At 33.0% G+C, this 1,079,812-nt stretch overlaps 18 protein-coding genes, 2 long non-coding RNA genes and 4 other non-coding genes across 31 annotated transcripts; 10 read left to right on the forward strand and 14 right to left on the reverse strand.

Moving 5' to 3' along the window:
- Nucleotides 1-25,702: 25,702 nt before the first annotated feature.
- Nucleotides 25,703-108,129, reverse strand: LOC130446794 (homeobox protein Nkx-2.1-like). Its single transcript, XM_056783262.1, has 7 exons — nucleotides 107,806-108,129; nucleotides 99,580-99,826; nucleotides 96,600-96,796; nucleotides 81,633-81,793; nucleotides 78,451-78,546; nucleotides 60,357-60,443; nucleotides 25,703-33,372 (listed from the first exon to the last, which is right to left on the reverse strand). The coding sequence occupies exons 1-7, from the start codon at nucleotides 107,813-107,815 to the stop codon at nucleotides 33,106-33,108; spliced, it is 1,065 nt and encodes a 354-aa protein (XP_056639240.1). The 5' UTR covers nucleotides 107,816-108,129; the 3' UTR covers nucleotides 25,703-33,105.
- Nucleotides 108,130-119,618: 11,489 nt separating this feature from the next.
- LOC130447005 (E3 ubiquitin-protein ligase synoviolin) lies at nucleotides 119,619-126,593 on the reverse strand. The gene is made up of 7 exons (XM_056783594.1): nucleotides 126,117-126,593; nucleotides 125,970-126,062; nucleotides 125,758-125,910; nucleotides 123,465-123,793; nucleotides 123,156-123,404; nucleotides 122,659-123,103; nucleotides 119,619-122,159 (listed from the first exon to the last, which is right to left on the reverse strand). The coding sequence occupies exons 1-7, from the start codon at nucleotides 126,243-126,245 to the stop codon at nucleotides 121,803-121,805; spliced, it is 1,755 nt and encodes a 584-aa protein (XP_056639572.1). The 5' UTR covers nucleotides 126,246-126,593; the 3' UTR covers nucleotides 119,619-121,802.
- LOC130447006 (transmembrane protein 179) lies at nucleotides 126,381-129,683 on the forward strand. The gene is made up of 4 exons (XM_056783595.1): nucleotides 126,381-126,775; nucleotides 126,829-126,972; nucleotides 127,188-127,349; nucleotides 127,407-129,683. Exons 1-4 carry the CDS (start codon nucleotides 126,666-126,668, stop codon nucleotides 127,693-127,695), a joined length of 705 nt encoding a protein of 234 aa, XP_056639573.1. The 5' UTR covers nucleotides 126,381-126,665; the 3' UTR covers nucleotides 127,696-129,683.
- An 11,959-nt stretch (nucleotides 129,684-141,642) lies between these two features.
- LOC130446818 (collagen alpha-1(XVIII) chain) lies at nucleotides 141,643-798,136 on the reverse strand. Of its 5 annotated transcripts, XM_056783294.1 has the most exons (23): nucleotides 797,880-798,136; nucleotides 559,457-559,572; nucleotides 473,732-473,979; nucleotides 470,167-470,466; nucleotides 433,918-433,989; nucleotides 251,677-251,767; nucleotides 251,564-251,610; nucleotides 249,414-249,491; nucleotides 233,891-234,184; nucleotides 222,507-222,536; nucleotides 221,984-222,392; nucleotides 221,718-221,926; nucleotides 221,554-221,661; nucleotides 221,440-221,454; nucleotides 218,975-219,037; nucleotides 213,395-213,632; nucleotides 203,821-203,889; nucleotides 198,198-198,400; nucleotides 181,825-181,947; nucleotides 176,353-176,367; nucleotides 158,642-158,859; nucleotides 150,967-151,296; nucleotides 141,643-142,444 (listed from the first exon to the last, which is right to left on the reverse strand). In XM_056783294.1, exons 1-23 carry the CDS (start codon nucleotides 797,894-797,896, stop codon nucleotides 142,390-142,392), a joined length of 3,348 nt encoding a protein of 1,115 aa, XP_056639272.1. In that variant the 5' UTR covers nucleotides 797,897-798,136; the 3' UTR covers nucleotides 141,643-142,389. The 5 variants fall into 5 exon arrangements, with proteins under 5 accessions (XP_056639272.1, XP_056639276.1, XP_056639275.1 ...); XM_056783298.1 differs by lacking the exons at nucleotides 433,918-433,989; nucleotides 470,167-470,466; nucleotides 473,732-473,979; nucleotides 559,457-559,572; nucleotides 797,880-798,136 and adding exons at nucleotides 389,985-390,206; nucleotides 406,353-406,499; XM_056783297.1 differs by lacking the exons at nucleotides 433,918-433,989; nucleotides 470,167-470,466; nucleotides 473,732-473,979; nucleotides 559,457-559,572; nucleotides 797,880-798,136 and adding exons at nucleotides 389,985-390,282; nucleotides 406,353-406,484.
- Nucleotides 798,137-800,378: 2,242 nt separating this feature from the next.
- Nucleotides 800,379-822,537, reverse strand: LOC130446847 (uncharacterized). Its single transcript, XM_056783340.1, has 9 exons — nucleotides 822,322-822,537; nucleotides 818,770-819,196; nucleotides 814,198-814,605; nucleotides 809,338-809,528; nucleotides 808,689-808,902; nucleotides 805,906-806,092; nucleotides 803,564-803,731; nucleotides 800,893-800,914; nucleotides 800,379-800,534 (listed from the first exon to the last, which is right to left on the reverse strand). The coding sequence occupies exons 1-9, from the start codon at nucleotides 822,535-822,537 to the stop codon at nucleotides 800,379-800,381; spliced, it is 1,989 nt and encodes a 662-aa protein (XP_056639318.1).
- Nucleotides 822,538-832,260: 9,723 nt separating this feature from the next.
- Nucleotides 832,261-840,741, forward strand: LOC130446851 (odorant receptor 30a-like). Its single transcript, XM_056783355.1, has 5 exons — nucleotides 832,261-832,490; nucleotides 834,687-834,756; nucleotides 835,239-835,343; nucleotides 838,658-838,816; nucleotides 840,679-840,741. Exons 1-5 carry the CDS (start codon nucleotides 832,261-832,263, stop codon nucleotides 840,739-840,741), a joined length of 627 nt encoding a protein of 208 aa, XP_056639333.1.
- Nucleotides 839,069-839,187, reverse strand: LOC130447175 (5S ribosomal RNA). Its single transcript, XR_008910214.1, has one exon. It is a non-coding gene; the product is annotated as a 5S ribosomal RNA (ribosomal RNA).
- On the reverse strand, nucleotides 839,449-839,567 carry LOC130447179 (5S ribosomal RNA). Its single transcript, XR_008910216.1, has one exon. It is a non-coding gene; the product is annotated as a 5S ribosomal RNA (ribosomal RNA).
- LOC130447180 (5S ribosomal RNA) lies at nucleotides 839,829-839,947 on the reverse strand. The gene has a single exon (XR_008910217.1). It is a non-coding gene; the product is annotated as a 5S ribosomal RNA (ribosomal RNA).
- Nucleotides 840,210-840,328, reverse strand: LOC130447181 (5S ribosomal RNA). Its single transcript, XR_008910218.1, has one exon. It is a non-coding gene; the product is annotated as a 5S ribosomal RNA (ribosomal RNA).
- Nucleotides 840,742-844,230: 3,489 nt separating the features above from the next.
- LOC130446852 (enkurin) lies at nucleotides 844,231-853,596 on the forward strand. Its single transcript, XM_056783356.1, has 4 exons — nucleotides 844,231-844,288; nucleotides 847,382-847,585; nucleotides 851,002-851,195; nucleotides 852,969-853,596. The coding sequence occupies exons 1-4, from the start codon at nucleotides 844,231-844,233 to the stop codon at nucleotides 853,149-853,151; spliced, it is 639 nt and encodes a 212-aa protein (XP_056639334.1). The 3' UTR covers nucleotides 853,152-853,596.
- A 3,152-nt stretch (nucleotides 853,597-856,748) lies between these two features.
- LOC130446375 (F-box only protein 25) lies at nucleotides 856,749-886,926 on the reverse strand. Its single transcript, XM_056782597.1, has 6 exons — nucleotides 886,724-886,926; nucleotides 867,815-867,905; nucleotides 866,470-866,749; nucleotides 866,265-866,415; nucleotides 866,023-866,208; nucleotides 856,749-862,477 (listed from the first exon to the last, which is right to left on the reverse strand). The coding sequence occupies exons 1-6, from the start codon at nucleotides 886,828-886,830 to the stop codon at nucleotides 862,273-862,275; spliced, it is 1,020 nt and encodes a 339-aa protein (XP_056638575.1). The 5' UTR covers nucleotides 886,831-886,926; the 3' UTR covers nucleotides 856,749-862,272.
- A 163-nt stretch (nucleotides 886,927-887,089) lies between these two features.
- Nucleotides 887,090-887,639, forward strand: LOC130446376 (DNA-directed RNA polymerases I, II, and III subunit RPABC5). The gene is made up of 2 exons (XM_056782599.1): nucleotides 887,090-887,249; nucleotides 887,303-887,639. Exon 2 carries the CDS (start codon nucleotides 887,312-887,314, stop codon nucleotides 887,513-887,515), a length of 204 nt encoding a protein of 67 aa, XP_056638577.1. The 5' UTR covers nucleotides 887,090-887,249; nucleotides 887,303-887,311; the 3' UTR covers nucleotides 887,516-887,639.
- Nucleotides 887,640-888,321: 682 nt separating this feature from the next.
- LOC130446378 (uncharacterized) lies at nucleotides 888,322-890,041 on the forward strand. Its single transcript, XR_008910140.1, has 2 exons — nucleotides 888,322-888,474; nucleotides 888,528-890,041. It is a non-coding gene; the product is annotated as an uncharacterized LOC130446378 (long non-coding RNA).
- On the reverse strand, nucleotides 889,872-897,324 carry LOC130446377 (protein SDA1 homolog). Its single transcript, XM_056782600.1, has 4 exons — nucleotides 896,429-897,324; nucleotides 893,629-893,875; nucleotides 892,799-893,213; nucleotides 889,872-890,815 (listed from the first exon to the last, which is right to left on the reverse strand). The coding sequence occupies exons 1-4, from the start codon at nucleotides 897,059-897,061 to the stop codon at nucleotides 890,002-890,004; spliced, it is 2,109 nt and encodes a 702-aa protein (XP_056638578.1). The 5' UTR covers nucleotides 897,062-897,324; the 3' UTR covers nucleotides 889,872-890,001.
- A 576-nt stretch (nucleotides 897,325-897,900) lies between these two features.
- On the reverse strand, nucleotides 897,901-900,836 carry LOC130446464 (ankyrin repeat domain-containing protein 54-like). The gene is made up of 2 exons (XM_056782739.1): nucleotides 900,070-900,836; nucleotides 897,901-898,300 (listed from the first exon to the last, which is right to left on the reverse strand). The coding sequence occupies exons 1-2, from the start codon at nucleotides 900,610-900,612 to the stop codon at nucleotides 898,118-898,120; spliced, it is 726 nt and encodes a 241-aa protein (XP_056638717.1). The 5' UTR covers nucleotides 900,613-900,836; the 3' UTR covers nucleotides 897,901-898,117.
- Nucleotides 900,837-903,824: 2,988 nt separating this feature from the next.
- LOC130446819 (vacuolar protein sorting-associated protein 8 homolog) lies at nucleotides 903,825-934,245 on the reverse strand. 3 transcript variants are annotated; one of them, XM_056783299.1, is made up of 13 exons: nucleotides 934,129-934,245; nucleotides 933,864-934,063; nucleotides 933,458-933,646; nucleotides 924,696-924,892; nucleotides 923,605-923,923; nucleotides 919,923-920,358; nucleotides 918,324-918,612; nucleotides 913,221-913,570; nucleotides 912,849-913,165; nucleotides 910,261-910,503; nucleotides 907,236-907,806; nucleotides 904,326-904,565; nucleotides 903,825-904,270 (listed from the first exon to the last, which is right to left on the reverse strand). In XM_056783299.1, exons 2-13 carry the CDS (start codon nucleotides 933,927-933,929, stop codon nucleotides 903,972-903,974), a joined length of 3,516 nt encoding a protein of 1,171 aa, XP_056639277.1. In that variant the 5' UTR covers nucleotides 933,930-934,063; nucleotides 934,129-934,245; the 3' UTR covers nucleotides 903,825-903,971. The 3 variants fall into 3 exon arrangements, with proteins under 3 accessions (XP_056639277.1, XP_056639279.1, XP_056639278.1); XM_056783301.1 differs by lacking the exons at nucleotides 933,458-933,646; nucleotides 933,864-934,063; nucleotides 934,129-934,245 and adding an exon at nucleotides 925,189-925,208 and having other exon boundaries at nucleotides 903,873-904,270; XM_056783300.1 differs by lacking the exons at nucleotides 933,458-933,646; nucleotides 933,864-934,063; nucleotides 934,129-934,245 and adding an exon at nucleotides 924,950-925,002 and having other exon boundaries at nucleotides 903,873-904,270.
- LOC130446824 (protein lethal(2)essential for life-like) lies at nucleotides 926,023-926,960 on the reverse strand. Its single transcript, XM_056783307.1, has one exon. It carries the CDS (start codon nucleotides 926,797-926,799, stop codon nucleotides 926,257-926,259), a length of 543 nt encoding a protein of 180 aa, XP_056639285.1. The 5' UTR covers nucleotides 926,800-926,960; the 3' UTR covers nucleotides 926,023-926,256.
- LOC130446825 (alpha-crystallin A chain-like) lies at nucleotides 928,848-929,857 on the forward strand. The gene has a single exon (XM_056783308.1). The coding sequence runs from the start codon at nucleotides 929,103-929,105 to the stop codon at nucleotides 929,643-929,645; it is 543 nt and encodes a 180-aa protein (XP_056639286.1). The 5' UTR covers nucleotides 928,848-929,102; the 3' UTR covers nucleotides 929,646-929,857.
- Nucleotides 934,242-944,337, forward strand: LOC130446822 (regulator of MON1-CCZ1 complex). Its single transcript, XM_056783305.1, has 8 exons — nucleotides 934,242-934,445; nucleotides 934,497-934,974; nucleotides 935,216-935,445; nucleotides 936,758-936,914; nucleotides 938,474-938,643; nucleotides 939,705-940,043; nucleotides 942,397-942,736; nucleotides 943,810-944,337. Exons 1-8 carry the CDS (start codon nucleotides 934,338-934,340, stop codon nucleotides 943,890-943,892), a joined length of 1,905 nt encoding a protein of 634 aa, XP_056639283.1. The 5' UTR covers nucleotides 934,242-934,337; the 3' UTR covers nucleotides 943,893-944,337.
- A 1,140-nt stretch (nucleotides 944,338-945,477) lies between these two features.
- LOC130446821 (ionotropic receptor 25a) lies at nucleotides 945,478-1,042,755 on the reverse strand. The gene is made up of 13 exons (XM_056783304.1): nucleotides 1,042,650-1,042,755; nucleotides 981,041-981,169; nucleotides 977,502-977,705; nucleotides 967,445-967,611; nucleotides 959,747-960,271; nucleotides 955,532-955,726; nucleotides 955,325-955,424; nucleotides 954,402-954,579; nucleotides 952,885-953,068; nucleotides 950,480-950,601; nucleotides 948,945-949,262; nucleotides 948,762-948,883; nucleotides 945,478-946,609 (listed from the first exon to the last, which is right to left on the reverse strand). The coding sequence occupies exons 2-13, from the start codon at nucleotides 981,057-981,059 to the stop codon at nucleotides 946,302-946,304; spliced, it is 2,442 nt and encodes an 813-aa protein (XP_056639282.1). The 5' UTR covers nucleotides 981,060-981,169; nucleotides 1,042,650-1,042,755; the 3' UTR covers nucleotides 945,478-946,301.
- Nucleotides 998,317-1,012,387, forward strand: LOC130446823 (chaoptin-like). Its single transcript, XM_056783306.1, has 3 exons — nucleotides 998,317-998,627; nucleotides 1,006,353-1,008,135; nucleotides 1,010,871-1,012,387. Exons 2-3 carry the CDS (start codon nucleotides 1,006,358-1,006,360, stop codon nucleotides 1,010,929-1,010,931), a joined length of 1,839 nt encoding a protein of 612 aa, XP_056639284.1. The 5' UTR covers nucleotides 998,317-998,627; nucleotides 1,006,353-1,006,357; the 3' UTR covers nucleotides 1,010,932-1,012,387.
- LOC130446820 (inter-alpha-trypsin inhibitor heavy chain H4-like) lies at nucleotides 1,027,479-1,058,811 on the forward strand. Its single transcript, XM_056783303.1, has 13 exons — nucleotides 1,027,479-1,027,651; nucleotides 1,031,775-1,032,017; nucleotides 1,034,382-1,034,585; nucleotides 1,035,069-1,035,323; nucleotides 1,039,975-1,040,271; nucleotides 1,041,718-1,041,954; nucleotides 1,046,169-1,046,457; nucleotides 1,046,532-1,046,864; nucleotides 1,046,932-1,047,204; nucleotides 1,049,634-1,049,810; nucleotides 1,052,981-1,053,169; nucleotides 1,056,729-1,056,911; nucleotides 1,058,606-1,058,811. The coding sequence occupies exons 1-13, from the start codon at nucleotides 1,027,505-1,027,507 to the stop codon at nucleotides 1,058,776-1,058,778; spliced, it is 3,000 nt and encodes a 999-aa protein (XP_056639281.1). The 5' UTR covers nucleotides 1,027,479-1,027,504; the 3' UTR covers nucleotides 1,058,779-1,058,811.
- Nucleotides 1,058,812-1,061,879: 3,068 nt separating this feature from the next.
- Nucleotides 1,061,880-1,075,000, forward strand: LOC130446405 (uncharacterized). 2 transcript variants are annotated; one of them, XR_008910145.1, is made up of 3 exons: nucleotides 1,061,897-1,061,982; nucleotides 1,062,040-1,062,422; nucleotides 1,062,967-1,063,513. It is a non-coding gene; the product is annotated as an uncharacterized LOC130446405 (long non-coding RNA). The 2 variants fall into 2 exon arrangements; XR_008910144.1 differs by having other exon boundaries at nucleotides 1,061,880-1,061,982; nucleotides 1,062,040-1,075,000.
- Nucleotides 1,075,001-1,079,812: the final 4,812 nt, after the last annotated feature.

The raw sequence follows: 1,079,812 nt of genomic DNA on the forward strand, positions 1-1,079,812 counted from the left end.
TCGAAGCCGTAGTTTGTTTTAACTTTCAAGATTTTTATTTCTTAGATATATTCATTTCAATCTAGTTTATACAAAACATTTATTGAAAAAATCGGAAGATACGAAGATGTGTCAATAAATCCATGATACTTTCAATTAAACACACCGATATGTAATACATATTTTTGATACGATCCTGGTACATGCATCAAGAGTTATAGGTATCAAATTTTCATCATTTGTCACTATGGTTCTTGAATCAACCATCAATCATTTGATTGCTGCATGGTTAGTACGGATTAAGATTGTTCTTCCATAAAGATACTGGTAAAAGTGTTTCACAGACTTCACTACCGCCAAAAGTTCTCTACTCGTGATGCAGTTGTTCCGTTTTGCTTTCGAGAGAACTTTACTAAAGTATCCCAGCCCTCCTTAAGTATATGAGTCGAGTTAGTGGCTTGGCAATTTTTGACAATTGAACTTTCTATTGCCACCAATTACGCGTAATTTGCGAGGAATATCCGTCAATTGCATATGAATTGCCAATTATTTAGTTCGCGTTCGATTAGGTTAGGTTAGGAAGTACATCCGAAGAGCAAAGACTATGCAAAAGATTCTGTCCCATGATTCATTCATAAGACTACTTATTGTTCTGACCAGGTGACTTCAAGTTTTTTTTTTGTTTACTATTCGGCAATTAGCACGATCAATCAGTACAACTTATGATCACGGAACACAAATCGCTCTGATCGCGAAGAACGTTATCGAACGCAACTAATGTAGAGGTTATGTTCAATAATATGAATGTTATACCGAAACTGTCACTGATATAAATAGCAACTTTAGTTTCACTTTTTCCAATTTTTCTTATTTTTTCATTACGGATTTATAAATTCTGATAAAATTTTTTTTGAATTAAAATAATCGATATATTTTTATATTACAACAAATTGAGCTTTTTTAAAGCAAAAATCACTGTTGCTAGTTAGTAATTTTCCGTAAAAAATTATTTAATGTGTTGCCGGTTTTGACATCTCGACGAATTCAAAAGAAACTAAGAAACGATCGCGACTTTAATCCCTAAATTCCTTCCAGAGCATGGAACAACATGAAATGCATTTCCGATTAGGTTCTCATCAGGTGACAGTGAAGCAGTCTCGATTTTCGAACAATACGAGTATAAATAGTGCATTAGGGCTTTTTATCGCGATAAGTGCGTTCTTTTTTTCGTATAAGGACAATGGTACGCTGAGCTGTAGTCTATACTATAGCACAATAGCCACTTGAGTTGTTGTAGCCGTAGTAGGTAGCGGGTAGCAAGATGAAGGCCACTTGAGTTCTCTTTCTGGTACATTCACAATTTTATTTAGAATATAATACGTCGTTGATGATGACTAGATTATTATCCTTTCATAAAAATTAAAAATTCGTTTTTCTAAAATTTTGATTTAAACCTCTATCAATATTTATGTTATTTACGTCACCCGTCAAAAAATTCTCAAGTCTACCTATTCTTATAGTATATTATTCACGAGGTGAAATCACCGTGAATTAGGACAGTTTTGAGTCAAATTTATTTTGTTTCAAAAGCATTTAAGTGTAGCTTATTCAAAAGTTTAAGGGTATATTTACTTGTTTTCTATTTTATATTTGTGATTGACAAGTGAATTTTAAGTACAAAGAACTAAATTAATGTCTCAGTTTTTCATTCCATTTAACCCACTATAACAAAGTGAGAACATGTGATAAATTAATCATGGTACGTCAAGAAACAGATATACGTCAAACAAATTCGTGTCTGATAGCTGACAGCTCAGATGTTAATGTTCCATACCTTCAAAATGAAGTTTCCGGTTTCGAATCGTGTCTAGGAAAATTTACTTTTATATATTTATTATTGTTTTACAAGATAAATTTATTTTTTGTAACAAAACATTTTAGTATAGCAAGAAAGTATCTGACAGCATGAGTTCTTAATACAACAGTCCTGAATTAAATTTATTAAACTTCATTATCAGATTCATTGTTGTCGTTTTTCAATTTATAACTTGATTGGATACAACAGCGCTCAAAATGGTGTCGAAATTAACCAATTCCACGATATTCATATTGTTTACAGTTTTATTTGAACGCATTTTCAAATGTTTTGATAAATCTAAACACTTTTCTTAGTTTCATTGGATAATGATTCATAGTAAAATCTCAAATTTAAACATACAACTATTTAAGTATCTCTTTAATTTTAAAGCATTTCGTATACTTGTCGATATGATTTATATTACAGGAGGAATAACACAAGTAGTTTTAAGTTTTCTTATATTTTTATAACCTCTTGCCATCAAATGGTGCTCGGATTGCCACAAAATTGCACACAGAACCGGATTAAGAGCCTCAGTATCTCGTAATTAAAAACGAACCCGACTAGGTGCTGATTCGTTTATATGAAATGTGTATAATTAAGGAGTAGTAACCATTGTTTTATAAAGTGCAAATAATTAAATTAAAACGAACAGATTGTACGCATTTTTAATGTGTACGCAAAACTTTAATAACAGTCTGGCAGTAATAACTACCACCAGTGATATTGAAAAGGACTGGATTTATTTATTGGCCACTTCGAACAGAAGAAGAGAATGACTGGATGACAGATGAAATATTACATCTATTCGAGGAAAGAAGAGAAAATAAGAACAATTCCGAGCGTTATAAAGAGATAGATAGCACTGCCAACAGAAAGATAAAAGAAGCTAAAGAATAATGATTAGGAGAAAAATGTCAAGAGACATGACAGCTTTAACGTACATAAAAGAGTCAAAGAATTTACTTATCTTGATATAAAAAAATTCAGTGTCCGTGTATATGTTCCGAATGAACTCAATAACGTGTCAACTGATATTCATGAATGTTAGCATATATATGTAATTTGGTCCAACTTAAATGATAGGATAGTTATTATTTAAATTAATGGTCTCAATAATTAATAATAAACTGGTTATCAACGTTGATTGTTGTTATTAATCGTAGTTTCCATAAGTCTGGAAAAGATGGCGCCTTAAGCTTAGAGAGAACTGTAAAATTTTGTCCTTTGCACCTCATAGATAGCGCCACACTTTAGACTACACACTACTATATCTTATTTTGCCTATACCACTTAACGTCGCTTCTTTCATTCATTCAATTCAGTTGGAGATATGGGAAAATTCGTTTACTGATGATCGTCATGCAATAAACACTCATGATCTGGATGGACCCGAGATAAACAGGATGCGATGAAATACCGGTTGAATTTTTGAAAGTTTTCAATCTCTCTGAATATCGTGTCAAACCTGTTTAATAAGATCTACGATACCGGTCAAATTCCATCCGACGTTTATAACAAACTAGATCTACAAAAGGATGTTTATTGCTTGCTTTATCGAATATCAGAAAGCTTTTGACACTATCAACCACGACAAACTTACAGAACTATTATATCGTTCAGGACACGACACCAAAGATATTCAGATTATTAAAAATCTGTATTGGAATCAAACAGCACATGTCCAATATGGAGACATGAAAAGTCAGGACATGGGTATTGCTAGGGGAGTTAGGCAGGGTTGCATTCTATCGCTGTTGCTGTTCAGCTTGTACTCAGAGCAAATATTAATAGAGGCACTGGAAGAATATGATAAAGGCATCAATATTAACGGTGTACCAATCAACAATCTCCACTATGCGGATGATACTGTCTTATAGGCAGTTAACGTCGAAGATCTACAGATGATTCTCAATGGAATAACTACAATAGGCGACAAAGCTGGTCTTAAGATCAACAGAATGAAAACCAAAATTTATGGTGATTAGTAAGAGAAAAATACATAATTTAGATCTGTGTATAGAAACGGATCCCATTGAGAGAGTACACCGCCTCAAATACTTGGAATATACAATAAATGATGAATGGAGCCCTGATTTAGAGAGAAAGCTCTTGAGCAACCGGTGGATATTAAAAGTAGCAGCAATGCAAAAAATAGAAGCTTTTGAAATGTGGCTGTATGGACGCATTTTCAGAATACCTAGGACTGATAGAGTAATCAAGACGAAGGTACTGAGAAGAATGGCTAAAGATCCAGAATTGCTTGTAACAATTAAGAAAAGAAAAGCGTCCATATACTTCGGAATGAAAATTATGGTTTGCTACAGCTTATCGTGGAAGGCAAGATATTAGGTAGAAAGAAAAATCCTGGTTGAAAAACCTACGCGAACGGTTCCAAATACCAGAAGCTTCGAATATAATTCATGCGGCGCAAAATAGAGATGTCTATCACGTGATGGTCGCCACCTTCGGTAGAAGACGGCACTGAAAAGAAGAAAACAGTGTGTCATTACCATAAAATAGAATAAAACAAAAAAAATCTCATAAATCTTTCCGCCGTTGCTTTCTTGTCTGATAAACAAACAATTCTCGGCAGCTCCTGTTTGCATATTTTCAAGATAATATAATATTCATAGGTTCCGGTGTAGGCGTCTTATGACAAAGGGTGCAAGGGGTGGAAGCGACGCTAAAGGGGTTTCGTATTCGTGCTAAATTTGAATGCACCCTCACATACCTCGCGCCTCGAATCGCTTCCCTATTCCATTCTATTTTATTCTTTCCGTGTTCTTGTAGTACGTCGCACGGGTCGTGCCGATATGCTGGCAATCGTCTATTGTTACAGGAAGTAGTAAATATGAGGTGGAATGACAAAGGCTCGAAAGGAAATAGGTGAACTATGATTATTTTTCCATTATAATTTAACTTTTAGTTTCAATAAAATCGTAATAGATGAAATTTTTGTTGCCTTTTTGCACGAAATCGGAATCAAAAACACTCATTTGCAAGAGTGGATTATCAGTACACAAAGAGATTCGATTATGTCTGAAAAAATCTCGAGAACATGAACTAAATCACTTGAAATTGTGGCTTGCGTCTTAGTATATCATTGTAACAATCGAAAAGCGATTGAAGCAGTGAAGGGTAATTGTCAAACTACATTTATACCTTTTTCAATAAAATTTTATCACCAACGACCTTTTAGTTCAATTAACCAGTCTAAAAACTTAAATATCATCTCGAAGGCTGCCAATTGCACTTTTTAGTATAGTTGGGTCCCAAAAACTCGAATTTACTATTGGCCAGTCGATATAATAAAAAGAAAATGAAAAGCAAGAAATTCGCTTTCTTTCCGTTCGATATTTCGATATAGAAATTTACGATCTAAGCTTTTGTTTGAAACTTTTTTTGGTATTCCACGCCGTTTCCGAGAAAAACTTGAGAAAAGAAAAATTTGGCATTGTTTCGCAATTTTCACAACTTTCCCGACAATCGAATTTAAAATACACTTAAAACTGTAATTGGAACCCTTTGGGCCTTGGGGGGACCCATCGATTTCATAGCGAAGCTGTTTAGATTATTTAGAACTTTTAAGCACAGACAAAGAGTTATCTAGAATACCAAAATGTAGCATTTAAAATTCCAGATCTGGAGCGTATGTTGCAATAGATGAATTTAGCCCATTAACATGGAAGAACCCTGATCGTAAAGAGGTAAATCTTCTTCTATCCTTTCTATAGGCAATTTTGCCTGTTTCTTTTTTTTGTTGTGCTTTTAAGTTATATTACAGCTTCATCTTTTTCCTCTCGGCTTGCGATTTGTCTCTTGCGATCTTTACTACCCTATCATCTGTCATTCTACTTATGTGGTAGTTTCATTCTTTTTTTCTATTCAATAACCACTCGTTAATCTTCTCCACATAGAAAATGTGATAATAATATAAGCGACTCGCAATTTGGATTTAGACAGGGGCTAGGTACAAGAGAGGCAATAGTCGCAGCACAGGTCCTTGTACAGAACTGATATGACCAAAGAAAAAATGTTTGTCTATGCTTCATAGACTACGAAGAAGCTTTCGATAAAGTTTAACATCACAAACTTATGCAGCTCCTTAAAAAATTGGATTTGGACGAAAAGGACATTCGTTGTATCGAAAATCTGTACTGGCACCAAAAAGCGCAAGTCAAAGTAAATCATGGTCTAACTGAGCAAGCTCGGATTCGCAGAGGAGTACGTCAAGGTTGTATATTGTCGCCGCTCCTGTTTGATATATACTCTGAAGCCATCTTTCGAGAGTCACTTGAAGATAGAGACATTGGGATCAAAGTCAATGGAGTCTGGGTCAATAACATACGTTACGCCGATGACACTGTGCTAATATTACAGATAATTTAGATGACCTACAACAACTAATTAATATAGTAGGCGGACATAGCCAAAAGATGGAATTAAACATCAACATCAAAAAAACTAAATTCATGATTATCACTAGGGAAGCGAATACGTTTAGAAAATCTAGAGTAACATATAATGGAAAACCTATAGAACGGGTACGAAGAATGGTCGTCGGACGATGAAATAAAATGCCGAATTTTTGTTCTGACTCATTAGCTATAAAACCAATTCGCATAATATTGCACGGCTTTAACCATAAATTCATCACCTCTAACACTTCTGACCAAGCCAACACATTGGTAACTTTTATTTCTGCTAACACAAAGTCACCTTCGTTAATGATCTTCATTTTCTCAAGATTAGAGTTAACTATAATATTTTCTTGGAGATCCTTGCGAGGACTGAAACTGCTCTCGATTTTTCAACACTCTCCTGTGGGACCGAAACTGGAACTGTTACTTTATCTGAAACTCCCACAGATGTAATTATTGATGTTGGTTTTTGGTCGGGATGATTTTCTGCATCCTTGTTCTGTGGATACTAACGTCCTAAGTTATTTGTATCTGCTTAACTTCCAACAACTTCCTTCGAGTTTTTTTCTACAGGACAGCTGAATTCAATGGGGCGAGCTGAGGATGATTGTAGGAGGCTACTGTCGAAAGTAAAAGCATCTGCCTCATGTTCTGAATTACCTTCTGTCAATGGTAATCTGGTGAATGTATTCAAATCTTGATTTTTCTCAATGTGTCTTGGCCAGATTCTTCATTGTCTTTACGCATTCCAAACACCAGTTGTTCAACTCCACCAAACTCAAGGTCCACGTCAGAACCTAATCCTAGGCTAGCATCATCAGTTTGGTTTCCAGAAGGTCTCCAAGAACCTTCATGATCTGAAGAAATTTCTCGTTCAATTTTCACCCTCTTTTTTCTTGGAATGTTTTTTTTTTGGTAGGTTGGCTTTGAGTTTCTTCTCTTCTTCTTTTTTCTTTCTTAATTCTTTGCGTTTTTCTTTCTTCTTCAGTATTTACGTTCTTCCTTTAACGTAGCTATTTCCTTTTTTTGTTTATTTTGGTTAGTCCGTTTTCACGTCATTTTTCTGAAGTTCATAATACTAAAAGAACTAAAAATCTGACGTTAAATTCACTCTTCTCCAATTTGTATAAGTTGATAATTAATTTTACAAATATTTATAACATAAAAAAACTCTCAAGTTTTTTTTAATACAGTGCTACCACTTTTAAATCAAACTGAATCACTTAATTGGCATTCCTTATTCCGAGCCACGCATTTCAATAATATTTTTATAACAAGTCATACGTCATACCATTATATCATCGATTGAAAGATAGTTACTCCAAATCGAATAACCTCCAATCATCCTATCTCATTCTTCTATTTACATAAAGATAAGTAATTGCTTCACTCGAGAGACAACTGACAAGTGCGATTGTTCCATGACCCACGGAGCGTTAAATAACGTCAAATCACCGTTAAATACCGTCGAATCAAATTCATAATACACCAGCACGAGCGTGAATAAAAATTGCTGAATCATTGTTTCTTGAATTCCTCTATGTCAACAATGAGAAGAACAATTGACAGCAGTGTCTGAAACTCGAAAAGAACGCCCATTGATGGGGGATAATAGGGGTCTTTGGACCGTCGGTCAATCATTATTTTTTTAATTTTATTTCATTTTGCAGAAATACCTACCTTTTTCTTTAATGTACAATTAAATTTGTATGGGTATATGTTTAAATGAAACGACGCGATGGAAACAGGAAGGACTATCAATTGGTCAAGAAAAGGATGACTTAAATAAAGGAAATAGGGGATGAGAAATGATACGGTTATCTGCCATATTGGTTATTCGCCAAATATCTTGAATTGATTAAGATTTCAGATATAAATATATGGCGATCACACCAGGTGCTCTCACATTTAAAAATACATAATACAGGTGCACACTTCTCCAAACAACTTCCTCAATAAAACAATAATCCTTCGACCCCTGACTGACCGATACTTGACCTAGGGAATTCCAAGCTACCTTCTTTTGGGAAATCCAAGTCAACTTAACATTGTTAATGTCCTAATAGCTTGCAATTAACTTCTATATTTCTGGTCGCACGTTTTAGGAACAACCAACATAACTGCATACTTCTACTTTTCACATTGTTTCATGACACCCTTTCCTAGTACACGAGAACAGGTAAGATTTTGGATCGAAATGTAAATTCACTCTGATTTTTGCAGTGTTTTTGTTAAAAAATTTTTATGCGCGCTCCTATAAATAATCTGTCATTAATAATTTCATTAAAGTGGTTTTACTTTGGGAGGTTTTAGGATACGGAATAAGTCTTAAAAAAATTAAAGGTACGGATTTTCGAAATTTTGGAACTTGAAACTCAACAAAATTTTGAAACCCGAATAACTCGAAAACTATAAGGAATTTGAAAAAAACTGCCGTAATAAAAAATGTAGAGTAGAAAATTCTCTACAAAAAAGTATTCCGGGTATTTGTTCCTAACCTCAAAATTTTCACCGGTAAATGGGTTCATGTACTCAAAAACATTCTGAATTGCTCGAACTCGAAAACTATGAGGACAAACTGCCGAGACACAAAAAAAGGTTTCAATTTTTTCCTAACCTCAAAATTTCCATTATAAAATGGGTTTGAGCGCTCAAAAATATTAAAAAAATCCTGCTTATATATGTTGAAACCAGTGTTCAGACACTATAGTAATGCAGTACGGACTCGACATCTATTTACTTCTAAACACGTCGTTTCTGCAGGTGGCAAGATTACTCAAGAAAGCTTTCGTCGTTACAATCGATTCTGTGTAACGTGCTTTCATGAATACAACTTAAATTTTACAAATAAACTTACCCTTGGATATTTAAGGACATATTTACGGAAGAACAGGACACTTAGAACTTTCTATGCATTTTCAAAATTGCAAGAATTAAAGTGAGAAGGTTTTTGTATAAACTTGAAGCTGAGATTCTAAGCTTCAAAATGAGTACCCACAATTTTGTTAAAGAGAAACTATTTAGAAGTCTGTGAATATTGAAATAATAATCAACCGAGAACGAAGATAGTGTTAATGATTGCGTTTTTTAAAAGTGAAAATATTGATAACACGGACGATAAATCTCGTTGGATTTGTTTATTTATGTGACCAATATACCTCTGCATCTCGCAAGATTTTCGAAAATTATGCCAGCCTACCTGACTAAAAAATAAAGACCTTAACCATCATGATGCACTTCAATTTTTTGAAAGTGAAGTTGTCTTCCAAGAGTTAGAGAAGTTTCCATGTGCGCCTGAAACGTAAATTGATTTGAATTCGCACTGGCGGCTTTTGGCGTTGAGGGAGATTTACTTACTCAGAAAAAAATATGACTGGAGACCATTTTTGTAGAAAATTTTGTGCTCTACATTTTTTGTTCGGGCTGTTTTTTCCGAATTCCTCTTAGCTTCCGATATATTTGCGTCTAAAATTTTATTAACAGTTGTTATATAGGCTTATTCAGTTACCGAAATCCTCTGAGGATCTAGAAAAACAGAAACCCCCAATGTAATTTCGGGTTTAATCCTATTTTACCTGTACTATTATGTTCAAAATTGATCGATGAACTACATGCAGTATACGTACGTATCACATATTCCATTCTAGAGTTAAAAAAACAATAAATATATAAACGAATTTTTTGCAGCATTTTGGAAATTTGTAAGTAAAACGAGCGGAGCTACGGCGTTTCTTTTTTCCCGGTGCACGCGCACTACACTGCTACCGACGCAATTGTCAAAATGTATAACAAAAAATATAACATAACATAATTTATTTCTAAAATGCTTTAGGTATTGAAATGTTTATTATTAATAATAAGTTGGAAACTCTGGAACCGTTGGTGATATTCATACTGAACCACCTCTACACCAACACTCACAGCTACACTGACGCGTGTTTCGATCACCAAGTTATCGTCTTCAGATTCTGAAGTGTAAAGTATTCAGTATGTTTATTACTAATCTCAAAAAATGGCAAATCTCGTATAATTCAATAGATAATTTGAAACTCTCTTTAAAAAGCTACCCTTGTTTTTCAAAAGAATTCTTAGTTATTATCACTGGGGCATGGCACTGATGTCATATGTCATGCAGAGGTCTAGCTGGTGGTAGACATATCAGTGACTCTTTCCAGTGATGAAATGATCAAAAATATAATCATCAAAAAGCTTTTGCAAGATGAAGTATGATTAATTCGTGCGGATTTTTCCGAAAATTTGAAAAACATGTACAATAGTGTTTTTCAAAATATTGCCCATCTGAAGCTATGACCTTTTTCCATCTTTCTCGCAATTTGTGGATCCCGTCCCAAAAGAACTGCGCCGGCTTGGCAGCCAAGAATGAATCAAGCCAATTTTGGATATTTTGCTCTGATGTGAACCCTATTCCAATGAGGGCGTCCTGCATCGACCGGAATAAATGATAGTCAGAAGAGGTCTGGGCTATAAGGCGGGTGAGGTAAAACTTCTCATTCACTGTTTTCCAAATAGTTCTTAACCAGAATAACAACGTGGGGCCGAGCGTTGTCATGATGGAAAATTATTGCCTCGTGTCTGGTCGCATATTCCGGGCGTTTTTCGGCTACTGCTCTCTTCAAATGGATTAATTGTGTTCGGTAGCGTTATCCATTGATGGTTTTACCAGGATTTAACAGCTGATAATACAGTACACCTTCTGATTTCACCAAGTAGACAGCATTATCCTCGCGCCATGTATATTCGGCTTTGCCGTTGAAATGGCTGGTTGGCCGGATTTCACATATGATTTTTTGCGCTTGGGGTTGTCGTAATGGATCCATTTTTCATCACCAGTAACAATCCGATGCAAAAATGTGGCGTTCCAGCAGAATTTTGGACATGAAAAACCGCCTTTCGACGTCTCTCGGCTTGAGTTCATGAGGAACCCAATTTCCTTCCTTCTAACGTTTTGAAAATGGCTGCTTGAGTGACACCCAAAGATTCTGTGAGCTCTTCTTGTGTTTGGCAACAATCTTTATCGAGTAATGCTTCCAGTTCTTCATCTTCAAACTTTTATTGGCTGTCCAGGACGTTCATCGTCTTCCAAGCCAATATCACCAATTTTAAATCGCGCAAACCACTTTTGGTACATTCGCTCAGCTCACCGTAAACTTCCACAAAAAACGATGACTTTCGGCAGCATTTTCCTTCATATTAAAGTAATGAAGAAGAACTTCCCGCAAAAACACTTTTTCAAGAACAAACTTCGACATATTTGACGCATCAGATGAATAATTATACAAGTTACGCCATCTCTTATCAAACCACACGAAGTTGTAGACATATTATAGATATAATAAAATGTTCCTATAAGAGAGAGAAAGAATTTTGAAATAAAGAAGTATGCTCCATCAGGAAGTACTTTATGAGTCAAGCCCAAACTGACGAGTGTAGATTTTGTAGCTATGTAAAGCCTTGCAATTGTAAGGATATGCAAGGGAGGCTCCGGAAAAGAAAACTTGTATGATCAAATATTCACGTTTTTCGATGGCAGCACAGATGATAGGAATCATTGGAATTTTGGAATCGGAATCACTAGATAGTTGAAGGCTCCGGAAAAGAATTTTATCCAGAAAGTATAGTTTGATATTTAAATACCGACATATTTCAGGATTTGTTAATTTTAATTATAATTAACTACATGGAAAATGGATTAATTTATTTAGAACCTTATCGTCTAACAAATATTAATTAAAAAGCCTGTTAATTAATTAGAAAACTTCCAGTTCAAAGCTCAATCCATTGAGTTCTATACTCACATTATAGGTTAATTGTATTGCAATTTTTACCAAAATATTAATAATTTCAATTTCAGTAATAAATATCTTTCTATTTATTTACTTTCGACTGCAACTGATGATTATCTGTCTAAAAATTAACCCTTAAATGTTATAGCACCTCTATTGATGCCTAAAAGCCATCATGAATGACTGCATGTCAAAATAAAAAAAAAAAACTTAACATAGGAGTTAGCCAGTCATCACCACAGTGGGTGGGCAACTAAGAATGAATGTTGTGAAAACAGGTGCGGATTTAGAAAGCAAGGGAAAAATTATTTTTCTAAATAAAGAATCACTAATACTTACTTGACAGATAATAATTCGTTTCAACTGCATTAATCAATTAAATTTAAACAATGAATCGAAGGCAAAAGCTTTTCCTCTAGTATTTTTTTTAATTAATTATATCATTAATATCAATTAAAATGACTGACAAATACAAACTTTTTTATTATTTCTAATAATCGCAGTCGTCTTGTAATACCTCGCTTTTGTGCTCTGCGCGCTCTTTCCACGATGAAGGACTGCATTCAATCCAGTACAACCTGTAATATCGAGTAAATAGTTTTTTTCGCGACTCCTCGAACTACCTAGCTCTTTAGGACGATTTGATTTGAATAACAATAATACTATAATAGAGTGTGTACGATTTCGTGCATTATGGAAGTTGTTTTCAACTTAATAAATACCAAGAAAGTTTGTGGACATTCATCCGAAGGTAAAGTAGGCGATTACCAGATATTACTATAAAAAAACTGTTGTAAGTAGGGGAGACGAAAGGATCTATCAAACATCTAGGATTCACCTTAGTCTCGAAACTGAGCTCTGGAAAACACATACAGTCATACAATCGGTCAAAATTATCGTGAGAGGACGTAGAGCTTTGGGAGGAGAGAGAATCGCCACAAAATAACAATTATACGTAATAAGGAAAATGCCAATGAAAGTCGTGATCATGGACAAGTGGCAGCAGAGGTGTGACAGGGATCAACGAGGTTGGTAGACTGCACGCCCCTTATCTTATCTTAAAAGTTAGATAGAAAGAAGTTATGAGGAGATTAACTATTATTTGGTCGAACTACCATCTGGAAACGGATGCTGTTTAAACGAGGTGAGATTTAGACAACGCAAGATAAGTTACGGACAAAGCCAAGCGCATATTTTTCATATGGAGTCGATGGAACATACAAAGCTAAAAAAGAGTGTTACTGAGTACGTAGAAACAATCTTATGTACGAAGAAATGAGACAATTTGGGCAATAAACGCAAGTCTAGTGAAGAACATGCTGTGGTAAGTTAACGCGATTTCAGGATAGAAACCTTGGAAGTTTGCGCATTTCCCTCGTATTCGGATATAAAAAGTAGAGGAAGAAAGCTAATTTACTCAAAATATTCATATAAAAAATGATTGGATACAATCATTTTTTGGAAAAGTTGCAGAGCATTTAAATTTTTTTTGGATTACGGATCTGGTTTTACTGTGTGGTAGGTAGGAAAGTATTAATTGAAGAATGAAGACATACACTTGAAATAGGTGGCGCTATATTAGGAAAAAATTGTCTGTCAATAAATTTTCGCCTAGAGCTAAATTTGTTGCAAGAAATGCGTTGTTGAATCCAATTCCAGAGGCGTTAATCTGTACATATATGTTTGACTAAAAACTAATCACCACTGAATATGTGAACAGTAAATGAAAAATAGGACAAAAAAAAACAAATTCATTAATAAAACAACAGAAGAAACAAAAAAATTATCGATATTAATAGGCTAGTTGACAAAATTTGGAAATTATTTTAAAATTATTTAAAATTATAGCTTAGCATCTATTTCACCCCAAAAATATATTATTTTAAGAAAAATAGGTTTTTTACGTTAGTATTTTGAGTTTTTAGAAATTGACCACGAAAAAGGCCAAGACTGTCATGGCGTCTTGATTGACGTCACACCTCGCGAAACAGCTGTGTGTTTGTTCACGACAGTCGACTCCACAAATTATTTCTGTGAAGATGATATTAAAGAAAACTTGATGTATCTATTTATAAATGTATAGTAAAAGGAAATAATTTTGCAAATCTACCATAATATACCACACATAACATATAAAATGTTATGACTTGATTAAGTTAAAATTATTGAAACTTTGTATTCGCTAACCTCAAAATCAGTTAAGTATTTTCATTCCACAGTGGGTAAATGCTACTCTCTGATTGGTAATTAAATAAAATTTTGTTTGTTCTTCACATAATACTTACATGTAAGTTTTAACACGGACATCCTATGAACAGAAGTACGTGTTCATTGCAAAAAATTTGTCAAGTATAATGGCGTCAATTTTGAACAAAATAAATGCAATTTACTTTGTTAAATCCTGATTCCATGGCAAATTATACCTGTCTTTCAAGATTAAACTAAAAACGAACTTTATTAATTTAACAATAATTGTTAAAAACTCGAAATAACCTGGTCACTTTATACAATATGGCGTTTCGCGAGGTGTGACGTCACGCTTTTCTGATTTGTGTTTAATGTCACGTGATTAATCGCCTCATTTTGTCGATTCTATTTTCCAAAACTATTATTAATCTTTTATTATTTTTATAGAAAAGTTGTTAACAACTGAATCTGTTAATAGCATATCGAAAAACGTTTTTTTTTATATATAGTATGAATTTCAAAGGACCTTCTAGAGACAGGGATCACCCTCAAATAATAAATTAAAATGTTATCAATTAAAATTGCGTTTCTCTCCAAATATTCTTAGTCCAGTCCAGTCCAGTCCAGTCCACCACAACTAAACCACAATCGGAGTTGTGTTTTTGTGGGCGTTAGCCGATTTTGCCACTGTACGTCACATAAAGAGTGATAAATTTATAATGTCAGAAGCAGCATTTGCCATACGGCTTCAGCATTTTATGGAGCAATCAATACACACATCCGACACACTGTCGCTAACAGCTCTTTGATACTTTTGCGTTGCCTTGCCCTTTGGTAGCCCTACGACCCTTTTTAGCGATCCCGTTGTCCCTTTGGAGACATCATCACGCAAAAATTATGTACGATGCTGGTGTTACAATCGTCTGTTTACAACGACACGCATGTGAATAAGAAAATTTTTTTGAATTCTACGAGGGGTTTTTGATAATTATGTATATTCCTCTATGTCTTCAAGAATTTGCAATCTTTTACAATGAACAAATGGTTCGAAGCAATAAAAACTGTCTTGTAAGAGATTTACGCAGTGGCAGTTCACTTAAAAAAATCGTTTGATTTATGGATAACTGTTGGAGTATAGCAACGATGCGCACACTAAATATAATTGTGCTTGTGCATTGTGCATTAGGTGTTGAGCCAACACCTAATGGTATTGGTTTCAATGCGGTGAGAATATTTTTGGGAGAAGTGACATATTTCCTTCTTTAACTCACTTAATTTGGAGGTCATAAGCGATAACGCTGTTGGTTACATACCAAAGAGTATTTACAATAATTCTTCGTACTTTCGATTGAAATTTTTCTGGAATTGCTGTTCTTGAGTTGGATGCAGTGCTCCATAGTTGAATACCATAACTCCTGATGGGTTTAAGTATTTTAGTGCATGCTCCAAGTTGGTCCAGATGAATCACAAGGTATTATATCTCTTTTTGTTGCAAAAGATGCTGGTTTAATATGACAGTTAGACAGGTTCTCTCCACACAGATTTATTTTCATTTACTTTTATTCTCCAAGTTTTCAGCCACAATGAAATGGCATCCAAGTTTAGTCATCAGCATATGCTGCGGTAGTTAAGTTATTGTGCGTGGAAATATCAGCTGTGTATGTAATCATCGATTTTGACTCGAATGTGTCTGTTCTGCAGGTAGGATTTTGGGATTTGGGAAAGGTTGTGCGGGAGGTTTTTCCTGATTTTATATAGTAGTCTTGTCGATATCTAAAAAGGCAGCCGAACAGTATTCTCTGGCTCTCTAAATCCAAATTGGTGGTTAGATATTAATCTGCTGACTTTTAGAATCGATTATATTTTCTTAATCAGTAGTTTTTCAAGAAGTTTTGACATAACTGGTGATAAGCTTATTGGTCTGTAAGGTGTAGTGTCTTTAAGAGGTTTCTCTGGCTTAGGGATTAGTATAATTTGAACCACCTTCCACAAAACTTGAAAATAATATTGCATTGTATAACTTTAGCCGCTTATTTGATTTTGGCACTAATTAGGTCATATCCGGAAGATTTTTTGGGATGAGATGTCTTGAAGTTAAATATCAACTGTGAGTTTTACTAGGCACATTTTATAATGCGAAAATTTCATACAAATATTTCATTTATGGCACATTTAAGACGATTTTTAATTGTAATTCAATGAAATAATATTGATGAATTGATTTATAGCAAAATTTAATTTCAACAATTATGATTGACAATAAATTCGTTTCTGCCTACCTCCCCAACTAAATGCTAGACTCATAAAGATCGTAGTTAAAGCAGAAATCAAACGTGCCCCCTTCGGAACCGAACAGGTAGATATATATTGCACAATTGAACACAGCGAAGATTATTTGGGGATTATCAAGGGAGAAACGGGAGATGATTGAATATAACGAGCAGGAATTTAGGGTTGTTTTAATATTGACTAAATCCCGTTTAACATCCCGTCGTTGTCGATATTTGCCGGAGTAATAGCATTAGTATAGTATCATCCGACTTATATTCTTAAAAGAGCGTAACGATTGTAACTATTGATAATAAAATATCCAGTGGGCAATATGAGCAAAATTGAAGCGAACATACTCAGTGAAATATAAACTCGAACACCCGATAAAAATAAGTAAGATAGGAATAATATAAATTTCCTTACAATCGTGTAAAGATAATTATTAAGTCCAATAATAGAATGAAGCTTTACGACATACTCATTAATCAGTTAAAGCTTAACCTTCTTCCGATTATGTACAACAAATATTAAATTGGGAGTAAAAGTAAGAGGTTCTAATAGAGTGAGTAGATAACGTGAAAATAATTCAAACCGTTTGCTTACATTTTCAAAAACTTTTTGAAGAAGTGGTCGAGGAATACTCCCGATCTTTTCTTTAATATTGTGTCTCAAATCTGTCAAATTTCGGGGATTATTCTCCTATACCACGCTCTTAAGATAACCCCAAAATAAAAAATCAGGTAGGGCGAAGTCAGGAGTCCGAGGTGGCCATTTAATATCACCTCTTCGTGAACTCACCTTTTGTGGGAACAATTAGGGCAATGCAGCTAAAGAGTTGTTAGTAGTTGTTGCAGTTGAAGCCCGAAAAAATTTCGTATCATGTCGACATAGCGTGCAGAAGTCATGTCCTCTGTTATCTTCATAAAAGTAGGGCCCAATAATGCAGTTCGCTGACATAACGACCCACAGACCCACACGGTGACTTTAGGGCTGTGGAATGAGCGTTTATGTAATTCTTTTCTATCCAAAAACGACTATTTTGGCGATTACGTATCTATCCAAATGAAAATGTGCCTCATCGCTGAAGATTGCATTCATATTGCATTGCATTCACAAAATTCTCTTTTATAACTTAATCATTTTCATGTAGGGCTTGCATAATTTCAATTTTATAGGCGTTTAGGTGTAAATCAGATCGTATTATGTGGTGAATTGTCGCTCTTGATAATCCCAGATGAAAATCACGATTTCTGACGCGAATTGTTTGGAGCTATTGCTACCTACTGAACCTTTCCAGGCGCTCTTGCAGTCCTTCGACAACCATAATCAATTTCGCCAATAATGTTTTCAGTAGTATTGACTGTCTCGATCCAAACTTGTATTGCTTGGAGCTACTGCTACTGACTGAACGTTTCCAGATGCTCTTGCAGTCCTTCGACGGCCATAATCAATTTCGCCAATAATGTTTCCAGTAGTATTGACTGTCTGGATCCAAGCTTGCATTGCTTGGAACTACTGCTACTGACTGAACGTTTCCAAGCGCTCTTGCAGTGCTTCGACGGCCATAATCAATTTCGCCAATAGTGTTTTCAGTAGTATTGACTGTCTGGATCCAAGCTTGAATTGTTTGGAGCTATTGCTACCTACTGAACCTTTCCAGGCGCTCTTGCAGTCCTTCGACAACCATAATCAATTTCGCCAATAATGTTTTCAGTAGTATTGACTGTCTGGACCCAAGCTTGCATTGCTTGGAGCTACTGCTACTGACTGAACGTTTCCAGACGCACTTGCAGTCCTTCGACGGCCATAATCAATTTCGCCAATAATGTTTCCAGTAGTATTGACTGTCTGGATCCAAGCTTGCATTGCTTGGAACTACTGCTACTGACTGAACGTTTCCAAGCGCTCTTGCAGTGCTTCGACGGCCATAATCAATTTCGCCAATAGTGTTTTCAGTAGTATTGACTGTCTGGATCCAAGCTTGAATTGTTTGGAGCTATTGCTACCTACTGAACCTTTCCAGGCGCTCTTGCAGTCATTCGACAACCATAAACGATTTCGCCAATAATGTTTTCAGTAGTATTGACTGTCTGGATCCAAGCTTGCATTGCTTGGAGCTACTGCTACTGACTGAACGTTTCCAGGCGCTCTTGCAGTCCTTGGACGGCCATAATCAATTTCGCCAATAGTGTTTTCAGTAGTATTGACTGTCTGGATCCAAGCTTGAATTGTTTGGAGCTATTGCTACCTACTGAACCTTTCCAGGCGTTCTTGCAGTCATTCGACAACCATAATCAATTTCGCCAATAATGTTTTCAGTAGTATTGACTGTCTGGACCCAAGCTTGCATTGCTTGGAGCTACTGCTACTGACTGAACGTTTCCAGACGCTCTTGCAGTCCTTCGACGGCCATAATCAATTTCGCCAATAATGTTTCCAGTAGTATTGACTGTCTGGATCCAAGCTTGCATTGCTTGGAACTACTGCTACTGACTGAACGTTTCCAAGCGCTCTTGCAGTGCTTCGACGGCCATAATCAATTTCGCCAATAGTGTTTTCAGTAGTATTGACTGTCTGGATCCAAGCTTGAATTGTTTGGAGCTATTGCTACCTACTGAACCTTTCCAGGCGCTCTTGCAGTCCTTCGACAACCATAATCAATTTCGCCAATAATGTTTTCAGTAGTATTGACTGTCTGGATCCAAGCTTGAATTGTTTGGAGCTATTGCTACCTACTGAACCTTTCCAGGCGCTCTTGCAGTCCTTCGACGGCCATAATCAATTTCGCCAATAATGTTTTCAGTAGTATTGACTGTCTGGATCCAAGCTTGCATTGCTTGGAGCTACTGCTACTGACTGAACGTTTCCAGGCGCTCTTGCAGTCCTTCGACGGCCATAATCAATTTCGCCAATAGTGTTTTCAGCAGTATTGACTGTCTGGATCCAAGCTTGAATTGTTTGGAGCTATTGCTACCTACTGAACCTTTCCAGGCGCTCTTGCAGTCCTTCGACGGCCATAATCAATTTCGCCAATAATGTTTTCAATAGTATTGACTGTCTGGATCCGAACTAAAATTGTTGTATCGCTTGGAGCTTCCGCAATGTTGCGTAATCGATAATGTAGCCGATACAACCGTCGAACTCGAATAATAATTGATTGATTCTTCTCGAAATACACGCGCACGCGTTGTTCTCTCGTGTACGGCGTGATGACAATTAAAAATTTAAGAAACGCGCTAGTAAATGTTAGTTGGTTAGCCCACAACTTATAATAAAAACAATAATAAATGTTCGAAGTGGGTACCTTGCACCTCTACTTATTTCCGGAGTCTACACGAAGGATATTTCTTTGAACTTGAAGAGGATTCCAAAATTTAGCTTTATAGCATCACAATGGAAGTTTATTCTATCCATTATTTCGTTTCTCGTGTTTAGCGGTGTTGCATGTACAAGCTTTTGAGTAGCGATTGTCTCAAAGACACAGTTACACTGCAAATTAACCTTGATGCCATCTGCATCTGGTTCAAACAATGACGCCTTGAAATAAATGAAGAAAAATTCGTCCAGGTTACTTTCATACAGAGAAAGGGCATCAACTGTCACATTTAACGGTAATTTCTTACAAAAATAAATAAAAGAAGCCGTTATCTATCTTCAGGATAGTCTCTAAGAACAATTGTCGGTTTGTTTTTGAAAACGACATTCTCTAAAGACAATTGACAGTTCGATTATAGTGAAGAATATTGTTCTTGAATAAATGGTAGTAGGTTTTCTTGGGATCGGTGGATCAGATTGAAATAATCTTTGTTCACATCAGTTTACTAATAACCTCAATATAATCAACGTTTCTGAGAAGCACCCATTTTACAAGTGCAATTCTCTATTCATAATAATTGTTGGATTTGTATTCTTGCCTTGATAGATATGTTAATGAGGTCTTGTTTTTTTATTCAGTTATACTTTTTAACATTAAAACTCCAAGAAACATGATTGAAAGCTCACCTCAACGTTTTATTCAGAAATCAATCAACTTAATCGTTATATGTAATACCTCCCGTACTTTCGCACACCGTATTATTTCCAAGTCAACTATAAATAAAAGGAAAAAATCTCGAACGCGTAAAGTCCATCACTAACAAGCAAAATTTATTCCAGTGAGCAATCAAGTATCGGACCTCCCTCGGAGCTCCTGGGGGATAGTTAGATCTGGATGATCAGGAACAAAGAAAGGTGAATGCGACGCCCTGGGTAGAGTAAGGAACGCCCGGTGAGGAGTTCCACTGTGGTCCGCGCTCCCACACGAAGCATTCAACTGAGAATTCTCATTCCGATGCAGTAGAACCCTCTTTAGTGATTGCGGATTTTACCATTTTACCTTGAACGAACTCATTAATTCTAAATTGGAAGGAATTAGTGGATGTTAATTTGAAATTAGGTTATACGACTTTTTATTGTAATTTATTTCATTTTAAAACCTAAAAACTAAACAGTAGAAATGATTAAGATGAATGAAAAAACATGAAATTGTTAAAAAACCTTTACTTTATAAACTTGTATTACCACATCGTATCATCACATCATTGCATCTTTAATCTTTTTATCGACATTATTAATGCTTTGAAGAAGATTTCAAGTATACAATTTTTCCTCAATTGAATCCACTAATTCTTGATAATTGTGTCCATAACTCTTAATATCATTCTATACATGTTTAATGAGCTTAATTCTTGCTGACCAATCCATATCAGTATGGTATTAAGTCTCGTTCTAGTACCTGCTGGTTTGATTGCGCTGTTGTGACTTCAAAATGCCTAACCTAGGCCCCACTTATTTCTTTTAAATAAATTCTCCGCTCCAAACTGTCCACGAATCTTCTCCAAAAACTATTATCTTCAATATAACCTGTCCATTGTTCCTAATAGATTGGTTTAACGGTCATCCATAGTAGAAGCCTTTATTATTCAACTAAGCATGAGCAAATTGAATACCTGATTGGGGATGCGCGGGGGTTAATTTCGGACAACCACTCAATTCGAGTCTCACCATCACCAAGTGGTTATGAAGTGGTGACTCAAATACGTGACTCGGCAGGTGTAATATCCAAAATTATCACTCTGCCAGTCGAAAATATTTTTTCAAGTTATACTTCGAGTATTTTCGTATGGAATAACATTTGTATGAACATAAATATGAGTAGAGCTACTCCTTACAAATCTAAAATGGGAGGATGAACTATTGCAACTTCTCCTGTTATCTATGCTCCTATTACTTATGTAGTTCTGAGGAAAAATAACTATCATTCAATCGAACCATTATTTAAAAACATCAGGAGCCTTTAACAAAACCGTTTGAACTGCCGATGTGTTGTACTTTTAACAGTCTGCGCTCCTGTCTTCGACTTGTCAAAGTTTCATTTTGTCAAAATTTATTTGGTGGATGTCCTTCGAAGTTTTATGTTCTGTAGTTCTGTAGTGGATTTTTTTTCATAATCTATATGATATTAGAGAATTCAATCAATAATATAATAAATAAAAAGCTGATAAGTTCTCGGCTTTAACCAAAAACTCAAACAGAATTACGTCCGATCTCCCCTATCGTTCCCTTCAATATCTCGTAAGTTGATTCCTCGCATTTCTCTACTCTCATAGCTTGCTGCGATATGGATTGCCGGATTACGATTAATTGTTGCTAAGTAACCATCGGTAACGCGGGTCAAGTGGAACGGCGACGCCCTCCACTTGACTACTCGCTACTCGACGCCAACCGTCGCTAGCTAGTCCGAAGATATTGCATTCTTCCGACTGTTAACGGGGAATTCGTAATTTGCTACCGGTGTTTCGTAATTAGCTATTCTTGGAGACGTTAAGATTATGCCAACATCGCCACTCGAATGAAAAAAAAAATGTTTATAAGCCCAGCCACGCATCATTTAAATACATATTAACTTTCTTTTGATTTCTATAAAAAATTAATTCCGCTAGACGTTTTATATACATGTTTCTTGTATTTATTATATAAATCGGTTTACATTTAAAGGAGGTGTATGGAAAATATCAGGATCAACTAAATTTACATCGCTTGTAAATATATAATCCGAACATATTGAAAACTTATTAAAAATCCGATTAGGAAGCGAAGAACTGTACGGAAAATGTTGTAGAAATTCTCTTGTGTTATCCAAATACAAAATAAAAAAAATATAGAAAACTTTATGACACTGAGGATGAAAGAAAATATGTGAATGGCGTATGACATATTGAGAGAATTTCTGTTATCCTGATAAGAAATGCCATCTGTTAATAGGCTTCAAATTTTGGTAATTATACACTTTCATGGTCACCTGGTTTTTTGGCTTATTGATCTTAGTCTCAAAATGTTCCATTTTACGGCGGATTTATAAAAAAAATACGAAAATTAAAAAAAAATAAATATTTTTTACAATTTCATGACTTTAAATGCAAAAAAATGACTTTCTACATATAATCCTTTGTAACTGTTTCTGACGTCGTGGAATCAAGTTCATATATTTTTTTTCGGAATTTACATAAAAAAATGAATATTTTGAAAAAAAAAAGTTTTTCTACTATTTAAGGTTTAAAACTATTGAAAACCGCAAATTCAGCCACTACCCCCGTGTTTTTCATAAATTCGTCGTAAAATGGAACATTTTGAGAACAAAATTATAAAATTTATCTATTTTTCGATTTTTAATGGTCCAAAAACTATTAACATTGAAGAATATAGTACGAAACTATTCACGAAAATTGATTGTTTTTCATCGATTTCATTTTAAGCTATAAAAACTGAAAAAATCATTCTTTTTGGATTTTTTTTTAAAAACTGTTTATTAATTTATGTAGAATACAAAAAAAAATATAAGAACTTTATCTGATAATGAGATAATTTTTTGTAAAGGATTATTTTGCAAAACCGTTTTTTTACGATTTAAAACAGTAAAACTATGAGGAATTTTCATTCCAGCTATTTGTACTAATTTTTTTATAAATCCGCCGTAAAATGGAACATTTTGAGACCAAGATCATTAAAATCCATCCATTTTTCGATTTTCTAGAGCCAAAAAACCAGGTGACCGTGAAAGTGTATAATTACCCAAATTTTTCAAAGTTTTGTTGTTACTTTTAATTTCCAAAAATTACACTTCTTGGTTTATTTTTGAAAAAAACTATTCCTGAAATGACAATTTTGCAGAAGACAAAATACGACGTTAAATAAAAACCGAAGACAAGTTTTTTGTTTTTGTAAAACCAGTTTTGAAAGACAACGAGAAATGCCCGGTTTTAGACACAAATAAAGGTTTGTTTATCGAAATGACAGATTTTAATACAAAGGTTAGTTTTTGAAAAAAAAAATGTTTCCAAAGGCAAATGACGGTTGTGCTTTTGCAGATGACAAGTTATGTATAGATAGGACGGTGTAGTTTTTACAGAAGACAGTTTCAAATTGACAAATAACGGTTTATTAATGGAAAAGACAAATTATATAGACAAATAACGATTCGTTGTTGAAAACCACTGTTTCTAAAGACAAATAGTATTTTGTTTTTGCAGAAGAAAGTTTCTAATTATAAACGACACTGTTTATGAAAAAGAGTTTCTCGAAACATATTATGGTTTTATTTTTTCAGTAGATAATTTTTAAATACAAAAGCTAGGCTTTACAGAAGACAGTTCCTTAAAACAAATGTCTTATTTTCGCAGATTTATGGAGAAGACAGACAGATATTTTGTTTTTGTAGAAACAGTTTCTAATAATAAATGACTGTTTATGAAAAAGATAGATGCTAAAGGTAAATAGCGGTCAGCATTTTGATTTTGAAGATAAAAGCTTTCAAATACATGCAGGTTTTATATTTAAAACAAATTGCGCAGTTTCAAAAGATAAATAACGATTACTTTAAAAAAAAATGTTTCAAAAGACCAATGATATAAATTGTTTTCGCAGAAGGCAGTTTCTGATCAAAGATGACAGTTTTTTTTTTGATAAAGACAGTTTCTAAGGACAAATGTTGGTTCGATTTTGAAAATGACGGTTTTTAAAGACATAAAGGCTTATTTTTAGAAAAAACTCATCAGTTTTTACAGACAAATAACCATTAGTTTTCAAAAAGACTGATTTTAAAGAAAAATGATGCTTTTGTTGATAAATGACGGTTTGTTTTCGAAAAAAACAGTTTTTAGATAGAACAGAAATGATGAAAGTTCTTTTTGACCAGTTTTTCTATGATCATAGATAATTGGGCAATAATACGACTCTTCAAAAGAAATGTGTTAATGAACGAAGTTTAATTACTGATTAAAATACAAAAATACAAACTGAGTTCATAGTTCATAGTAGGATTGATATTGGGCAGTCAAAGATCGTAAGCACTTAGGACTCCTGATAAGCCCGTCGTACTTCCTTGAAAAGCCAATCAGGCACTTCGATTCAGTGCCGGATTAAGCCAGGGGATTGGGGGGGCTGTAGCCCCAGGTCCAAAAGGGCCCCATCATTTGGAAATCATTCTGTATTTTTTGATGTGTTGATACCACAAATCTAACGTATTGATATAATTTTGCGAAATTTTCCGGGTTTTCGAATTCCTTAAGGGGGCCCCGTCATTATTTTAGCCCCGGGTCTTATAAATCTTAATCCGGCCCTGCCATCCCTAAAGACATTCATACAGCTATACAGCTGAATTTGTGATTCTTCCTCACCTTCAGTTTGGCTTCAGCTTTTGGATTGGTTATAGCATCATCGGTAATTTTCTATGTTTGTTAACTGAAACTTCTAAGGAGAATTATCGGAATTGTTAAACAAATAGGTGTGAACCACGATAAAAGCTAATTTGTTCCAAAAGATTTTATTTCTTCAGGTTTTGATGGACTTTGTCTAAAGGAATTTATTTCATGTTGATTTTCCTTGGTTGAATTATTCCTTCGTTTCTTATCTTTTTGGAAGGTCCAGCTTGATTGTAGTTCTATAAAATAGGAGATATGAAATCGGTTTTGGAGCAGATAGTTTAAGGCATTTAGCAGTGTATGACGTAATTGAAATTGCCGCTGCAGCTCAAGCAGATTTCGAATTAGTTTTGCATCCGCTTTATTATCCAGGTTTTGACCACAGCGATTACCGGTGGGTACCAGAGCTTCGTTTTAGGATAAGGTGGGATTAATAATATATTTTAGTTGTATATTTTATTTATATTTAAAAACACAGTTACTCGACAATACAGTGCAGATTTTCTATATGTAGGTAAATGCGATGCAAATAAATACAGACGAAATTGAAGAAGTATTTACTAAGAAACCTTCATTTGATGTTTGAAAATTTTCTATCTTTGAAAAGGTGCTCCAAAAATACAAATAAACGGCAATTGAAACAAAAAAATCATCACTGATAATGATGGAAGAATAAATAGTAAATTGTATAAGAAAAACAATCAAAATTGCTTGAATTCAATAAATTTTATTATTTCTTTCAATCGTATTATTAACATCTCATTTGCCTATTAATCATTTGAGTCTAAATCGAAATACTGTACAGATAATTATTTGTTACGTCTATAAATAATTTACTATTTACAATATTATTAAACAATTTTATTGCAAATCAATTTTTGTAATATAATAATAGATGAATTAACTATTTTTTTTGTGTTACCCATGTTTTCCTATTTCAGTTTAAGCCCCAATATGTAATTTATTGTTATTTACCCACAATCACTATAATAGAAGTTCATAATTCGCCCCTCATGCAAAACCATAAAACTTGTTCGACTTTTTGTAGTATTTTGAAACCCCATAAACGTAAAAATGTTAGTGAGCTGCACAGATTTCGTGATTTTGTATATTTTTCGATACAAAATATCGAACAGTTTATATTGGAAAAAAGTTTTTCATTTTGTACTTTGCAAAAGGCAATTTCTTTCGGTGTAGATTAGTTTTAAGCCAAATTATCGATTGAGCTTTTTGACTTTAATTTATCACCCACCTTTTCATTACATCTTGTATACTCAGCGTTTCTCAACCTTTTAGTATTTAAGCCCAACTTACAATAGCAATTTTTATAACGCCCTCCCTAAATTTCCCATTTCATAGAAAAACACAGTCCCCGCTTAAAGACGCTGTAACGGTTTAGCGTTCTTTTATTTTAAGCCGGGGATTCCCTGAATTGTTGGGCAAAGCTAGGTTTCCAAATATGTACATAATAGGTTCGTTCCAACTCATCAAAGAATCGTCCTTGGTACGGTGACGATTCTGCGCAATAGAGATTCCGTGTTCCAACTGGGCGGACCGTATCGGCCGAGGCAGTTCAGGTTGTAGCAGGATTTCCACCGATTGATCTCATGATAGCTGAAAGATGCTTCCTATATAAAATAGGAGGCAGGTTAGCCGGCAACAGATGGATGGCAAGAGAGACAACATTCAAAAAGTGTCAGGAGAGGTGGGATAGTCTGGAGACGAAGACCCAGTGGAGAAGCTGGGTCATGTACAAACATAGAACCACTTCTAACTACGCAGATTCTGACGGGACATGGATCGTTCGGTTTCTTCACTAAAAAGATCCGTAAGACCGTGGATGACACATGTGCATCATGTGGGCAAAGGGACGACCCGGCCCATGTCCTTTATGAATGTATACGATGGGGTGAGGAGAATTGAAGACTGAAGGAGCTATTAGGCGGAGACTTGCCACCGGCAACTGAGATCACAGGTGAGATACTTAAAGACAGGGAGATCTGGAAGGCGGTAACGACTTTTATGACCGATGTGATGACCAAAAAGGAGAAAGAAAATAGGATCACCCAAAAATAGAAACTTAGTGAAAAAGGAAACATGGGAGGTACTCCGATGTAATGACAACTTGTTGTCCTCCCGGCGTACGCAACTCCCAAAGGATTTAGGAAAGAGGAGGGTGGTTTAGTGGATGGGAGAGTCCCACACAGCATTGCACCCGTCCGCTGTGAGGACGGAATTAGCTTCCACCCCACCTCAGGGCCAAAAAAAAGATTAGGTTAGGTGACAAATATCATGATCTTCAGTTTTTATCATGAACAAACAAAAAAAGAAAGCAACCAAAGAAAATATTCCACTAATATGCAAGCAATTAGAAGATTAGATTCTAGTGAAGTCAATCTCAAATTAGTGCTGTATTGAATTTGGCAACTTCAACAATAAGGACACTTCTTAAGAATAAAGAGTCTTCGTCAAGCTCTGCAGCTATAATTGAACGCCATTAAGCTAATCTGCCATAACGGTAAAAGCTTAAGAATTTTGAATTACATTCAGGCCGAGGCAAGTGAAACTTTTATTACTAGTCGAGGATGATTCAATAGATTTAAATATCGAAATAAACATAAAGACTATAGAAATAGCAGCAAGTGTTGATACGAAAGCGGTGGCTGAATTTCCAGCGACATTAAAAATAATAATTGAACAAGGAAACCATCTTTCAGAATTGGTTTTAAATGTTGATCTGTTTTAGAAACGAATGCCAAAATGAACATTCTATCCCGTGAAGAGGAACGACCACCAGGATTTAAAGTACAAAAAATCCATTCCAGTCGAAGTGGTTTCCTCGCCGTCTAAAACCAAAGTTCTAATCCAACCAATGGATTGTTTTAACCAATTTTAAGGCTTGCAACGAACATCTAAGCAGATGGATGAAAACAAACGGAGAAGAGAAGTCATCAATAAGAAAATTTTGGAACAACTACAATACAAAGATTTGGCCAGATGAAAGTAAGAGTCAAGAACACTCTGTCTGCATGGATGAAATGTGAAAGACGTCGAAGAAATAACTCAAGAAATAGCAGCTAGTCTTTCTAATACCAAACCAAAATGAACTTTTTGGTTTGGTGTTTGTAAAAAGGAGTTTGATCACTATAACTGATATTATGGACCAATTCAAAAGCAAGACAATAAATAATGAATGCATTATCACTAACATTGGATGCTATCTAGACAGAAAGGCAAAAAACTGGAAACACCGAAGACACTGAATGATTTGTCTGACTTTATTTGTTTTATTTTAGTATATTCGTTTATATTGTTTTTATTTTTGTAAGAAATGTCTATCCATCTTCTCCTAACTCCTTTATTTACATGTTGGCTTCGTTTAGCACTGTTTAGCGTTATGTTCTACTTTAATTGGACGTATCCAACGCGTTAAGCGGGGTCTTACTGTATTGTATCTGGTTCCTTTTTTCAGGGCAAGGGAATTTCATTGTGAATGTGTTGGTAACACTGTTTTACGTCAAACGTCAAAGTTATAACAACATTTATCAATAAAAACCTTCACATCTCATCAGTGAAATGGCGTCTCTCAAATGTGAGTTGTTTTTTGTTATTGTACAAACAATATAGTATTTTTTGGAATGCGGTAAATTGCCTTAGCTTCGTCATACTGTATTGAAGGCAATTATGGGAAGGAAAAATCGTGATAACTGATTTTCCGTTTTAGAAAATGCATTTTGCGAAAAGAATCATATTTGATACTTTGCACGTTTACGGTAAAAGTTGAAATGATTTCTTTTAAGCAAAATAAATACGTTTTTGATAATTAAATTGTTATTCTATTGTTTATTGATATTCATTTTGTCGTTTTTACATCAAGACAAATTATTTTTATCAATTAAGTGAATTTACTTCATAAAAAAAGGACGGGGCTCGGATGATTGTGTGACTCACAGTTCTGGAAAGGTCTAGATTACCAAATGGATAGATAACAAATTGGTAATTTTTGGTTCCACATATGTAGGTGCCGAGCCAACCAAATTGCTGCCTGACGCGCGTTTCGATAACCAATCTATCGTCTTCAGAGACTTCAAGTGCTTTGAAACTTTATTGTATTACATTTTAAAGTTATTCATAAGGATAAAAGGAAATCAACAAAATGATGGTGTATCGACAAATATTAACACGTGGAAATAAAAGCTGAGTTTGACAAACTGAATATAAAGTTGAGAGGTATAGAGAGCGAAGGGAAAATCAAACGAAAAAACAGGACGATAAACGAAGCGGTAAGGGAACTATTCACTATTGAATCAATAACTGAAACTATGAAAAAAAAAACGATTTAAACTTATAGCTGGAATGACAAACACGATACTAGACAAATAACAAAAGGAAGAGAAGGAGACATATTGGAAAGAAGAGAACAAGGCACCAATAAAAAATTATGACAAAAGAATGGGCCAAGTTTGTTTATAAAAAGAATGAACAGATGGGACTCAGATCTATATCCATGGGCAGGAAGTAGCAAAATTAAGAATAAATATAAAAACTCAATTTTTCTAACTGTTATTTTGGTTACCTATTGGCTTCCTTTGGAGGTTAGTTTTGTTTCAAATAAATTTTTGGAAGACCCTTACGTAAATTATGCGTCACATCACAAAACTTTAAACATCCCGTATATGTAGAAAGAAGGAAAAGAATAATAAATTGCAATTTCAAAAAAATTGCCGACTTCTAGTATTTCACAAGATTAATTTCATGCGGCAGTTGACTGATATTTATAATAATTAAATAGCATATTAGGTTCCTTATGTGGATTAGTTTTTTAAATAATAATAGTGTCGTCTTTTCTTTCGCTTTATGTACTAGTGCCCCCCACGTAGAGTCCCAGGCGGCGCACCCTACAGGCTAAGAAACGGCGATTTAACCCTAGGCAAATGATAAACGCGACACGCCCTATGACAATGTGTAATAAAATTGAAAGTTCGGGTGATAAATAGGTATCTAAAATGCAAATAACATAATATTTGTAATATAAACAATTGCACTATTTCTTTTGTTGTTTTCCGATTAAAGAAATTATTAAAACAGAAAAAAAATTGCAATCATAATATGTAATAATTTCTTTTTATTTACAAAATACGAGTATTATTCCAATTTACAAATTTCTTATTTACACATAAGAATCACATAATACAAATTTATACAGAAGAATTGGTTTACAGAGTACAACACCCTGTATGAACGCTTTGTCAAGTTTTCTAGTTCAAAACGTCAAAAATCCTTTGGGGTAAATCAATTTCTATTAATGACACCACTTCTTATAATTATTTCTTTACAAGCTAACAATTTTTACTATTTAATTATAGGTACTAGTTGTTTTTTAGGGGTCTAACGGAAGTTTAATAACTTTAAGTACCTTCAAATTTTGTGGCATCTTATTTCTTCCAAAAAAATTTGACTGTCGGTCGAATAATTTCTGTCTCTTGAAAAATATCTTAAGTGGTTTGAAATCCAAACATAGTTCAAAAACTTGATGCAAAAAAGTCGGGAAAAATTTTTCTCATACGAACCCTCGTTTCTGAGTTACAGCATTTGCGAAATCAAAACTCATATTTAAGTATATTTTGTAAATTATTCATTCGATCATTATGAATTTTTAATGAACGATTCAGTATGTCTATATAGTGTGATTAGCGGTGGAATAAATAATTTCATACTAATATCTAAAGGCCAGGGGCGGCTCATACCCAATGCTTAGCAATCTAAAAATAGCAAAAATAAATTTTTCAGTCGATTTTTTAACAAAAAGGTACTCTTTGTTTATCTCGATAAAAATTATGGTTTAGGAGATACGTAGACTTTTAGATCGTTGTACATGCCAAGGAAAACGTTCGCCATAAAGAGACATTCCGAAGAAAATTATCATAAATTGCAATTATTTATTGAAACACAATCAAACATTTCTAAATGAACTGCATACTGTCGAACCTCGTGTAAGGAAAAAATTGAAATGTAGAAAAATTTAGTTGGTAAGCTTAGAATTTATGTAAGTTCTAATTTCTCAATCTTAAAGGCTCAAAAACGAGAGGTCGTATGGAAAAAGTTTTTTATGTCACAGCGTGTACTTTACCGTACAAAAATAAACTGAAAATTGTATAAAAAATTTGGAGGAGTGACGAATATACGAGGATATATTGAAAAATTCTTAGCTCTCAGAAAACTTTACACTGACACTTCTAATAAGTTATTGTTCGTTGCTATGGTAACGCAATATTTTGTTTATGCATGGAACTGATCTAGGCTAACTAGATATCAATACATCCCCGTATATTCTTTATTCAATCTAGAAATTGAACTGAATTTTTATGGGTCTAAGCCATTACAACTTGTTGGAGAGTGTTTTTCTGAATCGTTCTACTGAGTACAAGTTATTTGATGGAGAATTTTCAACTTAGATCATCCATCTTGACATTTAGTGATGAAACATTCCAAATCAATAACGATTATGCCGCAAACTTTGAAGAAATACTAGAAAACCCTGTTATTGCTTCATTTATTTATTTTCAATTTCTGAACTGGTAGAAGTCATTTGATTTCCACGTGAATAAATCTACTCCTTTCTGAGCTACTTCAAGATTCTTCTCACAAATTCCTTTACCACTTTTTTGAAAATGAATTTTCACAATTCTAGTTAATTTACAAATTTCAATAATTTTTTAAGTACGACTCTCTTCCAGAGTGAAACTAGAGATCATTTTTTTAAATTAGTTGATTGAAAATGAGTTTAGTTATAGATAAAATACGTATACGTCATTACAAAATAATTTTTATAACCACTTTGTTATAGTATACTTCTAGCAGTACTTTCAAAAATACTGTGAAATATATAGGGTGTTCCAAGTAAAATTTCCAACTTCATATCTCGTAAACTGCAGGTTCGCAAGAAATATCATAACGATCAATTTTAATTTAGAATAGGATTAATTTTTATACCAGTTCTACACTTTTTGTTGCGGTAACACCCAAAACAACCCCTCGAAACACATTAAATGGTAACAGTCTCATGCATTGTACCAAATTTGGTATTTTTAAGTTGGATGGTTTAAGTTGGATTCAACCACAGGTGTCATATTTTGGGCGCAACAGTATTTTGTGATTTTTGGTACTCTTCTGGATTCCTTTAATTTTCACCCCAAAACAGACAAAACATTGGTGGTGTCCCCCATATTAAATTCATTAATTCAGGGGGGAAATATAATGTTTATTTGCTGGTGATTCGATCATACCTTAAAGCAATTCAGATATGCCATCCTTACAATCTATTATGATCAAAGCCCTTGGTACTATTGAGGCCTGGTCTCCGAACAAAAAATAACCTTTTTCCGATGAGATTGATTTCACGGAAAGCTACCACCAAGTCAGATAATGCCGGACTTGACCAGAACTATTTCAAAAAATTTGATTTTTTTCGTGCGACCTGTTTAATGTGTTTGTATGAGTTGTATTGGTCCGAACTTAACAAATTTTTGAACGAGAATGTTCAGGATTGACAATATCAAGAATACCTCCGATCCTAGAAGATTTTCTTAGTTATCAAAAGAAAATCAAACTAAATAAAACTAACAGTAGCGTATCAGTTCGCTAGAGGGATAAAAAAAGTTCGAAACTACGATAAACATACAACCTCATGTAGATTAACTATGATCCGTTTTGGAAATAATTGGGGGTGAAAATTTCAATAGGATCACCCTATATTATCTAAATTTATGCCAATAGCTCACTTTTTACACATCTCCGCAGTACACTAGTCCGTACTGTTCGTAACAAAAGTTTTCAACTTCGTACTACCAAGCCCGAGTCTGTAATGGCAAATAACCGGCGCATTGCTGTTGGTAATTCCCCTGCTGTCGATAAGCCATAGCTAACCCGCCATTCGCCATACACTGCGTTTGCTGTTGAGGTGGTTGGCAAGCTGGAGATTGTTGCGTTCGAGTAGTATCGGATGATGTACTCGAAGTTGCGGTTTGATTCGTATTGTTACCACCACCAGAACAAGGTTTACCGTCTTTGACTAGAACTGGAACCGCCACTCGGCGTGGAGAGCTCGATGACTGAAACAAACATAAACAAAATTAATTGAATCGGAATTGTTAGTGGTATTCTTAAACAAAGAATCTCGCCTTCAATCTATTGTGTAATACTGTACTTTTTACCATTTTTTGTATTTTTTATAAAACGTACTGCGTCATTAATAAATGAGGGAGGATGATTAAAGTAATAAGATTAAAGTAAAGCAATTGCCTTCTTCATAGAATTAGTAGTAGTCTTAAAAAATTACGAAATTACGTATATAAATCGGACTTTATCAATGGCTTTCGTGAGGTTACCAAAACATATAAACTTGTTGAATTCTGTTGCTTTTTCTATTGATTTTAGTGTTTTTTCTTCTTTTTTTATTTACTGCTTACCATTCGGGTGGCACAAACTTAATAATCCACTAGGAAAGGGCACAAAATATCGATATTTTTTTAAAAATTAATCGATAAATATCGTCGATATATTTTTATCTTGAAATATCGATATTCGATATCAATTTTTGAGTATCGAATTCGATATTTTTTTAAGAAAACTTTATTTTATTTTACTATATACTAACTTCATATTTCACTTACTGTTCGATATTTTTTACGCTGCATACATCGATATTTTTTGATTATATCGATACGATATTTATCGATATAATCATTTGCTCATCCCTATAATCCAATACTACAAGTTGTCACAGCCTTTCCCTATGGACAGCTTCTCCAATTATAACGTGGTCTGCTGTCCCAGTGGTTTTTTCGCGAAAGCGACAGATTCTTGTGAGAATGCGCGTCATTTTCTTCGGTTCTTATTTTCTGAATGATCTTTTTATTACTATTGTTGAGTTATTTTTGTTTTATTCAAATTGTGTTCACTATACATACTATTGTATGTGTAGGTAACTCCAAAACGTTCAAAGATCTGTTTACAGCGGCGGTTGATTGAAAAAAATGTGCTCTATGGTCCAAGAACATCAGATTGATGTTGAAACCTTTTTGTGATTATAAATTTTATGTAATAACTTTAATAGTTAAGCTAATAGTAGACAAAACTTCGGATAAAATAAAATTTAAGGTTATGTAAAATTATCGAAGTGAAACTGTCACCTGTCAACATTCAAGTGGCTAGAGTTACATTTAAGAAAGTTGAAGTTGTCTACTCCAGAACGTTCCGAAAGTGTTTTGCAGTACGGAACAGTCACTTTCACTACATGGAACACTCAAAACGCAACTTTCGGTATGTAAATGAATACAGAACGAACAACTTTCAGGTGGCGTCGTCTAAAAACGCATTTTTCTTAACCTTAAACTATGATATTACAGATATTAGCAAATTGATTTCATTGATTTGTACACTGTCTTTAGTACACTTATTAATTCGGTACCACCAAGCATATCAGCGTCCAACGCTAGAAACAATGGACGTTGGTATGATTGGACGCACCGTGTGGTCATTTAGCGAATGTTTTGCTTCCAATGTTGGCCATGGTTTTTGTGACCCTCGTTAAAGAAGCAGCATTGGAAAGAAGTTGGAACCAAAACTTGTGGTACAACTATACACACTTCTTATCCTCTTGCGTGTTAATGGTACGTTTTGTGTATGAAAAACCAAAGTTGCCAATATCATCCAGTTTATTTTGAAATAATTCATGTCTGTTCTATTCATGTACATCACTTTTTTGCCACGTTTTCATTTCTATAAGTAAGTTTAGGTAAGGTTCCAGCCTTCGTCCAATGTTCAGTAAACGTTGGACGTATCGGCTTGAGTTGAAGTGACGTAATTAAGATTCCACGAACATTTTTTGTCAAGTCGTGAAAAAAAATTTGGAAATTCTGACTTTATTATTTCCGCAAGTCACATGAATATAATGGTGGTCTGATTTTAAGTGAGCTGAATCACGGCGGAATCATGATAGGAGTGCAGCTTTTTTTATACGTGCTTCTGTTGGGCAGTGTAATTGATTTTATATTTAATATATCGCATCTATAAGGTTAGATCTAGATTGGTGTTGCCTTAGGTCTTTTGTATTACCATTTATTTTCCACGATTGATTACGAAATTCGGTAACTAACTAATCAACCTCCTATATTTTTCCTTAACCTAACCAAACTTTTTCTAATTCTGTATTTCTTTTGATGTCGTTTCCCTGTCAAAGCAAGGCTTATGCTCAATCGTCTCTTCTTCTTAGATTCTTGACAGTTGTCACAGCCCATTTCTGGAATCTTGAATCACCAGTACAATTCTTCTTGTATGCTCTTCATGGATAGGTCTGTGTCAATATCATATTTGAACAATTCCATGTTCCATGTAAATTCCATTCTAGACTCCACTATAAGTCTAGAGCTCCACTTATAGTATCTCGCACACGGTATACAGCAGATGGTAGAAGACAAAGCAGGGAGCAGATATTTCGAGTGACAGCACGTCTTCTTCTTCTTCTTCAACGTATTGTAGGCCTTAGGCCTGTAGTTTCCAGCTTGTCATCCTTGTGACGTTGATGTCCATGAATCCATCCATCTTTGACAGTACGTAATGTTGGAAATTTAGTTGTAAAAGTATAAAAAGTTTATTTAAACAACTACGATTATAATCAGACGGTCATCAAGTAAGTATATTTTGACTTTAACATGACTACTGTTAATTATTTTCAATGATTTAACATGTTAGATGGAATTCGAGGAACGAAGGGGTGATTTTAGACAAAACATTTTGTGTCAAATGACCCCTAATTTATTCAAGATACGCTTGATTTATTTTCTTTTAATTTTAAGATGCGAGTTTAGAAAATAAAAAACGGACCGTGCTAAACACGAACGTTTTTTCAATTGAACAAGAAAAAATATTGAAAGACTATATGAAGAAAGTTTCCTCTATATTTACTTAACGGTTTAAGTGAGGGCTTGCTTATGAATGTGTCATGAAATGTAAGGGCGACATGATTAAATAAAATAATCGTCGGTTTGTTTTATGACAGACAAGTATCAATTCTCAGCTTGCGTAACATGAAATATCGACGAAACTATTCCAACAGTTTTGTAATCAGATAAAATAATAGCAGCTGAAGTAAAGCATACTGTTGGTTCTGTTACGTCAGGAAAACGTGACTCTGAAGTTGCGGCCGAATCAGCAACTGGATGTTTCTGTGGTGTTCATACTTCCTCGGAAGAAAATTTAACACTAGTTGCCAAGATTGGGATGATGGTAAGTGTAGTTTTGGTGTCAGTGCATCTTATGTTTGTGACAGTTATTTATGTTTGTTTTTGTTCCTATGAGGAATCTCAAATATGTTTTTATGTTTTGTTTTATTACAATCAACAAAAGATTTGTTTAAATCAATATGTGGTCCAATATAATTACAAATTACTTTTTTTCTTACTCCCGTATTTTTAAAAAATTCCGATTGCAGAATCTAATTTGTATAAAAACTTATGACTCGGTATTATAGGAATATAACATCCTAAATGTCAATTTAATGTCAGTTTAGTAAATATTTGCTAAATCCTTCTAATCCTGCGTTACGCTGAATACACTAATCAATAAAAATGTAAAACGTATTTAATAGTGTGCTTGCAGAACCGGCGCGGCCGATGGCAATCGATTCTATGAAACATATAGCAGTAGATTCTGGATTATTGTTTATTTCAAATCACACATTTCACATTATAAAGCAAAGGTCTTGATGTTATTTTTTGCTTTTAAACATTTCTGGTATTTTAAATAGGACTATCGTTACTTTTGGCCAAACTTATTGACGCTTGGAGTGTATTTGAAAACACTCCAATTTCTTATTTTAAATAATTTGGTTTAATGGGGCTTTAATATTCATTTTATATATATTTTGATAATAGAACAGCAATTAGGATATAGTAATATAAGATATATTGTAAATATTGCTGAATACACGATATTAACCCACAACAGTTTTTTTATAATCCATCAACTTTGTTGTCTTCAAGAGTGAAACAAGAATTCCACTGCTCCTCCAACTTTTTTCTGTAGAACCTCAACACGGTAACTTCTTCGTGTGTAGCCAAATTTCCTTCTTTGAAGATCTGCAATGAGCCAAATTGAATGACAACGCTAAAAATACACTGATAATCAAGCGCAAATCGATTAATTATACCACAAGCTTAGAATGTGCAACCTATTTGAGGTTGTTTGAGGCTTCTACGTTTCTAAATATGGTTATCATAAACTTAGCAGTCGATGTTTGAAACTTTACTTGTTTTGGACGGTTTTTACCAGCTGATGACTACTAAACTGACGATATTTTCCAATTAGGACTACAGTAATGAATCAATGTTTTATCCATAGTCACATATAAATGCATAAATCCTGCTCCAAATTATTATTACTAGCTTTTAACCGCGGCTTCGCTCGCATCAAATCCATTAAATAAATATCAGAAATCATTATAATAGAAAAGAACGAACTATGTAGCTATATTAGAACCTGAGATATAGATCTTTGAATGTAGAAAAATTGCCAAAAATCTACAAAAATCCTTAACACCACATTGAATGTCCGCGCCTAGCTCCCCTCTAGCTCAACCGATATAAGTGTTCAAAAACTCAAAAGAAAGGAGGTGTTTCAGCGAGCATTTTTAAACCAAAACGAACTCTGCAGCTATATTAGAACCTGAGATATAGATCTTTGAATGTAGAAAAATTGCCAAAAACCTACAAAAATCCTTAACACCACATTGAATGTCCGCGCCTAGCTCCCCTCCAGCTCAACCGATATAAGTGTTCAAAAACTCAAAAGAAAGGAGGTGTTTCAGCGAGCATTTTTAAACCAAAACGAACTCTGCAGCTATATTAGAACCTGAGATATAGATCTTTGAATGTAGAAAAATTGCCAAAAACCTACAAAAATCCATAACTCCACATTGAATGTCCGCGCCTATCTCCTCTCCAACTCAACCGATTTAAGTGTTCAAAAACTCAAAAGAAAGAAGGTGTTTCAGCGAGTGTTCTTAAACCAAAACGAACTCTGTAGCTATATTAGAACCTGAGATATAGATCTTTGAATGTAGAAAAATTGCCAAAAACCAACAAAAATCCATAACTCCACATTGAATGTCCGCGCCTAGCTCCTCTCCAACTCAACCGATTTAAGTGTTCAAAAACTTAAAAGAAAGAAGGTGTTTCAGCGAGTGTTCTTAAACCAAAACGAACTCTGTAGCTATATTAGAACCTGAGATATAGATCTTTGAATGTAGAAAAATTGCCAAAAACCTACAAAAATCCTTAACACCACATTGAATGTCCGCGCCTAGCTCCTCTCCAACTCAACCGATTTAAGTGTTCAAAAACTCGAAAGAAAGAAGGTGTTTTAGAGATTGTTCTTAAACCAAAACGAACTCTGTATTTATATTAGAACCTGGGATATCGATCTTTGAATGTAGAAAAATTGCCAAAAACCTACAAAAATCCATTACCCCACATTGAATGTCCGCGCCTAGCTCCTCTCCAACTCAACCGATTTAAGTGTTCGAAAACTCAAAAGAAAGAAGGTGTTTCAGCGAGTGTTCTTAAACCAAAACGAAGTCTCTCTCTTCAATAGAACCTGAGATATTGAGGATAGAACGTGTGTATGTGAAAAACTCCCAAGTAATATACAGGGGGAAATCGCATTTGAGTATAACTTGAGAATGGTGAAAATTAGATGAAATCCGATGGTTGATGGCTGATCTGTGCATCAATACCTTTTCAATGAAAAAAAATTTAAGCAAATCGGTTGGGTAGAACGCCTGAACGGACTCGGAATGGAAACATCTGAAACAATTTGACTTTGAAGTCAGTATACCTCTTTTTATCCATTGTCCCAGATGGATCTTAGTCTGAATAACACTTATCAAATTAATGCTTTGTTTGCACTTTGTTTTTCTTGTTAAACAACAACAAATGTAAAGTCACTTAACGTTTAATATCTCCATCCAAATATAAGATCTATATACCACCATATTTATTTTCTAATGTAGCATTTTAGGCTATTGGTATTCTCAAAAATACAAAGAAACGCCACCCTAAGACTCCATGTCGAAATCATTGAACAAGTGTCATCTCTTAAGATACCTGGACACGCTCGTCAATCAACAATGTGACCCAAAACTCGAAATCAGATCAAGAATTGAGCAAGCGCGGAAAACTCCGAACAACATGAAGACACTTCTGTAAAACCGCAACCTCAGCCTGAAACTCTGAACCAGAATGCTTCGCTGTTACATCTTTCCTGTTTTTCAGTACATATGTCAAAGTTGGATCATGGATGCGGCCACAGAGAAGAAAATTGATGCGTTCGAAATGTACGCCTACATGTTAATGCTGCAGATATCTTGGACGGAACATAAGACAAACATAGAGGTCCTACAGCAAATGGGTAACTTCTCACAACAATCAAGGGTAGAAAGTTGCAGTACTTTCTTGGCCTTAGACAAAATTCATGGCTCAAAGACTTACGCAGATGACTCGGACAGACATCTACAGAAATTTTCAGAACTGCGGTTTCTCGTCCGACAATAGCCATTTGGATTTCCGTAGAGAGACGGCAAAAATTTCAGGCTAAAACTTCTTTCATTTAAATTTTAGATCAGAAATGGTCATTTTTTGTTGCAATGAAAATAGCATGGTTTCGAGAAAAAAAAAAAAAAATAAAAATATCGTTTCTAGAGAACACTAATCCTTTCAAACATTTCGTAATTATTGACATTTAGTTCTGGAAATGTTCATACAACCATCACAACTTTCCATCGAGAGATAGAACAGGAAGTTTTCGATTCATTTCTGTCTTTTTCTTGTCTATTTTCGAGTTTCTTTATGCGCATTCGTTGATATTCGACGAATACACTGTGAAGACAATGTTTGTCACCAGATGATTGTCTATTAGATTTAAATAATTTTCTCACTTATATTAGGATATTGTAGATTTCCCAAATTGAACTTAGGTTGAGTTCAACTCTTTTAAACGCACGTATTCAATGACCACGCGTTGCTCGATACGAATAATTTTGATACAGAGTTGTAACTCGATTTTCTACAGTAGTACCTGAGATGTGTTGAAAGAATTAAAATAAATATTACAAACTGGAAGAGACAGTGAGAGTTTTGAAAAATGTAACGTAAGATGTGAATGTAAACATAAAATCTATTCTAAATCAAAAAAAAAAACCTGGCTCAAAAGTAAACTGAGTATACATAATACATAATACCATGTATTTATGTCGAATTGAATTATTTTTTTTCAGTAACCAAATTTGTGAACGTCTAATTTGAGATTTAAGTAGGAATTTTAAAATTTGGTTCGTGCCGGCTCTGTTTTGATATCCGGACAGATCTCGTACCATCTATCAGAGTGAGAGAAAGATATTATACCGAAAGAGTGCGTTGCTGGTGTATACTGTGCATAGGGGCGAAATATTATGGGGCCCTCGTCGAATTGTGACGTGGCCCACTTGAGATAACGTGTGTTTTCAAGAGGTCTGTAGCAGCAGGAATATAAAACCTTTCAGATTTACCCTTGGTCCCTTTTATGCGCCTCTATGGATTTAGTCGTCGAAGAACTTCAAGAAGAGAGATGAAAATTATTGAAATAAAAATAGCGTGTAAGCGTATAGGAGAAAATCAAATGTTTGCTTTTCAAATGTGTTTTTCAATATAGGAATAAATACAAATTATATATTTAGGGTATTATTCTCAAGGGAGTTTTATTAATATGAATTTTATAATTTTACAAAGTGAATCGAGGGTGATAATTTTCAAAATTTTGAAAATTTGTCACTTATCTCAAAATAAGCCTCAGTTTGGGAGATAAACACCTCATATATGTCTGACAAGCGTCCTCTTGAGGTATAAGATCAGGATAAAGCCGCTGGGGACCAAATCTGGAGAATACTGTGGATGCGGAAGCAATTCGAATCCCAACTTATGCAATTTTGTCATCGATTTGTGACACAGCGAAGAGAAGCACTTTTTTTTCTTCAAATGGTGCAGTTTTTTCGCGATTTAATCCTTCGGACGCATCACTAAAGCTACCTAATGGTTTTTCTCCTTTTTAGGATAGTCGATAAATATTATACCATGCGCATCCCAAAATACTAATGTCATTAGCCTTATCAGCTGACTTAAGCGTCTTCCCACGCTTTTGAGTCGGTTAGTCACGTGTAGTCCATCCGGCTGATTGGCCGATGGACTACACGTGGTCATCGTTCATCCATTATCACATATTGACGAAAAAATTTGGGTTTATTACGATTGATCAGCTTCAAATACTACTCGCAAGCGTTAATTCCTTATTTTCATATATTTAACATTTCTCTTTAATATCTTCATGGTCTCAGCTATTTCAATCAGCTTCACTTTGTTGTATCCAAAATTATTTTGTGTATCGTCATTCATTTTGGTCAAAAAATGCGACTTTTGGTGATGAATCACCATCTTGAGCCACGATGTTTCGCTGCTTTTCCGAATTCAATCGCGGTCTCGCTTCGCTACAGTATAAATTTCGTAAATGCCATCCAAAATCGGCTGTTTTGCCAGAAAACATCGATGTTGTGCTCAAACTGATATTGCAAGCTCGACATTTGACATGAGACGTGAGATTGAGGCATACTTGGGCATTCGTTCCACTTGCATACATTCGAGATTGCATGAACAATCGACTCTCAAAAAGATTTAGATACCGAATAATTTGACAATCGTTCAAAAAAAGCTCGTGTCGAATGGTGCTAGGAAATGATGGAAAAATCCAAGACGTCTATAAGATCGTGACAGGCGACAAATCGTGGGTCTATATATATAAACCCGAAACTAAACAACAGTCGACTATAAGGGTCTTTCAAGACAAATCCAACAAAATTTATTCGTGTAAGAAGCACTTGCATGGTGGCCGGAATAACTGGACATATCATAGTTCCATTAGAGCAACGTAGAACGGTCAATTCTGAGTGGTACACACCAACATTTGTGTGCCAGAAGTGTTCGAAAAAATCAGCGAAACAAATCGAAGACAATGCACTCAGTTCAAACAAAAACTTTTTGGAACAGTCAAAACATTGATTTGATGGGTCATCCGCCGCACAGTCCTTGTTTGGACTGTTCTTTGGCTTCGACACTTGGTTCGAAGGCAAGAAAAGTGTATTGGTCTTATAAATGAAATATTTTGAAAAACTATAAAGCCATCCATATCCAAATCCATATCCATATACAAATTTTTTTGTACTTAAGTAGCAACTCTTGTATATGAGAAAAAAAGCGGACCAAATGATTAATTTCCATCATAAATCTATTCTATTATAATTTCAAGTATTTTTTTACTTTTTTCCTCGTACAATAATTGACATTTTTCGAATAATATCAAAAATTTCACTTCTGACGCGGTTTGTTTTTGACTGACGTATACATTTCTTTTGAAAAGTAGCTCCCTCTAGGAAAGCGGAGAGGTTGTCGTCCTTTCGGGGGATTATCACCAACAGTCACTAAAATCGGAACCGTTTGGCCCCTCATATGAGGGACCTCGCATTTAATGGTTTTGGCCCTGATATAGGAATTACTCCTCTACAGAGCTGGGGTTGTGGTGAAGGTAGTGTGATTTGCACCGTTTCAGACTGAAAACAACGAACGATTCAAATGGAGTGATGAGGAAAGAAAGGAACGCCCGATACAAAGAAAACGGTTCGTCTCAGATATGGGTATATATATTTTTACCCGACTGCCAGGAAGGGTTATGTTTTTAACGCGTATCTTGTATGTATTTAATATTCTTTATTACCTTGTATCTCCAGAACCTCTAAGCGGATTAGATTCTTTTCATTAGCCCAAGTGTTCTTAGATAGGAGACATTTAAAAAAAACCAAAATGGCGGATTTTGGACGCCATGTTGTGAGGTAAAAAAATTTTTTTTACTACCAAGCATATCGAGTTGGGTATCAAAATGAAAGATTTTAAGCACTGATTGTAAATATGTTTATAACTTGCAGTTTTAATATTAAATGGAACGATAAAACCAACCGCACAGACTTGTGCGGATAGATGGCGCCACTAGGTTTTTAAAACGCGGTATCGTTGTGTCTTATTGTTATCTAAGACTAATATATTTACTACGAGGACGGACCTACGTTGTTACTATAATTATAATTGTCTTGTGCGATTAAAATATCTTCATTATTGTGAGTTGCTCCAAAATATGAGGCAAGCTGGAGATACAACTTTTGTGCACATATTAAACAGTCTTCGCGTTGGAGAGACTTACAATGCAGCAGTTATCTATCATAGAAAACCGCAGAGTACAGTTGATGGGGCCATTTGACGATGGAGAAGCTGATTGATGCGTATAACGTAACTATGACAGAAAAGTTAGAAAAGCTCACAAAAGTGTACACCGTTAATGCTGTAGACATCTCATTGGATCCTAAAACATATGGTCAAAAACCACGAGAGGAATACTTACCTGAAGATCCCAATAAAACAGGTGGTATACCAAACCAACTCAAATTAGGTGTAGGCTTTCGAGTCATGCTAAGACGGAACATCAATGTTAACCATGGACTGGTTAACGGTGCTATGGGTATTATCCGACGTATAGATTGACCAGCACTACGCAGAGAGCAGTTGGAGCCGGGAGAACTGCCACAAGCAGTATTTGTGGAGTTCGATGACCCAAATATAACAGCGAAACCGACCTGGTATTGGAGTCCGGATAGAGCCTTAGGCTACAGAATTTGATGCTTTACGTGGTAAAGGCAAGATCGAGCGACGAATGCTTCCCTTAATTTTATGCTGGGCAGGGCACAACTTTAGACCGAGCAGTTGTAGATTTAAGTAGAAACTTATCTGCAAAAGGTCAAGCTTACGTTGCTTTGAGCAGAGTGAAGACTCTCTCCGGAATTGCTATTAGTTCTCTTGACCCTAACAAATTGCTGAATCAACCACACGACATAAACTCATTCAAGGAATTAATCCGGTTACGTAATCTTAACTAAAAAGACATAAATAAAATAATAATTAAAAAAAAACCCGCCTGCATGGATAACTACAATTAAAAATCAACTGAAAAGATTGAAACAAGATGAAAATTCAATGATAAGGTATTTTAAAAAAATAATGATTAGGTACTTAAAACCAGAAACATAAACAGTACCAAACCAATGTCCCCGCATATTATACACTTAGAAATATCAACACGGTAGTTTTTTCACTTTTTTGCAACATTATAAACAGAATTGCAGTCGGAGGCATGACATTGAATGCTATGATAAATTATTATCTCTTTGTGCATGCCTCCGAATGTAATTCTGTTTATAATATTGCAAAAAAGTGAAAAAACTACCGTGCTGATATTTCTAAGTGTACATTGGTTTGGTACTGTTTCAATTTATGTTTCTGGTTTTAAGTACCTAATCATTATTTTTTTAAAATACCTTATCATTGAATTTTCATCTTGTTTCAGTCTTTTCAGTTGATTTTTAATTGTAGTTATCCATGCAGGCAGGTTTTTTGATTTTTTTTTAATTATTATTTTATTTCGTTACATTTTCTTTTGAAAAGTAACCCCTCTAAGAAAGCTGAGAGGTTGTCGTTCTTTCGGGGGATTATCACCAACAGTCACTAAACTCGGAATGCTTTAATGAAATTTTGTATAAAATATTTACTATTAATTATTTCAATAAAATTATATACGAGACCATTTTCGTTTGTAAATCTTTTGAAAAAACCTGCGTATAGTAGTTCCTGGCCATATTGCTATATTCTGAAATACACTGCGAACAGGTTTAGTACAATAAATTATGCTGCATTAAAACTTATGTTTATGTCATTATTTTTACTGCAATTTATTAACTTGTCTCCCAAACTCGGTGTACCTTGTTACCGAACAATATGTTAACTGTTTATAACAATTTTGAGGGGAACTTTTACTTTAGACGTTGAGGTTAGACTGATTTTTGAGTAATTTTACCGTACTATCCACAGAAATTTATGTAGGTAGTATAATTTACCCGAAGCGACTCACTCAAATCCATTCATTAGACGATAAATAAACATATTAATCAATAGTTTTGACAAAGAGAAAATATATGAATTCCTACAAATGTCTATTGAATAAACAGTATTCACGAATATAATGCGACTTAGTGAACAGAAGGTTGATTTGTTGACACACATACACAGTTAAAACTTGAATGCAATGCCAATCAAATATTTTTTCAATATAATTTTATAACTGCTTCTTTTGATTATAACGTATGAACATGAGAAATAAACCTGTCAAAAAAATATTTTATTGCCTTAAAAATGATAAAAGCGTCCAATTATCATTAAACTGCATAAATTCTTCTTTATTTCATGCAGTCTTCCCATTGAAGGTTGTCAACCACGTTTTTAAATGCGTCTCTGTTCCTCGTACATGAAACAATTCGCCGACGCTGAGATTTGTCCATTGTCTGCCGATGCCTTCTTTGTCCTTTGTCTTTGTCTTCTCTGTCTTCCATCATTTTTTTCTTATCTTAATAATTGTCAATAGTTTTATTTTGCGACCAATGGGTTTTAGTACTTCGTCGTTGATGATTCTGTCAGTCCATGGTATCTTCAGGATGCGTCTAGAGACCCACAACTCAAATGCCACAAAAGTTTTATTATAATTTGGACTTTGAAAGTCCAAGTTTCTACTCCGTACTGACCACACTAGCATAACTACAAGGTTGTTATACAGTGGCGTAACGAGCTTTGGATAAAAATTAGTTGGGGGGCCCAAATGAAGGGTTCTCACAAAAATAAACAAAAATGCTTGCATTGAATTATCGCTTCCTCCTAGAAATTGAGCTAGCCAAACAATTCATATCAAATGTACACTTTTCTTGCCTTTTTTTCGGCAAATTGATTTATTAAATTATCTATAGCTGAAGACGTTTTCAGTTTTTCTAACATTTCTACCTCTATAGAAGTCTGATAGCCGTTCTTGCCCCATTTAAGTCCTAATTTTTTATCAGTGTCAAGTGTCAAGTGTCAAGAATAGAAACCATGCTGTTATTACCTCTAGGAAATGTTGTTATTTTCAGTGGGTTTGGGTTATGTTAGTTTAAATGATGAAGAATTGATACTTGTTTTGATTAACAAAACTCTTGCTTAACAATCGTCGGATTGTAGTTCAATATTTGAAAAAATTGTTAAAATTAGAAATCGGAACACGTTTGCCAACTTAACTAAATCTCGAAAATTAATATAAACATGGCTACCAACTATATATAAAACAAAATAGTGTGAGACAGGGATACGTCGAGTCAGCTGTTAATTTGATCGATTATAAACAGAAAACTTGATGCAAGGCTATTGAATTTTATCAGCAATAATTCCATGAGTTCTTTAATGGAATGGATTTTTTGAATTTCAGATTTTAAGCATGTTTTCAGAGCATTTAATTGTTCATAAAGATTAACTGAGATGTCTTTACTGTATTTAGCCGACAGTTCTCCGGAAGCGATTTTTTATCACTTCGTTTGAGAAGATAGGAGTTGTAATACTTCGAACATATTACTCAGATCACAAAGGCGCTCAAATCTTTGTTTAATTTGAGAAATTAATAACAGCAATAGAATACATTGACTTTGAAATATGATTTCGGATCTGAAAGTCTCTCATCTTGTGATAACTTATCAAAAAAACTCTTCGTTATCTTTCGTCTTTTATTTTTAACAACAGTTGTTACTTTCCACTCTTTTGCTAAATCTCTGGACTCATTTAGCAAATCATTGAATGAATTTTGATTTCTTATTTCGCTCAGTCTATTCAAAAAATTACTATATGAAATACTAGCTTTCTGTAAATCATTATTTTCTTGCTGTAGAGCTTAAGAAACAGGATTAATGATTTGAAATAGTAAAAAAAATATGACAAGCACTAAGAAATCGTAAATCTCTAAAATGTTAATTATATTTTTACATTCTTCATGATTAATAAATAATTTTTTTTTTATCGATAATAAAGCGTCGTTCTTTGAAGACCATCTAGTAGGGCATATCTTTTTAAGGGTAATTTTATATTTTTTCTAAATTATCGAAAAAAGTCGACACTTCAATAACACGTTTCGCAGCATCGTTTAAAATTAAATTTAATGCGTGTGCAGCACAATGAACATAATCGGCATTCGGAGCATGCTCTTTTATAAAGGCTTGTAATCCTCCATATACATCCGACATAACATTTGCTCCATCATAACCCTGTCCTCTACATTCAGACAAATCAATGCCATATTCTTTAATCGTATTTAAAATTCTATATTCTAAATTATAAGTCCTTTTGAACTGGAATCGGATACTTTTGCAAACCCCAAAAAGGACTCACAGGTTTTTAATTCTTTATCATAATTTTCTGTTATCGAGGTATATCGAAAAACTATAAAAAAATTGTTCAATTTTTGACAAGTCTTGTGTTGTATCCAAAATAGTCAGTATTTACGATATTTATGAATAAGTTGACTATATCACAAAAATCTTTCAATATCACTTTCTGAAAGTTACAAATTGCGTCGCATTTAACAGGCAGTGGCAGGATGCATAATCGTAGTAAAATTCCCAATTGGTCACGATTCGTTTGGACTCTTTTCCTACGTCTATCTTATCTCTATCAAGTATTTCGCAGCTCTAAAGCATCGTTTTCACTTTCGACTTGCTCATACGAGCTTTTTTCGTCTTGGATCATTTGCTGGTAGCGAATACTGATTCTGGTACTTTCTTTCTGGGTCTAATTGTACAACCCAGCTTTCGTAGCTCGTAATAATGCGATCGAGAAGCGCGAGATTATTCTCTATTTATTCCAAACAATCTTTTAATCGCGAAATTATGAGTTAGCATCTACTTGACAATTTCGCAATTGATATTTAGTACATTTGGTATCATTCCAATCGCTAACTGACGATTTCGACGGCACGTTTGTGTCAATACACACTACGTCTTCCAAGTTTTCACCTATGCCAACAAAATCATCACCAAAACACTTTTAATAAGCTTCAGTCTGAATCCATCAAAGCCCTAAATTTATATTTTATCTAATAAATATTAAATTGCTTAATTACTGATATAAGTCCTACTTACCATTATGGTCGGTTTAAAAGAAAAAAGAAAGTAAAAGTAGAAGGAAATTCAATAATAAAATCAGTCTACATAAAGAAGACGTCTCAGTTGCGCTAACAAATCAAATTTCAGACATAATTATTATCAATCAAATTTAATTCGATAAAATCATTCTAGCCGGCTTCGACTACATCCGACGGAAACAAAGGTTTGTTTTTTGCAGAAGATATAATTAAAGAAAAAACAATTTCGAAGTAGGAGAATTTATTGCGAACCGGCTATTGTTTGATGGCATATTATATAGAAAAATTTACGTTTGAAAAAGTTATGAAGGTGGCTACCGTGATTGTTCGATGCTGATCAAAAGCTCGCTGGTCTTAAAAATGGTTGGATATCGACAAATAAAACTCTAACGACTTTTTTACTTGATATGTTAAAGTAGATGGAATTAGATTAATTTTAGGCATATTTTTAAATTCTAAAGGCAAAAATAGAGTTTAAACAGTGGTTATTTTCCGAGGAATCTGCTCCCTAAGAAACCGAAAGCCTTTTTTGGACGAATGTAAATATTGTACATGAACCGTGGACGAATGCGACAATCACATAAGTCAATAAAACGCCTTTACACTCGATTGCATACAATATTTTTTTCTACTTTTGGTAATTATACACTTTCGCGGTCACCTGGTTTTTTGGCTCTAGAAAATCGAAAAAAGGATGGATTTTAATGATCTTGGTCTCAAAATGTTCCATTTTACGGCGGATTTATAAGAAAATAAATATTTTTTACAGTTTCATGACTTTAAATGCAAAAAAATGACTTTCTACATATAATCCTTCGTAACTGTTTCTGACGTCGTGGAATCAAGTTCGTATATTTTTTTTCGGAATTTACATAAAAAAATGAATATTTTGAAAAAAAAATTCAAAAAAGTTAATTTATTTGAATAATTGTGAGTTGTGGGATTCTGTTAATAATAAATTGAAATATATTGACCATGAGTTGCAACAATTGTGAATTGAATACATTTGAAGCACTTATAATATTCAGTGATACAAAACAACCTGACCTAACCAAAATTATAAAATTTATCTATTTTTAATGGTCCAAAAACTATTAACATTGAAGAATATAGTACGAAACTATTTATGTAGAATACAAAAAAAATATAAGAACTTTATCTGATAATGAGATTATTTTTTGTAAAGGATTATTTCTACTAATTTTTTTTATAAATCCGCCGTAAAATGGAACATTTTGAGACCAAGATCATTAAAATCCATCCATTTTTCGATTTTCTAGAGCCAAAAAACCAGTTGACCGTGAAAGTGTATAATTACCCTACTTTTTTCTTCATTCACGTAAAGTACGTTTCTTTACGTACTAGTGTTTTTATTGATTCCTTATAAAATATATTATATATTTATCCGCATTTTGAACATTTTAATCAAGATTAGAACTAACAAACAAAATAATTCAATTAGTGACAATCCTAATATTAAACGTTTCATTTCATAAGTAGAAAAATAAAAATCGGAACGACCGTGACTTGAACCTGGGACCTACAGCATGTGATCATTGTACTCTAGCTACTACGCTACGGAGACCTTAATAATAATTTTCGTTTCGCACTAGGGCATAAAGTGAAAATTTATGTACTGGGAAGTGTGTCTAAAGTACGTACTTGAATGAATGAATGAATTTTTAAACATTTATGTCTTTCAATATGTCAATTAAATTAAATTCGCCGTGTACATTGTGAAAAAATTATTAATTATTGAATATTTGAACTTTCCAGTTAAGATAATAGAATGGTCTATCAATTTATCGCGTAATGATAATGTATCCGTCCAGGATTTATTGGAATCATCCCACGAGTAGAGGTGAAAAATTGAATTTCATAATTTTCCAAGTTTGCTGTAAAATCTTCAATTATCACCCCTTTGAAATTGCGGCTCTATACTAAATACACTTCACCAACACTCACTGAAGTTACAGGTTACCTTCAGTCTCGGAAGATGATCAGTTGGTTATCGAAACGCGCGTCAGACAGTGTAATTGAAAGTGTTGGTGTAGTGGTAGTATATACAGTGTGCTCAGTATAAATATCACCAACGCTTCCAGAAATTTCGGCTTAGTTCTAACTTTAAACTAAATAAAACTTCAACGAAACCATTTTGTGCAATATTACAACTTTTATTTGTAACCTTTACCGTTATAACAAATCTTACTTATAGTAGTATGTGTGAAGACCTTTTAAAGTCACATTGTATATTTAAATTTATTATAAACAACTTATTTTCCATTCCGATTTTTACTTTTCAAATAACCTTCTACTTCGTTTTCCATAAACAATGTCTCTTTAATATTCAGTACACGAAAACACACAATGACTCCTCAATTCTTAAAAAAATATGGCTGTATAAATATTGAATCAGAGCCCACCTGCATGCAAGAAGTAGATTTTTACCTTTAATTCGACTTGGCTACCGTTTTATTTTAAATAAGTTTCAACAAGCTGATAAATATCTATTAAAACATGTGGACTTTCGTTCATGTACAATTATGAGGATTATACAACCAAACAACTGTTCCGATTTTGTTTTCATCAAGTTTGTAGGTCGAAGAAACTGAGGATAATGCAGATCCGTATTAGAATATAATACGATTAATACAAAAATATATGTAATACTCCTATATGGACAATTGGTATGGGAAAAAACGTCACCACGTTATATTTATTTTCTCTCTCGTTCGAGACACTTTATCTATACTGCGCATGCTTGAGAACGCGCAGAACAGAGCTGGAACCTCGGAGGATAGAGAAATCGTTGACATTTTGTCTTTCTTAGTCGGAACAGCTCCTATACTATATAAATTCGGCAGTTAAAATCTTGCGTATCTATTAAGTTATTGAAAACTCTGTATTATCATACTTTGTTTTACGGAAAACATAATAGGGATCATTTAAATTGTGCACAAAAATACAAATTGTAGAGAAATCTTCAAAAAAATTCAAAAATTACTCGTAAAGTGCTTGTAAATTTTAGAAATATTGATAGAAAAACCGATTTAAAATCTAGATTGGAAACGATACAAAACGACAAGTCGGATGGCATACGGTACAACACATTTGTAAAATATTTCGTACTCCAGAGAACATCAAAAATTGGATATATCTAATCGTAAATTGCGTAAGATAGCTGAGGCCGTAATGATATCAGAAGGCAGTGTATTTACAATTATACATGATCATTTGACCATAAGAAAACTTTTTCCAAAGTGGGTCTCGAGTTTACTCACAATCGATCAAATACCACGTCCGAAGCGTCTAAAGGTATCAATAGCGAATACTACTTAGACTTGTTGGATCATATGCCGAAGCAAAAACCACTGTTTTATCAAGACAATACACCGATTCACAAATCGATGTCAACGATGGTTAAATTGAACGAATTATACTTTGAATTGCTTCCTCATCCACCATATAGTCCAGATCTGGCACGCGGTAAGTACTGGCTATTAGCTGATTTCAAAAAAATACTCGCCGATAAGAAATTTAGCTCAAATGAAAAAGCAATTGCTGAAATTGAAGCCTATTTTGATGCAAAGTCAAATACTTCTACAAGCACGACACGATTTTTGCCAAAAAAATGTGTTTTCAATATATACATCTAAAATTGATTAGAAATATTTCCTGCAGTATCCAAGTACGGTCCTGTCGACGTAATTATGAAATCAGTGAATGAATAAAAGCGTACGTCTGTGTGTGTATCTTATAGCTCGTTAAAGATATTTTTTAATCAGTAGAAATTCCTGAGAACTGAACGTGTGTTTGGTTTTCGATGCCTAAATAATTATTTGTTATTTCGATTCTATTTTCATTTGAGTAATAGAAATAACTTTGCTATTTTTGTTATTGAATGCTTTGTACTGTTTTCAATAGGGTATTAAACAGAATTTCCTCGGGTTTAATTTGAACAGTTTCTCAACATCTGGTAACGGTACTTCGATATTTTTATTTGTTTATAATAATCGATTGAAGGAATTTTATGTGTTGTTGATAATCGGTGATGCAAATTAAGCTCTAAATATATATATTTACTGTCGAAAACGTCAAAAGTTAAGATGGAGACGATAGAATTTGAAATTATAGTTCAGGGGAAGTACCGTAAACGAAAGCGACTTCGTCAGGTATTGTACATTATTCAAAAAATCACTTTGTTGACAGTTGGATATACATAAACGTGGTTTGTTCACAAAATAAGATTTTATTTGTATTAGGCAGCATTATGTTCCTGAATTTTCTAATACAATTCGCTGAATCTTGCGACGTAGCTTAGAAGAACAACTTAGAGAAGTCGAAAGGAACCAATTTTCAACAGAAACACCAATGTGAATGCTATAGAACTGTTAACTAGATGTATAGTTTCGTTGCAATTTTTTTGATTAAACCGAACTTAGACCTAAATTTTCAAGAAAATCTTTCCTCTAGATATCTACAGAAATCAGCATATTTTCGGGTTTATTTTCAACCGCAAATTGAAATAAAAAAATTGACAAATAAAACTCATGGTGAAAAAATATAACGGGAGGGAGAGAGAAAGGTTTGTTGGTTTGTTTTTGGGTGGGTTGGGGAAATTTTCCATGTTGAAGTTGGGATAAACACATTCACAGCGGGATCGCCCGGACAAAAACGGGCCTGTGGGCGGATTTAAAAAAACAGGTGGTCCCTCATATGAGGAGTTGTCGCCATACAGTCGAGACCAAGGCACCTCGCCTAGACTAACATGCTTTACACTCCCTGAAAAGGTGTAGTATTAAATAAATAATCTAAGGCTCCTTCAATTTCAATTCAATTTTACTGCACCTTTTGCAATAGTATCGTGTATTCGTTTTGGCTTTGGTGACAACACCACCGGCACTGGGCTTGGAGTGTCTTACTATCATTAGACTCAATGCTGGTGGCAAAATGGGAAATGTAGGAAGCGGAAATGGGGCGGGGAACTTTGGGAACAGGACGGTTGGCGAATTCGAGGAAAACAAGTTTTTTAGATGCAAAAAAACTGTTCGTCAAAAGCATTGAAAAATATGGTTGGCAGCTTTTTATACTACTTCAAAGTAGTACTTCAATAAGCGAGGAGTTGGTCGAACTGGTCGACTTTGGTGACATCGACTAGATCGCTTCGGGTTTCTGATGAAATCATAAGTAACTTTCGCTTATCTTTCCATTTCATCACGCAAATCCCATCAGTGGTAAATTGCTGTATCATCTCACCTTTTGTCAATTTCTTTTGTACGACATCAGTTGGGTTGTGTTTCCGTTTTTGTCGTAGAAACGGTTTGAACGCTGGGTTAATACTGAATCGAACGGTGTACAAAACTCTAAGAGTTTCAATGGTGGAGGAATAGGTCAACGAGCGGGAAACCGTAACTAGTAACTACACAGCCGGTCCCTTAAGTGGGGGACGCCACGGCCGGCAAGACTGTTTGGCCCCTCATATGAGGGTACCTCGCATTGAATGGTATTGGCACTGATATAGGAATTACTCCTCTACAGAGCTGGGGTTGTGGTGAAGGTAATGTGATTTGCACCATTTCAGACTGAAACCAACGAAATATTCAAATGGAGTGATGAGGAAAGAAAGGAACGCCCGATACAAAAAAAAACGGTTCGTCTCAGATATGAAAATATATGGAATTTATTGTGTTTTATTGTGTTTTCAGTTGGTTTTTTTTTAGTTTTTTTTTTGTTTCTTTTATATTCATTTGCATAGAACTAAAACAGCGTCGTGAGGAGGTTTTCATCGAGTATTTGACAAGAAATAAAGCCGAAAAAAAAAGAACAATGGACTGAAAAGGAGGCAATGACCGTTGACCGTTTCATCTGCAAGAAAGCTCATGGCGTCGATTTTATTGAGATACACTTATTGCAGCGTTTGATAGAAGAAATTCAGTAAAAACGGCCGCATTTTGTTAAAAAGAAATGTTGTTTCATCAAGCAATGCACCTACTTACATTGCAATGGCCAAAATTAATCAATTAAAATATGAATTGCTACCTCATACACCCGTATCGCCAGATTTTACCCCATCGGATTAGTTCGTGTTCCCAGACATGAAAAATTGGCTCGGTGGTCAAAGATTTTTCTACAATGGACAGGTGATATCGGGAGTTAATGGTTATTTTGAGGACATTGACGATTCTTATTACAAAAAAGGTATGGAACTTATTACGTTGAAAACTAAATATATAGATTTTTCCGAAATTTTTGTGTTTTTTTTATTAGGCCAGGTAATCCTGGGACCATCCTCTTATATCCTTTAATTCTGCTTCACTATTGTTTATTAACACAGTTCATTGCAAGTTTCTTTAGAATATTATCACTATTTATATCTAAATGTCCTATTTCATACATAACATTAGTTTCCTGTTTGATACACTTTTTTTTATTCTCAAGCGGATATATATTCGAAATTTATTCATCTTCTGATATATTGAAAAAATTGATGATTTCCATTCCGAGTCCGTTCAGGCGTTCTACCCAACCGACTTGCATAATTTTTCTTTTCAATGAAAGGTATTGATGCACAGATCAGCCATCAACCATCGGATTTCATCTAATTTTCACCATTCTCAAGTTATACTCAAATGCGACTTCCCCCTGTACATTACTTTTGGGAGTTTTTGACATACACACGATCTATCCTCAATATCTCAGGTTCTAATATAGCTACAGAGTTCGTTTTGGTTTAAGAACACCCGCTGAAACATCCTCTTTCTTTTGAGTTTTTGAACACTTAAATCGGTTGAGTTGGAGAGGAGCTAGGCGCGGACATTCATTGTGGAGTTATGGATTTTTGTAGGTTTTTGGAAATTTTTCTACATTCAAAGATCTATATCTCAGGTTCTAATATAACTACAGAGTTCGTTTTAGTTTAAGAGCACTCGCTGAAACACCTTCTTTCTTTTGAGTTTTTGAACACTTAAATCGGTTGAGTTGGAAACGAGCTAGGCGCGGACATTCAATGTGGAGTTATGGATTTTTGTTGGTTTTTGGAAATTTTTCTAAATACAAAGATCTATATCTCAGGTTCTAATATAGCTACAGAGTTCGTTTTGGTTTAAGAACACTCGCTGAAACACCTTCTTTCTTTTGAGTTTTTGAACACTTAAATCGGTTGAGTTGGAGAGGAGCTAGGCGCGGACATTCAATGTGGAGTTATGGATTTTTGTAGGTTTCTGGTAATTTTTCTACATTCAAAGATCTATATCTCAGGTTCTAATATAACTACAGAGTTCGTTTTAGTTTAAGAGCACTCGCTGAAACACCTTCTTTCTTTTGAGTTTTTGAACACTTAAATCGGTTGAGTTGGAAACGAGCTAGGCGCGGACATTCAATGTGGAGTTATGGATTTTTGTTGGTTTTTGGAAATTTTTCTAAATACAAAGATCTATATCTCAGGTTCTAATATAGCTACAGAGTTCGTTTTGGTTTAAGAACACTCGCTGAAACACCTTCTTTCTTTTGAGTTTTTGAACACTTAAATCGGTTGAGTTGGAGAGGAGCTAGGCGCGGACATTCAATGTGGAGTTATGGATTTTTGTAGGTTTCTGGTAATTTTTCTACATTCAAAGATCTATATCTCAGGTTCTAATATAACTACAGAGTTCGTTTTAGTTTAAGAGCACTCGCTGAAACACCTTCTTTCTTTTGAGTTTTTGAACACTTAAATCGGTTGAGTTGGAAACGAGCTAGGCGCGGACATTCAATGTGGAGTTATGGATTTTTGTTGGTTTTTGGAAATTTTTCTAAATACAAAGATCTATATCTCAGGTTCTAATATAGCTACAGAGTTCGTTTTGGTTTAAGAACACTCGCTGAAACACCTTCTTTCTTTTGAGTTTTTGAACACTTAAATCGGTTGAGTTGGAGAGGAGCTAGGCGCGGATATTCATTGTGGAGTTATGGATTTTTGTAGGTTTCTGGTAATTTTTCTACATTCAAAGATCTATATCTCAGGTTCTAATATAACTACAGAGTTCGTTTTAGTTTAAGAGCACTCGCTGAAACACCTTCTTTCTTTTGAGTTTTTGAACACTTAAATCGGTTGAGTTGGAAACGAGCTAGGCGCGGACATTCAATGTGGAGTTATGGATTTTTGTTGGTTTTTGGAAATTTTTCTAAATACAAAGATCTATATCTCAGGTTCTAATATAGCTACAGAGTTCGTTTTGGTTTAAGAACACTCGCTGAAACACCTTCTTTCTTTTGAGTTTTTGAACACTTAAATCGGTTGAGTTGGAGAGGAGCTAGGCGCGGACATTCAATGTGGAGTTATGGATTTTTGTAGGTTTCTGGTAATTTTTCTACATTCAAAGATCTATATCTCAGGTTCTAATATAGCTACAGAGTTCGTTCTTTTCTATTATAATGATTTCTGATACTTATTTAATTGATTCGATGCGAGCGAAGCCGCGGGTAAAAGCTAGTTCTATAATATTTTCATGTTGTTTAAGGCTCTACCCTATTAATTGTGATTTTTCCCTTAAATTATTGAACTTTCTAGAGAAGAATGATTCTAACCTTGTTAGAAATAATGCCTAAACTATCGATTTCGTGATTGAAGCTAACCCGCTATAAAAAATGTCACATTTGATCAACTTGTATGTATGTAGGTATTCGTAGTTTCTACGCTACGTGTCGAAACAATTTTTTTTTCGATTCTGTCAATTTTTCTTCTATCCTTTTATTAAAATCTCAACGGGACTATACTAATCGTTAAAATAAATAAAGGTGTTAACAATGGGGTGTCATAATCTGAAGGCAGAAAAGTGAACGTATTTCCCTCAATGAAAATATTCTAAAGAATGCAAAAGGTAAAAATGAGATTAGAGCATTACCTATAATGTAAATAATTTCGACCACAGGACTTGCTTTGTTACTGATGAATGGGGCGCTTTGTTATGATAGGATTTAAAAAATATTAGAGAAAGAATGAATGAAAGACAAGCTCCGTACAGTGGCGTACCCGTAAATAAATAACAACCAAATCGAAGTAATTGCTTGATTCGATTTGGTTGTGTTAAATTTCTCTATAATGTTAGAATTAAGTTGGAATTTCTGGTGGTGGTGATACTCATAATGAACACACTATACTTACACTTTACCTCACTCAAACTGTGTGTTTGTGAGTTTCGTTTATTGGTAGCAATTAATAATGTGCTCAGTACATAATAATCAAAGTTATGTAGTTTTATTTCAAAATGAATCAAGTGAAATTTGAATGTGCTAACATCGAATTTACCATGTTACAAGAACTTCTGAGCCTTGCTATGATTTCTGACTACAAAATCTTTGAATTTGTTCTGCAAAAATAAATGGGGTGCTTTCTGCCCTCAACATTCTCACAAGTAGATGTTTTTCGATTTTTTCTACGGGTATTTAAACATTATATTATTCAAGCACGCATCTTAAACGATTTTTGGTAATTTTCTGTAGAGAGTTGGTGTCCCTGAATAAGTTTTATTTTGACAGCTGATTAGACGATGCATTATTCGGTCATGTATGAAGTTATTTAAATTTTAAGATATTATTTGCAATAAATTATAACGAGTTTTCAGACTATATAAATCTAACCATGAATTATGAACAAAACATACAAATCTACATTGAAAAAATGTCTTGGAAAAAGCTAACTTTGGAACGAATAACTGAATGAAATTCACATCAACTGTCAAATATGAATCAGTGCTACCAACTGACGACCTACGTTAAGGTGTAATTTCCCTAGATTTTAAGTATCGATTGGAAACTTAAACAGTTGACTTAAACTGTATTAAACAGGCCGAAATAAAGAATTGAACACGAATTTAAAAGTTTGGGATAGCCTTAAATAGATAAATGAATCTAAATGATATAAGAACACAATCAAAATTCCTTTTGAGGTTATATTAGGGAAAACAAGTTAGAAAATCTCAAAGCTTCGTAGTAACACATGGACTAGAACAAGGTGTGGTACTGAGCCCTCTATTGTTTATAATAGTTAGGGATGATATAATTTAAGCAGCAAAAAGAGAATCCTAAAAAGTGAGAATCGAAAATTATCGGTTAAATCCAGTAGAATTGTCGGAAGGCACCTTTGAAGATGACCTCATGTACATCTACGGAAAGGGACATAATAAATACCATCAAAATATGCGAAAGACAACTAATAGAGAGAAATCTGAAGAGGGATAGTCAAAACTAGTATACATAGAAGAAGAAAAGAAACAGATCAACATTACGGCGCAAAAGGAAAAATAAGATAAGTCGAAATATTTAGTCGTTACAATATTTAAAGAAGGAAAAGACGACGTAAGAATTTTCAGAGCCTGTATCAGGCAGTTTCAAGGTCATTCAGTAGCAAAAAAAATCACGAAGGATGATGAAATGACGGAATGTAGGAGTAAGTGAAAAATTTCGTATTGAATAAATAGCTAAAACAATAGAAAGTAACAAGGTAATAAAGAAGCCAGTTGAAGCTATAAGGGAATCACCATCAAATAACAAACGGAAGAGAAGCAGACCTCAGAAAACTTGGAATCGTAAAGGGAAATATTGGTAAAAAAGAAAAACCTGTCGCTAATTAATGATGATGGCAAAAAATAACGATTCATGAAAAGAAAAAATAGAAGAAACACCAGCCATAAACCTTTTGGTATACATGATTTTATATTATATAATATAATTGGAACTGGAGGATGTTATCCATATCGTCAATGCTGGTTTATTTCGTCCTATCTTCGAGGTATGTTGAAAAATACTGCACATATTCTCACTGGATGATTTTTCTTCAAGAGATTAGCAATGACAAACAAACCAGTCTCTAGCTTTTTCGAACAACGTATCAATAAGTTGTTCGTTCTGTATTCATTTACATACCGAAAGTTGCGTTTTGAGTGTTCCATGTACTGAAAGTGACAGTTCCGTATTGCAAAACACTTTCGGAACCCTCTGGAGTAGACAACTTTAACTTCCTTAATTGTGACTCTAGCCACTTCAATGTTGACAGTTGACAGTTTCACTTCGATGATTTTGCATAACCTTAAATTTTTAATTTTCTGAAATTATTCGCTTTATCCGAAGTTTTGCCTAAATTAGTGAATAACAATGAATGATGATGAAAAAGAAAACATCAGTGATGAAGAGTTACTCGAATCCTTAGTTTTATTGAAAAAGTTTTGGATCTTATGCATCGTCTAAAAAATGTTGTGTACGCAGCGGCTGAAAATAACAATTACGGAATGTTATGGTGATAATATAATAACTTTGGAAACTAATTACAAACGGAATAAGAAATTAAAAAGTAAAAATATTTTAATAAACGATATCAGCAACAGATGGAAACGTTCGAAGAGTGGATAAACTCGAGATCGAATAAATTCGAAAGCACGGTGAAAAACCCGTGGATGTGACACGTTGAATTGTCTATTCTAAGATTTTCTATTGAATTTAGCAATGTAGTAATTCATTGTAATCATTAAATTTTGTTGTTTCCTCTACATTTTTTATATTTTTACCTATTACACCCAGACAACTAATCTGGAATGGTCTATATGACCATACAAAGAATATCGGACAGCAGTATCTGAAGAGGTCCTGAACTGGACACCACAAGGAGAAAGAAGAAAAGGAAGACCACGAAGATGCTGGAGAGAGGACATAGATAAGGATCTGAATGTGAAAGAACTAATGAAAGACCTTTGGCAGGATAGAAAATAGATGGCGGCTAGAAATCGAGAAATCGAAAAACGTTGTATATATACCTAGATAGTTTTCATAATAATATTCATGACATTACTGAAATTATTATAATACTCAGTTATTTAATCTTAATAAATGACATCGGTTACCATGAACGTCGAGATATCAATTAATTTTATGAAGTGCGCTACTGAGTTCCTACCTGGTTATGTTGGTTTTGTTCGGCCATCGCCTTTTCTTTGGCTTGTCTCTTGCACTTGTACCTGTGATTCTGGAACCAAATTTTCACCTGTAACAACAATATTCTTTAGTCCGATGGACATTTTCATCCTAAGAAAATAATATAATACCAATCCGAATAGTAATTTGTGGTTATAGATAGAAAGCTTTCATATCATTTAAAAAGGTTTATAAGTATTCATTATAATTAGCCCTCGAATTTCGTGATGTCTGAAGACATTTAGATCGTTTACAGATTCAGCTTAGTTTTACGAAATTTGTAGAGGATATTTTATATTCCGACCACCTCACGTTATAACAAACTCTTTATTTTTAAACTATCAAACTATCCACTAAAGAAGACATTTGACATATTTCGAAATCAAGAAGATTTTAAACTTTAAACGGTTCATTCATTTGGTGAACAACGAATTGTGTTTTGAAAAAACTGAGAGTATGAGAATCGATAGCTCTTATCGAGGTAGCAGCGAAGACAACATAAATAAAAAGTTAGAATGAGAAAGGAAGAAGTAGTTAACTAAAATAACTGTACTATACAAACAATAGTACAAGCAAGTACTGCTTATAATATGATGTAAAGAAAATACACTGCTAATTACTGTAGAATCTTCAAAAATTACTTGTTTATAGTAAAAATTCTAAATTACGATTTGACAGTACAAATAGACTGTTTATCTGAAAAAAATCAAACAAATTTCACGTAATATATTTAAAAATGAAACATGTTGAGTATTTAATTGGATGTTTCAATAGATTTTTCTCGAAGACAAGGAAGCGATCGTTACCTTCCTTAATAAGAATATAAAACTTCTTTTGTGTACATGAAGTTACGTATTATGCGTGTAATATATTTAATGCCGAATCATCGTTGTGATGACATAATTATTATAATTGAATCTTCAGTTGAGAAGATTAATGATACGGAGACGACTATTGATTTTTTTTACGTAGGATAATAGACGTGTTTATGGAACAAGGTACAACGTTGTAAAAAATAATTACAATTCATTCTGTAGAAGCACCGAAAGAAAGAAAAAAATCCCTACAAGAATTTATTTACAATATAAGACAAATTTGTACACCTAGCTATAATATTTTCAAATAGTTATCGTAGTAGTTTGAAAATCTATCCTTCAAACCAGAGAGATTTTCAGTTATACGAGGGTTTCTACTAAAGTTTCGAGATATGACAACAATGATGTGAATATGTCAAATATGGCATTAACTTTGACATTTGACATTAATGTTGGTCAAAAAATGGAATTAAATCGTGAACATTTACGTGTAATCAACTCGTTTCGATTTTTGGTGATGAAGCATCATGTCGAGATGGATATCCGAATTTAATCGTGGTCGCACTTCCCTACAGGATGAATTTCGTGAAGGTCGTCCAAAATCGGCTGTTGTACCATAAAATATTAATGCTGTGCGTGAAAACTGATATTACCAGATCGACATGTGACATACCATAAGATTGAGGCATATTTGGGCATTAGTTCCACTCGCATACATTAAATATTGCATGAATATTTGGCTTTCAAAAATATTTGCGTTCGATAAGGCTTAATTTGATAATCGTTCAAAAAAAATCGTGTTGATTGGTGTAAAAAAATTCTGAAAAAAATCTTCTATGTATCCGTATCCTTTTGCTACTTTTTCGAAAATAAGAATTCTAAACAAAACAAATTGCTTTGAAATTTTTAACGAAGTGGGTTAATAATTAGAGTCCAGCAATGCATTGAAACAATTTTTTCAATTTGGATCTTTCCGTAGAATTAACTGCAGGAATTGTGACAGGAGGAATATTGGGCAGACTAAAAGATTCGTTAATGTCCGGTTTAAAGCGCACAAAGCTTATTTAAAACATGATCGGACCGAAAAATTGAGTATTGTTGATAACGCTGTCAGTTATAATCATGAAATAAATATAAATAATGTTGAGAAATTGTTAGTGCGTGTATATTCCAGAAATCACAACTTAAAGTAGTGATTAACTGAATTTTGTTTCGAATAATGTTTTATTATTTATTTATGAGATTTACACAACGGATTCACAAAGTAAATAACAAACTTTTAGGGTCGAAATGGGTTTCTACAAAAACTGAGGTCTATAGATCGATCCATTATATTACAGGGTGTTCCAAAATTATCTTTACAACTTCAAAAATTCATAACTTCGAACATAAACAAGATATTTATATTTTGTCTTTCGCATGGATTACTGCAACTAATAAAGTTGTTTTTTCAATAGGCTGAACAGTTATAAGTGAAGATGTGGACACCACAACAGAAAGCTCAATGCGCGTCATGGTTCATAGAGACGAAATCAGATACACAGGTTCAACGGAACAAAATTCCAAAGAGACCCACCATCCAGACCCTCTATCCGTGCATGGTACACAAGCTACATGAGCACCGGATCAGTATTGTATAAAAGTGGAGCCGGACGACCTGGCACAAGTCCAGAAAATGTGGAGCGAATACGGCAAACATCCCAGCACAATCCGAAAACTTCAATTCGTCAGGCTTTAATGCAACTCCAAATGCCTACAACCACAATCCACAGGGTACTTCATAAACAGTTGCGTCTGTATGCCTATAAAGTACAGTTGCTGCAGGCACTGTTACCAACAGATCGACCAAAACCGTGTGTAATTTGCCTTAGACATGTTAGATTTCTTGGAAAAGGTGTGTTTCAGTGATGAGGCCCCGTTCCATGTGTCTGGTACAATAAACCGCCACAAGGTAGGAATTTGGGGCTCTGAAGCCCCGCATGCTTCAACGAGACAGCCCAAAGGTTATGTGTGCCCAATGTCTTCTTCGTAGAAACCACAGTTACTGGCTGCGTGCACCTGGATATGTTTCAAAACGTTGCTCTTCCTCAGTTGGAAGAATTACAGCGGATTGTTTACTTCCAACAGTATGGAGCCACCACCACACAGCAGTTCGGGAACACCTCAAATTTTCCCCAGCCGATGGATTGGACGCGATAGTCCAATTCCATGGCCACCAAGGTCTCCGGACATAACAAGCCTGGACTTCTTCTTGTGGGGTTATTTAAAGGACATTGTTTACCGGACACCGGTTAATTGCATTGATGACTTGAAACGCCGCATTACACAAGCTTTTAGTACAATCACAGGCGACATGTTACATCGTACCTGGCTTGAAATTGATTACAGACCAGAAGTGCTTAGGGCCACAAATAGTGCGCATATTGAAATGTAGTAGAAAAAACTTAATTAGTTGCAGTAATACATACAAAAGACAGAATATAAATATCTTGTTTATTTTCGAAGTTATTAATTTTTGAAGTTGTAAAGATAATTTTGGAACACCCTGTATATTAGTTGCGTACGAGGTTTTTGGTTTCAGAATAGTCTCCTTTTAAGCATAGATATATACTTTTCCAGTAATGCTGTACTTGTATCTTTGTTCGTATTATTATAATCAACAGCGGACTGCAAACTTCATGTGTGTGAGTCATAACCTACATTACTTTTCATTAAATCCACGTGGTTCTTGTTGCACGTGAAACCTAGTACACAATAAACGATCAATAATTCGTTCTTAAAAGAAAATCAAGAAATCAAGCAGGTATAATGGAATCTATTTTACTTTACTTTACATATTTGAATTTTTCAACAAAGTTCCATTAGATTTAGGTTTCCTGTTGATTTTTAATCGTCAAAAAACCGTGAAAATGTTATCGTTGTGATAGCTATTAAAATATACATTGCCATCAACTTAATAGCCTCATTATTAAAATCAAAATTTAATTTAATCCTAGTATATATTTAAGCGGAAACGATGTTTAATACGGTCCTGTGGTTGTGTCGACGTTTTTAGATGTGTGCCCAGCAAATTAGGACTCCAGTTGATTTCGTTAGGACGATCGACCATGAATAACAGCCGCCATGTTGGTCTACATAAACTGAATTACGAACAGATAGAGGGGGGATATATATATATATATAAGCGAGGGATGTAGAAGAACAGATTTTCGAGTGGTTATTGTTAGAAAAAAACCAGCTGTTGGGGTTGTTTTTTAGTGTATGTTCGGTTTTTTGGTATATTATGTATTAATGAACAATAGAGCTTCTAAAACGAAATGGCGATGAGTTTCTACAATTACATTTAAACGTCTATTTTTTCGTATATTTTTGAGGTATCATCCTGTATAAAAATTGACACTTATAGATATTATAAGAGAGCTGGGTAGATATATAATGGAATATAGAAAAAGGGAAAGATGGATTAACGATGTAGATATAGAACTCAATAGAAAGAATATTGTAATAACGTTGAATTGCATGATAACCACTGTAGGTCTTCTAGCTTCAATCTCCTTCACTATTCTTCTCTGCTTCACTCGAACCTTTGTTACTTTTTGTAGCTATTCTTTTGTGCTCTTGTATATCTTCAATACACGTCGTCTCCAGATACCTTCCGACATACATTTTTCTAAGAACTTTTCCTTCCCTTTCTTCTCCACACTTCACTATAGCACTATAGTAAATGCTTCTGCACGAAATATTTTGGGTTTGGAAAATGCGAACTATGTCAGAATTAGGGCTTTCTGCACCCAAATTAATCGATTCTTTTTCTTAATTCCAACTTATAAAACATTTTAATGCAACTGACATACAAAATGACTTTACTAACTTATATTAGAAGCTGGTACCCTTTTGGCAACACTGTTTTGACAGATCGCGTGTGAATTGTGTCTTGTGTCATTGTCAAACTTGTTCAGTTTTGTCTATGATTTAATCACGAATCGACTACCGAACGAACAACGCAACAAAATATGGCGGCTGTATCCGGCAGTGTTACTGATGACAGTGAATGTCGATTCGCCGCCGTTCGCAACAATTGGGCCTCTGTTACTCCACTACGTGGAAAATATTGTTAAAGGATTTGGGTGCAAAACCTTATAAAATACGGCTGGTGCAAGAATTGAAGCCACAAGATCTCCCGCAACATCCAACATTTGGTGAATGGGCGCTGGCAAAGACGAAGCGCATCTGAAGTGAAGACCAGCCAGAAGCATTGCAAGAGCTACCAATTCATACCGAAAAAGTCACTGTTACGTGCCGTACTTCAAACGCGACGATAGCCGGAACGTTACTATGAATGGCGATCGCTACCGTGTGATGATTGACGAATTTTTTGCGCAAAATGGAAGAATTGGACATGCCTCACATGTGGTTTCACCAAGACGGTGCCATATGCCAAACGGCACGCGAAACAATGGCCTCACTTTGAGACCCTCAATTGGCCGCCCAGATCGTGTGATTTAACGCCTTTGGACTATTTCTTATGGGGCCATGTTAAGGCTAATGTCCACAGGGATAAACCAGCAAAGATTGACGCACTGGAAGCCAATATTGAAGCATTTATCCGTGAGATACCGGCAGATATGTTGGAGAGTGTGCCAAAATTGGACCTTGCGCATGGGCTATCTAAAGCGGAGCCGCGGCAACATTTTTATGAAATTATCTTCAAGTATTGAATTATACTGATCGTTCTATCGATTCCAATAAAAGTTTCATCAATTTTTTCAAATTTTTTGTGGTTTTTTTTTAAAATCAAATCCTATACCTCTTAAATTCTGATTAAATCACATTTATTATAGCAGCAGTCCTGTACGACCTCGTTCCAGACTTCAACATCTCTAGTTCAATAAAGTTTAATTCTCAATTGAACATTTCTTTTCCAGTTGCAATGAAAATGCTTAAAAAACAATAACAATAACAAATATTAAACGAACAAAGGGCGTATGATAAGGTATTAGTATTGGTAAGGTGTTTCTCTACATCCTCATTATATTGAACTGAAGTTAATGCTCTGCTTATGACGTTTCCAAATGAAATTCTTTAATTAAAAAAGTAATTATTGAATTACAGCTCCACTTTTTGTTCTATCAATTTTTAACTTCTATTCTCCTCAGATCCTCTGCTACCTTATCTAAACACCCTTTTTCAGAAGCGTTCCTAATTTTTTTTACCATTTCTCCGTAGATCTTTGTTAGTCTTTCTTCATTTATTCCATCCAGATGTCCAAGCTAACTCTAAATTACTTCTAATTTTCCAAATATTTCCCTCCTTTATTGCTCCAACTTTTGTCTACAAATTGTAAGCAACATTTTGACAATAAAGCATTTTCTTCTCCTTCTTCTCCTAGTGTTTCAATACGAGCGCTAGACTTAAATTACGCGCCATATTTGACAGTCATGTCACATGATTCTGACGTGACAGATCGAAAATTGATAGTTGGGAGCTAGTAACCATTGAGCATAACGCTGTACAACGCGGCGTGATTGTCAAAAATTATAATCAAAATGGTGAAAGTTCAATGTTCAATCGCTATATTTAACCTAATTCATCTACTGCAAAAAAATATTGTAAAAATTCGAAAGTACTGGTTCGGTTAGTGAAACACACGGAACAAAAAATCACGGCAGTTCACTAGAGTGTGACAAAAAAGCCAGAGAAGTAAATTCGCCATCGGGCACAAGAATTTGACATTTGACATTGACATTTCACACTAAATATTCACAGCTGCATGCCTACAAAATCCAATTAACTCAACAAATTCTACCAGTAGACTATAAACAGCGAGGAGAATTTCCCAATTGGATCCTTGAGCAACTTCCTGATTCCATTTTAACTGATAAAACTGAGGCTTAGAAAATCCATGATTGATTTATCAGATAACAATGCATTCACAAGAGGTAACTGTATGGTGTGCATTTTGGCCTGAAGGAAAAATTGACAATTTTTCTTCGAAAACGAAGAAGATAATGGAGTAGTGGGCAATGGCAAAAATTCTCGCGCTATGATAGCACATTGACCTCTACGTTCTTACGATTTAACGCCTTTAGACTTCTGACAACACATTTTGTTTGTTGAAAACTATGTTTCATTAAACTCTGAAAGCTTGCGTTCTTATTAAAACACTAATATTCAATAAAACCAATTAAAACGTCGTACCATGAGCCCGAGCACTTTCCAAATACATAATATTATTTGATTATTGAATTTATTCTAAATTACAGATCGAAAATACTGAAATCCTGCCCTGTATAAGTGACAGATAAATAGACCCCAATAGACACTATTCGCCCTCTCAATGTTCTAACAAATTTTCCAGAACGGTAAATGTATCTTTTGTCGGGTAGATAGGATGATGTGATAAAACACCCCTACCGGTTTTATTGAAATTTAATCGACGAGAAAAGTGCGCCAGGATTTCGACAGCTTAGTACGTGTATTGCGGCTTTATTGAGTCTTTTATATATTTAAGTTACGGATGTGATGATCGGACAACATTTTTAATTGTTATTTGACACAATTCGAAGTGAATATTGAAAAAGATCCGATGGAATATTTCACTATCGCCCACACAAATTCAAACGAACGATTCATTATTTACAGTCGCTACATTTAAGATCTATCGAAGTAAAACTTGTGATATCCATTTTGAATAATTTTGCAAAAGCTAAAAACATGAACGACGGTCATTTTTCCAGTTTTCATTGTGATAAATTAACACTTATAATATAAAAAAAAGAAACATATGGTGTTTTAAATTTATCTTCAAATTAGAACCTAAATAATAGCTTTTTTGTTCATTTCAATGGGACAAACTGTATATTAAATTCTATTTCTATCCAAATGTACGGCGTTACTATTAAATCAAATAAAAAAAACTTTGATTTATGAATAGAAGTTTGGTTTTTACGAAGACCTCTACGTGTACTCAAATAATTTGTTTAATTTTAATGGGCTGTATATTTCGCCAAATTAAATTCTATTTCTGTCCAAATGTACGGCGTTATTATTAAATCAAATGAAAATCTTTAATTTATGAATAGGAATTTGGTTATTTTAAAAACCTTCACGTCTACCCAAATGATTTGTTTGATTTTAATGGGACAAGCTGTATATTTCGCCAAATTAAATTCTATTTCTGTCCAAATGTACGGCGTTACTATTAAATCAAATAAAAAATCTTTGATTTATGAATAGGAATTTGGTTATTTTAAAAACCTTCACGTCTACCCAAATGATTTGTTTGTTTTTAATGGGACAAGCTGTATATTTCGCCAAATTAAATTCTATTTCTGTCCAAATGTACGGCGTTACTATTAAATCAAATAAAAAATCTTTGATTTATGAATAGGAATTTGGTTATTTTAAAAACCTTCACGTCTACCCAAATGATTTGTTTGTTTTTAATGGGACAAGCTGTATATTTCGCCAAATTAAATTCTATTTCTGTCCAAATGTACGGCGTTATTATTAAATCAAATGAAAATCTTTAATTTATGAATAGGAATTTGGTTATTTTAAAAACCTTCACGTCTACCCAAATGATTTGTTTGATATTAATGGGACAAGCTGTATATTTCGCCATATTAAATTCTATTTCTGTCCAAATGTACGGCGTTACTATTAAATCAAATAAAAAATCTTTGATTTATGAATAGGAATTTGGTTATTTTAAAAACCTTCACGTCTACCCAAATGATTTGTTTGTTTTTAATGGGACAAGCTGTATATTTCGCCAAATTAAATTCTATTTCTGTCCAAATGTACGGCGTTATTATTAAATCAAATGAAAATCTTTAATTTATGAATAGGAATTTGGTTATTTTAAAAACCTTCACGTCTACCCAAATGATTTGTTTGATATTAATGGGACAAGCTGTATATTTCGCCATATTAAATTCTATTTCTGTCCAAATGTACGGCGTTACTATTAAATCAAATAAAAAATCTTTGATTTATGAATAGGAATTTGGTTATTTTAAAAACCTTCACGTCTACCCAAATGATTTGTTTGTTTTTAATGGGACAAGCTGTATATTTCGCCAAATTAAATTCTATTTCTGTCCAAATGTACGGCGTTATTATTAAATCAAATGAAAATCTTTAATTTATGAATAGGAATTTGGTTATTTTAAAAACCTTCACGTCTACCCAAATGATTTGTTTGATTTTAATGGGACAAGCTGTATATTTCGCCAAATTAAATTCTATTTCTGTCCAAATGTACGGCGTTACTATTAAATCAAATAAAAAATCTTTGATTTATGAATAGGAATTTGGTTATTTTAAAAACCTTCACGTCTACCCAAATGATTTGTTTGTTTTTAATGGGACAAGCTGTATATTTCGCCAAATTAAATTCTATTTCTGTCCAAATGTACGGCGTTATTATTAAATCAAATGAAAATCTTTAATTTATGAATAGGAATTTGGTTATTTTAAAAACCTTCACGTCTACCCAAATGATTTGTTTGATATTAATGGGACAAGCTGTATATTTCGCCATATTAAATTCTATTTCTGTCCAAATGTACGGCGTTATTATTAAATCAAATGAAAATCTTTAATTTATGAATAGGAATTTGGTTATTTTAAAAACCTTCACGTCTACCCAAATGATTTGTTTGATTTTAATGGGACAAGCTGTATATTTCGCCAAATTAAATTCTATTTCTGTCCAAATGTACGGCGTTACTATTAAATCAAATAAAAATCTTTGATTTATGAATAGGAATTTGGTTAATTTAAAAACCTTCACGTCTATATAAATGATTTGTTTGATTTTAATGGGACAAGCTGTATATTTCGCCATTTTAAATTCTATTCAATTAAATCAAATAAAAAATCTTTGATTTATGAATAGAAGTTTGGTTTTTACGAAAACCTTTACGTGTACCCAAATGATTTGTTTGATTTTAATGGGACAGGCTGTATATTTCGGCATATTATATTCTATTTCTGTCCAAATGTACAGCGCTACAATTAAATCAAATAAAAATCTTTGATTTATGAATAGAAGTTTGGTTTTTTCGAAAACCTTTACGTGTACCCAAATAATTTGTTTGATTTTAATGGGACAAGCTGTATATTAAATTCTACTTCTGTCCAAATACACAGCGATACAATTGAATCAGATAAAAATCTTTTATTTATGAATAGAAGTTTGGTTTTTACGAAAACCTTTACGTGGACCCAAATAATTTGTTTGATTTTATTGGGACACGCTGTATATGTATTCGCCATATTTAACTCTGTTTCTGTCCAAGCACCATCTTGAACCACCGTGTTTTACTAAATTTCTGAATTCAATTGTGGTCACACTTAACTACAGGATGGATATCGTGAAGGTCGTCCAAAATCGGCTGTTTTTCCAAAAAACATCGATGCTTCGCGTGAACTGATATCACCAGATTGTCATGTGACATATTATGAGATTGAGGCATATTTGGGCTTTAGTTCCACTCACACACATCCAATATTGCATGAATATTTGGCTGTCAAAATGATTTGTTCGCGTTGGATGCCGCATAATTTGACAATTGCTCAAAAAAAAGCTTGATGCAAACACATGCTGAAAAAATTCAATCACGGTGGTTCAAAAGACGTCTAAGAATGGATATAGATTTCAAAATTTTTTCTTCATCCTAGCTGCTATAATTATGATGTATTTATGTTCATCAACAACTATAGAAATTTTCTAACAACATTATACAAAAAGGATTTTTAAAATTCATCCAAATTTTTATTGCTCTCACGTAAAATGCCGTGACTTTGCTTTGACCTCAACATGTTTTCATTAGAAGATTCTTTGTAATGAATTATAATTTATTAAATGGAAGAATTCACGACAAGCGCAAACCCCTTTCAAATTTACGCTTCACCCCGCATTTCCAATTAATCACAATTTAATTACAACCAGTCATGATTAAATTAATGCTAACCGTATTTTAAAATGTGCGCACCCACTCGAGTTTTGTTCATTATTATTTTAAAACAAAAATAATCATTTCAAAGACTGTTTAAGTATAAGTAATCAAAATAATAAGAAAATTGAAACATTTGTCAACTTGGTGGTAAGACTCGATTTTAACAATTTATAAACCAGATTTTTACCGTTTTTTGATAAATTTTTTTTCCATTTTGATTTACTTTACACCCACTGCAGGCTTTAACCTCCCTAATCCCAATTTAACATGTTCAGAACTATCCACATATCCTAATAAGACTAAATGTATCGTGTTGTCGCTTTTTCCAAGCTCTTCCAGCTAGTCTACGCCCTTAAAATTGAATTTGAGTCCTTTTTTGGCATTCTCTGATAATCCATTCGTACTACATGGCCTGCCCGTCGCAGTACTTTATATTGTTCGCGAATTGGGTCCTTATGCCGGCCCTGTCCTGCTACAATGGAATTTTAAAATTCGGCGAATTCTCGCGGCGTCTTTCACATTTTTTCTAAATACCGGAAGCGCATTTGATGTTTTCTTATAGAACTTTTTATTATAGCGGGCGGTTTATTAACAGTATTTCTAGAAAAGTCTCTTTATTTATTTTTTGTGTTTCTTTTTGCTCGAAGGCTTTGTAGTATTTGTGGTCTATAAATAAGTTTATGTAATGCAGTTAGTTATTTTTAATAAATAGTCGTAGTGAAAGTTATCGCAGAAATTATTCAAGTGAGTCAATTATTATAAATAGCGACAATGGATCTCCATGGTAATCTTGGTAATCAATTTCGGCGGGCAGCTGGTCGGAGCTAAGAAGAACGAGTGAAATGGTCGTCCGCAAAGAGGTCTGAACTTATAATTGGAAAAGACAAATAGTTGTGGAACCCTTAATGACAACGACGCAAAACTAATAGGTAACTAAATAGGTAAATATTCGCTTCTACTTCCAACCCCACGTCCCCAACCCCAGAGAACTGAAACCCTATGGAATCAGCTGTCAAGGCACGTCTTTTCTGAGCAGTACAACCTACAGAAGTTCATGATCAATATCCACAGGCACCACTTGAGTGTGAAAGAGTTTACCCTGTTGTACTTGCTTTTTACATAGAAAAAATCAGTAAGTAAGCCGATAGAATCAATGAAAATTCGACAAAGTTGACTAAACTTCTTATTAGATAGTTTTTTTGGAAACATCATTGAAATTTTTTCACGATTCCTACCTTACGTGCCAATAAATTTGCCAATATCTGTAAATATTATTTATATAATGAAAAACTAATATTTGTACGACTGCCGTAACGTCTCTTCTAGAATAAACACAGGTCTTTGTATAGCAATAACAACACCCTCTATTGTGTTCCATATAAATCCACGGTAAAGTCCGAATTACCGGGACTCATTAGATCGTACAATATTGGGGTTAAATCATTATTAAACTGAGCTTATGGTAATTAACCACCGTCTTCTCGAGGATTAAATATCCCCATGTGAAAGGCAATCGCTTGGCAAAATATTTCTCATAACAATCGTATTGTCTATTGTGTACACTTTATACGGGTTTGGATATTAATAATGCAAACTTGCACTTTATTGTTTACTCTATTTTTTAATATGAGATGATTGATGTATGGATTTTCGATTCGTAGATACGAAGGAAAAAATATTGATTTTAACTCTGTAGTTACCAAATCTAATGATTAGTGTGTACTTTGGAGGAACAAAATACTCAGTGAAAAATACATGCATAATACCCTTTTGAAATGTAGACTTAAACTAAACTAAAAAAGAAAAAGAAAAGGAAGAAGAAAAGGAAAAGGAAAAGGAAAAGGAAAAGGAAAAGGAAAAGGAAAAGGAAAAGGAAAAGGAAAAGGAAAAGGAAAAGGAAAAGGAAAAGGAAAAGGAAAAGGAAAAGGAAAAGGAAAAGGAAAAGGAAAAGGAAAAGGAAAAGGAAAAGGAAAAGGAAAAGGAAAAGGAAAAGGAAAAGGAAAAGGAAAAGGAAAAGTAAAAGGAAAAGGAAAAGGAAAAGGAAAAGGAAAAGGAAAAGGAAAAGGAAAAGGAAAAGGAAAAGGAAAAGGAAAAGGAAAAGAAATAGGAAAAAAACGAAAAGAGAAAAAGAAAGAGAAAAAGTAGAAGAAAGGACAGATGTAAAATGACTAACTTAACCAATATAATCCTTTAACCAGCATTTCGAAAAGGGCTGCTACTAATGACAAGTACCTGAATCTGTAGATACGAAACAATAGGTTCGACACCATTGGAACAGAGAAACTGAAAACCAGAAGAGAAGGTGCGCACCCTCACGAAGCATTCGATAAGGAAGTGCATGAGAGAAGAAGGCAAACAATATGGGGCGACCACGCTATGTTAAAAATACACTTTCATTAACAACATTTTTTATTTTTCCACAGTTATTCCGAACAACTTCCTGAATAAAACAATAATCCTTCGACTTATTAAAGCCAAATATCTGCTACAGTCCATAGTGTTTCATGACAAACCCTCCTATTGTTAACATACACGAATCCAGGGGAGACGTTTTGGGATCAGGAGATTAGGACACAATCTTTCTCGGGACATTGAATCAAGCAGATCTCGAATACCTAGTGGCTTCTAGCTAGATTATGATCGGTTTCTTATTGGGAACGTGGCAAAGAAATACCAAAGTGTACTAACCCTAATATATTCCGAGCTTTCGAATACTTCGCCTGAGAATCAATTAGTTAATAATTGCAGTGTTTCCGCGTTGAAATTCTTTGCAATTTGAAATTTTCAAAAAGAGGAAACTGTATGGAATTTGTAATATTTTATAGTGGTCTTTTAGGTTATGATGTATAGACAAACGTCAAAAGTTTGGGAGTAAAAAGATTTAAAAAATAACGAATGAGCCCAATGCAAAGTACAGAAGCTAAACGATTCACAGTTAGAAGTATTGTCTTTCAAAAGAAAGTTTTTTTATTGATAAAGCAACTCGTAGATAAAGAAAAGTTTTATTTATATTGTAGTATGGCAGTTCTGTAGCCGTTCATACGCTCCTCAGTTTTAGAGCGTTTTGATATGTTTTTTGGTACGTAGAATCGATTTTTTCGAGGGTGCCGACGCAAATCTGGTATAGGAATTTGTTATAAACAATTACAAATAATTCTTAAGCAAAGAGAGATATGAAAAAAAGTTTCAATTAAAAAAGATTTGTTTCCGAAAGATCTACAAAAAAGAGATCTGTACAGGTTTTAGCAAAAAATCAATATTTAAATAGTTATTGTCCATATAATACAAAATATTTGCAAAATTGACGTTTTTTCTCACTTTATCGGTCATTACTTGGTTCCTATCTGACGTAGAATGATTTTTAGCAGATAACTTTAAACGTTAAAGTTTAAGCTTCAAAATGAGATGTGGTAGATCTTTCAAATATTATCTTTTAAAAAGTTGAAGAAATTTAATTGTACAAATTTTCGTGAAGAAAAGCACCGTAATTTGTTTATAAGTTCTAAGTGTTTTAAGGCCATAAAATTTTTAAAAAACTAGATGCAGCTTAAAGTGCCAATCGATACGAAGATTTTGCCCACTTCCAATTATGTTTTCGACCCTTAGTTATGCATGCGTGATCGAGCCTAAAGTGAAGCTCAACGTTTAGAATGAACTGCTTTGAATGTTCTACGTCATGTAGGAACCAAGTAATGACCGATAAAGTGAGAAAAAACGTCAATTTTACAATAGTTTTTCATTATATTGACGACAACTTTTTGAATATTGATTTTTTGCAAAAAACTGTAGCGATTTTTCTTGTAGCTCTTTTTAAAACATTTTTTTTAATTGAAACTTTTTTCATATCTCTCTTTGTTTAAGAGTTATAACTTTATAAGTAATTAAATTGTTGATAACAAATTACTCGACCAGATTTGGCATCGGCATCGTTGAAAAATCGATTCTGAGCATCAAAAAACGTTTTGAAACTGAGGGGAGTATGAAACAGCTACGGAACCCCCCTCTAGCTGCCGTACTATTTGACGTTGCCCGGGTATTTAAAAAAAATACCCCACAACTGGGTTTTAAAAAATTCAAGCGCTCCAGTACGAAAATAATAATTTTAACGACGACGTTCCGATATATATAAGTTTGATGAACAAACACAAAACACACCGAAATCAAACAGAAGGGAATGAATAGCGAAGAATTCTTTTCCAATTAAGGATCTGATCTGTAAAAGATAGAAGACCTCGGGGCTATAGGGCTGTTTTTCAACAAAAGCATTGGCACTTGTTGTTATAAGGGTATAAAAGAGATCGGTCGTGCGTATACACATCGCACCCACAACTATCTGACAACACCAAATAACGATCTCTCGAGTTTCTAGGCTATAAAAATAAAGATAATTTTATCAGGATCGATGTGAACTGGTTCTTTTACACGAATATACCGGGTACGATATATTAAACTTTGTTTTATAAGTTTTATAAGTAACATTTTATAATTACAGAATTACGTAAATTTTGTTCGTTATTTCTAATAGGTAGAAAATTATAAGAAACCTTTCGTATGTACGTATATCGTAAGCAAATTCATGCATTTGATAAAAAACCTTTTTATTTTACAAAAAATCGGTAAAACGTGATCCTGAGAGACGAAAATCCGGTTTCTTCACGTTCTAATAAAATGCCAAATAATTATTAGCCACATAACTTTAGTAGGAACTTTTAATTGTCGAATAAATATTACCGTTTCTTCACTCTAGTTTGTTTAAATCCGAACTAACTAATATGTATCTGCCACATTATTATGTACTAAACAAATAGTCTACTGTCTACTAATTTGTAAATGTTACACCACGGGTATTTATTAAACATGTTAACAACAGCTGCTGCATTAGAATCTTCTTCTTGAGTTACAAAACACTGGCCTCAACTCCCCATGCCTGTTGAGCCAATTAATACTAACTTTTAATTGACTCGTACATAGGTGGCGATACAGCTATGAAATAAATAAATAATTGATGACTTATATAATAAAAAAGATGTCTATATAGTAATAAGGATAGAAATTTAAGCGAAAAAACGTTCTTCTATTGACGGTTTCCTATGATCTGGGTTTGTCACAACGATCTCTGCTTAATTAAATTTGCACGTGTTTTGTTAAGGTTATGTTGATGTAGTCGCTAGTTGGAGAAAGTTTATATTGAAAATAATTGATTGGAAACGAAAAAGAAGAAAATTCCATCATCGGACCAACAATTGTAATGATCTATTTTATAACGAACGGAATCCGATCGTTCTTCTGAATTTTGCTGTATTTCCTCAGTCAATTCCTCACCAATCACATCTTCTAAATCTTGGAAAAAATCCATATTAAATATTTAATTATTTGTATGATCTAATCAAATATAATAAATAAACAAACCACTTTTGATGTATAATATTTTAGGTTAAGTTTTCACTAAATTCTTTAATTGACAGTTGGGACTGTCTAATAACTTGACAAATAACTCGATTTATTCGGAGGTTTAATTTATCAGAAGGTGAAGAAACCGAATTTTTGGTTATTCGGTAAATAATAGTTAGTAGGGACTTTATTATGAAGTAAAAAAAACCGGCCAAAGTATCTCTGGTTATTTTAAAGCATTTTGCCATTTTCCTATTATTTCCTAGTCACAATTAGAAATAGACTTATTAACCACAGTTATTCGTATTTTAAACAACGACAACGAACTGCAGCGACGGTCGTTTTTTAACCAATTCCTCGACTCAATAAGTTGAAACAATGTCCAAAATTGATTATATTATCCAAGAAATCGCCAAAAACGTTGACCGTGGTTTTATTGGACAACAAATTCACCGTCGAATTGTCACGTCACCGTAAGATATCCACTGTTTTGAATGCTGTTTGGTCTCGGTTGTCTTATGATTGGTCAACATTCAAACTATTAAGCTACGTAAGATGCCTGTGACTTTTATAATCTTTCGTATATTTGATCTATGAACGGCCATCGGCATTTTGTTAATTTTCTATAAGAGTATCGCGTTTTTGTTGGAATTTGAACTATTGACGAAAACAATGCTGTTGACTTCTTTGAGTTTTCTGGACTTACGGTAAGCTAAAGTTATTTAGCTAAATGAAAACGTGATTCCACCTCCACGAGGTAGAAAACTTGAAAGTATTTGGGGTTTACCTACTTTTTGGTAGGTGTTCCATTTGAATTCAAGGAAAAGGCCGTTTTAGAAAAAAAATGTATTCACATTATTGAAAGATTTTTTTGTGCTAATACTTTGGACTTCACAGTTTGGTCGTATCTTGGAAAAAATCTAAACATTTAAAAGATTAATGGATTCTTGATACTTAGTCTTCATTTTAGTTTTCTTCATGTCATTTTTTGTTTAATTAATAACTATCATTACTTTATCTGAACACTCGGTGCACTCAATATCTTTACCAAGTAAAATTGAATGATACTTAAGTTCACTTGAAGTTTTTATTAATAAATCTAACCTAAAAGAAGTTATGTTCAATAGTAGTTACTTAGAACGAAACGTTTAACTATTAGATATGAAAACAAATCAAATTTCATCATAATGTTACCAGTGGTTTCGACAAAATTGCAAGACATGTTTTACTAAGCAAACTCCAGCTTTTTATCTATCGTAGAGGTAATCTTTTTTTGAAACACTCTGTACAATCTGTAATCCCATTGACCATTACCAAGACGAACAAAGTTAGTTATGTAGGTAAACAAACACACAAAGTTGGTGATTTAATTTGTTAATCAACCTCACGGTTTTCACTTTTTTAAAAAAGGTATATTTCTAATAATATTATTTGAACACCATTTATGTGAGTGGCATTCTTAAAACCTGACATAAATCTAAGTAGAGCGAAATGGTTTATTACAAGGTTATTAGAATAATAAAAAGTTTGTGACATGCGCAACGATCAGCTGTTAGAACACCAACTACGTCATTATGTTTACATTTTTGCTTTGTTTATATTTTTATGTCAAACAGAACCTCACTAACATTACGTACGAGTTATGAGGATGTGTGTTATCTCGCTTGCTGATCTGGCTATACAAACGAATATATTTCTAACTAACGAAATCACAGCTGTGAAGAACCGGTGACGTCACTTGTCTACTGCACATCTTGTTATTGTCACAAACCTTCTATTATTCTAGTAACCTTGGTTTATTATATGTTTATGAAACGGTTACAAAATAGTTAATGGCGACAAGTACTAATTTCATGGCGGACAGTTATCACTAATACACATCAATTAATTTATTTCTATAACTTACTTGCGTCGGAGTTAGGTGTATTAGAGATGCTAAGTGTTCTCTTTCAGGTGCTGACAGGTACTTTTGTTGTTTGAATCTTCTTTCTAATTCGTATACCTGAAAAATTAATGTTTCTCATAAATATAACCGTCAGTTCTGACGTTCGATAACTAGGTTTGTCGAGGTGTCTCAAAATGGTAAAACATCTTTATGAACACGTGTTTCGTATAGATTTGTCAATGTCCTCATTTCCAACACATACTCTAACTATGTAAAATTTTAGTATAATAATGATCCATCAAGTCCTAGTTCTGATATTATCCACTAGATAGCAGCAAACTCTGTTGCTTAATGACAGATCGTTTTTGTCTCCAAGGTGAACTTTGTTGCAGCAAGTTATTTTGAAAAATCAGTGCTGAAACTGATGAGAAAATGACAGCCGACTTAAAGGCAGAAAGAGAATTGTACTTAATATGAGCGCAGAACTGAAAAAATGTGCCGCGGAAAGCTCGCAGAATAAAAAATATGTTTGCATCTTCGATCTTCATAAGGCATTTCCTTTCTTCAAACTCCCAACTTCAGTAGTCTACTTTAAGGAAAATCTTTATGTCTACAACTTTGGTATTCATTGTTCACTGCCTAAGTATATGTGTACGTTTGGGTGGAAAAGGTTCTGAAGATCTAGTTTCATGCCAGGACAATCAAACATCAAACACAACTAGTCTTACTCTACTGAAACTTGTTCAATGCCCTTTATTGGATGTAGAAACAATTGATATGAAATTTATAATACCAGGACATTCATTTCTACCTAACAATACTGAAATCGGTATAATAGAGAGAACAAACAAAAAATATAAATATGAGACCTCCAAAATATGTCTGGTAAAAAAAAACATCATTAAAACTACAAAAGTGAAAAAGTCTCAGTTTGGAATTGTAAAGATACAACTAGAAGAGTTTTTGAACACAAAACCCTTCAAAGATTTAATCACAAAGAGGAATAAGTAGGAAAATCATTTGAGTCAAGAGGTGGTGGCTGAGGTTTGAACAAGGAGGACTTTTCCAAATACAAATAAATGAATTTTTCCGTTTTATTTTCCTTGTTTCTAACTTTGAACATCTCGAAAAAGACCTGAAAATATTACTCTGAAAAAAAAAGGTGACAAGTTGTCCCTACTCCCTTAGATACTCCTTTTTTATCATGGATACTTCAGAAACCTTCCAGGCAGAGAAATCGTTAAACCCAGGATAACGAGCAACTGAAGGAAATGACCCATATGATAAGTTTTTTCATTTTTTAACTTATTTTCAAATAAGGAATAAAATTTTCTTTAAATATTCCCAATCTGATCTCAAAGCAGATGTAAAAATAAAGTGTTGGTTCGTTTTCAGAATACATTTGAGCTAAATCCACTATTTTGGATTATTTCAGGTTATAACCTGAAATTTGGTCAATAAAACTTGTGTAAATGTCTAAGTAACTCCTTGAACTTCTTAAACTGGATTTATAACAATCTTAACAGATAATTTTGTTATGAAGCTTTAACTTCTAACTTCTATAGCTCAAAATTAGTTAAAGTGGACTTGGTTCACTTGTATCCTGAACCCTCCATATAATAGTGAAAAATTACACACATCGCTATAGTCTATTTTTATATACGAGAGACTAATAAATCCTACTTATTAATCGAAAATCAAAATAAATGAACCTGAACTGATATAAGTTTTCGGTCTTTTATCACCATAAGCTGTAAAGAGCAATAGAAAAAGGTTTGGATTGGTCAAACTTGCGAATGTTTCATCATTTTATTACTCTCGTATTTTTTTAACATTTTTTTGAATAAAATTTCCTCGGTTTTCTATTGTTTCATGAATAAAACAAAATATATTAACTCACAAATAAAAATGAAAATTATTAATGACAGCAACGACATTTGACAGTAGTAATGTCATACAACCAAACAATTTGATAATGAGAACGTTCGCTGGATCCAAACGCTTCCAATATAAAAACTGATTAAATCAAAAACGATAATGTTAATAATTATATTGGGTTATTTCTATTCAGTTTATTTTTAATTGAATACTCTGAATTTTATTGGAAGTTCGAATGAAATGGTTTGAAATGAATTATTTAACGACATAAATATTTGGGAAGAAATGACTTATCTAACAAGTTTCCGGAAATTGTCCTAAATAACTTTTCGCAAACTATGATTGGGCTAAACCGATCAGATCTGAATGTTCGGAAACTCACTCGAACTCCGTTCATTCAGAAACTGATCGAGTTAATCGGGTCGTAGTCATATATTATAATCGTTTCTACAATGCGATCGTGAGCTAACGGATCGTTTCATTTGTCTATGGTTTTGAACATTAAAAATTGTTTATTCCCCTAGAAAGGCTAATTACTATTAATTCTCATAAACAGCGTAATTGATAGGTTACTGAGGTTTACCTTTAGTTTTTATATTTTCATTTCACCATAAAAATAGTTTATTAATATTAAACTTTAGTGCAAAATCCGCGAGAGTGGTTAAATCTGTGATAAGTAGGTACTCAATAACAAATATTCAACATCTGGAATCTATATACTTAACAAATAAATATCTTGGAAGAATTAACACACAAAAAAGTAATAGAAATGAAAAATTTTTGTCCTTAATTTAGCCTGGGTGGATAATCTAAGGATTGAGCCTAACAACACAAAAAAGAAGAAGAAGAAGAAGATCTACTTGAATTCAGGTTATAGTTTCCGTAAAGAGATATGGACATGATGAAAAATCAATTTATTTTCAGTAGAGTTATTCTGATGCGATCCTAATGTGGCCCTAATAGAGTTAGATAACCTTATTTTAACCTTATGATGTTTCTAAATAATCGGGAAAAAATTCTAGTCGGAATAGAACTAATATATAAGATATTAGCTTACCATTTTAAAAATTATTTCCACTATTTATACAAATTCACGTATCCCATTATACACATACTTAAAATTCAAAAATATTGTTGAAATAATGAAATTTGATAAAATTTTTTGATCGCCGGTTTGATAGCAAAAGTCAAAACCGCCCTATTCCGTCGGTTGATGGCCGCGCGACGTTTACGTTCATTTATTTCATAGTTTCACGGTTCCCTTCATTCCAGCTACGGTAAAAAGTAACAAAAATACCTCGAAAATAGGCGTGGTTTTAACTTACCTGTGCCTGCGTGAAAAGGACCCGCCTTTTTCTGCGTTGCGCCAACGGAAACTGCATCGGTTTGGAATCGGATACCGCGCACGCTCCTAGCCCGGGCATGCCGCTGTTAAGGCCGTGACCCATGTTGGCTGCTGTTGCTGTGCTGCCCATCAATCTGGAAACTAAGTTTAATGTTTGAGTTTGGGGTTTCTCTTTTGCTTACTTTTTTTGCTGTTGTAGTTGAAGTCTCGGTGTACTTTAATTTTTTTTGTTTGTTTTAAACTTTCATTCGTAGAGTTTTTTGAGTGGAAAAATAAGAGAAGAAAGAAAAGTCTGAGAAATTATATAATAACGATTCCCGAAATTATATTTCAAAGTATTTACCTGGCTTTTAAGCACGAAGAATCTATTTTGTGACGCATTTGTCTATGTAAAATTATGAAAAAGTAGATGAAAACTCCATAAAAATTTTGTGAATTAGGTATACTACGGGCGCTAGTTTTAGGGTCGAAGATAATGAATAATCAAAAATCAAAGTTCGATAAATACTTAAACTTTCTATACGTAAGTAGGTGGAAAAACTTTCGCGATCACCTCGTTTTTTGGATCTAGAAAATCGAAAAATCATCCGATTTCGATGAATTTTTTTTAATCTTCGTTTCTACGGCGGATTTACGAAAAAAATTCCCATCATTCCAACGCTTCCCTAACTTCTCGATACCGTATTCGCAGGCTTCAGTTTCAGCAAGTAGGCTTCTTCATTTGAACCGACTTTCTCAACGGCAAGCACTTTTTAAGGTCAGCGAATAGCCAGTTGTCACTGGGGATCAGATCTGAACTATACGGTGGATAAGGAAGCATTTCGAAGTGTAATTTGAACCATCATTACCATCAATTTGTGAATCGGTGCATTGTCTTTTTTTTCTTCGATATATTTCCTTCATTTTTGCATTCAACAACTCTATGTAGTATTCGCTATTGATTGCCTTTTCCTTTTGGAGATAAAAGATGAATAATATTGCATATACATCTCAAAATACTGAAGCCATAACCTTCCCAGCAGACTGTTGTGCCTTTGGACGCTTGAAACGTGGTTCATCGGCAGCATTTTGATTCCATAATGCAATAATGGATCCATGTTTTATCCATTGTCACATCGATGCAAAAAATCCGATTTATTATATGTAAACATGGCCAAACACTGCTCTGAATCATCAACACGTTGTTTTTGATCGACTATATGTAAACGCGACACCCACTTTGAAAAAAAGTGATACTTCGGTCATCTCGTTTTTTGGATCTAGAAAATCGAAAAATCATCCGATTTCGATGAATTTTTTTTAAAAATCTTCGTTTTTACGGCGGATTTACTAAAAAAATTATGGGAATAAAAAAATTAAAACTTATATGGGTTTCGGGGCTTTAAATGTTCATAAAAATCACTCATTCACGTATAATTTTTGATAACTTTTTTCCAAATAATCAAATGAAGTTGCTATATTTTTTTTCATAATTTACACAAAAAAACAAACAAATTGAAAAAAAAAATTATACAAAAATGTTGATTCATCAAGGTTTTACAGTTAAAAATAATAAAAATATCTGTTATGACCTTTTCTCACATATAATCGTTTGTACCTTTTTTATTAAAGTACCTAAGTGTACAATATTGAAAGTTAACTTTGAAAAATTTAAAATTTTCATCACAAAAAAATGATATCTTACTAGGATTGACTGTTACGATAAAAAATGAATAAACAAACATTTATCAATTTTTTTTTACAAAATATTCGTTTTTTGTGTAGATTAACAAAAAAATAATATCTCCAGGTGAGATATTTCCGATATTTTTTTTTCATAAATCCGCCGTAATCAAAGATTTAAAAAAAATTCATCGAAATCGGATGATTTTTCGATTTTCTAGAACGTAAAACTGAAAAGAAATCGCGCGTGCTATATCCTAGAAGCAGCGTAACTTCGCAAAGATCTAGGCGCTCGAGATCTTTGCACATTCAAAACATCTCACTTGGGTTCGTAAAAGTATGTTGGTTTTTCCTAAAACGTGTACCAATTAAATCGAAGAAGATTAAGTTTACCGCATGCCATTAGGTTATAAATAAAAGGAGACTTTGAATTCCTAATAGAAGGTAACTTGGAATTCTCGGTATCAGGGGAGGAAGAATTACTGTTTATTATTCAACTACGAGAATCAAGAGAACCGTTTAGGATCAGATTTGGTTAACAATTACCATTATCTTATAAAACCGAAGGTTTTTGAAGATTATTGGATTAGTAATGATGTACTCTGCTGAAAGAATGATAGATACTAACAAGAAATGATAAAGAAACGGATATAAAGATTATCAGAACAATAATGGGTAATATAACATGAGAAATAATATAGAAATAACTGACGAACTTAGTGGCGTAGATGTAGTAGACAAATCGAAGCCCAGCGAGTTATAGTTGGGGTATGTATGGAGAGAAGGGACAAAATATATAGCATACGATGCACGGTGGTAGAAAAATCGCGGACAAAACGGTTAAAATATGTGGAAGATGGTCTAAGCAGAGTAAGAGCAAGAAATCTGCAAGAAAATACAGGAAAAGGAAGTTATGTCTGATAATAAGCTAGGATTATTAATTCTTGGCAATTCTCAATAGATTTCATTGAATTTGCACATACTTTTTGTTTGAATTCTCTTCCTCCATAAGATTACATATTAAAAGTCTAAGCTCATTGCCTTGGATCTAATATTTAAGTAAATCCAGTTGCTTTTATCATATACTCAATACTCAAGCATTTTATCCGGGACTACTTGGAAACGCTTCGAAATAAGTTTTTTTCCCTCATGATCGATTTAGGGCACTATCACTGTTAATAGAATTGAAAAAACTGTGGCGATAAAAACATGTTGCTATTTGAACCAAACTAGTTTGACGATTACCATCACGATATAAGTGCCCACAAAAATACAAACAGAAAGGAAAGAAGCTGTCATTCAGTAATCCGAGAATAACTTACTTTAAATGATGAAAAATTTGATTTAGTTATGAAAGTATAACTATTAAGTTCAATTAGGAAGTTTACTGGATAAACTTCCGAAAAACGACAAGAGGAATTGGAAGATAAAAGTGATAGGGAATGGTCACAATCGAATAAGGACTAATGAAATATACCTCCGAACGGGCGTCGCTCAAAAAAGACCTATTCATGCCACGAAAAAGGAAAGAAAAATAGAAATACGATAGTAAACGCACCGGACCTAACCTAACCTAATCTAACCTAACATAATCTAACCTAACCTAACCTGGCCGTTTCGATAGCATCGACGAATTTTCCGATTCCGAAAGAGCAATAAAAACAATAGAAATAGACGAAAAGCAATTTTATTCCGCAAAAATTTAGTCATTTTCCTCATCCTCTTCCATTGGAGGTCGATGATTCTTTCCAGTATACAAAAATTTTATATCTACAATGATTGCATCGAATGGATCCACATTTTTTCACCGGACTCGCCGTCTCCAGAGTAATTTATAAAGATGCAGGTCCAAGTCACTTCTGATTCCTCCCTCCCTCTCGATAAAAATAAAAAATTAATCATCAATTGACGAAACATTGGATTATTTAATAACTGAGGTAGTGGAGGCAAATACGGCCCACCTAAATATGTTTTTTTTTATTAAAACTATGTCAGTATGTAGATAATCTATTTATATATAATTTAGCATAGTAAAAAATGATTCACAGTAGAGTTATATGCAATATTTCGTTGTATAACATTTGGGCCATATTGCACCTCTGGTCGGATTATGGCCCACAGTAAAAATCTTCAAACTTAAAGAATATTGATGACGTTTTAATTTATTTAAGATGAGTTTACAAAATATTAAATTAATTCTAATTCATAAAAAAAGTAAAATATAAAAAGGAAACATTCAACAGCTTTGGAAATCTTCATCGTCGTTAGGCTCAAGACCAACGCATTCCTCGTGTTACCAAGCAAAACATTTTGAACACATTCGCATATCAAGTTAGTCTTCTGTTTCACAAGCTGCACATAACCACGACTCCTGTGTAACTTGATTACACGTGGACTGTGGGATCGAACTTCGTTGTTTGGAAGTTGATGGAACTGAAAGTTTCGAAGTTGGATATTCCCTAGCTTTTTGGCCATGTCCCTCCGTGAAAAGGTTTTTTGTTACCTGCTGCGCTTTATAACCCTAGTCTCTCCAACACTCTATCCTTCGGTAGGAGTCGCTAGTAGGACATTTTCATCGTCTGAACTCGGAAGACTTTCATTTATTTCATGGGGCAAGGGTCTGTAGCTCTAAATCCCCTCACAATATTTTCCGGCGTCATACACTTGGGCCAAACACGGGAAAATATTATGTTAAACCTACTCTTCTTCTTCTTTGTGGCAAGGTATCTCAAAAGTTCCTGATCCCAGTTTGCTTCAAAAGAGCGAAGTACAGCCTTATCCAATGGCTGGAGCTCGTGCGTTGCATTTGAAGGCAAACAGAATAAAGTGATACCAAGAGACTTTGCTGTTTCAGCAATGGTAAAATCTAAATGGCTTGTAGCTCCATCAAACACAAGCAGTATAGACCCATTCGATTTATACTGATGTCTAATGTCTTAGAAAGTCATTGAAGAGTTGTGTCGTCATAGAGCCTTTAGGTGCCATTTTTACTATAGTTCCGTGAGGCAAATTATCGCAAAATTCTGGTTTTAAACGTTTTCCTCGAAACAATGTCATGGGTGGAATGAAGTTGCCCATAGCTTTACAACATGCTACGATTGTTACATTTTTGGCGTGACCAGGCGCAACCATATGAACCCGCCGTACTCCTTTCTCGGACAGAACGCATTGTTCATGGTATATGGTATTTTGGGGTTTATCCTTAATATTCAATGTTGTCATAAGTTCGGTTATCTTGGTGAAGTAGTCATTCACTGCCTTGTTAAGTTTCTGAGCACGGGCAGGATTCATAGGCTGCGCCTTGCGAACAGACAAATCGCCATTTCTTTTTAAAAACAAAGCAAGCAATCGTTTCCAGCAAGCTGTTTTTCTTTATTAAAGTTATTGGGAACGTGGTTGATATCACAATATCGAAACATGTAATGTCGCACAAGTTCGGGAGTGAGAGGCAGTCCAATTTGAGAGTATCGCTTAATCCATTGCCCAAAATTTCTCTCCTGTTCCTGATTTAATATGCATGGACGGTCTAGATTTTTTTCTGAGGAGCCTTGAACTAAATATCTTGGTCCTGGTACCTCGAATCTAGAACATAAATTTCTTTGAGATTCTCAGCTTCTGACAGCTGCTACTGCTTGTTCTAAGTTGGTCTTGAGACCAATGCTTGCGCAGGTTTTTGCAAATCTTCCCCATCGCAAATTTAAAGCAAACACAAGAAATAGAAAACAGTTTTAAGGTAATACATTCCACATCGTCGCCCATATTAACCAAAAGTACACCCAGACAACATAATGGGTAAAAACAACACTTAGAGTTTCATCACTTAATAAATATTCTCTTAATTGGGTACGGCGTTCACGTTGATTCTTACAGAAAAACGGACAGAAATTGGCGGAAAACTTATAACAACATGTGCTTAGCGCGGCAGATATAACCTAACTAGTTACAACACGTAAACACGAGGCGTCTAAAGGTTGTTTAGAGTTGCCTACTGATGTCAGACTACCACTACCTTATTTACATTTTTGAAAGTATTTCTTTTAATTTTAACTCAAAAAACCAAAACACAAAAAATGTTTTAAAATTACAATGTTTTATTTACCACTAATTTTCGACCTTGCGAGGTCGCGGGAATTTCAAAAATATCGGACGTCACCGGTAAAATTTCAGTGGAGTTTTTCGGAAGTTCAGACGTTTACTTAGTTAAATATTTTCTGGAAGTATATTAACATGTAACATTTGAACGTAGGGGTTGATTACAAGAACTCCCACTTACATCCACCAAATATATGATTCGCAGTATACAAAAAGTAAATATTTATTTTGTAAACGTCCCTTGCAATTTTATATTTAAGTAGGGATACTCTTATATAAACATTAGAATAATGGTTGACGATTCCTTTTGTAATAAAGCGGCAGCTGAACTAAAGTAGAATAGAATATATTTTTAGGGAAGTGATAAATATTTTCAAAATGGAAATATCAATTTATAATTTATCCGTTAAGCATAGGTGCGAATCAATTTTACCTGAACAGATATAAACCATAACTAACACATATCTAACTAAGAAAAACACATTTTATTGCCAATTGATTTTATTCATCAATTTAATCTCCTTCATAAGCAATACCATCATTCTAAATCATTCTAACGCTTCTCTAATTTCTCGATACCGTATTCGTAGGCTTCAGCGAATAGCCAGTAGTCACTGGGGGCCAGATCTGAACTATACGGTGGATAAGGAAGCATTTGGAAGTGTAATTTGAATTGAATCATTACCATAGATTTGTGAATCGGTGCATTGTCTTTTTTTCTTTGATATATTTCCTTCATTTTTGCATTCAACAACTCTATGTAGTATTCGCTATTGATTGCCTTTTCCTTTTGGAGATAAAAGATGAATAATATTCCATATACATCCCAAAATACTGAAGCCATAACCTTCCCAGCAGACTGTTGTGCCTTTGGACGCTTCAAACGTGGTTCATCGGCTGCATTTTGATTCCATAGTGCAGTAATGGATCCATGTTTTATCCATTGTCACATATCGATGCAAAAAATCCGATTTATTACATGTAAACATGGCCAAACACTGTTTTGAATCATCAACACGTTGTTTTTGATCGGCTGTGACTAAACGCGGCACCCATTTTGAAAAAATCTTTCTCATGGTCAAACGGTCATGCATAATTCTAAACACACTACCTTCTGATATCTTTACGGCCTCAGCTATCTCACGCAATTTCAATTTACAACTAGATATAACCTAAATTGAACGACTAGAACGTTCACCATCATCGACCACATTTAAGTTCAGCAAACCAATAAAAAATGGTTCTTTTCAATGAAATAGAGTCTGGATTACCCTTTTGAAGCAATTGCTGAGCTTGTACACTATTTTTTCCATCAAGAAGCAATGGTAAATTAAAAAACACGAAATTGTTTTGAATCCACTGTCACTGTACATTTTTCGTGGTCTACTACATGTTCCAATTTAAGTTTTTCTCTTATGTTTTGGTTCCATTGTTGGTTCCATTGTCTGTGACATTCATTTATCAATTTTATCTACGCCTTTCTCGGTCTAGTAGTGCTTTTCCCGAGACCTGCCATTTCTTGGTCGTTTATGATTTTTCTAACCTCTCTTCCGAAGTATTAAGTCAGAGTTGTAAATTCATGCCTTAAAATGTTATCTTTTGGCTTTTGTTTTGCCTTTTTTACGCTCCGAAAACATGCCGTTGGCTACTTGTCATTTTATCTACTCTTCTACATCTTCAAAACTGGTTATTTATGACGACTCCAAGGTACTTCAATATTAATCTCTGTTATATTAATGTTAAGAATTTATCAAATTGACAACTTCTATCCCAACCTTTACCCTATCCTTACCTCACACTATTTTGTTTTATATCGAGTCAAACAAGCTCCAATTTGTAATCTTAAGAATTGTTGAGTATTGAGCAACAATCCGACGATTGTTTAGCAAGAGTTTTGTTAATCAAAACAACTATTGTCAAACGATTCAAAAGGTATTTAGTATCAAATTAAACTTTATTCTTGTATTCAAATCTTATCGCCAAATGCCAAAACTTTGTTCATCGATTTTCTTTCGCAGAATTGTTAGAATGGTAAACAAACAAATAAGTTGCTTTTATATAAAGTTCTGAATATTTTTCTTATCAAAATTGTAAAAGTTAGATACTGATTTTTATGTACTCTGTTCAATAAACTGAACATTTTGTCAAGAACCCAAACCCACTGAAAATAACAACAATTAACCTTCTCGTTCTTATTTGCATTTAATGAACTCTTTTGATTTTGTCATGAAAATGAGTTTTTCAATGTAGATAGTCATATTAGACAGCATAGGATTTTGATTTATATATTGGTGATTGCTTACGTCTGCTTTTGAGTTGTTTTCATAAAGTCGGTTAATTACTTTCGAGCCGAAGGTAATTAGTAATTCGTAATTAGTCCGATTTCCACATAGTGTCAATTAAGAAGACTATTTGATTTTTAATCGTTCTCGGTAGCGAATACGTGTCCTAAGTAAGTTATTTATGAAAATGGAGGATCTTCATATCAACTATTTAAATTTTTTTAATGCGCAGGCACGCGCACAATATGACGTCACGTTGGAATCCAAATTTCGAAGTATAATATATGCTATGAAGTTTTATTTTGAAGAAAACTATAAATCATTTCTTCTTTCCTAGACCAAAGCGATTTGTAGACTGATTGTCATGTTATTGCACCAAAAAACTGACGCCTTTTTTGAAAATACAAATTAGATTAGCATACATATAAACAAGTGCACATATTGTTATTGCTTTCAGTCAGATGATTTGCTTTTTTCGTTAAATGGCATTGTTATTCTCATCTTCTAAATATACTATTCTTTGACTAGACTAAAATAGTTAAAAGATTAAAAATAACAGTAAATTCATAATTTGTTGTAATGCAATGATGAGAAATTCCACCTCGACGTATTTACCTATAGATCAAATAAAAACTAGTTTTGTTTACAATAATAATGCTACGACATTTCGAAAATACACATTCACCAACCAATACCTAAGAAAATAAATATCCTTGAATATAAATAGATCGTTTATTCTGTCCACAATATGTCATTATCGGTAAGTAATTACACATTCCCCGTATTTGTTTTGGTCTCGCTGTTCTCGACGGCAGGGGAAACGAGGAACGAGAAATTTTCTCTCTCCTCTCGTCAGCTACTGTATTGTCATTGGATTTCGAGTGCTTGGCAAACAACGACGAGTTTAGTGTATTTGCCAGCCTGTCAGTTTGGACGGGTATTATAAAACCGGACCTGAAGCCGAAACTAACTTTGGTACATTCTTGTCTCGTACGTTTCTTTGGAAATTTTATATGTAATTTTTTTTTTTTTTCAATAACTACAGTTGAACATCGTAAATCCGGACTCATTCACTCGTATCATAATTTTTAGTTTCCGTATTTGACACTTGTTATAAGTTTAGCCTTGAAATATGTACAAACATACAAATCTAAAGATGACAAATTTCTTTGAAGCAATTAAACTTAAAACCTAATATAGTGAAATTATTATGTGTCACTCTCTAAAGAGCTAAAGTAATTATGACGGTAAAGGCCACGTCTCGCAATTCTGGTAGTTTGTGGAAGTTCTTCACCCGACATTTTGAATTCGAATATTATTTCCAAAGTCAACTGTCAAATATGAATCAGTGCTACCAATAGACCACTTACGTTACGGTGTAATTTCCCTAATGTAAATTTTTAACAATTTTTCTATAAATAAATGAAATGAATACAAAACAGAGAATAATAGAATAAAACACTCGTAGCGAAAGGCCATTCTAGCATTTGGAATTCTTGCTGGAATGAAACGCCTTCTGTTACTTGTATTTCAATTTACTATTACTACACGTATACATTCACGTATTGTCCATATGAACACGACTTCAATAACGTTCCTCGGCTGTCACCTCTTCCAAAATGGTGGAAGAGGCCGAAGAATCCTGGAGATGGTTAACGGATGATATTTCCATGGAATATGCGTTATAAGAATTAACCAACATTATATTGCCATTAGATTCTTCTTATTGGTTAAATATACAGAGAAATAATGAAAATGTGTCAAAGAATAAGTATATAATGAAGAAAATTGTTATTTGTATTAAAGTTTGAACGGGCTTCTTCGCGTAAATGATAAGGATTAAAAGATCGAATCGTCAATATTTGGATCTGATTAAAAACCAAATTTCAATTGAAAAAACATAAAAAAAAGTCTTATAGTTCATGGTAGAATAATTTTTGTTTGTTTTAATCGGTAATTCGGAGTCAATTTCTAAACTTGGACTATTATTTTTTTATATTATGTATAATTAACAAATTTGACCACAAAATCGCCGGTAAATGACGATGTAAACCAGGCCGTCGAGAGACTCTTGGTGGCCCGGGTCAGAGTTTGTTCCCGAGCACCTCCACCGAGATAAAATGGAAAAAATATCGGGAATTTGAAGTAATTTTGTTCTTGAACCGGCCCAATGTCTCATTTTCTCAAAGCGCGTCTAAAACTTAATAAAAATTTGGGACGTGAGCCGAACTTTTCTGAAACATCTCTAAACCGATAGGCCAATAAGTTTACAGGACTAAAAAATGCTATATGGTACGAATTTATGGCTTTCAAAAATCACTTTTCATACAGCTTAAATTGGACTATCAATTTTTAATTATTCTACAACTTTCAAGACAGACGCTGAATCTCAATTTCGTTACTTTATGTATTGATTCTAAAAAGGTTTAAAATTTCTCATATTTTTTATTAGTATGTGGCCTTTTGTAAACCCCCCTGGGCCTGGGGCAATCTGCCCCCTTTGCCCTCCTTTTCGGCGGCCCTGATTTATCATTTCCATCCTTGTGACTTGTTTTAGTCGCGTTTCAATTTGAAAATACCCTGCATATAATGAATCTGGATACTTAATTCGGAATCAGATCATTATTTTTTAATTCCTAAAAAAAAATATGAAGCATAAACCATTTATGATACAGGGTGCCTCCAAACGATACGAACTAATCCAATTTAAGAAATAATTGCTTTTTTTATTTCATATTTTCAAATACGCCCTTTAGCGGTGAACCTAAAACGCTAAAAATAATTTTCACGTGTTTCTCGGGGCCACTTTTGTTATAATTTTTTTCTCTGAAACTGTAATATAATCCGTTGTTAGTTGCCCGTCCGGTACATTTAATTTTCCTAACTAATTTTGAATTCAATTTATAATTTCAAGTAAAACTAAGCGAACTATCATAAAGCATAAAAGTTAGGCATTCATAATGAACAAATTTTGAATAAAGCAGGAGCAGTTGAAATATTCAGAATTGATTCGGAATCTACCGCGAACAAAGCTATCATCTTCAAAAGCTGTAGAATCGAGTTTTTAATTTTGTTTTTCTTTTTCTCAAATTTCCAATAACAACGTTCCCGATTTTTCCCAATCATAACACTTTGTAATTCTATTTAGGGACAAAACGCTACGAGGCATTCTTGAATGTTCCTGTTGCCGTCGCATCAATCATCTTCCGCTTCCTGTTTACATCTCGTCGACATTCATGTTATATTCACTTTTGCATGTTAAACTAGATGATAAGGGGATGATAAATTACTTTTGTTCCAAGTTATCGGTGTAAATTTTAATATAATCTTATCGACAATAAATTATTTAAAATACGAAGTTATTGTTCAAATTTTAGCTTATTTTGAATAAATTGGTACGTTCTTGAGTATTTATTTTTCAATTTTATCTTCTTTTAGTTCCATATACTTTTCCCAGCGATGTTCTTCAGAATTGTCGAGCTCCTCAAAATATCCATTAACTGCCGACATCACTTCTTCATTGTTGGTAAATTTTTGACCACCGAGCCCCATTTTCTCATGTCTGGGAATCGAAAATAATCTGAGGGGGCTAAATCTAGCGAATAGAGAGTATGAAATTGCAATTCAAACTTTGGTTTATTAATTTTGGCCATTGTATTAACGAACGTGTGATCTTGTGTTTTTTCTTGATGTAACAACACTTTCTTCTCAGCCAAATGCTAAGCGCATCCTTTGCCTGCAGATGGAACACTCTTTGCCTTCTTTGGAGCCGGTTATCCCAGTCCATAGTTCTTTTATTACGGGTGTATGACCCACGGTGATAAAACGGCGTCGAGATTCGGCTTTATTTCTGAGAAACATTAAACACTCGATGGAAACATCTTCAAGCCGCTGGTTGTAACGCTGCACCCATCTTGATGACTGCTTTCTCATGTCCAAATTTTCAGTTAATAAGCGATGTCCTGCGCTTTTTGAAATGCCTTCTATGTCTGCTAGCTCGCGCACATTTCTGGAGAAGCAGTCTCACCCAAACTAGAATCTAGTTCAGCTTCTAAATTGGTTGCTCTAAGACCTTTCAAGTAAAAGTATTGATGACCAAAAAAATATGTTTCTGAAACTAGCACTTGCTACATTACTTAACCTTCATGTCTGTTTGTCTTACGGTTGAGTTTCTTTCTTCTTCGGGTCTTTACTACAAAATTATAATCATTCCTTTCGATCTATCGTTTGAGGTAGCACCTCGTGTATTTTCTTCCGTCTATACTCAGTAGCTTTGTTGATTTCTAACATCCAGGTCTTCTTTCTTATTATTATTTCCTCACTTATCATTTTCACATTTCCGAACCATCTTTGTTGATTTTCTTTTACGTGTTGTTCTGCAGGTTTTGCATTTAATATTTGTCTATATGCTTCATTTCTTATATGGTCTAAATTTTACTGTATCTCTCTTTATTCTAGCATCTTCTACAGGTCTTCTATATTATACAGATGTACAGATGTAAATTTCTTTTTTTCCGATGTTTGTCTCTTTATAAATATTCTCATTGTGTCTCTCTATTGGATACAAATGCGAACTGAGTATCTTCTAGATTTCCTTCTAATTTTTCCCTTAATTTTTTCTAGTATTTTGACAAATACGTCACTCAATAAAACTCTATCTTATCTAGTAAGATTTCCTCTTCCAGATTTCGTTCTCTTTTTATTTTTGGTCTTGTCCATTCACAAGTCCTCTGAAGTACTCTACCAATTTTTCTTCTTGATCTTCCTCCCTTATTACTCTATCTTTTCTTTATACTTATTGTTCCGTTGTTTCCTCGTCATGTAAAGCAAAATTTTTGGTTATCTTTGAATGTTATTGTCTTCTATTATCACATTCGTTCACTATTTTTATACTACGGTCCTGTATTTTATGTACACTACCGCCAAAATGCAAGAATTTTTGGTGATGCGGTTGAACCCGGAATGTAATCGATGCCAGCCACTTTACCCTCGTGGAATTCTTACCAACGTTCATACGGCCTGTTTAGTGTTTGGCTTTGGAAATTTGAAACCGATAACGTGTCACAGGAATTCTTGTCGGTATTAAAATGGGACCCTCATCTTACAAGTATTCGATGATAGTGTTTTTCCATTCATCTCAACTTTCCCATCAAGTAATGGTATATTATATGAACAAATATGTGTTTATTAGTAAGGGGAATGTGCTATTACTAACAATTGACAATCTTAAAGAATGACTTTGAATTTTCGTTGACCTCATTACAACTCATAAAGACACTTTCATATAGAAACAAGCTGAAAAAAAAATAATTGATCGAATGTGGATCGAGTGATTCCTCGATAAAAGCTCTAAATTTAATGCCTTTTTCTTTATTTTAACAATTTCTTTTATATAAAGAACGATCAACTCTTTTGTAATCATCAAAATATTAGATCTAATTGGAATCTCCAATCTCACAGTCTAAAAGAATGGTGGTTTATGTGCACATCACGTTAGTGCACTTGTAACTCTCGAAACAGGAACATTGAAATCGTTCGTGAAAGAATGCACGCTTAGATCGTATTTTGAAGAAAGAGCATTTGAATGAGTGAAAAATCCATAATTTTGCTTCATCCGGTACCAACCGCGATATCTTCGTTCACTACACTTCGGATTATTAGATTTGATTGGAATCTGCAGCCCAACTCATCGGCACAATTTAAAAAAACGTTCGATATCTATACAGGTATATGTGCACATGACATCAATGCACTTGTAACTCTCGAAATGGAATTTTTGATAAAAAATTCAGACAGTGTTCACGTAAGTTGTTATTAATTGATCTACTAGTTTTCCCAACTACTCGTAGGATGAAATAATGAAATAAATATTAAGAATAAATTCGTTGTGCTTTAATTTGAAATTACTTGGAACAGTTTTCAATTACAAAACGGTGGAGTGAATTTAGACAAATGTATGTTGCTTATTAATTTATTTATCAACTAACACTAAATACACTACACTATTCACTATTCGCTAAAACACTAATTTGATTTACTGTTCACTGCCACATCAAATTAGGGGTTTTCCACGAAAATTGGCGTTCTACGAGGAATCGGGCGCTTAGAGCATCTTATGATCCACTTAATCGGCCTACCAAACGCAGAATTCGCTATACTATCAGTTAGTTTGACACCCAATTTTCGTTATTGGATAATACTTGACCCAATAGCCCACATACAACACTTAGTAAAGGAGCTATAAGAGAGGATCTTTATGAGGATATAAAATTCAAGAATTCAAAAACTGAAGCCAACTGACCTTCTGAATCGTTTCCATTTCGCTTACAAAACCCCATGACGCCTATTTGTGGCATATTGAGTTCGTGAATCAACAAAATGCCCATATTTGGGGTAATAAGCAACCCCGATAAGTTTCATAAGCTGTGTTTACATTTAGACAAAACAAGTGGAATGTACTGATAATATTGACCGTTATCACGCCTTTATGCCAAAAAATTTGAAGATCTAAAAAAAGGTCTGTGGTCTCGACGAAATTTGATTCCAGCAAGATGGAACCAGTTGTCATACATTTCGTGTAACCACGGCTTTATTGCGGAAGCAGATCATTTCACGCTTCGGACTTGGTTAGCCCTCAAGATCATGTAACATCACAACTCTTGACTTTTTTCTTTGGAGTTAGGTGAAGTCCAAAGTTTGCATAGATAACCCGGCTACGATTGGTGGCCAATATTGCTCGAGTCATTGGCCAAATACCACTCACACGTGTCGATGAAAATTTTAACTTTAGAATGGATCTTGTTAATCGTAATCGCAGAGAACATTTAAATAAATAATTGTAAACAATGATTCTTTTGTATGATAATGAATATTATTAATTTTTTTACTTGGAAAAATAAGAAAAGACTTACTTGCGAATCTGGGATCGGCCGCCGACGTTTGGTACCAGCCTGACGAATAATGAGGAGTGAGACCTAAATTTTCAGAAACTGGACAGTATTGGCCTCCGCCGAATTGGCCCATAACGGGGTAACTACCGTTCATATTGCAACCGTTACTCGGACCGCTAATTCCCGGCGAATTTATACTACTTCCACTAGATGTTGATCTGGAACAATATGAGAAATGGTTAACTAAAATCACCTAAAGTTTCTACAAGAGATAATTTGGTACCTATAGAAAAAAGTCTATTGGTACTCGTTGGTACGCTATTGATACAGTTAACATGCGAAATAAAAATCAACTGCTACTCGTAATACTCGAAATACTTCGATATCCCAATAAATAAGAGGTCAGTCATCTATCTTACCTTCAAATCCACAACCAAATATTTATTATTATATTCAGAAACCTCCAGCAATTCTATACGAATCAGTTCTGAAGTTAGTATTATAGTTTGGAAGAGCAAAAATAAAATAAAAAATGCTATAGTTCATATTGAGATTCTATGCAGACTAGCATCGGCAGTTCAAACGGTTTTGTTAAAGGTAGTTCATTGATTGAATCTATTGGTACCAGTGACCAAGCCCGTGTTGGCCTCTTAGAGATATAACGGCGCCTTCTTGTCATCGAAGAGAAATTTCGATTTTTGTGTATTAATCCATTATTTTCAACTCTTAAAATAAGTTTCGTTCAAGACGTTTAAACTGGATGCGATTAATTTAAATCGTTAGCGTTAGCTTTACCATATCTTCTTTGAACTAACTGCATCCTTACAAAAGATTTCCTTAAATGAGTTCAATCCTGCAATTAGTAGCAACGCTAAAGGACTATCTTACTAAATTCCTAGTTATTGCAACAATAATAGTTATTACAATGACTTTTCTGCAGATATTCACTACTCTGTTACCAGACTATCTCCGAAGGAAAAACCTTGACTTCGCTCAAGCCTGGAGACTAATAGAGTCAGCAAAATAGAGTCAGCAATGGTGATACTGAAGGAACTTCAAGACAGGTTCAATGAAATATTAGAGGCAGCAAAGATTTTAATTGTTAAATTTGATGCGAAGGTTGAGGCGTCCTCAAAATTCGTGGATGTGAAAGATTTATTTATTGAACGTAATTTCAAAATCAAGCGAACAATGAAAAGAAAGAAAATAAACGAAGAAAGAGTTTCTTCATCTTGGCTGCCTTCGACGCTAGAAGATTTGATCAAATGAAGGCAAATTTGCCAGAATGTTTGGCCCAGTATAAGCAGAAAGTCAATTCATGAAGATCTGATAATTGTGAAAACATTTATGGAATTGAAAATATGGATGATGATTTATGTCTACTTGAAGATAAAGAAACTGTAGATAAAGATAATGAAGACGTCTCAGTCTGCGATTTTACGATTGTCTTATTAAAATGTTTTTCTAATTATTTTTACCAACAGTTTTTATTTTATGTTCATCAAGTTGAGTTATGAATTAATTGAAAATGTTGTTTTACATGTAAAATGTTCAGAATAAGTTGTCGGAAATGTTTTATTTAGCGTTGAAATTCTTCAAAAATTGTAGGCTTAGATTTAGAAGTACAGAAACTAATTTTACAACATTTAATTCCCGACAAGTTTTTTTCTAATTATTTTAACGCAGTTTTAATTTTATATTCATCAAGTTGAGTTATGAATTAATTAAAAATGTTGTTTTACATGTAAAATGTTCAGAATAAGTTGTCGGAAATGTTTTATTTAGCGTTGAAATTCTTGAAAAATTGTAGGCTTAGATTTAGAAGTACAGAAACTAATTTTACAACATTTAATTCCCGGCAAGTTATTTTCTAATTATTTTAACGCAATTTTAATTTTATATTCATCAAGTTGAGTTATGAACTAATTGAAAATGATGTTTTATATGAAAATTGTTCAGAATAAGTTGTCGGAAATGTTTTATTTAGCGTTGAAATTCTTGAAAAATTGTAGGCTTAGATTTAGAAGTACAGAAACTAATTTTACAACATTTAATTCCCGACAAGTTTTTTTCTAATTATTTTAACGCAGTTTTCATCTTATGTTCATCAAGTTGAGTTATGAACTAATTAAAAATGTTGTTATACATGTAAAATGTTCAGAATAAGTTGTCGGATAAATAAATGGTAATATATCATCTTCTATACTTTACATCCCCCTTTTTTTCTATGGTAAAAGTGAAATCCAAACAAGATATTCACCATGCATCGAAAGCTTTACGTTTTGAGCTCTAAAATTTTTGTTTTAGAACGTCATGTTATGCAAGGTTCTTCAAGTTCTTTCTTCTTTCTCTTTTCGAGTTCGACTGCACGGGTCTGTCAATGATTACCATGAGAATATAAATACTTACCGTATAATAGTAATGCAAGGTGTTTCAAAAGATAGTTCACATTTAAAATAAAAAACAAAACAATTTTAAGAAAAGTAAGAAGTTATATATCAACATACATTGCTTGAGAATTTATTTTTTATAAATATCATCGTCCAAATGTAAACCGTGCACTCACGACAGTCATTTAATCAAGCTCTTAAATTGCTTATGACGGCTCGGCAGGTATTTTACGTGATGGCTGCTAATTCTTAACTATAATTTTGTAGCATGTCGCTTATTTTGGAATTATAACTAGCAATTTAACGCTTCTGCATATTTAGTATAATGTGTATGTAAAACTATCCAGAGCGGTGAGTTTTCAAAATTAAATTTACACTTTTGATGCACGCGCTTCAAAAAATTGGTGGATGCACTAGAGACCGCCAAAATTTGTAATATCTGATGTAGGTACGAGACGGGATATCTAGTTAAATCTTGGATTATTATATAGAAAAAATACGATTTTAAACATCCATAAATGAGTAATTACGCGTTAATCCTGTCAGTTAAATGAAGTAATTATGTTGAACCAAGATACAGAATTGTCGTAAAGAAATTAGTGTTTCCTTACCTATAAGGAGAAGGAGGATTGGTAGCCAATTCCAATTTTCTATATGATTCTTCGATGGGACTCAATATATCCGTAACGCTGAAAGGAGTCGAATGATGGAGCTGCTGTAAGTGACTGAGAACTTGAGGACCTTGAAGATGCTTAGGACTTAAGCTCATAGCCAATTCGACGCCATTGAGCTCGGGTAAAATGCCGTGAAGGTCACTTCTATCGCCGGGAACTACGGGGCCTTCCCCGTAGCTACCACCTGTAACAAAATAGTTGGTGGTATATATATATATATATACATAGTATGAAATACAGTTGTTGATAGTTTCCGTCAAAATAATAAATGTGTAAATTCCTCCCCTGATTCCTTTCTTCCAAACAAGCTAATCAAATATCAGATAGTTTCATGTAAATATTTTCAGTTGACTGCGTTGTTGCCAGGTTCACATTGTACAGGTGGCAAATTGAGTTATTTAAACATGTCAATTGCTTTCCTCTCATCATTGGTGACTAGTAAATCGATTGTTTTTGAAGTTTTGTTTTTCTTAGCTTAGATTTCTATTGATTTTGTTATAAATATATCTGACTATACCAAAATGACAGTTGTTGAAATGAAAAATCTGTGCCTATATCTAGAAGCAAGCGTGGATCCAGGAGGGGGGTCATAGGTGTCAAAAATTGCGTAAAGTTCGGTCAAAAACAACGTAATTAACTTATATTTTGTGGGTAGAGGCTTTAGGTCTTTAGGGTTGGACTTCTCCTAATACTAATGACCACCCCTTTGTCAAGATCCTGAATCCGCCCTTGTCTAGAAGTAAAATCAATGAATTTGCAGATCGAATTAAACAAGAATAAAATTCAATTTTACTGTTATTATATACCATGTGAAAAAAAACCCGAAAGAAGGCGATTTTTATTCTGAAATTAACAATTTACAGTATGAAAATAATATACCCCTCCAGCACCCTCTCTAAATAAAAAAGGGGATCGTGTTGTACTTTATTAGAAAGGGATTTTAATCCTCTGTTCAACAATATTAAGCTTTTCAAATTTGGTCTAATCATAACTGAGAAAATTAATTTTACAGTTGTAAAATTTTGATAATGTTTCTGTCACAAAACTTTCCATAGAATAAAGGTAATAATTTATATTAAAATAATATTTTGGGAATTGAATTAAATGTTTAAAATAACTACCATTCACTTCTTGACAATAACCGATGCGATTTTGGAATTCTCGAACAACATTTACTAAAACTTATTTTAATCATTTCTTCCGTTATCCTGTCTGTTGTTTGGTCTATTAAAATATACTCTAAATTTTAAATAACCCCAAAAAAAGTAATCGAGAGGAGTTAAATGCACCAATCCACCTACTGGGGAAAACTTCGTTTAAATAATTTCGAACTGCACGTGCAAAGTGGAGCTACATCTTGTTGATAATAAATAGATCGATCTTTGTCATTTGGATTAATATGAGGAAAAAGTCTTTGTAATAAGGGCACTAAGAAATTTATCGAAAAATATCTAACCATCAACTGTGCCTTCAAAAAAAAAAGGTCATTAATTTTATTGTTAATGATACCAAACCACCAGGGATATCAGACAATATTGCTGATTTAAAACTTAGGATAACGGAAGAAATTAACAAAATAACCCCTGAGGTCATACAAAATGTTGTACAAGGATTCCAAAATCGCCTCAGTTTTTGTCAAGAAGTGAATATTAGTCATTGCACCGAATTTAAAAAACTTTATATTGGTAAACAGGGGACTAAAATCTCTTTCCAATATGGTGCCAATATATGCCATTATTTGAAATTTTATATATATTTTCATACTCTAAATTGTCGATTCAAGAATAAAAATCTACTTGTTTCAGGTTTTTTTCATTAAAAAAGGTTGTCCACTTATATTTCTTCGTCAAAATTTCATTTCGTCGACCTGCTCACGAATTTGTGGTAGAAGCTCAGGGAAAACAACACGCCTGTCATTTCTTTCAAGATCGGTACATTTAAATGAAAATCTGAAAGGTTTTTTGCAGGTTGCTGACAATCTCACATTTTTAAAAATGGGTTTCGTTTTCGTTCCCTTTTAATTGATTAATTATCATTAACTTCCATATATCTACCTATGGCCACGTATTACAAATTGTTGATCAATCTTTTTTATATGTTGATGCTTTTTTAAAATCCAAAAATATACCATTAACATAATCATAATAAGGTTTTGGAACCGGTAGTTATCAGACCACACAACAAACTCTAGTACTCAAAGTCTCTGCCCATTTGAGAATGCCCCACGTACTTATTTATTTGGATTCGTCGTATGTAAAATACGTTGTAACGTGCAACATCTGATGTAATGTAGTTGTATATACGTAGTTTTTTTTATTAGTAAGGGCGTTAAGAAGAGACATTTTTGTAGATCTATAATACAAAATTTTAGATTCCCATCAGTTTCTGTAGCTGTTCTTTTATCTTTTCTTTTTAACAGGTATCTTTTACCAACTTAGTCAAGGGCTCTGTCGAAGTTTATAAAGCGATTTTCAATATCTTGTTGCCTCGGTTGCCATTTTCTGGAAGAATACAAACCACACGTCTAATTCTACACATGTAAAGTTTTTTTAAAAATATTAGCTTTAAGTTAAGAAAAGGTTATAATGAAAAATTCTTAGCCTACTATACAACCAAACAAAATTCCAATGTCCAAATATTTTTTTACTCAACATATTCTCCTCTTAATTGGATACATTTATTACAGCGAATCTGCAACGTCTGTAGACCTTTAAAAAAAAATGTTTTTTCTTGCTTTGCAAACCAGACCTCCACAGCTTTCATTACCTCCTAGTTGGAAACAAATTTACGACCTTTTAAACTTTTTTTCAGTTGGGGAACAAGATGATAGACGAACGGAGCAAAATCTGGTGAATATTGGGGGTGTTTTAGTAATTCAAACCCTAAATTACAAATTTTTTGCATGGAAACATGAGATTTGTTGTCCTGCTTTTGCACACAACAACTTTGGATAGCTTTACGCATCTTTTCTCTTTAATTTTTTCCCATAGAGTTTTCAGTAATGTCGAATAGTAATTTCCAGTTATTGTTCTACAGTTCAAAATCAATCATGGTTAGTCTATGGAAATCTCAAAAAACTGAAGCAAGAACTTTTCCAGCAGATTTTTGGACACGAAACTTCTTAGGTCTTGGAGAGTGTCGCCATTCCATCTATTGTTGTTATGTTTCTGGATCGTAGAAATGTACCCAAGTCTCATCCATACTAACAATTCGGCTTAAGAAGTCTACATCGTTTTCAAATCGAGTACAGATCGACAGTGATGCTTCTACTCTTGCACGCTTTTGGACAACATTCAAACATTTGGGGATTCATTTTGTAGCAATTTTTTTCATGTCCAAATTGACGTGAACTATATGATGAACGCGTTCGTATGAAAGATTCAGTGCTTCAGATCAGATCCGTTTTAGTCCAATTCGACGGTCCGATAAAATTATGTCATGAACTGTCGATATTTTCGGGGGCTGACACAGAAACTGACCTTCCCGATGGGTCATCATATTCAATGGAAAATTTACCTCTTTTGAAGCTTGCAGTCTAATTTTTCACGGTCGCATCCGAAAGACATTGATCACCAAGGGTATTAAGCATATCTTCATAAATCTGCTTAGCTCTAAACCCTTTTAAATACAGATACTTGATGATGGATCGATACTTCAATTTTTCGATTTTCACAATTTCGGTGGACATCTTTGATCTTTTAACTCTTTTTTACTTTTTTGACGTCAAACTTTACACTTACACTTCTAATAAGTTATTGTTCGTTGCTATGGTAATGCAATATTTTGTTTATGCATGGAACTGATCTAGGCTAACTAGATATCGATACATCCTCGTAATTCTATATTCCATGTGAAAAGCGAGTAACGTTTAATAAGAAAACACCGATATGGGAAAAAGTACAGATAGATTTCTAAATATTTAGCTTATCTTAGATCAATAACGATTATTTTATTAATTTATAGTCTATTTTTATTAAGACAGAGTATTAAAATAATAAAACATTCGTAATCCATAGGCGTATCACATCTTTCAGTTACAATATTTTTTGTTATACTAGTATTTTCGTATATAAAAAAAACATTTATATAAATATAATTAATATATTAGGTGTGAATTTATATTTTCTTATGACTTCTAAGCAGCTAAAGGTAAAAGAGTGAAATTTAATGTTTCATTTTTCCACAAGGTAGGTATATTAAGAACATTGAGTTTATAGAGATATAATGGTTAATAATTTGATTTTTAAACAACGTTACGTTCAAAAATAAAAAAAAATCAGTAGTATAAGCAGGGCCGTATCAGCCGTATCAACGATACGGGGGCCCCGGGATACAAAGACCCCTAACGTGTATAAACAAAAATTAGTGAAATGTTTCCATTTCTGGCAACTATTTTGGATACAACACAAGACTTGTCAAAAATTGACCAACTTTCTGTAGTTTTTCGATTCATCTCGATAACAGAAAATGATGATAAAGAATTAAAAACCTGTGAGTCCTTTTTGGGGTTTGCAAAAGTATCCGATTCCAATTCAAAAGGACTTATAATTTAGAATATAGAATTTTAAATACGATTAAAGAATATGGCATTGATTTGTCTGAATGTAGAGGACAGGGTTATGATGGAGCAAATGTTATGTCGGATGTATATGGAGGATTACAAGCCTTTATAAAAGAGCATGCTCCGAATGCCGATTATGTTCATTGTGCTGCACACGCATTAAATTTAATTTTAAACGATGCTGCGAAACGTGTTATTGAAGTGTCGACTTTTTTCGATAATTTAGAAAAAATATAAAATTACCCTTAAAAAGATATGCCCTACTAGATGGTCTTCAAAGAACGACGCTTTATTATCGATAAAAAAAATTATTTATTAATCATGAAGAATGTAAAAATATAATTAACATTTTAGAGATTTACGATTTCTTAGTGTTTGTCACATTTTTTTTACTATTTCAAATCATTAATCCTGTTTCTTAAGCTCTACAGCATGAAAATAATGATTTACAGAAAGCTAGTATTTCATTTAGTAATTTTTTGAATAGACTGAGCGAAATAAGAAATCAAAATTCATTCAATGATTTGCTAAATGAGTCCAGAGATTTAGCAAAAGAGTGGAAAGTAACAACTGTTGTTAAAAATAAAAGACGAAAGATAACGAAGAGTTTTTTTGATAAGTTATCACAAGATGAGAGACTTTCAGATCCGGAATCATATTTCAAAGTCAATGTATACTATTGCTGTTATTAATTTCTCAAATTAAACAAAGATTTGAGCGTCTTTGTGATCTGAGTAATATGTTCGAAGTATTACAACTCCTATCTTCTCAAACGAAGTGATAAAAAATCGCTTCCGGAGAACTGTCGGCTAAATACAGTAAAGACATCTCAGTTAATCTTTATGAACAATTAAATGCTCTGAAAACATGCTTAAAATCTGAAATTCAAAAAATCCATTCCATTAAAGAACTCATGGAATTATTGCTGATAAAATTCAATAGCCTTGCATCAAGTTTTCTGTTTATAATCGATCAAATTAATAGCTGACTCGACGTATCCCTGTCTCACACTATTTTGTTTTATATATAGTTGGTAGCCATGTTTATATTAATTTTTGAGATTTAGTTAAGTTGGCAAACGTGTTCCAATTTGTAATTTTAACAATTTTTTTAAATATTGAACAACAATCCGACGATTGTTAAGCAAGAGTTTTGTTAATCAAAACAAGTATCAATTCTTCATCATTTAAACTAACATAACCCAAACCCACTGAAAATAACAACATTTCCTAGAGGTAATAACAGCATGGTTTCTATTCTTGACACTTGACACTTGACACTGATAAAAAATTAGGACTTAAATGGGGCAAGAACGGCTATCAGACTTCTATAGAGGTAGAAATGTTAGAAAAACTGAAATCGTCTTCAGCTATAGATGATTTAATAAATCAATTTGCCGAAAAAAGGCAAGAAAAGTGTACATTTGATATGAATCGTTTGGCTAGCTCAATTTCTAGGAGGAAGCGATAACTTATAATCAATAAATATTTATTTTAATTTAATGCAAGTATTTTTGTTTATTTTTGTGAGAAAATTTTACCCTTCATTTGAGTCCGCCAACTAATTTCGATACAGGGCCCCTACAAAGCTCGCTACGCCACTCAGTACAAGTAAAGCTACTAAATCCAAATCACAATCGGTATCAGAAGATGAATTGTGGCAACCAATATTTACGTGATATACCTACTGCCTTTTCGTAGTTTTCAGATTGCATATTGTATACAGCCTTCAAAAACAACTACTTAATCAATATTTCTCATTACATTTTCTCTTAAAACTTCTACAATTTCATCAATTCCATATTTTTGAAATTTCTCTTTATGAAGGGAACTCAAAAAAATACAGTTTTCTCCTTCCGGAACCGGGATGGAAATTAATATTTGAATGTAGTTAATGCTGTAAATATTTTTCAACCACTTGGTCATGAGAAATTTTTCTAAATGTTTCGAGTTATAATTTGCTTTATCTATTACCATTTTACAGTTTCAAGGAAGAAGATCTATCATTTGTTGGAACAAATCTTCAAAAACGTCAGCATTCATGTCCTCATGGTAGTCACCGAAACGAGTAGATTCAAAAGTCGATTAGCCACCTTTAACAAATCCGACTGCCGATGTCTACTATGATCAGTCTTCGTCCCTTTCCTTATAGTGGATTAAAATCTGTAAATAAATTAATCAAAAAAGACTGTTTTCGACTTGTATCAGTTTCGTCTTATCAAAATTTATTTGGTTGAATCTAAATCAGAAATATTTCTTCTTTGTTTTCTCATTTATTTCATAGTCTTTAGGTAATTTCTTGTCCAAATCACATACATTCTTCTTTTTATTAGAATATACTTTTTGGAATGCTTTTTCCAGCGAATACCTATTTCGAAAGTTTCCATAGACTTCGACTCAATTCAGGGTAATCATTTCGAACAGTTCCAAGAACTGAAAATTATGGTTTTCCTGAAGCTTTACGTGCTGTTTGAAATTAGCCACATTTCTATTCTTTAAGTACTTTGTAAATCGTAGATTTTGCAACGTACTACTATCTAATTCCACCATGTCATCAACATTTTTACATAAATTTTTGTCTCTAAATGATTTAAAACAACTTGAACTTAATTCTTTTTCTAAACCGATTTCATACTACTCCTTGTAGGTTGTAACTAAACAAAACTGTTAAGAATATATAACTTGAACCTCTTTACTAAATAGAAAAACCGTCGTATTTTTCGGTGGAACTTGCCGGGAAAATATTGTAAAGTTCCTACTTGTTGAGAAATATCTTATGTGGTATTTAATATTTTGGTGATTTTGGCCAGTCCGAACCGTCTTCTATCGTTCTGTACAGATGGAAAAGATCAATAAGAGACCGAAAACTGCATTCTAGGTAAGTTTTGCATTGGAAACTAAGTTTTATTACTCTCTCGTACATAACTAGACTATGATGAAAATAAACTTTTATAAATTCGGTGCACTAGCCCCGATTTTACTTATAACTTTGTTTTTTCAGTGTAGTATTTGATTTGTGAAATAAACTTAGAACTACAGATTGATTTTATACAACTTTTCATTGTATTTGCTACATAATAGTATATTATTTACGTGTGTATAATGAAGGTTATTTCTCACGAGGTGAAGTTTACTGCCATTATTGTATAATTTTCTCGAATTTTCTATCAATAATTTTGATAAAGCAACTTCTCTTATTTCTGGTGATGTTGAAGGAAAGTCACTTTTATTTCTACAACCATTTTTAGTCGGATATTTAACATAAAATATTAAATCAGTGAGAAATCTAAACATACCATAATTTGAGTCAATTTTATTTTGTTTCAAAACTTATTTCAGCTTATAAATTGTTCCAAAAGACATGGTAAGTTAAGAAACAAATCTACGAAAACACATGGAGATCCCAAGGTCGAATCTGGTCCAAGGAAATTGTATTTTTTTTTCATCTGTACAGAACTTACACTTAAAATAGTTAATTCTCCAAAATTTAAGTTACGTTATGAATAAATGTCTAAACAAGCAGGACTGGACTGTAAAAAATTAAAATTTGATTCTAGATTTCCGAAGTTTGAGTTTATTAACAATCAAATTCGATTTACTCACCTGCCGACATGGACTCCAGGACCACCGAGTAAACAAGGCGGCTCCACCAACCAAAAAAAAAAATCGGTCAGTTCATGTAAAAACTAGCATTTAATCACACACTTAGTGTACGGTACGTAAAACTCACAACCGATCCGCACTTCTCGAAAAACCACAAGCACCCGACGCGTTTTTCAAAAGAAACCCCTCTCTCAACGCTCTAACCAAATCCAATAAACAAACTGTCTAACTATATAAATAAATCACTGATCGGGCTATAGCACTCTTGATGTAAGACTCTTTAACTCGAAGTGTGCTTAACTCTCCTAAGCGTACTCTTAGAGTGTCCTCCAAGAGAGTACATGGCTCTTGTGCGGCGACCGGGTGCACGAAGCCACTCGAACCGCCGACGAGGCGTGTTCACCGTCCCTCTCGCCAATCAATACGTTTACAGGAGGAGCTTCGCCTCACGCGAATATAATCCTTCAGCATATTCGTTATAGAATCCTGACCGATATCACGTACAGATACTTAATCTCGGCAAGGCCCATCGACCTATTGTAGAGACTCTCAAAATACAAGTGGGATGTTCTCAGCTCTGATATTGTATTTATATAGTTTTATTGGGCATATTGATTTGAGGTTATATAAAATACTTTTTTGAGTATTCATGAATTGATTTTTTTTAATGTTTTGTTTGACGAGGTTTTTCAAATTGCATCTATTCGTTATGACGAATGTGTCGTCTAACTGTAACTTTGTACTGATATTGTTTTGATTTTTATTGGGGAATCTTTTGCGCACAAAATGGAGAGATTTAATGAGTTAATAGCATTGCAAGCTGTGGGGGCTAGTGAATACGAATGGGTACTTTAATCTTTCATTTGTTTGCTTACATCAGCCCTAGCTCTAAGAAAAAATAGATTTTTCTTCCAGAATATTAGATAATTGCTCCTTTTGCTTTATTTTATCACGTAGGTATCACCTAGAGTACTTATAAAATCATGAAATTCGTATGACCCCCAATATGAGTATTACAAAATATAAATCTATTCAGCTCTATCTTGGTGGGATAGCTATCTTGAAATTATAGTAAAATGTATTTTAGACGACGCCATCTGTAAGTTGTTCGTTCTGTATTCATTTACATACCGACAGTTGCGTTTTGAGTGTTCCATGTAGTGACAGTTGACAGTTCGGTACTACAAAACACTTTCGGAACGCTCTGGAGTGACTCTAACCACTTCAATGTTGACAGTTGACAGTTTCACTTCGATGATTTTATAAAATTCTCTATTATTTTTTTTTCCTTGGTGTAATTAAAAAAGTTTTGGATTTTATGCGTCTTCTAAAAAATGTTGTGTACGCAGCGGCTGAAATACTTTTTTGTTGGACTCGTTATGAAACTACCGAAAAGTCTCAACACAAATAGACAGTTTTCTAAGTTACAACTCGCGCAGATCCTACTGACCGCGCTACTTTTGTATTTTTTAATAGAAATAACGTTTTTAAAAACAATTCAATTTGTTAAGTAAAACTACAATATTCCATAGTACAAAGATAATAAACATATTTGGATTATACTGCACTTTCGTTGGAGTGAAGCAACAACATTAAAGTTTTAGTCTGGATAGCAAACTGGGATTTTTGGCTTAACCTGGAAGTGAAGTACGGCGAAAGTTTTTTGACGGTTTTTTAGTTCGTGAGGATGTCTACTTTGAGAATCCGTTTGATGCCACCTTGACACCCTTGAGCATTTTGAGAAATTCAAGATGGCGGCCAAAAAAGTCAGCAAAAAATACAAAAATAATAGTTTTCAAAAATATTGACATATAACACATCGATTATAGGGTTTTCGAACCTTCTGAATTCAAATTTGCAGTTAAAAATATTTTGTTGAGTGGGGGCTGTTTTAACGGGGAGCTGGTTTTTATATTTTTTCAATAAAAACGAGTCGTACATCGATTTATATGTTTTTATGAATAAGAATCTCGAATTACAGATCAAAATAGGTACTAAAACAGAAACTCCTATTTTTTTGATTATTTTTTTGGAGAACTGCTTTAAGGGGAAGCTGGAACTACTGAATAAAATAAAAAACAAACAAAAAATAAATATATTGACTGAAACTCAAGTACATTGCTTACAGATAGGTTTAATACATTTTTAACCAAAAAAATAACAAGCAAACAAACAAAATGTATTGCAGATAAACATAAATTTACTCGTCGTCCGATTCTTCGCTTATTTTACGCAGTTTCCATAAATTTTGTTAGTGGATTTTTACAATTATTTTCGTCCCTTTTATCCATCAAGCATTTGCACATCAGGCTACACGACAACCCATTCGATAGACAACAACATCTGTTCAGGGCCGGATTAAGTTAGGGGCTCCAGGTCCAAGAGGGCCCCATCATTTGGAAAGAATTCTGTATTTTTGATGTGTTTATACCACAAATCTAACGTATTGATATTATTTTAGCCCCGGACCTTATAAATCTTAATCCGGCCCTGCGTCTGTTCGAACTGCAGGGGTCATTAGCTTTGCAAGAGCATTTTGCAAGCTCCAGGTGCCAATTTAGTATTTTTCGGGACAGAAATTGGGTTTAAAATTTTGTTTTCGTCATCTTTTTCCCATCCAGAACAAGGTTTTGGGCAGACATCCAGAAGTATAAGTTCTTCTCTGGCGATTTTCTTTTACGTTGACGGCGGTTACTCAATTTTCGTGGTGGAGCTTTCGGGTAAAGCCTTATTTTAGATGGAGAGAAATCATTTTGCTTTTGAATACCAGAAGGTCCAGGAGTCGGCTCAAAGTTCGATTGACCCCCAGGTAAAGTTGAAGTTTCTGGATTACAATTTTCCATGGAACTATCAAATGAATCTATATTAGGAAGATCTGTTGTCAAGCAGGAGGCAGTAATGTTCAATCTGTTCCAGATTCTTTGCTTGCAGGATTTGGCTGATCCGTAACATAAGATGAGGCAAAATCTGAATCGTGGCTTTAAAACCATTGATCGTGCTTGTACGATAGAAGGGATAACATAGTAGATTAGGTTGAAAATCAAACGAATATTCTTCTATTATGTAGGTAAAAAATGCTTGTTACTACTTGCCCCTGTTACAACTAGCCCCCGACACCCCTATGTCCAAGATACAATGCCGTATTGTTGCACGTATTTTTTCAGTAATGTTTAATTTCACAGTACTAAATGACAACTAAACCTGAATACTTATCAATATGTAGACTGTTACTGACTTTAGTAACTTGCTTCAGCTACTTGATACGTCTAAACTCGGCTGTGGTTCAGTTTTAAATAAATAGTCATAGTAAAATCAATTTATTAATTAAAATAATCGCAGAAATTGTTCAAATAATATTTATAAGTAAATTATTAGGAGTTAAGTGTATTGTATAGTGTGTAAATGAATTTTTTAGACGACGCTATCTGAAAGTTGTTCGTTCTGTATTCATTTACATACCGAAAGTTGTCTTTTGAGTGTTTCATGTAGTGACAGTTGACAGTTCCGTACTGCAAAACACTTTCGGGACGCACTGGATTGACTATAGCCACTTCAATGTTGACAGTTGACAGTTTCACTTCGATGATTTTGTATAACCTTAAATTTTTAATTTTCTGAATAGAAAAATTGTAAATAAATACGAAAAACGTTACAATACGCATATTTCGTGATAGAAACTTAAATATTCGTGCTTTGGTCTGTCCCAGTAGTGTCATATACCTACTATTAACTAGATATTCATTTTATTTGACTTTGATCCTTCTTGTTGCTTGTCCTTTCGATTAATCATTTCACAATAAACGATTATTAAAAACTACTCATTCCAGTTGACGAACATCAGATCGATTCCATTCAAAGCAAGACATACCTACCCCGTAATTTAGTATCATTATGTACCTACCCGATATACATTCAACATTCAATAGAAAACGGGATAACAAAAGTTGAAACTGACCCTGTTATTAGTAAAAGTGGTTTGTTGTGATTCTCATTCATAAAAGGAAGAAAATACGTATGTTAGAAACAGAATGAATACAAAAGACTCGTTTACTATATTTACTATTCATTTTATCTTCTTAGGTACGTACCTGCGAATAAGTTAATATGTTGTACTTCCTGTTCCTCCGTGTTTTGTGTAAAAACACTTGTTAATTCGCTTCTTTTACATGGTGGAAAGAAGGGTATCGTCGTCAAATAAGTACGCATGCGATACTTTACTTTCTACATTTTGCTTCGTTGTTTGTGAGTTAGTGAATCTAGAATATCTCGAAATCATTTTCAAACTTACTTCCTAATACTCTGTGTTAATTAAAAAAGCTCACTTCAATCACAATAATCTATTAAAATCTAACTATATAACATCCAATTAAAATTTTTCTTACGAAATCGTCCATTGATATAGACCGCGAAGCCGTTCCTCTTCTATTAGGTATCTAAGAAGGCCTTTTTGTTTGTTTACAGCAAATTAGAGACTTTCAGAAACTGAGGATTCTAGAAAGTGATGATAGTGTATTGAACGAGTTTATTATTAACCGTAAAAGGGGGAGATTTGGCTTAATTAGGCCAAAATAAATCGAAAATGAAGAATGAAATTTTTTGATATCTCGCTTCGTTTACGAAATATCGATACTTAAAGTTATAATCAAACGTTAGTTCAAAATTCGCTTTATTGGACAGGAGGCATTCAATACTTCGTTTCAAATGAATATTTTATCATTTCAAATTCAATATGAATCTTGTAATTCAATAAAAAAGAGATTTTTTATTTAATTTCCATATTATTTACCCTGATACTCCAAATTTATATTGAAAAAAACAGATTTTTATAACAAAATGAGTAATTTTTGATGAATATAACTCAATATACGATAAATACATGAATAATTGTCGGTTGTTTTTCATTATACAAATATTTAATGATAGTTTGAAGATTTAATTAGTGATTTAATGTAAAAATATCCTCTTTCGAGCAAAAAGTACGTTCTGAATGCTTTCAAAAGTTATTTATTTTCGTTTGTTTTATAATTGAAAAGCCAGACTACTGTAGTATTCCTGGAAAAGCTCTCTAGCAATTTTTAACGACAAAATCAACCGAATAAGAAAAATGACTGTGAAAAATCGTTCCAAATCTACCCGCCCCGAATTTATCTGCCCCCAATCTCCCCTCTCCAAACTTAAACGTTCCGTTTAATAATAAAATAAAACTAAAATAATCCTATCGCGAAGAAAAATTTTTTTCAGACAATTTTGGCTGTAAAAAATTCACGATTTTTGAACTTTTTACACTCAAAGTGCACCACGAGAAGGTTAGGTTAGGTTAAGTTAGGTTAGGTTAGGTTAGGTTAGGTTAAGTTAGGTTAGGTTAGTTTAAGTTAGGTTAGGTTAAGTTAGGTTAGGTTAAGTTAGGTTAGGTTAAGTTAGATTAGGTTAGGTTAGGTTGAGTTAGGTTAGGTTGATATATACAAATATTAGATAAAAATAAATTTTTCCAACTTCAAGTATCGATATCTCGAAAATGAAGCGATATCGAAAAATTTTATTCTTCATTTTCGACTTATTTTGGGTCGATTTACAAAATGGCATAGTCAATTCCAGGCTCTACCGAAATCGTGCCCGTAGAAGTAGGTAAACAGTTTGATCGTGTATAGATCGGAATATCAGGGTGAATAAATTAGATGTTAAGTGTTAGTGAATAGTTTAGCGTGTGAGTATTAAGAAAAATTAGAGAGAATGAAGAGTACACCAAAAAAGACTCATGTTCCGTTGACATTGTTTGAGTTGCAACTTTTCTTAATAACAATGACCAAAGTAAATATCCATTCTTAAATTGAAATGATCATATATAACCAATAAATTAATTTTGGATCTTACATTCTCAACTTTGTAACCTTATAATTATATGAAGCAAGAAAAAAAAAGAAGAAAGTAAGATAGTGTACTCTCAGTGTATCAAAAAAACAGACACACCAGAAGAACATTATTGAAAAAAGTGTAAATCGTTAAAAAAAGCTATAAAAGGGCGGAAAAAATGAATTCTGAAATATAAGTAATTATTGGAAAATCCAAACGGAGAGTTACGGAAAGTGAATAAAGAAAAAAATATCCTAATCGGTCGATTAAATGATATATAAATAATAAAGAAAAAAATTATGAAGTGTGTATAAACACAGTACGAGTTATCGAAATCAAACGAAAAATAAAAATTTTTTAGCAATACAGATATTATAACTACTTTCATTAAATTTCTACTATTCACATCTGGATGCGCTACAACTCGAGAGGGGGATATTCCAGGTAAACGAAAAGGTAATTCGAGTATACAGTGCTTTTCAGATAAAAGTATCCACCTTTAATAACTTTTGTAATACTGGTATTTAGAAAAAATCCAAAAACACGTCAATTTATGTTGGAAGGGGCAAGCATTATGGCTTATTTAAACTTACTGGAAAAGCCACCCCCTCACCCCTAGCAGCATCCCTTTTATTTTTTTAAATTACTTGTCATATTTTTTATGTAAAATTTGGATACTCCTCTTTGAGCTGATTTCAAAAATGTATAATACTTGTAGGTTAAAGTGGTTAGTTTATGAGATAAACAATTTTTCTTTTAAGAGCACAAATTTTACTTATTATTTACTTTCACCTTATTTGCCTGTACTAAAATGGGTTGTACAACAGTTCAAACTCTTTAATCTTTTTAACTGTGCTATTTATTATGAAGTTATAATAAGTGTTCAAAATGAGTACCATTCACTTCCATACACATTGCTTAATACGGCTGGATTTAATTGTCGACATTCATTTTCTATCCTCTCTCGTAAATCATCCAGAGATTCTGGTTGGGTAGCATAAACTTTTGTTTTTAAATAACCCCATAAAAAGAAGTCTAGTGGTGTTAAATCCGGTGACCTAGGTGGCCACTCCATCATCTGCCCCCTTCTACCTATCCAACGAGCGGGGAATGTTTCGTTTAAAAATTGTCGGACGGGCATAGCATAGTGTGGGGGAGCTCCGTCTCGTTGAAATACCAGTAAATCTTCGGAAATGTTATCATCATTTTCTATTATTGTTGTAATACGTGGGTCAACCCCTTCCCTGAGTAACTCAAGATATGATTCACCATTTAAATTTACGTTGATGAAGAAAGGTCCGACAATGTGGTCACCTAGGATACCACACCAAACGTTTAACTTTTGGGAATGTTATGTATGGAATTCACGCATAATATGTGGATCACTTTCAGCCCAATATCTACAATTATGCCTACTTACTAAGCCATTTAATGACCATGAGCATTCATCAGAAAAGCAAATATTGTTTAACAATTGTGGATTGTTGTTGATAATTTGCGTCATTGATTCGCAAAACTCTAGACGACGATCAAAATCATCTTCATTCAACTCGTGCACCAACTTAACTTTGTATGGGTGGTACTTGAATTTATGTAGAACTCGGAAAACTGTAGAAGATGAAACACCGATCGCTCTACTTATTGTTGACAACGATTGGGGTTGTTGAGCCTCTAAGCTAACTTGCCCTAAAATTGCCACTTGGATTGCTTCGTTATTTACAAGTCCCTCTCGCTTATGCACTTTATTGCAAACAGAGAATAGTAGAATAAATAGCACAGTTAAAAAGATTAAAGATTTTGAACTGTTGTACAACCCATTTTAGTACAGGCAAATAAGGTGAAAGTAAATAATTAGTAAAATTTGTGCTCTTAAAAGAAAAATTGTTTATCTCATAAACTAACCACTTTAACCTACAAGTATTATACATTTTTGAAATCAGCTCAAAGAGGAGTATCCAAATTTTACATAAAAAATATGAAAAGTAATTTAAAAAAATAAAGGGGATGCTGCTAGGGGTGAGGGGGTGGCTTTTCCAGTAAGTTTAAATAAGCCATAATGCTTGCCCCTTCCAACATAAATTGACTTGTTTTGTGATTTTTTCTAAATACCAGTATTACAAAAGTTATTAAAGGTGGATACTTTTATTTGAAAAGCACTGTATAATACAACTCGTGACGGATTCATTAAAAGTACCTGGAAATTAGTACCTAATCCACTTCATAAAGTTGAAATAACAAAAAACTGAAACCTAGTATTTCCTTTAGGTTAGATTAGGTTAGATTACCTAACTTAAATTCATAAATAATACACATCTTTTAAAAACTATCCGAGAAGAATATTTTTTATTGGACAAATACTTAACTAATAATATAATTACATTCGGATCTGAAATGAATTTAAATTGTTTAAAAAATCAGCTAAACTTTACATAGATGGCACTTTTAAATACTGTCCAAAATACTCATTTTTTACTAAAATACACAGTGAATACATATTACATATTTGTTTTTTATTTCATAATTAAAATCCCGAGCCGCATAATCATCCGTTACGAGTTGTATAATCTTCATGACAACCACGATCACGATTTGGGACATTGCAACAAAAATTAAAGTTCAATGGGGGGTATTAAAGTTCAAAATGTGGTTAAAACAGTATTTTGTACAATTTTTTCTAAAAATAACTCTACTTAAAAAAGAAAAGAAGAATTGGGCCTATTTGTCGTGTATGAATTTGAAACTTCAGTTAATTATCCATGAAAATACGACAATCACCCTGTATAACCAGTATAACCTATATAAAATTCAAGTCCACTTTTTTGTTTCGGATTTTTCAATATGTTTTTGCAATATTTTTTAAAAAGTGTTATTTAGGATTGTTTTTTCAACTGTACTTAATTGCCATTTTTTTAAAAGAAAAGAAAAACGAAGACAGGTTCTTACAACATCCAAAATTCCATACAACATATTCGAAATTCATTCAAACAAAATAATTTTTTTAACCGCGAATACACCCATACAAATATAACCGCAAATATATAAATCTTCAAACCAAATCATTCTTCAACCATCACAAATTAAATGTAGCAAATAATTTCTCCTCATCCTCGAAAATTCCAACTATCCGAACCAAAAATTCATCATCCATGTACTAAATAAACATCAAGATTCGTGTGGAGCACTTGAATGTAACACTGAATGGTACTCGAATACTATAATAACCCATCGAGTTTTCGACCCAGTGAGTAAGAATGGTTTTAAAAACGCCCCATTGTTGATATATCCGTAACAAAACTAATCGTATGGGACAACCCAAGTGTAAATAGATCGTAATAGAGGTTTGAGATTTTTCGACGAGATTCAGTTGAGAATCCCGTTGTGAAATGAATGAATATTACTTTAATCCTAAACACTTTTGAATTGATCTAAGGTTAGAGCACCTACGTTTTTTTATTATACGTATTTAATCGCAACGCGGCTTTCTATAGATTCTATTATGAAGAATAACTTGGCAGTATCTTGATATAATCAGACACGATTTAAAATATTTTCGTAATTTTATCTGTCAACATAAATCTGCAATATTGAAATTATTGTTTATATTGCGAGCCCTTTATAACCGAAAGAAAAAATTAGTTCATGTAATTATAATAAAAATATGTTATTGTATTTGCTTAACTCTTATTACTTCTTAGAAATTGTAATTATTTAATACAAATATTCTAGTTTTATAAGAATTACATATGCAACTACCATTACACATGTATGTGTGGTTGTATATCTTACACTCACGAGTGATTTGCATCAAAATCAAATATTAATATCGTAGAAAAAACGGAATTAAATGTAATTATGTTTCTTACGAATAAAATATTCTTTAAGATTGACATCATTAGATTGATGTTTAATATTGGCAACCGTTATTCGAAAATAGTTATATTTCCACAAGTATTAAAGATATTTTTGATAATAATATATTTTATTGATTTATTTTCAAAAATCCCGCTAAAACTGTAATTGACAACTCTTTGTACCTAGAGTTGCATAACGCTACACATTATTTAGTACTCACAAAAATTTCTTTATTATGGACATGGGTACTAGCTATATTGTTTACTATAAAATAATGTATAGAACAGAAATTAATGTAGATTAAAAGAAAACATATCAAATCAATGGACCTACCGAGAAATTAAGCTCTTGACAACGCAGCATCTTTATAGTTGGCTTGTGTCCTAATTTTAACAACCGTGTTGCATCGAAATTTTACTGTATCAACAACGATATATATAAATATTATTTTTTTATATAAAAATTTGGTATTTCCAAATTTGCGAAATTTATATCATTACAAAAATACTTACTTCTATATATGTTTATTATTATTAATCAAATAAATCGATATAATCAAATTATGGAAACTGAAAAGTTAAAAGCTGTATGCGATAAATATAAGTTCAAAAACCTTCCAAATGGCGCTAGTGTATACAAAGGGTATGAATGTAGCAATTGTACATGAATTGAAGTATGCCAAGTTAAAAATATAACCTACAAAAATTATTCTGTAGGAACGTAGAGCTCGAGCGATTTTTTCTCTCTCTGATGATATTTTGTGTTTCCTTTCATGTACCTTCTTCTCATTGAGAAATTCGAGGATACAACTATAAGTACATATACAGATGTTTAATAATATATCTTTTTTACTCAATATTATAACAATAATTTGCTCTAACGATTTCAAATGATACTTAGTTCTAAAAAGTTGGCGATCCTGCAAATTCTTGATTGGCCAGATCAAAGCTAGTTGTAGTACTGCAATTTTGACATATCATCGAATGGAAACTGTAAATAGCCACAAGTTTATTATTTCTTATGTCTCATATTGTATCAGAGAAATATAAAAACAGTAAGCATATTGAAAGTGAATTTTATTTTTCCAAATTCCAGCGGTGTTTTGTCTTCCAGAAATAACATGTCATAATATTATTATAATAAACAAAATTAAATTAAGTATTATTTAATAAGGTTTTTTAGCTTAGTACTGTACCACTCAAAATATTTATATTTCTTAATGTAGATACGTTTTATTCCAATTTAATTTCAAACGAAACACTTAAAAAAACCCGTTTTTGTTCAGGATCCTGATATATAACGAAAAGTGGCTTCGTATCACCTAAACCAGCAATTCTAATAAGAACGAGGTTCTAAGAAATATCTTTCTATTTTAAACATTTACCACTTAAGTGCACTGAAGTACTAGCTTTTTCAGAACAGTTTTTACCATCTTGCTGGATTGGTGTTCCAAAGGATATCAGCATTTGGTAATATCAAGTGGGGCTCTTCGGGCGAATCAAAAAAGGTATGTGCTTCACGGCCTTGTCTGTGTCTATTCTACTCTGAACCATCTTGCTGTTATTGATTGAATGTATAGTAAAAATACTGTTTCGAGAGGAATATTATTACAGATAAAACTAAGAGAAACAAGAAATCAAGAAAACAGAGAAATATCACACCAAAAATCAATAATAGAAAATAATAGTTCAATTCAATGAAGAAGGATAGTAAAAAAAAGGGAAAGAGCCGTTAGTACAAAGGCTTTCTGATAGGCCTATTGTGTCTCATTTGACATTAACAAAGGCCGATGTCCTTTGAGAAACTTTGGCATGAACACCTTTTGATGTCGTTCGGAACGTTTGGCAAGCTGTCAGTCTTGCCCATGTGTTTGAACCGCGCTCATGTGAGTGCTGAGCATTCACTGATGACATGGTCTGCAGTTTCATGCACTAACGGCACTGCAGATTATCTATGATGCCCATTGGCGTCTGGTAAAACTTTGGTCAGTAGTCTGATTCGCGCCTATTAAGGAAAATCTTTAAAAGATTTGAGATAGGAGACAGTGGGAAATGGGTGACAACAGGGCCTTTTTCATCTATCGCTAGAAAAGGGAATAAGGTAACAAAACATTTCACATATTATCTCCACATTTAATGATATAAAATTTAAATAAATACCAATTAGAATGTCAGAAATTTATTTGCAATCCTACTGTTTACATTTACAAATTATAAACTCTGATTTTTCACTTATGTCTTGAATAAGAATTCAAAAAAATTGATTAGAGTTAATGAATGACAAATAATGTAGAGGAAAGTACATAAAGTATTTACAACTGAATCATACTCACACAAATGTGAAGAAAACTTGCAAAATTAATTAGCATAATTCAAAAACAATAAGCATCGTTTATTGTGAATATTGTTAACAATAACAACAAATAATTAGTTGGAAACAAATTTTGGACACTGATATCTATTTATTTGTTAAAAAATTCCTAATTAAAATAAATTTAAATAATCACACACAAACAGACAACGACAATCACGGAATGTTCTCTATTTATACAAGGTGATCCAGAAGTATGTACATTTATTTATCGAACTGATAGTATGTTATGATGATCTAAAATAAAGATACTTCTTTTCGTAAACTGGATAATATTGTGAAAAAATCATATTTCACAATAAATTTTCATAATTAATATGATAGTGATGATAATTTACTTCTTTTCTGAGTGAACCAATTTCGTCTTAATTTTTTGTATCGTGAATTTCTCTGTGTTCCCTTAACGCCTCTAGTAACTTTTCTTCTACTGTCAGGAAAGACTTGCTAGTCACTCACACGTGTGTCTGAACTACAACAAGACACGTCTGAGAGCTTACACGTATCGTCCGTCGTCAATTTATTCAATCTTGTAGATTACAAAACTACGTGCGGTGATGCGTCACCTCACGCGTGATATACATTTCCTTTACTTGGTGTAGCGTCAAGTTGACCGTTGCATCACGCTTGGTAGCTTTAAACGCGTTTATCTTGAAATCACTACCACCACCATTAATGCAGTCAATTTTGATCTGATTGATTCAAAACTTTGACTGAATCTTAATAACATTATTTTCTAGGAAACTACGTAGGATTTTATTAATAAATTGAAAACCTTTTGTTTTACAACCTATTTTTTCTAATTACCGTAATTTTGTTAAAATTTGATATTTTTTTAAACCCCTACGTACTTCTCTTGCATTTCGTGCAAACATTAAGAAAAAACTTGATTTCTATGCTTCAGATCAACAGCTACGACGAAAAGTTGATGGTAGCAGAGGCCTCTTTGAAAATTCCTCTTATGCAGTATTGAACGCCATTTTGTTTTTGAACGCTCTGTGAAAATTAGTTCAATTACTTCAAAACATGTATTATAAAGTCATCCAATTAGATTTTGCACCTGATATTATGTTTTTTAGAACAAAAAATCCAAAAACCAGGCTCTACAGTGTTGTTGCCCCTTAAAAAGATAATCAACTTGTTGGTACAAAATTTATTCGATCGCAGATGATATTGGATAAATACTCCACGTGATAACTGAAAATACTTTAATATATAAATCGAATACAATTAAAAATTCTTTCAACATAAAAGTCTTAAATTTCCAGCTTACCTACATTCAGAAATTTCAACCTAAAGATTCATATCTACAATATTATCCGACACAGTATTATTTTTCTCGAAAATTTTTACACTATTTCAAATAATTTGACAAAAACAAAAAAATTAAAATAGAAAAAATAAAATACAACTGATTGATAAAATTTTGGTTAATCGAATTAAAAGTTACTTTGGTTTAATTAATTTTCTACCGTAATACCAAAACTTACAATTACGCTTCCTGGTCTTCATATGAACCAGCAACTTATGGAGAACTCACAGGTGGTTATAAATCTCAATTTAGTCACTTTAGTTAACGATTTTGACGACAAAATATATTCTATTCAGAAAAACCAAGAATAAATCAGACGAAACATTGTAATCAAATCCAAAATTGAATGAAGGGGAATGAACTTTGGTGTTTCAACCTGTATAAAAAATATGGACTGAATCACTGCACAGCTAAAAATGATTCCTTTCACCAAAATTAGACAATCTAAGGTGTACAAAAAATATCTAAAACATAAGACAAGATAAATATACAGTCGAATAAGTATAGCAAACCATATTGCGGGTTATAATAAAAAATAATGTGGAACACTCTAATCACAAAATATTTCAACAAAAACAAACTTAAATCCATTATATATCTACGGTAGAAAATATTTCTATTCTCTTCCCACGGGTTGTTCAAACTTTTGCAGTCTTCTTCTTCTTATCACCTCTTCTTGAGTAAGTTGACTAGCGTCTACTTGTTCTTCTTCTTTCAGCGGTTCACTAGATCCCTTCGAAGTAGTCGGTTTATCAAATTGTGTTTCTTCTGGGGTTGTCGTTACTTGAGAGTTCGTTGTTGGTGCCACTTTTGCAACTTTCGGTGTTTCGGTTTGGGTTTGAGGTATGTTCCATGATGGGTTATTAGATTGAAATACATTAGTGGTAGAACTTGCGTTTTGAGGAACATGCGTAGATAGTAAGACTGTAGTACTGTACTGTTGCATCATTACCACTGCAGCATCTAACAACATCTGCAATTATGGTTAAAAATTTTAAATTATTTGCATTTATAGAACCGCAGTTTATAGAATAGATAAATGAGAATTAATTTCATGTTTTTAGGTTATGTTCACACGGTGTACTGAATTAAAAATTACAGCAAGAAGAGCTCAGGTAGAAGTGAGGTTTGGAGGCTTTAATGCTTAATCGTTAAACTTGCAATATTTTTCATAAATAAACGTTTATTTTGAATTGATAGTATTCTGATACTGATTCATATTAAAACTCCGTTTAAAGAAAAAACAAACTGAAACTACGATATAAACAAAGCAGTGTTAGGGTATGCATTGATGTTAATAACATAACCTCGAATTTATCAAACTTTTCCCTATTTATCAAGCACTTAAAGGTTATTTATTTCTCATAGGAATAGCCATCAAAATTATACAATATGTTCAAATAAAAAATAACCTTTGATAATATTTTATACCTTTTGATAGCCAATTTATCAAAATGTATATATTTTTTTACCTGTATATTTCTGAGACACTGTATCCTAGCCTCGACATTCTCCCTTTCATTACCTTCCATTCTCTGCAATTCTTCTGTAGACAATGATGACAAATTTTGTGGAGGCATAGGCGGCGGAGGGAAAAACGGTACGAAAGGAAATGGTGGAAACGCAAATGGTGGTAAATTAACCTGCGGTGGAGCCTGAGGAGCTGCAGGTTGCTCATTTCCTCCTTCTGCGGCAGGTCTTTGTTGTTGTTGTTGTGGTGGTGGTGGTGGGAGATTGTCCGGATTTGGTATTTGAAACATTTGGAATGGATTTTGTCCAGCAAAGAAAGGATTAATGAATGGATTTTGAATATTTGGTTGAGGTGGTCGGGGAGCCGCTGCAGGACGTGTATTGTTGTTGGTTGGATTACGTAGAATATTGAGACGGCAAGTGGGACAGGTTTGTTGGCGTTGAAACCTTAAAAAAAGTTAAAAATAGATTTGTAATTCACCGAACATTCAATACTCACCATGATCGAAGACATGCTGTGTGGAAAATATGATTGCATGGTAATTTTTTTGATGCTGTAACCATTTCCTCTCTGCAAATAATACAAACATTATCGGCGGCTTGTAATTCTTCAGGAGTAGCATCTGGATATAGTGTATTCATGTTGTGGATGGCCCTTCTCGACAAAATTACATCACTAAATGCTTTCTTGAAATTACGTATTGTGTAATACATTGGTCTGAAGGCAAACAACGGCAACGTGTAGATCCTACAAATATAAAAAAATTATACAAATGAAATTTTCAATAATTAGAATATTATTTCTTACCTAACCATGATAGCTACAAAAGCAAAATATAAAATGACTTTGATCAATCCCATAACTAGCTCAGTATACAACAAAAATACCGCTTTATTATCCCATGGTGTTTCACTATTTAAATCAATTGAATGCAATCCATATTTAATAGCTATGTTTATTACTACAGTGAGAAGAATTGCATACTCAAAACCGAATACTAATTGGACGGACGCACCCTTAGATACTGTTGATAGGTATGCATGTTGTATAAAATGTAAATCTAAAGAACCCAAAAGAAGAAGCAAAGACAAGACTCTGATATGGAAAAGCCAACTTATCACAGGACTTCTCTCCATCTAAAAAACAGTAACGTGAAATATTCTGTCTAGCCTATTAAACAAGAATTTTTTAAAAAATAATAAATAATCTTATAAATTCATTTTATTAGTTTTATTTGTTTGTAAAGCTTATCGAGGTGAACATACAGATGAATCTAAATTTTAAAAACACTATAAATCATTGGAAAATTTTTAAATTGAAAAATATCAATGTAAAATTTCCAACCGACTTAATTACAATCTATTAATGTTAAGTTTCAATAGAATGTTGCAATAAATTATAATAAACTTGATCCCTACTTCTGTTTATCAGAGTACAGAAGGAATGTGTGCCTGAGGATTTGTCTTCAAGCGTTTTCATAGTGGTATTGTGGCCAAATTAATCACCAAAGTGTACCGATATAAAATTATAACAATAATAAAAATTATGTATATTATTTAGTCAATAATTTCGTTGTTTCTTTAAAAAAATATTAAATTCATCGATTTCAAAAATTGATTATTGTTAACCTTAATATATTTATTAATTATAATTGTTATACAAATTCCAGGTGCAGCTAAAGAATATTGGAATCACCCTAAAGTATTACCTAAACATTCCTGCATTTCCTAATTCCTTTCATATTTATATACTTTTTCTCAAATTTGCAATTACTTTCCATTTTTGCGGACTCTATAGCATGTATTCTACACCTATTCAAAAAATTTGCTATAAAGATCAACTATTTGCATGCTACAATTCATACAATATGTAGCAAGTTTAAATCAGAAAAAATACTGTTGGGAACATCCATGTCTAGTTAGCATTTATGTCAAATGATAGTTTAGTTTGCAATGTGTTCTTTTCATCCTAGGATTTATATTAGGTATCAAGGTTTTAATCCATTGACAGTTATCAGTGATATCAGACCACCTTGTTTGCCAAATACTTATGGTTCGTTCCCTCTGCAATTTTTACATCTTGTTCTTTCTCCATACACAGAATTCTTTCCTGAGCCTGCTAGTCAATAGGTACTATGCTTGCCAGTACTTGGACAGTTTCACTTTATCCAGTCATAAACTCATTGCACACATGAATTGCTACTACTCTTTATATTTAATGGTACATATTTAAGTATAGTAAGTTCGAAATATATATTTTATAACACTTCAAACCTTGAAGGCCCATAGTAAAATTTTTTAAAACTACAAAATATATATTCCCACTCTTCTTAATTCTAATTTTACCTCTCCTAAACATTTTTGTTTATAGTCATTCTGCACACATGCCTAAAATATCTGACTCTTTGGGCTCCAGCTAATATTAGGCTCATTATATATTTCTTTCAACTTTCTTCTTCTCCATGATTCGTTGTTCATTTTCACATCCCCCCTGTATTTTTCAAAGTACTTTCCCATTCCATACTTCACTTAGATTTTTATTACTACGCTGAGATATGATTATTATAATATGTTTGGCACCTTATTTGATTTTTATTTTCACAAAAATCTCCACAATTTCGAAAACATTGCCATTCCATTTTAAATCAATAAATTATCATTTCAAAATACTCATTTTGGGAACTTTCCTCTCTTTTAATAACAATTAATATTTACGCCAATGAAATAACAGAAAAATAATCCAAGAGTGGAAAATCTAGTGGAACAGTAAAATATATTATAATATCAAAATTCCACTGAAATTAATATTAGTAGATTATAATTGAATTGGTTAATAAATTTACATTAATATTCATATGTTTCACAAGATATATTTGAATAAAATTCTAATATAAAATCAATTTTCTTGTTTATCAAATATTTTTGAAAACTAGTACATCATTTATTTCTTATCAAAACATTTTAGCATGTAGTTACTGCAACCAGTTTAATGCACCTTATAAAGAATAAACAATTCATTTTTCACCTAATAAGTGTATTTAGTTGTCTGAATTTATTTGTAAATTTTTTTACATAAGTGTATAAAAATTATGAATACTTACATAGTCTACTCGGTCTTCTGCTAACCAATGGAATGATTTCAAAAATAGTAATAAAGTAAACAAAGCCACAAACTTTGGATTGAAATCATCTCTGAAGACAGTAAATGCTAGACATGTTTCTGTTACTGCATACCAAGATCTCTCCATTAGATGCTAAAAACAATAGTAAATAAACGATTTGAACTTTTAACTATTAACAATAACAAAATTACCTCAAACTCTGTCGTTCGCAGCTGACCAAAGAATATTTTTCTCATAATCTTTCCACTGATCCATACACATATAAACGCTTGAATATATATTACCTGTAGCAATAATAAATGAGAAAAGCAATAAAATAATGTATAAAAATTACTTACTGCCATACTCGGATTTGATTTTGTGATATATACAACAGATGGATAAAACTGTTTCTTCTGATAATATGCATTTGCGATTACTATTAATGTTAGGGATAAGCTTAATAATGATATACTTAAAGATCTCATATTTTACATTTAATTACTGCAACCGTGGAAATTTTATAAAAAATCTTCCAAATATTTTGTTTCACTGACGATTACTTCTTCCAAACTCAGATAATGTACACCAATCACTAATAACAACGTCAGCCTTTATCTACCGGACATATTCGTTTGTTTTCGAACATCTTCTTTTTCGTATTTTTTATAAACAGTGATAGTGATTACAATTATAATAACAGAATAAAACTAAATTTAATGGAAATATATTTATTTGACTGTTAATTAAATAATCTTTTATGGTACTAAATTATTGTGGTAACCCAACAGCTGATTGTAGGAGTTATCAGAGGCCAATTAATGAGCGGAAAAAACGTGACATCTGTCAGTTTTTCGTCATAGGTTGTCAAAAAAGTAAATAAATAAATGTAATATTTCCTTCAGACTATGGCTTTAACAAATATTTTACTTCTCAGCCAAATTGCTGGCTATGTTATAGCTTTTATTTTATCAGTATGCATTGTTGTTCCGATGAGTTGGCATCAAGATGATTTTAAGTAAGTTGATATCATGATAACAAAGCTTTTTAACAATAGATGGTTTTTATTAGGGGGCATTGTTTACTTTTCTCGACCGGAGAATGGCAAGAAGCGGATGGACAACTTTCTGTGCATTGGGCTTCACAATGCTACTGTAACTATACTATCTTTGTTGGTATTTTACTACTGCTAGTATCAGGTATTCAGATTTACAGGTAAGATTTTTTACTATAGTAAAATAACATTTTACAGTTTTGAATTTATACAGGTGTTTTGATTACTTCTCCTCGAGTCTTATATCTGTGCTGTATTTCTTCTGAAATTTCTTTGAAATGATAAAAATGTTACTTTAGTACGTTAATTATTTATTTCTTATTTATTTTATGTGCATATTTTTTCTGAAGCTGTACATTAATGAATGAATATTTAGGTTATCCGTATTTCTCTACAAAGGAACAGACAGTAGCTTTTTATCAGCTTTTATTGATGTTCTTTCTGGAATAATGCTTGCTGGTATGACCATTATTGCTGCTCTTATGATAACTTTTGGTTTCATGGCTTGGTGTCAAATAATGACAGAAAGATTCCCATCGTAAGTATTTTTCAACATAATATTTGAAATCATTTCCTAAATTTGCAACATTTCTAGTTGTGAACTAGCAGCAGGACAAGATATTGACCATGCTGATAAGATCAATACAGCTAATTTCTATATTCAAATGGGCACGGCACAGTTTGGTATATGGGGTTCTTTTGCCACATGGGTAGGATTATCAGTTTGTGCTTTATTAAAGCTTTGCAGATACCATCAATTAGAAAACATACGAGTGTCTATGTACCGCGAAAGACAACGACTTATCAATGAGAATGCGGATTCACCTGGTAGTAGTCTAGGAAGGGAATCAATTAATACCCAGACAACTGCTACTGCTGAGTGATTAGTTGATAATGTTCTTAGGTATCCATATTTATTCATATGTGCTATTATCCATATATCTTTATTCTTGCATAGAAGTATCATACAATTTATTAGTGAAAGTTGATATAAATATTATTATATAAATCCTACTTTAAATATATATTTTATTTTTACTGATGATATGTTATTGATACGATTTTTTTTCAAAAAGTATCAATAAATTTGTGAAAATATCATGATCTTTTTGTTATGTATGTTTATTAAACTTTTTTGATATGTCCTGATTATTTTGTGATTTTTTTTGAACACATCGTTAGTATCAAGATAATAATGGGTGTCTATTGAAGGCATTACAACTAAGAGACTAAATTGTTTAGATTCGATTTCTGATGACATTTTTACAGTAAATCCTGCATTTTTGAAATAACTGAAAAATAATATGGTGCATTTTTCAAAATTTTATTGTTATAATTTTATGTATTGAAAATCATTAACAAAACATAAGTGTAATTAAGCAACTTTTAAAAATAATACTTTTCAGACATTGCCCTTCCCAATTAATGCATTCTGAAATTACCCATTGCGTCATAAAGCATGCTCTGAGTAATTCTCAGGATTTCCGATCATTCTTTCCTCAAGTTCTACAACTATGAGAGGTCATTCTTCATACACTTGACTTTTCAGGAATCCCCACAATAAAAAATCACTTAGTGTGAAGTAGGATGAACGAGGAGGACAAGGAATCTCTCTATTTCACGTTATCACACTATTCAAGAAAATATTGAAAAAGGTTTGTTCATTCACTGCATGTTGATAAACTTATGGAATGACGAATGATCTTAACATTTCCGAATCGGCGTTCACAGTAATTTTGGAAACAAAGTGGGCCCATTTCCCATGAAAACATGGCACATCATGCAGAAATTATGTGCAATGTAACTCAAAACTTGCTTCCGGGAAAGTCGAGAAAAATATACAAGTCATACACGGGAAATGTTCTTACACATTTCTCAGGTAATTTTTGTACGTTTTTCGGAAAAGACAAACCAATGTCAGTGAAAATCATCAACGTTATATTCCCATTATTAAATGTTGAAAATTATACATTTAAATGTGAACGTTGATGTAAGTATATTTCATAAAAGTATTTTTCAATGTAGTCGTAGATAAAATATTGTATGATATTTAAACATAGTGGAAATGCATTAACAATAGTGGTGGACCTGTCGCACTTAAACTTTTAGGTGCCCATTTTTTTTTTGAAAATACGAAGAATTTTAAAACTAAACACTCTTATTTTTGACGCTGCATTTATTTATTATGGCGATATTATACCACGTGACCTCATTTGACGCTCTAAGCCAGTACCGAGCGCCAACTTTGAACACAAACAGTAGAGTTGAGGTTCTGTAATTTCGATTTACATTTGTGTTTTTTAAAATGAATCACAAACAGACTGTTATAAACAATATTCTCTTATATTATTGAGTGCAGAAATTAAATAAGACTATAAAAAGGCCCAATAAGGTAAGGTTAGGTTAGTAAGAGGTGCTTCTATAACATTCATAGTCACCTATGTTTGCTCTAATTGGTTCTTGTGTGTCATAAGCGTCTAGTTCATGGGTTTCAGTTGGAAAGCAAATCATATGAACTCTCTGTTTACAATGTTGCCATCCCGTCTCTATGTTGTAATGTCTTTGGTAATTGTATAATCATAGTGTTGATAAAATGAGACATTTTTCATTCCAAATTTGATATTAAACGAGTTGTTTGTAATTAACTTGATGATACATCGGGCATATTTACTAAAATTATTGATATTACTTTTTCAAGTATCTTTCAGCAACCTGAGTATTTTTTTTGTCAAATATTATTATATCAAATCTGGCAAAAAATTTATATTTGTAGATAGTGGAAAATAAACCCTAAAGAGAGAAACTTCTTTATTGTGATATAAATGTTTGTGTACACTTTATTCGAATAAAATATTAAATAGTATAAATAAAATGTTTTTATTACATATAAGAGACAATGGGTATATACATGACTAAAGTGGTAATGGAATTCCAGCTGCGAATACACAATATTGTAACCATAGACAAACAATACTAGATCGCGCATTTGAGGAAATTCGTATTCCAATATTAGAACAAGATACAAACAAAGTATAGTTATCTCTATCAAAGTCTTTCTTCTCGTATCTTACTCATTCCATCGTTCTATTTCTCTACTTTCTTATCTATTTAACAATTCACCGCGCAGTGGGACAAAAATAGCTCTACCCTAGACCAGATGCTTATTTTTTCTTTATACAACTTTATGAATCGCACAGTCTAGTATCACCATATCTATGGTTGTTACAAAGTTAGATAGGTTATTTTTCTTTTTTCTGTAACTTGACCTTTGCCAGCACGACTACTCCAGTCAACTCACATCCTGGAACCAAAAATTATAAACTTGATTATATCGAAGCTAGATGCGTTATTCTTCTTTTTTGGTCACTTGGCCTTTGTCGATACGGCTATTTAAACATCATATATTCTGTAAGTAAAAGTTATAGACTTGATTATAACGAAGTTAGATTTGCTATTCTTCTTCTTTCGTTAACTTGGCCTTTGTCGATACGACTACTTAGGCATCACATATTTTGGAACTAAAGTTATAAACTTGATTTCTGGAGTAAATCGCTGGTATGTTTACTTCGAAGAGGTTGAATTTTGACCAATATTATGAATCATGTCATCATGTCTTTTCATACCTTGTCGTAACCTAAACGGTCTTTTATATATCTCACAACTAAACTTTCTCTTGTATTTATGAACGTGTGTTTTTAAAGTTCTCCATTTCTTCTAAACTTTTTAACGCAAATATTACACGAATATGGAAAAATATCTCGATGAAATAGTTTGTGGACGTAAAGAGAAGAAGATTGTCTGAAAGATTGATCTTTTTCTTTATTAAAAACACAATGTATCTCACAATTAATACAGATTATATCAAATTAGATTATTTAGTACCATTTCCAAACCAATCTATTCATTTAAAATATAAAAGCTTTCTAATATTGATATGGTTACTAAGAAATGTTGTCAGGTTTGCTAATTACTATCATAATTGAAGACTGAGACCCTAAGGTAATGACTGAATAAATTGACCGATTTGGTATTACATGGATCTCACAATTTTTTATGATAGAAGAGTTGCTGCTAGTTGGGAGACTTTTAAGTTATGTTTTTGGTGGCATTTCGTTTCTTTTTATATAGTCGTTTTCTTATTTTGTATGTAATCTCTTTCTAAAGAAATAAGAAAGTCAATCACACATCTGTAGAAAAGTGTTTCAACACGTGTGCTGAAAAGTTGAAAAATCCTACAAAATGTTTTTTATTTTGTAATAATAGAGAGGACAAAAACGAAAAGAATCATTATGAGATAATTTTTTTAAACTTTCAATTTAGCTGTTTGTAAAATCAAGACAGTCATGAATAATGTTTTCCTTCACTATGGAGAATAAATTTTCATTCAACTACTATATACATTACCTAGTAGTGGTAATAACACTTAATTTTAACGTTTAAATTATCTTGCAGACACTAGTATGTATTTGAACACAAATCACAACAAACTTTCAATTTTTATTGTAAACACTAATATAACCTCAAAAAATCACACTGTCTACTTCTTCGGGCTTTCTAAATTTGGCCTTTTGCTCTTCGGCACCCAGCCAGATTCATATTGTATTTGCATATTCCTTCTATCGTTCGAGATCATATATAACATAAGAAAAAGAAGCATTTTACTACATGTATGTTTTGTTATTTTTTAGTACGTGTGTTAAATAAGCTACTTTTTTAGGTAAAAATGAGTGTGAAATCTATCATTTTCAAAAGAGGTCGTAGGGAAAGAGTCTCTTGAGTTGTTTTCAGTTGTGAGGTAGGACCAATTTCGTGAGATTATTTCTGGAATGGTTCTGATACAGGAAAGCTTTTCCTCTAAAAGTTAAAATTATTCTAGGCACATTCGAATAGCAATAGATTGCTCGGGCGTATTAGCGCGATTCCAGCTCACTTATCACTTTTATGGTATAAGTTATATATGCAGTTGATGTATTGACAAAACTGAACCGAAATCACGAATTATTCCGATTTTCCTTATTTTGTACATTGAACACTGATTGTATTCTAAATTTGAAGCTTCTATGTCTGCTTAGCCCCTTAGACTTAGTTAGTGAGTAAGTGACAAAATTGGTTACTGAAATTCTCGGTTTCTAGTTTTATCTATAACTAAGTCATAAGTCGGTCAAAAATAGCCTGAACCGCTTCGAAGAGTGCTACTTGTTTTTGCCCGATTTGGCGGGAGCGTTGCTTTGCTCCCGGATACCCATTCACAATTCGCGATGTAGTGCTGATTCCCGTTCAATCTCATCTTCAGATAGTGGTGGTTATGCAGACATTTCTCTTCACGAATAAATTCAATTTCACTTAATTTAAACATTTTATCTACAGCTACGAAAACAAAATGTTCAAAAGCTAATCGAATACTAGCTTTGTAAGCCACACGAAGCTAGTATTCAAAGCCAGGGTAATAAAAATCAGTGGGAAGGTACGCTACGAGCTGTTAAAATAAAACGCCGTACTATTAAACTATCCTTGCACACTAGCCTAAAAAAAGTCAGTTTTGTATGCACGAAACCAGAGTTACTAGCTAACTAACACTAGCTTGAGCATCTAGTATCTCGAGCATTATGTTAAAATTAATAAATATTCGCAGTTATTGGAAAAATTGCTGTATTATTCTCTATAATATTTATAATGCAGCTCCTTGATTCCAAGTAACATTTCCTTGAAGGTTTATATACTGCATCGTTTCCTATTCTTCGACATCAACTTTCATTTCATCATAGAGAATTATTAAAGGTATCCCTCCGAGAGCAATTACTAAGGGCATTAAAGAATAATTTTCCAAATGGTGCAGTAAAGTTGAAAAAGGGAATTTAGCGGGATCTGTACCAAGTCTTACTAATGCTTCAGCGAATTCACTATAATAATACTCCACATATTTTTCGTAATTTGTATTTATATTCTCGGAGGAACTCAAGTAGAAGAAATATTCCAAATCTAACACGGGGGAATGAAGAGTTGCCAAATGCCAGTAAATAATTTTCACGTCTTTAGCAATTCTCGGATTGTTTTTCTGCAAAAAAAAATGGAAAATAGTTCAGTTAATATATATACTAAAGATACTGATATTGATGTGATAGAAGATATTACAAAAGTTAACGATGCCACGCAATCAAAATAGATTTCAGTATTCGTATTATTTATACAGGTTGGCGCAACAGAACGTGCATATTGCATCATCTTTTTTCTTGAGGTGGAGCGGGGGACCTAGCGTGGTTGGATAGTTACACTAGTGGAGTTTTAGTAGCCATGAGTCGCTTCTACGGAAAGCGTGGCGCTTTTTGTATTCCCACGTTTTACGAGAACGGTCGTTCATACGTCTTGACAGGGCGACTGTAATATAAATTAAGTAGGGTTGCCGATAGATCGATAGTACTGTCGATGCTATCGATAGTATCTTACCATCGATAGATAAAATTTGTTTTCGGCTTTTTTTCTCTTTCATCTCTACTCATATCCCCTCTTCAAATATGTTTCTAGGACTTTGGCTAGCAGACTACAATGGACTTTATAATTTCATGGAATTTCAAGAAAACCTTAAAAAGACAACATCTTGAATAAGAAATTATATTAATATTACGTCAGGATCAGGAAGGTAAAACCTATCGTGACATGTTTGATTTGCAAAATTGCACTAAAATTTTCCTCCAATACTACAAATCTCCGAGAGTATCTTGTCAGACGACACGGGGATGTTTGTCTCCGTAAACGTACCCGGGACGAAGCGCGAGAAGACGAATCTTCTACTTCAATTGCTGCTAATTCAAGTAAGTCTAAGCAGAGTAAGTTATCAACATTTTTAGTGGATAAAAGCGTGGAAAAAACATATCCATTACCTAGTGAACGGAGGAAATTAATTGATGCGGCTATAATGAAGATGATTGCTCTTGATTTAGAATCATTTCATATCGTCAACAGACCCGGATTTGGATATTTAATGAGCGCAATGGATCCCCGCTATCCCATTATAGAACGCAATCGGCTTTCAAACAATATGCTCCATTCGAAATAAACTAATAGAATTTTTTAAAAATGTGAATCATGTGTCCGTCACATCGGACATGTGGACATCAATTGCCCATGATTCCTATATAACAATTACGGCACATTTTATAGATAGTAGCTGGGATCTACGTAGTTGTGTCCTCACCACATCCGGTATTAAATAGCGGCATTCTTCGGAAAATATCTCTGTCACTCTACTCCAATGTTTCAAGAAATACGGAATCGAGAAAAAAATTGTATATTTAGTAACCAACAATGCCGCTAATATAATCAAAGCGGCAGAAATAAACAAATTAAAGCATCTAAACTGTTTTGCCCACACTCTCCAGCTAGTGGTGAACGACGCACTTAGAGTACTTACTTAATGATTGCAAGAATACTGGAAATTGGAGACCCCCTTCTTGTGGCATCGACCAAGTGCGATAAAACGTTATTCATTTGGACTAAAATTGAAATTTTACATGATATGGTCACTTTATTAAGTCCTTTCAATGATGCCACTCAAGAAATTTCGGGGGAGAATTATATTACGGGGTCTATCGTGATTCCAATTGTGTACTGTTTATTTAAGAAACTGGAACCAAGGAGACATAAATTAACTACAAAAGAAGGAGAATCCATTTTATTTCAGCTCAGAGAAACCATATCTAAGAGACTTTCGTAATATGAATTAAGAACAGTCACAGCGTTATTTACAATACTTGATCCACGATGGGAGAAAACGCCTTTCAGAAACTCTTCCAATATCGATCAAGCCCAGACAAAATTACAAAATGCTATCAGCCACGTCATAACCAGCAAAAGACTACAGTATCACAAGATTCCACTGAAAATATTCAGTCAATAGAGCCGGGACAAGAAAGCTTAAGGATTCTCGGAAGCTTAGAAAAAAAGAAAGATGAGGCTCGATCTCGTATAAACGCCACAGTAGACTCAATTCTGCTGACAAAATCATATTTTGAAGAACATTCGCTCCCGAAGCATGCTGACGTGCTTGCTTATTGGAAAAAAACTGTTCCCCGAATTTGGAACCACTCAATTCAATTGCCAAAAGGACCTTTGCGTACCTGGCTCCTCAGTACCTTCAGAAAAAGTTTTTCGCAGTCCGGCGAAACTGTATGCGGCTGTCTCCGCTTAAAGCAAATATGCAAATTTTTATAAAATCAAAAATCAAAGTTTATAATGGTATTTTTTACTTTTCCCATTTCATATTGGTTTGGTGCCTAACAATCGACGCTTGAGAAGTTAAACTTCAAGTTACTAAACTATCGATACTATCGATACCTTTCCAACGATAGTATCGGAACTATCGATAGCTTCAACTATCGAACTATCGACAACCCTACGAAAGCTTGGCCTAATAAACATTATTCGAAGCTTGCCTCAGCAATATCAACTGCTGAGAATTCTTCTGCTAAGTTTAAATGAGGACGAAGCATGCAGTGGAGGCCCTAAAGAAGCTGTCACCGATGAAAACATCAAAAAAAGTCCTAAAATTGATTTCAGAAAATCATAAAGTGGAACTCATTGAGATAGTGCAGACTCTGAAAATATAAAACGAACGTTTTGAACATGCGAAAGCTCATGCGAGCTCATGACCGACCAAAACAACAACGAATTTATAATTCTCAGCAGTGTAATAAAACCAAATCTTTGCATCGATATGTGACAATGTATAAGACATGGCTCTACATTCTACACTGTCATCCAATCGACAGTCAGTTAAGTGGACACCGAAGCGTGATAAGAAGCGAAAGTCGGTTGGTGGGGTTATAACATCTTAAAAAGGGAAAGACTATGGTCAGCTGCTGTTATAAAAAAAATTTATTGTAAAAGACGATTGTTATGTCAACGGCTTGTATTTGTTGAGACTACATCGAATAATGATAACATCATAGTGACAGAATGAATGGTTGCTTGATAAACTTGATTCGAATCAGGAGTGTCACGATAACTTTAGATACTACTCCCACTCTTACCAAAAATCTTCATTGGATATAGTGTCTGAGGTAGCTTGGGCTCCTTTTGGTGCGGTAGGAACGGCGAACAGGACTACCTTATGGCTCCTGAGTCGTAGGCAAAAGCTGCTTCTTGAGGTTGTTCTTCTTGGGCTGCTGGCTTCTTCTGGAACGCCATATGAACTGAACCCTGACTCCCAGGAATAGAGTTTTGAAGATGACCTTGAGGAATACCAAACACAATTGGAAGTGGACAATTTTCGTTTCTAATATCAGTCGGTGTTTCAATTGAACTGCTAGTAATTGGAACCCTGAACGAACAAGTTGATTAATGTGACGATTATGTACACGTCGACCATCTAGTTTCACTATGTAATGGCGTGAACCAAGGCGCTCATTTACAACGCCAAATTGCCATTTATTATTGAGGTTAAGGTGTAAATTGTTTGGAATAGACGCTGGCTATGTGAACTTCTTCTATTTGTTGAAAATAAATCTAATATTGATAACATGACAGTGACATAATGAATGTTTGCATGATTAGCTTGATTAGAACTAAGTGTGCCACAACAACTTTAGACACAGCAGCGACTATAACGTGATGTTATTAGAGCGTTTGAGGGAAGATAGCAACATTGAGCTTAGAATTGCTTTTTCCTGTTGTAAGATCTCAAAAGGATGTTTGCTGGACAGACTTTTGCGACAATGAAGAGGTTATTTGAGGCATTGTGTGTCTTGGAATTAGTAGCATGCGTTCGGCCCCATCAAAGGGCCCTTGAAGTCCTACTCGGATTCTCGCTTTGATTGAATATGACTGTCAAGAGCTTGGAGATACACATCATTGGCAGAGAACAATGGATTGCGGTCTTCATATTCGCATTACTAGATATAATTCAAGCCTTGACCAGAGCAAGCTTCTGCAAATTATTAACGAAATTTGTTCGCTTGAGAAACATGCCAACGTCATTCAAGGCAATGATGGAATTTAAAACACGAGAATATCATATGACTGCTTTGGTGCTTCTGGTGTTAATGTGAAAATGAAACTACAAGGATGTAATTAAATTGTAATTGTTTTTTTGGTCATCTGTATACTACATCAAATTTCACTGGCTAACAATTTTGAAGCAATCAAAATTGGACAAAATCAATAAACATCACTTATCGGCAATCATATTATTTTACACAAGAATGTGTTTAATAAAAAAGTACAAAAGAATTAATAATGCCAGAAAACGTGTTACTTATTTACATTTATTTGGTATCGACTACAGTCACTTTAATATCATTAAAAATAAGCTATAAAGACATTAAGCATAAACGAATATCCCAATTATAAGAAATACAAATATATCGTTGAGTTGTTAACCAACGCGTTGACATCGTACATCATGGCATATTAAAATAATTCTTATTTTTAATTAAAAAGTTAATGCTTCCAGAATTGAAATATACCTAACAGAATATTGGTATGTAGGTATACCTGGAGTTCTCTGTACGATAGCTACGTTTTATTCATTAGCATAACCCTAAAGATTGTCTCCATATATTCTAATAGTTTTGGTAACAGTTTTATTGAGGAGCAGCTTCTATTCTAATGTTAACTTGGGAATTATACCAAAAGAAAACAGTGATCTACTGCTTTTAGTAACATTTATTGAAGGAAACCTAAATCCGTTGTGATTTAAAGTGAATAAATTGTTTTTTATCGCTAAAGAATAGGTATAAATATTTCAATAAAAACTTAAAATTGTGAATGAAATCAATCAGGATAGTCATTCCCTTCTCATTTTATCAACGATATAGTTGGTGAAACCAGAAATGTGTGTAACTCCATGTTTTCTTTAAATTTGGCTCAAAGTATTCTCTCTTCATTAAATTTTGTAGCTACAACCTGTCAAAGTATGTATTTATTTGTTGTTCAAATAAAGATTTTAAAGAATAAATCTAATTCCGAGCTGTACCAGTTCGCAGGGAAACTTGGCTCCTTATGCCGGCTCTGTCCAACTATAATGAAATTTTAAAATTCGGCGAATTCGCGCGGCGCATTTATTCTGTTTTTTATAAATGGCGGACGCGCCTTTGATGACTTTTTTATTATAGAAGACGGTTTATTACAGTATTTCTTTCAAATAATTTCTAAGAAATCCTATTTATTTATTTTTGTTGTTTCTAGGATTTTGTAGAATTCTATTTGTGGTATATAAATAAGATCATGTAGCTTATGTAGTTAGTTTTACATAAATAGTCGTAGAGAAAAGAACGAATTAGTAAAAGTAATTGCAGAAATTGTTCAAGTGATATTTATAAATAAATTATTATATGTATTGTATAGTGTGTAAATGAATTAAGAACGTGATAGACAGTGTTTAATAATTCACCCCACGAACCGAAAGAGTAAATAAATACGAAAAATTTTACAATATATATGCCTATTTTAAGTGAGGTTACACAAAGTTGGGTGTGCGGCGAGTGCAAAATCTTATCGTGTTTTTGACGATATTTATTCAAGACCTTCTTTTTGATTCGTTATCAATTTTTAGGTAAGTATGGAATATGAAATATTTTTACTTTCGTTTTTTAAGCATAAATTTTGTTTTTTAGATATACCCCATGTTCCGCTCATTAAATGATAAAGACTTTACTACAGTTAGAGGAATGTTGCCAATCGAATAAATAATAATCGAGAGCTACTAAAGTCGAAAAAAAATTTAATGACAAATAGTAGAATTTATTAATGGAAGTTGTGAACCAATATGTCACGATAATTTCAGAAATTTTCGAGCTTGACAATATTGCACAATCCACTGATGCAGACGATGCTAGGATATATCTGGAAAACGCATTCTGTTTTCCAGATGTTTTCCAGACAACTTAGCGGAGATTACGACAGCCACAATAATGTTGTAGCTTCAGAATATCTGAAAGGGATGGAATGAATTACGTTAATGAATGAGCTATGTTGGATTTGATGTCACAGATACAACAATTATGTCGTGATAAAGAAGAGAAAAACCTATTATGTGAGAATAGATGATTCCTATGAATGAAATAAAAAACGAAGAAGATTGGAATTCTTTTATGTAATTAAGAAGAAAGAAGACAGAAATAGGGACTATATAATAAGAAGATCAGAAAAAAATTTCTCCCAGAAAACTCCAAATTGATTGAAGAATGAAGACGTACGATATTTGAGTTTCATTCTTACATATTAATAATTGAAATTGATATTTCTAGACCACTTCTCAATATGATTTAATTTTTTAAGAGAAATATGTTAGAAATTCATATATATATATATATATATATATATATATATATATATATATATATATATATATATATATATATATATATATATATATATTAATCGGGTTTAAAACGTTCTTCGCCGTCTTCCGATTCCCAGTTTACATTTTTCTCGATCTTCCCAAAGATCTTCTTCCAATCCTCTCTCTCGAATATCCTTCTCGATACCTTCTCTCCAACTTAATCTTGGTCTTCCTCTCTTTCTTCTCCCTTGTGGTGCCCAATTTAAAATTTGTTTGGGTATGCGGTCTTCAGGCATTCTTTGGACATGTCCGTACCATCTTAACTGATTCACCCTAATGTCTTCCGTAATCGTATGTTGCACTTTCATGATCTCCCTGATTCTGTCGGTTCTTATTTTTTCCAGTCTTGATAATCCTGCCGCGCGTCTCCAATAATCCAATTCTGTGGCTTCAAGCATTTTGACTGTTTTTTCTTTTAGAGGCCAGACTTCGCTACTATATGTTGTTATACTTTTTATTATCCTATTGTATATTCGATGTTTGTTTTCCTTGGATATTTGTTTGTCCCACAATATACTATTTAGTTGTCTTATTGCTTGTCTTCCTTGGTTATTTCTTTGTGTTATTGCTTCATCTAATCTTCCATCATTAGTGATGATCATGCCTAGGTATTTGTATTTTGTACAATAACTTATTTTTTGTTGTGTTTCTTCAGGTATTAAATTTTGTTGTTCTCCTCCAATACACATATATTCCGTTTTACTAAAATTTACTTCTAGACCCCATTTCCTGTATTCCTCTACTAGCTTTCTTGTCATATATTCTAAGTCTTCGTAGTCCTGTACCAAGATTATTTGGTCATCTGCAAAACACAGGGTATATAGTGTGGAATCGATTAGTGGAATGCCCATGTTCTTACATTTCTTTTTCCAGTGTGCTAGTGCGTGTTCCAGGTATATCTCGAAGAGTGTGGGCGACAGACAGCATCCTTGTTTTAACCCCTTATTGATGGAGAATCCTTTTGAGAACTTGTTTCCTATTTTTACTTGTGATTTATTGTTTTCATAAAGCTTTTGTACTGCTTTTATTAGGGCCGCATTTATATTTGTTCCATTATCCATTATAAACAAAAAAAGTAACATGAATAAGTGTGTGAATAAATTCTTCTGCTTTATATACAAAAAAATTTGAGGGCTAATTGCTAGCATATTTAAAAATAACATAGTTTAGAAGCTCTCCTCTAAAATCTGTTTTAATAGATATACATTCTTTTCTGGTTTTACCGACGAATCATTATAATAGAAGATATTAAATCGTTGTCAGAAAAAGATTCTTAAATCTTACAATGAGCCCCTGTTCATTGTAACAAGTATCTTATGTGAAAAGCACTTTTAAGACATCTTTTCATAAGGAAAAACATTGGATTACAATCTATTCCAAAAGAATAGAATTGTTATTCTTATTGTAAATCTGATAATATTTGCATCGTAATTTGATTCTTATGATAATATTGTATTTTTGTTGTGAAAATTCAGAAAATTAGACCATCTATGGTTCGTATGTAAAATTTTGTCGTCACTATAAAATTTAGTCAGTTCATGATATTACCACCGAACAAGAAACTTTCAAATATTTCGGAATACGAAAAAATCAATTATTTAAACTATTCATGATACTAAGAACCATAATAATAATGTCATACAGTGTTGAAGCACTAACTTCGACAAAAGTTTCGAGGAATGCCCAATTTGGTAAAAAATTTACATAACGAACATGGGTTAATAAACATAAAAGAAGAACTACACATAAAGAAGATAACAGCGATAAAAAAATAGAGAAACAATGCTTCAATGTTTTCAAAGAAATTTTTACCGCTGTATTGCTTTTTCAAATTACATATCAAATTAACTGAAGCAAAATTTTTTTATATACTGTACTATATTGAAGCACTAACCCCGATGAAAGATTCGAGGATTGCCAAATTTTGAAAAAAATTTACATGAATTAATAGACAAGAATGAAGAAGGTAATGGCGATGAAAATAATAGAGAAACGATGCTTTAATGTGTTTAAATACTGTTTCATCATTGTATAACAAGCATAATTTGTATTGTATTTCTTTTGAGTGAAAGAAGTGTTCATAATTTTTTGTTATACAACTATCTTTGATGTATTTTGAGTTGAAGTTTTTGTTATATTCATACTGAACAAACTGTTCACACTACTACCACACCAGCACTCACAATTACGCTGTATGACACGCGTTTCGATAACCAAGTTATCGTCTTCAGAGACGATAATTTGGTTATCGAAATGCGCGACAGACAGTGTAATTGTGAGTGTTGGTGTAGTGGTGGTGTAAACAGTGTGTTCAGTATGAATATCACCAACGGTTTCAAACAATCATCAATATCCAACTCAAATATAGCCATTCTCAGAACTCTCCCAAATAATTCATGATATGTATCCAAAAATGTTATTGCTTGTGAGCTTCGAATTAAGTTAATTGAAGAAAGAATATCTCTCCTCTCAAAAGTATACTCATCGCATCGCATTGGCTCAACCTTTCATGAGACCACCGACTCAGGGAAGATTGAGAAAGTATTTTTTCTACGCCCATGTCCGTAAACGTCAAAAATCCCACTGTCAGCGTTTTGGTTTAATTAAATTCAAAATCAAATTTTTATTTACGTAAGACTTTATTTGGTTTATTTACACAAATTTAGTCAATTAAAAAACATAAAAACTTTCATCATTAACGAGATATATTTAGGATTGAAAGAGTGATGCCCATTATGCAATTTCTCTAAAAATAGGGCACGTTTTCTTATGTAGCATGCTATGAATGGGCGTAGAGTTGTAAGCCCATTACGCACTCATGAAATTTAGTTTCATATTGTATGAATAAACGGAAATTGTAACTCGTCAATCTTCTTACATGTTAATAATAATTGTTACAAAAATAATTATTAAAACATATCGAAAATTGCGAACAAGATGATTTTCTTGATGTTTGTTATATTTAGATCAAATTTTTTTTGATATCAATATTTCTTACACATCAATTTCTAATAATAAAAAAATATTAAATTAATCTAAGTACTATATATATACAACTTAGAAGCACTTATGTAAATACATTAATAAAATCACAAAAAAATGTAAAGTGACTGTAGTTAAAATACTTTTTACAATATTTTTAACAACAACGTAGTAGATCTCACACTTACGACACGTGACACAAAAAGTCTATATGAATTTAATGAGTATGGATGGAACGATTTTCTGTAAGATATGACGTTCAATGAATGGAATTCAGTAGGTTGTAGTATTCTTCTTCGTTGAGCTGATCATCTCTGGAAAAATAAAAAAAATCGTTACTTTAACATATAGGCAATTTTTTATTATTACCCATGTAAATAAATGGAGATCCTATGAAGTAATAAAATCCACTTGAATTTTTTTCTTGTGGAACTATAAATAAACTTTTAATATCTTTTTTATTTTCAAAATATAAGAAATATTAATTATCCTCTTAAAAACATGGGGTTAAAATTAGTCTTTGAGTTAGATATTAAATATCTTTGGAAAACAACAAGTAGTAAATCTTAAGGCACCAGATACTCGATGAAAATATTGTAGAAAAATCGGAGCAGGGCTGGATTAAGCTAGGGGCTTGGGGGGGCTATAGTCCCGGGCCCCAGTCCAAGAGGGCCCCATCATTTGGAAATCATTCTGTATTTTTTGGTGTTGATACCACAAATCTAACGTATTGATATTATTTTGTGAATTTTTCCGGGTTTTCGAATTCCTTAAGGGGGCCCCGTCATTATTTTGGCCCCGGACCTTATAACTCTTAATCCGGCCCTGAGTCGGAGAAACAAGGGTAGTACAATCCAAAAAGTATAAACTGGATGAATGAATCTATGGTGCAATATACGATAACATGTACCGTTTTCATATAGTGGCCAAAAACAAAAAATAAAATTGGGGAAATAATCCTCAAGGTTGGCCTACCTTGCAATAATGATTATGTCTTGCTGCAAGACATCTTAGACTTAGACACAGAATGCAGACATTCTGTGAGGTTATGAATCAATTATCTATCTAGTAGCAGATCTATGAGCACGCAAATTACGAATGAGGTCCACAGAAAACACAAAAATTTTGGAAAAAAATATATTTATTTTCCAACGTAATCCTTTTTATAATAAAATCGTCAAGCTCATTAATATAGTCTTTAACTACCGACATCAGCTCTTCATTGTTGTAATATCTTTGACCACCAAACTATTTGTTCAAGTATGGAAACATAAAATAATCCGAGGGGGTTAAATTTGGTGAATAAGTTGCAGAAGGTAGCAATTAAAACTTCAATGCATTAATTTTGGCTAATGTAATAACGGATGTATGAGTTGGTGCATTGTTTCGATAGAACAACACTTTCTTCTTAGCCAAATGCGGCCGTTTTTGCTTAATTTCTTCGCTCAAACGTTGCAATAAGTGCGCATAATACTCGCCGTTGATAGTTTTTTCTACGTCAAGATAGTCGATGGAAATTATCCGACATGCATCCCAAAAAAAAGGCGCAATGACCTTGCCTGCAGATGGAACGGTTTTTGCCTTCTTTGGAGCCGGTTTTCCATTTTGAGTCCATTACTTTGATTGTTGTTTTGTATCGGTTTTATCCATCGTTATGAAACGTCGCGAAAATTCAACTTTATTTCTTCACAACGCAGTTTTTGTTCCATTGTGAGCAGCTTTCTCGTGTGCAAATTTTCAGTTAATATTCGATGTACCGTAGTTTGAAGTTATCACTTCATTTGGTCGACGACTGCGATGCTGGTCTTAGCACATCGTACGGCCTCTGGTACCAAATATTTTACTGTTGATAACGAAGAAGTACCCTCAATAAGAGTAGAATCTAGTACAATTTTATATTGGTTGATGCCTTTCAAATAAAAGTATTATACTAAATAACAATAACCAATTTTTTCCATGTTTACAAATTCACGGAAAACGTTCACTATTGATGGTTACGAATCAACATGGCGTTTTCAAACTTGAAACTTTGGTATTTTCCAAACAACTACTGCCATCTCTAGGCCAGGTACTTCTGGGACCATCCTCGTACTCTCGGACCTCCCCGGGTACCGTGAATTAAGGAAACTGCGAAATCGGAACTGGATGGAAATAAATAATATAGAATAGAGTAGATATTCTTTGTTATAAATTCAAATGAACCGCGAAAATAGATTTGTTCTACCACCTACCATAGAGTACACTGCCATCGAAAATCGGCCATGCTGTTTCCACGGAATAACAACTAAGTTTGCATTTCTTTTTAGGTTATGTTCTGTGTCTAACGCTGCGCACAATTTCGGAGAATCCCCGGGTTGAAATAAATTTGTAATTTGAATAATTTCGAACTGGGATATATTTCAAAGATCAGTAGAGGCGAAAAAAGATTAATAGCTTACAAGCGGTAAATCTTTAAATACGCCACTAACTTTATCGAAAAAATATGTCTCTGTAAAACAAAAATCGATGCGTTCCAACATTTACTTATTAACTAAGAAATCGCCTCCCGAAGATTCGAAAATTTCAAACTCATTATCATCTATGAGAGTAGATTATGCCAGACGAAACTAAAAACATTAACAATAGAAAATCGAATTATACATGACAGGGTAATAGATTTGCTCGCACGAAAAGGCTTGAGGAGTAATATTATATTTACAGTTCTGTATTATACGGTTGTATATTTGTAAAAAAAATTAGCACGTAAAAAGTAGTGCTATACCGTCTGTTGTCTTTCTGTTGTCTAAACTGATAATTAATACAAAGTACATTTTTCAGTTCCATACCCTTCTCTATAAAATAAATATAGATCCGGTTTGCGTTTATCTTTTCCCTCACTATATATAGTAGCACTTAACGGCGTTGAATATAAAATAGCCGATGATATACCTACGGGTTGTTTCTACGTAAAGCGGAAAAAATACAGCATTGGTTAAATACCCTCCAGCTGCTTATACGCAGCAACTATTTAACAGACAAAAAGTGTATTAACTTTGAAATAGATTTTTTTTCAAGGCAGATTTCACAAAAAGATTTTCCTCGCATAATATTTATTGTGACCTCGGGCTGAAATCATTGTTGACTGTTTGTTCTCTCTTTGAAGCCTAATAAAACTTCGCTAGTAGATTTTGAGAGTCTTCTGTTTTTTAAAACGAAATTTCAAATAATGATGAGGGAAAAAATAGATTTAACTATATTTTTGAAGTAAATATTGGTTGGGGAGAAAGTAATTTTGTTTTTTTACACGTTTTTAGTAAATATATTGATATAAAATTTTAATGCTAATCAATATGAGTTTGGTTACCTTTTGTCACCTTTTTGGTAAAATCCACAATACCTTCAATGCAGAACGACTAAGGTTGATAGATTTTCTTATAGACTAGAGCAAATGATAATCCGATGATACATCAAAACTTCTCTTGACAAGCCACTAAAGATAGCGTTGTTGTGATTGAAGACATTGATGAATAATATCTTTTCAACACCACCAAATACTAAGAATAATCTTTTTCGCGATTGTTGAAAAACTTACTGTGGTCTTTCAACATCATCATCGCCTGTGAACTCGCTTTTTCAAAAATGTTCTAATTTAATTTCGTTTCAGTAGAGTTTCACACAAGAATAGAATTTCGACGTCATTTCATGTGCAGTAGCAGTATCGATCTTCGTTTGGTATCCAGACTTTCATAGATGATTAGAAAGTGTTTTATGGTCGATAGTTAGTTAGGTAGCTTCAGGATCGACACTTTGTCCTAGGCAAAACAACATATAACATGTCGCTGGGGATACCATAAGGATAAGTATAATATCCAACATGAATATGGAATAGAATCTGATACGCGGATGATGTGGCAGTTTTAGTGAGATTAGAGAAGAGGGAAGCTCCAAGGAAATAAAATAGTATATGGATGGAAAAAGTACTAAGCTAACTCACGAGGAGTATGGAAACATTGGAGACATGAAGGGAAGAAAAGAAGATTGATCTACGGAGTCGTATATAACTAACTTATATAACTAGAAAAAAAAATCAAAAAATAATGGAGACAATATAGAGAAAAACTCTTCTATGAGTTGTCAGCAGTTATAGAACTATATCAACGGCGGCAATTCATGTCCTCACTGGCGCAAATAAAAAAATAAGATGTAGAAAAAAAACAAAACAAATCAGATGGCACTAACAAAATATCATAAAAGGTGAGACAGGCTCTAGACAGGGCACGGATCTATTGCTACATATATTAAAAAATTGGAAAGACAGAAGACACCTGCACCTATTGCAATAAAAGAAGCACACCAGAACACATCTTATTTCAGTCTCGTCAATGGAATAAAATTAGAGAACTAATAGAAAAAAAAAAAATGAAAACAACGCTAATCCCGTTAAAGACAATAATGAAACGAAACTGGTTCATAATATGATAAACAAAATCATGAAAATAAAAGAAATAGGGGAAAGAGATAACAAATCAGCCAAGAAATGAAAGGGAAACAAGGACTGGCAGCAGCTGAGTTACAAGTCAAAGAGGAATGTTACAATTTTTGTAGAAAAGTGGGTTTTTAGCTCGTAGGCGTTCAGGCAACCGGACGAATCCAGCACACCTGGCACCTCTTCCCAGAAGTCTTTTCGATTTAACCACCCACAAAATAAGTTAGTTCGGTAGCGATGTCATGAGATGAAATATATAGGTATACCTTGTGTTTCTCAGAATTTTATTTACTTTTTCAACGGTTGTTTTATGAGGATGAAGTTTATCTTTAAGAAAGTCGAGCAAACCAGTTTTGAGAAAGGCGTTCATTTAAGCATGCACTACATACAGAAATTTTTATATATAGAAAGAAATAGCAAAATGAAATAGTAGTCTAAACACCCACGAGAATCAATCTCTCGATGACTGTCCTGTATAGATACACCTAAAGCCATGACAACATACCCAATGGCTGCACCAGAAGTGATCTCAAAACTTCAAATATATTTGAAGAGCGTGAAGGAAAAATTTCAATTAAAATCTTTAGAGGACGTCTCAGGAATAAGCCGAGACTTTCTTCAGAAAGACATCAAATCTGGAACATGCCTCAGAATGAATTACGAAATATTTACCTCAAAACTAAAATGGAGAGTTGAATTGGATCAAAATACCAAATTAAAAATGAACACAAATACCATCAAATAGTACAGGAATAGCTACTACCTTACCTGATTCAACAAATTGGTATCATAAAGGATTTTAGTTTACCTTCAGTCTTAGAAGACGATAAAGAGAAAGAAAAGATAACTTCGTTACCGAAACGAGCGTCATGCAGTCTAATTGTGAGTGTTGGTGTAGTGGTGGTGTAAACATTGTGTTAAGTATGAATATCACTAGCGGTTACAGAAATTCCAACTTAATCATAAAGGATATTAACTGTGTAAATGATAGAAAATTATTGGTTATATTTATAATTAATTCTTGTCACACTGAACTAGAATAGAATTTTTTGAAAATTATTTTTTTATCTAAATTTAACTTCACCTATGGATGTAGAATGCTAAGTTTTTAATATTTCAAAAGTTCAGAACTAGATGCAAGAGCTATATACATACAACGGTAACCCCATCTGTGAGAAAGAACCGAAGTTATTTCTTTGCCAACTTATCATATTAAAAAAATTTCTATTATATGATAATACAGAAAGATATTGTTGGAAACTTTCCCCACAAAGTTTTGAAATATATAAATTTTATGATCAGAAGTGGTATATGTTTGTTGTTTAATTGTAACCCAGCTTCAAATGCTTCGGGCCTGACAGGCACACAATAATTTTCTGTAAATATATCTCATAAATTATTATTTTCATGTTATATCACAAAGAACTCCACAGATTGCCCTATATTTTATATAGAATTTGATTATATAAGGCTGGCTCAAATATAAATCATAATTTTGGTATTTATTTATTATTCGGTTACAGAAATTCTTTACAATTTCTCTAGATTGTTCCCGTCATAGTCTACTCACTTTTACCTCCTTCTCGGAAGCTTTAGGATGCCTTTTCCATAAAAATATCTCGGCTTGTCACCAATAACTTTCGAATCGCAGTTCGCCAAGTGCACCTTTCAATTAACCAAATAAATAGAAGTGGCATGGCGACAAATCGGGACTCTGGGGAGTGTCTTCCAATCGTAAGCCAAGCTACAAGTGACCTGGCGTTGACTTGCAGCAAAATTACACTATCGAATGGAATATCGCGTCGATTAGATCTGCAGATTTGTTTCATCGTGTTTTCTAGGAGGTTACTAGAAAACTGCGCGTTCACAGTTCCTTGTTTATTGAGAAGATCAACCCTAATTACTTTTCTCATGTCCCAAAATACGGTACGCACCACCTTCCCGGTGAAAAAACAGCTTTCGCTTAACTGCAGCGCCTTAGGAGTGGTGTACCCAAGTATCATCTTTGGTGAATATTCGGTGCAGTGTGTGAATTACTGCTCAAAAATTTGGAAGTCTTCACACCCATCTGTCTAAAATTTTGCTCAATACTACTTACGATGATGCACAATTCTTCAGCCATATCGCGTACACTATTTCGTCGGTCTCTCAAAATGAGTTTTTCTACAGTGCTGATACCCTCATCGATAACATTTGTTCTGGGGCGCCGCGCATGTTGCAAGTTTGCCACCACTTCTGGCTTTTTTCCGAAAGTGAAACATCATTCATACACTTGAGTCTTGAAGAGGCACTCATGATGAATGATGAATTTCCGCGGATTTTATATTATCTTTGACAAAAAAACGGATGATGTTACGTTACTCAACAGACACTGGAACATCCTTCTCGGTCACGGCTATAAGTACACTATGAAGCGATGTTACACGGTCCGTGCTGTTCTCTAGGCTTCGTAACAGACAATATTTAACATCCAATGCAACCACTTTTATAACATTAAATTTTTCGCGCGTTTAATCAAAAATTCCGACTTCGAAGGCGATACAACGATTATAGCGGCGATAAAATTTTCGATACCATTTTTATAGTACTATTCGTCTCTAGACGAAAAATAGGATTCATCGGTGCCAAATTTTTGTCCAGCGAGAATTTACTTGGAATCTAAGAATAGGAAAAAGTTACTGGGGGGCCAGATCCTGAGAATGAGGTGGATGCGGAAGCAATTCAACGTCTATTCTATATAATTTTTCTACCGTTTCTATTGATTTGTGGCATGGTACATCGTCTTGATGAAACAGCATCTTTTCATTCATTGTCACAAATTGGCACGAGGATTCCACTTCATTACGATATAATAGCTCCAAACACTGCTTAGACTCATCGAATTATTGTTTATCATTCACTTATTAACACATGAAATTCCTTCTTATCCATTTCATTTCCAAACTCACAAAAGTTGCTTTACGCAAAATCATATGGATTCAATATTAGTAGCGCCATCTATATGGGTTATCCCGCCCAATATGTAAGCGTGACACACTCGGTAGTCAATAAATATGAAGAACGTTTGTTATATTGACAATATCGTTCTATTTTGATTATTAGAAGACTTCAGATTCTGTCATGAGCATCTAGAAACAAAGTCACTATGCCTCCATCAACAATTCGCATAACATGCGGAACTTTGAATGGAATGCAGTTTTCTGTTCTTCATAAACGTTACTACAAAGAGCTAACATTTGGAGAATTGTCTTCTATTGGCAACATTGGAGTATACCTAACACTTCAATTAAATTTTGCGTTTTATTAAATAAAGCACTTCAAAGTCTATCGCCGTAGCCTATCATCATTAAAATTTCTATTCTTTCTTTTTTGGCTAGAGTTGGCAAAATTGATATTGCGCTATTTGTAAGAATGACATTGAGACAGTGTTTCATTAAAACAGTTGAGAAAATTCACTTCACACTTACTTTAAATAGATTTGCAACAAAAATAAATGAATGAAGTCTCACGACATTCTTAAGATTGACAATTTTCTCAATGTTCCAACCATCCTTAACACTAACATGATTTTAAAAGTTATATCGAAATTATTTCTGACATTAGTTAAATCCCAGGAAACAGTATTACGAGGATGTATTCAGGGCCGGATTAAGATTTATAAGGCCCGGGGCTTAAATAATGACGGGGGCCCTTAAGGAATTCGGAAACCCGGAAGCTAGATTTGTGGTATCGACACATAAAAAAATACCGATCGGAAAAGGCCAGTTTCTGGGTCAGTTCCCGAAAATATCGATGCAGCTCATGACATGATTTTATCATACCGTCGAATTGGGCTAAAACGGATATCTGAAGCACTGAATATTTCATACGAACGCGTTCATTATATAGGTCACGTCAATTTGGACATGAGAAAAATTACTGCAAAATGGATCCCCAAATGTTTGAATGTTGACCAAAAGCGTGCAAGAGTTGAAGCATCGCGGTCGATCTGTGCTCGATTTGAAAAAAAATCTGCTTCAGTTTTTTTGGGATTGTCATGGAGTAATCATGACTGATTTTTTGGATAAGGGTAGAGCAATAACTGGAGATTACTATTCGACATAACTGACCACTCTTCGGGAAAAAATTGAAGAGAAAAGACGCGGATAGCTATCCAAAGGTGTTTTGTTTTTGAAGAAGCATTTTTTTTTGAAAGGTCTAGAGACGTTGCAGGTTCGCTGTAATGAATGTATCCAATTAAGAGGAGAATATGTTGAGTAATAAAATATTTTGACATTGAAATTTTGTTTGGTTCTATAGTAGACTAAGAATTTTTCAATATATCCTCTTATGTATTACCCAAAGAGAATTTGTTTTCCATCGACAACTTACTTATTTTCATTAGCATCCCTCCTCTTCCTTTGCACAAACTGCTCAGTCGTCGCTTCAATACAAAGCAATATTAGTCTTTTATCGCAAGGGTACGGTGTTTGTTCTAAAAGTCTTGGACCCTTTAGGCTTCCTGCCAAACCAACTTTTTCTTTCGAGGAAGTATGCCAGGCGTCACAGGATGTATCCAATGCTCTTTCTCCGTTGAGAAGAGCTCCATGCCATACTGCTTTTTCTGGCCACGAAAAATCAGACAAAACGTTCTTACCGCTGAACGAATATATTCTAGGAGGATGAGGAAATGCACCTCCGTCACCTTTGAAGATTTCAGCCCTAAAAATTACCAAAAATGATTACTATCGCATTTAAACTTCATACAAATTAGTTTTTAAGGATAGAGCGTATCAGATATCTCTGGAGACAATAGATTGTTTTGTGCATTGGAAAATATTGTTAAATATACGAATAGTTTGAATAGGGACAAGGAATCTATTCCTTAAAGTTCATTGTATAATTTATTAGTGTAAAAGTGAAACATCCAAACCAAAGTGGTTTTCCTGCTTGTAGTGTTTTTCGTATGAAGATAATTTGGTTACCGAAGCGCTTGTTTTTACGTTCAGTATTCCTTCTTTTCAAATTCCAAATAATTTTTTCTTCTTCATTAGAGTGAATGTAAATGGTAACAGTTCAAACTACACATTTCAGCAAAAAAATAGATTTTGGCGGCACAATTACAATCGCAAAAAACTGAGCACAAAATTGTATTTTTCTTAGTAAAATCTTGAAGCTAATGGTATAATTTATAGGTATAATTATTGAAAATAATGTTATGTTTCTTGCTCTCACAGTTCAACAATATGTTATGATCGGTAACCACCCTTTAAATGCTTGTTAACGATAGTGCTAATTAGGTAACTGACACTTATAAGATTAATGGAAGACACGGTTTCGGAACAAAATGACCGATTTATTCTCAGCACATTCCTGAGAAATTGGACCGTTACTGGTGTTCAAGTCCAACTCAGAGAAATCCGAAGAGTGGCTGTGAGTAGATGGAAAGTCAGAAAAAGACTTAAAGCCAACAAACTAGCCCCAGCTTACCGAGTAGCTCGTCTATGATTTGTTAGAGAACACGTTAATTGGACTGTCGAACAATGGGACTTAGACGAAAACAAAGTGTGCCTACATGGTATCAATAGAAGAGGACGAGTCTACAGAAGACCCAGAGAAAGATTTGCGAGGTGTTGCATGAAACAAAATGTGGCTTTTGGAGGAGGTTCCTGAATGGTTTGGACGGACATTTCAATAGAAGAAGAAACCGAGTTGGTATGTTCCTGCTAGAAATCCTACACCGGCCGTTAAATTGGACCTCAAAACAGCGCTCACTGAAGAATGGGAGAGCATCGAACAAGCTGTTATTAGGGCAGGACAGGAAGCACTGAATATAGATCGATTACTACGAAATAATTTATTATTATGACGAATTTCAGTTAGTAATTTCTTTATACAGTTAATTATAACCTGTTTTCATTGCTTGATATTTTTTCTATACCAAGACGTACCAACATATACCACTCACTATAGAGCTAATATTAATAGCTTTGATATGCTGAAATTAGAAAAAGAATGGAAGCTGCAGATTTTTTGCTAGATACTTCTACCGTGACGATATGCTAAAAATGACCTTTGAAGGTTCAGAAGTTGATTAAATGAAAATTGCTGCAAAAGAAATCGTAAAACAAAATATGATGATCCTCGAAATTCATTCGGTAACTTCAAAATTCAAAAGGCCATTTGGCAACGGGGGAATTTGCGAAAAAATATCCCAAACTGTTGTTTATTCAAACAAATTAGTGGACTGTATATTTCACTTATAATTGGAGAAAAATATTCATATCATCGACAAGACTGGTCCCTCTTCAAGCAGGTCGTCTTCTTTTGCAGATTCCCTCATTGCCAGATGTTCCTTCGATTTTTTAATTATAAAATTGATGAACAAGTCTTGACGGTTGACATCAAGAACATGTAAGGAACAGTGCTGGCAAAAGACACTCTTCCATTGAACCAACCTCGTATATAAACTCCTTTATTACATTGAATTAAGTAGAGTTACTTTGAACTATTTAGAATGTCACGTTCTATATTTTTGCACCCTCCAGAAAAATTTATTTCAACCAGATGTGATACCGTGAAAAACCTAATTAGAAATTTTTAAATTCTGAGGTCATATCATTTCAAGCCATTTTAGATAAAAAGATTTGGAATAATAAATTTTTCCATTTAAATTTAAAAATAAAATTATGTATGTTTTCCAGAGTAAAAGCTAAACGGGAAAACGTTTCGTGCTACATACAAAATAAACTGTTTGTAGATAATTTCATGGTTTTGTTTTATGTCTAAACCGTTTGTAAATGTAGTAGTTGGATGGATATGGAATGTTAAGAGAAAAAGAGAACAAATCAGAGTAAGATAAACTTGTCTGAGTACATTATGGAAGTTCTGAGATAGATTCGTGTTTAGGTAAAAATATTTGCCAGTAGAAATAATTCATATCTACAATTCCAACAACATTTTCGAAAAATGATACGTCAAATGGAACTATGCTTAATTTTTCAGAAGGTTTTGTTGTTATATAAAAAAATGTCATCTAGAAAGTGTGAATATGTTGCTTATGGTCGAATTTGACTCATATGGGTATAGAAAAACATCAGGAGATATCTGTGCTTATAAAGGGAGATCTTGGGCGGGTATAAATGATACGTGTCCTCATAGTTGTTTATTTAAAAGTGGAAATTGTGTGATTTCACGAAAATTTGCTATAGTAAGGTTTTATTGGAGACGATTTCCTACTGTTGAACATCTGCTCAAGATTTTTCATTACTTGGTGTGGTAATAGAGTAATTTGATTAAAAACCCGAAATGAATATTGAAAAATTGAATAAGTGGTAGATGATTATAGTTCAATTCAAGTAGAATAAAAAATTATGAAAATGAATAATTCATTCATTCGAAAAAAACTCCGATTTGAATGAAATTATAAAAATAAGTAGAGGAGTAACCACTTTGAGACTTGTTTCTAGAGATCGACATGATGAATTTTCGCCTCACCTGCAAACTAAATTCGTTTATGTCCATGCAAGTTGTCGCCAAAAATATATTAATAACAAATATATTGAAATTCATAAGAAGAGGCAAAATGAAATTTTATGTCCACCTCTGAAAAAAATTAAATGAAAATCAGCGAAGAGAAATTTGCTACATCAATACTGCAACTTTGAGTGACTCCATCCTGAATTTTAGAGTCGAACAGGAAAATGACGCGAAATTCATAACATAATTGATGGCATAACAGGTTTACAGACAATTGAAGCAAAATATCTGATCAACCATGATATTTTAACAAAAAATTGGTACAATCAAATACACAATAATAAAGAAGAAGCGGAATATCGGATATCAAAAGTTTCCAGCGAAATTATTAGAGGGAAAATAAGAGCTCAAGTTTACGATAATGAAAATTACATAGCAAGTGACAAAATGCTTGAAGATTAGTCAATTCCGCAAGTTTTTAGTGTAGAAATAGTTTTAGAAGATAAAAAAAATGAAGTAAACACAATTACTGCTTTTGAAAAAATGTATAAATCTATGGACGTCATGAAACTACGAGAATTGTATCCACTTGATCTTGCGGATGATCTGCAATTCTTGAAGGCAACTTAACCTATTTTTTAAGAAAAGGAATTTAAAGGAAGCATTTCCAAATACAGAAATAATATTTTTCTGTGCACATTCGCGCATCCCAATAAAAGTGAATAATTTGTTTGTTTTTGTATGTTTTTTTCCTTATTGAACGATTTTTTATTTTCCTCAATTTATGGGGCCCAGGGCATCAAATTCTAATTCGCCACTGGGCACCTATACGTTTTTCTTACCAGGCAACTGTTTGTCAATTAAAACCAAATACAAATACTTTTTGAATTAACTAGAGAACTAGACACACGCACGTTAACATAGTCTTACTTCGTATTAAGATCAAACAAGATATGATAGATGATATAGTTCTCCTTTCATACCCAAGAAACTCTTTGAAGTGAACAAATGAGTCGATGCCAGTAGGAGCACACACGAAGACGATGAGATACCGATCATATTCACGCTCAAATCATAGAATGATGATAGAATTTTTTTTTTCGCATGGGTTTTACTCAATATAATCTGATTATATAAGCATATTTATAAAAACAAAAATGATTAGTATTTGAAAATATGTCGGTTTTCGTGCGCTATTGGTATAGAAATAACGTCTTTCATATCATTTTTCCACTGCATCAATCTGTGCAAAATGGCTACAAGAAGTTGTAAACGAGATGCTGACTCGTTTTGTTGTACCAGTCAAAAATCAACATACAGAATCCTGTACCTGCTCCGCTATTGTTGGAAAAGCAACTACTCTCTCAAGGCAGCCCGCAATCACGAAGTTCATCTGTATTCGTACATTCTGAATCTGAATAAAAAATACCACACCTCATCAGCTCTCAAGATCTCAATGATTCAATAAGAGACTTAATTCTTCCAAAAACTAGAGTTACTAGCATCGCGGTTAAAACAATGGAATTTAATTAAATCTGATGTTCGAATTTCCCGTCAAACAAAACACCATGAAGAATTTTCTTGTTTCTTCAGTAAGGAAGATGGCGTCTGTATTCGCCAGGATGTGAAAGGTCTAAATGAGGAATTCGGTATTCCATGTCATGCATCTGAATGGCGTCTTTTTATTGACAGTTCAACTAAAAGTCTGAAAACTATTCAACTACAAATACAAATTTCCATCGATTTCATTAGCACATTCCGTACATCTCAATGAAAATTTCGACAGTATTCAAATGCTATTAACTGCAATTAAATATATGGAATACAAGTGAGAAGTTATGGATGATTTCAAGATGGTGTGTTCTTTGACAGGAATGCAAGGTGGTTATACTAAACACTCCTGTTATCTATGCCCGTGGGATGGTAGAAATGATGCCGCTCACTATTTTCGTTGACTCTATCTATTTCTTACAGATTTATACTCATTATATGTCACTGCTTTGGATCTATACAGTAAGTACGATTTTTTCTTTTCTTTAGCCAGCATATTAATTTCTTTTGTGAACTAGGGTTACGTATTTGATCTTCTCCCGTTCTTTAAGGTTCTCCTTCCAAACGCTTCCTCTGCTGCTTCCAGTTTGTTCGCTCTCAACTTTGCCCATGCCATTTCGACGTCGTCGCAGTCTTGGATGTTATTCGCAACTATTTTTCCTCTGATCCTTTCTCGATATAGGTGTTCAGATTTCTTACGGAATGGTTGCACGACTGTGCACAAGATGGTGGTTCGCTGCAGCGTTTGCGAAAGCCAAATATCTCTGAGCACGAAGTAGGAAAATACAATGTTAAACGAGAAGCAATTGTCGATCTGAAAATTATATTAATGCCACCCACCATTGCATTTTAAATTGGGTCTAATTAAACAATTTGTAGAGGCTTTTAATCATAAGTCTAAAGCTTTCAAATTTTTGAAAAGTTTGTTTCCAAAACTCTCAGAGGTGAAAATTAAAGACAGAATTTTTGTTGGTACTTGAAAAAATTATGAATTGTGTAGAGCTGCTCAATAATAGGGACAAAAAAGCCTGGATCAGTTTTAAAGCAGTAGTTCATGGTTTTCTTGGAAACCATAGAGCTAGAAAATGAGAAAAGCTGATCGTTCACATGATCACGAGTTTTTCTATCATGGGATGTATAATTTATCTAAAAATGCAAACAATAAAGATAATATGGGAGCTTATTTGGAAGAACAAGAGGAACGCTTCCATCGAGATATAGTGGAATTTAAGAGACGTTACCAAGCTGAGTATACTGAAGGCATGATGGGAGACTATGTTTGGGTGTTGATATAAGAAACTTCTACCGATCAAATATTTTTAAATTTCTTAGATCCATTTCAAAACTGATCATTTTTTATATGTTTTGATAAATTATCTCTTTGTGGATTTGCTATGTGCTTTCATTGATTTTATGCTCATGAAGACAAACTCAGAAGTTTTTTGTTCTAGTTCTTAGTTCTAGGTATAAAAGCGATAAAAATAAATAACTTATAACCTGTGGGCGAAAATGTTGTACACCGGTGTAATGTGTGTCATGGAATAATGGTCGATAGTAATAGCTGTTGCTTACCAGAATAGAGACTCGTCTCGAAAGCGAGACAAAACGAGACGAGACCCTCGCAAACGAGAATATCGTGGACAAACTATTGATTTTTTAATTGACAATGTGTAATGTCAGTTGGCACTCGAAAAGTCTAAAAAGATCGATATCATTTATTGATCTAATTTGAATAAAGAAACACTAGATATACTGAAAAGGAAGATTTGGAGGACTACGAGGGTGAATCAAATATAAACGAAACTTTTGAACCTGCGCGCGCAATAGTGATGGAAGAACGTTCCGCTGTTATTGGCTGTTAGGTTGGTTTGTCAGGAGTGGGGGAAGCACGTGACTCATCATCATAGACTCGCTCAGTGTCCATCGTTACGATGTCCGAGCAGGAGGTACCTCCCTCTATTGCGCAACGTATTGTTATAAAGTTTTTAGCTGCAGAAGGTGTAAAACCAGCCGAAATCTTGAGAAGATTGACTGCACAGTTCGGGGAAAAGACGCTGTCGCGAGCTAGAGTGTTTGCTTGGCTTAAACAGTTCGTGGAGGGCCGTGAACGTGTTGAAAATGAGAGCCATGACCGCAGACCCCGCACCAGCATTACAGCGGGCAACATCGACAGTGATCGTCAACTTGTTGAAGGTGACAGGCGTCTAACAACTTCGGATATTGCAATTGCGATATGCAAGACTTGCATATCGCCGCAAAAGACGACACCTTCCAATGAGAAAAGTGATTCTCCTCCATGACAATGCTCGCCCCCATACGGCAGCCCTGACAGTACAAAAATTGGAGCAACTAGGTTGGGAGACACTGGAACACCCTCCATACAGTCCAGACCTGTCTCCCTGCGACTTCCATGTCTTTGGTCCTCTCAAGGAAGCTTTGGGAGGGCAAAAATTCCACAGCGATAATGAGGTTGAAGCATATGTGCGCAATTGGCTACAAACACGACCTGACTCTTTTTACCTGGAAGGAATTAAAAAATTACCTATACGCTGGGAAAAATGTGTTTCTAAATCAGGAGATTATGTAGAAAAATAAACTATGATTGTTTGTGCGTTTAAAATCAAAATAAATATTTTAAAAAATAAGTCTTGTTTATATTTGATTCACCCTCGTAAATAACAATTGTTGCCAAATATGTCGCATTAAAGTAAAATACGACATACGAGTAATTCGGCTTCCTTCTTAAATCAATTCATAACCATTAGGAATATACTGAAGGCACTTAAAATTGCTTGATATAGAGTTGCCAAATGACGTGAAAAAATCTTTTTCATGATGTTATCAAGTAAAACACAATACTGACCGATTAGAAAAAATATGTATTTCAAATCAATAATTACATTTTTACGATAAAATGTTATCATAGTATAAGATTCCCAAAAATTGTTACCAAATAGATGAAAAAAAAATCAACGACTGTATATTCAGTCTTTCAAATCTCAATTATTCCCATAAAATTTATTCATTGAATACTCACCATGAATTAAATAGCACTTCTCCTCTAAGATTGCATACCGGCAATTTGCGATCGGCTTGTCTAACTATGGAATCTACGTTCTGAACTCTGGAAGATAGAAGGGCCCTGAAGGTTCCCCGGAGACCGGCTCTTCTAGCCTCGCGATAACAAGCGTAATCGGCACCTCTTACCCCATGGATGTCACCGGTATACGCCTCGTTTAATGCCGCGAGACGTAACTACAAAAATAGTTTTTCAATACATAGATACGGTAATATCTTGGAATAACAAAATAATTGAAATTTAATAAGAGTCTATAAAAACAATATTATTTCGAGGTCTAGAATTATATATTCATAGAAAAACTAAGAACAACATCTTCGTTTTTATCTATAGGTAGTGATTGATATTGAATTACATGTCTCCGATAAATAAATCAGTTTTTAATTAAATTAAGCTCGTTTTTTTTTCATGTTATTAGCCTCGTAATTAATAGGAGTCTATAGAAGCGATATTCATTTCGAAATCTAGACGCATATATTTATAGAAATGAGATCTTACTAATTTGTATTGATCACATTATATTTCGACTAATTTCCTGATGGAACACAATTCGTTTTTGTCTACAGAGTGTCCCGGGATTTGATGTAAAAAATTCGGGAGTGTTTAGAGGCTGTGACAAAAGAAATTATAGTTATAGGCCTTTAAAGTTGTGGAATCAGAAATTATATTTAAGTATATTTTCTAAAATATACCTTCGAACATTATAAATTTTTAAGGGATAATTCTGCACTACTATCTGAAGGCCAGGGGCGGTTCATGCCCAATGGTTAATAATCCATAATTTTCACAGGGTCAACCTGTGAAATCTAAAGATAGCAAAACATTTTAACAAAAACTTTATTCCTCAATGGTCCAGATGCTTTGTTTCTCTGCCCCTTGCTACCTCAATAACCCATACTTCCTAGTTAGCTGTGGTGTATTTTCTTCCTTCTGACAGTTTCGTTTAAAGTTATTGCAAAAACTACAGTATTTCACGCGCAACTTAATACAATTCAAATGTTGAGTAACTTAACGTTGAGGTAAACTTAAAACTGTCGATGATTTATTGTGTAATTTGATGCATGTGGGCGAGTTCTAAACGTCGTCGAGGTGGTATTCACAATGTGGAAATAGCTGAATCAAAACTAAGACCATAAAGCAACATAACATAAGGTTTGGTTCAAATTTGTAACCTTTTTCTAAGAAAGGCAAAATATAAGATTACTCTAATCCCTTTCAAATGTTGAGTAGTGTATATTTTTTAACTAATATTTCTATTCAACCATTCAACTGAAAGGTAAGACTATAGAATAAGTTATTTGGCTTTAGAACGAATTGTTTTGAGGTTTTATGTCAAAAAAATTCATCTTTATATTGCTTATTCTTTGAACACAGCTATTGGGAAAAGCGCAATCGTAGCCTGACTAGTATCTGCTATGCCAGCACGCAAAACAAGCTTTTACATTAACGGCTGTTATAACGAAATAATCGCATTTTCGTAGAAAGTAATAATTTCTGTTTACTATTCATGTTTTAGTTTAAAATAACTGAATTCGGAAGGTTTAATCAACAATTGAATCAGAATATTCTGGAGCTGGAAAATGCATCCAGATTATTGCGGATTTACAAATAGAATACAAAATGTTCACAAGAAGTTACTTATGGAACAAATAACAATTTTTTCAATTGATTGGCTAATATTTTGCTCCTATTTTAAAAGTATTCATTTGTCGAAAAACTTTTATTTGATGTCAATTACCGTAACCTATATTCAAAACTTTTTTGTAGTGGCTCTATGAGGAAATTAAAGACTGGTTCATCCTTGGTCCGATCAATTTACGATGAAAATCACTTTATGCATGCGCGTCGTGAATTTTTACTTAAGACTGTAATTGCTCGTGGTAGCCTGGCTCTTGAAAATTTAGTCGCTATGGAACGAAAAAAAAATCAGCAATATTCGTCACTAAAATGATGCACTAAGCGAATGATTGATTGGCAAATGGATCGAGGAGTTTGAAGAGACTGGATAAACCGAAGTCCGGAAGTCCAAGGTCTTCTAGGACGATCAAAAACGTAGTCAGTGTTACATGGTCTGTCTGTGACGAATCCATTTCAACTTTCTTCAAAAGGTGAAGGTATTTTTATATCAAATTGAAACCTAAAAGTTCAACATATGCGTCAAACAGTACAACTGATTATTGCGTGAACGCAGCTATTTGGGGAAGGGCGCGTGAGGTATATCAATCGGTACCGTGACTCTTGGGAATTTAGTCACTATGAAGTGTTTCTCGGGAGCCGACAGTGCGTTGGGCGTGCGTGAGTTTCACAAAAACGCTAATTCAGCGACTGTAGCACGTGAAAAATTCTTGAATATTCGTTCGTCACTTAAACAACGAAAACGTAGACAGTTTCACTTGGTCTGATCGTGACGAGGCATGGCTTGTCTATTGGGAAGCAAGCTGTTACTTTTAACGTGCATAGATCCTCATTATTCCGTATTTTATACAGGGTTTGGTGGCTGCACCCTCACAAAATTAAGTAGGTGCTAAGCCTAAAGGTGCTGGTCACAGGCTTGACTTTGTGAAACAGGCGATAGAACATTTTTGCAGCGTTTATTAACATCTTGTTTCCGGATTAAGAGCATTTCCATCTTAATGAACAAGTCAACAAGCAAAATTAACTGCAACCAATTTAAAACACAAACATCAGAAACCTCTACATTAACCGAAAGTATCCGTATGGGCTGCGATGTCAACACGAGACCTTCACATTTAGACAAGACAAGATGAAAGAGAACTCACAGTTACAGTTAATTCAAAGCGTTATGTGCAGATGTTAGACCACTTCTCCGTTCCTGAACTGCAAATCTTTATTGGTTGTAATTATGGTCCCAGCAAAACAGATTAACCTCACTTACGTCTTTACCACGTGTTCGTGGTGAAATTTTTCCTGTTAAATTGATCTCTAGAGAGGTAGGCCTCTACGCGTTCCCGATTTAACACCTATGTACTTTTTCCTATTGGGACATGTCAAATCTAAAGTTTACACAAACACACCGATATTCCGAAATGGCAGCCATCACGGAAAATACCTGCCGAATCGTGAATGCCATGGACGCAATTTCCATTAGGACGATGTTATTTCCAAGAAACTCCCAAGCAATGTATTTTAATATGAAACAAATTCTTTTGAAACACCTTATATTAACCGGTGAAAAAATCGACTTTTTAGTTATTGTATGAATAACAAATATGAACTTAGGATATGGAAAGTCGGACCCTAGACCCTTCATAAGGATTATTCGTAGTTATTATTATTAGAAAGGGGCGGGAAAGCTGCTAATTGTGTCAGCTTCACGCTCAATTTCAAACCGAAAAAGTGAAAAAATTACAAAAGTCAAGTTTTCAAAGCATGCTATTGCGTGGAGTATTAGGTCATTGGTGTTGAAATTTATTGATATTTCCTCAATTTGTAGAGAAACGTAATGGATAATACTAATAGAATAATAGTTTTCGAAATTACCACGTATTAGAATCAACTTATTCCAATTGAAAGTCATTTTCTTGAACCGAGCACACATGTATAACATTTTTGAGAAAATATAATTGTGGTAAAAGAAAAAAATGGATTCAAAATAAAATAGCAGACTTTTCAACCCCAACTCAGACATATTTAATAGAGAATCGATGTGGTATAAATTCTAGACGGCATAATTTTCGAATATTACAAAGTTATAAGGGTCAAAGATCAATTTGAAAGCTTAACCAAATAATACGCCTGACGTAAGAAGAATATTGGAATTTTTTCTACACTTTCGAATTTCGTCTAACAATGAAAACAAAATAATTTTTTTGAACTGTAAAAATCTACTAATTTATAATAAATCAACATGACCAACGATTTTATATACCAGAGTATTCATTATTTAGAAAGAGAATTTATTTTTAGTTTCAATGTTTGTTACATCTAATACTTTCATTACTGAATGAGATGAGAAATGAAAAGTTAGCAACAGTTACCAACTAATTACCTCACAGGATGGTATAATAAATACTGTGGTAAATCAACTAATAAACAATTAACCCAAGTATACAAAATGCAGACTACATAACTGTAATTGCCAGAAGGTAACTTGTGCGACTAATTAACGGAGATATAGTACAATATTCTAATCAGGGCCTTAACTCATATAAAATCATAGTGGTTCAGTTTCTACCATGAAGAAGATAGAGAAAATTTACTTAGGAAAAAAACAAAAGTGGGTATGTCCCTCGTGCAAACTGCGACGGATATACAACAGAAAAAATTCAACTAATAGTCAATGGGATGATACCTGCGCGAATGTGCAGGGTTTAAAGTGTATCTGAATCACCGACGTGTCTACCAGTTGCAATGAGAGACAACCTACTAATTCCACTGTACTTCTTCGTATACAAACAAGCCAACACGTCCGTGATCAGGATCGTTGAAAGCGGATTTAAACAAGAGAGAATTATAAATTCAGAAAGATGGGAGAAATCCTCTTCCTAGATGCACAAATAATCGAGTCGAAGGTAGTCATGGAATGTCTGATAACACTAAAGGAACACACTAAACATACTAATGAAAGAAAAGGCAAATTATCTGGTAAAAATGAAGCTGAAGATTCGTTCCGTTGGACCAGAGCCGTTTCATTATCCGGATGGGTTATGACAGAAAAAAAACATGAGGATTCTATATCCGAAATTCGAGGTCGTACTTCGAAAATTATTTCAGCCAAGTGTCAAAAGGAACATCGACCTAAGTAGGAACAATATATTCTCATGAGATTTCTAGCAAAGGGAATACGAATAAGGAATAACTTCAAGTTTTGTAGAAAAGTTAGTAATAACCCAAGCATAGAATACCTGCATGTAACAAGATGCACGTATCCATATAGGGTAGATCGTGACCTGAAGTGGAGGACTAACTTCTTTGAAGCGGTCTTAAATAAGATCATTCATTAACGCTTTGGAACTAAATGGAAAGCTATAGCAAAACTGTGAAGTCTATCTCTAGTAAAAGGTAATGTAATGGATCTTAGAATGACCAACTTTTCAAATATCCCCACAAACAATGAGGAGAGTATATTCAGGTGACCTAGGTGGCCACACCATTGATCCACGTGTTTCAATTTACCTTTCTCAAAACCAGTTATCCAGAAGCCATCGAACATTGAGACCATAATATGATGGTGCTCCATCTTGTCGGAACCAAATAATAGGATCCGACTTCACGATTTTTATTTATTATTTATATCCGGAAATTCTGCAATTAGATCCGGAAACGGTTTCATAAGAAGATTTTCCAAACATCGCTCAATTTTTGAATTTCCGCGAAAAAAATTCAGACCTAATTATTATTACCCAAATCTTTTTTGGGGCGCTGGATGTGTTTCGTCTGAATCCAGTGGGAATTTTCCCAAGCGTAGTGATGACTGTACCTTCTAAACGTCGTTTGAAAACTTGAAGAAAATTTGGATTTTTGTCACAATGCCTCAAGAAGATGTCATAGAAGTCCCAAACGTCTTCACATATCTACTGAGAACAAATCGAACTTTGTATGTGTGCAAGCTTTGCTACAATCGATTCACTAACAATTTGTTGTGAGGCAGTTTATATATAATAAAATTGGTATGATGCTAACTGACGAACAGATATTTTTTCAAATAATTGTAAAAATTGATGAAAATAGATATTCTTAGAAGGTAGCTTCTGTTAGTTTTCTGTTACTTGATGTGTTTTTGTATTTTTCAAAATAAAAATTGTACGTCTGATGAATTTTCTGCATCATTTTATCATGTATCAACGTAATTATATAATTAATTATTTACATTCTATTGTAGTCAAGATGGCGACAACTCTAATTTTCGTTATTTGGAGTCAAATTTTAATGATCGAAACAGAGTACATAGTGCCAATTCTCGCTCGAGTTAAAAATATCAAAACTATGACGTTATATCTATTTGAATATCGTATTGAAAATTTTTTTTTTCATTATTTTTATATAGGATTTCTCAAATAAGGTGGTCTCTAGGATAGATAGAAAACAGGAGAAATATTTGGGGTTTGCTCAGTAAAAACAAATTTTATATGAATATGTTTTGGAATCTGATACATACATTGTATTTGTTTTTATGTCTGACTCTCTTAGAGAGTACGAACGCTAGTTACACGGTTCGTACCAAGTAGTATTAAACATAACTTTCTCAATATTAGATTTATTAAGCAAAATTTTAAATTAACTTGAACATCATTTAATTTCACACCAAAATCTCTTCGATACTGGTTACCAATTTCGAAATATTTTGATTTGAAAATATCATAATATGAAAATTTGAAAATGGGCAAATCACATAAAATAGAATTCAATTATAGTAGCTGTTCAAAATGTCCCTACGTACGTTTTCACGAATATACAGGTCTATCCTTTTTTCTAAAGAGTCCATTAATATTCTGAACGGTTGAAAAGTCAGCTATGGGGTCATTAAAGTAACGTTGAATTCTGTCTTTCAATTCTTGAGTTGGATTTACCTCTGCAGCAAAAACTTTTTCTTCAAGATACAACTAAAATGTGTAAACCAAGGGATTAAAATAGTATGAACGAGGAGGCCAATGAATCGGAGCTTCTTCACCTCTACCAATCCATTAATTCGGAAAATGGTTACTGAACCAATTACGACACCTTCCAACAATATGCGGTAGAGTTAAATCTTCTAATATCTCGAATAAGTGATTGTTTAGAAAATTCTGGTACATATTACCATTTAAATTTTCAGGTAGAAAGTGATAACTCAGTGCTTCTACTCATTAAAATTTTAAAAAACAACATCTTATACTGATATGAGATTGGATTTTCGTGGAACGTTTCAAGAATGAAAGCCATCAGTCCCAATTCTTCTAAATGTATCCGTTTTATCGATGGAGTCTCTTTTACGCGACAAAAAAACTGATTAATAATGGAAATAATTAATAACTCTATCAATACTTCATACTAGCATCGGTCATTACTTCATAATTTTCAACTCAAAATATTCCGAAAACGGTACACAGTATCGAGTTTTATCACTTTTTGGTGTCAAATTAAATGATGTTCAAGTTCACTTGAAATTTTGCTTGATAAATCTCATATTGAAAAAGTTATGTACAGTAATACTTGGTCTGAACTGTGAAACTAGCGCCCTCTATGAGAGTCAGACATGAAAACAAATTTATTGGATGTATCAGCTTCAAAAACATATTCGTATAGAATTTAAATACAATGTTGCCAGTAGTTGAAGCAAAGTCGTAAAAAATGTGTATAATTTTCTATCTATAGTATATGATACTGACAAAATCTGAAACGACGGCATACTATGAAATGTCTATATATAGCTAGATGTTTTTAAACAAAGTAAGACATATGAGAACGAGGAGTCATACTTTGTAACAAGCCAAAGTTACAACTTTCTCTAAGCACCTTATACAATACCTTAGGCATTCTACAACAAATGCTTTTCGAGTGGAATATGAGAAAAACGTTCTGATTAGATCATCATGTAAATGATATACATTTCTCAAAAATACAAATGTTTCCCGCGCGTAAACAGAAATGAAAGGAGTGTCTAGCATAATGTATGTCTTTCTTATCATGTGAGACATAAATTATTAACCTACTCTCAAATGACTTTGCATACAGATATTTCAAATTTCGGTTATGTCAAGCAAATTTGAGCAAATCGCATATAAACCGCGTTCAAACAGCAGTACCACTGATCAATTCTGAGCTTGATAAGCGATTTAGAAGTTACGTGATATTTGTAATAGGAAATTTACTTTATCATTTAGCAAACTAATTTGCTATAGCAAATATAGCAGCAGAAGCAAAAGCCTTTTCCTCAGCCCATCGTCTCCTATGTGCATTCATAACAATAAACGCTAGAAACACCTTCAATAGCGCATCGTAGCACCACAATCTCGATAAGCTTATATTGAAAGAAATCAACGAAAGCCTAATAAGCATCTCTGCATTGTACCTGTCGAATATAAATATAATCTCCGAAGCAGAAAACGACTCCGGGATCTTCGACTTGAACAGTGGAGTACCACAAGGATCTAATGAGCCCAGCTCGGTAAAACATCTTGTGTGAGAGATTATTTAGGATAGAGAAATAGCTTAAAAGCAAACGCCTAGAGCTAGCGCAATGAAAAACAAAAGCTGTTTTGCTGACTCTTGAGAAGAATATTGGGCAAATATAGACAAGGCACGACTAATACGCCTACTAAAGCAGTAAAGTATCTAATCTAGGCCTTTTATTAGGCACGAAGCTCAGCTTTAGAATGCACTATTGCAAAACAATGGATATAAGCAGAGATTGAAAAGATAAAAGCAATTTAAGTTGAAAAAAAGTTGTGAAATTTAATCGTCCGAGTCGTAACTTTCGAATTCTTCTTCTTGATCTTTTTCTTGTTCATCTTGTTCTTAATAATCTTGTTCTTCTTCTTCTTGTTCTTGTTCTTCTTCATCTTCATCCTGAGTGCATGTAAATTGCGTTGGTGTTTCGATATTAGAGCACGACCGGCCTTGACAATGTGTACTTGCCAGGGAACATAACAGTCCGACTTTTTTGTAACCACATTTAGTACTGCATCCCTTTTTGCAACTGCAAGGTGGAAGTAAAGTTTGCACTGGTTCTAATGAATTGTTGACCAACTTCCAACCTCAGTCTGTAGGGTCCAGCTGATAGCCAAGTCGCACTTGAACTTGGTAATATACCCGAAAAAGATGTTTATGAACAGCAACTGAGGCTGGAGGAAGACAAGCTAATTGTACGTGTTTTTTACTTTTGGTGTTTTTAACGAAACATGCATATCTATACTTATCTGAGCAGGTAGGTTTTTAGGAGCTCCGTACATAGATAGAAGAAAGCGAATGTCGTTAGTGATAATTTCTTGTCGAGTTGAATTACAATTTTTAAAAACTTCAGTACATTGAACCAAATTTTGCTTTTCAAACATTTTGAAAACTGTTATTTTACCCCTCTTGTAAAATGCAGATGTCGTATCACATCCAGTTATTTCATGTAAAAATAGTACATGATTTTGACACTTTGAGAAGTAGATGAATATATTTCCGATTGATGTTGAGCTTTTCCTGGTTTTAAGAAGAAGAATTTTTTTTTCAATTGGAGTTCGAGCAGTGAGTAATACGAGTAAGTCTACATATTCACCAACAACAATAGTTGTATTTGTCAAATTGAATTGCTCTGTTGCTGTTTCAATTATCAATAAATCAGGGTTGAAAGCAGTGAGAGACAGGTACGACGAAGTATCGAAGGCTAACGTGGAACATGAGTATGAAACAGGAAGCATGAGGAAAGTGACTACTTCTTAACATAAGTACTCACAGGACATGGGTGCTTTCACAGGTAGACCATACCGAGCATTCGCTCTTCCACTTCTTCAGATGGAAAGAAATAAGAAACTCTTATACCGTAACATGATGGAATGCTTGGTAGAATCAGATGAGTCCTGTAAGTACACTTATGAAGTGATATCGGTTATAATATAAACCAAGGAAAAAAAGAGTAGGAAATAGACATACCGAAAGATAGCCTTCGCAACGAGGAAATGCGAGAGACAGAAAAAAATCCTTCAAAGCCAAGGCATTCTATAGAATACCAGATTCCAAATATTGCCAGTAACGTACACAGAATACCTTATCACATATTTTCAAAAAAAAGTGTTCCAGTCATTCATATAAGAAATATATGAAGTTTTGAAGCCAAAATTTTCATTGGAGATCTTTAACATGCAGTGGATAGAAACAGTTCTTTTGAATTGTAGCCTTCGAGATCTCTAGATCTCATACCACTTTGATGTTGAAAATGAAATTTGTAACATAAAGCCTAGTAATCAATGAAATTTTTGTATCAAAGTAAGACAAATATGTTAAGGAACTAGCATCTTTGACCTTAAGAGTCGACAAACAGAATAAAAAATGGGATCGAATATTCCATCCAATTGAATAAATAAAATTCAAATAAGTATTCATTGTTGACCAGGACCATTTATTATTGAGAACAAGATAAGAAAAAGTATATTTAGGAAGAAATGAAATGACTTAAATAATACAATCCAAAAGAGAAAGAAGAAAATTTGAAATTGAAGGGAGTTGCCTTCATAGTCTAGGCTAGGCAAAAGTAAGCGTACCATTGCCGTCGAGTCTAGGCAATAGAAAACGTTCAGGGTGGCCTCGAAAAACCACAACCACTTAATTTAAACCTATTGTTTTGACTAGTAAACATAATGATCCATTCACGGGCACAGAGATAGCAGCTCACATCGATAAATCTAGAGATCTGCCTTCAAGTATTCCTACAGTGAAGAGGAGATTGAGTGGAGTTGGCCTTTTTGGAAGGGAGGCTTCTTTTAAGATTTGAAATTAAAAAATATTTTCATTAAAATATCTATATCAAAATCGATCAAATTGTTGGGTAGGTAAAAATTTTTAACCGGTAGTGTATATTCACTCTAATTGTTCTTTAAATTGAATTTCATAAACTGAACATTTTATTTTATAGAAATCGTTTACCTTCATAAAACGACATTTTTTAAAAGTTAAAGAGCACTTTATGTGAAGTGAATTCGCGAAAATTTCTAATTTAGCTTGTGCAGCATTTACACGATACATCATACTTTAAATTTCCTTAGGAAGTATCCATCACCGCCTTCTTTCGCATTTTGAAATCATACTAGAGCGAACATTCATTTTTGTGATCTATGTGCCGAAAGATCTTTTTAGAAAGAGAACTACAGGTAGTTTTACACTTGTGTTAGGCCGATCATTCGAAAATTGTGTCAATTCATTTTTCCTCGTGAAAATATACTAGATCGTAAAATATATTTTATCGAAACCTTTGATAAAATATATTTGAAAATCGTTTTGAAGTTGTTATTAAGTGTTTTCCTAAACTATGATTCTGGTTTAAATCACCTATCAACTGATTGCCTAATCTAAAACTACACAACACAAAAAGCCCTTTAATTTGACTTAAAAATTGTACATCTAGGGTACACTAAAAGCTAGTTGATTTGATTTGATTCATTTTTTGTTCACTTATAATATCCTTTACATTACAAGGTATAGTTCTTCAAATATCAATTGCAGAAGGCAGTCGTGCGAGAAAAAAACAACATTTCATACGCACGACACTATTACCAAATTAATAAATTAAAAATAATTTACTTCTCGAATCATAAGCATAAATGCATTTCTATTGGCCGAAGATGTCCAAAGGCGTATATACACAATATCTTCGAAATATTCATGGCAGACGGCTTGCGATAAGCAGTGGCGTCGCTAGATGAGATTCGTTTAGTTCATAAATTTCTTTAAATAATTAGAAATATGGCGATCTTTAGACCATGGTGGAATGAAGACAATGAAATTGCACTGTGTAGTGAGAATATGGATTTAATAGTAAATATTTAGATATACAAACACAGTAAGTTATTTTAAATATATTCGAATTCTTAAAAAAGGAAAATATTCAGCAATCTGATAATTCAATCATAATTAACTAGAGTAAATGAATTTTCCACTTAAAAACATGTAAAGAAAAACTGAAATCATTTGACAAAGCTTCTCAAGATTTTATACAGGATTACGACATTAGAAGTAGCAGCAAAAAGTAGCAGATTATTCAGAACACAATTATACCAGTGTAAAAACATTGCGTCAAGTTTTGTGAGCATGTGGTTTAAAACACAAAAAAACTGAATAAACGGATGATAATAACCGAATCGCCAAGGATCGTCAAAAACTACCGAAATTCTAATAGACACTTAATTTAGATGAAACATGGTAAGTTCGGTTGAGTTGACAATAGTAAAATTTGCTTTATCAAGGCTAAAAATATATCAAAGATTATAACGAATACGTCGATGAAGATAAACAAGTAAACAAAAAACTGTGAAATGCAGTTGTACCAAAAATGTATGATGTATGTAGTAGTGAATTGTATTGAATAGCAGTTTATGTTAATAAGTTATTATTGCCAATAACCACGACGTTTGTACACAAAAAACTGAATTTGTTGAGTTAACAAAAGATATAACACGGGATACAGCTATATTCTTTAAACGTAGTATCACATTTTACTAACATACATAGAATTTTAGTATTATAAAACACTGGAGATACATATCGGCATACACTAATATACAGTATAATTTGATTATAGAATTAATTGATCATTTATTTGGATCCAGTTAGTATTATTTCAATGATGGACCCTACAAACAGACACAGCCATGGGAAATCCTGCTAGCCCAGTTTTGGCAAATTTGGTCCCGAATGATCTGGTTACTGGCAGTTTGAAGCAACTACCCTAACTGGTTATTTTCTTGGAAATTTATGTTGAACAATGACATCAACAATCACATTGATAATAAAGTTTAAATAGCCAAAACTATGAGCTTGACGGTATAGAATATATACACGACCACGCCACCTATATGAATGATTGAATTGCCCTATCTATCTCATTTTCTATCATGAAACGTCGACCACGTGAATAATTCTCTAGTCTAAAGAATATCCAGAGATTCCACAAGGTCAAATCAGGTGGATAGAGCAGATGTTCAATGACTGTTGAGTTATTTTCACGTATAATTGCTGGCTGTGCAGAGTATGACAAAGCATTATCATGAGGCATAATGAGCCCCCGTATAGAACTGCAGGTGAACATTTTATGGTGTACGACTTTTCTGTAACTATACGTTGGTTTTCTGGATGAATTTATTCCACTATTCCTACGCTATAGAAGAAAACCGCCTACATAACTTTCTTGACAGACCTTTCTGCTTCTTCACCATTGTTGGTGAATCCAGACAAGTAGAAATATCTTAAAATGGTATGAACGTTTCATCATTTGTTAGTTTTTTCGGATGAATACACTATCAACCAATATTTAAAATTTCTACCGTTTCCCAAGCGATTCTCTCTCGCTCTGACTTATGGAAATATGTATCAAATTTTTGTTGCGCTTCCAAGACCAAGAGATGAATCAAGCCCTTGATTTTATAACTCACTCTCTCAATGGTTTCAAAAGAACTACAGAGCTGGATCTACCAGCACGTGTCTCATCCTCTTCTTTCACAGTTTCATATTTAGATTTGAATCAGAAGTATCTCAATTAACTCCGACTCAATTACGGTATATTACTCAACATTGTATATCTATTAAGATCGGGCAACGTCTATCAACGGCTCTTGGTACCAGCTTACGAGCTTTAGTGAGTCCAGGTTGGTGATTGAGTTACAGTGACCAAATTGCAAGTTCCTTTAATGCCAATTTCACAGCCTAGGGTAAAACAGTAGATTAAACTAAAGTTTAAACTTTGATTTGAAGTTTAGTTTGAGCCAATAATAAACAAGATTGTTCTATTTTACAGGTCACAGTAGAACAGACATTTTTATGACAGATATAACCAAAATTTTTCTGATATTTGTTTTGAAGTTGAATTTTTTAAGAAAGTTGTATCAACAATGAATATAATGATGAAAATAACAAAAATGGTCATGTTTTTGATAGAACCACAAAAAATTTAGATAACCTTCTGTCTTCTCGGCGCGTCAACAATGTTGATAATGTCTTCATCATCATCGTCGAGTTCACCAAATATAAACTGCGAACCATCAATGATTCCACCAAAACTCTTCATATTATTGTGAAAAATGTAAACAATGAAAAAAAGTTAAGTTCGGATTCAAACCGAAGTTTGAACTACCACCGGTAATCTTTAAACCAAAAAACGGTATCTGTAGATTAAGCCGACGTTTGAAGTTTAAACTTCACTTGTAAGACTGGAACTAAATAGTTCTATCAAAAATTTGTCTAGAATGTAATTGAAATGATAAATTGAATTCTTATTCAGTTTTGATTCAATTATTTCAAGCTTTATCTTCGAATTCACTTCATTAATTTCCGCTTAATTCCTTGATATCTCACTAAATACCCGAACAGGCCTACGCTGCTATGACGATAGACGACTGGAAAATAAATTTGGTAATTGTAGAAAAATGCAGCAAAGAGAGAACGTAAACTATGGTCTTTATTTTTGGTTCAACGAAAATAATAGCTCTGCAGCGAACGATATTGTGAGCGGTTACGGAATTCAATTATGTCTGTGTTACTGAAAATGTCTTGAATATCATATGCAATATCGATATCAAAGTAATTTAATAAATTTTTGTGGAATATAATTTTGACAAAGTAGTCGAGATTCCACCCAGGCTGTTATTTTATAAATTTTAATATTGATCATATACTGGGCATGTTAAACAGGTGAGTTATAAATTAAACTGTTTCTTTTGGATCAAAAACAACTTACTTTAATGCAAATGTGCACAAAAAAGTTAGAAAGTATGAAATGAAAATCGATTTTTCAAAATATTTTATATTTTTAATATTCCGTTAAGTGACGAGTAGACAGCCGCACGCCATTTATCAATGCCGGTGATACTTTAATATAATGGAAACTATGGAATATCGCGGGGGCTCCATCTACTATTGGGTAGCATTGAACGATGTTCTGAATATTTGTGAACGTTATCTGTTCCTACAATATCTTTGAACATATAATAAGGTGAGATATTAGAGTAAAGTGAGTTAACTAAACACCTATCGAAGAAACGCATCGAACGATCCAAGCAAGCCAGGCAGTGAAGAAATCATATTTTGAGCGAGTATTTGTTATTAAATGTTTGTTGTAATGTAATAAGTGTACAATTTTATTCACAAGTTTTTACTAAAAGAAACACCACTTTAAACTAACTAACCTGCCGAACTTTGTTCCGCTTTAAGAGTAATAAATCAGCATATTTTGATTCAATACATTCAATTTTTCATTAGGATAATGAATATAAAAAATCAGGTAGTTTGATGATTCTTTTTTTGCCTTGAGATTTATTATTGCTCATGGCAAATGCAAAACGGATCGTGCATTAAATTCAAACGGCAAATCGGTTGGGAAAATCTCCGCATTTTTGAGTTTTTGCTAGAAAATTTCTTCATTTGGGTGCTTCTCCACGAAGTGAGATTGCACTAGGTCATTTTGCAGAGTAATTAATCACAATTTCACTTCTCCCTTAAGACACCACGATACTGGCGTTTCTCCGGAAAACTTCAATGCGCCGCAACATTCGCAAACAACGTCCAATTCGAACGCAGTAAACAGTACTGCTAGATTCAAATCAGTACTTAACATAAATTTCATGGTGTGCGTCGAAAATAATCTGATTATTGATTCCTTGAGGTTTCTCGACGATTTCGCATTGCCGTTTGGCGAGTTGCTCGCTTTGCTCCTGTGTTTGAAAAGAACGAAGGGAGCAGTACTAATTTGGTGCAATTTCTTGTCCATCTTCAGTCTTTTGATTCGCAATGCTTCGAATCCTAGTTTCTTTACGTCAGGCAAGATTAGATCGTCTTGGTCGTGGCATTGTAAATGATAATATCGGTCAACTAACAATAAATCTATTTGTTAGTTGTATTCTGTTATTCCGTGTCAATTTTGATTGATAAATTTTTCGTTTTTCTGTTTGCTGCGTTTTGTTATATCACTTTTTATGTCACCTCCCAGGGAAATGAGGAAAAAAGTAAGTTGTAACTGATTATACATGTTATTCTTATGAAAAAGAGAGAAATAAAAATGTGTGGTATTCACTATAGAGGATGCTCAAACATCTCCATTCTCTCAAAAACATCGCTGTTTAAAGAAAATCGAATCAGCTTGTAACGGAATCGATTTTCATTTTCAATAGTTCGATGCTACTTCGTCGATTATTCCTCCATTGAACCCCTGAAGAAAATTTTTGATTTCCGACAAAGAAATAGGCTCTTCTAAATCCCACGAACAGGGGAAGCGTGAGGAATGCTCCAAATCTGGAAAACCAGGAACAAGCGACGATGCAAAATTATATATTTCGCAGTCATATGAAGACAACCCTCACGAAGTTTTTAGAGAAAGAAAAACTCCACTCATTTAAGTTCAATTTGTTAATGAACTTTCCCCCATGAAATTAAAGGATTTGGAAAGGATTCGTTAGGGGAAGATTTATTATTCCTCACTTCTTTCGTGGAAATTTAACAGCTAATCGATATTCAGAAATCTAATTGCGGCATTACAGGAAAAAACTTGGAATCCAGTATTTGAACTCAGCAAAATGATGTACCACGATTTGTTTCTGAATAACCAGTTTTAGCTTAATATATTGCTTAAATGATTTCAAAAGTTGTCACTAGAATTCAGTTTATTTCAATTATTTATTTTCTGATATGTTTTATGTGATTCGTACTTAAATATTTTTTCTCGATGCAAAAAAGACAACCTTTTTGCCTTATGGTAAAAGACACATAATAAAATAAAATATTCGTGCTTCCACATTTTTTTAAAGAAAGAACATTATACATTTATAAATTATATGAATTACCTTATAGGCCAATCAAATCAATATTTTCGCGACAACTAAATTCTGTATCGATTAACATATAAAACTTCAAATTCAGTTCAGTGTATAGCATATATCGAATGTTAAAAACGAAAAATTCATATTACGGTGCAACCTTACATTTTGCAGCCACATATTTTGAAAACAGATCGAATTTACAAATTTCCTCTTGACTGCTGCTGAACAGTAGCAGGATGAAGAGGAAACTGAATGCATTCGTCTTAAAAATGATCGGATTGCAGTACCACCGCTCTTGCAGTATGAAATTCCTGAGAAAAAAATGCAAAAACTGGATTGTCGGATGACCGAGATGATAAAGATGTGTTTCTGGCATTCAACTATATTTGTAAATACATGGAAGAAAATGAAGACTATTCCACATTCACTTTGTTAGAAATGGAAGACTTTGAAGACACAAAAAGAGAAAAATACCTTCTACTCGGTCTATACAAAACACAAAAGCCCGTGCTATTGCTCAATCAGTAATTGTTTGCACCGAACTACGAATTTTTTTTCGGTTTTAACATTCGATTTTAGCTGTACCACTTAACAAATAAATGGCATTTTTCCTCCAACGCACTGTTTCCCAGCTATAACGAAAATAATAATTTGGTGGTTTTTTGACTACGAAAAGTTGAGTTCACCTGGGATGGTGCAAGATTAAACTTATTTAGGACCAAAAATTTCGTTCTATATGAACCAAAAATATTGTACAAACACTTAGTATGCAAATTAAAGTATACACCCCGGTATGGCAGTAAACTAACATACACATAGTTAGAATTATATCTTTCCGGAAATAAACTCCTTACAAGGGTTTCAAAACATTATCTACCTGGTTTATTCCTCATGGGTATAACCCTTTCGGATGTTTTCTGATGTGAAAACACTAAATAATGTTATTTTAATCACTAATATAACTTCTCGGATTTAGAGGAATATTCTGTTTGCTCTGTGTATTATTAAACTGTGTTTTGGTGACTGCAGATGTCACGTGACAGTCATAATTAAATGTCATTTAACTAATTTATAGTTTCAGTCAAAACTTTTGTATTCATATCGAGTTTGATATATGAAATTTAATGAGACATGAGGATGTTTCTCAACTATGATAAACTTCTGCTAGTTTCAACTAATTAAGACAGAAAGGTTGATTTAAATTTATTATAAGTTGATACTTACCATTTTAGGATACCACTGCAGCCGAAATATTCAAAAACATTATTAGTATTATTCATTATATAATATATAAAATCAAAAATTTCAGCGAAACGTAATCCAAAAAAAAAAACGTCAGATTTGATTGGTGCAGATATCAATTTTTGTCACCTAGATTTGTTATTCATTTCATATTCTATTTTATTAAAATATTGGTTATATCAAGGTCTCTAAAGCACGATGGTGTAGCAGAATATTTTATTAACTCCCACATTTTTTTTTAAATTTGTAATAAAAAATCAATATTCTAAATCCATGCGACAAAATTCAGAAGGTGATTATCTACTCGTATAAAATATGATATGATAAGATATGATAACAAAATTTTCTCAGTCTGCCCCTTTTCAAAATATTATAAGACTTCACCTTGAAAAAGAGATTTGAAATGAAATTAACAAGGTAAATTAAAGAAATACTCGTGGTTAAACCTGTGCGAATGTATGAAAATTACTGTAATATTAGACAAAAAAATAGAAACCTAATTTCAGTCACCACATTTTAAGAGTAATATCTCGAGAGGGCTGAGGAAATTTTGATATAGGAAAGACCCATCTTAATTTCATACCAGCAATCATTTCCTGAATGTTGTCGCATGCACTTAGAGCCCAGTCCTGTCTGATGGAGGAATAAATTTCAATATAATTTTAGTTTGGAAAAGTTTTCAAAAATCCTATTTTCTTTCTACAATCAAGAGATTTTTATGTAGCGAATATGACAAAACGTTATTGAGTTAAGTGGTTAAGAATAAATGTTTAGATCCCTACACTAAGCTTTAAAAGCTTCGATCAAATGAAGTTTTTTTCATGTTCATTCCACCAATCAATAATTGATATGTATAACAAAAAATAAAATTAAAAAACAAAGTTATATCTATATCCATTAAAGTTTAATGTCGTTTTTTATGCAGATGATATTAAACGTTGGCGATTGTCATTTACTTCAATTTGATGTACAATTTGTGAGTGGTGCGATAAAAATGCACTTCCTCTTCATCATTTCAAACCGTAATACCTTATATTTCACAAAAAAACGCAACCATATTAGACTTATATAGTTTTTAAATACAATTAAAACATTAAAGTAGAAATTTTATGTTTATAAGTGTCATGGAACCGGTGAAAGTTAAAAAAAAATTATTGTTTTGTTCATTAAAAGGTGTCAAAATACAACATTGACCAAAAGCACTGCTTGGCGTTTTACCAAGAGGTTTGTTCAAACAGGAAGCATTCATTATAAACAGAAAGTTATTTCAGTTGCCAATCCAATAGATGCAGATCCCAAAATGTCACTAAGATTTCAGTTTTGTTCGACTTTTTATAAGCCAATTTAAAAAAACAGGAAAATTTTCATAGATTATTAATTTTTTGTGGCGATAGTATTTTTATTAAAACTGGTTTTCGGCCTTTTCATAACTGTTGCTAATGTGGGAACCTCTTTATACTGAATTTTTAAAAGATGGATCCACATACGTTGGGAAATATTTCAAATAAGCAGAATAGTGACCAATTTAGAAATACGAGGATTGTTACATATATTTTTAGATATGTCAATATGTCAAATCTGACATTTCCATTATAAAGTTTGAAATTTTTTATGGTGAACATACTCAGAACGTGTTGACGTACGAGTACTATTTGGGTTGTCTACAGATAGTTCTTGAAGGTCTTTGAAAATCGGATGTATTGGCATAAAAACTCGATGCTGTGCTGATACTGCAAGATCATCATTTGACATACCGTGAGATTGATGCATACTTGGGGATAAGTTCCACTCGCATACATTCAATATTGCATAAACATTTAGGTGTCAAATATATTTCGCGTTGTATAAAAAAGTCAATCGCGGTGCTTCGACGGCGGCGAATCATTGATCTATGCATATAAATCCGAAGCTAAACGGTCAATTCTGAATGGTACACGAAAGAATCGAGCACCACAACACATCAGTTCAAACAAAACGTTTCCAAACAATCAAAACATCTTAACATAAATTGATCCTTAAATCAATAGGGAAGAAAGGTGTCTTTTTATTTAACCCACCTATTGATTACGAATAAATGTTTTGTTATATAGCAATAAATTTGATTTTAAATCTTGTATTTGTACCATGTTATTCTAATTTTTTCAGAACACTCTCTCTTCTATGATTCACTAACTCTATATTTTCTAATTACTTTATCCAAGACAACTTCGAAACGTATGGAGACTGGTATGACTATATTTGTTTTGTTTGTTTGTTTGTTTTGTTTCCCTTTTTTTCCTTACTATAGTTTCTCATCTCCATAATGTCAAATTTTCTATAATTTACTATAATTTTTCGTAGGATTCTACCTATTTTAAGTTCTGTGATACATTTATCAAGTTCAGTCTCCTATTCCTGTTATTATATTTATTCGTTGGTTATTTCCCTTGTGTACAAATTAGTACTTCTCCACATTCGGAGCCAAATCTTGTTGATTTAGTCCACTTGCAGATTCTCTTTCACGTCGTTTTTGTTATATTATTATCCATTTCTAAAGAAATAATGTTTTCTCCAATGTATGATTGATGTATTCTACAAGAATCTACGAGAATGGTCCCTGACTTGGAATGATCTAGAGGTGGCGGTAGTTTCTTGAAAAATACAACTGTATTAGAAAGTACCCAATCTATGTTTGGCAGCTATCAATGGTGAACGTTTTAATTGAATTTCTAAACATTGGAAACTTTGGTCATCGTTATGCACTACTATACCTTTATTTGAAAGGCTTTAGCGCAACCAATTTAGAAGCTGAACTAGATTCTACTCTGGATGAGACGCTTCTTTGTTATCAACATTGAAATATTGGGTAGCAGAGTTTAAACGGGGCCGTACCACCTGTGAAGACACGTAACGCGGTGACGACGCCAGAAATGTTGAAGAAATTCCAAAAAGCGGTACTAGATAATCGCCGACTGAAAGTGCGCGAGTTAGCAGACATAGTAGATAATCCAAAAACAGCGGTATATCGTATATTAACACAATGGAACAGAAACAGCGTTGTGAAGATGTTTCCAACGAGGATTTGGCAATGTTTCACAGAAATAAAGCCGTGGGTGAAACGTGGATACATCACTTCCCACCCGAATCAAAAAAACAATCAAAACAATGGACTGAAAAGGGAGAATCGGCTCCAAAGGTGGTAAAGACCTTTCCATCTGTATGCAAAGTTATGGAGTTGGTGTTTTGGGGTGCACGTGGGATAATTTTCATTGACTATCTTGAAAGATGAAAGACCATAAATGGGAGTATTATGCCAACTTATTGCATCGTTTGAGCGAAGAAATCAAGTGAAAACGGCCGCATTTGGATAAGAAGAAAGTGTTTTTTCATCAAGACAATGTACCAGCTCACACATCCGTTATTGCAATGCCCAAAATTAATGAATCAAAGCTTGAATTGTTATCTCAGGTATCTTATTCGCCAGATTTAGCCCCCTCTGGTTATTTTCTATTCCTAGACTTGCGAAAATGGATCGGTGGTCAAATATATTCCAACAATGAGAAAAGGATGTTGGAAACAAACAACATCTTGTTTTGTTTTGTAAAATCTAAAATGTTTGTCCTATAAGTCGTTGAGAAATTGAGAAAAAACTTGAATCGTTTCTTTCTAAGAAACTAGTTTAACCTTTTCAAGCAGCATCATATAGTAAATGTTATCCTATTCTAAATATTAACAATGTATCAACCGCACTGATGTAAATTTACCAAAATTGCGGTTTTAATCCAAAATATCTGGGCTTGTCCCTATAATATCAGGTTTCTATGGGTTACTTAGGCATAATAATTGATGGATTTCGTGATTTAGAAGCAACCCTTCGATGATTTATTGGTTCAACGTTGACATTTTCAGAGGTGAGTTGTTATTACGTTGTATACAGTGAAACATATTTTTTATGATTAATTCTTGACCGTTGAAATCGAAGTCCGGTGTTTGATGGAACTTTAATGGATATATTCATCGATTCTCTGTAATAGTTTGATTATTCATTTTATTCAATATATTCCAGCTGAATTGATTTTTATGTTTTTAAAAATTGATGCGATCGTATATAGAAAGTAATTATTTATGGTGATTAAGTTGGTTGATGCGAAAATGAATCAATGCATTAATTTGTCCAATATTTTAGAGAAAATAGATCGTAGACGCATATCACTTTTGAATGTGGTGTACAAAGTTCTGGCTAGAGTTGTGAGAAACAGACTCATCTAGTACAAAGAAAACATAGTGTGAGAGAATACCAAAGAGGTAAGAGGTTACAAGAAAGGTAGAAGAATTTATCGCATATTAACCTTTAAAAGGATAATGGATAAAAGTTTTAGGCGAAATCTAAGCGTACATCTTATGTTTATATATTTTGAGTAAGCTTATGACACAATAGATAAAAATGAAATGTATATTTCGAAAATGTTTGTGATGCGACTAGAGTGATGACTCTACGTTATCAACATAAGCAGCAACTAATTGCATATACAGATGATTAAGATTTCATAACCATGAATGAAAAGAGCAAGAGAAGAAATTATAGATTGAGAATATACCAATAGAAAACAAAGTTTATGACGTTAAACCAGAGTTTGGTTGATAGAAATATATTGGAATTAAAGGGGTAAAGGAAAGAAATATAAGAGAAAAAGTTGAGAGAGAATGAAACATTGTTAATCGATGGTTTGAATTTTGGTAACAAATTTGGCGAATTGTGTGGACATGATTCTTTACACCCTTTCCAGCGTCAGAGTATTTAGATTATACATTTTCCTATTATGCATTTGTTCACTCTTTCCTGTCCGTTCTTCTTCTTGTGTTAATTCTTGTAGCCAAGTTTTTCTGGATCTTCTATTTTTACATCTTTTTGCTTTTGTTACTTTTCTTATTAGGCTTTGTGGTATTTTCTTTATGTCTCCGTATCACTTTAAACAACTTTTAACTATATCGCTTCCTAATGCTCTGATAAAAATTTCAAAAGAGATTGCTGAAACTTTCAAGAAAAAAGATGATTTTTATTTAGAAGCCAATAAAAAACTGTACACTATATATTTTAGTATCAAATGCGGATAAAATTTTCCCGACGAAGTAGAATTTTCTTTAAAAATTTTCTACCGCGAGGCGTTATAAATTTAATATAAATGTTGAACAAATTATATAAGTTTCGGTTTACCTTTCAGAAGATGGTAACGCGCATTTACGTAATTTCGCGTCTTATGTAGTCGTGATAAACAGTGTGATTAATATTTATATTCAGAAAAACAAAGCAACTCTTACCATCTAACCAAAATAACCACTAACTCTTCCTAGTTATATTTATCTAAAACTTAGTCTACAAACTTTTCCAAACTAAATTAATTCTCTTTATTCTTACCCGTCGTCATCATAAAACGTTCTTTACAAATTAATCTAAGACTAAGAGGAGTTACTTACATGTGAAACATCTGCTGGTTTAGATATGTGATTGATGAGGTTGCTTGCCTCGAACGGGGGTCTAATCTGGGGAGTGCTTGTTGTTGGGGGTGCTGGTGTCGTTACCGGTAGAAGTGATCCCAGCTGTAAAAACAATTTTCTTTAATCTATTTAATTAATATACGCTATGTGATGTACTACAAAGTTTTATAAAGAGTATCTACAATCGCAATATCTAATTTACAAGGGATATCTAAATTGTTTTTAAAACATTTTATTCAACAATAGTGGCCGTCTTTTTTCTCAAAATAGATCTTTGCGTATGCGATAACGTCCTCATTTGATGGAAGGTGAATATAGTGGGTGGTCAACTAATTCGAAGTGAAATCAGACAAGGCTATTACCGGGTTCTCATTATGGAAACGAATTTCAAATGCGGTCTCGTTTACGCAATGCCCCCTTTCAAGCAATTATGCGTGATACTCTCTAGTAAATTTCACCATTTTGATAGTCGCAATCCCAGAAAGTGTTCGTTATGACTTTTTCAGCTGATGAAATAGTTTTTACATTTTTCGGAGCAGATTCGACACAACAATCTACTCTGTTGACTGTTTTTTGTTCCAAAAGTGTAGTGGTGGATTCAATTTCCATTTACCGTTTAAAGTTGACGCAAAAAATCAGACTCATTTTAGTTAAATTAAGTCAGTAAGACCTTGGTAATGTTCATTGGAATGCGTTTTTGGTCCAACGCGTGAATAGCTTACGCATGCATAAATTTCTATTCAGCGTATGACTAATACTTTTTTTTGAAATTGTAGCGTTTTCTTTGCCCACAGCTTGCGTTACTTTTGTTGTTATAAACATTATACGATATGAACTTACCAACTTATTTTAGTAAATAATTTTCTATATAAGATATTTTGTCATATTATCTTTGAGTAGAAATATTTACATATTATATTTCATATCTCTTTTGTAGTTTTGTATATACTTGTTGGTGACATATTGGGTTCCCGAAATTTAAGTTATTTAGTTTAATTTGTCCTTTTGTTGAACTATTTTTTTATAAACAAATTGAATGTTTGGTTTATTTTCTTTTGAGGTTACGTCTTGGTCTACAGGACGCAAGCATTATTCGAAATTTGCCAGACGTGGTATAAGTTGAGGTAATCCAGCTTTTTGATATCGAAGGAGTAGAGAGGAGACCCAAGAGGATCAAACCTTTCGGGTTGGTAAAGGGAATAACATTAAGTTAGATGCGAATTACTGATTGATCTTAAGATCTTAACACAATGCCGCACGAGGGTGATTGTTATATATAAAAAAAATATTTGCAAGAGGTCAATTGGAAAGATCTGGATTATTATTAATTAGAATATAGTAAAAAAAACAAATTAAAAATTTTATGTATGGTAATCTTATAATTGAAATTCTTCCCAAATTGTTCATCAACAATATTTCATAGAGTTATTTTGTTTAAATTGCCTTGTCAAATTGTTATGAGTTGTCAGTATTATGATTTTACTTTGAAATTCGTAAAATTAAATTGTTAGACTAACGGAAATGCATAAAATAAAAGTTTTACAAATGATTTGTTACGGAGATAGAACCCAAACATAATAGGATGTAACCCATTTTTTACCGTTTATATCCCCAAGTTCAAATAGTGAAATAAAGAAGTAGCTTTGCGAGTTCGATTATATAAACCCTTTTCAAAACATTCGTTTTCACAATAAACAATAAAATTTGAATCATTCAATTCACATAATACACGTCACGTTCACAAATATAAAAAATTCCAGTTCCATTTCACATCAATTTTTGTTTACTCCATTTTTAAAACATTGTTGTATATTAAGGTATTAATAAATATATCCGTATTATTGTCAACGCCCACGTAATGAAATGTTCCATCGAACATATGCAATATTTCGAACATTATCATTAAGTTTGGAGAGAATTTGTAAATATCAGGATTGGTTAAAGCTTCTAATAAACTTAATTTAATATGTTGTTAATGCCATTATGTACAAAATAGAATATAAATGCAGCTAGCAAATTTTAACAAAAGAGAAAATATAATCATATCATTGTTGAAAACTAAATGATGCTAAATTCTTTCAAATACTTTAAAAGTAAAAAAATAAAAAGCTCGCTTTGCAAATGCAAGGCTTTGTGGAATAAAAGAACGAACTATTTAAAGGTACTAGAGTCCAAAAGGACTTGACTGACGTGCGTCATAATGCAATATATTTGTTAAAAATCACTTATCTCTATTAAAAACAACTAAAGCTCATCCAAAAAGTAATAAACCATAATTAAGTAGGTTAGGACAATAAGTTTTGAAATACTAAAATAGAGGATTGTTTGAAAAGTGTTCAACCTTACAAAGAAACAAGACATTTGGCAGCTGATCAACTTAAATTTCTAAATTTGAAGTATGGACTAGCTTAGTATCGTTTGAGGTATTTCTTTTTATATTGTAACTACTTGGTTTTTTTGACATCCACTTCCAGTCAATAGGTTTTGCTCACCCTATAGTTTGCGTGATACACAACAAATGGAAACAATACGATCGATTTGAATATTTATATTTTAAAGCACATATATAATTTCAGCATTATTTCGAACAAAAAAATCGTAGTCTATTTGGTACCATTCGTTTTTCAGTATTATCCAAACATGTGAAGTGGAAATATGACACTATTTTCTGACTTTCATCTTCAATTTGTCCCACAACAATTCAATCGGGTTCACATTACGTGCTTCACAATTGAAAATCAAAATTTTTATAACAATCTTATATTTTCTAGTGTGAAGGACGGAGTTTCGTTCGACACCATTTAAGACTGTTTTTGCTGTACACGTTTTAAGCAGGCTCCAACGAAATGTTATCAGTGTTTTCGTCCTGACATTCCGCATTTCCACTTTCCATATTTTCGTTCTTTTCACTAATAGTGTCTTCATTCTCGTATTGTGTAACTTCAGAGAATCATGTTCGGATTAGAAGTACTCATCCTCTAGGAATTTGTTTATATCACTTTCGTTATCTTTGATTTCATCAAACTACTTCACTCCAATTTCGTTGATGGTTTCATTTTTATCATCACATGCCACACTTTTTTGACGATCAAGCCATTATGTATAATGGGAAAAATTCACACTACAGAACAGAAAAGCTGGCACAGTAGTGCCAAATGCACAGTGCGACGCTATTTGGTCGAAGTAGGGAAAAATCATTCTTCATTTTTAAAGAAACTTCTCAGTTGATCAATCAACAAATAATCTAATAAAGACTTTTGAATACAAATAAAGTTTTTTATTGATTGAAATATATTAGAAAATTATATTGAATCACTGCTTGTTGACAAACTATTATCACACGATGTAGCGAATACAAAGAATATTCGTTGTCGTAACGGAAATTTTTTTTATTGAACTCCAAATTGTATTTAGCATTTAAGTGACTTGCTTTCCTGCTTGTAGATAGTAAAGGGTCTTAAAATATCAAAAAATGATTTGAAAGGAATGTTTTCTGAGGTAGTCTCCAAAGCTTTTCATCTAAATTGAAATAATATTCATTATTTGGCAAATATGAGAAAACTTCATGTGCACCATACTGCATAGAATACCAATGTTAGTTCTCCAAATACCAGTGTGTGTTTTCATAAAACTTCAATGTTCTCAAAATCAAATGAAATCAGTTTTTGGTTCAAACCAGTATTTTGGAATCGGCAAAACATGTTCCAACTGTATTTTCGTCATTTGATGAGTCAAACCTTGAATTATTGTCTTTTTTTTTCGTAAATATTTTTGGAATCGACAGCCTTAATCTTTATTAAATGAAATGTAAGTGAACTGTAGAAAATCGGACATTTTTAACGCTATTTGAATGGAATGTATGGAATTTGAATTGCACAAGAGTTCAAGCGATCAATGATAACATTAGCGTAAAATGGGCCTTTCTATACAGAGCACCAAAGTTTTCCAGGTTTCAGAGCAGAAATGATGTAGTTTTTCCAATATCAATTGCAGATTATAAAAACTCTTGCCGACGATTTTTGTTTGACCAACTATAGGCGTAGATACCTCATTTTATAAATTTATTATGTTTATAAATACTTTTGAAAATATGTATACCTTATACGAGAAAGTATTCGTTAAAAGGCAATCTACATCTTCGGCCAATAGAAATGCATTCATGTGTACGATTCAATGTTTTCATTGGTAAACACTGGAGATGATGAGTCCACGTGGACTGACGTTTTGTTAGATGCTTACCGAATTTTATACAGTATGAGTTGCGTGTGTATCTATGAAATATAGATTGTTCCTTGCATAAGTGTCTTCTGTAAATTGATATTGGAAGAACCATACTTGTAATTAAATCAAAATGATTCAAAAACTAAGAACGATATAAATGAAAGTAACAAAGTGTAGGAGTAAGTTCGAGCAAAGTGACGAAAATGAGAATTTACTAATTGAATTCGCTGTGGAACTTAAAAAGCAGATACATAGCTAGCACAAGCTTTGATGACAGAGAAATACGAAATACATTAAATAACATTGATTTTACCAGAATTTAACCAATAAAAAGAATAATTACAATATATCAATACCAAGAAAACGGGGTGCGACAATAAATTCATAAGTATCTGAGAACAATGAACAGAGGAGATGGAGTAGATGCTAATGGGAAAAATTGATGGCAGAGCAAACGCTAGGCTTGAAGAAGGAAACAAGCAAGAAATGATGGTTCCATGAGAAGTGTAAGAAAAAAATGAACATTAAAAAGATACTCGGGGAGAATATACACGCACAATAAACTAATAAATATTGAAAAATAGTTTAAAAAACAAGAATTTGATTACCAAGTACCTTTGAAAAGAAGAGCTACCGAAGATCTGCAGGATTTCTATAAATACCCATCAATATTCAGATACAAGTCCAAAGCCTGAAGAATAAGATTATTGGGGCGTATTAAAAGGATGTCGAGAAATATATTTGCAAAAAGAATCATTTAAGAAGGGAAAGGAGGTATAGTAAAGAGGAAGAGACCATAGAAAAAAGGTTGGATGCAGTTTTGAAGGATATCAGAAAGGTAGAACCGAAGTAAAAGCACAGAATCGCAGCCGGTGGAGGAGAATTGTGAAATCAGTTGATGATGATAAGAAAAGTAGCATAAGCCATGTGGTACTGCGAATATATAAGAAAGTTTTGAGTCGAAATTAAAATATGTCGATTTTCAGTTTCTAAAAATGGTATTAATGAAAAAGTAGCTGGCCTGACCTAGAGATGGCGGTAGCTGTTTATAAGATATCATTGTCTTGGAAAGTACACAATTTATACAGCATATGTTTCATGGAAAAAATTGGTCATCGTTATGCTATACAATATATTTTATTTTTATATGAAAGGCGTTAGCCCAACCAATATATCCTGATCTAACCTAACTAATATAAAAGCTGAACTAAATTTTACTCTGGGTGAGGATGCTATCTCATTATCAACAGTAACATATTGGATAGCAGAGTTTAAACGAGGTCGTACGATCTGCGAAGACCTGCTTCGCAGTGGTCGACCAAATAAGGTGACGACTCATTTGATCGACCAGAAAATCCACAAAGCGGTACTGGATGATCGTCGGTTGAAAGTGCACGAGCTAGTAGACATAGCAGGTATTCAAAAATTGTGGTACATCGCATATTAACAGAAAATTTGGACATGAGAAAGCTGTGTACAAGATGGGTGCCGCGGTTGCTCACAGTGGAAGAAAACAGCGTCGTGAAGATGTTTTCATCGCGTATTTGGTATTGTTTCAAAGAAAAAAAGGAAAACTATCAACGGTGAGTATTATTTGAATTTATTAAACCAAATACTCAACCTAACCTAACTCATTTCAACGTTTGAGCGAAGAAATCAAGCAAAGACGGCCGCATTTGGCCAAGAAGAAAGTGTTATTTCATCAAGACAATGCAATGGTCAAAATTAATTAATCAGAGTTTGAATTGTTACCTCGTGCATCCGATTCGCCAGACTTAGCCTCCTCAAATTATTTTCTGTTTCCAGACATGAAAAAATGGCTCGGGAGTAAAATAATTTCAAACAAGGAAGAGGTGATATCGGCAATTAATGTCTATTTTGAGGAGCTTGACGATTCTTGTTATAAAAGTGTATCGAACTTTTTGAACATCGCTGGAAAAAGTGTATGGTGTGTTTTCTTTGTTGGGCCAAGTACTTCTAGGATCATCTTCGTACATATTATTGAAGTCACTATGGAAGAATTACTAAAAGAAAGAAGGGAAGTTCGAAGGAATAATCGCATTTTCGAATTTTGTGTGAGACGCGACTTTTTCGGTTAAGGTTTACTATGGAATTTATTACTTGTCAATTATAAAATTTTGAATGGAAAATGATACAATGAATAATGTATTCATATTTATTTCGTTGGATATACTAATGAATTTGGTTGATCTATATGTTTTTAAATCCATTGTATACGGCTCAGACACGTGGTTCACCGTAATTATCGAAGTAAATTAACTGTTTTAAATCAACGTCGAAAAGTTTCACTATAGAAAATTTACTCCAACTTTGAAACTCGATTTTCTGAAACAAACTACACCAAACTTGTTGGCAGGTGCTATTATCCTGTTTACGGAAAGATATTCAAAACTTACTTAGGTAACATTACTATAAACATTAGACACACAGCAATAGAGTTTGAATTTATGTCTCTTATTATTAGGTATTCACATTAGAGTTGACCTAAATTCGGTGACATTCAACTTTCTACTGAAACCTTTACTTTAAATTGTCAACAATGAACTCCGCAATGATCCGAAGTTGTAACAAGCTAACCTTTCACTTAAACTTAAAGAGTACATGAAGTTTCTGATGTCGAAGTAATGTTGTGAGACATTGTTTTACTTCTTTGAAGAATTTGGGGCAGATTCATTAATGAAATAGACAAATTTTTACGAGTACTTCATGTTTTAGTTTAGTTATTTATAAATTATATATACAGGGTGTCTCACGACGAATTAAAACTGTATATTTGTTATTTTAAATGGAGCACCCTATATATTAACACATTTTTGAAGTCAACATAAAATTTTAGTATACTTTTATACATTATATTATTATTATATTATAAAAATTAGATCACGCCTGCATTCCTATATATTTAAAGAAAACATTTAATATTTGGATAACGGTGAGATTTAGGTATAGGAAAGCATACATGAATTTGTTTAAATAAAAAAATTTGGGTGCTTCTATTAAAAAAAATAAGAAAATTTGATATTTGTGAAGCTGCACATATTAGACTTTTTATACACACCCTGTATAAAATGAAAAACTTTTCAAGATAGATTCAAATACGTCTGACTTTGCTAAAGGCAACCGAATAGAGGGTATCTTTAAGGGTATCTTTAAGGGTATCTTCGTCGTAAAAAAATTATTTATAAGGGTCTGCAACGGTCAAATTTTAGGTAGATTTCAAAAATGTATTAATATATAGGGTGTTCTATTTAAAATAACAAAGTTACAGTCAACTTCCGGTAGAACCGGAAATTAGCCATTTTTGAAAATATTTTAGTTAAAAAGATCGTATCCTAAAACCCAAACGTAGAAACTTTAATGATTTTGCCATATACAGATAGTTTTAACTCGTCGTGAGACACTCTGTATAAATTATAAACCCTGACTGTACAGCCAGTGACACAAAGACAGAAAATCTCAACGTGGAACGTACCCAAGTAACACACAATTGTTTTATAAATATCATATGACTGGGGTGTGAGAAATAATATGGGTTCATAAGGGTAATTTGGAATACGAATTAGCTTGTTATATAAAATCCAATTTTCTTGAGATTTCCCGAATTTCCCTCTTGTTATAAATTATTTTTTTGAAAACTGAAAACTTTTTTGAAATTGATAAATCGAAAAACCCCTTTGTGCATAGTTTGGTCGGAATCGGAGACAAAAGGTTTTTTTTTCCATTTTTATACCTTTGAAATGTCGAAGTTTGTTTCAAAAGATCGAATTTAATGTCTTACAACTCGTCTTATATAATCACGAAAAAGCGGGTATATTTTTTTATGATGTTACCTATGTTCTTATTTCGATTTTCGATTTCGATTTTCCTGTACAAATACGTTCCCATTTCAAAACTGTAGATATTATGAATTTTTAAGTTGTTATTTTTAAGGAATAATTTTGTCTTAGCTTTCACCCTGTATAATACGAACTTGTATGAAATTGGAAAAACGCAATGGGAATTTTGAGTAAGGTACACGTTTTGTCTATTGATTTATGCCTTAATGACATCGATATCTCTCGAAATAAATGGCTTATTCAACTTTATACACAGGCATGTCACAAATTTTTCTAAAAGTCTTCGGTTTTATGCGAAAATATTGAAAATATGGGTATGTAGTGAATGTATGTAAAAAATGTTTATATACCATTTATTGTTAGCCGGAGATTCCGAAAATCACTTCAGTTATTGAATCGAAAGTATAATTTCTCGGAAAATCCAATTTTCTTGAGTGTTCCCAAATGTTCCTATCGTTATGAATTTTTTCTCTGAAAGCTGGGAGTTTTTTTAGAATCCTCATATAGAAAAACCCCTTTGTGCATAATTTGACCGATATTCGCATACACACAAGTTGCTTCCTGTTTAAGAAGATTTAAATCGTCCATACAACTATTCTCATAAAGTTTTTTAAAGAGTTTGTTAAGTTTATTATTCAAATCGATGTAGCGACTTGTCGATATTGGCATCATGATCATGAAAATCATTTACTCAATCTTCTGAAATATACAGAATAACTTTAATTATTCAAACTGATTGGAATATTTCATGAATCTGGAAAACCTTCCGATCCGCTTCCATTTTTACATCCTCTAATTGAAGAGGCATAGAAGATGATGGTTTAACATATAAATTAGGTGTTAATTTTAACCTTTGTGTTTAATCATTGTGTTGTGTTAATTGTCTTATTCGTCTTGTAATAAACCTCGTAGTTAACCCGGGAGAACACGTTAGGTAAGATTTTCTCTCACCTGCAAAATTTTTGGGGCCAAATTCTTGCAGCATTGGGGAAAACTAAATGTGAACTGTCTGGTGAATGATTTTTTGTCATGGCTTATTCATAAACTTATTCATAAAACCATTATGTTTTTTCAGAATTTTTTTTTGTCATTTATTTTAGGTAACTATTATTATTTTCCTAGTCCAATTATCATGGAATGTCCAGCACCCCGACATACAGGATATGAATCATTCATCATTTTGATCACGATACGGATTCTGTGCAATCGGAAGATGATGAAATTAATTTGAAAATGATATATCTTCAAATTGTTTATGAAAAAAGACAAAACAACAGTGTGGCATCGCAATCCTCCTCGAAAAAAGTCCGTATTGTCAAGAAAAATATTGTCATTCGTCCAATTGATTGTATTAAGCTGGAAACCCTGACTCTATGATTGAGAAAAGACGATACGCAAATCTTTGTTTATATCGATCGAGGAAAAATTATGAACGAACTCCAGATTGTCGACAGACTGATTTGGCGGAATTATGGGCTATTGACAGCACCGATCTGGAATGCTTTAGAGCAATTTTGTCACGGGAATGATTCCTTTTACTACTGGAGGCTTTTCGATTTGATAATCTCAATGACAGAAAGACCTACAAGCGAAAGGATAATCTAGCCCCAATCAGAGAGATTTCGAAGTTCACAACGAGTGATACAGAGAAAGCTATCAAGTAGGGGTATAAAAGACCATCGACGATATGCTTGAACCTTTCCGTGGGCGCTGTAAATTTAGGCAATATATACCAAGTACCGTTTAAAAAATTATGCATTTGTCTACACACGTATTTTTTATACTAGCACTTTGGAAATTTATGGTGCCAGTGAGAGTGCAAGTGAAGTGGTCAAAAGAATAACTGATCATATTTTGAATACTGGATAACTACAATGGATAATAATTTCACATCGATCCTTAGCCAAATTATTGCTGGAAAAACGAACTACTGTATTTGGCACAATCCGAAAAAATAAAAAATATATTTTTGGCTTCATTAAGGAATGTGTTCTAGTTTCCTACAGAACGAAACGGTCCCGGAATGTTTTGGCACTTTCTTCCTTCCATAACAATGACAAGATAGATGGGAGCACTGGAGCTTTAGCCAAGCCCGAAATAATAACATTTTATAACTTGACAAAAAGTGGTGTCGATGTTGTGGATGAAATGAAAGCCTCCTACTCGGTGGCTAGAGTATCTTGCAGACGGCCACTGACCATATTTTTCGGAATGATAAATATAGATGGTATCAACAGCCAGTCATTTATAAAGCAAATACTGACAAGTTTATTGAAAGGAGGGTTTTGTTGAATGAACTGGGCCTGAGTTTGATGAAACTTCACCTTATTACCAGACCGGCTGTCCAAAATATAAAACCTCAAGATCGTACAGCTATGAAAAGAATTGACATGAATACTGAAGAAACATATACCAGTGAGGTGGGAGACAAATTCTGTGCGTTTTGTTCAAGAAACAAGACATACACAACTAAAAAACCAAAAAAGTGTGTGGTAACACACTAATTTTTCCGTTCCATACTGTATACAGTTGCGTAAAATGTGCTGATATTGATTAGCAAGCTTTTTCTTGTAGAACAAGTTCTTTTTTGCACATTTATTACTTTTTGTACAAAAGATAAGTTCAAAGATATTATATTTTTCTGTTTTGTAATTGTTCAACTATATTTAAACAATTTATACATTCGGATTAAAAAATTTAGTTAATTAGTTAGTATATAAACTATATCACATTCTTTTTGTATATAAACATCACAGAATAGAATAAAATGTACAAATACATTAATTTACAGTAAAATTATTTAAATAAAGCACCTTGAGGGAAATTCTCACTAGCGAGTTCTGGTGAGACGGAAATTTTAGTTCTCTCGGGTTAAATTGACTATTGATTTTTATTGACAAACACAAAATTAAAGGTGACGTTGCCAATTTGAATGAAAAATGTCATGTCATTGAAATATTGGCAATAATGTTGATTATAGAATGACCGTATCTCAAAAAGTGTTATTTGAGTCTCCTTACCGAACTGTTTTCTGAGAAAATAACTAAAGTATAAAATAAAAATTTTTTATGGTTGTTGTTTTTATGTATATGATTTATAAATAATACAAATTTTATTGTGAAATTCTATTGGTGTTAGACGACAACACCGGCAAACTAATTTTTAAGGTGTCTAATTACAGAAAAGAAAATGTTATAAATAACACAATAATGAGATCGCATTTATTCGTTGCCGTTGCGCTTGTAGGCGTATGTTTTTGTCGGATTCGCGGTGGTTTATGATTTATAATGGATGTGTGTACACGCACCGAACATCGGTCCGGCGTAAAATATACGCCGGATGCACCACCGCTACCCTTCGGCGTGACGTACACCGTGTAAGAAAGTGCGGTCATCCACGCCAGTGTATCTGTACGTGTTGTCGCTGCCGGACGTCTTGCCTGTTTGTTTCTTTTTGTACAAATAGTAGGCCAATACGAGGTTATTTTCTTAATATACATTTCACACGTGCGTAATCTCTGACTACCAGTTCAACACTATTAACTAGCGCAGTCCCGGATAACATCCACCCGGTGAAAAAATATATGTATACAAGGATAACCGTTTATTGACGGACCGTTGTCGTGAAAAAAACGGATGTCTACAAGCGCTCTAAGGGTTATTGAGGAGTAGAAAACAACTTAGTGCATATTCTTTCACTGTAAAATGATTCTAAGTGTGGTACAAGTAACAGTTTTGGTTGATTATCATATTATTTTCACAATAATCATTTGTTTACTTGTTCAGAATTAATCAAAAAGTCATTGACATTATAAAATATTAACTTTTTTGGTAGAATATCATTAAAAGTTGAATTTGCTTATATTCAATGGGGGTTCGCCTTTCGTCTTTTTTGGAATTATCTTTTAAAGGTTTCACAGTTAATTATTCTGCGCATAAACTTTAAATGTTTATCCTTGTTCAGGCCCTCGACCTACACTAGGGCACCTTAGGGGAGGATGAAATGTATTGTTTCCAACACCACTCTTCTCCTTTGGCTTCCAGGAGTCCCTATGTTTGGTATGATTTTTTGTAAGACCGAGATCCTCTCCTCTGCTTTTTTGACTGCTACTTCTACATGTTTCGAGAAGGTTAGTCTGTCATCAAAGATTACTTCCAGGCATTTTGCGTTTTTTGAGCGATAATGGTCATGGTCCCGAGATCAAACCTCTTTTGATCGCGGTATCGCGTTCGATTGGGCGCCTTTTCATAATTTTAGTTCGAGAACTCCACTGTAAAAAAAATTTCATAGGGTCGGTCCTAAAACCGAACCTTTGGGCACCCAGGCTGATATTTTTATATGCTGTCTCCTCTATACGCATACAGTTCTTTCAATGAGATAATCCTTGATAATGTTGGTGAAGTATACCGGGGCCTCCAGATCGTACCGTCTGTGGACTATAAGGCCACAGTTAGCCGTGCTGGAGGCGTTCATGATATCCAACATCATCAAGACCACCCATCTCTCCTTCGATGTTTTCGCCGCATCGTGTACCTACTTTGTGGCGTCAACTGCTCAACGACTTTTTCGAAAGCTATGCTGCTGTTTTAATAGAGAGGAAATTAGCCAGTCTCCTTTTAATTAAGAACTCGTGGTACTTTCCTAGATAGTCTAATAAACAAACCGGCCTATACGAGGCCGGTTAATTTGGGGGTTTCCCAGGTTTTAGAATAACCTCAAATTTGTTGTTTTTAGATCCCTGGGAAACTCTTGCCTATGTAGTAGGTCGTTGAAGATAAGTCTCGTCAAACGCGGTTTCGTTTTCACAAGTATCTTTATTGCCTCCGGTGGCCTCCGGGGTCTTTACCTTGCCTTAGTTCTTCTTCAGCGGCTAGTATCTTTTCCATTGTGAATTACGTACGTCCATGGCGGTTTCCTTGTTTGGGAAAAGGAGCGCCTCAGATTCCAGCCGCTGTTTTCCACTTAGCTTATATGGGACGATTACCTTTAATGCTTAAATAGTTATTATATTTGCTTCCTGAGATTACCAAGAAAAAAAGAAGGTCACTGCGAGAACAAGCATGTTTCGAAATACTGATTCTCACATTGATGAAGCTATAGTCAATAAGATAGACTTTCTAGATTTATCAGAAAAATTTCCATGTTTTTTCGAAAATTACCGGAATATATAAGGAAAAAGGATGAAAATTTTCTTATCGCACAATACAAAAAAATCGATCAGAAAAAATGAGCAAAGTAAAAAATAAAGTGTTTGGAAAAATGTGATTGAATTTGGCCAAAGACATGGGAATGAATGTTATATCTCATTTGTTCCTTGAGTTTTGGAACAAGCTTTGCTTGTCGGAAAAATCCAATTTAAGATATTAGTAAAATTACATTGTTTATTTGTCAAACAAAATTTCAGCTTTGGATAACCAATAGAGACCACTTTTGACGGCACTTGCCCTATATCAATTACGATTTTCCCTCAATATCCCGTTCACTTTGGGTCTTTTCACCCAAAAATAAGTGAGTTATAGAAATTTTAGCCGAGCGTTACGGCAAGTCTTATAGTATTAAGAGTTGTTGACGCGTAGATCTGATATTACCAATTATTGCTATTACCTCGCAAAGGAGGCATTTTTCGAAAAAATATGAGGAGACTTTTTTGTGCATATTTTTACGTTCTACAAGTTTGTTCAAATACATTGTATCGAAATTTTCAACCGCTTCCACGTTATTGAAAAAATATTAATTTTCCCGTGCTTTCCGGGAGTATTCCCTAGTTTCCATAGCCGTTCGCGGACAAAACATTTTTTTTTTCTTGAAGTAGTGTTCACAAAGTTCTCGATAACCAAAAATTATTACAATTGGTTTTAGTGTCTGGTTAAAATCCTTGGTTCATGGACTAATATACTATTTATTTAGGACAGAAGTTAGCTCAAAATCAATACCAAAAGAGGTGAAAAAATCTACTCTTTCTCATTTCTCTTATTTTAATCAATACTCGTTTATTTTTATGAGACTCTCCATTAATGTTTTTATGAATTTAACATAAAAAAATCATATGGCGGCTCAATTAATGAATGTTTCGGTTTCATAGGAAAAAACATTTTTTGCCCTTATCACTCATTTGTTCAGAGTTACCAGATAGACACTACAGCTTTTTGTTATCACATAACCCTGACTCCAATAGATTTAATGACGGTAGCAATAACTAAAAGCAATTCAATTAGTGAATCGAAATCAACGATGAGAAAAAGTTTACGCCAATGAACTCGAGATCGTTGATACTTTTATCCCAGTTTATTGACACAGTTTTACGAAGATCAGAATCAGCAGGATTTTCAGAGGTAAACAATTTATTTCAACCTGAAATATATACCGTTGTCCTACTAATGAACCTTTTTTATTATTGGACACAAAGATAGAATAAACACGAAAAAAATTATCAATCCAAGTGAAAACCTTTTTTGCAGCGCAAGCATCAATGTTGCTTTTTGAGAATAAAATGGAAAATACATTTACAGAAACATAAAAATATTCAATAACGCCTTCTATACAGAGTGCGTTTCACGTATGGAACCCCTCAATGTAGGATTTTTATAAATTTTTGTGTACAGTGATCGGTATTATGGTGGTATCTACATTGTTGTCAGATCTTTCCCATTTCCGGAAAAATAATGAACTCTGTTATTTCAAATGGATCACTCTGTATATTTTTCGCTTTTTGATATTCTAAAGAAATACTTCATAGTAATTCATTTAGGTGGCTACAATAACAAATTTGTGGTTTAATAAATTATTATTGTAGAAGTTTATTGAAATTCACAATGGATCGTTTATCTGAACGAACTAATTGATATTTTAAGATAATAGGACATGGTGACAGGCGTAGAAGTCAACAAGAAACGTGTAATATTTTTAATAATTTATATCCTAACCGAAATCCCATAACAAGATCTACAGTCAGTAAATTAGTAAAAAAGTTTAACGAAACTAGTTCAGTGAAAGATTTGTCCAAATCAGGGTGCAGAAAAAATGCATCAATTGAAAACAACAACTAACGTTGGTTCAAGTGTTGTCAGATGACGATTTTGATAGATGTGAAGAGTTTGCAGACCTACTAATGGAAAAATACTTCAATCAAAAGAAGCCAAATTTTTCAAGTAATGTTATGTTTTACGATGAGGCTACTTTTTGTATCAAGGGAAACGTAAATCGGTATAATTGTAGATACTGGTCACGTATCGTACCAATATCCCGAAAAACCTTATGGGCTGGAATAATACGAGATAAAAGAATTGTTCCCTTTTTCATTGAGGGTAACTTAAATGGTCCGACCTATTTAGATTTATGGATTTGAAGGCGTGGCTTTATCGAATGGCTCCCGCGACCACCCGACATGAATCATCTGAATTCTAAAATCCGTAATTTTTCTACTTCACAAATGTGGATCTACTTCTAACATGACACATTTAACATTGGTCTTCAGTTGTTTTAGGTTTTCTGCACGAGATTTGGATAAATATTTCACCGCACCAGTTTCGTTAAACTTTTTACCAACTTACTGACACTAATCCTTGTTACGAGATTTGTATTAACATAAATTATTGAAGAAAATTCACATTAAACGAGTTTATTCAATCGTAGCCATATGTAAATGTACAATATTTATTGTATTTTTGGTGTAGGTATAACTCCGAAATTATGGTATTAGGGTATAATATTACATGAAAAACAGTATTCCTTGAGGATTTCTAAAAATACAATATTTGTAGGGTAATCCATTTGCAATAACAAAGTCCATTATTTTTCCGGAAAAATAAAGATCTGACTACAATGTAGATACCACCATAATATCGGCTGACCCTTTGCTCACAAAAATTTACAAAAAGTTTCCGAGATAATTGAGGCGTTCCATATATAAAATTCACTCTGTGTTAAAGGATTAATTCATATAAAAAAGATAGAATATTTTTTTTAAATCTTACGCGTACTTTCAACTATTTATAAATTTAAATAAATTTGACGTACTGCGATACGAAAGCTATGTGGAGGTAGATTCGTGTGCGAAAGCTTCCGAAGAGGTAGCAAAATTATGTAGAGTGTGACGGATCTAGAAAAACTGTGAAAACTCTGTAATTTAATAATAAAATTTTTCAAAGCGATATAGGGATTTATACTTAAACCACCCACGTAGTGATAAATTGAAAAAATTTTCCATTACGGGCACACAATTTACTTATAGTAATCTAGTATATTGTTAATAAATTTAGCTATTAATAAACTCACCGCTACGTACTGCCATCCATTATTGACCCGAACCAGTAAAGCTTCTTCCTCGATAACGTATGCTAGAGTACCTACGGGACTTGCCGTTGTCATTTTGGTCATTGCAGTTTTATTTTGGAACGTTACAGCACCTGGAACCACATGAGCTGATGCAAGTTGATGTTCAGTGGGTTGTTGTAAAGGTGGTGTAGCGGTAGCTCGTCCTGAAAACAATTGGAGCATTTGCTATTAATTTTATCATTGAATCTATCGAGGTTATTGTTTGTTATAGGAGGTTTATCCACAAAACAGGTTTCCTTTGCTTATATAAAAAATACCTGTACAGATACAAATAAATTTTTTTACCGTTTCATAGCGTGATATAAGATTTGGTATACCTTCTTAATAGAAAGTTATTGCCTGTTTTTCCAACCATATGATAATATGTTGCTTCCCAGCTCGTCATCATCGTTGACATGCTGATCAACAAGGAAGTATAGGTGTAAGTGACTAGGAGCAAGATCTGGCCTATATTTAATGATCAAACACGTTCTAGCCAAATTCCTGTAGGAGTTTATTTGTCACGTTCACAGTTTAAGGGCCTTGATTAGATACTTGCCGATAAATTTCACTTGCTCTAATTGTCTTTTCATCTAGGTATTTTAACTTATGGTTGACATATTAAAGAATTACTACGAAGAACACGCCAGCAGAACAGAATTGAAAATGCCGTACATTTCAGTAACTTTCTGCGATCGCAGCGCTGCCGCTAAAAGAAATAGAAACGAAACTTACATTGTGGATATACCTCGTAATATTTCTCGGTCATTTGTTGTTTTTTTACATCGTTAGATTTGGAATTTTATTTATACCACATATTTCTGGGAAAAACACGGTACAGTAGAATATTTTTTATGAAAGCGAATTTTATACGTTTATTATTAAATTGATGTTGACGTAAAATTGTTATGGAGTTAATTGGATGATGCAATGAAACCTTCAAAGTCTCAAATTCCCCATTTTACTAAAACCAATGCCTATTCAACTTTTTTCTGGATTTTTTTTTATTAAAAAATACCCACTGGTTGTCTTCGAGTTTGTTTTTCTTTGTGGCTATTCATGCCTCTTTTCCAATACTTAACGAATCCATCCAAAATTTTCATTTTGTGATTTCTTCACTGATTTTCCAGATTTTTAAGATCATTTTCTAGAAAAACGTACTGTTTCAATCTAACAAAACAACGTTTTGCTATCGATATTGAATTATAGCAAGCCAATTCTAAATGGATTCACCCATAAAAAAAATTCGATGTTTTCGATTTTTTCAAACTTTGAGGTATCATTCTATATTCATTTTAAACAAATATGGCCACTTTCATTTTTCCGTTAAACGTTTTTTGAACCCTGTGGCGCCATGTGGAAGTCTGCGTTGTGAATACGCCATTTAAGCATTTCAAGTGGTGACTTATTTCAAACGGCAGCCATTATGGCCCAAATTGACCTATCGAAACCAATTTTTTCTTTAAATGTGCGTTATTTACTGTACTTTCAGCTGGTGTACTTGAATTAACATTGTATCAAAAGTTTTCCGGGAAATCAAAAAAAACTATGAAATGATTTTTTTACAAAAATCGATTTCTCAAAAACCCAATCCTTAATTTGAGCTACCTTTTTCCCGCAACGAAAATGTCGGTTTTGGCCTAACCAAGCCTTATATACATTATGTATTTCACTCCAAGCACTTATAATGTAGGTTTTATCGTAAAACTAACAACTCAATCGTATTCTACAGGAAAAAATACATGGAAAACATATATCACTCTATTTAGAAACATTTTAAGTGGCACTCAGCTTATCCGATAAATAAAAATCGTCAGACGCTACCCTTTTACAAATCCCCGAAAAAATCCAACATTATTTCCAAAGCTAATAATAATTTATATTTTTGATCATTTATTTTGCAAATAATTATTAAAATAACGGGGAGCATCACTTGAGTAAAAATTAATATGCGGCCCAAGTCTGTAAATGCGCGCGCATGCACACAGAAAATGCAGCGACGCACGTGTGGGTGAAATGCTTCTGCACTCGAATACTCAGCTAATGACTGAGATACTCACAGAAGAATGGAGCAGAGCATCATTCGTTTTTGATATGACTTTAGTTTATTGCATTGTGTGCGTCTTCTAAGATATCGTCTCCTAAAAATTTTTATATAAAGTTATTTTTAAGTTGAATTTTTTCGAACCGTTGGTTATTTTCATACTGAACACACTATTTAAAACTACCACTACACCAACTTTCCCAATTACACTGTCTGACGCGCGTTTCGATAATCAAGTTATCGTCTTCAGATACTGAAGGTAAACTGTTTATAAACAATTTAGGGGGAATTACTTTCAATTATACAAGTTGAATACGCGTGTATTCTTCTCAAATAAAAGATCGAAAACATAAATTATTACAAGATTTTTCCGAGGATTTGTAATTGAGTAGCCTCTGACGATCTTCAAATGCCCGATAAGCTGAGTGCCACTTAAATGTTTCTAAACAGAGTGATATATGTTTGCCATGTATTTTTTCACGTAAAATACGATGAAGTTGTTAGTTTTACGATAAAACCTAAATTATGAGCGCTGGGAGTAAAATACATAACGTATGTGAGGCTTGGTCAAAACCGACATTTTCGTTGCGGGGTCGTATTTTCCGAACGGGGCATTTTGGTTAACTGCCGTTGGGCAAAAAGTTAGATGAAGGTGTTCTTAAAAACCATATCTAAAACTCGCAAAATAAGAGTGGGGTTTTTGAGAAATCGATTTAGCAAAAAAAGTCATTTCTCACTTTTCCCCGATTTCCTGGAAAGTGTTTTATTATGTTAATTTTGTGTTCATCAGTTGAAAGTAGAGTAAATAACGCACATTTTTTAAAAGAATTGATCCGGATAGGTCAATTTGGGCTATAATGGCTGCCGTTTGAAATGAGTGTAACACTTGAAATGCTTAAATGATGTATTCTGTAGACTGGCACATATCGCCACACAGGGCTCAAAAAACGTTTTTCGGAAAAATGAAAGTGGCCATATTTCTTCAAAAGAAATATAGAATGATATCCCAAAGTTTGAAAACATCGGAGACATTGATATTTTTTGCTAGGTGTATCCATTTAGAATGGGCCAGCAACATTACCATTACCAAAGTAAAGTGATGTTTCAATTTTTTGATAACCATCCTTTGAAATGTTAAAATCGATTCACATGAATTCATCTAGATAATCTCACACTACTAATATTACTAAAATGTATTTTCACTTGAAGATCAATCTGGAACAGTATTTTTCTTATTTATATAGTTCTTCAAATAAGATGACATAATGTTTTTTTAATACGTCTTTGAAGGATAATTCCATTGATTGTAAAACGTTTGGATAAAGGTTTGTTGACGCATCCTTACCAAGAGACAAATGATTACTTAGCTTGCAAGGTGATGCTTGAAATTTGAATTCGAGATCCATGACATACATAGTCAAATATCTCATAATTACAGGTTGGTAGAAATATACTGAAAACTGACATTATTGAGACGCAATCTTACAACCATTAATCCATAAAATTGGTTGTTCAGGGTTCACTAAGAATAAAAGTGAACAATTAAATGTTTAAGTATCCTGATATAATCTAGCTTAAGATGAAATACTCAACATCAACATTCAGTCCATTCAATGAATTTGATAATAGATTACAAGAATTGTGTGGAAAGTTTCCGACCTAACAAAAGAACAACACATTTTCAACAATCTATTTTTAAGTCTATACACTTTTTTAGCGATATTCTAGCCTTTCAGCCATATGAAATAATATTTGCTGACCCTCTTCTCAAAATAGGCGTTTACGAATGTAATAACGTCCTTGACTCCACTCTTGCAAGTGAAACTTTAAAGTTAGGAAACGGGAAATTTGCTGGGGGCCTTATCTAGTGGATATGATGAGTGATCAACCAATAAGAAGTGCAAGTACCAAAGGTGTATTGCCCTAATGCAAAACTATTTCTGTTTCTCTCAAATGTGGTGGTTTTTATGCAACTCTTCACTTTTCCCATCAATAAAATCATCTTTTTCGGATCAGTTAAGCCTTTTATGATAAACTATTTTTTTGTTTCAGGAGTGCAGCGAAGAATCCAGGATCAATCTACAGTTATGAATTAAGGCCATAAAACGGTTTGAACCTCTTCAATAAGGTCTGGTAAATGTTTATTCGAATGCGCTTTTGGTACAAAGTGAACAAAATTCAGCACGCGTATGCTTGCATCTGATATACCAATAGGCTTTTCTATCTCTCTAGCCTCAATCCGATGGTCGTCAGGTAGCATTTGGTGAGCTTTTCCGATTATATCAATCCAAGCTGTTACGACCACGGTCGCAAATGTTGCTGAGTCTCCAAACACTGTGTCTAGCTCCTATTTCAATCATAGCTCAATGTATAAAAAAATTTTTGACTTTAGTTAACAAAGTATGAGACAATCCGGGGCAAATTGAAGACCTACCATTGTTCTCTAAAAGTATTTTCACTTCCCTTTGTATATTTTACAGTCTCTTTAAATCCAATCACTATACATTGATCTTATTAAAATTACATTACCAACCTCAAACAAATCTTCAGAATTCATTAATTCTGAACCTGTTTTCTAACGAGAATGAGAATTATTAAAAACGTGATATATTTACACATAGCCCTAAAACTGTGATTGAACTGAATTTTCCACTCTATTTCCTAATACAAAGGAAGCCTCAAACAACAAAATTTAATTTTTGAACGACAACACTCACAAAAAAACAACGAACTCATAGACCAGTCGATAGAACACACTATAAATTAATAATATTAAGTTGAATATATCACGAATCAGAATTTTTTTCATTTGTTTTATGTCAATAGCAGGCACAAGAAGGAAAACAACCTTATTATACTCGAGTAGTTCGAGTGGTTCCTGCCGTGAGGAGATGCCGGTGCCTTGGTAGCTGATTCCACAGGTTAACAGCTGATAAATTGACGTCCTGGGCATCTACAGGCGTACACGGCGGTCATGAGTCACGTGTGCCTGTCGAGTAGGTCTTGTTGGTGCTGCTCTAGGTGGGATTATGACACACAACACTAGATCGCCTATAAGTTGAATTTATTTGTTCTCCACTGTATTGAGTCGAGTATCTTCTGTTCGATCCTGACTTTCTATGAATATATAAATATCTGTCTCAACATGCACGCGCCGACAGATATCGTGAATTGTTTGTCTGGATTGTCTTACCGTGTTTAACCGTAAATGACTTCGTCTGATCTTGATTTTATTGTTAAAACTTGGCAATTATTTTATTTCGATCGATTAGATTTTAGATTTTCCATACTTGAAACTAAACTTCTAACAAAGATGTAATGTTAATACTGTTAATACATTTCACAACTGCCAAATTACGAGAAACAATTGATAACATTATTAGTCAATGCCTATTTTACTTTATAAGTTGTCTAAGAATGTATGGATTTTTTGCCCTTACCCTTATTACTAACAAAGTGTAGTTTTAACTAATTATATTCATCGACTGATCTACAAAATTAACAATGAACAGTTGACTAACATGAAAAATATTTTCCTACCTTGCTTCAAATCCCTCAGCTCTTTCAATTCCCTCAGAGCTTTAAGTTCTTCGAAGCTGGTTTTCGTTCCTTCGTGCAGCAAGTAAAATATAATTAAATATTCACTAATTCCATTTCAGTTGATATTTCTTGTTTATAAATATGGTTTTTAGAAGGTTGTGAACCTTGTATGTAACACACAAACTTTACAAAATTAGTTATCAAATATTATTCAATATCATCGTAAATTTAATATTTAAGTATAAATTTGAAGGCTCTTCAAACTAGAAGATATGTGTACTTTTCTTTGTATAACGTTATGTGTTATTATAAGTAACAGCTACACCATTCCAATCGTCGAGTCCTTTTCCTTAGTCTAGTTCAGTGTTTTTCAATCTTTTTGATTTCGCGACCCCTTTACAAGTTGAATAATTCTGGTGACCCCCTTGTGTCATAGAAACATTAAGAAATAATATAATTATTAAAAGATTACGTTAATGACTTTTTTCTATTTTGATACATTTATCTATTTATATTCAGATCTACTCTACAAGCCGCGAGAGTTGAAAGTAGGTACAAGGTAAGTTGGTAAAGCTACGCGCGATTTAATTTAGATGCCAACTCATGTGAACCAAACCACATACAATTGCCGAAAATCTTATTTTGCCAGCAGCTCTTGATATGGTTGAGATTATGGTCAATAAGCAGGAGGCAAACAAGTTGAAAAACATACCACTTTCTGATAATACAATTTCGCGCAGAATAAATGATATGGTCAATGTTATTCAAGAACAAGTCATCGAAAAATTAAAGCCAACATTTTGCTATGCAGTTTGACGAATCTACAGATGTTTCAGATTGTGTTCAGTTTGTAGTATTTGCGCTTTGAAACAGTACAAACACTTCTGGCCGATATGTTTGTACGATATGTTTTTAAAAAGCACTTGCAACTACGATATTGATTGGAAAAAATTTATCGCTATTTGTAGCGATGGCGCTAAAGCTATGACTATCAAAAATAGCGGACTCGTTGCGAAATTAAAATCGATAATGCCAAACATAACCTGGACTCACTGTTTGTTTCATCGACAGGCTCTAGCTGCTAAGGTAGTACCTTCTCATTTAAATGACGCGCTCATGGAGGTAATAAAAATCCTATCAAAGGTAAAGCCTTGCACACCCGGCTATTTAGAATCGTTTGTGAAGATATGGCCTCGCTTCATCAAAATTTCCTTTATTACACAGAGGCCAGGTGGCTATCCAAAGGAAAGGTATTGACAAGAATTCAAGAACTGAGAGCGGAATTTTTAATGTTCCTACAAGATGCAAAATCTGAATATGCTAATCGTTTTTGTGACCCTATTTGACTCTTGAAATTAGCATTTTTGGCAGATCTTTTTAGCCACCTTAATAATTTGAGCAAGCACCTCCAAGGTCGAGAAAAAAATATTTTAACAGCTAAAGATAAAGTCAAAGAATTTCACGCAAAACTTCGTTTGTGATCATCCTCTCTGCAAAACAATATATTTGAGTTTTTTCCATGTGTTCAGAAGATTGTTGAAGATAACGCATCAAACCAAAGTCTTGTAGTCTTGCCCGATAAAGAGCTTGCATAATTTACAAGAGAAACTTTTGACATACTTTCCAGACTTACACTCTGAAGCTGACAATGGGCGTAGATGGATTTTAAACCCTTTTTTGGACAAGTCAATAGATTTGGCTGATATCACCACAAATATGAGAGAATCTCTTTTAGATTTAGCTGCTGATGGCATGCTTAAAATGGAATTTTATTCCCAAAGTGTCGACGTGTTTTGGATGAAAAAAAAAACACGAGTATTCAGAGCTAGCAAGGGAAGCTCTAAAATTATTAGTGCCATTCGCCACTCCATACTTGTGTGAACTGACGTTTTCTGCAATGGTAGACATTAAAACTAAAAATAGAAATAGACTACAATTAGAAAATTATTTGATTATTAACGTTTCAAAAATAACACCACAATATGATAAACTTTTGAAAAATAAACAAGCCCATTCTTGTAAATAAAATTTGTTCTTATTGTGTTCCTTACCTTTTTCTTTCAGTCGGTGACCGACTAAGGCTTCGCGACCCCCTAGTGGTCGCGACCCACAGATTGAAAAACACTGGTCTAGTTTGTCCAAGATTGATCTCAGTCGCTCTGTCTCAGTCACGGATATACTGCAGTCAGTGTATGTATGTATAGTTCTGGGTGCCATATTCACTACGACCGAAATATATATTGTGTCCCCTCTTTTCTCTATTAATCCCATTCCTTTCAAATAGCTTAGGATATGGGATGCATTACCAAATGCAATGTTCCGTAATATCTCACACTGAAAATGTAGTTGGAGATATCGTCCTCTACGTAGCAGAATCTACACGCTGCATTTTATGTTAGAGTCTTCAGGTAAAGTACGAATCAAATAAGAAAAACACAGCTACGTCATACCTGACAAAGAGGGTGAGAATATTCTCACCCCTTTTGTTCACTACATTGGCGTTTTTACAAGTTTTCCGTATTCTTATTGTGTAGAACATGTTTTGCTTAATAAAGTGGCAACGTGCGCGGTTTCTGCGTGGTTTAAATTAGAAGCTGAACAAACGCGGTCTCGTCTACAAGCTCCACCAGCTAGTAGCCAAATATTCGGAAAAATTAAAAAAAAATATATGAATCGAAAGGATTTTCATAGCTCGTTCTGAAAATCCAAACCCCGAATTTTCTCATTGATTCTATAAAAAGATATTAATTAAAACCGTTCAAAGTAAAAGAGATGGATGTACGTTAAAGTGAGATGACGTCATAATTACAATGTGTGTTTTTCTTATTTTATTTATACTTTATCCATTGAGACGACAATGTTTCAACAAAACTCCAGTTGATATTCGTCAATTGTTCTTATTTAGTTCCATATATTCAACAGTTCTGTTTTGGTCAATTTGGCCAGTCTGTTTCTTATGACATTTTCGTCCACTCCATTGGGTGCCGAGACCCATTGAAGGGTAACGTCAATTAAGTTGAAATATGTACAATAAATTGTGTAGGTATACGCGTACGACTGATGTCACCAAATCAAATAATTTCACAGTTCCAATGAAGTGAAAACAAAGTGAAGTGACCGTCAACGTACTTTGAAGTATACAAGCAATTTATAATATTTCCCGCAACTATTGGCGATATATTCGATTTATTTCTGCCAATTTTGCTATTAGATGTATACAGTCCTATACATATAATCTTGTCATGATGATTTTCAAAAGTACCAGTAAATCGAAAAAACAAGATTTCACTGCAAGTCACAGTCACTTTCAAAAACAACCCGGTTTTGTTCAAAATCACATGTTCTAGTCATATAATTGCTGATTCAATTTTAAATAGTATACTACCGAAAGTTAAATGTGTGTGCTTCTTATTTGGAGTGTTTTGGTGATTATTTTGACCTTAAAAAAAGTCACTTCAGTCACTCAGTCAGCTTCCGTACGGAAATTGGAAAAGTAAATTGCACTATTCTGCCATCCTTTTTAAAACATTCTGGTACCTGTAGTCCCAAAAGTTGCCTCTTAGAACTATTTTTTACAAGCACATATCACTCAATTACTGAGTTGTCAGTTCACGCTAATGTTTTTAATTGTACAAAAAACTCTACAACTTCCTTAAAGGTCTAAAGGACAACTAAATATGTAAACATACGATAAACGAATGTTAACGAATATGTGGATAAGCCTTTGGATATATGTTCAGACACTCAGAGAATGGGAAACAGCAGACACCAAGATAGTTTCCATCTACGGCAGCGTTCTCAGTTACGCAGTAGCAGGAAATTAGACTTCTTACAAGTCGTCGAGCCTCTATTCTACTCGAACCACACAACGCGTCATTGTAAAATTAAAATGATTCTTCCGAATATACCTCCTTTGGGAAAATTGGTCATACTTCTAAAGTATACATTAGGATTCTGCTCGGGAAATTTATAAGACATTTTCAGTCATATCTACAAAGGGCTTGTTACATTTCACATCATTATATGGATTATATAATTATTTATAGTCAGTTTTGCTATATAGTCACTGCGAGAATTGAGAAAAATTAATTTTTCACTCCAATTAGCATCGATTTATATATATTAATTGTTTCTTTTTCGGGAAAACAGAATTAATAGAATTGATAGCTATTTTCAACATAGAAATTAGTGTAGAAGCTCCTCCTCACTCAAATCTGTTCAATCAAGTCGTTCTTTTCTCAGTTTTTCTTCTGAATAACTTTTATTCCACTTTTCACCCCACTGAACACGACAGGAATTCGTGAAAATGATTTTGGTTTATAAAGGAATTATGAAGTGATTTTCATGCAATTATAAAATCTTATTCCTCGTTTCGAACAGTTTCTTCATTATTTTCTTCTACTTCATTATAAAATTTCTTTCTCATCTAATTTCGAACGTTATAAGCGTCTGTATTAAGTAAAATTCCAAACTTTATTCATTCTGTGGAATACAAAATATATGTGTATTTTCCTGGTGCCCTCTCAGCTACAACCTATTAAAGTTTTAGAAATTTATTGCAAATCGAATAAGACCAAACTTATATAATAAACTTTCTTATATGTTGCTAGAATCATTTTATATCCACTTTGAGGTTATTTACAACAAAAGTTTCACAAACTCGATCTTGCGGGTAAGAATTATCAAAGTGGATATTTTATAATATACTTTTCTCTTCTTTTATGTTATTTTTTCGATTATCCTCAAACGTCGTTTAAATATTATGCTTCGCTAAAGGCTTGCCAACAATGTATCTTTTATTAGCAGTTTCATGCGTTATCCAATCAAATAATTTTGTGTATATAGTGTCGAGCAACTTGTGGTGATCAAATACATACATTTACCCCGAAGAAAATTTACAAAAATTGATGGATACATTAGGTGAATCTACAATACCATATGATTTGATGTACAATCGCTACAACATGATAGTTTTTGATGTAGGAGAGGGTGGCGTATCAGTTAAGCAGACATGGCCGCTGGGGTATCAATTAATACACATAATCACTGTAATCCTTTTTTTTAAATTCTACTTAGAGCACCAAGAATTTCTGACTTGCTAAAACGCAAAATAAAAAAAGGGAATACTCCATTCAGGTTATTAAGTAATGAATGCAGAGCTTCCATTGAAGTCAAGTCCCAAGTCTTACATTTTTTTTATTTTCTCGATTGGTTATGCAGTTGACATTAAACTAATGTATAAGAATATGAAGAAATTGTTCTGTATTGTATATTAAGGGACAAATTTCCGGCATTTTTGACATATTACGTAGCCCGCAAGAGGGTTATACCAAATCTATTGCTAACCTAACCAAATCAGACATATGAAAGGAAAAGTTCGTAACGTATACATTCCGACTCGCATTAATGATAAACAAACAAAATCCATTATTTCACTCATGTTTGCAACATAATAATGTGTCAAAATCATTGCTGGTAGGCAACGGTAGCCAAATGGGAGACATAGTCTATTGAAATGTTACAAAAATGTGCCCTAACCTTGTATTTATCAAAATCATTAATTTTTTAATGCATAGGGGATGTTTTGGGAAGTTTAGAAGCGAGTTTGGGGAAAATCTGTCATCTTGAAAAAGAAGTAAAACATAACTAGCCACTATGGGAAATTGTTTTTTTTTTAGGAAATTTAATTCTCTACAAATTTGTTTTCATGAGTTACTTCCGTGAAATTAAAAAGTTAGTGACAAAGATATTATTGAAAACGATAATTACAATTTTATGAAACGAGGACAAATTTGTAGAGAATTTCCTACCAAAAACAACGTGATAATTTTTTTGCGTGATGCATTGTTATTTCGCAAAAACGATTAAACCCCTTTTGTGCAAGGAGGTGGGTTTTTCCCAAGAGTAACAATCCTATAAACTTAAGCTTTTAGCAGCCCCTATACCTGAGAAAAAAATTCATATTTTGATAAATGCAACGTCGATCTAGCTTTCCAATGGACTAACAGATAGATCAAGATGCCGATGATGTTATTATGGGTAAGTCAAGAGGAGCGCACCAAACTCTAGGATTGTATTATACACGTGAAAATAATGTAAAAAAACTCTATATGTTCTTATCCGATTTTCATTTGTTTTCAAGTTATAGCATATTAACAAATAAGCAAATTATCACATAAAAATTTTTTTAATCATAGCGTTCTTTCAATAAATGTTCAAAAATACGGCATTGACTAACCTAAACATTTTCTGCTTCGTCTACGAAGAACGTTTATTGCTTTCCCAATTGATTCATTTTTTTTTTCTTTAATATGGGCTGCAGTATTCTCAATTCGTCTAACTAGTGCATTCCGTGTGTCCACTTTTATTTTGCAGACTTCGTTCCTCATCCAACCCCATAAAGAAAAATCTAGTGGTGTGAGGTCTGGAGATCCTGCAGGCCAATTAATGAGACCTCCACGACCAATCCAACGCCCTGGAAAACGTTCGTCCAAATGTTGTTTAACCTGACGAGCGACATGTGCAGGAGCTCCATCGTGCTGATAGTACATCTGAATTCTAATATTTACAGGAACATCCTCTAATAGGCCTTCTAATTCATTTTGTAAAAAGTTAAGGTAATTGTCAGCCAGAATGAATGGGCCAATTAAATAACTGTCAACCATACCACACCACACGTTTAAAGAAAAACGATGTTGAAAATTGCTTTCGACTGTTGCGTGGGGATTTTCGTCCGACCATACATGATAGTTACGAGTATTATTAATGCCATCACGAGTAAATGTAGTTTCATCCGTAAAGAGTATACTCGATACAACACAATGATTATTATTTATCCACCGACAAAACTCCATACGGTTAGCGTAATCATCTAGTTGAAGGTGCTGTACGTGATAAGGATATAAACCTTGTTCGTGGAGTGTGTTTATCACCCTTTTTTGTGGAATTCCCAATTGAGTGGCAATTCTCAGTCAGCTAGTAGTTGCATCTTCTTTTACTAGATGCAGAATGTTTTTTACTTTCAAACCTTGTTCAGTAGCGCGTCCAGATGATATGTTAACACTGGGAAGCTTACCAGTCTCGCACAATTTGTTAAAAACTCTAATAAATACGTTTTTATCAGGATATCTTTGATGTGGAAAACGATAACGTTATTCTTCAGGAACAGCTGTACCATTTCCATTAAAGAAACCATAAACAAACACCATATTTGCATATTCTAAATTTGAATAAGTATCTGGCATTTTGCAACACTAACAATCACATAAATTCGAAATTAAGCGTTCAGTTACTGTTCACTGTACACTGACAGTTCATCAAATTATCAAATGCCTTTGAGCCTCGAACATGGCATACTTTGATAATGTTAAAATTCAAATATAAGTGGAAAGCTAGATGGACATTTTTAATTACTCCATAACAAATGAAAATCGGATAAAAACATATGGGTTTTTTGACATTATTTCACGTCTATTATACACTCCTAGATTTTGGTGTGCTCCTCCCGAATCACCCTATATATACGAAAATGACCTCTAAAGATTATATAACGACTTAAATCTCACAGGAAAATAGGATAATATGACAATTTCGTCTAAAAAATCATATGCATTGTACGGAAATTAGAACTAGAAAGTCAAATAATACAACAGAGAATGAAATACAAACACTTTGGAATTGACATAAACAAGTTATGGAGATGTAGAAGACGAAGTAAGAGGAGGATAAGTAGACAGAGCAAATAAGGTTGCAGGATCTCTTCAGAAGGTAGTACGATAAAACAAGTACCTAGGATAAGAATTAATAGCTCCACGTTATAAAACAACAATTAGATCTAGAATAACCTATACATCAGAAATAGGGACCCAAACATCAAAACTAAATAACTCTTGGAGACCACATAATTATTGCTCAAACGGATCTCAAAATAACTTTACAAAAGCGAGAAACATCGATTATGTCAACATATAAGTAAAATGACAGACGTAGACTGGTAAAAAGCAATTTCGGAACACGAAGTAGAGGTCGACTACGGAAGAGGTGGAATGACAGCATAGAGCCAGGATAACGGAAGATATCGAAGAAGGAACAGGTGTTAGATCTATTATGGAAGAAAGTAGAAGATATTTTACCTCTTTATATTATTAGTTTGGCATATTCCTCAATTTGAAACTACATTTAAACATTTGGCTAAATATTTCCACTATATTAACATCCTCATTCTTTGATCTCGGCTCCATACCACAGACTAACATTTTGTTGCAAGATGATTTCTTTATTTCTGTAATTGTCTGTTTATTTCAGAAAGGTATAGAGTAATAAAATCTGATTAGGTATGCAAAGGGACCACAGAGTGACTTAACGAATATTCAAGCCACTTTCATAGTTTGGCATTGATTTCATTGTAAATTTCTTTTTATCAAGTGCAGGTAGTACCACCCGGATTTGGGTCAATATATGGGTTCAACCACAAACACAGATAATAGTGTGCCAAAGGCGTGCCGGTAGGATACTCCTAAAAAGGAAAGCCGAATCTTAAATAGGGCTGGAATTAGGTAGAAGCACTAATAAAAGGTTACACGATACCTGTTAAACGCAAAACTTGTATAATCTACTACCTAAGTGATCCCTACACAATGTTTGGATATCGACACTTCAGGCCAAAAAACATACTTTTCCTAATTCTCTTACAGAATTACTTGAAATTTAAATATTACAAACAATACTATTTCAAGACCTACACCTATGTCTGTCTACACCTGTCACAGAAATTGCGCCGTACTGGACGGGATTCCCCATTTTATTACTATATACCTTTCTGAAATACACTATAACTTTGGTTCGTCAATTATTCCTGCCGTTTCAGGTTTTGGAGTTGAGAGCAAAAATATAGCCGATGAAAAATGTTAGGGCAAGAATCACTTTCAAATATATATCATGTATTTTACTTCTTTACCTTCTTGAGATCCTAGGAGCTCCATTTCCATTTTTCTTCCACGGCTGCTAAGCAGAAGTAATAATTACGTAATGCGTATGATATACTTTTAGGCAGTCTGTGAGTCAAAGTTTAAGTTTTATCAATTGTAGTTTTGTGTCTCCTAGTTTAAGTTATTCTAGGAAATGAGGTATATTCAAATAGAGGTGTCCTTCTGATCGTACTGCTACTTTGAAAATAAAATATGATACTTCAGTTTTTAATCAATACTTTCTGACTATTCCACAAGAAATTATTCTTAGTATTAAAAGTGGAGGGCAAAAACTGTTTGAAATCGAATATAATATTTGATGGAAATTGGGTTTAAATGATGAGAGTTTACGTAATTTTTCTATAATATAATAAATAGGGACTTAGCCATGATTTCACCAACAATGTTTTAATTATAGTTTTGGATTTTAGTTTAACAAAAAAATTCTTTATCTATTACCATTTATTCAAATGATGATTTTAATTCGATCATTTCAAGTTAAATAAAAATGATTTCGGTACGTCCATATTTGTAAACAAGAAATATCCAAACTGTCGCCGAATTTCACAATTTCGGTGAATGACATGAATTAAATCATACACACATACCTGGTCGGCTATAATGAGCTGTTTCTCCATAAGCAGGACTTCCTGGCTCTCCTTTGGGCCCTGTTATGGATAATCCAGGCATACCGGCAGGACCCGGAGGACCTGGAGGCCCAGGAGGTCCAGGCACTGGAATATACCTTGTCGTTTCATCCGACGATCGAGGTCCGGGGGGACCTGCAGGGCCTGGTAAACCGTCTTTACCCGGAGCACCCGCTTCTCCTTTCTGTCCTTTTTCCGACTTGTTATATGAAAATGGAAATAAATCAATTATTAAGAAAATACACTTGACAAAATGAAAATAAATAACTTTCTAGATTTCTATGTTATCTAAGATATACAGGCAGAAAATTTAACCATTCAATTTTAACTTTATGTTGAAGTGGCTTCGAAAAAGTCATTTGGAATGAATTAAATGACTCATTTTTTTTAATACATTGAGTTTATTTCAATATTACGGATTAGGACTAAATCAACTATCGAAGAATCATAGGGCTCCCCAAAAGGTATAGTTCTTCCGATATCAATTGCAGATTATAAAAACCCTTGCCGACAATTTTATTTGATCTTTCATAGGCGTAGATATCTCATATAATAAATTCATAATTTTTATTGATACTTTTAAAAATATGTATATCTTAGGCAAAAATTGTTAATAGGCAATAGAATTATTATAAATTAGACGGCATTAGACGAAGTTATTTGGACAGATTCACTTAATTGTAGTCCTACTTGGAACTTAGAAAAAAATTATTATTACACCTTCTCAACTTGTACCTGCCTGTAGGGGAGTTTGGCTTAAACACAGTACCAGACGTGAACTGAGCCCTTTTTGTACCCCATTCGTTTTTTTTTCTGGAAAACGATATTTGAAAGCAAAAACCATAAGGGAAAATAAATTTTTGCAAATGAAACAATAAGAATCGTCTGAACTAGAGCCATTATTTGATTGAATTATGAAGGGTTCTGAAGAGGGTGATACTAATCTTCTTCTTTGATAACATATTCAATACAGTTTTCCAAAGCTCTTGGTGGTCTGCTGCTAGAGCTTTCTTCACGACTTCTACAACCTCTTTACTCAGTTTTCGAGACAATTTCGTATTTCTGATTTCACGTCTGCCCACATTAGCTCTTTAGGGCTGAATATGGAATAGTAAGGAGGTAGTCTGAGGAGAGAGTATGACCCTGTTCTTTTCACAGTTTGTCAATATAATAAATTTTCTACAACTTCATACCTATATCCTTATAGAAACTATAAGTTGTCCTACGTATAGAATCTTGAGTAGCTTTTTAAACTGATTTAAGTTTTTCTTTACATATTTTTCAGTTCTGTGAATGATCCACAGCAACCTCTTTCGTGACTACTCGATAAATGGAAAATTAATTTACTCTAGTTAATTCAGCAATTCTTATTATGATAGCATTATCAATTTACTGAATATTTTCCTTTTTCAAACATTCGAATATATTTAAAATAATTTGCTGTGTTTGTATATTTAAATCTTTATTATTAAATTCATTACTTGTCTTTATTCTCACTACATTGTGCAATTTAATTGTCTTCATTCGCCCTTGGTCTAAAGAACGCCATATTTCTATTTATTTACAGAAATTTTTAAATTAAATTAATCTCACCAAGCTACGCCACTGCTTATCGCAGACTGTCTAGCAGGAATATTTCGAAGAAACTGTGTACAAACGGTTTCTGCCAATAGAAATCCATTTATGTTTACAATTCGACTTTTTCATTGGTAAACAGTGTAGATGATGAGTTCACGTGGCCTGACGGTTTGTTAGATGTTTACCGGGGAGTAAACATTATTTTTCATTTCTTAATTTGGTATGAGCGCCGTGCGTATTTATGAAATATTGATTGTTCCTCGCAAAACTCTTCTGCAATTGATATTGGAAGAACTATACTAAAAATTGAGTAACTATTACTAGGAAGTTAATTCTTTTTTTTTTTCAAATTGAATAGACCTCGGACAGCTCGTATAAATTTTCTGCAATTGTAAGCATTTAGGTTATGGAAGTATTTGAAACGAAATGGATCACGAGGGAGGATATGTGGAAATTTGAAGAAGAAAAAGAGAATAAAACAAATTTTTACGACAATTGAGGAACGAAAATTGCATTTGTCGGAACTTTTTATTAGAGGAAAAATAATAAAATGCAGTTAATAATTTGGGATATGTACAAGGGAAACGGTATCCAATAAGAAAATGGCATTCGTGGTTGGAATATTCAAGTAAATGACTTGAATTCTAATGAAAAGAACAAAACGAAAACGAAATAATTGCGGAGATAAATATAATAACATGCTGGATATTAAAGTCGAAAAGATTCTCGCAAAAGAACAATAATAATAATAATTATCTACGACCACAATTAAAAATGAGCATTAAAAAACTCATATAAATATATGAAATTGCCTAAGTCTAAAAACAGGGGAAAAGAACAATGCTTTTCAAATGGGATAATCATTAAAACAATTTTTTTTTATTTGTATATTTATCCTTACATAATGTGTTGTGTGCTCTGTCAAAGGTTCTGTAATTGTAAAAATTTCGTACTCTCATTAAGAAGTGTGAAATGTCATGGTCAATTTGCAATATATTTTTCAAATTTTGATTGATAAAACACTGATTGTTAAGCTAAATAAACATGGAAACAGAAACTGATTGCGCTTCTCCTAAAATTGCGTGAAGTAACTCAAAACCTGCTTCCGGAAAAGTCAAGAAATATTTGGCAGATTTTGGGATTAGTTTAACACATAAAAATTACCCGGAACTTGTACTTATTGCATATTTCTCGTTAAAGTCGAGCCAATGAAAATGGAAATCATCGAGGTTATTCTATATTGGAAATTACCATAAATCTAAATTGTAACATTGATATAAGTATATTTCATAAACTTTTTACTTTCATAAAACTTGACAGAGAGCCATAAACCAAGTTTCCTAGATATTTATGAAAAATATTTGTCTTTGCGACCTTCAGAAGTAAATAATGAACGTTTTTTTTGATACATAGTAAGAAAATAAATGTACTAAACAACCTTTTGGTATTAACCAATATGTACTACTCATTATAGCACAATAATTAAATTTGTTCAACCCCAAGGACTACACAAGTCACTGTTTTAGGCGATCTTCTGCTTCTCTACTCGCCAATTCGGGAGTAGATATACGAGGATGGTCCCAGAAGTACCTGGACAAACAAAGAAAACACAAAAATTTTGGAAGAAAATATATTCCATACACTTTTCCCAACGATGTTCAATAAGTTCGAACCGCTTATATAATAAGAATCGTCAAACTCCTCAAAACAATCATTTTTTGCAAGCCTGGAAACAGAAAATGATCTAAATCTGGCGAATAGGGTGCCTGAGGCAACAATTCAAACTTTGATGAATTAATTTTGACCATTGCATTGTCTTGAAACAACACTCTCTTGATAATCAATACACTCTCTTGATAGTCAATAAGAATTATCCAGCACGTATCTCAAAAAACCAACTCCATGACTTTGGAAGGGTCGTTATCTTCTTTGAAGCCGGTTTTCCTTCTTCAGTCCATTGTTTTGATTGTTCTTTTATTTCAGGTGTGAAGTGATTGACCCAAGCTACATCTTCACGACGCTGTTTTTGTTTCATTGTCAGCAAACTCGGCACCCATTTACGTACACCTTTCTCATGTCAAAACTTTCAATTAATAAGAAACGTATCGCACATTAAAAATACCTACAATTTCTGTTAGCTCGTGACCTTTCAGTCGATAATCATCCAGTAGCGCTTTGTGGATTTTCTCCAACATTACTTTAGTTGTCACCACGATGCTGGTCTTCGCAGGTCGCCCAGTCTCCAGTTCAAGCTCTGCTACCCGATATTTTATTGTTTATAACGAAGAAGTAGTCCCAGAGAAGGATTGAGGTCAAAGCAGTCTCACCCACAGAAGGAATTAATTCACTTTTTATATTGGTTGGGCTAATGCCTTCCAAATAAAAGTAATGTATTACATAACAAAGACCAATTTTTTCCATGTACACAAATTCACTGAAAACGTTCACTATCAATGACTGATAAACAAATACTGAACAACATCAGGTGGCGTCTTCAAACTTGAAACTTATGCTGCATAGATTGTCTACTCACTGATATAGTGGTATTTTTCAAGCTACCCCCTCTCTATGTCAGGCCTGATACTTCTGGGACTATCCTCATATTAGCATTTAAATGACACGATGGGTGGAAATCTTCTATCGTCGGCTATATTGAAAATTCTCTCAACAATAAGAAAGAAACGGTCAAAAAATATTTAATTTAAAAGAGATGTCCAGAGCAGAAATTTCTGAACTGGAGGATTCAAAGCCCAAATAGACACTTATCGATTTGCTCGATACTTCTCGCGCCCTCAACCTTAAAAATAGAAACAATAACATCACAATTTTTGAGTAGTGATGTTACAGTGAAAGAAAATAATTAATAATATAAGCAATTATAACAATTCAATATTAATTTGAGTAATCAAAATCAGTTTATTAGATTATGTAACTTAAGTTATAGTTTATAATTGTGTTTCCAACATATTATTTTCCACTCTTCCCGTTTAACTATTGGATATACGTAATGTCCTTTTTAGAATCAGTTTCATATCCTTTTTTTTGATCTTCCGTGAAATTTTATATTTGTGGCTTGCTAGGTGCTAAAATTGAGCCGACGATATGTAATATATATAATTAAGGAAAAGTATGTGGCCGTAGATAAAATATTGTATGATACTCGTGCGTGAAGTACTTTTGCGTTCGCGTATTATAAATAACTATTTGATAATGACTAACAAATATAAAATAAACAATAAATATATTTTACATAGCAAATAAATACTCATAATCTAGTTCTATACAGGGTGTCTAGCATGAGAACCGACAAAATATGACTATTGAGGCAATTCACCTCCAGTAAGCTGCAAGACTGAAGAGTATAGGGTCTCAAATTAGGGCTCTATATTTAAAAAAAAAATTTTATAACTTGAAGAATACCAAATTTGGTACATACCGTGTAAGATTATTAACTACATTGAGTAATTGTAAGTAGCAGACGATCCGGCCATGATAGGGGGTTAATAGAGGGGACCCAACATCAAAATTTCATAGAGATTTTGTATCTGCCAATTGAGAAAAATTCATTTTCGTATCAAGGATAATTTAATTCTGAAACTATTTTTACTTTTTAAAAGTCGATTAACCAAAGACATGTTTATAATGATGTTATTCAAAAGAAATGAAGAGTGGGCTATATTATATATATATATATATATATATATATATATATATATATATATATATATATATAAAACAAATTGGACAAGTTTTAATTTATCTTACGAAATTTTTGAAACAACTAATAAAAATTTAAGTAGAGTCCAATTTGATCACTTGGTCATTGACCTCACTAATTTTATCAAAAAATTTTTCACCACTCAACGTTCCAATTTATTTTCGTTAAACTTAAATATTCATTATTCAATCCTGAGTGATGCGCCACAAAAGACCCCAAATATAAACTACATTTTAATAACTTACCCCGTTTCCTGGTTCTCCTTTTACTCCCTTAGCTCCAGGAACGCCAGGAATTCCAGGTCGACCCTATAATGAAACAGCACATTTCAGTATGCATTTTACATGAGAATTTCTCGTGTATTGTCAAAATAGAATTCAATCGTTGACCTTCCGCAACCGTAAAGTTGTTTCCTCGAGTTATACTCGACTTTCTCAATTCGATTTTATTCGAATTCAGTTTGAAAACATACTTTTAAATGGTATTTCTGTGAATTGGAGTGTGTAATCATATTTATTCAAAATAATTTGAATGATATTTTTTATTTATATTTTTATAATCACCATATATATACGAGGATATATTGAAAAATTCTTAGCCTACTATAGAACCAAACAAAATTTCAATGTCAAAATATTTTATTACTTAACATATTCTCCTCTTAATTGGATATATTCATTACAGCAAACCTACAACATCTGCAAACCAGACCTCCACATCTTTTATGACCCCCTCGTTGAAGGAAAATTTACCTTCTAAATTTTTCTCCAATTGAGGAAAGAGATGTTAGTCGGACGGAGTCAAATCTTGTAAATAAGGGGGATGTTCTAGTAATTCAAACGCTATATCACGAATTTTTTGCATGGCAACATGAGATTTGTCTACAGGGGCGTTGTCCTGAAAAATAAAACAACTTTGCATAGCTATTCGCGTCTTTTCTCTTTAATTTTTTCCCGTAGAGTGGTCAGTAATGTCGAATAGCAATTTCCATTTATTGTTCTACCCTTATCCAAAAAATCAATCATGATTACTCCATGGCAATCCCAAAAAAACTGAAGCAGGTTATTGGACACGAAGCTTCTTAGGTCTTGGAGAACCAAGGTGTCGCCATTCCATTGATTGTTGCCTCAACCCTTGCACACTTTTGATCAACGTTCAAACATTTGGGGATCCATTTTGCAGCAATTTTTCTCATGTCCAAATTGACTTGATGATGGCTCGATACTCCATTTTTTCGATTTTCACAATTTCGGTGGACATCTTTTTTCCTTTTCTGGTTTACTTTTTTGACGTCAAACTTCACACTAACACTTCTAATAAATTATTGTTCGTTGCTATGGTAACGCAACATTTTGTTTATGCATGGAACTGGTCTAGGCTAACTAGATATCAATACATCCTCGTAAAACTAGAAACAATAAATCAACTTAAAAGTGCTGGAAAATAAGTATTTCTTTGATTCACGTTTGAAGAGTATTGTTTCCTAATCTCATTAGTTTTCCAGCTAACGTGAAGCATTGGCTACGTATTGCAATAGATAATGTTACCCCAACAAAATGAAATAAGTGAGCTAATTAATTTTTTCCAATTCCGAATATAAAGTAAGTCCCAGGACATTAGCTTTCTTAATTTAGGTGGTAGAAATATTCAAATGTTTTTCAAAGCATGAGGGTGGTTTGGCCAAAAAAGATACTTTTCAATGAAAACTCACTTTAATCTAATCAATGCTTTATTTTCCAGCATAATATGCTCATAACTCAACAAACTTGGTCCAGCAAATTCCAGGAAAATATGCGTTGGACTCTACCTTCAACCAGGTGAATATGATTGATTATTCTACATTGGGCAAATGGGCACACGCATTGCCGTAAAATCAAGATATATCCTCGACTACCAAACACAAATGTCTATGGAAAGGCTAATCGAACATTTTTAGTATATTAACATCGAACTTATGAGTGCTGGACAATCACAGATTTCATCTACAAGGGCAAACTATCTATGTGTGCTTTAGTTCGCTTCATGCTATATGTCTTTATCCATCTCCGTCTTGCGAGCAACCTACTCAAAGATATGGCGGTCACACATTGAGCTACACCAAAAATAGATTCCACGCCCACTGGTGATTTTTTTGATCCTAATCAAGACACTACATCAGCATCGTTGCCCGTCAACATGGATTTTACAGCCATCAGTCACCAATTCTGTATTTCAGCACAAGCTTAGAGCACACTCTAAGTACTGCTCGACTACATGCTATTGTAGTAAAAACTTCGGCGTGGAAGACTGTAATTTCTTTCTCAAGTGAGTTCTAGAATGATTACTTTTCTTCTTTTATTTTAATTTTTCTTCTCCACTTGAAAATAATGTTCAAAAATAATTCTTTTTCTACCGTATTCACAAAAACCGCTTTCCAATTTGACTATTAAAACTAATCTACCTGCCTGGTTCATGTAAAATTTTATTGCTACCGCTTTCGTATGAAAAATATACATAGCATTTTCCAATTTCGAGGAGTTTTTAGTTTTTATACCACTACCTAAAGTATAATTCATAATGTTTCAATTTTTAAGGTGTGAACCTCATTTTGAGCAAGTAATTTAAAATATAGACCTTTCTTTTTCTGATTTGAACAATTTCAATAACTAAAATTCCAGTCTCATTTTTTCAAAAAATTAACTGAATGTTGCTATAATATAAGGAAACTTACTTTTGAATTATTCTGCTGCTCAATACAACGGTAGCAAGCATGAGAAAAGAGCAATTAAGCTTGATATCAAGTCTTGTTATATCTCAATTTAATTAATTATGAAAATTAACATACCATCCATCCGGGCAGTCCCATTTCACCAAGTTTTCCTGGTGGACCTGGAGGACCTACTGGCCCAGGCTTCCCTCTCCTTCCCCTTTTTCCCATTTCTCCTTTTTGACCCTATAAACACATAACAATAAGATAAATCATGAAAAATATCACTATTATTTTCTCACCTTGATTGTTAAGATACTTTCAGTTCCATCCGCATTTAAAATAGAACCGGGAGCACCTCTTTCTCCCTTCTCTCCTTTAGAACCAGGTGAACCAACAGGCCCAACAGCACCATCAACTCCAGGTTCTCCTTTTTCACCATCAATTCCTGGATTTCCAGGAAAACCAGAAACTCCCGGAATACCTGCTTCTCCAGCATCACCTTTATCGCCTTAAACATACAAAGATGTTTGTCTATAACATAAAATACGTGATGAAAATACTTTACCTTTTGGACCCCTCTCTCCTACTTCGCCTTTAGCACCAGGAGGTCCAGGCATGAGTTGAATAGCATCTTGAGCTGTTCCTGCAGCTATTTGTATACCAGACGGACCGGGTAATCCTGGAGGTCCTGGGTACCCTATATCTCCTTTCTCTCCCTTCTCCCCGTTCCTGCCAGGTATTCCAGGTATTCCGTCCACACCGGGTGACCCATCATCACCTTTTTTTCCTGGAGAGCCTTTTTCTCCCGGTATTCCCCGATCACCTCGTTCTCCTTTCAAGCCAGGTTCTCCATGTGAACCTTTCGATCCGGATGGTCCTTTTTCACCTCTTGGTCCAGGCGATCCTGGTTTTCCTGGATCACCTTTTGGGCCGGGTACTCCTGGCCTCACCATCGATCCTCCCAAAACAGTGTCCTGAAAATGAGATTGAGTATGAAGCGTTTCGAAAATATATTACAGAAAATGGATACTCTCCAACAACGTTTCTACTCATTTTTGCTGAAAGATGTTATTAATAATTATTGTTACCTTGAAAGGACCTCTTGGTTTCCAGCTCGGCTATATAAAAAAAGGAAATATTGTTATTTGGAAATCGTATTTGAAATGATCATAAAAAGTAGTCATGTTATTAAATTGTACATTATTGCGCAGCGAAAAAAATTTGTCTTGAATTAAAATAAAATATATAAAGAAGCTTATTTAGAAATTATTAAAGAATCACTTGTACTAAAAAAGTTAATCGAATAACAGTATATTTTTACATTCTTAGACTTTAATTACTTTCATTTCGTTCAATATAGGGTTTTGAAATCTCATATAGGATAGCTTTTTTATTCACGTACTCACAAAATCCACTTCTGATTTTTCTGGAAATCTTAAATAAAACACTATGGAATGCGTTATTTTATTGTAGACACTTGCAAACCTCTTCAAACATGAATAAGTTCAAAGAGTTCTTTTTATTTTTGTTTATTCGAGTACCCAAAAATTTCATTATCGGCCCAACGAAGAGAACAAAAAAAATTTGGAAAAAAATATATTGATTTTCCAACGTAATCTTTGTTGGAAAATCTTTGACCACCAAGCAACTTTAATTCATAAATTTTGGCCGTTACTATAATAGATATGTAAGCTGCTGCGTTGTCTTCATGAAACAAGATTTTCTTCTTAGCTAATTGCGACCGTTTTCCTTTTTTAAGACAGTGAATGAAAATTATTCCACGCGCATCCCAAAAAAACGACGCCATGACCTTGCTGCAGATGGAACAATATTTGCCTTTTTTGGAGCCCATTCTCTCTTTTCTGTCTATTGTTTTGATTCTTCTTTTGTTTCAGGGGTGAAGTGATGAACTCACTTTTCATACATTGCCAAACACTCGATGGAAACATCTTCACGATGATGTTTTTGTTCCAGTGTGAGCAAACGCGGCTTCCATCTTGCAACTCATGTCTCATATCCAAATTTTCAGTTAATATGCGATGTACCGCACTGTTTGAATGTCTACTATGTCTGCTAGCTAGCACACTTTAAGTCGACGATCATCCAGTACCGTTTTGTGGATTTTCTTCAAGATCTCACCAAATAAGGTGACGCATTTGCTTGTCAACTGTAATGCTGGTCTTCGCAAGTCGCATGGCCTCGTTTAAACTCTGCTACCCAATATTTTACTGTTGACAAGTAGTCTAAACCAGAATAGAATCTAGTTCATCTTTCATATTGGTTGGGCTAAGATATTTCAAATAAAATTTATTATATCACATAACGATGACCAATGTTTACAAACGTTCATTATTTATGGCTGCCTAACAAATACTAAACAACTACCGCCATCTCTAGGGCGAACCAGATACTACTGGAACTATCCTCGTAAGACTTTTGAACTGTAAAATTGGTTCAGTAACAGAAACCTAACAAAACTTGCTTTAGTTTTTCGTGTCATGTTTTCTCCATGCAATTGGTGAACCAATTGGAAGTTATACAACTAGTTTAATAAAACAATTCTAAATCTTTTATAAAACGCATGTGGCTTTATCTTGGTTTGGAATAGGAAATCATAACGAATATATGTACATCTAGAAGAATCTACGATGAGTTTTCTGTTCGTTTAATGTATATACTGTCCTTATAACAAAAAAAAGATCATAACTATTTGTAAATATTGAGTAGTTTTTACTTCTTTCATTTCTAAAGCCGCATCGATCTTATTTCTTACTCTATTTCTATCATTTCTGCATTATTTCGTTCAGTGACAATTATGATTCATTTATAGCCTTTTCATCCTCATATTTTATGATTTCAGCAGTTATATTTTCTTCTTCTGGTACTTTTCTTAGCTTTAATGTTTCAATTGCTTCTACTACTTCTTCTTTCCTTATGTTTTTGAAAATTTCATTGATGCCTATCCTCAATATCTGCATTTATAATATCCTCAAAATATTCCCTTCATCTCTCTATTACTTCATCTTCCACCGTGATTATATTTTCTTGCTTGTCTTTTATATCCAACATATCATATTCCTTTCACTTTCTCAATTGCTTAGTGTTTCATAGATAATTTTTGATTTTCCCCATAGTTCTCTGTTATTTTGTGTCCGAAACTCCATGAAGTATTCGGATGACAAAGAGGGTAATATGCATTTGGTTATTAGTAGTAAATAATCAAAGTACTTAATTCAGTACAAACAATGAAAGTAGGTACCCACGCAGTGCTCTTCACTATCCATCAGACACAATAGAACTGATAATAGTAGTCAAGAATACCTACTTGAGGGACCGTACTAATCCCTAGTACCATCATCTAGTAATGTGCGTTGACGGGCGTGGCTATTTCACATTCATTCCTGTATTTGCCAAAGTGGAGCTTTATTTTTCATTGAATTTTTCAAAAGAATAGCTTTATAATTAAACACTGCTATACTGTCAATAATTTCAATCTCAATAATTCATTTATTTGTCGAAAATATGATATTTGCATTTAATAATATTCGCTAATCATATCCCGCTTTGAATACGTGACTAATTCATAACAAGTATTCATTATACACAAATAAATAAATGAATTTCAAATAAACAATACGTTCATAAAAAAATATAATTCAATTTTCAATGATTTATATGTACCCATACTTGTGTGATTATTTGATCGTCAATTACTTGATGACTTAACATAGTGTTTCGAACTCATCTTCGTTCTAGAGCACTATGACCTACTTGGACATAGTGGAATTCAGAAATTCGGCGAAGGCGCCGCCTTTGATGAAATACCCGGAATTCGTTTGATCTTTGTTGTTATATAAATTTTTATACCACGCGGTTCATTTACATTGTTTCTTTTAAATAATTTCTAGGCCGGTCTATTTATTTATTTGTTCAGTATCTCCATTTTTCTAGATCTTTTGCGAATTATTGTGGAATATATAACGAGTTTATAGCGCAGTTTAGTTAGTTTATAATCAATAGTCGTAGTTCACAGACCGAAATAGAAAGTGATCGAAAAATTAAAAAAAAATGTTTGAGTGTTATTATTAGTTAGTGTAGTGTATAGTGGTTAAATACATTGACAACGTAATTCACCCCATGAATAGAAATCGTATGAATATAAATTATTATAATAGATCATCTCCACCAACAGTGGTATAAAAAAAAATAAAAAAATTTTAATATCGATTTAAATTTTTTGTTAATCATAAGAGTTGAAATTCACAAAATCGTGAAAAAGTATATGAAAAACAATGAAAAAAATTACTCATTACATAGGGGAAGTTGCATAATTCCAGACTAACCACAGTTGAGGTAAAACGTAAAAAAAACTAGTTTTGTGAAGAATATTCTTTTGCTTCTCCTCTATGTGACTCGATTTTTTTCGGTTTTTCGGGTGCCAATCAATGTGATATGATATTCTGTCGGAATAGTCTGAAAGGTCCACTAGACGCTTACACAAAATATTCGAGAAAAACTTGTTATTCCACGGTGGTACGGAGTTAAACACGAAACTGATCACAAGCTACTGATGAAGAAATATGACATTAGACAATTGAGAACAATGTTTTGATGACGAATCAAACAATACTGTGAGGAGAGTTGAGAAGGGCTTAGAAAACCATTTTCGAAGAAGCAGAGGTTAGTCGTAGCATATGCAATTTGAAAAATGGATTTATGCAAAGTACTTCGTCTACTCCAAATGAAAAAGCAAGTCGGGCAATTTTCATAACGACAGGAACTTTATCAACTACCAAAAATAGCTTGATATTAACCTAAAAATTTGACTTTGCGATTAATTTTTGATCTGCGAGAATCAGAAGTAATCATTGGGTGCCAAATGAGGACAGTTTGACGGATAGCCCATCAATTCGGTGTTTTTACTGTTCAAAAACGTTTTTGTTTGAACTGATGTGTGAAAGCTCGCTTTGTCGTGGTAGAGAATGATTCGTCTTCTGCGATTGGTTTCCCTGATTTTGTCGGACACTTGCTGGTGAAACAAATGCTGGTGTACCATTCAAAGTTGACCATGTTCAGTTATTACAAAAAAACGTGAACTACTTTTGTTTGATTTGGCTCGTCTTGAAAGATCCATATAGTCGATTATTGTTTAGTTTCGGGTTCATTTGCATAAATCCATAATAGCCGATTTGGGACGACCTTCACGAAATTCTTCCTGTATCGAAGTATGACCACAATTGAATTCGGAAAACCAGCAAAACTAGCGGTGGCTAGAGATGGTGCTCCATTACCAAAAATCGGAGCGAGTTGATCGGCACGCTGTTGTTAATTTAACCCAAGTCGAAAGTCATAGAAAATAATCGCACAATCTGATTACATTTTTTGACTAAGATGATTGTTTCAAGTATCTGTAAACAACTCAAACAGCACTCGTATAACAACACGTTCTCAGTACGTTCACCAATAAAACTATCAATGTTTGTAGTGATGGAAGTGTCAGATTTGACATATTCACATCAGTGAAGAAATCCAATTATTTAGATTTAAAAGTATCACAAAAAATCTATTATATCCAATCAAAATATTCTATTTTCTTATTTTTATCGAAAAAAATTACTTGGGAGTACTCAGGACAAATATATACAGAGTGTTCTCCACAAATAAATTTTCTGTATGTGAACCATGTAGTCCTGTTTTTTTTTCTATCACAAAAGGCAAATCGGCCTCTTCTAATTTCCAGATCTGGTTGAACAAAATATTTTTTATTCTTGTGGTCATGATCCTTGAAATATTTTTTTCATAAGCACGGATTCTGTAGATGCTGTTTCAACATGTAAAAGGTTTCAGGATTATTACAGTGATGCAGAATCATTACGTTTATCTCAGAGATATTCAACAAGCCATAAAAGATAACCATTGGCCGTCGTCTTGTAGTTTGTGCATGAGTGGCGTATAACAGTATCAACAGTACGCACTCCTCTTTTAGTAGAATTATTATCAAGTATTCTTTCTAGCTTACCTGAGTGTTGATCAATTTTATCATCTTGATATAAGCTAGAGAGGAGTAAAGAATTTTCTTTTTCCATCGAAATATAAGAAAGCAGAGTAGTATTCTAATAAAAAGGTAATATACTAGATCCAATGAGTCTTCTTTGAGGTTTCGGAAATTCAGGAGGTAATTGTCGCTCATTGATCCGACATGTACCAAAGATTGTAACATTGCAATCTCTCTCCAAATCTGGAGGCTTGTAAACCACGTAGTTCCTGGTATTGATTCATAAATAATCTCTTCACCACGTCAGATGGAGAGTTATTTACAAGAAGCTGGCCTTCAGGCTGTTTTCCGAGATCAACCTCTAAATTACAGGTATAAATTGTTTCCCCATTTACAAGTAAAAGAATTTTTATGACGTATTTATTTGGATTGCTGGAAATGTACAGTCGGAAACTGCACCATTCCCGAAAATCTTTTAATTCTTCTTGTATTCGAGGGGCGTGTGAGCGTTTTTGTAGTTGAAGAAAAACAGTTCTTGAATTGGACACAATTCATGAAATTGTTTCTTCTTCTCTCTTGAATCCGAATCAAATCGTATATGTTGTATTGAAAGTGGACATTGTCAGTGGGAATAGTTCAATAGAAGTGCTATTAGTGTCCTAAAGTTGATCCTTATTCACTCTACTACTTTTCACCACTCCTACCAAAAAGAGTGACTCTACAAAAGCCTTATTTTTATTATGTTTCTCACTCTAGTTTTACCTTGGATAATTTTTTATTAATAAATTTAATTTTCTCTCGACCGCATTGTAGCTAATTATAATTTAAAGCGTTTCAGTTGGTTCAAAGAGTTACTTACTTTCACAATATGCTTCATATTTCACAATTTTCCTCATCAAAGTAGATATAAACTTCATCTTAATGTACAATACTATTATTATTACATCAGTAAAAATCAACTTACTTTTTTTTAAAGCGTTTTTCAATTCTTTGCTGGTTCATACAATAGCACATAGTAAATTTTAGGAACCAATTTATAGGAAAAAAAAATAAATTATAACATTGTGCATGTAACATATTATGACGAATAGACAACGAATCAATATTTTTATTATCAATTTGTTTATTAAAACTTCCCAATATTTTATCGTTAATTAACTTCATTGTTGCGTTGTAGTTAATCACATAAACTAGCCCTGAAACATTACCAAATGTTACCTTTGTTCAAGTTCTCGCGTGTATCTCATAAATTACGGTATATTGATTCATTATTTTCATTGTTTTATAACAATATGTATACTATCATAGATTTTTAGATGTATCGAAATGAGAGCAATTTTCTTGAAAATACTATCTTTGTTCCTTAATAAATCTCTGTTTTCCTCGTGAATGACTAAATAGAAATTCATTATTTCTCATTTGTTTTCAATACAATCATTGATTTCAAATTACACTGGTCTGCAACAAAAATTTTCAATCAAGTCCCGGTACTATTTTTGTTGATTCTTTTATAAAATAACGTCCTGTATCCAAATATAATTGCGATTTTGTTCTATCCCCCGCCATTTTCGATAATACTTACTTCTTATTTTTAGCACTTTTCGATAATAACAATAAACTTATGCACATTGATTTAATTTAAAGATGTGAATAGAGCTGGAAACCATTATATGGCGCTTACTTTCCGTTTATACCCTGAGGTACAGCCGACTCGTTCCAAAAATCAACAGAGCTCCGCCAACATCCTTGCATTTAACTTCCCTTAAAATATCTTCTACATATTAGCGACGTATTAATGGAACCGTTCTTCAGGTTCATCGAAAATGGTTTCTGAATTTTCAGGAAAGAAGTCCAGATGTGAGTGAAGGAAGTGTACATTAAGAGACAAGTCCTTCCAAATGTTTTGGAATGCAAGCACGTTTTTCTTTTTGATTTAGGTGCTCAATGAAGGTCAAATATTGGAAAAGTTGTCTAGTTTGGGGACCCACAAACACTCATTCCTTGATTTTACCTTCGCTCAGATGTGAAAATTTAGTTTTCAAAAATTAGGATAAGTCTTGTCCATTTCTTTTACAAACTGCTTGATCAATCCAAGTTTGATGTGCAAAGGTGGCGAGTGAATATTTTCCCCGGGGATCAAAGGGCAATACAAGTTTAAGCAAATTCCAACACGGGTGATAGTTAGAGCGCCAACGTCGTGCAGTGAATACGCCCAACTGTTTTTTTTACATTTCTATTATTGATCTTATGTATTGGTGTTTTTTATTTTTTATTTTATTTTATTTTTATAAATTTTTATGTACAAGGCACTGTAGTGGTAAAAAAATACAAATAAAATAATACATTTAGGTGGCTATGACTGCTACAATTACAAATTTGACGTTTTAATAAATTATTATTGTAAGTAAATCGGCATAATTGTAGGTACTAGTCACGTTACAATCCTCGTTGGATGCGTGAATCCCACACCCAATATTCCGAAAAACTGAATGTTTGGGCTGGAAAAATAGGCGACACAATAATTTGTCCCTTTTTCATTGAGAGTAACTAAAATGGTTCGGCGTATTAAAATTTATTGGAAAATAATATTATACCTGAGTTGGCTCGGATATTTCCAAATCTAAGTTAGTATTTTCAATCATATTTTAAAAAACTTCATTATTAGAAATTTTCAGACAATAACACACCTAAATAATGTGTTTTCAAGAATATTGGAAGGCGTGGGTTTATCGAATGGCCCCCGCATGAATCCTTTAGACTATTTCCTGTGGGGTCACTTGAAAAGCATTTATAAAACAAAACCTGCCAATATTCAGAGATTAAAAGATAGGATGTTGCAAAATATATTGCAAAGTTTTTAAAATTACATGGCTTGTTGTATTGAATTAAATGGACAACATTTTAAGCATCTGCTGTAATCGTAATTCGTAATTTTTCTACTTCGCAAATGTGGATCTACTTCTAACATGACACAAACATTTGAATATTTTTCTTCAGTTGGTGTTGCAGGTTTTCTGTGCCGTGGTTTGGATAAATATTTTACTGAACCAGTTTCGTTGTAGTAATAAATTACTGACAGTAGTCCTTGTTAGGAGATTTGTATTATCACACAAATTATTGAAGAATATTCAAAGTAAACGAATTTATTCAATTTTAGCTATCTAAATGTACAATATTTGTTGTTACTTTGGTGGAGATACTGTAAATGTAGATATAACTCCTAAATTATGGCATTCAGGTATAGAAAATAAACAGTATTTCTTAAGGATTTCTAAAAACACAGAATATGTAAGGTAATCTATTCCAAATAACAAAGTTTGTTATTTTCTCGGAAAAAGGAGAGTTCTGACTACAATGTAGATACCACCATAATACCGGCCGTATCACAAGACCCTTGCACTCAAAAATTTATGAAAATTGTCCAAGCCGTTTCCGAGATAATCTTGGCGTTCCATACATAAAACTCACTCTCAAACTCAAAAAACTAGTGAGAAATATGTGAAAAATTGTAGTTGGCTTGATAAATGAAGTTTAATGAATTTTTCTTCAATAAGTTATGAATTTTATTAGTTTTCATTATAGAAATCACAAATCTTTTGAGATTAGAGCAATTAGCAGCAAACAGAAATTTTATACACGAATAAGTACTTTAGAAATTTTGTGTTTTTATATACAAATAACGGTTTTTTCTATACTCAGTCGCCATAACTCTCTATTAAATTAGATATCTTCTAGTCCCATCTTTATTATCTCCTTATCTATGCCTTTTTTCCAGCTTTTCCGTGGTCTTCCCTCTTTAAAACTTTCCGCTGGGAAGAATTTGTTTTGACTGTCTCTCATTCGTCTTTCGTTAGATATGGACATATCATTTCGGTTTTTTTATTCTCATATCATCCATTATTATATGATTTACACTCATAATTTCTCAAATGCAGTCATTAGTTGTAGTTATCTGCCTACAGTTGGTCGCCAGAAATCTGTTTTAAGTCGCTTCAATGGTAGTTTTCTCTTTTAGCTGTCACACTTCCCTGCCATAGAAAACAATGGTTTTTATAATTGTATTGTATATACCATGCTTTCTTTTTAGATATTCAGCTGTTTCGTAAAAAGTTGGTTATCTTCTCCCTCAGATATTTTTGTCCTCAAGTCCAACATTCCGTCACTTCTAAACTTTGAAGTAAAATATTTTTACTTTGTATTTTCCACGGCATTTTATAGTTTGATTGTTTGCCACTAGCATATTTTGCAAGAATCCTCCGGTATACATATTTGTTGACCTCTACCCAATCTGTTCATTTTTATATTTGCTTACTGGTTTTATAACCTAGATCGTGAAAGTCTTCATCTGATCATCTGCAAAATTTAAAGTGTAATTGGGCGAACTGCTTCCAAGTTTTCCAAATAATGTTAAAAAATATTATGTTAGCAAATGATGGAATAAATGGGACAAACCTATTTATTGATATAACAAGAGCCTCCAACAGCATACAGAAATATACAAACGGTAGGAATAGAGTTAACTAACGTACCAAGTGCACATATGGAACCGTAAAGGCCTTAGCTCAAATATTAGAAATTGAATCGGATGACCTCTTAATTGACAGAGGGATATAATACAGATTTACGAAAGTTGTCTGAGAAGTTTCCAATCTCCAGATATCAGCATTTATCAATATAAGTTCGCAAATATAATCGCGCAAACGTTGAGATTCAAATCATTCAAATACTTCTGCATTGGTTTATAACTATAGATGAAACCTATACTCACCATACACTTTTGGAATGGAACAACAGTATAGATTTAGAAAGAGACTTTGTTGAAAAATAAAAACGATTATGGAAAAAAATATCTTTTTTCTATCGGTAAGTTTTCGACAACCTTCGTAGATTAAGTCGATCATTATCCATATTTATAATTCTGGATAAAATATATATAAGCGAATGAATGACAAAGCTGACAAGATAATCACGAATTTGTATGAACATACTGACAGAATGGAAATAAATAGACAAAAAAGTGAAGGAATTAGAAAGTATTAATATCTATAAGAATAGATTAGACCCAATAAGGAATATAGACAATAAGGAAGGAAATATCCCAGATGAAACAGGAATATTAGTGGGAGAATGGAAGGAATATAAACATAGAGAATAAGTTGCACCGGAAGCCTCGTCGGGCACCTGTAAAAATAGAGAATAGAAGAAGAAAAAGTTTACCAAGAACAAATCAAATTGTGCTAATTCATTATCTTTTCAACAAGTTCCATTATACATTTGCATCTGATGACAATTTCACGAAACATTATTGTAAAGGCAATGAAAAGTATAAGGGTAATTATTTTTCAATACTCGACGAAATAAGGTGATTCTACAAAAAAGGTACTTTACCAAAGTAATACACAATACAAGTTCTTTTTCTATATACTCATCTTGAAAATTGAGAATTGGTATATATCTGAAGAAGCTGCGCAATATTTTCTTCATAAATTATTCCCGAAATGATTGGATTTGATAATCCTATTTCCCAGCATGTAACTTTAAATCAGGCAAAAAATGAATGTCGCTGGGCTATATGGTTTGTATTCGGAAAGTCCTATTGGTATCGATGGTGAAATCATTAGGTTCACAAGATTGCTATGAGGACAAGCTTAATCGTGTATAACAATTACAATAATCAATATTCATTTTCTTTCTTTAAAATATTTCTCCGCAATGTTTAAGTATGCTTAGATTATTGTTCACAATAAACACATACCATTTAGACCCCCATAAACTTACAGTTAGTGGTGGCCCATTAGAATTTGGTGTGTCTCAATGTGTAATGTTTGTAGACTCGTTTTGGATCAGTAATATGGGATATATGTCTCATCAACTGCAACAATGTGTTCAAAAAAATCTTCTCCAGCAGCATTTCAACAGTTATGGCAGCCAGCGAACGCAAACTTTCTGCAGCGCTACTGTTTAGTAACGATACAGTAGGAGGAAGATGTTACATCGATAATTAACTTATAAATTTTCCTTCAACTCTGCCAACTCGTTAAAAAATGTCAGACCTGCATATTCAATCCACTTCATCGTACATATCAGTCACCTGTAACTTTTTGAAATGAATCATGAGCTACTCTGTAATTCATGAAGCATTCACCATATATATATATATATGGTGGAGGAATGCTTATCGGTTAGATTTTTTGGTGAGAGAGTGTAGGAAGAACAAATTGTGCAGTATGTCGATTATTCTGCAGCTTTTCTGGCTACCATATTAAAAGATCAGTAGCGAAAAATAAACCTAGCCTTGTATATCAACCTAGCCTTGTATATCAAAAATTTATAAGAGATTCTTGCCGTTTTTCTTATCCCTAAATAATTTCATCCTTAATCTTGACGTAATATGTTAATTTGTTCACTTATAATACCTGAGTTTGTTAATAATAATTTTGAATTCTAACTTATTCTATGAATTTCTCACATACTTACATCTACATTTTCAAATTCCACTGGACCAGGAGGTCCCGGTGGTCCGGGTAATCCTGGTAACCCATCTTTTCCAGGTTCTCCTTTAGGACCAGGTAAACCATCGTGTCCTTGAGCTCCTCGTTCACCTCTTTCTCCTTTATCTCCCGGTGGACCTCTGGGACCTACTTCTCCGGGTATTCCTGGTAAACCGGTTAAGCCTGGTGGACCCACTCGACTTTCACTCGGTGTGAACGGAATGTTAGCTTCTTTTGTTATTGTACTTATTATTGAGGTTAAATTACAACTGCACACAGCCTGGAAACAAAAATAGAAATTTTTTCAATATTATTTACGAAATTTTGAATTTTTGAATGAGGTATGAGCTGACTCATTGACGATCCTAGATGGTATGCAATACGTGCACCGCAGTCGGGCGGCCAAAACAAAGGGTGCCAACAAAGAGTAGCCACAGGCACAATTTCGGAAAAATAAAATTTGGTGCAAAATGTAATCTATCCGTTAAGATACAAGGGTGGTTCGAATAAAATTTTGCTATAAATAATTAAGTTACAGAGCTGAGATTTTTCACAGTTTTCTAGGTAGTCTTCGTCGTATTCTTTACATTTTTACCACCTTTTCGGCAGCTTTAGGATGCTTGACACGTAACCACTCACGTTCGAAGGATTGCATTCGAGTGGCGATCCGCGAAATACCTTCCAATGGACAAATGAATGAAAGTCGGATGGCAATAAATCAGCACTATAACGAGGGTGTTCCATTGTAAACCGAGCATCATGCAGCTGCAGTTGTTTTGCAGGAATATCGCACTTCGTATTGGAATATCGCACCGTTTTGATCTGCAGACAGGTTTAACAATGGTTCTAAGGAGGTACTATAATACTGTACGTTCACAGTCCGTTGTTGAGAGAGAACATGAACAACAATTATTCCTTTCATGTCCCAAAACGCGTTACACAACACTTTCTTTGCTGACAGTGTAATTTTCGCTTTAACTGGCGCGCCTTCGTCTTCGATATAGTTTATATCGTTTGCTGTGAATATTCAGTGCAATTAATTTTTTCATTACTCTACATTTCGTTACAGGATTCGCATGCAAAGTCGCCAATATGTGAATTTCTGCTCAAAATTCAAAAGTGTTGTCGCCTATCTGGCTGAAATTTTGCGGTAACTGGGTCGTCCATGAATTATTTGCTCAATACTACTTAGACTTATGCCTAATTCTTAAGCCATATCGTATACAGTACTGCGTCAGTCTCCCGAATTTGATTTTTCTACAGCGCTGACGTTCTCGTGGATAAAACATATTCCGGTTTGTAATTAAGTCCACAAACACTACTGATGTTGAACTAGATACTTCATACTTATGTTATTATCAGTAACCAATACCACTGGAGAAGATTTGTGAAATTTTTTATTAGAGAAGCTATTACCTAGTATGCAGCTTGTAGCTTAAGATGAACAATGACTAAAATATGAAAGGGAAAAATATAAGGCTCATGAACGGATTCTTGACATAAGTCCTAAAGCAATATTAGAATCATTGATTCTTGTCGTTAATATCGCTGCAAGCTGCCGTGGTGAAATTTTTTTTTTGTATTTGGTCCAAGAAGTTTATAATTACGTCTACATATCGATGAGATTTACCAGAAAATTACGTGAAAAGTCTTCAAAATCATTAAGTAAAATACGGTTTGAAAGTCGTATCAATGCTATTAGATCTAAAACAAGATCCAAAAAATGACCAATGAATTAGATTCCTTAATTGAAGATCTCACTTAAACACGGAAAACCAAATGGGTACTAAATCAGTAATTAAAAATAGAGACACATTCAAGTTTTAGTATTCAGTTTTGATTGAAGAATTTTAAAACATATGGCGAATCAGCAACATTTGCTATAGATTGAGGTATTGATTACCATCTCACAGATTAGAAAAAGATCCGTTCATTTGGTTACGAAGAAGTGATTAACTAGTGTCGAATTCCTTCCAGCAGAATGATTTGTATTTTGCAATTATTGTTCAATCAATTTCCTCGAATTGATAGATTTACCTCAATATCTAAATGCCATTCGATATTCTGTTTATCGTACAAGTTCGTTACATTTTTAATGGTTATGTTATGGAGGTCTGCAGGATTTAAATATAAAGTTCCAAGTACATGAGTGAGAAAGATTTTGATAAAAAGCAGTCAAAAATGATCTCATTACGTGTTTTCCAAATTTTGCTTGTGCCTAAAGAATTTTTCAAACTTCACCTGTGTCTTTGGCTTCAGTGTCACTAAATTGAAACTGCTTCCATTAGAACTAATTATTGACATTTTTTTATTCAGGAAGTCAAAATAGTTAGTTTATAATTAATTATTAGCTATAGGTAAAATTTGTAAAGTGACTGATTTATTTACTTTTCGTTTTATTGGATTTCTGTTTAAGTTATAGAATATCTATTTTTATATCAATTTTTATTTAGAAGTTCATAAGTTTATTCTAGTGTCTTTGTATTTTTTATTATAGTCAAATATTAGTAAACATATTGAATATTCTCTCTCTTAGAAGGCCAGACGAAATAGTGAATGAGCTTATGAAATATGGAGGAGATAACCTTCCACATAAAATATTCATGGTCATAGAAAGACTATGGAAAACAGAACCAATCCCGAGAGAATGGTCTACTGGAATAATTACAACAATAATGAAGAGAGGAAATCCTGACAGATATAGCAATTATATTAACAATAATAAATGAAAGACTGAGAAATATTGTAGAGCTAGAAACAGGTTTTAAACAAGGAAAATCAACATTAGATGCCATATATATTATAAAAAATTATTCAAAAGAAGTGTGAGCACAACATGAGCATGCAAATGCTATTCATCGACTTCAAACAAGCATTTGACAGTCTGAAAAAGAAAAAGGACATGGGAAAAAGTACCCCAAAAGTTAATACGATTGGTGAGAATGACTATGATAAATGCGAGGGCAAGGGTAATAACTAAAAACTGGGTGACGGACTCTCAGTGGTATTATTTAACATTGCAGTTGAAATCATAACACTGGCCACCAGTGATTTTGGTGCCAAAGATTTTGGAAGTATGAATCTATCCCTGTATAAATTTTACAACACTCATACTTGAAAGTATTAAATAGAAAAAAGCATTGATAGATGAACGAATTTATCTGAAAATCTGATACAGAAAAACTGCTTTCAGCAATAAAAATATAATCAAAATCAGCTCAAAAATACCAGGCATCCAAAAAAAAATTTTTTTTATTGGCCTATGTAATTATAGAAAATAATATCGATGGAAGTATCATTAATTCATCAATACAAATAAAAGATGGCGCAAAAAGAAAGCATAAATTTCAAACAAGTATAATTTGCTCTATTTTGATTACATACTATGCACTCACATGAATACAATGTTTAGATTATCCAATTTATGGGTTAGTTCATTGGAATATCGATATCCACTGTTTGTAGTCTTAGTAGATTACGCTTAGAAGATTACTTCAGACAGGCATTTTGTGGAGTTCCCTCCGTGCAAAGAATACCAGACGACTTCTGCTTCATAATTAATCCAGTTATGCGAAAAGAAACAACCCAACGAAGTATTGTGTTGCGATTAGGTATCGAACCATTGTGCGGAAAAGCCATTGAAGAAATGTTTAACAGCGAAAACGTGATACGTCACGATCCATTGTACCATTGCTACTAAAACTGGACACACTTACCCACAAAATAAACAACCCACGGCTCTCCGCTCCTCCCACTCCCATTCAACTCAAATTCATGCGTTCTTTTAGCACCATTCTTTAATAGCATATGCTAATGATTTAACTCTAATAGCAAAGGGCCGAAAAAGTCTTGAAGACACAATTATAAGAAAACCAAGAAAGGGAGGATTAAAAATAAATCAGAAAAAGACAAAATATATGAAAATTGAAAAAAGAAGGAAGTTCACAAACAAGAAACAAGATAAATGACCTCATCTTCGAAGTAGTCGACATCTTTGGGTCCTTAGAACAATAATAAGCAACAAAAATGACACAATATGGTAAGACAAAGGGTTCATACGGGATCTATTGCATATAATGAGTACAAAACTATAGTGCAGAGCCACTAAAATAAAAGTCTACAAGACTGCGATAAAACCAGTAGAAACATACGACGCTAAAACTATGAGGCTTACAAATATAGAGTGGGATTAACTGATTATTAACTATTAACACTTGGTTCTCCAGTGTTGCAGCAAGAAAGGGGAACACAATAGATCCTTTGGATCGTGGTGTATACGATACCCCAAAATCCATACATACATATGCACACACGCCTCTGAAACTGTGAGACTAAAAAATATGGAAAAAGAACAATTGAAGATATATTGAAGGAGAATAATTAAGGAAATTGATGGACCAAAGTAAATTAGAAATAATGAGTATAGAGGACTTATGAACTATGAGATTAAGAATATACTTATTAGAATCAAAACTCAAGAGAAAACTCCCTGATCCGCCACTTGGGCTACTAGCAACACCATATCAATCAGATAAACTCCAACACCCACCCTACAGACTCTTCGTCAAGGTTTCCCCGCAGCCTGGTGAACCGTTTCTCCAGCCATATGCCCGACGATAGGGAAAAACGCAGCTGCACCCGCCAGCTCCCTTTTAAATTAAAAATAAACCAAACAGAAGCTTTTGTGAAAAATAAAAAAAGCAATTTCAGAAGAGATGTTTTTGCTTACAAGCGCCCTTTCGCTTTCTTTTAGTCAAAATTTCCGCTTTTCCCCTTAAGAAAAGTTAGGCAAACAGGACCCCTCGCAACCACCACAACCCCAGCCCTGCAGAGAAAAAAATTCCTATATCAGGGTTCATTCCAACAAACCCTTCTCCTTATAAAAATCCTCCTTATCATACCAAATTTAACCAACATTGCAAGGTAGACCAAAAAATGGATGGGAAGATCAGATTGTACAAGATATGCAAAATCTAGAAGAACGTAACTAGAACAAACAGATGCAGGACAGAAGAGACAGCATATTACGAGAGTGAATCAAATATAAACGAGAATTTTGGACCTGCGCGCGCAATAGTGATGGAAGAACGTTCCGCTGTTATTGGCTGTTAGGTTGGTTTGTCAGGAGTGGGGGAAGCACGTGACTCATCATCATAGACTCGCTCAGTGTCCATCGTTACGATGTCCGAGCAGGAGGTACCTCCCTCTATTGCGCAACGTATTGTTATAAAGTTTTTAGCTGCAGAAGGTGTAAAACCGGCCGAAGCAGTTCGTGGAGGGCCGTGAACGTGTTGAAAATGAGAGCCATGACCGCAGACCCCGCACCAGCATTACAGCGGGCAACATCGACAGTGTTCGTCAACTTGTTGAAGGTGATAGGCGTCTAACAACTTCGGATATTGCAATTGCGATATGCAAGACTTGCATATCGCCGCAAAAGACGACACCTTCCAATGAGAAAAGTGATTCTCCTCCATGACAATGCTCGCCCCCATACGGCAGCACTGACAGTACAAAAATTGGAGCAACTGGGTTGGGAGACACTGGAACACCCTCCATACAGTCCAGACCTGTCTCCCTGCGACTTCCATGTCTTTGGTCCTCTCAAGGAAGCTTTGGGAGGGCAAAAATTCCACAGCGATAATGAGGTTGAAGCATATGTGCGCAATTGGCTACAAACACGACCTGACTCTTTTTACCTGGAAGGAATTAAAAAATTACCTATACGCTGGGAAAAATGTGTTTCTAAATCAGGAGATTATGTAGAAAAATAAACTATGATTGTTTGTGCGTTTAAAATCAAAATAAATATTTTAAAAAATAAGTCTTGTTTATATTTGATTCACCCTCGTATATCTTTACACGCAAGCGGTTGATCCCTAGATTAGGCCCTGAATTAAATAGTCGTAGTTTTGACAGTGTAATGTTTGCCAACTTGAATAAAAGTTTTAGTTGAGGCTTTTAAAAATTCGTAATAGAATGGTTTAAATTTTATATATATATCGATCTTTTTTCTTCAAATTTCCTTAGAGAAAAGATCTATTCAAACTTTCTGTAATTTCATGAAAATTTAATGAGTAATTGTTTTGAACTCGCTACTACGAATTTTTTAAAAACTCTACCAAACGTTATTATACTTTTAATTACTCCTCTTGGGCAATTTCAAGTTTATTAACTTGAAAGGAAAATGGTTGCACTGATACATTTTTCATAACTATTGAGATTTACGTTCTCTTAACTGGGAATTTTCATTTACTATTGGAATTTTTATTGAAATACTTATTTTCCATCTGTTTTGGGCTTGTCCGGTCGCGTTTCTGCTGTGTATGTCACTATTGGCCCTATACAAACTTTGTAAATTCTAGTCTTAGTTTCCGTTCCAATATGCTTATTTCTCCATATTGTATTATTGAGGCATCCTGTTGCTCTATTCACTTTCTGTATTTATTTTTTACTTCTGATTCTGAATCTCCATAGCTTCATAGTGTGATACCTAAGTAGTTAGTTTCCATAATCTGTTCAATGCTGGTACCGTCAATTTCTATCTTACATCTAATCGGTTCTTTGCCAATGACCAGTGTTTTTTGTTTTTTGGGATGAAATTACAATGTTTAGCTTCTTTGCTACTATGTTAAATTTGTGGACCAATCTTTGTATGTCGCCTTCACTTTCTGCTATGCAATGCATAGCAAAGAATTTTTATTTCTCTATTTTCGATCTTATCGCCTTTTCTCCTTCTTACTGCCTTTATTATTTCATCCATTATGAGATTAAAAAGTAGGGGGCTTAAGAAATCTCCCTGTCTTATACCTGTGCCTATGTTTATTTCCTCAGTAAGTTGTCTTCAATTAATATGATGATGTCAAACGGTATTTGTCTATTGTATAAAAGGTAAACAACGTTTTTTAATCTAACTCTGTCAAATGCTATTGTCAAGTCATAAGCAAATGAACGCCAGTCGATTATATTCTAGAGCTTTCTCTGTGATTTGTCTTGTTACAAATACTGCGTCTGTACATGATCTCCTACTTCTAAAACCTTGTTGTTCGTCCTCAAAAGATATTCTTTGATTTATTAGTTGGGTTAAAATTTTGGTTCTCATTTTTAGAGTAGTGTTCAAAAGATTGATTCCTCTGTAGTTTTCCTGTTATTTTCTGTCACCTTTTTCAAACAGAGGAATTAGTATATTTGTTTTCCATTCTTCTGGTACTTTTTTATGTTATAATATTTTATTTCAAATCTATGATTTATGTAGATGAACTGCATGATATATAGGAGCTGCAAAACCGAATTAGAGACGAATTATTCGTACAGTACAAGAAGAATCTGTTCGTCGATTTGCTTATTATCAAGAGATCATTGGATGGCATTTTCATTCTAACTGGTTTCAGCATCAAGGTATTGGTTTTTTTATCATTTCCAAGGCGCTGAAATGTCTGTGTGATATGGACGTCTGTTTTTTCGGATTAACTCGACAGGTCGCAACTGTTCCATTACAGCAGTGAAGAACGGTTAATTCTAAATAGTACACTAGAATTTGTTTGCCAGAAATGTTCGAAGAAATAGGTGAAATCAATCACAGAATACGATACGAATACTCCACCACGACAATGCGAGATCTCACACATCAGTTCAAACAACGATTTCTACTTAATCTCGCAGATCAAAAATAAATTGCGGGGTCAACGTTTTTCTACACCTGAAGAAACGGTTGATGCGTTCAAATCACATGTTTAATGTATGGAAGAAATGCTTTGTGGTGCAGTCATTAAAGCGAAAAATAGGGTCTTACCTCCAAATGTTTTTGTGAACCGATCTGAAAGAAACTTTGGAATTAGGCTCATCCTATCCTCAACTTATAAAGTGAAAATGATCTGAGCTCCACCTATTATTTTTAAGAAGTGTAAATAAACCCTTAATAGAAAAATTGAAATTGAGCCATTTTATCGTTATAAAACGTGTTTGATATTAAGTAGGGAAATTTTCTAGCACAATTACCTCAAAATCTTGATTATCGAATTTTTAACCCCCTTTCGACCCTTCAAAATAACCTCTTGACGAAACATTTTTTAAAAAATTTTCTTCTGATGAAATGAAAAATGTCACAATAAAAAAATTCGGAGCAATAACGCTTCAATGACTGCACTATTGATAATTCTTTCAAACGCATTCAAAAGTGTATTGATCTTAATGGAGAATATTTCGAAAAATAATGAGACCATATCCAATTATAAATATTTGTTTTGATTTATCTATCTCAAGCAGTAACCCTTATATAGGCCTTCATAGACAGGGTTGTCCTTGTTTAAAATTTTTGAAAAATTGTCACTCTACTCACGTAACATATAAACTAACTTATCCTGAAATTTCTAAGCTATTTATGACTAAAACTTTCAACAAAAGCAAATTTCACTTAATATACTGAAACTTAGTTTCAAATTTGAAGACTGTATCAAGATAATTTGCAAAAATACTGCCTTATGGAAGATTGTTGGAGTAAATATTCAATTTGGTGCGCATTGAACTTTACTTCGTGGAAATCCGTTTGTAAAAATAATTGAACGAAATGGACTCACGTTTTTCTTATCCACGCAATGACCGTTTTTCTATAATTTACAGGGGGTACATTCCTAATTACATCAAAACTATCAAACTAGCAGTATATTTCCAATTTCCTTCCACTTGTTCGAATTAACTTTATCAAATTGTTCGTGAGATGTTCCTTTCAAATGAAAGCCCATAAAACTAGACGTTCTGTGGTCATCGTAATTATTTTATATTCCATTAACCTGACCCCACTCAAATGATCTTACTGTTACTTTTTAAATTGCCATCATTTTAAATTTAGAGTCCACTTAGTAACGAGTGAAGAAGTAATTGAATTATAAGGGTTAATGTCATTATTATGGTTAGAATTAAACAAAGTAAGGGGACTGAATAAAAATTTTCTGTTCATAGAAGTAACACACACCAATTAAAATCGTCGAAACACGCCTAAATAATTTTAAAGTTGAAGTGATTTTTTGTAGTAGGCATCTAAATCTTTCTAAAAACTATATGTAGACAGTTTGATGGATGAGTGACTTCAAACTTTCCCTGTGTGATTTTTCTCATCATCAAATTTCAATTACTGCAAGAACGTTTTTGACGCGAAGCAGTTTTACAGGAAATCTTCAAAATCAGAACTTGCTCTTGAAAGTGAAGCTGTTATGATTATGGTATGAATAGACGACAGAAAATTCTACCATAATAATCATTAAAAATTGATTTTATTCTTAATATTGCACTTGTTCATTGGATCCCATTGAAAAATTTCAACACCTTTGGAAATGTTGATAAGGCATTCTTCAAAATAATACATAACCTTTGAATAGAGATGAATAAATAAAATATTTATTATCAACTTCACAGGGTGATGATAAAATTGCTTAATTTCAAATTATCACACAAATAATCTCACGGCACGAGTACGATTTCCGAGGTGCCTGGATTTGACTATGCCATTCGATATCTCGCTTCGTTTTCGAGATATCGATACTTGAAGTTGGAAATCAATCTAATCTAACCTAACCTAACCTTCTCGTGGTGCACTTTGAGTGCAAAAAGTTCAAAAACCGTGAATTGTTCAAAGCCAAAATTGTCTAAAAAATTTTTTCTTCGCGTGAGGATTATTTCAGTTTTATCTTACAACTATTTTTTTTCTCATGGGGAGCTTGTCGTTAAAAATAGGATAAATGATGCAAAAATAATTGCTAGAGAATTTTTTCAGGACAATTGTGAAATACTACAAAAGTCTGGCTTTTCAATAATAAAACAAACGAAAATTAATAACTTTTGGAAGATTCAGAACGTACTTTTTGCTAGAAAGGGGATATTTTTACATTAAATTACTAATTAAATCTTCAAACTATCATTAAATATTTATTTTAGTTTATAAATAATGGAAAACAACCGACAATTCTTTATGAAAAACATCAAATTATTCATGTATTTATCGTATGTCAAATCTAAAATTGTTCATTTTTATTTATAATTTATAATATTGGAGTATCAGGGTAAATAATATAAAAATTAACTGCTAGTATCCACCACAAAAACTAGAACCTTTGTCATCTTTAAAGAACCAATGAGGTGCAAACTCATAGAAATGAAAATACTCATATGCGGATAGACACCAAGAGACAAACATAAGACACGAATGTGAGGTGGAAGACATAGTCAGATGGGGACGTAAACGTAGAAGTTCTTGGAACGAACACGTAGACAGGATGACCAGAGAAAGATTAGCAAAGATCGCACGAGACGGTAAACCAGGGACACGACGACCTTACGGAAGACCTCTAAAAAGATGGATGGATTCATGGATATCAACATCTCAAGGATGACAAGTTGGAAACTACAAGTTCAAGGCCTACAATAAGTTGAAAAAGAAAAAAAACTTATCACAAAGTTCTGAACTAATCTATAGGAAACTCTATTTGTTGGTTATGAAACTGATGGAACAGCTCATTATTTCACTGATTCCACACAGTTCACTTCACAACTGTAGCTTTAGAAACGTTATTTGATCTCCAATCAATCAAAGAGGTGCCACTGGATTTTAAAGAATCATTTCGTTCAAATTAGTAACCTGGCAAACTTTCAGGAGGAGAAAATAGAATTGAACTATTAGAAGAAATTATAAATATTTCTCACGATTTATATTCTAGATTATATATTATTGAACATCGTACTAAAAGGTCGGAAGAAAATGTGCAATTAGTTAAACGGAGTCTAAGTTACTGTGCGACTTTTTTATTGGATAATGTAGGTTCAAAGACCACACACACAATCTTCAGATCATGAGATATATTTTCTCTGCAACGAGGAAGATGAAGTTAAATCATTCTTTGACCGTTGCCAAGAATTCGTTAATAACATTCCTCAAAGTATACCCCACTAATACCGATTTAAAGAAATCGAAACTAAGAAAATTCTCTTTTCATATGTTGGATAAAGAAAGGGATTAGTGTAAGAGTAAATTGATAGTGGAAACATAAAAGATCTAAGCTGATTGAAGTGGCTTAAAGACGCCTCAGGTAAAGCCGGAGAATAAAAATGAAAAAATAAAATGGGAAGCTGTTCCTCTATACACATTCAAATCTAAAAATTCCAATTTCATTTTGTTGATTTCAAATACATTGCAAAGAATAAAAGCTTTCGGTGAGCATTTTTGTTTGCTTGAAAAAAATGTTTTATTGTTATAATTTCAATTTATTTTTCAGCCTTGAGAGGAAGAGAACAGTAAATATGGCTTATTGCAAGACAAGAAGGAGGTTTTTCATATTTGTCATAACGACGATAAAATGGATAAAACAACTGATGGTCTGACAAAACCAGAAATTATTCGTTATTATAGGATGGGTAGACATTTCTCTCTAAGAATATTTTTCTCACTTTCGGATATTGGTGGTGATAATTGTCAGAAAATATATTATTTCAATTCAGATATAGTTTAAGAGAGAAGATGTTCTTCCAAAAGCTTGGTTCTGGAACTTATACATCGACTACTTAATAGTCAATTAATAAGAGGATTGCTGGTGGATGAACGAAATTGCTATGTGTTTTAGTTCGCAGTTTTGTGCTTATTGTCAAAGGAGAAAAAACAAAAAGTAATTAAGAAAAATACAAAAAACAGTTTGCACTGAGTTCTTTCCATAAGTTATTCTTTTGAAGAACAAAATTTTAGTTAGGTAGGTGATATTGATTTGTACACAAAAATTTTGTAAATACTCTTTCCAAATAAATATGAAGAGATTTTTATATATGATAACAATATTTTTAAACATGAAATTGACGAAATTGTTTTGCAAGTTCCTTGACATCATGAAAACAAAATACCTATATGAAAATTCCTGGAAGTTGTTCAGTCATATATTTTGGATATTATAATTAAAAAAAACACAGATTATATCAGATTTTGAAACGTTTATTGAAGAAAAATTTAACAACATTACAACAAAAGCATCATAACAAAACTATATTTAGAATAAATCCAAATCAAAAGCTGTTTTCGTATCAAAAATGTATCTTTAGAAGTTACCAGAATAATTTTGAATAATAATGTATTGCACAAAAAAACTGCCAGCTATAACTTTCACCAAAAACATAATTTGAAGAACACTTACATTTGTAAGCAGTTATCGCACAAAACCTTGGTGCGTTTGTGATTGAACGATGACACAGATGGCACACAGCTGATACCTTTTTCATCCTTGAACTACCACCATCGTTTCTGCTTCGTCAATATTACTTATTTTGTAAATGAGAGAGCACATCTCTTACGATAAACTTTTCTCTTGGACACGACGTTCCAAGTATTCCTGCATTAATTGTCTCCCCAACATTGTTTAAAAGTTTCTTCTAACCATTGTTTGGCATTTACACTTGCTATATCCTTTAGTCTGAAGCATATTGCTTGTGGCCCGCTTCGTGTTCTTCTACCTACTTTATAACATGCACTTTATTATCCAGGGCATTAACACCATCCTTTGTATCTTTATAAAAGTGTATGATCTTTTCTTGTATTGTCTCTTAACAGGTCTGTTTTTATGAGACTGAAACTTATGGGGCAATTCCCTCCTATTTTTTTATGGTATCAACGTGAATTGATCATTGGCTTCTAAGTTAACAACCTCGAATAATACACGGACGGTCGATCAGCTCGACCTATTGCCCTATTCACAATGTAAACATTAACATCTGTCGGGGTCCAAATGGACCAGTTAAAGAATAAATAAGAATGTTATGGGAGTTGAATATTATATCTGCCAAGTTTTTCTGCTAAATAAGTGTTGTGAGAAAAATTCTTTCGTGTGATTTCTCAGCTAACACAACTCAACTTGAGTTCTAGAGGATTAATAAGAATAAGCACAATACATTTTCCAATTAGTATCTAGATGTATATCCACCTCTCTACTTAAGATATTTCTGTAGCAATGCGATTAATCTGAAACAATTTAATGAACAAATTCAATTTACGGTATAATATAATATAATTCTTCATCTAATGATGAGTGTGTAGAATCAATCAAAGTTATATCCTATAAACCTCCCCTTCAACGTTTCACATTTCAGTTGATGGATGATATTTGTATATTATTATATACTCTTGATGAGTTTCTTCACGCTTCTTAACCTTCGTCTTGTCGATTCGTATACAACAGGAGCTTGTTTTTTGCATATTTTCCTCAAAAATGCGTATATCGGATTGAAAAAGTAATTTTTCCTTATTTTTATTGAATTTATTATGTCAATTGGCACTTTAAACTACCAAATATTATTCAAAATTTGTTTGAAAGAATTTTAGTATCTTTTTTTTCAATTGAAAGTGTGTTCTAAATAGGTACCGGGTCCTCCTCGACGAGCTGAATCGATATGCATATGGGAAAGTACTGGGACTAGTGTTCTGAAAATTTGCTTGCATGGATTTTTCAAAATGCTTCTGAAACTTTCGGTTATACCGGAAGTGGACCCAAACTTCGTTATTTTAAACGAAATGCTATACTTTTTATCAAATTTTCGAAATCTACGTGAAATTTCAATATAACTTTATATGAGGCATCATTTGCCTAAAGTCCACCATTTTTTAATTATTTCACGTTTTCGACACATGCATCCCTCCACTAAAAAAATTATATTTCCTAGTTTAAGTGAGTCAGTGCTAATATTCTTGGGATTTGAACAAATAACACTTACAGCTTTTATAATCTGTGAAAACCTTGACAAAAATTTATATAGGGTGTTCAGAAAATGGTTCCAAATTTCGCAGTCTAAAAACTATTTTTTCAAATGGTAACCCCTATTTTTTTCTTCGCCATTGGATCTAAGCTTTAAATTGAGGGGACTTCGTTAGTAAATTCATATGTCTCAACTTGACGGTTTTTGTAGAAAATTGAAAAAACTGAAATTTTCATGGTTTTTAATTGTCGGTTTTCTGGAACGACAAAAAAAACAAAAGCATACGAATCAACAAACAAAAAAACAATGAAAATAGCTTGACGTTTAAGCGTTGCAAAATTGTTCCGTTTAGGATTTATTAATGAAGATTATTTCGATTTGCTGGTAATATACGGGGAATGTGGGTTATTAAACGAGCCTGCAATACTTCCCGTTTGCGATATCCGGTTAGACTACGACCCACCCCTGACATATTCTAATGGATGACAGAAAAATGGGGGGTACCATTCAAAAAAAATCGAAATTTTTAGATAGCGAAATACAGCACCCTATATAAATTTTTGTTAAGGTTATTACAGATTTTGAAAGCTGTAAGTGTAATTTGTCCAAATCTCAAAAATATTAGACCTTACTCACTTTAACTTGGAAATATATTTTTTTTAGTGGTGGGATGTGTCCAAAAATTTCGAAAATGTGAAATGATCAAAAAATTGTGAAATTTTGCGTAGATTTCAAAACTTTTATAAAAACCATAGCATTCCGTTCAAAATAATGAAGTTTGGGTCCACTTGAGTTTCAGAAAACTGAAATTATTTTAACGGAAACAAGCATTTCTAAAAAGCCATGCATGCAAATTTTCAGAACACTAGTTCCCATATACATATCCATTCAGCTCGTCGTGAAGAACCCTGTACAATATTCAACAATCAACCTTTGAACCTGAATTACATGTCTATGAGTATGAAATTTTGTTTTTTATTACTTTAATGCTTGTTGATGATCCATAATCAAAGCAACAGTCAAGTTGTCAATGGCCATCGTTACCCTGTCCAAAAAAAAGTTTTTAAATAGCTTCAAACACAAAATAATACTGATTTGCTTTTTTTACGACAAGGACGGTTTGTTCCTCCAAGTCCGAGCATTAATTATTAGAAGTAGCGGTTTATGGATGTGGATCATAGTACTTCCATCATGACAATAAACATTCACACTCAGTTCAATAGTTTTTGAATAAGAACGGCTCATCTCCTGATCTCATTTCATGTGATTTATTTCTATTACTACGTATGAAAATAGGCACGAAAAGACATCGAGTGTACAGAAGGTCAAGGAGAAGACGAGGAAGGAATTGTCTTCCATTTCTATAGATGAGTACAAAAAATGAAAGTTGAGGTACCAGTGAGTCAAATGTATAAGTTATGATGTAGAGTTTTCTAATGTAATAAAGTTCTTCTATGAAGAATTGTAATTATAATTTAAGTTATTTTCGGGGTTATACGTGTATACCAAATACATAGCAACCCAATGTAGACCTAAACATTTTCATTTGCAAAGCAACTAACAAATGCAGTCTTGTTTTGAGTGAGTATAAAATCTATGTAATATCACAATGATTATTTTGCAGTTTTATCAAAATATGTCAAAATTCCGTATACACACAATACCAGGTAAAAAAGTGTCGTAGAAGGTAGAAGTGATTTAGATGGAGTTAGTTATTCAGTTGCCAGAAACATTTGAACAATGAAAATTACAAAATTTATCAACATTGTATAAAAAGAATCGATTCTTACCTCGGGCGCTGGTGCTCCTGGAAGACCTGGAGGTCCTGGTGGGCCTGGAGGTCCCCTTATTGATTCCCCTGGTGGCCCCTAAAAATAGATCCATTTCATAGGAATAACTATTTGATTTTTATGTTATTCATTGGAAAACATACAAAATAACAATGAAGTATACATAAAAAAACTAATTTGATCAATTTATAACAAAAGTATTTCACATTATTTTCAGTTTATAGTGTAGATTATTTTTATCTACCAGTATATACATTATAAGTAAAGTAATTTCGGTTATGTAGCATAAAATAAAACAATTTTTTTTTAACAAAGCATAAATTTCAATCAATCATATATTTCCCATTTTACTCAAAGACTTTTTGCCATTTTTCTTTCAGCTCATGATTCCGCGCTCATAAAATATCTGATCCTTATTAGCAAAAAACTGAACCAGGTGCGATTGAAGTTCATCGTCATTTGTGATAGTTTGACCATTCAAAGAACTCTGCAAACTTCGAAATAAATGATAATCAGATGGTTCAAGATCAGAGCTGTATGGGGGATGTGGCATCACTTCTCAGCCAAGCTCCAATATTTTCCCACGAGTTGGGGTGTGAGACTTAAACCCAAACATCAATTACAACAACAAAAGAACCACAATCATTGATACAAATTTATTTAAACGATTTAGTGTTATGTGTGTTATGAAAGCAGAATTTGACAGAAGAGCAAATAAAGTGACAGATTATATATATATATATATATATATATATATATATATATATATATATATTTAAAATCGTCAGTAAAAAGTCATAAACCTTGGTTTTATTGGGCCCAATTTGTTTTAATGTCTTTACATATATAATTATTAAGTTTTAGAAAATTCTGAAATGTTCCAGAGTGCTCTGACTGATTTAAAAATATACCAGAACATTCGAAAGGCTTATAGATTGATTATGAAAGCAGAATATAACAGGAGAGTGAATAAAGTGACAAATTATTTAGAAGAACGTTAAAATCTTCAGTAAAAAGTCATAAACCTTGTTTTTATTGGGCCCAATTTGTTTTAATGTCTTTACATATATAATTACTAAGTTTTAGAAAATTCTGAAATATTCCAGATTGTTCTGACTGATTTAAAAATATACCAGAACATTCAAAAGGCTATTAGATTGATTATGAAAGCAGAATATAACAGGAGAGTAAATAAAGTGACAGATTATTTAGAAAAACGTTAAAATCTTCAGTAAAAAGTCATAAATCTTGGTTTTATTGGGCCGAATTTGTTTTAAGGTCTTTAAATATATAATTACTGAATTTTCGAACATTCTGAAATGTTCCAGATTGCTCTGACTGATTTAAAAAAATACCAGAATATTCAAAAGGCTTATAGATTGATTATGAAAGCAGAATATAACAGGAGAGTGGATAAAGTGACAGATTATTTAGAAAAACGTTAAAATCTTCAGTAAAAAGTCATAAATCTTGGTTTTATTGGGCCCAATTTGTTTTAATGTCTTTACATATATAATTACTAAGTTTTAAAAAATTCTGAAATGTTCCAGATTGTTCTGACTGATTAAAAAAATATACCAGAACATTCAAAAGGCTATTAGATTGATTATGAAAGCAGAATATAACAGGAGAGTAAATAAAGTGACAGATTATTTAGAAAAACGTTAAAATCTTCAGTAAAAAGTCATAAATCTTGGTTTTATTGGGCCGAATTTGTTTTAAGGTCTTTAAATATATAATTACTGAATTTTCGAACATTCTGAAATGTTCCAGATTGTTCTGACTTATTTAAAAAAATACCAGAACATTCAAAAGGCTTAAAGTTTGATTATGAAAGCAGAATATAATAGGAGAGTAAATAAAGTGACAGATTATTTAGAAAAACGTTAAAATCTTCAGTAAAAAGTCATATATCTTGGTTTTATTGGGCCGAATTTGTTTTAAGGTCTTTAAATATATAATTACTGAATTTTCGAACATTCTGAAATGTTCCAGATTGTTCTGACTGATTAAAAAAATATACCAGAACATTCAAAAGGCTTATAGATTGATTATGAATATAACAGGAGAGTAAATAAAGTGACAGATATTAAAAAAAAAACGAGCATTCAAATGAAGAACAAAACAAAAATATATCAGTCTCCACTTACCCTAGGTCCCCTATCTCCTTTCTCTCCTCGATAATATCCAGATGCAGCTTTACCATCATCAGAAATAGAATTACAACAATGCTCTTTATCGGAATCACAAAAACAATTCTTACCATCTGGAGGTGGAGGTGGTGGTGGAAATAAGCCGAGATCTTCGTTGCCGCTACCTTCTCGATACGAACCATCATAGTCCATTCTTTCTACCTGAAAACAATACTGGATTTAAGTTTTCGATCAATATATCTTTCATTCAGTGAAAAGTTCAAGAAATTTCATAAAACAATAACCCCCAGTCTTTTCTTCAGAGAAACAAGCGATTTTGAGTTGGGAATATAATGAGATAAATTTTTGTCACCTGAATTGGGTGCAAACTGATTGGAATTAAAACAAACAAGAATATGAATTAACGCGTAGATGTGTTATGTCAATTACGAGTAGATGAATTCGACTACAAGTTTTTCATAGCTTCATTGTATCTGAGGAAGAAAAGTTGAACTACTTTGATCTTCAAAATATAAACCGATATAAACCGAGATATGTGAATCACTGATAGATAGAAAATGTGTTGCTGGTATCATCTCATTCATATGCAACATTCATCTGCAAACTGACGATATTTCAGCAAACAGCAGTGGTTCTTTTGGGTATATTCAGACATCCAATAAGATTAATCTTCAGTTTTAACACATGATAAACTTTTTCTTCACATGCTAATATTTTAAAGTATATATTTTTTACTTGTAATTCAAAGGGTGTACAATTTTTGACATAATATTTTAACTATGAACTGAATTCTGAAAGTACAATTTTGCAAGAAGGCCCAGCAGTTTGAAGTACGAATTACTTATACATCTGATCATCTTGCAGCCACATTTCGCCACACTCTTTTGTGTGATGGCGAAGGGGAGTTTTTGCTGTTTCCAGCATGATTTTTGCTCTTTTTCAAGATATTTTTCGTTTATGGAGCTTAGACACAGCTTAATTCTTGAGATGCTAAGGTTCTGTTACCTATTCGACTAACATCCTGAAGGTCTGTTTTCAATTTGTGAAAATTCTATGATAATTTTGGTTTTCCGATGCTCCATATTATATCTGCAATCTTTTTCTCTGCCTCTGACCCATCTGATAACACTTATGTCGTTGTTATTGTAGGGACTGTTATTTTCTGAAGACCGACATTGGGAAATAGTTCAATAGTACATCTACATTACTTCTACAAAGTTTTGTGAATTATCAAGGGATGATACGATAAGAAGACGGTTTGAAGAGTTTCAATGCTCCAGAGTGCCTGTGCAATGAAAATTTTTGAAGAGTGGAATGAAAATCTACAGAATCTCTGAGTGCAACACTAGAAATATAACAAAATTAATAACTCCCATGTTCCCACTTTCTTAAGAACTTGGGAAAAAACCGAGATTCATGGAGCGTTTACTGGAGCAGCGATACGCGATCAAATTCATGTGAAGCTTGGTACAACGGACACAGAAATTCGCGACGTCATTAAGGAGGTCTACGATGATGCTGCAAAAGCTATATATGGCGTTTTTGATTAGCATAAGCTATTCTGAGAAGGCACGGAAAGAGTGGATGGTCTTAGACCAGCAAGACTATAAAATTTGTATCGCGAGTCGGAAATCTATCTTACACTTAACCATGAGGAAAGTTTCCCCTAAGTTGGTGCCGCCAATATTTTCAGGGAAGCAAATGACTACCAAATTTTTTTTCATTTCCGAGAAGAACCCAGCGCTCAAGAGGAAGCTTCGCAGCTGGTAGAGGCGGTCCAACAGACTGTGACGCTGGAGCTTAACAACATTCCCGTTCAGGTGTTCCCGGAACGATAACTGGAAGACTAGGTGGCAGTAGTGTGTAGATGCGGAATGGTGCTACTTTGAAAAGTTATAATCGTTTGTACTATTTTCATTTATAAATATTTGAAAACAAAAATGAGGCTTATTTCTTTCAAAACAGACGACTCTGTATTAGAATGAACCTTTAGTTAACGGAACAAAGTATTAATATATGACAACTTATCCAGAATCACGAGTGAGTACTTCATAATATCAAATATTTACGTGAAATCTATTATGCAGGGTAAAGGGTCTGAGAATGGAGATCACGTGGCATTTCTATGCGCACAAAAAGTGCATAGGGGCTTGAGCTGAAGTGATCAACACCTTCTTCTCAATTCTAAGGAATATATAGTTTGCTATAGTGAAGCTTGACACTTTACACATGAATAACACTGTATAATTACCAAATAAACAATTAAGTTTTGTATTTGAGATATATTTCAAGGAGTTTTTTCCGTGTGATACGTTTTTGAGAGAAAGAAAAATAAAAAATGCGTCACCGAAACAACGAGATACTGTTCAAATTGAAACACTCGTATATACAATAATATCAACACTCTCCAGCAAATTGATTAAAATTTCTTTACTGTGAATAATATTTCGAACAATTTCCTCTAGGCTGTTGTTTATTTTGAAAATCCAGTTGTTTTCCTACACAAAAAGTATGCGATAGGAAGAGAAGAAGTACAAAAAAACTCCTGAAGATATAACTACACGGGTAAATTAAATTCTATGAATAAGTCTTTATGTAAAATCTATTTAAGACACTATTAAAGATGATGAAGCTTTTAAAAGAGATGAGAAAAAGTAAAGTAATCGTTAAAATGAAGTGCAAGAATCAGGACATAGATATTTTTAGAGGAATTGAGTGATGCAAGCATTGCCTATAGGCAAATGGAGAAAACGATAAACATGAGGACGGTTTTGCGAAAGACCGACTTCATAGCAATTGATAACACTTTTCCTTGGGTGATCGTCCATTAAGCGATGAGATGTAGTGTTAAAGGTATCACAAGTGAACCGTGTATAACCAACTCATGTAGTCAGTATCAAATTGGATAGGTTAAGAGTATATGTTTCACACCCAGGAGTCGTTCAGGGTAACTAACTCAAAGGTAAGGTAGACTACGGTACAGATAGGAACAGATTTCTTAGGTTGAGTGAGAGATGAGGCGAAAATAGCTAGATTATAGCTTTAACTCTCTAATGAATTTCAATAGAATGTTGGAGACAATCAGCTTGTTTAATGTCTGTAAGCTCATTAAGTTAAATGGAGGTGAGCATCGATTTTTATTAGATTCTTATGCATTTCTTCTATGCTATCTATATTTATGATAAAAAAAACCTTAAAGTCGCATATATGGTTAAATCCATCGCACAAGTTTGATTATACCATATATATTTTATAAATCTGTGCTGTATGTTCAAAACTTTAGTTTACTTTCAGTGACTAAGCTTCTTATAGTCCCAAAGCTGCCTACAAATAACGGGGTCAATAAAGTGCATGCTATTTAAGCTTATAAACTGTCGGCATCAACTTAGTACATCACCAAACGCCACATTCTAAGGTCAGCATAGGTCGGATATGAAAATGCCAGCCGGTTTTCCCGAACGAAAAAATTGGCTGAAAATTCTTTCATGACGTGGGGTTTAAACCTCAAATATGAGCGGTGTAAGAGCGCAAGAAGTTTTGTAGGCCGGAAAACCCTCGAAGAAGTGACCGAAAGTGCCGGAATACTCATCTGAAAAACCTCATAACGCGCGAAACTTATGTATTAGGGGTTTTTGGCGTCTCAACTAAGAGCAGTGTTATAGCGCAAGAAGCTTTGCAGGTCGGAAAACCTCCGAAAAAAATTGAAGAAAATCGGCGTATATTTGAAATGAAAATGTCTCCATTCAAAATATCCGTTTGAGTTACCCGAAATTACTTTCCATCACTTTTTACAAAGGTTTTCCGGCCTACAAAACTTCTTGCGCTATTACACCGTATTGAGGTTTTTCAGCCAATTTTTTCGTTTGGGAAAACCGGCTGGCATTTTCATATTCGACCTGTGCTGACCTTAAGAAGTGTCGTTTGTTGAAGTACTAAGTTGAGGCCGCCAGATTACAAGCTGAAATGGTGGGCACCTTATCGACCCTTTTGTCTGTAGCCAGCTCCTCGTCTATTCGAGGTAACTGACAGTTCCTAAATAAGTATTGATTCTGGATGTAGTTGTTTATATCTTATCGGTTTTTTAATACAATATTTTTACCAAAAGTGCTTATTCCAAATCAATTTTATTTGATTTATACATTCTTCCACAGTTAGTTATTTTGTTATTTATTGGCAGTCTGTGTCTGATGGCTTCTTTTGCTAGATTGTCTACATGCTCGTTATGACTGGACACCCCACTAGGTTTCTAATGTCAAAAAATGCATAAATATTATCCTGGAAGTGCTCTGCTCATATAATGATTTGTGTGTGGTTCCCTGCTTTCAAAAATGGCTATATGAGCTCGAATGATGTTAAATGAATGTAACTACTCAAGAAATTGTTGGTAAACTTTGTGTCCTTGCTTTGTTTATATAAAAATGATGCAAAAGTTATGAAAAACGGATCTGTAGAAGAAAGGAGCTTCCACCTTTACTAAAAATCACACACTACTTGCTTCAAAACTAACATCAACGTATCCAGTATCACGTGACAAACGGCAAAGTACAGCACTAACATAAGTTATTCAAAAAATAGAGCAGCTCACTCTATCAGTAAAAAGCGAAAGTACTTATTTAACGACCTATTTGAATACAATTCTTCAAATCGTTGAGATCAATTATGGGTGTCGAGTAGTCTAATGATTTGTAGCACCGTTCAAAAGAAATCACAAAGATTTAACTCTGAAGATCGAGGAGACGAATGTTGAGGCCACCTAACCTAACCAAATCAACGGTTGAAATATGTTGAATCTAAAAAATCATTCAGCAATAGACTCTTGAATTTTTTCGCATGAATTTAGAAACACTATATTTATTTATATAATATGGAACATCATACAGAATGAATTTTACATTTAAACTCTTCAATTATATCGGAGAGTATGCGAAATGTATTAAAGCGAGTTAGTAGGTAAAGTACTTATTTATTACGTTAGTTGGGTTAGTCAGTATCAAAGACTTACTTCGTTACTCTTAAAATCTTCGTCTACGAATTGAAGATCCTGGTTAAAACAAAAAACAAAAATTCAATGAGAATCTTAGCTGGGGAAAGTTTTGTTAAAATTATGTACGTAAGTTTTGAGATGAAAGTTTGGTTTAATTTAACTTAAATCCCAATTTCGATTCGCTAAAAAACATTCTTCATTCATTAGTCTTATATATAACGGTAAGAGATTGTAACATCTTTTCCTCGAATTTAGTAAGAGTCTGGAAAGCTAGAGCAAAAAATATTCTTCATATAAATTTAATTTGGAGAACAATATTGATCGATATTTTCACTGAATAAAAACTGATATCGCACTAATCACTGTTTTATAAATTTCTAACAACCTGGAGATTATATCATCACATCTAGAGGATTAAATTCCGGACCTTTTTTTAATACCAGGAATACAGGGTTGCATACAGCCAATTCCGAGATCTTGAGATAAGCCCCGAATTATGAATATGAGCTGAAAATTATTATTTCACATGAAAATCTCTTTTTATTTAGGCCAAATAATTAAGTAAAATGAATCAAAATCAAAAAAGGCTGAAAAAGCGCACTCTGGCTCAACGGATATAGGAGGAATCGTTTTTAAATATTCATAACTTTGCTCTAAATTATAACTTCTTATGGAAGTTGTTTTAAACAGATTCATTTCCTGTTTGATAATTTTTTCCAAATCAGTTTTTGTCCATTCTTTGAATTAAAGTACTAATAAACTTTTTCATAAGCTGTTTGCTTGTATTTGAAAATAATTGTTTGGGACTGTCATTCCAAAAATCATTCTGAATAGTCTCCATATGAGGATTTCGTCAGTAACTTGATATGCCACCGACTTTATTTGGGGACGATGTTTAATGCAGTCGAACAAGTTTGTATTCAATCTAGAGCCCAAATTTGAATGATTTTCGCTCCATTGTTGAAACAAAAACTTAAAATTAGCATCAGCCGTGCACAAATTGGCATCAAAGCAACTCATTTATGATTTCAAAATCAGTTTAATTAAAATGTATAAGATTATTTGTGTAAACAAGCACTTTTTACATAGAGCATAAACCGTTCAAGAATTCTAAAGAGAGTATTTCATCTAGTCTTGCAATCAAGACACTAAGCAAGCTCTTTATGTCTAGTTTCACATATTTTTGCAAAAGTGTGTCATTTTAAAAAGATTCTTGTTTGAAGATACAAACCACTTTGTGAACTTTCCCATCTTTAATATTGCAATCATCCGTCAAACCCGAAATATTGTCTATTCTATTAATTAAACCAAATTCAGATCTTCACCATCATCTGAATCATTGATACAACTAATTGAAATGGTATCAGATCATTATATTTGGACCGTCGTCACAATATCAGTACCCAGTAAGTTATGGAATTCAAAAAGGCAATCTGGTAAGATACGAATACATGTTTCGGCATTAAAAGATCAAGCAGTGCAAGTAAGACCGAAATTCCAAAAAAATCCTTATCGAATGAATGTTCACATTCATATATCTATTTTTGCAGATTTCATTGAGTAGCCCACCACTGAATCTATTTTTCTCTAACACTAACTGTAGATGTAGACTTTTTTTCTATTTTTAAATGATGTTTTGAGAGGAAATATGTGTGATCTTTTGGTGAATTCTCCAGCGGTTTTCAAAATAGTTGGATAAAGATGATATTTCGCTGTATTATTGTCTTTTGCGGTTAAAAATGAAGTTTAAACTTACTTTTTTTGGACAGTGACATCGTAATAAATAGATCAGCTGACAAACTAAGATTTCTGCGTTTCCTTTCAGCAATAGATTTTAATTGTATACTCTGCAATTTATTGAATCCTGGGATTAGTTAATTTTACGAAATCTTTGAGATATGAAGGCATTCAGGATCCCTAGATCTAATCCTCTAATCACATCTCGACTGTTCATTCGATACCTGGCAGTGAGAATCGATGCAAGTAAGCTGGGCTAATGAATTAACAGGCTTCTGGAGTCGAATATATCTGGGAAAAGAGCTCCATAATCGTCAGTGGTTACATCTGTGATCACATATAAGTCGACACACTAATGATACAGAAGTCCTGGAGAATCTATCGGTTGAAAGTCGATAAATGATTATCATTCGAGTTCTAGTGGGAAAAAGGAGATTCCTTCATTGATATAGAGATTCGACTACACTAAGCTTAGTGAGAGAAATGAAAAACAAGCGAAGAAGAAGCATAATTCGTTGTTGAATGATCAAAGACGTTTCAAACAAAACATTGAAAGATGTACTTGGACTCACGATTTGATCCGGAGGGAAGAAAACTATATCAACCACCCCAACAAAGAGGTATATTCTATATATAAACTAGGATACTTTCACAGGTTTAAACGTGAAGATTCCCAGAAATAATCAAGCTGTGTGAACGAATGTGTCGAGAACGTTTTCTTCATATGTTCGACAATCGGCGTGCCTTGTTAAACCTGAGAAACCGCACTTCTAAATAGGTTGATGACTGGGAATATGGTAGAGGCTATATTATCATTAGATGGGCAAAAACGAGCACATTCCCTGATGAGGGACTGAAGACATCGAAGAAAAATTGAGTATAATGAAGAAAAATCTACAAATTATCTACAGATTATACAAAACTGCGTGATCAAACTTGCTACCAACAGCTAGTAGATTATGGAGCTACCACATGGTTAATTATATAAATTAGTTATGTGGAGAATTTCCAGAGATATTTGCACAATAGGTGTTGAGAAAACAGAAGGCTTGAAACTGAGGAAGCTTTATATATGAAGAATTTAATCTCAAATGAATAAAAAACATCTCTTTAAAGAAAAACTATCAGACCGCTGCTTTCAAGGCTATGATAGAGTTATAACCTCAAATTAGCGAACTTGAAAAATAACTTCAGTTGTTATCATGGAAAGGAAACAAGTTATATGAATTCTAAATAGAAACTCACCTCCAAATTGAATATGGTATGAATACTGGTGAAATTTTCTTTGCACCATATATTTGATAAGAAATTTTCCCTGCTAGTAGACAAAGGTTCCAAAGTGAAACTGTTTGATTGTATATGTAGAAATCATGTTAAAAGATTGTTTTATTGATAGTGTAGGAGATAAATGACACCACAACGTCTGATATCCTGGAAAATATTTGAAGCGGTTATAGATAGTATCAATGACTTTATGAAGCACGATTTAAATGCTTTGATTTGTGTCAATTTCTGGAAAGAACTTGTTCACGCCAAGTAGTTTAAGAAATTGATTCAATAATAGAAGTTATAGGATAAATAACTAAATTCGTGACTAAAATTTTCATAAATGAAGTTGAAAATATGAACAGATCTTCGAAAACCAGCAGGACACTGATGATTGTATAGTCTAATAATCGTCACTCTTGTTGAATAAGCTCTAGTATTATAACAACGGAATCTGCTTGGAAAGATTCAAATGACATATCAGAAGATAATCAATTACAACGAGTCCAATTGTCACTGTTATGTTCTGCCTGTTCCAACCATTTGATCAACTTTTTGTTCTTGTTAGGCGTATTTTGAGCTTTGTGGCATCAAAACTGTGTTCAAAGCTAGTTGGAGGAAGCCTCATGTATGAGTATCCTCCATTTCCAAGGATTTTCATTCAATGCTTACAATGTAATGTCAACATTACGAAAAAAAAACCATTTTGATTTGTCTCTATATTTTTTATTCACTTTTCTTATTGTAAAATAGCTTCTAACACTTGTAGAAGCTCAAGGATCTGTTGTTACATGAATAATTTCTAATTGAAAGTGTTTCGATACAATTTATCGATTTTTTTGAAATAATCTATTGTTTAATTGTAGATATAGACGTATTGGATACGTCTAGAAGTTTTGTTAAAGAAAAGAACACAAAGACACGTGAGAATTGATATTTATTTGGAATGAAATGAAAAAACTCGATGCAAAGAAAGATGTTTTTTTTGTTTCATGGTCTAGCACTCGCTGCCATACAGCATCGTTGGTTGACTTGAAACATATTTTGATCGTAATAGTGGTTCTAGGGCTCCAAACGTTTTGTTCGCTTTCGTCAGTCTTTTATCGATTTCCATGGCTTCACAAATTATCCAAATCTCTTTCTACCTCCATAAACTTATTCTTCAGCTTCCTGTGCAAGGAGTAGCAACACTTTTTCTACATCCTTTTTTGTACCACCCATAAGTACCAAATCATATGTGTAGGCAACGATTTGTCTTTTGTTGTTGAAAATCATCCTCCGGGTTCGGATGCAACAAATTCCTATTTAATAAAGGGGTAAGAGAATTGTTGATTGTAAGTCTCTTTGCTTTAAATCTATTTTTGTTTCAAAATTTTCCAATAGGCTTTCTTCGATAACTACTTTATAATCGGTGTTATTCGGAGTAATTTTAACAAAATGTAATATTTTCTTAGGTATTGCTAACTCCTGGAATAAATATTTTTTACCTTTTTAACCATACGCTTGCTTCATATCCACAAAGAGGAGCTTCAGATTTAATCCTTGGCCATTGCGATTGTTCTGGAAATTTTATCACTAATTGACTTCTCCTTTTTGAAACTTCCTTGGTACTCGCCCACGTATTCAGCCAAGTATTTGTCTAATTTATTTCTCATGATTCTAGCTGGGACTTTGTATACGACAACCCAGGAAGTTATACCCCTATAATTCAAGCAGTCTGCCACATCCCTCTTCCTATGTACTTGGTAAATAATTGTCTTATCTTATTAGTTTGGCATCTTCTTTAGTTTTTCTATGTTTTTAATTAAATTATATATTCCCTCCCTCAAAGATTCACCAACATATTAGAATCCGATTCCTATCGGTACTTTTGCCATTCTTCATATTATTTATTATTTTCTCTACTTTACTTTCGTTGGTGTTTCCTCTACCGAGCCTGGTTCACTCACTATCTCCTCATTCATCCTATTTCTTTAGTTCATTGGAATAATCTTTGACTTAAAAAAAGTGGCGTCTTCAAACAAGAAACATATGCTGTACATTTTCCAATAGAGTTGTATTTTTCAAGCAACCACCGGTATTTCTAGGTCTGATATTTCTGGGACTATCCTCGTAGATATTAAATTGATTGTAAATAATCCTATTGTTTGCTTTTTATTGCCTTTGATTTTTTCTAAGATTATATAGAAATTTTTTGGTCATATTTTTTAATACAGTTAATTAGTAAATAAGTATAAACGAGAGAAACTCATATAGAACGCTCATACTACAAAATATCAACTTTCCTAATAAAGATAATTCTCACTCTACTGTCTTGAGTTTGATGATAACAGTTAATTTCGCTGAGGAAAATGAAAATATTATGCAATGTCGAGCTGCGAACTAGTTCGGAATTTAGCGAGGTGCAAAAGTTACTTTGTACATGGATTAGAGCAGCGACACTTTGTTGTTACTCTAGGGATGGTGTTTCGTCTTAATTAGTTGTTGTTAGGAGGAGATTATTTCTGGAGGTTCCGTAATTTTCCAATTTCTCGGCGGCAACTAATTTCAAAGTTGTAACTTGTTCATTCCACTGAAGGGCGAACCGTCAAGCTTAACATTCCATCGGTTTAGGTTCATTGTATTGGTCATTTTCCAAAACAAATTCCGTGATTTCTGAAGATATTCAGTAATATGAACATTGAGATTTTGATTTACTGCTATAAATTTTCATTCATTTCATATTGCGTAGTATTATTTGCAGGGAAACTATAGAAACGAACATTGTGTCATTGAGTAGACCCGCGGCGTATAGGGAAACCCAAAATATGACTAGTGGAGGCAATTTATCTCTATAAGGCGTTCCAAAAAAGGTGATACCGTCTCTAGGATAGATAGAAGATGATTTTGCCGCAACTATTGGCAACATTGTATTCAAATTTAATACGAATATGTTTTGAAAGCTGATACATCCAACAAATTTGTTTTTATGTCTGACTCTCATAGAGGGCGCTAGAGACCCGGTTCGTACCAAGTAGTATTGAACATAACTTTATAAATTATAAATTTACTTGGCAAAATATTGAATGAAGTTGAACATCATTAAATTTTACACCAAAAAGGTTATCTTGATTCAAGTCGATACTGTGTACCGTTTTTGGAGTACTTGGTTTTGAAAATTATGAAGTATTAGCCGATGCTGGTATGAAATAATGATAAATGTATTATTTTAACCAAAAATCACCAGATGAAAATTTAAAAAAGGTTAATAACATAAGATAGAATTCGACAGGGTGTTTTCACGAATACACAAGTCTATTCTTTTTTTCTAAACAATCCATTAATCTTTTAAACGGTTGGGAGTGAGCTATGAGGTTGAATTATGTCTTTCTATCTATCCTAGAGACGGGATCACCTTTTTTGAAGACACCTTATATACCAATTAGCATCTTTGAGAAGTATAGGTCCTCAAATCAGGGTCCAAAGTTTGTTTGCAATAATTTAAGTTAAAAATACCATATTTGGTATAGGGGTGAATCAACCTTGACATTTCACAAAAGTTTTTTTCTACAACAAAAATCAACAAATACTTAGATTACGGCAGTTTTTCAAATTCTTAAGGTAGTTTTCATTCGTGGTATGATATAAATCGCAATTTCCATTAAATATTATTTTGGTAGGACATAATTATATCAATTTATAATAAGTAATATAGATACTGACTAAAAGCAGTAGAAGTAACTTTAAGAAACTGTACTCTTGGTAAATATTGAAGAGTTGTCGAAAACTTACTATACTTTGGTCACAATATTCAATGTTGCGAAGTACTATCAATATAAAAAATAACATTGATATATCCACGTATCAGAAATAATGTTCATTTTTGACATCAGACTAATTGCATAGATCTTCAATCCCAATCAATTAAATTTATTTAGAACTATTTTCATACTCTAATCTCATTTTTTCTTTAATTAGTGGGTTTCTCAGTAGATAAAAAAATTAAATAATCATTAAAAATTCTATTTCAAATGATAGTAGATAGATATTTGTACTTTCACCCAATACATTTAAATCAATGGGCGAGGGTGCAGTGGATAGTGTGTCCGTTTGGAACTCAATAGTCCCGAGGGTGGCAAGAATTTTTTTGTAAAATTTTAATTCTGTTTGTTTTTTTTTTATTTGCAGACATCAGTAGCTATGGGCGGAGCAGGGGCATGTCGTAGAGAAGAGTTGTGGAAGTTAAGAATCGATAATTTAGAGAATTTGAATTCATTTGTGAAATTAGACAAAACGAAAACAAAAAAAACCAAGAACGTTCACTGTAACGGGAGAATTTTATGAGATATATAAAAAATATGCTGCTCTTCGACCGATTGATTTGCCAGAAAAACGTTTCCTTTTTAAGTTACCAGCACGGAAAATGTACTAGACAGGTAGTTGACATCAACAAATTGGGTAGTATGGCTAAGACAATTGCAATTTTCTTAAAATTATAAAACCACTATCTATACACAAGTTACTGCTTCAGACGTTCTTCGGCAACAATTTTAGTAAATGCAGGAGGGGATATATTAACCTTAAAGCGCCATGGAGGATTGCAATCCAGTACTATGGCAGAAGATTCTATTAAGAATAAAATGAACGTTGCTAATAAAATCGTCAACTCCATTGCAAAACCACTCAAACCCTTAACAGAAATAGAGACAGAAAATATACCGTATATGAACGATCAACCCTCAAAATAAATGACGTTCCATTTTTAACTATACAAAATTGTAAAAATTTCACAATCAACTACAATTTTAAATAATATTATTTAACAGTTAAGAGGATACTTTAGTATTATTTTGGTTTTACTAATCATAAAAATAAATATTAAGTTCCATTACTTTTATTCTTTCAATTTGTGCGGTTGTAGAAATAGTATAGTGTGCAACATGTGGTGTAATACTTTTTTATCGCTATAATGTTACAAAAAACTATGTTATTTTCGTCTTATAACCAAAGATATTTTCAACAATGTTACAAAAAAGTAATTTATATTAGAAGAAAAGCAAACAAACTCCTCTAACTACCTCCTACTGTATTTATTATGTCTTAAAAATAATTCTTGATATATTGATCCAAAAAATTTGGTAATGCCAATTAAAGCTTTCCCCTTAGTGTAAAAATCAATGTAAAATTACTTATTTCGACGTAGAACATTTGGAAGTAGACTAATCTAAAGTTTTCACGTCAACAGTAAGTTCATTTCGTCTTTATTGATGTACGAGAGAAATTAATTTCTCCACAGTAACCATAACTCAAAAACCCGCTACAACACGTTCGAGTTTCAAAAAAAGAGATAAATGAGGGAATTATTAGAATTTAATGTATTTAATTAATTTTTGACAATTATTGACATAACTTATCAAGACAGATTTCATAGTTTTTGTATCACTTCACAATTTTTAGATGGTTATTTTATTATCAAAATTAACTCATGTATGAAGGACGAATGTATTGTTGAAAACATGTGTCGCCTTCAAGAAAAAAATTCTTAAATATTTCCATTGCGAGTATTCGAAGAAATTCAAATTTAAATTCTCTCATTCTTCCTTTTTTTAACACATCTGCCAACTCACAGTAAACTAGGTTAAAAATTCAAACCCAATTGATTGTCTATAAAAATTAGATGTAACACTCTGTGTGACTGGTGGAAAATTCAATTTTAAACTTAAAAATTAATAAAATAAAATATTGAGTTTGAATGCGATACAATTGTATACTAACTTTTCTTCATTCTAACCCTCCAGTATATACGAAGATGGTCCCAGAACTACCTGGCCTAGCAAAGAAAACACAAAGATGTCGGTAAAAAATTTATTTTTCAACATAATCTCCTTATAGTTGCAGACACATTTCTCAGCTATGCTCGACACCCTTTTTATAACAAGAATCGTTAAGCTTCTTTGACCACCGAGCCCTTTTTTCAAGTCTGAGAACAGAAAATAATCCGAGGAGGCTGAATTTGGCATTGTGTTGCAATTTCAACCTCAATTCATTAATTTTGGCCACTATAACAACGGATATGTGAGCTGATTTATTGTCTTGATGGAAAAATATTTTCTAATGAAAATTATCCCACGGGCGTTCCAAAAAACCGATGCCATGACCTTGCCTGCACATGGAACGGTCTTTGCCTTCCCTGGAGCCGGTTCTTCCTTTTCAGTCCATTATTTTGATTGTTTTGGGTGTGAAGTGATGGATGGAAATATCTTCACGACGTTGTTTTTGTTCCATTGTGAGCAAACGCGGCATTCATCTGTGCACAGCTTTCTCATGTCCAAATTTTCAGTTAAATTGTTATGTACAGCACTTTTTGAAAACCTAATTTGATCGACCATTGCGATGCTGATCTTCTCAGGCCGTTCGCCCTCGTTTAAACTATACCCAATATTTTACTGACGAAATGTTTACAAATCCACTGGAAACGTTCACTATTGATGGCTGCCAAACAAATACTAAATAACGTGGCATCTTCAAACTTGAAACATATGCTGTATATATTCTTTCTTTATACTTTCTAATACAGTGGCATTTTTCATGCAATTATCTCTAGGTTAGGCAGTTAATTCTGGCAACATCCTCGTATATAAAAGTATGTAGCATGTTAATTTCTCTCTATTTCAACTTCTTTCCTTTCTTTTCAGAAGCGAAGAAATTTGGGCCTCTTCTATGTTGACTGGATTAGTGAAAAAAATCCTCCCAAAACCATGGGCTCTCCATGCCATTACAGAAAGGATTGCAGATCATTGGTGTTAGGCAAAGTATACAAATCAATACAGCCGGAAATCTAATCCCAATCGTGTCTACATTGATCATGAATTTTAATGATAACGAAGAAGAATAGTTTTTTGTTAGTTTATTTTGTGTGATTTTAAGAGAATAATTATTCACGATACTTTATAACAGTGTCTAACTTTTAAGTTAAAAAAGGCAGTAAGCCACATTTTTTTTATAAATTACCAATTTTTCTGTTACCTAGTGAAATTTTTTGTTTTGTTCGATTATTTTGATCCATTTATATATAAATTTTCTGGTTAATCAATAATTTAATCAATCAATCAACGATTTCAGGATTTGCTTAACATGTAAAATTTTAAATAACTCAAATATGTGGCTTGTGACCCTCGTTCTCCAAGCAAGCCCCTCAATTTCTAAACTAAATGTATTTTATTTTGATCATTCAATAAATTCATCTTAGAGTCTACCTACGTTAACTTTTATTTTATACAACATACATATCTGGAAATTCGTTTTATATTGTTACAACGACCTGTTTGAGATTTTTGAAATTGTTTCTATAGCGTCCTACCGAAAACGATATTATTTATTTTTGAGGAAAATCGGTTTTTTTGCAAGACAATAAGCTATACACCGATCTTTTTTGAGACTTTGAACATTTCTTTTAATAATATTTCTTTTTATGCCAAAGTTTCCAGGAATAACGCTTCTTTGTCGACTATAAAGATTTATAAAGTGATATTTTCGTTTGTGTGGAATATTCACAAAGCTTATATATATAATAAAAATTGAAAATCGAATCGGCTTTGTAGGAGAATATATTTTTCCAAATATTATTATCAAATCTATGAGTATTTAGCTACAAGGTGTTTTGCTTATCCCCCTTAACGTATCGTATTATAGAATCCTTTTTACTGTATGTATGTATGTATGGATTTTCGTATAAACTGATAAACTGCGACCCAATGGGTGTATTGTGCCCCCCTTTCTTGCTGCGATACTGGAGAACCCAGTGTTTAAATCTGATCCATTAATCACACTCCTTTTAAAAAGTATAGTTTCACAGTACAGTTTCACACTTCGAGAGAATGTGATTAGAGGTTTCGTCTTCTGTGTAATAAAATCTGCCGCATTATCTGCTAGGTCTAGCGTCATCAGGTGCAGTGCCCCGATAGAACTCCTGTTAGTATTCGTAGATTCTTGTTACTTAGGATGATACATTCAGCAGATCTATTCTGGTTATAGTTTCCCAGAAGTGTCTCAGCTGTATTAGCCCCTGTAGGTTGTCCTAATAATTGGTTTTGCTCATATCTATCTTTTTTCTCACTGCTTTTTCCATTGTTTTGTAACTGATACCACAGAAGGGTTCGGTTCTCATGAAGGGCTTGCTTGCTTTAGCGAGCTTATCAGCTATGTTATTTCCCTTCGCTCCGGTTTGTCCCGGAATCCATCGGACAGGATGATGATGTTCTATTTGCGAAAGTTCTTCTCTAGATTAAACTAAACACATTTTTCAATTGCATAAAGGTCTGCTTGAAAAATGCTTGGTGCGTTGTCCAGGTTTGCTGGCTGTCGTATTGACTATTATTGCTTTATTTCCTACAGCGCTAAATAGCTAAGTTGTTGAATTTTCGAACCATTGATATTATGAAGGGCCCTATATTTGTACTACCAAATATCTTGCCTTGAATTATCAAGTGAAAAAGATCGTACTTTACAGGGTTGCGCATCACATGATCAAAGTATTCTAATTTACGTCTCTTTATAGTATTAACTTTTTAAGCTGAATTAAAGTTTTCTTCGTTGGCTCAAGAGCCTCGGTGTTTGTTAATTGATGAAAGTTGTTCAATTGAATGAAAATATGCCAACATTGTCGTATATGTCGATTGCATTAGTTATTTACAAGTATGTAGTTTGAAAATCACTTATTGCATAAAAAAGTATTAATTAGTGTACAATATTCAAATCTTAAATTGATTTTTTCAAAAACGTTTGTTTTTAATCATCAGCTCATTTCAAATTTAAAAAGATTCAAAATGCAGTCGACGAAATTAATTGAATAAATTATTGTCAAATTAATAGTTCAATAATTAGAAATTTAATTATAGAGATAGTTGAGAAGATTAAACTTGAACGGTATGTTTGGTTGTAGAGCCCCGGTATACAGAATTATAAGGTTTCGTGGACGCCGGTTAGGCCACTAATGAATATGACTGAAGATCCTACACAGGATTTTGTTTTCAACTGTCTGGATCTGTTTTATCCTGGGAAAACAGGAAACAAAAAGTTGATTTATCCAGCAAAGAGGGAGAATATATGGCTATATCAAAGAATTCAAAAGAGGCACTGTATTTGAAAAAAATTTTGTCTGAACTGGGACTGTAAAAATTTGTTTAATGATAGTCAGAGTGTACAAAAGTTGGTCGTTAATAAAATGTTTCATAGTAGATCTAATCACATCGATGTAAGGCATCATTTTATGAGGGAAACAATTTCTGAAAATTTTGTATCTATCAACTGCTTATATGACCGCTGATTTATGAACTAGGAATAAATAAACATTGTACGAGGATGTATTGAAAAATTTTAAGCCTACTATAGAACCAAACAAAATTTCAATGTCAAAATATTTTATTATTCAGCATATTGTCCTCTTAATTGGATACATTTATTACAGAGAACCTGCAAATCTGGTGAATAAGGGGGTGTTCTAGTAATTCAAAGCCTAATTCACGAATTTTTTCCATGGCAACATGAGATTTGTGTATAGGGGCGTTGTCCTACAAAAACAAAACACAACACCTTTGGATAGCTTTCCGCATCTTTTCTCTTTAATTTTTCCTCGTAGAGTGGTCGGTAATGTCGAATAGTAATCTCCAGTTATTGCTCTACCCTTATCCAAAAATCAATCATGATTACTCTATGGCAATCCTAAAAAAATTGAAGCAAGAACTTTTCCAGCAGATTATTGGACACGAAACTTCTTAAGTCTTGGAGAACCAGGGTATCGATCGATTGTTGCTTTGTTACTGGATCGTAGAAATGTACCCAAGTCTCATCCATAATAACAATTCGGTTTAAGAAGTCTACATCATTTTCAAATCGAGCAAAGATCGAACGCGATGCTTCAACTCTTGCACGCTTTTGGTCAACATTCAAATATTTGGGGATACATTTTGCATTTTTTCATGTCCAAATTGACGTGAATTATATTTGAACGCGTTGGTATGAAATATTCAGTGCTTCAGATATCTGTTTTAGGCCAATTCGACGGTCTAATAAAATCATGTCATGAACTGCATCGATATTTTCGGGGACTGACACAAAAACTGGCCTTCCCTATCTGTCATCATCTTCAATGGAAAATTTACCTCTTTTGAAGCTTGCAGTCCAATTTTTCACGGTCGCATACGAAGGACATTGATCACCAAGGGTATTAAGCATATCTTCGTAAATCTACTTACCTCTTAGCCCTTTTAAATACAGGTACTTGATGATGACTTCATTACTCCAATTTTTCGATTTTCACAATTTCGCTGGACATCTATTTTCTTTTAATTTATTGCTTAGCTCTTGTTTACTTTTTTTGACGTCAAAATTTACACTTACACTTCTAATAAGTTATTAATCGTTGCTATGGTAACGCAATATTTTGTTTATAAATGGAACTGCTCTAGGCTAACTAGATATCAATACATCCTTGTAAATTGAGTAAATCGGGCATATTGAATTTAGATTTAGATTGATATTTCATGTTAGTGGGAATTTTAATATGATAAATGAAAAAAAAAAAATAAAGAGTTAGTCTTTGTTTAGAAACCAAAACGTGTATTCTTACAATAATTTCGCTCGTGGTTACCAGCTTCAATGATTAACGAACTTTGACTTTTCGACTAAGTTACTATTTTCGAGTTTGATTTCTTTAGAAAGAGAAGGGCGGTGGTTAAAAAGGAAGAAAGTTAGGTCGAAGCATCATCTTCTCAACTATTTCTCTACCTGGGTAAAACCAAGGTGATAAAGTTATTACATAATGGTTACAATGAGAAAGGGATTAAAAAAACCTGAGCAGAATTAGTCGTAAATTTAAATTGAATGGGTCCGCATCTTATTACCATTTTACAATCTGCACAAATGCTTTACAATGTTGAAAACTATATAGTGCGAAAAAATGTTTACTTAAAATTATTTAGGTATAAGGGTATGATTCATAAGTGAAACTTTCTAGAATAAAATTAAATACGAAAAATTTTCTACAAACAATTTACATTTTAAACACCGGTCCTTGAAAGTTTAACTAATACCAGTCGAATGCTTGTTAGTAGTGTAAATGTGTTAAATCAAATGAGCTGGGTCAACACTATATCCAATTCAAATTTATGGTTAATATCACAAGTAAATTAATAGATACTATACATACTATATATAGTGGAAGTATATAAAATTTCTCATTTATCATCCTATATAAACGTCGTGAATCATATTCCTAAATCTTTGAATCAGCACTTGTTGGAAACAATGCCTGAAGCGTTATACAATCCATTTCCTTCTTAAGTTTTTAATATACTCTGTAGTACATTTTTTCTAAATGTGGCTCTTAGTTCTGCATTTTGCTGTCTTATGCTTTTCCGAAATGACCGCAAAAGTAGACTTCAACCAATCGGTGGAGTAATGTTAGTTCCATAAAAATTATCAAACAAATTCTTTAGTACTTTTGTATCATTTTTACCGAGCAGCTTAAGTGTTTCTAAGTGCAATTCAGTTTATTGCCCTGAGAACTTCATCTTCGGTGATACTAGTATCAATTGTTGTCCTTATATTCTCATAATCTAATCTATTATGATCAAATAGTTCTAGTTTACATTATTCTATTATGTGGTAAAGCATCCATCGATATATAATGAAATACTTTAAATAAAATATCAGCGATTCTTTCGTGAAGTTTCAGTTCAATAGTTTCTTTTTTGTAAACTAGCTTGAGTATTATCTCTCTCAAATGTAATTGTATACGGTGTCGACAGTCTTTGTCAAATGATCTTGAGGATCACGTGGCAGATGTCACGCTGCTATTTCGTTCTCAATACCAAACATCCTGCCTGCCAATTCATCTCGCAGCACACAATGTGTGATAGGATCAATAAAAAGTTTTCCAGTATTTTTTCCTAAATAAATTTTCTTGATTTGATCCCATATAACGAAATTTCCAAACGTTATTTAGGTGGCAGGATATAGGAGACGATATACGAGGTGTAATAAAAAAATACCGAGAATTAGTTTTTATACCAGCAACTAAATACATAACATGTATATATAAACTAGTATGTCTTATATATACTTATGAATGGAGATGAGCAGTAACTCACCATGTTGTAAAAAAGGTTGTCAATTAAAGTCATTGTGATGTAAACATCTCGTCGATTGTGAGTAAAAAGAAAGCTTTTCAAGGAGGACAAATGTAAACTAGAATTCTACATTAAGCTTTTCAGTAACGCTTCTAACGTTGGGATGATTGCATAGGTCAATACTTTTAAGAAGATTAGTTTAAATTTTATGTTAAATTTGAATGAAATAATAGTTCAAACGTTCCCTCTTATTTTCACTAGTCATATTTTTATCTTTCTATTCTATTGTTTTTGCATTCAGTAAGGCTTTTCTTCCACTATTTCAATAAAATATATTTATCTTTCTATATTTTCTTTTTTATCATTTATTCTATTTTTTGCTATCAACATGTTTTGTGTTTCTTACTATCCTGAATTCCTTTTTACTTGGTATTGATTCAATGAATATAGTTTTGATTTATTGCTCTTTGGTTATCTCAATCCTGTTATACCCTCTTCAGTCATACAGGATTTCTTTCATGTATCTCTCCGTCGTAAAACCAAAAATATCAAACTCTCTTGTTTGCTGAACAATCAGACGATAGCGGCCTCAAAGAGTTGATCACCATTGAAGGTGTAGTTTAGGTATGCCTGAAGATTTCTATCCTGTCAGTCTTGTAAAGAAAGACTGCTGAAGGAAATTAAGGCATTAGAAAACAATACATTTTTTCTCACTACTCAACTACGAATCATTAAAGAAGCTCTGAAAATAGGGTATTTATACAAAATGACAGTCGATCCTAAAAAGACTGAGAATGTAATTTTCACTAAACGCTACGAACTGGCAACTTGACTATGAACCGAGAAGTAGTAAAGCTAGAAGTCAGCAAACTCTCTGGAAGTCTACGCAGAAATCTCTACAAGCATTTGAATTCTAAGCAAAACATTCATTTTATTAGATTCTATTATCATAGCAACCTCGGCAGGCCTTTGTAGGTAGCAGTTTTGCTACCATTATGTGTATATTTGAGTCCAGTCTAACTCTAACGCTTCTCTAGCCTTAAAGAAGAGGGAATATGGACGTGAAGCTAAACACCTACGATTGTTCTAGAGGCATTAATTTGTGTCAAGTTTGCAACAATCTACAGGTAGCCTAGTAGCGCCATGGAATAGAAGATAAACACTAGATTAATCTAACAAGTCAGGTTAACCTTCCTAGTGGACAGGAATGAGATTGTGACATCTACTACATAGGTGGATCCAAAAAGGGACATATCTATACATATAATGGAACTATACAAATCACTATCATCAAATTAATGGTGTCGATGACGTGGTAAAGCTGTATAAATATAGCGGCCGTCACGGGAAACGGACGTTTTTTGAGTTGGTATTACGCATCCGGTAAGAGTTGGAGAGGGGAGTCGAGGCAAGCACGTCACTCGTCTGACCTTGCAATTTATGATTGTTTATTGTTCAGTTGCCATCATGCCTCTGTGGAACGTGGAGCTTCGCGTTTTCGTGTATGACAATTTTGTGCGGAATAGCGAATCAGTAACGGAACTTCAACGCCTCTTTCGTCGAAGGTTTAACGTTCCTCGGCATGGAAACATATCAAGCCGAAACGACATTTTGCGATGAACAAGCATAAATTGCATATAGGGGACTCAGAGGTTATGAAATGTCTGTAGTGATGGTCAAACTTGGAACCCGTGCTATTAAGTACAGAGAAACTAGTCAGGCAATTAGGATCTGCAAATCCTTTCCAGTTTCAGTGATAGTAATAATAATAAAGTATCTTGTCTCTTGAATATTTAATAGTTTTGCTTGTAGTTCAACTCGACGTTGTATTTATTCATGACCACGAATGTATTCTGTTGACAGTAATATTAAAGAAACAAGTCAAAACGATACCGAATGCAACTTTTAATGTAATTTACAAATAAATTATGCTTTTGTATAAAAAGCTTCAGATATGAAGTTCTTAGTTCGTTACATTTTGTTTGAAGGTGAAATATTCCAAATAGTTTTGTTTGAAAACGCCAACACCCACTTGATTTAAGGAAAGTTAAATGTAAATCAACTTTGTTTCCTTGGTGAGACGTTACCGCAATTCTACAAACTTTGCTACTCTAGAAAAAGAGAAAACTTTAACTCATGTAAACTTCAAAGAAATTTATTTTTATAAAATATCTTGTAAACCAGATGCGAACTTATAGAGAAGTTTCGGTGTTTTATAATAAATCAGTGTTTTGGGACATATTCTTAAAGGTATATAGAAAACATCATTTGTGATTCAAGGTAAAATACAAATTTCCAAATAACAAACAAATTTTCTTGTATTCCTTGGAAGCAGATATCATTGAATGACTTTCGAAACTCCATTTTAATTATAGCAAGAAAAAATTGAGGTTTTCGATAAATAACCAACTTAGAAATGTGGGAAAAGCTCTAATTAAGTTAAAAAAGTGATATGAGTTTTCATTTCATCGCTGAATTGAACTCGAATAGGAGAGAACCAGATACAAAGCTTTCCCAAATTATAATTTCTTAAATTCTTTCAATCCGTAATAACATACCTCTCTTCAGAATAATTCGAATATTCAAATTAAGGCTCCAGTTTCTCTCGCATAAAGAAATTTTCTGACCATATAGTTAAATACCAAGAGCTACGTTCTACATGAAAAATGAAATAGATGCTGGTACCATATTGAGTGCCTCCCAAGGTAGTGGATAGCGGAACGCCTCCCAGATATTGGTGGTACCGGTAAAAAGAAATAGTCAGAGTGATCCAAGACCGGCAAGGACGCGATGATTATAATGTTATAGATGGCACTCCAAAGGGCACACAGATCTCATAACTGTAGTGAAGGCAGTAACCCAATTCAACGAACAAAATATGGAAATATCGGACCTTGAAAATAAATTACCTGCTATTATAGATGTTTCTCGGTAAAGCAACGTAAGACATAAGGGCAGGTATACCGCAGAGATCAATACTCAGACCCATTTTATGCAATGTATTCTATGATCCCGTATTGAATATCTAGCATAAATATGAGTACATTTGAATTCGCGAACGACGTAGCAGTTGTGTTTGAATGGGGAAAAAGGACGCGCTACTTGACAAGCTCTGGGAATAATAAATGGATGGGAAAAAACGGATTTCGATAGGCGACAGAAAAAACAGAAGCAGTTATACTTAGCGGTCTGAAATATAGAAGAAATATCTTAAATATAAATGAGGTTCAAATCACCCCATACAAGGAAATTGAATATCTAGTTATATAGATAGGCGAAGATATTAATTTTAGAACTCGCGTGGAAAAAACAACACAGAATACTGACAAATGACAAACTGAGCGCTCTCATGAGGATAATGCCAAGCAATGGATGTACAAAAGAAAAGGAAAGAGGATTGTGTTAAGCAGTTGTTCAATCGACCTTGTATGGATCTTCGATATGCAAATATCAAGAAGAATCCAGAGAAAGACCCTCTAATCGCTCGCGGATATAGAACTATATCAACGGCAGCAATTGAAGTCCTCACCTGAATCCCTCCAATAGATCTCATCATAAAATATGAAGCGAAATTGAAAAAGCTAATGAACTGAAGCCAAAAAGATGACACAATAAAATGGCAAACAAGGTGGGATAGAAATGAGACCAAAGGTCAATGAAGAAAAGATCTTATCCCTAGTATAGCAGATTGGATTAATTGCCTACACAGAATACTGGATTATTTTTTTACCCAGGCACTGTCAAAAAATATGCACTCGTACAAAGAGACTAGCGAAGATAGAGGACACCTGCATCTCCTGCGATACTGAAGATACATCGGAGCATACTTTGTTCCATTGTAAATGTAGAAAACTGAAATTGCTGTAGAACTGAATAAATACAACATAATTTCGTTGATGACGAGATAAACAAAACTGGATCATAATAACAGATATGATAAACAGAATAATGAGAAACGAAGAAACAAGTGAAAATAAAAAGCAAAGACTGGCCGCAGCTGGAGGAGAAATCCACGAGGACGTTTCTAGCTTCAACAGTGAAGAGGTGATATTTAGTGGGTATTACTCCTCACAACAAATACTGGATTTGAGTCTTATTCTACCTGGGGCTCCTTCCTTGGTGTACGTGATTGTATTTTACAGCTCTTGAAAAAAAAGTTAGGTTGGGTGAGTTTATAATGGGCTATGTTAAGTTAGATCGGATTTTCTGTCTCGCCTATGCAACAAAATTTCCCAGAAAAGATCAAATATGATAGCTAGGTATATAATTATGCAATTTAAATTGGTTCATACTCGAATACTCGCAATTATCCCCGAAGGTTTCCAACCACGATTTCCTTGAATTCCACCTATGGTTTATTTGTATATGGTGGTTGAAACCACAGACTGGCGACATCGCATCGGGTTGCTGTTGCGCTGCTTTGATGGGACAATGTGTGACATGCTGCACGTCGTTGAACTACGTTTTAATTTCATTGTTTTTATACAAATGTATCTTTGATATTGTTATTTACTATGGTTTATGATCTTTTTCTACTCTTGACTAATACTACTTGTCCATAATTAAGACAAAATATCTTCATAAAGTCTTTTATCTTCTAATACAAAGAACTACAAATGCAGAGGCAAGTTGGGGGAACAGATGCCATGTGTACAAGGTGATTCAATGATATTATATTTTCTATATGTGGCCTATATAGGATGAATTTCAATTAGCGCAGTACTTTGAGCATTTGACTCTATCCACCACTCCTAATAGGAGTATATTCAAAACTTCCTATGAATTTTCTACAATTTTATATCGAAAATTAATTGTGTGGAATGTTATTCTAGAACAATCCAAATAGTATTTGATTGACTGTACTCCATAGAACGATAGTTTATTGATTGGGCATATTTTTGATATATTATTAAGGAGACATCGATCGCATGCATAGTGGATTTCCGCGTACAATTATTTTGTTATTTGTTTGCCCGAGAAAATACGTTCTTTCCATTTTCTATAAGTCTAAGATTATATACTGCAGTAGATAAACTTGGAATATTTCATTTTCTATCAAGTCGCAAGATCAACGGCAATCAATTAATCAAATGAAAGTAACTAAATTTGAAGTGAAATTCCTCATATTTCATTATCATCTACAATAAGTTTGCTAATATCTTCGTGTCACCAAAATGACATTAATTTGAAAATGATACATAAGGCTTCAATTTACATAAGCTATGTTTTCTTGGAAGTGATTGCATTGAACATTAAGAAATATTATTAGTCTTAAAAAAATATAGTTAACTTAAATGATTTTCCATTCCATTTTCTCGGCATACGGGCAATCAATTTTTTGACACAGTCTTGTATATATTGCTCCAACTTTTGCATGAAGCATTCCACATTTCTTCTCGCGAGGATGGATCAAAATTACGGACGTTCCTATCAAGCTCTTACCTTGAAAATTCGATGGGATTGAGATCCGGCCTCTGAGGACGCCAAACCTTATCAATTAACACCCTTGGTGCCTCTTTTCTCCAAATATCCTCCGCATAATTTGAAATTATGCTTGGTATCAGTGTTCTATTTTGAAATGAATCCATCTCCAATTAATCGCAAATCCGAAGCAACGACATTTTGTTATAATTTTTTTTTGTACTGTTCTTTCTCATAATTCCGTGAATTTCAATTAAATCACCTATTCCGAGGCAAGAAAAATAACCCCACACCATAATCGAGCCAAATTTGAGCCAAACTGAACTCAAACTTGGATTCATCAGTCCAAAGAACTCTTTCATAACTTTCTTCAGCTCGTTGGGCAAGGGCCTACTTCACCCCTTTTTTTCTTGTTTTGTGGTATTAGCAAAAACAAAAGCAACCAACTTCGTTTTTCTCGTCGCTTTTTCACTTTAATCAATGATAAACGTTTAACTCGGGTTTTATTTAATTTAATGTTGATTTATGGTGCTGTTGAGGGTCTGTTCAGCTTGCTGGTAACAACAATGAAACTATCTTCACGTGATATGGTAGCTATCGGCGTTGCCGAGTATCGACGATCTTGAAACCTGCCTGTTTTCCTGTATCGAGTTATTGTACCTGTTTAATGTGGTTCCAATAATCCGACGACCATACTCGAAAGAACGCCAGGATATTAAGACATCTATCCATTTCAGGACCGCTCTTAAATACTGAAAAAAGGTTATAAATATCTATGGTCGTTAGAATCCCATAGATATAGTACGTAATTTTATTCCTAAATGGTACTCAAGTGTCCAAGGGACACCCGGAAATTATCATCCATGATGTGGGTCACCATTCGGTTCATGTACCATAAATCTTAATGAATACAATGAAATTTGAATTTGAGTAGCTAAATTCATGATTTTCCACATTAATATAAGACAATAATTTAGGGTAAAAATAAAATAAAAATGATTCTGTCAAAACAGTGCCATGAGCAGAATTGTAAAGCAATCTCACGTTCGGATTTATTATGTGAAACAACGATGAAAGAATGCACTTAACTACTAAGTTCACGTGCTTTTTCCATTTTAAGAGGTTTTCACTGGAGAAACCACACCACAAGTTTAGACTATTCGAGATTGTTTGTAAACATGTAAACTAACCTATGTAACCTCAGCTAAATAATCCTCATTATTGAAAAATGGTAAATAAAAGCGAAGCAATTAGTTATTACCACCTTATACAAATATTATTACGATTTTACAACCTAGCTGATTGGAAACAATAGATGTTTATTGTCCTTTAATTTGCTAGTAAATAAAAGAATAACTTCTTTAGATATTTGATAGATGTTTAGAATAGAAAATGTAAATATACATTTCTATTATTTATCTTATGAGGTTCCGTTATAATTGATAGAAAATTATGTTGTTTTGATGTGGTTTTTAGTGAAGTGAATAGTAAATTTTTGGCTACGAGTGTATAATAATTTTGAGTAATTAGTATGAAATATTTGGTATTCTAGGTCGGATTAGTTGAAACGATTTTTATATAAAAAGTAGTTTTTAGAATATATATTCCAAATTAAAAAGGATTAATTTAAACAGATATTGAACCAGAAATTAATTTCAACTCCATAAGTTTATAACGGTTTTTATGATTTCTAGAATTTTAAAAAAGGCGAAACTTAAACAAATAGTAGACTTGTAAAGTGTTTCAACTTCCTGTTTTCGTCAGTATACTCATTTTCTGTTGGTTCTGGGCACCTGTTTGTTAAGAAATCGTCACTTGTTATGTTAGACTACCAAACACGATATTCGATCGCAATTACCTCATTTTGTACTCTTCATTATCTGAATCTTTTGCTCTATTACTAACTTCTCTTCGCTTTATGCGAGAAAGAAATAATTCTGATTTTTCAGTAGATTTAGTTGATTTGAAACTGATCTATCTATGATAAAAATGACTTTGTAAGAAAAATTTTCCTATACGTTATCGGATGGGCAAAGTCCGCTGATCTGTATTTTTTTGTTCAATTGATACATTGTGAAAATGAATAAGGTAGAAACAAGATACATCCGTTTTGTCCAACGTCTACAATATAATTTATCCAAATGATTCTATACAGAGTGAGTTTCATGTACGGAACGTCTAAATTATCTCGAAAACGATTATGTGGTATTTACATTGTTTTCAGATCTTTTATATCAATAGAAATTTTCAGATAATAACAATATCCTAAACGACAATATTTAACTACAACAACATGATGCCCCACCTCATTATTTGGTGAGGCAATACCTAAATAATGTGTTTCCCAGAAGATAGATTGGGAGGCGTGGTTTTATCGAATGGCTCCCGCGGTCCCCCGACATGAATCCTTTAGAATACTTTCTGTGGGGTCACTTGAAAAGCATCATTTATAAAACAAAACCTACCAATATTCAGGAATAAAAAGATAGTATTACCACAGAGATTAGATGAATTTAGCAGTGAAAGATATTGTTGAAGTGTGTATTGAAGTGAACGGACAACATTTTGAGCATCTGCTGTGATGGTCTTTACTGTATGTTTTCTAAAACTCATAATTTTTCTACTTCATAATTGTTGATCTACTTCTAACATGACACAAATATTTAAAGATTTGTCTTCAGTTGTTATTGCAGGTTTTCTGCGCCATGATTTGGATAAATATTTTACTGTACCAGTTTCGTTGAACTTTTTATTAACTTACTGACACTAGACCTTGTTACGAGATTTGTATTAGCGCACAAAAATTATTAAAGAATAATCAAATTAAATGAATTTATTCAATCGTAGCCAACAATATTTATTGTAACTTTGGTTGAGATAGGTTTCCGAGATAATTGAGGCGTTCCATACATAAAATTCGCTCTGTATGTTTCCACCTCACTCAAAACTCTTCGATCTTGAGTCAAATTGTTTATTCCATTTTTACTTATATTCTGTGTAGCATAATTCACCGGTCAATGACTAATCGACACAGTTTTCAAGTAAAAATTTTGTCAAATCCTTTCTTTATTTCCATTGTTAATTTTAGAAACATTTCTTGGAGATTCTGGCTCGTTTTGCCCGGCATTCAGAAGTTGCAATGGTATTAATTATAAATTCCTTTTGTCTCTCATTGTTATACTCTTTACACATTGTCGAAGATTTGCACGAAATGTATGTACATTTATAGCGGCAATTATCACGATTCACATTTCTTGGCAGCATTACGGGCATTTGTTTGCATTTATTATTGATATAAATAAGTTGTTTCTGTCACGTTTTATTCATTCATGATCTTTTATTACTCATCTGCTATTTACTTGTATTGAAGTGGTATTATAAGGATTACTAGCAAATTCAGTTATGTATTATGTATGGCTATCTTGATGAGTCAAATCCTGGACAAATTAAAATATTAACAAGAATGTAAGCATAATTGAAACTTTGTTTGAACTTTTCCATTTTTTCCTTAAGAATGATATCAAATTTCAGGTGCATGAGCATTAAAACCTTAAAATCTTGTATATCGACGATACCAAAAAATCCCAAAAAAATTTCTATCTCTTATAGTACTTCAACATGAAATTTAGCTTTAGGGGAGAATCGACGCATGAGGACAAACCTATTGCCCTACTTTCTACCCTATGAAACGAGGATGTTAGTTAGGCAAAAAAGCATAACCAGTTTAAAATAAACTAGTGTGGGCCTGATAAGGCACACACTAGTATCACATTAGGTTGACCCGTTTGAAAATAAATTAATTTGTCTTCAGGATTTCTTGGTCATATCCATGCAAGGAATGTCTTGGGATCACCTTACTAAAATAAATACTATTTCTTATCAGGTTATCCTGATGACATCTACAAGAGGATCACATTAGGTTGACCCTATTGAAAATAAACTATTTTTCATCGGGTCTCCGTAATCATGACCATACAAGGAATCTCTAAGGTTTACTGGAAAAAGAATTTTTTTCTTTCATTTTTCTTATTAAATCACTGATTTTAAATGATTCTATTGGAAACTCCTATGAATTTAAATTCGACAGTACATTCATTTTACTTTTAGAAATTGCTTATTCATTTGGCTGTTGAATTGAATATCAAAGTGACAATTACACTAGAGTGGTATTTGGTCAATAATATCAACAGAACTTGATATCAATATAAGCCAGATCTAAATCTTTACGTGAATAGAAATTTCTGAAAATGGTTAACATTATAATATGTACTATATGCGTTCAGATCTAACGAATGTTCTCTCTCATTGGTTTACATCCAGTTGTATGACGATTTACTAGTGTCAAATGTTGGCGCTGCTATAAATTTTACTATTTATTTGAGAATGAAAGTGTTTTTGTTAGTAACGGATTCGCAAGTTTTTCTATGACATAATAAAAAACCAAGTTCAATTTTTACAAAAAAATGTGAAAAACTTTATAGCGATGATTGGGTTTTCAATACATTTGACGCTTATTTATGTTACTCAAATGTATCAGAAATGAGGAAATTAATTTAAAAAAACATAATACTTCTTTTATATCCAAGCTATTAGTATGTAAATATAAAATGAGCATAGCGTGTTTTGCTTCGACTTGTCGCTCAATAAGTCGTGTGACTAACACACAGATGGCGTTGCCATTGTCAAATCCATATGACGTTTATGAAGTACTATATGAAAAGAATATGTGTCAAATTTTATGACATTTCGATTAGTCAACAAAATGACAGCCATTTAAGTCAAGCTACTTTTGTTATTTTCAAAACAATTTCGTATATTAATTTATCATTGCTTTTTGATGAAAACTATACTGTACAAGGTCAGCAATAGCTTTAAAAATGCTATCCCCGTACTCTGCTCCATCGAAAAAAACATTTATTATTGGTTTGATGAATTTAAACGTGGTCGTACAGATACCGATGATGGTGAACGTTCTGGTCGTCCAAATAAAGATATCAGAATGCAGTGTGTTTGTAATTATTCATGAACATTTAGCCATGAGAAAGCTTGTTCTCAAAGTTTACTTACAGTCGATCAAAAAAAAAAAATAACGTATTGATGATTTAGAGCAGTGTTTGGCCATGTTTGCGAGTTATAAATCAGATTTTTTGCATCGATATGTGACAATGGATGAAACATGGATCCATCATTTCACTCCGGAATCAAAACGATTATCATATATATGGAGTGCAGCCTGTGAACCACGTCCGAATCGTCCAACGGTACAACAGTTAGCTGGAAAGGTTATGGCCAGTATTTGGGGATGGGCATAGGATCATACTTTTCTCAGACTTCTCTTCTCCTCACTATTACATATTTAACCCCATAGAGTTAATATGGGCAAACGTAAAATCAGAAATACGAAAATTCAATCAGTCTCCAAAACTAGTAAATAATTATAGCAGCAGACCGCCAATAGCTTTGGAAAAACTGTGCTGAAGATGTTATAAAAGAAGAAGATGAGTATGTAGTATGACCCTCTAATATGACGATTCTGACTACCATTATTATTGGAATTGAAATGTTTTCTTTTCTTTTGTTTATTTGCAAAGAATTTATTTCCTTCATGGATTTAGCTTCGAAATTTCGTTTTCCAGAACAAAAACGAATGGGGTACAAAAAGGGTTCAGTTCACGTCTGGTACCCTGTTTAAACCAAACTCCCTTACAGGTACATTTTACTCGTCTATTACGAAATATGATAAAGATTTTTTTAAGTTCCAAATAGGACTATAATTAAGTAAATCTGTTTAAATAACGACTTATAATACCGTCCAATTTATTGATCGATTGCCTTTTACCGAATATATTTTCGCATAAGATATACATGTTTTTTGAAAAGTATTTATAATTATAATAAATTTATAAAATGAGGTATCTACGCCTATGGTAAATCAGATAAAATTGTCGGCAAGGGTTTTAATAATCTGCAATTGATATTGGAAGAACTATACTGAAGAGAAATGTTTGGGGTAGGAAGGTACAGGAAGCCGTCGGTCTATAGCGTGGCATAAACGTAAATTTGCGGAAAAATTGTAAACTATCGGTATCTGAGACAAGTTAATTTCAGAATATTAATAATATCTATAATAAAAGTAAATTCAGAACCAAAAGGCTTGTATATAGTCCGATACTAATAACTTTTGCATTATATCGATATTTTTGTAATTAATTGTTCACGTTTAGTAACATAAATATCTACATATAACATACTTGTGTAGATTAGTCCAATAAATTTATTTATATGAGCGCTTCGGAATCGCTAACGAACTGATACCAGTGAAAAGTTATGACTTATCGGTTTTATAACATTCCATGGATATCAAAGAGATTCGGTTTGCTTTGTGTTGATAATACTACGTTTGTAACGAGTATTAAATTTCATATTCTGCTCTATGCGCAATGCATGAATGATATAAACACATTGAAATGTAGTTTTAGGAGTGTGTATAATACATTTTTATGGCCTGAAACTGGAAATAGCGTTTTTGGTAACTAAATGTGAGGAAATTATCATAATACTGGAATGTAGAGTCAAGTTTAATGATGAAATAATTCCCCAAAAAATTTTTCTAAACACTATTTTGGCATTGTATGCTATATTCTTTTCTCCATTATCTTCGTATCCTGTTTTTTGAATTATGACATTTTTTAATCTCATTTACCATCCATTGCCCTTTGGAGGACCAGTAGTAATTATGGCGAGCGATCATTTAATTTTTTGATCCTAGAAAATAGATTTCCTATGATTTTATAATTTGTCGAATATTAATATAAACGCACTTCTTTGAAAATAATCATTCAACTTTTTTACAAAGCAGCAAAGTTATCATAATTTTTTGTCAATCTAGACAAAAAACCATTTTCAAAATAAATTGATATCAAAATGTTTTTCATTGATTTGTTACCAATGAAATTTTATTGATGTTTCCTAATATGAAGTTTTTTCTATAATAACTCATTCGATTAAACATATTTATTTCATACTAAACCTAGCCTAACCTTACCTAACTCAGTTAGGTTAGTTTGGGTTTAAAACATACACGATCTAGCTAGGTCTCAAGTGCCTAGAAATTCCAGGATCAGCTCTCTAAAAAGCAATTTAGGAATTTGTATTTCCTGTTTCCCTTCCTGTTTATTTTAATGCAATAAGCGATTTTCAAACTTCATAAATAACCAATGATAACGACTTCTGCGACAATGTTTTGTATTTTATTAATTTCGACTGAAATGATTCCATACAACATAATCTATTATAAATATAGAATCAATTGTTTATAAATTTTAAATTTTTGCACGAAAGCTGCATTGAGGTATTAATTTCGATAAATAATAAATTGAATTGATTGAAAAGTCAACTCTATATGTGTTAATGTGTGTCGACGCCATCCGTATTCTAGGTAAAGGGCGTTGAAGAAAAAAAATACACACATACACATTTTTTAAGATTTTGCCGCAACTATTGGCAATATTGTATTGAAATTTTATACGAATATGTTTTGGAAACTAATACATCCAATGAGTTTGTTTTTATGCTTGACTCTCATAGATGGCGCCAGTTACACGGTTCGTACCAAGTAGTACTGAACATAACTTTTCCAATATTAGATTTATTCAGCAAAAATTTCGAGTGAATTTGCACATCATTTAATTTTAGACCAAAAAGGTACTCTTGATAAAGTTCAATTACTAGGTACCGTTTTCTGAATATTTTGATTTAAAAATTATAAAAGATTTTGGTATAATGTAATTACGAATATATCAATTAAACAAAAAATCACAAGATGAAAATCTACAAAAGACTAATAACATGAAATAGAATGAAACTAGAGTAGGTGTCTTCCTTCTAAACGGTTGGGAATCGGCAATGAGGTTGAATTCTGTCTTTCAATTCTTGAGGTAAAATCACCACAGTAGCATAAACTTTTTCTTCAAGATACGACCGAACTGTTTAAGGCAGGTGATTAAAATCACATGACCATCGATTCGGAAAATTGTTACTGAACCAATTACCACACCTTCTATCATAGTGCGTACATAAAAAATAGGGATCTTCGCTGAGTTAGCATTAAATCTTCTAATATCTCAAATAACACAAGAAGTGTAGATTGTAAGGAACCGTGTACAACATCTGAAAATAAACAATATAATGAAAATAATCCATGTGGGGTAAATGTGCGCCAAAGTCCAACTGAATCAAGGCAGAGTTGCCTTGTAGTAAAAGTAATCTCCAAGATTAACTGGATGATCTCTTTTGATTCAGACGATTCACTGCCGATGAATCGGATCTTTTGCACCTCTACCAATCCATCGATTCGGAAAATTGTTACTGAACCAATTACCACACCTTCTATCATAGTGCGTACATAAAAAATAGGGATCTTCGCTGAGTTAGCATTAAATCTTCTAATATCTCAAATAACACAAAAAGTGTAGATTGTAAGGAACCGTGTACATCATCCGAAAATAAACAATATAACGAAAATAATCCAAGTGGGGTAAATGCGCGCCAAAGTCCAACTGAATCAAGGCAGAGTTGCCTTGTAGTAAAAGTAATCTCCAAGATTAACTGGATGATCTCTTTTGATTCAGACGATTCACTGCCGATGAATCGGATCCTTTGCACCTCTACCAATCCATCGATTCGGAAAATTGTTACTGAACCAATTACCACACCTTCTATCATAGTGCGTACATAAAAAATAGGGATCTTCGCTGAGTTAGCATTAAATCTTCTAATATCTCAAATAACACAAAAAGTGTAGATTGTAAGGAACCGTGTACATCATCCGAAAATAAACAATATAACGAAAATAATCCAAGTGGGGTAAATGCGCGCCAAAGTCCAACTGAATCAAGGCAGAGTTGCCTTGTAGTAAAAGTAATCTCCAAGATTAACTGGATGATCTCTTTTGATTCAGACGATTCACTTATGTAATTCCTTGAGATAAGTCGGATAATGATTTATTCGATGAGATTATTGAGACAGAAAATGGATACGAGATTGTATCGGATTCTGCAGTTTATGATGAAAATGAGTGGCAGAATATAGATGGGAGGAACAAAGAGGCTGATGAGTTGAAAGAATATCAAGACTCGCCTATATTAAATTTTAATGTTGAAGAAATAAAAAGTCCTTTAGACGCTTACAGTTATTTGTAACAGATGATCTTTTGCAAAATATCGTTTAAGAAACAAATCGGTTTGCTAGGCAAATGTTATTAAATGTACATCAGTCAAAATCATGTATACGTTCTTTAATTGACTGCGACATAGCTGAACTTGAGCGTTTTTCCTCAATATGTATAGTTACAGGATTAGTTGATGGTCCTCCAATAAATTTGTATTGGTCAAAATATCGCATGTTCAGAAATGAGTTTATTATAAATATTATTAGACAGATTCCTGCATTCATTTTTGTAATAATGGTTAGTGTAATAGAGTATTTAATGAAAATTTTCAAACTGCATTAACACCAGTACGAATTTTGGTAGTCGATGAAAGTATAGTACCTCATCAAGGAAGGCTATATACTAACCACATAATCGTTTAACGTGGTAAAAATAAAACTACTGACGCAGGATCTTCCCAGAGTGACCAGATATTGTACGATCTACTTGATAATTTTAAGTTATATGCTGATAATTATTATTCTAGTTTATATTCAGCCGAATCACTATTAAGAAAACAAATAATAATTTATTGTGGAACAAGGGAGAAATTTGTGTTACTCAGAACAAAAACATTATAAAATGGATGGACAAACGGCCCGTTCTAATGTTAAGAACTGATCCAACTCATACAACCACTTAACCAACAGGAAAGCGAAACTAACAAGAAGAGCCTATACTTAAACCAAAAGCAATCATAGATTACAATGAAACAAACAAGGAGTAGATTTTAGCGATGAGATAACTTCTTATAATTCTATAAGCTATTGTTAATGATTGGATTATCTATAACAAGCTTACTTTTCCTTAAAAATTGTCTATAATAGAGTTTAGACGAAGATTGGCAAGGGAGTTACTTGTTACTCTAGTAATATACTAAGAAACCACCACTCCCAAAGAAGTTCTAGATACGTTTGTTGAATCGTCCGGGCCAGAAAAAAAAAGAAGACAATGCCAAGGATGCTATCATAAATTAAGAGAAACACGTTACAGCAAGAACGCAAGTAACTTGATTACAAGTTGCTGCAATGAATATCCTGGATAACCAGAAGTGTATTAATCTTGCTTTAATAGCATTCATAATAAATAGTTAGTATTTCTGGAGCTGAATTGTTTTTTTTTTCTAACAATATACTTAGTTTACAAAATTTTTTTATTTAAAAATAGCATTCATACCTTTACACACATTAAAAACTTTTTTAACACAACCGATCACAAAACGGACGATAACAGTAAGTTCTTGCAAGTTTCTACTTTTGATAATTGATCTTAAACCTTTTATAATCTATATCATAGAGCTCTAAAAATTGAAAAGCTAATTTCGTCTTTACCGGGCCCCGAAAACCGGTATCGTACCATGTCCGCGTCAAACCACCGGTCCCAGAGGACTGGTAATGCACATTTGCGGGGTTTATGTATTTCAGAAACGCAGTTAACCTGTTAAATCATCTACATAGGCTATTTACATTCCTTTGACTTCTTCTATATAACGTGGAATGTGTGACTTTTTTTGCTTCTTATATACTTTCATTTAAAACTACCGAATAGAGCATTAGGCTTAATATACATTCCTTTCTTAATTGTCGTAGTTGTCTAAAACGAATATTTCAGATAAAAATACTTTTATACAATTATCTTACGCATACTTTGAAAAAAACCTTCGGAATAAACCTACCGTACAATGCAATTTTCCATACAATGGAAAATTCTATTATTTTAAACGGTAACTCATTCACCGAATTGTTTCCCGTAGCGATTTTAATGGTTTCTGCGGTCCAATTTGTTCAAATAGCAGTTTTACACAATTTTTGAGACAATGGCCAATCAGAATGGAATTGTAATTTCCCTTGGTGCTTTTCAAAGTGTATTGCTATATCCGCGTATGTAGTATAGGTACATGTTCCGGTTTAATTGAGTAAAAATTGTTAGTACGTGAGTCTCACCTTCTAATATACGAGGCAATCTAGTTTAACCTTTCCATGATAATTATTTTTATTTCTCGTACTGCACTTTTATGTATCTCTTGACAATATTTTCACGAAAACATTTCGAACAGAAGCAACGTAAAAACCAAAATATACACAACCTTTGAGCTGTAATAGTTTAGTTCCTATACTAATAATATTGTGTTTCACATAAGGTCAATAAAGTGCTAGAAATCAGGGAATTTATAATTTGAAAAGCCAGTTCAAAGTTTTTATTTGAATCAAGTTAAGGATATTCAAGGAAATAAGGTGGATAGGAGCAAAACCAATTATTGAGACAACCTACAGAGGCTAAGAAAGACTCTTCTGGGAAGCTGTAACACCCAAAGCTACACCTGAGATATACATGTAATACATCTGAAGACGCTAGACCTAGCAGATAATGCGGCGTGCAGGTTTTGTTGCACTGGGAACGAAACATCTATCCACATTCTCTCGAAATGTGAAACGCTGAGGACCTCCAGAGAACTACACCTGGGATATACATATATACAAAGGTATTCAATAATGATCCGATATCAATGGGAACATTGATTGAATTCTATTTGTTAATTGTTGAAATCTCCTTTTTCTTATTTTAGAATACTGAATATTGCGCTAGTATTGGATAATAAAGAAAGATATTCAATAAAAAGGAATGTTAAATATCAGTTAATATCTTGTACGATACCCATTTGCACATATCACAACAAAACATCTTCTTGACATCAACCAAGGTTGTCTAATCAATTTTGCACCATTTCTGTCCAAAGTTATGAAAGATGATTTCTAAGCTACTTGTGATGTGGAAGCTCTGCCATGTACCGATTAAAAATGGGGGGCCTCTAATCAGTGGGAGCTTGAGAGAACCATATTCTAAAACACGCTGCTATATTTTCATCTTACACAACAGTATCTAATATGTCGGTACTGACCTTATACAAAATAATAATGTTATGAGTTGCAAAGTGAATGTTTTATATAAAGATTTGTTTTATTATATCATCTCAATTCTAGCAGTAGTTGTTTGTTAACAGGATCGAATTACACGTTTTTGAGTTACTTTGGTCTACAATTAATCTCAGTACTATTTTAATTATCTTTTAGTTCAACAATCTTCACATACTTTCTGGTCGCAGTTGTGATTGTCAATTTCCCTCATAACTGCTCCTATCCATAATCTATGTGATTCAGGTTAGGTTACTTGTGTGGAAGAGGTAAATGAAAAAAAACTTGATATTCAGTTTTGTGTAAAATTAACACAGATGGATGTGGTATTATCATAAATAAAAATAAACCTCCTATGTACCTCTTCGAAAGAGGTGAATTTCGTGAACAAGCTGTTGATGCAAAGAAAACAATCAATAATTAGGCTTAACTGTCAAAATTACATTCCTCCATTCATTACGCCAATGTTTGTGTCCAAACTCCCAAGCTTGCCTATGTGAAGGTGTCCCTAAAAGTCGTCTTTATTTTAAATTAGCATCACAAATGCTTTTCCCTATTGTTGGGATCTATACAAAACCATTGAAAGTGTTATTTTCAGGATTCTGCAGGGGGTTTCTAGGAGCCGTAGTACCAAATAACAATTATTAATGACTGTTGTTACTCTGGGTCTTCCAGTTTTTTGTCTTTCCACCTTCCTAGAATCGAAAAATCATCCTTGAAGTGACATTTTGTGTTACATTTAGTCGATTTGCCACAGCAATGTGTGTTCAGTCCACTTTGAGTAATTCAATACTCCGTGAAGACTCTTCGATAACTATTTGATATTTCACACAAATAAAAATAGACAACTCCAAATTTAGAATGCTTATAACAAATCGGACAAATAAAATGGATAAAATTCCCAAACAGCAAAAAGAAAATAAAACTTTTACCTTATAATATTAAATTTCTATTGATAATTCAAAACATTTCGTTCAGTTCTGTATGCACGTTGATTTAGAAATAACCTCCGCTTTTGAATAGATTCATATTTCAATTTCATATTAGCTGTTTTCTTTTCAAATACAGTTTCAAACCCAAGCCATCATTCACATAATATATAGTTAAACCAAACTAATCAACAAGTTTCAAAGGAACTGTTTTGTTGGATCACGTCCGAAATGACAGGTGAATTGCTAAGTGTCTAGAGCAGGGTTTCTCAAAGTTCGACATAAACGAAAACTAATTTTGAGGTTCGACGAGATCTTTTAATCGACCCCTATTAATGGACATAAGTTCTTATTTAGAAGTCTCAAAATACTATAAGAGTATTGTTGGTGAAGAAGACAAAATCGAAATTATTTAGAGTGTTCATGCAAGGTAATGAGTTCGATTGTATAAATTATTCGGATACGTTTTGATTGCTTCATATTTGACATATATAATCACGTCCAGGAGTTCCAAATTCGGACACGAGCGTGTAGTGCGAGTGATCGAAGAAACGAATGCTGGAATGGCCTTCAGTTACGAAGGTTTTATACTATTTTCCCTGTTTCGGTTTCTATTCACATTATTCATTTATCCAAAGAATGGTTGAGAATATAGATTAGGGAAATTACACCCTAACGTAGGTGGTGGGTTGGTAGCACTGATTAATGACGTTGATTCTGGAAATATTATTTGAATTCAAAATTTTATCCGGTCAAACTCAACCTGCAAGCGGAATTTCGGGTGAAGAACTTTTACACCACCAGAATTGCGAGTTGAGACCTCTGCCTTCATAATTACATTACCTCTTTAGAGAGTAACACATAATAATTTCAATATATTGAACCATCCATTGAATTCAAGGTTAGGTATTTCCAAGAAATTACACTACGATAGATTTGTGTTGTTCATATTTTATGACTACATTCACCTCCAGTTAGCTGGCAAAATGAAATTGCTAATCAGGGACACCAGGAAACAAAGAAAATGATATGATTGTAAGGGCTAACGGGATTAATTCCACTTAATTTGTTTGCATTAAAGTATGAGATGTGGCTATTAAACGAGACTAGCACTGTTATAGAAAAAATTCGTATGCTAACCAAAGGTCAGCAAGTATCAACTTTGTAGCCTGAAGCCTTCGGTTTCAAATACGATTTCTACCGTATCTCTAGACAAATCAGTATAGCCGTTGTCTTTGTTTGTATAGGGGCTGTTTTTTAGTTTAGCCGTGAAAATTATCGATGTATAAACTAAGCAACGTATTGTCTTGAAATTTCACATGAAATTTGGAAAAACTGCAACTGAAACTTATTTATTGATACAAGTATATGGCAATGTAGTTTCGTCCACTTGTATTTGATTAGCTTAATTTTTTTCAGGATGTTGAGGATAATTCATGTTCGGATCGTTCTTCCACTCTTGTTAGACTGACCGTCGGCTAAGACAAAGTATACGTACTGCAAATTTTACATACAAATTGTAACGTCAAGAGGTTTCTAGCCAAGTATGACATTCCAGTGACAGACCACCCAACTTATTCGCCTGATCTTGTACCTTCTACCTCTTTCCTTACGTCAAATCTGCTTCGAAAGATACAAGATTCAAGTCTGTTGAAGCAGTAAAAGAAAAAGCGGGGCGGGTCCTGAAGGAACTGACAGAGACTTCTCCTCCTGCGCTGTTTCATTATACATAAAATACAGTCTCGTTATTTGATAGGTAATCTTCGTATTTGTCCACAGTTTTAATGTTACCAGTAAACATGTTATAATTATGTATAATAATTCATTCTATTTCTGTTGTTCATTGAACAAAATTTGTTTTCTCACCAACTGTAGAATTCATCGAGTTGAAATATGATCTTTTAATGAAGAATACTTTTAAAATTGAGCTCACTGTAGTAAAATATAATTTCTATGTAGTGTGATAAAGAAAAGTGAAAGTTGGAAAAAACCTTTTTCTTCAAGCTTATAATAATATCTATATTATTTTTGGCAACACAGATCGTAGAAATAACCTATTCTTTCACTAGTATAATAATGAACGTTCATTATTGTACTAGTAACAAAATAATGAGAAGCGATAGCAACGTCTTATTATAAGCATTGTAACCAAGTAAGCAAGAATTGTCATTTAATTTTTATTCATTTTAATGTCTGTCAGTTTTGAAAATTTCAATGTATTATTTTTGAGCTTGGAGAAAAAATAGTATATGTCACTCGGAGCAGAAAACCCATTATATGTTTCGCCCACTTTACACAGCCTCGGCTAACACCTCGGCAGTGCAAGGATCTGAGCTCAACAATAATGATAGCCTTCTACTCCTAGTAACATAATGTGCTATTTTGAAATAATTGGCGGCGGTGAAGAAGATTAATCCAATCCGATCGTCCTTTTCCAGCGAAATAGGCTGTTGTTTAAAACAGGCTCTAGTTCATGCCATGAAAATTCGTTCATCCCTTCGTTGATATCTAGGATGGCTAAAGCGTAAGTTGCACGTTTTTGGTGATCAACAGATAACTTTTGATTCATTTCTGTACTTTTTAAAGTAACATTTCCAAATATTTTCCCAAAGTTCTACGTAGAGACCACCGGTTAATGCTCAATTGCGAGCTATGTCGTCTGGTCGACGTTTTGGGCAACATCAGTGATGTTCTCAACAGAACGACGGCTCACAAGCTGGTCTGCTTTGGAAAAATCTCGTATTGTCTCAGTTTCTTCAAGGAGAGCTTTTGTTTAGTTGGTATCATCAGAAAGCTCGGAATTCTGTGACGGTGCACTAACACAACCGACGAATTGTTGCCTAATAAAAGGAAACAAATATTACGCGTATTACTTCAGAAATGTAAAACCGAATTTGGCGCCATATGCAAAAGTTATAAGGTTTTCCAATAGGGTGATTACTTTTGCCTCACCTGTTAGGTATTTAAACGTTAACATTCTGTGCCCTATATTTCAAAAACGGTTGAGTTACTACAATCGATCGAAAGAATTTCACGAGATTACACACGATTCTAAAAGGCTTTCGAGAAAACGTTTGGAATGCTTAAATGAAGTTTCAATAGGACTCTGAAACGGCTTGTACGATTTTTATGAATTTTTATTTACAAGGGTCTTATGATACCGCTGGTTCCCTATATCTAATTGCTATGATTTTGGAGTTATAGCTACATTTTCGTTATCCCCGCCGAAGTTAAAATAATACATGTCAACAATAAACGTGTAATATCTCTAATAATTTATATCCTAACCGAAATCTCATAACAAGATCTACTGTTAGTAAATTAGAAAAAGATTTAATGAAACTGGTTCAGTAAAAGATTTATCCAAATCGGGAATTGAGTACTAGACAAATATCCAGCGAACTTGATATTTCTAAAACATCTGTGATGAAAATTTTTTCTTGATATTAAATTCCATACATTCAAAGTAACGTTGCTTCAATCAAGAGTTTTAAATGACAATTTTGAAAGACGTGAAGCGTTTGCATACCTAATGATGGAAAATTGTTACAATCAAAACGATCTAAATTTCTAAAGTTATGTTTTGCGATTAGGCCACTTTTTGTATTAATGAAAACGTAAATTGGCATAATTGTAGATACTGGTCACGTAACAATCCTTATTGGATGCGTGAATCCCATACCTAATATCCCGAAAAACTGAATGTATGGGTTGGAATAATAGGTTACAAAATAACCGGTCCCTCGTCGAGGGTCACTTTAATACCTTAGTTGACTCGGATATTTCCAAATCCAAATAAGTATTTTTCAATTTAAAAAAACTTCATTTTCAGACAATTACAATATTCCAAACGACAATATTCGGCTACAACAATATGGTGCCCCGCCTAACTACGCGTGTGGGGTGAGGCAATACCTAAATAATGTGTTTCCCAGAAGATGGATTGGAAGGCGTGGTTTTAACAATCAATCGATCACCCCCAAGATCACCCGATATGAATCCTCTAGAAAAATCATCGTTTATAAAACAAAACCTGTCAATATTCAGGAATTAAAAGATAGGATTACCACAGAGATAAGAAAAATTGAGCAGTCAGGGATGTTGCGAAATGTGTTGCAAAGTTTCAAAAATCGCATGGCTTGTTGTATTGAAATGAATGGACAACAGTTTGAGCATCTGCTGTAATCGCCTTTACTGTATGTTTTCTAAAATTCGTAATTTTGCTACTTCTCATATGTGGATCTATTTCTAACATGACACAAACATTTGAAGATTTGTCTTAAGTTGTTATAGATTTTCTGCGCCATGATTTGGATAAATATTCCACTGCAACAGTTTTGTTAAACTTTTTACTAATTCACTAACACTAGACCTTGTTACGAGATTTGTACGAGGACATAAATTATTAAAGAATATTCAAATTAAACGAGTTTATTCAATTATTTAAGTCATCTAAAATATTTATTGTAACTTTGGTAAAAATACTGTAAATGTAACTATAACTCTGAAATTATGGCATTTAGGTATAGAGAATATTACATGAAAGATAATCAGTATTTCCGGAAAAAAGAAAGATCTGACAACAACGTATAAACCATCATATATACCGGTCGTATCACAAAACCGTTGTGCCCAAAAATTTATGAAAACCATACGAGCCCGTTTCCGAGATAATTGAGGCGTTTTATATATAAAACTCACTCTGTACTAAAAAATAATAGCATTGCTTGACACCTACGCCTACGCATATGAAAGAGGATATTATGTACTGTAATTTTTTCATGTAACCCAAGCATATCAAATAGAAATGTACCTATTAAGTTTGAGTAAATAATAATACTATAATTAATGTCCAACATGGTAACAAAAACGATTTACTGATAGGAAATCAATTAGAAAATTTCGTCGATAAACTCATTGTTGGGTGTATCACGTTTGATTAAACAATTCATGATTATATGAGCAAGAAGCGTTCCAAATTGAACTTCTAACTCAATCATGACCTAGACCACGGAAATGTAATTCGATTAGAATAGGATTCTCGCCTTAGATGGATATATTCCCAATTTACTAATGACAAATTACATTTCAGTTGCTAATACTGCAGTATCAAGGACTGTATTAACGTGGTTTTGTAAATGCATCGCCATTCCGTTAAATTTGACAAGCTCGTTGATCTCTGTATGTACAATAAAATGTGTTACGGATCATGTTTATAAATTGTGTGAATGACAAAAACAACGAGTTTTGTGTCAGTAAATTTATTCTTGAGCTGTTCTACTATAAAGGGTTATTAGTTCTCCGGAGGACTTGATTAATGGTAAAAATATACTCGTTATAAAACAATTTTTTAAATGATTATTCTTTGTTCAGAATCGCCGTCCGACGCCAATGATAAATGCGAAAAAATTGTGTAACTCCATGAAAGCGCACTGTGAAAGATAATCAATCGAAACCAGATAATCATATGTGTTTAACGATGAAGAATTCTAGAAGGTTTTTTTTAACAAAATTTTCACAGCTTCATGGAAATGAATATTCTAAAGTGGAGAATTTTCAAACCTAATATTACTAAGTAAGTTCACTATAAGTATACTATCAGAAGGTTATAGCAGAGTGAGGATCCCAAATTTTTCACAAATAGCAAACATTGTTTAGTGTTATTAAGTTACGCTTACTCTGCTGTGTATATTTCAACTTGGTGTTCATTTTTTTCGACAAACTTTTGAAGAGAGTTTTCTATTATTGAGTAGAAGATGCCTATTCCTTTTACTTTTGGAAATGGTAATAATCGTTAGGAGCTAAATCCAAGATGACGAACGAGAGTGACGCCACTGACGAGATTGTTGTTTTGTTTCCGGGTAGAATGAAATACCTACGTTTTATTTCATTTGACGATAGAGTCAAATAACTTCTCCATGTTGCCTACCCCCTCCCATTGTTGAAGAAACTTACGAGCAAAGTCAAGTCGTTACTCCTTGTACCTGTAGGTCAACATTTAAGCAGCTCACTATTGATCTATGGACAGTCGCATACGAAACCGGCGATCTTCTACTTTGTCCTCCATCGAAACTTTCATGCAACCTTCAGCAAAAGTCCTGTACCATCTGTGGACGTACTGAATGAATGGATGGTGGATATGCACTCTCCACCATAAACCTGCGTCAGTTTTCAATAAATCTTCACGGCTAATTACTATCTTGCATGGAGACACTGGATTAATGCTCGAACCTCGTACTTGGCGAGAACGGTGATCAACGTTTCCATCTCTGATGGTTGTCAAGCGAACACCAATGATGTAGCGACTCGCAGATGAGCAGGTTTGAGAGTAGGGGAATTACTACATAGAAACTTCCGTCGGATTGAGCCTAGCACATTACCTCAAGGCTGTAGCTAATTGATGACGTTACTTCTGGTACAACACTCGTAGAAAAGCCGACGGCGTCGTAGGTGGTACGCAATATAGATGTTCAGTACAAACATTTTTGATGGGTTGAGGTACAATTCAACATCAATAAATGAATAGTTTTTTTCCCTCAATGAGTTGTAAGGTTATGTAAACTGGGACACAATTCACTGAAAGAGAACAGTGAATGGGTGACTCTAAGCCTGAAATACCTAACAATAGTGCAGCCTGGTACATAGATGAATAGCTTGACGAGAGCAAACTTCTGCGGAGGATACGTAATCTCAATCTATTCAGAGAATAGAGCTGCTATAAGAGTGAAAAAAAGCGGAATGTGTTTAAGACTTGCGCTTGAATGCAATAAAGTACTACACTAAATAGTGCGTGATGGTTGAAAGATCCAGCTCCTTTGGTGTAACAAGGACTGACCATTCCGATAGGCACATAACCCATTCTTGGATTATCTGAAACTATAGCTATCACATGTCTTAGTAATCTGCTAGCAAAACTATCTTTACAGAGATAAGTGGAAGCACTTGGCATGAGACAAGCTAAAACACATATGGATATGCCTTCAGCTTTGTTTACCCATCTATTGGTTCACGTAAACAGGCACAAAATTCAGCTGATGACTGGTCTTTTAACCATATATGGTCATATAAGATATCACATCTCAGATTCAGGGGGTAGGAAATATGAATGTACAAAAATTACTCGCAAGAAGTGAGTCGCGAGGTTGCCTTCTGTAACGCTGGTAACGGTGGATCATCTGTAATAGCAGGTTCAGATCAAGCTGTTAATAAGTTAATAAGATTTTAAGAAACAGCCAACGAAATCTGAATAATTCAGAAAAGATAAAATTGTGACAGACTGTCCGCAATAAAACAAATAATGATTGTGCAATTCAGCAATTCAACTTTGTGGTGTTTCCATCAGAAAGAACAATAAATATTTATTGTTAGCCGTCAGTTGTTATATATTTCATTCATTATCATCAATTATCAAATACTTTGAATACAACGAACATACTGCATAAATAAATTATTGATTCAGCTTCCGAAAAAGCTTGGTAGTTCATATGAAACTCATTTGAATTTGAATAGTTAACCAGCCCCCGATTTCTTCATTCTCTTATAGTTTCTTCGGTAAGAGTATGATAAGGCACCCCACGACGATCATCATGAAACTTTATACGTACACTATTGTTGATAGGAGAAATCGATTTATCATATCTATTTTATGCGAAAACATTTACTTCCGGAGATACCGGAAGTGTCCATTTTCTCAGGAAGGCTAATAGATATTGAACCATGGGAACGTTGTTCGATAGATCTCATCAAGATCTATCTGAGTGTGAAAAGTCATTATGATTGACGCATGCGCAAAAGAGTTGCTGTGAAAAAAGTATGCAAATTCATCATTTTTATTAAAAAAATCTAACCTAACCTCACGAAAATTTCTAAATTTTCATTTCATCTATTGTTTTTTCGTGAAAATAATGCATATGCATACTTTTTCCACAGAAACTGTTCTGCGCCTGCGTCAATCATCATGACTTTTCACACACAGACAGATCTTGTTGAAATCTATCGAAAAAAGTTATCTATGATTCGATATCTATTAGCCTTCCTGAGAAAATGGACACTTCCGTTATCTCCGGTAGTAAATCGTTTTCTCGTAATATTAATGTTCTATGTATAGAGTTTCATGATGATCGTTGTGGGGTGCCTTATCATACTTGTGCCGTTTCTTCTTCTTGTTTAATGCCTAACCATGATTTTTATAGTTCAAAAGTTTCTATAATGATAGACGCTCTGGTTACAATTATGTCAATTTCCAAGTATAAGTATATAGTACGTCCACATCCAATTTTCCATTACATTACAACCAAAAGAAGTAAAATTGTGTAATTTTCAACCGATTCACTTCTACTTTTGTAAGGGCAGATCGTCAACACTGCAGAGTCTCTTTCACCTTTACCGATTCGAGACGAAAATTGTGAGAATCTCTGTTTTTGGAAATATCACAAAAATGCTGCAGTAATGTCGTTGAATTGTCTGCTTGGTCTGGACATGGTTCAACTTTTAACCACTGACAGGTTCCTCAATGTATACAAATTCTTATTACACTTATCACAATTGAGGCAAAACATCATATTCCTGAGTACCTCTTCAACTTAAAGTAGTACAGTTCCGTAACAAAAATATAAATATAACGGCTGACAAATGGGTTTATTGAGATGGGTTGACTGAAAAAAACTTATAACAAAATGAAGAAATTATCCATTAACTGTGTACTCCATAAATGTCAAGTTTAAGGCATTATTAACAAAATACCAGAAAAAAATACGAAGAAGGTGATAAGGCAAAAATCTATGCATTCAGAAAGCTGGAAATTCTTAGTACCCCAAATTTTGTATATACAAATATACATTATGTACACTTACATATATACAGATAACACAATGACAAAACTGAATTTCCTGAAAATGTTAGCACAACAAATGACCATTTTCAAGACAAATATGATTCGTCATATTCTCAGGCATAGTCTTAGATTTAGACCTCCAAACTCGTGATAGAGTACTTGGAAGCACAAAAATTGTTGCATCCGTTCTACCAAATGGAGAAGAAAGACTATTTATCCTTGATTCAAGTGTTAACAACCAATCTGTCTACAGTGCTCTAAAAAACAATGCAAGTAGCTGTAGAAAAGAGTGTCCTTATTTAGTGATTCGCTCTCTTAGTTTATTCAAATGCAGTCCACTTCTAGTTGCCTAACAGTAAGCAACATATTATTTCAATGCTATTCAAGAATCTCTGAAGACGCTCGCCAAAGAAGAAGCATCGAGAACGAACACACATGAAGAGACATTGTTTTCTTTGTTACATAATCGGATTGTTTTGTTATATATAAATCACCTTCAAATAAATAAACGAGCACGAGCTTTACATTTGTCCCATAAAGTGATGCATGTTCTCTGTATTAAATTTTTTTACAATGTAAAACATGTCTTTTTGTCTAGCTATTTTTACGCCTTGAACAAATTTCGCGGATTCCATCAGCTTTCACAGCCTCGGTAAAGTTGGGTTCACTTGTTAATCATTTGATAATTTGCTGAAAAGGATAAGAAAGGTCCTGTATTATAAATCTTCGTTACATATGTGGTTGCGTTAAATTAAAGTCCAATTATTTCAAATACTGTCTCCGAGGAATGGTTGTATTTGTATTTTCTTTATTAATTATTTGGCTGTTGAACCCGGCAATATTAAGGATAGAAAAAAATAATCTTAGCGGCTATCTGCTCGCTACTCAGCCAATGAGTATTATTCTTTCAGTCTATCAACTAAGTCCACTCCTCTGGTTTTATTGTCGAAAGTGATCATTTCGTGTTTTGCGCTATCAATTATAAATTTTTCAATCAGTTTTTTTGTTTGGTATACGTGGAAAAAACACTTCATTTTCTATTAAAACCGAACATACTACCCAAGTACAGGGTCTTATTTTCCACCGTTCCAATTAGAGTAATGCAATGAGCCAATAAATCCTCTGTCAGTGGAATCGGACTAAAATAATTATCAATTATATTTCTACCAGTGTTCAGTATGTCATAAGACAGACTTTACACGACACAAAAGGCGGTAGTATCGTGATGATACGGTCCAAATGATTATTTTCATGGCAATATATGTCCTAAATTTGCTACAGCCTCTGAAAGACTCCAACATTTCAACAATGGTCACATTTTCACTGAACTGATAATTTGTACGACATTTTTCAACGAAAATAGGTACCAAATTATCAATCTAAGACTTTCCAAAACGAGAGTGTATGGCGTTGAATCTGATAGTTTTCACCAGAAACATAAATCGATTGAGATTAATTACGGTTCGAAAAAAGTCAGGAGCCGTGCCTTCTTTGTCCCACATTTCCTCCAAATTCAGATGATCATTTTTTTATACTAACCATATATAAAATACTAATAAATGCCTTTATTTCTATAATATCTCTATAAAGTCTCTATCTTTAGAAAATCTTTCTGAATAGTTTGTATATAAATATTTGTATATTTAACAATACTAGTCAACTTTTCAACTTTTTTCACTCTTAAAGCGAGTACTCGCGGGTTAACATTGTTTTTTGATGGCATCTTTTCATGCCGTTTGACACAATTTTTTACCACCATCCCGAACGAAATTATAGCTTATCGTTTGTCAAAACAGATATTCAGATCTAAAAAAGAATTATTATTCAAACCAAAATTCTATGTTTTATAAAATAATTTCAAATTATTTTTTGCTTTAAATCAATTAAGTCTCTATTATTATATTACATGGTATCTCACTAAAGCCAACAAACCAGTTTTAAGAGACAGATAATTCTCAATTAAACAACTCTGGAGGGCTGTTTTTATAAGAAGTCACAGAGACGTTATGCCATTCTTTGGGTCTAAAAATAAGTGTCAGTAGTTAAGAGATAAAATAGGTAGTTTACGGTCACCTCACTAAACTGCGTTTCAACGTTCGTTTTACTTTAATGCTTTTTTTTTCGGAAAGATTTCCCTGCTATATTCTATCCAGTCATCCAATTTGTTATCCTTCTTATTTTATGGATTATATAGTGGAAGCTGACTATTACGAGGATTGTATAAAAATAGACCATTTTTCTACATAATTTTTCTTATTTTTCTACACGATCTATACACTATACTATATTCCAGCAATGCATCAACCTTTTCAATCCTTTCAAATAATATTTGCCGTTTAACTACTCAAAATACATATTTATGTATGCAATTATAAGTGAAATTTTGAGGTTAGGAAATACGAAAAAGTCACAAGTGACCAGATTTGGTCGATAAGGCGAGTGGTCAATAAAAACGAAGTGTATTTTAGTCACGGCGACCTCTGAAGTATCAGATGGTGAGTTTTCTTTCATGGAAAGCACTTTTTATTTCTCTAAATGCTGTTGCGTTTTTGCAATTTCTTCATTTACTTCACTTTGCTTAACGTTTTACTTTTCATCCTATGACTATTCCAAAAAAATGTTGCTATCACATTCGCGGCCGATGTACGGTCTTTGCTTTTCTCGAAGCACGTCTGCCTGTTAAAATTAATAAATTCTCACATCTTCAGGTTGTAGTCGTGAACTTCTCAAATAATTTTTGTATATAATATTTATCAGTTTCATTATTGTTATCTCTTCCAGTAACTTCATAATACGGCGTTGTTCCTCGTATACAAGTTGTTGACAATTCGACTTCGTCATATTCAAGCACATCCGAACTAGATACTCCCACATCAAGAATAATAAATTTCTCTTTTCCAGAAAGCGTATTTTCAAAGAACATTTTTCATGTTACGAAAGGAAAAGTGGTAATATATTTGCTCTTTGCGTGGCTTTTTTGCCTTTGACATATAACAATAAAGACTGATTATTCGTTTGCGTTCATCATCAATTATTACGAATATAGTTTTATAATCTCTATATTTATACAGGGTGCTTCAAAAAAATGATCCATTCTCTACGATAGATATAGAATCAAAAACAATACTTGGAGATTGCTTCGGTAAAAAATTTTCGTAACGCCATCCGTTAGAGGGCACTAGTTACACGGTTCGTACCAAGTAGTATCGAAACATTCCCAACATTAAATTTATTGAGCAAAATTTCAAGAGAACATCTTATAATTTTACACCAAAAAGGTACTATTGATAAAAATCGATACTGTGTACCAATTTTCGGAATATTTTGATTTGAAAATTATGAAATAATAACCGATGCTGGTCTGAAGTAATGATAAATGTATAATTTAAACAAAAAATGACGAGATGAAAATGAGAAAAAATCTAATAACATAAAATAGGTTACAATTAGTATTCACGAATCCACAAGTCTATTTCTTAATTATTAATATTTTAAATGGTTGGGAGACATCTATGAGGTCATTAAAGTGAAATTGAATTCTGTCTTTCAATTCTTGAGTTGAATTTACCTCTGCAGCATAAATTTTTTCTTCAGCATATGACCAAACTCTGTAATCCAAGGGATTGAAATCGCATGACCGAGGAGGCCAATGAATCGGAGCTTCTGCACCTCTATCAATCCATCGATTCGGAAAATGGTAACTCAGCCAATCACGACACCTTCTATCATGCATAAAGTATAGAAATATTCGCTCGTTTAATGTTAAATCTTCTAATATCTCGAATATGTGATTGTTTAAAAAATTCAGGTACATATCACCAATAACATTTCCAGGTAGGTAGATAAAATATCAATTTGTTACCTAAAGGTGCTGCCCAAACATTAAGTCTAAATGTGACGCCCTTTTGACATGTGGATCCTCATCATACAAGTAATGTGCATTAAGGGAGTTAAACATACCCAATCTGGATTGAGGGCTGTTGTGAAATCCACTTTAACCGGTAGATCGTCCGGCACGGACTTTTTAATAATTATGGATACTCAATTTGAGTCCCAGAACCGTAATACATGATCAAATTGTTGTTTGTTCCATACTAAGGCTTCCAATAGCTCCGTGACTATACTTATTCAACTTTGTAAAACATACAATACTGATTAGATTGGATTTTGATGTTTGAATTCATTTGAAATTTTGCTGGACGAATCTAATATCAAAAAAGTTATGTTCAATACTACATGATATAAATTCAGCAGATAAAGCAAATTCATTGGATGTATCAGCTTACAAATCATAATCATATGAAATTTATCTGGCGATACGCACATTTTTTCTGAGCGAACCCCTCAGTTTTCTATCCATCCTAGAGATGGTATCACCTTTTTTGAAACACCCTGTAAATATTTGAACACTTTTTTTACACAACCTGTATAAAATGAGAAATTTTTCAGCATAGATTTAAATACATCCATCCTTTCTAAAAGCAACTGAATAGAAACTATTATAATATCTTTAGGGGTATTTCCGTAAAAAATAATTTATAAGGGTCTACCACGGTCATATAAAAATTAATAACTCAAAAAGTATGCATTTTTCAAAAAAAGTTTTCAGACAAAAGTATAATAAATTTTTACATCAATTTCAAAAATGAATTAATATACAGGGTGTTCCATTCTATTCCATATATAGATAGTTTGAACTCGTTGTGAGACACCTTGTATAATTTAAACACAAGAAAATTATTTAATATTTTATCAAATAGTGTCATTTGTGCAATGTACAGTGAATGGAAGGAAATGTAGGTGTTTATACAATACCCGGAAAAAAAGGAATTTCATAGAAAGTCGCATTTTGGTTAGGTCAAACTTTTTACCCGTCACACAAAAAAAATTTGTATATGTGTATTACAAAAATTTATTTATCAAAGAAAAATAGTAAGCCAAAACAATGATCAGAGAGTGATCAGCGCGTGAACATCCTTGGAGAAACGCGATGCGTCAGGTGTAGTTCAGTGACAGCATCGTTTTATGATACCGTTATTTTTTAAATATGTCAACAGACTTGTTGACATTAGCTATACTTTGCTCAAAGAAGAGAACTAAAAATCTTAATTTTAACTCTAGCAAAAAACAAATAATGTGGATAGTTGAAACCAAAATGTGGAAGTTAAGCAACTTATTATAAATGTTGACGTGGAAGCTAAATGTCATGTGATGAGGTAAACGATAAAGTGTTTAACGAAGTAGAAAGTGAAAATTTCATTTTACTGCCTAAAAACGCATATTATATTCCGCTTTCTGTGTTCGGTGTTAGCGATAAGAAGCTATATGTATAATCATAAAAAAAAACAGCTGTTCACTTTGTATCTATTCCGTATCTTCACTTAAATTATTTTTTGAGTACGGTCCTGTTACATGCTCGGCTTTGGCGTTTACAACCCTGATCACGTGTACTCTGAGTGGATATGTTTTGATTTACTATTTTTCCTCGATTAATAGACTTTAGTAGCTGCTCTGAAGGAATTCTACGTATAAACAAATTGTCTTTTATAATATACCCAGCCATCCATCTCGTTTTCAAAGGGTGGTATCAAGCTTATAGGTTTTTTTATGTCTTAGGGTCGTATGAGTTTGATGTATCAAACATAAGCATTAAATTTTAATATAATTATAATGTCTACATTACCAGAAACATTTTAGGTTCTATATTATTTTCATTTAGTAGATATTATAAACATGAGAACAGAACATATTATTCCGTTGAAACAAGGGAGTCCCGATATCGGTATAAGAAACGTGCTTGAATTTATTTTCACATTAATCTTTTTGTAACATCCGATTAAATGATACTAATTCTACCGAGGACGTGTGTGTAAGGCTTAAATTTTAAATTTATTTATTGCAATAGTTCTCCCCATTTTCTCTTATCAATTACCTTCTTTATTCGTTAATCCTTTGTCTGCGACAATTTTCTCTGAATGACAGTCCAATGTGATAGGTAGTCTTCCTCAGAGCTTTTCCTCGTGTCAATCGATTTCTAAACTTACTTGATTTGTATCTCTTCATACCATTTCACTACTATGTATTAAGTGTTTTCTAATATCGGTTTGGCGTTTAGCCTCTTCCTGCATTTCGTATTTTGTCTATATTTATAACTTTCAAGACTCCAGGTTCGTTGCTCGTATTTTGCTTCTAAATTTATTATCATCCTGATTTCTCAGCCAAAAGTAGGGATCAGATCACAGAGAGTTGTATACGATTTGTAAATACCTTTCTCTTTCCTAAAAATTAACTTATCTAACCTTTAAACTGATGGTGACAAACTCATTGATTTTGCCTATTTTTATTTCCTTAGGTTTCTTTGATTAATTTTTATTTCACTTATTTTTTCTCTCTATATACGAAAATACTTGGAAACTTCTTTTCCTCTCTGCTAAATAGTACGACGTTGTCAGTAAAAGCACATTCCCCAGCCTTCAACTATTTGTTGTTCTTCTCTTTGCTAGATTCATCACGTTATTCATTTTGGTAACAAATAGTAGTGAACTTGTCTGACAACTTTTTTCTCTAAAAAATATTTTGACTGTATGTTCGGATCTGAAATAATTTTAATTTTTCCACTCCAGGATCATTATTTCTCAGTATTCTGCTATATTTTTGTTTTGTGAATCTTTTCTTACTATTTATATTGGTACTAGTTTGATAATTTTGTCTAATTCCTTAAAAACACGGGCCAACAAAAAGCTTTTGTGTGAAAACTTTTTTTATTTTAATAGTTGATCATTATAGATTTTTATAGGCTGAATCCAAATCTGGCCTTAGATTTTTTGTATCACTCATAGTTTTCAAGCAATATGTATTTGATTATAATCTAATACTCCTGTACGATATATAGGAAAATCAATGAAACACTATGTTATATCAAAAAAATGGTTTATATTTACAGTATAGAAATGTAGTGAGATAATACAGGGTTTACTTGTCAACTGGAATTTGTCTCAATTTTCTCTGAAACTACTTGTGTACCTATTTCCGCGTTGATTCGCTTGCTGAACTTCCCGGTGAAGTGACCAGTAATCCCCCATCATGTTGGTGATCCAGCGGCCCTGGTAATGTTTTCCCATCAATTTAACACCCTGGTAAAATCTCTCACCTTGCTCATCACTAACATTTATTAAATTGTCCGGGAAGTATTTGAGGTGGCTGTTCAAAAAGTGAACTTTCAGGCTCATCAATTATTCTAACTATTCAAACTTTTTGGTTGCTGACAATAGACTTCTATTCTGTGTCTTTTCATTTCCCAAGAACTTGGTGACAACTTGCTTGAAATATACCCATGCTTATTTTTCATTTGAGGTCATTGTAGATTCGAAGTTAACGTCAAGCATCATTTTTCTAATATCAGGTCCGGTAAAGACGCCTTCTTTCAATTCAGCTTCTGAAAGGCGTGGAAATTTCTGACAGAGATATTTGAAAAAAAGCCCGTCTTTAGGCAAAGCCTTTACAAACAAACAAACAAACATGAGGCCTAACTTAATATGTAGTGGTGGTAGGAGCACGTTTTTTGGGTATACAAGGTTTTTGTGTGTGTTCTTTCCCCCAGGCTTTAAAGACTCTCTCAACAGGTCAGTTCTTTTTGCACCAATATTGATTCCTAGCTCTACTGTCTCATTCACACAAGAAACATGGGAACTTGATAAAACCATCTTGCTGACCAAGGTGCAGGCACGTTACTTTCAAATCACCACATAACATCTGAGCATGTGTAGAATAACCTATTTCATTTAACACTATTTCTAGATTTTCGTAGCTCTCTTTCATATATATAGAATGACCGGCAGGTACAGAAGCATACACGTTACCGTTGTGTAGTAAAACACCCTGCAAACTATTTTTGGATGAATCAGCCTTCAGTCTTCTTTTTTGTACTCATTTCCAAACTCACTCATTAGACCAGGAATGTCTGAGCAGTACACCAAATCACTCTCTTGTTCAAAATACTTCGAAAATTGCTGTTCTCTCTTCATATACACATGAACGCCAGTTCCAGACACCAAAAATTTCTTTTCTTTTATCCTAGAGCCAAGCAGTTAAGTTTTTCCTTTCGTTAAGCTCAGATCCCTAACTAAGTCGTTAAGCTCGACCTGAATAAACAATTTAGGCTCTACATTTTCTATAACACATTGAAATTCTTCATCGTGTTTATCTAACTCCGAATGTACATCAATTCTTCTGTTACAATAGAATTTAAGTCCTCTGGTGGTTCAGGGACCGGCAAATCTACACCTCTACTGGTCGGATAGCGGACGGAAGGTTAGGGTAGCTTATTACCTTCATGTTTTTAGAGTTATGACCAGTACTATGAACACTGCAAAAGTAACAGTCATCGAAATGATACTTGGTTCCCTCCATATCATAGAAACAGCAGATTTGAAGTGTTTTTTTTTCTTTTTTCGCCATTTTCCAAGGTCTTCAACACATACATATGCGGCGCCCAAGATTTATCCTGATCTCCAAGTTTAGTTACAAAGTATGCTAGATAAACCCTTTTTACAAAGTCTGTAATGTTTCTTTGGTGTTTTTTAATAACAAATTCACCACAAATGTAACAAAAACTGTCAGTAGAGTTTTTACAACCGCGATTAGGCATTGCACTGAGCACATGTACATACAGGAAACGGAAACGTGAAACTGAGGTTAGGTTGAAACTAAACTAAACATCAGCTGTTTAGCATGTGTTTCAGCAGAACTACCAACATCATGTCCGTTCATTAAATACCCCTAGAAAGGTAAAGAGTCGGTCTCGGTTCAATAGACCCATTTTTTCAATTTTATTTTAACTATAAAAAAGCTGTTAAATTTTAAAAATGTTGCTTGATTTCATAAATGTAACTATAAAATGTGAATAAATGGTGGGTGATACAGCTTCTTAAGCATGATAGTTTCCTGTAGTTTCCTTCAATTATAATCTTTCTACAATTTTTAGCGTGGAAACTCACTAGTATGTAGCATTCCTGCAAGTTACTTTCCAAGTTTATTTACACGCATCTTTCAATAGCAATACTTTCACTTGGATCATTTATCTACCATTTGATGGTATTATTTTCAAATTTTGGAAAATAGTTACTACTCCTTAAGAAAGTGAGTAGGAAAATTCACCAGACGAAAAAATATAACACTAAATATGGGAATGTGTACATGGGAAAGTACTGCCACTAGTGCTCTGAAAATTTGCTTGCATGGGTTTTCCGAAATGCTCGTTTGAGCTAAAATAATTTCAGTTTCAGAAACGGTTATACCAGAAGTGGACCCAATCTTCGTTATTTTACGCGAAATGCTATAGTTTTTATTGAATTTTTGGACTCGTATGCATAAAGTATGCATTTAGAAAATGGTGCCGAATTTCGCTATCTATAAACTACAAAAACTTAATTTTTTCAAATGGCAACCCCCATTTTTCTCTTCACCATTGGATTCTACGCTTTAACTTAAGACTTCGTGAGTAAATTCATATATCTCAAATTAAAGGTTTTTGTTAAAACTTAAAAAAAAAAACTGAAATCTTCATGGTTTTTAATACAACTGTACAACAAACGCGGTATTTTAGGTTTACAAACCCAATTTCTTCACAATATATGAGTCTTTTTCTATACAAGCAGGAATTTTGAATGATTTAATCCAGAAAAGCTTGTTGTTCAGGATTATTACTGGACATTTGATATAAAGATACCACTCTAAGATATATTTATTAAGAAAGAGATCCTTAAAACTCAGAGGTTCTGTCTTCTCCTCGCCATCTGTAAAATATGACCAATACATGTATCCAATAATAAATTGTTGGATGCATTTAAAAGTATTGAAATTGCTAGATATAAGAGTAGCTTAAATAGGGACAAAGGGTCAATTCCTTACAGCCCACTCTATAGTTTAGTAGTGAAAGAATGAATGTGAAGATTTCCGCCAAAGATTTTGCAGTATTGATATTAATATTGAATTATTAAACAGTTAAGTCAAGTCAGTAGATATCAGTTTACTCTCATTCTCTGAGAACGATATCTTGGTTATCCAAACGCGCGTCAGACAATGTAATGGTGAATGTTGGTGTTCTGATGGTGTAAAACTGTGTATTCAGTAGACTTTTTACACTCACTTCCACGTCGTGTTGAACGGTGTTCTCATATTTTAAAAGTTCAATTCATTTCTAGAATTCTTGTGTAGGCAATGAATTATCTTTTGAATAATGCCTGCGATTTGTTGGATTTTACTAGTAGTTTAACAATTTCATGAAATTTCCTAATTAAAAAAGTTTGTATGAAACATTTTGCTCACTAGAATGTATCTCCATTGAAATTCATTAATTTCATAGAAGCCGTTACGTAACAATTTAATTAAATAGTTACTCAGTTTCTGTCTGATTTATGCAACTGTCAAAAATTTTATTAATTGCTGGGTCGTAACTTATTCTAAAAATTATATTAGTTGGAAAATTGGAAAAAAATTATCAAGTTGTTATTTTTTCTCAAAATATTACAAAAGTATATATATATATATATAAAAAAAAATCTTAAATTTATGTTTCATTTCAGTTCGGGACTAAATAAAGGAAGCATTATTAATAATCAAACACTTTTTATCAAACAATTTTCACAGTATATAGTCGGATTTTTGCACAAATAGACCTTCAAATAATACCGTCTTTAAAGAAGCTAATTAGTCAATTTGACTTGACCTTGGTCTGCAGTTTCTTCCTTTTTAATGCGTTCCGGATGGTTAGTAATGTTTATAGTAGTGGAAATAGCATCCTAAATGATTGTTTCCAGTAGAAAGACCAATGACAAATCTAATTTCTCACCTGTTTAAGAGGAACAATTTAGTGATAAGAGTGGTAGAAGGCCCACTTATGTGTGCCTTAACTTGTCTTATATCAGGTGTTTAAATCCATTTCCGCTTGATAGTCTGCTTAATAAGCAGACTACTAAGAGATGTAATATCTGCACTTTTATCTATACAAAGGGCATATTTGATATTTTTCTGATCCCGATTTGGAAAGCAAATCCAAACTGCCTGTGATGCAGGATATATGACCCACTAAACCCACTCACGTTGTAACACTCATAAAGGCTACGTCGTGAAAACCTTCCCAAGAAGAGGAATAGTAAGGAGAAAGTTGTTTACAGATATGATATGATATCTACAAGAATGAGAAGTAGACACTGGTGTTAAGATGCATTAGCGACTTTGTAGTGTTCGTAGTGTGACCTTAAGTTGGTTAATCCATATCATATCATTGTCCTATTCCTCCTGCCAGGCCCCCATTTTGTCTCTGTCTCTCTGTTTTTTATGTGAGTCTTTGTGGTGTTTGTTATGATGTCGTCTGGATCGTTGTGTGCTAGTTTAGCACACACCTTGTCTATCCTTGTTGGTTGATAATTATTCAGGAGAGAAAACCATATATTCAAACAATCTTTTCAATATGCATGGTCATTATGTGATATTATTTATATTTGTTTTCTTCTCTACTCATTCGTAAGCGGGTAAATGTTCATTTATGGCTTGTGCATCAATTATTCTCCTGTGGCGACATTAATCCTATCCAACTTTATATTGAAACATGATCTGTGAAGAAATTGATTGTAAATGTCAACGAGACATCTATTTTTTTATAAAGTGTGTTTCATAAATAATGTCGATCTGGAATTATGTGAAAAGAAACTAAACCTTAATAATTCCACCACAGACATAACAACACTTTCCGCTCGGATCGACGTCTCTTTGCGACGGGTTCTGGTAATTGTGCTTCATCTAACCACTGATTTTCTATATTCGGATTTTTTGGATGAATTCTTGTTAATCGCAAATAACAATGCGTCTAATAAAGCCTTTCGACAGAGCAAGGAGCTGTTCACACACTTATGTTTGACGTTTCACTTGAATCTGAACTTTTTTACATTTTATGTAATGATATTAAGCGATATATGGTCTCTTTAGAAGGTCCAAAGGAGTCCGATTGTCTATGAGTGCTTGTACTAGTATAGTTTCCTATTGAGTTCCCTGTAACCTCAATATCTCACACAGGTGGACGACCTGCACTATTAAGACGATTAAACCAACGATGTGCCGTTCGCTTCCCTTTCAGTTTCACATATTTTCATTGCACGAATTCCATATTAATTACACTCCATACTGTTTTTATACTACGTCGTCAAAGAACAAAGGAAGAATTATTACGAAAAAGTAAAGCAATTGTACTTTTCATAGAATTAGAAAATGGTCTTAGCAATTTAGATAAAGATGTAGGAATCCTCACATATGAAAACAGACGAGATTCATGCATAATATTTTTATTCTTTCTGAAAATAGTGTTACGAACCTGTCCCTGTCCAGCTACAATAAAATTTTAAAATTTGGTGGTGGCGTTTATGGTGGGAATCGTTTGATGTTTGAGTGTAAGCAATTTTCTGTATCAAGCGGTTTATTTACATTGTTTCTTTTGAATAATTTCCATGAAGGTCTATTTATTCGTTTGTTTTGGTTCTTTTTGTTATAAATTTAGGGAATTCTTTTGGGATAGGTATATAAATAGATTCAAGTAGCGCAGTTAGTTTAGTTTACTGAATACTCGTAGTGAAAAGGACGAATTAGTAATAGTAATCGCAGAAATTATTTAAGTGATATTTATAAGTGAATTATTATAAGTTAAGTATGGTGTATAGTTTGTAAATAAATTAAGAACGTAAGAAATAGTGTTTATAAATTTACCACACGAATAGAAAGAGTGTGAATAAGAAAAATGTTACAAATGTTACAATCGCGAAGCACACTCAAGATAAATTGAAAAACGGCAATTAACGGACAAAACCTGATTGAGTATCAAGCGCATACACAACAAAAATGATCTCTAAAACTTCATAAAAAGATCTATATATATTCAAATTAACAATTTCCTACCAGTGTTTTCTCTATTGACCATTAATTGACGTCTTTTAGCAACATTTCGGATAAATTTTAAGCTGTTAATTCTAGCTCAACAAACTATTATTAAAACCTCGATCAACAGAGTGACGGTTTGAAATTAACGCTCCAACAAATTAAAGCACATTTTGTATTGTTACTATATAAACGAAAATGAAGTCCTTAGATGAGGGTTGCAACTCTAACAATGCCTGCTTCTATTCAATAATAAGCTCGCTGTCATTAAAATTTAAATAATCAAGTTGAGCTTACTATAATGAACGTTCTTGGTGATTGGTTGATATATTAACATTGAAACACTTCAGTTTCATAAGGGAATAGCTATGTTCTTCCATTGCTGCATGTCATGCTGAGAGCTGATCATAAATAGAATTGACAATTACACAAAAAGAGTGAAGTACTTCAATTATATACTCAAATAATATGGAAATGTATTTAACATCTCTAATAAAGTGCAAATATCTTGAGCAATGAGTGAATTTAATTATTTTTCCATTGACCTTCCATGTATTTGACAGATACATGCTTCTGTTGTTTGCTGATTATTGAATTGCTGCCTTTCAAGAAGATGTCAAAATTGTCTGTAGAAAAAGCAGAAACGTTGAATTACTATTCACAGGTATGGCACCAATATAAGGGCTAGTGAATAGGATAACAGAGAACTAAAATCGTCACATATGGATGATCCTTGGTCTACTTCTACCAAGATTAACTTCATTTCGAGTCTTGTTCCAAACGTTTGTTGTATTTGATCAATCGTGCAGCTTCGACTCACAATATAAGCTGGTCAGCAGAAATGAAGATATCCTTACGCGATTAGAGAAACATTTTCAACATTTATATATAACTACTGATAAATTATCACTGATTAGGATCATTGTTGGTTATCGCCACAGGTTAAAAATGATTTTAGATCAAAAGAGATCTTGAATCATAACGAAATATCAAGAGAAAAGCAAAAATATCTAATGAAGAAATGTTATCAGAAGAGGAGAAGAGTAAAAAAGAGGTCTCTCAAAGCAATTGAAGAAAATAACAATTTAGAAGAAGACTGAAGCAATATTAGAAAAATAACTTAATGTTATGATGATGGTTTATCGAAATGTTTGAAAACAAATAGCAAAAAAGATAACAAAAACACCAAGTGGTGAGTAAAAAAATGCAACAGCAACTAGAGAAACCAAAATATATTGGATGGAAGATAAAATGGTCAACAAAGAGAAATGGGGACTAAATGATAACATGATATAACAGAAGCTATTTATATATGAAAATAAATAATGATAATGAGAAAAATGTGAAATAAAAATGGAAAATGCATCGAATAAAATACATAGATTAATCAGGATGAAAAGCAAAAGAAAATGAGAAGAAAATAACAGAGAAACCAACGAAAAATGAGGTAATAGAATTGGAATTAGAGTTTGGAATGGAAGGACCTAAAAAAGATGAAATACATGAAAAACTGAAAAAGTATGGTGGTATGAGCTGCTTGAATGACTATTAGAGAATTATATAGAGATAATTATAAATGGAGGAGAGAAAAACTGCCTCAAAAATGGACACAATAAACGAATGAAGTAATCAAAAACAGTTCATAAGCATTGAAGGAATTACTTGAGCTAGCAGACTTAGTAGGTATTTTAAAAAATGCGGTATATAGCATATTAACTGAAAATTTTAGCATAAAAAACTGTGGACAAGGTGGGCGCCGCGTTTGCTCACAATGGAACAAAAACTGCGTCGAGAAAATGTTTCCATCAAGAAACGTGGATCCATCACTTTACACCCGACACAAAATCCAAACAATCCAAACAACGAACTGAAAAGGGAGAACCGGCTCCAAAGAAGGCAAAGACCGTTTCATCTTCAGGAAAGGTCATGACGTCAGTTTTTTGGGATACGAGTGGGATAATTCTCATTAACTATCTTGGAAAAAGTTCTATCGATGGCGACGATTATGCGAACTTATTGCAACGTTTGAACGAAGAAATCATACAAAAATGGCCACATTTGGCTAATAAGGAAGTGTTGTTTGCTGGGCCATGTATTTCTGGGTCCATCCTGGTATGGAGAAAGAATGAGACTGGAAGTAATTGGAAATAAAACAGAATTAAGGTATGAAGCAAGCAATTCAAAAGAAAAGAAAAATATGATATTATGAATATGAGGAAGAGCTATCTTCTCAAATATCTGGGAATAATGATGAATAGCATAGAGACAAATAATTAGAATATAAGAAATAGTAGTGACTAGTAGCATATCGTGCAAAGGAGAAGATGTTACTACGACCTAAGAAGACCAAAATGAATTTTCACAAAAGAAAGATAAGACTGATATTAATGTCTAACGAAAAGAAAATAAAACATATGATTTGAAGCATATCGATAATAAGAACAGAATATCTATAGCATAGTGAATGCCACACTTGAATTCATAAAGGAGATGATAGAAAGAATTGAGGAGAAATTAGAAAAATTAGCAATGGATTAGAATGGGAGAAAAAAAGGGATTTATCCACTCGGCCAAGAAATTCCCAAAACATCGGGTGACTGATACGTATGCCAAAATAAAATATTTTTGACTGGTTTATATCTCATCGGGTATATTATACAATACAGATATCTTTTATTCATTTTTAGTTTTTACCACGTATTTCTAAAAGTTTGAACAATTCGTTACGTCAATTTTCCTCAAATTCGTTTTCCAATCAAAATTTCAAATTTACGTCTATCGAAGAGTGGGACTAATTAAATTTCCATCAAATACGAATTGATCAAAAGACAATTATAAATTGCAAGGATTGTACAAGCATAGGAAAAAAGTTGATGATTCTGAAGACAAATTCATTTTATTCCTGAACTTTTTTTTATTTGCGACCTGTCGGCTGCAGTATTTTTTTGTATATCAAAGAATAAATTTAATCAGAATTATCGAACACACAGTTTGAATTAAATAGGGAAATGAAAGGGTCACGAAATAGTGAACAGACTCTTAGTAATTATGAAGTTGGATATCTGATAAAATGGAAGCAAATTGACAATATTCCTCAGAAGAAAATTTTGATTATATGGAGAAAAAAAAACTCAAAACAGTGATTAATATGAGAAGAAAACTCCTCTTTCGCATATAAGTTACAAACACCAATACAATAGAGAGACAAAGATAAATTAGTTAAGGGTTGAAATTTGAAAAAAATATAATAAATATGATGAAAAGTAGGGAGAAAATGGTTAAAATTGGAACAGAATTATGAGATGAGGCAATTAAAAAAGAAATAATCAAAATAGGATTTCATGAATAATATTAGCAGCTAGTAGCTTATCGTGCTAAGGAAAAAGTGTTACCACTACCTAAGAATATGTACAAAGAAGGATAAGTTTGGTACTAATGTGTAGAGAAAAGAGAAGAATACACTACAGTAGAACCCCTCTCGACCATCCTCAGCTAGTCCGCCACTACATTTGAATTTCCCAATTTAAAGTGTAGATATATAAAATTATCACATCTATCTTAGGAGGAATTAGTGAAAGAAGACATAAAAGCTATCTTCTTACTACCAAATATCTCATCACTTATCCAACTAATGGATAGTTATAAATTATTTGAAGGAGGGGTATAGCAAATTACATATGAAGTAACAGCTGACAGCATATAACAAATGTGATGACTTCGCGGAAAAACAGAAGATAATTAAAACTGTATTTCTTTTAATAATTCATTCTTTGTTCTAACGTTGCTTAATAAACATATATTGTAATTGTAATTTTGTTTTTTCAAAATACAAATTCGAATTTTTAATATATAATTGGCGCAGTCAGTAGGATACGCACGGGTTCCGGAAGTGAACAGTGTCGCATTGTGACGGAAGTGAAATTCGGGACCTTGGAGTTTCTACACCTTAATCGCGAAAAAGAACTAAGAGAGCAGAGCGCTCGAATTGACGTACAATCTGTAAGTGCCTTTTCCTTTTTACCTTTCCAAACCCTTCTGTATTAGGATAAAGATAGTTAAATTCTATTCATTGCGAATAAATCGCTTATTATAAATATTGATTTTGAATTATTTTCATGAGCGATATTGATGAAATAATTAGCGGATTTTCAAATATAGGATTAGATAACAAAAATAATATTAACACTCAACGGAATATTGATAAACAATTCACTAATTCCTTCAAATCAATAAATTCAACTTCAAATATGCCTAAGAGGAACTGGAATCTTTTAAAATCTAGAATTGATAACATTAAACAGTATGACGATAACACATTTCTAATTAGGTGTGAAGACCTCATTAATGATTATCGGCAATTTAATGATGCACAATTATCTAAACACATATTTCAATCAGTTCAAGAAAAACTTATAGATAAAGCAGAAATATTAGTAGGTAATCGTGCTGAGTTAACAGATTGGCCGAGATTGAAAGAAGCCCTGATTCAATGTTTCGCTGATCGTAGAAATATTGACTGTTTATTCCAAGAACTCACTAGAATGAAACCATGTAGGAACGAATCATTGATGAACTTTGGAAGTCGAATTCAATTATTAAGAAGTAGTATAGTGCAGAAAATTAGTAATAATCCTAACATAACTAACGCGGAGAAAGTGTGCCAAATAAACCATTGAGATAAAACTGCACTTGGTACTTTTATAGCAAGTTGTAGTGGTACCTTAGGAAATAGCTTGCATATTAAAAACCCTGCCTCACTGGAAGATGCAATGGTCTATATGAAGGAGTTTCAAAACTTTGAACTTACTCACAACCAAGATACTCTCCTGAGAATCAATTACAGAAAAATACGATATGACTCCAGAATACAAAAAATGGAAAAAATCAATTTAGAAGATATTCACAGAATAAGAAGAATGACGAATCAACTTGTACCACTAAAAATTCCAATACCCTACCAATATCCCATAATTTTATTAAAACTGAGATGGATTTTTGAGAAGAAAATCAAGAAAACTCTACAAAAATGCTGCAAAAACCAAGACAAGAAAAAAATTCAAGTTCGAAGTTTTAATATATAATTAGCAGAAAGTACATCAATTCACTAGAAAAGGCGAAAGAAAATTTCAACATATCTGAATCAATAAAATAGAAGATGCTATCTATATAATTGCTGATTCATGGAAGGAACTGAAACTCTACAGTTTGGGATAAGCTTTGAGTGGAAGTTATGACTGGAAGTGACCAGATCGTAGATGAGCAAAACAACGACACACAAGAAATCATTAAAAACCTACAAAGCGTACAACCGAATGTCCCTGCCAGTAAAGTTGAGAAGTGGATTACCCGAGGTGACTAAAACTTTGACACTAGTTAGGAGCTCAATGACGACCAGATTATTACCGCTATTTTGGAAAATAATAGTGAAGAAACTGTGAACGAGGATTCGGATGGTAATAGTGACGAACCCTCTTTCACACAATGATACCAAGAACGCGTTTAATCTAGGTAGATGAAAAAAGGCCAAGATCAAAGTGGTTGGAAGAGGTAGAGTTAGAGATCTGTATACAAGAAAATTAAAAGTAAATAACTGATAAAATGGAATCAAATCGAAATATTGCTTGTTCATTAAAAAAAATTCCATTATATAGAGGAAAAAAGACAATATAGTGATTAATGTGAAAATTTAGAATTACTTGATTATTCATTATTAGAAGTGATAATCAATAACAATTAATATTAGTAAATTGTTTTAAAAAACTTTTTGGTTATGAAATTCCCAGCAAGAAAAAATAAAAATATTATTGCATGTTTGATTGTAAAAGCAAAGCTAGTCTTGATAAAAAAATTTAGTTATAATTAACAAACACTACCTTGTATAATAAACGAAAGAGTCTCTCCACCTATTTCCCATACGTCAACCGTATATTGGACGAACACGTCCCTGTATAATTAACGTAATAGCATCCTCATTACCAGCTAGGACGTGCCTTCTTAAACCTCTTTTTTCCTCACTACGACATAATCCCTTTAAATATATAACGAATTAATGACAGAGAAATATGCTTCTTAGATACCCAACATTAAACTCTGGAGTTCGAAGCTTCAATTAGAACATTTTTTAATTTGAAAGTTGTACGATTATACTCAAAATACCGATGGCATATAGGAAACATGACAGATGACACATAACGTGGCTGGTGATATATGACACATTGCATTAATGACAGTTGACGCACCAATTAATTGGATACAAATAATACATATGTTCGTGACAGATGACACACGTGAAATGGCACTGGAAATATAAGAATTTCGCTCGGATAAATCCGTCGAATTGAGTGGCTATGGTAGCTACAGGCGGCTATGAAAGATACAGATGTACATTATCTTCATATATGGGTTTTGGTTTTGGTTTATCAACGTCTTTCACGTTTTCATAGCCTAGGAGTTTCCATTTATGTTATAATAAAGATTGAAGTACTAGCCTTTCTTTATGTCACATATTATTTACTGTCGGAGGATACTAAAATTGACATTCTCGGATTTTCACCCTGACGCCCTCAGAATTTCGACCTGTCCCAGTTTGACCTGATTTCCTCCAGTAATTTTCAGCCTGAAATCTCTTACAATCTTGGGAACTTTGAGATCATTAAAGCCCATTAGAGAGTGTGGAAGTGAATTACTGGATGAAGAACAAAAATACTTATTAAACATGTGGTTGAAAAAGAGATCCATGATAACTGTACCATTGTGCACTGTTGTACAACCCTGGCGGGATCATTCGGTGACACATACTCGGTAGGAATTTGTTAAATATTTATTAGAAGAAAGATGATTCAACTACTCATTGCGCAAAAATTCAAGATACTGATTTTATATAATGAAAAAATTGATGATTTCCATTCCGAGTCCGTTCAGGCGTTCTACCCAACAGATTTGCTTAATTTTTCTTTTCAATGAAAGGTATTGATGCACAGATCAGCCATCAACCATCGGATTTCATCTAATTTTCACCATTCTCAAGTTATACTCAAATGCGATTTCCCCCTGTACATTACTTATGGGAGTTTTTCACATACACACGTTCTATCCTCAATATCTCAGGTTCCAATATAGCTACAGAGTTCGTTTTGGTTTAAGAACACTCGCTGAAACACCTTCTTTCTTTTTAGTTTTTGAACACTTATATCGGTTGAGTTGGGGAGGAGCTAAGCGCGGACATTCAATGTGGAGTAATGGATTTTTGTAGGTTTTTGGCCATTTTTCTACATTCAAAGATCTATATCTCAAGTTCTAATATAGCTACAGAGTTTGTTCTTTTCTATTATAATGATTTCTGATTCTTATTTAATGGACTCGATTGTTATCGATTAATATATTCACTTTAATAAGAAAATAAAAAAAAATAACTTGAGGTATCAAAAGATTTTGACAGTGGATTTGACAGAAGCACACACACACAAACACAAATGAACATTATCAATAAAAAATCTCGCCGCAATACACAAAAAGTTACATACTGAATTTTTAACTTGAGAATTTGTAAATTATCGAATGATCTCTATATCAGTTTTCCGAATTATTCTACAGAAAATCCATATCATAAACGCAGTTGTATACTTTGCAAACGGCCAATAATTAAATTTAGATTTAAACTGGTTTGCACTTTAAAATGACGTAAATTTACAATACATTTCTACAATGCACAATAATTGAAATCAGTTTCATGAAAATTTCTATTTTAATATGATTCCTCTCTCTCATCAATTAGATAGCAATTCCACGGTATAGTGAAAGCGTTCAACAAATGTAGGATTCATGCAGATATGCTATGACCGCTTCCCGAAAAGTATTTTTGTGTCATTTTCACTTTATTGTTGAAAAACTAGTTACGCGCCCCGATCGTGGATGAACGGGAAACCGCAAATCACTGACCTTCCGTTTGTGAAAAAATGGAAATTTTCGATTTGTCAAATAGATTGATGTGACGTTTTTACGCACGATTTCCACATACTTTTTTCATGAACTGATAAATATATTCATGCAACACTGAATCAGTTTTGAAAATCACTCTAAAAATATTCAGTTCATTCAAATATGACGGATGAGTAAATTAGTATCGACAATATTTTTTTCACAAAAAATAATATTTCCCAGTGTTTACTGATAAATTCCAGGGTGAAATACTGATCGAAAACGTTCTAGTTTGGAAATTAGAATCAAAATAATTGGTATTCTCTTACCTAAATGGGAAAGGAAGATTGGATTTGATAAGATTTGCATAATGATTTTGAGAGATGATGAAATGAAAATAAAGTTTTGACTTTGGAGGAAACGAATATAAATTCTGGAAATAGATCAACAGATAACAAAATGACTGAAAATTCAAGACATAACCCCATAAATATATTGAACAATATGAAAACAAAACAAATTAATACATTGTTTTTTAGCACTTTTCAAACACAAGTTTATATTGTGGGTTTTGATAAACAATATGATCTGTTGTTCTGTTTCCCATATATTTTCATGTGTTTTCTGGATGATATCTTCAAATAACCGTGAAAATCAACGGATTAGATCAGAAAATATGGAAAAGACAACAGCTGAACACACTCTCTATTTCAAGGAAAGACCAAAATGAATCAACTTTTATTCTAATGCCAATTCACTCTTAGGATATGGTAATCTGTAATTTGCCTCCTTCCTTCCAGTTCTTCAAAATATTATTTTTAATAGGGAATATACCATGTGTGACCCACCATTGAAAAGGAAGAGAACAAAATGATTTTTATGTAAAACAATTTTGATCGTTAAATAAATTCAATGCCACGACCATGGTTTTTCAATGAGTCATTTATTTATGAGCAAAAAAAGTCGAATTTTGTGATTATGTCTGATTTTTTTGACCATCCAAGTCATCGATCAACTGTATCCGCCAGATTGGACTTGGTAAAAGAGAAAAAGCTATGGTCAATACACACAAATCCACTTCAGGGAATGTACCCTAAGTTCATTGGAGACAAACAAACCACTGAAATTTCAGCCATTTTGGACGCTTAGTGTTTGTTTAAAAATCGAATAAGTGAGTCCTTGTGGAGATTTTTCAGAAGATAGAAAAAATTAAGTATCAAGCTGTCATAAAATATCTATTTTTGACAGTAAAACCAACAGTAACTAGACACTACGTACGAAAACTGTCAAATTTTAGACAACTGAATAAGGTACTTGCATTTTTTGAAAAGTTCCTGATATGGAATATTGCCAGAAAGTAAAATATTGTATCTAGAGTGGACAAATAATATCTAAATATTTAATTAAAAATCGCGAAAATCTTTTACTACTCCAAAAAACAATTCTCATTGGTTTTCAGTTGTGACATCATAGGTTTAATATTGAGCAGTTGTCCACTTGATGATCACGAAGTTATCGTTGCCGGCAACGTAGTGGGTGCTGTTTTAATACAATTTTTATTATTATTTATTAGTTAAACTGAATAAACCTTCTATAGGCTAAGTTCTCACATTATTACATAATCACGTGAAAAATTAGAACCATAATAAACTCTATTTCCATAAAATATTGAAATAAGTTAAATTTGAATCTAATATTACATAGGATTGTCACAACGACCACCACTTTCAAACTATTTTTGTTGTAGTATACTCGATTTTCTTGGCATCACAAAAAAAACTTTATTAAGTGTTTTAGTTGTGGTATAGTCCGGTCAAATTAGACCAAAAAATAAGAGTGAAGCTACATAAATTCCCACCAAGCTGAAAATCAGTAAAAATTTATTCAAGGTCAAAATTGGTCATAATAAAGCTACGTCTAAACAACTGAAGTAGCCTCTGATTACTTGAGGAGTAATATCTATCAAGTAAATCGGGATTTAAATACGGATAAAATGATTTTGTGGTTGTTCTTCTAGATAAATGAAGTTATTACAAATTTATCAATCTACAGTCTTAATTAAATTAATTAATATATTTCTCCAAACATCAACAATCTATATTTCATAGTTGATGGTACCCAAAGAAATATTTCGGGTGGAGTGAAACATTGCATTTTTTGACAGAAATTAAGTGTTTTTAAATGATACGTACACTTTATATTTATATTTCCTTCTCATAATTAGATGATTCAACTCATCCAAACCAAGCTCATCTCTCCCTGTATAAACTAGACCATAATTTTGAAGAATGCACAGGATACATTCCCTCTGGAATTGTAGATCTATTTTAGAATCTAACCACCTATGCAATACCCATTCTTGGAAACATATACGTCCCAGAACAAACAGTGTGTATGGGCTGGTGGATCAAATCGATTCCTCCGATATGAATTGTAGTCTTTTCAGTCAAAATTTTTTTTAAATATCGATACGCGGATTTTGTGACCCTAGAACACAACTTATCAAAAATGAGAGGATATTATTATCATTTTATCAGTCCATATTCAATTTACCATTGGAAATCATTTGAAATAAACCCTACACTTCTGAAAATTACGGATGTTTATATTTTTTATAATTTACTCTACTTTTACGTAATGTCTCTTTTTCCACAGGACTTTTTTGTTAAGTTTATCCAATTTTTATTCTCTATATATCAAAAAAATAAATTTTTTCATATATTTTCTTTGTAAAATTGAATTATGACTGTAGATAATAAAGATCTAGTAACATCGGTTTTTTTGGAAGAAATTTTAGTTTTTTCAAATTTTGAGCATAATTTTTAGACCATAGTTAAAGGAAGGTTTCAAAAATATCAAAATAATAGCTCTGTTGGAAAAAATAACTCTTTTCCCATAATGAAATCAAGAGTAAACTGACAAAAAAAGAGAGTAACCTAAAACAACTCTCTTTCATGAGTCACATGATATTGTCAACGAAACCACCTGTCCATTTTTTACCTTTACCTTTTCAACATTAAAGTTTCTCTGAAAACTAATAAATTTTTATCCTTTGAAAATTCTAAATTGACATGCAACTTTAGTTGGTCCTTCATAGGATAAAGAGAATAGATTTGACGACAGTCATACTTGCACTGGAAATCTTAAACTAAAACGATCAGGTCATGAACTGTGTGAAGCTTAAAAATTCGTTTATACCGACTTGCTCCCGAATGGGGTGATGTTAATAGACAGCGGAACATACAGGAGGATAATGAACCCTCGAGTGGTACTACGAAGTGGTTGAATATTGCTTTACAATAATATGAATATGAAATACGTTCATAGTGGCATTTATGATGATCAATACTCAATAGTTTTTTTGAATAAATATATTCAATGATGAAAAATTCAATTCAATTTCAGAGCATATGTTCGATGTAAAAAATAGTTAATCTCACCGTCCACTCAGTTAAAACATTTTAAATAGAGAGGAAACTTTTTACAAAATAAAATCAATATCAATTATATCTCTTTTTTTTAAATAATCGTTCTCATTTTTACCTATATTTATTTTCTCTCAATTGCAAAAAAGCCTCTAACATCTCATATACATGGACTATTTAATTGGATATAGGAATATATATATTTTCTGTGATTGACATGTATTAGCAAGCATCTATATACTATCGGAAGTGATTTTTCTACTCTCATCAATGTTTAAAATGAGTGGATGAAATTGATTTTCATAATATACACGGTGTTTCAACCAAAATTGAATCTCAGAAAATGAACACGTCAAATATCTTTGAAAGGTGGACGTTTTTTTATATCAAATTAATATCTAAAACTTTTGACAACACGTTCTGAGTACGTACGTTCTCGATTCACATCAATGTTGCCATATCTCAGAACTTAGGTAACAACAATCATATAACAAATCTGAGGCTAATTAAATTTTCATGCACAATGACCTAGACATTATAATTGTCTAATTAACCCCGTTATGAACTTGTGGACTAGAATATTAACACCTATCTCAATTCAAGATTTATATATCATTGTTGTAATTCCATAAAACTTTGGTTATTTGTTTGCACACCATGAAACTTTGCACATAGGAAAATTGAAGGAGGAATGAAATAGTGTATACTAATTATATTGTTACACATACAAACCAACAAACTGCATAGTGTCGTTATTTCGTTTTCAATAATTAAATGCTCGGAGGCTTAGTTCATTATTGTTTTAATCGGTGCTTTGTGTGAAGGTTGATATTATATTAAATATAGTCGTAATTCCGTTTATAATCTAATTTTTAGCTGAAATACAGTATCTTCATGAAGTTTTCTATCAATTTCACAAAACAATGTTGAATAAAAGTTTCATCAAGTAGCTCAGGTCATTTGTATAAGTCGATTAGAAAGTATGGTCTGCTCTGGTCAGACCAGACCAGACACATCGAACACAAAGAGAATATTAGGAACCACCGAAATGAAAATAGTGCGCAGGATCGCTGAATGAACACTTTTTGACAAGGAGACAAGCGAGGACATTAGAAGAACATGACAAAATAAACGAATGGTCAAAATAACTAGAGGCGAGGCAGTGCGCCCTTACCTCACTAATGCTAGATATATTCATCCCATAGCCACGGCGGCTAACATTATGGATTCTTTTATCCAGGTTTACTCCTTTGATTTTTGAGCTGTTTCTTAGCTTCACTCCAATTTACTTTGATTTAAACACCTTTAAAGTGTAGATAGATAGAGAACGATTTAGCAACCAAACTGGAGTTTTATTGAATTCTTCGAATGGAGTGGAAGGTCGATATCAAATCAACTTCTTCACTAACTATTGTGCCACAATACGTGAACAAAAGGAATATTCAAAAAGTTTAAAAAAAAAACGTAACAAGCCAAATGGCATGTGAGATGATAGCTGTAAAGATGATTCAATATTTAATGGTTGGCAGTAATGTATGCTGATTTCTGTCGATTGTCGAATGCGAAAAATGTCGATAGAAACAATGAAAATTGAGAAAAGCCGAAGGATAATTTGAATCATATCAATGTCATTAGATAAATTCGACCTTAAGACGTAGTATCTTTGTATTTGTTTGTTATTATTGTTATTTTGATATCGTTTATTTTTTGTTAGCTAAACATAATACTTAAAGTAAATACGCTGTTTCCATTAACATGGTAAATTCAGTGTTGAGAACATCAAATAGTAGATATGTTACCATTTATGACAAGAAACAATTTTTTAATTATCTCTTTAGTTTTTTCAATGAAGAGTAGTTTATTTAAAAATTTCCATACGAAATCTCTTTGTCTAACGCAATATTGGAAAAAAGTTGCAAATAATTCACATTCTGATACTATTTTGAGTCTGAATCAACTGTAACTGAACTGGATCAAAGAATCCATTCATTTTTTACCCTCGGGAATGAAAAGTAAATACATATGACCTACTCGGCTGCAGTTCAAAGCTCTGTGTTGTGGTATGCTTATTGGCGCAACTTAAACCGACGTTTAAACCCGAATTTCGAGCTTTTGTATCGAATAGGGCCTTTGAGATTCCAATTACTACATCGAAAAACAGATTAGCGTACAGTGAGTTATTGTATGGATATATCTTTCAATTAATGCAATCACCGATATTTTAACGGTGACATATTTATGTGGATTCCCTTGGAGGAGCAATTATTTTATTTTAGATTAACAAATATACACGAGAATCATATTTTATTTGAAAAAGAAATCTTTAGGGGTTACGATTGGAAAGTTTGAATCATATTTTGTCAATTTCTCAACTTCTACCTCTTTCGTAATTGGTAAATTTATTGACTTTTTGTTGTATCGGCTACGTATATTGAAAATTATTGAATCTGAGGGTTATAGCATTCCACATAATAAAAAGTTTTTCATGTTATTTTCGGAAATGATTCTACTTTATTCTATACTACATCATAAGCACACTATACAGAGTGAGACTTGATGCGGCAGTGAGTAGATGACGTGAAAATAATGCTGTTACGTAAAAAAAATTCGTTAGAACCCCTCGTTTCTGACTTATAGGCCTTTAAAGCTGCGAACTCACAACTTATATGTATAAGATGTATAAGAAATGGATTTTTCGATCGATTTTTTGACATAAAGGTACTTTTCGTTCAACTCAATAAAATTTATGGTTTACAAAATGTAGATTTTTAGATCGTTGTACATGCTAAGAAAACCGTTCACTATAAAGAGACATTCTGGAAAAAATTATCATAAATTGTAATTAATTGTTTAAAATACTTGTAGGAGGTATAAAAAACCCAATCAAACTTTTCTAGAAAAACTAATGAATAAATAAATGAACATTTATACAACATACTATCGAAGATCATATTACTCTGGCATAAGAAAAAACTTGAAAGAGGTTGATAATTAAAATATGAAAGATAACATTTTTCCTAATCTTGAAAGCTTAATATATGCAACACCAGCGAACACCAGAAACAAAATGATCGATAGAATAATAAGTTCCATTGTGACGCTATAAGGTAGAATCTTGAAAAGCTCTTCCAAGTTCAAAATAAATATCCCCCGTAGACTGCAGAATGTAGTAAGATGGGCAAGGAGCCGCAGAAAAGAATGGAGAAACCATGTTGACAGAATGTCAAATGAACGGTTAGCAAAAATTGCAAAGGAAAAGAAACCAGACACAATTCGACCTCCTGGACGACCACCTATAAGGTGGTATGAAAGCTGGTCCTCAGCATCCCAACTACTCCTGGCAAACCCTTGATGAAAATACAGGACCTAGTTCTAACGTAAGAAGAAGAAGAAGAAGAAGAAGACTCCAGAAGAGTGTAAAAATGTAAGGTGCCCACTTCGAATGTTTATTATGTAACTAACACGTTGACCGGCAGTATGCAGTTTAATCAAAAATGTTTCATTGTGTTTTAATACTTCTTTTATGTATTTTAAATAAATAGCTACAATTTATGATAATTTGCTATAGAATATCTCTTTATGGCGAACGGTTTTCTTGGCATGCACAACGATCTAAAAATCTACATCTGCTAAAAATGTTATCGAATTAAGCAAACAGTAACTGCTTGTTGAAAAATGAATTGAAAATCTCATATTTGCCATCTGTAAATTATAGAGGTTGTCTCTGTGAAAGTTATAAAATTGTTAACCATTGGACATGAACCGCTTCTGTCCAGATAGTAGTGTAGAATTATTCATTCTGTCAAACACACTACATACATATATGTAATCGACCATTAAAAATTCATAATGTTGGAATGTATAAATTAGAAAATGAACTTAAGTATAACTTCTGATTTCGAACTTTCAGATGCCTATAACATGGAAACGAGGGGTCGTATGAGAATTTTTTTATGTCATAGCATTATTTTCACGTTATCTATCCGAATTTTTTGTATCAAGTTCCGAAGCACCCTGTTTAACCCGAGAAAGTTTTCACCCACCATCATTTTCCTCGAAAACCAACCTTCAAAATGACAATAAGACATAAATAATTATGTCTCATTGTCATTTTGAGGGTTTTTTTCTGTTTTCGTTTCTGGCTATTTTCATAGCCTCTGTCCTCTTTCCTTTTTTAATTTCCCTATTTTTCCCTTTCCATTTCTCTAGCTTGCCAAATACTTTTTGCCGCTCTATTGTGCTCCATTTTACAAAAGTGTCCAAATGATCCAAGCTACTGTCTTTGTATTGTTTGTATTAGAGTTTTTCTATATTCAAGTCTTTTCCAATTATTTCTGTTCACACTGTTGAGTCTATGGAGACAGATTTTAGTCAAATCATTATACCAGCTGCAAAGGCACATTCCGATATATAATTACGCTCTAGTTTTAGGCTAGTAAAAAGGGCTAGGAACCTCAATTTGAATTGCTCCTGCGATATTTTTTTAATTGTAAATCGTAAGTCAAACTTGTTTTTTGAGGTAATTTCAGAATCTCTCAGAAAATCATTGTCATATCAAAAAAAAACTGTAGATTCAGAAAGGGAGCTAAATTTTCCAAAAAAAGGCCCTCGCAACAATTTCGCCAAATTGCACCGTATTCCTGAAAAACACTGTTGAAGGTAAGCGTTTTCGCGATCTGCATGGCGCGCGGCAATCTGCTTTTTTTTTTCAACCAGCGCAGAGAATAAAAATCCATATTTCCCGATAGAAATATCCTATTTTGACAAATCCTACGTCATTTTGAAGATAAATATTCCAGCTTTCTACTGACATATTGTCTCTATCTTTGTAGTGAGTAAAATAAGACTTGAGGAGTACTTAATTGTTAAATTCCATAGCATTTAGTCGGTACTAGTAATGCCGGTTTCAAATACGATTATTTTCGAAAGCTCGCTTTTTTAGGATATAAAATCTTGACGGAGTTGATAACTTCAAATTTTGATATGGAGGGGAATATCTACTCTTTTTGAGACGCTTTAAAAAATGCGCTTACTTGCAGGGATTTTAAATAAAACTCAGTCAATAATGTAGTAACTGAAAACATAGCTCTGTCGACCTTTACTCGCATTGCATCTTATCCGGGGGAAACTAAAATCAGTCCTTGGAGGAATAACAGCATTCAAGAATGGGGAATTCAATACACACAAAAGAACTATTCAGCAATGTACCTGGGAGGAATGCATTCAAATTCTTATACCTGTACATTGTCGACCGGGGACCTAGTTCGAGCGGTGATAGTCCCAGACTGTGAAAACGAAGACGCAGATAGTGACGATGAGAGGGATGATGAGTTCGATGATTAAATAAATATATTGTTCTACCCATTTCTTGATGGTGATCGCTCGAGAATTCATTTCTTTGCACCCTTCCTCAGTATTCATGAAAAAAACACTTTTCCGTTAACTCCGGTCTCTACGTTTGATTTATACAAGTTTATCTGAATTTATTAATAAAAACGAATCACGTAACTGGACTTTCAAAACTTAATAACGACATTCGTATTTATATCTGAAACAGTGATTCCACATATCCCCCTCAAACACGTTTCTGATATAACATAAGGGTTGCGAGGCCCGGGGAGGGGATAATCAGTGTTAATAAGTTTTACTTACACTATTTTTAACAATTTTGATTATATTCATTACCCAAGAGCGATAATCTCAGATATCTCTAGAAAACATTCTCAGGAAAGACATTTTATCGATTTGGGGAGGGAGGATGTGTCACACCAAGGGGTTGACATCGTTGCAAGGAATTTGTTTCTATTTTGAACGTTCGTTTTTATTCATATTTATAGTCCAAAACTGATAAATTGCACGTTATTTAAATAATATCCCCCAAAATAAGTTTTCTTAATTTTAGGAGTTGGTAGCACCCCCCTAAGAGGGTGATAAGATTATTGGTAATGATTCAGCACACTGTGACGACCACAAAGCAAAAAAATATCGTAGGAGCAAATCATAGGAACAAATCGTAGAAGCAATTTAACTTGAACTTTTGAAGAAAAATTACTCTATTTACTGGCCTATTTCTAGTTGTCGGAATCCAATACAGTGGTTTAGATTTCTTTTCTGCAATTCAAATTGATTCATTCATGAAAGCTATGAATAGGATGGGCGCATATTCTAAAATTCAAAATGTAAACTATTTTATTAGTGTTTTTAGTTAGTTGTTAATTATTTGTTCAATCGGAACCTGCCGCACGGAAGAGTTTCGTTCCATGGAAATTGGAGAAGTAGAAGATTACAATGTAGCTTTTGTAGTCAATATACCTGCTATCAAAACAAAGAGATATCGATCTTTCAGCACGTCTGAATTTTACAAAATTTGTAAAGAATATACTGCTACTACCTCATGCCACATCAAACTGTTCATTTCCAGCAAAATAGAGATGTACTAAATGAAAAGATGGCCTAAATAACTTGGCTGCTATATAAAAAGAAATTAGTATGTTTACAAAACTGATCTTGAACTTTCCGAAGAGGAATTCATTTCGGAATATTGGCAACAATCTATATCAGTGAGGTAGTATCACAACAAACACTATGGGGGTGCAAATCTACTGCAGTTCCGAAGGTAATATCGATGGCAACATAAATAACAAGTTGAAACTAGAAACAAAAATCCATGCCTCCTCCAATAGTGATTTTTTTTCAAAAAATTCTCGTAACTTACCAGGTATTGTTATGGTTATATTGATTACAATTATTCGAGATATTCTAAAAACGTTTCTAGAGTAACAAAGAATTTCGAAGACTATTAATAGTAAATTTGTATAGATTATAGTGTAATTTCAACAGTTTCATTTAACAAGAATTTTCTTGTATTGCTTCACTTCCAATTTAAAATAAAAAATATATTTCGCGTGCACATGATGTTATAAGAGCTGTTTAAATATAGATGCATACAAATGAATGAACAAAAACCCAACGTTAGGAAATATAAGGAAACAAAGGTAAATGTTGTTGGAGTAAAAACAAGGGAGAAAACAAAGAGTAACCTGCTGATATCGTATGAATGAATAATTTAATTTGGAGACGTTGATAACATAACAAGTATTATACGGAATTACTAGTGCGTGTTCAATTTACGAAACAACCCTAGGAGATGTCATTGAAAGGGCTTACGATGATGTGTTGTGGAGATGAAAACAAACTTACGATTGCTCGCGGTGCTCATCAAATTGTCATGGACGTCGCATTCCAATAGATTTATTCAACAAAACAGAATAGAGGAAAATCGAATTAACTTCTTAATACGTTGATCTACCAAAAAATTCATTTGTTAGAAGTTATTACTTTTATATAAGGAGTGTTTTTATAATCATGCTATGAAATAAATAAAATATTTTACAAATAACCAAGAAAATACGAATAAAATCTGTCATTTTGCACTTACACACCCGATTAAGGTTTAAATTTGGTCTGACCGTGTACTTTAGGCACGATATATCTTGTCAATCAAAACAACAATGTTAAAAACAACAAAATTCTTTGGCTTCCTCTACAGACCTCTTGGCGATACCCGCTACAGGCAGTTAATCTCAAACGTTGCCGATAAAATCGATTAACTGCGATCAAACCATCGAAACGCAGATATTGTATCGCTGGTGACTGGAATGTGCATCCATCAGCGGGTTAAATTTTTTCATCAGAATTGACGATGAAGTGAAAGAAGCTGAAGTTTTTGACAACAGTCACGGACTGACTCAACTCATCAATGAACCAATCAGAGTCACCGATCGAGATGGTGAGTTTGTTAGCCTTTTCGACCTGTTTATGATAACAGACCTTGATCTGTAGAACGTGACTGAAGATGGACCATACAAACTGATTACAGCTATGTGTGAACTAAAAATCCAAACACAGGATTCACTCAAATCAAGTAAAGTTTGGCATCATAGATCGACCAAATGGAAGAATCTTCTCATGTTTTCCTAGAATGATGTTTGCTCCAACTCCAATGACCTTTCAGTATGTACTAATATTTCGGAAGTAATATTGAAAGCTTTTGTAAGTCAGAAATTCCACAATTGACTGGAGAATATGGGACAACCGCAGTGACCGCGAAAGATTGGGTCACATGTTTGCTTCAAATAGTACTATGATTCACGGGGAAAACTGCCATCGGACCTGTCTGGAATTGGTTAATCGATGCCAGAAAGAAAATTTCGACACCGAGGTGTGGCAAAACTTCTCAAAGGTGTAGACGTCAATTAAGGCACTGGCCTAGATGGAATACCAGCAATCGTATTAAAGAAACGCGTTACGCAAACTCTTTTCCCAATCACATCAAAGAGATCTCTGCAAATTGGAAACTTGGGTTCAATTAATACCAAAAAAATTTAAAGCAGCTACCGTCTGATTATTTCAGTCCCAGTCATTGTCAGCAATATCTTAAGATATCTTGAGTCCGCTAACATCATCAGCGATCATCAGTACGGCTTTCGTTGACATAGATCATCTAGGGATCTCCTGAACTATGATACCAACGTATGGTCTGAAGCTATAGAGAAATATGGGGAATCACGAGCAATCACACTAGACATATCGAAAGCTTTTGACAAGGTTTGGCGTGCCTACCTTATAAATAATTAAGGATCGTCGGCACTTATCGACTGGGTTAGTAGCTTTCTTAAATACCGATCCATACTGGTCGCTATAAAGGTTGACTTGGGGCCCAGGATTTGGCATATTTCAAAGATAATAATGTTCAATTAGGACAGTGACTTCCTGTGTAAATAAATAAATTACTTCTAAAATGATGTGTCACCCAACGTAACTTGTTACTGAACAAAAATTGAGTATTGAAGCTATGCTGCGAAGAGTTGCATTTTTAGTAATGATATTGTATGTATATTCCAGAATTCGATCTACACTGTACTGTATTTCATCAATTATTGATACGAATAAATTGCTTTTCACTCCTCAATCCACATTCTCCTACCTGGACGACCCTTTGTATTGTTCTAACAATCAATTGTTCATAAACTCATTTCAAACAATTCTTGATTGCTATTATACGTTCCTTGCATTATGCATCTCTAATTAAAATGTATTCCATATCAAAACGTCTGATTGTAATTATGGGTAAGGTCCTTACATATATTTGTTAGCTCTACGATGTGGTCTTCCTCTAAGCGAATTCCAGTTAAATTTGAAACCATAAACTAAGGGTAATTAGCCATCTGGGCTACAGTTCCACTAGAATGGAGACACCATTATAATCTCTTTAAATACGCGTATCACGTGTCGTTCGTACGGAAAACACTGGCCAACATATAGCTAATTAATTTTGGATAGAAACCAATGGAGTATATTTAAATTTAATTCCATACAGTTCAATAATTTCAACAATAAATAGTCGGCAGATACTTCTTTATTAGTTAAAGAGATAAAATAAATTTTGATATTGAACGCCAGAAATATGAGAGCGATTATACGAGGTCACACTTTTTAAAAAAGTTTGGCTTGTTTCTAAATGTGGGGCATGAAGCCTTTCGACGCGTTGTACAAATTCATCGGTATTTATTACTTCCTCAATCGTCAACGAGCTACGGGGGGATGAAGATGGTCACTACGATCCATCCAGCCTAACCTAACCTAACTAACCATCCAGATTCGTTTTCTCATGCTAGATAGAAAGAGTACAAGAGTGCAATGCTGTAAGATAATAGTGTAGGAAAGTTGTCAAAGATGACCATGACGAAGGGGGTGATGAACGCAAAACTGTCGTTATGGCAAGTTTGGTTGACCAAGTTAACCAAATAAACCGAAAAACATGTTTTCTGATAACTTTTCACAAAATTTATAGTCTGGAGAAAAGTTAAAGGAGAACCACCAAATGAAGCTAATGACGTGAATTTCTGGAACACTGTTGTCCAATTACCACCATGAGAAAGAATATACCTTCAGTGTTTTAGGATGAATCAAGAAACAATAGTGACAAAGAAAACCAACTGTGTGACTCTACGTTGGCTATGGAGAACATTGCTCAAGAAAACGAATGCTCTCTCCCAACGTGGCTCTGATGTATGGCAATGCACTACCGTATAGCGTCAATGTGATCAAAGAATATCTTTGACAGTTTATGGCTACACACTTTTAAGTCATAATTAGTATGCAGCTTTTAGGCCAGGTATTCAAGCATTTCCCCTCCAAGTTTTTTGATGTAGCAGCAATTTATTTGAAATTTTGACAGATGATAGCGAGATATACAAGGTGCCGAAGTGTGCAGACCCCCCAGGGTGGAAAATTTTTTATCCAAAGTAATGATGAGCAAAAATGAAGCTTACAAAAAAACAGAGAAGTTACACTACATTTTAAGACCTTAATGTTCTACCTAAAGCAAGATATGAATAGCTTTTGTTTTATGTAATTGAGCATTTAACTTCAAATAACGGGAAAAGGGTACATTTTTCAACAGAAGACTTTTCAAATGACTACTGATAAAAGTCAGTTCTACTGAAATTTCAGTGAGATATGATGTAAAATAGTAGTGATCAAAAAAGTGCAATAAAACTAATGCCAATTTATTGAAAATCAAAATTAAACTTATTCCTTGTACTTTATTTGGATGTTTTTTAGGACATCTGAAAGTTTGGCTGCTTAGAAATGCACAATTTTGAAAAAAATGAGCATCAAATAATACTTTTTTTTTGATTTTTCAAAAAAATTTTTCTCCTCAACTATAAGAGATACAAAACTAAATAAACAATCAAATTGAAGCATTTTTTATGATGATTATTTTTCTTTTCTTTATTTTTTTTGTAGCATAAAAATTGACGGAGTTATAACCAAATTAATCTGTAACTCTAGTGCGAGGATTGCTTATCCACAGCCCTTTGACCCTTCATTAATAAAATGTAGAGAGTCTCAAGCCCTTCTAACAAACATAGGCTTGTAGCCCTGAAAATTACTTTAAAACGGTTTTAAAGGGGTGATTCTTAAGGAGTGTCAGGGTGTAGAGAATGAAAAATCACTTCGTGTTTGGAAAATACACTGGAATACCGAAAGAATTCTAAATCAAAACGTTAACAGTCAAAATAAATTTTTTCTTTATTTTTCTTCAAAGGGGTGGTTCTTAAGGGTTGACAAGGTATAGACAATTATTGAAAATCACTTCAAGTAGAGACAAGAAACTTCAATACCAAAAAAATGTAAAATCTGAAAGTTGGCATTCATTAAATTTATTTTCATTTAATTCTCTGCAAAGGGGTAGTTTTTGAGGGTTCAATAATAGAAATTGATAACCAATTGAACTTTGATAAAACGCTATGAACTTTTCAAAGTAGTAATGAAATGTTTTAAATCGTTAAAAAATTTTTTCCTATATTATTTTCATCAGAAGGGTAGTTTTTGAAGATGTTTAAGGGTTGATACTTCAGAATTCATAAATTTTCTATTAAACAATACGTTAAGATATTCATGTTGCATAAACGAAAAACATTTGAATTGAAAAAAAGTTGGAAAAACTATAATATTGGTATTTTTCGCTACAGGATAAACGCGGTAAAGGTCATCCAAAATCGGATGTGGTGCCAATAAACATCGATGCTGTGCGTAAACTGAGAGTGCAAGATTGCGTTACCATAGCAACGAACAATAACTTAATAGAAGTGTCAGTGTAAATTTTGACGTCAAAAAAGTAAACCACAGTTACGCGATAAACTAAAAGAAAAAAGATGTCCACTGAAATTGTGAAAATCGAAAAATTGAAGTATCGATCCATCATTAAGATCTGTACTTAAAAGGGTTAAAAGATAAGCAGATTCACGAAGATATGCTCAATACCTTTGGTGATCAATGCCCTTCGTATGCGACCGTGAAAAATTGGACTGCAAGCTTCGAAAGAGGTGAATTTTCCATTGAAGATAATGACCGATCGGGAAGACTAGTTTCTGTGTGTCATATAGCTCACTTAAATTTGGACATGAAAAAAATTGCTGCAAAATGGATCCCCAAATGTTTGAATGTTGACCAAAAGCATGCAAGGGTAGAAGCATCGCGTTCGATCTGTGCTGGATTTGAAAACGATGTAGAATTCTTAAACCGAATTTTCAATATGGATGAGACTTGGGTACATTTCTACGATCCAGAAACAAAGCAACAATTGATGGAATGGCGACACTCGTGTCCAAAAATCTGCTGGAAAAGTTTTTTCTTTAGTTTTTTGGGATTGCCATAGAGTAATCATGATTGATTTTTTAGATAAGGGTAGAGCAATAACTGGAGATTACTATTCGATATAACTAACCACTCTACGGGAAAAAAATGAAGAGAAAAGACGCGGAAAGCTATCCAAAGGTAAACACCCCCCTTACTCACCAAATTTGACTCCGTCCGACTATCACCTCTTTCCTCAACTGAAAAAAAGTTCAGAAAGTGGTAAATTTTCTTCCAACGAGGAAGTAATAAAAGCTGTGGAGGTCTGGTTTACAGAGCAAGAAGAAAGATTTTTTTTGAAAGGTCTAGAGACATTGCAGGTTCGCTGTAATGAATGTATCCAATTGAAAGGAGAATATATTGAATAATAAAATATTTTGACGTTGAAATTTTGTTTGGTTTTATAGTAGGCTAGGAATTTTTCAATATATCCTCGTATATGGTTATATATTGTCGAACTCTTTTGGTAAAGTTCACATGTTTATATTTCGATTAATTTATTTTAATATTTTTTGTCCAATCGCCTAATTTATTGATTGATACTTCTAATTTCTCTCACTTCTTCATGGCTATTTCTTACTGCTAATATGGCAATATCGTCCAATAAAGGTAGCTAAAGTACCATTATTTTCTAATTTAGGCATGTCATAGTGTATGGATGAGGTCTCAAAACCTTGTTGCACTCCTCCATTAATTTTCTCAAGCTCAGAGTAGGTTTCCTCTTGTTTAATTCTGAAATGTCTCTGAGAAATGTAGGATTCTAGATAGGATAAAGATAACAGAGAACCGTATAGAAAAATCTATATTTCAAGCTGTCATGCCAAACTAGGCCACGTCGAGAAATATTCTGGAACAGACTTTTTCTTCTCCCTATGACTTTTCTATAACATTTGTAATTCGGTGGACATAATTGATCGTATATCAAAATCAATCAGATTATTTTTTTCTACAATGGGTTTCAACAATTTAAGCAGCAGGTTTTCGAAAAGTTTCGACGATACAGGAAGAAGGGAAAAAGACCTGTAAGAGGTAACTTCAATATCAATGGCACATATTTTAGTCTAAAAGATGTATCAGCTTAACTATCACTTTTCTTTGTTTTTGTCTTATGATTTCGCTAGTAATGAAATCAGGGAAATTAGGGAGCTTTTCGAAGATTTATGTTTTGTTTAAACTCTTTTATAACTTCTTTAGAAGATGTTAGATCAATCTTTGCTTCTTGTTATGTTGTTCCTTGGTCAAAATCATCGTCTCTTTCATTTGGTTGAAAATTATGTAGATAAATTAAATGAAATTGTTAATAATGTCTCATCTTAATAGGACTGAGACTGCATTTAGTTCCAAATTTTTCAAGATCTTTTTTATTTGGCAGAGACCATACTTTTTAAATAATTTAAAGAGAATTTTAAAAAAAGCTAATCTAATTCAATTTGATAGAATCTACAGTACTTTCAAAATTTCGTGGTTTATTTTTTTATATTATTGCCGCATTAATTTTCAAATTAATTTGTCTATATTAGTAACAGTAATTAAATGTTGAACGACTGATTGAAATTCATTTTGAACATTTCCCGTTCTCAAAGATTAAAACCCTAATATTAAAAAGTGGAAAATTGTAATTTCTCAGCCGAACCGTTTTTTTTTAAATGCTGTTCACAAACATCATTTCCCGACCCTACCTTTTTGCTCTGTTTTCCGAAGTCGACTAATCCAATCCTTCACGAAGAGTGGCAATTATAATACCCGATTCCATCAATATCTAAACCTTTTTGCACATCAGCAAGAAATTTTAATTTAAAAAACTCGTCGAGATTTCGATCACAAAAGTTACTTCCGAGGAATTAATCGAATCAGGTCCGATTCTACCGGTGAAAAATTTGTGCCTAGGTGTCAGTTTCAGATCACTAATCCTAGCATTACCCGGAAAACAGCGCAAAATTAATCGACTCAATCTGACCATTCGTTTTCACGGTGGTGAAAATATTTTACATACCCTGATCGTGCGAGAAGAACCGAATCAAATAAATATACTGACAAATGGTTATCGATCAAATCCTCAATGCAAATTGTGACTGTAGTAAATGACACAATTATCTAATAAAGAACAAAAGTGAGAATTTGTAACGATACTACATAATATACAGGATGTTCTGTGTCTTGATGCAAGTCATTCGAGACTTATACTTAAGTATATTTCCTGAATTATAAATCCAAACATAATGAATTTGCAACGGATAATTACGTATGTCCATGTAGGTAATGTGTTTGATGGAATAAATAATTCTACACTACTGTCTGAAAGCCAGCGATGGCTCATGCCCAATGGTTAACAATCAATAACTTTTATAGTGACAGCATGTACAACCTAAAGATAGCAAAAATGTATTTTTCAATCGATTTTTCAACAAAAAGGTTCTTTTTCTACTTAACGTCGAAAAAATTTTATTGCTCAGGAGATATGTAGATTTTTAGATCGTTGTACATGCCAACGTATCCGTTCGCCATAAAGAGACATTCTAAAGGAAATTATCATAAATTGTAATTATTCATTAGAAACACCAAATGTAAAATGATTTCCCACCCATGTTATGTGATATATAGAAAACCTGATAAAAAATTAACCTCTGCTTGCTTTTCCATTGAATCTGTGTCTGAACAGCTCGATTGTACTTGTACTGCTTTGACAACTTACTACTTGTTATTCAAATCGCACCTTCGGTATGGTTTACCTATCTGGGGGTCTTCTAGTTTACACCTCTTGGACTCTATCTTTAAATTACAAAAAAGAACTATTCGTTGTATTTATAGTTTGAGTAGTGGAACGCGTTGCGAATTCTATTTTAAAAAACACAAAATTCTAACTCTCTCCGCTCTCTTCATTTTAGAATCTGTTTCTTTGGTTCGCAAACACTCAACCCATGCATACCTACCCTACTAGAAGAAAGAAATTGGACATTTACTTGACTATACCCACTTCTGATCTGGTGAAAAATTCCATTATCTTCAGTGCTAAAACATTATTCAATCAGCTACCTTCTGAAAGAAAAATGGCAAAAACTTTTGAGGTTTGAGGCATTTCTGCTTGAAAGATCCTATTATTATGTGGCTCTATTCTACAATTCACCATAGACTCTAGAGTGTGGCATAATGCAATTTGTGATGTAACATATATACATTATAATTAGTACCACTGAATTTAATCATTATTTTGTATTTTTATATTATGTAATATGAAATTGTGTAGCTTTGTCAATAAAATTGTGAAAATTTTCCAGTGATTGTCAGCTTCTCTCTCTCTCTCTAAACATTCACAGAGACATGTGGTTCTTGAATGATGGAGTCCCTCCCCACTAACTAAATGATGCTAGAAATGATAATAACATTTTGAAGGATATTTTGAAAGCTTCCTATATACAACACATATAAACACAAGAAACGAAATTATCGATAGAATAAACTTCCATTTTGACGCTTTGAGGCAGAATCTTGGAAAGGCTTTCCAAGCTTAAAGAAATATCTTTCATAGACTCCGGAAGTGTGTACAAGTGCAAGGTACCCACTTTGAATATTTACTATAGATATTTTTTAATTTTTATTTGATAAGTTGTAGGCTAACTAATTTTTTCATCATTTCAATGTTTTCATAAGACGATGTTTGACAGTTTGCAGTTCAATTGGAAATGTTTGATTGTGTTTTAATACCTCCTGTAAGTATTTTCATTAGATAATTACAATTTATGATAATTTTCATCAGAATGTCTCATTATGGCGAACGGTTTCCTTGGCATGTGCAACGATCTAAAAACCTACATATCTCCTATGCTATAAGAGTTAAGCGAAGATTACCTTTTTGTTGGAAAATTGATTGAAAAAAGAACACTACCATCGACCGAAATACATTCAACAGGATGTAGGGTTAACGACGGTAACCGAAGCAGAAATCACAAACCCCTAAAAAGTGAAAAAAAAATCGTAGTATACTGAGCGAAAAATATGAAAATTGAATTATTGAAATATGAAGGAAAAAGTATCTTATTTCTCATTCCTGTTAACCAGATCTAAAAAGAAAGAGAGAAAAGTTCCAACGAATTTGTCGCAAGGCTCTTTACCGCAATAATAAAAAAACATTGTAGCAGCAATGGAGAAACAACAGCAATCCGGAATCAAGAAAAGTAGTTCATGTATAAGACAATCCAGAAAAAGAATTATTGAAACATATATGACATATGTAGCTATAGAGAGAAATAGATGGATATAACGAAAATATTATAAACAGATACAAAAACAGCAATAAAAATGAACAACGGATTAACTGAACCGGGAAGGACTAAACCAAAAACGAAGCCCATCGACCACACTTAATATATAGAGTACGGCAGTCAATCCTGAATTTTTGAAATGGCTGTGAATAGGTAGAAAGTGGACAAAGTGGGTTGTCGAGGCTACCACTAGGTTCCCCACCACAAAGCCTTTCAGACACCATAAAACAGTGATCGAAACAACACCAAGCGTTTGTTGTGAAAGCATTTTACCCAGCTGGTAGCTAAATGGCAGCTAAGAGTCGTTTTTGTTTCCATTCTGAAATATGAATGGCAATCAGCCAATGTATAGTGTACATTTAATAGTTATTAGTGACAAATTTTCAAAACATCGGTTAAGCCACAAGCAAAAGATGTCGCAGTACGAGGTCCCTTGGAAGTCCTGAGAATGTTGAACGCGTGAGGATTGCTGGAGGAAGAAGCCCGCAAAGTTTAACGCATCAACAGTCTGCCGCTGTTCAAAATATCTTGAGGTCAGATTTACACCATCACCTTTACAAAATTCAATTGATACAGGAATGGAACGTTTTTGGGCATGGTTGAAGAAAATGGAGAGCTTGTTCACGTCCTCTAAATGAAAGACGATGCACATTTTTATGTCTAGAAATTTGTGAGCAAACAAAACTTCAGGTACTAAAGGAAGAGGTGGACATAAACGCAAAACGGAATTCCTAAACTTCATCAACAAGCAGTAAATGATCATACCCCATCCCAACAAGACAGAGCGATTCCTTGGCCTACACGTGCACTAGACCAAATACTATGTGATCTGCTGTTCTTGTGGTGATTCCTGAAAAGTAGTTCGAATAACGATCTTGTACAGCTGAAGAATCCATTAGCACATTCTGAGAATTCCTCTGCGCATGCTTCATATGAGCATTTCATTTCAGAAATCGCCTTTAAGAGTGCATTATTTGGAAAGGACGCCGTCTTACCGGTGTTATTTTTAAACGTTGGATAATTACACTTACATTTCATCTATGCTTTTCAATATACAACAAGATTTTAATAATAAAATTTAGAAAAATGCATCTGTTTGTCTTTCACAGTCGTTTCAAAAATGAAAGATGGTCTGCCGCACCCTGCATATATGAGACAGAGATGGTACTGAAAAGATGGGTAAGTCACAATATCGACAAAACAAGAAATGCAGAAATATGACAACGAATGGAAGTAAGTGCTCAATAACAAGGAAACGGAGCACTGTAGTGCAGAGCAAGTGTAGCCACGTTTAAAGAATACCTTCAGATGGCTGAAACAAAAAATGGAATGGGAACCACCAGGGAGAAGGCGTTGAATAAAAATATCTAAAATCGAAAGCATATATTTCAAAATTTTTTTCTATGATTTGACGTTAATAGTGAAACTTAGATAATAGCGACGATCTCTAGTTTGAAACAAGAGTTTTTTCAAATGATTGATACTGAAGAAAAAATACTTTTAGATTCAAATACTTTCAAATATTATATTATTACAACAGCAGAAAAAAACGCAAATTCTATGCACACCCTATAAATACAAGAAGGTAGATGTTTGGAGAATTTTATCATTTTTATAAACAATTGAATGACCACTATAGAAGGTTTACGGAACATTAGAAAATGAAAATAGAAACCTTCGACTACATATATTTGCACATCTATGATAGAACTGGAAAAAGATGGAAAAATTGTCATAGTAGACCGATTCTATCCGAATAACAAACCTATTGTAGTGATTTTAGTTTTTGATTCCACAAAGGGGCTCTACCAAATAAACTGACTAAACTATCGATATCCACGCCGATCACACTTGATATAAAAGAAAAGAAATATACTAAATAAGCGCAGCTGTTATCGTAGCTCGGCTGCTAAGCATGTCTCAACGCGTCGCTTCAATATAATAGTCGCGTCAATGAAGTCATTGCTTCGGAAGTCTTCAAGAACAGCTCCGATTTTGATGAATTTTATTTTAAATTTTGTTTTTTTATATTATTCAAAATCAGAAACCTCTTAGAGCGAGGACGAATTTATTTATATTGTTTGAACAATATCAACGACATTTATATAAAAAATTCACGGGACGTGATACTACATCCGCTTTCTATAACAAAGGAAAAAAACGTTTTTGATGATAATTAAAAATTACATGCAGCAGCTGAAAATTTTATGGTTGAAGAGCACAATGAAGAAGTGCTTTTTAATGATGGTATTGATTGTATTCTAACAATGTTTGGTGCTAAAACTTCCAAATGCTTGAATGAACTGCGATATAAACGTTTCATAGCATAAGCTTCAAAAAATAAAAGCGTACAACGTAATTTCTTACCTAAGACAGAAGATGCAGCCAAACGACATATTAAAAGAGTCTATTCACAAGTTTAGCAATGGGAAAATAATTCATCGATACCACCTGAAGAATGGGGTTGGCGAAAAGAGAATTATTTGTTTTTGATGGATATTGAATGTTAGAAATTTTTTTTGTGCATAAATATCACAGATATTGTTTAAACAAGATAAATAGTTCCAACTCCAAGAGGTTTTTGATTTTAAAGAATATAAAAAAAAATTTAAAAAACAAAAAACATCAAAATCGGAGCTGTTCTTAAGGACTTCCAAAGATTGCCTGTTTTATGTATTCATTGACGCGACTATAAACACCTGCATATAAAATAATTGAATCATTTTCTTTGGTTCGCTATTATCGTCACTTTTATCGTTAATCGCAGTTCCAACGTATGAATTTGACTGGAAAAGTAATATTTCAGTTGTAAATATACACCTTCGTTCTTTATAACTTAATAACCTTCCATAATGGTTTAGTACATTACTGCTGCTAGAATTATAATAAATTTACTATTGAATATTCATTTGTAGAAAGTCGGATCGAGTGGAAATAAATGCTTATACATAATTTTCAGTAGACAATACGTCAAACGAGAAGTTCTCCACTTTGCATCAATAATGAAGTGACTTTAGTTTGCTTAATTTCAACTCAATATCTGAGGATTCGACATTAAAATATTTTTTATTCATTACCTAGGTCAATTATTGATATCTATCAAAGATTTCATGTTTTTTTTTTGGTATATGTACTACGTGTTAATTTTCCTTAAAACAAGCGCTATTGTTTCATTAAATACACCTGGCTCTGTACTGTGGTTAGTTTTCGCTTGATCGGACCATGATTTGTAACGAACGTAATGAATCAACTGTTATTTCAGCTTCTGTAATTCGTGTAAAAAGAGAATACGTCCATAAACATGCCTGACATGGGTTCAACCGAACTTCACCAAGCGTTAACATTGTGTCATGTGTTTGAGAAATAAAACACTTTAAACTGCTAACCTTTTGTAGTTTATATCGCGCATTGTGGTCTGCCAAGTGAATAGGTACCCAATTACGTATATACAAAGTAATAAAAAACTTTTTATGGCGTAAAATATCGATTCATGGTGATTTTTGCTGTGACAAATCCATCTCCGGAAAAAAATTACCCAATATGATCAATTATGAAAATCTAATGGAATATAAGTGAATCACGAATAATCACGTTTGGATAAACAAAAAAGGAATCAATAAAACAAGTGAAAAAGTCGTCTCACTTCCGGCGGGAGAGACTCTAGCGCATTATTTACCATATCAATAAATATTAACAAAATGGAAGTCAGAAAAACCGCGCAGAAAGATGATAAAAAAATTTGTTTAATAGAAACAAATTTGTATGGAAAAAACCACATTTTGGTAGATTTGATCGATTTTATCCTATTAATGCCAAAAATTTCTTTCGTTTCGCATGCAAAAAAGTGGAGATCGTTAAATGTTTCTTGTGAGGGTGTAGGCCAATAGGAGATGATCCTCTTCTTCTTCACCTTGCGGTAATGAATAAGACTACTTGCTCTTGCCTCCATTCTAACTCAAGAATCATCTGGTGTTGAAGGTCTTCCAAGGACGATATCTGACTTTTAACGAGCTCAATTCGAAAATTGGGCCATTGGGCGCCATGTCGTCGTTGTCATCAGGTGGGCACCGCTAATAGCAGATGATCCTCTTGTTTGAACCAAACTGGATGCAAACCTCTTGTGGTGTCAAGCTCTCGCCTCCATTCTAGCGCAAAGAATCATCTGTTGTTGGAGGTCTTCCAAGGACGATATATCTGACTTTGAACGGCTCCCGTCCTTGGACGCTAGCCTGAGCAGGTTCTCGATCGACGGGGTGGCCAGACTGCTATAAAATGGATTCGGTCTCTCTAGATTTATGACCAAACCGACCAAAGACAGACGGGCAGACGAATGGACAAAGCGCTTTTTGTAAAAAAATACGATGAAAATGTGAATATCGTTATAGAACGAATAGACAAGTTTGTGAATGAAATATGAATTAAACTAGTGGAGGTAAGGATTCTTGAAAAATTTATCATAAACCTTGTTTTTTGAGGTAAAACTTGCCGACTACTATTATATTGCACGGGGATGTGAGACCTGATTTTGAGTATGCAGTAAGACATGACGATATTTTTCAAGATAAATTGAAAAAAAAAATCACAAAATATATAGATATACTTTATATCAGAAAATTGCGTATTCGAGTTTTTAGAATAAAACTGACAATCTCACATGAATCCCAGCACTACTCGGTCATCATATAACATCATAAATATTCAATGATATTTTAGTGACTGACGTATTTGAGGTCCATCAAAGATACCTGCTTTTAGTTTTGTAGAACTTAAACCAGGAAATTTTTGGGAAATAAACAGGACACATTTTTATCTGAGCCTCAAAAAATTGTTTCAAAATTTTTCATCAAAAGCTTGAAAAATGATTTCTTCTCTTCAAAAGATTTATTTTGTCAACGATACGATCTCTCGAAAACCAATTTATTGGAATCCAATGACTTAATTCAGCTCATATGTCTCAGAAATGAATGAAGCATAGTTGTTGGCATAACCAAAATAAACCATTTCGGAATCGACGCAGATCATCCAGCTGTATGCAGCGTATTTTATTTTCTGTGAAAGTATTGGAATTACGTTATGATCTTTTTTCATACTTGTTAAGTAAGCAGATGAAATAGCAGCCAAGGACGGATCCAGGGTCTTGACAAAGGGGGGTCATTAGTATTAGGGCGAGTCCTCCCTCAAAGACATGGCATTTTAAGCCTTTTACCTACAAAATATAAGTTAATTACGTTTTTGACGAATTTTACGTAATTTTCACTTTGAACCTCAATTCCTCATCTACTCATATAACACAACGTCAGTCAGTCAATTGTTTTGTCTAGGGTAGTTCTCCATTAGAGTTGAATAAAGTTGTTATTGAGTGTATTTTGACTTGTTAAATAATTATAATAACGTTTATCAATTCTAAGTCAAAACTACATATTAAGTATTTGAAGGTAGACGGACTAAGGGTCTAAGGACTACAGACAATGACAATTTTACCAAAGTAATTTATTGAAAATTAAACTATGCTAATATGTACATACAAAAATGGATATTAATCAGGGTTTAGAGGGGATCGTGACCCCCATGACCCCCTTCCTGGATCCGCGCTTGATAGCAGCATTTTTGTTGACTTCATGTAGAAGAACTTATCCGACTACTGTCAATATTCATTGAACTGATAAATCGGTAAGCCCATGAAAGTCAGCGAACCATTCACATATCAGCAATACACAAAATTTTCAATAGACGGAAAGAGCTGCAATAAGTTTCGTTCTCTCGTACGATGTCTGAGGGGAGGCAATTTTTTTCTTTCAATCTCGACACTAGTAATTCAGAACGATCCTTAGAAGGGTCTTTTTATCTGATGATACTGTGAAATTGGTCAGAATTTAATGATTTCCCTTAGTTCGTTCAAATTCGTCTACTTAGTAACAAATATAGATGTTTCAGTTCAATACTTCTGAGATTGCTGCACTAACTGGTGATAAAGAGGTATCAGAACAGAAATGAGCCAAATATCGATCAATTTGCAGGCAAGGTTTGGCGTCGGTTTTTTGGAATGCGCGAGGGATAATTTTCATAGACTATCTTGAATAAGGAAAAACTATCAACAGCGAGTATTATGCGAACTTACTGTAGCGAATAAATCAAGCAGAATCGGCCGCATGTGACAAAGAAAAAAGTGTCGTTCCATGAAGACAATGCACCAGCTCACACATCCATTATTGCAATGGCCAAAATTAATAAATCGAAGTTTGAATTGCTACGTCATATAACCAACCATGTAGATTTACCTCTTTCCGATTATTTTCTGTTCCAAGACAAAAATGACTCTGCGGTCAAAGATGTTCCAACAATGAAGAGGTGAAGTCAGTAGTTCATGACTATTATGAGGAGCTTGACGACTTTTATTAAAAAAAGGTATCGAAGTTGAAAAATAAATATCTATTTTTCCAATTTTTTTTTGTTTTCTTTATTGGGCCAGGTACTTCTGGTAGAGAATAAATTTACACAGATAAATTGAAATTTGATGTTGTGTGAATTATTTTTCCGTTACCAAAATTCTCTTACTAAGTAAATCTTCCTTTTTCTTTATTCTCTATTTCCCTATGTACCTAGCTCGCTCAAAATGGTGCTATCAAAATTTAGGACTCAAAGTCACTCGTTATAATTTTTACTAGTTTCATTCCGAAACACAAAACTAGTTTCAAAATGTCATAGAAAATACCCTGTGACGGTTGTTAAACCAGAAGAATGATGAAAAATAGCAAGGCTAACTGTAGGATACGATAAATCAAAAACGTCGTTTACTCGGTTATCAGTGACGTCTCTTCAGATACGCGACATAAAAATTATAACAAACCTTGTATCTATAACAATCACCTTGAAACTCCACACTGTTACAATAATATGCCAAGAATTATTATTTGTTATTATTAATTGTTAGTAAAATCGTGTTTTTTAGTATTTTTAAACTATAAGTTTCCACTTTTTAGTGTAACTAACTCTAAAAGCGTATTTTGAGTGAGAATACATAGGGAATCCTGCTGAATCTAATCAGGATAATCAGATATTTGAATCGAATGCATTGCCGCTAGTCTTTGCCGAGTATGTAAAGTTTAAATTAGTTATGATCGCTCAAAGTATGGCAAAATCAAATCCAATTAACATACAAACATACATGTGGAACTAATAAAAACGCGTTCAAATACATGTGTCAACACGCTATTATAAATGCGAATTGAAGTTTCTAAATGTTTTATTGAGAAAATCTAACAAAATAAATTTTTTTTATACAATTCCGATCGTTTATTTCGTTTCATATGGGAATCATAACTCAATTACAAATCGCTCTAATTTTGAAATTCAATGTAGACTGAAATAGAATTATAAAACCCCCGATTCGTTTAATTACCGCCACTCTTTTAATTGAATTGAATTCAACTAATGACTTGATTAAACAATAACATTAAAGAACTCTCCTCCCTCTCCATTTGCGTCCGTTAAATTTAGGTTTGTTTTTGATTCCAAAGCAAAAGATTCCACTGAATTGAATTGTTTTGAATAGGGAAGGTCAGTGGTGTAACTTCAGCGTTTTAATTACACGTTTATTTTAGTTATTGAATAAAACGATTGATTTAGAATAATTGTCTCTCTAATTTCGATACATCTATTATACAAAAGTACATGAGAATGTATTTGAAGGACATAATAAGATTTTTAATGTCTGAGATTTACTATTTTCATAATGAAGTTTCTAAATGTCAATCGTACTAAACAAAGTAGATAATCTTTTACAATTCAAACTTATCAATGAGTATAGAGACTTATGAGGAATGGACAAGATATTAACACTGAGTTTGAAACAAAAAACTATTTTCAACGTATTTTTATGTAATTTTGAATGACTACAAATAAAAATGGACGTATAAGAAGAAAAGTTCGTGGAAAAGATGAAACAGGCAATTGATGCAGTCTTAAGTAAAACTGCTGGCTATAGAAAGGCTGCTCACCTGTATAGTGTACCATATATCACATTGAAGCGTCAAGTTGCTGAAATAAGGAAAGTCGAGGTATCTCTTGGCTCTACTCCAAGTAACTTCAAGCCCCTGTTTTCCAAACAAGAAGAAGAGGAGCTGGTAAGGTACATCAAAGAAAGATAAATTGATAGTTAGCGTCTATTGATTAACTCTTCGTCTGCAACGTGCGGTCTCTCACACCGATTCGTAAAATTATTCTGAAGTAAACAAAGGCGCATACGTGTATCAACTTGCCCGTCTAGATATTCCTTAAGCTTCAGTCTACACATAGATATCTTAACGTTAGCACATTTACCCAGTTTGTTTTTCGGCGAATCACGGTTTCGGTCTTTCAGAGCGAGGTTACAGTTTGTGCATAATTTTTAGGTAAGTCAAAAAACTTTATTAATTCTGAATAGATTATACTCTAGTAGTATTTTTCGATAGAATTTGCGAATATGACATACGAGGAAACCCATGCACGGCTCCAGAAATTCGTAGATGAAATATTGATAGAAGAAGATGATGAAACAGTCCCCTTAGATGGCGATGAGAGTTTCTCAGACGATGAAACAGAGCAGCAACTAGAAGATACGGATTGAGAGCAAGACATCGATAATGAAGATGCCGGAAATTTGGTGGATGAGTGTCAAAAACGGCACAGATTCATATTTTAAGCTGCATCAACCACACGCATACCGCTAGCAAATAGTGAGTCTGGAACAGATCCTTTAAATGTCGGTATCCAGCAGCAAACTCCACCTATCCTTGAAGAACACCCATTTGAAGCAGATTGCCTGCTTTAACGTCACCACAGCCTCGGCCTGGACCATCAAAACTTAATTAACATAGCCTAATCGAATCTCCGATTCGAAAAGTGTCATGATTTGACAAATTTTCGCGATCCCGACAGTCAATAAAACAATAAAACCAAACGAAAAATACTATCGGCGAGGAAAAACTGTTCTTCTCACATCAACCCCCTACAAAATTGAGTTAGAAGAACGAGAACAAATTAGAAGAACGGAAAAGTGTTCTAATCCAAATGTCCCCAAGTTAAAGAAGAACTCTAAGAAACAGAAAACCCAAAAACTTTCTCTGGGGTAGAAAATGCCGACGCCACACTTATTTGAAATCTTCGAAAAGTTGGGTGGCTTGCCAATTATGTGGACAGTGGGCTCGTACAACTTGTGCTGGTGTAAGCGACGAGAATACAGAAGAAATCCACATCTGCTTGTACTGTGAAGCAAAATAAATACGCACCCCATAACGCCCCCCAAAATGTATAAAACATGGCGTAATACAAGTAAAAGATATGATAAAAAAAATAACAAGAAAGAGAATGTATGAATTAAATTAGTTTTTTTCACCCAATTTTCACGAATAATATCATCAAATACACTGAAGCTTGGGTAGAAATATACCGCGCGTCACTGGAATTAATCTCGCAACGAAACTCTTAAACAAATCTGTAAAACTTGTGTGAGCACATTATTTCGTTATGATATAATCTGATTGTGAAATTATAACAATGCGGGATGGTGTACTAATTATTAATAGATTAGGTACATTTGCATTTCACGTTAAGGGTATTGTCATATAATTTCATGGTCTATTGTTATTTCAGAATTTTATCAGTAAAGGAAAAATATGTATGCATCATGGTAATATTACTTGCTCACCAAGCAGATTACACATATGAATGTGAATTAATAATGAATTGTGATTGTAGAAAAATCTTGATTGATATGCTTTGAAAGTATTGCCCTTTGTTAGCAATGCAGTCTTGGCAATGTTTAAACTATGACTGGAACTATTTGTAGAAGGTTTCTTCTATCTGCTCTTTATCCCTAGTTTCTATTTTTAAAGGGAAACAAGTCAAAAGCGACTTGTCTAAAGACGTATCTATCGTTTTTAATTGTTAAATGACTCAATTTAGATTTTTAATTGCAATAGTTATTACATTATAATAAGCATTTGGCACGTTTTTCTTCCAATATAAGTTCACTTGGTACAGTATGCAATTCTGACTTTTTTATTCTAACATTAGAGTATTCGAAAAAATTTATTTGTTATCGATATACCACTCCATTCGAAGAATTCAATAAAATCGCAGCGTCTTTGCTAAATCGTCCTCTATCTAATATTCTAATTGTGAAAGTGTGAAATAAGAGTTCTGCAATTTCATGTTGATGACAGTTTATGGAAAAAAAAATATGTCGTTTCTATAAACCTAATTAATTTGAATTTTGGATTTGTATTAAAAAGTAAAACACTTGTTCTTAGAAAGAGAAGATTAAAATATATATTTTCCATTTTGCTCGATGACCTTTTGCCATCTTTCTATCAGCTTCATGATTCCGTGCTCATAAAATTTCTGGTCCTTATCAGCAATAAACTGAGACAGACGCGATTGAATGTCATCGTCATTTGTGAAAGATTGAACATTAAAATAATTCTGCAAACTTGGAAATAAATGGTTTCGGATCAGGGCTGTATGGGCATGACATCACTTCCCAACCAAGGTTTAATAATTTCCCACGATTTGCCAAAGATGTATGATGCCTTGCATTATCATGGTGAAACACTAATCCTTTCCGGTATGACAATTCTGGGCGTTTTTTTATTGCTTTATCCAGTTTCATTAATTGTTGAGAGTGAACAAGAGTAAACATTAGAATCGATTGTTTGGTCCCTTGGAAGCAACTCAAAAAACACAACATCTTTGTAATCCCAACAAACTGACAGAACGAGCTGTTGGTTTTCAGCTTTCACTATGGTTTATAGACATTCAAAAATAAAGCAAGACACTCTATCAGTGAAAAGTGGAGGTACTTAGTTGCCATCCCTAATATTCTCAACAGAGTTATTTCTAAAATAGTTTGTAATTTAAAATATCTTTCAGATAATGACCCAGTTAACTGGCATGTTCCAGATTTGAAAAAACATTTTATTGACGTAAATGCAAATCTTTTTGATGAGTATCCTTGAGAACAACATTCTTCATCACAGACTTTTCTAGCAATAAGCGAATCAGCTCATAGTTCAAAAAAATTTGACTGTTAGTGTGTAATGTATTGTTTTGTATCTCAATTTTCAAATTGCGCTGTAGGTATCTTCCATAACATAAACTAAAGGTTTTGAAATTGAGGTACCTCCAAAAATACTTCTTCGGGTGTAGAAGAATATTGACCTCGCAATTTATTTTTTATCTGCTGGCATAAGAAGAAATAATTGTGTGCCAATCAAGGACTGCACAGCGGATTTTTGACTGTTCAGACACGTTTTTTTTGGACTAGAGAACTAGCATTGTCGTGGTGGAGAATGATTCGTCTTCTGCGATTGGTTTCTTTGATTTTTTCGAACATTTCGGGCAAAAAATGTTGGTGTACCATTCTGAATTGGCCGTACTAAGTTGATCTAATAGAACGGTGGCGACTTTGGTTGGATCTGGCTTGTACAATAGATTGTTGTTAAGTTTAAAGTTCATATGCATAGATTCATGCGGTATCCAACTCGAACAAATCTTATTGATAACCAAATGGTCATGCAATATAGGAAGTAGGCGAATGGAACTAGTATGCAGGTAAGCCACAATCTCACGGTATGTCGCATGACGAACTTGCAATATTAATTTATACCCAGCATCGATGTTTTCTGACACAACAGCCGGTTTTGGACAATTTTCACGAAATTATTACTCCTGTAACGAAGGGTGACCAGGATTGAATCCGGAAAAAAGAGAAAAAGGTGGTTCGAGTTGATGCTTCATCACCAAAAGTCGAGCGAGTTAACTGGCATACTACTGATGGTACTAAACTAAGTCGAAAGGCATAGAAAATCATCGCATGAAAGTGTTTTGATTCCATTTTTTGACCAAGATGAATGTTTCAAGTATCTGTAAACAATTCCATTAGCACTCGTATGAAAACACGTTCTGAGTACGTTCACCATTAAAAATGTCAAACTTTATGATGACAATTTAGGATTTGACATATTCATATCAGTGCTGCCATATCTCAAAACTTAAGTAGCAACCCTCGTATATTTAGAGAAGATTTAGACACGAATTAATTTTTTCACTGTTTTCCACGCCTTTGGAATAATAATTCGCTTAGTTGTTTTCGAAACTCAAATTATTTTGTTTTGAATTCGTCTAGACTTTCCAAGTTTTTTCACCAAGTACGTAAACACAATTTTTCTTCTGTAATTCTAATTATTTCTTTATACGAAACACCTCATTTACAATTCGTGGATAAGTTAATTTATCAAATTAGCCAAACACGTTCGGCGTTGTGGAGTAAACGATGTAATTATTACAAATACTGTCCCGCGATAGTCCTGACTTCAATTGGTTCTGTATTTGACGGTGCATGAACAACCAGCAATGCGAAATCAAGTAATAATGGGCTATCAATTCCCCAAACAATAAATCAATCCTAATATCGAACAAGTCCTACATTTACGTAAATCAATACAGGTCCTGAAGCCATCTTGATGAAAAAAAGTCTGGTCAATCTAACATTTTCTGAATAAAAACGAAATACTGACAGAGTATCTGTTGAGAACCATGCAATTTCTTTTTTATGTGTGACAAGAAATAAATTTGGACCTAATTCTTGTTTTTTTTTATCTTGGAGATAGATTAATGTCCGTAGATATAATTTGGAATGGAAATTACTCCATTTTAACAATTTAAAGACGATTTTCATACAAAAATTGTTGATTTGAAAATGTAGTACACCACTCTTTATATTCAAAAATATTCGAAGCCATCCCACGTTTATTTTCAAAGGTTAATTTGAGGGTATTTCTAAACTAGTAACATTTACCATACGGAAACGGATACAACTACTAAGATCTGCAAAGGAAACGACGGTTTTAAAGTTAGTGTAACTATCTTCTCAAAATTACCATATATTTAACCTTTCTCAACAGTTTGCGAGATAACTGGTGAAAACTTGAAAAGGTATTATTATTAAACATGATAAAATTCACATTAACCAGTAATTTTGTTGTGCTACAACTTATAATCATAAAAAAACACGCAGAAAGCATTTATCTACTTATATCAGATGTCAGTAGTTAGTATTTCCTGCTTTACCAATAATTGAAATGGCTGATATTAAATGGATTTATGGATTCACGAAACAGCAGTTCCTCTTTATTTTAAATATATCGCATTTTACAGAAAAATATCTTTTTTCCGAGTCATCCCCATCAATCGTTACTAACAACATCAGAAGACAGTTCTCGAATCAATGTGAATAAATAAAAATATGAACAACAATAATTGTTGAATTTTTTCAATTTACGTTAGTTCAAATAGTCCCACTAAAATAAAACCTTCCATTTAAGTTATGAATTCGGTTTAGAAGTCTACCAATCCAATTATTGTTGTAAGTACTGCTTACCAACATCTAGAATCTAGATGAATGGATTCTTAGACCACGGAAAAGCTAAACTATGATTCTGAACATTAACAAGAGTTCTAGCTAACAACAAAAAAGAAATGGTACGGTGCTAATTCTGGATTTGTCTCAAGTTCAAAGAAATTTCAATAATATATTTGGTTTTGGACTGTATTTTATGTTTGTTGCTTTGATTGATTTAGTTAATTATGAGTAAAAACTGTTTTTATTTTACTTCTGTACATTTAGACTTTCTCTTTACAAATGATTCTTTTTTTTCGGTATCACTATCAAAAACTGAGCTTATAAAAATACAAAAAAGCTCCATAGGTGGCAGGCGGGTATACAGCGGGTGTTGCTTGACGGAAATTAAAATAAAAAAATAAACTAAACAATACTGACTTATAGAATCTCCTGCAAAAGGTCGATAGAAAGGATATTGCAGATATTTATCTTTTTTCATATTGCTTTTCAGGATTCCGTCCCAAGTTTTTTAAATTATTCTCATGTTTTGAATCCCTCAATAAAGATTCAACTCAACAAGTTGGAATTATCGAGAACTAGGTAATTATACACTTTCACGGTCACCTGGTTTTTTGGCTCTAGAAAATCGAAAAATGGATGGATTTTAATGATCTTGGTCTCAAAATGTTTCATTTTACGGCGGATTTATAAAAAAAATTAATAGAAATAGCTGGAATGAAAACTTCTCATAGTTTTACTGTTTTAAATCGTAAAAAAAACAGTTTTGCAAAATAATCCTTTACAAAAAATTATGGTAATTATACACTTTCGCGGTCACCTGGTTTTTTTGGTTAGGTTAGGTTAGGTTAGGTTGGGTCTAGAAAATCGAAAAATGGATGGATTTTAATGATCTTGGTCTCAAAATGTTCCATTTTACGGCGGATTTATAAAAAAAAATGAATATTTTTTACAGTTTCATGACTTTAAATGCAAAAAAATGACTTTCTACATATAATCCTTCGTAACTGTTTCTGACGTCGTGGAATCAAGTTCGTATATTTTTTTTCGCAATTTACATAAAAAAATGAATATTTTGAAAAAAAAGTTTTTCTACTATTTAAGGTTTAAAAATATTAAAAACCGCAATTTCAGCCACTACCCCCGTGTTTTTCATAAATTCGTCGTAAAATGGAACATTTTGAGACCAAAATTATAAAATTTATCTATTTTTCGATTTTTAATGGTCCAAAAACTATTAACATTGAAGAATATAGTACGAAACTATTCACGAAAATTGATTGTTTTTCATCGATTTCATTTTAAGCTATAAAAACTGAAAAAATCATTCTTTTTGGATATTTTCTAAATTGTTTATTAATTTATGTAGAATACAAAAAAAATATAAGAACTTTATCTGATAATGAGATAATTTTTTGTAAAGGATTATTTTGCAAAACCGTTTTTTTTTACGATTTAAAACAGTAAAACTATGAGAAATTTTCATTCCAGCTATTTCTCCTATTTTTTTTTATAAATCCGCCGTAAAATGGAACATTTTGAGACCAAGATCATTAAAATCCATCCTTTTTTCGATTTTCTAGAGCCAAAAAACCAGGTGACCGTGAAAGTGTATAATTACCTCCATCGATATGGCACTATGCTTTACATCCTTCTACTGAGCAGCACCAAGGAATTTTTCCACTTTCATAAATTTTCATTTAGTTCATTTCTCTGTTGCATATTGATTTTACAACTTCACAAAATGGATTGGGTACTAAATTCCAGGTAATACTCTTAATGAATCCGTTACGAGTTGTGTTATGAACTCGGAGTACCTTTTCGTTTACCTGAAAATCCCCATCCCGAGCCGGCGCATCCTTATCACAACAGATTAAAAATCGTTACGAGTGGTAACACACCCGTTTTTAGTAGCCTCTTGATTAATTCCTTGAGAGGCTCTACATATAGTAACAGTATGTTCATCATGACACTCTGTATATTAATGATGTTATTGTGTATACGAAAATGGTTCTGTTAAAAATATCTACTTGTAAATAATGATCTATTGAGAGAATGTAGGAAAAATCTCGATAAAGCCTTGAATATAGAAGCAAATATAACAAGGGAGAAAACGCAAAACGAACAATCCACTGAGAATCAAAAAGTGATCAATCAAACTTATTCCATTTTTAACAAGGAAACTTTTGTAGAAATCTCTGAATAAATGAATGAATGGATGTTTCAGACTCAAAATATCTAATAAAAAAATGATAATATAATAAAATGAAGAAAAACTAAGTTTAACTTTTGACTAAACTATTTCATAGAATTGCTATTAACCAAAAGTGCCATCCGAGTTTCAGTACTACGTTATCAAAAACAACTTTTTATTAGGTAGCCTTCATTTTTTAATCAAAAATCCACGGCGAATCCCTGTTACTCATGGACACAGTAACACATTAGTTTGAATTCCCATACTATGTTCAGATACTAGCAGTTGGATAAAATTTTTATTTTCAGAACAAAAATTTCATTATCAATCGAAAGTAAATCCTTATATGTTATAGTCCGGGAACATCCACTGCTCGTAGACGGAACAAAATGCGTGCTTTACTAGAGATGAGACTGTAGAACTAACGATAGAATCTTATAGTCGGAGAGCTGGTCGCCACTTCGAATAAGGTGCTTTCACAAACTTTTTGTTTGTTAAAAAAATGCATCTTCACAAATCTGGCGTTCTAATATATTAGACAATTTTGAGTATAAAATATTGCCAGATGATTTACTCGGTTGCAAGTATCTGTAAAATGGATCGAAAGTTGCTATTTTCCTTAGGAATTAGATTTGTAAGATCGTACGAGACGACTTAGAAACTTTCGATCCATTTTACAGATACTTGCAACTGAGCACATTATCTGGTGATTTTTTTTACACTCAAAATTATCTAATTAAAAATATACTTAAAAGCCAGATACATTTTTTTGAATAAAAAATTTGCAAAATGCAAAAAACAGTGGATATTGTTGCAACCGCGCTAACCCTCCCAGAAGTTGATTTTTCTACTTCAAATATATGAAATAACATAGAAAAAGGTCCAGCTTTGTGAAGGTACCTTAGTCGAAGTGGCGACCAGCTCTTAGTCAAGGTTGAGGTTGCTTCTGATTATACAATTTTGAGAAATCGGGCTTAATACTTGATGAATGATGAATGAACTTTTCCAAAAATACGAGTAAGCATCGCTATCAAAGGTTGAGTATGTGGAAATTTTTGTCAACAGCTCATATTCATTCGACGATAGAATGTTTGCTTTTTTGAATAGAGCGAATATCATCTGGAGTTATTTGAAAATGCTCCGGTAATGATATCAAGCTTCAGAGTTCGAGCTCATTTTCAGATATCTTTCGTAGTACTTACGTCATTAATTTCAACTGAAACCTTTTTCAATTTACCCTGACTTCAGCTGCTTATCCATGTTGGAAGTTATAAACCAAGTGGAAGGAAGTTTAACATTTAATGATTGAATGAGGAAAAGCGAGCAGAGCATACGAGGAAGGGAGCACTCTGATTGGTTGTCTGAGTACTATCTCCGAAAATTACACGTGAAACGTTTGTATGGATCGATCGCCGCAAGCCGAAGCGCTCGTGATTTTACAGAAAGTTGAGCATGGAAGCTACATCCACAGGCACTACTTGGAAGGAAACACTTGAAATCGCACCGCTTTGGGAACGTGGCTACACATCCCTTAGAAAGAGCCAGCAGGATTCACACATTGGGAAGCTCTGAGTTATACTATGAAATATTCATTTGTAACATATTTTATTTTTTATTTCCATTGGGAGGAATGTGGACGAAATAATGAAAAAAGGTAATACATTGGTTGTATAAACAATCATGAGGCCTATCATAATGGCTCAGAAAAGTGAATCTATGAAAAAAGAATCTCACGAGATTGCGGAATCACCGGAGCCCTGAGAAACTGCACAAACAGCACTAGGAGCATGCAGCTTATAGAGTAGTTCATAAAAATGTAGCCTTAAAAAGGAGCTCTCCGGTTAAGGAAGAATCATCTTTGAAGTTAAAATATTATAGACATGTAAATATACTGCAGGTAATATCGTAAGGAATAATGAGATCCTATACTTCCCAGTTAGATCAGTAACACAAAAATAGTATAGACTAAAAACTAGATGTTATATTCTTTAATGGAAATATGTGTAACAGAGAAGGCTGTCAGACTCATAAGAGAAAGTGGTGAATTAAATAGAAACACAACAGTTTAATCAGACAGACAAGCAGCGTTGGAAACAATAGCACCAAAAACATTAAAATCAAAAGTGTTGATGAGATGTCACGAAGCACTCACATGGATTTGTAACACTGGAGACTAGACACTGCTAAGCTCTTGGACAACATAATAGGGAGTATGATAGGGAGCTCAGAGATAGAGACACTTGCTAAAGACTAAAGACGAGGGGAGAAAATGCCGAAGAGACAGTACCACTACTAACAACGTAATTTTTGAAAGATACTTTTGACATAAGACATAGAGTCAATGGACTAAGTATCAATGAGGTAAATACAAAATAAATGATATTTAAGAGAGAGCATACGCTTTGCCGATACCTGCCTTGACGGAGAAACTACGTCAAATGCTATGGAGGATACAATAGATTGTCTCGAAAAAAGCAGTTAGAAATATGAAAAGTAAAAAATGGGAAATACTTGAAAAATAAGCTATAAACGAGGAAGATAAGACGGTGATTCGCTAGATAACTAATTTTCCAAATCGTGAGAAATGCCAAGCAACAACATGGGCTTCAAGCATGCGAATGAACCGCGAACAATCTAGATGGAGGTTGATCGAGCTAACCCAATCTAACCTAATTCCTGTCCTAAACCATCGATTTAAGTACAGGTACATTACGAATTTCCCATATTGTAATGTTTTTGTAATTTATTCACACTTTTTATATTCTTGGGGTGAATATCAACAGGAATACTTGACTAGCTGGTATAATTTCTTTCTAGAAATTAGTTAAGAAAATATAAACAATTCTCCTGTTATGATAAGAACATAAATATGAAAACAAACCTCAAACGAATTCTGCGGATTTTCAAAAGTATATCAAAAGTCCCGCGACTTCGACAAATTCTAGAATTCCATCATAAGCGAAAAGAGCCGGCTTCGAGGACGAGTTCGAAACAATATTGTGATATGTGAAAAGAGGCGGCATTTCTTTCTCCAAAAATTTTCGCTTCTTAGACAATAAGTTTTACTTTTTGAGACAGGTATCAAGAAGTTGTAACTGCAATTTTGAAAATCCTAAATCACGTACTAACTCGTTTAAGTTCTTTTTCAACGAATTGAGTCGCCATAGCTGGAACCAAGTGTGAATGTGGAACTGGTACGCTGTTCATCGGAGCTTCCTGAAGAATAGTTATTATCTCTATCATTTTCCAACCAATATTTTGCCAACTCGAAGGCATCGTCGATACTAGTAAGCTTGGATCGTTAATTGTGAAAACATGAATTGCCAACAAACAAATTTATAATTGGATGCAGTTTCCATTTGAGTTGCTTTTCTCATTTTCTTCTTTCTTTGTAAGCTAGATTCTTCGCGAATACGAAACGTTTAAGTGGAAAAATTAAGTTCAAGGGAAAGTTAAATGACATTGTTCATAAAAACGAGAGAATCTATGTTGACGAGGATTATCTAAATACGAAACGATGGAGACAAAAACTATATAGAGACAGTTAAGGACACTAAAATGAGAAGAACTTATAATGTTTGTCAGTCACAGGACATACAAAAGTCAATGGCAAAATTTTCAGATTACTATGTTGATTAATTTCATTGTAATTTCTTTTCATTTTAGTGTCCTTTAACTTTAAGGACTTTTGTATGTTCTGTTACTGACAAACAGGATGTTAATCGTCAGAATATGACAATTCTTGACATTTGAAAATAATAAAAACACGCTCGACGTTTCGTCAACAATATAAACAATGCAATTTTTCATTCCTGCAGTTACCGTTGTAATTTGATAAAAATTGTACTCCCTACTTTTACATTTGAGGAAAATATTCATTGGAACTCAAGTGTCCTCAATAAGAAGACTTACGAAAAATATTCAAAAAATGTTTCCGTAAATAAACAATTCCTTAATTTCAGAGTATAATTGAAGTGAGGAGATTAAAATAAATTTGCTGTTTTCCCAGGTGTACAATAAAATGAACGTTCGTATTCACAAATTAGATATAAAATTGAAATATCAGTGAAAATTGTAATAAAACAAGATTTGAATGTAGAAAGTCACCGCTTTACATGTGAGTCTATGTCAACCTCTGTCCCTAATTACAAAATCTTTGTTGCTGACGTGCCCTCTGGTTCCCGGAACTGTTGAGTACATTAGTGTGGTCTCAACACAATTAACATAAACTATTGCTACATATATTATTCTGTATGTATTCAAGTCTCATATGTGCAGGTCTATTTCTGGATTATATTTTGTTATGAAAGGTTCTTTCAAAGTTCCTTGAATAAGATAAGTAGAGTATGAGAGTTATCTACACGAAGTTTAGATACAAAGAGTTCGATCGTAGGATTTTTCACATTTATGTACACTATAATTCATAGTTCTCTTTCTTGCCTCTGCCTGCTTGAGTATTCAAGAGGTACCGAGACTGTTTTTATTATATACAGGTTATTTGATGTCTAATTCGTTCCATTAAGCCTCCTAAATTGTCTATTCGGTTATCGTAGACCCGATTTTCTAGACTTCTTCACATAAGAAAAACTGAGGGAGTTAGATTGGGTGGCCACTGCATTGTTTCACGTCTTCCAGCCCACCTTCCTCCAAACTGATTATCCAGAAACCTTCTAGCCTTATGAAGATTCCTGTACAGATCTTTTCCTGAAAGTTCTTGAAAAAGTTGAACTTTGTTTTCCTTTTTTGAAAAATTTACTACAAACGATTGACCAACATTTTTTTGTAAGGCAATTTCTGTTGTCTTCGAATGACAGCGAAATACAGAACTTTGCATAGTCGATTTTTCAGCAGCCCTTATTTTACTGAAATTTGCACTAAATCATCTTGCTGAGATTTTACCAATTGGATGCCTGATGTTCCGCCGCACAAGCTTATTCAGGACCTCAAGGTGTATTGCCGTAATGTACCACCATCAGAATTTTCACCCTTCTGCTCTTGAGTGAAGGGTCTATGATAATAAAATTTATGAGACAAAGTTGTTTTATGGGAACTGTTCTACATAAATAGTTCCAAGTTTTGATTCCATCAATTATCAATTTTTTCAGTTCTTTTTGATCTGTTTTTACTATCTATCCATAAATTAACATTGTAATTCTGTAGCATTACTTAAGCATAACTTTGTGAAAAAATGTTTCTAATATTTAATGTTTAATGTGCAAATCTATTGTGATCTTCCGTGCCGCATCTTTATTTTTCTACATTTTTAAGTTCAAAATTTGATACTGTAGTCATCATAGTCATTGTGTCAACCAATTGAAAGACTAGAACTGTTAAACGTAGTGAAAATGACTATAAATTTTTAGTATTTAAAAAATGGTGAGACCGCATTATATTTCCTTTGATTTTAAAAATTTATCTGGTTAATATTTAATAAAATGAACTCGATGCGAGAGTGGAAACTGACATTTTAATCCATTATCAGCAGTACCATAAAAGAAACCGGAAGATTAGTAAAGCTAATTATCGTATTATTTTGAAAATTGGCGAAAGCGCAAAGCAAAAGAAATGGCGTAATTTTCCAAATTCAATATGGTATTGAGAATTTCCTATTCATTAGAATGTATTAAGAATGTTCCTCAATCCACAATTTCCTGATAAGCATTCAATACATACAGTTTAGTAGATTAGGTTGATCTCATCGTCGACGCTAGCTGTTTGGGCTTATTTAATGTTTTTGTAATTTTTTTTAATGTTTTAATTGATATGTCTGCACTCTTAAGATATTAAATATGTCTTTAGCTTATAATATTCGTGAACTGGATGTCCATGTCCACAGAACTTCAAATAATCTTTTTATACAGCATCCATATTACATTCAGCTTCAAATAGTTTTTACAACCGTCAAAATATTGAGATTTTTAAACTTTCAATGCAGTTTATATCAAGCATTGGCTTTAATAACCATAGTTGATAATTTAAAAATTATTGTTTGTACCGGGTGTCCCAATAAGAATGGCTCTCGGCCATATCTCGGGAAACGTTCGCTTCGGGAAAAAAAATTCATGACAAAAGTGACCTCGAGAAAAACCTGGAAATAATTTACACAGTTATAAATCCATCACCAAAAATTATAAAATGAATAATTTACAAATTTTGCCTAATTGAGATGCATTCAAACTATGATTACGTATTATTCAAGAAATTCAAATTATATTTGATTCTATAAGTTTTAGTCTATCTGTTCAAATAAGAGATGGGGGGAAGCGGGAACTTTATTATGAAAAAACGCGTGAAGGTCCAGTTCTACTTAACCTATCTATGTAAACTTAGTCTTTTTAAAGAGAGCTCCTTTCTACCAATGTAATAGTTATAATTTCGAAACAACCTAATGAGTAACGTATACGCTAGAGGGCGCTATTTATTTATTTTTTTAAATCTAGCTATCCTTGAAAAATGTTAAATGGAAACACGCAGTTTCAATAAAGGAATATGAAAGTAGACCAAATTAGCAACAGAATAGCGAAAACCGCATGTCGATATCTTTTTCGTATTACGAGATATCCTAAGAAATGTGTAAATTTTAAGCATTTTCCTTTAAACATAAATTACTCCAGGTTGACTGAACGGATTTTAACATTTTTTGACTCCTCAAAATTGCCTTTCCTTGTTCTATCAATAATTGCGATCTAAGATCCAGATCCATTCCTCCTTTGACTTGTGTACTCTTCTCTTGGACCAAAAAACCTCAAATTTGACTCATCACTCCAAAAATGCTTTCCTACTTTTTATGTATCCAATTTTCATATTTCTTTGCCTACTGCAGCCTGTTAATTTTTTATTGAAGTCTTAAAAGAGGATCCCCACACTGCCACATTTATAAATAGACCAACAGGTCCCTAGATTCATCGATATGAGCTGCTATCTCTAGGCCCGTTCGTTCTCGATCTTCGTTTTTATTCAGTAATTGTGGTTTTTGACGCCGCCCTAACCAATTTCTATCGCAAAAGCTCCTGATGATCCATATTTTTTTACGTTATAGTCCACGATACGTAGAGTTTTTTTTAATTCGGCGGCAATGGAGGTTATAGTGTAGGGAAGATGAAAATTGGACGCATGTAAAGTGGGAGAGAGTTTTATGACTCCAAATTTGAGATTTTTAGGTCTAAGAGACAAATGTTTATACGCAAACCAAAGAAAGAACGATGTGTTATCCCGAATGTGAAACAAAGAGTATTTAGAAGAATTGGGAAGGAAGAGTTTACTGAAATAATGGTCTATGAATGAATAAAAAATTTTAATATGTAACAATAATTTTATTATTACTATATTTTTATCTGCATGTTGTGAACACATATCCGCCCTCGAACCGGTCCTGCTTGGATATCAGAGAATTATGGAATTCGGCGAAGGTACCGCCTTTGATGAAATACTCGGAATTCGTCTGATGTCTGTTTTCATATAACTTTCTATAACAAGCGGCTTATTTACATTGTTTAATTTGAATAATTTCTACGAAGGTCCTATTATTTATTTGTTTTGTTTCCTCAATTTTGTAGAAGAATTATTTTTGGATATATAAGGAGTTTATGTTCAGTTTATAATAAATATTCGTAGTGAACTGAACGAATTAGCAAAGTAATCGAAGAATTTGAATAAATTATTTAAGTGAATTATTATAAGTTGGTGAAGTGTAGTGGATAGTATTTAAATAAGTTGAGAACGTAAAAAACAATGTTTATTAATTTACCACACGAAATAGAAATCATATAAATAAATAAGAGAAACTTCACATGTATATAGGGTCTTCAAAATATAAATATGAAAACCGATCGTATTACTTTTATTTGATGGATATTACACAAACCATTAGAAGGAGAAATACTTTTGGCCGGTAGTATATATAGACAAGTACAATCACTTGTATGCTTCAAATGCAAATTTATGCAGATGAAGGAAAATCAGAGTTAGTAATAAGCGCTAATTTTACTCATATTATTGTGAGAGAAGGAAACTGACTTAATTATAATTTTAACGTCATATCATCAGGTTAACTTATGTAGGTCTTATCGCTAGCTTTGGGCAAATATGTATTTTTCAGATTAGTCTTTTACCTGTTCATAATAATGAAAGAAATTATGTTTAAAAATGTAAAGGTGATTTTAACGATTTTCTATATTATAAATATAGAAATATATTATAAACAAGTGAATAATAATTTGGTTGTTTGAAAATCGTAGATTTTCACCGCTAATCGAGTACACATCTGTACTCTACGTATTTTCAAAATCGAAAAAAAAAGTTAGCAACTCTATTATATTTCACAAGTGACACAGGGAATCTCCAAGATATGCACACGATTTGTCATTTACATAATTTTTTCATTTGCTTCCTCGGCACCCGGTGCTACTATCAACTTGAAAAAAATTTATGATCCCAATTTCATCTCCCTTAATATGCCAACAACGCAATATCATTTCCTTTAAATAATCGTCTTGCCTCTACCGGCTCTCCACGAAAACAATTTCACGTATAAAATTTTTATAAAGATCCAACTAAGCATCAACAATATTTTATAACCCGTCTACCATTTTGGATGAAGTCCAGACAATTAATTGAGATCATTTAACATTTTAATGTTAGTAGTAATTCAACAATAACAAGGAATACATAGGACACGAAGGAGTACGAAAATCAGTGGATGCAGTGGATGCACATAACATAAAAAAATCTACAAAAGAAGCGCTAGGCATTAGAAATATACATAAAAGTATTATATACTGATGAAAGAATTAAACCGAGGAATTGATTAAGAACAAATAAGGTTATATGAGAAATAGCTCAACACTAAAGACGAGGAAGACTTGAAAGAGTACATGGAACAAAAAACAGGAACAAGACATAGTATAAACGAAAGGAGAAAGTTGAGACTTATATTGGAGGAAATAGGTGTAGCGAAGCTTAGAGATTTATCAAAAATGAGCTCCGAAGTACAAATCGTGGGTGAAGAAATACATATAAATTAAAAAAGCAGTTAAAATGTAAATAATCATCTGAAAAATGGCAAAGTAGCCGAACCAATGGGAATAAATGCAAAACTATTCAAAGATGGAACTGAAAAGCTATATTGTACCAAGAGAGAAAATGGCTTTTATAACATGGATATATACAAGAAAGGTAACAGACACTGTAACAGCTGTAGAGGCTTATCAGTAACTAATAATAATAAAAGATAAAAGTCATAGTCATAGGAAACAAATTAGAAGGAAATAGGGCAACACATCTAGTTTTCATTGACTCACAGAATGCTCACTTTCCACTTACAAAATTGGAGATTTTGTTATTAACAAAATCAAAACTCATACAGTAAAAAAAAACTAGACTCGAAAATCACGAAAACTCAATTTTTGTATTCATTTTGTAAATGATGCCAGTTAGTCTCATTTTCATTTTGCGGAATTATCCAAATATAATTATTTTTCAATAAAAATTCAAATAAATTTAGATATTTCCAAAACCGTGCGAAAATCAAATAGGTCGGTTTCTTGAAAGTTTTTGTTTTTGTTTTTACCAATAAATAAACAAACTCAATAAAATATAGGGTGTTTCCAACGTTGATGTCGATACTGAAGAATTGAGTCAACCAGTATAATACAAAAGTCAATAATCTAAGAAATTCTTTTAATACAAAGAACTTTTGTGATCAATGGTTTTTGATAACTCGTACAGGTTTGGAGAAAAGTATATGGGTCACCTTATGTTTGACACCCTGTACATGCCAAGAAAGAGTTCCTTTTTATTGAGAAATCGATTCAAAAATGAATTTTTGCTAACTTTAGATGGTACAGATTGTCCTTGTAAAAGTTACGGATTGTTAACCATTAGGCATAACCTAACCGCCCCTGGCATTCAGATAAAACCTCTGGTAATAATTACGATTTATGATAATTTTCTTTAGAATATCTCGTTATGGCGAACGGTTTCCTTGCCATGTACAACGATCTAAAAATCTATATATCTCCTGAGCCATAAATTTTATCAAGTTAAGCAAAGAAAGTTACGGATTGTTAACCATTGGGCATGAGTCGTTCCTGGCTTCTGATTTTGCAACTTTAAACGCCTATAACTCTTAATCGATGAGACGTATGAGAAAATTTCTTTATGTCACAGCATTATTTTCACCCCCGAAGTTTCCGCATCAAGTCAGGGAACACTTTGTATAGAGTAATTTGTTCGAAATTAATTCATTATTCTTATACAAAGTTTAGTCTGAGCAATTAACATACTAGTACATATCAATGAACTATTCCAATCTAGGTAAGCACCAGCTCAGAACTTGACATCTGATTGCTTATTCAAAACTTCGAATTCCGAGAATCTTCTTGTGAGTTTAACTACATTTGATCCTTGGAGCGTTTAATGATAGTAAAACTTATTTCAATAGAAAAGAATTTTATACAGATAGTCGTCTTGTGACAGACTTCATGGAAATGAATTTTATACAATTAAACTCTATATCTACTAAGAATTATTTAGAGAGATTCATAAATTGTAAATCTAAATGTTCGACTTCATGTATGGAGTGAATAGTGAATAAATTATGATTATATGCTGTACTTACCTGAGTTCTGAGAAATATCTGTATTACGGATTTGTTATTGAAGTGAGCTCTATAATTAGAATAGTTGTTGAACTACAACTTCAAAAAGTTGACATACCAGTGAACAAACAAATGAAACAAGCTCTCATAAATATTAATACCTGAATTTCAACTATTCACCGCTTCGCGGAAATGGCTTTTGCGATTTTTAATAATTTCCATTTTTGAAGATATTTTAAAACCTCAGATAGTGCGAATATAAAACCGCAATCTTGCAAACTACCACCAATATTGTGGCATGAAGCCCTAAAGATTTTGTATATATTTAAGAACGGGTATTTCTAGATACTTTTGACATATTGAAAAGGGTGTTTACCTACAATATTTCTCATTTTAACACGCTTACATCAACATCACTTGTATGTGGGCTTGTGAGCTTGTGTGTTCGTAACGCTCCTTTGGATTAAGAGCTTATTAATAAAAAAATCGTTCGACAAAGAAATCTCAGATTTCCGTGTTGGAAATTAACCACTCCGACAACTTTACAACCTATACCGTTACGGCTTGTACAAGTTTCGACGAGATGTAGCTATATAAGCAGCTAAGTCATTATACCAGCGTGGTATCAATTAAGAAACTAAAAAATGAGAAATAAATATATTTTAGAAAAACTAAAATACACGATTGTTAAGCACATTAAACTGAATAGTGAAAAATAATGTTTATGATAAGCTTAAAATAATAATTAGAGAAAAATAATAGTATTATTGTGAAAAAGGCGTTAGGCGCTTTGTTCCAAATTTCTCGTTCATCCAGCGCCTGACGCATTATTGTTTTAAGCTTATTTTGAAAATTATTGTTAACAATTGACATTTCTTTTAGAGTTTGCTTCAAATCTAAGACGATAAGTTTTCAGATTCAAAATAAGGGTGCAATTAAATTTTTTTCTATTTATTTTTATATATTCTGAATTGGTCAGTGAAAATGTGCAGAAACGCAATGTAACGTAAAATATTTCTCATTACTGTGTAATTCTTTTATGTATATATGCTTTGTAACTCACGTGGGACAACATGGTCAAATTTTTTCTGAATCCTTATTTTTTTGGGCGAAAATTCACTTCACTTCTGTTTTCTTTATGTATAAGCGTACGTTTTGAAGTAAGTTTTATAACAAATTTGTTATTAGATTCAAATTATATAACAAAAAATGATTCAGAATATCGCACATTTTAGTTATTTGGTTTGGTAGTATGTGAAATTCCATCAAACGCAGAGGATGCAATCACCGTAGAAGCAGCTTATGTAATTTTGTGAAGGCATAAACATGTTAAATAAAGATTTTAAATACCACTATCAATACCAAGACTAAAAAATATAGCAAAGCATGCCATTCAAAACAAGGGGCGTGGAATGCTCATTGCAGCTGTGATTTTCGTCTACAAACGGCCTACAACTATTTATTTGTTCTTGACACGACGTTATTTGACAAAGGAATACAAAATTTGATCTAACAATACGCCTAGAGTTTCAATTATGGTTTGAAAGTAACTGAAACATGAATATATGTTCCTGAGAGAGTCAGTACTTTTACTACTTTGAATACTTTGAATGAGAAAATGTACTTTTTGAAAGTGCCTCATCCATGAATGAATAACCACCCTATCCCCACTCCAAAGTGGGAACCGAAACGTCAGGAATTTTCAAAATTTTAACGCGATTCAACCCGTGAACCCACTTTAGACCCATTATCAAGAGAAATGTGGGGATAGGGTGATTATTCGTTCATTGGTAAGAAGTGATCCGATTCCGTGGTCTCAATCTGCCTACTCCTTGGAATTTTACCAAGGAAATGAGAAGCTGAAGCAAAAAATATAAAATGATCAAAGTAGAAAATGGAAAACTGTTGACACTAGCACACTCACTTTGGTCTTGAGCTAACTGGTGAGCTAGTCGCTTGGACCTTGTAATTATAGGGTACCTATTGGTGGGTTTTGAGGTGTTGGCGCGCGTGGGATTCACATCATCGATAGAAGAGATAATAAATGTGTGGAGATCGGCTTCTCGGGGGGTTTTTGAGGAAGAAGTGGGCGAAGAAGGTGTTTCCAAGTTGCCGGCAATCTCTGGCTATATCGCCCCTTTTATTCAGACAGTTTGGACGTGTCTCTATTTCGATAGCTTCTCGAATAACCCCGGACTTAATCCTTGTATATTTTTATTGAGTTTTTTCTTGGGTTCAAGTCGATTGGAATAATGTTAAAATGGTTATTTAGGCATTTTAATGACGTTTCGGTCTTTTCTATACATTTTTACAAGTAATTATATTGTGAAACATATAAAATAAAGAATAAAAATTACTCTAACTGATACAAGATTCATCAGCACAAGTATTAAAATACGGTGAACATTTGGTCTGACACTACGGCTAGAAACAAGTTGCATTTCAAATCAATGGATATGAATCGTATTAAGCTTATTTATGTCTTTTTTATCATTTATGCAAGAAGACTTTTGGATTACTATTATTTCGTAAAATTCTTTCTTTTTCAAATTGTTTTCTGTTTTAATAATTTTTTTTATATGTGTAATCAAACTGATGTTTTTTTAGAGCTGGGGCTTTTTTGTTTATTGGGTGAATTATAGATCATTATTACTTTTATCATAATTTTGTGTGTGTTTTTATTATGTCTTTGAAAATTGTATTAATTAGTTCCATAAGGTAATCATTTAAAATGCATTTTTGCCTTGGCGATGCTAGTTTTTCGGTAACTGAAAGTTTAATAGCACGATGTATTATAACTGATTTTTCTTTTAAAAATGGATGGTTTGCGTTGAAATTAAAGTATCTACATAATCAGGTAGTTTTTGTGATTTAACCTAGTATCCAGGAAATTAATTTCATTATTTTTTTTCAACTTTCATTGTGAATTGTAATTTTCCATGAAAACATCTGAATTGCTTTATAAAATTTTCTTTTTCATCTTCAGATATTGTTGTTATGCAATCAGCAACATATCTATAAAAAAATTGGACATATTTAAGATTTTCTATTGTTTGCTCTTCAACTATTTGCGATATAATATGTTGGATATTGATGAACACGTTACACATCCGTCTATTTAATCAAACATTTGATTTTCATATAGTTTTGCTTGTTACATGCAAATTTTGACCAAGAAGATAAAAATGGTATATATACAGCTTTACCTTACACAAATCAATTATCTAAAAAACTCAAATATATCCTATCCAAACACAACATCAATGTATGTCATAAATCAGAAAATAGATTGTCCCCATTATATACAAGATTGAAAAGCAAAACAAAAAAGCGAATGTTATTCACTCTACGACTATACCATGTTTAAATTGTGTAAGAAATTATATAGGCATGACGAAGCAATATCTAGAAAGTAGAACAAATGGTCACAAATATACTAAAAATGCATCAACCGTATTACTTAAACACGAACAAAGTGAAAAGCGTGAATCTAATTTCACAAATATCAAAATATTATCTCAAGATGAAAATTATCAAAAATTAACAACCGAAGGAATGAGCTATATAAAACAAAATAAATGGATAAACAAAGCATAAGAAACAAATGCAAATTTATTTCATTTATTCCTTGGCCAAATTGAATAAGTGTAACAAAAGGAAATTACTTTTGTTGAACGATTGTTATCATAATAAATTTTCTATTTTGGAGGAAAAGGTGGTTTTTAAAAGCGTATTTTTCTTTATTTATCATATCCAGATTGCTAGTGTATCCTGTAGAAGAAAAATTATCCTAACGTAGCTCTTATCGCTCGCATAAAAAGTCTCTCCTAAGAAAATAACTTGGGGCAAACCGATTTTTGCCTTTGAAATTTCATAGTTTCTTATTTTCCAAGTGAAACGTTATAATTCATATTCCAGATAATTGAGCATATTATTAGTAAGATAAGTTATTTTATTCCGCGACAATTTCAGGAGGTGATTGATGGTGAATTGATGGTTTATATTTTTTTTTTTCGAAATTTCAGTAGTGCTAGAAATTTGAAATTCTGTAATTTATGTGCACACGCATAGGACCAACCACGGGACTCTTTTCAATATATACGGGGGTGAAATAAGCAGCTTTCATCATATCAAAACTTCTTTTCAATATAAAGTTTTATGACATAGAATTATAACTTGAAATACTTGTTACATTAGAAAATATTTTTCATTCTTAATTTTTTTTTCGCAAAACCAACAGCTGCAGGGAAACAATATAAACAACAAAAATTATAGAAATGCTAGAATACTAATGTTTATTTAAATTAGGCTGTTGTTGATAATTACGAATCGAAGTTTACTAAAAGTTTGTGGATTGTTATTTTTGCGTTATATGTGTATTGTAACATATATACAAATGCGGAATTGGCCCCATTGCATTTTGTATTTGCTATGGCAGATAGTAATTCTTGATAAGCTAGACGTCTTGATGAAAATATGATGAAAATTATCCCCAACGAATTAAAAGGAAATCGAACCAACCCTGGCGTTTTCAGAGAGATAGAAATGTGATGGTAGAACAATAAATTTAGTGTACACCCAAAAACAAACACTAGAAAAATTGCAAACACCCTAAATAACAGCCTTTAATCTGGGTGGCGAGTTTTCAAAGAGCTTTATCACATCCAACGGGTTCAAGCTCTTCTACCTAGAGATTTCCTCAACGAGTTAGATTTTGTGAATGGTTAACACACGAAATGTGACATCATCGTTAATTTTCAAATAATGTATTCTTCTTCAATACATTTTTTAAAAGTATCTATCGTATATTTTCACGATAATCACATATAGGCAGACGAGAATCCTCATAACAATATAAAGCATAATTTTCAAAATGTTTTTTCAATGAACATATGGATTGGTATTGTAGGGGATAACTTAATTGGGCCTTATTTTCTGCCTCAGTCATTCGATGGAATGTTCCAGCACATCCCATCCGTTTTATTGATCGAGAACGGCCCCAATATTAACCTCCTCGATCTCCAAAGTTGAATCTTTGTGATTTCTGTTTACGGGGTTACCTTAATACATTAGTCTACATAGTTGATATCAACGATTTGACGAATCTTATTCAAATAGCGTGTGATATAAAAAATTCAGTTCTTCAAATCTTTGAATGTGTACGGCAATCTATGGCACATAGGCTACGTTCATGTATTTTGGCCATCATTTATTATGAATGAATATTATACATCATGGTGTTGAAGTTTTAGAAGACAAAAATGAATACTCAATTCTAGTCACCACTTTTTGAGAGTTATATTTCGGAAAAGAGTGGGCTGAGGAAATTTTGTTGTGAGAAAGACCCATCTTAATTTTACACGAGCAATCACCTCGTGAATTTCGTCGCATTAATTTAGGAGCACCCTTTATAGAGTAGTTTTTATCCCCTTTCCATGTGATGTGACATAGAACGTTATATGACAAAACGCAACACACAGAAAAACGAGAAATTCATCAGTCTAGTCGTTGCAGATGATAGAAATTTTGATTATTAGAAAATCTGAAGTTTACAGTTGATGTGCTTGTTTCAAGTTTATCGTGCCGGGATTATCTCTAACAATGTCTCGACCAAGACGATCGTAACGCAACTAAGATTCGAAATATTACGAATGAAACGACTGAAGAAGAACAAGAAATTGCACGTGAAGAGTGCCGCGTTAGTACGATTTGATTTGTCTGTTAAATTATTTTCTATAGAAATGATAAGTCGTTTATTGTAAATAAAGCATTTTTTAAATAGGTTAAAAGTGTCTCAAAGAACAATTCTGGCGCTACGAACAGGACCTTCCACTCTCGAAAAATTATTTGATAACATTCTCCGACCTTTTCTTCACAAATGTTGTTTCGTCCCTTCAGGAACACTTGATTCACATTGCTGCAATCTTTGAAACATTCGAAAAGGCAAATTTAAAAATCCAATTAGACAAATCTGAATTTCTGTCGAAATAAGTCGCTTTCCTCGGTCACATTGTGACTCCTGGAGGAATTAAGGCCAATCCTAGTAAAATAGACGCCAAGAAAAATTTCCCTATTACAAAGACTGTGAAAGAAGTCAGATCGTTCTTAGGATTCATTGGATATTACCGAAGATTCATCTCAAATTCATCTCTTTTTTTGATGCACTCATAAAGAAGCATAAAGAAGCTAGACCCAACAAACGCCAATTACAAAGAATGTTTTAAGGAGTGCAAACAACTCTTTTGCAATGCCTTAGTTCTGCGATTTTTCAGAACCTTTTGTCTTAACAACCGAGGCTTCCAATATCGCCATTGGCTAGGCTAAGTAAATATCAATTCATCCTCGTACCGATCAAAAGTCTAATTTAAAATGTCATTTGACACAGCACTCTAACTGCGGACAAGATAATTTTGTTGTAAAATAAAAACAGACAGCCGTCAGCCAATCAGTTTTTTCAAATTTTCAATTTAAGTTAGGTATGACCTTCGTTCGTCTCAGTGTTGAAATTGTTTTCAATTTGAAAAGTTCAATAAGGGGAAACTATATGGAATATGTCATATTTTATAGTGGTAGACGGAAAAATAACTTTAAGATAAGCCATTAAAACCGTGTAACCAAAGAAAAACAATTCTAATTTTTTATTTTCTATATTTCCTCTCCAATCAAAAGCAGCATAGATTCCAGAAAGTAGGAGCTGAAGCAGTAAACACATCCATTATATTTTTCATTTCCACAAACAAGAATAAGAAAAAAGATAACTTAATTAACTGCTAAATTATCTGGAGTATAAATTATAGCATTTTAGGTAGAAAATAAGAAATTATGAAACTCTAAGCAAAAATCTGACCGCCCCAAGTTATTAGATACACCAACTAACACGATATGATAAATAAAGAAAAATGCCCTCCTAACCACCTTTGCCTTTAAAATAGAAAATGTGAATTCATTATAATATCAATCTTTCAATAAAAATCTTTTTTTTGTTAAAGAAACTAAATGGAAATATTTGGAAAATTCAATATTTTATTGTGAATTACGTGACACGTTGAAAAAATAAATTTTCCTATTTCAATCAAAAGAACTCATTCTTTCGGGAACATGTCTATTTAAAATGAGAATTACAAGGTTTTAACTAGTTTTCAATACAATCACCACAAGAAGTGACGCAAAAGTCGTATTGTGTATTCCTTTGTAGTAGAACTCTGCGTCATTGGAATAACAATTTCGGAAAAATATATTTTTATTTTCCAACGTAGAATGGGCGTTTTCAATCCTCTTTGTCGCCAAAACGATTACCAGAAGATAGGAATTTCTTGGACTGCAAAAAACGTAAAAATCACTGGAAGCAAGATTGGGGCTGTAAGGAAGACGGTTTAAACAACAAAATTCCGACAAAACATCTACTGTGTGTATGTGGACAACAAACACAAGAGCCGTATTAATTCCACGCCAATCATTTTAAATAATACAACGAAATTTCCTCAATTTGTCACGTTACTGCTTTGTGCAATCAAGAACGTAGCAGAAGAAGGAATAATAATTCTGATTTCGGACTATTAGTAGCACACGTCTGGAACGAGGCGGGACCTATCTCGTTGGATTGTGTCACAAATTATCTCCATTTTAAACGAGAGATTTCGATTATCTCTTAAAGACATATGGAAGTGAACAAAAAACTCCCGGACTCAAAAAGGCTTCTTTATACTGTACCACTTTGAAAGATCTCACTTGATAATGTTAAAATACAAGAAGAAGATGCTTTCTGTGTAAAAATGAAAGCACTGGAACGGGCAAAATTTGTTTCAGTACAGGATAAATGTTTCCAGAAATTTCGTGAATTGTAATCACATTTCAATTGTTATCGTTAGTTTTTCAATAAAATCCATTTATTTTTATCATTTCAAAATATTTTCTTAGTTTTGGGCATTGATGGTTTAAATTGGCAAAAAGGGTTTTATTATAAATTGTGCAGTAGAATTTTATGTATAAATTCGTTATTCATGTAACGAAGAAGCCAGAGGCGAAAAAAGGCCTCTACATACGAATTGTATACGATATTAGTGCGAAAAGTGTATTTTTTTACACACTAGTGCAGTGTTTCTCAACAGGAGGCTCACGCCCACAGAAACAAATGGATTTTTAAGGGAAGTAATTCAAAAATTGAGTTTATCCCTATAATCTAGATTGCTGAGACCAAAAATATCGATTATCGAAATACCGATTTTTGGCGTTCTCAAGTAAACTTATCTGCGGCAGTTAACAGGTTCCGCGGGATTCCCTAGACTTCTCACTATAATATTTCACAGCTTACAGTCGGGTCTATAACTTAATTGTTGCGGTTTGATAAGAGATGGCGTAACTTGTATAATATTATATCGTTCCAATATTTCAAACCTGCGTTGGAAAGCTACTGCTATTATACGTCTTTTCAGTATATGTCATTCATTGGAAGCGTTAACAACAATAATTTTTTTAACTGAAAAATGTCGAACTTTGTTCCTGAACAAGTAATTTTGCGGGGAGTTCTTCTTCATTACTTTAATATGAAGAAAAATGCCGCCGAAATTCATCATATTTTGGTGGATGTGTATATTGAACTAGCTGAGCGAACGTGCCAAAAGTGGTTTGCACGATTTAAAACTGCTTATTTTTACTTTAAAGACGGTGAACGTCCTGGGCAGCCAAAAAAGTTTGAAGATGAAGAACTGGAAGTATTACTCGATGAAGATTGTTGCCAAACACAAATTGAGCGCGCAGGGTGTCACTCAAGCAGCCATTTCAAAACGTTTAAAAGCAGCTAGGTATATTCAAAAGCAAGGAAATTGGGTTTCACATGAACTCAAGCCGAGAGACGTCGAAAGGCGGTTTGCATGTCCGAAATGCTACTGGAATGCCACAGAAGGAAGTCATTTTTGCATCGGAATGTTACTGGTGATAAAAAATGGACATTACGACAACCCCAAGCCCAAAAAATCATATGTGAAATCCGGCCAGCCCGCCAATTCAACGGAAAATCGGAATAAATATGGCGCGAAGGTAATGCTCTCTATTTGGTGGGATCAGAAGGGTGTGCTGTATTATCAGCTGTTAAATCTTGGTGAAACTATCAATGGAGAACGCTACCAAACACAATTAATCCGTTTGAAGAGAGCAGTAGCCAAAAAACATCCGGAATATGCGACCAGACACGAGGCAATAATTTTCCATCATAACAACGCTCGGCTCCAAGTTGTTATTCCCGTTAAGAACTATTTGGAAAACAGTGGATAGGAAGTTTTACCTCACCTGTCTTATAGCCAAGACCTTTCTGACTACTATTTGTTCCGGTTGAGGCATAACGCTTGATTCATTATTGGCTGCCAAGCCGGCGCAGTTCTTTTGGGATGGGATCCACAAATTGCAAGAAAGATTGGAAAAGGTCATAGCTTCAGATGGGCAATACTTTGAATAATACTATTTTAGATGTTTTTCTTAGATAAACGTTAAAATTTTGAAAAAAAAACACACGAATTAAGTTATAGACTACAATAATTTGAGATGAGTATGCGTAAAAACTGTTGTGGAAGCTCCTTTAATCAATAAATTGAATGAACTCTATTTTATTTTTTTATCTTTGAAAAACTGAATATATTAAATCAACAAACAGTTTCTTGGCTCTAAATGTGATATCACTTCACTTATCATTTGGTTATCAATCATTTGAATATTCTATCTATTTATAAACTTAAGACTTCACCTAAGCAAATTGAAGCCTAACATTAAATATCGATGCAGCAAGCTCTCTCCATAACATTTGTTCATCAATTCATAAAGCACGTTAGGCACCTACTTTTTATTTTATTTTGTAACAAAAAATTCAAAATATTCACTCTTGAAGAATGTTCGATAGATTTTATTTTCTTTGAAAATATAAATGGTCATTAAACGTACCAATTCATTAAGAGGTAAACTTTATTAAGAATTAACTTGTTGAAAAAAAAAAAGGATTTGAATAAAAACTTTTAGGTTTAAGGAAAAAACCGTGAAACTAGTGGGATTAGGAAATGTTTTAGGATAATTTTCTCTTTTAATAACGATCTGGACATATTTGTTTCATGTATAAAGTTTAAATGTTATATGAAAGAAAAAAAACTTTTGTATATCACCGCTTTAAACACTGACTTGTTCTTGGAAAAGTTTTTCTCAACTTCCATTTTACATATAGAAATATCTCACTTGGTATCGATGAAAGAGTAGAGAAAAAAAAGTTATAAGAACTTCACAAAAACGTCACTATACGTAAATTTAGTTCAGTTCATTGTTTCATAGAAGAAAAAGTCTAACAAGGTTATAAAGTTTATTGGGGAATTTGAGTGAGCTAAACAGATTACGACGTTGTTATTGAGAAGTTCTAGTTTTTGTGAGATCTGATCAAATGTTTTAGAAATTGTGACAAGCTAAATTAATGGATAGAACTTCGGAAATAAGACGAGGTAACGAATCTAAAAAAAGTATTTATACCATAAAAAAGGTGTGAAATTGAACAATTATTTATATGAGGACTGCTACTCAAGTATCAAGAGATATGGCAGCACTTTTTGTGATGAAGCATCATCTCGAGTTTTGCTGATTTTCCGAATTCAGTATTGGTCGCAATTCGCTGTAGGTTGAGTTTTGTGAAGGGCGTCCAAAATCAGCTGTTGTGCGTAAACTGATATTACAGGATCGTCATGCGACATACCATGAGATTGACGCATACTTGATCCTCAGATCTACTAGCATATATTCAATATTGTATGAATATTTGGCTGTCAAAAAGATTTGTTCGCGTTGGATACCGCATAATTTGAAAATCGCTAGAAAAACGCAACGTAAAACGGTCAATTTAAAATTGTTGACCTGCATTTGTTTGCCACAAGTGAGAAAATCGGGGCATCCAATCGCAGACGAATCATTTTTCACCACAAAAATGCTAGTTCTCTCATATCATTTTCAACAAAAACATTTCTGGACAGTCGAAACATCGAATTGCCATACATTCCTTGTTAGGCACCTGATGATTTTTTCTTTCCCGCAGATCAAAAAGAAATTGTGAGGTCAACGTTTTTCTACACCTGAAGAAGCGGTTCAAATCACATGTTTTGGAGGTACCTCAATCGGAATGAAAAAAAAAAATAAATCAACAGGTGGTGATAGTTTATAGGCTGGTTTTCAATTAAATACCATCAGCCCTCTAGCGGGAGGTTACAGCCGGAAACATTTTCATTTTTCCTTTCGCTGTCTCTTAGGGAGCGAAAATGTATTTATTATCCATTTCCTCCATTTTTATCGTCTTGTGCCAGTATCATAAGTTGATTCATTGTCTGTTGCCTTTGTTTTGGAATATCTGCTATTTCTTCGTTTTATGTTTTCCTTGTTCTGCCTCTTTTCCTTCTCCCTATAGCTCTTGCTTTTCGTATTCGTTTCATTATCCATTATAATTATGCCCGACGCATTATTTCCCTCAATCTTCATCCTTATTTTATCATAAAATTCACGGATTCATTGTTCATAGTCCATAATTCGTAGGTGTGAGTGGCCGTGAAGCCGTTGATCACATAGGTCTTCAGATAGGCCCGTCGTTCCCCACTTGACGTTACTAAAGTCCGATGTCCTTTGAGAAGCCGATCAGGCTCTTTGGCTTGAATCCTTTAATGTCGTTAGGCAGGTTGTGGGGTTCGTCCAAATGTTCAAACCGCGTCCTTGTGACTGCAGGGCACTCACAGATAATGTGTTCTGCAGTTTCGTCCTCTTCCATGCACCAGCGGCACTCAGGATCAACCGTGATGCCCGTTGTATGAAGATGACGTCTTAGACAGCAGTGTCCGGTTAGGAGTCTGGTCACTAGTTGTTGAGAAATTAATTATTTTTTCTCGTTTCTTCATATAAACATTTGATATTGTTTCTTAATTTGACCTTAAATCGTCATTGTCAAATTCTTTTTGAATGTATAAAAAAACAAGGTATACTCTTCATTCATTTTCAATTCTTTTCTACTAGTTTATAATTTACTGAACAATTATTTGTACGTCGTTAATTGTCTTTGGTATGAAGGGATTTGTTTGAATAAGAAAGTAAGTTTGAAAGCACGGAAGTGAAGGGTTGTATCATCTTTCTTTATATCTATGAAAATTAATTAAATGTAAACATTTTTCATTATAAAAAAGCTAATGTTGGTCGAGTACGTTTCATAAAATACCTTCCCGATTTCGAGTAGCTTAAATGAATAACTTTAAACGCCCGAGAAGAAACTAATTTTCCAAGAAATGATACAAAAATTGTTTCATACTTATAAATGGATCTAATGTTGATCAAAGAAATTTGATACATTCCAGTTTCCCGAAACTTTTCTCGTTGAAGGTAGAATTAAATTCCAATCCCTTTTAGGACTTTCTGATCTGTATAGCAGCCCGATCCAATAGAAACTTGCGAACGTTTTTAGGCAGAGATCGTTTAATTAAACGGTCGGCTAAATTTGGTAAGAAAAATTATTTTCTTAGTCAAATAAAATGGATAAATGTCATATTAAAACTGTAATATAAGTGTTCAATGATGAATATTGTGTTATTATATGAATATTGGTTAAGATTAAATATTTAACAGAGCATTCGATTTTTAACATTCATTGTCAGGACTGGACTCTAGAAATGCGGACAGGTGACGGATGCCAAAGTCCTCCTGAATAATTTGAAAAATCTCACATAATAGTCAGTTATTATGAACTTATTTTTTTAAAGAAAAACTGTATGGTGCCGCTACCATAGTAAGAAAAAATAAATTCTTGTAGCTAGATATTGCTTTTACAAATATTACTTTGTTTATTTTGATATAGAGGATTTTCCAATAGGGACTTGACAACTTTGAATTTAGTTTGTGAACGCTCCTTTAACATCGAACTGTCACTATCAGTTTATTCAGTAGACATAACCTTTTCATTATGGTGAGGTACACGAACGAACAACGTTTCAGTCGGTGTCCGCTACTTTAGAAAGTAAACTCCGATTTTCGGTCGTAATTCTCGACCTAGTAGACAGGCAGTTAAAAGTTTAGTGAAAAAGTTTGAGTACACATATTCATTGTGTGATGTTGTCGTGCAAGTGAGACTACGGGTTCGTCGAAGTGTCGAAAATATCGCTGCCGTTGAAGCGTCCGTGGCAAATGATACAAATCAGTCAATCCTACGGCGTTCTCATGAGTTGGGCATCGCCAAGACCACTTTATGGCGAATTCTGCGTAAGGATCTTACTTTACACCCATACAAGATCAGGCTTACTCAAGAATTGAAGCCGATGGACCATTCGAAGCGACGTACGATCTCCGATTGGGCTTTGGGAAAAATGCGCCAAGATGATCAATTTCATCGCAAAATCATCTCCAGTGACGAAGCTCATTTATGGCTCAATAGGTTTATCAATAAACAAAATATGCGGTATTGGACGAATGAAAATCCACATTTGCTTAATGATAATGCTTCATCCACAAAAGATAACTGTTTGGTGCCGTTTGCATGCCGGCGGCGTCATAGGGCAATATTATTTCGTCGACGATAGTGGTCGCCACATTACTGTGAATGGTGATCGTTTGGAATTGGAATATATGGACTTGAACAGCATATGGTTCCAACAGGATGACGCCACAAGCCACACAGCCTCTAGATTTTTTTCTTTGGGGCTATGTCAAGTCATTGGTCCATGCTAATAAGCCGACGACGTTGAAAAAGCTCAAAGCCAACATTGAACGCGAAATAGCAGCCGTTGTGTGACCAAGTCATGGAGAATTGGGTCCAACGAATCAACCGCTGCAAACGTGCCCGCGGTGGTGATATGACCGAAGTTGAGTTCCATTCATAAATGTTTTGAATGTACTTCAACCCGATAATAAAGTTTTTGAAATATCTCGAATGGTTTTCAGTTAATTTTGAAAAAACGATGTCAAGTCCTTATTGGAAAATACTCGATAACATCAGACTCTTCAGTTCCTGTACAAAATATTAAAAGACGTAGCGAAGGATCCGCAACACTAGTTTCAAATTTTTTGTGAAAAAAAAAGTAAAAGTGTTTCAGGACATCCTGTATAAAATATGACAATTTCATACAGTTTCTCCTTTCAAAATTTCAAATTGCGAACATTTTCGACACGGAAATGAACGAACGGCATACCCGTGTAAAATGAAAAATTTGAGAAATCAGATTGTCCGACGAATGTGTGTTTTCATTTTGCTCACATTTTTTTTAAAATTTGTGTGTTTCATTTGTTGGACCAGGTACTTCTAAGACCATCCTCGTACTTGCAACTTCTGTAATGTTAATTAGAACTACTGGTTGATTAATACTACGAGGTTTATTTGAGTGTCAAGAGATAGTGATTTTGCTTATTTCATGTTCTCTAATTTGAATGTCAATTAACCCATATTTCTATTTTCTATGTCTAGTCCTACTACTAATCACTTTCCTTGAGAATTTAAGAATACATTTCTTTTAAAACAATATTTTTATCATTAATCATACAAAGATCTATTATTTTATATCCGTTTCGATTTTTTTTATTTCTTCATGATGAATGGCACAAACACCAATCTTCAAATCATACATTTTAAGGTTATTCAAGCAGTTTTTGTTTCTATTTTAAGAGTTTCTTTCTTTTGTTACAAATTTTTATGATGACGATGATGATTCATCTAATTAATATTATCACAAAATTCAAAAACGTTATCGAAAATAAAATAACGAACAAACAAACAAAGAAAGAAAAAAACTCAGCATAGAAGATTTCATTTTTTGAACATTTGATATGTATATACCATGACAATATAAAAGGAAAAACAACACATCCACAAAAATTAGGCAGTAGCAAATTATTAGATATTAGATGAATGGAAACCAGCTGATTAGAAAATGCAATTATGATAAGCTATTTTTTGTTTATGTTATTTTATTCTAGTTTTTGCTGCATAAATCCAGAATAAGCCTCCCTAATACATGTTTTTGACGATACATATATCCAATACAAACTTACAAGTCATTATGAAATTCCAAACGTCCAAAATGTTGGCTTTTAAAATCCGAACCTTATAAAAAAGGTAATATTATCTATATTTGTAAACTGGCTCGTTCTATTATACACTCTCCTGGGAAATCCCTAATCTACAATCTCCAGAAAATCAAGATCATCTTCATATTATGTCCTCTGCAGCTTTTACTGCTGCGATTTTTTAATTTCTTTCAACACAATAAACCAAAAGAATTTCTTATTACTTATGAGAAAAGAAACAATAATATTGTGTTATACCTATAGCGATAATTATTACTTCTGCTGTGTTTTTCAACACTAAATTACCTAAATTATAGGTTATAAACTGTTAAACTGAAAATTAAATCAGATTAATCTCCCTATTTCGAGGGTTTGATTGAATGATAGTTTAAAGACTACAACTTGGTCTAACATATGATGCAAATAATAAAACAGGATTAATCCGGTGTTAAAGTTTAAACAATTGTTATCCTTACAGTACAAGTGGCCATTAAAGTTTTTTTTTGTTTGTCACTGTCTCATAAGTTCTCGTATTTTCTATGAAAAAAAAACTTTTTCCATATCATCGCACACATCCGTAAACGAAGTAAGCGTCATCAATTCAGGTATTCACCGAAAGTACACCTGTCAATAGGAATACGTTCGGTGGTCATAACTCTTTGTCGAAAACTAGAAATGCAATAAATTCAATCATATTTCCCTATTACACGAGTCGTACACAGTTTATTTTAGTCATTTATCTGAATTTTTTGCCAATATTCTCTTATGATATCTCTTTTATCTTTCGCAAATACCAACTAAGATGCGTAGTTTTTTTCTACTTTTCTACGTTTTGTTCGGAGAAAGAAATAATGTCTGCCTTCGAAATCATAAACTCACAATAGCCTTGTAATGTCACCGTCTGTTGATTTTTTCATTCGCGGTTTTTATCCATTACAAAAATGGTTGCAACATCAAAATCAATAGGACAAAGACGGGTGAGAGTTACCCTCGAGTAAAAATACAAACATGATTTCTATAAAGACCTTAAGTCATGAGGCAAATTTTTCTTTGTTAGAATGTAAACTAATATTCTCAAAAAAAGAGCTCACGCTATAGCACATGAAAGAACTGAATTAATATATTTTTTAAATACAGGAATCTGTTCTATTCTATTTATTCTGAACCCCAAATAAATAGGAAACACGAGTTTACAAGGAAACTATTATACAACATTTTCTTAAAATAAAATTGAAAGAGAAAAATGGAATTTTCGTTGAGCACTATAATAAGTTTAGTTAAAAAGATATTTGAAAAACTTACCAGCGAATATAAAGAATAATATCACCACAAACTTACTAAAATTTACTTTGATTTGAACACTTTGAAGTGTAGAGGACGATTTTGAATACATTCCGAGGTTTTATTGAATTTCTCGAATGGAGTGGGAGGTCGATAACAAATTAATTGCTCAAAAAATTAGAATGTTGGACTAAATAAATTGTTAATTTAAGAATAAAAATCTACCTGTTTCTACTAAGGTTTTTTAACATAGTACATAATAACACAAAAATTCTATTTATTCCATAATATGGTCCGAATTGTATATTTTATTTTAAATATTTTTTATTTGTTAAATGCACTGTTGTGTGAGTAATAAAGTAATTTGACGTCAACTGACAGCAAAAATAGTACGTAGTACGTTGATCTATAATACTTTCAGTTTTTAAGAGTGAATTTGATTGATATAGTTCTCTATTAGAAATTATTAGCTATTCATTAAAAATGGCAATATCTAAAGCTAATTCTTCAAACACAAACGAAATACCTAATTATTCGGTAGTATTTTTTCATTCTTCTCATTTACATTTTATCATTGAAATACCTGTAAATACACCGTGATTAAATTTATGAATAAATAAAATAGGGCAGAATGATTGATTATGTCTGGTTTAACATTCATATTATACACAGAAGTTACTTTTCTCTTTCCGACTGTGAAAATGAATTGTTTTATAACTTCTCCTAAGTAGTGCTAATTTTTCAGCCAAGACAAATATCAATTTAAATTCAGCCTTATAAAAACATATCTCCTTATTGTTACGCAGCTAAAATTGTGTTTGTACGAGGAGTATTCCTAAATTTATGTCAAATATCCATAAGTATTAAGAGAACCGAAAAAGGAATACAGAACATTCTTAAGTATTATAATTATAGAGAGGTAGTCGAAACATCAGTTACAACAAGAACTAACAAATAACTCTACACACAAAAATTTTAGTTCAGCCTCAGTCTTCAATTGCAAGTAATGGTGTAATGGTAGTGTAAACAGTATGGTCAGTATGAATGTATCAAGTAATCAATTTGGTAGACACAAGAAAATTCACCATGTTTCTACCTAGATATTCGTTTTAGATGATATTTGCTTAGGTAAAATCACATCACATCACATCAATCACATCACCATTGACGTCGTTGAATCTGTAAAATACTTAGGGTTTCTTGCGGATAATTCGTTAAAATGGGAGTTACATATTGCCACCTAATTTAAAAAATTAAGTTCCTCCTTTTTTTACGCTGAGATCAGTTTCCAAAGAACTGGACTTATCCACATCATGAGCAGTCTCCGATATGCCCTTCCCTTTTTTAGTACGTGTGGTGCGACTCAATTTGAGCGAGTCATCAAACTACAAAGGAAAGTTGTCAGATATTTACTGGGACCAAACAGCAGGGCTTACTGCAGGGACTTTTTCAAAAGATTATAAATTCTGACTCTTCTTTCCTTAATCATGTTTGAATCCGTTTGCCTAATTCATAAGCACGCTTCCCCAATTTCAGGAAAGTCGTTACACTGCTATCCACTTAGGAACGTGGAGCACGACCTCTTACTACCTACTTTGAGGGCTCATCATTTCACATTGCAAAGAAATGCACAATCACTTGCCAATTGAAATCAAATCGATAACATCTTTTCCTGCATTCCGCAATAATTTGTGGGGATATTTGCTGGGCGTACTTATTTACTAATTATTGCCTATAAGCTTGTTACTCATTGTGGTTTTCTTCTGTATATTGAAATTTTGTTTTATTTATATCTTTATTTAATTATTTTTATATAAGTTTTCAGTTTTTACAAGCTTTTGTCTACAAATTACTAATTTAATTTCTTGCTTTTCAACAGACCAAATAAAAATAAGAAATAACACTCTATTAGGATAACCACACAAGGATGGAGAATGAAAAACAAACAACAGATGAAGTAATTTATGAATAATTGTTGTGGAAAAACTGGAACCAAACAGATGGTTTGTCAACCTCAGGTGATATAGATATGCATTCACCAACTTTCATAAATAGTTGTTTGGGATTAATGGATACCCTGACAAGCACGAAAGCGAAATTATTAAGATTTATCTTCTCCATTCATAGAAAGATATATGGAACGATCTCTTTACCGAGATATTAAGCTAATATCTGAAATGGTTCTTTGCGAATTTCGGTATTACAGTGACATTTGTTCTAAAATTTATCTCATTTCAATTCCTTATTCCATCAATACAAATTATATCAATAAGACACATTTGCAAAAGTTTTATGGAAATAATTCAGTTGCCTCTTCAAAAAAAGAGTATTTAATAATTACTTCAACAACTAGTAATTGAATGAGAAATTTCATTAAATTCTAATTTTGTTTCATTTCGATCAATCTAACGGATTAGAGAGTTCAATTTTTTAATCCATTGAAGATAATTTATAATAATGCAGTGAAATAAATGCTGGAAAACAGAAATTTTCAACAATATACTTCGTTTCTGAAACCATACTATTGGAAACAACAAATGAAATGTGAAAAACTCATGAAATCATAGAGACCAGAAAATCATACACTACTAAAAACTATTTATTGTCATATTTTTTAAAAGTCTACTATTTTTATGGTGAAGACAAGGGTCAGAAATAAAAATTTTGGAAAATGTTGGTTCTTTTTACTCTACTATCTGGTTTGGAATAAAAAATTTACTTTGTTTCATCCCATTGAGAACAAAGAATGACTAAAGATTCTTTGAATTGTAATGAGACGATTGAATGAAGCATGATTGAATGAAATGGAGTTGGTTTCCAAAGTAATAGGGTATTAAATGGTAGAGGAAATAAGGCACAAAATTTCTAAGCAGTGATCATTCTATTCGGGAAAATTTGTGAGAGAGAATTATGAGTAAGAAATGAAAATTGCATTTGTATAGGGGATAAATGCAATTTGAGAAGTGTATTTTTTTTGGTGAAATGAAAAATTTATCGGAAAATATCTATTGTTAAAATTAGATCATTCAATAAATAATTTAATTTTTCATTCAATTTTACATCGCTAAGTACAAATATAATACATCATCAACTTGTAAACTTTTGATATTTTATAATACACAAAATGCTTATGTTAGTGGTAAATGGTATTTATAACTTTTTACAATTCGAAAAGGAGTGTAGAATTCTCAAAATTGCATCAAATAAGTGTCTTGTTATTTTCATTAAAATAGCTGGAAAACAAATTAATTCATGAGTACAGGAGTTTGTTATAAATTTGATTGAATATTTTTAAATGGAAAGAAACAACGGCGAACGTTTTCAGTTAAAATCTATTTAAGGACATTTCTATATATATTATATATTTCAGAGAGTGGCAATTGCGCTGAAAATATCAGGAAAAGCGGTATACTTTGTCGAAAAAAGATAGGAAAATAATCAAAATCTCCCAAAACCATTTAGTCGGACATCTCGATTAAAACTAAAAACAGAGGATGTACCAGACGGAACCAAAATGGCAGTAAGGAATATCTTAAAATAAACTTTAGGAAAATTAGGATTTCATATCATAGTGCATGTAGAATTATTTATATATTGTGATTTTTCATCACTTGCTCATAGTATATTATCTGAAATTCTTAGAAAATTAGTGATTTAAAGTGAGTCTAGGTTTTAAACTTTTTATTTTCCAGAAATACATGTGAAAACCATAAATGAAATAATACTGAAGAATACGGAAATTCTTTGTATTGGAAGTACCTCTCAAGACTTGAACTATTACAAAATGCTAAAATAAAGCGAATAGGAAATGTATATGTCATTGATGAATTCTTCCGGAAACATAATCAAGAATTCTTAAGGCTACTTCCCCAGTCTTTCAAATTTAATGCTATTGAACTTATTTGGGCCAACTGCAAGATATGTTATGATAAGTATATTGGTAGATGGTGATGAAAGGGTCTTGAATATATGGAAAAAAGTGTAGTGCAAATGTGTAGGATAATTGTGTTAACACACCAACAAAATAATTCGAGATTGGTTTACGCAATCTATCAACTTGTGTTGTTGTTGTTAAATATGATGTTGCTTACTCACAAAACAAAGTTTTCCTGAAAAACTGGCTATTTATAAGGTTTGAATTTGATATTGACAGACACACACAGTTATGGTACAGTCTGTTAATCAATTTAAAGCTTTCTGATAAACTATATTTTTTGTTTTGTTTTATAGTGCGCAAATAAACAAAGATGACGGTTTTCTGACGCTCAAACACGCGACATATACTTGTCCATGCGCGAAACAGGGAAACTTCAAGTTGATTTCACAAACTCCCAACGACTGGACTAGAGCTTTATTGTAAGCGTTTAAAATCGAATGGTAAATCCGTTGGAGTCATCGGTATACGCGGGATCAAGACATTCTCTCCTTTGTATTTTCTTGATTTGTCTCTCTCTGGTAGTCAGTACGGTTAGTACGTGAGGTAGCTCTTCGCACATATGATTGACTGCGACGACCTAAATCAGGTTGACTTATCCTAGGCATCTTCAATTGTGATTGATCAAAGTGAGAAAAGTTCTAGCGCACTTAGCAGTAAAGTGTCACTATCACCAAAGATCAACAAAAAAGAACACATAACTTGAAATGTCACTATCATCGAGGTAAAGAAAGTTCTCGCGCTCGTAGTGGTAATCCTCACACTTTGTCTGAGGTGGTAAATGAGGTGTGCAAAATGTATCAAAATGAAGTATTTCTACTGTACCCCTCTGAAATAATTTCGAAAATTAATATTCCGAAAATGTATTCCGCCGTTCTTCAAAGAGAAAAATAGCTACTTTCCTGGCTAATACCTCTTTTGTCGATATTAACATCCCCAATGGCTAGCCATTGCAAGGAGAAGGTGTAACTACTAGTTTCGACGTTATTACGTCTCATTAGAACAGTGTAACATCCCTCGTTCGGGCTTGAGACCCGAACTGAAGACAACGTCAAAGAGCGTCGTATTTGATACATGTAGTTAAGCATTTTCCGGCGAATGCTAAGTGGCGTTATCCTCACTTCCAACTGGGAACCATTGGTCGCCGATAAAATAGATTTCGATGGTGAATGAGGTGTGCAAAGTATATCAAAATAGAGGATTTCTACTATTCACCTCCGAAATAATTTCGAAAATGTATTCTGCTCTTCTTCAAAGGGGAAAACAACTACTTTTCTCGAAGAATATTGAATTAAAACAATTATATAGATAGATAGATAGATATTGTGCCAGTAATAATAAATACTAGTCAGGAAACCTCAGATTCCAAACCGGATGAACTCTAAAGAGAGATTTTCTGCTGCAACTCCACAGTCTTTAGTCAAATATTCTGCTTTCAACGTTACACGAGTGTGAATCTACTAACGATATAAACTAGTTTATAAAGTGTAATTTTAATTTAGCCTAGAGAACACTCGGTTGATAGACTAAATATTATGTTATTTTTGTGAATTACATATATATGTACCTACTTATATAAAATCTAGTCATAGTGCAAAAAAATCAGCTCTATTCACACTATATATCAATATTTTTATCAAAAGTGTTTTGCCAGAAAAAGGTTAAAAGTCAAATTTAATTTTCAATTACCAATTCGTAGGACCACCTTTGGAATATTCGTCGTAACGATTATTTCTACTAATTACACAAAAAATTGTATTTGATTGAGATTCATTACTTTCACATCAGTATCAAAATGACTGATTTTTTGATACTTGTTATGGTAGTGCATGCCGTAATGGGCAGTTAAAATTATGAATAACCGATTTTCCTTTTTCTATTACGTACGTAATGAATTCATCTACATTTTTCCCTAGCAAATGATTTAGTTAACCCTACTTTTGTTATGTAAATTTAAAAGCATATTGACTGGAAGCGTATGGTACAAAAATATAACCATAAATTATACTACGTAGACAAAACTATCTCACCATCCCACACACATTTTCCTTCACAAGACTGTGTTTGAAAGATAATGTCCTTATAAATCTCGCTGATGTTGTATTAACTTAAACTGGACTAACTTTATTTCCAAAGTAGTTGCTTCAGTTTCTTGGTCCATATCTAGGGTCATCCGGAAAGTTTTAAGTGGACTTAAACTTTTCAAAATAGAATGATAGATGGGCGGTTTAAATGTGAATTACAAAAAAAAAACAAAAATTAAAGTTTTCATCTCCTTTATGAGTTTGTCTGATTATTTTTGCAAGATTTTCTTTTCTCTATGGACTGATACGAGGGTATTTCAATACAGACATCTTTTTTATTTTTCAATATACTCTCTATTAGGGTTAGTACATTTATCCCATCATTGTTCTTTCGTTTTAGCAATACATCTGGAGAGAAAGATTGTTCAGCCTATGCAGAAGACTGATTTTCCGCACATGTGACTTTATTAACGAAAGAAAATCGGTCACCATCCAAGTGGCTAAGTTTTGCGAAGTAGCGATAATCGCTATAGACCAAAACTGTTTTTTAAAAATGATTTTTGAAGTGATAATTCTTATTTCGTGAATATAGCCTTTGTTGTGTCTACACAGATTTTGCGCGTTCTCCGGCTCTTTGTCCTGAGCCAAAAAAACCGATAAACAGTAATTAATAAAGTACACACCCGCTTAAAATATGATGGTATCGATATTGTGGGTGTTTCACACGCATTTTCATCTGAATACGACTGTAAACCGTATGTTAAACTGCAGATTCTTTCATTTATCCATTGAACCATTTTGAATTGGTGTTAGAGTGAACTCTTTTCATTTAATCTATACACGTTCCTCTACACGATTCATTTTGTTACTTAGAAGTGAGTCTCTCGAATTCAGACTTCTTCTAGGATGGCAACTAAGTACTTTCGTTTTTTTACTGATAGAGAGCGTTAAAGTCACTATTGGAGAGGATCATTATATAACTGTTCGACAGGTTAAAAAGAGGGGCTACATGTATCGCACACAACAATTAAAAAGTACTCAAAATGTCTTGGGCTAGTTAAGAAGCTTGATATTTGGGTACCTAACAAATTGAAATAAATTCATTTAACGAAAAGAATGAACATTTGCGATATGCTGCTTAAACTGTTCTGTGTAATAACATAGTGTGAAAACGATCATGGGGTAAACACAATGAACCAGCATAAACCACATCGAAAGCTGAAAAACAACAAAAAAGCTCATGCTGTCAGTTTGGTGGGATTACACAGATATTGTGTTTTTTGAGCCCGCTCCAAGGAACCAAATGATTAATTCTGATATTTACTCTAAACTATTAATGAAGATGGATGAAGCAATCAATTAAGAGAATATCGGAAAGGTTTATTGTTCCACCATGATAATGCAAGGGTTCACACATCATTAGTAATTCGTGGGAAACTATTGCAGTTTGGCTGGGAAGTGATGTCACATCCTCCATACAGCCCTGATCTGGTGCCATCTGATTACCATTTATTTAGAAGTTTGCAGAATTCTTTGAATAGTCAAACTTTCAAAAATGATAAGGACTAGAAATTCTATCAACGCGGAATTATGAAGTTGTTTTATTTTATAATATAAAAACGAAATTACTTTTTTACCAACTCATAGATTCTAATGTGGTTTCGATATGAAGAACACATGAGAAAACAATTATTAACTTCTTTAAGATTGGGTTTCAATATAAATTACATTTCCAACCACATATTATACGATTTATACATGCAAATATTCAAATTTAACATCATAACAAAATTTCAAGTAACTATATTATATTTTTACCTGTCTCAGTTTGGCTGGTACTGGTTCAGATGAAAATCCTTGTTGGAACCACCCCGTGAAAGAACCCACAGCTAAAGCACCGGCTAACACCAACAAAGTGAAGCACAGAGCGACTAGAAGTCTGCTCTGACTAGAAAGCACCATCGCCATATTGTCGAATCGATTACATTACAACACAATGGCAACTCGTATAGTATTGGTACGGCAAAACATCTTGAAGAGCTTTGATGATTTGATTGAGTTAGGATTAAAGGCTTTTAAAGATCAGTACTTACGGGCAAAGTTGGTATTTTTTAATCTAAAAATTATCATCTAATCTTACTGAATACACTGTTTACACCACCACTACACCAACACTCACAATTACACTGTCTGACACGCGTTTTGATAACCAAGTTATCGTCCTCAGAGACTGAAATGAACTGTTTACCTTCAGTTTCTGTGGACGATAACTTGGTTATCGAAACGTGCGCCAGACAGTTTAATTGTGAGTGTTGGTGTAGTGGTAGTGTGAACAGTGTATTCAGTATGAATATCGCAAACGGTTCCAGAAATTCCAACTTAATTATCATATAATCTATGTGTGGGTAATTAGATAGCTTAGCAAATATAATGGAAATAATAATATAATATAATATATCAAGTAATGAGATATTATTCGACAAGAGTATAACATCTATGTAGGTAAAAATAATTGAGCACGTGTTTAATACTATACTTCATTTACAAATATATATACAATGCGGTCTATATGTATGGAATAATTTTATTTTACCGTTTTTATGTATTGTGTGAAAAAACCTGAAACAAGTCGATTTCTATTTTTTAATTGACAATTTACAGTATGAAAATATTATTCCCTCCTGCACCCTCTCTGAATTATAGGCGCCCCCTTTTAAATTAGATAGGGGGTCGTGTCGTACCTCGTTGCAAAGGGATTTTAATCCTCTGTTCAGCAATATAAAGTTGTAAGGATGTAAAATTTTGATAATGTCTCCATCACAAAACTTAACGTAGAATGAAGTTTATATGTTTCATTGTACAGTGAAATGTGATCTAATACTGCATTGAATGAAAATACTGTTTGGCGTTTGATGAAGAGATTTCTTACAACAGGAAGTTATTACTCAATAATAGGAGAGACAGAGAAGCTTGTGATGGAACTAGCGCCTGTACTTAAATTGCTTCAATAGATGCTGATCCCAAGAAATCAATCAAACATCGATGCGTAATTACAAACAAAAGTACATATTTAAAAAGAATTTATAAAGCATATAAGGTATCCTCACAAAGTCAAAATTTGTCACAATTCATAAAAAAACAAAGAGGTCTCAGATTTGTTTTTCTTTGGAGGAACTAATTTTGATCTATTTCTTTATATACCTTGTTCGGTCTTCCTAACGTTGGCGATTGTTTGGGAGTTGTACGGAATGGTTTAGAGGGTTGCTGACAGCTCTCAGCATATAGAGGTAATAGGTTGAAAATGGATTCGCACACGTGAGATGACAGCTGTCAGTAACTCACACATTAGATACTGAGATAATTTGACAACTGAGCGATATTTGAAACGTATAAAACCTGACGAGTGACCAAAAGCCAAACCATATATCAAATGCATTTCTGATTATTTACTTAAGGTAAATTCTACCATATTGAAACTTTGAATGCGATGTGATAATCATTGGTGACAGATTTCGAAAAGATTGACACCAAACTGACATTAACAAATTCAGTTGCTCGAGATTTTTAATTGAATATCACGTAGTAGCTTATTTGACAGTAACCTACTAGATGAAAAATTACTATTGATCTCTTTCAAGTTTCTCCTTATGACGGTAATATGATCTTTGATATGTATATAGTACAAATGTATTTATTTATACATTAGTTCTCCATGAAATGTTTGATTGTGTTCCAATATCTCCTGTGTGTATTTTTAATAAATAATTACAATTTGTGATAATTTCGTTCAGAATGTCTCTTTATGGTGAACCGTTTCCTTGGCATGTACAACGATCTAAAAATCTACATATCCCGTGAGCCATAAATTCCATGAGTTGAACAAAGGTACCTTTTTGTTAGAAAATAGATGGAAGGATTCATTTTTACTATCTTTAGATTGTACAAATTCTTCCTGTAAAATTTACGGACTGTTAACCATTGGGCATGAGCCGCCCCTGGTTCTCAGATACTAGTGCAGAATTATTTATTCGGGCAAACACTACATGGACATCCGTAACCATCCATTTAAAATTCATAATGTTAGAATGTATAATTTAGAAAATATATTTAAATATAAGTTCTAGTTTATAAATTTCAAGGGCCTATTACTTAGAAACAAGGAGTCATATAATAATTTTTTTTATTGAACAATTTATTTTCACGACATCTACTCACTCCTGAATTTTCTTTAACTCCCCGTGAACTAGATTTTTGAAAGTGGGCAAATGTGATCTTAATAATTCGGCATTTTACCAGCGAACAAAGCTATTGTTGACGTCTTGAAGTCCCGCCAATCCAATTTCTAGAACATTAGTCAAATTTATCACAACAATATCTGTACCCTTGGACAATATCTGTACCCTTGGTTGTACCATGGAAAGAAATAAGCATCTCTTCCAATACACTGATTCACGTCAATTATTTTGTCACGATTCAAAGTGATTTTGATGTAATTGAAATAAGTTCAATTTTTATCAGCTTTTGTATATCAAATTTTGTGAATTAAAGGCGCTTTTCGATTATTTCTAGTTATGATTTGACAATTTCAATCCTCATAACACATTTAACTCTGTTAAACTACAGAGAAAATCAATATTCATCCAATTTCGAGGATTTGAGGATCGGACTACGAAGGCTGTCATGGTTACATCAGCTGTAAAATGTTTTAGTAATCGGCTTTACTTGGTCAATCTTTCACCGGATGGTCCGAAATTCTCGAAAAGCCACTAAACGTATTCAGAGTGTAAAAAAACGAATATTAACTTTCAAAGTTATGAAACGAGTTAACAAAGTTCAAGCCATTTCGTTTTGAATGATACTATTAAATCCAAAGTGAAGAAATTAAATGAATGACAATTTTTAAGAACCGTTGCTGTTGATGTAAATGTTAATGAATGAGAATTAAAAAAGATACAGAAACCATAGTCTAAGTTCAAGTAATAAAATGAATCCTGGTAAATAACAATGAGAATTTATCTTGTGTTATCTGTGAATAATTTTTTCCAATTCAAAACCCAGAATGGGCATTTTAAAAGACATTTTTTCTTATTCCACCAGTGACTATCTTTATAGGGTATACCAAAAGCTAAGTAAACATGTACGTTGAAAAATATTGGTAATATTATTCTAAAAACTGTTTTTGCGATTTTTTCTCAATTTTTTAAGTTATACAGAGTGATAATAAACTTCTATAATCAGCACCATTACAGAACTCATAAGCAAAAACTATGTCGGCATATTCTGTGGTCGAAAACCGATAAGGAATTTTTAATGGAAGTAAAAAAACCTTTCTCTCTCTCAAAGGGTATATAATATCAAAAAACGTCAAACCATCAACGCCAATGATGACTTTAAAAGTTTCTAGAGCTGCTAATTATTTTTATTTGGTACAGTTGATACGATTTGGAGATGTCTGTTTTGAATTAGAAATTGAGATCATAGCACAAGAAAATTTCTTTGAAGCCTATCAACATGGTTGAAAACTTTGTTTCCAGACATTTGATAGAAAAGAGATGGACTTGTTGAATAAATGTTTGGGTTTTGCTGTTTCGGGCAAAAGCGATCTTGGTGAATCGATTGGATATATTCGAAGTTCCTTTATCATGTCGATAGGAATAGGAATAACACCAACGGCTCCAAAAATTGGGCTATCCTGACCTATACCTTACCAGGTTTCGGAATCACCTGATAAAATGACAAAGACAAAGAACTTTGGGTGGACGCTATAATAAATGCCTCAATATTAGTGGAAGGTGATGGAAAGTAGATTTCCATTTCATACAAATATTTTTTTTCATTTCAAAGCATGTCTCGTATATTTCATTCGACTTTTTCACATTCTGTACAGATTAAAGGTCACATATTTCCATAGACATGTCTTATTTTATCAATCAAGTAGATCATTCTTTTCCTATCAACTCGCTTCTCATCTGTGAATTTATGATGTTCAGAATTCTCGTATTAAGACAAGCTTACGGAGATATTTCGGAAAACGTAACTTTATTATTATTTGTGTAGGTGGAAACGTATTCAAATTCATGACAATGGTTTATTTCTGAATATATACGCTGCTGGTAAGGAATTTCTAAGTTTAATTCCATAGAGAGAGAATCAACAAAACCCGCACAAAGTATGAGGTTATCTCACAAATTGGAAACATACTTAAATTAAAAGCACACAAGAAAAATGTTTTCGGAACAGTATGTTAAATAAGGAACCAAGTTACCGCTTTGTAACTAGGCATATGTATGTAGTAGAATCAATATATTTGCAGAAGACAAATTGATCACCATTTATTGCCTAAGAAATTGTTTCCTTGACAATGAATAGTCGTGAATTAGAATAACAATAAGAAATTTATTACTGTTCATTGATCTTAAAATTGATATTTATACGAGTTCTATTTCATTGATATCGATCCAACTGGCAAAACCATTTTTTTAAGCAATTCAATTCCAATGGAAACTTATAATTTTTGGGACATTTTTAAAATATTTAAAAATCATCAAAACCGCTTCGAATTCACCACTGTAATAAATAGCTTTATCGACTAATTACTACTTCTACAGGGGTTGTCTGAAAAGTTAGACTATTAGACAATCATTATTTCCAAAAAAGTTACGAAATCAAAGCCTAAGAAGACCAGGGGCTGTTCATGCTAATGGTTAACCATCCGTAACTTTTACCGGGTCAACTTAAAGATAACAAAAATGACTTTTTAGAGATATTTAGATCATTGTACATGCCAAGGAAACCGTGCGTCATGAAGAGACATTCTGGAGAAAATTGTCATAAATTGTAATTATTTGTTGAAAATAATCACACGAAGTATTGGAACACAATCATACATTTCTAGCTGAATCTAGTACTGTCTTATATCGTGTTTCTTACATAGGGAAAAAATTGAAATAAACAAAAATCTTGTTGATTAGCCTGGAATAAAAACAAAAAAACTCCCTCGATATCGGCACCTTGCTGCATACATACTCAACGGAATCTACGAAGGATTTATCTTTAAACTTGGAAGAGCATTCCAAGATTCTGCTTTATAGCGTCATAGAGGAAGTTTATTTTATCGATCATCATGTTTCCTTGGTACATGTACCAAGAGATATGCCCAAAAAAGTAATTCACTGTATTTAATTCAGGTGAACGTGGTGGCCATGCAAACGGACCTCCCCGACCAATCCACTTATTAAGTAAAACGTTATTGAGACGATTTTTTATTTTTACATCATTCAGGAAGTGGAGAGGGGCTCCTTCGTGCAAGAACTGCATATGTTCTCGATTGTTTAGAGGAATATCACATAAAATGGGTAGGAAATAAATTTGGAGGCATTCTAAGTATCTATGACCATTATAAAAAAATATAGACCTTCTAAATTAGTACCCACTATTACTGCCCTCATATTAACAGAAAATCGATGTTGATTGCTTGTTTAGATTGTACCTTGAGGATTTTCATCTGCCCACAAATGTAAATGATGGGAATTAATGAAAATGTCTCGTGTGGAATCAGATGCATCATGCATAAGTTGTAGGCTAACCATCAAAATTTTTCTACATTTCAATTTTTTTCTTATGAAAGTAACACAATGTACGACAGTATGCAGTTCAATTGAGTGTGTTTTAATACTTCCTGTAAGTATTTACAATGAATAATTACAATTTACGATAATTTTCTCCAAAATATCTATTGGCAAGAGCAGTGCTGCATTCTACTTTAAAAGCACTAACTTATTGAACTGCCTCCGTAATATTCATATAATTTATATTAATTTTGTCATCCGTGGGGTAAATTGAAACTATAGAGCTTGCAATTCGTTAACATAATATATCTCTTTATTATATGTTCACATAATCAATGCAAATGAAGCAATCTAATAATATAGTATGCAACAGCCATAATTACATATTTTTCTTTGATGAGAATTCTGTGTGTGTGTGTGTGTGTGTAATTAAAACCCGAAAACAACAAACACGTATTTTCCTAATTAAATATATTTCAAAATACAACATCGCAATTCGAAAATTCCATTAAATTTGTATTATGCTAAATAAATGACAAGTATAGTTAGGATCAGATAGTAAATTCCATAATTTGGTGTTATTTTAACGAATTATGTATGTCCAATATACACAGAGCAGTTTGTAAAATATCACAGTTGTTTATATTGTTTATTTCTCTTCAAAATCAGATTTATATTTGCAAATCTACTAATACGAAGGCGAAACAATAAAACTGATAATCCGTACGAAATAAATTCCATACCATGAAATATTTTTTTTTTATTTTCAACATAGTGTCGTCCTTTTAAGCCTATAAGCTTTTTCAGAGGTGATCCAATCTTCTTAACTTAAATATTAATTCTTATACATTCGACCTTATACATCAAAATTCATTTTACTTTAAAACAAATTTATTTTATGTAACTAACGTATTACCGCTAATATGTACTTGAAGTAAAACTGCAAAAATAATAGTAGGTAATTCGTTCAGCGGGTAAATTGTGGATGTAGGATTGCATTCTGTCACCTCTCCTATTCAACATTTATCCCGATTGAATATTTAGAAAAGCACTTGCAGAACTATCAGATAACATAAAAATCAACAGAGAAGCAAACAACATTAGATTCATCTACGACACAGTAACCACAATAAACGTGAAATGGAACTAGGCATCAGAAATACGAGCACGAGCTCGGGCCGCGTTCAACAACATGAAGAAACTAAATACCAGCAAATATATTTCTTTACAACTAAAATCAAGGCTAGTCAGGTGCTACATATTTTCTGATTTGTTCTATGGTGTAGAGCACAGCCGAGGCTACTTTCAAAAGTTTGGAATCTGTCGAAAAAAAACGGGAACTGGAGTATTTTGGCTACATACTAAGACACGAAAAATAGGTACCGTCGTTTGCAGTTGGTTGTCCAAGACAAAATGGATGGTAAAGAGGCAACAGGGATGGCATTCATGTTTGCACAATCTATGTCAGTGGTTTGGAGTGTCAATTGTTGATCTATTCAAAAATGCAGTAAAGAAGAAGAGAATACCCTTAGTCCAACGTTCACAACCGATAAGGCAATCAGAGAAGAAGAACTAACATATTAAACATTATTTTATTGTATTGTTCATATTATAAATATCATTTTCCACTAATTTTAGCTGTAAACTTTTATTCTTGTTATGAGTATCATTTTAGAGAAATTGGAATGTCAAAACGGCCTATGACACTATGATTGAAATGATAATGAGTTGTTTGGAGGTGTTTTTTTTTAAAATGGTGACAGTTATTCTAATAATGTAATCCATAAAAATCATTGAACGTTCATTTTTGAAAAAATGTCAAACAGTTTATTGTATTTCACGTCTTTTGACAAAATTACGACGTCATCAATATTTTTTTGAATAGGAAGCTAGATTTCTCACACTATTTTTTTACAGGAATCGTTCAAACTAGACCCGCTTACTACTTGACTTCAGGGTAGGACTGATTCACATGATATATGATCATCTGCAAAGTTATAAGCGTCTTTTCATATCTAATTTGTTCCATTAAATCTTCTAAATTGTCTAGTCGGTTAACTTTGACCCGATTTTGGAATGTACCCACAAAAAACAAGGAGAGATCAGGTGGCTACTACATTGATCCATGTCCTCAAATCCACCTTCCTTGTAATTGGTTATCCATAAACCTTGGAACATTGAGATTATGTATTGATAAACCATATTATTTTAACTAAATACTGAGATCCAAGTTTTTTATATTATTTGTGTACGGAAATTCCACAATTAGGCACTGACTACGAACATGATCCCAATATACGCGAAATAAATAAAAACCAATTAATTTTCCCTCGATGATTCCAGTTCAAACACCAATTTTTTGGGGGCACTGGGTGTGTTTTATCTTAATCTAGTGGAAACTTTCCCGATTCCATTAGCGAAAATTGTGTCGATTTACAGTTCATTCAATTAAAACGTTGCCTTGTCTGAGAATACTATTAAAAAAGTTTGGATGATCATCACAATTCGTCATGAAGATTTTATAGCAAACGTTGGTCCGTATCACATTCTGAAAGTTCGTATGAGTGCAGATTTTCTCCCTTTAAAAACTTTATTATAAACAACTGATATTATGTTGTAAAATAATTTCTATAGTGGTTCCATGGGGATTAAAAAATATCTAGCTTTGAATCGTTGCTTATTTCCAGTCTTCCAAATTTTGGAGCATACCTGACGCTTCCCGTTTTATTAAATTTTGTAGAAAATCTGCTTATTGTTATTCTCTAGCAACTGAAGGTCTTTTAAAATGTATGTCGTGATATGAAGTACATGCTCCTTTATAAAGTCGAAGTCTATCGTTGTAACCTACCTCATAGAATTTCTATACTTCTTCTTTTGGTTGGACTGACATTAACAGATATTGTTACTAGGTAAGTTGAAGTTTCAATTTTATTTAGTTATGTCGCTTCTTCCTTAAGTGTTTTTGTATAGATCTATTTGTTCTTCAAGTTTTTTTTAATTTTCATTAAATGTAGATTTTCTGTAAAATCAAATTTCGAAATCAGAAGTTTTCAACTTATATTTTCGTCTTAATAACATCTAAAACATTGAATGTAGGTGTATTTATCGGTACCGTCATTAAAACAAGTTTAATTCGAACGATAACATTCATCAACTTTATTTTCACCACAAAAAAATTTCATAAAACAAATAAATTAATCATATCATTTCGGATTCTAAAAAAAATCTCTCGAAAACTCCTTTTATTTTTATTCAGCAAGTACTTTTTTTCTAAAAATAATTAAGCTGACGGTAATATAAAAAGTTTGTAGACTTTACTTTGAGAAAATACCATCAATCAATACGAAGCGTCCCACTACGTTGTTTGAATAGCCTACATGAAGTGAGTGACTGGAATACTGAATAGTCAGTTGAAATACCACCAGAGCTTCGAAAATAATTATACTAATAATTTTTCACGAGTAACGACACGTAATCTACCAACAATCACGAGACCATAGGTACAGTAGTTTTTTAAGGATCACCTCGAGTTACGAATGAAAAATAATAATCGATTATTTTTGATGGCTTGATTATATAAAGGATGAACGATATTGGTAGGATGTTCATTGATTAGAGAATCTGTTCAAGTTACTAGTAATTTGAATAACTTCTTGTAAGGTGCTTCCACATTTTGTCAAATAGCTTACCCACCTGAAGTGTTGCAATTGAAAAGTGTGTTAGTCTGGTTGCATTGGCTACGCCGCGAGTTGCTTCGACCGTTATATACGAGGATATATAGAGTGGTCAGTAATGTCGAATAGTAATTTCCAGTTATTGTTTTACTCTTATTCAAAAAATCAATCATGATTACTTCATGGAAATCCCAAAAAACTGAAGCAGCAGATTTTTGGACACGAAAATTCTTAGGTCTTGGAGAACCAGGGTGTCGCCATTCGATCGATTGTTGCTTTGTTTCTGGATCGTAGAAATGTACACAAGTCTCGTCCATAGTAACAATTCGGCTTAAGAAGTCTACATCGTTTTCAAATCGTGCACAGATCGACCGCGATGCTTCTACACTTGCACGCTTTTGGTCAAGATTCAAACATTTGGGGATCCGTTTTACAGCAATTTTTCTCATGTCCCAATTGACGTGAACTATATGATGAAAACGTTCGTATGAAATATTCAGAGCTTCAGATATCCGTTTTAGCCCAATTCGACGGTCTGATAAAATCATGTCATGAACTGCATCGATATTTTCGGGTACTGACACAGAAACTGGCCTTTCCGATCGGTCATCACCTTCAATGGAAAATTCACTCTTTTTAAGTTTTTATGTCACCCAGTTCATAATATCACATTATTCAAACTCATTACTAAACGGTAAGGTTTTGTAAGGTTTTTTAATGACAACATCATATTTTCCCCACGTTTCTCATGATATACCCCCAAAATGTAAGAAATGTCAAAACAACAGTCACTTGGAAATGAGCTAATTTGCGTAATCTACATATTTATCAGCTTTGTCATTAATTCCGAATACCTGAGTAAATAATTGTACAAACAAGTTTACTAAGGAAATTACTAGTAATCATTGAGTTGTATATTACAACTATGCATTTCAATTTAAAACTAAAGTTGTAGTTTTTAATGTAGAATAAATTGTTACTGTGTGAAATTTGGCCAGATCAGTATGCTAAGCATGGAATAAAAAAAAAAAATAAGAATTACCATAGATAATAACATCTCTAGGTGAACCTTCATCAAATATTTTCCAATTGTTTGATGTCATTGCACATTATTGTTGCAGAATGCAAATTCCTCAAAAACTTTTTTTATACTTTATTTATTGAAATTAATCAACCCATGTCTTATAATTACAGCGTTTATTCCTTTAGTTAAATAGCATTAAATTTCTTCTTCATTATTGCGAAAGTTCCCAGGAAGCCTGTTTTCAAGATCATAAACATGAATATTTGCGAAGAAAACATGATAATTAATTGACCTAGGCACACACCGTTATTTATCAATTTAAATCTTCTACGACACAAAATAAATTATTCCCATATCTTTTTCTACGTCCGTTGTAATATTCACTTTATATCATTCATTTGCATTCATAAAGATTGTAATTTCTAAATCGGTCAAAAGGCGTGAAAAAGGTACCGTAGCGGATCATTTTTTCATACTTAAACTTTCACGCGGTAAAAAAGTGCCGTCACGCGTCATTTTTGAACGCAATTATAAAATTGTTTTATCAAAATAGTGGGCAGTGGACGCTTTTGTTCCCATATCAATTCGTTTCTCACACTTTTATTTTTTGATATTCGTTTAAAAAAATCCGTTTTGTATCTAATTAAAAAGAGTGTTATTATTAGTGATGGGTAATGGAGTAATAGTGAAGGAAGTTTTAACTACACACCAGAAGATGTTGAATCATTAACTGCAGCGACCATGAATCTTCTTCCTGAGAAATCCAAAATCCAAAATGTGGAAGTCTTCTACACTTTGGTCGACTTATTCAAAACTGAAAGGCACCCTGATGGTGAGTAACGACGTAGACATCAGTAAATATTCAAAACTAATTGCATATTTAGAAAATAAATCATTTGCCTGTGAAGAAATTGATAAGTTAGTAAACATTTATGAAAAATATAAAAACCAACACCTTGTAAATGTCAAAACAGATCATTTCTTTTTGCAGTATAGAAATGGAAAATGCAAAAACCAAGTTGCGCATACATTTCGACGATCTTCGGCGTCTCTATTAGTGGATTCCAGTGGAGATATAATTCAAATAAAGATGAACGTTGGGTGAAAATCCAACACAATTGTAGAGGGTTTCGTAGGCGACTCAATAAAAAGCAAAATGTATTCCGCAGTGAAAGTTTTAACGGAAATAACTAGTTCAACTTGAAGCAACATTGTATGTAAATGTTCATGATCCTACCAACAATTCAATAAATACTAATACAACTATAAACGGTGTTATTTTCTTCGAACTCATTATATATTGCCAATTCCAATATCAATAATGCTGTAACTTCTTCTTCACTTCAAATTAATAATGCTGACAGTTGTACTTTTAATATTACTACTACAAAATGAAAATAAATAAGAGTTATGTCGAATTTTTTAAGTCTACGGACGTAGAAAAATTTTTGTATGAGACTCGTGAGTGAAATAACTTTTTTCACTTGTACGAATTGCCGTCAAATCGTCGTACTCGTAAAAAAGTATTATTTTACTCACTTGTTGCATAAATAACTATTTTTTACTTAGAAATACTATTGAGCTCTTGAAAAATTTCTGATTGAATATTTGAGAATATAAATTACGATTTTATGAGCGCAATAATGAGAAGAACAAGCTCAATAAGCAGAGTTTGGGTTAAAGGTCACTTTCATGTGACCATAATATCTCTATTAAGATACTGTAGATATATGGATACATGGATACAAGTAGTTTACTCTGTATTGGATTATAATTAGTTTGAATACGAATTCTCATCGTTTTTACAAAATACAGTCCACATCATCGAAAATAACTTGAGGGATCTACTGACAATACTCACATTTACTAATATAAAAGGAATAATTCAAATTGATTGGTTATTTTCACTTTCTTCATATCTCAGTCCTAACATTCTACGCTCCCAGATGTGTCCGTTAAATCGATGGATTAATACCTACTCGACAAGTTTTATACCGACTTCCTGTCTTCTTCCAATACTAATTGGAAACAATCGATTCGTTTTGCAATTCAGCGTTTATTTACTTCTGTAGTAAACTCATTGGAGAATTGCCTTGACGTTCTTTGATGTTAAACAGTTAGATGCAGCCGCTGGGTTTTTGCCACCCTATGTTAAGAGAATGTAGTGTATTTAATACCAAGATTCATCATTATTATCGACGAAAAATTCTAATAGGCATAACTCCACGACAGATATTTAGTAGAACTTTTTTTGTGAACCATCATGGGAGTTTTTATCATACATTTTCACAATCTAGCTGATTGTCAGACCTATAAAACATTTTCTGAATGCCAGATTTTGTCACCTCTATATACAAGACATTAAAAGATAAAATGAGCGCTCAGGAATACGAAATGGTCGGTTTAAAGTACGAACCACTAGCAAATTCTGTTGTGTGGAACAACTTCAGCCTCGTCCAAAGTCGGTAAAATGAGTTTTCAAACCCGAACGAAGACCATTCAAATTTTCAAAGATCCTATGGTACATACTCACGCTATTATTAATGCTGGTCTTATCTTTTTCACTGCATTGTACGAATTAACTGACAAGGAAAGCGCGTCCTTGAACAAATTGAAGTATAAACGCTACCTTACATCTGCATGCAAAACCAAAGCACATTTGACCGTTACTTCCTACCGAAACTGCAGCATAGCAGCATTCTTTGAGAGTTTACTTTCAAGTACAACAATGGCTTGGAAATGGAAAATATTCCATTTAATGGGGTTGTAAGAAAACCAAAGGATGTCTGTAACCAGTAACATCACTGTAACCATCATCACCAGTATTGAAACTTAAAGCTTGCAAATACATAAAGACTTGTCAGATTAACTGTGAACGTAGAAAATATGGCCTTAACTATTTCAGTATGTACCGGGGAACAGCTGCAATAATATGCCCAATACAAAAATTGAAAAAAAGCGGATGATGATCCCGATTTACTTGAAGGTAATTGTGCATAGAAAATTTTATCTTTACATTATTTATTTACTCACTATTTATGTCTGTTTTAAAATATGTTCTTACTACTTTTATATTTATTCAATATGTTTAAAAGTGTTTTAAAGAGTCGTACAGTGTATAAGTGAATAGATAGGTACTTATAAATACTTATAGATACTTATAAATGGATTTCTACTCAATGAATTGTGAGTATTTTGAAATTGAGTTGATGCTGCCATGCTAAAATGCTTTAAATCGGTGCCTAAGAGGGCTCGTAATATGTCATGAATACTGAATTGTACTGAAATTTGGCTATTTTTATTAATATGTCAAATAACATTCGCCAACATAAAATAAAAATATAAACTGATGTCTTCTGATACAACGTACGAAAAAATGTTCTCCTTTTTATTTTACTACTTGTGCATAAATAGTTTGGCTTCGCAAGTTAAAAGCTGAGAGCCACTAAGAAACATGATTTTTAGTGTTTTTTAGTAATCTCTATAGTTTGCTGAGAATTTTTTATCTTCACAATAACTGAGGCGATTTTGGAATTCTCGTACAACACTTTGGGTGACCACAGGGGTTATTATGTCAATTTCTTCCGTTATCTTAACTTTTAAATCAGCAATATTGTCTGGTCTATTGAAATATACTTTAGAAATAATCAGGTATTTTCGTATATGTTCTTCAAAAAGTCAAATAAACAAGTGATGAATCTCGTAGTCATTTGAGTATTCAAAGTTACTAAAAGACATCAGTATAATATTTGTGCGCTTATTGAATTTAATTATGGCTCATTTGTCCTAGACCCAAAGAATAACCATTTTAATTGTGATTGGTTGTGGTGATAAAACAAGAACTTAAAAAGGGGTTTGTGAAATTTGCAATAATTAATATTCTGGTCAACACGTTTCGCAGTGTACAGATAGCAAAATTGAAAAAAAATTTCGTGAAACTTGGCATGTAAAAAATAATGAAAAACCAGGTAGAAATATTCAATTCACTGATGACAAAAAGTTAGATGTACTTCTAGAGATTGAGGAAAATCCGCATAAGACAACTCGAGAACTTGCCGCCAACAATGATGAAGTGAATCATCTATTTTGAGAGTTTTGTATGAATAAAAACAACACCCTTACAAAGTTCAGTCGATTCAGGAGTTAAATGAAGATCAACCTGATAGAAGGCAAGAATTCTACAAATTGATGATAGACAGAATAAACGCAGATTTGCAGTTCATAAACAAAATAGTTTTTTCTGATGAAGCGACGTTTCATATTGGAGGAGAGAAAATTCTCAATGGATGTGTGAGGTTCCCACTCAATATCCTAAAAAATTGAATGTTTGTGCTGTTATCATTAACAAAAAAATTTTTGATTTATCTAGATTTTTTGATTAACTTATTATACTACAATTATTATACTAGACTTTTTTCTGATGTTAATCATTCAATTGAGGTAAATCGAACAAGACGGAGATTCACCCTTTTTGCATGTACGGCTAGAAATTATTTATGCGAGGTGGATTGAAAGATGTGGAACGTTCGAATGGCCTGCTAGATCGCCCGATTTGACTCCTCTCGATTATTTCTTATGGAGTTATTTCAAATATAAAGTATATTCTAATAGACCAGACAATATTGCTGATTTAAAAGTTGGGATAACGGAAAAAATTAACAATGTAGCTCCGGGGATCATACAAAATGTTGTACAAACATTCCAAAATCGTCTCGGTTATTGTCTAAAGTGAATGGTTTAATCATTTGATTAATTGTAAAGTACAATGAAAAATACATTGTAAATATTTACGACATTATTATCTTCATTCTAAGTAAAGTTTCGTGATAGAGACATTATCAAAATTTTACATCTTAGAAATCAATTTTCTCAGTTATGTTTGCACCAAATTCAACTTTCAGAGAGTATGTATTTATGATAAAAGTTTTTTCTTGATTAATTAATAATTGGAATAGACTGAATAAAAATAAAAATATGAATAATTTCTACTCAATTTTCAATTTTAAGTGTGATTTTTTCTTCGAATAGTCGTGGAGAAACTATAGTATTCTACTAGTGTATAATAGTTATTATTCACTCGCATGCGGTTCGTGTCTCGTGAATAATATCCATTATTATACGTTTGTTGTAGAATATATTATTATACAGTTCAAAACTTCAATACACTCTAATTTTGCCGCAGAAAAATTTCCAATTGGACCACACTGCAAATTAAATTGAAAAAATAAGGATCATGTATTGGAATTTCTTATAAAATTCTTCCAGGTATTTATATGTGGTCATTCCATTATAACAATTTAAACTTATTTTTCAATAGCTTAGATTAATTCAAAATTTCTATTACAGTGCCTGACATAGTTTCAAAAATAAGAATTTAACTAGAGATAAATAAACTGTGTAAACTTATCCATCCGTATTTTATATACTTCAATAGATTTTATGTTTATTTTAGTTGTTTTAGTTTCAGTAAACACTTTGTTTTAATAAAACAAACACTTCGAACCACTTGATTATTGACAGAATCCAGATTAGAATATATTTTCAAAAGAATATTTTTTACAAAAGCATTACTAACAAATTCTTTTATATCATACATTTTGCATTAAGATCAAAAATAATTGGAAGTAATTGGGACTATATTAATTATAATAGAAATTCTTGTTGATTGGTATCTTTTGTTACCAAACATGGTGTTTAAACAATATAAAATTTGAAAAATAAACGATAAATCTTAAGCTTCTTATGATAATATCACCTAAATATTAGTTTTTGTTTGTTTGTTATTGAATTAATAAAAATGTATTATGAAGAATATTCGTCAAAATATAATGGCGATTATAAAAACTTATCCAACTTTGCCAGATATACATAAAATCACCAGCTCTCACAGCTTATCCAAAGCACATCAAGAAGCTCTCACCTTAAGTATATATAAGTTACGGAAAAATGTCATCAACGTGTAAAATATCATAGCGCGAAATGTTGCGAACTTTTTACGGCAGTCGTAGCCAGCGCTACTATCGTGATTTCGTCGAACTAACGACGTTGAGCGCCGAACCGCAACTGTGAAGAGCCGGTGAGCGTCGTAGCCGACATCGAGACGTTTACAATTTCATCGCGCCATTTCGGAATCGACTGCGCACTGCACCTATATTCGTCTACCATCAAAATAAATTAACTAATTATAAAAGACTTGTTGTAAAAAGAGAGTTGTAAGAGGGTAATGGGGCAAACAAAAAAAAACCGTCACACTTCGGCGTTTTATAGTCGGTAGGGGTTGAAAAGAAGAATCTGATTCCGCTGAGCATTTAGAAAAAACAAGGAAACTTTTCTATTGTTTACTTTGACTGATTCGCGAAGTGGAGGAAACGTGAAAATCATTCTTCCAATGACCTCAAATGGTGATGATATTTTTGTTCAGTTAAATTAATCGGAATTTTCAGAAGGCTCAAGAGTAAGTTCAAATTAAATGTTATTAACCCTATATAAACATCGAAAATAATGTTTTATTTCAAACATCGTAATAATACATAAAATTTTCACAGCTAACTCTTGGAGGTGAGGTAAGAAAGATCTTCCACCTATCATCCAGTGAGTGAGGAATAAAGGATATGAATCATGAAGATAGTTTTTGCACCACGAGCATAACCAGTAGCGAAAAGAATACTACAACTCAACTACAACTATAAGGAAAACAAAACAATTTATTATCAATTTTTATCAACATGTTATAACTCATAAGTTACAGGTAGATGTAGTGCTTATACTTGTAACATTACTAACACTTTGTATGATACAGATATGCTTGTAAATGACATTCTCAATTTTTGTTCCTCGTTCTAATTTGTTCTTTATTTTATCGTCGATGTAACCTTTCCCAACTGCGGGATAGTTTCTTCACAATGACAATAAATTTCAGGATTCTGTTGTTCAATAAATATACAAATTTCAATACCGTAAAATATCTTAGATGCCTTTGTTTTGAGAACAGAACACAGTTAATGACCTGGCCATGAGAAACTCCAGTTGCAGGATAAAATTGAATGTCCAATCATTTTGATTTGGAGTTATACATTACTAAAGGAAAACAATGGACAATGAACTTATAGTCCGCATTATTATTAATGGAGTCATAGGTAATTTGGTTGAAGCAAGCATTAATGAATGTATCCAATGCTGTTGAAACACAGCACATTCAATCTACTTAGTGAAGCTATATAACGAACGAACTGGTGATGTACTGGAGTGTCAAAAAGTCCTATATGAACTAGCAGTTCATTCGAGTGCCCGGTCACACAGTCAGCAATAACGCTGATTGGCTCGTCAAACTGGGACCAGCAAACCACCAGAGGAACTGACTATACCAAGAAGGCTGTGATTCTTGGTATAGTCAAAAATGTAACTGACATATCGCATCGCTAAGAAGATTGATGGAAATACCTAGCATGAGTTACATATAGCCTTCTGCTTGATTTACCATGTACCTTTTCAGATTAAAAAGATGAAAAATAGGATTAGTGTCGGGTGGTTTAAATGGACACAGTTAACTAAGACTCCATTTTCATACTTTAAGCATCATTAATGATGCGGAAAACTTGAAGGACAGAGAAACATCAGACCACAGGATTTGTGAGGGTCCAGGACTAATAAGTGCGAGATTCGAAAACATGGGTAAGCTACACAGTTTGCCAAGTGATATTAAAAGATTCAAGTGTAGGTGCGTGATTGACTTTTGGGCGTTTTTAGTGAGCCATAGCGGGTCTATCACGAGGTCAATCCCAAGCCCAATTATGAATGATGAATTTTCTCCAAATGCAAATGAAGTTCTAAAACGAAAAGAAAAATATGTCAATGGCGAAATTAGTGACCTACGAATGACACTCATTATCATTATACTAATAATGATTGTTAAAAGTAATGATTGTACCCAACGTCACAACCAGATCGAAAATAAATACATGACAAAGAATTTGGTACAGTATATGCAGTGAATACATAAAACTCTATTTCCAGCTTTAATAATTATTCTGACGATAAGGAAGATGTAAATTTTTCGAGATAACTAAACTATAGGAGATGGAAGTGAAGAATATAACAAAATGTGGCAGAGTCATCTTCCCTTACTTCAGTAGAGAATCCGAAACGAAAATGTGTAAGAAGAAAATATAGAACACAAAACAGACGCGATGGCAAATGTGTAAATCGTAAATTCTGCCCAGTAAGTTATAGAGGCTGTGAAGTGGTCGAAAAAACGATGTAATAAAACGAAAATAAATTCTTCATATCAAAATTTTAAAAGAAAGGGAAGAACATGAGATAATCTGTGAGAGGAACGAAACAAATATCCGGACCACGTTTATTGAAATGTTAACCTTTAAGAGATTCGCTGAACAAGAGCAGTTAATTAATAAACTAACGGTGTGTCCGTTTATTGTGTATAAAACAGAAAATTAAGCTACAATCTCGCAAAAGTAGATAGATGATAGATATGAATAGCAGTATGGAACCCAATGAAGAGAAGAGTCACTTCATAAACATTTCTTTATAAAATGTTGCGAAGATCGCAATGTCACAATGTTATCAGACATAAAGTAGGGCCTTCCCAACTTCACAATCACCTTAGTCAAAATAAGTGGCTTGAAAGTTTCGCTACGTGGACGTGAGATGGAAAATATATTTATTAAAGTGATGTTACGACCAAAACACATATTTTTACTGAAGTGTAGAGTAAGCAGCTTGGGATTTGATAACTATTTCACAAATCGAGCTATGTGGTTTCATTATGGTAAAATTCTGCATGAGAATGTTTTGATTGGATTCAACTTCTTTTTGAAAGTTATCATGACAATATTTTTCCATTGTTTATCACTTTTTTTCGATGTAAATGAAGCGTGGAGTGCCGTCTGAGGGTATCGGTATTGATAATCGACGCGCTTGCAGGACAACTTCGCGAGGGGTAGGAGGAATTCGCGACTCAAGGACACAGATATGGAAGTCATTCGTGTACTACCACAGAATTATATATTAAGTTACAGAGTTAATTTTTTTCAGTTATTATAAATAGTCTCCGTCACAATTAATATACTTCTGCCCCCTCTTGGATGGCTTTTTCGTAAAACTCTTTCGGCTTGTCACGTGCCAAGTGCCTCCTTCAATAGACCAATTAAATGGCGATAAATCGGAAAGAAGGGTGTTTCAATGTTTCTCAACCCAATTCGTTCACCGTTCCCATCGTAAGCAAAGCTTTATTATTGGAACATCGGGTCTTTTTAGATCTGCAGACAGGTTTCACCGTGTATTTTAGGAGATTGCTATAATACTACGTTCATATTTTGTTGTTAAGTGAGAAAATCAACAACAATAACTGCTCTCAAAGAACGGTACCAAAGACGTTCCCCACTGACAGTGGGGTCCCTCGCTTAAGTTGGCGCGCTTTCTTTCTCCACTCTATAAACGCACGTTTTCTTCTCCGGATTATAGTGGTGTACCCAAGCCTCTTCTGTGTGAATATTCGGTGTAATACACTTTCTTTTTCCTCTTCATAACGCTGGAGGAGATGTGTGCAAAAGTCTTGTCACCGATTTGGCTGAAATTTTGCTCAATATCACCCACGCTGATGCCCAATTCTTCAGCTATATCACGTACAGTACTACGTTGGTTACCCAAAATGAGTTTTTACACAGCGCTAATTTTCCCTTCGGTAACATTGGTTTTGGGGCGTAGCGCATGTGGCAATTTGAACAATTTGAACTACTCGGCTTTTTCGGAAAAGAAGCATCATTCATACACTCGAGGCTTGGAGAGGCACTCATCCCAGAATTGCTCGAGTAAAGTCACTGGTACATCCTTCTCTCTCATGGCTATGAGTAGGTTCACGTAAAGTGAGTATGTAAGAATAGTTAGTAATGTGGTAGACCTCTTAAGCGCCATCAAATCTCACCAAAAAGGTACAGGTTGCCCTCAGGTATGTGATCGTTCAGGAAAAACGTTTTCTAATATTGGGGGCGAGCGTAATCGGTACAATCGTTTTTACATTTGCTTCGCCATCAATATCTGAGTTTACACATTAGGCATTTTGCGCTTGGTTTGATACACTAATTGTATCGGTGAGGTGATTTATTGAGAATCTTAATTTCCTCTCAGTTCCTGTCAATTTTGATATCAATAAAAGTAAATGTATAATAGCTATGGCAACTCCTTATATTTAATGAATCTACTATTGATAATACAGCTTCATAATTTTGTTTATCTGCTTCTATCTAAATTTAAGTAACTAGACTTTGAAAAAAAGACGAAAGGCTCTACGAAAACGCTGATCTTATCTTGACTCGTCTTGGTAGGGTCACCACCATGCTTACAGATCTGTTTTTGTTAATATCAAAATTCTTTGACAAATCCAATTTATAAAAAAATATGACAAAAACAATTTTGTAGGATTCGAGACATTTTTGGAGGCGTAGATGAAAAAATTTTCAATGTACATTGAATAACTTCTGTGGAAGTCTCTATTAACATACCAAATGAGCAGAGTAAATTTTTTTCTATTTCCACAATAAGCGTTTTACCTTGATATTGATTGAAATTCAAATAAATTTCAAATATAAATCGCTTATTATTAGCAAGCGATGAGAAATATTTACTATATGTGGGAAGTTTTCCAGCAACTTATAGTCGTTCATTGCGACTCAATAATTTTTCTTGGAAAACTTATTTACCTTCTTATAAGGAGAATATCATGTACGATGAATATTCTCAGTATTATTCCTATAATATAAAAAGCTCTTACCAAAAATGAATTTGATAATCACAATTTTGATTTAGGGCGGCAATAGGAGGAAATTACGTTTATAGCAAATTTAAGAGGAGAATGAAACGGGATGGAAAATAATCGTTTCTTTCAGATGATAAGAAAGCTCTTCATAAGATTTGATGAACTGCTCTTACATCATTTTATTCTAACAAATAATTGTTTGTACTCGAAATAGTATAAATTCTAAAATAACTGAGACCGAAAAAAAAATTGGAAATTGAAACTTTCAATTATATTCCTAAAAAGCAAAAGAAAAGATTGTGTATTTCTGCCGCTTACTCTAATTGTAGTTTCTACTTGATTTTCTATAATTTGGACGTTATTGAAATAAATCCCCCAATTTTTCGAACAATTTTAATTTATGCTCCTCGACATTATCAAAGGATGTATTCCTTCTTCCTTGGTTGTTCTATATATGGTCTATCATTGTAATTGTAATGCATTAGTATGAAATTTTTTTCTATGGACAAATGTATAACAGAGGGTTCTAAAATTTCGCAGTTCGATATCTATCAGTTATAACAATTAGCTTAGTGCTTTCTCTAATATATGACTCCCCATATCATCACTTACCATACACCATATGATAATATAGTTTCGATAAAATTTGCTTGGTGATTACAACCCCTTGATGTCTTCACATTCTTTTTCTTCTAAAAATGATTTTGGCCAATCTTGTTGCTTCTAAGTAGGTGTTTATATATATATATATATATATATATATATATATATATAAAGATGGGCTACCCCGTGTTTTGGGTCCTTTGCCGGCACGTAACAATTTGACCCAACTTCATTCAACTACCTTTTAATTGCCCTTTCACTTACACTGATTTAACGGACTTTGTCTTAACGATTCTGTGAATGAACAACTATGATACGAAGTCTGCATGACCAGGAAACGGTCATCTAAGACGATTTCTACCCCGTTCTCGTGTACCTATAATGACGGATGATGACATGAATCATCCACATTAAAGCACTGAATGGATGACTGAGCGGTAAGTTTGCTTTACCTAGTCCATTGTTACAGCTTTAGTTACAGAAATAACTAGTTAATAACTTATCACAGTACAATAACCCCATATTTCTATCGACGTCATACATTAAAGTTTGTATCAGAATTAACAACAGAGGAGTATTGATTCACTTCGTAAGGTTGTTACATCCTGTATTATTACTTAGAACTCGGCCTTAAGAATTTCCAGATGAGTCCATCACATTTTGACATATTTCGCAGTACATCAGTATTTGAAAACATTGTTATATTTGAAATGATAATAAATTGAAAATAGCGAACTACTTTAGAATGTAACCAATGAAATTTGGCAAATTTGTATTTTTTTCTCTAAATACGTCAATTAATGCAATACAAATTTTTTTTTCATCTACTCATGAACAATGTATTTGTTCATAACAGTTAAAAATTTAGTCATGAGACATTGAAACAATCAATATTTTTAAAAAAATATTTTTTTCTATTTATTATCTATTTTTCAGCCTATAATGATTAACTTGTTTCTTAATGTTCATAATTAATATTTTTCAATAACTTTTTTGTGTTTTTGTGTCAGAGAAACGCAACGAGTTCGAAATCCAGACTGCCCGTTTTTGGTTCTTTTTTCAGGGTTCTATAATCATTGTGAATAATTTTTTATCAATGAACAGCACTTTTACAATCTACTTTCAAGTCAGGAACCCTCCATTGACGGTACTCTGAAAGTATTTATTGTGGAAGATCTTCTGGCCGTATTCTCTGGCTTTTGAATGGAATATTAAAAATTATTTAATTTAGGTTGCATACGCTTGATTTCCTTGAAATTTTAGTATGTTATGCAGTTTTATGCTAAAGAAGAAAATGTATATATGTTGGGCAAGAATATTCCTTCACATAGTTTTTAAGGTTTGAACATTGGAAACTGTACACTATCTTGAATAGTTGATATTTTGCAAATACTTGATGTTGGTGAGGATTAGGGGTGGGGGCCGGGTTTCTGTTAAAAATTCAAACTATTTCTTAACACCCCTCTCCCCAGCCGCCATTCCTCTCCAGCATTAAATATAATTAGTTACGACTAATTAATGACACAAATCAATTTCTAACAATAATCATTTATTTACACGTACAAATAATCATTAATTTCTATTTGATACAGTTGTAACATTTCTTCAATAAATGCTTCAATTCTATTTGAATATGAATAATGCGTTTTATATAGAAATTCTCCAAAATACTGAAGATAATGAGATCGCCAACGTCGCTCAATATTTTGAGTATGAGCCTAACCTAACCTAACCTAACCTAACCTAACCTAACCTAACCTAACCTAACCTAACCTAACCTAACCTAACCTAACCTAACCTAACCTAACCTAACCTAACCTAACCTAACCTAACCTAACCTAACCTAACCTAACCTAACCTAACCTAAGCTAACCTAACTTAACCTAACTTAACCTAACTTAACCTAACCTAACCTAACCTAACCTAACCTAACCTAACGTAATCTAACCTATCTAAATTTTCAACTCCGAAAAAGTATGTGAAAGAATAATTTCCGCGCCCAATATGTATTAAATTAATCAGCATAATTTTATGTACAATATACTAAAATTTCAATGAAATCGGGCGTATGCAACCTAAACTATATAATTATCAGATTATTTATTAATGCATTTGTGTGGTCATTGGATCGACTTTTGTATCTTGTGAAAAATTTCATTATCACATCTTCGATTAGTGGGATCTTCAGATTGTTTTGTTAGTAAAGTACCACGGGGCTATACTCAACATTCGGAGTGTTTTGTTTTGGAATGTTTAATTTAATTTAAAGGTTTACTGCAGCCCCATAGTTCTATTCCATACGACCAGATTGGTAATATAGTTTTGTAGATGAACTATTTATTTCTCATTTGAAACCTTTCATTTAGTAGTCAGTACATATTTTGTAGTTCCACACTTAACTGTTTCCTCTTGTTTTTGATATCTTAGTTTTCAATCTAAGTTTTTCATCTTAATGCAAACCTTTAACAATTTTTTTCATCGGAATGAGAATACTATTGATCAACATTTGCGAACAAGCAGATTTTCTTGTTGTAAATGTTATTTGCTCTGATTTACTGGCATTGACGTTAATTTTCCACTGATGGAGTCAATTTTATAATAAATTTAGATGACTTTGTACATTTTCTGCAACTACAGCTGGGTCCACATCTATAGCCATGATTGCCATGTCGTCTGCAAAGGTTGCTATGAAGGTATCGTCTGTGCTTGGAACGTCTGCTGTGAATAGCAGATACAGGAATGGGCTTAGGTAGGTATCTTCAACTTTGACTTGAAAGTAGCGGTCAGTGATATAAGATTTTAGAATAAAGTATAGTTGTTCCGTTTAAGTTAGCTTCAGTTTGTAGAGGAGACCATTATGCCAGATTCTGTCGAACGCCTGTTGTATGTCAAGAAATACTTCAGCACACACCTTTTTTTCTTCGAGGGTTGTTTTAATTATGTTAACTATCTTGTGGCATTGTTGAAGTGTGGATCTGTTCGCATCTGAAACCGAATTGGTACTGTGTATGAGTGTGTGTATGAGTTCGTTTATGGGAACAACTGTTTGGATTTTACGTAGAACTAGTCTTTCTAGTAATTTTGACATTATTGGGAGTAGGCTTATAGGGGGATATTAACTAGCTTCTGTTGCGGGTTTGCCAGGATTTTGAATCATAATAACCTGGGCATTCTTCCATTGAATCGGATAGTATCGGAGGCGTAATATACTATTATAGATTATTGTTAACAACACCACTGCTTTTCTTGGTAGCTTCTGTAGCAGTTCCCTTGTTATTAAATCGTACACAGGAGCTTTTTTGAGATTTAGCAGTTTTATTTGTTGTCGAACTTCTGACGGGGTGAATGTAATCAAAGGTAGAAATAATCGGCATGGTGCTCCAAGATAACTTTTTATATTTTCATCTTTATTATTATCTGGAGTTGAAAATACATTTGAAGGATGTTCTGCAAAAACTGTGGCTTTTTCTAAGTTTGTACGAGCCCATGATTTTAGTACAGGTAAGTTGCTTACTGTCGGTCTTTTAAATTTTCTTGTAGCTTTCCAAATGGACTAGTCTTCACGAGAAAGGTTCTAAACTAGTCTGGAAGGACTCATTATTTGTGACTTATTCTGTTGTAGTATTTTCTTCAGTTATTTGTTTATAATTTTTAAATATTTTTCAGCGCCGTTTCAGACCTGTCCTTAAACTTACAAGGTAACAATACGCATCGAATAACACTTTGATCGTTACTTTCGGAGGCTACTGAAAAATTTTACAAAAATTGGTACATGTGAATATGAATTGCATAGTACCAATTAGACTAGTTCAAATAACGTGTGTAATAGGACTACTCGGAAAATTTTAACGAATTTTTTTCCGTTGTACAAAGAATTCGGGAAATATTTCCCGATGGTTATATCAAATTGTTGGAATTTTGTGGAAGTAAAACGAAAATTCTTTGGAAAAATATTTCGTTTTGTTACATCGTAAATATAATCCGTTCACGGTGCGAGGCTGGTCTTGGGAAAATAAACACCTGAGCACTCTTGTACGGATTAAATATTTCCAAAAAATTCACGTTTTGACGAGAATTTTGGGTAAATACGCTTACTGGATCAATGAGAATCGGAGTAGAAATATTTATTTGGAATGAATACAAAATCATATTATTTCTCTCACTTTGGGTTTGGTAAGACGTTTTGCTTTGCTCATAATAAACGTAAGAATCAGAATTATTCCCAAAATATTCTTTTAGATCATAACGAGATGCAATAAAGTAACTTCTCTTATCATATTTATCTTCAAATGATTATTTTTCTTTATCGACAAAAGGCCAATGCGAATATGGCGGTGTCCATTCAAGCAAGTGCACCACGATAAATATTCTCTTGTTCTTGCAAAGAGAAAAGGAAGTATAGAATATGAAAATATCGAATGATGGATTAATAAAAAAAACAAGTGAAACAAGGAAGCTGCCTATCTCCCATACGCTGTAACATGTACAAAACATATTTTGTAAAATCAAATATACTTATACAATAAAATATAATTTTCTCGAGTGTAAAGGGTCTTTATTGGTAAAAGATGTTTACATTATTAAACTATTTGTTCCACCCTTCTCCGTACAAAAAGATTCCAGTGCAATAATTATTTTTTCATATTTTATTAATAACTGATAAAGACAGTTTTAACTATTAGCTAATTAAGTGATCTCATATAAATAAACACGTTTTGCGATCACCCGCCAACAACGGCCATTACCGTACCTGTATATATTGTACTTAACGCTTTTTGAAAATAGTTTTATATCAAAACGAAAGCATGTAAAAGTTTAATAAATATACCTTTTTCATTATTGTGAAAGGTAAGTCAAATAATAAACAAATGAATACAATATAATAATAATAATAATAATTTATTACCAGAAATAAATAAAAGTTTAAAAAAACTAAAAAAAACACGCTATAAAGAAAATCCAACTCCAAAATAGAAAATAAATTTGAATAACTTTCAGTACAGTCAGCAATGCCAAAAAAACGTAGAGGAGCCAATTTGAGTCGTAGAACAACCAATTCAACAGTCATGTGAGATATACGAGCACGAAGGTCTGGCGAAAAAATCCAATAAAATAATACAGATGTGCGTGCAAGCATGGCGCAGTTACGTGAATCACTATCGCAAGAGGCGCGAGATGAACGAAATCAACAAAGCGATTATCTTGAATGCAAGTTTCAAGGCGAAAATGAGTTTCTGCCACGAATCCCTATGATTCCGACAGATGTGCCAATTGAATTCAAACGCACTCAATTTCCAATTAGATTGGCATTCGCTATGACGATCAATAAGTCACAAGGCCAGACATTGTCTGTATGTGGCTTAGATTTGGAAACACCATGCTTTTTTCATGGATAACTATATGTGGAATGTTCTCGCGTGGGAAAACCATCCAGTTTGTTTGTATTGGCTAAAGACGGATAAACCAAGAATATTGTACACTCTATTGCGCTAAGAGAGTAATTTTTTTTTCAACTGCCATAATTGATAGTTACAATATGAATAATTATTTTTGATATTTAGATAACTAGCAAGAATTGCAATTTAAAATATATTCTCTACATTAATAAACATTAATTTATTACCCTACATAAAGCATTCTTTTATTGTTTATAACAACGCTTTCGATTACATGTACATCCCCGAACACTTATAGTGGATAATTATTTTTATTGACCTAGAAAAACGTTTCCTACAAATAATAATGTACATGGCAAAACAACGTTTGCCGGGTCAGATAGTATTATATAAGAATTCATAATTGCGTGATTTTTTTTCAATCGTCTTTCCCATTATTAGTCACTACGAGTTATAAAACGAATAAATGAAGAATCTTCCATTTGGTTAGCGATCAAAAATATTCAACGATGTATTTTAGAAATAAATTGAATAATGCGAATATTACGAACGCATTTGTTACATGCCGATAATTATCAATATACAACTTTATAACTATACAACAATATCCTTTGGCTTGTTTAGAGTAAACACAAACCTGCTGAACAACTAGAAGTTTTAGGAGTGAGAAAACAATATTTACAACACAAAGAAACTTGTAATATGTTAATAAGAACCTTAAAGCGTTAATTCTAGATCGTATTTTCAACATTTAACATTATCCATATTCAAATATCCCCCAGTAAACTCACATGGTTATTTTCCAAAATAATGTTGTTTGTCATGATAACATTTAAACCTTTAATCAACTCTGGATAGATACAGGAATTTGATTACAGGGTAAATACCTAATGACCTCAAATATATGATAATTTGTTTACGTAATAAACCAAAACCTGCTGCCATCTACAATGTTTCATGCGGGTTAGTTTCACCCAAGTATTATGATGGAATGCGAATAATAATACAAATATAGTCAACATCCAAACTTCGGAAGTAGGTACATGACTTGAAAAAACATAGAAAAACATAGACATAGAAAAAATTTTCACATTTCTGAATTATATGCCTTCAAAGTTGCGAAATCAGAACGTATATTTGAGTATATTTCCTAAATTATACATTCGAACATTATGAATTTTTGATGAATGATTAACGTACGTCCATTTGACAAAATGAATAATTCTACACTACTATATGAAGGCCAGGTAGTTTTTACATGGACAACCTGTATAATTTAGAGAAAGCGAAAATTAATTTTTCAATCGATTTTTTAACAAGAAGGTACTGTTAGCTGTAGCTCTATAGAATTTATGGTTTAGGAGATATGTAGATTTTTAGATCGTTATACATGCCAAGGAAACGATTCACCATAAAGAGACATTCTGAAGAAAATCATCATAAATTGTAATTATTTTTTAAGAATACTTACAGGAGCTATTAAAACACAACCAAAAATTTCTAATTGAACTGCATCTTGTGAAACATCGTGTTATTTATGTAAAAAAATTGGAATGTTGGAAAATTTAGTTGATTAGCCTATAACTTGTCAAATAAAAACAAAAATAATTAATGTTCGAAATGGGCACCTACCTACACTCTTCCAGAGTCTACGGAGGATATTTAAATGTTTTTAATGAAGCTGGTTTCACACGAGACGGTTTTATTAATTCTTATAATTTACATTCATGGGCTGATGAAAATCCTCACGATACGATTCAAATAAATTCGATTTTATGTTAATGTATGAGTAGGAATATAATATAATTATAATTTCACGGTATTTTTTGACCCAGTCTAAGCTATATACCAAAAGATGAAAAAAACTCATATTTCAAGAAGTTTTTCTATTACCAATTACCAATATACATTCAACATATGTGCACTTTAGCGTAAATATGCAGATGCACATCCTAAAAATATGAATAGTAGAAGATTATTTGTGGCATATCGAAATCGCATGTGTTACGCCCAGCATGTTGGATGCCATACAATCAGCGCTGGGGTAACCTTCACTTCAACTGAGGCACCTTCATCTTCCTACCTTCACTCCATAGACACGCATTCACTCTCCGAAATTTAGTGGCGTACCCAAGCCTCATTTGTGGTGAATATTCGATGCAGTAAATTTTTTCCTTCTTCTTCTTTCTTCAAAAGTTTTGGCACCTATCCGGCTGAAATTTTGCAGTAACCGAACTGATGAATTATTTCTTCAATTCATTCTATTTTGATGCCAAATTCTTCAGTCTCATCGTGTCTATATATTATTCATTTTTAAGATCTCATGATCTGTTAGGTTTGCAGGTTCCTCTGTATCAATTCCTGGGAGGTGGACTGCCAGCTGTCCATCCATCTCTAAGGTGGTCGTCCGGGTTCACTTTTCCCTATTGGTTTCCCTTTAAGTACGATGCGTTGTAGTCTACTCTATTCCATTCTTCTCACGTGGGCGTACCAGTATCTTTTTCTTTGTCTCCCCCATCTTACGATGTCTTCCACCCCGCATTGTTCCCTGATCTCAGTGTTTCTGATTCGATTTACTCTTGTTTTTCCCACTATAGTCTGAGCGTTTTCATTTCGGCTACCCAAAGCATGCTTCTCGTTTTATCGGTTGCCTCTCTGGTTTCTATTCCGTATGTCATGATTGGCTTAAAACAAGTCTTATTGATCTTAACCTTGCTACTCTTTCGCATGTATTCGCTTTGTTCATCTGTCTTCCAAAGTCCTTCACTGGGTCTTGATAACTCGATAGATCCATATCCAGGTATTTAAATTGTGGGATTTGTTTTTGATGATTTTGTCCTGAACTACCAGCTTACATCGTACGGGCTCTTTAGCAAGGGTTATGCTTTTCGTTTTTTCTGTGGATATAGAATATAGACATGTTCATTGCTTGGCTGATGTGGCAGAATTTTTGTAGTTGTTTCTGTAGGTCGTCCTGCGTTTCTGTGAAAATAACTGCATCGTCGGCTTAGCATACCATACTGATTCTTTTATTCTGTCCCATTCGGTATCTCAAATTTAGTGATGATACTTCCTATATAATTATGTCCATTAAGAGATTGAATAGAAATGGGCTGAGGCTTTCGCCCTGCCTGATGCCTCCTGGTGTTGGATCTCTTTTGTATGAGTGTCTCCTGCCTCTACTTTAGTCGTGTTGTTCGTATTCGTATATATAATTTTTCTACGGCGGAACATGTTTATGACGCTCAAGTCTTGGAGAGGCCCTTATTCCCGAATGCTTTCTTTCCTTAGGGTGCCGTATTAAGTCCTCTTGACGTTGGCGATCAGCGTGACAAAATTTTATCTTGAGCTATTCTAAATACCTGTCCTACTTCTCTTATCCCAGTCTCTAATATTCTTCAACCAAGAGGCTTGCTTCCTTCCAGTTCCTCTATGACCTTCAATTTTACCCATCATAATCAACTGGAAGATACTTAACCGGCTACCACGCATTATGTGTCTCCAATAAGCTATTTTCCTGCATTCAATGTTATCCACCAACTCATGAACTGCATTTGCTCTGTTAAGGTTTGCATTGATTGTTTGCACAGCTGTCCATGGTATCTTGAGCTATATAACCACATTTCAAAAGCCTCTAAGCGATTAATGGTAGATATTTTTAGTCCATACTTCAACACCATATAAGAGAACTGACCATATGTTACATTTGATCATCCGTTTCCGCAGTTGAAATTTTAAATTATCCTTAGAAAAGAGTGATTTCATTTTAACAAATGTACGTGCTACCTCAATTCTACATTTTATTTCCTTATCTGGATCCAGTTTTTCAGTAATGTAGCAACCAATATATTTGAAACTGGACACTCTTTGAATCGCTTGTCCGTTTACCTGTAGCTGTGTGTCATGTTATAGCAAGCTACTAAATACTATATATATATATCATCATCATATCTTTCAATTTCCCAGCATTTCACATTATCTTTGACCATAAAACTAATAGTGATACGTTGCGCAACAGACACTGGTTCATTCTTCTCTCTCAAGGCTACAAGTAGTACACTATGAAGCGAGGTTACGGAGTACCGGCTGTTCTCTACGCTTTGTAACAGAGCAGTCTAACATCCAGTAGAACCTCTCCAACGACAGTAAACTTTTCCGCGCGTTTATTCTAAAATTCTGGTTATGAATTAAGCCACCCGTGTAATACATTTGAAATAAGGAAAAAATAGTATCAAAATATAGCAGATTCAATAATGGTCCTATATGAGACAAATTTAAGATATTCCCATGGAAATAAAATGGGTTCAATCATAATAGAAGCTATTCAGGACTTTATACAAATAAATTCATTAAAACGACACAAGATATACTTACCATCTTCATTCGAACACTCTGTATCTAAACTTTTTTGTTCAGTAAATGGAATCGAAGATTTCTGATTTTTATTCACCTATCCATAAAAGAATGTATTTAAGGACAAACATTTTTCACATTTTAAGGACGTAATGGTTTTTTTACGACCCGTTTTTGACCTTATAAATTACTAAAGGAAATGGGCGACGTTAACTTTATTTAATAAATGTCAGCATAAAGTGCGGTGGTTTAAGCTTTAGATTTCCTCAAATACCATAGATTTAGTTGTGTCCTAATCACAATTCTATTATTTTAAGACAAAATCAACAATTTTTTCACTCATTCATTCTAGATCGATGTATTGATACGCAAGAAATTATTATGTTGTGGAAAGAGTAGTTTTTTCAACTATGATATTAATAATAAAATAAAAATTAAATATAAAAATCGGTGATATTGGACTTGAATGATGATTTTATTAATGGATGCCCATATTGATATAATTGTGAAAGTATATCGTGAACATATAAATACAGAAATGAAAAGGTGAATGTAGAATAAACTGTCGAGAACTTTTGTCGTTTCTGCAAGGAATCAGATAAAAGAGCCGAACACATCCTCTGTGGATGTAATGCTATCCATAAAAAAACTGATGTACTAACATTCAGTAATCATAGAAACAGAAGAGATAAGCCGTATGGTCACCAGAAAGCAGCGCCCTTCGTAAAGTTGTTACAACGTGATTGGTAAACAGTCCGGGTTTCACAATAGATCATCAGGTCTAAATGTTGCGAGGAAAATTCCCGACTAGCTCATATAACTGGCCACCATCTCTTACAAAAGTAACTCTAACTTTAGGAAAACAAGAAAAAGTCGCTGGGAACACTATCTGTTGAATACGGTGGATGATAAACCAATTCTAAGTGCTATTCGTGAATTTTCGCCATGGCGATCACTGGAATGCTAGAACGAAGGTTTTCCTGGGGAAAAATAACTTTCTATTTCTCAAAATGGTCGCTTCCTTTACCAATAATATAGCGTCAAAATAAATTTAATAAGAGAAATGACAAAAGAGATTGGTAAGTGTTCAAATTGATGCCCATCTTGATGCGACGTTTCTCAACGAAGAGGTAGATCCAGCGAAGCATGTCAAGCTGCCCGCGAAGAGTTGCAAATTTTTCTTTAATAGTAGTTCGAAGGTCGGGATGGGTGCGTCGTCCTCTTGCAAAAATGCGGTTTTTAAGAAGGCCCCACAGGAAGAAATCACATAGCCGCTCAACGAATCCTCGACTATCTATACATTCTCCTAAGTGGACATTGAGATACTCCCGCACACATAACGCTTGGTGCGGCGAAGCTCGTCCTTTCATGAAATCACGGATGTTCGTGAGTGTTGGATTGTTGTCCATCTACCCACGTAAATCTATGAGCATTTTCAGATAGTTTTGCTCCTTTGACTCTCAAAAAGTACTCACAAGACATCCCGCATGAATTCCTGTCCACATACTCTCCAGGCAGAATTAATTCTTCTTCAATGAAGACATGAGGATTCTGGTCGATCCAGTACACGCAGTTAAGCCGATTGACCGTACCGTTCAACTTGAAGGTTGCTTCATCCAACAAGAAAATGGGATGCTGGAACTGTGGATTATCCTGTCTGCATCCGAGGTCCCACACGCAAAACTCCAATCTGCGATCTAAATCATGCTCGTGACATGCGGAGGAGACGTGGAGGGTAAACTCGATAGTGCATCGGCAAAGAACGATTTGATATTTCTCTATAGTTGCACCACAGATTGGTTGCTCAACAAACACTAGTGCTACTATTTCCATATGTTATATAATTGTTACAGATACCGATCGACCAGAACGCGGTGCGTCGGTAACAGCGCCAGTTTTTAAGAATTTCTGGTACTTCTCTCACACAGTTGAACGATTTGGTAGCGGCGAGTTTGTAAATTGTTGTTTACATTCGTATTCTGCGTTCGCATGTAGTTACGACATAACAAAAATAAACTCTTTCTTGAAGTGTGAATTTGTATCGGTTATGTATTCTGAAAATGCGTCTACTCGACGAGCACCTGTTATCATGACATAGACACAACTGTCTGAAGCATGAACATGCTTTCTTTCAATCTATTTCGAAAGCGTTGCCAGACTAATGAGCGTTGCCGGACTTATGCCAATTTTTCGAAAGCTTTTCCTGAATTATGCCAACCTCTATATACTAAAAAAGGTTCGCCATCACTTTTTCGGCCGATGAAACCGATATTGACTTTTTTGGAAACGCTCGCATTTTGCAATCCAGGTTTCTTCTACAATTATGAATATACGTAAGAAAGTCTGACTTATTTTGCTTAAACCGCTTCTGGAAAAGGTTTATTCGAATGGTCAAAAATGAAAAACGCTATAATGAATGCGGGAATAGCTTACGAATGAATAAATCTCCAGTCAGTACATGGTAAATGCATTCTTTTGATATACCAATAGCCGCTATTATATCTCTAACCTCAATCCGATAGTCGTCCAATATCATTTGATAAACATTTTCGATGATATCACTGGCAATCGTGATTTTTGACTATTCTGAACTCTCATTGTCAGTCAATCTTATACACTGAATTTAGCTACACAAAATTGTACAGTCGTAAATAATGGTTCAAAGTCTACATTCACAGCGTCAAACTCCTGCAACTAACAAATGTATTTCCCGTCGTAAATGAAAAAGAATAAAACGAAAAAATGTGAATAGTGATTAGATAGACACATCAGAATTCAAATTGAGTCATCTCATTTGATTTTTAGCAAAGTCTCTTCAATAACTAACCCTCTGTAGAGATGCTTTGTTCAATTTTCCAATCTTGTGATTCATTTAGATACCTGCGTTGATTTCGAACTCGGTAGTATAATTGGGGCATTAGCTCCAGCCTTTTTCCAGGAAATAGGATACAGTAAAGTTACCGATAAGAGCAGTCGCATACCGAACTTTTCCAGTGTCCGAACACACAATTCCGGAGTATCCGCCGACGTAGAAATCTTTTATTTTATTTGAAAACTTTTCCGATGTAATTCTTTCTCTATCTACATTTTTGAGCCCTTTGCGCTAGATCATTAACCCTAACTTCAGTTCCTGAAAGAGCAGTTAATATTAATTTTGTTATAAAGTATTATCCAGGAGCAAAGTTTGTGCTTGAATCATAGAACTTGGATTAAAAAAGCCATTTGTGTAATTTTTTTCTTTATTTTCGGTATGAATACGGATTAATAGCTAGGACTAATTTGTGCGAAGCACAGGCTAATTATTGTTCAATGTTTAGCGTTCATGTGTAACAAAAGTTTTTGGAAAAAGTAGTGCAACGAAATAATGTCAAGAATTCATTCATTTACCGAAACACAATTTAAATTATACTTAAACGTTGTATCATGTACCGGACGATGTGCGAAACTGAGGGATGTTTGGAGGATTATCTTCTGTTATTACAAAGGTACAAATTATATATCGGGAGCCTCTAAGCAATCTCTGGTTATTCTGCCATAATGACAAGAGGCTAGATAAAGGGGGTCATTGGGATGATTTGTACTAATAAAACAAACCAATTTTGGAAGACATCTCCTTGTACAGGGTCATTCACGGGAACCGGATGTTTTTGAAGTGGGTTGTACACGTGAGCTCATGGTGAGAGGGGCACGAGCCTGGTATCTAACGTTTTTATTGTTCATAGTATTTACATTTCAGTCATTGAGATGGAGCCGTGACGTTAGATCAACGCTTATACGCGTATGACAGTTTTGTGCGAAATGACGAATCCGTAACTGCTATTCAGCGAGATTTCCGCCGTCAGTTTAATATTTATCAAAATGCAAGTGTCCCTTCTGGTAACAGAATATTGCAATGGGTAAACAACCTTCGAACAAGTGGATCAATATTCAAGAAAAAGTCACTGGGTCCCCAACGAAGTGGTAGCACTTCGGAGAAAATTGTACGAGTAAGGGAAGCCTTTGTCAGAAGCCCACGCCGCTCTATTCATAGGCATTCAATAGCACTTCAAATGGACACAAGGACGGTAAAACGAATTCTGCATACAGATCCAAATTTCCATCCTTGCAAGATATCCGTGGTGCAGCTGTTGAAAGAGCAATATTCTCAGCAGCGATTATAATTTTTTCTGTGGGAGTGTCTGAAATTGGGTGTGTACAACAATAAACCGCGTAGTTTGGAGGACCTAAAGATCCCAATTCGTCGCCACGTCACCCATATTGACGTAGACATGCTGCGAATAATTAAGGTCAGTTTCCAACAAAGGCTACAACAATGTATTGCCCAAAATGGACATCTCTTGCCGGAGATACTTTACTATTTGATATTTTATGATTTTTTTAAGAAATCCCGTTTCCATGAATGACGCTGTATAAATATTAGCACCCAGCGGCGGACAGTGGGGGGAGCCACATGTCCGACATGGGGACGTAAAATGCCTGCTTCGAATATGGCATATCAGACCAAAACTTGATCTTCAAATTTCTTTTGGATTTATATTTTACATTATTATGACAAGTTTTTATATCATCCATCATTACCATGTGTTAAGGTAATAGTATATTACGTAACAAGAGTTGTAAGTAAAAATTTCACGAGTGAGTGATGGGCTTACAAATCGTGTAACGTACTATACTTTTTCTACGCCCATTTATGCATGCTGCTTAAGAAAACGTGTCCTTTTTTTAAAGAAATTGCATAATATGCTGCCTACATTTGTAATTTGTGTAAATAGACCAAATAAAGTCTTACGCAAATAAAAATTTGTGTTTTAATTATACCAAGAAATTTAAGTTTTCTACTCAAATCGCACGTGTATGTTATGAGATCTCATTACGTGCATGTTATTGTTAAATGTCATTTACAAGAAGTGTTGACAGAGCAAGTTTTGACGTTTACAGACATGGGCGTACAAAAAATATTTTTCATCATCCATGACCACAAATCTGTTCTCTGTTAAGTGACGTTTTCTGAATGCACGGTAGCATATCGGAATTCTGTGTAACTGATCTTCAGTATATTTTTGACATTTCGGCGTTTACCGATGTTTAACTTCCTTTCTTTTTAGTTATTGACTGATGGTTCATGTGACAAACCCGAAATTTAGTCATGTTTACTTATATAAATTGTCAAAAGTTTTTACTATGTATTTACTATGTCAATTTTTGACAACCGTCCAACTAAACTGTATTCAGGGTGTTCCGGGACTAGATGCAAAAAATTTGAGAATGAGTAAATGACGTGGAAATAATGCTGTGACATAGAAAAAAATTTTCTCATACGACCCCTCGGGTCTGACGCCTTGTTGCGAAATCAGAACTTATATTCAAATATATTTTCTAAATTATAAATTCGAACATTATGAATTTTCAATGGATGATTAGTATGTCCATGTAGTATGCTTGACGAAATAAATAATTTTACACTATTATCTGAAGGCCAGGGGCGACTCATTCCTAATGATTAACAATCCGTAACTTCTCAATCGATTTTTCAACAGACAAGTACTCTTTGTTTAACTCGATAAAATTTATGGTTTATGAGATATGTAGACTTTTAGATCGTTGCAGATTCCAAGGAAACCATTCACTATTAAGAGACATTCTGATGTAGGATTTATAAAAGTTGTAGAACTAACCGAGATTCAGGTGCATCGTCGGATAGACGCATCATTACTTTCGATAGAAAATGGATATGTCTAAACAACTCGGACATGGAAAATCAGTAAATCATTGATTAGATAACGATAAGAACAATTACCAGAACCCGTCGCAAAGAGATATCGGTTCGAGCGGAATGTTCTGTTGTGTGTAGAATTATTAACGTTCATTAGACTTCGAAACCGTTCCAGATGGTTACCATTGCCGAGGTAGATAGTGGACAGCTGATGCGAATGTATGAATGTTAATGGGATAAATATCCAGGTTTAGTTAATCGAAAGCGATTTCTCATACAACAAGTCAATAAAGCAAATTGCTAGTATTGAACTCCCACCACATCCAGCAATTATTCCGGAACTTGCACCGTTAGATTGCTATATATTTATATTATCAAGAATTAAATATTGAATATTATATTTAAATCCAAAGGAAACGTTGAAAATGCAGTGCGACAATTTTTGGCATATTTGCCCGAAAAATGGTTTCACCAGAGTCTCAAAAAGCTTGGTGAATGTTAGGTTAAAACCATAGAATACGATGGGCAATACTTTGAATATTATGGCTTTCTTTTTGAATAATTATTTAATGAACAAAGTGAACCTTGCAAACCAACAATATTTATGAGACACCCTCTATATATGTACTCGTATATTCGAAATTGTATTGAGTAACTTGTTATATAGATTATTGGCAGGCTAGGGAATCGTTTTCTCCATAGAATTTTCTCAATGAAGAACACTTCTATCAGAAATAATTATCCAAAGTCTTTCTCATTCGTATACCACAATCTGTTTATAAAGCAACAAATTCTTGGAATTACTAAAATTGTCATCTCTTTGAGTTGGAAGAAGGGTCTCTATAAGTTCATTCCGAAAAAGGCATTTTCTAATTACAATACTTTCTAAAGAAGGTATTTAAATAACTTGAATAGAGAAGTTAAGGGTTATGTATTTCGAAGGAGAAAAAGGGTTTCTAGTCTGTAAGTAACTTCTTTGATGGTACGATATATAAGATGAGAATTAATTATAATTAGGCGAATTATGATTTTCTATTTAAACTTTCTTTGCAGGTATTCAGGTTAACTGCTGAATATAAATTGATGTAGCAAAAACTTAAGTAAGGTAAAATCGTGAGACAAGGAGAAATATTTAGGTTTCATTACAAGAGATATGATCATTAATTTTAACAAATTGGTGTCTTAAAAGAATTTTTTTGGTATTTCCGATAATTGTGTGATATTGCACCAGAGAGAAGAAATTATACATGATGGGTCATATGTATTTATACGGTCTCCAGTGAGCAAACGGTGATTTTTCTCATAGCTATTTGAACATATGTTTCGATTACTATATCAGAACATTTCCAGACATACGGAATGTTCCAAAAGTAGTTGAACAAATTCAAAATGAATAATTAGGTCAACTTTAAACAAGATTTCAGGCTACAAGGTTTTGACGTTCTTGAGATATTCTATTTGTGCGGGAATCCTGACGCATCCTTTTAATTTAGGCGAATAAAGTTTATAACAATGATTGAGGATTCTTTTATCTATAAATTTATTGATCTATTATTATTATCAATAAATTAATCAACTAATTAAACTCAACTTTAATGTATTTAGAACAACAGACACAAACATAGAAAACGATTTTGTTCTCTACTTCCAGCAAACCTGTTGAAAATAAAAAATGGAAAACTTGCATTTTACGTACTTCCTCATTTCTATGAACGTTGGAGAACAACGTTCCGTTTTTAGTATGCACGGGACTTTTCATCAACCAAGACAATCACGACTTCTATTCAAAGATATTTTCCATCTATATTATTAGTTTTAGGGAGTAGTAACTACGCTGAAAATATCTCTAAGAAATCTTTTTACCGTTAAGAAGAAAGGATCCAACTTTCCCTACCCCACTCAATCGGATACCTCGATTAAAAATAAGAAAAAACGAACCAAAGTGGCAGTACGGAATACCTTAAATAACATGCATGAAGAATTTGAAACAATAATACAATACCGTTCCGTGTTTAGATTAAATTCAGCTCACACTTTAAATCAAATTGAGCAAAGTTGGGATTACACATCATACTGTATCATTTAGTATTATTTATACAATGCGGTCCATATGTATGGAATGAATTCAATTTTAGAGTTATTATATAAAATTTAGGAAAAAACCTGAAACAATTTATATTATGTGAATATTATGCCCCTCCTGCACCCCTCTGAATTATAAGCACTCCCTCGAAAATTGTGAATAAGAAAGAGGGTCGTGTCGCACCTTGCTGGAAAGGGATTTTAGTCCTCTGTTAAGCAAGATTGAGTTTTTCAAATTTGGTGCAATCATGACTGAGTTTTAATACATAAATTTTAATAAAGTCTCAAGCACAAAACTTTACGTAGAATGAAGATAATAATACCGCATAATATTTGGAATGTATTTTTCAATGCTCTTCCCAATTGAATAAATGTTCAAAATGATCAATATTCAATTTTTGACAATAACCGAGGCGATTTTGGACTTCTCGTACAACATTTTGTATGACCTCATGTTAATTTCTTCCGTTATCCTAAATATTTTAAATCAACAATATTGTCTGATCTATTAGAATATACTTCAGATTTGAAATGACTCCATAAGAAATAATCGAGAAGAGTAAAATCGGGCGATCTAGCCGACCATTCGATCGTTCCACGTCTTCCAATCCACCTATTGAAAAAAACCTCGCTGAAATAATTTCTAGCTGTGCGGTAGAGCTCCATCTTATTGATAGTAAATAGATCGATCTATCTCTAGATAAATCTCACAATTAACTGTGCCCTGAAAAAAATTTGATTGTTTATGATACCACCCCGACGTTCACTTTTGTAGAATACTGAGTGAGGATTTTCTCTGCTCCAATATCTACAGTTCTGTTTGTTAACCGTTCCGTTTAAATACAATGTTGCTTCATCAGAAAAAACTATTTTGTTTATAATGCGTTCATTGTGTCCATCATCAATTCACATAATTTTTGCCTTCTATCAGAATGATCTTTGTAGGGGTGGTATTTTTCTTTAAACAAAACTCTCAAAATTGGATGATTTACTTACATCATTGTCGGCGAGTTGTCGAGTTGTCTTTTTTTTCATCAGTAAATTGAACATCTCTACCTGGTTTTCTCAATATATTTTACATGTTCAGTTTCACGAAACTTTTTTTCAATTATGCTAACTCTACATTGCGAAACGTGTTAACCAAGATATTTATTATTAGAAATTTTACAAACCTCCTTTTGAGTTCTTGCTTTATTAACACAATCAATCATAATTAAATGTCTATTCTTTGAGTCGCGGTCAAATGAGCCGTAATTAAATTCAAAACGCGCACAATAATTATACTTCTAAACATCTTTTAGTACCTTCAAATATCTAAATGACAGCAACCTACATGATTCATATAAATTGTTTTGGTTTTTTGACTAATATTTTAGTATCTTCGAAGATGTTTCCTGATATTTAGGAGAACAGATAACGAAAATACCTGATTATTTCTAAAGTATATTTTAATAGAACAGACAATATGTTGAATCAAAAGTTATGATAATGAAAGAAATTAACAAAACACTCCCGAGGTTATACAAAATATACGAGAATTCCAAAATCGCCTCAGTTATTGTCAAGAAGTGAATGGCGGTCAATTTGATCATTTCATTTGATTGTTAAGTACATTGAGAAATACATTCTTAATATTATTACCATTATTATCTTCATTCTACGTAAAGTTTCGTGATAGAGACTTTATCAAAATTTTACATCTTAAAAATTAATTTTCCCAGTTATGATTGCGCCAAATTTAAAGAAAAACTTCATATTGCTGAACAAAGGACTAAAATATCTTTCCAATAAGTTGCTTTCTTATTAAAAATTTTCGGGGTTGCTTATAATTTAGAAGAGTTTCTGGAAGATAATATTTTCACACTATTTAAGAATAAAAATCGACCTGTTTCAGGCTTGTCACAAATTGTAACACAATGCCTCAGAGAAAAACCCATAGAGACAAGAGTGGGCTTTGAGAAAAACTGTAGCTGATGCTCGAAAAGTAGAACCGGAAAAGAAAAAGAGGAAGACTTTAAGAAAATTCGTTGCTGGTATTTCAAAACGAGAGTGTTCTGGAAAGGAAAAAAAGGTCTAACTACGAAAAGATATGAGGTTGATTTATTCAGTCCCTATTTAAGGGATCTCCTTTCTTAAGTTTTTATGTAATTAGCTAATCTTCTATCTTGTAGTGACCACTTTAATATCAACATAAAAGATTTTTAATTATAATGTGGTCACTATAAAATGTTGTCAGATTAGCTAATTATGCGATAACTTGAGACAGAAGGTTCCTTAAGTGGAACATGGATCTCAAAACTTTTGCAGTAGAAAAACTGAATTGCGAGGTTTTTTCACAAGTTTTGTTGTTGACGGCATGAATATTTTTATCAAAAGAGTTCTCCTTAATATGTTGATGTTAACCATATAATAATTTATTCTACTCGTTCTCGTATGGGTTTTTTTGAATGTTACAAAAAATCTTACGTGCTCTTTCTATTTTAGTATTTAGATATATTCTTTCTAGAATAGTATGTTATTTAATTTCATGTTACAGCTGGAACATTTTTTTGCATATCAGTGTAATTGAAATTATTCACCGTGGTAATTTCTTCAAGCATTTCATCATATGATTTATCGATTGTGTTTTTGATAGATAAATCTCAGTTATTAGAGGCCTACACAAGAAGAAATTGATTGATTCTTCCCCCCTTTTATAGGAATTCAAAAAATACCAGACTTTTCAACTAAATCGTAAAAAAAGCATTTTGTTGTCGACGATACATATATATTTGAAAGACGTCTTTCAGTTTTTGTTTTGAGGATATATTTTATAAGTTTTACGGGAAAATTAAATTAAATAATACGACAGAAGTTAAGAGTCGAAAAATTTTTGCATTGTCATCACCCATTGTCTTAAAATTTACAAAACGTAATTTCAATAACCTCTCAGTGATTCTCAAATAACACTCTATTGAAATTCATTAGACGGTACTTCTATGGAAACCGATATATACAGAGTGTATGGAACGCCTCAATTATCTCGAAAACGTATCTCAACCAAAGTTACAATAAATATTTTACACTCAGCTACGATTGAATAAACAAATTTAATTTGAATATTCTTTAATAATTTATGTGCTCATACAAATATCGTAACAAGGTCTAATGTCAGTAAGTTAATAAAAAGTTTAACGAAACTGGTGCAGTAAAATATTTATCCAAATCATGGCGTAGAAAACCTACAACAACTGAAGACAAATCTTCAAATGTTTGTGTTATGTTAGTAGTAGATCCACATTTGTGAAGTGGAAAAATTTTAGAATTTTTGAAAACATACAGTAAAGGCTATTACAGCAGATGCTCGAAATGTTGTCTATTTACATCATTACAACAAGCTATGCGATGTTTAAAATTTTGCAATACATTTTTCAACATCTTTTAGTGTTCAATCCTGAATATTCGCAGGTTTTGTTTTATAAACGTTGTTTTTTAAGTGACCCCACAGGAAATAGTCTAAAGGATTCATGTCGGGTGATCGCGGGGCCCATTCGATAAAACTACACCTTCCAATCCATCTTTTGGGAAAAACATTATTTAGTTATTTCCTGACCACTCACGCATAGCGAGGTGGAGCTTAAAATTTCTAATAATGAAGTTTTTTTCAAATGTAATTGAAAATACAACTCAGGTATAATACTATTTTCAAATAAATCTAAATACAATTATTTTGTCGCTTATTATTCCAGTCATACATTCAGTTTTTCGGGATATTGGGTATAAGATTCACGCATCCAACGAGGATTGTAACGTGATCAGTATAGCAATTATGCCAATTTACGTTCCCATTAATACAAAAAGTGGTCTTATCTCAAAAAAATAACAATTGCAAACTCTTCACGTCTATCAAAATCGTCATCTAACAACTTTTACACCAACGTTATTTTGTATGGATGGAATTTATTATCACGTAAAATTATCATTACCATATCCTAATATCTTAAAATATCAATTAGTTCGTTTTCAGTTAAACGATCCAGTGTGACTTTCAATAAACTTCAACAATAATAATTTATTGAAACGTCAAAGTTCTTATTGGCATTTAGGTATAGAGAACATTGGAAAAAGGAAAGATCTGACAATAATGTGAATACCACCATAATACCGGCCGTATTACAAAACTCTTGTACACAAAAATTTATAAAAATCCTACAAGCCGTTTCCAACATAATTTAGGCGTTCTATACATAAAACTCACTCTGTATAATTATTATCCTCAATTTTGATGTAATTTTATGAATCAAAATTCATGATACATCAATTTTCGAGTCAATTTATTGGTATTAACATAATTTGATTATGGCGAAAGAAATGTCGTTCACAAGTTTCTTCCGATAAAGTCAGTTCGAACGTATTTTTATTTTCATCATGAATGTCACCTTCAGAATATATTTAAATTATTCAAAGGTTCTATTAAATATTTAAACCGTATCAAAGACTCTGTATACCAAAATAACAAATTCAATACAGACTGTTCAACTTTCATCTCAATATGTATATACATGCATATTTTATAAAAGATACAAACCTGGAAATCTGTTTTGCATTGTTGCGCTGCCATGTTCGGGTCTCTGAATATTTTCAGCTCGTCTATAGCGCCCTATAAGAAAACTCTATGTATATTTTACACAACACGTCGTGGATTTTGCAAGACAATACCACATCACTCGGTCTTTTTTCAGTCTGATCCGATCAAGATTTTTCGATGACATTTCTTATTATTCTGAGGATTTTTCAAACATCGTTTTCCTGTTGTATATATGGATATGAAATATTCGAGATCCAAATTTATATTTGTGAACGATTTACAAATACTTTTTGTTTTGATTGAAAATATTAGTGAAAATAAAATAAAAAAGATTAATAATTGTACAGGATGATGTATATGAGGTAACTAAAAAGTCACAACTCTTCTTCTTTATAAATTTATTCGATAATTTCTGAAATTGACTCTAAATTGGCTCTAGTATTTACATAGTTCATTTGATTTTTTCAGAATGAAGTACACTAATATCAAAAATTCGACTTGTATGAGCTGAACTTCATAATTCCAGCCCGCTTTTGGAACAATCAATTCAGTGATTCGTATTGTATATTACACCTTGTATAATATTTTTTTTAAATGCATTAATTCATTTTCAAACTACATGTATAATCAATGCGACAAATTTACCGTTGTCAATTTTTAAAAAACAATCAAATTTTACCAAAAAAAGAATAACTATAATGACGATAAGTTACGAGGTTTGGTTTGAAGGTAGAATTTAAACAAAGCTGTACAATCTGTGAAGCCAAGCATCACAGTGGTCGACTAAAAGAGGTGACGACTCCAGAAATATTGAAGAAAATCCACAACCGACAAAGGATCATCGTCGACTAAAAGTGCGCAAGCTAGCAGACCCTCTAGGAATTTCAACACTTGGGTACATTGTATAATAACTGAAAATTTAGACATGAAAAATCTGTGCGTAAGATTTTTACTCATAATGGAACAAAAACAGCATTATAAAGATGTTTCCATCGAGTGTTTGACAATTTGTCACAGAAATAAAGCCGAATTTTTGCGCCCAAAACAAAAGAACAATAAAAATAATGGACTGAGAAGGGAGAACCAGCTCTAAAGAAGGCAAAGACCGTTCCTTCTATAAGCAAGGTTATGGCATCGGGTTTTTGGAATGCGCGTGAAATAATTTTCATTGACTATCAACGTATAGCAACTTATTGCAACGTTTGAATGAAAAAATAAATCAAAACCGGCTGCATTTGGCTGACAAGGAAGTGTTGTTTCATCAAGAGAATGTACCAACTCACACATCTGTTATCTTATGTGCTATTCGCAAGATTCAGCTCCCTCGGATTTCTATTTCCAGACTTAAAAAAATGGCTCGGTGATAGAAGATTGGATAACGCTGGGAAAAGCATATAGAGCTAAAAGGAGATTACGTTGAAAAATAAATATATTTTTTTCAAAATTTTTGTGTGATCTCTGTTAGGCCAGGTACTTCTGGGATAATCTCTCGATTATGATAAGTTGTTTAGAATGAACAGTCAAATCCCTATACAGAACTCCGAAATCATCGGTCTACTATAATTTTCTTATGTTTAATTTACAAATCAAATACTAATATTTGTAACAAAGACTGCCTTACATCCATAAAACATTAAACTAATAAAATTGTCAAATACTACTTCATTATATGCACTTTTTGGGGTATTTGGGCCTTCGTCAGTTGTCTATTGCTCTTGACGTTTCACCATCACAAGTGAGTGCCATCTTCAGATGCTGCGATCGGTATGACTGCTAATAAACTATTCAGTGTTCAGTATTCTCAGTACCTATAGATCGTACTACAAGTACCATCAGCATTATATGCTCGAAAACGATTCATATTTTGTTTTAGAAAGGTTCTACTTATGAATCAGATTTATAATATCCTCATACCTAAAGTATTTTAAGTAAACATTTTTTCGTACCTTATAGACACACTATGAAGCATTTGTACACTTGGATGGACCTATTCAATTTAATGTTATGACTTCTAAGGCCTTTTTAATCCCATTCTGGGAACTCTTCGTATGCAACCTTCATTTAATGATCACCCAGGTAAAGATATATTTTAGAACATGGTCATTCTTTCTAACTTCGAGTTAGTCTTCGTCAACCTTTAAAGTTAGTAAACACGAACAAGATTGCATACCGCGGCTTTTTAACCGAGCAAACCGTTCAAATATTCATGAGTGGCCATCCATAAATCACGTCACACGTTGAGGGAGTGGGAGGGGGTCGACTTAGTGTGATATTGTGTGATAAGGGGGTGAGAGCAGTCCAAATTTTCGTGACATTACATTTGAAAATCTATTATAATCTGAATCTGAATGAAACACGAACTTTAAACTGTTGCATTAAAAAAGAACTCTGTGTAAACATAAGATACCAAATGTTTTGTCAACATTCGCTCTATTAGTGTTACGCGCCGACCGCTTAGGCACCCTTTGATGAAACTATATTTTGGTTAATACAAATCCACTTCATAACACAAGCAATTACATAAGAGGCAACAAGAATTTTCACCTATCGTCTCAAAGAATTACTGCTGGACGTGCCAGAAAAAATTCTTTGTCTAGATGATGAGGATAATGCTGAAGATGTTGACACAACGAATGTTCCTGACATTAACAACTCAATTAACATTCAAGTGGCTCCTATGCCCGTTAAGGTAGCTCGACATGGTACAAGACAACTTGCAAGAAATTGCAGGCAATTTTTTCAAAAAAAAAAAATATTTCATAGATCAATTTTGCACGTCGTTTAACATTATCACTACCGCTACTAACAAAATTTCCGTAAGAAAATTAAACAAATTCCTAACGTCAAATATTTTGTGACAAGTTTTGAAAATGAAAATAACAAAGCTAAGTGAAATGAGAAAGTGGTCAGTGAATGAGCGCAATAAAAATAGCATCAGCATCAGCTGAACTCCATTTGATCATGCTTTTGATTAAGAAATATTGAGTCTTTATCGCATTGCACGTTTCATTCATCATGTCAAGCGGCCTTGATAGATAATTAATAAAGAAGTGGATTCAAAGTTCATATACCCAAAATTATTAAGTTTATATCTTTATCTAATATAATTCTATCAATATTCTTTGTTTTGTTAATTTCTTTAATTAATATAATTAATCAATTTTTGTTTTGTTGATTGTTTGATTTGATGTTATTTTTATTAAAAAATAATTTGAATGAAAATAGAACTGATTTGGGAACCGCTGTTTTCATTCAATAATTTCTAACTATAATTTGCAAAATATGTGACGACACACTAGGGAGGGGAAGGACGGGCGAGAGGCAAAAATCATGAAATTCGTGTGACGCAATTCATGGATGACCCCTTACCGTTCCAGTTAAATATTCCACCAATCTTGATTAAAATTTTAATTATCAAACTAGTAATTCAATTTTATTATTTAGTTATTTTCGATTCCATTTTAAATCCCTTTAAATTTGAAATATGTTGATGATTAAAAGATTACTTTGTATCCAGGATAAATAGATAATTAATCTTTCATATTATATAAATAACAATGTGTATTTCTTCAAAAATGAACTTGTAATAGAAAATTTGTTTATTTTTTCACAATGTATGTAAATCCTCTGTAACTTATTTTTATCTGTTGCATAGCTTGCTTCTGCCTACCGTCCGTCTTTATATCTGCTGATGAAGTCTCCCAGTTTTCATTCTTCAGTTGACTTCTATGATTATTTGTTCGATTCCTAATAGTTTTGTACCCTTCATACTTGTCCAATGTTATATTGTTAAAGTATTGAACACATTTCCTCCTCTTCTATAATCAATCCATTTCCTTCATTGATGAATCACGGTTAGGTATTTATTTCTTCGTTGGTGTTCACTATTCCTATGGCTTCTGTTGCATTTTATGTCTTCTTTTTTTTTCTAAGGGTCATATTTTCACATCATAGCTCTCCACAACCTGATTGTTTCTTATCATTGCAATAAAAACGTTTTTGCCAAATACCAGACACTCTAGATCTATACTCCATTCCGTATTTGAAGCGTAGATACAAAATTAGGATATACCACTTAAATAATAGGGGAGACCGAAGATAAAAGTAACATATTTTCCCTAAAAGCCTGTGGCAAATTGTATTTTTTGCAGGGATTTTATGAACGAAAAATATTATTCTCCAACACTCAAGATTCTAACGTTTCGGAAGAAAAATCTTTTTTCGTAAGGAAAATATCGGTTGACCGTTAATAAAAGCCATTATTGCGTTTTCAATAAAGAAAAAGGATAAGTGGTTTTACGAAACGTATTACCATTAGATACAAAACGTATTATACAAAGTGTTTATACGTATTGATCTAGTCAAAATGATTATTACATTCAATTTCTAACCAATATTGATTAAATCTATTCATGAGTAATTACTTTGTGCAAGTATCAGTAAGATTTTTCTCTCTTTTATTTTTCTGTTTCTTCCTGCGTTTTGTCGTTTGCGTTTGATATAATTCTTGGTTCCAGCTTAGAGTAGAAGTTGAGTACTACTATTATATTGACCTATAAAGGAAACTTCGTATTTTTTCACAATCAATTGATGTCGTTAGGAGTGGCCTGAACTTCCAAGCCACCATTCAGTGATACAAATATATTAAATTTCAATGATTTGAAAAATATTAGCCCAATATCATTAGAAAGTTAGAAAATTCACGTAATCTCTTAGCCGAGACTGCTTATACAGAGTCGCACTTAGCAACGATCGGGTGTTTATCAAATTTTATTAAATTCGACGGTTCTTACTTAAGTGTTGATATAGACAAATGAAAACAAATATTTATTATTGGGTATGGATTTATTGTTTCTCAAAATATTCTCCATTAAAACAATACACTTTTGCATGCTTCTGACTGCATTGAAATAGCATTTGTATGACAACACGTTCTGAGTATCTTTACCATTAAAAATGTCAATGTCAACAATGTCAGATTTGACATACATCAGTGTTGCCATATCTCAAAAATCAAGTAGCAGCCCTCGTGATAAAGCTTCTTAAGGTTTAACTAATAAAAGAAAAGAAGAACCATTTTATTTAACATTAAATGAATTATAAAAAATGGGGATATTTTATTTTAGCAAAACATACCGGTAGACAGTTTTTGATTTCAAAATGATATTTATTTAATAACAGGGAATGAATAACAGATAAAGCAAAAATGATAATGGAATAATAAGTATAATAAAATATTAATAGATCCTTTTAACGCCCAATTGTAAAATTCGTACTGTCTTCAATATTCAACTAACTTGCGTTACTGTGATTTTTTGCCTTATATGTGAACTTGCAATAAACTTAGAACATTGTAGAAACATTCTAAAGTATCTAGTAACTGACCACTTTTTTCTATAAATTTCTACTTAAAATAAACTTCTTTCCTTATAAATTTCTAGAACATAAAGTCCTGTCATTATATACATTTGCAAATGAAAATGAACCGAGAAAGCCAAATTTTGGGGCGGGGACCAGAAAAGCTTAAGTTCAAATTGACGAACGAAATAACCTTGTGGGTTTTCCGTAATCTTGAATAAAGGGGTAAATTCAGTTTTTTCATCATATAACTCGGTTCCCAGTTGAGATACGAAAATTTTCACACAATACTTTTTTGTTGCTCTTTGTTCGATCTACAATTAAGATCCTATACATTTTCCACATACTGATCATCGTTATCGAGATATCGATCAAAACAACCATGAATTTGTGGAGAAAAAATTGTTTTTCGCTCTTTCCTTTTTTCTCGTGAAATATATCGAAAAATGTCTAATATAAAACTTGTAGAGCGTGCTTAGATCTACAAATTCGTTTTTTTATTTTTTATTTTCGAAAAAAATACGACCTCTAGCGCGCCGCAAAGCTAGTAAGATTGTGCCCGGTTTTGATTTAGCCAATCGCAGGGTTGTATCCACACGTCAAAATGGATGAATTGTTGTTCAGGGAATTATTGCAATACAAAATGAATTAATAAAACAGCCAAATTATAAATCAAACACATGAAATTTATTGATGAAATTATTTTTATGCAGTGAAAAATAATAATTACAGGTGGTCATTTGTTTCACATGTTTTTCGTCGTTTTGATGGTCCTGGCTGTCGTGAAAATTCTTCAATCGCAGAAAATGATGATGAAAAGATATGTTTATTGTAAGAGAGTATAGGAACCATACCCAATTTTGCAACTTATGAAGTTGATTTTATTTCGATAATACGCGGAATTTTTTTCTCGCGCTGGATAGTTGTGTAGGGAGTAACGCAATGTATTCTTCCCATTGCATAAAACGTTCCATGACCGTCAAGGGTGTTTATGTTTAAATCCGCATTGTCAAATACAAATTGACTAAATGAATTTACCAGAATTTCACTTTCAGCTCGATGAATGCATGAATTCTCGAAAATTGTTATTTCTCGATACGGTGCACTGAATCCTGATAATATGTTGATAAGAGCTGCAAAATTGGGCATGGTTCCTGTACTCTCTTACAATAAACATAAATCAGCATCATCCAAGGAAGGACTTCTACACCAGGCCCATAAAAACGACGAAAAACATGTGAAAAAAATGACCACCTGTAATTATTATTTTCTGCTGCATAAAAATTATTTCATATAGAAATTTCATGTGTTTGATTTATAATTTGGCTGTTTTATCAATTCATTTTGTATTTCAATAATTCCCTGAACAACAATTCATCCATTTTGACGTGTGGATACAACCCTGCGAGTGGCTAAATCAAAACCGGGCAGTCTTACTAACTTTGCGGCGTGCTAGAGGTCGTAATTTTTTTCGAAAATGAAAAATAATAAAAACAAATTTGTAGATCTAAGCACTCTCTACAAGTTTCATAAAGGACATTTTTCGATATCTTCCACGAGAAAAAAGAAAATAGCGAAAAACCAATTTTTTCTCCCCATATTAATGATTTTTTTGATCGATATATTGATGACGATGATCGGTACGTGAAAAGTGTAAAGGATCTTAATTGTAGATCGTACAAAGGGTAAGAAAAAACGATTGCGTAAAAATTTTCGTATCTCAACTGGGGACCGGGTTATGACGAAAAAATTTAATTCACCCCTTTTTTAAAGATTACGGATTATTTCGTTCGTCAATAGTTCAATACTAGGTGTAGCCACAATTTTCAGCCAAAGTTCATTACGTTATATACAATACACATTTGTCGATAAATTTCCATAGGCTTCTCAGTTATAGTGAACAATTTATACATGAATATCGAAACAACTGACAACATGAAAATGTTTCTGTTTTGGTAGCTGAATGCCGAGCTTACAGATATCAAAATTTTCGTGATATGCGCGTGTGACGGAAACGTTCCGTACTTCCTGAATAGCCCTCATAACAATTATAACAACAAATCTAACGTACATGCACAACTGCCTGTAACACCACATAAATAAACGAGGAAACCATAGAAATTGAATTAAGCTTAAAATTGGAAACATTTCTATACTAAATATACTAATACGAGGGTTGCTACTTGAGTTTTGAGGTACGGCAACATTGATGTGAAAATGTGAAATCTGAAAATTGCAATCATGAAGTTTGGCATTTTCAATGGTTAACATTATGAGTTTTTTACAAATTCTTGAAACATTCAACTTCGTCAAAAAAAAAACAGCAGTGCGCGGATGAACTCGCTTCGACTTTAAGAGATGAATTCAATCGGGATCGCTCTTCGCTGCAGTATGAATTTCTTCCAAAATCGGGTATTTCAGAAAGAATCGATACTGCGCGTAAAGTGATATTTAAAAATCGTCATGTGACATACCTTGAGATTGAAGCATACTTAGACATTATTTCCATTCGCATACATTCAATATTTCATGAACATTTGGGTGGCAAAAAAATATATTCGCGATGAATACCGCATAATATGACAATCGCTCGAAGAAAAACTCGTGTCGATTGGTGCTAAGAAATGCTAAAGAGTTCAATCATGATGCTCGGAAGACGTCTATCGTGACAGGACAGTCATGGATCTATGCATATTAATCCGAAACTAAACAACGATTTACTGTATGAGCCAAATTAAACAAAAGTTCTTTCAGAATACTGCACATGTTGCGACCGTTTTATTTGAGCAACGTAGAACGGTCAATTCAGTTCTACTCTTCTCAAATCTACATCATCAGTTGCAAGATTCAAGATTTCAATGTTTCATGGAAATCATTACAAATATTTCACGTACTTGCACTATATTGATACTTTTAATAGAGTCAACGAAGGAAATTCCGCTTCTGTATTTCCGTTATATTATTTGGCGAGAGCAAGTTTTTTATTGAATTTAGTTATACAACCCTGTATAACAATCATATATTGTATCCGATATTACCTATTTGCATATATATAAAATATTCTATCGAGGTCAATAAAACGAACGGTTACATCAGATGCTCGTTAAAAATACTTTAGTTTAAAAGTGGAAGCTTCGTCTAACAAAGAAAATCCATACTTCCTTTAAGAAAAATACGAAAATCTTTTTTCGATTCCAATTATCATAATTTTATAGCGGAGAGGAAAGTATGTTCAGATATTAAATATCTCCCTACGATGATTTTGAAGCTTGAAATATTCATTATGTAAGATTTAATTCAACTCTGAATGAAGATGACAAACTTAAAGCGGTCAATGTGAAGAGATTCAAACTCATTGCTCATTAGAAATTAAACCTATTTATATGAAAGAGGTTGTTATGAAATTGGTTGCTCTAAAAGAGAATTTCTTGATCAAGTTTTAAGAATTAATAGATAGTACGAATAACTGAAGAAATTACCTCAAAAGTGTGTGCAAAGATCGAAACAGTAAGTTCTACCTTTTATTTGGAAACTGATTTTCTATCAAAAAGTCTAAAGTAAAGACAATGTATCAAAAAAACATAAGTTATAAGAAGAAAGTTTGACATTCATTATTTCGTCCAACATTATTCATATTTTGTTGATGAATTAGTGTGCGGTATTCTGTTAGCCATCTCGCTCTATTCGAATAGTTTAAAATAGCTTCGAGTGCGGAAAGCTCTATATCTTTTATCGCCTACCAAAGACAATTACCAAAAAGGAAGTTCAAACAAATTTCTGCTGAAATGAATCTTCATACTCGTTACCTGTTTAGAGTAACAAAGAATCCAAACTACCATCACTACCAAGAAGACATCTCTTTCCTTATTTCTGATATGCTTCTGAATGCTTTATATCTGCTTAAAACTATTGTATTACCACTACAATAACACCAACAATTACACCATTTAACGTGTGCTTTGAGAATCTTCAGCGAATACCTATTTAAACTTCGGTCTCTGAAGATGATAACTTAGCTATTGAAACGCGCATTGATCAGTGTTGTAGAGAGTTTTAGTGGAGTGGTAGTAGTGAGCAATATAATTATCACCTACGGTTCCAGAAATTCAAACTTGCTAGTACTCAATGTGTTCATAGATACGCAGCTTTCTGTGCTTCAATATTTATATTGAGTTAGAGAATCGCTTTTGGAAATGCCCAAGCTCAGTACTTCTGAGGCCAAATACCACTTTATAAATATTCTCAGCCGAAGATTATAAGATACAAGTACAAGGTTTGAATTTAGTTACACGTGACAATGAATTCGAAACCGGTAATGTATTAAAAAAAAATAATCTGATACTTAACGATTCACGGTTCGTTTTCTTTATAATGTATACTCTAAAAACCAAGTTTATACGTTATAAATTGTACATGCTGAAAAATAGAGGTTAAGTTGATAAAAATCGTGAATGATAATGAACAGTTTTTGGTCGTATCAAAGTTTTTTATAATTGTAGGGAAAATGTATGTACTGTAGTACAGCACCCGGTACAGTATGTACCGGGTGTCCCAATAAGAATGGCTCTGGGCCATATCTCGGGAACCGTAGTTTCCCGATGACAGCATAAGTAATATTGAAATAATAATTGGAACTATTATTAATAGAACAAGAAAAGACAATTTTGAGGAGTCAAAACATGTTAAAATCCGTTTAGTCAACCCGGAGGAAAAGGAAAGGAAAATGTTTAGAATTTACACATTTCTTTGGTTTATCTCATAATACGAAAAAGGTATCGACATGAGGTTTTCGATATTCTGTTGCTAATTTGGTCTAATTTTGTATTCTTTAATTAAAACTGCATGTTTCCATTTAACATTTTTCAAGGATAGCTAGATTTAAGAAAATAAATAAATAGTGCCCTCTAGTGTATACGTTACTCATTAGGTTGCTTCGAAATTATAACCCTTACATTGGTAGAAAGGAGCTTTCTTCAAAAAGACTAAGTTTGCATGGATGGGTTAAGTAGAACTGGACTTACAGGCGTTTTTTCATAATAAAGTTCCCGCTTCCCCCCACCTCTTATTTGAACAGATAGACAAAAACTTGTTAAATTAAATATACGCTGAATTTCTTGAAGAATACGATAATCATAGTTTAAATGCATCTTAATTAGGCAAAATTTGTAAATTATTCATTTTATAATTTTTGGTATTTAATTACGCCCTCTGGCCGTGGGCTTAAAACTCTGTAAATAATTTCCGGGTTTTTCTAAAGGTCACTAAAAACGGTTCACGAGATATGGCCGAGAGCCATTCTTATTGGGGCACCCGGTACCATTAAGCTTCACTTCTTGAATAAATGCAAATTTGTAAGCCAGAAAATTCAAATTTTCTCTAATATATGTCAAATTGATGTAATTGAACATTCAATATCTTATATAACTCCCATATTAATAGCTGAATGGCTTCTATTTGGACGAGTATAAGATTTAGCACCAATGTATGAATAACGTAGATGACTAATTTCATTTTTTGTTGATTAGATTTTAGCTAAAGTTGATATTAAGTTAAAAACGATACAATCGCACAACATTAAAAGAATAGGTATGAAAAAATCGACGATAAAATAATGAATTAAAGAGAAAATGATTGTGGCTTTAGAGTAAAAACAATCGTACACTATTTGTTCAATTTCATCGTCGCCCTAACTTCACCCCTTAACTCGGTCTTCAGCTTTGCGAACAAAAAATAGTGAGATATAGCCAGAAAAGGGCTATATGATGGGTGTTCAATCTCTGTGAAGTCACATTCGTGTACAGTAGCCCTGGAAAGCGAAACAGTGTGGATTGTTAAAAACGAATGTTTCATCAATAGCTAATATTCTTGGTGTCCCCATTTGTATGTATCACATCAGCTCATCTTCTTGGCTAGCTTTCAGACCAGTTGTCTAATAATGTTTTCTAATGTTTTCTAATGAATAACCAGTAGTAGTCTGCAAGCACAGCAGGGCTCCATTTTCCTTGTCACTCAAGTGAAAAATCGAAAATTTTCATAGTCTTTTTTAATTACAATGTATTCATTTATTCACTTATTTACTAGAGTAACATTACATTACATTCAAGCAATACAAATCACAAACTAAGCCGATAAAGGAAAAAGATTTTCCTTTTTTTCAGTCTGAAGACTCGAGACAAGCATGGCAAGACTCTCTTAGCCATGTTTGTTCACCCTAAAAACGATTCTTAAGACAACAGTTATGTTGAATATTACAGTATATTTTCTAATACAATAATACTTATTTTAAGATTTGTAATAAGCTTTTTTCTATCTACAATTTTAATATTTGTTGGAATTTATGTTATCAACTTTCTTTCGCAAGCATGGAATTCACTTCTAGTTTCATAATAAGAACACTACATACTTCATAAGTTTAGCCTTGTTAAATACTTACCACACTATGTTTATAAACCGTCTTTATTTAACGTCTCTCTTGTTTTAAAATTAGTTTTTCACGTTCATGCAATAAACACAACTTTATTGAACTATATTTAAAGGAAAAAGTCGTCATAGTACAGAGGTTTGTGATTAAGACAAAAAACACTCAATTGAGTGAAATATTTAGTCCTTTTTCTGTAAGATTGTAATAAGTTTCGAAGGATTGAGGATTTTATTTTATCATTCATATCTATCATGTACCTAATCGATTACGAAATTACTAGAAAATGCATTTTTTTCTAAAATGTCATATGATTACACACTAAATGCTTCAAACATACGCGACTATTATGATTTGGATAATACAACTCTGCAGTTGTAGAAATTTTGAAAATCAAACAAAGTGAAAAATAAGTAATATTATTGGAAAAATAGATGATAGTGATGAAGAATTTATAGGGGCCCCACCAAAAGTTAGTAAAATAGCAAATACAGCGTCATTAAACTTATTACCTAGTAAATCAAGAAAACTATATGAAATTCGTTATAATCGTTTGAAAGAGTGGAACTTCGATGAAAAAATAGTGAATCTTAAATGAAATGTGCTTCTTGCATATTTTTCAAAAAGATCGGAAGATATTAAAACCCCTCATCAGTTCGGTCTCAATACTCAAAGGTGAGAGCTTACCTTTCTACAAAAGAAGATATTAACATTAAAAATTTACAAAAAACTAATGGCATTTATGAAGCAGAAGATTTCGGTGAAAAAAGTCAAAAGTATTTAATAAGGGACACATTCGTTATTTCTAAAAGAAGCTCCGAATTCCTAGTATTCTATGAAAAAAGTCAGTCAGTAATTATTGTTTAGCTTTTGTAAGATATTTTAAAATTACTTGTTGTAGGTCACTGCAATATTTGGCACCGCAAGGGCATGTCGTAGACATGAGCTCCAAAAATTGAGTATTGAAAACATAGAAGAAATAGGTTCAATTTTAATTGTAATAGTACCACGTTCAAAAACTGAAGTTTTGTCATTAGAGGTGAGATTGAAGAAGGAATTAATTTGATCGATATATACCATAAACAAACGTTTACCGAAATGAAAAGTGTACTGTCCAAGCTATTGCTGTAAATATGTTTGCTGAAATTCCGTATGAAATTGCAAAATTTCTGAATTTGGATAATAAAACTCAAACGACACGGCGGATGGAAAACGTCGACACTAGCGGAAGGATAAGTACAGTAATCACTTGCAAACAAACTCAATGTTACAAAACAAATATTTCAAGCTGTAGAATGACAATGTACAGATATCAAGTACTAGTACATTTAGAAAAGTCACAAATCAAGAAGGGGAATTAAAAAATAATTCACTAAGAAATATTAATATTCTTTCTTTTGAATAATTTTTAAGTTGAATTATTCCAAATTACTAGTCAAAGCTTTTTCATTGTTAACCGTTAATTAATTATTGAATATTTTGCACTTCATTTACGCTCTTTACTTATCTACACCTAAATAAAACATTCCGTTTTTATGAAAGTAGAAACAATCTTGTATGCAGCTCGTGTAAAAAGTGTTTATAGCACTCGACGTGTTGTTAAACTCGGCCTAATGGCTTCGTTAGACAAATTCACGTTACGTTCAATAAACACTTACTTTTTGCACTTGTTACATAATGAACTATTTTTCTATAATTTTTTAAAGACAGATGAAAATTTAACGTCTCGATTACTTTCAGTCTTTATCTTATATATTAAAAAAATTGATGCTTTCCATTCCGAGTCCGTTCAGGCGTTCTACCCAACCGATTTGCTTAATTTTTTTTTTTTAATAAAAGGTATTGATGCACAGATCAGCCATCAACCATCGGATTTTATCTAATTTTCACCATTCTCAAGTTATACTCAAATGCGATTTCCCCCTGTACATTACTTATGGGAGTTTTTCACATACACACGTTCTATCCTCAATATCTCAGGTTCTATTCAAGATAGAGACTTCGTTTTTGTTTTCGTTTTTAAGAACACTCGCTGAAACACCTTCTTTCTTTTGAGTTTTTGAATACTTGAATCGGTTGAGTTGGAGAGGAGCTAAGCGCGGACATTCAATGTGGAGTTATGGATTTTTGTAGGTTTTTGGCAATTTTTCTACATTCAAAGATCTATATCTCAGGTTCTAATATAGCTACAGAGTTCGTTCTTTTCTATTATAATGATTTCTGATACTTATTTAATGGATTCGATGCGAGCGAAGCCGCGGGTAAAAGCTAAAAAATATGATTGGACACTAACAATTTGCGTAGTTATTTTTATCTGTTTTTCAAAAATTATAAAAAAAACTAATTTTTTTAAAAAAAAGAGCTAAAATCAAGTCGATTTTGAAACATAAAAATATATAAAATGTTCAAGAAATGAGAAATGGAAGAAATATATATTTATTAGATATATCCACAATCCTAAAGGAAGTTTACTTTAACGGAAATAGTCATTCAATCGGGCTGAAAATTTTGTATTCCAATAAATACTTGATCGTCTCTTCCCATCGCATTCTTCCATTATTGTTGTTATGAATGACAGATATTGTTAAACGAATTCTATCAAACTCATCACAGGGAAAAACGTTCGGCATGATACTACGACATAGCTTCAGTCAATTTAGATCTATAGCCCGTTCAATATGCATAGGAGGGTATATAAATACGAACGTAATGCACATTCAGTCCTATCTACGGTGACAGTAACAGCGCCGATATGGAACATTCAGAAGATAGAAGTTTTTCGGAAAATTCCGAACACGGTAAATGTAAAACGTTATCTATTTTCGTGCGTTCGGTGGATTTGGAAAGACCACAGGGTACGATTATTTATGAAATTGCTCTATCAATTAATCAAATTATTTTGAAAATACTAGTTAATACTGAGAAAATATGGTAAAAATATATATTTAATATTATGAAGCGTATTTTTGTCCTTATTTTGCAACTAGATGTTAATTTTATTCTTCGCAGTCACAGAATCTTCTTAAAATTGTAGAAAACCAAGCTTATTACAAATTGTAATGCAACAAGTCTATAACAATACATTTTTTTAGATTCGTATTTAGATTTTTTGCATAATAAAAATGGATGCTAACACACACAGAGCGAGCGATTCCACAAAAGCACGAGGATGGTCCTAGAAGTACTTGGCCTAACAAAGAAAACAGAAAAAAATTTTTGGAAAAAAAATTATTTACGTATGTCTGAGCAGGTACAACACTTTCTTCTTAGCCAAATGTTTTGCTTGATTTCCTCACTGAAACGTTGCAATAAGTTCGCATAATACTCGCCGTTGATGGTTTTTCCTTTTTCAATTTAGTCAATGGAAATTATCCCACGCGCATTCAAAAAAACCGACGTCATGACCCTGTTTGCAGATGGAATGGTATATGCCTTCTTTGGTGCCGGTTCTCTCTTTTCAGTTCATTGTTTTGATTGTTCTTTTGTTACGGTTGTGAAATGATGGACCCAAGTTTCATCGGGGCAAAAATTTAGCTTCATTTCTGTGGGAAATTACCAAACACTCGATAGAAACATCCTCACGACATTGTTTTTGCTTTATTGTGGGCAAACGCGGCACTCATCTTGAAAACAGCTTTATCGTGTCCAGTTAATATGCGATGTACCGCACTTTGTGAAATGCCTGCTATGTGTGCTAAGAGTCGGCGATCATCCAGTAACGCTTTGTTGATTTTCTTCAGCATTTCTGGAATCGTCACCTCATTTGGTCGAGGACTGCGATGCTCGTCCTCGCAGGTCGAACGGCCTCATTTAAACTCTGCTACTCAATATTTTACTGTTGTTAAAGAAGGAACAGTCTCAACCAGAGTAGAATCTAGTGCAGTTTTATATTGGTTAGGCTAAGGCCTTTCAATCAAAGATATTGTATCACATAACAATGACCAATTTGTTCTATGTTCACAATTCACTGAAAACGTTCACTATTGATGGTTGCCAAACAAATACTAAACAACGTAGCGTCTTAAACTCGAAACATTTGCTGTATAGATTGTGCACTTTCTAGTACAGTGGTATTTTTGAACAACTAGAGCTTTGCTGCGAGGACCAAGGAAATGAAATATGATCAATTGATGACACTTTTACTATGATCCGACATTCAAAATACATTTCGTGGAGTGGTAAAAACGCAAAGGTTAAGAAAAGTATCAAAAAATGAATGGCTACAATGTTTTGGGACTGAGAGGATTTGATATATTTTGAGAAATCAAATACAGCCATGAACTCTGCACATCACTCTGACTTACTTAGGCCCGAACAAATTAGCCGAGGTATGCGGTTGTTTCATGACAATGTTCCAGTCTACACTGATTCTCCTTCCAATGTTACGTTAGACAGAGATTGAACACTCATCATATAGCTCTGATCTGGATCCGTCCGACTATTTCTTGTCCGTAAAGCTGAAATTCAAGTTGGGGGATGAAAGATTTTACAGCGTCGATGAAATTGAACGGGGAGTGTACGAACATTTTGATATTAAAGACTTCAGACTTTTTTTTTTAATTAATGACCTTTTTTTCTATGTTCAATTAATATCCTGAATGCCGCACTTTCTTAATGCCATTTCTTCATAACATTAACAGTTTAATTGAAATACTTCACAATCAAAATTTTTATCAACGAGACAATGAAAATCGATTCCAATTGGTTCAGAATTGCTAGAATACTAACTACAACCTTATAAATTATTCAAGATACATTGGGACGTGACAAAGATATCATGTTATTTCAATATCATGGAGCTAATTTGGTCTACTTTATAAACAATTAAAATTAAAAAAAAATTCTCGTTCTTCCCCAACTTTTATTTTAGTGAAACAATTAAAATTCGTTTCATAAGATATAAGCAGAGTTTTTCAAAAAAGTTGTGCTTTTAGAAATTGATCAGAAATTCAAATTGATTTTTAATTAAAACTTGGAATTCCTTTGGAAAGTATCTTCTATTGACTAATGATTGTATCGCAGCTGATTATTTCCGGTGGCATTATTAGCTGTCAGATTATACATTCATTGTCGGTATCAAAAAAGAAAAATATTGGAATATTTCCTCATTTTCGGTGTATTGAAAAGGATTCTTTTCAAAGTATTTTTCATTATATTACGTCAATCTCTAGTTGTATCTACAGAATGTTCAATTTATGAGGTGAAATTTGTAATAACTCATAGATATTTCTATTGCCAAAGTGGCCGAAAGCAGACTGTAGACAATATTCTCAAATTCACCATGTCATAGAGAGTTTTAGCAAACTCTGTGATCTGTGTCTAACAAAACTAAAAATTAGTCAGCAACATAAAAGCATTCAAATTGAATCGTTGAGAAATTCGAATTATTTACATCATACTTATCATCATTAGTTTTTATTTATACATAAATAAAACATGCCTATTCTTGGTATCTTTTTGCAGAAAGTAGTAGTAAATTAAACTAGATTTCCAAAATTTTAAGTTAATAGTTTCAACGAAAAACTAATGAATAATCCCCTGTTTTCATTTTGTATCTGTTTTATATTCTTCATGGATTCCTTTGGGGACTTATGATAAAAAAAGCAATAATGGGTATTTGTCGACTGGTCTATTTGAAAACAACTTTTTTGTTGGCAATAAACGGAACGATTTCGACGATTCCAACCATCCGTAGATAGAGAAGTTTTCTAAGAGCCATAAAATTAGAAAAATATTTCACATATAAGTGTAGCAATGTAAAAAACCGTATAAGATAGAACAGATTTCATGTTGACCATTAAATTTGATAAAAGTTTCCAATGTCATCTCAAAGTGTATAGTCAAGTTGATTTTACAAGTGTTTCGAGAAAAATGAGAAATGTTATTAAAACGGTGCAATACTTCTTTGTAGATTCTGTTATTACTTTTGATTTTGGTTTATTAGACAAGGTTATGGAAGTGTGAGAATTTTTGAAATCATTATAAACATTATAAGTCAGTTAATATTTGTGATAAAATGTTTAAAAATTGAAGAGAATTTTTGAAAACCCCTTGTATTTGATGAAATATATTCAAAATTTGGTTAAACTTACAGGTAATACCACAATAAACTTTTTCTAAAAACTAATATACAAGAATTTCTCGGTGAGCTTGTTTCAGTTATCTATTTAGCATAAATCTCCTATAAAAGCATTATATATGTCTAAATTGAAACTTTTATTAGTTTCCACAGGTGTTTTGTGAAAGACAGTGAAGCTCCAATGTTTTCTTTGTTTTGACAATTTGTGATAGTGATAGATTCAAACGACAATAATCCTTTATATCAGCATTACTGATTCTAATTTCGTTATTTCGCACCCACGAATTACGTGATAACAAATAACTCAATAAGTCGCGTGACTAAATAAGAAAATCACTTTTTTTACAATAATTCATTTTTATTCATCAATGTAAATCTCCTTCACGAGCAATATATTCATTCCAACTTCTCGATGCCGTGCTTATAGAAGTATTTGTCTCATGCCTCAAAATAGGCTTCAGTTTCAGGAATTGCTTCTTCATTCAAGCTGAATTACTTACTGGTAGGCATTTTTTGAGATCAGCGAATAGCCAGTATTCACTGGAGGCCTTGGTAGAACAGTTGTTTTTACTTCGACGCATAAGGCCGTTCTTTCATGATTTTTGCATTCAAACGATCCAACAACTTTATATAGTGTTTGCTACTGATTGGCTCTCCCTTATGGATATGGCCGATGGACAATATTGTATACGCATCTCAAAATACTGAAGCCATAACATTCCTAGCTGACTGTTGTGTCTTTGGACGCTTCGGACGTAGTTCACTGGCGGCAGTCCACTTAAATGATGATCGTTTTGAATCCGAAGTTTAGTGATAAATCCATTGTCACTTATCGACCCAAAAAATCTGTTTTATTACGTGTAAACATGTCCAAAGACTGCTCTGAATCATCAACATGTTGTTTTTGATCGACTGTCCACTTTGAAAAAAAGCTTTCTCATGGTCAAATATTCATGCATAATTGTAAACACTGCCTTCTGATATCTTTATTGCCTCAACTATCTCATGCAATTCCAATTTACTATTACATATAACCTTTTTTGATGTTTTCTGGACTAACCACCTCAATTGGATGATCAGAACGTTCACTATCATCGGTGTCTGTACGACCACGTACGTAAATTCAGCAAACCAATAACAAATGGTTCTTTTATATTAAACAGAGTTCGGACAACACTTTTTAAGTCATTGCTGATGGTATTTGTAAATTTTTCATCAAGATGCAATGATAAATCAACATACGAAAATGTTTTGAGAAAAACCAGCTTTACTTAAATGGTTGTCACTTTTTTCTGACATCGAAATATCATGAGATTTCACACATAGTCATTTGAAACCTGGTACTTGATAGACGTCATATGGATTTGATAATGACAGCGCCATATCTATCAGTTCGACGACTTATTGTTATGATATTATAGTTACCTATTGAAGCTCATTTTCTTGCACTCTTTTCTTCTATTTGAGTCAAATAAAGATTCCTGAGCATCTAATAACAAGTTGTTGATCAAGTTGCACTTCTTTGTTCAATGAAATTTGTAGGTTTTTTTCTTATTTCTGATTTTATTATAGCATCACTTACTGTCAATAGTATTAATGAGTTATCAGAATCCATTTTTTTTAAGTATAAAGCAAGCACAAAAGAGAAAATCCTATTACACCCGAGTGATGCCTGCCGTGGTGATGCCTCTTGATATTGATTTTGAACTTTTGTCGGTTGTAGTGTTCAGGAAAGTCGTGCTGATTCCACAGGCTTGCACTTCTCCAAAGAGAGGAGTCCCGATAAACTCTGGGCGTCTGCTGGCGAACTCTTGCGTCTTGTAAATACTGCTCTAGGTGGGATTATGTTATACAGCTCGGAAGAGCATCTGTCGTGGTAAAACATAGTCAGGTCAGTGACTTTTCTTCCATACCCTAAACTTTTCAATTTTCTGGTGAACTTTGAATTGCCAGTAAGTCGAATTTTATATTGAGTCGAGTATCTATATTTTAGATGCGAGTTCAAAATATGTAGGAAATATTCCAATGATGGACGAATCTAGGCCTAGTAAAGGATGAAAAGCTGTTGCCAACTGTATTGCTTTCGGGTTCTGAAGAGAGTTCCAACTAATTGTGGATGTGCCTAAGGTAATTTGTCCACAAGACTATGCCAGGATAAATTGCTTCCAACCTCCACACCCAACAAGCGAATTTGCGGTGATAGTAATATTTTACATCTAGACGGGACCAAATTCTACGCCATAGTGCCAGCAATCTTTGTCAAGACAGCAGCCTGAGTCTTCGCGACATTAAACTCAATCAGATTACTTCCACCTCACTCCAGGATGTTTTCAAGATCGGAATTGATGTGGGTGATCTATTGTTGCCTACGGAGTGCTACCGTCAGGTTTGCAGTTTTGTCGAGTAGATCATTGATGTACAAGAGCAAGAGATCACAAGATGCTTTCCTGGGGAACACCAACGTTGACATCAAACCTTCCTGAGGTAGGTCCATTGACAGCAACCTGAATGGATTTGTTTTTTCAGTAAGCTAATGAGAAAGTCGATAAGGGAAAACGATAAACCGTACGATCTTAATTTATTTAGAAGGTTGGCATGTTAAGCCCAGATCTTCATAATCCCATACAACGTCTATGGACCTTTTGGGTTGCGATTGATTATTACTGAGCAAAAGGTTGCATTGTATTGTTCCAATATCTTAGTAAGAACGACTCCCTAAAGTTATTAAAAATTATTAGAGCTATTAAGAGCTTCCATTAGTTGACAGGCCTCTGCATTGTAGGTAGCTGTTTGTGATTGGAAACAATCAGTTTAAAAATTGGCTGCATGTTACTAAACGTAAAGTGTTCCAAGATATCTGCAACAACCGTGGTGGTAGAATGACACTACGTGCGACTGGTACACTGAGTAGAATAATGAACTATGAATTTCACTTTCCTATGTTAAAACATATTTTGGAAGTTACTTTAATAACTTCAAAATGTTAAACACAGATCAAACAGTTGGTACTCTGTGTAAAACCTCAATAATAATAATAAACGTTAAACACGACACTGTATTAACCCATATAATGCATTTATGAGAAATGTGTGTAAATATATCTTAAACAAAAAAAGTAACATGATTAGTAATTCTTTCTTAAATAAGTTCTGCTTTACATTCAAAAATTTTGAAAGCTCAATGTTAGCATTCAAAGTTTTCTTTCAAAATGTACATGCGAATTAGTATACATGGTTTTTTGGCGCGGTTTTAACAAAATAGGTAAACATTTTTTCGCGTTGATCTATAGTTGTGGATGATGAATTCTACATCAATCACTTTAATCCTGAAAAGAAAAAACAGTCAAGATAGTGGACGGCAGAGGGCCAAACTGCTCCTAAAACGGCGGAGACTGTTTCATCAGCCGGAAAAGTGATGGTGACCGTTTTTTTATTAGTTGTAAGAGAGAAATTTTCATTAGATGAGGACTTTATCGCATATGTGAAGACTATGTTGAGCAATAGAAATTATTATATATTATTATTATATAAAATAAGAAATATCAAGTTGACTATATATCATTGGGTGCAAACAATTTCCAAATTGTTGTTTGATTGTAAGTTCTTTCGTCTAATTTCTACTCGTCTCATTCTAAAATCAAAATAGTCACTATTCTCAATGGGTCGAAACTACAGTTTCTAATTCTCAGTGATATTCAGAAGTTAGTTTGATTATCCGTCATAAATTTCACGACGTCATGATGCGGCAATGCAATGAAACTCTCAGTTCCATTACTCAGTGTTTAATTCAGCTCTTTGAAGTTCATCCGCTCCGTCACATCGGCCAGGGAATTGTAAATGTTAGTTCCTATGCTCTAAAATATCTCCAGGCGATGCTAACATATCATTTTCGGTGCCAGTGAATTCGAAAAAACCTTTGATAAGGGTTGATATTGTTCTATAGCGTACACAAAAATTAATTAACGTTAATCTAGAATTTTCCCATGGATAAGAAGGCTTAATAATACAGGGACAATTCAAAAAACCTCCCTTGGAGTGCACACAGAAGAATGATCAAAAATAAGTTAAATTTCCATTCTAGGTAAACTAAATTTTATGATGAAAGTGGACACTTGACTTCGAGGTATCATTCCCTAAACTTCATTGAGGAAGAGTATATAATTTTAAATGAATACGGTCAATATTTTTTTATGCTTGGACCAGTGGATTTCTTCTCAAATCCTTTTAAATGTATTTTGATGACTCTTTTAATATATGCGTCTTTCCTTAGCAATTGCATGTAAAATAAATGGAGTACAATAATATTTTCCTCAACGGAACAACTTGTATTATAATGTCCAATAATTTTATATTGTATATAGATTAATGGCACTTATGGTATGGGATAAGAAAAACTTTGAATAAATTTTATGGCAAAGGCCAATGAAATGTTCAAAAAACAAAGTACATGTTGGTGTCTAAGATAATGGCAAATAGCTACAAAGAGATCATTCTTGGAGGACATCCATTGCAAAGAGTGAAATATTCCAAGTACAATAAGTTAGTGGGGGGAATAATAGAAGCATAGAAATGGCGAAGGGAATCAGAGCGGCAAATAGAGCGTGCTGGAGGTGTGTGTAAAGCTTCTAAAGAGTAATGAGCTGAGCATGAACACAAAGTTAGGAATATACAGAGCTTATTTAGACCAATAATTACATATGGAGCCGAAACCTCGAGCCTGTCAGGGAAGGACGAAGACGATCATTGTATAATGAATGGAAAGATCCTAGAGAAGATACTGGGACCTGTCAATATCGATGGAGGATACCTAAGAAGGTTATTAAACTACGATATCAAAAACAAGGTGAAAGATGATGATATAGTGACAGCGATGAAGATCCAAAGGCTTAAATGACTTGGACATATACGAAGAAGAGATGAGAAAACCCTGGAACGGCAAATAACAGAGAAGAAATCAGCCACAGAACGGTCAAAAAGCTAAGCGCGCTAGGAACAACAAGTAATATATGATATTGCAGCGGTGGAGTTAAGAAGTGATGAAAAATCGGAGAGGATAGATAGAAGTGGAACAGGATAGTGAGAAAAGGGAGCAAGAAGCTGTAACAGATTGAGAATAAATCAAAAAAACTCAAAAAGTGGAGTGATTCACCGCAAAATATAAACTCAGTACTATTACGTGGCTATCATCAGCATTGGATGTGTTAATATATAATAAATATAGATTACTGAGGTTTTGTTCAAAATTAAAAAAATTACTCGCTTTGGTCATAAAAAAATTGGATGAATGTCTTAAAAAAGAAACGTTAAGATTATTTATGTAATTATACAAAATAAAATATCAATTCTATTTCTCTATAACGTATTGAACACAATTTTTCCATACGTCATTAAATTTTAATCTAACTTGGCTTTCAATCACTATCGCACTTAAAGTAAGTTTCTTCCAATATTCTTCAAACCAAGATCAAAAACACATTCATAAGGAGAAAGTCTTAATGAGGTTTGCTCATGAGCCTTGATCGCACCGAGTTTTTCAAATTATTTGAAGAATCAAGAAACTCTTCAAGACGCACGTGTTTTATGACATCATTTCATCGGTGTTAACAAGAATACGTAAATTAGTAGAATTCACTACTTTTGATCAGCGCAGTATATCAATTCAGAGATCGAAACTCTTCGATACTTTTTATATTCCCTCAAATGAGAATAATTCTTAATGAAACTGCATATTAAACAAAAAGATGTTATGATTCAAGTCTCCTGAGTTTTAAAAATATCGATTATTAGCAAAGCAAGTGTTTTTGGAGAAATCGTTTGATGCAATTCATGTATTAACATTTCTTCCACATAATCGTGGGTGCCGTCACCGTCATCAAGTTGAACAGAAAGAATGATGAGGGATGTTAGGTCACCGTTACCACCGTCAACGCTATCTAGTTAAGAACTCGAAGTTGAGCCCGAGTCTATACCTACATCTATGAATACTGGAATGGAGAATATGAATACTCAAAATGACCTCAGTTTTTCAAGCGTCAATGAAGTAGCTCATTCGTTGTATTATTGTGTTTCAATTAAATATTGAAGATTTAGTCTTAAGAGAACTTGCGTACATCAATTTTAAAATTCCTTATATATATATATATATATATATATATGTATTTGTTAATTATGTAAATCTTTCTATGTGAAATATTTTGAAACTAAAATTTTATTTATTTGTGTAACTTCAGTATTATTCGTCAAACATGATAAATACCTAATCTAAACAACCTACTTTTGCATCACATACTTATCACGAAGGATAAAGGGCCTTGAATACACAAAGACCGGATAACGAATAAGGATTTACTAACCTCAGACTTTGTGCAGTTAACCAAAAACGATGTTTTCAACACAGCTTCATTGATCCTATGCTGTTGGTTTGTATAACTCGTAAAACTTAAGACCTGAACATGTAAATATGTCTGAGAATTCCACCACCTTAAATCCGTTTTCGAAATTGCTTACATTTTTACGAAGTTGGAGTGTGTAGTGATAACCTCGAAAATAACGGCAAACATGACAATACCAATGCTTATTGCTTGGTTTGTCTACCTCGCAGAAAAAACAATTTTCCTGTGTTTTCTCTTTCCAATATAACTTCCATCTCTAAATTAAATTTAGTAGGGAACTGAAAGTATTCTTGCCTGACTTTTCTTTTGGTAGTGACTATTACATCAGACTTAATTGAGTGTGATCATCCTTGAAATACTTCTGGCTGCTGTGACAATGGTTGTATACGAGATGCGACCCTCGGTCAAATTTCAATCCCGGTTACTGTCGTATATGAATTGCGTCCCGAAGACCTTCTAAGAAATGTGGTAATAAATAATTCATCAACTAATTATACTTCCCAGAATTATCTATATCTGAATATTGAATTCTGGTTAATCAGCTCATTAATCATAACACCCCCTCTCATGTTGGGATAACTACTATGGATGGGGAGAAATTTTGAGTAATTGGTTGAAATTTTATGACCAAAAACATAACTTAACCTGATCGGATTAAATATAAAAGTAGGTGTTATTCTTAGCAATGTGTACTTGGCGTGTAGATAAGAAAATGGTCAACGCGGGCGTAACTAGTATAGACTCACAATACCTCAATCTTCTACCGCTTTTTTCCAAGTATTGTATGTCACGCCCTTGGATTGCAGATCTACGCTAACTCTCCCGCAGTTCGTTAGATTCGTGTCCCAGGACTCGTTGAGCCACTTGACCATGAATCATTCTATGAAACTGGCTCAGTCACTGCACGTATTTTGTTCTCAGGGAGTGTATTTCATCGATATATCGAATTACTTACCACACTCCCACAGATTCTTCAAAGAATCTTGTTTTCAAAAGCTCTCAGTGCGTTTCTTTGTGTTTCGGTTAGAAACTAGGCTTCACCACTAGCACCTTTGGTCTAATAAAAACACTCTATATCTTCTTTTTTCTAAGAATAGTATAGTTTTAAGACTGTAGACAATGACAGTAACAGTATAGTCAGCGTATGTGAACTTCATACCACTGAAAAATTTACTACATTATGGAAATATATTAAACAAATATTTATCATTCAAACGATTAATTAGTAGTATTAATCAGGCATTTGTACTGCAAGTGATTTCATCCTACCAATTTAGTTTTGACAATAAATTGATCAGAATTTTCAATATATCTACACACATCATTCCGATTCATCACATAATTCAATATTTACTGATACAAATTCATTGAATTAATCAGAAAAAATTAGCTATAGTTGTACCATGTTATAATAATTCACTTGTGAAAATTATGGATTTCACACTATTTGAATTGTTGGAAAAAAGCGAGTGTAGAAGACTACTCCTCTGTTCATGCGCGGAAAATAGTACTAGTACGAACAAAAAAACATCACTTGTACCAGCCGGTAGGTTCATCGTCCACAGTTGGATTGTGGACAGGTAGAGATCGTTGCGCTCATATGCCTTCTAATAGACGCGTCATACCTCATTTAAAATTATATCTTGTGAAGAAGTACTTTGTCTTGAATCTTTCAACGTCACTAGGTAAAATGTTAGGTTTTCCTAAGTGTTTAAACCAATTACGCGTGAATCCTACGATATTCTACATCATTCTTGATGAAGATGGCGTCTTATATGACCATGTTCTATCAGTCAGTCACCATTCAAGCTTTCTGCCTGTTTGAGTGAAACAATTATTTTATAAGAGAGTCGGAAGATCCATCTATGTGTGCCTTAGCTTGTCTCATACCAGAAGTTTCCATCCATCTGCGCAGAGCCTGATAGAGTTGTGATAACAACACTGTTTGGCTGCCCAAAAAATGAGTTCAGGACCTATTTGGGGTTTACTGAACCCTTATCACTTATTTTGAAGTATCTTCCTGTCTGCACCAAGTTGCTCCATTATTTAGTATTGCAAGCTTAAACATCCGTCCACTGTTCTCTATCAGTGATGTGTATCTTCAAGCCATTAATGTCAAATGTTCACAAGAGTGAAAGTCAATCTAACCAACGGACAAATCACGTCAACAACGTATTTTCTTTAATATTTCACGTAACGCACCGGACGCTATATTCACTAAATTATAAATAAAACGACATTTATTAACACTATGCTTCATCTATACTCAAACAAATTTTCTACTTCATCTTGATTATTGGCAAGAACCCTGGTATCTAATTTCCAAAGAAAAAATATTCAATTCCATCTCTTTGTAAGACAAGAATGAAATTCAATTCGCGGTATGTTTTCTAATGAAAAACTAAATTAAAGATCTATTGACATACCCAGATATATAAGGAAGCATTACAAGGCCTTCAACACCAAATGAAGAAACTGGTTATGACTCTGTACAACCAGTTGGATTTGTGAGTTATCAGAAATATCTTTGAAATTATCTTCGAAGGTATCAATTTCTATGTGTTGATTTGCTTACATTCTTTTCAGTACACAATGAAGACAGAGTCCTTTTGACGGGAAATTGTAGAATTGTCGAAATAAATGTCTAGTTTAGGCTTCACAGACGAAACTCAAATTTTAGTATTTATTTATGTTAACTATCAGAAACATCGTAAAGCAAAGAAAAAATTAGTATGATTGTAGGAACATATTATATTTCAACGTTAATAAATTTGGAATAGAACGAAATCTTACCCTTTGAATTTTTACAAATTCCCAAATTCTTATGAAATTGTTTCGTGAATGAAAAAATTCAGTTTTTATTGACTAAAATTAATAAACAAAACCACAACGTGAGATTGTTGGCCAGTGAATTAATCTCACTCTATGCGGCTGGCTCACAACTTCCAACTTGAACTAAATAACTTCAGTTGCAGCTGGTACAATCCATAAAATGAATTGAGATACTGCCGTCCTTGGAGTATTTAAGACATGGGAGGTAATTACTTGTGTCCAATTTTCTATATTACAAGATATATGGTTTTCGCTATAAAATTGATTATTTACAAAAGTGTTAGTGATAGAAATTAACAGATGCCATTTTCATGGAATTCTTTTTATTAGGCTATAAAATGAACTTGATTTTGCGCATTTTGTTAAAAAAAAAACAAACAGTAGTCAGATTTGGAGAAGATGGTATATAAAGTTTTTGTTGACCAAAACAATCAATTGGACTCCCTTGTCAATAGAACTACCACTAAAAAAATAACTAGAAACCAAGTCCTGAAAGAAATCAAAGATCTCAATTTAAAGAAATCAACAGAGTATGACTTGATAAATGCCAAAGTCTTCCTCGAACTACCCCAGTATGCTTTAAACTTGATAACAGCTGTTTATAATTAAATTTTGAGGTTGGGACATTTTCCAATCCAATGGAAGTGGCCCGATCATGTTAATCCCCAAAACTGGCCAACTCACCGAACATAGGCCAATTAGCTTGCTCCCTATTTTATCCAAAATACTAAGAAATATACTGAAAACTAAATTAGAAACATCATCTCAGATAAGTACGCCACTATTGAACAGGTCCATCGGGTCACTAATGAAATAATGCAATGTCTAGAGGATAAAAAGTACTGCTCTGCTGTGTTCTTGGATGTGAGCCAGGCTTTTGACAAAGTGTGACACTTCAGACTGTTGTATAAGATTGAAATGCTCTTTTTCCTTGATCTGTTCCTAATTCTTAAAACCTATTTAATTCCTAGTTAAATTCCAACATGAACACTCGAAGTTATATTCCATAAAAGCTGAAGTTCTCCAGGGAAATGTACTGGGTCCTTTACCTACTAAACCTACTAAATCGGTCGGACTTGCATACTTCTAGCACCTTAATGGCCACATTCACAAATAGAAGAGGAAATGGTCCACTGGTTAGTCTAAACTGCAAGGAAATCTTTAATAAAAGGAAACAACTTGACCTCAAACTCTACTGGATTATCATACGAAACTCCAAGCTATCTCTTGAGAACAAGGTCTTAATGTACAAAGTTATTCTCAAACCAATCTGGTCATACGGAGTGCAAGTCTGGGGCTCGGCAACAAACTCGAATATAGAAATTTTCAAGCAGAAACTCTTAGAGTAGTCACTGATGCTCCTTGGTTTATTCCTGATAGTGCTATCGCTCGAGACCTGAATGTTAACTCGGTTAAAAAAGAAATCAAGAAGTTAAGTGAAAACTATAGTAATAGGCTTAAAAGGCATCCAAAAAGACTTGCTAAAAACCTAGTGTCGCAACATATTATGAGACGTAGATTTAAACTATTACTCCATAAGACTAAGTTGATAGATTTTAAAATATTGATTTTAATCTTTAAATTTTAGAATTTTGAACCTCACGCCTTTCTCTTATAGGGATTTTATCAATACTTTTATTCTTTTAGCCTATCATAACTTGCCTTGTTCCTAGTTCTTAAGTAGTTGCGTTGTAACTTTAGCTCAATAGGAAAACCACTGTCTTCACGATCCTGTGGTGTGTAGTAGTTAACGATCGTTGATGTGAGCTAGGCAAGCTTGTATAAACAATGCTGTTGACTGATGACGAATATATGGACACCTAAAGAAAGAATGCCACCTACGCCCTCTAGGCATGTGGGAGAGCTTTCAGTTATACATAGAGTGCTTAACCTTGAGTCCTCCACTGGATGAATACCTCAAAAGTAAAAAGGCATGGGGCCAATGTGAGGTAACCCTATACAGAGAAAGCAAAAACAAGAATGCGAATGGACAAAGTCAAGCGCCTTTGAAGTTCTACTGGGCTTTTCACCTTTGATTCTAAAGTTACAATTTGGAGCCATGAGGACAGAATGCATTCTGAATATCCTCAAAGAACATCTAGACACAGGACGCGGCTGATTGTCTTATAATTTTGATGGACAGTGACCAAATTACGCATATGATTTTAATAATAACGGTTTGGAGTCACACATCACTGAAAGGTAGCAGTACACAGATGCCTCAAGCAAGAATAGCTTGGACGGAGAATAATTCAGCGGATGACGCACGAAAATAAGGGTCCTCAAAGTCGAGGCATTCGTTGTGATAGAATGTGGCTGCTGGCAAGGCAGATGCGGATATAGGCAACTGGCATGGAATAACCGAATGAACGCATAGATGCTTCTCTTATCAAAGAACTGCTCCTCTTAAATACGCTCAAAATTCAACTGGTAACTGGCCACTCAACCAGACACGGTTACGGCTATCTAAGACGCCATGTCAATGCTATGTTATCACGGAGGTCTAGGATTTCCACCAGTGCCTAGCACTCAAAAGGGCGCGGTTCAAATACTTTGGCAAGCCTAGCCTTGCCTAGTGGAATTAAAAAGTTTTAGTCAAAGCGCCTGATCGGCTCTCTAAAGGACTTCGTATGACCAGCATTTGGTAATTCCAAGTTAAGTACGATGAGCCTATCAGAAGGGTAACGGTCCTTGGGACCCCATTATCCTACATCAAGGTAGACTTCTAATTTCAAATCGCTCTACAGTATCAGTCACTCTTTATTATTTTGGGATTCAATTATATCCTAACACAGCGAGAAATTATATCGTTGAATCAGTCTCGACGAGATGATGTCTGTTGCATTTATTCTTGAACACTTAGGATTTAGCTTAGATAAATGCATAGATTTCACGTACATATAAACTAGATGCGGAAAGATAATTAACAAACATTTTCATTCTATTTAGCATAAGAATTTGCCTTCGAATATAAAAAACAACAGATAGAATTAGATGATCGATGTTCTGTCACAAATACAGCTTCACGTGTATCTATAGAAAACTTAAGTAAAAGCATTAAACAAACAAAATATATGATAAATGTACATTAAAAACAACTATGTGTAAAAAGTACGTTTTTTAATAAAAAAAATTTATTTCGTTGCCTTCTTTTTAAATCTATATGAAAATTTAGGATTGGTAAACAAAAATAGTGTTGAAAAAAATCGTATCAAATAGAGCTTTGGAGAAAAATAGGTCAAAATTTGACCATGATCTTTGGATTATCGAAGAAACGCGACGGTATAAGTCATTAGAATTTATATAAAGTGATACATATAGTCAATAAATAAAATGGTAATATCTCATCTTACATATTAAAAAGCTGCAAATGTTAAAAACCTAAAACTTTGGTCTTAATTTAAATAAGGTTTTAATCAATCATTACGTATGTAATTAACACATCCTGACACAAAAGTTAGCAAAGCAATATGAGCAGACAGAAAAAATGATAGGCGGAAAATTAAATGCTAATTAAGGGCCGTGTTACCATCTTTTCGACCGTGCAAATTTTTGAGAAAGAATATTGCTTCCATAATTTAATTCTATATAAATGCTCTCCGTTATTCAATGAAGGGTGTGTTTAAAAAAAAATTCTTATTCTTACATGAAATTGGCGAGTTTCACGTCTCTTTTCGAAGAGTAAAAGTTCAGAAAAAGACAAATAATTAAGTGCTCGATTAATGCTATTTAAATTCTGCATAAAAAATGAATTTTTCGGAGCCGTAACGCAAAAAATGGCTTTTTCAGAGTTTTTTCAGCAATCCTATCATCTATAAGGAATTATATACTCATGTGGTTTCATTGAAGTCTGAATATCTAAGTGCTCCAACAACGCTAATTAAATACTGCAAAAAAAATAACTTTCAGCAGTATTTAATCATTACCAGGAGTTTCATATGGCCACATTAGGTCCTATATAATCATGTGCTAGACTAATTCTAATTAAATGCTGCAGAAAATATGAATTTGTCGCAGGTACATGGAAAAATGACTTTTTCCGAGTTTTCTCAGCAGAACACAATCATTGGCCAGGAATTATAGACTGGTGGGACCACGTTAGGGACTAAATAATTTTTCAATAATGATATAGAACACTCGGAAAAACTCATCTTTTCATATATCCGCGAGAAAATCATTTTTTCCGCAGCATTTAATCAACATTAGTCTAGTACATAATTATAAAGGACCACCGGGATCATATGAATCAATAATTTCTGAGATAACTCAGTAAAAGTTATTCTTTCCATGACGTCTTCAAAAAATTCGTTTCTTCTGCAGGATCCAATTAGCATACATCCAGCACTTAAATATTCAGATCTTAAAGGGTATAATTCCTTGTCAATCACAATGTTTTGTTGAGACAACTCTAAATAGCCGTTTTTTTCTACCATTGAATATTGGAGCAATCAATTGTGGAAGTATTCTACTTTTATCATATATTGATTTTGTACATTAAACTTGTATTGCACTGATAACTTCATTCTAGAGTTCGCAGAACAAGAAATTTCTCAAAAACTCATCTCATTTAATGAGCATTAAATTTTTCGCTCCTTATGTTTTATTTCTGCTCATATTGGCATCGAGGCATCAATGAATGTACTGAAACATTGTTATAGCTTCCATATAAAACTGCAAAACTGCGGGAAAACGATGAATCATTGTAATAATTACCTTCTATCAATTTTTTTTCTACAAAATGAAATCGGCGATTGTCTTGCAAAATCATAGTAATCGTCAGAGGAAATGTTAAACAACAATATGATCAAATCTATATAACTGTGGTATCCCCTTTTAGTTTGTAATTTTTCATTTTGACTTACCTTGTATCTTGTACCTAATAAAGCCTTAAGAATAGCATCATGTTTGAACGAAATCATATGGCGAAATAAACTTATCGGAATAGAAGCTAAATCTAGAATATACAAGGCCACAATGACCTACGCCGCAGGGTCATAGCCAGAAACGTCGAAAATCAAAAGAATGATGAGCCGGCTACGCAGGGTAGCCGGAAAAACCCTACTGGACAAGAAAAGACGTGAGAACATCTGAAGATTGTGCAAAATAGATGACGTCAACGAATGGGTTCTATCAAGAAAGGCGACAAGGCGAAAAAACGACAATCTTGAAGCAGGATAGGAGGCAAGGATATCGAAGATAAAACAGGGGACTACGCTCAATACACGGAAGAAGAAGAAGAAGACTTACCTTTTATTAGATATAACAGATATGGAATGAAATATACCTGTAATCCGGAATACACGCTTCCTATGTAGTAGTGTTGAATATAACTTTTTCAATATTAGATTTATTGAGCAAAATTTCAAGTGAAGTTTCACATAAACATTAAAAAAGGCTAATAATATACAGTAGAATTTGATTAGAGTAGGTGTTCAAGATATGCTCCGTTTTAACGAATACACAAGTTTATCCTTTTTTGTAAAGAATTCATCAATCTTCTAAACGATTGGAACTCAGCTATGAGGCTATTAAAGTGACGTTGAATACTGTCTTTTAATTCTAAAGGTTAATTTACCTCTGTAGCTTAAAATTTTTCTTCAAGATACGACCATCTGTATAAACCAAGGGAATACAATCGCACGACTGAGGAGGCCAATGAATCGGAGCTTTTGCACCTCTACCAATCCATCAAATTGTTTCTCTATCAATTATGACACATTCTATCTCGAATAAGTAATTGCTTGAATAATCCACATATCACCAATTCAATTTCCAGGTAGAATGTGATAACCTATTAATTTGTTACCTAAAGCTGCTGCACAAACATTAAGTTTAAATGAGTGTTGGTGATGTGATACCCTTTTGAAACGTGTATTCTCATCACACCAGTAGTGTGCATTATGGAAGTAAAACATACCTTTTAATGTTCGAAAAAATCCACTCTAAAGGCAGTTTAAACCGGTTTAAACCAATTTAAAAATAACAAAGCTAAAGGCCGCTTGACATGATGCAATAGAACGAACAATACAATGCAAGATGAAATATTTATTGATCAAAAGCATGCGCAGATGAAGTTTGCAGCATTATCGCTTTGATGTCATTGTATTGCGTGCAATAAAATGCAATGAGAAATATATCAAAGAGACCTAAAATCAAGACGATTTATCATAAACCATTTTGTTATTTTAACAATCATTAAAAAATTAATTACACAATAGATTGTGGCTTCTGTATAAATCCGTAGATTAGCATTTGGGTGTAGGCTTCCAAGACGCACTACGGGATAAAAGAGACAAATCGGATAAACCGTTAAGACAGCACGGGCCGAAGAAAAATCGAAGAGAATTCTTGTAATACCCCTTGACAAGACTGGAATAAAAATACGAACCGTTTTACCGTTTTTCTATAACTAGATACTAGAGATTAAATTACAAGCTACTTAATTTACAATCTTCATTAATATTGGTTTATAATATTCCCCATTCGATTAATCAGATACTCTAAGTGGTTGTATTAAATTATTCATATAATAATGGATCAGTTTGTATGTGCCGCTTGTGCACTTGCAAAATGTATACGGAACAACTATGACCAATAATCAATGAACGATGGCGCTGGTTTATGAGGTTAGATATTGCAGAATACTCAAATAATTATCTTGATAGCGAAACCTTTCAGAATAGGGCACATATGAGTAATCGTTAAACAAGCAGCTATTTTTCACTAAGACGCAATTCTTTTTCAATAATTTTGTGTTACAAATTCAATAGTTGCAACATTTATCCGTAAACGGGTTATGTAATGTTTCACATATTTTATCTACATTCTTCTTCATTCAGGAGGTTGACTATCATCATAGCCATTTTGACTTTGGAAGTACGGTCATAAATAGGTCAGATGATGTGACGGGAAATTATTCTCTCAGGTTTCTAAGCCTAGATATTGTATATTGTGTATTGTTATAGCTTCCATATAAAACTGCAGAACTGCAGGAAAACGATGATTCATTGTAATAATTACCTTCTATCAATTTTTTTTCTACAAAATGAAATCGGCGATTGTCTTGCAAAATCATAGTAATCGTCAGAGAAAATGTTAAACAACAATATGATTAGATCTATATAACTGTGGTATCCCCTTTTAGTTTGTAATTTTCCATTTTGACTTACCTTGTATCTTGTACCTAATAAAGCCTTAAGAATAGCAGCATGTTTGAACGCGATCATATGGCGAAATAAACTTATCGGAATAGAAGCCAAATCGAGAATATAGAAGGCCACAATGACCTACACCGCAGGGACACCGTCAGAAACGTCGAAAATCAAAAGAATGATGGAAACAGAGAGATGAAAGTGCTACGCAGGGTAGCCGGAAAGGACAAAGGACAAGGAAAGAAGTGAGAACATCTGAAGATTGTGCAAAATAGATGACGTCAACGAATGGGTTCTATCAAGAAAGGCGACAAGGCGAAAGAAACGACAATCTTGAAGCAGGATAGGAGGCAAGGATATCGAAGATAAAACAGACGACCACGCTCAATACACGGAAGAAGAAGAAGAAGACTTACCTTTTATTAGATATAACAGATATGGAATGAAATGTACCTGTAATTGTACTTCTTCCAATAGGTCTATTGTCTTCAATTTTTTTCTGATTTATGAGCTGTAGGATCTCATATTATGGAACTCTCATGATGAATCCAAGATATTGGATTTTCTTCTTCTCCCTTCATCAACATTGGTAACACTGCTGACGATATTTTCAGCATCCTACGGTAGGCACATATTTTGAAGACTCTAGTTTTCGCTTAAAATATGCTTTGAGCTTCTACATAGATACATAGAACTTGAGCTTCCGATTCACGGATTTTCTTGATTCGAATCTTCATTTATAAATAGTAATCCAAGGAGCCGTGAACACTTTTCATTTGAAAAACCTTATTATTATGTAGCAGATTTCCACAATATACCATAGACTCGATAGACTAGCATAATTCAATTTAGTATGAAGTGAGATATTATATGTATTATAGGGTGCTTCACGCTAGCCTTTTAACCCCATAATATGAAAGTGCTGTCGTTTTCCAGTCCTGAATTACTTTCACTCTTAGGTCTCTCTTCATCACCTCTACTTACCATCTTTTCCTTGGTCTTCCTTTTTTTCCTGTTCCTCCTTGTTCTATGACCAATCATTTTTTTATTGCTCTAAAATCTAGATTTCTGTGTATGTAACTCCATTCTTTTGGATCTTATTATTTTGCTTAGTTGGGATTCTCCAAAATAGATTCCTTATTTCATTATTTGTTGTCCTCAGCCATGAATCTCCATCTCTTTCAACTTCTAAGTATTTTTCTTTCCCATATATCCAACTTCTCTTCCTCTGCTTTGTTAAGAGTCTACGTTTCGCCTCCGTAGCTCACTGTTGGTCTTTTATTGGTTTGTATAGATGTAGCTTTGCCTTTCTGGAGAATTTTTGGGATCTTATCATAGCATTCAGCGCTTCCAACTTTTCACCTCCCCTCGTCATCGTCGCTTCCAGATATTCTCCCTCGTTACCGTCGTCCTTGATAACCACTCCAAGATATACATAATTTTGAACTTATTCTAAGCTCATTGCGTTCTCTTAGTTCAGTTGTATTTACAAACTTGCTCTTTTTCTTTGTCATCATTATGAACTTCAATTTATCTTCTTTGGCTCGTAGATTCACTGTTTCTGCCATTTTTATGAAGACTCTGCAAGTTTACGTAATACCGAATATACTGTTTACACCACCACTACACCAATACTAACAATTACACTGTCTGACACGCGTTTCGATAACCAAGTTGTCGTCTTCAGAGACTGAAGGTAAACTAGTAGTAACTGGGTTATATAACTTGTAATTGTATTTGTGTAATTGTTAGTGTTGGTGTAGTGATGGTAATTATTCTTCTTACTACCCTCCGTAGAAATGACACAAAAGAAGTCTTCTTCTCAAAAAATAACAAATTCCTTGATTTCAGTTTTGAAAAAAAGTTCAAATGCATCATGATTCAAAAAATTTCAATTCAATTTAACAAAAAAACGTATTGACTCTTAGCCTAATATCATATTGAATCTTATCAATAGATTTATAAAAAATGATCATTATTGTTTAACATCCCCTGAGGATTTGATAAAAATCGAACTTACTTCGTATGGTTCACCGAATTTAGGTCCCGCTTGTGCTAAATACAAAGTAGACGCAGAATCGAATACTAATTCTATGGGATTCCTCTGGACTAGAACAGTTTCCGTTTCGTTACAATTGAAATATAAGGTAACATTTTCAAGAGTGACGCGGAAAGCGAAACGCATCCATTTGTTGTAGAATTTTGGCACTGTAAAATTTGCTATGCTGTGTGAATTGATTTGACTGAAATCGGTGTAGTAGAGACTAACGATAGACGTTATTGGTCCATCGGGGGCAATCCTTACTCCCAGTTCTACAACCTGGAAAGAAAAAAATATACACTGACAAAAAACTGAATACGAAATTGCATTTTTATTAGTAGTCTTAAAGTTAATCTTAAAAGCTTCAAAATGATATAAAATATTGTAATATTTCTTGCTTTCACGGTTCAATAAGCTACTAATACACACACACATCTCTTTTGACAACTAACAAGAGTTGGACACTAAAAATGGACACAAGTGATTAAGTTTGGACCCTCACTGGCGTTATAAGTTCAACAAGAGCTCAGAGCAACGCGATAGGGTGGTTGTGGGTAGCTGGAAAGTCGGAAGAAGACTTAAGGCAACTAACCTTGAGCCAAAAGGCCAGATACTGGCCCCAATTTAATCTCAACCCACCAAGCAATCTGTCCACTACGATTTGCCAGAGAACACGTTAATTGAACTGATGATCAATAGGGCTCCGTTTTATTATTAGACGAAAGCAGTGTTGCATAGAAGAAAACGTAGCTTTTGATGGAGGTTCTTGGGTGATTTGGGCGGGCCAAAAACGAATTGTTTTTCAACGAAACTGGAGGTGGAGCGGGGGGATTAACGGCAAACCGATCCACAGAAGAAACTAATATTGATAATATTCCTAAAATATAATTAAAAACGTAGACCATGAATCTCCAAGCCTTCCTCTCTTCTTTATTCAGTTTATTCATGGAAGTATTGTCGTTTATCAGCTTTCGTTTTTGAGGCACTATCAAAAGCCCTTCTTTCAATTTATTTCTATCTATTTGGAAACTTATTTTTAAGATATTGAAAATCATGCGGTTAAAAGATTTAACAAACTTCTCATATTTTTAGATGAAAAGGTGGAACACTAATGCTCTGCTGTTTAATAATGGTGGATGGAGTATATTTTCTGATACTGCTACGACACTTTTCTGACGTAATGATTTCCTTTATAGCGAATTTTCCGAAGACACCAAAAACAACTGTATTTAATGTAACCCTGTTGTATGCCAAAAGTATAGCAATAATTTCAAAATCTGCGTTGATCTTTGAAATCATACCTTCTCACTGAATACACTGTTTACACTTGTATGTATTCAGTATGAATATCGGTTCCAGAAACTCTAGCTTAATTCATACCTTCTTCTCAAATCTAAGCGTAAGACTTTAGTATGATTCTTTCAAAGGAGCTGCATGACAAGCTCGCCGCAATCCACGACATATGGAACGAAATAAATAAAAATATGAAAAATTATTATTTGCCGGGTATCAAACTAACTGTCGATGAACAATTAATTCCTTGCAGATGATGCTGCCCGTTCAAACAATATATGCCGTCGAAACCGGATAAATATGGCATGAAGATCTGGAGGATATGTGGCGGATACTTCTTATCCACTAAACGGTATTCCTTATTGTGGAAAAGTAGGCAACACTATTACACAAGGACTGGGAGAAAAAGTGGTTGAGTCACTGCTTGAGCCCTATCAGAAAACAAATAGAAACGTGATATTCGACAATTATTTTATTATTTATCGTTAGCATATAGTTTGCTTTCAAATGGACTCACCATGATAGGAACAGTAAAAAAGAACAAAAGATTCTTCCCCCAAGAATTTCAACTACATAAGGATCGTGAAGTAGAATCTTCAATTTTTGGGTTTAGCAAAAAAGCAACACCGGTATCGTACATACCAAAACCTCGAAAAAGCGTAATTTTGTTGACGACAATGCTTTTCACCTAAGACTCAGTGATGTGAAAAATAAACTTCGAATCATTCTAGAATCTAACAAAGCCCAAGGCGGCGTGGACACATTAAACCAGATGTGATATGGACAAACCAACATTCTGAATGGAATTCTCAAAAGCACAGAAAAGACGCCTATTTCTTGTGTCTCTAGCAGAAGGACTGATAATACTCCAAATACGCAGAGGAAAAAGTTTTGAACTAACAAAGGAAATCACAGCAACAATGAAGCGATTTTTGCCAAATACATCAAGGAGTGTAGAGTCTTCACCGCCTCGTAAAAAAAAGGTCATATGTGTCCGCTCAAAAAAGGTAGAATGCAGAAACAAATTTGCACTTGTTGCTAGAAAAGCATTTGTACCCAACATTCTTATATTAAACGAACTTGTTTCTGTTGTTTAGTAACATTATAATTTTCTCTTGTGAATGCATATAATTCTTTGTACCTAGTATTATAAAGTTAGTGTTATCTTATTAAATTTTTCATTGCATTACCATTGACTTTTATTAATATAGCATATGCATAATCAATAGGCATACAATATCTGAAGTGAACTCTTATCAAATACTGTATTTTACCGCGTTGAGTCCAACGGACTCAAACTATCCGTTTACGTTACTAGTCCGGATAAGGGCTAATTTTCTAATGAATATATGAATAATCTTAAAGTTTGTGGTTCGTGATTAATATCAAAAGCTTCAAATGGAGCATCGATGTTACAAGAATGAACCAAATCGCCATCAATACCGAGAAACTGCATAAGATTATTAGATATGTTTTGAAAAATGTTGACCTTTGTGGCTTTTGCTAAGAGATTCATTCATTTGAGAAGCCAGCCAAGAAGTTTTGCTTGTATTTCAGATAGATGTCGTTTAAATGAGGCTGAGTGATGAATGTGGTTTAGATGAGTTAAAAAGTATGAAATTCGGATCTGTGGGGTCAAGGTTTTCTGCCTCATTTTCAGTTTCTTCGTCCAGGGAACTGTGAAAATTGGATAGTATTCATTATGTGATTGAGGTCATTGGGCTAACCTGGTATTAATTTAAAGATAAACCTTTTTTTACGAGTATTGAATCCTGCAGTTATACTCACACAAAAATAACAATCTTCAAGATCATTTTTCTGTTCTTTCCATAACGTTGATGTTGCAAAAGATAAGCTTGATCGACGGCCAGACAATAAATCCCTCAAATTTTTACAACAACTCGAACATGCAACGTGTGGATCTCACGGTTTGTCTTCAAATTAGTTCGTATGCTCGATAAATTAATTTTACACTTTTCTCTTTTATAGTAAAATTACCCCACACGTAACAAAAATTGTTTGATTAATTATATTACTGCGAGGCATAAAATACAAGTTACTAAAAAGTAAAATGGACTGTGATACGAAATGGAGCAAGTTGTAATTTTAAAACAATGTAAGATTATACAGATGCGACAATTTTAATATCCATAGCTACACAACAAAGATAAATAAGTTTTAAAAAGCTTGCTAATACCTTAAGACTATATGTACATACTATATATTCACTAAAAGCGAATAATAAACTCACGGTATCGTAAGGATTAACCACAGCGAATATAAATGCCCCGCGTCTACTCTTCGGCTTGGCGCTTATTAAAATAGAAAATTCCGAACTTAGTTTCTCTGGTAGTATTTGCCTGTGGGCGATTTTTACGTCTGATCCGGCTCTAAATCCGAATGCTGGAAATCCGTCGTGACCGTCGTCTTCGATGTATTGGGTCTTCGGATCTGGGAACGGTATTGAAATGGCCGCAAGTAAATCATATTCGCTGTAAACTGAAATGAAAATAGGATTTGTAGGATTGCAAGTAAAATCTCAATTCTTTAGATATATAACATCACTTAGTAAGTCGTCTGACTGACATACAGAACAATGGATTCAAAACAAATTTGTGTGTAAATATATGATTGCTTCTTAATGAAAAAAAAAAAAAAAAATACTGTACAAGCTCAGAAATGGCTAAAAAAGTGTTATCCGGACTCTGGTCCATCTATTAGAACAGAACCATTTGATTGCTGAATTTAAACGTGATCGTATAGACAACGATGATGGTGAACATTCTGGTCGTCTAATTGAGGTGGTTACTCAAGGCAGAAGGCAGTGTGTTCACAATACTGAGCTTTTTTCAAAGTGGGTGCCGAGTTTACTCACAGTCGATCATAAACAACACCGTGCTGATGATTCATAGCAATGTTTGGCCATGTTTACATATAGCGAATCAGATTTTTTTTTTCGATATGTGACAATCGATAAAACATGTATCCATAATTCACTCCGAAATTAAAACGATCTTCATCTGAGTGGTCTGGAGCCGGTGAACCACGTCCGAAGAGTCCAAATGCACAATAGTAAGCTGGAAAAGTTATGACCAGTATTGTGAGATGCACATGGAATATTGTTTATCGACTATATCCAAAAGGGAGATACAATCAATAGTGAGTAGTAAATAAAGTTGTTAGATCGTTTGAATCCAAAAATCAAGGAAAAACCCCCTTGGAAAGATATCACTGTTTCACCGAAACTATGCACCAATTCACAAGTCGATGGCAACGATGGTTAAATTGAACGAATTACACTTCGAATTGCTTCTACATCCATCGTATAAGTCCAGATCTGGCCCCCAGTGATTACTGGCTATTCGCTTATCTCAAAAAATGCTCACCAGTGTAAGTAATTCAGCTGAAATTAAGAAGAAATTGCTGAAACTGAAGCCTATTTTGAGAAACATTGGAATGATTGTATAGCTCTTGAAGGAATTTTTGCAAAAAAGTGTTTTTTAGTTAATCACACGATACCTGAGTCAGTTAGTTAGATATTTCTACAATAAAATCCTATACAATCGAATCAGATGTCCACTAGATAGCTCGGTATTGAAGGCTTGTCCATCTGGAATAATTTCTCGCTATACTTCTGTACTTCTGTAGTGCACCGTGTTTTCACAGACCAGATTTCTTTACGTTCATGTTGTTGGGGTGCGTTTAATTATCTTAGTTTGTGATACACTCAAAGGTTTAAAATTAATGAACAGTTCACACGATGTTACGTTCGTGATGCTCACTGTTTTTCACAAGTTTAATTTACAGCTAAACGTCTATGATGAAAGACCTAGTTTTTGAAAGAAGTTACGTTTTGTGTTTTATTATAATATTGTTAAAATACATACATAGCTATTTGTAATTGAAAAGAATATATGAAGATATAGTGATATCCAAAACAAGTGTTAAATAGACAGTGAAAAAATTTTGTATAAGATTTCATTTTTGTAAATCGTCCTTTAGCTAATAACACGGCATAAGTCATTTTTGCCAACTTTACAGGAGACAAAAAAGATTTTTTTGTTACTACTTAATAAATACCCTAGTTAGGTGTTGGAAAATTACTTTCAATACTTATTATTTCATTAGTTGTTTCATTTCAATCTCAAAATATTTTATTATTCAACATATTGTCCTCAATTATTACAGCGAACCTACAAAAACTAGTCCTTATCGTGAAAAATCTGAAAATCTTTGATTTAAGCATGTATTTGAGGAAAATACAGTTTAAAAGAATTATACGTAGAACTTTTGATATTCTCAAACAAGTTCATGATTAATCGGACTCATGTAACTCCTCCAAAGACCAGTTTCTGAGGGTAGTAATATTGAAAGCTTTATAATCTCGATTTTCATGAAAATTTGAAATCAAGCTCTATTTACCCTACGGAATATTCTCCGTGCCGAACAGGGTTTTTTATATAAACCCCACAACTATTATCGCATCACTCTTGTTAAACTTTGAGACACATCCATTATTAACAAAATAAATTTAAATTTTCACTATACAATAACATAATTTGCTTAGAAAGTCCTCAATCTCAATGCATTCTCCAAGACAGAAATGATTTACTCCAGTATTTTTGCTTTCAAAAAATGACATGACAAGAAACCTGAAATCATCTTAAAATATCCTAAAATACCAGTGAGGTGATCATTTTTGTGGGGTGTTCATTCAAGGCATCAACCGTTGCGTTGGTGCGAGTTTAACGATGACAGTTTAACAGCCTTTTCTTAGTAGTTAAATTAACAAAAGAGTTGTACCAGATTTTTCCACGTATTCGGACAGAATTTTTGCACTTTTCAATTTATTTACAGATGTGTCTCAGCTGATTCCGATTAATGCAAAAATGGTAAAATATCCTTTGCTCGATTCAACGGTCCACGTTCATCTTTTTCCAATGCACCAAAATTTAAAAGAAAAGCAGTTGGTATTTCGACAATAACTCACTCAATTTTCAAACTATTAACTCTTTTAACAAAGCCTTTTGTAGGGTATTTTAAGTACTTCAACGATATATCAATTAAAACGGGTGAAGTTGAAAGGGATTACATAAGCCACATTTGGTATTTGAATGCATACTTTGAATTAATGTATTTCCTTCAATTTTCATGATATGTAGATTGAAAAAAGCTCAAAATTTTTGACAAGAAAAACCCTACAATTAATATTTTGACCATTTTCTCATAACATGAATGAATAGTTTTTGTTTATTTTACGATTTAGATTTAGATTACGAAAATGCAGTTGTTAATTTAATACAAATATAAGTTTAATTGCATGTGGATTACGAATAATTACAATTAGGGCGGTAATGGAGAGGGTATAATTATTACATTTCTTAAAATAAATAAGAAACCTCATTTTTGTCATAAATCAGTCAACTTTTATGCACAAGACATTTAACATTGTGTATTTTGAATGTTTTTCTATGTGCATCTCTTGAGTTTTTTCTAGAAATTTCATCAATTTCAAGTTATTTGAAGTTAAGGGTTTCTCAAAAATAGCCATCCTTCAATGAGCAATAACTCAGTTATTACTGAAACTACAGAAGTCCTTACAAAACAAAAATCTTTCTTTTTTTATCAATTAAATTTTTGTTCTTAATGATTTTGGTGATAAAATGAGAGCTTTTTAAGTTATTCATGAAAAACGATAGATGCGTTTTTTTAATGGAAAATAATCATTTTCAATCGTTAATAACTCTAAAAGTACCAAATTTAGAAAAAAACTTTGTAGGGTAAAAGTTGCTTAGAATTAGTCAATCTATCGACCTACCTCATTATTTTGATAAAATAAAGCCTCATCAATTATAAATGTCCTTGGGTTGTTACTACTGAAATCAAATTCACTTTTCATTTCATTCCATTCATACTTCCACAGAAATATATTTCAAAAAAACTGGACTCACTCTCGTAAATCACGCCCCATGGAAACGCACCATTGGTTTGTTTATTTTTCGTAGAATTTTATTGGTGATTTGGCAGAACGCGAAAAAAGTTGTAAAAGGCCGCAGTTTGCCGACCCCTGCTTTATGGTCAATAATTTGACATGTGTTCAAAGATACTTTAAATGGGATCATCAAAACACATGTTCCTTCACAGGATAATTAACTTCCAGCTGTACCGTTTCGATTTACGGTATATTTTTTTGTTATTTTCCAATTTATCTTTAAAGTTAGGGAGATTTCTCTCCCACAGAATTTTTAAAAATATTCAAAAAACCATTAACATAAAAACATTTAATAAGATAGAATAAGTCATGTGAACATATAGAGAGTTATACGAAGTTAATTAGCAGTAATATACAAATAATTGAAACTCTGAAAACAGTTTTGGAACGAATTTATTTGTGCCAATAATTCTCAAAATCACCTTTAACCGTGTTCCGTTCTTGTTTTAGAAATAGAATAGCCGTAATATTTACCTTAGTTAACATATTCTGGATGTATCGTAATATGCAAATGAGTTCCGAATGGTGGGTACAGTAAACTGTACGTAATTTTCAGTAGAATTTGTAATGTCTAAACTTAATCTCATATCCCTTCGAATAATCTAGTCGAAACTGCATTAAGACGCAATATATACATAATTGAAAAGTGTGTTATTTCCATTATTGTAGTTCTAGAAAGGAATATTTGTTTATAGAAATTAGAAGTAATTTGAAAGAAAGTACTACTATTCAAGCTTATCAAACTTAGTTATTTATTATACAAGGGAAAAAAGTGCTAGATTTTAGCAAGACAAAAAAACGAAAGCTAAAATTTTGATATTAGTAGGCTACGAGGATATATTGAAAAATTCTTAGCCTACTATAGAACCAAACAAAATTTCAATATCAAAATATTTTATTACTCAACATATTCTCCTCTTAATTGGATACATTTATTATAGGGAACCTGCAACGTCTCTAGACTTTTCAAAAAAAAATGTTTCTTCTTGCTCTGCAAACCAGACCTTCATAGCTCTTATTACCTCCGCGTTGGAAGAAAATTCACGACCTTTTAAACTTTTTTTCAGTTGAGGAAAGAGATGATAGTCGGACGGAGCCAAATCTGGTGAATCTGTTCTAGTATTTCAAACCCTAAATCACTAATTTTTTGCATGGCAACATGAGATTTGTGTGCAGGGGCGTCGTCCTGGAAAAACAAAACACATTTGGATAGCTTTCCGGGACTTTTGTCTTTAATTTTTTCCCGTAAAGTGGTCAGTAATGTATAATAGTAATCTCCAGTTATTGTTCTACCCTTATCCATAAAATCAACCATGATTACTCCATGGCAATCCCAAAAAAATTGAAGCAAGGACTTTTCCACCAGATTTTTGGACACGAAACTTCTTAGGTCTTTGAGAATAAGAGTGTCGCCTTCCATCGATTTTTCGATTTGTTTCTGGATCGTAGAAATGTACCCAAGTCTCATCCATAGTAACCATTCGGTTTAATAAGTTTACATCGTTTTCAAATCGAGCACAGATCGAACGCGATGCTTTTACCCTTGCACGCTTTTGGTCAACATTCAAACATTTGGGGATCCATTTTGCAGCAATTTTTCTCATGTCCAAATTGATGAGAACTATATGATGAACGCGTTCGTATGAAATATTCAGTGCTTCAGATATCCGTTTTAGCCCAATTTTGATAAAATCATGAACCGCATCGATATTTTGGTGACTGACACAGAAACTGGCCTTCCCGATCGGTCATCATCTTCAATGGAAAATTTACCTCTTTTGAAGCTTTCAGTCCAATTTTTCGCGGTCGCATACGAAGGACATTGATCACCAAGGGTATTAAGCATATCTTCGTAAATCTGCTTACCTCTTAACCCTTTTAAATTTTTCGATTTTCACAATTTCGATGCACACCTTTTTTATTTCAATTTATTGCGTAACTCTGGTTCACTTTTTTTTGACGTCACCTATTAGAAGTACCCAAAATAGTGTCACAAAAATTCTTACTACGTCCACTTAAGGGTGTGCCTTTTTCTCTTTCTTGGACAAACCACAAATAGAGAGCTTCATCGACTTGTCGAACCTAGAAAACAATTGGCTATACGATGATGCTGTGCAGAACTGCTCCAGCTTGGTAAGGTTCTTTTTAATCAGTAATTGTAGTCTTGTCTACTCTAAATTATACTGCGATTCAAAACCTCGAATTTTTCTTTTAAGGTACAAATTGTATGTTTGCATTTGCTACCGGTAGACATTATGTTTAATAACTAGAACGTTAACCACAAAGAAAGAATATGCGCAAAGATATGTTATCTTAGACAACGCTCAAACACTGCAGCTAAAACTGATGGAGATAAACAAGCTGTAAAAAAATGGCCGAGCGGAGGTAAGAAGGAAAAATGCGTGCAACGCACCATCGATGACTCAACGCATCGTGAATAATCAGAAATTCTTAGTTACATATCACGTTTTGTCAATTCTTTCCGTTGTCCCGTTCCTCGAATTCATTCCTCTACATGTTTTTGGTTAGGTTGCGAAGAATAATTTTTTTCCCGTTTAGCATTTGAATGATACTAAAGGTAGGTAAATATTTTGTTTTCTATAAATACGTTCAAAAACAAAGTTTAATCAGAATCTTTTCTCTTTGAAAACGATTGGTCAGTTAATTCTAATTCTCGGCAATCCGAACCAGCTCCAGTCTCAATTAGTTCGGATTAGCGAGGTTCTAGTATATATGAAAGTACATTAACGTGCATTTTAAGAATAAAAAAATTTTCCAATTATTTAAACCGCTTTATCAAGTAAATATTAATACTTATGAAAAAAGTGTAGAGGCATTTTTTGTAGAGAATCGGATGATTTACGATTTTTCTCTGAACTATTTTCGCTGTAAAACTCATGATTGAACTGAAAATCACGAAAAACATATTTTTGCAAATTTTTACCACCAATAAAAATTTTTACACAAGGGGGATTTTTCCCAATTCATTTATAATAGTATTCTGAACAATCTTACCAATTTTTAGCTCTATGGGAATTTTTGTAACTTTTAAAGTCTTATTTGACTGGAGTATTAATAGAATGGAGTAGAGAATCGTTGAAGCGTACTTATGAATTTGGGATAGAGACCTAATTCCAACAAATTATTTTTTCAATTAGAACATCCAAATCAACTACTACACATATACGGGAGAAAATTACTTTTCTGTAATAGAAATTTTCTCCTTGATACCAAAAGATTTTTATTAAATTTTTTGTTCCAAATACTACTCACGTCAGTTTTGAACGGTTTGATTATTCATATTTTCGCTTATAATACTCACGAAAGACACGATGATAGATCAAGGATAACATTCCCCGATGGAGTAATAAATTCTAACTATTACCACTTTTCCATTATTCTTCAAAAAAAAAGGCCAAAAACGGGTCGATTTTTAAGATTGAGATAGCAGCGATACGAAATTCAGTTGATCCTCCTTCAAACGACTTTTCCATTTTTTCGGATTCATGAGTTACGAGTTGCGTTAGTGTGTCAAAGACAAAAAAAGAAATATCGATGGAAGGATTGGACGTTCTAGTATTTTGTACGACGGAAATGTGAATAAATCATATAATCAGTACCCTAATGGAAATGTCATTATTATTTATTAATTATTCAAGTTATATTATGCATTTTATTGATTTATCTGTATATACAGGGTAATTGATTGGTGTGATAAAGTTTAGTTCCTCCTTTGTCGTTTGAAATATCATTTTGACAATTTGAGAAATTATAGCTATCATAAATCTTCACATTTTAAAATTATTTTCAAACATACAGGATGTTCCAGTATGCCATATCAAAGTTAGAATTTTTTAATCGACATACCTGAATCAACTCGATCTTATAACAGTAATATGGGGTTGTGATTCATTCTACGAGGTATTTTGAAAGTTATAATCAAGTTTCCATAAAAATAATTCAATAATTTAATACCGAGTACAAAATGAGAGAAATTCAAAAATGAAAATCTGTTGTGCCCAAAGTATTTGATTATTAGTAAAAATAGCTATATAATATAGCTATAAAATAGACTTAGCGGTTTAGTACATTAGTTGGAATTCATTTATTCATACTGAATACACTGTTAACACCACCACTACACCAACATTCACAATTACCAAGTTATCTTCTTCAGAGACAGAAGGTAAACAGTTCTTGGTTCTGGCCTATATCACCAACGTATGGACTAAAACTATAGAGAATCCAAATCAATCGCACCGAACATATTCAAGACTATTAAAGATATTGGCATGGCAATCTTATAAATAAGTTAAGATCGTATGGTTTGCCGTCTTTACTCATCGACTAGCTTTGTAGCTTTCTCGATAGACACATCTCAGAGAGATTTGAGATCAACGCTGGTATTCCTCGGAAATGCATCTTGTCACAAACTCTACTATACATCAACAATTTAACCGAAAAAACTGCATACTTGATATTTAGCTTCTCTGACGATAACATACTGGTGTTGTAGTTCAAATCAGTCGCCCCAATGAACGTAGGTAGCAACAGATCATCATAGTCACGTAGCCAAATTACCTAAGCCAGCTTCACTATAACTTGGAGTCCTCTTCAAGACCAACAAGCTATATACCCGGCAACAGCTCCTAACCCTCTACAAGTGCAAGATTCGTCAATCTTTGGAGTATTATTCGCATATTGGGAGCTCGGCTTCCAAACATACCCTTAAAATGCTCGACTTAATACAGAAGAGAGCAATTCGATTTATAGACGACTCAGTGTTGACCAGAGACTGGCACAGATTAGAACATAGAAGAAAGGTCGCTGACTCTGTTTTACCATCACTACCACGGCAACTGCTCTTCCAAGCTGTTCAAAATAACCCCACAAAGAGCAGTATATATACCTACTCGACATGCACACGAGGTTCATGAAAACCGAGTTCGACTGCAGACGCACAGAACATCAATTTATCGGGTCTCCTTTCTTTGACGATGCATAAGCCTTCAGAATCAGCTACCAATGCACGTCTTTTCTGAACACTGTCACCTACAGAAGTTCAAGATCAATAGTCAATTACTCGAGTGCAATAGGGTTTACCCTCTTGTTCTTGCTTTCAATATATGAAAAAAGAGTTAAATTATTAGAATAATCTATTACTTTGTTTCGTTTTATTGATGATAATTACTCGGATAGATCTTTTTCCCTTGAATCGTCTCAACTTTTGTGATAATTTCAGCTGTTCCATATCCTTTATAACTGTCCCTATTAAGCTGTTATGTACCCTTGATCGTTAACTAGTGAGGCAGCAGCGAATTTGTAATGTAAGCTACATGTCTGGTGGCTATGGAGCTTATTTCTTCTGGTTTTAGAAAGCTTGAATGTAAGTACCGTGGTCTTTGTTTATGGACAGATGTTCAGCGGTTTCCTTTGGTTCATTACAGAAACGACTAGAGCTGTCGAGAGTTTCTCCGATGTTTTTCAGATGGTAGTTCACCGGGTAGTGTCCAGTGAGCAACCCAGTAACTCTCCTTATCTCGTATTTGTTTAATGAAAGGGCGTTCTTAGACCAGTTGGTAGATTAGAAAGGAAGTATTTTCGATTGTTTTAGATCTGGGGTTTTATTCTTGGTTTCTGATTTCTTCTTGCTTTCCCACTTCGTTATGACCATGTCTTGATGGCTTCTTGGGAAACCTATCGACAGATGATCGGCTTTTTCATTCCGTGTACTCCGATTAGTCGTGTACCCACATAATAAGTAACTGTATTGTTTACTTCCATTGAGTTTGAAGATTCGAAGCAGTTCCATAGCTTTGACTCAATTCTATAAGAGTGAAGTGAATACAGGGATGCTCTGCTATCTGATAGGATGAAAATCTTCACATTATGGAAGTTATGTTCGTAGCCATCTGCTCATGTGAGAATAACGTATGTTTCCACCTCGAAAATTGAAGGTTCTGGGTCCATCAGTGTAAAATACTGATGAACCTCGTGGGGACGCAATCTCTGCATTTGTCTATTGCTGTGGATTTGTTGGTGAAGCATAGTTTAGTTCATCATTTCGGGTTCTAAACCCCATATTCCTCAGACCATTTTGCAACAATTGTATCAAGAACTTTGTACTTTATGGCTTACTGCTTGAAGATGTTGTCGCTATGTAGATGGTAGGAAAATCGCCAAAACTGTAGATATTATTGGAAGAGTATTAGATGGGCATGAGAAACGTTTTGGGTATTTCAATCTTAATGATTACAATAAACATCGTTCTTCCATCTTCAGAAACAAATAATTCATACTGAGACCACTTTCAACAAACTTAACTATAGCATTGAGTTTTAATCACTTTATAATCAATGTTATAACTATTAATCGATGGAAAAATTTAATTCTTGTGTGACAGACAGTTTAACAACATAAGTTCGCAATATCGAGCCAACAAATTGGCGGTTAACCATCATGACTGTCACAGTTTCAAACAATATTTACAGAGAAAATTGCAATTGCAAATCTCCGATTAACGACATAAACGTTTACTTAACAATAATAATATTTTCATAGTATTGTGATAAACTTCGCTATTTGAATTACATCATAACGTTAATTTTGTTTGGGAAGTGCCGACTTAAAATGCAGTTAATTAACGTAAATAAATCATTAAAGTTTTGTATGTTTACTCGGTAAATGCGTTATAGTTGATGTATATAATGCTTGTTTGTTTTGAATTAGAGATAAATCTGTTTATTATTAATTACGTTACATGAAGGATACTACTAAAAAATGTGTTCTTGTTTCTAGGATAGATATAAAACTGAAAAATAATTGGGGTTTGCTCAGTAAAAAAATTTTATAACTCCAACCGTATTCATGAAAAGCGTTCAAAAAATAAACTAAAACCTAAAACAACCAAAAACAAAAGAAAAAACCAAAAGAAGTAATATCAAACATCAAGTACGATCTAATGATTGTGACAGAGTCTACATAGGGCAGACATCTCAGTATTTAGAAAATAGTTTTTCAATTCAATTATAAAGGTTCCAAAATTTTTGAAATTGAATTTCATACACGAAAAAGAGAATTTTTAGAAATGGTTCATATTCATAAGAACGAAAAAGCTATGAATGGTAAAAAAGACCTAAGTAATTGAAATAAGATTAATATCTATATTTTGTAAATTCTAATACAACTACAAATAATTTAATTGCTGACTGCTACATATTTGACATGTGAAAACTGAGGAAAAATCAATCTTTCTTGCTAGAACAAATTCCTTCTTTGATTTTATTCTTATTTTTATATTCATGATGTAAGTGATCTATTAAGGAAAAATCAATCTTTCTTGTTAGAACAAATTCCTTCTTTGATTTTATTCTTATTTTTATATTCATGATGTAAGTGATCTATCGATTAATAAAAATACGCAAATTGTCAGTGTCAATATAATATTTTGATGAAGACTAAAATGACTCTTTAAAAAAAAACGAATATTAAACCAGAAAAGACCTCGAATTAAGAACATTTAGAAGAATAAAGAAAAATAATAATACACATTTTTTACGATTTGTCAAAACTTCTGGCAGCATTGTAATAAAAATGTGAATAGCTTTGTTCGCGTTCCAAATTGTCATTCGCAGCTCGATGAGTTGTCCCCCCACCGAGTGGGCGATATTTTTGAAAGTGCGCATGCGATCGATCCCTAAACTGATTCAGAATCAGACCCGCGAACAAAGTTAAATATGTTTTGGTCGCAGATATATCACCAGGAATTTGTTTATAGTGGTGCTAGTTACACGGCTCGTACCAAGAAGTTTTGAAAATAACTTTTTTGAGGTTAGATTTCTTCTTCTTTTTTCTTTAATGCTTGTTTTTCCTCGTATCCTCTGCCGTTTTATTATTATAGAGATTTTCGCTCCATCTTTTGCGGGGTTTTCTAGCGCTTCGGTGTCCTAAGGGTGACTTGTCTCTAGCTATATTGACCATTCTGTCGTCATTCATTCGATCTATGCATTCGTTCCAATCTCTATTATTTCTCATTCGTTTACGTTGTCAATCTTACATGTTCTTCTAATGTCCTTGCTCCTCTCCCTGTCAAAAAATGTTTTTCCTGCGATGCTGCGCATTTTTATTTCGGTGGTTTCTAATATTCTCTTTGCATTCGATGTGTCTGGTCTGGTTTCCACTGTGTATGTTAATAAAGGCCGGATTACAGCCTTGTACATTCGGGATTTGGTCTCCATTTCGATATATTTGTTTCGGAAGATGGTATCGTTCAGGTAAACTGAGGTTCGTGCTGCTTATGCCGCTTGATTTCTTACCCCCGCTTCGAAATCACCGTATCCTGATATTTCTATGCCTAGATATTTAAATTTCATCTCATTTCCGTCATATACAACCAGTTTAAATTTGATAGGTGTTTTTGAGGTGGTCATGCATTTCGTTTTTGATGCAGATATCTTCATTTTTAAACTTTTTGACCCTGTATTGAATTTGAAAAGTAATCTCTGTAGTTTATCTTCGTTTTCTGTGATCTGAACAGCATCATCAGCATAGCATTGGATATCAGAGGTTAGATTTATCAATAAAAATTTCGAATGATCTTGAAAATCGTTAAATTTCACACCAAAAAGATATTCTTGCTAAAATCGATATTGTGTAGCGTTTTTCAAACTTCATAAAAATGCATCAACCAATCATAATTTGTCCAAGCTTCACGAACAGTATCGCGAATGTCAAACCATGTTTCATCCAAGTAATAGATTTGTCTTCCTTCATTGCGAATTTTTGATACTTATTCGTTTTTCCACATCATCAAACGACTCCTTTCTATTACTGTTTCCTTTCTATCTACTGTTTTGTAACTAAAACCATATTTTTCTTGAAATTCAATATTCGTGTCGAACATACCTCAAAGATAAGTTTCTATGTCAGTTCTGCAAAAATATCATGAAGATTTAGCATTATGATTGATGCGAACTTACTGTAGATTGTTTCGCATATTACCTATCAGGTTTGATTTTTAAAAAATTTTCCGAAGCAATTCTTTTACGTCTCATTGTCACATCTTGTTTTGCAATTATGTTTGAGAAGTATTTTTCAAAAAATAGCATGGATAGCATCTCTTTTGAATATTTCTCGACTAAGAAATCGGTTAAAAACAGTTGAAATCACTTTTTGCGTATCTGTTGATAGATGTTGCCGTATCTTTTCAACTCTGTGCTAGGCTCTAGTAGGACGATTATCGAATCTGCAAATCTTGAAGCTACGGTTGCCGCAAATATTGACAAAGCTTTTAATTAAGAATAATTTGACTTTCAATGCAGCACACAGTATCTCTCTTATGATTATATAAAGAATATTTGAATTATGTATAATATCCCATTCACGATCATTATTTTCTTAGTATTATTTGATTGAGTAACTGGTTTTATTTAGGAATTCCAAGGGATTTTTGTTTTGTGTAATGTTGTTTTTAATCTATACTTTCGAATAATCTACTGACTGATTAAATATTGTAATGAGGATCTGGACAAGATGTTTACTATTCAGTTCATATTGGAGCTTCTCTTATCTGTTTTTATAAAGATAAGATTCTCGATATTTGAGGACCGGCATTATAAGAGGATATATTCAAAAATTCTTAGCCTACTATAAAATCAAACAAAATTTTTATGTGAAAATATTTTATTACTCAACATATTCTCCTCTTAATTGGATACATTTATTATAGGGAACCTGCAACGCCTCTAAACATTCCAAAAAAAAATGTTTCTTCTTGCTCTGCAAACCAGACCTCCGCAGTTTTTATTACCTCCTCGTTGGAAGAAAATTTACGACCTTTTGAACTTTTTTTCAGTTGAGGAATGAGATGATAGTCAGTCGAAGCCAAATCTGGTGGATAAGGGTGGTGTTCTAGTGATTCAAACCCTAAATTACGAATTTTTTGCATGACAACATGAGATTTCTGTGCAAGGACGTTGTCCTGCAAAAACAAAACACCTTCGGATAGGTTTCCGAGCCTTTTCTCTTTAATTTTATCCCATAGAGTAGTCAGGAATGTCGAATAGTAATTCCCAGTTATTGTTCTACCCTTATCCAAAAATTCAATCATGATTACTCCATGACAATGATAAAAAACTGAAGAAAGAGCTTTTCCAGCAGATTTTTGGTCACGAAACTTCTTAGGTCTTGGAGAACCAGAATGTCGTCATATCAACGATTGTTGCTTTGTTTCTGGATAGTAGAAATGTACCCATAGTAAAATCCATTTTGCAGCAATTTTTCTCGCGTTCTTATGAAATATTCAGTGCTTCAGATATCCGTTTTAGCTCATTTCGACGGTCTGATAAAATCATGTCATGAACTGCATCGATATTTTCGGGGACTGACACAGAAACTGGCCTTTCCGATGGGTCATCATCTTCAATAGAAAATTTACATCTTTTGAAGCTTGCAGTCCAATTTTTCACGGTCGCATACGAAGGCCATTGATCACCAAGGGTTTTAATCATATCTTCGTAAATCTGCTTACCTCTTAACCATTTTAAATTCATCATCAAGGATCGATACTTCAATTTTTCGATTTTCACAATTTCGGTGGACATCTTTTTTTCTTTTAATTTATTGCGTAACTCTGGTTCACTTTTTTGACGTCAAACTTTACACTTTTAATAATTGTTCGTTGCTATTGTAACCCAATATTTTGTTTATGCATGGAACTGGTCTGGGCTAACTAGATATCAATACATCTTCGTACCTTTCAATTAATACAGGAATGTTTTCTGCAGTGATCTGGAAACACCCTGTGTGTTTTTTAATTTGTTTGTAGCTTTTTTAGATCTCAATAGTTTTTTATTTTTCATAAATAACTCTCCAATTAGCTCTTCCACGAAATCTGTACCGTTTTGAAGGATTTTTCTTTGTTTTGATAAAAATTAACTTACCTGTTTCTTTGAAATACCAATTATCTAGTAATTTTTATTGTTTCGATGAATCGTTTTATAAAATATATTTGTAGAAGAAGAAATTAAGTTTTTTGTTCATGATATACATTAATTTCCAATTATTATTTTCCAAGAAAAAACTGTGAAATGGAAATATAATTTTCAATTGCTAGTTTCTCTCTTTCCAGTTTATTAAACTTCTAATGAGCCCCGAAGGCTATTTTTAAGAATTTATACACTTCAAAAGATCTTCTTTACTCCACCAGTGAAAATTGTATCAATATAAAACTGGAATACATAATTCTGTTTTATAAAATCAATATTACCAATTCCAAAGAGGAAAAAATTCGTTCATATTCTAAAGAACTGAAAGTAACTGATCAACGAATATACTAAATAGAAAATCGATTGATTAAAAAAGTTTTGCATACTTCATAACTTGGTTGATTAGGTATCTATATTTTCACAAATATAAGAAGCGATTTGTCTCTTTTTTGTTGTTTTTAAGCTTGTAAAAGTTTTTGCCAATAAAAAACTTCAGGCGACGCTACCTAAGTCGCTTGATATTTTGTTGAAAAAATATAAGTACTACAACTATTATCAAAAATAAAACAAAGCATACAATTTTCCATTAAAGCCTTTTTTTCAACGATAATAATCATTCCTTTTCAGAAGGTTTGGTCTGTACAGTACCCAAAGTAAATAATCCGAATGAGGTGAAAGATTTGTGTTCTATAAACTTATTACCAGTACTTTCAAAAGACCTCGAACGACTAGTGCACATATGAGAAAATAATCTTTCCGTGCATCAGTCAGAATTCTGTAAGAAGTCTCATATCCATCTCCTTGGGTTACTCCAAGACATTTGATGTGTTGGTTCATGATCTTCTTCGTGCAAAGCTGAAGTATGTGCGATTTGACGAAGTATCTTTAATTTTTTTGGGTCTTACTTGAAAGGAAGAAGGCAGAGAGTTCGTACATGCATCTGAGGCTGGTGAAATAGTATATGGTGTGCCACAGGGTTCAATACTTGGCCTAGTTTTTCATATATGTCTTTGATATGTGTGATAGTATCTCTCACTCTCATACTCAATCATATGCTGATGACACTCAGGTCCTGCACTACTTTGTTCCTGCAGATCCAGAAGCAGCAACTACACACCTAAATCTTCTTCTTCCAGTGCCTGCTTCATTTTAATGAAGGTTGGCACTCATCCTTTGGAATTCCTCACGATCTCCAGCCATGCGTATTAGATTCACATATACCTAAATAGAGATTTGTTAAGTATTCTCGAATAATCAAAAACTGAATGCAAATAAGACAGAGGTTCTGCTGTTCAGTTCTCAGAGACGTAGACAAAATTCATAATTGGACTTGGGCAATGAGACGTTGGTAATAAAACAATTTGCTAAGAACAAAGGACTAATTCTACATATGGATTGGAGGTTTAAAGAACATTTGAAGATACTTTGGCAGAAAAGCTATACTAGTATATGAATAGGTCTAATTTTAGTTTTGAGGTGAGGCAAAAGCTTTATGAATCTCTGGTATTGTCTATTTTTACCTACTGTAATTTTGTTCATTATCGTTCATATGGCATCGACATATTGTGTGCAATATGTACAAAACTTTTTTTGCAAAATTATTTTTAAGCAAAGAAAATATGACCATATTTCGGCCACAGTTGAAATTAGTTAGAAATATCGAATATTGCGATCCTTCTTTTTATCTGTCTTCTTAAGAAAGTGTTAACATTCGCGACCTGAAAAAATTAACTATGCCACAGCATAAATATGCGCTTTTTCAGTATTTAAGTGTTAATGGTTATAGTGCTCTCCAAAAGGACCTGAAATTATTGTGTGGTATATAGTCTTTTAAAGGATTTTTTGGTCTTGTAACAACGAGTGTACACACCTAGGGAGTTACTTGATTCGATGAATATTCTGTGTTTTAATAGCACTTTTCGTACTATGGGTGCCGTATTCAGTGTCACTGTCTTCTGCATTCGGAGGAGGTTGTATATTCCTGGGACTTCTTTGATGGTGTTAGAAGTGACATTGTATGTTAACGCAATTGCTCCTATGACGACAGGACTTTCGTTTTAAGATTCTCAACTTCTTTTTATGTTGTATTGCTACATCGCTACATCGATCAATGGGCATTGTTTTCTTTTCCTATCCTTTATTATTAGGTCTGGGTCGTTCACTAGGTATTTTTCTCTCTATCTGTACTTGTATATGTATCCTATATTATCTTCTTAACTTCTTGTGTGTTTATTATTGGTTTCGGGTTATGCTGATACCACTTTGTGTCTAGTTCAATGTTATATTCCTTACATATATTCCAATGTAGGTATTGTGTCGCTCTAAATATGTTCGTTTAATTAAAATGGGACAGCCTACTATAATATGGTGGATCGTTTCGTTAAATTAGCGATACAGTTCGCATTTTCAGTCTGTATTAGTTTCCATTATTTCAGCTTTCATGTCTTGGCACGCCGTAATAAATGCTTCATTTTCGGTCTTGAGGTATGCGCATATGAGCCATGCCTATTTCTACTTTTGGTATAATGATTATTTATCAATTTCATTTGCAATTTGTCCAAGCAGCGGATTGAAACTCCATTTTTCTTTCTGCTCTGATTTTATAGTCTGGTTTATTTATTGTTTCAATCTATTTACTTTTCTAGTTCTGCTGGACCCTTCTCATTTATTAGTTTTTCGTGTAACTCGTTTTCTTCAACATTATCGTTATTATTTTTATTATTATGCGAATGACTTACGCACTACTCAGTTTAGAGCCGGTATTATTTACCTATCCCGGATACAAGATATCAAAGGGATTAAGCTTGATTCACATAATGAAGTTGCCCGCTGTGTGACCGCCTTCTGGATGTCAGCGAAGGTGTTTTCTGGTAAACCCAGTTTGACGATACTGTCGTGGAGGGTCTTAGGCTCGACGCCGGTTGCTGACATAATAAGTGGGTCTATTTCCATATTTTCTCACTGTTTAATCCTAATTACGAGATCCGCGTATTTGGCCAGTTTCTCCCTGTGTTTGTTGAGAACGTTATGAGTGTTCGGTATAGCTACATCGACAAGAAGGACTGAATTGACTCTTCTATCAACGATCACGATGTCAGGTCTGTTAGTCGTTACCTATCTATTGGTGATAATGGACCCATTGTGGTAGAGTCTAAAAATGTCATTTTCGAACACCTTCTGCGGCTGGTACTTGTAATACGGTGTACACGTATTGAGAAGAATGAACTTGTTGGCCAGTGTCTGATGGATGATGGTTATGCCGGTGTAGATAGTCGGTATTAGCTAACACACTACATACAAGCAGATGTTATATATTGGATGCTCTTTGATGTTTGTTGACACTTTTTGCATTAGTCAGATTGAGTGTTCGGGTCCTTAATGATATTTGTCTTGTAGTTATTCGTATTAATAACTTGAATCTGGATAGCCATCAAGAAGCCTTCGGTCTCTGGAAAAAGATTGCCGCTAGTAACCCATTTGTTTTAAGCTTCCTTGTCAACATAAGGCTGGTTCAAGTCGTTCTGATGTCTACCATGTAGTGCCTTTCGTGACCACCTGCTTTCCGGTGTCCAATACTATATTCAAGTCAGATTCTGGTGATGCATTATTATTATTATTATCGTATGAAATCGTATGAAAATATATCAGGCGTACACTTATATTTTTACCTAATTATCCTGCTTATAACTTCCAAGCAGCTGAAGTTAAAAACATACAATTTCTTCTAAAATATTTTATTTTTCCAAAGGAATGTTAAAACCATTGGGTTATATTCGTTATATAGGTATAAGGATTTGAACTTTAACTTGGAAACGTTACGTTCATAAATAATGTTACAAATCGAAATCAGAAGATGAACTGTGGCAATCAAAATTTCTCAATGAATGGCTGGATCATTTCATCAGGAATACTGTCAAGCTACTAAATTTTCTCTTCTTCTTTAATCGTATGATTTACTGCCTTTTTCCAGTTTTCAGGCCTCACAAATCAATTTATAGAAGATAACACAAACAACACATTTCTGTTCTCACAGAACGAAATAAAATTCAATAATATTTGAATGTAATAAACATTTTTTTAACCACATGGTCGTGACCAATTTTTCTAGAAGTCTTGATTGATTACTTGCATTTCCATCATTATACAATTTTGAATGAGAAGATCTATGATTTGTTCGAATCAGTCATTGAATAAATAAGCATTCAATATCTCGTCGTAGTTACCGGTACGAGTAGATTCAAAAGTTAATAAACAAACTTCAATAAAGCCATTTGAACTGACGCAAGTATACTATTACACTAGGCAATAGTTGAAGTTACTCTAACCAAATCTGTTGAGAATTTTATTGGTAGCGCCTCAAAAAACAACAGAAAATATCCGTCCATAATCATTTCAACATTATTTCGTTATATTATATGGTCAGTTCTCCGTTAAGTTCTGGAATGGTCTTCCAACTTCAATGGAATATCTTCCATAGACTCCGGAAGTGTGTATAAGTACAAGGTGTTCACTTCGAACATTTATAATAGTTTCTTTCTGTTGTTATTTGATAAGTTGTAGGCTAACCAACTAAATTTTTTCCTTATCTAAGTAACACGATATTCGAAAGTATGCAGTTAAATGAGAAAGGTTTGACTGTATTTTAATACCTCCTATAACTATTATAAATAATTACAATTATGATTTATATTCTACAGAATTTCTCTTTATGGTGAACGATTTCTTTGTTATGTACAATGATCTAAAAATCTGCATATCTTCTAAACTAAAAATTTTATTGAGTTAAACAAAGGATACGTTGTGTGAAAATCGATTGAAAATTTCATTGTTGCTATCGTCACAATGTACAGGTTGTCCCTGTATAAGTTACAGCTAGTTAAACATAAGGCCTTCAAATAGTAGTGTAGTACGTAATCATCCATTAAAAATTCATAATCTTATAATAGATAATTCAGAAAATATATTGCAATATAAGTTCTAATTTCGTAACTTAAAAGGCATATAACTTGTCACAGCATTATTTTCGCGTTATCAACTCACTCCCGAATGGTTTGCATCAGATTATTCTGTAATAACACTTGAAATGACCGTATTAACGTTAGCATTGAAAATTAGGTTTTATTACTCCCTCGTACATAAAAAAAAACTATACAATCAAGGCATTTTATGCGTGTTCATTCGACCTGGAAACCAATCGTATCTTGTGGTAATTTTAAAAGAGCGCGATCTTTTCTGTCGTTCGATACACCCACATTTTACCTCAATAAACTTCGTTCACATATGTTCCCAATAGTTTCCGACAGGTGGGATTTTTCCGTTCATTTTAGAGCAAGCGTTTTCAGGAAAATACGTAACAAACTTTAATTTGCTTGTCAACCCGGTCGTATTTTAATTTGTTTTGGCTTTATGCAGGTATACACTAATATTGACTGAAGTATACTTATCTTGATAAAACTGTAATTATACATGTCTGCCGTAGTCACTTCATATAAAATTTAAATTAGTTTAGGAGCTACAGAAACGTTCAAAATAGTATTTAGTTGAAACTGTGATGATCATAATAGCAATAATAATTAATCATTCATAAGTTTGAGTAGTAGTAACACGAAAAACTTGTTCACAATCGAATTAATTGAGTTTACTTTTATACATACTATAGTGACTTTTACAATATAAAACATAGTAGAGTAAAAGCCATTTTACCACAAATCATTTCACTTGATCAGTTAGTTTGTTGACATTCTAATCAAATGTTTCACAAACTTTTTCGCTTTTGATGATAATACTTTTTTTAAATGGATCATTTAGTTATAGCCAAAAAAAGTTTCAAAAGTAAAACAGCTACGAGAGCTCAATGGTCCATGAACGCGGCTGATGTTGATGATAACAAAGTTGAGAAAGTATTTTTTTACATGTAGAAACAGATATTTAGAGCTAGTTAGTCATATACTGAAATCTTAGCTGAAATATCTGCTATTGAATGAAGTTGTATTTCTTTGTCATAAATATTAAAGTACAGTGTGATGAAATTGAAAATATTCTGTATTAGTTTTCTTTTAGTAAGACCCTGTCCTGTTTAATTCCGAATATTCAAGCTCCATCTCTCATACCATCTATTTGATAGTCTGTCTAGTGGTCTTTCTGTGTTGAGTTTCTGGATGAATCGGGGGTAAACGCTGGACATACTAAGGTTTCGATGGACTCTTTTATAATTCTCAAGGCAAGCATTCTCGGTGTTAGCAATAAGATGCTATATATAATCATTGAGAAAAGTTTACAATGTATATCTTTGTAATAATAACTGCGCATAATTATTCATAATTCATACTATTAATCTGCTATTTGAAACCGCAAATTATTTGTAAAATGCAGAGTGCGTTATATGTTCGCCTTTGTGTTTTCAGCCCTGATCACGTGCAATATGCGAAAATATGTTTTGATTTACTATTTTTCTTCGATAAATAGACTTTATATTAATATCAGTAATCTTATTATTTTTAATGTATTATGAATAATATGTTCATCAGATTTTCGAAAATCCACTTCTTTTTCTAAACATTTTGATAATAATTTAAAGCCTGGTTGTATAAACAGAGTAGCTAAGAAAATATACAATGGAAGGTGAATATTGTCCATCGTTGCTTTTTCTACCCGAATAAGTCACAACTCACTTAAATACACAATTCGGGTTCTTCCTCTTAAGGGGAGGTTATTAATTTTGATGAAACCGAGAAACGTTAATCGAAGCAAAAACAATAACAATGAAAATGAAATTCTGTTTTCCTATGGATGTAAAAACAATATGAACATAATTTTATCGCTTAAATAAGTTGTTATTAATGTATATAAAGCAGAAAGGACAAGTAAATGTGACTCTATCAACAAAAATCTTCTTTAAAATATTTGCTTTCGAAATTTATACAATTTTCTGGTCATTTATTTATGTCCAGAAAACAAGTAGTTCACTTCTAATTAGTGAAAATAGAAAAAGTTATTGAGGAACCAATATAATTGGTTGTTTTTTATTAGTTAAATATGTACTCAGAAGTCGTATAATAGACTCAAGAGACAAAATCGAAAATTAAAAATATGTCGGAGAAAATTGCTGTCATTATCAAATACCAAATACCATTGAAACAACGTTCCGACGGTTAACGTCCCCACTGCCAAATGGTCGCATAAAGTTGTTGGAAAATGTTGACTCTCTCACAAAAAAGCAGCTTTCTGGTAATATTTTTTTTAAAACGCAGGCTGGTGGAAATTGAGCTAAGTAATACAATATTTTTAATTTATATCACGTAAAAAGTCATATACAAAATATTATTGCCCGTTAGAACGTTTCGAGTATTCGATATAACAAATTTTGTCAATTCTCGATAAATAGATAATGACCCTCATAAAGATTCCCTTATGTATACCGTCTCTCGTTTCCTTCCGTCCCGATACATTTATTGACTCAAGTCTTCTTTTCCTTCTGATATAATTCGGCAAAAATGAAAACATTTCCGATTTGTCGAAAAAGCTTTAAATAAATATTACGGAGAACGGCAAATAGCTGTAGCATCCGAGAAACCAATATTGAAATTCTGCCACAAGAGCACTTTAATTCGGGGGAGATTTGTGCTTAGTTTTATATTCGTATTGGATTTTTCCGGAATCTGATCGGAGCTGTCCAATAAAATATACCTACGTCTGTATCTGGATTTCCTACATCCGTCGTCGATTCGTTCCGAGTTGGCGTGTATTACAACGAAGAAAAGTATAAATTTGGAATATTCATGAAAATGTAAATTGGGAAAATGTTTTTTATTATTTTCGTAATCTGTATATATCGTGGGTACTACTTGCTTTCGTAGCATAAAATAGAAATATTCCTATGTAGTTTAAATTTCCGTACGGTTATTTCTTCCTTGAAAGAAGGAAAATATGAAGAGGAATATAAAGTGAATGGAAAATATTGATTTTCTATCAAAGGATGATCAAGGCTCTGACATATATTACAGTTGAATTTCACAGTTCATCCTGTACCTAATATTAGTATTTTAATAGTTGTTGAATTTTTGAATACCGATAAAAAGAAGAAGTATTAATTAACAAAAAAGTGGATGGTTTCTAGCAAAAATTGTTGTGTTGTGTAATCATTCACTTTACCTTCATGTAGTTTCATAGAAATTGAGAAAATATTCTTTCGGTAAAAGGCTCATAAAAATTATACTTTTCCCAAAAATCCAAATCAATGGCAATGAGATAAAATAACCATATATTTTCATAGTTGTGTCATAGGGTTTTGTAAAGCCGGTACAGATGTTTGTTACAAAAATTGCAAAATAACCCTGAAAAAGGAGGGAATATAGCTGTAGCATAACGCAGGCCTCAATGATTTTGGTGCCGCTAAAAGTAAAACAGATTTTAAGTACGTTCGGTACCCTGATACGCTCTTCGTGTATAACAACTGGAGGCGTTTAAGAGAGGAGGTAAAGGACTCAGCAGCATAAATCCTGATAATATAGTCCAGGTGATGTTACACAAGATGGAATGTTGGTAAAGGATTGCTGCCTATACAGAAACAATTCTTAGGCAAAAGAATGTAGATGGCTGTCTGGTTTGACGATTTCATAATAGAAACAAAACAAATGGAACATCATACATGGACAGATCCACCAACCACAAGTGATATCACAATAGTTCCTGGTTGGACGGAGACGGCGTTTTAGTGGGAGTTCCACATATCCATCAGCTCTCCTGGTGGAATCCGCGAAAGGAAAATATCTCCATGCTGTTCAGATCAACTTTAATATTGTTTTTTCAATATTTATTTTAGGGTGAATATTTGTTGTAGGCTTTATTTCCGACTGTACATTGTTATCCATAGAAGGGTTATCACTATGAATTCTTTTACTATCTGATCTGCTTCTTGATTAGTTCTAATAATCCAAGAGCCATTGAATAACGGTCCTTTATACAAATCTTTACTAGCTAAAATTATAATAAAAATAATGGAGTCATTGAATTCTATAATTAATCAATTATAAGTAGACATAGTTTAATCATATTCATTTGGGAACCAGTTGGGCATACACTCTGTTTTTCTCGAGGTTTTTTTTCTGTGTATGTTCACTTATCTTCCTTTCCAGATCTGTTATAAAAGTGTAATGATATCCTATATAATTCAATTTTTATCACATTCGATTCAGTTTTTCCTAATAAAGTATTTTATGTATCTCTCTCGGTAACAGTTTTAGAGTGCTATATTAATAGCAGGACTTCCACCGGTACCGTCATTATATTTATATATTTTAACCGATTTGGCACAACTTATTGAAACTAATTGCACGAAACATTGTGTAACATCGATTAGTAATAATAATTAGTGAGGTAATTAATATGTTGTCCTGTTAGACCCCACCCGTACGAATATATTACAGAATATATGCCCAAGGTTGCAACTTGTATGCCAGACGTGATTTACAACGTAGGAATCTTTCCTATATTTTACTTTCGTTTTCCATTCCTGAAATTATCTCAACTCTCTTAGGTCTTCCATCACCTCTGCGTCTAATCTTTTCCTTGGTCTTCCTTTTTTCTTGTTCCTCCTTGTTCTCTGTCCATCATTATTTTGTTGCTGTAAAATCTGGCATTCTTTGTATGTGACCTACACACTATTCTTTCGGATCTCACTGTTTTGCTAAGTTCTGCTTCTCCAAATAGATTCCTTATTTCATTAGTTGTTCTTTTCAGCTATAAATGTCCCTCCTTTTTACTGCCTAGTACCCTTCCAAGTGTTTTTCTTTCTCATATATCCCATTGTAGATAATCCACGTTTTGCCTCCGTAGTTCACTGTTGGTGTTATTATTGTTTTGTATAGAGGTACCTTCGCCTTTCTGAGCATTTTTTGGAATCTTATTATGGCATTCAGCATTCCCAACTGATTATTTCCCCACATCATCCTCGCTTCCAGATTTTCTCCCTCATCACCGTCGTCCTTAATAACCACCCAAAGATATACATAACTTTGAACTTGTTCTAAGCTCATTGCCTTTTCTCTGCATGTTACTTTAAGCTCGATTTCTGATTGTCGTGTTTTGAGAAATCAGATCAACTTTGAGACAAGGCTCGTAGTTCTAACGAACTTTTGTCCTGAAGAATAGGAGTAATACTAAGTAAAAAGTCAAGAACTCCAATTATGCTTCATACTTACCGAAAGTTAATTTTTCAGATATATTTCTTGCAAGATTCTTGATTTGAAATCGAAGGAAGTGCGAGGCAATACGATAATAGGCATAAGTTTCCGAAATAGGACAGAACAACTTTCATTAGTAACACGAAAAAGTTGCCAGATTGATTATCAAGTTTAGAATGAAAGGTACAAGACAAGTTTTATTTTTATTTGAATTTTTGTAAAAGATATTTTCAGGAGATAGGAAAGATGTCGATTAATCACTTGTATTATTCAGATTTAAAAATAGAAAAGTAGAAAATAAAAAATACTGGAATATAACTTGGCGAAAGATTCTGTTTCAATAAAATTTAGAAGTTTTGTTGAGGAAATATTCCAAATTGTTCACTTGTAAGAAAATATAATATATGGAAACGAAATACAATTGTAAATAATTCTCATGTAATCATAGAATTTTTAAGATAAATCTTAGAATGAAAAATGATTTCATATGAATCCGCTTAGAATATATTTGTCTAAAGATTTTTCTTTGAAAAAAATTTAATATTAAACTGATGATATATAGACTTCGCTGATGATATTAAACATTTTTATTAGAATTTTGAACAAGCTATTCAAGGAATGTTTATTGAAAACACCGTCAAAACCACAATATCTTTTCACTTCTATTGTTGACATAATATGGAGATATGGGATTCCAATTCGAAAATTTTCAAATATATACGTGGTTAATATTATAACCTATTATATGAAGACAAATCTGAACAGTAGAAGCCCGAATTCGATAAAATTACATCTCAGAATCAAAGTGTATTGTGCCGAGCATCCACCGTGATTAAATACTTGAGTTAAAAACGATGCAAATTCACAAAGATTTAGTAAATATGTTGAGAAAATCTGCAGTATCATACGACATTTTGGTACTATAAGGGATATCGTTATCGATAAAAAAAACATTATCAACAAAATTTCATTCCAATTTATTGGCAACTATGGCTCTATTTTATCTAATGGTTCACAATTAGGAATGAGGATGACAATTTTATCTTTTAAAACAACAAAAAAATTATTCTTACATCATTATCATCCCGATGGAGATCTCAACGGATCTACGTTTTATTTGAATTTCCTTTCAGTCTCGCGTGCCAATCCCAAGACTAAAATAGCTAAATTAGATGCGAATACGTTGAAAAGTATTGAATTGAAAAATATTCAGTGAACAATAAAATGAGATTTTTTCAATGACAGGATTCACAATATATTGAAACTTAAAAGGAATTGGTTAGTGAGTGAGGGATGTCCTATTATATTATTAATTAGGATTCGGAAAAATCGACTTAGGGAAAATATAAAATGCCCATACTATCATTAATTTTCTTACAAACGATCAGATACACGGCCATTGTGATAAGAATTGATAGTGAGACTTTTTGTGGATCATTTTCTCTATTGTTTCACCAAACAAACAGTCATGTTTGGTTGTTTCCGACAATACGCCACCAACTTGGAGCTGGAGGTATAATAAATGTTTTCTTGAACAAAGAAACGTATTAAAGATGCTCTAAGAGGAACTTTTATCGTATCCTTTGTACGCTTGCCAATCAGGTGAAGATTCTTTTCTTATGATCACAATCGTAGGCGCTACACCGAATCCACATAGAGAGAATCAAAAAATATATCAAATTATTATTGACAAATTATTTTGTGGATATTAATGAATTATACGTGAGTTATTACAAGGTTTTCAAAAACCTAGTTACAATAGTACATAAAAAAGTCTATCGTTATATTATAGGCATCTAATTTTTTTAAAATACAAGCATCGATAAGTCGAAAACCCCCCAAAATCGAAGAAATATTTCTTTCCCTTCCCCTTCAAGCACAAAAATCTCCGTTTCACTCTCCATTAGTCGTAGTAATTAGTGAGACTCTACAATCTGTTTCTGTATATATTTTCCCTCCATAACTTGGTAATATAATTTATAGCTAACGTCAGGTTTTCAATTGGTGATTGTAAAATTAAGACTTAGTTCGAATTTATAGCAATTCACATAAATTTTGCCCTGCACGTGAAGAAATTGATAAGCAATGAAGCAAAGACGGCGGATGCCCGATTTTACCGGCTTGGAATAGTGTTTATGAAGTCATGAAAATATAAGCATTAGTGGGCTATTGTTACAAGAAATATATTCGAAGTCTTTAGGATTTTAAGCATTCAGAGCAAGCAATGGATGAGTGAAAAAGTTTAAGCGTAGATGTTTCCAAAAAAGTTTGTGGGGAAAGTGCAAGTGAAAATATTGCACCTTGCAACAAATGGACAAGCGAAACACTGATTCAGGTTCATTACGTGATTACGAACCTAAAATTCTAACTTTTAAAGATGATAAATGCCATAGTGGAAAGCATAGCAAGGAACGTTTAACAATTTTAATTGCTGCAAACATGACAGGTATAGAAAAACTTTCACCTTTAGTGCTGCCATTAAAATCTTCTGACTTCTGGAATGTTCCTGATCCTATTAATAGTACACAACGCTATTCCATCAAAAAAATCAATAGAAGTCGAACCTATTGTTTTCTTCAATTTCTCCGTTTTCATTTGCGGTTTATCGCTACATCTAGAAAATGAAAATTCCTAGTCTGCCAATCTTTACCTCTAATAGGTTGCCTCATTTCTCGTTTTTTTAGTCTTTTGACTGACTATTTCTCGGCCTTACATGTCTGACTGAAACCTCCTTGATGAAGTCTATTAACTGCCTTATTTGGATGTTGGGATGGAGTTTCGAATATTCTCCTGTCGAAGTCGTCCATGATCTCATAAATCTTTTTCTGATAGAAACCCCAGTAGATCATCTAAGATTTAATTAATCAAAAGGTGTTCACTGGTTACCTAAGTCTGATTTTCTACTGGACTTGGAACTTATTTCGATGTCTATTAGCAGTGCATCCAGAACTACGAAAATAAGATTGATTCTGGTGAGGTAGAGCTTTGGCTTGGTCTTCAATTTCAGCTGGGTTAGGTTTCCACTGAAATCTCCTAGTCGTTCTTGTTCCTCTGTCGTCTTTTTTTTTGGTAGTAAACGCAGTCCTTCATCGACAGTCCAAATTGATTCTCAAAGACGTTGCTAATCAGAACAATTTATAATTTCCTTTTTGAAAAGGTTACATTATAAATAATGATTATGCATTATATATATATTTGTCTATTGAACATTTCTTAACTATTGCAGCCTTTTTTACATATTTGTCCTTGATCGTTATCCACTGTTACTAGGATTTCACACTACGAAATGTCTCTGTTATAGTTATATAGTCTGTTTTATAGACTCATATTTATTAATTGAAATAGATTCAAATTCAAAGATGTTCAACATACTTAATTTCCGAAATAGTTTAGAGCTAGTTTATGTGTAATTTAAAGCTGATGGTTTCAAAAGTTTAGGTTAATAACTAACCTAACCACAAACTATGGAAAAGCGTTTACTGGAAGTTAATCGACAGATTTTCAAGAAGCAATAGGCAAAGGTAAGTAGCTTAAAATATTTCATAGGATAGTACTGATCATAAGAAGCTGGATACGACATGGAATATTTTTATAGTAAGGTTAAATTTGCTTTGCGAATTACGTAATATACAAGTATTTCTACGGTTTTTTATTGGAAACGTGTCAAACAAACACCAAAGTGGATTAACTTTAATATTTTTTCCGAGCTTATGTATTCATCGTCTGGGACTGAAATTATGGTCAAATATAATATAAGAAATATATATAAGAATAATAAAATTTCTACTTATAATATTCAATCAAGATTTTCGGTGGTTTTGAATCGTGTTCTTGTCAAAAATTTTAAAATTCATAGGTTTAAAAATTCAATATTCAAATGAGGTTGATAGAATTATTGATTAATTGATATATCGATTCTGGTTACTATAGGAATTTCTATTAATTTTTAATTTGTTAGATTATCAATGACGTTGAATTTTTATAGGTTAGATAAGGGTAAGTTGTAATGAATGATGTTCAATATTGATTGGTTGGTATTAAATTTCAATAGGTTAGGTCATTATGAATAATTGATTATTCATTGGCTAGAATATAAATGACAATAAATTTTATAGGTTAGGTCGTTATCAGTGAAGTTTAATTTTTATAGAATTTGTTGTTTCAAAATCTAAAAGTTATGCATTAATTACACTAAGGTTATTTAAATCAGTTTTCTTATTAATGCATTGATCATTTTGAGCAATATATATTGTTTCTAAAAATAGACGTTTTTTGTAGTTTTTTTCAGTTGTCAAAACATTAGCAGATTCATAATTCATATTATGTTCTTCATGATAGACATGAGTCGCTAATGAACATCTATCAGGATATAATCTGCTATCACTCTCGTGAGAAGTTATCCGACTGATCAGCGACCTTTTCGAGTGACCATTGTACTTTTTATCACAATTTAAACAAGGTATTTCATATACTATGTTAGGCAATTTATTGATTGTTTTATCTTTTACTTTAGTAGAAATAGATTGAATATTAAGGGTTTGACTGTACGCTGTTTCAGTATTGTGTTGTTTAAAGATTCCAGAAAGTTTAGGAGTAACTGATTTTATAAATGGTAAAAGTGTATAAATATATGGAATAGAAATGTTTGAAATGACGTTTGAAAATGATGATTCAATGTTTATGTCATTGTCAGATGTATTATACACAATTCGTTTTAAGTAATATGGAGGATATGAGTTTTCATAAAAAGTTTGTGTTTTATAATTTAGAGTTCCCAATGTTATGAAGAGTGAGAACACCGCGAAATTTTGATAGTAATTAGAATTTTTATGATACCATAAAAACGTCCTCACTTAGCACGTATTTACTGCAATATCTTTTTTAATAAAAAGTTTGTCAATCACGTAAAACACACAATATTGTGATTTATAATTATAGTTCAGTCATTATTGAGTCCTAATTTTCATAAAAAATAGGATTCAATATTTATTTACCCCATTTTTAAAAATCTGTTTCTAGGCGTGAAAACTACCTCTCATCACAAAAAATTGGGGAATCTTATATTTTAGCTTTATTTGGTTAAAATAAAGTTGAAATGATTTATGGATAGAACTCTTGATATTCCAGAACAAGTTTATGATTAATACAATCCATTTAAATCCTCCCTTGAGAGCAGAAAACTTCAAAATAGCTTACAAAATTTTATTATTATATCTTGAGATGATTGAAATTGCGTCGTAATAAATTTAAATCATTTGTATTTATTTAAATGAAATTATTGTTAGCCGAGAGGCTTCAACCCCTATAAATTGAAGTTATTATTCTTATATTGGAGAAAATAACTCAATATTGTGACATAATTTGCATGTGACATCATTCTGACATCATATAGGTACATAGATAAAAAGGGTTGTCCACAAAGTTTCCGACATCAAACTAACGATATTCAGCACTTACCAATTTGAGAATTTAAGTAAATTTGTTCCTCGGATTTTAATCAGATTTCAGCTATTTTAGACGATTGATTTCTGTTTGACAATGGTATAAGCGAGTCGGCCAAACGACCAGCGATATCATCGAAAAAGTTCCCCAAATGGTACTGAACCGTCGAATTAAACTTGGAGAGGTAGACGAGGGTATCGGCATATCAAAAGAACGCTTCTACTATACACTGACTGAAAGATTAACTACGCGAACATTTCCCAGACTTTGTTGACGCTGTTTATGCAAAAGAAATCAGATTCTAAAGGTCGAACCTGTTCTGGCCAACTGTAAGACGAATTCATGAACCGGAAAAATGATGGTGACCGTTTTATGGTATAGTTCATCAACTTCATCTTCTATAAGGTAAAAAATGGTAGGATAGTACTACGCATCACTGTTTGATGGGGTAAAGGGAAAAAATTCAGAAAGAAAATGATTTTTCACGAGAACAACGTTATTTCTCATATCTCAGTAATTGTCATGTTTAAATTGATCGACTAGATTCACTAGATCCTAGATATTTTGAAGAGAAAACTGGCAACTATTATTTGAAAGAATTGAAACATTGCTGAGAAGACTGTATACATTTAAAAGAAGACTATATTGAAAAATGATTTCTTAGGTCGGAAACTTTTTAAATATACACTCAATTTAGAGAAAAACGCTAAAATGCTTTTACCAAATCACAACTACAACTAAATTGTATACATGCCCCATCTTCAATCTTGTAGCGTACGCTTGCCATCAACAACATAGTTGTCCATTAGGAAAGAGTGAATTCTGGACATTCCTTTGGCCTGTTCGGTTGTCCGAAAAGACGGTTCAATTCGTTAAAGAATTCTGAACGATCTTCTGCATGACATACAATACCTCCAGCTACAATACGTCAAGTGCCGAGGTAAATGACTGTAGTTCTGCTGCAAATGCTTCATTGTACGTGGCTTGCTTAGGTTAGATTCATTAGAATAGGTTATGTTTGTTGAGGTTATGGTAGGTTTGTGCTTTCGAATGGCAACCCCACTTTCGGCATTCGTATCGCCAAAAGAAAAGGAAATCCATTTTCTACACCGAACCATGCCAAAATCGGGATCCATTATCCGTTTCCCTCAATAAAAGACCTTAAAATTTTGAACTTCAATATCTTCAAAGGCATGAGGAAGTAATTGACCAAATTTGGTCAATCAGTCCTTCATTCTACACGCTTTATGTCTGTGAAATTTCATTAGGAAAAGACGTGGATGTTATACTGAACCCTAATTCGAAAAGAAAAAACAAGTAACTAACTAAGAATAAGTAAAAGTTGTAAAATTGTCTATAAAAATATTCATCCTCTAGGAATGGTTGCTTACCCCACTAAGGTAAAATTTGAGGGTTTTATTCTAAAATTTCACATTAGAATGGCTGGGACTCTGATGTAGCTAAGTTGTGATAAACATTTCATTATTGATATTTTTCTTTACGTTATTTACCTAAATATTGTATAAAACTTTATTAAATTGAGAATTTTTCACTCAATTGCTAGCTTCATCTCATTTGAATAATATTTTTGTCATCAATTTATAATTCAGATTTGTAAATAAACGATTCAGAAACCTTCGACCAGTTCTAATTATATCAGTAGAAATGTAAATACAGCTAAATCTACTCCATAATATTGCTATGTCATCAAAAATAACACAGTTTGGAGGGCATGTTCAATATTGTTCTTCGTGAGTATAAGGTCGGTGGTCCATTAATGGCAGCTAATATTATCCTCGACACATGTCCATTCTCATCATTTTTCACAAGAGTGCCCACTGTACGAATCGTAACGTCAAGCAGCGAAATGTGAAAGGAATCATAAAGATCGTATTTTAAGAAGCAGCAGAAATTTAATATTTATCTATATTCTTTTTTCCAACCGACCAAAACTGACAGGTGATTGAGGTTTTATATTTTATCTTGAAATATATTTGAATCTCTTCGAGAAAAACAAAAATTTCCAATATTCTGAAATTTCATCTTGTTTATTCAATACCAGAGCCGTCTTTCCAGTTTTTTAATTTTCATGTAACTGTGTCGACAATTATTCTTCGTAAATGAAAATTCAACTGAATCTAAATTGAATTTAGTAAACATCTAGAGTAATAGTTTCGTATATATCACGGTTTTCAAAGAACATAACCGAAACCACAAAAATGGAGTTCAATCGACAGACAGACAGACATTTTGGAAAAACTCAAAAATCATCAAAATTGTAATAAAACGGATCCATTAGAAGAAAAAGAAAGTACAGATCCATCAAAACAACGCGAACTAATAAAAAAGAGTATCGGGCCTCTGATTGCTTCCGTATTCCCTATATTATCAAGATCAAGATTGTAAGATAGAAATTTTACGCAGATTAAGAAGTCTATTTTAAGATTTAAGACAAATCGTGCTATAAAAATTGTGAGACCGTCATTCTATCGCCATCGGAGACAAATATATATAACCAACTTTTCAACCCACCTGTTATTTTTAGAAAATAATTTCTACTTTTTGACGGGAATTTAATATTAGGTGAAAATAATTTGAAGAGGAAATAAATAAAAACAAGAACACAAAACATATTGAGAGAGCTTCTTTGTTAGGAAAATAATGTTTTTTGATCCGTTTTTTCATAATACAGGAAATCTTTTCCATCGCATGCTTTTTGTTTTTCCGAATTTCACACGAAATCGGAAGTAATATCGTCTGTCCGGTTTTGAAATTGAAGCTGCAGATAATAAAACGGGCATTGGGATTTTTTTTAAAGTACGTTCGGAATATTAATTCGGCGTTCATGCGCTTTGTTCATTTTATGTTTGCAGACCATCGTTTTTTCATATTAATTTCATTGTTAGGGAGTTTTTTTTAATGCTTTTTTTTATTTTCGCTTGCTCTCAATTATGACTCTAAAAATCATCTTGTACGATTTGGAGACAGTTGGGATTTTTTTCTAAATGAAGCTGGTTTCCCTATCATTGTGATCTTATTATTATCATACTACCAAGATAACTAACTCAAAAGGCTTCGACCTCTTCAGCGTTCTCTTAGGGTTACTGTTGTCGAATAGCTGGATTATTTCGATGTTCACATGTTTTAAGATCCATTGCTCTTGATTTTTTGCAGTATCTATCTCAAGGTGTTGCATCAACGATGCTACTTATCACTGTATTTTGAAATCTTTGAATTATTTGACTGTTGCTTCCGCTGGCACATCCCCATATTTGAATCCTATAGGTCCATACTGGTGTCAAGATTTGTTCATATACAAGTAGTTGTATCCAATACCTAATTCTTTTCGTTTTTCATGTGAGGTTTCCAGGGTAACTTCGGATCTAGTGTTGGCTTCTTTTTATTTGTTAAATTGACATCGATTATTCGATTATTCGATCGTATCGATTTTTTATAATTTAAATTCAATAACCATTTTTTCGTCCGATAATTAATTTTATAAATTGATATCTGTAGGTTGATTGCTGCTTCTTCGAGGGAATCGTGTACAGTCAAAATGGCTGTATAGTCCGCAAATGTCGCGGTAATGTGGTTTCCTAAATGAGGGATATCACTAGTGTATAACATGCAGAGTACCAGCCCAACTACCTTGTGGTACACCCGTTTTCTCGGCTTGTTTTCGCTAGTGAACCAAGGTTTTGTTTTCCCTTTAGCATTGGTATTTACCTTTCTTATTCCTATGGCTTCCTTTGCACTTTGCACTATATTTTTCTGATATATGGTCTTCTCTAATTTTCTCATTAAGTCTCTGTTCGTATAATCTACTTGTGCTGTCATCTTTCAGCGATTCTATGTTGTTTATCTACACGATTTCCGATTTTTTGTACGTGTTAAATACAGTTTCTCCAGTTTTTAGCAGTTGCATTTTCAACTTCAATCAACTTCATCAACTCAATCACACTACTATTTAAAGTATGTGTATGAGCACGTACATTAGACTTCAATTCATGTCATATCAACTCGAACGGATTAAAAATACAATTATATAGTGGAAGCCGAAGTACTTCGAAACTAGTTTCCTTTGTAATTTTATTAAATAAATAAACGTGCTGATATTATCATAAAATGTAGCGACCAAGAGGACCAAATTTTTACCAACAAAGCCGCAACGAAACACTGCGAATGGAAGGATAAGAAAGAGCAAGAAATTGCACATGAGATGCGCCGAGTTGGTATGCTTCTCATTCACAAGAGCAAAGTGAGGCAACCCAAGAGTCGGCTCGAACAAATCTCAGACAATCTAGATTATTTTTGATGCAGTAGAACAAATTTATGAAGTGCTAATTTGAATCGAGCACCGTTTTGATAAGATTGCAATACTGATTACTGCATTCGGATTAGGCCAATGCGTATATTGTAACGGTTTGTGCTTCGTGGCAAAACACACGAATAGTAAATTTTCTGGCAAACACTCAAAAATACAATGGTTGTTCGATGTAATCGAAGAACAAGGATTCAATCCGACATTCAAGGTTCTTATTTACTTGGATATGTCGGGCGTACCAGCGCACAACTTGAGACTAAAGATTGAATTCGTAGTAATCATTCTTCGAAACATAAACCAACCAAGGAACGTGTTTGGTGGTTAGTAAATTGATGAATAATGTGATTTATGAAAATTCAAAGGGGAGGATGTTCTCATTCCAAGGATCTCGATAAGTGAAGATTTGCTAGGCTTAAACGACTGTAATTTCCGATCAGTCTTGTATTCGCCTTGACCATCACAACTCCAATCTATGAGAGTTTGTAGTCTGGATGTAGGAAATTCATGTTTTTCCCATAGCCAATGGGAACCAAACCAATGTGACATATTCACGACTTGGAAGACCATCCCCGAACAAAAATATCATCTATCACAAGATGCTTCAATGAAGAGTGCAACCTATGCACCAAAATACCTGACCAAAAAGGAATAATCAAAATAATCGATTATTCTTATTTATATTTATTATCCCAATAAAAAATCCAATTCAATAAATTTCAAAATCTACTTATTTATTGTTTCTAAAGTGAAACAAAGAGCGCCGGATTAGCTAGTTCGTGAGTATTTCCCTGTTTTCAAACTGTCAAAACTAATCTTAAAAATATATTCATATAGCAAAAAAATCTCAAATTATTCAACAATTCAAGTATATATTCATAAATTCAATCAAAAACAGCTATTAAAAGATTGTTTTTATTACTGTATCCTCAATCATTTTGAAGCGAATATGCAGTAAAAGGCAATTAAAAATTGACTTGGGAGGAGCGTGTAATACTTCTAATCCACTTATTGGCTAAGCTTAGAAACATTTTCCTTAAGTTTACACCAGTAATCCGCTCAGCTAAGTCGGTTTACAACCACACAAACTTCTTGATAAATATCACAGATTACCGGTGCACCTTATACATCTTTCAGCTTTAAAGAAGAAAAGGCAGTGAGTTATCCGGATAATTTATCAGTAAATTTCAATTAGATCTACTAACGATCTCGGTATTAAATTAACTTACATAATTAACCTTAAGGGAATTTTTTGTAATAGCATCCTATTAAACAACGTAGTAATAAAAACAGTGGTGTAGGTATTTTAGAACTATTTTACACATTTGAAATCACTGCAGCGTGTCTAAATCCACTTTTTAAAATGTTTTTGCAAGGGATTTGCAACCATTTTGACATGGAAAAAGAGTCATCTCCTATTGAGGCTAAAACGACGATGACGAGTCGCTCAAAAAGTGGGATCAACCAACTCCTGAAGGAAAATGCGAACACCTCCCCTATACCACTGAGCTTGCCGAAGGGATTCCAACCCTACGAAGTGTCCACTAGACTCCAATCCGAGAAGATTCTTCCGGCTGGGGGGATGTCGTGCCATTGGTCGGTTCGGTCAAGAAGCCAGAGGTGGGAATAGCATAAATATGCAACAGAATCGATCCGCAAGCAGTCTGGTTCACCTCGTCGGACGAGGAACTTTTCGAATTTAGCTCGTTAAAGTTAGATATCATCCTTAGAAGACCTCCAACACCAGATAGCTTTTTAATTAGAAGTCCAAGTGGCCCTGCAAAAAAGAGTCATCTCCTATTGACAAGGCCCTCGCGAAATCGACGACGACATGGCGCTCTAAAAGAGGGATCAACCAACTCCTGAAGGAAAACGCGAACACGTCCCCTATACCACTGAGCTTGCCGAAGAGATTCCAACCCTACGAAGTGTCCACTAGACTCCAATCCGAGAAGATTCTTCCGGCTGGGGGGATGTCGTGCCATTGGTCGGTTCGGTCAAGAAGCCAGAGGTGGGAATAGCATAAATATGCAACAGAATCGATCCGCAAGCAGTCTGGTTCACCTTGTCGGACGAGGAACTTTTCGAATTTAGCTCGTTAAAAGTCATATATAGTCCTTAGAGGACCTCCAGCACCAGATGACTTTTTAGTTAGAATGAGAAAGAGGCCTTGTTTATCACCACAAGAGATTTGCATCCATTTTGACATGGAAAATAGGGTCATCTTCTATTGACGAGACCCTCGCGAAGACGATGAGGACACCTATTTAGGTGCATAATAATAGCGAACGGACAACGGAAGCAGTGTCCAAAAAATATTATCAAAATGTCAATCAATACCAATTTGATTGGCTACTTTATTTACCCTCAGAAATAATGTACACACATTCCAAGGTCGCAATGATAAGACTGCTACCCTTAATACAGAACTTAAAACAATAACAGCAAAACTCTCATCCTATATTATCTTGGATGGTCTGAGCAACACGCTTTCTTGAACAAAATTAAGCGTAAATCGCACCCCTCAGATTATCTACAATAACCAAATGATTATCACTCTAAATCTAATCACTTGAACACATATGCCTTTTTGACTACGTCTCTTTTGCTAATCCTCTTAAGAATATTTCCAAATCAATTCAGATTGGCCAAATTGATTACTGTTAAGATACTTGGCAAGTTCTAATGGATATCCAACATGGTCCACGACTTGATCTGTAACTAAGTACCGAACGGTAACCGTCAGCAGCCTCTCATGAACGTGTGACAGTATAAGTTCATCAAACTACTTAATTCAAAGAAGCAAATACATTTATTAATACTAACGTTAAGCTTAGTAAATATTCAGTCAAACGTTTATTATTTTGGCAATTAATACAAAATAAATTAGTTTGAAAACCTGAGCCTGTTTTTTAGAATCAATATCAGTACTATAAGCTAGTAGGAAGTATAGTGATGACATTATTGAAATTTGCTCTATGTGGAGAAGCCTTTCTTTTACAATAATCCCGCCGTCACAAGCATATCAAACTGATTCATGCTATATGAAGTAAGGTCATGAATCTACATCGTTAAAACTTTGATATATTGATTAATGTACCCGGACCTCTTCTGCCATTAAAGAGCTTGAATGTAAGTACCGTAGTCTTTGTTGATGGATTGCCTCGCACTTCCAAATGAGGTGTTCGGCGATTTCCTTTGGTTTTTAACAGAAGCGACAAGAGATGTCGGCAGTTTCTGGTGCTGGGAAAGCATTTGTCTATCGTATGGGATCGGAGGGAGCTGCTTTGGCTATTACGGTAACGACCTGACCTTTTGGGTCCAAATAAAAATATCTTTGTCTACTAACAAAAGCTCGGATACGGGAACATGAAGTAACCTCGGACAGGGACGCTGGGATACAAGTGACTTAGAACTTATGAGATGGATAGGTAAGTTCGTGATTGGGTTCTACAGGAAAAGGGTGAAGTTAATTACCTCATTTAATTCATCACTTAAAGTGGATCGGTACCCAGAACGTCGGATGAAGAAGGAGTCTTTTCTAAGACTTAATGACAGAGTACCAGCATAACATTGAATCCAAAACGGCCGCTTTAGGTTGAGAAGAAAGTGTTGTTTATTGAAATCAATGCACCAACTCACAAATCTGTTATTGAAACAGCCAAAGTTAATGAATATAAGGTTGAATTACTACCTCAATGATGTGCCAGGTACTTCTGGAACCATCCTTGTATAAATAAGATTCCAAAAACTGAATGGGAGATTTTAAGGAAACAACAAATTGTTTCTTACACATTTATCTCATCCAATTCTATTTTGTGTGGAAAATATAACTATTCATTGGGGGAGATTTAAGTGAAGAAGTTTTGCGATAAAGAAATTCTTTAATTCTCCTGGATATATCTTGACAAGGGAAAAAAGACTTTATAATCAGATTGAAACAAAATTTATATAAGACATTCTTTTGATATAATATTTGATCCCGTTGGAATATCTCTAAGTTATATCCTGAATGCCGAACATCAAGATTTTACGGAAAAATTTATGATTCCAAGTTTTCAACTTTTACGCGAGACATAACAATGACAGTAAAGTTTTTGTCCCGAAAATGACATAAGTAAAAGTTTTACCTCTCTCTTGAGATTGTATCCTCACTCAAAGCGAATATGATCAAATAAAATTCATCAGTAGAGCTTTCGAGGAAAACACGTGATGATATAAAAAATCATCCAGAAAATTAATTTATGTCACTGTAAAGATGACCTATAATATATAAAATAGCACGGCGTCCCTATGTGGAACTAGGTCGCTGTCTCTAGCTTTCTGCTTATCAAATTCCATTTGTTTCCAGTTTATTGTCTCCATCCTCCCCAAATCCATTACCTCTTCCTACCATCTTAAACTTGGCGTTTCTCTTCCTCGCCCACCTTGCGTTCACATTCTTATGTATACGTCATTTTCTTTCCTTGGACCAAACACATGATTTTTTTTCTTTATCAACATCGTTTAGGCTTCTTTCTTTGTCATACCCATTGTATCTGCAGTATAAATCATGATTTATTATCATTCTTCCCATATTTTAAGTTTAGTTTAGTTATTATTATAGCTCTCAAACATTTCTCTATTTGCACCAACTCTGTTCGCTGCTCGTATTTTCTCTGTTATTCTATTATATCTTCGTCTTCCATTATTGTTACACCTAAGTACTTGAATTTCTTCACCAAAATAACAACTCTCAATTTTTTACTTTGCCCTTACTTATTGCTCTTCTTCATCTTCTGTTGATAGTGTTTCGATATGTTCTATCCATATTTTTTTGACTTAATTATTCTCTACTACCTTTTCATTCTCATACTTATTCTGTTATAATGTTTTGTTGTATTCTGTTTTCTTTCTATCTAATTATTTCAAGTATTCATCATCTTCTAGCCCTTCTTCTGCATTCTTTTCTCAGTTCTTCGCATACTATTTTCTACTAGACCCATTATTAACACTGATCGTTTCACCAATAACTTCTTTCCTGTTTTTTCTGAATCTATGTTTCACCGTGCTACTATATTAACAGTAATTTTATTTATTATTGTTATTATAATTATATTTGACGACCATTGTACTATGGTACTGCATCTCTTACTAGGCTCTTCTTCTAGTACCTCTGCGTATATTTTTCCTGGTACATCTTCTCTCAACTTTTCAACATTCCATTTGCTTCTTCTATAAATTACTATTTGTCCTGTGCTACTACGAAGAAGTGAAGTATGTCTGCACTCATACCTCTGAATGTCCTCATATCGTCCACTGTTGTTCGAGTCTTTTTATTATATATCGTCTATTTTATTTCCTTTATTTTAATCTAGAAAATGTTATTTTATGTAGTTCTTCATATTGTGTTTATTATTATCATATTGGTTTAAGCTGAAAAAGGGTCTCTGTCCATTATCTTTATTTGCTTGCTGTACATATTGTACAGTTTTGTTTGTTTTGTTCATGCTGCTTTAGTTGAAATTTTTTATTCCATTTCTTTTTTTATTTATGAAACCAACTCGATTCATTTGTTGCTTCTCTTCAACTGTTCATATCAATGAAGTATGACCTTATGCACTCTAGCAATAACGGGAAATAATTAAATTGATATATTACTGGAAAGACAGAAGACATTTGACCACTTAACAAACTGTGGAAAACGATGGAACAAACAAACATCACAAATAGGTTAATAAAAGCAGTCTAACGAACATACGAAAATTTTATGACAAAAATTCTAATCTAATCTAATGGGTTTACTGCTACTGAGGGTCTAAAACACGAGGCTTCACAAAAACTTGGAGCCCTCATTAAGACCAAAAAGCTATATTTTCCTCAACAGTTTCTAATACTCTACAAGTCCCAGATTCGATCATCTTTGGAATATTCATCGCACATATTGTCAATTCAACTCAGAAGAGAGCAATTCTTTTTTTAAGCGATCCACAGTTGACCAAAAACTTGGATAGTTTAGAACATAGAAAAAAGTCGCTGACCTGATTCCCACCCAGAGTAGTTTTGCAAGACCTACTCGACAGTCAAACGTGTCCCACGAAACCTCTGAAACCAGCTACCAAGGCACGTCCAACAACCTACAGAAGATCAAGACTCAGTCATATCCACACGGCAGGCAACACTCGAGGTGTTCGAGTGTAATAGGGTTCACCCTTTTGTGTTTGCTTTTTATATTATAAAAGGCACTCAAGATGTGAAAGCGAAAATGCAGCAGAACGAGATTACCTCTTAATAGCAACACTATCTCAAGCTACATGACTCAAAAACTTATAGAAGAGTACAAAAAATGTGATCTCAAAGTAAACGTAACAAAACTAAAAGTACGTTTATTGGAGCAACAGCGCAAGAATCAGATCTGGAGGACACAGTTTTCAGACAACACAATATCTAAACAGGTCTGAAAATGGACACCACAAGGGCATATATAAGGATATACGGGAGAGAGAACTGATACAAAACCTATGGCAGAACCTATAACTAGGAATAGATTACCACAAAGTAATGTTCTGTGAGGGGAGAAGGACAAGCAAGATAATATCGCACAACGTGATTCTGATCTAAAAATTTAGCTCATATCAAGTACATAGTAGTATGATGATATAACAATCCCCAAAGTTTGAGAATTGAATCCAGAAATGCGAGATTGTTTTCTAAAACGCGACTTAAAAGTGTTTATATCTTATATACTCTTTTCATCAACAATTTGAGGAGAATTGTGCCCAACGTACTAAGAGGAAGAAAGCAAAAAGTCAGTTAGTACTTCATATAAAATTGAATATTTATCTCTTTGTTCAGCTATAAATGAATTGTTTATAATGGTAATATTCTTTTTTTACTAATGCCAATTAAACTATTACTATGATTATAAACATTACTACGTTGTACGAGGGTGCTACTCAAGTATTGAGATACCCCTAAAACATGTGATTTGAACGCACCAACGGTTTCTTCAGGTGTAGAAACACGTTGACCACCTTATTTATTTTTGATCTGTGGGAATAAAAAGGAATTATTGGATACCAAACAAGGACTGTTCAAAAACGGTTGTGTTTGAACTGATCTATTCAAGAGCTTCATGCGGTTGGATTTGGTTTCGTCTTGAAAGAACAATACAGTCGATTTTGGTTTAGTTTCGCTTTCATATGCACCAATCGACACAATTATTATGGATTGTCAAATTATAAGGTATCTAACTCGAACAATTTTTTTTTGACGGCCAAATGTTCACACAATATGAATGTATGCGAGTATGCCTCAATCTCACGGTATGTTGCATGACGATTTTGCAATATAACTACAATATAACATCACAAAAAGTCGTGGCGAGTTGATCGGCACACTGCTATTGCACAATGACATTAAAAAAGTCAAACTTTATTAATGCAATGACAGATTTGACATATTCGTATGAGTGTTGCAATATCTCAAAACTTATATGGCAAGCCTCCTATATAAAAATTTCTATAAATAACTTTTGTCGTTTAGATATAATTGAGATTCATTCGAACGAATTGAAAATTTCACTCAATTGTCCGTGAGCATAACTTCTATTTTAAAAAGCCTGGAAAACTTTTGTATGTGTAACGTTAACATCAATTTAAATTTATCACAATCGGAAAATAATTTTCAACATTAATCCTATTTTGGTTCCATATTGTGCAAATGGTTAGGATATCAGAATCTTGTACAAATATTCATCTTTTCATTAGCATACTCCGTATAAACACTCAACAATTCAATTAAGTGTGACTATATCGCTTCCGAAATACGTGACCTTTAACAAAGAAATTAATTACAAAGTAGAAACTTGAATATTTTCTACAGTTTTCATAGAAATTTAATTCTCGATCTACCGTTACTCATTTCATTTTTCCAAAATTAATTAACAATTTAAAGTTGCTCTATTGTACTGTGAAATTACTTGTTGTGAGTAGAAACTGTATTTCATTCTTTGGAATATTCTCTCAACATTTTCGTGTGTCGCATTGTCTGTTAAGTAATATCTTCTGTCGTGTTATTATCAATAATAAAATGAGAAAATTATCCAGTGAAAAATAAATGCTGGAACATCATGTTTAAATTAATTTTGCAAGTTGGTAGGAAATTTTAACAAGAGATAAATAATAATAACTTTATTCACAAGTAAATATTATGAAATGGAACAGGCTTTGTTATAGTCCTTGGGCCCAGTGACAATTTTTTCATTTATGACCACATCGTTAAGACATTTTACATGTTTTATTGTTGTCAATTTCATGCGAAAAATTTTATAACCACATAAGTAATTTCATTTTGATTAATAATGAAATATCTTTGCAATAAAAATGTCAATTTCCTGCAAAGCTTTTATTTACTTTTACAGATATCATTTTGATTTTGTACTGTTTCTTTATATATGTAACGCATATCGAATCGGTTGTATGATACAAATGATGAGGATTTCCAATACAACTCAAAAGAAAAATTCCTTTTTTTTAATTTTCGACTATGTCTGATACATACAATGTATGTATTGCATTATCATATTTACCGATAATGATTTCAATCCAGCTTGCCACAAAAAAGAGAAACAAAAGTCCATTCGACATTTGAAAAAGTGTTTGGATATAGATAGGAAATAATCAAATCTATCGAGAATTGTGTATACCGATTATAGTCCAGTGATCACAGCTCCTGACCCACGAAAATTAGTTATGTCGTTGATTTTCTGGATTTAGGTAGTCCTCAGGGTGCTTTTTATCGATAAAGTGAAAATTAACATCAAAATTTTAGCTGATAAGTGATATATTTTTATTTAAACTTTCAAAGTTTCGAATTTTGAACATAACTCGAAATCTATGCAAAATTTCGGAAAAATTGAGGGGATCAAAAATGTAGTTTGAGATGTTTTCTACAAAAAAGGATTACTCTGTTTGTCCTTCTTGGCAGACTTTAGTTGCATTTCGATAAGGATTACAAGTTTCCATCTTATTAGAAATATGTTCCGATGTAACGTGATGCAACACATTATTAATTTTTTATTTTTTTTCCTACTCTCACATGTTTCCCAAATTTAATTCTCCCGCTCGCTTAATCCTATACAAAAAAATGTTGTAATAATCCAGTAATAATTTCTTATTACTATACTATATATATCATACTTCCTGAGTATTTATTGTGATATTAAATTTAAAATGAATACAGAAAACCAATTTTTCTTCAGTATATTGTCAACTGCAGAAACAAAAATGAATTTGAGAGACCTTATAAGTGAAATTCCATTTCCTTTTCGGAATATAACCATCCAATTTACATATTTGATCAATTTTTATCACAGAAAAAAAAAGAAAAAAAATACTTATCGTTTGTCGTTTTCATTTTAAACAGAATTTTTACATGAGTGGAAGTCAAACACAATTTCGAATTGGTTTCTTTTGAAAGAAACGTCTTTGTCTCGAAGTTATTCCATATTATAAACGAAATAATGGAATCCAAATAAAGATGTCAGTTGGTTTAAGACTTTCAGTTCTAATAAAAACAAAACTGATTGATATAAGCATATATACTGACTTTATTCTCCACAGAAGTTCGTTTATGTGACTGTTATTCATTCTCCGATTTTTAAAAAATTTTTATTTTATACTTAAGATCGGTAATTTTTAAATGTCAAAAATTGGTCATTCAACTCAATGTTTAAATGTAAGATGCTTTGGGTTGGAAGATATTTTGCAGAATCGGGAGTATTTTTTATTGGAAGCTCCGTTATATTTTACGATCTACCCTCAAGATATTATCTCAAATTGTGTTTTTTCATCAGCTTAAATTCGACTTATTTTCACTGAGCTTTTCGAAATATGTGGTGTGAAAAATATTTAGTTCCGCAATTCTGCTTCAAGTTATTTGTAATATGGAGGGATGCTACTTAAGTATTGAGGTAGACAAACAAAAAAAATATTTATGATTGGATATATCTTTATTGTTTTCCAAAATATGCATCATCAACCCTCCAAAACCGGGAATTATTTGTTTTCAAATTTTTTTTTAATTCTACCTTTTTTCTAGGGATACAGAAGTCGAGAAAATCAATTTGAATCAATTGAAAAAATTCACACAATATCACAGAAAGGTGTGGCATAAATGTCACACTAGGTTTTCGACATACTAAATTTTTCAAATTTTGATAGATTTTTATTGGGGTACAAATAATAACCAACTAAATCATTTTCAATATTAGTTTATTGAACAAATTAGACAAAATTTTACAAATAAGTTTTCACTTCACCTCTGGCGCTTGGGTATAGTTTCATTAAAGTATTCTATCGGATCATACCGAATACCGAACCGGAACTCTCGATGATGTGGGACTTGAAGACGTAGAAGGTTATTTTGTTGGTGTCTTATATCTCTCCAAGTATCACACAAGAACAATTCGCCTGAATTGCTGATTTTGGCAACTTGCGTGCCCAGCTTACCTATACTCGTACATTAGCTTTACGTTATTCATAGCAACATCAATCAGTCACGTAAATAAAGGCCACCCCCATTTCTACCACGAATACTTATTCTCTTCTGACTGATGTCCTCATCCATCCGATTAGTTCCACCCATGTTTTTGTTATACTGGTTTATCAGCACAAGTTGAGAAATTGATATAATTTTTTCTTTTTCTGGCAAAATCTTTTTGTGTTCGCCGCTGGTTGCAGGCCATAGAGTGTCTAGGCGACGGAAACTACATTATTGTCCACGCATTTCCAAAAGAGAACCCCAACTTCTTTTCCCCAAACAGCTGTCGATGTCCCTCTTTCCATTTTGTTGATGATATGGCAACGGACCATATTTTGGAATACGGTTCTCTTGAATCCATGGTAACATCGTTCTTTGAAGATCTTCAAAATATTCAAACTTATGAAGTTTTTCATGTATATATATGGTATGGGTTATTTTTTTCTCGCTAAATTGGCAGCTTTTCCAATTCAATCAGGTATCCAGCTTTTGTGTTGAGACACCATAGTGCTTACATCCATGGCGTCTATATTTTACCATCGATTCGCATGGCAAGAAATATTTGAAAAAAATATATTAGTAACATATCCACGAGTGGGCGCAACTTGTTAATTTTGTGTTTCAAGTCGATTTTGCTGTTGCATTTCATAATTTGTATGAACCTATCTCTTCTCATGCAATCAGAAAACAAGGCATCACGAACATTCAAATTTGTTTCCCAATAAAACCTCTTGCCTGGTAAGTCCACACATCCACTTAATAAAAATATGTCTATGAAAGTTTTTATTTCATCCACGCTAATTTGGGGATCAGGCATATTTTTGGATAAGGCGTACTCATTCGACTTATCTCTTAGAAACGTAAAAATCTCATCTATTGAAAACTGTTCGAAGCATTCTACAGGAGTACTATCTTTGAAAAGTTCGTAACACCCTGTGGTGAATTCATCATATTGAATATTTCAATCACCTTCAATCCATCTTCTTTTCATATTTCCCGCATATTCGAACAATTCGAATTTTTCCTCAGCGAGGTTATTATTCCTAAGAACAATTTCTGCATCACTAGTTAACTGCCTAGCATTTAGGTTGTCGATGAGTCCACCTTCGTCTTCGTCAGCACTGTCCTTGTCTGTCAGAATATTTGGTTATCTGCCATCACTACCATCAGGTTGTGCAGCATCTTCATCTCCTTCTAGAATATGGAGAGCCTATTATATAATTTGAAAATATATATCTTGGTATAAACTATAATTGTTATTTCATTATTAAAAAAGGCAAACAAACAAGGATTAAGCCTGAAACTATTTATCAATTGCAAAGCGATTGCAAATAGAAATTTCAATTGATACAACAGATAAGGTCTGAAAAATCCTGAGTAATTGAAAACTTCTATAAAATTAATTTATATCTCGAGAAGCTACCTCGAAATCATTAAAAGTTACGAAAATTTCTATTGTTTCAAAATTATTTTTTAGTTATTTAGACACTAAACAAAAGGGATAAATTATATTCCCATTCCCTATATATTGTTTATTTATTTTCCTTTATTTATTTTTGTAATTAAGAGGGAAAACTGAGAATTTGAAAAACCAAAACATAAAATGACTTACTACGCATAAAGATCGAAATTCGTTGTAGGGCAATTTTCCAACTGCAATAGAAACACAAATATAAACTGTTTAAACTCACTATTAGCACTGAAATGACTGTTGGAACCCCCTGCAAGTAGACGCGCCGTTGATTCACCCCAAACAATGGAAAAAAAGAAAGGGGGATGGTAAACCCGGGATACCTTATGGTGTGACGTTTATGTCGCTTTGAAGGGTTGAAATCAATACACTTTTTGATACGTTTGCACCAATTGTTGACATTTTTCCCATTCCGATTGAGGTACCTCTAAAACATCTGAATTGAACGCGTCAATCGCTTCTTCAGGTGTAGAAAAACGTTGAACTCACAATTTATTTTTGATTTGCAAGAATCAGAAGAAATCATTAGATGTCAAACAAAAACTGAACGGCGAATGACCTATTAATTCGATGTTTTGACTATTAAAAAACATTTTGGTTTGAACTGATTTCTGAGAGCACGCATTGTCTTGGTAGAAAATGATTCATTTTTTTGTGATTGGTTTTCCCACTTTTTTCGAACATTTATAGCAAACAAATGCTGATGTACCATTTAGAACTGATCATTCTACGTTAATAAATAATTAGGCCACCATTTGCTTCGAAGTGCTTCTTGCGCGAACAAATTTTGTTGGATTTGGCTTATCTTGAAATACCAATATAATTGATTATTGTTTAGTTCCAGATACATAAGCATGGATCCATGATTTATTGCTTGTGACGATCGTATAGACGTCTTCTGAGGCACCGCAAATCTTAAGTGGTGAAAATTTTACATATTGCACAAAAAATTTTGTACAACAGAAAATATTATATAACAATTACCGCTTCTAGAAGTTAAATGTGCACCATTTTTACACATAACAAAGTTATTTCATTTTCCTTATACCACATGATGGAAATATACGTTAGTGAACACTAATAAAGAGAACCTAAAAAAGAACAAATTCCCAAATTTTTTATACCAAAATTATATATTGTTTATTGTGTGTAATTTATATTCATTGAAAAAGCATTAAGATTAACTACGTATTGTGCGTGTGCCTTTCACTTCATATATAAGATGAGCCGGAAAAACTAATTTTCCGCGTGACTATGTACAAATGAATATAAAAGTGGAATGTAATGATACGCATCAACTGGCGTCGCTAAAGTCTCTCTTGAGATGCAGTCCCTCGAATCTAAGTTTTTTATAGATCAAAGATCGTTATTAATGTCATATTAAATGATAGAAATTCAATATTTTGGTGAATGACTTTGATAATTTTAATAAAATAATTACAGTATCAAAGATCTATCAATTGTTTGAAAAGTGAACGGTGGTCATTTCGAACATTTGATTTAATTGTAAAGTACATTGAAAAATACATTCCATCTACGTGCTACGTAAAGTTCTGTGATAATTTATCTTAAAAACTAATTTTCTCAGTTATGATTGCACCAAATTAAAAAAAACTCTATAGTGTTGAGCAGAGGACTAAAATCCAACAAGGTGCTTCAAAGATTGCTTATAAATCATAGGGAGTGCTGGATGGGGATAATATTTTTATACTGTAAATTTTAAATTTCGACTCAAATCAAAGAATCAAATTCGACCTGTTTATGGTTTGTGTCACATAGTACATAATAACGCTAACATTGAATTTACTCCATACATATGAACCTCATTGTATATAAATTCCCGTTTCATCGTGTTTTTAGAAATAACTTGTTCTTTTAATTTTGACTTTTAACAACAATTTCACTCTGAGCCTGCGTTTATATTGTAATTTTCTTAGAAAAATATATGGAACCACATCAGTATATTATGTACAAAGCCTAATAAATTCACTTGGCGCACTAGTATACATATCAGCAAGACTGCCGTATAAATTTTAGAATAAACAGCAGCCACATAAAAGATTTGAACTACACCTTTCGCGCTATTATTTCCGAGATTCCCAGCACACAGCGAATGTAAATATTAGGCAAATGTTCGGAATGGCTTTATGTAATTTCAACACAATGTTGTTTGTACGTAACCTTTCCAATGTTTTCATTTAGTTCCAAATAGAAATACAAAAAATTAACGAGCATAGAGCTATTAATACGGACGAGATCCTGAACATTAATATTAATAAAACGGAAATATACAGTGCGGATATTAAGTCTTATTCCCCTAGTTATCTCCGTTACTTTAAACAAAAATGAAAAATCCTTGAGCATGTGTTTTATAGCATACAAAAAATTGTCACTTCTCCTATCATCTACTCTATTTAAATAGCAAGTTGAGCATGACCTACAAGTTTGCCATATGATTTTTTTTCCTTATAGTTTTGCCAGAAATCGAAATAAACCGTTTTTTGCCCTTAAAAACTTACCGTTTTCCCTTCTTGATCACAGATCTCCCATAAATCATTTTTCTGTTCATTGTTTTGATATTCTCCTCCTTTTCTAATAGATTTCATCCTTTCAATATTTTTTTTACGTGTCACGTGATAATCCTTTTTAAATTAGATATATTTACACTTAAACTTATGAAAAGATTAATGTATGGGCTGATAAAATATGCAACAGAATAATTGATCCTTTTTAATTCTAGGAAACTTCGAAGGTCCTGGGGTATTTAAATTATTTCTCAATAAAACGATCTCCTCAAAAACCACTTCGTCCTTTTTTAATCCTTATTTACTTGGTTCAAGAATTGTAAAGCCGTTTAAATAAACTTTCCAGCGTTTCTGCTCTTCTCTATGTCGTCACGTCGCCGAAAGTGCTCTGAATTGTGTTGACTCCGCACTGTCCATTTAATTTTGCAGGAGATCGCTCCTGCGAATAAGCGATTTTCAGCCATTTATTCGTTTATGTAACGTACTTAGAAATAAATCTGCCTTATTTTACGTGTAATAAATTTTTGGGGAAAAGAGAATGTTACATTGGAAGATTTATATTTGATTATATTCTTGCACCTTGACTGCATACACAACTGTTATTTACCAGGAAAAACATCAGCAATGCCACTTTTTCAACTTATACGGGCCCAGTTGCATATAAATTCTACCAGCACGAGCATAATGTTATTCAATTTATTAGAATTTATTCAACAATTGTAAAATGGTTCACTTCAAATATACGGTTGTACACAATGTAGTTTATAGCTCGTTTCTAATTCGATGATTTCTAGTACACTTGTTGGGTGGTGTACATTCCGGTCCAAAGTTTTCGCCCTCCCTATAGCTTGCGTGTTATACAACAAATAAAAACAATGTAGTATTCATATTTTCAAACAACATATATATAAGAATATAATTATAATTAAACTAATCTGTAAATGTTCAAATTTTCGATTCACCGATGTAATTCTCTTTTGCCATACGTTTTTCAAAATATTCCAAAAATGTGAAGTGGGACTTAACTTCCTTGTTCAATTGTTCCCATAACAACTCAATAGCGTTGAGATCAGGCCACTATAGAGGCCAAATCTTATTTTCAGTACAATCTTATGTTTCAATTCTTTCAAATACTATTTTGCCAGCCTCGACGAATGCTTGGGATCGTTCTCATGCTGGAAAATAATTTTTCTGGCCTAAATGTACAACATTTTCGTATTATATTTTTTGATAACCTGCTTTCTTCAGAATACTTTCAATTTTCACCAGGTCTACAATGACTCTTCCTCCAAAACATCGCCAAACCTTCACCAAGTCTCCGCCGTGTTTTACAGTCAGAATTATACGTCAGAATTATACATGGATCTAATATCCGTTTTTTCTTTGACTCTCTTCTCGTATACCCAAAACCTCAAATTTTTACTCATCACTTCATAAAACTCTCTCCTGCGTCCAATTTTGTTCTTCAATCCTCTGCAACCTATTAATTTTATTTTTATATCTTTAAAGAGAGTTTTTGTCACCATTCAAAAATGGTCAGCTTCTCTAATTCCCTTTTTCACTGTAGAAGTACTCAAAGGAAGAAACCCTAGATTTATTGATCTGAGCTGCTATCTATGGGCCCATTAGTCGTCGATCACATTTACTGATCAATACAATACGTTTAACTTCAACGGTTGTGGATTTTCGAGGCTGCCTTAAACATTTTCTATCGCCAAAGTTCTTGGTGGACGCATATTTTTTCACGTACGTCCAGGTATTTTTAATTTGGCGGAAATGGTACGATTACTTTGAATAGACTATGAAGACTTTAGATAAATACACCAGTTTCAACCGATAGTTCCTTGATTTTACCCGTTTTTAAATTCACATATCTGAACTTGCGAGAACGAAAACAATTCAAATACAAACTTCACAAAAGATGTTTTGGTCCAAAAAATATAAACCACAGCGCGTTGCTGCGTTTCACGGGGCTAACGGGGACTATACTACAATCATAACCACCGAAGAAATAATTCACAACTACAGAATGATAAACAAATCAGACGGTACTTGCAAGTTTTAACTTTTGCACAAAATATAAACATGCTCTAGTATAAGTAAACAAACCCAGGACACCATTACTTTTTGCATGTAAAACACCATTTCGACCTTTGCTTGACCAGATATCCTACGGTGTCACGGCAATTGTGAGAACAATCATAACATGGGGCAGTGGTTTGGAGTACTAGAGCTAGCCTGAATACCACGAAGAACAAACTTTCAAAGGACAAAGACAAAGATGTGCAAAAGAAGCCATGAAATCTTACCCAACAGCTGCACTAGAAGGGATTCTAGATCTCCTGTCTCTTCACATAGTTCTGGAAAGCGTGGAAGAGAAAATATCACATAAAATGTTCAAAGAAAACCCGTTCCTAAATAATGAGTAACCCTAAGACATGAGTTAGAACGCCACATCGGAAAAGGTTAGCTTTGAGAAAAACTTCACCTCAATAATAAACTTTAGAACCAAGAAGGACCAAAACTCCATACAAAAAAATGAACAGAAATACCGGTAATGGTATACGAATGGATCAAAAACAATAGATGGAACTGAGATAAGAGTGTACTGGCCCAGTTCAGTGTCTTCAATTCAATCTAGAGAGGAACTACCCAAACAGGAGATAATTATTCTGTCAGATAGTCAAGCAGTCATTAGAGCTCTAAGTACCGATATGTGCAATTGCCAAGAAAAGTTAAAGGAGCTAGGCAAAAAAATAGAGTTATCCTACACTAGATTCCGGGACATACTGGAGCGAAAGAAAATGAAATAGCTGATAAGCTTGCTAAAGTGGGGGCAGACAAGCCCTTCATGGGACCCGAAGCCTTCTGTAGTATCAGCTTCAGAGCAATGGAAAAAGCACCGGAAAAGAAGGTAGATAGGAGCAAAACCAATTATGGGAACAACCTACAGGGACAGAGACAGGCAAAGACTCTTCCGGGAAATTATAACCAGAGTAGATCTACTGAATGTATCAAAGTGAGAACAATCTACGAATACCAACCAGGAGTTCTATCGCACTGTCGCCTCAAAAATCACCTGAAGAGGTAAGGTCTAGCAGATAATGCGACGTGCAAGTTCTGTTGAAGAGAAGACGAAATCTAAAATAGAAATAGAAAACGAAGATCTCTGGCAATTGAAGCCATCTCACATTCTAGACTTTTTGAAATGATTGAGATTGATTGATCAGCTGTAAACACTGGGTCTTCCAGTATCGCAGCAGGAGACCACAATAGATCCTTTGGGTCGCAGTGTATACGAGACCCCAAAAACTTTGGACTCGTATTATATGTTCAAGTTGTTACCACAAAAAGGTTGAAAATTATTTTAATATATATATAGAGAACAGTATATTCAAGATTGTTATTAGTTATAAATGGTTTTGACTTTCAATGTTTATACAATACCTAAATTAATAATAATGTTTTAGTGATTTCCTCCACTATGTTTTTCGATAACTTTACAATATCATAATAATAACAATGGAGATTTTAGAAACACTAATTAAATAAGACAATTAAATAACTAAAGGAAAAGAGCAGCTAGGATCCAAAGAGAAATATTATCGTAGAGCAGTAATATTGAATTTATAACTTAATAATGTACTTCAACCTTCATCTTCTACAAGGAGAACAAGCACTCGTCACATTTTATGCTCTAATTGGCAATAGAAACAATACCGATACCGATATAGATAATGAGACAACTGAAACAACAGCTACTGCTTGAACTTTATCAATTCTAACGGCCCTAAACTAACATAATACGTGTAGAATTGACCGAGTTTGAACTTAACTTGAACTAACTATATCTGTAGTGGCTTCCGAATCGAAATAATGTTGCCCATAGGATATTTCCATAATGGTTTGTTTCTAGTATATCTATGAATCCTGATTTCTATGAAATTACTAATGTTTCTAGATAAATATAATGCAACAAGTTTATAGCTGGAGAATTATTTGGCCAACTGTGCAAAGTGTTATTCAAATATCATTGTTATATGGAAGTGTACACGGTTTCCCATTTTAATTTAACCGATTATTGATAGAAAGTGTTTCGAAAAAGCTGTTGTTTGTAAATATACAGTGGATATACAGTAGTTCATTTGAGTAGAGAACTTGTTATTCTGGATGCAATTATCCTGTTTCATAATGTGGCAAAGGATAGTTGATTTGTTTGTCTACCTATGAGTTTGTGCATTATTTATATAATTTTATAACTTGTCTTTCAGGATTCGTTCAAGGCAGATGAAGAAATTACATTATTATATCCGGATTACTTTATGTATATATTTCTTTTTGCCTACAGACGAAAAATACTGATTTTCTATATGAATAAACTGTATATAAATTGCAATGTTATAATATATTATTACCAGAAACCCTCGACATGTTTAATATGGTCTGCTTATTTCAAATTTGGTTTATACTAACGTCACAAGCTGCAGAGAAGACGTTTCGCGTCTAATTTTGAACTGTCATACTGTCACTGACTGAATTCGGGTTAATTCGATCAACTCATCCATAAATGAAGTAAACCAACTATACAGTGCACGTATAGATAACAATCTGTAGTTGCAGTTTCACGTATATATTTACACCGTTGCGTTGGAGGAATCATTATAACAATACGAGGGTAAGGGCATAAGTCATAGTAATTTTTGTTTCTTGTAAATAAGTGTGTTAAAATGTAAATAGTAACACAACGTGGGCTGTGAAAGTGTGATCTGAGATTGTAACCACCAAATTTGTGATAATAGATATTGATTTACCTCATCATCGAACCCAATACTTAAATATCCGAACCAAATGTTTACAGTTAATCTGTTAATCTAACTCTTTTTAGAATGTCCAGAATGTGAGATGGCTGTGTGTAGCTGCTAGATCTTCGTCTTCTATTTCATATGCTCCCAGGTGTAGTGGTCTGGAGTTCCTTGGTGTTTCACACTTCGTGAGAATGTGGATAGAGGTTTCGTCCTCAGTCCAGTCTAGCATCTTGAGGTATCTATTTAAGCGACAGTGCTCCGACAGGATACCTGTTAGCATTCGTAGATTGTTCTTACTTATGTTGACACGTTCAGCAGATCCTCTCTAGTTATAGTTTCCCAGGAAAGTCTTTGCCTGTTTCAGCCCCTATAGGTGGTGACAATAATTAGTTTTGCTCCTATCTATCTTCTTTTCCAATACTTTTTCTATTGATCTGTAGCTGATACTACATAATGGTTCAGATCCCATAGAAGGCTTGTCCGCCTCCGCTTTAGCGAGTTTATCAGCTATTACATTTCCCTTCATTCTGGTGTGTCCAGGAATCCATTGTAGAGTAACTCCATTTTTCTTGTCTAGCTCGTTTAATTTTCCTAAGCAATCCCAAACGAGTTTGGATTTCATGATATTTGAGCTTGATACTCTAATGGCTGCCTGACTATTGCACATGATGTTGATCTCCTGTTTGCAAAAGTTCTTCTTTAGATTGAACTGACAACCTTTTTCAATTGCATAAATTTCTGCTTGAAAAATGATTGGCATGATGTACGGGCTTTCATAGTGTTTGGTTCTGGACCCGTACACTCCTATTCCTGTTCTGTCTGCTGCTTTAGATCCTATACGATTTGATAGCATTTTTTGTATGGTATTATGATTCCACTTACTTCTACAACTTGAAATTTTTTTCTCGAAGCAAAATTTTTTCTATGCATTATCCGGAGGCATGTTCCAGGTTTGGTCATTATTTAGACACTGTTTTCTATAGTGATACCGTCTCTGAATAGTGATGTTGTTTCTGCCATGCTTTCATCTGTGACTTTTTATCCATATTCTGAGTTATTTCGTATCTGATTTACATTGTCTTCCTTCGAATCTACTGAATCTTCTTTGCTTCACCTCCAATTATATACTTTTGTTTCTTGATATTACAAATATTTTTAGTTAATCTAGAATTGATTCTACAATAGTTTTGACACTCTTACTGTCTCACTGTTATTGAAAATTGAGTTGTTTTATTTTTTCGTATACTTTAATTTCTGTAATACAATGACGTTTTCATTTCCTGTTGGTAATCCTTTGGCAGGATTGACATTAGTATATTATCCAGATTTCTTTACTGCGGATAGTTCAGAGCTTTCAAACTTCTGCGATGTGGTGTATACTATTTCTCTTTATAGCCGGTCGAAAGAAAATACGCATATTTAACACCTTTTTCAAGGCACACAATTAAGATTCGTGTAAGATTGTTGAAGATAATTTTAAACTGAAATTCCAAAAGGTTGATTTCTCTAAATCATATCACTACAATTATGAACTACATTATGTAGTGACGGTATGAAGACGAGATTTGTATAAACTTGAACTTTTGTACGAACAATAATTTACAATTCATTGAATATGTTGCCAAGTTCTCTAATCAAATCGGCTTATAACTAGGTAAGTTTGGGTCTAATAATCTAGTTTGAACCCCAATGGAAGGAAACTTATTGATAAGTCTATAGAAAGTTTGTATTATCACAATACTACGGAGGATGGTTTTGTTTCACGCGACAAGTCTTGAACTAATGAAACGTGTTCTAGATGTTTAATGCAGTTCAACTGATTAGTTTCTAACTCTTAAGAGATTTTGATATATATGACTGATTTGATTATAGTAACAAAGAAAAAAATGTATCTAGAATGCAATATAATCAAAATATTTTTGTAAATACGTATATTTCTGTTAATAGTAACTGCTGAAATTATCGATGATAGGATTTTTAGATAGTTATTTATGCAACAAGTGAGTAAAGTAATTCCTATTAGTAAAAAGTTATTAGTTTACTCACAAGTTTCATACAAAAAATTTTCTACGTCCGTAGACTTAAAAAAATCGACAAAACTTTTATCGACTTTTATTATGTTATAGTAATATTAAAAGTACAACTGTCAGCATTATTAATTCAAAGTGAAGAAAAAGTATTACTATTGGTACTTGAGTTCAAAGAAATAACAGCATCTATAGTTGTATTAGTACTTATTGGATAGTTGGTAGAATCGTGAACATTTACAATGTTGATTGAAGTCAAACTAGTTGTTCCTGTTAAAATTTTCACTGCGGATTCCATTTTGTTGTTTATACAGTCATCCATGTAACCCTCCGCAACTATGTTGGATTTCCACCCACCGTGCTTCTTTAGTCGCCGAAGAGTGTCGAAATGTATGCACAGTGTAGTTTTTTGGATTAGGTGAACTCAAATATGCTGTGATAAGCGGAAGAATTTTTTAAAAGGTATTTACTGATATTATTTACCATTAGGGTGCCTTTTAGTTTTGAATAAGTCGACCAAAGAAAGACTTCCACATTTGGGATATAGTTTCAAAGTAAGCTAATAACACTCTTTCTGTGAAGCTGTTTATGCGTTTTTTAGTACGCCACTCCATAAAAGGATTATATTCCTTTAAATGTTGTTTCCTAGATTTCTCAGGGAGAAGATTCATAGTCGCTGTAGTTGTCGATTCAACATCTTCTGGTGTGCAGTTTAAATTTTCTTCACTATTACTCTTCATCGCTAATAATAATACTATACTCCTTTTAATTAGCCACAAAACGGATTTTCTTGAACGAATATCAAGAAATAAAAGATAGTTTATCGGAGAAACGATTTGACATGAAAAAGAAAGCGTACGCAGTGCAATTTTTAAATTGGGTTAAAAAATTCATTCATACATTCTTTACGAATACAAATGAATGAAAAGAAAATGTGAATATTTTAATGGAGCGATTGTTTAAATAGTTAGTTGGGAAATAATTCTGATTCTAAAAAGAAACTTTTTTTATTAATTATTCAATTGTTCATTACTTTAACCATTTGTTATAGAGAAAAATTGACCAACTTTATTTATATATTTAACTTTCGGAAAGTCGTTTTCAAAAACTTTATACACACAAAACAAAATTTACAATTTTATAATCGAATGAACTTAATCAATCTATGTCTATAGTAAAATAAATGCTGATACATGTTTACAAAATTTTGCGTATTAATTTTTATTTTTTCATTTCTTCATGTAACTCTTCCATCCCTAAGAATGAAAAATAACTGAGGTATTTTTCAGATCCTGTTCTGTGGCTCCTCTTCTTTCTCCAAATTCATAATCTTCTTTTTCCTTTTCTTGAATTTTCTGATTTCTTAAAAGTTTTCCTTTAAATTTTTGAAATCAAAATATTGAAATAATTACACAAATTGTTACTTAATTATTATTGAAAATAGTCCAATTCTATATTTCATGAATCCATTCTATGTTTTATGCAATTTTATTTATTTCATGAAGTTTTTCAAAATCTATTTTACTTGAATTTTACTCAAATTTCTTTTTCTATTTGTGTTTTAGTTGAAAAAATCTGGTTTTCTATTTGAATACTGCAATTTCTTGAAATTTTAGTAATTGAGGGATGTTTTATTTCTAAATAACGGTCTGAAGCACTTTTGGATAACAATTAAGTTTCTAAATTTGGAATTACAGAATTTCGCTATTTGTGACTTGTTCTACTATAATTTCCTGAAGACTCACATCACTAACGAAACAGTTTGTAGGAGATAGTCGGTATTAGCTAATACACTACAAACAGATGTTATATGTTGGGTGGTCTCTGTTGGCACTTTCTGCATTTACAGGATTGAGTGTTCGGATCCTTAATAATATTTTTCTTGTAGTTATTCGTGTTAATAATTTGATCCTGGATAGCCATCATTAAGCCTTCGGTCTCTGGAAAGAGATTGCCGCTAGTAAGCCATCTGTTTGAAGCTTCTTCGTCAACATGCGGTTGGTTGAGGTCATGATTGATTTGACATATTTTATCTATCTCACTCAAATTTAAATTATTAATTATTCTTTGTATTGTTTGACTTTTCAAAAGTTGTAGTCTGTTTCCAAATGTTAAGTTTTCATTTTTTAACGGTCTTGATCTTGTTAGTTCTTGTAAAATACCAAATCTCGTCTATCCGCAAAAAATTGTATTAGTGGTTCTTAAATTTTTTGGCATGTATTTAATTCTATCCTAATACTTACCTATACCTTCTGTATACATACCAATACATGTGTATTTATATCATGATTATTATAAATAGCGTATGTTTCAATTAATTCTTCAAATCTGTTTATAAATTTGTTTAGATTATTGATATCTCAATCGTATGGTTTTATATTTTCAGGTTTCAATCTAAATAAATTCCAGTTAAGGGTTTTTGGATTTGCCGTTGCCATTTTTGATAAATCTGGTTTATGTTTGTCCTCTTCAATTTTAATTTATTAAATGTACTTAATAAATTATCTAAATCGTTCATAAAAATAATTTATATTCAAATATTAATAAATTATCTCTTTCTCACTTAACTGATTGATGAGGATAAAGTAAAAAAGGAAATATTGCGAAAGTAAGGAGACTTGGCACTTACAGCGATCTGAAGATTCCTGTGCCTCGAAGAAAACATAGAGATTCACGTTTCTGTATTAAAATCCTACTACGACTGCGCCAGTTATAAATTTAACTTTTGAAAAGGCGTTTTTAAAAACTTTATTTATACAAAACACAATTTACAATTATTTAAGCGAATGAACTTAATTAATTTCACGATTGAATTAACTAACATTCATTCATTGAATGAACTAGATTCATTATTGAATGAACAAAATTCATTGAAGGTGTTTACAACAATCCTATTTTTATAGTGAAATAAATGATGATACATATTTCCAAAATATCTTCTTGCATATCAATTTTTAGAATAATCTATTTTTTCTGAAGCAGAATGTAAACATTTTTTGACTTGTCAATTGAAGAATTGATATATCTTTCAAACTATTAGACATACGATAAAGGTCATTCTAGTCTTTCGCCGATAAAAAATTATTTTTCAAATAGATTTATGGAATAGTAAAAAATCAAAATCAAATGTTTGATCAAAATAAAAAGAAATAGGTAGAATCTCTACAAAAAGTCTATAGTAACAGGAATAATTTTAAATAATATACACAAAAAAATTGATTTTCAATAAGACCTCAGATTGAGTTTAATATAGTAAAGACCTAGGCTGTTGTTTTTACAAATAAAGCTCGTTTGAATGTTTATATGTCTTAGCCTGCTCACGTGACTTAATATAGTAGTTTCACAACACCTTGTAGCCCTCCTCAAGACCAAAAAGCTATATACTCAGCTACAATTTCCCAAGCATACCCTCAGGATGCTCGACTCAATACAGAAGAAAGCAATTCGACTTTTCAGCGATCCATAGTTGACCAGAAAATTGGACAGTTTAGAGCATAGTAGAAAAGTCTCTGACCCAATTTTGTTTTATCGATACAACCACGGGAGATGCTCTTCCAAGCTCTCCTACATAAATCCATCTAGAGCAGTATCTACAAGGCCTACTCGATAGGCAGTTGGAGATGTGCAAGCATGTGGAGTCAGCTACCAAAGCTCTTTTTTTGCAAACACTACAACATACAAGAAGAGAGATATATCCACTGGCGTCTTCCTACGGAAGTCACCACTCGAACTACAAGAGTATAAAAGGGTTCACCATAATATAAATTTTATTTACGAATAGCGATCCCCGTTTATTATCAATGAAAATATTTGTAGAAAAAACTACAAAAACCGCTTTTTCCAATGATACATAAACCATTGATTACACTTTAGAGTCTTACGGCAACTACCTTTCAATATTTATTTTTAAATTGTAGTTCAACTAATATACATATAATTGACATGACAAGCCATCAAAATCTCCAGAAGAATCCATGCGTCTTCAAGAATTCGATCTTCAATATCATCTTAATCGAAGATAAATAATATTGTACGTACTCGCAAATCGACTAGTTATGAAACGAAAAAAGTGTGAATTCTTCAAATAATAAAGCAATTAAAGTAATACCAAACGAGCTCTGTCAGACACTACAACTCCTCAGAGGCTAAATAATTTAGTAGGCTAAATGGGTGTAATGGAACGAAGCCAAATAATTCAACTCGAGTTGACTTTCAATATTTATATAGGAAAAAAATGAATCTGACACTGAAGGTTAGGTTAATGCATTTTTGTCTATGAAGATGAAAACTTGGTTATCGAAACGCGTATTCCTTGTTACAGTATATTTTTCCATTTTCAATTATTTATTGAGAGACTGTTTCTATACTACAACTTAAAAAAACATTAAAATGTTTGTTTCATCCTCTTATTTGCCTATCTTCATATACTTTTTGTGTTATTTCAAAGAAAAAAAGTGGTCTGGTACGCTTCCTCCACTTCTAAATCGAAATAACTTCCCTCGTTGTGATTCCAAAATCTGATGGTAAATTAAAAAGTTATGAGACTCATTTGTAGTCATTTCCTTTCCGTTGGAAAAAGCCCTCAACTTCTCGACTTGGAAAACTTGTGACAGTATAGCTAAACAAGTCGTCGATTAAAACGCGTTCAATCTCATAATGGAATAAGTCGAAATTTCCTCTTTTTATAGTTCATAAAAAAGATAGCATCCCCAACAGAAAAACTTTTGCTAAACACTCTCGGGTGGAACATTAAACGAAGATCCATCTTCAGAACATAATTTGTATTTATCTTTGTTCTTTTGATAGTCAGAGCCGGAACAAGCCTACTTTTTTCATATTTCGACGTATTATTATGAGAATTCCAGTCTCGAAATGAAATAACACCGTTGTTTGGAAATATAGGAAATTTTAAACAGAAACAATATAATATGGTGATTAAAATTTTTATTTTCGTTAGTTTATTTTAGATTTTTTGTTCTGAATTCTGGTTAGCAGTTTGTATTATTTTCCGACCTCTTTAGGATATAGAGAAAAAAATGCTTCATTATCAAACAATTGTTACAATTTGTAGACAAAAGCTTGTGAAAACTGAAAAACAAACATAAAATTAACTAAATACAAATACAATAAAATTTCAATATACAGAAACACAATAAGTAACAAAATTATAGGTAATAGCAATAGGTAATAATTAGTACATAAGTCCATGGCAAAAATCAAACCGGAATTAAATATAATCATTAGAATACAAGTCGTTTACAGAGTAGAAAGCACTTTCCAGTGAATATGTCCTCAAATTATAACCGAATGCGGGAAAATTTGATATCGATTTGATTTCAATTGGCAAGTGATTGTGCATTTTTTTGCATTGTAAAATATTGAGCCCTTAACTAATTCTGAACGTGGTGTAGGTTGGTAGGTTTTGATACCGGAGTGAAGTGATGTATGTATTGTCACATACAAAAAATCTAATTTAATATGTGTAAATATAGCCAAACACTGCTCTGAATCATCAACAAGTTGTTGCTTTTGATCGACTATAAGTAAACGCGGCACCTACTTCGAAAAAAGCTTTCTCATGTTCATATGTTCATGCATAATTGTAAACAGACTGCCTTCTGATATTTTTACAGGCCCAGCTATCTCACGCAGTTTCAATTTGTAACGTTTGTTTGTCACCGCTCACAACTTGCGTTACTTTTGTTGTTACAAAGATTATACGATATAAATCTACCAACTTCTTTTTGTAAATAATTTTCTTTATAAGTTATTTTGTCATATTATCTTTGAGTAGAAATATTTACATATTATATTTCATACCTCTTTTGTAGTTTTATATGTACTTGTTGGTGACATACTGGGTTCCTGGAATTTAAGTTATTTAGCAGAGTTTAATTTGTCCTTTTGTTGAACTATTTTTATATAAACAAATTGAATGTTTGGTTTATTTTCTTTTGAGGTTAAGTCTTGGTCTACAAGACGCAAAAATTATTCGAAATTTGCCAGACGTGGTATAAGAGCCAAGTTGCCTACCCTTAGAAGGTTAGAGCAACATCTAGTTAACTGTTCAAGAATTAAGTTATTCGTGCAGTATTTTGTAAATTTTGCGGATATTGATTTTTGGTTGTTCAGTCCGTTGAAAGGTTCTTGTTTTAAGGAGTGATTTGTTAGTTGGTGTTTTTGAAATTGAGATATTGTTACACCTGGCTAGATTGTCGTCAAGACGTGTGACCCGATTTTGCTCAAGAAGTCTGCTGTTAACTTCATTTATATTCTCCTTTTGACTGACAACCAATGTGGAATTTTTCATTAGGGTATTGATTATAAATTTTTAAATTCTATATTTGCGGAAGGAGCCTTCCGCTGAATCAAACTTTGACTCGTGGAACCACCTAGTCCGGAACGATTGACTGAATGAACTTCTTTGGTTCCTGACCGCATTCCACGGATGTGGTCCTGTTTGTATTCTCCTGATAAGTGTGTTGTTAAAGGTCAAATCAACTCTTATTAGTATTTTTGTAAAATTTATTTCATTATTTCCTGTATACCAAAACTCATGAGTTTTGCGGGTAACTTTTTATAATTTGTTTTTTTTTATAATTTCAAATATAAATCATTGTATTTTATTTTGAACAAGTAGCTTTATTCCTGAAGATACCTCATAAGGAACTTGAAAGCATACCAATTTGCTGTACATATTAAACACATCAAAATCTTCCAACGAACCCTGACAACACACATTAACATGATGAACTTAGTCGGAGCCCAAAATGTGTGCTTTTAGGTTACAAATTTAGGTTTAGATATAACCAATTTGTGAACTTTTTTTGTTTTCTGGAGTAACCACTTTAATTGTACGACCAGAACGTCCACCATCATCGGTGTCTGTACCACCACGTTTAAATTCAGCAAACCAATAAGAAATGGTTCTTTTCGATGGAGCAGAGTCCGGATAACACTTTTAAGGCAATTGCTAAGATTGTATTGAATTTTTTTTATAAACTAACACACGAAATTGTTTTAAATCCATGATTTTAAAAATAACAAAAGTAGCCTCACTTAAATGGCTGTCACTTATGTCTAACTGATCGAAATTTTACACAAAGTTTTTTGAAAGTTGGTACTTCGTAAACGTCATATGAATTCGACAATGTCAGCGCCATCTGTGTGTCAGTCACACGACTTATTGAATGATGTATTACATGCAAGGCAATGACAGGATGTATTCGACTTTCTGCATTCTGAATAATATGCAAAACAGTCTTTTATTCTGAAAAATAAAAACGTTTTTAACTCTGTTCGAGTTGCCCTATAGAGCCAGGTGACCGTGGATCAACGCAAAGTAAATGGTGCGAATAACGCAATTACTGCCAATAGAGGAGCGCAACTGTCTAATTTCAGAAACCTGTGAGGAAATTTTGGAACACGGTGAGTCTATATGCTCAATTGACACCAGGATTTTTTGTTATTTGAAAAATGGGTAGAAGTCATTAATACTATTAAAACTGAATTATATACCATGGAGTAGAAAAAACTAGCATTTAGTATCACAAATAGTTCAATATAAATAAAAACATAATCCTGGGACATTGTTCCTATACAAAAAAAAATGGAACATCTATCAATTTTTGAAAAGAACTGAGCAAATTGAGCAAAATTAATGATTCTGTTAATTGTTGTGTCAGCAACTATAGATAATTTCGATAAACGTTTCTTCTTTTTTGAGAATTGAGAAAAAATTTGAAATATATCTATGTACTCGTATGTTTAAACCTGATTCCATTTTTGGTAAATAATGTATTGATTATTTGCACAACCAAAGAATTAAATATAGGAAAGCAAATTAGAAATTTTAAGAAATAGACACTTTTTCATCATTAAACATTAAGAATTCCTTTAACCTGAAGGTCTTTTGTTGTATTGAAAAATATTTAAACTATATTTTAATATATAATACGTGACATGCCATCTCTAAACATCAGTATGTGAAGTATATTGAATGTCAATGTGGCTGTGGAGAAGTTGTTGTTTTGTATCCCTCATTTTTTGAAAATTTCTGAATTTCCTGAATTTAAATTGAATATAAACCTGTGCATGTTGTCAATGCAGTAATATTAATGTGAAAAAGGCTAGTCCTGACTCTGTCTTTCACACCAGATACTAATACAATTCATGATGACTGGGAAGGTCTCTAGAGGGTAATTTAGGAATCTCACCGTCGTATTCAAGCTCCTACTTTATCTTTTAACCTCCAGTTCTAAATTACGTCTTAAATATGCTTTTTAGATCTCAATTGTATTAATACTTTGAGACTACTTCATTTGAATTACTTTTATTAGAGTCTTTCAAGATTATTTTCTTTCATCTCTAAACGTTTTGGCATTTATCTCGAAAGTGCGTAGAATTGAGTTTGTACTTTTAAATAATGTTTTGACAATAGTCTTTTTGTGATATGTCTCTTGCAAATTTTTACTTAAAAAAACGTTAGAATTTAGAAGTTTTTCTTATTTATAGATATTTTTGTAAAAATATAAACATAAACTTTAAAAGAATGAAGTTGTTAGTCTCTATTATAGTATAATAGAAAGTAGACACGGATCCATTCGTTTATCTTACCTTTTGGTTCATCGTTTTATCATCGAAATCAAAATTAGAGTTTTCAAAAAAATGAATTGGTTTTTAAACGATATCAGAATTGTGAATACACTTTGTTTATTGGTACGTCATTAATATGAAAAATATATTTTCAGTAAAAACCTTTCAAAATCATATAATGTTAAAGTTTATTTCAACTCCATGGCTTGATATACGTTAATAATGGTTCGTAATTGGACTAGTTGCCGTCTGTTGGTGCACGAACCGAATAACAGCCATTAAGATTGTTCGAATTAAAAATTACAAGAAGAAATTATAATGTTGGTCCAAAGAATTTGTATGGCTTAATGGTATCACAAAGCCATAATATGTAATCGTAGCTGTGCCCGTTCATGGAGTGACTGTACAACAGGATACACTTGCTAGGGCAACAGTAACACAATTGTAGTGAAAGAAAATAAACCGACTTCATATCGGCTCAAGTGAAACAACGACAAAATTTATTTCATTTTTCATTATTAGAATGATTTACTACAACTCTTATTGTCAAAGATGTACTTTATATCATTGTTCAACCTATAAGTTCATGCATTATTTGCCTAACTGAATTTTTGAGATGTATAACTCATTATTTGATTATTTTCACGTATTCTACGGCATGTTCGTAAGAGTAAGAGATCCAAATGTGTGATTTTGTGAATGCCATCAACTTTCTACAATGTTCCTGGTAATATCCCTGCCACACTTCTGAATGTTTGAAAAGTACCGATACGAACTCGTTCAAGATATCGACCGTGAAGCCGGTTCTGTTCTGTTATAATGGTGGTCTAAAATTTGGCGAATACGCCAGCTCGTTTGATATTTGTTTTTACACATATTTTGAACATAGCGGCGTGTATGATATGTTTTTTTCATGAACAGCGAAGAGTAGTTCATATTATTGTTTCTATAAATAATTTTTTGGAATGCCTATACTAGGAATTTCTTACTGTTAGAAATACTAGTTTGCTTATAAGCTACGAGTTATTTTAGAATTGAAAGTAAACGTGAAGAAATAGTACATTTTCCGATGAACTTAAATAAATTATTAAGTAGATTTGATCATATAAGTGGTGATAAATTAAGTGAGTGTTTAAATAAATTAAGTAAAAGTCAGTGTATATAAATTCACCTGGCCGTTGAAAAACAGTTTAAATAAATTAGGAAATGAGAAAAACATTACAGTACTGTTTACTATAATACAGAATTTCCTCTTCGCCCTCGTAAAACTAATTATCACAAATCATGGACTACGAAAGAAACACGTATTTCATCTGAGAATATGTATATTAATTATTGTATATTAAAAAGTTCACAGACAATCCTCACATCCTCAATTATATTAATAACTATAGATTATTGTATCGGAAAAATATCAAAACTTTTAAGCAAAACTATTACAACAATTGAATCTCGAGTCTGTTATCAATAAATTGAGAAACGAAGCACGATCATCAAACACTCTTGCCCTCGATCCAGACGAACTTAAGACTTAACTTCTAAAAGAATCAGTGATAGTCTCTTCCTCAGAACTATAGATAAATTTGAGTCAGAGCAAACCATACTCAATATTCAAAACAAGACTTCGTGCGGAAACGATGAGTTATCGGCTGAGTTATTTTAGAATTTTCCAGGATTGATGATTAACGTTTTATGTTCTCTAATCGACGAATTCTTTGAAAAAGGCCATTTCCCTAGCTGCCTGAAAACAGCTGTAATTGTTTCTCTGCACAAGGATGGTGAGAAAAATATTGCATTATTACCAATCCTATAGAAGATAATTGAACGACTAATGAAAAACCATCTATTACTTTTTTTTTTTCAAACATAAAATCTTGATAGCTCAACAATTTGGTTTTCTACCTAATAAATGCACTAACAACGCTATTTTTACTGTTCTCAATGAAATATATACCTCACTTAACAATAAATTTTATACGGCTTAGGTTTTTTGTGATTTTGCTAAAGCCTTCGATTATGTTGATCATACAATTCTGAAACAAACTAGAATATTATGGCATTCGAGGTGTTCCCTTAAAATGTTTTGTATCTTACCTTGAATGTCGAAAACAATTGGTAAGAACTAGTGGTAAAGTTTTAAGTCAGTGGTGTACCTCAAGGTTCAGTTTTCGGTCCAGTTCTGTTTTGTATGTTTTGTATCTTACCTTGAATGTCGAAAACAATTGGTAAGAGCTAGTGGTAAAGTTTTAAGTCAGTGGTGTACCTCAAGGTTCAGTTTTCGGTCCAGTTCTTTTTTTGCTTAATGATGTCACAAACTTACGAATTACTGGTAAAGTCCTGGTCTGACGCGAACGGTCTCTGTTTAAACACTGATAAAACTTTAGTTTTATCCTATAAAGGAGCTTTACCAGCTCTAAAACTCAACAGTGACTTGATGCGATGCTCAAATTCGATTCTTGGTCTACATATTGACGGTGCCCTTCAATGGCCTGTATATATGGAAAAGTTGACAAAAAAATTGGCCTCTGACTGTTTTGCGATCACATATTCGATATGGTTTGTCTTTCTGAGGGCCTTTAGAGTTTACAATCTATCTTCAAAGCAGAAAAAAAGCTATTTATAGTTATATTTATGGTTTGAGTAGTAGAACACATTGCGAATTCTATTTTAAAAAACAGTAAATTCTAACTCTCCGCGGTCTTTTTCTTTTAGAATCTGTTTGTTTGATTCTTCTAAACTTAACTGTACCCAATTGTCCGTCATTTTCAGCGCCAAAATAATTATGCAATAAGTTCCGAAGATTGAAAGACATTTTTGATTATTATTCTGTGGCAGAATTCTACAATTTACCATAGACTCAACAGAATAGCACAATTCAATTTAGTGTGAAATAAGATATTATACATATATTTTCATATTATCTAATATAAAATTGTGTTGCTTTGTCGATAAAATTTTCTAATGACAATAAAGCTTATTTTTCTCTCAATTATATTGATTGGTATTAGTTAAGAATTATTTTTATGATACATTTCTTTTCTCAAACATTAACAGGTATGTATTACAAAATCACGCAGCTGACAAATGTTAAATTAGTATGCAAAGTTGTCAATTTTACCAAATGATTTCGTAGGGTCACCAATAAATTAGGTTATGCGTGAAATCCAGAGCCAAAAATTTCGCTAATTCATTAATTAGAAAAGTAAGGAATGTTATATTTTCGATGTCCGAAAATATGTTTTTGAAAATTTATTGAACACAAAATTACAATCTTTTTATAAAGTTGAATGAACAGAATTAATTTCACAAGCGACTTAACTACAATTCATTATTAAGTATTCACAGTATTTTATATCGAAATAATGCTGACACATGTTTACAAAATATGATCTTTTTACGTCTCAATTTTTAGAGTAATCTAGATTTTTCTTTATGTAACTCACAGGAACAGATTGGAAGGTTGGTTATATAAATTCATCTAAAGTTAGTTTATGTATAGAATAAGTATTAAGTATTATATGTACAGTGCTTTTCAGATAAAAGTATCCACCTTTAATAAATTTTGTAATACTGGTATTTAGAAAAAATCCAAAAACACGTCAATTTATGTTGGAAGGGGCAAGCATTATGGCTTATTTAAACTTACTGGAAAAGCCACCCCCTCACCCCTAGCAGCATCTCCTTTATTTTTTTAAATTACTTTTCATATTTTTTATATAAAATTTGGATACTCCTCTTTGAGCTGATTTCAAAAATGTATAATACTTGTAGGTTAAAGTGGTTAGTTTATGAAATAAACAATTTTTCTTTTAAGAGCACAAATTTTACTTATTATTTACTTTCACCTTATTTGCCTGTACTAAAATGGGTTGTACAACAGTTCAAACTCTTTAATCTTTTTAACTGTGCTATTTATTCTACTTAAAAAATCCAAACAACAAAAAACTCTACTTTTTATTAAAGTTTGACATTGTCAACTAGAATTTGTAGTCACTATTGATAGTGTAATTTGATACATTATTTATTTTGTTTCTCTGAAATGGTTTACTCTTTGCAAGAAAGAATTGAAATTGTAGGTTTATACTACCAAAATAATAATTGTGCAAGAGCTGCTGCTAGAATATTTAACGAATTACATGACGGAAGACATGCAACTCATAAGTATGTAATTCAACTGATGGAGAAATTTACCACAACAGGGTCTGTTTGCAATAAAGTGCATAAGCGAGAGGGACTCGTAAATAACGAAGCAATCCAAGTGGCAATTTTAGGGCAAGTCAGCTTAGAGGCTCAACAACCCCAATCGTTGTCAACAATAAGTAGAGCGATCGGTGTTTCATCTTCTACAGTTTTCTGAGTTCTACATAAATTCAAGTACCACCCATACAAAGTTAAGTTGGTGCACGAGTTGAATGAAGATGATTTTGATCGTCGTCTAGAGTTTTGCGAATCAATGACGCAAATTATCAACAACAATCCACAATTGTTAAACAATATTTGCTTTTCTGATGAATGCTCATGGTCATTAAATGGCTTAGTAAGTAGGCATAATTGTAGATATTGGGCTGAAAGTGATCCACATATTATGCGTGAATTACATACACAACATCCCCAAAAGTTAAACGTTTGGTGTGGTATCCTAGGTGACCACATTGTCGGACCTTTCTTCATCAACGGAAATTTAAATGGTGAATCATATTTTGAGTTACTCAGGGAAGGGGTTGACCCACGTATTACAACAATAATAGAAAATGATGATAACCTTTCCGAAGATTTACTGGTATTTCAACAAGACGGAGCTCCCCCACACTATGCTATGCCCGTCCGACAATTTTTAAATGATACATTCCCCGCTCGTTGGATAGGTAGAAGGGGGCAGATGATGGAGTGGTCACCTAGGTCACCGGATTTAACACCCCTAGACTTCTTTTTATGGGGTTATTTAAAAACAAAAGTTTATGCTACCCAACCAGAATCTCTGGATGATTTACGAGAGAGGATAGAAAATGAATGTCGACAATTAAATCCAGCCGTATTAAGCAATGTCAGAGAGGCATTTCAAAATAGATTATACCATTGTATGGAAGTGAATGGTACTCATTTTGAACACTTATTGTAACTTCATAATAAATAGCACAGTTAAAAAGATTAAAGAGTTTGAACTGTTGTACAACCCATTTTAGTACAGGCAAATAAGGTGAAAGTAAATAATAAGTAAAATTTGTGCTCTTAAAAGAAAAATTGTTTATCTCATAAACTAACCACTTTAACCTACAAGTATTATACATTTTTGAAATCAGCTCAAAGAGGAGTATCCAAATTTTACATTAAATATATGAAAAGTAATTTAAAAAAATAAAGGGGATGCTGCTAGGGGTGAGGGGGTGGCTTTTCCAGTAAGTTTAAATAAGCCATAATGCTTGAAATGTGTGAAACAAAATAATTTCCTTTTTTTAATGTTAATTTTTGGGGAATAAATCTGGAAAAAATTGATATTGTTAAGCATTGTACGTTATGTTTAGAATCTAATAAATTCAAACTGTACACAGCGGGACGCATTTAAAATAAGAGAGTTGGTTTTAGCAACTATCACATGACATATCCTATATGATTTTTTTGCAAAAAATGCGCATTTAAAAAGAAGCATTGATGTGTCGAATCAATACGGTTTGGTTTCAAAAAAGTTAATATTCAACTTGTATCCAAACTTTAGGAGAAAAATGAAGTCTATAAATAAATATTATTTGTTTTTTTGGAGGACCCGCTATTCTGAAAAACGAGCATTCGCCAAATTTTGAATATCAAAATATTTTTTTAGTGACTGTAGGCGTTTACGTTTACACCTACATGTAATTTTTTGACAATACTATCTAATATAATTTATAAATAAATTTTGTAAATTGAGGAGATCTTAATTTAATTTGATATTGACAATTATCGTGACAGTGACAATGGAAACTAATAAAATTAAAAGTAAAAGTATAAAAAAACTTGTGTATCAAGGAAGACGACTAATTTGTCCTAGAAGGAATTATGTTCTTGATAATATCGCTGGTGGTCTCTAGCACAAAGCTGCCAATAAACAGTGTCTAACTTCTAGATACGTAGGCGTATTGCCTTTAAAAACAAATATTTAATGATAGGTCAATACTTAATTTTTCTCATTTTCAGAAAAATCTTCTCATGATATTGATACAACCCTCGTATATTTATTACAATGAAAATAGCTTGTAGATACCAGGAGGATATTTTTTGAGGTTTCTAAGGTAAATGAAATGTGCAATAAAAGCGATTCTTATATTTTTTCTTGACGTCCATTTTTCAAATGATAAATTCCTTGACCTTAAATGACCACTTTGCAGGAACGCGGAGAAAACAAATATAAATTTTTTCTAGTAGAAAAGAACTTAACTTCTTTCTTTCGAATGTTGATCTCTTTTTTCTTATACTTTTTTTAAGTGAAGGGGAAATACGTTTATTTAAATTTATTCCCCTTCCTTTCAGATAATTGACACCTGCATCCATCACCAAGTTTGAAAGCTTCACACTCACAAGCTTGAGACATTGCATTAGGATGAACTAAATTCCCTGCATATAAATAAGATATATTTAGGTAGTTTGCCACTACAATAAAGGTGTGTATCCATTGAACAAACAACAAAGAGAAATAAGTTTGTCAAACACGTTGATTAAAATGCAGTTTTAACAAACATTTCTTATTTCAACAAACAATTGTTTGACAAACATTTTCAGCAAACATATTCACGAAACAATTGGCATAAAATTAGTCAGTTAGGTTTTGTCGAAGAATGGGTGATTTGAACCGCCGCCGTCGTCTGGCCTGCAATGTAGCAGCTCATATTTTAATGGAACCTCGTTCTCGTCGATGGTGGTAGAGACAATTATTTTTACGGCGTTATGCATATAGTGGTGATGATTTCCGAAATGATTTGACAGCTCGGTGTTTGCTTATAAACTTTACGAGAATGTCAAATTTCAAATGGGGATTTTGAATTGTTAATATTAATGATAGGACCAGTGATAAGTAATCAAAATACTAATTTTCTCCAAGCAATCAGCGTTCAAGATCGTCTGGCTATAACAACACTTTTGTTTTTGGCTTCTGGTGATTCCTATAATTCGTTGATGTATTTATTTAAGGTATCCCAACAAAGCATTTCAAAAATTCTACCGCAATTGTAAACTATTTGAAATAGTACGTAAAGACACCTTCAACATCCAAAGAATGGGAGTTAGTTGCTGCGGTCTCCTCTGATAGAGGCAGTGGATCTTGGCAAAAGGACTATGCTTGAGTGTAGGTGATTTAATGTATTTATTTTCTATCAATTAATCTCGGCGACATTATTTACACCTAAATCTTTTGCAATGTCATCTAATGCATCTCTTCTTTTGATTTTGTTTTTAAAATCATCATTATTAGTTTCCCACAATAAAGATTCACCTTCGTAAACTTCAATTAACCTTATCAAATTCTACTGGCTTCAAAACTCTTTACTCATTTTGCGGAAAAATCACACACACACACACTTTTCCACTGAATATTTTTAATAAAAAAATACAAATAATAATGTTTATATCTAAAAATTACGCCGGAAAACCACTTCAAAATACTCTAAAACAAGCCAAACAGGTGGTAGGGGAAGTCACTGACAAACAATGTTAGATCTAGGATGGGAACATTTGTTGGGATAGCGTCCACATCAAAAACACCAGTGAACATTTTTTGTCAAACAAAAAAGTTTGTCGAAATCTTCGACAAATGTTTGGCGGATAATGTTTGTCCAGTGGGGACGCGGCTTAATAATACGTGTCCCGGGATGCTTTCTCTAGCGGGACAAGTGAAATCAATCAGGACTGCCACAAATTAAATACGCGAAGACGTTAAAACCTTAATAAAAAAATCACAAATACTTTTAGTGTGGAATGAATATATTACTTCGTTCTAGTCGTTACAACTGTACATCCTATAATAATCAAAATATTAGCTTCTGTCACAAAAGAAAAGTTAATTAACTATACAATTTAGTTTTAACTAATAACAAATATAATTAATTTGGTACACAATAGATAGTGATTCGGGTATAGTACGTTCGGATATATTTCCTAAATAATCAGGTCTGTAGTTCCCGAAAAATCCGAGACGAATAGTCTCTTTAACCTAAAGGTGCGTTCACAAGGAGTCGTAAACTGGGCGAGAATACTACTCGTTCTGCGTATGTCTCACGACTGCTTCATTTTCACGACTGATAATATACGACCTCCAGTTTACACGAATTAGTGTCTGAAAGGCGTCGCGACCAGAAACGAACCGCCGCTAATATCTGGTTGTTCATGGTACGTTTTTTATTTATTACTTTTAATTAATAAATTAATAAATTACAACGTTTGAAAAATGTTCAGTAAAAGAAACATGTGTGGAAATGTTATTAATTATTATTATATATAAATAAAATGTATTAATTTATTTAATTAATAAATTACAGTAAATTTTATTATCCACTCTTACAGAAATCGAAACAAATACGTGAATATACGCTAGAAACTTCACATTTGGTGGGTGTTTCACGACTAAATCGGTCGTGTTCTCTCCAACATTTTTGGTCGTTGACGACTTCCACTACCACGACTACCAGTTCACACCAGGTAGTGATCACAACTAACTCTCCTAATAGTAGTATTCTCGCCCAGTTTACGACTCCGTGTGAACCCAGCTTTAGGTATACTGCTAACTATATTTTAGTCATTATTATACTCGTATGATCAGATTGTAACATTTTTTATAAAAGGCATTTCAATAAAAAATACCTTTCTCGTAAATAATGTCATTTTTGTTTCGAAACTTTTTCTTAGTTCACCATTTCTTGAATACTTATACCAGAATAACATTTTTTTCGTTACATCTCTTGATTAGAGAGCCCTTCAAACCAGTTACTAATTCAACCATTTTTAAACTGTCCTAACGATGATGACGATCTTTTTTATCGTCCGAAGTACCTCCTTCGAATTTACTAACAAGATAAACGTTCAACAGAATCTTTATATTAATTTGTTAACACAGACTTCAAAACTTTTGTAGGATATACAACGTGTTTGGATTAAATTCAATCAAGAGCTTCCCTTTTCGAATCATTTGGATTTTTAATTAATTTATATGAAAGTCACTTCTGTCTAATTTTGGAATTGAATCAGAAAAAAATGAAACTAACGGAATGAACATTGTACGAGTAAGTAGCTGTTGGCGTTTTAGTTTAACACTGACATATAGTCGTATTCTGGGGCGTACCAATGTTTACTTTACTTTATCCGATCCTTTATATCGTAGTCATAGGGGTTGTTCAACTATAAGTTTCTGGATCCCCTCCGTGATTTTTTTCATCAGGTTTTGCTTGAAAAACTAGTTTGGAAGTCTTTCTTCGTCTTTCTCTGGATATAATTCTACTACTCCAAGGAAGGTAAAATTTTTATTTTCATCTAAATTAATTCACAATTTGTACTTTTTAAAAAATATTCCTATAAGAACCGTGAGGCTAGCATTCTATTACTAATTTGATACTTTTTTTCAACGAGAACTATAGACAACAAAAATAATTCATAATTTAACTAATAAGGGCTTTTTTGAATACAAAATGAATTTATTAAAATGAACACCGCGGAGAAATAATTTGTATGAACTCGAAAAAACTGATCTAAGGATGTCAAAACTGTTGAAATAGGTTCTGATAGAGAGGCTATAGAAGCTGGTAAGTCCCGGAAGATGAGAAAGTTTGAAATAAATATGGAAAAACATACGCTACTAGGATATATTAAAAAATTCTTAGCCTACTATAGAACCAAACAAAATTTCAATGTCAAAATATTTTATTACTCAACATATTCTCTTCTCAATTAAATATATTTATTACAGCGAACCTGCAACTTCTCTAGACGACCTTTTAAAATTTTTTTCAAATGAGTAAAGAGGTGATAGTCGGACGGCGTTAAATCTGGTAAATAAGGGGGGTGTTCTAGTAATTCAAACCCTAAATCACGAATTTTTTGCATGACAACATGAGATTTGTGAGCAGGGGCGTTGTCTTGCAGAACAAAACACATTTGGATAGCTTTCCGCGTCTTTTCTCTTTAATTTTTTCCCGTAGAGTAGTCAGTAATGTCGAATAGTAATCTCCAGTTATTGTTCTACCCTTATTCAAAAAATCAATCATGATTACTCCATGGCAATCCCAAAAAACTGAAGCAAGAACTTTTTCAGCAGATTTTTGGACACGAAACTTCTTAGGTCTTGGAGAACTAGAATGTCTCCATCACATCAAGTGTTGCTTTGTATATGGATCGTATCAATGTAGCCAAGTCTCATCCATAGTAACAATTCGGTTTAAGAAGTCTACATCGTTTTCAAATTGAGCACAGATCGAACGCGATGCTTCTATCCTTGCACGCTTTTGGTCAACATTCAAACATTTGAGAATCCATTTCGCAGCAATTTCTCTCATGTCCAAATTGATGTGAACTATATGATGGAAAATTTACCTCTTTTGAAGCTTGAAGTCCAATTTTTCACGGTCGCATACGAAGGACATTGATCACCAAGGGTATTAAGCATATCTTCGTAAATCTGCTTACCTCTTAACCTTTTTAAATACAGGTACTTGATGGTGGCTCGATACTCTAATTTTTCGATTTTCACAATTTCGGTAGGTATCTTTTTTCTTCTCATTTATTGCGTAACTTTGGTTTACTTTTACGTCAAACTTTACACTGACACTTCTAATAAATTATTGTTCGTTGCTATGGTAACGCAATATTTTGTTTATGCGTGGAACTGGTCTAGGCTAACTAGATATAAATACATCCTCGTGTTGGCAAGACTGAGGGAAGAGGTACAAGATGGAGAGTGGAACCAAAGAAAAAATGCTTAGATTCAATTTTGAGATATTAGAGAGGTATAACCGAATTGAAGTGCAAAACTACCAAATCGCAAGCTGTGGTCAAGGATTGTGAAATCAGTTGAAGATCGTTAAGAACAGAACAATGAGTCTCAAAGGCCTTTAGTACTGCGTCGTTAAAAAAAACAAACTTAGAATGATAGAAAGCAATCAAAGCAATTGTAATCTATATAGATTAAGAGTTTAGTTTGAACATGTTTAAACTGAGCCGTACGAATTTCACATAAAAAATCCGACATTACTTTGTATTATTACAAAAATAAACAGTGTTAGATACTTTTGATTCCATTAAAAACGAAAGCTTATAGAGAAACAATGTTTAAAGATATATTGGTGCATATTGGTAACACGTAATCAATTTGGTGAGACTAGGAACACTATTTCTAAGACGCCACAAGCAAAAGTTATCACTGAGGAGACCAATTGATACATCTTCTGCTAGAACATTTGGATACAGAACACTTATCCTTAGATCCTTAGACTTGACGTCTATGCTTTAGAAAACTATTGTCCAAATCTAATATTCAAAGTGGATGATTGTGGTATGGAGCATTATTTGTTGAAAGTTGATTCATGATCTCAATAACTTCTAGAACTTGTTCTTAAATATATATTCCGGATTCTCTAGAATGTTCTTAAAAGGAATAGATACTTGTGTTAACGAAAGAAATCCCCATCGGTGATAAGCTAATTCAATTTACGAATTAACACCCCTAGGACTAATAGTATTGTAGTTAGCTAAGATATTAATTTGATTCAGGATGTGCACGGAATCTGTAATTTGAACGGCATCAGATCCTTTATCTTTACGAGTTTTTCATTATTTTGGATCACGCGGCATATCAAGTAGGGTAGAAGAATTCTATTGGGATATACATGACAAATTTTACAAGTTCGATCCCATGACAGTTTGCCATATAATGCGATATTGTGTATTCACGAGCTTTTTCAAGCTCATTGAGAAAGAAATATTGTATTCCAACAGGCCTGATGTATTCAAAAAATAGAAAAATTCAAATCCTTAATGCCGTGTACTGGGTTCTTCATTAAAATTTGATTCCTCGTTAATTTTGTCAATTCTAGAATAAAAAATTGAAAAATGTATAAAGGAATCAACCATTTTCCTTTCGGAATAATTTCAAAAACTTAAATCTGTACAGGATGAGTAACATATTTCACGCTGCTTAATGCTATTTTTCTTCTGATATACAGGATGTATCAGTTTTACGATAAAGTTTGTTATAAGCAAATATATGATTTTTTAAATAAGAGCCCCTGTACAAAATAACAAATTCATATTTATAGCATTGTTTTGAATGTTTCGATATAAGATTTATATGAAAATTGTATGTGGATAAATGGTCTGTAAATTACTCTTCGTTAAAGAAAAAAGATGGAGAGCCTGGCAATTATGATAGTACGAATTCATGAATATTATTGTATTCATATCGGTTGTTAATAAATGAAAACAACAAAATGAATCCGATATTTCACTTAGCATAAGACCATCAGTAATAGTGTTTGTATTCAAGGTGCTTTGGATGGTAAACATACCAAATTATAGTTTATTTTAGTTTCGGTGTTTCATTTCCTTTGAGACCTTGGAATCATCCAAAAAAAGGGTGATTCGTTGCGTGGAGTAGATAGATTGAGACCATCGAATCGAATCACTTCTTGCTAATGAACGAATAACCACCCTATCACAATCCCTCTCGTTATAATAGCTTCAAAGTGAGAGCTGAAAGGTCAAGAATTTTCAAAATTTTAACCTGGTTCAATACGTGAACCTAGTTTTTTTGTTCATAGATACATACCAAGCTTCTTCTTCTACTGCCTTGCACCTACAGTGCGTTGGAGATTATCTTATGGTCAGACATCTATTTATAGCGGCATGATACAGCTAACCGGTGTTATTTATGCCAGTCCAGTATTTTATATTGCATAGCCATGACATTTGTTTTCGACCTACAACTCTGTTTCCTTCGATCTCTCCTTGTATGATCAATTGGGGTATTGCATATATTTCTCCTCTAAGAACGTGACCCAAGTATCCAACCTTTCGTACCTTGTTCAAGTTGAACTCTCTCCCAGTCCCCGCTCTTCTTAGTACATCTTCACTCTTTCTGTCTATGGTATACGCAGCATCCTTCGAAAGGTCCGCATTTCGAAGACTTCAAGTTTTTTGATGGGTGACGTCTTTAATATCCATGTTTCCATGGTATACAGTAAAATTTACCACACATAACATTTGACAATTCTATACCAAATGTCAAAGGAGAGATTACGGTTACACAACATCGGTTTAAATTTAATGAATGCCTGTCTTGCGTGTTTGATGCGGGATTGAATTTCTTGCTAAGGGTTCCATTTCTCATTTATAGTTATCCCTAGATAATTAAACGTCTTCACTTGCTGGATAGGCGTGTTATCTGTATGTAGTTGGGCACTTAAAATTGCATTTCGACTTATTGCCATGCATTTGGTTTTTATTGCATTTATTTTTAAGCCAGATGATTTCCCAATATTATTTATTTTGTCCAGTAATAATTGCATCTCGAGTACGTTGTCTGTGAGTATTGCTGTATCGTCCGCAGAGCGAATATTATTCAGCGGGTATCCATTAACTTTAACGCCATAATCAGGGCCCTCAAGAGCCTCAGAAAGACATTCTTTACATAGAAGTTGAACAGCATTTTATGGGTTTGAACAAATTATCGAAGTCATTCAGATTGAGGTGCCTCCAATACATATGATTTGAACGCACCAACCGCTTTCTCAGGCGTAGAAAAACGGTGACCTCGCAATTTATTTTTTATTTGCGGAAATAAGAAGAAATCAGTGGATATCAAACAAGGGCTGGGCTGTACGGTGACTGATCCGGTAATTCGATATTTTGTTGAAACTAATGTGTGCGAACTCGCATTGCCAACCGTTGGCAGTGGCGAGATGTCCAGTTATTCTGAAAAAATGGGCGATTATTCGCTTCGAAGTCCTTCGTGCGCTAACCATTTTTAGCTGGATTTGCCCCGTCTTGAAAGATCCATACGGCCTAATCTTCGTTTCGTGTTTATATGCATAGATTCCTCATTAGAAAGCCTGTCATGATCTTATAGACGTCTTTTTAAGCACCGTGATTGAACTTTTTCAGCATTTCTTTGCATCAACCGACAGGAGTTTTTTTAAGAGATTTTAAAGTTATGGGGTATCCAGTGCGAATAAATCTTTTTGACATCCAAATGTTCATGAATTTATGCGAGTGGAACACAAGCATGCCTCAATTTCAAGATATGACGATCTTGTAATATCAGTTTACGTGAAGCTTCAACGTTTTCTGGCACAACAGCCGATTTTGGACGACCTTTTTTTTGATAAGATGAATGTTTCGAGTTTCTGTAAGCAACTGAAATAGCACTCGTATGAAAACACATTCTGATTACGTTCACCAATAAAAATATCAAACTTCATGATGTCAAATTTAACATATTCACATCAGTGTTGCTATATCTCAAAACTTAAATAACAAACCTCATCGTGGACTTACAACTAGAAGTGGCCAAGCACAAAATTTAGATTTTTATTAAATTGGAATAAAAGATTAGACGTAAGTACATTTTTTATGAATACATACAGAATATCCATTTATCTTCAATACTTCCCGAGAAAAGTAACTATGCAAGTTCAGGGTTGAGTTTCAATAAGGGCTGCGAGAAATTTTCTTGAGTGACTAGAGTCTCGATCGGCTCCTCTCTTTACGGCATATGAACTACTACATTCTAATTTTTCATATTCTACTTTGCTTAAAATATTTACTTTGATTCACTGTTATAGCTCCTAAGATTTTTTTTTAAGTTTAACTTTATTAAACTTCAACTTGTGCTAATCTACCACTCACAAAATTATTCCAAATAAGATACAAGACTCACAGAAATGAATAGAAAATCCATTGAATTTTGATATTATGTAAACACTGCGTCGCGAGGTAACGTGTCATCTGGTATTTCCGTATTTTTATAAATGCTGAGCTCTTTTTTATATCGAGCTTCTTCAAAGATTATATCAGAATATAGGTTAAGAAACAGTGAAGACAACGACCATCTTCTGTCGCGAGTACCGACAGGTTCTTAATTATACGTAGCTCTTTTCCATTAACACCAGTGTCTCTCAATATATTTGCACTCTTTCGAAGGGCTTTTCATAATTAATGAAGATCAAGGAATCATCATAACGTAGGTGGTGACAGTTTTGGAGTGTTCACAGCAAACATTACTACTTTTAATCCCTACATTTTTCACCAGGTCTCCAGTCGCCCTTCCTTCAAAACATCCCCAAACCATCACCTAGCCTTCGCCGTCTGTTACAGTCGGATTTATAAATGGATCTAATGCCCTTTCTTCTTCGCTCTGCACACAAACACTCTTAGACTTATTAATACAATACGTTTATTGTCAGCGGTTGTTATTTTTCGAGGCCCTCCTGAACGGTTTGTATGGTCAAACCTGCTGGTAGATGCATATTGTTTCATATTGTAGTCCACGGTACGTTGGGGTAATTCGGTTACTTTTGCGATTATTGTGCGAGTTTTAACCATTAGTTCCTTGATTTCATTCATTTTAACACAAGTTTGGATTTGTGAGAACGAAAACAATTCAAATACGAATTTCTCAAAACGATTTTTTGGTGCAAAAAGAATGAATCACAGCAAGTTTTTGCGTCTCACAGGACTAAACTATAATCATAAACACCAAGAAATATTTGAAAGTTGAAGAATAATAAGAAATAAAAATTTTAATTAACATATCCATCTTTCCCTCACTAATAATTTAAAGTTCCACTAGAGTGTCATCAGGTCCCGTTGCTTTTTCAGTTTTTGCAGATTTAATATAAAATATGACTTCAGATTTTAAAATTTTCGGTCGTTGATTGTCTTCAACTACTCATTGTGATATTTTTCCATCGCAAAATTATATTTTCCTGTACTATATCATATTATTGTGGCAGGTGTTTTGAGATAAAATAATTTTAAACATTTTTAAATCTGCGAAAGACTCGAACCAAAGGCAGCAGAAGTTTTCGACGATCATGTGTAGGACAACACTAAAGTAAAATATCCAAAAATTTTATAATATATTATCAAACATAAGGCAAAACTAAACGCTAATAATAGTCCGGTCAATATAGACAAGTGAAATAACAAGAATTTCTTGAAAGCCAAATATTGGTGGAGAGCTGGGGTTTACCATTACAAATGAAGTCTTAAAACATCACATTATACATGATATGCACACATTTCCACGCCATCTGTAAGGTAGTGGACTCGGCGCAATTTTTTACCGTGTTTTTCTCTGTAGGCCTTCTCCACTGTCATGACCATTTTAAGATAATTTGAGGAGACAATACCTTATTATTGATATTGATTATTGATATTGCTATTGATTATTGGGTTAACTATTGTTTTGATTTCTTTAGATATTTTAATTAGATTCATACTCTTGAAAGTATACTTCAACCATAATGTCTTCTTCGATTTCTTCTTCTTCCTTTTCCTTGTGCTGGATGCTCATATCATAAATTGTTCAAGTATGGCTAAGTCATCGGTCTCTCCATTAAAATCACAAGAATTTTCCTATATTGTACTCAACTGGACATTGGAACTTGGCAATTGGTACACGCTGGAGAAAACAGCAACCCGACTTCTTTACAGCCATATTTGGTACTACCACCTTGCAATTGCAAAATATTGTATTGAGGAGTTTTTCTGAAACAGGTGGAAGTAAAGTTTTAATCGATTCCAGAATATAATCTATCAATTTCCAGCCCCAATCTTCAGGGTTCAGTCGATTGCCTGTTTGACCTTGATAGTATACTCGATACAAATGTTGAATAGCAGATACCATGTTGGAGAAAGACATGATAGTTGTTCTTGTTTCGCTTATGTTTTACAAAAGCTGAGTATCTGTATTTAACAATGTAAGTAATTTTTTGGAGCTCCATAAATCGCAAAAAGAAAACGAATCCTTCCGTGATTATTGTTTGAGGTGTGGAATCAATTTCTGTAAATACTTTAACGCAGTCAGTCAAATCTTTTTTTTTTTTCGAATAATTCAAATGACGTTTTGTCATATATATTTGGCATTTGGGATAAGCAGATAAACTTTTTGAAGAATATATTTCTGTTCGCTGTTGAGCTCTTTAAGGTTTCAGAAAATGGATAATTTTATCCATTGGAGTTCTTGCTGTAAGTAGTACTAACATCAACATCTTCACCAACTACAATTGTTGTTTTAATTATGAGGACATCTGCGTCATTTTGAGCAATTTTCCTCTATTGTTAATTTGAGACTTGGAAAGAAACAAGATTTATTACTAGTGTTAGCGAAAAATTGTTGTAATCTCGAAACCCGATGATGTTTTTGTAATTCTACGAAGTAGTCCTGCAGTTTTGATATTCTTAGTCAAGTCACTGTAGCCTGATATGTAAATACGTGGCTCGAATAATTTTTGTAGCAATCATAGGATTGATGGGATTTCCTAAAGCTTTATTTGTAATGGTAAACCGCAGCTCTCTACCAATATTTGGCTTTGCGGAAATTTTTGTTATTAGACCACTATTTTAATGTCTAAATTGACCGGACTAATAAGTCACACGTTCTTGCGTAAATTAAATTAAGGATTAAACACTAAAAAATAGACAATTATTGAATAAGAGAATTGTTGATATGATATATCTAATTGAAGAGAATTAAGAATAGTTCGAGTAGAAAGTCTTCATAAGATTGAATAAAGTGATGAAATTTTCACATTTTATAATTATCTGTTTTTCTATATAGTGTAGATATATGCAATATATTGAATGAAAAGATGAAAGGAAAATATGTTAATTTCATTACAGAGCGGTCGGCATGATTTCATTAAAACCAGATTTTAAATTTGACAAACAACGCATTAGTGAAATCCATCCAGCGCAGCGGTGCTGCTTCAAAAGAACCTTTATTTGTCAGCTGTAAATAATTCACTCAGTTTGCCAGATTAATTTTATATATGTTCATCGAGAATTCACTGTTTTGTATTTCATAAATTTCCGTGAAACAATTTCGATATTCTCTACTGAATTAGTCCTTCTTTCGGACCATAGAAACCGTTACGAAACGTGGAAAGTAGCAATTTTCATATTTGAGACATATTTTCAGTCGGAATAAATGAACAAATAATAATTATGACAATACTTTTGCAAAAAATGAGAAATTGAGTGAAAGTGTGATGGAATACTAGGATAGTTTGATGGAAGAATGACTCCAAGAATTAACAACTCGTTCCCTAAAAAGTGTACATAAAAAAAAACAAATGCTGATTAAAAGTTTGCTGTGTTACTATTTTTCACTTAACGTAATTATTTGGAAGCCACTCAGGCTGCACTTTCTTGATTCATGTCTCTCAATTCTTTTGGAAATTCAAACTAGGAGCACTGATTTAAATTTAGTTTTACTCAGCACTTTTGACATATATTATGATTACTGAATACACTATTTCCACCTCCAATACAATTACACTGTCAGACGCGCGTTTCTATACCTCCAATTTTTTTACTTCCAATTAATAGCAATGCAACTTTAATTCACGCTCAGATTCTGCATGAAACATTATTATTAAACGTTTGCCTTTTCCAGATGGATCTCACAATATCGTTGCGTTCTATTGAAATACTCTTTTCATTTCCTTTCAAGTATCTAAAAAAATGTAATTGGTGGGAAAAGTTAGTATAAAACAGGTATGTCAAACTATTGGATTTTAGTTTACCTTCAGTCTCTGAAGACGATAACTTGGTTATCGAAACGCGCGTCAGACAGTATAATTGTGAGTATTCGTGTAGTGGTAATTAAACAGTGTTTTCGGTTCTAGAAATTCCAGCTCAATATATTATGATTGACAATTGTATACATATAATAAATATTGTCCATTTTGTTCTTTCTTGCGTTCTCGTTATTGATTTATTAAAATATAAAAACAGTGCTTGTCAGGACTAATTTGAAAATGGACTCGGATAATATTCCGAGTACTAGCAGATATCAAACGCTTCTCCAAGAAAGGAGCTCTGTAATTTTAGGCCACTTATCGTCTACAGAAGAGCAAATAATTGTGAATTGTGAATAAAAAGTTTGAGTAAATCATTGAAAATAGTACTTTTGTATGAAATTAATTTCTTTAGAAATGGAATATCTACTTTGAATAGAATTTCGACTAAAATAAAAAAATGCCCAGTTTTAACACAAATTTCTCCTCCATCATTACATAAGAAATAATGGAATAAATAAATCGCAAGTCACATTATGGTATGTACGAAGAAAATTACATTTTTTTAGATACTTGAAAGGAAATGAAAAAAGTATTTCAATAGAACGCAACGATTTTGTAGGATAGAGAAAAAATTACCTAAGATCCATCAAACAGTATCAGTGAGATCAGAGACCCATTTATCTTTGAGGTAATCTGGCTAAATGAAGGTCATACAAATTCCAATATAAAAATAGATACAGATAGTCGAGATTTACCAAATTCAGAAAAAAACTTTGTAGGGTAAAAGTTGCTTAGAATTAGTCAATATATCGACCTACGAGATTATTTTGATGAAAGAAATTTTCATGTCCAAGAAGGTGTGGCTTTCCCTCTAGGGCAAAATCATCCTTCGGCACAGGGTACATTTTGTAGAAAGTTTAAATGCTACTTTTCTTACTTTTCTACTAATTTTCAAGAAAATCCACTTTTATTATCGAATTTCCACGGGAAATAGACTGGTAACTGGCCTATTTATACAAATAATAATTATGCAAATATTTTTATGACTAAACTGAAATTATTTTTAAACTACATCTGATTTTTAAGTACTGATACTATTATATTTAGAATGAGTATTAATTATAAAAGGTTGTTTATTGAAAGGCCCTTTTTCATAGCATTTAGAAATTTACTTATCTATATAGGTACGTACTCTTGCTATGAAATATTCCAAAAATGAAATCTATGGAAAAAGCTATACATTATTTTTGATGATTTATTTCTAGAATTAAAAAAATATTTGTTCAGTTTTAAATCAAATAATTGCTTGTACTTGTAATGGAACATTTTCTTATATTTCATACTCAATCAATTTTTTATTCAACTGATCTTTATTTCTGATATAGATGTTTTCAAAAAACAAACATTCTTTGTTCTCTGATTAATGCAACTTTTTTCTATTATGGTTCCTTCATTCTGAATTATTAACATTTTATCAGAAACGACTCACATTTTATGACTTTTTTGAAATTTATTTCACCAATAAATACAAAACTTTTCATAATCTCACCACCACCACCAAATTTATCAACTGCTATTAATTTTTTCATAAACGTAGTCACCGACCGTTAAATTTTACAATTCGTTGTTTTTTTTTTCGTTTTCATGAGTCTATTAGGTTAATTATAATTTAGCTTGTGGTTCAGTGAATCCAGACTGTATAATTTTAGACTGACTAGTATTTTATGGGATCGCTTGCAATCTAGTAACTTTTTTAGTGATTTCTAGTTGTGTGATTTAGGTATAGTTTGAAAATAGAGTATAGATATTTCACAATATTAACCAAAAAATAGATAATAGAAATTTAATAAATTAAAATTTGGATCATAGGTGACAATAACAAAATTAGCAGTTTTTATTTTTATCTGCCCCATCGTGAAATTTTGTTGAAAGTACTCAAAAAAATCCCTGGAAATTTGGGCCCTTAATATTAATATTAAACCCTTGACCGAGAAGTTTAAAGATTTAAAAAACTCATAATTTTATTTTAAAATTTCTATTGCTCAGAGGCATTTCATAGAATCGCTTTGACCTAGGACGGGTTTTATTCAGAATTTAATACTCTCCAAAAGTGTCTCTGTGGCCAAGCAGTAACACGAACCGGCGAGGTAGTACGGGCCTTTAAACTAACATTTTTGTAACTATGTAACACACCATGTAAAACACTACAAACGTCAAATTATATCCTAATTATCTCACTTTTTATGTACTACAATCCAATTTCTAAACATTTCTTGATATATCAGATGAATCTGTTTAATTCAAAATATTCAAATAATGCAAAAATCGGGTAATATGTTCAAATGAAATCACTTACCCTCAAATTCCGATCCACCATCTCCCACGTCTGTGAATGATTGAGGTAACGAAAGAAGATCGTCACTGAAGACATAATCGAAATGTAGCAACAGAATCACTGCCAAAACTTCTAATCTGAAACAATGAATTAAGGTAAAGATTATATTCAAAATGATCATAAAAAGTAAAGATTTGTTACATTCCATGCGAGATATGATAGTTTACATTGTAAAACCCAGAAAGGGAGACATTATGAACAAGGTGAATGCAAAAATACATCAAATCGAAGGTATTGAAAACCTACAGTAAGTAAGTCTCAGATCAGAATTGCCCAAACTTTCTCGTAGACTACTTACAAAATATTGCGTCTACAGTTACGTTTTTACCAACTCTCTAAAACTCATTAAATGGACATTTGCGTGTTCCTTCATCGAGTTTTCATTCCCCTAAGGTTTATCAAAAGAAAATAGTGAATATATATTTCAGTTCTAGTTCTTCTTCTCAACTACGTGCTGTATACTTCTGGATGAAAGCCTTCTCAATGAATTTTCGTAACTGCTTAAATGCTTATATCAAGTTTTTTACCAAGTGGTGCCTGCATATCAAACGGTGGCCCTCCACATCTCGTGGATGCTATTAGTCTTCAATACAATGATTCATACCCACCAGTTTCCTTCTGGATATTGCCATTTCTAACAGAATTCCTCTGAGTTTTTCATTAAATTTTGATTTTCTATTAAAGGAATTACTATTTTTAGGCTACATGTCATCATTAGAATAGAGTTTTTTATTATTCAATATGAATCTCATGTACTTCAAAGCACAAAACTCATCTTTATTTCATTATGCTAATTTTCCTCCAGTTTCTTAACGTTTTCCAGGAATACGTACTCCAAGACCACTCGATTTATAAGCTAATCACCAATATGTTCCGATTATCTATTTTTTTAGATAGTCATAGTCAGTTTCACACTTTTTGATTCCATACCTAGCTGTAAGCTGAAAAAATCATGGAATCATGATGTAATGGTAACAGGTCAGGAAAGTTAAATAGGAACAATTTAACGCTTACACTTCTACCTATCCAGTTCAGTTTCTTAAAGGCTATGATGGAAAGCTTTGGTTAGATTTGGATACTGAATTCAGTTTACTTTTGCTTTTCTTTGTACCCAGTTATCCTTAAATTTTAAGTAGGGTAGATTCTTTGTAGATATTCTAAATGAAATTCGAATATCTACGATTAATATTTACTCGTCTTTAATAATGCCAAATCTAATAGAAAGCCTACAGATTTTCTAAATCCCCTTTTTTCTACGGGTTAACATAGATGATTTTCCATTTTAGTAAAAAATTCATATAAGACCATTCACTTATCTTCCCTGGAGCTTATCCCGTTTTTAGTTATCTCCCAAGGTAGCATGTATTTTGTATATATGTATTTTTTCAACTTCAACTTCAACTTCAACTCATTCTCTTCTCTCAATATCGTCAATCACCATCTTCTCACTCGTACTTTTCATCAGACAGTTTTTTCCACGAAAGATAACATAGTGATGGTGCAAATTGCATGGATCATTAATGTAAACTTCGTCTCGCCATCTGCTTTTGTTCCCTTTTGATTTTATTATTTTTCTAAGACTGGTATATTAACTTATTTATTTTCTTTTTTAGTATTAAACTAGATAATTCTTTTGATAACACTTATAAACAAAAGTTAAACTTTTATTTGTCAAACGAAAACATTGAATGTACACTAAACAGTAATATATCAATGAAAAAAATTGACAAATCAGGTTTTTTCGTGAAGTCAAGTTATGAATTTTTATAAAAAGTACAAAAATCACTAACACTTTTCTCGGGGAAGAGATCCAGATGAGTGTCGGGGATATGTATTTTATAAGACATTTTACTTCTCAAAGCTTTGTATGAAATTGTAAGCTCATTGATTAAGTCTTTGTACCAAAAGCTCAGCTTATTTTTTGGACAAATTCTAATCACTTACTAAATCTTTTGAAGTTAACAAATCATAAGTTGGGTCACTCTCATGTCTAAGAACAGGATCCTGACTTTCTGCTTGATTTGGAGGCTTTGGCACAGGCAGCTCGACACTATTTAGGATTGGTATGTTGGCCGATGACACGTTTGGGTACTGGACAGTTTGTAACGATTTTTGTTTGAATCAAACAAAAGTAATAATCACTTAAATTACCTTTTGGCTCAGACCAAATCATTGGTAGTACAAAAGGCAAATGTCTAGATTCTTGTTTAGCCTAAGCTAATAGGAATCTAACACATGTTACACCACAACATATATATATGGAACCCAGGATTTATTTTGGTGACACACAGTAAATCGGAAATAATCTTAATACCACTTTTCACCTGATGGCGTAACTTTTCGACCCTGTGATGTAAAAGGTAATTATTCACACACATAACAAAAAGTTTTCGGGTTATTAGAACACTTTCATATTTACAATGTTACAAACGAAACTTAGTTAAATAAAATCGTTATACAGTCGCCTGAAGTCAGTTATTCAACCAAAAACATGTAAAAGGGATCAAAAAAGAATGTAGAGTTGTCGCAAACAAGTTGGATGTGACTAAAACAAAATAATAATTTTCTTTGAATGATTTTGAATCGAAACAAATAAAAATAATCGTGTGACGAAAACAGTGTTTACCAGTGTAATTTCTATGTTCACTATTGAAATTATTTAGAATTTGTTTGTTTTGTTGTTTTGAAACACTTTTCTAGACGAAATCAAGACATGGGCGATTTACTTTTGACCTGATCGCCAACTATAGTTTCTTGTTTTAAAGCCAAACCTGCTCGTGATAAAATTTCTACTATTGTGTGAAGTAGAAACTTCTTGATATCAATTTTTATTGTATTTACTACGTTTATATGAGTTACAAAAGTTTGGTGCTTAAAGTCTTTACAGCTAGAAATAATCTAGCTATGGAGATAGCTCGTTAAAAAAGGCAAAACTAACGATAATCCAAATCAGAGCATACACAATTTGTATGTCAAAATAAAGATGTTTTGTCTATACTATATACTATATACATACTATAATATTTAATAAACACAGGGCCAGATTAAGATTTATAAGGCCCGGGGCTAAAATAATGACGGGGCCCCCTTAAGGAATTCGAAAATCCGGAAAAAATCACAAAATAATATCAATACGTTAGATTTGTAGTATCAACACATCAAAAAATACAGAATGATTTCCATCTGATGGGGGCTTCTTGGACCTGGGGCCCGGGGCTATAGCCCCCCCAAGCCCCTAGCTTAATCTGGCCCTGAATAAACACCAATATCTTGAAAGTTCCAACCAATAAAAGCTAAGTGATAATGTTTCTCCACTCATGGGGATGACATTTTTTTCTTGTTATTTCGATAATGTTTATAACTATCTCAAAGCTGTTAATTTTAGCAGCAAAAACTGTTCAAGAATTATTGAAAAAGACATTATTGAGAAAAATATTTATTTTTAAAACATCATTTCATTATGTTTGATTCATGTTAATAATCTAAACCGTTGAAGTATAATGAGACATAAAAAGGTACAACTGAAAAAGCTATTAATATTAATTGTGGCCTCTGATTCCCCTACATTAATGCCATTACTGTTTCTATTTGAAAAGTTAATTTCAGCGTTAGAAGGCAAAAATAAAAGCTAACGGCAACACGGAAGTTATACGTATAAGCCCCACTTATATATAATCTTGACCTGCTTTAGCGGCGTTTTCCTTTTTCACAATACGAATTTAGTCGACAAAAAAAGTGTAGGTGATATATTATACAATTAAATAGCGAAAATTTTCATAATTTGGAATGGTTCCAATATAAATTAACTATTTTTTTATCGTACTGTATACGCCAGTTGTCAAAAACTAGAAATAGCAAGAACAGAGACAGCAGTTACTGGAAATTATTTTGGTCAATAAAACTATGTACAAAGTGAGAAATGTGCATAAATATCACTGACAGAAGATTTAAGTTCATCATAAAAGCATATGTAGACTTTGAAGTTAACGAAGTTCAAGGAATGCAACAAATACTCATTGAAATTTCAGTAAATATATAAAATATAACGTTCTATGAATTCATCACATCTCATCTCACATATACAATGAGGCCTAACAAAACAGATTATGACACATATCAACTTTGTTCGCGAGGAGGACATCTTTTAACGAGGAAGGGAGTTGCGTTTAATGGCGTGCTCGCTAAAGCCTAACCTAACCTAACCTAACCAACTGAAACGTTCTATGAACTCAGCTTTTTGTCTGATTTCCTTCAAATCGATGTAGGGCACTCACAGATTAAGTGGTGTACCATTTCAACTTCTACCTCGATTTATATCTAAATCGCAAGTCATAGGGTCTGTTCAAAAACGTTGTTGTTCGAACTGATGGGTAAGTGCTCGCATTGTCGTGGTGGAGGATGATTCGTCTCCTGCGATCGGTTTGGAACAATTCTGGCAAACAAATGCTAGTGTACCATTCAGAACTCACTGTTTTACATTACTAAGAAGGAACGGTGGTCATATGTCCAGTGAATCCGAAAAAAGTTTTCTAGAAACTTCCAGATCTACAAACACCGCTCTCACTATTGATCACTATGATGTAACAGAGTGTGGTGGCTGATGTCACGTATTTCATATTTTTCTATCATCTGACGTAACACAAATATCTTGTCAGCATGCATAGAAACCCTCATTCAATAGAATCACATCCAAGTATCAAATGAATCGTGTGAATATTTGTGAAATCTTCATTTTGATTTAGTTAATTTTAAATTTAGGTGATGAAAGAAAAACGTCTGGGAAAGCTGCGTCAAGCATCAGATAGCTTCTGATTAGTATAAAGTCCGCCATATTTTCCAGATTTGGCCCTTAATGGCTACCGGCTGTTTCTAAATGATTTTCTTTTGATGATGAAATTATATTTGTGGTAAATCAGTGGTTTGCAGATGTTTGCGAGACGCATTAGAAATGATTGAACGTCGTTGGGAAATGTGTCGATGCATATCATACTGGAAAATGGAAAATATATATCTGGAATTGAGTCAGCTAGAGAGCAGCTTCCGTATAAAAAAATGGTTTGAAAAATATTACACTAAGCGTTCCACGATACCTATCATGTCCATGTCAATAATTATTATTTAGGTTCATTTGTAAAGCCTGTTTTTTGTTCATTCACACTTTATTTATTGATGATAGCAAAATATTTGGGTTATTTCGTGTATTTTTTCATGTACGCCTTTTGTGAAACAAAATAAAACACTGCCAACGAAACACGTACTACTATAAATGTTCATATTTTTAACAAAATTGATTAATTTGGTTAATGACCTTTTTTTATTAAAATACTGTAGTGTTGATGAACGTTTGTCAGAGACAGTTGAACTATTTCATTCTTTTCGAATTCATTTGAATATTCATATGAATAGTTGTTTTGGAAATTCACTAGTAACAATTTGATGTTGAATTTTTGGAAGTTCATTGAATTATTTATTCAAAATCGTATATAATAATACGCATTATTTCTTCTTAATTTGCATTTAATCAAAATATTTGAAAAAAGTGTCCATCGATGGAGCAATAATTTGTAAGAAATTTGACAATTAAGTAACGAGCAGTTATAATTTTTTCAAACATTGTTTTTTTGACCACATATGACCTTTTCGCGCAAGTTATTAATATCATCAATGGATTGAGAGAGAAAGAAGTCGCAGGGTGATGAATCGGGTGAATAGGTTGAATGTAATAACACTGTAATCTTTTAGAAAGTTAAAAACTGTGGAAAACTCAACGCCTAATTACAAGTTGCATTGTCGTGATATTGTATACAATTTTCCGAAATGCCTGAGCGCACACTGTTGACTATTTATCCCAATCTAAAAAGTACTTCGCGAATACCTGATTCACGTTTTCTGTCTAGGTGAAACAAACTTCTTCCGAAAGGTTTTTCGGAATCATTAATACAGAACGCTCATCATCGGGTAAGCTTGAGTTGAAGTCTGTCCAACATTTTCTTGTTGACATTATTTCCAATCAAAGCGTTCACGTCGGTAGATTTGGGCGCGCTCGTGTACCCGGTACCCGAAATGTGTCTTCGCGTTTCGTTCCTCATTCTTGCACAGCAATTAACATTTAAAATTTCATGCAAATTTAGCACCTGTGCTTGCACGCCTCATAAATCATTACCAAACACTCTTTATACTTTACCTTAAGCTTCAGTCTCCGAATAGTACAATAGACAAATAGCACATTTTATCGTGACGCATTTCTTTAAATTTCGCTTTTTCATATTTGAAGAGTGCAAATAAAGAACTGTGTCTCCTGTCTCTTTCCACGATTCACGATAGACACTACAAACACTACTCCAGTAGCAGATTGAGTAGCCTGAACAGGTTCAAATTTGTCAGTGTTTCGCTGTAACTCATGAGGCTACCAGACATACTAGTTGAAATATGCAGCAGTAGTACCTACTAAAAAAATTCATTGCAAAGTTACGAAACTAATAAAATTATTGAAGAAATGTAAAATAATGAGATTATGATGGAATTTGATATTTGTAATTCTCTACTACAAGACGAATGGTTCCTAAGGCGAAGGTTCCTTCTCTGGACAATCTTACAAAACACTTTTTTTGAATAGTACAACTAATGAACTTCTAAAACAAATAGCACTGAGTGAACTAATGATTCCACGTAGCTTAAAAAATATGGGGATAGAGCAGGGTTACCATATTATGCGGTAGAATTTTTGTTTGTTGTTCTAGACTCACCAAAACTGAAAAAAAATCTTACTCATTTGCTAGATCCATATAAAAACTCATTTTGGATTCATTTAAATAACTTCCAAAATATCATTGTTAATATTACAATTCCCAATTAGACAAACAAGAACTATATAATTCTGTACGTGTATCTCAGACAACTGTTTTCATTTCTCAGCGTCAGAGTCCAATGGAATGCATTAAAATCTAGAATACAGTGTTGCCAATACATAATAATTCTCTGGAGAGACATATAATCTTTTGAGTTAGCGTATTGATATGTAATAGTAATAATGTCCCACCTTGTACTATATGATAAATTTTAAGTGATCTAACTCCCTTTTCTTTTTATTGAAAATCTCACTGGTTATTTTCTTCTTCTTTTAGAATATACTGTCTTACAAATTCTTCCAAGTGAAGCAATGAAATAACCAAGGGAGGAACAAAAACTAGTGGAAAGAAGACACAGCGACAAAAATGGATTGAGCTAATCAGTCAACTACTCGAGAAACGACAATATTTAGTGAATTTCATCTTACTAGCTTCAATTTGATGATATAACCATTATTTTATTATATACGGAATTCCATAAGATGCTACATACTAATTGTAGCTCATACAGTATGGAATATATAAAAGTTGTAACAAAATTGATAAGCAACATCAACAACAACAATGTTTACAAAAATGTAGACTCATAAATATAGTTATAAACTCTTATCTCAGCTCATAGATATTCAAAAAAATTGTACAAGATCATAAAAAACCATAGAAGATAGAGAGATTGGGGTATGGGAGCTTATACAAATCGTTCTGAACTGCTGATAGATAGAGAAAAAGCATCGGTATACCAGAATGTTTTGAGTGATAGGAATAATAAATAAAGAGAATAATAAGTTTTGATTTAAATGGCGAATATAGAGAGATAGGGAGTTATCATCACTATTCGACAACTTTTGTAAATATTATCTAATGGTATCTTTAGAAGGTACAAGTTGTCCGATAATCGGTAAAAGCCGGTAGAAGGTTGGTTTTCTAATGCTTCCCTTGAAACCTCAATATCAGGCAGGTGGATCACCTTAACTTCAACCATCTACAAGCTTCAGGTATCTACTATTGAAACGATGGACTAACGCTGTGCTATTCGCTTATTTTTTAATTTTACATATTTTCCTTGCTGCCACGGCTGCTTTAAAATTTTGTTTCCAATAATGTCTCAACAATAGAATAATTGATCATAAAAATGGACTGCGTCGTCAATAAGCAAAGAAATAATTATTAAAAGAAAGTACAACGAATGTACTCTTCATAAAATTAGAGACTAGTCTTAATAAGATGCGACGTGCTTAAATTGAGGTATAGAAATTTGCAAATATGAAGAACTACATTACTCTTGGGACACAAAAATAAATTTACTTTATGTATTTATGAAATCTTGTATCTCAATTAAGTAAAAATAATCTCTCCGCCTCAGATACAATTTAACAACTCATGATTATACAAAAACATTTATCGAAATTTTCTTGATTTTATTTACGAAGCGGCATCAACGCAGAATTAAATCCTCTTCGTGTGTACATTAAATGGGCTTTCGCTAAATGAGGTAATTGATATTCTCCACATACGCGATACCTGGAAATAGGTGGAATGGAAGGACTCGCTTTACAAATTCACACTTTCGAATTTGTAGCCAGAAATTTCATTACATCACTGCAAATTAGTTAATTCACAATCGAATGCACTCTTTATTTAAATGACGGTCGTGAATTAGAAGTTATCGAATGATTGGAAATTCAAAACTCGAGTTCAAACGATCTCATTAGAATCACAGTTGTGTGTTTTTCTGCCCTGTTGGAAAAGCAGTAACTTCAATCTAAATATTTTCACTGTGAATAACGTAGTTCGAAAAATTCGCTCTATTTAAAAGAGGTTTAGACGTTTCTATAAATATTTTGCTGTATTGTCAGGTTTTACTACATAAAAGTTATCAAAGAAACTTGTTTACACGGTTTTAATACCCCAGCTGAAAGTTGATATTTTGTTATTCATTTAAATAGATTATCCAGAAAAAATAAAAAAGTTCTGTTCTGGTTTCATTAACATAAATGATGATTACTAGTTTTTGCTTTCTTTTCATACGTATTCGAATTAGTTTCTCTTATAATAGACCAACAGTAATCCTCTAATATGTTTTCATACCAAAATTCTTGAAGTATTTCTTTGGAGATTGGAAATTTCCCAATAAATCGGTAACAATTTCTTTGTGTTTCTTACTTTTTTGATTTCCCTAATAAACTCGTGGTCAAAAATAACGCACCACCCCGATTTCTGAAAATATTTTTTTCTTTAATAAATTTAAATTAATATTGCTATTGTTTAACTTTCAATCGTTTTGACGCAATAATAAGAAATGTGAAGTAATTTTGAGTAATTTTTAATGAATAAAAAAATAAAAACATTGCAATAAAACCAAATTTTCTTAAAAATGAAACTTGCATTCTAAACAATAATGTTCCTCTTTTTAAAACGCTAGTAACGTGTATTTCCGCCTCTGGATGGATGTAATTGTTGCTAACATTCTCCTGGACATGCTTTCAATTAGGTGCTGTATCACTTCTTGAGGTTTGTTCTTCCATTCCTCTAATGCCGCTTGCTCAAACTCATCTAAATTTTTTAGGAGATGAAATGTCCCAGACAATTACGGTAGAATTCATATCTGGACTTCTTGGTGGCCAGTCCAGGGTATGAATTCCCACTTGCATTGAACGAAAATCATCACCAATAAATGGCACAAACGAAACGACGTGATTTTCAAGAATGTCAGTAATGTATCTTACTACGTTGAGGGTGGGTCTAGGAGTCTAGGAAGTGACACTAATTCTGTGCGGGCATCAAAACAAATTCCTCCCCAAAACATAATAGACCCTCCTTGGGACGATTCCCTGGGAATGAGACAAGACTGCCCAAATCTTCCTCCTCGCCGTCTTCGAATTTGATTACGTCCATCTGGACCTCTTAGACTGATTCTTGTCTCATCAGTACGCAAAACTTGGCCCCAATTTTCTGAATTCCAATCTAAATGTTGTCTTGCAAATCTTATATAGCCACACGATCCTGCTTGGTTAGCGAAGGTGTCTGACAGCTTTTCTGCTGGTGGACCAGCACTCTGAAGGTGTCGTCTTCTTGATCTATCAGAGATATTTACAATTCGGAATTCTCGTAAAAAGCTGTTGAGCTCGAATCTTGTCATTGGCCAATTTCTTAATGAATTTAATTGCAAAAAACGGTCATCTCGAGGAGTAAATATCTTACAACTCTCTTCTGTAGTTTGAAGATTCGCTCAAATTAAGTCGCACCATACGTACCCCAGAAGATGAGGGCATATCGAAGATGCGACTAAATGAGGGCATAATAGACTATTAAAGAGGTGAATACGTTCAGTTCCTTGCAAAATGATCTCAGCGCAAAACAGGAGGAACTTGATTTTTTATATAAGGAGGCAATATGTAACTCCTATTTGTCCACAACAAGCCCTAAGAAGTTTATAGATTCAACGACATCAATAGCGGTGTTATTTGATGGAAAAAAGGCTGCAATATAATTTTATATGATAAAACTTTAGTTTTAGAAACGTTGAGGCACAGAAGAATAAAATCGCACCAATAAAATAAAGCCTAATACTGAATCTTGGGGCACTTCGCATTCTATTGGCTTGCCTTATAAATTACAAAAAGTTGTTGCAATGGAGTAATGGATGTTTAGGCTAGAATAACATTATTTAGAAGGGAGAATATAGTATCATTACATTTACATTTGTTACTTAAAAACCCAAATTGGTGGGTAGTAAGTATTTTATATTTAAACAGAAAATATACAAGCCTCTACTTGACCAATCTTCCTATGATCCTAGATAACGTGGAAAGGAGTGCAATTGGGCGATAACTCGATGCTAGATTTTTATATTCTCATTTATGCAGAAGTGTACTATCTATTTTAAGGTAGAAATGCCATTTTGAAATAACACGATACCGTCATATTAGCATTGATCGACTGATGGTCGATGATGAAGTGGTGAAGTAATGAATTGATGATGGGACAAAAGTACAAACATCAACCTCCTGGAACTACCTGGATTATTCTACCCTGTTAAGCCGGAAAAGATCAGCGAAATGAGTCGCATTAGGACAACCTCATTTTTTGAAAAATTAAGAAATGATAAGAAATGATTATTTTGGTTAATAAAATAGGCGAGAGTAAAATTGAGCTATCAGCCTTTGTAAATATCAATTGTATCTTTTAATGTTTTATAATTAGGCTCAATGCAGTTCAGCATGACCAACTCCCTATAAAGTAATCAAAAAACGAGTTTATTCCATTAATATTCACACTTTAGCTATGAATGTTCTCACATAGTACTACCAATTTCGAAATTGCGGGTCTCTTTGTGGGTCTACTTCAGCAATGCCTTGCCTGAAGTAAGAATTAATGAAAAACCGTAGAAGCAATAAAATCACAACTGAAAAAAAAGCAAAAAACTCATCTTCGATATCTTCGAAATCTAAAAAATAAAACACGAAACTTTCACACAGATAATTAATGTTGAAGCGGTAATCGACACTTACGAGAACGTTTAGTCTATAACGTGGAGCAGTAGTCCAATGAAATTATCATACGAAGAAAAATATAATTCTGTGAGAATCGTTGTTATACGAGGATGGTACCTGAACCTAGCCTAACAAAGAAAACACAAAAATTTTGGTTAGGTAATAGTATATTTATTTGTCCACGGAATCTCCATACACTTCCGCCAGTGATGTTTAAAAAGTTCGATACCCCTTTTATAATCAGAATAGTCAAACTCCACAAAATAGCCATCAATTGCCAACATCACCTCTTTATTGATGGGAAATCTTTGACCACGGAGCCATTTTATCAAGTCTGGGAAGAGAAAATGACCCGTAGGGACTAAATCTGGCGATTAGGGAGAATGAAGTAGCAACTCAAACTTCAATTCATTAATTTTCCTGCAATAACAGCTGGGCTGATCTGGGCCATTGTTTTGATGGAACATCCCTTTCTTCTTAGCCAAATGCAGTCGTTTTTCCTTGATTTCTTCGCTCAAACGTTGCAATAAGTTTGCATAATACTCGCCGTCGATAGTTTCTCCTTTTTCACGATAGTCAATGAAAATTATCCCACGCGCATCTCAAACAACCGACGCCATGACATTGCCTGCAGATAGAACAATCTTTTCCTTTCTTGGAGCCGGTTTTTCTTTCAGTCCATTGTTTTAAATGTTCTTTTGTTCCGGGTGTAAAGTGATGGTCCCTTTCAATCCTTGGTTATGAAAGGGCGAAACACTCCATGTAAACATCTTCACGACGCTGTTTTTGTTCCATTGTGGCAAACGCGGCACCCATCTTACGCACAGCTTTCTTATGTCCATATTTTCAGTTAATATGCGATATATGGCACTTTCTAGAATGTCTACTATGTCTCTGATAGCTCACGAACTTTCAGTCGACGTTCATTCACTACCGCTTTGTGGATTTTCTTCAATATTTCAGTATTGCTTCAAATAATGATGACCAATTTTTTCATGCTTACAAATTTACTGAAAACGTTCACTACTCATGGCTTCCAAATAAATAATAAACAACGTGGCGTCTTCAAACTTCCTAATACAGTAATATGTTTCAAGCAGCTACCATGATCTCTCGGTCAGACCAGGTACTTCTGGGACCATCCTCAAAATAGAGTCAAGTTTATATATAATACAATGTTGTCGAACGGCATCTTAAGTAACGTTTATTCTATGAGCAAAATCAAATTGATTATCAATTAACGGTATCGAGAGAAGTGTCCTTTAGTATGCTATGCTTTAGTATGTGGAACTAAAGGCAATTATCCGATAGCAGCATGAACTTTTGGAACTGTATAAAGTGTCTATTTACATTGACGAGCACTAAAATAACGTAAGTTAGGAAATTGTTATTTTTTGGTTTGGTTGTACCAAAGTTTCCTAACTAATTGCTTGGATAAACCAAAATTCCTGAAAATCATTATGAGCATATGTTTTGGTTTCGTCGTTTTATCTATTTATTGCAAATTGTTTGTGTAGTAATGCCACTGTCGGTCGATGTATGGCAATGACCATAAATTCTGTTATCGCGACACGAATTGTGGCTGCTTCAGAATATGGTCACGGTCAGAGCGAAATGGCGAGAAACGTTGGTGTAAGTCTCTATAATATGCAACGTGTAGACTTGGTTCAGGACGAAACAGGACTACAACATCTAACGCTTCGAGAAATATCCCTTCGATAGCCTCTGCAGTAAGTGAGAAATGTACACATAAGTAAGTTGGAAGGCGACTCCATGCTGCTGGATTATCTTTTCGAACAAGAGCTACTGGACCACCGATTTCCGTGCACTGGATTATCAAGTTGAATTTTGCACGAGAGCATTTTGCTTAGACTTTAGTAGATTGGAGTCGTGTTTTGTTTCCCGATAACGATTCTATCTCAGATAGACGTGTGTCTGTGTGCGGAATATATAACGTTTACACAGACATGTGCCGGCCTCCAGAAGTTCTAGAGAACTTTGCGTTATACTGGTGCAAAAATAGGACAGTCTTCCCCATGATGTTATTCAAAATCTAGTCCAAAGCAAGCCTCGTTGTTTGCAAGCTGTCATCAATGCCAGAGAAAAGAATACTCGCTACCGAAGGCGTTAAATTTTTTTTGTTTTAAATGAAAATCATAGCAAAGTAAAATATTATCATCACTTTCAACAAGAATTTTTTTTCATACAAACAAATAGTAAGCAAACTATGTCCGAAAAACATAAACATTTCTCAAATACGTTATTCAAATTACATACAGAAAAGAATAATTTCAATGCCCAACGTTCCGATTTATTTCTAAGAGTGGGGTCATTCTGTGTACAATATTGGGGCATGTCTTTCGTATTCAAGTTTTTCCATATCTTACTCATGTAGAACAAACTCATCAAAGCTTATATTTCTAATGAATCAGTCTAAGACATATATAAATAAATGTACACGTGTTTTTGTTTTCTGATATATAACTCTCAAAGAATTGTATTATGTCATGAATAATTATAATAGTCACAACAAAATGCAACGAAATAGATTCAGCATTGTCAAACGTTTACTGTGTTAGAATATCAAGTTAAATACATGACGTTTTTTTTTTATGTAAATAGGAAGCACAAGAGGGTAAACCCTATTACTCGCGAGTAGTTCGAGTGGTTACTGCCATGTGCTTTCAGATATTCATCTTGAACTTCTACAGGCTGCAGTGTGAACTCTATCTTCCATACTTCAAGCTATCCAGGGTTCTGGTAAACTCTGGATACCCTATAAGTTAAATAGCTCTCTTCCGCATTGAGTTGAACATCCTAAGGGTATGTTTTGGAGCCGAGATCTGAATGAGAGAGCAATACTCCAAAGATTGACGAATCTGGGCCTTGTAGAGAATTAGAATCTATTAGATAGTAAAAGCTTTTTAGTGCTAAAGAGGGTTCTAAGCTTTTGTGAAGCTGCCTTAGCTAGTTCGGTCACCTGACTATGCCAGGACATATTGCTCCTAATCATCATCCTAATTGCGATGATGGTGATATTTTATATCCAATCAGGATTAAATTCTTAACCGCAGTGCCAGCCTCCTTTGTAAAAACAGCATACTGAGTCATTGCTGCATTGAGCTGAATCAGATTGCTCCCACCCCACTACAGAGTGTTTTCAAGATCGGTATGGATGATGGTATCTGTTGCTGCCTACAGCTTGGGATGTAAGCCGAGTTCATTTTGTTGAATAGATCGTTGATGTAGAGGGAAAAAAACAGTTACCGGGCCCCTGAACTGTTAATTATTTTTCTGGCTTCGTTTTTTCCAAATGAAGATACGTTCATCGCAGTTACTCAGATAAAACCTAGACCCATTCTTAAATACACAATTTCTTCATTCCACAGGTCTTCGGATAGTCTTCCAAAGTAGTATGAAAAGGTACCTTGGTTTAAACTATTAACGCGACTAGGCGAACTTGCCCAAGTATTTGAACCTCACACGCACTAACGTTATTCCGGATCTGCTGCTATGTCTATAGCATGAAGATGGTGTCTTAGGTGTTCGGTTAGAAGGCTAGTGACCAGTTGAATTTAACGCCTATTTTAAGGGAGCAGTCGATTAGTGCAATGGACATTGAACTGCCTGTTATAATTGCAAGATAATTTCCTGTTTCAATGTGCATGGTACCTTACTTCAGATGTCAGCATATTGATAGGAAATGTAAGTTAATATGTAAGCATTTTTGGTTGGTTCGATCCCTCCGGATCGACGGCTTATTATTATTATAACTATGATCGTTGTCCAGTACAGACATGTAACGTTATCAATATACGTGTGAGAGATTTTTGAACTTCCATTATTCTAGCGAATAGCTAGATCATTTCCCCCTTTTTACCCTAAAGGACATATTCTTCACATGGCGATCCTGCCAGCCCAAAATAAATTAAAATGTTGAGTGGAAAGTGGCTAAATGTGCAAGTAAAGTGATAGCAGAAATGGGATCATCACAATCAAAAGAAGAGGTAATTATAGCACAAAGCGGTAATAGCGGAGGCAGTACCACCAGTTGGAGCCAGAAGTTTTCCATATCTGAAGTTTTGGGATTGATTGCTTTTGTACTTTTTTTGTTCCTTATCATATGGCGACTTACTCGTCGTTGCAAGAAAAGTTTGGAGAAGAAGATCAGAGAAGAGATCCAAAACAGCAGAGAAAGTGTTGTGTAGTGCAGTGTAAACTGTGATGTGTCGCAATCGCAAGGAGTTCAAAATTCAAGACGTTGTGTCCAAGCGTCTCTGAAATTTCAAAATTGAAGAATAAAAGATAAGTGTTAATTTTAGTCAATTATTATCCATGAGCGATCTTGAGGATATTAAAAATTTGTATGAGGAATTTAGGGTATTTTTAAGAAATTTAGGTAAAGACAATCAGCAGCGTAGAAACAATATAATTTTAAATAAGAGTAAACTCAGTAAATTAGATAGGTTAAAAGAAGAATATGAACTTGCAAAGCAGAATTTTAATAAAAGCACTCATAGCGAAGATGTGACAAAGAAAGCTAAGAATTATGTTCAAATAAATGACAAAAATATTGCCGAAATTAAACAAATTTTAGAAACTAGATCAATTAATACTACCTCTAATAGTAATTTAGTCGAAACAGCAGAAATGGCTGAAGAATTTAGTTTAAGAACAGCAGCAAACTTATTGCCTTCTGTGGACGATACAGAGAATACTACTAAACAATTAATTGATGCTATAGAATTGTATGACGGTTTGTTAAATGTCGCGGGAAAAAAATTGTTAACTACTTTTGTGTTAAAAACGAAACTTAGTCAAAGTGCGAAACTAAGGTTAGAATCAAATTACAATTCTAATGCCGATTTAATTAAAGATATTAAAGCTAATTTATTAACAAAAAAATCTGCTGCAGCGTTGTCAAACGAATTACATAGCGCGAGACAATTAGAAAAATCAATAGATGAGTTTGGAAAATCATTGGAAGATTTACTGGTCAATCTCACATTAGCACAAGCAGATGGAGATGGTGGCGCAGTCAAAATTTTAAGAGTGGCTAATGAAAAAATTGCAATTAATGCGTTTGCTAATGGTCTACGTAACCATGAACTGCGAACAGTTATTAAGGCGCGAAATTATGCAAAATTGAAAGACGCGATTAGTGGCGCGAAAGATGAAGAAATTTCAAAGAAAGCTTCATCTTCAGCACAAGTTTTTCATACGCGTAACAAGAGTGATTCGAGACAAAATAACGCGTATAGGGGTAATTCGCGTTCAAACGGAAACAACAGGGGAAGTTATAGAAATAATAGCAATCACACTAACAGAAATAATAATTATAATTCCCGGAATAGCAATTACAATAACCAAAACAATCGTCAGCGTGATAATAATTTTTACCCTAAAGGACATATTCTTCACATAGTAAGAGAGGCAGAAGACTCATCTATGTGTGTTTTTCCTTATCTTGCAACAAGTGTTCTCATAAGACTCATTCGTCTACTACGACAGTTTCGTTTGACATTATTGTGCCAGAGGAATTTCAGAATACGTTATGGATGCAAGAAACACAATCGATTGGGTTTTTATCTTCAGTTATACACAGACAATGGTCCGCGGCTTTATTTGTGGTGTGTTGTCTCACTCCACTGTATATTTTTATGCATATGGGTATGTGAGAACTAATGCATAAACTACCTTTTAGGGTGAAAGCTAAGGCGATGGAGGAACATAACTTCAGGACATACAGAAAAACAAATTCCATTTGTAGTTGTGCGGAACTGATAACCGTATATAAAGGGAATACAAGTTGCAATCACGGAGAATCGGATTGACCCTGATTTAAAGCCGTTTCGGAACAATAATCTGATGACGTTAAAAAGCAAACTTATCCACCCTGAGGATTTTAAACCACAGTTTTTTATGGTAAAAAACAGAACATAGATATATCTACACAAATTATACAACAATGTTCAATAACTTTATCTCTTTGTGATGGTTGCCGAGTTTCTTGAAGTTCTGTTAATCAAAAAAATACCAAATGTCCTTATAACTCTAATATCAACCAGATTCAGCATAAACCCGTTGAAATTATTGAATTTTATGAAATGAACAGAAACTCTGCGTAGGTGTCTCAAAGCAAAATTCAATTTTTTTCAGTCTTATATTTCAAAAGAGAGTTGAACCCTAAGAAAAAGAAATTACTTCAAAAATCGTCCCATTCGAAAAGAAATTTCAAACTTCTCCATTTGAAATTTTAATTGGAGTTGAATGAGATCATGTTACAAAAAGATAAAAGGAATTAATTCAACAAATGGACAAAATGTACCTCTGTTTTTTTATTCTGTCATTAAACATAGACATGTTGGAATCATGGAAAGCAGTCGAAGAAATTAGATCCATCTAAAGTCTTTTAAAAAGTAATGGAAAGAAAATGGATGAATGACAGTATAGACAACTTGGAAATAGATGATATACTCGTAAATATATGAACATAAAAATAAACAAAATAGAAAACGAACTACAATAAATATTAAGGAAAAAGAAAAAAATGGAGTTGATATTTCAAAAAATTATTACCGGGAGAAGATGTTATAAGTGATAATGGTACAATACTAGAAAACGTAGAAAAAATATGGAACACGATAAAACAGGAGGGTCAGACGAAATAGTGAATAAACTAATAAAACAAGAGGGGGCATAACATATTTAATATCATAGAAAGAGTATGAGAAACAGAAACAACGCCGAGAGAGTGGTCTACTGGATTGATTATTCCAATAATGAAGGAAGGAAATTCCAACATATGTAGCAATTATAGAGGAAAAAGGACTGGAAAAGGTAGAGGAACAAAAAATAGGGGAGCATTAAAAATGTTTTGAACAAGGAAAATCAACAGTAGATGCCATATACTATGAAACAAGTGATAGAACAAAGCCTTCACAAAAAGCATTCGATCAACTGAAAAAGAAAACAATTTTAAATGACATTAAAAACTGCATGTACCCCAAAACTTGATACGAATGGTGAAGATGGCTATGCTAAATTATAGAAGAAGAGTAGTGGCGAAAGAAAGAACATCTGAGAAAAAGTCCAAATGTCCAAAAAAAAAACAAAATTCAGAAAACTCTGATGCTCAAAATTGGAAACAATGTTGAGATTACCATAATTTTAAATTCAAATTTCGATAAATAATTGCACAAAGAGATACCACTATCAAACATTCCAATATTAAATGTATGAAGACATTGGCAAGCACTGACCAAAGAAGAAATGGTACGAACACTGAAGAAAACCACTGACCACTATGAAACCACTATTATAGTGATAGAGTTTTATAGTAAACTATACCAGATAATCATAAACTCAATATAGGTGATGATTTCATGCTAATAGCAAAGACGAAAAAAGTTACAAGAAAATATAGAGGTGTGGGAGAAAGCTGTAAGTGCCATGGGAATGAAAATAAACAAGAACCAGACAAATGTAATGTTTATTGCAAAAGAAGTAACCAAATACCATTACCTAGGAACAATAATAGACGAAAATGGGATCCAAAATGCAAATATAAATGTGAATTGCAACAACCGTTAAACTATATAACTCAATGAACATTTAACTCAAAATTAGGATATTCAAAACAATATATAGACCAATTCTAACATTCGGATTTGAATCTTTGGTATTGAAAGAACTACAGAAATATACGAAATACATCATAGTGACAAAAAGAGATAAAATAAAAAACAGTGATATAAGCAAAGACCTAAATATACAACCTACAATAGATTATATAGAGGAAAAAAAACAGTGGGGACAGATAAAGGAAGAACGACCTATTAAAAGAATATGGAAAGGGAAAATTGGATAAAAAGAGAAAGAGAGGTAGACCAAGAAAAACGTGAAATTGAGTTATAACAGAAAAATTGAATGAACGAGGGATAATGTGGAACGAAACCAAGGGCCTAGCTCATAATATTTTGCGCAAACATAACCATCAATACCCGTGCACCACTAAGTGGTAGAGGGGTCTAGTTATGAAGGTTTACTTGCAAAGTAAGTGTTGGAAGTAAACTACAACTTTTTAGTTTAGCTTCGATAGGCAATAGTCGAATACGCATATGCAAATGATTTATACTTTTATCAGATTTAAGAAGAAGGTAGAGAATATGGATCCAGAAGCCTAACATGATATAAGAAGGGAAAACTCGTTTAGAAAGGAACTATGGGTACTGAGAACTGGTTAAAGATTGAGAAATATCAAGAGTTTTTTGAATCATTTAAATATCAGAAATTGATAAGAAGAAATTAAACATCGGCTTCAGAAACACAACAGACTAAAATGTATGATGTCAAATCTAAAAAATGAACTCAACTTAACTCCCTTCACCTCGTAACCTATTAAATTATTAAAAATCGTAGATCTGTGATTATGTCGATAAAAATATAGAAAAAACTTTCAAAAGCCGCCATCTCTCGGATCATACATGTTGCAAAATACAAGAAATTTCCTAAGAAAAGACGTCAGTTTATTTAAAAAAAATTTATAGAAACAGTTTTTGAAGATAAATGAGAGCTTTTTATTGTAAAGGACAGATTATAACGATAAATGATGGTTTTATTTCAAAAAAAGTCGATATATAAAGACAAATGACTATTTAAAACAGAATAATATAATAATAATAAAGAAAAATGACATTTTCTGAAAAGAAACGGCATTTTTTGAGAAAGACATTTTCTGGAAACACTTTCAAAAGACCATTATATTGTAATAGACAGTTTCTAGCAAAAAAACGGCGGTTTTGTTTTTGCAAAAGGTAGTTTCTAAATTTTGAAAAAGACAAAACGACGATTTATATTTGTGAGAAAAAGTCAGTGAAGATAAATGACATTTTGTGTTTTTTCAGACATACCTCTTTGTATGTAACAAACTTCATGATGATTTTTTTCAAGAAATTCAACTTCCTATCCTATAGACACAGCAGCAACTACTACATTCCACCGTTAATCAGAATCTGTAAGACTTTATTAGAAATTAATTTCCAATAGATTTTCTAGAAATGTTGAAATAAAAACTCGATTTATCAAGACATGAAATTTGAACATTTATCAGAGTAAAAGAAATAATTCCTTCGGAGCATGAACATATAATTGAACTCTCAACACATCGCATCGCTTGAAGAAAAAAGATTACGTCGATCCATCTTCACTGCGAGGTATGCGAAAGATCAATTTTTCATCGAATTCAAAGTCACTACGATATTGATTATGAACGGTTAGACACACCAAGCTACCAACAAATCATAATACTGAAGAAGTTTCTTCAATATATACCGTGTAAAAGTTAGATGGAATGATTTGATAATGAATATATGAGAACGAACTTCTTTTATTATGCTATAAATGTTAGTAGGCTATTTTTCTATTATTATAATGTGATCATAAAGATCAATAAGCAATTTTTTTCTAACCTAAACTAATATGGAAATTCTTAAATCCTGAGGTCTTATTCATTACTATACCTTAGTGTTTAATCGGGTCAGTGACACTTTTCCGGCTTTGCCCCGTTTCACTAGGTCCAGTACTTGTGGAACATCCCTAAAGTCGCAACATTTTCAAAATTTGACTTATGCAGTCGATTAAAATAGCCCCATAAACGCATTTTAGTGGACCTCAGAGTTATACTAGCAGTGAAAATATTAATACTGGCTGATTCGAAAAAAAGGGATCCCGTCTCTAGGATAGAAAGAAAACTGAAAAATATTTGGGGTTTGATTAATAAAAAAATGTCGTAACACATTTTTCACGATATTTACGCAACCACTGGCAACATTGTATTGAAATTTTATACGAATATGTTTTGGAAGTGAACTTAAACATCATTTCATTTTACACCAAAAATGGAGCCTTGATAAAACTCGATACTGTGTACCGTATTCCGTTAAATAAATATCGGCACTGAGCTATTGGAGGCCTTAAAGTTAATATTTGGGCAGCAACTTTAGGTAACAAATTAATAGGTTATCCCATTCTATCTAGAAATTTAAATGGTGATATGTATCTGGATTTTTTAGCAATCACTTATTCCAGATATTAGAGTAGATAATGCTAAAGAGCGAAGATCTATATTTTTAATGCACGATGGAGCACCACCGCACTTTGATAGAAGGTGTCGTAATTGTTTGAGTAACCATTTTCCTTGATTTTTTGAGTATTTGATCTTCGAATTATCATTCTATCTACAACTTTTTAGTGCTTTTAGTGACCTCTACTTTTTGTCACGGGCTCTCCTTTCTGCTGCTACTTCATAGAATCTTTTTTGGACGTCAGATCATAGTAAAAGGCCATAGTTTAATCACCCGTTACAATTGATCGGATTACATTTTCCTGGTCCTCGCTGCAAAGCTTTAAAAACACTTACAACATTTTGCTTGACGCTGGTTTTATACTGTGCTGAAAATTTGACGTATCCTCTTTACACTAATTTTTTTAAAATTTAAATGCTCATGTAGGATCCTTACAACACTTGTTTTTGAAATGCCAGTCTGTGTTACATTGCTTTTGTTTTTAGGCACCGCTCACTTGGAACAATTTCTTCCACTAATTTAATGTTTTCTAGAGTAGTCACCGCCACAGGACCTCCAGCACGTGGGTCATCTAATACTTATCGTCGACAGCGAAATAACTTAATTTAATTGTTAAAATTGATGGACACAAGTCACCGTAAGCATTTCCATTCTGTTTTTGATTTGTATTCTTCAGTCAAAAATGTTATAATAGTGCGATTTATCAATTTATTTCATTTTTCAAAACAACTTGACTAAGTGGAATGAACTGTAAGGAGCAAGTTGTACTTTATTTACTACATAAGGCCAAGCACTCATGTTGTTGTCAATCGTTAGACTCTGTTTGGAGCAAGTACATTTAACAGGTTCTGAATTATGAAACAATGACCTCAGTTCAGTATTTATTTCTATGTTCTCATTTATCATATCTGTGATAATTTTATCGGTTTCATGATCTATTCATCGTCTTTTCTTTCGCTTTCGTTTTTGATTTTGTTCAAAACATTTGATAATAAAAACTCAGCAAGCTTTTATAACTATATCGTTCAGTGAATACCTGTTGGTCTACTAAATTAGGAAGACCTAAATCATTGCGTTGATTGTCTAGTGATAAATTTTTCCTCCAGAAGAACTGTATTGATGATTTTCCTGTCTTAGCTTCTAATTAGTCTGTAGGTCCATTATCCTCTGGTTTCTTCTCTACATCTAGTCGCTATCTTCAGAGGATCTCTTCTTTTTCCCATTCCCATTCTGTCGCTACTCTCGTTCTATCTACTGCAATATATACACATCCTTTCATCTGTTAAAAGGTTTATTGGTACTCATATGGTGTGGTAAGTACTGCATATATACTGTCAGTCAACATTTTTTGCCCACCTCATAATATGCGCGCATTATTATATTTTGTCTGTGTGTGCGACAAGTTACAACCTGCTGATTTATTTGTTATTAATCAATTTTGAATTATTTAATTGGTGTTCATAATTATAGCTCAGTCCAGTGAGCATTGTGAGACGCAATAACGTGGTATGATTCATACTTTTTGGTGGTCCAATACATGTGGTATTCGTATACGAATTATTAGCGTTCTCGCAAATTCGGACTTGGAATTATCGGTTAAATCTCGGATATTAATCGCACGTCTGTGTGTCTAAGAAAGAGAAAAATGTTTATGCGGAGGTCAAAAGAGAAAGAGATCTATGGGCAATCCCGACTTTAAAACACGTACGAAGTATCGTTGATGATTTGGGGAAGTTTTGGAGAAAGGGCGCCCTGGTAAAAATTGGCGTAAATACGTTACATGATGATTCAATCTTCTACATTAAACAATGTGATTCGCTTGAAAGGCTTAGCACTGCTTTTGTCTTCCTTAAGAATATATGATGAATCGAAAATTCTTGTGGGAACTTCCATACGTAGCATGTCATCATAATTAATATGCCACATTTCGAGAACTGGGACTAAGCCCTGTGCCGACTCGATTCAATACTCTTCATTCTTTTATGGATCAGCGTATTTGATTGCTTTTGAAAACATTCACTCACACATACCTCCTATCCTGATCTCTATATTATTACCACATTATGTTAATTTGATACACCCTTTACATTATTAACTGCTGAACTTGCTGCTTCGTCACAGTTAGAAAGAAGCATCATAACATCCCTCCCTTAAATAAGGAACGAAACAGAAAATAATAAATCGTTGGCAGTTGAATGAATTGTGAAAGAATAAACGTCTGTAAAAAAGAAGACCACAAACAACTATGCAGATACCGTTGAAGTAAAATGCAAATAACAAATAGGTGTTTCAAGTGTTTACAAGTTGTATGTTATTATTGAAGGCGTTAAATTATCTTATGGAATCAAAAGGCTCGCAAAAGTAGAATCGATAAGTTTGAAAGGTTTTTTTGTTTGTTTGTTTATCTTATGAAGAAAAAGTAAATTGAAGTATCTCAGGAATGATTGCGAAATTTTTCATTTTGAAACGTTTTTCGTTTTTTCATTGTATATAGGCACAAATGAATGTCATTCGCTCCTGATTATAGACAAGGTGAAATTATAAATACCTTGTAGACATCCATGAAAGTTCGTAAAAATATAGATATTTTTTTGCCAAATGTAACAGTGGAGAGTGGTTTTTCAATAACGAAAACAACATTATGCATCTCAGTGCCTTATTATACCGTACAAGGATATGATCAGATTTTGGAAAACACAATCTCAAACGTAATGAAGTAAAAAAAAAAGAAGAACGATAGAACAGAATGAGAAAGTAGTTGAAGATGTATGGATAGAACAAATCGAAACAGATGAAAATATGAGATAGAGCTCTTGCTCTACAATATGAAAAGTACGGACAAAAGAGGATAACAGAAGAAAACTGTGAAGTACCAACGGCAAAAAAGATCATGGAAGAGTTGAAAAAGCTGAAAACTGAGTACCGAATTATTAAATGCAGAGAAGACGAAGTGTATCAAAAGTTATTTCAGTTGCTGAAGCATATGCCAAGGGAGTGAGGGGTTGGATTGATAGTAAAGGAGCTGCAGCATATTTGGAATACTAGTTTATTTTATAATAATAAATTTGAGGGCGGTGGTAGAGCTCAATGAAACTGCGTAAAATTTGGAATGTAGCATTCCAAATTATACCCTAATTTTTCTTTGACAATCTATAACACTTTCACTTGTTGAAAATCTAGTTATTTAATAATTAGTCACAATAATCACATATTAGTATTTAGTTTAAACTCACAGTTTACTAGACTCAGTTACTTATACTTGCAGTATTTACAAATATACACACCGTATTCTTAATCAATCGTGCATTATGCACTGAGCCCATTCTTCACTCCTTTCATTCTCGCTATATTATCCGTTACAGAAAAAACATTTAGCGGCTTCGCCAGTAGGTATGCAGTCTCATCTCTCGTTGCTACATCGTCGGAAGAGCCTGTGTTATTTCCAGTCTTTTTTGTTACTTTCTTCTCGCCTTTTCCTTCAATATTTTTTCATGTGTGCAGTTTTCTTTATCGGACTTTTCAAATTGTGCGTTCTCAAGGTCTTTTTTATAACGAGAGCTGCTAGATATTTTGTTACTGTGGGTACTGCAGGAATATGAGAAGAAGTAACAAGAGATGGGGCTTCTGTTCTACTACTAAATGACTTTGGCAGCGTCAAATAGCTTAACAATCGTTATATGATGTTAAGGATCTATTAGTTTCTCTCAGAAACACCCAAAATCCTCCACAATAGTAAGATTTTAATGGTCCCATTGAAGATCAGTCCAGCGGTTGATGTGGTAATGTTGTTTTGCTAGATCTATCTACTCTATGTTCTTGGTATGAGTGTAATGTCGGTTTCACGTATTATAAGTGTTGAAACCAATCCGTGAATAAGTGAATTTGATGCGATCCCGATGAATGAACTTTTTCTATAGAACCAACTGAAGCTCTTTCCATTAAAGCATTCGACATATTATTACGCGGGGAAGCTATCATGGGAAGAACAAATTTTCCTGCTGGGCTGATACAAATTAAATATATGTTTTTGCCAAGTTAAACTTCTGTCAAGATGAATACCCAAGTACATTGTATCGTTTAACAGAGTTAATTATGTACCATTAAGTCTGACTGGTGCAAATGTGTCAAGTTTCATTGTCTGAGTGATATAGGTAGACTTGGTTCATTCGCTTTAATCTTCCATTTTGTCAGCCATTTATCTATTTTGTTCACGTTGTCTTATATGTACCTTGATGCAATTGCTGGATTATAATGTAGAGCCAATACTGAGATATCACCTACGAATGTAGCAGCTTCGGTATGATTGCTCGCTGGAAGATCTCAGGTATAAAGGAGATATAGAATGGGCCTCGGTGCACTTCCTTGAGGAACACCCGCTTTGAATACAATCCTGTGAATTCATCTTATTGTTTTATCGATGTCGTTCTGTGAGATTTTCAGACTGATGATTTATCTAAGTTGTCTAAGTTTTCCCAGTTTGTTGCACAGTTGTATGAACTAGGTGGTTTCAACGTCTTCGATAACTGTAGAGAACAGCAGAGTATGATAGGCGAATAATCTGAAGAGAGATCTAAGGAAGATTCTACTTGAAAGTAAGTAGGTAAGTAGCCTTATTATTATATTATTGCTGCGTATAATTTCCCACCTTGGATTGTTGTTATCCTGGAGCCCCATTGGGTATGTTTAGTGTTCCAGTCTCCGCCAGCTATATATCTGTTACCCAGTGTTTTCAAGAATTTTTCCTAGTTTATAATGTGTAATAACACATCATCAGCTAATATCAAATACAATATATAAAAATTCCAAATACCAATACTGACTGTGTAACTAGCACAGTTGATGGTGATAAATATATAGAAGTGGCCAACTTGTAAGATGTTGCGTTAAATTGTTCAAGTTCAATGCGACGTGCCATTTCGTTAAAAGCACATACTTGTAGTCGATGAAAACTAGAGAAGTGCAGAAAACTTGGAAGGAGATGTGTTGAGTATGTTCTTCGTAGTTGTATAAAGTTTCTATATGTTTCCCATCTATTGGGGAAATTGTCGTCTAATGAGAGAATTTGTCCATTTATCCCAAAATACTTTCAATTTCATTGTTGATACCAAGTAAAATATATCTATTTAGTCTCAAATATATCTACTATAAGTTGGTAATAACTTAAGAGTGTGTAGTTTATAGTTTCCTAACTAACAAAGAATCAAGACTTTTTTCATAATCATTCTAATTTTTCAACATGGTCGTAGTCCAAGCATGCTTTAATCTTTTCAACCCTTCCAAATAACGCCGTTTACTTATCCAATCACGTCTTCGTCTGATAAAAATGTCTTTCGTGTAAGTGAAACTTTAAGATTGGAGAACAGAAAAAAGTTGCTGGGACCCAGTTATGATGAATACGGTGGATGGTTAACCAATTCATGAATTTCAACTAAAAATAATGCGTATTACTCCCCTATTCTTGTTTACTTTTTTGGAGATGGTGTTAGATAAATACAATCCCATGATTATTCCAAATAAACGAACGCCATCACTTTTTTGTCGAAGAAACCGTCTTTAATTTCTGCTGATTAGATTCTCCCTTGGTAAGTAATTATCTGTAATATATATCTATTAAGAAGAAATCACATATAACAGAAATCTAACGGACTACATAATAACTCAACACCGGAATGAACATAAGCGGCAGAAAAAACACAGATATTATGGCTCAGCGCGTACCAAAAGCGCCATATATTAATGAGGAAGAGATTTAGAACTAGCGGTACAATTTGGCTATGAAGGCAGCATATTAATCCCTTGTAAACCCTTGTGACATATCTGTAAAAAAACTAAAAATGATCGTACAGAATCCGTACCAACATATTTTTGGCTTTAAACCATTCAATACGGAGAGCGGGCCGGCGCGCCCTTCCCATTGACGGTGCGCGTGCCGGCACGTTCTCTTTTTCCCTTCACCAATGACGGAGAGCGTGCCAGCGCGCTCATTTCCCTTCACTTTACAACACCAAACTCTCCGTTACAACCAATGGACTCAGCTTTGTACTCCCATGATTCTCGAAGAATCGGTGTACAATACGTCGTTTACCGTTTTAAAATCGGATAAGTGAAAGTGTGCCTTTTTGAAATTGAATTTCAGGTAAGTGAAACATATTTTTCGTAGATTTTACTTGTGTTATAGCTATTAATTTTTAAATTCCACCTGTATATGTGTGTCACTACAGCACTCCAACTTTATTGTAGAGCTTTCAGTGTGAATGTGAAGGTAATTGGGGAACTATTCTATTATCCTATGAATATTTGTCGAGGGAAGAAAGACTGATGATACAAGCTGGCTGGAACTTTGGTTTACCATGGTGTGATGGGACTGAACTTCATAGGATAGTATTCTGGAAGTGAGTAATTGAGTATTGATGTGTAGTTTTCAATTCGTACATGAAGTTTCGGTTTTTGGATTGAAGGATATTACATCGTTGTTTGAAAAAAAAAATAATGCTGCAGTGAATGAAAAATAATTCTCTTAACTTTGAATACGCCTCGTATAACTTGTGAAACATATTTGAAATAGCTATTGTAACTCTTTAAAGTTCTTTTTTATCCAACAAAAATTTGTATAAAAAATTCCATCCTTTGTACACGAACCCGCAATATTTCAAAACCGGCTAGGTACGTATACAACATCCCATATCATCGGCTTGATAAAAATTATAAATGAGAGAAGTTTTCGGTTAGGACAATGTTTTTTCAATGTTTGTATGCAGCTGGTGTCACATATTTGAAATTCTAGACAGGAACTACACAATGTATATCATAATATTCCAATAAACTTTTATATTTTCGATGAACAAACTTGGGGGACATATAGAATGACATTTTGAATATAAAAACTTTAGTCCAGATGCGTATGATTGGAACGCAGCTAATATGCAAAACAATTTTGTTTTTTTTTCTATTATAAATTCAATGAATACGTTTAGGCTCATATTATTATGTTTAAAATATCGAAAATACACATATCTGTAGTGGCTTGATGCGAGTGGTTTTTTGTTTAACACAGACGATACTCATAGCATCATATACTTCACTTTCTGTACCACAGCTCTATCATAACATATTAACTCTGGATCTAGTTTCTTTTCATCTCAACCTATTTACAGAGTTCCTTGTCATCTATACCACATCATTTCCTGGTGGTACAGTTTCAGCTGTTGCTCTGCAAACCTTCAGAAAAGAGATCTCAAGCTTCAGAATATTTCATTAGTGATAATGTTTTAATAAAACTCTTTCTATTTCAAATCTCTGTATGTGAGTTTCATACCCAAATAACTAAGTAATCATTTTTTACTCAACTTTCCGCCTTTTGTTAGGCATAAGCTCAATTATAAAAAACAGAACAGGTATACTGCTGATAGTGGGTTGGCTGCCAAACTGTAATCCGGTCAATTTTTTGATAAGATTGTTATAACTTACTGCGTGTTATCTTCTAGAACAAGAATCATGTGCACCGTTAATAAAATTAGATTAGATAGATAAAATTCTACGGTGACTGTGATATTTGATTCTAATTTCGGATACTTTTATTGAAATGACTCGAATATAATCTTCATCAAGTCATCAATTATTTTTGAATCGAAATTCATCACAACCAGATGCCTCTGTAAGGATTATGGAATGGAAATGTATCATCCATGATAATTTTTTGAATTTCCTCAAGAGCTAAGATTTTCGACTATTTTGAAACATGTTTGTCCAAATTTCTTTCAAAATATGTGTATAGCTTTGCGAATTTTGATATATCAATATAATTATGTTACTCCTCAGCATCAAATACTGAGAATATTGATGATTCCAATGTTTTGTTCACTCTTCACAATAAGCAGCTAAAAATGTAATATCATAATTCACCTTATATTCTCCAGTACATGAAATTAATGTGAATGATTTCATATTTTTTTGTTGTGCTTAGTGGCAAATTATAACAAACATCGAATGATTTTATAAAAAGCATGAAAAATTTTTCATTTTAAAAGTATGGAATTGAAAAATACTTTTAGAAAGTTGTTAAATAAATTAATATAACATTACCCAAAAACATTATTGTATATATATATGAATCACATGAATGTAAAAAGTGACCCATATTGTAGAGCGATTTAATATTCCAATCAAATTATCCTCTAGAAAAAGTTGTTGAATTTTTCATACCGATAAAAAGAAAACTATCCAATAATAGTTAATGAGAAAATAATTCGATTCTAGCAAAATATTTATCTTCCTCTCACTCTTCATGCAATTCGAAATTAGTATTACTATGTTTTTGAAAAAAAAACCGTTTACAAGATTACGAAGTATTGGTTGAGTAGAATCGGAATTATGTGTATTTAAATTTTTGAATTAAAATTCTTTAAGCTACTAGTAGACATATATATCTATAAAATACTATTTCTAGACCACATTTTTTCAAATTATTTTTCGCAACTGTACTGTGAACAGTGTCTATTATATTCTAAGATCCATTCGTATTAGGACATCCCGTACGTCATTAATAGCAGGTCATAGATATAGCGAAGGATATATCGAAAGAATTAGCTCAATATTATAAATCAAAGTGGCTTTAATTTGCGTTGCGACTTCAAAGTATCTATTTTGTCATCGCTTGCACGTAATCTAGGGCTCTTCATACAGTCCTCCTCGGGGAATAATAAATGCTATTATTTGAGATAGCTCCATGGAAGTTAATTTTCCAATTTCGATGTCATTCGAACCGAATATCCGGACAGAACTACTTGCTGTCTCGGTGCAAACAGAAATTATGCGTTCCGGTTTTCCACTTTCTTCTGCACAAAATCTGCAATCACCGGCATTTTTCATTCTTAATCTTACTAGGTGTGCTCTAAAATTACCATGTCTCTTCAGGAGTCCCGTGAGAACTACCGGTCAGAAGTTTCTACCCTTTCCATGATCCATGCATTAATTTTCAAAATAATACATTTTAACAAATTTCCATGTCAAGCAAAGGTCTGTTATTTGTTTACGAGCGCATGTTTATATTTTGTCGTACTGATTTGTTTATAATTCTAACTGTTAGCCACACAGTTAGCCCTGTGAAACGCAAGAACTGGCTGTGATTTATAGTTTCTGCGCATCTTTATGTGAAGTTCGTATACGAATTGTTTCCGTCTTCACAATTTCAGACTTGTTAGTTTTAAAATGGGTCAAACCAAGAAACTATCGACTGCAGCTCGTGCATCAACTGCTATTCTTCAAAATCTAGACAGAAGTAGCATTACCTCAAAGTACCATGATCGGCGACGTGAACAAATGTACGACTAATCACAGACCCAGAGATAACAGTTCAGATCAATGAATATTGGGATTTGCCTATGAGTACTTCTACAGTGAAAAGGTCATTGAAAGAAGCTGGCCTTCTTGGAAGGGTGGCAGTGGAGTATGACAACGATCCTACGCGTTCCTCGAAGCTGTGGAAAGAGTATTTGACTGAATTAGAAAGGAAAAATATACTGAAAGTAATGATTTGGACGTCACAGTCACCGAACCTCAACCCGATTGAGATGTGAAACAAATGGGACAGGGAATTTAAAAAGCAGTATCCTATTTCCACTTCACATCTTTGGAATATCCTTAAAAATGAATGCTATCATATACACGATTATTATTGATATAGAGAATGCACAAAATTTTTTATAGCACGCAAATTATAGTGTGGGCAAAAACTTTTGACCCATAGTATAGATGTTTATACTCAGATCGAACAAATGGATTATTTGACGATGGATCAGAACATTTACAATTATATTCAAAACGATGGCACACAGTGGTGCCAAAGCGGAAAAGTTTCCGAAAACGCTGAAAGCAGCATGATTTTTTTCCTGTTTCATGGAAATTCCCAATAATTTATGACTACTGTCAAAATAATTTCAACAAATCACATACTACACAAATTGAGCGAAGACTTTGAAATAAGTCAGAAGAATAAAATACGCAGCCCTTAAGCATTGTACTAACAAAGCTTAGTTAACTCCACTGCGACACAAAAAAGACTATAATAAACTGGAACCTCTGTCAGCTATATTGCTACAAATTAACTTTACAAAATATCAATAAGAAGTTATTGGACAAGCTATGTATTTCTAAGTTATAACAAATTAATCGTCTGAAAGAAGCAGTGCTACCCTGAAAATATGTCAAGTAAAGAACATTTTCTAAGGTTGTTCTTTTGCACAATTTGCTTAACCATACTGCCCAACGAATTCTGAAAACAATCCTCCATAAGAACTAGAAAAATTGAATAATCATGAAATAATATTGAAGACTGAATGAAGATTCTACCGACCCCCAGACCAAAAAGAATCTGCCCAAATATCATCGATCAACGGAATTACGACGTCAGTTCCTCTGAAGCTCTAGATCACAATTGATATTTATCAAAATAAATCGATTTGGGAAAATTGTCGTCATTCTCTAACAAGATATTGTAGGCTTTTGAGATATTACTAAAAAGGACAATTTGTTTGGCGCGAGCTGAAAATGAATTGAAAAAGAAATTGAGAGAGAAGTTGGGATCTTCCGTAATGGTGACCGACATTAATGTCTTCCATATTTGACATATACAAGTACCTGCTAGATATGAACTGCTTAACCTTCTGAAATGAACGAATCAGCAAAAATTAAAAAAAACTCTTTATATGAATGCTTGGAATCTCTCCATCACACGCCAGAATCAAGTGTATGGAAAATATCTTTCATTTTTCTGTGATAGAAAGTTAGAAAAATACAAAACTACGAAAGACACGCTAGTCTTGCAAGAAAACAAGAAGAAACGTATTCAACATTTCAGTTTCTTGGTAAAATCATCATCAAAGAATGAATAAAATAATTGACATTTAACAATTCCGGCTCTTCTCAAAATAAACTGCAGAGATGGCCATAGAGTTGTATTCATACATACAAGGTGCATAAGATGTTATTACATGGTGCTAAAATAGTGCAATCGAATCTCCCAGTCACAAAACATATTTCACAAGTTACGAGAGACAACGGATCCGAACATGGGGCACGACTCGAAAGCACCTGTAAATAAGTGATGCAACTAAGGAACCGTTAATCTAATTTTCTCAAATTTTAAATCGTAAGTTACTTCTTAAATCGCAAAAGTATCGACTTCAAATCACTGGTTGCATTATTCACAAAATATTCCAGTTTTTAAAATTTGTTAGTACGTGAAGACACGGTTTTCTCTATCACCACCAAACCCAATCAGTTTCCCGTTGGGGTGGTAAATAAATATCCCTTTGTCTCCAGGTTATAGTAGTAGTGGTGGGTGGCGAAAATGTGAAAACATATGGTCTCGAAATTTTTAGAAGATTCAAAATGTTGTAAAAAGTCTTTTCTGGAATGATCTGGAAAGTTCTGAAATTAGTGCATTTTATTATGATCGATTTGGAACGTCCGAGAACGTTCTAGAAATTTCCCGAATGATATGGAAAGTTCTAAAATGAATAGATTTATTATGATCGATTTAGAACGTCCGAGAGCATTCTAGAAATTTCCGGAATGATATGGAAAGTTCCAAAATGAGTGAATTTCATTATGATCGATTTAGAAAGTCCGAGAAGGTTCTAGAAATTTTTGAATTTCATGAATGTTGTGTACAATTTATGTCAATATATAATGCGACATGTAATATGCACAGTATATGAATAATATAATATGTAAATAAGAAATAATTGTTCTAAACTCATTTTCTGCATTCAGTTGTATTTGATTTATCTTTGTTGACTCGTAGATTCACTGTCTGTCATTTCTATGAAGGCTCTGCAAATTTCCTTTAGCTTCTTTTACGATTTTGAAATGATTACTACATAGTCTGTGTATGTAAGTAGTTATGATGTCCTTGTTTTTAAAATCCCTGTTCTATTCAAACCGATTTTACATAATATCCATTCCAATATTATATTGAACACTGTAATGGATCTCCCTGTTTTAATTGTTTTGTTTTTGTATGTCATTTTGGTAAGAATTGTTACCATTGTTGGAATGTTAAGATTGTTCATCTAGCTGTACAAATAATTTCTATTGACAGTACCACAAGCTTTTTGTAAATCCATGAAAACTAAGTAAATTTTCAGTTCACATCCATACTCCATTCTTTGCGAGCCTCACTGTGAGGCAAACGCAATATTATTCATAGAAATAAAAAATTTAAAATTCACTTATATAAAAATAAACGGACATTGAATTTATGTACATATTGAATGGTAACTATTTACATTCGGACTCTGTGATATATATTAATAGTTAATGAACAAGAATGATATTTCTATATGTATACATTTAACTAAAACTGATAATACAAAAGAAAAATTCGTTTACCTCTAATGTAATATCGCTTTTAAGCTTATTAACTATAATAGCGATAGCACTTCTGGTTCTCTTGCTATAGGAACCGGGGTTCTTTGATAATCAAATAAAACTGCGTCTAAAAATGGAGGAATGAAACTTTCGAGCACCATTGTATTGTCGTCCGATACAGATATCCAATCAGATATTAATTTCAATGTTTCTTTTTGGTTGAACTTTGACATTGATATTGAATTTTTTCCGCTATTTGGCCATTCGGCGCTACTGCACTGACATAAGAAAAAAATTATGAGAGCAGATCTATGAAATAAATTGGTTTTGTGCATTTGGTATAAATTTTATTTATCTTTTTGAAGGTTTCAAATCCACATGCGTAAACAAACATGATTTAAACAAAAAAACATAGATGTTTATTTTTATTATTTCCTTTCTTTGGAATAAGTTAACCCTCATAATTTATGTATTCCCAACTCGCGAATTCCAAACGAGATAGTGTGGCAAACAAGTTCTATCTATTTTGAATGTACATATCAGGCCTTGCCGGAAGTGTTTACTTAGTTGTTCCGTGGTTTTCAGCAAGAACAGTGTAAAAAGTATAGGGTGGTTAACCAACACATACGACACCATAAGATATTGGGGTAAATTTTCGGCGAATAGTTTCAATTCAATTTATTATATAAATAACGTTCAACTGTCCAATTCCCTCACAAGAAATACGATAATATGGTGGAATGGTAATGCTTCGTATTAAATAAATGCCTTATTTGAATAATTAATGGTGGTTTATGAGCAATTATGGAAAGGAACGGATGTTACTTATAAGAATGTCCAATAAAGTCGGAGCCATATGGAAGAATCTGTTATCGACTTAATTCTAAGGAAAATAACTTATCGTTCATGTTTAGTTCTACATGGTCTATCGCAGGGGTTTCTTAGATTTTATTTAGTTTTGTCTGTATCTCTCATAGTGATAAGAAGCGTCACACACTTCCCCGACCATTCCAAATAACTAGTTTTAGTATTTTGTGCTCGCGCGAACAAAATGGCCATCAGCAATAGCTATTTCACAATGTGCCGAGTCGTTTTAAGTCGCAGATTTTTAAAAACAAAACTTCTTAGGTCTTGGAGAACCAGAGTGTCGCAATTCCATCAATTGTTGCTTTGTTTCTGGATGGTAGAAATGTACCCAAGTCTTATCCATAGTAACAATTCGGTTTGATAAGTCTACATCGTTTTCAAATCGAGCACAGATCGAACGCGATGCTTCTACCCTTGCACGCTTTTGGTCAACATTCAAACATTTGGGGATCCGTTTTGCAGCAATTTTTCTCAAGCCAAATTGATGTGAACTATATGATGAACGCGTTCGTATAAAATATTCAGTGCTTCAGATATCCGTTTTAGCCCAATTCGACGGTCTGATAAAATCATGCCATGAACTGCATCGATATTTTTGGGGACCGACACAGAAACTGACCTTCCCGATGGGTCATCATCTTCAATGAAAAATTTACATCTTTTGAAGCTTGCAGTCCAATTTTTCACGGGCGCATACGAAGAACATTAATCATCAAGAGTCTTAAGCATATCTCCGTAAATCTGCTTACCTCTTAACCCTTTTAAATACAGGTACTTGATGATGGCTCGATACTCCAATTTTTTTATTTTCACAATTTCGGTGGACATATTCTTTCTTTCAATTTATTGCGTAACTCTGGTTCACATATAGTAACGCAATATTTTGTTTATGCATGGAACTGGTCTAGGCTAACTAGATATCAATACATTCTCGTAAGTGAGTGAATGATTTATTTTCTCTAGTTCATATGACACATTACCTTAATGAGCTAAGCATTAAGCTTCAAAATATGATCAACAACCTGTTTTACCTTTGTCTCTCGCAAAGAATCTTCAAAATGAGTTTCAGCAACGATTTCAAGATGTGAGAAAATATGAAAACTTGCTTGATGTGTTTTTTCTAACATTCAATACTGATGTTACGACAATACCTATTGAATTTCAGATGAAAATAATTGATCTTCATTTAAACAACGAGCTAAAAACAAAATTCTAGCTTCTATCCTAGACTTTTACGAAACTCAATTGCCGAGGAAAATTAAATTGCTTAAGAATAATGGTCTATAAATGGCAAACATTGTTTGGAAGCAGATACTTAAGCGAACAATCATTTTTATTGATGAAAAAGTGTCGTATCCGCCTGTCTGATATACATTTCAAAAGAAACGTGCGCATGTCCAATATTAATACGGACATTGATAAACTTATAAAAAACAAAAAGTGTAAAAGTCTGTCATTAATACTACTACTAAACTAGTTGTTCGTGGAAAGAACAATTGTTAATTTTTAGTTTTTATATTTTAGTTTCCATGGTGTTATTTTTTAATAATGAATACCATTCATTTAATTTATTATTGGCCTAACATTATAATACTTTTCTAGGTTGAATAATTTGATATTGGATTTGTACAGATTCTCAATAGCTATTGAGGTAGAGACAGAAAATTGACAATTCAGATAAGTAGGCCTACCTTGCGGCCCGTCACTATCCATTTGAAATTATAATTGGCCCTCATTTACTAAATGGTTGGGCACCCCTGGTCAAGAGCTTGTCATACAAGTACTAATAACATAAATCTACAGAAGTGCAATTTTACATGAGACAAAAAAAACTGATATTCAACTATAAGATGTTTAAAGGGTGCCCCACAACGAGCTAAAACTATATGTATATGACAAAATACTTATAGTAAAATCATTGAAAATTTCTACGTTGGGTTTTCGGATACGATCTATTCCGATTCTACCGGAAGTCGACAGTAACTTTGTTATTTTAAATAGAACACCCTGTATATTAAGACATTTTTTAAATCTACGTGTAATTTTAGTATGCTTTTGTCTAAATTTTTTTTTCCAAAAATGCATACTTTTTGAGGTATTAATTTTTTTGGAAAAAATTTGACCTTTGCATACCCTTATAAATTATTTTTTTTACCATGATACCCTCAACGATATCAAAAAGTGTTTTCAATTCGATTGCTTTTAGCAAGGCCAGATATCCAGATATTATATGTTTCCTGTAAATTTTTAGAGATGCAGGTGTGGTCTAAATTTTTGTTTACGCCTTTTAACTTTTGCTTCAAATGAACCGTATAGCTTCAAATTGTTAAGGATTCTTTTAACAGTATGCGAGTGAGTTTGGCCGTGGTCTATCTGGATATCTGACAGCAAATGAAGTACATTTTCTTGTAACAACTTTGTCACATTCACCATGTATTGAAAGCAAATTTACATAATCCTCGTTATTGAATTAAGAACGAACCATTTTAACAATTTTCGAAAATATCAACAATTGACTAATGACAGTTATATAAGTGTAATTTTATTAAAAAGCCTACTAAAAGTAAACATAAAAAAATTAAAACCTATTAAGAAATACAATAATAATTTAAAACTTCAAATATCTCGGAAACGACTAAAAGTTGGAATAGGATTTGTAAATATAATTTGATTTAATTTTTTTTACAGACCTTGACAAGATAAAGAAAAATACTTTTTCATTTTTTAGTGCTTGTATCAACGGATTATAATGAAATTTAGACCACATCTGCATCTCTAAAAATTTACAGACAACATTTAATATCTGGATAACGGTAAGGTTTCGGTATAGAAAAGTACACATGAATTTGCCTTATTTTCTACCCCTTTATGCATTAAAATGGAAAAAACCGAGTGGTTCTATTTAAAAAAATGGAGAAATTTGATATTTGTGAAGTTAAGCTTTGAACACTTTTTATACACACCCTGTATAAAATGAAAAAATTTTCAACACAGATTCAAATACGACTAACCTTGCTAAAGGCAACCGAACAGCAACCATTCTTATATCTCAAGGGTGTCCTCGTAAAAAAATAATTTATAAGGGTCTGCAACCCTCAAATTATTTACAAAAAAATAAATAACTCAAAAAGTATGCATTTTTGGAAAAAAAGACGGACGGTAAAAGCGCATTTTGTTGTGAAAAATGAGCTAAAAACTGCATACGGCGATCGGGATCATCATGATCAAGTTACTAATGTTACTGAATTTTGTAAGGATCGTATTTTCCATTTTTCAGAATAGGTAATACTCGAGATATGTGATTGCTAAACATCAAGTTTCACATTTTTTGATACCTTAGAACATAGAGAAGTTTTAGTAAGAACATTTTCTCCGAATTTCCTTCAATTTTATCGAATTTCTTCCATAGTTTAGCCGCCCCTGTACACAAAAATATCGATTTGAATGAGATAAAAATGAAGAGTTATTCAATGTCTATCGTTGTGAGTATTATTAGAATTTTCTTAGCAATCAAAACTGAACATGTGGTCACGACTTTATGCGAGGAAAGAAAAAAGAAAAAATAATCTGAAATATCACAATATCGACATTCAATCGACAAAAGTGTCGACATATTCATATAATTTTACAGTCAATTTGTCAAATCCGCACAATTCGGAAAAAAGTAATATTTCAAACACAAACTACAACATCACATAACGCATTTTCCAGTGATTTATTTCGTAGTACGTGTTAATGCCACACGTTATTTCAAATTATGATTTATAGTAACAACAAACATTGGGTGGTTACAAAATAAGCTACTTTTACGTCGGGATATATTAACGTATTTATGTGAAAGAGAATTGAGAACAAACCTTTCCTGTCACACATATTTCAATTAGCATTAAACAAACCGAAAAGATCTTCAACGCCGTCTGAATATTCTTCAATTTATTATCATTAAAAATATAAAAATATATGTTGACACGTAATTTGGATTCTGTTTTGTATTCAAAAAATTTATAGTGAAGTGAATTATTAGACGCAGCGTATTTATTAAACTGGAATTTCTAGAGCCGTTGGTGATATTCATACTGAACACACTGTTTACACCACCACTACACCAATACTCTCAATTACAGTGTCTTATACGCGTTTCGATAACTAAATTATCGTCTTCAGAGACTGAAGGTAGACTCTTTGATAACTTGGTTATCGAAAAGCGTGTCAGACAGTGAAATTGTGAGTGTTGGTGTAGAGGTAGTGTATACAGTGTGTTCAGTACAGCGTATTTATCTCTTTGTTTGAGTCGTTCTTGACCGGCCCTTCTTTCTAACTTCGAGACAGATGTGTATTTTAAATGTTTATGGTAAATCCGATAGATGGGAATTATGAATAGTTACGATCGAGAATGAAGAAACATCATACGTGTTAAATAAGGTTCCATGTTTTTCAGCGTTTTATGACATACATACGGGGATGTATTGATATCTAGTTAGCCTAGAGCAGTAAAGAAAATATTGTGTTACCATAGCAACGAACAAAAACTTATTAGAAGTGTCAGTATAAAGTTTGACATCAAAAAAGTAAACAAGAGTTAGGCAATGAATTAAAAGAAAAAAGATGTCCACCATCTGTATTTAAAAGGGTTAAGAGGTAAGCAGATAAGTAACTGAAACGCGTTCATCATATAGTTCACGTCAATTTGGCTTGAGAAAAATTGCTGCAAAACGGATCCCCAAATGTTTGAATGTTGACCAAAAGCGTGCAAGAGTAGAAGTATAGAGTTCGATCTGTATTCGATTTGAAAACGATGTAGACTTCTTACACGGAATTGTTACTATGGATGGGACTTGGGTACATTTCTACGATCCAGAAACAAAGCAACAATCGATGGAATGGCGATACCCTGGTTCTCCAAAACCTAAGAAGTTTCGTGTCCAAAAATCTGCTTAAAAAGCTATCCAAAGGTGTTTTGTTTTTGGAGGACAACGCCCCTGCATACAAATCTGATGTTGTCATGCAAAAACTTCCTGATTTAGGGTTAGAATTAGTAGAATACCCCTCTTATTCACCAGATTTAGCTCCGTCTGACTATCATCTCACCTCAACTAAAAAGAAGTTAAAAAGTTCGTAAATTTTCTTCCAACGAGGAGGTAATAAAAGCTGTGGTGGTCTGGTTAGCAGAGCAAGAAGAAAAATGTTTTTTAATGGTCTAGAGACGTTGCAGGTTTGCTGTAATACATGTATTCAATTAAGAGGAGAATATGTTGAGTAATAAAATATTTTGTCATTGAAATTTTGTTTGCTTCTATAGTAGGCTAAGAATTTTTAAATATATCCTTGTATAACAGTTTTTTATATCATTCTCATTCATCTTAGGCACATGAACTACCATATTTAGGCAAAGGATCTGCTATTGTTCGAGAGGAAAAGATCATGAATATTTTTTACGTGTCGTTTTTACTCTTATTAACGGGTCTCATGGTATAGTAACAATTGATTCATATCGTTGCTACTACTACACCACATGCCGCTTGCACCTTACAACGAGACAGTTGCGGGAACGAAATTAAGAAATCCAAATAAAAATCTGTTTTTTTTAATACCGACTTATCGCACTTCCACAGCAAATAGTTTTGCTGGGAAACTTTCACCTCCACTGCGTGTTCCTGCATCGCGGTGGGGCTCGGACGGATTGTATGTCCTCTGTTAGTCGCTTTTATCTGAACTCCGCTCATTAATCATTATGGCACCATTAACAAATATTTCTTCATAGTGATGAGCTGCCTTTCTTGTGATTCCTTCTTTTCTGTTTTGCTCCCTACGTCTCCCTTCCCCTACTGCATGCAGGGATGAGGAGTTCGGGTCTATCTATTATCTTCTAATGTTGCTGTGTGTTTGGACCTCTTTGTCTACTGTCCTGTTCCTTTCTTTTTAGAATTTTTTCCACTATACTCTCAACGGCTTTCCGTTTAAAATCTGCTTCCATCATGATCTGCACTATATTTTCTGGTCGTAACTCAGCTCTTACTGTTATTTCAGACAAGTTTCTAATATCCGCCCACGCAGGACATCTGAAAATTGTGTGCTCTGCATTATCTATCTCCGAGCTACAGTATAGGCAGAGGTCATTTTCAGCTTTACCTATTCTCCTAACATAACTTTGGAAGAAGCCATGGGCTGTCATTGTTTGGGTCAAATAGTATCCAATTTCACCACAGGATCTCTCATACCACGGCGTAATATCTGGTAGCAGTTTGTGAAGCCACACGTCCTTGTCGCTGGCGTTCCATCTATTTTGCCATTTCTGTACCGTTTCTTCTCAAAGAGCCTTTTTCTCACCTGCTGTCATTCCTATCGCTCTCGATCTCTCTTCAACTAGAAGATCTATAGGTATTATTCGTGCAAGTACTCTTGCAGCCTCGGTTGAGATAGTACGATAGCCCCTGCATATTCTCAGCGCTACTCTTCTTTGTACTCGGCTGGCTAATAAAAATCTGTTTAAAAACAAGAAAACTACTACAGACATCCCTCAAGAGGTGGAAGTCGACTTCAGCTGAAGGTTTTGAAGAAGCATCATTTGCGAACAAAATGCGAGCAGTGAACGTCGCCGATGTATTCTAGTGCTTCGGTGGAATCAGAAAATCAGAAAACCTGCAATCAATTTCTGTTCAGGAAATATCGCAAACTATAACTCACCAAACACCTCCTTTTCATTTTACAAATTGTTTAATTAGTAATATTACTATAAATTTTTGTAACTGTCAAAACAAATGACACTGGATAATTAAATTTTTGATTTGAAAATATGTAAACTTAAATAAAATAAAGTTTGTTGCGTTATGAGGATCGTAGGACAAATATTGTACATAACTTGCTGGAAAGTAATAAGCACACTCGCGTAATTTCTTGTGCCTTGTGCTTAAACATTTCCGCTCGTGTGTTAAATATCACTTACTACAAGAACCATATTTTGGCACCACTAAAAAAAAATCAAAGCTATTTTGTACTGTTAGTGTATTTTTTAATCGCCTCCAATTCCATAACTACTATAGAGATAAGATCCGAATTACTTAATTTATTCTAGCGCAGATGGTGATACGACCCTTATCACAATTATTATAAGAATCCTCAAATCAAGCAGAAAAGTATGTCGTTAATCATTTAGTCACTCGACGAAGTCGACAACTGTTGAATGGGCTGTAAATCATCATCATATTTCTTAATTGTCCATGACAGGTTTAATTTCTTTTCTTCTTCTTCTTCTTGTTCCACTTTGGGTCAGTAGAAGCTTTGTTTCTGGAATTGGATATCAGAGAGACGACACTTATGATGGTAGTAAATCTTAACTTTTTTTTTAATTAATGTCACACAATTGAAACGATAGTTCATTTTATGTCCCTGAATGATACAAGGGTCGAATGATAGATGACGGAATGTACTTAAAGATATCATTTAGATTATTATTTTTAGCTTCATATATATAAATATTGGGAGATATTTGCCTCCTAGTGACTAATTTACACTTCCGGTCAAAAATTTTGTCCACCTCATAATCCATTCATTAAATTTCAAAATAATTTACTTTAAAGGTACGTCTCCATTGAACAAAAAATGGGAAAACAAGTTTGTCAAACACGTTGATTAAAGTGCAGTTTTATCAAACATGTCTTATTTCAACAAACAATTGTTTGACAAAAATTTTCACCAAAAAATTGCGATTCGATATGAAACATTAGTTAGTTAGTCGAAGAATGGGTGATTTGAACCGCCGCCGTCGTCTGACCTGCATTGCAGTCAACGGTGAATCTCTGGACTCGTCCATTGCCAAGCTCTCCTGCGTTTCTAGTTTCTGGTGTTATAAATGTCCTTGTTTCCTCATATTCTTGTTTTTTAAAACACAAAGTCTCTTTGTATTTTTCATTTGCCTTAATCTGATGGTACGTTTTCGCCATAAACACATTGTTCGTCTCTCTCTTTGTTCATTCCCTCATAGCACTATTTCATTATCATGTAAGCTTCTTCCGAAGCTTGCCCCTTGTTAGACTTTTTATTAGAAAAATACTCGTGGAGCTTTTTCCTAACGATCCCACACCGGTATTAATGGATGGCGATCCCACTTGACTGTCGCTATCCCCACCAAGGCTTCTTTTTTTCTATGGCCCCCATCCCGGACTTACAATTTGTTGCTAGTAACTTTTTCTCTCGTGTATATTGCACTAGAAGAGTTCCAATCTTTGTTTTAATCTCGGTGACATTATTTACAACTAAATCTTTCGCAATGTCATCTAATGCATCTCTTTTTTGATTTTGTTTCATAACCATCATTATTAGGTTCCCAAATATAAAAGTTTGCCTTCGTAAACGTTAATTAATCTTATCAAATTCTCTTGGCTCTAAAACTCCATACTCATTTTGCGGAAAAACCATACACACACTTTTCCACTGAATATTTTCAATTAAAAAATACAAATTATAATGTTTATATCCAAAAATTACGCCGGAAAACTACTTCAAAATACACTAAAACAAGCCAAACAGGTGGTAGAGGTAGTCACTGACAAACAATGTTCGATCTAGGACGGGAACATTCTAGACAAACAAAAATGGTCATTTTTCCTTCAATACATAAAATGTTTGTTGGGGTAGCGTCTACACCAAAAACACCGGCGAACATTGTTTTTCAAACAAAAAAGTTTGTCGAAATTTTCAATAAATGTTTGGCAAACAATTTTTGTCCATTGTTTATATTTTGTCAGTGACTGCAACAAGTTGAAACTTACAAGTAACGGTTGATTTGTTCATTATTCTTCAACTGTGAATTATTTCTTCGATGTACATGATTGATATTTAGTCCCAATTTGCATTTGGAGGCGCCAAGACATCTTTTTTTAAAGTTGTATACGAATTGTTTTCGTTCTCGCAAATTCAGACTTTTTAGTTTTGAAAATGGAAGAGTGGAAAAAATATGCATTCACTAGAAGTTTCGGAGGAAGAAAACGTTCAGAGATGCCTTAAAAAGCAACAACCGCTGAGGATAAACTTTTTGTACTGTTCAGTAAACGTGATCGACGACTCACGGGCCCAGAGATAGCAGCTTAGATCAATGAATCTAGTAATCTACTTTTGAGAACTTCTACATTAAAAAGAAGATTGAAAGAAGCTTGCCTTTTTGGAAGAATTGCAGTGAAGAAACCTTTTTAGACATCAACAAATTGAGAAGTTTTATGAACTGATGATTCAAAGGTTTTTGGGTTTAAAAGAAGAGTTTTTGTGCGCAGGTTGAAGAAAAAGGATGTTAGATCCATGTGTAATCCCGACTGTAAAACACAACAGAAGTTTGGTGATGAATTGGGGTTATTTTGAAGGCAGGGTAACGAAAGAACTTGTGAAGATTGAAGATATTTTGGAGGAAAGATTCGATAAAAAATATTAAAGGTGAATGTATCTTCCAGCATGACAAAGATTCCAAGCATTCTTCGAAGGTGTCTAAAGAGTATTTGAAAAAATTGGAAAGAAAGAATTTACTGTGATGATTTCCCCTTCACAGTTTTCAGATTGAGTTGTTGTGAGAAAAATTGGACAGGAAAGTCAGAAAGCAAGTGTCCTACACTTCCACTTCACATCTTTGGAGTATTCTGAAAAACGAATGGGAGCAAATAGACGAAGATTATTTACCGAAATTGTTACAGTGAATGCCAAAATTGTGTGACGAAATTATTATTTTATTATTATTTTCTATTATTCTAAAAAATAAAAATCTCAATACCGATCGTATAGTGTTTATCCACGGGAGGTATGGAACCATTAATTTTGATACTTGACCAACATCTGATATCTAAAAAGCTCAGCGTGGAGAGACATGGAAATTCCTTGAAGATGACCTTGTCCAGAAGTGGACGGCAAATGACTGAAAATTTTACGATAATAGGAATTGGAAATGAAAATATAAGGTTGACGTGCTAGGTTAAAAATATTGAATAACTCTGAAGAATGCTGAAGAATAATGAACAAAATTTGATTAACTGAGGAATAATAGTTAGAATAACAAATGATCAATCACCAAAAAAATTGGGAGAGGATGACGGAAAAGAGAACCGATAACCTTATCATCAGTGAAAACTATTCAACTTTTCAAAAATGAAAAGACTAAGATCTAATTAAATGATCGTCGTAAAATGCACTCTATAATATTCTGGTATTTTATATGTAGCGATAACATGATATATTCATTAAACATTCTAATTATCTAGTTTCACGTTTCGAATGTTTGTATTTTTAACATGTACACTAAACTCAATTCAGTCCTGTTTTAACTGTTATATCATAATCCAATGACTTAATTGATTAAACTAACATCCCTCGTTTTTATTTTCAATAGAATGAATTTGACATCCATTTTCCTTATTTGGATGAACTGTGACTTTTTTTTAGATTATTCAATAGTTACAAGATACTAAAGCCATTATTCGTTGTTAGTAAATTATATTAACAATCAATTTAATGTATTCAGATATGATAAACACATCTCAATAAGATAAAAACTAATGCAGTTCTAAACGACATTTGGAATTGAATATTAACGGAGCATTCTGACCTGAAAATGACGAAACTTTTATACCAAAAGCCATTCAGTAATCGAAAGACTGAATAGATTAAATTCTATCAATAATATTAATCAAATAACTTAATGTGATGCATTAAAACTAATCAAGTGATCACGATGATATGAATCATTTAGACCACAGAAATTACAAAATTAACACTCGGTTGTTCTTATTCTCATTACAAGAAGCTATCAAATAATAGATTCATGTAGATAAACCAAATATATTTACTATTTACTTCGTAAAAATTGAAATTTATATCTTTAGTAAGGATGCATTGCATCGAACAAGCAGAAGAAATCAACTCCACAAGCATTCTGAATACACTCTTTATACTATACCAACATTAACACTGACAATAATTTTTTTTGCTAAATTTATTAACCAAAACTTCAATTAAACCAGTCACTTAATATAGTTAAAGTCTGTTATTTCTCATTTTAGATGCTTCCAGGTTTTTTCCCGGCTTTTCAAATTTTACGGTATCTTCTGCATATCTTTCGATATCATCTACCGCATATAGACCAAATAATTCTTTCATGTGGAGTTAAGATAATACCGGTCTCAATATTGTACCTTGCGGGAATTCCACATTATATTATTTTCTTGTTATTAAATTCATTTATTATTATTTATCAATTCAGCTCTAAAATGTCGAACAAGAGATAATGATAACCGTGTCAAAAGCTTTACTAAGTTGTACGTTTGTAGTAAATTGTATATTTCTGAGTCCAAATTGTTTTTATAAGTCATTAAACTTTTCTCCTTCCTTGTTAGTTTTTCAAGGGATCAATTTGAACTGTTTTATACTATTCACCAATTATTTCTCAAGAACAATTTGTTCAACAGGATATAGTACTAGCACGTTTGCAAAATGAAATACGAAGAAAATGTTCCTTCAATCATTCTAGATTCGTAAGTTCTCCACTTCTATAAGTCCTCCTGTTTGTCTAAATCCACTTTACTCACAAGATTTAGCACCATATAAAAAAGAAAGACCATTACAAGCCCAGCAATATGCTTACCGGACCTACAAATTCCTGACCTGACTCTACATCATGTAGAGAGAATTGTGTAAAGTACATTGGACTGGCTGTTCTTTTTTCAAAGTACTTTGTCAGGCACCTAACTCTGAGACATGGGACTTAATTCTACGTGATAAGATGTATAGGGGCAAAGCTCTCTTAATTCCAGAGTGTTCTCGCCGAATTTATAGAGACTATGCCGTCCAAGGATTGCATACAGAGTGCAATTTTGTCTCTAGCTTTAAAAAGTCTGGTCATTAACGACTCAGTCATAGACCTAAACAATGTAGGTTTGTATACGTAGACCTATGCCGAGGACTTATTATTTTTTGCACGGAAACGATCGTTGGCGACGCTCGAAGCGCCATGACTAAGTAACTCCAGTATAGCAGGTTAGGCATTAACCATAAAAAAACAAACTATAGAGCGGTGAAATATGTACTCTGGTTCCAAAACTGCTCTAGCACGAACGCGTTGATTCCAGAATAAAGAGAGCTACCTGTGCACTTTGGTATGCAGGAGGGCTTTCGGTTGTTCACGAAGGCTTCCACCGAATATCCTTCACTTGTTATACACCCCATTATACAATCGTAGAACTTCTTCCTGCGCACGCTACAAGTAAAAATTAGAGTTCGACTGGACGTAATTCAGTATCCCACAGTCTTAACTATAGTACTAGAAATCCTACCGGATTTTCTATCTTTGCACCTAATGATAAAATTCGAAGCTATGAATGCATGATACAGGCTGATCATTCTCAACGAATCGCAACCTGGCCAATGGCGTTAATAAGAAAAGCTTACAGACATACTCGTACCTCACTGAGCCACCTGGTATGTAATTGACCAGAGAATAATGCTATGAATAACACCCCAAATAAAACCGTCTAGCCGAAGTATTAGCTGTAATGGAATGTTAGATCTGTTTCCAAAAAACTGAACTTATCCATCTTCTTAACAGTTTATTATGCCCTTATTGAGACGCATCTCCGATATGCCCCTACCTTCCGGAGTACGTGTCGTGCGACTCAATTCAAACTAAAAAAGGAAACTATTAGATATTTACTCCCAATAAAGTGCCCCTCTACTCTGTGAACGATTTCTATTCTAATAATAATATTTAATTCCGGGCATGCTGCATACTGGTTTAATTTTGTTATGGATTTTTACAGGGTGTCCCACGACGAGTTTCAACGTTACAACTATCTGTATATAGCAAAAGTAAAATCATGAAAATTTGTACATTTGGGTTTTCGAATACGATCTTTTTAACTAAAATATTTTCAAAGTTGACTATATCTTAATACTTATACTTATATAACTGTTATTTTAAATGACAAATAACCTAGTATATTACTAAATTTTTGAAATTTACGTAAAATTTTCTTTGTCTAAAAACTTTTTACGAAAAATGCATACTTTTTGAGTTATTAATTTTTTTTAAGAAAATTTGACCATTGAAGACCCTTATAAATTATTTTTTTTTCGAGGATACCGTTAAAAATATGAAAATGAGTTCTATTCGGTTGCTTTAAGCAAGGTAAAGCATATTTAAATCTATGTTGAAAATGTTTCCATTTCATACAGGGTGTGTATAAAAAGTGTTCAAAGTTCAACTTCACAAATATCAAATTTTTTCATTTTTTTTCAAATAGAATCACCAAGTTTTTTCTATTTCAATGCATTCATAGGTAAAAAATAAGGTAAATTAATGTATACTGTCCTATACCTAAACCTTAACGTTATTCAGATATTGAATGATTTCTGTTAATTTTTAGAGATGCATGTGTGGTCTAAATTTTATTTTGACCCGTTGATACAAGCACTAAGGAGTAAAAAAGTATTTTTCTTCATCTCGTCAAGGTCAGCAAACTCCACTCGTTTAATAAAATCGGTTGGTTTTAAATTTTGACACAAATTAATAGGGATGCATTTTATGTTTACGTAAAATACGGTGAATCCACGATTTGTTTACTCCAAGATCTCTTCGAAAACACGTATTGATGCTACTGGATAAGCAATAAAATAAGTAACAACGTCAATTTCGGCATTATTATTGTCAATAACTGGTTTCATTCGATTAACTTTTGCTTCAAATTAACCGTATGGTTTCAAATTGGATTCTTTCAACAGTATACGTGTTTGATCGGGGTCTATCTGGATATCTTGCAGCAAATAAAGTATATGATCTTGTAATAATAACTTTCCCACATCTAAATGCATTGAAATAGAAAAATCCGGGTGGTTCTATTTAAAAAAAATAAAGAAAGTTGATATTTATGAAGTTAAACTTTGAACAATTTTTATACACACCCTGTATGGAATAAAAAATTTTCCAACATAGATGCAAACACGTCTGACCCTGCTAAAAGCAACCGAACAGAAACCATTTTTATATCTTTAAGGGTATCCTCATAAAAAAATACTTTATAAGGGTCTGCAACGGTCGAATTTTTTACAAAAAAATCAATAACTTGAAAAGTATGCATTTTTCGACAAAAGTTTCTAACAAAAGTATACTAAAATTTTACTTAAATTCCAAAAATGTTTTTATATACAGGGTGTTCCATTTAGAATAACAAAGTTACAGTCAACTCCCGGTAGAACCGGTAGTCGGCCATGTTTAAAAATATTTTAGTTCGTATCTGAAAACCCAAACAGATAAATTTCCATGATTTTACTATTTTGCCATATACATATAGTTTTAACTGGTCGTGGGACACCCTGTATACTAATTATTACCTATAATTTTGTTATTCATTGTGGTCTCCTTCTATATATTAAAATTTTTATTTTATTTGTATCGGTTAGTAATTTTTGTTGTAATTTTTTAGTTTGTACTAACTTTTGTCGACAAATTGTAACAATTTTTTGACAATAAAGCATTTCTCTCTCTCTCTCTCTCTATTTTTCTTATTCTTCTTATTAGAAGATAAGCGATATTTATTGTACCTAATTAGGTTGAAGTTTCTAAATAAACTCCGTATCCTGATACTGCAGGCAATGTTTATTTTCAATTTTCGAAATATAATGAACATTTCTCGATTGTAAGGTGCACCTTTGAAACTCTTTTAAAAATTCGATAAACTTTCAAACTTAACATATAAACGAATCGTGTTCTAAGAAATAATAAAGTCGATAAAACTTTCCAAAGACCATTATCCGGAACCACTTTCGTATATATAGAAGAAAGAAAATGAGTAAACATAACTATAGCGGTATTCTACCAAAGTTCGCATAAGCGTCTCGGAAGCTTAAACATAACACTTATCTCTAAAGAGCAATAAACCCCGCACTTATTCATTTTTATACGAGGAGTCTATTCTGGTGTTGAGTTATATTTAGTGTGGTAGTAAACCGACTTTATATAAATTTTGCCTTTGCTTTCGCGGTAACTGAGAATTTGTGTACGTTTCAACTAGACGGCGTGTTTTTGACTCACTTCAGTATTCGACCTAAAAACTAATCTGGTTTATTCGTTAGAGCACCAGGCAAAAAAAGTTTTATTAGAAACCTCACAAAAATATTTTCAACAAAAATTTGCACAACTTTTAAAAAGTAATTAACTTCTACGAGTTGGTACTTACAAAGCCGTATTACCCACTTTTTTTAAGGAATGGAACTATAAGTGCAGTTATTTTAAGAATTAAATCCAATATTTTATTCATGTACCAGGCTATATCTGTCTGTTAATAAGAAAAAGTGAGACTAACAGCATTATACAGTGTATTCCGGGATTTCTATAATTGTAGGAATTCTTCTTCTTCTTCTTCTTCTTATTTTAAGACTATGTCTTGTGTTTTCAAAGAGGCAGCCTAAGTTGTGACTCCGAGGACCAGCTCTCATACCAGCGCTTTGGTGGTCTTCCAGGCGGTCTACTTGTATTGGGTCTCTCTTCCTTTGCGATTTTCGTCAGTCGATCGTCTTCCATTCTATTAACATGATCTCTCCATCCTCTTCTTCTAGTTCTGGCCCATCTCACTATATCCGGAACGTCACATATTCTTCTGATTTTATTGCTCCTTATTCTGTCTCTTAGTGTTTTCCCTGTGATTGAGCGTAATGTCTTCATCTCGGTCATTCTAAGAATCCGCTTAGTAGTTGCAGTCTCCGCTCTCGTTTCTATGGCGTATGTCATTACTGGTCTGACACAAGTTTTATATATCCGTGTTTTGCTTTCGATACTTAAAAATTTATTCCTCCATATCACGGTTCGAAGGAATCCTCATATCCTAGATGCTGCTGTTGTTTGCGTTTTGACTTCTTGTTTCAAGTTCCTATTGTTCGTGATGTTAACCCCTAAATATTTAAAAGACATAACCTGCTCTACACTTTTATTATTAATTACCAGTTTGCATCTTCTTGTTTCTCTCGCTATTGTCAAGGATTGTGTCTTTTGTGTCGATATGATCATATTGAATTTTCCTGCAACTGTTTCAAATCTGTGTAGCAGTTTTTGCAGATTATCCTCATCTTCGGATATCACAACCGCGTCATCAGCGTAGCAAACTATCTTAAACTCATGTTTTCCCAATCTCGTTCATACAATTATAGATAAAAATGTGAATTTCTAGTGCCCTTAGAAACTTGTAATCAACGTTTTTGTAAATGATTTTAAAATCGTCAAATATGCATGGTATTCCAGCATGCAAAAAATTCGGTAGTGAGTAGATGACGTGTTATATAACTTTTAAGTTGCGAAATCAGAAGTTATATCTTAGTATATTTTCTAAACTATTTATTCGAACATTATGAATTTTCAATGAATCATTATATATGTCTATGTAGTGTGTTTGCCGGAACAAATAATTTTACACTACTATCTGAAGGCTACTAGGACTAGTGTGAATACCACGAGGAACAATCTCTCAAAGATACAAAGACTGGCTTGCTAATGTGCAACTGGAGCCATGAAATCTTGCCCAGCAGCTGCACTAAAAGTGATTCTACATCTCTCACCTCTCCACATAGTACTGAAAAGCGTTTAGCTTTGAGAAAAACTTACTCCTCAATAATAAACTGTTAAAGCAAGTGATACCAAAAGACTGCCACAAAATTCCTTTAAATTGTATAAGTTTGGATCAAAAATAGCAGACGAAACTGGATTTATAGTGTACGGGCTCAGAACCATACACTGGACAGCGCTCCAAGCATTTTTCAAGCAGAAATCTATGCAAAATGTGTTCAGTTCAATCTAAAGAGAAACTATCGCAAACAGGAGAAAAGGCACTGTAAATAAGGTAGATAAGAGCTAAAACTTACAAGGACTGAGACAAGCAAAGAATCTTCTGGGAAACTACAACCAGAATATATCTGCTGAATGTATCAACCTAAGTAAGAATAATCTACGAATACTAACAGGAGTTCTATCGAGGCACTGTAGCCTTAACAAACACCTGAAGATGCTAGACCTAGCAGATAATACGTCGTGCAGATTTGTTGCACAGAGGACGAAACCTCTATCCACATTCTCTCGAAATGTGAAAAACTAAGGAACTCCAGAGCACTACTTCTGGAAGCGCTTGAAATAGAAGGCTGGCAATTCTTGACTTTTTAAAAGAAGTGGGATTAATGGATCAACTGTGAACACTGGGTTCTCTAGTAGCGAAGCAAGAAAGGGGGGACACAATAGATCCTTTGGATCGCAGGGTATACGAGACCCCAAATCTATATATACATATACATCTCATACCCATTGGTTAACAATCTGTAACTTTTACAGGGACTACCTGTACAATCTAAAGACAGCAAAAATGAATTTCACAATCGATTTTTCAACAAAAAGTCACACATTGCTCAACTCTATACAATTTAGAAGATATGTAGATGTTTATTTCGTTGTATATGTCAAGGAAAAAGTACACCATTAAGAAACATTCTGAATCATAACACGATTCTAATTAAACTGAAACTGAATTGAATTGAAACATCTTGTTACTTACATAAGGAAAAAATTGAATTCTAGAAAAATTTTGGTTGCTCATCTACTACTTATCAAATAGAAAAACATATAATAAATGTTCGAAGTGGACATCATGCACTTCTTTGAACTTGGAAGAGCATTCCTAGATTCTGCCTTACTCATGTCAATGGAAGTTTATTCTATCGATAATTTCGTTCCTTGTCTTTACCGGTGCTGCAAACACCAAGTTTTAAAGATATTCTCAAAAAAATCAATCAATTTTATTTAATCCAGGGAAACGAATGTGGTACAAATATTTATTTATTCATTCTTCAGTTATTTATGATAATTTTATTCAGAATTATTTTCACATCATCTACTGAGGAATTTTTGGTATCAAGTTACGGAACACCCTGTATAATACTGCAAAACGTCCAATTTATTGGTAATAGTGAATGATGGCAGCAAACGGCAGTTATATTTGGATTCAAGACGTCATTTTACATAAGAATCCCGAAGATTAGTGCCGGGGCTTGAATTAATTTTTTGCAGACCTGTGTAATAGTCGCCGCCTTTCTCATCAAAATACGATTTTACATACACTTTACACTCAAAATTACCCTGCCCAAGGCATGTTACGATAACTAAATTATCGTCTTCACAAACCGAAGTCTACAGAAAGTATCATTGTGATTTTAGATGAATAACTGCAGCTATAGTGAGAGCAGTAAATAGTGTGTTCATTATATTGAGCATAATACCGATCTAAATTTTTTGCCAGAACTGCAGTTTGTGCGATACACAATAAATATCAACGATACTATCGATATTGATATTTATATTTTTAAGAACATATACAGATAAGAATATAATAATAATGAAAATACAGTTTGTAATTGTTACATATTGAAATTTTTGATTAATAGATGTAAACCGCATTTGTTTCTATTATTTATGTACATAAAAACCTCAAACTTTGACTAATCACTCAATAAAATTCTCTGCCAATCTTCATGCGTTCAATATTTATTTTCTTTAGCCCAGTGCGACTTGTTAATTTTATTTTGACATCAAAAAAGAGGTTTTTTTCATTACCATCTTTTTAAAAGGTAAAAAGGTTTCTCTGAATATCCTTTCTACTGAAGAAGTACTCAAAGGCAGAGCTCGAGATTCATTGGAGTGAGCTGCTATGCGTGACCTAGAGCACGTTACGATTTTTCGTATCCGCCCTGGATGTTTTCTATCACCAAATTTTCTTCGGTGGATACATATTTTTCCATTATTTTCACGTCATCTACTCACTCCCAAATTTTTTGTATCAAGTCTCGGTACACCCTGAATTATACCACAAAGAGTCAATTTCTTGCATTTATTTCAAATTGCTTTTAATATTACAATTTCCCTAGAAACTTTTATTGCTGTCGCCCGAGTGCAAAATTATTATCAACCAGTAAATGTCACTTAAATCCCTTATAGTATAAATAACTACAAACATTCTCATTTTCTGCCTCGTAAATTATAAGTAGTTTAAATGAATACTTCCAATATAACATTTTTCATAAAACCATATCGACATTGGTGATTATTCTTAGCATATTTCATTCAATTTTTTTCAAATGGTATGTGTATACATTCGATAATATATTACGACATCCTAAATGATTAATATCGAGACCAGTCTCTGTAGTCTATAGATTGTTATGTTACAAGAAATAACTTCATCATTGTACTCATTCAACGTGGTTATCTTTTCGACATCAGATACCACTTACCTTCTATCTAAGATCAGCAGCGTAACTAGTTCTTATTACCAAGATTGATACAGAACGATTAACTAACTATTCATAAATTTCGCGTAGTGGAGATGATTAGGTTTCATTGTATTAAAACTTATAATCATGTAATGATTGGAATAAAGATTCTGTACTGATAATAAATGTTATGAACTTCATTATCATTGTTATTATTGTCCGTACAAATCAAAGTTGGTAGTAAAAAATATGTGGCTATTAATGAATTTAGTTAAAATACTCTCATAAGTAAAGGAGCGTGCAAATTTTAGAGGATAAAAGTTAATAAACATATTTTTTGAAGAATATCCTGTGCATATATTTTAATTTCAATTCATCGAATTAATATACAGCGTGTTCCAAAGAAAGGTGAACCCCTCTCTAGGCTATTTAGAAAACTGAAAAATATTTGGTTGGCTTAGTAAAAAAACTCGTAACGCCATATGTATACATTTTTTACGATTTTGCTGCAACTACTGGCAACATTGTTTTGAATTTGTTCATATATCTGACTCTCATAGAGGGCGCTAGTTACACAGTACTCTTGATAAAACCGATACTGGTGTAAAGTTATTAATTATTATAATTATTATGTATTAGTATGAAACAAACAACAATTTGGTGACCATGGGATTGTGAGACCTAAAAAAATTTTTTTTATGCAAAGAGAAACAAGAAACATTAATAAAGGAAATATGATTTGTAATTTAGTTGACGGAAAATTGTAAAAAATGTATTTCCTTCAACGCCCTTCATCTTAAATACGGATGGCGTTACGAAAATTTTTTGCTGAGTAAACCTCGAAATATTTTTCAGTTTTCTATCTATTCTAGAGACGGGATCACCTTTTTTTCAAACACCCTAAAGATGTAGAAAAATCAACATAATAAAATAATAAGAATTAATTCTGATATTACACAGCTGAATGTACGAGATGTGGCCAATTATGTTTTTGAGAATAAAAAATGTACCCTCCAATTAAAAATAATTTTCTCCAAAGTATTGCACTTGGTTAGCAATTCACAAACCGTTGGCGATATTCGTACTGAATAAACTGTTTATATCACCACTACACCAACACTCACGTGAGAGCAATTCACATCATTCAGGGAACAGATAAAAATTCAACATACGAGGGTTGTCCAAAGGTTTTTTGGGTCTTAATGGAGATTAAATCTTTCCTATTATTTTTTTCTATGTAGGTATCTCATAAATTTTGTGCTGAAAGCAGTTTTATTTCTGTTGTGCTCGTAATATCGGCTATAAGACCATTCTCAACAATTCCTCTGTAAAATGACTTCCTGAATCCAAATATGACCTCAGTTTTGCCCCATCACCCTCCGTTTGTGGAGGACGTCCCCTACTCATCTTTCATATATTTTCCACTCATTTTACACACATTCCAATTTCTAGTCATTAATAAATTTTATAGTAAAGTGTATGGCAATATTGTGACTATATAAAAGTGTATAGAGAGTTCAATAAAATACAAATATATGACAGCCTTAATAAAAATATGAAGAAACAGGCATATTTCCTGCAAGAGGCTGGCGCTCTAAATATTAAACGCTCTCAGATTCGTGGAGGAATTAATGACTTGACGACAGAGCTAGATATGCCATTTGACCTATACAAATGGAGTTAATTATAAATCCGACGAAGACAAGCTTAAAAGTTATCCAGTTGCATACGCTATTGACAAGAAGTAGACGTACGAAAATATCAGTCAAATCCTTGATAAAATTAGTTATCATGATAATGAAAAGAAACATTGCACTGACTTCTATTTGTTGCTCTAGTCAAAGGCCTGCAATCAGCATTTGCAAAATATTGCTGCTTTAAATGTGAATTGGACAAACATTTCACCGTACGGAACTGGCTTCTGCGAGAAAATTTTACCAATGGCCAGAAAATTGTTACCAACGATACTCTGGTTACAAAGAAAAATATTTACTTACCACTTTTGGACATCAAACTTGGAATTATCAAGCAGTTTGTGGAAGCAATGGAGAAGATAAGGACAACATTTCAATTTTTGAAAACTAAATTTCCTCGTCTTAGCGAAGCTACAATGAAGAAATGAGTTTTGGTGGGTCCCCAAATTAAACAACTTTGCCAAGATTCAACGTTCATTGAACACCTAAATAAAAAAGAAAAACGTGCTTGGCTTGCATCCCGAAACGTGTGGTACAACTTTATTAGTAAACACAAAAGTGATGATTATGTCGCTCACGTCGACAAATTGCTGTTAACGTTCAAGTCCATGGGATGTAACATGTCTCATAAAATAAACTTCTTCCACTCGCACATGGACTTCTTTCCTGAAAATTCAAGAACAATCTTCGTTGTAAACGAGAAACGGTTCTATCAAGACATCGCTAAGATGTAAAAGAGATTTTCAGGGAAGTGGAATGCAAGCATAGCGGAGTACTGCTGGTTTTTGGGACGAGACAGCTGTACATCAAACTATAAAAGGAAAGTAAGCACCAAATGATGGTACCATAAGCTTATTAGTATAAAAAAGGCAGTTATATTTGAATTCAGAACGTCATATCGATTCTGGTCGTCGCAGGTTGTACGGCAGCTCTACACTACCCAATATGTTGATAACGAAGGAGTAGTCTCACTCATAGTAGAATCTAGTTCAGCATTCATATTAGTTGTGCTAACGCCTTTCAAATAAAAGTATTGTGTCACTTAACGATCACCAATTTTTTCACTGAAAACATTCACTATTAAAAGCTGCCAAACAAATACTAAAAAACGTGGCGTCTTCACACTTTAAACATATGCTTTATAGATTGTGTATTTTCTAAAGCAGTGGTGTTTCTCAAGCGCCATCTTAGGTTAGAACTGATATTTCTAGGACCCCCTCGTAGGCACCGACAAAGCAGAATGCTTATATTCACTATTATTGCTCATGAGCCTGTAGCATCACGTTTTGTTTTTTCTTTTTTCTTTGTTGGAATAAATAGCTGACATTTTTCACAATGCTCACACTCAATTTTATAATTCAGTAGTAAATAAGCTGGAACAATAAAATTGTTTTTGAGTATTGTACTTCATTATCGCTACACTAATTATCTGACAGAGAGGATTTGGGCAATTGTCTTCTTAATCCTCAAGTCTTAACAATACAACGTAGGCGTTGTGGCGAGTTTCACTGATACTTTTAAGATGACGACAATGTATTAAATTTGATGATATTGCAAAGAGACTTATGAGACACACTGGTTGTTACTCTTTAGTTATTTTTTATTGTAGTCTAGTCAGAAGGTCAAATAGTTCTTCTATTCTTCTCTTCTCTATGTGAAAATTAATAAGATAAAGGGATGAACGTTTATAACCCAAATAAAAAGTGAGACCGTCAGCGCAAAAGTAGCATAACCAACAATTCCCCTATATTGAAGTTCAGTACATAAAACAATTCAGTGTATCAATATTTCGATGCAAAAATGACCTAATTTCATGTAATTAAGAGATGGCGCCACTAAATATCTTTTTCCATAGCAGTAACATCTTGTGAAAAAAACCCAAAAGCGACCTAACCCGGTTAAGCCATTTATGCACACTAGCAACTCTGTAATTTGGCGGGATGGGTTGACAGTGACATTACTACATTCAAAAGACAATAAACCGCAAATAGTTATCGCCAGATTTGAATTTGAGTATTTTCTATTCTAACATCGAAGTTTATTTTTAGCAAAGTATTTAATAAACAATTTAACATCTCCCTGTAACAGATTCATACGAAAAGTGTGATGCATTTAAAATTAAATTTAAAGCGGCTGATAATGATGAGAAAACAAGACTTGAACAAGAAAGAAACTTGCATTTGTTCAAGGCAAAGGAGGAATTCTGTTATCATTGAAAATATATCCTACTACTCAACTAATCAGTGAAAAGAAAAAGAAATATTTATTTTTCTTACATACCCCCGATTCATCATAATTTTAACAGCAATTGAAAACATCTCCAACAGCTATTGTTGAGATTTTCATTGACAACCTCGATGACCAAAATGATTAATTGTTTTTTCAATTTTTTTTGTTGTGTGGTGTAATAAAAATGAAGTGTTAAGGGTAATATTGACTTTTATTCCTGGCCAAAATAACCTAACCTAATAAATTGATATCAGAGAAATCATCAACAATAATGTAAAAGTGACCCAACTCACAACAAGTAAATAAATATCACACTTTTTGTTTCTAAAATAATTCTATCTTAAAAGTAAATTAGCTAAAACAATAAAAAACAAAATAAATATCCATTGAAATTTAAATCTGACAAATAAGTTTGAAAGATGCTATTTTATGAATATTAATTTTCCACATCATTATCTTCTAGTTTAGGCCACTTCGGCGCTTGCGGCCTCATTTTTTTGTTCGTTGTTCCTTCGAAATTTTAGTAAATAAAAGCTTCTTTGGATCCCTGGATATAGAGATCTCAGGGGCAATGAAGCTAGCTGAATATAGGTCACTCATCCGCTGACAGAATCTGAATCCTTCACTAGCAGATTGAACTGTGAGAAACCAAAGAGTTATGGCTCTAGTCAAATGGTTGCAGAGAAACCGTAGATATGACAAACATACTGAGCGGCGCAGAAATTACTACCGAATAGAAGCGTGGTGAAGACTTTAGTAAGTCCGATCACAACGTATGAGAAGCGGGTAGCAGATTAGGATCATTTTGAACTATAAAAAAAAAGAAAAAAAAAGAGATTTGGCTCCAGTAATATGACTACAGACAACGAAAACCTCCAATCCTTCAGACTGGGCGGCGAAAATACTACAGCTGAATGGAGAGGAGAAGAAGACTCAGTAGATCTAATCAGAAGGCACGCAGAAGTTGGTTATCCCTGATACAACTTAGTTAGTATAGTACATGGAGGAAGTCCTAGGATTTTATGTAGAGGAGAAGTTAACTTGTTCAATGCCAAAAAGTGTCTTCGGGCTAGGACGAGCGCGATTAAGTGACCTGGGTAATTGAAGCTGATAATGCCTTCCCTTCCTTAGTTATAGACTACTGGTGCACTAGTAAATAAAAATTGGCCAAATTTTAATTTTCGTAATATGAAGTGCGTTCCGTTATTATCACCGTTCACAATATTTTTTAGAGAAAAAAATAATTCATAAGCATTAAATTTTCTTTGTTTTCTTTCGATAAAATGATGAAAAAAATAGTATTACGGATTGGTAGGATACTATGCAAGTTGTAGCCTATATTAAAATCGAAAGTTGTACTTCCGGAAAAAGCTGTAGAAAATATTTTTTGTTTGTTGATATATCAAGTCGCGCTATAATCATATTTTTGATTGGTTGAGCTACAAAAAACCGTAGAAAAGAACAGAAAAAAAATATTTTTGTGATACTAGAGAAAACGGAAAAAAACAAATGGCTTTGTGTAAGAAGTCATCTTCATACATTGATAGTATTGAATAGACTAAAACACTTCTTACTGGTAGTGAGTCGAACACTCAAAATTCTTATATAAATTGGGTTCCTATCATCTGCGTTATGGAATGGTTTCATATAAATTATTTCTATATTAGAATAGAATAAAGAGGTGATGGGTGAAAAGAAAAAGGATAAGAAAAAATCCATAGAAACTCATAATAGAAATATATTAGAAATTGCTAATAATTTTAAGGAAAATTTATTTTTCTGATCACGAAATTTGTTGTGGTCAATATATCGAAAATTATAAGTCAATAGATTGAATTACCTCTTATTGACGTACAGCACTGTTTACAATCACTTGTTAGAGAATACAACTGAGAATGTTGTTGACAAGTTCATAAAAGAAACAATGGATACACGGATCGTGTTGAACAAGGATAGACTTTTTCAATTGATAGTATTTATCGACATCTTATATTAAATGACATTATATTGAAAAAAGATGTTTACTTTTCATATATATCTACTTGAAGTGTAATATTTTGTTTTGAAATTCTATATCATCGTATTCAACAGTAACAAATTATTTTGTTGATATTTGTACTGTATTAGATCCATCCAACACACAGAGCGAGCCAAACAACAATCTATGCGTGATCGAAGCATCATCACCACGCGCCTTTGCATCTATTGGCTAAAATACACATGCGTCGTAACACAGGCAAATCAAATTCAACTGCAATCGGCTGGAGGTATCAATTGTTTATTGATAAATCGCTACAGGATCGCAAGGGTAAGTTCCGTTTTAACAGTTTGTGCTAATATATTTCAATAGATATTCAGTACACATATACAACTGCAAAATGTGTTTAGTTCAATCTAGAGAGGAACTACGCAAACAGGAAATCATCATCATGTGCAATAGTCAAGCAGCCATTAGAGTTCTAAGCTCCCTTATCATAAAACCTAAACTCGTTTGAGATTGCCTAGAAAAATTAAACGAGCTAGACAAGAAATATTAAACTGCCCTACAATGAACTCTACAGAACAATGAAAAAAAAACACTGAAAAAGAAGCCATCCCGCATTCTGAACTTTTTGAAACATGTAATTGATGGATCACCTGTAAACACTGAGTTCTCCAATATCCACAATAGATTCTTTGGATCGGTGTCGTGGCTCTCTTCAACCATAACAATTTGATTGAATCTTCTACTCCTAATCCGATCCAATTTTTAATAGTTCGTTGCCACGATAGCTTTTTGCGCCCTATCCATCTCCCGCCCTTAACCTTTCCTTCAATGATTAGGCATTACTGCCCGAAATAAATGACCTTTTTTGTTTATATGGTGTTTAGGAATTCTCGATCCTTATTTAGCTGTCTTAGTATCTCTTAATTAGTGGTATGTGCAGTCCACATAATCTTTAAGACTCACCGAAGAACACTTCTATTTATTTCATTCATGATGTCAGCTTGAAGCATCCATGCGTACAAAAAAATGCGTAGCAGAGGAATATTCTTAACCGCGTCTGAACTGTAGGGTTTCTATTTGTGAGAGTGGTTTCCATTTGCTGGATACCTCACGTGCCATTTCAATCCTCGCTCTTAAAACAGTTCCAGTAAATATCTCAGCCTCATGTACTTTGTCCAGCAGCATTTGCAAGTCTTCCATGTTTTCTACAATGACGGCGATACCATCCGCGTACCTGACGTTAAATTATAAAGCCGCGCGAAATATATTCTCTAAATAAATATTGCACAATAGAGGTGATAAAGGACATCGCCGTTTTAATTTTAATTATTGGTATATCATCTAAAGTCTAACTACTGCTGATAAACTATGATATTGTTTTAATAAAAAGCATATGATAGTCTACGTTATATGATTTTAGATATTGGAAAAGTTGTATGTGTGTAACTCGATCGAATGCATTTTCAAAGTCAATAAAACAGATATACCTTCAAAACCTACAACTCTTTCTTAATAATGTCCTCGTGCAGAAAAGGGCTTCGCTTGTGCTTAGTATGCTACGCCAAATTGTATTTGCCAATTCTATTGAGGAGTAATTTTCAGAGTATTTTAGAAATGTGATTCATTAGGCGAATTTATCGGAAATAGTTGCACGTATTAGCTGTGCTTTTGTTGGGTAAGATGATGAAGATCGATTTCCGCCAATCGCTGGGAAGTTCCAAATTAGTGGACCTGGTCTAAAAACCCCGTCAGAACAGATATGCTTTGGTCATACATTCACGTACAAAAAAAAAACTTTAAATCTATTTTCATGAAAATTGTTTGAAATAACATTAGAACTCAAAATCAAGATTAAAAAGTGATAATACTACTCCAGGAAGGGTTTTTGTTATAATTCTAAAAGCTTCTATAAGGTAATTAGATAGGCAACTAAATACAGAAGGTTTTGTTTCATTGCAGTTACACTGAACGATGAATATAACTTCCTTGGGAGCTACCACTTAACCTTATCCTATTATGAACATTTGTTCCAACTGAGACTTCTCAAACGTTGGTTATTTGATTACGTTTCCACCTCTTCTACTTTCTCCCGAAATTATTGTGAACACCCTATATAGTAATTTTTTATATAAATATATTAATGTAATGTAACAAAACTATATGGAAAATATTGCTTCCTGTACTTTACCAAATTCTTGTGCATCCGCTTCATTCAAACTCACCTGCAACCAAAGAATATGTTCAATTAGTGAATCTATGAAATTACAGTCAATTTATTAGTAAATTGCAGAAAGAGTTCTTATTCAAATAATAATAATATTTATGTACGTACAACAGTATGATTTAATATTTCAATAATTATAGTGAATGACAGAGAATATTTACGATTTATTAAAAGGAAATTGTGCCTTGGCTACAAATACAAATTTTTAATATTTCTGTGTTCTTTCACCTGCTTGTAAGTTTCATTTTATTTCGTAGGTAAAATTGTAATTTTTCCACACTTTGCCCTTATTATTTTATCTTGTTACATTATTTTCAATTCATACTTTGTTTACCACACTTTATTCTACTTAGTTAGTCATTTTAGATGTTCTTTTCTTCTCAAATTTGAATCAATTTATTGATGTACTCGTACTTTCTCGCTTTTGGTGACAAACATGATTCAATATGTCAAAATTCAGCTTTACCCTAATTTTCTCCGAACGTAGCTCTTTATTGACTGGGCTATATGTAGAAGACGACGTTACTAATTTCAACTAATATGCATTAAAAAAATTTAAACCATAGAAAAAATTGAATGTACAGAGTGAGTTTTATGTATAGAACGCCTCAATTATTTCGGAAACGGCATGTACGATTTTTATAAATTTTTGTGTACAAAGGTCTTGTGATATGGCCGGTATTATGGTGGTATTTACATTGTTGTCAAAAATTTCCTTTTTCTGGAAAAACAATGAACAATGAATCACCCTGTATATTTTTCGCTTTTTGAAATCCGCAAGATTTCATCCGCGTTATCTTCTCCGAAGTTAAAATAATACATTTAGGTGGCACGACTGCTAAAATAACAAATTCGACGTTTCAATAAATTATAATTGTTAAAGTTTATTGAAAATAATTATGAACGAATTGATATTTTAATGATATTAGTCAACAAGAAACGTGTAACTTTGATAATTTATATCCTAACCGAAATCCCATAACAAGATGAATTGTCAGTAAATTAGTGAAAAAGTTTAAGGAAACTGATTCAGTAAAATATTTATCCAAATCAGGGCGCATAAAAACTGCATCAACTGTTTACACAAATCTTTAGATGTTTGTGTCCTGTTAGAAGACAATCCACATTTGAGTACTAGGATTTTGATAAACGAGAAGAGTTTGCAGACCTAATGATAGAAACATGTTACATTCAATACGATCCAAATTTTTTAGGTAATGTAATGTTTTGCGATATATTTTTGTATTAATGGAAACGTAAATCGGCATGATTATAGATACTGGTCACGTAACAATCCTTGTTGGATGCGTGAAACTCGCACCCAATATCCCGAAAAACTGAATGTATGGGCTGAAATAATAGGCGACAAAATAATTGTATTTAGATTTATTAGAAAATAGTATTATACCTGAGTTGGCTCGGGTATTTTCAAATCCAAGTAAGTATTTTCAATCGTATTGAAAAAAATTTCATTATTAGAAATTTTCAGACAATAATAATATCCTAAACGACAATTTGGCTACAACAGGATAGTGCTTCAAATCACTATGCGTATGTGGTGAGGCCATACCTAAATAATGTGCTTCCCAGAAGATGGATTGGAAGGCGTCGTTTTATCGAATGGCTCCCGCGATCACCCGACAAGAACCCTTTAGACTATTTCTTTTGAGGTCACTTAAAGAACATCGTTTATAAAACAAAACCTGTCAATATTCAAATTAAAAGATAGTATTAACACAGAGATAAGAAGGATTTAGCAGTCAGGGATTTTGCAAAATGTACTGCATGTACTGTAATCGCCTTCATTGTATGTTTAATAAAATTCGTAATTTTTCTAGTTCACAAATGTGGATCTACTAACATGACACAAACATTTAAAGATTTGTCTTCAGTTGTAAGTTTTAGGTATAGAGAACATTACATGAAAAACAATTAGTATTTCTTGAGGGTTTTTAAATACACAAAATATATAGAGTGATCCATTTGAAATAACAAAGTTCATTATGTTTCAGAAAAAAGGAAAAATCTGATAACAATGTAAATACGTAAATACAAGACCTGTCCGAGATAATTGAGGCGTTCAATACATAATACTCACTCTGTATAAATTCATTAGTTCGAAATGATTTCTTATTAGATGATAAACATTAAAGAGCAAATTGAATGGGATTTCATATTTTTTTCCTTTGACAATTTATACCAAAAATAAGTTAATAGTCGCGTGGTTAGGTCGTCGCTTTGAAGTCGTATTCATAGAATGCGCAAATAAGTTGTTTGTATAAATTTTCTAACAATGTAAAAAGCGAAATTAATTTATTTGACGTATTGAATGAAGATAAAAATTTATTGTTCATTTCTATGTGTATTCACTAATGTTAGTAATAATTATTAATAGTTTCGGTATTTATATTTCCAGTGGTTTATTTTGAAGCATCTCGAATTTTGTTTTAAAAAATATGGTCGCCGTAATGTACAACAACTGGTAATTATTTAATATGGGTATCCTATGATCATTTAAGCATTCTGTCAAATATTTTGTAAAAGAAGAGAAATGCTACAAGTTTAGTTTAAGATCCAACATATATTATCAAAAATGACAGACCAAGAAATTAAATTTGTAATTCTTTACTTAATAGTGGAATAAATCTTAAAAAACGGCGTATGATTAACACTAACTGAACACGTTAAACGTTCACATAAAGATGTGTTTGTAACAGGTTATCTCAGGACTCGCGTAGGTGTGAACAAGTTTTGAGAAATTAAATTTCTACGATGTTCTAATATACAAGTATACATGGTATTCCCGGAGTTGATGCAAAAAATTCGGGAATGAGTAAATGAAGTGAAAATAATTTATTTATCTACACCACACCAATGGAAAAGGACAGAGGGAATTAATAAAGGCGATCAATAAATTAGAAAAAGAAGCAAGAAATTACGGACTGGAAATAAATGCATAGAAAAAGAAAATATACGAAAATAGGAGGAAAACCAGAGAAGAGAAACCAAACAACCAGAGACAGGATAAAGGTGAGGATACAAAAAGGCTATTAAACCTTGGAAGAAACAAAAAACTATTAAAAACCATAACCAACAAAACAGAAATGTAATAACCCTAATAAGAACAGTAATCAACAAAAGGGAAGAAGAAGAACTTAAAAGGACCGAGAGAAAGGTAATGAAAACTATCACAACACAAGAGGGAGAAAGGAGAGCGAATAAAAATGCAAAAATAGAGAAAGAGCTGGATAAGGAAAATGTAATGAGATACATAAGAGCCCAAAAACTCAAATGGGCTGGGCATATAATAAGAAGAAACCAACTGAAATGATCAAAAGATTAACGCAATGGATCCCATTGTGGCCAAGGAGAAAAGGCAGGCTGAGAAAGATCTGGAAAAACGAAATAGAGGCGGACATAAGGGCACTTATTGTAGAGAACTGGAAGGAGAGATGGCGGAACCGAGAGGAATGGAGAATAATAACAAAAGCAGCCAAGACAAGCGAGGAGTAATCCACCTCAAAAAGGATTTTATAGAGCTATAAGCGATAGCTATAATCCAAAGGATTGAAAGGCTTGATGATGATGGCACCACCCTACGGCACAAGAGCCAATTAAAAGGTGGGAAAGATATACATAGAAGGTAACAATTGAAAAATTGTAAATTACAAATAAGCAATGGTACATTTAGATGAAGTGTAAATAATATACACACAAAAATACGAAAAAAGTAAGTATAAGAGTTTTAGAATTCCATGACACGAATTATAAGAAAGATATAGAATGGAAAAATTTTCTTTTTCATGTTAGAAACAGTGTTTTCTTTAGATTGTACCTGTAAAATTTACGGCTGTTAATCACTGGGCATGGGCGGCCCCTGGCCTTTGGATAGTAGTGTGGAATTATGTTTTCCATCCTACAAGAACATACGTAATCATGCCTTAAAAATTCATAATGTATAATTTAGATAATATATTTGAATATAAGTTATGATTTCGCAACTTTAAAGGTCTATAACTCAGAAACGATGGGTCGTATGAGGAATTTTTCTTATTTCACGCCATTATTTTCACGTCATCTACTCACTACCGAATATTTTGCATCAAGTTTATTTCATGATCGTAATTTTAAAATCATTTACGTGAACGTGAATCACCAGTTTGTAAGGGCACTAGAAATCCACATTTTTATCTATAATTGTAGGCATGAGAATTCGAATAAATCTTCTACAGCTAATAGAGCTTTGACCGCGACCGCGATCTGGTAGGCTTAACTGTTTTAAAAGATCGTTAAAATAATTACTAAATAAGCAGTTATTTATCATAAATTTATAAAAATGAATTAAGATTTTTGTGGAGCTGAAACAGTTATTCGATGTTATGTAATATTAAAGAACGTATATTAAGTAAGTTGCCTTCAATATATGAAGATGAATTATGGTTGTACAAATCTACGGATGATGAAACTAAAGTTTTAATATACAGCTTACTTGAATCATGTACGCTAAATTATTAATAAAATGAGGCTGGTACGAAGGCTGCTACTCAAGTTATGAGAAAAATAAAAACAAATATTTTGTATAAAACCGTTACTTTGCAATTTATTTTTGATCTACAAGAATAAGAAAAATCATTGGAAGACAAACAAGAACTTTACTGCGGATTACCCATCAATTCGATGTTTTGACTCTTGAAAATCGTTTTTCGTGAACTGATGTGTAAGAGTTTGCATTGTCGTGATGATTCGTCTTGGTTTCCTTGATTTTGTCCAACACATCCGGCAAACCAATGCTTTAATGGAACGGTGGTGACATGTCCAGTAATCCTGAAAAAACGGACTACCGTTTGTTTCGAAGAACTTTTGTTGGATTTGGCTCGTCTTGAAAAACCCGTACAGTAAGTTTCTGTTTAGTTGTGGGTTCATATAGACGGTTTTAGAAGCGCCGGAATTTTTTCAGAATTTCTTTGCACCAATCCACACGGGATTTTTTTAGGTGGTTGTCAAATTATACGGTATCCAAAGCGAACAAATCTTTTTGGCAGCTAAATGTTTATGCTATTTTAAATGTATGCTAGTGGAGCTGATACCCAAGTATGCCTCATTCTTACTGAATGTTGATGTTTTCTGTTACAACAGCCGAATTTGTACGACCTTCACGAAACGACGATTGAATATGGAAAACCAGCGAATACGGTGGCTCGAGATGGTGCCTTAATATCACCAAAGGTCGAGAAGAGTTGGTTTAATCCACGTCATGAGTTACAGAAAATTATTGCACGAAAACGTCGCCATTTAATTTCATTTTTTGACCAAGATGAATGTGTCTGTAAACAAATCAAACAGAACTCGTACAAAACACGTTCTGAGTACTTTCTCATTTCAAACATTATGAGGGCAATGTCAGATTTAAAATGTTTACTTTATTGTTGCCATATTTCAAAACCCTCATATAAAATAATGAAATATCATGATTTGAACAGCCATTTCTTTGCAAGTTGTAGAAATGTATAAATTAAAATATCGCAATGAATAAAAAAAAGCGATGTTCATAAAATAAAAGCAACACTTGAGGTTTGGAAACAGTCATGTTTGAATAAGATTTACTCCATGGGGTTTTCTGAATAAAAACTCACTTCTTTTGTTTTACAGGTTTGCACATTACATAGTTAACTTTTGAACATGTTTATTTGGCTCCTACATATTGCTCTATATATTTTGGAGCTCATTTATTTTAGAATATCAGTGGTAGTAACGGGGGATTTCCCGTATTTTGGAATATAATACAATACATTTGGGTAAATACCCTCAGTTAATATGTACATATGAGTGCAAAGGTAAACAAACAGTGGTTTATGTGAGAACAAAATATTTTTTCGGTAACTTTTCGGACGCTTTTTCCGTACATTCTGGACTGAACCGGAAAGTGAAATACGTTGTTGTCATAATATGTACTAAGAATGCAGTTCATCATTATTATAGCCACGACATTCATAATAATTAAGATTTTTTTCTTTTGAAAAGTTATTATGGATTTTGAATGCGATTATACAAATAAATAATGGAATGTAGCATTGGAAACGAGGTTGAAAATGTGCCTGACGGAACAACTAATACAGCAGCTGCTGCTACAACACGAAGAATCGAAATCAAATAAAACTAAAGTGAAAAAACTATTACATGGGACGTAATTTTGGCTTATTTGGCACAAAAATCAGAAATCATTAAAACTTCTAATCTGTAGAGCATCTACTCGATGCTGAAAAATGACATTTTAGTTGAAAACATAGCCACGCTTCCGAGGGTTATCGTATTTCTTAAAAGAAAGAACGTTGAGTATAAAAGTATAAAGTGAAGAACTCAAAAGTCTTCAGCTAAAAACAAATCAAGAAATTGATTAGGAAATCCGACAATGAAACCTACCTAATGCTAAAAATAATTTAATAGAAAATCACAATTATAAGAAAAAAGTTTCAACATAATTTGTTTTTACTTTCAGGGCATGCTGCTTATAAAAATACCAGATTCGAAAACACACATTGAAAGAACATTTGTTGTAATTGGGCGATCATCCCATACTCCACACCACAGATTATTCTCAAATTATAAAAAAGGAACATGTTCCAATCAGTCCAATCATTACAAAATAATCATTGAAACAATTTCCACTCTAGAGAAATGTGAAGTACCTTCATTTCGATTAAAAAAAAGTTTATTTATAAACCCAGGGAACTACTGCCCAATCAAATTTAAGGAATTAAGTCAAATAGATGGATGGAATGTGCAAAAGACTAATTCGGAACATCAACTTGAAGGCTGGCTCGCCGATTTTGGGTTTCCCATATGTCTATCACTCATACTGAAGATCAGTTACGCAGAATTCCGATATGCTGTCGGGCAATAGGAATACGACACCTCACAGAGAACAAAGTTGTGATCACGGATGGTGAGAAAGTATTTTACCTTATCACAACCAGAAATCAAAGGAAACAATAGATTTCGTACGACGTATATAAGGTTTTGCCTAGTGCCCCATATCCGAACCAGATATTTCACGTTCTTACGCCGGGTATGTGGGGCGTTGGAAGCACATATCTATACAAGAAGACTCTTCCAAAATTGGTTGATTTTATTAAAACATATTATTCCAATGATAAATAATATTCTAGCCTCTTATATCTACGCCAGAATAACCATTGACTCACGACATACCTACCATATGTACCGAAAGAAGATAATTCCCCAAATGTTTACCAGGCTCACGCTATTGAAGAGTTTAGGGTAAAATTGAGTGTATGATAAGGGCTGGAAAGCCTAAAAAATGAAAAAGAAAATGGCTTCGTGATTATAATTTCAATTATGCTTCTTGTAAACTATATGTTAAGCAAAAATGCGGAATAAATGAATTGCTGACAATATTTCGTTGTTTCAAAATTGCACTACAAATTTCCTCCGAAAACTTTTGTCACATACATACGTTGCATAAACTTTTGCATATTTAGAGATGTTAATGTATATTTTTGCAAAAATTCGTGCATATGGGTATAAGTCAAGTATTTTTTTTGTATATAATCTCGAGCTTTATTTTTATAACGAATACAAATTACTTAAAAGCTTCCATTTTTCTAATTTTATATAGGGTGTTGGTTTGTTTCGTGTATTACATTGAGAGTGGTATAAATGTAACAAAAACATTTCATTGAAAACTATATGAAGAGTTGTTGGTGAGATTATTTGTAGAATTTATTAATAAACTCAAATTCAACCGTCGAGTTCCGGGTTTTAAATAGCATTAAATGTATTATTTACATAAAATCTAATGGAAATGAAGCAGATAAATCTGTTTTGTAATAAAACGTGCCGTGAATACAGAAAGTACATGTGTTCATGGTGAAGAACCCCATTTTGTACTTCGAAAATTTTAAAAAGCAACAAATTTACTATTTATCGTGACACTAAAGCCGTACAACTTGCGTGCCGAATGAATTTAAAAATTCAAAATGTTCTTTTATCTTGAAATATTGACTAATATATTCTAATTTCAATTACCTCGACTATAACGTACAACACTGACTTTTGTTCTTATCCACTTTAATATAATTTACTAATAGGTTTAATAACGCTATAAAAAATAGGAATAAATAAAAACATTGTATGAGTTAAAACCACGTAAAATGATGATTATAAACTGGTCTATAAACAGGCATATTATTGATATCGATTATATATCATAGAACGTAATTTATTATTATAATTTAATTATTAATAATACACCAAACAACCCGTATCACATCAATAAAATTTTGAATGAATAATTTAAAAGGATTCAAATTGCACTAACATGTAACTCATATGCGAATAGACTATAATTTAATAATGAGAAATAATTGACATACATGAAATACACAATATCACTCGTTAATTTTATTGAATATCTACTAATTAGGCCCCAATTAACTTTGAAATATATAACAATCGGTGAAAGCTTTGGGGAACAACTGATGCTGATGCTCAAACCGTTTAGTTAAAGTCTCAAGTGTCTTGTAAAAAAGGGCGCATAGAGTGCAATTGATCAAAAATAGTAGCTCTTATTGAATTGGAAACTATAAACATATCGATTAATTGATTGTATCGTATGAATTGCTCATCAAGATCATTGCTGTTCTCTATATCTTGCACTTGAATCTACCAGAAGTTCCTCGAACAAATTAATTAGTACTGAAGGCGACAGATATACATATTCTATTCTGATTACGAATATCTCCAAAGGAACCACCCTTTGAATCAGACTCAATAATGGCTGGGCGACAGGGAAAATAAAAATAAATGGAGATGTTGCGCAAAGGGGATACAATTTCATCGAAGCTCCTCACCTCAACATTAAATTATACCTTAAAGAAGGTGAACTAAGAATGGGAAAGAGAACGTGATTTTCTTTTGGAAATTCTGTGAGATGTTAGAGATCTTCGTCTTCTATTTTATACGCTCCGTAGTGTTTCACACTTCGATAGAATGTGGATAGTGATTTTGTCCTCTATGCATTTTGTCCGCATTATCTGCTAAATTTAGGGTCTTCAGATGTCTATTGAGGTGGCCCCAATAGGTTAATACATTCAGCAGATCTTCTCTGGTTTTAGTTTCCCGGAAGATTCTTTACCTGTCTCATCCCATGTACGTTATCCAAATAATTGGTATGGCTCCTATTCTTTTCCAATGCCTTTTCCATTATTACGTAGTCAATAAAACAGAAGGGTTCAGGTCCCCTGAAGGACTTGTCGGCCCTCGATTTAACGAGATTATCAGCTACTCCATTTCTTTATTTTTTCTGCCTAGCTCGTTCAATTTTTCCAGACAATCCAAAACAAAATTTGATTTTTTGATATTGGAGCTTAGAGTTCTGATGGCTGCTTGGCTATCGGACAGAATGATGATCTCCTGTTTGCGATAGTTCCTCTCTAGATCGAACTTTCTCAATTTCATAGATTTCTGCTTGAAAAATGCTTGGTGTATTTTCCAGGCTCTCAGAGTGTTTGGTTCTGGGTCGTTACACTCATATTCCAGTTCGGAACTTCCTTCAGAGAGTTGAAGAAGGAAGTCTTGCCAAACCACTACATATACTCATCAAAGCAAAATAAGTAATACATGAATACAACTGTATCCAAAGAAAACAAGAAAAGAGAATGAACAAAAAAATAGTGAAGAATATATATAAAGATACGAAGAAGTTGACAGTGAAACTATAAGATAGTAAAATTATGAGCAAATCCCTATAAAAAAACTTAATGAATATAATAAATAGCAAGAAAAAATAGAGAAGAGTGGCTAAAAGTCGTTTTGGGAAGAAATCGGTGATGCTGGGGGAGAAACAAGTCTTGTATTAAAGTACTTGAGAATTATCTACAATACAAGATACTTTTTGGAAGGTGAATGTGTAGTATGACATAGAGGTTTGCTTTATATTCGAATCATATATGAGGAGGTTAGTGTGAACACAATATGAAATATTGAATTTTGACAGACACAGTAGATGTGGCAGACGGATTCTTAAGATCTTTGGTGATAGAAGTATCAAAATTACTGATGCTTGCTTAAAGATCAGGCGTCCAAAACCTCAAACTGTAATGATAATAACCAATATGATACGGACGGAATCAGACGCTTTTTAGGATCTTTATCTGGTTTAGGGATGAGAACTATGCTACAAAGTTTACAACATCGAAGATGGATAAAAACAGGTGTTGAATAACATCAATAAAAATTTTAATGAATAATTTAAAATAATTCAAATTGCAGTAACATGTGACGAATATGCGAATAGACTATAATTTAATAATGAGAAATAATTGAAATACATGAAATACACAATATCGCTCGTTATCTGTTATTAAATTTCTACTAATAGGGCCTCAATTAACTCTGAGAGTTATAATAATCAATAAAAGCTTTGGGGAACAACTATATTGCGCAACTTTGGAGGCGGCCTATTTGATAAAGTCTTTAATTGTAACTCAAGTTGCATTAAAAATGTCTGACTGATTCTGATTTCTGAATTAACAGTATTTGAAATGCTTTTTTGAATGTGTAGATTGGATTACGAAATGATCGATTTCGACAGATATTTAAAGATCAGTTAGATGCGTATTTTTCAATTTTACAGTACGACTTAGCAAATGGATTCTCAAGTTCCGCGTACCAACCAAGTCGGAAACTTTCTATACATCCATAAAAATATCAACGCTTTATTCTTTTGGAGATTATAGTACTGAAGTTACTGATTTATTTTTGGTTTTAAGAGTCCTTGATCAGACGTAACAGAACCACAAACAGGTGTTGAATGGGCTATAAAATATATATAAAATATTTCATCAGAAAATTTTTTAATGCTGTAAATCTTTGTTTCTCCCAAATGGCTGAACGTACACAATTATCATTCACAGACTAAGTTAAAAACAAATCAAATGCAATATTTAGACAACATAAATAAACTTCACATTTAGTATAATTTGTCAATTATATTAAAAAAGTCTGTAAATTTATTTAGAATCAGATTTTCTCATTTGTAATGCTTGTTTTAGATAATTGGGTAACTATATTTGAATAAGACCCCACATATAGAAAGACCTCAATTATAGATGTTTATTTTCTTAATAAGGTATTTTAATAACTTGCAGATATGTAAAGAAACGTTATAACGATACATCTACACTTAAATGAGTGTACTAGTTTCACTTCCTATGACATTCAATATTTTTTATGAGATATTTATATCAAAAGTATAATATTGTAAAAAAACGGAAGAAATGCAATAATAATAATTAATAAAATCTCCCGTATTTGAGTATAATTGATTAAACAAACAGATCATATTTGAATACAAAATATTCTGATGAAAGTGTTGATAATGAAAAAATAATTATACCGATTATCACTAGCAAAAATCGAGTTTGAATTTCTGGAACCGTTGGTTATATATACTACAGGTCAAACTAAAGTTTTTGCTCACTCCATAATCCATTCATTAAATTTTAAAATAATACACTTTAACACATTTCTCATCCATTTGTCAAGAGAAAAATAATAGTGTCCGTTATTTGTTTACTTTTTAAGATCGCATGTTTATATTTCATCGATGAGTGCAACAAGCTGAAACATATTTGTTATTATTTAATTGTGAATTTTTTCCGGTGTTTATAATTGAAGTTTAGTCCCAATTAGTCCCGTGAGACGCAACAGCGTCAACTATGATTTATATTTCTGTGACCATGACCTTCTTTTTGTGAAGTTCGTATACGAAAAAACCACAACTGTAAAGATAAAAGTATTGTATGGATCAGTAAAATAATTTATTATTATTTTCATTCACCCTGTATCAGATTCAACGAATATTAATGGAATAAATAATTTTCCAGAATTTTCACTACTATTCAAATGCTTTGGTAGTAACAGATCTTTGTACAGGGTATTGAACTTGTTACAATTTTTATGGAAAATTTGTTATAACTTTTCAAACACCCCATAGAACACATCACGATTTAATAAGATTGTAATAGGGAAGTAAAGCTGATTCCAAATATGCAATAGAATATAGGTTATTTTATTTAAAAAATGTAACTTTGATATGGCACAGCATTTTTAAAGATTGTAAATAATTTCAAAATGTGAGACTAATAATGGCTATAATCGCACAAATTCTCAACTTGATATCTAAAAGGACAAAGAAGGCTCTAAACTTCATCATACTAATCAATCACCTTTTGAAATGGTGGCGGAAAAAAATTAATTTTTTAGAGCAAGAATCCTCAGCAATAAGCTGGAGCGTTTATCGGAAAGTAAATATATTTGGGATATACTGAGAAAGTTTAGCTTTGAGAAAAAATCATCTGGAAACTTAGTTCTACAAGTGCCATTCAAATGGTTCGCGGATGGCTACAAAACAGAACTGGAATAGGAAAGTACGGACCCAGAAACCAACACTCCGAAGCCCGGTACAATACAACAATATATGCAATTGAAAAATGTGGTTATTACAATTTGTAAAATAATTATTGCACAAGAGATTATCATCTTATTTGATAGTTAAGGAGTCATATTTGAGATTCTGTATCAAAAGATCCTAGCTGCTTTGGTAATACCTGGATAAATTTAACTAGAGAAAAAGAATAGTTATCCTTCGATCCTTCCGATGGGCTCCGTGGGAGATAATAACAGAAACACTTGCTAAAGTAGTGGTTTCATAAGACCTGAAGGCAGCTTGACATGGTGCAAGACTACTAATTTTTTCAAAATTTTATTTAATATTGCGACAGGCTTAGAAATGAAAATAACAAAGCTACGTGAAATGGTCAAGAACAAGGGGTTAGTGAATTGGCAATAATGATATCTGCCACTGCCTCACTTTTGCAGCCCGATGAACAGGATGTAGTCTAAGATCTCACCGCTTGATCTTGCAGGTATCTGTTTTTTGGATGAAATTAATTTTAAAGGAATCTTGAGGATGTATGGAAGGGATTAAGGATAGGCTGCCTTGTAAAAATTAGCCGCCGTTACCTGTAATTAATTTTAATGTCATATGACTTGCAGCTATATGTTTTTTTCAGTCAATTACAGCATTTGAAAGAAAATGATGTCACATATCAAAATAAAAATGGTTGCCGGCTCTCAGTCGGCCGCAGCATTAGTGTGAACAGGAATATTATTGTTAATTAACTGAATTAATTTTTTTAAACAAATTTTGATGCAAAATTAAAGTTTTATATGCATTGAACATTGAAATCCATGGTTGCCAGTTGCACAATGGCCGCAAACAGATGTTGCCATGATTTTTGTGAACGACTTTAGCTCCAGGTAAGTGGAAGCGCAACAGAGAAGATGCACGCATTGTTACGTGCGATGAATAAGGACAAAGCGTGGCAGCTGCAACACTTATACAGTTTATGTGCAGTTTAGGCATTTCGTAGTTTACAAAAGGTGAACACTTCTTTTTCAATTTATTAAAGATTGTTTAGTGTTTATATTTGTGCTTTCTGAAAATGAAGATGTGTTTTTTGTGTCACGAAGGTGAAAAATTAACCGATTTAATAGTGAATCATTTAAAAAGTATAGAAATAGACAATAGCTCTTATGATTCCGATTATGTTGATAGTGACAGAGATAATGAAGAAGAAAACTAAAAGATGTATTTAGTTATAAGATTTGCATTTAGAATAAGCCTAATGTCCGACAAATAACTTGTAAACAAAATGGATTTTTACTATTTCAATAAAAAATAATATTATTATAATTAATAATATAAGCAAATGTAGTTCTTAATGAAATAAAAACAAAAATTTAGGTATCCATGAACATAGAAAAACTCCAAGTCAAGCGATCTTAAGCCCTTTCGTGAAATCGGCTGAAATGAAAGGAGAAGGGTTCTTAAAAATGGAATAAAATCAAAGTACTGTTTTGGAATTAAAAAAAGAAGTGCAAAGATATCGCAATAATTTTAACATGAAGGCCTGTACCTTAATCTACTTTTCTACATAATTTCCGTGAATATTGAGGCACTTGTCATAACGTGGCGCCAGTTCTTGAATACCCTCCTCATAAAATTCTACCGCCTGACTTCTTGTTAACCACTGTATCATAACTGTTTTGACTTCGTTATCGTCTTGAAGACGCTGACCGCCCAGGTGTTTCTTCAAGTGCAGGAACAAATGGTAGTCGCTGGGCGGCCATCTTTAAATACTCTCACCCATTTCCTTACCATTCCATCACTCATATTGTTTTGTCCGTAAACTTTACAGATCTCACGATGAATATCGATCGATTTTACGCCTTTAACCTTTAACCAGCGCGGATGTGCGGAACGCCTACCTTGGGGTTGCGGCGACAGAATCGCAAAACGGTACTTACTTAAAAAATATGCCTCGTAGAAATTTGTTTTAACAAACTATCATTTACATTTGGAAATGTCGTAATTATGTCCGGAAGCACTACCATACTAACATGTTCCGAATATCGCTCAGCCTCCAAATTTCCACGGAAGAACTAAAAACCAATAAATGTTGTCCAAACATTAATTTCTTTTGAGGCACTGGTTGAGTTTTATAATCTAGTAGCATTTTTCTCGAGCCCAGTAGCAACCATTGAGTGATTCGCTGTACCATTTAAAGAGAACATCACCTCTACTAAGAATACTGAACTATTAAGAAAATTTGGATTTTCATCATGCTACTAAATTCCAAACGTCTATTCACAATATCTCTTTAAACGCTTTAGCACAAACGACTCACTAACATTTTGTCGTAACGCAATTTCTGTATTAGTGTGTTAGTGAGGGTTATTTTTAAATGACAGCAAAATATCAAACTTTTGATGATGTTAATAATGAGACAGGCACTAACAAACACTTGTTTGATTAACACAATTGAAGATATTGACAAAAGCAGATGTTTTCACTAGGAAACGTCAAGTTTTAAATCTTCTAATTGTACAGTTTTTTTTCCATAAAATCAAAATAAGGCTTTTGTTTTTTATGTAATGCCTTTTTGATTTTTTTCCAAATATGAACGTTGTTGTAGGTTTAAAGATTTTAGTGCAATATCTTATCATACATTGATAACATTTTTTTTGTGAATTCATTGTAATAAAATTATGTTTTACTAAAATTTAATTTTACAGCACATTGTTAATGATACTGAAATTATTATCTAAAATTCGGATTTGATGTGAAATTCGAAATATACAATCCAATAACATTTCTTTATGTACATTTGGGGACAAAATTCACTGTAAATACTCTTTTTGCAGACAACTAGAAAAGCAATTGGAAAAACTTTTTTTGAAACTATTTATTTTCGTCCTCTCTACTCAACTTTATGATAATATACTTATAATTCCACTCATATTTTATCCAATTATTTATTTTTAGTACCTCCTTCATAGGTTTTACTGTCAAGTTTCTAGAATGTTGTTTGGAGTTTAGTGATCTTTTTTGCAAGTGGTAATGGAGATAATACAGTTTTATTCAAAGTCACAGTGACAGTGTTTTCTTTTGATAGAATATTTGTAATTTCGTAAAGATGTGCAGTAATTTTTACAGAATATTGATCTCAGTCACAGCTGCTGCTTGATCTCTTTGAATCTAAACTGCAGCACTAGTTCCAGGCAGACTATTAACGTCGGTTGTAATTGCTGCTTGATGTCTGAGGGTCTGAAGTGTGTAGTTTCAGGTGCAGTTGCTCCTTGATGTGTTTGATGCTCGACCAAAGTTTCGTTTCGGTCCAAAGGATTTGATGGGATGGGCGAATCCCTCACAGTAATAGAGTCACTTCCGGTACCCAATAGATAGTGTGAGTCCAGGAAGTCTTCTTCTCCAAAAATATTGGAGTTGATGAAGAACGTTCCAGATGCCTTGAGCCCAGGCACCGCTTTTTAGTTACAGTTGGTTTTATTATATATAGAAGATCCATCAAATGGAGTTATATTTTGCATGGCGTGAGTTTTTATAGATACTAGATATTAGTAGCAATATCAGAATGTTTTTGAAAGTTTTGAAATATTTTAACGTGACTGGAATTGTCCATTGATCGCCATTCCCCATCTTAGTTAAGTTTGTAAAAGAGTTATTGCACAGGAGAATATCATCTTATTCGATAATTGAGAAATCATATCTGACATTCAAGCTGCTTTGGTTAAATAAACTAGGAAAAGGAAAACAAAGATTGATTGAAATTGATTTAGAAAGTTGAAACAAAGCACCGTACACGATGTAAAACACTCAAAATTAATTATTTTTTCTTTTTTTGTTTTATTATCAAAGACAAACTTAACTTAATAAGTAATGTTCAATGAACGCCTGTGAGGTTGATTTAAAGCAGTCAAGTGGTAATTTACTAACTATTATTGGATGTACTGCGTCAAATGAAATGTGTATACGAATAATGTGAATTCCATATTTCTTTTCTAGCATAGTTGGTTGATAGAGGGAGAAAATAAAAACTCTGAATAATAAAACGACTATGATAGTATATGTGAAATAAAACACTTATAGGCACTAGTTTTAGTGGTAGAGAGGTAGCACAATAAACGAATAAATTCAATAACTTAAACTTACAAAAATACACACACAACAATATATACAACCAAAGATTAAACTACGTGGCGCGAGATATATCTGTGGAAACGGCGCAGCATCGCCGAGTTCTCGGAGTTCCAGATCCGATCGCTTCGCTCAAACAAAATGAATTTCTCCAAACGTCTAGGTTCGTGTAAGTATGGAACAAAGATCAGCAAGAATATTTTGGTTCTGCCCAAAGTCAGGTATATTTGGGAAGATTAATTGAATTCTAAGCTAATTAGACATTAAGAAGATTACTTGGAATTACAGGTATCGGTCAGTCAGGTGTGAATTTGTTCGGAGAAATGAGAAACTACCTATATAATTGTGTATGTATACGTGTGCGACCATGTGTCTATGTGTGCACGTGTGAATGAGTGTGTGTGTGTGTGTGGTCACTAAAACCCGGCTTAATAACGAAGCGAATTCGTCGCTCTGTTGCTGGTTAAGAATGAAGTTATTCTTCAATACCTCCAAAACATTTTGTCGTAAGGCAATTTCTGTTTTAGTTGAGTGAGTTATTTTTTAATAATTTTGCATTGTCGTTTATTCCTAGTCTTCCAAAACAAAATCGAAAATATTGAAAAAAGTAGATGTCAGGTAACTTTAAGTTTTAAATTTTTCAATTATATAGTTTTTTTGTAAAATAAAAATTAGGCTTCTTTGTTTTTTTATGTGACGTCTTTTTGCATTTTTTTCAAATATGAAAGTTGTACGTTTTAAGAATTTTGTGCATTACCTTATCATATATTGATATCGTTTTTTTTTTGTAAATGTATTCTAATATGTTTTACTAGAATTTAATTTTTTAGCACTTTGTTAATGATATTCAAATGATTCTCTCAAAGGCGGATTTGATGTGAAATTCGAAATGTACAATCCAATAACATTTCTTTATATACATTTAGGGACAAAATTCACAGTAAAATTCTCTTCCTCTGCCCAACTAGAAAAGCAATTCGAGAAAAATATTTTAAACTATTTCTTTTCTTCCGTTGTCTCAACTAAACTTCATAGTAACATACTTATAATTCCACTCAGTTTCTTTCCAATTATTTATTCATAATCGAATTAATTCCAACTATATCTTCTACTGTAAGTTAATCATATTTTTGTTAACGATTATTTATGATATGTAAATGAGAATCGCGTGCTACCTCCAAGTCGACATTTCATTAAAAATATATATTTCATTTCTTTATTACATAATTATAGGGTGTTCTATCACGACATCGCTAGAAAACAGTAAGCATCTGATGGTATCATTGTGCGGGAACAGCTATTTGATTTATACAATTAACAAGTTTAACGATACAACTTTACATTGCCTGAAACGTCAACAATGATATATTATGGAGATATTTTAATGTTTTCTAAAGCTACGTACCCACTGATTTTCTAAATAAACTTTCTATTAAACTGGGAAAATTATAATTGAATGATAAATTGGAAAGTGAAGTAATAACTCATTAATTTTAGTCAGTTACATTTGAATATTATGTATAAATATTATACGATCACATGTTTATATTTTTTTCGTTATTATTCTTCATTACTCTTTAACTGTGAATTATTTCTTCAATGTTTATAATTGTATTTTAGTCCCTATTAGCCCTATGAGATACCAGAACGTGTTGTGATTCACACTTTTTAAACCAAGACTTATGAGCATTTTTTTCTTCTCGCAAATTCAGACTTGTAAATTTGAAAATGGGTGAAACCAAGGGACTCACTCTTAAAACTTGTGCATTAATCGCAAATCTAAGCAAAAGTAAGCGTATTATTGCCGCCGAATTAAAAATACCTCGACGTACCGGGACTACAATGTGACAAAATATGGCGATAGAAAACGTTAAGGGTCGCCTCGAAAAACCACAACCGCTGAAAATAAATAGCTCAGATCAATGAGTCTAGAGATCTGCCTTTGAGTAGTTCTACAGTGAAATGGAAACTGACAGAAGCTGGTCTTTTTAGAAAGGTGACAGAGAAGAAACCTCTTTTATAACTTCAAAATTAAATTAAGAGGTGCTAATTGGCTAAATAACAAAAAAATTAGACGCAAGGAGAATGGGAGGGAGTTTTCTGGAGTGATAGGTCAAATTTTCGGGGTTTTGAGTCTAATAGTAGAATGATTGTGCGTAGCCGAAGGAATCGACGTTAGATCTATGTGTAGTCACGAATGTAGAACATGGTGGAGACTCGGTGATGGTTTGAAGATGCTTTGGACGAAGGGCGACTGGACACCTGGTTATAAATGGCTGGATTTTGAAAAATGGGGACTACAAACAATATTAAAGGAAAATGTAGTACGTTCTGACCAGCGTCTGATCGGCAGAAAATTGATCTTCCAGCATGACAACGTTCCCAAGCATTCCTTTAAGCTGTGCAAATAGTATGTGAAAGAATAGGTAAGGAAGATTGTATTGAAAATAAAATTGGGCTATCACAGTCGCCCGACCTCAACCGGATTGAGTTGTGAGACAAATTGGACAGGGAAGTCAGTGCTCAAGAGAAATTTATCAATGTTTGAGATGAGATCCTATGTTATTTTTACGCAATCAAACAATGTATCTGTAAGACTTTTCAAATCACTCATTTGTTTAATATATCAGTTATAACTGTAAATTCATGATAAATATTGTGAAGCCTCAAAACCCGCTATTTAATTCAAAACACTTGGTATTTTAAAAATATTTCCGTATTTGACCCTTAACCGAGGTATTACAAGTGATATTTTACACATGGCTGCTATTTATCCGTAATTTAATTTTAAATTCCACTTCTGTCGAGCGGCTCATGATGATTTCAAGATACGAAAACGTTAACGGGTGGAAGGAAGTGATTATTTCAATTTTAAATACACATCAGCTTGTTTATGATCAGTAAAACAAAATCGTGTTAAATAGAAAAGTGATAAACATAATTTACACCGAGGGATAAGAAAATGTGAATAGTTTCCAGAAAATATATTGCAAATTAAATATGTTTTTACCTCCACGAGATTGTAGTTCGCGGTGAATTATATCTGAAAACATGAATGAATAGAAATGCCATAGTACAGTCGTTATGTGCAAACAAATTAAAATAGAAATAAATCTTTTCGTTTTCGGATTGTATTTTCAATTTCGGTTTTTCAGTTTTTTTTTATTTCCCGTAATAGATATTTAAAATGATAATTAACAAACTTTTAAAGCTATATAGCTTGTGAATTCATATCTTTTTGGGTAGGTTAAAAATTTGAAATCAGTTTTAATTTAAAACAAAAATGAGGAAAGAAGAATGGAAGGAATACAGTGAAACCTCTCAAGTTGTACACCTCTTTAAGTTGTACACCTCTCTATGTTGTTATGTTGTACAATTTCTTCGCCATAAAAATGATTCGTTTGACCTCTCAAGTTCTACAAATTACCATAAAAAATGACAAAATCCTTAATTACGCTGAACGCAGCCAAAATTTTCATAATCTTCCTGCCTCTGTAGAATTCGAAAAGGCACTTTCTCTCATTAGAGAACTTGAAAAACTTGCTTCTGATATACAGCCTTCTTAGATGCCGTATATTTATAAAATGAACAATGAATGTGAGGATGGTATATTTAGAAAGAATATGATACAAGCAAAAGTTAATTATTTTTTTTAACTGTTAATTAGTTATCTGTTGGAAGATTAATTTTTTTATAACTGTAAAATTGTTTTTTGTTGCATTGACATTTTAATTATTTTTATAAATATGAGCAAGTAACTATAAAAACATGTTGAAATAACTTTATCGATTACATCTTCTTCTCCCACCCTTATCCCTCTAAGTTGTCGACCTCTCTAAGTTGTCACAAATGATTGGGACCAAAGGTGTACCTAAAAGATAGAGAGGTTTCTCTGTATGAGGAAAAAACTTACGAAAACCATAAAGATGACAAAAATGAAGATGGCAGAGGAAAAAGAGGAATGTGAGATTGTAGGGATTATAAAAAAAGGAAAAAAAAAACAAATGTGACGAAAAGCACACGCAATAAATCAAATCCAACAAGCCTCACACCTGAATAGATTGGAAGATATTATAAAGTTGGTATTTCCACGAGAAGTTTCTATTCTCTATTTCCCACAGTTGCATTAATTTATCATAATGGATTGAGAAAATCACAATTGGAGAACAAAATAAATAGATAAACAAGCGAAATGATGAGTTATATACATAACTTCATTAAACCAACCTTTTCGTTTCTTGTCTGGTAAAAAATGGGAACAAAGATATTTCTTTATATTCGTATTTTTTTTGTTCCAATGCTTATGGATTCAATTATTCCTCTCCAGAGTACTTAATGAGTTGAGGATAAGGAAATTCTTTAATTCTACGTGGTGGTGTTCAAATAATCTCATTCTCATCATAACCGACGTTAAGAAGGATATTATCGACTTTAGCCATGGTAATGTAAAAAGGGGACAAGGACTTGATCCGTGAATAGAAGCCTGAAATATGGTTAATGTATGGTAAGATAAAACATCGTATTAGTCTCGATTACCATTACCCCAAAAATTGGAATAGTGATTAATAGTTTTTCCAAATTTTGAAAATATTACCAGGTTAATTAAAAACAATTCTTCTACTTATATGAGAAGTTAATAAATAATTGTACAAGTAATATTGAAACTTTATTACCATAATAGATGAGAACCGGCTTCACGGTCTACGTCAGTGGACAAGTAACTTTTCTAAAACTGATTAACTACAAATTTGAAAGCTTGGTGTAAATTCTGTTTATGACGAGGAAACTTATTGATAAACTGCTTGCTTGAAGTATTCTGGGTTTTGACAATAGATGTAGATGATACGAGTGTGAGAGACATAGAGACAAAAATAGCACGAGGACTACTATGAAAAAAATCTCTTGCTGACGATAAGGAAATAATATTTGAAAGCTCCTCACGAAATAAGAACGTTCCATTTGAATTATGATTGTTGTGAGCTTGAATCGCCGGATTTTGGCAATTTCTCTACTATTTTATATTTTTACGAATAAGAATCTGTCTTCGATATGAGGAAAATGCTAATACTATTACCCACCTTTTCTATTTGACTTCAGCTATGTTCTTAAATAGCCACATATCAATGTAGTGTGCCGTTAATTTTGTGGAGCTCTAAATCTCGCAATTGCTGGAATAAACCGCAGAAAACGAAGTTAACTGAATTTATATTATCTCATGTTGAATTTGAAACTATAAACGCTAGTCTTGTAGATAATTGAAAAAAAAATTACAGAAGACTTTCTACAAAATTTCGTTTTTAACGATAAAACGAATTATAGCTAGTAAACCAAATTCACAGGTGTTTCCCAGAGAGTATTTCTAAAGGTCCCTATAGCTTCCATTATTTAGCATTATCTAGAAATGGGCCATAAACAAATAGAGGAATTGAGGAAAACCTAAAGGACAAAGACAAGTATAGAAGAAATCTGGTCCTAGCGTTTGTCATCCCAATCTTTTCATACGGTTTTCTTACGGGTCAGAAGCGTCAGTCAGACACTTAATACTAAGCAACGCAAATATATTGATTAATTTGAAATATATTGCAACAGGATATTGATTAGACTTTCCAGATTTACGAAAATAACTAATAAGTCGATACTGAAAGAATTAAGTGGAGACGTAGATAGAAGGTGAGATGACAATGTAGACATGCTCATGGTGATGGAAGAAGTACAGGAAAAAAGAATAGAACCTGATCACTTATTGAATGATGTCATCAAATCAAATGACTCATAGACCAGATTGAAGATCTAGAAATATGGAGAGAGATAATAAAAAGGGAATAGAGACATTCCAAAGATGTCACGACTCAGGAAAGAAGCACTGAGACAAACTTTGTATAGATATGAGCAAAAATGTTATTTCTTTGTCGTTTGTGATATCACCCAAATTTTTTTATTGATGTAACATTTCTAATTAATAAAACACCAATTTTTCGATTTCGTTACTATAAAACAAAATGAACTCAATCACTACTTTTTAGTTTTTCGTCTTTGCTAATGTCTTAATAGTAAAGGCAACTGTGTGTTTTAAAAAATAAACCACATTCCGATTGCAACATTCTATAATGATAATTTCCAGTATTTGTTAAAAGCAAAAAATCAATCTTGTCTCTTTATATCTACAACTTTATAAATTATACAGTTAGCTTATTCTCAAGGGCTTTAACCGAGCCTTCTGTCAACTGTTGAAGATTCATAATTAGACTCACGATATTCTTTTGAAATAAATTGAGCCGATAAAACTCGCAGTAGTATCATTCTGATATGATTTATTAACAGAATTATGAATCTTCTTAATCAGAATATATAATATGTATTTATAATTAAATCTTTTCTTTTAAACAAAGACATGGGTGGTAACGAGATAAAAATACCGATTATCTCTATCGTATTCCTTGAACAAGTTCATTTTTCATCGATTTCAACATTATATTGAGTGAAATAAAACGGTCGTAATGATAGTTAATTAGAATGACGCCATTTTTGATATATCTAGATGAGAAAATTAAGTTCCCATAAAAACAATTAGAATTGTGTTGAAAAGTGGGTTGATAAAAATAGAAAATATGATTTACAATTATTTTTTAGTATTACAGAATTTACTTGATCTTTTATTGGGTACCGCTTGAAGTTTCTGTCCTAGTTTAGCTTAGAATTCGATCTCACGAAAGTACAAGCATTCAAGACATTAAAAAGGTTTGTTGGAATTTTACTTCAAATTTTACTTAAAATGAGGATTTGCATCAATCAATTGTGGTTATTGTGAAAATTGACAATGCAGTGATTTAAGAAGTTTGTTACTGATAAAAAGATAATTGTGATAACAGAAAAATGGTTTTTCGTTATTGAAGCAATTTTTATTTTCTGAAACTGATAATACAATGAATACTGTAGTACTAAAAATTGTCTTGCGTTGGCTTTCAATAAGAATAGTAGGTACTGAATGATATACAATATACAATAGTTTCTCAGGATAAAAACGTTATTTTATGCTTTGTTTAATCATTTCAAATTTCAAAGAAAAGCATATTCCAAACATAACATTTAAAAAAGGCAAAAGAATAGCGGAAAAAAAACAGATCATGAAAAAAACTATAAGTCGCGGTCCTATTTCAAAAGTGCGATAATCGAAAAACATTTAAAATTGACTTTTACCCTTCAATATATACTCATCTGATGATTTAATTGTGCCATATCATTAGTTTTAAGGGATTCCGCGTAAGACGCCAAGTGTCATTATTACAATGAGTTATCAGCGATTGTACGCACCATAAGAAAGGCCGTAAGCTATTTCGTCAAGAGATGTTACAAAAATCAAAGCTATAGTACCAGAGCCCACACTGATTTTTATAACATAAAGAATCTTCAGATGCAGATTAGCAAATAAGTCATGAGATACGAGAAGAAAAAACCCTTTTCCTTTCAAGTGAAACCTCCTATGAGAGTGATAATTTCCAAGAGGTGGTTAATAGAAAAAGAGGAAGAAAAAATGATTCTAATTTTATTCTGATCCTGACCTACACAACTGAGCCAAAGTTTGATGCAAACAAAAAAAAATTTATTATCTTTATTTGAAGCCGGTATTATTCCCAAGTCGTATCTTCCATATTTATGAGGCTATGGTGGATATGACAAATTAATTTCAATTTAAAATCCCCGTTCCATGTGCTCAATATTATTTCGTTTTTTTATGTTGCTCTTTCTGACATTGAACGGAGACCTACTCAAGTTTAAGCACAACACAAAATATAAGTTATTTTCTTACATTAACATGGATCCAAGGAAAAAAAAGTAAAAATTTATTTGAAAGTGAAAATGATATTCTTTGAGTGCGGTCCATAGGCTCCCTCTGGTCCAGAGGTGAAGTTTAGCGCTAAATCTGCCTCCAGGGCCCAGAGAGGTTCTATGGATCGTACACAAGAAGCATCATTTTTGAACTTTTGATTTGAAATAAACTTTTTCAATACATTTTTTTGAAGGTACACTTCACTTGCAGAATGGAAAAATAAAATTTAGTTTGCTTTTTTATCGATGATTCATACTTTTATGTGAAGTGTACAGAAAAGTACGATATGTTTTGATAAATATTATTTAAGATCAAGGTAGGTAATGTAAAGGTAGCAAAAATCAAGAGTGGATCAAGTGTAGGATAATGTTTCAAGGTCCCAGGACGGTCCAGTCAAACTGTGAATAACATTTAAATACGATCTTTTGGGCCGTGGAGTAGGTTTGGAATAAGATACATCGTGCGGTCCATAGGACCGCTGTGGGATGTGGGGAGAGTTCAGTTGCGGGCCTATGAATCGCACCAGGGCTCAACGTGTTAAACTAAAATACAAAGAGAATCCACAAGCAAGGGAAATGACCTACTCGCAGAACTACGTTATATAATAACTGCAGTAGTTTGAAACCTATAACCAGGCTTGGGCAAGCAATTAAAATCACGATTAAAATCACGATGATCATAAAATCATTTTTTTCTTTTCTATTCAGAACCAGATAACAACATAATATAAAAGTTTTCTCAAAAATCAAAAGAAGTATCTGCGTTTAGCAAAAACAACAAAAAAGAAGTACATAATTCCAAATTCTTAAACTAAACGTAACACCTAAATTTTATTACTGTATATTTTCAGTCTATTCATTTTCGTTATACAATTTAAACAAAAATACGAGTTTTCTATGCCTAATCTGTTTCTTATATCGAAGTATACAAAACCAATAGAGCTAAATACGCGTTCTACTGAATCTGAAAAAGCAAGATTTCATTTCTGGCTCATCATTTTGTGATAACCACCATTGTAGTCCGTTTCCATTTTTTATTACTGTTTTCATATAACTCGTTAATTGTTTCTAAAGCTATATTCTTTTCTTCTGGTGTTAACTGGTATTGTTTTTTGTGGATTCGACATATACGAGTACTCTATAAAATGATATGGCGTTAGTGCTTGTTTATATCGATTATTAAATTGTTGTGTTTTTTGTAATGGTAATTCCACAATAATGGAATCAATCTCCTTTTTATTTTCTTCGCAGATTTTTAATATGTTGTCCCACTGAGTGACATACTAAGCAGCTAAGCATCCGCCAAGACTATTCCATCGCACATCGCCTGACTGAACTTGCTGAGCTCTAGCCAAATGGTTATTTTGAAAATACTTAACAATTTGGACCACACGTTCTTTAACGTCTTTAAATTAAAAGACCTTACACAGTAAATTAAAAATATGTCCAGAGCAGCCATAAGTTATAACTTTTGCGTTCTTTTTTCTTACAAACATCGTTGTGGGCTTTAAGTCTTCGGACTAGCCCTTGAAGATCTTTCTTGCACTTTCTACAAATAGCCCTATACCCCAATTTATTTAGATTTGTTGTCTTAATATAGAACTGCTATATTGGGTCCTCTTTTCTTCCACTCATTTTATATGTTTTCACTTCACTTAACTAAAGGACAGAAGAAAAATAAATGGAGATAAGATTTTCTTGCAAAAAGCGCAACAAATGCGTTGTCTCAAGTTTTTGACCTTCAAATTGTATTATAATTTCTAGACTAGGATAATTTCAACGAATCAGAATGTTAAATTTTAAATTCTAATTTAAGAAATCAATAAAATCAAATAAATCAATGGTTTTTGATTTTTTTAATAAAAATCAGATTCTGCCGCACCCTGCCTATAACTGATAAATCTTGTAATACTTTGCCTGTTATCACATCAAATCCAGGGGCTTTTTTGAGTTTATGTGTTCCATGATTGTATTGGGAAGTTCCATTTGAAACTAAATAAGAAATCAAATTTGCTAAAAACAGCGCAGTAAACAAAGCTCACATCAAAATCAACTTTTAATACGTTACATCAAATATTCGTTGTCTCTTTTTGCGATTATTATTGTCAATTTGAACTATTACGTTTGTCTTATAGTTGATCTTGTGAAAAAGACATTGATTGAGTCGTGATGGAAGACCTCCACAATTCTACTATATATTTTTACACTGTATACTTTGAATTTCTTATAAAAAAATCTGAGTTACTTATTAATTAGAATTTGGCAGGTCAATAATGCACCACTTGTCAAGAACCACACGGGTTATATGAAAAATAACCTACAATCAAGAAATTATTATCTTCTTGATCTATTAAAATCAATTGACATTCGTATATTAGACTATAAAAATACTCTGTATCTATGGATTTATTGCTTCTCAAAATATATAGGTGGAAAAACTCAATAAACAAGACATAAAAGTTATATCATACCGTGTAGAATAGCCATAACGTAATGAGTTTAATATTTCAAGTATGCAAAAAGGCTTCATTTAATATATGACCTTCTGAAAAAAAATTAAATTATTCCTTCTCATTTGACATTGATTAAGTAAAAAATTTTTTTGCTGGCCACAAATTATTTCAAAGTGTATTTTTGTCTGACGTAAGTTATAGTAAGATTAATTAATTTCAGTTTTGATTTCAGTCACTTTTTAATAATTGACATACCAACAATATATCCGGCTTGATTTCAGTAATTATTTACAATATTATTATGCTTTCATACCAATTAATTATTATATTTTCCAGTAGATATGAACATATGGTATTAGATGAAAGTGAAAGGTGGTATACTAGCACTCCTCAGGCCCAATTATTTCTACCTACATTAATAACAATTTCGAACGATTTGATTAATTTCAATTTTTTAACTATCAAGAAACTATTCATGATTTATATCCAATGGATTTCGATTAATTGATTTCCAAGTTTTTTAAATACTAAAAAATGTTGATAATGCCTAATGAGAATTTAGTTTTTTCTTAAAGGGTGGATCAACCATAACGTACGGTGTTAATTCTGCATATAACAGATTTCAGTTAAATTTCATATAATTATTCTGATTGTGCTAATTTAATAGCAGGATTTGTAACAAATACGAGGATATATTGAGAAATTCTTAGCCTACTATAGAACCAAACAAAATTTCAATGTCAAATTATTTTATTACTCAACATATTATCCTTTTAATTGGATACATTTATTACAGAAAGGATGAATGTTCTGAAAGTAATGATTGGGAAGTTTACCGAAAGCTGCGTAAAACTCTCAAGGAAAGCAACCCAAAATGCGTTTCAAGTTGAACGTTTATTTCATAAAAAAATTCAACAAACTCAACGCGCCGCGTAAACTCTTCGTTGCTGAATTTCTTGAAGACTGAAACGAATGATTGACAAATGTTCAAATTCACGTTCAGGTGTAACAACATCGTGCATTATGGTTGGACCAACCGTTATATAAAAAAATTCCCTCTGGTATTCGTAAATTCCTTTTTTAGGATCTTTATTCACGTTTCATTTCGACCGAAGTTTCCTTTATTTTAAAGAGGCCTAACTTTTAAGTTCATTTATTAGACATCTTTTGGTCTACGATTTTCTGTTATAATAATCATTCGCCGACTTCCAGAAGGCTGTAATATTGAATACTTGCCACACTGTGCGTAAGTTTATTATTTGAACCGAGCCTAATCCTTTTGATATTTTTTATCCTGGATAGGTAATAGATTGTTGATAATATCCGAAACTTTTGGTATAAGAAATTCTCGATCGTACACAGAGAATTAGCGAAGCAATTTTCTCACCTCCTACAGAACCCAGAAGATATTCCAACGTTTTTAGCACTGAGTTCCACTAATTTGCTTCCAAAGATCTCCAAGACGGATGACCCCACTCAGTACAGACCTATCTCGTGACTACCAACTTTATATAAGATACTTACAGCTTGTATCAGTAACAGTATTTATGGACACGTCGGGAAAAATAACATCTTAGCAAAGGAACAGAAAGGGTGCAAAAGAGATCACCAAGAGTGCAAAGAACAACTTATCATGGACTCTGTAATACTTCGGCAAGCACAGAGAGATCACCGGAATATACATACTACTTTCGTGGATTATAAGAATGCGTTTGATAATGTACCTCATTCCTGGCATTTGGAGGTCTTGCAGATTTACAAAGTTCATCCAAGTATTGTAAGCTTCCTTTCAATAATGATGAAGAGATGGCGAACGAACCTACATCTTCAAATCGGTCCAAACTCCTTCAGCGTCAGTGCTGAATACCCATTCGTAGGGGAATATACAAGGGCGCCTCCCTGAGCCCGTTGTGATTCTGCCTTGCAATGAATCCCCTATCTATCATGCTCAATAATACAAATTACGGATTCAACATTAAAACGAACAGAGACACCAACTGTACTGTCTAAGTGCAAAACTCTACATATCGAGAAAGGCATTATCATAAACAGAGATGTGCAAACGGAGAAATCTGCAAATACCTAAGATTTCAACATGCTAAGTTGCTGGACTGCAAGCAGGCAAAAGCTAGAATTCAGGATAAATACACCAAAAGAATGAAGTGACTTATAAAATCCGAATTAAATGCAGGCAGCTTAGTCCAGCCAATCAACACCTATGCCATACCTGTTGCAACGTACTCTCTTGGAATCCTGAAGTGGACGAAAACAGAGCTAGAGGATATTCAGAGGTTGACTCGAGCATTGATGACGAAAAAAAACAACCACCACCCGAAGTCATCCACTATTAGAAGAACATTACCCCGAAAAGAGAGTGGGAGAGACTTGATTAACCTTCTTAACCTGCACTCTCGACAGGTAATGAAACTACGTGAATTATTTCATACTAAATCGGAAATTTCAACTCTACACAGAATTATATCCCAGGCGGATAAGGATTATTCACCCCTCAGTCTCGCATCGCCAAAATCTGACTTAAATATATTATTGGACACCGAGAAGCTGGACAAGTGGTCTCAAAAGGCACTACACGGTAGACATCATGACCTCAACCAACCGCATTTTTACAAAGAAGCTTCAAACAGATGGCTTACTAGCGGCAACCTCTTTCCAGAGACCGAAGGCTTCATGATGGCTATCCAGATTCAAGTTATTAACACGAATAACTACAAGAAAAATGTTATTAAGGATCCGAACACTCAATCTGACAAATGCAAAAAGTGCCAACAAACATCAGAGACCATCCAACATATAACATATGCTTGTAGTGTGTTAACTTATACTGACTATCTACACGGGCATATCCATCATCTATCAGACACTGGCCAGCAAATTTGGTCTTCTCAATACGTTATACACCGTATTACAAGTATCAGTCGCAGAAAGTGCTTGAAAATGACAATTTTAAACTTTACTACGATAGGTACATTATCACTGACAGACAGGTGACGAATAACAGACCTGACATCGTGGTGGTTCATGGAAGAGTCAATTCAGTCCTTCTTGTCGATGTAGCTATATCGAATACTCATAACGTTCTCAACAAATACCAGGAGAAACTGGCCAAATACGCTGATCTCATAATTGAGATTGAACAGTGGCAAAGCGAAAATGTGAAAATAGTCCCAGTTATTATGTCAACAGATGGCGTCCAGTCTACGACCCTGCACGATAGCATCGGCAAACTGGGATTACCAAAAGACACCGTCGCCGACATACATAAGGTTGTAATATTGAATACTTGTCACACAGTGCGCAAGTTCATTGTGTGAACCGAGCCTAATCCTTTTGATAATTTGTATCCAGGCAATAGAACGAGCCGCGGAACTAATCCGATGCAGAGATGAAATGGTGCCTGACATTACAATCTACACGGATAGCTAATCGACTCTGAGATCACTATCGTCTACGGCAGTGAGATCTAGGTAAGTGGTGAGCTGTCGTGAAGCCTTGTCATGGATTTGTGACCGAAAGGTTAGACCGGATACCTGGACAGAGCAATATAGAAGGGAATCAAATGGCAGACAAACTAGCCAAATTGGGAACGACCAGGAGTGGGGACGAAACAGTGGGCTTTCCACTACGACCGATCAAATTGCTGAGAGACACGATAGATAAAATATTAGAGGGAGAGTACGGCAGGAGATGAAGTAATAGAGATGACTGAGTCATCTCACGCTCCTTGTGGCCGGTGCTACAGAAGAGGAAGACAACAGAACTAGGCTATGGGAAAGCCTCGATCCGAAGGGTCGTAGCAGTGATTACCGGTCACTGTACAGTAGGCTTCTAGCCTCAGGAAAATGGATATCAGAACCGACGATCTCTGTGCAGAATGCAGTAAAGAGGAAGAAACAATAGAACACCTATTGTGTCACTGCACAGCGTTGGCGTCGGAACGACTACAATGCATGGGGAGTGAAACATTGGAATGTCTGGAAGAGCAGCGGAGCTAGGTGTTAAGGACCTGAATCACTTCATTGCAAACTGGAAAAGCTTGGGAAGGGGGCAAGGACCTGGCAAAGGAAGATAGGGAGGGGGAGTGAAATGGTGCTGACTGAAAAGGCAGCAAGGGCATCACAATGGGCCTAAGGCCTCCGAGTGGATCTCGGCTGAAAAATGGAAATGACCCTGTTAACCTAACCTAACCTAACCTAGGTAAATAATACCAGCTCTGAGCTGAGTAGTGTATAAGTATTTCGCATAATAATAATAATAGTTTTAAACCAAAAAAGTCATTGTTTCTCTAGGTTATACTGCAAAAAAATAAAATTACATTTCTTCCAACAAAAGCAGTTGAGAGTCGTGATTAGGACAGGGACTACATTTCGTAACTAATTCATCTTCTGTCCAAATAAGAGACTCTCGGAAATGGGTTTTAACTTCATAGCTCAAAAGAGACGCAGTGATAATGAAGCCGACCACTGTCACGTTTTAAGAGCTTCAGAATATAATCTCCCAAAATAATCTCAGCTGATATAAATACCCTGTCATAATTCAAGTTTCATATGATTTAGTATGGCATACTAGTTATAAATCAATTGTTTTCTTGAATAGATAAAAAGGCATATCAAATACTCGTGAATATAATACGGATACACATAAATAAATGATTTTTTTATGTGCAAGTATGTTCTATATAAACGATTTAATATCAGTTATATTTCTCTTTTAGATCGAAAGGCACCTCGCTGGCTAAACTAATGGAACTCCTGCGGAGCTATTCTTATATTCTCACCTGGAGCTCCTCGTCATCTATGGAACATCTTAAATGATCCATCTTGTAGCTATGGGGCTTATCGTGAAATATTCCACTATAGATACTAATTTACTAAATTGATCTCACATTAGAAAAACAAGAAAGAGTTACAAAATTTATAAAAATGGTTTTATAATTAAAGTATTGGAAGTCATGGGAATTTCGGATTTTTCTTTTTTTAATTTGTTGTAAAATAAATTGATCCACATTGATTTAATTTGAACTTCTACCTCCGCCCAACCCCTAATTAATTCAGAAGTAAGAAAAAATCTACGTAACTGCATACTTATAAACTTTGTTTGCTTTCATATAGAAAAATGATCCGTTATCAGATAATATTTACCAAGTGATATTTTGAGTAATAATTCTTATTGAAGTCGTTTACAGAACAGTACACATTTTTTAGTAAATATGACTTCAAATTCTTGCAAAATGCGAGAAAAAAAGATTGAATTGGTAAATGATTGTGCATTTTTTTCTCATTGTACAGTATTGAGCCGTTAACTGATTCTGAACGTAGAGTAGGTAGATGAAGATTGTGCTTCGCGTTCCTAAGAGGATAGCTGTGCAATGACCTTTCTAAAATAGGAGAAGCGTGCTTACAAATTACTCAAACGGATTCAAATATAAATAAGGAAAGAAAGGTCAATATTTTGAATACTCTGAAGAAGCTCCAAAAGTGAGTCCTACTGTTTATTCTGAGCAAATATCTGACAGATTTCATTCATTTGAAATAAGTCTTTTCATGTATGTACTTCTATTTATTGGTGGAATATTTCAAGAAGAAAGTACAGAGCAAAATATTCATCGCCGTTAATAAGATGAATGTGTTTTATTTGAAACTGCTTGTCGGTCGGTTTGAGTAATTAAATATGTTGCAATTTGAATAAGTGATTTAGGTTCCGACTGTTTAATGGAGCACCCACCGTAGAATGAATATCATATGCAAAAATTTGCAGACGTTTCGTCTCAAAATAATATGAGTCATAACGGAGACGCATACTTTTAGCGCGGTTTGTAATATATTGTGGAAATAAATCGTGCCTATTTAACTGACATTTATATAAACTAAATATGTTATTTTCATGCAACAATAATCATTTTCTTTCTAAGTAACGACAGCAGGGAGTAATATAATATTTATTATCAGTAATTGGAAAAAAACTGATGCAATGTAACTAAAGAAATTCGGTACGAAGAAGTGATGAACATATAAATTTTATTCAAAAACATGTAAAAACGAAACTTGATTTGATATTATATAGGGTGTTTCATTAAGAACAAATGAAATCGATCACGCTAATCACGAAAAAGGTTTTTATATACAGAAGGAGAAAGCGTCGACTTGGACCAACGCGGAAACCTGCTTCTGCGAGCCGCTACCAAAGTTATTTACAGGCACACATGGTCAGTGTAACCCTTTCCTTGTAGTAGTAGGATAACGTAAATACACGTTCAGTAAACTGTTATCAGCGTATGTTTACATTGAAACTGAGAAGAAATCGACAAAATCTGGCTTACTTGCATGTCCCAGTAGTATCGGGCCTGACTTGGAAATGGCGGTGGTTGCTTGAAAAATATTAGTGCATAATCATATGTTTTGAGTTTGAGAACGCAGCGTTGTTTAATATTTGTTTTGCAGCCTTCAATAGTGAACTTTTTCAGTGAATTTGTAAGCATGGAAAAAATTGGTAATCGTTATGTGATGATAGTTTTATTTGAAAGACCTAACCTAACCAATATGAAAACTGAACTAGATTCTTCAATGGATAAGACTGTTTCTTCGTTATCAACAGTAAAATATCGGGTAACAGAGTTTAAACGAGGACGTACTACCTGCGCAGACCAGTATCGCTGTAGTCGACCAAATTACGTGACGACTGCAGAAATGTTGAATAAAATACACAAAGCGATATTGGATGATCGTCGACTGAAAGTGCGCGATCTAGCAGACATACTAGGCATTTCAAAACGTGCGGTACATCGCATATTAACTGAAAATTTGAACATGAGAAAGCTGTGCGCAAGACGGTTGCTCACAATGAAACAAAAACAGCGTTGTGAAGTTGTTTCCATCGGGTATTTGGCAATGTTTCACAAATATAGAGCCGAATTTTTGCGCCGTTTCATAACCACGGATGAAACGAGTGTCCATCACTCCACACACGAAGCTGAAAGAATCAAAATAACGGAATGAAAAGGAAGAATCGGCTCCAAAGAAGACGAATACCGTTACATCTGCAGGCAAGGTCATGGTGCCGGTTTTTTTTAGATGCGCGTGGAATAATTTTCATTGACTGTCTTAAAAATGTAAAACTATCAACAGAGTATATTATGTGAACTTATTGCAACGTTTGAATGAAGAAACCAAGCAAAACGAACGAAAGACAATGCACCATATTCGCCAAATTTAGCGGATTCTGTTCCCAGACTTGAAAAAAGATTTTCCAACAATGATGTCCGCAGTTAATGGCTATTTTGAGGAACTTGAAGATTCTTATTATAAAAAGGCCATCAAACTAGAACATCGCTGTTCAGAACTATTATATAATTTTCTCATACGTCTAACACATAATCGGTAACTTGATTACGCACAACAAACAACATTTTGTTCATGATAGGATTAGTGTTAAATTGAAACACAATAACAAAATATTGGGAAAGTGATTAGTGATTGATAGGACTATAATTATATGATTATAACTGATATTTTGAACTCACTATGTTATGGTGGGTCAAATGGGAAGACAAACTGAGATATTCATTCAGCTCATTGTATTCTAAGTTAAATCTCACTTTTCAATACAAAAGTGGAATATAAATACTACTGACTGACTGAATACTGTCTGTAACTACGAATTGTTTATCAAAATACCAGTATCTTCACTTGCTATGTGGAAGAGATAACGAAGAACCGACCTTATCAAAGTGAAACCACTCAAATTTTTCAGTCATCTATCAAATAATCAGAGTTATTTCCGTAAAACAAGGATTGCTGCTATTTCAATAAGGGAAGAGAAAAATTACAATTCATCTGATTTGAGTAAAATCGAATGGAACATAGAATCAAATGAGCTACACTTAAGAAACACTGTAGTTATAATAATTATGTGAAACTACCCTTTTTAGTTCAAACATAAAATTTACGATAATGTGATGATTTAAAATTCTCCATTGAAACCATTTAGTGCCGGATCTGTTCGTATGAAATTGTCACTATTGTTGTTAGGATTTATTGGTCCCAATATGAATAACAACTGGTTCGATAACCGTTTATATTCCCCCAAGCGATTTTCCTCTTTTGGGACGTGATTAGGGTTAATTTCGCACTGATACGGTGACAGTCGTAAAACTGTAATAACGAGCTATTTAATCGAGAACGTATTGAATGCAATTGGATCGATTGAGTTTGATAGTATTAACTCTACTATACTTGCAGTATTATCGTATCAAAATGTCTGGATTGGTCTAAGTAAAAAAAAGGAAGGGGTGTCTTAAAACAGTGTGGAAGGTAGAGGGATGTAGATATATTGGTTGTCCCTGAAACGGAGAGGATTAGGTTAAATTTCTTTAGGAAATTGGGAATGTTATAGAAGAAAGGTAACTTGTACTTTTCAAAGGAAAGCAACAAAGAAATTTGTTTTATTGAGGACGTGGTCGGTGGAAACGGTATCTATATTACTTATTTTTAAATGCGCCATGGCGTTGCCACAACACTATTCATAGCAGTCATAACTTTCGGTAATTAATTTATGAGATTAAATTTTTAGGTTTTGCGTTCAACTGGTGAAAAAAAAAAATTTTATTCTTCTTATATGAACCATTTGTTTAATAACAAGTGTACGTTTGCGCGCTGGATCTTCTATGACTTTTAGTTGGTACGAGAGTTCATTTTTGATGATGCAAATTTCAAATTTAAATTATAACAAATCTATGAAAACAATTTATTATTTTTTTAATCGTCAATATTACCTTATAATATAAATAGTATGTGCATAATTCTTTATTACCATCTCTAAACTTTTTTGTAACATAATTCTCATATTTTCCGAACTTTCCGAATCAATGCTTTGATTAGTTTTCCTTAATTTTATTTTTTAACAATATAATATTCTTTAATAAACTGGTCCACCTCTATTTCCGTTCAAAATTGATTCATTACTGAATGTTTTTTTAACAACGTAGTCCACTGTTCTACGACCAATATTCAAAATTTGATAAAAATGTTTTTTCACATACCGGTACAGGATGTGATGCAGATTGAATCGAATATTTTGCACCTGTACTTTTTGCAAGACATTCAAGTCTACCTTGATTTTTTCTGTTCCTTTTCGGTGCCTCGGAAAGCACGTATATCAGTAGTAGTTAATTGTGAGGATTCACATACTCTATCATCATATGAGAAAGATAAATTTCTGTTCTTGACATGCATTCGTAATGGTTTTTTCAGTTACTTATATTTATTTTTTGCTTTCGTGGATTTGAAGTAAATGTAACAGGAAACACTGTCAGTCATTTTTTGAATTATTAAGTACAGATTAATAAAATTGATTTTAGTTCTATAATCTTCAGAGAGATGTAGATGACTTTGGCATAAAATGACGTTTTGATCGCGTAAATGGAAAAAACTTAGATAGACAACACAACATTTTTTTCAAACTTTTCATGTAACTAGAAGAATTGTTTTTAATTGTTGAAAAAAAAGGTGATAATATTATCAAAGGTTAAAAATGTCCACAAAAACAATTAATCATTAGAAAAGAACTATTTCAATTTTTGGGATAATGGTAATTTAACGCCACGGTTGCACTTATTAACAAGCCGCCACTATTCTTAATTGATTATAATATTTGTATATTCTTCTTAAGACTATGTTATTCATCATTTTTTATGATAATTATTGTCTCTTAATGTATTTCCACTTTTTCAAGAGTTATGCATCTGAATTCTATCAAATAAAGCCATTAATAATTAAAAAAGACCTAAAATCCAGAACCCTTAACTAAAATAATTCTCCTAAACTGCATCTAGAGAAAATGTATCTATCTATTTCTGGTTTACTGTAACTTCGAAGGAATTCAGGACATAATTTGAGTTTTACAACTTCGTATCAATTTAAAATAATGGAAAATTATAAAAGGCATACATATAAATATCAGGTATATCCACAATGTTTTCTACTGTAAACGTTTTGTCCAAACAATGCGGTCCATATGTATGGAATACATTCACTTTTAGCGTTATCATGTACTATGTGAAGAAAACCTAAAACACTATGACTTATGAGCAAACTCCTCGAAAATTTTAAATAAATTTTAATCCTCTGTTCAGCAATATAAAGTTTTGTAAATCAAATTCATTAAATTATACTTTAGATTTCAAATAACCCCATAAAAATTTATCGAGGGGTATTAAATCGGGGGGTCTAGCCGGCCATACGATCGTTCCAGGCGGTTCCACGTTTTACAATTCACCTATTGGGAAAAACTTTTAAATCTTTAAATAACTTTTAACTGTACATGCAAAATGCGGTGGAGCTCCGTCTTGTTGGAAGTAAATAGACCAATCTACCCCATTCGGATAATTAACATCAGGAAAAAGTATTTGTAATGTAAGCACTAAGAAATTAATCAAAAAATCTAGATAAATTTCATCATTACCTTTGCCCTCAAAAAATAAGGGCTAATAATTTTATTGTCAATGATACCAGCCTAAACATTCACTTCTTCAGTATATTGAGTGTGAGACGTTTAAATGAAACGTCGATTCATCAGAATAAATTAATTTGTGTATGACCATTTTTAATTTACAGAATTCTTGTCTTCAAACCTTCAAACGTAAATAGATGATTTAATTAAATCTTTGTCTGCGGCAATTTCTCGAGTTGTCTTCAATCTCCAAGTAGATTTAAACTTTTTTCATCAGTAAATTGAATATTTCTACTTGGTGTTTCAATATTTTTGATATGACCAGTTTCACGAAAGTTTTTTTCAACTTTGCCAACTGTAGACGTCGAAACGTGTTGACCAGAGTATCTATTATTAAAAATTTCACAAACTTTCTTTTAAGTTCTTGTTTTATTACCACGATCAATCATAATTAAAATGTCTATTCTATGAGTCTCGGACAAATGATCCATAATTAAATTTAATACGAGCACAAATATTATACTGACATCTTTTATTCCATACACATGGACCGCATTGTATATATATTTATATATATAAATAATTAAAATAAATACCATATATCTTATGTTTAAAACATATACAATGAACGACATTGTTCAAGATGGCCAATGGCATTGTCTCCAATATATGGAACTGGTACATGATTCATTTATTATTATAATAAAATTATTATTTCTAAAAACACAACGAATGTTTTTTTACGGGTAAACTGAAAAAAAAACCAATGATCGAAATACTCTTCGCGAATTTTCAAGTGATGCGTGATTGTACTACTAAAATTTCCATTGAAAGCGTTGTAATGCTACCAAACAACATTCTGGTTCACAAAACAAGTTAAAAAAAACGGGTAGAAAAATCTCAGAGCATATCATAATATTAGTAATAATAATGATAAAAGACGATAAACTGCACTGAATATGCAGCAAACATTGGAAAATTTCTTGAAGATAATGAAAATAATAATTTTACACCAACATTCAATCGTTACTATTAACTATTTTGACAAAAAAATTAACTTTTATCATCTAATATCATATTTTATACCAGATATTTGTTATGCTTCTATTCGGGCTGAAATTTTTTTTGCCATTCTTCGCCTTCTTGAGTGACAGTATTTGATCGGTTTGCAGAATTTAAGAGGGGAAGTATACCATTAGGGAACGAAACTCGTTCTGCTCGACACTTTAGTTCTAATCAAAATGACGTTGACTGGGGGTCTGAACCTGAATTACTAATATGACATCCTTCATAAAATACTGATTTAAATTTTATTAATCGCACATGATGTTAATTACACTGGCCGACAAGATTTTCGTAACACAGGCGAAACCTTAATTTTTAAAACGAAAATACCTGTTTAATGATAGCAAAAATATTTATTAAATCCTAGCACGTACCACTTTTCAATAGTTTAATTATCCCTGTTTACATTAGCAGTTAGGTCATTTTATGAAGGGATGGTTAAAATCAGTAAATTTTATAGCCGAAAAAATACCTCAACTGTATTATTCAGAATAATAAACATAAAAATAACATTAAAAATTAGTATTTTGTTGAGATTCTGAGAGAACTCTCAAGAAAGTCTTTAACAAAAAAATGAACGCACGAGGATGTTTGCAGACTCATCGAGGCATATGAGTTTAATCCAATGCTTTGGGACATTAAGGAGCACGACTATAAGAATAGAATTTAAAAAAAACTAATTCTTGAAAAGCTAGCCAAAGACTTGAGACAAATATAGTGGAAATAAATAGAAAAATACACAACTTGAGAAATCAGGTAAGTTTATTTCAGATAAACAATAACAATTGTACATTTTAATTAATAATTCACAACTTATCAAACCCTGTTTTTCTTAATAATTACAGGTTTTTTAGGAACTCAATAAAATGAAAAATAAGAAGAGTGGGAGTGGAACCAGTGAAACGAAAACTTGGAGCTATTTTTCGGCATTGAGTTTCATTGTCCAATCTCTTGAAGCCGCTCCTTCTCAATGTAATCTCAAGTTTTTCTTAGACAATTTTTACATCAAATTCTGTATTCTGTGATAACACCTGGTTCTCAAACCCACTAGTTTCAATTTGTATTTTCTCCAAATTTGACTTGATTTATAATTCAAATGTGCAAAAATCAAATAATTAAATATATAATATGCATAATGATTCAAAAGTGCATTGATGCTTACGTTCACAAATATTTTATTCTGCTAACTTGATCAATATTTGTAAATTTTATAAATACTAGACAGGATTTGTCAATAATAGCAATTGCTTAAATTGTGATATTCAAAGTGCACTAATATTGTATATCAATTTTTAGATGCCAACTTCAAATTCTGTCGAGCATATTGATTTGTAAAACACTACAGTTTAGTCTGATGAAGCTACTCCAATCAACAAATCAAACGAATAATTATCTTCGAAGAAAAGTAAAGGGAATATTTGGACAATGACGGTGTCACTAGAAGTGCTCGCTAGAAACCTCGATGGTCACAATAAATTAGAAGAGTACGTTGTGTGCGAACTAAGATCGATGAGTATTTGAGTTCTCCTGCCAGCAATTCATATGTCATTCTTTCTCCACCCCTATCTCCAACGACACCTTCTCCTTTGCCTACAAATCCCATTTAGCCCGAAAATAAGAATAAACCACCATCCCAACCCTTGTTGAGTTGTGTGATTTGTAAATTTGTATTATTTTATTTTAATTAAATACTTTTTTATTTATAAATATTTCAAACTTCTTCTTATAAACAGATATTGCTTCTCTCATCAGAATATTCTTTTTAAAAATTAATGGGCTCACTAATTGTACTAACAATTCAACTTCCACACTTGAAAATCTACAAAAACTGCTGGGCGTCTTCCAGTTCCAATTCACGGGTCAATGTGTGGTAAGCGCCTAAATTATTCTGTCTCTCAACCCAAGACCTGACCCATTTTTTTTCTTTCTCGATTCGTTTTTCTTCGAAATAAACAAAATCAAAAAAGCCGCTGCTATTTCTCGTTCTTGAATAATGTATATGTTGAAATAAAACTCTAGATCTGAGCACTGATAGTTGCCATGGCGAGTAACTCTCCGAGAGTGGACTAGGGTTAATTTCACTCTCACGTGTAAAGGACTCCGCGAGAAACTCTCGAGAGCACTTTCGGCGAGTTCCTCTCACGTGTAAACACACCTTAACCCTAGTTTATATCTGTGAATTAACGTTTAAACGCCAATATCCCATCACACAATCCATTTTGTGAGTGAACTGTAAATCTCGAGAATTTGAGATTACTGTCATGCTTCAACAGATTAATACTCGTCAGGGTCTATCATCCATAGTCTTAGATCATTCTTCATGTCGGATGTTATCATCTACTCTTGGTGGCTTTTTTAATATATTCCTTAGGTCGTACCTCAATTTTATTATCATAATATCTTCTATCAAGGTTTTTGTTAGCTTGTTTTCTCCTCTACTTCTTAGAATTTGTTTTTGTACGTCCAAACCCCACAGTAACTGATGTCTGACTAAAATATAAACTATTTTGGTTCAATGCTCTCAAGGAGTCATAGTTCCGTTCATGAACATCATATTCATAAGGTTGTGTGGTGCTTATATACTTTGGTAACCAGCTAAATCAAAGTGCGTATAGTACCTCAAACAGTACTGGTCTCACCAATTCCTTTTTGATCTAAAGAATAACGAAAAGAATAGCTTTTTAAATAGATTACTGGAAAGTACCAGCATACACCAAAACCCTCTTCATAATATGTCAAAGTTACTGAGGGATAGTTTTATTCAAAAAGGAGTCAACTAAAGCAGATCATCGGGTTGATTACTGGTCATTACGTCTACACACTTCGACTGCACTTCGGGGTGTTTAAGAAAACATCCTGGACAAGGTCATAAATAATCGAAATAAACGACACAGCAATATATTATACTCAAACCAAGGAATTACCGATCAAAAATTAACGCATGTTATTAGATATGTATGATAACATCAAAGCGCCGACTGTTGCTTCACGTATAGGCCTGAATCATGTACCACAGTAAAAACCCGAGCTTAGTATTTTTTGGACTCTCGAACCTCGTTCTCATTTGTAGAAAAGTTTCTAAGCCTCAAGATGTAGAAGGTAGAAAGAAGGTACTATGCTATGGTCGAAGGTCGATCATCCTCGTTGTGTCCGTACCCTTAGAATCTAACTTCAACTTGAAATAATCAATGCTTTTTGTCGTTTTGTTTCAAGATAGATTCCTTCTCAAATTGTTCTTTCCATTTCATCAAGTTTTTACTTCCTTATTCAATTACTCAATCATTTCAATATTGAATTACTTCATGATTGAATATAAAATTTCACAAATAATTTTATAGATCCAAACGTTTATTCCGAATTACATCATAATAATAAATAATCCACTATTAAAGTTGGATTACGATAAAGAATAGGTGTAAAATTTACTCAACCGCTTATTTTTAGCAAAAAAAAAGAACTAGAAATATCTGCCTACGCGGTATATCTCATTTCAAATAATTGCTGCCTACACGTGTTATTTCTTCTGACAATTTGACAACAGTCACAATTCTTAATGGGAAATGTATATACGAGAAGGTTATGCAGACATTGTTAAGTGGATATCATATATACAAAGTATACTGAAACTAACATTTAATCAGTGTTATATTGCTTCGATATACAGTGTGAAATAGAAAAAACTGGTGAGCAAATTATATCCTGAAGTAGTTCTTACGTGATATATCAAAACAATTGTCGATGTAATCTAAATTATTCACACTGTATAAAGTGGTTTAATACGATACTCCAAACGAGTCTTCCAGAAGCTTAGCTATTTTTTGTAATGGAATTTAATCCTTTGACGAGGTTGACGAGTTTTGCATCTCGAGAAGTGAATCAATAAGATTTGGAGTTAAATAGAAATCAGAAAAATGACAAAAACTTGATATACATGATATTAACTGAGAATTTCTAAATTCGTTTATAACAAAATGGTTCCGAAAATAAAGTGATAATGAGGAAAAATTCTTACGCACAAGCCGCAATGAAGGGGAATGTCATTTTTTATTGATGTAAAAAATTGTAAATTATTTAAAACACTTTGAAATGTCTATGAAGATATTATTAGTTGAAAATTAGTAGCCTCGTTAATTTAAAGTCCACTAAACAATCAAAATAATGAACTTATAGTATCATAGCAGAAGATGGATTGGTCGCAAAAAGCTATAGCTAAATACAAGGAATTGGACCAGAATGGGAGAAAAACAACTATTCCGAGTAGCGACGGATAGAGACCAATTCAACCAAATTTGCATGGAGATAGTCCACGCTTAAAAACAAGTACGGCACTGAAAGACGAAGAAGATAGTATGATTGGGCTTCTATGAGTAAAGTAAACGAAGAAATGTGTATTTATCACCATCATTAATAACACAGATTATTGCCTTGTTGACATTGGTTATCTTCAGCACCCTGTATAATATATTACGTATTTGCTGGTTATCCCACTGAAAGGGCGTGCGCCATCTCATACCCGCCATAAACTTTTAATGTCTGTTACAATGTGCCAACTCGTGATCGTGGTTGTCATGAAGATTAGACAACTCGTGATGGAATATTATGCAGCTAGAGATTTTAACTATGAAATAAAAAACAAAAATAATTGCGAGACGAGCGAAGCGAGGCGAGCTACAGACGAGTCCAACATAGTAGTATTTCAGCCGAGGCGTACACAACATTTTTTAGACGACGCATAAGATCCAAAACTTTTAACTGAGGAAAGGAAACGAATAATAGTGAATTATAAACATTTTATTTATTGAAAAATGTAATGTACTTAATGATATTTGCAATGTCAATATTAATTTATTAATAATTTGCAAAAAGTAATGTTGATTGTACCTTCAAGACAATTATTAATATTTATTGGATTGGATGTAGATGGAATATTTATATCTCTACTAGATATTAATGGAATTTCTGTAGATGTGTTTGTGATTTCGATACAATTTGTAGATGTGTTTGTGTCTTCGATAGAATTTATTGATTGATTCGTATTTATGGTGGAAGTATTCTGTTAGAAATTTCAATTTTTTCAATTCAATATTTTGCATTCTAATTACATAAGAAACCACAAAAAATATTTCATTTTGTATCTATAAGAAACCTGTTTCACAAAACCATATTCTGTTATTTTATTCGACTAACCTAACCCAACCCAACCTAACCTAACCAATGGCAAGTGTGTATCATATTTTCGGTTCAGCTGAAATATTTCCTTCCCGAGTTGTTGCAACTTTGACCATCCAGCATCCTGTATAATATGCTACGTATGTCCGTTTATCGCATTCAACAACAAAGATACTTGTTAACGCCATTTTGTCTTCTATAGTTTTCTGATTACGCCCAGTATGTATCTCCATTAACAACACTATAGATTAATGCTTTTTCAATATTGAACATCTTCATTATCCTGTGTTAGATGTCACGTATCCATTTTAGTGTCTTTTATACTATTCAAATCTGACCAAAGCAAAGATATATGCCTCTTGGCATCGATAGTTTTTTTACACACACACACACACACACACACACACACACACACACACAATGTTAAATTGATACCGTGGACAATCAAATCTATTCCGAGCTACTACCATACGGTTAACAGTTCATGATTTAAATTAGCTGTAACGTAATTCGCATTAGAAAGTCAGGTCACAGAAGAGAAATCAGCTGAATGGACTCGACGTCTAATAAAAGACCTTAGACTGTGGATAGAAAGGAAATTTGGAAAAGTGAACCCAGCTTTCGACGGGACACGGCTACTTTCGACGGTATCTTCAAAAAATGAAAAAAATACAAACACCAGAATGTACGTTTCGTGGAAATGACTCAGATGATGCCGAACACACGTTCTTCGTGTGCAACTACTGGAGGGGTTCAAGAGAGGAGGTAGAGGAGACTGTCGACAGCATAAATCCTGAAACTACCGCCCAGGTGATGTTGCACAAGATAGAATTTTGGCAACTGATTGCTACCTATAAAGGTAAAGACCCACCAACCAGAAATAATATCACAATAGTACCTGGTTAAATGTATATAGCATAATATGGTGGTTTAGTGGGTAGGCAACGGGAGTCTCACACATCCATCAGCTCCGCTCTTCTTAAAAAAAAGAAAAGTGCAGCCAGTTGTAATTGTTCTGGTCTACTCAATGATGTATGAAATTCTTATTGGGATTAGATTAATCAAAATAATTGTTTTCGCATGAATCTCGATACAATTTGTCGTTAAGAATTATCTAGATATAAAAGATGCTGATGATGACAAATTAATAAGTGGTACATTGATCTTTCTACCAAGAAAACACTGGAAGTAGATCAAATGTTTTCTTCAGAGAGATTTCAACCATAAAAATAATTTTCTTCGTGTTTACATGATACAAACAAATCATCATCAGAAGAATTGAAGCTGCTGGTGACGAAAACGTTCGACAAAACTTAGTGTCAACTGAAAATCAACCAAATGTAATTGTGAAGGCAAAAGACACAGCAAATGTTTCGTTGACTTTCTTATTTACTTAGACACTAAACATATCTTTAGGCTATATAACAACATTTATTTGAAATACTTGTTTTACAATAATTGATTATACACACTGAAATTTTGAGATTGTGTTCGAGGCTTTCGACTTTTGTTGGTCGCTGACTCATTGCTGGCTGCGTCTACTATCAACAAAGTACCTATTTCTATCAATCATTATACTTTTGATGGATTTCGTGATTATTCCACTTAGGGTAAACTCCATACAAACTGAATAAATGAAAAATTTAGAAGAAAAAATAAAACATCATACTGCAAAACTTGAAACTCAGTTCGGTGTTAACACGTAAAACAAAACAATAATATTCCTTTTATTAAAACCGAAAAAGTATTTATAGAATGAGTATCATTTAAACATGATTATAGTATTATAAACTTGCACATTTACTTAATTGAATAGCCACCCAGACATTTTCCTGTAGATATGTTTCGCCTGGCTACGGTCTAAGTACTAACGCTGGTTAAGAAACGTTTAACAACATGGTGATCAAAACCGAAAGTAGTGAGCCGGCGTACGTAAATTGAAAGCATACAACAAACTCTTTAAAATTCATTCAATCTATTAAGAATCGGTGGCTATAATTTACTATTTAATACAACCCCATTTGCTCAGTAGCGTCACTTCAGAAATTCGATGTAAACGAATTTCCGAAGTGATGTAGTGTATAAGCGATAAAATTGATCAGAGCTCGCTAACAGTATGCACAAAATTTATAAATACCATTCCTACCATTAGTAGATACAGTTTGAAATATATAATTGTAAATATTCTTCATTTTCTGCGTAAATCAGGAAGGCTTTTGTCTCACTTTCCAACGTGTGTATGACCTAAGCCATTTGCTCAAAGTAGATATTCTGTTTTCTCTATGACTTGTTTAATAATCTCCAGTTGAGATCCTCTGCCATGCATATCGTCTTAAGGTACTATCAGATGGGGTAGTATCCTGTCAGAAAATCGAACACCAGTTTAATTTCATTCGTGTGCATCTGGTTATGAATATTTGGAGACTGAAGACTGAAGTGTTTACCACATTCATTTGATGTATTAGTCATGCATTCAGTTCTTTATTGAGGTGACATTTCATAGGGCAACTATAGGGTTCAGTAAATGGAGTCATTGTTGGTAAGACTATCAGTTTCCTCATTGTATTGTATACGTAAATGTGATGTGAACAAGATTGCTATTGAAACACTGCGAGGACATATTTTTATTGCTCTATTTGACAAATGCCAAATAAATATTTCAACCATCTGAATGCCCCTGAGATGTATTTGGAGCTTGTGGAAGATCTTCATTGATTACCACTCCGAATGAGATGTATGTAATATGTTTAATTGTTATATTTTTCGTCAAATTTTGCTGCAAATATGAATCACTCCAAAAATAACACCAAAGAACATTAATTTTTGAACCTGTATGAACCTATGATATACAACTATCGGTTTTTACCAAAAAAGAAACAACAATTACAAATACTAAGAGAAGTTCCAAAGCCAAATGCTCAATAATATTGTTGGTGCTCTCTGTTACAATCGGAATAAGTACCTTTAAGTTGAGATTAGCTTTACTTAGCTTAATACTGATGGCTTTCTACCTTTTCAGGTATAAGATTTGTAGGTGTCAAGTCATTGCATCCTTTTTCGACAGCTGTTTCCATTCTCTTATTTCCTATGCCTTTTGTTTTATTTTCTTTCAGCGTATTCCTTGTTTTTCCCTGCCATCTATATTTTTTCTATCAAGCTCCTCCTTTGTCTTCATCGTCTATGTAAGTTATTGCTTCATTGTAAATTATCAAATTTGACTTCAAAGTTGTCAGTCTGCCATTATTATTATGCTATCCGAAATTAAATGTCTCCCATTTTCCAATGTCCGACTTTATACGGTTTCATTTGTCTGTTTGTTGTTTCCCTTTCTTTATCTAATAATGTAGCTTAGTATACATCCTTGCTTTACGCTTTTTGTTCTTTGGAACCAACTTGATACCTCCTACCTAACTCTAGCATAAATTTTAGTCTGTTTATATCATACTCCATCTGTCTTTTATTTCTCTGTATTCTAGGATTTTCCATATGTCATTTCTATTGATACAGGTGTATCTTCTCTCATTGCTTTTTCAGCTATTTATCTATTCATAATGTTGACATCTATTGTTCCTCTATTGCCTCTAAATGTGGTTGTGAATCATGTATATCTATATGGTTGTGTCTGTTTTATTTCTAAGTCTGAATTCTATTATCATCATATGTATCTTGTTGACCGTACTAAGTGATGTGATTCATATATAATTGTTACATTTTTTTTGTCTTTCTTGTTTATTGGTGTAATTATTCTCACTAGACACTTTTCTGGCGTTTCTCTTGTTTCATATATTTTGTTCATTATGGTTTTTTTTTGAGACTATCACAAATAATTAGGAAAGCCGCCTGAAGACCAACATTCAACAACCAACACGATACGCCAAGACTGAATCGACTGAATTGTTCAAGCTTGTGAAAGTGAAAATTGCGCGCCAAAAAGAGTCAGTTCAACGAAGAGTGAGTGATGCTTGTAGTCACAATAAATTACAGATGAAAACTAAATTATAAACTTGTGGGAATTTAGGTTAAAAAAATTAAGAAAATATGCCCCGTTTGATTGCAAATTAAAAAATATGTATCTATGAATTTTGCGTTCAAATTACAGTCGCACTAATTGTAGATCTTATCTATTTGCAATAGCTCAATATTTTTCCAAGGAATTGAAAGCATCAAATGCATTTTACCACGTTGGTTTGTTACTATATTATAAATTTATTGATAACTATGTGCCCAATGGTGTCTGGATAGCATACGAAGGTCGTTGGTTCTGGAACACACCAGGAAAATTCGCAAATTTAAGTTTTTTTGTTGAATAGCAGTAGATACAGAATAATTTCCATTTTTTATCTGAATTCTCCACGTTTTAAAATAATTAGAGAAATTATTTGATTGAAATTATACAAAAATTATTTGCTACTAAACAAATATCCTGTGTTTAACGTCTGAAGTAAGTGTGAAGATTAATCTGATGCAGTCTGCGGTTCCTAAAACATCATTTGTACGATGATCTAATGAAATTTTAAGTTGCCCGATCAAATTTAGCTGAATATTTATAACCAGTAGCTGACCAACACTCAACTGATATTTTTAAAAGAATCTTCACAGGTTAACACAACCATAAAATTATTAATGATGCATTTCTAAAATGTCATTTAAGTTAAACCTTTTGGTATCCGATTGGGGATATTGAGAGAATGTGGATATGTATGTCCTACAATTTGACATGTCTGATAAATGTAAATTTTCATTTTATTTAGCAGAAAAATGTTGTTTGGTTTGAAAAGGAATTCTTTAACACTAGCATGTCAAAATTTTGAAGTTGGAGCCGGTATTTTTTATAGTAACGGGAAAACAAAACATCAAGATGGATTTAGATAAAAATACATTGATTTAGCATAAATTGTATTAGATAGTATTGGAAAGGACACTTGGCAAGAAGTTCTGATAATAGATTAAGCTCAAAAATTACAACATGGTACCCACTAAACATCGAAAGAACCAAAAGATCTGATATAAAGAACCAGAGAACAATTCGACTAACTTACACTTAGATACGAATTCAAGTCAGATATATCAACATGTCTCAAACGAAAGGTGTTTGACCAATGCGTCCTCCCAGTATGTCTCGAAAACACCAACATTTAACTAAGTTGTAATTTTTGGAACCGTTTATCTTTAAGAAACAAACAACGTTTTTGAATCCCAACCAAGTAAGCTTTGGAAGTTTTGTTATTCTTCTCATGAAACGTTCATCATTAAGTAGCTGTTGAACATCAAAGACAGCTTCTATCTTTTCAAATGACAGGCTTGGAAATTTCGAAATAAAATATTTGAAATAGTCTTTTTTAATTTTCCAAGCTTCAACAAACTGCCTTGTGAGAACAAGTTCCATTTTCAGAGATAGAGATATTAATTTATTTCTGTTGAAAAGCATCTGATATTTAGAATATTTAGTTCATCAACGTTTTCGAAGCCATTTCGACTGTACCCAAAGCTTCTCAAACAGACCATTTTCAATTCAACACATATGATTTATGAGTACAAATTAATTAGCCTCTTCACAGTCTCATATTTCTCATGCAAACATACGGAATAGCCTACTGGAACTGCATCATTATGGGCTTGCACGCAGACCAAAACAGAATAAATAAAGTAAAAGGACAAGCAAACAAAGTCAGCCGAATATCAGGCGCACTTCGTGACATTATATCTGGAATAAGACCAGTATGAACAAAAGGGCAAAAGTTAAAATATACAAAACCTGCTTTGGACCCATACTGACATATGCTATAAAAACAAGAGCGGACAAACATATGCGGGTTCTAAGGCACTAAGAGACAGACAGAGAAACACAGACATAAGACACGAATACCTTGAAGAAGAAGAAGAAAATAGCTACTTTTTTAAGAAAATTTTTTTCCTACCAATAGTTCTGAAACTTTTTCGGTAAGCCACAAATCTACAGCCAAATCATTTAACTTATGTTGCTTTGAAGTTTCTATTATCAGAAGTAACAATCACTTGATGGTTCTCTGGGCTCTCGTCAAATCATTAACCAAAACAAGGTGATCACGTCTTTTCTTCATCCATATCCTTAAATTATCGATGCTTGCACAGTTTGCGAAGGGCTTGAGGTTTATCTTGCATAAACGAAGTTTGTACCAAAAGTGACATATCCATAATGAAAAAACATTGTTTATTGTTACTAGTCTATACATCGTTGAAAAGCTTACACTGTTAACAATTCTTCAACATAATCAACACTTTTTCCGACACAATTTCGAAGACAGTACTGAAGCTTTTGTGATTCTAAGTCAAAGAAGTATCCACCAATCCGTTGAAGAACCGTGTGCCACCTAAGTGTTCCTTTATCATAAGACATCAACCAAATTTCTTTAAAATCTCCTGTGTTTTATGGGTGACGTGGGGTCATGCGTTGTCGTGAAGAATAACTACGTCCTCCGTCAATTGTCCTCTCCAGCGATTCAGAACTGCGTTTATTTAAATTTCCTTGGCGGCGGTAAACCAGAGTGATGCCACTGACGAGATTGTTTTGATAGGGAGGACTAAAAACTTCTCTTTGTTGCCTACTCTCTCACATTGTTAGCGATCACTGAGCGACGCATCAAATCACGGACAAGCCGAATCGAGAGTGGAGTAGACACTGCGCACGGCATTCTTGTCGCTTTTGGCCTAGCCCCACAAAATATTCTTACTAATCAATTTCCTTGTACTTTATATCCACAAAATTCATATTATGAGTAAGTATTTTAACTAATTGATACGACTCAAACATCATACTTAACAATGCTAGAGGACAAGATTTAACAGTCTGTCATGCAGTTTCAGGAACAACAGAGGGAGCATAGTCCTAGACGATCTTATTGGAAATAACTGAAAAATGAACAACTCATTTCTGTTTTCTATAAATTTTCACTGAATATTTCAGGATGGACTTGAAGGTAGGTGACAGAGTAAAATATAGATGTAAAGAAAGATAAATAAGCATTTTTTAGTCTATTTCCCCAACGATTACCTGATGTGTGTGTTCTAAATGGGAATACTTCAATGCTCAACACCAAATTATCGCTTGTGTGAAAATCATTTTCTGGAAAGTGATTTCACAAATTGTAAGAGAAAGCATTTGAAGTATGACGCTATCCTATCTTTTCCTATCTCTCGTCTGCCTACATTATCTACTTTCATTTATGAAGATCACAGTTATGCCAAAGTTCATTACTGTATAGATAAGAAAGAACGTTCTTATGCTGTAAATATAATATAGTAGGAATTGATATGATCATAGAAGAACATCGAATTGATAGTCTTAATATCTGGAAATTTCTCAATAGATCAATTAGAACAATAATTTATCTGTGGAACCATCTTCATTATATAATATTCAACCATTTTTCCTTACGACCATTCAATCAAGATCCATTAGAAAACTTATTCTGTCTGTTGAGATAACATGGAGTAGATAATACATATCCTACACGTCATCAATTTATTGCAACATTGAAAACCATCATTGTTGACGGACTAACATATTCCGCCTCTTATGGAAATTGGTATCACTATTGCTCATTTTTTTTTATATATGTTGGTGGATAGATCCACTTTAACCTTGATATAGGTATACATATTCATTAACAAACTTTTATGTTCTTTGGCTCACTTGTATTCATAGCAATTCAGGGTTGTACTTGGTGAACTGCACTCCAGAAGCAGTTTACCTCCAACAAGGGAGGCATCATTTAATGGAAGTGGATGACAAAGAGATGTTATTATGTGGGATGAAAATTTTCTTTTGTTTTTATGGAAGACTGATTCATTTTACATTCATGTTTACAGAGAGAATATTTATTTTTTTTTATCAAAATTTTATTTGTATGTATGTAAATATTATTTTTTAAATAAACGTGTCCCAGTTTTAAGATGTTTTTTATCGTGAGATATTCTGAGATATTCTGCGAAAATAGATTCTGTCATATTCCATTGAGGAAAACGGCATCGAAAATCTGCCATTTTGTTTCCACTGGATAACAACTGAACTGACATCTCTTCTTAGGGTCTGTTCCGTGTCTAGCAACTTTCCCCGGGACTGTAGCTCATTGGGAACCTCGCTTCTGTACCAATACTCTTTCATAAAACCCAAAACGCTGCTGAACTCAGAACCCACATCGAAACACGTTTTATTAAACTATTTCAATGCAAATGGATAAGTTTTAATATTGTTTAATAGTGTATCTGGTGAACGAAGTTCACTTTTACGGATAGTGAAAAATAGAAAATGAAAATAGAGAAAAAAACTTGATGTGATTGAAGAAAACTAACACTAACACACACTAATACAAATAACAGTTTTGTAACTAATAAACTCTAAAATAATTCGTCTCAAAAGTATACTCCATGATAAATAATGGTATATTACGTCACAATTGATAATTTGGGACGTCCTAAATCCCTCATGTAATTGTCACTAAATTAAATGAAGCCATAATGATGTTCATTTATTATGTTATGTAAAGAAAGACATTTTGTGCAAACATATACTGGTATTAATTCAATTGTTCAGTTTCTAAAAAGGCCAATTACTGCAATTTTCGAATTGATCGTATCTAAAACATAAACTGAATACAATTTTAAAAATTTCAATAACCACAATCCCTTTGGTTTGTTAGAAAAGCGCCTCTGAGTAGTAAATCCCGAGCCGGCCACCCAGACGCACGTTTACAATTTTTTCTGGGTTCGATAAGATCACGATCATTATCAAGTTCGAGGATTGGCGTTGAAATAATAATGCCTTTTCACTCAACCTATATGTGGTTTATGTATGAAGTTTAAAATTGTTATGGTTCAATAAATGAACGCTTTTGTTCTACATGTGGAATTTAAAGGTTAAATCACAATACAATGGATCGTATTTTAAGAGTTAAAGATAAAACTTCAAAGGAGCGCCTACTGTGTTTATAGTTGATTCGGGATAATTGAAGGGTGTCAGATGAAGTGTGTTTGGTCAACAATTCACTTTTTTACGATCCATTCAAATAACAACATCCCATTAATTCAATTTAACCGATTTTTCAATCCTAAAAGACGATCTCCTTCAGTAATTGAATTATTTTCAACAAAAAAATTCATTATAATGGATTATAGTGGTAATATATACAGTGTGTCTGTAAAGTATAAAATAAATTTGTAATTCTATTATTCTATTAAAAAAAAAACAATTTCACTATTAACTATATCAATAGTATCCATCTTAGAGAGGCTCAAGGAATAAAAATGAACCCTCAAACTTGATTGCAATGAACATTTTGAGACAAACCAGGGAGTAGCGTAAGTGCTGGAATTTTTGTTCTTGTTTTTTTATTTCTCGTTTTCTTAGGGTTTTACTTTTATACAGATGTCACAGAGGGCGGGCCCATCGTCGATGCAACCGGATGATGCAAAATTTGAGGAATGGTGCTTGAATCAACTAGAAGAAGACAATAATTTCATAAGCGATAAGGATGAAAGTTACGTCTCTGAAAGTGAGCATGATACAGAATTGGAGTAATCCGGAAATGAAGAAGAACATGAAGTAAACAATGAACTTGAATAAAATTTAAGAAGACAAGATTTTTTTACGGGAGTGAGAAGATAAACGCTACGAAATGGTCAAAACAACCGCCTCCAGCTAATTCTAGAACAAGAAGTTATAAGTGAAGAGTTTACCCGGGTTATAAGGTCTAGCAAAAGCATTGAAAGAAAATCGTAAACGTCCTCAAATTCGAACAAAGTACAGAACCACGACCATTCACCATTGACAGATGTAGATTTGCTGAGATGAGAGATGAGAGGGGTTGCTTACATACATAGAAGTTTTTAAGGCAAGAAGAGATAGTTTAGAGAGTTTGTTTGTTATTGATGGCACTGGAAGATATGTATTTAGGTGTAGAATGTCAAAAAGAAGGTTTGAAACTTCATTATTCGCACTGAGATTTGATAATGACACGGATAGAGCAGAGAGAACGAAGGAAAATAGAGCTGCAGCTATTTCTGGTCTATATTTATTGATAATTCTCAAAAAAAAAGAGTCTAAAGGGTTTTCAGAGGCCGATGCGGATTCGTAACATGCATGGCAGAAAATCTTGTAAAATATGGCATAAAGATTATGTGCCTCACAGATGCCAGAAATAATTATTTTTATAATGCTTACATTTATTGTGGAAATGGTTCGTATAGTCATGGATTATCAGTAAAAGGTTATTGTGATAAGGTTAGTAAAGACCATAGAAAAGATCAACAGAAACGTGAAAGAAGATAATTGGTTTAGCAGTTTAAAACTTGTTACAGAATTACAAAATAGAGGACTAACATTTTTGGGTACATTGAAAAAGAACTAGCCGATGATTCCTGCCTCTTTTTTGCCAGATAAAAAGAAAGAAGTTGGTAGAAAACTATACGGAAGAATTATGCGAAAGCATTACTCTGCTTTCCCATGTTAATGAGAGAAATAACGCTGTATTGTTAATTTCTTCAAAGCAACATTTTCCAAAAGATAACGGAAAGCTAGAAATTATTGCCGATTACAATATGTCATGGTGTAGATAGCTTAGATAAGAAATGCGAAAATTGTTCTTCTTGTAGGAGGACTCGCAGATGGCCCATGGCAAAGCTATAAGAATTACGAACCAATAGATCGCTCCAAGTTCCTCAAAATACTGGCAAAAAGTCTAATCACACCATTCATGCAACACCGATATAATGAAAACCTTAGATTACCAAGTCGTATGGAGTGTCTACCGCAAATAGTAGAAGATCCCCGAGAAAAAGATCCAATTGATGAGCGATTGCAGTCTAAAAAGACCCTACAAATTGAAGCGGAAGGTATTTTTTATTTGTCAAGGATGCGAAAAACCAATTTGTTTGGATCATGCTAAAAAAATTTGTAACGATTGTGTAATAAATCGAGAAAAATATTCAAGTTTACATATTTGCCTATATAGAATTTATCCATTTATTTTGTTTGTTTGAGATGTTATTTTTGCGATTATTAATATAGAAAGAACAAAGCAAATAAGGAAGTTTCAATTTTAGAAAAAAAAATACCACATGGTAATGGTAATACCACATATTATGTATAGCGGTATCTAATACCGATGGTAGTGAGAGTGTGAAAATTTCTCAGGATAGCGGATAAAGGTTATAATAAATATTTAGGTATACATTGAAGAGAATCGAAATATATATTAATTATGATTGTAAATTTTGTAAGCGACAGTAGCATCCACCAAACCCGAATATCAACCTCAATTTGTGTTATATCAAAGCTAATGAGATCAAGTAGAAACGTATGGCCAAGTGCAATCCTCCCGACGCCTTTAAAAATACTTTCATTCATTAATCCTTCGATCCCCTGAACAACTACCTCAATAAAACAATATATCTTCGCCAGGAAAAATAAACATATCCATGACCCTCTACATTCCACACTGGTTCATGACACCAGCTCCTGTTTCTTACTTACACGAACAGAAGGAAAACGTTTTCGATCTAATTGTAGACCGAATCAATCATTATAAGACCATAGCAGCGAATTTTTTATGAGTAAGCAGTTCGATGGAATTTTGATCTTGAACTTCTGTAGGTTTTGGTGTTAGGGATTGACGTGCTTTGGTAGCTGATGCCAGAGGCTTGCACATCTCCAAAGAAAATAATCCAGATAAACTCAAGTTCTGGGCGTCTACTCGGTGTTCATGAGCGACGTCTGCCTATCGAGTAGTTCTCGCAAATACTAAAGTGGAAATCAAACAGCTCGGAAGCATTTGTCGTGGTAGTATCGGTAAAACAGAGGCAAACCAGCGACTTTTTTTCTATGCTCTAAACTATCCAAGTTTCTAGTCAACTCTGGATCGGTCGAATTTCTATTTTCTGTATTCTTGGGAGCCGAGCTTCAAACATGCGCGCAATACTCCAAAATGGACGAATCTGGGACTTGTACAAGATTAGAAGCTTTTCGATCTTAAAGAGGGCTCCAAATTTTTGTGAAGCTGTGAAGTTAATTCGCCCAAGTGGCTAGGCTAGAATATATTGCTTCCAATCTCAACACCCAACAAGCGAATGCATCATAATCACGTGCGAGGGATACCAGCTAAGTTTAATTTGGCTCTTTTTTCGCGTTTCACGGCGGCCTCTACCTCTTAGTAACGTAATTGTGTTTTAAGTAGTTAATAAAGCTTTGATTATTGTGGTACCTCTTCATAATTCTCGATTCTCAGACCTGCGCCAATAGATGTATCAGAAATCTTGCTTTTATTTTGGTTTTATTAAACTTCGCGGATGGGTATGCACACAAATAGATACGAAACATTGATAATTTTCAAGTCCAAGAACCAATTTTGGATATCTCTCTTTGAGAATTGTTTTTTCCTTCTCATTAGAAACATGTCGGTTTGCATATCAGAAATTTCAAGTTGTACTTCAGTTTGTTGGTCTTGAATTGTAGCTCCAAAAAAGCAGAATATTTTCAATTTCGTCGAATTTCTATATTGAATTCATCAATTATCACTTCAATTTGAGAAGTACAGCATAGAAAATTGCTATCTTTGAGTTTTCAACTAAATAAAAACAGAACGGAAAGTGTATCAGGCTCTTGTTTTTCAGTGAAAAAATTTCAGAATTGTATTTCAAAACACACAAAAAATTCAGCTAGAAAATGTTGCCATCGCTGGAAGTATCTTCTCGTGGTCGTTCTTCAGCATTCATTTGTCCTTTTGAAAATTCTATAACTGCAAAATATATAAGAAAGAGTGTGTTACATCAAGAAAAAGCATCCTGAAGAAAATTTTGTGTTTTGATCAGATATGGCAACTATTCAGTATGCAAAAAGGTTGTGGGAGCTTTTGCAAAACTTAATATTTCGTTTATCGAGAAATCTAGAAATTTTCCTAGAGTAATTCAACTAAGGCCAATTGAACTTTTTTGGCGAAATTTGAAGCGACACTATATTCTCAAAGTTGGAGAGCAACTACACATGAAGAAATAAAAAAGAGAATTTTTATCAAACTCCGGCAAATGCTAGATTCAGTATTAAATGATTTAGTTAACATTTGAAAATAAAAATTAAGGAAACAAGACGACTGAGCGTTGATTCAGTTATACAATGCGGTTCATATGTATAGAATAAATTCGATTTAAGCGTTATTATGCACTATGTGAAAAAAAAACCAGAAACAAGTCGCTTTCGATTCTAAAATTGAAAATTTATAGTATAAAAATATTATCCCCTTCCAACACTTTCTCTGAATTATAAGCACCCCTACGAAAATTTTAAATAAGGAAGGGGGTCGTAAAGCAACTTGTTATTAAGAGATTTTATCCCTCTGTTCAGGATTATAAAGTTTGAGATGGAAAATTTTGATAATGTTTCTATCGCAAAACTTTACGTAGGATGAAATGATTAAATTAAATGTTCAAAATGACCGCCATTCACTTCTTAACAATAACCGAGGTGATTTTGGAATTCTCGTACAACACAACTACAGGGGTTATTTTGTTAATTTCTTCCATTATCCTAACTTTTGAATCAGCAGTATTTTCGTATATGTTCTGCTAAACATCAGGAAAAAATCTTTGAAGATACTAAATTAGTCAAAAAGCTTAATAAACAATTAAGTAGGCTGCAGTCATTTAGGTTTCAAGACATCTGTATGATATTTATGCGGGTATTAAATTTAATTGACTCATTTGTCGGAGACCAAAGAACATATATTTTAATTATGATTGATTGTATTGATAAAACAAGAGCTCAAAAGGAGATTTGGAAAATTTTCAACAATAAAAGCCCTGGTCAACACGTTTCGCAGTCTACAGTTAGCAAAATTGAAAAAAAGTTCCGTGAAACTGGACATTGAAATCCAGGTAGAAGTGTTCAATTTACTAATGAAAAAAGTTAAATGTACTCCTAAAGATTGAGAAAAACCCGCATAAGACAAACCGAGAACTTACCGCCGACAATGATGTAAGTAAATAATTTATTTTGAGACTTTTGCATGAAGAAAAAACCAAAAAACCACCCTTACAAAGGTCAGTTGGTTCAGAAGTTGAATGAATATGATCCTGATATAAAGCAAGAATTCTGTGAATTGATGATGGACAGAATGAACGCAGATTTGCAGTTCATAAACAAAATAGTTTTTTCTGATGAAGCAACGTTTCATTTAAACAGAACTGTAGATATTGGAGCAATGGATGTGTGAGGCTCACACTCAATGTCCTACAACGAGAACGTTTGGGCTGGTATCATTAACAATAAAATTATTGGCTCTTATTTTTTTGATGGCACAGGTAACGGTAAGGTTTATCTAGATTTTTTAATCAACTTCTTAGTGCCTACATCGATAGATCGATCTATTTACTACTAATAAGACAGAGCGCCACCGCATGTTGCACAAATAGTTAAAAATTATTCAAGCCAAGTTTTCCCAAATAGGTGGATTGGAAGAATGGCCGGCTAGATCTCCCGATATGACTCCTCTCGATTACTTCTTATGGGGTTATTCAAAATCTAAAGTATATTTTAACAGACCAGACAATATTGCTGATTTAAAAGTTGGGATAATGGAAGAAATTAACAAAATAACCCTTGGGGTCATACAAAATGTTGTAAGAATAAAAACCGACCTGCTCCAGATTTTTTTCTCATAGTACATAATAACGCTAAAATTGAATTTATTTATTTAACAAACTATCCTTTCCAACAAGATGACATTCTTTGAGTTTGATGATCTTATGTGTTAGAATTAATATTTGTTTTAATTTTTGAGAGAAAAATTAAAATCTCCCCCCCTTTATTCGATATGTTACTGATGTTTGCTTGAAAATAAGAGGCTTAAGTGGTGTTGACTCAAGTATTAATAAATATGGACCGCATTGTTTGTGATTATGGTGTAGTAACTATTGTTCCATACAGCAAAGTGCAAATAATTAAATTAAACAAACAGTTTGTACAGATTTTATATCCCTACACCCATAATCAATAATCAAATAACAACGTGTAAACTATTGTTATTACTTAATTATCAGTTTTTGTTAAAATTATAACTAATACTTTTTTGAGTCAAAAATCACCCAAAATTTCTACGAACATATTGAATTTTAGTGGTCTGAAAATAAGCTATTTATAGCTAATCTAATTGAATCAAAATAATCGTATTTAGTAGATATCAAGTTATATAAATTAGACACAAATTATTACTTTCTATATACCGAAGTAATATGAACTGAAATTAATTTTTCCCACATGGACATTCTGTATAGTAACGAACAATAAATTGATGTCCTGATATTTCAGATTGATAAGGAGTTATTAAATAAAAATAGCTATGTCAACAATAAATAATGTAACAATATCCTGAGGTGAAAAAAGTACGATTACGAGTCCATTTCTCGGTCGCCTACTTTTAAAAACAATTTTCAATATGGGTGGCAGCTGCCACATTAATGAAGAGCAGTCGCTTCGGGGGTACTGCCCCGTTCATCAAATTGTTTAGATTATGGCAATTAATTTGCATAATTTCACTGTACGATGAATCTCGAGAATTGACTTATAATTATTTTTATTATAGTGAGTGACGTAACGTTTTTAATAAGATGATGATTATCATGAAAGTCATTTGTAATAGAATTATTTACATTTTTTTTATTTTTTATGTTTCTTGACGTTTTTAAATTTCATATATATATAGTTATTCCACCGATGCAAATATATTAGGTCGGTTGGAAAGTTAGTAGGCTGACACATAGATAACGTTACTATTATTGAATAGTTTGGACGAGAGGAAATGAACATGCATGGATTGGGCGCTCCAAAGGGCTGTTACCGACCAAAACATCAATAAAATGAATACAAAATAATTCCAGATGACCGTAAAGTGAAGCTAATTAAAATGGAGCCCTAACGATATCGAAGGGACGTGTTGGACAATACTCAATGAATATTCGTCAGCCGAGTGGACTTCGATGAACCGATTGCAAAGCATGGGAAAATCCAAAAGTCAGATGACAAGGTTATGGTACTTTTCAGTATTTAGAGATGCGCATCGTATAATATTCATCGACTATCTTTAAAAAGGGACAAACATGAGCAGCGAATTATCCGCAAGGTTATTGGAGTGCTTGTAGGACGAAATTTCATAGAGATATGATATAAACCGTACAAAACCATTGTATTGCGAAATGCTTTCTCACTACCGTATTCTTCAAATCTGGCTTTAGAGACTTCTGCTTTCAGAGCTTAACATGTGGTCGGACAAAAAGTTTGTGTTGTGATATCAGTTTATCGCCGAAAGTGAAGCCAATTTTGAAGCTAAAGAAAAATTGTACTATAAAAATTGAGAGTTATCCCTGTTATATAAGCTCCGTGATATAAAATCTTGAACAACCAATAAATATTATTTTATTGCTGCATGTAATATGAAAATATAGAATTCATTTGATAATTGTGGTTTACAAGTTGCTTCGCAAGAATTCAAAAGTAGTCGAATTGTTGGTTTTCGATACCCTTGCTTATAGTTCTGATAAGAGATAAAAAAGAGTGTTTGATATATGCTATCAGACATTTAAGAGGCCGAATTCAAACCATAGGCACGGGATAAATAGACAGGACAATAAGCAACCAAGATCGTGACCAAAAGAGATTCCTATCAATAAGGAAAATAGAAAGAATCCATTTTTTTATCAACTTCTTTAATATATTAAGTGTTCACAGAGTTTTTCATACCGACATACTTAAATCGGCTTTACCGGTACCCAGAATAGCTAGCCTGCGAAAGTCAGTTGCCCAGAAGACGTGAGCATTGACTGCTTAGGATATTCTGTGAATCCCAAGGACGTACGGTTTCCAGAAAAGACGTATTTCTTTTTAAAGACGTAAAGACGACGGATCGCTCGTCCAAAACTTGTGTACATAATCCATTATTTTATTTTGTTACGTTTATATATCCATGGTTCTTTTTATTTTAATTACATTGTTAACATTTATTTTTGCGTATGTTATAAACTTTTCATCTAACCCGCCGAACTGTTTTATTTTAAAATTTCCTAGACAACACAACCCAAATAAGAACCCTTCATTTTCATCTTCACCTAAATCTAGCTAGAGACATGAAAGTTGAGCGATAATTGAAGGACGCAAGAGCTTTATGTGATACACATCAACACATTTCAAAATACTGCTTTGCAGCAAGATAATTTTCGGCTTCTCATAGCCATACAAATTTTGGTGTAGTTCCATCAAACTAACATGAATTGACTGATAGCAAGTACTGTTACAAGAATCGTGAATAGCCAGAGATTGCGCGAAAATATTATTTAAACGTTACCAATCTAGATTAGTAGGTAGAATCAAAGCTGTCATTGCCGCACTACTTCTCGATTTCCTCGATTTTCCCTCGGACCCAGAAATGTCTAAGTTGAAAATATGAATGAATCACTCTATACATTTCTAGTAACCTACTATAATCACTCCTTTCTTCAACTTATGAAGAAATGAGCTCGCTTTCAATGAGCGTTTCTGTTGCAGCCTTAAATATATCTCAAAGTAGTAAATTCATTTTGACTTTCTAAACATTAATTGGAGTATCGTTTGTTAATGATTTAGAATTAAAGTAAATGAAAATAATTTTTTCAAACAATACATTCAATTTGTTTCTAATCAACGGAAAGTCTAATCATCTACACAGCACAGAAAATAGGAATTTTTTTAGTTTTTATAAAAAGAAATCATTCTGTAGAGTGATGGTGGAAAAAAATAAAAAGCTGCCTTCACATTCCTGTTGAATTTGGTAAATTAAACGCTCCAGTCGTCACGTTTTTTTTCTCTAAATATTTGATGGTTGTCGGATTAAAAACATGTCACTGTTATTGCTTGAACGACTAGCAACAATTGGTGGTAGGGGATTAAAAATAATGCTCGTATTTCCGCCGACAAGCACGAACTTGATGGCACATCACTATTTCTAAAGAAGATTAAAGTTATGTAATTTAATATGGTTTCTTTCTTTGAATTATATCATATGCGCGACAGGAATTTCTAAATAAATTGCCACATCTGTCATTGAATACCTTTGTTAAACACATTTCTTCACCAATTTTCATTTATTTAAAAGTTAATGGATTAATTTATACAATGCTGGAAACCCTGCTGAAAATAGAGAAAGTAGGAAACGCGTAGCTTTCATTAGATCCGATTTATCTGATTTATATCAGTAGAGTATTTAATTGTGGAATTCGCAAACTAAAAAAAATTTCAAGATATATGAGTTATAGTCTAACATAGAATTTTTTAGTGAAATTTTTTTGGAGCAATTTCTTAATAACATACTGAGAAGAGGTTTTATGTATTATTGCATTATTTTTAAGACACTAAAACTGAACACCGAACCATTTTTAAGTTGAAAACTAAAGGTTGAATGTTTTTTTTCAAGTGATCTAAACAAACAATTCGCTCTTGCGTATGTAAAAGGAGACAAGTCTAAAAAAGTATATAATGAAATAAATTCTACATCCGAACCCTTCATAAATAAATGTAAAACTTTAGAAAGAGAAAAAATTGATAATATTAGAAGTGTTATTCAACTTGTGAGAATAGATATTTGTCCAGATAACTCGGTTCTCATTCTATATACGAGGATAGTTCCAGAAGTACCTAGCCTACCTTTATTTATTTTTCAATGTAATCGCCTTTCAGCTCCATACACTTTTCCCAACAATGTTCAAAAGTTCGATACACTTTTTATAATAAGCTCCTTAGAATAGCCATTAACTGCCGACATCACCTAACCTAACCACATCATTGTTGGAAAATCTTTGACCACCGAACCATTATTTAAGTTTGGGGACAGAAAATAATCCCAGGGGGCTAAATCTGGCTAAAAGGGTACATGATAGCAATTTAAAATTTCTTCTTGGCCAAATGCGGCCGTTTTTACTTCATTTCTTCGCTCAAACGTTGTAATAAGTTCGCATAATACTCGCCGTTGATAGTTTTTCCTTTCTCAAGATAGTCAAAGAAAATTATCCCACGGCCATAAAACATTACCAAACACCCGATGTGGATCTTCACGATGTTGTTTTTTTTTTCCATTCTCAGCAAACGCGGTGCACAGTTGTTTCATCTCCAAGTTTTGATTTAATATTCGATGTACCGCTTTTTTTTAACTGTCTACTATGTCTGCTAGCTCGATCACTTTCAGTCGACAATCATCCAGTATCGCTATATGGATTTTCCTCAACATTTCTGGAGTCGTCACCTCATTGGATCGACTGGATTGCCATGCTGGTGTTCGCAGGTCTTGAGGCCTCGTTTAAACTCTGCTACCAAATATTTTACTGTTGATATAGAAGGAGCAGTCTCGCCCAGAGTAGAATCTAGTGCAGCTTTTATATTGGTTGGGCTAATTTCTTTCAAATAAAAGTACTGTATCTCATAACGATGCCTAATTTTTTCCATGTTCACAATTTTACTAAAAACTTTCACTATTCATTGATGCCAAACAAATACTCAACCACGTGACGTCTTGAAAAACATACACAGTATAGATTATATACTTTCTAATACAGTGACATTTTTCAAGCAGCTACCGCTATCTTTAGGTCAGGCCATTTACCTTTTGGGACCATCCTCGTATTTTGTGTATAGTGAGTTAAGTAGACAAATACAATAGTTATTCTTATTTTTCAATTTCCGATATAAAATTTAGTGGATTGATGAAATATTAATATAAAAACTTACGATGTATCTGTAGAATAGATATATAAATTATATTTACGAGCAAATGGTGCATTAGTCAAAGTTTGTAGGGGATGTTTTCAACATACTTACAACTTCTCAAATAAATAAATAGATGGAGTTATCAAAACATCAAATGTGTCTGAAATAACTAAAGGAAATCAAAGAGGGCGTCACGAACCGGTAAACAAAACTGTTTAGAAGTTGGATATGGTTAACACAGACCCATCCTATCACAAGTTATTATTGCCTGGAAATGTTACGAGATACAAATCATGGATCGCACTGGAGAATCCTACACCAAGTATACCTGCCAACAGTGAGACAACTAAATTGAGAACTGAAAAAGATCAGAGCAGATACCAAGAAAAACACCAATCTGCTGATGATAACAAAAAAATAGATAATGAATCTAGAGTATATAATACCAAAAAAGTGTATACTTTTTATTCAAAGCAATAGCTACCCACTACCAATACTGTAATAGCATTTTATATGCGACAACTTTGGACTTATCTGACAATGCAGGAGTGTTGGAGAAAGGAGTTTTCGTCATTTGGTGAGGATAATGCAGAGGTCAGAATAACAATTCCCATGTTGCTGTACTGTCTCATTATTCTAGTACAGCACTCTACTCTTTCAGTGATAAATCATAAATCTAATCCACAAATCTTAATTTTTTGAACTTGTGATTTATTAGTAGTCATGGAAAATTTCAATAGAATTGGAAAATATGAACGTTTGTGAATGGTACAGGTGAATCTGAGGAATCTGGTAGAAGTACAACTTCATCATGAAATTTTCCACTTAAAATAGTGGTTTCAAGAATGTAACCCATTATTTTTTTATGACTAATCGCGTGTCATTACACAATTTTGGAGCGTTGAAATTTCAAAACAATCTTATGTAGACATTGATTTCAAAAACTCTATAGGATAGTTTACTAATAAGTAACAGGACTGAAAAGATTCGTGCATCGAATTGTAAATAAATAATATGTACTTTAATTTTTTTCTTTTTTTTATATAAAAAAAAGTTTAACAATGCTAGCTACACAAATAGATTTGTAGGTTAGGGTAGTTGTTGATCAAGACAAGTGTAAATTTAACAGAAAATCAAGTAAAATGTTAAATATTTGTGATTTTCTCAATCTGAATTGAATTATTTTGTTTAGAAAACTTAGTAAATTGTTTTGCGGTAAAGAAATTTTTAAAGGGATGTTAGCCGTCACTTTTGTAGGTACCTTGTATTTTTTATATTTATATTTGTATTTTTGTAACATTTATAGGAAGAATATTTTTTTCTTAATTTTTATTATATTTAATGGGATGTTTTACGTTTCCATTTTCGATTAGTAGAAAATGTGCCTACAACCCCGATTATTGCACAGCATAAACACCCTAACATCAATCAAATCTTTAAAAAAGATCAGGCAGATGGTAGTTTAAAGTATAGTGAGATCCTACATTGGTGAATGACTACTCCTTTAAAAATTTTTAAAGAAGAAGGGTAGTATGTAATAAAGTGTTCTGAATTACTCTCGCAGTATTACAGGCAAAATTATTTAGCTAAAACAGGTCAGAACAGCACGAAGATAACCTTTAACGAAATTCGCATATATCACTGGAGCTATAAATGTCCAACTAAATATCACTTGATATTTTCACAAATCTCAATAATTGAGTAGAAAAATTTGTTTAATATACCAAATTAAAAATTTGGTATATTAAAGTTGATCGTAATGTTATTCATAATACTCGTAATATATACAGTACTTTTCAGATAAAAGTATCCACCTTTAATAAATTTTGTAATACTGGTATTTAGAAAAAATCCAAAAACCCGTCAATTTATGTTGGAAGGGGCAAGCATTATGGCTTATTTAAACTTACTGGAAAAGCCACCCCCTCACCCCTAGCAGCATCCCCTTTATTTTTTTAAATTACTTTTCATATTTTTTATGTAAAATTTGGATACTCCTCTTTGAGCTGATTTCAAAAATGTATAATACTTGTAGGTTAAAGTGGTTAGATTATGAGATAAACAATTTTTCTTTTAAGAGCACAAATTTTACTTATTATTTACTTTCACCTTATTTGCATGTACTAAAATGGGTTGTACTACAGTTCAAACTCTTTAATCTTTTTAACTGTGCTATTTATTCTACTTAAAAAATCCAAACAACAAAAAACTCTAGTTTTTATTAAAGTTTGACATTGTCAACTAGAATTTGTAGTCACTATTGATAGTGTAATTTGATACATTATTTATTTTGTTTCTCTGAAATGGTTTACTCTTTGCAAGAAAGAATTGAAATTGTAGGTTTATACTACCAAAATAATAATTGTGCAAGAGCTGCTGCTAGAATATTTAACGAATTACATGACGGAAGACATGTAACTCATAAGTATGTAATTCAACTGATGGAGAAATTTACCACAACAGGGTCTGTTTGCAATAAAGTGCATAAGCGAGAGGGACTCGTAAATAACGAAGCAGTCCAAGTGGCAATTTTAGGGCAAGTCAGCTTAGAGGCTCAACAACCCCAATCGTTGTCAATAATAAGTACAGCGATCAGTGTTTCATCTTCTACAGTTTTCCGAGTTCTACATAAATTCAAGTACCACCCATACAAAGTTAAGTTGGTGCACGAGTTGAATGAAGATGATTTTGATCGTCGTCTAGAGTTTTGCGAATCAATGACGCAAATTATCAATAACAATCCACAATTGTTAAACAATATTTGCTTTTCTGATGAATGCTCATGGTCATTAAATGGCTTAGTAAGTAGGCATAATTGTAGATATTGGGCTGAAAGTGATCCACATATTATGCGTGAATTCCATACACAACATCCCCAAAAGTTAAACGTTTGGTGTGGTATCCTAGGTGACCACATTGTCGGACCTTTCTTCATCAACGGAAATTTAAATGGTGAATCATATCTTGAGTTACTCAGGGAAGGGGTTGACCCACGTATTACAACAATAATAGAAAATGATGATAACCTTTCCGAAGATTTACTGGTATTTCAACAAGACGGAGCTCCCCCACACTATGCTATGCCTGTCCGACAATTTTTAAACGAAACATTCCCCGCTCGTTGGATAGGTAGAAGGGGGCAGATGATGGAGTGGCCACCTAGGTCACCGGATTTAACACCCCTAGACTTCTTTTTATGGGGGTATTTAAAAACAAAAGTTTATGCTACCCAACCAGAATCTCTAGATGATTTACGAGAGAGGATAGAAAATGAATGTCGACAATTAAATCCAGCCGTATTAAGCAATGTCAGAGAGGCATTTCAAAATAGATTATACCATTGTATGGAAGTGAATGGTACTCATTTTGAACACTTATTGTAACTTCATAATAAATAGCACAGTTAAAAAGATTAAAGAGTTTGAACTGTTGTACAACCCATTTTAGTACAGGCAAATAAGGTGAAAGTAAATAATAAGTAAAATTTGTGCTCTTAAAAGAAAAATTGTTTATCTCATAAACTAACCACTTTAACCTACAAGTATTATACATTTTTGAAATCAGCTCAAAGAGGAGTATCCAAATTTTACATAAAAAATATGAAAAGAAATTTAAAAAAATAAAGAGGATGCTGCTAGGGGTGAGGGGGTGGCTTTTCCAGTAAGTTTAAATAAGCCATAATGCTTGCCCCTTCCAACATAAATTGACGTGTTTTTGGATTTTTTCTAAATACCAGTATTACAAAAGTTATTAAAGGTGGATACTTTTATCTGAAAAGCACTGTATATTTTTACTCATTTATATTGAAAATGTTTCAAAATCCAAGAAGCACTGTTGAAACATTCCATAAAATATCAATATTTACATATAAACACTGATTATTCCTTTTTTATTCATTCCAACATGCAGATCTATGATTCGAATACGTGAAGGTGAAAATCTCGTTACTGAGACACCCATCAACTATCTTAAAGCTTACGAGTCTAAATAGAAAAGAAGTTTGACGATTTGAACAGCTTGATTGACACACGTTGTAATTATCTGCGGCCGATGTGGATAGGCAACTAATTTAATCTAGAAATCAAAGATTTGATAAAAATACTAAGTTCGAAGAAGGGAAATGGATATTAAAGACACGCAAATGTATTTACGCGAATTATGGACATTTTTTATAATAATATATTCAGTAATATCGAATTCTTTGAATGAATAATTTGAGTGTCTCTCAATCTTTTACTTTAATATGAATGCAAAACTTCTGTGAGATGTTTTTTTAGGTATAGAGATCGACACCAATAACTTTATGCCAACAAAAAGTCGTGTTATTAACTAAGGAAAACATATTTTTTGTCAAAAATCAATTTTATTTATCAATGTAATCATTCCAAAACTTCTTTCTCAACTTTTCAATGTCGTGCTTGTAGAAGTATTTGTCTTTTGTCTAAATACAAGCTTCAGTTCAGCAACTATGAGGCCATTTTTTCTTTATTTTTGCATTCAAACGATCCAAAAACTCTATGTAGTATTCGCTCTCTCCCTTTTGGAGATAGTCGATGGACAATATTTCATGTGCATCCCAAAATACTGAGTCCATAACCTCTCCAGCTGACTGTTGCGCCTGTGGACGCTTTGGAGGTGATTTACCGGATGTAGTCCACTCAGATGATGATCGTTTTAGTTCCGGAGTGAAGTGATGGATCCATGTTTCATCCAATGTCTCATATCGATTCAAAAAATCTGATTTATTACGTTAGTTACGTTAAATACTGCTCTGAATCATCAACACGTTGTTGATTTTGATCAACTCACCTTGGAAAAAGATCAAAAAGGACAAATGTTTATTCATAATTGTAAATACACTACCGTCTGATATCTTTACGGCCTCAACTATCAATTTAGGATTAGATATAACCAATTTGTGGATTTTTTTGGTGTTTTTTGGAGTAGTCACCTCAACTGGATGATCAGAAAGTTTACCATCATCGGTGTCTGTACGACCACGTTTAAATTCAGCAAACCAATAACAAATAGTTCTTTTCGACGGATAAGTCATTGCTGAACTATTACAGTATTTTTTTCTCATCAAGAAGCAATTATGAACAAACGAAATTGTTGTGAATCCATTGCTTTGAAAATAACAAAACTAGCTTCAATTAAAAGGCTGTCACTTTTTCTGACTAATCGAAATGTCATGAAATTTCACACATAGTGTTTTGACAGTCGGTACTTTCAATAACCAAAAATTCCTGAACCGAAAAGGGTTCCTGTATACTGTACCACATCGAAAGGGGGATAATTTGGGGACAGACAAGAATAAGATGCTTCCCGTGTAAGAATGAAACGACTAGAAACTTCTTTTCCAGTTCCATTGCACGATAAATGTTTTGATGAATCCCATTAATTATTATTATATTACATTACTTGGAATTAAATAAAAATTATGATATCTTTATTTCCATAACGACCCACGATAACTATCATAAATTACAATTCAAAGATGTTTTTAAACATTTCTTTAGGTCATACACTTACTTTAATCATTTTAAAACATTTTTATAGTTCTGGGCATTAATGGGTTTATAAGCAACATCAACATATACGTAATCAAAGAAAAAATATTTATTTCTAAGTGTAATAAGAAATATAAATCGACGTTACTCGTTTTATTCATATAAGTGTTGAATATTTTTAAAACATACCTTCCTTTTTTTAAAAGTATTACATCATTTTAGTTGCTGGAAAAAAAGTCTCTTAACCATTCTCGGTGAAAATACTAAAAATACTAAAGTCTTATTAATGAAAAATGTGATTTATATGGCTGTGAGCTAATTCCAGAGTTTAGTAGAGGCGGAAAAAGGTGAATAGCCTACATGCGGCAAATTAGTAAGTCCGCCACTGTTTTTATACAACGTTCCCCTTAATTAAATACAAGAAATTCATTTTTTTTTAATATTTTATAAGCTTGGGTGATGCAACACCGGTAAACACAAGGAACGAAATAGTCGAAATTCCATTGTGACGCTATAAAGCAGAATCTTGAAATGCTCTTCCAAGTTCAAAGAAATATCCTCCGTAGATTCCGGAAAGGTGTAGAAGTGCAAGGTGCCCTCTTCAAACGTTTTTTATAGTTATTTTTGTTTTTATTAGATGAATTGTAGGATCAAACTAAGTTTTTCTACATTTAAATTTTTTCCTTATGTAAGTAACACGATGTTCAACAGTATACAGTTCAATTAGAAATGTTTGAGTGTGTTTTCGTACCTCCTGTAAGTTTTTCCAATGAATAATTACAATTTATGATCATTTTTTCCAGAATGTGTCTTTTTGGCAAACAGTTTCCTAGGCATGTATGACGATCTAAAAATCTACATATCTCCTAAACCATAAATTTTATCGAATTAAACAAAGAGTAAGTTTTTGTTGATAAATCGATTGAAAAAATTATGTTTGCTATCTTTAGATTGTACAGGTTGTCCCTGTAAAAATTATGGATTGTTAACCATTGAGGAAAGAGCCGCCCTTGCCCTTCAGATAGTAGTGTAGAATTATTTATTCATACTACATGGACCTAAGTAATCATCCATTGAAAATCCATAATGTTCGAATGTATAATTTAGAAAATATACGTAAATATAAGTTCTGATTTAAAAACTTTAAAGGTCTGTAACTCAGAAACGAGGGAAAGTATGAGAAAATTTTTTCTATGTTTCGGCACTATATTCACGTCATCTACTCACTTCCGAATTTTTACATCAAGACCTGGAATACTCTGTGTATTTTTACGGGAACCGGATGTCTTTAAAGTGGGTTGTACACGGGCGCTGAGAGAGACACGTGACTGGTATCTAGCGTTTCCTTTGTTCATAGTATTTACATTTCAGTCATTGAGATGGAGCCGTAGACGCTAGACCAACGCTTATACGCGTATGACAGTTTTGTGCGAAATGACGAATCCGTAGCTGCTGTTCAGCGAGATTTCCGCCGTCAGTTTAATATCCAGTGGTCCACACAAACACAATATTGCAATGGGTAAACAACATTCGAACAAGTGGATCAATATTGAAGAAAAAGCACCGGGTCCCCAACGAACTGCTAGCACTCCAGAGAACATTGAATGAGTAGCAGCACTTCAAATGAGCACAAGTACGGAGAGACGAATTCTGCATACAGATCTAAATTTCCATCCTTACAAGATAGCCGTCGTGCAGCAGTTAAAAGAGCAAGATTTCCAGTATTTTATCGTAGTTAATGTATACTTTTCTATAGTACCAGATAAATTTTATCATCTGTTTTCGGATGATTAACGGCCAAAAGTTTGAATATGTGAAAAATGAATAAGAGAAGTTGAGGGTTGTGGGAGAAAACTGAGGTCATATTTGTAATGTCTACTCTAGCTTAAATAGCCATCACTCCAAGGCAACAAAATTTTGTGATTTTTCTAAGGCTTTCGATTGTGTTGCTCATAATATTTTCATTAACAAATTGCAGTACTACATGGTGTCTTCTTGCAAGCCAATAAAATGAGGAGTGCCCCAAGGCTTAGTACTAGGCCTATTTTGTTTCTTCTATTTATAGACGACATCAGTGATAACATATGTTTATTTGCACTTCATAGAACCATGTCTAGTGACCTAATCACCCTTCTGTCTTAACGTTTCTAAAATTGAAGTTTTATCGTATAAAAAAACATTGTTGCTTTATTTAGTGCTAGTTGTGGACAATTCCTTGAAATGGGAGTTACATATTGCCGCCTTATCTAAAAAATTAAATTTCTCCTGTTTTGCGCTGAGATCAGTTTCCAAAAAACTGAACTCATCCACCCCCTTAACAGTTTATTATACCCCTATTCAGTCGCATCTCCGATATGCCCTTTCCTTCTGGGGTACCTGTGGTCAATTTGAGCAAATCTTCAAACTACAAAAGAAAGCTGGTAGATATTCACTCGGACTAAACAGTAGGGCTCACTGCAGCGAACTCTTTAAAAGATTAAAAATTATTACTCATCTTTTCTTATTCATCTTTGAATCCGTTTGCCTAAATCGGAAGCCCGCTTCTCCAATTTCAGAAAGGTCGTTGCACGAGCCCGACCTCTTCCTACCTACTTGAGGGCTCAACATTTCACATTGCAAAGAAATGCACAATCACTTGCCAATTGAAATCCAATAGATGTCATCCCGCGTTTCGCGCAATAATTTGAGGGCATATTTCCTGAATGTGCCTTCTACTCTGAAAACGACCTCTATTCTAATAATAATATTTAATTCCGGGTATGCTGCGTACTGGTTTATTTTTGTTAAGGACTTTATACTAATCATCACTTATAATCATTGGAAATGAAACACCAATCGCAAAAGTATTTGAATTATTTATAATTTATACGCTAATATGATTATAATTTTATGTATTGTGCATTTCTTATCTGAAAAAAATTATTTTAAAGATACTTATAGTCTGGTATGATTAATATGAAATTTAACGCCTTCGCTATCTCGCCTGTCCTCTACCGATCCTTAAGGTGAAAATTAATATTTTATTAATAAAATAAAGCCTTTTCTGTCTCTATAGGATAAATTTCACTTCTATTTATTATATTACATTCGTTTCAGTAACCTCACTTCCATTGTTTAATTAAATTCATATCTAAAGATTATTATTACGGTTGTGAAATCACACTATTGCTTTCAATATTAATATCTCGTCAAACAACAATATGAAATTTTCGGTTTTATTCCCATTTTGTGCTCTACCAACTTCATTAATTAATATGTCAAAGTTTGCTTATTAATTTCTGTAAGTAATATAACAAGATATTGTTTGAGCCTTTTATTTCAACAACTAAATTGGGGTGAAAGGGATTCCTGAATAAATTGTACAAACAAATGTTGTTTTAATAAGAGCTTGATTTCAAATTTCGTACAAATTTGAATTGTCTGTAATTTGGTTTTCGGAAACAGTCAAATATTATAACTAAATTGTTGATATAATAATAAATAGAACTTAAGAATACGTTTTAGAATGCGCTTTAGAAATAATCAAGCTGAAAAGTAGAGAATGATTCTCGGCATAAAAATAAATTCACGAAGAGGAATTTTATGTCACTATTATAAAAGCGTGAGTTTCTTTTTATGATATTTTTAAACTTTGCATTTTGTAACCAGTCCGTGGTCTTTTCTAATGATTTTTTCGATAACATAAAATTATTAACTGAATAGTAATTCCCTTTCTATTATTCCTCTCTAACCCCAGTGTCCTAGTAAGCTCAAAATACCTCTCTGCAGTTTCTCGGTGGATTTCTTATGTAAGTAGATATTAATGCGGTACATAGAATACGGTGAATAGACAAAATCTGTTCACGACTAGGAAGTGCTTTTTCTCTGTAATAAAAAAGCACAAGAGGGTAAACCCTATTACACTCGAGTAGTTCGAGTGGTACCTGTCGTGTGAAGATGCCTGTGGATATTAATCTTGAGCTTCTGTATGGTGTAGTGCTCGGTACAGACGTGCCTTGGTAGATGGTACAGGTTTGCACTTCCACAAAGAAAGAAGTTCCGATGAATTGACGTTCTAAGCGTCTGCAGGCATACCCGGTGTTCATAAGCCACGTCTGTCTGTTGAGTAAGTCTTGCAGATACTGTCAAGTAGGATTATGTTGAACAGCAAGAAAAACTTCTGCCGGGAGAGTAACGGTAAAAGTCAGCGACCTTTTTTCTATGCTCTAAGTCTAGAAGTCGATTTGCTCTAATCTCTATGCTGTATTGGCCTGTGGGAGCTGCAAGTTGTTGTGAAGCTGCTTTAGCTAATTCGGCATATATTTTCCAACGTCAACACAAAACAATCCATAGAGGAAAGTTCCAAGGGCCCAAGCTTTGTCTAGGCTTGGCCCAACTACAGACTAATACTAACTAAAGATAAATAATAATTTTGTTCAAAAATAACATCTTCTAAATTTTTATATCCAACATTAATAATAAACATTTTTTTATCGAATGTACTGCGATATATTATTTCATAAAAACCAATGTTCTGCGCTACTCTCCTAATTATTGTACAACCCACTAACCTTGTTCATTATTTGATTTTTTTAACCTTTGCCATTCTTGTAAATTGTCGGAATGGATTGGACTGCACCATGAAGTTGGCAGACATCAATTAATCTAAATTTTCGATGAAATATTGCCAAATATTCCACACAACCTTGATAAGATATACAACCATAACTAGTTAAATCTAAAAATCAATTAGCAAAAGGATATGATGATCGATGCTTTGGCGCCTTCAACTGCTTTATCTACAACATCCTTGACATTAACTCAAGTTTTTTGGTAAATTTTCTGATGAAATAACATTAAAATGGTAATTATAGAGCAGCATGGTTGTTTATAAAATGCGGATATTATTAAATGAAAAGTCTATAATTATAATTTTTTTATGAATTGAACAATCGACATGGCACTATAGATTTATAAAAAGAGTATTAATATATTTTTTGCGATAACCAGTGACGATTTTTTTGGCTCGATGTACAGGTTTCAATACAGAAAATGTTAATAGTTTGTTCTAGTTGTGGAAGATAATAAGCTAGATATTTCTTCGTTTTTTGGTTAGCACTTCTTTATGTCCATTATAGCGTCGGAATGTTGGGGTTTTGGTTTTCACTGTCCTTTTATTATCACGCCCTTTGATGCTTCATTCATTTCCTTCTTGGCATATTTTCATATGCTAACTTTTTCTGGGTCTTCCTTCTCAGTTTTACTTAGTCTTTGTGAAGTAATAAAAAGATAAAGGTTATAAATTTTGGTATAATTGACAATATGCTTATGTACATACTAGTAATTCTGAGAATTGTATATTTTAATTTTCATGTTTTCGCCTACTTCTTCTTTCCGAATATTATCTTATTCACACCATAGTTTACTATGGTGTGAATAAGATAATAGTTTACTTACATCGATAGCTAAAAAGAAGAAGGTGTTAAGCTACATTTCAATAACTTCGCAGTAAGACACTACAAAGTTGTTTAAGTTAAGTTAATTTTTTCATAAGGACTTTTAAAATCTGGAAACTAGTATCGTGAGATCCAAGGCATATGTTTATATCCATTTGTATGCATATCCTTTCATAACAAATTTAATCAAGTAATTTACTGCTAGATAAAACAATTGTATTGTTTAAGATTGTATTTATGATTATTTTTTCAATAAGGTGTCTGTTAGTGACTCTCAATTACTCATATACATCCTTCGGACCAAGATCCTATCGGAATATTGATAAATTTTTAGTAGAAAATTAGAGGTATAACATTATTTGTGCAAAGTTTATTGGGATTACATATCATATTTTGTTTAGATATTGGATAAAGTTATTTGTAACAACTAATGGGTGCAGCTTTCATTTTCATGTTAACTTCTGTTTCCTAATTGGACATTTAGTCATTCATTAAATAATATGTTGATGTCAAATTGAATAATTTAAGGAAATAGATTGAATTATTTGACATCGCTAAAACATGATAAATAAATAATTGTATGAAACTTCAATAAAGTAAAATAAAGTAAAAAATAAAATAGTATATGTTCTACCCAGAAAAAAGTGTATGATTGCCACAATTCGAAATAACTTAAGTAACAATTTTTTTATTTCATTTGTAACAACCACCAATGTTTACAAATACGAGGGTTGCCACTTAAGTTTTGAGACAGACAAATACTGAATCTAATCCCAAAGCTGAAAATATATTGATATTTTGTTGATTCTGTTTTTAGCTAATTATTTCATTCAACATTCCCGGAAAATTATCGATGCAACGTTGATTATGTAATACAAAATAATACCTGTGGCTCTTGACTATAGACACTTTTGGAAAGGGCTACGAGAGTCGATACTTAAGTTTCGGGATAAACACTTAAAAACAAATATTTATTATTACATATGGATTTTTTCTTTTTCAAAATATTCTCCATAAAGATCGATACACTTTTTCATGCAGTTCAATCAATTGTTGGACCCTTTTTCCCATTCCGATAGAGGTACCTCAAAAACATGGGTTTTCCGCGCATCAATCGCTTCTTAAGGTATAGATAAACGTTGACCTTGTGATTTAGTTTGGATCTGGAGGAATAGAAAGAAGTCATTGGATGCCAAATAAGGACTTTACGGCGGATGACCCATCAATTTGATGTTTCGACTATTCAAAAACGTTTTGGTTTGAACTGATTTGTGAGAGCTCACATTGTCGTGGTGGAGAATGATTCGTCTTTTGCGATTGGTTTCCCCGACTTCTGGCAAACAAATGATGGTATACCATTCAACCATTCAGAATTGACCTTTCTACGATGCTCCAATGAAACGGTGCCACATATCCAGTTGTTCCGAAAAGATAAGCCACCATTTGCTTCGAAGTGCTCCGTGCTTCTTGGATTTGGAAGCCAAATGTTCATGAAATATTGAATGTATGCAAGGGGAACTAATACTTAAGTGTGCCACAATCTCACGGTATGTCACATGAAAATCTTGCAATATCAGTTTACGCACAGCATTGATGTTTTCTGGCACAACAACCGATTTTGAAAGACCTTCAAGTTCACCTCTAGCGAAGGGCGACTACGATTGAATTTGGAGCACCAGCAAAACAGGATGGCTAGAGATGGTACCTCATCATCAAAAGTCGAAGCGACTTAATCGGCACAATGCTATTGGTTTAATCCACGTCGAAAGTCATAGATAATTATCGTACGAAAATATTAATTTTAATTTTTTAACCAAGATGAATGTAAACCTCAGAAATATCACTAGAGCTGAATACGTTCACTATTAAAAATGGCCTCTACTTCTTCGTTCCCATTACTAAAAGCCTGTAAATATTGTTAAAGAGACCAAACTCCTGCTTTGTTTCGTTTAGTAGAACCGCCATTTTCCCTTACTTACTCGATGTCTCCCAATGCGAGAATTTTAGCACAAATTTAAGAATTATTAATGTAGATATGGAGTAGATGCAAGTAAAAAAATTGATGGAAAAAGTGGCAGATCAACCGCTGGTCAAAATGATTAGGGGAGGATTAGTGCTAGTAGACGTATGTAAAAAATAAGCAAGAAAGAATAAACTCTTTCACACTCGTGCCTGCCTTGTGAAGATGCCTGTGGATATTGATCTTGAACATTTGTAGATTGTAGTGTTCGGGAAAGACATGCTTTAATTGCTGATTACATCGACGTTCTGGGCTACTGCAGGTGAACTCGGTGTTCATAAGCCACGTTTACCAGTCGAATAGGTCTTGCATTTTTCCAAAGATGAACGAATCTGGGCTTTGTAAAGGATTAGAAGCTGGTAAGTATATAGCTTTTCGGTCTCCCAGATTTTTTGAAACTGCCTTGACTAAATTGGATTTATCCTGAGCTGCACTGCCCAACTTGATGCATTAAGCTCAATCAGATTGCTTCCACCCCATTCCAGAATATATTCAAGATCGGTATTGTTGGTGGAGATCTGTTACTGCCTGTGGATTTGGATAGTAGTTTATTGAGGAGGTTGATTTGAACGACTAGTACGGTAGATAGTACGGGTTCGCAGTTTTGTCTAGTATCGTTGTTGTACAGAAGAAAAAAGTGCATCGATAGCGATCTGGATGGATAGTAAATAGATAAGTAAGGATGGTATAGTAAATACTTGAAATATTTGATAAAAAATTAAAAATTATAACATTTCAATTTTTTAGGTATATTATTAAATTTAGGATTTTCGGCGGATTTGAATTTTAATAAATTCATAACAATTAATGGGTTGAAGATACGATAATAGGTGTGAGGATTTCATTCGAAATATTGTAAAGAATATAAAAAAAATTATTTCATTGCAAAAAATGCATTTTTTCTGGCTTATTCAGTTTTTCTTTTCAATAACATCAAAATATATCAAGTGTCATCTTACACTTTTATAATCAGGAACACCTCTCAGACATTTAAAAAAAAATTTTGACTCAAAACAATTTTGCAAAATAATGCGCCACTATGCTCTGGTCTAATATAGTACATTGGCGGAATTTATACTCATTTTTTAGGACCATCCGCAATTTTTTCAATTCAGATTCGAAGGCTAGCTGTTAACGTGTTAAAATCAACTTTTTCATACATGACTTGCATACTAATCTATTTACAAAAATTCTAAATATGAACAATTGGTAGGTTCAATGCCCTATCGTAATTTTATTTTTAGTGATGACCTCAAATCTACAAAAATAATTATTTGGCGTTTAACGCAAAATAATTAATATCACATTCATTCGATATAAAAGGAATAATCGTAATCGCTGATTATTTGTGTAAATACATAAGATAGTGTCTAGATACACCATCATTATCCGCATTACAAATATTGTTAATGGTATTGTACTGCATATGAGTAACAAATTATGCGAAACGCAAATTAGTATGCCTCCTCCCACTTAAAAGTTGTTTCCGTATATCGTAATTTATTATTAACGTCTACTATTCGGTCTTCATTCATCTAAATTCATTCATAAAATGTAAATTAGTAATATCGCGCCGACTTACACAATCCACTCATTATTTCACGGTGATAGAAAAGCAGAGGCGTAGTTTTACATTTGTACTATTTAGAAATGCAGCTATTAGTGAGGTCTCCATTGGCGTACCTTGAAAATACGCAAATATATTTATTGTATTGTAGTATTATATCAAGTTATTGTAATAATTTCTATGAATCGCTCAATGTGTTGCTAAGCACAAATCTCGAGAACAGCTGAAACGATTTCGTTAATATTTTTTGTCATAATAATCCTAGAAGTACGAGGATGGTTCTTACGGAGAGAAAAATTTGAAAAATTGCCTTTATAAACAACACTTTTCTAATATCTATAATCCAATCATCAAGTTTTTTTTGGTAAATCAATAATAGTATGCGTTACGTGGCATGTGGCTCAGTCCTGTTCGCACCTCATGTCAGTTAATTTATGTCTTGAAAGCTTTCTGTGTCTACTCTATTCACCATTGACTTTCACATTCTGAACCATCGCTTTTGAAGAGATATTAGAAGCAACGGAGTCACTAACTTCTCGGTGTGGTCGTTTGAAAAAGTATTCATTGCTCTACCACATTGAATACACTTCCATAGGTCAGAACCAATTATCAAGCCAATGCATCAAATTCTCCCTCTCAATGGAATTACACATAGTAATCTAGAAAAAAACGTATTTTAAGGAGCGAGATAGTTGTGACTGCTATTAATCATAAAAATCACAGACTTTAGTTTGTCTACATAAATTGACGCTTTGCAAGTTGCTTTTCTTCTGCATCTGTTCGTTCTGCCACTAACTATTCCTTTATCTCTGCAAAATTATAACTTATTTTCACTCTAATTTACAATTAATAGCATGATTTACACACCAACAACAGGAAGCTTATAAAAACATTTTTCCCTACTCTTATGAAATTAAATAACCCCTTGAGTGTCGCCACTGTTTTTGAATCTCAGGTATACCTAGTTCAATAAACCTAATGTGCATCTGTCTATCTGAATAAATATTCACGTTTAATACTCCTACAAATATTACAAATGGCATATTTTGCGTAAGCAACATGCTGTACATCGATCATGTACCAGCTGGAGAATATGTGTGATAAATGAAAGACCCTTGTAACAATCTCGGAGATTTAGGTAGATTTTCTTTGTGAATAACTTATATGAAAAAGATTTCTTTTCGATGTTTAAAAAATGAAATTAATTTCCCGTGGAACAACGATTTTGAAGAAGAAATTGTTTAGTTGGAAGAATGAAAGTATTTATTGATCTTGAGAATTTTATAAAATACTTATTGTGAAATTTTTGGGTAAAATTTTGTAATATGACTGAATTATAAGGGAATTCATGATTAAATAGGTTACAACTTTTACTAATCAACATACTTACATAAGGACAACATCTCCCTATTTTCACATATTGAACAACCCCACTCTAGTGGATAAAAACATATTAGTTTCAAGGGTTTAATTTTATTTTCTAGAATTGAAGGTTACATTGGATTTTCAAACCAAAAATGCCAACGTAAAACCAGTGTGATAGTGCTAATTACATCATTAGAAAATCAGGTATTAACGTACGTAACAAAATATTTCGTAAAGAAATCGTAGTCAATTTAATTTTATATAACTTAGAATCTAGTTGCCAGAGAAAATACAGATTTTATTATGTTTAAATTCTCATACATCATTAAATTATTTTCAAATTTATGCCGTACAAGTCAGATTTCCGAAAAAGTATATACAGTTTAGCAGGACATTTCCAAAAACTAACTTCCAAAAAGTGGACAGCCTAAAAATTTGACTAACGCCCAGTCAAATAGATTGACGAAATGTGCAAAACACAAATTAGGAACATCAACTCGAAGGTTATATGTATGTATCTATGGATTTGGGGTCTCGTATACACTGCGACCCAAAGGATCTATTATCCCCCTTTCTTGCTGCGATACTGGAGAACCCAGTGTTTACAGCTGAGTCATCAATCACACTCCTTTTAAAAAGTATAGAATGTGGAATGGTTTTAATTGACAGAGATCTTCGTTTTCTAATTCATACGCTCCCAGGTGTAGTGCTCTGGAGCTCTTCAGCGTTTCACACTTCGAAAGAACGTGGATAGAGGTTTCATCATCTGTGCAACAAAACCTGCACACCAAATTATCTGCTAGATCTAGCGTCTTCAGGTCTTTCGGGTCCCATGAAGGGCTTGTCTGTCCCCGTTTTAGCGAGCTTATCAACTATTTTAACTCGAAGATTGGCGCGACGATTTGGGATTTCCCATATCGAAAAAGGAAGAAGGACCCAAATATACTAAAGATCAGTTGCGCAGAATTAAGATTGCTGCCTTGCATCAAGAAGACGTCACTTTACAGAGAATAGAGCTGTGATCATGGATGAAGAAAATAACGTTCAGAAATTAAAGACAATGATAGATTTCACGCGAAAAAGAAATTTGAAGATGAAGTTTTAGTCTGGTGTGCCATATCCGAAGCAGGCATTTCACGTTCCTACGTCAGTAAAGTGAGGGGTGAAGCGTTGGCTGCACAAATTTATACAGGAAGGTTACAAAATTAGTTGGTTTTTTAATACAATCATCCAAATGGAAAAATAATATTTTGGACAGATCTAGCTACCTGTTACTACGCCATAATAATCAGGGATTGGTTAGAGGCTCACGACATACCTCAATTACTTAGTTTTGGGCTAAATTTAATAGAAAAGTGTATGATAAGAGTTAAGAAGCCGAAAAGGATCAACAGCTTCGAATAATTTAGATTTTGTTTCTTATTAACTATATATTAAGAAAAAAGGGCTGAATAAATAAATTTTTAACATTATTTAGGTATTTTAAAACAGCACTACAAAATCACTGAGTGAAATCTTGAGATGAAACAAACATAATACAATTTAAAAAATAGTCATACAAAATTTAGGGTTTTTATCTCAAATATATTGTTGGTGAAATAATGATTTTGCTCCATAGTTTATCAGCTCTGTACGCATAGATCTACATTAATTATATTCGCCATCACAATATCAAATTTATGAAATATAACGTTTCAAACATAATGAATTTTTAACGAGCACAAAGTAAACTAATCGGGTCTCAGCTAGATAAAAAAAGCAAAATGACGAGGAGCAAACCTAGTTCACTTAAACCCGTTTTAAACCGATACGAATAAGTCCGGTAGATAGAACGATAATTCGAATAATCGTGACCGATATAACCACAAAATTTTCATTTTCGGTTTTCCGGAGAAGATCACGTTTACCTACGGTTTTAATTATTTTCCAGAAAGTAAAATATATCATACATTTCGAATGAGGGTAGATTTCGGCCAAAGGTGTGCGTGCGATTATATTTTATAGACTTTGTTTATAAGTTTCTAAAGAAAAATACAACGTTCTCGTTTTTACTTCAACACTATAATCAACACCTTATAAATAGGCTTGCCAAATATCCTGGTTTGACCTGGACAGTCCCAGTTTTCAGACAACGTCCCGCATGCGTACTGTTAGCGTCTTGTTTCGCCAACCATGACCATAAACGATGGGATAGACTCTTCAGGAGAGGCTAGTAATAGGCACTAACTAAGGGGTGTAGGTTTAGCACCAGAAGAAATTTCATTGCACAGTACACTCCCTCGAGCAATAACATTTTACTCGCCCACGTCGGCGCTAGACTTGCGATACAGACGAAAGTCAATCAGTTAACAGTCCTTATCAGCGGTGCGTTTTGTGTTAGCGAGCTATCCCTGGTTTATTCATGTTAAGTTAAAATATTGTTGGATTGTAGATATTTTTAAATGTGAAATTGCTATGATATCAGAAGAACCTTCAGGTTCGGCAGAAGCAGTTCTTGAACTTCGATCTAATACTGAAGCACCAAATCTGTCGTATTTTAGAATTTCGAAAGCGGCGAAGGCTTTTAAAATTGTACATGAAGAGGCGGTTAAAAAATTGCTGCCATTTGAAACAACAGATTTGTACGAACAAGGCTTTTCCACTCTGATGAATATAAAAACGAAGAACAGAAATCGATTAAGCGCCGAAGACTGTATTCAATTCTTTCTTATATCAAAAAATCCCAATTTTGAAGCAATTGAACATGAAACATCATTTCTCCGAAACGTGAAGGAAGAATGTTTTCAATTATTCTTTTTTTTTAATTTTTCAATTCTAATTTTTGTTTGTACCACCATTATTATTAAAATTTGTTATATTACTATTATTACCGTTATGTATTACTAGGTATTACATTGATAAATTGAATAAATGATTTTTAAATTAAATTTTTAGTTATTGTTTTCTTTTCAAAATTATCATGGGAGCTATATATATGTAAGATGCTAATAAGAGGCGATTTCGTTTTTTTTTTGCTCTTAGCCATGGGGCCATATCAACTTACACAAAAATATTTTGGGGTAATGATTAAAAAAGTTCCCCGACCGCTTCGTTACAGGAAAGCCGGTAGCGAAAATGGCGGTCACTTGGAGGATATTATTTTTTAAAAGTAATTTTCCATTTTATGTCCTATATATTATATGCTAATTGGTTATAATTAGTTATGTTTATTATTAATCTTTTTCAAATTGAAATAGTATAAATTACACTTATTTTTATATTGTTTGTATATAGATTGACATTATTTTCGAATTAATATAACCAGATAATTTATTGAATTATTAACAAACTATACAGTTTAAAAAGGCGCTTTGTCAATTTGGTTAAGATAAATTTGTAAATATGATATCTTTCATATAACAAATTCTAAATTGATGAACAATGTTCAAGAAAATCAATTTATCTAGACCTACGCTTATGAATAGTTCAACTAGTCTATTAATTCAAGTCAAATATACGTTCTAAAGATGGAATTTGCGAAATTGATTATAGTTATTAACTATAAAGTCTATATAACTGCCATCATTTCCAAGTTTCCAAATAGCTATACAGTTTCTACAGGGTTCATAAATATTTCTCACCCAAAATTTATATCTAAAATAATGTAGTATCTTCGTATACACTGCTCGACAATGATAGAGATCAAAGTAGTATTCTCAAGAATACTTTCAACAAAAAATTGGAAACCAAACTCAGTTCCTTCACTTACTTCGTTTTGATTCGATTATACTAAAAGAAAATTCATATGTTAATTCTTACAGTAGAATATGTTTCGTTAGAACCTGCTTACATGTTTACAATCTTATGTGGATCACCAAAAGGTTACTGTAAGTGAATTTTATACGAATTATTATTTATACGAGTGGATTAACAATACAAAAATAACAATCAGTGTAATGATTACTGGGTTCCTACCAAATTTTCGGTACTACAAACTTTATTGATCTTTTCTCACCTCGGGACCAATTTATGATAAACCTAAACCTAATTAATGTTATTATAAAATAATTAAAAGAATAAAAAAGAGAAAGACCGTCAAGATTGTACGGCAAGAGTTACATGATACATGTGGAGCCCATTTTTTGTCTCGATTTTTCACTGGTAGATTAAAGTAAGCTCGATATGCCTCGCAAATTTTTAAATTTGTACTTAAATCATACTTTTTCTCTCTCACTTTTATAAATTGGCCTCAAATATAAAAAAACGAGTCAGCATCTCGTTTACAACTTCTTGTAGCCATTTTGCACAGATTGATAAAGTGGAAAAATGATATGAAAGACGTTATTTCTCTGTAATATTCAAACATCGAATGTTTGGGCGCAAAAATCGAATATTTTTAAATTCTAATCACATTTCTTCTTATGTATATGCTTATATCATAAGAATATATTGAGTACATAAAAGCGCAAAATGATTTTTTTTGTTGACCCGTGTTATTTAATCAATTCGCAAAAACTATCATGATCTTTACAATTTTATGAATCAGAAACCGGTGAATTGTGAAGATCTAATTTTCTATAATTTAAAAATCACAATAGCAATTGCATTATTCTATTGGTTCAACTACAATAAAATTGTAATGAACTTTTTCAATAGTTTTTCGTAGAAAGCTATAAAAATCCAGTTATTCACAAGGAAATCGTCAAAACACGTACAAAAATTAAATGTGAATTAATTTAATCATATCATAAATTACGGAGTTTTGTTTATTTGCATACACAAGTGCAACGTGATGCATTTGTATGCGTAAGTGTACGTTAAACTCATGTCTACATATAAATTCATTCTTGTATGTTTATTATGAAATTGGTATGAGTGGACGGTAGTTATGCTCAAGCAGACATGAAGGAAGTAAATGTCGTTTTGGCAATACAACTCTATGCAGCTCAGATGTAAATTTAATATTTATTTTATTATCAATTTTACTAAAATGAAAAAAACTTCTAGTGTACGAGCCAAAATATTTAGTTTTTACATTATGAGTATCCTAACATCAATTGCTTATACATTGTTAACGATAATGATAATTTTTTATGATGAAAAATAAAATATCCATCTAATTTTCGGGGTACATTGCGATCCGTTTTCATAGACGAAAATAAGTTTTTCCCAAAGCGCTGCTCATTGACACAATAACTAATCAAGATTTTAAGTTAATCGATAAGTTATGGTAAATTACTGTTCTAATGTCCAAAATGTCCCCAAAAAATCAATTCTAGCAACTACCTAATGGCCTAAAAATTATAAACATACCAAGAAAAAAATTCAGTTTTGTTCTAGTATCTGCTTTCAGATTATTCATTCCATTCAGTCAATTGAAAACATTTTTATCGACAATTAAAAAAAACTTGAACATTTTTAGCCTGTGGAAATATCAAAACCATTGAAAATTTAAAATAGGACTTCCACTAATATAAATAAATTTTCTGCTATGAACAGTGGTAACAAATTTTGTTCGGGTCAGTTCTGAATTAGCACGAATTAGAACAAGTTTATGGCTATGTTAAATGAGGGGTCTTTCAAAGTGTTTCAAAGTACCACACATAAATACACAGTTTACACTACCTCTACACCAACACTTCCAACTAAATGTTTCGATAACCAAGTTATCGTCTTCAGAGATCGAAGGTGAACAGTTAAGTTGATCTATTAATCCTACACCATTTAAATAGTTCGGAATATGGGATGGCTCTAGCTTCCAAACATCTTCATCTTCTATTTTGAGAGGAAAGTGGAAAGAGGTTTAATCCTCTATATAGCAGATTCTGCACGTTGTACTCTTAACCTTATTTGCTTCAGGTTTCTATCGAAGTGGAAGTGCCCCAATAAGACTCCTACCAGTATTCTTAGTTTGTTTTTACCTATATTGATGCACTTAACAGATCTTTCCTGGGTATAGTTTCCTAGGAGTATCTTTGCCTGTCTCATCCCCTGTAGAATGTTCCAGTAATTGATTTTTTTACTATCTACCTACTTTATAGTGTTTCAGATTCCACAGATTCAGTTCCTACTCAATAATTATCTACCTTTATCTAACCCTACTTCTGAATGTCTATCTGCTATATCATTTCCTTACATTTCACCGTGTCCCAGAACCCATTGGAATAACACTATTTTTTTCTCTAGCTTATTCAAGTTGCCCGGGCATTTCTATATCAACTTGGGTCTTTCGACATCGAAGCTCAGAGTTCTAATGAGTATTGGACAGGATAATTTTGATTATTTTCTGTTTGCGATAACTCGTTTCTAAATATACACTTAAGTTACGAAAAAAACTGATTCTTCATAAAAAGTTTTGCGTGGCTTGAAAAAAAATACAATCGTGAGAATTTAAAATTTTTCAGTCGTGTACGAGGTATAATAAAAAATATGAATTTCATCATAGTATAGAAACGCTGCTCGATTCAAATCAGCACTTGAATCTCTTGTTCTGCGTCGCAAATTATCTATTTGTTGACCTTTGCTGTTCGCTCGACGATTTAGCATTGTCAACTGAGCCGTTTCACGGGCTGCCTCTCTTTGCTCTTGCGATTGTGAAGTCGAGCCATACTAACGCGGCGTTGTTCACGTGCAATTTCTTGTTCCTCTTCAATGCTTTCATTTGCAGTGTTTCGTAGCCTTCTTGCATTACGGCTTTGTCGGGAAAGATTCGATCGTCTTGGTAGCGGCATTAGTAATTAAACTTCACTTCACTTCAATATATAGTGTCTGACGTTTTATGTCAAGTCACACGGGAACGCTGTCGAACGGAATAAAAAGTATCCTATGTCCGTCTCCTGGTTTTAAGCTACCTCCTCACCAATTTTCAGCCATCGGTAAGTATAAAATCTTGAATAGCTTTGTCAACTGATTTCAGTTTTTCTTTACATATTTTTCGGTTCTGTGAATGATCCACAGCAACCCCTTTCGTGACTACTCGATAAATGAAAAATCTATTTACTCTAGTTAATTCAACAATTCTTATCATGATTGCATTTCCTTTTCTAAACATTCGAATATATTTAAAATAACTTGCTTTGTTGGTATATCTAAATCTTGATTATAAAATTCATACCTTTCTTTATTCTCACTACACTGTGCAATTTCATTGTCTTCTTTCGCCCATGGTATAAAGAACGCCATATTTCTATTCACTTAAAGAAATTTATTAGGTAAATAAATCTCACCAAGCCACGCCAATGCTTATCGCAGGAATACATCGAAGAAACTGTATATACATACGGCTTTAGCCAATACAAATGCATTTATGTTTACGATTCGATATTTTCATTGATAAAAGTGGAGATGATGAGTCCCCGTTGGACTGACGGTTTGTTAAATGATTACCGAATTTTATACGGGGAGTAAACATTATTTTTCATTTCTTAATTTGGTATGAGTGCCGTGCGTATTTATGAAATATCGCAAACTGTCTGCTGCAATTGGAAGAACTATACTACACTTGTTATTTAATCAGACAAGAGAAGAAAAAAAAATACTTCCAACTCTATATCAGAATTTAGTAACTTCTTCTAAAACAAATTGGCAACTTGCTTTTCTTGTTCGATAAAATATTAATTGTAGTACTTATTTCTTAGTTGGTAATTTATTGCTTTAATTTATTGCCACTGATTGTTTCGTTTGGGTCTCCTTAAAGAAATATTTGATTTCTGAAGCCGACAGAGTGTTCATTTTTTCGAAAAATTATATTAAACAATATTTTCGTTGAATAAGTTAACAATATATTATGAGGTACATTAACTAAACACTTCACGGAGAAAGGTAATAGACTCAAATGACAGGGAGTTCACAGATATCTTTAGATTACAAAATTAAAGAGTTTAAAAAAGGAATTAATTTAAAAACTGAAGTATATGTAGAAGAACGTTATTATATGGTAAATATAGTGAATAAAAAGTAAGAAGATGATGAATTTAACTCTAAATACAACAACTTTATCGTTGAATAATTTTTAGGCGGTAGATTTTATCGAAAAAATCATTCAGATCTCTTATGTAGAGCATTAAATTTCTAACAAGAAATAGCTGCTTAAACATTTTTAGCTACACTTATTTCAGTGAAAAAAAATTTACTAAAAGAGTGCAAAAATCCCAAGTTATTTAAACGAGAAATATATTATGATTAGGTACGGGTTAATATGAATATTAAGGGCTGGTTTGGGTCCGAATTTTTTTTAGATTATGACCTAAAAATTTGAGGAGCGTTTGCACACCGAAACCCAATTTGGGAAATAATTCACGATAAAATTCATGAGATTTGCGATAAATCATTAATTGATTTTGGACTACCTGCATCGAAAATGAATCATTTATATGATTTGGATCGGTTAAAAGTAGCGTTGTTGTATGATGTAGATAAATTTAAAGTTCTCTCAGGTTGCTCACAGATTACAGATAAATTACAAAATTCACGAGTTTTATAAAAGGAATTTATTCAAAAACTCAAATTTATGTAGAAGTACGTTAATATATGTATTATGCAGACCGAAGCCCAATTTGGGAAATAATCGACACCCTAGTATATAGACACAGTTTTCAATTGCGTATAATCAATCTGCTTCTTAGTGTATGTTCGTATATTGTATCAAATTCCTATTTATCATAACAGGAAATCGGAAATACCATATATCTCCGCAATCCTCTGGAATTACCTTCCCGAAACCCCTGAAATAGTCTGAAGAATCCGTACAAATGCTGAAATGTCGCCGGATTAAAAGCGGAAAAAACAAATGAAACACATGCGATTTAAATAAATTCTGCCAATAACGTTGTAGAAACATTGAATCGTTAAAAGGGATTTAGAAAATTGCTCTTACATATAGGATTAAATTCCGCATTATAATAATGCTATTATATCAGGTGTTCTTGAAAACTACACCTGCTATCTATTCAATCGACGAGAAAAACGATAAATTGGGTTTTATCAATAGTATCCCACTGGTGTTAGCTTAAGAGAAAAGTAATCTCGTTTAAGATGATCCCACTTACGTAGATTCGTCCAATAAAAAATGAAAAATTGATAGCCAGATGGTAGTAGATACAATACAGGGTAGAATTTTCCCATTTATTTTATTTAAAGAATAGATTTTAAAAGTTAAAAATAAGTATGATGAAAGTAATAATTAAGTAAGAAATCGACAATTAACACAACTCGTAACAGCTTTAAACTGTTCCCAACATTATCTTTGAATCTCAGGAACTAATTAAAATATTCTTTTTGTGTTGGATAATCCATTAATCGAGTCACGTTGCGACCAATAGGAGCGAAGCATCAATGAAAAATGTTGCAAATTCCCCAAGATCGCGAACCCTTTTATATCTCGAAGTATCCCTGGATTACGAATGGAGAAGAAAATCATTTTCTAGAAGAAGACGTGGGCAAGATGTTGAAAGATATTCCGGTGTAAAAAGGACACAATTTTAGGCCGCGTCTACAACATTTATCCAACTCCAACTGAATGTTATGATTTAGGAAAGTTACCGCAACATGTTCGCGGTTTAATGTCGTTTGAACATCTAAGGACCGTTCCATTACCTCTTCGTAGCATCTTTTCCTTGGTCTTCCTGGTTTTCTTGTTCCTCTCAGTTCAATGTCCATCATTTTTTTAGTTGCTATAAAATCTGGCATTCCCTGGAAGTGAACCAGCCACTCTATTATTTTTAATTTCATTATTTTGCTTAGTTCTACATCTTCAAATAAATTCCATGTTTCATTATTTGGTCTCTGCAATAATTCTTCTTTCGCATTATCGCTCCCCAACCACCCTAAGATATACACAACTTTGAACTTGTTCTAAGCTCTTTACTTTTTTTTCATTTAGTTGTATTGAAAAATTTCTCATTGTTCTTTTCCTTCGTAGTGTTATCACTATCCTGAACCATTTATCTTCTTTGAATTGTAGATTAACTGTCTCTGCCGTTTCTTTAAAGACTCTTTAAATTTCCTTATAGTCCTTTTCTGATGTTGAAAGGATTACTACATCGTCTGCGTATGCCAGTAATTGCTTGGTCTTTGTTTTTAGTGTCCCTGTTCTGTTCAAACCTATTTCACGTACTATCCATTCTAATACTATATTGAACAGCGTAGAGGATAAAGGATCTTCCTGTTTTGGTCCTGTGTTGGTCTGAAAACATTTTGAAATTCTTTGCTTTGCCTTTATCTTCGTTTTTTATGTTGGAGTGTCGTAAGACTTAGCTTTTTTGGAATACTAAGACCGTTCATAATGCTTTTCAAATAATTTCTGTTTACAATATGGTAAGCTTTTTGGAAATATATGAAAACTTAGTAAATTGGTAGACGATATTCATACCCCAATCTTTGCGTTCGCCTCAGAGTTAAAACAATGTATGTTACTGATCTTTCAGATTTGAACCTGCATTGATAGTCTCCGAACAAGTTTCCTCCATATTTTCTCAAACTTCTATCTATGACTTCAGCCTTTATTTTATACACTGTATCTAGTATTGCTGTACCTCTGTGGTTTCTACATTCATCTATTTTTCCTTTAGACGCTTCTGGTATTGTCTCTTGTTCCATATACTACTGATTGAATGATAGATTCTCGTCATTAGTACAATTCTACCGTATTCGATTAACTTTTGTTCTATTTACTCTTTTCCCGGGAATTTACCATTTTTAAGCATCTGTATTATTTCTGTTATTTCCTCCCCCAATGATGACAATATATTTTCGTTATTTTTCACATCTTGGGTTGTGAACTTCTCCCATTGCCCACTATCATTTCTTTTAAGTGCTTTTCCCGTCTTTCATCATTTCAGTCTAATCCATTATTATTTTCTCATTCTTATTTTTTATACACATGGTCCTCTACTCACAATACCTTTTGTTGTATTTTATTTTTTTATAGATATTCTTCATTTCTTTATTTAGAAAGTTTTCTTCTATGCGCTTTATCCTGTTCGCCATCCCTTTTCGTTGCTTTGCTCTACAAGTCTTCTTCGTTATTCTTTTTTGCGTTGCATACCGTTTTTTATCTTAATTTGTTCCGGTTTGTAACATTTTCTATTTGGCTTGTTTTCGAAATCTTCTTTACAGTTATCATCGGACCATTCGGTGCACGGGAAAAGCAATCCATATATGGGAAGATGCATACGCGACAAAACTTCACTCGTTTAGCTTCTAATATTAAATCGAGAAACCTTTATAGATTTATTATGAGAAAAAAATTGTTTTTCTTCCATAAACTTTCTGAATCATATTATAAAACAAAAATTGCATAGTCATCTTGGCTAATTACATGAGATATAGATTGAACACGTTTTACGATAAAATTTTAGTGGTATCTCGACATGTACTTAAATATCCAGGCAATTAGATTTTATATTTATGCCGTCATAAACTCCTCCTTTATTCTCAACTAAGAGTGCACGGTCTTTATAGGCACATTTATCACGTGTGAAGGGTGCTTCGTTAGATATTTTTAAGAAAATTACAAAATGCATTTCCTTATGACAAAATATTATACCCACAATGGCTAATCGGATTTATGTACAACTTTTTATTTGGAATTTTGTTCTTCCTATTTCAGTCAAAATGATTTCCTTAATTTAATTTGTTTCCCGTATTCATTTTTGTAAATTTACTTCTAGTATTTTTATCCAGTATGTCTGTATATATTTGGAACATATTGGTAAGTCCTTGTTTATCGGACATTTATTTTAGGTTTATTTCATCAACTACCGTGCGTGAAGTACATACTATAGACACCATTTCGAGTGCGTAAAGAAACATACTTTCAGCAGTAGTGCGTAAAAAACGAATGATTAAGGTCCCCGAAGTGTAGTGGCTAGAATACGACGGTCACTTGCGAGAAGTCCCAGGCTCAAGTCGTGCTGATGCCATTTTTTATTTTCCCACTTGTCTAGTAATAGCTAATTTTTAGAAGGCATTTATACATGCCGAAGAGAAGAGATAATAACACTAATTCGTCTGTCGTTTCGATAATTTATACTAGTCTTGACTAAAATATTCAAAATATTAATAAATATATAATATATTTTATAAGGTAAATTTCTATTAAATTTATTTATTTCAATACAATTTTCGTATAAAAAATATTGTATGCAATTCGGGCCTTTTTTTCGACTACTTGTTACATAAATAACTATTTTCATCTTCTTTATTTAGAATTTATTTGTATGCTCTTCATACGTAACATGGAGTAATTTGAATACGAAATAGAAAACTCTAATTTTGTGGAAAAAATAGAAAATCATTATATTCTTAGAATGGGAGAATGATACGTTTGCTTATGTACGTAGGTTCTCATATTTCGCCCTAAATTTATCTGGCAATAATTATATAATGAAATATAATATAATATGCCCGTTCAATTTAATATTATAAGATTATTTCGTTTTTCCGAAATCCGTTAATAGATATTTACGATATAAGTGTTGTGAAGATTCATATTACGAAATGAGATGGGAAATTTTTCCATAATAATCCATTGAATATCTTGATATGAATTTACGATACGAATATAGTACATTATTTTACCTACTACCAATAATGTTAATAATCTACTCAAAATTAGTCAATATTCCTGAAATTAATGATATTAGAATCATGCAACAATCAAGCGTTGCGCTCATTTGACGAGTTAACTTCAGTTTGGTATAATTGTATCGACATAAGTTCTGACTATGAAAGTGTGGATTCTGATATAGAACTTGCTGCAAATAACGCAATACAAACCCTAGTACCCGCTAAATCCCGCAATAGATACCAAAAAGAATATAAACGATTCGAAGACTGGTGCAATTCAAAAAAAAGTCCATGATATATCGGAGAAAATTTTATTAGCTTATTTTGCTGGGAAAGTTGAAAAAGAAAAGGCATCTTCATTATGGACACATTATAGTATGCTGAGAACAATGATATCTGTGAAGAAAAATGTGGACATAAGTAAATATTCACAGCTATTGGCTTTTTTGAAGCGGAAAAGTGTCGCTGAAGGTTAAGTAGAAACATCCTTAGAAAACAAAAAAAAATATAGCTACTAAAATAATGGCAGGAGAAAGCGTTTCTACAAAAAATTCAATTGAAATTGAAAACTACAATTCTTCAATTGCCTCCACGTCAGCTGGAATAAACAACACTAATTGTACAGGTGTTGTGTTTAATTATTATAATAAACGAGGTTTAATTTTTTATTCATGAGTTCATTCCACTAGTGCGGTAAAGTATCTCATTACGATCTCATATTAGTATCGTAATGTTTGATATTACATATTGGTAGTAGGTAAATAGTTTATACATAATACGAAACGTTGAAATTAAGAGCTTTGGAAGCATAGTTGCATGGGAAAGACGTGAAAAATGCGTTTGATGTCAATTCAGCAATCCGAATCTGTCAATGTATCCAATCACAACTTTGCTAATGATCAAATGCATAGTTTACGATTTTATGAGGACTTACTGATTTACTTCGTTTTCTTTCAATATTATGATAATTGACTGTTTTAAGGTTATTAATTCTAGATTACTTCTATGGTTTTTTGTATATAGATATATATCCGTGATCGAGATATTTTTGTTGGTACTTCCGAAAAACAGTTTATCAATATTGAAAATCGAACTGAAAGTGCAGATAAATCATTTGAAAAACAAATTGTTTCTATTGGAACGAAAAATTCAGGATTAATTGAATTGGATTGAAAATAGCTGAAATTAGTTTAAAAATGTCAACATTACGTCTTCACCTTCGATTATTCCAGTCACAATTATTTCCTCGATAACATTGTTCATCATTTTCTCGACACAGCGTCTGATTTCATTGCAAAATCGTGATAGATTTATGTTTCGAAGAAGATTGATTGGTACGCTAATTTTCTACAGATGGCGTATTGTCATTCCAATTAATTTCATATATATTTCTGTAATAGTTCATGCTGATTTTAATTCGTACGAATTTACATTGAAAATTTGCGTATCCATCATTCTTCTTCGAAACAAAAATGCACCTTCGCTCATACACAATTTTATATTCTATTCTATAAAGGACACACTGACAATCATTCGTTATATATATTTATGTGTCTAAAAATTCTTGATTTTAGATTGGGATTAGTTTTTTGATAATTTTTTAAAAGAAAAATAAAAATTGAAGTTTCGACTTTCTTTCAAAACCGTTTATTTTAGCTCCATAAAAGTTATTAGTTTCTCAACTACAAATAATCAGGCAATTTAAAAAAAAATTAAAAAAGGCGTAAAAAATAGGGGATAAAAGTGACAACTAACCCTGACAGCGCGCCTCTGGTTCAATTTTTACAAAGTTTGTTTATGTCAAAATATTAATTTATCAAAGGGCATATTGGTCACCAAATTTGAAAAAAAAATTAAAGGTGTTCTTGATTTTGTTTTAATTTTTTTATTTTAATTTCAAATTTTCAACACCCTATATCTCAGCAACTAGACCCCGTAAGGTTTCGTATTCCTATATAAAAATGAATCATTTATTGAGATTTCTCTGTGATAGAGTGTTGTCGGTCGAATATAAAAACACCCTGTATATAGAAAGAGTTTTTGTATGGAACACCACAATTATCCAGGAACGACTTGTACGATTTTTATGAATTTTTGTGCGCAAAAGTCTTGTGAAACGACCTGTATTATGGTGGTATCTACATTGTTATCAGATCTTCTTTTTTTCCGGAAAAATAATAAACTTTGTTATTTCAAATGGATCATACTATGTATTTTGTGTTTTAAAGATTCTTAACAAACACTGAATATTTTTCTTGTAATTTCCTATACCTAAATGCCATAATTTCGTAGTCATAGTTACATTTACAGTATTTCCGCCAAAGTTACAATAAATATTGTACATTCAGATGGTTACGATTGAATTAACTCGTTTGATTTGATTATACAATGATGTTTTAATTTTTGGAAAAAATACCGATATATTACTGATATTTGTTTGAACATAAGTGGTGTTGATTCAAGCATTAATGCAGACGCCGTAGCTACAGCCATCGATCAAAAAAGTTTGAAACTCTCTTAAGTATAAAAAAATTAATAACTCTATGAATTAATAATTATCTATGACTTGGAGAACTTGTTGAGTAAAAACTTACCTTCATAAATTATATGATTTGTCAAAAGATACAGAACGTAATCTAGGAATCTGCCTTTGAGTACTTCTACAGGGAAACGGAGGTTGAGAGAAAATGACCTTATTGGAAGGGTGGCAGTGAAGAAGCCACAAATTAATAGGTTGCAGTGGGCTAGAGAACATGACGAGTGGAAGAAAGTTTTATAGAGAAATAAGTCAAAGTTTGAGAATTTTGGATCTAAAAGAGAGGTGTTTGTTCTCAGGTCAAAGAAAAAATGGATGTCAGATTCATGTATAATCCCGACTGTAAAACACGACGGAAGCTCGGTGATAGTTTGGGGGTATTTTTTGGGGGAAGAGCGACTTTAAGCTTGGTAAAAATTAAAAGGTTCTTGAAAATCGAAGGTTATGAAAAGATGTTAAAAAAATTTCAGAATGACACGATCCTCAAAGCTGTGCAAATAGTGTTTGAAAGAATTGGAAAGAAATAATGTGCTGATTTGGCCATCATAGTCGCCCGACTTCAACCCGATTGAGTGTTCTACTTCCACTTCACATATTTAGAATATCCTGAAACGAATGGAACCAAAAGGCGGCAATTATTTTTACGAAATTATTACATAGAATGCCAAAATTGTACACCGAAAGAATAAAAGCAAAAGGGAATTACATCGATAAATGAAAAATTTAAATATGTAGCAATTACATATTGTAGTTTAATTAGTAGCAAACTGTAGAGTAACAATTGGTGAAGAAATTTTAATAGTAGTAATAATTAATTCCGTTGTATCTAGTATGTCGTATGTACCCTCTTTTTCTTAGACATGGCTTGTGGTTCTGCTACCGAAGCCGCTTTAGTGACATCGTGTGTCTCTCGTGAAACATTAGGTAACTTCGAGTTGTACAAAAGAGGCTCACAAAAAGTTATAATCTGTCTATGGTGATGATGCCACTTAATAAAAACTTTTTACTAATGATATCATACAATTATGAGTGGAAATAAGAAGAAGGAGGAAGCAGAACGATGTTTAAATCTCCTACGGGTTTATGCAAAGCAATTCAAGAAATTATTTCCAAATGAGACATTGCGGATTTTTTTAACATATAAATAAAAAAAATATCATGTTACACTTTACATTTTCGGGTAGATCCGAATTTTTTGGCTAAAACTGTTACTGTAGATGAAATTTGGATCTATTGCTATGACCCTGTAACAAAAATTGAAAACTTTAATATGACGAAAACACATGGACATGTTACGAGGGAGGCCGAAGAAAGAAACCTGAGATTTTGGACAACTTTTTCATTCACGCCGTGCCACAAGGCGCTTTTTGGTCACTGTTCTGTCTTAATAAACAGATTTAGCACCATCCGACGTTTGACCCTTTTCGAAAATAGAAAATGTGCAACAAAGGAAACCTTTCGACACTGTTCCTGCACTGCAGCTCTAAAAGAAGTACTTTAAACAAAATCAATCTATTCATATTTCATTTTTGTATATAAAAACTCACGTTTTTTTCGTTTACAGGTACAATTTCGAGTTCTTAGTTTTTTCTTTGTACTTACCACTAGTAGTAAGCGATTCATCAATTCATTATCAACTTCAACTCTGAAAGGTAGTTATCTCTTAAATTTGACTTGGTTCTATGAGAAAAGACGTTTATTATACAAATTAGTACTCTTAATGTAGTAAAAGCGATTATCGAAAGTCGGACGTCTTCGTTTGGATGAAATGAACTAATTGATTAAGTATGTAGCTAAATTAACTGGTTATTTCCAGAGGAACTCGTAGTTCCTATCAAAACTTTGTCATTATATTTCATTCGTTAATAACATAGATGTACCATCCCAAATAAAATCAGGATTTTAAATTGACAATTTGAACAAATACGAGGATAATCTGAAAAACTTTCGACCGCAACTTAGTTGGATGTTAGAATTTGGAAAATAAATGCAGATTCTCATCAAAATTCCAGTCATTTTGGACGTTTAATTCATTTTTGACAATCGTATTGACAGGATGTGAAACTAAAACGACATTAGATGGTTGTATAAAATTATACTCGTCAATAATATAACATCAAATCAATATGCATTAGAAAACACTGTGATGGTATAAAAAATGTGTCCATGAATATCTGAATTTTTTTTAATCCTGTGAGGTTGACCAGTGATATATGTAGACATACATATGTAAAAACTGCAAAATATTTCAATAAATCGTCTGACAATTGGCAATTTTTCCATTAATTTTTATTTTTTATTTATATATTTAAATGTAAATATTTCTTAAAATAACAAAATAAAAATTAGTTTCAGATTTTTGGCTCATGTAACTATGATCGCTGCACAGCGTAGCGAATCACTTTATCCCGTTACATTGGCCCCGGTTCTGGACCAGAAATTGGTAGTTTTGTAGGTCACTCCATTCAGACAATCTGCCAGTGTGACAGAACTGAGAACTAGTATCCCTTCAACGCATTAGATCAATTAAGCACATTAAAAGGCAATAAGACCTTCTGCACGCAAACATGCATCTGCTCCCTCCATGAAGACCTATGGTTCTATTTAGTGATCGCGTAGGAACTATAAGATTGTGACTACAATTCTCGAAAGATCGCGTGTGACGTACTTTTGGATGCCGTTACAAAGGACGTTATTGTTTTTTAAGCAACAAAACTCAATTCCAGTTGTGTTGGTCCATGAATAAAGCCTTCACCTTAAGTCATAGTATGATGTGCAATTTCCTCAATTGAATAATTAGTTCTTTGGGAAAAATTAATTATCGGTGTCAGTGAGTTAAGGCCGATATGTAAATATGAATTTTTTTTCCTCAGCTAGATTGAGGATATTTGTTTCCAACAAGAGGGTACGACGCATATCACAAAAGTATTGGTGGTTGTTGTGAGAAATGTAAACAAGTTGGTTGAAGTTGGTTGGTTTCCCAATATTAACTCAGAGAAATAGAAAGGAAAAAAATGTAATCTTCTAATTAAAAGAGAAGAGGGATATTTCCAACTAGAAGTGCTTGTACATACCGACACGTATAAAACATTTCCGACAAGAAGTTTGAGTTTTTCGAGAATGACGATTGCTTTAAGTATCTAACGCTACTCTGAAGCACTACCCATTTTAACAAATAACTTTTCTCGGGAAAATCGGGAATGCCCCAGGGTAACGTGCTTGGACCTATTTTATAAGTACTAACTGTTTACTGATGTTCCGACAAGTAGAAATATAACTACCGCATCATTTGCTGCCGACAAAGCATCTCTAAAACAATATCTTAACAAAATAAACGACTGGGGAATCAAACCTAAGTATCCATCTAGACAAAGGACTCACCTGGAAAACATATATCCTCACTAAAAGGAAACAGTTAAGACTTAAATTCAGCAAACACTATTGGTGAGTAGGACGCGTATCCAAATTATCTTTGCTTTTAGTTTACAAAATCGCCTTCAAACCAATATGGGATCGAGGTATGTGGGACAGCAGCCAAATCTCACTTCGAGATTATAGAGAGGTTTCAGTCAGTATTGCGTACAATCGCCGACGTACCTTGGTTTATACCCAATAATGAAATCAGGAAAGATCTTCAAGTGTGAATTCTGTCAAAGAAGAAATAAGTGCTTAAAGTGAACGCTACTTAAACAGACTTCATAACCACTCGAACGAGCTAGCAGTGAACTTACTTGACAACAGTGAACACAAACATTGGAAATAACAAAACCATTGACGTTTTTAGTATATATTTATGTATATCAAGTTATATGAGTTCATATATACACATACAAAATAATTATCAACGAAATACACATATAACAGACAACTAACTTGCTAATAGACATAAAATTGTCAGCTTAGAATTTGATAAAGGGCATGACCACATCAAAATTCATTTATACTGTTCATATAATCGAAATGAAGAATGAATTGATGAAATTAATCTAGAATAAAATCTCAATTTTGTAATTATCATTAGGACAAATAGGATGCTGAAGAGATAGATAAAAATCAATAAAAGTGTGTAGCTATGATCCTTAATGTCTGACTCAAGAGTTTCTCCTCGAATACTTTACAAATATCCACTAATGAGAAGAGAATTATGATAAAGCTGTTAGTAGAATTCCTTGTTCTTAACTTGGAAGAGATTCATATTGTGACGGGTAAACAACCGCAAAGTTTGACGTCAAAAAAGTAAACCAGAGTTACGCAATAAATCAAGTACCTGTATTTAAACGGGTTAAGAGGTAAGCAGATTTACGAAGATATGCTTAATACCCTAGGTGATCAATGTCCTTCGTATGCGACCGTGAAAAATTGGACTGCAAACCTCAAATGAGATAAATTTTCCATTGAACATGATGTCCGATCGGGAAAGCCAGTTTCTGTGTGGAAAATATCGATGCAGTTCATGACATAATTTTATCAGACCGTTGAATTGGGCTAAAACGAATATCTGTACTGAAGCACTGAATATTTCATACTAACGCGTTCATCATATAGTTCACGTTAATTTGGACATGAGAAAAATTGCTGCAAAATGAATCCCCAAATGTTTGAATGTTAATCAAAAGCGTGCAAGTGTTGAAGCATCGCGGTCGATCTGTGCTCGATTGGAAAACGATGTAGACTTATTAAACCGAATTGCTACTGTGGATGAGACTTGGGTACATTTATACAATCCAGAAACAAAGCAACAATCGATGGAGTGGCGACACTCTGGTTCTCCAAGACCTAAGAAGTTTCGTGTCCAAATCTGCTGCAAACATTCTTGCTTCAGTTTTTTGAGATTGCCATAGAGTAAAATTGAAGTGAAAAAGCCGTGGAAAGCTATCCAAAGGTGTTTTGTTTTTGCAGGACAAAGCCTCTGTACACAAATCTCATGTTGTCATGCAAAAAATTCGTAATTTGGGGTTTGAATTCCTAGAACACCCCCCTTATTCACCAGATTTGGCTCCGTTCGACTATCATCTCTTTCCTCAACTGAAAAAAAGTTTAAAAGGTCGTAAATTTTCTTCCAACGAGGAGTTAATAAAAGCTGTGGAGGTCTGGTTTGTAGAGCAAGAAAAAACATTTTTTTGAAAGGTCTAGAGACGTTGCAGGTTCGCTGTAATAAATGTATCCAATTAAGAGGAGAATCTGTTGAGTAATAAAATATTTTGACATTGAAATTTTGTTTTGTTCTATAGTAGGCTAAGAATTTTTCAATATATCCTCGTAAGGCAGGAGTCCACGATAGTTAGTTAAATATTGAAAACGAATGGTGCAAGCAATCCGGGAGGTAAAAAAATTATATCTGAAATCAACTGTTAATTGTTAAAGTCTTTGTAGAGTTGTTATTGGTGTCAAAAGTGGTGTGATGAGATTTTAAGTATGAAATTAAGCTGTAGATTCAATTTTACCCATAAACAATTAATTCATTACATTATATCTTTACATAAAACAATATCGCCGCAAAAAACTACCGCTCCAAAATGTCTCCCACGGTAATACCTCAAGTTAACTGAAATTAGAATATCAGACTCCCGCAAACTATACACTTTTAACGAAGTATGGACATTTGAATAGTGAGAGTACGAGAAATTCGTGAGTCAGACGTTAATGATCATAGCTACACACTATTACTGGTTTTTGTCTATCTCTTCTACATCCTATTTGTCCTAATAATGATAATTACAAAATTGACATTTTATTCTACATTAATTTCATCCATATATTCCTCATTTCGATTGTATGAACAGAATAAATGAATTTTAATGTGCCCATGCCCTTTTTTAAATTCCAAGCCGACAATTAACAAATTTTATGGCTTTGTCGAATGCTTTGCTTGCGGTTATATAAAAGGCGAAGGAATACATCAGCCATACGTGGTTTTGTTAAAATTATTCATACGCAATGAATTTGGACAATTATTAAGTCATCATCGTGTTTGAATGAATTTTTATTCGAATGTGACAAATACTATTTATAAATAATTCAACCTGAAATTTCCTCAATTTTAATAACTAATTCACTTCGTATACGTCATCTTATCTAGAACTTGAAAACAACATTTCAAAAATGAGGAATTTCTCAAAGCTTATATGGAAAATAATATTTGATTCAAAGTTTCTTTTAACTTCCTTTTAAATAAGGTTCTGGCAAAACACTTAGAGTACTAATCAAATTCTCCTCTACGAAGTGTGGCTATTAAATAACGAGACTTGACTTTACAAATTGCACTTCCAGTGCATTTGGGGAGCTGAGTGAAGATAGAGATAAAACTTTTACGTGAACATGTCCTTTAATAAGCACTTTCATTTATATATCTTAGTGATGTAGCCATGACACACATATTGACTGAATGATTGTTACGAATCTTGCAAAAAAATTGTGTATACTACAATAAAGGACATCACAGTTTGCTTGTATGTATTAGTCATTCGTCGTACTCAACGTGCGATCAATTGTATCAAAAGGTATGAGAGTATCTTTAACTATTTGTCCAATAGTCATTTCTCGATTTCTCAACACGAGACTAAACTAAATTGTCTGGTATTATAAAAATGATTTACGTACATGCAGGAATCTCATTAGAAGACGAAGCTTTTTCAGACCGACCTTTCAATACGGTTACCCCAGAAACTGTGAGAAAACTGGTGACCGATTATCGTCAAGTGACCTATGTCGAAATGTAGATTTTTTTTAGATTGAATGGGCAGCTGCAGAGACAGTTATTAACGATCATATAGCAAACACAATGATGCTCAAAATATCCATTTTTTTACCTGATGCACAAAAATGAGTCAAGCAAACATTTTAAATGGCTTTAGGTGTTACTAACTGCAACCAAAAAATCAACACTTTTGTGCTTCGGAGAATAACTGCTTCATAAAAAGACGATTGCATTGAAAAATCACAGAAAGGGTGCTGGAAACGAAGTTAAATTCTTTTTTTTTTTTTTCATTTTCTACCCTCAAGGAAAAGCTGTTGATTGAATCAATTCAACAATCAGCTATGGAGAGGAAATTCAATAAATTGCACGAGAGTGTTGGTCAGAAGGCATTCGCCGAACAAATGAATAGTTTTACATGCACTTTTATTTCCAACCGAAATATTTCCATTGCTTTTCTAGGTACACCAAGTTTTTTCAGTTGTTTTTGAAAACGTGAATGAACTTATTTCACATATATCTACTTTTAACTCGACTATACAAAGTACTTCGAGTTGAAAGACCGTTTGACTTATGAGTATAATTATTCCGTATTATATTTCACACATTTATTATTTTAGAAAATAAAAACCACCCAACCCGTAGCAGTTGTTAAGTGTCTAATTCATAATGCCGGAAGAAATAGCTAATTCATTCTATGTAAATATGTGGTTCTTATGTTGCATTTGGATTCACATCGTATGCGATTCGATCGGATGTTTATTTCGGGTACGGTAATGAAATTAATTTAATTGAATATGTGTGTGGCGATGTTTGCCAAAAAATGTTGAAACCAAAATGTTTAGCTGCTTCTTTTGTTCGGTAGTGAATTTATATTCATGTCAACAATTTAATTTTCAAAGGAGAATGAGTAAAACTTGACGCTATCGTGCTTTGAATGAATTATTGAATTTGTCTTTGAATTCGAGCCTCTTCAAGAATAGATGTTACAAAAGGTAAAACTTTATGCTATTTCTACTATATTAGATAGATAGAATTTCAAATTTCAAAAAAAGCACAAAAATATAATCACTGTATTTTTGTTTCAAAGACGGCATTAATATTTCAAAATTATCATAGTCAATTTAATGTTGATTATGTTTTGCTGTTCGTAAGTTCGGAGCAAGACGAACAATTTTGACTCCTAAGACGTTAATTATTGTTGCTGTATCAGCATGGTGACTCATGTGGCCCCACTGGAAATGATAAAAAAGTGTGAAGTATGAAGGCCGACTGATTAGTTCATTTTCCTAATTCTACTTCGATGTTTGTGGTCGCCTTAAGGTTCATAAGGTCTTCCTGTTAACATCACTACTGACGTGGATCAAATAAATTCCTATTTGAAACAAAACCTCGGCTAAATTTTTTAGTAAATAAGCAACCCGTTTGTATATCGCACTAAACGATGCATTATTCCAGTTGTAATGAAGTCAGTAGGATCTGTTGTTAACTGGTTTTGCTCCATTACATCAATTTCATTTATTAACAAAACCTTCAATCTAAAAATCATTTTTTAACTGTTCTTGAGTTCAGTATGCGAAAATAGACTTGGACAAAGGCTATCGCCTTCCAAACCGAGATATTTACTGTACAAACATAGCAATTTCAATCTGCTTACACAGCAGAATTGCTATAAAAGCCAGAACGGCAAAAATATTGTATTGGAGTGCGAAAAGGTTAGTGATGTATGCAAAGTCTAGCTCGTTTGGGTGCAATTACGATGCTGATTTTCTCACCAGACTTGAAAAGATTAAGTAATAAGTACAATTTACTAATAGCGATAGGACTCGGAGAAAAGGTTTTTCGATCCCCCCTTAAGTCAATAATTTGCTGTCAATGAAATAATTATTACTAAAATGAAAATTTTTAGATTGAATTGAATTTTATTGTAAAGCTGAAATAAACTCTGTCCGACAAGAAAATTGAGACGTTTTGGTCCGACTACGAACCTGGTTACGTCAAAGATTATTTTTGCTACATTGCCCATTGTAAACATATATTATAATTGATCCCTCTGTATACATAATCAAAAGTTTACATGTTTATTAATTGAATTAGAACTGATAGAGATAAATTCCTAAGAATTGATGAAAATATTGACATCTAATTAATTATTCGACAGGTTATGTCGTTCGAAATGAAAATTCTGTCAAATAATAAATTGGATTTGCTCTGGTTCACCCCAAATCGACAACAATTCTTTTCGCTACCACTTGACGTTTAAATTAAAATTAGGAAATGGAAGTGTCAGAAAATGTTTGATTGAACTTTTACGAGAATTATAAATAATTTTGAACAGTATTAAATATTTCGGGAGGACTTACGTTAAACTTACAAAAGTTCGTTATCTTATTTCTTTAAGAGTAATACGAGAAACGCAAAGAAAACTGCGTAAAAACGTAACTAAGATATTTTTCTTCCCCAATATCTTGTCGATTTTGATTCCCTAGTGAGACTTAGGATTGTATGGTATTTTGAATAAATGATTTGAAATAGCTATTTTGAAGTATTAAAGCCAATCGAATTGGCGTAATTATAAAATAAAAAAATATATAAAAGAAAATGTAGTGTGAGCCAAAATACATAGAAACTTGGTTGATAATAAACAATGAACATGAAAAATTTCAAAATAACTTTCATACATACAGTGTAGTAACAATAAATTAAATAATAAACAATTTTGGGAAGGATTTAAATTTTTTCTATAGTTCTTCCATCATCAATTGCATATTATAAAAACCCTTGCCAACAATTTTGTTTGATCTACCTCATTTCATAATTTTATTATTTTTATAAATACTTAAAAGGCAATCGAATCGAAACGAAATTGGACTGCATTATACGCCGTTACTTAGGCAGATATACTTAATTGTAGTCCTACTTGTAACTTAGAAAAAAAGCATCATTATACCTAGTTAACTAGCTACAACTGAAGAGACGAGTGAAATGTTACTGCTTGTAAGTGGAGTTTGGTTTAAACGGTGTACCAGACGTGAACTGACCTCTTTCTGTACCCCATTCGTTTTATTTTCTGGAAAACGAAATTTCAAAGCAAAAACCTTAAAGAACATAAATTCTTTGCAAATAAAACAAAAGAAAAAAAGAGATTTTAATTTCAAAGTATCTTTATAAATAATAATAGTAGTCAGAATCGTATGAACTGGAGTCATCATTTGATTGAATTATGAAGGGCGGTATGAGGGTGATACCACATACTCATCTTCTTCTTTGTTGAACATAGTTTTTCCAAAGCTCTTAGCGATCTACTGCTGGAACTTTCGTTACTAGTTCTACAACCTCTTTACTCAGTTCTGGAGACTGATTACAATTTCGTAATTCTGATTTTACGTGTGTGAATATTAACTCTCCTAGGTTAAATATGCAATAGAAAGTAGAGTCTGAGAAGAGTATGATCCTGTTCTTTGCACAGCTTGTTAATATAATGAATTTTCTCATTAGAACTTTACTGACAGGAATAGGAAAATTTTTTTCGGACTGACAGAATGCTAAAATTTGAGATTTTTTACTACTACTATTTGGTATCTTAAGGAGTTGTCGCGAGTGGTAAGATGCGTTCTCCAAAACGTTTACTGCTTGTGGTGGAATGTTAGGTAAAAGCTGTTCATTAAACCACTTTTCAAATAATTCTGCTGTCATATCTTCATGATAATTAGATGCAGAGTTTTTAATTTTTGAGCAGATATTCATAAAGCAATAGTCACGAAACCGTCTTTGCTTCCAACGTGTACTATTATAATTCGTTTCTAAACTAATAATTTTATTTAATTCAAATAATAGGGCATCTTCTAAGGAATAATCGGCCGTTTTTTTTTTGATCTGAACGTGGCGATATTTGGTTTTCTTACTAGGTTTGAGTAAGAATACGTAAAACAATTTTACGGTTTGTTTTATACTTGTTCTAGTATAACAGAACAATATAAGTTAAAAAGGTGTAAACTTTTTTTGGAAAAATCTATTAAAATTACAATTTGAGTAATTTTATTCAATTATCATAATTTTATTAATTCTTTTTTATGCTTTTATCTCACTTTATGATGAATAACAAATGTACCATATTATTTTCTTCCTCATGTGTTTAAATGATACACATTCGAGACATAATAATTTCAGTATCTATCCCACTTGTATCGTTGATGACTATAATCAAACCGAAACCGATGAAAAAAAAACGAAAGTAGGGTCAAATTTAGTTTTAATGACTTATTTAAGCAACTATCATCGAATCTTCTTATCTCTGAGATTAAATACTTGAAGGAGTTCGATTAATGAGCGGTATCTTTGTCCGGATAAATACGGAATTTTTTTTCTGTGTTGACAACTTTATCCACGCCAAAGATCTCGAAGAATGTACCAGTGGCGTACATATCAATCTCAACATGTTGATTTGAGGTATTACTTAACACGTTGACTGCCAACAACAACAAGATAACTCGTAGATTGCTTTCTTTTCTAGGACGCCACCTACGAGTTATCTAGTCCGGTGTTTACTTGCCATTTTTGTGGGGCTACGATTAAACTCGGAATATATAAGAGCTAATATGATGGATTCAGGGAAAAGAATAAAAAATCAATGCTGGCTTGCATGAGCAGAAAATTTATTAAAAAACGAAAAAAAAAATATAATTATAAAAATTAGTTCAAATTCACGAAATAATATTTCATTGTTTGTGGAACTTCTTAAAGCAATCTTCCACTCGAAGGGTTGGCTTTTCTTCACATGATGGACAGAAATAACGCGTTTCTCTGCTTTTTTTGCCTGGGTACATATACGACATGGCTTTATCGGACGCTGCTTTTTTCCGTAGGTGGTAGACTCAAAATAATGAAGCTCTGGCAATTTCATTTTTTTCTAAACTGGTTGAATCTCTTCTCCAATCAACGCGATGATGAATTCTTCTCTGAACTTGATAGGTTTTATTTTAGAGGAAGATACTTTTTGAAAAGTTTTGTGAGCATTGTGTATATATATATATATATATATATATATATATATATATATATATATATATATATATATATATATATATATATATGTCTATAATATGTGATGAAACCTAATAATCTTTCTTAGAGATGAATAGTACGAAATCATTTGATCTGATCGTTCAATGCCAGTCATTCCATTATTGTAATCTCGAATAATATTCGGTTTCATAGAAACTTTTCCATTGCGATTGGGCACCTCTACCATTTCAACAGCATTTATGTTCGAAATGCTAACGATATCTCGTTTGTCTTTCTATTTGCATACAGTAACAGGACCATTTTGCTGCCAGATACACTCCCCACATCTCTGGGGTTTCCTTTTCTGTTATTTTGTAAGGTTCTGCACACATAAGGTTTTCGTGAATCAGCAGTTTTGTAAGAGTAACAGAATTATAAAAATTAAAGAGATAGTCCCCAAGTAAATGTAAAACGATGTCAGTAGTTTGACCTACATTATTGTCAATTTCTGCTGTAAATCTTTATTCACGTCGGACTCACATAGTTCATACAGTTTGATACCATATTTTTTATATATTCGATTCGTCAATACAAAAATTTTTATCTGGTACATAATTTTCACGCATAATATTATTGAAATGATTTAGTATTGGTCTCGCCAAAAATTTACATTATATAGATTGTTGGTTCTCCAGTAATGTTCAATTGATGGAAAAGTACAAGGTCCCATTTGTAACACAAGGGCAATAAAAACTTTCATCTCTGCAACACTGACGTCTTGCCACTTTGATAACCTATCAGATTTTTTCATTTCATTGCGTTTTTCAATTTCTTGCGCAGCATATAAATTAGTTTGTTCCACAAGTAATGCTAGAAATTCATCCGAAAAAAATACGTCCACCAACGTTTGTACTGTAAAATTTACAGTATCCAATTTCGCACCAACATTTTCTTGGAAAATAAATAATTCAGGATTTTGTTGAATTTTTGTCCACAAAAAATTATCATTGGCATTTGATGTTGTTGCTTGGGAATCATCGACATTATCTTCAGATTCGGGATCAACTTCAGGTTCGGAGACGACTTCATCTTCACTATCACTTGTATTCTCTGAAGGTTCATAATCGCTAACCTAACCTATCCATCCTCGCCAATAATCCCGTCTAATTCGGGATCAATCAGATTTGCGTAGTACTCAATTTCATTTTGAGTCAGTTGTCTTTTCTTATCCATATTGGATTCTTGATAATTTAATTATAACTATAATTATGAAACGAAACACTTAGGAAAAACGTAAATGTAATGCACTCGACAATATCTGAGATACTACTGACGAATATGGACGCATATATATGATTTAGCATTAGAGAGGCGATAGGTCGAATCGTGTCTGTGCGTGTCTGGGTACGAACTAACTCGTAGTTGGTTTCCGCGAAGAGATTTATGTTACGGAAGCCAACTACAAGATAATTCGTAACACCTTTTTAAAAAAAACACGTTTTTCATGCTTTTTATTATAACTATGCACAAGAATTTGAGTTTTTGATAATATAATGTAAGTAAATCAAATTGTCATTTTAAACGGAATTCTGCCGTGCCTTGCCGTGGCAGTCAACGTGTTAATAAATTTCAAATATTCATTAGTGACAAAATGATGAACGAGATTGAAATAAAACTGAGTACTATAATTCTAATGCCGAAATCTTTTATATCATCGGTTCAGGTCGGAGTAGTAGTATTTTTATTCCAAAAATATGTATCTCGACGATTGATACATACTTTATCATCTCTCGGATTTTGCTATTCGTAAATTAAAATAAAAAATATCGATGATCAGTCGTTTTCACAGTTTCTTTTCAAACACGCCGATTTCAACACGCAGACATTAGATGGGCACAACACTTTTCATGCTACGGGTAGTATCCTTGAAAACAATAAAGAGTAAAAACCTTGGTAGCATTCGTGTGGTATCGGAGGTGATTATACCATCAGTTTTTGACTTATTGTGGCTATATGAAAAATGGATTCACCTGCCAAACATACGTGGATGGACTGGGTTCAAGGAACAAGTGACAGCAGAAATGCCCTTCGAAAAATCTTTGATTGGTTGCTAGTGAATGAAATGTGTATTAGATCTACTGAGGATGCCACGATAAAGGAAAAGCGCCGCTTTCTCTACCTCATAGTGTTGTGGAAATGAGTATTTGTGCCGTGTGTTGAACTACAACTACGGCAATCGTACGCCGAAACCATTGATTTTAAGAAAAAAAGTTATCGACATAAATTGTACAAAATTTTTTCTACAATTTTGTATAGATTTCCTGTAAAATGCGTTGGAAAGGAGTTATTATCAAAAATCTGCTTTTACGCCCAATTTTTCCAATATAGCGGCGCGAGCGGGAAAGATGCGATGTGGCAACATTGAAATTCGGTAAGAACACGTCTATAATCTATAAAATTGCTAATTTTCAAAAATCCCGGAAAACTTTTAAAGTAAAAATACCCAATGACTATACCATTCTATTAACAAAAAAATTTTAAATAAAAATTTAATACTATATTTAGAGCAGAGGAAAGAGCATCCAGGACTACAGCACCAAGGTCTCTACAAAATATGTGCCCCCATAATGAAGACGCTAGAACAAAAAATCTTTCATCAATATAACAATATCTTAGCGAGAGAAACTCAGTGAGTTTCTTTGGTTAACACTAAAATTATACCAGCTTGTTAGGAAAAACTAAAAACTAATTTTTTATACCCAATTTCTGGTAGTATCGACTACCAAGGGGCATTGTTTGATTTCTTCATTAAAGAGGCACGAGTTATTTTCAGAAAGCGGGTCTGCAAATCATCCGACATAGTTTTCAGCGCATTTTATTTTCTCATTTGCATATTATCCAAAAATGGGTAAAATTATAACAAATGAAGCTGCATTTTTTGTATGGTGTCACCTTGGTGTGCCTTATGCCGCCCTATTTTATTTTTCAATGACCTTTCAGTCCTATGAAGCCCTGGGCGACTGCTTAATTGTCTTCCTTTAATTTCGGTACTTCGCACAAACTGTACTGAAGCTTTGATGCTTCCCTAAAAATTTTTCTGAAAGTAACACAGTTTTGGGGTTGATGACACTCATGCCTCACTTGCTTGAAACCACGTCTAAGAAGATTTTAAATACTTCATGGGATGTAAGTATATTACTAGTTTCGAACTTTATTGCTTGCCCTCGCTAACCTCGGACGAAGAATCGTTCTCGACTAATAAATGTATATTTTCTTCATCTTAACGAAGTACCACTTATTAAAACAGCTTCTGCAAACTGTAATAATGTTAGAAAGCTATTAAAATAACTTTTCAATCATCATTTAGCTAAACTTTGTATACTATGACATAATGACGTTACACAACAATAAAAACAACCTTCACCATCTCTTTTCTTTCTTTCAAATAAATACTATTCACACCTAAGTAATTAACATAATTATTGTGCTAATGGAATTGTTTGAAGACCGTGAAGTTAGGCACTTAAAGCCATTCTTCTTTTTCTTTATTATTTTTTATTATCGTTTGTTGACACGTCGTCGGAATCAAGAGCCTATTGTATCTCATTGAATTTAATATCAGGTTCGTAGTTTCGTTTGTTGATTTTCGTGGGTGCGGTCATATTGCATACTACGGAACTTTGCTGACATCATTATAATATCAAGGGTACAACCAATTTATTTCTGGAGGGATACATTTATACTGTACGACCATAAAATTTATTATTAACTAAATGAATAGTGAGATAAAAAAATCGATTCATGATTCTTGCTTACTATTTTCTACTCCGTTATTAAGAATAAAAGTTGTCACGTGTTGAAGTTCATAATGAAACATATTTTCATAACGTTAGTTAATTTTGAATTTTAAACGTACAGGGTCCTTCACGGCGAGCTGAATCAATATGCAAATGGGAAAGTACTGAGACTAGTATTATGAAAATTTGCTTGCATAGGTTTTCCGAAATGCTCGTTTATTATATTTAGACCCACTAAATCTGAATTGTAATCAGCTGTGAATCAGCACGATGGAGCCCCATCACACGGTAGTGCGCTTGTAAATAACTTTTTACAGACTCATTTTGAGGACCGACGGATAGCACACGCATCAATGGCCTCCCCGTTCACCGGATATCACTCCATTAGATTTTTTTCTTTGGGGTCGTATAAAAGATATCGTGTATACTTCGCCGCTAACTACAAAAGAAACTGTCAGGAAAGAGTTGTAGGCGAAGAAATTCGAAACGTCACAAAGCACGGGTTTTTAAGAAGAAATCATTTCGAACATTTACTTTCAGTTTAATTTTTAATTTTAAATATTTTTTAATTGACTAAAGTATTTTAATTTTATTTTTGATACGTTAACTTTTGTTATTCGTTATTCGCCATCGGCAGGTGACAATTAAAAACCATGAAAATTTTAGTTTTTTCAAGATTCTACAAAAACCGTTAATTTAAGATATATGAATTTACTAACGAAGTCTCCTTAATTTAAAACGTAGAATCCAATGGTAAAGAGAAAAATGGGGATTACCATTTGATAAAAATAGTTTTTAAATAGCGAAATTCGGCACCATTTTCTGAACACCCTATATAAATTTTTGTCAAGGTTTTCACAGATTTTGAAAGCTGTAAGTGTTGTTTGTCCAAATCCCAAAAATATTAGACCTGACTCACTTAAACTTAGAAATATAATTGTTTTAGTGGAGGGCTGTATGTGTCCAAAAATTTCGAAAATATGAAATAATTAAGAAATGGTAGACTTTAGGCATACGATGCCTTATATAAAGTTATATAGAAATTTCGCGTAGATTTCGAAAATTTAATACAAACCATTTAAAATAACGAAGTTTGGGTCTACTTCCCGTATAACAGGAAGTTTCACAAATCTGAAATTATTTTAACTGAATCGAGCATTTTGGAAAATCCTTGCAAGCATATTTTCAGAACACTAGTCCCAGTACCTTCACATATGAATATCGATTCAGCTCGTCGTAAAGGACTCTGTACATATGTCTAAAATTAGTTGAATTTTATTATAAAGGAGAGTACCTAGATGAGCTAGGGATTTAATATGGGCTAGTAACAATTCTCGAAAAGACACAATCGAAAGACACTTAATGAAAATCAGATCTAAATACTGGATCTATGTTTTATAGCAGAAAATAGTTGAATTTTATGATTTTCGGTCAATTTCTAGTATAATTTCTGCTATATATGACTTGTGAAATAAACAATCAAGTTGATTTTGGTGAAGAATTTCAAGTACAAGCTATGACTAGAGTCCTAAATATGGACTATCCTGATACTCAAATAGAAGAATTTACTTCTGGAACTGAACATGAACCAATATATGACAGCTCGTAAGTCCCGTGCACCAACAAATTATAAAGATATCTAATAGAGGTAGAAAAGCTGCTGTGGTCTTGGTTATATCTATATAATAGAAGAAACATGTATATAAAAAATAAGAAAAATTAGACCTGCATTAATGAACTATAAGAAATCTAAAAATACATATATTCAATTATAAAAATTAAAAAAATCACATTTATAAGAACGAGAGCGCTATGGGAAAATGATAAAAAAGACTTAAATAATGTAAGCAAACTTTACTGCTCTATTTGACTCACAGTTGTTAAATATTTTTGAGATGTAAAAACCAAGGAAAAAATTAATTTTTTATGTTAATACAAATTTCTATTTTATTTTTTTCTGTATTAAAAGAATTATAAAAAAATAGTTTTAAATCACGACGATTTAGAAACATAAACATATCAAAAAGTCGAAGAAATAAATTAAAGAAATAAAATTGAATTAGTGTAAGTGTTCACGGGGTTACTTTTTGTTAAAATACCATGTATAGGCTTAATAGTATTGCGACATTTGATATTATATAGCAAAAATTACACTTATACCAACATGAAGACAGTGAATCAAGATCTAATAAGTTATGGTTCTAAACACTAAAAACTCGTTAAGCCCATGGCGATTATCGAACCATCAAGAATAGTACAATGGCGACAAGATTATTTGTCTAAAATAAACAACCTCATACAATCTAATAGACCTATTATTTTTCATGTCAAAACATGGTTCGACAATCATGATTTAGTAAATTACGGTTGAGGAGACAATAGTAAAAATTGCTGTTTAAGTGGGCTTCAAAGGAAAACGCATTATAATACCACACGATGGACTTAAAGTTGATTTTGTACCTGATTATTATCTGCCAAAAAAGTTATAGCCAATACGACTGGTATTTATATATACATATTTTTTCGACAATTGGGTTAGAATACGTTTTCTAACTAATATATCACTTTAGTCAGTAATTGTTATAAAAACGAATCATATAATTCGCGGAAACTTTCGTAAGATACCAAATAGTAGTAGAAACTTCGAAATAATAGTATCTTTATGTGAAAACCATATTACATTTCCAGGGATACATAAAAACACTTTAATTTTCAAATTTGGATTCGTTTTATGTCAATACGAACGAAGATTTCCATCCATTTTGTGCTTATTTTTAGTCAAAAAAACGTCAATTATTCGTTTATTGGAATTATCTTTATTACCCAAATTACTGAGCAATTTTTCCAGCAAACCGCATTTCCAAAGCAGAACATTTTTCCTTATTCACAAAATCTCTCACGAAAGTTAAAAATTTTGATGCCGAGATAGATGTAATAACTAAAATTTGTACCTGTGACTTTTAATATCTCTGAAAATAATACTTGTTTCGTTGTGAAAAAACAAAGATGAAAACTAATAGCATTAGAAACAGCTCTGAACTCTTCTTTTTCACAAATAGCAATAAATTTGTAATTTTATTCAAGATGAATACACAAAAAATATCGTTTAACGCGTAACTTGCACCTATTAGCACGTATAATCCGGTCATTTTAGACATTAGAAGTTACATAAATTCCCATCAAGCTGAAAATCAGTAAAATTGTTTAAAATACAATTGAACATAGAATTGATTGTTTCTCATCATTTCTGTGTATGAAAGAAATTTCATTCAAGGTCAAAGGTCAAAAACATACAAAAAATTTTATATCATAAATTGATATACAAAAAACCTATCAATATTTTTGTTCCCACAAGCCACTGTTTCTGAGATATAATGATTTGTTGTATTCATGTTTTCACCAATATACGAGTATTTTCAGCAGTAAACTTTTCTTACATTGAAATGAACCGAGACAGTTCCAACCAGTCAACAGAAGTTTCTTACAAATGCTCACAAGTTCATCAATTAAATTATCAATTCGACAATGCTGTTTTGCAGCTTTGGTATTTCTCGTGCAATTATAGCCATTAAATACGATAGTAAATCTGAAAAATTATAACTTTTTCAACTTTTTGAATCGTTATATCTCAGAAACGTTGGCTCGTAGAAAAAAAGTATCCATACGTTTTTTGCAGATAATTTTATGATCTTTAATTTTCGTCCAAGGTATTTTCATGGTAAAACTTACCGTTTAGCTGATAATCGCGAAAAACTCTTTTTACCTTTGACCTTGAATCAATTTTTCATGCACGGAAATGATGGGGAATATTCAAATTTTATTTTCAATCATATTTTCAACAATTTTACTGATTTTCAGCATAATGGGAATTTATGTAGCTTCAATTCGTCTCAACTTTGAGCTGGCCCCAATACAACTTCGTATTCTACTATCAGAAGTAAAAATTAATTGTATTAATTAGAAAAAACTTGTGATATCGTCATATTTAACATATCATACAAATAGAAGTTTTTTTTAGGATGCTTACCTTGACAGTTATCAATCGTGTTTTTATTTTTTGCTGCCCGAAATAAATGACGATGTTGTGCGTCATCCTATGCTTCATCTACCCTTTATTTTGCTTACCAAAGTATTTTAATTTACATCGCTTTGTAGTGTTAATTATTCATATCTCCATATAAAAGCAGAAGAAAAACATAGCATTGTGGCATACTTGAGTTCTATGAAATTTTCCCTCGCTTTGGTTACTCTTGCTCACATCTTCATGCTAGGATCTCATTCATGGCCTGTTAAGGTCCCCAGTTATGTTAATTTTTCTACTTGATCTATTTGTACGTTGTTTCACCTGTAATAAACTTCGGTCGATAGTTCTGGAAGTCTATAATAAGACAACCTGATAGCCTCAGTAATTCTTCAAACACACTGGCTATGTGGCTATTAAAAGAGTATCAACAGCGGATATAGTTGACGAGTTCTTCATTAACCAAGACACCTTCATCCGCTTAATCCTCTTCAAACGAATTCAGAATTTTTGGTATTTTATTAGAACTCAGACAAATGCATTTAAACTTGATTACCCTTGAATCCTCCTCTATTCAATTTCTTCCTGAGAGGCATCCAGTTGAACTTCATCATTTGAATTATAGCTCAAAGTGTTGGAAGTATTCCCAGATTATGTTTAGTTAGATTATGTTGTGTAAAGTCTATTTCAGCTTTGACTAGGTTAGTTTTATTTCAAATTAGGTTATGTATCCTAATTGGCCGATAAATGGGGAGAAAGATATGCTTCTATGAAATGCGATCTGTTATTATAATCAAGAGGAGCTGTTTCGTGTTATTCAAAAATCCCAACTGGATCTCAACCAATCCAATTATTGGTAAAACCGTAAGTCCTACTTTCCCACATCTGGGACTCGGGAAATGATTCTGTGACCTCGAGTCCGTCAAATTAGCGTGTTTTGATTATAATTCTAAGCCGAGAAGATACAGAAATATTTCTTTTGATCATCATTAAACAATCACAGCACCCATTTTGCAAACAGCAGTTTTAGAATCTATCTTCCATTTAAAGAATTGCATACTCGTTTAGCTGAAATATTCGATAGATTTTGACCCTGAATTTCCCATTTTATGAAAAGTTATCCTGGATCTATTTATACATACTGTTCACCAATTATCTAACTACAAGTGCCATTGAAAATAACACTTTTAATGATAGTCTACTGTGTTAAAAGTGATTGTTTGAATATGTGTGCCATTTGTATTAAAAGTGATTTTATTTGTTCGTTAAATTGTTCATTTGGCATCGCTCAATGCACAAACTATTCCATTCATAAAATAAAACATCACTTTTAACCCTCATATCATAAATAACTATTAAATATTAAGAAAAATGATCTTCCTTCCTCATTGCATTTCTAATCAATCAACTCTGAAGCTTCGTACAGAATATTACACCGAACAAGGAACAAAACGGCAATTGAAACACTTTTTCTGGACGCGTTGACTGATTCGCAAATACTGGCTGTTCGGTAAACGGATCCCGGCACTACCATCCCTTATCGGTTTTATCCCCGACTTCAAAGGAAATGCACGCAAATAAGTTTGTAAGTTGGGAAAGATCAAAGCAAACCGGCGTATACACCTTCAGTATTAGTTCGGTTTCTTTCCAGTGTTTTGTTTGTACTTAATAGAGTGAATAAAACAAAAACATCTCTCTTTAATTGATCCTTACAAATAAAAAAAAGTGGGAAATAAGACAATCACCTTTTTACAACAAAATTGATAATGAACAATCTGTCTAAAATTTAAGCAATGTAAGAAAAATCATGTTTCCTCTGCTGAATTAGGATATTGGTGTCTGTAGAGAGGTCGTATGGGGTTTGGGGATTTTCCAGGGTGACTGGGGAATTTCCATCTTCTTTGGACAACGGGGTTGGAAGGCGGGGTGAGATCCACCGCCATTTTTACATGTAGAGGAGTTTGATTTTGGGCATTTATCTGGTTTGTGGTCCGACGCACCGCAAGAGAGACAGATCGGTTTAGACTTGCAAGTATCTGCGGAGTGGCCGGTAGAGGAGCAGCGGATGCAGTACTTAGGAACTGCTGGAATAGAGTTGGAGTTTGAGGCTTCGCAGTAATGCGAAAGCCCGTGGAAGTTGATACCCTTGGGGAAGGCGTGGTGGTAAGCTGTTTCGGAGTCCGTTATTATCCGATACATGGATGTAGGTATGTTGGTTGACCTGGCAATGATCTTCCAGGATTTGAGAAAACGCAATTCAAGGGTGAAAAGGATGTCTAGAAACGCTTCGTCGGAGTAGACTACATTCTTGCAGACCAGTGAAATGGTGATTTTTCTGGGTTTAGATGGGGATCGTTGGACACGTTGAGAAGAATTTATAGGGATGACGACGATTTTCTATTCGCCAATGGCATAACATTTTCCTCGTGATAAAACCTGGAAAGAATTTTTAGGAGGGCGGTACCGTTGGGATTTGCTTTGAGGAAGCTCCCCCTGAAAAGTGCATTTTTGAGGAAGATTCCTCAAATTGAGAGTCTAGAGTGAAGTTTGTTGGGAGAAGGTATTGGGTTGTTGTTGAGAGGTTTTAGGAAGCTGGGTTTTAGTTAATGTTCGGGGCTTAGGGGTGTTTTGGGTTATGCGTTTGGGATTTTGGGGTGATTGAGTAGGTTGAAGTTTCTGGGGAGGAAAATTTTTATTCCTTTTTGGGATAGCGCCAAGACAGTTATGATCCACCTATGGAGATTTTGAAGAGGCAGATTTCTGGGATTTCTCGGAGACCCTAGACGCATAGACTCCTGCTACTTTGTGAAACATTTTGATTGAAACTCATGAGATATTCGAGAGACTTAAAGATATTTTCTCTGGAAGAATGAAGTCTTTGAAAATTTGAATGTACTTTATGGAGGTGGTGGAAACAGACTTGCTTCGGGTTTGGATAGGGGACCTGGCTAGCCTGGGCATTTTGTTTTTTTATAACAAAAAGAAGTGAAGAATTGAGAGAAAAAAACGAGATTTGTGTGGACGGGAATCAGGAAGGATTCCTGGCCCTTTTGATCGCCTTGTTAGCAGTTAAAATAGATATGAAAATAATATTCACCTGGACATGAATCGTTTCCATGGGCACTCACTTGCAATGATCTCACTTGGCCCCAAAAAAGGGTGATTTCATTATAAATAAGCCCCGAAAAGGTCAGTTGAGTAACAAAAAAGCCCCAAAAGTGGCACTTTTGAGAACTATAGAATACTAAATTACCATTAACCGCTGGAAATACTTTCTTTGAAAGCGAGAGTTTGTATCGCAGTAGGCGACTCTGCGTTAATCGGTGTGTTTTATAAGAAAACAGTGATCAATTTTACAGTAGTCCTTTAGTCCTTACAGACGGTCTTCTCGTAGCGCTCCTAGAAAGCAACTGAATTATCCTAGAGATACATACCACATCTATATTTCAGTTACCCACTGCCGTTCATCTTACTCAGATCCATTAGTTACAAAACGCAATGTTAGTTTAACAATGTAATACAAAGCACCCCAAGCTTTTATGGCATTAATTTTATTTTTATGTCCGGAACTAATTTTCACTTTTTAGTTTGATTATTGCTAAAAGCGAATTTTTTAGTTTTATTTCAACTATAATTTATTATAAAAAAGAGTTCATCATGATGGCTTGGAGAGTCACAGAAGTTGTATCCTAAATGAATTAACAAGGTCGTTTTGAATCATAGAAACAACATTGGAATTATTGAATGGACACATTGTGAAAGTCAAAAATCAAATTTTGAATGCAACTTCGTCTGCTTGATTTTTATTGAGAAATAACTTAATTTTGATTGCCATAATTCGTAAATAATTATTGTAATTTGTCTAAATTGATTACAGCACGACCAATCGAAAGTGAACTGAGCTGTTACTGCCGTGGGACAAATTGATATTAAAATTTTCTAAAAATCAACTAAACCTCAATAATATTTTTCAGTCATTAAAATTACTATTTAATTTTCTTAATTCTGTTAGTTTATCAGATTTAAGCCTCGTTTAAAATATCATGGAACCTATTATTTAAGCTTCATTGTATACATACTGACGTTTTATTTGCTACTGCAACATATAATTTAAGATATTATCTCAGTTATTATTTGTTCAACAAGCTTTAGCGTGATACTAAAGTTTGCGTTTTTGTTTCCTTTATTACAACCAATTTGTTTTCCCAGGCATATGGTCATGAAGATGGTTTACTTTATACTTTATACGTTTTACGAGGATCGTAGCGTTTTGTCTGCTTGTAATCCGGTAAGTTAGATGAAAAAATACTAGTCAAATAACGAAATTTCCAACAAAACTGCTACTTAGTGGAAACCTTTGGTTCACCGTTAGAAAGAAATACCCAAAAATCTCAAGTCAAAGTCAAAATTTTGAGATTTTCTTCTGTAAACGTTGAGTTTTTTAAAAAAACACCAGAGAAAAAAGCATTTAGTAAAGATGAAAATAATTATACATGCCTATCATCTCACTTTCTCCTTTTTAATGGTATAATACAAATCGAGCGGTCAAATTTTTAACCGGGTTACTTGAGGATCACAGGATTATCTATACTGGGTGTTTCAGGTCTCTAGGATGGATAGAAAAGGCCGGATTGGCCATTTTCTTATCTAAACGCTATGTACACATTACTAAGAATTACATCTACCTCTAAATTAGAATTAGGTTAGGTTAGGTGAGGTTTTTAGTCATAAAATATTGAACAATTATTTTAAATTTATCCCCATACATCATAGTTATACTAACATGAGAGGGGATGCTGTGATTAATAAGTTGATAATATGTATTTTACTATTGGCAGTCCTCAAAATGTATCTGCTGTATATTTACGTATATATATTTACTTAATTTCACAGTACAACAAATTATAAGATTTGTTTTGACAATTGAATCAATAGCCTGTTACCATCAGGGGCTGTGAGATTCAACCGAGTGCCTACTAAAAAAGAATGGAAATGAAGCCGATCAAAGACGGCGTAAAATTAAGTTTAGTCATATAGTTTCATAATAAGACTATAAATATGCTCTGAGCTTATGCTGGAAGTAAGCTTATTGTTAAAAAAACAAAAGTATTTTCGGACGGAACATTAATACAAAGACATATCATCTCCTCAAGCAGTCCATGTTCATAAACAGCACATAGGATGAGTAGAATTACTTGATTCCATGCTTGGTTATTACCGAATCCACCGTGCGTTCTCGTCAATAGTACAAAAAGATATTTTTACATATACTAGATATGAATTTAGTAAATGTATGGTTGGTATGGCGTCAAATTGTAATACAGGCAAGATTAAGTGCAAAAAACGTGGTCTTCCAGCGTCCATTATAGGTACATCATCATCAAGTGCTGATACTGCAACCAGCCATGTTGACAGTTCATAGACCCGAGGTCAAAAAATGTGATCGTATACTAGGACCACCGACTTCAAATCGAGCTTATTCTCCATCAAGCCGAGGCGGAAAAAGCTTACCGGATTCGCCAATACCCAATAAAAAAGTAAGAAAAACAACAAAGTCTTAATTTAAGTTGAAATTGCTTAAAATTTTCATCTTTTTCGAAATGGGTTAAGTTTTTTATGTTACAATACTACAAAAATTTCATAATTTCATGGATGCATACGAAGTCATACATGGATTTGCACTAAATGATATACGATGACATAAAAGTAATTTGAGGACATCCATAAATTACGTCACACGAATTTTAGGACGTTTGAACCCCTTCCCTCATCCTTGTCAGAAGTTGTCACATTTTTATAATCCTCCTCTCTTCTTAAGACGTCACAAATTTTTCATATTTATGCATGTATTTGAAAATGAAGAGTTAACAGCTATTTTCATTTTTTCCTTATACTTTTATTAAATAATCTATTTAAATCAACATTTAATATTTCAGATAATCAAAAAAAACAACTAGTTAAAAATAATAAACGACTAATTTAATTAGTAAAAGACATGTGACGTCATGAACTTCCCCGCCTGGGGGGTCACATTTCTTTGATACCCTCCCACCCCATTAACGTGTGACTTAATAAATGAAGGAGCTGTTTCGAAAATAACAGATCTTTTTTATTCTAAACAATTATGTTTATGTACCTATAAAAAGTAAAAGATATTTGGAGTGAAAATTTTTTTTCATCTTTTTCAAAATTCATGCAGAAGTGGTTAACGATTTGTAACTGTGTAATTATGTATATTCTTTCATTTTTGACATTTCCTACTTTTTAATTTGGTTCCCTATTAAAATATGTTTATTGTTATATGTATGTTAGGTTAGGTTATGTTAGGTTAAGTTAGGTTAGGTTAGGTTAGGTTAGGTTATTAATATGTATGTTATTTATTTTTTTATTTCGCAAAAATAACGAAAGCGTGTTTTATATTTTAACTAACATTATTATTAGTGCCCAGCAAAACCAACGGCAACACAAGATAACCAACATCATGTGAACAACTCACTTCCTGCGTGTATACAAATTATTTGACAACAAATTGATCACCTTCTTTTCTCCATTTTGCCTAGTTGTTCTTTTGTTTGTGAGTGAATCGCAATCTCGCCACTTAATTATTCAAATTCACATTACTTCTTAAAATGTATTCGTTTATTTTTTCTTGATACTTATTTTGATAAAAGGAAAATCAAATTGGAATATACAAATCCGTAATAGAACATAGGAAACAACAAAGAACCAAAAGATATGATTGATAGATGAGAAAGGAGAAAGATACCAAGAGAAATCTACCAATTTACTAATAAGCAATGAATAAAGCTGAAGAAGAACTAATAAAGAATTGGAAGAACTTATATAAAGAACACAGAATATTTTACTACAGGAAAAAAGTATGATATGTTGAAGAATACATAAAGATAAATACCAAAAATTATGCTGCAAATAAAACTGATAAGTAAAATGAGAATACCAAAGAAGATATGCTAAAGAAGGCCTAAGCCTAATAACATTCAGAATTTGAAAGAAAAAGTTGTGAACAAACAAAAAAAAAACTGTTAAACATAGTATCGATCATTGGAAAAATAGAACTTTGGTTTTTCAATTTAAAATAGCGAAAAATTCAGTATGTGGGGTCAGAAAAATGTTAATTTTTATAATACTAACATCCTCATCCGATGCCTTTACAGCCTTTATTGACATCAGCATTGAATACTTTCTTTTATCTCAGTGTATATACTTCAAGATTTAGATTGAAGCGAATCCGCAATAACACGTTATTTCCTTGAAAATCTGGTATAGTTCAGGTTATTATGTTTATTTGCTTAAACGTCAGTAAACTTGGTTTCGAACGTACAAATAAAAGCTACGACATTTCTCTTCAAACATTATTTGAATTTTTTATATTATTGCTTTACGCCATTTCGCTGCTTCCGAAAACGTTCTGAATTATTCAATTTAAATTTCATCAGTCGAGTGAACGTGGAATTTTAGGAAACCAAAAATCAGAAAATAATTTAAATATTCATAAACTTGTTACGTTAGAATTTTTGCTTTCGTTATTTTCCAATGAATAAAATTAGATTAGCTTAGGAAACATGTAAAAGGAGTTGTGAAGATTTTAATAAAAATTATCTACTTCAAATGAATCCTTTTTCTTCTTCCCACTCCATTTTAGGCAGATTGCCTGTTCATTCTTCGTAGCATGCCTATTGCCTCAATTGATGGTAAGATTATCACTCGATCTTTTTCGTGGCCTTCCCATACTTCTTATGCCCAGTGGTGCTATCCTTTCCTCACTCATTCTACTTATGTGTTCGTCCCATTCGCACTTTCTACCAGTGCCCATTCGTTAATATTTTCCACTCTGTCTAGGAGCGTTTTTCCAGTAATTTTTTGTATGACTTTCATTTCGCTTGTTTCCAGGAACCTTTTTGTTTTTGCTGTATCAGACCAAGTTTCTACTGTGTACGTCATTATGGGTCTGATTATAATTTTGTAGGTTCTTGACTTGGCCACAATATTTATGTATTTGTTTTTCCATATATTGTCGTTCAGACATTCGACCGCTGTGCTGCTTTTATTGTTTGCTGCCTTATCTCTGTCTCAATAACACCATATCCGGATAGATCTATACCCAGTTATTTGAATTTCATTTTTTGCTGGATTATTTTGTCGTCTACGACCAGCTTGCATCTAAGAGGTATTTTTGATGTTGTTAGGCTTTTTGTTTTGGAGGCAGAAGTCCTCATATTTAGAGATTTTCTGAGCAATTAAAGCGATATAGCAGTCTTTGAAGGTCGTCTTCGTTTTCTGCAACCAGCACAGCATCGTCAGCATAGTAAGGATTGTAATACATGAATTTGAAGTCGCCAAATTCGTTAAAAATCATCGTTATGCTGATACTGTGAATCTGATTGAAAATGTCTGCAAATAGCCAATTATTATAAAATAATCTACATTTTCCAGAGATTATAAAATACGTCTATAAAAATTTTCAAGATCAAAGTAAAGTTTTTGTTCCACAAGTAGCCCTCAAGTCTCATTCCAATCTATTACATATCTGCTTACCACTTCTGGCAAAGACATGCTGGTGTACCATTAAGATTTGACAGTTCTGTGTTGCTCTAATGAACGGTGATGACATGTCCAGTTATTCCGAATAAAAAGGCAACCATTTGCTTCGAAGTGCTCCGTGCGCGAACAATTTTTGTCGGATGTGGTCGCCTCTAAAGACCCATACAGTTGATAGATGTTTAATTTCGGGTCCATATGCATATATCCATTATTTGTCGCCAGTCACGATCTTAAAGACGTCCGAGTGGATCTAATGCCCAAGTTTGCCTCAAACTCATAATATGTTACATGACGATCCTGTAATATGAGTTTACGCACAGCATAGATGTTATTTGGCACAACAGCCGATTTTGGACGACCTTCACGAAATTTATCCTGTAGCGAAGTGCCACGACGATTGAATTCGGAAAATCAGCGAAATGGTGCTCCATCACCATAAGTTAAAGCGTGATGTTCGGCACACTGCTGTTGGTTTAATCCACGTCAAAAGTCATTAAAAATGTAAAACTTTATGATGGCAATTTCAGCTTTGAGATAACACATCAGAGTCCGAAATGGGTCGAAACGACAAATTTTGCCTGTTTTTTTTTAAATATATTATCTTTTTTGTCTGTATGTTGTTATTTATCTTTGTTTAGTAAACACTAAATTTTATTACAAATAACTCTCAATCACATACGTAAAAAAATGAAGGTAGCTTTGTAAATATTTACAAGTTTTTTGTAAATTTCCAAGTTATCTTGTTTTGTACCAATTAATAATGAATAGTTTAATAGTTTCATTACATAACTAATCAACACAAATATTTTAGAAAGTTCACTAAATTTTCCTACTTTGTATTTGAAGAAGTAGAACGAGTGGGATCGCAATAATATCATTAAATATTGTACATTGCTTCCAATATCAATTATGGTACGTAACGTTTACTTAGTAATGTAAATTGTAAATTATGTCCGGATAACTGTTAGATAATCAAAGGTATCGTAAAAGTATATGAACTGTAACGTGACACCTTGGAAGGTTTGAAACTGTTATCATAGTTAGTCAGAGAGTAGTTACAATTACACTATTCGAGTATGAATTTTTCATTATTTGAACTACAACTTTTTACCAAAAGAACGAAATAAAATCAAAATCGTTGAGTTTTAAACGTGGTATCGTTTTTCGATTTGGAAAAATATCTTGATTGAATCTTTTATCAAGTTTATCACCAACGGCATCCAAACTTTGTCGAAAATTTGAATGAAAATGTATATTCGGGGACACATTACAATGAAATGCCTTATAATTAATTCAAAGTTCCTTTTCTATATAAATCCAGCGCTATTTCAATATGTCGCTAACACAAAATTTTCCATCAGACCATAAGAACACGTGGTGAAAATCTGGTTTTACTAAAAGAGTAGTTTCAAATTTTTCAAGCGACTTTTTTCAGAATAATCATTTTTTAATGTCCAGTTCACAGGACACAGCACAAATAAACAGGATTTTATGTACAAAAGCTGCAATCCTAAAAAGGACAACTTTTAGATCTACAAGAAGCTTTGTTTTTCAGATATATTCATACAATTATTTCATGCTCGAAGGGAGGTATGGAAGAAAGGTTTTTACCATTATTGTATAGAATAACGGTTTTTAAATCGTCGATAAATAAACACCATTTTTCAATTTTGTATTTTATCACCCCTATGGGATATATAACTAAATTAAATATACTTTGTGATACACATATACGTATAATACACACAATTCATCAAACGTACAATGTTCATTTGAAAAAGCAAAAACATATTTTGATTTTGAAATTTATGAAAAAAACTACACTACTGGTAAAAATTATTCACTCACCCCATAATCTATTTATTGAATTTCGGATTTACACACTTTGAAAAATTTCTCTTTCATATTGTTGAGCGAAGGTCGAAATGGTGTCTTACAAACCAAAAATAATAGTTTACGTTATTTGTTTACTTTATGCAAGCAAATGTTTATATTATATCGGTGAGTGCGACAAGTTAAAACTTTCTGATTAGTTAACGATACCTTAACTGTGAATTATTTCTTCGGTGTTCATGATTGCAGTTTAGTCCTAGATAGCCCTGCGAGAGGCGTGGTGTGATTTATACTTTCTGGAAGTTGTTTTCTTTCTATTAAATTCAGACTTCTTAAAATGGGTAAAACCGATGAACGTTCGATCAAAACTCATGCATTAATTGCAAGACTTCATATTCTAGGAAACAGTAACCATACCATTGCCGCCGGATTAAAAATACCTCAACGTACTGTGGACCACAACGTGGAAACATATGCACCAGGAGCTTTGGCAATAGAAAACCAGGGCTCGAAAAACCACAACCGCTGAAGATAAACGTATTTTATTGATCATTAAAAGAATCTAGGCCTCTGCCTTTTACAATGAAAGGGAGACTGAGAGAAGCTGCAAGGTCCCCAACTTAGAGGTTTCCCTCCAAATTTAGGGAGAAAAATGTGGGATAGGATGTTATATTTTTAGGTATTTTTATAACTTTATTTTTTATCTATTTCTTTTTATTTTAAATTAAGCAAAATAAAGGTGTAATAATATAGTCCCTGGGAAGTTATTTGACGTCATTTTGTATAATTTTAAAAAACATTATTTGTTACTTGAAGTTACGAAAAAAAATTTAAAAAGATTATGTTGCTAAATGAAATTATTTTTTGATTGCTTGAAATTATTCTTTTAATAATATTTAATGTGTATAATGTATTATTTCTTTAAAAATATTTAATGGTTTATTCTAACAAAAATAAAATTTTTTAGGGAGAATCCCTAGTATTTGTGGGCATTATAGTGGTTTTTGATTGGGGCTTTAATGAAAAAAAAATTCTAGAGTTTGGAACACTGAGAAGCTGGCCTTTTTTGCGTCAAAATAAAATTACGATGTTACAGCGGGCTGAATAACATAAAAAATTGACGCACGAATAGTGGGAGAGTTTTATAGAGTGATGAGGCAAAATTAGAGATTTTGGATCTAAGATAAGAGTGTTTGCGCGCAGGTAAAAGGAATAACGGATGCTAGATCCATATGTAATGCTGACTACAAAACATGAAGGATGCTCGGTGATGGTTTGGGCATGTTTTGGAGTAAGGTCGACAGAAGAAATGGTAAAAATTGATAGGATTCTGAAGAAAAAAGTCTAAAAAATTTAAAAGAAAAATGTAGTACGTTCGGCATGAAAACGATCCCAAGCATTCCTTGAAGCTGTGCAAAAAGTATTTGAAAGAATTTGGAAACAAAAATGCACTCGAAATAATGATTTGTTCGTCACAGTCGCCCGACATCAACCCCATTGTGTTATTGCGGGACAAATTAGACAGGAAAGTTAGAAATCAGTGTCCTACTTCCACTCCAAATCTTTAGAATATCCTGAAAAACGAATGGACAACTAATCTAAAAATGTTTAGTAGGGTATTGCAAAAATAGACCCATGAGAAAAATCTAACCTAGTACGAAACACCCGAATAGTCATTCGAAAACACATATATTTTGAATAAAGTGAAATTTGTAATTGAATTCGTAAATATTCTTTTTAAATATATTAGATTAATAAACACTGCTAATACAACGGTTTTCTGACGGTAAAGATAACAGTTGGGTTTTATATTTGCATTTTATTTGTTTGGTTGTTAAGAATTCAAAATAACTGTATCTACCTAAGTTCTTGTTACTGCAGTATATTTCAACTGAAAGTATCTTCTATTCATATTAAAGTAAACATTAAAACTGTTGAAATAAAAAAGATTATCACAATGGCGCCATCAAAGTAATAAACAATATCAAGACAGGTTTGTGTTTTTTCTTGAGGGAATAGTTCAGATTGCAATGAGTATTTAGATCAGTTTAGATTTTAGCAGTATATAACAAACGAAATAAAACTTGAATAAATAGAACACAATGCAACAAAATGAAAATGTTTGACATTAAATGTATCAAAATTCATACAATACTCAAATGTTAGATAGAAAAAAAGATAACAGACGAGAAATTGATCAAATAAGAGAAATTAATATCCTGTATGGGATAATTTTGGTCGAACTGGTAAAAAAGATTATGTAGATAGATTTCTTGTAAAATTTGGTCATATTTAGGTACTCAACCTAATTTAACGAGTCACATTGAGATTCAATTTTAGAAAACAAAGACTACAGAAATTGAAGATGGGCAAATTTTAATCTCCTTTGATGTAAGTTCATTATTTCTCCGCGAGCGGATCTCGTAGACCTTGGAATACCTTGAAGACTTGCTGAGATCTAATAATTTGTGAGCTGATGTAATAGAAAAATATTTATAGTGAACAAAAATATGGAACTAAACTATTTCCAGAACAACATCGAATCCTACAAGTAAAACGAAGGAACGGCAATGGGCAACTGCCTATCACCATTCATGGCTGAACTTCTGAAAAGAAAATCAGTCAAGAGTTTTTGTATTTTCTTATGGTATGGTACAGGTATGTGGATGATATTTTCACCATATTCAATACGAAAACGACAAACGTAGATGAATTAATTTTGGAACTCAGCTCAAAATATCCATCAATAAAGTTCACCTATCAAATGGAAAATAATGGACAGTTATCATTTTCAGATACTTTATTAATTAGGAATAGTAATAGAATTTGACGTATTTAGGAAAAACGCGCAGGACATCCCGGCTGATTATTTTCATTGTATCCAACATAAGATGGATAAGATTGAGGATGTAACTATACTCAATGGTTATGATAAAAAAAATTTGTAAATAGGTTAATTAATAGTTATAACTTTCTATTATTCTATTATACTTTTTTCCAAACCCAAGAACAAGAAAAATTTGCATGTAACAGAGTGGGTTTTAAATTGGTTAATAAATCCAAGAATACATTAAAACGATTGTTGGTCAATCCTAAGGATTCAAAATACCAAATTTGGAAAAGAATAATATCTATAAAATTAGATATGATCATTGTGACCGAAAGTATATTGGGCAGACTAAGAGATCCGTTATTGTCCGGTTTAAAGAGCACAAAGCTCATTTGAAATATGGATGGACCGGAAATAATAATAAGGTAAACTTGTTAAGAAATGTATCCAATAATAAATTGTTGGATATATTTCAAAGCATTGAAATTGCTAAATGTAAAAGTTGCTTAAATGGGTACAATGGGTCAATTTCTTACAGCCCACACTATAGTTTACTAGTCAAGGAATAAATATGAAGATTCCCGCCAAGGAGGTTTTCCCGCTGGAATTAATTTTCACGGGAGAAGGTTTATTGATAAGAAAATTTAGTATAAAACAGGTAAGTCAAGTCATTAGATTTTAGTTTAGTTTCTTAAGACGATAACTTGGTTTAGCGAAACGCGCGTCAGGCAGTGTAATTGTGAGTGTTTGTGTAATGGTGGTGTAAATAGTGTAATCAGGTCTATTTCAGGATAAAAGCTATCATAACATCTGATATCGCTTACAAAAATAATCAATGTACTCAATTCAGTGTAGTTACCAACTGTCCGTCGCTAATAACCTTATACGGTTGATTGGACTATTTTATAAATAAAAAAAGTAGGTGTCAAAGCATTTCCACAGAAACTCTTTGGCACATGCGTCAATTATCACGACTTTTCAAACACAGATATATCTTGATGAGATCTATCTTCCTGAGATAATTGCCATTTCCGGTATCTTCAGAATTAGATGTTTTCGCATAAAATAGATATTATAAATCGATTTCTCGTAATATCAGTAGTCTATGTATAGAGTTTCGTGATGATAGTTGTGAGGTGGCTTATCATACTTATGCAATTTTTTTTTAAAGAAAAACTAAGCGTTAAATTCATTTATCACTGTTCTCTATCCACCATGATCCTAAGTTGGCCATCCGTCCGTGTTTCCCCGGATTTGTCTTAGAGGGCATCCGGGAGGCGTCCGGCAGGGCTTCATTTGTAGTCCGGGCTTAAGAATTTGCAAAATGGAACCAACAATATTTTCCATAATATGAAAGCAAATCTTAACCTAAAGATGGTTGGTGTAGAATGCTTTGTATCTGAACAACGCGGTCCACGACTCATGTGATTTATTGCCATTAGACATGGAATATATCATGTAAAAAAAATTTTTTGCCACTTACACAGTACGAACCGAAGCTCTAAAAGAATTTCATGAAATGGGTGCTGATAAAAATTTATAGAAGATAATTATTATTAAGTTAAAAGATTTACCTCATAAATTGTATAACAATAATAATTTTATTTTCATTTTAAGACTGAAAGAATTGCAACTGATTATTCTAAGAAACTATAATAATATTCTGTTCTGTTGGCTACATTTAAAACGGTATTTTGAGGGTCTCAAAATGACAGAAATCCTTATTAATTTCCTCATATTGTGTATGTGCTACATACAATACAAGCCCAGAACAAATAGTTTCAGTCGTATAGAAAACTTGACGGTGACTTCAATACCCCACAGATCTCACTAGGAAGTTTAAACGTGGAGATATGAAGGTACTCGATTCTTCTACGACAAACCTCGTATTTTAAATCAACAGAATAACTCCAAATATGGTACACTTTATATTGAAAGCTCTACTTAATATATACTAACATAAAGTTGATTGATATATTTACTTTGAATATCCTGCAGTGTTTACAGTGTATAACCTCCGGATTGAAATTGTGTTAATGGAATAGACAGACAGTTGGGAAACCGCGAAGGTTAATGAAACATTTATCGGCTAACTATTCACCAACGACAATATCTTTAACGAAGGAAAGCACTTCAAGCCATGCCATTTAGACAACTACAATTGGTTTTAATTAACTCTTGGAATAAACTATTTGAAAATTTCCTGTTTAAGTGACTGACTGCTGTATATTATATATGCTGCCGGTATATAAACAAATTACACTATATGTGTTAACTGTATTTAAAATGAACTAATTTCAGCGATGCATATTAGTTCAATCAACTACTTTATGTCTCAGTATAACTTACAGGTCAAAATTTTTTGACCACCCCAACCCCATAATCCATTAATTGAATTTTATCTAGGTTGTAATTTCTGGAACCGTTGGTGATATTCATACTGAATACACTGTTCACACCAGCACTCACAATTACACTGTCTGACGCGCGTTTCGATAAGCAAGTTATCGTCTTCAGAGACTAAAGGTAAACTGTAATTGTGAGTGTTGGTGTGAACAGTGTATTCAGTTCAAATAATATACTTTAACAAATTTCTTTTTAATATTGCCAAGTGAAGGTCGAAATATACATTAAGACAAAAGTCATTGAGGAAATAGTTATTAATATACTAGAGACTGTGGAAGTATAAGAGGACAGGGAAGACCACAAATGCGTTGATCGAACGATTGATTTGAAAAAACTTGTTGTGCCCATGGTCACAAGCTTGAGGGAATGAAAGTTAAATCTTTGTTCAAAAACGTACGCTACCGGTCAATGGTTTTGCCCACACCATAAACCATTCATTGAATTTTAAAATAATACACTTCACAAATTTCTTTTTCATATTGTCAGCGACGGGCAAACCAAAAATAATAGTGTGCGTTATTTGTTTACTTTATGCAATCAAATGTTCATATTATGTCGGTGAGTGCGACAAGTTAAACTTGCAAGTACAGACTTATTATTCTTTAGCTATGAATTATTCCTTCGGTGTTCATGATTGTAGTTTAGTCCCAGTTAGCCCTGTGAGACGCAAGTCTCCAAGTTTTTGGAACTTTTATAAATTAAATTCAGACTTGTAATTTAAATGTGTCAAACCACAGAGCACTCAGTTGAAACTCGTACATTGATCGCAAGTCTAAGCATTTTTAGTCTAAGCAAAAGTAACCGTACCTTTGCCACTGAATTGAAAATACCTTGCTTTAGCGATAGAGAACGTTCAGGGCGTCATCGAACAACCATAAACATCAAAATAAAATTAAGAGGTGGCATTGGGCCGAAGAGCATCAAAACTAAACGAATGAAAGAGAGTTTTATGGAGTGAAAAGTCGAAGTTTGAAGTTTTTGGGTCTTAGAAAGGAGTGTTTGTGCGCAGATCAAAGGAAGAACGGATAATTTGGAGATGGAGGTAAAAATTAAAGGGATTTTGAAGAAAAAAAGCTGTAAGAAAATATTGAAGAAAAATGAAGTAGGAGTACGTTCTGGCCAGCGCCTGATTGACAGAAAAGTTCATCCAGCATGACAACAACTCGAAGCATTCCTCACAGCTATGCAACAAGTATTTGAAAGAATTGATAAGGAACAATGCAGAAAGATGAAGTTGTTGTGAGTCTTGATAATTATAATCTGGGTGGCCATCATTTGCTTATACATAGAAACTTAAAAATTATTTCTTTAGAGAGCGTGATGTTGAAAAACCATATCAAAGTTGCTCTTTCTTATTTTCATGTTTTAGAATTCTTGTTAGGAGGCACATCTAGTAAGTTTCTATATTAAAAAAACCTCACATATGCAGTAAAGTATAGCAATGTTTCAGTTGTTGTGCAGCATGAGCCCCAACAGAATTGAAACAATTGTATCCATCCATCATAGTAATCTGCCGCTTGTGAATATAACCAACGTGTAAGAAACGTCTATGTCTATAGCTTTTCCGGAGAACAAAAATTTATTTAAAAGCAATAATACATGGAAACCTCTAGTAACAATATCAGGGTTGTGAGGTGGATGGACAGAAAACTCCCGATCAACTTAGAAGCTACTGTGCTTCGAGCCGTATGTGAACGAGGATTGTCATGGGGAAGTACACCAGCAGTAAAAATTCCACGCCATTTGTGTTAAATAGCCCGTTGTAATTTCTATTGTAGTTGATCCATACTTTTATTTGAAAACAGTTTTTTTAGTCACAAAATTTCTATTCAAATCAAAATATCTTTCGATTTATTGTGTAGACTTGGTACCAGGTGTCCCAATAAGAATGGATCTCGGTAATATATGAGAAATCGATTTTAAGGACAGGATTTTGCTAATGATTGTTATTTGATAATTTCTGATGAAACAAACTTTGAAAGACATGGCATCCGTAAACATATCTATGGATATGTCACTTTCCTTTAGAATGCTTAGATGCTCAGTCAGATCAGTGGGCTTTGTGCCTGATTTTTGGTACGCCTTTATTGCCGACTGTACTACTTCAGTTGCTACAAAGGTGTTCAAAGGGGGCAAATCTGAAACACATCGTGATGGACTCATTCCTAAGCCAGCCGCTCTTCACAGCATGTCTAGAATTGTTTCTCAATTTCCAGTTTTTGTTCTTGGCAACCATATAAATAGTTCATTGTTTATATAGGTCGCATAATGAAGTTGTTTTATTTTATCAAAAGTTTTTTGACAAAATATCTTCCATTTATTCATGTTTTATCCAAATATAACTGATTATCTTCTTAATTTTCTCTCAGATGGAACCTAAATCATGTGACGTATTTCACAATCTATCGCTCCTAATATTTGATATGAATTTCTACTAAAAGTTTATCCCAAGTAGCATTTTTCTTCGGATCAGTTATTTCATAGTTTTGTCTATTTGAATAGATTTTCACACGATTGTTACTGTGATACTTCTATGTATTCGTTGCTTCAAATGTATATCAATAAATGCTTCTCCAATTTCGTTCATATTTGAACACAAAGAATAGTTGGATCTCTGAGGACGATAAATTGGTTATAGAAACACTCGTCAGATAGTTTTATTGTGAGTGTTGGTGTATTTGCAGCAGTAAACAGTGTGTGCCATTCTTCATATGCAGTCATTGAAACTTCTAATGCGAAATTCTGCTAAAAAAATATACAGTATTGGTATGATGTATTTATTGACACACAAAAATAAATTTTGTAAAGGCCGTCACTGGTAATGAAATGTCTTATCAACCTACTTTTTACCTTTTTTAAAAATCTAGTTACAACTGATGTTATCAACATTAACATTAACACTTGGACATAATTAACTTTCTGTCAAATGATTAATAGTATTATTGTATTAGACGAATTCAAAAAGTCTTTGTATCTATCAACATGAAGCTGACTGAAACGCAAAGAATTGAAATTCTAATAATGATTGGTTGTGGAGATAAAGCACGTACGCAGAAAGAAGTTTATACGTTATTTGATAATAAATACCTCAACCAAGAACCAATTTCACAATCCACTATAAGCAAAATTGAGAAGAAATTCAGAAAAACGGGTCATGTCAAAGACCTCCCTAAAGATAGTAGACAACCAATATCAGAAAACAAACAACTAGATGTTTTATTAGCCTTTCAAGATAATCCCCATACCAGTTCACGGCAAGCAGCATTAGATAATGACATGGACCATTCAACAGTTCTTAGAAAGCTTAAGAAGGTAAAGTGGCATCCTACAAAGTAAGTTTAGTAAAAGAGCTTATGGAAGATGATTTTGATAGACGAATTGAGTATTGTGAAATTTTGATGCAACAAAATAACAGAGAACCGATGTTTTTAAAAAAGGTTCTTTTCTTGGATGAAGCTACATTTCTACTAGACGGTCATGTCAATCGTCAAACTTATCGGTACTGGGCTACAGAAAATTCACACTGGATGCAAGAGTACCGTACTCAATACCCAGAGAAAGTTAATGTTTGGGCGGGAATAATAGATAATAGGATTATTGGTCCATACTTTTTCGAAGAAACCTCAACAGGTCCTCGATATTTAGAATTTCTTCAAAACTTCTTGCTACCTGAATCGAACTGGCTGTTTCCAAACAGAAATGATTTATGGTTGCAGCATGATGGTGCGCCTCCACACTATGCTGTATTGGTGCGCAACTATTTGAACAACGTCTTTCCAAATCGGTAGATAGGTCGAAGAGGAACTATAGAATGACCGCTTAGGTCACCTGATTTGACTCCTCTTGATTTCTTTTTATGGATAAACTTGAAAAGTAAAGTATACCAAAATATACCAAGTATAAGTATAAGTATAAGTATACCAACTCCGGAAGTTATAGAAAAAGTTTGAGAATAGCCTGTTTAAAATAGAAATCGACGGGTTTCGGGATTTTTCCTTAAAGTCTCCGGTTTACGAAATAACGAATTCATTCCTTTTTTTGCACCATACTGTATATATTTACGCCCCAAAATAACGTAGGGATTATGATCATAAAAGAAGAGCCGTAGCTAAATGAGCCGGACAAAGAAACGTGACTGTTTAGTCGATAACCTAATCACGTGAGGCAACAGCATACGCAAATCAGGCTAAGAATAATCATTCTTTGAAATGCTAACGCACCTCCAGGATGGTAATCTTGAAAAGGTTTAGCTCAAAGAGGAAGAATTTTAGAGGCTCGTACAAGTGTAACACAGCCTCAAACACCGGTCAGTCTCATGACTACTGATGGTACGGTGCATATTTCCATCCTCTTTGGATAAAAGATATAATGCAGTACTATTTTTTTTATTTTTATCTTTTGACCCGTGCTATTGATAACATGAATAAACTATGGTGATAATTTTCTAATATATTCTGATCATAAAACTTATCTGCTGCATGACATATTCATTAATACTTTACTTTGCATACTTGATTGTAACAAATAATTATAATACTTATAATAAATCCAACACTGAAATAATAATCACCCACAAGGAGAGCAGGTATGTTTGTTAAGCAAGTAAAAAAAAGAGGTACTTTAAATAAACCCTACAGATATGGAGTAATGAGAATGAAGTAAAACTTACGTACCGCCATTCCAAACATAGCCCCATATAAGATTTATGTTTATTTACGAACCACTAATTACTATTTCGGAGACTGCTGTTGAACAAGATACATGTAATAATGAAGGTATTATTCGATTTTTTTTTTAATCTTACGATCATTACAAAATAAAAGGGCGGTATATAATTATGGTTAGAATCTGATTAGGATGACTGAAAAACTACAAAATTGTGTATAAAAGCTCCCATCAGCTTCTACAAATTCATTGGGTAGTCACTTTATACGATTTAGCACAAATAGACACAGACAGAATAATTAATCATTATTGGTAAAGAAGAGTTGAAAATTGATTATTTATTTTTTTGTACACGTGTTTAATGCATTGTCATTGAGAATAACATGATCTTATTCTCAATTATTTCTGTAAATAAAGCAGGTAAACGATAATATTTGCTTTTAATGTACTCCCAGTAATTTTCTATAGGATGGAACATGCAATAATATGAGGGCAGACTTAATTATACTAAACCCATCCAACAAACTGAGACACCCAAACAACCATCGACGCGTGATGGAAACATGATCACCACTGGCTAAAATAAACATGCCTCCTTAAGTTGGTCAATCAAATTTCACTGCCATCGGCCGGGGGTATTGTATTAATTGTTTTTGGTACATTACTACAGGTTCGGATGGGTCAATTACGAATTTGTGCAGGAATATTTAAATATATTTCATTTATTTTTATTTGAAAGATTTGCAGTAGACTTTCCCATTTGAATTAATTTATTAACATATGGTAGCACCGTCTTGACAAAGTTATGCATGAACGTAAACAAGTATAAACTTGTAACGGAATCGTGGATGTGAAGGAAAGTATCATCCAACGAATGAAACATCCCATTAAAGTGATGATTCGGTCAGTCATCAGCGGCTACGGCACTAGACGTCTGTACGTCGTAAAAGAAATAATGAGGCAAAAACAGTACAAACAAGTATTACAAAATCGGTCGATTAAGCAATTTAGACAGTTCTTTCCAAATGGGAAACTATTTACTTCCATTCAAGATGCAGCTCCCTTCCACACTGCTCAGTTTTTGGCAAAAAAATATCTCTATGTTTGATTGTCCAGGTAATTGCACCTATATGAGCCTAAGTGGAAATGTGTGCGAGTTAATGCACAGAGAAATGGCTGAAGAGATGATCACCAACAAAACCCAGATCCTAGAAAAAATTATTGATGTGTGGAATCACCACCCTTAAATACAGGAGACAGTACAATTGAATTTGCAGTTTTAATAGTTGGCTCAACTAAATATTCACTTTCACCTACATTATTTATACAACATAATAAATATATATTGTATATGTCGTATCGAAAGCACCTGTCTTCCATCTGTCTAACATACATCTTTTTCTTTAACAACGTTATGTTTGGGACGACTCCCACTAACATAATAATTTTCTCTAATTCAATTTTCACAATACATCTTTCTCGTCAATATATCGAACGGCATCTACTTTCATAATACATTTTTTTCGTTACTTTTAGTATTTTCATACAACTTTTATTTGTTACACCTCATAAAACTTTAACCTAACCTAACGCATCTTTCAGTGTTTGTTCAAACTCATTTCGGTTCACTGAATCACTACCCATTTTCTAATCACTTATGATCCCGACTCGCAGAAAAAGTGGGTTGAGGCAGATCTAAAAGCGATTTACGATGAAAAGAAAACGCGACAGACTTTCTCTTATCGTAGCTGTCAACCGAATGACTGCTAGTTATCGATAATTTTCTCATCCGCCGGCATCCTGTCAACTCCCTAGGCCAGAGATGGGGAAAATTTTTTCTTCACGTGCCAATTTTTGCTAACGAAATATATGGCGGGCCACGTTAAAGCATTACATTACTAAAATGAAAATATTGCCATAATTTTTCTGAAATACTAATTTATTGTGCAATATTAAAAAATAACATTTTTAATAACATTTAATTAATTGAACTTTAATTAGCTGCGAAGTAGAAGGTTGAGGGGCGCTGGTCTTTGTGGGAACATGTGACGTTCGGAACTGTTTTTGTTTTTGCATGACTTTTTATGCCCGACGCGTACTGCCTTTACTGCCAATTCATGAGAATGTAATTTCTGATAAAAAGAAAATTGTACTTAACTTTTGTTTGCTGGTCGCGGGCCGGATTTCAACGCTTTGCGGGCCGGAGATGGCCCGCGGGCCGTAGTTTCCCCATCCCGGTAAACTGCCGACTGCCTGGACGAAGCTAGGCAGTTGGAAGACAGGTGATTTCGATGATACATTCTTCCATCTGCCGGCAGTCTGCCAACTCCCTAGACAGTCTGCAGAATGCCGGAATCTGCCAAATGCCTACGACATATACAAGTTGTGGATAATTTTTGACTATAAAACATTCACCCTCTCTCATATGATTATCTAAATTTATGCTTTTTATTTCTGTTGGGCAATTGATAGGATAATATAAAAATACAATTTAAGTCAATTTAAAACAAAAAAAGGTACAATATCATCTCGTAATTAATATTAATAAAAAAAATTGCATTTCAATATTATAAAAAAATGTAATTTCGAAAATAGGAAACATGACTGAAGTGGTTCGTTAGGAGAATATAAAAAAGTATTCTCTTTCGGCTCCATAACCATACCCATCAGGACAGAAAATTATGGTAGACGATTTTGATTTAATCACTATTAGGAGGAAGTTTTTTAAAATTTCCCCCGAAAAGAAATGCCATTCAATTTTGAAAGATGTAAATGATGATGCTGACTTAATAAGTCGCCTCTCCACAAATTGTTGCAAAAGTTTAAATTTAAATTAAAAAAAAAGAGGGATAAATAGTATGTTGCTTGAGAAACCAGGGACGACAGTATTCATTGAAAATAAGTGCCTATACAAGAAAGAACAGGAAAAGTTACTACTTTAACAAAACGTTGGTAAATGCAGGCAAAAATCAAAAAACTGGATGCGCTGTAAGCAAGATAACTTGCGAACATATTAAGGTACTAACGTAAAATCCACAAAAACTTAACCATCAGCATTCGATACCGTTAGATGAAAATGGTACATCATTGGAAGGCAAAGTCTTGATAATGGATCGTCCCTAGTAGAATTCGGCAAAATAAAGTATTCTTATTCATTATCACTTTTTTTATTTTGCAAACATAGTTATATGAAACGGAATCAAAAAAATTTCAAGAAAATTAAAGTAATGAACTTAATATAAAAACGGTAAATTGAAAATTTATTATTATTATTATTATAAGAAAGATTTATGCACTACTCAGACTAGAGCAGCGATTAGGCTCGGTTCACTTACTGAACTTGTGCACTTTGTGGCTTGTATTCAATATTACAGCATTCTGGATGTTGGCGAAGGTGTTTTTTGGTAATCCCAGTTTGGCGATGCTATCCTGCAGGGTCTTAGGCCCGACGCCAGTTGCTGACATAATAACTGAGACTATTTCCACACTTTCGCTAAGCCATATCAGTTCAATCTCTATTGCGAGATCCGCGTATTCGGCCAGTTTCTCCTGGTGTTTGTGGAGAACGTTATGAGTATTCGATATAGCTACATCGACAAGAAGGACTGAATTGACTCTTCCATGAAACACCACGATGTCAGGTCTGTTATTCGTCACCTGTCTATCGGTGATAATGTACCTATCGTAGTAAAGTCTAAAATAGTCATTTTCGAGTACCTTCTGCGACTGCTACTTGTAATACGGTGTATAACGTATTGAGAAGACCAAATTTGCTGGCCAGTGTCTATATTTTTCTTGTAGTAGTTTAGGTTAAAAAACTGAGTGGCGCCCCATATGGAACTTAAGCATACCAAATTTCTGTACATAATAACATGATGAGCTTAGTCGGAGCCCAAAATGTGACCTTTCAAGTATACAGCATTGTATTGAAGTTTTATACGAATATGTTTTGGAAGATGACACATAAAATGAGTGTGTTTTTATATCCGGGTCTTATAGAGGGCGCTGGTTATACGGTTCGTACGAAGTAGTATTGAACATAACTTTTTCAATATTAGATTTATTGAGCAAAATTCCAAGTGAACTTAAACATCATTCAATTTTACACCAAAAAGGTACTCTTGATAAAACTCGACACTGTGTACCTTTTTCAGAATATTTTGATTAGAAAATTTTGAAGTAATAATCGATGCTGGTATGAAGTAATGATAAATATATCAATTAAACAAAAAATCACAAAATGAAAATTAAAAAAAAAAAGGCATAAAATAGAAATCGATTAGAGAGAGATTAGAGGTGTTCAAAATGTCCTCCGTTTTCACGAATACACAAGTCTATCCTTTTTTTAACGAATCCATTAACATTCTAAACGGTTGGGACCTATGAGGTCATTGAAGTGACGTTGAATTCTGTCTTTCAATTCTTGAGGCGAATTTACCTCTGTAGAATGAACTTTTTCTTTAAGATACGACCAAACTGTATAATATCATGACCGAGGAAGCATTTGAATCGGAGCTTCTGCACCTCTACCAATCCAATGGATTCGCATCACAACACTGCATTATGGGAATTAAACAACCTCGTCACGTAAAAAGAATACACTCTAAAAAATTTGTATTGAGGGTTGACTCTTCTTGTAATGTTTGACAAGAATCCACTCTAACCGGTAGATCGTCTGGGAAGAGCTTGATAAGAATGTAGCTGTTGCTCTTATGTATCCTCCAAGTACTTGAAGAAAACATTTTTGTTTGTGTCGCCACATTACTCACGCTAACTGTTGGATTTTGATCAACTACATTTTTAATCATATTATCTTCTAATAATGGTTCTTGTTGTTCTTGGTCTACCAGAATTTATTTTTTTAGGCCTTATTTCCCCAGTTTCTGGACAACAATACCTAAGTTGACAAATAACAAGGTTTAGAAATGTAATTATCAATCATTGACTCAACGTCAAACTGTCAATTAATGATTGTTTCCCATGGTAAACTCTAAACAAATGCTATTGCCGAGTAAAATTAAAAGTTAAATAATTATGGGTACTCAGCTATTGGGGGCCATAATAAAACAAACAACAGTTTGAGTCCCAGAACTGTGATAAATGATCATCAAATTGTTGTTTATTTTATACTAAGGCCTCCAATAGTTTCCAATAGGCTCCAATAGCTTAGTTCTATACTTATTTAACTTTGAAAAACTGATTAGACTGGATATTTATGAAGTTACAAGAAACGAAAATCCTCAATTTCTAAATGTATCTGTTTTATCGATGGGGTCTCATTTACGCGACAAAAAATTTTCAATTCACATAATGCTTCCTGATTAATAATAATGATAATTTATAACAGTAGACAGTATCGAGTTTGATCAAGAGTACCTTTTTGGTGTAAGATTAAATGATGTTGAAGTTCTTTTAAAATTTTGCTTAATACATCTAATATTAAAAAAGTTATGTGCAATACTACTTAGTACGCACCGTGTAACTAGCGCCTTCTATGAGAGTCAGACATGAAACCATATTCATTGGATGTATCAGCTTCCAGAACATATTCGTATAGAATTTCAATCCAATGTTGTTAGTAGTTGCGGCAAAATCGGAAAAAATGTGTACAATTTTTTTTCTTCAACACCCTTCATCTTAAATACGAAAATTTCTTATTGGGCAAACCCCAAACATTTTTCAGATTTCTATCTATCCTAGAGACGGGATCACCTTTTTTGAAGCACCTTTTATAATTGTTCTTCTGTGAATGTTTTGACTTCAATAAAATGGTCGAGTAAAATGGTCCTATTAAGATGAATAATATTATTTAAATAATGTTTAAACGTGTTTCAACTATTTTGAGTACCATTCAGCTTCCGAAAATTATTATGTAAACGGATATTCTTCGTTAACAAAACTATACTACTTGGGATAATACACTCGTTTTACAAATGATAACATTTGATAACCAACTATTTTTTATGGTAAATTTTCACGCATATTAAGAATTTAATTTTCTTTTACATTGGCTCTATAAAATCGTTCACTGTTAACATATCGTCAACTTTTTGTCAGTTTTCCTTATTCTCTCGTATTAGCATATGAACTTTAAAACTTTTCATAAATCCTCCCAGTAAAAAAAGATAAAGTATACCACTGTATAAATTATTTATCGTGTTTTTATAATACAACCGTCATCCATCATCATTACGAAATAGATCAAGCGTAAGCTTGTAATTATATGGCATCCCATTGCCGTAATGTCTAACACTTTTCAGCGCTTATCAATTTTGTTCGTAATAGAAACAAAGTAGTAGCTCAGTGACCCTATCAACTTAGTTAAAAATAGATCCATCTCATAATGTCCCATACATTCTATTTTCTCATTGTTGACATGATAATTTAGTGTTGTTGTGTCTTTAATTATTAATTTGGTTAATTATATATGGAATTTATAATTTTCAGGTCATAAAAAGACCCGAAAGAGAAATTTGAATTTACTTATCAAGAATAGGCACAAAAATTGGGTAAAATAATTGAAAAATTTTAAGAATAAGTTTGGAAAAATGAGAAAAATAATTGAAATGAACAAGAAACATAATCAAACTAAAAATTTCCTGGAGTAAAGTCATTAAATTGACTTCTCTGTACTCTGTAACAATCTATTCCTATTTATTTCAAATTGTGAGGATAACTAAAAGAAACCTCACTTGAAAAATGTAAAATTTCTATCGATTTGTGAGTTATCTATTAAAAAATTTTGGTTTCTAGATATACAGAGGGTTTAAGGTTTGTATTTATATTTTGAATTCCGCTACACTCTTTCCCGTTTTATTTAAGGAATATATTTTCTTTACCTTTATATAAGGCTCACTAATTTGGATTATCTCGATTAGATGACGTTATTTACGTTTTTTTAAATAATATTCTCAATAGACATAACATTAAATGATAATATAACTGTACAGAGTGGACAACAGGAAACAGTCCACGCTGATTTGTGGCAGTATTCATTAGATTTCAAGGTAATAGTAAAATACGAAGATTTTCTAAGAAGTTCCTGACCTAACAAAGAATTGAGTGTGTAAAATGACACATCAGACCGTAGATCGATGCCCGAAAATTCTCTCTAATGCTAATGCTAATTTTATACACGAAATACTAACAACATTTTTTTCATCACTTTGGAATGTGAATTTACATCACTTTAAATATATTAAAATCCAATACATCCTGACGTGGTTTTTTGTCCCGATAAATTATCGCTTTTAAATGACTGTTATCTTGAAAAAAATAAGTCCAAAATATGTCAGGGTAGCTGGAAATCCGCCTCCATAGCAGAATCAAATATAGAAGATAGTTTGAATAAGCTTTCTAACAAGAGATTAAATTTTCCGTTTATAAACAAATTAAAATATCTGATAAAATTGTGGCATCAACTTTTCAAGAAATATTATTTTGGCAGTGATTAGAAGTCTTCATATAAGTGTTTCTAAATTCAGGCGACAAAATTCTGGAGGTAATTCCTCTTATGAAATTAAGATAGGACTTTCCTATCACAAAATTTCCTCGGCCCACTCCTTTCCGAGATATCACCCTTAAAAGATGGTGACGAAAGATAGATTCTTTTTTTATAAGTGAGTACGATAATCCATGACACGTAGGCTACGTTCTTAGTTATTTCCAGCATTTATTATGCGAGTGCAAGAAAAGTGCAGAATTTCAAGTTTCTAGCTTTTCATGGAAAAAATTGGTCAACGTTACGTAATACAATATTTTTATTTAAAAAGACTCAATCCAACTAATATAAAAGCTGAACTTCTACTACTCTGGATGAGACTGCTCCTCCGCTATCAACAGTAAAATATTGGGTAACAGAGTTTAAACGAGGCCGTACGTCCTATGAAGACCAGCATCGCAGTGGTCGATCAAATGAGGTGATTAAACCAGAAATGCTGAAGAAAATCCACAAAGCGGTACTGAGTGATCGTCGACTGAAAGTGCGCCAGAAGGGATTCCAAAAAGTGCGGTACATCGCATATTAACTGATAAAGCGATACGCAAGATAGGTGCCGAAAACAGGCAAAGACCGTTCCATCTTTGACTATGTTTAATAAGGAAAAACTATATCATAGGCAAGTATTATGCAAACTCATTGCAACATATGAACGAAGGCATTAAGCTAAGAAGAAAGTGTTGTTTCATCAAGAAAATGCACCAGCCCACACGTCCGTTATTACAATAGCCAAAATTATTGAATCAAAGTTTGAATTACTACCTTAGCCACTTACCGTATTCGCCAGATTTAGCTCCCTTGGATTATTTTCTGTTCCCAGACTTGAAACAATGGCTCGGAGGTCAAAGATTTTTCAACAATGAAGAAGTGATGTAAGCAGTTAATGACTATTTTGTGGAGCTTGACTGGTACTTCTGGGACCATCCTCGTACCTTGTCACTCTTTTGTTTAAAAATGGTTTGGTTTTTACAAAACAATGGAAATAACTGGGTCAAAACAATCAAAAATATAAAATTGATAAATATTTCAGAGCTCTTAGGAAATCACAGCTACCTATAGAGAGTTTGTAAATTCTAAATGTACCCAGGTACCTCATCACTTCACACAAAAGGCAGCGATGAAATTAAACAAGTGAACTTTTGACTCTAAAGATGAATCATATTTCATATTGGCATAGAAGCTTTAGTCGGACGTTCTGAAAAGACAGTGGAATTGAAGAGAGAATATATCAAAAAATATTCAGTTTTTTCATTTATGAACTTTTTTTCTATGTCAAAGTAAGAACTAATGGACCACAGATTAATACAAATTGCACCATAATAAATATTAATGTTTAATTGCCATTTTGATATAATTTTAAGATTTGCATTGACAATAATTTCTTTTTTACAACCAGATAGATAAATTATAATCACATCTTTTCTCGCGTTAGTGTTTTTAGTCTTTATATTCTTAGACTAACTAATATCACCAGCTAGTAATTCGTTATTTTTGTTCTCTTGAAATGGACCACACCACACAAATCCATCGGTAAGATCACATTTCCAGTAACAAAATAATTCATAAAACTTGACAATGTTTTGTTATTTTAGGCCTTGGCGAATATTATTCAAAACGAAAGAAGGTCCAAATAATTTTCAAGTAACCAAATCATTTTCCGCTAGGTTACAATGTGTTTTTTCAATCTATCCTTAATCTAACCAAATAATTTCAATAATTTATGTGCGGGATTGTATTACTGACATCATTTTAATTTTGAAATGACAAAAAATGCTGGTTTCACAACACATCTGTTTCCTCGATTTTTTTTATAAATGTTATTTTTAGTTCAAAATCAATGACCTGAGTGAAAATACGTAACTGTCATATAGAAATTTTTTAAACGAGAAGTATTAAATTTCTTTTTGAATAAAATTGAAAGGCGAACATCAAAAGCTATTTTTGTTGAGACAATTAAAATTTCATGCGAATGTAACTGTATTACACAACAACCAGACTCGTGAATAAACATTAAGAATCGGTAGATCAAAAAAAGTTTCAGTTTTATATTGTATTGAAGATAATATAGTGATTTATTACATGGGTTTAAAAATACACGATAAACGATTAAAATAACTGCTTTTAAAATTTTTCATAGGTTATTTAGGTGCACCGTTCATAAAAATAGCAGTAACAGTAAAATTGAATTAGAATAATCGTATACAAAGCACCTACATTAACGATGCCACATAAACACTAAGTTAAGCTTAGAAACAAATTCTGCTAAGTAACGTTTATCCATAAGTAAAGCTGAATGAATAATGTTACTGAAAAGTGTCAAACTTCATTCATCATTCTAGGCTAGACCAAAAAAGAAATTTTATGTACGAATATGATAACAAAGAAACATTGTCGTTAAAGTTAAAAACCTTAACGATTAACGATTCCTAATAGAAGAAAAAATTGAACCACTTAAAGATAACTTTATTGTCCGTTAATACCCTATATCTCATTTTATCTCAGGAACGCGTGGATCTATACGGTCTCTTGGAAGTAAAAGAACCAAGAGGAGGCCAAGAAGACCCCAAAAACGCACAAGAAGATATTTTCAACACGTTGCCTATGTACGTCATGAGCAAGTACCAAAGAAGGTTGGTAACCTGATCTAACCTAACCTAGGTACCGATACACAAGAACACAGACACATACCAATATGTATTAGTGGTAGCCAACCTCTTCAGAAAATGTGCCAGAGGGTCAAGGCTGACAAAACGTGGCAGGAAAAAAACAAACTTTTTAGACCTAGATGCAAATACAAGGAGGGGTGACGAAAATTCTATAAAATCTTCAAATGTTAACAGGAGCTGCTTAACGAAGTTGAGAGTAACTCATGGGAGAAACCGTAAAAGGTATTCATGGTATGCAATAACAGGTGAACAACTGAAAGAATCTTACAATAGAATGGGAAAACCAAGGACCAATTTCAAACGTCGTATTGGAAGAAGCTTCGAACGCAGCATCATGGTTGTCCCTAAACGTATAAAACGGCTTTCTCGACGGAGGAACCTTTCCTACCACGTAAAAGCCGCATTAATAGGTGCTCTAATCTATCTTCTGCTCTGCATACGGGATACAGCCTCGTTTAGCTTATATTTTAGAAAGGTCGTTGATACCATTCGTGACAGAGCTGCAAAGGAAGCCATCTCAAGGGTATCTAAAATGTACTGTCTAGAAGTGAGGCTCGACATAAGGAACGCCCTCGAAACGGTCAGATGAGACTGCATTATGGAGGCTCTTTTCAAGATGGACGTGCTCTACAAGGGATGGTATCCGGTTAATTCACACACCTAATTCTCACAACACAGGGCCCAAGGAATACATATTATCCGAAGGGACCTTAAGGATCAGGGTTAGATCCCCTTCAGTAAAACATCATTATAATGGGGTACTAAAACTGATACTACCAAGGAATGCGAACCTCGTAGCAATCGCTGATACGTGGCAGTAGTAATTTCGGCAAAACACCTAAAGGAGTTGAACGGAGATACGATTCTTGACAAGATCTATAAGTGGATGGACTAAATCGACCGGAAACCGGCAGAGTAACAGACAAAGGTAGTGCTGATCACCAGCAGGGAAAAAATGGAGACGTTGGAGCTGTAATTCGGAGAGCAGGCGATTACATCCGAACCATTTATCCGATACCTGGGAGTTGATATTAATACCAGATTTTATTTCAGAGTCCAAGTAGAGCTAGTGAGCTTAAAGGCCTAAAACAGTCTATCTGTAATCGCCGGAATGTTGTAGAATGCCTCGACTGAAGAACATAGACTCACGATACACATACGCGCACGCGCCATCTTTCTCGCATAAAATGACGTCATGTTGGAATCAAACTGTGAAGTATAATGTATGCTCGTAGCTGTTATAAGGTTTTATTTTGATTCCAAAAGTAATATTTGAAAATTTGAATCAAAATAGTGAACTTTATTTGATTGACTGCGACAAATTAGAACTTAGAGCAATTACCGGCTGATTTGTTTATTATTTTTTACTAGTGAATTATTTCTTTGGTGTTTATGATAGTAACTTAGCCCTTTGTGACGCAAGAACGTGCTGTGATTTATACTTTTTGAACCAAGACATATGTTTGTGAAGATCGTATACGAATTGTTTCGGTTCTCGCAAATTCAGACTTAAAAAATTGGACGCGTGAATAGTGGGAGAAAGTTCTATGAAGCGATGAGTCAATGTTTAAGATTCTGACTCTAAACGAAGAGTGTTTGTACGCAGGTCAAAGGAAGAACGGATCTTAGATCCATATTCAATCCCGACTATAAAACACGGTGGATGCTCGATGATGGTTTGGGGATATTTTGAAGAAACGCGACAGAAGACCTAGTAGAAATTGCAAAGATTATAAAGAGAAAAGTCTATGAAAAAATATCAAAAGGAAATAGCCAGATACTGATCGGCAGAAAATGTATCTTCCAGCACGACATGATCCCAATCATTCCTCCAAGCTGGGCCAAGAGTATTTCATAAAATCGGAATGAAAGTAGTAATTATTATGGCCGTCACACTCGCCCGACCTCAACCTGATTGATTTGTTGTGAGACAAATTAAAAAGGGAAGTCAGATAGCAGTGACCTACTTCCACTTCATATCTTTAGAATATCCTGAAAACCGAATAGAGCCAAACAGACGATTATTTATCGAAATTGTTACAGAGAATGTCAAAATTGTACACCAAAATAATAAAAGCAATATCAAAATCGATCGTTTGTTTTTAGTTGCTGTATATCACACAAAATATATAGTGGGCAAAACCTTCTCACCTGTGGTGTATTAGGCTGGTATAATCACGTCTTAGCAAAGGTGCATGCAAGCACCAGGAGAGAAATCCATATAAAAGTCCGGAATATAATATTATAAACTTATAATAATGAATAAAATTACTTCGGTACTATCGTTATATTTGGTACATTATATTGAACCAAGATGAATGTAAAATTTCGTATAAACTATGTATGGGTTGAGGTATTTATTTGTATACATTTGAAGTATTAAAAATGTCTAGCATTGAAATTTGTTCTTCTATAAATACAAAACAGCTCAAAGTTTAAGACATTTTCGCAAAATATATTCTTTAAAGTAAAAAATAAACAATTGCAGTTCACTTATTCTTAGAGGTAGATAATAGACTAGTTTCTTTCTCGAACTGCTTCTATCCCATCACTATTAAGAGTCTTATATCGTATGAAAACAAGTTTTGTATAATTCAAAGCAATTGTCGTATTTGCATATTCTCAATTATTTAAATAAATGGAATACTTACGTCTGGTAGTTTTCTTTTTGACAACAGGTCTTTCGTTACTTAAAGCATGATTTGTTACTATAAATATATTAGACGTACTAAATATGCAATTGCAGGCTTATTTTATCAACATAAGCTTACATAGATTATGTCGTTGAAGATTATTTATGTCAAAATTGTGTGTACTGATATTTGGAGAAAGGAAAAACTATAAGTATAACCAAAAGTGTAGATTCGAAGTAAAAGCATGTTTATCACTAATTGGCCCAAATAAATAACCTGATTTAAACAATGCCTGTAGTTTATAAAATTTTAAATAAATTTATCAAATATTAGGATAAAAGTTGAAGCAATACAACCGTACCAGTTTACCAAAAATTAATTTTTTCTCTTTTATAATACATTTTATTTTACATCCATGTTACCATTTGGTATCTTGTATTCTGTATGTTTTGTATTATAGTACAGTATGTTGTTAGAGCTTATCTGAAGCATACTTATGAAAAGGTTATATGAATGGTCGTTAAAAATAAAATTTTTTGTGTCGCCTCCTAAAAAACTTCTTTTTGATGAAAAAACACGTGCCTCTACACGATCTGAGTTAATTTTTCGGAATAATCATCTTTATTGGGAATTTTCCAGGAAAAATTTATTCGCAATGTAATAAATTAAAGAATCAATCAATAAAAATATTTGATCAATAGAGCAATAACAAAAATCTCAATTTAAAAATTTTCTCAATTGATTTAGTCTATTAGATAAAAAAATAAAAAAAAGATTCTAAAATTGATATTTTTATTTTAACGTTACATTAGTACAAACTTCATTTTAATATTTAGAATTCTCAAGTAAACTTTCTTTCGTGTTTTTAATGCCTTCTTCAATCATCTAAGATTTAAATAAGGAATTCTTTCTCTCTAAGAAGTTTTTAACAGCCAAACAGTGTTGATAATTAGAGTCTTCTAAACAGTTCTCACAATTTTCATATAACCATTTTGTATTCAGTGCAAGTTTATGGAAGAAGCTAATGGAAATTACATCAACAAGCTGTTCTAATTCTTCATCAAGTACTTTTGGAATATCTACACGAGATACTAAGCCTTCCTCAAAACTCGTTCATTACCTTACAAAGAGACATGCGTTTGAATGACGAAGCTTTAAGTTAAAATTCATAACTTAAAATGATAACACTGAAGGTGTTATTTATTGCTAATTATTTTCAAATTTTAAAAAATAAGTATTTCAAATTTAATACGAAACTTTCAGAGAAAAAATGATTAATACCCAAAAATCAACTTAGATCGTGTAGAGGCACGTTTTGTTTTGAATTAAAAAAAAATTATCCCAGTGTTTTTTCGTCTAAAATGTTTTTTAGAAGGCATCAAAAAAATTTTATTTTCAACGACCACTCTATAATATATACATTTATATTTTCGTATTTTTTATAATCCGCTTCAATATATAAAAGAATAAATGCCATATGTAGCCTAAATGCCCAAAATCGTTCAATATATTAGAAACAAAATAAAAAAAATATACAACAAAAAGACAAGGAAGCTAAAACCACAAGTAGTAGCACGAGATTTTTTGAGATATGTCAACATTCATGTGAATATGTCAAATCTGATATCGCCATCACACAAAAAGACATTTTTAATGGTGAATGTATTCAGAACATATTGACAAACGAGTGCTATTTGAGTTCTTTATTGATAATTGAAACATTCATATTGGTTCAAAAATGGAAGTAAATCGTAAACATTTGCGTGCAAAGATTTTCTATGACTTTCGACGTGAATTAAACCAACAGTAGCCTGCTTATCAACTCGCTTCGACTTTTGTGATGTTACACCATTTCGAGCTACCGTGTTTCACTGGTTTTCCAAATTCAAACGTGGTCGCATTTCGCTACAAGATTAATTTCGCGGAAGTCTTCCAAAATCGGCTGTTGTGCCAGAAAACATCGATGCTCTGCGTAACCTGATATTGCAAGATTGTCATGTTAGCTACCGTGAAATTGAGACATACTTGGGCATTAGTTACACTCGTATACATTTAATATTGCTAAACATTTGGCTGTCAAAAAGATTTGTTCGCGTTGGATACCGTATAATTTGAAAATCGCTGTATGGGTCTTTCAAGACGAGCCAAATACAACAAAAGTTGTTCACGCACGAAGCAAATGGTCGTATTTTTTTGAAATTACTTTACATGTTGCCATCGTTCCATTAATCATGGATCTAAGCATAAGAACCCAAAACTAAACAACAATCGATTGTATGGGTCTTTTAAGACGAGCCAAATCCAACAAGCACGGAGCAAATGGTGGCTTATCTTTCGGAACAACTGGACATGTGGCCACCGATCCATTGGAGCATCGTAGAACGGTCAATTCTGAATGGTACATCAGCATTTGTTTGCCAGAAGTCAGAAAAACTAATCGCAGAAGTCGATTCATTCTCCACCACGACAATGCGAGCTCTCACAAATCAGTTCAAACCAAAACGTTTTTGAAAAGTCGAAACATCAAATTGATGGGTCATCCACCATAAAGTCCTTGTTTGACATCCAATGACTTCGTGATTTAGTTTTGATCTGCAGGAATAAAAAGGTCAACGTTTTTCTACACCTGAAGAAGCGGTTGTTGCGTTTAAATCACATATTTTGGAGGTACCTCAATCGGAATGAAAAAACTACATCGACAATTGGTACAAACGCATGCAAAAGTGTATTGATCTTAATAGAGAATATTTTGAAAAACAACGAAACTGGCCACAACGAAGTAGACGGCAATGAAAAGCTGATCACCTGGCGAAAAAGGCGGGACAGCTCCTATCATTCAGGACCACAATCTTTTATAAGTTTTCCACGAAGTCATTACACCAATATTGTGGAAAACAGATGAAAATTAGATCACAGGTCTAAAATAATCTTAGAGACTTTTTCTCATTCTACTAACTGAGCCCAAAACTCAGGGAAAGTTGAGGGCTACTGGTATGTTCACTGAACACTATTCAGTAAATTACCTCCTGAAGGCCATCAGAGAACCTTCGTCTGCACTTGTTGCTTCAATAAAGAACCAAAAGAAGCAGAAGAACACATCCTATGTAAGTACAAGGCATCGACAAAGGCTACTCATATTTACGATCTTAAAACTAGACGAACACAAAACAAAATATCTAACATCAATGTTAATACCAACGTAAGATCGGATCATATTACGAAACTTTTCCAAATCAAAATGTATAAAAATCGTACGAAGCCGTTCTGTAAATAACTGATAAGTAGTCAAAGTAAAGTGTGAATAAAAATTTTCATTTGCATAATTACGTACAAGCACACTTATTTTACCCCAAATTTAAAATGATGACCCAATTGTTTGTATTATTTGAATTAATATTCCCAAGAATTCCAAATATTTTACAATATGCATTTCAAAATCCATTATAAAACATATGAAGTCAGGTATTAACTAACGATGATTCATTCAAAGGAATTTCATTTTAGTTAAATGAGAAAATCTCATTTTTAAATAGATCTTTCTAATTAGATATTCACATATTAATAAAAACCTTGATACATACGTGGAAACTACTGGCGCCAATTTGATAATAAAAATTATAATTGCAACTATAATACTTGTGTTAATTACTTTTCTAATAAAAATTATTTCATTACGAAAATTTCAATTTTCATATACAAGCGACTGTCAAAAATATTACAAGTCAAATACTAACAATATACAATGACTAGAGGAGGGAATTAAGAGGGATATAATCACAAATTCTATTTTGCTACTCGTATTTATCAGAACTCAAAACTTATTTGTCTCAGTAGAAATCATATTATTGAGCCAAATTACAAGCAGAGTTACGCGTTGATATTTTGAATAATTTATTCAACTCTTTCCATGTTGATCGTTGAGGAACTTGGCCGGTCGTTTCGATATCTTGCGGTTCTCGACATAGTCGAAGAAATAAAGCAAAAAACAGCAAATCCTAGAAATTTCTGAGCAGTATGTCGGAAGATGACAAAGTGATAAATACGTATTTTATTTTTCTCTTATAATAATCTTAAATTTGGGATTTGTGGTGCAAATTAGGTGAAATATACAAAAATGTTACTTATTTATTGATATTGTTGAAACAAAGAAAAAACTACAGTTTTTCATCAAAAATAATAATTTTGAGTTAGTAAACATCGGACACAAAAGCAATAGTTTCGGCGTCGTCGCGTTGTATTAAAAAGCAAAATTTAAATACCGGATAAAAGAGAATCCTTTGAACTATTGAGGTATGTATGAATAGATTTGGGGTCTCGTATACATTGCGATCCAAAGGATTTATTGTGTCCCTTTTTCTTGCTGCGATTCTGGAGAACCCATTGTTTAATCCCACTTCTTTTAAAAAGTCTAGTATGTGGGGTGGCTTTAATTGCCAGAGATTTTCTTCTTCTATTTCAAGAGCTTCCAGGTATAGTGCTCTGGAGTTTCACACTTCGAGAGAACTTGCAACAGAATCTGCACGCCGTATTTTCTGCTAGGTCTAGCGTCTTCAGGTGTTTGTTAGAACAACAGTTCCTCGATAGAACTCCTTTCAGTATTCGTAGATTGTTCTTACTTAGGTTGATACATTCAGATGATCTCTTCTGGTTATAATTTCTCATGTTCTAAATTCTTAATAAATATAAAGAAATGATAGGCATAAATCAAGAATAAGTAACTAATGAGTTAGAAGAAACAAAACAAGAAAATGCAGAAATAAAGTGAAAAGTGCGAAAGCAAGATGTAAAAAATGCTTTTTAAAACGGGAAATGAAATGAAATGAGAGAAACGAAGCAACAATAGATAAAATTAGGGAAGTAATAAATAAGTGGCACAAATATATGGATCTACGAAGACTACCTGAAAATTGTTCTCGCAGTGTTGCCAAATCTGACAAATGGTAAGTCTGGTTGACAGTCTGGAATCCATTCAGTCATCACGATACCGTTAATGTCAAAAAAAAACGAATGACATTGCCTTGAATTTTGATTTTCTCTCTCGTCCCTCACTAAAGCGATTACACCACTCAAAAACACGCGCACGAGATATAGAATTGTCCCCATAGACCTCTTGCAACAATTTATATCACTCAATCGTATTTTTTTTTTCAATTTAACGAGACATTTGAAATTAATACGTTGCTCCTGTTTTTCGTCACACATGGTTTTCAGGACGAGAAAAAAAACACGTCCGTTTCAAACCGCTACTGCGCAAATACTATAATAATGACGGAAGCGTGTTTTGGGACGTGCATATACAAGATATCTATATACCCGACTAGGGCGCCCTCTAGGCACGCAATCTCGTTATTTAATAGCTAGACCTCGTACAATTGAAGATCGCTATAACATGGGACATAAAGCATATATGAAATATAATTAATCACTTATAAATAACGAGGTGTACGAAGGCAGGCAAAAGGAAAAAGATGCAGACAGGAAAAGGAAACTAGAAGAAAGATTAAACGCACTACGCGAACAATTGAGAAAAATTACGCGAACCACAATAAACTAATGAAACAAATAAATTAAACCGAAAAATATGAAAATGGCTATGAAAACAGATATAAACAGGAGAATTGAACAAAATATATGGAAACGGACAAAAAAATAAATAATAGGTATAGAAAGGATAACAAAAAGATAAGTGAATAATAATATATAATGGAGAAAAGCATAAAAAGACTAACAGGAAAGTGAAATGCACTAATATGGATATATTGGGAATGGCAGAAATAAAAGAGAAAGGTCAAGGGAAAATATATAATTAGAAAATGGACATGTGTTAATATTTAATGGGGTGAATACAAAAAAGTAGAGCAAAAAAAAGGAATAGGATGTATAATGAGAAAAGAACAAGAATAATAAATTAAAAATTGTAGTGGAATTAGAGCTCAAGGTAGAATTGGAAAACAAAAATAATTATAGGGTGTGGTCCAAATTAAAATGGAAGATCGAAAGAGAGATAATTTTGGGACAAATTGAGTGAGACAATGAAAGATGCTGGGGAGAATGAAAGAAACAATAATAGGGTGAGATTAATAAATTTTTGTATATTAAACCACCTAATAGTGACCTACTAACATCAAGGTAAAAATCTGTCATTGAATATAATCTCAAAAAAAAGAGATATGGAAGACATGGGAGTCATGAAAAGATATACAGTGACCATTATCTTTTAAAGAAGGAAATGAAAATGGCAATTGCGGGACAGACCGAAAACTCAGACAAAAACAAAAAAAACATATAAATTAAGGAGGTAAAGAAGTAGCTAAAAAATTTAAAGAATATACCGAAAAAGAAATGGAAATATGGCAAGATCGAATACTTAGTGTATCCATAGAAGAGATTTAGATTACCAGAATGGGTGGAAATAATCAAGTAACGAGATGGTGGAACAAAGATATAAAAGAGGAAACCAGACTAAAGAAACAAAAATGAAGAGAATGTCTACGAAATAAAACGAATGAAGCGTACTAATATTATAAATTTCAAATGAAAAAGGCTAAAGACATGACAATCGCGGCGAAAAAAGAGCATGGAAATATTTTAGTAAAAAGATAGAAGACACTAAAGGAAATCAGAAACTCTTCTTGAAAGTTCTAAAAACACTAAGAAATGGAAAATCGAACAATATAAGACAATTGTATTAATCAGCGTACTGTGACAATATCAAATCAGAAATCCTACAAAATTTGTAAGAGAGGGATATACTAATGCTAAAAAAATACTACAGCGAATATAAATGGAAGAAAATATACTTCTAAAATATTACCCAATGATGTCATATCTCGAAAAATGTGACACAAACAGAAAATCTGCAAACAACATTAGATAGTATACAAAATATACAAAAAATTTCATAATTAAACTATAAATTCTTTGGTCTACCCATTTTGCCCAACCTCGTATAAATAATTATGAAAACGTGCATGTGAAGTGTAAACGACTTGATGCAGCAATTAGAATATTTCACTCTTTTCATGCTTCATGTTATTTGCCAGAAGTGTTTACATGGAATTGCAATTCTCTGGTCTATAGAAATTTTAAATTAGAATTAAGTGAACGTGATTTAATAATAAGCAATTAAATAAAAAGTTAAATATTAATCAATATCTGTAACATTTTCCAGACAACATGTTATACGTTTTTTTTTCAATAGATTAACAATCGATTAAGCATTTATTTCGAAAAAGTTTTGTATGTAATTCAATAGTTAATAACATCTAAGGTCCAATTTTACAAGTGGAGTTTAAACCTCAAACGTGGTTTAAACTACAGATAATGGTTTTTTCACATTTTATAGATGGCGTTTACTGACTAACTAAGGTTTAAACGTTACCGGCGTTCTGAGGGTAGTTTTATCTTCAGTTTAACATGATACGGAGGATCCGAACCTGACTTTTTCATATTACCTATATTTTTAAAATATAAAAGGTTTTGGTAGAATGATTGAATATTTAATGAGCTCGACGATGATGTTGAAGAAATTATCAACATTGTCGACGCGCCGAGAATACAAAAAGTTATTCGTTCTATAGCGAATCATTAAATTGTCCCACATTTTTTATTTTTGTTGTGGTTCCATCAAAAACATGACCGTTTCTGTTATTTCCACCACGAAAATCCTTTGCCAACTTCTCCCTAATTTTTTCCTTTCCCTTCCAGTTTACAACATCACTTTTTTTGGATTCGGCTCTTTCTTTGTATTTCTTAACAGAGTTAACGTAAAGTACTACTTCATACAAATTGAGCGATTTTTGTGGTTCTTTGTTCATTTTTATTCATACAACTTGTTTAAATAATTCAACTTTAAAACAAATATCGGAAATATTTTTGTAATATTTATCACAACTAGCAGAAAACTGTCTGTTCATCTGTGAGCTGTAAATTAGAGCAATCTTGTGCAAGAGGACGAAGATTTGTACAGCTGGTAATTTGGGATAATGATTCAGATTCTAGAGATCAAATTTTATACATTTTTTCTGAACAGATTCACAGTCGTGTAGAAATATATTTCGAAGAAGTACTTTAACAATTCAATGGTGTAATTTAGCATATAAATAAAAGAAAATGATCGCTATTACTAGGTTAGAAGACAAACTTCTGCTCTGCTGGTAGTTGCACTCTATTCAACAAGTACTCAAAAATGAAAAATAGAGATAAAGTTCCTTAAAATATGAGCGATAGCTCATTCGATTCAGAATTACCTCTAAAAAAAGTTTTTGTTGGATTTTGGTGCAGGTAATAAATTACAATTGTTAGTAGCAATATAAGATGAAAAAAATGGTATTTAGTTTTTCGTTAACAACTCGAAAAATATTAATATTTAAGCCATATTGAAAAAATGTCGTTAAAGAGAGATTTTTAACAAATAATCATCGTCTATTTAATTCCTTTTGTTTTTCAGGATATTTCAAAGATGTAAAGTGAAAGTAGGACACAGCTTTCTGACTTCCCTGTCCAATTTTTCCCACAACAACTCAATCGGGTTTAGGTCGGGCGACTGTGACGGCCAAATCATTCCTTTTAGTACACATTTCCTATTCAATTCTTGCAAATACTCTCTGCGCAGCTTTGCGGAATGCTTGATATCGTGCCCTTGACAGATCGTACTAAATTTTCGTTAATATTATTTTATAGCCTTTTTACTTCAAAATATCTTCCCTTAAAACATCCCCAAACCATCACCTAGCCTCCGCCGTGTTTACAGTCACGCTTACGTTCTTTCTTTAGCCTACGCTCGCACACTTAGACCCAAAAACCTCAAACTTAGACTCATCAGTCCATGAACTCTCTCTCACTCTTCATGTTCTCTAGAGCACTGCAACATCTTAATTATATTTGACGTCTTAAAAGAGGTTTCTTCACTGCTACTCTTCCAAAAAGGCCAGCTTCTCTCAATTTTCTTTTCACTGTAGAGCTACTCAAGGGTAGATCCCTAGATTCATTGATCTGAGCAATACAATACGTTTCTTTAGCAGTTGTGGTTTTTCGAGGCCATCCTGAACGTTTTTTATCCTGGTGGATGCATATTTTTTCACGTTATAGTTCAGAATGCAAGAGTTTCAACCGATAGTTGATAGAACTTGATAAAAACAGGTCTTGGTTCAAAAAGTATAAATCTCAGCACGTTCTTGCTAACTGGAACTATAGATACTACAATCATAAACACCGAAGAAATAATTTACAGTTCAGAAAAATGAACAAATCATATCCATAAAATATGAACTAGCTCTGGTATAAACCAAGCAGATAACGGACACTATTATTTTTGGTTTGTAATACACCGAATCGACCTTCTGTTCGCAATATTAAACCTAACCTAACAATAATTGGTTAAAAAGTTTTATTTTGAAATTTTATGAATGGATTATGGAATGGGCAAAAACTTTTGACCCGTAGTATATATGACATTATATTTGAGCTCGGTGTCATCTAAAACCTACATTTCATTGAATTATTAATTGAATTTATTTATTCTTCCATTTTTCAGCACATCAAGTTCATTATTAAATGGAAATATTTTCTATTTTTCCATTCAACATATCTTTCATCACACCTCGTATATATACAATAATCACATAAAAGTCACATTAATAACACAAATAAAGATAATTCTTGGATTAATCATAAAAATTTCCTTATTTAATTATACATAATCATGTTTTGCAGAATCGAATCAACTAATTTATTTATTTCTTGATGAACTAATTATGTTAACACCAGTTTACAAATATTTAGAACAATAAAAAAATGTTTGTTATAGATAATGGTTTGTTTAAACCGGATATACCCCTGAAGATAAAATGTTAATAACTATTCATGTGTTTATTCTAATATAAATATTCATTTTAGTTTAGATTCAAATTGATTATAAAAAAAACTAACCTAAAAATCAATTTAGAGCAATTTATTCGATTTACGTAAAAGTATAAATCTCAGATGCTATAACAAATTATAAAATGTTTTCTCGGTGTACAAAAACATAGAATTCCTATCTATAGACCGTTAACTCAGTCTTTGCTTCATAAATCACATTTACAGTCATTCAATGTTGAAGTGTGATTTTTTGAGATTGAACTTAATTGCACTAGACCGCTTGGTGATGTTTGTCTCGCGTAAGGTTTGGCACCAGCGGAGTTTGCTTTTCGACTGTGTAATTATTTATAATAGGTAAACAGATAAAGTATCACGGCCTGGTGAATTGAAGAGTTACACTATATTTACTTTGTAAGGGTATTTGTGGGTGTTAAGGAGGTTAACATAAAAAAAACAAAAGATATTTTTAAGATATTGTTCGATATATAGGTATAAATAATAATAAAAAGAATTCGTTTGAGAATATTCCAGCTTTTATTTTATATTTATAATAGTCCGGTCAAATTAGACTCAATAATAGTTGTCAAATACTAAAAATTCTCACCGAGCTGCATTTTGGTGGACACCTCAGATTTAAATTGAAAATAAACTCCCAGATGTCCCCATGTGTACTATAATAGTTACTGAAGATCAATATTTATTTCTAGCTTTTACCCGCGGCTTCGCTCGCATTGAAGCCATTAAATAAGTATCAGGGATCATTAGAATAGGAATAAATCAATATGATAACTATATTTTATTGCTTGGCTGGCATTATCAATTTATAAAAATTTCTACATACAATAAAGTGTAAAGAAAAATAAAATATATTTTATTGAAATACAACAACAAACGTTGAAATTTATTTCTCTGTAAGAAAAATGAATAATATTGATTCAGATACCGAGTATTAAAGTCGGATATTTTTGTATACCATAAGTTTTTCCATCGGGTGCAAATATGGGGCTACATATAACGAGAGAAGCGTGGCTTTTCTAAGTGCACTCCCGCTACCTGTAATATCTACCCTTGTGCTTTGTTTATAGTAACAGCAAAGCTAAACTTGACGGGAAACTGAACCCTTTTGAATTGGAATGAAAGGTCAGAGGGAATAAGTGGAATCATAATGAATAGCATATAACCTCAAAATTGACACCTAACCTCAAAAATAAAAATAGTTTTATACTGCATATATATTGACAGAAAGAAATGACAATAAATATAGAAAAAATTCCAAATAGTTGAACTATAGTCAATATTGGATTGGATTGGATATTGACGTGACCGTCGCTAATACAGTACAACGGTATTACAGTACTCAGGGTTGGAACTTCATTACAAGAATCCTAGATGGCGTTGAAGAAGCTAGGTTTTGAAATTTTTTGACAAATATTTTTTTATTTCGTGAAAAATAATTTTTTTCTCATAAAAAGTATCCTATATTACTTTTAATATCTCCAAGAATATGTGTACAAAGTTCCATGATGATCGGTTAAGTAGTTTTCGCGTGAAAGCGTAAGAAACAAACTTACATTCATATTTATAATATTAGTAAAGATTTTGATAGAGGAAATAGAAAAGGTACAGAGCGCACATAAGTGGCTTATAAGCGTGTGCAAGTGAAGCATGTAGTGCAATATGGGGTATAATATTGAACGATTAAAACATTCATTTCATTTTTATCGATATTCAAAATGTTTTATATTCAATAAATAAACTTGTCATTTCATTCTCCCACAAAAATAATTATTTCGTTATACAACTGTTTTATTTTGCTCGTTTGAAATTGGTCTGTTTTGTAATAAAATGGAATCTTATATCTACAGGGTGTTCCGGGAATTGATGCAAAAAATCGGGAATGAATAGATGACGCGAAAATAATGCTGTGATATAAAAAAAAATTTAAATTAGACATTAAAATTTTTGATGTATTACGTATATCCATGTAGTGTGTTTGATAGAATCTGAACGCCAGGGGCGGCTTATGCCCAATCCGTAGCTTTTACAGGCACCACCTGTACAATTTAAAGATAGCAAAAATGAATTTTTTAATCGATTTTCTAACAAAAAGGTACTCTTTGTTCAAATCGATGAAATTTATGATTTAGGAAATATATACAGTTTTAGACTATTCTACATGTCAAGGAAACCGTTCGCCATAAAGAAACATTCTGAAGAAAATTATCATAAATTGTAATTATTTCTTTAAAATAAGAACACGGGTATTAAAACACAATCAAACATTTCTAATTGAGCCGAATACTGTCGAACATCGTGTTATTTACATAAGGAAAGTATTGAAAAATTTAGTTGGTTAGCCTACAACTTTTTGTGTTAATTAGTGGGCAAAAATATTGGGTGATAATTTAGTAGGTCCATATTTTTTTTTTTTGATAATATCCTGAATGGTTAGAAAAATTATCTTAATAACAGTTTTTCTGTTAAATAGGTCGGGAAGGTCAATTTGCATAGCCACTACGTTCTCCTGAATTAAATACAATGGATTCTTTTTTTGGGGAAGATATCTTAAAAGGTTGGGAACGAAATGATCGATAGAATAAACCTCCATTATATTGTTATAAAACAGAATCTTGGAATTCTCTTCCAAGTTCTAAGAAATATCGTTCGTAGGCTCCGGAAATATTTGATTGGGCTTTAATACCTCCTGTAAGTATTTTCACTAATTACAATTTATGATTATTTTCTTCAGATTATCTCTTTATGGCGAACGGTTTCATTGCCATGTACATCTATCGGAAAATTCATTATTGATATCTTTAGCCACTGGCCATCAGATAGTAGTGTAGAATTATTTATTCTGTCAAATACACTATACGTAATCATCCATTAAAAATTCATTTAAAAATTCATAATGTATAATTTAGAAAATATATTTGCATATAAGTTCTGATTTTGATACTTTAAATACCTATAACTCAGAAAGGAGGCGTCGTTTTAGAAATTTTTTCCTGGAGCCCCGTATATATTTTTCATAAATAGCTAATTTTCCCCTTTCTTTAAACCTATATTTAAACTATCTTGTATTTCACCGGTTTTTATCGCTTAAAGAGGGTTATTCATATTTGGAGGGGAAAAAAAGCAAAAAAACCTAAAAAGAAATGCCATAACGTTAACTTTATTTCCATACGCTATCAATCTACCTTTGATTTTAACATGACAGAAGATGAACTAATTTGACTTTTAACACTAATTTGATGCTGGAAAAGTCCAATGAAAACTATCTAAAAGCATATTTAAAGAATGCGTGTTATTTAGCTTATTTTGATATTCCAAGTCCTCTACACTGTGAGTCAGTTATTCTAAACTAAAAGCATCTTCAATTATAAATGACAACGTAGATTTAAGTATTTCTTCAACGAAAATCTGTTGAGAAAATAAAGAAGTTTTCATTGAATGCTTCTAATAACAAATTTTAAGATGAAGGTTTCAAATGTTTAATTATTTTTTGTTACTTTATTAATTAGTAAGTTACATTAATACCGGGATAATAGCTGAAGGTTGTCGAAGAGAAAAGTTGTATAAAATAAAAATTGATGACATTAAAAATAAGGAGGAGTTTTACTCATCACGATTCTAGATTTCATTGGAGAAACCAGTCAAACATGAATTTAATACATATCAAAAGAATGCTAATCTGAGACCGAAAAACGAAACCAAAACCACTTCTTCCTATCATATAGAAATGGAATATGCAGAAAACAAGATGTTGCTCTAAACACTTTTTCGAAAATTCTATCGTATCGCAACAAGCGAAGAAATCAAGCAAAAACGGCCGCATCCGTCATTGCAATGGCCAAAACTAATTAATTGAGGTTTAAATTGCCAACTCATCCATTATATTCGCCAGATTTAGCACACTCCGATTATTTTATATCCCAGACTCGAAAAAGTGGATCGAACTTATTAAACATCGCTTGGAAAAGTGTATGGAGCTAAAATAATTTTTTTTCCGAAATTTTTGTGTTTTCTTTGTTGGACCAGGTACTTCTGGAATCATCCTCGTACACATACATATCTGACAGATTTTCAGTTTTTTTGTTTTAAAATAGAGAAAGATAAGCTTTATTGTCACACAATTTTCACAATTTTATGGACAAAGGTAAATAATTTTATATTACATAATATAAAACTACAAAATAATGATTGAATTAAATAGTAGTAATTATAATGTATATAATATCTTACATCACAAATTGAATTATGCCAATCTCTTAAAGTCTGTCAAGCAGAAATGCCTTTGTCAAACCTCTAAACTTATCAAAAGTTTTTGCTATTTTTATTTCGGAAGGTAGATGATTGAATAATTTTTTCGCACTGAAGATAATGGAATTTTTCACCAGAGCAGAAGTGGGTATAGTCAATTAAACGTCCAACTTCTTTCTTCTAGTAGGGTAGGTATGTATGGGTCTCTAAGTTGAGTTGTGGAAGTGTTTGCGGACCAAATAAACAGATTCTAAAATGAAGAGAGATACAATTCGCAATGCGTTCTACTACTCAAACCATAAATACAACGAATAGTTTTTTTTTATAATTTGAAGATAGAATCGTAGAGGTGCAAACTACAAAACGCCCAGAAAGGCAAACCATACCGAAGATACAATTCGAATAACGAGTAGTAAGTTGTTAAAGCAGTACGAGAATAGAGCTGTTCAGACATTGATTTAATGGGAAAGCAAGGAGAGGTTAATTTTTTTGTCATTTTTTCTATATGTACAGTTATCAAGTTTTAAAGTTTTTAAAGCTCTGTTATAGGATAAAACTAGAGTTTTCTCAGTATTTAAACAAAGACCGTTTGCGTCAAACCAGAACTTAATAGTTCATTGCCCATGGTCGAATGTAGAGCTTGTAAATCTGGACCACTCCAGGTTACACTGCTGTCATCCGCGAATAAAGTGAATGGACCATTGATCCGAACTGAACCTTGAAGCACACCATTGCCAATTGGCAATTTACTTGAAACATTACTATTAGCTCGTACCATTTGATTTCGACATTCAAGGTAAGATACAAACCATTTTAATGAAATTCCTCGGATACCATAGGTTCTTAATCAGAATTTTATGATCAACACAATCGAAGACTTTAGCGAAATCACAAAAAACCGAAGCCGTATAAAATTTATTGTTAAGTGAAGTACATACTTCGTCGAGAACAGAAAACATAGCGTCATTAGTGCATTTATTAGGTAGGAAACCAAATTGTTGAGCTATCAAGATTTTATGTTTGAAAAGAAAAGGTAATAGATGGTTTTTCATTAGTCGTTCAATTATCTTCGATAGGATGGGTAATAATGCGTTTGGACGATAATTTTTAGTGTTAGTTTTCTCGCCGCCCTTGTGCAGTTGAACTATTATAGCTGTTTTTATACAGCTCGGGAAAAGCCCCTTTTCAAAGGATTCGTTTTTTAGCGAACATAAAACGTCAATCATTACTTCCGGAAAAGCCAAAAATAATTTAGCTGATAATTTATCGATGCCGCAGTATGTCTTGTTTTGGATGCTGAGTATGGTTTGCTCTAACTCAGATCTATTTACAGGTCTGAGGAAGAGACTGTCAGTTGTTATTTTAGAAGGAACGAGAAAAGAGAGAGCATCTCGACATGTGGTTATTTTAGAGCTAATTTTCTTCTGGGTCGAGGTTGATAATGTTTGTTGAATGCGATTTGTTTCTCAAATCATTTTTTTATCAAATCAAACATCAACATAAAATCTTAGTGACTTTACATGTACAAATAACTCAATCCAATTTTTTCTTACCAATTTACCAAATCTAGTTAAAATAAATTAGATGAATTATTAGTTATTTCCAAAGAAAAAGCGAATACTGTTATTGCATTGATTGCGTAAGACTTTTGGAACAGAATTCATTAATTGCCAGTTGAAACATAATGACTATATAAGATAATTTTTTTTCTATTTCGGTTTTTGAATTCCAATGCGCTCATTACTTCCTAAGTAGTCCGCGTACTTTATCTGATATGAATACTGAAATTCTTTCTTAAACAGTACGACCAATTAAAAGATCAAATAAAATACATAATAGATGATAGTATTAGAAGTATCTAAAACAGTAAAAAGTTTCTCAACGCATCAACATTAATTTCGTTTTGTGTACATATGTTAAATACTTAAAATAACACTCTCAATTACAAATAGTGAACATTGTATGTATAGTTTTGTTAATAAGTTCAGTAGGACATCAGAGTCTTCTCATTTTATTAGATAAATTTTAAAACCGTTACTATTTATAACTATGAATGTGGCATTTGTTCAGTAATTTCGAAAACAATCTATAAACGTCGAACACCATGTTGGTTTGAATACTCATTTATCATTTGAAAATCGTATTGTATGTATATCTAACGTTTGAGACAATACTCTCGAGCTAACGTGAGGATTCAGTCCCAAGTATGCTAAGACATTAATAATATTTGTTCCGAGTCTTAAAAACTGTCGTCGAGAGATGCAATTATCACGCAAATTTCGAAATAATAGCGAATAAATTTCTTTCACACATTCGCATCCACCACCGGATGGATGCGAAAAAGGACATTCCACCAAACCCTGTCGTTTCAACAGGTCCTCGTTGGCGTCCAGTTTCGCGCGTAGACTACTTTCTCTTCCCAATTTCTATGGGAGATATTATCTGTATGTTTTCGCTGCCTCCGGTAAGCCCTTTCCAATCTCATTCGGCAAGAAAAGATCTATCTAATCCGAGTGTTCCTTCGCCTTCTTCACAGCTTTTTCCAATGTATAACTCCGCACTTGCTTATGGAGTGCGGAATTGTCGGAGGACATCCTCTTGTGGGAAAAATTACGATCTCTTTTTTGTGTTTTATGTGTACTTTTTACCAGCCTAACTTAACCTATCCACACTGTTGTCTTCTGTTTTACTTGTCTGTGCGCGATCAGTGTTGCTATGAGTGTCCCCAAGTTCTGCAACATACTCAGTAACACAGGAGTTTCTTGTCCTGTTGAAGCTGGCGAAGCTTCTCACCTGGTTGTGTGGTTATCGTGACTGGTTTATATGTTTCTGTCTTCTTTGAGTTTTGCGCAGCCCATGTAGTTCTCCGGATCCTTTCCTCAGCAGTATTTGCAATTCGGATTTTCGGTTCTGCTGAGGGTGCAGTCCGCCACCTTGTGCGCTCCCGCGTACCTCATGTAGCTCACGTCCATGTTGCACATACTTTGTCAGTGGTAGAAGTCTTGCCACCTGTAGCATTGTACATGTCCACAATGCTGTTTTTATTCAACCATCCTTATCTTTGTGTGGTATAAGTATTTCAGTTTTTTGTAGAATGTTTTGTTTTTTCCATTACCTGAACGCCTATTGTTATATCAAGTTCCCAATTTTAAACCCATACCTCTAATTATCAACAAATACATCATGTGTAAAAGGCATTTTAATATTACATTATCATTACAATTACATTGCCTACCTTGAATTCATCAAACCGAATTCCGACATAAGAAACAATCAATATTTAACTTTCCGCCAGGCGCTTAGGCTTTTGCAATACCACCAGGTGCTTTCCGTATTCTGGTCGGCAACTTTTGTTTCATCCTCTTAAGGGATTTAATTTGCTTTAAAAATATAAACGCCTTCGCAAACACCTTCAATTGCAAGCAAACAAAATTCGCATATTATTTTGGAATGTTTCCCACAAACAAATTCTGAACACTTCTTACCCATTTTTAGAGTGCTTGATTTTCTTTCTTCAAAATCTTCAATTGCACTGATAATAAAGGCTTCACATCTATGGGAAGGTTTAGTAACCATGAATGGCTACCTAGCGTGGAGATACTAAAGCGAGAGCTAGTCTTAGAAAATTCTTTGCAATCATGATCTTAACCTTGATTCATCGCCGTCTTTTAAAGATAAGTTGGGTCGATAGAGTTACAAACACCGAGGTTTTACGTTTGGGTTTTCGGATACGATCTTTTTAACTAAAATATTTTCAAAGATGGTCAACTTCCGGATATACAGGGAACACCCTGTATATCAATACATTTTTGAAACATTTATAGAAAACATTTAATATCTGAATAACGGTAAGGTTTAGGTATAGGAAAGTATACATGAATTTGCTTTATTTTTGACCCCTGAATGCAATAAAATAGAAAAAACCGGTGGTTCTATTTAAAAAAATTAAGTAATTTGATATTTTTGAAGTTAAAGTTTGAATACTTTTTATACACACCCTGTACAAAATGAAAAATTTTCCAGCATAGATTCAAATACGTCTGACCTTGCTAAAAGCAACCGAATAGAAATCAATTATATATCTTTAAAGGTATCCTATTAAAAAAATAAGTTATAAGGGTCTACACCGATCAAATTTTTTACAAAAAAACTAATAATTCAAAAAGTATGCATTTTTCGAAAAAAGTTTCTAGACAAAAGTATACTAATATTTATAAGTAGATTTAAAAAATGTATTAATATACAGGGTGTTCTATTTAAAATAACAAAGTTACAGTCGAATTCCGGTAGAACCATCTTTGAAAATATTTTAGCTTAAAAGATCGTATTCGATAACCCAAACGTAAAAATTTTCATGATTTTACTATAAGTATTTTGCCATGTACAGATAGTTTCAACTTATCGAGGGACACCCTGTACAGTCAACACTATAAATGTAAATTAGAATACTTTAGTGATGCACAACCCTATAAAGTTGTATCTTCTCCACTTGGTAACGTAAGGCAAAATAATAGGTAGAAAAGGCATAAGTAGGCGAATAACATCGTGCTTAAAAAAATTTGTTAATAAGCTTGGAAACGACATTATTATTATTATGCCTTTGCTGTTATACAGGGTGTTTATAAACTCATGCTAAGAGGTAATAGCTCGTATGAAATTGAGATGGGTCTTTCCTATAACATCCCTTTCCAAGATTTTAGCCTTAAACGTTGATGACTAAAATAGAGTTTTTATTTTTTTCTAAAATTTCGAAATTCTGTAATTTTCGTCTACTGGCAAAGGACTAACCACAGAAAAAAAACATAGTTAGTCTTTTACGCGTGCGCGAAAATAACAGAATTTCAAGTTTCTAGTATTACTGAAATTGAAAAAAAAATAAAAATTCAATTTTAGTGACTACCTTTTATATCGGAAGAGGTGGGCCGAGCAAATTTTGTTATAGGAAAGACCCATCTAAATTTTAATAACCTCCTAAATTTTGTCAAATGAATTTAGTAACACTCTTTATATGTTTTTTAAAATGTCAAAAAATCCAATGTAAATATTGTATTTTACCTCATACGTGTTAACTTTGAGGGTTTGCTAGTTCTAAATTCTAATGTCTTGTAAGTAATGAACGGTTACTTTTTCAGATTATTTTGAAAAGCAATGGAATAGGTACTGGATTTTGTGTGATTATTAATATGAAACGTTATAAAAGTCAATAGAGGCTAGACGTATTTTCCAAACTTCATGTAATTTCTAACTATTATAAAGTAATATATGTAAGTTACGAGTATTTTCTAAAACATAGAAATATGCAGGTAAATAGTATATTTGGTTCTAATGTCATTAAAAATCATTAGAAATTTAGTATAACAATTCCCCAATATTCTAACGGAAATGTTCAAACGGAAAGAATTTGTATTGATATTTGATATATGGTTTTTTGCGGAAAAAAAATTCACAAAATGTTCAAACCATATACTCGTAAAGACCGTGATGTGATAGTCTTTCATGATTTGTTATTTCAGTTTGAAACTGATATGAAAAATTATATGAAGTGGAAGATGATGATGGGTAGGAGCGTTATACTCAGCAAAGGTGTTTTATCTCATATTTTTAATGTCAGCAGGTAGGTTCCGAGACTATCGAACCTGAAAAGGTGCTGCTCAAAGACAGGGAAGTGGGTTAATTATAGTGTGGTCGATTCCTTGTAATCGTGCCTTAAACATTAATTTATTTTTTCAATTTTCCGTTTCTATTTTGGATTTTTGTATCTACCAGAAATATCAACATTTCTACTGTTCAAAATACTTATTTTCAAAAGAAATTCAATACTCTAGAGCAAGGCTTCTTAAACTTTTTTATATAGCGACCCCCTTCAAGCTTAGGAAATTTTAAACGACCCCCTCCTCCATATAAACGTTCAGTTGAAAATCGAGGAGCGCGTTGTATTTATTATTTTAAATGCTACTTCCATATTTTCATTTATAGGCCCTTCATAACAGTTTTGCATTGCCACTTTTTTCAAAAAATAGTTATAATAAAACTACAATAGTATTTTGTATGATTTTTATTTGTATTTATATTTGTACGTAGTGTGTATACTATTTATAATGAAAAGTATCAGATCTTTACGACCCTTCTTCAGTAGTCTCGAGACCCCCAGGGGGGTCGCGACCCACAGTTTAAGAAGCCCTGCTCTAGAGAAACTAATTCTTGACATATTTAATTTAATTTACTCTTTTCGACGTTAAGTTAAATTCGAAAGTAATTTACCGTTTTTTAGCGTATTTGACTTTTTTTGTTGGATTACTATTTTTTTTTTTATAAAATCATTTATCGATGTATTATTTTACTTGTCAACGATTCGTTATCGAATTGAATTCAACTTCAACGTCGAATAACTTTGAAAGGAATGTATTTGATTAAAAATGTTGAAAAACCTTTTTGTAGACTATTAAATTTCCTTTGAAAATGAGTATTTTGAATCGTAAAAATGTTAATATTTTTGGTAGTTACAAAAAACCAAAATCGAAAAGCAAAATAGAAAAAATAAATTAAGGCATGATTACAAAGAAACGCTTTACGTCAATCTACTTTTTTCTAGGAAGTTTAATTTCCCAAAATAATACGCATCATTAGAATTTTTCAGATTGATAATTGACGAGTTTTGAGTAAAAAATGCCATTACTGTTAACAAATCAATAAGCGTAACATTAATATTATTATTGATGACTCAAATTGTCACAATAAATTTCTTTATCATCATGAATGATATTTTCACAGTATCGGTAAAAAATAGTTTTTTTGTCCAGTCTAGTCTAGTGACTTGTAGCTATTTTGACGACAAATGACTGATTTATTAATAAAACATGTCCCAAATAGATTGCTTTGCAATGGCTTTTTAATTTACCACAAATGACTGTTGAAATCCGCGGCAAAAAAGTATCAAGGTAGTGTTTGATAGGTGAAGTACTTACATATGAAACTGCTATTTTTATTAGAGAATATGAGACAAAACATGTGTTTATGAGTTATCAGTTGGCCGGTAGCATTTTGTCAAACAGGCCGGCCGTTCTCCTACACAATCGGCGCTGATGACGTATTACCTTTTTAGAACGGATCTCGAGCGGTATAAAATATATTCAGGCATCTAAAGTCTGTAGTTTGTTAATACTGATCCTATCGACACCAAATTATTGGACATTGTAGTTTCAAAAACCAAATACCGTACGAATAAGAAGTTGAACGTAGGGTGGCCCTGAAGACACTTTATTTCGATTGAAACTCTATTATACAGTCCATTTCCAACAACTTTCACTCAGGTCACTTTTTCTGATAGGAGCAACCGTACAGAAGGATTACAGGGTTTCTAGGCACACCAAAGCCCCCCTTTTTCATATAATAGGGGTAGGTAATAATAAACTTCTTTTTCTTAGGAATATTTTTGAGCCCAAGATCGTGTCCATATGCCTGATCATAATCTTTAAAATTTAATTGGTTTGGTCTGAAATCATTTTAAACGATTTTTGTTTATATTGCTATTAATGCTATTCCGATACTGAATATTATTTCTTCATTGACTTTTTTGTTTTTCCTTCATTCATTCAAAAGGACTAAAGACTATCATACGTTCAGTATAAACAATGATTTATAAAAAAGAAACTGAAATTTATAGGAACAACTTTGGAAAAAAGCAAGACGTAAAAGAAAATGAAAAATGAACTATAAACCTCATAGTTTATTTCTGTGAAAGAAGATTTCTGAGAGATTTTCTTTACGAATATTTTAAAATTTTCATAAAAAAAAATTTAGAATCTATGAAATTTCAAGCTACATAAACTTAAATTATAACAATAATTTATGGTAATAAAGATGATTCATTAATTTTTTTATCAAAATAGTGATTCATTTTTCATGGACAGCCATTCAATAAGATATCTTAAGTATCTTAGGTATCTTATCTAAATTTAAGTTATTAGTCCTATGTCTACCAAATGCACAGATTCACCCCACTGTACGCAATTTGTTAGGATTACTTATAGAAACGACTATGTATTGAATTTTTCTTTTTAACCTGAAATGTTTATTGAAATAATAAAATAACCTTTTTTTTCTTCAGATAAAATTTAACTAATTTTGAATGAGTACAATATTTTTATGTATATATAAAAAAATCATCACAATCCGATGACAAAAACTATCAAAAACAATTTTTTCACACAATCTATAAACTCACTAACAACGAACTTTTATCAACTAAAGTCAATTATGAGGTCAGCAACATACTTCTATCTAATTACTGTGTATTAAACACGGTAATTCCGGAAATCTAACCAAGTGGGTATTTTAATTGATACTGATAATATAAGTGATATTAAAAATTACAACCAGATGAAAATAAAACGTTCTAATAATTCATTTCACCCATATAATCCCCATAAAACTAAGTATAAATTGATGTTACTTCTGGGCCAATTTATTATAATTAAATCTTGATATTAATACCCAATATATTGACATGAAGAATCTATATCAAATTACGAAACGATGATAATATATGGAGTATTATTATACGGGTTTTTTCATCAAATTAATGCTTTGAAGATGATTTCGCAAGTCATTTGGTTCAAGAGGGTGAGATGTCACTAAATATTAAACGAACAAAATATGTCTCCCACTAACTATGTATTTGAAAGGTGGAAGAAGGAGACCATGGAAGCCAAAAGACCGTAACATGTACAATTGAAAATATGTACTGGAACAATGAATCATTATAGGCTCGTTTGCGAAATGTAAAAAGCCTGACAAGCCTAGACAATAATCCTAAAGGATATTTGCAAAAAATAATAGTTATATCCTCTAAATCCTATGCAAGAATACCAAGATCCCATGGCGCATTTTAGATGGGGCATTTCACAGTCAATCATCTGTACCCAGTGAAAATTAAAACCCACTTCTGACCGGTATCATAAACTTTCTATGATTTATTTTATTTACGAATATGAATCATAATATTTGAGAAAAGTGTCTAGGATCTAAGATTTCTTTTAGTTAGAGTTTCAGACGTAATATTTGAGGAAATCACTTCCTACAATATTTTGTCTCCATGGAATTTTTGCCAGAATATTTACATATCTCCTAATTGTTAACATAAATATTTATCGGCCTCTAAATTTTAACAGAATACATAAAATACACAAGCAATTTATAATGTACGATGCCAGAACAAAATTCTCTCACCAACAATCTGCCAAAGCGAAAACATGTTTAATATATGTATTTAATATATGTATTTAATATATTGTGTATCATTTAGTGGATTTAAGATTAAAATTTAACAGTTTCATCATATCAACAATTTCAACAAAATATACCCTGTATTAAAATTAAACAAAATTCATAAAATTCAAAGTTCTTTTCAAACTATAAGGTACTATAATATAATAGTGAGGTCGTACACGATACCCTCACAATAAATAGCCATATATATATAGGGTGTTTCAAAAAAAGGTGTCGCGTCTCTAGTATAGATAGAAAACTGCAAAATAGTTGAGGTTTGCTCAGTGAAAAAAATTCATAACGCCATCCGTATTGAAGATAAAGAACCTTGAAGAAAAAAAATTATACACACTTTTTACGACTACTGGCAACATGAAAATTTTATACGAATATGTTTTCGAAGCTGATACGTCTAATAAATTTGTTTTTATGTCTGACTCTCATAGAGAGCGCTAGTTAGACGGTTCCTACCCAGTAGTATTACACATAACTTTTTCAATATGAGATTTATCAAGCAAAATTTCAAGTGAACTTGAACATCATTTAATTTGACACCAAAAAGTGATAAAACTCGATACTGTGTACCGTTTTCGGAATATTTTGATTTGAAAATTATAAAGTAATAACCGATGCTGGTATGAAGCAATGATAAATGTATTCATGAAACACAAAATCCCATGATAACAATTTAAAAAAAGGCTAATAACATAAAATAGAATTCAATTAGAGTGGTGTTCAAAATGTCCTCCATTTTCACGAATACACAAGTCTATCATTTTTTCTAAAGAGTCCATTAATCTTCTGAACGGATGGGACTCAACTATGAGGTCATGGAAGTGACGATGAATTCTGTATTTCAATTCTTGAGGTTAATTTACCTCTGTAGCATGAACTTTTTCGTTTAGATCCGACCAAACTGTATAATCCAAGGGATTGAAATAGCATGATTTAGAAGGTCAATGAATTGGAGCTTTTGCAACTCCACCAATCCATAGATTCGGAAAATGGATATTCAACCAATTACGACACCTTCTATCAAAGTGCGGTGGAGCTCCAACGTGTATAAAAGATAGGGATCTTCCCTCGTTTAGCGTTAAATATTCTAATATTTCGAATAAGTGATTGCTTAAAAAATCCAGGTATATATCACGATTTAAATTTCCATGTAGAATGTGATAACCTATTAATTTGTTACCTTAAGTTGCTGCGCAAACATTAACTTTAAATGAGTGTTGGTAATGTGATACCCTCCCATTATGGGAGTTAAACATCGACTCTAACCGGTAGATCGTCTGGGAACACCTCTATAACTTGTCTGTAATGATAATGATGTAGCTGTTACTCTTTAAGTATTCTCCAAGTACTTGAAGTAGACGTATTTGTTTGTCTTATGGTTCTTGTTGTTTTTGGCCTACCAGACTTTATTTTTATTTTTTTAGATCTGATATTCCCAGTTTCTCGACAACGTTGTTCAATTGCTCTTAATGTATTTTTACTTTTTCTTTCTTCGAGAAAAATTTTCTGCTTAACGGCTGCATTAGATTATCCTAAATACAGTTTTCCTTGGGAAACTCAGAAAATGCTATCGCTTTGTTAAATTCAAAGTTAAATAATTATGGATACTCAGCTTTTGGGGGTCTTAGTATAAAACAAACAGCAATTTGAATCACAGAACCGCAATACATTATCATCAAATTGTTTGTTTCATACTAAGGCCTTTGAAAAACAAAATCCTATACTGATTAAACTGGATCAGTCTCATTTTTTTAAAACATATCCATTTTATCGATGGGTACTCATATGCCCGATAAAAAATTTCCAATTCACATAATGCTCACTAATTATTAATAATAATTAACAATTTTATCAATACTTTATACCAGCAACGGTTATTACTTCATAATTTTCAAACCAAAATATTCCGAAAACGGTACACAGTATCGAGTTTTATCGAGAATACCTTTATGGTGTAAAATTAAATGATGTTTAAATTCACTTGAAATTTTGCTTAATAAATCCAGTAATATTGAAAAAGTTATGTTGAATAATACTTGCTACAAACTGTGAACTATCGCCCTTTATGAGAGTCAGCCTTTAAAACAAACTCATTGGATGTATCAGCTTCCAAAACAAATTCATATAAAATTTCAATACAATGTTGCTAGTAGTTGCCGCAAAATCGTAAGAAATGTGTATAATTTATTTTTCTTCGACGCCCCTTACTTTACTTGGATAGTATTACGAAAATTTCTTACTGAGCAAACCCCAAATAGTTTCCAGTTTTCTATCTATCCTAGAGACGCTATCACCTTTTTGGAAACACCCTGTATACAACATTTCGAACTTGAAAAATTCGGGAGTGAGTAGATGATGATGATTAATCGTTGGGAAATCAGAAGTTATACTTAAATATATTTTCTAAATTATATATTCGAACATTAATTGTTGATGCATGATTTCGTGCGTCCATGTAATGTGTTTGACAGAATAAATGATTACAGACTACTATCTGAAGTCCAGTGGCGGCTCATTCCCAATGGTTAACAATCCATAACTTTTACAGGGACAACCTGTACAATCTAAAAATAACAAACATAAATTTTGAATCGATTTTTTCATTCGATAAAATTCATCATTCTGAAGAAAATCATCATAAATTGTAATTATTTATTGAAAATACTTACAGGAGGTATTAACACACAATCAAACATTTCTAAATGAACTGTATATTGTCAAATATCGTGTTACATAAGGAGAAAATTGAAATGTAGAAAAATTTAGCTGGTTAGGCTACAACTTATCGAATAAAAACAAAAAAAAAAACTTTAATAAATGTTCGAATTGGGCACTTCGCACTTCTACAAAATTCAGGAGTCTACGGAGGATATTTCTTTAATCTTGGAAGAGCGTTATCTTCGATAGTATGTAGTACAATTGTTTATTTACTTATTATCTAAAATCTATAGTATAAATTCTTCTAGAAGAAGAAAAAATTTCATATACTCCACGGGATGTAAATATGTTAGTAAACAATATCAATCACATTACTGGTAATATATATAACTATTAATTTCTGTGAGATAAATAGGAAAATAGTAACTCAAGTTATTAAATATTAAAAGTTGATAATAACAAAGAATAAATTACAACGGTTACTCAAATAGGGCACCTGTTTCGGGTCAGGTTCAAGTGGTAGTCTCATATCTTTTTGTAACGTGTAACAGCAGCAAACTTAATTACCAGCCCTTGCTGTTGCTTGAGGGCAAAATTGTCGACTAGAAAATGTTACTTACATTCCTTGTAATATAAATAACTATTATCACCCTTACACATCCAAGAAAAGTGAAAAAAAGGCTAAACTCACTGTATTAGTCTAGGAAATACATATGCCTGAAGATTAATAACTTATTTTTTATCGTTAACTATATTTTAGAGATACGTAATGCTTACAAAAGCTTATATACTAAATGAAATGTAATATGTTGTTTAGTTCTGTTAAGTTTTGTAAAAATATATATTCTTTTGCGAACACAAGCAGAAATTTGGTAATAAAATAAAATTAAACTGTAACTATTTGTACGAACTTGTTATTTTAAATGAATTTTTTTGTCTCACAATGGAATCATAGTAAGAATTACAAAATGAACAAAAATTATTGAACCTTCCATTAACCGATTAACTAATCCGGTATTCTACAAAGTATGGCGTTCTTTTGCAATCATTCTATTATGTGCTGCAAAAAAAGTCCATATTTAAGAGCTTACTTATCAAAGATGTTATATCTTGTCAGCAAATAGAGATTTTTTTCTCTATGTATGAAAATGATAAGAAAATTGAAGATTAACCGGTATAGACTTGAAAAATCTCTCTATAAATCCCTTTTTCCAAAATTAAAAGGAAAAACATCTTCAACAGAGTATGTTTGAAATAAGTTTTTAAATCTGCAAATATATTGAAACAATTGTTGGGTTATCCCAAGGATAAAATAATAGGCTTGAAACACAACGTTATATCCCCGAAATTAACTGTAATGATTGAATCAAGAAGTATATTGGGGAAACAAAAAGAAGTGTCCAAGTACGGTATAAAGAACACATAGGTCATTTATAACATGAACGGAAAAATTAGGTCACGTATTTGAGGAAATGACAAACGTTTATACGATATTATACATAATTTGAAATATTTTTTATATAATAATCAGGTAGGTACTTTTACTAGGGTTTCCAGTTCACAGTCAGTAGTTATTAAGGTCAAATTATTCTTAAATAAAAGTTTTGTAAACAAAAAAGTATGTGGCAACTTTCATAAAAAAGTCGATTTGCAAATTCGGCAAACGTCCTACTCGAGCCTAGTAAAGAGAGAAGCCAAACAGCTGAAAAGAAACGGCACATCTATTTAAAATGCACAAAATGTGATTTTAACGAACTTTGTAGTTGAGGGATGTCCAGAAAAGAAGTAAACAATGTTTTTGACAAATACTTCTTAGACTACACTCTACAAAATTGCAAAGCAAGGTGTGACATTGAGACAAAAAAGAATATACTGTAAACGAAATGGCCAAGAAGCATGGTCACTATGTTTCAAGATTACCTCCGTACTACTGTGTTTTATATCCAATCGAATTGATATGGTCCCAACTAGATCCCAAGACAAACAACTTGTAATAATTCACCCAAAAATTCCTCCTCAGTTGTGGAACTGATAATGAGAGAAACATTATAGTTTATTTCAGAAAGGTATAGAGTAATATAACGTGATTAGGTATGCAAAGGGATCACTGAGTGACTTAACGAATATTTATGCCACTTTCATAGTTTGGCATTGATTTCATTGTAAATATTTTTCTTTTTATCAAGTGCAGGTAGTACCACCCGAATTGGGGTCAATTTTTGGGTTTAGCCTATTGTTATCCATTCACAAACACTGAAAATAGTGTGCCGGTAGGATACTCATAAAAAGGAAAGAATTTTATGAAATAGGGTTGGATTTAGGTAGGGGCACTAATAGAAGGTTAAACGGTACCTGTTAAACGAAAAACGTAACTGTATAATCTACTACCTAAGTAATCCCTACACAATATTTCGATATTGACACTTCAGGCTAGAAAACATACTTTTCCTAATTCTCTTACGCAAATTTTAATATTAGAAACAATACTATTTCAAGACCTACACCGAAATTGAGCCGAACTAGACGGAATCCCCCTTTTTATTACCCTATACCTTTCTGAAATAAACAGTTGAAAACCAATATATAGTGATTTAGAATAATTGTATTGAAATGTATGTATTATAAATGAAAACCACAAGGGAAAAACTTGGTAAGTCACAATTCTAGAATTTTCCAGGTAATTGTCAAAGCTATGAAGTGTTTTGCCAATACGATTTTATTGTTATAAAATAATCCTTGTATAGGATCTACATTAAGGCATGGTGTTAACACCTTTTTGGGCCAAAGATTTTTTATATCTATGAGTAACTGTTATCAAAATGTACAGCAGCAAATTCATGTTTGTATTTAATTTTACTGAAAATATCTTCGCTTGTTACATTGGGTACAATTATTAATGATGGTTCCCTTATGTACGTGTGTATTATTATTTTACATTTTCGCTATTTGATGATCGGTATAAAACAATTTTCAAATAATAATTCAAAATCTTATTCACAGTTTTTTGTTATTCTTTTATAACATGTTTCCAGGATTAGACTTATCCTTGGTGTCAATACAGGTCATACCTAAAATATTTCTATTTCAATTTTTTTTAAAATTCATTAAACAGATTTTATCTGATAGAAAAATTATTTCTTTGTCATCAGTAAAATTCGATTTTATCCTTGATTCAACTATTAAATAGTTTATAATTAAAGGAATTGTCCTCTACATTTACATACTATTCATATGTATTCAATTTAAACAGTTTCAATGGGTAAATTGAAAAATTTAGTAGAGAAAATAATTAATTATTCATTTTTAGTAATGCGCAAAGCCGCCACAATACTTCGAATGTCAAGGACATGAACTTACCTAAAATGAATAACCATTATGTCGCCCTTTAATCCCTTGACATCCCTATTCTCTCATGCGCACAATTCGAAATATTTCACTCAGTCCAACATGCCGGCACTTTCTACGTTAATTCGTAGTCACTATTGCCGTCGCGACGTCGGCGTCTTTCACTCCTCTGCTTCCTAACCAAATATTATATAGCACGTGAACCACGTGTAGAAACGCTCACGCGACAAACTTTCACGGACTCACCGTTCGCTTGCCGAAATCGAACTGCATGAAATTTCTACTTCTAACTTCTACTCTGCTGCTGCTGAGTGCCATGGCATGCCCCAGACCATGCCGGTATCATATCGGTCATCTTCGGTCGCATAACAACTTTATTTACTTTTTTTACACATTTTTAAGAATAAGATTGCAACAACCAAAAATATTCGTATTGTACATTTATTATGTACAGTATATAAAAATATTTTGCGGATTATAAAAATAGATATTGATAGAAAATGTCAACTTATTACAATTGAAATTACTAGCTTAAATTTCCATGGGACATCCTTAAAATTATTAATGGAATTAGTACGTGTTTCAAGATATATACAATGCGGTCTATATGTATATATGTGTATGTGAAAAAAACCTGAAAGAGGTCGATTTTTATTCTTAAGTTTTTTTCAAATTTGGTGCAATCATAACTGAGAAAATTAATGTTTGAAAATGTAAAATTTTGATAGTCTCTATCACAAAACTTTACGTAAAATGAAAATAATAATGTTGAATCTAGTAAGCTGCTGTCATTTAGGTACTTAAAGTTACTAAAAGATGTCAATATAATATTTATGCGCGTATTAAATTTAATTATAACTCATTTGTCCGAAACCAAAAAAACATACATTTCAATTATGATTGATTGTAGTGATAAAACAAGAACTCAAAAGGAGATTTAAAAAATTTTCAACAATAGAAGCTCTGGTCAACACGTTTCGCAGTCTACAGTTGGGAAAATTTAAAAAAAGTTCCGTGAAACTGGACATTGGAAAACCAGGTAGAAGTGTTCAATTTACTAATGAAGAAAGTTAGATGTACTCCTAAAAATTGAGGAAAACCCGCATAAGACAACCCGGGAACTTACCGCCGACAATGATGTAAGTAAGTCATCTATTTTGAGAGTTTTGCATAAAGAAAAAACCACCCTTACAAAGGTCATTTGGTTCAGGAGTTAAATGAAGATGATCCTGATATAAAGCAAGAATTCTGTGAATTGATGATGGACAGAATGAACGCAGATTTGCAGTTCATAAACAAAATCGTTTTTTCTGATGAAGCAACGTTTCATTTAAACGGTTAACAAACAACTGGATGTGTGAGGCTCGCACTCAATATCCTAGAAAAGTGAACGTTTGGGCTGGTATCATTAACAGTAAAATCATTGAACCTTATTTTTTTAAGGGCACAGTTAATTGTGAGGTTCATCTAGATTTTTTGATCAAATTCTTAGTGTCAACATTTCAAAAACTTCTTCCTGAAGTTAATCATCTAAATGAGATAGATGGATCTATGTACTACCAACAAGACGGAGCTCCACCGTATTTTTCACGTACAGTTAGAAATTATTTAAACGACGATTGAAGGACGTGGAAAGATCGAATGGCTGACTAGATGAAGTTATTTGAAATCTAAAGTATATTTTAATAGATCGAACAATATTGCTAATTTAAGAGTTAGGATAACAGAAGAAATTAAAAAAATAACCCTTGAGGTCATACAAAATTGTTGTACGAGAATTCCAAAATCACCTCGGTTATTGTCAAGAAGTGATTGGTGGTCATTTTGAACATTTAATTGCGACATTATCATCTTCATTATCATATTCATTCTACGTAAAATTTTGTGATAGAGACATTATAAAAATTTTACATCTCAGTTATAATTGCACCAAATTTTAAAAAATTTTACATTGTTGAACAGAGTACTAAAATCCCTTTCCAACAAGGTACTTTACGGCCCCCTTTTTAAAATTTTCGAGGGGATGCTTATAATTCAGAGGGGTATAATATTTTCATACCGTTAATTGCCAATTTAAGAATAGAAATCGACCTGTTTCAGTTTTTTTCACATAGTACATAATAACGCCAAAACTGAATTTATTCCATACATATGAACATATGGACATATGGCTTTGTATATTATATCTACTTAATATTTATACTTATATAATTATAAATATTCACATGCCATATCAGAAAGAGTTCGCTACATGAAAAAAAAATTATTATGATTAATTTCTGGAAAATATATTGACTTTAGCGCCAGTGTTACATCATATATGTTAATTCCTATATAAAAAAATCCAAGTGAATGATTGAAATAAATGAACTAAAGAACACACACTTTTTAATTGGAAGCGATCAACGAAACCAGCGAATATAAGGCTACCGGCTTGCTTGTGTTAGTCAATATTGATTTATATTTATTATTATAAGAAGATTTCAGTGTTGAGTTGTAAAGTTTATGAGTTTATCTCCATTCTCCATGCATCATCTCATCAAAATAAATGGACATCAAAAAGTTTTTTGGTAAATTATGTACTGCTTTAATCTTGGACTTGGAGCTAGTATTTTGTATTTTTATTTTATTTCTCTTAGCTAATAGCTTTGGTAACGGATATACTAGCTAGACACGTATAATAACCTTAGACCTTTTGATATATTAATGCATCTAAATGTTCTTGATTTTAGGCTACTCTTCTTTATTAATTCACAAGGTGATTTATTAAATTTACCATGAATTTTTAATGGCTATAGCGTTCACACATAACATTTGCATTCGCTTGGTATCCGCTAAACTTAGAAATTGTAGGGAAAAATAAATTGAGAGAATCTTTTTGAATAATACGTTCTGTATAACTATAGTGACGTATCACAGATATTAATTTGAGAAAATTCTAGCATTATCGACTATTTCAACTTTTTACTATAACTTTGTATTATTTCTAATGTGTATTGATTGTAAAAACTGTTCACACTACCACTACACCAACATTCACAATTACTCTGCATTTCGATAATCAAGTTATCGTCTTCAAAGACTAAAGGTAAATTAGAACCTATTACACTTAACCTAACCTATTTCATATTAAATTTTCCCAACAATAAACCTTTTCTCGCAAAAAATAATTCTAGTGGGAAAACCTTGGCGAAAATCATCCCATTTACTACTAAACTATAGAGTGGGCTATAAGGAACTGGCCCTTCTTTGAATTTTGAATTCCATGAGTTTAAAAATTTTCACAAGCTTTAATAATATCTAAATCATCGGAAATCTTAATTAATTATTTTCCAGAAGATGAATACAGTTGTATTCGTAACTAGAGCTCATTTTGGTGACAGTTACTCATAGATCTAAAAAATCTTTGGCAGAAAAAGGTGTTAAGACCATGCCTTAATATAGATCCTATGGTGGATTATTTTATAACAGTAAAATCGTATTGGGAAAACACTTCTTAACTTCATAGCTTTGACAATTACCTGGAAAGCTCGGAAAATATGTTGAAGTTAGTCCACTTTGGTGTTTCTTTGCCACATTCCCAATAAAAAAACTACTCATAATATAGATGGCAAAGACTTCTTTACAATTTCATATCTATATATACATTCTATTGAGATTTGTAGTCGCCCAAATTGAGCTCTTTCACCCTGTATTGAGGGTGGTCAGTCCACATTTTACCCTATTTAATTATAGTTTATCACATATTTTTGCAGCTTCGACTATTGTTCTCCATTATTCTCTGTCCTGCATCTGTTTATTTCAGTCACGTACTCACAGATTTTACAAATATTGCACAATCAGATCTTCTCATCTATTTTTTGGTCTACTAGGCAATCTTTTCTCGCTCGGTCTCCATTCTGTGATTTTCCTTCTGCTCTGTCGTTTTTCTATTCTTTTAATGTGCACGTACCATTATATTCTTTTTGCTGTAATTTTATTTACTATGTCCTCATTTTCCAATATATTCTCAATTTAACAGTTTATTAGTCTTCTATAGTCATTATTTCCAACTTTTACTGGTCCATGAATTTTCCTATTTATTCTCCTCTCATATATCTTTAGTTGTTCTTTGTCTATATTTGTTAGTCCGATTGTTTCAGTGATCTATATAACTACTGGTTTTATCGCAGTCTTGTCGACTCTTAATTTGGTTGCTCTGCTAATTCTTTTGCTCTACATTATAGTTTTGTACTTAATACATGCCCTATATCCCGCATGAATTCCTTACTTTGTCTCGTTTTCTGTGTCATTTTTGTAGTTAAAGACTACTTCGAAGATGAGGTCATTTATGTTCACTGTCTCTTGTTTGCGAAATTCATTCTTTCTTTCAATTTCCATATATTTTGTCATTTTCTGATTTATTTTCAATCCTCTTTTTCCTGCCTCTCTTACAATTTTCTCTAATGTGTTCTCTAAACTATGCTATTACTTGTATTGATTTATTAATGATACTTCTATCGATATTACATTATTACATCCTTTATTATGCCTTCAACTGCAATGTTAAACAAAACCGCTGAGAGTCCGTCACCCTGCCTTACCCCAGCATTTATTCCAAATTCCTCAGCCGGTTCTTTTTTTTACCCTTGCCCTAGAATTTAGCATAGTCATTTTCACATATCGTATCAACTCTTGAAGTACTTGTAGTTTTGCCATGTCCTTTATAATCGTCCTCCTTTTCAGACTGTCGAATGCTTGTTTGAAGTCGATGAATAGCATTTGCATATTAATGTTCTACTCATAGTTTTTTTCGAGCACTTGTTTTATAGTATGTATGGCATCTACTGTTGATTTTCCTTGTCTAAAACCTTTTTGATATTCCCATATTTCTGGTTGCTACTACCTTTTATCAGTTATTTTTCATTATTTATCAGTCTATCAGTTATTAATGTTTTTGTATACGGCATTAAGCAAACTAATACCTCTATAATTACTACATATGTTGTGATTTCCTCCCGTCATTATTGGTATAATCAATCCAGTAGACCACTTCCTCGGGATTGTTTCTGTTTCCCATACTCTTTCTATGATCTTAAATCGCTGAGCTTCTCTATCTATCTCTGTATATTGAGAAGTCAAGCCAACATTTTAATCTTTCGCTATCGAAGCCGAATAAATTTTCATTGACCCCTGCTTAGGATTGTGGACCCCCATTTCTTGTCACGCCCAGCTTAAGACCTCCGTCGAGTCTCCCGTAGACCCTTGTGGACCACCTGGACCACTTGCCGAATAAATTTTCATTGACTCCTGCTTACGATTGTGGACCCCCATTTCTTGTAACGCCCAGCTTAGACCTCCGTCGAGTCTCCCTTAGACCCTTGTTGACCACTTGGACCATTTGCCGGATAAATTTTCATTGACCCCTACTTACGATTGTGGACCCCCATTTCTTGTAACGCCCAGCTTAGACCTCCGTCGAGTCTCCCGTGGACCACATGGACCACTTTGGGATCAGAGATATATACTATAAGAGTAAGTAAATTCATAATTATATTTATCTTTCATAATTTAAAACTCAATTTTTTTTCAACAAGTCAAATAAACTGAGACGAAAATTTAATCATAAAATAATAAACAGAGAGTGATTTTTTTGAAAATATAGTGTATATTTCACTTCACTTCACGGGTAATTAGCATCGACACCATCTCTCAACCGTATACTGTACGGAACATTATGTATGGAATTATCGTTACTCAGAACTTTTTCTTCTAATATTTGCTTCACGAGTGTTTTTTTATACAATTTAAATTTTTGTTCCTTAATGTAATGGTCATAGACTCCTCTTGTATCTGGTATATGTTTGGTTAAGAACTGTTTAATTCTAAAAAAAAACTGGTTTTATTGATTGTAATTTTTCTGCGGAGAATGTGGCAAAACATTCTACCTCAATTTTTTTATGCAATCATCAAATAAATTCAAGTTGTCATAGAGCAACTCCGTGACTTAGTGTTAGTGTGAAGTGTGACGTCAAAAAAGTAAACCAGAGTTACGCAATAAATTAAAAGAAAAAAGATATGCACCTAAATTGTGAAAATAGGAAAATTGGAGTCTCAAGCCATCTTCAAATATCTTATTTAAAAGGGTTAAGAGGTAAGCAGATTTACAAAGATATGCTTAATACCCTTGGTGATCAATATCCTTCGTATGCGACCATGAAAAATTGGACTGAAAGCTTCAAAAGAGGTAAATTTTCCATTGAAGTTGATGACCGATCGGAAAGGCCAGTTTCTGTGTCAGTTCTCGAAAATATCGATACAGTTCATGACACGATTTTATCAGACCGTCGAATTGGGCTAAAATATCTGCAATTTGGACATGAAAAAAATTGCTGCAAAATGGAGAATATGTTGAGTAATAAAATATTTTAACATTGAAATTTTGTTTGGTTCTATAGTAGGCTAAGAATTTTTCAATATACCCTCGTATATCCAAATATATAATATCTACAAATCACCTCTGAAGTTATTTCTAATTTCATTAATTTGAAAATAAATATTATCGATGGAAAAATGTAAAACAATATCCTTATCTCGATATTAGTCAGGAGAGTTGTTTTCACTTCTGAGGAACAGTTTACTACATTTTTGAAATATAGTTAAATAAAAAATAACTTTCTCTAAATAGTTCCAAAAACAAATTCTTTGACACACCAAGCACATAGTGAACCAACCAACCTGAACCGACCAAACTTTCCAGGCAATTTGTAGCTGTTAATTGAAAACAAATATGGCTGATGAACGACACACATATCTAACTTCTTTTTAATCTGCCCATCTTATTTGAATCAAAAAGTTCTTCACTATGCCTACATTTTGCGGGGTGATAAAGTATGGCAATAAATTTGATAGGGCTTCTGTCAGTTTTTTTTTTCGAATTTAGGCTAGTCCAAGAAACGTAGAAAACGATGGCTAGATGCTATGAAAAGGGTAGATTTAACAGAAGAAGAAGTGAGATGTACTAGAGTGTGTTCTAAACACTTTGTTTCAGGAATGGGCATATTACTTGTAAACTGTTTAATGATTTTCAGCAGCCTAGGAAAAGTATTCTCCTAAGTATGTGTAGCTAGATACAGCAGTCCAGCTTCTGTTTCTTCCATTCAAGGGAAACCGGCACATCTGGAGAATACATTAAATCCTAATTGGGTCTCCAGTTTAAACATGAAAAGAGGCAAAGCATGTCCAAAGGTACAAAACTTTAATGTAGAAAATGTACTTATCGTAGAGTATATCACATTTATAGTTTATACAATAATTAATTTTGTCTTTGTGAAAGCCTAATCGTTTTCTGTCCGTAGTCTCAACTTTAATTGGGTAGAATTTGATTAAATATCATCTTTTTATAAAAGAATATCTTCAGGTTTCACTAGAAGATACTGAAAACGGTCTAGAAGAATTTCCATATGGATATACATAAGAAGTGCGGACAGATTTATCATCAGAAGACAAATCTGATGCTTTTAATAAGTTAGCGGGTATCATTACATTATTAAAACCCACCTTTTTTAGCTAAACTTCAAGAAATTATGAGAAGTAAACCAAATATTATACAGGTTTAAATAACTACACAGTTTTTGAAATTACTATAGGTTTACTGGAGTCATACATAGTAATTCATTCTCTCATTCAAAGAACAGATATTGCTAACAATAATAAAGTAACTTTTAAGTTTGGATTACCAGGACTTGGGATATAGATTTGGAATATAAATACAATAAGTCACAACACGTTACAACTACACAATACATAATGTACTTCAACGAAACGCACGATTACAATGAAAAAATAGCAAAACCCACTGGTCACAATAGCGTTAAACACTTTGTTTGTCGCCCAGTGGTCATATTAGTATTACCCGTGTCATGGTTCTGGTTGCCCTATTGATGAAATAAAAAACGAAATTATCGTATTGGAATGACACAATTATCCACTATCCTTATTATTATTCTAATCCATTTTTCTGACGTTCTACTTTATAATAATAGAAATCTATTCTTACATGGTCCACATGTTGTCCATATTATTTTTCAATATGAAATATCGAGGTATCAAAAGACAGGTAACGGGAGTTTCTGCCACTATTCTTCTCCTATCCAAATTTTCTCCAACATTGAAAACGGCACCCGTATGCATTTCACAAAGTTGTATAAAATGTGTTTCCAATTCATAGTTCACGTAGAACACTTCTAAAATCGAGTAATCAATGATATTATACAAGAAACTCAAAAACAAACTAATTTTTTCCATTTGTTTCCTAGTTATATGCAGAGTCAAGCTGTACTCGTTCGTTGAAGTTAAAAATTGAAATTTCTCTTGAACTTTACATTATATTAACTTTAGAGTACGTTTCTATTATAGTCTATCTTTATAAGAGACTGAAGAAATTTTCCTATCACTTCTTTTAGTAGACAAACAACTTCAAGTTAAACTTCCAGTGTTTTCGTATGAAGTATCATTTGTATATATACAGAGTGTTCCGGGACTTATGCAAAAGGACGTGAAAATAATGCTGTAATTCGAGAAAAATGTTTTCATTCGATCCCGCGTTTCTAAGTTATAGGCATTTAAAGTTGCGAAATCAGAACTTAATTTTAAGTATTAATTTTTAATAAATGATTACGTATGTCCATGTGATGTGTTTGACGGAATAAATAATTCTGCACAACAATCTGAAGGCAAGTGGCGGCTCATGCCCTATAGTTAACAATCCGTCACTTTTACCTCCTGTAATTATTTTCATTAGATAATTACAATTTATGATAATTTTAATCAGAATGTCTCTTTATGGCGAACGGTTCCTTCGCATGTACAACTATCTAAAAATCTACCTTCTAAACCATAAATTTTATCGAGTTAAACCAACACTACCTTTTTGTTGAAAAACCGTAGTACAAGTTGTCCATGTTAAAGTTTCGGATTGTTAACCACATACATACGTGCATAAAGTTCGAATGTATAATTTTGAAAATATACTATTATAACTTCTGATTTCGCAGCTTCAAAGAAACAAGGGGTCGTATGAGAAAATTTTTTTATGTCACAGCATTATTTTCACTCCATCTACTCACTCCCAGAATCCCAGAATACTTTTTATAATAAATATATCTGGTGTACGTTTGCACCAAATTAACCTGCTCATAACTTTTATGTTAAATTCATTTTTCAATTACCAATTCATAAATAGCCGACCATAACGATCATTTTTACTGAGTTGTCACAAATTTTAATTTGATTCGTATGAATATTTGTGCTGAAATTTAAGTCGCGTGATGGAAAACCTTCGCCGTATCTACTATAGCTGTTACAACTTAAACCCTATTTTAATTGTTTAGAAATATAACAAAAACAACACTTTTTAACAAATTTTTTGCGTCTTGTAGAAATATGTCCATTATTTTATCATTTATTTGGATCTTTTCGTGTGAGAGGTCCTTAAATGGTCTCGATTCAGGCAAGAAAGGTTGTTCCGGATATTTTTTTGTTTCAACTTAATACATTGGCTGTTTTCGGAATTTACAATAGAATTAATAATATATTATCCAAAGATACAATGATGGTACCAGAAGTACCTGGCCTGACCTACAGATTGCGGGAGTTGCTTGGAAAATACCATTGTATGAGATAGTACACAATCTATTCAACATATGTTTCAAGTTTGATGACGCCACGTTGTTTAGTGTTTATTTGGCAGCCATCAATAGTGAATGTTTTGAGTGAAATTGGTTATCGTTATGTGATACAACAGCCCAACCAATATAAAAGCTGAACTAGATACTACTTTTGGGTGAGACTGTTCCTTCGTTACCAAGAGTAAAATATTGGGTAGCTGAGCTTAAGCGAGGCCGTACGACCTGCGAAGACCAGCATCGCAGTGGGCGACCAAACGACTTAACGTCTCCAGAAATGTTGAAGAAAATCCACATGGAGGTACTGGATGATCGTCCACAAAAGTGCGCGGACTAGCAGACATAGTAGGCATTCCAAAAAGTGCGCTATATCGCATATTAACTAAAAATTTGGACATGGGAAGGTTACGCTCACAATGGAACAAAACCAGCGTCCTGAAGATGCTTCCAGATGTCGGTTTTTTGTGATTCACGTGGGATAATTTTCATTGACTATCTCAAAAGATGAGAAACTATCAACGGCGAGTATTATGCGAACTAATTACAATGTTTTAGCGAAGAAACTCGGCCGCATTTGGCAAAGAAGAAAGTGTTGTTTCATAAAGACAAAGCACCAGGTCACATATCCGTTATTGCAATGACCAAAATTTATGAATTAAAGTTTGAATTGCTATCTCATACACTCCATTCGGCAGATTTGACCCCTCTCGGTTTATTTTCTGCTTCATTAACCGCAGTTAATGACTATTTTGAGAAACATGAAGATTCTTATTAAAAAGAACATCGCTGGGAAAAGTGTATGGAGTTAAAAGGAGATAATGTTGAAAATTAAATATATTTTTTGGCCAAAATTTTTGTATTTTCTTTGTCGGGCTAGATACTTCTGGGACCATCTTCAGATATGAAAATACAAACAAAATTTTTTTAGAAAATTTTCAAGAATTCGGACCGTGCCAGACACGTGATTTATAATTTTTTTAATCCATGTAGTCAAAGGCAGAGAAGATTGCTTTATCAATAGAAAATCCTTATCAATAGAAAACAGATTAGCTGGCCTAATTCTACTGTGAAAGTTACTTCTATTCAATCACATGATTAGTTAAGAAACAAAATATAAATCAGTTTCAAATGTATTATACTTCCTGACTGATCTAACCATTAGATTTTTGCTCCATCGACTCATTTTCTTCATCGAAATCAGTTAGATCCAACGCGACCGGATAATCCGAAAAAGTAGATGCAGAAATAGAAGACACTTTAGATGGCGTTCTAAATTCTTTCTGCGGTAGTAAAAAACTTGTTTGTTTGGATTGTTTCGATCCCTTCGAGGAAAAGTAAGAATTTGTTGCAGTCGATAAGATGGTAGACGCCTTAAACAAATGAACTTTATGAATGTTATTTAAATAAATATAACTGGTAAAAGTGAATATTTCAAATGTTTATCAGAAATAATTGGTACAAAAAGTATCGCGTTTACTATTTATATTGTTGATATACTATGATTTCTGTTCCTTGCAATGAGATAGAATAACTATTATTATTCACACAAATTTCTGTATATCATTAATTTTTAATAAAGTCAAAATAAGTTAATTATTCCGTTTACTGTGAAGATTTATGAGAAAGATATTTATCATAAATCGAAATCCCTTGGAATGTTTAGTACACTTCCGAATGTTCTAATAATTCCCGATTTAAACACATTATCTCATTTTGGTAACATTTTCACATTCAAGAATGAATATGAATAGTTCATATTTATTCGTTATCTATTAGAAAGAATGAAAATATTTAGAAATTCTTACTTTGGATCTTCCCGAAGTAATTGTGGAAACCTGCGACACTCTCTCATCCCGTTTCCAATATTTGGAGAAAATTTTGGACACAGTCTCCGTTTGATCGGAAGGACAAGATGATAAAGGATCAAGTTTAAAGTATTTCACTCCTTTTTGTTCGTTAACCCATACTCGCAAATTTTCTATTATAGTACATGTTCCTAAAACCATTTCAACCAGTTAGGTAACAGATCTAGCGAGAAACGAGGTATTTCTGATCATGCAGTCGTTACAAGCCAAATACAATTTAATGTTGACCTGCAATCTAAAAACAATAATGCTACAACTTTTGAAATAATTGATTTTAGGAACCTGAACCGCCACCTAGCTAGTGTTGATTGGGAGAAAATTTAGGTGTCTCATTGTATCCAACTGTAGTATGGGATACATTTACAAGTACTGTTGCGGATCTTAAAAACAAGTATTCTACCAGGAAAGTAGTGTACATAAATAAAGTAAAACCATGGATTAACGGTGAAATAACCTGCTTGATTAGATATAAAAAATTGTGTGTGTCAGCTCCGACGCACGACTGGAGTTTACTCCTTAAGTTCGATAGCTTAACCAGACGCAAAAAGAGTTTATTTAACTTAAAAAAGATTGGTTGATTGCCAGAATATTTTGGGCTTCCTTCATTAATTTTTTTTTAATCTGTAAGCTCGCTGTATCTCGGCTGGAGTTTTTGGAGGTTTAGATTTTTTCCTAGTCAAAAAATATAAAAAAAAATTAGAAAATTTATAAATGCATAATTATAAAAATTTTAACCGACTCAAAGAAAATTGATAAAAAAAGATTTTTATAAACATTAAAAATTATTATAATTAATTTTTTATTTAAAATATAATATTATCTTAATAATTAACAAAAATGGTTATAAAAAGATAATTAATGCACTAAATCTTTTACATACAATAATAAATAGTACATGAATATTATTTAAATAAGCTAAAAAATAACTTTTCGAAAGAAAATTATATAAAAATATTGTCGATTTTTCTTATAATATTATCGAATTATAGACTACAGTTGTTAATATTTAAAAATTATTTATAAAATAAATCATAATAACGTGGAAGAATTTATAGACATCGACAAAAAAATTAATTTTTGGTTAGGTTAGAAATTTTTTATTTTATGTGGATGCGCTCGATAATTCATATTAGGTTGATTATCTAATTTTATGTGTTGTTTTCAAATATATATTTATATGAACTACATCGATAATTATTAAAATATTTAATAAATACAAATTGCACATGCTCATACATATAATACATGAATTATAACGTACCTGGCAACCACGTGTTTGTTAGATGTTCCGGCAATATCATCTACACCTCTTTCTGCCATAGTTATTTGAAAATACTTTCAGTTCACTTCAGCGGAACACAATGATAAAAATTAAAACTTCACAATAACAATATTAATTATTGACATTTATAATAAAAACAACAATATAAGTATGTTGACACTGACATATTAGAAAGTTGCTTATGTTATAGTTATGATTATAGGGTGCGCACCAAAAACGTAACGTGGTCATTAATCGATAGATTTTACTCCTCACATTTTTCTCATACCGGGCCTCTTATATATGCAAATCGATTCTTAAGGAGTAAACTCCAAAAGCAAATTGTGGCGGAAGTACAAGCTCACGGTCAGTCAAGCTGATTTTGAAATTCACAAAAATTTTTAGATTTAAAAAAGTCTATAAAGGAAGCACGAGAAGTGTACGAAGAGTCTATAGTATGCAGCGACAACCCTAAAAAATTATACAAATACATTCAATCATCATTGTAATCAAAAACATCCATTCCTCTAATGAAAAAAGATGACGGCATGGTTTGTCAAAATGACACTGACAGTGCCGAAGTTTTGACTTTTTCTAAGGTTTTCTCTACTGAAAATATCAAAAATAATTTACCCGACATTCTGCCCACAAGAATAATTTCATCCTTAGAGCAACTTCATTTTACTCCTGAAACTGTCAAATGTCACCTTCAAAAATGAAAAAACAACTCTTCTCCTGGTCTTGCTCTAATCTCTCCTCTATTTCTAAAAAGATGTTGTAATGCTCTCGCTCAACCTCCGTCTATAATAATGTCCTTGTCATTTAATAGACACATACTACCTCCTATCTGGAAAACAACCTTGGTAACACCAATTTTCAAGAAAGAAAATAAACTTGACCCCAAGAACTATCGCCCCATTAGCCTCACACCAATCATCTGTAAGGTTATAGAATCTATAAATTCAGAATTCTTTTGATCGAAAAAATAATAGCTGAACAACAATATGGATTTGTAAAAGGACGTTCAACAATGACGAATCTACTTTGGTATGTTAATGAATGGACAAAATCTTTAGACAAGAAAATCCCGACGGACATCATTTACCTAGATTTTGCGAAAGCGTTCGACCGAGTGCCAAAACGAAGATTACTGTATAAATTGGAACATCTTGGCATACGAGGTGATCTAATGGAGTGGATTGACTCACTCTTAACAAATAGAAAATTCTGTGTGAAAGTGGGAAATTGTTTTTCAGCTGAGAAACCCGTATTAAGCGGTGTTCCGCAGGGATCGGTTCTGGGTCCGCAATATACCAATTTCATATTCAATGCAATAAAGGTTTCTATGCCGACGATTCAAAAATATTCGCTGATTCATCTCTTCATCTCATCAAATCTTTAAGAGGACTTGGATTCGATCTCTAAGTGGTGCTTAGACTGGATGTTGCCTCTTAATGCAGATAAGTGTGTAGCTCTTTACTTAGGTAAAAACAATCCGAGATTTCTTAAACGTTCACGCCTTAAATGAAGTGAATTCTTATAACGATCTCGGTGTTACAATTTCTACGGATTTGAGTTGGTCCGAACATGTTATAAGTATTGCCAACAAAGCAAAAAGTAAGCTGTATCTCCTCCACAAGTCTTTTGGAAAGATATCATTAGATAATATTGTGTATTGTGTATTGCGGAACTGTGTGGTGTCCGGAACTAGTGCGGGATAAAGATCTTCTCGAAAAATTTCAGCGTCGATCAACCAGATTATTCCTCAGGCGTACAAGACCTAGTTATACATAAAGACTAAATATAATGGATTTATCGACCTTGGAACAACGTCATCTTCGTGGATATATCATAATCACCTATCGCATTTTAAATTTCAATTATGGTTACTCAAGAAACATATTTAATGTGGACACTGATAATCGACTTCGAGGACATAGATGGAAATTGAAAAAAGAAATATTCACTTGTCGGACAAGGCAACATTTTTTGTGTAATCGTGTTTTTTCAACATGGAATCATCTACCTGAGGATATTGTAACGGTACCGTCTGTCAATATTTTTGAGAATAGACTGGACGCTTTTCTATTTTCTAGTTAAATGTTTTTTTTTCTCTTGTAAAATTAAAAATGTGAGAACCTCGTTGAATTATGTTGGGTATTGATCAAGACATTGAGCGAATACATTGACAAATAGGAAAAAAATATAATCAGATCCTGAGATCCTGGGTTTTTTTATAGATGCTGTTTTATGTACACCAATAAACTGCCTTTATAAGATCTAGGAATCCCGTAGTAGATGAGACCTACTGAGCTATACATGGTGTTTCAAAATATGTGATCCCGTCTCTAGGATAGATAGAAAACTGAAAAATATTTGGGGTTTACTCAGTAAAAAAAATTTTTACGATTTTGCCGCAATTACTGGCAAATTGTATTGAAGTTTAATACAAATATGTTTTGGAAGCTGATACATCCAGTAAATTTGTTTTTATATCCAGGTCTTATAGAGGGCGTTAGATAAACAGTTCGTACCAAGTAGTATTGAACAGAACTTTTTCAATATTAGATTTATTAAGCAAAATTTCAAATAAACTTACATTTTACACCAAAAAGATACTCTTGATATAACTCGATACCATCTACCGTTTTCGGAATATTTGATTTGGAAATTATGAAGTCATAACCGATGCTGGTATAAGGTATTGATAAAGTTATTAATTATTATTATTATTATTAATCATTAAGTATTATGTGAATTGCAAATTTTTTGTAGAGTAAATGAGACACCATCGATAAAACGGATACATTTAAAAATATTGTTTATCAAAGTTAAATAAATATGGGCACTGAGCTATAGAGGCATTAGTATGAAACAAACAACAATTTGATGATCATGTATTGCCGTTCTGGAGCTCAAACTTTGAATTTATCACTGCGAAAGCATTTTCTCTGAGTTTCCCATGGAAAACTGTCATTTATTGATAGTTATGACGTTGAATCAATAATAATTTCTGAAACCTTGCTATTTGTTAAATTAAATGTTGTAAATCAAAATCTACTCAAATTTTGAATACACTGACATGTCATTAACCTTAAGGAAACTCTAATGCAGCTGTTACGCGTTATGCAGAAAAATTTCCTCGAAGAAAATTAACAAGAAAAAATATATTTATCTTCTTCAACACCCTTTATCTTGAATAAGGATGGTGCTACGAATATTTGTTACTGAGCAAACGACAAATATTTTTCAGTTTTCTATCTATCCTAGAGACGTTTTGGAACACCCTGCATAATGGCAAAACGTTTCAACAGATTTTCCAAAGAAGATGGCAAAATTTACCAGGAAAAAAGAGATTAGTGAACAGAGAGTACCGTTGACCAAGCTATGAAAGAATAAACCTTCTGAAAGTTTTGAATTAATTCTTAAAACGATAATAAAGGAACATAAAAAAATATTGATTGGAACGAATTCATCTGATTCCTTGTCTCCCAAAAATATCTATTCATGTAAAAAAAATCATTTATATGTGTTTTCACCTTTTGTTATCAAATACGCATAATTATTGAATCCAATATCATCTCCCAAAACTATTTCTCCGGTATCGTAATTTCTTGTTTTTGCCATAATGCAGCACTCTCTTTTGGTGACACTATCCCAGTTTTTGAAATAACTGAATCTATCAATTTCCACCTTTATGGCTTCCCATGATTTCGCCACAGTTTCCTTGAGGACGTTGTCGAAATCCTCTTTCTTTATCATCAAGAATTCACAATGAGTCGTTGTGGTAACAGTGGCCAGTCTACCGGTACCATGTAAGAGTGCCACTTCACCAAATACATTTCCTTGGGTCATGACACCTACTTCGTCTGTTATAACCTCTTGAAGAATGTTGTCGTAACGGCTTATTGTTACTGAACATTCACCTTGTAAGATGAAGTACATAGCTGAAATAAAATTAAATTTGAATCGGATTCATTCACATTTTGAATACACTATTTACACCACCACTACACCAACACTTATAATGACACTGTCTGACGCGCGTTTCGATAACCAAGTTATCGTCTTCAGAGACTGAAGGTAAACAGTTTACCTTCAGTATCTGGAAACGTGTAAATGTGAGTGTTGGTGTAGTGGTGATATAAACAGTGTGTTCAGTATGAATATCACCAACAGTTCGAGAAATTCCAACTTAGTTAAACTCACATTCCCTATAATATTAACTTTACCAAAGTTGAATCCTTTATTTTAACTTGAAAAATAAAATTTGTCATGTTTAAAAATCCAAAATATACTTAATTATAATATTTCAAATACATTATGTTGTCTGTGCACAGTTTTTTTGTAAAAATAGGAATTTTACTTCAGAACAACATCTACATACGATCAAATTTACTTACAAGAATAATTCATTTTTGTTTATAATGACGCATAAGTTTATTGATAATAAAAAATTAGTGAAAAGTGATAAAATCGATACATAGCTGAACGAAGTGTCTAGTAATGTTCATTTTTCAATAATCATAGTAAATTTCACTCTTCTGTGACAATCGGTCACCTAAAAAGACATTATGGGATATTATAATTTTGACGAAGGCGCAAGGAACTACTAAAATTGAATCTTTAGGAAAAAGTAGGATAATATGCATATGATAGTGATTTTCTTTATTGTGTTAGATGTTCCTTTAAATAAATAAATATTTTAATTAAATTATACGAGGACATATTGAAAAATTATTAGCCTACTATAGAACCAAACAAAATTTCAATGTTAAAATATTTTATTACTCAACATATTCTCCTCTTAATTGGATACATTTATTACAGAGAACCCGCAACGTCTCTAGACCTTATAAAAAAATGTTTCTTCTTGCTCTGCAAACCACAGCTTTTATTACATCCTCGTTGGAAGAAACTTTTTTTCAGTTGAGGAAAGAGATGATAGAGCCAAATCTGATGAATCAGGGGGGTATTCGAGTAATTCAAATCCTAACCACGAAATTTTTGCATGGTAACATGAGATTTGTGTGCAGGGCCGTTGTCCTGTAAAAACAAAATACCTTTGGATAGCTTTCCGCGTCTTTTCTCTTTAATTTTTCCCCGTAAAGTGGTCAGTAATGTCGAATAGTAATCTCTAGTTATTGTTCTACCCTTATCCAAAAAATCAATCATGATTACTCCATGGCAATCCCAAAAAACTGAAGCAAGAACGTTTGCACCAGATTTTTGGACACGAAACTTCTTAGGTCTTGGGGAACCAGAGTGTCGCCATTCCATCGATTGTTCCTTTGTTTCTGGATCGTAGAAATGTAATCAAGTAATCATCGATAGTAACAATTCGGTTTAAGAAGTCGATGCTTCAACCCTTGCACGCTTTTGGTCAGCATTCAAACATTTAGGGCTCCATTTTGCAGCAATTTTTCTCATGTCCAAATTGACGCCAACTATATGATGAACGCATTCGTATGAAATAATCAGTGCTTCAGATATCCGTTTTCGCCCAATAAAATCATGTCATAAACTGCATCGATATTTTAGGGGACTGACACAGAAACTGGCCCTACTGAAGCTTGCAGTCCAATTTTTCACGGTCGCATACGAAGGACATTGGACACAATTTCAGCGGAAATCTTTTTCCTTTTAATTTATCGCGTAACTCTTGTTTATTTTTTTGACGTCAAACTTTATAAAATAGAGATATTAATATTTCAATTTCTCAATTGGTTCCTAAACTTTTAGGTTTCATGGGCCATTTTCAAAATTTTACTAGATCCGGTGGATATTACTAACAATTTCCAAATCTCGGAGATCAGATCAATTTATGGTCTCTGATAGACTAATTAACAGCTTTCGAAACGTAAGATTAGAATGAATTGCTTGATAGAGTTAATTATTTGATAATAAAATCAACTAAACAAATTTTCAATAAAATTCTAATTGATTATGCTGAGAATGAAAATCAAGAAAACAAAGTTAGCTCACCAAAAAAGTGACTCCTTCCAACTACATTTTTAAAACCTTCAGACTCACAGCAAGAAAACCAATCAATTCACAAAAAATCTATCAAATACTGCTCTAAAATTGATCAGGCTTCCTGTCGAATCAGGTTCTTTACTTTCTAGAAACTCTAAAACTGAATCAAAAAGTAAATAATATCTTGATACACCTTTCGACAACCAGCGTCCTTCGGTATTTATAGCAACCGTTGGAAGTCTTCATCATTTTCATCGCACAATTGTTTAAATAAGTGCATTGCTTCTTATTTTGTTAACTGCACAAATTGAAGCGATTGGTGCAATCTATCACTCAAATCTTTCAGTAACAGTCGCTGAGCTTCTTAAAATATTATCTGTCAGGCCTGTTGAAGAATCCAGATTTTACAGTTAATTTTGTAGCGGCTGTCTGCGGAAACTAAGGATATTCGTTCTGAGTGTTTGGCGGCCCTGCTTGTGTCATTTAGTGCTGTCTTCTTGACTTCTTGACTTTTATTTTTACCACACTTAACCTGATATGATTTTCATATTTTAATCTAAACAAACTCAGACACGCTTTATGATTTCACATGAACTACATACTGAACCGACATTTAGTGTCAATTGATTCAAACTTGTTATTCTGATTTCGTTCGTGAGCAGCAAGGTCAGAGACGAGATTTCGAGATATGTCGGGCACATACCATACGTCAAGCGTGAATATTTCCAAGAGCCAAGAGCTTTCACACCTTTCCAGCCGCTTTGACCATGGCATTTGTAGTTGCTGGAAAAGGCTTATAATCAGTGAATCAGTTTAAATTTGATGTAATGTGGCGTGTAGCTCCATTATCAATCCACTACTAGTCATTTGTGTTAGCCATGTTAACTTCACTGCTAATTAAGACTAGAGAACACGAGAATCGGTCACATTAGGTCGCGAGCCCTTTCGTTCGCTTCCGATAGAAGTCATTATTGTAACGCTATTGCCGCTGCTCTTGCTGATTATTTAGGCTCACTATCAGCTTCCCACTCGGGATATTGATGAATCTAATAGTATTTAGAGCTACAGTACTTGCATTTCGAACGGTTGGCTCTTTTCCTTTGCTGTCCGCCATTGATTGTAGCACTCAGAACGTAACCAGATTTCGAAGTTGGTGCTGTTGAGAGGATGGTTCTGCAGCAATGTGATGTCTCGATTGCATTCTTATACGGTGATGTCAAAGAGGAAGTCTTCATGAAACAACATTAGGGTTATGCAGATGAAACAGGACGTGTTTGACATATCAAATAAAGTTTATGTCGTCTAAAGTAGGCTCCCCGCTGCTGGTATAAAACTTTTGATGATGTCATGATCGATTTGGGAAATCAACAAAGCCGCGAGTATCCTTGTGTGTATATTCTGCTTACTGAGGTTGGTAAAATCATCGATGTGCTGTACGTTGATGATAACTTGATGGCTGCAACAAGCCAGTCCGAATCAAGAAAGGGATACTAGCTGTGAAGCAAATTGGGATCGAGTATCAACATTCTTACGAAGCCTCGTTCGCGACTTCATGTTCTACAAGAAAATTTGTGATAGCCTCGTCTACGCAAATAAAGAAAAGTATGAAGGATCCCGACTCTACAGTTATTTTTGTAGCGCCTGTTTGCGGAATCTGCGGTTATTCGTTCTGAGCGATTGGCGGCCCTGCTTGTGACATTTAGTACTGACATCTTGTCTGACATCTGCGGCTTAAGTTTTTTTGAATATACGGATGACACCAATATTTACATAAGTAAAATTATAGAAATGTAATTTCACTAGTCCGAGTTCTGTTGCCAACTGAAACCGACTATCAGCCGAGAGTTGCGGGCTGAAGTTGCATACATGGCCCTCCTCTGTGCGGACTCCAGTTGCAAACAGGTTGTACAAATTCGATTGCACGATTCCAATTGCGCAGTCAAGTTGTAAAATGCAAATGAGTGGACCCGTGTGCGGAGCACCTTACTCATCACTATTATACGCTTGTTAAATCATATGCTATTAAAGTTGATATAATTTTTTTCAAAAATTGTGTAGTTTTGTTAAACGTTTCAGTATAACTTCATTTACTAAACCTAGTAATAGAATAGTTATAATTATTTTTGTTATAATACCATCGGGCATATGATCCTGCTTGATAACAACCCTTCCAGCTGGAAAGTAGCAAAAATAAGTAATGGCAGCTAACTTTTCTTTCACACCGGAAGGATATTTTCTAAAACATTTAAGTCCACTTATACTTTTAGCCAATATTTTTTGGTCTTCTTCAGTTCTATACTCTTTTGGTTTGTTTAAAATTGATTTTTCCTTTATGGTTAAGACACTTTTTACTTTCTTTCTTCTCATTAGCATTCTTATATTTCTTCGTACATTATCGCTTATTTTAGCGTCTTCGGGGTCTCCTATCCAGTACAAATTAGCTATAACCAGTCGAACAATTGCCTTGAATTTTCTGCGGAGTCTATTTCTTCGTTCGGCTTTGTTTTCTTTGGTTAAGCTACCGACTGATTGGGTTGGGGATGAGGAAAACATTTCGATTGCCTTAAATTTTTTCAAATAATTTAATAGATTTCAATAATATACAGTATAATATTGTTTTATATACGTCAGTAATGACAGAATGATCGATGACGTCTTATTAAATCAATGCAGGTTATTTCCGACAATGTTGACAGATATTTTCAAAACAGAATGTCAGAATGTTTTCTTAAAACGGGCTAGAAATTAGTACTTTCTGTTTAATTTTAGGACAGAAAATCTCATTTTGTCTGAAAATTATTGTGATAGTCTGGTAAAAGTTTTTACGGGACTCATTACCTTCCGGCCTATCTTTAATAAAAAAAAAGCCGTGAGCAGCAGAGCTCCATCACGAAAGTCGAATTTTTCGTCGAATGAAGAATTCAACTAATACACAAACAAATCTTTCCATAATATGAATTTCTTGGAAATGATATCAATTCTCAATCTTATTTCTTTAAATAGAAAATTTGCTATTCCTCAATAACTTTTAATTTCACAAGTTAACTCTCTCTCTCGAATGAAAATTCATAATTTCAATAGACCCAGTGGTCTCGAACCCTCTTGTTCAATTCCAATTGACAACAAAGAAAAAATTGTCATAATGACAAGAAATTTCGAAAATGGAAAGTAAAAAAAAATCACCCTAGCAACGATCATACTCGTATTATTCATTAAATAGGAGGCGGTCCAGTTCAACAGTTACAACGATCAAAATGATTTCGGGCGTTTTGTGCTAGAAAAACTGAAGAAGAAAACTTTTAACTTGAGAAAGACAATTCTTCAACATCACCTTTACTTGCATGCGAAATTCGAACCCTCTAGTTAAACTTTTTCTGGCCAAAAAATAAGAAAATATAACAAAAATGACCATAAAATGGAGAGGGGTGGAGATGGAAAGTTTCGACCTTAGACAGCAAATCATCTCGCAACTAATTGAACCTACATGTGAAATTTCATTTTTCAGTCGCATTTCGTTTGACCTGCAGAGGTGAGCAAAGGTCAAAAACCACTTTTTTTGCACTGCGACCCCTCTAAATATTCATTTGTTTTCAACCAAACTGTAATAACATCAATCCGCCGCCAAAAAAGCCATGTATGCTAATTTTGAACCAAATCGGACCCATAGCAATTGCTCGAGAGACGAAAATAAGAATTGTAGCTTAAACAGAAACTACAGACATTCGAAAAACCATCATAATCGTGTTCAGGAGGTCTCAAAACATGGGAAAAATGATGTGCCCCCCATTTTTCTTCTAGTCTTGCCTACCGAAATAGTATAATTTTTCTTCGAAAAATTCGACTAAAAATAATAAAATAGTCTAAGATAGTGGTCAATAGGTTTCTTTAGTAACCGAGGTTTGTATTATTTAAAACTATAAAATAACTTGACATATTTTGACGTTTAGTGGAAAATGTGACATTTATTATAAAATGAATGTTCAATATGCCCGTTTCAGAAAAATATTGTACGTAATACATCCCAAAAGTGGTTTTTTACTGGCTACGGCTCGCCCTGCAATTTGCCCACTCGTCCAGTAAAAGACCACTGTTACGTAAACTACTATTTTTCTACGCCCATGTCTGTAAATGTCAAAAATGACACTGTCCACACTCCTTGTAAATGACATTTAACAATAACATGCACGTAGGTTTTGAGAAGAAAGTTACATTTTCTTGATATAATTTAATTACAATCAAATTTTTATTTACACAAATTTAGTCAATTAAAAAATATAGAAACTTGTAGTATTAGCGAGATATATTTAGGATTGAAAGAGTGATGCCCCTAAATGTAGGTAGCACATTATACAATTTCTTTAAAAATAGGACACGTTTTCTTGAGTGGCATGCATAAATAGGCGTAGAAAAAGTATAGTACGTTACCTGAGTTGTAAGCCCATTACGCATTCGTAAGATTTTTTACTTCGTGCCTAATAGGTTACTTACAACTCTTGTTACGTAATATACTATTATTAATCATTAAGATATATTTTATTAATCATTAGGATAAAAAACTTACAATGATTGATTAAGGACTGAGTGGTCTTGAAAATTAATATTCCTCTTATTGTGCGAAAAAAATTTTCGAAAATAGGTTTACAATAAAAAAATCATAAAAGTAAGGTAAACATGTTATTTTGACCGAGTTGCCATCAGTATTGACGAGATTTTTGTAAAATAAAATAAAAACAAAATAATACTTTCACTTTCTTGATCATAAGTTTTTAAATTTTGGATTTATGACAAAAAATCTCATAAACATAATTGTAAGCAAAGCAATTTGCTACAAAATATGTCCTACAAGTTTTTTGTAAGATTAATAGTTTCCGAGATATTACGAAAAACGTGTTTTCACCCCTTTTTCCAAGATGCCGACCTTGGGACAAAACCTCACAAACTTGGGGTTTAGCTTGTATTGACCCGCTCCTAAATGTCCCATGAATAAAATTACGTCCTCTAAGAAATGTTCAGTTTGGCTCTCAAATAGTAACATTTTAATGGATCATATTAATAATTTGATGATTTGAAAACTTTTCTATGAAATATCAAGTGATAGAGAAACATATTTATTATCGAATTCAAAGGACAAATTATAGAAAATGATATTGGAATTCGTTATCAATAGTAAGTAATCATGTTAAGTAGACATTTCTATTTAATTTGACAGCCATTATATCATCAATATTTAATAAGATGAATTTAATACAGGCTTAATATGCCTTAACGAAGTTATGATGTCTTTATGATGTGTGATCGTAATCACATTTGTTAGATATAATAATCAAAGGTTCCGTGTCTTTGAAGATGCGAACTGGTTAATAATATATTGAAAAATTTTAAATGGATTGAGGTAGAATGAAGGAAGCTATTGTACAAACAGAAAACGTAATTAAATACAAAATTTATTCATGTTTCCTCTTAGTAGAATAATGCGTTATAAAATAAGATAAAACTGATATACCAGCATTGTCTGATAAGATTTCCAGGACAACCTGAAGATCAGGACTTATTAATATAAGTTGAGGAATAAATTTCCACAAGTGTTGAGAGATTCTCATTGAAATTTCAGCCTCTTTGGTCACTTACAGGCTGTAGGGCGGCTGCGGAAGCGTTGAAATGCCGGCCTTAGTCAGGTAGCTGTTCACAAGAAAGGCGGTGTGAGCCGGGACGTTGTCGTGGTGCAGCTTCCAGTCTGCTGCGATGTCTTGTCGGACCCGATTGACCCTACGTTTGAGTCTCTTGAGCACTTCCACGTAAAACTTGGCGTTGACGGTTTGTCCAGGAGGAACAAATTCATGGTGGATGATGCCTTTGATGTCAAAAAAGACAATGAGCATCGTTTTCACTTTGGATTTGCTCATTCTTCCCTTTTTGGGCGAGGAGACGCCGGTGTGTGCCACTCGGAAGATTGCCTCTTTGTCTCGGGATCATACTCAAAGATCCATAACTCGTCACCTGTGATTACGTTATTCAAAAATTGAGGGTCACTTTCACACATGTTCGAATTTTCTTGGCACACTTCTACTCGTCGCAATTTCTGGTCGTCAGTGAGCACTTTTGGGACCATCTTCGCGCACACCATGCGCATGTTCAAATGCTCCGTCACAATGTCATGATCCATTGGTAAATTTAACATCTGGGCAATCAAACGAATACTTAGTCGACGGTCTGTGTTCAAAACTTTGCGCACACGAGTCACATTGTCGGTGTTTGTCGAAGTCGAAGGTCTTCCAGCACGGTCTTCATCGGCGACCTCTTCCCGGCCCTCCAAAAAGGCCTTGTGCCACCGAAACACACCACTTCTTTCTAAAGCAACATCTGGGTAAGCCTGCTTCATCATATCAAACGTCTCTGTCGTAGATTTACCGAGTTTCACACAGAATTAAGTCGCGTACCTCTGCTCTAACGAACGCTGCATTTTCGGTTTGCACAACTCACAGAAACACGTCGCGCGAAAATGCCTGTCCTGACTCTCCAGGTGCTCGGAGACAACTGACCAGCCACTCGTTTGTTAGCTAGGAACGCCCTCTACCGAATCCAGTCGGTGCGCGCACGCTCTGAAGTACAATCGCGGTGGAAGAAAATCAGTCCTATTACTTTCCGGACAAACCCTGTAGTTTCTGTTTGACAATCGCATAAGTGAGTTGTTGTAAAAGTTTCATTGATTGCTTGAGCTGTCTATTTTCAAAGGCAAAATACCTATGCAAATTACGGGCAATATAGACATTGTGTGTAGAGACTCTACGACATCTTTCACTAACGTGAAATTGTTTAGTTTAATTCAAACTCAAACTGCATCAACTTGACTAATGACCAACGTTCGGCGGTCAAAAACTGTGACAACCAGCGATATAATCTCAGAATTTCATTAATGGTATTGGACAACCATCGAATTAATAGTAGAACGATTCATGAACAGTTCAGGCATGAACGGTGATAAGCAGTTTCCCATTACTGTTCTTTCGTCTTGCTTGTAGACTTTGTTGTTGTAATGGAATAGTTTTGTTCCATACATATTTTGGTTAACTGTAGATATTCTTTAATTACATCAGCTCCCAAATTATTAGATCTCAGTAAGTCTTCAAGATATTCCAAGGTCTGAGGGATCGGCACGCTGGAAAATAATGAATTTAAATCAAAGGAGATTAAAATTTCCCCATCTTCAGTTTCTGCAATCTTCACTTTGTTGATAAAATCTCAGGTTTGATGGGCAGGTTTTCAAAGTACTCCTGGAAATATTATAACTAGGTGTACAAACTGTTGAAACAATAGGTCTCATTGCCTTCCCAGGTTTGTGAATTTTGCGAAGGCAATAGAGCTTTGACAATGTTGGGTCACTTACAGATAACTTATGCCTGAGTGTACCGGTGACAAAGTTCTTACAATTTTCAATTGTTTCTTCCACATTTGTGATCATTTTATTCAGCGGATTTCTTGAGATTTTGGTGATTGGTCCTGTTTTGATTAAGTTGTCCACTCTCTCGAAATAGTTCTTCTTGTCCATTATAACAACCTTGTTTCCTTTATCCTTTCCTTTCCTTCCTTTCCTTTCCTGCTTTCAAGTAGAAACAAACTTTCCTCCTCAAACTCCCAACAGTATTCAGATCTCTTTTGTTGACTGATGGTTTTTTATTCTTAGTAGATATACTGTATACTATATACTGATATACTATATGCTTCCTGGACGAAGTTTCTAGCTCCCAGTGTCTTGAGGAAGATACTGAATGGAACTTTTACTATACCCAATCAAAATCAATTCGCCGAGATCGCCATCACCCGTAACCTGTAACCTTTATTCAACAGCTACATCTCTTTTCTGTCAAACGTCTGGGAAGAATGGTTTTCCACAATTTTGATTGGCTTCAAAGACATTTTCTTGGACTTGGACTCAACTTCCTCAATTTCTTAGTTAATACAAAGATCTTCTTCTTAAATTTTGATCAATAACCCTGAATAAGTTTCTTTGAAACTTACACCAGTTTTCAAATTCGAAATCGCTTAATTTACGTGTTAGTTTTTTGTAAAGTCCATATGCTTCTATTTCAGGAATAGTTCGTTTCCTGTAGATATCAAGATCCAGCCATTTCCTTCTTGCAAATTCACGAACTCTGTCTATGCTCTTACTTACGTCAACTTTGATAAAACCTGGAAAAACACTTAACCTACGGCATGATTTGAGAAACGAAATATCAGCATTTACCAATATGATCTTAATACTAAGTTTTACGTACCTGTTCTGTTTCGTTGACCGTGGAGTCATCGCAACTGAGTTGGGATTTTTGGAACCCTTGGCGATATTCATACTGTTTACACCACTATTACACCAACACTCACAATTACACTGTATGACGCGCGTTTCGATAACCAAGTTATCGTCTTCAGAGATTGAAGGTAAACTGAAATCTAGTAACTTGAGTTACCTGTTTTATACTAAATTTTCCCACCAATAAACCTTCTCCCGCGCTAATTACTTCCAGCGTAAAAAATCTTCTTGGCGGGAATATTCATTTTCAGTCTTTGACTACCAAACTGTTGAGTGGACCCTTATTTCCGAGGTCTGGTTATCTCCGCCGATGCAGATTTCGTGATCTAACTATTTGTAGAATCTCACTTGTTCAATACTATAGCCTCCTATACACAGAGGTTTGTCATGTATTCTGTTTTCAATTCAAATCAAATTTACTTGAACATATTTTCCAGCAGACTAACTAAACAGTTTTGCTTCCTAGCAATAGGATGAGGATGAAATATTCTCATGATTTGCAGCTAGATTTAAAATTATTATTCCCATGTTTCAATACAATTTTTTCATTTCTTGTCTATCTGAGCTAGTACAGATCTGTAATATCACCAATGGGCTACGTACTATTATTTATCGTATCCAAAATTCATGTTAAGGTTTTCTGTGACCGCCCATTCACTTTTGAATCGGTAATTTACGAGATAATTGACAATAATTCATTTTTATTACATAAGAAGTATTGCGTATGGCTACTTAATGGAAAAAACTTCAACGAGAAGTAAGGAACATGTTGCTAGACCGTAAGTTGTACATATTTTAATCAATCGTATTTAAATTTAAATAATTGATTGCCCTCATAAAAATATAATAAATCCTTCAAACAAATTTCCTCAACCAATTTTTTTTAGAAATATTATTCCTAAAAGGTAGTAAGATTATATTCAAATTTTCTTTTTAAATTTAAGTGAAGATGAAATCTTGATATTCTGTCATTTCTGTGCGAGCGCGAATAGCTAGTTAACAGTTACTTTTTGATCACCCTTGTTACATTGTAAGGGTGTGAAATTATAAATCATAATATTATCAAATATCAAATATTTTTTCAGTTTTGTAAAATTACACACGTTTATTTCATGAGTGATCTAAATAATATTTTATCCACACAACAATAAAAAGCGGAGGAATTTTTAATAAATGAGTTTTACTCATGGTACATTGGGTACACTCAACGAAGTACAATTCTTTTTACGATTTACCAGGCAAATATTTTATGTGTTTATGTGTATGAGGAGTAGTGATACTGTTTCAAATCAAATCTTACCCGTTCCTCTTCAAAAAGTTTCTCTTCAATTTTATTTTAATTCTGTTAACTACGAGGGTTGCTACTCAAGTTTTGACAAATGAAAACATTTTTTTTTAATTGATAATGACTTTATTGTTTTTTAAAATATTCTTCATGGACATCAAAACACTTTTGAATGCATTGTATTCATTGGTGATTATTATGTGTTCGGAAATGAAAAGTACTTACAACTAACAGAACAAGATAAAACCGGTAGAGAGGCTAATAGCTGAGAATTGTCCAAGTCCAAGTCAGTACGAACATTAACTATGAAATTATTACAAGTAGTAGTTACAAATTAGGAAAATAGTATGTAGAATTTATAATCCCTAATTAATATTTGGTTTTTATAAAAAAATGTACATGAATCATTTTAGAATTGAGAATTTTAGTCACTATATTTTCTTTATCCATATTTCAAACATAATAGCGACGCTTCGATAAGTTTAACCGCTTAAAATATTTTTATGCACTTTTCAACTACATTTGGCAGCCATCAATAGTGAACGTTTTCAGTAAATATGTAAACTAATAAAAAATTAGTCTTGGTTATATGATGTATGTACGTATGGATTTGGGGTATCGTATAAACTACGACCCCAAATCCTTTTTTCTTGCTGCGATACTGGAGAACCCAGTGTTTAGAGCTGATCCGTTAATCCCACTCCTTTTAAAAACTCTAGAATGCGGGATGACTTTAATTGCCAAAGATCTTCGTCTTCTATTTCATCCGCTCCCAGGTGTAGTGCTACGCGTTTCCTTAGTGTTTCACACTTCTAGAGAATGTGGATTCAGGTTTCGTCCCCAGTGCAACAAAACCTGCTCGCCGCATTAACTGCTAAGTCTAGTTTCCTCGGGTGTTTTCTAAGACAACAGTGCTCCGATAGAACTCCTGTTAGTATTCGTAGATTGTTCTTAATTAGGCTGATACATTCAGCAGATCTACTCTGATGATGTTGTTTGTTCACAAGAGTCTTTGCCTGTCTCAGGCCTTGTAGTTTGTAAGTTTTGCTCCTATCTACCTTCTTTTCGTAGTAAGTATTTCAAAAAGTACGGCACATCGCATATTAACTGAAAATTTAGACAAGAAAAGCTGTGCTCAAGATGGGTGCCGCGATTTCTCAGAATGGAACAAAATCAGCGTCGTGAAGATGTTTCCATCGAGTATTTCGCAATGTTTCACAGAAATAAAAACGTGGATGGAACGTGGGTTCATTACTTCACACCCGAAACAAAAGAATGATCAAAACAATGGACTGAAAAGGGACAACCAACTCCAAAGATGACAAAACCCGTTCCATGTTTTTGGAATGCGCATAGGATAATTCTCATTGACTATCTTGAAAAAAGAAAAACTATTAAGGGCGAGTATTATGCGAACAAGACAAAGAAACTAAGAAGAAAATGTTGGTTATTGCAATAGCCAAAATAAAACTTCCTTGGGTGTCTTTGTTGGGCCAGGTATTTATGGAACCATCCTCGTAGTACTGTAATACTAGAATCATTGCCGCGGATTCAGCTAACACGTCATTTAAAATTAACGCATTTTTGCAGATACCGCTTGGAGTATTCTTGGAATAAAAGATTATGGTAAACTCATTCTATGGATACCACAAGTAATGTTACAGACAATCCAATTGTGGCCAAAACAAGAAGCAATTGGAAAGAGAAAATTCTTGTTAATCGCATCAGCGGCACTGTTGAGTTTTTATGGGTTCGGAATCGTACATGAGTCTTTAACCAAATCTAATGGATACGATGATAAAATAACTGATATAATCAACGTTGTTATAACATTCCAAGTGGGTTAAATTCTATTATTTGTTCTAGATGAAAACCAACCAAATCTATAATTATTTGTTAAAAATTGAATTGAACTCCTTAAAGATATATTAAAGTTTTACAAAGTCAATTTTGACCGAGTTGAACTGAAGAAAGCCAAATATTGAACAAATGAATATAATAAGAGCTATTTTTTATACAAAAAAGTACATTATTGTATGAAGCTGTAGAGAATAAATTTTTGAATTCAACATAGAAAAATATTTTTAACGCAACTAAACTCATAAAGTAATTTCTGGAAAAAAATTAATTTATGACCAAATTTAATACAAAAAATAATAGTTTTTCACAACACTCCGATTTATAAATCCAGTTTTTGAGCAATCTTTGACTGGTTGTGAATCAAATCGTAGAAATCCAATTTTCAACTTGATGAAACTCATTGAAAATGAATTTGAATATCAAAAGGCCATTTTTGAACGAATTAAAATGAACAATGCCAAATAAAGTAATAAAAGCAATGTTTTAGTAAATTATTCCAATAAAAGAAAATTTTTAACCAAATTTTGAATAGCACAGCCATTTTTTTATTAAATGAAACTGTGAATAATTAATTTTTGACTGAATTGAACTCAGAAAAATATTTTTGAAAGAATTTATTTGACAAAAGTCATTTGTGGAGCATATTATTTCAGAAAAAATCGAAGTTGATGAAATTTAATAAAGAAAAGAGAGTTTTCATAAAACCGAGCTGTGGAAAGACCATTCTGAGAGAATTAAACTTATTGGAGAAATTTTTTGGACAAATTAAACCAACTTTTGACTGAATCAAACTGTAGAAATCCAATTTTCAGCTCAATGAAACTCATTAAGGATAAATTCAAATATAATAAGGCCATTTTTTGACCGAATTAAATTAAACAAAGCCAATTGTTGACCAAATTAACGTAATAAAAGCAATTTCCTAAGCAAATCAATCCAAAAAAACAATTTTTAACCAAATATTATACAGCACGGCCAATATTTTATTAATTGAAACTGTAGATAATTAAATTTAGTCCGAATTAAACTTGAAAATTAAACTTAAATTAAACCGAAAAATATTTTTGACACAATTAATTTGATAAAAGTAATTTCTAGAGCAAATTATTTCAGAAAAATAGATGAAGACAGTTTTCATATAATCAAGATGTCGAAAGCCAATTTTTGAGACAATTAAACTTATTTTTTGGTCAATTTAAACGAATTTTTAAGGAAGTCGAAATGACAAAAACCAATTTTTTACTAAATTAAATAAATTGATATATAATATATTTCAGTATTCAAAACCTTTACCAATTAAACTGAGGAAATCCAATTTTTAACCAAATAAAAGCCATTTTTTTATTTTACTACTACATTAATCCATAAAAGGGCAATTTCTAACCAAATTTTACAGATAACCGTTTTTTACCTACATTTAATTGTGAAGAATTAATTTTTGACCAAATTGGAATATTTTTGACAGGACTGGACTGATAAAAGTCATTTTTAGAGCAAAATAGATATGATCAAATTTATTACAGAAAAAACAATTTCTCACAACACTCATTTATAAAAATCCAATTTTTGAAAGAATTAAACTTATTTTGGTAAACTTAAATCAATTTTTGATTAAGTTGAGCTGAAAAAATTCAATTTGTGACCAAATCAACATGAAGAAAATTCATGTAGGAAACTATAACTTTCAACCACACATATAACGGCAAATTTTTGAAGGAAACTGTAGAAAATTAATTTTAAACCAAATTAAATATAGAAAAAATATTTTTAACACAATTAAAATCATCTGGAGAGGGAATTATTTTGGAATTTTTTTTTAAGCAAATCAAACATAATGAAGCTGACTAAATAAAAGTGAAAAATTTCAGATTTTTATCGATAAAACAGAAGTATGCTAAATTTTCACAAAATTAACCCAACAATGTATTTTCTTTAGCAAATAATTTATACAGGAAAGTTATTTTTTGAGAAAATTAATCTGAAATAGTCAATTTTTGACCGAAGTAGAAAAAATAGGGGTCAAATCCATTTTCATTCTACACTTCTAGCACAGTAATATTAGGGCTTGTGCGTACTTAGTGATTCGCCCTCGTAGTTTATTCAAATGCAGTCCACTTCTGGTTGCCTAATAGTAGGCCAACTATTTCTTCAATTCAAGAATCTCTGAAGACACTTGCGAGATGGCAGGAGGGAAGAATGCGTCGAGAACGAACACGCGTTTTTATTTTTAATTATTTAGGACGACAAAAGAAAGGATTATACCAATTTACATCTTACTGTCTTTCATCCCGAGATTGACCCCTTTCTTTTCTTTAAATAACAGGGCTATTTCTTCATATACAACTAATAGGAAAAATTGAAAATCCTGAAACCAGTGTTCAATATGAAATAATGAAACTATCAATTATATGCTTTTTCAGCTAAATGTTATTATAAAATCAATTTTTGACCAAGTTCAACAAGGAAACCAATTTTTGAAGAAATTTATCATTTGTAAAACAAGATTTAATAAAATTGAACTCTTTTTGGTCATATTAAACTCATAAAATTTTTTTGCAAAGTTGAGCTTTGAAAAGCCAAATTAAAACTCATTTTTTGAACGAATAAAACCAGGGAAAACAATTTTTCACCAAACTAGAAGTAGAGGAATCAGTTCTTGGTTCAATTTGCAATTTTTAAACGTAGAAAAGTCATTTTTCGATCTAATTAAGTTCACCAAAGATGTTGTTTAAATTTAGACATAGAAAAGCCAAATTTTAACACAATATAACTATAAAAAGTATTGGAATTCGATTCAGAAAAACTGTTGTTTGATCAAATTAATCTAATAAAAGTCATTTTTTGTGTGAATAATGCCAGGAAAAGCAAGACTAGATATAGAAAACTCAATTTTCAACCAAATTAGCCATTTTTTACAGGATTATATGTCGAAAAGCCATTAATCAATCGAATTAAGCTCTCTAAAATCATTTTTTGTTCAAAGTCAACTTCAACAAGCGAATTATCAATTAAATCAAACTGAAAAAAGGCGTTTTTTACCAGAAATTGAGCTAATAAAAATTATTTCTAGAGCAGAAAAGGTGAAACTATCATCTAATTTACAAATTATTTTTAAAAAAATTTATTCAAAAGTAAAATAGATTCATTTTATATACTTATAATATCAAAAATTGTTATCAGGAAAATTGCATTTAAAATGATTTTGTCCGTTACAATATATTCGGTAATAAACAATTTAGATACTCGTAAAAATGTTTTGTAGAACTCACTGACACACATCACTTAAAATCATTAATTAACGGCTGTACTTCCGTATCTGCGCGATTTAGAACTAGGTTCATATATTAAGCAAAATATTTTTAAGAAATTATTTTTTTGGAGATTATGAAAAAGGGGAAGATGTAGTGAAAAAAATTCAAAAATAATTGTTGTCGCGTTTTTCTTTATTCGACTTTTATTTTCTTTCGAATTGAGCCTTGATGTTTTCAACCAGACCAAGAAACGGATTCATTTTCTTGTTAGATTAGGCTTACTTTAGGCTCAATTGAATTAGGTTCGGTTTCTTAATTGGTCGCAAATTTGAAAAAAATCTATTTTTCTACGACACGCTATATGTTTCGTGAATCCACTTCAAAATGTCGACCGTTCTGATTGTTAGTAAAACCGAAAGTACAAATTTCCAACATCTGGTATCTCGATAAATGGACTCTGCAATCTGGAAAACGTCAAAATAGCGTGTTTGTATTATGATACAAATACGGATTCTAGTTTGATTCATTAGAAATTTTAATTAGAAATGTACTTTATAATTAATGATTATTGGAAATAATAATTATTGTTATATAATTTCCGTTTTAGACGATATTGAAAATAGCATTTCTCTCATTGAAAAGTAAACAAATAAAATTAATCTTGGAGATTATATTGAAGGAATTCTGGCCATTCGACTTACTAGGCAAAAAGTTAGCACAAGAATTGAAGAACATATACGGAAAAGTTATGTTATTAATTATATTTATAATAAGTTGGGCGGTAATATATATATTATTCTTATTCATTAAATCTTGGATAAATAAAGAATATCCATTACCAATCTCGTATCCTTCAAGTTTCGAAAAAGAACCAAAATATTATGCAATATTATACTTTGGACAAATTGTAATGATACCATATGTAATGGCTTGCATGATACTGGGATGTGATTTTTTATTTGTGGCCATATCGTCATGTATTATTTGCCAGTACAAGATTTTACACAATACTTTTCTAAAATTTAACACTCCTGAGATGTCTGAAGTGAACGAAAAACTGAGATTTTTAGCCGATGATAAATTAGACTTTAACTACAAAAATGAAAATAAGGAAGCCTTCGTTCGATGCGTACGTCACCATCAGTTACTTCTAAGGTAATGTATATTACAGTTGGTCATAAAAATCAAATATTTGTTTTCTACTAGTGCCAGGTAAACTATTTACCTGGCTAAGAAGACGATAAAAGACGTTCCTCATAAGGTCTATCGTAGTATTAGATCTTATGATTTAGATCCATCTTCAAAAGACCAACTCAATTTATCTACCTATTCTTGTACTATTTTTAGAAGTTTTTTTTACTTCTTAATCGAATTTCGTGGTTTTACTTAATGTTGAAGTTTACTACTAACTACAGAAATTGTTTGCCAGATAATGGGTGGCGGATGACAAAAAAATTCTAAGGTCAAAATGAACAAATTGGTCAGATTGCTGTAGTACGAGAAAACAAAATTTGATAAATATGTTGTGCTCCTAAATACCTTTTATTTATTTTCGAATCAAAGTTTTTGAAAATTCCATCGTAGACATACAAATCCAATTGTGAATTGGTCCAGAAAATTTCACGTAATCCCGAGAATTAACGTAATGAGTCTTCATGGTTTAGAATAATACTTCAGAAACAAAACCATTAATATAAAATGCGAAACCATGATAATAGCGCGATTACAAGGAAATGTTGGGTAAAAAACGACAATTTTACCACACACATAACGGCAAACTATGAGTTACATCGGCGAAGAAGATCCCAGTACGTGAACGATTACTTAATTGTCATTGAGAAAGCAACCAAGGTTGGATCCTGCGTACTAGTAATGTCAATAGTTCTATCTATATTCAACGACAACTGATAATACTCATGAACGATTCGAACAGATGTTATCAGAAGCTGGTCAATCCTTGAATATAGTTGAGAAAATTTAGAGAAGACGTCAGCTGTCAAACACAAAATCGATATTGGGGATGCTAAGCCAATCGACAATCAGTTCGCCGACTACCGCGAGCGAAGAGAGAGGAAGCTGAAAAAATAATTCTCGAGATGGAAGAATAGAAATATTATTAGTTATTATATTATATAATATTATTAGAAGTATTATTAGTCAGTTAAACAACATTACGAAGAAGGACAGCTATTCTCTGCGCCAAATTGACTACATCCTAGATACTTTAGCTGGCAGCAAGTTATATTCAATCTTAGACCTGAAGTCTAGCAACAAATAAAGACTGACTCCAAAGATAAGCAGATAAGACTGTTTTTACTCCCGAATCTGGACTGTGGCAATTTAAAGTCATGCCATTCGGCTTTGTAATCGCTGCCGAAATTTGAAAGACATGTGTGACTCCAGAAAACGTTTGATAAGCTGTGAATGGAGAAGACCAGGACAATCACATTATATCGACAATCAGATGGAATGATCGAGAGAATTAGCAAGACTAATGAAAGTTATTTGTTCAGAGTTGTTTCGTCTCTCTCCATTTGCAATGACGTATAGATCTGCTATCAATAAATCCAATGGGGAAACACCTGTGGAAAAAAACCTGTTTAGACGTGAAATAAAGTTCCCATTTGACCTAGAAATTGGTTATCGGCATAGAGAATATCAAGTTGGAGATTATGTAATCAAATTGAGGAGGATGGACGACGAAACGAATTGTTTCGATTAAATCTTCAAGTTGAATGAAAAACGGTACAACGTGGATGTCACAGAAAGTGGTTTTAATGGCATGGACAAAGTATAGTTAAGCAGACCAAAGAGGAGAAAATGAATTTCTGCAAAACCTAAAGGAAGGATTTATCTATATATGCCTATAAATACGGATGAAGGTACCAGGAAAGCTAGGTATGTAGTCACACAAAACATCTACTCCCACGAAGATGATTCACTGACATACAACATCTCCGTGCTCGAGTGCTGGCCTCCGTCTTCCTTCAGGGACAATTGGAAAATCTTAAAGATCAGATTACAGCTCCTGGCACGAATAAAATTACACTGAATCTTTATCATGAATTACTGCATATAAATTAGAACATTTTTCATACTAACACCTGCTTAATACAATGTTTACGAGCAAACTCTAGTTTAAGTTAATAAAAATTAAAATGAATCCGCTAAAAACCAGTGTCTCTATTATATTATCCCGCCGTATCCATCCCTCCAACGGTCCATTACACATGTTTAGCAAGTCTAATTTAATTACTGTTGGAATTTGAATTCAGTTTGGGTCAATTAGTAATTTTCTACTGAATCGGAAGGAAATTTATGTGAATGGTTTTCTTTTTGTTTTTTTTTTAGTGTTACAAAGAAATGGAATAATCTATTCGGATGGATCGCTATGTGTTTAATAACATCTGCCATAATAGCTGTATGTGGAGAGGCATATATCCTTGCAAATATGGTAGTTATACGTTTATCATAGTTATAGTACCAGTGGATATGTAGATATGGATAGTAATTGACACTGAATCTATCTCAATAACCTTTTGTCGTATTTGCCACATAAAAGACACTTTACTGTAGAGAAAATTTGGTTTTTTAGAAACTCCAAAATACTTCAACCAATCAGGGCTGAAAAATTTAAATTTAAATCGAGTATTTTTTATCTTTTACAAGAATTCTTTGTCCATTTGTTAAAAAATGTTTGTTTGATATAACTTGTTTTACACATTTTCGTGTTGTATAATATCTAGAAGATACTCTCATACATTATCAGAAAAGCGTTGAAAAGCAATCCTCTTATACTTATCTTTTGATATCGGCTACAAAGGAGTTACGTATTTCACTGTTAATTGAACTAAAATTAAAACAATTCCTTAAATTTGACTGATTCTTGTGAACAATTTTCAGAAAAACGCTACACTTTCTCAACAAGTAATGAGACTAGCTCTGACAATTATTGTACTATCTCAACTTCTAGAATATTGTGCAATTGGAAACGAATTATACTATCAGGTTAGTAGATAGACAAACTTAAACTTGTAGATAAGTTTATCACCTAAAACAAGTTGGTTAAATCAATAATTTCCATTAACGCACCTTCATTTACGTTTTGGTAACCAGCCCACAGTCAGGACAAAGTGAATTAAATATTGCTGCTGAATAAGCTTCAACTAAGCATTGGAATTAAGTTGGTCACGACACAAGTGAGATTCCCAATGAGTTACAGCCTCGAGTTGACGAGTGGAAAGTTGTTCTGCCACTCTTGGGCCCGCCAATCCGCAATACGCTGCTCTACTAAGAGTTCTCCGTCAGATATTAAAGTGTTAAATATGAAGGTATGAAGTTACCGTCCCACTAAGGTGTCCGTTCAGTACATCTGCAAATGGTGAAAGCTTTTCGCTGAGGGTCGCACGGAAATTAACGATGAAAGTTTATAGTGACTGTGTTTTGGGTTGAGAATGGGATAGTCCTCATCAAATAAACTCAGACAGATGTTGTGAAACATTGAATTAACTCCGGCGATCAATCCAGAATCGCTGAGGAGAACAACTGACCGAGAAAGTAGTGCTTCTTCACATCCACGCTCAACCTCATGTCGCTGCAGTCCAAGCTTAGATCTCATTGATTTTCCCCCTTTCCCCAAGCGAAAGGAACACTTGGCAAACGCTTCAAGGGCAGACGTCCGAGCAGAGGCTACACACTTCCTCAACGGATTCTCTAGAGACTTCTTCGACTGAAGAATATAAAACCTGGAGCGTATCTTCGAAAATGTGGAGACAAAATGAAGACTTAATTAAAAAATAAACAACAGTGTAGGCTTTTCAATGATGTGTGAATTAATAACAATTAATGTTGTTTTCTTTTTGTAAAAAATAGTGTAAGCTTACTTTTGTGTACTAGAGTGTACTAGAGACAGTGGGCTATAACTTCTACTATGGTTACCAGATAAATAGATAGATCAATAATAGTGAATTAGAAAATTTGTCTCTTGATTATGTTCTGCAAAACAAGATTTTTTAAAAAATCAACGCTTTGGAAGCCAATTCTGTAGGACCAGCATCGCTTGAAAAACCATATAAATACAATTTTTCGCGGCACCATTCTTCGCAGGCATTGTACTGAATCCAATCCTCTGATGGTGGATGAACGAAAATTTCGGAAGAGTAAATGCAGTGCCACTCTCTCTGTTGTGCAGATGAACTCTAAATTTTTATCGCAGGCTTTGCTTTATTCTTCATCTTCTTCACAGTATTTTCTTTGCTCATAGCATTTTCCTTGGCTTTATTGTTTACCTTAAATTTCTTCTTTCTTTTTCGAGTAGAGTAGTTTTACTTTATACGGTGTCAGCATGCGCTGTACAATAATTTTGTTCGGGATTCTTGGTATTACCCAAAAGCCTCTGCACTACATTTTTGAAAGAATCCCATGCTTCTATTACGATATTTCCTATTGAATCAGGACAAAAGTTTTATTATGTCAGTGCCAGTGCAAACTCCTCTCAACTTTGCTTCAAACGATTTCGGGAGCTTGGAACATATATATTCAAAATAAGCCACATAATTTTGCAATAACTTAATTAGCCCCAATTTAATGTGAAGAGGTGGCAATAAAAACCTTTTCTGGTGAAACCAAAGTGGTTTTAATAACGTTTCTCTCGCTAGGAGTTAAACCGTGTCCTGATGTCCCGTCAGTTGTTGACCAGCGTAGCTGTCTGGCTCTACTATCAACAAACATAGAAATTAAGGAAATTTTGTATAACCTGATTGTTGACGCAATAATATTGTTAGTATTTTAAATTATCCACAAATCATCCGTTTATGTTCTTGATATTTGCTTTTCTTAAGAATCGTAGCCAAGTCATTGTAGTTTTCTTCCATATGAACTGAGTGTCCTATCGGAAGAGATGCAAATACATTTCCATTATACCAAGCCTGTTTTGGGGCTAGTTTTGGATGAATCAATGAATAAACCAGATTGCCGTCTTGAGTGAAACATTGAGTAAATACTCTATGATGTATGTCTGTATGATGTCTCCATAAGGAACCAGATGATAAAAGGTTTTTTCTAGCATCTTTCGCAGTAGTGGATTTACTAGCGGGCTAAATAGGCTGTAGACTAGGGCGGCAGATTTCATGGGGCGGAAAATTTACAATAGCATTTTTTCATTTCCATACACAAAATTAAAAAACATATATATTATTCACACTAAGAGTTTTGATGAGGCGATTAATAAAGTTTTTCATGGCAATGGATTCGTACTAGAGAAATGGAAAAATAGAACAAATAAAAAGATTCGATCAAACACCTGATGAAGATATTGAAATGGCTGCGAGTGATTATTTCACAATTAACACGTTTCTGGTTGTCTCATATCCGCTTTAGCTTTATTACAAAGTTGGGTAAGTTATAACCATCGATTCCAACAGAAACAAAAGTTTTATGGAAAAATTGTACCTCAATTATCCAGAAACAGAATTAGTTCAGGAATGCGTACACTTTTTACTTCGTATTGATCTCTGGACACCAGCGAAAATTGTTTAGGTGAGAGAAGTTTTTCTTGTTGGAAAAGAGGAAAGACCTATTTACTATCGATTTAAAACTATGAAATGCTTAATGCTATAGCTCTTTTATAGCGTCAGGAATAATGAACAAGATTTCGAACGACAATATAATTATTGTTTTATTGTTAAAGTGTGAGTCTAATAAAAAGTATGTATCAACGTTATATAAGTGTTGAATAGTTTTAAAATGTACCTTATCTTACTAAAGTAGTACATTATTCAGCTTTGTTTGAAATAATGTCCTTTATCAGGTTTTGCTGTGAAAATAATCAATGATTTTACATGAACCCTTGGTTTTCGAATAATAATGTCAAGATTTTTTTGATAAGAAATGTAATTTGAATAATTGTGGACCAAGGTATCGAAATTCTGAGATCACTAGAGGCAGCAGTCGATTATTAGCCTACAAGCGGCCAATCTGTAAATCCACCACTGATCTTTTGAGTCTCTTACCAGGTCATTGAGCTCACTCTGAGAAAAAAGTTCCTCGTCAACTGGAAAATCTACGTAGCAAATGTTTCTGAGTCCTCTGTACCACTTAAGCTTGAAAAATAAAATATAAAATTTCAACTAAATTAGAATTTTGGAAGTTGGTGAGATGGAGCCTTTTGAATATTTTTTTCGGTTTGAGGACATCAAAATCTAAGAAAATGTATGCAAAAAACTCTGTAGTTTCTTAATTGCAGACCTGTGTAATTCGAATTATGGCATCTTTTCATAATTCAAAGTTCAATAGAGTTGAAAAAAAATTTTTATTTGTTGCAGGCTGGTTTATTACCTGAACACATATTTCAAGCTAACTGGTACGATTTACACAGCTGCGAACTTAAGAAAGATTTTATGTTCCTACTACATCATTCACAGAATGTTCCGTATTTGAATGCCTACAATTTGTATAATATCGACATGAATTTTTATATAAAGGTAAATTTTAACAATTATCCTAAAAAATAGATATTTACAGAAAATTAATATTCTCCCCAAATCTATAAATTTGACAGGACTCACTTTCTATGAAAATTTCTCTTTTTAATGATTAGTATTTCTACAATTTTACATACAAACTTTTCAATAATTTTCTCCTATTATCTTTCCTTTTCACTTATTTTTCTCCCATCCCTTCCATTATCTCATCAGAAAATATTGATTGTAAGTACAGAGAGAAAAAAATAAAAAAGGCAACAGCATGCGGTGTTCCCAAGCGGTCACCCATCCAAGTACTAACCGCACCCGACACTGCTTGACTGCGGTGATCGGACGAGAACCGGTATTTTCAGTGTGGTATGGCCGTTGCCGTCAAATAAAATCATTTTTTGCAATATAACCCAACTTTTTTCATATTTTAATTTATTTCAGTACATCGATTTATGACATATAATGCAGAATTTACATAAAAAATTTCTATTGACATTATCAAAGGTCGATAAAAAAATTAAACTTGGACTCAAAATTGTATTTGCTCTAACAATTAGTTTTAATATTATTGGAGATTTCCAAAATTATCTTATTGAAGAGTATATTGATTGTAAAAGTACTGGAAGAAGAAAAAATAAAAAAGGCAACAGCATGCGGTGTTCCCAAGCGGTCACCCATCCAAGTACTAACCGCACCCGACACTGCTTGACTGCGGTGATCGGACGAGAACCGGTATATTCAGTGTGGTATGGCCGTTGCCGTCAAATAAATTCATTTTTTGCAATATAACCCAACTTTTTTCATATTTTAATTTATTTCAGTACATCGATTTATGACATATAATGCAGAATTTACATAAAAAATTTCTATTGACATTATCAAAGGTCGATAAAAAAATTAAACTTGGACTCAAAATTGTATTTGCTCTAACAATTAGTTTTAATATTATTGGAGATTTCCAAAATTATCTTATTGAAGAGTATATTGATTGTAAAAGTACTGGAAGAAGAAAAAATAAAAAAGGCAACAGCATGCGGTGTTCCCAAGCGGTCACCCATCCAAGTACTAACCGCACCCGACACTGCTTGACTGCGGTGATCGGACGAGAACCGGTATATTCAGTGTGGTATGGCCGTTGCCGTAAAATAAAATCATTTTTTACAATATAACCCAACTTTTTTCATATTTTAATTTATTTCAGTACATCGATTTATGACATATAATGCAGAATTTACATAAAAAATTTCTATTGACATTATCAAAGGTCGATAAAAAAATTAAACTTGGACTCAAAATTGTATTTGCTCTAACAATTAGTTTTAATATTATTGGAGATTTCCAAAATTATCTTATTGAAGAATATATTGATTGTAAAAGTACTGGAAGAAGAAAAAAATAAAAAAGTCAACAGCAAGCGGTGTTCCCAAGCGGTCACCCATCCAAGTACTAACCGCACCCGACACTGCTTGACTGCGGTGATCGGACGAGAACCGGTATATTCAGTGTGGTATGACCGTTGCCGTTAAATAAAATCATTTTTTGCAATATAACCCAACTTTTTTCATATTTTAATTTATTTCAGTACATCGATTTATGACAATGCAGAATTTACAAAAAAAATTTTATTAATATTATCAAAGGCCGATAGAAAAATTAAACTTGGGCTCAGAATTGTATTGTATAATATTGTATATTGATTGTAAAAGTGTAGAAAGAAAATTTCTACCACTAAACTAAAGTATTAATTGATTACGACGAATCATTGTTGCGGAGCAGCACGGGTCCTCTCGTATAAATTTACATTTATTATCTCTTATCACGATTTTACATCTCGATTTTTTCAATCAACACTAATTATTCTCATGTTTCAGGTTCTCAAATTGATGTTCTCGATTTACACGTTCTTTTCAAAAATGGAATTTAAAAACGAATAAAAGAAAATATAATTGGGAATTCCAAAAACTTTAGCGACCACTCTTTTGTGCAGTTTAATCCAAAAATATCTTTAAACTACTCCTCATTTGTATAAAAATATAAACTCTATAGTAAAATACATCACTGTTTTGCTTGGTTTATACAAAGATGTAGATCATAAATCGTACAATGTTATGGAGTTATTATTAATTTTATTTAATATTTCATGAACATTTTGTAATCAAAATAGAAACGTTTTTTGTTAATAACTTGCTAACTATTTATATTTAAGATTTTTGGGAAGAAAACTCACAGTGGAGGAAATTTCAAAAAGACAATTGAGACCTTACCTCCATTATTTATAATTTTAACGCTAAAAATAGTATTGTGCCGGGGGCTGTAAAGCGCGAGAGTTTGTGAATAAAATATTAACATATCGAATAATTATTTCATAGTAAATTTAAAAATTTGATTAAATCATTGTATCATCTGGAAAATGTATCTTCGTTCAAGAAAGAATATCGAACATTGGGAAAAAATAAAAAGTTACTTAAAAGCAAGAATATCAGTGGAAAGAACAAAATAAAAATATATAAACAATAATTAGACCAATGATTGCGTACGCCATGAAAGCAAGTTTGATAAATGAAAAGAAAGAATATAATCGAGAAAAAAATACTGTGATATACGAGGATATATTGAAAAATTCTTAGCCTACTATAAAAACAAACAAAATTTCAATGATAATTTTATTACTTGACATATTCTCTTAATTAGATACAGCTTTTATGAACTCCTCGTTGGAAGAAAATTTACGACCTTTTAAACTTTTTTTTAGTTAAGGAAAGAGATTATGGTCGGACGGAGCGAAATCTGGTGAATAAGGGAGGTGTTTTAGTAATTCAAATCCTAAATCACGAATTTTTTGCATGGCAACATGAGATTTGTGTGCAGGGGTGTTGTCCTGCAAAAACAAAATACCTTTAGATATCTTTCCGCATATTTTCTGTTTAATTTTCTCCCGTATAGTGGTCAGTAATGTCGAATAGTGATCTCCAGTTATTGTTCTACCCTTATCCAAAAATTCAATCATGGTTAGTCCATGGCAATCCCAAACAACTGAAGCAAGAACTTTTCGAGCAGATTTTTGGACACGAAACTTCTTAGGTTTTGGAGAACCAGAGTGTCGCCACTCCATCGATTGTTGCTTTGTTTCTGGATCGTAGTAATATACCCAAGTCTCATACATAGTAACAATTCGGTTTAAGAAGTCTACATCGAGAACAATTCGAACGCGATGCTTCTACCCTTGCTCGCTTTTGGTTAACATTCAAACATTTAGAGATTCATTTTGGAGCAATTTTTCTCATGTCCAAATTGCCGTGAACTATATGATAAACGCGCTCGTATGAAATATTCTGTGTTTCAAATATCCGTTTTAGCCCAATTCGACGGTCTGATAAAATCATGTCATGAACTGCATCGATATTTTCGGGGACAGACACAGAAACTAACCTTTCTGATCGACCATCATCTTCAATAGAAAATTTACCTCTTTTGAAGCTTGCAGTCCAATTTTTTACGGTCGCATACGAAGGACATTGATTACCAAGGGTATTAAGCATATTTTCGTAAATCTGCTTACCTTTTAACCCTTTTAAATACAGGTACTTTATGATGGCCCTATACTCGAATTTTTCGATTGTCACAATTTCGGTGGACATCTTTTTTCTTTTAATTCATTGTGTAGCTCTGGCTTACTTTTTTGGCGTCTAACTTCACGCTAACACTTCTAATAAGTTATTGCTCATGCTATGGTAACGCAATATTATGTTTATGCATGGAACTGGTCTAGGCTAGCTAGTTATCAATACATCTTCGTATACTCGTACTTCATATTAGAGGAGATGAAGAGAGAAGATTAAAAAAAATGAAGAAATAGAAGAAGTGCAAGGAGAAAATATGATAAGGTATGTAAAAATACAAAAACTAAATTGGGCAGGACACATTATGAGAAGAAAACCTACGGAAATGATGAGGAAGATAATACAATAGATACCTCTTTGGTCAAGGGGCAGAGACAGACCAAGAAATACCTGCAGAAAACAAATTGAAGAACATACCAGAGTCCTGGAAATAGTAGACTGGAAAGCCAAATGCAACAACAAAAAAGAATGGAGAAAGCTGACAAACGAAATCAGAACCAACAAAAAACTGTAACAAAAATAAAAAGGAAGTAATCCACCCCAATAAATGATACGTAGGTGCCCTAAGCGTTAGCCATAATCCAAGAGATTTAACGGCATGGGGATGATCATCATCTGGAATGTTGCTTTACTATTTGTTAGGGACGAAAAACTAATATATATGCTTGATGATGGGGACTGTTCTTATTTTATCATGAGCCATAATAAGTTTTAAATTCAAAATATGCAAAATTGATTGACTGACTCTAAAAATATAGAGTAAATCAGGTTTTTTCTATGTCTATATTCTTCTCTAGTATTGTCTCTATTGTCCTGTAGCTGATTCCTAAAAGAATTTCAAGTTTTATGAATATTGTATCCCCCCCTTGTTTAGCAGCTCTTCCTGCTTTTCCATTTCCCTCCACTTCAGTGTGTCTCGGAACCCATTAGAGGATAACTCTTCTCTACTAGCTTATTTGACTTGTACAATGACCTGGTGATATTGGAGCTTAGAGATCTGATGGCTGCTTGGCTATAGGACACATTTTTCAACTGTATATTGCTTGAAAAATATTTGGTGTGCTGCCCGAGCTTTCAGATTGTTTGGTTCTGGACCTGTACCTCTTATTCCAGTTTTATCCGCTGTTTTGGAGCCATCCTTTTATCATTTGATGGCATTTCGGATAAATTATAGTATGGTGCAACTTATTTTCCAGATTAATTTTCTCCCGGAGCAAAATTATTATACGACGAAGGTTTAGGTTTATCCCTTCACTATAATATGTGGAAAAGTGTAAGTTTTACAATCAATTCTGGTGTAAGTTTTTGTATCTTTTGTATTTTAGTGGCCAGGCCACTGCTCCATACTTGATAATTGGTGCCACATCCAAATTCTTCCCTGGGAAATTTCTGCTCAATTCTAGGCTTTGTTGGTTTTAGTGATAATCTACTTTCCAAGTTGGTTCCAGAGAATTTTACTATTTAATATAACTTTCAGATATTTTTCATCTATTTCTCACTTGCACGTTTGATTTAGATGGATTTTTTATTCCTCATAAAGGTATTGTACCGATATTGCCATAGTTACGTGAAGTTTGATTTATCAATATCCAAAATTTAGTTGTAGTTGATATTAATTCTAAAACAAATTTTAATTGAATAGCAAAAATGTCCGTAATTTCATTAACAAGTCACAATGAAAGTATATATGATATTTCTAAAGCACCGATTGAACCCAAAAAACGAAATTGCAATTCAAGATACCGAAATAGCAGAGACGAGAGAAGATGACAGGCATTAGTGGATAAAAAGGCTCATGCCACGATGGGAGTACCCGAAACTAAACCACCTGATCCTCATAATTTTCTTGGTAAACATACAGGTAAAAATTTGTAGTATCTACTATTAGGTAAAATATGATGAAAATGACTATACTCATAATAGTATTCGACTATAATCCAAAAATCATCACGGTAATTTGTAAACAATTGAATTACAAAAACATTATTTTTAAAAAATGCACGAAATCGAATGAATTTTGGTAAAATGGTATCATAAAATAAATTATAAACGCAACTTGATATCATCAAATGAGATACAAAACATTTGAGGCATTCTATATCAAAACTCGCCTTATCCATGTACAGTAATTTTGAGAAAATGAGGAAAAACTATTTACGTTCTTATTATTAAAGATTTGTTTACGATATTTTTTATATACCTTAATGGAACACCTAGCAACTCTTGTGCTTTGTTACTTTGAAATATTTTTTCTTTAATGATTTTATTTTTTAATTTGAATTATTGATAAGTCGAATTTTGAAACGTTTTTTTTTCGCATAAATTAGTTATTGATCAAACTAAGGACCACAAATTACAATTTTTTTATCGAAATTTAAGCAAAATACTAAAAAAAGCAAACATATTAACTAAACTCTATAAGCAAAATAAAATGAAAATTATAATTAGACCCTAAGCTCTCCATTTTCACTGTTATTTTCTTGGCAAGTCTTCGAGATCGTCAGAAACACCAACTAATTCATTAGCCACATCAGGGCTTAAAAGGTTTTTGTAAAACGATACCTCCTCTCTGTTTTCGCCAAAATGTTTTGATAAAAGCTTTTGAAGATTATGTAACTTCTCAGGCTTGACGGGTACTCCTTTTTGTATATTCATAGCACTAAAAGTTGAAAGATTTTTTCCTCTTTTTAAGATCTGTTTAGAAACAGCAGTGTCTGTGTTGTAAAAGATTTCACCCCATACTAAAATATTATTCGCCGATTGTTAACGAACCTTTTTGCCTTGGAGAACTTGAAATGCCACGTTTTTAAAGTAATTTTCAGCCTCCGATCTATCCTGCCCTAAACTTTTTACTGTACCTAGTCGCCTCTTTCTTAAGGATTTTCTGGATCCTTCCAAATACTCGATCGACGGAGGCCAACAGGAATTTGCTGGAACAGGAAACATCACTTGAATATCCTTTATGTCTTCAGGCGCAACATTTTTTAAGAAATAGCAGCACATTGCAATCATGCTGTTCTTGTTTTGCCCGCCACAACAGTCGGCACAAAACCTTACTGCTGAGTAACCTGTTAAATCCATTCTACTTAAACAGCCGAAAACAGCTGAGCAGATTTGGTTAGATCCTTTGGGAAACTCGTTTTCCATCCAAGTGTATATAAAAACATTGTCTTTAGTTAACTAACAATTTTGAGGAGCCTTTCAGCACTGTAAAATTGTATGTATAAAGTTGGCGACTCTAGTATGCCGATTGGTCAAGCACTTTGGGATTTACCATTTTTTTTGACAGTCAAAAGAGGAAATAAGAAGTTTTGTATTCTCTTCTTTTAACTTTGAGAAAAAAGCTTTAGATCTCATTTTGTGCACTCGCTTTTCCGTCATAAGTCTTACTTTGTTTTCTTGAGCTCAATACATTTTGAACACGCATCAGTGCGCAGAACATGGTAGCGCTCGTGGTGAGTCTCTTGAGCGGAAGAGCTCGCGAGAGATAGCGAAAGCCCTCAATCGAGAGTGTACAGCCGCTATTAAAATGAATTCGTTGCGATGTCGTCGGATACTTAGGAAAAACGATAACTAAGTAAAAAAGTAACAAAACTAGGAATTTGGACGAATATAATTCCATTAATTAGTATTGCAGAACTGTACATTTTTTCCATATCCATACGTAGTTTTTCGTATAGTTTAACCCTCACTAGTGTAGGAATGACTTTAGGCATTATATTAATTAAAATTGATGAAACAACTTAACACTGCAAAGCAAAAATCGATGTTATCTCTTAACTCTCAATTTAGCAACGATCTAATTTTTTTTTGAAATTGTTCTTTAAGGTCTAAATAAGCTAATTTTGAAGTTTGAAAAATTTGGATTCATTTTTGGATGAGATATACAATATGTGTATCTTGTAACATTGCCAAATAACACTCTATGCAGACCGCCCAACAGAACTCAGGGTCAAGGGTTTAAAACTGTCTGCTTTAAGATTAGTTTCTGGAAATATCCGTATTTGTCTAAATACGAGACATATTTTTTAAGTAAGTACCGTTTTGCGATTCCGTCGCCGCAACCCCAAGGTCGGCGTTCTGCACATTCGCGCTGGTTACCTACATCTCTTGTATACGCACTGACGCCATTACAGTCTGATTCTTCATTGTGTACGTTGCTTACTAAATGTTTAAGATGCCTCCGAGAATTGCGAGTCCCGCCGATTGTGAAATACGGGCTGTTATACGATTTCTTAGTGTTAAAGGCGTAAAAAAGATCGATATCCATCGTCTGATCTGTGAAGAAGAAGAAACAACAATCCATGGAATGGCGACATTCATCATCACCCAAAAAAGTGAAGTTTAATCAAACAATTTCTGCCAGGAAAATCATTTGCACAGTTTTTTTGGTACAGAAAAGGAGTATTGCTAGTGGAGTTTCGGCCTCGTAATGAGACAATCAATGCAGCGTCTTATTGTGAGACATTGAACGATCTGCGTCGTGCAATCCAGAACAAAAGACGTGGCAAGTTGAGTAAGGGTATCGTTTTGCTGCATGTGGCTAATCGGACCAAAGATCTCATCAAATCTTTTCAATGGGAAACTCTAGATCATCCTCCCTACAGCCCTGATCTGGCGCCCAGCGACTACCATTTGTTCCTGCACTTGAAAAAATACCTCGGCGGTCAGCGTCTTCAAGACGATGACGAAGTCCAAACAGTTGTGAACAGTGGTTAACAAGAAGTCAGGCGGCAGAATTTTATGAGGAGGGTATTCAAAAACTGGTGCCAAGTTATGACAAGTGCCTCAATATTCACGGAAATTATGTAGAAAAGTAGATTAAGGTACAGGATTTCATGTAAAAATAAAATTATTGCGATATCTTTGCACTTCTTTTTTTTTAATTCCAAAACGGTACTTACTTCAAAAATATACCTCGTATTAATGAAACTACATATCTATTACATTTTAGGAAGGCCTTGTTATAGTGTTAAGATTATCGAAAAAGAACCAACGCCAACGTGTAGACGGAAAATTGATGTACCAAAAAGATCAGAGTGTTCGAAAAATTTTAAACCATCACGTCCTCGAACAAATTTTGTAATAGAAAATGTAGAAACAGTTGGCAAAATGAAACCGAAAGAGCCAATACCTACAGTAGTCACGGATCGATACGGTGAGTATGTAAGTGGATTAGCACGAGTATAATCCTTTCAGACATACATCTTTTGTTTTGATTACGCAATACAGTTTTTTGGAAGTAAAACTTAAAACACCTGTTTATAACAATAAACAAACACATCTGTAGTCGGAAATCAGATTAACAACTTTTAAATTGAATTTCAAAGAATAATTTTTTATACTGATTCCCTGTATATCTTTTATCTATGACTGATTCAATTAGATACTGGAATTATTAGGGCTCAATCAGAAGGTGCGGAATGAACGTATGTCACGACTATTGCCGAATGGAGTGAGCCAATCATCACTTTGACGCATGCCTCATTGAATTCCGGCATTAAGCCAGAATAATATTATAACTATGACTGATTTTCATTCAAATATTATTTCAATAACTTTTTCACCTAAAAGTTCATGACCAGCATTTAATTCGCTCAATATAAGTATAATGTGCTATACAATCAATGTGCTGATTGGCTCTCTCTATTCCACAATATCGTAACGCACGTCCATTTCGTAACGTCTGATTGAGCCCTCACTATGCATTAGAAAGTGTCATTTAATGTGACGTAAAGTCACGTGTAAAAGCCGTTTTCAGGTGGTCCATCCAGCTAGCAGTCAAATATTCGGAAAAATTAAAAAAAATATATGAAGCGAAAGGATTTTCAATGCTCATTCTGAAAATCCAAACCCCGAATTTTTCGTTGATTCGATAAAAAGATATCAATTTAAACCGCGGTTGCAAATTCAGATTAGAAAATATTTTTTATTTCCGGCCCAAAATGTCCTCTTGAAAAACTAAAAATACCTATTAAATTTTCCGAATTCTTTCGTTTCAAAAATATTTTCCTTTTTGTCTGAAGTCTTAAGGAAACCTGAAAAAAGAAATTAACTAATTATTCCGTATTATTCATTGCGCACAAGACTGTGAGTTGGCTGTGCTCGTGCGCAGAAGTTGATGAATCGCAAAGTCTCCATGGGATGGAGTAACGGTTGTTTGGTTTGATGTTTGAATAAAGTGATTGAAATAGTGTAGACGATGGGAGATCGTTCTATTTACTAACTAAGTAACGTAATTACAGTAATAAATGGATCTTTCAAAAGTCATCGGCGTCGTTAGATGGAAAGTATAGTTATGTTATAATTGGTAAGTTATTGAATTTTTTAGTGAAGTGCTTAACTGATTTACATTAAAGTAAAATCAAAATATCTTCTTCGGCGATAGTGGTGCGTGACAAGTATGCTTAAAAAGTAATTATATATCCCATACCGCATCTTATAATGAGATAGATTCTCATGGTTGCAATCTGCGTCGCTTAAGTTTTGAAAATTCCGCTAATTCTTTCAATGCTCACTTCGACCTACCTCTTGACAAGGGTCGTCGTGAACGTTGTCATGAGTGACTGCGACCACAACGATCGTAGTCGCTATGTGGAACGCCCAAAGTGTATTTCAGGCGCTGTAAACGCTTAGTGGAATGCACCCTTTGACAGTTATAAATGATATCGAAATCAAAATCAAGTGACATGGGATTTCGGTAACTAGGGAATAAAAGCAATTGATGGTTGAGAAGAAACAAAATTATTGATTAGTAACCAAAATTATATTGTGGAGTGGAGACATTTTTGTATAAAATAAAGAATAAGATCATGGATACAACGATTGGAAGTGGAAATATAGGAGTGTGTAAGGACCGGGACTATACAAATGTAAAACTGTAAAATAGAAGTAAGTTTAGAATAGTTCGGATTGATAGTTTGTAGATCTATAGACTTAGATTATCTTATGAAAGAATTAAATAGTCTATTGTTTCAACAAAATGCTCATCACCTAGTGAAGAAGAATCTTTGAAGAATCGTTAAAAGTATGAGTTTATAATACAGGTATAATAATAATAGAAAATTTTACAGTGTACACTATATAGATTAACTAAAGACAACTAAGTACTTCATTAAAGCTTCATGTTATGTTATGTTGGTCAAATTCATAATTATACAATTTCGTTTATCGGCCAGATCTTCTAAGTAGGATTTATTTACATAAAAAAATACTCATGCAATAAAGTCACGTCGCTAAAGAAGTTGTGACATGTATACTAATTTTCTTTGATTGGAATTTTGTTAGATAAGTTTTTAAAAAAATATTGAAATTTGTATATCTAGTATGTAGTTTACTGTTTTTTGTTTATTCTTTTGCACCTACTAACTTGTTCACTTCCAAAAATATTTTGAATTATTTTCAAAGCTTCTAAAGCTCAAATTTAATATGTTCTAAAATAAAAATGATGTATCTTTACCCATTAAATGGTTTGTGGATTTGTGTTGATCTATGTATGTTTTTGTATCATCCATGTTAAAAAAAGTGTTTCTCTCTGCAGCTACTTTGGTATTGACTGTAGTAAGGTATTATCTAATACCTAAATGCATTTTGTTGGGGTGTTAAAAGTAAACTTTCCCATTAACCATTTACCAAAGCTCTGGATATTCATTTTGGCCGTTGTATATTTGGCGTTTCATATTGAAATGACAATGTTCTTATAATTATAATAGTCAATAGGATAGACAATACTGCAAACATAGAATCGTGCGTGGCACTATTAATAAAAATCAAACATCAAATAATGTAGTCTAGCAAAAATTTTATTTGTACTGATAAAGACATAAAAGTTAAAGTTCAACAATTATTAGGTAGTGAAAGCTATCTGCTTTTCAAAAAACAAATGTGTAAGTACTATACGTTTTTTGTGCAAATATGTATTTCTATCATGCATATAGAATAATTTTTATCTCATTCATATGTAGGAATATGCCAATTTTGTTTTCAGTCTACAGTTAATAGAAAAGTAAAAGGTTACTACAAAAATTATTTAAGCTTAATCTTTTACAAATGTACAAAACCCTTTTCTTTTACACGCTTTTAAAAGATAGTTTTATGAAAATTGATTATATATTTTTTGTGATACCAATTTATGTGATTATTATTTACTCCCTAAATAGGTTTACTCCACAAAGCTTCTAATCCTCAAAAGGCCGAGATTCGTCCATCTCGTCTATTGCTCGCTCGGCTTCCGAGCATACTCTGAGGATTCTCGACTCAATACAGAAGAGAGCAATTCAACTTATAGACTATCCAGAGTTGGCCAAAAACTTGGCCAGCTAAGAGCATAGAAGAAAGATCGCTGACTTGACTTCTTTCTTTGGAGAAGTGCTAGTCTGTGGAATCAGCTACTAAAGCACGTCTGTACAGATACAATCTACTCGAGGGTAATAAGGTTTACCCATTTGTGCTTGCTTTTTACATAAAGAAAAATGAAGAGAAAGGAATGTCATACAAACCGTGGCAATTTATTAAAAAAATTCCTGTAATTGTCACAAGTTTATCCAATATTAATGTAAATATTTTACCTTACAGGTACAAAGAAAACCCTAAAATCCGGTCTGGTACCCGTTTACATCAAAATTAAAACGTTTGGAAAGGTTCCATCATATTTAAAAAAAATTATAGATCTGAAAGAGAAGAAATGCCATGTGAATTCAACTACCAATGGAGTAGAGCAAATTTTGTATACGAATATCACAAGTGATCAACGGGAAGCTTTACTTGAAGTAAGTGTAATATAATAAATGTAATACATATTTTATCATATACAGTGTGCTTGTAGAGTTTTCTATAATATTATGCAGAGTACATCAGTATATTTAAAGAAAAAATAATAAAATTGGATTTGGAAAAACTCAATAAAAAAATTTCATATTTCTCTTTTCAAACTCTCCATAACGTAGATTAACAAAAAATATGTGAGAACATGTTTTGCAAAATAGTTATATTCAATTAAAAGCGTTTATGATAACATTTATATATACACAGGCCATCTAGGTCCATAACATGGTCATAATTATCTTTCTTTTCTATTTCTTGTCTTCGCCTTCCAATCCCATCTCTATTACATCTCCTTGTACCTTCATATACCATCTCTTTGTGGATCTTCCTTTTTTTCGTGTTCCTGTCAAATTTATTCTTCCTAACCATCTCAGCCATCTTAGTCTTTATTTAAAATTTATTTCTTACATTTTTTTTAAATAAACTTTTAAAAACCAAAAACGTAATTGGCGCAGTCAGTAGGATCGCGAAAAAGTCCGCGTAATGTATACTTGTCGTTTTCAAACGTTTATTCGCGATTAGAGTAAGAAGGAAAGGAAGGAAATTCCAGGATTGAGTAAATGAGTCGGATTTTTGTGTACATTCATAACTGTAGATGAAACCCTCTTGAAATGAAAAAAACAGTTGATTACAAAAGCAAAGATAGGATACAGTGCTATTCTATCAGGGCAATACACCTTCTCATACTTCGGTGATCCTTACGGTTAAAATTCAAGAAGTATGCTTTAAATTGGTTGCCCACCCACCGTATTCACCAAATCTGACTTTTGGGGCCTTTTTCAGTTTCCAAATCTTCAAGTTTGACTGGTAGGAAAGACATTTGGAGATGTTGGAAAGATTATAGGTTAGAGCATCGATGGAAAAAGTGTATCGACTTAAAATATGATAAGTTGAGAAGTAAAAAATGATTATGGAAATTAATGTCTTGTTTCTTTGTTAAATCTGAAACTTTTCAGACAATACTCGTACTATCTATTAGTTATTTGGTCAAGATATTGATTGAAAATTATTCCTGGTAGTTACTGATAGCTTGAGCAAAAATTATAATTGGTATACATTTTATTATTATTCACTCAATGGAAGAAATAATACTCTAAAGTTTTTCTTATTAATTTAAACTATTTCTAACGGTGGGGTGAATTTATACACACTGTTGCTTACTTACTTAACTTGTTTACACACTAGACTCTATTTATAATAATTACTATTCATTACTATTAAAATTTATTCCGATCCATTAATTATGACATTCAATTATAGACTCTCGCTGCTAAAGAAGCACGTATTTATGCCAGAAAGGAATTTCTCGAATAATTTTAGAAAATAAACAAAAAAAAAATAAAAAGGCCTTTCTATGAATTGGTTCTAAAAAAACAATATAAACAAATCGCCGCCATATATATATAAAAACATGTAGAAAAATAATATCAAAGGTTTTGCGGGTTCACTAAATTTTAGACTCTTCGATCATAACCAAGGAAGACCAGCTTCACGATCCATGTCGAGTACGAGTTCGTAACAATACGTTAATTAATAATTTTGATAATCAAATAAGTGTCATATGATTACTTTGCTAATACAAAAAATGTGCCTGTATGATCACAGCACCGAAACTCTTATACCATTAGATACTGATATACATTTAAAAATCGACATGGCCAAATGTAGCTTGTATTTCTGTACTGATGTTAAGTTGCTATTTAAAATGTATTTTTTAGGGTCTAAAACAAAACTGGAAAGAGCTTCAGCAACAATATCAATGCCTTCCATTATTAACTGATACCATACCAAAACTTCAAAGAAAATCAAAAATAGAAGCCGATCTAAAGCAGCTGGAAGAAGATATAGTTTTCTTGGAAAAACATCCTCATATCTACGTTTACGAGGATAACAAAATTTAATAACCAATTCGCTGAAAATGACATCAAAAAGTAACAACTTTCAACAATAATAACAAATTTGATATTAATAACTTTTTACATGTCACAATCTAGTATGAAATATTAGTTATCATCACAGCAGTTCGTTGAGGTATTTTCAGGTTAACAATAGAAATGTGTTGAATGTTTATTAGTGGCTCCCTTTACATTTGATTCCAGGACTACTTATAAATGTGTAAAGCTTGTCGTTGGTTTTTCTTCCTAATGTTTGTACACTAATTTAGATCTACTACATTTGTATGTTTTTTCATTTCATATTCTTTCACTTTAGGAAGTTATAATTTTTTTCAAATATGAGGGAACTTTTCCAAATATTCTAATTTTGATTACTTTTTCTTCATTTTCCCAATATTTTCATAATTTCCTATCATTATAATAGATAAATTATGTGATAAATCAAAATAAATTTGTGTGTTAAAAATTAATAGTTTCTTTTATATTTATGATTAATAATGGAACGTGTCTTTAAAAGCTGCACTAAACTGGCTGCACAACAGATTTTGTGAAGTAGAGAGTGACCAATACGAGGATGTATTGATATCTAGTTAGCCTAGACCAGTTCCATGCATAAACATACTTACCATAGCAACGAACAATAACTTGTTAGAAGTGTCAGTGTAAAGTTTGACGTCAAAAAAGTAAACTAGAGTTACGCAATAAATTTAAATAAAAAAGATGTTCACCGAAATTGTGAAAATAAAAAAATATCGAGTATCGAGCCATCATAAAGTACCTGTATTAGAAAGGGTTAAGAGGTAAGCAGATTGACATGGGGGTTGAGAAGACCAAGAAGATTGTAAAACTAGCGAACAATAAAAAATATACTCAATTATTCAGAATGTTTCCTGGTGCCTCCAATTAACAGTCCTGTTATTTAAAACGCTACAGTAGAAATTGGGGAAATGGAGGAGATCAAGAAGAAAGTGGAGCTAACAAAAATTAAAAAATGAACTCAATTATTTGGGAGATTGTTTGAGATAAAAATGTGTTTTATTCCTAACTATATTTCAGATTGATTTAAATTCATTATTTGTAATATTTCAAGTGAATTATACCAAAATTTATTATACCCTCATATCGAGAGTATCGAACTAAAATAACTATATAAGATGCTATTGTACAAACACCTTTTTTTGTTATTTGTAAAACTTGAGCAGTAAGGAGATACGGATCTATACTTTTCTTTTGTAATCCTATTTTTGAAAACATTTTCTCTTTTTGGACATATGTATTTTATCGTTTTATTACTTTACTATACGCACAGAAATTACTTTATCTGGTAAACACATGGCTTGTCTGTATCTCGTCTTCTAAAGCAGAGTCCACATCATGCCGGGGTAGGCCGGGCGGCCTAAGCCTCGTCGATGTAGACTCGGCTTTGCCGGGCTAGAAAATGCCGGCCCGTGCCGATCCCGACCCGTATAAAGTAGGTACAGATCGAAGGAAGCCGAGTCGAGCCGAACAAAAATATAGAGTGGAGAAGTGCCGAGCGGCTTCAGTTATAATTAAACCTCAGACCGAACTAACAGAATTATTTTATTTTCGACTCAGTTTGTGTAAGTAGGGTTTTTTATTGTTCATTTTAAGTGATGGAGTGGAATGACGAATAAGTTTTAGTGTTAATAGACTTATATAGAGAATGTCGTCTTCTATGGGATAGTTCAGATCCCAACATAAATTAAAAAACCAAAGACACGACAGTGTCACAGAGATTGCTGTGTCTTTTGGAGTGGATAAAAATGAAATCGAGCGCAAATGGAAAAATTTAACCAGCCATTTTTGGAGGGAAAAAAAGAAAGAAGGTGAAACGAAAAGAACAGGAAGTGGCGCTGATGAGCCGTATATTAGTAAATGGTTCGCCCACCAGCCGATGAATTTTTTTAGCGATAAAAATAATGTAGGTAGAAATAATCCGGTCGGCTTTGTTTCCGGTGTGGACGTCGAGCCGGCCCGAACGTAACCGCCCGACCTACCGAGGTATAGTGTGGCCCCTGCTTAACCTTTTTCTTAGTTCCCAATCGCAATTGCATTTTTGGTTAACACCCCGCCCATGGGAGCGCTTCTCTTTTCGCAAGACTTCAGAAGGAAAAAATAGAATCCAAAAAAAAATCAGTCTCACCCAACCAGTTCAAACCGAAGTACCGAGTTTCAAATTCGCATACCGCGGCTAGTAAACCTCAATACCATTCAAGTTACCTACTTTTCAAATTATTATAATTAAAACGCTAATTACTAAACTATTAACTCAATTTATTTAGTTAATCTCTCTGACTTTAATTTATGAATCCCCATTTAAAATTCGAAACAAGTTAGAAATTAAAAAACAGGTTCTTTGTAATGACTTACTGTTTTTTTTAGTGTCTCTAATAGCCCTGGTGATCAAAATCCTTCAATTTGGAAGAAGTGAAGAATACCAAGAAGATTAAAGAACTAGCAAAACAATAAAAATGAACTCAATTATTCGGAATATGGATTTAGATACATGAATTTTTGATCTATTACTGAGTTTTACATTGATTCATAATTTGTATCATTTCAATACTTAACTGGCTACCTTCTCCTATGGGTTCTACATAGATTCTTACTGTTTTTCTGGTGTCTCCAATTAACAGTCCTCTTATATAAAACGCTACAGTAGAAATTGGGGAAATGGAGGAGACCAAGAAGAAAATGGAAATATCAAACAATAAAAAATAAACTCATTTGGAGGTTGTTTGAAATAAAAATGTTTTTAATTATTAACTTTGTTCAAGATTGATTCAATTTCATTATTTATAACATTTTGAGCGAATCATTCCAAAACTTAAGCGTGTATGCCTTTTTGTGGAGTCTTACTGGTTTCTTGGTGTCTATAATCAACAACCCTGTTAATTAAAAAGCTAAAGTAAAATAAAAATAAAGGAAGTGGAAAAAAAACAAGAAGGAAGTAGAACAATGAATATTACAATAAACAAATTCCTTTATTTGAAAAGTTGGTTGTGATAAAAGTTTTCTATCTATTACGAGTTTTATATTGACTCAATTTCAGTAGTAATAGAAGGGACGTAGGGGTATAAAAATTGCCCAAACCAGTGCAGTGATTTCCCCTTTTCTAAACTATAAAATTGACATAATATGTATGCTACCGACCGTTTTTGAGTAAAACTTAAAAGTGTACATCCTTGGTATTGAAGTCCGATCAAGACTCTCCACGAGGCTATACTGGTAAACGCAAGAGCATGGACGTGTCATCTCGCCTTCACTCGTCTCGGTTTCCTACCGCTCTAATTCGTGTTTTTCGGGCGCGATTCAAAGTACGTAAGGATGAAAATGAAGTGATTGACCCGTGGAATCGAAAAAGTAGTGAATTAAATATAGGTAGATGCAACTAAAAATACAGGTACAATTGTTTTTACTTCTTGGTAAATTGTGACTTTGAGAGGGTATCGCTTGAATCACGTCAATTTTGTAATAGACGTAGTGAGCAACTGAATAAAGTATGGTTGGATAGAATTCCTGCCGCCTACAATCGCCAAAACTTGTAAAGTCTCTAGGAGAGAATTGGATTAAAAGAAAAAGTTTTTTAATTAAAAATAATTTTAATTTTCAACCACAAATTAGATTTTTATATAACTATGAGAAATATAGCATCTATTATTATTATTACTATTACACACGATTTAGTAGATATTTTCTTAATTACAAGATAAATATATCACAATGCACAAGAAGCACAACGAAAGACATTTTTTTGAAATTCGTTTTTTACACATAACAACCCTATTAGGACTCAGTTTGTTATTGTGACATCGGGTATAAACTTAATATATTGGCAAAACAACTAGTACAATTTTTTACTTAGGAAACTGTTTGCATTACCACGACACAAACCCTCAAAATTACACTATCTGATACGGATTTTAATAACCAAGTCTTCAGAGACTGAAGATACTTACTGTGAAGACGATAACTTGATTATCGAAACGCGCGTCAGACATTGTGGGTGATGATGTATTGGTAGTATAAACAGTGTGTTCAGTATGAATATCACCAACGGTTCCAGAAAATCCAACTTAGAAAAGAATTTTGCTCAGTCAACTGACGTTAACTGATAAGTAACCTATTTAACTGGTGGAGTGCTGGGTTACCTTTCTTCAGGTGTCAACTAAAGGTCTATCCATTGAAACGCAAAGGGAAATATTTTCCCATTTTAAAGGAGCTGATTAAACTGATAATGAATGATAAAATGGATAGACGTATTTCAAACATTAAACTACGTTTTCACTTTATGTTAAAAGATTACTAGTTTAAATTGATTGGGGATAAACTTTCTATCCATTTGGATATGGAGATTTGAAACTTGGTCGATGTAAAATTCGTATGCTTGGTCCCTAATTCCGCACGTCTTACTCAACCTTCTTTACCCAATGAAATCAGCTTGGCTTCAAACATTAACTATATAGAAAACGGGAAAGCCAACACTTATCATCCATATAGAGACACTGCTTTACGGATCAATAGAAACATGGTGAATGGATTCTGTGCCCTTCATAGGTAAGATTTTGAATCAATTGTATATTAACAAGGAAACCAGTACAGCAAGGAAACAAGTTGGAATTAATTGTGCCCACTCAGCACAACTTGTAGGCAACTGACTAAACAAGTTTTATTGTTACATTTTCATAGTGTCTAAGTATTGTAAAACATTTATATTCTGCCTCAGTTTCTTGCTATTGTAAATAGTGACCGTAGAAGTGGAAGGAAAACTGTTTTATCATTCTTTGAAGGTCAACCAAAGGTACTTCCCTTGGAACTAAGAGAAATATGGAATAACGCTTTCAAAGGAAGCTATTTAAGTGATATACTTCAACCTTTTCTTATTGAAGAGAACAGTAGATTTACAGTATTGTCCAGGGAAGTTAATCTATGTAGAAATTTAGTTCTCACTCTGCCAATAACAAAAAAGTGACCAATTTATTTTGCCTTCTGTTATTGTACCTAGTGGCAATCTATTCATCAATATTCTGCACTTGGTCACTACAGTATTCTTTTAAAGAGCATATCAACTTATTGAATCATAAAACACATCATCTTCAGAATTTCTAGTTTAGAGTACATTGGAACTGGTAATTCATATTACGGCTACTTAAACAGAATTATTGCCCAGAACATTGAGGTGTGGAATTGTGTGTCTACCGGTTTAAAGCCGAATCATTTTTGTTATTTGAAAATTAAGATATATAATCTCCAAGAAAGATTCCGCGTCAAACCTCTAATAGGAGAAGAGGTAGAAAGAAGATAAGCACATCACTGTTGACGAGCCGAAATTCCTGAGACTGTAAGTTCATCGTCAGAATTAAAGCGCTTCCTTTTGATATGTTTTCTTTATGAGACCAAACAGGCTGTAGTGCGGATACTGAAGCTGCTCCCACTTTGTGTAACACTGAAGACTTGGCGGGCGTAATCGCGGAGTAGAATCCAAACTACTTTGGGACTTCCGGAAAAATGTCTCACAGTACACGTCACTGTTAATCGTTTTGCGAGCTCGATGAATATCGGACCTAAGAAGTTAAAAAAGACGGTTATCCTCACCTAGCCCGCTGATGGTATAACCCTGATTTTTTTAAGGTGAGGTAACGACTACTTTCATTGTATGCTGTAGCGATTTATCTCAGACTCAAAATCATGCACCTGCTATTGTCACCTGTGATAACCCGCTCCAGGAAAGCAACCTCTTCATAATACTACAATAGGTTTTGCACAACTAGCTCCATTCGCGGTTCTATTTGGATTTGTTGAGCTTTTTCGGACACAAAATCCATCCGACGACGGGATATCATTGAAAAGATACAATTCACCTCCACGTGATGGTGTGGTGTATGCCGTTAGGGATCCATTTATGTTTATGGTCATCGTAACAGACTTAAATTAGTACTATGAAGGTATGAAGCTCTATCTCCTGATATGAACCTTCCTGGGATCATGGATCCAGGATCTTCTTGACTTCGTCCTTGCCGCCATCAAACTTATTCTATATTTTCCTCAAAGATGTTAGTGGTTATCGTGCATAAAGTGACTGCGAGGCTCTTGGATCATCCCAATGAAGCTGTTCAACCTCGTATATGACGATTCTAATCCAAGATTCCCTCTTGCCACTTTAATTAATCCACACAACTTCAATCTAAGTGATAATCCGTATACCAAAGGGATAATTTTTTTTGGGTGGAAAATATTTTTTAATAAATTGAACTGAAAGTCCTAAAAGGTTTATAAATATAAATTACTAGAATTAATTTTAGTTTGATTAGAAGCAATTAATTATTTACTCCACCAAATAATTAGTACGGTAAAATTCAAACCTAAACGCTAAAATAATGTAAAAACAATCAAAATATATAAAAAAAATCAGTCGAATATTAATCAAACACTGTCGTTCAATATTATTAAATTGCTCAATAGCTGCCTTAAGGCCGATACACACATGACCGCACCGTACTACTACCGCGTAGTTATTCATTTGAAATCGCAACGTATCAGTTAAGACCGCTTGATATCAGGTAAGACAACGTGCAAGATATTGCGTGCAATTTCTTGGAAGATCAAAATTTTGCACGTTGCTTGACATGCTGCAACACAACGTGCGATGAAATGCGAGGCGTAATATTTCTTGATAAAAAACATGCGCAGATTAAATTCTGCGGATTATTTCATGTAAGATCCCGCATTTGCAACAAGATCGGCTTTGTGCCATTTTTATTGCGTAGAATCTACAATTCTAGGACGAATTTTTTTTACTTAGCTTTGTTATTTTCATTTTTAAGCCGGTCACAGAGAATTATTAAGTAAAATTTGTGGTAAGGAAATTTTGCACTTTTACTAATGAAATGTTTGTTAGTTGTAGTCATAATGTCAAGCGACATGCAATATTTTAACCTTGTAAGGAAATGCATCACGTTGTCTTGCACCATATCAAACGACCTTTATAAAGAAAAAGTGAACAATTTCCTAACCTCAAATTTTATTTTATATTTTGAGGTAGGTTTCTAGACTACTGCTTTGCTTTTGGAGTCTGATGGATAGAAAAGAGCACCTAGTCGATGGTGGGCCAAGGCCTGGCCAAATAGAATGAGGGAAAACGTAAATTTAGCTATAGAATTAGACGAGAAAACATGGATAAAGAAACATTCAACAAACTTCCAAGAAAAATGAAAACTTGAGATAACACCAAGGCATGTGCGGGCTGCCCCGAGTGCCACAATTCATTGTGACAGAAAGGGAAAAACATGCCCAAAATCGTGTAGTATTAGAAAAAATTTAAATAGTTTGCGGTGGTCTGTCAAAATGAAAATTAATCTACATACAGTGAAATGAGACTGCCTCTATTATTTGTATCAAAAGGTGCAGCGTAGTTTCTTGGGACGGGAGATTTTCGAAACTCGAACTGATAAAAAACTGAGGTCAACAATGAGCTCTATCTAGATTAGCTAGTTTATCCGTTGAAATCTATTTTGACGAAGTTATTACCAAATTTGCTGAAGCCAAAGTTAGGAAAAAGAAGTTTTGAGTTTAACAAAGACTAAGTGACAGATATCAGGTCGGTAGCACTGCTATTAGAAAACGAGTTTTGATTTAACCGAAATAAAATAAGTTTCTTCAGAAAGGCATGGCAATTTTCACTTTATGATTAAACCATGTTTACTAGACTGTTGAAAGTAGAATGAAAATCGAAATATTTGTACACAAATCAATTTCTTTGTAGAATATAAAATCCGTTTATAAAGATGATTCTTTTTTATCCTCTTATGCTGTTCAATCAGCATCAGCAGTGCACTGGAACAGCCTGAAATTTATTTATGAATAAATTATAAACACCCCAACACCGTCTTTTATTAGTGACAAGTTCTTAATTTTGATTTTTTTTACTGGAAAATATACTTAAATTCACTTCTGAGGTTGCATGAAACAATCATCTGAACTTCCTCTAAGTATACTGCATTGCACGTTGTCTTGCATCATGTCAAGCGGCCTTTGAAATATGGGACCAACAAATCACGTGCGTTTGCATTGTTGTCATATTTGCGGAGTAGCCACGCGTGTCTCACCCTTTAGTTGTTGCAAATGTAATTTGCCACGTCGTTTCCGAAAGTAAACTACCATTAAAATTAATGACCTTATAAAGGCTATGACATTAATATTTGTCTTGTACAAAAAAATGGTATTTTAAAGGTTATTTGTTTGAATGGATGGAAGATGGAGGAACTGTGACAATTCACCGTCGAATTTTCATGGAATAAAAGATTTATTGTGATGTTAAATATTAAATTGTGATTTAAAATTTAAAGTGTTGAATGGTCTTTGGTATATGGTATAAATTTACCATAGGAACAATTATCTTTAAAGAAGCGACGTCACAAAAAACAAAATAATTTGTAAATCTCCATAATGGTTGCCACACACGTTACGGTTCACCGGAAGGAAATTCGCAAATCAAAATAAAAGAATACCATCGAGACAAAACTGTATGTTTTCCATTTTTTTTCGCTGTGTTTTTGTATCATCCAACTTCAAACTTAAAGCAAGGTTTAATAAAGCCATCAAGAATTGAAAGCCTTATAGATAAAAGATAAAATACAGAACACGGATATATCAATATAAAAACAAGAAAAGACTTGTTGTTGAATGCACGTTTGAATCAAAAATCAAAAACCAGACACAAAAAAAGTTGATAGTCCTTCAAAGGATTGATACGACAAATGGACTTAAATGTCACAAGAAAATAAATGACATATTTGACAGAAAAAGAAGACATTAAAAGAAGTGGCAATAAAGTTATGATTCAACGAGAAAAATAAATAGAATAATTGATAATAAAATGGAGAAGAATTATATAAATCAGGTGAAAAATATAATAAAAGAGGAATGAAGATAAAACATCAACTACCAAAGGTATTGAAGATGAGTGGCAAGATAATTTTTTTTAAATAAATGTAAAATTTCCATGTCGATTTGAAAACCAAAAATTCTTTGAACTTTACGTACGAATTTCAAAAAGAAATGCCTAAATAAATTTGTCGAGAATGAGATCGTAGTAAAGGCAATTATTCTACAATGAGAAAAATTTGAGAAACGCCGATGGAGGGACTGGGGCAGGAGCGCTTATACCTCCAGCTTCTTGGATACGAGCGCGAAATTCGGGACATTGATCGGCGATGCACGGATGCCCCAAGGACCTCCAAAATAAACAACGGCAGTATCTGCATAACGATAACATTTCGGCGTATTGCCTTTCTTCATTTATACCAAAAGTCCTGTAAAACAAAATATATTAATTGAATATAACAAAAAATATATTATAAAATTATACAGTGGATTAGGTTTCAGTAATTTTCATCTATCCAATGATATTTTGACAATATGATAATCTTAAATATTTGGGAACGCTTGGTATGGTTATCATTGTAATTTCCATATATATACAAGGTGATAAAAAAGACAGTGAATGAATTTTTTAGCGACAATTAATTATAGGCCAGGAGCCAGCGGAAAAAAACGTTAAAACTGTAATTTTGTTAATCAACGTCAATTTTTATGAAAATTTGAATTCAGGTTCCTACTTACCCTCTTCTACGAAATTTTCCTTGTGCCAAACCGGGCTTTTTATATTTTGGGGGATGTAAACTACCCCTTATTGCAAAAAAATTTAAAATCTCAGATTTTATGCATGTTTCCGGTAAATTGAAGTTTAAATGTATTATTCGTAAATCTGTTGAAATCACATGGAAAGTTGAGAAATAATCTCAACTATTCTTTTATAATTAAAAATGATTAAAAAGTGTATTTATGATAAATTGAGAATATTTCGTCAGTATTTTTAAGAAGTGTTGCTTTTTAAATATCTCAACCCTTATGAAACCCGCCTTCAATGACCAAAAATTTCTAAATTGCAATTAAAATTTTTTTACAAAAATAATAAAAAAATGAAAATAATTATAATACTTTCACTATATGCCAGCTGTTGCTCGATTGTTTTTATTTTTCTCTATTTTGTTCCAAAATTCGAATTTTTGAAAAAAAGCAGTTGGTTTTTCGACAATAAATCGCTGAATTCTCAAGCTAGAATTTTTTTTAAAAAAAGCTTTTTTTAGGGGATTTCAAGTACTTCAACGTCATATCAATTAAAACTTTTTCCGGTATCAAAAACGGTGCAGCTAATTTGGTACACAAATGCAAACTTTGAGCTAATGTACCTCCTTTTATTTTTATGATACATAGATTTAAAAAGGCTCAAAATTTTTGACAAGAAAAACCCTACAAGTGTTATTTGAAACAGTTTTTCATAACATAATTAGTTTTTAGTTTATTTAAGAATAATTTTTTTTAATGCAGTGTTCAATTTAATCAATTATCTTAAAGTTATTAGCAAGTTGATTACGATTCATTTCAGTTAGGGTGGTAATGGTGAGGGTATAATTATTAATTTTTTTTTTTCAAAAAAGAAGAAACCTTATTTTTGTTATAAATCAGTCATTTCTTATGCAAAAGACTTTTAACAGTGCTGATTTGAAAGGTTTTTCTATGAACTTTGAAAAGATCTCTTCAGTTTTTCCAAAAATTTCATCAATTTCAAGTTATTTGAGGTTAAAGGTTTTCAATTTGGGGTTCCCCAAAAATAGCCATCCTCCAACGAGCAATAACTCAGTTATTATTGAATTTACAGAGGTCCTTAAAAAACGAATCTCCTTGTTTCAAGTTATTCATAAAAAACGGTAAAAAACGGCAAAACAAATAAAAAAATGCATGAAGTTTTATTATCATTTTCGATTAATTACATACGATGTTGCTTACTTACAAAAGTTTTCTTGAAATTCTGGCTATTTATAAGATTTCAAATTGATATTGACAGACACACACACGCGGTTATGATACAGTCTGTTAATCAATAAAAATATTTCTGATAAACTATATTTTTTGTCTTATTTATTGGTGCGTAAATAAACAAAGATGATGGTTTTCCGACACGTGAACGCACGATTTTGTACGCAGTGCCTTCAAAAAATTAATTGGATTGTTTGCATTATGGATATAAATGGCGATCTTTCACCACACAAGAAAAAAATCTGAAGGCACTTGTTTCAGAAGCTAGTCCACGACATATAAAAAAGAAGATTGAGCCGTGGGAAGAAAATAAAAAAAAGATGCTAGCGTAAATGCTGCTGAGCGCACTGTTCGAAGAAAATTGAAATATTTAGATTTCAAGACTTGTCGCCGCGCCAGGAAGCCCAAAAAACAAGTAAAGTTGGATGGAGTTTTACCAAATTTACTATTTTGATATCCACTCACAGCACAATCAAGATTCCGATTGAAAAATTTTTTGGTTGATTTTATTATCAAATAATTAACCCTATCAAGCAATCAATTTCAATTTTTTTTTCGAAAACTAGTAATTCTTCGTTGAAGCTCAACTACAACGCAAGTATCCATAGATACTTCACTTTTTTTCGATATTTGGAAATTGGTAGTTATGTAACAGCAGGGGATCCACCGGATCCAGTAAAAGTTTGAAAATGATCTATGAAATAAAAGGAGTTGCTGCTCTACGGAGACGATTTTTTATTTTGAAGCTCATTTACAATCTGCTTTTTTCAGCAAGCCATAGATAAATTTGACCATAGAAGATGATTTGATGTCAACTGACAACTCTCCGTCTTTTTGTTTTGTTTTGATATTTTTAAGTCTGATAAATCACATGGTCGTTTCCTTTTTAGTCTTCTGCGTACTGGTATTGGTTCGTTGAACTGGTAGACTTCTTCATTTTGATGACCGGGTAGTTTTCGATAATAGCTTGTACCCAGAGAGTGTATTTCCTCTTCTACTGAAGATATGTGACTTCTACTGAAGTCATTGTGGAGTGTTTTATTGCTCGCGTACCTTGGGGCGTTAAGAATGTTGTGGAGTATTTTTGACTGAATTCGTTGTATTATTTCTGTGTTTGAAGGCTTTTATTAGCCCCCCAGCTGAATACCATAGGTTCAGATTGGATTGATCATGCATTTGTATAAAAGGACTTTGTTTTCTAATTTGAGCTTGGATCGTTCACCGAGAAACCTTTGCATTTATTCGATCTTCTTATTAATTTGGATTTTTTTTTGACTGTACGTGGGATTTCCATGTTAGTTTTGAGTCCAGAATTACATTGTAATACTGGGACGTTCAGGTAGTGAAGACTATGTAAGCTGATTTATTCGAGTTAACCTTCATTCGTTGGCAAACTATTTTTCTAGGATGTTGAGGTGTTCTTGAAGTTTATTTGTAGCTACTTGACGATTACAGCTTAATGCGAAGACAGCAGTGTCGTCTGTGAACGTTCTATCGGGGCACAGCGAGTTCAACAAATACCTGAAGACAGTAGACTGCAGATTTTGTTGCACAGTGGACGAAACCTCTATCTACTCTGAAGTTCCTTAGTGTAAAATACTAAGGAACTCCAGAGCACTACACCTGGGAGCGCTTGAAATAGAAGACGAAGATCTCTGGCAATTAAAGCCATCCAACATTCTAGAGTTTTTAAAAGGAGTGGAATTGATGGATCAGCTGTAAACACTGAGTTCCCCAGTATTTGAGCAAGAAATGGGGACAATAGATCCTTTGGGTCGTAGTGAATACGAGACCCCAAAGCCATACATACATTCATAAGAGGTTTCACGATTAAATTTTGTTTGGAAGTAGAATTTTAGGATTGAATAGTAATTTGTCTGAATGGATTTTTTCAGCTTATAGATTAACCCTTGGTGCCAGACAAGCATGAGACGTAAAATAAATAAATAAGAGGTTGTTGACAAATATAAAAACTCACTTTTTCAAAGAATGATACACTTCCTTCCAGTTAACGTTACTATTGTCTTTGGGTAAAAATAAATTTATCTGTTGAGGAACAAAATGAAATTTAGTGAGTTCGCGCCATATTCTTTGTTCGCCAACAATAGCTGCCATTCGTTCGCAAGATTCCGCACTTGCTAGTAAATCTTTGTGGTCGGATAATCTACGAAAAATTTAAAATAAAACAATACAACAATAAAAAAAATTCGATGTTTATACCTCAAAATAATTTCTCTGATACACTCTTCCGGTAACTGCATTAATTGTGGTTGAGTATTCGGTTCGCAGATCTGCATTTTAGCTGCCATGTTCAATATCCTTTCTATCTTTGTTGCGTGTTGGTCCCAGAGTAATTGAGATCCTAATGGGCCTGAAACCACGAAATTGATAATCAAAAATTAAACGATGAAAGTTTCTCTGTTACCTCCCCAACAAGCGTCCCTTTCGGCCGCCCTTAACGCACTCAAATTACTAAGAAGTTGTCGAAAACCTCTCGGATTATGTTGACTTTTGGTAGCGTGACTAGCGACCTCTTCCAACATAGCTAATAGAACTTTTTGGGAACATCCCGATAGAGCTGTCATCTGTTGACCGATTAATAGTTCCAATAAAGCGCATATATAATTAAATCTACGGACATCTCGAACGGCACTTCTGAAATCTAGTCGTTTGACGGCTTCGTCTAATTCGTTAAACCCTGCTATCTGAAATAAATAAACAAATGTATATCCAAGATCTCGATATCAAGCATTCCCTATTCAAAGATTGAATTTCAGTTTAAAAGCTGGGGCTACTAATTTATTATACAAGATGTATAAGATACTATTTTGTCGCACGGCGGTTTTTAGAGCATGACGATCGCAGCGATGAGAGCTATAGAGCAAATAGTGCGAGAAAATTGTCATATAAAACAAGTACCATACAATTTTTTTTCTAATTTTGCCCCATTTTCCATTTTAAATTAAAAAAATTGTTTGAACTAGGTAACTTTTAATGGGTTGGTAACACCGATAAGCAAACTAGTTTCATTTGTTAACATAGAGCGAGAGCTGGCTGCAAAAAACCTGGCCTATCGAGTTACAGGATGAAGTATTTTTTGAATGATACTACTCACTACAACTATTGAAAAAATCATTTAGTGCCAGGGCAAATATGGTGCACAACATTGCTATATTTCTTCTACGGTACATTTTTTGGACATAAACCGCTTGAAACTGATTTTAAAATTTATTTTCTAGTAAGTAAAAAAAGAAAAAAAATTATGAACAAGTGCTTTGTTAAATCTGGTGCTAATCCCATGGCACGACACTTTTTAATATTATTTTTTGTTGCGTTACCGTACCTATCGAGTAACCGCTTCAAATTATAATCAAATTAAAGTTTAAACATTTCTTATTAAGAAAACATATTAGTGGCACTTCTATTGTAGTGACAAATGCATGGCACGATACTTTATATTCCTTGGCGTGGCGTAAGCCAGTTTCACTCTCTGCCTGTAGTCGAATTTACGGTGCTTTCCAAATGATTGCGAGTACTAGCTCCGTCCAGTACACTTTTGCTGGCAGTTCTGCCTTAGACCAGAATTGCCGGCAGTTTGCAAAGTGCGCCGGGAATTGCCGGCCGTTGTAGTCTAAACCAAAACTACTGGCTTTACCTCCTCCTCTTTTTTGGCGCGTACTACTGAGGCGAAGCAAAGAGATCGGTCTTTGTATGAGTTTGTTTCATAATATTCAAAGTTTAATTTCGACCATTTCCAGTTTTATACTTACTTCTTTAGTACATTTTATTGTTATATGACAGTGAGGTTGAATGGCAGTATCGGTATCACTCTCCTCTTCTGAAATATCATTTCTCAACGCCCTGAAAACAAAATGGGTCATTTTCAAATAGTAATTCTATGAATATTATAACAAGAAACCATTATAATTGTTGTAAATTTCTTATAAAACATTGAAAGATCATAAATGACTAAAAAAATTATAATATGTTTGATAATAAATGAGTTAATTGAAAAATTATCTGTACCTCACGAATAAATTAGGAACCATGGTTTACCGGAATATTGTCGAATATTTACCAATTACTAATAGGTACAAATTGGTACAAATTTACCAATTTACGTTCGAAAACAAATGACCACTAAATATAAACCAGAAAATATTGGATTAGTAGCAGTACAGAGATACATTGAAATATATATTTTTATTTTAAACATGTTTAAAAAGAAACCGAGAAAAAGTTACGTAAATATAATCGTGAAAGTCCGAAGCAGAATAAGTTGAAAGTGGTTCTCTATTTTTAAAAGTACTGCAACTACTTCAGTTAATACAATCCGTTCCCTTGTACTTAGCGTAATAGTACCTGAGATAACTAAGCTGTGGAAAGAAAAATACACATTGAACAAAACGAAAACAGTAGGTTAGGAATCTTGAGAGTATGAATGAAAAATGGGTGGCTGTAGAGAAAAAAGAGAGGTAAAATAAGGTAATTAGATGAAGTAGAATTAGAGTTGTGAAATAAAGGAAGCCAAAGTCCTGTATTGATTATAGAAACGAGGAGTAAGTAAGGAAGTAAGAGATATCTATTAAAGTGAATAGTCATGGTTATAGAATATTTTGCTTAAAAGGTAAAATCTATAAAAGCTATGAGGAGGATGGGTGCTAAAATTGCTTAATGCTGATAAAATGTAGCTCGCATGAAAAGTTCAAACGTAAATTGCTCTGTTCATAAGTCACAGTCGACATAAAGGACTTTATCTAAGAGACGAGTGCCGAAGAAACCAAAAAGTGTTTTTCCAAATATGTAATCTTCACTGATTAATTAAAAAGGTGAAAAAACGATAACTGGTCAATGTTATGTTGATTGTCTGACATGTTTTGATGCTAATTTGGTGAAAAAAATAATTTTGTTTCAACAACACAATCTACTGCGACAAGGCGTATTTGCCATACTTGCTAAATTTTGTTCCCTTCGTTTACTTTCTGTTCCCAAATGGCTTTACGGAAGTGATTTCAAACAAAGTTAAACGAGAATTTTGCGAAGCTTAGATGAAAAATTTGGAAACTTACTGGACTAAGTGTGTAGAATTAAAAGTAGATTATGTTGAAAAATAAATTTTTATTAATATAACTTTTTCATTGACAAGTCATGATTCTCTCAAGCCTCCTCGTACAGAGTTTGGCATAAGTCAGGAAAAACTCTCGAAAAATCGGCATAAGTCCGGTAACGCTCGTAAGTCTGGCAACGCTACCGAAAAAGAGTAAAACGAAGCATGTTCGTGCTTCAGATAGTTGTGTCTGTGTCATGATAACACGTGCTCGAGTAGACGTATTTTCAGAATGAATAACCTATTCTAGTTCACGCTTCAAGAAAGAGTTTTTTTTGTGGAAAAACAATTTCGGAACTCGCAGGTACCGAATCGTTCAATAGTGCGGAGGACGTACTAGAAATTCATAAAAAGAGGCTCTGTTGCCGATGCGCCGCATTCTGGATGACCGGTATCTGTAACGTTCTTTATGATGAATGCTGAAACACATGCACTATGGAGTTTACCGTTCCCGTCTCCTCCACGCACTTAAACGATCAATTGTCATTACTGCATATACTGGAAGACCAGAATCGTCACGTCTTCATTAAAGAAGAATAAAGCAAGCCTGGAGTGTGTTTATGGGCAGGTATCAATGCGGGAGGTCCGTGGGTCCGTAAGTACTTTTTTAAGGTTACGTGACAGGCCAAAGTTATCTGGGAATTCTCGAAGATTTACGTGGGTAAATGGATAACGATCCAACACTCACAAATATCCGTAATTTCATACAGGATGGAGCTTCGCCGCACTACGCGTAAGGAAGTATCTTAATGATCATTTTGGAAAATGGTTAGACAGACGAGGATTCGTTTAGTGACCTGCACGGTCTTGTGACCTGACAACCTGTGATTTTTTGCTGAGGGACTGCGTTTTTGCAAGAGAACCACAACCCTTCCCGACCTCCGAACTGCAATTGAAGAAGAATTTGGAGCTCTTCGCGGACAGTTTCACATGCTTTGTCGGACCTTATTATTTTGAATATTTCTACTTGATTTTATATTTAAGCCCTTATCAGCTTAATAGAATTCAGCTTACAGGGACTCAGAAGAAGAAGCGATCCATAATTATGTTCCCCCCACGAGCCATGACATCAACATCATATCTCTCTAATTCTGTCACTGATGTATTTAATAATTGTAAAATTCGATCTTAATATTTTAAAATTACAATTATTAAATTCATCAGAGACAGAATTCAAGTTAACGCTGCATTTTTTTCTCTTGATTCTGTATTATCCAGTTTTAAATTTTCGACAAATAATGAGTAGGAGCTGAGAAAGCGTCAGCTGTGATATATAAGTTTTCATTAAACAGCTAAAACAAATTTCTTTTATTCGACACAATCGTTACGTTGAGTATATTTGTTTTATATCGAAAAAGTGAACAATTAGGTAAACACGTTTTATTTAAGAGCGCCATGGTCGTACAAAATGATTTTTGTCGGCCTTTGTCGTCATAATTTATTGTAGTTTTCCCTCAAATTCGTTTCATTTAGCAAGACGGTTGATTTCAGTACTACTCATCTATCGGCTTTCCTAATTTGACTTTTTCTATTATTACCAGGTTTTAGAATGATTGAATTACGGTAGTTTTGAATTTAAAATTATAAAGTTATGGAAGATGCTCTATTAACATGGTTTAAACATCAGAGGGCAAACAACGTCCCGATAAGTGGTCCGATTCTGCAACAAAAAGCCAACGACTTTGCTGGACTTATGAGCAAGGAAAATTTTGAGTCTTCGTCGTCTTGGGTACAACGTTTTTATGCTCGTCATAATACTCGTATTGAAACAGGAAAAGTTTGTGGTGAGGCTGCTGGCGTACCTGAAGAGTAGCTCCCTTATAAGTGGCCTGCGCTGTCCGAATGATATACTCCAGAAGAAATCTTTAATGCTGATGAAACCGGATTGTATTAAAATTTAACCCCTGACAAAACACTTAAATTCAAAGGCGAGGCATACAAGGGCAGAAATTTGTCCAAAAGAAAACTTTTGGTGACAGGAAAAGCTAAAAACTGCGTAGCTTTAATATTGTTCGCACTAAATTCTGTTAAATCTAATAATTCGCAATTTCTGAGTTCGGTTTTCCAAAATTTATAACAATTTCTTCCCTAATTATTACTTCTCAATTTTTCTAAGCAGAATTAACATAATAGAGGTTAAATGGCCTGGTAACAGTTCAAGCTGCATTACCTTTTATTTGCCATTTTTTTGCCTTCGATTCTGGCTTATTTTAAAATGAAATGAATTTTAGTTGCAATATTCCATAAATGTTAAATTTGTTGGTATCAATAACTGAGCTTAGTGAAATGGAGTACAATAAACATAGAAAAAACTACTTAAGTCGATAAAAGGCTTTAAAATTTAAATAAACTGAGATATTACTACGAAAATCCTCAGTAGTCTTCAAAAATTACAATACAAAAAATACCGAGACAACTACAAAAATCGGAAGGAAGTATTAAAAAACTGCAATAAACAGGGATAATACCAAGATGGTCCCAGAAGTACCTAGCCCAACACAAAAGTTTTGGAAAAAATATATTCCTTTGTCAACGTAATCTCCTTCTAACTCCATACACATTAACTCCCGACATCACCTTTCCACAACCGAGTCATTTTTTAAAATCTGAGAACAGGAAATAATCCAAGGAGGATAAATCTGGCGAATAGGGTGCATGAGGTAGCAATTCAAACTTTGATTCATTAATTTTGGCAATGGTAATAACGGATGGTAAGCTGGTGCATTTTCTTGATGAAAAACACTTTCTTATTAGCCAAATGCGGCTGTTTTTGCTTGATTTCTTCGCTTAAACGTTGCAATAAGTTCGCATAATACTCGCCGTTGATAGTTTTTCCTTTTTCAAGATAGTCAATGCAAATTATCCCACCGGCTTCCCAAGAAACCGAAGCCATGACCTTGCCCGCAGATGGAACAGTCTTTGCCTCCCTTGGAGCCGGTTCTCTCTTTTCAGTCAATTGTTTTGATTGTTCTTTTGTTTCGGGTGTGAAGTAATGAACTCACGTTTCATCCATGGTTATGGAACGGTGCCAAAATTCGGCTTTATTTCTGTGAAACGCTATTTTGAAATGCCTACGATGTCTGAAAGCTCGCACATTTTCAGTCGACGATCATTCACTACCGCTTTGTTGATTTTCTTCAACATTTCTGGTGTCGTACCAAATAATAAACAACGTGGCGTCTTCAAATTTGGAACATATGCTGTATAAATTGTGCACTTTCTAATACCGTGGTATTTTTCAAGCAACTACCGCCATCTTTAGATAAGACCACTTCTGGAACAATCCTTATATTACAAAAATCGTCTTGAAAAACAACAATAAATGGTAGTTTCACAATTCGCTAACTTGAGTTAGATATTTTTAAAAGAAACAACAGAAACTCCTTAAATTTTTAAAAAGCAAGAATGAGCAAGTCGAAAATCAAATGTTTTTTGTTTTATTTCTTCATAACAAGAGAATCGTCTACAATGATTGTGTGTTGTAAGTAATTCAACACTTTTACCGTGAAGTTCTGAAAAGCCAATTGGATGTCGCATCATAACAAAGCCCTTTGTTACACAGTAATTTTATTAAACGATTATTTGGCTCATAAAAATATTTCTGCCGCCCCTAAACTTCCTTTCTCCACACCTCGTATCTATATTTACGTCAATTGAAATGGAAATGCGTCGTATCCATAAATACACTGGCGAGCAAAAAATTGCGGTCACCTTGAAATTTTACGTTTTCAAATAGTATTCACAAACTGCTTTTGTACGCTGAATGTGATACTCTATAATAAAGAAAAATGCATTTTTTTCTTGGATTTAATGATTTATTCTTAAAAAGCAATAAATTAACATTTAACATTCAATTGTTGTTAGGGAAGATATGGAACGAACAAAACAAAAAAGCTTGACACTAATAATATTCCCTCCTCATGCATTGATGACTGCTTGAAGTCGGCGCGGCATACTTTGAATTAAGTTGCGGTTCACATTCTGGTCGATGTGCTCGTGCAGTGATTCCCACCCAAAACCACAGCCAAATGGAAGACGCCCGTCAACGCAAAGTTCAACATATCTTTCCCCAGGTCTTCTCCACACTCGTCGACGTCCATCTGACCCAGTGAGGCAAAAACGCGACTCATCTGAGAACAATACCCAGCTCCAGTCATCATTATTCCAACGAACGTGATCTCTGGCCAATGTCAATCTTGCAGTCCGATGCTGGCGTTGCAACGGGGAACCTGTAGCCATTCTTCTGCATGACAGTCCAGCAGCATGAAGTCTTCTTCTAACGGTTCCTTCATCAACATTGACATTTCTTACTTCTTTCAACTGATTTCGCAGTGAAACCGCAGTAGCTGTCCTATTCCGCTAACTTGTGGACACCAAAAACGGTAATCTCTTTTTCGCCCATACCCTGGTCTTCTAGTGATCAGGCCAGTCTCCAGAACTGCACACTTTGCACACCACAAAGACTAGCACCAACAATTAATTATTTAACAACTCGTAAAGTGGAAAAAAACGTAAGATGATTTTTCAAAAGTGTCTTCTTCTTTATCGGGATGTGAAGAAGAGTTGCATCTCAGCAAATATTCAAAATAACAACACTTGTATTGAGTGTCACGAATCTTATTACCACACGAAAAAAACTTTTCAAAGAAATGCAACAATCGTGGTGACAAAGATAAAGGACACAGAAAAAAAATACAAAAAATAAGAGGTTTCACAGGAATATAAAACTGATGTATCCGAGGAAACTGCACTATCCTAGTTCTTAAGAAATTGTTGTTCTCAGCGGATCCAATTTAATTTTAGGAATTTTGTTACGCAAATTGAGTCAGATATTAAAACCAATTACTCTAATACACATGGTCTAAATAAATCTTTTTATTAACAATTGCGTCATGTTAATTTTTTTTGTACGTCACTGGAAAACGGTCAAGTTGCGGGTTTTTAAGGGATGACAACAAGTATCAGCGGTTCAATCATTCAGTTAGATGTCGGCAATGATGATTTTGAGTTTTAGGGCCGAATTGTTATTGTTGTCGTTAACAATTTTCCACAATAGCAATTGCTACATAATAACAAGAAATTCGTTGTGCAACTTACAGGAAGACCAAACTAAACAATTTTATAAAAAACTTTTTAAAAATTCAACTGAAATTTTAATAACGAAAATAAGTCAAGAGGGAGAAAACAAAATTGATTACTTCACTAATTTTTTCTTAAAAGATGTTATTAGTATTCCGGTGACAATTGTAGAAGTTAATTTTGAACAATTCCAGTTAATTGATTTGAAACATAATAATTTGTTCAAGCAAACACATTGGAACTACATATTAATTTTTATTGAAGAAGTGATTATTTTCCAAAAATTTCTTGAGATGGATATACTGGCGCCGATATTATCTTACGTACTAATTTATGCAAAAAATGATGATTGCCAGAATTTAGTAGGAGGTAAAAATTCAAATTTTCAACATTATAAGTCTTTCAAATAGTATTTTAATCTCGGTAGAATGCATTGAAAAACAATTCATTTAAAAGAAAACAAATCATCTTAAATCGAAAATAAAATAATTTGGCTGCAATCGGAATCGGAAGATGTAAAGATTTGAGAAAATGAGCTCGTTTTGACTAAGCACCTGAACACTTTAACCTGCACGTGCACACACAAGTATACAACTTATCCAGTGGCGGACTAACAGGGGGGCGGAAGAGTCCCGGGGCTCCGATCTTCTGGGGCCCCAGATGCCTCCGCGTTCCCCTGATAAAATCCTAAACAAGATGTTAAAAATATGCTTAGTACCATCGAAGTTTTAAAATATATGGAAGGGCCCACAAGAAGCGCACTTTTGAAAACAATCAAATGAGCTGCAACAAAAAAGTTTTTTTATGACAACAGACCCTGAGATATTAGTTGTTAAATCTCTTGGTGCCTAATAATTTCTCTGGAAACATTGTCTGTCTGTTCCCATTAGGAATTGAAGGAAGTAAATTTAGCTCAACAATATTTGCAGCTTTCAAAAAATTACTCTGGGTACAGGAATTACCAAACTAAACGCCTTGAATGAGTATTTAATTATCGAACGAACCACGATTGTAGATAATGCTGTAACTTTTGGCATAAAATATGCAATGACATGGACATCAATATCGAGAAACGAAGAAGAAGGAAGATAAAAAGAACGATGCCGGGTAAGTCAGCTCATGATACTGGATTCAAGAAGAAATACGTCGGTCAATGTATGAATGCATAGACCGATTTATACAAGAATTGTCGTCATGATACGGGGCCAAGAAACATATCAATAATATTTTCCAAATTATTGAAACAAAGTTTATGCTTGAAGCTTCAGATGACGCTCTGGCTGTAGCTGTTGACAATATGATACAAATTTATGGTGATTTGACAAGGAGCAAGTTTTTCAAGAAATACCGCAAGCATGTAAAAGCCACCGATACGAGTAAGGACGTTGCTTTAAATGGAGAGCGCAAGAAATCCCTCAATTTATAATAAAAATTGGGACTTGAATCGTTACCCTGCATACCGCTTATACTTCAATACTTTTTGCATCTTGGTTGCATTATGCGGGAGGAATTTTTCGAAACTTAAATGTTAAAAATTATAAAAATAGAAAGAAAAATTTCAAACTAAGTCGATTTCACAGAAGTTATTGACGAGTTCAGTAAATTGAAAGCACGAAAACACACACAACACTCTACAAAAAATACAAAAAACCATCTTATTTTACCTAATTTTTTTTGTTGATCGATTCGTATTTTATTTTCTTCGCCCATATCCATTCCATATTGTATTTATATATGTTTAGTTAGCCTAAATAATTTGAGTCGAATTTAAATTTCACTTCCAGATTCTAACGAAATAAATATAAACACTTATTTATACATACAAATGTGAACTGAATAAAAAGCTTGTAAAACTACATTTTTTAAATCTGGGGGGCCTCATTCAGCTTTGCCGCTCTGAGCCTCTGGCAGGCTCTGTCCGCCACTGAACTGATCAAAAGTTTTTGCCCACCCTATAGTTTGCGTGTTACAGAACAAATAAAAACAATACGATAGATTTTGATATTTATATTTTAAATAAGATCAGGCGCTGGCCATAACGTACTATGTTTCCCTTCAATATTTTTTATAGCCTCCGCCGTGTTTTACTGTCGGGATTACACCCAAAAACCTCAAACTTTGACTCATCATTCCATAAAACTCCCCCTCACTCTTCAAGGGTCCAATTTTTATGTTCTCTCTAGTCCACTGCAACCTCTTAGTTTTATTTTAACGTCTTTAAAAAGGTTTCTTTACTCCAAGAAGGCGCCTTTTCACTTTAAAAATACTCAAAAGCAGATTCCTAGATTAATTAATCTGAGCTGCTATCTCTGAACCCTTGAGACGTTGATTACGTTTACTGACCAATACAATACGTTTATTCTGAATAAACTGTTTACACCACAGGTACACCGACACTCACAATTATACTGTGCGACGCGCGTTTCGATAACCAAATTATCGTCTTCAGAGACTGAAGGTAAAATGTTTATATTATTTTTTATCCGGCAGCTTTGTATGAAAAGCAGACCGCCGAACTTTCACGCTTATTTGTTTCCTTAAGTAGAAACTACTATAAAATATTATTTCAATCCTCAACGTTTCTTTCAAGGTATGACTGGAATCCTAACGAAATTATGGAAGACTCACAAGATTCTAAACGTTTTTTCACAAGCACCTTGTGCGTGTGGCGAAAACATTTATTCCTATCAACCGTTTAAGAAAGACGAAAACAAGAAATTCGGCGTTATTAAAATAGATAAAATCAAAAGGATGTCCAATAAGGAGTCTGTACCAGTAGAACGATATAATAAACTTAAAAATATGAATAGATGGCCTGTGAAAGTGTCAATTTTCAGAAGAGAGCTATCTATGATGATAAACATAACGAAAGATATTAAAATTAACGATACGTGCTACAAATGTGGAGTAGATGCACAAATTTTAGGAACCATAGCCAGATACATGAATTTCAAAATTGTTGTTGATCAAGATCCACGGGTTTGTATAAATATCTCTAAAAGATTATTCATATATATTTACTTCATTTTATTTTTACGAGGATGTATTGATATCTACTTAGCCTAGACCAGTTCCATGCATAAACAAAATATTGCGTTATCATGGCAACAAACAAATGTGAAAATCGAAAAATTGGAGCCATCATCAAGTACCTGTATTTAAAAGGGTTAAGAAATAAGCAGATTTACGAAGATATGCTTAATACCCTTGGTCGTATGCGACCGTGAAAAATTGGACTGCAAGCTTCAAAAGAGGTAAATTTTCCATTGAAAATGATAACCGATCGGTAAAGACCAGTTTCTGTGTCAGTCTCCGAAAATATCGATGCAGTTCATGACATGATTTTATCAGACCGTCCACTTGGGCTAAAACGGATATCTGAAACACTGAATATTTCATACGAACGCGTTTATCATATAGTTCACGTCAATTTGGACATGATAAAAATTGCTGCAAAATGGATCCCCAAATGTTTGAATTTTGATCTGTGCTCGATTTGAAAACGATGTAAACTTCGTTCACGGAATTGTTACTATCGATGATTACTTGATTACATTTCTACGATCCAAAAACAAAGCAACAATCAATGGAATGGCGATACTCTGGTTCTCCAAGACCTAAGAAGTTCCGTGTCCAAAAATCTGCTAGAAAAGTTATTGCTTCAGTTTTTTGGGGTTGCCATGAAGTAATCATGATAGATTTTTGGATAAAGGTAGAGGAATAACTGGAGATTACTATTCGATATTACTGACCACTCTACGGAAAAAAAATTAAAGAGAAAAGACGCGGAATGCTATCCAAAGGTGTTTTGTTTTTGCAGGACAAAAAATTCGTGATTTAAGGTTTGAATTACTAGAACACCCCCCTTATCTCTTTCTCCAACTGAAAAAAAGTTTAAAAGGTCGTAAATTTTCTTCCAATGAGGAGATAATGAAAGCTGTGTAGGTCTGGTTTGCAGAGCAAGAACAAACTTTTTTGTGAAAGGTTTAGACACGTTGCAGGTTCGCTGCAAGGTCTCCTAAGAGGAGAATATGTTGAGTAATAAAATATTTTGACTTAGAAATTTTGTTTGGTTCTATAGTAGGCTTAAAATTTTTCAATATATCCTCGTATGTATAGAATGTTGTTTGAAAATAACAGTTTTCAAACAGTTTTCTATTCTACTACTAATATATATATATTATTTTATTTCCTTTGTCTGAACTTTCCAGGACTTGATGCAAAAAAGGCGGGAGTGAGTAGATGACGTGAAAATAAAGCTGTGACATAAAATATTTTCTCATACGACCTCTCATTTTTGAATTATAAGCCTTTAAAGTTGCGAAATCAAGTTGATTTTCTAAATAATACATTCGAACATTATAAATTTTTGATGGATGATTACGTATGTCCATGTAGTATGAATAAATAATTCTACACTACTATCTGAAGGCCAGGGGCAGCTCATGTCCAATGGTTAACGATCCCCAACTTTTCAAAACAATTTCGTGTATTAATTCATCATTGCCTTTTGAAAAGAACAATTATTATTGATTTGATAAATTTAAACGTGGTCGTACAGTCACCGATGATTGCACGTTCTGGTCGTCCAATTGAGGTAGTTACTCCAGAAAACATCAAAAAAAGTCCACAAATCCTTACTAATATTATAAATGTGAAAGCGGGAATGTTTGTTACACTTTCACGCAAAAACTACTTGACGAATCATCATGAAACTTACAGTAATGAAGTTCAAACCCTAAAAACTATATTATCAACGTACGATATTACCGACGGTCAAGTCAATATCTATTTAATCTATACATCCAATTCAATTGACTATGCTGTTTGGAATTTTTGAGGTTAGGTACCATTGTTATTTTCAACTGTCACTGAAAGCGTAAGTCTAAAAAATGGAAGCGTGCAGCAAAAGTTGCACGAAATCAAGAATCTTCGGTTCATGCAGAGCTGAGAAGACAAGGCGACAAAGTGATTTGAGAGCTACTGAAACACCTCTTCAGACCCAACGTCGTTTAGAAATACATGCTCAGCAGCGGGTAGGATAATGGATTTCGATATGACTTACAACGGAATATCACAATCATCCATCATGGAATATTGTTCATCGACTATCTCCAAAAGGGAGACACAACCAATAGCAAATACTACTTGGATTGTTAGGATGCAAAAATCAAGAATAAACGACCTCATATGTCGAAGAAAGAACCACCAACCAAGACAATGCACCGATTCACAAGTCTATGGCAACTATAGTTAAACAGAACGAATTACACTTCGAATTGCTTCGTCTTTCACCGTAGAGTCCAGATCTGCCCCCAGTGACTACTGGCTATTCGCTGATCTCCAAAAATGCTCACTTCAGCTCAAATAAAGAAGCAATTACTAAAACTAAAGACTTTTTGAGGCAATACACAATTTGGAATTGGAATGATTATATTGCTCTTGAAGGAGATTACACTGATGAATAAAATCGATTTTTGGCAAAAAAATGTGTTTTTCTTAGTTTCTTATATTATTGGCATAACTTTAGTAGTAATTTTTCCAGCAATTTTCTCAGGATAGCAAAAAGGCTGATAGGTCTGTAGAAGGTTATCCAGGTTTAAAAAGGAGTAATTTGGGCAGCTTTTCACTAGAGAGAGAAGTATTCTAGATGTAAGGTTGCGTTATATAGATAATGGTCAGCAAAATTGTACCCTCCCTTTGACTAATTTTTCTGTGATGAGGTCGTAGCCTGGGGCTTTATAAGGATGAAGTTTGCATCTTCTTTTACCGAGAAGTGGTAACATCTGGTATGGGTCTTCTGTCCCTTGCTTTAATTTTACTTTTTGTGTTTCATTCATTTGTGATGGAAATGGTCGGGAAACTTTCCTTAAATATTTTTCCTGGTCTATCAGGGTCCACTTTCTGTCTACTTTTCGGATTGGGAGAATTGGTTCTTTACGATATTTTCTGTTTCTGTATTTTCAGTTCACGGGAAGCAGTTTGGTGTTATAAATATTTTATATTTGGAAGTAAGTTGTTGAAAAGCGTGATATATTTAGTTTTATTTTTAGGTGGGTTTCGGAAGTGTCTACAGAAACGGTAGCATAACGGGAGCAATGGGAAAAGTGGTCAGAGCGGAAGTAGACTTTGCCGGAAATGCCAGATTTATAGATCAACCGAATATGGTCAAATACACGAACCCAATTTATAACGAAGAAATGTGCATCGTTTTACCAAAAGCTCCAAAAAAACCGCAATGGATGACCGTTCTTGACTGTTTCTCGTGGACCGTTTGGTTGTGCATCGTCTTTATTGAATTATTATTTTTCGGTTTCACTCATTTCGTAATGAAATCGAGATTAACTTGGATTCAATTATTCGCAATTTCGAATTCTATACCGACAAACTTGCAATATTTCAGATTCAAATACCTCCTCGCCGTTTACATTATATACTCGATGATAATGGGCAACATTTTCCAAGGCAATTTGGTTACATCGTTCGGTACCGTTCAAGAGTCTTACGACATGAGGACACTCAAAGAATTTTCCAAAAGCCCTTATAAGATACATACTAGTTACGTAAATATTTTCAGAAATCTCGACTCGGATATTTACAATCAACTCAAACAAAAAATCGTTGACACGAGTACGAGCAGAGGATGGACTTTGGAAAAAGTAGCAAAACAAAGAGCATTCGCGGGATTAGAGCGAAGATCGGACGCTAAATATATAATAGAAACCAAATTTTTAGATCGTACAGGTTATCCGAAGCTGCACGTCATCGACGAGTGTCCGCGGATCTTCTTTTTGGGTTACGCAATGCAACTGAAAACGCCGTACGTAAATGAGTTTAACAAAATCCTAGAAAGACTCAAAGAAGGTGGTTTTATATACAAATGGAGAATGGCAACTACGAGATTTCAGGAAAAAGAAAAAAATACGTACAAGCCTCTTACGTATTCAGATATGCATGTGGCGATTTACATTTTAGGCGCTGGTCATATTATGGGATTTATTGCTTTCATTGGTGAATTGTTATGGTACAGAACCCGTAAACATTATTAATACAATGATACTAAAGTCATCACAAAATATGACCAACAAAAGATTTATAACAAAATTATAGTTTAAATAAAACTAAAAAACACGCTTTTAGCAATAAACTAAAAAGTAAAAAATACTTCTTTGCATAAGAAAAAAATTACTTATCGTAGAGTCCATTAGTTCGTAGCCTAACCATTATTTACAAGACAAGAAGAGTCACTCTAGGCTCCTACTCTTGTTATGCCTATCTCACAATATCGGACGCTTCTCTTTTTCGATCCCTCGAAGTCACCATGCATAAACCTCCACTTTGTGTCGTAGAGAAAAGTGCATAAATATACCGAATGTCCGCACTTGCCGTAGTGAAAGCAATTCTTTTTTAAATTAAACTAATCATACACTCATTGTTTTAAGTTTACTACTACAATAATATTCCACGAGTGTGCTGTGTTGATGGATGTTCTATCAGAGAAGAAACAAACATATCTATATTTCATTGTCCTAAAGATGAATATTAAATAATTATCTATGTTAATAAAGATTTGTCATCTTTTGAATGTTGTGTAATATTTTTGTTCCCAGGACCATCTACATATAGAGTTGTTACTAATATTTTTAAATGTGAATGTTGGATAACAGGCTTTGGGATTTGTAAACAGTCATGTTTATGCTAATATGACTCGTGAACCATTTAGTTATAAATTAATGTGTGTTTAAATTCACTTAATAAATCAGCTGTAGGTACACAGACTAATTGAAACAATTAACATTGATCATTTCTTTTCTGGGACCTACGTACATGCAAATTTCCACAATATATAGTTTGTCATCAAAAAGCGCACTTTGATACGTTTTACAAGAAAGTGGGCCATAAATCTCGAACCTCGGGCTATATAATGAATGAAATAGAAATATCCCATGACAACATAATAGGTTTTCAAGAAGGAAAAAATGCAGACGATTCCCAAGTAGCAATCTCTACAATAGTTGTAATAGTATGAGGTATTTTTAGCAGTTGGAAACAACTTATAGCCTATTTTTAAACATTCAGCAGCTTCCCAAAACTAAATCGAATGAGCTTTAATGTTAAGAGTGTAGTCTCAGATCAAGAATCTTATTTAGAAAATCTTCTCAAGTCAACACCAGACAATACTACTATTTGGGTAGATAAGTAATATCAAATTTGTTTTTATGCATATAAACATATAAATTTCTTCAATTTCTTATTCTAGGCGGTAGAAGAAAGCGGGCATGCGATGTAGGTGACTGCGAAGTTCTCGCACTATACACTCCGCCATTTTTGACATTCAGGCGTCAGTCGGCGTTGTGCTGCAGCCACTTAAATATGTCCGCCATTATTAATACTCCCGCCAAGTGTGATTTTTATGATCACGATAAGAAAAAGCTAGTAGATTTGGTCCTAAACTTACAGACGAGCATATATTGCCAATTAGCTGCTCTATATACTTACATATTGGGTTGTTGGCGACATAATTATAAATATAAAATAAGTAATTTCGGTTTTGTAGTATAAAATAAAACAAACAAAGAATAGTTTTTAATCAATTATATACTTTCCATTTTGCTCAATCTTCCTTTCAGCCTTATGATTCCGCGCTCATAAAATATCTGGTTCTTATCAACAAAAAACTGAACCAGGTGCGATTGAAGGTAATCGTCATTTGCGAAAGTTTGTTCATTCAAATTATAGTAGTCCAGCTGCGGCTCGAAGATATTCACAATTATATCCAAATCGAAGGCAACCCAATTACAAACTGTACCGAAATCTTTACAACCGCTTGGGTGAAATGAGGTCTTTACGCTCTAAAACTGAGCACGGTGCTACAAAAAAAATCACTGCCGATGAAGAAGATGAAATTTTAATTTGTGTTACAGAGAATCCAGATATCGGTACTCGCCGATTAAGTCTGCAAACAGGTAAAAGCCAATCATCTATTTTTAGAATACTGAAGAGGGAAAAATTGCATCCATACTGTTCAGAATTACCTCAGGATTTACCTAAGCGTCTACAATTTGCCCATTTTTTGTAAGAGAAACAAAATGTTAGCCCAGATTTTCTGGATACAATTCTTTTTACTGATGAGGCAACATTTACCAGACGAGGAATATTTAATTATAAAAATAATCATTTGTGGGATTCTGAAAATCCACATGTTATGAGGGAAACACACAATTTAAATGGACCTCTTTATTTAGATTTTCTTCAAGAACATTTACACGAATTAGTAGAGGATATACCTCTCGCTTTAAGACAAAATATGTGGTTTTTTGCACGACGGAGCACCACCACATTATTCTTTACAAGTTCGTCAATACTTAAACGAACAGTTTCCGCATCGATGGATTGGTCGTGGAAGTGAGTTTGCTTGGCCATAAAGAGGCCCTGATTTAAATCTTTTGGATTTTTCAATTTGGTCGCAAATGAAGGCATTAGTTTACAAAGAAAAAATTACTTCTCTTCCACAACTGCGACGGAAAATAGAAGAAGCCGCGGATGTAATTAAAAATAATAGACAAGGATTATTTGATATTAAGAGATCTTTACGAAAGCGGATCTTAAAGTGTATTGAAGTAAATTGTGGGCATTTTGAGCATTTGCTTTGAAGTTTTTTATTTTTGTTTACAAATTTGTTATTGTTACATATTTAATATTTGGTGCTTTCTTTTGTCCATGGTGGGGTCTGATAAGATTCGATAGGAAGGTATTCAGGAAGGAAGAAATTTAATTCGCTTAGATATGATCTAAATCTAGCATAGAAAGGTTTGGAGGTTCTGGGTTTATTTGAAAAAAGATTTGGGAATTTCTTAGAGAAGCAATTTTGGAGAGTAGGATTGGATTTTACTTTGGCTCCCTACATAACGCTTAAGTATTGATTCATAGTCTAGTTTTGATCGAATAAGTGTTTGGAACAATGTTAGTAATGTATGTCGATCTGCACCCCATTCTTTGTTCGTTAACGTTTTCAGTAAGTTTAATCGTTTGTTGCAAGTTGCAAGAAGATTTCTATTATGATGGTTCAAATAGTACACCGAGAAATTTTATTGATGTTTCCATTTTTATGTCTTCATTATAAAGTTTCAATTCCGGTACGTTTGGTATGTCCTTTTGTCTTGAGAAAAGAATGTAGCGTGTCTTTGTAGTTGAAAAAAGTAAAACCATTTTTTGTGACCACAGTTCTAAGTTATGGATAAAAGCCTGACTTTATGTGAAGAGATAATGAATATTTTTTCCTTTACAGCAAACAACCAAACCATCTGCGCATAGTCGAGCTTTCACTGGTAACTTTAAGTTTTTTTAGGATGTTGTTGATTGCGATGATAAAAAGTGTGGGACTTATTATTGATCCTAGAGGTATACCATGTTCGAAATATGTTTTTTTTCAGAGGTAGTGCCGTTGGTTTTAACTTTAAATGTTCGATTTCTCAGGAAGTTTTTGATAAAAACCAGGGAGTAACCTTGTATATTGAATTCGTATATTTTTATAAAAATATAAATAAAATAGCTAAACAGTTTTTTTAGGACAAATGATTCGTTGATTTTACTTTCCAAGTCTATGATATTATCCAGGGCTGATCTATGTTGTGTTTCGTTTTTCTAGAGTCCAGAGCAATCTAAGCTTAACCTAACCTAACCTAACCTAACAAAGATTTTTAAGGAAAAAGGCTTCAAAATAAAGCTAATAGGCAGAATTTGGTATAATATATAAGGCTTTTCATTTAAAAAATCATAATTAGGTTTGTGAAGAAGTAATGCAATACTCTGTATAGATTAGACCTTAAGACGTCTACGACTCTTCTTGATAATATTTTTGATGTATCTTGAGATACCATCCACAAGAGTATTTGTATTTTTCATTGAATTAACTTGAAAAAATTTCTTTCTGCCAAAGTGAATGATGGAGGATTTTGAAAAAAAGTAGTATCCAGTGCGTATCGTTCATTTTTAAGTAATACATATTTGAATGTATCTTTTTAATTTTTAATGAATTGGAAATATGATAAACTATCCACTGTATAATTGATTCCACCTCCTATTTATTTATAGTTGGATATTTTCATTCACGTATCGTTCTGGCGTGTAAGAAATATTTGTGTTGTGTACAATAAATTAGAAATATCATCCGCAAAATGGAATTAACCGGATAAAAATTACTATCATTAATTTTCTACATGGTCCAACTAACATGAATCCACTTGATTCAACTTTTAGCATTAACTACCATTCAAGGCCACTGTATATCGTTCTTACTGAATTCAAACATGGTCGTAATTCCCTTACAAAGCTGAAGGTCATTCAAAATCACTCCTTCCAAAAATTGACTCAAAAATATCGTCATGTGAAGAAGAAACAGTTTATAAGAAGTTTACATAAATGTTTGCGTTTCAATAAGTTACATTCTAGATAAAAAATTTACCTCAATGTTACTCCACTTATTTAATTTATTCTAAACATAGTTAAACAGAGATATATTTATCTAGTAACAATGCTAATTAGAATCCTAAATCGTATTGTCAAAAAAACAAAAAACAAAAGAAAAGCTACTGAAATATGAAAAAACCAAACATCCTGTATATTGTTTCATCATATTTAAGTTCAAGTATCGACAGTTTGAAGATTTGTAGTTAATATAGTCTATTTTTATGAGAGGAGTCAAAATTACAGAAGCTTTACATTTTATTACTCTTTCGTTAATAAAATCAGCCTATAATAATATTCACTCCTACCACTAGTACAGCAGAAGAATAAATAAAATATATGTTAAGAATATTTCAGTTGAAACTTTGAATTGATTCGTTACTTTCAGACCACACTATATATTTTTCACAAATACAAGTCTTTAAATATCAACAAATTTACTTGAATTAATACTATAATCTTATTAATAAAATGGAAATATGCTAGTTAAATTTAAAAACAAGTATTTCACAGGTCATTGACATTGCATAATATGAAAATAAAACAAAGACTTGAATAAAAAATAATTGAATTACCGTTACTTTTTCATGTGGGTTGATATTATCTACATTTCTAAACAAAAGTAAAAGTAGGAAATCAGTAACTTATTTTTAATACCTTTCTTCTCTTACACAACTATAATTAAATATAACAAACATGATTTAATAATAAAAAAATAAAAACTTCAATGAGTTGTTATCAATAATAATACCGACCACGTTGTTTTGAAATACGCATAAACATAAAAACAATAATAAACATCTGTTTAATAAAAGACAATGTAGTTGAAACTAATAAAAATATCAATGGTTTATTGATTTTTATGAATCAATGTGACATAACACTAATTAGTTATTACTCTTTCTCAAAAATCATTCATAGTTTAATGAGGACATTGGCAAAAAGAGAACAAAGAAATCAAAATTCATGCGACATCATGTATACGATCGATTGCGTTGTACATAAATGAAAATAAGTTACGACTTACTTTTGCAAGGATTTACAGTTTTCTAACACTTTTTTCTTTTCCCATCCTTCTTCGGTTTTAACCCATGCTTCTCCCGGAGATCTCCAATCTTTGGAAATAAACGGCATCCCGTTTTGTAAGTTTAAATACTACACTAAAGATTCAAATAAACAGCTGATGTAGTAAATAAATAAATTCTGTCTATAGTGCTCCATACAAAAATACGCACGCGCAAATTATAATTAATTGGATTGGCCATAATTTTTCAGTTACATTTATATTATTATGTTGGTAGCAAAATTGCAAATTTACCTAAGATTTTTAATGTAACATTTTTAATGAAAAATTGTACTTAATAATAACGATCTCATTTAATTTAAAAGTTTTGTTGAAAATCGTCGTGAAAGTCTTAAGCCGTTCGATGCTGGCTATTGGTGAACACATTTAATATGTCAAAGTTGTCAACAATAACAAAATAACCTCAACTTTTTTCTAGAAAAGTTCGAACCAAGCTGCATTTATTATCTCAGCGGAGAGGATAAATATTGTAAATTTGCTTCTATTAAAAATTTTTAGTTACTCAAATATTTTACTTTTCAGCTATACAACATGATTATTCCTGTTAGATGTTTCACATGTGGAAAAGTTATTGGTAACAAATGGGAAGCGTATTTAGGACTACTCCAAGCAGAATATACCGAAGGTGATGCTCTCGATGCACTTGGTCTTAAACGTTACTGCTGTAGAAGAATGCTTTTAGGACATGTTGACCTTATTGAAAAACTACTGAATTATGCTCCATTAGAAAAGTAGAAAATAATGTAAGTGCTCTTGTATATAGGTTAGTGTTATTTTTTTATCTGAATAATTCATAAATTACACATTAAACGTTCATTCCTGTATTAATTTTCATGTAAATAAATGTTATAAGTCTTGATTGTCCTTGGTTTTACTTATTTGCCACTAATTTTGACCTATACATGTTTGTGATAAACAGGAGGTAAATTCTGGAATATTCACTACCAAATACCGTTAATTGCGCTGGTATCTATTTCATGCATTTTGGAGAACATTTTGATCTTTTTAATTGACTTTTGAGTTAAGTAATAAAGCAGATTTTCAGATCTTTAGGTAATCAAAGTAGTGGAACTTGTGCCTATTAATTACACATTAATGATATTAAATTGAGATCATCTACAGGTGTTACTGGAACATTAACAAATTTTATCTAGGTTTGTTCTAGCAGACTGTAACAACTTGATCATGGATGATATGAAAATTTCATTCCAACAGTATTTTTCAAGTAATGAATAAAATTTTTTACCTTCTACCAACAAATTGAACTTTCAGTACTAGTTCGAGAGTAGTAATTGTGTGGTTTTAATAGATTTTAGTACATTTATACAAAGTGGGGAGCGCCTCAATTATCTCGGAAATAGCTTGTACGATTTCTATAAATTTTTGTGTACAAGGGTCTTTTAAACTGGCTGGTATTTACATTTCCATAACAAGATCTAATGTCAGTAAATTAGTAAAAAAGTTTAACGAAACTGGTTCATTAAATTATTTATCCAAAGAAGGGTGTAGAAAAATTGCATTAACTGAAAACAAATCTTTAGACGTTTGCGTCCTGTTAGAAGATGATCTACAGTTGAGTACTAGTAAAATATCCAGTCCTTTTTTCATTGAGGGTAACTCAAATGGTCCAGCGTATTTAGATTTATTGGAAAATAGTATTACACCTGAGTTGGCTTGGATATTTCCAAATCCAAGTAAGTATTTTCAATTACATTTAAACAAAAACTTCATTATTAGAAATTTTCAGACAATAACAATATCCTAAACCAAAATATTTGGCTACAACAAGGTGGTGCCCCACTTCACTATGCATGTATTATGAGGCAATACCTAAATAATGCGTTTCTCGGAAGATGGATTGGAAGGCGTAGTTTTATCGAATGGCCCCCGCGATCACCCGACATGAATCCTTTGGACTATTTCCTATGAGGTCACTTAAAAAACATCATTTATAAAACAAAACCTGCTAATATTCAGGAATTAAAAGATAAGATTAGCACAGATAAAAAAAATTGAGTAGTCAGGGATGTTGCAAAATCTATTGCCAAATGTGAATCTACTTTTAACATGACACAAACATTTAAAGATTTGTCTTCAGTTGTTGTAGGTTTTCAGCGCCATGATTTGAATAAATATTTTACTGTACCAGTTTCGTTAAACTTTTTACTAACTTACTAACACTAGACCTTGATAGGAGATTTGTATTAGCACATAAATTTCATCAAAGAATATTCAAATTAAACGACTTTATTCAATCGTAATCATCTAAATGTACAATATTTATTGTAACTTTGGTGGAGATACTGTAAATGTAGCTATAACTCTGATATTATGGCATTTAGGTATAGAGATAATACATGAAAAATAATCAGTATTTCTTAAGGATTTTTAAAAACCCAAAATATATAGGGTAATCCATTTGCAATAACAAAGTTCATTATTTTTCCAGAAAATGGAAAGAACTCACAACAATGTAGATATCACCATAATATCAGCCGTATCACAAGACCCTTGCTCACACAAATTTATAAAAATCGTTCAAGCCGTTTTCCAGATAATTGTTGCGTTCCATACATACAGTTCACTCTATATTGATTCAAATAAAGAGTTTTGTTTGTTTTTCTGCCTTATCAGATGCATTGAAATATCATCTGCAAATTCATCAGATATAACTGATTCAGAAAATGAAATTCCTAAGCCTTCATATGTTTTGGCACCGAGGGACCCTGTTTTATTTCTGTCTTTCTGTTGGTAAATGTTACCCCCAGATATTCAATTCGGATTTCCAGTATTCTTTCCCATTGTTCATTTTTATTAATAAGTTGCTTATTGGACTTTACGAGTTCCCTTCAATTACCACACATAAATTCATTCGATTAGTTATAAAAAAAATTATCAACCATTATACGTGAATAAGTGCGATTACATAAACTTTAAAAGCCTTGGAACAGACATAAGTTTTCATTTCTTTTTATTCTCGCCATTTTAGTAAATTCGAAGATTTAAAAAAAATCAATGAAATAAGATGATTTTTCGATTACATGGTACCAAAAAAACGAGGGGACCACGTCAGTATAAAATTACTCAGCATACTCCTAAGAGTTTAATTATCATAAACCATAAATTCTAATTTAAATTACTGAATTTAGGATGAATGAAGTTTGTTAATAATGATAATGTTGTGATATAAACCAAAATAATATAAACAAATTCTCTAGAGTTTATTTCATTTTTTTCAATTTCAATAAATGATTCCTAAGAGCTATTTGTTTATCTTTGAAACTCCTCTTCACTTTACCTTTGACTTTATGCCTTATCATCTGGAAATTTTTATTTTTCCTCTTTTCCCTATTCGTTTTAGAGCAATGTTCATTAACTCTTCCATCTTTATATCCAAACTTTTCTCTATCCGCTTGTCCCTTTCTAACACTTTCTATTCTAGCCTGTTTATCATGTTTTCTTTTTTTATATATGTTTTCGATGTCGCTAAGTTTCACTAATTCCGAAGGGGCTTCCATTGGAGTTTCTTCCAACTTCCTTTTGATTCCTTTCTTTGTTGTAAATACTTGTTTCCTAATATTCGCCGCGTCTATTTTTTTGAAATCTTCATCTGTTAATATTTTTTCTAAGCTGATTTTTTGAGCTTGTTCTTTTTTCAATTTTGCACTTTCAGCTTTCTGTTTTCGTTTTTCTGCTTGCTTTTCTATTTTTGATTTTTTTTTCTCTCCACTTTCAACTTCCTGTTCTTCATCGGATTCTTCCTCCTCTTCGGCACCACTATCAATTTCAAGATTATCATCAGAGTGTTGAATATCTATCCATTCCTCATCGTCAGACGCAGATTCTGGACCTGAATCTACGTTTACATGAGTAGATTGTTCAGAAAGTAACACTTCTGCACCTGGTATAAAATCAGTAGCAGTAGATTTTCCATAATCCATTTGTTCCATTTCTTCAGTAGCTTCTGTTGGCCGTCCCCTGTCTTTTTTATGTAAAAGCTCGGGCCGGATAGTTCGGAACATTTGAATCAAAGCCCTGTAATAAAAATATATTCCAATTAAGTAAAAATTGATTTAACAACTTTAATATAAATTGAATTACAAAAGATGATAATCTGGAAATTATAGCAGTGCTGAAGACTAGGACAAATCTGATAAAGAAGTGAAAAACCAAATAAGGAAGTTAAAAACTAGAGCAGAAAGTGAAAAAATTGGATAAAGATGATAATCTAATAAACTGATAACAGTATTGACAAGAGTAGGAACCTGATGAAAAGAGAAAAAAGAAGGGAAACAAATAAAAAAGAAAAAAACTGAATAAAATAACTGACAGAGAAGAAAGTAAAGTGAAAAACAAGACTAAATTTAGAAAGTAAATTGAGGACAAGGAACAGAGTGGATAGTGAAAAAATAAAAAAAGGATAAGGGGCTAAAAGAGAGTTGGAAAATATAAGTGAAAGTGTAGAGTAAGAAAAGAATATATTGGAAAAACCAAAAGTAAAACGAAAAATCCCAACAGAAAGTGGGAAATTACAAAAAGATGGTGAACTGGAAATTGATAGTGGTACTGAAAGAAGTGGGAAATATTGAATAAAAAGAGAAAGTAAAAGGAATGTGATAAACAAAACTAAATTGGGAAAGAACAAACAGAGTGAAAAGAGTTGGAAATATCTTATAAATAAAAAAGTGAAAAACAAGAAACAGAGTGGAAAATGGAAAATTGAAGAGAATGATAAGGGGCTTAAAGAGATTCAGAAAAATATGATGAAATGAAAGTATAGAGGAAGGGAAAATTACAAAAAGATGATAAACCGGAAATTGAAGGTGGTTCTGAAAATAGTAGGAAGTATAAAGAAGAGGTGAAAATAGATGGGGAAACAGGTTAAATTCGAAACGTCAACAGAAAAAGGAAAAAAAGCAGAAAGTGGAAAACTGAAATGGAACAAGCTCCTAAAATTGCTTTAGACAAAATATTGCAAGATTTGACAGTAAAAATTTGACTAATTTGGAACAACTAAAGTAAAAGTTAACAAAAAATGCAAAATTTAAGAAAATGATAATCTGGAAAATTATAATGACTTGCAAGATATAAGAAACAATCTGAAAAAGGTTAAGGTGAAAATAGTGAGAAAAAATAAACTGAAGTGGAAAGTCCAACTAAAAAACTGAAAATTGAAGAAAAAAGTGATAAAAGAAATACAAAAGTACAAAATTGAAGAAATATCAAGATTAGAAAATCATAATTCAAGATGGGAAAGTAAAAATAGATTAAACTGGAAAAGCCAACAAAAACAACAAATTTGAAAAAAAAAATTTTTCTTCCGGAAATAATAATGAGCTTGAAGGGATTAGGAAAAAGAAAGAAAAGCAAACTGAAAACGAATAATTGGAACAAAAAACTGGGAAACTAAGAATATGGAAATTTATAATATTGCTGAACATGGTACGAACATTCTAATAAAGAATGTGAAAATGGGACAAAAATAAATTAAATCAAACAGACAAACAACAAAAACAAAAGTGTAAAATTGAGAAAAAATTATGATAATATTAAAAATAATAATTGGCTTTAAATGATTAGGAAGAATTTGAGAAAGAAGAAGGTGTGAATAGAAAGATATAACAGACAAAATTGGAAAAACAAAGCAGAAAGTGCAAAACAAGTTCAAAAAATCAAAAATATATGACATGATGAATCGCAAAGAAAAAAGTTGAAAGAAACTCCAGTGAAAGTCCTTTTGAAACAAGTGAAATTCAATTATCAAAAATAAAGACAAAAAATAGCTGAGGGTATAAAGAGGCAAGACGATAGAAAAAAACTGGATACAAAGGTGGAAGAGTTAATTAAAAATGAAGAGAGGAAACAGGACAAATGAGAAAACAATAACTTCTCACGATGATGAGGTACAAAATTAAATGATATATGAACAGTTTGAAACAAAATCTGTTGGATATAGAACTAGATTAAAAATGTTCCACAACGTAAATAACATAAGCTCTAAACATATTTGAAACTCACCTGGACGCCATCATAACAGAACGATCTCTATAATTCTTGTACTGTGCCAAATCTTGTAACAAATCTTCATCCATAGCTAACGGACATCTAGCACAAACTTCTTTAACAGCATTTAGTCCTATAGCTATGACATCAGAAGAGTTTCTCTCAGTGATGAAATTATTTGCCAAAGTTTTCAATACAGGATGTATAACATCCGGAGGTACAAGTTCGTGGCTGGCTTGAGCAGCAAACTGTAAGATTCTCGTAGCTTCACGTTGATGTGGTTGCATGAATCTTTGAATGTACGGATAATAGTTGAATAAAAAGAGATCATGCAGACCGATAAGTCTGGATATTACATCTAAAGTGAGAAGTTTTACTTCGAATCTCTTAGTTGTCGTTTCCAACTGTTTAAACAATTTTTCAGCCATACCTAAAAAGTTTGAATCTGAATGTATAGTAAGATACTCATTAAAATTTCAGTTATTTTGCATTGTCAGTAACTGTTTCAAGAGATTCAACCCCTCTAGTATTTCTTCCACTCTGATACTCAAAAGAGCATAAAAAGTTCTAGAGAAGCAGTATTTTTTCCTGTTCTATTTTATTTATGCTTGGAGGACAGTTGTTTCCATCAACATCTATTTTGCAGAGAAGGACAAAAACTATTATTCGAAAGGATTAAAAAAATTAGAGGACTTGTGGAGAAACTGAAGCATTAAATAATATTTGATATGAAATCATTTTAAATATATATATATATATATATATATATATATATATATATATATATATATATATATATATATATATATATATATATATGTATATATATATTTATAAACAAATACCTTGAGGATCATGTATAAGATGTATGGCAGAGAAATTGAAGCTTGCAACTTCGGACTTCTTCTTCTTTTGTTTTTTTGCCAACTTCTTCACTTTGTCGAGTTGTTTTTCTCTTTTTCTAGTTTTTTTATTAAATTTATTAGCCATCATAACTTCTTTGGGATCAACTTCGTTATCTGAATCAGAATCATCTGAATCCTTTTCAACAGAATCTTTTCCCAAGAAGAATTTCAAACAAGAAACCATTACCTGAAACCAGCTGCATAGTTTACAAAGCTAGAATTCTATTTAGAAAAATAATATATTAATATGCTCTACAGGCCATGTAGGCCTAGGGCAAGAAAAGTGATATTACATAGTTTTATATATTATATAGCAAAGTTCTCTATTTTGCTTTTTCTACACAATATCTCTCCATTCCTTCCTGTTCACAGCTTTTTCTCTACAATTTTGAACATGATTATTTTAAAGTTCTTCCATTACACACTCATACCATCTCTTCCTTGGTCTTCCCTTTCTCTTTTTCCCTATTAGTCTTCTTTGCAGTATTAATTTTGGCATCCGTTCTGTCTCTCAACATGTCCCAACCATCTGTCCCTTAATGAATGAGCTTATTGTAGCTTCTCCATAAAGTTCCTCCAATTCTTAATTAGTTCTTCTCCTCCAGCCTTCCTCTGTGTGTACTCCTCCGAAGATTCCTCTTAGTATCTTCCTCCCCCATCTTTCCAACATGGCTTCATCTGTCTTTTTTAATATCCATATCTCACATGCATATTTTGCGGTGGGTCTTACTACCTTTTTATATATTCTCATTTTTGTTTTTCTTGACACGTATTTTGACTTCATCATAATAAAGTGGTATCTTGTATTAATAGCAGGTGGTTTGTAATGAAAAATCTGGTCCGTTGTTGCTTATTAGCTCTAAAGCCTGTTTGACATTCCCCTAGTATTTTTTCGGCATATTCTTCTAGTCTGTTCTTTATTATTTTCATTAGCACTTTATAACAGGTATCTAACATTTTAATTCCCCTATAGTTTTCACAAAGAAAAATAAGTAAAGTTAAAAGAGATTAAAACAAATTGCGAAATCAACAAAACTAAACACAGAGACACTAGTCACATCAAAATGGAATGTCCTATAGATCCATTTAGCATGAAGAATCAGTTCATTATCGTTTTAAAGTAACTTTTGTCATGTAATTCAGTTTTTCTCCAACCATCTTTTACATTTTTACATTCATAAGTTTCACTCATGGTTTCATTGGACTGATTTTCAGATATTTTTTGAACCAATCAAAAAACTTATTTCCATTATATTTTATTTTTATGAAGACTTTGGACAGGCCAATTCAATCATTTTGACTTTGTATTGTTAATGTTTGTGATTAATTTGGTTTTTACAAGATTACCTCCTTAAGAGTGGTGGTTAATACCGCCAGATTATGGTATAATTAAAATTTACTTATTTAATATTACCAATGCTGGAATATTTTGAATAAGACTTAAGAAAATCAAACTCCAAGAAATAGGACCCTTAATTTACAGGGAAGTAATATTTTTTCGAAAAACCTATGCACCTTCTTCAGGCATCCTCAAAACTTTCAGAACTTGCTGTTACTACTATAGTTTTTTTGTTCTCAGATCTTAGATCAAGGTAGGGTCTTATTACCTCTATGTTGAAAGCTTCTTGTCTCCCTATTTCCATTCTACTTACTGAGACTGTTGTATATCCAAAATAATCTAATCTTCTTAATTGGTTTATCAGCGTAAAAAAATCCATTCAGAGCTTTTTTATATTTCAGATTGCCCCTAAATTTGATTTGGATCCAAAAATTTATAAACTAATTTTCTAATTCTCATTTATGTTCTCCACATTTCCATTATATTGAGAATATTGCTTCTGATGGAATATTTGGCCATCCCAATCTATGATTTTTACTTATTCTATATCCCAGAACGTCGAATAAATTTGATACATAGGGTATATTTTTCTACCTCTACTACTCCAGTACAATAAGTAACCATTGATCTTGTTGCTGCTTTAAATATTTTAATTTTTGTGTTCATATATTGTTTTTTTGCTGAGTTGTATGTAAAAAAGCTCTAGTTTTGTAGATAATTTGGGAAGTCATTTTTTCTTTTTAGTCATTCTGCACCTATTACTAGAAGATAATTTATAGTAGTTAGCACTACTCCTTCGAGGTACTCAAACCTTTTGAAAACATGGGCAGGAAATTTGCAAAATAGATAATATGCTGTCTATATGGCTTGATGACAGAATCTACAGTTGTTACCTTTTGCCGTGCCTATTGTGATATTTGACTGGACAGTGACCACAAGTTCAATGTCATTTCCAGATATCACAAGAAGTTCCTCAGATTTCTTATCTGATGTGGTTATGAATCTTTCAGATTGTCTTAGGCCTGGAGTCTTTTTCCAGTAAGATTCTTTAGACATGAGTTCAGTTTGTTTTTGATGTAGGATCTCATGAGGTCACAGTAGGGCTCTGGTTCAATCTAAATACATATATTATTTACATTTAGCCCCCTCAGCTTCACTTATGAAGGAGTATTTGATGTCTTTAATATTTTTTAAAAAATTTTATTGAAACTCAAAAACATTTATATCAAATTAACATAGAAACTAATTAAATACATCCAAAATTCTACTTTAAATGATGATCTATTCTAAAAATATTTGAATCTTCTCTAATTTATCCCTTCATTAGAACTATTAGAAGCCATGAAGAATAATTAAACAAGGGGACAAAAGAAATTATGTAATGTAGAAATAGAAACATACCTTTGTTATTTTAGAAAAACATCCAGTGGCTACAACATTCACCGTTTTAACATCATTCCATATATTCTTTTTATACAACTCAATCATAATATCCACAGACATTTTTGCAGCTCTGGTATTACTATCTTTCAACATAGTAAACATAAAATTTTGTAACGTGGTATTCAATTTGGCATTTTTATGTTTACTGTTTATATTCTTTATATCTGTAACAATGTGGGTTTGTAAAAACGATCTCAAAGCTTTATCCTGGCACCTTAACAGTTGAAAAAAAAGCTCTAGTAAATCGGTCGGAGCTAATAAATTTTTATTTCTAAGTAATATTAAAGCTCTGCATAAAGTCATTCTCATGTCTCCATCCAAAACAGTATTATGACTACGCAATAAATCAATTAATATTTGAGGAAAATTTTCCAGTTCTTTAGGATAACACTGCGATACTTGCGCCAAAAACATGATCAATTCATCCAGTGTCTTATTGTGTTTTTCTGGACACAATTTAAATACTTCCAAGATGTTGTTGAAATGCCGAAGTTGATATATAAATTCTTCATGGTAGGAAGGTGGATCTCTCTTTATCAAATTTTGCAATTGTGGTAAATTGTTGAGTAATTGGTTATTATTGTGAAACATTGTACATTTAATTATTTAAAAGGAAATAAATAACATGTGCTTTAAGAAACTTTACAGAAAAAGAAAAACATAACCTTAAAAGTAAATGACATTTATGACAATCTCCATTTTTGTCTTCGATCCGATGTCGATTTACTCCAGTTCAGTGTAGTGTAATTACTAAGCAAGTTATAAAGGAAAGTACGAGAGATACGGTTTTTTACACCGAATCCTACAGGTAAAATTACCGCGGTAATTGACTCGTTTTTTGTTTTTATTAAAATAAATAAAATAAAAATTGAGTTCCTCTTTTATTTTTTCTAATTAAACAGTCTTGCTTTTGAACCTCGTAAAACGAAATCAGGTCATTCTCATTATTTTTGTTTTTTTAAGGACATTAAATTACTATAATAAATTACCGCAGAGTTTACACGATCCGGTATTTTCCAATAGTAATCAAAATGCCCTAAATCACTTACGTAAATTACCAAAAATATGAAATGCGGTATTACATCTTCCTCATCTAATCAGTTTGTTGAGAAAATCACATAATTTGAACAACTTTGATTTGTATTCGGTATAATATAATATAGTCTATGTAGAATAATGTTGCCTTTGACTATCGCAAAGTGCTATATACTGCGAACAAAGCTAATAAAACATTGGTATTATAGATTATCTGACAAAACTACTCGTATGCAACCATTAATACACGTTTTGATATTCTGCTTTCAACATTAAAATAGACAGTGGCGGCGAGAATAAAATTATTCTGTTACAGTGTAACAAAAATAGTTTTGACCAGTGTAATTTTTTTAACAGTACTTTTAATTGTTGAAATGTTGGTTAATAAAAAACAGTTTTACATGTACTTTTATTTATACCAATAGTTTTTTTTACTATAAAATGGTTACAAATCTAACTACTTATAATCATCAAACAGCTACACTTGAGATGATAGATAAGTTCCTTGTACAGTTGTACAGTATAGGTAAAACTTATTTTAAATAAAATAATAAAGCTGGATATTTTATAATTATTTTCACCGCACTAAACAGTTTTGTATTATGAAATAATTCAGGTTAACTTGAATTTTTCTATGCCAGTTAATAATCGAGACATTTGTTCATCTATATCTTCCAGTGAATCAGAATTCAATGATAATTTAATCATCTGCAAATCATCAACATCGGAATGATTTATTCTTTCCATTTGTTTAGTCATATCCCTCATTAGCATGGACATCAGTAAATCCACTACCTAAATAATTGAAAATTTATTATTTATTGAAAATCAAATTTCCCAAAAAGAAAATTATTTTAAAAATCACAAAGGCTAGATATAAAAATTTTTATTAAATTAATATATGGGAAACAGTTTCTGATATACTGATTAAAATTTAAAAAAAAACACTTGAGGAGACATGTAAAATTAAGATGAACAAAATTTTAAAAATTTATGATGGAGCATCTGTACCAGTACAAGAAATAAAATCCAGAAGACTTCATTGGATAAGCCACATTAAAAGACTCCAATTAATAGGGCAATAAGATTTGGACAGGAAGAGCTCCAACCCGCAAAAGATCACTTGGATGATTTAACTTTGATGCTAACATATTATAGATAAATCTATGGACATTGAGAATTGGATGAAAGTTGAGAGAGATTGGTCACGATCCACCCAAGGTTCTAAAAAATTTGAGGTTATCGCTCTCCAGAGCCTAGAAACATCTTTTTCTAAATGTGATGTTTCTAAGTACAGAATGCGATCCTGCATTTTTGAAATGGCTGTGAAAAATAAATAGCATAGACGAAACGTAAGTGTAATTAATCAACATTTAAAAATAACATCATAATTATCATATATATGCGATTTCTGAACTTGTCCATCACGTCATGAAGCATGCGCTGAGAGATTCTCAGGATCTCCAAATGGATTATTTCCTTGAGTCCTTCAACTGTACGAGGTCATTTTTTGTACACTTTACTTTTCAGGAATCTCCACCAGAAAAATCCCATGGTGTGAGATCGGGTGAAAGTGAGGCCAAGAAATCGCTTCGTTTCAAGATATCACACGATTTAAGAAAATCTCATAAAAAATATTCAAGATGTCACGAGCTATGTAGATTGAGGCTCCGTTTTGTTGGAATAAGGTTTGATCATTCACTGTATGTTAAAGAAATTGAGGAGTTAAGACTTCTTTCTTTCATTTTCATATAAAAAATGTTACCTTGGGCGAGAACAGAGGTTGTTGATGAAGATTAGTATAATTTTGTTACTTTTAACTTGCCTATGAATAAATCTGATTGTGAGGAGTATGCACACGGATGCCCTTCAGTACAGAGAGCAAAATTCAAACTCAACACCTTGCAACCAAATCTAGAACGTCATTTGCTAAGAAAAAATCTATAACTGCCTTTTTTCTAAGTAATGTAAAATATTATATGCTAATTTCTAATAATCTAAGTATGTAAAATGTATGTAAATTTTCACGTTCCAACCACACCCCCAGTCCAAAAGTGACAGATTAGTGAGGTTCTACTGGATATTATTTACAAAAAGTGAGCAAAAGAATAAATTATATGTTGAGCAAATGTAGTCAGCCTCTGTACAAACCAATTTTTTCTCCAGTTAAATTGAGTTACAAAACATGATAAAATAGTGCTGAGTCTTTGGATAACAATTTACTTGATCTGTGTATTTGCATTTCAGTGTTACAATTATTTCAAAACAGTTTGGAAGTATGTTGAAACCAACATAATGTTTGCTAGGATGGTATAAAAGAGAGAAAACTAAAAGTCAAAATCGCATATAATAAGCAAGAAAAATAGTATCTCAAATGGAAATAAAACTAGAAGAAAGTTTATTATATTAGAAAATGTTAGCAACAAATATTGGGTATAAATAGCTAATTTAATTTTAATGATGTTATATTTAGAGGTGGTTAAATGTTTTTAATTTAATGTAAATAAAAGCAAAACCTAAATGAATCTGTAGCAAAGTTGTGTAATTTAAAATAATATACTTACATCTTTCAGTTCTTTGATAAGTTTGTCCATTTCAATAATTCCATCTTTCCAACCTCTTTGTAAAATTTGTAGTTTACTAGAAGCCAATTGGAATGGATTTCTTCCATGTAAATCTAAACAACTAACATCCGCATTAGCGTTTATCAACATTGTTACAATTGCCAAATTATGAACACAAGCTGCCAAATGTAGTGGAGTGTTTTGAATAATATCTCTTTTATTCGGATCCGCTCCATATTTTAGTAGGATTTCTACGATATCTGCATAACCCCTACTGACCGCCACATGTAGGGCACTCCGTTTTTCCGAATCTGCACTATTCGGACTCACCCCCTGTTCTAAGAGTGTTTTAACCGTTTCAAAATTATTTACGTTAACAGCGTGTATCAACTTTAATTCTAAAATGGGAGCTAGCAGATCTTTTAGTTTTCTGAATCTTTCTCGGGATAATGGATGTCTATATTTTGCTTTGAAATTGATTTTTAAGTGTTTTCGAGGTTTCATTCTAGCATCATCTCTAATTTCGCTATCACTATGAGACATTTTAATTTGTTTCTACACAAAAATAAACTTGAAAATAAAAACTTTCACTATTGACATAAATATCATCGAACACAGAATAACTACAAGCATAGATTAGCCATTATAAATTGTACACCTTTGACGCTAATGACATCTATAAACAAGCTACTCTACTAGGTTTATTAGCTTTGTTTACGGGTCTGTTTTCAAAACAGTTCGCGGATTAGTCATAGATCATCTACATTGTAGTTTGTGCACACTACTATGAGCCTGAATTAGTTATTAACTGATTCGGAATCGATTCTATTAGTGACCTGCCAACAAAGCTATTTTATTGTAAGACGGTAAAACGTATAGACAACTAAGCATACAATGATTTGATATATTCTTAAATTCTAATATTTTTTTAATATTTGGCTTAGCGCCATTTCCTTAACTGGAGTTAGTTCTTTTGGACATTATATTAATTTGAAATTTGGTGTACATAATAACCATTGCTCAAAAATTCAAGTCCAACTTAACAATAAATATACACATAACACACTAAGAAGCTCTAATTAGTTATTAACAAAAGTCAAGGCTTACATCTTGTTTTATCGAATTTTGACTTTTGTTTTGAATAAATTTGTCAATTTCTGTCCTAATTTTGAACTAATCCGATTTGTAGAGTTCTAGAATATTCGTCAAATTTTAGAGTGGTTGACACAGCAAAGAAGGAGAATGATAAGTTTTGATTTTAATAGCGAGTAAACAAGAGACAGAGAATGACAATCCGATGTTCTTTCTCTCTCTTCCATTGGTACAATTCTACTTACAGGCCATTCTCTTTATCTTTAATATTAACTCTATGGTTTTAAATAAGTTTTGATCAATAGTGTTCGGATTACAATCTTACCTGAGAAGTATTCGGTAGGCAGCCCTTCATACAAGTGTAACAAAAAAAGTTTGAATGTTCCTTTCAATGAGAGGAGTGGAACTCTTTTTGGTCATCAAGTATTTTCTTGAAATTTTTCTATATTTGTCTATTATGACTTTCATACTTGAAAAAGATGCTTCACAAGTATGTAGAACTGAACATAGCTGTCAATCTCAATGCAACTTGAGCCACAATTGGATACTTTTCTTTGGGGACTAGCGGCCAGACATTTTCAGTTGTAGAGAGGGATTTTAGATATAGGTCATTCTGGAAATCAACAACTTCTATTTCAACGGCCTGATTTCCACCAAAATGTTTTACAACACAAGCTCAACAATCTTCTGCATCGATCTCTACAAAGGAAGAGTTGACGAAATGTACCACAATCACTATGATTTTAAAATCTTGGAATCGTTGATCAAATTGTGGTCTTGTCTGAAAAAAATTTTCACATATTCTTAGTTATTGCTGGGGTGTTGTGGAAGATTTTGTTTGTCAACGATCTGCTTTAGACTAGGAAAGTGCTTGTGGGTTATATTCTTTTCCCACAGCTCGAACTTTTTTGAAAACGGATTTACATCTGAAATAATTCCACCAATGTTATTATCTTTGACTTGACGCTGTAAATTTGAGCCTTTGAACTTTTCAGTTATATCAGTAAGAAAGGAAAAATTATGTAGTCATGTAGGATCAGAGCACCAATATGTCAATGACCTCTCCAACACAGCTTCGTTAACTATTAGCAGTCTTTTTTATATAGAACCCAAAATTCTTAAAAACCAGTGAAAATTAATTCTTGCACTTCTGAACATGGCTGAGAAATTTAGTAACTTAAGTTCATACTTCTTTTTAAAAACGTTCCTGCTCCTTCGAAGGTAAACTTCTATCTATCTCCGTCGCGAACATAGAAAACCGATTGCGAACTTGTTTTGGTTATCTACTTCTTAGGAAAATAACCAAATTTAATACATTACGTAGAGATCCAGCATACTCCTTCGCCAAAATGAAACTTGAAAAGGGGAATTTTGACACACAAAAAAATAAATGAATTAAAAATTTTTCAGCACTAGTGAATAGGTCCCATAAAATAACTATTGCACCACGAAATATATCCCAAACAAAAATTACTAAATTTGAAATAGGTCTGACCAAGGGTCGCCGAATAATTCCCTTTATGGTAGTTACATCCGCAACTCGTTTAATTCCATCTTTTACCGGGCATAATAAAATTCCGATGTGCGGACTAATATGGGTTTCAAATTATCCGACGCAGGCCAGTTACTGCGTTGGTGCAAGGAATGCAAATATTATTTGCTCCATTATTCCCAAAAATCTTTATGTAATTTATTAACTGTATGAGATGAGAGGTAGAAAGACTGATTTACTCATATCAGATCTTATCCAGTCCACCAATACGTCAGAGAGCTCGCCAACACAGCTTAGTTAATAATTAGCAGTTTTTTTTCTTTTATAGAACCCGAAACCGTTGAATACCAAGGAAAATTAATTCATGCACGTCTGAACAGGGCTAAGAAATCTACTTAAGTACGGTTTCAAAAATGCTTCTACTCCTTCGAAGGTAAAGTTTTATCTCTGTCAGTCGCGAACATAAAAACCGATTGCGAATTTGTCGTTTTGGTTGTCTACCTCGGAGGAAAATAACCAAATTTTATATAATAGAATCAATACCTACTACGAAAATGTTATACGGTTATTATTGGGTCCCGTTAATATAAAGGTTATCCCTGGTAATATTTCACAATTCAACAGTACAATGTGGAGTAAGTTCCACTTAACGCTGTCCTCGATCATTAAAATTTCCTTTATTCCAAATCGCTGTATCACTGAAGACTCACGACCTATTTGAAATAGATATTTCGCAAGGGTTGGGATAAAATTTCAATCAAGATGAATCTACTTGAATCTATGGTTGAGTTTTGAACAATTTTATTTCATTTTGGGTTTGTACAAAATACTTCATCGTCATAGTTGAGGGGGCAACGTTATGGTGAAAGCCCACTTGGACTAACCAAGATTGAATGAGTACAGAGGTCTGGTATGTATTTTAGCTGGAGATCGGACTTGTAATGGTAACTGCCTGTGAGGGAGGAGGGACATAGTAAACTTTGAGGATAAGAGAAAGAGCACAACTCATAGTTAAAGTGGATTTAAATATACCGCGTTATTTTTATTTCAAACTGCGGTGTTAGGACAATTTTTTCATTTTCTTGTTAAACAAATTAGTTTTCTACCATTACCTAAGTTTTCATCTACCAGTCATATTAAGAATATGATTAAAGAAAAACATCCGCAGAAATGATGATAAAAATAAATTACATGATTTGAGACAAAAGGTATATAAGAATTTTGATTACGAAATATAAATTTAATAAAATATTTCAAATAATAAATATAAATAGACTTTCCATTATTTGATAACAGAATTTTTTATCCTAAAACGAAATCAAAAATGACCTTCTAGATCCGGTCTACTTTGGTTATTCACATTCGCATAATCTACTTTATTTGCTAGTTTCTTCAACTTTGGTAACATAGGTCCTTTTAATCTGCATTGCGGACAAGAATTATTCAAATTGCCACCTTTAACGCACGAAAAATGAAAACAATGTCCGCAACTCCATACATAAAACGATTCGTTACTTTCGGTTTCCCTTCGAAATAATAATAATCTTTGACACAAGGTACAAGTTAGATTCGAAACTGACACACCTCTACCTTTTACTGAAATGCACTTTACCAAACCTACAAAAACAAAATTTAACAACCTCGATACTATTTTTAAATTTATTTTTAATACCGTGATGTAAATCTTTACTAAGCAGTTTGTATGTATTCGTCAAAGTATTAATGTCGTATTCGTAATCACTTAACATCCCCTGTAGCAATCCTCTGACATCTCCAAAGCTTGCGTTAGATACAAGATTCAGCATTTGAGAAGGGGGAATATGAGGAGCTGCGGCGTGCAATAAATGTCTAAGTGAAACACCAGAAGCACTTTTTCTTTTTTGTAGTAACGTTAACCATAATGACTGAGAATCTGGAAAAGCGAAAATAGTAAAATTTAACGTTTGAAATATAATTTCCACTATAATTTCAATAATAAATTTAATTAAAAACAAAATAGATCAAGATTCTCCAACACGTTTCATTCATTAATCTCAAGTAATTGTACACTGTTACTATTTTGAAATTATTTGTGAGTGGGACTGCTCCTGTTCTTACATTTCTTTTTTATTTCTTTTGCTTATAACCTTATTTGGTTGGTGTCTAGGTGCCTTAAATTGGTATTTTATAAGGTTTATTATCCTTTTTCCTGAGCTTCTGTAGGTTACAATCCTATCAATCCTATTTAGCTGTATTCCTTTGCTTAGAAACTTGTTTTGTGGATTCCTGTTGCTTGGATTGCTATTTTGTTGGGTTCCTGTTGCTGAGATTGATTTTGCTTAGACTTTGCTTTACTGTGCTTCTGCTGCTTTCATTGCCATTTTGTTATATTCTTATAATTTAGATTACTGTTTTGCTAGATTCAAATTGGTTGTACTCCATTACTGCTAGTCAGATTCCTATTTATCTGAATTTATTACTTAAAAAACTGTTTGGCCAATTTTTTATTGGTTGAATTGCTATTTTGTTAGGATCTTATTGCCAGAACTCCTCTTGATAAGCTTTTTGTTTTTGTTAGGCTTTTCTTGTTGGGATTACTGTACTACTCTATTTTTTATGATGTTGCATATGTTAACGTTTTGTTATATTTCTGTAACAGCAAATTTTTGTTAATTTGAATTACTATTTAGATAATTTTTGGAATCCAACAAAATAGTATTCCTGTTGGTCGCATTTTGCTAGGTACCTCTCATTTGAATTTTTGTTTTGTTGTGGTCCTATTACTTTGTTGTATTACTATATGATCGCGCTTAATATTTCTGTTCCTTGAATACTCTTTTTACTGAAATTCCGTTTTACCGTGTTCCTGTTGCTTATATTACTATTATGTTATGCTCCCGTGGGTTTAATTACAATTTGGCTGTATCCCTTGAGCGTGGAGCTAGGTTACATGATTTATTATTTTACTAGGTTCCCGTCGCTTGAATTATTTTTTGCTGTGTTCCATTACTAGTATTTATTTTTAGCAGAGATTCCGACACTTTTTTGCTTCACTCCTATTACTTGGAATTCGATTGAGATGAGCTCCTGTTTCTTAGATTCTACTTTTGCTGGGCTTCTGCTGTTTATATTACTGTTTGTCTAAGTTCTCTTTGCTTGTATTACTATTTGGCTGTATTCCTTGGGACTGTAGCCCTGTTACTTGAATTAATATTTCACTGTTCCTTTTGTTCATTACAACCATAGATGGCGTAATATAGATTTCCAATAAATACATTTTTTATACTCATACTGAAGAAGTGGTTGACGGTTGCTTCCTTCCTAGTTTTTTTCTTGACCTCTTTGTGGCATCAGTATACTTTTTAAGTATAGAAATAAAAAAAGGCACATGTTGCCAGATCAGGCGAGTGAGGTGTGTGTAATCACGCCATTTTATCCAAAAACTCTTGACGAAAGTTTTTCCGTGTTCCTGTAGTTTATATTACTGTTTGTCTATGTTCCCTCTGCTTTTTTTACTATTTGGCTGTATTTCATGCGCTGGAGCTCTGTTACTTGAATCAATATTTCACTAGCGTTATCTCCTTGCTGTGTTTCTGTTACTAAAATTCTCTTTAAACATGGATTCTGTCACATGGATTTATATAGGACTACATTCCTAGTTTTGCTGCGCACCTGCTGCTTTCCTTGCTATTTTTATGTATTCCAGTTGCTTGAATCACTATTTTTCTAAATTCCTGTTGCTTGAATAGCCTTTTTACAATGTTCCTGTGACTTACATTCCTGTTTTATACTACTCCTGCTATTTTGATGACTATTTTGCTATATCTCTGTTACTTTAACTTCCTTCTGATTTTATTACTATTGGGCAGTATTCCTTGAATTATTTTTCTGCTGTGTCCCTGTTATTAAAATGTTCTTTTAGCAGGGGTTCTATCACTAGGAATTATGTTTTGCTACGTTCCTGTTTTGCGTCATTCCTATTATTTGGATTTCAATTCTGCTGTTCTTGTTTCTTAGATTTTAGTTTTGCTGCACTCCTGCTGCTTTTGGATTTATATTGTTCAGATTCATGTTTTTCTGTAATACTGTCACTTGAATTTCTGTTTTCTTGGCTTATTGTCGTTTTGATTCCTCTTTTGGTTAGTTCCTGTTGCTCTGATAACTGTTATCATAAGATACTTGAGACAGTCTTGTTCTTTCTATAACTAGTCCTGTTTTGATAGAATCCTTTTGCTTGAATTCTTGATCTGATGGGTTTCTGTCACTCAAATTTCTGTTTTGCTTGATTTTTATTACTTATCTTCTTCTTTTCATTCTCATGTTGCTTAGATTTTTGTTTCGCTGGTTTTTGTTTAAAACATTTCTCTTGACTGGATTAATATTTTATTGTATCCCTATTTTGCATTCGCATCGATTCATGTTTTACTACATTCCTGTTCCTTGGGGTTTCAAATCTTATTGATCATAATGCAACAGCATTTATCTACTAAAGTAGGTCAAAAATTTCGATTCAGGTCATTTCCTTCTTAGTACTAACATCTATGAAAAAACGAGTAATATTTAATTCCAAATTATTAGACTGAAAAATTAAAAACTACCTTACCCTCTGGCGATAAATGCTCAACTCCCCTTATACACAAATTAATTGCTTCGTCCATCATATCGCATTCCAAAAGCAACTCCAGGGCTTCCATCCAATCGCCATTATTTTCCAAAAGTAACGCCACAGCATCGTGCACCCCATATTTTTTTGTAATAATTAAAGCTTCTTCGTTTCGGCAATTACTCGATCGCAGATAATTACAAACTTCGTTTCTATTCTTAACGCATAAACGATCTAAGAAGCGTTCTGCTAATTGCGGTGTCAATTTGACGTCCGTTAAAACGACTTCGCTCAAAAAATCGTATTGCAAATCATGATCGTTTTCGAGCATATCACAAAATTCTTCCAATAATTCTTGGAAATATTCTATAATTATTTCTACTGTTTTTTTAGCACTTATCGCGACTAGATTTTTAAAATCAACTAAAAATTGTTCCTGTATTAATCTATCACTAACGTTTATATATTTGAATATGTAGTTGAATACTTCATATTTTCTTACGGGATCTTGAAGGTAACAACTAAGTATTCTAGAATAGTCTTTTTGCATTTCGTATAGACGTTCTGCAACCTAAATAAACAGAAGATACAGTTTACAATCTTTTATTATTTATAAACATATTCATTTCAAAGTACTATAGGAGTCTCATTTTTTTTATACTCAATCTTTATTGATGATGTTTTGCATATTATTTGGACTATGGATCTCGTCAGCACAGGCTTTTCTCTTTCGGAGTGTTTAATCTGAATTGAAGATTCTTATGAATACAAATAAAATGAGGAAAGCAAAGAGAAGATAGACCAGAATAAATTGAGCCCAGAAGAGTAAATAATTATGAAGAAAGAAAATACAGGAACACAGGAAACTAAAAGTCAAAGATGATTCAAAATTAGTAAAGAAAAAATTATGAGGGACTCAAAGACAAAGAATTCTGAGAAGCTGGAACGCGAAAACCGCAAGGAAAAATTTCTTTAATTTGTTAGGTAAGATGGTCTAAGCCAGTGTTTCTCAAAGTGGTCCATGTGGATCTCCAGAGGTCTACTGGAGGGGTAAAGGCAAATGTTTTCATCGTTAGATATGAACTTACCACTTTTATTGAAGAGTGCAGCAAGGTTGAGAGCCTCCTAAACTTCATATTTAGAATCTAGTTAGGAAAATAGTGATGAGGGAACCCAAAAATTATGGCCAATGAAAACCATAAGTCATAAATTCTTTAATATGGTAATACCTTTAAACCAATAATTCTAGGAGTGGTTTAGTTAGATCATTTATTGAAGACTTTAGCAAAAGGTTAATGGAGCTAGTAATATTTTCAAGTTGTTTTAAGAGGAAAGAAGGTTGAGTGCTTCATAAATTACAGATTTAGAATCCAGAAACAGAAATAGTGATTAAAGAACCAAAGATGAACGTGAAGGATTAAAAAAATTATAGACACCAAAAGCCACAAGTCACATAAGAAATTAAAGAAATATTTAATTTGGTAGGTTGTTTATGAGGAATGAAGATTGTGAGCCGCATAAATATCAGCTTTAGAATTCAGAAGAAAAAATGATGATATGGGAACAAAACGCAAGGGATGCAGAAAATTATGGATCCCGAAAATAGCAGCTCAAATATTTTTTAATTTGGTAGGTAGATAAGAAATTAGTAAGCTGGTCTAAGCTAGTGATTGTCAAAGTGATCTTGGTCGATCTCCAGAGGAAGAGGTACATTTTCATCATTAGATCGGAACTTCACAGTTATTGAATAGAGAAGCAGGGGATTCACCGAGTAATATTAAACAGTTTGTCTCCGAGGAAAAAAATTAACAGCCGCTTAAATTTCAGATCTAGAATCTAGAAGAAGAAATAATAATGAGGGAACCAAAGATAAAGGATTAGAAAAACATATTATCAAGTTGGTTCTTCTGGAGTACATTACTCCCGGGGTGTGCAAGGTAAGAGTGATTTAGTGAGGTGAAAGTCCCATACGAACTCGAAGCAATGCACTGCCTGCTTTGATGAAGGCATAAGCTTCCACCCTTCCTCAGAGCAAAAAAATGAATTCTCAAAGTGATCCAGGTGGATCTCCAGATGTATACTGGAGAAAAGGCAGGAGACTCTGCAACCTTTTCATCGTTAGATCTGATTTTTACAAAAAAATTCTTCATTTTAAGTTTTGTTTTATTCAATTTTTGCTTTCTGGGACTGTTTAACTAATGTTCATGTTTGTTTTACTAGTTTCCTTTTGCTAGGACTAGGTTTTGATGTGCACCTGTTAATCATATTTCTGTTTTTATGATTCCAATTGTTTGAATTCATATTTGGCAGGTTTCTTGCAACTCTTATAAGTTTATGATAGGTATTCCAGTTTCTATGGAATACTGTTGCTAGAGCTCTTATTTATATGCCTTATATTCACGTTTTCCTACATTCCTGTTGCTTCAATTCTCATTTCCCGGGATTGACTCGCTCAAATTTTTATTGTTAGGTTCCTGTCATTCGAACTAATGTTTTTCTGGATTCCTGTTGTTCACATTCCAGTTAGTTTGGATTACTATTCCTAAAGTTCTTTTTATATGTATTATATTCACATTTTTCTCCATTCCTGTTGCTCCAATTCTAATTTTATGGGTTTAAATTCTTCTTGCTGTGTTCCTATTATTTGGGCTCTAGTTGTTGGGATCCTTCTTTTTCTGGATTGTTATTTCTCAACTCCCTGTTTTGTTGAGTTCCTAGGAATTATTCCTATTAATTAATATTTTTTATGGGTTTTGATGACTCGGATTGGGTCCTGAATGTACAAATTACTGTTTTACTGGGTTCATATTACTTGGATGGATGGTTTCTGAGTCTTTTTGTCCAATTCGACATTTGTAAGTTGCTTATATTCTTCTTTGCGCTGTACATTCAGGTTTATTCGATTCTTGTTAAAGATTACCAACGTCAGTACAACAAAGAGATCTTGTACATAGAAACTTACATCAGAACTTGACTATAAATGCTCAGGAAGTAAATTGAGTTTAAGAATATAAAGTATACTCACCCTGTAACATTTGGAATCCAAAGCTAAAGTAAGTAGTTGACTAGTTTTTAAATGATTCATTTTATTGAGACTTAACAAATCTAGCCACGCTTGTTCCCTTTCTGATCTATCTCTAATTGACAGCGAATCACCTATTTCAGTTAAGGACTTTATTGCTGAATCCAAAACGTGATTATCCAACGAAATGTTATTTGTTACAACGAGTCTCGTGACGAAACATGCCAAATTGATCACTTCACCGTCCTGGAATATAACTGTGTAGAATATAAACCAATAGAGTTCATTTTAGCATACATTGAAATGTTTTATAATTGAAAAAAATGTTGAATTTCATTAGGGAGTAGATGATAATTTAGAGAAGGATATATTACTCTGAAAGATAGTTTGTAGATAATATCAAAGATTGAACGGTTTTAAAAATAGCTCAAAACACTTCAAAACATATGGAAGCAACAAAAAATTTAGGGAGTGAAATTATCTATGAAGTTGCCTCAAACAGCGTTTAACATATTTTCAATATTTGTAATGAACAAATTATAAGTTATTATTTGGAAAAATTAGAAATTTGTGGAAATAATTCTATAACATTAAAATATGGTATTATGAAATTCAAATTTAAAGAATAGAATTTCCCATGTTCAAAAACATCCAACATATTTAAAATACAGACCGAGAAATTTGTTATCAAAAATATAGAGTTAATAAATTTGAAAGTTAAACATTTTTGAAAATTATTCTGAAACAAAAAGATAATATCGAAATTTAAAAACAAATAAGTTAGAGAATAAAATTTACTGTTTTTTTACACATTTCCAATGGAGATGTTTTTTATAAACTATTTCAAATTGATCAATTTGGAAAGTTTAAAAAATTTTTAAAATTATTAGAAAATGAAAAGATTGATAATAGAGACTACATTTTCTTAAACAATTTACAAAATATTTCCATTGAGATCGAGATAATTTGAAGTTCATCAAGGCGAAAATTTTGAAAAGATACAATAAAAAGTATGAAATAAAATTTAAAGAATAAAATTCACTATGAAACTGTCAAAGAAAACATATTTCCAATAACAAACCGAGATATTGGCAATAAGCAATTTATAGTTCGTTAATCATTGGAAACTTTTGTATATAAGAGAAAAAAGCTGCAAAATAATTTGAGGAATAAATTTTCCTATAAAATTGTCTCAAGCAAATTTTAACATATTTCCAAAAGATACCAAGACATTTGTTATAAATAATGTGAAGTTCATCAATGTAAGAGTTAAAAAAAATTTAAAATGGAAAACATGAATGTGCAAAAAAGTCTAAAATAAAAATTTAGGGAATAAAATTCAATTTAAATTGTCATATACCATTTTTATCATAATTTCATTAGAAAACCGAGATGTATGCAATAATAATTTATAGTTTGTAAAATGTTAAAAAAATTGAAAATTTCTCAAAAACATAAAGATATGCAAACAAGGCTACAACAAGAAATATGAAGAATAAAGTTCCCTAGAAAATTGTCTCAAACAACTTTCAATACATTTCCAATAGAACCCGAGATTTTTATTATAATCTATAGATGTTATCAATGCAAGAGTTTAGGAAATTTTGAAAATAAATCGAAAATAAAAAGACATGAGAGAAAGTATAAAATAAAAATTCCCCATGAAAGTTACCAAAAACAATTTTCAACATATATCCAATAAAAAAGCTCAACATGCTGGCAATAAACTTTATAGTTGTAAATGTGATAGTTTGAATTTTTTTAAAAATAAGTTCAACACTTAAAAAGATATGAAAATAAGACCCCAAGATATTTAGAGAACAAAATTCCTTATAAAATTGTCTTAAACTTTTTTCAAGATATTTCCCGTAAAAGCAGAGATATTTGTTATAAACAATTCATATTTCAACAGTTGTGAAGTTTAAATATTATTGATTAATATACTATACCAAAAAAATATGAAAGAATGTTTGAAATAAAAAATTTGAAGGATAAAATTCAAACATATTTCTAATAGAGATCGAGATTTTTATTATAAACTATTCAAGTACATCAATGTAAGAGTTTTAGAAATTTTTAAAATAACTTGAAGTGGTGAAAAAGGTATGAAAGAAAGCGCGAAACAAAAAAATATAAAAAAATCGAAATTTTCTCCAATTTTCAATCATAGTTACTATTTATATGATCAAAATATCGCAGATAATACAGAAATATTACCATAAAAGTCCATAGAAAAACATCTCGAATATTATATTGAACAAAAAAGTTTCTGGATCAAATACTCAGAAACATACGGAACCAACACATCTAAATTTTGGATTAATATGAAAATATAAATTTCTTCAGTTCCTTATTTCTCAGATCCTTTCATATTTTTTTTGTTGCTAAATTGTCTTGATTTTAGGTTACTGAACGAAAATTAGTTTTTAAAAAAGGGAAAAATTATCTGTTTCAAGATCTAATTTTTAAACAAAAGGAACCTAAAATCAAAACAAATCAGCAATAAAAAAAATTGAAAAAAATTTACTTATATTACAAACTATTGAAAGTTTATTATCAAATCTTCTTCTCCAATACCAAAAAATACTCACAGTAAAATTGCCTGGTTTGACAATTTGCAGAAGAATCTGAATCAAACGCTGCCTTTGCAAAAGTCCCATTTCTCCAGAAAATTCCGGCTGGGAAAAAGCAAGTTCGACAACATTCAAACAATCCCTAGTATTATATTTTAATAACGCCCTCAAATAAGGATAAGCCAATTCGTCTTTTTGACCTTTAATAGAATGCGTCGTTTCCAAACATCTCAATATATCGTGTTTTACTCTAGGTACTTCTTCTTCTGGAATATTTCCCGATGGATAACCCAATCCGGCAAAACATGACGATACGTATACCAATAATATGTTTCCTAAAACGAATCATTGAAAAATCTAACCAGAAATGGAAGTAACTTATAATTAAACCTAATTTATGATTATCCGGCGTTAATTCTTCAAGAAACTCAGTCAAAGGGCTGATATAATCCTTCAAAGTACCAGTAGTAATATGTATCCATGCATTGTACATCTTCAATTTTTTACAAATCTTCAAAACTTGATTCAAATCTAAACAGGCGACATCTAGAGACAACAGTACGTTTTCTAATGTTTGATGATCTGTTTCTTCCAAATATTTTACCAACATTTGTGTTATAAACGGTGAAAGAATTGTTAATGATCCTGCACAAATCTGATCGGTCAGTAATGTAAAATACCATTCCTTCTTAGTTTGGTCAATGGATACTGCTTCGAATAATTCGTTGCATAAAATATCACTAAAAACGTTAAAAATTGGTTGGTTAAAACAAAAACCACAAAACCTGGTTATTCATTGGAAATTGAACAAATTTTGAAAGATGTAGAGCTTTGCCAGGTGTTTTAAGAATAACACACTTTTATAAATCTGCTATTCTGAAGCATACTTTTAAGGCAGTTCTTAAGACAATAATCTTAAGCAGGTTCAAAAAATGGTTTTCCCAGTCTGATATTCAAAATATCAGCATCGTTTTAACCCCTTAACCCTGAGTTCTGTTATGCGGTCTGCTTAGGGTGTAAACCAATTTGTGTAGGCTCTTATTTATTATGTGCTTTCGAAGAAATAATAACCATTTGTGATGTGTAGTGTTAGGAGTATTTTATTAATTTTTATTAGTGCCTAAAGTCAGTTCTGCGTTAGTATGGATTAAGCCATACAAAGAACTCAGTATGGATATGTACTATTATGCGTGCGTAACCAAATCTTAACCTAACATAATAAAATATAAACTAAATTCTAGAGTTAGATTAGGTTATGGTTTGGTTAGAATCGCTTAAGTACTTTTTTTCGTTTGAAGAATCAAAATGAATTGGGAGGGAGGGTGTTAAAACTTTTCTTTCAACAATCAATTTAAATATTACAATCACTGAAAAGTTTATTTCATCATAATTATTTGATTCTTCAAACGAAACAAAGTACCCGAAGGGATGTTTTCCGCGCCCTTATCATTGTGATCTGATAAATGTCACGATAAATGAACAATTTTGTTCTAAATTACTATAAACTAAGGGTGTTACTCAGTATAAGCTCCTTCAGTTTATATCACTACGTACCTACAATTATTATTTTCTACACTAACACCAATATGTAAAATTCGGCACTTTGCTCTGCTTTTATATTAAGCACTTAGGTAATTAACTCAAAAGGCTTCGTCCTCTTCATTATTCTCTCTAGGTTTGTGTTGTCGAGGAGCTAGATTGCCTCCGTGTTCACATGTTCCAAGGGCCGCTGTCCGTGACTCTTTGCGAATTTAGTGGATACCTGCCTTACTGTGTCCATCTCCAAGTCCCGATGAAGATCGCTATTTCGAAAGTACCAGGGTGCTCCTTAGCACATTATTTTGACATCTTTGGATTATTTGATTGTCGCTTTCGCTGGCACATCCCCATTGTTGAATTCCGTAGGTAGGATTTGTTCATATACAAGTAGTTTATTATAAATTGACAGAGTGGATTGTCTTCCCAGCAACCAATACAACCTTCTCGTTTTTTTATACGTGGTTTCCAAGTTAACTTCGCATCTAGTGTTAGCCCCAGATATTTTGTTCTATTAGCATATTGTGAAATTTACTTATACCGATTTTTCTTGTTTAAACTTATCCTCCATTTTTTCATCCAATAATTGATTTTATTAATTGATGTGTGTAGGTTAATTGCTGCTTCTTCGTAGAAATCGCCTACGGCCAAAATAACTGTATTCGTAAACGTGGCGAGTGTGGTTTTCTAATTGAGGGATGTCACTGGTGTATAACAGGTAAAGGACCGGCCCGAGAACACTACCTTGTGGTACACTCGCGTTGATTTCTTTCAAGTCTGAGTAAGCATCTTCTTTTTTTAATTTAAAGGCTCGTTATTTTATATAGGTCTCTAACAGTGTTGCATATGGGTTAGGAAAGAGTTTTTTCACTTTAGTTTTGAGCCAAACTTTGTCAATCTAGATATCAAATTTTTTTTTACTTCCTCCCTTGCGAGACGCCAAAAATCTTTACAAATACACTTATTTTACATATATTTGAGTGTATGTACGAAATTGCAGGTGATTTTTAGAGTTCCCGTTTTCGGAATTCCAGCCCAATTTTTGACTTTTTAAAAAATATATTGAGTCTGTTATAAAAAATAAAGTGTACCGATCGTGCTGTATTTACGTTTATCATATCATATTATATTTACGTATTTTTTGCAAACAAGAAAAAAATAGCTTGTAAAAGTAGGAAAACCACAATCCAATCACTTGTTTGTAATAACAAGTTACGATTGAAATTATGATAATTATTGAATATTCTGCGAAATTGCTTCGGTATCCGAGAATAATTACATTGTTACTTTTAAACTGTAGTGTATAATTAGTCTTGTGTAAAGTAAAAATAAATATTCAACATTCACTTTAGTTTACATTAATATATTGGGTATATCGCAGTTGTATAAAAGTTGTTCTCTAGATAAAAATTCATAAATAGAAATTAAATAAACAAGATAAAAAAATTAATAACACCTCGAATCTAAATCCCAGACAACAAGATATGTCTGCGATTTTATCAACTGTGTGATATTTTTAGCACAGTTGTTTAAATGACCTGTACATCCGTTTCGTCTGTGTCAATAAAAACAAAAACTTCTATTTCAAGGTCCCGATTAAATTTTCGATATACAGACTGGCAAAATGGGAAGAATATCGAATTTGTAACGCTATTATGGCTTTAAAAAAAATGAACAGTAGAAGACACTCTTGAAAAATATCAGATTGGATTTCGAAGGGAAGAAGCACCCAAGATGATGTATTTACTGTAAAACAGTAGAAAAAGAAATACAAAAAAAAGAAATTGTACGTGGTCTTGATAGATTTAGGAAAAGCCTTTGATAAAATACCTAAAGTAAAAATATCAGAAGGCTTCACTACAAATCTACTATTATAGATCATATAAAAGGACGAGATCATGAAGATATGCACTTTTTTTAAGTGAAATAATATGTGGGACATTCACAACTACAATGAGTTAAGGCGGATTCACACCAACGGGCACAGTCAGATCAGGTCACGATCAGAGACAGTCAAGTGAAGATCCCTGCTTCGGAATGTCAATGAGAGTGTTCTCACTGGCGGGCACGGTGAGGACACAGTCCAGTTAGAACACTCTCATTGACATCCCGAGGCAGGGATCTTCACTTGACTGTCTCTGATCGTGACCTGATCTGATTGTGCTCGTTGGTGTGAATCCGCCTTTAATATCAGTGGAGGAGCATTTGACAATGTTATGTTAAGGAAAAGAATTACAAATAGAAATTGAGATGTGAAACAAAGCAGTAATAGACATGGGTATGAAAACAAAACAAGAACAAGACAAAAGTAACGGTGATTGGGGAAATAGAAACCAAGATAAATATAAGAATTGATACGGAAACACTGGAACAAGTTAAACAGTACCAAAACCTAAGAACCATGATAGACGAAAACGGGACACAAGATGAAGATATAAATAAAAGAATTGCAAAAAACAATAAACTGTTATTAAGCCCTGAACACTAAATTCATAAATAAAAAAGAAATATCTAGAGACTCAAAAAAAACAATGTTCAAAACAATTGGATTGTGAATCTTGGGTGTCGACAGAGCGACAAAAAAATAAAATTTAGGAAGAATGAAAGCAGTGACAAAAAAAGATGAAATAAAAAAGATAGATATAGAAAAAGACCTAAATATGCAACCTACAATAGATTATATAGAGGAAAGTCAATTTCAATAGTGAGAATACTTACAACTAGGGTTGCCACCCGTACTTTAATATACTATAATAAAGTAATGTACGTTATTTCAGATAATTGTACTCTATATTTTATGAAAACAATACATTTCCCATCTTCATGGAGAAATCACTCTATTAAACCAGCTTTATAGTCAGATAATGTAAATACCGGTCAAAAGTTTTTGCCCATCCCATAATCCATTCAATAATTTCCAAAATAACAAATTTATCTTTCATATCGTCAAGCGAAAGTTGAAACGGTGTCTTACAAACTGAATACACTTTTTGCACTACCACTACACCAAACTAACAATTACACTGTCTGAATAAATAAGTAAATTGTTTACCTTCAGTCTCTGAAGACGAAAACTTGGTTATTGAAACAAGCATTAGACAAGTAAACAGTGTATTCAGTATGAATATGAATTAATGAGTTCCAGAAATTTCAACTTAGTGTGTGTCTGACCAACCAAAAATAACAGTGTCCTTTACTTATTTACTTTATAGGAGCGTATATTTATATTTTGTCTATTATTTTTTGTTTGTTTATTATTCTTGAACTGTGAATTCGGTGTTCATGATTGTAGTTTAGTCCCTATTAGCCCTGTGTGACGCAAGAGCGTGCTGTGATTCATACTTTTTAAACCAAGACATCTGTTTGTGCAGTTCGTACAAACACCGAGCTCTACCGACTCTATGAAGACCCCAGCCTGGTGACAGTAGTCAAGAGGCTCGAACTAGGCCACTTGATTTTTGACCCTGTTTGTGAGAACGGTGCGTGTAGGATCCGGAGAAATGCTGAGCTAAGAAAGTTGTATGGCGTTCATCCGGGGGCGCGTCTAAGGTGGCTGGGATACGTGAATAAGATGCCTTCTTATCGATATCCATGTATGGAGTTCCTAGAGGACGGCGACTGAGAGGTAGACCGCGTTTTCGCTAGTTGGAGGACGCCGAAGCGGATCTGATCTAGCTAGGGGTTCGACGTTGGAGGCACCATGCTTAGGACAGAAAGGATTGACAGTCGATTGTTGAGAAGCCCTGGTTCTCAAAAGGACCGTAGCGCCGGTTAAAGAAGAAGATGATAATGCTCCGCAACCTACCAGCCGGGTCTTCACTTTCGTATTCAAACATTTTTTTAGAAAACTGACACAAAGTTTGATATTACCTCAAGAATCTACTCAAATTTTGTTTACCAGCTTCTCGACTTTAACATGGCTTGTAAAGATTATGATTTTATAGTAGTATTACTTACATTTTCCCAAGTTTGATGCAACAATTAATAGCGGCAGGCAAACTATCCCTATCCATTTGATTCAAATTCAAATTATCCAAATATTTATTTATTAACGGTAACGCAACTTTTTCTTTACTGGTCCCTTCGGCGGTGGCCAAATTCAAAGCTTCGGCCCACCGCCCTTGATCGCTGAGATAAAACAATCTTTCGGACCACGTTCTCAATTTCACCATATGCACAGCTCTCGTACCCAATATTAATAATTGATCTCCTCGACTAGATAAACTATTGTAGCAAGCTCGTTCGCCTACAAAAATTCAAAATAATAATAATAATAATAATAATAATAATAATAATAATAATAATAATAATAATAGATATACAAGGGCGGTTCAAATATGATCAAGACGAACGCTGTAGATGGCACGCCTGTATGTTTTGAAGGTCGTGACTTGATTATGTGTTATGGCGGCTCCAAATTTGTAACGTGAAGTTCCGTAATTGTAAATGTGGACGGTTTTGGTGGCGTCCATACACGTTCACGTCTGTTCCTCGATCGGATATAGTATTTTGACCCGCGAAAAAGAGTTCCCGCGTCGTTCTCGCGTACACATCCACTTTCGCGGCCGCTGGCCAGTTTGCTTCCGGCCACAAACGCTTACGGACGTGTGATTCTTTATACGCTCATTAAACATAGTCGCATGTGAACTGGAACAATGAAGCTGTATTGCTCTTTTTAGAAAAACTTCTAAATTGTAATATGTTGCCACAGGAAATGAAATTATTTCTGCGACGAGTTTCTCGAACGATTGTGAGGAGTGCAGCCGCGTTTAGCGTGGGGAAGGCATTAAGTACACTAACATTCTTGGGCGTTTAAGAAATAGGTCTGCTTAAATAGGCCAAAGCGTTCAAAGACGGTCGCAAAAATGAGCCCCATGGTCGTCGACTGCGAACTAGCATCACACTAAACAACATTCGCCGCGTAGAATAACTCATTTGGATGACCGGAGGACGGTAGGACAAATGTTCAAAAAATTTTTGGTTGAACTCGCGATAGGAGGCGATGGAATGTGATTTTTTTAACGCTAATCTTCACTAGGTGTCGTCTAAAGAGTGAAGGAAGAATGCCGCCGGTACAACCAGGTCCGCGGATAAGATTATGTGTACCGTATGCTGAGATCGACGGGGAGTGTTATACGTTGACTATTTGCATATACAACGTTTAGTAAATTTAATGCTGCGTACTATTCTAACCTTCTGAAAACACGTGAAACACGCTTGGAACAGAGGAGGATTCCAGCGAGAAGTGCGATTCTTCTCCAGGATATCGCGCGCCCTCACACCACGCATCTCACACTCTATTCAATATCAGAGCTGGGGTTTGAAATACTAGAATATCCCTACTAGAGTCCGAACCTATCACTATGCAACTACTACTGAAAGAAGCCCTCGGAGATCAAAAATTCAATATCGAACATACGACGAGTTAAAAGAGTTTGCCCAAGGAATTCTTCAATACCGGCATAAAAAAGCTTCCGAAGAGATAGCAAAAAACGTTTGTCTCGATCATATTTGAATCTCCGCGGTCGTAGTTTGGAATCGGTTTATTAACCATACCTGCTAATGCGAATGCTTCGCTAACTCCTCCTCCCACTGCTAAAGCTTTGAAATGCGCCGAATTGTACACCAAACCGGCACCGGAAATTTCCAATATTTCCAATTCTCTTTGGCTGCGTACTTCAACTAATCTCAAGTTTTCGCTAGTATCTAATATGGCCAAATGTCGAGTTCCAAGCCAGTGAAGAGCGTTCATTGTATAAGGGACTTGTACTTTTATTAAAGGCATTAAAGTCATTCGAGGATTGTTGTAACCGTAGGTTACAATTAATCGGGTATAGTGTAATTCGTTACCTCTACCCCATGCTAAAACCGGATGAAATGTTTTTCCTACTGAAACTAATTGCCAAGAGATTAGAGGAAGTGACGTCGATATTCTCGGTAACTGTTGACTATAGAAGACTTTTAATTTAGGACGCACCGAAATTACTACTACCTAAAATGATAGATGATAATATTATAACATAATCGTTATGATCACAAATAGGGGGATGAAAGATCGAAAGAGTTGCTGCGTAAAATCTATATTTGCTATTGTTTTCATCAAATTTTTTTGGAAATGATGTCTGTTTTTTTTCATAATTTGAACGTTTCTGTTATATATTCGAATATTCTTCTGGATATTTCTCGAAAATCCCAGCAATTGGTTGATTTTCTGAATTTAAAAAAATATCCAGCAATTTCTCAAAAGTTTGACAACGTTTTGGATCTTTTTGGAGTAATTTTCAACTTTTTCAGCAAAAAAATCGAGTTACACTTGCCTGTTTCTTTTGTTTACTATGCTTAGCGAACCTGCCACAAAATAAATTCAAACATTCGTTTCATACATTCAATCATTATATTGAAAATTTAGCAGATTTTGTGCCAATAATTCTGTATTATTTTTAAAGGTTTCAATTGAATTTTGGGAGTTCCGTTGATGATTTTATTATTCAACCATGTTCTTTCTTTAATCTTTTTTAACGCTTGCATTGAAATTTGGGATCAAATTATTATGTATTCTCTATTCTAAATTCAGTATTATTAACTATCCGTATTATTTTAAAACATCGAGGAAATTCTCGTAAATTTGACGACGTATCTGATCTTTTTGAGAGTTTTAAGCAGTTTCTATAAAATTCAAACACTGTCGTGCAAAAAATTCGAGATAGTTTTGCCAATTACTTTTTTTGCGATACTTTTGCACCAAGTACAGCAACGTTCTGAATTTTTTAACAAAATTTCCCAAAAGTTTGACGATTTCCTCGAAAATTGAGCACTTTTATTAAAACCCAGTAAATTTTCAATTGTCTTGCAAAGAATTCGAGCTAGTCTTGCCAATTTCTTTTGTTTACGTTGCCTAGTGAATTTTCCACGTGATCTTTTCTTGAATTTTCAAGATACGAGACTATTAGTGAATATGAAAATTCATAAATTCCATCACTCCTTTTGATAATTTCTAAAAATTTCAACAGTCAGTTAACTTCCTGCATTTTTTTGGAATATATCAAGCAATTTTTCAAAAGTTTGACGACGTTTCTGATTTTTTTGCAAAAATTAAGCACTTACATTAAAATCCAATAAATTTTTTATTGTCTTGCAAAGAATTCGCGCTAGTCTTGCCGATCTCTTTTGTTTACGTTGCCTAGCGAATTTTCCATGTGATATTTTCACGAATTTTCGAGATACGAGATCATTAATAAACATGAAAATTCAAAGTTCATTTCACAAATTCCATCACTCCTTTTGATAATTTCCAAAAACTTTTTTTTTGAAAAATATCGATCAATTTCTCGAAAGTTTGACGTATTGGATCTTTCTGCGAAATTTGTACAATTTGTTTAAAATCAAATAAATTTTGAACTATCGTACAAAGAACTCCAGCTAGTACTTTTCTCTTCTTTGGTTAACGACGCCTAGCGAACCTGCCATGTAAGATTTTGTAGAAAATTCGAGACGCGATGTCAATGCATGAACCGGAGGAATCGGGAAACATCTAGAATATTCGCGACAGCTTTGGAACGATTAATGCCCAATAAATATATATCACAACGTTGTCAAAATAATAATAATTATTTTATATGATTGTTAAATGTGAAAATTATAACGTCGATTATTTTTTTAATATTTCTAGTTATGAGCGAGACTGGTCTTGGTATTGGTCCCGCAAAAAATGCAAGAGAAATACCAAGACCAGCTAAAGAGTGGCTATACCAAGACCAAAACCGACTGTGCAAAACCAAGGCGAAGACCGAGTTGTGCAAGACCAAGACAAGAATCTTGCACTCTTGTTTTTTTTTCATTCGTTCGATAATGTTCCAAATTAATTCTTACAAAATGTGTATTTTTACATTAAAATATCAAGAAATCAATTTGAATTTTGAATAAGTGTAGCTAATTTGAATGAAAATATGTTTGTTGAACGTACTAATAAAAATATGTGTAGCGTGTTGAAAAAAGGATCTTGTTGCAAACCCATTTAAAATGAAGGGTTGGCGGTTTATTTATGGGGGGTAGTTAAGAGACCTAACCATATATATGTTTTTAATTGCCCATCTTGGGTCTCAACAGATCCATAAATAAATTATAGAACAATAACAAATAACGGCAGGTGTACCAATGCGTGAAAATACTAGACATTTTGGTAAAGGGTCATAACAAGTTTCATAATAATTTTGTTGTAGGTTTTTCCCAACTAGAGACTGGCATAACAAATAATTATACTATCATATTTTTGAATTTTGTCAAAAAAATTGCAACTCAACCGTTTTGTATTGTCAGCGAGATTCGACCATGATTGAAAATAGTTTTGATTTCATTTCAAAAACCATTTTCATTTTAAGAAAACTAAGTTACCTACAATTCTCTTTCTTAGATTTTGATATATTTCAAACTGCTTTAACGAGATGGTATACTTATACCCTTTAGGATCAATTATAAAATGTAAGACTTACAAGACTCTTACAGCAAGACCAGAATATGCAAGACCAAGACCAAACATGAGGCTGCAAAATGAAGACCAAACATGAGGCTGCAAGACGAAGACCAAATATGAGGCTGCAAGATCAAGACCAAATATGAGGCTGCAAGATCAAGACCAAATATGATGCTGCAAGATCAAGACCAAATATGATGCTGCAAGATCAAGACCAAACATGAGGCTGCAAGACGAAGACCAAATATGAGGCTGCAAGATCAAGACCAAATATGAGGCTGCAAGATCAAGACCAAATATGATGCTGCAAGACGAAGACCAAATATGAGGCTGCAAGATCAAGACCAAATATGAGGCTGCAAGACCAAGACCAAATATGATGCTGCAAGACGAAAACCAAATATGAAGCTTCAAGACCAAGACTAAGCCGGTCTTTGTCTTGTATTTATTCATCAATAAATATTTATCTAAAATAGAATTAATTTTCAAATGTCGTTCGTACTTTGTTCTTTGTTCATATTTCCAAAAAATTTCTAGATGCGTTCAATCTAGTACATCAAATTTCCGATATAACAATAATTTTAGGTTAGTTTAGTATTACATAAATATCCAATAAATTTAATTAAAAAATTTAAAAAAATTTCTTGTATATTGTAGTCAATTCTGATAGATATTTTTTTGAAAAAAATACTATTTTCATTATCAAAACGTCAATATATGTTTATAACAATGAAAAATGTAATCAATGAGAAAAGTGTAGTATCTTACCTTAGACAAGGTCGCCATGGCTACCAAAACAACGTTATTAAGAAAACGTAAATCGTGTCCTCTAACTAGTGGTTCGAAAACACATACTTCGCCCTTAGCACCGGAAAATAAACATTTGGAATTCCAAGTTCTCATCCCGAGTCTTCTATTAAACGATAGTGAAAACACACATCCCGAAGAATCTCCGCACAAAGCTAAATTATTCAGAAAAGTGAATCTTAGAGACAGTACCGCCGTTTGGGGCGCATGGGCGTCCGGCAGTCTCCGCAGTACGTCTCCAGTAGAAGCATCTATCATTGATATGAAACCCCTTTCGTAACTATAAAAAAAACACAATTTAAAATATTCAGTCCTAAAATTTTACGGATTTTACTACACCCTTGATCTATTTCAAAGTTAAATCAATTATTTATCATCAAGTCACATTGTAAAAGGGTGTGGAGCGAGAGGTTTTGATCAAAAGTAATGTAATGTTGTCTTGAGACAGTTCCGCTTAAACAAGATTGTGGTTGACCACATTCTTTGTATTAAAACTATTTTGTTACTTAATAACAAAAATTTTAATTCTTAATATCTAACCAGCAACCGTCTTGTTGGTTGGTTAACATACACAAGTTAAATAGCTCAATTCACTACTTTGAAACATCTATTTATTGAAGTATTTTCGAGATATTTAAATTTTTTTAAAATCTTTAAAAAATCCTAGGCCGCAATGCATAACGATACAAATTGTAAGCAATAAACTTCTTTGTAAGCAATTAATTCCATGTATTCAACTCATTGTTATCTCATACAGGATGTTGCCGTCAATATGCACCATTTAAATCATTTAATTACTTAATTTCAATAACATTTTTAGCTGTATTTTTTAAAAACTTCTCCTTGTTAACTAACCCCCTCCACTAACCACTCCACATTATGACTACGATATTTGGGCAGTTCACTGGTGATGTTCCACTCTGTTCTTACAAAAATATGACAGAAAGACAAACTACATTTTTTGTTGAAGTCCGACGCTGTTACTATGTATTATTTGCAATTATCTGAACTAGACATTGTATCTTCGAACTTACTGTACAAAATATAATTACCCAACTAGAAGTCTTGTGGATTCCAGATTGAATGACAAGGCAGAAATTGCACCTTGATCCGCTGTGGTGGTATCATGACAACACCAACACAAATTCTGTTCACAGTCAAATGCCAAAATGTAACCATGCGAAGTTCCTACTGCTATGTAATTTAAACTATTCGTTATAACTGTAGGTGATCCTGCATTGACTCTATCCTGAAATATAATCATTATTTATCATTATAAACTATAAATAGTCAAGGAAATCAATACCACAAGTTTGTGAACGAATAAAAGAAGTTATATTTCGAAATAACTCATTTTGGCCGATGCCTAGAAGTTAACAAAAGTATATTCAGCTACGAGCACACTATTATTTTTTTCTACTGACTATATATTGATAAAATGTTTTTCTTTTATTATCAAAATATTAATATTAATACTGGTATTAATACTCCTGTCACTAAGTTGGACTTTCTGGAAACTTTAGTGATATTCATACAGAAACCTACTATTTACTACTATCACTAAGCAACACTGACAGAGAAACATCTCTGAAGATGATAACCTATGGTTATTGAAACGTGCTTCACACAACTTATGCCCAGTTTCTCAAAATCTAAATCCCAAAACCAAGATTCCAATCTATTTACTTTTCATTGAGGAGGTTTTGTAAAAATTTGAATTTATTTCTCTTAACAGTATCTATCAGTAAGGAATTGGTATTTTTATCTATACAATTTCTTTTAAGTTGTAATTTTGTCATTAAAAATTCTCCTCTTAACAACCCATTCTATGGCTTATGTTGGATATACATCCTCAGTTTTGATCATCTCAAACAACCAAATTGTTGGTATTTGATACTATTAGATGATAAACTGGCGCAAAAACTAAAAATCTGTCAATATTTTTTTATGTAAAAAACAACAAGCACCAGAGAGAGCACCAAACCCTATAACAATCCAGTAATTCGAGTGGTGCCTGTTCGTTGTTGATATTTCTGGTTTTTCCTTATATTTTACTAAAATTACTGAGAAAATATTTCGTTACTTTTGTGAAAATTGTTAAAAACCAAACTTATTTTAATCTACACTGAATTTTTTTATGTGGAATATTTTTTTTAATTTCAAATGGAAGTTTCCAAAAAAAGTATTGAAAAAATGTTTTTAGTTACTTTTTATTCTAAAAACTCGTAACACTTCATTTCTTACTTCTAAAAATGTAAATTTACATTCACATAAATTGAAAAGATGTATCTGAAATAAATAATTGTCTGAATATTTCTATTTAAAAATTTAGAAAAATATCTAATGAATTGGAATAGGGAATGAAATAAAAAAATAGTATCAATATAACGATAAGTTTATTATGTTAACCAGTCTTACAAAATCATTACAGTGACTAATTATACCACTACAAGTAAATACAAATACTATTCAAAGCATCACTTAAAATTAGAACCAAATTTAAAAAAAACATAAATTGTGGAACTAACACCTAATCAAAATTAACAAAAAATACAAAAGCAGTGGTATAAAAAAACTTACAAATTAAACATGTAAAAATGCGAAAGTACAAGTTTACTTCTTATCACCCGCTCCGCTTTCCTTTTCGATGGCCTTGGCAGGTTGTCCGGTTTGTTCTACAGGAATAACTTTGTGGGTTATTTGTCCTGCATCAATTCTTGGCGCCGTAATGGAAAGAACTCCATCAGAAGATAACTTTGATTCGAGTTTGCTCATATCGTAAGTTTTAGGTACGACATATTTTCGAAGGAAATGTCTGTAAATGTGGCCATGTTCATCTTCCTTTTCTTCGTGCTTACCCTCGATAGTAATTGTGTTCTCTCCAGTGACTTTTACAGAAATTTCATCAGGTTTGAATTGTTGCACATCCAAATTGGCCAAAAATTGATCTTTACCGTAATTAACGACGGATCCAGAATCATGTTCTGATGCTGCAGATTTCCAATTTCTTATGTAGCCAGCCGGACAACGAAGGAAATGTCTGGAAACCGGTTGGAATAAATCCTCGGGCTCCAACACCATTCCAAAATGTTGGTCGAAAATTCTTGATGGTCTTGCAAAATAGGAGTCGTCGAACAAGTATGGAATTAGAGACATTTTCTTAACTTTTTTTTGTAAATTTGCGGCGAATAACTTTTTCGACTGTCGCACTTCTCACAAACTGCTAACAGTAGAAACTGACATCAACGCCGGCTAGAGCCGGTTATATACTTACCGAAGTGTTTCGAGAAAGTTCGTGAACAATCAATTTACATTTAACCAATGAGAGAACGTAGAAAATTCTCGGCTTCTCGAGTATATACCAGGCTAGCAACAAGAAATTGGTAGTGACTGCTGATACGTCAGTCACAGGTCGGTATTTTAAAAATATTTCAAATAATTAAAATTTTATAATAACTAGTAATTTAACGGTTAGATTTATCACATACAAACATTCAAAATAAAGTCTTGTTCACAAAAAAATGATTCGAATAAAAATTTGTGCAATTACAAGAATAAGGTACACGAAGTGTTTCTAATTTTTAAATAGATTAGCTTTTAAATAATTTCAAATAAACTACTCTCGATTATTTTGAACTGAATATAAAACACAATATTAGTGACGTATTGAAATTAATCCTCGATAAATTCCTAAATTTTCAACGGCTTTTGTAAGAATTAGTTCAAATGAGTAGTTCGCTATTGGTTACTGGACAATATGTCAATATCAACATGAAATAAAAAAGAAGATATGGATCGAGAGCAAGAAGGAGAAAGAGGTATATGAGAAATTTACTGCGCGTATTATAAACTAGTTGAGCTGTTCTATTAGCAATTATAACAAATACAACTATTTAGTTTGGCATTACAATAAAAAAATTGAATAGTTTGTATGTTAACGCGAAATCAAAACATACACAAACAAACAATTTTTCATTTTAGTGTCTCTAATTCCTTGTAACGTGACACTAAACAATAATTTTAAAAATGTAAAACATTGATTTCCTAGGCAAGTATTTTGCCTTTCAAACATCCGAGCATTGTTAAATAATGATCACATATTCGTTCTCATCTTTATTGACTTTAGTCCCCGAAATTACTATACTATCATAAATACTTCTTTGAAAACAATTCTCATAAAGTGTATCTTGACACTATTATGAGTCCTCTTGTTAAAGTTTTCATACATGTAGTATTTCATATATCAGCATACGTTTAAAATCCAGGAGATTGGCCGAGTACCCATAACCAACCGTTTCGATACGAATAATCGAACAAATTTCTATAATCGATTCAAATTATTACTTGGAAAGTTAAATATAGAATAAAGATGAAACGATTAAATTCTTGATCAAAATTAAAAAAAATAATTATCAACGATCAGTGCAGTTTTCATTTTAAGTATATAGAAAATATATAAAATCAGATTAATGTTCATGGCGACTCTAATTATCAGGTGTATAGAAAATATTTTTGACCTTCAATACAATCAACTAATTATCATCAATTTTGTACTATTACAACAATAATTTCTAATTTACATATACTTTGTATTGAAACGATTTACAAAGGAAAATTTTTATGTTGATACAATATTTACTTATTTTTAAGAATCCGTTTTTATGGAATATAATAAAATAGTGCAAAATACAAAATTTATGAGAAAATTATGAAAAAATGCAAAGACTATTTACATGTTAATGGAACTTCTGTACGTTAAGCTTTTTAGTTAAGTCTAACTGGCATTTTTCTTAACTAAATTCATAGTTTTTTCAATAAATTCTGTGGAACCGGTTACATCTGTGAAGTTTTCCTCCATTAGTTGCAAATTTTCACAAAGTATTCCAATAGTACTTTACAAAATATCCTCTTTTTTGAACTTATTACTGTACTTTTAGTTGAAAAATTCATATTACCCTACAATACTTCTATAATACTTAGAAATACCATTAAACATAATTTAAATTGTAATGCATTGTAATGTAGAGTTTGGAATTTATCAGTTTTTTTGGTCAATTATCTAGTAAAATATTTCATTTAATATTTAATATTATATGTCGTCGTTAAACATTAAAATAATTTTATTTCCGTAAAGTATTAAAAATTATTCATACAAGCTTTTTAACTTTAAAACATTCTCGAATTCATCGATTCATACACAATGTGTGTGTCATTCACGTTCCCGAACATTCGAGATATTTGAATTCGACCAATGAGAGTATATCAGCTGTTCCTGTAAATTCTAGAGCTTTCTTGTGCAGAAACAGATACGTATAAAAACAAAGGTAGATCGCCTGGATTCAGTATAACCGAATTGTCAACTGTGAAGTGAAGTACTAAGTGTTTCTTCGAAAAGTATTTAAATAGTCTTGTTCAAGAGAGTGAGAATTCGTTAGTGATTTGAAGAAAAATATTTTAAAATGGCATTTCTTCCAATAATGTTTGGTTCAAACAACTGGGGACCTCATATTCGTTGCCCTCGTCGCTACCGGAATGATTTCGTCGGGGACATTATAACACCCCTAGCAATAATGCAAGCTATGTTGGATTCAGAAAATGAACAAGATTCAAAAAATGTGAGTTCAACCCTCCAACAGCGACCGGCGTCGGCGGTAACTATTGATAAAAATAAATTCCAAGCCAATTTTGATGTGCAACATTTTAAACCAGATGAAATTACTGTCAGAGTAGCTGACAATTATGTTACTGTCGAAGCTAAACACGAGGAAAAACAAGATGAACATGGCCACATATACCGACATTTCATCAGAAAATACAAATTACCAGAAAATTGTGATTCGAGTAGATTAGAATCCAGGTTGTCTACAGATGGAGTTCTAACAGTAGTCGCTCCTCTTGTGGGGGATAAAACCGAGCAGAGAACCATTCCGATAACTCAAACTGGCCAACCGGTTAGAACAGCCGAAAAGAAAAAACCGGAGGAAGAAAAACCAATGGAGTAAATCGAGTTTTTGAAAAATCTCTTTTGTTATAAGACTGTTTTTGCTGTATTACGTATTATTTCCTAACTAGTTTTAAAAAAATAATTTAAGTTTTTTTTTATTTTGTTAGTGTTTAAATTTTTCTATAGAAAATGTAAGTTTTTTTTTAAATTTGTATTACATTACACTACTATGAATGTAACAAAAATTCAATAAAAGTCAACTTTGAATCATTTTTTGTTTGAATTACACTATAAAAAGTAGACTTTCTATTTCTTTCTAATGCTTTCAAAATCAAAACATTTTTAAAGTTTTTTATTATTAAAAACCAAAATGAGAAATTTCTAGTGTAAGGTATAGGGTGTGGCACAAAGTTTTATTAGGAGTAATGGCTGAAACAAATCTAACTTCTACATGTACAGAGTATGGCGCAGAGTTTGGATTAAAAATAAAACTGTAAAGGTAAATGAAAAAGTAAGTTCTGGGCGTCCCTAAAACCAATTTCATAACTTCTGCTATAATGTACTGGGTGTAATGTACATGTAGTTACAGTTAGAAGTAATAAAGAATAGTCACCTTATAGATAGGAAGTTATCAGGTTTGTTTCAATATTATAATCTGTTCAGAAATGGTGATATGTAAGACTGAAAATGTGTTACAACTAAAAATTGATGGTTCACCGGTCAGTTCTGATCTGGTTTCGTTACTGTCAATATTTAAACTATCAACTTGGTAAATTGTCCTCAGTTGAAACAAAGTTTGTAAATTCGGTTGAGTGGTCCGAAAAAATGAAAAAATTCGTATACAAGACTGATATAAATTTTAAGATTGACACTGGCAAGTTTTTTTTAATTTGTATTACATTACACTACTATGAATGTAACAAAAATTCAAAGAAAGTCAACTTTGAATCATTTTTTGTTTGAATTACACTAAAAAAAGTAGACTTTCTATTTCTTTCTAATGCTTTCCAAATCAATTCAACATTTTTAAAGTTTTTTATTATTGAAAACCTAAATGAGAAATTTCTAGTTTAAGGTATAGGGTGTGGTACGAAGTTTCATTAGGAGTAATGGCAGATAATTAAAAATAACAAATAAAAGTGGTAGGTTCTAGTCGGTGCTAAAACCAAGCTAATTTCTACACGTACAGAGTATGGCGCAGAGTTTGAATAAAAAATAAAACGATAAAGTAAATTTGAGAGTTCTTGGCGTTCCTAAAATCAATTTGACAACTTTTGCTTTACTTCAATGTACAGGGTGTGATGCAAGGAGTTATGATTAAAAGTGATCGAGTTTAACCACATTAGAAATAAAAAGTTATTAAGTTTGTTCCAACTTAATTAAAAAATGATCAAAAACGGTCATATACAGGGCTGAAAGGGCGTTACAACTAAAAATTGATGATTCACTGGATAGTTACCTACTTACAACAGTTTTTAAACTATAATTTTGGTAAATGGTCCTCAGTTGAAACTGAGCGAATTGACTTGCACACTATTTCTACATCAGTTTAATTTAATATTAGAAATTATAAAAATGTTTTTATTTTTAGACTTGCAGCAAAGTTCGTGAATTCGGTTGAGTGGTTTTAAAAAATTTGTGTACAAGATATAAATTTTAAGATTGACACTGGCAGCCAAGTCAATATTTTTAATAACATGGATTTTAAAAAAGTTGAGGCTTGTCTTTATAAACAAAATTGTGCTTTTTTTGTTAAATGTTACAGAAAATTTTACCCCTCTATAATTTTTTAGATGATTCTTTCAAATGATAATGCTTTAAAATTAAATGAACAAAAATGAAAATTATTGTCAGCCACAAAGAAAACAGTTTTATTCCTTATATATTTTATTTCCAATTTTATAAAAGATAGTACCAATGTATTCAGAAACAGTACTTCATTTTATAATGCCTAGAGATATGCCAGAATTAGCTAAAGATAACAGCTTTTATTTTCATAATCAGTTTTATCTTAAACTTTCTACTTCTATCAACTAAACAACAGTCTTACAACTTGACAAGTTATAGATTTTATATGGCGCTAAAACCAAACTAATTCTTTTAAAATGTACAAGGTGCCGAGGGAATACTTTTGTTCACAAGTAATTATGGATAGTTAGTTGAGAATATGAAATTATTGATTTGTGTTGTCCATACTGTTTACACTATCACCAACACTCACACTGTTTGAGTATGAAGGTAAAGGACAGTAACTTAATAATTATCAAAACGCGCGTCAGATGGTGTATTTGTGTTTAATATAATGGTAGCGTAAACAGTTTGTTCATGAATACCACCAATTTTTCCAGAAAATAGTTCAAAGTAAGCTGATTAAAAGCCTAAATGGATACGAAAACCCAAAACTCCTCCAACACCATTAAAACTACCCCAGAAGTTTCAGAAGGTACTATGGGAGGAAGAAAATTAGTTTTTGTCAATTGTTTTGATAAACTGGGCATGATGACAATTTAAAGCAAGTTGTTAAAAGTCTCAATGGACACATAACCCTCCTAACCCCTTCAAAACTACTCCTGAAGTATCCAAAGGTACCCGGGGAGGAAAGGAATTGGTTGTGGCCAATTGTTCTGAAACTTGGCACAATGATAGTTCAAAGTAAACTGATTAAATTTCTTAATGAACACGAAACCCCAAAATCTTCCTAAAGTTACCCCTGAAAAAACCAAGCCCAGTTTTTCTGAATCTCCGCCCAATGATAGTTTGAGTCAAGCTGATTAAAAGACTCACTGGGTCATCAAACAATGGGGTAGGTAAGTTGCATAAGTAACTAAATAAACAGGAGTAGTTTTGAGGGGGTTGGGGGTTTTGTGTCCATTGAGACTTTCGGCTTGCTTCTAACTATTTTAACTTAGCTGTCTGAAGGGCACTTAGTAGAAAAATATCAAACACTTTTAATTACACCAGATACAGAGATACAGATTTTACTGGATTATTTTAAATATAAAGACATTGAAAAGATATAGGAGTACAAAGGTTAGAAATGTTTGTGCCCATTTCAAAAGTTGTTTGGAATGCTTAGAAGTCACAAACAACCACCAAAAAAATTACCTGTGTTTTATGTAATGAAGGTGAACTTCATTTTCAAGTTATGGCTTTTATGTGATATGTAAACAACGATTTTATAACAATGCAAAATTGAAGGGCCTATTACATCTTTAAAATAGATTGAAAGGGTGAAAGAATTTGAAGAATCACTGTGCCAATAAATATGTATTAAGTTTGAATAAATTGAATCGAAAGTTATAGTGAGTGGACACAAGATACTGAATCTCAATTTATTTGTAAAAAACTAGGATGAAAACATTATATAACATTTAAGTTAATACTGAATAATAAATAAATATACTAATCACAACAAACACCAAGCAATTTTGAATGAACTAATTTTCAATATAAATAAATAAAAAGAATATTCAGGAACAATTAAACCCAATCAATATATGTCAATAAACTATAGAAAAATTACTTTTATTGGGATATAAACTATTAATAATGTAAAATACCCACAAACATACATTTTGATCTATACTATCGATTCAATATTTTAGAGGAAATTTAAAAATAATATACCAAAATAATTGAAACAAAGTATATATTTAAAAGATACATTGGAACGAAGTCTTTGCCAACAAGTTTATGAACGTACTTGTTTTTGGATTATGTCAATAATTTCAGTCCCTGATGATGAATTCATAGTTATTTGGAAGATTGGAATATATATTTAAGAGTACACACATTGGTCTTTCATTGCCCAGTCCCACAACAATCGCGTATATTTAAAAGATATATTAAATTTAATAAAAAATTACTTACTGCTGCAGAAGTAATTTGTGAAGAAACTCCTTGTAAGACACAATGATATAACATTGAATGAAGCTTATTTGTCATACTTTGAAAAGAATGCAGCGAAGCACTATCACTTCCTACAGAATCTAAATCCCACAAGGCATTTTCGAGTGATGGGGGGGCCACTTGAGGAATGTCACATTCCAAATCATCAATCTAAAAGAAACATAATATTTATGATTTGGTACAAGTTATATTAACAACAAATATTTTCAAAAAATCAACACAAATTTGTACTTAATAGTTAATAATACGAAAAATATAATAGCTTTATATAATTGAATTTATCTAAAACTTGAAAATACACAACTAAAGGTAATCTTGTAATTTAAATTTTAGCTAGTATAATTAAATACATTGATAACGTTATAACCTCTTTGAAATCCAAAAGGGATTCATCTGAATCTTCGATAGGAACATCTTCGCATTCTGAACCCATTACTAAATAACCCTAAAATGATACTATTAATTTTAAAACCCTTCTATTTTATCAGCTACCGGGTGTTTCTGTTTACAGTTTACTATTACATCTGTCATTGTCAAAATTGATAAACAAGCATTCCAGAGTAAAACCTAGAACAAAAACGGGCTTATAAATTGCCATTAAATATTTTTCTCTGTTATTAATGTGTATTTACCAAAGGAGTAAATAGAGATAAACTGTTATATAATTATATTAATGCTAATTTGGGAATCAATTCATCCATTAAATCTAGAGTTTAAAGTTCGTAATGTTCTTTTTTGCCCATATGTCAAAATCAGCTGTAGCTGTCAATTTTATAAACACATGTATATATTTTCATAGGAGGTGAATGCTTTAAAGTAATTGATAGATAATTTATACCTAATGGATGATAATAATTTGGAATATTGCTTAGAGCTATCCGAAGATCCTATTCGATTTGAAGCAGTCAATCAGTTAACGAATGTTTTTTTTGATGATTCAAATAAAGATGTAAGTATTTAATTTGAGATGTCTACCATTATTTAACAACAATTTTTGAAGGTCTTCGCTGTACGATCTGGAGGAGTTATGGGAGTCGTTGTCAAAAATGCTGATCATAAGTCCCAATCGCTAGACTTCAGGATGGAAGATCATGGACCTGTTTTATCAATAAAATTTTCTCCAGATCACCAAATTCTTGCTGTTCAAAGAGCTAGCAATTCCGTAGAATTCATGAATTTCAATGGAACAAATTTAGATACAGAATACTCGCAAACTTGTAAAAAAAGCTCTAACATTCTCGGATTCATTTGGTCCCAAAAAAATGAGGTAGCTTTTATAACAGATCATGGGATTGAATTGTATATGGTTATACCAGATAAGAAATCTTTGAAGCATTTAAAAACTACGAGTGCCATTGTTCAATGGTTTGTTTGGTGTAATGTTAATAAAATTGCCCTTCTAGCTTCTGCTCATGGCTCTAACCTGTTACCTGTTGTGATTAAACAAGGAACAATTAACAAATTAGCGAAAGTTGATAGTATGTATATAGTTAAGACTATAATTAATTAAATAATTTCAATCAGTGTAATATTATAAAATGGTTTTGGAAGTATAATTAACTTCTTAAAAATAATTTAAAAAAAAATATTGTTAGAAAATGAATTGGTAGATAAAAATATCATAACTACGAATACTTGATGAATTTTCATGATTATAATAGTTTTTTAACGTCTTTATATTATTTTTTCATTTGATTTGAAATTTAAAACATTTTTAAGCTGAACCAAGTCGAATGGCCCTAGAACGGGATATTACTCTTGCTATTCTATATGGTACATCTGCAGTTTTAATATTAAGACATCAAAACGGACCAAATACTGCAGAAGTACACATACACACTTTAAATGGACCAGGTCAGTCTCCAGTAAAGTCTCATGTATTAAAACTGGGATTATCTGGAAGATTTGCAATCAATATTGAAGATGACATTATTTTGGTACACCATCAGGTAAATATAACAAAGACAGTTCATTCTCTTAGAAAATGTTTCTATAATCTAATAACTGACCTACTTGAAACTACCAAAGGTATTGAATACCAAATAGGCACTTTGGTTTGAACTTTTCGACACTTCTAGCCAAACTGTAAGACTTTCATAAGTGCTTGATCATGCATGTGAGTGTTAAGCATCAGCAACATATAGTGTGGAGATAGCATCTGAGATGGTTGTACTCAGTTAAAACACTTGTTTAAGAAGAGCAATTGTTCAGTGAAAGAGGAAAAAGTTTCATCTATGTGTGCCTTAGCTTGTCTCACACTGGGTGTTTCCATCAATATCCATAGAGTCTGTCTTGAGAGCAGACTGCTGAGAGACATATTAGAAACTCTTTGAGTTACACAAGAATGGATTTTATTTCTCTTGGTGGATTTGCTGATCCCAATCTGATGAGGGAGTCAGCTTTGTTATTGCCCGAGTGACTGTACACCCAAACGAGCTGGACCTTGCAGACATACAAGCTCTTGTAGGACGACTATTATTCCCAGAAGCCTGCTACAGCAAAGTCATTGGATGTCATCTATGTACCAGCTGGATCCATTATTTAGTAGTGCTGACTTAGAACCACCAGTCATTGGTTCTTTGTCAGTCGCAGGTGCCAGCTAAGTAATGAAACTATCAATTTAAAATATTTTATTTTGAAGTCAATACATACCATCATGTAAATTTTCCATTGTGTGAAATAATACTAGAAATATTTTTATATCAGCTTCTTAAGGACATCTGATACTTCATGGCAACTTTAAACTTGCTATATATTGAAATAATTCAGAAATATACGGGGTCTAGGCTATCTAAGATGATCCAAGTTCAAACCCAAGTAAATAAAATATACCTCACCACCTTCCAATAGGCGTAGGCAAATTACCAACTATATTCTGCCTAGCGCAGCAAGAAATGATAAAAATTATTGACCTGCCTAATATTCCTTAAATTTAATACAGGGCTTGACAATTGCATTGTAGGGCCCTTCTATCTGCGAGGAGTTTCCATCTACTCACATTTAATACATAGGCATGAGTCAATATACAACTTTTTTGGTTTTTAATAATAGATCTCTCTTCTCTTTCATATCACCACCAGAAATGAAGTCAGTATTGATTTTTGACTTATCCTCTATAAAATTTATGAATATTAACTAAATATAGAATGTTTTATTAAAAAAATATAGAACTTTGATATGTTACAGCCTATTACAAAGAAAACTGTTTTATCATAAAAATTCTTCACACTGTAAATCTAAATCTACATTTTGTTGTTGTAGGCGTCAAGAAGCTCTGTGATATTCGATATTTCGTTACCAAGTGAAAGTGACGGTACTGTACAATATCACTCTCCGATCACAGCTGCCAAATCGATGAGACCTGCCAGGTTAACCTTACCAGGTCTTTTAGAACCGGAAACTCATTTATGTGAACTTTGTATCCTTTTTTATATTAGGAAAATAATTTAACAAAGTAAAAAGTACCAAATGTATAACAAGGAGGACACAGAAATTACCATCAAAGTAGTAATCAATGACTGCCAATCCTGGGTCAAGAAAGATCTTCCACAAGATCAAATTAAATCTCTCTGATATACAAAAGCAAATTCTTCATACACCTAGAAAACCTAGTCAATATTTCTAATCATGGTTGTTAGCAATAAACTTGTGCTCGGAAGTGTTTGAAGGCACTGAAGGCAATTGAGTACATGTCCAAGCTAGCGTAAGGTCTAAACGAACTCTAAGAGTACTAGTTAATAGAAATAAAGCAGCCCTAATGTGCCTACCAGGCTACCAGAGTATACTAGGAGCTAAAGAATCAAATAGAGTCTTACTGGAGGAACACTTCAGACCTATGACATAGCAAAAGGTTCATAATCATATCAGCTAAGAAGTCTTCTGACAGGTCACTGCCTCATCAAATACAATTGTAATATCAATGGGGAAGCAGATAGCCGTACTAAAAAAGGGTAGCAACTCCATATTTTGGACCAGAGCCCTTCTGTGGCCTCATGAGGTGCCACGTCAACAAAAAAAACTGAATTTAGTACTGAAGTATCAGATGGAGTCTTACTGAAGAAACACTTCAGGTCTAGCACATACTAATGGGTCATAATCATATCAGCTAAGAAGTCTTCTTTCAGGTTACTGCCCTGTCAAATACCATTGTAATATCAAGCAATGGGAAAGCAGACAGTTTCACTAAAAAGGGCCAACAACTCCATATTTTGGACCAGAGCCCTTCTGGGCCTCGTCAGATGTCACATCAACAAAAAAACTGAATTTAGTACTGAAGAATCAGATGGAGCTTTACTGTAGAAAAACTCCAGAACCAAGACATTCCCAAGGGTCATAATCAAATCAGCTAAGAAGTCTTTTTTCAAGTCACTGCCTCGTCGAAATACCATTTTAAGAAGATAGGCACGGCAAAGGATGATAACAACAGATTCTATGAGTTTACCTTAGATATAGCAGAGCATCAACAAAAACAGACAATGGGGAAGCAGACGGTTTTGGTGAAAAGGGCCAACGACTCCATATTTTGGACCAGAGCCCTTCTGTGGCCTTGTGAGATGTCACATTAATAAAAATAAAAACTGAATTTAGTACTGAAGAATCAGATAGAACTTTATTGGAGAAACACTCTAGGACTAAGACATACCCAAGGGTCATAATCAAATCAGCTAAGAAGTCTTTTCCAGATCACTGCCTCGTCATATACCATTTTAAGAAAATATACACAGCAGAGGATGACCACTGCAAAATCTGTGAGCTAATCTTAGATATAACAGAGCATCTATTCTACTGTTGTCGTGCCATTTCAGCAAACGTCTTAAGTACCTTGAAGGAGTAGTGCTAACACCTGGGAAGTGGGTCAAAAAAACCTCCATAAAAATAGCCTCCTTTGGGAAGTGTTGTAATTTTAATACTGAAATATTCCTGATTTTGCACATGCTTTTTTGTAATTTTGCAAACAAAATTCTTAACATTTGTTAGATTCACCTAATTGGGTGGTTTTTCAACCGAATATTATAATAGATGCCAAATTGGGATGTTTGTGGCATATACAATTATGTCTGTCAGAATTATGTCAACAAATAATCGATTTACGAGTTTGTACAAATGTGATGTTGAATAGAACCCATGGCAAAACTGTATTATTGAGAGTAAGTATTCAAAAATTTGATGCAACTAAGCATTACAACAAAGTGAAAAAATGTGATTTTTTATATAGGGTATGCAAAAATTTGTAACCAACTGTAGATAAAATAAAAAAAAAACTGTAGATACATAAAAACAAATTTCAAATCCCCGTTTTTTAATAATTGTTAAAACGTTTAATTTTTCTAATAATCCTAAAATTTAATACAAGAAGAGTGAAAATATGAACCAATTATTTCTCAGTATTAGTCGAGGTGTAGATTTGTCTATAAATGATACTTTTCAGTAAATTATAGAAATTGTTGTACTCTTACGAATAGATTTAAAAAAGCAATGTAACACGTAGAATTGTATTTTGTTATTATTTTACCATACTTACCTCAAACAATTATCGCCAGGTCAGGGCAGTCAGGACTCCATATCCTGCGTTGGTTAGATTTATAAGCAGACTATTAATGATCATAGTAGTGGCGATAGGCAGCCGCCTTGTAGTTTCCGTATTCTGGTGTAACAGTTATTGCTTTATCTTTAGATCGATATTGATAGGGTTTATATTCTATAGTTTTTTCCATTTCCGGGGTAGACTATGCAGGGCTTACCTTTTTGGTATGCAAATTGGTTTCTAAGTAAGCAGTTTGATTCTGATGTAGGAATCAATAATTTGAAGCTAGCTCGAAATAACATTACACGCCTCCTTATAAAGGTTGGCAGTACTTTTTAGGGTAGAATCAGGTGGATTCCGTCTTCTCCTGGATATTTTTACACCTTACAAGAGCTCCGCTTTGGCTTTTCTGGCAGGGTCTGCTTTCTTCTATAATGCTGGAGCCTGGAAAATTAGTAGGTATCTAAAACTAGCGCCAGTATTTCACCGTGTTTCTCCCTTTTTAATCTCACTTTTTCCTTTGTTATGGTCCTTTGCTAGGTGTGTATCTTTCTAAATACCCCGTATAACATAATAGAACTCGATATTGTTGTAACGGGAAAATGAAGGGGATGTGGAATTCAATATTAACTGTAGGGTGTTCAATTAAATAAACAAACGTAACCTTCTATTTCATTTATTTAGGTGCTGATGGACTACATAAATCAAGATATACTGAAATTAGATAAAATTCAAGAAGCATTCACTCTGATCAATGCAATTTATCGAGATTATATGGAAGTGGAACAGCAACCTAATATAGTTAGTGGGTTTAATGTTTCTGTAACATCTCAACGGAGAAATCTCAAACAACCAAGGGTACTAATCACCCAAGACGATATGATGAATGAAGTATTCCAAAAATTGGATCCCGAAAAGGATATATCGAAATTAGAATGGCTCTTAGTTAGTTATTTAACCTCACTTTCACAATGTAATATACCCGCCCAATATAGTTTGAATGAACTTCTAGTCACTTGTCTTGTAAGTATATCTGATTGTAGATATTATTTGAGATAAGTTGATTCTAATTTGTATTAACATAAATCTGTATTTAAAAAACATTTATGAATTAATTACTAGTACTGAATTCAACTGAACTGTTTGATATTTCTAATGGTAAAATGACGTTCCAAGTTTTGCTCCAATATTCTCGATAACTCCAGAGCAAGCTGTGTTGATGACATTTTTGAAAAATGTTACCTTGTATATATGTTTAGTAATGTTATTGAGTTTAGATTCATTGAGGTTTTCTGAATTTAATTTCTCCAAAAATGGCTTTTCTAAATCTAGTTTGGTGAAAAAATAGTTTTTCAGAGTTCAGTTTGGTCAAAACCGGCTTTTTTAAACTCAGTTGTATCAAACAATGGTTTTGTCTAATCTAGTTAGGTTATAAATGGTTTTTAAGAGCTCATTTTGGTCAAAATCAGCTTTTTAAATCCAATTTCTACTTAAAATGGTTTGTCAAAATCTAGTTTGATAAAAAATTGTTTTTAAGAGCTCATTTTGGTCAAAAATGGCTTTTTTTAATCCATTTTTGTGAAAAATGGCTTGTTCAAATCTAGTTGGGTAACAAAGGGTTTCTCAAGCTCATTTTGGTGAAAAACGTCTGCTTAAATCAAATTTTGTCAAAAAAATGATTTTTTTTTAAATTAATTTTTATCGAAAAATGGATTATCTAAATCTAATCGGGTTACAAAGTGTTATTAAGAGCTCATTTTGGTCAAAATTACCTTTTTTAAATCTAATTTTGGGGAAAAATGGTTTATACAAATTTAATTGATTTAAAAATGGGTTTTCAGAGTTCATTTAGGCCGAAAACATCTTTTTGAAACCCAATGATGTCAAAAAATGGCTTGTTCAGATCTATTGGTAAAAAATGGCTTCATCAAAAAATTGCTTTTTATGTCCAGTTTTATCAAAATCCGGTTTTTGTTAAACTCATTTAGTTAAAAAAAGGTTTTTTTAGGTGTAATTTGGTTACAACACGTCTTTTCTAATCTCAGTTAAATTTGGTCGAAAATAGCATTTCTTCGTATATTTGATCAAAAAATGTTTTTTTTTTCAAATCTAATGCCAATGATAGATTTTCTAAATATAATATAATAAATAGGTTTTCAAAGTCTAATTTGGTGAATAAATGACTTCGCCAAATTTTATTTTGGAAAAATTTAGCTGCGCTATTTTTTCAACAATGGACATTTTTAGTTAAAATTGGTCCATAAGTGGGTTTTCTATTTTCGTTATAGACAAAAAATGGCTTTCCGAAGACGAATTTGAGCAAAAAACGACTTTTCTGGTTTTAATTTGATGAAATCGGGGTTTTCCAAGTCTTAATTGGCTAAAAATATGAGTTTTGTCAAAAATTAAATTTCCTTGGTTCAATTTTATCAGAAACTGGATTTTCTAAATAGAATTATCTTGAGTAAAGGGTTTTCATAGTTTATTTTGATCAAATTTTGTTGACGTTTTCTGGTTGAATTTAGAGAAAACGGTTTTTTTTATAATTCTTAGTTTTATTATTTTTTTATTTCAAACCTCATTTACAATGTGCTTTTTTAGCAAACAGTAAGTAAACATTATCATAAAATATGTTTGAGGGAAAAGTTGTCCATTGACAAATCTCAGTTGTTGTTACCTTGCTAAGAAGCACCTTTGCAACTTTTCTTTGCCCATTTCTAGTCATTGTACTGCACCTAATACTGTTAGCAGATAATGTCTGTGGATTCAATAACAAATCTAAAACCACTGGGAACAATGCAGTTTTAAAACATCAAACTTCCGCCATCTGATCTTGGTGTTATTATTTTTTTATTTTAAAGTTCATTTACTACGCTTTTTTAGTAAGCAATAAGTAAATTTGATCATAAAAAATGTTTGAGGGGGAAGTTGTACATTGACAACTCTCATTATTTTTTTGTTTTAATATTTATAGTTCTAATAAATCAGATGGTCGATTCCTCTTTAGTCTTCTGCATACTGGTAGTGGTTAGTTCCACTGGTTTACTTCTTCATTTTGATGACCGGGTAGTTTTTGATAATAACTTGTAGGCAGAGAGTGTATTTCCTCTTCTACTAATCATATTTTTAAGTCATCGTGGACTGTTTTATTGCTTACATACCTTGGGGCGTTAAGAATGTTGCGGAATATTTTTCTCTAAATTGTTGGATACCATGGGTCCAGATAATTTGTATTTTTTTCGATTGTACATGGGATTTATATGTTAGTTTTGAGTCCAGAATTAGACCTGAGTACTTCGTTTTTCTGAGGGAAAGAATTGTTATTGTATTATTTAAATCTAAATTAATATACTCTGTATAATTGGGTTTATTTTAGGCTAGACAACAAAAATTTACAGTCCTACAACAAATGCTGCAATACGGCGTGATAGCCGATTCGAAACCATTAGCTTGTTTATTGTTATCATTGGGTAATATGCATTCATCTACCTCACAGATGGCATTGGATATGCTCTGTAGACTAGAAGCTAAAGAAGAAATTCAAGAAGTACTTTTTAGCGAAGGATTACTTCTTCTGGCTTTGAAATTGGCAGATAAAAATGCCAATCCGAGGAAATTTTTAACGGCCGCTGAAAATTCAAACGACGTAACACTTTTGCACAGTGTACTTATTTATTTGAAAAATAATCCCGATTATGCCACCGCCTTCGAAAAAGGTAACAAAGCACTTTAGAAAATGACTAAAAATCTTTTAGGCCCTCTATTATTGGCAATATTTTTCACTATTATATTTCTTGTTAACGACTTTCCATAATATGATACAAAGCTAACTTTTCTGCATGGTGTCTACAAGTTGGTGGCATAAGTAAAACTTTTTTATTGTTAAGTTTTTGAAAAAAAAATTATTGTTTTGTATAAAAACTTCTGCAAGGTTGAAAACTAAAAATATAACCGTCAGATATCAAAAATTCAGCAGTAGTATACGAGGTTTGTTATAAAATATGTATGTTGCTAAAGAGTAAAGTACTTTTGTTTTTTTGCAATATCGAAAATTATAATTAAAGGTTAGGATTAAAAATAACTTTCAAATATGTACTTACATCACATTATAAAATATTTTTCGACATTTTCTACATGAAAAGGTTCAAATTTGAGTTAACATACTGATAAAAAAAGGAATTTTGAATATAGTTCTGACAATAATTGTTTTTTTATTCAGTTTTATAAAAACAGAATTTTCTTGATTATATTTGGTCAAGAAAAATTTTCATACCGAAATTTTGTAAAAAAATATCTTCTATAAATTTAATTTGGTTAAAAAATGGCTCAACTAGATTTAATTTATTGAAAATGGAGCTTTTCTAGTGTTAATTGAGTCAAAAACTTTTATTTTAAGTCTAGTTTTGTCATAAGTTATTTTTTTTTGAAAACGTAATTTCATACAATTTTTCTATATGCCACCAATTTACATAAACACACTATAGATGTTGAACATGTGCAAACTTCCAAACTAATTTCACATTTTTCTATCAATTATTATGGCATCTCAGTATATTATATGAAAGTAATAAATTGTACAGATTGTTTTTGCTCATCACAAATGAAAACAGCTACCAATATGACCATCATTATTTCTGGATTAATTATTCCTTTTATTCTAACTCTCTAAATAATCGAAATTTCGATTCTGTTTTGTATTTTTGAGTTGTATTATTTTCAACAAATTATTATTTCATGCTTTTCAATTATAACTGATGAACAATAAAAATTATTCTATTTATTTTTTTAGATGAACGATTAAACAAATTTATTCATCAATACAACATTGTATTTGACAATCACAACAATAGCACCAATATCAAGGAACAATAAGACAAAAGAAGACTCCAGTAAACACTATTCTAATGTGGTTTTAGACGATTATAGCAAGATGAAATGTCGTTTCTGTTATTTGTCAATAACAAACACCATTTTGATTCTATATATATTGTTAAAAATGTCAAGTAAAATGACATTGACAGTGTTACATAAATACGATTTTAGGAGATAAAAAAAATGGACCACCCCGTGTATTAATACATTTTCTTAATGTGTTTTGTAAAGAATTGAAAATGTTTCTTTTCTGAATCAAAATTTGTGAATTAGAAAATAATAATAATTGATATTAAATTGAAAAATGGAAAAGAATCGAATCAAGTCTGATAAGTGGCTATTTGATATTATTAATATCTATACTATAATACTATACTTATATAAGATTTTATATTTTTGTGCTGTGATTGTTAGATTAAAATAAACTCTGTGTTAGGTATCAAAATCATCTAATTAATTGACTAACATGTTTCAAAAACGTGCTCGATTTTTCACTATAAACCAATTTATAATAAGAGCTACTAAAAATAACGACAATTAACTTTTAATCTTAGAAAGCATCCGACAAAAGTTTCAGTTGAAGTTTCACACCTGTGGTTGCTCAATATAAGTAAACTCTAATAGTCAAATGTCTGGAATAAATCTTTAATTACGTACAACCATTTTCTTATATTGATGGTGCCATACTATACGAGAGTTTTACAAAAAGTTGAGAAACGAACAAGTTCGACATAATGTGTTTTATTGCTTTTCGAAATACTCACCTTTATGGCTTATACATTTTTGCTTACGCTCCAACCAATTCTCGAATTATTTTTTCCTGAACAAGAAAAAGTTCTTAGGCGATAAATCGGGCGAATACAAGCAATGAAACATCAATTCAAAGTTTTTCTTCTTCGAATATTCAGTTGTGCTTTATGGGAACTGGCATGTGGAATCCTTCAGGAACATATCTTTCTCACACTTAAATGTTCACGCAAAATCGTTTGTACTGCAGCCTGCGATCTCCTAATAGACGCCTCTACCTGTCTGTCTATAGAGCGGGTCTTCTTTAATCATGCACAACAAGACCTTTACTTTGTTTTGATACAAGTTAACCACCATAGTTTCAACGTTACACTATACAAATAGTTAAAGTTTTACAATCTTTTATCACAGGAACCGTTGTTTGTGATAAGTGGGTTCTTACTTACATTCGAAGTCCTGGAATATGTACAATACACATAAAACAGCATCGATTTGATACACGTTTGAGTTCGTAAACCGCTAGATGAAAGTTGAGGTTCCTGCAGTAGTATGAAAAAACTTCGACGCGTGTACCTTATCAGCCTTTCTGGCATATTTCTCGTCGTGGAAAACAGGCCGCAATCTGAAATCTTCCGTGAGGATCAAATAGTTTTAGGAATAGCGGGATTTTAACTCTGAATTAGGTAGTGAAGATTTGTCAATTGGGAGCAGTGGAAAGTTGCTGAATATAGAAAGAGTACATGGGGAATGAAAGTTTAGTTGCACTGGTTCGAAGCTTGAGTTTTTCATTTCCTTTTTTTAAATAAGTCAAAAGGGTGAAGTTAATTAAACACTTAAATCACTCACTTGTGTTTATTTATGTAAATAACAGAATTACTAAATCACTTCAATTAAGCAGAAATAATGATTAGAGTTAGTCCAAATTATGAAAGTAGTGATTAAGAGCAGGTGAGAGGTTAGGAAATTGGAAGTTTCAGTGAGTCAAAAGTGTATGAATGGTTGCAAGGATAACGTATGAGTGGCCTACTCAATAGGTCCAATTGTTATCCAAACAGGTGAAATATAATTAAGTTTATGGGTGTGAAGTTATTGAAACTATAAAGAAGCTTATAAGAGATTGTTTGATCCAGGAGGAGAAGTATTTTTTGTGATAGTGATGTGATCCAGGGAAGAGTTGTGCTAAACACATTTCTAACACTGAACAGAGTTACTACAAGGCAAAGGAGTGATAGATAAGCTCTTCATATGTTTGAAACTATTAAACAGTAAAGTAGAAAGGATTATGATTACTTATTCGTTTTGTACTATTAGCTTTCTCTTAGCGGATAGGGTATTTGGAAAAGTAGAGTAAATATTGAGAAAACAGCTAATATTATGACAATTAGGTATAATGAAAAGTACTCTAGTCTATGATGCTGTTGTAGGAATTCGTCTTATTATTTGATTGATAGTAAAAATCTTAGGCTAGGAACATTGTTATCTGTGAAGTATTTTTTTGTTGAAGATGAAGATCAAGCAAAACACCGTGCAGTAGCCTTCTTATTTATTGTTTGTGCAATCTACCTATCGATTCGATTCTTTTTATTTCACATTGTATATTTATAGTACTTGTTCGTTGTACCTAAATAATTTCTATGACCAACTTCTATTAATGATAAAACTCTAATGCTTTTCAAATTTAAATTTATCAATTCTGTTTCTTCCTTTTGGATACAAAGTAATGCCCGGATTCTTCCACGAGTCTTCACTGAAATTTCTACCAAAATCTGCTGGTTTTATAGCTATTTTTATCGGGTTGATTTCATTGGGATAAAATTGGGATGATATAGTCGATATAGCTTTGTTACTTGGTTGTTTAACTTGTACTACTTTGTTGTCTTTGACTTGTTTTTTTCTGTAATAGAATACTTCTCCTGCCAAAGTGATCATGGCCAAAGCTAAACCGAATAGAGTTGCTATAAATACTCCCCCTAAAAAATAAGATAAATCACAAGTTTTTACGAATATCTAGTGACTCTATTATGAGCTACTATACATTATTTTTACAAAGATTCTTCTTTGGATACATTTCGTCCTAGTCCCCTGTAAATCATGCAGTAATACCAACACATCGAAGAGAAATGTATAATTTTGAAATTTGATTGCGTACGATAAATCACTTAATGGTGTTGGGTATAAAGAACCATAAAGTGGGGAAGGTAGGTATAGAAATTTATTTCGAATTAGGTTTTGTTTTTGTTACAGAAGACACCTCTGTGTATTTTACCGCATGCTTCGATTTCCTCAAAAAGCCTTTGATATTGGTTAAGCAAAAATAACAGTCGCTTATGTGATTGGTAGGTTCGGACAATATCACTGGTTTACCAGAAGGCATTGCTGAATATTGTACATTAACCCAACAAGGCCTAGTGTTGCCAAATGGCCACAGTAAATATATAATTTTACAGCGCGAGTTTCAAAACAGCTTAGGAAAGTATTGGATAGATAGCAGCATATATATTTACTGGGATGTGTATAACGTCTTCTGTATTCATGGCAAGTTGCAAATAGTGGTGGAACAGCTGTTTGTCAGCAGGTTAACGGAACTCCTCGTTGCCGTGCCAATAAAATGGACATATGATTCGAGTAAATACAAATTCTCTTTTTACCAGAAACAAATATTCATATTCTATAAGAATATTTATTGATAATACCGATTTGTGTAACACCTGCACATGTTTATTTTGATCTGTAGTCATACGGTATCTCCAGACACGCAAGTTTCGATGTGAAATAATATGCAAATTTTATATATTTTCTTTAGACGCGACTTTTCTTTAGAGGAAGCTCTTTAAACTGCATATTCTGATGAAATATCAGTGGACTCCATATATATCGAACCTTTCGAACCCAGTTCTCTTGCTGATGAAGAATCGGGGGATGAATTTTGCAATGATTGTAACATAGATAGGCTTTCTGTTCGCCAATTAGTAGCTGGCGCGAAATTGGTCTTAGCAGATGAACATAAAATTGGTCCTTCTGAAGAAGATATGACCAACGATATCAATAGTAGAGGAAAATCATATATTACTGAAGCGGATCAAACAGAAAGGTATTTTCAGTTTCAACTACTATAGAAAAAAATTACTGTTGGGCTGTTGGCGACCTTCAACCTACGTCTAAATCCTTCCTCGAATCAGACTACAACCAATATTATAATATGACTCCTGTAGAGTTGTTTGAGCTATTTTTCGGTGAAGATGTTTCCAACTATTGCACACAGAGACACTTTTCAAACACTATGCTGATCCAAACATTCTTGTTTTTAATGATATCCCCGGAAAACGTAGTTATTGGGACACCCAAGGTAATATGCACAATAATATGGTCTCAACTGCTATGAGAGAAAACCGATTTTGCACAATATTACAGTTTATCTACAGTGGGAATAACAACTCAGCTGATAAAAACGATAAGCTTTTTAAATTACGGCCACTCTTGAATATGCTGAATCGAAGGTTTTAAAAAAATTTGTCTACGAGCAAAACCTAAACTACGATGAATCAATAATCAACTACTTTGGCCGTCATCCAAGTAAGAAATGCATTCATGGAAAACCGATAAGTTTTGGTTTTAAAATGTGGTGCATCAATGAGGCATCTCGGTATCTTGTTGGCTGTGATAGGTACCAGGGCAAAAATAAAAATTGCAGTTCTGAAGACACAGTTTTTTGGAAAGTGTACAGCCCCATTTGTTTAAATTTAAGCAGAAATAGCAAAGAAGAAACACTTGCAATATCATAATGTTATTCCATACTTTCCTTTTTTTCTTTCCAGTGTAGTACGAACTGAATTATTGCCTTTCATAACTATTTATTTCTTGGTCAATTTTCACCATTTTTAGATGTACAAAATAACCTTTAAATCATTTTGTGGCTTCCACGGCATTGTATCCAAATTTAATTTCAGTATTTTTTTGGGAATATTTTTTTCTGAAGTCACCAGTTTCCCAAATTAACTCGCAATGCAATTTTTCTTCTTTTTGACTAATTTCTTTATTTTCGATTATATTGAGATACATTTTTTAAATAATGTTTATATTGATACAGTTATTCATTATATTTTAAAATTAATTCTCTTTTACCTAAACTTTCAAGTGTAATTCCCTCATTATCGTCAGTACTGGGACAGTCTCCTTTTGAAGAATGATTCCAATATTTCTCCTGCAAACCTTCAAAGAATCGATCTTTTTGAAGTTTCAATATTCTAAACAAAAAAAAAAAAATATAAAAAAACTGCGTTTGGAAAATTATATCGAAACAATTACGTTTTACTTATATCATCCTGTAAATGACTTCCTTGTTGAACGGCCACTGCGTAAGGTCTCTCCGCAAAAACTTCTCCAACTTCAGTGAGATTACAATTTCTGCTAATTTCATATTTAATCGAACTGGAATCGTGAATAAAAGCATAGTCAGCATCTAAATGTTCGTTAACATTTTTAAATCCTTCTTCGGCGTCTTTTACTGGATTTGAATCATTTATAGCCAAAAGGATGTGACCATATTGTTCTTTTATAGGATAGTCCCATACGCGGTACCTATTATCATCATTTGAAGCATTCAATGTCAACTCTTTCCACATCCTGAAATAAAATAGTATATAAAATGATTCATAACAGATTGTACCTTAAAACTTCTAACCTATAACTTTGGAAACAAAAAATTCTTTAATCAAGTAAAAGCTACGAAATTAAACATTTTTTTTTCAAATAAGTAGATTACGATAAGCAAAAATGTTAACAGTCCAATAGCCGCATTGTAAAAATTACGTGTAAGTTTGCATTGGATCTTCTCGCTCCCATTGGAACGTTGTAGGTTGTCCAAATTTATTTGCAATGTCGACTGATTATTACGATTTTTTTCTTGTTACCAATATCGTGGTCATTTGTTGAGTACTACTAACCTGAGAGAGGTGGGAAGTCGGATGAGTGGTGGTCTATAATACGCAGGCAATACTCTTAACCTCCAAAGGATTGAATGTATCACCCCAGTGAACGCAAAGGTGGTCAAAAAATCATTGAAGTTTTGTGACCACATCAGAAAGATGTCGAGAAAGGCCGCCTCAGTAGTTGGGAGACTCATGTTAAATGTGGGTGGCCCTTCGCCTATTGAGAGGAAGCTTATAATGCGTACTACCGAAATCATACTGCTCTATGGAGCTGAAATCTGGTGCGAATCAATGCGGTTTGATATTCAGGTTATCGCCGGTACAGTCCCAATTGATTTTAGAAGAGGAAGTGCGAACGTGACAAAGAAGAGGGGGGAAAGTGAGGGAACACTTCGAAGATGTCAGAGAGAAGATAAAGCAGCGGAACGATAGGACGATCGACCCACAGGAACGTGAAGGACTGAGCAGAAAGAAAGCATGTCGACATAAAGGATTACCTGATAAAATTCCTCAAGGGAATTCAACAGAAAATGTGAAGGAGAAGATAAGAGAATTCACAAGAAAAAGTCACGCAACTAAACTCAACAGAGAAACCTATCAAGGCATAAACAAGACCAGGGAAAGAGAAAAGCACGTAACAAAATAAGGAGGCCTTTCCAAAGTAATACTAAATCAGTAGTACCGGGTGGCTCTCAATGAGAAAATGCTGTTAGGATTTCAGTTGATAGATCTGGTGTTATAATATATAATGTAATATCCAACCAACCACCCCCACTAGGCGGCTCCATACCATAAACTAAAAACTCTTAAATGGATCTACCAGATCTAGTGTGACCATTGTAGTATTAACTTGAGTTTTACGTCTAAAAGCAAATTTTCGTTCCCAAATCAATTTTAATGCTATGTACTCACCTATAAAGAGTGTCTTCGGCAAATTTCATATTAATAAAGTATTGGTGTGTTTGGGAATTAGCTACAACAGTATAGTTGATTCTTGATTGCCTAGCTAGTTGTTCTAATGATTGAACCGGTGCCTAAAAATATGACTAAACTGACTTAAAGAAAAATAAATTACCACCGATCGTCCTATTTTGGGCTCTCCCCTATTCGCATCTATTCTATGCGTATCCTTATGCGGGACACCCAGTATACAACAAATTAAAAACTATGTAAAAAATTAATTGATTTTCTCGAACAAATTAGAAACAGTTTCATAATAACTGTATACTAATATTGAAAAGGACAAGTTATAGAGAAAAGAAGAATAACCTAACCCATTTAATAATCTAATTAACTTTGTTATTTTGTTTCATGAAGGATTATCAGAAAGTAAGCAATGGTTACGTATTGATTAGGTATATTTTGATGTTGTCGGTATGTAGCTATTACAAAGATACAAAGAGAATATTTTAATTCTGTCCAGTAACGTACAAAAGTGTGCTTTGAATCACAAAGCATGCTTTCACACGGCAACCGCACTCAAGAATTCTTTAATGCATCAGCTTTGAAGCCCCGATCTTGCACCTAGTGATTATCACTTGTTTCTAACAAGGTGGCATACTGTGCTTTGACATCGATGAGAATCCGTGTGTTCTACGATTTTTTCACCTTTATTCTTCAAACTTAAAACTTTCCTTACTTTCTGAATAACCTTTGTACTTGTCGTTGAGATTAAGTGGTATTGTTCCGCATTTTGGTGTCCCTAATAACCAATGCGTCACTATGCAAGCTTTCGCTATTTAGTTCGGTAGATACACGACGTTGAGAAAGTATTGACAGTATCCATCCACGAAACAAATGTCAGTACCAAGTTTCTCGATTGGTGCCCCTTTTCCAAAGCCTTTTATTTCGAATTTTGTTGATACTTCCATAGCAATTTACTTGAAATTTGAAATTTTTTTGTTCATTTTGATGGTAAAGCGGGGTAATCTCCATTCGGCTTTTATCCGACTCTGCCGTTGTTAGTAGAATTATTTTTCCCTACCGAAATCCGCGCAGGTAGAGCGGATTGGTAGAAGGGAAATACCTATAGCAGCCTCAATATTTGGAAGATTGAAGGCAGTTCTCGAAGAACTACCATCCTGGCCACCACGCAGCCTACAGCGAAAACAAGAGTCCGGAGCAGGGTAAGTGTCCGAAGTTTCACTAAGTCCATTGAATGGTTTCTGTCTCCAGGTAAGTCGATATAACTTGATGAATTGTGAAAGGCAATCACTAGTAGTCGCCGAGGACCGCACCGAACGGCTCAGGTTAGAATTCGAGGTGAGTTTGTATTAATGATATTTATGGATTGCTGTTCTCAACAGTCGAGCCTCTAATTTAGTGGGTTGAGAAAGTGCCATTGGGAGAGCTCAGTGGTGCTCGTGTGAGTGCTTTCAGCCAACCGATTAGGGAACCACTTTGAATAATTGTTGCCGAGATTGATAAATGCGCATAAGGTAGCTTGCTAAGGCGATATTTGAGAACCACAAACCATACTGTAGTCCTTTGACCGTTCGAAAGCTTAGTTTCTGCACGCAGCTCAACCCCGCTTATTGCACGGACCCGCAACGCTTAGCAACCGTTTATGCCTCACACCCGAATAGTTTAATGCTTTTGGTATCGATTATTTTTCCTTTCCTTTCTTATATGACTTCCTTACGTACTTATAAAGCTTCATAAAGGGCACCAGCAGGAAATACCCAGGTAACCAATCTAAGAGGGTAAGTAAAACCTGTACAGCTGGCTTTCACGTATTCGTCATCACCATATTGACCTCTGGAGTAGTTTATTTTTTTCACCGAGTCTGCCCGGAGAAGTGGAGCATACTACGATATAAAACTGGCGCCCAAATCAATCCGATATCTGAACTTTAGTGTCAAACCGACACGTTGCGTCGAAGAGCGTTACAACGTCGATCACATCAAATGAAAATAAACCCCAACCTTCACTTACATATTGTGTAAACTTGTATCATAGTTACGTAAAGTACCTTGAACATATAGTCATAAAATGTGTGTTAGTTAGATCTGGCGCGGCGGTTCGAAATTTTTATTTCTAGAAACCAGATTTCTAGAATCTCACTTTCTGAACAGTTATTTTTATGTTACTTGTTTTATTTCACAATAAAATAAATCTAAATTGGAACAACTATGAAAAAGGCGTAAATAGAAGCAAAGCTCCAAAGATGTTGGTTTGTTTACAACTAATTCATTGTTACATTTTAATCATAAATCAAATGCGAAAACTGATGATGCATTCGAATTATTTGGAGGCATGGGAGGTATATTATTTGTATCTAAATATCATCAACTTTCTCTCAATGCACTCTTGTTTACCTGCATTCTTTCGACTGTTAAGAAAGCCGCCAAATTTGCCGTAAAAGTTGCCAGCATTAAAACGACGAACAACCAATATGCAGCAACGAGTGTTCTTCCGGATAGAGCTTTCGGAGCTTCTCCACCACCTTGTGGCGTGAAAGACGTTAAGGCGAACCAAAAACTTTCTTTCAAAGTAAATTCCCTAAAACGAACAGAATATACGAATTTGTAAATTTGAATATAAGAGATAATGGAAGAGTTTTTTTTTTCATAATCACTTTCAAATGTTAAAGATAAATTGTACCTGGCCAAACTAGGAAACCCACAAAAATTTTCGAAAAAAATATATTTATTTTTCAACGTAATCTTCTTTTAGCTCCATATATTTTTTCCAGCGATGTTCAATAAGTTCGATACCCTTTTTATAATGAGATCTTTGATTTTCGAGCCATTTTTTCAAGTCTGGGAACAGAAAATAATCCGAGGGGGCTGAATATGGCGAATAAGGTGCATGAGGTAGCAATTCAAACTTTAATTCATAAATTTTGGTCATTGCAATAACGTATGTGTGAGCTGGTGCATTGTCTTAATGAAACAACACTTCTTAGCCAAATGCGGCCGTTTCTTCTTCTTCGCTCAAACGTTGTAATAAGTTCGCATAATACTGTTGATAGTTTTTCCTTTTCCGAGATAGTCAAGGGAAATTATACCACGCGCATTTCAAAAAATCGACGCCATGACATTGCCTACATATGGAACGGTCTTTGCCTTCTATGGAGCCGGTTCACCCTTTTCAGTCAATTGTTCTGATTGTTTCGGATGTGAAGTGATGGACCCACGTTTCATCCATGGTTATGAAACGTGCAACGGCTTTATTTCAGTGAAACATTGCCAAACACTCGATGTAAACATCTGGTTTTGTTCCATTGTGAGTAAACGCGGCACCCATCTTGCGCACAGATTTCTCATGTTCAAATTTTCAGTTAATCTGCGATGTACCGTACTTTTTAGAATCCCTATAATGTCTGCTAACTTGCGTACTTTCAGTCGGCGATCATCCAGTACCGTTTTGTTGATTTTCTTCAACATTTCTGGAGTCGTCACCTGGTTTGGTCGAGCACTGCGATGCTGGTCTTCGCAGGCCGTACGGCCTCGTACAAACTCTGTTGTTAAACAAGGAGGAGTCTCACTCAGAGTAGAATCTAGTTCAGTTTTTATATTGGTTGGGCTAATGCCTTTCAAATAAAAGTATTGTATCCCATAACGATGAGCAATTTTTTCCATGTTTACAAATTCACTGAAAACGTTCACTATTGAAGGCCACTCAACAAATACTAAACAACGTGGCGTCTTTGAACTTGAAGCATATCCTGTATAGATTGAATACTTTCTAATACAGTAGTATTTTCCAAGCAACTACCGTCATCTATAGGCCAGGCCAGGTATAATTTTGTATTTAAATTAAAAAATTAAAGTATTTAAATTACTGGAAATTTAGTGGTTACCATCAAAGAATTGGATTATAAATTTTATACCTGCAAGGGTATGGATACGCTTTCTTATTGTTCCTTGCACTGTAAGGAGAATATTTGTCTAAAAACCATACCATGAATCCGGTTACTACCAAAGCCGCCACAATACTGAACCACACCTCCAATTTGAGAACAGTCATGAATTTGAATAATGAAGTTTTTCTTACGGGTTTCCGCATTACTACAAAAGAAAAATATTCGATGCTATACAAATGAAAGTTTAGATTTGACTACATAATTTGAATTCCTCATTTCCACATCATTTAACTAACGTTGGGTAAGAGGTAGAAGGTTGTAGAAACATGGTGGGAGAATTTCTTTATTCAAGTTTGATGTCGAGTACGATCAAAAAAGTTTAAGAATTACTTTGTTCAAGATCGCACAGAGTTTCATCCAATAATCCGGTTACTGCCATTTTGTTTCCTTTCAAAGATGTCTTTTTTCCACAATAGTTTTCGGGTTTCGTCTTCTCGTGGCGGTACTTTCTTATCATTTAGAGTGACTTTTCTACTCGTGAAAGTTGATAGCTCAAAGTTTTCTTAAACCTTTTTCGATTTATAAATTTAAATACTTCGTATTCGGAAATAAGAAAACTTCATCACAAATACGATTTAGAAAATTCCAAATGTAAACAAATAACTAAACACGCAAAATCATGAAGACGCAACGTCATCAATTCTTTCCATTTTCAAAAAACTTTCACAACGACTCACTTCAACGATTGTCGATTGTAAATCATTTCAGATAACCCTAGTAAATTATGATTATTCCTTAAAAGAACCATAAGGATTTCAAAAAGGTGGTGAAAAAGAATAGGGAAGATTTAGGTATATCCATATGGGAAAAATAATTGAAGTTGTTTGGATACACGGTACCTTACTTTTATCTACTGATTTTAAAAAAAGTACCATAAATGTTAAACTTACCAATTGTGATACCAGTTTGTTCAAAATAGGGGGCGACAAAATCAATGACTTCCTCCTTATCGGCTGTCATAATAAGAGTTGTAATTGCAAGATCTGTTCTCTAAAATAGAAAAATATGTAATTTTGTGTGGATTAACGCCATAATGCACTTTAACAAATATTTTCTTTCTAATAGTCTATTGAAACAGGGCTCGTATATTTACTCACACCAGAAACTAAATCTCCCACAACACCGTTCCAAACTCCATTAATTTTTTTGCCAAAAGTTCCTTCCTTTGGTTCCACAAGTTGATAGTCGAAATTTAAGATTTCAGCTAATTTTCTAGCGAAGTCGATACAGTACCCAGTCCATATCCATTTTCCAGTGACAGGATCTAGTTCTTTATAAGACCAAGGAATTGCCTAGAAATTTTATTCAATTATTGAATGGGATAAAAGATAATATCAACTAATACAGATACTTGAGACAGTTAGATAATAATTAGTCTTAAGCAGTGGATAATCATTACAGCTAACAATTGCGAACCAAGAAAAATAATTTGTGAGAAAAACTGAACAAAAAAGAATATAATGTCTACGGTAATGAAAAAATTGATGGGAATATAATAGAAAATAAGTTAGTAAGGTAGAAGCAACAGTGTGATATCTGTAAAACATGATAAAACCTCCCAATTAAGAATTAAAGTGCAGGAAAGAGTGAAAAACAAGAAGCTCTTATCAAAAAAGTTATAGAAGGAAGTAAATGAACAACTAAGAAAACTAAGAAAAATCAGATTAAATGGAATTAAATATGATATGAAATATAATCAAACGAATGAAAGAATGTATTGAAAATAGAAACAAAAATTAGATGAATTATGTCGAGAGTATTTTCAAAAGTTCAAAGATGTTACCCCTTTTCAAACACAAAATACAACTACTTTTGTAACTATGCCCCAAGTTACATTAAATACACACATAGAGACTCCATAGACACTGTACTGATGAGACTAGGAAACCAAAATCGATCTTACTGCAAAATGAGGATCAAGAATGAAAATACATATTCATGAGTTAGAATTACGAAGGTGGTCCCAGAAGTACCTGGTGTGAACGTTTTTGGTGAATTTATAAACGGGGAAAAAATTGGTCATCGTTATGTAATACAATACTTTTATTTGAAGGCCCTTTGTCTAATCAATATAAAAGTTGAACTAAATTCTACCCTGGGAGAGACTGCTCCTTCGTTATCAACAGTAAAATATTATTGGTTCAGGATGATCGTCGATTGAAAGTGCGCGAGTTAGCAGACATAGTAGTCATTTCAAAAACATCGCATCTTAACTGAAAATTTGGTTATGATAAAGATGTACGCAAGATGGGTGCCGGGTTTGCTCAGAATGGAATAAAAACAGCATCGTGAAGATGTTCCCATCGATTGTTTGGAAATAAAGCCGTTCCATAACTATGGATGAAACGTGGGTCCATCACTTCACACCCGAAACAAAACAAAGAAAGCAAAAACCGTTCCATCTGCAGGCATCGGCTTTTCGGACGCACTTGGGATAATTTTCATTGATTCTTTCTTTCCGTTCATCTCAATTTGTTTTCATCATTTCTTACAGTATCATTGTTTCAGCTGAGTACATCGTTACTAGTCTAATCTTATATATTAAAAAAATTGATGATTTCCATTCCGAGTCCGTTCAGGCGTTCTACCCAACCGATTTGCTTAATTTTTTTTTTCAATGAAAGGTATTGATGCACAGAACAGCCATCAACCATCGGATTTCATTTAATTTTCACCATTCTCAAGTTATACTCAAATGCGATTTCCCCCTGTTCATTACTTATGGGAGTTTTTCACGTACACACGTTCTATCCTCAATATCTCAGGTTCTATTCAAGATAGAGACTTCGTTTTAGTTTAAGAACACTCGCTGAAACACCTTCTTTCTTTTGAGTTTTTGAACACCTAAATCGGTTGAGTTGGAGAGGAGCTAGGCGCGGACATTCAATGTGGAGTTATGGATTTTTGTAGGTTTTTGGCAATTTTTCTACATTCAAAGATCTATATCTCAGGTTCTAATACAGCTACAGAATTCGTTCTTTTTTATTATAATTATTTCTGATACTTATTTAATGGATTCGATGCGAGAGAAGCCGCGGGTAAAAGCTAGTCATCGTTATTATATATATTGAGTGCGTAGTTTACTTTTCAATAATTTCCTATTAGCGTGGAAGGCTCTATTTGTATTAATTAATCTTTCTTGAATTTGAGTACTTTTGCCTCCTCTATTTTTGACCGTAACCCTGAGGTATTTAAATTTTTCTACTTCCATAAATTCAATATTTGCACAATATAAAAGGTGACAACATAAAAAGCAGATGTCTGATTGAGAAACACAGAACAAGTGAAGAAGCTCAGGCTTTCACGCCAAACTAGGTGTGTGTAAATCTTTTAAGTATATACCAATATAAATGTTGCTTAACTATTGAAAGTAAAATAAGTTCTTCTCCATATTTCAATATTACTCTAATTTTTCGTCCTGTATTCGTTTTGCAACGGTCGCGAAGATTTATTTCTATATATAGAGAAAAATTGAAAACTTCTCTGTTTCTTTTTGTTTTATATTGTAGTCCTAAATCTATCAATTTCCTTTTCTCATCCTTCATTATTAGGTCTGGTTTGTTTGCCAGTACCTTTCTGTGTGTGTGTACAATAATGTGTGCGATCTTAAAAAGCTCTACAAGCACGATGTAACATATTGAAATCAGCAGTTCGGAAAACCTCCTTAATTCTATTCTTCATGTCTTTCTTAGTAGTCGCGGGTGCTTTGTACACTTGTTCTTTGACGTAACCCCACCAAAAAAATCCATTTTTGTAAGGTCCGGTGAACCAGGTGGCCATTTATGGGGTCCTCCTCTACCTATCCATCGTTCGGGAAATTCATTATTTAAACGTGTATTGATCAGTTGGGAATGGTGCACCGTCATGTAGGTACCACATTCGCGGCCTATCATAAGCAGGTAATTGCTGAAGTAGTTGGGATAATTCGTTTTGTACGAAATTTAAATAAACTTGCCCTTTAACAGCTCCGTCAAAGAAATATGGGCCTATGACATGATTCCCAATTATTCCACCCCATACATTTAATGACCACCTTGTTTGACTGATGAGGGTCCGTATACAATGCGGTTGATCCGTTGCATAATAATGGAAATTGTGTCTATTAATAAACCCATTTTTATGAAATGTTGCTTCATCATCAAATAATACAAAATTGAAAAAAATTTTGGTGAATTTGTTCTTGAGCCCACTCACAGAAGGTTAACCGCTTCTCATAATCATCATCCAGTAGTTGTCGGGTGACATTGCATTCTTCAACCTTTCGCTTTTTTCGTAAGCTACACTACCAGTTCAGATAAATCGTTGACGCAAATTTTCCAATATATCTTTTCTTGGCTGTCTTCTATCTGGAAATGTCTGTTGATAAGTACTTTGTGCGAGTAAACAGTTCTTATCACTGACACCCAGTACAAAAATCATATCTGTCAATTCTTTTATCAGAAAATTCATGATCTTAATTCCTTCCTCGTTCTTTGTAACACGTTTAGATAATAACTAATCACTCTGACTTAAACTGTGACAATGTCAAATTAACAGGTGGCTTAATAAAACTATGGATATTTTTGTAGTTTTGTAGATACCCTATTTATTTTATTTTAAAGGTATAAAATTACTGGTTCGATTTTGTTACAAAAACTAGAAGTATTTTAAACGTCACATTCAGTGTTTACTTGTTAAAAAGGTGAATATTTTCAAGTCATAAACTAAAAATGCAATTTTCTTACAAAAAATTAATTTTAGAGTGTACTCGTACATTATCAGACATAATTTGAAGGGATAAAATAGTTTTATAAGATGATAAAATAGTATACTGGGTGAATTTTTCGCTAATTGAAATCTACTAAATTAATGTTTATCTAAAAAAAAACCCCGAATCCCAAACTTCTAAACTCTGTTCAGACATTTCAGCCATCCTTTACCTTTGAACTTACCGAACAAGTTTAGTTACTTCTCACTAATAGCGTTTACCAAGCAGCATTTATAATGCACTAATTTTCATTAAATCTTCATATTTTTCGCTCCAACTTAGCAACGTCACTATTTATGAGAAAATAAAAGTTAGAGCTAGATGCAGCATTTTACGCTAAATGATAAACACTATTTATAAAAACTTTACTTCACGTTGTCACGCTTAGGCTGAACACCCTGTATACCTCAAAATATTTTAGAAATGTGTATCTGTGCAAATATAACAACTTTTATTTGAAATTTTTTTTTGTATATTTTATCTTAAGTAAGTTATTGCACTTCAACACACACACACACACCGTATAGAGAAAAATTGATCAAGATATATCTAGAATTAAACTTACGTGTGCTACTCCAATGCCATAGAAACTTTTTATCGGTTTAATTGTCCTATTTTCCACAGTAGTAACAACTCCATTATCATATTTAGCAAGTATAGTTCTGCTTTTATTTCCAGCGGTTTCTATGAACCCGTAAGTCTTTAGAGTTATTTTGGAATAATTAAATGCCAAAATTCCGTCATTTTCGATATAATTATTTAACATTTCTTCGAAACTGTTCCCGAACTGATTATTTGCTATTGATGTATTACAAGCATAATTCGGTATAGTACGTCCTTGGATTATAAGATCGTTAACACAGTTGAATATTAGGCGAAGTACTTTTATGAAGTACTCATACTTTAAGTTGAAATCGTCAGGACAATCACAGTAACTGTTTTTATTTAGAATGTAGCAGCACATTTCTGGACTCAAATGTAGTAGATTCAAAGGTTGTTGTAAGTATTTCTTTTCAAAATGTATATAATTGAAGTCCAGGAATATCAGATTCCATCTTTCAGGTAGCATCACAAGTTTATGTGCCATCGCCTGAAATCAAAGATTGCTATAAAAATATTCAGAATATTAAAGAGAAGGCGGAAATATCAAAGGAAATGTCAAAAAATTCAGAAAAAGATGAGAAAAAGACAAATAAGAGATAAAAATATCAATAAAAATGTATTAAAGAATTTGGAAAGGATGTAGAAAAACTCACAGTAGGGTAACAGGTAGAAAAAGGGAAGAAACATATAATAGGAATGTCATAAAAATCAAGGAAAGATAAGAAATAGATATTGAATGGAGAAATAAGAGACAAAAAAGGATTACAAATGTTTGAGAAAAACTTACAATTTAGAAACAGGCGAAACAATGGAAATGGAGAAGCATTCAAGGAAATATGAGAAATGGATAAACAAGGTATAAAATCTCAATCATAAAGCAGGCAAATTTGAAAAGACTGCAAAAAATGGACAACAAGAGATGAAATCTTGATAACAGACATAAAAGAGGCTGCTAAGACTGTAGAAAAAATCACAGTGAACTGACATGACAAGGCAAGACAAATAAAAAAAAAATGTTATAAACTCTGCTGGTTGAATGTTTTGAACCATCCCATAATTCATTAAAATTCAAAATAATGCACTCAAACAAATTTCTCTTTTACATTGTCAAGCGAAAGTCGAAATGGTGTCATACAAACCAAAAATAACAGTGTGTCTTATTTGTTTAATTTATAAGAGCGAATATTTATGTTTTGTCGATGAGTGCGACAAGTTGAAACTTGGAAGTACCGACTGATTTGTATAAAATTCTATAACTGTGAATTATTACGTTTATGATTGTAGTTTAGTCCCAGTTGCGTCCTATGAGACCTAAGATGAAAAAAATAAGAAATATATAAGAAATGAAAAAAGAAGAGATGAAGTCTCAACTCCAACAAAGCATAAAACAGGTTAAAAAGAGTAGAAAAACTCTTATTACTAATTCAGTGTATGTTATGTTTATTCAGTTCATGTTTGACATTTGGAGGGACAAATTATTGAAAATAAAAGTTAATATTTAGACTGTTTAGGGCAGGGATGGGGAAACTACGGCCCGCGGGCCATCTCCGGCCCGCAAAGCGTTGAAATCCGGCCCGCGACCAACAAACAAAAGTTAAGTTCGATTTTCTTTTTATCAGAAATTACATTCGCATGAAATGGCAGTAAAGGCAGTACACGTCGGGCATAAAACCCGTAAGTCCGACTGTCGTCGAACGCACTACCTACTATTTGAGGCAACTATTTTTGAACACCAGCCAATTGGAATTTTATAAGTCCTTATCTAGGACACTATACCCAAATATACTTTCCCATGCCCAGAAAATAATGGCTGTGTTTGGTAAAAGCTATTTTGCGAACAAACGTTTTCAATAATGAAAAAATTGTCTTCGTAATAGGCTTTCACATGTCACATATTCATTTATTTTCACATTTCACAATTTATTAAAACAATTATTGAAAGTAAAATGAATTCTACGATTAAAACCATGAACATATTTTGTCTCTTTCATTTTATACTGCTATACTCTCTTTTCATCAAAGAAACCACCTCTGACCGCAACTAATTTTTTAATTATAAGTGGCATTTGTTCGAGAATTATATTCTCAAACCAATGAATGATCATTCGATTTTAGAATCGATGATCTTTCAAAAATGATTAATAAATTTACGACTACCTGATCTCAAAAAAAATGGGAGTGAGTTGTCAGTGCATTTAAAAATGAAAAGTCAAATTAATTTCTCTTGATGAATTAACATAGTTCTTTTATTCAATTTACGTTTCAAGTGTTATTTACTGTATTTGGGCGCAGGACAAGTTTTGTGTTTAACATTTTGTGTAGTGTAGTCATATTTTATTATAACTTTTTATCCTGAAAGTGTCTCAATTTATATTGACAGAAGTCAATAAGGCACCAACTACTGTAGCTTTACGACCTAAAGTAGTTGCTAAATAAAAGATTATTCATAGTGGCGTATATCTTTTAGCCTTATACTAAAATACCGTTTTGTGCTACCAAAAATCAGCAACTGCTACAGTCTAAGTGCTGTACAGTGCAGCGCTCCTCACGCTTAGATATAAATAGGCGTGTGGGTAAAGTGGTTGAAGAACACGGTCATTTTCCAACCAGCATTCTTTTATAAATTTTTCTAACACACTTTTTGGTATATTCTTCCGAGACGTTTGAAGAGCCTTCCAAAGATCATCCAAAAAAATGGAATCCAATTTTCGGATCCAGTTCATCACACAATAATTCTATTGATTTAGATCCGGAGATTGTGGGGGCCATTTCATTATTTCTAATTCACCACTATCTTCTTTATTTTTTAAATAGTTGCTTAGACAATGCTTAGATGTGTGCATTGGGTCATTATCTTGATGAAACACATACCCACGGCCAATTAGGCACATCCTAGAAGGGTTAGCATACGTTCTTAATATATAATGGTAACCATTTCTGTCCAGGGTTCCTTCAATTCCGTAGAGATTCCCTACTACTGCATATGATAAACATACCCACACCATCGTAGAGCCACCTCCAAGTTACAGCATCGGGGTGCAATTTTCTGAAGATCTGCGACGAATATAAATTCTCCGCTTTTTCCCAAACATTTCTAATTTGCACTCATCAGCCCATAGGACTTGCTTCCAGTTCCAGTCCTTATGTACAAGGGCCCATTCAAGTCTTTTTTCTGTTTCCGCGTTGCAAGAGTGATTTAGGTATTCGAAGAAATTCTGCCATTTAGGCCAATTTTTGTAAGCATTCCTTTACTATAATTACTGATATCTGTTTATCATAAGTTTCAATGAAACGCATTTGAATTTCTGGTGCTGTAAGCTTCCTAATAATTTCGGACATGATGATTAGGGACTTATCCCCTGCTTTAGAAGTTACACGGTGCCTTCCACTGCATTTTCTGTCCTGATTTGAACCAGTTTTTTATAAACGAGTGAAGGCATCTCCGACTGTAGAACTTGGTATATTTAATTTAAGTTTAAATCAATTACCGATTAAATAAAATCACTACTAGAAATTAGAAAATTGCAAAAAATAACCCGATTTTTGTAACAAATAGAAAAAAATAATTTAAATGATGACAATTTTATTTTGTTTTTCACAAACAGTGTGCGGAAACAGGAAGGAAAGTCAAAGATACCATCGTACACACTTCGTAAACTAACATAACATTTTCGTTATAGATCAAGTTAAAGTATTTATATATCATATTTCAATTAAAAAGTAAACAAACAAAAAGCTTGTCGTGAAAGAAGTATAACGATAACGGAATCGTGTTTAAACAACCCTAGGAACGATATAATCCCCTTTGATAACCTAATTATTTTTAGTTAAAAAACTAATAACCTTTTATGGAGCTAAAATGACGGTGTTGTAGAAATTTGCTTTTAAAAAAAGGCTCTGCAAGCACGTAATTTACAAATTAATTAATTAGTGGAGGGTTAGATAATACCGCGCCCCAGTGTATCTACATAACTATCTATAAAAGCTATGATTGTGTATGCATCACATGATCACCCTTGCGACCGAGTAACCCCGCCCCGGAAGGGTATTTGCGGCAGTGGCCCACTGTCAGTGGCTAAGATTATATACTCGCCACTCTGTATGAAAATTTGATGACAAAGTTCGATTCTAGCGACATCTCTCGAACTGGCTCCGTACCAAGAAAAAAGATTTCTATAATCAAAGATTTGATCTAAGGTTCATATCCATGCTAATTGCGCGGGAAATTTAAAAATAACTCGAGTAATTTTAAATGCTCGAAGCTAGTTGTCGCATCAAATTGTGAATAAACAAAAGTATTATGCAAAATACTTTCATTTTGCTAACATTTCAAATGCAAATATTGTTGTTTACAAGAAAATATAAATACCTGAAATTAAAATGCTCTTTAAATGAAGTATTTTGGTTTCATTTACAATTTATGTGACAACCAGGTCTAACCATCTAAATTTCACAATTAAATGGTTTATATAAGATATAGGTAGATGGAATATTGAAACACAGGATCATTATTATAATTTTTATTTTGTTTTTGACATTTTATAACTATATCCACAAACAAAAAATTTTCCTTCACACTTTAGCAGGCTTAGGACTGTCAACAGTGAGATGTTGGCGTGTTTAAAAAATGTTTCTGTTTGTAAATGGTACATACAATGGTGTATAAAAAACTGATTTTATAACCATGGTTAATTAATGATTACCGTTGTCTTTCTTGCAGCTTTTAATAAATCTGAAATTGCATTGCTTTTTCGCCATTTAGAAGAAATGACAGAGAAGAATGCTTATCCAGCAAAACGAATATTCAATGTTGATGAAACAGGTATTAAAACTGTTTGAAGACCTGGAAAAATTTATGCACCTAAAGGAATTAAGCAAGTTGGTAAAATTACAAACGGAGAACGTGGGCAAAATGTCACAGTTGTCTGTGCCATAAATGCATCGGGAACTTCATTAATCTCACCCATGTTTATATATCCACGCCAAAGAATCAAACCAAGTCTCAACATTGGAGGGCCCATTGGAGCAGAATATGAGTGCTCAAAAACTGGGTGGATCACCGAAGATCTTTTTGAGAAATGGCTTCGTCACTTTGCCAAATATATTACTGCAACATTGATTTGACAATCATGCTATTCACTTGTCACTGAAGGCTTATCAATTTTGCCGGAAAAACGGGATCCATATGGCATCTTTGCCCCCGCACACTTCCCATAGGATGCAGCCGCTGAATGTCACTTTCTACGGTTCACTGAAGACAGTTTATCATAAATAGTGTGACTTATATATGAACAACCATCTATATGAAAAAATCACTCATGATGTTTTGGCTTCAATTTTAACAAAGTTTATTTAAGAGTAGCTTCGATGGACAAGGCAGTAAAAGGTTTCGAAGTGACTGGCATTCATCCCATAAACCCCAACGTGTTTGATGATGATGATTTTATATCAGACCCAATTGTTGAAGACTTAACTACTCGAAACGAAAATTTATTCAACAATGACATAGTAACGGAAACACTGTCTACACATGTTGCAAATAAAACCGAACCTGTTGCCGGTACTTCGCTTAGTAACATTTTAGAGATATTGAGCCCAGTGCCTCGAAAAATTCAGAAAATTAGAAGACGTTCAAAGAAACAATACTCTCAAATTTTGACCGCCACGCCACTAAAAGGACAGCTAGAAGATAAGGAGAGAAGGATAAGATTAAAAGAAGAAAAAAAGGTAAAGGAAGAGCAGTGAAGAAAGCAGCGAGGGTATTCCCCTTGCACAATTATGTAATGCAGACGATGAAGATGAGATAAGCTCAGACAAAGAAAATGAGAATACTAATTACATATGTAAATTATGTGGTGAATTCGGACGTAATAATGAAGTCTGGTTTCGTTGCTACTCTTGTTCAACCTGGATCCACAAAGAATGCAGTGGAAAAGAAACTGCAGAAAATTATATTTGCGACTTCTGTTAAGATTAATGTTAAGATTCTGTTAAGATAAGCAATATACCTACTTATGTACCTAAAATGGCTGTGAATTATGCCCAAATTAATGTTGATTGACCTATGTATCGCCTATTATTTTGAATGCACGGTATTATCAAACCGGGGCACGCTATTCTCAAACCAGTTATTTTTTTTCCTTTATTTTTATATAGGTGTGTACAAAATAAATATTGTATTTAAAATTTATTGCTAGGTAAATATGCATAATATACACTAGTCGAAAATTATAGCCTTATGCTCTTAAGGGCACGGAATTATCCAACCGTCCCCTATTCATTTAATATCCAATAATAACTAAGCGTAAATAGTTCAAAACAAATAAAAATTATTCATAATTTCAATTTCACGATTTTCAATGACAAAACGGTGTATTAAATGTATTGAAGTAACCAGCCGACAGTCTGAACAGCTACTGTAACTTTGTCAATGTTGTAATACAATATTGTTTAAACTTAATTTGTGTTAATATTATTTTCATTGCCAATTTCGTTATTATCGTAATACATTTTTGTTTAAAATTGAGATTATGAATAATTTTTATTTGTTTTGAGCTACTTATGCTTAATCATTATTCGAAATTAAATGAATAATTAATTGCTTGCAGGCTTTTGTTTCGAGGCAAATTGCTACACTACAACACCGTTCATTAGAAAAAGAGTTTGCTCCAGTGGCGTAAAAAATAATAAAAGTGACAAAATATTACTTTATTCAGGAGCACATTGGTCACCAAATATGAAACGACAATTTGAGGGCATTCTTGATTTATGGAAAATTTTTGATTTTGATTTAAAATTTTGAGCACCCTATATCTCAGCAACCATGCCCCACAAGGGTTCGTATTCCTATATCAAAATGAATCATTTATTGAGATCTTTCTGTGGTAGTGCGTTGTCGGTCGAAAATAGAAACAAACTGTATAAAAGAAGTGAACGTGCGTCAATTGCTAGCGACTGATATCTGTGAAAGTTTTAGTTGTGTTCTACCGTAAAAAATCAGTACACCCGCAGTCCTCATTACACAGATTTGTTTTTGGTTAAATTATTAAGTGTAAAAGTCGAGAAAAGAGTGAAATTTTAAGTGAAGCCACAACTGAATTTATTAATTTAGGTTAGATTAGGTTGAAAGAAATACATCGCACCTCAATCCAGTTTAACTGACAGGAGGTTTCTTGACCAGTACTCAACGATCCGCCTTATTCGCCGGATCTTGCGCTATACGATTTCTATCAGTGTTCTACTTCAAAAGGATTTTGATTACGTTCACACTGTGACATAAAAAGCGAAGTACATATTGAAACTGTATTATTGTGTAGAATTAGGTGCTAAAAACGTTCCAAACGCATGTGTGAAGTGCTAAAGTTAGTTAGTAATTCTAAAGACTTTAATAATAATATTTTATAAAAAAGTTTCATCAGCTATTCTTCTTAGATCTTCAATACAACTAATTGTAAACATAAGTTCTTTCCATATGTTTTGCTTATCGTATTCTGTGTCTTTTTAGTTCCCACATTTGAATAGTTGGGTAAGAAGTGGAAATAATATGTTTGGAAACTTTACATAAACAAGAATGGATTGTTTTGATCAAAATTGAGTGAATAAAGGCAAATATAACAAAATATCGCATCCATGTGATAAGGAGAATAAATTCTAGACTCACCGTTTTGAAAAGCTTATTCATATTATCTGTTGAAGCTAATAGCGCGTAATTATTTGGCATTGGTCGAAGGTACTTGAGTTTTTTAACTGTAGCGACATTCAAAGTTTCCGTCATCAACATCCTCATTTTTGCAGAGTTCATCCAAAAGTAGAGAGTTTGATCTATATCTGAAACAACAATTCAAACATTACAATAAATGTGTATTGATTTTTTGTTCTTCACAGTGCTTGACTTCCTAAACTTCATCCTAGTCGGACTTTAAATGTACTCGTTAAAAATGAAAAGTTCCTTTCTCATTAATACACCCGCCTTCAGCGATTTTTCCAGGGTGTGCAGTAGTTCCAGAGTTCCACATTCGTCATAGTTATCCTCGATAGATTCATAATACGTTTCTTTTACGACACTGTTGATTTTGGGAAAGAGAAAGATATAACAACTGTAGTAAGACTGTAACCTTTCTAAACAAGTTTATTTATATTCATATTAATAATCCAATTTTCCCGAATATATCGAATTGTATCGGAATATTAGATAATTGCATATATATGTAGATAAAAGATAAATTACATGGAAAAAAAGATTATCTAATTCATTAGTCTAGTTACCAATTCGACTCCTTAAATCATGCGTGTACAGTCCTTGGACAAATTATTAGATAAACTGCAAAATTTTTTGTTAAACATTAACTACCGAATGATATTGTACCGTTTGATTGTTTTAAATTGATTTATTTTTTAGTTTCAAATTATTTATTTCAAATTATAAGAAAAGGTTATTTAGTTGAGCCACCTTAAGCGGCTATCAAGATTTAATTCTGCGCCGCATGCTATCAACGCAAGATTATTTTGACGATGGTGATTCTACACAAGAATAATTGTTTCTAGGAGCTGAGTTTGTTTGCAAAAAGTTTTAGTCAACCGAGCAGTGCTGTAAGAAGCTTCATCTTGCATGAAAGTGAATGTTTACATATTTGTATTTATGTCTGTATGTATGGATTTTGGGGTATCTTATTCCCAGGTTCTATTTTGTCCCCCCTCTTGCCTCGACACTGGAGAGCCCAGTGTTTACAGCTGATCCGCTAATCCCATTCCTTTTAAAAAGTCTATAATGTGAGATGACTGTAATTACCTTTTCTGGAGTCCCTTAGTGTTTCACACTTCGAGAGAATGTGGATAGAGGTTCCGTCCTCTGTGCAACAAAATCTGCTTGCCGCAGTATCTGCTAAGTTTAGCGTCTTTAGGTGTTTGTTGAGGAGAAAATGTCCCGATAGGACTCCTGTTACTATTCGTTGATTGTTCTTACTTAGGTTGATACATTCAGTAGATCTTCTCTAGTTATAGTTTCCCAGATGAATCTTTGCCTGTCTCAGCCCCTATTTGGGGTCTGAATAATTGGTTTTGTTCCTATCTACCTTCTTTTCCAATATCTTTTTCTATTGTTTTATAGCTGATACCACAAAAGGGTTAAGGTCCCACGAAGGGCTTGACAGCTATTATATTTCCATTCACTTCGGTATGCCCCGGAATACAATGTAGGCTAACTTTAGTTTTCTTGCCTAGCTAGTTTAATTTTTCTAGGCAATCCCAAAATAGTTTGGATTCAATGATACTGAACATAATTTTCAATCGCATAGATTTCTGTTTGAAAAATGCGTGATGCGCTGCCCAGGCTTTCAGAGTGTTTGATTCTGGGCCCGTACACTCCTATTCCAGTTTTCTGTTAATTTCTTATATGGTGTTTCAATCCCACTTGCTTTAACAGTTTATTATTGACAAGTTTTTCTCAAAGCTAATCTTTTTCGATGCAACATCCTGGGGTATATCCCAAAACTGGTGATTATTTAGGAACAGGTTTTCTTTGGTGATTTCGTCTCTTAACCATTCTATATGATGTTTTCTCTGCGATGATTCCAGTACTATCTGGTGAGGTAGGAGATTTAGGATCACTTCTAGTGCAGCTGTTGGGTATTTTCAAGGCCTCGGTTGCATATAAGCAAGCCAGTCTTTGTACCTTTGAGAGATTGTTCTTCGTGGTTTTCAGACTAGCTCTAGTACTCCAAACTACTGCCCCATATGTTATGATTGGTTTCACAATTCACTCATTTGGAAATCTTTCCTTGAGCTGCGCAATCAACCGTCTTTTTACAGAAATTGCCACATTATTCCTTTTACGACGTACATGCTTTCAGTCCACTGACCAAATCATCAGTTTGGTGGGATGTTTGACCGTTAAAATGACACAGCCTGAATGATATTGTGCTTTCATCACTGAAGTAGACCTGTCAAAAATATATAAACTTTCACGTTTCTTTCCTTCATTTAACTGAAAATGATCATAATAGTATGAATTTTTTATTAAATTAAAATATCTTACTGATCTCCAGAAGTCCACATCTTTGTTTTGACATTGTTTGGACCACTTCAGGTGCTTTGCTTTCATTGCAGCTACCAACTTGGCTTCTTGGCGAGGCGTTCAGCATTAAAATGTTATTTTTTCAATTTTTTTCGAGCAGTGCGCTTAGAAACATTTACGTTAACATCCTGGAGTTGTAATTTTATCTATTTTCTAGGCAAATTCTCTTCAAACATCTTTTTGAGCGTGAAGTGAAAATTAGTTTTCTACCGCATCTTTTTTTCTTTTTGGGTTAAATTCTTCCCCTGACTCAATTTTCTTTTTTATGCGCCACACACTAGCTTCAGAAACCTTCAAGTCTTTGTGATATTTTCCGGTTTGTAAATGTTTTTGCTTCACAAATGCCTTCACTTCACTTCTTTTTTACTTGGTTACCTTTCATACCCATAATGAAAGTAGTCCAATTATTTTCATGAAGACACTGCATACAAAATAAACCAATAATAACTCTGTTACACAATCCCAGTCCATAAAGTCACAGAAACACGTCCGTACCTGATGCGATTCCGATACAAGTTTGTACTTGTTTGCTTTCATTTATAACTTTGTCTACAAAGTGTTAAAAATAAATACAAATAGGTAGTCTATAACAAATCTTTTAAAAAAAAATCAATAATATTATGGTATAAATATACAAATAGGTCATAAAAACTCCAAAGAAACATAACATTATTAAAAAAATACAGTGCGAATAATAATTTGGCCAGGGATTATAAGTCAATATGACGATTGTAGGCAAATAGTTTTTGTGTTTCACTGATGTATTTTCGAGACTATTTCCTTCGAAAAATTTAAGCAACCAAAAAGCTGTAATATTTTATGTTTACCTAGCAACGATCAAATTTCAGCGATAATACTGCACTAGTGCAAATTATCGATAATTTGCACTAGTGCCAAATTTTCGTCTAGGATTAATAAACATCATTTGGTTTTAATTTTATATTTTAAGAAAAGGAACAATTATTGTTTATTTTAAATTAAATTTTTCTCAGGAAATAGTCTGCCAAAATGCCCTCTGGTGCATGTCAAATTGTCTCATAATTTCCTCTCGTGCGCATTCGCGCACTCGAGAAAATTAAATTATCGACAATTTGACATGCACTCGGGACATTAATATTGATTATTGTCACGAGATCGGCAAGTCTCTCCATCATTTCATTAGTCTTGATCTTACACCTTGAAACGAACCGCCAAACTTTGTTTCATATATCATTCCGTGTGAGGCTGGCTTAACATTTTTATTTGGTAGAATTTCTTAATCATCGTCATAAATTAGATCCGTACTGTACATTGGGTTGTAAAATTGTGGGAGAAACGTTTAATACTATCTAAACTGTTTATAATATAAGATTTAAGAATGATATGCAAATGAAATTGATATGGGAAATGAAATCGTTTGAAAGTATTGCGGTGAATTATGGACAAAATAATCTCGATCATAATTATACTCGCGGTCATTGTAATTATGTTTATTTGCCAATAACAATATTGAGAAACTTTCGAATAATTTATTGCAATGTTAGGATTTATTTGCTGTTTCCTTTTTTTGTGATTTTATTGAAGTTAATTGATATAGAAACAAGCAAATCATTTTAAAAATCTTTATTGGCTAATTTCTTGCCCCTAATTTAATTAGCCGCTTTGTAAATATTTTATTCTTGATAAATAATATTGATTATAGGTCTATTTAAATGAAAATTAGATTAAAAAAACAGTAAAGAATTGACTGAGTGTACTTTTTATCTCTTAGACCCGTTTTTGGAAACTAGTTTTCTATCAAAACGATTTATGAAGAAAAAAATTAACGTTACAAACTATTTTGGTCTTTATCAAAAAATGACTTGAAATAGTGCAGGGCCGGATTAAGATTTATAAGGCCCGGGGCTAAAATAATGACGGGGCCCCCTTAAGGAATTCGGAAACCCGGAAAAATTCACAAAATAATATCAATACGTTAGATTTGTGGTATTAACACATCAAAAAATACAGAATGATTTCCAAATGATGGGGCCCTCTTGGACCTGGGGCCCGGGGCTATAGCCCCCCCAAGCCCCTAGGTTAATCCGGCACTGAAATAGTGAAATAATTTTAATTTAGTGAAGAGGATACTCTGTCGATACTCTGAATATTATGACAATTGTGTGAACTACCTACCTACATGTATGAAATCCAAGTCATGTTCCAAAAAATCTGTACTCCAGTAATAATAGTATTAATTTTGGATTTTCTGGTAACATATTTACCTAGTATACACCCAGGTCTTCCTTTACGTATTAACGTCAGGAACAATATTCATATGAATCAATAGAAATAATCGTTAAGACTAATCGTATAAGAGTCAGTGAGAGGCAGACCAAACATATTTTAGGAAAGCCTAAAATTTCAGCGGTCTGCTATAACTACCTACCATGAAATGAAAGCTCGGTCGCAGTGACCCCAGCTACACTACTTCGATATGTTATAATCTACAATTATAGCTATCCAAAGTAGTGAAAGAGATTTCGGAAATTTTTTTTTAAACATATTTTAGTAAACTTGATTTTTATATGTTATTCTTTGAAGTATCAGAAGCTTATATTTTTTAAAACAAACCGGTATGTTGGTTTATTCGACCTCGTAGTCAGTAAAATCTTTTTCCCCTACGAGTATACCTGGATAAAGTAGATACGTTGTATATGGAATAGAAGGTTTTTAATTCTTTATTTCTTATCTTTCATATACTACGTGTGTCGTCCCAGAAGTGGCCCAACAAAGAAATATTGGAGAATTCTTAGCCTAGTATAGAACCAAACAAAATTTGAATGTCAAAATATTTTACTACTCAACATATTCTCCTCTTAATTGGATACATTTATTACAGCGAACCTGCAATGTCTCTATACCTTTAAAAAAATATTTCTTCTTGCTCTGCAAACCAAACCTCCACAGCTTTTATTACCTCCTCGTTGGAAGAAAATTTACGACCTTTCAAACTTTTTTTCAGTTAAGGAAAGAGATGATAGTCGGATAGAGCCAAATCTGGTGAATAAGGGGAGTGTTCTAGTAATTCAAACCCTAAATCACGAATTTTTTGCATGGCAATATAGATTTGTGTGCAGGGGCGGTGTCCTGCAAAAACAAAACACCTTTGGATAGCTTTCTACGTATTTTCTCTTTAATTTTTTCCCGTAGAGTGGTCAGTTATGTCGAATAGTAATCTCCAGTTATTGTTCTGTCCTTATCCAATAAATCAATCATGATTAAACCATGGCAATCCCAAAAAACTGAAGCAAGAATTTTTCCAGTAGATTGTTGGACACGCAATTTCTCGGGTCTTGGAGAACCAGAGTGTTACCTTTCCATCGATTGTTGCTTTGTTTATGGATAGTAGAAATGTACCCAAGTCTCATCCATAGTAACAATTCGGTTTAAGAAGTCTACATCGTTTTCAAATCGAGCACAGATCGAACGCGATTCGACGGTCTGATAAAATCGTGTCATGAACTGCATCGATATTTTCGGGGACTGACATAGAAACTGGCCTTCCCGATCGGTCATCATCTTCAATGGAAAATTTACCTCTTTTGAAGCTTGCAGTCCAATTTTTCACGGTCGCATACGAAGGACATTGATCACCAAGGGTATTAAGCATATCTTCGTAAATCTGCTTACCTCTTAACTCTTTTAAATACAGGTATTTGATGATGGCTCGATACTCCAATTTTTCGATTTTCACAATATCGGTGGGCATCTTTTTTCTTTTAATTTATTGGGTTTACTGGTTTACTTTTTTAACGTCAAACTTTACACTGACACTTTAATAAGTTATTGTTCGTTGCTATAGTATCGCAATATTTTGTTAATGAATGGAACTGCTCTAGGCTAGGTCTAGATATCAACATATCCTCGTAATTAGGTATTGTAATAAATAGTTCTATATATTTTTATACTCGCAGCGGAAAAAGATTTTACTGTCTGCCAGGTCGAAGGAATCAACATACCGGTCTGTCTTCAAAAATATAAGCTTCTAATACTTTAAATAACATATAAATTTCATGTTTCCAAAAATATGCTAGAAAAATTTTTTTTTAAATTCTTTCAAATGTCTACCACCACTTTAGATAGCTATAATAGTATATTTTAACATATCCACACAGTAGAAATATATTTTTAGTTCATGAAACTTTCCTACCTGTCACACCTGAGTGTAGTTGGTGCCACCGTGAGCGAGCTTAGCCTCCCATTTCATGGTTGGTAGGTACAGGTAATATGTTTTGTCTACCTCCTATCGGCTCTTAGACTATTACTCTTAACGATTATTTCTATTAACTCCGCCTGCAGGGTTGTTGGGTGGATTGAGTAGCTCAATGGCTCTGTTGCCGGTCCCAAGCACGGAAAAAGGAGGAGGGAATCTTCAGACCAGGTTAGCATTATATCTGAGGACTTTAAATACATTACCGCTCATAGAACCAAGGCTGTGCCTCGGATAAATAGGACGGATTCAACAACGACGACCAATGCAAGGAACTGGACAACGTACCAATGGAAAACAAAAAATATATTAAGAATAGCCACTTGGAATATTAAATTCTTAAATACAAGTGAACAGGAACTTACTAAGGAACTCACGGATGCAAAGGTATACATATGCGCTCTTCAAGAAACCAGAAAAAAAGGCAAAGGTCAAACTATGTTGGATAACTACATAATGATGGCGTACCAAAGGAAACAAGAGCCAAGGTCGGGGTCGCCATATTAGTTCAGAAAGATTAACTACCCAGATTGAAGAGTGCAAATACGTAGCAGAGAGAATTGTTGCGATTAGAATGAGATTAGGAGAAGAGCTAGTCAATATCATAGGAATATATGCACCGAAAAATAATAGAGAAGAAAACATCAGAGAGAGACCTACAGACAATAGATGTTATGCCATCAAACGGGTGCATGATTATTTTGGGTAACTTCAATGCTCGAATTGAAAATGACATCATCCCAGGAATAAAACAATGATTCAACGTCAAATAATACATTTTTCCCACATAAAGACCAGTACAAATATAGCTTTGAACACACATGAGATCCATGATCGATTATATACTAACTAAAAGAGAAATACACCCGTCCAAAATCTTAGATGTAAGAGCAGTAGCTTCGGCAGAAGTAGGGAGTGACCACAAATTAATCATGGGAAAAATAAGAATGGTAAAATCAATATACAATGAGAACACACCATTACAATACATCACAAAAAAAAAGCCTACAAGATGATTCAACAAAGTACCTATATGAAAGCAGACTTAAGGAAGCAATCGAGAGTAATCGAATCACGGATGATGATGGAATAGAGAAAAACTGGCTAAAAATAAAAACTAATATTCTAAAAGCCGCAAAGGAATCTCTCGGCAAGAAAACAGTGGACAAAAATAAACAACTCAAAAATAAAACGCCACGGTTCTGGAGGAAAATAAAAGAAAAATGTAAAGAAAAGAAAAAAGCGTACCTGAAATATATGACAAACAAAACCCATATGAGAACTATAAGAGGATTCGCAAAGAGACGCATAGGCTCGTCAGAATGGTTAAAAATAACCACTGGGAACGCTTCTCAAAAGATCTAGAACATGACTTCTACGGATTACAAAAGAAAATATGGAGATTTATAAGAGGACATAGGCAAAATGTGAAAGAAATAGTAGAAGTAAAACATATAGGAATAAAAACATGGATAGACTACCTAAAAAGAGTGTACTCACAACAAAAGAACCGGAAACACCAGAAATCACAAATGATGGAGAGACCAGAATAAGTACAAAGGAAGTGAAGGAGGCTCAGAGAAAACTAAAAAACTGAAAGGCTACAGGCAGTGATGGAATAGCAGATGAACTTTTATAAAATTGTGGGAAAGCAATGACCGAGCAGTTGGCAGTGTGCATTAACAAAATATTAAAAAACAAAAAAGTACCTCCACTGTTTAAAAAAGGTGACAGAAAATCCACTGTTTAAAAAAGGTGACAGAAAAGAACCGGAAAACTATTGACGAATCAATCTTTTGAACACTACTCTAAAAATGACAACCAAAATTTTAACCCAACTAATAAATCAAAGAATATCTTTTGAGGACAAACAACAAGGTTTTAGAAGTGGGAGATCATGTACAGACGCAGTATTTGTAACTAGACAAATCACAGAGAAAGCTCTAGAATATCGACCGGCATTCATTTGCTTAATTGACTTGACAAAAGCTTTTGACAGAGTTAGATTAAAAGACGTGGTTCACCTTTTATATAATAGACAAATACACTTAATCGAAGACATATATAAGGACAACAAAATACAGGCCAGAATAGACGGACAACTTACGAAGGAAATAAACATAGACACGGGTATAAGACAGGGAGATTCCTCAAGCCCCTTACTTTTTAATCTCATAATTAATGAAATGATAAAGGCAGTCAAAAAGAGGATAGGTTATAAGATGGGAAATGGAGAAATAAAAATTCTCTGCTATGCAGATGATGCTATCCTTATAGCAGAAAGTGAAGACGACCTACAAAGATTGGTCTACAAATTTAACATAGTAGCAAAGAAGCTGAATATGGTAAATTTACAATTTTTTGACATTTAAGGGGTTAGCGTTAGCCAGAGGCAAGAAAAAATGAGAATTTTCAGTATTTTTTTGCTATTAAATCATGTTATTTCACAAAAGTAGTTATATGGCATTATTATACAATGTTTTGACTTGAAGTCACGAAAATTTCAAAAAAAAAATTTAATTTACAAAGTTATAGCTGGTTTTGTTGGCCCAGTTCCAAAAAAAGGTCCTGCGGTGATAAGTCCTTGGAGATTCATCTAAAATAATCGGATTAAAATGTTAGTTTTTTAAATATATCGTTTTTTTCAAAAATTAACAAAATGGCGGCCTCTGGAAATTTTTGTCTAGATTTTTAGGAAAAAATCAACAGTTAATTGGTCTTAAAAAATCGAAATTTTTGAAAAAAAAGTCCTTCGATCAGGCCCGAGTTTATTATGTATTCTAAAAGCTGTATAAATTTCATTAAAATCTACTGAGCGGTTTTCGAGTTGCAGTTGTCACCAGTTCAAAAAACATAGTTTTGAGAAAAACGCGTTTAAAGTTTCACACTAGATTCACGTACAGAAATACGAATTATTGAATTACTTACACCGAGTCATCTATTCCTGGGCCATATAATAGTTCTTCATCCATTGTGGAAGTTTCCAAAACATCAATTTGCTGTTGCCTGCGAAGCATTCTACCTTCCCGAGTGTTGTCGTTGGCGTGCTGATCTGCCACACGTGCAGCATCCATTTTTTCAGCATATCGCTAGCTACCTGCTCCCGAGCGCTTTTGAAGTGCCCGAGCTCTCTTTGTTATTTGTCGAATAACTCAAAAACTAATTATCGGATCAACTTGAAATTATCAGAGAATATTACACTTAACAAAAATGCAAAAAAATTGATTTCTTGAAAATTCTGACTACCCCTAATCCCATAAAGCATTTTTATCTTTCTCTTTCTCCTTAACAAAAGATACCACATTAGACAAGGTCCGAATTACTGTGAAAATATTGGATAAATTGGTTATTATAATAAAGAAATGAAATTAAAATAAAAGAAATAACATATTTTTGGTATAAGAAGGTACTCACAAGAAGGGTCTTCAAAAATAAAGGTTACGTCTGTTGCATTTCTCAAGTCCAAATAACCGTCCAATAAATTCAGGAATGGTGCAAGAGAAACATCCAATTTAATATATGGTACACCAGCTTCTAACAATAATGATCTTATTTCTTCATCTTCAAACCAACTGATATCCAATACTAAATTCCCACCATTTGTTAAACTGTTGCATACTAAAATGAAATATTATAAAATATAGTAAAAGATGTTTAACACAAAATTCTGTTAATTTGCATTGTTTGATTTGTTCACTTCATGGCCTTTTGTGACTGATTTGTTCTTCTATAACAACGTTCAAAAAATATAGGGTAAATGGATATTATAACGCATTTCATTATCGATTTTCAAGAAACGACTTGCTTTCCTAATAAACTCTGTTCTTTAAAAATATTAACAATAAAAAGTAGGAAAGGTAAAATAATGATCAACGGTTCTATGCACTTGGTATATATGAGTAACTTACAATGGTCGGTTTCAAGACTTTACTTGAAATAGACATTTGAATACGAGGTGTGGATATTAAGTAACGGAACTAGCGCTGCTACAAAATAAGTACACATGCGCCAAACGTTAGCCACTTTCCATGTCTGGAGACAAATCAGTGTAGCCGTAAACATGATGGCAATGAATGTTTGTCGCGGCCACGTGTTTTAGAGTGGTTTAAGTTTTTAAGACGTCGGAATCGGATGAAAAAGTCGGTACTCTCGTTCGACCTGATGGACATGCGATTGCTGAATCTATGGGAATTGACAAAGAATATGTGCGACAAATTTTACTCATTCGCCGGTTCTTGCACCGTGAGACATCTATTTTTTTCCTTAGGTCAAATTTGCTTAAAAGGAATAATATTTGAGTCTGTTGCAGCTGTGACGGAAAAAGGCGGCGCGTGTCCTGAAAGAACTGATAGAAAAAGACTTCCTGCATTGTTTCGAACAATAGATTTGCATGGAGCGATGTAGGGATAAAGGAGGATATAAAAGGTAATGATAAATAACCATACAAATATCAAAATTTAATATTTTAAATCACCAGTTTCGTTATTTAACAGCCACACCTCGTATTGCGTGAACGTGTTTTTTTGCTTATGGCAGTGATAAAATTGTCGTAAATAGTGGAAAATTTATCATCAGCAGAGTTAAGTCAAGGTATGTTAAAATGTATATATAAATAAATTTATTGATGGTTGAAAAAAACAAAGAATTTATATTTGAATAAGCTATTGGGAGAAGTTTCCGTTGTCGAGGATTTCGCCTCGTAGTAGGTAGTGAGAATAGTGAGTGAGGTAGAATTTAATAAAATGTCTCTCCTTTCCGAAGACCCCAAGGAAATTCGTGTTTGATTTTTTTTAACAAGAAATTATTATGCCTCCTACAATCTGACACACTTCTCTTTTTTCTCTTAGCTAGAGCTAGGCTGGACTTTTATGCTATGGCTCATCTTATATAGATGAATGCCGTTATTTGAGAATTCAGAAGTCATCTTTACAGTACTAATTTGAGTCCAGAAAATGACTCTTGAATTATCCCAATTTCAATTAGTCTCAAACGATCCGTTAAGCTATTGAGGGTTCTGCCTTGAATAGGAACACTCTCCCAGACACATTTTAATTAAAAGTAGGGGGGAGAGAGAGATGATATGATCTGCCCCATCAATATTAATTCGAACAGTTCAGCCTGCTGCAGCCTTAAATCGACTTCAATTGATCTCATTGAAATCACGCTGAAGACGCGCAACATGATTGACAATTCCATCCTGAGCATTCATGATTACATAAGAAAAGAAAGATTCCAGAAGCCTATCTAATCTCTGACTTGAACTCAGCTCTTACACAGAACTCAACTTGGCCGAAATATCCTTGGCCGTTTCACAAGAAGACGTGAGTTCATTATTAGTAGCATGCAGCGTATTTACCAAAAAGAGCTGAGCAAGCGAGTCTTTGGTATCGAATTTATCAACTTAATATTTAAGACATCCAACACCTTATGATGCTTAAGCAATAAGGTGATTTGCTTTTTCCAACGCGACCAGTTGCTTTAAACCTCCACAAGCCTTGAAATCAAATAATTCTAATGTGCTCATGATCAGCTATCACACAGTCACACATCAGTTCAAAGAATAAACTTGATTAAAGCCTCTCTTGGGTTAAATTCAAATTAAAAAAGAACTAGAACTTTTGACGATGTAATTGAAAAACGACTACTGATATATAATCAATAATATGTCAACATCAAAAAATTTTGACCTTTGACCTTTGACCAAGTCCGAGGTAGGTAGCTCCAACAAAGATAACTTTCGTTTTTCCCAGCTTCGTGTATACATCTTATCGCTAAGCTTCCCGAAAAGATTCTATTCCGTAGTTGCTCTCTGCTTCCTCTTTTCCATGTAGTTTCTAGGTTTGTTCCAACCCGCTAGTCGGGACCGTACTTGGAACGGTTATCGGAAGCGTTTATAGATATTTTGTGCGCAATCTCCGGTAATACTCAGTGCACAGTACACAGACCGTCCCGGAAACGGTTCACGCCCGGTTGGAACATGTAATCTCTTTGCGCAGAATCGTCACCGTACTGAAGACGAGTTTTTGATGGGTTGCAACGAACCTTCCATTAGTTAGTTCAAGTGTTATGATTGGAATCTGTCTATATTTAGCCATCATTTTGTGTTGCCCGACTGCTTGATGAGGGGATGTAATGTGATGAAAGATTAGTTAAATTACTTCATATTCCTGCATTTTAATTGCGTTCGCTAGTTGAGCGGATTTGCCGGTCGTGAGTTGAAATCGCGTTCTCGCAATTTTTGACAATTGACAATTTTTGACAATTTTTTTAAAGGAATTATCACTGCAAATTTTCTCTTTACATCGAAACAGGTGTTACAACTGTCTGCCCTCTGTTGGAGATTTACTATAGTACCTGCATCGTTACTAGAATTTAACACCTTAAATTTTCTTATGTTATCAGAAAGAATTTTACATCATCGCATCCTTTGCTGGAGATTTACAATACTAATGGAACTAAAAGAAAAATTTAATTTTTGATAATAAATCCAACTAGAAATTGGAAAATAAATACAGTTTATAAAAATTAAAAAAAAAGCTTTCATGGCATATGAAACTAAAAAATGGAAAATAAATATAGTTTGAAAAAACTTAAAAATACGTTTTTGAAGCACATCAAACTGAAAAGTTATATATTTTTTTAAATGAGCTTAAAACTAGTATTATTGTAAAAAGCGCCCCACGTCATTTTTTGGTCTATTTTTTTTTCTAAAGCCTACACCAAAAAATGAACAAACTCGTCATTAAAATGAGCGATAGTCTTTGAGAGACCAAAGTAAAGAAGGCATTTTAATAGATGATTTACAAATAAAACAAGTGAGTAAAAAATTTGTTATTTAATCGCGATAAAAAATATACTGGGGTAAAGGCAAAATGTGGACACGACAAAGTAGATGGAAGTCATCTCAACTGAAATCAATTTAACCAGATAATAAAAAATTGATTTTTACTCACTATTGGAATTACCTTCCATATCTTCTTGATCTATGATTACAGTTTCTATTTTTATTTGTGAACTATATGAAGATATGAATTTGTTGTACCATTCTAGATATTGCTCCTGTCCTTTCTGACTAATGAACACTGAAAAAAATCAAATTTAATATAGTTATATAATTAAATGAAAGTGTTTCACTTTATAGTGATGTATTGTGTTTCTTAAAGTGCTAAGTCATGACTCCTAAACTGCAGCTTAGGAGTCATGACTTAGCACTTAAACTAAACCTTAAACTAAACCTTTACGATAAGGAAATTGAAATTATAAATAAGAATTTATCGTACTATAACTATTATATTCCATTGCTATCTTGCAATCGTACAGCGGATCTGTGGATAAAATCAAAAAATAAAAATTTCGCGATGGAATAATAGTTTTTCATTCTAAAATGAAAAATAAAAAAAATTCAGTGGTGAACAACCCTTAACATTAAGGGGAATGAAAAATAAATGTACGATTCTCAGTCCTAGCGGATATGCACACAAAATTTCATGAGAATCGGTCAAGCCGTTTCGGAGGAGTTCAATTACAAATACCGCGGCACGAGAATTTTATATATTAGAAGATATCGTATATTTCCGTATTTTGTCTTCAATAATTATAAAATTATAAACGAAATGAATCGTAGTTTTTCTATATTTTTGGATTTCACAGTAAATAAATTATAAATAACAAAAAAAACTGATTTGAAATCAGCGCCACCTAATCGCTGGAAAGTAGTAAAAATTTTTTAAATTAACTTTAAAGTGGTAAAAAATGCAGTAATTGTGTAGTTAAGATAAAACATAGAATTTAAATTCCATTTAGTATGAATAAACACAAACAAGATTTGTATCATTCAATTGATTTTTTTTCAATTATTTTGAAAAGGTGTTGCTTGCAATAAAATTATTTTTGACAAATACGTTTATATATATAATTTATATTAAATGGTGAGATGCAGTATATGGCCGGTTGTTTCTTACTCTTACGAGAGTAGCTCGATATCAGTAAAAATTATTGCAACTTATGATACTCGGTTTTCAGGCGCAAGTCAAAGTACGTGAGGAAGAGAGCATAAAATAAATTGAGAGTGTGGATGGCCGTCACTTCTGTTGCCTCGTATCGAGAGCTTCTAGTAACCATCCCGCGAGAGTCTAGATCGAGCATAAATATGCCAACCTCTTGTCTTAGTGAAAAGTCAAGAATGAATGACAATGGACGACAGCCGAACAGACCCTAAACCGTACATATAATTAATATTATCAATTCAATAAAAAATACATCATGTAATGGAAAATCCAGATATGCTAAGTAGCCGCCCGCTTTTCACCCGGTTCTTTTTTTTTTCTAAATAAATATATAAACTAACATTTCTATTAATTTCAATCTAATTAATAATAAAACACAATTTTTGTTGACGTTTTTTCAGTGCGATCGTTGATTCATTTACTGGGCTACAACATAATAATTCAGAATGATCATTTGTTACTCCTTGTAAGTGCTATGGGCAAAGATACACACTGTCAAAGAAATTTGATCGAGACATTATCTAGTAAACAAATTAATTCACAAACGTCTCTAGCACCCGTAATGCAAATAGTTTATTCAGGTTTCAAACCAGTTTGTTGTTTATTTCTAGTATTTTAAATATCACTTTACAATGTGGCTTATCTTTAAAAATAATCTATATACTTTATACATTTGTTGGTCATTGCCCCATTCAAATTATCTTGAAAAGGTAGAATCACATGGAAAAATTGATAAAAAAATGAACGATGCAGATTGAAACTAGATTTTGTTAAATTCGGTATACAAAATAATGGAATATGAGAATAAAAAAATTTTACTTGAATAATCTAATATTCGCGATCATAAAAACTTCACAAATAGTGTGTTTTCCGGGATTTGATGCAAAAAATTCGGGAGTGAGTAAATGCTGTGAAAAAAATTCATTTCTCATTTATAGGCCTTTAAAGTTGCGACATCAGAGCTATTCCTGCCCACACATTAACACAAAATCGATGTTTATTCTTTGTTTGAATTGTGCCGTGAGGATTTTCATCTGCCCATAAATGTAATCATGAGAATTAATGATTCAAACCAAATACCCATCCTTGAGAAGGTTACAATATTCAAAATTCTATTATTTCTGGTTCCAATCATTTACAAACTTTTCCTTAGTATACACGAGTATATCATGAAATTGAAGCTCTCTTCTGTTTGTCTGGATTGTAATTTGTTATCATCGATAGCGTTCTAATCAAATATATGTTATTTGTTATTGTTTTGGTTTGTTTATTCTGTTTTATTCTTTTATCGTATTGATGACACTTTAATCTATTTTGCAAATATTGTGATGTTCGTCCCATGTAAACAGCATCATAATTATTGAAAAGAGTTTCATATACAAACTTAATTTTTCGATAATTTTGATTTTAGTCTACCGAAATATTTTGTAGTGTGTTATTCATTTCGTTCCATGTTCACTGAAATAATTTGATAACTGATGGAAAAGCTCTTCTACATACGGTGAGTTTAACACTCATAGATAATCTTAATATACGGAAATAGATAATGAAATATTTTAAATAATTTAGGTGACATCTGCGTGGTTGTAGGTACATCTAAAGAAACCGAAAAAAATTTGAAAAATCACATAAGTTGTAGATTTTATATCTAATTATACTGATGCCGACTTTTATTGTTGATAGTCGATTGTGGACAGTTCATTGTTGTTTATTGTGAATTGTTTATACAAACATATTCAAACTAAAAACAATTATTCAGACACAATAACCTCGAAAACTGACATACACGTTCAAACAAAGAAACACTCAAATATTGAAACGATTAATTTCTCAAACTTACAAACAACAAAACACTCAAAAAGCCAACCAGTCATATATTCGATACTCGAAAATCAGCAATCAACTATCAACTACTCTTCACCACTCTAACAATATAATCCTTAAAACTCACACATTTGAACACTTAAACTCCAAAACTCAAACTGATGAAATCAACTGTTTTCATTTGATCCCGTTCTTGTTTTTTAATTCAAATATTTCATTTCAAAAGTCTTTCAATTGTATATTCAGTAGTATCTTATTCAACTGATGATGTTTATACAGGGAAAATTACAAAGGATAGTAGATAGTCCAAAACAGTGGTACAAATAATATTTTTCAATCCATATGTTTTATCCATGTACTATTAATGTCATTCCAATATCTACAATTGCTATCAACTGTACAATTCAATATAAACGTAACTTCATCGGAACATATTATTATAGTTTTAAAATCAGGTTGAGGGTTTACTTTTGAATTATTAATGTGTCTCAAAATTCCACTTGTTTCTTTGAAAGCATATATGTTTCCCATTCTTTTCTCGATAACGTCCTCGTGGGCGTATTTTGTGTTCTTAGGTGGTGGATAAATTTTCCTTTGTCTTTATTTGTCAATTGCAGTATTTTAGTTTAGGAGAATAAATACCCAAGAGAAAGATAATTTTACTTGGAGACGCAAATGAAAGGGGATCAATCCATCATGAAACTAACGACAATAAGCACGGATAGCCCAAGTGGCTGAAATAATGAATATGACGTGTTTATCGCCCATGAAAAAATAAAGAAACGTTTTTTTTGTTTACACCATAGCTTGCAAGCTCGTTCTCGCGTCTTGTTATCAGGCAGGCCTGTTTTTTCGCACTTTTCGACAAACAACGCTTTCATTTTTTGAACTTTTTCCTCTCCCTGTGAGCTGTTTGTTGAGTTTATTACTGCTTCTTTTAAACTTCTTCATTTTTGGTGAATAGACATGAAGCCATTCTGCATCAGATCCTCTCTTAGTTTATCTTACTATGCCCTACTGTTTTTTACAATGACAAAATCTCAGAATTATTCTAGATAAAGCGAATCATTCCAACATCATTTTCCAACAAAGGGATAGTTTCGAATATTCACGAATTCAAGAATAGCAATAGATGAAAAGTAGAGCTAAAGAAGGCATGAACAAATTGATGAAGATCTGGAAACTCGAATTTACTATTATTCTTTGAGATGTATTGTTAATCTGGAGATAAGCAAAAATATTCCAAACCAGGAAAAACAATTTTAAGAAATTGTAGAGGAAAAAAGAATGAGATCAGAATTCCACCACTGGATATTAGTTTCAATAACCAGCTTATCGTTTTCATTTTCTATTCGTCTTCTGTCTTTGAAGACGATGGCTTTGTTGCCGAAACTGTATAATTATGTATGAGCCTTGCGGAAAACGCATTTTCTTCCTGAATTTTTCAACTATTAAATGTTCAAACCTTCCTTTTATATCCTTCAATATCAAATTATATCTGTATTACTAGCAAATTTTCATTATTTGGAAACCATAGCACGTGTACAGATTTCCCGTGTGATAGTGTCCAATTGAAACATTACTTTCTTAATAATTACCGTATTTTATTATTCTAATACTAAAATAAATATATGATTGTAACTTACATAACACACGAAAAATAATAGTTTGAAGAAAGTTCATTGACTTTCGTCAAGGATATTGATATATTAAATAACAAGATTTAACAACTGTTCAGCGTTCAGTATTTATTTGCATCGTTACAACTATGATAAATGATTTATTTGAAAGTTTTTATCTTGTTAAATTAGGTGTTGATACTACAATAAAAAAGTTGTTCTACAACTTATTCACACAGAAGTTCCTTTTTGATGTGATTAAATATAATATTCCGTACAATTAAAAATAGTTAAATCAAGGTTATGAGTGCAAATTGCTTGGTACGACTGTAAATTATGATAATTATACTGATAATTACGAATTTTGTTAGGCCAGTTGACGATATCACAGAATTTTCATGATATACATTTGAAATAATGCAATTGTGATCAAAAACAGAGTGGTTAAGAGATGCAGATGTAATTAAATATTATAAGTTCTGAAATATACAGAAAATTTTGGTGGGTGAACTACGAAAAGATACAACCACAATTAAGGGTAGAACGACATAAGCATGTCGATTTGAAGACACTACGAGGGTTGCAACTTCAGTTTTTAGATACTCGTAGATAAATGAAAACAAAAATTCAGGTGAAGAACAACGTTGACTTCGTCATTTATTTTTAAGCTGCGGAAATAAAAAGATCATCAATTCGATATTTTGACTATTCAAAAATATTTTTATTTGAGCTGATGTGCTGATGATTCGTCTTTTACGAACGGTTTCCCTGATTTTCTGATTTTTTCGAACACATCTGACAAAAAAAATGCTTGTAGACTATTCAGAATTGACCGATCTACTTTGCTCTTATGGAGCGGTGGTGACCTCTCCAGTTATTCCGAAAAAGCAAGCGACCATATGCTTCGAAGTGCTTCTTCGGCGAACAACTTTTCTTGGATTTGGCTCGTCTTGAAAGAACCATACAGTCGATTGTTGTTACGCTCTTATAGACGTCTTTTGAAGCAACGGTATTGAATTTCTTTGCACCAATCGACACGAACTTTTTTTAACGATTGTTGAATTATGTGGTATCCAACATATCTTTTTGACAGCCAAAAGTTGATGCAATATTGAATGTATGCGAATGGAACTAATGTTCAATTATGCCTCAATCTCACGGTATATCCCATGACGATCTTGCAATATCAGTTTCTGCACTACAGCCAATTTTGGACGACCAGCGAAACTCGGTGGTTCGAAATGGTGCTTCATCATCAAATGTCGAAGCGAATTGATCGGCACACTGCTGTCGGTTTAATTCATATCGAAAGTCAAACAGCACTCACCCGACAACACGTTCTGATAACGTTCCCATTTAATAATGTCAAACTTTACGATAGAAATTTCAGGTTTGATATATTCACATCGGTGTTGCGATAGCACAAATTTCATGAACCAACCCTCGTACTACAAGTAAACTACGAGGTTTCTGGAATTTTCATCCCGTGTTCTCAACGTCCAAAAATTTCTGTTCCACCAATGTCCCTAATATAAATATAGTTCTTCTCTAGATTTATCTCGAGATTTCGCTGCCTTTTCTTTAGTAATCAACATCAAGAGAAAAAAGCAACATCGCATACATATTACGTGTTATTAAGCATTGAAATTTGAAAAGGATTTCGAGCATCTGACCACGGTTCTTAGACCATTTTTATCGAGCACTGCTTGTCATATATCACGAACAATTTTTACTTTCAAGGCGTCCATGTTTTTGGTATATCAATATAAAGCAGTGACATCACATGGACCCACAAGGAATAGTCGAAGATGTCAAACAATTCAACCTTGGCAAGTCCATCCAAGTTAGAATCAACTTGGCCAAATCTGGGTCACTATTTGATTGGTACGTAATGCCATCCTTCTGGAACCACATCTAGTCCAGATCAATATCATTCATAGTTTGATAAAAAACATTCATCAGGTTAAATTTTTGACGACATAACGTCCAAAGAACCCACCAGCATGTAAACTTTACAAAAACCGTGCATCAGGATATCACGAGGCCATTTTCTTTGGCAGACAGCCAAAGTATATGGTCTCGTGCTCTATATTCTAGACCAATTTAGCCGCATTAAAAAGACAAAGCTTATATTTCTGCAATAGACAATACATAGATAACTTATATATTCTGCGTTTATATCAGGGAACTTCTCTTTAGTGAACATTTCGATGAATGCCTTGTTTAGATGGACGTGATGTACATCACTACGTCGTGGAAAAGTAAAGTTAAATGATGATTCGATTTCAACCTAAATCTGGATAATTCGGTAGCGCTATTGAAGCGTCAATCTATTTTTGATGATTTTTCGAATTATACTGATCATAAATGCATAAAAGTGCGCGCTGTTTGACTGTTAACCCTTTTGTGAGTTGTATCCACTGTATTTCGGAGTAGCATTTGACTTTATATAAAAATTTCATAGATATTTAATGAAGTATTGGATAATATGTGAATAAATTCGAAAAAATCACACAAATGTTTAGGTATTTTAAAAGGTATTGAGATAAAACACTAGACGATATACGTAAAGGATAGTATTTACTACCGGGAGTAAATAGTTTATTTTCGTCCTTTGGAGACAATATCTTGGTTGTCAAAACGTGCGAGTCATTTAAGGACATTTACATAATTTGAAATAATTATTAGTGCTAACCAGACAGTTTCTTCATTTAATTAATTAAAAAGGTTCTTTATTCTGTTTATGATTCCCAAATTAACAATACATATAAAAATAACAATATAAAATGTGTATGCCGATGGTCTGGCGATCTTTACATGTATTGAGTGCGTCTGAAGTATTAAGCTGGCTCCTTGTTTCTTCAACATTATCCATACATTTTCGCTCTAAAAATAACTTTGTCCCTAATATATGTTTATGATTCCTAGCATCTTTCGACTGGGTTATCTCTGAAAAGCAGCTGAAAAACAGAGTTTCAAAATCGACTGGGGGAATATGTTTCGAGAAAGCAACATGACTGACGTTGTTTTATTTGATATTAATTATTATTATTATTATTTTGAAATATTCTATACATTTGTGATGAATAAACGTTTGGAGTTGAACAACCTTGTTATATGGTCAGCGACCCATGCAGAAGCCTACACCCACTATCTCGGATGTCTTCTGCGCGATTTGCGTCTTTGAGGCTCTTACGAAGATCGTTTGGCAGACAATAATTGTAAAAATTTGTAGAGTCTTTAATAGTGGGTATATCGGCTTTGTTATGTCACCACGTGTTTCTGGGTAGTTTGGGATAGCAATTATATTTTATCGCCATCCGTAAACACTTGTTCTGTATCACTTGCAGGGAGTTGAAATCGTGTTTGGAGCCGTTATAATAAACTGGGGCTGCGTATGTGACTATTGGACGTATGATCTGTTTGTATATAAGTATTTTGTTTTGGCTTGTGAGATTACTGTGTCGGCATATGAGTGGGTACAGTTTGCCCATTGCAATCTTGGCTTTATGTATTTGTTGCATGATATGTGCTTTTGCATTTGTGTTGCCTTGTACAGTATACCCCAAATATTTCAGGGTGTTACTAGGTGTAATGAGGTGTCCATCTACATATAGCTGAGATTGCAGTGAGCAGTTTTTTCTAGCTATTCTCCTGAGTAATAAATACTCTGTTTTGGATGCATTAATGGCTAATTTGTGTTCGTGTAAATATAGTATAATTTTTGTGTTGATGTGATTTTGTGCGATATCTAATGCGTGATCTGGATTCTTTGCTGTCGATACAAAACAGGTCGGTATATATGGCGGTAAGAAGTTGCGGGGAAGTTGGTAGATCATGGATAAATATGGAATATAGCAAAGGAGATAACACAGAGCCTTGTGGTACTCCAGCTTGTATTGAAAATGGTCCAGCTGTGTGATTTTCTATTTTAGTGAAGAATTTACGATTCGTTAGGTATGAATTTAAAATTTTAATCAAATAGCTTGGTATACCTAATTTGATTAATTTGTGAACTAATCCCTCGGGCCATACGGAGTCAATTGCTTTCTGTATGTCGATAGTGACCATAATTGCTTTTTCTTTGTTTTGGAAGCCTTCTCTAATATAATTTAAAACTCTGATGATTTGAGCCACTGTGCTGTGACCGCTTCTGAATCCGTATTGCTCGGAAGGTATAGTATTATGTTTATCTATGAAATTTTGTAATCTTTTAAGGATTATTTTATCAATTACCTTTGCTATATTATTCAGTAGGGAAATTGGTCTGTAGCTATCCACATAACATGGTTGTTTGTTAGCTTTGATTATTGGTATGATGTTGGCAATCTTGAGCATATTCGGGTATTGACCAGTTTTAATAATGAAATTTATTATGTATGTAAGTTGTACTATTGCTTTTTTTGGTATATTTTTGAGTAAAATGTTAGGTATCCCGTCTGATCCCGGGGCTGTTTTATTTTTTAATTGTTGTATTGTGTTGTAAACTTCTGTACAAGTTGTTAAGTTTTGTGTATTTAAAGTGTTTAATGAATTCAGGTATTGATGAACTGATTGTGTGATATTTTGATGGTATTGTGTGTGTTGTGAATAATTTATAAAGTTGTTTTGAAAATACTCTCCGAACTTTTCCGCTATTTCGATTTCATTAGTAAACATATGTCCGTTACTAATAATTTTATTAAATTTATTTTGTTTGAATCTGAGACGTTTCGCGACAGTTTCTTCATAATTTGCATTGGTATTTATTTGCCCACAATTTTAAGCGTTATCAGCAAACACGTGTAGATATTCTTATTATCAACTGTTGTAATCATCAAATTAAAATTAAAATCTTATAACCAAATATTTTCCTACTTTTCAACACGCTCTGATTTTTTACCCTCGATTTTGCCCCACTTTGGTATTTCAGTAATTTAAACTTTGTACATTTGTCAAATACCAACGACAATACAATAATTCGTTCAAAATATCAGTATTTCAGAATGAAATTAGTAAAACATTATTACGAGTGATATCGAGTCCTGAATTTAGATATTGTAAGTAATTTTCGGAAAAACAATTCGCAATAGTAGTCGAAGCCAGATCTATTGAATTGTCCTAGTTGTCCAGTTATCCTAGAGACACGTACCTCATTTATATTTCATTCAACTTTATCAGAGACCTACCGAGGAGCACTACGCAGTAAATAATTTTATCTACGACCACCATTAAAATTAAGCTTTCAAAAACTCATATGAATACGTAAAATTACAGATTATCCATACGCCTAAAAGCGTTAGAAAAAGAAAAAATGGGATAATCGTTATACCACTCTTTTTTATTTTTATATTTATCAAGTTACCTAGATAATTTTGTGTTACATGTACTGTTAAAGGTTCTGTAATTGTAATAATTTTGTACTGTCATTAAGAAGTGTGGAGCGCCATAGTCATTTTTAAAATTTTTACAAATTTTGATTAATAAAACACTGATTGTTAACCTAAATAAACATGGAAGAATCTGATTGCACTCATGAAATTGCAGAATTTTCCTGTAATGGAACTCAAAATCAAAGTCATGAATAATTTATATGAAGTCATATGGCAATTTTTTGAATTGGTATAAAAAAAATCAAAAATTACACGGATTGCATATTTCTCGGAAAATCGAGCCAATGTCAATGGAAATCATCAACGTTAGGATCCCAATATTCAATGTTAAAAGCTACCATACATTTAAACATTGATATAAGTATATTTCATGAAAGTATGGATAAAGATCTATTGGTTACAAAACGCAAGGTTAGTTTAAAAATGTGATATACAGCTTCACACGGTTTTTTAACAGTAATTTTATTCTAATGCCAAGAATAATTATTTCTAAAAGAGTTTTCTTATTTTTTTAAACTATAATTTATTGAATTTAACTCGCATCAGACAGTATAATTTTGAGTGTGGTGTAGTGGTAGTAGTATACTACTATTATAATTGATAATATAATTAATAGGAAATCTATCCTAATTAGTCGAGTAGGTAGTCACTTTGCAAGACCCTACTACAAGGTCAAATCCTAGGATTTTCTTCCTTATAATAATCAATAAAAAATTTGTAGCCCTTTGCATGGCTTAAGGTGGTCCTTAATCCTCCACTAAAAGATTCCTTTTGAAGGTTTTGGCAGTTAAGTGGACCCAAGCTTGATCAGTTTGTCGGCAATTGAAGTGGCCTTGTGTGTGCTATGTCAGGAAGTCAGATGAGCTCTATCGCCATTTCACCAAAAGGCTCACTGAGTGCCTCGTAGTATCGCAGAATCATCTTTAAATTGGTGCTTTGCAATACTGTCAGTGCCGCTACGCTATCTGTGCACTAGCTCCGGTCTCCATAACAGATACGTACCTTCCTAGGGAAACGATATGTCCTCCAAACTCTTTAGGCTTGTATGATTCTGATCTAGCCAGCTCACCTTTTTTAGATCCAACGGTGTAAATAATCCTCCCTGCTGGGAAGAATAGTCTCTTTACTATTAATGCAAATAGCTACCAAATTATTGGAAATTTGAATTAGAAAAAAACATTCCAAAGATTTTGAGTAGTTCTAAATTATGGGTGCGCTATAAAATATGGACATTGTGATTGGTATTTGGCAAACCCTTGGAAATAAAAATGAAGAAAATAAATGAAATTGAGTCACTAATTTTGTGATCATCAGCACATTTGGGACATTTTTTCAATTTAATGCAGTTTTTTAGGGAAATGCGTAGAACCGAAACATTTAAAACACATCCATAACTCAATAATGTCATAAAACTGACAGGAATCATACCCGACCAGCCAACTACCTTCTTGTAGGAGTTAATATCCAGTTAACTTGGCTTGGAAGATCTTAGTATTCTTTTTTAGGTGTGTGCTTCCCTGTCAGTCCAGAGATTCTTATCGGGGATTTGGTAAGCCAATAATAATTTGTCTTTTATAAACTGTTTAAACTTAATTTCTTCGTTGATCTTGTACCCAATGACTACGCCAACGTCTCGTAGATTCTTGATTTTTGCTTCGACCTTCATTAAGAGGATTCATTTGTTGCAGCATATCCGAACGAGTTTTAGAATGGGTCTTAGCTGAATTTTCAAGTTTAATCACTATAACATTTGAACTGGAAATTTTTAAAGGCCGCCGAATCAAATATTTCGCTCATATTAACAGGGATAGAATGACAGTTTCTTATTACATTTTGCAGTTTATGAACTGTATCTTGACCATTGTTTGCAGGTGGTATTTACAAAACAAGAAAGATTTTTTGTTAAATTTCTCCATTTCATTTTTGACAACAATCGCCAAAATATCTTTATTTATTAAAACTGCTCTTCAAAACTTCAAAATTTTGATCAATGCTGTATAATTCATTTTTAAACTTACTGACAGGTCATATGAAACCACCTGTTACATGGACCATCGGAAACAAGTCTTCGGGCTTAGGTTTGCAACGAGGTACCTCGGCTTTCATAGGCATCAGTGTCACTGAGTAGTTTCGGAAGTCAATTTTCGGTATTACTTTCGCCTCTTTACATTCAACGATCTGTTTGTCATCGAGGCAGTGTCCTTAAAGCGGCATTTTTAATCTCAGACGAAGCCACATCGTCTGGATGAAGGCTGAGAAGCGATATGACTTAGTGAAATTGGCATTGGCGCATTATTGTAGTACTGCAGTTTTTGAGTCAGTCAATATTCGCGGGTTGCGTTACGATAATGCATCGTCGCATAGCAGGCAGTTGAATTTTTGTGAGAAAATAATGTAACGGTCATTGAATATCCACTCTATTCACTTGATTTGGCCATGTGTGATTTCTGGTTATTTTTTAACCTAAAGAAACACGCACGTGTTCGACTTTTCACGGCGTTGGATGAAGCAATTCATCAATTTTCTAAGATTACTGATTTCCAGCTTTTCGGCTATAAAATATGTACTTTGAAAATAGATGAAATAATTTTCTTGAGCAAAACTTCTATCTCAAAATACAAAGATCGGTATTAGTTAGACAAAGCTATCGAAAAATCGGTAAAGGCTCTTCAACAATTATAAGTCTGGCAACGCTGTCGAAAAAGATTAAAACGAAGCATGTTAGTGCTTCAGATAGTTGTGTCTGTGTCATGATAACATGTGCTCGCTGAGTAAACGCATTTTCAGAACGAATAATCGATACAAGTTCATGCTTCAAGAAAGAGCTTTTTTGTTACTTTGTTTCTGCAAACGAGCACGGATTACGAAACTATGTTTACCGAATTTCAACAACAATTTCTGAACTCGCCACTACCAGATCGTTCAACAATGTGGAAAAGGTACCAGAAATTCTTAAAAACGGGCTCTGTTGCCGATGCGTCGCGTTCTGAACGACCGGTATTTGTAACAAGTAACAAAAATATGAAAACAGTAACGCATGCGTTAGTTGAGCAATCGAACCAATCTGTAGTGCGGAACTTCAAATTTTTAATCGTTCTTTACGACGAAACTTCAAACGCATGAAATCAAATTTATAGTCCTTGTGTCCTCCACGAAATTTACGAAATTTACAAGAATGACTTCGATCGCAGATTGGAATTTGGCGAGTGATATCTCAGGATGATCCGCAGTTCCAACACTTCATTTTGTGGTCAGATGAAGCAACCTTAAGTCGAACGGTGAGATCAAACGGCATAACTGCTTGTACTGGAAGAACCAGAATCCTCAAGACTTCATTGAAAAAAAATTAAACCTGCCTGTGGTATGTGTGTGGGCAAATGGACAACAATCCAACACACGCAAATACCCGTCATTTCATACAGGATGGAGCTTATGCCACACTCTGGTTATGTGTGCTAGAGAACCTTATTGTTCATATTATTAATTGATAGACAGACAAGGAGTGACCCGTCTCGAGGATTACGTTTTTTTAAGAGGACCATGAAACCTTCTCTCCGAACTGCAATCGAAGAAGAATTTGAAACTCTTCGCGGAGAGTTTGATTTGCTTCGTCGGACCTACATCTAAGTTGAGAAACGTTACCGTAATTGCATTGTCAAGACGGGCATCAATTTGAACCCCTTTTAGATTCCATTTTGTAATTCTTTTGATAAATTAATTTCGACGCTGTATTTTTTTCTCTTAAATTTAATAAGTATAATCTATGAAACCTTTCTGTTGATGGTTATGTAAGAATAATTAATATTACAGATTTGATTAAATTTCAAGTATGTTGTAAGTAATTAATTTATTGTGATGTTAATTTTCTGTTGAATTTGGTAACGAGAATTTTTTTAAATAGTTAATGAAGAGACTTTTCTAATAATATCCGTCTTGCAAAAAACTTCTAATCATTATGTATTATTCTGTTCATTATTATTAAAGCGATGTTATATTAAATCAATTGGCTTAACCGGTTCTCTTGGAATTACCTTCAGCCGTTACAAATTTTATGCAATAGTCCAGGTTTTTTTCATTTTGTGTGATATTACTGCTTTCTATATCGTCTAACACAAAATACACCCAACAGTCGATAAATCATGACTCTCAAGTAGATCAGATTTGAAAGGTAAAATCATTCAAATAGAGAATGGAGCTCATCGATCAACATCCCCAAAAGAGAGACTATACGTTTGATTTGAAAAGTTTAATATGAATCTATTGCGATATAAACTTCTCAAATCCATGAAATTCTGCCGCTGCCAGTGATATACCATGAAAAACTTGTAGATTCGAAAGAAATTGAACAGGATAACAGGTTCTAGTGGTGTGGAAGTATGTACTCGATAAAAATACATCTCCGTAAAATTCAGTTTACAGGATGCGAGACCTCTTTAGTCAGAACTAATAATATGGTACCAAAAACATGATTAATTTGACTATTTCTCACAGGAGATTACTAAGAAATTTAGAGCAAACAATGAAATGGTGGATTAGCTAATGAGAATAGAAACAGTACCATTTTTTATTGGTTTTGAGCTACTCTGCCGTCGTACAACTACCAAGCGATGGAAGTAAAGAAATGAAACACGAGAACCAGCAGAGCTCTATCAATGACTAGAAACTAGAACTGAAAAAAGACAAGGATTCTCACATGAATAAATTATCACCGACGGAACGTGAAAAAGATTTCACAATAACACCATCTGGCGCGCGTTTAGATAACCAAGTTATCACACTCAGAAACTGTGTTTACTTTCATTATTTGTGAGGTTATCCATAGGAAAAAAGTTCAGCACCTTGTCTATTGGGTCTAGTAGAGTGACGTGGTTTATTTGTACAATGTTCAAGTCAAGATGTTTCCTGGGTTTGCATAGTCTTATCTCGCTTCCTCTAATCTAAATCTAAATGAAGCAGAAATATGAGAAGATTTCAATGATTTTGTTGGGTTTATACTAGAAATATGAACCAAATTATTGCGTACAATATCTAGAACCAAAGTAGTGATAAATAGGAGTTAATAATGGAACTGACAGAAGATGGAACCAAAACCAATTGGGCGAAAATGATCCAAGCAGCAGAAAACGAAAACTCAACAATCTGAAATAAATCGAATAATAGAGAAAAGGGTGAAACTTTTGAGCCATGAATAATGAAAAAAGAAATTGATCGCTAGTTTACGTTAAAGATCTTAGAATTCAGATTTAGAACAGTGAGTCGAAGGAATCAAAAAACAGACAATAAAGAAAAATAGTATCAAAGGATTAACTTTTTGGCCTCACAAGTAAAGATAAAATAAGTAACGTGAAGATGAGAAAATGCTTGAATATACAACCAATGTTTGAATAAAACAAAAATTGCTGGAGTCAATTAATACGAGTCAGAAATAAGAGACATATAAACAGAATTGAAAAAATAGTTAAAATAAACTAAAAGGAAAAGCAAAGCAATGGAAGAAAGTGCAGTGAAGCAAAGAATGAGGAAAACTGCGGTACGCTTGTGAGAAAATAGTGAATATGAAGCAAAATGAGTCATGCTTTAAAGCTTTTTTTTGTTTCTAGGATTATGCAAAACAATTTAGGTTCAGGATTTCCTCTCATTTTAGTTCTATATAAAATTCTATAGATTCTCAGTTTCGTGCAAAGAAGTACGAATACTTTTTTCAATCAATCCATTTCGAGCATTTATTTCCTTCATTCCATTTGTTATATGCTTACTATCCATACCAAAAAAATTAATTAATCTGATAAAGATGCCGTTGTCAAAAGTGGTGTATGAGTTAAAATACAGAATGAAATCTCAATTCCATTCGAGGTACTAAGTGCACCGTTTTCAACAAATTATCGCGGGTGCTTACCTACGCAGACTACATAGACCTGACCTCTAGATCCCTAAGAAAAGCAAAAAAAATTCGACAACGCCGCAAAAAATATGAGACTACAATGAGAATAAGACAAAGTTCATGGCTGCGATGAAAGATCGCAGGGCTATAAATGCAGGTCAAAGTATTATAATTGGAGAATATATCATGGAAGCGGTGGGTGAGTGAAGAAATAAAAATTCTTTTAATGTTTGCTAATCGATATTATTTTGGACTGTTGTACCAGTTTTTATCGATGGCTGTGTCCAAGAAAATAACGTCTAGGGAAGTAGATATAACTTCGAGAGCTACAGCTTATACAGAGGATCACGAAACAGAGACATAATAACATCAATCAATATTGGCAGGTTTAGATGGGTAGGACATGTAGCATGCATCGGCACAAAAAAGGAACTGTCATACCAACGAGTAGTGAAGGCAGAGGGAGATCAAAATTAAGATGGAGAGACGGGGCCTATGAAGATTCTACAAAGATTAGTGCAGAAAACTGGAGATGGAAAAGATGACGTTGGAGGCTAGAAACAGTCGAGGCCCTTTGTAAAGCTGTAGCACAAGTTTTGTAGTTAAATATATTTGTATATAGGTTTAGAGATTATCACAACAAATTCAGCCAATTTTCTACGCTTATTTTCTGTCATTAAGTATTTGTTTTTGAAATGCCATACGCCTTCGCAAATGAAAGAAGAGTTAGTGACTATGTACGGAGACTTTGCATCAGCATTTACAAGCATAAACACGGCCATGTTAGTTTGACTGATGACGAGCCTTGGGACAAAAAAACAGCGACAACCAACTCCAATCGCTATCGTCGTTAACACCAAAGATTATTATTTTGAAATACTAAACAAATTATACCTACATCAAAGTATTTGTTATTTAAATACAAGTTGCCGATTCAGGTAAATTATGTAATTCAATATGGTGTAATGTACTATATAAAAAAAGTGTTTTTCCGTCAAGACAACGCACCTTCTCATACTATGGTGATCGCCAGGTCAAACATTCAAGAATTGTAGTTCAGATGGGTTCACCACCCACCGTAATGACCAGATATAAGACCCAGTGACTTTTTATTTTTTCCGTATCTCAAAGTTTTACTTACAGGAGAGAAATTCCCTCCAGACGAGAAAGTTATTTCATATGTAAACGCTTATTTTGAGGAGTAAAACGGAACGTGATTTTTCCAGGTGCTATTGGATTTATTTCATGCTCTTTTATCATTAGTTTTTCGGTTTATTAGGCTGTTGAAGTTTTTTACTTTCAGTGCTCTTCTATATTCACTGCCATAGCTTTTTTCGACTACTTTCTTCTTTTTCATTATTACTTAATTTGTATTTTTTCTAATTGAATCTGTATGTTTCAAAAATGTCGATAAACTATTTACTACTTTTTAATTGTTGATTTCCACTTGCGTTATTAAACTGTCAATAACTGGTCTATATAATTAAATCAGACGCGTTTATAAACAATGTTCAAAAAGAAATAACTAACATAGTATCACGTTGAGATTGTTCAGTCCACATTCCTCTTTAACTAATCTAAAAACTTTTAACATCTCGATTTAAAGTTTCTTTCGCAGAATTAGTTGTAAATTAAAAATGAAAGCATTGCGAAGTAATAACTTTTTTTTATCAACTTAAGTTATTTTTACTTTCAGTATTGTGCAGTTGAGCGTTATCTAGTATTAGTTTGATCATTAACGCTAAGTTAACGACTGTGGCTAGTGTGACGGGTTAACATTACACGCGATGATTGCGTAGCAAGTGTCCATTGTTGAATGTCATGATAATCGAAAAATTGTAAGTTAAATTATTATTAATACATACATTGACATTTGTTTCATAATTACGATAAATCTGTATTCAATTTATTGTTTTAAAAGTAAATAAATTAATCAAAAATTAAGTAATCTAATTAATACATATTATGAATCAAAAACTAATACATTTTGTTTGTTTTTTGTAATAAAATTATACAATGTTTTAGTTTGATTTTCTACGTATACTTTTTTGCTTCCAATATTTGTGTGTTTAGTTTTTCGTTCTATGGCTATATGAGATAATTTTAGTATTTACTAATAATTATAGTTTGTTACTAAGGTAGAGGTTAGTATAGACATATACAAAATTTTCCTCTAAAAACCATTCTAGATCACTAAAAACAGTTATAGTTTATTTTCAGGTTTAGCTCTATTCTCAAAATCAATTTTGATTGTTTATTTTTTGATGTATTTTATCAAGTTTAAAATATGTCTGTTTGATTTTTAGTACACTTCGACTATAAACTTCATATTTATGTAAAGCAAACTACGAACTCGATTTGAAAGCACTTCAAAACGATTAATTTGAAATTAAAATGACAACATAATAATTTCATGAATGCGTACCATTATCCTTGTCCAATTCACTAGGATAGTTTCTAACCATCAATGAATTTTCAATCATCCACTACCGGAAGATAGGGTTAAATTAATAAAATTTTATCGATTGGATATGGATAGTCTGATTTCGGAATCAATAAGAAACACGGTTGATCATACTGTCGCTTGTTTAATTTCTCCGGTATTTACTGCTGGATATGCTAATATGGTAAAACTAAGCCGTGTACGAATAGAAGAACTTGTTTGCTCAAAACTAATGGACAGAGTCCTATGTACCGAAGAAGCATTTCATAATACATTTAGTAAGAACTTATATCTAATTATTACTATTAAGCACTCAACGCTTTTAGAACAATGACATTTTCTTGTTGGTCACCAAGGTGGCAGCTCCACAAGAACTTTGAGCCCTCTTTAAGGACTAAAAGCTATATACCGGCCCCAAGCATACCCAGAAGATGCTCCAATCAATACAAAAGAGGACAATTCGACTTATAGGTGATTCAGAGTTGACTTAAAACCTGTACAGATTAGAGCGAAAAAGAAAGGTGGCCGACCTTACCTTGTTTTACCGACACTACCTCTTCCGAGCAGTTTAACATAATCCCGCCTACAGCAGTATCTACAAGACCTTCTTGGCAGGCCGACCTGGTTCATGAATACCGAGTTCGTCTGCAAACGTTCAGAACGTCAATTTATCGGGACTCCTTTCTTTGGAGAAGTGCAAGCCTGTGGAATCAGATACCACGACACATCTTTCTCGAACACTACAACACAGTTCAAGATCAATATCTAAAGGCATCTTCGTTTCCGACCTAACTCTTTCTAAAACTAGTTGCCGTCTTTCTCCTCGAAATAGGCGTCCAGTAAGTGAAACTTTAAGATTAGAACATATACAAAAATTGCTAGAAGGCCAGATCTGGTGAATACGCTCAGGGGTTGGCCAATTCTAAGTGTAATAGGTGAGTTGCACCCGAAGTTTGAGAAGATATGATGTTCTGATGGAGAAACGTTTTCTTTTTCTTCAAATGCGGCCGCTTTTTTGCAAATTTTTCCTTTATTTTGTACGTAATATATGAACAAAAATGGTCGTAATCACTTTCACGGCCGATGAAACCGTCCTTATATTTTTCAGAGCTAGTAGCCCTTTGAAATCCAATGTTTTGACATATTTTATTAATATCTCAACACATGGCAGCATCGCCTTGTGTCAATATACAGTTTTTATTATTTACAGGGCCGGATTAAGCTAGGGGCTTGGGTGGGTTATAGCCCCGGGCCCCAGGTCCAAGAAGGCCCCATCATTTGGAAATCATTCTGTATTTTTTAATGTGTTGATGCCACAAATCTAAAGTATTGATACTATTTTGTGAATTTTTCCGGGTTTCCGAATTCCTTAAGGGGGCCCCGTCATTATTTTAGCCCCGGGCCTTATAAATCTTAATCCGGCCCTGATTATTTAATAATGAGAACAATTTTACTGTTAAAACAAAATAAATAGGTAATACATAATAATTCACAAGTCGAATGATTTTAATGAAGAAATAAATATATAACAATCAATAATTAGGTGAGTAATTATTTTGATGAAATGAAATATATAAGGGTAATAAAAAATTGAACTGTAAAAAAATATTGGAATTCCAGCTATGTTGAAAACTGCTCTAATAGAGGTCATATCAAATCTTAAGGTTGCAGAGCGGTGTGTAATCTGTTTAATAAAATAAAAAAAATAAAATCCCCAACAAATTTATTTACTTCAAGTTGTTTCAGGTAAGCTGTTCATGAATAATAATTGACTTAAACATAAGTATTAATGAGGATGATGATTGTTTACTTGTATTTAATCGTTAGCGGAACGCATTATTGTTAACGTTTATTCATAACATGACGAGTTTAATTTATTAAACAAATTTTCTTTGTTTTTTTCTAAAATTTTTATAATGCAAAGATGAATTATTATTACGAGGATGTATTGATATCTAGTTAGCCTAGACCAGTTCCATGCATAAACAAAATATTGCGTTACCATAGCAACGATCAATAACTTATTAGAAGTGTCAGTGTAAAGTTTGTCGTCAAAAAATTAACTAGAGTTACATTAAAAGAAAAAAGATGTCCACCGAAATTGTGAAAATCTAAAAATTGGAGTATCGAGCCATCATCAAGTTCCTGTATTTAAAAAGGTTAAGTGGTAAGCAGATTTACGAATATATGCTTAATACCCTTGGTGATGAATATCCTTCGTATGCGACCGTGAAAAATTGGACTGCAAGCTTCAAAAGAGGTAAATTTTCCATTGAAGATGATGACCGATCGGGAAGGCCAGTTTCTGTATCAGTCCCCGAAAATATCGATGCAGTTCATGACATGATTTTATCAGACCGTCGAATTGGGCTAAAACGGATATCTGAAGCACTGAATATTTCATACGAACGCGGTCATCATATAGTTCACGTCAATTTGGACATGAGAAAAAAATGGATCCTCAAATGTTTAAATGTTGACCTAAAGCGTGCAAGGGTAGAAGCATCGAGTTCGATATGTGCTCTATTTGAAAACGATGTAGACTTCGTAAACCGAATTGTTACTATGGATGAGACTTGGGTACATTTCTACGATCCAGAAACAAAGCAACAATCGATGGAATGGCGACACTCTGGTTCTCCAAAACCTAAGAAGTTTCGTGTCCAAAAATCTGCTGGAAAAGTTCTTGTTTTAGCTTTTTTGGGATTATCATGGAGTAATCATGATAGATTTTTTGGATAGGTAAGGATAGAACAATAACTGGAGATTACTATTCGATATAAATGACCACAGTACTGGAAAAAATTAAAGAGAAAAGACGCGGAAAGCTATCCAAAGGTGTTTTGTTTTTGTAGGACCACGCCCCTACACAAAAATCTCATAATTTAGGGTTTGAATTACTAGAACACACCCTTATTTACCAGATTTAGCTCCGTCCGACTACCATCGCTTTCCTCAACTAAAAAGAAGTTTCTTCCAACGAGGATGTAATAAAAGCTGTGGAGGTTTGGTTTGCAGGGCAAGAAGAAACATATGTGCAGTGTACATAGTATGAGCTAATTCTGTTATTAACCAGTAAACATACTGAGTTAGACTAAAAAAATAATGTATGGTTCTTGAAATTTTATTGGTACGTAAAAAATTTCCTTGGCAATTCCATAGCTAAATATTCTACTATATACGTCTAACAGTAATACATAACGTATTTAATACCTTATATGAGTCAGGTCACTACCTCAAACAGTGGATTATCATAGACTTATTAGCCTGATAAGTCATATCTTAAAAATATTCCTAAAAATCATACACCGAAAATGTAAAAGAGATATGAGCGACTCACAATTTGGGTTTGTACAAAGATTATGTGGTTTATGCTTTATTGACTACGAGAAAGTATTTGATAGTGTTCGATACCACAAACTAATGTAGCTCTTTAAAAGGCTCGGCATAGATTAGAAGAACATTCGATGCATTCAAAACTTATTGAAACCAAATAGATAATATGTGCATTACCATAAAAATGAAAAGGGGGAAGACGTGTGTGGTCTCCACTCCTGTTTAATTTATATTCAGAGGCGATTTTTCAGGAGGAAAACAATTACTGAACAATCAGATGATTTTTAGAAAAATAAATTTCCTGAATTTATGAAGAATATCATAAGCATTAATATCTTGTGAACGTCAAGCTAACATCATCAAAAATGTAGAACAATTGACTATATACAATTTATTTAGAGTTAAGTGGATATAGAAGTATCAGGAACTATTGCTTTTATGTCGCTTCTGCGAAAAAATCAAGAAATAGGTACGAAGCTAAGTATGAATATTTGAAGCAATGGTGCCAAACAAAGATTTCTACTGCAGTTTCAGAAACTGCTTGTCACGTACCTTCAGAAAAAATTGCTGTATTAAAGTGTAGCTTATTTTGTGTATATTCCATGCCGAAGTCCACCATTTTCATAGAGGAAAGCATATATACTTCTATGTATCCTCAACTTCTAGAATATGTGTGAATTATTTTCATATTGCTAATAATTGTATTATGAAAATTGATATCACTTAGATCACACTCTAATTTAAAGTTGTTAATGGAATGAAAAGGTGAAGGTATTTCCTTAGTTTTTTGTAGAAGCTTAATGAATATAAAGCCATTTAAGGGTAAATGAAATACACCTCAGGGTGGTAAGTTAACTTAGAACCTGTCTACAAGGGCAACCCAAAACTGTTTCGTAAGTTACTTCCGTCCTCAAAACGAAAATATGTTCGAATCCGCTCCATTAATGGAGGTTTTAAAGTTTCTATTCAAGTTGAGGTGCTTGAATAATTTTCATGAATCAATTCTATACACTTAGTCCTGTGAATTGTTTCGACTGTATTTTTGTTTTTGGGATTATAGTGTACCAAAGGTCCATATGCTAAGAAATTGACGAAAATATTTACTAGGATTACGTTTGAAGGTACTCAAACTTTAGTTAAGACCTTTCAATGCGCGTAAGCTATTGATCGGCATTAAATTACGGCAACCACCTCGAAAACAGCATTTTCATATGTAACCTTTCATGCATACTCGTTCGGTCGGAATACTTACTTACAAATGAGAGATCCGTTAGTTCAGCATTATCCGACAGAACTTACAGATAACTACTACTAACTCAGGACGGAGCTTTTTCAGGATAATATTTACATAATTTTTAAGTATTCCTTAATTAGCACTCGAGACACTTATTTCTCCATTTTTACCATACTTACAATTTTTGCTTGTATATTTCCATAAATTTTGACGTTTAAATGGAAATTTCTATGTAATTTTTTATTAAAATTCCTCATTGGTGATACATAATATTAAACATGTTTAAATATCAACTATATAACTTGGTTTACTTCATTTTAGTAATGTCAGAAAGATGTACTATATTACAAAAAATCCATATCCATTCATTTCTACTTTCGTGAGTATTTATTTTATTAGTTTTATCTTGTTTTGGAACAACATTTGTTTCCTCTTTTTCCTCTTCATATTTCATTGTTATTTTTATGTTAAATTATGTTTTAATCTATAGTTTACCTTCAGTATGTGAAGACGGTAACTTATTATCGAAGCACGCGTCAGACAGTGAGTGTTGACGTGGTAAATAGTATATTTCACATGAAAAAATTGTTTGCATGCTTATGATATCGTTAAAGTTGAATTTATTGAAAATTTGAACAAACATGACAGGTACGTGATTTGAGGTTGTCAAAACGACAGGCAGAACTTCTGGTTCCCTTCTTAAGGAGTAGAACTAATTTTCTTCAACTTTTAGATCTTTTTCTATGCTTTTCGTAATGGTTTTTCTCTATTTTTATGTGGAATCAGTTTAAAATAACACATAAAAATTGACGTTTTTACCTTTCGTGTTTATCAAAATATGACATTGACAATTTGTGTAATAAATTCTGTTTTAAAAAGAAAGAATACTTTTTCTTATTTCTTACATTTCAATAATATGTAGCAGCCAACAATTTAATTATTCTTTCAAATTCCTGAATTAGAACTAAAAATGTTTAGGTCTTTTTTATTATTGACAGTTTTCTCGTTCCTTTGTCCGTGAGCCATTTTTTTTCTTCATGCTGGTGGTCTATTTTCTAAATACTGAGATGTTTGTCCTATGTGAATTGGTATCACAGACTTCTTAATATATAATATTCTTTTGTCTTGGTTATTTTAAATTTTAGTTATTAATATCATATTTATTGAAATAATTCGATATTTGTTAAGAAAGTTCCTGTACATATGTTAAAACAAAATGTTTTATATTTTGTTCGTGTATTCTTTAATAGGGTTCCTTGCAATCTTTTACTATGATTTTTTTCAATTCTTTCAACAGTATTTATAGAAAAAACAATTATTGAAAATTTAAAAATTTTGTAGTTAGTTTAAACATTTCAGTAAAGCGTGACGTCATAGGTATAAAATAAACACTGACATATGGCACAAAGAAAATGTGACTATTATTTTCTCGGTTAAAAAATGATATATAAATCATGGTTTGTGCCAGAATGTAAAAATAACACGACAAAAATACCTAATAAATTTTTTTATGATGTCAAAAAATTCGAATATACAACAAAAATGGTTTGAAATGTTGAAAGTCACACAAAGTTTTTTTTCACATTTTTTTACAATCTTTTTTTAAAATAAACCAAATATATTATTTATATTTCTACTTTGAAAATTACACATTGAGACGCATAGAAAAATACAATCTTATTTTATAATTAACCACACATTCTTCTTCATCCGATCTTGTAGCGTACTCAAGGGTATGTCGAATTCTTGGCTGTTGATCTAACGGCTTCAAAAGCTTCTTCTAACTCTTCGTTTATCCATTTTCATTTGTTGTGTTCTTGTTGGCCACTGACCGGTATTGCCCGCAAAATATAACATTTTCTTTTGTTTGCCACGAAAACCGTGAATAACTTTTACAAAATCTGACAAGCACATGGAATACGATAGTAAATGTATGGTAATGAAATTTAAAAAATTTATTCATTGGTATAAATCACTTTGAGCTTACCTTTAACTGTCTTTTTGATTTTATAAAACAAAACACGTCCGTACCTTTACACAACTCACTACGTGCGATGCAAAAAATCGCCGCTTTTGTAAATAAGTCTACTCGGCTCCATACTAGATGGCAATATTAGTAGCAAAAGTAGAATGTTTTGGAAGTCTAAGATTTTAACTTGACTGGCATTGCCCACTGACTGCCATTCTTACTCTAACAATATAGAAAACGAACAGCTAGTTAATAAACTTTTAAATCCCTATAAATCGCTTGGTTACCGAATGTAATTAAAAATTCGTTTCCTTCTTTATCATTTTTTCCTGACAAATTTGGAAATTGTTAGAGACGAGCAGGATGAAAGGTCCCACCAAAATACTATAAAATATACGATACTAAGGTGACGGGATCCAGTCATGGTAGGAAAGGTAAAACTCCCTATAAAATGAAAAAAACGAAATGTTACAATTGAATATTTCTTAATTGTTATATATTTTTTTTATTGTCACCAATATTTTTATCAACTTTTTCACTAGAATTTTATTGGAACTTGATGTAGAATTTTTTTGTTTCAGTTACAATGAGACTACTGCTTGTGATGTCGATAATTACTTCTTTAGAAGCTCTTCACTGTGATAAAGAATTCAATTTCGTAGAGTTCGGATACGAAAACGGATACGACATAATATGCCAAGGCCTCACCAATAAGCACATAAGTCTTCTTCAAAACATCAGCATAATCAACGAACTCAGTCTCAAAATAGAAAACTGCACATTAACCGACGTTACATCAAACATTTTTCAAAACGTAGCCAACATAAAGCACTTATATTTAGAAAACTCTACGTTTAGTTTTTCTCGATCGGAAGCCATATTTGAAATCGTTTGTAAATTAGAACAGTTAACTATTATAAACACTAGATTCAAACCTACTAAAATTTCTTTGTCCAAATTATTTAATTTAAAAAAATTAATTTTGACTAACAATCAGATCACCAGTATTGAAGCTGGCGCATTTATAGATTTAGGAATGTTATCTGCTCTTCACATAACAGAAAATAAACTAACAGATTTAAATAGCTTACCATTATGTGAATTAAAAAATTTAAGGACGTTAAACTTAACCAGAAATCGTATCGAGCATTTAGATGAAGCTTTTTATTGCGAAACTATAGATAATGATTCAGTATTTTACATTAACAATTTTAAAAGTCAAACCTCGCCATCTGTTACTCCCAGTATTACTTCAACAGAATTATACCAAATCGATCTTAGTTTTAACAGTATTAAAGATTTAAGCGTGTCATTTGCTTTTTTAAAATCGTTAAAATCTGTTAATTTACAAGGAAATTTGTTGAGGAGAATTAATAGTACGTATTTCACTTATTTAGAGTATTTAGAAGATTTGCAAGTTAGTGATAATATTATAAGTATTATTGATGATAAAGTTTTCGAAAATAAACGGTTTCTCGAAAAAATCGATATTTCCAACAATAAAATAACAAATATCAATTTTCGATACTTAGATTCCCTTAAATATTTAAATTTACGTAATAACTCGTTTTTACTAGAATCTCTTTTAACTTTTAATAAAACAAATAATTTGAATATATTATTACTAAGTCTTAATAAAATAACAGTTATAAAACCTAATATATTTAAAAAATTAGAATTATTACAAACTCTAGATTTATCTTATAACAATGTTGTATTAATTGATGGTTCATTTAGAGGATTGATAAACTTGACGTACCTTCGGTTAAATAATAACAACATCGCAACTCTACCAACTAAATTATTTAAAGATCTCAAAACTTTACGAGTATTAGATTTATCTCAAAACCAAATTAAAAATATAGAAGATAATGATATGTTCGATAACTTGATCAATTTAGAAACTTTGAATCTTTCGAGAAACAGTTTAACTCAGATAAATTACGATTTACTCCAACCTCTAGACAGTTTAACAGTTTTAGATATTTCACATAACTATGTACATTATATTGATTACGATACTATTATTTCTAATCTACCATCTTTATCCTTTTTCAATATAAGATACAATAATTTATCTTGTGGACTTTTAACTAAAATTATCAATTATCTGAAAACGAAAGGAGTTTCTTATACAATTCAAGAAGTCATTGCTTCTGATAAAGTTAACATCGGGGGTATATATTGTACTGACGATCTAATTATTGCGAAAAGTAATAAACCCGAAAAACATGTTTTGTTCGATATTATTTTAGGACTTGTCATAGTTCTTGGGTTCGTTATTTTAAGTATAATCATCTTTAAGTCATATATTTATTTGAAAAGGAGAAGATATAGGGCCGATGAGTTCGAGCTGATTGAAGAGTAAGACACTATTTTTAACTCTACTCACTCTCCAACCTGTCACGGCTTCTTGATTGCTTCCCTCATTATCATGTTCCACTCGTTTCTTTCCTCCACAATTTGTCTACGGTTCCTCACCTCACCGCTGCAATATCCTGCATTGCTTGTTGTTGCTAACGTGCTTTAGGTAGACCATTTGGTTGTCCTATAGCTGGCTTCCAATCTATTATCTTCCGAAGCAGAGCTTTCAGATCTTTTATTCGTATATGTTCAAACTATTTAAGCTTTTGGATCTTTCTCACTGTATCGTCGCTCTTGACCGGTTCCAGTATCTTCTATAAGATCTCTCTCTTCAACATTCGAAGATCCTCTTCGTCTTTCCCAAGTACATGGTTTCGACTTCATGCTTCCAATATTCACCTTGATTATTGCCACACACAAATCCTTGAAATATTTTAGACTTTGGAATCGGTAACAAGCCAGAATGATCTTTAAGGAGATCCCTTTTCTCTCATTACTTGTTTTGAAAATTTCCTGTTTACATTATCAAGCTTTTTTGAAATCTATAAACATCACATGTAGGTCCATTCCATAATTATAGAACTTTGAACTTCTCGACTCTTTGTGACATCACATACACTGCATGTACTGTTGATCTACCGGCTCTAAAAACTTCCGAGTGTCTTCGAGTTTCTCTTCAATGTATCCCACTGGGCTATCTCTTATAAGAGTGCTCAGAATTTTATAAGTTGTGAATAGAAGTATTATTGGTTTATAACTGTGGCCAAGTTTTCGTCCTATATTCCGTTCTGTTCACACTTTGTTCTTTTCTCAGCTTTCCTTGTTAATGTCGAATTAGATGAAACAGAATAGAACAAATCGATTTTCTACGTAGTAGCCTCACTTGCATATTTATAAATTTATTATGTATTTGAGCACATGGTTGCCTATTATTGGCTGTTTGGGCCCATGTTATTTTCTAATAATATAGTCCCATGTTGAGATAGGTCTTCTTACGTGGTCTATTTATGCTCCGTATCGATTGTCAGTTTTTTCTCCAAATGTTCTGCTCATTGCCAAAGTGCTTTTATTCTGTGGGTAAAGTCCGTAACCTTCTGTCTTCTGTTCATATAGACTCGATTCTCTTACGATCCCCTTTTGTTATTTCTAGGATAAATCGCTCCATAGATCCCTGTGATTCCCTGAGTTTCCTCATTATATCAGTTTTTAAGCGCATTTTTTTAATATTTTGATTTGAATATGATCTTGTCTTTGTTAGGTTCATTTTGAGACCTACTCAATTGTTCGCGATGCTTAGCTCATTTATTTGATGCTTCAACTTCCTTGTATAAGTTGGCTAGAGTTTCTATACGAGGATTGTCTTTAAAATTTTTTGATGGAACAATAAATGGGATTAATGAGTTTTTGCACCACTTTATTTGTGAACATTGACGTTTGTTATAGCGAAGCCCGTAGCAATTTATAAATTGACTGAGTAAGTTATTGAAAGTGAACTTTTAAAACGAGAAAATCTGAGCAAAAATGGAAATCACCCCCGAAAGCTTATGTTGGATGATTTTTTCCTGATATTACTTACTTACTAACTTACTAAACAAAAATGCATAGGATCGCTTCATGCCACATGTGGTAATGAATGTCTACAATTGATTGGCAGAATTTTGCAATGATGATGCGTCCGTGATGAAGGTCGAGAAGACCAGCCAAAATCGACAAACATTCCGAGAATAATGAGATCGGCATTTACATTAACATGAATAAATCGTCCAACAAATTTTTCTTGTCAAAGAAAAAGCGTGCGGATAGCGATTTACATCACCTCAAGTTGTTGTTGGAGACTTTTAAAACCATTTTCTTCCGATAGCAGCTTCAGAGTGAAATATTGGTTTGAACGTATGGGCCTTAAGGACAAATTTTTCGAAAAGCAAAGAAATACGTTCCGAACTTGTTTGCTTTTGTTTTACTTTTTATAAAAACTCACGAGACAACATTTATAATATCTCTGTGTTTTTAAGATTTGTGTATTTCAGGAGTTCAGCATTATACCATCTTTACCAACTGCTTTAATATTTATCTTATCTAAAAGCGCCTTTTGGATGATAACTTCTGGTATATTATATTGTAACATGGTTGTCGATATTTGCTTCAATAATTCCGAAGCTTTGTATATGTCGCTATAGAATTTGGTGATTAGATTCATTATCTTCTTTATTTGTTATTCTAATGTTGTCATCTGTTAGAGCGACTACCTGTTTTCTGCCAATGATCATCGATTTCTTTGAGTTCTTGGTTTGGTACATTTTTCAATATGTATTCCAAGCTTTCGAATAACTATGTGTTCATCATCGGAGGAAATAATTAATCGAGAATATTGATTTCTTATGATTCAGAAAACTACGTTCAACATGACAATAGACAAAGTTATTTTATATTAATGAAATTCAACATTTTTTCAACTATATCATCCGGAAAAATTAATTTTCACTACCTGCATGTGTTATTATTATGCGCTTACCTCTTGAGCACGTATCAAGACATTTTTTTTATTCATCTACTCACCCATACCGACCATGAAACACCATGAAATCAAGTTTCATTAAGAATCTTTTTGTTTCACGAGATTCTTCAATCGAGCGTAGATAGTGCTGTCAGTAACACATAATCCATCGCGATTCCTTTATGGTTATACGCATACTTTTATTTATTTAAGCCACTAATCAACTAAAATCCCCTTTTAGCTTCACAATTATCACCGGGGCATCTCTAATAGCTCAAACAAGTTATCAAAACGGTTTTTGATAATGCGAAAAGTATATGATGGATTGATTCAATTGCAAAATATTGAGGAAAGAAATATGGACAAACAAAACTCTTTGTGGTAATGTTGATTATATTGTAAACATAAAACGAAATTGGTGGAAATAAGACCCATCGTACGCAAGGCTTTTTTCAACTGAATAAATTATAGCTATAGTATTAGGTGACTGGCTAATTCGCTTTTTTAGCAATTAGCTTCTACTACCGACTGAGCTCTTTATTATTGATTCTAGAAATACATTTTAATTTTCACGGATACATAAAGTCCTCAATGAAAACCAAAGCATTCCTTTTTTTGTTACAACATTGATAAATATTTTTGATTATGTAGATACTGTCCCAAATTGAAATAGATGAGCTGTGAATGATCATTCTAACGGTGGGCTAAAAAGTTCATGGGCTAGTATAGAAAAAAATTTTTTTTATTGTATTAGATTTCATTATTCATTATAGTTGCCTTCGAGGTGTTACCACAATTAAGCAGTCATACAATTTTTTTATGCCACTTTTGTAGTAGATTTGCTTTCAGCCTAAAAATAGACTTAGATCTGAGAACAGGAAAAGTGGTTTGATGCCAGTTATGGAGAATACGGTGGAAACGTGAACAACTCGAAGCCAAATTGCCATCGTTTCGATTGATATGTGACAATTTCTTGATGAAACAGCATTTTTTCTTCATCTTCAAAAGGGAGCGTTTTCCCGTGATTTCATTCTCCAAACGCTCCAATAACATTACGTAATAATCTCGGTTTATAATTTTTTCATGTTTAAGAAATTCGATGAATATTATGCTGTGTGCATCCCAAAATACTGTAGTTATAATCTTACCAACAATATTTTCACGTTTTGAGTCCACTCGACTGACTATCGATTCGACTTCGGTATGAAATGATAAACCTACGATTGTACAGCTTCAAAAATTGCTCAGAATCATCAATTCGGTATTGTTTTTGGTCTGGCGGCACTAACAGTTATCTGCATAACGAAATATTCATTTGCGATATCTTCAGCAGGTCCTTTGATATCTTCAAGAGTCTCAGCTTCACTTTACGGTAATCCGAAATTATTTTGTGGACCTTTTGTGCAGTTTTCGGTAATAGCTCCTCTGGGGAATCGTTTAAACTTAGCACTCAACAGGTCGGAATAATATTTATTTATCCATTTTTTCAAACGTACAAAAGCTGCTTCACTAAAAATGCTACAACTCATAAATTAATTGTACGACAGCTGTCAAATTAATACACGTGTCTCTTAAAGGTTATGACTAACTGAAAATCATATGGATTTAATACTAGTAATTCCATCTATGTATCAGCCAACGAACTATTCCGCCCACCTAATAATATATAGAAAACTGAATAAAATTGTTATATTTCATATTAAACGATTTTTATATATTTTTATGTAGATTTGACTTTTTATTAAAATATTACTTGTTTAAGTGTTTTTTTTATTCCAAATATCGTCATGTATAAGCGGAAAGGTCAACTAGAGTTTAAGTGTGTCTATAAATAGAATGAAAAATTTCACAAAAAAAGCTTCGTGGGATTAGATTATGGAATAGAATTGCAATAGAGTAAAAATTTAAATTACCATGAAATGTTAACCTAGCATTTTTGAATGTATTTTATTTCATTTTAGATTTGTAAGCTAAAGACTTGAACTCGAGTCCTTTCTAACCTATTCAAAGTATACAATGCGGTCCGTATGTATAGAATAAATTCAATTTTATCGTTATTATGTACTACGTGGAAAAAACCAGAAACATGTCGATTTTTTTTCTTAAATTGACATTTTATATTATGAAAATATTAACCCTCTCCAGCACCCTGAATTATAAGCACCCCCTCGAAAATTTTAAATAAGAAAGGGTGTTGTGTGGTACCTTGTGGAAAGGGATTTTATTCCTCTGTTCAGCAATATAAGTTTTTTTTAAATTTAGTGCAATCATAACTGAGAAAATTAATTTTTAAGATGTAAAATTTTGGTAATGTGTCTATCACAAATCTTTACGTATTTAGAATGTATTTTTCAATGTACTTCACAATTAAATTAAATGTTTGAAATGACCAGAGGGTTATTTTGTTAATTTCTTAAAACTTAGGATAACGAATAACTCCTGAGGTCATACAAAATGTACGAGAATTTCAAAATCACCTGTTACTGTCAAGAAGTGAACGGTGGTCATTTTGAACATTTGATTTAATTATAAAGTACATTGAAAAATACATTCTAAATATTATGCGACATTATTCTCTTCATTCTACATAAAGTTTTAAAAATCTTAAAAATTAATTTCCTCAGTAATGATTGCACCAAATTAAAAACTTTATATTGCTGAACAGAAGACTAAAATCGTTTCCATCAAGGTTCCACACGACCCCCTTTCTTATTTAAAGTTTTCGAGGGAGTGCTTATAATTCAGAGGGGGTGCTGGAGAGGGATAATATTTTAATTCTCAATTTAAGAATAAAAATCGGACTGTTTCAGGTTTTTTTCACATTTTATATAATAAAGCTAAAATTGAGTTTATTCCATACGTATGGACTGCATTGTATTAGAAGCTATTTAAAATGAGCACTAAGTATTTTACATTAGAATTGATAGAACTATGACAAAAAATATGTCAATTTTTTTCTGAACAAATATTATATTTACACCTTTCTCATAACTGCCCTAATTAAATTAATAGTATCATATTATCGAAAAATTTTGAAAATTAGTTATTTATCATACAGGGAAAAAAAGTACTAGATTTTAGCTTGAGCTTGAGACAAAAAACCGAAAGCAAAATTTAGTATTTTTCACGTGTATAATACAAAATTTTTTTCTGTGACGGGAGACACGATTATTAGAATATTCAAGTCAGAAAATGATCGATGTGAAATTTGAATTTTCAAATTATTAGACTATGTGGTACTTATAACGACCATTAGAGCTGCGTTGCTTAGGAAAAGTAATCAAGTAGCTCTAAATTTAGTTTTGTGATTTGATTTCAAAATTGTGAGTTAAGTGGTTGTTTGGGAGTTATTTCCTAAACTATAATGTAAAAAATTTCGTGTTTTTTCTGAAGCCACCGGAATTAGTAGCAGTAGCCAAAGTACCGTCACAAAAATGATTGCCAGCTAAATCGCGAAAAATTGACGGAACCGCGTATTCAAGATTTATGAAATGGAAAAAACAAGTTGTTTCTCGAAGACGGTGTTATTGATTTATTTTTTGAAATTGGCACGACAACAAAAGCCACAACTGTGTTGTCGAATTATTGTACGTATGTAGGCATTTCAAAATATTTTAAAGTAATTAAATTTTCGAAACAAAATGGGAAAGATTTTTACACAAATGAGTGATTTTTTTAATAATGTTCGCGATGAAGTTTGTTCAATGGTCAATGTTGTTGTTGTATTTGGGATTGCAGGAGCTTTTGAAATCGGCCAGGTAACATTAGATGATATTGAAAATTCGGGAACGTTATTGATTGTTAATCTTAAGAGGACAAAGAATGATGTAAGTAGGAAATTTGTAGTTACTGAAAAATATGTTGAATTTTTTGAATGTTCACAGCCTTTCGTCCAGCAGCAACAAAAGATCGCCGCCTGAATTATGCATATCAGAATAGAAAATTTATTAATCAGGTTGAGGGTAAAAAACCAGTTCCTTTAGCAATAGCTTATTTCCTTCAACTTGAAGATGCTAACTCATATACAGGTTATTCATTTCGAAGATCGTTTGCTACACTTTTAGAATCTGAGGAAGATACTGAAGAAACATGGCGGTTGGAAATCATCAACGGTCGCTGAAGGATAGGTAAAAATTGTATTTGCGGGAATCGAACCCAGTACTTCAAAAACTTGTGGGCTGAGAGGCTTAGCCTAATGATTTGTAAATTAGCCCAACCTATTTTTATTGAATATTACTTGGGAAATATACAATTGTTTTCATTGCACTAGATTTCATCAGTATTGCAGAAAAGATCTTATTCTGTTTCAATTCATGTTTGACACGAAATCTAATCAACGCGCATACGCCATTAGACAGAGACAGCAATACATAAATTATTCTTTCTCTTTTTCTATCGCCCAGACGCTCCCACTTTATGGGCGCCTATAGCATGCCTACTCTGTAATATCTCTATGGTTTATTCTCAAACTTATTATATTTATTGATAATTATCGAAATCAATTTCATCTATATCACAACGGTTTTCATTTTCTGATTCTTCACTTTCTTCTTCATTTAATTGGCCAATAAGAATTTCTTCAACAGGTGCTGCTGGGCCTTTATACCACAATGGTTCCAATTTTGGTACATTGCATTTATAAATATAGTGCGTAAAACTTTTTGTGAGTTTTCTAACGCGGAGGAATATTGCTAGAAATGAAATTTATGAGACCTTATATAGTAGATCCATATATTATACATTTCGTTGGGAACCTTTACATAAGATCTGTTTTCTCTTCGTCATTTTGTATTAAAATGTTGAATGGTTGATTTCGCCTTTGCAAATAAAAGCTGCTGTATAATCAGAACCTGTGAAGGCATGGAAGCCCGGAAAAGCTCGACAAAGTGATGAATCTAATTCTCGCGCAAGATCTGTACACCTTATATAATTAATTTCTTTACCTAACTTATTTGTTATCCATATTTTTGGTTTTCGAATTTGTGATTATTTCCGAGACAAATGATCAACACGTCAGTATCTACAGATTTAATGAGAATTTTTTGATCAGGTGAACATGAAGTGGAAGAAAATTCATATCAGCCTGTTCGTGAAAATAATGTATAATAACGTGATAAAAACAATATGAGTTGATAATATTCAGAAATATAAAGATGCAACACTTTCCAAAATAGAAAGCGAAATGACGAAACATTCGATACTTGAAGGTGTAGCAGACTGAAGGGACAGAATAGCTTCTAACTTCTTAAGTGACCAAAGACAACCTTACTTGAACAAGAGAAAAGTTATAAATATAGATATAGAAACCATGGAATTTATATAGTCTATTCTCCATGATAGAAACTATTGCAACTATTCCAGCTCTTGCGATTCACCTCTAAAACAGTACTAAACTATGTAAAAAAACATTAATAAACAAAAGTATGTTTACAAGAAACATAATTATTATTGATGTAATATACGAGATCGTAATAGTTATGTAACAATGGTAATTTGACAAAAAGTATTTGCTCCAAAATAAAGATATTGAACATCGTACATTTTGGAGAAGCTGCTAATATAGTTTATGCACTTCAAGGTGGTATGCGACTTTTTTCCAGCAGTTTTTGAGCGCGCGTACTAAGATATTTTTAAAAATTACATAAAAATAAATAGAATAAAAAAAAGTTTCCGATATGATGGGAAAATTTTAGCCCTTATCTCACACTTCAAATAGGTATGCCAGACAAGCAAAAAGTTGATTTTTTTCTAAAAAAAAATTAATATCCGCGATGACGGTAAAACATTTTTTCATTTTTTTATAAAAATTCTTTCATTGCTTCTGCAATATCGAGCTTAAATTATTCCTATAATTATGTTCTATTTATTTCAATAAAAATTTTTGATTCTGCCATGACGGGACTTTCAGTGTTACCGGCTCCTGGACTATAACGTGTGGTATATAATTTCAACACAAGAAATTTTGACTGTTGTGCCAAATAGTTTAAGAAACGAATTATTCATGTACTTTTGATATAAAGGAAATGAAACTTTATTGTATTATGATATTTGCTTATGTATTTATACAATTTCCGGGATAAAAGTAATTTCATAAAAAGTGACATTATGTTGCTTTCGACAGATAGGTATAAAATGTAAAACTTTTTTTCCACAACAGAAAAAATATATATTTTTCCTGAATGATTAAAAAAATATTTATGATATGAAAAAATGTTTGAAACATTAGTTGTAGGATTTTCTTTTGAATAATATTCTTTTAAAAAATAAGGAATAACATTAGTATCCAAACTGAAGCCCTAGAAATTTCCTACAAATTTATAGCTTGGAAAATGAAGAAAGTATTTGACTAAAATTTTGATGTCACTACGAATCATTTAATTGATAACTGCTACATATTTTTAAAACATAACAACTGAAGAAAAATTATTGATTGACATTTTCATTTTGATAGTAATGTTGTAGATGATCGAGTGATTAATATAATTATGGAAATTGTCATTGTCAAATCATATTTTGATAAAGACCAAAATGTTTTTAAAGGACAAAAGACAATTTAGCAACAAAATCATACAAAGGATCCATGAAATAATAACCTAAAGAAATTTATGTACGTACATTGGGACGTACGTACAAGGATAAAGGACGTTTTAAGCTGCAACCAGTGCACTGTTGTCGAAGAACAGTATACGCGTGGTGACATTTTATTGCAGACGAGTTGGCTCTTTTGCAATGCAACCTGCAGAACTAAGGACACTTGTTTGAACAGATTAACAAATTTGCGATTAAAATGTCGACGTGAATATTGACATGGAAGTAAACGAAAGAGTTCAAGGAGAATCAAACAAAAGTGATGATAACGTCCAATGTTGATAAATTATTGTTTTTGTAAATTATATTTACAATTATATCTATTATTTGTGTTATAAATTTCCAAATTATAATCAGAGACAAAAATAAAATTATAACCGTATTTTATAAATGTTTTGTACAAGGGATAGTTTTTTAGGGGGTGAAATATATTAATATATGTAATTCAATGGAATTTTTTTAATAAATAGTTCATAATCTCAACAAATTTATTCAAATGCATTCGAATAATTTGAATTTAATGTGATGCAATTTCAAACATTTCAGAAAAAAAAAGTTGAGATTGAGTTTATTGAATTTTGCTGTTCTCAAGGGATGATTTCAAGAATCAGATAACAGTATTATAACCACATTTTCTATATTTTCTGTACAAGAGGTAGTTTTTTAAGAACTGAAATATATAAAATTCAATGGAATTATTCAATAAATAGTTCATGAGCTCAACAATAGGTCATTCAAATGCATTCAATTAATTTAAATTTAATGCGATGCAGTTTCAAAATAGAAAAAATGTTGAGCTTATATTTAATTTTTGCTGCTATTAAGGGATGATGTCAAGGGGTTGTATCTGTCGAATTAATCAGACATTTGTTGGATGATGTCAAGAGATCTCCAAACGATTAATTTTAATTTTATTTTAACCAATTAATGCTGAAATATGAGATTTTTAAATATTTTATAATAATTAGTTTCCATACCTAAAAAATAAAAATCACACTTAGTTACAGAATAGATTTTGAGGAGGAAAAGGAGTGTGAATCCAAATTTTCATGAAAATAGTTATTGTTCTCTCAAAATTTCACTGTTTTCAGTTTTCTACCGTTATTGATTAGACTAAAATTTGCATTTGAGAAAGTGTCGTGAAAATGAGTACTTACAAAAATTTCAGAGCAATAAAGTAGCTTCAGAAAAAATTCATAACTTACGGACTTTTATATAATTATCCTCAGTTTGGCATAGAACAAATAACATCGTTAAAAACAACAACTGCATATTTGTGAAGTAAGAAATTGACTGACTTCTTATTATACAACCCGCAACTAATTCTGATTCGAAATATGAAACTAATAATACCTTTATGTAGAACTAACTCCTCACGATATCTTGAATAATAAATGAAGTTTTCCGAGTAATACCTTATTCCTTTCTTTACTTTAGATATCTAGTATGTAAAGACGATTGTCGCTTCGATTCCTTCAATTTAGACCATTGATTTAGGCGTGTGTGATTGATATGATTTCATAAATATGGATATAAAGAAATTTCTTTAATAAATCGGTTCACTCTTTGTCAAGTGTTTCTAAAGCATAGTTTTTGATTGCTTCAATCTAATTTAATCTAATTTAATATTTAAAAAAGACTTTTTTCACATATTAATTCATAGTAAGTAAATGATTGTTTTTGTAAATTATACACCCCACAAAAATAATCACATCACTGGTATTTTAGGATATTTTTAATACTTAATTTTAGTTTTTTGGGACAATCTGTATATGTATTAACTTAATAGATATTTCTGGTTTCTTATCACAATTTCTTACAAATTTTTTTGGAAGCAAAAACGCTCGAGTAAAAATTCGAAAAACAGGCAACACATTTGAAATATTTAAAAAATAATGAGTGATGCGATAATTTTTGTGGGGTGGATATATTTGCAATTATATCTATTATTTGTAAAATAAATTTCAAAATTATACTCGGTAACGAAAACAAAATTATAACCACATTTTCTATATTTTTGTAGAAGGGGTAGCTTTTTAAGGGCTGAGAGTTTGAAAAACAACAAATTTTATATTACGAATGAAATATTTTTAGTTATATACAAATAAACCTTGGAATTATTGATGATAGTAAAATGATTCAATGGAATTTTTCAATAAACAGTTCATAATGTCAACAGTAAGTCATTCAAATAATTTAATTTTAATGCGACGCAATTTCAAAAATTTGAAGATACAAAAAAAATTTGAGCTTATATTGAATTTTGCTATTCGAGGGTGTCAAGAAATTACTAAACGATACATTTTAATTTTATTTCAACCAAATAATGCTGAAATCTAAGATTTTTAAATTTTTTGTAATAATTAGTTCTCACACCTAAAAATTTAAAAGCACCCCTCGGTGTAGGATAGATTTCGAATCCAAATTTTATGAAAATCGTTATAGATGGGGAGCTGGCTACAAAAAACATGGTCGATAACATGCGCGCCATTTCAGCTTGTAAACTGGCGCCCCAACTTAGTACATCATCAAACGCCACTTCTTAAGATCAGCACAGGTCGGATATGAAAATGCCAACTGGTTTTCCCAAACGAAAAAATTGGCTTGAAAACCTCATAACGTGCGCGCGCTAAACATTTTGTAACGTGCGGTTTAAACCTCAAATAAAAGCGGTGTAATAGCGCAAAAAATTTTTGCAGGCCGGAAATACCTCGTAAAAAGTGATCGAAAGTGCCGGAAAATTCATCTGAAAAACCTCATAACGTGCGCGCGAAACTTGTTTATTAGGTTTTTGGGGTTTCAACTAAGAGCAGTGTGATAGCGCAAAAAGTATAACTATTCCCAGGAATTTTAAAAAAACTTTGATCAAAATCAATTGATATAATTGGCGTAGTAACTGAATTAAAATAAAAATTAGAAGCCCGTTTTTTGCGTTTCTGACTCGAGTAGGTGGAAAATGAGTAAACGCTATAAAATCACGCGCGCGATGAAAAATGATTATATTTCAGCGAGTTTTCATCGTATCCTGATGATTTTTTTTTAATTTCGAGTAGCTCAAATAGATATTTTGAATGGAGACGTCAAAAATAATTTTCCATTAAGCCTAATACGAAAAATTTTCGTTTCAAATATACGTCGATTTTCTTCAATCTTTTTCGGAGGGTTTCCAGCCTGCAAAACTTCTTGCACTATAACGCCGCTCTTATTTGAGGCATAAGCCTCACGTTACGAAAGGTTTCACACGCGATTGTTATGAGGTTTTTCAGCCAATTTTTTCGTTCGGGAAAACCGGCTGACATTTTCATATCCGACCTGTGCTGACCTTAAGATGTGGCGTTTGGTGATGTACTAAGTTGAGGCCGCCAGTTTATGAGCTGAAATGGCGCGTACCTTTTGGACCCTGTTTTTTGTAGCCTGCTCTGGAACTATTATTGTTCTCTTAAAATTCCACGATTTTACAGTTTTTTACTGCTATTGACCAAACTAAAATTTGCACATGAGAAATGATGTGCAATATGGATGCCGAGTTTTCTTATCTACCGTAAATACCGTAGAAAAATTTCAGAGCAAAAAAGTAGCTTCAGAAAACATTTACAGTTTACGGACTTTTATATAATTATCCTCAGTTTGGCACAGAACAAATAGAATTGTTATAAACAACAACAGCATATTTGTGAAGGACGACATTGACTGACTTCTTATTATACAACCCGCAACTAATTCTGATTTGAAATATGAAACTAATAATACGTTGATGAAGAACTTTCTCCACACGATATCATGAATAATAAATGGAGTTTTCCGAGTAATACCTTATTCCTTTCTTTGCTTTAGATATCTAGTATGTAAAGACGATTGTCGCATCGATTCCTTCAATTTAGACCATTGATTTTGGCGTGTGTGATTGATATGATTTCACAAATATGAATATAAAGAAATTTCTTTAATAAATCGGTTCATTCTTTGTCAAGTGTTTCTAAAGCATAGATTTTGATTGCTTTAATCTAAAGATATTCAAAAAACACTTTTTCTACATATTTATTAATAACAGAAGATAGTGCTTTAATAAGCAGAAAAAAGAAAGAAACTCAGCCTAACCTAACCTAACCCAACACTCAGTTATTAACTGTTTTATATAACTCTATATAATGTAAGTGAAATTCATGAAATTCATAAGAAACTAGGACTAAAAAACTCCCGCATGTTTTAGTGGTTCTATTCTCACACAGGCAATCTTCATGTCCAAATTATCCACTGGGATTCTTTTGAAGTGCCATAGTGCACAGAAGCTCTTTTAGGTTCAGGAATTTTCTTCCATATTTCTTTAGGAGATGCTGTGAAATATAGATGGGAAATTGTCTGTCCTTTATCCCCTTTTCCATTATTTTTCAATCAACTAATTTACATTTCATAGTACTGTTCTCCCTAACTGTTCCTGTTGCTAGGAAATGTATCTAAGTTCATACATGAACTTCGCTGATGTAAGAAAGTTATAAAAATATAATGAAAAACGTGAACCAGGATATTACTTACTACTTAAATAAAATAAAATGAAGATATGTATCCCCAACAAGACCTAATAAACATATGAAGAAACTAATGACACGGAAGCTACTTAGGCACTAATGAAAGTTTGAAGACATTATTTCTTTTTATATTTACGTTGGTAATTCGCAGAAACACATGTAAACGCCAGTCGCATGAGGGTGAGAATCTGATGAAACAAGTACGTTCTTTTAGATAGATGGGGGCCATTAACGCCCTCTTTGGGCTTTAATGGACCCGGTTAAATTATAAAAACAATATAATATATTCGTCGCATGAGATATTGTTCATTATATCTGACTATTTCTTCACTCTTTTCAAGAAAGAAAAGCTTTAGAATACTGCATTTCAATTTTTATTGAATTATTTTTACTTATGTAAAAACGTCAAAACTCGACTTTTTCGTGTGAACAATAAAATAAAAAAATTGCCGCCCCCCGAAACATCCACCCTAGGCTTCAAGCTTCTCTGCCTACTAATGAATCAACCACTGTCAGTAACACAATGAAAGCTCAAAGAGTGAGATATTTGGGGCATATATAAACGGTGCAGGAAAATGAGTATGGCAAAATTGTTATCGAAGAAGAAATAGGAGGAAAAGTGATTGGATGTAGTATTGAAAGATATTAGAGAAATAGAAACTTATTGGAAAGTAGAAATCATCCTGTAAATCAATAAAAAAAGCAGTTTATAGCTGTATATCGTAGAAGTATGTAAAGTTCCTCACGACTCACCCTGTACAAATATTTTCGACAAAGTTTCCTTTTTTTTCAGGAACCTGTACAAGTCACCCATTCCTGCTGGTTGTCAATGAATTTGATATTGAGTTTTTAGAGTACTAATGTCTTGATGCAATATGTAACTAGGTATGCCAATGTTTTCTGAAAAATAATTTGAATTTAAAAATTCAATTCTATATGAAATTCGACCCTGCATACATTGGAAAATGTCTTCTATTCAATATCTGTGAGATATATTAATCAACCAACTCAGTCAGTAATTTCTTTTTCACATGTTGGTAGGCGCGCGCATCGTAAAATTTTCTAAATATTTCATATTTTAAAAAAATATAACTTTAATAATGCCACATTTAATTTCTGATTAAAAAACAACTGGTCTAAATTTTCATATTCTATGTTGGTTGTGAATAATATCAACATTGAATTGAATATCCAGCTGAGTTTGTTGGAAAGTTTATTTTTAAGGAACTGACAATTACATGGTAGCAATATATAATTATGAGCTGAAGTGAGCCAAACAAAGCTAATGGATTCACTTTGTTCCCTTTTTTTATTTTCATTAGTAATAACCCATGAATACAAATAACGAAAGTAATTTTTTGTCTTTTATTAAAGATTTAAAAAGGAAAAAATACTCGTTACTAAAGTCTCTAAAACTTCTTTGTTTTCATTGAAAACAATCGCATTGTGAAATTGTTTTATTATCACTAATTTGTACAAATAAACAAAATTATATAACTTCTAACCTAAAACTCTCAGTGAGTTTAATAGCGTTTTTATCACATATATAGAACATCTCAAAAGGAACAAATTTGTAATTTACTTTCTTATTTACCGAGTCTATTTTTATGTACGAGAACTTAACAAACCTAACTTCTAATGGGAAATAGAATATTTCCTAAACTTTTTATAAATGTACACACAAGTGTTCGGTTTTTCATTAGTATTTTGTAACCGTAAGGCCCCTTTCACACCAAACGAATCCGAATCAATCTGGATCACTCCGAATCAAGTTGAATCATCTGATTCGTCATCTCCACTCTTTCATACCAGTTGAATCAACCTGAATCTATAATCTTTATAATAATCTTTACAATCTTCAAATTTTAAAATTAATAACTCCACGTCCATCTCGTATGGTTGTTGATTCAAGACTGACCGGTAGAGGAATCTGACAGGTTGAATCAAGTGCGACCTCGAATCAAACCTGATTGAACCAGATTCTTCCGGTCTGAAGGCGGGAAAAGAGTCCCTTCACATTTAAACGGAGCGCTCGAAGCCGAGTCTTGGTCAATCAGATTCAACTTGCTTCAGGGCCGGATTAAGCTAGGGGCTTGGGGGAGCTATAGCCCCGGGCCCCTAGTTCCAAGAGGGCCCCATCATTTGGAAATCATTCTGTAATTAATATAACGTATTGATATTATTTTGTGAATTTTTCCGGGTTTTCGAATTCCTTAAGGGGGCACCGTCATTATTTTAGCCCCGGGCCTTATAAATCTTAATCCGGCCCTGACTTGTTTCGGAGTGATTCTGATTGATTCGGATTCGTTTGGTGTGAAAGGGCCCTAAGATGTAGAAAGCAATGGAAAAAGGTTTGGAGAGACAAAAAGCCCTAAGTTCATAGCCGTATCATAAAGTTTTCTCCAATATTGACGCTTAAATTCTAACACCACTTAAGCCCAAAAAAGTCCTGTTTAATTTTCAAATGTCATTCGATAGAAAATCGAAAGATCTAGACAACTGAAAAAAAACTCTTGAAATCGGTCTATGTTTATCAATTAAATATTAAATAATAAAAAAATATGTATTATGATCACGATATATAGAAAAGCTTTCCTGAAAAGAACTTTGGAGAGTAAGTAATCTTACTTTCCCAACTGGAGACTCAGGAAATGATATTCGGCTTCAGGCCATCCGGAATGGTGGCAGTTGAGTTAAATTTGTTAGTGGTGTACGGATTGAGTGTTTTGGGTGTGGTTGAACTCTCAACCTGGCAGCCGTAGAGCTGCGAAAAAAAATAGACTTTATTAAAAAGGAGTTTATGCTCCAACATATAAATAAATTAATTTAAATTTTTTAAAATTTGAATATAAACAGGGATCTGTTCTATTTTATTCGTTCTGTTCCCCAAATAAATGAAAATACGTATGAAAACATGAAAATTATTATACAAAATTTGCTTAGAGCAAAAGGAAATTAGTGAAGATTACTGGAATTTGTGCTGCGATTTAACAGTGGATTTGGCTTAATTAGGCCAAAATAAATAGAAAATGGATGATGAAATTTTGTGATACCTCGTTCGTTTTCGAGATATTGATACTTAAAGTTATAATCAAACGTTAGTTCAAAATTCGATTTATTGAACAGATGGCATTGAATATTTCGTTTCAAATGAATATTTTATCACTTCAAATTCAATATGAATCTTGTAATTCAATAAACAACAGAATTTTCATTTAATTTTATTATTTTATATTATTTACCTGATACTCCATAATTATATTGAAAAAAAAACAGCCATTTTTGATAACTTTCATCACTGTGTGATAAATATAACTTAACATACGATAAATACATGAATAATTTGATGTTTTTTATAAAGAATTGTGGGTTGTATCATTATTTATAAAATTAAAGACATATTTAATGTAAAAATATCCTCTTTCGAGCAAAAAGTACGTTCTGAATGCTTTCAAAAGTTATTTATTATCGTTTTATAATTGAACAGCCAGACTACTGAAGTATTTCACAATTATCCTTAAAAAGTTCTCTAGCAATTATTTTTGCATCATTTATCCTATTTTTAACGACAAAATCAACCGACTAAGAAAAATGACTGTAAAAAATTGTTCTACCCGCTCCGAATTTATCTGCCTCCAATCTCCCTTCTCTAAACTCACCCCATAAGAAAAAAAAATAATTATAAAATAAAACTAAAATAATCCTCACCTGAAGAACATTTTTTTTGGCTGTAAAAAATTCACGATATGTACCTATTTGCCAATAAAGCTAGACATTGTTTTTTATTTTAATTCTAAGAATCTCTTCCTAACAAATCCCTCGCAAATTTGATTGTATATTTTTCCATTTGGCAAGGAGGTTCAAGTTGTGAATACAGTTCAGCTTAGTTGCGACGTACAAGGTGCAGTCTATTATGAATTTTTTTGTGATGATGGAAAATATGGGAGAGCCACATAAGCGCCAAAACATCGATCTAGTAACAATTAATTTTGAACATTGATATTTATATGCTTTGAATCATTTAAAATAAATAAATTCGGGATCAAAACGTTCTACGACGATGTCCAAAGCCTAATCGCCACTTTTTCCTGTCGCTGCAGTTCTTATCGTTCAGATTTAGTACATTCTTTGATTTTATTATTCCTTGCATCTATGATAAGTTTGGTCTTCCTCTCTTTCTCTTCTCCTGTGGGATCCACTCCATTCTTTTTTAGCAATCTCTCATTTTCCATCCTCCCCATGTGCCCGTCCCAAATCAACAGCTTCTCCTCAATAGATTCTATAATTCTTTGCTTCAGGTTCATTTGCTCTTTTATTTACGCTCTATTTGCTCTTATTAGGGCGTCCATTTCCGTAGCTTTTATTTTTTCTTTTGTTGTTCTTTTATTCTCCATTTTTCCAATCCATATACCAACTTACTCCTAATCGTTGCATTGTAGATCATCAGTTTTGGCTGTTACTCATTTCAGTATTCCATTTGGCGATTTAGTTATTGTTCTTGCTCTGTTTTTCTACATTTTTTCTCTGTTTCATTAGTTCCATCTTTGTCGAAAATAATTCCTAAATATTCATAATTCTCGTATCTCGTTATAATTTCGTTGTTTTCAAGTTACATGTCGGTTTTATCCTCTAAACTTAATGACTATGTCTTTTCTACGTTTATACGCAGTACGCATTTTTCGTATCCTTCCTTTAATTTGCGTGCCATGAATTCTAAGTCATATCTGTCGTTTGCACATATTACCTGATTATCTTAAGATTGGTGGGTGTATAAATAGGTGTCATCGTCGATTTGGATCCCAATTCCTTCATATTTCTTCTTCCAAGTTGTTAGAGCTTGTCTCTCCAACATTCTTTCTCTCGGTAGGAGTCGGAAGTATTTCCTGAAAACGGGTATTCATTGTCTTAGTTGGAGAAGATTGTTGAGGAATTGGTTTGCTTCTTCTAAGTTGTCAGAGTGACATTTTCATCGTCTGAACTTGGAAGACTTTCATTTATTTCATGGGGCAAGGGTCTTTGTGTTACTAAAGGTATTGCGTCAGGATTTAGAGGCAACAATCCTGAAGCTCTAAATCCGCTCACTATATTTTCCGGCGTCATACACTTGGGCCAAACACGGGAAAATATTATGTTGAATCTACTCTTGTTCAGGCTTCTTTTTGGGAAGGTATCCGAGTATCTCAAAAGTTCCTGATCCCAGTTTGCTTCAAAAGAGCGAAGTACAGCCTTATCCAATGGCTGGAGCTCGTGTGTTGTATTTGAAACGCGGCACCCATCTTGCGCACAGTCCAAATTTTCGGTTAATATCCGATGTACCGCACTTTTTGAAATGCCTGGTCTTCGCAGGTCGTACGGCGTCGTTAAAACTCTGCTACCCAATTTGAATCTAGTTCAGCTTTTATATTGGTTGGGCCGAGGGCTTTCAAATAAAAGTATTGAATCATATGAAGATGGCCAATTTTTTCCATATTGAGAGTGCAGAACTTTTCAATTTCAACAGAAGACTATGTAATAACTAGTCACATTTATAAATGAGATTATGGTGTACAGATAAATTATTTGAAATTGAGAGTGCAGAACTTTTTAATTTCAACAGAAGGCAAGTTCACTATCTATAGTCTGTATCATACATGTAGGTACGAAATGATAACCTATGACCAGAAATGAATTTATATATAATAAAATTCCCCATTTAAAAATAAAATTGTTCTTGACCTTTGTAGTACCAAATTGTAATTATATGCAGTAAAACGTATATGGAATGCGTATTCATACCTCTACAATGTTAGAAGTCAAAAATTTATTATGCGTGGGATTTTTGATAATTGTTTTTGTGGTAAAGTCCATCCAGTTTGACTATGTTGTAGTGAAAGATAGAAAACTATTCGGACCTAGATTATTTAAAAGGGTGAGTACTGAATATTTCTGTTACCAATACCATTTTGTGAGTGTTTTTAGACCTTAACAACAACAGTTTCCTAGAATTGAAATTTTTTGTTTAGTTATTTTTCGAAACAACTCAATGGAATTGCATCAACCAAATCGCTATGATCTGAAATATGATGCATCCTTTCAGTTTTAATGGTTAGAATGGGGCTGCAGAGATGGAACAAAAAAATTAAACAAACTACAGTTTTAAATTTTATTCAGCTGTCAGAGATCTTCGTCTTTCATTTCATAAACTTCCGGGAGTAATGCTTTGGAGTTCCATAGTGTTTCACACTCTGCTAATTGTAATGTCTTCAGATGTCCATTGAGGGGACAGCGCCCTAGATAAATACATAATTATTGTAAAACTACTATTATACCAGTTTTCTTTTGTATTTTCTTGTTTGTTTGTATGCCATTTTAAACAATCTTCTAATCCTTCATCTACATCTTCCAACTCTAATATTTTTTTCACATAATTGAATAAAACTATTTTTATTATCATATTTAACAACTAAGCTTGATTTTTAAACGTATTATGGTTTTAAAATGGACTAAATAGATGGGATACTTGTAGTAAATCTGTTAAGTTCTTTATTAAGTCTTCGCGGTTGTAGAAAAAAGGAGAACGTTTGGATTAGACTTTGTTATTCTTATGATTTGAACGGAGCCTTAGAATAGATTCCAAAGGCTACTATAGAAATCAAACGTGGAGATATCCAAATTTCTTAAGAGCGTTTTAAAAATGATGCCAAATTCACAGAAATTATTGCAGTTTACCAGTGAAAGTAGTTTTGAAAGTGATGTAATGGTGATAGGCGAGACTGATCTTGGTGTTGCGGTCTTGGTCTTGCGGTCTTGTTGTTGCGGTCTTGTTGTTGCGGTCTTGGTCTTGCGGTCTTGGTCTTGCATTTTTTATATAAAAAGATTTGGAACACCAAGACCAAGACCGAGTTGTGCACATAAAATGTGTATTTTTACCTCAAAATGAAAGCAATTTGAATTTTAAATAAATATACCCAATTTAAATCGAAATATGTTTGTTGTGCTGTGATATCACATACTAATAAAATATTTATTTAAAATGAAGGGGATTTAAGGGGGATATTTTTTAATTCGTTTATCATCAGAAATGGAATATTATAAAATAAAATAAATTAAATTTGTTTTAATTTTTCATATTTCTATTTTTAGCTTATGTATTATATTACGACATGGTTTTTTATTAATAAATTAATAATTGTTGCGTTATGTTTTTTTAAATATGTCGATAACAGAGTTTTCTGGTATGTCATAAAAAATTATTTGAATAGGTATTAAAATATAGTAAACAAGGTATATTTTTTGTATCGTAGTGGGTATATTTTGAGACAAAAATACGAAAGAAACAAATATTATTTTTTACAAATGGATAAACTTCTAAGCGGAATTTTCTGAATATTAAATAGCTAACAAATAAATAATAATAAATAGCTACCCTAGTAGAACTTCAACTTGACTCAACTTGAAAAATGGTTAATACCTATCATTTTTAATAATAAATCTGAAACTAATTTCAGTTCTGTTTTCATTTCTTTCATTAATTATTCTTTCTTTCACTTCAGCGTTTTTATCTTTAATTTTGTCATATAATAATTTTGAAATTTATGATTTTGAATATAATGTGATATTATCAAATGATCATCTAAGTCGAAAGGATTATTTAAATGACCTTTAATTATTTCAAAGGGTGTAAATTGAGTAATAGAATGAAATGCTTTTGCAGTGATATAATGTAATTCGATTTTATGTAATTTACAAAAGTCTTATAAGTCATTGTTAGTAGTAGTTTGTAGGAGGTTATATAGGTTATAATTTAGTAGGTTATCAACAACTAAAACTCCGTTTACACATGAAATTGGATATGCTTGACCGTAACGAGAGAAAGGTGCCTTCATGTTATTGCTAAGTATAAATGATTTGCTATCTTAAGAACATTGATATATCAAATTAAATTCAATTACTGGAGAATTTATATCATATTTATTCACTTAATACACTTCATAATTATTAACGAAATTTTCTACGTCTTCTGGACTCATAGGTCTGCTCTGATAAATTTACTTACTTTTTTTTTGTATTGTTTCTTTTATATTGAGCCAATTAAAAGTTTCATTTGTATTACGCTGACTATAATTTAATTTTTTATATTATTTTCTTCTTTTTTCCTTTAGTTAAACATACAAAATTATGAATTATATTATTAAATTTCTTATATATTCTAATTTTTTTTAATAACGACTTGTCACACTTCCTCAGCAATTTGCTGGGAAACATTCACCACCTCTGCGGAGTCATGCTTTGCAGAGGGGCTCGGACGGTTGGAGTGTCCTTCAAGTCGTCTACGGCCCCTTTTGTCACTTATGGCATCGTTACTGAAACATACTTCATGAGTGACGGGCTATCAGTGGTTTCCTTTTACCCTACGTCTCCCTTCCCCTCTCGGGATTAGGGGTTCGGGTTCCTTTCTCACTGCTGTCTTTGTCTTTCATCTTTTTCCTTGTTGCTGAGAATACTCTTAGCCATGTTCTGCACCGATTTCCAGTTCTCTGAGCTGTCAGCATCTTCAATACAATGTTGTCTGGAGTGAGTTCGCATTCCAGCTGTCTGCAAGTCCTGTCTCTGACCTCTCTCCACTTGTAGCATACGAAGATGGTATGTTCTGCAGTGTCTACGGCGGCACAGTATATACATCTAACCGTGGTGTCTTTTCTGAACCGTTTGGCATAACATCGAAAGACGCCATGTCCTGTTAGGACCTGTGTCAGGTAGTAGTCTACTTGGCGGTGCTCGCACTTAACCCACGGCTAGATGTCTGGTATTAACCTTTTGGACCATTGGGCCTTTACTGTCTCACCTTCCCATCTAGTTTGCCATGTTATATATATATTCTAATTAATAATAGTTTTTTTATTATTGTATTTTCCAAAAGTATCTTAATTATTCTATTTATTTGACTTATTCTAATTTCTATTGATTCTAAATCTTCGAATTTAGAGGTCTTATTATATAAATCCATTTTATAATTTCTTGAATCACGTACCACATCAAAGAATGATAAATAATCTCTATGTTCTTCTATTATGCTTTCATTCATCATCGCATTAAATGTTTCATTAAAGTTTTGACTTATTTTATTATTATTCTTATCAAATTTTTTGTTAATTGTTTCATTATCCCAATTTTTTCATTGTCATTGTTCATTTCTCTTTTATCAATCATATTATTTTGATGCTGTATATTAAGTAGATTTGTACTTAATTCAGGTTCTATAATATAACATTCGTTATCTAATATTCCATTATCCATTTTTATTACATTATTTATATCCTTTCTTTCGACATATCATTATTTATTTCAATTATTTTTGCATTTTCTTTTCGATTTCATTATCATTTTTGCTTCTTTTTAATTCATCTAATCTATTATATTGTAATTCTAAGTCTAACTTGACTTTATCAAATAATTCTATTTCTTATTCTTCTATTGTAACATTATTAAAAGTAAAATTTATTTCAATTATTTTTAATTTTTCTTCCGAGACTCTTTTCGAAAATTTACCGCTTGATTATTATTTTTTTCTAATTTAAATGAGTTTTCAAACCTATCCAGCATTTCTTCGTTTTATTATATAATTTTTCAGACGTAAAATTTGAGTTTTCATTCTTTGGTTGGAAATACGAAAAAATTCACAACATTATATCGAGTATTTCTCAAAAAAATTCCCGAAAATCGCCTAATTTTTCATTAGTTGTACTTATATAACTCCTGAAGGAAAGGTGGGATCGTCATATGATGGAAGATTACTGCTGGTCTTTAAAACAGGTTGTCCCTTAGAAACTTTATAAGAAAGATAATAGGTGTTTTATTTAATTATATCATATCTTCTCGACATTTCCATCTATTACTTCGACGTAGATTTTTTAGAAAAAAACTGGCATATTTTATTTTATTTCATGTTTTTGTAAAATAATTGATAGTTCCTTAAATTGTGATTTTCGTACAATCAGAACCAATGTTACATCAAGAGCTACAAAACCACTATTAAGCAGTGTTATTTTTAGAATGCTAAGCCGGATGTACCAAAAATTAGGGAATTTTTAGTAAATACAAACGTAGCAAATCGATTTGCGGAAACAAAAGTAATTAGTAAAGTGGAAAATTCAGATAATTATCCAAAACAGACAGCATTTTCTGTTGTGATACCTGAAAAAGCTTTCATATCTGGATTTTATATGGAAACTGAGGGAAAACGCTATAAAGCTTTCGTTAAGGCAAATAAGAAAGCGCGTTCAATTTATAGTCAAGTAAGTATTTTTATTTTATAATCCTTCAATAAAATAAATAAATCGTTTAGTCATTATTATACAAACGGAATTTCCCAAATAGTTGACATCGACCTCTTAGGATCACAACCGGTCCCCCAGGGGATCGACATATACGGAAACTGACTATGGCTCTTAGCAGGGCGTCAATCAAAGTCACATAAAACAATAAATTCCGGAAAACAACATCCTGTCACATTTATATATTGATTAAAGAAACAAAAATACATTTTTATTCTACTTATTTCAACAACAATTTGTCTTTATTTGTTCTAACTACGACGTAAAGCACATGGAAAAATTTTCCCGTGCTTTTCTAGAAACAACAACAAAATAGCTAAGTTGGAATTTATGGAACCGTTGTCGATATTCGTACTGAATAAACTGTTTACACCACCACTACACCAACACTCACAATTACACTGTCTGACGCGTAATTCGATAACCAAATTACCTTCAGAGATTGAAGGTAAACTGAAATCTAGTTACTTGAGTTACCTGTTTCATACTAAATTTTCCCACCAATAAACCTTCTCCCGCGCTAATTACTTCCAGCGGGAAAAATCTTCTTGGCGGGAATATTCATTTTCAGTCTTTGACTACCAAACTGTTGAGTGGACCTTTATTTCCGAGGTCTTGTTATCTCTGCCGATGCAGATTTCGTGTTCTAACTATTTGTAGAATCTCACTTGTTCAATACTATAGCCTCCTATACACAGAGGTTTGTCATGTATTTTGTTTTCAATTCAAATCAAATTTACTTGAACATATTTTCCAGCAGACTAATTAAACAGTTTTGCTTCCTAGCAAAAGTATGAGGATGAAATATTCTCATAATTTGCAGCTAAATTTGAAATTATTATTCCCATGTTTCAATACAATTTTTTCATTTCTCGTCTATCTGAGCTAGTACAGATCTGTAATATCACCAATCGGCTACGTACTATTATTTATCGTATCCAAAATCATCTCAGGTAAACTAAAATCTAATAACTTAACATACCTGTTTTTGGTATATATGAAGTAAGTTGTGGTGATTATTACCGAAAGTATAACCGAAAGTATATTGGGCAAACTAAGAGATCCGTTATTGTCCGGTTTAAAGAGCACATAGCTCATTTGAAATATGTACGGACCGAAAATTTGGTACGTAAATATAAATAATGTAAAATTCTTAAAAAATGTATTCAATAATAAATTGTTGGATGCATTTGAGAGCATTGAAATTGTTAGATGTAAGAGTAGCTTAAATAGGGACAAAGGGCCACTCTATACTTTTGTAGTCAAAGAACATTCCCGCCAAGGAGTTTTTTCCATATGGAATTAATTTTCACGGAAGGTTTATTGGAGTGAAAATTTAGTATAAAACAGGTATGCTAAGTTATTAGATTTTAGTTTACCTAAGTCTCTAAAAACGATAAATTTGTTATCGAAACGCGCGCCAGACAGTTTAATTGTGAGTGTTGGTGTAGTGGTGGTGTAAACAGTGTATTCAATAACAACAAAATAATTAATATATTTAAGAATCGTTGGTATTAATAACATTTATATTACAATTCCAGTATTCCATAGTATTCGATTCTTTAGAACTAAAGATAGTGAAGACGACTGTTCCCAGATATTTTGCTTTTCCTGATGAAATGTCACAGAGCTTATATTTTGAAAATGACTAGGGTTGAGCGATTTTTCTTCTTTGCATGGATTCTTCTATGTATCATTCTGCTACGTTGAAAGAACGCCATCCTCCGAGTCTTTTCAGAGTGAGCAAATTAGCGCCGCTTTCCACCAACATGATTACCGAAAAACGCCTTATCCTATGTCCCGTACATTCTTCGGAATTTTTCTGTATCAGGTATTTTGCAACAAACCTACGATCTTGGTATGCAACAAATAAACTTCTGTTTATATTTTTCGGTCGTAGAACTGTTTATTTACGGTAAAGTGCTCATTATCTTCCACATCGTCTAAGCTAAATCATTTCTATGACATACGACAAAGAATCCAAACACTAACATCACTTTTGCTAGTGGATATCATTCATCTGAAGCTTCGTATGAAAATGTGGTTACTTGTTCTGCCGTCAGTAACCTGGACTTATTTTTTTTGGTAGAGTGTTGACTTCATTAAATTGAGATGATGCCGAAGAATAATTGGATATAGCTTGAGAATTGATAATTTCATCATAAAAGCATAAAATTCTTTGTTTGTACCGACTTTATGGAACATTTGAAAATTCAGAAAAAGGGTGTCTTGTCCAAAATATTTAGAAAATCTGTGTTCTGCTAAAACTACTTTCTACTAATTTTTGTTCTAATAATATCTAATGATGTAAGTAATTTTTTTAAGTCGATAAGCAATGGTCACACGGCCGCTCATGTTGCTGTTAGTACAAGATTTTCAAATCGGTTCACCGTAAAATTGAACGTAGAGCCCTTTGATAAGGTTATATTTTGCTTAACATATGAAGAACTATTGGAAAGGATAAATGGTCAATACGAGATTCTTACCAATATCCAGCCGGGACAACTTGTTAAAAAACTAAAAGTAGAAGTAAGTAAAAAATTTGTTTGCAATATCGTTTATCTAATTTTGATATGATAGTTTCTTAATGCGCGTATTTGACAACAGATTTATCATTTATAATAGCACTTTAACAAAAAAGAGTGAATACCTCGATGCTGATCTTATACACAGATTAATAGGTAGAAGAGGATTGAATTGAATTGATTGAATGGCCAACACAAACTCCAGGTCTCAATACTTTGAATTCTACTAATAGAACCAAATGTATATCACATAACGGAAATAATAGAGTCACTTTGTGAGATCAGGTCTAATCTAGGAGACAGATCTAAACTAAAAGAAAGGAAAATTCCACTAGTACTTTTTTGCATTTCAGGTGAATTGTTAATAGGCAAAGTTTTGTTTTGAATATTAGATATCAAGGTTACGGTATTGCGCGTGAGAAACAGAACAGAAATCATCTTGTACCCATAATTAAATTGAGTGTTAAATATTTCTCTGAACTTTTAGATTAAAATTAAGGAAAGTCAACCCATTGCATTCGTAAGAACTCCGTCGCTTCGTTCAGGAAGTAACTACAATAACAATGTAGATCCGCATGCACTAGTAAATCGTGGCAACAACTCGGTAACAGTCGTTTTCCAGCCGAGCATCCAGAGACAGTTGGAGTTTGCCTGCGAGGGATTCGGAAATAAATTATTTGATGGCTTTGCTGGACAATTTGTTGTTAAATATGACGTGGTACGAAATAATGAAGGTGGAGAGGTAAATATTATTTGATATTTATTATAATGTTTGACCTCGACGACGTCTATTAATTGATGAGAAGGATGGCGCCAATCATGCCGATTTATCGTACACGATATAATAAAGCGAAATTAATGAAAGTGATTATAATGTCTGAATTATTAAAAATTTTTATTTTCTCTGAGCCCTAAAATATTTATTATCAACAAGGTGGCGACATTAGACGAAGAACACTCTTTATCTCCGTCGATTTTTATAATAAGGCATAAAACTTATAATGAAATTTTAATTAATTGTCCTGAATAGTATATTGATTCGAAATAATGATCTAGATCAAATATAAAAGAAATTATCATAAATTGTCGTTAATCGTCATCTGTCATTCAAACTATTATGACGATCTGGAATAACAAAATTTATAGTTACGGCTTACAGTTTAGTTCAATATGTATTTCGCTATGCACTCCGGAATCTGTTTGTTTTTGATGATTCGAACTGGAGCTTTAACTTTAGGTATTGTGCACACCTCAAGAATTTTCTTCGTTATTATTTGTTTTCACTTAATTAACCGTTTAGAATCCTTTTCGGGTTTTCTTTATTCACCTCCGTAACTCTCTGCTTGGGTTTTCGCTTCAAGACTGATTTATTTGTCGTTACTAACTCCAACTTTTTTATTCTCGCATTTTATATCTTTTTTCAACGATTGACATCTTTTTCAATTATATTCCGTCACGATGTCTGTTTTTGTAATGGGTAGGAAATATTTTTGTTTATCAAGTGACTGTAATGAATTGTCTATTTTATGAATGTGATTGCTGTATCTGAACAAAATGTGCTTGAGATCAGCAAAGAATAATCATCGCAGGAACGCGAACGCACTCTATTTACCATGTGACATTTATGTAATACTTCTACATGGACAGTTTCTATAAATGGAAGCTGTTCCGACTAAGGAAGACAGAATGATTTCTTCAACCTTCGAGGTTCCAGCTCGTTTCGGCGCATCTCCAGCATACGCAACTTGAACAAAGTATCTTAATTTCTTAGCCTACTATAGGACCAAACAAAATTTCAATGTCAAAATATTTTATTATTCAACATATTCTCCTCTTAATAGGATACATTTATTACAGCGAACCTGCAACGTCTCTAGACTTTTCAAAAAAAATGTTTCTTCTTGATCTGCAAACCAAACCTCCACAGCTTTTATTAACTCCTCGTTGGAAGAAAATTTACGATCCTTTAAACTTTTTTTCAGTAGAGAAAAGAGATGATAGTCGGAAGGAGCCAAATCTGGTGAGTAAGGGAGGTGTTCTAGTAATTCAAACCCTAAATTATGAGATTTTTTGTAGGGGCGTTGTCCTACAAAAACAAAAAACCTTTGGACGCGTCTTTTCTCTTCAATTTTTTCCCAGTCAGTAATGTCGAATAGTAATCTCCAGCTATTGTTCTATCCTTATTCAAAAAATCAATCACGATTACTCCATGGCAATTCCAAACAACTGAAGTAAGAACTTGTTCAGCAGATTATTGGAAACGAAACCATTCCATCGATTGTTGCTTTGTTTCTGGATCGTAGGAATGTACTCATCCATAGTCAACATTCAAACATTTGTTCAGATCAGATCCACTTTAGCCCAATTCGACGGTCTGATAAAATCATGTCATGAAATGCATCGATATTTTCGGGGACTGACAGAGAAACTGGTCTTCCCGATCGGTCATCACCTTATTTCTATTTTTGTATACTCTATTTCTTAAAGTGCCCCACGGCGTCCTAGGAGGTCATGCATAAGTCCCATTTCTACAGATAGTTATATTGAAATGCTGGCGTAGATATTTTGTTACAGGTTAAACACTATGATATGGAGTAATGTCTTGCTGAAAAACCATGTTATCCCGATAATTTTGCGGCAATTTGTTCATTTCATTTTCTATTTGAATTCTGATCAAATACCTTTTGCCGTTCAGCGCCTCATCATTAAAAAAATTAGGACCTAATACAAGGATCCTTATTATTGCACACCAACTTATTATATGATTGTTTGTTCGAAACCAGTTGTAATTTTTTCTGTTGTGCATTCCAGCCATTGTAAATATAGCTTCGTCCGTCTAAAATACATTTTCAAAAATTTATCTCTCAAATTGCAAGTCCATTACTGTTTTCCAAAACTTCAGCCTTTCTTGATAATCAGCATCCAATAGAAACTGCGTCGGGAGAAACTTAAAGGGCTCAAACTGATTCATTTTTAATGTACGATATTATATGATACCTCTATTTAAGCCTAGGTCACGTTTAGCATATCTTAAAGAATTCTCTCTTTTCTTTTCTGGAAATATAACAAAGTATCCAATTGTTGGTTTCCCGTCAATATAATATTTGGTCTGTTGCGTTTGTTATTTTCCAATATTCCCATTTTGCCTGGAATTATGCTGTTGGGAAAACATCTTCTATCTTTTTTCTTCTGTATATTTATGTAGAACCATTTCAGCTTGTATTTTAAATTTAATCTTCTTACTTTACTCTTTAAACAAAAATTAAAACTACAACTAATCACATGATTTACACGGTGGCCTTAACTATCATCTAAAACTGACATTTTTTGTGCAAACGTCATATTTTTTGTTTTTATATGAAGGCATTTTAAGCCTCCTTGATTTCAAGTTGTACATTACCAAAACAATAGGAGTAGATATCTATGCTTACTATATGATATTTGAAAAAGCCGATGTTCTTATAGCTTTCTGTTTTTTTATTTAGTTTTTTTCAAAAATGTAAAACTCAGTGTGTTACATTATTATCAATATAGAATTGGAGTACAAATGAGAAAAACTCAAATAATTCCACAAACATAATACAGGGTGTTTCTATATTCGACCGACACCGTTCTACCACAGAGAGATCTTAATAAATGATTCATTTTGATACAGGAATAAGTACCCTTACGGGGCATAAAGGGTGTTCAAAATTTTTAATAAATATTAAAAATTTTCTGATTGTTTTAAGTTAAAAAAGTAATAACCTTGTATGGAGCTTAAATGAACGGTGTAGAAATTTGCCTCTAAACAAAAGTCTGCAAGCACGTTAGTAATTTACAAATTAATTAATTATTTATTCAATTTCGAACAATGATTAAGCGTAAGTAGTTCAAAACAAATAAAAATTACTCATAATCCTAATTTTAAACAAAAATTTATTACAATAATAACAAAATTGGCAATTAAAATGAAAATAATAATAGCACAAATTAAATTTAAACAATGATGTATTACAACAATAACAACATTGACAAAGTTACAGTAGTTGCTCAAGCTATTGGCCGCTCACTTCAATACACTTATTACACCGTTTTGTCATTAAAAAACGGTTCTTTGAGAATAAATCTGGATGGTATTTAAGCCAAAGCTTGAATTCTAGCTATTAGATATTGTTCAGATTCGATGATTGTTTCGTATACTTCATATAGCCCCACATAAAAAAATCGGAAGGATTTGACTCAGGTGATGAAGGCCAACAATTGGGTCCACCCCCACCAATCCATTTTTCTCTAAAACTTCTGCTTAAGTAATTTCCTCCCGCTGTAGCAAAATGAACAGATGACCCATCGTGTTGAAACCACATGTGTTGTCTAATATTTAACGTATTTAATTACCTGCAGACTTTTGTTTAGAGGCAAATTTCTACAACACCGTCAATTATAGCCCCATAAAAAATAACCAGGCAATTTAAAACAAAATTTATCAAAATTACTTCAGTGGCGTAAAAAATAGGGGGATAAAATTGACAACTAACCCTGACAGAGCGCCACTGGTTAAATTTCTCCAAAGATTGTTTATGTCAAAATATTATTTCATTAAGGAGCATATTGGTCACCAAATTTGAAAAAAATTAATGGCTCTCTTGATTTATGGCAAATTTTTTATTATGATTTGAAATTTTGAAAACCCTATATCTCAGCAACTAGGCCCCGTAAAGGTTCGAATTCATATTTCAAAATTAATCATTTATTGAGATATCTCTGTGGTAGAGCATTGTCGGTCGAATATAGAAACACCCTGTATATGAGTACAGGACATGTATGTATGCGTTCTATTCAAGGTATAATATAAAGGATGTGCCATTTAAAAAAAAATAGATTTTGTTATTTACAAAATTCGAAACTCAACAGTAAAAAAAGACACCCAGTATGATTCTAAACTCGATAATCATGAAAATTCCATAAGTTTTGTGTTAAAAAATGCATCATTTTTTGATTCTCTGCATTTAAATTTAACATTTTTAGGATTCCAAATACATGGATGTTGTCTATAATTGTCAATTAAATTTAAACAATTTTCCGAAGTCCACTTAAACACCATCAAGCGGCAGTCTGTCTACTGTCCACTCACTCAATTTGCAACAATGTTGACAAATGTTTCACTTTGTTTCATATTACCCTTTGATTTTTACCGCTAAAAACGGATTTATGCAACATACTACAACTTATGTTGAATTACAACACCAACTTTATGCAACGCAACACAACATATTCCAACAAATATAAACATTTTATGTTGTAACAAGTTTTTGTTGTATTATGTTGGAAAATGTGGCTCCAGAGTGGACGCGCCTTTATAATCATAAATTGAAATTTGAAACATTCGAACAATATTGAAATATATTTTTCAGACTATGTATCAAGATGGTTATTTCGTGAATTTCTTCGCTCCCGTTAAGCAAGAGCCGATACCAAAGTATTTGGTATTCATACTAGATACAAGTGGAAGTATGGATGGACAGAAGCTCATCCAACTTAAAGACGCCATGAAAAATATTCTTCCTCAGATCGATGAATATGATTTGATTACTATAATTGAATTCGAAACTTCCGTATATATATGGGATCTTAATGCAGGTAGGACAGATATTTTTCGAAATTTTAATCCGGAATATCTGCCTTATGGGTACATTGCTGATAAATTCAAGGTAAGAAATAATATTTTGAGAATTTATTTAGCAAAAATATATTAATAAGATTTATAAGTATCAGAGAAAAATATCCAATAGTCTATCCAGAAACCCAGCAAAATCAATTTTTATATTCCAACTTTTAATACTGTTCATCGCTGTACGAAGCAATATTATAGTAGTAATATTTTGATTTGATTATAAATTTCAGCGTGAAATGGATGAACCACCCTGTATAATAAATAGGTGGTTATATTACACAATTTTCAATCCGTAACTCCAGAACTACATCATCGATTAAAATAACAAAACAATGAGGATCAGGAATAAAATAACCTTAAATCAGAGCCGGATTAAGCTAGGGGCCTGGGGGGGCTATAGCCCCGGGCCCCAGGTCCAAGAGGGCCCATCATTTGGAAATCATTCTGTATTTTTTGATGTGTTGATACAACAAATATAACGTATTGATATTATTTTGTGAATTTTTTCGGGTTTCCGAATTCCTTAAGGGGGCCCCGTCATTATTTTAGCTCCGGGCCTTATAAATCTTAATCCGACCCTGCCTTAAATTATACAGGGGTTTCAAAATAAGGTGACCCCGTCTCTAGAATACGTATAAAATTGAGAAATAACTGTAGTTAACTAAAAATTTCTTAACACCGAAACTACTGGCAACATTGTTTCGTACCAAGTAGTATTGAACATATGTTTTTTAAGGTTGATATCTATCACAATTTCAACTTAACATTAATCATATCTACACCAAAAAGGTACTCTCACTACTCTTCTATGCTTTAAGCTGTCCCAAGTTTTTGGTCAACTCTGCTTATAATTTGAATATTGTATCTGAATCTGTATTGAAAAGAACATCCTAAGGGTATGCTTGGGAGCCGAGCTTCAAATGTGTGAACAATACTCCAAAGATCTGGGCCTTGTAAAAGATTTGAAGCTGTTGCGGAGTGTATAGCTTTTTAATCTTTAAGAAGACTACAAGTTTCTGTGAAGCTACCTTAGCAAATTAGGCAACGTGACTATGCCAAGGCATATTGCTCCTAACCTGAACCCCCAACAGATGAATTTGTGGTGATGATGATATTTTATATTCAGACAGGACCAAATCCTTTTATTTTATTTTATTGGGGGTAGCTGATGTGAACAATGACACCAGAATGTTATCGTCGGCGAACTTATATATCGGATTTGCAGTTTGGTCAAGTTTGGTCCAGTGAAACAATCTTTTTGAACATTTTTTTACTATCCTAGCAGAGAGCTGAACCTAGTGGGTTTATGCGTTGTCATTCGAATCACATTTTCATTTCATATGTCAACATCAACCAATAACATTTTGTCCCCATTGTAGCTTTATAAATAATTTCTTTCTATCAGCCCCTCCGTAAACATTAGAAGACCCCATACGTTCTCTGCATCAAAAACAGAACGTACATAAGAATTCGTTGCTTTTAGACGATTACTCCTGCAGCTTTTCCAGCAACTGAAGCAAATGTTAATAAGTTGAAATCAATGGTTGATGCAATGTGTGCGAATGAATTAACAAATAGCATCGGTGCTTTAGAAGTTGGATTATTAGCGGTGTCTAAATTAGAGGAACATTTTCCGAAAAAATACAAATCGGTCTTAGTATTTTTAACAGATGGTATTCCAGTTGTAGGAATCAGCGATACGCAGGTTATTATTCAAAAAGTAAGTACTTTTGTTTTCCATTTTTAAATACGTGTGCCCCGGAGTCTCCTTTTCTTAGACAATTTCCGACAGTAAGCCGAAACCTACAAAAGAGATCGGACACATTTCTATCATTGTCACTGGGGTCCTTAAGAAAAATTTTAAATTTAATTTTTGTGATCACAAACGCAAAGAAAACATTCAAAAAATACATAACATTTAGATGATTAATAAACCCATAATCAGATGATGATGAATATGAAATCGGTAGACATTCACCCACATCTCGAAATGATTTTTTTACCGATGAAAAGGAGTTTGCGATAACAATAATTAGAAGTGTAGTGGTGAGTAGAAAGACTCAAAAAAAAACTCATTTTGCTTAAACCGAATCAATTAGGACTGAGAAATGATTTGATGATATCATCGGTGGTCGCCAGTTTTTGGTTGTCCCGAACGCTCGTTGTCAGTTAAACTGATTTGGACACATTTGAATCCTGCTGCCCAAAATTTCACGGGCGTAAATGATGAAGCAAAGTCACCGTATATAGTGTTCAAGAAATATTTAATGATAACTCGATACTCAATTTTTCCAATTTTCGGAAAAATCTTCATAACGACTGATTCTCATTTGTCTTATTGTTTTATCAGAACTTTTGGGCTGAATCACCGACAATTCCGACAATTTATTAAAGAGATTGGAGAAAATGACTTACCTTATCATACTGCTGTAGGTTGGCTTAGTTGTGGGAAAGTCCTTCAGCCCTTTTTTGAACTTCGAGCAGTGATCGAAATTTTTTTGAATGAGAAGTCCTCGTCCTCTTACTGAAGTACAAAACAACGCATGGCTGTGGAAGTCAGCATTCTATGTTGATTTGACAAAACATGTGAACGAACTGAGTTTGAGATTGCAAGGAGAAAACCAGCATCTTCCTGATTTATACACTAATATTAAATCATTCCGGAAGAAATTGATACTGTTTCAATTACAACTACGAAGTAAATGTTTTTCACATTTTAAAACATGTGAAATATTCAGCCACACCACTGAGACTGAGTTTCCTATTGATTTTACCCTACTCTAGCCCCGGAACTTCAAATATAATTAGGAACAAATATCAAAACTCATCTTTGTTGGAATTTTATAAGAGTCTTCCACTGACACAATTTGATAATTTGCATAAATTTGCTCGTCGGCTGTTTTCTGTTTTTGGTAATACTTATTTGTGTGAGAAGACCTTCTCCAAAACGAAGTACACAAAAAATGTTTACAGATCTAAATTAACTGATGAGCATCTTAAATCTCTTTTAATAATTGGTACAAGTAAAATTAGTCCACAACTACAAACTATTGTCAGTGGAAAATCTCAATTACATAAATCTCATTATGAATAGTTAGCCCATGACCATATCAATGTAGATGTCATATTAATAATTATACTTCAGTAAACTAAATTTAATTTGCTATAAAAAATATGTTCTCTAAAAGGAGTTTTCAAGTATGCTAGCTCTCCGCGGGCCGGACAAAATCTGTCCGCGGGCCGAATGTGGCCCTCGAGCCGTAGTTTGGAGACTCCTGATCTAGACTGTCAAATATTTTTGAGTATCTCATAATCCATTCATCTTTGGCGATAGAAAACGTTCAGAGCGTCTTCGAAAAACCACAACCGTTGAAAATAGACGTACGTTGTTAATCAGTAAATGTGATCGACGACTCAGGGGCGGTGAGATAGCAGCTCAGATCAATGAATCTACAGATCTGCCTTTGAGTACTTCTACAGTGAAAAGAAAATTGAGAGAAGTTGACCTTTCTGGAAGAGTGGCAACGATGAAACCTCTTTTAAGACGTCAAAATGAAATTAAGAGGTTGCAGTTGGCTAGAGAACATAAAAATTGGACACATGAAGAGTGGGAGAGAGTTTATTGAATGATAAGTCAAAATTTGAGGTTTTTGGGTATAAAAGTATTTGTGCGCAAGTTAAAGACAGAATGGATGTAATATCCATGTTTAATCCCGACTGTAAAACACGGTGAAGGCTTGGTGGAGGTTTGAGTTTGTTTTGGACAACTAGAGACCTGGTAAGAATCGGAGGGTTTTGAAGACAAAAGGCTATAAAAATATAAAAGGGAAATGTGGTATGTGTTGGCCAACACTTGATCTTCAAAAAATTTATCTTCCAGCATGACGACAATGATCCTAAGCATTCCTCGAAGCAGCTCAAAGAGTATATAAAAAAATTTGAAAGGAAAATCGTACTTCGCAGGACATATGAATACCAGCATCAAATTAACAATAGTATCAGAGGGACTCCCTAGAGACGTGGATTCATTGCGCGAGTTATATAATCGCTTTCATAACGAGTATGGTATTGGTTCAGCCAACAGGTCTTTCTTCTCAAAGAAAAAACTTCTTCAGCTTCAAAAAATTAGGGAAAGCTATAGCAAATATCATTCCAGTAGCACTCCAGGTAAAAGTAAAAATTTTTAGTTGAAATGACGCGATCAGAGAAGCCAGCACCCTCTGCAAGACTAAATGATAGCATGCTCGGCCCGTTTCTTATTAATATTCAATCCCTAACACACAAAATAGATTAACTGGAGCGAGAGAACTCTTTTACTGGAAGAGCTTTATTTTCCAGAAATTGTTGCCGTCACTGAACATAATAAAGAGCCTATTCTTGTCAAAAATTATACCATAGTAGCCAGATTCAATTGAACTAATTTATCTCATGGAGGTATTATGACCGTGTCCACAAATAACGACGTTTCCGAAATAACAGAAAGTATTCGAATTTTCTATCGACTACCACAAGACTTATGACCTCTTTATTGTTTGTATTTACAGGACACCTGACGCTGATGTGCATACTTTCTGTCACAAACTACTGACCTTACTGGAGTCCTTACTTCTAAAAAGCAAACTTATTCTAGGTATATGGCGATCTCAATATTGATTATTCCAGTGTGTGTGCTGATTAGGAATGTCTTTAGTCATTTTTTTATTCTTTTGGTATGGTCATACATAAAACGGCACCAACCAGAATAACTTAGATCAGTTCTAGTACTATGTCGTGTGATCGTATGATCCAGAATTCATTAGTCTGGCATTCAATTATCTTCCTGCAAAGGACATTCGATCTTTATCTCACCTAAGGAAATTCTCGGATAGTGTCCAAAAATTACGTGAAACTATACGGAAAAATTTATCATAAGACAATAAAAGCTGCCAAAGATATTTATTATAATAGAAGACTCGCCAATTCTCGTAATGTTTTTAAAAAAACCTGGACCTTTGTGAATGGTTTGAGAAATAAATTTCTTCATCGAGCAAAATCCCTACTTCACCTGATAACCTCAATAATTACTTTGTGTATGTAGCGAAATATTTTCCAAATTCTATAACTCCTCATGATCCGCTTTCATATCTTCCTGATGCTAATGCTTCCTTACATAATTTCTTCTTTATGCCCGTAGTTTTAGCAGAGCTTCGTTTTACAATTAATGACATCAAAAAAAAATAATCATTTGGAACAACTGATGGAATTACATTAAAAATATTTTCGCGTCTGCCCGGTTTTAATCAACTTACCACTTTTTCACTATTTCTAATTGCCTTAAAACGGCTATAATCATACCTCGGTATGAATTATCGCCCAATTGCACTTTTTGCCACGTTATCTAAGATCATAGAAAGAGGCTAAATTTCTGTCTAAATATAAAATTTATTAATTTATTTAGTTATTTTCAAATTTGTTTTTCACAAGTTTTTGTCTACAAATTCTAACAATTTTTTGACAATAAAGTATTTCCCTCTCTCAAAGTAGTGATTTGGTCGTCATAGACGTCCGAGCTCAGTTGATATGAGACAAATTGGACAGAGAGGTCAGAAAGCAGTGTCCTATTTCTACTTCACATCTTTGGAATAGCCCGAAGAACGAATGGAATCAAACAGACAACAATTATTTGTCGAAATTGTCACAGGAAATACCAAAATTGTGCATCGAAATAATAAAAGCAAAAGGGGTTACATCGATTAATGAAAAATTTAAATACATAACAATTATGGACTCTATTTTTATTATTACTATATTCTTATCTATATAAATATCAAAATCGATCGTGTTGTTTTTATTTGTTGTGTATCACACAAACTATGAAGTGGGCAAAAACTTTTGACCTGTAGTGTATATTAATATTCAATGACTTATAAATAATTATTAATTATAATTTTACAGATCACAGATATCAACAAAGCAAACTATGATGTTCCCATTATTTCACTGAGCTTTGGATCTGACGCAGACTGGAATTTTTTGGATAAATTAAGCAGAGATAATCGAGCAACAGCTAGGAAAATTCCTGTTGGAGCTGATTCTTCTGCTATATTACAAGATTTTTATCAAACAATCTCACAATTGACTTTAACTGATTTATCTTTTAAGAATGTACCCAATACGGCACTTGTAACTAAAACCTACTTCCCATTTTTTTTCAATGGATCAGAAATAGTTGTAGCAGGAAAAGGTAAATATTCTAAGCGTTTTTGTTTACAGATCCTTACTTCCTTTATGTGTTCCTATAAAACATCATATTTTTAGGTGTTTTAGGTAATGCAACAAAACCTATATCAGTATCAGCAACAGCAAAACAAGGTCAAAAAGAATTCGAGGCTAAAATCGGCGTCCCCGTTGCCAGGTTAGAAAAGGTTTGGGCATATTTAACAGTGAAACAACTTGCAGAAGAGTACAAGAAAACAAATAACAATTCGCTCTTCAAATTTGCAACTGAAATAGCTATGAATTATTCATTGGTAACAGAGTTTACTTCACTAGTTGTGCTTAAACCAAATATCGATGGGGTTACACCGGATATTGAAGACGCTTTCATTCCTAATGAGTCTAACGAATTGCCGATGTGTCAAGATCTTTCTAGTACGTTCAAGTTAACTAATACTTTATTTTGAAAGTGGTATATTTATCGATTTGTTTTTATTTGTAGGCGTTCTTAAGACGACGGAACGTGATGATCCTACAACTACCTCAATACCAACGATAGATGATGACGCTCTATTAGAAGTAATTATTGGTGTTACTGAAACTCCTGCAACAACTTTAACTCCAGAAATCACAACGACCGAATCTACAACAACAACTGAACCTACAACAACACGTAAACTAACATGTAATGAATCTATGTACGGTTGCTGCCATGATGGCATTACTTTCTCTTTAAGACCTAATGCTGATGGATGTGATCCAATTCCCAAAGCAGGTGAGTCCGTTTTTCGATTCTATAGTATACAGACGGTGTAATGATTTAATTTAACTGCGCGTGGTATTCATAAAGGACATTTTACATGGTGTTAATAAACAATTAAGTTTAAAATGTTTTTTACTTTTCAATAAAGGCTCATTTTTTCATTTACGTTCACTAGCACAACTAGTTATCTAAAAAGTTTTGCTACAAAAGCTCTACAGGGTGTTCCAAGACTTGATGCGTTTCTGAGTTATACGCCTTTAAAGTTGCGAAATCAGAACTTATATTTAAGAATATTTTCTTAATTATACATTCGAACATCATGATTACTATCTGAAGACCAGGAGAGACTCATGCCCAATGATTAACAATCCATAACTTTTACAGGGACGGTTCTGAAGAAAATTGTCATAAATTATAATTATTTATTATAAATACTTACAGGAGGTCCCCTCAATTAAATACAATTGATTCATTTTTTGGGGATATTATAAAAACTTTGTGTATGCAGCTTTAGTAAACACAAGGAATGAAATGATCGATAGAATAAACTATCATTGTGACGCTATAAAGCTGTGATATTGATTTTATTTGATAAGTTGTAGGCTAACCAACCAAATTTTTCTACATTTAAATTTTTTCCTTATGTAAGTAACGCGATGTTCGTGTATTTACAATTTTTATCTGTTAAAATTTAAAGGGGGGCGAATTAAGAAGCGGGTCTTACAAAGGGGGCGTTTGGTCCAAAAAGTTGAGAAACACTGGGCTAGGTGAAGTATGCTTGACTGCTTTATTCTTCTAAAAAATTGAAAACAAAAGCGCTTGTAGACCTGAATAATGCTATACATTTTGACGAATCATATTTTGAAATCATTAATGAGTTGTTTATTGTCTTAACCCTGGTTAGATTATCGATAGAAGCGATTGGTCGTTCTGATACCTATTTGTGCACGACTGATGCTATTTTGAAATTTTTGTTTCAACAATTGAGCGAAAATGATTTACGTTTGGCTTCTAGATTGGAGACCGCATTAAAGATCTTCGGCAAAAAGAAATGAGTGCCGTATTAAGCTAATTACAGAATCCTTATATTGAGACTATTCTGAAAGAATGAAGAACAACTGCGAAAACTGAAAAAGAAGGTGAAAGGGAAGTTGGGTCGCAAAATTATTCCTTATCCATTGAGAGTAACAGAACTGATTCATTGTTTAAAGAAAAAATCTGCGTTTGCATATTTGTGCGGGAGAAAACTTGGAGATGAAACTTTGGATGAATCATTTTTTTGTAATCCGAGGAAGTAATTTCATTCCAACTACCAACAGTCACGCCACGACACGTGTTGATCTGTGGTGTACTCATAGAGTGTAGGTAAACTTATTTCATTATATTTCCAAATGGAAATGTGGTGAAAGTTTTATTTAATAAATTTATTGAAATTGTTGAGATTGAAGTAAAGTTAAGAGGTTTAAAGTTTAACAGTTTGTATGTGTACGATTTTTGATGTATATCATAAACATTTACTTGATTATTTCGCCAATATGAAAAGAGATTTTTATGTAAAACAATAATTTTAGTTCATGTGCGAAATGCCGGGGTCACGATAATATTTACTGTTTTCGAGAAAAATGGAAAAAACGTTAATTTTGTACATTTGAAATTGAATAAAATTTTTTGCAGGAGTAGGACATTTTGACATTTCATTTATAATGATATATTTAACGTCTCTGTCAATTTTCAGCTCTATGCGAATTTTGGCTAAGTTATGACTTATTTTTGTCTATTTTGACTGGACTACGATGATTTGACATGCTAGAAAATCCACAGCGTCCCAAATTGATACCAATATTACCAATTTAATAAAAGTGTCTTAAGAAATATCAAGAATTCTTAAGGTATCTGGGATTTTGTTTTCAATGTTGTTGCCTGTATGTACCACTAGGAAAAAACACTAGTTTCATCCTTTTCATTCATCTTGAAAGCTTCTATTGTTGTTATTGTTTTCTGTATGTTTATGCGATTTTCTGCGATATATAATCGTATCTTAGCAATAGTATTGTGATGTTTTTCTTATTTCCCAATTTTTTAAACGCATTAAAATTCACTACCTTTATAATTACTTGTCTATTTCTATTTCGTTCTGATCACTATAAATTTTAATTATAAACTAAATTCTGGCTACAAAACAAGCGCAAATATATCAGAAAAGAATTTCCAGTATTCTAGAAAGTATACAAACAAACAATAAATAAAAGGCCTTCCTATAAATCATATAAAAAACACAATTTAAACATATCGTCGCTGCGATAAAAACAGACATCAAACGAATTCCGCTTTCACCTAATCAAACCGAACAGGATCGGCTTCACGGTCCATGTAGTGGAATATTAGAATAACCTACATTTTCCCTACTTACATTGATTTGTAAAATTTATTTTTATGTGCAGAAAGTTGTTCTCTACCTCAAGATGGAGGATCATGCAACAACATTACATTTAAATGGTATTACAGTACAGAAAAACACGGATGCAAGCTGTTTAAATATGGAGGATGTGGTGGCAACGATAATCGATTCTCATCTAAGGAAAATTGCCAGAAAACTTGCGTTGATCCACAAGGCAAAGGTAAATCATCTCCTTAAATAAACAAAATTATTTCAGCGAACAGTTGCTTACTTTTAAAAAGCTTAATGCTTGTTTTTGTTATTATATATTAGTGTTTCTTCACTAATTTACCTGTTCTTTCCCTTTACTGTTTTATAAAATGATCGTCAGTGAAACTAATCTATTAAAAATATATTTATATTGTATTTTCTATTCAATAATTCAACATGCTATCAATTTATTATTTTTGTTTTGTTCATTTTCTAACTTATTTAACTGGTCCCGTCATTCCTAAACCATATTGGATTGTATAACGTTGGAGCTCGGCAAGGAGGTATCCATAGTTTGATCCTCTTTAACTAAATTGTTAACAAAATATTGACAAGTCACTAGAAACGTTTGGCATTGATAGTAACTCGTTGGTTTTTTTGGTAAGAGATAGGGATATTTTTATGATATATATAGAGGTTTCAGAAGTGTTCCTGACATAGGAAAATTTTCCTGTGCAGGGCTTGGATTGTGGTGTATCATGATATCGATTGAATTAATGGAAGCAATAAAGGACTCGATGAACCAAACAGCTTTATGGAAGGTGTATTATCCTCTATCGTCGGCCATTTGGCTGGTAAACTAGTTCACCAGGCTACAGGAAAACCGCAAACGATCGACAAGATGGGATTTAGAAAGTTTCCACCTAATTGCGATGGGGTGAATATTGATGAAATTGAAGTAATTTTCTGAAAGGTCTTTAAAGGTCGTCATCGGCAGCCAATGGGGGGATAAGGAAGTTTCCTTTTAGGTTTAGAGGAAAGGGGTCTCCTAGTGGTTATCCCGAGGGGAAAAAGAGTGTCTTTAACAGTAGATTGGATCGGAATTTTAGGTTTTCTAGACGGCTTGTAATAAAGGAGTTATGTCATTATTGACATAAACAATGTTACTATTCGATTATGGGACGGATGTAAGTTTTATACGTATGAAGTAGGGTAAGAGGGTGGATTTGTCTAAACTTTCTTCCGAGCATGTTGATGAGAACTCCTAGTCTCCATACTCTGTTCAGGTTATCGCACATCAACTCTGAAGATATCTAGACGCCCCCCCAAAGCATTAAGGTGCATTCACGATGTAGAAGTCGTACGTTCCGAGTATTTGGATGGTTAAAGACGATGGCTTGGTTTTTTTGAGAATTGAGAGGCACTCCCCATCATCTGCACCAATCCAAAAATTGAACAGATGCCGATATCGCCGTCTATAATTGGACATTGAAGGGTATCATACTTCAGGGAGGTGAATGGTTGAGATGAGCAATAATCAACTTTGATATTTGTGAAACGATCATTGAGATTGAATTTATCAATTTTATCATTGGAGATGGCAGTTGGATAACACAAAATATGAAAATCTCAATTTATAAACGATTCAATAGTAAATTTTTTGTTCGCTTGTACTTGCCAGGAGGGGTTTCATATTTAAGGGTTGAACGATAGTCCTTTGGAAAATTGGGGCTTCATTTTTCACTATTACGCTTCCTAATCTGAGCAATCTGTTGGTGAAATCTTTCTCCTCTGAAACTGCATCCAAATAATTCTAAATAAGATTGAAAACAATGCAATTCAAATAACATATTACAAGCTAAGGTCTTATAAGATTGGAATTCTTCAACTGAATGTTTGTAGTTGTCCGACTTTCTGTTTCATAGGATGTTCCTATATAAACTTTCAAAGGCATATGATGCTCTTTTCTCCATCCTTCCAAGTGAAGTTCCAACATTTTGGTTCTTGAAAGCTCTCGAATTTGAAATATAACGAACAATCATTCTTTAAGTTTTGCTTCACTTCACTTCATTTCACGGGAATTTCAGCTGATCTACTAAAGTGTCATTGAGTCTACAGTCCTGGGACTAGTGTAACAATTTCAAAGCCAGCACAGATATTTCACTAATTATCTTCTAACTTTATGCTTTGGAGTAACATGTGCTTGTTTATTTCATATTTACAGTATTATCAATGGGAACTGATGACCATTCGTTTCCATTGAAAAACAAAAATGTATTTAGTCGCCACTTGGTAGGTAAATTGGAAAAACCTAGTTCCACAGTAAGCCTAGAATCTTATGACAGAAAAATAAGTTATTTGTTTTGAGAAAAATACAGCTAGCATTGCCTGCAGATCCGTGGAAACTTTCACATATTTTTGTGAAAGGTTCCACTACTGAAAACGAGATCCAATCAGTTGTGCCTTTGTTTTGGAAAGATGCAAGTCACTACTACATTCGAGAACGACTTCCTCTTCGAAACTTGCGCCCGGTTCTGGTTCGTCTGTGTCATAATTATCTGTTCGACAATATTTTTATGGAGGTTTAAGAATCGGTTTCCTGAGAGCCTAAAATTTATCTTGATCGTCAATTTTGAATCCGAAATATAACTTGTAGACTTTCCCTACAAGTGGGTTCATTGCTTTTCGTAGAGTTTTCAGTGTCATCTCAGCACAAAATCAAAAACTGTTCGTGTAGTTCACACAGGATCGTAACGGTATCTGTGCTTGTATACCAGTTTGAAACATTTAATATTTTCTAGAACATCGGGATTCAAGAGTATCGAAAACTTTTTTTGTATACAGGGATCTATCAATAATTAGATGGGGTACGATGAATTTCGAAATTACATGGGTTTTGATGGGTATCTCCATCATTTCAGGCACTGGGGGATCGAGACTTCATAGATTGGCGATATCCCATACGGTATTGCCAAATTATGTACAATTTTCCTAAATGTCGAACCCTATTATGTATAAAGATAAGTATATTCTCACACCTGCTTAGAGCACGTTGTCTGGACTCCGTTAGGTGATAGATACTACAGTGTAAAGGTCGATATTAGGGTTAAGTAGGTAAGATTTATCTACATAATGAATGTGTTCGGCGGAGAGGATTTTCCGCAGAACAGTGTAGAATAAAATACTTTCTGCTGATTAAATATCGAGGTCTATTCAAACTTATCTTGAATTTTAAATACTTTGTATCTATAAATATCATATACTAAACTTATTTTTGTTGAGGAAGAAATTTTTTGTCACTGATTTACGATGTTATATTCTGATTTACCTCCTGGGTACTGAAAAAATTATGCTACCTTCTATTGTCAAATAAAATGTAATGTTATCGATTTTTTTAAATTTCCTTCTAATTGTTTTTAGAAAGATGTAAATTACCTATTGATTTGGGCTATGGTCACAAACCAACACTTCATTGGTTTTATAACAAAACAAGTGGAGAATGCGTAAAATACATGTATGGTGGTTATTTGGGAAATTCTAATAGATTTGTTAAGAAGTTAGAATGTTTGAAAATGTGCAATCCACCGGGGTTACAAAAAACTTTAGTAGGTAAGACAAATCAATTTCTAATAAGCATTACGCTTTGGCTAGATACACCATCACCATAGGTTAATTTCGAAATAAATTCTTGCCTCAACCCAAGGTTATTGGCAACTTCATATTATATAATTTCTTTTATTCACACCTCGGAACGTCGTGTCCCCTTAGACAAGAGCTCATCCTGCAACATGTTTGAGATGGTGTCTCTGTAAAAATTATATATTGTTAACCATCGGCATAAGCCGCCACTGGCTTTCAGATAGTAGTGTAAACCTATTTATTCCGTCAAACACACTACACGAACATACATACGTAATCATCCATTGAAAATTCATTATGTTTATATCTATAATTTAGAAAATATATTTAAATATAAATTCCGACTCAGAAACGAGGGGTGGTATGAGAAAAATTTTGTGCAACAGCATTAATTTTACGTCATCTACTCACTCCCAAAATTTTGCATTAAGTCCCGGAACATCCTGTATAGGGGAGTTTAATTATTTTTTAGTTCACACACATAAACAGAATAACCTGCATTTACTCAAAAACGAGAAAATTGATAAAAATTCCCACAAGAAAATGAAGAGACGTAAAATTAGTTGACCTATGTACCTACCCCATCATTGATACACGTCTTCAACTTCATCTTTCATCAAACTCCATCTAGAAACCTTCAAACATCAAGACCATGATACGGTCGTGCACTGTTTTGTTGAAATCAAATTCTGGGATGTTTTCCTTATTATTTGGATCCGAAGATATTCCAAATATGGCTGTTAAGTTTCCGCGAATTATATATCAAAACTTCAAATTTGGATTTTTTAAAAACAAAAATTACAATTATAATATATGTTTATTGAGCAACGTTAGAACAAAGAATGAATTATGGAAAGAAATACAGTTTTTATTATCTTCTAGGTTTCCGCGAAGTCATCACATTTGTTAAATGCTGTCAGCTGTTACTTCATATGTAACTCTTCCCCTCTAAGATGAGAACTTAACGGAGTGGTGTTCGATTTTGGACTCTTCTGGGTATTTTTTTATTGAATTTTATTTCTTGTTTTGGTTTTTGCAGCATTTTTGCTTTCTTGATGTTCTTCTTAAAAATCCATCCCAGTATTAATAAAATTATGGCTAGTAAAAATAAGCTACCAGAAATTTTGGGATAGTGGTTGGATATTGGAATTTTTAGTGGTATAAGTTGATTCGTCATTCTGCTTATTTCATGAATATCTTCCAAATTGATTTTTTCCATTTTGGGTGTTTCGTATTCTGCAATCATATCGTATTTTTCCGTAATTGGCTTGGGAAGAAGTAGTGGTTTTCCTCGTTGTATTTTGACGTCGTTGAAGAATTTTTTTGCGTTGATTTCTATTTGACATGACTTTGGTATTTTTATTAGTGTAGGTATTTTTACTTCTAGGTATTTGTCTGTGTGGCATTTGGAAAAAACTTTTTCCGTGTTTTTTTTGCTGGAATAATAATTATCTCGTCTTGTGTGATTTGTTCAGTAAGTGATTCTTCTAATTTTTAATTTATTTTTTGGCAACTTTTAGTCGATTGGTTTTCGAGGAGCTGCAGGGTGCAATTGTCGTTAGGAGATGCAGAAATATACATTTTCTAGGAGTGGACAGACAAATTGGTGATTCGAGTTGTTTCGTGCCAGATAGGAGTATTTTAGGGAGAATATTTGGTTGTTTTGAATGATGGGGAAGAGGTGATATAATTCAAGGACTTCGGCTTTGATAATTGGTACATGTATAGCAAAAATTAATTTATTATTAGCAAACGAAACTTGAGAGCTTAAAAATTGGTAGTATGTTAGAATGTCTTTAAATTTTGTAATTTAGTTGTCAGGATAAATTTTCCTTAAATCTTCTAGCGTTTTTTGTAACTCTTGACTAGGGATAATAGAAGAATGAAGTGTGTTTAGTTTTGCAAAAGCTATGAAGTCTTCCAAATTATCTAAGAATGTGATAACATTTTGACAGTATAGATTTATTTGTGAAATGATTGCTTGAAAGGTTAAATACTAGTGTGATTCGGTGATTGATTTTTGCACGGTGATTTGAAATTTTTCGAGAGTGTTTGCAAAATTTTCTTGATTTTTGATGAGATGCGAATTATTACATTGTAATTTTTTATAAGATTCTTGTAAAGTGAACTTTGTAAGTTTAATTCCATAATCATATTTTGTTGGTTTGTTTTTAGAATTTTTATTGCGTTATCATATCCATTACCGTCATCGGTATCAAGTGTACCAAACTACCATTTTTGTAGTTGACCGACTTCGTCAAAAAAACTGCTTTTATTACTTATATGACCCGTTTTATTAATTGATCTGATGTGAGACTTCGATTTTGTTCTCTTAAACATCGTACATGTTCAATAAGTGTGGAATGAAACCTCTCCACGAGGCTATTTGAATTGCTGTTTCTAGCAGTTGTGAAGTTCAATTTTGTAAAGTTCGCAATATTTTTCAAGATCTTTATTTTTAAATTCCGTACCCGAATCAGCTGTTATTTTTATGGGCAATCCATAAAATTAAATAAGCATTCTACTTAGCTGCATCGACAAAATGTATCTATTACGGTTAAGTAAGTGTTTCCTGAAATTTGAAAACGATCAATATGAATATGTTGAAAAGGACGTGAAGTAGTTGGTGTTAGGTTGAATTTTATTAATGGTGGGTTTCGATCGTATTTGTTTTATGACAAATTTCGCAATTATTCACGTATTCTACAATGTCATCGGACATTTTTGGCCAATAAAATCGTTTACCAAGTGCTATTTTCATTTCGTTTATACCGCGGTGGCAAGCTTTCGTTTCATGATAAAATTTGAGTTTCTCTACTTTAGTTAAACGGTGTTGCTTTGTATAATTTTGAAAACAGAATTTTTGAAGTACGATTGCATCGTGAAGATTCTAGGTAAATTGCGGTGTTTGAGGCGATGTGTTCTTTTACAAAATTTATTATTTGGATGGAAGAAATGTTTGAAGGTAGTGTAACATATAATCTAGTATTGTCGAAAATTTTGGCGATCGATTCTATTTCTCCAGTTTTTATGAATATTTGGTTCTTATATGAGTTTAATACTCTTTCAGTAATTGGAGTAGAAAAAAATAGGATTCTCTGTCGACGTATGTTGAGTTTCAATGTCCAGATTCCGAGTTTGAATCTTGAAGTCTGTCTGATTCTTTTTGTATGTCTCGAACTAAATTTGTTTATTGATTTACGGTGTTAGTGGGTCCTATATTATGCAGTATTTCCTCGAGGTCGGGACTAGAGAGTGGAGGAATTTTGTCAGGATTTTGTAGGAAGTTTTCTGTTATTTCATCCGCATCTCCTACTTTATTTATTATTGATTCATTATCCATAGCATTCAATTTTATGCATGGATTTATAAATATATATAAAAAAAGATATAAAATCAGTATTATTTTGTTTTTTGAGAATTTAAGTTCCTACGTATGAGACGTGTTTTTGCATTTTTTCAAAAATGGATGTTATACGTTTTATGAAGTCTATATGTACTCTATATATATTTTAATTCGAAATTTTAGGTATCTGTAAGCAGCCCTTAAATAGAGGAAGCAAACGTTGTCAAAAATTTAGCACTAATTTCTATTTCGATATATCAATAGGACAATGTAAAAAATTTTGGTTTAACGGTTGCGGCGGCAATGACAATAGATTTGAAACGTTGAAGGAATGTGAAGATTTGTGTGTTTATTCTGAAAATAAAGGTAAATTACAATCAATCAAATTGACCTTCACCATGAGGTGATATCTAACAAACATAAGAAATGAATCAAATAGGAATTATTTTCCAAATTGAACTCTTAGGGATGCTCGTTAAATCTGAAGTGTCTTTCGATGAAAAGTATTTTTCGTGACCTCACTCTATTAAATTTAAGTCAACACTTTTACCTATCATTTCTGCTCCAACGCTGTTTGGTAGACTTGTTGAAGACACTAACGAACTCTGTTTATACACTGTTTAATGGCCCGGAATGAGCTGACAGAGAAAAAGGCTTTGGAACCATACATAATCCGACCCTGCTAGAGTGAGGAAAACCGTGGAATTTTCAATTTTTTATCACAAAAAAATTAGAATATTATAATACGAAATCGCTTGCAACAAAAGAGACATTTTATTTTTTAAATTTTTTAGTTATGAAATTTATTTCCAAAAATCACTGCCTAACATACAAATGAGAAATTTACATGTATTATAAAAATAGAAAAAAAATCGATTTCAAAACGAATGATGCTTGTCAACGCTCAAACGTAAACTTTATGTTTTTTTGTGTTATAAAAAATACTTACATCACTATTTTCCGTTAATAAGCTCTTTATTGAATGTTCTTTGCAATAATTGAAGAAAATTTGAAAATTTATTCTCAAAAGCTACAGTTTTTACGAAAAAAGCACTGTGCCGGAAACTTCAACGGCTCCAATTACAACCCCTACTTTTTAAGAATTGAGTTCAAAGAGCTTGAAGGAATTTTTATGATGCAAAAGTTAAAAAAAATAACAACGTGCAATAAGAAAAATCTCACTATTAATATCTGAAACATTTTTTTCATATTATAAATGAAATTTTCATTTTTTAAACAATTATTTTTTCTAAATAAGAATTTCGAATTGCTCAAATCATATATATGTACATGGCTACGATTAATTTCGATTAGGGCGCTACTGAAACGGTTTAAATCTTATATTTATTCAAAACAATGTTTTTGTTATAAACCAAATCAATTTTCAAACAAAAGACTAACTGATTTTAAAGAGTTTTTCACTTGCTTCATAATTTTATCACAATTTACTGTAACTTCTACAGTTAATAAAATCACTGCCGTTTTATTAAGCGATCGTCGAATGAAAGGACATAAAATAAAACTACGGATTTGCGATTACATAAATAAGAGGTTACATATGTATCTGCAAGGTGGGTACCATTCTGATGTTTGCAACCCATGACTATTCTAACTTTGTTGACTGCTGTCCGGAATAATTCTGTTGTAGTTGAGGAACATAATTCCCAGTGGTTTTTCAGCCATATTGCTCAATATTGCGAATGTTTGGACATCTTCATCTTCAAACGCAATCTTAATGAAACTTGGGTACACCCAAGAAAACGGGAACATTCGTTTCCGAACAATAAATTATAGTGATTATTAATACCTTTTGATGCCTTAACTAAGAAAAATAGTAAGCATTCGACCATTATTGAAGCAGTCAAATATGATGGACTATATCAAGAACTATTGCTTGGTGTGAAACGATTTCAGACATCCGAAGAGATGATAAAGAAACTGCGTACGTTGAGGAAGAGTCATTATATTTGAGAGTTGAACAAAATGAGAAAAACTATCAGAAAACCATCAATTCACTTATATATGTTTTGATGATATAATATATGTGATAAATGTTTCAGGGATTTGTCAAGCACCACCTGTCAGGGGTTTTTGTCAATATAAGTACGAATCTTGGTACTACAATAGCAGTACGTCAAAATGCCAACCTTTTATATACAGCGGATGTGGAGGCAATAAAAATAAATTTAAAACTAAAAAGGAATGTGAAAATGTTTGTTTGAATAGTACGTAATAAATATTATAACTTTTATATTAATATATTTTTAATTATTTATTTATATTTTTTGTTTACTTTACATTCTAAGAAAGTTTGTGATTTGAAAGATATTAAATAGTTCAAATATTTATTTTTTCGAATTATTTTTTTACTTTACTTCCTTGTTTGTTTTTTTTATATGTAAGTGAATCCACAATTTTGACGTACTCATAATACACCTTAAATTATTTTAAAACTCTTTTAAAATTGATGTCATTATTGTTTCTGATATTCTATTTTGATTAAAAGAGCTCACTTGAGCCACAATAATTGATCAAAATAAGCACGAACACATTTTACATTTTACACTTAATACAGAGTGTAAAATACAAAAAGAATAAATTCATTATTTGGGTTACCCTACATATTTATGAAAAGTCAGTTAACAGACGAAATTTATATTATAAATTGACATTCTTCAACGTAAAATGCCATTATTACATTCAACAAAGCTCGTGTTATTTCTATTCAAAATATTGTCATTTTCAATTTTATTGCAACGATTAATATTAAATAAAACAAAATTATTACAAATATTCACTATAACATAATAATATTTTTGGTTGATATTCGTTAAAAATACATACTTCAAAGTATTTCCGTAGCAATGTTAGTTTGTTTATAACACCTCATCAATTTTTTTTGTAATTATAAATTAGCAGTATTACAGTCATTTCAATTCTGAAAAATTGTAAGACAATAAAAGCTACCAATAATATTTATTATAACAGGAAACTCACCAATTCTCGTAATGATTCTTGAGAAACCTGATCCATTTTACAAGGCGTCTTCATCGAGCATAAACTCTACTTACCTCATTAAATACTTTATGAATGTGGTCAAAAATTAATCAAATTCTGTAACTCCTTCTCATAATCCGCTTTCATATCTCCCTGATGCTAAAGCTAACTTACACAGATTTTTCTTTATGCCCGTTGTTTTAGCAGTTTTAGTTTAGTAGTTTTACTACGTTATCTAAGATCATAGGAAGATTGGTCATAAAGGGGCTTTTATCATTTCTGTCTAAAATATAAAGTACTTACTACCCATCAAATTGGATTTTTAATTAACAAATGTTCAAATGATGCAGTCCACTACAAACACTTTTTGCGATTTTTCTAAGGCTTTAGATTGTGTTAATCATGATATTTCAATCAACAAATTGCAATATTACGGTTTTAGGGGAACACCTCTTGCATGGCTTAAGTCATACCTTACCAACAGAATGTTTGTTAATTCATTGATACAGTTAGTCTTCATTCTATCACCTATTGTTGTAGTCATCTAATAAATGAATTTTTTCTAAGAAAGCAAATCTTTACTTTTGAAACATAACTGGCGCTGCGAATAGGATACTGTCTGTAGAAATACACTCCTTCAGCGCGGTAAAAGTCTACATTTTCCTTCAAGAAATTAAGACGGTATTCGAATTAAAAACAAACTCCGGTGAGTTAAATGACAGTGTGGTGAAGAAACTAACTCCAACCCGATTATTCATTCAACGAAGAAAACGGTTGTTCTAACGAGAAACGGCTCAAGTTCCTTCAGAGAATTCGAGATAAGGAAGTAGGTCGCAGATGATTCTCCAGTGTATCCTCCTGAAGTTTTTTTCTTCATTTTCTAATTTATTGGCTAATAATTATTTCCGAATTTCATAATATTCATATAATAACAAAAGATTGATTCCAATTATAAATATATGTATAATTTAGCGTCAAATAATTTACATGTCAAAAAGGCGTGATCGATCCAGATCTCTATTGTCTGTAAAACGAAATTCAAACACAGATACCAAAATGTCTACTCCAATTACCCAAATTGAATTAACTATGGCAAACAATATTGTCCCAACATATAATGGTGGTTCTAAAGATTTAGCTTATTTCTTGAGACAGTAAATCTACTTTGGAAAATAACTCGTGCGTCGAGCACAATAAATAGGCTGTACACGTTATAATCTGTTAGTTCAAATTAACAATCAACAATGCCCGACTACACCAATCGCATGGTTTAAGTTATACCTTACCAACAGAAGTCAGGTTGATACAACAATGTCTTCTTGAAAGCCAATAGAATGTGGAGTGCCCAAGGCTCAGTATTAGGCCCTATTTTGTTTCTTCTGTTTATAAACAAAATTGCCTATCTGAACAACAGTAGTAAAATATTTCTTTTTGCATACGATTCTTGTTTCTCTTGGAGCAACTCTGATTTAACGGCACTTCATAGGACCTAATCACCTTTAATCATGATGCGATTCTGTCTCAACATTTCTAAAACTGAAGTTTCATCATATAAAAATACATTTTAGCCTTTTTTATTAAATAACACCACTATTGTTATCGTTGAATCTGTAAAATTCTTAGGGATTATATGGACAATTCCTTGAAATTCGAGTTACATATTTACGGAAGGGAAAAAAGAACAGCGCATGAGAAAAATTTTGACTCAGCAGTGGGTTTTAAGACGAATATTTTTGATTTTACACGTTTTTGTCCTTACACTTACTTGTCGTTATTTCTAAGTTTGTTGTGATTATAATTTTAAGGAAAGGAAGGCGATCATGGATGTTTAGAAAAAAGAAAACAGAAACACGAATTAACAAGTATTTTGTAGTAAATACAAGTAAAAAAAAAACAATAATTTCATTTATTTAAAAATTTTGTTCTCATTATTTCTGGACTCATGATAATTAATTTATGAAATGAAAAATGCCTTCAAATGACATGAATTGATGTTGATTCACGTCAATTCATGGGAACACATTTTGGTTACTTTAATTAATTTGTCCATAATAATGCGCAAAATTCCTTTATAAATATACAAGAATTAAATGCAAAAAACCCGAGTTCGCTACATATTTCCTGTGAAGAGAAAACTCTGATTCCGACGGAAGAACGGACGGAAAAAAACGCTAGTAATCGCAAATTTTTTGTAAAAACGTGGTAAAATATACCTGAAATAGAATACTTCATAATATATTGGGTGAATTTATTTACTATTTCAATACTAGTATTAAATATTTTCAGTACTTCACTGCGCTGTACGATCGGGCAACATCGGAAATTCAGAAACCACGTGCCGTTAAATAGACCATCAAACATTTTGTGAATGTAGAATGTGAGGTTATGAGCAAGTTAATGTTTATAAACATAAATCATTTAAGTTTTCGTTCAAATAAATGTAAGTTACTTCAAATTGTGAATGGTCCAATTTTAAAATCACTAACACATTTTTCAGAGAAACAATAAAATGCAAGATACACATTATACGCGTAAAGAAGAATCTTGCTCAGATTGTAAAAACGAAACATTAAAAAAAAAGTATTTTTGTGACAAATGCCTGTTTTCAGCTGCAAAAAAATGGAAAGTGGAAGAACATAGGAAATATCATGAATTTATTCCAGGAATTAATTTGTTTGTGTGCAATTTTTGTCCATTTCGGTCTCCTAAACAATCTCAACTAGATCGACATTTGATGTTCACTCACGCCGAAGAAGCGAATTTGAAAACTTATTCATGTAGAACTTGTGCGGCAACATTTATTTCTAAAAGTGGATTGAAAAAACATAGAAAAGAGGGACATTATAAGGATTAAAACAGTTTGACATTATTAGAAGTAGGGTAACTATATGATTTGTATAATAATTAAATAATTTCAAGACTATTAATTAAGTTTTAGACTAATTGAGTAGTTTCAAAGTTAAATTAATTCATTCTGTAACTGCAAAACCAGGGTTTACTAACCAAGAGATTGGAAAAAATTCAACACTTCACAATTAGTTAATGTTGCATTTATGTTATTTTTATCTAAACTAATCTAAAATAAATATAATTCAGTGGTAGTTTTCTGAGATTTTTTACGTATGATTGAAAAGCTGAAGAACTTCTGATGTGATTTAATTCCAAATAAGTCTTCTGATACTAAAATCATATTAGAGTAGAAATTGTATTAACTTACTATCACCAGAAAAGAAATCTGTAAATCTATTGTGGTCTTTCCTTACTGTTTAGATTCACGGGTAGGCAATTTCCTCTTGTATTTGTGAATGCTGCCAATAATATATAGGTCTAAGTTTACAGTCTAAGTTTAAATTTAATATATAAGTCTAAGTCTAAGATACTTTTAGCAGCGATTTTTCTTAAGAAATATGTCCGATTTTTTTAGGTTTGATTAGGAAATGGTGTGAACTAAATCCACTGAATCAGAGCAGTATTTGCGATTTTATGTAGATAAAACGAAATTAGTTAAAAATGAAATATGCTTATCCAACAAAAAATGAAATGCCAAACATGTACAAAAAAACATAAAAGTTACATTTACTGTTTTTTTTTCACATATCGTTTCCTTTGGGTCTCGTATGAAATAAGATATGAAGATTTTTAATGAAATCCTGGTTATTAAAAATAAAACTAATGATTTCGTGACCGCCGCAATTGAAAATTACTGTGATAACACAAAAAATAAATTGAATTCTATTAGAAATTGGTCATAAAAAGAATCAAAACTCTCATGAAAACTAGGGACATAATTGTCAGCCAGAAGAAAACGTTTCGTCACTACAGAGAACCATACCATACAAAATAATGCTATTTAAATTCCTAGAATAAATTCTAATAGATATTTTTAACAGTACAGTACAGTATTATAATTGTTGAGAGTACTATATTTATATGTGGTGCGCTGCTGCGCAGTAGCACACACACCTTGTAGTCTTTACATCATGTATTCAATTCAAATGTTTCAAATTGGCGTGTCGTTTTGGGTGCCAATTCCCATTGGCTGCTTCCTAGCTGGTGCACTATAGCACACCTTGTAGTTTTTACATCATGGAAGAGCTTATACGCATGACGTGTGCTTTGACAGGCCCCAGGAAGATGTTCTATTGTACAGAAGTTTCTTTTGTTGCTCTAATTAACAGGCAATAAAGCTTTTTTATTACCTACCTTAACAATAATAACATAGAAAAATCATTTCTCAAAAACAGCGAAATCTATTGGAAAATCGTAGTACCTTTGTCCCCTACAACTACGAAAGAGAGCTGTTTACTCGGACTAAACAGGAGGGCTCACTGCAGGGACTTTTTAAAAAAATTAAAACTTCTGACTCTTTCTTCCTTATTCATCGTTAAATCCGTTTGCCTAATTCGTAAGCACACTTCTCCAATTTCAGAAAGGCTATCTACTTGGGAACGCGGTGTACGACCTTTACCTACCTTTCCACGCTCCAAATTAGTTAAGGGCTCAATATTTTACAATGCAAAAAATGCACAATCACTTGCCAATTAAAATCAAATCGATATCATCTTTTCCCGCATTCCGCAATAATTTTAGGGCATATTTACTGGAAAGTGCCTTCTACTCTGTAAACGACTTTAATTTTGTTGTGCACTTATATACGAATTATTACCTAGTATTAGTGAGAACAGGAAGTACATTGTTAAAAATGAGAAGCAATGGTCTTGAATTGCCTATATATACGAGGGTGGTTCAAATATAAACCGGAATTTTTGAATAAACGCAAAAAAATGTAGTGTCCTAAAAGTGGCTGCACTGAATGCTAGATTGGTCTATTACGAAGCGTAGAAATCAGCCGGGAAAGCGTAACCTCGCGTTTTTTGTATGGTCGGTCTGCGTTGATATTGTCTTTTTAACTGTTTGTGGTCTATTGCTAATATTTGTCTTATTCTTGGCAGCAGACTTTTCCAGCATAATTGTCATTTGTTTAATACTTTTTCTCAGAACAGCTATTTTTTTTTGATAACACTTCTATTGCTGAGTCGTGAATCTGGACTTAAGCAGATCCATTATGATTGTCCATGAAACTAGAATAGAGATTGTTGTTCATTTTCAGACTGTGTATATCGTCAATTTTCTTGTATAAGATGTTCCATTTCGAGAGATAGTTGAAAAGATGTCATTGTTCTTTTCTAAGTAGGAACCTAGAGCTTCGACATTTTCTAGATGGATCTGAAATTTTTGTAGCTGTGACAGTTCATCGTGAAGATATTTTAGAGTGGTAGAATCACAAAAGGTGCAGAAAACTAATATTATGGTAGTTTTTATGATAGAGCACCTTTGTTATAGTCTTGTTCAGTCCAATACCAAAATTTCTGCGACACTCCCCACTACAGCGGAGTATATTTTTTCCTTTTATAAGACGGTCTTTCGACAAGAATCACATTTAAATTCATTCATATTAAAGTAAAATTCAATACTCCTAATTAAATGTCAATGAAAGCAAAATAAAGTTATTTAGTTAATCTGAAAAGTAAAGAAATATCACTGGTAACTGGACACAAGGTCAAGTTAAGTAAAAAAAAACACATGTAGTAGCGAAAACTAGCAGGTCTATAAGATGTTGGACCGAAACAAAAACTGCGTGTGTATTGCGTAACGCATTATTATTCGTTTTTTAGTCAAAGATGATTTAAAATCTGCGGATTTATCGAGTGCTTCTCTAAGATTCAAGTGTATGAATGGTGTTCTGCTGTCCGAAAAGGATGAGAAATAGTGGCAAACTTGCCACATGCTCGGCGCCCCAGAACAAGTGTTATCGATGAGAACGTTAGCTCTGTAGAAAAACTCATTTTGGGAGACCGACGCAGTATTGTACGCAATGAACTGGGCATTAGCGTACGTAGTATTCAGCAAATAATTTATGAAGAGCTCGCTTACCGCAAAATTTAAGCCAGATGGGTGCCGAGTCTTCTGAATTTTGAGCAGAAATTCACACGCTGGGAAGTTTGCGCGCGTTTCCTGCAGCAGTATGAAGAGGAAAGATAAAATATATTGCACCGAATAATCACAACAGACTAGACTTGGGTACACCACTATATTACAAATAAAGCGAAGCATTGTCAGCGGGGTAGGTGTTGTGTACCGTGTTTTGGGACATGAAAGGAGTAATTGTGGTTGATTTTCTCACTGAACAACGAACTATAAACGCGCAATATTATAGTAACCTCCTAAAAAACATGGTAAAACACTGTCTACAGATCAAAACGACGCGATATACCAATCCGTAGTGCGATATTGCTGCAAGACAACGCCAGATCGAATACAGCTCAGCTCACGATGGCAATGCTGAACGAATTGGGTTGGGACACTCGAACACCCTCCTTATAGTCTCGATTTGTTGTCATGTGACTATTATTTATATGGTTGAATGAATGTAGCTCTTGGCGGGCTACGATTCGAAAGCAATTCGACTGGTTACGAGCGCGACTGGTTAGGTGACAAGCCGAGATATTTTTACGAAAAGGGCATCCAAAAGCTTCTGGAGACGTGGCAAAAGTATGTAATTGATAAAAAATTTCAACTCTGTAAATTAATGATAATTTTTATAGCAAACTTCTATTTTATATTTGAACCATCTATTAAAAAAAAATAAAATGTGGTTGCTAAGCATTTACTACAGGAAAAAAATAACAAATTTAATGTTTACAATTTTATTTGGAGAATGTCACTTATTGTACAGATGTTATTACAATACATCGGCTCGTTTTAGCATCTTGTTTTCGACTCAATCAAATTGTCAAGGCACCATACCATTCAAAGTACGTTTTAACTGATTGTCAACGTGAAATAATAATTATACAATTCTTGGTATTGAAATGAAAAGTATTCCTGTCTATAAAATACTGTACTATAATTGATTATACATTTTTATTAAAACAAGAAATGAAAATTCCATTACTAAAGTAAGCTTTAATCATATTATTTTAAGAAATTAAAAGGAAAGAAAACATTCCCATATTGAGAATATTTTCTCAATTTGGGAAAAAGAAAATTCATGATTTTGGTCACGTCAATCCTATAAATTTCGCAACTAATCAAAATTGAAACATTGTCCAACCAGTCTTTAATATGATTGTTGAAACATCTGACAAACAAAAACAATCCTTCCCTCCAGGTCCTTGAGGGTCGTCTTCGTCTTCTTTTATTCTGTGATTGATACATCATTCCTTTGGCCACCTGTTCTGCTCCATCCTCATCACATGTCCGTTTCTCTCTGTAGTCGTGTATACTCGACCTGTTCTTCGTTGCACATCTTCATTTCGTATATATGCTCTGTTCTGGACATCCTGCACGATCTTCTCAAGTACATTGTCACAGCCTCTCTTTTTTCTCCTGTCCATCTGTTAGTTGCCACTATGACTTTGTATATTGTCATTATTATTACAATTTTTTCTGATCAAACAAATGAGTTCAGAACTTTTGCAGCTTTTTCCCTTTGTTGCACTCTATTTCTTATATTTTTTTTTGTTCAAATTCCGAAATTATGCTTCCTAGGTATTTGAATTGTCTACATCATCTAACCCTATTTATTTGCAGTCTCCTTAGGGGCTTCCTACCGGCAGATATTCTGTTTTTGACATATTCATATTCAAACCCCATTTTGCATATTCCTGGTCCAATTTTCTCAGCATATAATCTGCATCTTTCTCGTCGTAAGCTATAATAACTTGGTAGTCTGCGACAAATAGAGCTGTTAAGCACTTATCCTCTATATCAATTTCCACTCTTCCACAGAAAACCCCCTCAATTTTTCCATTGTTTAGGGTCTAGAATGTTTGATCAACGAGAGACTGAATCGATAAAATGCTTCCATAGTAAGGTCTTGAAACTATGTTAAAAAGCCGTCAATCGGATCTAAATTGGAATTTTTGGAACCGTTGGTGATATATTGAATACACTGTTTACACTATCACTACAGCAACACTCATAATTACATTGTATGACGCGCGAGTGTTGCTATAGTGGTAGTGTAAACAGTGTGTTCACCATCAGCCAGACAGGAGATAAATGATCTTCCGATTTTGTTTTCCTGACCAGACTATGTAAAAGTTTGTACTTGGTTACCCATACACATACTTGAATAACTTTACTTGGTAAAGGAACTTGCAGATCAAAATGGCGTAGTTTATATCCAGAAATTTCTCTTCTCAAATTATATTTTGACATGAACTGGGAAAATGGGGCCTTATGAAGAAGTAAATTGCTTTAAAATATGCCAGGCGCAGAGAGGACAGTTGCTGCTGTTTAGGGACAATCCTTCATGAAATGAATGTTGACATAATAAATTCCCAATACCCCTTTTTCATTATATCAATTTTTCTTTCCGTTTGCCTAATTTGTTAATCTGTTTATATCGAATTCAATATATAAAAATTTATTTCAAGTGACAATCATTTTAATGAGTACAACGCAACTATTTGCCTTTAGAACCAACAAATAAGTGGGGGTATTTATAAGAAAGGTCAATTATACTATTTTTACAATATACTAAATCCACTAACAATCTTATACCTTATCTTTATACATATTATACATTTACAATGATTGCAAATCGCACAACTTTGTAAAACTTTTTATTTCGGCTATAGATATATTTTCTGTTTCGTATAAAATTTATTTCAAAATTGTAGCACTTTAACAAAGTGTTTTTGCATCTAGCCTGTAAAACTGCATTTTCTAAAAGACAAAAAAATATAAATTCCATACATAGTCTAGTCTAGAGCTCGTTCGATGCGGAATTTTAAGTTATAAACAATTAAACACCTTCAAAAAATAATAGTGTTTGGTTTTTCGTCTACTGAAAAAAGTTCTTATATTATTAATTAACAAAATAATTGTCATAAATGTTTCTGCTTCAAAATAAGATTGCACCATAAAAGCTTCAAAAATATAATGACTTTTTTATAATAATTTTTTGACAAAACAATGTTATAATGTCATTTATCATATCACTATCAATATTTCGAAAAAAAATTCACAATTTTGTAGAGAACTTTCAATTTAAAAAAAATTTTCACATTACGAGCTATACGCGTAAAACAAAACACTATTTATTGGAGGTGTTCAATTGTTATTCACTTTTGGAATTTTTTATAGGTCAATCAACTTTTTACGCACAATGATTCAAACATCATTCATCGATTGAGCTAATCCACATAATTTTTGTAATAGTATGCCAAATTTCATCTATTTAAACTTGTAGATTAAACTAACAGCTATTAAAAAAGAAATATCGATAGATGAATTATATTATGCTATTCATCTTTGTTGCTTTTATTAAAAAGGATAAAAAATATACAAGGCAAAAATTATTTGAAGGCGATTTTGCGATAAAATCACATACAGATGTAGTTCCCAAAGATTCATTGCTGTTCTGGGACAAAATCTTTTCTCTTTTTCACTACATTTTGGACGAAAGTTATACGAGAGCATACACATTTCGCCGACTGATAAGTGTCAGGGTCAGTTAAACGATACCAAACTGTCGTGCTAGGAAAAGACAATATCTTACATACTGGGAAAGAACGACCATCATTATATCGAATTTTTGAAAAAACGCTCCAAGCTCTTCTATTGATTGATGGATTTAATCTACGGTTTCCCTTGTTCTTCGAACGCCTGTATCATCAACGTTACAAGCTTATCGCGGCCCTCACGCAAACCTGTACCGAATGAACTTCTGGTATCCGTTACTCGATCTTCCGTGTTAGCGTCGGCTACATTACGGTGGAAGTCGTGACAGTCGACTAGTGTCAAATTAGTCAATTATTTTATTCGAAACACGAACATTTAAAAATTGTGGTGCACCATAATACACTGTATTGGCAAGGACTTTTTTCAGGGCTGCTTTTTCAATATCAGGCAAAGATTGGAGATTTTCAAATTCATTATGAAGAAGATTAACATAAAATTAATTGTGCAATTGTATGAAAAACATGAGCAGATCAAATTGTGTTCTTATCGACAAAACGATTTTTTTTCGTTAATAAACCTTGTAACTAATATAGCATTCAGAATGCCTCCTGTGAATAAAAATGAGGATAATTAGATCCTGAGAGAATTTTATTATGGTTTATATATACAAATAGCGGAATCAATCGTATTTATCAGTTAAATGGGCGTATTGCAGGAATAACTCCCTCTTGTACACGTATGTATGTATGTACGAGCCCCGTGCCATTTCAGTTGGCCCGCAATTCGAAATTATTAAACTTTATTTTAAATGGGATGATGATCTCCAGTTGGAGATAGTTTCTCTTTTGATTAAACTGAACACATTTTTCAATTGCATAGATTTCTGCTTGAAAAATGCTTGGTGCATTGCCCAGGTTTCCAGAGTGTTTGGTTCACCCCAATATCCAGCCCTATACACCCAAAAACATACTAGAAACGAGCTTTTCTCTCTCTTTGCTACACAGAATGCCGTCAAAGTATACATCTATTGTATCTAGACACGTGTTTTGACGAGAGAAAACGGTAGGACTGCTAGTCATCCACGCTCTCGATTTATTCCATTGTCCACTAAGTCTATTAGAAAATGGACGTTGTTTAAGTGAATCTGTTAGATACTTTATGTGTATACACATCAACAGAACCTATATTTACACAGAAAATTCTTATAGAATGGTCTCCTGTAAGTAATAACTGTGTACTAGGTCTTAATTTATTAAGAATATCCCGGAGAAACATCTAGTTGTCATTAGAAGTGGGAAATATATCTTAATTAAGAATTTCATCAATTTTAAGAAGGCAATTGGGAAACCAAGAAAGATTAGTTAAGGCTATAATCTCCTATAAACGCCGTACACGATCTTTACTATAGAAATGTATTGTTGTGGTTTCTTTCAAATGTTGACGTTGGCGTGTGGATACTGTAGGCGCCATTCAAACCATTGTAGCGTAAACGTAGTATTTGGTGTCAGCACAAAATGTCGAAATTTGATAAAGAAAAAGAAAGACAAATTATTAATTGAAATAGTCCAATCTTACTGTGCATTATACAATAGAAGTGACAAGCAACTTTTTCTTCAGGTGATATGGGTTTAGGATGGCAGTTTTATTATATATTTCCCCACAAGTTCAACGATATATTTGAATTGTTCTTGATTGATACGAACATATTCAACAAAATTAGTATTGTTGTCTTTTACATTACATTATAAAAATCTGGAAACATCCTTTTTTCTCCTTCTTAATAAATAATCGATAACTTGTTGCTATGATTTTTTTTCGTATGCGGTTGTCTTGTGCCTCCTTTTCAAGTAACAAGCGCCGCCAAAAGTGTCGAATTTATATTCATTTTATATCACTCGACTACACGCTAACACTGTGGATTACTGTTGTGAATGAAACGTTGTCGTTTGCGTATGAGATGTATTGACCGCTGACGCTGCACCTGGCGTTCAGACGTCGATCGGAACGTTTACGCCGCATATAGCATTTAATAGGAGATCGAGGTCTGAAACTAATGAACTAACGGAAACCAGTTATTTGGTGGTATTTTGAGAAAACTGGAGTTCTTAAGAACCTACTTTAATGCTTGTCTCTACGATTACAACAATCCCGCATTGTACTCAAAAAAGATAAAAAAGTTAAGGGATTAAATTTGTATGAAATTCCACAAACTTTCATTCTATAAGGACAATTTCTTTCTAAACATTTCACTATTCAAAGTATAATGAAAAAAAGCATTTTCTCACGATAAACTCAAGAGTAAGAGTTTTTTTCTCAAAATGAATCTTATTAAGAAGGTTTGTGCCAAAATCTTATTTTACTGAACTATCTATGCATAAACTGTCTTTGCTTGTACTTCGCGTCACCACCTTCAAAATAACTCCTCCAGTGATGACCATCTATGAGATCCCTACCGGAAAATTTATGGGCATCACCTCCTCTTTTCCGTCGCCATGTTGTTATACTTTTTATTCGAAATAATAGTGAGATCAGAATGACTTAAAAAATGTCATGCGATTGTCTTTTAGAATCTGATTTTCTACAGGTGTTTGTAATACATATTAGTTTATCTATATATGACGTATTATTACTTTTTTAAAATTTTAGACATCTAAAATTGTGGGGCTAATATCACATGGGTTATTTCGACGTTAAATTGATTTGAGAATACTAAAATAATTTTGGTATAATTAGGTGTCAACTTTTCTTTGCATTGTGCGGAATATATTTATCTAACAAATTCAGTTAAACAATCCTCATTTCTGAAGATTGGATAGTTAGTTATATGAAGACATCGTGAACTGACTTACAATTTATTATAAAAATGTAGTCGTCGTGGTGTAGTTTAATGGTGTTCTGTCTGCTAACCAAATCGGCTGGGGTACAAATTCGGGTCCTTCAAAAAATGAAAATTCGGCGTACCACATGTAGGAAGAAAAAGACAAACGACTGATAGTATATTGTGCCTTATACATAATTAAACTACAGGTACTTTCTGTCTGTGGTAAATAGAGAGTACAACAGAGGTAGAAATGACAGGCCGCTCACATCCCATTACACAAAAATAAAAAGAATGGAAAAATTACAAGTTCATATCAGAAATGTGATATAGCATCCCCTTCTGTTTTTATCATTCCATGGATATGATTGGAGGATGATTATTTTCAAGGCTCTTAGTAGCTATTTTGTATAGTAGAGAATTTAATTACTTTTGTTCTCTCATAATTGTGATCACCAAACAACAAAGATCCTTTCAAATCTTGGTTTAAGTTAGCGTTGCGCAAAAATGAGATAAGAATTCACTCCAAAAAATACTATGGCCTCTTCGAAAACAGGAATTATTTACTTTTTTCTTAATTATCACCGTAAAACAAGCCTACGGTCCCAGTATTGCAGACAAAAGTCCAAGATCAAGACAACGTTAATCGCCTTCTTTAATAACAATGGAATCATTAATTCGTTGATGTTGGTTAAACTATGAACACCGCATTTTACGATGATTTATTAAAATAGTTGCTACAACGTATCCGGCGTGTTCGGTTGTTCAGTTGAACAGGACTGGGCAGTGGGTCCTGTTGTTTGATAACGCACTCTGCAATCCACGTGCGCAAATTCTTTGCTCAGCATTGCGTAACTTTCCTGAATTCACCACCGTACTCCACAGACCTGGAACCTGGGTATTTCTTTGTGTTTGACTGCAGGAAAGAAGTTCTAACAGACACACGTTTTACAGACGTGTGACATTCGTTTTGCAATCAATTCTAAAAGAAGCACTTCCTGACAGATTTAAGGAGCTTTACGAACGTTGTCAAACTTGAATTGTGTACAATGGAAATTATTGTGAACACCAATAAGGGTAATCTACTAGGATGGTTCCAGAAGTAGCGGACCTGACCTAGAGATGGCGGCAGTTGCTTGGAAAATACTACTGTATTAGAAAGTACACAATCTAAACAGCATATGTAGTCTGAAGACCCCACGTTGTTTAGTATTTGTTTGACAGCCATCAATAGTGAAACGTTTTCAGTGAATTTGTAAACATGGAAAAAATTGATCATCGTTATGTGATACAATACTTTTATTTGAAAGGCATTAATCCAACCAATATACAAGTTGAACTAGATTCTACTCTGGGAGAGACTGCTCCTTCCTTATCAACATTAAAATATTGGGAGCTGAGTTTAAATGAGGCCGTACAACCTGCGAAGACCAGCATCGCAGTGGTCAACCAAATGAGATGACGACTCTAGAAATATTGAAGAAAATCCAAAAGCAGTACTTGATGATCGTCGACTGAAAGTGCGCGAGCTAGAAGGTGGTACATCGTATATTAACTGAAAGTTTGGACATGAGCAAACTGTGTTGTTTCATCAAGACAATGCACCAGCTCACACATCTGTTATTGCATTGGCCAAAATTAATGAATTAAAGTTTGGATTGCTACTCATGCACCCATATGCGCTAGACGTGGTTACCTCGGATTATTTTCTGTTCCCAGACTAGAAAAAATGGCTTGAAGGTGAAAGATTTTCCAACTATGAATAGTTGATCACTTGTTCTACAGTAGAACAAGTGATGTCCTTCAAATATTTAGGGACAAACATAACAAGCGGTAGAAATCTAAAGAAAGAAGTAAAAGCACAAACAACGAAGGCAGCATTAATATCAGGATACCTTAGAGATTTAATTTGGCGAAATAAATACATTAGCACAAAATGTAAACTTAGAATATATAATAACTTGCGTTAGGCCGGTCATGACATATGCAATAGAAACTAGAGCGGAGAACACAACCACTAAACGGCTCCTAAGAACAACAGAAATGCGGACTCTGAGATCAATAACAGGACATACGTTACTCGATCGGAAGAAAAATGAAGAAATAAGGGACATGTGCGATATTCAGGCTGTAGTAAGATGGACAAGGAGCCGCAGAAGAGAATGGAGGGACCATGTTGACAGAATGCCAAATGAACGGTTAGCAAAAATTGCAAAGGAAAAGAAACCAGACACAACTCGACCTCCTGGACGACCACCTATAAAGTGGTATGAAAGCTGGTCCTCAGCATCCCAACTACTCCTGGCAAACCCTTGATGAAAATACAGGACCTAGTCCTAACGTAAGAAGAATAGGTGATGTCGGCAGTTAATGGATATTTTGAGGAGTTTGACAATTCTTATTATAAAAAGGGTATCGAACTTATTGAACATTGCTGGGAATAGTGTATTTAAAAGGGAGCTAAAAGAATATTACATTGGAAGATAAATATATTTTTTGTTTTCTTTGTTGAGCCAAGTACTTCTGGGTCCATCTTCGTATACGATGGACTCGACGTATACATTCATAATACTGATCAATTTCGATGCTAATAAAATTACTGAAAAGTAGGGTATTCTAATAATGGAATAGGAATCTATTTTACAGAATTTACAGTGGTTAACTTCATTAACGATTTAAAATTAATATTTCTGCAAAATATGATTGAAAAATTGACCCCTCGAAGAATTTAAACCTGAAAAAAGTTTCCGAAATTATACAAAATTAAATATTACTACTTTGTACTCATTTATTTTATATATTGATTTGTCTATATTTTGAGGATTTTTGTCAAATGAATATGTCACATATAGATAAACCAAAAATTTCTATTTCCTCTTATACTAAGCATATTTATCTATTGATTTATTATATATATTGTACCTACATTCATCTTATATTTAAGTTTTATTGCTTACGAGAAAATCAAGTGTAAACTTTCAAGTATTTTCATTTATAACAACAATTTAGTATTATGATACAAAATAATTGTAATATTGCTTCTGGTTACCAAAAATATCACCTTATAAATAAGCAAGTGTTTTTGTGCAAAAATACGTAACTATTATATTACTAGCATTTTATATACAGAGTGGACCATTTTTTTCAATAAAACGTTTTTATGATGAAATCATTGACATTATTTCTAACAAACAGTATCTCTTAAATCAGTATACAGTGAATCTCAGGATTGGTGAAGCGAATCTTGTAACATATTAAAATTTATATACTAACTTTCATTTTTTGAGGTTTACCCGTGCTTGAAAAAAAAACTAATTTCTAACATAATTTTTTGAAAGTAAGCTTCGGAAATTTTCTAACAACCTATTTTTCTGTAAACTGACTTTTATGTGGCAAATATGAAAAAAAGTTATTGAGGAAAGTATAGAATCAATGTTTACGCTCATATATCTGATTTTCGAAAATAGTTGGCAACTATAATTTTCAAATTTTCATTATAACAAAAGTTAGGATTGGCTTATTGGCTAGCTTAACAATAATCAGCGATAATTTAAAAATGAATAATTTTAAAGCATCAGATTAAAATTAGGCTCTACTAATCTCCCTGCTAGCGAATTTCATGTCTTTTACACCTACAGTGTTTCCTTGGTTTCCTTTCTACACTTTAAAAATAATGACGAGCTGAAAGATTATGTTACCACATGGTTGGAAATACAGGCGGAAACCTTAATGAAAAAAGCATAAAAAAATGGCTACGAAATTTCGAAATCTATGTAGAAAAATAGTTCAACAATTGGGGGATGTACCTCGTATTAAACAACGTCATTTACGTGATGTGACATAGTAATTCAATTTATTTATATTATGATATTGTAGAGGCTACGATAATTCATTTTGATATCCATCTTCGTGAAATTTTTTAGGAATAATTTACCTACTGTGGGCATCTTCTTATGCCACATATTTAACAATAAATACCCCCTGTGCAGGGGTCATATTTCTCTCATAAATCTTTTTCTATTTGCTAATGAATTTTCTATTAATACTTCCGCAATTTTACTGGAAGTCCATCCTCCAAGCTGTTCAACTCAAGGTAGATTATCTCCCGAATAAATTAACAACGAAGCGACATTCGGTGGAAACAATGACTAATATATCTTTCAAGTTTTGTTGTTGATATTAGTTGTGTTCGGTATTGTTGTTCGGGGAACAGAGCGAGCAGGGAGCGGTTTATATCACGTAATCATAGGTTATACAGATTGATTCTTAAAATTACTCAATTCTTTCCTTTTTTTTTCAAAAAAAAATCATACTAATCTAGGCTATGAGGACAAGTGACGTTGAATTATGTTTTCCAATTCTTGACATGAATTCACCTTATAGAATCAATATACGACCAAACTGTGTAGGTTAAAGGATTAATGAATCGGAGCTTCTGTATCTCAATCTAAGTGCGGTGGAGCTCCATCGTGCATTAAAAATATAGATCTTTGCTCGATTAAATATTTCAATTCAAATTTCCAGGTAGAATGTGATAAACTACTCATTTGTTACATAAAGTTGCTCCTCAAACATTTATTTTAAAAGAGTGTTGGTGATCTCATACCTTTTTGACTTGAGAATTCTCATTATATCTGTAATGTGCATTATGGGAGTTAAACATACCTTGTCTAAAAGTGGCCTCGTCCTTAAAAAGGATACAATTTAAAAAATTTTGTTTGGGGGCTATCCTATGTTTGTAATGTTTGACAACAATCTACTATTATCGTCTGGCAAAAGGATTTAGCTGCTTCTTTTTAAATATTCTCAAAGTTATTCTACTGGCATTGTTTCTCGAAACTACGAAGTCGTTGTCATGATATCTCTTAAGTTCTATACGAGCGATTATTTTGAAATTTTGTGAAATTCTTATTTATATATCTCTCCATCGCGTCTACCTTGGATTTTAGAAAAATTCGATTTTGAGTATTTTTAATAAATTCGAAAAGGTCAAAAAAAAGATACAAAAAAATTGATTTTTTTTGCTAAAGTCAATTGGATCTTTACAGATTAGGAATTTTTCAAATTTTTTTGTTCCAGATCAGTACAAGGGCTGGAATTATGTCAACTATGATGCACTGTCTTTTTGTAGCCTCTACCTTACCAGCCTGTAATTTATCGAAATTCTAATTTATTTACAATTTTTATATTCTTAAAAAGTCAATAAATGAGGTGCCTAGAATCAAAAACCGCTAAGTATATATTTTGTTGAGTTTGATATTATTTCTTATAGATTTTTCCATGCTGAAATCAGTACAACTTTTATTTTATAGCAACTGCCGCCTCATCCTAGTGTATTTTAAGGTCAGAGTTGAAGTTTAGATGCAATATACGCCAAGTCCAAAGGCTAAGGTTACGCCATTTTCAGTTTCAAAATACGCCAAATAAAAATCGGCCAATAGGCGCCCCCAAATTCGTCAATTTTCCACAGGGTATTTGGATTGATAATCAATCATTGATTGAGAAAGATTTGAAAAAGAAGGACACTATTCTTAAGCTAGAAGAGTATGAAGTTCTGTGGAAACATGGAACCATTGGAGTCACTGTCCCGGTTACAAACTGAATCTGAAAATGTGCAAAAAACCGAACTTTAAGTTCCATCAAAAAGGATTTTGCTAAAAAAGAACAAAAAGAAAAATAGCATTCTGGTCTGGGGTGAAGTCTTTTATAGAACTGAATCTTGTCAAGCAAAATCTGTCACAAAACCAAAGTTTAATATGTCTCACATAAACCCAAAAGCCATCAACAACGGGGTTAGCCTTGAAGCTGCAAAAATAAAGGATACCGCGAAACTTCTAACAAAGCACTTTGGACTGGGGTGGAGAAAACCACAAGACGCTAAAATTTTATCGGGATTTGGAAAGCCAAGAAGCCGAAGGTCTCAATAATGAAGCCGGAGAACTCAACAAAGAAGAAGATGAAAACATTATTGTTGGTGAGGAAATTGATACAGATATTGTATAATACTTTGCAATTTTTTTAATTAAAGTCAAGATTTTTTAGTAAGTCTATACGTAAGTGTAAAAAAATTACAATTAGTATATCTTTTAAAGCTCAACCCCTTTGCAGCCTACGCTTATTTTTGTTTGAAATCCTGCCAAATCCCTATATTAGTATCAAAATCCGACAAGTCCAAGTATTGATTTTAAATATTTATTAAACTCTTTTGGGAATCTCGATTATACATTGTCTCTGTTATAATGTAAAAATTATTGATTTTTTGGCAAAAAAAATTAATAATTTCTCATGAATTTGTGACATTTTTTCTACTTTTCTGAAAGTTTCTTGAAATGGACTTAACGGATTATGATTCCAGGCGCCTCAAATATAATATAAAAATATGGATAGTGAAAATTTTATTAATCTTTTTTACGCTAGTTTCAGAAATGCTAAAACTTAGGCTTCTAGGCTAGAATGCCCCCTTAAATATTTAAAAGACTTATATCCTTTTATTAAAAATAACTTCATCTGGAGATTGGATATAGACCAAATAAAATTATTGAAATTCAAATCGGTCAAGTTCCACCTATTTTGATACAAAATTTGTAAAATAATGACACGTCTTCTGTATCCTGAAACATTATTTCATTTATATACCCTCTATACACGTTGTGTTATTTTAAAAATTGTACACCCTGTATATTTATATATAAAATGTTCAAATTACCTACCTGTTCTCCCTATTTTTCAAATAAAAATATTGGATTGCAGTAAATGTTGCTACTACTAATAGTAAAAGTCAACATGAAATTCTTTGATATGTTCCGATTATAAAAAATATGTCTTCAATTCAAAGAGATTTTAGGTGAACTTTGCAAATTTCATAATTGCAACAAGGAAAGAAAATTTAAATATCCAAAACGCAAATGTATCATTCTAAACTGTTTGTTTTTGTCAAAGTTGAACAGATTTCTTTATTTATCAAAATAATCATATATTTTAATCGCTATTTTAATAAAGAGAATAGAAAACTACATCCCAATCTTTATTAAGGAGTTGCAAGGAGATGGTAGTATCCCTAATAACGTATTTGTTAATAGAACGAGATAACGAAATTACTTCTGTGGGAGACGTGCATTATAAATAGTTTTCAAAATATTATTATCTCTTGATATGTTGGTACTGAATATTAAAAAAATTTTGGGTCGCATTTTTTAATTCATTTTATGATAACAGCTATGAAAAAACTTACAACATCGGAACGATGTAAAGTATCTGTCATATTATTTCTTTGCAAACTTATTTTGCCATCCAGCAGTTATTTTAAATTCCTTGGATGGTCTTTCTTTTGTCACTACTCTTCCCTTAAAATGTATCTTAATTTTCATCAATCTAATTAACTTTTGTGGTACTTTCAGTTGCCCTATAGACTTGATAATTGTCCTTTTTTTAAGACCGTCGAATGCTTGTTTGAAGTCAATGAATAGCATTTACAGTTGCTTATAGCATTTTTCGGTCACTTCATTTATAGTATGTATATCGACTCACTGGACACAATGTTTTCACTACCACTACACCAACACTCCCAATTACACTGTCAGACGCATGCTTCGATAACCAAGTTATCGTCTTCAGAGAGTGAAGGTAAACTATTTGCCTAGGTTATCGAAACGTGCGTCAAACAGTGTATTTGTGAGTATTCGTGTAGTGGTAGTTAAACAGTGTGTTCAGTATGAATATCACCAACAATTCCAGAAATTCCAACTTAGAAGATATCGAATGTTCATCGAAAGCCTTTTTGTTCCCATAATTCTGGTTACACTTTCTCAGTATTTCATCCGTATGTATCACGAACCTATTTTAAATGGAAATAATAATGTTCATGTGGGTGAAAATATCTATATATTTGACAGGATGCTTGAAATTTTCATCACAATTCTTCATTTGTGAATATTTCAATTTTGTTAATCAAATATTCACACTAAGTTGGAATTGCTGTTGA

This window comes from Diorhabda sublineata, chromosome 7 (genome assembly GCF_026230105.1).
Source record: "Diorhabda sublineata isolate icDioSubl1.1 chromosome 7, icDioSubl1.1, whole genome shotgun sequence".
NCBI lineage: Eukaryota > Metazoa > Arthropoda > Insecta > Coleoptera > Chrysomelidae > Diorhabda > Diorhabda sublineata.

Bases quoted from the DNA above. Each gene is read 5' to 3' on its own strand.
- LOC130446794 (XM_056783262.1), bottom strand. The intron at 78,547-81,632 runs GTAAGTTAAAAC...TTAATTTTTCAG, and splicing joins TCCTTTTCACGCAGGCACAG to GTATACGAATTAGAAAGAAG. The intron at 60,444-78,450 runs GTAAGTTATAGA...TTGTTGTTACAG, and splicing joins TACACCTAACTCCGACGCAA to GTGAAAATTTGGTTCCAGAA.
- LOC130447005 (XM_056783594.1), bottom strand. From the start codon at position 126,245: ATGAGATCTTTAAGTATATCATTATTAAGCTTATCCCTAACATTAATA. The intron at 123,794-125,757 runs GTAAGTATTCAT...ACTGTTTTTTAG, and splicing joins CAGAAGACCGAGTAGACTAT to ATGGAGAGAAGTCCTGTGAT. The intron at 123,405-123,464 runs GTAAGAAATAAT...TTATATTTGTAG, and splicing joins TTTGTAGCTATCATGGTTAG to GATCTACACGTTGCCGTTGT.
- LOC130447006 (XM_056783595.1), top strand. From the start codon at position 126,666: ATGGCTTTAACAAATATTTTACTTCTCAGCCAAATTGCTGGCTATGTT. The intron at 126,973-127,187 runs GTAAGATTTTTT...ATGAATATTTAG, and splicing joins TCAGGTATTCAGATTTACAG to GTTATCCGTATTTCTCTACA. The intron at 127,350-127,406 runs GTAAGTATTTTT...CAACATTTCTAG, and splicing joins ATGACAGAAAGATTCCCATC to TTGTGAACTAGCAGCAGGAC.
- LOC130446818 (XM_056783294.1), bottom strand. The intron at 234,185-249,413 runs GTAAGAATCGAT...TTTTGTTTCCAG, and splicing joins CAGGAGCACCAGCGCCCGAG to GCTGTGTGCAGTTGTAATTT. The intron at 222,393-222,506 runs GTAACAATAATT...TCTCATTTTCAG, and splicing joins AACCAAGAGGTCCTTTCAAG to GACACTGTTTTGGGAGGATC.
- LOC130446847 (XM_056783340.1), bottom strand. From the start codon at position 822,537: ATGAGCAAATCCAAAGTGAAAACGATGCTCATTGTCTTTTTTGACATC. The intron at 814,606-818,769 runs GTATTATAACAA...ATTTTATTTCAG, and splicing joins GCAGGATCATATGCCCGATG to CTATGTACTTCATCTTACAA. The intron at 809,529-814,197 runs GTGAAAACACAT...AAATGGTTTTAG, and splicing joins TGCGTATTTGATAACAAAAG to GAACATGTACTATAATAGAA.
- LOC130446851 (XM_056783355.1), top strand. From the start codon at position 832,261: ATGGCTTGCATGATACTGGGATGTGATTTTTTATTTGTGGCCATATCG. The intron at 832,491-834,686 runs GTAATGTATATT...TTTTTTTTTTAG, and splicing joins CACCATCAGTTACTTCTAAG to TGTTACAAAGAAATGGAATA. The intron at 834,757-835,238 runs GTATGTGGAGAG...AACAATTTTCAG, and splicing joins TAACATCTGCCATAATAGCT to AAAAACGCTACACTTTCTCA.
- LOC130446852 (XM_056783356.1), top strand. From the start codon at position 844,231: ATGGGAGTACCCGAAACTAAACCACCTGATCCTCATAATTTTCTTGGT. The intron at 847,586-851,001 runs GTGAGTATGTAA...TTTACCTTACAG, and splicing joins AGTAGTCACGGATCGATACG to GTACAAAGAAAACCCTAAAA. The intron at 851,196-852,968 runs GTAAGTGTAATA...TGTATTTTTTAG, and splicing joins AACGGGAAGCTTTACTTGAA to GGTCTAAAACAAAACTGGAA.
- LOC130446375 (XM_056782597.1), bottom strand. From the start codon at position 886,830: ATGCCGTTTATTTCCAAAGATTGGAGATCTCCGGGAGAAGCATGGGTT. The intron at 866,416-866,469 runs GTAACAGAGAAA...TCGTGGTTTCAG, and splicing joins AAGGGACGCTTGTTGGGGAG to GCCCATTAGGATCTCAATTA. The intron at 862,478-866,022 runs GTGAGTTTTTAT...TTTGTTTTACAG, and splicing joins GTGTATCATTCTTTGAAAAA to GACTTTTGGTATAAATGAAG.
- LOC130446376 (XM_056782599.1), top strand. From the start codon at position 887,312: ATGATTATTCCTGTTAGATGTTTCACATGTGGAAAAGTTATTGGTAAC.
- LOC130446377 (XM_056782600.1), bottom strand. From the start codon at position 897,061: ATGTTTCACAATAATAACCAATTACTCAACAATTTACCACAATTGCAA. The intron at 893,876-896,428 runs GTATGTTTCTAT...AGCTGGTTTCAG, and splicing joins GTTTTTCTAAAATAACAAAG to GTAATGGTTTCTTGTTTGAA. The intron at 890,816-892,798 runs GTGAGTTTCAAA...TTTTTATTACAG, and splicing joins TCTGTTATGATGGCGTCCAG to GGCTTTGATTCAAATGTTCC.
- LOC130446464 (XM_056782739.1), bottom strand. From the start codon at position 900,612: ATGTCTCATAGTGATAGCGAAATTAGAGATGATGCTAGAATGAAACCT. The intron at 898,301-900,069 runs GTAAGTATATTA...TCAATTATTTAG, and splicing joins TTATCAAAGAACTGAAAGAT to GTAGTGGATTTACTGATGTC.
- LOC130446824 (XM_056783307.1), bottom strand. From the start codon at position 926,799: ATGTCTCTAATTCCATACTTGTTCGACGACTCCTATTTTGCAAGACCA.
- LOC130446825 (XM_056783308.1), top strand. From the start codon at position 929,103: ATGGCATTTCTTCCAATAATGTTTGGTTCAAACAACTGGGGACCTCAT.
- LOC130446819 (XM_056783299.1), bottom strand. From the start codon at position 933,929: ATGGGTTCAGAATGCGAAGATGTTCCTATCGAAGATTCAGATGAATCC. The intron at 933,647-933,863 runs GTTATAACGTTA...TGTTTCTTTTAG, and splicing joins CCCTTTTGGATTTCAAAGAG to ATTGATGATTTGGAATGTGA. The intron at 913,166-913,220 runs GTTTAATTATAA...GATTCGTTTTAG, and splicing joins GCCGGATAATCATAAATTAG to GAAACATATTATTGGTATAC.
- LOC130446822 (XM_056783305.1), top strand. From the start codon at position 934,338: ATGGATGATAATAATTTGGAATATTGCTTAGAGCTATCCGAAGATCCT. The intron at 938,644-939,704 runs GTAAGTATTCAA...TCATTTATTTAG, and splicing joins GCAAAACTGTATTATTGAGA to GTGCTGATGGACTACATAAA. The intron at 942,737-943,809 runs GTAACAAAGCAC...TTATTTTTTTAG, and splicing joins TGCCACCGCCTTCGAAAAAG to ATGAACGATTAAACAAATTT.
- LOC130446821 (XM_056783304.1), bottom strand. The intron at 955,727-959,746 runs GTAAGTTTAATT...TAAAATTTCTAG, and splicing joins ATGGCATTGGAGTAGCACAC to GCAATTCCTTGGTCTTATAA. The intron at 955,425-955,531 runs GTGAGTAAATAT...TTTCTATTTTAG, and splicing joins TGGGAGATTTAGTTTCTGGT to AGAACAGATCTTGCAATTAC.
- LOC130446823 (XM_056783306.1), top strand. From the start codon at position 1,006,358: ATGAGACTACTGCTTGTGATGTCGATAATTACTTCTTTAGAAGCTCTT. The intron at 1,008,136-1,010,870 runs GTAAGACACTAT...ATCCCCTTTTAG, and splicing joins GAGTTCGAGCTGATTGAAGA to CTTCACAATTATCACCGGGG.
- LOC130446820 (XM_056783303.1), top strand. From the start codon at position 1,027,505: ATGCGTATTCATACCTCTACAATGTTAGAAGTCAAAAATTTATTATGC. The intron at 1,027,652-1,031,774 runs GTGAGTACTGAA...TGTTATTTTTAG, and splicing joins GACCTAGATTATTTAAAAGG to AATGCTAAGCCGGATGTACC. The intron at 1,032,018-1,034,381 runs GTAAGTATTTTT...AATTTTTTTAAG, and splicing joins CGCGTTCAATTTATAGTCAA to TCGATAAGCAATGGTCACAC.